This window comes from Marmota flaviventris, chromosome 12 (genome assembly GCF_047511675.1).
Source record: "Marmota flaviventris isolate mMarFla1 chromosome 12, mMarFla1.hap1, whole genome shotgun sequence".
NCBI classification, from domain to species: Eukaryota; Metazoa; Chordata; class Mammalia; order Rodentia; family Sciuridae; genus Marmota; species Marmota flaviventris.
Genome location: NC_092509.1, coordinates 34,508,209 through 35,661,641, shown reverse-complemented (window position 1 = coordinate 35,661,641; position 1,153,433 = coordinate 34,508,209). Strand labels below are relative to the sequence as shown.

General features: G+C 35.2%; 3 protein-coding genes and 1 non-coding gene across 7 annotated transcripts in view; 2 read left to right on the top strand and 2 right to left on the bottom strand.

Moving 5' to 3' along the window:
- The window catches only part of Nsun6 (NOP2/Sun RNA methyltransferase 6), a 45,671-nt gene extending 1,716 nt beyond the window's left edge, over positions 1 to 43,955 (bottom strand). For 2 of the 4 annotated variants that reach the window (XM_027928677.3, XM_071599859.1), the window contains exons 1-10: positions 43,416 to 43,955; positions 40,175 to 40,330; positions 36,403 to 36,482; positions 27,325 to 27,434; positions 25,797 to 25,950; positions 23,876 to 23,957; positions 14,868 to 14,987; positions 12,525 to 12,669; positions 3,432 to 3,580; positions 1 to 76 (exon numbers count right to left, since the gene is read on the bottom strand). The exon at positions 1 to 76 is cut by the window's left edge and continues 50 nt beyond it. In XM_027928677.3, coding sequence (XP_027784478.2) covers positions 1 to 76; positions 3,432 to 3,580; positions 12,525 to 12,669; positions 14,868 to 14,987; positions 23,876 to 23,957; positions 25,797 to 25,950; positions 27,325 to 27,434; positions 36,403 to 36,482; positions 40,175 to 40,330; positions 43,416 to 43,490 — 1,147 coding nt within the window. In that variant the 5' untranslated portion in view covers positions 43,491 to 43,955. The remainder of the gene's footprint in view (positions 77 to 3,431; positions 3,581 to 12,524; positions 12,670 to 14,867; positions 14,988 to 23,875; positions 23,958 to 25,796; positions 25,951 to 27,324; positions 27,435 to 36,402; positions 36,483 to 40,174; positions 40,331 to 43,415) is intronic. The other 2 variants (XM_071599858.1, XM_027928678.3) reach the window with 2 other exon arrangements.
- Positions 43,956 to 49,292: 5,337 nt separating this feature from the next.
- Arl5b (ARF like GTPase 5B) lies at positions 49,293 to 71,564 on the top strand. The gene is made up of 7 exons (XM_071599857.1): positions 49,293 to 49,408; positions 49,498 to 49,618; positions 59,712 to 59,772; positions 62,196 to 62,343; positions 65,143 to 65,226; positions 69,484 to 69,635; positions 70,697 to 71,564. Exons 2-7 carry the CDS (start codon positions 49,570 to 49,572, stop codon positions 70,743 to 70,745), a joined length of 543 nt encoding a protein of 180 aa, XP_071455958.1. The 5' UTR covers positions 49,293 to 49,408; positions 49,498 to 49,569; the 3' UTR covers positions 70,746 to 71,564.
- A 367,591-nt stretch (positions 71,565 to 439,155) lies between these two features.
- Malrd1 (MAM and LDL receptor class A domain containing 1) lies at positions 439,156 to 1,097,953 on the top strand. The gene is made up of 40 exons (XM_027928635.2): positions 439,156 to 439,354; positions 462,160 to 462,300; positions 477,926 to 478,020; positions 478,125 to 478,286; positions 484,052 to 484,148; positions 497,220 to 497,321; positions 498,147 to 498,293; positions 503,615 to 503,781; positions 508,592 to 508,684; positions 510,405 to 510,612; positions 521,470 to 521,616; positions 525,254 to 525,351; positions 533,745 to 533,918; positions 541,219 to 541,339; positions 573,262 to 573,414; positions 573,818 to 573,923; positions 574,519 to 574,886; positions 578,329 to 578,741; positions 626,407 to 626,494; positions 648,225 to 648,401; positions 649,826 to 649,988; positions 701,452 to 701,608; positions 705,965 to 706,075; positions 709,747 to 709,960; positions 741,403 to 741,650; positions 745,120 to 745,411; positions 805,941 to 806,189; positions 807,713 to 807,870; positions 846,121 to 846,304; positions 880,041 to 880,169; positions 888,010 to 888,171; positions 919,299 to 919,456; positions 945,654 to 945,855; positions 965,051 to 965,311; positions 975,870 to 975,995; positions 989,846 to 989,912; positions 1,055,329 to 1,055,408; positions 1,055,514 to 1,055,610; positions 1,094,251 to 1,094,326; positions 1,097,708 to 1,097,953. The coding sequence occupies exons 1-40, from the start codon at positions 439,156 to 439,158 to the stop codon at positions 1,097,789 to 1,097,791; spliced, it is 6,474 nt and encodes a 2,157-aa protein (XP_027784436.2). The 3' UTR covers positions 1,097,792 to 1,097,953.
- Positions 666,952 to 667,055, bottom strand: LOC114087230 (U6 spliceosomal RNA). The gene has a single exon (XR_003581768.2). It is a non-coding gene; the product is annotated as a U6 spliceosomal RNA (small nuclear RNA).
- Positions 1,097,954 to 1,153,433: the final 55,480 nt, after the last annotated feature.

Below are 1,153,433 nucleotides of genomic sequence, written 5' to 3'. Positions count from 1 at the left end.
GTTCTTCATTTTCTGCCAATGTTATAGTGCATGTGCTATAAACTAGCACACCCCCTGGCTTCAACAACTGAACTGCCTAAAGAAATCCATGGTCAGACCAGGCATACCACCAAACCACAGAAATAGTTGAAAATATTATATAGCCTTAAGGTACAATATTTTTCAAGTATTGGGGAGAATTAAAATTATGTTCCCTATGGCATATTATTAAGTATGAAATAATTTTATTCCAGTCTAGATGAATTACTTTGGAGCTCCCATACCCCATATGGACCAACACTCTCACTTTCATGTCTTTAGATACCAATTATAGGTCAAACACTCCCAAAATTGCACAAATTGACATTTTTAGACCAAAATTTCTTCCTGCGTTTTATACTCATATACTCAGCTGCCTCCTTGGAATTACTACTATCAAACCTGACATGTCCTGAAATGAACTGTTATCTACCCTCTGAAACCTACTAGAAAGTCTTTCCATCCTTCCAAGATAGTTCAGGCCCCAACCTTAGATTATCCTTTATACCTCTGTCATGTTCATCATCCATCAGCAAACCCTACTGGTATACTTTTAAAATATCTAGAATTTGGCCACTTCAATACTTCCCCTGCTGTCATTCTGGCCCAACCTTCTTTATCTCTTGCTTGCATCATAGCTATAGTCTCCTAATTCAACTACTTGCTTCCTTCCCTGCTCTCCTACCATCTATTCTCATTATCACAACATCCCTTCTAAACTTGTCACCTTGCAGCCTAAATCTTTCCAATGTCCTCCATTATCACTTAAGAATCAAAGTCAAATTCAAGGAGGCCTTCAAGGCCCTACACAGACAACAATTTTATTTTAGAGACAGGGTCTTGCTGAGTGGCTCAGAACCTCTCTTAAGTGCTGAGGTCTCTTGTTGTCTTTCTGATGCCCCCTAGGTACACCTCTCACCCTTGTTCACTCTGCTTCAGAAACTGTGGCCTCCTGCTGTTCCTGGAACATGAAAGGGCGACTCCCACTTCAGGATCTCTGCACCAGGAAGGAAAGCTCTCCTAATTCTCAGATTGCTTATTCCTTTACAATCTTATCTTAGTTTACATGTCACCTCGTCAGCAAAGCTCTTCTTGACCACCCCACATAAAATCCCAAATATTACAATTTAGCATCTCTCCCACCTTACTTTCCTTATTACTCTGTGCCAGTTTGCTCCATAATGCCATAGCATTACTGTCTTATAATATAATAAACTTATTTCCTTCTCCAGTTAGAATAGAAACCCCAGAAAATAAGGGCGTGGTTTAGTGAAACTTTTCTACTGTATCATCAACATCTACAATAGCATCTTGAATATAATAGGTGCTCAGTAAATATCTGTCAAATAAATCAAGAAATAAGGTTATGCTAAAGTGAATTTGTCTAAAGTTTATCTTTTCAGATTGTATTTTAAAAACTTTTTGCAAAAACCGTTTTTAAAAGCACAGAACATTGCCAGGCCTGGTGGCATAGGCTTGTAATCCCAGCAGCTCAGGGAAGCTGAGGCAGCAGCAGCATGAATTCAAAACCAGCCTCAGCACTTAAGAGAGGTTTGGAGCCACTCAGCAAGACCCTGTCTCTAAAATAAAATACTAAAAAGGTGTGGGGAGCTAATTCAGTGGTTTAAGCGCCTGAGTTCAATCCCCAGTACAAAAAACAAACAAACAAACAAAAAAAACCCAGAACACACAACACACTCACAGGACATATACTATTGTTTTCTTCACTGGAAAATTTAAACTTTATCACTCTGTGCCAGGTATTATGTGAAATACTTTAAACAGATTTTCTCATTAAAACCTATAACAACCAAATTGTGCTACGTTATGTAAGCTTTTTCTGTTTTAAAGCCAAGGATGTCGTCTCTGAAATAGTTATCTAATCCACAAAGAGTGCTACATTGGTGTGTGAAGTGATTAATATAAATGAACTCAAAGACAACTTGAGACTGAATAATCACTATTTCCATTATTGCTGTGGTCTATGTATTATAGTTAGAGGGCTGAGAGGAAATAATGAAGTCATCTTTGATCAAATGTTGTCTATATTTTGTAAAAATCCATTAAGCCATTTTTCCAAGAATGACAAATCCTCAAATAGTCTACCTAGGCTTCTTTTGAAACACATTGGAGATCAGTTAAGTTTGCACTTCTTATGGTCTTTCTACATTTTACACTGGAGACTATCCTTCCCATTTTTAATTAATGCATTTGCCCCTGTTAGACTTCCTGCTTTTTGTATGCTAAAAATGACCCAGGCTATGAAAAGAATAATTTACATCAGATTCTTCACATCAATAGGTAACTACGTGTGAAATATTAGTAAGTATAGGAACAACTCAGCAAAAAAAATTTTTTTTTTCCCAAAGATGGATCAGGATGTTTGGAATTCACTGATGTCTCAGCAAAGAAACTGCCTATGTATTTAAAAGATGAGTCAACATAAAAGAGAGCCCTATATTTAAAATGAGTTATTTTCAGTCTTTGCCTTATACATAGTAAAATATACATAAAATTGACCCTTTTAACCATTTTTACATATATGAATCAATGGCATTAAGAACATTTGTACAGCCATCACTACTATTCATCTTTATAACTTTTGTCATCATCCCAAACAGAAATTCTATAACCATTAGACCGTATCTCCCCATCCTCCCACTGTCTTACTCGCTGATCAACTTTACTTTGTTTTTTTAGATCTACTTATTCTAATGCCCTAATATAAGCAGAATCATGCAAAATTTTTTCTTTTGTGTCTGGCTTATTTTACTTAGCATAATGTCATCAAGGTCCAAACTTACTACAGCATATATCAGAATTTCACTCTTTGTTAAGGCTGAATAATATTCAACATACAGGTATACCAAATTTTTATTTGCTTATGACTCTTGAGTGGTTTCCACATTTGGGGGTGGGGGAGGGACCAGAGATTGAATTCAGGGGCACTATACCACTGAGCCACATCCCCAGCCCTATTTTGTACTTTATTTAGAGTTGCTTAGTGCCTCGCTGTTGCTGAGGCTGGCTTTGAACTCATAATCCTCCTGTCTCAGCCTCCCAAACCACTGGGATTACAGGTGTGCGCCACTGCATCCAGCTTGTTTCCACTTTTTGATTACAGTGAAAACTGCTGCTATAAACATTTTTCCTGGACTGGGGATGTGGCTCAAGCGGTAATGCGCTCGCCTGGCATGCGCGGGTCGCTGGGTTCGATCCTCAGCACCACATAAAAATAAAATAAAGATGTTGTGTCCACCGAAAACTAAAAAATAAACATTAAAAAATTCTCTCTCTCTCTCTCCCTCCCTCCCTCTTAAAAAAAATATTTAAAAAAAAAAACATTTTCCTAATGCTTTCAATGTCTAACTAGTAATGTTCAACTTCCTTCACAGCAAAGGAGCATAACATACCACAGAAAAGAGTTTTCGCTGTAGCGGTTGATACGATGTTACTTCCTTCAAAGTCCAAGTACAAGCCATGTTTGGTCTCTGTCCCATTCCACTACAGGGTGCATCAAGGAGAATTCGGTCAAAAGATTCTGGTAAGAATGGAGGTGCTCCTACAGAGAGGATTGTAAATGTTACTTGTTATCTTCTATATTGATCTTCAATAGAAAACTCTTTAAGATAGAAGTGATGATCAGGAATTTACAAATTATAACCCAGAAGAAAAAATACTGGAAACAATTTCTCCCTTTAATCAAGTACCTGGTTAACCTACTACTTCTATTTAATGTAGATTTGACTTTGTACAAAGGTTAAAAACGTAGTTATTATAGTGTCTAATTATTCTGTTAATATCATATAGATCTAGGTTTAATCAAATGATACCCCATACCCTAACATTAGAAGCCACTATTTATTAAACCTAGGACTTGGAATTAATTCTGTAAACTGACAGTTCTTTTGCTAATTCCTAGAGCAGACAGCTCCAGAAGAAAAGAGAGCCTGGTGGGTTGTAGTCAAACATCCTGGTTCTAGTTCTGTAGTTCTTTGGCCTCCTTGTGTCTGTGGCCATCAGTATGGCTAAGATCTAGGATGAGTCATTACCCTTCTTGGATTCATCAAGGTTCCCTTTGCATTCACTTGAATAACTTTTCCATTCCAATTTCTGATCTATTTACTATTACTGGAGAAAGTCTTTAACAAATATAAAAGCAGACCATTTTATTTACCTACCTGCTACTGATTGCTTTAGTTACAGCTAGTTGATCCTACAGGACCCACAGTAATATTCTAAATCTCACTCTCTGCTTTTCTGATTGCAAAGCTCTATTAGACACAAACAATTATCAATTTAATTCATTTCCATCTACTACTACCTCTTGCTTTCTTACCTATTGTCTTAGTAGAAATTCTGTTCAAAGAAATTTTTCTTTGGGATTTTTGACACATACTGGTAAAATCCTCTGGAAAGATTATACTATTTACATTTTCATTATCATGAATGTATTTGTTTCCCAAAATCCCCAAAGGTGATTTTTACTTTATTGGTCATTTGTGACCTTTTTGTGTGTGTGTGTGTGTGTGTGGGTACCCTTTGCTTACTCTTTATCTATTGAGACTATCTTTTTCTCATTGGTTAGAGTAGTTCTTTGTACATTAAGACTATTAATATTTCTTCTATTAAATATTTTATAATTTTTTTCACAATCTGTTACATTAGTCAGCATATATATATATATATAAATGCTGGGTAGTAAATGTGTCTTCATCATTGTGTTGTATTGCTGCTTTCATGTTTTAAAATAATCTCCATTATAAAATCATATAAATACACCAAGATATATTTGATGTATTTCTGCTCTGCTCCAGCAAATATTAAGAAATTTTTAGGGGCTGGGGATGTGGCTCAAGCGGTAGCACGCTCGCCTGGCATGCATGCGGCCCAGGTTTGATCCTCAGCACCACATACAAATGTTGTGTCCGCCGAAAAACAAAAAAATAAATATTAAAAAAAATTTCTCTCTCTATTAAAAAAAATTTTTAGACAATTATGACTGAATTTTTTTTCCATCAAATATGAATAGTTTTCAATATATACATCCAAAGAGATGAACTAACTCTCAGTAGGAAAAATGAAAAAAGATCCACAGCAAAACATATTAATGCTAAAGAACTACACTAAGATTAACAGCTGATTCCTCATCAGGGACAACCAAGGTCAAAAGATGCAAAGATGACAAATTCAAAGTGCAGAAAGAAAATATCCTCAGGTGACCAAATACCTTATGTTGTACACAATTATTTTTTAAATAATGGTGTAATAGAGATATTTCCAGGAAAAAAAAAATGTTATTTGTTGGTGGCACCACTATCTGTTAAGAAATACTCATGGAAGTTCTTCACACTAAAAGCAAGTGACATCATAAGTAATATGGATGCAAGGCTGGATGTCAGCAAGATCGTGGAATAAGGCTTTAGTGCACTTATGCCCATACCTTGAAACATCAATTTGAACAATTATTCACCAGAAAATACCTTTACAAAAGAAAAGCAAGCAGGTGAGAGATTATAGTACCTGTGTATAGTACAGAAATAAGACTCACTTATAAGAAGGTAGGAAGGACAATTTTACATTACTCACATTGCCTCTCCTTCAACCCCAGGCAGCACAATCTAGAGAGAAATATCCTCTGCTTGGAAGAAGGAGGGAAGTAAGCCAATAGCATTTCGCCTCAGATTTCAATAAACAGGCCCACCCCAGGAACATCTAGAAGGAGCAGACCCCAATAGCACCATCCCCCAGGCCAGCCTATGTGGTCCCACACTTCAAACTTGCTCCAATATACTCCAGTGCTGTATTAGAAACCAGACGCTAGGAATATCCCTGAGGATCCAGGTTCTCAGGCAAACACTCAAGGATCCAGCCACTAAAAGAGGACCTATAAACCTAGACTCCAGGCAGCCTTGGGGATCACAGTAACCTATAGTTCTAGGTACAAACAGGGCAAATACCCTAATCCCAGGTGCCAGATTGGCACCCACAAATGCAAGATCCATACCTGTCACAATACCTACTATATTAGAACCAGGGTCCAGGTCTGTTCTAGAAGATTCTGAATTTAAGCTGGCCCCAATAAACATTGCAGCCAGGCTGGACCCCATGGACTAAGCTTCCAGGAACATTCATAAAGACCCAAGTTCCAGGCCAACCTCTCAGACACAGGATCCAGGTCCAATCCTAAAGACAGAGAGCATGGGCCTGACTCATTACTAGGCCAGACCCTATAATCTAAGCTCCAATCCTATTCCAGTACACCTAGCCCCATAACTATATCAGCAACTAGTTGGTGCCTGAATACTCAAGCTCAAAGTCTATCACAGTGCCAGGAATGTGGCTCAGTAGTTGAGTGCCCCTGAATTCAATCCCCAGTACCACCACCATCACCACCACCACCAACAACAACAACAAAAACCAACCAAACAAACAAAAAACAGAAAATCAAATTCTGGAGCTAAAAAATACAACGAACAAAAGGAAAAATGATATAATCAAAAGTGGGAACTGATCAAGCAGAAGAAAGAATGTGTGAACTCAAAAAAGAAATATTTAAATATATAAAGTCAGGGGGGAAAAGAATGCAAGGAATGAAGAAATCTTACAGAACATTCAGCAAAGCCCCCAAATATCACATTTTCTAATTATAGCAGTTCTAGAAGGAAAAGAGACAAAAATGTTAGAAAGTTTATTAAAAAGAAATAAAAAAATTTCCAAATTGGGAGGAAAACATAAAAGGTACAGGAAGGTCAAGGTATACCAATCAAATTCAATCCAAACAAAACAACACTAAGACATACAATTTATCAAAAATACAAGACAAAGAGATCATCTTGAAAGCAGCAAAAGAAGCATATCACATATAAGGAAGTTTCAATAGGCTGGCAACAGACTTACTAGCAGAAACTTTACAAACCTAAAAAATGAGATGATATATTCTAAATGTTGAAGTTAAAACAAAAACAAACAAAAAAAAATACTCTTCTCAGCAAAACTGTCCTTTAGAAACGAAGATTCAAAACTGTTCCAATCAAAAGCTGAGAGAATTCACCACCAGATCTAGCTTAATGGGAACTCTGAGTAGAAACAAAATAAATGATGCTAATTAGTAGAGAGAAAAAAATATAAAAGTACAAAACCCATTCATAAATATAATAATCAAATACAGAATACTCATTTATAATGATGGTATATAAAACACATATCTTTAGAAGGTTAAAATGTAATGCTATGAGGGCTGGGGATGTGGCTCAAGTGGTAGCGCGCTCGCCTGTCATGCGTGCAGCCCGGGTTTGATCCTCAGCACCACATACAAACAAAGATGTTGTGTCTGCCAATAACTAACTAAATAAATAAATATTTTTTTAAAAAATGCAATGCTATGAAAAATAGGAGGATTGCAAGTTCAAAGCCAGCCTCAGCAACTTATCAAGGCCCTAAGTAACTTAGAAAGACCCTGTTTCAAAATAATAAGAAGGTCTAGAGATGTGGCTCAGTGTCCCTGGTTTCTAATCCCTAGTACAAAAAAAAAAAAAAAAAATTACAGTAATTGGTAAGGATACACAATATAAAATACATTAATTATGACAATAGAAGTATAAAATGTGGGGAGAATAAAGTAAAAAATCTTAGTTTTTTAAAATGCTAATTTCAGTTATTAATAGCTTAAAATAGCCTGTTATAAATTTGAGACATTTAACAAAAGGCTCATGACCAACACAAACAAAACAACAACAAAAAGCTGCAGTACACAAACAAGAAAAAAAAAATAGGGAATCAAAACATTCCACTAGAAAAAGGCACAAGGGCTGGAGATATAGCTCAGTTGTAGAGTACTTGCCTCACCTGCACAAGGTCCTGTGTTCAATCCCTAGCACTACCAAAAAAAGAAAAGAAAAAAAGCACCAAATCCAAAGGACATCAAAAGAGGAAGAACAAAGGACACCAAACAAATTCAGTAAAGTACAAAATGACGTCTAAGTCCTTACCAATCAATAATGATTTTGAACACAAATGGATAAAATTTCTCAAATAAAAGACAGAGTAGTTAAATGATCTTAAAAACACCCAACTATACATGCTCCCTATAAGACACTGACTTCATCTTTAAGGAAACCCACTGAAAGTGAAAAGATGAAAATAAAGTCATGAATACCAATACCAGAGAATAGAAAGGATCATAAACTATTACTACAAATGACTACACACCCACAAACTGAATAACCTAAAAGAAAAATTCCTACACACAAACCCACCAAGATTGAATCATGAAAAGAACATCTGAATATCAGATGGAGTAATGAGATTCAATCAGTAAAAGAAAAGTTCATGACCTGATGGCTTCATTGATAAATTCTGTTAATCATTTACAGAAGAACTCACACCAGTACTTCCCAAACTCTTTCAAAATCTTGGAATTCTTCCAAACTTATAAGGCCAACATTACCCTGAGGCCAAAGTCTAAGGATACCACTAGAAAATAAAAAAAAAATTACTTCAATATCCCTTGTGAATATGGATCCTCAAAAAAAAATCCTCAAAAAAAGTAATAAAAATCTAGCAATACATTGAAAAGATCACTCAAAATGATCAAATGGGATTTATTCCAGGAATACAAGTATGATTTATATACATAAGTCAGTTAATGTGATAAAATGAAGGGCAAAACCTCTATAATCATCTCATGGAGGCAGATAAAGCATAGGACAAAAATTCAATATCCTTTCATGATTAAGAACTCTCAATAAATTAGGTAAAAAAGGAAGAACCTCAACACAATAAAGCCGACAATTAGCATCACAAACAATGGGGAAAAGTTAAAAAAAAAATTTCTCTGTGAAATCAGGAATAAGGATGACCACTCTCACCTCTTCTTCTTAACACAGAATTAGAAGTCCTAACCACAGCAATTAGCCAAAAGACAGATATAAAAGGTACCCTAACAGGAAAGGAAGAAGTGAAATTATCTGTTTGCTAATGACATGATCATATATGGAAAACTTTAAAGACTCCACCAGAAAACATTAGAACTGATAAGCAAATTCAGTAAGTTGCAGGATATAAAAGCCACATTAAAAAATCAATAGTGTTTCCATACTTTAAACACTTTTCATAAACGAAAAAACTCACAGAAACAAAAGAATAAAATACACAAGAGAAAATGTAACTGCAAAGTAAATCTATATACAAAAAAACTTTTACAAAGCACTGAGGAAAAAAATTCAAGGACAAAAAGGTATGCAATGTCTAAGCATTAGAAAACTTAATATTGTTGAAATGTCCACACCACCCAAAGCTATGTATACAATCAATGCATCCTCCTCAAAATTTTAATGTCATTTTTCACAGACAAAGAAAAAACAATTCTAAAATTATTATGAACCATAAAATAATACAGCCAAAACAATCTTCAGTAAAAAGAACAAAGGTATGAGAATTATACTACCTGCTACATTTATAGTACAAAGCTACAATAATCAAAACAGCACGGTACTGTCACAAAAATTGACACAATGAGGTACTGTCACAAAAATAGACACAATGACCAATGGTATGAAAAAGTCTGAGGATAAATCTATGCATTCACAGAAAATTTATTTTCAATAAAGATAGTAAGAGCACACAACAGTACCTTCAATAAATGGCACCCAAAAAACTGGCCATCCACATGCACAAAATTGGATCTTTATATAAAGCCATGTTTAAAAATAAACTCCAAATTGATTAAAGACCTGGAAATGTAAAATAATAGAAGAAAAGTTCCATGACATTGGTAGGTGATTATTTGTTTAGATATGGCCCATGAAGCACAAGTAACAATAACAAAAATAGACAAATACAATTACATGAAACTAAAAAGCTTCTGTACAGCAAAGGAAACAATAACAATGTGAAGAGAAAACCCACATAATGGGAGAAAATATCTGTAAACCACATATCTGATAAAGAGTTAATAATCCAAAATACACAAGAAACTCAAATTTAAAGCAAGAGACCAATTTAAAACTGGGCAAATGACTAGAATACACATTTTTCAAAAGAAGATATGGCTAACAAATGTATGAAAAAATACTTAACATCACTAATCAGGGAAATGCAAATAAAATCCATAATGAAATTTATCAGCTCACATTTGACTGGAGGTTACTAATGAAAGAACAAAAGATAACTTGGTGAGAGCATGGACAAAAAGGAACACCAGCATGCTTTTGATCAGAAACGTATAGTGCAGCCATTATGGAGAGTGGTCTAGTTCTTAAAAAACAAAACAAAAAAAAAAAAACCTACATAATAAAACTACTATGATCTAGCAATCCCTTCACTGAGAATATATGCAAAAGAATTGGGATTAATGTCAGAAAGGTATCTGCACTCCCATGCTTACTGCATCATTATTCACAACAGCTAAGACATGGAATCAACCCAGTGTCCACTGACAGATAAATGGATAAAGGAAATGAGCTATATACACAATAGAATGCTATTTAGTCTTAAAAAAAAAATAAAAAAGGAAACTGTTATTTGTGAAATATGAATGAATATGGAGTACATTATGTTAAGTGAAATAACCAAGGCACCAAAAGACAAATACAGCATGATTTCACTCATGTATGGAATATTTAAAAAGTCAAACTCACAGAAGTAGAATGGAATAGTGGTTCCAGAGACTCAGAGAGTGAGGAGGGGCTGGGGAGATACTGTTCAAAAAGTATACACTTTCAGCTAAATAGGAGGAACAGGTTTTTGGTATCTACTGCACAGCATCGTTACTACAGTTATACACACACACACACACACGTATATGTGTGTGTATATAAATATTTTTTTCAAAATTGCTAAGAATAAATTTCATCACAAAAAATAAATGAATTGATGGATATGTTAATTTGCCTGCTTTGATCATTCCACATTTATACACATATCAAAACATCAATGCAACTGGACATGGTGGCGCATGCCTGTAATCCCCGTGACTCAGGAGGCTGAGGCAGGAGGATCCCAAGTTCAAAGCCAGCCTCAGCAACTTAGTGAGGCCCTAAGCAACTCAGCAAGACCCTGTCTCTAATAAAATATAAAAAAGGGCTAGAATGAAATCTTAGAGTAGTTTTGATTTGCATTTCTCTAATTACTAGAGTTGTTAAACATTTTTTCATATATTTGTTGATTGAATGTATATCTTCTTCTGAGAAGTGTCTGTTCAGCTTCTTAGCCCATTTACTGATTAGGTTATTTGGTTTTGTTGTTGCTGCTGCTGCTGTTGTTTTTGCATTAAGTTTTTTGAGTTCTTCATATATCCTGGAGATTAGTGCTCTATCTGATGTGTGTGTGGCAAAAATTTCTTCCCAAAATGTAGGCTCTCTGTTCACCTCATTGATTATTTCTTTCACTGAGAATAAACTTTTGGTTTGAGTTCATCTCATTTATTCTTGGTTTTATTTCTTGTGCTTAAGGAGTCTTGTTATAGAAGCAGGGGCCCTAATCTGACATGATGAAGATTTGGGCCTACTTTTTCCTCGATTAGGCACAGGATCTCTGGACCAATTCTAAGTTTTTAATCTACTTTGTGTCGAGTTTTGTGCATGGTGAGAGACGGGCTTATTTTCATTTTGCTGCATATGGATTTCCAATTTCATCTCATGCCAGTCAGAATAGCAGCTATCAAGAATACAGACAACAATAAATGTTGGCGGGGATGTGGGGGAAAAGGCACACTCATACATTGCTGGTGGCACTGCAAAGTTGTGCAACCAATAAGGAGAGCAGTATGGAGATTCCATAAAAAACTGGGAATGGAACCACCATTTGACCCAGATATCCCACTCCTGGGTCTATATACAAAGGACTTAAAATCAACATACTATAGTAACACAGCCATATCAATGTTCATAGCAGCTCAGTTCACAGTAGCTAAACTGTGGAAGCAACCTAGATGCCCTTCAATAGATGAATGGATAAAAAAACTGTGGTATATATACACAATGGAATATTACTCAGCAATAAAAGAGAGTAAAATTATGACATCTGCAGGTAAATGGATGGAGTTGGAGAATATCATGCTAAGCAAAGTAAGCCAGTCCCCCAAAACCAAAGGCCAACTATTCTCTGATAAGTAGATACTGATACATAATGAGGGAGGAGGAGGCATGGGAAAAATGGAGGAACTTTGATTGGGCAAAGGGTAGGGAGGGTACATGGGGGCAGGAAAGATGGTGGAATGAGATGGACATCATTATCCTAGGTACATATATGACTGAATATATAGTGTGACGCTACATCGTGTACAACTATAGAAATGTAAAGTTGCGCTGCAATTGTGTACAATGAATCAAAATGCATTCTGCTGTCATATAGACCTAATTAAGAAAAAAATAATTAATTTTAAAGGGAGGGGTGCTGGGGAAGTGGGTTGGTGGTTAAGCACCCCTGGGTTCAATCCCTGGTACCAAAAAAAAAAAAAAATGCAATTACAATTTGCTCATTAAAAATAACAAAATTTAACTCACCTTCTGTGTTCTCAATCATATCAAGTTTAAGTGCCTTTGTTCCATCAAAGCAATATGCCTTGATGGAGTTCAATCCAAATAATGAAGCATTCTGCTTGATTTTTTCTATTTTGTTGGATATTTTATCCAGTGCTATTACTTCTCCCTAATATAAAAAAATCAAAAGTAGTCAAGAAAATACAAAAAAAACAGGTGAAAAATTAGTCTTCCCCACTATCCTCTCATTCCTACTCTACAAACTCATTGAACAAACATATCAAATTTACAGCAAATACTTAAGTCTTTCCTTTTAAAAGATATCCTTCGATAACTAATCTTTCTTATAGTTAGCTACTTTTAGTCAACAGAAATCAAAACTGAAAATAGTGTTTGCAATCTTCAAGAAGCTCAAAAACACCTATTGAAAGTAAACATCAAAAATCACCAATTTGATGTGACTTCCTTACCTCTCAAAGAGGATGAACTAATGCTATGAGACATCTAACTTAGAGTGCCTTTATATGCCAATAAGTTACTTATAAAATTGATAGTCATTTTAATATTTTTGAGCTAGTCACACAAATTCCTGTAAATTCTTGCAACTAAAGGCAGAAAAAGAAGAGCCAAAACCTCTGTACATCCCAGCAAAATATTCTGGAGTTGATATTAAAAACACTTCAAAATTACTTTATATGATAAAACTTGTGTTAAATCAAAGTTAAGAAAGATGACAATTTTAAGAATGCACTGTAATACTTTAAAATATACTATGAAATGATACTGCAAAAAAATGGTGCAATTGACTTTTCTATGTATTTTCTTTTGTTCCTTTTGCATATATCATCTGTCTATGATATATGCCTCAACGGCATAGACTGATAACAGAAAATTTGCTAATAATGTCCCTAGATTTTTTTTTTGTTTTCATCAATTTAATATTGCGTTTGAGTATTTTCAAAAGGTACATTTTTACTTGTCTTCTTTACCTAGATGTGATTTTTACCCAGCATTATAAAACTGGCTGAAAATGAATATATATAATATTCAGACTCTCTTTGGAAAGACTTTACTAGGGGGAATAAAGTATGTATGAATAATAGCCATTAGGCAAATATAATAAACATGTCATAAATTAAAAGGGGGTTATTTTCATTGTCAGATCATATCATAATCAATCTGTACATTTTTAAAATATTTATTTTTTAGTTGTAGTTGGACACAATACCTTTATTTTATTTATTTATTTTTTTATGTGGTGCTGAGGATCAAACCCAGGGCCCTGAACATGCTGGTCAAATGCACTACCCTGAGCCACTACCCCAGCCCCTCAATCTGTATATTTAAAGTTTCAAGAAAACTGAAAAAGGATTTGCATTAAAATCTATACTCATAAAATGAACCCTTCTATTTCATGAGCTTTATTTTAAACACTGTTGGCATCTTTGTTTTTTTTTTTTTTTTTAAAGAAACACTATTAGTATTTAATACATTTATCCTTCAAGAGTTTTTCCTGCCACTACTTAAATTCTTATTAGGCAAAAGAGAGTATAATTAAACACACAAATATATCAATGCTTTATCCCCAGTATCCAACACAAAGTAAATTCTAAAGAGTGTTCAACCAACCAATCAAGGGCTTTAGACTGAGAAACTGGTAAGTATTCAGATTTTAGGAACCATTTAGATTTATGGAGTTTGAAACAAAAGATGGCATCAGATGGCTAAATGCTTCTTTAATTAAATAAAATTGTAGGCTATAAGGCTATAATGAGTTTTGAAAATAGATAAAACCAGTCCATGATAAAGCACCTTGCAAACATACATACATAGGAAAACAGTAAAATCTCAACTAAAGTTATCCAAGATCACACTTACTTGCATTGTTACAAAGAAGCAGGTTTTATAATTAAACTAAATAAAATTTAAGATACTCAAGATGCACACATTCTGTAAGTATTTATATGTGTTTATTTATGTATTATATATCTATGTGTATAGATATCAACATATACATTTCCACCCTGATAATATACTCTCAATATTTAGTGGCAGAATAGCTAGAACAAGGGCAAAACTTTAAAAGTAAGAACATGAAAAGATCTCTTAAATGTTTCAAACTTAATTATATGAAGAAAGAATTGTATTCTATAATGTAGAATAAATTGAGGATTCAATTAGGTCTTTAGATAGTCTTCACAAATAATTGTTTACTGAACTTAATGTTTGGTGAACTGACATAATTCAACAATTTTCACTTTGGATAAACCTGAAGTAGTAGTATAGATGTGTTTTCTAAGTTATAGTCTACCCTCACCACTGAAATAGGTAATACATCGAGTAGTTTTGTTATGAAGACAGTCTTACCTGATCATGCATTAGTGTTGCTATATGTGTTGTTTTGCCTCCAGGAGCTGCACACAAATCTAGAATCTTTTCTCCAGGCTGAGGATTTAAAACATGAGTTACTACAACAGATGGCAAATTCTGAAAAGAAAAAAAAAGCACCGATGTAATAGATTATCAATGATTCTAAATCATTTTTAATTTCAGAACCAAAGAATATAAAGAAATCTTCAGTGTAAATTCAGTACAGCATACCCAAGTTTGTTAAGAGTACAATTTCTATAAATATACTAATGTCAGGAGATCAGTATTCCTAGAGTATCCTATGACCTCACACAATACACCTACCTGCACATGAACACACAGGACACATTTTCCAGTCAATTTAGGGTCCTTCCCTGATGTTTTCTGGGTATCAGCAAAACAATTATTATTATTATTATTATTATTATTATTATTATTATTATTATTATTATTATTTTACTTCCAGTGGTTCTCAATATGAGAGAATAAAATATGAGAATGCTCTGACTCTTTTTCCAAAAAAGTAGATTTTGCAATTTGGGGGTACCGCATCATCTAATTTAAGAATCCTGGATTTACACTAAGTTCACATAAAAATCATGTTTGTGTTCCTATCTCCATGATACCACAACATTTCCAGAAAAAGGAAAGAAAATATAAAAACTCCTTGTTACATCTAATTGGCATCTATGAGCTTATGCAACCCAAACACTGTACCTATAGCAGTAGGTAATATTAAATCATTGTTATTACAATTAATTATATAAAGACTGCTATTTCAGGACAATAGCCCTGAGTAAGACAGGTGTAATACTATCACAAAATAATCCATTTTAAAATATCTCTTGGCAAGGGGAAACAAATAAATAGAGGCTAACAAGCATGGAGTGATTTTTAAAGCCAAAAGGTTTCAATTTCCACCAAAATACTTAAAATTATATTCATAAGTGCACCCTCTACAACTGACAAGGTTGCAATCTTCCCAAAGGAATCCAAGATTAGAAATTCAAAAGAGAAGATCCATGGTGAAAAAGCAGTTACAAATGAGCAAGTTTTCCCTGTGACTACACAAAGCATTAAAATCAATGCAATTTAGGGCACATGAAAAGCAATTCTTTACACTAAAGACTAAAAACCTATTTACAAATAGTTCATCTTCATGGACCTAATTTATTCCAAAAGTACTTAAAAACTGAACTCCAAAACAGAACATTAAAGCATGTGGCTACTAAAAATTGTTTGATGCTTTATCTAGAGATAGCTGATAAAGCTTCACTCATAAGTATTATAATCTAGCATTCCTCTCCCATATTACTTTCTTTAGTTTGCTCCACAGGGCCACAGTATTACTGTCTTATAATATACTAACCCTATTTCCTTCTCCAATTAGAATAGACACCCCAGAAAATAAGGGCGTAGATTGTTTGTCTAAATATTTCTACTGTATCATCAACATCTATATGCATCTTGCATATAATGAATGCTCAATAAATATTTGTCAAGTAAATAAATGAATCAGTGCCCTGAGCTTCAGCCACTGGCCACAGTCTTGGTGTCCCGTTGCAGCTATGTACGCTAGCTGTTGAGTGACATTTTGCCTCTGCCATGTGTCCCTTTGCCAAAAGCACCAAAACCTACAAAGGGGAGCCCATGCCTGTTATTATAAATACAAGAGTGTGTGGGAAAATATCTCCATTGAAAATATCTCAGCCAGGAGAAAAAGAAAACAATAAAATTAGAGATGGAAAAGCAGATACTATCCCAGACATCACTGAAATTCAAAGGATCATTAGGGACTTTTGAAAATTTATATTTCAATAAACTGGAATGATACAAATTTCTAGTCAGATATGACCTACATTGAACCAGGGGGATAGAGAAAACCTAAACAGACCAAGAGCTAGCAATAAGATCAACACAGTAATAAAAAGCTCCAACAAAGAAACCTATCATGTACAACCACAAGATTGGGATACTAATTAGAAGGCAAGGGGAAACACATAAATAGAGGCTAACAAGATGTAATTAGAATAAGATGTACTCCATGTTTGTATAATTGAAAAATTATACTCTACTCTCATGTAACTAAAAATAATGAGTAATTTTTTAAAAAGAAAAATAATAAATAAATTGCTGAGGGGAGAAAAAAACATTACCAGATGGTTTCTCGGCTTAATTCTACCAGGCCTTTGAAGAACTAATGCCAACACTTTTCAAATTATTATATGAAAGAGAAAGTGAAGGAACCCTTCCAAATTTATTCTATGAAGTCATTTTCTCTAAAATAAGGACCAAGACAAGGATGTCAACTCTTACCACTACCACTCAATATAGTACTTGAAATTTTAACCAGAGCAATTAGGCAAGAGAAGAAAATAAAAGGGACATCCTATCCTGATTCCCAAACTAGGACACATTCATGAACAAAAATTAAAGACCAAATTCCCTGATGTATGCAACACGGAAGAATTCTTAATAAAATATTAGCAATTTGTATTAAAAAACACATCAACGATATTGTATATCATGATCAAGATGATTTCATTCCAGGGATACAGGCATGGCTCAACATATGCGAATCAATAAATCAATTCATCACATATAGAATTTAAGGACAAAAATCACATGATCATCACCAGATGAAAGAAAGGTCTAACAAAATTTAACACCCATTCATGTTAAAAACATTGAAGAAACTTACCTCAATGTCATAAAGGTATATACAACAAACCCAAAGCTAATATCATCCTAAACAGAAAAACAGAGAACATTACCTCTAAAGTCACAAACAAGATAAGAATGTTGACACTTACCTCTACTATTCAATATAGTACTTGAAATTGTAGCCAGAGCAATTAGGCAAAAGAAAGAAAAAAAAAGGGACAGATAGAAAAAGGAGAAGTCAAACTATCACTGTTGCAGATGATATCTTAAACTTAAGAGATTCAAGAAACCACTAGAAAATGACTACAGCTGATAAATTTAGCAAAATAGCAGGATTAAAAAAAAAATCAGGGGCTGGGGTTATGGCACAGAGGTACAGTGCTCGCCTAGCACATGTGATGCACTGGGTTCTACTCTCAGCACTGGGTTCCATCCTCAGCATCACATAAATAAAAAATAAAAGATATTGTGTCACCAGAACTGCGGGGCGGGGGTGGGGGCGGCGGGGTGAATCAATGTACAAAAACCAATAGCTTTTCTATACAACAATAATAAATCCACTGAACAATAAATCAGGAAAGCAATTCCATTCATAGTAGTTTCAAAAAAAAAAAAAAAAAAACAACTTGGAAACAAATCTAACCAAGCAGAAAGCCTCTATAATGAAAATTACAGAACACTGAAGAAAAAAATCGAAGACAACACTACTAGATGAAAAGACCTGCCCTGTTCTTGTTTAGACAAAATTAATGCTGTTAAAATGACCACATTACCAAAAGCAATCTACAGATTCAATGCATATTGAATAGCAATGACAAAATAGCAATGACATCCTTCACAGATCCAGGGAAAAAAATTCTAAAATTCATATGGACGAATAAAAGATCCAGAATAGCTAAAGCAATCCTGAGCAAAAAGAGCAATACCAGGGGCATAATACCTAATTTCAAATTATATTGGACCTACAGTAACAAAAATTATACAGCACTGACAAAAAAGAGAAAGGAAGTGGAGGAGAGACATGTAGATCAGAATAGAAGAGACAGAGACAAGCCTCACCCTGATACAGTCACCTGATCCTTGGCAAAAAGGATCAGAAATATATTAGAAAAGAGACAGTCTTTTTAACAAATGATGCTGGCAAAACTATGTACCCATATAGAAACACGAAACCAGATCACTATCTTTCACACTGCACAAACGTCAACTCAGAATGAATCAGACTTGTCCATCATGGTAGCACATACCTGCAATCCCAGCAGCTCGGGAGGTAGAGGCAGGAGGATCACAGCCTCAGCAATGGCAAGGTGTTAAGCACTCAGTGAGACCCTGACTCTAAATAAAATACAAAATGGGGACGGGGATGTGGCTCAGTGGTTGAGTGCCCCTAAGTTCAATCCCTGGTACACCACCCCCAGCCCCACCAAAAAAAAAAAAAAGAATCAAAATTAGGAATTACACCAGAAACTTTCAAGCTGTCTGTTTTTATGTCAGTACCATGCAATTATTGTTACTATAGTACTACAGTATAATTTGAAATTAGGTATTGTAAAGCCTCCAGGATAGCTCTGTTTACTCAGGATTGTTTTTGCTACACTGGGTCTTTTATTCTTCCATATGAATTTTTTTTCTAGTTCCTAAGGATGTCATTGCCATCTTAACTGGGAATGCATTGTTATCTGTAGATTGCTTTTAGTAATATTACCATTTTAACAATATTAATAGTCTATACAAGAACAGCAGAGGTCTTTTCGTCTTATTATGTCTCTAAGAACACATCAGGTTAACACGCTAACATACACATACAGGCAACAACTTCCTCATTAGAACTCCCAAAGCATAGCAAATACCAAGAATAAATGGGATAACATCAAACTAAAAAGCTTCTGCATAGCAAGGAAATAATTAAGAGCACAAAAAAAGCATAAAAATGGAAGAATGTATTTACAAATTACTCTTCTGACATAATCAATATGCAGAATATATAAAGAACTCCAAAGGACCCCCAAAAAAACAAAATAAATGGGCAAATGAACTAAACAGACATTTCTCAAATGAAATATGAATTTACGACAAATATGAAGAAAATATTCACTATTTTTAGTCAGAAAATGCAAGTCAAAACAACACTGAGATTTCATGGCATTCTAGTTAGAATGACAATCATCAAAAATACAAGTAATAATACATGAGGATGTGGGGGGGATAATATTTATACACAGTTGGTGGAACTGTAAATTAGTATACTCACATTGAAATTGATAGGGAGGTTTCTCAAAAGACTAGGAATGGAACCACTATATGAAATACCACTCCTTGGTATTTCTCAAAAAAAACCAAAACTGGTTAGTATACCGTAGTGAAACATGCATACCCACGTTTATAGTAGCACAATTCACAATAGCCCAACTACAGAACCAGCCTAGGTGTCTGTCCATCAACAGATGAATGAGTAAAGAAAATGTATATATATACACACACAAAGTAGTTTACTCAGTCACAAAGAAGAATGAAGAAAAATTGATGGAACTGGAAGACATGATATTGACTAAAATAAGCCAGACTTGGAAAGTCAAGGGTCATGTTTTCTCTCGTGCATGGAAGCTGTAAAGAAAAAGGAGGGGAAAGAAAGCGGTATGTCTCATGAAAATAGGAGACTAGTAGACAAGAAGACAGAGACCAAGGAGAGACAAAGGGGACACACTGGGGAATAAAATTTATGTTAAGTGCACATACAAATATATCACAATAAATTCCACTATTATGTATAATCAATGTACCAAAAAAATTGCAAAAAAATACTTTTTGTGAAGTTCAAAATTTTAAAAAAAATTTAAATAAAAGATTTCTAGTACCTACTCTAGACCTACTGAATTAAATTCTCCAGAGAGAATTTATCCTAAAAGCAATCATGTACCCTGATATGCGGTAATCTTCTGCCAAACAAAGTAACCCCAGTCTAATCAAAAGAAGACATTAGAAGATTCCTAAGAGAGAGAGTCTACAAAACAGCTTAGTCTCAAAACTATCAAGGTTTTAGAAATAAGGAACGACAGCCACTACCCAAGCCAGAAGAAATTAAGAATACACAATGATTAAATGCAGCATGGGATCCTGGAAAACACATAGAGACACACACAAAAAGAGGGTGAGGGAGAAACTGGTGTATGAATAAAATTTAGAGTTTATTATAATATGGTATACATATTTGGAGTGCTGTATGTAACATACATGGGGATACTGTTTAATGGTTTAATGTATCAGTTTTTGTTTGTTTGTTTTGAATGAGATAGCAATCTCACTGTTACCCAGGCTGGTCTTAAACTTGTAAGTTCTAGTGTTCTTCCCAGCTTAACTTTCCAAGAACCACTTGGTTTTCTAAGCAATGACAAATGTACCATCATGATTTGTTACTAATTAGAATTTTAAAAACTATTAAAAAAATTGAAAAAAGGAAAAAATAATTTATGTTACTATTAGGGGAAACTAGGCAAAGAGCATACAAGAATTCTTGTATTATCTCTGTAATTCTTAAATTCCACCCTGTAATTCCAAAATAAAACTTTATTTAATTAGGAAATCTCCAAGAACAGACCCTAGGTACCTACAAGTTCTTTAAGTTCTAGAAGTGTTTTGATGCATACTAATTTATTCCAGAGTCCTGATGACCAGCATGAAGGAATTATAAAATTTGTGAGATAGCAAGACTCTGTAGGCTGAAACCTATGAAAGATCTTGAATATCTTTGATGACATCATGTTGGTCCCTAAAACCACAATGCAATGATATGTTATGTCTACTATCGGCCTCTTAGCTTTTAGAGAAAACTGGAAACTGACACCTAAAAGCAAGCAGAATTTTCAATTTGACATTGAAGTGTCAGTATCTATTTCGATGACTTAAAGCTCTTGAAAAGTGCTTTAAGATGATGCTTCTCACATCATTATACTTTTAATCTTTTAATTGACATCTAGACTTTATAGTCCTTTGTTCATGTTTGCCTGAAAAGGCTATTGGATTGTTTAGAAATTCCAAATTTGTTCTATTACCATTACATATAAATATGAAAACTTTTCTATTTGTGAAAATCATAACATATAAGAGTTCAAGGACCAAAATGATTCTTTAAGGTGGACACTCTTCTTAAAATAAACTTACTATTCTTTTGAAAATGTTTCTTTTTTAAAAAAATTATTTTTTAGTTGTAGGTGGACACAATATCTTTATTTCATTTTTATGTGGTGCTGCAGATCAAACCCAGTGCCTCACATGTGCTAGGCGAGCACTGTACCTCTAAGCCACATCCCCAGGCCCTGGAAATGTTTCTTAAGGAAACTGTTATTCCCTGGTCTGGAGTGCACTAAATTAAGCTATTTAGATTTCACTGTATCAGATATGACCCAATTAAAAACCTGATGGTTCTGAATTAGTCTGTAAAGGGAAAGAAATTTATTGACTGGTGCTGGGAATTGAACCCAGGGGTGCTTTATCATTGAGCCGTGACCCCAGTCAATTTTATTTTAAGACAGAATCTTGCTAAGTTGCTGAGGCTGACCTTGAACTTAACAAGGCTCCTATCTCAGTATTCCAAGTCTGGGATTACAGGTGTGTGTCCCCTTGTCTAACTTGTAAAAGGAAATTTAATCATGTGCAAACTAAATACTAAACAAGGATTTCTGGGAAGTTGTAAAAGAACTATTTGGGAAACTTAAGGATTATGTGAATTACCTGGAGCTCCCACTTACTCAGCTCAGAACCTGCATTTAAAACAGGTCCTGCAAGTGATTCAGATCTTCCAAGAGTCACACTGTAAGCATTGGCATATGGTCAAGAGCAAAGGCTTTAAGTCAGAAAGACCTACATTCAAATTTTGGCTTTCTTGATTTCTATGTGGCAATCAGCAAACCCTAATTTAGCCACTGGAAAATTACTGAGTGTCTACTATGTGCACACACTTCTATTCTCTAGGCCCCCACTTCCTTGTCTATGAAACTGGAGGTTTACAAGTAGCATATGAAAAAGTGTATCCAGAACACTCAGCACGACACATGCAATGCAATACCCACTCAATTAAGTGCTAGCTGGTATTACCATTTTCATTTTTAATAAGTTTACTGGCCAATCAAAGATCATCAATGTACATTTTGTACAATAAAACAGCTTTCACTAGGGAAGTGACAAAAATTCTACCCTCAGATACAAAAGATTTATTCCAGCTGTAACATCTCATGTTCCTTGTCATTAAGTGATAAAGAATATGACTTTATGATGCTACTTGAATATTTTGAGTCACAAACTGTTTCACAATTTATATTTTATGTAGTTGTCAAGTTGATCTTAAGGTTACAGGTGAGGGAAAGTAGTGATCCTGGTATAAGTCTCAACAAATATATAAAAATTGGACTATACTGATTGTTCTCTTTTCCAAAGTCAAAACTAAATCATGGGATAAGCAGGTATATGGCCCTTTCTTTTACTGAAGAGAGAAATAATATTGTATTAGATGCTGCAAGCAATGATGAATGGCTGTATTGTCTGATGATCACAAGTGTTTGAAAATGGATTATATAACAAATAAGCAAAAGCCAAAAACTAAGCAAACAAAATGACCAAAAATGATCCACAAGCCATTGTGTATTAGGTTATAGAGTCTAATATTTCACATTATTACTAATGTGCAAATAGATGACAATATAAATCATTTTCTGATTATTCACCGCAGGAATTATCTCCGAATTTGTAAATACCTTTGGTTTAATACTAGGAAGAGAATAAAGCACATGGCATCTGAACTTAGGTTTGTAGTCAGACTCTACCAACTACTAGTGGTGTGAAGTTGGCCAAAAACAGATCTAGTTTTCAGTATCTTCATCTTATATTGAGAATATCATCATCTAACCAGCAAATAGTAACGAATGAGTTAATGAATGAAAGTGCTTACTAAACTGGAAAAGGTAAACCAGATGACTTATTACTGCAACTGATATCCATCTCATAAATCTGATATCATTAAACTATTAGAATCTTACTAAAAGATACAAATGGAACACTTAAATGAACATCAAATGTGTGCATTATTTAGGGACTGACATTCTTAGATGGAAAGCAGTAATTTTAATGTCATTAAGTCACCTTTGAATAAGAAAAATATTTTCAAAATGTATTAAGGAAAAAAGCAAGAGCACTCAGATTTTCCTTGTTTAATCAAAGGTAGATCAAAATATATATAAATAGACCACCAGAAATGTTTTCATATGTTTTTTATAAAAACACTGAGATTTAGAGTTATCCACTAAAATATGTTTCAATGTCATAAATATTTTTCTTCTATAGATACTTACCTGTAAAAATAAGTAACTGGGCAGTACATTGTCAAATGAAGGGCTGAGATATATTGGTTCTGTCATTCTTATGCCTATACCTCTGAAAAAGAGGAAATCTAACATTAGTGTGTACAAACTAAATAGTACATATTTCTATTAACATACTCAAATAGAATATCAAATATAAAATTCTTTGCCTTTTTAAAATTTTTAACACTAAAATACTTTGAATAGTCCTGAGAATTGTTTGTGAATGTTTACCTTGAGTAAGGTAAAAGAACACATCAGAATCAAATAAAATTAAATAAGTTTTTCATTTAGGCACAAGAGTTTCTGTATTTCAAATAAACCAAATATCCAAGAACATCTGATTATTGATTCATTCTTATCTTTTTGGTAACTGACTTATGGTAACTTAGTCTACCTAATTAATCAACATTTCATGAATGATCGAGTTTATAAGATACTCTACTCAGTACCTGTATGAAAGCTGAAAAAATACCTAGAATCATGCTGAGCAATGGCAAAGATGGTACACTCTATCACCTTTTTATAGAATAACTGCCCGAGTGTTGACACATTCCCAATATGACCTTTTCTACCTTTGTCCCATTTTATGAGTGGCAGTGGAGCTGATCAGAACAGGAAGGGGCCAGGACACAGATGGCATGGTAGACAGTGATTCATAAAGACAAACAATGCAATCAAAGATAGTCAGAGAACTATCAAAGGGGGAAAGAGTGCACACAAACACTGTCAGAGAAAGTCAATAGTTTGTTGTTTGTTTTTTGGGTTTTTTTAATAGCTGCCTTCTACTCCTATCAATAAAGGAAACATTCAGAACACTGATCCGAAAACATTACTCAGCACAGTAGTGGGAACCACCACATCAAATAAAAGAACTGAAAGTATACCATTAATAATGAACTAAAATATCAATCCCCTATTACAGACTCAAAGAGAAACAGAAGACATTTGCATGATTTTCATACTCCCAAAGCCTTGTAAGGAGAACACAATTTAGAAAGTATTACTATCTAAATAAAGGAAATCCAATAATCTGTTTCTTCAGAGGAGTTTCAGTTAGACAGAAAAACTGCTGTAACATGAAAAACTGTTCCAGGAATCAGGGATATGGTCCAGTTCTAGATGGATAAATGCAGAGATCTTAGTATGTCCATGTCAACTTTAGAGAAATGAAGATGTCTACAGCATTCTAAAACAAGCTGAAAGAACTAAGTAAAATAAGAGACTGTATTGTTCATGGATTTATTTTTTTTTTAGATTCACTAACTGGGATGATTTAGAAATACCTATAATGGCTTTAACAGATCCAAACATAAATTTTTGACAGAAATATTCATGTGAATACTGATTTTCTGATAAAATTTTTTATTTAAAAGACCTTATTTTTGCTGGGTGTGGTTGTGCACTCCTATAATCTCACCTACTCAAGACAACAAGGCAGGGGGATAATAAATTCATGGCTTGGCAAGTCAGTGACACCCTGTCTCAAAAAATAAAGGGTTAGGGATATAATTAGTGGCAGAGTGCCCCTTCATTTAATCCCCAGAATCAAGGGGAAAATTTTTTTTTGCATTAAAATCAAACATTTTTTTTCCACAAAATTTGAATGTTAAACTGATCTAGATGAGTCATCTAATCCATTCTCTATCAAGGCAAGTACTGTTCCTCAAAGATGCAAAAATCATTAAAATTCAAAGGACAAGTAAAATTGTTTGACAATCAGCATGTGACTAGTTGTTTATGTAGGCTTTTTAATCCATTTACTGTTTTTACCTAAAGGGATTTTTTTTTTCCAAAAAATCATGGGATTATGGATTAAATAATTTTTTTCCATTTGAGTTTTTGCATTGTGTACACTATCCTTAAACCACTCAAAGGATGTTTATTTCTCCCATAGCACTGGATACCATACTTCATTTCAGGTAGCCCACTGAAGATTTCTTTGCGGCTTAGTTCAGAAATCCCATTTCCAAGAAATACTTTTGTTCCATCAAATTCTTTGGCTCCTTTCTTACATTTCCCTTTAATATCGGAGTACACAGAAATAACATCTCCAGCTTTCATAACTAGGAAAGGAAGAAAACCAGATTACATTAACCCATGTTTTAGGAGAATAACAAAAAGTTCTTCAAGCTACAATCAGGGTCTCTAGGGACACAAACAGTGGAAATAAGCCATTCAAATTTGCTAATTATCTCAATATAATCCTTACAGAAAAATCTACCTTTTGGCTTTAAAATATTCCCAACAATAAATCTAAATGGAGAAATTTTTCAGTGAAAATAAAAGAATAGTCTTTAAAACATCCTTTTAATTGGAAATGTTCAACTGAGCAAAGATATTTTCTATATAAATTATGATCCCCAAACTTCACATTCTTTAAAACATTTCCTGTAAATCTTTGTATCTTAGCTTAATATGCAAAAGCTCTTTAAGTTTCCTTCCAAAAAATTCCTCAAAAATATATGCTAAGAGCTGGGCATGGCACACATGCCTGTAATCTCAGCGGCTTGCAAGGTTGAGGCAGGAGGATACTGAGTTGAAAGCCAGCCTCAGCAACAGCGAGTCACTAAGCAACTCCAAGGCGCTAAGACATTGTCTCTAAATAAAATACAAAATAGTGCTGGGAATGTGGTTCAGTGATCCAGTGCCCCTGAGTTCAATCCCCAGTACAAAAAAAAAGTATGTTAAGATTCCTCAAAACAAAATTTCTAAAAAAAATTAATTTGAAGGCCAGACAAAAACAAACATAGGCTCAATCTGGTCAACAGGAAGTAGTCTGACAATTCTGATGTGGATCAAAATATTTACTTCATATATAAGATAACCAAAGCCCAGAGAAGAATAAGATTGCAATAGATTAAAACTTGTGGCTTAGTGGTGGAGGGCTTGCCTTGCATGTGTGGGATACTGGGTTTGATCCTCAGCACCACATAAAAATAAACAAATAGTGTCTTATGACTTCAAATCCAATAAGATACCAGTTAACCATGGGGTCTTAACCTAGTAAGCATATGCAATACGCTGTCAACTGAGTGAATAAATTAAAAATATCACATTTAACCTAATGATCAGATTCCAAGTTCTACATGTTACCCTCACAAATGACATGAGAGCAGCCTGAGGTTTTAAGGCAACAGAGTTGAGAATACAAAACAGAATCTCACTTACACTGTCTATTCATCAGTAATTAGTAATTACTCCCTAAACAAATATCACCATGTAAATACTTATGTGGAGAGAAAACAATTGTCAGAAAGCTTTATGTGCATGCTTAATTTGTTAGACCTTATCAGGTAAAATCCTCACTGGCTATGTTAAATGCTAAGCTTGGAAAATACCTAACAAAGGTAAATTTGAACAACATCTCAGTGAAATATACCAAATTTTCCATTTGAAAATACACATGATTTTTAGGGAACTCTAGACCTTATACTTACATTTTGATGCTGACATGATTCCTGGAATATAGACATGAGCTCCTCTTAATACTGCATTACCACATTGGGCTCCAACAATGGCTTCACACTGCTGTCTTTTTATATTCTTTCTATGAATATTAAAAGAAATTTAACAGTAATATTCCTCCAATGCCTACAAACATTTTCAATGTTTCAATATGAACTCTATATAAATAATCTCTTTAGCCTCGATTTTCCTGAATAAACAAGAGAAAGCTGAAATGAAAGGAATAAATAGAGAGATAGTGTTAAAAAACAAAAACAACTGAGCATTTGAGAAAACAATTGAAAGAGGTCCATCTAGTGGAAGGAAGGAGAGTGGCGTAAAATCTGTTAATCATTACTATTTTCATATTGCACTGTGACACTTTTGCTGCTTTCAAAGACTAAAACAGAAAAGTATGCAAGAAATTAAAAACATTTCTAGGACTGAGGATGTGGCTCTGTGGTACAGTACTTAATATGAGTGCAGCACTGGGATCAATTGGAAGAGAACACAACAGAAGAAAAGGAAAGTGTAAGATTTCTAAATTGTTGCATGGAAAATTGTGATTTTTTTTTTTTAATCTAGACAGATAAATCTTTTCTATACAGCATTTTTGAGGTTGTTTTTCAATTTCTCATTCTTTATGCCACTAAAATTTGGCATCATTTCTAATATTAGGTGAGATTTTTTCCAAAGATCAAAGGTACTAATGTGATCAACCTTCAATAAAAATTCTGAGCAGTCTCTCATGAGCTTCCCTGGTTGGCAACATTTCACACATGAATTGTGTCCCATAATTTTTTCTTGAAATCCAGTTATCAAATCTCACTACACTTCTCAACTATACACTACCTAATTCCACCTATTCACGTTGCTCAAGCTCAAGTTCCAAAGCACACCATGGTCTCTACTTGCCTTGCATTCTACCCATTGGCAAGTTCATTATTTCAATAATCACTTGGTTGATAATCCCAAATAGTTGAAATTATCAGGCACATGCCAGTAGTACCAGCTACTTGGGAGGCTCATAAAGGAGAATCACTTGAGCCCACAAGTTTAATACCAGCCTAGGCAACATAGCAAGATCCAATTTTACTAAAATAATAATAATAAAGCCATAAATTTTAATATTCAGTCTTTCTAGATTGATATTTTGAATTACTTGCAGGTAACTATATATAGATGTCTCATAGTAACTTCAAACTCAGCAAGTCCCACAAAATATTTTTCTCTCCTATACTCCTCAGATGACCCCAAATTTTTTTTTTTTTTTTTGTACCAGGGGCGCTCTAACCTCTCTTGCTCTAACACCCTCCAACCATATGAGAATACAGCAAGACCTCACCAAGCACCTGCACCTTATTCTCAGACTCCCCACCCACTGGAACTGTGAGAAATTTCTGTTCTTTATAAACTACTGCCTCAAAATACGTTTAAACCTCTTCTTCCTAAGCTTTGACTTTCCTTGAGTTATTTAATGCTACCTCAAATTTTGACTTTTTTTTTTTTTCTTTTAAGTACCAGAGATTGAACTCAGGGGCACTTGACCATTGAGACACATCCCCAGCCTTATTGGGTATTTTATTTAGGGACAGGGTTTGAGTTGTTTAGTACCTCACTGTTGCTGAGGCTGGCTTTGAACTCATGATCCTCCTGCCTCAGCCTCCAGATACACTGGGAGACATGTGCCACCATGCCCAGCTTGACTGACTTCTTGGGTCTAGCACCGGACACATACATGATCTCTTTGTTACCGGTATAGTTTCCTGCCTTTTACCTTTATTTCAGATCTTTATGTTTTTGGTGTTCTACAGTTTCACTCTGAAGTACCTAGCTATGGATTGTTTTATCTTTGGGTTCAGACTTGTACTTCTTAAATTCGTCTTTCATCAATTCTAGAAAATTCTTAATGCTTTCATTATTTTCTTTCCTCCATTATTTCTGTTCTTTACATCTGGGACTCATTAGAAATATGAGCTGTCTTTTCATTCCATTTACCATTACTCAATCTCAATCTCATATTTCTAATTTCTTTATCTCTGCTGCATTCTGGATCATTTCCTGAATCATAACCTAATTCAATAATTGTATCAGTTGGATCTAAGTTTAGTTTGAGGAGTGAATTCTTAATTTTAACAATATTTCTATGAATTATTTATCAATTCTACCTTTTTGTCTTAGTCTTTTGTTTTTAATCAGTTAGGAAAACCGATTTATATCCTCTACCAGAAAGTTCTATTAGAATTTAGGGGATCCTATTTCTGTAGTTTACCGTGCACACTAATTTTCACTATGATAGTTTGATTCCTAAATTATCTGTTAAGGATGAGAAAAGTGTGAGGCTTGGCTTAAAAGTGTGCCATTCTAGAATGATTTTGATTGGTTTGTACCAAGCAGTGGAAGAACCGACTTGGGACCCAATTTATATGGCAATTTCCCAGAATGTAGATTTCAAGACCATTTGAGTAATAAGATTTGAATTCCAAACCTTTGTGAGGTATGGAACCATAGTGCATTCTCAGAATTTTTTTCTCTAACCTAGACCCTAATAGAGACCGCCCCCACCTCCTAATTCCTGTCTCATACTGACTGCTAGACAGATCTCAGTCCCCAGTGTTAAACCCCTATTAAAAATCAAAGACTCTAAATTTAAAAACCAACAAATGGCCAGATACAGTAGTGCACTACTGTAATGCCACTATCTCAGGAGGTTTCAACGGGAGGATTGCAAGTTCAAGGCTAGCCTCAGTAACTTAGCCAGACCCTGTCTCAAAATTGAAAAAATGTGTTGGGTATATAGCTCCGTGGTAAAGTATCCCTGTTAGATCTCCAGTACCAAATTAAAAAAAAAAAAAACCCAAACAAAACATAAAAACCACGAGTGATATTCTTTCTCCAAACCTCACCCCCCTCATATTACTCTAGATGCTTACTGCTTTATTTTCCCCATTACTCTCCATTCCTAATTTCTAAATATTCTACTTTATTACTAGTCACTTGGCTATGCATTTTATGACCCATTTTATTTTTTTATTACATTCCTAGGTATATGTAGCAGAAATATATTCCGGTTATTTAGTTTACCATACTGTTGAACTAAAAACTAAAATGGATTCCTAACTTCTCCAGCTCTGCAATTCATTTTTTTTTAAGAAAGCTTTTTGAAATTTTGATTGTAACCTAAGAAACACCAAATACAATAATCCACTCCACATACACGGCTCCATGTGTGTAGACACACACTTTTATCATTTCATGAAACAACCCCTTTACTATACAAATTTTAAGGACATAAATATCCATTTATTCATAAAAACTGACTTCACAACTCACTAATGTATAACTATTTCAGTATTATATTTCAAAAATACAGATCTAATTGTTACTGTAACACTAATTCTTTGGCTCCTACAGTCTATGGGGGGAAAATATTCTTAGTTAAAAATATCCTTCCTATTTCACAATCTGTCTCTCCTAACTTCTACAATCTGTCCTTCACCCACCCTTCTGAAAAATCAATTCAGCAGCCAAATCTGATCTCTTTTATCATGAACCACCAGAATTTTTATGATTTCAAATCTTTGGGTATGCCTTCTTTGTACCTAGCATACATTTACCCACCTAATCTTATCAGCCTAATTTCTACCCATCTTCAAGCTTAACTAAAATACCTGCTTAGAGAAAATCTTTATGAATTTCTATGTACTCAGTCCTTCATTATCCAATAGCACCTCACTTACACTTTCACCATGTTAATCATCATCTGACTTGTACCACAGTTCCCATTAAGCTGAACAAGTATGAACCATTTGTCTTTGTAATACTTGCACCTTACCCACAGCATAAATTTGTATAATGGAACCTTATAATGTTAATTATGAATTTAAGGAGAGAAAATAATGAATTCTAGAATAGATAGCTACAGAGAAAAGTTAACATAACAAGCCTGTTTCCCTTTGAAGGGTCTGCTTATAAGGCTGGCCTTAACTGGCATCTACAGTTTAGATTTCAGAAGTGTCCCTACTATTAACTGATAAGAGTATTTCACTGTGCCTAAAAGCCATAAAAAACTGGTGTTTAAGATGAACACCAGATTTCCTTCTGTGAGTTCAGACTTTGGGTATGTACCAGGCAGGGGATTTCTATTTCTCTGAATAGAAATCCTGGACACTGAGGAAATAAAAAAGAGGAAATACAAGAGTTGGCATAGGCCATAAAACATGTTAAAAATTATATTTACTGAGTAAACCAACAATAAGGTGCAATAGTACACAATAAAAACTGGAGGAAAAATAGTACAAAGACACCTAATTAAAACTATTAAGGGCTGGGGATGTGGCTCAAGCTGTAGCGCGCTCGCCTGGCATGTGTGCGGTTCGGGTTCGATCCTCAGCACCACATACAAACAAAGATGTTGTGTCCGCCGAAAACTAAAAAAAATAAATGTTAAAATATTCTCTCTCTCTCTCTCTCTCTCTTTAAAAAAAAAAACTATTAAGAGCTAGGGTTGTAACTCAGTGGTAGAGTACCTGCCTCACATGTGTGAAGCACTGGGTTCAATTCTCAGCACCACATAAAAATAAGTAAAATAAAGGTCCATTAACAAATTTTAAAAAATTTCTTAACTATTAAAACAATTGAAAATGAGGGGCTGGGGTTATGGCTCAGCGGTAGAACGCTCGCCTAGCATGTGTGAGGCCCTGGGTTTGACCCTCAGCACCACATAAAAATAAATAAAATAAAGGTATGTGTCAAACTAAAAAAATAAATACTAAAAAAAATTTTAAAAATGATTAAAAATGAAGTAACTAGAAATTAAACCAATTATGAGAATGTCCCATTAAAACAAACAACAAACTACATGGCACTTTTTATCTTTGTTTTGCTTTTTTTAAAAAAAAAAAAAATGTTTTTCTTGTGGCACTTTTTATTTTTAACTGCACATTTTACCAACCCTTTAAACAGAAGATGGATAAAACTGATATTAAGTGATACTGTTATATGCCAACCAATTTCTCTTCAGAAGGACTGCCATTTTTATTTAACCAGCAGTCTTTATGCAATTACTTTGAAATTCTATTGATTACCTTATGACTTCATATAAATTAAAATTTTAAAGTGCTTATTATGGACTGACTGTGCATCCTATCCAAAATCCACACTGAAACCCTAATTCCAATGTGATGATATTTGGAGGTGACTTTGGGAGATAATTAAGTAAGATGGTAGAATCCCATGAATGGGATCAGTGCCTTCATAAGAGGAATCCAGAGGGCTCACCGTCTTTCCACAATGTAAGGATAGGACCAGAAGTCAGTCATCTACAATCCAGGAGAAGGCTCTCACCAGAACCCTGTCACCTTATCTCAGATTTCTAGTCTCCAGAACTGTGAGCAGTGAACTAAAACAGTACTGATATTGGTGAAAAAGAAACTTTAAAAGATGGAAATCAAGCTGGCTAAAGAAGGCAAATCTAGCCTCATTTGGATCAAGAGATATGTATTCAATTATGAAAAACAGGAAATTTTATTCTAACCTATTTGAAATATTGTGTTGAAATTTTAATGAAGGGAGAACTAAGAAAATATAGAATTTAAAATTACAAACTGAAGTCAGGCAATGTGGTGCATGCCTGTAATCCTAGCAACTCAGGAGACTGAGGCAAGAAAATCACAAATTTGAGGCCAGCCTCAACAACGTATCAAGAGATTCTCATTCAAATGAGTTTAAAATAAGGGGGAAAGAAAACCCTGCCTCAAAATGAAAAGGACTGGGGATATATCTCAGTAGTACAGCACCTGTGGGGACAATCCCTAGTACCACCCCCGCAAAAAAATGTTTCAGATACAATGTTCTAAGTATAAGTACTCTTGTGACCTCAGTTAACTACACAATTAACTAAAGCTCCAAACAAAAAACAGTGTGAACTACAAACTTTCACAGAGAACCTACATTTTTCAATCAGCTCTGCTCACCAAGACTAGAGCTGTGCTATAACAATATCTGATGAAACTATTTCTGAAAAAAAAATTTAAATTAATTATATAGGCTTTCTCTTCACCACATTCTATATCACTCTTTAGCAAATGGCATACTAGAATGCAACCATGTTCATTCATGAGTTACAAGTAAAAAGGATTCAGTCAACATTAAACACAGACCCTATAGTGGGTAGTACAAAAAAAGCACATAAATATGAACAATAAAGTTTCAAATATGCCTATTTTTAAATAAGCTTAAAGAACATCTAAAAAGGAAGAACAGCAACAAAATACAAAAGTGAACTAGAACTGAATGCAAAAAAGCAAAACATATGAAATAAAAAATTAGAAGTATTGCAAACATTTACTGAATATATACAATGTACCATGAACTATTCTAAGCCTCACAACAATCCTATGATTAGAAAGTATTTTTAATTTCCATTTTAGAGATAAGTAGAGATAAGGAAAGCAAAGTACAGAGGAGGCAGACAACTTATGTGCTACACTATTTATGAGAGCCACTTCTAAAACAATTCATTATTGGCCAAATTATGTTGTTACACTGTGTGCATGAACTAATATGCAACAACAAATTCCACCATATGTACAACTATAGTGCATCAACAAAAAGTGGAGAAAAAAGTATTTTTAAAAAATTTTTTAAATAAAACAGTCTATGACCAAAACAAGCACAGACTTTTGACCCAGGAATTCCATGTAGTATGAATTTACTCTGCGCACACGCTTAGGCAAGTCCACAAATAATCAATGCAACACTTAGCAACAGTGAAAAGCAGGAAAAAACTAAATGTCTTTCAACAGACGGTTGAAAAAATTAAGCTCAATGATAAGATGTACTATATATATATAGCTATTTAAAATAATATAATGATACATAAATCACAGAAAATTATATCATGGAAAAATATCCATAACAGAGTCTTAAATAACAGAAAAACAATTGCAAAACATTACACACAAGATTTTCTTCTTTCTAAAAATATATACAAATGAATGCAAACATGCATTCAGGTGTGCAGTTGTAAAGATAAGCTGTCTGGAAAAATATGAGTTTGATGCTAAGATAATCAAAATTGGGTGAGAAATTAGATAAAATTAAATAGTCACTTTTTAATTTATGTATAATTCTAAAATTTTACAATAAATTTGCCTTTTATAAAGAGGAAAACCTACTAAGTGTTACCTATTTTAAAAAGTATTAATCTGAAGAATAAAATTATTTCAACAGAATGAGAAGTGGCAAAGTTTTGAACCTATCAACAGCAATGTTGTATCCTCATAAGGAGTATAGCCTCAAAAACCCTACAGATGGGGCTGGGGTTGTGGCTCAGTGGTAGAGCGCTCAGCTTGCACGTGCAAGACCCTGGGTTCGATCCTCAGCACCACATAAAAAAATAAACAAGTGAAATAAAGGTGTTGTGTCCAACTACAACTAAAAAATAAATATTAAAAAAAAAAACCTGGGGCTGGGGATGTGGCTCAAGCGGTAGCGCGCTCGCCTGGCATGCGTGCGGCCCGGGTTCGATCCTCAGCACCACAGACAAAGATGTGTCCGCCAAATATTAAAAATAAATATTAAAAAAAAAAAAAAAAAAAAGACCTACAGATATATCTGTAATACTACAGATCTACTGTACTAGTTGACCAGTTCAAAAAATCAAGAAATGGCAGAAATCAGAACAGAATTTCCCGGTACGGTAGCATAATCCAAGAAAATTTTCTGGGCTGATAAAAATGCTCAGTTCCTGAGTCAGGTGAGTTTTGGCTATACAGTTGAATATTTGGCAAAGCTCAAACTGTACACTGAAAATCTCACCATTTCACATATAAATCTCACCTTAAACTAATCAGATTTTGCAGTTAATCTATTTTTAATTGTAAAAATCTATGCTTATAGTAAAAAAACAAAACAGAAGTGTTACAAGTAAAAATCTTTTACTCATCCCCTTTCTCCCATTCCAACTTCCTCAGAGTTAAGCTACTGTTCATAGTTGGTTATAACTTTCAGACTTTTTTTTTCATATGTAAAGAAACATACACAAATGTGTAGCTGTCATTTCCTTAACTGCAAATAAAGTAATTATTCTAAGTACAACTATTTTGTGTATGTGTATGTTTGGGGAAACAAATCCATGTCCTTGTGCTTGCTAGGCAAGCCCTTGACCACTTAACTGTATCCCTAGCCCATTTGTTTTTAACACTTAACAGATCATTAACATCTCATCTTATTGGTACATAAAATTCTTCCACCTTAAAAGCCATATAATATTCTATTGCATGGATAAACCAATAATTAACTATTCTTCTACTGACCACTAAATTACTTTAAAGCTTTAACAAAAAAATCTTTATTTTGTACCATAATTAGTGACTTTTAAATTTTTCTTGGAGCCTGCATAGTAGCACACACCCATCATTCCAGAGACTGGGGAGGCTGAGGCAGGAAGATTCAAGTTTGAGGCCAGCCTCAGCAACTTAGCAAAACCTTGTATCAAAATAAAAAATGAAAAAGGATTGGGGTAATGTAGCTCAGTTGTATGGCTCCTGGGTTCAATTCCAGGACCAAACAAAGAAAAAAATGGTCCTTAGGTAAAGAACTCTGAAAGCCTATTTTTCAATATACGCCTTCCAAATATATAAATGAACTAATCAATGCCTGGTACACAGTAATTTAACAGAATTGTGTATAAAATTTTATAAACACATCAGTTCTGAAAGCAAAAAAAAAAAAAAAAAATTATATTTTGGTGCAGCTCAAAAACCAGTTTAATTTACCACTGGAATCTCATAAAAAATAAACAAATTAAATAAAGCTTCTCAGAAAGTGGAAAAAACTTAAAATTTAATCATTGTGCTAAATAAAGTTAATGTGCATTATTATCAAGGTCCTACCACCCATTCCTAGTTTTCTCTAGTGTTTCCCATGACAGTTTACATTTACCAATTTATAAATTCCTGTTTATCTATGGAGAAACTTCACATTATCACCAAAGAGTGAAAAGGAATCCTGTGATAAATTTTTATTAGAAAAATAAAATGTAATTTGAAAATGAAATAGTCACAAACCTAGGTCCAATAACAGGAATAAGTAAGACATCCTGAAGGTCTGGATGTTGAAGAACAGGAACAATTAATCCATTAAGCTGCTGTTTAAAACAAACACAAAATTATAAAGAAATCAATATAAAGCTTGATTTGGAGCACTTTCATTTTGTTCCATGGGATACGGGGGTGGGAAGGAACACCTCAAAAAAACATTTTCTTTAAAATTCTGATGTATCCTGACTTTTTTAGGGGGAAGGTAGGTATTGGGGATTAAAGCTAAGAGTACTCTACCATTGAGCTAGATACACACAGCCCTTTTCGTTTTTTATTTTGAGATAGGGTCTAAGTCACTGAGGCCGGCCTTGAACTTGACTCCTTTGTAAGACTCAATTTTGCTTACTGTTTCACTTCGCAAACACAAACTCTAAGCTGGCCATAGTGATGCATGTCTATCATCCCAACTACTCAGGAGCCTAAGGAGAGGATTATATGCTCAAGGCCAGCTGAGGCAACTCTCAAAATAAAAAATAATCAATTCTAGTACTGAAAAAAAAAATTTTAATAATAAAAAAAGAACTGGGATGTAGTTCAGTGATTGAGCACCAAACACAAACCACGTTTACCTTTCATGATTTACTTTGAAAACATACATCTAATATAGAATTAAATGTACTCACTCAAAAGATTCTGAATAGGACATTAAAGATTGAAATTACTGAATATTAATTAATATACAATATTAACACCAGAAGCCATGTCAGTTTTAATGAAGGAAACAAATGCTTTTGGCAGTTCAGAATTTTCAGTAGCCTCTATATTTGGCTGGTTAGACTGGAAATAAGCACAAACCCAGCACTACCGATGGTGGATGGAGTTAGCTCACATAGGCCCACTGTGTGTGTCCTTCCCAAATTCCATAGCCACACTGGTAGCTTGAAACTGACCATTGTAGGAGTATTTACACCACGGATCAGGTTATATTTCCCAGAAAATTGCCTATTAAATATGTAGCAGCATACCACTGTTGCAGGCAGATGACTTGTCACCCCACGCAGAATGAAGAGCAGATGGAACAATGGATTGGATAACAGGACTATATACACTATTACAGGAAAATATACAAATATTGAGAACAAGTCTATGCCAGGTAACCGGCTAGGAATTAACAACTCAACTTCACATACTATATGTAAGAGCAATAACAATACATATTTGCACTGCTATGTAGTATTCATACACTATCTAGAAAACACTTGTAAAATCAACTTATTTCTAAGTTGATAAATGTAAAAATGTTACTTATTTTAGAAATGTAAGTTTCTAAAATTTCTAATATTTCTACCAAGTCAGTATCTCCCTTGACTTCTGCATCTTCCAAAGGATGTTTTTGACTGCAGCCACATCTAACAATGAGTAATCTGATGGATTACTCTCTCCTCTCTCTCCCTGTTGGGTGGCCTTACAGTATCAACTAAACAGATCTTTCTGAGAAGATAATAAATTGTGTCATTTCTTTTTGTTTTATAAATACTATTTGCTTTATAGCATAGAAATATTTTAAAGATCAATCCTTCCCAAATCAAAGGTTTTCTTCTTTCCTTTTCTATCAGGAGCTTGTTAAGAGGATACAAAAACAAAACTTTCATAAAATCATACATATGACTAACTACCAAAGCAACACACAAAAAAACCAAGCATATCACCTGCTTTTATAGCCCTAGGAAGTATAATTTACATATCAGAAACTCACCCATTTTAAATATATAATAACTTGCAGTAAATTTAATGTTTTTTTTTTAGTAAATTTTAAAAATTGTGCAATCAGCAACCCAATCCAATTTTAGATAATTTATACCACCCCACAAAAATCCCACTTGACGATCTGCAGTCAAATCCTGTTCCCATTCTCAGGTAACCACTAATCTTTCTTTACAAATTTGCCTTTTCTGAGCCAGGCATGGTGGCACAGGCCAGTAATCCCAGTAACTCAGGAGTATTACAAGTTCAAAGCCAGTCTCAGCAACTTAGCAAGGCCCTGTCTCAAAAAAAAAAAAAAAAAAAAAAAATGCTGGGTATATGGCTCAGTGGTTAAGTGCCCCTGGATTCAATCCCATTGCCTTTCCTGGAAATTTCATATAGAGTAATATTATGTCTCATTTTTATCAATACTGTCTTTTTTTTTTTTTTTTCTGAGAGAGAGAGAGGGAGGGAGAGAGAGAGGGAGGGAGAGAAATTTTCTTTTTGTAGATGGACACAACACAATGCCTTTATTCTTTTTATGTGGTGCTGAGAATTGAACCCGGATCCCACCCGTGCTAATGGAGCGCTCTACCGCTGAGTCACAATCCCAGCCCATTTATCAATAGTGTTTTGATGTTAATCTACTTTATTACATTGATTAATTACTTGTACTATAGAACAGTATTCCACTGTATGAATATTTTACATTTGTCCATCACTAGTTGATAAATATTTGAATCTATCCCCTTTTGACTTGTAAATAATGCCACAATGAATAGTCATGTTCAAGAATATGTATGGCCATGTTTTTACTTGTTTTGGGGTAGATACATAGCAATGGAATTGCTGGGCTGCACAGTAAATTTGTGTTAAAGATGTTACCAAAATTGTTTTCCAAAGAGATTACACCATCTTATATTACCAGCTGTAATTTACAAAGCATCCAATTTCCTCACAACCCTATCAGCCATATGAAATTTAAAATTTTTGAATTGCAATATATGTTCCAGAGAAATTTATGACAAATTACCTAGTACCATACTACTTGGGACATCTCTGCAGGACACACATGGAGTTTGGAATGTGGAAATAGAAAATTTAGAATAGTCAAAACTAGACTTAGTTCTTCTAAGTCCCCTTTCTTACTAGACTTAGGTATACAGTTTCCCATCTAGTGCCTATGACCCAGGCTTTACTGTTCAATCCTAACCTTTAAAGAAAGGGACCCAAATCTCAGAGTGACTGTCCTAAAATCCTAGTCCGTGAGATCTGAGATTTCTATCAGATTGCGATACTAGAACACCCAAGTTGTTGGAACAATCTGTTAGAAATGAAAACAATCTAATCTACTTGAATTACACACACTTCAGATGGGCTTCATTACAGTTTCTTTTCTACTAGACAAAAATATATGTACATGGCTATGAGAGTAGTCATTTAAGAAGCCTAGTCATTTTATGAACTGCTTATATTTTTCCCTGTTATTACTCTAAATATTACTTTTTCTGTCTTATTATATTGTTTTGTTCTTATATACTTATCTTCTCACAACATGAAACTTCTCAAATGATTCCTAAAGAGACCATGAAACAAAAAAAAAGAGACCATGAAACATTCAATAGTGTAATAAGATTGAAGGAAAAAGAAGAAATGAATGAATACCATTGCTAGATAACTGTTTTGAAAGCAAAGAAGACAATACAAGTTAAATAAGATACTACTTTTCTGGCTGGAAATCCAAAAACAGTCATTTTATAATATTGTCTTCACTTACAGAAGTATCATGCCAAAAATATTTTGTCAAGACAACACAAAAGTCTTTTTGTTCTATTTTAAAAGTATTTTCCTCATCTAATTCAGAATGAGAAGTGCCAGATTCAAATTTGTAGCATTACCACTTATTATGCAAGCTTGAGTAATTTAACATTCATTATTCAACTTTCTTGTTTATAAGACTGCAATATTATTATACCATTCATTGGGCTTTACTGTGGACCAACATGACACATGGTAGTAATGTAATTTGATATAATGACAAAAAATTTACACAAACCTTCTTAAGTTCATCTACTAAAAGACTTTTTACATGTTGTACTGAGGCTAAATGTGTATTTACTCTGACAGATGTGAATGATGGAGGATGTGACAGGTGATTTAACAGAGCTTCAAGTTTTTCTTGTGCATCTTGTTTACTTGAAACAGCTAAAACCTGCAGGGGGGAAAAAGAATGTTTATATTTCATCAAAATAAAAATATAGGAAATATGCTTATACATTTGTTCCATCTAATGAAATATCTTTTAACCATTGTTTAGTTCTCTTTCATTTTGTTGTATTGTTTTATGTTAGCAATGTTAAGAAAAACATAACACTTTGGAGTTCTTATTACTTGTGGTAATAAACACCTAACAAAATACCTGACATAAAGGACTTAGAAAAACATTGTAACAGTTTCAAAATATTAATATCTGATACATCTGTTCATATAAATTCAGGATTTCACTCTACTTCAATAACTGTTCCATCAGTTTTATAGTGTTATTTACTAATATCATATCCTAGAGCAACTGGAAATATCAATATATACAGAATAAATATCATTTATATACTCACTGTCAAAGATCCTACAGGGTATCAGCTTTTAAATGTAGTATTAAATATAACAAATAGATATCATCCAACAAAGACTGGCAGAGTAGCAAACATACCTGTCAGAAATGAAGGTATAAAGTCTCACCCAGGTACCCTTGTCATTAAAGCTTTTTAAGGCACCCATTTTCCCTTTTTGTGACTACTCCGAATCTTCATAAGCCACTCACCAGCCTACTAAGTCACTGGTCTTAAAATATTTACTTTCTGTAGGTAAATATTTCTTTCCTTTCAGGACTTTTTTTTTTTTTTTTTTTTTTTAAGCAAAGGGATGGCTTTTGTTTTTGTAATATCATGTAGTTAGTGGGTATAAAAAAAGCGATGGTGTCAAAGATATTTGAATCTTTTATACAAAGATTTTATACAAGAATGTTCATTTTAAAAGCTGCTGAAAATACAAAAGAAACAATCAGTGAGATGAACAGAGTGCCTACAAAATGGAGCCGATTTTTATCACAGGCTCAGATAGAGCACTAAACTCTAGGATATAAAAAACTCAGAAATCTTAACACCCAAACAAATAACCCAATCAATAAATGGGCCAAAGAACTGAACAGACACCTCTCAGAAGGTGATACACAATCAATCAACAAATACAAATACATGAAAAAATGTTCAACATCTCTAGCAATTAGAGAAATGCAAATCTAAACTACTCTAAGATTTCATCTCACTCCAGTCAGAATGGCAGTTATCAAGAAAACAAGCAACAATAAGTGTTGAGGGGAAAGACATATTCATACTGTGTAAAGTGGTGCAACCAATCTGGAAAGCAGTATGAAGATTTCTTGGAAAATTGGGAATGGAACCACCATTTGACTCAGCTATCCCACTCCTTGGTTTATACCCAAAGGACTTAAAAAAAAAAAAAAAAAAACAGAACAGGGACACAGCCACATCAATGTTTATAGCAGCACAATTCACAATAGCTAAATTGTGGAACCAACCTAGATGCCCTTCAAACTGTGATATATACACAATGGAACATTACTCAATATTAAAAGAGAATAAAATAATGGCATTTGCAGGTAAAATGAGTTAGAGAAGATAATGCTAAGTGAAGTAAGTCAATCCCCAAAAAACAAATGTGAATGTTTTCTCTGATATGAGGATGCTGATCTACATTATGGGGATGGGGGAGGGCATGGGAAGAATGGAGGAACTTTAGATAGGGCAAGGGGGGGGGGGATTGGGAGGGGCATGGGATTAACAAGGATGGTGGAATGTGATGGACATCATTACCCCAAGTACATGTATGAAGATAAAATGGTGTGACTCTACTTCGTGCACAACCAGAGACATGAAAAATTATGCCCTATATGTATAGTATAAATTGAAATGAATTCTGTTGTCATATATAACAAATTAGAATAAACAACTGCTGAAAATAATTGCTAAATGCCTCCACTTCTTTAAACACACACTTTATATTTTAATTCCCTTGAAATGAAAATGTTTTCCATATAGTATAGTCCCTTAATCTTTGAAAATGCAAAAATCAAATCAAAAGGTCCTGGATTTATTAACATATTCAAAAAAGAAGCAACTAACATTTAAGTGACTTTAATTTGATTAGAAAATCAAAAGATTTAGAAAAACGAAGTTACTATAGTAAACACTGTAAAGTGGAATAGAGCACAGCCTTTGCTAACAAAGAGTTAACAATGAGGACTTCTATGCTACACACTGCCATTAGCAAACAATTAACATTTTGAAGAGTTATTATGCACCAAATGGATTCCAGGTGCTTTCACCTAAGTGTGACACCCCAAACAGAATTTTCAGCCATTCTCTATTTTCACAGAAGAGGAAATCAAGGTAAACCATGAGAATTAATGTACTCAGAGAACCACAAAGCAAATCAACTGCTTTAGATTCTAAATCGGAATTTTTTTTTTTCATTACACCTCAGCTCATTGCCTTCAGATTTTAAATTAGATCAGTCACATGATTCCTTGGACTCCAAGTCTTCTCACCTATTAGAATGAGAACAGCTGCCTATAATCTATGACTGAGGGAGAAGAATCCCAATTGCCTCTACAATTTAGGCAGACCATTTCAAAAATTCTTTTTAAAGGGCTGGGTTTAGTTCCCAGTACTGCATATTTCAAAAAAACTGCCAAAAAAGTCGTAAAAATTAAAATGCACGAGTTTGTAGATCATTTAGCACAACTGATCACATTCACAGGGACACTCAACAAATTACAATATCCTTTTAACCTAAGTGTCAGAGGCAGCGCTCCAAGACAACAGGAGTTTTCTTCTATATTGGACTTCAGTTTTTGAGGACAGGGATCTTTTGTTTATTCTCGTATCCCCTTCAGTGACATAACTACCATGGAGTTAGAGAATATTATGCTAAGTGAAGTAAGCCAATCCCAGAAAACCAAAAACCGAATGTTTTCTCTGATATGAGGATAAGTTTTTCCCCCCTTTCCCACTCTTAAGAGTTAAAACGCATGCCTTATTCATCTCCTGTCTCAGTAAGCATTAATTCCTGTGAAAAAGACATTGGCTTTTCTCTTATATTCAGATAGACGAATGGTAAAGAGAAAGTTAAAGATTTTTATTTAGATTTTCTATTCCTGAAGGATATGTAAATATTTGAATTTTTTAAAAAGTTTCAAATGTATTTGTCTGACCCACCTCCTCATTCATAAAGTTCTCCTTAAGATAGTTTTCAACCTCAGGCCTCAAAGATATTTTAGGGAAAATAGGCATTTTTTTTTCCGTGTTCAGTTTTCCAAAAGAAACTTTTTTTTTTTTTCCGTCCCAGTTACAGTGTGCAGTATCTTCACAATGAATAGCAACCCACAAAGTCCCGGGACCTTTAGGTGCTCAAGGAAATCGCGACGATCCTGCCGAGTTAAATTCCAAAACGAGGAGGACAGTCCTTGGTTTCCCGAGTTTCAGCTAAATTAAAAGCCGTTTCCTCGCCTCCACCACACCCGGCCTTGATCCTCCAGGGTCACTCGGGGAAGTCACTGCGAGGCCATGCCACTCACTTTGCAAAGACAACTAAGGAAAAAGCCTTAGTGACAGAATTAATATTTAAATAGACCCCCCCCCCAAAAAAAAAAAAAAGAAAGAAAGAAAAAGAAAACTGGAAACAAGGCTGTCAGCACCAGCTGCTTTCAGCCTTATATTCTAATTTCCAAACCCGCGCCCCCAACTTCGCAGTGGAAAACCGCTTCCGGTCTGCGTCACTTCCGTCATCAGCGGCACACCCCTCCCCTCTGACTACCCAATCGACAGCCGCAAATCTACATTACGTCACGACTGCAGAGACCCAGGGCCCTGTGCGGGCGGCTCTTGTGCTTGTGACAGGGCTTTTGGGGAGAGACTGAAGGGAGCCCTGCGTCCCAGATGTGTGGACTGGCGTGGATTGAGTGGAAGACGTTCCTAGCCTGAATAAGGTTGGCAGCCCATCAGTGTTCTTCTGGGTGACCTCCAAGAATAGGATGAGGCCAGTTTATTTGGCCGCATCAGCCCCCTATGATTTCATGAAATTGTTTGCTAAGCAAGCGCCCCTCCATTGCTCAAAGCCCCCATCCCTCCCCGTTTTGTTTTATGATAGGGTCTCACTAAATTGCCCAGGCTAATCTGTAAAGGAGGCTACTCCTGTATCAGCTGTGATTACACGTGTGCAGAACCACGCCCAGCCTCCTAGCACCTGCCTGCCTTATTGTGAATACATCTTTCCCACCTGAGAAAGGAACAGATTCGGGAAAATAAAATTTTTATTACTTTTAAGTGTGATGTTTATCAGGATTCTTGGGTGACCCATCTCTCTGTAATTGTTAAGTATGTGATTTCTAGTGCCAGGCTTGATAGAGTTCAAATTACACTTTGTAACCTCAGGAAAGTTTATAGTTTTTGTAACTCATTTTCCTACTTGATATTGTTACTGAAAACTAAATTAGGTAAAGTGCTTTAAACACTACTGTAACAAAGTTAGACCTTAATAAATGTTAGATAGTGTTATCCATGTATTTGAAGATCACTCAGGAGGGAAAAACTAAAATGAAGCAAATTCTGATAGACCAGAACTAACTTTTCTATATCGGGAGGAGTGAAGATAGCAAGTTTTAGGTGTTATGGAAATGTGTGTAAGAGGTTCCAACCTAAGGAATGGGGGTTGTAGCAAAGGAAAGAGGGTTACAGTTGGTTTCTAAAGAGGAGAGGACCTAGGTAATTTGAGATTGGATCAGCTTTAAAAATCTGTGCACAGGTAATTTATGAGCCATAGTGACTGCTACTGATCAAGAAGAGAATCAGCAGATCCCTTGCAGACCACATGTATTCATGTGAATGCTTTCAAGCACCTGTTCAAGAGACCCATTTCCTAAATGTGGGAAGGCTGATCATATTTAGCTGTAAATACAGAAGAGATGATAATACTCATTGATTGGCTCATGACCAAAGTCACAGACCTAAGGATATTTGACTTATATGTTTTGAAACTCAAGATATTATGGGTCCCCTTGGTGAACATAAAGGAACTTTGTTAGGATTTTACCAACATACTCTTCCTACTGATAGGGAAGAAATATTAACTTTTGTATAACCTATACCATCTAAAAAACATTTGTCTCTCTACAGACATTTATTAATGAAATTATATTGATTTCTTGGGCCATATGGCAAAAGAGAATTTCCTGATGGGAAATCTATCAATCCCAACTCATCTGAAAGCTGACCAACTGCACTAAAATCACAATAGACATTACCTTAAAGATTGAGGAGTTTTTCAAATTATTTTTTAAAGATTTATTCCTAGCTGGCAGAATACACTGTTTCTTGAACGCTTGATCTGAGTAATAAATTGAATTCAATTCTAGCTGTAGCTAGTTCTTCTAAGTATTATCTGTAGTTTACAATAGTTCCTTCTAAGAAATATTAAGATTTTTTTTTAAGTTCCTGGAATTGTTCAATATTTTCCTTCATTGAAATTCAGTTTTGTTCTAGGTATGCACTTACACATTTTTTTCAGTTTTTTTTTTCTTTATTTTGTTGAACTTTGTAGAGATTTTACTGGAGCTCCCTTTTAATTCAATGAAGTAATTTACAATAAGTAGTTATGAAAAAGTCATAATCCTAATGATAGCTTTATTACCGCTGTTTAACAGTGAGGAGTCCTTGCTTCCCTGAATGCTTAAGTATAACACCAGAGAAGCATGCCTAGGCAAGTGTAGAGTGGAAAGTAGAAGCTTTATTAAAGGACAGCAGAAAAGACTTCTCCCAGAGGAAGAAGGGGACCCAAAAGTTAGAATCCATGGAAGGGCGAGGTCTTCCCTTTTTTATAGCTGAGGTCTTCTTTCAGCTTTCCCACACTCTTTTGTTTTCCTTTACCTTTCAGTGATAGAATGTAAGTGGGAGATAGGTGGGCTGCAGGAGTAATCTGGGCAGGAAGGGCCTGGAGCAGCTTTGATTAGCACTTCCCTGTTTGCTGGGAGCTACTTCATTAACATTTCCTTAAGATGGGCTCTGGGCCTCCCGGACATTAACATTTCAATTTCCCCAAGTGATGCTCTGGTTTCCTGGCCTCCATTTTATTCATCTTACTGGATATTAGACCCGTTTTACCTAACTACACTAACTACCTATCTGTAAATCTGGCTTTAGTTTCATCCGGTTGTTTTCTATCAGGACTTTTCTGATTTCCTGTATTCAGAATATATTTATTTTCAAATAGTATTATTCCATAGAATTTGATATCTCCTCTAGATCAAGGACTACACCAAAATTAGTTTTAAAGATTTTAAGGGATTTTAAAAAATTCAGGGAGAAATTACGTTGCTAAGGGCTATTTTAAAAAATAGATTATTTCAATTTTCCACTTCAATTCTTCACAATTATTCCTACTACGATTTACAGTTAATAAAACATTCAATGTGAACTGAGGTGTCTTTTTTCTAACAACTCAGAAAGTATATCAGCATGATTTGTTTTACATAATATACAATATATTCTTTAAACCAATAATATTCAGTTTTTAGTTAGTAAAAATTTCAAATTTAAAAGTTTAAGTAAAACTTTTTTGTTTTCTTGCTTTCTTTTTGCCCCCAGCGGTACTGGGGTTTGAACCCAGGAACATTATACCATGAACTATTTATTTATTTATTAGTTACATCCCCAGCACTGAGACATGGGCGCCTAGCAATTTGTGACAGGATAGCAAGTTCCAGGCCATGGATTCACTAAATTGTCTTGTTGGGCCTCAAATTTGCAATCACTGTGCCTCAGCTTCACATGTGGCTCGGATTATAAACACATGCCACTGCTTTGACCTATAAATAAAACTTTCCCAGCCCCTGTTGCAGTGTTTTATATTGAACCCAGGGCCTCACACAGGCTAGGCAGCACTTTACCACTGAGCCACATCCTCAAACCCTGTAAATATAACTTTTTTAAATGGAAAAAAAAAAAAAAAAATCTAATGTTAGAGCTATCCCATTAACTGTTCATAGAAAGGGTGTTAAAAATTTAGGCATGGTGCTGTAAACCTGTATTCCCAGCCACTCTGGAGGCTGAGGCAAAAAAATCAAAAGTTTGAGGACAGCCTCAGCATTTAGCAAGACCAAGTCTAAAACAAATAGGTTGGGGGTGTAACTGAATGGAAAAGTGGGGGGGGGGGGGGGGGGGGAAGAAAACAAAGTTTTTAACATAAATTTTTCAAATATTTTCTTTGTCTCCCCAACCCACCCACCCACCCCACCCAGCCTTTTTTTTCTTAGAGGCTGAACCCAAGGGCAATTTACCACCAAGCTACATCCCCAACCTTATTTTTTTATTTTGAGACAGGGTCTGTAAGTTGATAAGGGCCTTGCTAAATTGCTGAGGCTGGCCTGGAACTTGCTATCCTTCTATCACAAATTGCCAGGATTACAGACATGTTCCACCACGCTGAGCCTAAATTTTCCAATATTTTAAAGAATTAAAATGAATAAAAATGCCAACAGCATTGCTCAATTTAGTAATTCCATTTTGTTAAAAGTGCAAGAACAATTCATATTACTGTCTTTAAAATATCATTAGGCTATCATGAAAATTTTTACAAAATAAAATTTATATAAAGTTTTGCTTCAAAGATCTCCCTTTATATAAAGATAGTTCTTTTTAAAAAGGTTAACTGTTTTTTAGAAATCTGAAATCCAGGGGGGAAATATGTAAAATGTGGTTTATCTTCTTGTCTAACAACAAAAGAAGCTGTTATAGAATCTAAAGTTTCAACAATAAAATAGGACTAGAAATATCCCTTTAGCGCATTGCATTATGTCCTGGTGTCCCATATGACACTCATAAAAATTGAAAACATTATTGCTGTTCAATTAAAGTTTTATAAGTGTTCTTTATAAAGGACTCAGGGATATAATGGATTAAGCCTCTGTTTACAAACACACGATAGTTTACAGTCAAAAGGATGGTCATTAAAATTAATTTGCAAAGATTCAGCACATCCCTTTTTTCCTATATAAGTTGAAGCTTGCCTTTAGTACCATAAAGTTGAAGAAAGTACCTTTTTTTTGGTACCAAGGATTGAACCCAGGGATGCTTAAGCACTGAGCCACATTCCCAGCCTTTTTTATATTTTGAGACAGGACCTTGCTAAATTGCTGAGGCTGGCTTTGAACTCTGATCCTTCTGCCTCGGCCTTGAGCCACTGAGATTACAGGCACACACTACCGCGCCCAGCTGCATGCAAGTTTTAAAAGGGTCTTAGAACCCTAGCATTGGGAGGACTTTGTGTTAAGTTCTTCTTGTACAGGAGATCAAATATTTTAGCATATTAAAGGGCCACCCTACCTCCGGACTAAAGTTCAAAGTCTCTTATACAAAGCTTGCTTGGTCAACTGGTTTCAAAATCAGTTTTCTCTCATTCCAGGCTTTTTTCCCCTCATGGCCCTGAGCATAGTAAGCAAGGGAGTTACCCTTGCATTACACCTAGCTGAGGCTCTCCTTTTCCAATTGTTTTAGGCACGGATTTTGATTTAGGCTCCAGGAACCTACCTGATGCTTGGCAAAACTGGGGGGGGGGGGGGAGCCACCAACTGAACTCCGTGACTGCCGGTATTCCATAGTTCGTCTCCCAATCAATCCTATTTAGAATTAAGAATCGTGGCAGAACCCCAACACTGCCTGTCCAAATGACCGCAAGAGTCAGCGAGACAAAACTTTACACTTCAGCTTAACAAAAGAATAGCAAAACAGTGGCTGCTAAATCAGGGAAACAGGTTTTTCCTCGTTTCCAGACAAAACTCTAGACCACGCAGTAAAGTGAGCCCCATCAACTTTCCAAACGGTGACGGGAAAACACGCGAGCACAGAGGGAAATCCCCAACTCTCAATCAATAATCTCCCACATTCTAACCACTTCGGGTTCCGCCTACCGGAAGTGAAACTGAGGAAACGCCACGTCGGACGCGTGGGTTGACGTAAGCGCGCTGTCGTCACGCGTCGTTCTTCCGGCGATGGGTGGTCCTGGGATGGGGGGAGAGGCGGAGCGGAGGCGGGGCTTGGGACTGGTAGAGGCTCTGGTGGGTAGGTGGGTTCAGACTGAGGGGACTACGGGTCGGCGTTGGGCTCAGCGGACTCGAAACAAAGGACTATCCGGTAGGGTTTCGACTAGGCACCTTCTGGTCAGTGTCTGAGCGGCGGGTCGAGGCTTCTGGGTCAACCAGTGCCCTCGCGGCGCGGTCTCAGCCGGTTTCTCCTCGCTTCCACACAGCCAGCGCCGCGTTGGGGGACCCCGCGCAGCGGCACCTGCTGCTGAGGGACCCCGCGGCCCGTCCAGGTGCTCATGATGGGGCTGATCTTCGCTAAACTGTGGAGCCTCTTCTGTAACCAAGGTGAGAGCGATAGAGCTGCGCAGCGGCTGGAATCCAAGCCAGCGGGCTCCGACCCGTGAAAGGGGACAGTGGAGGCAGTGCTTTTGGTGGACCGAAGCATTCTTAGACGCAGAGAAGTGACTTAGTCCAGGGGGCGGGCAGAAACTCGGTATTTTAGACCTGGAGAATGTGCAGGAGAGACAGAATTCAGAATCTGTCTCTCCCAGAATTCTCCCAGGATCCAGACAGTATTTTTGGATTTTACTGAAGCAAAACGGAAAACACTTAACGATGCCTGGAGGCATGTTTGAGGGCCTGTTCAATTTCAATTAGGCATCCTTGGGTCTGTATTTTGCCCCAGGATAAGCGTTCGCCCTGGAACCTAAAATTCTTTTTCTTTCCTTTTTTTTTTTTCCCTTCTTCTAAACTCGTGTTTTGTTTTCCATCCTGCTGTCTAAGCCTTTGCACCTTCTTGTTCTCCGATTTCGCTTGCTTTTAAAGACTAGGGAATGAGTTCTTCTATACCGGTTTCCGGAAATCATGCTAACCTCCCCACTCTTACTTAGGCGTTAAAAAAAAAAAAAAACCCTCAGTGTTTAAGTTTTGTGTAACATGTTACGTGTCCGTAATTAGTCGAGAACAAGTTATGAGACAAGTAGAAGTTGCAAGTCCAAAGGGGCAAGAAGTTGTAAAACCTGTTCTGAGTCAGAATGAGATGTGGTGTCTTGTGAAGAGAGAAAATACCCAGACAAAAAAAAAGGGGGGGGGGGCAACAGTAAAGTTTTAAGGATTATTTTAGCAGAATGATTTCTTAGTAATTGAAACCAGTTTTAAATTCATCAAGTTTCATTTTGAGGGGCATAATTTTTAAAGCAGTTTTGTTTTGTTTTTTTATGCTGTTAGCAACTTGTTAGTTAATGTACAAATCGTTTTTCTGGATTTAAGAAGTCGTGAACGAGAATGTGTGATGCTTCACTTGTTCTTTAAACTGGTAAGAACACTAGTCTTTCCAGATTATAAATATAGATAAAATGGATAACATATACTCAACATGGGTAGCCATATATATGTAAGTAAATATCACTTTTCAAGTGATTTCAAAGTGATCAGAATTTAACTATCTGTGGATATTATTTACCAATTTAATACTTATTATTTTGACAGCTTACATGTTCTGAATCTTGTTCTAAGAAATGACTGTTAAGGAGTGTTTAAATACATAATTGAAAGCATAAAGATTAATAAAGTAATCACTTCTGTTTATCATTCCCCTTAGCTTAACAAATAGAAATTACTGAAGTAGTTGATTTCCCTGTGCACCCTATTCCATTTTCTTTTCTACCTTTTCTGATGTATTACTGCCATTTATCATGTTTGAGGCTTTCTGGCTGAAACTGGAAAGGAGTAAAAAATATAAAGGTAAAATATAGAAAATAAAGGACATTCATGGGCTACATTTTATAGTCACAGAAATGCTTATGCCTCTTAAATCACCATTTCTACTTAGAATTTTTATTTAACTTTCTTGTTGAAAATTTAGAATTAATGGTTATTTAATTTTATTCTCATTCTGCAAAATTTACTCATAGTCCATAAGCCAGTCTTGGGAATTAGGCATAGGAGATAGAAAAATTAAAAACAAGCCAAAAAAATACAAACTTCACATCTCTTAGAAGCACTCAAAGATTAGTAGACAGACATAGAACAATGCAGTATGGTAAATTGCTTAACAAATATTTCTAAAAATGTAGGTGGCATCAAGAATGAAGTGATCATTTTTTTTTAGGTGGTTCCTGGAATACTTTGCAGAATAAGGTATACTTGGTCTTAAAGATGAGCAGTAGGTTAGGAAGCGTGCTAGATACACTGGGTAAAATGGGCATACTCTTCTCTGTAGAAAGACTAATTAATACAAAAGGGAAAAAATGAAATACTTTGGTACATTTAAGGAAGGTGAATAGTTTTATTTGGCTGTATAGTATATTGATTTGCTTGTTGCTTAATTAGAGGAGATGAGAGTAAAGAGTTAACATTGGGAACCAAATCACAGAGGGCCTCAATATGTAGAGCAAGCAGTGAGAGCCATTGAAGAGTTTGGTCTTTGGATAATTGTTTAAAATAGGAGAATGATGTAATGAGATTTATATCTTAGTCCAGGGTGGGATTGTTTTTTGTTTTTATTATATCAGCAAAACTACCAGTCCTGGTATCTTCCATTTCACCACAATACACACCTAATCCAGAAGTATTCAGTTTGGGTTGTGTATTAGAATACTGCCCACAATCCAATGTTAGACCAGTTAAATCAGAATGAGGGAGGGTGTCCTGGGCATCAGTGCCAAGATAATTCAATTTCCTCTTTGGTTTGGTAGCATTTTATAGCCCCAAGCATCTTTTTTTAAACAGAATATCTTTGGGGGTTAATAAGTATACTAAAACATGTATGTATTATCTAGGTAAAGCAATTTAAACATAATTAATCCTTGCAAATTTGTATTATTTTAATTTTAAGCTAGAAGGTTAATACTTTGACACAGTTATCATTGAAATAATTTCAAAATCTGATTGCCTTTGCAAACATTATTTTATATATTTATGTGTTTGTGTATGTGTGTATTTTCATAAAACATACTTGTGGGGGCTATCTTTAAACTTACCTCTAAAGTTTGACATTTCATTTAACTTTTATAGGCCTGGTCCTTTTTTTTCTGTTATGATTACACACACTGTTCATCAGTTTTTCCTAGTATAATCCAGAAAGACAAATGAAATGAGGTTTTTGTTGTTCATTTTCATAATCAAATAACAATAACATTAATTTCATTAGTCATTTCTTTCTTATTGGTGAATTTCATGTTATCATTTTGAGCATTGGTATCTAACTTTCTTTTTCTTTTCCTTTTTTTTTTTTTTTTGATATTGGGGATTGAACCCAGACACACTTTACCACTGATACTATATCCTCAGTTCTTTTTTTCCCCCTTCTCACTAAGTTACTGAAAGCCTCGCATAGTTGTTGAGGCTGGCCTCAAACTTGTGATCCCCCTTCTCAACCTCCTGAGTTGCTGGGATTACAGCATGTGCCACCACATCCAGCTTGATGTCCATCTTTTTATGAGTGTTATTGTACATTTCTAACCTCTTAAATCTTATTTCTTACATTTTTCCACTTTGCTTATTCTGTTCTTAATTCTGGACTTTTTGCTGGTTTTACATTTACCAAACTTAAACTCATCTGTCTGTTCCCTGTCTTCCAGAATCTTCTAGAACATTATTTATCCATACCTTGGCATGGTTCAGTCCATTAATTTGTTCAGATTTCTGATCACCCCATTCCTTAGAAGACTTTCTTTGTCATTTTATTAAAAACAGCACTCTTCCTGTCTTTAACACTCTCTGTGTCTTTACTGTTTTTCTGAATAATATTTTTCTATATCCATAATCATATTATGTTTATTTACTTACTTGTTCTGTTTCTTTCAATGGAAATAAACTTGTGGAATTAACTTGGTCTTATTCACTCTTATATTTCCAGTGCCTGGCAAATAGGTGGTGCTAATTTTTGTCAGTTTTTTTGCTTTTATTCAAACATGAAGTTTTATATTAGAGTAACATATACATTGTTTTTAAAAAGTCAAATAATACTCGTCTTAAACTGATACATATGTCAGTCATGTCTCTATAAACTTTTTTTCTAATGTAACATACTTCCATATTTCTGAATACTACGCCTGTATGGAAATTTTAAACATTATCATTTGCTTAATTATGGTAGAAGAGAATACTATTATGCCTGTTCGATTCCTTCATCATTATAGTATAGGTTTTTCATATAATTTAATCTCTTTTTATGAAGACTAAAGTCTTGTTACCCCTGGGCCATAGCGTGCTTATAATTGTTTCTGTTTTTTCTTTAATATTTTTCCCCCAGTGTAAATAATTACAAAATTGTTTTAGTTTTCTTTGTATGTTTGGCTAAGAGGTTCCTGCTCCAAATCCAACATTTCCCTCTCTGCTGGTCTGAACTTGTCTTTGCCATTATTGTAAGGTTTTTTGTTTGTTTTCTTAAACCAAGCTACTACATCTCAAGCCCTTTTAGTTTTTTTTGTTTTTTTGAGACAGGGTCTCACTAAATTGCCAAGGCTCTCCTCAAATTTGTAATCCTCCTGCCTCAGCCCCTAGAGTAGTTCGGATTATAGGCATGACATTTTCAGTTTAAAGATAAAAGATGTAGCTCTTTTGCTGGGTGCTGTGGTGGTGTGTGTCTGTAATCCCAACTTCTAGGGAAGTGGGACAGGAGGATTCAAAGTCCCAGGCCAGCCTTAGCAATTTAGTGAGGCCCTAAACATTTTAGTGAAACCCTATCTTAAAATAAAAGATAAAGAGGACTGGGGAAGTGGCTCAGTGTTAAAACACCTCTGGGTTCAATACCTATTACCCCCACTCCCCCCCGCCCCCCCCCCCCAAAAAAAAAAAAACAGCTCTGTTGGAAATTTTTAAAAATTTTCTCTTAGGGTTTCTTTTCTAGAAATATTATTGATCATATTATGCTAGATTGGTTATCAAAGATTCCTTTTCATATTGCCTTTTTTCCTACCTCTATTTTCTGGGTTATTTCCTTTGTCTTCCAATCTCCCCATGGAATATTTTGGTTCAGCTACTATATTTTGTATATATAAAAGAACTTTTTCTAACTTGCTAAATATTTTCTTACTTTTTTTGTGCCACTGTTCAATTAATATTGTCTTTTCCCTCTTTAGTTTCTTTGAGGTTTTCTTCTGTTCTCTAATATTATGTTTATATTTTTTAATTAGGCTTTCACAATGGAAACTTTACCTTAAGCTCTCTCCTAAGTAATTCCATTGCATGAACACAACTACTGTTTTATATATTTGCATTTTGATGGGTTATGCTATGACTACTCTTAAATCTCTTTGTAGATATTTTTATTTCTCTTAAGAAACTGCTTCATCTTTTGTTTTATATTATCTTTATACTTTTTATCAGCAATGTTTGAGAGTGTACTTGTTCCACATCCTTACCAACATTTGCCATTGTCTGTCTTTTTAATTTTAGTCATTCTGTTGGATGTGTAGTGTATCTCATTATAGCTTTAAGCTACATTTTTCTGGTGACTTGGGCATGTTAATTTCCTTGTTCTTACCATTTTATATTATATCTTTGAAGTCAGTTCAAATCCATTATTTATTTAAAAACAACATATATCTGTTTATTGTGTAATTTTAGAAATTATTACTATATTCTGAAGTGGGTTCTTTGTCAGATTTATGTTTCGTGAATATTTTTCCCCAATCTGTGACTTTATCCTCCCCCATCCCACCACCATGCAATGCTAGGGATCGAACCCCTGGCCATAAGCATGCTAGGCAAATGCTTTACCACTGAAGTGTACTCCTATCCCCACTCTGTTCATTTTCTTAATGGGAATTGTCCTGAGAAGAAATTGTTAATTTTGGTGAAGTTTTGTTTCTTAAACAAACAAATAACTTTTATCTTCTTTAAGGTACCTACTCCTTTCCTCTGGAAGATTAAGCTAGTATCCTTAGGCCTGTGAACTGCCTAAGACTCAAGTTTCCTGTCAGTAAAATGAGAAATAATACCACTTTCTTATGGGATAATTACAAAGATTGGCCTAGATTATGTATGCAAAATACTTAATGACAATCTTTAGTATCTCTTTTTATTATTGACATTTTTTTTCCTTAGCTAAAAGTTGAACTCTAGGGTTTTTTTTTACCTTTAAGAGTATTACCATGTGAAACCTCTATCTATTACTTCATATTAATAGTGCTATTTTTTAAGTGCTTGTTTACCCTACTTTTAAGATTCTTTGAGTTAAAGTCTTTTTCTGTTCAATTTAATCATGAATATCACATAGTCAAGCATTTAGTGAACTCAATACATGTTGAATAGTTGAATCATCATATCTACATTGCTGGTTTGAAAAAATTGAATCATCCAGAAATGTGGTTATTGTTGGTGGTTAAAGAAAAGGAGAGGGAAGTGAATATAGTGTAACCTAACAGAAATAAGTTCTAGCTTTACTTATGTCAGTAATTTTGTGATCTTTTTTTTTTTTTTTTTTTTTTTTGGCGGGGCGGGGGTTCATTAGAGATATATTTGGAGAGGTTCATTTGGAGATGAGATATGTGAGAGAAAGAGATTTCTCAGATTCTACAGTCTATTCTAAACTATAACATCTTATGATTCTATAATTAATATAGCAGGGATAAAGAAGGTTTGAGAGCATATTTATTTTCAAAATTCAGCCATCATTGCTATGTAGACTTTTTCCTCTTTTTTACTAACTTTTTTTCTGTCTGCACCTTTGCAATAATTGAAACATATATTTTATAAATATAGTATCCCAAATTTTCTAAATCACTAAATTTGATTCTTTTTTTCCTTTGTTTGGTTTTATGGTTGTTTACAAACTATATCTATAGTACTTGCTCTAGTTAATGGCAGCATTGGGATAGATGTGATATACCTAGAATGTAGCAGTCCCTATTTCATGATATCTTTCTTACACATTAAAATGAGAAGTTGGACATTTGATCTTATTTTAACAATATTAATTTAATATGATAAAATAAATTTTGACACATTTTACAGTTTATTTTTTAATACCACTACTGTTTAGCACCCATGGTGCTAGTCTATTGGGCATCAATTGGTATTGTATACTAAAACTATAAATTCTTTTTCCACTGACTAAAAATTTAAAAATCGAGGAGAAACTTTTTCTTTCTTCGATTTTTTTTTTATTCCACTTTTTTCTTTGAAGTTTCTTTTTTCATTTTTATTAGCCATTGTTTTTTAACCTGCTCTTATTTACAAGCAAGGGGTCTTATTAATTTCTTTTGGATCCTCATTGTGTGTAGTCTGTGTCTCTGTACTACTTACAAAATAAAAAAGTGGACCAATTTTTAAAGAAATCCAAAAGAACTAACACCATAGCCAAGAATACAAAAAAGTTCATCAAAATTAAAACTTTGAGATTGAAGCTTTCCTTCATTTAGTATAAATAAACATGCATTATGTTGGGGTCTGGAGATGCATAGATAAATAACATTGGAAGATTCTCTCCTGGCTTCTTGTTGGAGAAAGAAGCACAATTTGGTTTCCAGGAAGGTATTTCTTTTCCTTTTTTTTTCTGGGATTGAAACCAGTGGTCTTAACCAGTGAGCCACATCCCCAGCTCTTCTTTTACATTTTATTTTATTTAGAGACAAGTCTTGTTGAGTTGCTTTAGGACCTTGCTAAGTTGATGAGGCTGGCTTTGAACTTGAGATTCCCCGAGAAGTTATTTCCAGTGAAATGATGTCCTTGGTAATGATCTCATGGTATGCAGACACATTTTTTTAAAGAAAATATTCTAATTTACTGTACCTCTGATAGTTACAGTAAAGTCTTAACCTAAAATTATTTTTACTCACATTCCTATCCCCAACACAAATATTCCTGCTCTGAGCATGGGCACCTTGTATTTTGTGACAGCAAATTGATTTTTCCTTGAATGGGTAAAAACTTTACTAACCTGTATATATGAACTGAAATCTGATCATCAGCATACTCAATTAGCAATTATTTAGTAGCTTCCTAAAACACAATTTCAACTCTTATGCAACAGAGTGCAGTTTTTTTTAATTGGTTTTTAATCAATGGCTTTTGAACTGCTTTTATTCTTACTGTACAGATGATGATAAAGATATTTTTTTCAGAACAAAGATCTAAAACATTATTCTGTGCTTTTTAAAAGCTCATAGGTATTGCTTTATAGATGATGTTCTCTTGTAGATTGATTCAGATTGTTGATGGTAATTTTAACATCAGAAGATAGAATTCACTTTATTTGAAGGATAATCATGTACCTTCATCATAAGAGTTGAAATTGTGTGTTTTAATTGCCAGAATTCCTTGTCAATGTGGGCTAGAAGCAGTTTTATACAACTTGAATGAAATCTATATGCTATTCACCTTCAAGGTTTGTCACTCCTTAATTCACTTTGGAGACCAACCTTTGGGAGACCAACTTACAAAATGATGCATGATTTATGAGTTTTACTGTTAGGCCTTTAATACTCTAGTTGTTATCATCATCAAAAATGTGAAACAGAATTGTTTGAAAATGGCTCCAGGGTGGGGCACAGTGGTGCAGGCCTGTGATCCCAGCAGCTCTGGAGGCTTAGACCGGAGGATCCCAAATTCAAAGCCAGTGTCAGCAATAGCAAGGCACTAAGCAACTCAGTGAGATCCTGTTTCTAAATAAAATATAAAATAAGGCTGGGGATGTGGCTCGGTGGTTGAGTGCCTCTGAGTTCAGTCCCAGGTTCCTCCTGCCCCGACCCTGGAAAGAAAATGGCTCCAGGTATTCATTTCATTTTGGTAGTGTCTGTCCATTTTCTTCCCCTGATACTCCTGAGTAGCATGGCATCACTTGTCTAAAGTAATGATTGTCAGAATACTGCTTTGGTAGCTTGCAAAAGAGAAGACTTGAAACTTTCAGAGAAATACATAATACTTTTAAGTTTTGCTTACCCTTAGATTAGTGACTTTCTTCTAACTGGTCTCCAGATGCTGAGCAGGTAAAGTTTTCAGCTACTATCAGAATTTAAAATGCCTGTGCTAAGAGTGCTCTTGTTCTTGTACTATAAACAAGAACAAACAGCACAACATGTCAAGAGTGCCTCCATTAGAAATTAGGGGATATGAACCAAAAGAATGGAAAAAGAATTATAGTGACTTACAATAAATAAACTAGTTTCATTTGGTTTAGTTTTGTTTTACAAAGCAGCTTCTCCTATAATGAAAAACCCTTTCCAGAGAACCACATCTACTTGTCCTGCAACATTACAGGCAGTATAGTGCATAAATCATTAGAAGATACAAAAAGTACGTTGTGATCTCAAGAATTTGCCCATGAATTCTCGTCCTCTTTTTTTTTTTTTTTTGACTGATACAGTATTATTAAGGCTTTAGAATAGGAATATAACCTGAATTCAGGTGAATGTATTATCAGAATTTTGACACTCATCAGAGGTTATCAAGAGAAACAGGATACAAAATGTGCTAAATTGTTGACTTCGAAATAATTTGTATTCTGGTTCTTGTGGCAGTTTCCATACATATCCTGCTTTCTAAGCATTCTGCCCTGGATTAATGAAATCTTTAATATATTCTGTGTGGTATCAGGGGTTTTCTCTTTTTCATTCAAAGGAGATCTTAGATTATGTACCACTTAACAGAATAATTAGACAGGCCTTAAAAAACTGCTTATAAAGAAGTGACTACTTAGTGCATGGCACCAGAAGGAGAAAAGCACTGAATGACTTTTGTTGTACAAAAAAACAATATCTGCACAAGAAAATTGTTGAATTCAGATTGAAAAAAAACACTAAAGACTTAGTAACTACTTATATTTCTCTAAATTAGTAGAAGTAATGAAAAACTAGTTAAAAGTATGTGTGTCTTGGTAACAGAAATTATTGCAGTTTTCAGCTACAAGAAGGATTTTTAAAATTTTTTATTCTAAATTATATATGACAGCAGAATGCATTACAATTCATATTACACATATAGAATTTTTCATATCTCTTGTGTGTACAAAGTATATTCACACCATTCAGGTCTTCATATATGTACTTCAGGTAATGATTTTTAAGTAGATAGAAGAAAAGTATCCTGGTACATGTAGGTAGAAAATCACAAGTAAACACAACTTGACAAAAAGCTAACTTGATTAGCAGAGACTTTAAGTAGCTGTGTAAAGCAGAATCATGTTTTGTCTAGATTAATGTTTGTACCCAAAGTGACCGGGTTCTTCTAAATTTTTCACTAACTCATCTCCCACATTCTTTTTCAAAAGAACTAGTTAGAAACCCTTTTAAAAGGTTGATTCACTTAAGGTAGGTCTTTAACATCATAAAGTTTATTTCTTTATTTTAGTAGTTCAGAAGTAGAAATACAGTAAATAATTTTCATTAATAGGCTAAGTAATAATCATTGTTGAACACGTGTAATTGTTGTATGAATACATGTAATTGTAATATGCAACAATATTAAATGTTTATGGTTTGCTTTCTTTCTGTAGAACACAAAGTAATTATAGTGGGACTGGATAATGCGGGGAAAACCACCATTCTTTATCAATTGTAAGTATGGTGTTTAATAGTTTTTAGTATTTTAGTTATTCAAACATTTTGTAATTAACAAGAATGAGATGCCATTTTTATTCATTTTTCAATATAGTAGAAAGACTTAAATATATGTTTTTTCAGCATTTTACCAAAAAAGCAAGTAAAATAAGTTGCCATGTTTTGATAAATATATATTTCTACAAGCACTTTCTGTTTTCTGTCCTTAAAAGAAAGAACTAATATTAAACTAAAATAAATAAAACACAAATTATAGCACTGGATAAGTGGATAAAGTGGATTTCACTTAGTCCTTTCCACACCAGGCTTGATATTTCTGGGAACTTGCTACTCTCCTGACTAATAGCTTTGGAATTAGTTAGCATAACCAGACTTGTCTGAAGTACTGAGGATCAAAATATTGCTTTATTAGTTCACAAAAGGGAGAAACTTGAAACTTTAAGAGTAATACATTAATGCTTTAAGGAAATTTAATTAAGAGTTCAATTCAATCGTCCATGTAACTCTTATTATTCTGTCAGTGCTAATGCAGTGATCCTTACAGTGCCAATGAGATGTTAACTTACAGAAATGGATCCGGATCTCAAGCATTTTAACAAGTAATAATAAAGTACTTTACAGGATTTCAGAGCTCTCACATCTTCCCACCACATCTTGTGTTAAAAGTATATGAGTCTAGGGCTGGAAGTGTAGCTCAGCACAGCTCCTGTCTAGTATGCAGGAGGCCCTGGGTTCAAAACCCAGCCTCACAAAAGAAAAACAAATGTGCATCAGTCTGTGGCTCACCAGAAATATTCACTTAACCAATACATGTTATTTTTCAGTTACTTTGCTAAAAACTTACTACCTATGGTTTGTTTCAGAGTTCAGTAACTGCTTCTTTTAACACATTTTCATTCATTAGCCATTGTGTATTTTAATATTTAAAAAGTCTTTAAACAATAAATATAAATATTTAAGAAATTTCTCTTCTTTATTATAACTTTCATGTAGCCTCAAATACACACACACACACACACACACACACACTCAGGAGAAAACTGGGGCTTCCAACACAGTACTTTGTCATATTGTCAGCAAATACATGATGAATCAAATAATTAATGTAACTTAATGATTATTAAGACAGTATAAATATACAGTTCATTTTAAGTAAGATTTTTATTTGCCCATGGTCTTTTTAAGTCTAATTTGGGTTGTACTACACTGATTTGGCGGGGAGGGGGCCGGGTATCAGGGATTGAACTCAGGGGCACTCAACCACTAAGCCACATCTCCAGCCCGTTTTTGTATTTTATTTAGAGACAGGGTCTCACTGTGTTGCTTTGCACCTCTGTTTTGCTGAGGCTGGCTTTGAACTCGCAATTCTCGTGCCTCAGCCTCCCAAGCTGCTGGAATTAGAAGCGCGTGCCACTGTACCCAACGGCACTAATTTTTGACTGACCTAGGTCTTAAATTTCTCACATAGCCTTTGATGTGTGTGTTTGTGCGTGTGTTTGTTACTGGGAATCAAACCCAGGAGTTTTCTGCCATGGAACTACATCCCCAGCTCTTTTAATTTTTTATTTTGATACAAGGTTTTGCTAGGTTTCCCAGGCTGGCCTGGAACTTTTAATCCTCCTACCTCAGCCTCCTAGTAACTGGGATTACAGGTATATGCCACCATGTGTATGGATAGCGTACTCTCCAATGGTTGCCATTGCAGACATTGATGTCAGTCACCTAGAAACTTGGTTGAGGATGAGGCATTGGTTCTGATCTAAATAATAAAAAATTGGTGGTATATGAATTTTTTCCCACAGAAATGCAGACTCACACTACAGTGTTCCCTTCTATCCAAATCAAGTTTACATTTCATTCTATTAAAAAAACAAGTCTTCAGCAACTCCGGAGGCTGATGTGGGAGGATCACAAGTTTGAGGCCAGCCTCAACAAGTTAGCAAGGTCCTAAGAAACTTAGTGAGCCTTCATCTTAAAATAAAAAAAGAAAAAGGGCTATGGATGTAGCTCTGCAATTAAGTGCCTCTGGGCTTAATCCCCAATACCAAAAAACAACAACAAAAAAGTCTTCAGTACTTGTTCTTTGTCTAGATCTTTTTTTTTTTTTTTTTTTTTAATATTTACTTTTTAGTTGTAGTTGGACATAATACCTTTATTTTACTTAACGTATTTTTATGTGGTGCTGAGGATCGAACCCAGGGTCTTGCACGTGCGAGGCAAGCGCTCTACCGCTGAGCCACAACCCCAGCCCCCATTTGTCTGGATCTTTATTGGCACAAATGTTCTCCAAGTTTTTATTTTTTATGCTTATGGTTTGTATTTTGAGAAAGGTTTATTCATTCTTAAAATATAGGGATAAAACTTACTTTTCTTCTCAAAATATACAAAAGAGTTTTTATAGTGTTTGTCTTTTTCAACAGCTTAATGAATGAAGTGGTCCATACTTCTCCAACTATAGGAAGCAATGTTGAAGAAATAGTTGTAAAGAATACTCATTTTCTTATGTGGGATATTGGTGGTCAAGAGTCCCTACGGTCATCTTGGAACACATATTACTCAAACACAGAGGTATGCCAAGAATACTTCTGAATTTTAACCAGAAAAAGAAACACAGAAAATAGAATGTAAATTAGGATTATAGACAGTTATCTTTTAATAAGGTTGATTTTTTTTTTTTTTTTTTTTATAGAGAATTCAGATTTTTTAAATAGAAAAGGCAAGGAAAAGAGTATTGGGAGTGATTATTTACTGAGTGCTTACTGTTAACTAGGCGCTCATGGTTTATTCTTTTAGCAATATTGTAATATCTCCAAGTATTGGAGAAATATAACATTAGGAGAAATTATACAACTTTTTCCAAAATCTTGCAAAAATAAAAAAGGACCTGATTAGGGAAGGAGTAAAGTATAATTTAAAATAAGATTTTCAAATAGCATCAAATGAATATTTAAAATTTTGGTGAGACTGTATTGTAATAATAATAATAAAAAAAAAAAAAAGATGGGTTTGCAGCCATCCCTCAGAGTTCTCTATCACAATTTGTAATTATCTTATTACTTCAGAGATAGCCTGTGGAACAAATCTGGAATATCTACAGTTTCTGGTTTATTTTTTCTTAGAGGCCAAGTTTTTATTGTTGTTGCTTTAAAGTCATGCAGTGATGTTGAGAGGTTCATCTTGAAAATACTAGTATACAATTGAATCCATGTAATTTTTCTTTGCAAAGAGGTACTCCTAAGGAATTATTTTCTAAAATGAAGCCTTTTAAAAACTGGACTTGGGAGAAAGTGAAATGGAAAGAATTTTTGGTGTGCAAAAGTTGCCTTTTTAAGAAAGAATTTTTGGTGTGCAAAGTTGCCTTTTTAAGAAAAATATGTATATTGTAATACCATAAGTGTATGTGTGCATATATTCTAATGCAGTGTATAAGTAGTAAACCAGGATGACCTATCTCAAATATTCAGCACTTGTGGTAGTACTTATTTTATTTAGGTTGGGGGGTAGGGAGAGGCAGAAGAGTAGATAAGCAAATATTATTATTATAGGTTAGATTAATATACATTTGTAAGTAAAATAACATTCTGAAGCTAGAATCTATTAGAGAGTATGTGAAGAACAGCATTTCAGCATATAACTTATTTCAACAGCATACTTTTTCCAAAGCTCAGTTAAATTCAGCTGTGAAAGAGCAGTTCACCTTTGAGAAATAGGTCAAATTGTAGATGTTTCAAGTGTACTTAAAACATTTCAGAAGGGTAGTTTTTGAAATTGATGAAACTCTAGGCGACTTTACCTTAGTTCAGAAAAAGATGTTATTACTGATACCATATACATGAAATGTTCTTTCAATAAACTATTTCTGTAAGAATATCAAAATTACTATGAAAAATAAAGGCCTTTGTTGCAACACCAGCATGACACCTAGCATTTGCACTCTTAGATTCCAGATACGGATCTGATCTGTGTGGTATTTTACTAATCTCTTTGTTCACTCTTGTCATCTTGCTTTTTTTTTTTAATATTTATTTTTTAGTTGTAATTGGACACAGTATCTTTATTTATTTTTATGTGGTGCTGAGGATCAAACCCAGGTCCTTACACATGCTAGGCAAGCACTCTACCACTGAAGCACAATCCCAGCCCCTTGCTTTTTGAAAATTCTTTGCATTGAGGTGACTGACATCCAAAAGGTACATTATAATCTAAGGAGTTATAGGTTTTGGTTAATTTCGGACATCTTCCTCTCATTAACTCACATGTAATTCTCAGTATTCTGTCCATTCTTCCTTTGCTGTATTTCTTTCTCTTTGCTTTTGTCTTAAGCCCTCCTCAGTTTATATTTAGATTGCTCTAGTTGTCTCTCCCTAGTTTTAAGGTCATCTCTATAACTTGACTCCATCCTTTCTATCTTATTTTAGATCACCATCTTACTGTACATAATCTTTAGCATCATATAATCTCATTCTTCAAACTTATCTTCTGTATAAGGTGTTTGAGCTAGATGCCTATTCTTACTATCTTATTTTTACCCAGCAAAGTTGCTTTCATTCTTTGTTTTTATTTTTGTTTGAAGTTCCTTGTATTTTTGTTTGCAAGACCAAATTTTTTTCGTGTACACCTTCACCAACGGATTACTCCAGTTTTCCTGGCTCTCTTGCCTTTTTCTCATCTCACCTGCATGATCCTTTAGCATATTAACACCAATGTATATAATTTAACACAGTTTAGCACTTTCTTTGTATGTGGTACTGAATAGAACGCAGGGCCTCACACATACTATGCAAATGATGCATGAATGACCTACATCCACAGTCCCTTTAAAACTTTTTTTTTTTTTTTTTTTTTTGAGATGGGATCTTGCAAAGTTTGAACTTGAGATCCCCTTGCCTCAGCCTCTGGAGTAGCTGTGATTTCAGAAATGCAAACCTTCCCAATACATTAGTATTATTTTTAATGTGTTTAACTTTTTCTTTCAAATAAGTGGGAGACTGACTCATAAATATGTAACTGATTATTGACTTAGTAAATGAATAATAGAGTAATGTTTTAGTGAAAATATTATTTAAATTACTGTTTCTTTTTATAAATCAATTTTATTCACATTTAAAAGCAAATATCACATAGTATGTATTCAAAAAGCACTTTAACAAAAAAACTTGGTTACAGTTTTTGTTTATTGAAATCATCAGTTATCATCTTGTTATTAACATTTAGTACTCTGTAAGTTCTTTGTGACTAAAAATAGCACTACCTATTTTATAGAAATGACGATGCTATGTGAAGAAGCTACTTATATCACTTGAGTAAATTAGAAGATTTTTCACCATCACGTTCAACTTTTTTTTTTTTTTTTTAATTGTCTTCTAGTTCATCATTCTCGTTGTTGATAGTATTGACAGGGAACGACTAGCTATTACGAAAGAAGAATTATACAGAATGTTGGCTCATGAGGTAAGTTTTGAAAACATATCTTCAAAAACTAATGGTGTCAGATCTCTTATTGGTTTTGCTTTTTTATAATGATTAGTGTGCATTGATATTGGTTATTTCATTAAAAAACTTTACATATTGAAAAAATTTATTTGTTCTTTTTAGATATACATGACAGTAGATTGTCTTTTGGCATATTAAACATTCATGGATTATAACTGATTCTGATTAGGATCCTATTCTTGTAATTGTACGTGATGCAGAGTTACCTTGGTCATGTATTCAAATACAAGGCTAGGAAAGTGATGTCTGATTAATTTGTACTGTCCTTCTCTTTCCTCCTACCTTTCCTTCATTTCCTTCCTTTCTCTAATCCAGTGGACTTCTATTCTTTCTCTGCCACCCTCCCTTGTGGGTTAGCACCCATATATCAGAGAGAATATTCAGCCTTTGATTTTTGGGGACTAGCTTATTTAATTTAGGCATATATTCTCTAGTTCCATCCATTTACTGGCAAATGCCATAAATGTTCTTTATGGCTAAGTAATATTCTGTTGTATATATATACCACATTTTCTTTATCCATTCATCTCTTGAAGGACACATAGGTTGTTTCCATAGCTTGGCTATTATGAATTGAGCTGCTGTAAGCATTGATGTGGCTGTGTCATTGTAGTATGTTGATTTTAAGTCCTTTGGGTTATTGACAGAGAAGTGGGATAACTGAGTCGAATGGTAGTTCCATTCCAAGTTTTCTAAGGACTCTCCACGCTGCTTTCCAGAGTGGTTACACCAATTTGCAGTCTCACCTACAATGTATGAGTGTATCTCTTTCCCTACATCCTTGCCAAAATTGTTTGTTACTTGTATTCTTGATAATTGCCACTTTGACTGGAGTGAGATGGAATCCCAGTGTAGTTTTAATTTGCATTTCTCTAATTGCTAGAAATGTTGAACATTTTTTCATATTTTTTTGACCATTTGTATTTTTTCCTCCATGAAGTACGTGTTCAGTTCCTTTGCCCCTTTATTTATTGGGTTATTTGGCTTTTTGGTGTTAAGTTTTTGAGTTCTTATTTGGAGATTAATGCTCTATCTAAGGTGCAGGTAGTAAAAGTTTTCTCCCATTCTGTAGGCTCTCTATTCATGTTCTTGATTGTTTCCTTTTCTGTGCAGAAGCCTTTTAGTTTAATACCATCCCATTTATTAAGTCTTCATTTTACTTCTTGTACTTTAGGGGTCTTATTGAGGAAGTCAGTTCCTAAGCCGACATGATAGAGAGCTGGGCCTACTTTTTCTCCTAGTTAGACGCAGAGTCTGTGGTCTAATTCCTAGAATCTTGATCCATTTTGAATTGAACTTTACGCAGGGCGAGAGACAGGAATTTAATTTCATTTTGCTACATATGGATTTCCAGTTTTCCCAGCACCATTTGTTGAAGAGGCTCTTTTCTGCAATGTATGTTTATGGCATCTATGTCAAGTATGAGGAAACTGTACATGTGATTCCTTTGATCTGCATGTCTGTTTTTGTGCCAGTACCATGCCATTTTTGTTACGATGGCTCTATAGTATAATTCGAGGTCTGGTATTGTGATACCTCCTTCATCACTTTTCTTACTAAGGATTGTTTTGGCTATTCTGGGCTTCTTATTTTTCCAAATGAATTTCATGACTGCTTTTTCTATTTCTAGGAACAACAATATTGGAATTTTAATAGGAATTTCATTAAATCTGTATAGCGCTTTTGGTAGTATTGCCTTTTTGACAATATTAATTCTGCCTATCCAAGAACATGGGAGATCTTTCCATTTTTCAGAGGTCTTCTTCAATTTATTTCTTTAGTGTTTTGTAGTTTTCATTGTAGAGGTCTTTTCCAGCTGATTCATCATTAGTGTATTGGAATGCAATTGACTTATAGGTGTTGATTGTATACCCTGCTACTTTGCTGAAATAATTTATGAATTTTAGAAGCTTTCTCATGGAGTTTTTTGAATCTTCTGTATATAGAATCATGTCGTTGACAAATAGGGATAGTTTGAGCTCTTTTTTTCCTATTCATATTCCTTTAATTTCTTCTGTCTAATTGCCCTGCTAGGGTTTCGATGACTATATCGAATAGGAGTGGTGAAAGAGGGGATCCCTGTCTTGTTCCAGAGTTTAAAGGGAATATTCAAGTTTTCTGCATTTGGCATGATATTGGCCTTGGGTTTAGCACAGGTAGCTTTTACAATGTTGAGATATGTTCCTTTTATCCCTAGTTTTTCTAGTGTTTTGAACATGAATGAATGCTAAATTTTATCAAATGCTTTTTCTGCATTTATTGAGATAATCATGTGATCTTGTCTTTCAGTCTGTTGATGTAATATATTATGTTTATTTGGTTCTGTATGTGGAACCAACCATGCATCCCTGGATTGAATCCCACCTGATCATGGTTCATTATCTTTTATATATGTTTTTGTATGCTATTTGCCATTATTTTAAGAGTTTTTTCATCTACGTTCATCAAGGGTATTGGTCCGAAGTTTTCTTTCCTTGATGTGTCTTTGTCTGGTTTTGGTATCAGGGTGATAGTAGCTTCATGGAATGAGTTTGGAAGGGTTTTCTCCTTTTCTGTTTCATGGAATAATTTGAGGAGTATTGGTTTAAGTTCTTTGAAGGTCTTGTAGAATTTGGCTGATTAGCCATCTAGGCTTGGACTTTTCTTTGCTGGTAGGCTTTTGATGGCTTGAAATTTATCTGTTTAATTTTCTATATCCTCTTGATTCAATTTAGGTAGGTCATGTGTCTCTAGAAATTTGTTGATGTCTTCATGATTTTCTATTTTATTTGAGTATAGATTCAAAAAAGTCAATGAAACAAAAGGTTGGTTCTTTGAAAAAATAAATAACATTGATAAACCTTAGCCAAGCTAATGAAGAAAAAGAGAAAAAACTCAAACTACTAAAATTCCTGATGTGAAAAAGGAAATATCACCACAGTCATTGCTGAAATACAATTGATAATTAGAAGCTACTTTGAAAACCAGTATTCCAATATATTAGAAAATCATGAGTACATATTGAAAATCTTGACATCAAAATTTGATTAACTTTTGCAAACATTGTAAAAGCCTAACATTAATTTATAGGCTACTACTCTTTCTGCAGTGATTTTTCCACGTTGAAATTACTTATGTATGCCTTAGAATAAAGCGTGATAAGTGAGATGAAAAAATAAAACCTTTAGTCTTTCCCCAAGTATTTATAATCATTAAATTATTTAATGAATAATGAGATCATTGTAACATCTCTTTTTTTTAGATTTTAAAAAGGTTTTGTTTTTGTAATTAGTTATACATGACAGTAGAGTGCATTTTGACACATCATACATAAATGGAGGATAACTTCTCATTCTTCTGGTTGTACATGATGTAGAATCACATCAGTCGTGTAGTCATATATGCACATAGGGTAATAATGTCTGATTCATTCTACTGTCCTTTCATACTCCGTACTTCCATACTCCCCCGCCTCCCGTCACTCCCCTCTAACAAATATTCTTAAGAAACCTTTTAATCTGATTTTTCTCTCAGAGGTGTCCAGTATCCTAAAAGTAGTGATTGTTATTTCTTTGCTTATTTTTATACTTTTACTGTGTTTTACTGTACTTTAAGTTGTAGGAAATATATTCCATGTTCTTTAAACCTTTTATACTTATAATATGTATATCTTTTTGTTACTTGCAGTTCTTTTCACAACATTGAAATTTAGCCATGTCTGTATTTGAGAATCTGGTATATTTTCTTTTTTATTTTTTTCTCGTACCAGGGATTGAACCCAGGGGCACTTAACCACTTAGCCCTATCTCTATCCCTTTTTTATATTTAAATAGAGACAGGGTCTCACTGAGTTTCACAGTGCCTCCCTAAGTTACTGAAGCTCCTTTGAACTCAATCCTCCTGCCCCAGCCTCCTGAGCAGCTGGAATTACGGTTGTGTACCACCAAGACTATCTGTATATTTTATTTTTTATTTAACTCCATTTGCCCAAATATAGAAATAAAACTTTTAACTATCTGATTTATGTTAATCTGTCTTTGTTAGACTGAGCCATTAAATTGTGATTGAGATTATTTTTATTTCAAGAAAATTTTAAAATTAATTATTAGTGCCTGATCATTTTAAAGTAGGGACATTCCATTATAACTGTCTGATAAGTATATTTTACACTCTTACTTCATTATTTTAGTTTGACTAATAATATCTCACATAATAGAGATTTTTTATTGATCGCAGGATTTAAGGAAAGCTGCAGTCCTTATCTTTGCAAATAAACAGGATATGAAAGGGTGTATGACGGCAGCTGAAATCTCTAAATACCTCACCCTTAGTTCAATTAAGGATCATCCATGGCACATTCAGTCTTGCTGTGCTTTAACAGGAGAAGGGTAAGTTAATCAACCTGAGGGGAGATATGGGTCCTTTCAACTTTTTTAGGCAAAACTGTTTCCTTCTTGGATCTTTATTTTTATATTGTATCTCTTAGACTTAGAGGGTTAAATGATTTTAGTAAGCAAAATTATAACTTTTTAAATAATTTTTAATATGAATATAATATTTAGCTAGAAAAAAACAATAATTTTTATTTTATCTATTTATTTTTAATTCTAGAGATTGAACCTAGGGATTCTTTACCACTGAGGTACATTCCCAGCCCTTATAATTTTTTATTTTGAGACACTATCTAGCTAAGTTATACAGGCTGACCTCAAACTTGAATCCTCTTGCCTCAACCTATGGAGTCACCAGGATTGCAGGTGTGGTTCACCATGTCTGACAGTAATAAGTTTCGAATTAAATTTTCACAGTCCAAAGTTTTTATTGTTCATTTGTTAACTTTTATAATTTTTTTTTTAGAGAAAACTGTTATATCACCTGAACTATAAAGGAACGGAATGTTTAAAGAAATTATACATTTTATGCAAGGACTTATACCCAAGAAGTATACATCTCCTTTATTATCAGTAGCCTTTTTGGGAGACAAGAAATGTTTCTAGACAAGAAACATTTGAGACAAATGCCATTGTGGTGTAGTCTTTTCTAAGAATTTGAAAGTGGATATTAGGCCAAGGTGTGTTATATGTAGATTATATAGTTTATATCTAGGTACTTGGTTTTCTTCAGATCAACCTAACTTCTCCGTTTTCTCCTTAGAAATGTTGCAGTATAATATATATGTTATAGAAATGCTTTGACCCATGATTTTAAGGTTGTTTGTAGGTATTTCATTCTTTAGAGTTTAAGAGGGTAAGGTGAAGTTCTTGCCATTTTTTTTTTTTTTATTTCAAGTGGTTTTAGTTAAATGGGAGGGGTAGTCTTCATGTCAAAACTGCCAAAGCTGTATCTTTAAGATGAAAGTAAAGCAGTTTCCCACATTGACTCATAATGATTTAAAATCATTTTAAGTGAATCTTTCATTAATTTTAAAAATACTTCTTTCTTTGTGTAGGTTATGCCAAGGTCTAGAGTGGATGACCTCCCGGATTGGCGTGAGATAACTTTTTAGCTTGAAAGAGACTGCTCTATTTATTCTATGACATGAACATTTTTCCTAGTACCTTTAGCTGCTGAGGCAGCAGCATGTTTAATTTATAACAACACAAACCTCTATGAGCAACACTTGAATCAAGTGCAGCTGAACTGGAACATAAAAGATTTTTTCTTAACTTTTTTTAAATGCACTAATCTTCAGTTGGATGAACATAATGCATAACTGTTTTCAGCAACAGAACTCTTCTGACTTCTTATTCTGTATTCTAATTATTCAGTGACTGCCTTGTAAAAATGTTTGTCATGTTTAATGTTTCAAAAGTATTGTTATAACCTTTATGAGCAATTTCTTTCCATTCATGATCACTACTCCCTCCTTCCAGTTTTGACAGAATTTTAGTGGAAATTATCAGGTACTACTTCCAAATTTTTCCAGCACTAAATATTTGTTCTTTTTATGAATCATTTATCTTTCTGACAGACTTTATTCTAAAGAAATAAATCTGCCTAGAAGATACATATAAGAAAGATTAACCATTATGAATATTTGCCTTTAATTCCCTCACATATTGCATTTCATGGAAGAATTGTAAGTTGCTATTAGCATGGAAATTAAGTGGACTATTAATTTATATAAAGAAATTGAGTTCACTTTTGTGATTACAACATTTGGTAAAAACTAATCCAGGTAAAATATTTATTTGAAAGCCTGGCATGGATGGTAAATACTGTTGGATTAGTCTGGTAATTTAAGGAATGTCATTATTCAACGTGTATATAATAATCAGAAATTATTAAAGCACACCAGCACTAAAATTAAAATATGACAGCTGAATCTATTTTACTATCAATTTGCAAACAACTCTGTTATCCACAAAATTTCAGCTATTATTTGAAGAAAACAACACATCTGCTTTCGACAGTAGCTAAAGCAGAAGTATGAACAGTCCTTTTTCTTTCTTAAAATTTGGTATAGTGTCTTTCATAGCATTTTTGCCACCAGCAGAAGATTAAGAAACCATGGGGCTTTCTTTAAATATTTTCAAGAATGTTGTATGGAGTAGCCTTGAAACAGTTGCCATTTTTAAGTTATATGTACTTCATGTTCTAAAATCTTACAGGAAGCTGCTAAATTTTATCCTAGCTTTTATAACATTACTGTAATACTCAAAGTTAGTATTCTTAACACCACTTAAATTCAGAAATCAAAGTGCAGGAAATGTCATAATCAAAAGTTTATTTTTTGGATAGCATTAAGTTTTTGAGGCAGTTGTCTAATGTGAATATCTGAGCATTGCATATTTTCAATTAAGAGGGAGGACAGGAATTTTAATTTTAATTCTTTTATTTCCAATGTGTGATTTTGCTCTAAAGAAGGTATAGAACATATATTTAGAGAATGTTATTCCATTCTTGCAGTATTTTTTTCTTTGGGATCAAAAATAAGATTCAGTGTTCCTAAGATTATCAATATCTGTTCAAAAGTGGTGTTTTAATTTTAATATTTGATTTGTAAATGAATTTAAATTTTGCTGTTTTCAGGTATATTTAGTTTACTATATTGAGATGAATTAATTTAGATAAACTTGATAACACTTTCCTGATTTGTTTAGTGGTAGTATGCTCTCGAACAGAAAAATGGCCAGGAGCAAGCTTTCTGGACTTTGGGAAATAATTAACTTTATTTTGAACCTTTTAATTAATTATTCTATACCAAGTAGTGGCTAAGTTTAGTTTTACTACAACCCATAATCAAGAACAAGTGAGAAAAGCAGATATAAGTCAATACGGATGCTTTGTGGGGTGTGTGTGTGTGTGTGTGTGTTTTGAGTGATGGTGGTGGAGGGAGATGAGAATTAAGAAAATACCATTTACCTAAAGCACACTTTGCCTGAATTTCTACTTGGTTTTATTGTTTACCATAAGTACTAAGGATAATTCTCAAATCTATCCTGAGAAAAAGTATGTTTAGTACTTCAGTATTATGAAATAATTATCTGCCTTCATGTATCCAATAAGATTGGCTGGTTCAGTTCTCTTCTATCAAATTACATGGTTATTTTTTATATTACCACTTCAGCATTATATTGAAAGTGTTTTTAATAGTTGATTGTATTTTGTCAAACAGCTATACTAGTAGAGTCTAAGATTCGCTATTTAATTTTCTAAATAATTTTTTTAAACCGTTTTGTTATTTTTGGATTTGAAGTGACCTGTGTTAGCTGTTTGTTGAGGAGGAAGTCATCATTCAGGTAGACTTTGTGCCAATGATTGGGAAAAGTTCAATTAGGATGTTCATACAAAACTTTTTAAAAGGTTTTCATCAGATCTTTCCTGTTAAATAATATGAAAACTGATCATCCTTTACTCCAAGAGAATGTCTTGACTTAAGCAAATATCTAATACTGAAGCATTGATTTTATTCATTATAAACAGCCAACAGATATTATTTGAAAAATGTAAATTTGTGATTAGTGCCTTTATTCATATTTAAGATAAGTTCTTAATTTTGTATTATACCTGCTCTTTAGAAGTCTGATTAGCAGCTAATTAGTTCAACAAGGGAATAATTTGAGCTTTTATCCTCTCTGTTCACATATTGCCTAGCAAAGTTTCTAGTAAGTGGGAAGTAAGAAACCCAACAGACATTACCTTCAGGAGATTATTATACATTTTATTTTTAAATGGAGGATAAAGAATTTAAAGTTTTGTGGGTTTTTTTGTTGTTTGTTTTGTTTTTTAGTTGTAGATAGATACAATACTTTTATTTTTTATTTATCAATGTGATGCTGAGGATAGAACCCAGTTCTTCACAGATGCTAGGCAAGTACTCTACCCTAACCCCAAAGAATTTAAATTTTAAGGAAAATATTTTCATTGTGTTAAAATTAAAATATACTTGCTTTTGCAAGTTCAAATATGGCATCTTTCTTAATTCTGAGATTTTGCTGATTGAAACTCATTTGAGAACTCTTTTAGAATTAACTCTCCTTTTTAGTAAGGGAATATACTTAATATTGTTAATGTAATTTAATTTCTTAAAACCTGAAATATTTATATATATATATATATATATATATATATATATATATATATATATATATATATACACACACACATAAAATCTATTGAAAACTGAGGATTAAATATGTAATTTTTACTTTTAGGTTCTTGTGTTAGTATGCTTAAAGGTATATTCTGTATTCATTAGAAGAAAGATAATACAAATTTCAGTGCTGAAAATTTCTAAATGTCACCACCCCTATAGCCATAATCACTTTGATTAAGCAAAATTGAACTTTCATTATCTATAAAATAAAGAAAAAATAATTATTTTCTTATGGAAGCAGTGAGTAATATAGGCAATGCCATTTACAGTAGCCTCTGAAGAGCCATGGAATGCTCAAAGCAAAGAAAATTTTGAAGAAAACAATAGAAGCTTTTTTTATATATATATAAATCTTTTTGGTCTAGTGTTGTAGGACAAAAATATAGATGAAATTGTTTCTGAATAGAACTCACTTAATCCATAACTGTACTTTAGGAAAATGTACTGGTACTATACATATATATATATATATATATATATATATATGTATGTTTTATTGGCATTTCTCTTAAAGTCTTAATTTATGGCTTTGAACCAAAAAACTTTGAAATCATATTCATTTATTATTTGATTCCTAACCCCCTTGTCACTCATTTTTTATGCAAACAAGTAGGAAATTAAAGTACATTTAATAACTACTATTCAACTTAAATTGAATTAATGGCTAATGATAATACAAAAGAGAAAACAAGCCATATTGCATAGAAAATAATATTATACTGCTTAAAATGCATTGGTGTATGTTGGAAATAACCTTCTTCTGGGAAATTTATCTTGCTCATTTTCATGGCTTTACTAATTGGATGGAAGTGGTTAGTTCAGTTTATTGCCTATAAATGCCACCCTAAACTACAATTCTATTTAACTTTTTAGTATTGAAAATATACTGTAGCCAGACTGTCCTTGTTTAATAAATGTCTGCATAAATTTGAAACTTTTATAGTCAAGGTTAGGTTTTCCAATAGTGTCTCATCATTATTCATTGATTATAACTGTGAAGACAACCCAAAAGCTAGGCTCCTCCTCAAAAAAGTATAGTTTAAGAATTTTGGGTAACCAAAACTATTTTAGAAAAGATCAATGTGAAAAATATGTTCAACTACTACATTTTAAATTTAGTGGGGGGGGAAATGTGTTCAGGTGGCCTAGAGTCAGCTTTAAATGTATGTGCTTTGATGAAATGTTTGGATAGTGTTAATTTGAATGCTATTAGAAACAAATTCTAAAAGTATATAATATTTTACTGTAGAATTAGTTGACCTGTATTATTTTTAATGTCACCAAAAAAATTGAAGACTGATTATGTTTTCAGATTTTGGAATTATAGTCACCTAGAGGCATCTTTTCCTCGCACCCCCCTCCCCCTTAACCAGTAATCTGAATGTTCTCCTGAAAATGAAGAAATAATATAATGTGCTCTGCATGGCTTTTGGAATAAAAAACAAAATCCTAGCCAGGGTCAGTGGCACATACCTGCAATCCCAGCAACTAGAGAGGCTGAGTCAGGAGGTTCATAAATTCGAGACTAGCCAGCAACTTACCACAGCCCTAAGTGACTTAGACCATCTCAGAATAAAAAACAAAAAGGTGCTGGGGATGTCACTAATGGTAAAGTGCCCCTGGGTTCAGTCCCCAGTACCCACCCCTCCAGCCCCCACAAAGAAAATGAAGAAGAAAGAAAAGAAAGAGGGAAACAACATTCTGAAAGAATGGAAATGTTTTCTTGCATAAACTTGTAAATTTTTAATTAAAAAGTTACCTCATTTTTCAGTCCACAAGGTGCTTTGCTCAAGTTTGTGGGATGTTACACCATCCCATAATACCCCATTTACCCAAACTGTGTTTGAAATATGCAAAATTTACAACTAAGGAATCAAATTACTTAAGAGATTTTTGTTTTATTCTTTTTTTTTTTTTTTTAAATATTTATTTTTTACTTATAGGTGGGCACAATATCTTTATCTTATTATTTTATTTTTATGTGGTGCTGAGGATCGAACCCAGTGCCTCATGCATGCCAGGCAAGCACTCCACCACTGAGCCACAGCCCCAGCCCCTTTTGTTTTATTCTTAATTGTTTATTACCAGCAGGGCTACATGATGCATCAGATTCACACACAGTTTTCATTAAAGCAAATGAGCCAATACTCATTCAATATTTAATTAGTTAAATAGAATAAGGGAAAGGAAAATCCTTTAATTTGATTGGTTGTAGTATTCTGTGAATATATTTCCATCAATATTGGTTAAAATAGCAAATGACTATGATTTGATCTCAGTTGTGTATGATTTCTTTGCATGTTTTATCCCATAAAAGACTATAATCATTTTAATCTTACATTTTCCCTCAGGAAATTCAGGGTCTTGAAACCTCTCTTTTATTCTCTTGGAGTAAACTTTCAGTGTGGGTTATGAAATTTTTTAATTTTGGATTTTAAAAAGTTGAGCTGCTGTTTCATTGAAAGTGTGAAATGATGGTTGTCATTTTTTTCAGTTATTGGATTGTTATAAACTTTATCATGTTCATCTAGTCCACAGAGCATAGTTTTTAAAAAAAAAAAAAAACAACTAAAAGCAGTTACAGCCTTGCTCTTGCAGTTATTCTAATCAGAGTATAATGATTATAATCACACATTGCCATCTTAACATAAATTGGTGCTTTAGTAAAGAGGAAGCATTAGGTCCCGTATTCAATATACTTTTTGCCTCAGAATGTACATCTACATTAAAATGTGTGTATTTATATTGATGTTCATTTCTTAAAATTTAAATTGTATCCATAAAGGTTCAAGCTTTTTGCAATAGCTCTAACAGTGTATCTTATATCAGCCTGAACAAATACAAATGGCATTATAAGGTCAAAATTGTGAGTCAGACTTCTCTGTGGTCCCCCTGCAGTAGTTCAGAGGAAAGAAAAAATGTCCTTCATACCACAAATTGCTCTGAACCCTAACCAAGCAACTGAAATGTATGCCATTGGTTCAAGATTATAAGCATTAACCAAGAAAATTGCAAAGGTAATTAATGATTCACGTCATCACTTCCTGCAAATGGTTCAAAGCACGTTCTTCTGATGGTGGGTTGTTTAGAAGACATGTTTTTGTCATTTTAATACTTTATTACTATTGTGAAATACATTTTATATGTTAAGTTCAGGTGGCTGGTTCTCATGATTATTTCTACAGTTACGTCATAATGAGTTGCTTGCATGCCTACTTATCTAAGTAAAAGGATGCTGTTTGCTCTGGAATGTTCATCTTTTAAACAGGTTTTGGGTCATTTACAATCATGGTGCAATATAGTGTAACATTAATTTGTTTTCAGTCAACAGTTTTATTTTTGTCATAATAAATAATTACTTTTCCAATATGAAGAGACCCAGTGTTTTCTTTTAACCATAAAACATGTTTTAACAATATTTTTATTGGAAGTGATAGAAATTCATCTAAACTCACAAAGGGTGAATTTTATTAGAAAAGTCACGTGGTAAGGGATCATGATATCCAAGGTCATTTTTTTAGAACAGACTGGAACCAGACTACAACACTGGGGAAAAACTAGGAAATTATGCTTTTCTCCTGCACACCTCTTTCTCGTTCGTCCAACTGGATTTCTGTTTCCTGGTCCACATGGTAGACAATGTCTAAGTTTATTTTTGTGTAAGAGAGAAGTCAGATTATTGTTAAATTCTTAGATACAATTCCGTATTCCCCAGGAAAATTGATTTATTAGCTGGCATTGAGTCAGTTACTCTCTCTGATCCAAACAACTACATTCATCAGAGAAGGAGAATCCCTGGGGAAGGAAATCCAAGGAGATGTGTATACTCCATTATGGGATGTTATCAGGATCATCTACACTGTATATCTACTTGAGCTAATGTTCTTTAAAATGTTGAGATGAGTCAGGGGCTATGGCACATGCCAATAACCCCAGCAACTCCAAAGGCTGACGCAGAAGGATCATAAATTCAAAGCCAACCTGAGCAACTTAGGGAGACCCTGTCTCAAAATTAAAAACAGGCTGTGGATATAGCTCAGTGTAAAGCATCCCTCAGTTCGATTCCTAGTAAGGGGGCTGAGTGGTGGGGGAGAATTCATTCCTTTCTATTACTGAATAATATTCCATCATATGGGTGTATTGTAATTTGCTTATCCATTCACATGTTGGTAGACATTTGGGTTGTTTCTACTTGTTTTGCTTTTACAAATAAAGCATCCAGAACGTTTCATGTATAAAATCTTTATATAAAAATTCAAGAATTATTTACTGTTGTGTTTTTTGTTATTGTGGGTTTTGGTTTGGTTTGGTTTGGTACTGGAGATTGAACCCAGGGGCACTCAACCACATTCCCAGCCCTTTTTAAAAATATTTTATTAGAGACAGGGTGTGACTGAGTTGCTCAGTGTCTTGTATGTTGGTAAGGCTGACTGAACTTTTGATCCTCCTCTTAGCTTCTCTGAGTCTCTGGAATTACAGGCATGCACCACTGCACCCAGCTTGTTTATTGTTTTTTATTAGTATTAAGAATGCTCATTTCTTCAATCTTATTATTTTAATTCATTGTTTTATAATAATTATACAGAATAGTGTTTTTCATTGTGACATGTTCATAATATGCACATAACAATTAGATTAATTTAATATCCCAGGTGCTCCCCCTGTCCTGTTCCTCCCCTGGTCCAGTTCTCCTGATCCATTGGTCTCTCCCACTTTTTTTTTTTTTGTGTGTGTGTGTGTGGTGGTGGTGGTGGTGGTGGTGGTGGTGGTGGTGGTGGTACTGAGGATTAAATCCAGGGGTACTCTACCATCGAGCTGCATCTCTACCCCTTTTAATTTTTGCCGAGTTGTCAAGGCTGGCCTTGAACTTGTGATCCTCCTTTCTCAGCTTCCAGAATAGCTGAGATTACAGACATGCACCACCATGTCCATCTCCTTTCTAATTTCATGAGATTCCCCCACCTTTTCCTCTCTAGCTTCCACATGAGAGAAAATATATATGACCTTGACTCTCTGAGTTTAACTTCACTCAACAGGATGCTTCCCAGCTTCATTCACTTTTGTTGGAATTGGCATAATTTCATCTTTATGGCTGAATAAAACTCCACTGTTTGTGTGTGTCTATATATATACAGCTCAAAATTTCCTTATCCATTCATCTGTTGAGGATACCTAAGCTGGTTCCATGACTTGGTTATTGTGAATTGTGCTGCTATAGACATAGGTATGCATTTATCTCTATATACTGACCTTAATTGGGGGAGGGGGGGATAAATACCAAAGAGTGGTATAGCTTCATATGTTGATTCCATTCCTCTTTTTTGGAGGAACCTCATGCTAATTTCCATAGTGGTGCTACTCATTTACATTCCCACCCCTAGGTGTGTAAGAGTTCCTTTTGTCTGCTCTAAATGTATTTTATTAATTTATTTATTACGTGGTACTGGAGATTGAACCCAGCCAGCATCTCTCTACTACTGAGCTACATTCTGGGCCATTTTTATTTTTTAGTTTGAGAAAGGATCTCATTTGGGGGCTGGGGATGTGGCTCAAGCGGTAGCGCGCTCGCCTGGCATGCGTGCGGCCCAGGTTCGATCCTCAGCACCACATACAAACAAAGATGTGGTGTCCACCGATAACTAAAAAAAAAAAGATAAATAAATAAATATTTAAAAAAAAAAAAAAAGAAAGGATCTCATTAAGTTGTCCAGGTTGGATTCAAACTTGGATCCTCCTGCCTCTGTCTCCCAAGTAACTGGGATTACAGACTTGATATTGAGTTTGAGTTCTTTCTATATTCTAAATATTAATTCTCTGTCATAGGAGTAACTGGCAAAGATTTCTTCCATTCTGTAAGTTCTTTTTTTATTATTCTACATGACTGTAGAATGCATTTTGGCATATTATACATACATGAAGTATAACTTATTCTAATTAGGATCCTATTCTTGTGATTGTACATGATGTAGAGTTACCCTGGTCGTGTATTCAAATACAAGTGTAGGAAAGTTATGTCTGATTAATTCTACTGTCCTTCCTATTACTCTCCCCTACCTCCCTTCCCTTCCATCACCTTTGTCTAATCCAATGGACTTCTATTACCCACCCCACCCTCCCTTGTGGGTTAGCATTCACATATCAGAGAGAACATTCAGCCTTTGGTTTTGGGGGACTGGCTTATTTCATTTAGCCATATATTCTCTAGTTCCATCCATTTACTGGCAAATGCCATCATTTCTTTACAGCTGAGTAATATTCTGTTGTGCATATATACCACATTTTCTTTATCCATTCATCTGTTGAAAGACACCTTGTTTGTTTCCATAGCTTGGTTATTTTGAGTTGAGCTCCTGTAAGCATTGATGTATCTGCATCGACTGTATATGCTAATTTTAAGTCCTTTGGGTATAGGCTGAGGAGTGGGATAATTGAGTCCAGTGGTTGTTTCATTCTAAGTTTTCTGAAGAATCTTCATGCTGCTTTCCAGAGTGGTTGCACCAATTTTCAGTCTCACCAGAAATGTTTGAAAGTACCTTTCTCCCCACATCCTCACCAACATTTATTGTTACTTGTATTTTTTAAAGATTTTTAGCTATAGATGGACAAAACCTTTATTTTATTATTTTTAATGTATATTTTTAGTTGTAGATGGACACAGTACCTTTATTTTATTTATTTATTTTTATGTGGTGCTGAGGATCCAACCCAGTGCTTCACAGGTGGTAGACAAGTGTTCTACCATTGAGCCATAATCTCAGGCCGTTTCTTGTATTCTTGATAGTTGGCATTTTGACTGGAGTGAGATGGAATCTCAGTGTAGTTTTAATTTGCATTTCTCTAACTGCTGGAGATGTTGAACATTTTTTCATATATTTTTTGACCATTCATATTTCTTCTGTGAAGTACTTCCTCAATTCCTTTGCTCCTTTATTTATTGGGTTATTTGGGTTTGGGGTGATAAGTTTTTTGAGTTCTTTGTATAACCTGGAGATTAATGCCCTATCTATCTGAGGTGCAGGTGATCGATTTTTTTTCCCCATTCTGTAAGCTCTTTCTTCATGCCCTTAATTGTTTGCTGTACAGAAGCTTTTTACTTTGATACCATCCCATTTATTGATTCTTCATTTTACTTCTTGCACTTTAGAGGTCTTATTGTAAATTCATAACTTATAAAGGAGTGTATACAATTCAATAAGTGAACATACGTGCACCCATCACTTCTTACTATCCTCAGTATCCCTAGAAATAGGCCATTTCCTGTGGTTATGGTTAACACCCTCGGGTATTTTAGGCTGTTTCATGTCCAAGGGCTTCTGATGTGGGATTAGGATTGTTACTAATTTTCCCCTAAAGCCCACAGAATGACCCAGGACACATTACTGTGATAAGGAGAAATCTGATGGAATTGAAAAAAGACTCTGTGTATTGGATCTTGAACCCAGGGCTCTACCATAAAAGGCAAGCACTCTACCACTGAGCTACATCCACAAGTCCCGTTTTAAAATTTAGAGACAGCATCTTGCTAAATTGCCCAGGTTGGTCTTGAACTTGTGATCTTCCTGCCTCAGCTTCAAAGTAACTGGGATTATAGTTGTGTGCCATTGCCTCACCTATCAAAAAGGAGGGTTTGATCTCCCACTCATCTCTTCCGTTTCCTGGAGCCTGGGGCATTGAGAGTAAAATTAGAAAATTTTTCGTCAGTATCAATTGAGCCTTATCTTTGTTCAAACTCTGGGGATACATAAAATGGGAAAAATTTTCAACATGGACCTTTCATTTGTGGAACTTACAATGTAAGCGGAGAGGCAAGCAAATTAAAATCACAACTGTAATACGCACCAAAGACCTGTGTTTGCTGGAGGTAAATTAATATGGCCATAGTCATTTGCAACACCATGAGTTTTGAATAGAAGACATATTAAGCATATACAATCATAGTCCTAAATAAGACATAGTTTTTAGGAGGGACTAACAGAAGTATAGAAAGAACTACCTGAGAAAGAAGTTGAACTTCTTTTGGAGGACAGTTAAGCATCAGTTTATTTAAAACAAAACCACACATCCATCTAGGAACAGTTAAAGTTGTGCAATAATGTTGTTATAAGATTAATAGAACTGGCTTGTGAGTTGAAATGTGTCTCCCCTAAAATTTATGTGTTGTAGTCCTAACCTACAGTACCTCGTGATAAGACCTTTTTTAGAAACAGTGTTTACAGAGGTAATAAAGTTAAAATGAGGTCACATAAGTGGGCCCTAATTCACTGTGACTGGTGTAATTAATGGAAGGGGAAATCTATAGAGCATTAAGATGATGTGAAGACAGCACTTTGCCAACCAAGGAAAGAGGCCTGGATCAGACCCTTATTTCACAGACATCAAAAGAAATCTTCCTTGCGGACATGTTGATTTTGAACTTCTGCCACCAGAACTGAAGTTTCTATTGTTTAAGCCACCCAATTTATGATATTTTGTTTCAGCAGGTGTGGCAAACTAGTACAGTTATCATAATTTTTAAATTGATTTCTTTGTTGTAGATTTCAGGTCACTTTCCTTTTTATTATTATTTTTATTAGAGCATTCTAGTTATACATGGTAGCTGTGTTCATCCCAACAAAATCATGCATGCATGGAATGTGACCCCCTCCAATTCAGTCCCCTTTACTTTCCCCTTTCCTCCGCCTCTTCCTTCACTTTTTTCAAAGAGTTACTTTTTTTTTTTTTTTTTTTGGGGGGGGGGGTTGTTGTTGTTATTTTTAGTACTGGGATTGAATCCAGAGGAGCTATATCCCCAGCCCTTTATTAAAATTTTGAGATACGGACTTGCTAATTACCCAGACTGACCCCAAACTTGCCATCCTCTGGAGTTAGAATTACAGTCATGTACCACCAGGCACAAGTCAATAATTTAATTTTTTTTTTGGGGGGGGGTGTTACTGGGGATTGAACCTAGGGTGTTTAATCATGAAGCCACATCCCCAAATCCCCCACCTTTTTTTGGTGGGAGTGGGTCTCGTGAGATTGCTTAGGGCCTTGCCAAGTTGCTAAGGCTACCTTTGAACTTGGAATCCTCCTGCCTCAGCTTCCTGAACCCCACTGGAATTACAGACATGCACAACCATGCTCAGCCTCAATCTTTGAGAGTAAGTCTTTGAGCAAAATGATTTGTTCCAAATTTCCCCAAATGTTGTGGGATGTTCAAATACGATGACTTTTCCTGGTCAGTCTTAGCTTTCACCAGCTGATCTTTAGGGAAATCTGTTTCCAATCCTAGTGTGAGCATCTGGTTGCAAATGGCAGGAACATTCATGAGAATGTTTTCTCAAACATTTATGAGAAACAGATTGTGCACACCTGTAATCCCAGCAGCTCAGGAGGCTGAGGCAGGAGGATCAAGAGTTCAAAGCCAGTCTCAGCAATTTAGCAGGCACTTAGCAACTCAATGAGACCCTGTCTCTAAATAAAATATTTTAAAAGGGCTGGAGATGTGGCTCAGTAATAAAATGTCCCTGGGTTCAATCCACAATACAAAAAAAAAAGAAAGAAAGAAAAACAAGAGGACAGCTTTGGTTTTCATAACCAAACCTCAGGGAAGTCAGGAATTTATCTGGCTTTATAGACAACATATCCAGAGATGTAAGATCTTATCTCTGCCACTATGGTGACCACTGCTTCATTCTCTCTTACCTTTTGCAGGCTTTTCTTCCTTCCTATGACATAGACCCTATTGCCAACAACTCTAGATTCAATCCCAACAACTTTAAGAACACAGGAAAGAAAAACTTCCTTCCAGCTCGTTGGAGAAGCACTATGATTGGTCCAGAATGGGTCAGGTGGCCAGCTTCTGGCCAGGTAGCGGAAGTATATGCAAATGTGAACATGAGTGTGTATGAGTGTGTATATGTGTGTGTGGTGGGGACGGGGCGGGGGGCGGTGTAGTGGGTTGGTGGAGGCTGAAACTGAATAGAAAAAAGAATAACCACCATGCCATAGACAGCTATTTTGCGAGTTGGCACCACCCTGCATTCTGCTATTACCATATGTCTCCCACTTATTATCATAAACAACACAACAATAAAAGATGCCATATGATTGTGTGAATACAGTTTCTGCAGCTTTTACATACTCCATCCTAGAAAACTATTAAGGATATTATTTCAAAGGTAGATTCAAGGAGCAGTTTAGAAAAGTGTAATTCTGACATAGACATGATCATAATTCATGAACTCTTTTGCATCAGTTGCTTCTAAAATCAATATGAATTTCTAACAAAAAAATTGAAAATAAATTGAATTTGTAAATGCAATAGTTTGTTATGATGAAGTAGGGACCCAATAAGGTTACAGAGTTGACATAGAACTATTGAGTAAATGAACTGATCCAGACAATTTGAAGTATGATACAGGTAAAGAGAGCAGGCTAAGTGTATCTGAATCACAGCTTTACTACATTCTATTATTTATGTAATTTATGTTCTAGCTATGTATAATTCTGTGTGCGGTCCATTTTGTGCCTCAATTTCTTCAAAAACCTTCAGGTTTATTGAGAACATTAAACAAGGTATGTCAGGAAGAGCACTTAGAGCAATGCCTAGAACATATTAATTGCTAAATAAATGTTAATATTACTATAAGTAGACAGGTGCTGTCATCTTTGTACCCAAATTCTCATATATTAGCCACAGGCCTAGTACTGCTAAGTGATTGCACTAGAATTCTAATTCAGGTTTTCTGATGGTGAACCTACTGCTTTTTTTTTTTTTTTTAAATCTTCTTAATGACTGGCCAGCCAACCACTAGGACACCTGGCTTTTGTTGGTCAAAATACATATCATTGGGTCTCTCCTCAGTCTTACTGAATCTCTGAAGGTGGAGTTCAGGGAGGTTCATTTTTGCAAGTGCCTCTAGCTGGTTTGAAAGCACACTGAAGTTTGAGAGTGTAAAGAAACATGCAGGAACTTGTCACCTACCTGAATCCCAGCAACTTGGAAGGCTGAGGCAAAAGGATTCCAAGTTTGAGGCCAGCCTTTGGCAACTAGTGAGACCCTGTCTGAAAAAATAAAAAGGACTGAGGATGTTACTCAATGGTAGAGAGCCCCTGGGTTCAATACCCTGTATCCAAAAAAAAAAAAGAATTGCAGAAATAAATTTAAAAATTTCATTTAACAAATTGGTTTTGGAATGTGATTTATCATCACACTTTGGAACATATTTCAGCTATAGTTCTTTTTGAACTATAGAAATCAAAGCTTAAAAATTCATTTGTCTCATTTCAGTAGCTTCTTAACTGCCTTTGGTCAAAAATATTAAAATTCAGAACTGAAACTGAACAAAATTAGTAGAAACAGGTGGTTGGAACAGGGCTATTGTCCTATATCCTTCAAAACTATCTGCTTGATGTGCCAGAACAGACTTCAACTTTCCCTTGTAATGAGTGGATCTGAAAACAGCCACTTTGCAGTAAGATTTTGGTTTAAAAAAAAATGTCACTGGGATGCATCTATGTTATTTGCAGGAAAATGGAACTGGAGAATGTCATGTTCAATGAAATATTTTCTCTCACATGCTAGAGAGAAAAAAAAAGGAGGGATCATGACAATAGGAGACAGATCAGTGGAGTGAAGGATGGGGATGGAAGGAGGGAGAAGGAGAGGCAAAAAAAAAAAAGAAAAGAAAAAGGGTTACCAGGCAGTGAAATAGACCAAATTATGTTTTGTGCATGTATGAATATATAATAGTGAATGCTACTTTACAACAAGAAAATTGCTGGGCAACCTGAAAACCAACCACTTTTCTCTGATTCATCAGAGAATTGAGGTCACAGAGCAAACTGTTGCTCCCAAAGTGCGGAGACCGGTAAGTATAGGAAATAAATCACCATTTACCAGAAGCCGGCTTCCTCAAACCATATTTAAAAATGAGTCTCTCAGGAAAACAAAAGACAGTAAGACCAAACCAAGGACTATAGGAAAGTTTAGCCTCCAACATCACAGCTGCTCCGGTGTCCATGGCCTAAATCCTTGCCAGATACATGCAAAATTTCACTCTGAATGTCTATCATCTCAGATTCTTTTATAAATACTATATGTCTGGCTTTCGATAAAAAGTAACAAGATGGGATGAAAAGCAAACAGAAAAATACAAACAGTGTAAATCACAAAGCAAGCAAGTGCCAAAACACACAGATCTGGCACAATTTTTACAAGTATCATACAACGGATTTGAAACGACTATGATTAATATGCTAACGTGCATATATGTAATACACTCTGAAAAGCACATATTTTGTAAATATATACACTGTAGTTTATGATATTATTTAAAAGTAGATATACATTCACTAAGGAAACAATCTTAAACATAAAAAATAATTCAAATTGTACAATAAAGTACATCAGCAGCAGAGGATCTAGATTTTTATTCTTACCCCCCACCCTTTTTTTCCTTTTCTGCCTCCTCTTCTTTCTCAGCCTTTTCTTTCCTTTTCTTTCCCATCTTGCGCCTTTTCCTCTTCCCTCTGCCCTTCTTCCTCCTCATTTTCTTTTTATCTTTTTCTTTCACTCTTTTTTATGCCCTCTTCTTTGCTGTATGCTGGGCAAGGGCAAGATTCAGCAAATCCATGACAGAATCAGTTGAAGGATCTACTTCTTGGCCTTCTTGTTCTTGTTTTCTCCTCATTTTCTTGTGGTTTGACATTTTAAGAACTCCAGAGGAGTTTAGATATAATATTGAAAGAGGGATTCAGGTGAATACTGAATGGACACATACTATCAAAATATGAGAGTTTACTGGAGGAATCTGGGATTGGGTATTCAGTGGACAGAGTCAATGAGAACATAAGTGGGATATTTGAAAGATTGACAATTGGAACCATTGAAATTAAACTTGAGTGACCAAAATAGCTATGATTCCCCCATGGCTGTCACAACCAAGTAATGCTGATGTGCTAGGGTGTCTGGGCCAGTGTGAGGAGCTGGAGCAGGGTTAGAGCTCTGCATTTGCAAGTATCAAAGCCTTTGAGAATAGGTAGAGCCACAAATTTGATGAGGTATCAAAACTCAACTTGAGGCAGGGCACAGTGGTGCACACTTTTAATCCCAGCAACTCAGGAGGCTGAGGCAGGAGGATGAAGCGAGTTCAAAGCGAGCCTCAGCAATGGCAAGGCACTAAGCAACTTGGTGAGACCCTGCCTCCAAGTAAAATACAAAAAGGTCTGGGGATGTGCCCCAGTGGTTGAGTGCCCCTAACTTAATCCCCAGTACCCAAAAGAAAAAATTAAAAAACTCAACTTGATACATGTTTAATCCAGATTTTTTTCAAAAGTGCTTTTTGAAATAAATAATTTTCTTCTGTGAGCAAATCTGATATAATAACATAAAGAAAAATACATAAACCTCTCACAACTCCTTCCATCTCCCTTTTTGAAACCAGTGTATCTATTGATAAATTATTTCCCTCCCAGTTAGTGTGTGTCCTCTAGATGGCAGAACAGGATTTCAGTTTGCACTGTTGAAGCCTCTTGGCTATTTAATTTCAGATTTCCGTTTATACAGATTTTTAGTTATTGAATAACCGACAAATTTATAAACTTTTGTACAGATACCACCTCATCAATCCAATGCCATAAGAAGAAGAAGCCATGATATATTCCTGGAAAATCAAAGTAATGAATTTCTTTTTAAAGAAATGCAATGTTTGATGGACTGAATTGGCTATACAAGTCAGGTGTCCCTATCCAAAATCCTTGGAATCAAAAGTGCTTTCTATTCCAGAATTTTCAAATTTCAAATTGCATATACATAATGAGATATCTTGGATCTAAACAAAATGTATTTATGTTCCATACACACCTTCTACACATAGCCTGATTATTATACAATATATTTAATGTGTGCATTGTTTTTTTGTGTGTTTGGCTATCTATCCATCTATCTATCTATCTATCTATCTATCTATCTATCTATCTATCTATCTATTTATTTATTTGACACTGGGAATTGAAGCCAAGGGCGCTTTACTACTGAGCTGCAACCCTAAGCTTTTATTTTTTATTTTGAGATAGGGTCTTGCTAAGTTGCTCAGGTCCTTGCTAAGTTGCTGAGGTTGGTTTTGAACTGGCAATCCTCCTGCCTCAGCCTCCTGAGCCACTGGAATTACAGGTGTGTACCACCAACCCCACCCATCTGTGTGCTTGTATTTTGACTTTGACCTGTCAAAAGAGGTCAAGTGTGAACGAAATGATGACACTTTTCATTGTAGTGTAGCATTAGTGCTCAAAAAATTTTGTATTTTGTATTTTAAGTTTAAGTAGGCTCAACCTGTACTATCTTGAATCAATTGCTAATTACCTTGCTGAAATGAAAATCCTATTGGACTGGCTTTACCAGATAGATAAGACTTATTATTAATTGACATTTATTGTTGTTACTTAATGAAAATTGCTGGAGTCCTTGAAGATTATCCTATTGCACAGGTAAAATATGTTGTGCCATTTGCCTCTATGTTAAAAATTTGCTTACTGACACATTGTTTTCCAAAGAAATGTTGAAACTAAACTTTAGAATACAGTTGGCTTAGTTATCAGCAATTTGGATCATTCTCATTTGAAAGATAGGATTTATAACCAACCCTTTAAGCAATCATTTATTTATAAGAGTTTATCATACTATGAAGTGTCATTCCTGATTAGAGTTGCCACTGGGAATCTATTAGCATTCTTTCATCTCTCAATAACCTAATCCTACATGGGAATAAGCTTTCCACATAGCAGACACTCTATAAATTCTTAGGATTTGAATTCATTTGAATACCGGTCACATTCTTTGATTTCAATCTTCTAAAGAGATGTGCTCAAGCCAGGTGCAGTGGCATGAGGCAGGAGGATCACAAGTTTGAAGCCAGCCTCAGCGACTTAGCAAAACCCACAGCTACTTAGCAATACCTCATCTCAAAATAAACAAAATAAAAAGGGTTGGGGATGTAGCTCAGTGGTAAAGCACCCTTGGGCTCAATTCCCAGTACCCAAAACAAAAACAAAAAATTAACAAAACTAAAGCCCAAATAAACAAAAAATAAAATAAAATATAGAGATATACTCAAGAAGTTGAATTTTAATCTTTCTTTTTAATAGAGATCATCTTTCCCCCCCCACACACACAAAAAAAAAAACTTGGTTCTTGTTGGGAGTCGCCCCAGCTCCAAAGACTAACTTCCCCATCCCTCAAGAAGAGCCGGCCAATGGTGAGCCCTGCTGGCTCACATGATCCTTACCCACCAATCAGACTAGTCCTGCTGACTCACATAATCCTTACCCACCAATCAGACTAGTTCTGCTGGCTCACCTGATCCTTACCCACCAATCAGACTAGCCCTGCTGGCTCACCTGATCCTTACCCACCAATCAGACTAGCCCTGCTGGCTCACCTGATCCTTACCCACCAATAAAAAAGCACCCCATGCCAACTGTCAAACCACCCCTGGCTCTATAAATATGCAGAGCTGTTCCTCAATAAATGGGCATTTTCTCCACGTCAAGCCTTGATCATTCTTTCAGTTCTCATATCTCCCAAAATAAAGGTCACTCTATCTACTAATGAGGGGATAAGGTGACAAGAACTAATTTCTGGATTTTAATTTTATATTGAAGTCTGATGTCTATGATTTTTGTTTTAGCAACAAAGAAAACTAATGATTTGTGCTTTCTCAGTCTCTGGTAATTTTGCCTAATACTGACTAATATGTATAAGCAACAATGACAATATATGTTGTCTAGAGAGTGGACAGTCATGGCTTCAGGAAAATCTTGCTGAGGATTCTGGGGTCAAGGCAAAAGACAGTGTGATTGATGTTCATTTCCTGTCATGGTGGAAGAGTAGGGAGCAGGCAGGTACACAGGAAGTTGCCTTTTCCTTTAGGCTCTGGCTGTGAAATCAGAGGGATTTCAAGTTCACTTCTTCAAAGGAACTCAGAAATGTGGCTATTAGACTGGGGGATTAGACTAGTTGCCCTAAGTGGTCTTTGCCAGGCTTCTTTGCAATTGCATATTCTGTTTGGGGGATTTTGTTATTTTTCTCTCTCCCTCTTTCTTTTGATACTAGGGATTGAACCCAGGGACACTTTACCACTGAGTTACATCCCCAGCACTCACTTTTTTATTTTTAGACAGGGTCTCTGTAAGTCACTTAGGGCCTTGCTGAGTTGTTGAGGCGGGCCTCAAACTTGCAGTTCTCCTGCCTCAGCCTCCTGAGTTGCTGCGATTACAGGCATGCACTACTATGCCTGTCTGTTTGTATTTCTTATAGAAGGTATTATCTAAGAATATTCTAATACACATTTTAAGAATCAGTAGCAATGATTATTTTCAATTCTGTTATTTATTCATTAATTCTAACAGGTACTATAAAAGACTATTCTGTAATGTTTGTTTTGTTAAATATGGAAGTTTACAGTCCTGGGGAAACAGATCTTGCCCTCCTGGAGTTTTCTTTTGAATTGGAGTTCCTCTAAAATTGCTATGTTGAATGAGTCTCCTATAATACTGTCGAATTGACTCCTATAATACTTCATCTGTTACTCTAGGTGCCAGGATGCAATGGTGACTAAAAGTTCCAGCTCAGGGAAGCTCTTTCATTTTAGAATGAAAGAAAAAAAAAAATCAATGAATAAATATATAGTGTAATGTCACTGATATATACTAGAGAGAAAAGCGGAAGTTAAGAATTGAAGGCTGCTGAGGGCAGTGGAGTCTTAATATTTTAAGAGATATGAATGAAATGCAGTAGAGACCTTCCAGAAGACCCATTGGAAGAAATGTAGAGGGGCAACAAGGTCCAAGGTCATGAGACTTGTGTGAGGGCTAAGGTTAAGAGGCTTGTGCTTAGAAAGTGTGATTACCATAGAGTAGACCACATGGTTTTCAGCTCCAGTGGAGGGTGGTAAGATAAACAGCTGGAGATGTAGCAAAATAGCCATCAAAAGGTCATCATAAGGACTTTAGGTTTTATTTAAAGTGTTTCGGGAGACACTGGAGAAAACAAAGGAATTGGTAAACAGGGAACTGAAACAATCTGAATTTGTTTAAAAATATTCACTCTAATACAGTTAGACTGGGGAGAAACTAAGAATAAGCATGGACATCAGAAAATAAAACTGTAATATATAAAGAGATCAACACAATTATATTTTTTAAACATTTTTACAGTTTATGTACAACTGTTTATATTATTGTCAAAATTCTGAGATTAAAACTTCATGCACTTTTAAGAAATTCTAAGCTGATTAGCCTTCATCTTGTGTTGTCTGATCTAGCTCAAATATTCATATTTCATATTACATTATAGAGTGTAGAGAACATATAAAAATCAGTGATTTCTTAATTGAGATATTCAGAGACTTAGAAGAAATGCCAGGACCCTTTTACCAGACTGCAAGGATGCTTAGTTTGAGACTATGAATAACAGAAGCAATTGTGTTTAGGTCTCAGCCAAACCTACATCTGGAGACTTGAAGGTCCAAGCAGTTTGGATAGAAATTTCCAGAATATATGGGGTGTTGAAGAAAGATTATTAATTGTTAATGTTATAAACCTGTATTTGCATATATTAATAGGGTTGTTGGATCTTCAAATTGGAAATAAAGATCAAAGGTTTCTTCGTAGTGGTTTTTTGATGTTGGGACAGGGCTTATTGTTGGTGTTTGCAAAGCTTTCTCCATGATTCTGGCACACAGAAATATTGGACTTCTTGACTCCCTGAGGTTGGAAAGCTATAAAACAGTTCTGGCCAGTGAGTTGAAAGTACAAATATTGTCTGTCACTTCCCAACCAATGTCCAGTTGCTGGCCTAAGACCTTGCAGAACTCTCCTTCTCTTCTTACATGGTGAACTACATTGGCAATAGTGTTCCTCAATTAGCCAAGGTCTCTGAGCAACACAACTGATTAATCTCTCCCCCAACTCCCCACCCCCCCCCGCAACTCCCTCCATCTCAACTGTGAAAAACATGAAGCAGAAGCAAGAAATGAATCTTGGTAGTTTTATGCCACATATACTTGAGGTTGGTTATTACTGGGTATAACCTGGCCCCTGATACAGGCAACAAAAGTTTTCTGCCCTGGTATGAGCTGCCCCTTGAGGAGGTCTGTGTATAAAGAACCTAGAGAGGCTTCTGCCCCACAGCAGGTGAAGAGCTTAGGTCCTCAGTCCAACAGCCTGGGAGGAACTAAATCCTGCCAAGAACCATGTGAGTGGGCTTGGCACTGGATTCTCCTGTAATAACCATGTGACTGCAACTTCACAGAAGACCCAGAGCCAGAGCTTCACGACTTAGCTTTCTGTATTCTGGGTCCACAGAAATTGTGAGATAATACAAATTTGATGGTTTGAGCTCCTGCTAAGTCTTGAGGTAATTTATGTAGAAATAAATAAGTAAAACAGTATCTTAAGAATATGCTGGAACACAATGCCAAAAAATATACATCCAGAGCTGGAGGTTTCTGAAAGTGTATTTTTAAAAGTATCTGGGCTAAATCCAATTATTTTAAAGGAAATGGTTCTCTTAGATAAATATCCAAACCATGTGTCAAAAAGCAGAATTGTTTGATAATACCTGCCTATACTGTGGTAGAGATTGTTAATGCCCACCCATATCTGTGAGCTCCTGCCTATTACTCACCCTGTTTAGAGTTGGACTCACCATGTGACTAGTTCTGTTCCATGGAGTGGATGTGGAAGTAAACTATTTTACTTCTGGTTGATTCTTTCACCCTACCTTCTAGTTACACTCTAAGTCAGGAGATGATGGGATCTTCAGGTAGACAAGGTATTGACAACAGGGAGACATAAACTTGCATTCTATTAAGTACAAAAATTTCAGATTTTATTTGTTACTGATTATGTCATATCAGGACTACTATACCCAACATTTCAATGCAAAGAACACTGACTGGAATAACAATGTGCTGACTGCTCTCTGTATATGGAGACAATATCACTAGTTCAATTTGTAGGACAGGTTCTTGGTGGTGTAGGACAGGTTCTGTTTTCCCCCAAGTAAGAAGAATCTTATCCTCCTCCACAGTGGCCTAGCTAAACATCCCAGAATGGATCTAGACGAAGACTGTACCCATGAAAATCAGTGCCACTTGCATATTCTTCTCATCTTCCATTTCACCAAGCACAGTTTATTTACATTTGGATTTCTGGGTTTTTTTAGTGATGTTTCGTATGTTCATTTTTGTTTTAGTTGTATACATTTTTGGATTCTTTCAACTCTTTAGAAAATGATAAATGGCTAGAATATGTGCTTTAATATAAAAACTATGGGCTTTACTAAAGAAACAGCTTGCTTATTAGTCTTGAGGATTGATGTGGAAACAGCCAGAACATAGTATGGGCCTTTTGCTTCACTTTCATTTTTAAAGCTGTATCTACCCCTGGGTTTCTAGACATGGAATTTCTAATGGAGGGGCCTGGGAAATCCCCCCCGCCCCCATTCCTGGTATCATATATCTAAAGATAACAGTCTGCTGGTTCCAATTCATATCCACCCTGTAAAAGTATTTCAAAGTAACAGGACTCATTGTTTCATAGATTAATCAACAAATTCAACAAACATTTATTCAGGCCTAAAAGTTGCCAGGCCTCATGTCAAATGTTTGGAACACTCAGGTAAAGAAGACCCACTCTCAGTCACCATGGACTAGAGAGGCCATGGGGAAGACTGCCTCTGTTAGGGTAAGGGTACAAGGGAAAGATGTCCAGTGGGGACACTGTGTGAGAGATGATCCTTTAGGGAGTGAAACAGAAGCACAAGCAGGAGTCCATGCCAAAGAGGAGGGCATGCAGAATGTTCCAGACTTTGAGGAGGATTGGAGGAACTGAAATAAGCCCAGTCTGCCTAGAGGTAGATGCATCTTCCAGAGCTTTACCTTACCAACAACATCTCACATGGTCAGAGAAGCTTGGTAAAAAAAGAGAATCCCTGACCAGAGTCCTCCTCATTTAACAGGAAGCTAAAATATAATTTTGCCTTTCTGATCTTGACTACTTTCCTCCATGTTGTCCATGTTCTGTAAGATGAATTTGATCAAAGGTATCACTTTCACTCCCCCCACCCACCCCAGTTTCACTGATGGCAATGGTTATTGTATTTGGCTCAAGTTCCCATTCCTAGGCCTTTCTATTTATTTAAAATCATCTGTAACATATTAACATGTCAGTGAAATTGAGAGGTTAAATACTGAAGCTTTAAACAGTTGCAAAATAAATTCTGTGGTATAGATATGTTTAATTTTTAGAGTGAACATTAATCAAAGGATTCATTCGGAATCCTTGCAAAAATATATCACTGCAAAGGCATATGTGTGTATCTGCCCTTTGACTCTGGAAATGCCTTATAGTCAAAACAGTCTCTTATTTTTCCTAATCTCATCCCCAGAACATGTTAGAGCCACCAAAATGTTTTGCTATTCTGTCTACTCTATGCAACTCTGTAAGTGTCTTGGGAGTAAATCAACTGGATTATTTTAGAAACAATCTCTTTCCAAAAGTGAACCATAGAATACAGCCATAGTGTATTCCTTGATGACAGCCAGTTGCTGAAAAAGCAATGTGGCTCGAAACATGGAAACTGCCAGGTGCCATCAGCCGTGTCCTGGCTGCCAGGAATGATTTGTGGAATGACGTTACTTTCCCTCTGCTCATCTCCATGTTGTGGCAGGACACCCTGTGCAGGCAGCTCATCTATCAGGAAGCAGCACCATTCGCGTCGATAATGTTTGCAATTAGGGCCTATTAGGCCTGATTGAAAGTGAAGCATCAGAGGTGTTATGCAATTTGAGAAAGGAGAAACAACATCTGGGATCCTGTCATCTTGGTGGGAGAAAATAATGAAAACCTGGGGCAGAGTAAATGTGAGCTTCTGTAAACAGGAAGCAAGCGGTGTGGCAAGATGGAATTCCATATTCGTTGGTTGCTATTTAAAAATACTAGTTACATTTATGGGATGTCACAGGGACTGTATCAAATGCTTACATGTGTCAATTCAGTGAAAACTCATCCGACTCCTATGAAATAGTATTATCATCATTCTTAGTTTACAGTTGGAGTTTTATCAGTATGAAATGAAGGAACAAATAAACCATCGATACACTGCCCAAGAATGGGGAAACTGAGGCTGGAGCTACTCAGGAGAAGTGACAATTGGCTTAAGCCTTTTTTCTACCCACCTGGCTTTAGGTGACAGCATATTTCCAGTTTACCAACCAAAACACGTGAACTAAGGAACCTGAAACTTCATGAAAAATGGGGAGCAGGGCTGGCTCCATAAAAGAGGGCGAGATGCTCATCTATATGATGTATTATGAAGAATGATGGATAAATAGATCAAAATAGATTCTACTGTCATGTATAACAAAAAAGAACAAAGAAAAAAAATGAGATGATTGGATATCCCCAGATGTTTTCTGTTCTTTATAAAGTGATGCCTGAAGTCTCAAGGCTTAAGCACTAAGCTCTTGCACTATCAAAATATGTTTTTTACCTCCTGCTAAAATGCAAGGAGGGTATATTTTTAAGCCCCAAATTAGACCTGGGATTTGTAATGTGAATGAAAGGCAAGAGATCTGGCATTCCTAGGAAATGTGGGCACTGTGAGGTCACTTGATGGGAGAGATTATAACCAAGAAAGAGAACAATCCAGAGTGGGAACATGTTGCTTAGACTACAATATGAACGGTGCCCCTGGGAGTTTCCGAACAGTCGTGGGCAGGGAGTTGGGCCAAGTAGTGTGTGTGTGTGTGTGTGTGTGTGTGTGTAATTGAAGAGTTACTGAGACTGGGGACATACATTGCTTCTTCATCAAATACTTCTTCATCAGTTTCTAAGTCATTTCCATGCTCAAATTTAAAAGTTTGCCCTACTGTTACACTGGACTAGGTTTAAAGAGATTTTGGAATTGTGAACAAATGCACACATTCCCTAAAGTCCAATGGACTTAACGTCTTGTTCATGTTGCGACTGAAAACAATAAAAGAGAATAATAGAAAAAGAGCAAGAAAGGGAGTCAGAGATGCTTCATTAAGCAACGAAGGGGGAAATTATCAAGGGGAAAAATGACAATGGGCTATGTTTTAATCAGCTTTTTCGCTGCTGTGACTAAAGGACCCACCCAGCACAATTATAGAGAAGGAAGAGTTCATTCGAAGGCTCACAGTTTCAGAGGTCTTAGTTGGTAGAAGGCTGGCTCCATTCCTCAGGGCTCTAGGTGAGGCTGAGCATCATGGCCGCAGAGAGGGTGGCAGAGGAGAGCAGCTTACTCTGTGATCAGGAAGCAGAAAGAGACTCCACTCACCAGATACAAACACATACCTAATGCTACACCCCAATTCCCACCTCCTGGAGCCACACCCTACCATTTCAGTTACCACTCAGGTAATCCCATTCAGGGGATTAAATCACTGATTGGGTTAAGACTTTTACAACCCAATATTTACTCCTCTAAACCTTTTTGCATTGTCTCACAATGAGCTTTTGGGGGACCCGTTGCATCCAAACCATAACAGGCTACAAAAAGGGACTGAGTTTTATAGGGTTTAGCAGGGCCAGTAGGAGGAATTTTGTTTGTAGCTGGTGGTGGGCCCATTTACCCTGGGTTCAGAGGGTGGGTAGGGGAACAGTTGTAGGGAAGGGAAGTTCCTTTGGGCCTATTCTTTTCTCCCTGGGGGTTGTTATTTTCCATATCCTTCAGTAACCACAGAGAATATTCATGACATCAATACTTTGTGTTTTCCATTGTAGTTAAAAATTTAGAAATAAACCACCAGACTCAGGAGATAATAAATATTTTATTGAGCTTTGATGAAAATGGAAAATTTTGAAAAATTTGTCTAGCACTGAAGTTATAAAAAAATTAGTCTTTAAAAAAATTATTCCTACAGGCAACCTGCTTTGAATAATTACTAAGCAGAAGAAATAAAGAATACTTTAGGGCCAGATGATAGAAAATGAAGACTCCATGTGGTTTTTCTAGTAAGCATTCCTAAAGGGACCTGATGGCAGCATACATGCTTTTAATTAAATTCACTGGGTTTCCTCCATTGTGGCTATGATTCTTGGGTTGGTGACTAAATGGGTTTCTTTCATGGGGATTTGTGCATTAAGAATCACAGAAGGGGCTGAAGATGTGTCTCAGTGGTAGAGCACTTGCCCAGCATGCACAAGGCCCTGGGTTTAATCCCTAGTACTACAAAAAGGAAAAAAAAAAAATCACAGAAAGTTGCTTTCTAAAAATGTCATATAATATGAATGTTTTATAGCACTGTGTGAATGTTGACCATTTTGGATAAGGATTTTAACGTTAAGATAATTGCACTCAGTATAGATACCAAAGTTTAGCAGAGTGGAAAGTATATTTTATTTGCCCATGTTTCCTGAAGATTCTTTCTCCCTGTATGAAATGAACCTTTCGTAAATCATATTTTATTGACAGGTATTGACATTTGAGTCTGATGATGGTCAATTTGACAGGCATAGACACCCTGGGTTTGAATTCTGGCTCCATCCTTCTCTAGTTGCTCTACCTTGGGCAAATTATTTAACACCCTTGTATCTTCATTTGCTTCTCTGTTAAAATGAGAATGGTAACAATGATAAAGGTCTTGGAAATCAGGAAGAGGTCCTTATCTTCATTCCCCCAGTGTTGAAGATTAAACACCTAAGAAACACCAAGACAAGTGTAGAAAGGGAAATTTTTGTTTTGGGTAAGAAAGACAGACAGAGGGGCAGACTTTTTCAGAGAGAAGAGCCCCCCCCCCCCAGCTGGGTGCCTGAGGGAGTGGATGTGTCTTGCTGGGATGGGATAGTAATCCCCAGTGGCCTAGTGGGAGGTGTTAGCAACCCTTGGAGGGAGTGGGGAAGTGGGATCCTGAAGGTTATCTGTTAACAACCTGTAACCAAAAGCTGGGTCTCTATCCCCAGTGCCAATCAATGCCAATTTAATAATGAGGACAAGTGTTAAGAAAAAGGAAAAAGAAGGTTCATTACTTTGCTAGCAAAGGAGAAACACGGGGAATTCCTGTCTCAAAGGCTGTGACTCTGTCACAGGAGGGACAGGGAACTTCAAGGCTTTCATTCCAGGTGTGCTCTGGTAGGGGGTCTTAGGGCGCCCTGATGGCCCCTTCGGATTCCATTGTTAATTTGGGAGATATTCACTCCCCAGATCCTCAGCCGGTATCTCCTTCCTATTGGGGGTGTGTTCAAGGGCAATTAACTAGGGGAATAAAAAATAACATGTCTCCCTAATCTTATTGGGCTTGGTGGGGAGGGGAGAAGAGAGAAAAAAAAGTTTTTTTTTTTTTTTTGAATAAGCCTTACAGCAATGAGGGCTACCTTCAGAAGGTGAAGGGGCCACTGTTACAAACCCATTTTCTTTTCTTTGATAAGCAGCTCTCATCTTTTAAACCCCTATCATTCATTACCTACACTGCCTGCTAGAACTTCTACCCCCCTTCTCAGTGAATGTGAGGAATGTGACATTTCCCGTCCCTTAGGTCCTGTGGGGTTGCAGGCAGACTGCTTTTTGGCAAAGCAGTCATGTGGGGAGTCTGTTAGTGAGCTCATTTTATAGAATTATTCCCTTAACTTCGTGTTCCCACTATCTTCATCTATTTGTCCCCTTACAAATACCTTGTTGAATTGCTTAAAAAGTTACATGAGAAATACTAATATTATTATTATTATTATTATTTTGGTTCTTTCCAACTTTCTTTTCCTAGCCTTTCCCTACACATTTCATCCTCGCATCCCACAAGAATGGCTGCCTTCCAATTCTGAGTGAAGATGTGGGATTCTTGAACATTTCATTCATTGCAATTCCATGTGCTCAAGGGGCTGGGTATAAGATGAATAAGATGTGGTCTCTGCTCTCAGATTACAGCTCCTGCAAAGGACAGGGGGCAGCTTCAACTAATTGAAGCATTAGGCAGAAAGCAATAAATGCTTTTACATATGAATAAAATGCTTGGGTATTAGAAAAAGAGAGAGGAGAGATAAGTTTCAATTGCAAAATGAAATATGACCTGGGAAAGCTTTTCAGCCCTGTGGTCTTTGCATTAGACTTTTCATGAGGACATTTTAAGATGAGGGGAACATGTGAGCAAAGATACTGAGGCCTGAAGGCAAAAAAAAAAAAAAAAAAAAAAAAGAAAGAAAGAAATGAATCTGGAGAATTTCAGTAATTTGTGAACTTGGAACCTAGGGAATCATGCCTAGAATGGCAGCCTAGGAATCAGTGACAGAAGAACTATCCTAAATACTTTGGTACTTATTTTGCTGGTAATGATAAGTCACCAAAAGTGAAGAATAAGGAGAATAAAAATCAATCTTTTTTTCTTCCTTCCTATTCTATTCCATCTATTTTGTTCCTTCTGTATCTGTACCACTGATGGAAAAGTTACTTTTCATTAAAAAATGATTGGTCAATCCTACTATGGAATATTACTCTGCACTAAAAAATGACAAAATCATGGAATTTGCAGGGAAATGGATGGCATTAGAGCAGATTATGCTAAGTGAAGCTAGCCAATCCCTAAAAAACAAATGCCAAATGTTTTCTTTGATATAATGAGAGCAACTAAGAACAGAGCAGGGAGGAAGAGCAGGAGGAAAAGATTAACATTAAACAGAGACATGAGGTGTGAGGGAAAGGGAGAGAAAAGGGAAATTGCATGGAAATGGAAGGAGACCCTCATTGTTATACAAAATTACATATAAGAGGTTGTGAGGGGGAAGGAAAAAAAACAAGGAGAGAAATGAATTACAGTAGATGGGGTAGAGAGAGAAGATGGGAGGGGAGGGGAGGGGGGATAGTAGAGGATAGGAAAGGTAGCAGAATACAATAGTTACTAATAGGGCATTATGTAAAAATGTGGATGTGTAACGGATGTGATTCTGCAATCTGTATTTGGGGTAAAAATGGGAGTTCATAACCCACTTGAATCTAATGTATGAAATATGATATGTCAAGAGCTTTGTAATGTTTTGAACAACCAATTTAAAAAATAATAATAATAATAATAATAAAAAATCCTACTAGGCTTTCCTTTTGCCTTAGCATTAGACTTTCTGTGGCTCTCTGGGAAAAGAGTATTGTGTGTCCTCTGATATCCACTGTGCCCTTAACTTACATTATGCATTCTAAATGATGGGTGCAAAGAGAACATCCTTTATAATAAATGTTCTAATGACTCCAGCTTCTCTAGCAATTGGTTTGAATGTATATACACCTACTAGATCAAGTTTGCCTTTGGTCAAATGTTGGACCATCAACTAGGCTAATTAGTTGTTGACTTGCTTATATTAGCATAAAATAGGCATTCTTTTGAAATAGTGCTCCTTTGTTATGCAAGCTAAGCACAAGTTTAAGGCAATGACATATGAAAAAAAAATTGCATTCTGAATCCATGGAAAAATGATGTGATGTGACTCTCCGTGGGGAATATTGTATTTCCATGTATGATCTGATCCTTCAGCTTTATAGTTTAGCATAAGAAGTATAAAATTTTGAAGTGCTTATTATGAGTAGGACTCTGCTTAATGTCCCCAAACTCAGCTATATTTTTAAATCAAAAGAGTTAACTTTTAAGGAAGAGAACTGTCTTTCATTTTCCCAGAAAGAGCCAGGCTTTACCAGCTCCTGTGGTTTTCTGCCTTCTCAACAAGTTACTTAACCTCCCTAAATCTGTTTCCTAATCTGTAAAGTAGTAATTATAAAGGTAGCTACTTCTACAAATGTTGTAATGATTAAGTATAATTATGTATGCAAAGCTTGTTGAATGTGTGTAACCCAGAGTTTCAGGTAATTGTACCACCTTTCAAAAAGGATTAAGCTACTGTTTTTTTTTTTTTTTTCTGGATACATTTTCTTCATTTAATATCCCAGGTCAATCTTCTTTTTTCTTAGTGCATTTTAATTATACAGAATAATGGGTTTCATTGTGGCATAACTATACATGCATACAACACACTTTGATCATGCTCACCTGCCAATAGCTTCCTTCCCCTGCCTGGACCTGTCCCCTAATCCTCTTTCACTTCTCTAATAGTCTCCCTTTTCTTTCATGTCATGTCTCTTGGCCTGATGCCACATATGAAAGAAAACACGTGATACTTGTTTTTCTGGATCTGGCTTATTTCACTGAACATGACTAACCTACTTTATTTTGGAGAGCAGTTTTAGGTTCACAGCAAAGTCAAACAGGAAGTCCTCCAAAAGCACAGCCTCCTCCACCCACCGTCACACACCTCGATGTGGTTACATTGTTTGAATCAGTGAACCTGTATGAACACATCATCACCCCCAGTCCTTAGTTCCCTCTTGGTGTCATGCATTCTATGGGCTTGGACAATTGCAGATGCTAAGCCTCCATTACCATCACTAGTAAATTGGGAAATTTCACTTGGACATTAAGACCAGGTCCTTGAATCCCCAGTGTTGAAGATTAAACACCTGAGAAATGCTGAGGCAAGAAAACAAGTTTTATTTAGGGGATAGAACAGAAATAGACTTCTCTGGAGAGAAGGGGACCCAGAGCTGGTATCTGGAGGAGTGGGGTGTCTTGCATTTTTATAGACCTCAGTTTCCTTTCCTCTCATACCCCCTCCTCCTCCTATCTTGCCTGTGTGACCAAAAGGCAGGACAAGAGCAGCCCGGGAGATAGTCCTTAACAACTCCTCGTGTTGGGAGGAGCAATTCCCTGGTAACCTTGGTAACCTTTGAAGGGGAGGAATTTCACTGGAGGTGTTAGCATTTCATTTCCTTTCCTTTGAATTAGCCTTCATCCTCAGGACTGCATCAATCCTTATCTACCGCTATCTGTCCTTAGTCCTGGTCTCTGTATGCTGTCCTAAAAATCGTCTGTGCTATGATTATTCATCTCTTCACCGCCCCACCCCACACTCCCTGGCAATCATAAAGCTTTGCTTTATCCACAGTATCATATTGTTGGAATCAAGCCTTCTTAGATTGACTTCTTTCATTACTAATGCACATTTAAAATTCTTTCAGCGCTTAATAGCTCATTTCTCTTTAGCACTGAATAATATATCCCATTGTATGGATGTACCACAGCTTATTTATCCATTCAGTTATTAAAGAATATCTTCATTGCTTCAAAATTTTGGCACTTGCTGCTATAAACATCTGGGTTTAGGTTTTGGGTAGACTTGAATTTTCAACTCACAATGACAAATATCAAGAAATTTGATTGTTGAATTGCATGGTAAGTGTATGTTTAATTAAAAGAAGTGTCAGTGTTCCAAAGTGGATATAATATTTTTCGTTCTCATCAGGGAGGATTAAAAATTCCCTTTAATCCACATCCTCACCAGTACTTGGTATGGCCGATATTCTCAATTTTGATCATCCTAATAAGTATATAGTAATATCTATCTCATTACTGTTTTAATTTGCCTTCCCCTGATGCCATATGATAGTGAGCATCTTTTCATTTGCTTTCCTGCAATGTGTGTATCTTCTCTGGTTAGGTGTCTGTTCAGGTGTTTTGTTCATTTTTAAGTTGGGTTGCTTGTTTTCTTATTAGTGAGATTTAAGAGTTCTTTGCATATTTTGGATATCAGTTCTTTATAAAAATGTGTCTTTTGCAAATATTTCCTTGCAGACTGTGACTTGTCTTCTCTTTCTCTTCTCCCAGGTCAATCTTTTAAATAAAATAAGATAAAATAAAATAAAATAAAATAAAACTTAATTAGAAAATCCCACAGAAGAACAAGTAATAGCATTTGAACAACAAAAGGAGGTCATAATTTTTTTTCACTGTAAACTACTGAGGTAGTAACTTCTTTTTCTAGCTCAATTTTTAAAAAAATAAAAATTAAGAATAATTTTGAAAAGTTCAGAACATTTGCAAAGTTAGTACATTTACCCTTCACCCACTTTCCCTGAATATTAACATCTTATGTAATCACGGTACAAAGATCAAAACTAAGAAATTAGCATTGGAACAACACTATTAACTGAACTCCAGACTTCAGTAGGCTTTGAGTAGCTTTCCCACTAGTGTCTTTTTTCTGTTCCAGATACCATGTTGCATTAGCTGTTATATCTTCTTTCTGCTCTACAATCTTTGATGCTTTCTGTCCTTCTGTTGTGGGGGACAGAGGAGGCAGGGCACCGAAGATAGCAGGAAACAGTTTTATTTGGCAGCAGCCAGGTTCAGAGTATACAGCTTTCACTGTAATCAATTAATTCCCTGAACCCGAGTTCAGGTAGTTTCAGAACTTTATACCCAGTGTGTAAGGGGAGGGGCTCAGAAGTTCACAGTCTGCAGAAATTCACATAAAAGTAGCTTTTTCTTTCACTGTTCTGGGCAAGTTAACCCTTCAAAGACAGTTCCTGAGAAGGGGAGAGCTGCTTCTCTTTCTTTCCTCTCCCTGTCAGCTGTTACCATAGAACCCAAATGGTAACTTCTCTTAGAAATGTAGACATCTTTGTGAAGCTCCAGCTCAAGGACAGAGGCCCAGTTAAAGGATCTGTCTTTTTTTTTTTTTAAATCACATTTTGCATTTGCAAACACACTTTTACAAACTACTATGCTGGATAAATGTTTGTGAAAAACTAGCAAAAGGGACTTTCAGCACCTGGAGTGCTGATCTCTTCCAGGACAGTGACCAAGTAAAACAGAGCGACAGGAAAATAGGAAGTTTAATTACATTGAACTCTTTTGTAGAGACTCTTTTGCTGATAGTCCTAACATTAATTATGGTGAAGATTTTTGGAGAAGCTTAATTAAGATTTTCTGTGGAGGAGGGGGTGCCACTACACTTCCTCATGGTTCATGGTTTTGATAAGATTGAAGAGCACCAGTCTGTATTTTATAGACTACCGCTCAATTTGTGTTTGGTGAGAGTTTGCAATATGGATTTTGGGAAGAATACCATAGATGTAATGTGCCCACATATCAGTGGGTCCTTGATATCAACATGAATCTTTATCTCTGGGTTAAGGCAGTGTGTGCCATGTTTCTTTTCTGTAGAGTTACTATTTTACCTGCTTCATATTCTTTTAGGTGGAAGCTAGTCACTAAATTAAGACCACAGTCAAAGAAGGGTAATCAAGCCCCACCATTTGCAAACAGTAATTCATAGGCATCACAGAAAATAATAAGTTTACTAATTTTTAGTTCTGATGATATTTTAAGACTATGCAAATATTCTGTTTCCCCTAAAAGCTTTGACCACTAATTTTAGCATTCATTATTGAAATTTGCTTGCAACAACAATTGCTATGGGATACTAATGACAGGTTTATATTTCTCTAGTTCCTTCTACATTTACTATTTGGGAATCTATAAAAAATATTTGTCCCTCTCTCCAATTTATGTATCTATTCAATCACTTATTTATATTGTGCATATTTATTTTATTCTTTGGGTTATATTCCATCCTAAAATTTAGTATACCATGCTAAATTTTTCTAGTTTTGGTCCTTAAAAACTCTTTCAAATTGATTCCTTTCACATGTTCCCATTTTTTTTAACCAGTCTTCAGCACTTTCTTACTTCCTGCCATCAAAAAATGCCCACCTTGTATTTTCCCTATCCACACAATTAGAATTGATTAGAAAAAATAAATATATATGCACATAAATGTGTATACCTATATATGTACACACATGCAGAAATATAGCAATACCTATTTTCTGTGAATATGCTGTTTTTATCTCTCTCTTCACATGTACATGTGTGTGTATGCACACACACACAGTGTGTATCTTTAGGAGATATTTTCTAAGACACTCCCATGAATGCCTAAAACCATAGATAGTACTGAATGAACCCTGAATCCTATATACACTATGTATTCTTTATCATAGGTATGTAAGTACAGGAAAAATACAGTGTATTTTTATATTTTTATACATATACTTATATATACTTATATACCTATGATAAAGTTAACTTATAAAGGAGTCACAGTAAGAGATTAGTAGCAATAACTAATAATAAAGTAGAATGGGATGGGAATCCAGACAGGCCACACAGCCATCTTAGAGAATGGAAACCACCCAACAACATGGCTTTTGTATGAAGGTTTCTCAGGCAAATGTGAGTTATATTTAAAATCTGGAATCTCAGGTTTTCTCCTGTTTGCCTTCCCCTGAGACATGTTCACATATAAAGTCAGGGGTTGCCCCACATCTACTAGGAATGATTTATTTCAGATTCAAATGTATTTCTCATGTTATCAATAGTTCCAGAGGTCAATTCTATGTGGGTAGAGCACATATCCCAAGCAGACTCTACATTGATTCCTCTTTTGGTCTCAACAAGTAGCCCACTTTGAAATCCTGATTAGGACCAACTCTGTCACCTGCCTGTTAATTCATCCCAGCTACTCCTGGGTAGAGGGCAATACTCTCCCCTCCTCAGAGGAGACCTGTTAGCTTGGTATGAAAGCAGCCCATGTTAGCCCATGCCTGGCTCTCCTGTGTGTATGCTCCTCTCTCTCATCAAACCCACCTTGACCCTGGCTCCAAAGGCCTGTGACAACCTATGTCACAAATGTGGCTTAAAAGTCAAAAGTGGACATAGAAGACACACTCACTGAAGTCTGTGCTCAAAATGAGAGTGTGGTGGAGTCTGCAATCTAGCAGGTCAGAGTCAGTTTCAATTGAGCTTTGTTTTCCTTTGTTTACCATCTTTTGCTGAATGTGTTCAAGCTTTTATGACTCACTGAGTCATAGATCATTCTCAAAGGAGAGCTTAATAGGTCCACATAGCAGCAACTGACTGACTTGCAGGGAGTTGGTGAAAAGCAGGGACAACTGATGAGATTGCTCAATGTCTATAAGAAATATCACTATGCAGAACAGGTTGAGGAACGAGTACAGATTGTAAGACTGGAAAAACGCCGCACCACACAACACAGATCACCAAAGAGTTTTCCACTTTATTACCAAAGGCTGTGTGTTTATATAGGTCTAAGGAGAGGTCGCAGGGCTGAGGTAGATAACAGGTCGCCCGTGTATTGGCAAGCTCTCCCATATGTCAGTTCCGGAGCCCAAGAAGTTAATTCTAATTGGGGCTAAGGCTTCCCACCAGCAGGGTTTGAACATTGGCGCTGGCGGGAACTTAATGCAGAGTGGATTAATGTGAAACGGAAGGGTGGGACTTTTGATTGCTGAGAAAAATAGATAAATCAGGGTGTTCCTTTTGTGTGGTGTCCATTAAACACTAGCAAACCTGCTTCACCATGTTTTGGTTTTTCTTATATATCACCGGAGGCAGAACTTAAATTAAAAACAAAACATGAGCCTGTTAAATATGAATAATGAAAATAGCTAGTAAGCTGAAAAATTTACAGGACTGAATTTGTGCCTTTTGCTGTTAGGCACAGTGAGTTGAGATTTCAGAAAGAAAATCTGTGAAAAGGAGTAGGTGAGGATGAAGAGCTATTAAAGTTACAAAGATAGCAACTACTGAACTTATAAGGGAGAAAAACCTGGTGATATTTATTACATGGTTTGTCCTCTAGTAAGTCCACATTGAAATATATTGAACGTCGTCCTTGTGCTGGAGATTTACGAGGTAATGTTCAATGGAGGATTTGAGTAGGGCTATTCTCGAATGATCTGTGCAGTGCTTGAGGCTCATCTGTGTCCCTATGCTTCTAGAAATTTCAGTGGTGTCTGAAATTTCTCCCATTAGAATACTATTCATCATTTTGTATCATATCTTGGATTTCCAAATACCCTAGTTATCAAGACAGAGAAGGATCTTATAATAACCATTAAAATTCTAAATTAACTGTTTCCCTTCCAGCAGTGGGAAAAACTCACTAAAAATGAATGAGGGTACTCTGACTAGGACTCAGTGATTACAAATATGAGTATTGGTTCAGATGAAAGTGAAAGAGGGACAAAAACAGATATATAGATAATTCCAGAACAAGATCTCCAGCTATGGATTTTGACAATTCAAATTTTCAGGTATGCTGAATGAAAAATAGGTTTTCTGTATCATCTCAACATATTATTATAATAATTTATTTTTTTCCTTTTGTCCTTTTTATTTTTAATTCTTAGCTACAACTTCTATCTATTTCTCTTATTTAAAATACAATTAATATGATTACAGAATAGCAGTAGTAGTAGAAACCATTTTACTCATAGATCCTTGTTCTGCATAAATACTAGGTGACTCCTAAGAAGTTAGTATCTTATGATATTATAAGCAATCTACTGTTATATAAAGCCTTAAAGATATATGTAAACCGCCACTAAAATGTGTATATTTTATTTCAAGCAAATCAAGCAATAAAATCTTTCATATAACCATTATTAGCTTTAGGTAATTGTCTGCATCTGAAAGTTAAGTGCTCTAAAGAACTACAAAGAACAATTAGTTGAAAAGGTTATGGAAAAAGGACCCCATGTTTTTATTTGAAATTCAGTAGCATTTCATTAAACAGTGGTACCAACTTGGGTTTTTAATTTTTATAATGTAATGATTTGGTAGTGATTTTGTTGTTGTTGTTAGGATTTGTACTGTTAAAATGCCAACAATAGGCTGGGGATATAGCTCTGTCAGTAAAGTGCTTGCCTCGAATGCACATAGGCCCTGGGTTCAATCCCTAGCACCACCAAGTAAAATAAAAAAATAAAAAGCAAAAAATACAAAAAAAATTCCACTTTTCGAAAACTGGGTGAGGATACTGGGCATGATGACACACACTGGTTACACCAGCTACTTAAGAGGTGGAGGCAGGAGGATTGCAAATTTGAGGTCAACCTTGTCATGAAATAAAAAATAAAAAAGGCTGGGGATGTAACTCAGGGGTAGCTGGATTCAATTCCCCATACAGAAAAAGTGAACATAAGCTGGGTGAGGAATAATAGTTTCTGCAGAGTACCTAAATTTTCTCCCATCCTCTGCTAATATTCTTACCCTGTTAGTCTATTTGCACATGACAATGAGGGGTAATCTAACAATGTAAAATATGTCACTTTATGGTTCAGACTCTTGATTGATTTTCTTTGTATTGTTGTCCTTGCATTTGTGAGAGGTTGATTCCAGAATGCTCCACCAAAATCAAAATCTGAAAATTCTCAAGTCAATTGTATAAAATGGCATACGATTTACATAGAACACATGCAGATTCTCTCTCTCTCTTTCTTTATCTTTCTTCCCTCGCTCCCTTCCTTCCTTCCTTTTTATGGGGGATTACACCCATGGCCTCATACATACTAGGCAAGTGCTTTACCACTGAGCTACATCCCCAGCCCTCCTACCAATAACTTTAAATTATCTCTTGATGATGCAAATACCTCACACAAAGTAAATTCTACATAAATAGTTGATATACTGTGTTATTTAGGGATTAATGACAAGGAAAAATAATTTTACATGCTCAGTACAGACTTTATTTCCCCAAAATGTTTTTGACTTGCAGATGTGGGACCTGTGATTATGGAAGGCTGACAATGTTTTAAAATTCAAACTTCCAGCCAGGTGTGGTGGCACACACTTGTAATCCCACTTACTTAAAAGGCTGAGGCAGGGGGATTGCAGGTTTGAGGCCAGCCTCAGCAACTTAGTGTAGATCCTGTCTCAAAATAAAAAAAAAAAAAAAGGCTGGAATACAGCTCAGTGGTAGAAAGCATCCCTGGCTTCCATCTCTAGTACTAGAAAATAAAACAAAACAAAACAGCCCCCAAACTCCCTTATTCTTGCAATGAAGGTGAAAAAAAAAAACCCCAAAACAAAAAAACAATGAATCCTATCTCTTTATCCTTACACTTTCCCCTTGGTGTAGTGTGTTCCAATCATGCAGACCACTCTATGATGGAGATTCAGACCCTGGGAAACAAATCCCAGATTCAGGCAGGTGGAAGAAGATGCAAGGTGCAGTTCGGATAGTGAGTGAACATTCTTTATTCAGAGGTGGTAGCAGACTCCAGCTCCAGCCAGTTTTGGCCCAGTCAGTTCCATTTAGCCCCAGCAATTTCAGTTAGCTCCCTGAGCCATTTCCATAGGACTTTTTTTTTTTTTAAAATATATGCAGGCCAAAGAAGACACCCTGCCAACAGGTTACATAACTGGGTGCATGCTCACACACAAATGTTTATAACCTTGAGTACATACACTGAATCAGGATATTTATGATCTTGGCTACATACTAAAACCATAGCCCACTGGAAGCTTCGATCAGGAAAATTGACTATAATCATCTTGGGCCTGCCCTACAACCACATTTTGCCTTCAATAAATCCCCTGCCTCATCCCTGCATTAGGGCTTCACCCCTGCTACCAAAGCAGCACAGAGAGCTCTGTTCCCTGATATTTGTATGACTGTGAGTTACTATCACCCAGGGGCCACTCAAATGTTTCCTCTCTTGCAAGACCTAGCTTGCTCTCCAAACCTAAGCATAACTCGCTCCCAGTCACCTGGCTTCTTGTTTCTGTGCTTGTTTTCTTTTTTTCAGGGACACAGACATTTTTTTAGAAAACCAGAGACAAATTTAAGGGAGAATGTGGGCTGTCTCAATGGACACTATTCAGGTAAAGTAAAAAGTACACATCGAAGGAAGAATGCAGTTACCTTGACAGAAGTTTTTGGGGTAAAGCAAGGAACACATTTAAGGGAGAATGTGTCTGGCCATCTCCAGAGGGAGGGACAGCCTTGTTTGTTTTTTGATATCATTTTTATTATCTGAAATCATCTCCTTCAATCCTCTGTTTATTGTTTGTCATCCTTCACAAGGTTGTAATCTCCATTATCTGTCTTTCCTTCCCCCTCCCATGTGCCCAGACTGATAACAATGTATAGCACATAGCAGGAATGGCATACATATTCTTTGAATGAGTAAATAAATAAATTTTTATTTTCTTGGTTAACTGACAGCTCACCAATACCATACTAGGCTAAGTGTGTTTTGACAATGTTTTAAAATATATTTTTTTTAATTTTTAAAATTTTAATTTGTTATATACGACAGCCGAATGCATTACAATTCATATTACACATATAGAGCACAATTTTTCATATCTCTGGTTGTCCACAAAGTAGAATCACACCATTCGTGTCTTCATGCATGTACTTAGGGTAATGATGTCCATCTTATTCCACTGTCTTTCCTATCCACATGCTCCCTCCCTCCCCTCCCTCCCTTTTTGCCCTATCTAGAGTTCATCTAATCCTCCCATGCCCCCCACACTCCATCATGAATCAGCATCCTTATATCAGAGAAAACATTTGGCATTTGGTTTTTGGAGATTAGCTTACTTCACTTAGCATTGTATTCTCCAACTCCATCTATGTACCTACAAATACCACGATTTTATGTTTTGATAATTTTGTATGCACAGTTTGGCAATCATTCTTGTAGGGGGAGGAAGAAATTTTCCTTGACTCAGGTTCCCTGGCTGCGTCTGAAAGAAAAATGTATAGATTAACAAGAGAAAAGCATCTAGATTTATTTAATGTAAGTTTTACACAATGCAGAGCTCTCATAAGAAAATGAAGCTTTCATGAGGACCCAAAGGAACAGTAAAATCTGTATACTTTTTATATTAAGTTTGATGATGAGCAGACAGTTGTGCAGAAGTAGGGGGTGGGAAAGTGGGGTATGATCTAATGGTGATAAACTGGGGGAACTTGGCAAGGCCTGCTTTCAGATTCTTGTGGTCCCTTTATTACTGTGTGTATATATGTGACTGCATGACCAATGTGATTCTGCAACCTGTACACTCAGAAAAATTGAGACATTATATCACATCTGATTCAAATGTATGGTATGTCAAGGTCATTGTACTGTCATGTGTAACTAATTAAAACAAATAAAAAATTAAAAAAAGTCATTCTCTACATAATTAATATGTATTAATAAAGATTTGCCTTTATAGAAAAAAAGATATAAGGAAATTCCTTTCTTTTAGAGCTAGGGAGAGTACTCTCACTTGAGGGTCTTATAACTGGCTTCAGGGGAAGGTCAGAAAATTCTTCCTAGGTTCTGTAACCTGCTTCAGAAGAAGGTCATAAAAGGTCGGCACAACCTTCCTGCTTCTGCTACTTTCTTCAACATGCCAAGTTGCTGTATTTTTGGGCAGTGTGTCCTGAAATGGACCTTATCACCTTTATCAACAACTAGGAGATTTGACCTAAAAAGAGTAAACCTTTGAATTTAGAAAAAAAAATAGTGATGATTTATTAAGAATATATTCTTGCAGGGTATGATGGCACATGCCTGTAATCCCAGTGGCTTGGGAGGCTGAGGCAGGAGGATCGCGAGTTCAAAGCCAGCCTCAGCAAAAGCGAGGCTCTAAGCAACTCAGTGAGACCCTGTCTCTAAATAAAACTCAAAATAGGGCTGGGGATGTGGTTCAGTGGTCAAGTGCCCCTGAGTTCAATCCCTGGTACGCCCTCTCTCTTGCAAAAATAATACATTCTCTTCAGATCAATCAATCAGACAACATAGATGTCAAAAGAGGTCTAAGTAGGGATTTTAGCTGAGGTCAGAGGTGGCTGTGTCTATAAAGTAGCCACAACAGTTCTTCTCATTGTAAGACCTGAGGGGCATTGTCAGAGCCTGGTAGTGATGCTCTCTAGATGGGCCAGGAATACTGGGTACTGTGAGGTACAGAATGACAAAGCCAATCTGAGTACATAACCATCAAAGAATGCTGAGGGGAAATTTTCTGCTAAAAAAAAATAAATAAATAAATTGGGGATGTCAAGACCCGACAATGCATAGAGTGTTGGAAAATGAGTCTGTGTTTCCTGAAAGGGAAAATAAATTCTGAAAGGAAGTGAAGGTTGTGTGTGGAAGGAGGAAGGGCTTGGCTCAAACTTTGTACTTAATGAGAATGAAAGAGGAGAAATGTAATGTAGAGTTGCAGTCTGGTGGCAGGCAAATAAAACCCTGATCATGTTATAGACAACTGACTGAAATGTGTTCTGCCCAGGGGTCCCTTTGAGCCACTGTGCAGACATGGCAGCAAAATACTGTCAAGCAATTTCTCCCTGTGCAACAAAACCCATTTCAAAAACCATGAGCAAATGAATCTGGAGTCTATGAGAGAATTTAAGGAATACCAATTTTGAGGAATTCCTGAAACCCCATGCAAAGGATTGTGATTAGTGTGTATATATTTATAGCCATGGAAATCACTCATAATTTTTCTTGGAGTCCCAAAGGGATGACTTCTATTTATTTTTTAAAATTCTTGTATTTATTTTTAATTCTTTCTTTCATTTTCTTTCTTAAAAAATATGACTTTTTAAATTTATTTAAAATTTCCTCCCCCCCCCCCCACCGCTCTCGTTCATTGAGCACAGGGCCTCACACATGCTGGACAAGTGGTTTACTACAGAGCTACATCCTCAGCTCAGGATTTGTGAATCTTCAAGAGGGCAAGCTACTCTTTTGTCTGGCTTTGCCTAATAACATCATTTTTAAGAGAAAACTTTACTGCTTTTCTCTTAGGTAGTGACATTCAAGAGGGTTCCTAGATCCACCAAGGGGACAAAATTGGTACTAAAAGCTTTCTTCAGCTTGGTAAATTTTGTGAGTCACAGTATAGGGGAAAACTGTCCTGTTCCTCTGAAGTTAACTCTGTTTATCAGTAATTTTGCAATGAGAGTTCCTCGTACAACATGAATAAGGCTATAGACTAATTGATAGACAAACGTCTCATTGTCCTAAAGAATAGTGTGGAAAAGGCTTTCTTTGCATCTGTCTAGGCTATAGATTTGCTTTTGATTGACATTGTGATAGTAAATAATTTAAAGGAGAGAAACAGAGAAAATGTCGTCTTTTTGATGTAGATGCTAACTATTATTAGAAGCTAGAAAGTCTGATGGCAGTGTTTTTGAAATGCATAATTTCTCCAGGTCTTTTCATGCCACCATAAGCACAGGAAAAATATTTTTATTCTTACCCTTGTTTTAAAAATGTTAGTGGATTCAACATTCATAGTAAGGGCAAAAGGATTGCTGATCTGCTTTTTGTGGTGGGTACCACACTGGTTTGAATAAATGGTTCTAAGGGACCTATAATTTCAATTATTGTTACAATTTAGAATGACTGAACAACTCTTTTGGTGAAATTTTATTCTGTGAAAACTCACTAGTGTTTATTGGAAATTCATTATAAAACATTAGGTGTCTCAGAAATTTGGGCTCAAAATTTTTGATATATTGGGTGGAATGAATTGTTGTGGTTGCACATCAGAAGCACCAAGATGTTTTTGTGATTCCTTACATTCACTTAGTGTTTGGGTATTCGCAGATGATATGTTAACTTTAAAAATTATTGTGGCTCAGTGGTTAAGCACCCCTGGGTTCAATCCTAGTACAAACAAAAAATTACTGGAGAGTCTTTTAAATAAGCATTGCCACTAGGCCCCAAAAAGTCCATTCCTCTTCTTCCTAGGAGTTGCCTTGACACTGGGCAAATCAGATTTCATAAATATAGCTTGATGTTATCCTTTTTCTACCCTGCAAAGATAAGATGAGAAACAGCATGTCCAATCCAATAGCAGATAAGAAAAGCACACTTTTTCTTTTCTGAAAGCTATGTAACCTTAGGGTCAGTTTGGATGTTAAGAGAATTTTTCTTTCTGAATTTTGTGGGCATTTTAAAGATATATAGAGACCAATGAGTTTGTATCACACAAAATGACCTACTTAAAATAGAAAAAAAAAAAAAAAGGAAACAGTTCCATTAATCTGAGTCAGCAGAAGCTGAAAATCCTTTATACTACTCTTTTTCTTTTAATTTCCTCTGCCTAAGTTCTCAGATGACACTTCTCAGGGCAGAGGATATCAACCTTCCCACCTCAAATGCACCTTCAAATGTGCCCAGCAGATTCTCTGTGGAAACCTATTGGGCTGTTCACTTCATGTTATTATCTGATAAGAAAAGACTTAAATCTAGAAGTCAACTGTCACTCAAACTCCGCCCCCCCCCCCCCCCCCCCGCCCCCATCCCGGACAGTCTCAAGAGGTTCCTAACAGCAGCAAATCTGTCCCCTCTGCCCTCGTGGCACTGTTTAAAATAGGCTGCTTCTGCTCCCTGGATCCAGGAGGCCAAAGTGAGGCTTTACTGTGCTCTGCAACTCAATTGCCACTTAGCTTTTGCTGATCTTCAGGCATCAAGATTTTGTCACCTTCTTAGTCTCAGTATGTACATCACCATGTCATTCTCTGCTTCACTCTAGCTGTTCATTCCTCATAGAACCCAGACGGCATTGCAGAATGTCAGAGTTCAGAATGTCTTCACAAAGCTGAATAATCTGACTTCCAAGGACTTAACTTTCCTGCCTTCATTTCTTTAAGAACTTTTGCTCTTTTCTCTGCTCTTCTCCAGGTTTTGTATGGTCAGTTTGAGAATAACGCCTATTACTCCCTTTCTAATAAACTCTGAATTCCAGCAGACAGTGAACCTACTATCCATCAACTCTACTTCCTCTCTCTGGGCAGGCGGTGGTATTTGTGCTTGCACATATACGTGTTTATGTGCACACATGAGTCATTCATGAAAAATTCTAGAATTTTGCACATGCCAATTAACTATTTTACCACAAGATTCTTGTTCCTCTGGGAACTTATATTTATTTTTCTATGCACTTTTAAAATAAAAAAAAAATCATTTTAAAATGTGGCATTCTTAGGCTTAGTCTTACCTCCTTAGAGTATTTTGTTCTTAGATAGCCTATGCTAACTTACTTACACATTACAAATTTGATAATATTATGAAGTCATGTTATCAGTTATGATGTTCTGAATAGATTTCAAGAATCTTTTTCACATCAGAGATTTTTTTCCCTAACATTATTCTCAATGTGGCTACCACTTTGTACAGTTTTATATGGAAACCGCTGACCTCCACAAGCAGGGACAAGGTGGAACAGAAAATTTGTACTTACTGACCTGGGTTTCTGTATTATTCTGACTAAATTTAAAGTAGCAGATTCAAGAACACGAATATCAAGGGTGACTTAGAATCCACTCAGAAATATTAAAATTCTACATAAATTTGAAAACCTTAAAATTTCTTGAGATAGGAAATCCCTTCAAGTTATAGTTTTCTCATTGTTAAGGCTGGGAATAATTTACTCAGAATAATTTGCTCAATCTGTGAAGGGACTTCCTAATGGTTTACCTTATGCCTGAAAAATATCTGCGTGAACTTCATGGATTTATTCTCTGGTCCCTTCATATCTGAAATGTGCTCATGATATTTGGAATCAAACAGACAAAATGCACAGGTATTCTAAAAAGGAAGGTATTCTAAAAAAGGTGGATCACCTACCCTTCCCCAAGATTTTGCAGGATATGATGTGTCCTGAGGAACCAAAAAGGAGCAATCATTCTAATATTATCAATTGTAATTTTGAAGAATTTAAATAAAAAACTTGATAATCTTGCAAAATTTATTATTATTATATTTGATTTTATGTTTTTTGGGGGAAGTACTGGGGATTGAACTCAGGGACATTCGACCACTGAGCCACATCCCCAGCCCTCTTTTGTATTTTCTTTAGAGACAGGGTCTCACTAAGTTGCCTAGTGCCTTGCTGTTGCTGAGGCTGGCTTTGAACTTTGGATCCTCCTGTCTCAACCTCATTGGGATTACAGGTGTATGCCACCATGCCTGGCAAAATGATTTATTATTAAACCACTATGATTTTGTACTTTATAAACACACATATTTAAATTATTTTTAATCAGAAAATTGATGTCTTTTTAATCAGTAAATGGATGCCATTTATTATACCTCAAGTGTCATTTTATTCCTTTGTTAGATGACCAGAAGTAAGCTGATCAAAGAAAAGGGCACTGCATTATAAAATGATACTTTTTAATGTCTGATAGAAAAGAAGCTATTTGGTAAGCAATAAGGAAAAATGAATGGTTTTGTCTTTGAAGCAAAAATTGTAGAAGCGATTCTGTTACCCTTAGCAAATTGAAAGATTTTTCCTACATCAGAAAGCATCACTCTTGGGGGCCACTCTCCCCTTCTAATCTAAGAGGATTTGTGCAGGTATGAAATATGAAATTGTAAAACTGTTTATTACTCTTTGAAAATTTGTTTTTACTGAATATTATTTTTATGAAAGCTTTCTAGTAGTTAATCTCATCGAAATGATAATCTGTATAAGCACTTTACAAATCAATGTTTTGTGACTGTTTCCTCCCACCTCACATGGTGACTTTTTAGGTAGTACACACAACCATAGGAATAAAAAGAGCTAAGGAAATTCTTTTTGTTTGTTGACTGTGACCCTAGGGTGTTCCGTTCCCTTTGCTACTTTCTCAATGTAGTTGGGAACTACTTGAGATAGCAAATTACCCTCCAAAAACAAGTGGGTCATTTCCATAATTTCAGAAGTGTCCTTTGGAATGGTTATTTTATGGTAACAAAGTTTTATGGAAATCCCTGTTGGGCATTGGGGTTAGAACTCAGTTGAACGTCTATCTTAACATTTATTTTGACTATTGCAGGCTTCACTTAAAATTGAGGAAGTTAATGTCTGGTTCAGAGGATTGTTGAAAATATTTGCTAAGTATTTGTTACATAAAACACCTGGCCTGGTATTTGGGCAAGAAGACCTGTCAAAGAGTGCTGAGAGTATTTTCACAGTGTGAGCCCGCTGGGCTTGTCTCTTGCTGAATGGGTGTGTATGACGGTGTGGGTAGTTCTTTAAACTTTGTGTCCTCTAGATTTGGGCTGGAGCTATGCAGGTAGTAAAATGTCTTGAAAGTCAGTCAAATTCATGAACAGAAGCGTCTTAGAGTATCTAACAAAGGAAACCTCAAACTCAGGATATTGCCTGTGCTTTTCTCCTAGAGACTTCCTTGCTTAGGTATTATATGTGATTGCCAGCTCTGCCATAGCCAACTGTCTCAGACTGGAACAACAGAATTCATTATCTCACAATTCTGGGGTCCATAAGTCTGAGGTGGAGCTGTCATGGTGCTGGTTTCCTCTGAGGCCTCTCTCCTTTGCTTACAGATGGCCACCTTCTCCTCTTTCTTTATCTGCACATGGCCTTCCTTGTGAAGGGTGCCTGTGCTCTACTGAGTTAGGACTCACCCCAATGACCTCATTTTAGCTAATTCCCTCTCTAGAGATCTCCTGTTTGAAAAAACACAAAATCTACAGATTTAGAGATTTCATTGTCTTTTATTGGTGATTTGTGAAAAGATCAGTATCTCATCTAAAGATTTAGAAAACGGGCATGGCCGAACAGTTGGATTTTGTAAAGTAATTTGAGCAATTTTAGAAAACAGAATGAGAAAAAAGGAGCTGATTGGTCATGCGGTACTCTAGGTTATTTTTCTTGAATGGGTGAAAGCAAAGGAGACTTTGTTATCACACCAGTTCTGCCTGAGTGGGCCCCCTTTTGAGTGGATGCTGTAGATCTTCTGATTTTAGGGAAAACTTGGGAATTTTCCTGCCTTCTTGAAGTTTCAGTTTGATTGCATGGCTCATAGCCCAAGTGGTTTCATTTTAGTTTGATCTAATGGGGCAGAAGCTCAGTCTTTATATTTTATATAATAAATGGCCTCTAATAAATTTAATTAGCATCTTGAATGCAACCACATTTTGAGATAATATTGATTAGCACTTCAACACATAAGATTTGGGGGCACAAAGTATACCCATAATAGGTATATTTTTCTTTTCTTTTCTCTCCTTTTATTTTTTAAGTAGTACTGGAGATTAAGTCCAGGGGCACTCTACCATTGAGCCACATTCCCAGTCCTTTATTATTATTATTATTATTATTATTTTTTTTAATTTTCAGACAGGGTCTTGCTAAATTGCTGAGACTGGTCTCAAACTTGTGATCCTCCTGCCTCATCCTCCCGAGTACTTGGGATTATAGGCGTAGGCCACCACACCCGGCCATAATAGGTGTCTTAAAAAAAAAAAAAGGAAAACTTTATCTAGAAGGTCAGACTAGGGCAAGGTACTCACTCCTATTAGCCAGGATATGGAATGTTTAATCATTAATGTGGTTTTGCCAATGTTCATGTTCTACCTGTGTTCAGAAAAACACAGTGATCTTGTTTTTGTCTTGATCCATCACAATTACAGAATGTCCTTACCTGATGTTGAAATTCTGTGCAATTGTTTATATTTAGCAGGAGTACACCAAGTCCTTTCTATAAGTTCTATGCCTAGAGAGCAAGGCATTATTTTTTATTTTTCTCATTATCTTTAAAAAAATGAAGGGGAGAACTGAACTCGAACACTGATTCATATTGCTATCCTTATCAGTTTAAAACTAAGTACTATTGTTCTACTAATAGTTGGGCTACTTTGCTTCTCTGAGTGTCTGACTTCTCATCTCTGAACTACACATCATCTAGAAATCATATTAATCAGTTAAAAGGCTGCTTGAGGAACAAGAGGGAAAATTCACATCAAGGGCTGGATTTAGCCCACTATCCGACACAAACAAATGCATAATAATAGCAATCACTGAACCAAATCCCCAGCCCTTATTATATTTTGAGACAGGGTCTTGCTAAGTTACTTAAGACCTCTCTAAATTGCTGAGGCTGGCTTTGAACTTATGATGCTCCTGCCTCAGCCTCCCGAGCCACTGGGATTACAGTCGTGTGTCAACGCACCCAGCTAGGGATTTTGGTTTTTAGCTTGCCATTTCTTTGAAGATGAAATGGATGACCTACCTGTTCCTTCACTTATAGACATTTCAGCTGCAATATCATCAGCTTAGAATGGCCCAACTTGACACCTTAGCTCAAATACCACCTTCCCTCTCCCAACTTCTCTCCCTTTATTCTGCGTGACCTTTCTTCAGAGAACACATCACACACTATAATTATTATATTACACTGTTTACTGGTTTATTGTTGATATTGTTAAACTGTCTGAATCTCTGGCATCAAACAGGACTTACACTCTGCAGTGTGTCCATCAAATGCTACTTTTCTTTCTTGCTTATTTTTTTCTTTTTCCAGGACTTGTGACCTCTTCTCATCTGTAGTCTGAAGGTGCAGATTAGCCATTTGATATGTTCCATTCTAATTCAAAGATTAAGATTTCTAGAGAATAAAGTCGGATATAATGGTATATACCTATAGTCCCGGGTATTCTACAGGCAGGAGGATCTCTGGAGCCCAGGAGTGAGGCCAGCCTGGGCAACAGAGTTGGACCTCATCTCAAAAAAAAAAAAAAAAAATCTAGAGAATAAATATGTATACATGTGACACATGTGACCATTTAGAGTTTTATAAGTTGCCAGTTATGTTCTGCATGCCTGAAAGACAATATTTCCAATGGTCATAGAGTAGCTGTGGGTCACAGATTTGCAAGAAAATAGCAAAATTAATAATAAAGGACAGATTAAAAAAAAAGACAAAATGGAACAAAATCCCAAAATAGAAAATTCCAGATGACTAAATAATTGAAGTAAAAGTTAGCTGGGCATGGTGGTACATGCCTATAATCCCAGCTACTCAAATGAAGGCTGAGGAAGGAGAATCTTGAGTTCAAGGCCAGCCTGGGCAACATTTAGAGAAATAATATGTTTCTGAAGCAGTATGTTTCAAAATTAAAAAAAAAAAAGATTAGTAATCATTGAAAACTTTAATTTAGCAAAGAATCAAGTAAATTCAGGTTAAAACAGTCTAATAAAAGGGACGGTAGAGAACTATTTTAAAAAATCTTGAAATAATTCAAAAATCTTGATTAATCTGCCTGCCTACCCAAGGGATCTACAAGTTAGGTTTCTCATTGAAAACTTTCTTCAAACTTCAGTAAACACACAAGAGTTGTTTTGGGTCCCTTATTGTTAGGGGACTAGCAAGAAATCTGTTGGCTTACCCAGCCTTTTGTATTGCTGTGTCAAAACTTTAGTTATTCACCCCATTTCTTAATAACTATCTAAAGATTCCACCACACTGGGTATAGTCCTGTATGTCTCTTCTTTTTATCTTTCCTACTTGTTTTGCTCCTGTCAATATTTGCTTTACTCACCTTATTTGTTAATGACCTTTAAGCAATGTTCTATCCTTTTGGGAAAGAGTTCCTTTGACTTTACCCCCTTTCTCCATTCTCTTGTTAATAACTTATTTTTATTAGCATCTCTAAGACCTTGAGGGTAAGTTGAAACAGCAAATTCCATAAAGCTTCCTGAACTGTCTCTGGGTTTTGAGGCAATGATAACAAAGGAGGCTCATTTTGCCCGCTGCCCTGTATGCACACACTGATGTGAGGACTTTTGCAAAAGAGAAAAATTATCATGAGGTGGCCAAATGTGAGGAGGAGGGAGTCCCAATTCTCAAATCCACCTCCCCACAGATGGGGTTTAAGGGTATTATCTATGGGATAAAGACATAGGGTGGCCTGAGGTGAGTGGGCAGGTGATTGTAGGTAAGGAAAAGTGAAGCGATAGCTGATCTGTACATGCGCGTTCAAACTTAGGGGTCTTCCTAGGACACAGGTTCAAAAATAGCAGTGTTAGCCTGGTCTGATGGTGACATTGGCTGTCCAGTGTCCAAAGATCACCATGGAAAGATTTGTACAAGCACAAGTAAAGAATGGGATGTTTTAACTGGTTCAAGCTACCTCCATGTTCTGAAAGACAAATTAGGCAATCCTTACCACTGTTACCTGTATGTCAATGGTGATATCTATAGCAAAGCTAATAGGAATGTGCTACTTAGCTATATGACCTCTAAAGTGGTGATAAAAGAAAGCAACACTAGAAGGTTTATTCAGGTTTTCCATTAGTTTTAGCAGTATTGGTTATTTAGGGTGTTTTTGTAAAATGGAGCACCCTTAACCATAGCTTTACCATAACCTGGGTAGCAGGCATATCCAGTGGGTCAATATCCCCATTACCATAAAGCCAATTCCATGTGGCTTGCAAACAGAACATACTAGCTGCTTCATTTGAAATGTTCCATTTGGCATTTGCAGGATAGATGAACAGTTTTCATTCTTTAGGTACACAGATTTTACAGTAGCTTTTATCCAGCCCACCAGCTTGGATGTGGTCTCAGGAATAAATTGCCTGAACAGATCAAGAATGTCCATGTCTGATTTTTTTCATAGTGAACTGTAGTAAGTACTGTATCAATCCACATGTGCTCTTCTACTCTCCAATATTTTAAACCAAGGATACTGCCACTAAATTAATTATTTTGGCAATCTGTTTTAGTAAAGATTCCTCACTACCTTTGATACTCTCACTACCTTTGCCTTCTATATGACCTGCATAGAAGCCAATACTATTGCAAACCCCAGTGACAAGGAGATCAGTAGCTAAAAGTCCAAGTCTGCTTCCCATGGATTGGTAGTAGGGGATTTCATAGGAAGAGAGAGAGAGGAAAAGCTACTTGATGGTTAGATGAGAAGGAAGAGCATGTTTTTCTTGGAGAGAGTTATTTTGTGCACAATGGATTTTTGAGCTTGTGATGTCATTGACCAATTGACCTGGTTTCTTCTGCTCATGAACATTCTTGAAATCCAGTTCCAAGCTGGCTTCCAAATTGGTAAGAATCATTGTTGAAAGGACTGGAGACTTTTCCTGGAAGACAAGTTGAGGAATTTGTGTCTAGGTATATCTGGGCCTTAGCTGATTTCAATACCCACCTATAAAATGAAAAAAAAATACCTTCCTACTACATGCCCTGGTTTTAGTATTTTCTTGGTTTTGTCTGGCCCTCACATGGTGACTAGAGGGAGGTCTTAGAGGTGCTTTCTATTGTCCCTACATACTTTTCCCCTTGCTCTGAGGCCAATGGTTGAAGCTTGGAGTCACTAAAATCTGAGCTTGGTTAGCACTGATGTCTGACATAGCACTTTATTTTCATTTTAGCTATTATAGATAACAATAATCAAGGGGATGGAGATTTTGCCTTTTTCTTGTTAGATTGTATTTCCGTATGCATCCATGGACCAACTCCCAGGAACTGGAGGCATACCTAAATTACACTTCTATTTACCTTTAGCATTTGATTGCAGCACATTGGCTGCTCTACACTATGGTTGACCCAATGGCCACCCAGAATTCAAGAGGTTCCTTACCTACACTTTTTATCCTTTCTCTTCAGGAACTGTGTGTCTGTGAGTCAAGGCTGTTCTAGTAAATCCCACTTCTCTGACACCAACACAGATCATTTCTGTGACCAATGTATGGGCCTCCCCACACATTGACCAGCTGATTATCCTACAATTTAACTCAGTTCTGACATAATCTACCTGGAGATAGAAATCCCAGGCTGTCACCTGTGTTTCTGACTGACTAGCTATAAATCAGAGATGCCTACAACCCATTTTGGGTTTCGGTGTTTTCTTAGGACAGCTCACAGAACCCAAGAAAGCAGTTTACTTCTTAGATTTCCAGTTTATTACAAAGAATTCAGCTCAGCAACAGCTAGATGGAGGAGATGCATAGAAAAAGGCATGGTGGAGGGGTACACCCATGGCCTCTCTGGGTGTACCATTGCCCCAGCACCTCCAAGAGTTAGCAACCTAGAACCTCAGAGAACTTCTGGGTTTAAGTTGTCAGAGTGTAAAATATAATTTCCCCTTCTCTTCTAGGAAGTCACCTCCAAAATAAGAATAAAACACATAAAATTGAATTTTACTTTTGATAACACCAAGGGGTAGCTTAGCTCTAAATCACAAGAAATGAAGATAGAAATGGACTAAGTAGAGAATAAAAGGGTGACAGCCAATTTCCACAAAGAAAGATGATAATGATGTAAAGGTTGTTCACACACTCTGCAGGACTCTAAAAGAACTGAAGACACCAACTTCCAGGGAGATGGGTTGTAAGGCAGCGGGCAGAGAGGGTGGACTCTTTGCATCTGTCAAAAGAACACTGACTCAAAAGCCTAATGAAGTCCTATATTAGTTTTCTAAGATGACCATGAAAGAATACCATAGACTGTGTGGCTTTAATGATAGACATTTAGTTTTTCATGGTTCTGGAGTCAGCTGGTTTGGTCTTCCTGAGGCTTCTCCTAGGCTTGCAGAGAGCTGTCATCTCCTTGTCCTTATGTGGCCTTTTCTCTATGTCTGGGCACCCTCCTGGATTAGGGTCTACCCTTCTGATCTCATTTAACTTTACTTCTTTGAAGACCCTATCTCTAAAAGCATTCATATTGGGAAAGACAGTAGAATGAATCAGACATACTTTCTTATGTTCATATATGAATACATGACCAGTGTAACTTCATACCATGTACAACCACAAGATTGGGAAATTATACTCCATGTATTATAATAATCAAAATATGATCTATTGTCATGTATATCTAAAAAGAACAGATAAATTTTTTAATTTTTTTTTTTAGAGAGAGAGAGAGAGAGAGAGAGAGAGAGAGAGAGAGAGAATTTCAATATTTATTTTTTAGTTTTCGGCAGACACAACATCTTTGTTTGTATGCGTTGCTGAGGATCGAACCCGGGCCACACGAATGCCAGGCGAGCACGCTACCGCTTGAGCCACATCCCCAGCCCCAGATAAAATTTTTAAAAAAGAAAAAAGCCCCTAGTCATATTGGGGATAAAGACCTCAACAGATGAATTTGAGGAGACACAGATTATCCCATAACAAATCTTTCTCACTCCTCAGGTAAAGTCTTGGGGAGGGGACATCTATAGTTGGAGAAGGTAGAAATGGACAGAGAATAGGGGTTCACTGGAAGGTTCTTATTGAAAGATGAGGACCTCAGACTACCTTGCTAGTCCTGGCCCTAGAAGGTCTACTACCAGACATAGGTGAGACTTGTCCTTTCTTCTCTGGAACTGCAACATAATACCTGTGGAGTGCTTTTTATCAATCATGAATAAGTGTGTGTGTGTGTGTGTGGGGGGGGTGATAAAGAATTAATTGGAAGATTCTCTTGAAATCAGTGTGTTTGGTCATTAGTGGAGAAATCATGCAAAATTATTGTGAGCATTCTAGACATTATTAAGTGCTTTATTAGGGCTCATCTTACTTCCTAAGACACTAGTGGTTTGTATAATTCTTGCAAACATTTCAATATCCATGGTAACACCAGAGAGCATGTCTGTGAGGAGCTGTGAGCTTCTTGAAGGCAGGACAGTATCTAATTCAGCAGCATTTTCTGAGTCTGTCCTATATTTGGTGCTAAATACATGAATCCTTCTGGTTGCAAGTGGCTTTTTTTTGGGGGAAGGGGGGCATGTATTACTATAATACTTATTTGAGATATAATTTGGGATATTTCAAGAGCAATTTGGAAAGTTTAGAGGTAACCAAACCATTTTTAACCTTCCCTTTGTATATATAACCTCTTTTGTGCATACATGTGCACATGTGTACATATCCACAAATACAATTAGATTTTGGCATAAAGCCTTTTATAGGTAAGAAAGCAGGAAATTTGTGAAATTTAATGACTAGCAGGACCAGAACTCTGATATTTTACTCCTTCATGCTGGCATAAATTTTAAATGCAAATCTTGTATTTAATTAAGCATTAATAGAATTTTGTTCAAAAGGTAGCACTGGATAATTTCAACAAGATGTTAAAAATATGAGTAAAAAAATGTTTAAATCATCAAGTTTAGCATTGGTGTCTGGAGAAGAAAGAGATATAGGGAATCTGTCAGAAGAATAGCAACAAAGGTCTGAGAAGTTGCTTCTGTGTGGAAAAAAATTATAATAGCTGTGGAGAAATCTCTAGAAATGTTGTACTCTAGGATTTGAGAGGCTGAGATGAAGCAATACAATACAAAATAAAGCTTTTTTTTTTTTAGGAAAAGACCTGAGCTGAAAACCAATGAGACAAAGAGTAGGCCAAGGGCCAGACACGTTTTGACTTCACTTGCCTGCCTGCGTTCAGATTTGAATGAGGTAAAATGAACTTGTACGTTCCTACCTATTGAACATTTATCTCCACAACAAATTCATTCAATGATATGAAGTCAAGAATACTATATATCAGGTCGTTTCCAAATGTGACATTCTAATTAGTACAACAGCCTGAGACCCTGTTTGGTAAGAGAATTGACTAGATCAGTCTATTGACTAATTGTGTTAACAATCATGTATATATCTCATTGCTTACCATTTCCACAATGATAAGAAATAGCTTAATTGTGATATTTATATAATTCTTTACATTTCATGTATTTTAGCACATTTCTTTCAGTCTAACAAGAATTCTGAGGACAGAATTAAAATGTAGCCCATTTCTTACAGCCAGAGGATCTGTAGTTCATGGAGATTAGATAACTTGCTTAGCTGTGAGGTAGGTAGTAATATTGTCTTCCTGGGGCTGAAGGAAGTTAGAATGTGAGAATGTGTGCTTAGCACATGCAAAGTCCTGGGATTAGTCCCTACAACAAAAATTAACTAAATAAAAAAATTAGTTAAAAATATTGTTTTATCTTACTGGTAGGAAAATAAAGCCTAGAGTCTTAAAGAAATAAATTGCAAGAGAAGACAATCCAAGTTTAAGGTATTAGAAAGAAGTAGGATTTTAATTTCAATTTAAAATTTACTATCCTCAAATACTGTCATTAACCCTGAGGTATAAAACCTCTTAAAAATGGAATGTATTGCTTTTCTAATGGTTTTAGCTTGTAAAAAGGAGTTTTTATTTTGGATTATATTTCCAAATATCATTTTTGAGAAAAGAAATACACTTTAGAATTAATTTTATTTTTTATAGAATGAACCAATAAACTTTTATATCTAAAATATAAGTGCATATTAGCTTATGTCTACTGGTGTAATTTTACCCAGTACATTTTTTGTGTGTGTGAGTGTGATGCTGGGAATCAAACCCAGGGACAAGTGTTCTACCACTGGGCTACAACCCTAGCTCTTACCTAATACATTCTAAGAGAAAGTTAACCATAGTAGGAAAACATCTACTGTGTTATCTGTGGATAAATCCTAAATTGGTGTAGTTGACTTTTAAAATCAGACAAAAGGGGCTGGGGTTGTAGCTTAGGGAGCCAGCGCTTGCCAAGCACAGGTGAGGCACTGGGTTTGATCCTCAGTGCCACATAAAAAAGTAAATAAATAAATAAAAAGAGGTTAAAAAAAGTGTCAAGAAATAAATAAAAGCATACAAAATAGTGTGTTAACTTGTGCTGTTTAACTTGTGCCGTCAACAAATAAAAGTTTTCAGCCTTAAGAAATGTGACCCATTTTTTAAAACTATTAACATGCAGTTAGTTTCCAACTACATTGTAGAAGTTAAAATAAATTATAAAATATGAGTCCAAAGTACCCTAGATGCTATACTTTTAAAATCTGAACTTTTTTAGTGTGAGTAAAAGCCCAAAGTGCTTTAGGAAACATCTTCTGAGAGCTATTTAGTATGTATGTAGTCCAAGTAAATACTTGCATCAACTGGGTCATTTTTGCTGACTACTGAGTAGTAATAAATATTGCTATTGTAATACTATTGCTCCTGGCCATGTAAAATTTTGAGACTCTAAGAGTCGGGTATGGATGAACCTGGCATTCTGCGGCTCAGTTCTGCCTCCTCTGGGGCAGCCTCAGTATTAAGTTCTTCCTGTCTGGGGTGGGGTTGATTGTCCTTGCAATTGTATATAAACTGCAATTCATTTTCCATGTTTCAATTGAGGCGTGCACTGTCAGGCTTGAAATGCTCACCAAAGAGTCTGAACTCTGGAGCTAATGCGAGTTTCTCTTTAATGCTGTGCTTATGGTATTTCTTTGTAGTCTGGTTGCTGATGTTACTTACCTGGGCAGGGTAAGGGTGCCTCTATGTTCAAGCGTCATACTAACCACTGAGATTCTCAATTGCAGTCTCTTGCAACAGTTGATGGTCTGAATCCCACCCCATCCCTGCCCCAGACCCCAACTCCCTCATTCTGCTTTGCAAACTTCTAGAATATAAAACTGATTCTTCAGGCTCTGTGTGTCCTTGAACCATGGGCATTGAGTATGGTTGAGATTCTTCCATCTTACATCAGCCTCACTTTCACTTTGTCTTTTGAACTTGGTCCTTTTTTTTTTTTTGTATTTTTGTCCAACAACTTCCCCAGGATTCTGTAAACATATTAGATATAGTTCTTGTCAACACTTTTATAACAGCTCAGTGACCAGGTTTTCACTTCTCAACATATCATGCAGTCCTCTGAAAGTAGGTTGGGGAGAATTAAATTGAGGTGGCTTAATAATCATTACAACACAATTAAAAATTAAATGTAAAACAATAAACAATAAAAAAATTAGACTGAACCAGAGAATAACATCAAACCTCAAGGGTGACAAAGATAACATTTCACAGGCATTTCCTTAAAACCAACTAGTTTTAGGTTTATACCTTGGCATAAAATTTGAGAGGCTCATATATAAAATCGTCTTTAAAATGGTCATTGGCCTATTTTACTAAAGAATACATTAGGTGCAACTTTTGCTTAATGTTGAGAAATGGATATGCATCATAAGAGCCCAATAGTCAATAAGACACTCCGTGGGCTTTTGAAGAAGCATTGTGTTCAGTATCGACTTTACTTTTAGAATCTAGGACACAGCTGAAATTGCTCAGCGCCAATGACTGACTGTCTCATTTGGAGTAATCTTTCTCACAATCTTTTATAGCCTAATAGATATTTCAATCTCATATATTTGCCAAATGGATATCAGCTCTGTTCTCTCTCTACTGTTTCCTTGAGGAGAACTGATAGTTCATTGAAATGAGAAAATGAAAACAAAATAGCAAACTTTACTTTCTAAAACAAAAGTGTAGAACAAAGATTAGAGTTTGAGATGAGATAAAATAGACTTGTTTTGGAGCCCTGGGTATGTGTCCATACATTGCCTAATTTAGCATTGAATAATGACAGTTTTGGTGTATCCTTTCTGTAGTAAAGGGACAGCTGAATTGTTTCCACTTTTTGGTGATTATGAATAATGCTGCTGTAAACATTTTTATACTGGTTTTAATGTGAACCTATTTATTTTACTTGTGAACATACCAAGGAGTAAAATTGCTGGGTTGTATTGTAATTGTATGTGGAAATTTGAAGAAACTGTTGAAAGCTTTTCCAAATTGAATGGGTATACATTTTGCATCCCCACTTGAGGAATTGAGGAAAGCCTCAGTTGTTCTACATATTGTGGAACACTTGATTTTGTCAATTAAAAAAAACATGTCTATTATAGGTAAGAGATGTGTGGTGATATCACATTATGGTTTTAGTTTTCATTTTCATCATGACTAATTGATGTTGAGGATCTTTTTCTGTGCTTACTCCCATCTGTATATCTTCTTCTGTACAGTGTTCAATTATTTTAGTAATTCAATAATTTAAAAATATTGTGTTTAAAGAGATAGTTTTGCATCTTAGACTCAAGACTTTTCTCAAATAAATTTGCAAATACGTTTAGTGTCTTTCAAAGAGCATAAGTTCTTCATTTTGAAGTCAAATGCATTAATTTTTTTCTTTATGAATTTGACTTTTGGTGTCACGTAAAATTGAATTCAACAAAAAGGAAAAAAGTTTTAATACATAGAAATACAAGGTTAAATCTCAAGTACACTGATTTAAGTAAAAGAATCCAGACTCAAAAGTCTACACATATGATTTAATTTATGTGATATTTTTTGGAAGAGACAAAGTTTAAAAGACAGGATATAGATCTGTAGTTGCTAGGGGATGAGAGTGGGAACAGGGCCAGAAGAATCAAATATACATAGGAGGGTTTTTTTGTTATTGTTATCTTGATAGAAGTGAAGGTTATACAACTATATGTAGTTGTCAAAATTTCTAGAGCTGTCCTCTAAAAAGACTGGTTTTATTGTATGCTATGTGTTTCCAGAACTATTTTGTCTATCTCCTGAGCATACTATCAGATAATTTCAAGCATCCCTTGCAGTTATGTCTGGCTATAAGAATAAATCCTATAGAAGTCATGAATTCCACTGTTAGATCTGGCCCATAAAAATCCCTTACAATTCTCCATTCTTTCTTTTCCCTCAAATTCTAGAGGGATGTGGAAAATTCAGTAACAGATTTAAAAGCCTGTGACATGGTGGAACCACTAGATGGAAGTAATCCAGGTTCCTAAGTAGACATATAAATTCCTCACTCAATTGGTTTGTAAAATGAATTAAAAATAAGCTTTTATTTTCTTAAGGTAACTGAGATAGTTTATTACCACATTTCATGTTACTTATCCTAACCTGAATGGGAGCAATTGTTTCTATATATGTATATATAAAATATATAATGTGGTGGAGGAGTGCACCACAATTCAAGGTGGTGTCAATAGCCAGAGAGCGAGGGGAAGAAGATACAGGGAAGAAGCATCCTTCCAGGGAATGTCCCACCTGCCTACAGTTACCACCAAGTTAGTACATTCGTTCTAGAATGGGTTGATTAGGTTACAGCTCTCATAATCCAATCATTTGTCTCTGAATACTTCTGCATTAACAAGCGCTTTTTTTGGGGGGGCACCTCATATCCAAACAATAACAGTGCCTGATGTAACTATTGATTAGTAGGAGAGGTATACACCTAACCATATGATCCAGGAATTTCATTCAAAGTATGAAATAAAAACATGGGTGCAGACTAATACCTATAGGGGTGTATACCTCTCCTACTAATCAATAGTTACAAATATGAAACAAGAATCGCACCACCCCCCAAATGGAAACCACCTAAATCTCTGTCCATGGATAAACAAAATGTAGTAAAAAAAAATCCAGACACACAAACAAAATAATATTATTCTACTCATGTAACCAAAGGGTTGAAAATGGGGCTGGTGTTGTAGCTTGGTGGTGCGATTCTTGTTTCATATTTGTGAGACACTGGGTTTGATCCTCAGCATCACATAAAAATAAATTTAAAAAAATACAGGTATTGTGTCCCTCTACAACTAAAAATATTTTTAAAAAAGAGTTGAAAATGATATGCTATTTGAAATATACACCACTGGTTGTCCAACATCAGTGGTGGAGAATGGGGTGTTCTGAGGCATCTTTCGGGATCATGGAAATTTTCTGTCAATTGGCTATGGAGTGGTTCATGGGTATGATCATCTACCAAAACTCACTGAACTGTACAAATAAAATTAATGCAATTTATTTAAAATATATTACACCTCAATGAATTTTATTATTTATTCACTAGGTTTTAGAATGCTAACATCTAATTTCTCTCTGCATTACATATAATCCCACTGTACCTGGGTTCCATTTTTGCACACAATAAGTCAGGTAGTAATGTAATTGTCATTCCTGACTTTTTCCCCCTAATTGTATTTAGAACTTCTCTTTTTCTTTGTTCTTTGTCGGTGTCATTGTGACAGTGGGTTCCCTTTCTTTACCCCATTTGATATTTATAATATTTTTTTGATCTGAGGAGAAGGGTTTTCCATACATTTTATAAACTTCAAAGTTATTTATATTTTCTTCTCTTTCTTCTTTGCTTCTACTAAACTCGTTCTCTTGGGTGTGCCTGTGTAACTTGCTCTGTTCCTGAATCTTTTAAAAGCTATGGAAACTGAAGTTTAAATTCCTAAATTCAAAAATTGACCTCTTACAAGAAATAATTTGTTTTAAATTCTTTGCTTACCTTTTTGGGTTTCTGCCTTCATTTAATTTTTGCCATCTGAATACTCCCTGTTTTCCTGCTAGATATAGAATCTTTAAAGACTTAAAAACATTTTTTTTTCATTAGTATTTTAACTTGTTTTCAGTCTCAGGATCTATTTTGGAACCTGGTATGCACTGTAATGGAATAATGGAATTCCATGGTACAGTTGACTCGATTTTAAATATTGCATTGTAATATATCCATTAATATTTAAATTGTTTCTTTACCAATTTTTCCTTAACCAGGATCAAATTTAGTTTCAGCTGTTTTTACAAGCTGAAAAAGAGTTTATTAACACAAAATACAACCAGGGAGGTTTTGTTTTGGTGGTATTGAATAACCTAAGGTGCACTTGGAATGAATTGCAATGAAACCTGAGATGTTTTACATTGAATAGAAAATTAGGTTGTGAAAAGTATACAATTTCTTAACAGTTCTCATTAGAAACTTATATCTCTGTTTCAGAGTGGATCTCAAAATTACACAAAACAGAATCTGGTAGCTGTGAAGAAAATCTTTTGAGACAGTTGCAATAGTACAAGAAAAAGGAACAATACTTTTATTTTCTCTAGCTTAGTAAAATAATATTTTAGAAATGATAGGTCTTACGGATAGAATGTTCTAACTTCATTATTATTCAATTCAAGCTTATTTCCAGCTAATATTGAATAGAGTAATTATCTCAATATTTTGGCAATTAATGCTGAGTTTGACTTCATAATCATTTTACCTTACCTTATAACATCTTGAACTTTTAGATATTGAGGTGGTAACTGCATCTGAGCACTAGCCTTCCTGATGTGCTCTGGTCATCATCCCATCTTATGCTTACTATTACAGTTTCAGCTGATTCACAAATCTCTACGGTAAATAACTACTGAGTTATGAAATTGATCAGATACACACACAAACATGTTTGCCAATCAATATTCAGATTCTTTTTTTTCCCTGGAAAGGAGCTACTATATATATTATTTTTATAACTGTTATAAAAATCCTACATGTTTGTTGTTCAGTATTTAGTGCTTAGGAAGGAGATTTTGAACTAATATCTAATTTGAATTGTTATGGAAGAGATTCTTAAATTTTTGGAGAAAACCCAAATATGTTTATTCATTTTTTTCATATGTTATTGGTACATTAATAATTATATATAATAGTGGGATATGTTGCTACTTATTTGTATGTGCACATGATATAACAACATAATTTGGTCAATATCATTCCCCAGTATCTCTCCTTTTCCTTCCTTCCTTCCTCCTTCCCCCTGGTTTCCTTTCCTCTACTCTACTGATCTCCTTCAATTTGGGGGCAGGAAAAGGGGTTACCAGGAATTGAACCCAGGGATGCTTAATCACTAGGCCACACCCCAACACTTTTTTATTCTTTATTTTGAGACCACCTCTCACTAAGTTGCTTAGGTCCTTGCTAAATTGCTGAGGCTGTTTTTGAACTTGTGATCCTCCTGCCTCAGTCTCTCAAGCCAATGGTCTTCAATGATTTTAATTATGAATGTGTGCTGAATTTTGTTGAAGGGTTTCTCTGTGTTGATTGAGATCACTGCATTTGATTTTTCCTTAATTCTATTTATGTGGTGAATTACATTTATTGATTTGTGAATGTTATGTCATCTTTGCAACCTTGGGATAAAACCTATGTGGTCACGGTGTGTACAATATTATTAATTGTTATTGAATATGATTTGCAAATATTTTATTAGGGATTTTTTGCACCTAATTTCATCAGGAATATTGGTATGTAGTTTTCTTTTCTTGATGTATCCCTATCTGGTTTTGGTATAAGGGTAATACTGGATTCATATAATGAATTTGGAAGTGTTTCATCACTTTCTATTTCATGGAATAATTTGAGGAACATTGGCATTAGTTCTTCTTTAAAGGTCTAGTAGAATTCAGATGATAATCCATCTGTCATGGGCTTTTATTTATTAGAAGATTTATTGTTTCTGCTTTTAGTTCATTGCTAGTTATGGGTCTGTTTTGATTTTCTATGTTCTTTTGATTCAATTTTGGCAGGGCATCTGTGTCTAGAAATGTATTCCTTTCTTTCAGTTTTTCCAATTTATTGGAGTATGAATTTTCAATATAGTCCCTAATGATCCTCTGGATTTCTGTGATGCCTGTTATAAGTTCTCCTTCTTCATCTCTAATTTTATCAAGTTAGATCTTCTCTCTTTTTCTTTTGGTTATTTGGCTAAGTGTTTATCAATGTTGTTTATTTTTTCAAAGAACCTATTTTTTGTTTCATTGATCCTTTGCATTGGTTTTCTAGTATCTATTTAACTAATTTTAGCTCTGATCTTAATTATTTGGTGTCTTATAATATTATTGGAATTGGTTTATTCTTGTTTTTAAAGGCTGTCTGAGATCTTTCTGAATGTCTTATATAGGTACTCAGAGCTCTAAACTTTCTTCTTATAGATACCTTCATAGTGCATGAGAGGTTCTGAGATGTGTATCACTACTTTCATTTTATTCTAAGAATTTAAAAAAATCTCCCTGATTTACTCTATTATCCACTCATCATTCAAATCATTCAAAAGTGTATTGTTCAAGTTCCATGTTTATATAGATTCTGTAAGTATTTTTACTTTTGATTTCTAATTTCATTCCATTATGATTCAATAAGATGAAAGAAATTATATTAATTTTACAATTTGTTTTGTGACCTAAAATATGGTCCATTTTAGAGAAGTTTATATGCATAGCTATGAAAAAATGAATTCAGCTGTTGTTGGAGGAAATATTTTATAGATATATCTCTTAACTCCATTTGATTTTTAATATATTTTATTTCTGAAAAGTCTTAATTGAATTTATGTCTGGATGAGAAGATAATGCTGTTGAAGACAGGTTTGTTGAAATCACTCAGTTTTTATTGTACTACTATCTATTAGAATCTTTAACTTAAGTAGTATCTGTTTTATGTAATTGAGTGTGCCAATATTTGGGGCATAAATATTTACTATCATATATCTTCTTGTTGTATTATTCCTTTTCCAGTATGAAGTGACTTTTTTTTTTCTCTTCTGTTTAATTTTGGCTTAAATTTTGCTTTGTTAGATAGTAAAAGTAGCTTTTCTTGCTTTTTTTTTGGAGGAGGGTTCCATTTATTTGATACATCAATTTCCATCCTTTCACTTTTGTTCTGTTTCTGTATCTGTGTGTGTAATGAGTCTCTTGCAAAGAACATATAGTTGGATCTTGTTTTTTTTTATTCATTTTGCCAGCCTATGTTTTTTAATTGGAGAGTTGAGACCATTTCCACTCACTGTTATTCTAGAGATGTTTCTTAATTCCTGCCATTCTAATTTATTTCTAGTGTTTAATTTGGTCCTGTTCCCATTTCCATAGGTACTCTTCAAATGTGATTTGTCCATTTGTGAATTCTTGAGTTTGTTCTTAAGTTTATAGTATTTCTATAAGTATTTTTCTGTAGTGCCTGCTTTGTAGTCATGGATTCTTTCAGTTGCTTTTTATCTTGGAAGGCTTTTATTTCTACTTCAATTCTGAAGGATAACTTTGCCAAATATAACATTCCTGGTTGACACTCATTTTCTCTCAGGGCTTAGAACACATCATTCCAAGCTCTCCTGGCTTTTAGAGTTTGTGAAGGAAAACTGAAAATAATTCTTTTTTTTATTGTTTGTTCAAAACATTACAAAACTCTTGACATATCATATTTCATACATTAGATTCAAGTGGGTTATGAATTCCCATTTTTACCCCAAATACAGATTGCAGAATCACATACGTTACACATCCACATTTTTACATAATGCCATATTAGTAACTGTTGTATTCTGCTACCTTTCCTATCCTCTACTATCCCCCCTCGCCTCCCCTCCCATCTTCTCTCTCTACCCCATCTACTGTAATTCATTTCTCTCCTTGTTTTTTTTTTCATTCCCCTCATAACCTCTTATATGTAATTTTGTATAACAATGAGGGTCATCTTCCATTTCCATGCAATTTCCCTTTTCTCTCCCTTTCCCTCCCACCTCATGTCTCTGTCTAATGTTAATCTTTTCCTCCGGCTCTTCCACCCTGCTCTGTTCTTAGTTGCTCTCATTATATCAAAGAAGACATTTGGTATTTGTTTTTTAGGGATTGGCTAGCTTCACTTAGCATAATCTGCTCTAGTGCCATCCATTTCCCTGCAAATTCCATGATTTTGTCATTTTTTAGTGCTGCGTAATACTCCATGGTGTATAAATGCCACATTTTTTTTTATCCATTCATCTATTGAAGGGCATCTGGGTTGGTTCCACAGTCTAGCTATTGTGAATTGTGCTGCTATGAACATCGATGTGGCAGTATTCCTGTAGTACGCTCTTTTAAGGTCTTCAGGGAATAGTCCGAGAAGGGCAAGAGCTGGGTCAAATGGTGGTTCCATTCCCAGCTTTCCCAGGAATCTCCATTCTGCTTTCCAAATTGGCCACACCAATTTGCAGTCCCACCAGCAATGTACAAGAGTACCCTTTTCCCCACATCCTCGCCAGCACTTGTTGTTGTTTGATTTCAGAATGACTGACAATCTTACTGGAGTGAGGTGGTATCTTAGGGTGGTTTTGATTTGCATTTCTCTGACTGCTGGAGATGGTGAGCATTTTTTCATGTACTTGTTGATTGATTGTATGTCCTCCTCTGAGAAGTGTCTGTTCAGGTCCTTGGCCCATTTGTTGATTGGGTTATTTGTTATCTTATTGTTTAATTTTTTGAGTTCTTTGTATACTCTGGATATTAGGGCTCTATCTGAAGTGTGAGGAGTAAAAATTTGTTCCCATGATGTAGGCTCCCTATTTACCTCTCTTATTGTTTCTCTTGCTGAGAAAAAACTTTTTAGTTTAAGTAAGTCCCATTTGTTGATTCTAGTTATTAACTCTTGTGCTATGGGTGTCCTATTAAGGAATTTGGAGCCTGACCCCACAATATGTAGATCGGAGCCAACTTTTTCTTCTATCAGACGCAGAGTCTCTGATTTGATATCAAGCTCCTTGATCCACTTTGAGTTAACTTTTGTGCATGGCGAGAGGAGGGGATTCAGTTTCATTTTGTTGCATATGGATTTCCAGTTTTCCCAACACCATTTGTTGAAGATGCTATCCTTCCTCCATTGCACGCTTTTAGCCCCTTTATCAAATATAAGATAGTTGTAACTTTGTGGATTGGTCTCTGTGTCCTCTATTCTGTACCATTGGTCCACCCGCCTGTTTTGGTACCAGTACCATGCTGTTTTTGTTACTATTGCTTTGTAATATAGTTTGAAATCTGGTATCGCTATACCGCCTGATTCACACTTCCTGCTTAGAGTTGCTTTTGATATTCTGGGTCTTTTATTTTTCCATATGAATTTCATGATTGCTTTATCTATTTCTACAAGAAATGCCGTTGGGATTTAGATTGGCATTGCATTAAACCTATAGAGAACTTTTGGTAATATCGCCATTTTGATGATGTTAGTTCTGCCTATCCATGAACAGGGTATATTTTTCCATCTTCTAAGATCTTCTTCTACTTCTCTCTTTAGGGTTCTGTAGTTTTCATTGTATAAATCTTTCACCTCTTTTGTTAGGTTGATTCCCAAGTATTTTATTTTTTTTTGAGGATATTGTGAATGGCGTGGTTGTCCTCATTTCGGTTTCAGAAGTTTTGTCGCTGATATACAGAAATGCCTTTGATTTATGCGTCTCGATTTTTTATCCTGCCACTTTGCTGAATTCATTTATTAGTTCTAGTATTTTTTTTGTAGACCCTTTTGGGTCTTCTAGGTATAGAATCATGTCTACCACAAATTGTGATAATTTAAGTTCTTCTTTCCTATTTTTATGCCTTTAATTTCTTTCGTCTGTCTAATGCTCTGGCCAGTGTTTCGAGAACTATATTGAATAGAAGTGGTGATAGAGGGCATCCCTGTCATGTTCCAGATTTTAGAGGGAATGCCTTCAATTTTTCTCCATTCAGAATGATGCTAGCCTGAGGCTTAGCATAGATAGCTTTTACAATGTTGAGGTAAGTTCCTGTTATCCCTAGTTTTTCTAATGTTTTGAACATAAAGGGATGCTGTACTTTGTCGAATGCTTTTTCTGTGTCTGTCGAGATGATCATATGGTTCTTATCTTTAAGTCTATTGATGTGGTGAATAACATTTATCGATTTCCGTATATTGAACCATCCTTGCATCCCAGGGATGAATCCTACTTGATCATGGTGCACAATTTTTTTGATGTGATTTGTATCCGATTCGCCAGAATTTTATTGAGGATTTTTGCATCTAGGTTCATTAGAGATATTAGAGATATTGGTCTGTTTTCTTTCTTTGAGGTGTCTTTGTCTGGTTTCAGAATCAGGGTGATGTTGGCCTCATAGAATGAATTTGGAAGAGCTCCCTATTTTTCTATTTCCTGAAATAACTTGAAAAGTATTGGTATTAATTCTTCTTTAAAGGTTTTGTAAAACTCTGCTGTATACCCATCCGGTCCTGGGCTTTTCTTGGTTGGTAGTCTTTTGATTGCTTCTTCTATTTCATCCATTGATATTGGTCTATTCAAATTGTGTGTATCCTCCTGACTCAGTCTGGGCAAATCATATGACTTAAGAAATTTATCGATGTCTTCACTATCTTCTATTTTATTGGAATATAGGTTATCAAAATAATTCCTAATTATCTTCTGTATTTCTGTAGTATCTGTTGTGATGTTGCCTTTTTCATCCCATATGTTAGTAATTTGAGTTCTCTCTCTTCTTCTCTTCATTAGCATGGCTAAGGGTCTGTCGATCTTATTTATTTTTTCGAAGAACCAACTTTTAGTTTTGTCAATTTTTTCAATAGTTTCTTTTGTTTCCATTTCGTTGATTTCTGCTCTGATTTTAATTATTTCTTGCCTTCTGCTACATTTGCTGTTGTTTTGCTCTTCCTTTTCTAGGGCTTTGAGATGAAGTGTGAGCTCATTTATTTGTTGGTTTTTTCTTTTTTTGAGGAATGACCCCCAGGCGATGAATTTTTCCCTCTTAAAACTGCTTTCATTGTGTCCCATAGATTCCGATATGTTGTATCTTTATTTTCATTTATCTCTAAGAATTTTTTGATTTCCTCCTTTATGTCTTCTGTAACCCATTGATCATTCAGTAACATAATGTTCATTTTCCATGTGATGTAGGATTTTTTCTTCCTTCTTTTATCATTGATTTCCAGTTTCATTCCATTATGATCAGATAAAACGCATGGTATTATCTCCACCGCTTTATATTTACTGAGGGTTGCCCTATGGCATAATATATGGAAGGATCCATGTGCTGCTGAGAAAAAAGTATATCCACTTGATGATGGTTGATATATTCTATATATGCCAGTTAAGTCTAGGTTATTGATTGTGATATTGAGTTCTATAGTTTCTTTATTCAACTTTTGTTTGGAGGATCTGTCCAATGGTGAGAGAGGTGTGTTGAAGTCACCCATAATTATTGTGTTGTGGTCTATTTGATTTTGGAACTTGAGGAGAATTTGTTTTATGAACGTCGCAGCACCATTATTTGGTGCATAAATATTGATAATTGTTATGTCTTGTTGGTGAATGGTTCCTTTTAACAGTATATAATGTCCTTCCTTATCCCTTTTGATTAACTTAGTCTTGAAGTCAATTTTATTCGATATGAGGATGACCATCCCTGCTTGCTTATGAGGACCGTGTGCATGGTATATTTTTTCCCAACCTTTCACCTTCAGCCTGTGTATGTCTTTTCCAATCAGATGTGTCTCCTGGAGGCAGCATATTGTTGGATTTGTTTTTTTAATCCATGTTACCAGCCTATGTCGCTTTATTGGAGAGTTGAGGCCATTAATGTTTAGAGTTACTATTGATATATGATTTGTACTTCCATCCATGTTTGATTATTTATCTTTTTTTTTCTAATTAGTTTGTTTCCCCCTGCCCTCTGTCTTTACTGAGGTACTTCCCACTGTTGGTTTTGGTTATTGTTTTTCATTTCTTCCTCGTGTAGTGTTTTGCTCAAGATGCTTTTCAGTGCTGGTTTTCTGGCTGCAAATTCTTTTAACTTTTGTTTATCATGAAAGATTTTTATTTCGTTGTCGTACCTGAAGCTTAATTTTGCTGGATACAAAATTCTTGGTTGGCATTCATTGTCTTTCAGTGTTTGAAATACGTTGTTCCAGGATCTTCTCGTTTTCAGCGTCTGTGATGAAAAATCCGTTGTTAACCTTATTTGTTTACCCCTGAATGTAATCTGCCTCCTTTCTCTTGTAGCTTTTAATATTTTCTCTTTGTTCTGTATATTGGATATCTTCATAACAATGTGTCTTGGTGTTGGTCTACTGTGATTTTGTATGCTCGGTGTCCTGTATGCATCGACAATTTGTATATCCGTTTACTTTTTTATTTCTGGAAAGTTTTGTATAATTATTTCATTCAGCAGGTTGCTCATTCCCTTGGTTTGAACCTCTATACCTTCCTCTATCGCGATGACTCTTAAGTTTTTTTTTTTTATGTTATCCCATATCTCTTTATCTCTTGGATGTTTTTCTCGTGATTTTTTACCAGCCTTTCTGAGTTGGCTAGACTCTTTTCAAGATGATATATTTTGTCTTCATTTTCTGACGTTCTGGCTTCTACTTGCTCCACTCTGTTAGTGATACTCTCATTTGAGTTTTTAATTTGGTTTATAGTTTCCTGCATTTCTAGAATTATTGTTTGATTTTTTTATAATCTCTATCTCCTGATAAAGATGCTTATTTGCTTCTTTTATCTGTTTATGTAATTCATTTTCAATGTGTTCTTTCACTGTTTGAATTTGCTGTCTCATATCCTCTTTAAGATTCCAATCTATCTGTCTAAGGTATTCCTTGAGTTCTTTATTTGACCATTTTTCTGATGCCTCTAGGTCCTCCTGAATATTTAGGCTGTCCTGCATTGTTTGTACTCCTTTTCTTCCTTGCTTTTTCATGCTGCTTATGTTACTTCTTGTTCTGTTTGACTGCTGAGTTACTGTTTACTCCTATAAATTTATTTGATACTTGGGAGGAAAGGTATTAGAAGGGAAGGGAAGAAGTCACTAAAGAGCATGAGAGTAAGCAGGTAGAATTCAAGGAAGGGGGAATAAGGAAATTGAAAAGAAATGAAAAGACAAAAGAAAAAAAATTAGTAAATAAAAAATTTAAAAAAATAAAAAAAATTAAAATTAAAATTAAAAAAATAATAAATTTTTTTTAAAAAAATTTAAAAAACAACAAAAAATGAAAATAAAAAAAACCCAAATTAAAAAATATTAATAAATGCAGTCTTAGAGTTTGATTAACTTCTCTTCCAGTAGGTGGAGCTGTTCCCACCGGGCCAAGCTTCTCCTCTCAATACGCGGGAACCAATCACTGTGCAGCAGCTCCTCCTCCCAGACTGGGCGGGTCTCCAATCCTGAGTGCCTAGGGCCTTCTCTTGTGTCTAGTCACTTCCCCACTTTTCCTCAAGCCAGGCCCCGCTCACCGGTGATGCTCATCACAATACTGGCTACACGCCAGGTCTGCTGCTCTCGGGAGCCCTATTTTCAGGAACGACTGGGCACACTCTCCCTGTTTGCCATTCCCTCAGACCCTAAGTTTGTATAGCCTGGGGCTGAGAACCCTCAGCGAATTTTGCTTGCCCTCCGATAGCCACGCCCCCGGTAGCTGGTGCAAGAGACCTCAGTTGTCAGTACTGGTGGGAGCGGTAGCTGGGAGTTCTGCGCCGCGGGTCCCGCGCCACTCCCGATTCCCTCGGTCTGGCTATCGCACTCACGGGAGAGCTGGGATTGGCCCTTAAGGTTTCCCCTCTGTGTGGAGAGGGAAGGCTAGGGGGTTACACACCTGTCGCCGCTGGTTTCAATGGAGTTTTCTCCTCCGCCACATTCTGGTGACCTCAATTCTCTGCCATAGTGGTATCCCATGCAAATGGCGACAGTTCGTTCCCTTTGCCGGGTGACCAATGCAACGGGTGGGTCCTGATTGTCTCTCCCAAGCCCCGTTTCAATCCTGTGGCCACTGCCTATGAAGGCTCAGTTGGCATTAACCTCCGTAGGTTCAGAAGGGCCGACCAGTTGTTTCAGCGGGATCATTTAGTGCTGAGTCACAGCAGTTTGTCTGCGAGAAGCAGGCGAATGGGAGCTTGAATTCAGCCTATCCGGGCTCGGTGTGTGTTCTGAGAGGCCCAGACTGTTCGCCCCAGATCCACGTCAGCTCAGCATTGCCTAGTGATCCTGAGCAAACAGCATTTAGAGGGTTTACTCCCTATTCCCGCGCAGCTGAAGAGGTCAGAGACTTGATCTCTCTGCGCCCGCCTCCATGTTGGATCTCCAACTGAAAATAATTCTGATTGGCTTGCCTCTAAATGTGGCCTGACATTTTTCTCTCGAGGCTTTAAAAATTCAGTCCTTTTTCTGTCTGTAGAGTGTGTTGTGGACCTGTTCTTTTCTTTTTAAATTTTATATATTTGAAATTCTGAATGCTTCCTCTATTTGCATGTTCATCTCATTCTCAAATTTTGGAAAATTTTCTGTTCTTATTTCCCTAAACAAGTTATCCATGTACTAAGCCTGCATGTCACGAACATCTTTAATTCCAACAGTCCTTAAATTTGGTTTCTTAGTGTTGTCCCAGATTTTTTCTGTATTCTGGTCATAATTATTTTCTTTTCTGTAATACTGAGTGTTTGAGTCTAGCCACTTTGTCTTCCAGCTCTAAGATTCTGTCTTTAGCCTGGTCTGCTCTATTAAAGAGACTATCAACTAAGCATATTATTTGGTTTATTGTGTTTTTCTTTTCCAAGATTTCTATATGAGTCTTTTTCAGTATCTCAACTCCTTATTGAATTTCTTATTCATATCCAGTACTGACTTCCTTAATTCATTCAGTTGTTTTTCTGTGTTCTCTTAGAATTCATTGATGATTTTTACAATTTTTTTTAAAATTTATTACTCAGCAATAAAAGAGAATAAAATCATGGCATTTGCAGGTAAATGGATGGAGTTTGAGAAGATAATGCTAAGTGAAGTTAGCCAATCCCCCCAAAAAACAAATGCCTCATGTTTTCTCTGATATAAGGGGGCTGATTCATAGAGAGTAGGGAGGGGGAGCATGAGAGGAATAGACAAACTCTAAATAGGGCAGAGGGGTGGGAGGGGAAAGAAGTGGGCAGGCGATTAGCAAGGATGGTGAAATGTGATGGATATTATTATCCAAAGTACATGTATGAAGACACGAATTGGTGTGAATATACTTTGTATACAACCAGAGATATGAAAAATTGTGCTCTATATGTGTAATAACAGTGGTAATGCATTCTGCTGTCATATATAAATAAAAATTTATTAAGATAATAATCTTTATTTGGTATATCTTTCACTGAAATATCTTTGAAGTCTCTTGGTGATTTATGATATTTAGAGGGCATCATATTACTTTATTTTCCATATTTCTTGTGTTTCTGTATTGGGTTTTATGCATCTGTTGGTATGGATTTCTCTTCTACTTTTATGTGTGGTCCTTTTTAGAGCACAGCCTTCTCTTACCAATGTGTTCTGGTATATCATGTTGTTGTGAAGTTTTAATATATTTCCAAATATATTTGTTAGTATAATTTTCCAGCTGGTTCTTTGGTAATATTAATGTATTTTGATACAGTGTGTCAGAACTTGAGGATTCCACTTTCTCTGTTAACGTCACAAGAGTGGGGTACTTCTTATAGATCTGAGAGTTGTATACAGCAGGGTATATGGAGCTATACCCTTTTCCGACTGTTCTTTTCACTCAACAGCTTTATATATTCTAAGGGCATCTGGGGGTGATCTAGGATGAGGCCCCTCATAGGTGTGGTATCCACAGCCTTTGTGTTAATTTTGTTTTTAAGGTAGGAGTGTATGTTCGTAAGTGTGATTTGGAGGGCTCCTTAGTCAATCCTATTTGGTGCTTGGTCATCAGTTTAGGGTTTTTTCTCTTCTATTCTTTGTATTGCTGAAGTTTGAGTAATGTTAGTTTGTGTGTGGAGCAAGGTGTACTGTCTCTTGACTGGGTTCATCTCAATGGCTGAGTCTCTGTACTGTGAACTTGTAGAATGTAGATTCCTAGTACCTCACAGAAAAGGTAGAAGCAAACAACAGAAAAAAAAGACCCTTAGAAGCAAATAATATACAGAATGCCTCTTATGACATCTATAACACTATTATAACAACAACAGGAATTGGAAGATTAACAGTTGCCAACAACAAAAAAGGAACAAATAGCCATAAACTAGATTTGGCTTTAAGTAAAGAGCAAATGTCAATTATGTCATCTGTAGTGTAAGAACTGCAACAACATGAATGGTGGGGGCAGGAGGTATATAAACCAAATAATTTTAAAAGATTATAAAGATACAGTTCACTAAGGGAAAAGAAAAATCACATAGGAAGTTAAAGAAAGTTGAGAATTTTCAAAATGTGATCAAAATCAGGAGAGATGTAGCAAGTGGTGGTATGAAGAAGGGAAAAAATGAAAATAAAGATAGATGGAGATAGTAAAGGGATGTTTTAATCAGCTCTTTTTTTTTGGTAACTGTGATAAAAAGACCTAACAAGAACAATTAAGGGGGAAAAGTTTATTTGGCTCATGGTTTCAGAGGTCTCAGTCTGTAGACAGCTAACTCCAAAAACTGTGGGCCTGAGGTGAAGCAGAATATCCGGGTGGAGGAAAAAAACTCAGGAAATGATGATTAGAAATAGGGAGAGGGGGAGTCGGGGGACATTAACAGGAGAGCACTTTACTAACCAGGGACAAAGTATAAAGCCTAAGACAGGCCCCCAGTGATCCACCTTCTCCAGCCACACATGGCCTAAAAGTGAAGCTGGTTGATGGCTCTCAACTTTTCACCACCCAGTTAATCCAAAGTGTATTAATCCATAGATTAGGTTAAAGCTCTCATAATTGAATCACTTCACCTCTGAATCTTCTAGTATCATTTCACACATGAGCTTTTAGGCAACATTTCATATCTGAACTATAAAAAGGGAGGGGAGAGGAAAGAGAAGCAAATAAAAATAAATCAAACAAGACCAAAGTAGACAAACAACAATAACAACAACAAAAAAACCCCTCTAAACTCAAGAAACTTAACAATGATAAAAGATTCTAAAAATGATTTAATAGAAAACAAATATATGTATAAATAACCATGAGACAATCAACATAGCATGAACAACAAAAATAAATAAGTAAACAAATGAATAGAAAAAATATTTTTTAGTACTGGGGATATTACCATCTAGGGGTCTTGGGTTTGTGGTCTCTGCTCAGCAAAGAATTGAAGAACAGCTCATAGAGACAGCAAGAAAGCAGCAGGTTTATTACAAAATCATCAGTAACATAAGAATTAGTAACATATTTCTCCAAAGAGGTCCCAGAGCCAGGATTCTGGTGGTGAAGTTGTGACTTTTTCTTTTAATGGTCCCGGAACTTTCTTATCTCCTCTCCTCTCCATGTTCTCCTCACTATTGTTCACTGGTGTCCCCCACCCCATGTCCAAGCTTTTATTTTACTTTTGGATACCCCTAGACTTAGGAGCTTGAGTATGGAAGTGTCTCTCTGATTGGGTCCCCAGCTTGTGTCCACCGCACTTTTGTCAACTGGGAATTTGACCTCATTGGAAAACCCTCTTCATGCTCCTTTTGTCTGGACCTGTCCCTGGCTTCCTCATTCGCCATCTTGCCCTGGCTGCCCATGTCCTCCTACAAGTCCCTCAAGCATTGAACCCAAGGGTGCTTTACCACTGAGATACATCCCCTAGTCTTTTTTTTAAATTTTTAATTTCAAGACAGGGTCCCCCTAAATTGCTGAGATTGGACTCAAACATACCTTCTTCCTACCTCAGCTTCCCGAATCTCTGGGATTACAAGGCGTGAGCCCCTGCTTCCAGCAGAAAAAAAGTTCTTAATGAGAAATGACAACATTGTGTTCAGTGATGTGTTCAAAACCATCAGGGAGAATGGATGGTCATTACCTATGCCCGAATGTCCTTTCTGTTTCTTCTTGGGCTATATATTCCTTAGAGAGAACAAGGACTGGGGCTTGTTAAACAATTCTTTTTTGTGTTGCTCGCTGAGCTGCCAGCTGGAATGGCCTAAAAGTGAAGCTGGTTGAAATGGCTCTCAACTTTTCACCAGTGTAAGGTAGCATGCAGTGGGAAGCATTGTAGGTTGTAGTTTTATCTGGAAAGTTCAGACTGATGCCCTCCCAATCTGGGGTTGCTGCAGAAATTTAAGTTGGGGAGTTCAGGCAGATGGGGCTTTGATCTAAATTGGCCTTTGGGAACTTGCTGGGTGGTTTCTGTCTTGGAGAGATTTATATCGACACACCCCTAGGCCTGGGAAGATGAGGTCTCTGCTGGAAATCTGGATCTCAGAAGCCTCCTAAGAGTTCTATTTGTAGGGCATCTGGGCCAGACCTCCTCAGGTCTCTCACATTCCGTCACCCACAAATGTGGCCTTCCCAGGCTCAGTCTCTGTGTGCAATCACACTCACCTGTTCAATTTCCTGAACTTCTTCAGCTGGTCACATGAGTTGCCAGAGTCAAAGGGAATGTGAGTAGCATTTCCCTCCATATCTTTGACTGGAATCCCCCTGGATACAATCTTCTCTGTGCCATTTCACTCACGTTCTTCTAGATGCACTGTAGGCACATGGTAGGCACTTGCCCGGACAGTGTGGCAATATTTTCTCTGCTCTCCTGGGTTCCCACAAGCAGCCAACTGCAATGTGGCCTTTTAAGATGGTTCCCGCCTCAGCTCTTTGCTTCCCAGTTGAGAAATACAGAGGATTTTCAAACACCAGTTTTCTGTGCAGCACTCTGGAGCAGGTGAGTTTGGTTGCATTTCTGAGCTACAGGTTTTTGCAGGCTTCAGTTCTGTGTGTGTGTTATCCCTCCCCACTGCAGTGAACTGGTGCCCCTGCCACTGCTGCAACCAGCTTGGCTCCAGTGTGTTCTCTTGTCCTTTGTTCAGCACACCAGGATTCTGAGTCTCCAAGGGACTTGGAGTGTCCAATATTGAATTTCTGTGAAATTCCTCCTCCACCCATGAGGCTGAATCCTGCTGCTTGAATCCCGAGTCACAGAACAACTGGAAATGCAGCCTTCCTCTCATTTACCATCTTGAATCTTTGAGTTTCTTACTTTTTTAAAATAAAACATTTCAAGTTGTTGTCTCTTGCGATGCATTTTAAGATTTGTAGTCCTGCATTCATATTTTAGATGCATGAGAGTTTTATGTCAGGCTATAGTTCTGAAAAAGTATCATTTCATAAATATTGCTTCAAATTTCTAAACTTTATATGTATTGGAAAGTTGAGGGCCCTGTTGGATTATGGGAGGAGCCTAGACTCATATCAACTCCAATTTTGAAAAAGTGTATGTTTTATAATGAGCAATGGTTTTATTTCTGAATGGAAATTAAACAGAAACTTCAAATTTAAATTAAACATTTTTTTTTGCTTTAATGATGTAAAAATATATCATTTTGGATATTAGAAAAATGACTACAGATTTTGAGGTTCACAAATAAATATGGATTTTGAGATGTATCACCTCAGAATTCTATATAGCACCAGAAAAAGGATTTTATCTGTACAGATTTTAAGTAGCTCAAATCTAAAATGGGTTGAGTATAACCTATAAAATAGGGGTTATAATGATCATTTGTTAAGTAAAATATGTGTGATGACTATCACATAGGCACTTAAAAATGAGTGATTTTTTTTTTTTTTTTGGTCGAGGTTAATTCTGTACAGTGGCTTAATTTGTGAGCAAGGACTAAAGGAAGCTATGACTTTAGTGACATTTTTCTAAAGGTCCATAAGAGGAAATTCTAATTTCAGGAAATTTCTCTCCATTCCATTTGCTCTCATTGTGTGGTAATCGAGGAATATCATAAAATGCAGCCAGTTGTGAACAAAGACAGGAACCACCTCAGCTAAGAGGAGGTTCTCTGTCACATTTTGTCAGGGAACCTTTCTAGGTAAATGAATGCTTTTTGATTTTTGAAAACCACTTTCTGCAAGATGTCACGCTAGGCGCTGTACACAATTATCTCCCAATGAGAAAGTGCCTGTCTCTAAGAAGTTTACAACTGTAGCACAGTTAATACAGGTGTTAAAGAGAAGATTGCACACAGTGAATTCTCAAGACCTCTGTATTTTTAATATTTTTTTTGGTCCCACTGGAAACCAGGATTTCTATGAAGGATTGTTTGAAACAGCCCTTTCCTTTCTGTTCAATAATAAAATCATCAAAGAGCAATATTATTTTTTCCACAAAATTTTGCATATGCCCTGCAATTAATTACTGTTTAGATGCATATATTTTTGTAAGGCAATGCACTATTGGCATTTATTTGAGGTAAACAGTTGAAGTTGTTATTTATTACATCATTCAGTGCCCCTTTTATGAAGATCTATATAAATATGGGAAATAATAGATTTAATCATTATTTCTTTGGGGGCATTGTTGGCCTTCAGGAAACTTGAGGCCTAATTTGGGCCCAATTTTATAATCTTAGTATCTATATCATCAATAAGTATATACTAATGGTTGGTCTTGTTCAGATACATCTGGAGTTTTTCTGATCTTTTTTTAGATTAGTTTTGTCATTTTTCAGTATTTGTCAGTTCTTCATATTCTTTGAATCTCAGATTATGTAGAAATAGATAATTCATCTAAATAACATTTCTTTTGTGCTCAACATTCTACGAATGCTGTATTAATTTTCTAGGACATTCTCAGCTTAAAACCCAGTGTCATATTTTCAACCTAAATAAGGAGAAAGGGAAATTTGGAAGTATGTCAAGATTGGAAAATGTAATAATGGGTAGCCATTAGAGAAGACAGAGATATGAAGGAAATAATTACCTGCATTCAAACTCTTATTTACAGTTTCAAACAGGCAGCCTTTTTAAGAAACAATTATTGTAATTTTTTTCAGAACAGTAAAAATATAATACATTATTCAAAAGAGAAAATTTCTGAGGTTATAAATCACAATGCTTAACATGGAGTGCTTTGTGAATTTCCAAACTTCCTTCTGTGCAAATCCACAATCTCTCTTACCATTTGGAAAATCAAAATGTGTCTTGCTGAAGGGGATTGGTGAAGCTCCTATTTAATTAAAGAATAGCTCTTTAAGCAAATTGCATTTGAACACTTCCCTTTGGCATAATTCTTACCTATTGTGTCCCTTGAGCAGCTCTTTCAGTTCTCCTTCTGCTGAAGTAAATTTATAGTTATTGCTTAAATTCATCCAAAATTCATTAATATTCATCCGTTTCTGTTGTGTATCAGGTACTATGCTAAAGAGTAAAAAATGATGACAAGATTATTAAGGGATCGACCATCTGTGCTGGAAGCAGTTAACCCCACCATCATCTTTGAAAACCTTTATCTAGTTTTCATTCTGCCTTTGTTTCCTCTTATCTCACTGGCTTTCTTTTCCTATTTACCTACAGTAATGAAAAAAAATCTCCCCGACCTTTGAAAACTGAAATGCCCAAGGCTCAGTCTTGGCCCTATTCTCTACCTACACCAATCCCCTTACAGACCTCATATGGTCTTGTGCTTTGAATGTTATGCTGATAGTGCTAAAATTCATATCTACAGCTCAGACCTTGTCCCTATACAACAGTCTTCTATATCCAACTACCTACATGACATTTACACTCGGATCTAAGCCTTCCATTTCTTATACTGAGCTCCTGATTGTCTCCAAAGCCCCATACACTAAGAATCTTCCCCAGCACAAGTAAAGGCAACTCCATTCTTCTAGTTGGCCAAATTCAGGCCAACAATCTTGAAGTCACCTTTGTCTTCTCTTCTAATTTCACATCCCAAAGAGAATCTATCTGTAGATTCTATTGATTCTTTTTAAAGATACGGCAAGGCTCTGATTGCTTCTACCCATGATCCTCTCAGGTCCAGGCCAACATCATGTTAGACTTGAATAATTGCAATAGCTTCTTTTGTTTGTCATGATACTAACTGTTATAACAAATGACTCCAAAATTTCAGTGGCTTAAGGCAATAAATGTTTTATTATTTGCTTATGAAAGTGAGAGGGTGCAGAGACTCTGGTCTACGCGGCCATTCAAGGACCAGTGTTCTTCTTCCATATGGTAGATCCACCTTTCTCTGTGACATGGAATTAGTTCTGTGTTTGGTTTTCTGTATCTTGCAGAGAATGTAAATTTTGTTTTTAGAGGCCAGGACTGGAAGTAGCATGTCACGTTTGACTACTTTCCTTTGACCAAAAATCAGTTGCATGGTCCCATCTAGCAAGGGAAATTGAGAAATACCATTTTGCTATGTGCAAAGGGAGGAAATAAAGTTATTTGATGAATACATAGCATACATGGTTCAATGTAAGTATCAGGTTGCTTTAATTATTTTAAACTTTCTAATGGTTTCCATTCTCAGAAAAATAGCTAAATTTGTACAATGGACTATGAGACTCTATATGATTTGGTATCATTTCTTCTTTGACTTTATTTCCTACTATTTTTGCCTTTGATCATTTTTTCCCAGTCTCCTTGGCTTCATTGATGTTCCTTGAAGGTGGCAGGTACGTGTGGTCATTGAACATGGCTACCTCAGGGCCTCTGCGTTTGCTGTTCCTTCTACAATATGTTTGTTCTAGATAAATTTATATCTTTCTGTCTCACTGTCTTTATATCTTGGCTCAAGCATCACTTTCTTGGTGAGTGCATTCCTGTTTACCCAAATTAAAATTTAAATTGTCAATTGCAGTATTCCTTATTCTGATTCTTAACTTTTTCCATAATTTTAATCACTTTCTATTGTAATATTCATTTATTTTGTTTATTATCTTTCTCCTCATACTAGAATATAAGCTCTATCAAGATAGAGATTTGGTTTGTTTTGCTCATTGCTGTATCCTCAGCCCTAGAAATAGTGCCCAGCTAGTAGGAGGTACTGAATAATAATTATAATAAATATTATTTAGAATATAATCAGAACAGTATTTCAAATGAATGAATTCTTCATTCCCAAGAGTTTAAAAACCAAACTAAGAAAACAGACAGCTACAGTACCTCGCTGTAAGACAAAGATGTCAAACATTGTAGAAACAAAGAAAAGACCGATTTGTTCTTTCTGGAAGCTCTGGGGTGTCACAATGAAGACAGTGCTTAATTTGTGAATTGAAGAATGAGTAGGAGTTTTGCAGGACTTGAGAGAAAAGGCATTTTAGAAAGAAAAATAGCACAAAATCTTGGAAGGGGTGGTTTTGTGGCATTTGGGAAACTACTGAGGAATTGAGGTACTTCAGGTGGATATATGTGCATGTATTTAAGACTGGGGAAATTAGGCTAAAACGTTAGCTTAGTCCAAATGTTTCTAGTATTTCAACAGATGTGAATCTTGCTCTGCTGGCAGTGGAAAAACTTTGCAGTCCTCAGCAGGATCATGATGATTCCAGGTGTACCTGCATGAAAGGTAAACATATATATCAGGAAGTGTCAAGGGCAAGTGGCAGGAAATGCAGGTGACAGACTGTTTTGAAACTTTGGACAGAGAAGATGAGTACCTGACCTAGTATATTCAATAAAGACTCTGCTACAGCTTGGATCTCTCTCTCTCTCTCTCTCTCTCTCTCTCTCTCTCTCTCTTTGAGCCACACCCCATCCCTATTTTTGTATTTTATTTAGAGACAAGACTTCACTGAGTTGCTTAGCTCCTCACTTTTGCTGAGGCTGGCTTTGAACTTGGGATTCTCCTGTCTCAGCCTCTGGAGCCGCTGGGATTACAGGCGAATCGTGCCCAGGCAGCTTGGATCTTGAATGTCTCCCAAAGGCCCATGTGTTAAGAGGCTGATCCATAGGATGGTGTCCTTGGGAGATGTGGAACCTTTAAGAAGTGGGGCCTTGTGGGAGGTACTCAGATCATTGGGGGCATGTTTCCAAATTGTGCAACCCTGGCCCCTTCCCATTTGCTTCCAAGGTTGTGATATAAATGGCTTTGCTCTGCCACGTGCTCTCACCATGATGTGCTGCTCATCACAGATTCAAAACATGTGGCTAATCTGTCACAGAGTAGCACCTCCAAAACTGTGAGCCAGTTAATTATTTAAGGTATTTTGTTATAATGATTGAAAATGGACTAACACAAGCTCACATGGACAAATCTAATATGTCATGAAGGTGTTATCTACAATTGCTTGCCTGTCTTTACATGGTAAGGGAGAGAAATCTGCCCAACCTAGAGATGAGGGTAATTGTCTTTGGCTTAAGCTAAACATTATACTTCTCTACCCATGTGAAAACTGTTTGAATGCTTTTCATGGCCATTAGAGCAACGTCCTCAAAGTCTGAATTCTTTGGGAAGAATTATTTTGTGAGCAAGAAAAGATATGAGCACTTACATTATTGTCAAACAGACAGGTTTTGAATTTGACCCTTGAATCATCAGTTCTATTTTGCTCTTTCTAAATGAACTCCACACTTTGTAAGTAGTTCGTCATTATTGACTGTATTCTATACATTTTACTATCTACTGACTGTTCATAGTATTTTCATTGTAAGGTACTGCAAGTTTCTACAAATATGACTGAAACACAGAGAACAGCGTTTGCATCACAGGGCCTATTTATCACTGCCTTGGCCCATTACAAGCATCCCCATAATAAAGAGATAATAAAAACTTGTGGGCCTTTCAGATATAACACTTATAATGGGATTGTTTCTCTGGCAATGAAGCATTCATTCTTACATCAACTGTCTGAATCTGAATTGAATTAGTTCCAAAAGATGTCCCTTTTGTTTTTGTTGAACCCTTTGCATTTTTAAAATTAGCAGTCTTGTGATGTTAGATGTGCTAAGTTTTGTGTGTGTATGTGTGTGTGTGCACGGGCACACACATGCATAGCTATGTGCTGGATGAGTTATAGGGTCAATGTGTTACGTTTCATCCAGATAAGGATGAAAGGACCAAGGCTACCCATCAGTCTCTGACTGACACGTGTTTATTCTTCTTGGCACTATAAACTCCACAAACATCCTTGCTTTGTTTTCTTTAATGGTAGAAGCTGTTTCTTAAAAAGTTTCTTTATTAAGCATATGCGTGCATTAATTGTAAAGAAATAGAAAAGCCCAAACTTGCCAGGAGCTGCACATTTGAAAACTTCTCCACCCTGAAGCACCGTAAGTGCTGTGTCCTATCTTAGTACTGGTTAAGTCGGTGATCTAAAGCTTCCAAGCCTAGCCTGCAATCCCTCTGTGAGTTCATTTCATACTGATCTATGGTACTTGATAAAAATATACTTGACTAAATTCTGGGCATTGATGGTATTTCATTTTTGTGGGTGTGCTTACCTTCACCGGGCATAGAAATAGGTTGGTTATGGGAGTGTAAATAACAGTCTTCTCAGAGTTTCTCCATCCCTTCTCAGCTCCAGCACTGGGTTTTCATTCTCCCTCTAGATTCCCCAGCACACACTGTATACTCTGAAAGAAACTTTTGGAATCCTCATAGCAAACCTCGGTAGACGTTTCTCTTTTAGATTTATTTTTGTAAAATCATTATATTGAAGGGGCTTTGCATCCTACTGGGTACCTGCTTTTGATGACACTGGGAGAAAATTATATGTTTCAAAAAAAGTTAAGCCAAGTATTTTACCCATTGTTCTGAGATTTCTGAAGAAGTAGGACAGTGTAGGAGGTACACCTGCATCATTTTGAATTCCAAACAAATAACAGATACTCTCCATAGGGAAATAACTCATTTAGTAGTTGTTACTTTAGGAAAAAATGCTATAGCTTTAGATTTTGTTTTTTGAGAAAGCTTTTGATATTTCCAGTGAAAGACATTGTAAGCACAGTCATTTGTGTGGCAGGGTGAGTTGGTGGCCACTGAGGAAAGTGACAAATCTCAACAGGGATGTGCTCCCAAATCAGGCCGTGTTAAGTGAAGAGGGCTGAAGCTATTGTTTTTGTTATCTGTGGTGCTGGGGTTTGAACCCAAGTACTCACATGTGTTGGAAAAGTACTCTATCACTGAGCTATATGACCAACTCTTATTTTTTGGGGGAAACCAAATGTTAAACTTCGTGTTTTAGCTGATTTTATATCAAGAATTAAATAGATGTATTTGTATTCTTTTTTGTGTGTGTATGGTGCTGGGGATTAAACTCAGGGCCTCACACATGCTAGGCAAGCACTCTACCACAGAGCTATATTCTCAACCCCACAAAATGACTTTTTTATAAAGGAATGAAATCTTTAAAGATTCATTTAAAAGTGTGTTTTAATGATTGCCATGGAAATTGTAGGCCTGAGAAAAATATCTATTTGGTTTTTATTAATTGTTACTTAAAAATGACATTACAATAAAGCTATATAGGCTGGTGTTCACCACATGATAATATAAGGATGAGTCTTTTTATATCTTTGAAAATATAAAAGCAGTTTAGTATATTTTTTATCCCCTAAAACTTTCCTTTATGCCCTCATTTCCCATGGGTTCTTGTCTAATTTCTCTATCTCTAGCAAACATCTTTGAAATAGTCAGTACTTTCTATCTTTATTTTCTGTAGAAACCCCTCCAGTAGGGCTTTTTTCCTCCATAATTATGCAATTGTTCTTAGTCTATGTCTTCTGTTTTTTAATTCATCTTTTATTTGTTCTAATTAGTTATATATGACAGTAGAATGCATTTTAACACATCATACATAAATGGGGTGTAACTTCTCAACCTTATTGTAGGTGATGTAGAGTTACATAGGCCATGTAGTCTTATGTGCATAAAGGGTAATAATGTCTGATTCATTTATCATTCCTATTCCCATGCCTCCTCCTCTTTCTTCACTTCCCTCTGTTTAAATTACCAAATTACCTCTATTCTCTCCCCTCCCTTATTGTGAATTAGCATCGCATATCAGAGAAAACATTTGGCCTTTGGTTCTTTGGGATGGGCTTATTTCGCTTAGCATGATATTCTCCAGCTCTATCTATTTCTATTTTCTTCTGTGTTGCTATGTTCAGTGATCACTTCCTAATTCCCATCTTCCTCAACATTTAAGGTTTTTGGGCTGTCCTTCCACCTTAAAGCAGTGCCTGCACTTAGTCACTGGAATATCCTTCTCTTTTTGTTTTCTACCTGACTCATTGGACTACTGCTTGTGTGTTTTCTTTGCTGGGTCCTACTCAGCTTTCTGAATTCAAATATTGAAGTCTTCCAGGGTAGAGCCTTCAGTCTTTTTTTTTTTTTAAATCTATATTTCTTTTAACTCGTCTTGACCCAGAGATTTGACTCTCAAAAGTTATCTGTTACCTGGGCAAGATGGTGCACACCTGTAATCTTAGCTACTTGGGAGGCAAGTGTGGAAAATTGTTTGAGGCCAGCTTGGGAAACACAAAGAAACAGGGTGGGAGGAAGGGTAGAGAATTATCCACCTTTACTTGAAATACGTGAAATGATCCTAATTTTGACCTATCAATTACATATTTTTAGTCCAAACCACTATGACGCTCACTTGGTCTATTGCAGTTGGTTTCTATTGAGTCTCCTGGCATCCCCTCTTGCCCTCAATCTAGCCTCAACCATAGTTTACAATTTCACTCATGAAACCTGGGAGCTTACTGTGATATAGAATATCCTTTAAGAAATGGACTTCATCTATTTCTCTAGGTGCATCTTTTAGCTTTCTTAGCCTTCCTCACATACTTCAGCCACATTTATCCTTAAAAGGAAAACGAGGAACCAGGAGATGGGCGAAGGACAAATGAAAGTCGAAGACCAGGCAGATACACATGAGAGAGTTTATTTCTCAGAACTGACAAATAAAGGCCAACTCTCTGTAGATGGAGAGAGGCAACACAGGCTTGAGTTTAGCCAGGCAGGTCCTAATATGGGCAGTTAAGGATGGGGTTGGTATGAGGGAGTGGTGAGCCCTTCTCAGAAAGGACCTTGGGCAGGAAAGCGAAATTCTTTTTAAGATGGCGCTGTCACTTAAGATGGCCATCCAGATGCTAAGCAAGGACCTTACAATCCTCAGTCATGATAAGCCTGCTTGGGTCTTAGAACATGGTGCAGCTTCTGTCTGAAGCATGTGCACCAGATAGCTTCAGAGTTAACTCTCACATCACCTATGTGTCTACTCAATGTAATGAGAGTAATTCCCTGGCCCTCCATCAAAAACATGGAATCTGCCAGCCAGTTAGCCATTATTCATCTTACCCACCTTCATTTTCTTTTGAGGTCACATCAGCATTAATTATATTGATTCAGTTGATTTATTGGCTTCCTTTCTCCAATAGAATGTAGACTCTAACAGCAGACATTTTGCCTTTGTGTTTGGAAGCTACGTCCTCAGTGTGGGGAGAGTGCCTGACTCACAAATAGCAAGTGCTTAGAAAATTATTTTTTTCAATGAATGAATGGAAGACATCGTGAACGTTTTTTAGTGTGTTGGTATAGAAATGTTTGTCTTTTCATGAGTGTGATCTATTACATGCTGATTGTAGTGATATGATTAATCAATCAACTCTAGAAAGCTTCACCCTGAGCATTTCATGTTCTAGTGGGCTCATGCAAGAGTAATGACAGGGTCAACGAAATGCTTTTTGCTAGAAATATCTCTTCCTGCTTGGAGTTCTACTGAAAAACTGATGCACCATTGTGGGGAAACATGATTGCCCTTTAGCATCCTCAGCAACACTATTAAGATCTGTCCTACTTCAGCAGTCACGGATCAGGGATTGAACATGGGCAAGATTCTTTGGTCACTTCTTCCCAAGAGCAGATGATTTATTTTCATGCCCTTTTAATTAGCTTCTGGAACCTAGTTGTGTAGAATTATTATTTTGTTGTGTGTGTGTGTGTGTGTTTGTCGGGGAGGATGCTAGGGAAAGTTGTTTAAACTGCTCTCTGCTCTAAAATAAGGATAAATAGGAAGTGTTTCCTCTGTGGAGAAATTGTCCACATTTGACCTTGGAGTCAATATTTTTTTTTTATTTTTTTAGATATTTAGTGCTTATCAAATCACTTGCAGTCAAAATAAAATGTCAATCAGAGGGATACATTTTACAGGTAGAAATTCAAGATTTTATAGGATTTTTCTGATATATATCTCTTCAAGTTACAACTTGACAGAAGTTAAATTAAATCTACCATTTCAAATGAATCCTAAGGCAGGAAAAATTATATATAATTTTCAATATTTGATAAGTATATGTTATTCTCTAGCAGTGAATGTCACTGCCAAAATAAATAAATAATTTTAAAGACTGCTTGAGATAAGAATTGCTTTTAGTAAAAGAAATCATTAATGCTAATGAAAGAAAAGTCATAATGGAATAAATATTATAACAGGGAGTTGATTATAGTTCTCCAAATAAACATCACAGATTATAAAATTAATGAATATTAATGTATGTTATTTCATTCATTAAAACTGTTTCCGTTTAGTAGGCAAGGTGTTTGTTAGATTTTTATGATATATTTCAAAATTCATTAGATTAGAAAAAAGCCAAAATATTATCATGACTTTTTTTTGAAGAATATGAGAAACAGTTATAGAAGTAAATGTAGATGACAGAACATATTATCATGAAAACATTAAAGATTGTCCCTAAAATTATTGTTTTCAATTTATAGTTACTATGAAATTAATAACAAATTTAAAAGAAAGAAATCTGAACATTCTGACACATAAAATGCATTTTCTTGGTATGCTTTTTTCTCCCCCATTTTAATCCATGCATATATTATCCACAGACAAAATCACAAGGCACATACAATTTTATATTTATGATTTTCATTTGAAATGTACTGTTTTACCTTGTTCCACAATCTTTATGAATATATTTTTTTAAAATTTATTTTTTAGTTGCAGTTGGACACAATATATTTTTATTTATTTTTTTTAAATTTATTTTTACGTGGTGCTGAGGATCCAACCCGGGGCCTCGCACATGCTAGGCGAGTGCTCTACCGCTGAGCCACAATCCCAGCCCTGAATATAATTTTTAATGGTCACTTAATAGTCCATTGATTGCTATAGTTTGCTTTTGGGGTGTGTTCATGGTGCTGGAGATTGAACCTAGAACTTTGCATGTGCAAAGCATGTACACTGTCACTGAGCTACTCCCCCAGCCCTTAATCTCCTATTCAAATACTGGATTCAGACACATTCTGTTTGCTTCCTGAGTAGGCACTTAAAATATTTAGTTATAATAAATAAACTCCCTATGAGGTATGATTACAATAGTGATGAAAAAGATTTCTCATTTCAAAATTTCCATGTAAAGTTGTTATTCATCATTATAACTTGAGTTGAATTAATTAGCATATTATTCTAGCCAAAATGTGAGAAATGCATTTTGAACAGAGGAGACACAAAATAGTGATCAAAACCAGACTCATCCTCAGAGACCGGATCTGGTGGGTTGATCCTGAGAAAGGATCTTGTGTAAGAATGGACACCCCAAAAGGTCATAGGGAATGCCTTATTTGCAATATAATATTTATTATTGGGTGGGGTATAAAAAGCATATGATTTGTATGAAGTTTGATTTTGCATAGACATGGAAAGAATCTATAAATAGAAACAGTTACAAGTTATCTATTTTTTTTCTGTCTTTGCATTGAAGGAAGTTTGGGGATATGTTTCTGATTCACAGTGGGTATCACAGTATGGGTAAAAAAAATACATTTTACTTGATCAGCAATTTTCTACAATAAATGAGCATGACTGTACTCACAATGATTCAAATCAGTGAAGTCAGAACCTTGCTTCTCAGTTCTGTTGTCATTAAATCATGAAGAAAATACCAGTGAACGGCAATATTTTGAACACTGATCTGTTGTCTTAAGATTCTTTCACAGCCAAATGACCAAGACATCACTGGAACAAAGGTTTATCTAAATTGTAAGGCAGTTTCACAAGGACCAATTAAATTATCTCTTTTTTTCATCAGTGGCTCTTGTAATTTATAAGCTGATGTTTTTCACTTAGGAGGACCAACTGTGGTCATTTATGACCAAAATGATAAAAATCAATCTTATGAATTTAATTGGAGCAACGAAGCAAATTGTAAATTACATAAATTGTAAATTATGTGTATAAATATGGGTTAGTTCATTCGTTCATGTAATAATATTTTTGTGCCTTTTGTATGGCACAATTAGAATTGTCAGGCATAATTCTGGGGGAAATGTAGTGAAGAATCAAGTCCTTATCCTCTGGGGCTTATATTCGCAGTAGAGTGAGAGACACTAAGCAAATTTCAAATTTTTGTAAGCACAGCAACAAAATAACTCAAAAACAAAACTGAAAATGCTGCAAGAGTGTCTATTTTATATAGGGAGATACAGAATATCTTTTTACATCTGAGATAATTGAATCAAGACCTAAGTGGGGGGCTGGGGCTGTAGCTCAGTGGTAGAGCACTTGCCTCTCACATGTGAGGCACTGAGTTCATGCCTCAGCACCGCATAAAAATAAATAAAGATATTGTGTTCATCTACAACTTATGTGTGTGTGTGTATACATATACATATATACACACCTAAGTAGGGTGGGGAACAAGCCTGTGTTATGTGGGAGAAGAACATCTAGATGATAGAACAGCAAGTGCCAAGGTATTGGTCTGGAAACATACTGGGTATCTCCTCAGAAAGCACTGAAGCAGGTGTGGCTAGAACAGAGTGAATGGAGGTAGGAATGGCGTGTGGGAAGAGAGGCTGATGGAGCAGATGATGCAGATGGAAGAGCACTTTATTTTTTATTTTTTTCTTATTTAAGTGTTTATTATTTAATTTTAAACAATCAATTATCTTTAACACATTTAAGTCACAAGAAAAATATTTTATATTGACCCCCAGCTCTCTAGGAGCTCAGTTTTATAGTATAAAAAGTTGCAAAAAGGGGGGTGCTTTGAGAACTTACAGACAATAGGATTTTGACAAGCATAATACAAAGGCAGGTAGTAGATTAATGGTCTAAATGGTTCAGCATTTAGGGAGTAAATTTAGATCCCAACATCAGAATTTATGAGGCGCCATTAGGGTTTCAGAGAGGGTTGTTATCTGGTCAGGGAAAGCCAGGCATGGGTGAGTTCAAGGCACAGGCAGGCATTCCAAGCAAGTTTAGAAATTGCAGTAATTTATAGTAAAACAGAAATTAACTTTTCGTGACTTTGTGACGAGATGGCTCCCAATCTTAAAATGGAATTAGGCTGGGTTCATCAAATGATCATCACATTCCACCATCATTTCTAACCCCATGCCCCCTCCCTTTCCCTCCCACCCTTCTGCCCTATCTAGAGTTCATCTATTCCTCCCATGTTCCCTCTCCCTATCCCACTATGAATCAGCCTCCTTATATCAGAGAAAACATTTGGCATTTGGTTTTTTGGGATTGGCTAACTTCACTTAACATTATCTTCTCCAACACCATCCATTTACCTGCAAATGCCATGATTTTATTCTCTTTTATTGCTGAGTAATATTCTATTGTGTATATATGTCACATTTTTTTGATCCATTCATCTATTGAGGGGCATCTAGGTTGGTTCCACAGTTTAGCTATTATGAATTGTGCTGCTATAAACATTGATGTGGCTGTGACCCTGTAGTATGCTGTTTTGGCAGAGCACTTTATTTATTTATTTATTTATTTTTTACTTTTTGTTCCCTTGTGTTTATTTATTTTTTTTTTAAAAAAATTTTTTATTGTTGGCTGTTCAAAACATTACATAGTTCTTGATATATCATATTTCACACTTTGATTCAAGTGGGTTATGAGCTCCCATTTTTACCCCATATACAGATTGCAGAATCACATCAGTTACACATCCATTGATTTACATATTGCCATACTCGTGTCTGTTGTGTTCTGCTGCCTTTCCTATCCTCTACTATCCCCCCTCCCCTCCCCTCCCCTCCCCTCTTCTCTCTCTGCCCCCTCTACTGACATTCATTTGTACCCCTTGTATTATTTTTCCCCTTCCCCTCACTTCCTCTTGTATGTACTTTTGTATAACTCTGAGGGTCTCCTTCCATTTCCATGCAATTTCCCTTCTCTCTCCCTTTCCCTCCCACCTCTCATCCCTGTTAAATGTTAATCTTCTTCTCATGCTCTTCGACCCTACTCTGTTCTTAGTTACTCTCCTTATATCAAAGAAGACATTTGGCATTTGTTTTTTAGGGATTGGCTAGCTTCACTTAGCATAATCTGCTCTAATGCCATCCATTTCCCTGTAAATTCTATGATTTTATCATTTTTTAATGCAGAGTAATACTCTATTGTGTATAAATGCCACATTTTTTTTATCCATTCATCCATTGAAGGGCATCTAGGTTGGTTCCACAGTCTTGCTTTTGTGAATTGTGCTGCTATGAACATCGATGTAGCAGTGTCCCTGTAGCATGCTCTTTTTAGGTCTTTAGGGAATAGACCGAGAAGGGGAATAGCTAGGTCAAATGGTGGCTCCATTCCCAGCTTTCCAAGAAATCTCCATACTGCTTTCCAAATTGGCTGCACCAATTTGCAGTCCCACCAGCAATGTACAAGTGTACCCTTTTCCCCACATCCTCTCCAGCACTTGTTGTTGTTTGACTTCATAATGGCTGCCAATCTAACTGGAGTGAGATGGTATCTTAGGGTGGTTTTGATTTGCATTTCTCTGACTGCTAGAGATGGTGAGCATTTTTTCATGTACTTGTTGATTGATTGTATGTCCTCCTCTGAGAAGTGTCTGTTCAGGTCCTTGGCCCATTTGTTGATTGGGTTGTTTGTTCTCTTATTGTCTAATTTTTTGAGTTCTTTGTATACTCTGGATATTAGGGCTCTATCTGAAGTGTGAGGAGTAAAGATTTGTTCCAAGGATGTAGGCTCTCTATTTACCTCTCTTATTGTTTCTTTTGCTGAGAAAAAACTTTTTAGTTTGAGTAAGTCCCATTTGTTGATTCTAGTTATTAACTTTTGTGCTATGGGTGTCCTATTGAGGAATTTGGAGCCCGACCCCACAGTATGTAGATCGTAGCCAACTTTTTCTTCTATCAGATGGCGTGTCTCTGATTTGATATCAAGCTCCTTGATCCATTTTGAATTAACTTTTGTGCATGGCGAGAGAAAGGGATTCAGTTTCATTTTGTTGCATATGGATTTCCAGTTTCCCCAGCACCATTTGTTGAAGATGCTATCCTTCCTCCATTGCATGCTTTTAGCCCCTTTATCAAATATAAGGTAGTTGTAGTTTTGTGGATTGGTTTCTGTGTCCTCTATTCTGTACCATTGGTCCACCCGCCTGTTTTGGTACCAGTATCATGCTGTTTTTGTTACTATTGCTCTGTAGTATAGTTTGAAGTCTGGTATCGCTATACCGCCTGATTCACACTTCCTGCTTAGCATTGTTTTTGCTATTCTGGGTCTTTTATTTTTCCATATGAATTTCATGATTGCTTTCTCTATTTCTACAAGAAATGCCGTTGGGATTTTGATTGGCATTGCATTAAACCTATAGAGAACTTTTGGTAATATCGCCATTTTGATGATGTTAGTTCTGCCTATCCATGAACAGGGTATTTTACAAAACCTTTAAAGAGGAACTAATACCAATACTTTTCAAGCTACTTCAGGAAATAGAAAAAGAGGGAGAACTTCCAAATTCATTCTACGAGGCCAACATCACCCTGATACCTAAACCAGACAAAGACACTTCAAAGAAAGAAAACTACAGACCAATATCTCTAATGAACCTAGATGCAAAAATCCTCAATAAAATTCTGGTGAATCGAATACAAAAACATATCAAAAAAATTGTGCACCATGATCAAGTAGGATTCATCCCTGGGATGCAAGGCTGGTTCAATATACGGAAATCAATAAATGTTATTCACCACATCAATAGACTTAAAAATAAGAACCATACGATCATCTCGATAGATGCGGAAAAAGCATTCGACAAAGTACAGCATCCCTTTATGTTCAAAACTCTAGAAAAACTAGGGATAACAGGAACATACCTCAATATTGTAAAAGCAATCTATGCTAAGCCTCAGGCTAGCATCATTCTGAATGGAGAAAAATTGAAGGCATTCCCTCTAAAATCTGGAACAAGACAGGGATGCCCTCTCTCACCACTTCTGTTCAACATAGTTCTCGAAACACTGGCCAGAGCAATTAGACAGACAAAAGAAATTAAAGGCATCAAAATAGGAAAAGAAGAACTTAAATTATCACTATTTGCAGATGACATGATTCTATACCTAGCAGACCCAAAAGGGTCTACAAAGAAACTATTAGAGCTAATAAATGAATTCAGCAAAGTGGCAGGATATAAAATCAACACGCATAAATCAAAGGCATTCCTGTATATCAGCGACAAATCCTCTGAAATGGAAATGAGGACAACCACTCCATTCACAATATCTTCAAAAAAAATAAAACACTTGGGAATCAACCTAACAAAAGAGGTGAAAGACTTATACAATGAAAACTACAGAACCCTAAAGAGAGAAATAGAAGAAGATCTTAGAAGATGGCAGAGCACTTTAATGACTTTAGTTTTTTAGTTCGGGTGAGGTGAGAATCCATTAGAAAGTTTGCATCAAAGGAAAGTCATTCTAGTTTGTTTTTTAAGAATTACTCTAGTGCGGGAAATAGGCTACATCAGATGCAAAAAAGAGAGGCCAGTTAGCAATCTCTGTACAGAAAAGAGGTAACTGTAGGTTTGACATAGAAGAAGTGGTTGTGTTCAGGATTCAGATGAACTGATAGGTCTTCTGGTGGATTGGCTGTGGAATGTGACCATTAAGTGAAAAGACAACGGCATATGAAACATTTGGCCTGAGCCACTGATAGGAGGGTCCGCCATTTGCTGATATACAAAAGAGTGTGAAAGAAGCAGGTTGTTGTGGTTGTTGTTGTTGTGTGTATCTGGGACCAAAAGTTTGGTTTTGGAAATGTGAGTTCAGGATGTTTACTAACCAGCCACAAGGAGATGATGCATAAACAGTTTAAGGTAAACCCAAAGCTCAGTGGTTTTCTGAAGCTATAAATATTTCAAGTCTGCTCTGCAGCAAGAGTGTAGCATGGTTAGGTGTGTATAATCAGGGCCTGTGGATAAGAAATGAATATCCATCCCCATGCTAATGGTGAAACATGACTCTAGGGGACCCTGAATGAAGATCCAACAGACCACAAGGGACCTGCCCTTAGACATATGACCCAGTTTGCTTGGTGTGCTTCTTATTCCCAGGTGATTTATTGCACTTAGCTTATTTTATAATTAGTTATTAGATAGCCAGGAAACAGATTTTCCTTTGAGCTTGACCCATGTAGGACCTCAATAAATTACATAAAATTGAAGTTAATTTCTTTCTATGAATTTGATTACTCTAGGTTCCTGATAAAAGTGGAATCATACAGTATTTGTCTTTTTGTAACTGGTTTATTTCACTTGGCATAGTATTGAAACCGGAGTTTTGAGATGAGACTAGATTTTTCTGCTTGGCCAATTTCCTCTAGGTTCTTATCTTACTGATTTTGAAGAATAAAATCCACAGATAATCACAGAAGAGAGAGTAAACAAAGTAGGATTTACTGAAGAAAGAATAGATAGAATTCTTTCCTAAGTAAATCCTACTTTTCAGCTTAGGCGTTTATACATGGTTCAGGGCACAGCATCGAGGAAAATCTATGTAACATGGGCATTGAAAAAGAATTAAGACTATCATCTGTGTTCACTACCCACTTGCCTCCTTTAACTTCTATCTAGGTTCATCCCCAGTTTTCATTTTCTATCTCTGGGACAAAGGGGTTGGTTGGAGGTGTTCCCATGGGTGACCCTCAAGGTCTTTTACATTTGAAATTGGCCTTGATGGTGCCCTTTAATATGTCTGTGGGCTAGCCTGCAGGTGTGGTTGAATGGGGCTCATTATCTTGACTGCCTCGTTATTTTACTATCTGTTCAATTTTATCCTCATTCAGTATCTTTAAGGCTCATACTGAATTCTTGCAGCATCATTTTTATTAGTTCTTTTTAGTTATACACAATGGTAGAATGTATTTTGGTAAATTATACATATACTGAGTATAACTTATGCTATTTAGGATCTCACTCTTGTGGTTACACATACAGAGTTACCCTGGTCATGTATTCAAATATAAGGCGAGGGAAGTTATGTCTGATTAATTCTACTGTCTTTCCTATTCCCCTTTCCCTCTCTTCCTTTCATTTTCCTTTGTCTAATCCAGTGGATTTCTATTATTCACCTCCCTACCCTCCCTTGTGGGTTAGCATCCACAGATCAGAGGGAATCTTTGGCCTTTGTTTTTTGGGGACTGGCTTATTTCACTTAGCATGGTATTCTCCACTTCCATCCATTTACCAAAAAATGCCATTATTTCATTCTTCTTTGTGGGCGAATAATATTCCATTGTGTATACATGCCACATTTTCTTTATCCATTCATCTGTTGAAGGACACCTAGGTTGTCTCCATAGCTTAGCTATAGTGAGTTGAGCTGCTATAAACATTGATGTGGCTGAGTCACTGTAGTATCAGCATCATTTTTTTTCACCCAGAATATGGTGATCCAAAAATAATTCATGGCATTGTGAAAAGGATAGTTAAAAATTAGGTAGCATAGGTACTATGCCTCATACTGTGGCTATCTATGGAAGGCACTTAGAAAATGGTACAGAGTGGTGAAAAATTATTTATATTACAAAGGGATCAAACTTATAAACTTGTCCTCTAAAACTTATTCTTCAGCATTTCAGGGATATTTTAATATAGTGCACAATTCTGTCATTCATCATTTTTATGACTATCTCTACTTGTCCATAGTGCCCAAGTTCTACCATTAAAAATATTCATTTTTAGATATTAAAGTTCTATTTCTGATTGTGTGCTGTTCCCTCAGCATCCTCAAAGGCAATGTTTTCCAAAGTGTTCCATGGAAAAATAAAATAGATGAAAATCTGCCAATTAAATAATGTGTGGTCAAATAAAGATTGAATAACACAGCGTATGATATCTCTCTTTTATTGAGTCATGAAACCTAATAATTCTTCTCTTTTGCTGAGGCACAAGCATAATAAGAAACTGGTGTCTATAGTAAAGAAACCAGTTAAGTCCCAAGTTTTCTGTTCTGTGAATATTTCAACAAAATTGACACAGGTGCATTACAGTAGGTTGGAAATCATAACCTAGACTTTATTAGATACTTTTTTATCCTTAATGATATTAATAAATATCATCATTAATCATTCACCTATTGCTTTTTATCAAAAGAATAAAACTCCAAAACCTGATATTTATTTCAAAGTCACCCTAAGTGGTGTATTTGTTCGTCACCTTAAGATTTTCAGGTGTTCTATAAATAGAACAATAGGACATAATGGGACTTTATACTTCTCCAAGACTTAGCAATTGAATCTTTTAAAAAGTATTACCTTGTGTATTATTTTTGTTTAAATTTTAAATTTGTTTTAATTAGTTATACATGACAGTAGAATGAATGTATGCCCTTTAGTATATCATACATAGATGGTATACAATTTCTCATTACTTTTAATTGACCACAACCAACCAAAACACTAGAAAAACTAGGGATAACAGGAACATATCTCAACATCATAAAAGCTATCTATGCTAAGCCCCAGGCCAGCATCATTCTAAATGGATAAAAATTGAAAGCATTCCCTCTAAAAACTGGAATAAGACAGGGATGCCCTCTTTCACCACTTCTACTTAACATAGTTTTTGAAACACTGGCCAGAGAAATTAGACAGATGAAAGAAATTAAAGGGATATGGATAGGTAAAGAAGAACTCCAATTAACACTATTTGCTGATGATATGATTTTATACCTAGAAGACCCAAAAAATTCCACCAGAAAACTTCTAGAACTAGTAAATGAATTCAGCAAAGTAGCAAAATACAATATCAACATGCATAAATCAAAAGCATTTCTGTATATCAGTGACACATCTTCTGAAAGGGAAATGAGGAAAACTACCCCATTTACAATAGCCTCAAAAAATACTTGGGAATCATCCTAATGAAAGAGGTGAAAGACCTCCTCAATGAAAACTATAGAACACTAAAGAAATAAATTAAAGAAGACCTTAGAAGATGGAAAGATTTCCCTTGTTCTTGGACAGGCAGAATTAATATTGTCAAAATGACCATACTACCAAAAGCAGTGTACAGATTTAATGCAATTTCAATTAAAATCCCAATGACATTCCTCATAGACATAGAAAAAGCAGTCATGAAATTCATCTGGAAAAATAAGAGACCCAGAACACTTAAAGCAATCCTTAGCAAGAAGAGTAAAGCAGGGGCATCACTATACTACAGAGTAACAGTAACAAAAACAGCATGATATTGGCACCAAAATAGACTTGTTGACCAATGTTACTGAATAGAGGACACAGAGACTAACCCACATAATCACAATTATCTTATATTTGACAAAGTAGCCAAAAACGTACATTGGAGAAAAGCTAGCCTCTTCAACAAATGGTGCTGGGAAGATTGGAAATACATATGCAAAAAAATGAAATTAAACCTCTCTCTCTCACCATGCACAAAACTTAACTCAAAGTGGATTAAGGACCTAGGAAATACACCAGATACACTGCATCTATTAGAAGAAGCAGTAGGCCCAAATCTCCATCATGTAGGATTAGGTCCCAGCTTCCTTACTAAGACTCCTATAGTGTAAAAATTAACATCAAGAATCAATAAATGGTATGGATTCAAACTAAAAAGTTTCTTTTCAGCAAAAGAAACAATCAGTGAGGTGAATAGAGAACCTATTATTTGGGAACAAATTCTTGCCACATGCATGTCAGATAGAGCACTAATCTCTAGAATATATAAATAACTCAAAAATCTTAACACCAAAAAAAAAAAAAAAAAAAAAAAAAACAAACCCACCAAATAAGTCAATCAATAAATGGGCCAAGGAACTGAACAGACACTTCTCAGAAGAGTATATGCAATCAATCAACAAATATATGAAAAGAAGTTCAACATCTCTAGCAATTAGAGAAATGCAGATCAAAACTACTTTAAGATTTCATTTCACTCCAGTCATAATGGCAGCTATTAAGAATACAAACAACAATAAGTGTTGGCGAGGATGTGGGGAAAAAGGCACACTCATACATTGCTGGTGGGACTGCAAATTGGTGCAGCCAATATAGAAAGCAGTATAGAGAATCCTTGGAAAACTGGGAATGGAACCACTATTTGACCCAGCTATCCTACTCCTTGGTCCATACCCAAAGGACTTAAAAACAGCATACTATAGGGACACAGCCACATCAATGTTTATAGCAGCACAATTCACAATAGTTAAACTGGGGAACCAACCTAGATGTACTTTAGTAGATAAATGGACAAAGAAAATGTGGTATATATACACAATGGAATATTATACAGCATTAAAAAAGAGTAAACTCATGGCATTTGCTGGTAAATGGATGGAGCTGGAGAATATAATGCTAAGTGAAATTAGCCAATCCCAAAAAACCAAATGCTGAATGATTTCTCTGATTAAAGGATGCTGATCCATAATATGCTGCGGGGCAGCGGGCAGATGGGAGGATTAAATGAACTCTAGATAGGGCAAAGGGGAAAAGGGGAGGGAGGGGGTCATAGGTGTAGGAAAGACAGTGGAATGCAATGGTCATCATTACCCTAAATACATGTATGAAGACACGAAGGACATGACTCTACTTTGTGTACAACCAGAGAGATGACAAATTGTGCTCTATATGTGTAATATAAATTGTAATGCATTCTGCTGTCATATATAACAAATTAAAATTTAAAAAACAGATAAACCATAATGAAAAATTTGTGACATTTTCAAAATAAACTTTTCTTAAGTATTAAAAAAGTATTACTTTGATGTTTTTTAAATTTTTAATTTGTTTTAATTAGTCATATATGACAGTAGAGTGCATTTATACACTTTGATATATCATACATAGATGGGATATAACTTCTCATTATTTTTAATTGTGGTCAAACACACATAACATAAACATTAGCATCTCAACCATGCTTAAGTGTCCAGTTTAGTGACATTAAGTGGATTCACAGTGCTGTGCAGTCATCACCACCATCCATCTCCTGGACTCTTTCCATCTTGCAAACCTGAAAGTCTCCACCCATGAATTTATAACTCCTAATTCACTTGTCTCTGTCTCTGGAAAACCATTGTTCTATTCTCTGTATGAATTTGATTATTCTAGGTACCTGGTATAAATAAAATCATACAATATTTGTCTTTCTTGACTGCCTTATTTCACTTAGCATTATATCCTCCACGTTGATCCACATCATAGCAAGTGTAAACAAGGCCTTCCTTTTAAAGTCTGAATAATAAGTCATTGCATGTATAACAACATGGTGCTTAGACACTCATTTATCAATGGAAGCCTCCCAGCTGTCATGAAAAGTACTCCTATGAACATGAGTACATAAAATGTTTCTGAGACAGGCATTCAATTCATTGGTTATAATAACAGCAGTAGAATTGCTAAGTCATATGGTAATTCTGTTTTTAATATTTTTTCACTATGCCATACTGTTTTCTACAGTACTGTACCACTTTATATTGCCTCTAACAATATGCACAAGAGTTCTGATTTCTTCAAATCTTTACTTTTAGTTATTTTTTGGGTTTGCTTGTTCATTTATTTAATAGTAGCCATTTCCATGGGTGTAAGGTGGTATTGTGTGGTTTTTGACTTGAATTTACCTAATAATTTGTGAATATTGAACATTATTGTATTCATTGAATATCTTTTTATATGTTTGCTGGACATTTTGATAACTTCTCTGGAGAGTTTTTATTTTTTCTAGTCCTTTGCCCACTTTTAAGTTGCTTTGTTGTCATTTTTATTGAGCTGTAGGTGTTCCTGATATATTCTGGATAGTCACCTCTTATCAGATACATGACTTGCAAATGTTTTCTCCCCTTTCCTGGGCTGCCGTTTCACTCTATTGATTCTTTACTTTGATGCTGAGAAATTTTAAATTTTGAAGTAGCCTGATTTATCTGTTTTCTGTCTGTGACCTGAGCTTCTCCTGTCACATCCAAGAAATTATTGCCAAAACTAACGTCACAAAGCTCCATGTTTGTCAGAGTGGTATAATTTTCGCTTTCCTGGTAAGGTCTTTGATCCATACTGCTTTGATTTTTGTTTATGGTGTAAGATGGGGGGAGACCATTGTTCTTTTTCCTTGTGAGGAGCCAACTTTCTTAGCACTATTTGTTGAAAAAACCATCCTTTCCGCACTGAATGGTCTTGTCACCCTTGCCAAGATCGTATTTCTGGGATGTTTATTCTATTCCATTGCTCTACATGTCTATTTTTTATGGCAGTTCCACAAGTGTTTCGGTTACTGCAGTGAGTTTTTAATCAGGAAATGTGAGACTTCCAACTTTTTTCTTTTTTAAGATTATTTTGTTATTTCAGCGTTCCTTAGGACTGGATATGAATGTTAGGATAATTCTTTCCTATTGCTGCCAAAAAAGTTGTTGGGATTTTAATAGGGATTGTATTAAATCTGTAGATCATTTTAGATAGTATTGACAACTTAAAAATATTCATTATTCCAATTCATGAACACAGGATGTTTTTTCAAGTGTTAGTGACATTTTTTTCAATTTCTTTCCATACGTTTTATAGTTTTCAAGTATAAGAATTAAATTTCCTTGGTTAAGTCTATTATGGTCCAATGTCTTGGAAATTTTGTAAGTAGAATTACTTTCTTAATTTTTTTTCTTGGATTATTTATTGTTAGTATATAGATATGCAATTGATTTTTGTTGAATCTCTTTAAATCTCATAAAATATCTCTTTATATCCTGTAAAATTAGTGTGGTGAAGAATAAAGTTTGGAAAATATTGCCCAAAGGGATATATACATTGTATTATGGAATCTTTCTTTGAACTTTTTCTGCTATTTCACATCCTTTGGAGAGTTTTGCTTATGCCATTTTTTAACATTTATAGTAAATCATGTTCTTATTTATTTATATATTATTTGTATGTGAAAGACCCTAAAAATTTTGAATAACATTATAGTTAAATGTAAGTTGCTCTATCTATCTATCTATCTATCAGAACTTTCTATTTATTTACATTTCATTAATTCAAAGACCAAATCTAATTCTATTGCATGTGACATCCTGCTTAGTGATTCCAGATGTAAGTTTTCTAACCAGTAAGACATAGTAACAACATTGGTTTTATTTTTGTTAAATTTAAAAGACATATGTATTTATGTGTATATATTTCCTTTCAGGGAGTTTTTGAGATTAGGGATGAAGAAAGTGGATTGTATTTGGACTTTGTTATTGGCTTTTTATAGTGTAAGTTAAAATATTACACTTTTAAAGATAATTTCTTCATTCATATAGAAGAAATATATGCAAAAGGTAAAATCTACTAATACCATTAATATTTCTATTTGTGGGATTGGTAGTTTCACTAGTCATATGAATTTTTCTTACATGGTCTAGTGACTGTCATTTAAAAGCACAAGTAAGAAGTACTGAAGGTGGAGGAGCCAGATGAGATGTTTCTAAATAGAAGTTCCAGGAAACACTGAGCAAGCTAGTAGATGACAAAAGGAATCAGGTCTTCAGTTTTGGTAGCAATCATCATCTCTTCTTAGTATAAAGCAATCATCTTTCCTTCACCCTAGGTTTTGTGCAAGAACTCACTTGTTAAAGTACCATTACTGCATTTAAACTAATTGACGGCAGAGGCTGGTAAACTGTTGAGAGGTGACTTACGATCTTTTCTCTTTCTTTTCTTCAAGGTTGTGAACAGATTTGTCCCCAATGATTGTAATTATTCTTCTCTTTAGTCTCAGTCCTTTCAGTAGAAGTTTAAACTAACTTCTTATCGCTGGGCTTAGAGGTAGAATTGCTGTTATCTCTACAGTGATAATATGCTTTCTGCTGTACAGAATAGAGTTGCAGTCATTTCCCAAAGGCTTTATTGCCTAAGCAGGAAAGTCCACTCCAGTGTGAAATTCTCTAAATGAGAAATATCAGTCGTGCATGGTTGCTTATTCCTTAACTGGGTGGCGACAGGAAGAAAAGGAAAGAGATTTCAGTTCTTGGAGAAGGCTTGGAGTTAGTAGAGGGACTGTCAGCACTGCAGTCCTCATTTTTCTGGATGTCTCAGGCAGCTCTGATCATGATCAGCAAGAGAGCTGCATCCAGTGTTGTCTGGTGCCCCTGCTCTCAAGCTCTCAGTCTCAGCAGCATTCAGAAACGGTGGCTGTCCGTTGAAAATAACACAAGCTGAAGAATGCATTCATTCATGCTTTCCTTCTTTTATTTGCTGGTTTACTTATTTGTTCATAACATATATTGAGCACAATGTGTAAGGTATTTCTGAGGATACACAGATGGGAACAAATGTCATTTCTGACCTCAAGGCACTCAGGCTATTGAATAGTGCTGAATAAATACATAACTTTACTACACTGTGAATATTACCAGAGCACAGAGGAAAGACGCCTTCTCCATGCGGTGGGGGGAGAGGCTTACATTTGAAATTAAAAGATAAAAGCAGCTTTCCCAATTTAAAAAATGGGGTTTGAAATTCCAGGCCCGGGAGGCCAGCTTAAGCAAGAGCAGAGGGCAAGGCACAAGGTGATTTAGGGTGGTAGCTTCACATGAACGTGGCTCAGGCAGTTCAACCTGAAATCTCTGCTGTGAACGGCTGAGCTGCTGCCTGCTCCTATCTAAGAGGGAACAAGTGCTTCCTCTTCCTTACCTTCAGGTGCTAGTATCCAGTTGGAAATGGAGTGCCATGTCTTAGTAGGGTGTCAGGATTGTGGGGTTCCAGCCCGGCTCCACTTCTAGAAAGTGATCGCTATCCTGTATCAATTCATATGACTCTTTGGGATGACCTGGCTTAGTGTTATTGTTCTGTTGGCCTGTTTATTACTTGAGGACTCTGCCTCCTCTTAGACTTTCATACCTCACGTGGACTGCCAATCCTTTACCTTAGACTTCTCTGCCATGACCTCTGCGGACCTCCTTCAACCTCCTGCTAGGTTAACATTCCTCCTTATCCCTATGTAATGATCAGCCGGGGCGCTCAGTGTAATTCTTCAACTTGTATTTGGGTCCACATCTGCATAGAAGGAGACAACCAACGGATATGCATCTGATCCCAAAAGACTTTTCCGAAATGTTATAGTTCAAGACTTTAAAGAAAGTCAAAGATATAACTGGTCAATGGGAAAGTAAAGGAAAAAATTATATGCTGAAAGTTGAAAGGAATAAAATGGTATATAGTCTAATAGTCTTTTTTTTTTCAATGCTGGGGTTTAATGTACATGCTAGCTTTAATATCTACCACTGAGCCACTGAGCTACATCCCGAACCATGGTATTTTTTAATTAAAAAAATATATATATATAGTTTATACAATTGAAATTGTGGTTCCAAAGTCTTTTGGGAAGGGATGAATATACATTGGTTGTTGGGTCAAATATATTGCAAATATGACTCAACAACATTTATTTTACAATAAAAAGTTTAAAATCCCTTCTCTAAGATTCTATATAATAATAAATATATAGAATTTAATCTCCTAGGAGTAGAGTAATGGCCACCAAATCTTGGGGGAAGGTGCATGTGGGAGGAAGTGGTTAATGAGTGCATTGGTGCAGTTGGAGAGGAAGAAGAACTTTTGGTGTTCTTATAGTACAGGGCAACTATGGTTGACAGTAATTAATTTTATAATTCAAAAGATCTTGTAGAGAGGATTTTGAACACTCCCAACACAAAGAAATAATGTTTTGAGTGGTGGATATGGCAATTACACTCTATGATCATAACAATTTATATACATGTATTCAAATATCATACACCATAAATATATACAATTATGTCTTTAAAATGTAAAGATATATTTTAAAAGTATGTCTATTAATCCTTCACACAAACTCTCTCTCATGATATCTTTCAGGTTTATTGTTTTGAATTTTTTTTTTTTAGTTGTAGATGGACACAATATCTTTCTTTATTTATTTTTACGTGGTGCTGAGGATTGAACCCAGTGCCTCACACATGTGAGGTTAAGCGCTGCTCAACCACTGAGCTATAACCCAGCCCTGATATATCTTTCAGTTTTAAAAATGAACTTGGCTAGACCTTCCACCTACCTTTTTGGTGCAGTGTATGTTTGCTAGAAAGTTCTGTCCAGGGAAATAGCTGGGCTGCATACTACTGTGGGAAAACACTGGAAAGGGGCCTGCGGAGAGGAGTGAGGTGTGGCATCCCCACCCAGAGGCTGCAGGTTCAGAGAACACCTGCCCTTCTCTGGGCTGTGGGAAGGGAGTGATTGAGGTAGAACTTTCCTTACTGTTCTTCTGGGCCTGAAGACAGAGCCTGAAGGAGCCACCTTCACAATAGCAAACCAACTAAACCTCCAGTCAAACAACCCAAGTATTGGAAAGAAGAAACCCAGACATTGTAGTCCTTTAAGGAATAAATTAAAATGGTCACCATGCTGCTGTTGGAGTCACAGCCTCGCACTGTTGACAAGGATTAGTGTGACAGCACTAGGTGAGACCTATCCCACTAGGGATGGATTTGCGCCCACTAGTGTAGATCTATGTGCATGACAGACTGCCTGAATTCAGGTTCCTGAACTCGCCCTGATATGCTCCTCTGGCCCCCAGGACAAACCTGAGGGGATCAACAAGCTAATTTTGTGCACTTTTCATGAGCTTTCCCAGCACAAAAATCACTCCTGTCTTTTCAGTGACACAAGATTGCCCTATTTGAAGGATGCTAATGTGATGTACTCTGCCTGGACAGGGATCATAAATACTCTAATCAATTCTATGTTTTGCCCACTGTAGCTCCAATAAAAGATGAGTAACAGTCCTGATCCCAATAGAAGCAGGCTAATTGTTTAGGGAGAATGCTAAAAATTGGGTGTGATGGTTTATGTTTAGTTACAGTAAAACACTAAAATTCAGGGCGATATATAATAAAGGACCTAAATAAGCATGCAAGATAAGGAACTTTGGTCTCTCTCTCTCTCTGTGTGTGTGTGTGTGTGTGTGTGTGTGTGCGTGTGACATAGGTAGGTCAGCTCTGTGTGTTTTTGTGGTAATACAGGTAATATATATTTTGTTATAGCAACAGAGAATGGACTAAGACATCATATTACAGTTAAATGGTGGGAGGCTATAGAGATAAGATGGTTTCTCTTTTTTTGTCATTTTCTCATTTTGTCCTGGGAAAAGTTGAAAATTGTTGTTTGACCAGGAAACTTGTGAATGTATTTGTTAATTTTTTGGAAATAAGGAGTGTTGTATCTATTTATTTACTTGTGTTACCAGTGATGAAACTCAGGGGTGCTCTATCACTGTGCTACACTTCCAATCTTTTTAACTAATTAATTATTTTGAGACAAGTTCTCACTAAATTGTCCAGGCTAGCCTTGAACTTGTGATCCTCCTGCCTAAGCACCACAAGTATCTGGGAATCCAGGCATGTGCCACTCTGCGTGGCATAAGGAGTGTTTAAATGGAAAGACTATTTGGAAGGCTGGTTTAGCAGTCTCTGGGGGATAAAATATTCTTGGATTAAAGTTATGGCATTGAGAATAGAAATGATTAGAAAAAAATAGTTAATTTACAGAACTTATAGTAGGACACTTTTTAATGTCTTTGACATTTACTCTGTAAAATCTCTGTGCTAGGTTTGTGCTATTATAATCATTTCCATTTTACAGATGAGAAACTGAGGCAACCAGAGGTTGTGTAACATCTCCATGGCACCTATCTATTAAGTGGGAAGGAGAGACTGGATCCAAGGAGGCAACCTGACTACACAGTCTGTTTCTTTGTTTGCTTTAAATCCCCTTATCTCTGGGATGGAGAAGAGGGGTGTTTATGAAGAAATATAGGTAGTATTTGCAAGATCTGTATTGCATGTGAGAACAGGCAGCGGCATCAGTATGCTTTGGGTAGATTTTAATTGTTTATTCAACATAGTGTGTTGTTTTTGAGTTAAGGATGGATATTAGACTTTTTAAAGGGACCGTTGGGAGATCAATTTTACAATTTCTTTAATTGGCTTTGAAAAGGGTAGAGATAATTAAATCCATTCAAGTGCCTCCAAAATGGTGAGCGTTTATATTTTACAGAAATAAATTCTGCATTTTGATTTGTTGGTTTATCCGTAATGCAAGTTGAAATTTTAAGAGTAAAATGATTGATTCATACTATGCACAGAACACAAATGAGACCTTTTTATGTATCAGATTAATAGATTGGATGTTTTGTAGCGAAACCCAAACATTTTCCTTTCTAAAGTGGACAATTTGCCAAGAAGCTTGAGCAACTTAGTAATGTGCCAATAAATAGCAGGTTTATAGTTTCACTGCAGTTAGACGCTCCGTCCTCATTTCTAAAGACAGAAAAAGACATTCAGAGAAAAGTATTTTTATTAGTTCTTCAGCTATTATCCTTTATTTAAGTGGGGAATCACATTTCTAAAGAGAGGCCAATCTCACATTGAGCATCTGTTATTAAATATGTACTTTCCGTCTTTCCTTAGAGGAAGTTGTTGTTTTATAAAATCCTAATAGTTTTATGTCAATAACTAATGAACACAGATAGAACATTTTAATGAATATGTCATATGACTAGATTTGTAGTTCTGAATTTAATGATGAGAAAGGGAAAATATTAAGGCTTTCCAAACGAATGGATGAAAACATTGTATCGATCTTGTCCCAATTATAATTTCTTTTAACTTTGTTCTTAGTTACAAGCTTATTTTTACTTCAAACAAGGAGGTTACACATGAGTTAACTATAATTTTAAGGAACAAAAATGCTCTTATTAATGTGTAATAGAACATAATAACTTACTTTGAAGAATGTCAAATTTTTCATTTGTTGTATTAAGCTATTTTGGACATGTTGGCTATTCCATTGCAAAGGTTCAAGTTCTTTCTTCCATTTGCAGTTATTTGCAAAGGAGGACAAGAATATTAAATACTCTTGATGAAAGAGGCCTGTCTTTCGGGGGAAAAAGATTCCTCTTCCAGGGCTTATTGGAATTTGCTCTGGAGATTTTGTTGGGCATTTAACTCTTGTTTGCATTACGGTACTTATGCAATCACTTAATTTTATTTCCAGGCAGAAGAATATGGCTTGCTCCAACTGTTGGTTCAAAGACTTGGAGTTTCTGGGTGAAAAAACTTTAGTTAGTGTTTGTATGAACAGGCAAAATGAACTTGAGAATTGCTAGAAGATAAAATATCAAAACTGACTTTTGTAAAGTTTAGTCACCCTAGACTTATCTAGAGGAAGGTGAAAGAAAAAGAGAAGCAATCAAATCAGAACAAAAAGAACTATTTGTCCACAAATGATATTCATTGTATTTAATCAAGTAGTGATTTCTATGACTTAGGTAATTCAATTTTCTTGAATAGATAGTAATTTTGTGCCATGCAAATAAAGCGGGTCAGATTTATTATTGGCAAAACTAGTCTGAGAAGTTGCTATGTATATTTCTGACTCTCCTTTGCAAAAGTTTGGTTATAACCTTATTGCCAAAGTTATATAGGGCTAAATGAGCTGGTAAGGAGAAAGTACATAGGGAGGAAGAGCAATAAATAAACATAGAAATAGCTCTGGTTATATAAAACAATACATTTACAACATGAAAGTACAGAAAAACAGAAAAAAAGAAAGAAAAAACTATAACATAACCTGGAAGTGACTCTCACTAAGTCTTTGTTATATTTATTTCTAGTTTTATTTTCATAAATGAAGGCAACTGATTGGGATCATATTTAATTATTCTTTTTCTGAATTCACTTTTTACCTAACATCGTATCAGGAACATGTTAAAAATTTTTTTTGAAATTTTAATTTTTAATAACTGAAAAGTAATCAAGACATATATTACAGTTTTTAATATTTCATTATTTGGGCACTGTTTCCAATTCATTCCTATTACAAAAATGTATAATGACTACCTTGACATATCAATACTTATAATCTCCATCTCATAATTTCATTTGGGTTTATTCTTAGAATTGGAACTACTAGAATTCATTTATGTAATAATTTCTGCAACAAATATGTTTTTGAATGCTTTGTGCCAGGAAACATTTTGAAGGTTTTTGACACATATTGTTAACACTGCTATCTGGAGTGGTCATGCCAACTTACTGGTGGTCCTGCCATATATACTTTCCTCTTGATATTTATGTCCTGGCATAGCCCTTTTTATATCATGTTCATCCGTTGTCTATTATAGAAATGAAGGCTGGTCGTAAAGGGAATTCATTTTAATCTTGTTTGGATGTCCTGTCTGGAAGAAGCCATCTGCTCTGTTCTGAGAACACTTAACCAGCCCTGAGCAGAGGCCCTAAAGCCTCCTGCCAGGTGCCAGGAAGAACCTGTGTCCTCCATTCAATAGTGAACTGACCTTTAAGCAGCCCTGACTACATCTTGATGGCCACCAAAGGAGAGCCCCTGAGCCAGGACCACCTAGCTAATCCATTCCTGACTCTCAGATATTGGTAAGATAAAAAATATCAGTTTAGATTTTTGGTGACAGTTTGATACACATCAATTTATAAGTAATAGCCAATATTACCAGCATTTATAATAGAATCCTTGCCTACACTGTCACTTTTCAGTTATTTTGGCTGGTAAAAATCTTTTAAAAGTTTTTTTTCACTTTTTTTTTTTTTGGATACTGGGGATTGAACTCAGAGGTTCAATCAACTAAGCTGCATCCCAGCCCTTTTTAAATTTTTTAAATTTGGAGACAGGCCTCATTAAACTGTTGATGGTGGCCTCAAACTTGTGATCCTCCTGCCTCAGCCTCTGAGTTGCTGGGATTATAGGTATGTGCCACAGCTCTTGACTCACATTTTGATATTTTGATCTGCTATTTTTTTTCTTGTATTTGGTGATTTATATCCATCCATTTTTCTTTCAGGGTTTCAGTTTTCTCCTGGGTGTAATTTCAAGGGAAAAATTAATTAACTGTTAATTAATTAATTAATTAACAGCAGCATAAAATTGCCAATAGATGCCATGAGGAAGCCGTAGAAATGTATATTGGATTTTGTTAGATTAACATTGTCAAGATTCAAACAAAAAGTAATTCTTTAGTGTGAAGTTTGGCATTTTTCTTGTTATCCTCTTTGACCCTCAAAGCAACTGTGGAAGATTTTGCATTCTAAAAATGCCACAACAATATTCCATTCTAGAATCTCTTTCTACAATGTAAATTTTACATTAATCCCATTGAGTGGGTCTATAATTCTGTTACCTTGAACCTGAATAAACTTGCAAGTACAGGTGAGGCAATGTGACTTTTAAAGTTGATCATAAGAGAAGCTGCATGTCCAGCCAGGGTTCCTTTTGATACTCACTCTGAAAACTCAGCTACCATGATGCAAAGGAGGCTCAAGCTAACTCACTGTGGAGGCCACTGGTAGGTTTTCTGGTCAACATCCCAGCTGAGGTCCTAGTCAGCAACCAGCATCAGTTGCCAAACAGGTGAGTGAAGGTACCTCTGAGTAAGGAATTGAGTCACATGCACCCTTCAGGTCTCTCCAGCTGAGTCAGTAAACAACCAAATGCAATCTGCTTTAGTTTTAGTTTCAGATCTAAAGAATCTATAGGTGTAATAATATCATTGTTTTATGCTTCTAAGTTTTGAGTGGTTTGTTATGCAGTAGGAGTTACTAGAATAGTAACCATATAAAGAGAAGTAGATTGGCTAGTTTTTTTTTTTTTTTTTTTTAAAAACCAGGGATTGAACCCAGGGGTGCTTAACCACTGAGCCACATCCCAAGCTCTTAGTAATATTTTATTTAGAGACAGGACCTCACTGAGTTTCTTAGGGCCTCACTGAGTTGCTGAGGCTATCTTTGAATTTTTGATCCTCCTGCCTCAGCTTCCCTAGCTACTGGGATTATAAGCATGCACCTCCATGCCTAGCCTGGTGAGATATTTTTAATCTTTTAATTTTAGTGCTCAGGAAAAAACAGGCAAAGAGAGAGGGGAGTAACATTTTCATATATTAGGGTTCTCCAGAGAAACCCTGACTGATGTACAACGAAAACACACACACACACACACACACACAATTGGAATTGACTCATGTGACTGTGGGGATTGAAAGATCCCACCATCTGCCATCTGCAAGCTAGAGAATAAGGGAAGTATGTGGTGTGGCGTGATTCCATCTGCCTCGGCAAGCCTGATTATCAAAAGGTGGGAAGAGTGGGGATAGGGTGCTGGCGTAATTCCTGGAATCAGTAAGCCTGAGACGTCCAAGTGCAGGGGAATACAGATGTCCCATCTCAAGAAGAGAGAGAATTCACCCTCATCTGTCTTTTTCTTCTTTTTAGGACCCTGTGGATTGGATGTCCATACACATTGGTGAGAAAGGATCTTTTTTTACATAGTCTTCTGAGTTACATGATAGTCTGTTTTGGGAATACCCTCTCAGACACACTCAGAAGTAATGTTTTATCAGCCATCTGGGCACCCCCTAGTCTTAGTCAGTTTGACACTTAAAATTAAGTATTAGAGAGTGTCTCCTAATAAGTTAATGTCAGCTTATTCATGGATTATTTACATATACTATGCTATTTCTACAATATAATTTTGTTTATTATTATCATTTTTTTGGTACCAGAGATTGAACCCAGGAGCACTTAAACACTGAGCCATATCCCAAGGCCTCTTTCATATTTTATTTAGAGACAGGATCTCACTGAGTTGCTCAGGACCTTGATAAATTGCTGAGGCTGGCTTTAAACTCCCAATCCTCCTGCCTCAGCCTCCCAAGCCACACGGACTACACCACATTATAATTTTGAATGGCAAAATATGATGAAGATACTTTTCAGTTAATAATTTGTCCACAAGTTATTTATTGAGAAGTCCTTTGAGGTGTCAGGCACTAGATTAGGTAGTGAGAGCTCAACGATGAGCAAGTAGCAGCATGGGTTCCAGAGATTAGTCCAATAATCACAGACATGAAAGTTAACAAATAGGTATGTGAAAAGAGGGGGATTATTATAGAGCTCTGGGAGGAACACATTCGTTGTGGTCAGATAAAGTCTGAAGAACTGGCATTGGAGATGAAAACTGAAGGATGGATAATTGTATTTGGCTGTACTTAGCTTTTCTTTTTACACAGTATTTAGTTGTCTTATTTGTTCATTCACTTTCTTCCATTAAATTATATGTTGCTTTAGGCCAGAAAATGTGCTTTCTATTTCACTGGAATAAATAACTCCACACTGCATATTTATGCTCATAGTTTTGCTTAGCCTTCTACAAATGACCCATTGGCACATAATGGACTTAAGAATAATTAAATTTAGGTTTCCACTTCTGCAATTGTTTTCCAATGCTGCCTTTGTATCAGTCACCTCGAGGTTCAGGTGAAGGCGCTCTTTCACTTGTACCAAACTGTTCAGTTGATAGTAATGAAAATGGGTTTGGACACTGATCTGCAGTGAAGGATTCCATTGGTTGATAACCCAGGCATTTACATGGCAAAATGACGTGCTGCAGCCACTGATAACATTAGTGACTTCAGTGCTATTAACTACTGAAAATAATTTTGGGGTTATTATTTGGTGAGACAGATTGCCACACATTTTTTTTTTCCTGTGGTGCTGCGCGTTGAACCCAGGGCCTTGTGCATTCGAGGCAAGCACTGTACCAACTGAGCTATATCCCCAGCCCCTGTCATAAATTTTAAAGATTTTCTGGACTGGAATTTGTTTTTCCTAACAATATGAGAATGGAAAGAAAGTGATGGAGAAGTAGGATCTAAAATTCTCTAAAACCTGTGTTACAACTTTGAGCCTTATTACCGTTCTCAGTACTTTTTAATGACATTTCTACTAAGGAGTTGTAACTACTATGGAGACTTCCAGTAGAACCAAACTTAGAGGATCTGGTGGAACACAGGCTGGATTTTCATGGAAGTACCCATGAGGGAAACCTGAGAAAGAATACAAGGAGTTCTCCAGGTTAATCAAACCTGGGTACTCTATCAGGGCTATAGACAGCAGATGTTCAGAGGTGGACCTCAATCTAGAGATACTTTCTGATTTATGGCCTTCTTCCTTTTAGGAGATCTATTATGATACCAAGTTTCTTCTGTACTTGCTGAAACATTCCATTTCTTTTCTTTTTTTTTAATATTTCTTTTTTAGTTGTAGTTGGGCACAATACCTTTATTTTATTTATTTATTTTTATATGGTGCTGAGGATCGAACCCAGGGTCTCACACGTGCTAGGTGAGTGTTCTACCACTGAGCCACATCCCCAACCCCTCTATTTATCTTCTTGTCAGAGACTCAGCTATCTAAGAATTGGGCTGCGGTTGAGGTGGACAGGATAATAGCAGATGTGATATATTGATGTTGGGGACCAGGAGACACTGTCAATGGGCATGTCTTCTGGTATAATTGTACCAGGGACAAGTGGAGGCCTTGATTGCCTCTCTGTTAGTTTGGGTTACATTAAAGCTATTTCTTTCATTTGGATTTAACTCATCACTCTGATCAGGTATATGTTAGGTAAGAAGGAGGATCATATCAGACATTTGGCAATGATGTGTCCTAGATGGTTATTTATAATACCCACCACAGCCCCAGGGCTTTCTGTAAGGGATTGTCATGATCTCGCTGTGACTCAGAGCCACAGCTCCTGTCAGGAAGCCTTCTCCAAGTAACTTCCTCCCTCATTAACCTTGCCTCATCTATTGGCCCTTCAGATTTAGGAGTCGTGACAGTCTCCCCTGTTCCTGAATTATTGTATTGGGATGTAGTTATTAACCCCCTTTCCACTTGTCCTATCTGAGTGTGTCATTGTTTCCTATCAGGAACTAATTAATGCACGATTAATGTGATGATCTAAAGGCAGAAATGATAGGACTTGGCAACTGAGAGTCAGGGGTGGGGAGACAAAGTTGCTGCTCTAGAACTCGATTCACAGAGGTCCTCACAGAGAGCATTACATTGGGAGAAGGCTTAGAAGGAACACTGCCAAATACAACTTTCAGGATATCCTTTCATTAATCATTGACCTGTTTTGTTTTTATTTTTATTTTTTCGGTTGTAGATGGACACAATGCCTTTATTTTTATTTATTTATTTTTACATGGTGCTGAGGATTGAACCCAGTGTCTTATGCGTGTCAGGCAAGCGCTTTACCACTGAGCCACAACCCCAGCCCCTGTTTTTTTTTTTTTTTTTTAATAACAAAGTTCTCTGAAAAGGAAGATATAAGTGGAGATGGCAAGAGGTCAGAGTATTCAGATAGATTCTAAAAGCAGAGCCAATAGAACATGCTAATAAATAGAATTGGTGAGTGAGAGAAAAAAGACTGAGAACTTATCAGTGAAGGAAAGAAATGTTGAAGAGCCACGGAGTCAGGAAAGAACAGATTAACTTCACTTTTGTTACAATTTAGGTGAGCCTTGCTAACTTCCTCTTAACTGTGTGTGTGTGTGTGTGTGTGTGTGTGTGTTCTAGCTTATTTTTGCTGCTGTGACTAAAGGACCCAACTAGCACAATTATAGAGAAGGAAAAGTTTATTTGAGGGACACAGTTTCAGAGGTCTTAGTCCACAGAAGGCTGGCTCCATTTCTTGGGTCTCAAGGTGAGGCTGAACATCATGGCAGGAGAGTGTGGCAGAGGAAACAGTTCACATAGTGATCAGGAAGCAGAGAGAGACCCCACTTGCCAGATACAAACATATACCCATAGCCACACCCCCAGTAATCACTTCTTCTAGCCACCACAAAGTTAATCCCATCAGGGATCAATTCACTGATTAGATTAAGGCTATGGCCCAATCATTTCTCCAAACTTGCATTGTCTCACATGTGAGCTTTTCAGGGACACCACATCTAAACCATAACAGTGAGTAGTGTGTGTGTGTGTGTGTGTGTGTGTGTGTGTGTGTAAAACATGCAGTAAAGTAGGGGAAGGATTGAAATCAGTAACTGGTCCATAGAAAGGACCAAACTTTAATACTCCTGGAAGGACCTGATTGGGAGTCAATACTTTCATCAATCAGTATGCTGTGATAATAACTTCTCTTAGACCTTGAAAAGTCCTTACAGATTGCATTTTTATATTTATGTTCTGTTTCAGCATTGGGTGTTTACAGTTCGGTGTTTAAAGTGCTCAATACATATTTATGTATTTTTATTTTATTTTTAGATGAGTGTTCGGTTGACATTCACCTGATCTGCCTTACAGAGGAAGTCTGTCGGTGATGCTAAGGAAGAGGGATGACTCAGGGCCATTTGAGGCCCACTGCAGAGGGGTCTTTTGGTTGAAGGTAGAATGTATAATGATGAGATGTGGAACAGGAATGGACTATAGGCATAAAAGGAGAGAAACCCTAGGATTGGTGAATGTATACATATTAGCCTCAAGACAGCATAGCTATCATTTGTTGTCCTTAAAACATCCCCAAATTTATAGTTTTGTAATGAATTCACCATGACTGTGAAAGTTAAGGATTTCTCATAATTTTATTCACAGATGTAACTTCAGAAACCAGGACATATTTGTTGCTAAACTCAACAGATTATCATATTACAGACAAATAAGTATCTTGTATGTATTTTTGCATCCTCTTTATCCCTATAGCCACTCTTTAAGTTTAGGTTTTCTTTTATTGCTAACACTTAATGGAATAACATTTTTTAATGTCACCACATTGCAGACTGAGTATATAAAACCCTTTGGAGTCTGGCATCTGTTTGCTCTTCTGACCTAATCTCCTTCCATTCCCCTCTCCAACATAGAGACACACACATGCATATATATGTGCACACAAAAATGATTATTATCTTCTGAATATGCTAAACCCTTTCAAGATCTCTTTTGCATATATGGTACCGATTTCTCTCTGCAAGAAAGGCCTTCTCAGACTTGTACAATTCTATCAACCTCTCTTTGGGAAGAGCTTTGAAATAAATCTGTGTTTTCATCCCAGGAATGGAGCTGATTGTTTCAAGGGCTTATTTAACATCTTCTAGCACTCACCACAAGGAATTGTAGTTTTAACATGTCAACAAATTCTAGACAGGAAGAGCTCAAATTATATATATATATTTTATTCTGAATCATGGAATTAAATAAGATTTACAGGAAATGTTTGTCAAATGAATATGATGGATTTTTTTCTAATTGGTGGGAGGAGAAATGATACAGGGCAACAAGTGAATAATCAATTGATTTGTATAGTGTGACCAATAGGTAAACAAATATATTTTCTGCTAGATGTGTATATATCTTGGTTACATATTCTAAAAGTTTAATAAAAATGTGAATCAAAATTTTCAAGAATAATTCTACCTATCCTAGTTAACACATTTTTCCATCATAGCTATGGAAATCACATAAATTTTCATATTTTTGGTGGAGTTTGTTCAGTATAATTGCCTCATTTGATAGCTTTTCTTAAATTCTGTAAGCCTAGTAAAGGGATATCTGTCCCCACATTATTTAAGTTAAATGTCCTTTCCTTGAATACAGTCTTAGGTAGACCAGCACTTCTAGCCAGAGTTAGCCTTGGGCATGAGCTGGGGCTTCTTTGCAAAGTCTGTTTTTCCTGATGTGGTCTAATACTTTCTTTTTCTTTTGAAGCTGACCCTATTAGGCTTTTGGGACCTTGCCAATTAAACTCTAAGGAAGATGTTGTTCAGATGAATGTTAAAGGCAAATGTACATGCACATATGCACAACTTCCCTAAAAGTTTCAGAAAAATAGCGTTTGCTTTGAGGTTTTTATTTAAAAAAAAAAAAAAAACAAACAAAAAACGACTGATAGCTCATTAGGAAGACATGAATAATGCAGTTGTAGATAAAGACCATCGTGTAAAATATCATTCTTTCTGAGTTCTTTTTGAGTATAAAGTCAGAATGTGTAATGCCAGGGTTAGATCTATATTGGGGTTACTTGGGCAAAATTTATTTACAGGCAGGATTGTTCACATGAGGAAAGCTGGGCAGTGTTGTTAGAAAATGTCAGGAAGGAGCTGTTTTTATGAAGGTGTAGATTCTGGATTGACCCAGAGCCATGCTAGTTTTATACCATTAAACCACAAAGGTCAGAAAGGACAAAACTTAGGAGGAATAAACAAGCCATGAGGGTCATTTTGTTCAAAGGCTCTGGTTTTATACCTGCTCAGGGTGATAAATTTACAAATATGGAGTCCAGGTAAAGAGATTAGCTAGATGGGCTAATGTATTCCATCAAACCAAAACATAGCATGACAACCAGCAAATAAAAACTAAAATCAAAGCCAAAACTAAGCCAAACCTCATCTCTCTTTTTTTTTTTTTTAACTGAGGATAGACCAGTATCTTCTTAGCATCTAAAGAGTGCTTGCCTAGCACATGTGAGGCACTGGGTTCAATCCCCAGCACCATATACAAAAACTAAAACAAAATAAAGGTATTGTGTCCATCTACAACTAAAAATTTCTATATATCATCACCCTTCCTCTGAAATCTGTAAACACCACCAGAGCAGAAGAGACTTTTCTATTCATCTCATTAAATTTTCTTAATGAAAAAGAAAAAAAATCTGAAGACAACATCATGCTCAAGGTGACCTGGCTAATATATATATATATATATATATATATATATATATATATATATATATATATATATATAAAGAATTAAGTTCTTTCTTTCAAATCTCCTAGTTTAAGTCTTTAATTAAAATAATCCAGGAATAACATTGATTTGAATTAGCAGGTCTGTAATAGTAGGATCTGGTTAAGGTTGTTTCTGAAGCCTAGAGTTTTGAGATACATGTGCTGAATTAGCCAGGTCACCTTGGGCATGACATTGTCTTCAGATTTTTTTCTTTTTCATTAAGAAAATTTAATGAGATGAATGGAAAATTCTCTTCTGGCTCTGGTTGTGTTTAAGGATTTCAGAGGAAGGGTGATGATATTTGGAAGCAGAGGTCTGGGGTGCCCATTGATGCTAAATTTGGACATTTCCTACAGGTGAAAAGTGCCAGGAATTTTAATTATTCTTCATGGATAGAACAACAAATTCTCTGACTTCTGGCTGGTGCACTGTAATAGGTATGAAGTTGCTTTCTAAGAAATCTTGGCTCTACTTGTGAGAACTCCTCCAGCAAGTCTTTCATGTGACCCTATTACAGATCATTTCAATTTTCATAAAAAAGTATCTTTTTATCCCTTCTCCCAAATTTATGCCCTATAGAGTGAACAAAGGTTCTAAGCTTTCCTGTGCAATTGCATTAATTGAAATGCAGATGCCTACATTCTGCTAATAAGATAGGGAATCCCAGTTCTGGGGTGAGTAAGAGGAATTTGTATCTTTGGCAAGCTCCCAAGGGGAATGGACTACAGTTGGACAAACTGATTCCAGAGACCATGGTTTCTCTTCCCTTCAACCATGTGCCAGCCTGTCCCTCACCAGCTTTCATTATCTTGAATTGGAATAATTCTGCAGCAGCCACAACTGATTTTTAGTTCTTCTTCTTTTTTTTTTGGAGGGGGGGCAGTGCTGGGGATGGAACCCAGGGCTTTGCATATGCTAGGCAAGCATTCTACCACGGAACTACATCCCCAGCCCAACTGAGTTTTGAAAGTGGCATTTCTAGGAGGTGGTTCTCCAAAGGTGGATCCATATCACTTGAGAATCCTTTATTCTGTGTATGGATTCCTGTTTCCCAACTCTGAAGTTCTAGGCAACAGTATAGGAATTTGCATTTTTTAATAGCAAATGTGTAATTCTTCAATATGATTAATTTAGAGAAACACAGCTTCAACAGACTTAATTTCCCAAGATTTTCTGAGTTACAGTGTGACATTAATCATTTTTCTATTGGTGAAAATTACCAGAAGTTTTCATATTTTTTACAAAACCATTGTGCCCTTTGCTTTCATTGAGTCTTTGATATTATAAATAGCCATGTGTGGAATAGTATTCTTTATTCTTTGATGCTTTAGAATTCGTGGCCTAATATTTTTTCAATGTTCCTTATATTAAGATCCTTGGGATAAATTTTCTTTTTTTTAAACTTCTTTTAAAAAAATTTTTAGTTTATGAACACAATGCCTTTATTTTATTTTTTATTTATGTGATGCTGAGGATCGAACCCAATGCCCCATGCATTCGAGGAAAGTACTCTACCACTGAGCCACAACCCCAACCCCTTTAGATAAATTTTCTTAAAATGCAGATTTAAGAAAATATTTCTCCTCAGAATTTGTGTGCTTTTTTTTTTATTGCACAATGACAGTTATGTGACATGTCACAATCTCTTCTTTGGCTGCTAGGAAGCTCAAATAATCCAAATCATTTATCAAAATGAAAGAGGTGATCAGAATTAAGGAGAATGATTAGTTTTAAAGCTGCACCTATCAACTGCTATCCAACATGCTCTGGCAAAATAGTGCTTTCTTTGTGCTTTACATTGAAGGCACTGTTTTAATACCTTTCAGTCTGTACTGAATAATGTGATGGCTATCTGCTTTTCTTTATTTATTGGACTGGTTATCCTGCATTGCTTTCATACCTTGGTTGATTTTGTTTTTTCCTGGTTCAGTGTTTTCAAAACTTGCCTAATAATAGAATTACTTAAAAGCACTTGTTAAAAAATACACAATCTCATTATTACCTGATTGTACATATATGACTACATATATTGTACATATAGGATTCTACATCATATACAACCAGAAGAATAAGAAGTCATATTCTATTTATGTATGATGTGTCAAATGCATTCTATGGTCATGTATAACCAACTAGAACAAATTAAAACACACACACAAACACACACATACACACACACACACAATCTCCAGACATCCTCTAGATAAGTGGATGATATGATAAGATTGCATATTATTGTAGATTTCTCCTGATGTATTGACACTAGGTTTGGAAAATGACCAAGCCATGCATTTTGTTCCAAGATATTTACTAAAGTTGAAATTTTTCAATGATTTTCAATGTATGGAGTACTGTTAGGCAGGATTTACGCATGACACCATCCACTACCATTTGGAATTCTGGCTCCAGGAAGAAAATATCTGTGCAATTCTTTTCTTTTTTCTGACACTAGGGCTCTTCTTTTCTCATTTGTGCCTACAATCTGTACTACAGAATTTAGCTTTACTAAGTTGTACAATTTATCTCAGGAAACATTTGATACAGTTTTGAGTAAGTATAGGTATTGAAAGATAAATGGCTCATAGTTTTCTGCAAGTCTTCCTACGAAGACTCCAATGATAGTGAAAGATTGTCTAGTATCCAAAATGTTAAATGGATGTAAATACCATTACAAATCAAAAGCAAGGCATTGTTTAAGAATAAAAGTAGACAAAAGCCAAAGGGATTTTTAACTAAGCATTCTTTGATTTTTTTTTTTTCCCAGCACCTCTCCCTTGAAAATTTATAGTGTGTTATGGTGGAGGGTCTGCACTTTGGGTCCCACACAATGATCTACGGTACTTCAAAAAATGCAAATGCCTCAGCCCCAACATTTTGCTCCGAATGAGTGTCTCTTGGGTTGAGTCTGAGTGTGTATGTTTTAAAAGCCTTCTAGACTTGAGAAACCCTGGAGTATGCACATTTTTGCTTTGGAAAAGCTCATTATTCAATAATGTACTGAGGGTGACAAGCCTGGGAATCACCTAATGATGAAACTTTGAAACCCATTATAGCTAGTGTTTATTTACTTCAATTTTGTTTTTAATTGACAAAATAATAAAGCAATTTTATTGAAACAGAATCCTTTGGAGGTAGGACAAGACATCTGTATTTAAAAGAAAAAAATCTGAATTGAATCTGATCATCTACCAGGTTTGGGAACAACTCATCTGAAATACCCAGGGACTTTGGAAGAAAGAATTAGGAGACAATTTAATAAAAAGTCCTTTGAAAGATCTGTAGACCTCAACCTAACATTTGGGAAGCTGTAGAATTCTCTAGTGATATTTTTTTTTTTTCAAATAGTTGAACTGAGGACAGTGAGCCAAATTTAATTTTTTTCCCCCTTACCTTCTTTTCATTTATGACACCTCTAGTCTTCTCTCTCTCTCTCTCTCTCTCTCTCTCTCTCTCTCTCTCTCTTTCTTCCTTCTTTTTTTCTGACAGCAGGGCTCTCCTTTTCTCATTTCTGCCTACAATCTGAACTACAGAATTTAGCTTTACTAAATTGTATAATTTATCTCAGGAAACATTTGATACAGTTTTGATTAGGTATAGAGCAGAGGTTCTCAAACCTCATCTTACATTAGAATTTTCTGGGGAACTTTAAAAACTACACTATCCCCACCCTGGTGTAATTAATTCTGGGCCTGGGGTCCTGGTATTTTATGTTTTTGAAAACTTTTCAGGTAATTCTAATGATTTTCAGGGTTGAATATAGCTGGTTCTTTGTTTGTTATTAATGCAGCCAGGTTTTTAAACTCTTTTGCATTCTTCCTCTTTTGGGTTGTTATTGTTGCCCTTCCAATTCATTCCATTGTCTTTCATATTCCTAACCTTGCTCTCTCCCTCCCCTTCATTCCCCTTTGTCTAATCCACTGAACTTCTCTTCTTCTCCCTGCCCTCCTTGAATGAACAAGTAAATGCAAACTAGACTTCTTTTTTAGCCTCTAAAGAGGTGGTTATTGTTGTATGGAGACCAACAATAGAACATTATAAGACATTTTTTGGGGGGGGGGTACCTTGTTACCTGAGCACTTATTACCGTTACTCATGGGATACACATGTATAATTTCCACAAATACAAGATTCTGGATTTTCTTTTACAGTTCATTTTATTTGTATAATTCCAAATATTTTTGTAGTGACCCTATGCACCTATCTTAGAGACTGAAGAATTTAGGCCTTATAACTTCTTTCCTTTTATTTTTTCTTTTTAGATATACGTGAGAGTAGAGTATATTTTGACATATTACACATACTTGGAATATAACATTCTAATTAGGATCCCATTTTTGTGGTGGTACAAGGTGTGCAGTGACACTGGTCATGTGTTCATATATGTACATAAGAAAGTTATGTCCAATTCATCCCATTGTCTGTCATATTCCTAACCTTGCTCCCTTCCCTTCATTCCCCTTTGTCTAATCCACTGAACTTCTCTTCTTCTCCCTGCCCTCCTTGAATGAACAAGTAAATGCAAACTACATTTCTTAGTTTGCAAGTAAAGTTTGCATTTACTTGTTCATTCATAGGTAATTTAGGTAACTTGGTTCTGTTTAAGGAAGCATAAAGTAGAAAATGTGTGTGAAAATGGACCACATATTTGAGAAGGAGACAATGAATTAACACAGATGTGTTCTCTCTGTATATCAGGGAGAACATTTGACCTTTGGTTTTTTTAGGATTGACTTATTTCACTTAGCATGATAATCTCCAGATCCATCCATTTACCAGAAAAAGCCATAGGCATTCTTTTTTTAAGGCTGAATAATATTCTATTGTGTGTATGCACCACATTTTTTTAATCAATTCATCTGTGGAGGTGCACCTATTTTGGTTCCATAGCTTAGCTATTGTGAATTGAGTTGCTATAAACATTGAAGTAATTGTGTCACTGTAGTATGCTAATTTTAATTCCTTTGAATATATACCAAGGAGTGGTACAACTGGGTCAAATGGTGGTTCCATTTTTAGTTTTTTGAGGAATCTGCATACTGCTTTCCAGAGTAGTTGCACCAATTTGCAGTCCCACCAGCAATGTATCCTCACCAATATTTATTGTTCCTTGTATTCTTGGTTGTTGCCATTCTGACAGACACGAGATGAAATCTCAGTGTAGTTTTAGTTAGCATCTCTGATTACTAGAAATGTCGAGCATTTTTTTTCATGTATTTCTTAGCCATTCATATTTTTTCTTCTGTGAAGTAGGTCTTGTAACTGTCTTGATGTGCCATAGCATATATACAATGAAATCCTACAATTCTTCATGTACATTCCAAGTAAGAAAAAGCTTAGAATGTGAATATTTTAAAAATGATTTAAAAACCCTTAATTTTTTTCAAATACCTGTATAATTGAAGGAAGGAAACTAATGAGATATTTGTTTCCTTGTGAGAATTTTTAATTATTATTCATTAAACATTTAGGAATTGCAATCCCCAGATAGGTTGGGGATTGAGAAGAGAGCTATAAATAACAAGTTTTATGCACATGGGCATTCACAGTTGAATGCATGAAGGAGATGTTCTAAGGGATAAGATGGAGATACTGTATATGCAGTTTAGTTGAGGAACTAACACCAATATGCATAATATAAATATTTGCAATTTTTTAGATCATAATAGGGAAATTATTAGAGGATAATTAAGTGATCCATAGACTGATGCTATTTACAGGTAATAGGAATTTAGAAAGCAGAGAGTCCAGTACAAGCTGACACAGTTGGAATAAGCTTCATGCAGCAGGTGGTCTTTTATTTATTCCTGCAGCAAGAATAGATTTGAACAAATGTAGAAAAGGAGAACAAGGGAACCCAGCAGAGAGAAGATACCAATGAGGCATATGCATCACCTGTATGTATATTGGGACAAGGTACCTGCAGGCACAGAGAAGAGTACTTGCATTTTGGAAATGTTTTGTGAATTTTTTGGTAATTTTTTTTTGTACCAGAGCTTGAACTCAGGGGCACTCAACCACTGAGCCACATCCCCAGCCCTATTTTGTATTTTATTTAGAGACAGGGTCTCATGAGTTGCTTAGTGCCTCACCATTGCTGAGGCTGGCTTTGAACTCACCATCCTCCTGCCTCAGCCTCCCGAACTGCTGGGATTACAGCAGGCATGTGCCACTGCACCTAGCTTCTTTTTGGCATTTGAATGAAAACTACACAAACTCTTTTCCAGAGCAATGCATACATATACACAAATGCAAACTTTGGTAATTTTAGAGCTTTTACAAGTTTCTTAAAGCTGATGGAGGATATAAATCATATGTGGTTTGTTTCAAAATAACTGCAGATTGTGAGCAAGGGAATGAAATTATTATACTAGGGACACTTTCCTAGTGTAGGGAAATTTTCCAAGTAGCAATATAACTGGAATGATTAGTGTGTGGAAAGCCCTGGAAGTAGAGGATATAAATATGAAAAGATAATTTGTACTGGGAAGGGAGCTATAGGCATGAAGATTAAACTGCAAGAGAAAGATATTATTCATTAATTAACTGTAGATGAGTTTTTAAATAGAAGGAATATAATGAATAATTTTGTGTATGCATGTTTTGATTTTTATATTTAATGTCCCAATATTTTTGGAACTATTTTATATCAGAGGTTATATAGTTAAATATCTTAGAAGCAGGAATAATTCATTAAAGGTTTTAGAAGTAGTCATTGTAAATGAGGAAAAAATACAGTAATTTCCATCAGATTAATTCACAAGAGAGGAAAGGGGGAAGGTAAAAATACGATACACTATCAAATTCCTTAGTATGGTTGGAATTAGCCAAGAAAGAAAATGACTTCAGAGATAAGGAGCTCAACAAAAACATCTACTAAGAAGCTTGCATTTACTTGTTCATTTATAGGTAATTTAGGTAACTTGGTTCTATTTAAAGAAGCATAAAGTAGAAAATTCATGTGCAAAGGAACCATATATTGGAGAAGAAGATAGTGAACTTGAATGTCCTTAAGCTTGAGGAAGACAGGCACTAACCAGCAGAGGGAGTCCATGTTAGCTGACTTTCAATAGTGCTAACGTTTCACAGGTTGTTATGGAGTAAAAATATCATAAAAGGGTAAAAAAAAAAAAAATCAAAGAAGAGTGCCAACTACCTGGGGCACCAGGATCAATTGCCTTGTTTCAGTAGAATCTCTGTGTCTTGCTCTTTTGAAATGAGACAGGAGGCTGAAATTGTCAAACTGAAGAAAATGTGGCAATATAATATTGTTTTATTCATGTTAACTGTCAGGAAGTTCGTAGTTTTTCTTGCTTTCTGCTGAACTGCTGGAAGGTATATCTGATTTTCAAAAAATGAAGTGTGGTGGTGCTGATGTTTACATGTTTGACAAAAAAGATTCTTTTATATATATTTTTTCCAAACAAAAAGAGCTGAATTGTGACAATCTCTCTTCTATTTAAAATTCGTTTATTATATGTTCATTTGAAAGTTAGGGTTAACTTCACACAATACCTTTAGAGCCATAGCAAACCACTTCTAAGAACAGGCTGTTTTCATTTTGCATGACCTGCCCCAAATGTATGCATCAAAGAGCACAGTAAAAATGACAATGTTTAAGCAATCTATTAGTTGCTTCAAAATAGAATGCTTTTTATAACTGATTAGAATGAATGAATGAATGAATGAATGAATGAATGAATAAAGACAGAATGCTTTTGATAGTGTTCAAGCATGAAGAGCCTGATGAGACAGCACAGATTTAGTCGGGGTTCTATAAATACTAGCCACAGAGGAAAACATGACTCTGGAATTAAATAAATTCAAATAAGTAAAGCTCAACAAATTAAATTTTTATATGAATATTTTATTTTATTTAAAAAGAAATTACAAATTTAGTAAATGTTGTTACTATAATACTAGTTTGGTTCAAGCAAACTAGTTAAAAGTATAAAGTTTGATTAAATTAATAATAGCAATGACAGTTTAATTAATAATTAATCTGTACATCATTCCAAAGAGAAAATGAGGCAATAAACCAGTTGATCCAGAAAACAAATAAATGCAATGCAAATAAAGGGCATGTGAGGGTGCTCTGGCTGTGACATCTGTCACCCCATTGATTGCCAGGGATGAAGCAGCTGATCTGGCTATGGAGGCTGGTGTCCCTTCCCCCCTCACCAGTCCGTTGCATCCTTCCCAGAGCTGCGTGCTGTGTTCCTGGACAGAAGGCCTGCTCTCCAGTCAAGGTAACAGGAGTAACCCCCTCACACCCCCGCCCCCACCCCCTGACTCTGGAGTCTGGAATTTCCAGACAAACTCAGAACAAGTAAGTGGGAAAATCAAGATTAGAAGCTGGTGGTAGGAGAGATGGATGGAAGGACAAATGTCAAGAAATGGAAGGCAAAGTACAGATGAAGTCAGTATTTGAAAGCAATCTATAAAGTTGATGCATTTGGACAAAGTTGGACAGAACTTGGAGTCTCATCCCTTCTTAGTAGGAAACAAAATAGGTCATGCAATTTTTTAATTAAAAGTTAGTATCTTTATGGACATATAATATACCATGGAGTTCACACATTTAAAATGTCCAGTTTGGTGGTTTGAGTATATTTACAAATATACACATCCATCAATTATAGAACATTTTCATCACCTTGGGAAAAAAAAACAAACAAACCCTGCAACACTTCAGCTTAACACCTTAAAAAAAGTGCAACATTTCAGCTTTAACCTGTCTATCCTTCAGATAACTTATTTTCTGTATTTATAGATTTCTTTCTTTCTGGACTTTTATATGAGGAATCACATAGTATGTGATTTTGGTGGCTGGTTTCCTTCACTTAGTGTAAAGTTTTCGAATTCACCCATCATGTAGCATGCTGGCAGTACTTCATTCCTGTTTTATAGCTGAATAATAGATAATGTTCTATAATATGGATGTACCGCATTTTGTTTATCCATCATCTATCAGTGCCCATTGGGTTGTTTCCAGATTTTGGCTAATATGCACAACTGTTTAAAGCAACAACATTCATATCAGTTTCTATCTAGCAAATGTTCTCATACATTGCTGAGTCATATTGATAACTACATATCTAATCATTTGAGGAGCTGCTGGTCTCTTTTTCAAAGTGGCTTCACCATTTCATATTACCACCAGCAGTGTATTTGGGTTCCAGTGTCTCCACATACCCCTCCACCCTTATCTGATGTTTTGATTCCAGCTATCATAGTGGATGTGAAATGGTTTCTCATGGTAACTTTGATTTGTGTATCTCCAATGACTAATGATGCTGTTACATGATCTTTAGTGATCATAAAATAAAAAAGAAGGAATTTGCCTAATAAAATATATCTATATTTCTGCTTCATACATGGGCCTACAAGAACTTTATTTCAGGGGTTCTTCGTGAATAGGTCTGTAACATTCCTCCAGAGAATATAATATATTCCGTAGGGTAAAGAGCAGGTAATAAATGCTCCCTGTCAGATTCGGAGGATTTGCAACCCTGAAAGAAAGATTAGCTTTTAGAGTTGTGTTTTATGATCAGGGTGCTTAATATTTCCTTTGATGATCGTGATTAAGGAGACACAGGTGTTCAACCAACCTGTTATCTCTGAAGCACATATGAACAGCTGAGGTTCGCCATCTTTATTTATCTTTGTAGGTGTGTTAATCATACCAACTGTAAATCAACATTTGTATTTACTCTGTTTGTTCTACTTGAAATTAAAAGGAAAGAAATGAAGGTACTCTGAGGAGTTCATTCTAAAGAACACAATTCCTATTTTTCTTTCTAGGAATCCTGTGTTATCAACTGGCTCTGCAAAGATTATGAATTCTGTCTCCTGCTGAATGTCTGCCCCATTAGAAGCCCAGTTCCAATATACTTTCATCCACTTTAAACTCTAGGTTGATCTTTCCAGATCTCTACAGCTGAGTTGAAAATAATAATAGACAAAAGCTCTGGGAAAGATTCATCTCCTTTGCTGCTGGGACACAAACAGTGCTATTTTTTTCTATGTTCTTCTTTTTCTTCTTCTCCTTCTTCTTTTCTCTCTTTTTTTAAAAAAAATTGAAGCAGAGTAGGCTGAAACTGTGACATTATAAAGAAAAAAGTACTGTCTTTTTTTTTTTCCCTCAAATTAAACCCTGTGGTTCTGAATTAGTCCCTGGACTTGGTTGAATAGGCAAAGGACAGATGTCCTTCAAAAATTAGATGCTTTACAGTTAATAAGAAGACTTCATTTGATGCTATATTATTCCCTGGTCATAACATAATAAATCATTTCATAATTTCCAAAGTACTGTAGGAAGTTATAATAAAACTTTGCTGCTCTCGTTAGCAGCCCTTTGTTACTGACAGTCTCCTCTAGCTTTGGGAGCTTAATCTTTTTGATGACTTATTTAATGTGCTCTAGATTCTCCAAATTTGGCAAAGAACACTTACATTAAAAACTCACTAATTTCTCTTGTTTCCAAAATTTATGAGCCTCAATCTTTGGTTTTGTGAATTTTTACTAAGAAGATGAAAATGTTCAGCCAAATATAATTTTTTTTATGTAACCCCAGAAAACATATCAAATAACCAGGTAAAATTACCAAGCCAGGCATGGTGTTGCATACTCTGAGGCAGGATTGCTTAAACCTGGGAATTCAAGGTAAACTGGGTAATATAGTGAAACACTGATTTTTTTTTTTAATTCTTATAATTGTATTTCCTTCTTCTCTATCTCTGCTTCAACAATTAACGTTCAAGTAGAGGGAGAAGTAAAGTCAGTGAAAATTATATTAAAACTTGTGGATCTCATTGTCATTATAGTGAAAGAAAGTAAATCTGCCTTGACTAAAATAGGCAGAAACTGGTAAAAAAAATTTTACTTCTGAAAACTTTTTATAGTTATCTAGCAACAGCAAAACTGTTTAATTAAGTGTGTCAGCAAAAAGAGGGAGGGAAAATGAAAGTCCCTATTCTTCCTGAAAATTTGGTTAAATCTCATTTTCTCCCTCTGGTAGCAGAGTAAGATAAAATGTGGGAAGGAGGGTTTTGAGGTGCCAGAGGAGCCATTTCCACCAGCTCCTTCAGTTCACATTTGTCATTATGCCCTTGGCTTAGGTGATCCTCAGTTCTCAGGATGGCCTTCTTGGGCATGTGACCCTGCAGTTGCGTAACACTTGGCATTTAGTACTCTGAAATGGCAGTCGCAACATACTGAACAATTCGTTCTTTGAATTGAGTTCTATAGGAGAAGTCTGAGAAGCCAATGGCCTTTACATATCAGAGACTTGGAACTGGACTTCATGTGAGGTCCACCTTCTGCCACTTCTGTGCTGCTTCAAGATAGACTCACTGCTTTGCTTCCCCTTCAGGAAACTGCTTGTCACTTCCTTGTGGGAAGAGGGTGGAGTTGGGTTAGTGCCACTTTAAATAGCAAGTGAAAAACACCCCAGCAGGTCATGAGACAAGACTGTCAGCATTGTGAACAAGGGCCCAGCGTTTTCATTTTTACTGGGCCTTGCCAATTATGTAGCTGGCCCTGTTTAAGACCCAGTGATTGTGCCCATCTGATCCTTGCTATCAGATTATTTTCTTTTGAAATGCGTGGATGGAAGAAAACTATTACATTTTCTTTTTCTTTCCCCCCATGTGTCTGTGTTCCTATGGAGGTTTCCACTGGCCTGATATACACAAAAGCTCCAATGACACTTTCTTACAGAGACCCCTATCCTAAGTACTCTAAGGATTAATGTTTTTTGAAAAAGTCTGTTGATTTTTTCCCCCCAGGTAATCCAAATCATTTACATAAAAGATTTTGTAATGTTTGTTACATCCCCATATTTACTTTTGTTATTGAGTGTGTAGATTAACTACGTAATCTTATAATCAAAAAGATTTCACCACTTGCTTATAGAGACAGAACAGATAGGCTACTCATTGGTTTTCCTATAGTTTTTTGAAAAAAATTTTAATTGATGTATAGTAATCCTGAGCATGAAGAGCTATGCTGAAATTATCATGATACCAAATTCAAAATATACTACAGAAATTATACAGATTATACAGCAAATGGGCTTTAGAATATGGGTTTTATTGTGGCATGATTTGCTGTGCATATATTTTGATCATTTCTATCACTTCCTAACCCACCCTTACCCTTAATTCCCACCCCTTGATCTCCTTCCTCTTCACTAGTTTCTCCCTTCTACATTGATGTCTTCTTCTTCTTCTTCTTCTTTTTTTTACATTACACATGTGAGAGAAAATATATATGTCCTTGACTTTCTGAGTCTGGCTTATTATGATCTCCAGTTCTGTCCATTTTCCTGAAAATGACATGATTTCATTCTTCTTTATGACTGAATAATACTGCATTATGTATATATATCACACTTTCTCCATTTGTCCATCTGCAGATGAGCACCCAGGCTAGTCCACAACTTGGCTCTTGTGTATAGTACCACAAAAAACATGGGAATGCAGGTATCTCTGTAGTATGATGACTAATTCTTTTGGGTATATACTGAGGAATTCCACTGGCTGGATTGTATGGTAGTTCTATTTTTAATTTTTCTGAGGAACCTCCATGCTGATTTCCACAGTGGCTGTACTAATTTAGATTCCCACTAACATTGTGTAAATGTTCCATTTTTTCTCCTCCTCATCAACAATTATTATTATTTTTATTCTTGATGATTAACATTCTAACTGGTATAAGATGGAATCTCGGTATAGGTTTGAATTGTGTTTCCCTCGTGGCTGAAGATACTGAACATTTTTTTCATATAATTATTCCTTCTTATTTTGAGAAGTGTCTGTTAATCTCATTCACCCATTTGTTGATTGGATTATTTATTCATTTTTTTTTTGATGTTAAGTATTTCAAAATCTTTATGTATTCTGGATGTGAATCCTCTGCTAGAACTTAGCTGGCCAAGGTTTTCTACCATTCTGAAGGTTCTCTCTTCACTGCATTGTTCCTTTTGCTGTGCAGAAGCTATTTAATTTGATGCTGTCCCCTTTGTTGATCATCGCTAATACTTTCAGAATTTTAGGAATCTATTTAGGAAGTCATTGCTTGTGCGTATATTTTGAAGTTTTCTTCTAGCAATTTCAAAGTTTCAAGTCTTATATTTGGGTCTCTGATCCATTTTGAGTTGACTTTTGTACAAGGTGAGAGAGAGGGATCTAGTTTCATTCTTCTTTCTATGGATATCCAATTTTCCTGGCACTATTTATTTTTTAAAGAGGCCGTCTTTTCTACAATATTTGTTTTCAGAATCTTTGTCAAGAATCAGATGGCTGTAGCTGTGTGGGTTTATTTCTGTGTCTGCTATTCTGCCCCATTGCCTCTGCATGTTTTTATGTCAGTACTCTACTCCTTTTGTTACTGAAGCTCAGTAGTATATTTTGAATTTGGGTATCATGATAATTTGAGCATTGCTCTTTATGCTCAGAATTACTTTGGCTATTCTGGGTTGTTTTATGAATTTTAGAATTGTTTTTCTAGTTCTGTGAAGAATGTAAGTGGTATTTTAATGGTTATTGCAATGTATCCATGGATCACTTTTGGCATTATGACCTATTTATTCTGTCTATCCATGGTCATGGAGATGTTTCCATCTTCTAAAGTTTTTTCAATTTTTTTCTTCAATTTTGTGTGATTTTAATTGAAGAAGTCTTTTACCTTCTTGGTTAGATTTATCTTAGGTATTTTATTTTTTAAAGCAATTATGAATGGAATTTTTTTAAAGATTGTTGTGATTTTTTATACCTTTATTTTATTTATTTATTTTTATGTGGTGCTGAGGATCCAACCCAGCGCCTCACACATGCTAGGCGAGTGCTCTACCACTGAGCCCCAGCCCCAGCTGTGAATGGAATTGTTTTCTTGATTTCTTTCTCAGTGAATTTATTAATGGTGTATGGAAAATCTATTGGTTTTGTATGTTGATTTTGTATCCTGCTACTTCACTGAATTTATTTATCATATCTAAAATCTTACAGTAGTCTGTTCAGATGCTTTTTTAATTCAATTTTGGAATGTTGTATATATTTAGAAATTCATGTATTTCTTCTAGATTTTTTAATTAATCGGGCTATAAGTTTTCAAAATAATGCCCAGTGATCCTCTGGATATCTGTGGTAATGTTGTTATATCCCCCCTTTTTTATTATCCTCTAATTTTGTTTATTTGGATCTTTTTTTTCTTTTGATTAGATTGGCTAAGGGCTTATCAATATTTGTATTTTAAAAGAACCAAAACTTTGTTTCATGGATCCTTTGTATTTTCCTTTTTATTCTGTTTCATTAATTTCAGCTCTGACTTTATTATTTGTTTCCTTCCACTGGTTTTGGGTTTGGTGTGTTCTTGTTTTTCTAAGATCTTGAGATGTATCATTAGATTATTTGAGATTACTCTGATTTTTTAATGTAGGTACTGATAGATACAAACTTCCCCCTTAGAATTAATTACCTTTGCTGTATCTCACAAATCCTAGTATGTTGTGTTTCCAAATTTTCCACCTGATTTCTTCAGTGACCCACTGATAATTTCAAAAGTGTATTGTTCACAGTGAAATTTTATTCAGCCATAAAGAAAGATGAAATTATGTCCTTTGCAGGAAAGTGGATGGAATTGAGATCATTATGTTAAGTGAAACAGGCCAAATTCAGGTCAAGAGTTGTCTGTTTTCTCTCATATGTGAAAGCAAGGAAGGAAAAAGGAAAAGAAAGTCAGTAGGCCAGGAGATGGCAGATCGAGAAATCAGTTCAATAGAATAAAAGGACTGGGGGTGGGAAGCAAGGAAGTGAAGGGGAATGACATTGGCCAAATTATATTACTACATTGTGACCATTATGATCAGATAAATTGCAGGAAATTATTTAATTTTTTCTGGTTGTTGTATTTGCTAAAACTTGCTTTGTGGCCCAAAATTGATCTATTTTGGAGATGTCCCATTAGATGCTGTTGCTTGTTTTCTCATGTTTCCTGTTTTTGATGTTGAGATTTTCACATCAGTTGGTATGGATGTCTTTTCCACTATGATGTGAAGGTATTTTTAGTGAGCAGTTTTCTCTTTACAGTGTGTCTTGAGCTGCAGGTATATCTCAGAATCAAATCACCCAATCAGTGTGTTCAAAGTTCTGTGCTCAGTCCATAATACTACTTTGAGAGGAGGAAAGAATATCCACCAGTGACAGTGACAACTTAAAAGCAAACCATATATAAAGATATAATGAGGGCTGGGGTGTGGCTCAGTGGTAAAGCTCATGCCTAGTGTGTGTGAGGCACTGGGTTCAATTTTCAGCACCGCATATAAATGAATAAATAAAATAAAGATTCATTAACATCTAAAAAAATTTTTAAAAAGATATAATGAAAATTATTTAAAATGATTTCTATAACTCCACTCATTAATGAGAACAAAGGTGGGTTAATAATATAAAATAGGCTGAAAGATTAGGATTAACGGTAGTCAAATTGATACTAAAATATATAAGGAAAAGGCAGGGGGAGAGACAGAGGAAAAAATGAAAAGAGAAAGAAAGAAAATGGAAGGGATTGAAAATGAGAATGAAGAAAAGAGAAAAAAATCCAGCTAAATTTTTTAAAAATACAATTAGATAATAATATGACAAAACAAATAGTGAGGGAAACAAAACCAATAGACAAAAAAGAGAAAGTGAAAAACACAAAAAAGAGACTAAGGTTTGTCCTTGTTGAGGTCTTTAAAATGGAGGTACTGCTTCCAAGGACTTCTAATTTCAGATCTACCAGGCATGGGCGGGTATTGTAGGATGCAACTACTGTTCATTTTAGTCCTTTTCAGCTCCAGCCCAAATGGGCTGAGCTTGTTGGGGCAGTCTGTAGGATGAATGCTGTCCCTCCTTGCTCACCAGCTAGTGCTAAGGTAAAGTTGTCCCCTGTATAGCTAGATCCACACTCAATACTTCTGTTCTTGTACCTGGGGATGGGGCTCCTCAACATGGCATATCTGAATCCACTGGGAAGTACAGGGAAGCTTTTCATCTGTGCCAGCTCACTCAGAAGAATTCAGCTCTACTATCTGCTAAAATTGCATATTTGCCTGATTGTAAAATCTATGTTCCTTGAAGTCATTGGAATTCTCTATTTCAGCTCAAAGGGAAGTTAACCTCCTCCCACTGAATGCCACACATTCTAAAAACCAATATTTTTACCCGGTCACTGATTCTCCCAAGTTTCACTCCAATGTTCTCCTGCCTGATCATGCAGCCTCATACCTACTGATTTGGTTCAATCTTAGGAAGCAGTCAGTAAGCACTGAATACTTCTAGTCCACCATCCCTAAAGATATCCTAGAGCTTTTATTTATTTATTTTTTAATTAGACCACTTTTCCAATACAGTGGGCAAGTCACAGAATGGACTGTGCTTCTATGTATGAAAGACCATTGAACATTTTTCTCCTCTTTTGCCCCATAATGTAAAAATTGACCATAAAACTCTGCAGATCACACTCTCAATATTTTTATTCAGAGAGTTATGTATCCATATGTATTGATATACCACTGTTAGAGTCTGTAAACAAGTCAAAATAACACCTGGCATTTTGCCAGGGGAATGTTAGAGTTCGTAAACAAGTCTGGATGGTGCCTGGCAAAATGCCAGAGGGAGTGGTTTGAGAAGTAACAAAAGCGAGCCATTAAGTGTGGAGATTCCTTATTGGTTGACTGATGTATCTAGTTTATGCTAATTAGATAAGCTGTGTGGAATGTATAAATACTGCTCCTGTCCTGCAATAAACGGCTCCTACTCCTGCTGTATCAATCTACACAAGTTCTTCGTCACCCCCCGGTTATTTTGCTGCAGCCGGACTGCGGCATACCACATTGCATATTTTTATAATTTTTGCTAGTAGTAGAATTGAACTATTTTATTCTTCATAAATGAACCATGCATACCAAGTTAAAATAGGTGATGGCTTAAACAACATTAGGTAGATATATTGAGCATCAAACTTAAAGAAATGGAGAGCTGAAGTCAAGAAATATATCAAACTTTCCCTAGAGCTGGTTTTCCTCCAAAGCTCCTAGAAGAATATATCTTCAACTCTATAACATCTTGCATTTCTTTACAGAAACAACCATTATATGTTTACTTTTTAACATTTGTATGGTCCAGATGAGAGTTTCACAAACTATTATTTACACAGTCTCCCTTTCCCTTGATGTTAATCCCCACAAAATGGGTTTCACATCTAGAATGTGTTGTATATACCAGTATCTTCTTACAGAGTCCCACCAGATACCAGGCCACTGAAGTCTTCCAGCAGACCTGGAGTAAATGGATGTTTAATGTTTCCTAAACTTGGCTTTTCCTGACTTGATTATGAATCATATTTTTCCTCATTAACATCTATTAACATTTTAGGGACAAAGCAATATGTGGAAAACCTTTAGATAGGCACTGATCTAGATGGTTAGAACTAGTTGAAGGGAGGTAGGGAGATGAATATTCACCTTTTACACCTAATCTGGATGATTGTAAAGATATATATGGACTCAGTGGTATCTGAAGTTGTCAGGTAAGACTTGGATACAGATTTTGTATCGTCATTTCAGAACAAGTTGGCTGTAGTTGCATGGTATCCTAAATCAATAATATAATAAGAAAAATCACTGGATAGGTCCTCTAAGGACACACATATCTCTGAAATGGGAGCAGAGGCATCATTTATCCCACTTCTCTCAATGATATTCCTGCCTCTTATTATGGGAGCTGGACTCTTGTGTTAGTGGGAGGTGTTGAATGTGAAGAATATTTTAAAAGATTATGTACTGTGAATATGATAGGTTTATTAGTGGTCCTCAAAAACATTGAGTACTAATGTCTGGAAACTGGAAATGTTATTGTGCATTGCAAAAGCATTTCTGTAGATGAAATTGACGGGAGGATTTTGAGATGGAGAAATCATCCTGGGCCATTCAGGTGGGCCTAATAATGGTATCCTTGTTAGAGAGAGGCAGAGGAAAATCACAAAGAGAAGAGAAGGCAGTGTGAAGCAGGAGGCGGAGATTGGTGTTATGTGGCAACAAGCTGCAGAATGGTGGCAGGCATCAGCAGCTGGAAGAGAAAGGGGATGAATCCTTTCCCAGAACCTTTGGAAGAAGTGTGGTGATGTAATACTTTGATTTTGGCCCAGTGATGTGGATTTTGGATTTCTGGCTTCCAGAGTCACAACAGCAAATTCCTATTGTTTTAATTAAGTTGCCAAGCTTATGCTATTTGTTGTAGCAGTCATTGAGAACTAATACATGAAATCAAGAGAATAGCAGACCTTTCAGGTTTAGTTCATTGATCTGAGCTGGAGATCACTTTTCTTGCTTCAGTGAAACTGGGAGATCAAGGGATCTTTAGCATTTTTTTCAGATTCAATGTGAGGACCCACATTTATCTCAGCTATGTTTTTCAAGTTTTCTCAGGAAACCATTTATTGGAAGAAACATATATGGGAAGGTGGGTCTTAGATTCAGTAACAGGAGGTATTGCAGTTGTGTCCAAGGTGAAAAAAGAGGGTGTGACATTTGTGAAGTTGGTGTATTATCTTATTGGCCAATTCTCTTGAGAGATTCTCTCACATATGAGGCAAATGTGACCGTACTAAGGAGAGCAAATTCAAAATAGAAGCTTGTTGTTTAAAAAGATACATATTATTTATTTCATGAAACCTGGTGAATATGATATCAGAATCAACTGGGATCAGATGGTTAAAAATTAAATGAACATTTTATCTCTATGTGTAGGTGTGGATACAAAACATGTATTTATCATCTATACATATCAATATTATCCTCAATATATTACCTAACTCATAGCATTCCCATTATTAACTTTTATATCACTAGAGAGCAAATAATCAAGTCCAGAAAAGACCTTACCTAAACACTTAAAATGACAATAATAAAAAAATGTATCTCAACAAAAATGACATGGTATTGGCACCAAAATAGACATGTAGACCAATTGTACAGAATAGAAGACACAGAGACAAACCCACATAAATATAGTAATCTCATACTAGACAAAGGCACCAAAAACATACATTGGAGAAAAGATACTATTGAACAAATGGTTCTCGGAAAACTGAAAATCCAAATGTAGCAAAATGAAATTAAACCTCTATCTCTCACCCTGCACAAAAATCACCTCAAATTGGATCATATTTAGACACTAGAACAAAGACTCTGTGACTAATAGAAGAAAAAGTAGGACCAAATCTCCACCATGTTGGCTTAGGAACTGACTTCCTTAATCAGACTCCTAAAGCACAAGACGTAAAAATCAAGAATCAATATATTGGAAGGACTCAAACTAAAAAGCTTCTTCAGCAAAGTAAACAATAATGTGTTGAGAAACCCTACAGAATGGGAGAAAATCTTCGCTATATGCACCTCAGATAGAGCACTAATCTCCAGGATATTTAAAGAACTAAAAAAAAAAAAAAAAACACCCAAACAAACAAAACCCAGTCAATAAATGCACTAAGGAACTGAATAGACACTTCACAGAAGAAATACAATTGATCAAACATGAAAAAATGTTCATTCTCTGTAGTGATTATTGAAATGCAAATCAAAACTACTCTAAAATTTCATTTCACTCCAGTCAGGATGGCAATTATCAAGAATACAAACACAATAGTGTTGGTGAGGATGTGGGAAATAAGCACACTCATACATTGCTAGTGGGACTGCAAATTGGAGCAACCAATATGGAAAGCAGTATGGAGATTCCTCAGAAAACTTGAAATGGAACCACCTTTTTACCCAGTTATCCCCACTCCTCTGTCTATACCCAAACAATTTAAAATCAGCATACTACAGTGATGCGTCCACATCAATGTTTATAGCAGCTCACTTCACAATAGCTAAACTATGGAACCAATTGAGTTGCCCTTCAAAAGATGAATGGATAAAGAAACTATGGTACATGGGACTGGAGTGTTACTCAGTGGTAGAATGCTCACCTAGCACATGCAAGGCCCTGGGTTTGATCCTCAGCATCACATAAAAATAAATAAATAAAATAAAGGTATTGTGTCCAACTACAACCAAGGAAAAAAAAATAAAGAAACTATGGTACATATACACAATGAATTATTATGTATATATCAGCCTTAAAGAAGAATAAAATTATGGCATTTGCAGGGAAATGAATAGAGCTAGAGAATATTATGCTAAGTGAAATAAGCTAAACCCCCAAAAACCAAAGGCTTAATTTTTTTTTCTGATAAGCAGATGGTAATCCATAATAGGGGGAATGAAGAAACTTTGGATTGTGCAGAGGGGTATCAGGGAAGAGGAGGGTTGTGGGGATGGGAAGGACAGTGGAATGCTATTGTTATGTATAACTAGTTAGAACAAATTTAGAAAATAAAAAAGCATCTCAATATCTTTTCATAAAAATTTGCAAGGTGTACAACCAAATATGGATATCTTTAAATTTGTGATGATTACATATTAGAATACTAGAATGTTATAGGCTCAGAAAAATCATCTCTGTAATCCCAGTCATACAATGATATTTAAGTTGTATTTATTTCTAAATTCCCTTCATACCAAAAAGCTTCTGCTTCTGATGTTACACCATTTAATAAGAGCAAATTCTTCATTTCTAAATTGGAAAAGCTTAGTGAGGCCCAACTGAATGGACCTGTGTGTAAAATGGTATTTATTTTGGGAGGTGAGAGTTTGCTAATACTGAAGACTTTCCCAACTGAAGTAGCAGCATACAGGAATCAATCCAGGTGCAGCTTGCCAAGGACGGTCTGGTTTCCACACGTCCAGAACAAACCCCCATGAACTTGCCAAGCTGATTTTTGTCACATCTCAAGTCCAGCAGCCAGGTGCTCATCCTGGGTTCTGTTGCATATATAGAACTGGGACCACTGGCAAGTGGGCATTTGAATGGAAATGAACAACCTTCTGTGTTCTATTGGCTTGTTGTGTTTTCCTGGCATGTAGACTGGCCATTATCAACTCCATCCCCCATTATCCCTGTCCTACAGCTTCTGTCTTTGTCTTTAATTCAGTGACAAAGACATTCTGTGTATTCTGATTTTGACCTGGCTGGGTTTCCTGGACCAATTATTGGATGATTTTAGCTGGTTTCAATCTCTCCTGTAGCTGGTTTATAATTTTTATTATTGATCCCAGGGCTTTGTGCATTCTAGGAAAATGGTATACCACTGGCCTACATCCCCAGCCCTTTTACATTTTATTTTGAGATAGGATCTCACTAAGTTGAGGATGAAGCAGGATGGCTTCTAATGTGCAATTCTCCTGCTTCAGCCTCCCTAGTAGCTGGCATTACAGGTGTGCACCAGTGTGCCTGGCCTTTGTTTTTAATTCTTGATAAGACTTACCACTGGTATTATCTTTTTCATTTTATTGTGAAATTCAGCTTTAAATCCTGATAATTGGGAACCTAGTATATTGGGGACTAGAAGGGAGCATCAGTTTTTCTGTCTTTCTCTTCAAATATTAAGTTCAATTATCTTTTCTCTATCATCAGTAATTATATAGGTTTGAATAAATTGACATTTGCCACTGCGGTCATATTGCCTAACTGCATTTTTTGGCGAGTGTAAATGTCATTGTCAGAGACAATTTATAGTACCATTCAAACAGACAGCCTCTTCCACCAAAATCCTTGTCCCCTTGACTTTCTTCAAGCATAATGAAAGAAATGTAAAAATCTGCATGGGAGGGAAAACTGAAATATAATTGCCACATTTGAGGAAGAGAGAATTAACAAAATAATTATTGCTCACTTCTCTTGGATGGAGTGCTGTGAGTCGCTGTGTGTACTTTTATGTGCGTGTGAAGGAGTGAAAACTCAAGAGAGAAGGCAATCCCCGTTTTCCTATATATTTGGGCCAGCTCAGGTAAAAATTCTTTCAGCAAACAACAGACATCAAACACTAATTAATGATCCAACACGATTCTGTGCAAGGCAATGTTCATCCAGTTTAAAAAAAAAAAAAAACAGGCAAAATCTTGCTTGAAAGAATCTCACTGTGATTTTTGTCATTAATTTTTTTTTTAAAAATTCTCTGCCTTGTATTTCATGGGACAGATCATGAATTCCTTAAGAACTTAGATCAAGATCATTCTGGAACTTTAAAATGATTCTATAATTCCAAGAGATAAAAGGAAGGCCTAATACTTTTTTATTCCCTATGCTTGACACAGTTCTTGAGAAAAATAGAGAATGCTCATCTCTTTAGATTTTATCTTTGGAGATTCTGTGTTTTTTTGGTATTCAGTGAATATTTAGTATATAGAGAGAATATTTGATATGTGGTGAGACAATGGAAAAGATGCATTTTAACTTGCTGAACTTTTAAAAATTAGACAGCATTAAATTTTTCTGATTGTGAGGACAAATTTGCCCTCTGGGTATTATTTTTCAGTATAGCTTTTTTTTCACTCTCTGTGCTTGTTGATGATACTCCTTAAAGTTCTTCCATTTTTTATACTCTTAGTGGCATAAGTAGAGGGAATAACAGTCAAAGTGGAAATAATAATCTTTTCCTGCTTTACACCATTCTTTGCATTCTTTTGGGAACAAACACAAATTGCATTTAAATGCAGAATGTTCTTCCTTTGAAAAAAGATTGGGTTGGAAAACCATAGGAGTAAAGCTTCATTTTTTTTCAAGGAAAATGACAACTATTTCCTGCTCTAATATTGCCTGAAAAACACAGTCATGGTTAAAGTAAATAGCAACTGCACACAATCTAATGGCTCCTATCGGTAGGTGGCATTTACTCTCCAAGATGAATTCAAATAAGATTTCAGTTTTGGATTCATAATTTTATAATATTTCTGAACTCTTATCCTTTTATGGATATTATTCAGAAAAGAAGATAACACAGGTAATCAAACCCATGTTGAGGGGAGATATTAAGTATTTCACTCAAGTGAGATTTTATTTGCATTAAATTGACTTATCATAAAGACTCAATCAATCTATTTTATTTCTACAGGGAGTATGTTCTTACTAGAAATCACCTTAATATAGGCACTTCACAAATCAGAGAAATTTACCTGTTAGTTTTATAAGATACAGGAGCTACACTTGAAAGCAATAGTGTAGTTCTTTCTCTTTTTTTTGAACCCAGGGCCAGGTGCATAATAGGCAAATGCTATACCACCGACCCATATGGAAGACCTCTATCTACATATTTTATATCTGCATAATGAAACAAAATTATTTGGTGGTTTTAATTTTCATCACATGTTGAATAAAACATTGGGGTTTCATTAAGAAGTGAGTTTTTTTTGTTTGTTTGTTTGTTTGTTTTTGTACCAGGTATTAAACCCAGGGGCGCTTAACCACTGAGCCACATTAACAGCCGTTTTAAAATTTCATGTAGAGACAGGGTCTCACTAAGTTGCTTAGGGCCTTGCTAAGTTGCTGGCTTTGTACTTGTGATCCTCCTGCCTCAGCCTCCCAAGTTGCTGGGATTACAGGCATGCGCCACCATGCCTGGCAAGAAGTGAGCTGTTTTGATACAACAAATGATTAAAGGAGAGTTTGAAAATATGTTTTCTCTAATACATTAGGTTTAAGTAAAAAGTTGTAGATATTAGAAAATTTCTGTCAGAGATATTGGATTCAAAAGAGGCTGGAACTTCTTGTAAGTATTTGGAAAGAAAATCATTTTATTGAGGTATGAGAAGCACAAAACTGTACATAGTAAATGTATACCATGAGTTTGGAGATAATTATGCACCCATGAAACCACCATCAGTCAATAAACTTATCCATCAAATAAGATTGCCATATCTCCCTTTGTCCCTCTTGGTCCTTCTGCATCCCCCTATCCTCCATTCTCCCTTCTCCTCCTCCATTTCTCTGTCCCTCCCTCTCTTTCTTCCTCCTTACTTCTTTTTTTTTATAAGAACACTTAATGTCAGGTCTATATTATTAGTAAAATTTTAAATATGTAAGACTATTTTGTTAACTTTAGGCACCGTGCTGTATATACAGTAGCTCCCTAGAATTTATTCAGCTTTCATAACTCAAACTTTTCGCTCACTGACAAACACCTTCCCATTTCCTCTCCTCCAACCCTTGGTCACTCTAATCTCTGCTTCTACATGTTTGATTATTCTGTCCTTCATATACGTGGGGTCATGTAGAATCTGTCCTTCTGTGTCTGGATTTTTATCTTAATGTCCTCCAGGTTCATATATGTGATTTTTTTCAATGGCAAGATTCTCTTTCTTTTTAATAATATTCCAGTGTTATGTATATACCACATTTTCTTTATTCATTCATCCATGATGGAGAGTCACGTGGCTACTCTATCTTAGCCATGGCAAATTACACTGTGATGAACATGAACGTTCAGGTATTTCTTTGAGATCTTGATCTCAGTTTCTTTGGATATATACCCAGAAGTGAAATTGCTGGCTCATATGGTGTTCTATTTCTTAGTTTTTTAAGAAAAATTATACTGTTTTATGCAGTGTTTATTCAATTTACATTCTCAACCACAGTGTACCAATGTTCCTTTTCCCTTCTACAGTCTCATCAACACTTGTTATCTTTCCGTTTTCTCCTCTTCCTCCTCCTCCTCCTCCTCTTCCTCTTTCTTTGTATAACAGCCATGCTAAGCGATGTGAGGTAACATCTCACTGTGGTTCTGATTTTCATTTCCCTGATGCTTATTTTTATTGGGTACATTCTTATACACCTGTTAGCCATTTGTATGTCTTCTTTTGAGAAACATCTCCTCAGGATTTTTGCCCATTTGAAAAATGAAGTTATTAATTTGTTTTTTGCTCTTAAGCAGCCCATATGTTTTGAATGCTAACCTCACATCAGATATACAATTTGCAAGTATTTTTTCCCATTCCATAAGTTGACTTTTTGTTTTGTTGATTGTTCCCCTTTCAATGAGGGGCTTTTTAGTTTGATAGAATCTCACTCATCTATTTTTGCTTTTGTTGCGTGTGCTTTTTGGTACCATTTGTAAGAAATCATTGCTAAGGTCAATGTCAAGAAGCTTTTTTCTCTATATTTTTTTAATAGTTTTATGATTTCAGGCCTCAAGTTTTAATCTTTATTCTGTTTTAAGGTCATTCCTGTATTTGGTATAAGAGTTATTTTGTTCTTTTACACATGTATATACAGTTTTATCAAAACCATTTATCAAAGACAATATAATTTTCCCCTTTTATTCTAACACTTTTGTGTGTGTGTGGTATATTCAGGGTTTTCTACATATATATTATCTCCAAATTTAATTTTACTTCTTCCTTTCTTATTTGTATGCCTTTTATTTCTTTTTCTCTCCTAATTGCTCTGACTAAAACTTCTAGTACTGTATTGAGTAAAAAATAATAAGGAAGGGCACTCTTTTTTTGTTATAGGTCTTAGAGAAAAAAGATTGCATTTTTTCCTCCATTAAGTTTGATATTAGCTATGCAGCTTTATTGGGCTAAATTATTTCTATATTTTGTTGAGAGCCTTGTTTTACATCATAAAAGGGTTTTGATTTTTTTCATATGCCTTTTATGTACCTATTAAGATGATCATGTAATTTTTACCCTTCATTCTATTGATATGATATATCCTATTTATTGATTTGCCTGTATTAATACTTGCTTTCTGGGGATAAATCCCACCTGGTTATGATGGAGGATTCTTTAAATGGGCTTACAAACTCACTTTGTTATTTTGTTGACAAAATTTGTGCTCCTGTAGGAATTGAAGTCTCCTACTATAATTCTATTTCTATTTCTTCCTTCATATAGGTGAATGTTTGCTTTATATATTAATTGCTCTGATATTGAGTACCTACATATTTAAGATTGTAAGGTCTTCTGTTGAATTGGCATTTTTTTCATTATATAATGAAAAACCTTTTTGAAAATTTTTGATTTAAAATTTATTTTTTCTAATATAAATATAGCCACCTTTGCTCACTTTTCTGCCCCTTTGATTTTAGCCTATTTGTGCTCTTAAATGTAAAGTGAGTCTCTTGTAGGCAGCATAAACTTAGATACTTTAAAAAAAGTCATTCAGACATTATATAGCTATTAATTGGGACATTTATTTTATTAGCACTTAATTATTGATATGCTTGGTTAGTTTTTTAATTACTATAATGATATGCCTGAAATAAGAAACTTATAAAGAATAAAGGTTTGTTTTTGCAGGTTCCAGTTCATAATTGCTTGGGTTTGTTGCTTTGTGCCTGCTGTGAGTCAGCACCTTGTGGCAGGAGCATGTGGAATAAAACTGCTTACATTGCAAGCCAGGGAGCAAAAGAGAAAAAGTAAGAGATTGGAGTTCCAGATTCTCTTTGAGAGCATGCCCTCAGTGACCTTAGGGTATTCCAATTGGCTCCACCTTCCAAGGGTTTCATCACCTCCTAATAGTACCACCTGAGGAAATCTTGGGGATATTAAACATTCAAATCTTAACAATATGTAAGGATTTACTATGGTCATTTTGTTATGCATTTCCTTTCCTTTCCTTTCTTTCTTTCTTTTTTTTTTTTTTGGTTCCTCTCTTCCTTTCTTGCAGTCTTCCTTTGTGATTTGATCACTTTCATCATGTACCTATTGTTACCATTTCAAACATGCAAAAAATGAATGACAGAAATACACCCATACATATCAGTAAATCTCTAGGATATATATAAAGAGCTCAAAAAACTTAACACCAAAAAAAAAAAAAAAAAACCCAATCAATAAATGGACTAAGGAACTGAACAAACACTTCACAGAAGAAATATAATTAATCAAGAAATATATGGAAAAAATGTTCAACATCTCTAGCAATTAGAGAAATGCAAATCAAAACTACTCTAAGATTTCATCTCACTCCTGTCAGAATGACAATTGTCAAGAATACAGGCAACAATTAATGTTGGCGAGTATGTGCTGAAAAAGGTACACTCATACATTGCTGGTGGGACTGCAAATTGGTGCAATCACTATGGAAAGCAGTAAGAAGATTCCTCAGAAAATTGGGAATGGAACCACCATTTGACCCAGCTATCCTGTTCTTTGTTTTATACCCAAAGGATTTAAAATCAGCATACTATAGTGTTGCATCCACATTAATGTTTATAGCAGCTCAATTCACAATTGCTTAACTATGGAACCAACCTAGGTGTCCCTCAATAGATGAATGGATAAAGAAAATGTGGTATATATACTCAATGGAATATTACTCAGCTTTAAAAAAAAAAGAGTAAAATTGTGGCATTTGGCAATAAATGGTTGGAGTTGGAGAATATCATGCTAAGTGAAAGAAGCCAATCCCACAAAACCAAAGACTGAATGTTTTCTCTAATGTGCGAATGCTAATTCACAATAAGGCGGTGGGGGGGCACTAGGGAAGAATAGCATTACCTTAGATTAGGTAGAGGGAAGTGATGGGAGAGGAGGGGAGGGGATGTGAGGATAGGAAAGATAGTAGAATGAAACAGACATGATTACTGTATGTATATATGTTATTACCTGGCCAATATGATTCTGCAACATGTATACTCAGAAAAATGAGAAATGATATCCCATCTATGTATAATATATCAAAGTGCATACATTCATTCTACTCTCATGTATAACTAATTAAAACAAATAAAAAAATTAAAAACAAAGCAAAGCAAAAAAAAAGAAATAGATTTAAAGCCATTACCATGATCTCTCAGAGTCATAAAAGAAAATAAAACTAAACACCATGTTTTATTAATTGGTGTATATTATCTTCACTCTGAAAGTACACACATTTTATATTATCCAGGAAACACTGGTGGTATAGTCACACTGGGCTGTACCATGCAGCTTGCCCAGTATTTCTGCTGGTGTAAGTTGGCAATAGCAGCCTTTTGATATTACAGGCAACATATTATTAAGATCATTTGAAAGAAATCTAAGTTTTAGCCCTTTGAAAACCTACTCCTGGTGTCTTCAGGTAAGATCAAGAAATTATTGGCATCAAATCTTGCAGAATGAGTGTCAACAGCTTGGAAGGGATCTCTGGGAAGAATAAACTCTTTTATAAATACTGTCTCAACAATCTTCTTTGTGGCACATCTAGACTGTGTGGGGAAAACATGAATATCATCAGGTAAATGGAAAATGATTCAGAAGCTGTGAATCCTGAACATGAAGAAGGTTTGTTTGAGGAATACATTTACCATTTTTATTTTGCTTATATTTTCCTTTCTTAAGCAGGTGTATGTTTAACGTGTTTAACATAAATTAACAATTGATTTCTGTGCATTGTATTTATTAAATAGTTGTTTCAGCAAGTGGAAAATTAATTTTTGTTTTTGCACATCGTATTTGTGTGTTTATACTAATTTATTTTTATGTTTATTTGAATACACATATTTGTTGTTATACATTTATTTATATTGTAGGGGCAAAAAGGGGGTGATCCCTTTCCTGCCCATCATAAAAAATCATGGCTGACACCTCTACAACAAAAGACAGATTGGCAAGAGAAAAACAAAATAAATTTATTGAATCATTTTTTTTTTGTGTGTGTGTGTGACACAGGAGACATTTTTTTAAAAGAATCAAAGACCTTTGTGCTTAGGGTCAGTGATGCATGGGTAGCCATTTAGAAATATGATTGACAAAAAGGGTATGATCTAATCATAATAGACTAAGGGTGAAGTCTTAGCAAGTTCTGCCTGTTAAGATTCTTCCTGTGTTGGGCTGGGGATGTGGCTCAAGCGGTAGCGTGCTCTCCTGGCATGTGTGCGGCCCGGGTTCGATCCTCAGCACCACATACAAATAAAGATGTGTCCCCCGAAAACTAAAAAATAAATATTAAAAAAATTCTCTCTCTCTCTTAAGAAAAAGATTCTTCCTGTGTTTTCTTTTTTAAAAAATGCTTATTTTTTAGTTTAAGGTGGACACAACATCTTTATTTTATTTTTATGTGGCGCTGAGGATCGAACCCAGTGTCTCACGCATGCCAGGCGAGCACTCTACCACTGGGCCACATCCCGAGCCTCTTCCGGTGTTTTCTATGTAACATTTCTTTCAAGTTACTGGGCAGGATGCTTTCTGGACTGGGGGTCTTTTGACCTACAATGAATCAAGGTAGGTCAGAGAATTTCTTTATGGCCCACTCTTAAACAGAAAGGTCAGGAAAAGTTAGAGTAATAGTTTTAAGTTTTATGGCTGGCTTTGTGTATAAGGGTTGTGATTTCTATGACCCACCTTGGAGAAGAGGAATTCTAGTTTCTCTGGCTTGCTCCAGGGAAGAATAAGGGGTCTTAGGAAAAAGGGCATGAAAAAGTAAGAGAGAAATTTAGCTTTTAATTCTACTTTAATGTCTTCATAGTTGCTGGATAACTGTAGCTCATATATGAAGCTTATAAAATAGCAAATAATCCTTTGTAATAAACATCATATCATGAAATACATCAGCAAATATCTCTTTAGCATACATTTTTATGGCTTGTTTTTCTGTAAGAGATGTAAAAATTAATCATTTATGCAATATAAATATAATTGGGTCATTTCTTCTAATAATTCTACAAAAATATCATCTAAATTTGAGATTTACTTTGGGCAAAGCAATTTCAGCTCTGAGTATCGGAGGCTAACACTAATTGGTGGTGCTTTGCTTTAGTTTGTAGTAATCTAGATATCTAAGTAAATGATTCCACTTTTACTTTAAAATAGCATAATCTTAGCAATAGCACATTTTGAACTATGTTGATTATCTATGGCTCTAAGACAACAAAATGTATAAAACACACACAGAAAAAGTCATTTTTTTGCAAATGATCTTTTCCTTTAGAATTTCTATCTACCAATTTGTGCTGAAGATTTTTCATAGGTTGGTAAATGCACTTGGAAATGTCACTCACAAGCTTCATTAGGTATAGAAGTGTTTGGAAGTGATTGTAATTAACTCTCTGTTGGAAAGTCCTGTGAATCAATCTCTCTTTCTCCTTCATCATCATTTCTATCTATCTATCATCATGTCCAAGAATGAGAACAGGATGTAGAATCTGGAGATGGACTGTTTGGAAAGGAGAATGTGATCTAAACTTATGACATCCTGGATACTCAGGTTCCACAAACGTAGAGAAAAGCAAAAGTATAAACAGCTGTAAACTCATGGAGCCCTTCCATGTAAGAAGAAAGAAATTGAATTTCTGAAGTTGTTTCATATTCCACATTATGTCAAGATTGTCCTTCGACAATCATTTTGTATTGAGTTCTACTGAATTGCATTGTTAACTATCTTGCTAGCTTTCTTTTCCTGTATTTCTGGCTATTATTTCAAGTCTTTATTTATTTTTAGCCTTTTCTTTAAAAGAAGAAAATTAATTCTTATTCTTTGAGTGAGCTCCTAGACTCATATTGTGTAATTTTGAGTTTGCAAAGGCATGATAACAAAATGTTTGTTAGCCTTGTTTTCATCCAGATTAATCTTATGAAATCACAGTAAGTATATGCCTCTTGAAAAGTATTGGAAAATAAAAGGAATTTTAACTCATTTCCATGTCCTTTGTTTACTTAACTAATTTGTCCTTAACTGATCCCATTTAACTTGAAAAAGAAACCACACAAATCATCCAAAACATGACAATATGCCAGTCACTAATTTTTGATAGTCAACTTGCGTCCCTGTAACTGAAAATTCCTGATAGACTATATATTAAACTATGAAGATTGCTGAAACTGATAGTTTAAAATTATCAGAATTAATTGACTTCACGTATGTCCTTCTTATTGGAATAATCATATTCTGTCATTTCTGATACAGTGGTTCTCAAACCCTCACCTCTGGAGATTGTGATTCACAGTATAAACTGTGGGTTGGATGAGCTGCTTTTCTAATCAGCTCCCAGGTGATGCTGAGAGATGCTGATGATCTGGACCACACTTTACAAACCATTACTCTGAGCAGTGAGACCTTCTCCTCAGTAACCTCTCCACAATATGTAATCTATAGAACAATTTACCTTTTCTGCTTGAGCATGTTGATTGCTTCTTCTCTAACAGCATTGCTGAAAAGATTTATTTTTCCCCACCTGAGAATTAGAAGGTAGGCATGGGACAGTTTGTGGCTTCAAGGCCATTCTTGAGAACACAACATTATAACAAACTCAGAAGGTATCTCTCTCATGTAGGGGAAGCTTTTAATTTTGTTTCAAATGCTTATTTTGTATATCATTATACTTCTCTATTGCTGTCAAATTAATGAATCCCATTGATAAAAATTTGATTATTAAAAAAGTAAATATGAGTCCAGGTACAACCATGAAGACCATTATAATCCATATATTATTTTGAAGGTCATGTCAAATAACTAAATGTTAAAACTTTTATTTCTGAATTTTGGGCAAAATGTTCAAGATAATTTCCACCATGGATTCTGAAGGTGCTTCTCTGTTTTATTCGACAAATTCCTCAGATGCTTTTTTTGCTAAAAACATAATGCTTTGGTCAATTTTTTGGTAATTGCTATTTCTATCATGGCAGGCTTCTGTTGCTTAGAGGACAGATGTCAAACTGGGGTGAAAATGATGAAGTGAAGGATATATATATATATATATATATATATATATATATATATATATATTCTCAAGTGATAAATGTACTCTTTACTCACAGTTGTAGACTATAGACATTTCTTTTCATATAAAGGTGGGGAGAAAATGTACAATTTAAAGAAGATTTTGTTAACCTACTCTTTAATAGTCTGATCTCCACATACCTTATAGATTAAAATTCACATGATCATAGGAACTCTGGAATTCCTCAGGGATAATATTTCTTTTCAAGTGGAAAATCTTCAAGTAATCAGAAATTTAAAATTATTTTGAGGAGATATAAAGCATATTCCATGTTATCACAAAAACTTATCTTTCTAATAGACCCAGAGTTAGGCAAATCTCAATGGTTAGAAATTTGGATTCACCTCAGGTATATTTTTATAGGGTTTCTTGTGGCATATTATAAAAATGACTACACAGTTCCTCCATCCTGACATGCACACTGCTTTATATTGTGACCTTCTCCAATTTTCTTATCAATGGGTGAGGTCTATTTGTTTATTCTTTGATTCACAATTTGTGGTCAATGGGAATTGTGCCACAAAAGTGTCTGAAAGGACTGTTTGAGGGAAATGAACTTCACCTCTGGTCACATCTGAATGGACAGTTTGACTTGGTGGAGTGAATGGTTATGATACAGAGAACCACTGTAAAAATTATTACACCGTAATAATTACTACAGAGAATCACTGTAATAATTCTTCTTCTTTGTTTCCCAATCACCCTGGATAGTTCAGTTAGGCATTAGATGAATTTTTGAATTGGATAAAATAAGTAAGTGGTTTCCCTCCTTTTTTCATAGACCTCTGTTTGGATTACATGGTAGACCCTTGCAATGCAAATTCCTGTAGTTCTTTAATCTACTTCATTTCAGCACTCATTTCGTGGACAGTTCCATTCACTTGTCTACCCCTACCACCTTGTGTTGTAGTCATCCCTTTTTTCTGCTTACTTGAAACCTGGAAAAGTCATTCAGCTGCAAAGAGATGCCACCTTGAAATTCAAAGAAAGGTCATGCACTAGGAGAAGCTCTCAACCAAAAGAAGATGGGCAAATTGTCCAGAATCCCTCTGGTAGGACAATTCCAAGGCTCAGAGGATTGCCCATGGGACCCAGTCAATAGGCAATATCTCCTGAGCCCACTTTTAGTGGTTTTAATACCTTTACCTTCCACTTCTTTATGGTTTCACTTTCTGTAATCATCTTTCAAATAACCCACCTGCACTTATGATTTTGCTCAAGACTCTGCTTCCAGGAGAAAGTCAAAGTAAGAGAAGTAGTATGGTTAGGGTTTCTCAGGGGAAGTATTTCAGAAACAAGTTCTTTCATTATTAGAAATATTAATGTAATGATAGACTCCAGTCAACTTGAGGATGATCTAGTAAAATTTGCATTGTTGTTTATTATTTCTGTAATCAGAAAGAGTTTACCAAGTATTCACATCATTCATTGTATTTGGAAATTCAAAATTATATAAAAAGTTTCCTGTTTCTAAAATGGACCTCATTCTTCTTCTCCTTGACCTGCAAATTAGCCTTACAGCTGTATGATAACCAAAATTAACTTATTTCTTAGATGTAGTAAGATTTTGATTAGACCATCTTACAAATAATTATCCTGTTATCATTGATTCGAATATATTATTGTATAAACCCTTTTTACATAATTAAAAAGCTTGGGGATTTCAAGGACGGGTAAAAGGCATACATGGTAAATAAAATGAAGGTGTGAACAATGGTGCATTTTTAAACCTCCTTTAGACATTAATAGTGGGCAATTGATGATGAAAGCTTAAATTTTCAAGGCATATGTGATGCTGTAAAATTAATCCCAAGACTTTGAGACTTGATTTTATACATTAACATGAAATTAATGCAAGCTAGTTTGAGATCTTTATGAAGCACAACATATGGTCAACTATATCCATATTAGTTATTTTTAGTTCTAAAGTTTTAATGTGAAATGACATAAACCTTATTGTAATTTTAATGTGATAAAATTCATGCATGATTTATTCATGCATAACTTTTAGTAGCACAAGATTATATAAGAAGGAGTACACTTACAAAGGGGTATGCAGACATTACCTATAGAAATATTTATAAATAGTTGATTTTAAATGTATTATTTATTAAACTTCATTTTACAGAATTGTCAGTGAACTTAAATATTTAAGATAAGGAAATTTTGATGCAAATTAATCATCTTTAGTGTTGTACAAAAAAGTTAAGGAAATATTCTTCTATTTCCCCTAACACATTGTGGTTTTCAGCTCCTTGGGTTTGTATTGGTTAAGATACTAAGAAGTATAATAATAAATGATAGCAGAGATTAATTAGCTAATACACCAGAAAATTCCAGAGAAGGTCATGTTTCAGGAACTCTTTTGAACAGAAAGACTTTCTACATTTTAATTTTTTCAGCTATAAGTTTTCACCCCCGGGTGCACCAATATCATATCTATATTATGTTTTCCCTTATATTTCCCTATGTTGAAAGATACCTTATAGTAGCAGCTAAATGTTTTCTTCTGTGCAATCAGGAAAAAGATGATCCATATTTCAACTTGATAATTGAGGTAGAATGTTCCAAAAAGGAGACAGCTCAGAAAGAGAGGAAGAATGTCTTGATTTCATGTGATAATTGACTAAATATGTACACTTGCTTATTTGAGAAATCCTCCGATAATTCTCAGAAATATGGGACTAAAACTTAAAATTTTCCAAAGACCAGTGTTTAATCCTCCAGTTATAGCAGAGATGAAAAGTAGCGAAACATGTTTTCATCTCCTTCGAATCAGTCCTATTAAAATATTTGTAAAATGTTATTTATACATTGTACATTTTTGGTCTGCATCATGAAAATTTGAAATATGTGGAAATATCAAATAATTCTAGTATTTTTTATTAATTTCTTTTTATTTTTCCTAATAGTTTTTATATCATAGGCATTAATTCTATGTTAAATAGCAAATTCAACAGTGTCCTCTTCTGACTGGAAAAATGTCCTCTGCTAAAAACAAAATGAATCTTTTGGGGTCATTTATCGTTTATGTTTTTTTCTCTTGAATCCTACTTTTTTATGGTCTATTAATCCTATGACACCAAGTGTCTTTTTCTTTGAGTTTTAGAGTAAACATTGTGGAGTGCAGGTTTTAGCAAGAATACATTAGCTATGTCTTAGCTAGGCATATTTATACTTGTAAGATCAGTAGTACAGGGACCAGTCCCAAGAGGGGGCATTATTAGTTCTCCTTTGTGTTGGTAACTGGACTTGTTGACCATTACTGGGATGGGTGACTATTTTAGTCAGATTTTTCTTTGCCATGACCAAAAGACCTAACAAGAACAATCAGAGGAGGAAAAGTTTATTTTGGAGTTTACAGTTTCAGAGGTCTCAGTCTAAAAATGGCTGACCCCATTCCTTAGGGCCTGAGATGCAGCAGAACATCATGGTGGAAGTGTTTGACAGAGGAAAGCAGCAGAGAGCATGATACCAGGAAACAGAGACTCCACTTGTCAGGGGCATAATATATGACCCAAAAGCATACCCCAATGACCTACCTCCTCCATCCACACCCTACTTGTCTATAGTCACCACTCGATTAATCCACTCAACCAGATTAATGCACTGATTAGGTTAAAACTCTCAGAACCCAACCGTTTCACCTCTAAATTTTCTTGCATTGTCTCATGCATGAGCTTTTGGGGCTACCTCATATATAAACCATAACAGGGGCTGTTTTCTTATTTGTGATGTATTCTGCTTTGTGAACACATGACTACCTTGGTATACCTGTGGATAAGGTCTAATAATTGATTTAATAGTGCTGTTGATGACCTTTAAATCAGAACTTTTAATCCACATCAAACTGACCTCTAAATCATGACCACTCTTTTGTCCCACATGTCCCCGTCCCGATCTCTCGCTGATGTCCTGGGTGGGCTATGAATTTTGGGTTTTCCTGGCGTGAAATGTGCTGGCTGAGAAATACAGTGAAAAATCACACAACATAGAAGTAATTTTGAAAAGCGAGGGTGAGACGGCTCTCCTACCTTAGGGGTCCTGCTTACACATTGGAAGGAGAGAGAGAGAAGAGCCCGCTCATTTTATTTATAGAATGGGGCTTCAAAGGATTTTCATGGAATGTTCTTGTTCCAAATAAGGTAGGAGGAGGGCTGTCCAAGCCCAAGTCCGGAGGAGCTACAGAGTAGCCTGCTAGCTGAGCCAAGACTGAGGTCACCATATGCTTTGTGTAATCCATTAAGTGGGAGAATCCACAAAATGAATTGCAATGCCTGACCAAAATCTCCTTTGCTCCAAGGTCAAGTAGAGGCTTTTCAAATAGCTCAGGGGTGGCCCCCTACACCCATCTGTCCTGTGTCTTCTGTTCTACCTCAGCCCGACTCTCTAATATTTAAAGATCAGACCTAACTGACACTTCATCTTTATTTGTTTTGATGCATGGTGTCTTTTTATTATGTATTTTGAAAAATTTCCCCTATTTTTATTATATGAGTTAAATATTCCTTGATTTGTTTTCTCTAATGCTTTGAAAGATATCTACCCTGTTTGTAATCATACTAATATTTATATTTAATGAAAAAATAAATGATTATGAATCTCAATATAAAGAATGCTAATATATTAATCCTTTAACTAAGATGAGCTCATTAGGAGACTTTTAATTTCTTTGATTCCCTGACTCACTTTTTAGTTTTTAGTGTTTTAAATTTAAAAAGTATAGTGAAAACTATTTGCTGATAAAAATTCAAACGGTATTGGTCTATGTATGAGAAAAAGTAACTGGTCTCTGTTTCCCTTTCACTTCTAATGCTAATGTTCACTAGAGTGTACTTCTAGAAGTACACTGGCTGATTCAAAGGTCATTCACATACAAAGTTTTGTATTTTTCCTTGCTAAATTGCTTACTTATAGACTTTGTCCATTTTTTTCAATTGAAATATTTTTCTTTGTAAGTAATTAATGTTTATTACATCATTAAAGATAAGTTGCTTGCTTAGAGTGTGCATATAGATTTAGACTTATTCAGAACGTGTACCTCAAATTTTCAATAGACATAAACTTTTAAGCATGGGCTCATTTTTATTCATTAATAAAATAATGTGGTGGTGTATTTCTCCATTAATGCCAGACTGTTCATTATTTAACTTTTATAGTAAGTTTTGAAATTTCTCACTATTTTTAAAATATATATAGGCTATTCTTAATACTTATTTTCTCATATAAAGTTTAATATCAGCTTGCTATCCCCAAATCAAAAAAAGAAACATGTGTTGGAAATTTGATTTTGATTGAGATTGTATTTACTGTAAAGATTTGAAGGGCCTATGTTGGCCAATTTTAGATTGTTATTATGGCATATGCACCCAGTCTCTTTGAAGTGCATGGAAATATTGGTTAAAATTAAAATGTGAGACTAGAGTGTTATTATTTAAATTAACCTTATGGATGTATCCAAACTATAAAAGTGAAACAACAATTTTAAAGATAATTAAAGATAACCTATTTACTCTTTAGAAAATTAATTTTGAATCTGAATATTATAGAATTAAAGTAAAATAATGATTTTAATTTTGGTTTCATTTTTACTTCATTAATAGCTACTTATTCACTTGGAAACAAATGTCATAGATATATTTCTATAAAATGGAAATTTTAATGAAAACACAAAGAAAATTGTTTTATTGATTATACTTTTATAGGTGCATGTTAATATTGTTTTCCTCTTGTGTTAATAAAAGTCAATGTAAAGGGTCAGTTACACACACATACTATGATTTAAACAATAATTTTATTGACAGTTTCAGATTTGTTAGGTACATAGCAGGTTGACCATAACTTTTTGCCATCCTGATGCTAATAAATGTCCCCCATAATGGTTGTGACATTTTATATTCTTCTCAGTAGTATAAAGGTATGCCAACAGTGAATTTTATCAGTTTTAAAAATTATGCTATGGTGATGGTGATTAAGCTCCCAGGATTCCTAATGATTTGGTCAACATTTCATATTTTTATTTGAAATTTGTGTTTATTCTTCTGTAAATTCCTTATCCACACATTTTAAAGACAGTTCTATTTCTTCAAAAAATAAATTGGTAGAAGCCTTTTATACACTATAATTTTTGTTTTCTTAAATTTTTACTTTAAGATGTTTTTGTTTAGGGGTTTTTTTTCTTTAGTCAAGTTATAAAATTTTATGACTGAAATTTATCATTTCTATACCAAAATATAATTTCTTAGATATTTTTACCAAAAGTTTGTGTTTTATTATTTACATTTTGGTTTTTAAGATGGCAGGAATTAATTTTTCTGAATGAGTGATATAGTGATTTCTTTTTTCAAGTATATAACAAATTATTTTGATACTATTTTCCCCCATTATCTGAAATATCATTATTATAATTAATTCCTTTTTATTTAGTCCTTCAATTGTTTTCTACAATACCTTTGTAGAGTTTCATAAAATTTTGATTTGAGTTTTTTTAAAGATTGTATTGATGTTATAAATTTATTTATGAAAACTTGGCACAGTATTCTTACCTTCAGTTCAGAGCATGATGTAACTCTGTGTATTTAGATCCTGTTTTATGTTCATGAATAAAGTTTTAACTTAATATTTTTCTTCTTATACATCTCTTGTAAACATAAGTTCTCATATTAATTTCTAGATATTTCATAGTTTTTTCGTTATTATGAAGTGGATCTTTCTTAAAGTATTATATCTTTCAGTTAAAAAATTATTGTTCACTTACTTGTTAAAATATTCAACTACTATCATGTATAATAGTAGTCCACAAGTCTCAGAATGTATTTTAATATTAAGTGGATTTTTAAAACTCCTTTAAAGTCAAGGATCTAATATATGATTTTTCTGTCATCAAAAAAATCCTGTCTGGTATAACAAATACTGCACACACTATCAACGCATATGATGGCCACTTTCTTTTTTTTTTAATTGATTTTATTTTTTAAATACATGACAACGGAGTGCATTACAATTCTTATTACACATAGAGAGCACAATTTTTCATATCTCTGTACATAAAGCATGTTCACACCAATTCATGTCTTCATACATGTACTTTGGATAATGATGTCCATCACATTCCACCATCAATGTCTATGTTTCAGGCCTTGTCTGATTATTGGCACTCATCCAAGGTCATGGGCCTTCCTTGCATCTCTCAATTTTCTTTATCCTTTGGGAAAGAGAAATTTATCACAAGCGGTACAATAATTACATTGTCCTTAGGAAAATCATACTTTTTGAAATGCTTTATTTTAGCTCCAGAGTGAGCAGTATAAGAAAACTATGACTCAGAGTGTCATCATTCTTCCAATCCTTTTATTCTGCCCACTTTCAGATGTGTCACACATCTAATGCAGTGCTTATGACATAACAGTTGTCAATAATGGATTATCTCATGAAGTACACAATTGTTTATTTCATTAAAAATACATGTAATCTCAAAAATTTTTTTGTACTTTGTATATATCACCAATACGTTTTTCAGGTTGTTGTTTCTAAAATCTTGGGAATCTATTTAAAGTAGGATTCAGATATTTCAAATCTAGCTCAAAGTCTCATTAAAAACTCAGTGCATGGGGCTGGGGTTGTGGCTCAACAGTAAAGTGCTTGCCTTGCACGTGCGAGATCCTGGGTTTGATCCTCAGTATCACATAAAAATGAATGAACAAAATTAAGGTATTGTGTCCTACTACAATTAAAAAATTAACAAAACAAAACAAACTCGGTGCCTAAATGGCACAAGTAAAATTGAAGCCACTATCTCTATTCCCTTTAGTTTTTGTGCTACTCAAATTTATTTTTACCTGGGTTGCTATTGGCTCTTAGGTTTCTTATGCATCATATTCTTAACCAATAGAGTATGAAGATCAAAGCACAATTCTTACCTCACAGAATAAAAATAAAGACTCAAATGTTTGTAAAACAGTTAATAAATTTGAAGTACATTTAATTCCTAATATCGGCACTATATTCTGACAGTCTAAGCCAAGTATAACATACAGGTTTAAAAGCATGGATAATGCATTTCCATCTTCAGTCATTAAGGGACACCTGTAAAGAGAGGGTAACTATTTTTTTCTTGATTATGAAACATTAGGTTGTGATGCTATATGCAGAAATTTTGTTTAATTATAAACAGAATGGCCTGGGATTTGACACAGTGACAATGGCTAGAAAAGTAAGGTTTAAGTGCTTTTCAAGCTGTGTTTGTTTTTATTAATGTAGAAGTGTTGTCTTTGTTGACTTCTAGTTTCTTGCCTATCAAGAGAAAGTATCCATATGTAAGTCCTGATACTGGTGTTCGTTTTTCTTATATAACAGAGGCAAGGATATTAATCAACTCTCCAATGTCTTTTGAAGGCAAAATGAATAAAAGGAGATGTTTTAAAAATTATTTATTGAATAAATATTTTCAATAAATAATTTTTAAATATGTGACCTTGGAAAAGTTGTGCAGTTTACCTCTACCTCATATTTTTAGCTTAGAAATAGGGATAAAACTGGTACCATATACACAAGGGAATATTACTCAGTCATAAAGAAGAATGAAATTATGGTATTTGCCAGTTAATGGATGAAATTGGAGGCTACCATGCTAAATGAAATAAACCAATCCCCCCAAACCAAAGGTTTAATGTTCTCTCTGACATGCAGATGTTAACTCACAAGACAGGGGGAGAAGTTCAGGTTCACTGGATTAGGGCATGGGAGAATAGTGGGGAATTTATAGGGGATGGGAATGTGAAAGTAGAATGAATCTGACATAACTTTTCTTTGTTCATATATGAATACACAACCAGTGTGGCTCCACACCATGTACAACAACTAGAATGGGAAGTTATACTCCATGTATGTATGAAACATCAAAATATATTCTACAGCCATGTCTAACTAAAAAGAACAAATAAAAATAAATTTAAAAAATAGAGATAAAAACAGTCCCAATATCACAAGATTGTGATGAAGGTCAAATGGATCGAGACATGCAAATCTTTTAGCAGGGTCACTGGTGCATGGCAAGCCTGCAAAAATGTGTTGCCAACTATTATGATTTTGACCCCAGTGATATAGTTCTGAGCCTTGCTTTGTATACAGTCACCTGTGGAGTTTGAAAAACGTATATTCTCAGGTTCAACCCAAAACCCATCAATCAAAATTGGAATTGGAATTGGAACCTGGACATGTATAGAAGAAAACCACAGAATTGTGAGGTATGGTTAACTATGGGAAGCAATTTTATGGGTATATTTTCACATAGAAAAACATGAAGATAAGTTAGAATGATGAACTCCTTTAGAAATTATATCACTAAAGTCATAAGTCAAGCTATCAAACTGTAAGCCCATTAGTGCCAAAGCAAGTACTGTCCAAAAGTCTTTGGCATTAAATGGAAACATGAAAAAACTGTTGTAGGACACATTTCTGTCTCTAACTGGACCACATCCTTGAGGAGAGATTTTTATCTCTGTTTTCCAGGTGGTTCTTATTGAAAGACAACAGCATTTTTACCTTTGATTTGTTTTGAGAATGAATTCAAACACTCAGAGAACACAACTGATGTCTGCGATTGTGAAAGTTCATGCTAAAATCCTGAACCATCTTTTTTTTTTCTTTCTTTCTTTTTAAAATATGAATCTACCTATGTTTGCTTACTGGTATTTTTGCATTTTACAAGGCTAGACAGACAGTAGCAATTATGTCCTAACCCTTGTGATTCAGTGGACCATTCTACATAGTTGTGCTTTCTTGAAATCCCTCTTGCCTGCTCCTGAGTATACATCCACTCTTTTTGCTGCTCAGACTGACAGTGGTCCACATGGGCATGCTCTTAAGGTTTTACACAGGTTCCTTGGGGTTCTTTGTTATTGTGTTTACAGAATATAGACTCGTTGGCAGGCACTCAAATTTCTTTATGATTCTTAGTTGCATTCCTTTTAATTTAGCCAGTTAGCCCACTGAACCCATTACTACTGCCATAGCAGCTCAATTCACTTCAAAGATGGAGGTAGCCATTACATTAGCCTAGCTAACTCTCCTGATCATCCCTCTGTAATCTGAGGGTAGGCTAATGATACTTACAAATCTGTCTGCAAGCTTTTGTCACCTTATAAGAGGAATGCTAGGTACATATATATAACTATGTATCTCCAACATCTATCAATTTCTCATTTATGCCATGTCTAAGACAGAAGATTATAATAATTAAAAGGCTATTTTGGAAGTAATTTTTATTGGGATGTTACTTAACATCTATCTATAAAAGGAGGATAAGTTATACTAAGTACTTCGTAGACTTAGGAGAAATAACTGAGTTTTATTTTTATTCTATTTGGTTTTGTTTACTTCATTCTGATTTATTTTAGTCACATCCTATTTTATTTATGGAACAATGCCTGGCATATAGAAAACATTATATTAATATTTGTTAAACAGAGAAAGCAAGTCAGGACTGCAAAAGCCCATATAGCCCATTTGGGGAACCAAATCAATCGTCTCCTCAGTCTTGACTCACTAAGATACCATTCTCTAATCTTAGTATTTGATCTGCTTTTTACCACATAGTTTACATAGTTTGACTTCTCTTCTTGGGTTTGCCAAAAGTGAAAGGGATAATCCCAACTGTTGCTCATTTCTCTAAGATTTTTAACTTTCATTCATTGGGCACTTGTGACAACTGGACTATGTTTTGGTGTGGAAATGAGATGTCCCCAGAAACTTCTGTGTTAATTTAGTAATATTTGGAGGTAAAGCAATTGGACTGTGAGAGCTGTAACCTATTCAGTCCATCCTGGTTTGAATAGGCTGGGTGGTAAGTGTAGGCATGGTGATTGCAGAAATTGGGTCACTGGGGGCATGCTAGAGAAAAACTCATCCTCTCTGTATCGCTTGCCCCCTTTCTGTTTGCAATGAATGGAGAAGTGCTCTTCCACCATGCACTCTGTGTACAACTATATATCTCCAAAAATCGCCATGTTGCGTTTCCCCACCTTGGGCCCAGAGCAGTGAGCAGTGAACTAGGCTGACCATGGACTAAACCTCTGAACTTTGAGTCAAAATAAACTTTACCAGCTCTTAAGTTGTTCTTGTCTGTATTTTGGTCATAGCAATATAAAGCTGACTAATATTGACTACTATAAATGTAAGACAGTAAAAGCAAGCCCATCCCTCAGGAACTGAACAGACACTTTTCAGAAGAAGATGAACAATTGATCAACAAATACATGAAAAAAATTCAACTTCTTTATTAATTAGAGAAATGCAAATCAAAACTACTCTAAGATTTTATCTCACTCCAGTCAGAATGGCAGTTATCAAGAATACAAGCAATAATAAGTGTTGGTGAGGATGTGGGGGAAAAGTGCACTCATCCATTGCTGGTGGGATTGCAAAATGGTGCAACCACTCTGGAAAGCGGTATGGAGATTCTTTAGAAAACTTAGAATGGAACCATCATTTGACCCAGCTATCTCACTCCTCAGTTTATACCCAAAGGACTTAAAATCAGCATACTATAGTGATGCAGCCACATCAATGTTCATAGCAGATCAATTCACAATAGCTAAACTGTGGAACCAACCTAGATCTCCCTCAATAGATGAATGGATTAAAGAAACTGTGGTATATATACAAAATGGAATACTACTCAGCATCCAAAGAGAATAAAATTATGGCATTTGGAGGTAAGTGGATGGAGCTGGAGAAGATAATGCTAAGTGAAGTAAACCAATTCCCCAAAACCAAAGGCTGAATGTTCTCTCTGATAAGTGGATGCTGATCCATAACGGGGGTGGGGTGGGGGGATGGTTTAGGAAGAATGGAGGAAATTTGATTGGGTAAAGAGGAGGGGTGAGGGGAGGAGGCATGGGGGCAGGAAAGGTGGAAAGAGATGAACATCATTACCCTGGGTACATGTATGACTGTACATATGGTGTAACTCTACATCATGTACAGCCAAAGAAATGAAAAGTTGTGCTCCATTTTTGTACAATGAATCAAAATGCATTCCGCTGTCATTTATAACTAATTAGAACAAATAAAAAAATAAAACAAACATGATCAACAAAAATAAAGTAGAATCAAATAAAGCAAGCCCATCTGAGTATTTCCTTTTTGTTACTTTTCAGAGTGATTTTGGATTTCATATCTGGTTTCTAGAGTACAACAAAGAAAGAAATATCAGAGTCTTTGTGTTTCTCTTCATTTCCTGTGTTTGGGTCAGTTGGAGAGTTTCTGCAGAACTGGAATATTGCTGACTGGACTCTTGGTCTTTGGTGAGCTCATACTTGCTGTAGGGGTTGCTGTTGGATGTCCACGCATGTTTCCCGGGACTTACCACTCTGGTTTGCAGGACAGATGCTGCATTCTGCCAGAGGACTTACAAAGGAAATCCTCTGAAATGGAAGAATAAAATGCTGCCTGTGCCCACAGATTGCCCAAACAGCAGGAGAATTGACATGGCCCACCAGTGGTTCCCAGCGTCTGATTGATGGAGTTGATGTGTGAACACACATGGATCCTTTTCACCACTGGTTAAATCTGGGGATTTTTTTTTTCTGAACCAAGCTGCAGGAATCTTCTTTCTGAATGTCTTCCCTTTCTTGACTGACCTTTCCACTTCCAACCTATGTTCCTTCCCAGATTAAAAATCTTGCGCTTAAATGCTTGTATCAGTGTCTGCTTCTGGGGAAACCCAAATGAAACCCCACAGGTGCTTCCACTGAATAGAATGGAGGATAGAGTGATGAAATTAAATTTGAGTTACTCTACAGATGGAGGGGAGGCTGGGATTGTTTGCTACTTTTTACAGCATTAGTTGGTGCTATGGACTGAATATTTTCATCTCTCCTAAATGCGTATTTTGAAACCCTAACCACCAGTGTGATGGCATTTGAAGGTGGGTCCTTTGGATGTGATTAGGTCTGAGAATGGAACCTAACAGTGGAGATTAGTGCACTTACAAGAAGAGAGATAGGAGCTCTCCTCCACCTCATTCTCCTTTTCTCTGATCTCTTCTTCCCTACCACCTACACAAAGGTGGGGACAAGGCAGATGCCCTAACCTGGCAGCAAACCTGCAGACACTCTGATCTTGGACTCCCCTGCTTCCAGAACTGTGAGATAAATCTCTGCTGTTTAGGCCACTCAGTTGATGATATCTGGTTATAGCAGCCTTGACTTATAAAAACAGCTGGTGTTGCAAGTGATATTGGTGGCTAATATAAAATGAGTTTATGTGTCATTTAAAGAGTAGAAACATTTAAGGGATAAAAATTCTTGCTTTGATTATTTGAGATCTCTCCCTGATACTGATCTGGATTAAGTATCAAGGTTGCTTCATAGAACATGGAGCAAGTTACTAGAATTAGTAACAGCTGGGATAAAATACTAATAACAGTAATACCTTGGATAATTTTTGGCCCCAAGTAGCAGAAAACTAAATTCAGTAAAGCTTTTATTTATGGTTAAACAAATACAAGGTTTATTGTTCTAGTGTGATAAGAAATTTGAAAGTAGAATGTCTTATTCTGGTAGTTTAGTGGTGTCCCCATTGACCTGGATTCTTTTTATTCTTTTATCATGTTTTTCATCCACATGATTTTAGTAGGGATGTTATACCTCTATGAATTGTTTCCATGTTCTGGATAGGAGGGAAAAGGAAAACCAGTAAACCAAATCGCCACAACTAATACCATTGTTCATTTTTTGAAAAAACTATCCAATGAATTCTACTTATATTTTATTGATTGGGTGTGAGATGAAGAGCTAACCCAGGAAGGGTCTCCCAGCTCCCCAGTCTATACTTTGGAGTAAGTTAAAGGAAAATAAGTTTGTTCATAATCTTTGCATAACTGATTCATAGCATTCAAACATTTAGTTATTAACTTTTGTAAAGTTCAGAAACATTTATTTTGGCAATATTTAAAAAATATTAACCTACGGTATTACAAATAAAAAAAAGTAGTTATGTTTTAGTTCATTGACTGGATTTGAAACAGGTGTGAATTTCATCTTGTCATGCTGTGACTAACATATTTAAATGTTTCTTAAAATGAAGAGAAACTACTGTGAACAGCTCTGGCAAAGACCCCATGATAATGATTTCACTGACTCATTTCCTTCCAGCCAATACCTGCCACACCCCAGTTTTCCTGGATGTGATCAAAGCCAAGTTCAGAGCCATGGAGGAGAGTGCATACAAAACCTATGGAAAGGTGGGTATGGATATGGATGGCTTGAGGAAACGAACTATGTGTTTTCAATCCTACTAATATGCCAGTTGTGTACAAAGAAACATTCCATGTAATTCTTATTAGGAGTGAAGTAAAACTGCTGGGGAGGGAATTCCAAGAAGTTGAACAATTTGCATTAGATCATATAATAATAGGTAATGGAGCAGGGGTTAGCAGGCAGGTCTAGCTCCAAAGTTAACTTCTTTCTACTAGTTCAGAATTAAAGACTAAGGCAAATTACATGGATCAAAGATGAGTAAATACTCAACTGAAACTGGAGTTTGAGATTAAAACTAGATTCTGCACTTCGGCTGGCAGGTGGGTTCTGTAGAAACTGCAGGCCTCCTTGTTCAGTCCTTAACGGCAGGCTGTGCCTTCCTGTGCTGCAGCAGAACCCGGCAGTTCACCAGCAAATTCTTCTTTCTGGGTTATGGCCTGGCAAATTTGAAAAATGAATCCACAGATGGGGATGAGTGAGTGTAACAGTAGGGTTATATTCAAATGTGAATAGAATCAGAACTCCCGCAGATCAAGAGGGGACCTAAGAGAAGATGCTGGTTGAGTATGCTATTTAGGATTTTTATAGCACTTTGGTCTAATGCTATTGGCCCAAATTTATACTAACAAAGGTATGGAAAAGTACTAACACTCTTGGTTAACCCCTGAGTCTGAATTTCCATTCAAGTCTACTCCCTCCCTCACCACGCCTCCCCCCCGCCCCCGCACCCGCCAGGGTCCCACTGGTCTTTATTCTCAGCTTCCCTCTGGATCATGGATGCTTGGGCATTGGGGGCTGTGGCATTGTGTGAGACCTGCATCTGCACTGGCCTGGGCCAGGTTGTGGGGATGGGAAAGGTCAGTGCCCTCTGGCTTGCTGGCCTCAGACCCTGCTGGCATGGCGGTCTCTGAACAGCTGGGGCTCATGCTTACCGCTCTCACTCCAGCCTGCCTGATCTGCCATTCCCAGCTCTAGGACAAGGGGTTAGCTTCATTATGTTCTTCAAATAACTGTTGAGGGGACATTATTTCAGAGTTCATCAAAGTTAATCTCTTCTGACTACGCAGTAAGTATCTATGCAATTTCTAGCAATGAAAATATACTGGAGTCTTGAAAGGATCTCATTTTATTGTAGAGTCACACACTCTTACATATCTTTTCAGAACCAGTTTGAGCAAGTGAAATGAAAGGCTGAAAAAAATGCAGCTTCATAAATAATGAAAGTCCTGATATTCTTTAGGGCTTCTTACACTAATTACTGTTATTATTGTTTGAATATCTTTGGTGATATTACTTAAAAAATGACTCTTGCATATTTTGCTTAAAATATCTATGCCTCACTTTTATACTGCTGATTTCTTTGAAAAGCTCATGCTTTTCAACTGGGAAGGAACACAGAGCATATTATATTTCTTTTCAGGCTCTTCAATTCAGTTCTTTGTACCAAAGGGCTGCACCAATGGATACTATTTATGAGAGGAAAGAGGATAAAAGGGTGTCCTATACATCAATATTGGAACTTATTTTTTCTTTTTAAGTTCTTGCATTAATATCTTGGGGTTAGGTGGTGAAGTAGTATATTTCAGGGGCTTCTTCTTTTTCTTTTTTTCCCCTTTTGTGTAATGCTATAGTCTTGAATAATTATAGAAAAATATTTCCATATTTTAACTGGCAAAATTACAATAGACAAATAAAATGCAAATTTTACTGTTTAATGATTAATGTGTGTGTGTAACTCTATATTAATGGGTTTCCAACTTTTTCAACTATGAGAATTTTTTTTTCAGTGTTGGGGCTTGAACCCAGGACCTTGCACATGCTAGACAAACACCATCCCACTGAACTACATCTCCAGCCCAGGAATTCTTTTTAAAATAAGAAAAAAATTAATAGAAACTTTCCTGTTATTTTGTTTGCATTTTTAAATGGTGGTTGACATAAGAAAAATGTTGTGCACTTAAAAACACTTTCAAATAACTTGTAATTTATTAATCAGTAAAATCTGTGAATACTTGAAATATAATAAATGTGTATGAAACACATTATTCAGTCCACCTGCATTCAATGCATAGCGTTATGTAGATCCAAAAACTTATTGTGCTACCTTCTAGAAGTCAATAGAAATGACCTAGCAGAATCTTTACAGAGAAAGAAGTAAAAAAGATAAGCAAAATAGCAACGGGCAGCAGATATATCAGGAGGCTCTGCTCAATGTCTAGTGGTTTACAGAAATTTCTAAAATTCCAAATGGGAGACATCCAGTCTTACATTCTAAATTTTTCTTAAGAAATGTTTACATTCAGTTTGGGAAACAGAGATGTTCACAGTGGATTTTGACTCCTCTGAAGTTAAATCTGCCATTTGGATTTCCTAAACTACTCAGTGCTATTTTAAGTTACAGAGATTATAATGGATTACCTAGAAATGTTTAGACTATTCTTCTATAAAAGTTTCACTTTGGAACATTTTGGAATTAATATGGAAACCATAAGCAGTCAAACGAAGTGTAGTCCCTTTTAATGAGATAGTATTCTAATAGTGGATGGCATAGGTTTAGGTTTGGGACTCAGGCATTGATGCATATTTTAGATTATGGCTTATTAGTTCTGGGTCTTTGATCACTGAATTTGATCTCTCTGATTCTCAACTTCTTATGTGTACAAGGAACTATTAGTAGTATTTTTGTGAAAATTAAATAAATATCTAATGTACCTATTATAAGTTAGGCACATTTTAGTGCTTATTAATGATAGCTATTATTGTTATCACTATTCATTTCCATCCTTTCTATATACATCAATAATTTCTGAAAGAAAAAGTAAGATTTCAGAGTGGCACAGGTAAATACTACTAGAAACACAAGGTTTACATTTTCCATTACAGATACTAATATTTCCAACTAAAATCTGCACAAGTCTTTTGCAATATGAATACTATTTAAATGGATTGATCTGTGCACTAAAGAAAGTCACTTTGGAGGCAATAGTCAATGTAAAAATCCATTTATATGTCTGAATTGCTATTCTAAAGTATCAGTGCTTAGAGCACATCATTGATATTTTAAGCAGTTTACATGACTTTCTTTGGCATAGACCACCCGTATCCTTAGCATAAAATTATTAGGAGAAAGCAGCCCATGATTCTTATTTTCCTTCTGTTATCAGAAGGTCAAGAAAAAAAATTTTTTTTTTAAAGTCCTCAGTTTTATTTTTTTTTAAATTTTTTTTAAAATATTTTTATTGTTGGTTGTTCAAAACATTACATAGTTCTTGATATATCATATTTCACACTTTGATTCAAGTGGGTTATGAGCTCCCATTTTTACCCCATATACAGATTGCAGAATCACATCAGTTACACATCCATTGATTTACATATTGCCATACTAGTGTCTGTTGTGTTCTGCTGCCTTTCCTATCCTCTACTATCCCCCCTCCCCTCCCCTCCCCTCTTCTCTCTCTGCCCCCTCTGCTGACATTCATTTGTCCCCCTTGTATTATTTTTCCCTTTCCCCTCACTTCCTCTTGTATGTACTTTTGTATAACTCTGAGGGTCTCCTTCCATTTCCATGCAATTTCCCTTCTCTCTCCCTTTCCCTCCCACCTCTCATCCCTGTTTAATGTTAATCTTCTTCTCATGCTCTTCGACCCTGCTCTGTTCTTAGTTACTCTCCTTATATCAAAGAAGACATTTGGCATTTGTTTTTTAGGGATTGGCTAGCTTCACTTAGCATAATCTGCTCTAATGCCATCCATTTCCCTGTAAATTCTATGATTTTGTCATTTTTTAATGCAGAGTAATACTCCATTGTGTATAAATGCCACATTTTTTTTTTATCCATTCATCTATTGAAGGGCATCTAGGTTGGTTCCACAGTCTTGCTATTGTGAATTGTGCTGCTATGAACATCGATGTAGCAGTGTCCCTGTAGCATGCTCTTTTTAGGTCTTTAGGGAATAGACCGAGAAGGGGAATAGCTGGGTCAAATGGTGGCTCCATTCCCAGCTTTCCAAGAAATCTCCATACTGCTTTCCAAATTGGCTGCACCAATTTGCAGTCCCACCAGCAATGTACAAGTGTACCCTTTTCCCCACATCCTCGCCAGCACTTGTTGTTGTTTGACTTCATAATGGCTGCCAATCTTACTGGAGTGAGATGGTATCTTAGGGTGGTTTTGATTTGCATTTCTCTGACTGCTAGAGATGGTGAGCATTTTTTCATGTACTTGTTGATTGATTGTATGTCCTCCTCTGAGAAGTGTCTGTTCAGGTCCTTGGCCCATTTGTTGATTGGGTTGTTTGTTCTCTTATTGTCTAATTTTTGGAGTTCTTTGTATACTCTGGATATTAGGGCTCTATCTGAAGTGTGAGGAGTAAAGATTTGTTCCCAGGATGTAGGCTCTCTATTTACCTCTCTTATTGTTTCTTTTGCTGAGAAAAAACTTTTTAGTTTGAGTAAGTCCCATTTGTTGATTCTAGTTATTAACTTTTATGCTATGGGTGTCCTATTGAGGAATTTGGAGCCCGATCCCACAGTATGTAGATCTGTTATCAGAAGGTCAAGAAAAAAAATTTCTAATTACAAAAATAAAACTAGTGACCTTTAGCCATGATTTTTTAAAACAATAAATTTAGAAATATGAGAGCAATGGATTTTTATAGTTAGTTGAATAGTGCTTAAAGTAAAAAAAAATATTTACTTTAAAATGAGTATTTAAAGGAGAATCAATTAATAGTAAACTAATTCCTAATAAACAATGCATTTGGGGGTAAAACCATGGAGAAATATTTTTTTTTTCAGTTAAGATAGCAGCTGGAGTAATTGCATTCATTTATTTTTTTGCATATTATTACACATAATGTATGTAAGGGTTGCTGTGGAAAAATATACAACTAATCAAAAAATCTAATTGGGCTTTATCTTATTACCTGGTCTTGAAATAAACTAGTTATTAACTAAACTAGTTATTAATTAAGCCACTAGTTGTTAATTAATTATGCACTAGAAACCAGTAGAAGTAGGGAATTAGTTCTTACTGTTTAGATTGGAGACTTCAGAATGTATTTTTTACTATTCTGAAAAGTAATGTGGTTAATTCAGAGAAGAGAGCTGTTAAAAAAAGGTTAAAATGTTAAAAGATGGCTAAAGTATAATAGTACAGGAACAATTGCCTAAAACTCCCTGAAACTGCACAAAGCCATTTAATGGTCTAATTATGGTTTAAGAATATAGTTGTTAGGCATGGGAAATAAATCACTGAGTTTGTCAGCTTACTCAATGACTGACTCAAATTTGTAAGTTGAAATCTATCGAGTTACATCACTACAGAAGTGTTGGCTGATTTCACTTTTGAAAGTGGGTTTTTAGACTTCGGAAGTACTTTGGAAAAGTCATAGGTTAATCATAATAGAAATAAAACTCATCTATCAATATGGGGTCTGTAGGGATGGACATTTCCTATCTAAGTGTATTTTAATCTAAGCAGTTAATTACTACCCATTAGAAGCTATCCAAATAGAAATATGAAAAAACACTTCTGCCACTACATTTTTATGAGAAATACACATGTTAACACCAAGGACTTAAACTATTGAAGGAAGCTTATTTATAGTTCAAACTATTTTCTTAACACATCTTCTCTAGATTTGCTGATATTTTAAGTTGTTATAGTTTGTTCAGCTGCCTAACAATCTATTTGGGAGTAATTGATAACATTTTAATGCAGTTCTACCCACTAGAAGCAATTTTAAATGGAATAGCATTAAGAACTGTGCTATGTCATTGCTAAATTGTTTTGAAGAAGTATTTATAAACAATGAGGAACACCTGTGTTATTGGAAAAAAAGGTGAAGCGAGGAAACCAGAATGTGAGAAATTGATTTTGAGTTAATATTTTCCTTCTGACAAAGGGATTCCAAGAAAACCTTCTGAGAAAATAGTACTAGTGATAATTGACACTCTTTAATGATATTTACCAAATCGGGCTAATGCAAAGGAAGATTTGCCAAGAATCACTTATTTAGGGAGCTGGAATCAAAGTTCTCACTGCCATTTATTGCATTATGATAACTCTAAGGACTTCATCATATTTATATTCATATATATATATATATATATTTTTTTTTTTTGAGAAAAGCAGTAACATATGCAAACATCTATGAAGGACTATGAGGAAGGGTTTAATGGTCAGATGTTCTCTAACTTCACTAAGTGGAGTAAAGGCAATTAGCATTATACAAGCAACCAAAAAAGTATGTGGGCTATGTGTAAAGAAAGACCTTGTCAAACTATCAAATGCAAAATTGGCTAATGTGACTTCTAGTTTCCTTTATTGCAGATTTCAAAGCAACTAAATTTTAATGTTAGTTTGGGTAGAGCTCTTTTTAGTTGCAGGGCTGCAAAATTACTCATTTGACACAAAGAAAACCTTTTCCTGTAAAGGACAGATCAAAAATATATTCAGTTTTGAGGACCATGTAACCTCTGTTGCAGGTATTCAACTCTGCTGTGGCCTAAGGAAAACAGCTGTAAGCAATATGTAAATGAATGATCATGGCTGTGTTTCAATCAATCTTTATTTATAAGAACAGTAGGAGGAGAGATTTGGTTCTTGGGCCATAATGTACTGACTTTTCATCTGTTGTAAATTGCCCGTGGAAGACACAAAAATTTGCTTGTTAGGGTTTAGGAACATAAATAATAAGTGAGCTCTAGCTCTGATTTTTTTAACTTGATGATTTTAATAAGCTTTTAAACATTCTATAATAGTGTGTGATGGAAATAAAACAGGTCCTTTTAATTGTTGATTTATTTGTGTGTATGATATGGAGACCCATTCTATCCTAAAAGCATTATAAAGGTAGAGTGAATTTACTTTATTCTCTGTTCCCAATGTACAGTGCCCATCACTAAATTGATACTTAATAGATATTTTATGTGAAGTATCAAGCATTTAAACACTTCTAGGATGCATTAAGTGCAGTACTAATTCTGAAAAAATAATGGAAAAAAGGAAAAACATTCAAAGTTCCTTTTTATACACTAATTGTTAGTCAATTATGCACTAGAAACTAGTAGAAGTAGAAAATTAGTTTTGACTTTTTAGATTGAAACACAGATATTTTCCTTTCCTTTGGAAACATTTTTATTTTATTATTTCCTTCACTGAAACCTTTTATTCATGGGTTCCATGGAGTCAAAGACATAGACCAGATTGGTTTATGTCAAAGGATTATCAAGTAGTATCTGGAGAGCTAAAATCCAATTTGTAAGTGTTGTAAAGATTCTGGTATCTGTGGCCTTACAGAAATGACTTGCAGGATGAAGTCTGATTCCATCATCAAACCCTTTTGTTAGAGCAGTAAATATGACCAGGGTATAGTAGGTTTCATTTAAGTTCAAATGACAGCTGATGGGCAGAAAATGTTGATTGGAAAAACTTCCAAAGAGAAAAGTAAATGCCTCATTCTGTGAAAATGTTTTACAGTATTGTTGAGTAAAGAGAGGTCTCGGGAATAGTAGTCCAAATTGGTATAAATGAGCGAGCCCCAAACTTGGAGTTATTAAAGTTTTTCTAGTAGTTTGGCACAATGAACAAGAACTACTTTAGGGAGGTAATCTATTTTTTTCCCTCTAATAATCTCTGTACAATTATTTGGTGGGTCTGATTTTTCTTCTGCCCTGACTTAAATTCTGGGAGCCTCTATCTGGTTGTCTCAGGAAGTCGGAGTCCTTACCCTCACTTGTCATGAGCAAAATTTTATTTCTGAAACTAAAATAATTAAATTCCTATTGGATTTACATTACCCCTGAAGCAAAAACTGGGTAAAATAAATGAATGACAATTGTGAAAACATTGGACCCGCGGTCATGAAAAACAGTGATATTTTAGAGACAGGAAACTCATGAGGTGAGGCCTGTGGCCACAGGATCCTAAAGAGAATTTCTAGAATGCATAGTGGAGAGGAGGAACTCGGGCATCCTGAACTGAAGAAATGCAGCTGAGACTTCACAGTGGCCAGATCATGGAGAGTCCACAGGACAGTGCCCTGAATAAGGGGGAGTGGCTAAAATAAAAAAGCCTTGAGATCTACAAGAGAGCCCCAGAGAGCATGCAGAGCAGGGATCATCACACACCTGTGAGCAAACTGTGGAGCTAGGACCAGGAAAGAACTACCGGAAAGAACTAGCAGGATCAGCCTGAGGTCATTAATCAAGGTTGCAGAGCCCCTGGTTCCAGCAGCCTGGAAAACCCGACGGTTAGTGGGGCCTTGGTAGATTACTCCGGAGGGTCTTATTTCCAAAGTGTGGAACAATTCGCTCTGAAGTAAACACTTTTAAATATTCAAATATTAAAAAAAAAAACTTATGTGGTGATATGGAAGATATAAATCTTAAGGTGATCAAAACCACAAGTATAAGATAAAAAATACACTGAATTGAATTAATGTCAGATTTAATATCAGAAAAAATTAGTGAACTCAAAGGCGTGACAGGAAGACTATCCAAATTGAAACACAGGAAAAGAAACAACAACAACAACAAAACTTCATCAGTGGGCAATGAGTCAATTCAATTGGCTCAATATACATGTCATTTTAGTTCCCAAAGGTGGTTGGGTAGAAAAATCCTTGAAAAAATAATGGCGAAAGATTTGCTGAATCTGATGAAAACTGTAGACTCTTAGAGTAAAGAAATTCAACAAACCCTGAACCAAGAAATAAAGAGCACTGGAAATGGTAACACAATAAATGTATGTAAGTTATTTTTTCTCCTTATTTAAATTTCTTAAATATATAATTGACTATTTAAGTGAAAATATGTATTGTGGGGTTTGACTATATTCATATATTTAAAAAGATATACACATACTCCTCTAGGAGGGAAGAAATTGAAATATACTATTATAGTTTTTCTAAAGTATTTTAAATGTATCATAGCATACTATATTTGAAGAGTTTTTTTTTAAGTGTTGGGGATTGAGCCTAGGGGTGTTCTACCATTGAGCTGCAATTCCAATCCCATCCAATTCCAATCTCTATTTTGAGACAGGATCTCACTAAGTTGCCCAGGCTGGCCCCAAATTTGTAATCCTTCTGTGTCAGTGTCCTGAGGCACAAGGATTACAGGCACAAGCCACTGTGCCCAGGTAAAGGTATGTTTTGATAATTATAAATGTAAACTAGAAATCCTAAAACAACCACTCAATACTGAAACAAAAAGTTATAGCTAATATGCCAGGAAATAACATGGATCTGTAATAATAATGTAAAATATAAGTAGAAAAAGAAGAAAAAGGAACAAAACAGATGAGGTTAATAGTAACAAATAGTATGCTGATAGACTTAATTATACTCCTAGCCATTTAAGTGTAAATGGTATGAACAACCCAATAAAGGACATGGTTGTTATGTCAGATACAAAATAAGATCCCATTTCTATACTGCCATTAAGATACCCACTGTTGGCCAGGGGAGGTAGCTCAGTGGCACAGTGCTTGCCTGGCATGTACAAGACCTGGGTTCAAGTCCTGACACTGAAAAAAAGTTGACTTTAAACACAATGACATTAATACATTAAAAGAACAAAAAAAAAATCTACAATTCTGACAATAGTTAAAAGAAAGTATCTCTATTAAAATTAGACAAATAAAATTAAGGGAAAGAATATTGCCAATAAATAATGAATGGTCATTTTGTAAAAAGGCCAGACCAATTTTGTAGAAAGGATAGAAAATCATGGAGGAGATAGAAGACTTGATGAGCATTCTGAACTAACTTGATCTAGTGAACACAGAGCACTCCATATAATAAGAGTTGAATACACAGTCTTCCCAAGTCATACAGACTATTTGCCATGATATATCATATTCTGAGCCACAGTTCAAGTCATGCAAAGGATATTCTCTAACCATACAGAACTGAGCTAGAAATCTAAAATAAAAACCTCTGGAAAATCCTCAAATATTTGCAAACTAAATAACACATTCTATATAATCCATGAATCAAAGAACTAACTGAAAGAAAAGCTTGAAAATATTTTGAACCAAATAAACAAAAGCAAAACATGAAAATTTATAGCACCAAAGGTCTTTATTAGAGGAACGTTCTCAAATCAATGACTTCAGTTTCTACCTTAAGAAACTCAACGACAAATGAAACTCACAGTAAAGAGAAGAAAATAAATTTCGGAGCAGAAATCTATGATTCTTTGAGGAAATTAATAAAATCAACAAATCTCTAGCCACACTCATTAGAAAAAAAAGAATAAAGAGATAAGTTACCAATACAGTGAATAAAATAAAGACAATCATTATCAATTTACTATTAAAAGAATAATACTATAAGTAGCTATCTGTACATGTAAGTTCAACAATTTAGAAGGAATGGACAAAATAAATAATTATAAATCTTACGCAGGAAGAAATAACATAGCCAGAATAACCCTATATTTATTATATGTCTAGTTAATTATAAATTGAGTTTAATAGTTGAAAGCATTCTTATAAAGAAACCATAAGTCCAGATGACTTCACTGGTGAATTACAACAAACATTTTTTTGTTACATTATTTTTAGTTGTAAATAAACATATTTATTTTATATGATGCCATTTATTTTATATGTAGGATCAAACCCAGTGCCTCACATGTTTGAGACTGAGCCACAACCCCAGCCCTATACCAAACATTCAAGGGTGTAAATTCTATACAAATATTTCAAGAAAATTAGAGAGTAAAGAATATTTCCCAAACCTTTCTATGAGGTGAACAATATACTTATCCCCAAACCCGAAAGTCATTAAGAGAAAAGAAAACTACAAACATCATTCATGAATTTATATGTAAAAACTCTCACAAGATATTAGCAAACCAACAATAATGAAAAGGCTCATGCAGCATTTGTTAGTGGGTGTTATTTCAGCAATACCAGGTTGGTTTACCTTAGAAAATGAATCAATGTGATTCAGGGTACAAACTATAAAAGAAAAGCCATGTGATCATTTCAGTTTACGCAGAAAATAGAATTAAACATGTTTCTATTAAATATTCTCAGAAAGGAGGAAAGTAACACCTGCATACTGATAAAGGCAGGTAGGAAAGTCCACAAAAGTACTTGACAGTAAAAGGCAGAAGGTTTTTCTCTGGTGCCCAGGAACACAACAAATGATGTCTGCTCTCCCCACTTTTCAGCATGACAGAGGAACTTCTTGCCAGTTTCATCAATATGAACATGATAGAAAAACTAATGACAAAGGAAGGAAACAAATAAAAACATCTCTATTCACACATGACCTGATGATCATCTATTTTTTAAAAATGTGATGGAATTCTTTAAAAAACAAATCCCCCATTAGGACTAACAAGTGAGTTTGAAAAGGTTTCAAGATATAAGAGCTAAATGCAAAAATCATTTAGTTGTAACAATTGGAAGAAATACCACTAAAATTGCATCAAAAAATTAAAAAAAAAAACCAATTGTAGCAGGATGTTAAGGAACTGAAATTCTCATACTTGGCTATGAGGGATATAAAAATATCACAGCCACTTTGGAACACTAAGTTTCTTAAAAAGTTGGCACATATTTACCATGTAACCTACCACAAACCTATCATGTAACAAAAAATAAAGCTTATGATCTTAGAAAGATGATCACTTGTAAGTGAATGTGTGTAAGAATTTTATTTATAATAGTAAAAAGCTGGAAATAACCCAAATGTTCATCAGCACACGAATGGATAAATTATGGTGGAGCCATACAGTGGAATACTCCTCAGCAATAAATCAGATTGAACTATTGCTCTATTTAAAATCATTACACTGAGTGAAACAAACCAGAAAGACATTATACATCATGTGATTTCATTTATATAAATTTTTTAGAATGGAAACTAATTTAGAGTGTTGATAAGTAGCACAGTGTTTGCCTGGGGTCATGATGGGGATTTGAAGGAATAAGATACAACTTGGAATGATGAGTTGCCATTTGCCTTTTCCTTGAAAGTCCAGCCCCCTGGGATCCCATCACCATGGCCTCTGCTCCAGTTAACTAATGTTCAGACTGGAACAGATTCGAAGAATTGTTCTTCCTCAGACATCAATATTATCTTCTTTGAGGAACTGCTTTAGGTCTATCTGAAACATTCAATTTCATGTAACATTATAGTCACATAAAATTTTTATTTCTAATTAAGAAATATGTGTAGCCCACGTATTCTGGAAAAAAAAATTAAAGACAGAGAGTCTTTAAAATTAATAAGGAATAGGACACAAATGTCAATCAAATGTATTTGAAAGTTTTGTTCGTATCTCAGTCCATTCCCGAGTTCCGTAGGTTATCTCAAAATAACAAAGAGGTTCAAATTTGACTAAAATTGTTAGCCAGAGACTTTTATCATAATACTTGGTGATAGTTCCATCACGATACTACCTGGTGGCCAATACTTACTAACTCCATAGTACACTTGTGCTGGTTAGGACAACTACTTTTTCTTTCCTTAAACAGCAACTGAGTAGAATTCAGAACAGTATTTCTATGGTACTTGGACAGTAAAGTGTGGGCTAGATTAAGCAATTTCACTCTTATTTCTCAATTTCCGGCCTTTAACCACCTTCCCCCAGTGACACAACTGGCCTTGGTGACCCATACATCCTTGAGAACTGGGAGTAAAAAGCAAAACTCATATGGCTTGGGATTCAACTTTCCTCTTTCTGCTTTTGGATAGTGGGGGGCAGAATAAGCAACAGAGGCGAGGAAGGGATTTCTACCTTGAAATGCTACTTTTCTCTAAATTTTATGTTTTAAAATTTATAATATATTTTTGAAAGTAATCATTATTTGATGGATACTCTGTCTTCAGTATCACCAATGGCCTATCAAATGAAGATAGAAACCATAAACATAAGCTAGTTATTATTACATTCTTTGTTTTTTCCTTTCCATAATTTCTGCAATTTCCTTTCACAATCCCCCTTTTAGTACTATTAAAAAAGTCATACAGTTCTGGAGGTGTAGCTTAATGAATGGTAGAGTACTGGCATAGCATGCACAAGGTCCTGGGTTTGTTCCTCAGCACAATAAAATAAAGTAAAAATATAAAATATATAAAAAACAATCAACCAAATAAATCCTACAAAGTATTTTATTTGCTTTTTCAGATTTTCCTTTCTGTTTAAGCAAAGGCCTTATGACACCTCTCAACTAGCACCTTTCCTTGAAGATGGACATTTTGATCCATTTCTGTAAGAAATATGAGGCTTATACACATTATTGTGGATTTGTGATTCACCTCCAAGTTGCAATTTGAGATGTTGAGTTGGAATGAAAAATTTTATGATTGGACTTAAGTTACCTTAGAAAAGTGCCTTTTTCTCATGTGGTCTCAAAAATATAAAAGATCAATCTGTGTGCTTTCACTACTGTTCCTGTGATTAAACTTCAGGGGAAGCAATGATAAGATATGGTACTTGTATCTCTGGATTTTGTGCCTGTTCTTAGTCAGTCACAGTCATATTAAAACAAAAAGCCTTAAAGCAGTGCAAAACCTATATTTTGAGGGGATTTTCTATAAAGGTGGAACTTGCCAACGCATGTTTTGTCATCCAGGTCTGGCAATTAAAAAGATGATTGTACTTAAAAGGATATGCTTTCAGTATATCTGAAAAATTCCTCTTCTTTAGAAGAATGTCTGCAACTATTTAAAACAAATGATTCTCTCTGCAAATCATATGACTAGTCAGTACATCATCATTAATAAGCATTTATACTGCTGGTATTTATGCTATGTGGAATGATTTAGATAGTAGTGTTAACAGTGTAATATCACTAACTTAGAACTTTTTGAAAAATACATGAAATGCCTTAATATAACTGAGTGGTATAACTGTATTCATATTAGAGCTAAATATATTTTAGAGGTGATGAAGAAGGATTTTTTTTTAAACTGGGGATTCAACTCAGGGGCACTCAACCACTGAGCCACATCCCCAGCTCTATTTTGTATTTTATTTAGAGACAGGGTCTCACTGAGTTGCTTGGTTAGTGCCTTGCTTTTGATGAGGATGGCTTTGAACTCGAGATCCTCCTACCTCAGCCTCCTGAGCCACTGGGATTATAGGCATGTGCCACCGTGCTCAGCAGCACTCTGGTTTTTAAAGACTGTTTTGAAATGTTATTTTTCATTATACCCAATCCATCATATTTCTGAAACCTTCTTTTTTTAAAAAATGAAAGTATAATTGCAACACTGTAAAAGAAATAGTACAATTATGAACTCTGGACCCTTTTACTGCCACCATAAGTAGCAAGATGTATTTGTTAGCCATTTTTTTTCCTAGAGGTATTAACTCATCCATCACAACAATTCTATGAGGCTGGCAATTATTACCTGCATTTTATAGATGTGGACCCTGAATCACAGAAAGGGTACGAAAGTTGCTTAAGAGTGGGAAGGTTGGAATTCTAACCCAGATGATCTGGCTCTGGAACAGGTATAGTCAGGTAGGAAGAATGACCTATCAATAATATGGAATGATTAGGGATATGATCAAAGGATCTGGAAGGTACAACTTTCTGGTCTTATAGTCAGTGGTCACATCTTTCTGCTGTCTTTCCATTTTCCATCTCCAGATACAGAATCTCTGAAGGAGAGTAAACATTTGTGTGATAGCACCCTCATTGCCATAAGAAGTATGTTCTAGGTCTATCATCCCCATAACTTGTGTAATCAAGTCAAAAAGAAAGAAGAGAAAATTCATGAGTTAATGACAGATTTCAGTCTGCTTGTTTTTAAAAATCTGCTAGCAAATGATGTGTATGATTGGACACGTTTAGTATGAGTTGGCAGAGCCAGCCTCGGAAAAGCCTTCAGGGTATTAACACTGGAGTTTTCTTTAACTGCCAGCTAGACATTTTCCAACCAGGCTGAATTCCAATGAGCTGGGCTTTATCTAGTGCCTGTTCACCATATCATCATGTTACTTTAAATTAAATAATAACTCAGTCATTAAAAGGCTTTGTTCTTTTATCTGCAGTGGTGAAGAATAGAAAAAAAAATTGCATCAGGAAGGAGATGTTCTTCTTGATTTATTTTCTCAGTTCCCCATGGATATTCAGATAGTATGTGACATACACTCAGATTAATTGCTTATGTGATTAGCAGTGATTTTCATCCCCGCTCTGGGGACTGATTGCCAGTTCTGTTGCCCTACAATTCAAAGGCAAGTGATGGGGATGCAAACTTATAGCCACAGTGTTGGTATGAAGAGGGAAGGAGAGAAGAAAGAGGAGGAAATTAAATGAGAGGGAAGTGGAATAATTTTTTCTCCTTTTTTTAAGAGTAATGATGTTATGAATCTGGCATTGGGTAATTGTAACTGTCACTTAAAACTGAAATTCTTCTTATAGGAGTCAGTTGATGTTAGATTTTGATTCTCCTGATTTGAGGTACAGAATTGTGCAATTAATACATATTTATTTTGTCTTGAATTTTTTTCCCTTATGAATTCAACCAAAATCTCCTATTTATATTCAAGAACTGAAAGGCTGTCCCCTTGCTTGGAGTCCAAGGCATGTCAGTGGGGAGTAGGTTGTTTCTGACTGATGAACTGTTTGGTAGAAATGTCGTACTTTCAATTGCTTCCAGGTTTATTTTGTAAACTGCCCTGGAAGGTGATATTTTTTAGATGCTCAGCAAACTATTGGCCATCTGGTGCTCAGCAAGTGGACCTTTTAGTTATTCATCAAAACAAAGTCTTATTCTCACTCACCTTGCAAACTCTCATTGAGCTTTGGATGGGGAGAAACTGTAACTCTCAACACAGCTCACTTTCTTATTAAAAAAAGAAGGAAGGAAATCAGCCCCTGTCACAGTGATTCATTAGAGGCAACCACCCATATCCCAGTTCATCTAAAGTTCATTAAGTTCCAATTCCCCCAAATGCCAAGTTCCAATAACATTGTAATCCAAGAAGTCAAGGAAATAATTTATCCCAACAGTTTGTACACTTGTAAATGCCTTGCTAGGCTTGTGATGTACACCATTGTGTCTGGCTCATTATTGTATTTGACAAGTTTATACATTAACTTTGGGTAACAGAAATTTTACACACTATCCATTGGTAATATCCTGACTAGCCAAGTTTTTGAATTTTATGTTGGTTTGCCTAATTTCAAGGTTTGAAATAATTATTTTGAAGAATGTCCTACTCTTTTTAAAAAGTTTTGGAGTTTATTTTGAAGAATATAACTGCAAATTCTACTCCCTACCTTTTAAAAAAACTATTATATTGAAGTATGATTGACACATAAGAAGCTGTACATATTTAATATACACAACTTGATGAATTTAGAGTATATGTCTCTCAAAATTATTTTAAAGAGAAATCATGCATTTATATGTGGCTAATGAAAATGAGAAGACAGTATAGAGAAACACTAACATTTTATTATATACACAGTTATTAAAGAGCATAAGAAAGATAAAATTGATTTTGAAAAAGATAAGTTATATTATTAGGGAGAATTAACATACTAGGCATTTTAATAAATAATATGAAATATACAATATAAATTATGTTTGAGCTATGTATTGAATTTGAAAGAGAACCACTTCCTGAGTTTATATACAAAATATTGCAATTGGTTTTGTTATATTGTTCTGAATAATCAGTTTTTGCAGAGGATTAATTTCTTGTATTTGACACTAAATGAGATTATGATTAGTGAATTGTTAAAAATATTGGTTGTTTTGTGAGGGGAGAAAACAGTTACAGTGTTTTGGTCAAAATTCTTCAGAAGATTGCATTGGGATCTGTTAATGTTGAACTCCTACTTAAAGGAGAGGTGTTGGAAACCTGCAGAGACACTACAAATCTATAGGGTAGAAACTGTAATACCTCAGGTCCACACTGATAGAAGGGAAGACTCACAGACAACATAAAAAACCAAAAGAAGGAAGTGTCCCAAACAAACTAAGATACTCCATTATTTGAATCCATGGCCAGCAAAGTAGAAGAAATATCAGAGAAGGAGTTCAGGATGTACATAATTAAAATGTTCTGTGAAGTAAAGGATGATATAAGATAGCAAACACAGGCAACAAAAGATCACTTCGATAAAGAGCTATATGAGCAAATACAGGAAGCAAAAGATTACTTCAATAAAGAGCGATTCTGCAAAACAACAACAACAAATAAACAAAAACAAACAAAACCTAGAAATCCTTGAAAATAGTAAACCAAATTAAAAACTCAGTAGAAATCATCACTTACAGACTAGATCAGTTGGAAGACAGAACCTCAGACAATGAAGACAAAATATATAATCTTGAAAATAAAGTTGACCAAACAGTAAAGATAGCAGGAAATCATGAGCAGAATATCCAAGAATTATGGAATAAATGAAAATACCAAATTTAAGAATTATTGGGATAGAGAAAGGCATAGAATTACAAACAAAAGGAATGAACAAACTATTCAGTGAAATAATATCGGAAAATTTCCCAAGCCTGAAGAATGAATTGGAAATCAAATACAAGAGGCTTACAGGATACCAAATGTATAAAATCACAACAGATCTACATCAAGGCAAATTATAACAAAAATGCCTAGCACACAGAATGAGGGTAGAATTTTAAAGGCCACAAGAGAAAGGAATCAGGGGAAGACCCATTTGGATCTGTGCAGATTCCTCAGTACAGACCCTCAAAGCGAGGAGGTCCTGAAACAACATATGCCAAGTTCTGAAAGAAAATGAATGCCAACCAAGAATCTTTTATCTAGAAAAAATAAGCTTTAGATTTGATGATGAAATAAAAACCTTCCATGATAAACGAAAGTTAAAAGAATTTACACCTAGGAAGCCTGCACTACAGAGCATCCTCAGCAAAATATTCCATGAGGAGGCAATGAAAATAATCAAAGGGAGGAACTACACTAAAGGAAAAGCTGATCAACAGTGAAACCAAGTCAAATGCAAAAGCAAAATTAAATCAAAATGACCAGGAATCCAAATAATGGCTCAATAATAACCCTGAATGTTAATGGCCTAAACTCAAAGACATAGACTAGCAGACTGGATTTTTTAAAAAAAACCAATAATATGCTGCCTTCAAGAGACTCATCTCATAGGAAAAGACATCCACAGACTACTACAGGTGAAAGGTTGAAAAAAGCATATCACTCACACTTATAGCATAACCAAGCAGGGGTTTCCATCCTTTTATCAGATAAAGTAGACTTCCAACTAAAGCTAGTCAGAAGGGATTCATAAAGACATTTCATACTGCTTAAAGGAACCATATATCAGCAATACCTAACAATTGTAAATATATATGCTCCAAACAATGGAGTATCTATGTGTATCAAATAAATTCTTCTCAATTTCAAGATTCATATAGACCACAATATAATAATACTGGGTGACTTTAACACACCTCTTTCACCACTGGATAGATTCTCCAAACAAAAACTAAACAAAGAAACTATAGAACTCAATAATACAATCAATAATTTAGACTTAATAGAAATATATGGACTATTTCATTCATCAATGAGTGAATACGCTTTCTTCTCAGCAGCACATGGATCCTTCTCAAAAATGGACATATATTATGCCACAAAGCAACTCTTAGAAAATACAAAACAACAAAAAAATAGAGATATTACTTGCATTCTATCAGATCATAATGGAATGAAATTAGAAATCAATGATGAAATAAAAAATAGAAGCTACCCCAACACCTGGAGTTAAATAATATACTATTGAATGAACAATGGATAGCAGAAGACATCAGAGTGGAGATTAAAAAATTCTTAGAGGTAAATGAAAACACTGATATAACATGTCGAAATCTTGGGACACTAGGATGACAGTAGTAAGAGGAAAGTTTATTGCATTGAGTTCATTCCTTAAAAAAATGAAAAGGCAACAAAAAATGACCTAATATTACATCTCAAAGCCCTAGAAAAAGAAGAACAAATCAACACCAAAAGTAGTAGGAGACAGAAAAAAATTAAAATCAGAGCAGAGATCAATGGAATTGAAATAAAAGAAACAATTGAAAAAAATTGAAAAACTGAAAAGTTGGTTCTTTGAAAAAAATAATAAAATTGATAATCCCTTAGCTAGGCTAACAAGGGAAAGAGAGAGAAAACTCAAATTACTAAAATTCATGATGAAAAGGAAATATCACAATGGATACTATTGAAATATAGAAGATAATTAGAAACTATTTTGAAAATTTACACTCTAATAAAATAGGAAATCTGGAAGACATTGACAAATTTCTAGTCATATGAAAACTGAATCAGGAGGACAGACATAATTTAAACAGATGAATTTCAAGTAGTGAAATAGAATACACTATCAAAAGCCTACCAACAAAGAAAAGCCCAGGACGAGACAGATTCATGCTGAGTTCTAAGAGACCTTCAAAGAAAACATTAATACCAATACTCCTCAAATTATTCCATGAAATAGAAAAATAGAGAACACTTCCAAATTCTTTCTACGAGGACAGGATCACCCTGATACCAAAACCAGACAAAGACATATTAAGGAAAGAAAACTTCAGATTAATATCTCTAATGAACATAGATGCGAAAATTCTCAATAAAATTCTGCTAAGTTAAATTCAAAAGCATATTAAAAATATAATGCACCATGATCCAGTGGAGTTCATCTCAGGGGTGCAAACTTGGTTCATCATATGGAAATCAATAAATGTAATTCATCACATTGATGGACTTAAAGAATAAGAATCACATGATCATCTTAATAGATGCCGAAAAAGCATTTGACAAAATACAACAGCCCTTCATGTTAAAAATGCTAGAAAACTAGGGATAATAGAAACATATATCAACATTGTAAAAGCTATCTATGCTAAGTCCCAGGCCAATATCATTCTAAAATGACAAAAATTGAAAGCATTCTTCCTAAAAAAAGGAACAGGACAGGGATGCCCTCTTTCATCATTTGTATACAACATAGTCCTTGAAACTCTAGCTAGAGCAATTAGACAGATGAAAGAAATTAAAAAGATATGAATACGAAAAGAAAAACTCAAACTATTACTATTTGCTGATGACATGATTCTATACTTAGAAGATCCAAAAAATTCCACCAGAAAACTTCTAGAACTAATAAATGAATTCAGCCAAGTAGCAGGATACACAATTAGCACCCATAAATCAAATGTATTTCTGTACATTAGAGATGAATCCTCTGAAAGAGAAATTAGGAAAACTATCCCACTCACAATAGCCTCAAAAAAAAAACACCTTGAGAATCAACTTAACAAAAGAGGTGAAAGACCTCTACAATGAAAACTACAGAATGCTAAAGAAGACTGTAGAAGATGGAAAGATCTCGCTTGTTCTTGCATAGGCAGAATTAATATTATCAAAATGACTACAGTATCAAAAGTTTTATACAGATTTAATGAAATTCCATCAAAATCCCAATGACATTCCACATAGAACTAGAAAAAGCAATTATGAAATTCATTTGGAAAAATAAGAGACCCAGAATAGCCAAAGCAGTCCTTAGCAAGAAGAGTGAAGCATCACAATATTAGATCTTAAACTACACTACAGAGCCATACTAACAACAACAACAACAACAACAAAAACATGGTATTGACACCAAAATAGCATGTAGACCAATGGTATAGAATAGAGGGCACAGAGGCAAACCCACATAAACACAGTTAACTCATACTAGACAAAGGCACCAAAAACATACATTGGAAAAAAGATAGCCTTTTCAACAAATGGTTCTGGGAAAACTGGAAGTCCATATGCAGCAAAATGGAATTAGACCTCTATTTCTCACCATGCACAAAACTCAACTCAAAGTGGATCAAGGACCTATGAGTCACTGCACCTATTAGAAATAGAATAGAAGAAAAATCAGGTTCAAATCTTCATCAAGTCAGCTTAGGACCTGACTTCCTTAATAAGACTCCTAAAGCATAAAAAATAAAATCAAGAATCAATAAATAGGATGGATTAAAACTAAAAATCTTCTTTGCAACAAAAATATAATAAAGTGAAGATAGAGCCTAGAGAATGGGAGAAAACCTTTACCACACTCACATCATATAGAGCACTAATCTCCAGGATATATAAAGAACTCAAAAAACCTAACACCAATAAATAAATAAATAAATAAAATAAATACATAAATAAATAATAAAGATAACTCAATCAATAAATGGGCTAAGGAAATGAGTAGACACTTCTCAGAAGAAGATATACAATTTATCAACAAATATATAAAAAATATTGAACATCTTAAGCAATTAGAGAAATGCAAATCAAAACTACAGAAGATTTAATCTCACTCCAGTCAGAATGGCAATTATCGAGAATTGAAGCAATAATAAGTGTTGGCAAGCATGTGGAAAAAAGGTACACTGATTTATTGTTGGTGGGGTTACTGTGGTACATATACACAATGAAATATTACTCAGCCTTAAAAAAGAATGAAATTGTGGCATTTTCAGGTTAATGGATAGAGTTGGAGAATGCCATGCAAAGCAAAGTAAGTCAGTCCCCCAAAAGCCAAGGCCAAATGTTTTCTCTGATAAGTGGATCCTGATCCATTATGGGGGGGAGCAAGGAAAGAATGGAGGAACTTTGGATTGGGCAGAGGGTAGCGGGAGGGGAGAGTGTGTGTAGGGGGGAAGATGGTGGAATAAGACAGACATTATTACCCTATATATGGGTATGACTGCATGAATGGTGTGACTCTACCTCATGTACAACCAGAGAAATGAAAAGTTGTACTCCATTTGTGTAAAAAATAAAATTAAATTTTAAAAAAAGTTCTTCAAAAGAGCAGAAACACTAGGAGATACTTGCATAAGGTACATACACACAGAGATTTTTTTTAATAAAAATTAACTTATAAAATTATGAAGGCAGAAGTTCTCATCAACTGCCATCTGCAAGCTGGTGGTATAAATGGTCCAAGTCAAAAGGGCTGAGAACAGGGGAACCAATGATACAGTTGGCTGAGGCTGGAGGACTGAGAAGAATGAAAATGAGGGGTGGGAGTCTGAGAGCCTGAGAACAGGTTCTCTGATGTTCAAGTGCAGGAGAAAATAGGTACTTCAGCTCAAGAGGAGGAGAGAATTTGCCCTTTTTACCATTGTTGTTTGGCCCATTTGGGCACTCAAGGGACTGATTGAGACACACCCACGTGGTGAGAAGAGATCTTTCTGCTGATTTAAATGCCAATCTCTTCCAGGAACATCATCACAGACACACCTAGAAAAAAATGTTTTACCAGCTATCAGGGGACTCTTTAGCTGAGTCCAGCTATCACCTAAAATTAACTGTCACATATAAATCATAGGAAGGGAAATCTATTAATTCCCCAGTGATCTTATTGTTGCTATGATGAGCAGAACAAAATTTGTAATATTCACAAAACAAAATCGTTAAGTATGCTTTAAGTAAGAATCATGACTCAAGCAGAAGACATACCCTCTATCTTGTTCTCTTTATTTTTGAGACTCTAGACCATATTTTGTATTATATATATAACATATATATAATATATATATTTTAAATATTTATTTTTTAGTTTTAGGTGGACACAATATCTTTATTTTTATTTATTTTTTTATGTGGTGTTGAGGATTGAACCCAGTGCCCTGCGCATGCCAGGTAAGTGTGCTACGGCTTGAGCCACATCCCCAGCCCTTTATTTTTATATTTTTAAACTGTACCATATTTCATCTTTTCAGCTCATGTAGGATGTCTCTCTAGAACTTCTAGTTACTCTTACAAGGAGATTCATTAGATAATACACAGTGATCATCTTCACCCATTTAACAAGTATTTGTTTAGTGGGTATTTTGTTCCTGGTGATATTCTAGGCCTTGGAGTGATAGCTGTGGGAAAAGCATTCAAAATCTTTCACCTTAATAGCTAACAACCTAGATAAAAAATCAGACAATAAACTAATAATCATTAATCAATAAATGGTTATCTCTATAGCTTAGATGGATAAGCATATGTCAGGAAAATAAAGTGGAAGTGTAGGACAGAGAAAGCAATTGCTTTTGAGGAGTTAAGGACAGGCTGTTTGATAAGGGATCTTTTGATCAACGACCTATAGAATGTGAGGGAACACACCATCCAGTTGTCTAGAGGAGGCATCTTCTAGGCAGAGGAAATGCCAGGAGAAGAGAGTGGTCTCGCATGATTGACAGTTATCCATGGAGCAATGTAGGGGAAGAGCAGCAGAGAGTGAAGTCAGAGAGTAGCAGGCAGCCTGACTTTGCCTGATTCTGACTCTGTGATTTGTAAGGACTTAGGTTTTTATATGGAGAAAGATGGGAAGTCACTGAAGAATTTTGAGTAGAAAGACAAGATCTATTTTCTATTTAATGGGATTACTGGAATTGAAGTATGAAAATAGAATATTCAGGGCCCAAGAGGGTAAGAGAGAGTTCCGTTAAAAAAAAAAAAAAAAGACTGCAATAGTCAGTTGAGAGAGACGGTGGATGCCGGAGGTGCTGTTGGTGGAGTGGGTAAGGAGTAGAAAACTTTCGTATGTATTTTGATAGTAGTATGTTTTCATTATGGACTGGATGTGGGGAGTGAGAAAAAGAGGCTAACCTAAGATGTATTTTCTCTGATTTGCATACTGTAACAAGTTTTGGTGCATTCTCTTTGTCTTTTATGGAGGTGGTGTTAGGATAGAGTGTGTGGGCATAGTGGGTGGGTGGAATATTGGAGAGTTCAGTATGGACTTTGTATAACACAGCTTCAAGGGCGTCTTCCTCAAGGTTCAGATTGTTCCTTTGCTTTTGTTGTTATGCTTCCTCTGAGACTTTGTGCAACATCCTCCCTTACCTCTTCCTAGTTTCCATGATGGCAGCCAACGGTCTTTGATGTTCCTATCTTCTTCTGGGTCTGTGTCCTCTGCTCCTGTAAGAACACCAATGATACTGGATTAGGGACTCACCCCACTGCAGTACAACTTCTTCTTAACTAATGACACCTGCAGTCCTCCTGTATCCAAAGGAGGTCACATTCTGAAGTCTGTGGCTGAGGTGTGAACATATTTTGGGAGACACCATTCAACCCATAGCAGTTAGGGAAATGCTGAATCCTGCTGGTGTTCATTGTAAACCTAAATAAATATCCTCTGTTGGTTTTAGTTCCATTTTTTTCCTGAGAGTTTTTTTTTCTCTTTTAAACATTTTCTGAGAATTCTTTCTTTGTTTTCCAATAAATTTCTTTTCAGACTGAGAATAACAATAAGAGTTTTTTGTATTCTTTTCTCTTTTTTGTATTCTTATTTGTATTCTTTTCTCTTTTCTAGTAGACTTTCCAAGGGCTGGCAGAGAGATTAATGGTCACACAGAACCAAAATCTTTCGTACTTCTTCCCTTAATCACTCCTTGAAATCTTTTAGTTTAGTGTTTATTATGTCTTTAGTAGATTAGTGCTCATGATTTTTTTGAGACTTGCGGCTGAGGTGTGAACATAATTAATTTTTAATGAATTTCATTAGCCATATGAGGAAATCAACGACTGAACTTTCTGTAATTGCCTATCTTTTCAAAAATTAAGGCACAATAGTAAAAAAGAATATATAATGTGTAGTTTTAAGAATTGTGAAAGATATCAACCTACTGGAAGACTGACAAGATAGCCTGTGGCAGTTTCACAGAGCAAGCAAACATCATGGGTCAGAGAGCAAAGAGAGTTTATTACTCATAGCAATAGAAGTAGCAATACTATCAGCATTTTTGCATCAGTTCCCCAGCCCCAGTTTTCACACTGTGATGTAAAGAGAATGAAATGACAGTTGCACACACAACGAGTTGAACTACAGGAGAGGAACGATGAGTTTAGGAAACTGAGTTCTATGTGATAGGTGGTAAGCATGGCTGCTCCGTGTTCCAGAGGGAACATTTTTTTTCTTTTTATGGTATCGTGGATTAAACCCAGGGGCACTTTACCATTAAGCTACATTCCCAGTCCTTTTTAAATGTTTTTATTAGTGCCTTATCATTATATATAATATTGAGATTAATTTTGACATATTCATATGTGAATGGAATATAATTTGCTCCACTTCCGTCCCCAGTACTTCCTCTTTCCCTCCTCTCTTCCTTCCTCCTGTTCCCTTTCTTCCTATTTTAAGACAGGGTCTCACTAAGTTGCTGAGGCTGGCCTAAAACTTTCAACCCTCCTGTCTCACCCTCCAAAGTCATTGTGTTTATAGGCACGTACCACCTCACCCAGCAAAAGTATTTTTATTATACTGTTTAGTAAGCACGTCTGCCCTTTGCTCTGGAGGAAGACACTATCTTTATCTTCCAAAGGGGCAAAATTGCTCTTTGTTCCAGAAGGAGAAATTATCTCTATCTTTCAAGGCTATTTTTTTTTTATACAGAATTCCTTGAAAAGATATTTCAGAACAAAGGCCAGTTAGCACCTCACTTGGAAGGCATACAGACGTATGAGGGACCCCTGGGGAATTGTTTTCCAACAATTATTACGAGGGGATGTTTTCTCAGGAAAAGTATTTATACTGAGATTGCTGTAGTTTAAAAAAAGGTGCTAATTTGCTTAAGGTTTTATAATAATAACATTTATATTTATAATCTTTATTTATAACCATGCACTTCAGTGTATAATTCATGCATGCTTATAGAAATAGTATATCTATCTTCGAGTTTTGGAGATAGACAAAGTAATTGAGTTCTACCACTAATTGGGTCACAAAGTTGAGTTTTATCACTGATTTCTTCATCCATTGGTAGATTAAAAAATCTTCTGACTTCAAAGGGACAGCACCTCAGAATTTTTAGTGGTGGTGGAACTGCTCTGTATGTTGATTGTAGTTGTAGTTATGAAAGTCTATGTATTTGTTAGGTCACATTAAACTGTACAATAAAAGTATATATATATATAATCTTCAAATTTTCTTTTTTACTTTAACTTAATCATCACAAAATTAGATGAAGATTAAATACCTTTATGTCTCTCCAAATGTTTTAGGGCTGATGAAAGAGAGGACTCAAACCCAGATCTCCCTATCTCATATTCCTGAATTCGTAAGCACTACATTATTATTATTTGAAGAGAATAGGATTTATTCAAGTGTGAAGAGTAGAAACAGTACACTTTCAGGGATGATAGGTAATCCTGATAGGGCTTGCCACTCTAGTCAGTGCTAGTGGTCCAAATTATGCTAATCAGGGTTTGGAAAAGTACCAATGCTATTGATAACCACTACACTATCAAATATATATGAAGTACCTGGTATAATCAACAACAGGTATTTTCAATCTAGTCGTCAGAATTTTTGGAAGAAATTCAGTCAACAACTATTCCTTGTAAACAGAACATGACATAGTGTGTTAACATCAGAGAAATCTATAGACTACATACATCAGATATATCTATAGAACAGAGGTATCTGTCATCGCTCTTATAGAAGTTGCTTTTAGAGAGAAATTTAATATAAAAAAGAAATTGGAAATTAATGTATTCTTTGACATTTTTTTATTAGCAGATGGAATTGTTTGGCTGTAACAGCCAGCAATGTGAACTATGATTTAGATTTAAATATTTTGTTTGATTAATATCTGCCAAAACAGAGATGGGGGGTGGTATTTTATTTTGTTAGTCAAAAGGGCAGAAGGTTTCCTGTTTCCTTGGCTTGGTGTGGAAGGAAGTCCTGAGCAATGCTGTTGTGTATACAAATCAGATTTACACTCTGAGTACAAGTTCTCCTTTGTGTGCTTGACTTTATCAGGCTAGTCTGTCCTCCTCCACTGAGCATTTTCTTCTTTGATTTGGTTGGTATATATTTACTGGGTGTTAATGAAACTTAAACACTACAGAAAATACTAGTTACATATTGTCCCGTCTCAGTAAATTTATGACAGAAATTAAAACATCCAGTGATATCTTCTAGGATGGCAAGTGGCTATTTCTTTCTAAAATTTGTTTGGAGTGATAGGTCAGTATATTCTCAAGTTTGCTTTGCTAACCTTTAAATTTTTAATTTGGTTGGACATTGTTTTTGCGATTTCTGGAATGTATGCTGTTCTGTTTTCCTTGCTTAATAGTATAATTGACTGTACTGCCCAGATGTTTGGAGAGAGTCTTGCTGCCAATAATTAATAATAATATTACTGAAGGCTATGAAAGGAACTTTGATCCAAAATAAATGTTTACACCTGGGACATGCATTTCACTTACAATGTAGCGTGAGTTTCCTTTGCCTTGATTAGCAATGGAGTTATCTTTTGAAGAATGCCAATTAAGTACAGACCTTCCCTAGAAAACAAACGCCTTTCAAACACAGGCTGTGTGCAGAGGAGCACAGGCTATTGGCAAAACATCAAAGTCAGAGACTGGAGGATTGCATTTTAATTCTAATACTTCTCCTCATTAAATCCTTAATTGTGGGCAAATCCCTTAACCTTTTTGTGACCATTCTCTCATTTACAGTGAGAACACACAAACATCTCTAAAATTGATGTATGCTTATAACCTCTTTGGACACTTGTTAATATTATTTCTTTTTAGCCTTTGTGTAGTACTTAAGCATGTATTATTATTTTATAAAGTTATCTATTTTAGTTTCTACTGGTGTAAAACAAATCACCCTAAAACACAGTGGCTTGAAACAAAAAAATTTATATGTGTGTGTGTGTATATGTGTGTATATATACACATACACACACATATATATATTCACACACATATACATATATACACACATATGTGTGCATGCATACATGTGCATATATATTCACATATTATAATTTTATGTATTTTTATAGGTCTGTAATTTGAGCAGGACTTGACAGTGGGGAACTCATCTCTACTGGGTGTCATCTAGGGCTTCCTGGGTGGAGATTAGCAGATTCAGTTCAAGATGCTTACCTACAGGGCCTGCAAGTTTGTGCCAACCATTTCCAGGGAACTCACCCAGTGCTGTGGACTGGAGTTTGGTTCCTTTTCACCTGGACCTCTGCATGGGCTATTTGTAGCACCTCATAGCAGAGTGTCTGGGTTCCAAGAGCAAGTATTTCATGAGACAAAAAAAAAAAAAAAAAAAAAGGAAGCTGCTAGTTTCTCAAAGCCTTGGCTCAGAAATAGGCACAATGTTATTTTTGCTATATATTGTGTTATGGTTTAGACATGAGGTGTTCTCCAAAAGTTCATGCATGAGAAAATGCAATAAATTTCAGAGGTGAAATGATCAGATTATGAAAGGTATAACCTCATTAGTGGGTTAATCCACTGATATGGATTAGCTGGGTGGTAACTGAAGGCAAGTGGGTATTTGTTAGAGAAAATAGGTCACTGGGGACATGCCTTTGGGGTTTGTATTTTGTCCCTAGTGAGCAGAGTGTTCTCTCTCTTCTCTCTCTCTCTCTCTCTCTCTCTCTCTCTCTCTCTCTCTCTCTCTCTCTCTCTCTCTCTCCCTCTCTCCTTCATGGCTTTCATGTCTTGAGCTGCTTCCCTTCACCACATGCTTCTGCCATGATGCTCTGCCTCTTTCAGGGCCAGAGCTATGGAGTCGGCTGACCATGGGCTGAACTTCAGAAATCGTAAAATGATTTTTTCCTCCTCTAAATTGTTCTTGTCAGATATTTTGGTCATTGTGATAAAAAGCTGACAAAAAAATTTTTAAAAAAACTAAATCCCCAATTTAAGGGAAGGGAACATAGATAATACCTTTGAATGAGAGGCATGTCAAAAAATTTGGATGCTATTATTAAAGCCATCACACGTAGACTATTTCTGAACCACTGCTACCACATTGCACATCATTATAAATAGGATCATATATAATCTTACGTCCGATTAACTTTTTTCCTTTAAAAAATGAATTTCTTTTGATAGTCTCCACTGATGATCCCTCACGATCATAGTCTTATTCATGTATTTATATAAGAATTTCTAATGAAGTAAATGGACAAAGAACTAGAAGACAGAAAAAAATCCCATCTACTTGTTGTCACTTACCTTAAAATTATTTAAGGCATTTATAATAATGTGTGCAATACAACTTGAAATGCATCCACAATAGCATGTTTTTCATTATGTGATAAACAGTATTTTATACATAAAGTAATGGGGCATTTTAGAATATCAGGAATAGACTTTATAGACCTAGTATGTGTCTCTTTGAACACTTGGGTGAAAGACCAACTGTGCTTTCTGTACCCATAAGTAAAGAAGTGATTTTAGGAAGAGAAAGGAGCAAGCATACATAGCGAAATCAGAGAGAGAAACATTGTGGCCCCAGAGGTAGACAAAAGAACATTTGTCTGAAGGAGTGAGATTTGCTACTTTGGCTCCTGACAATATTGTATTTGTTGATCTAAGTTTTTGTAGCCCAATGACAATTTCATCTTTCAGCTCTACAATTTGTGTTCATACTTTTAGTTACACTTGCATGGTCACTCCTTCCTCCCCACAACTCCTGAAGGAGACAGGTGAGACTAGATGCTTTGGCCTATAGTTTACATGTGATTTAGTGTCCTCCACATGTCCATGTGTTAAACAATTGGTCCTTGGGTGGCAGTATTGGAAATTTTAGGAGGTAGAGCCTAATGGTGTATTTATGTTGTAATTTCTCAAAAACTGACCATTACCCCTGCTCTAGGGTTTCCTTTTTTTTTTTATTGGTTGTTCAAAACATTACAAAGCTCATGACATATCATCTTTCATACATTTGATTCAAGTGAGTTATGAACTCCCATTTTTACCCCAAATACAAATTGCAGAATCACATCAGTTACACATTCACAATTTTTACATAATGCCGTATTAGTGACTGTTGTATTCTGCTGCCTTTCCTATCCCCTACTATCCCCCCTCCCCTCCCCTCCCATCTTCCCTCTCTACCTGATCTGCTGTTGTTCAGTTCTCTCCCTTGTTTCCCCCCCTTTCCCCTCACAACCTCTTATATGTGATTTCGTATAACGTTGAGGGTCTCCTTCCGTTTCCATGCAATTTCCCTTCTCTCTCCCTTTCCCTCCCACCACTCATCTCTGTATAATGTTAATCTTTTCCTCATGCTCTTCCTCCCTGCTCAGTTCTTAGTTGCTCTCCTTAAATCAAAGAAGACATTTGGCATTTGTTTTTTAGGGATTGGCTAGCTTCACTTAGCATAATCTGCTCTAATGCCATCCATTTCCCTGCAAATTCTATGATTTTGTCATTTTTTAGTGCTGCATAATACTCCATTGTGTATATTGCCACATTTTTTAATCCATTCATCTATTGAAAGGCATCTGGGTTGGTTCCACAGTCTAGCTATTGTGAATTGTGCTGCTATGATCATTGATGTGGCAGTATCCCTATAGTACGCTCTTTTAAGGTCTTCAGGGAATAGTCTGAGAAGGGCGATAGCTGGGTCAAATGGTGGTTCCATTCCCAGCTTTCCAAGAAATCTCCACACTGCTTTCCAAATTGGCTGCACCAATTTGCAGTCCCACCAGCAATGTACAAGTGTACCCTTTTCCCCACATCCTCGCCAGCACTTGTTGTTGTTTGACTTCATAATGGCTGCCAATCTTACTGGAGTGAGATGGTATCTTAGGGTGGTTTTGATTTGCATTTCTCTGACTGCTAGAGATGGTGAGCATTTTTTCATGTACTTGTTGATTGATTGTATGTCCTCCTCTGAGAAGTGTCTGTTCAGGTCCTTGGCCCATTTGTTGATTGGGTTATTTGTTATCTTATTGTTTAATTTTTTGAGTTCTTTGTATACTCTGGATATTAGGGATCTATCTGAAGTGTGAGGAGTAAAGATTTGTTCCCAGGATGTAGGCTCCCTATTTACTTCTCTTATTGTTTCTCTTGCTGAGAAAAAACTTTTTAGTTTGAATAAGTCCCATTTGTTTATTCTTGTTATTAACTCTTGGGCTATGGGCGTCCTATTAAGGAATTTGGAGCCCGACCCCACAATATGTAGATCGGAGCCAACTTTTTGTTCTATCAGGCGCAGGGTCTCTGATTCGATATCAAGCTCTTTGATCCATTTTGAGTTAACTTTTGTGCATGGCGAGAGAAAGGGGTTCAGCTTCATTTTGTTGCATATGGATTTCCAGTTTTCCCAGCACCATTTGTTGAAGATGCTATCCTTCCTCCATTGCATGCTTTTAGCCCCTTTATCAAATATAAGAAAGTTGTAATTTTGTGGATTGGTCTCTGTGTCCTCTATTCTGTACCATTGGTCCACCTGCCTGTTTTGGTACCAGTACCATGCTGTTTTTGTTACTATTGCTTTGTAGTACAGTTTGAAATCTGGTATCGCTATACCTCCAGATTCACACTTCCTGCTTAGAATTACTTTTGCTATTCTGGGTCGTTTGTTTTTCCATATGAATTTCATGATTGCTTTATCAATTTCTACAAGAAATGCCGTTGGGATTTTGATTGGCATTGCATTAAACCTATAGAGAACTTTGGGTAATATCGCCATTTTGATGATGTTAGTTCTGCCTATTCATGAACAGGGTGCATTTCTCCATCTTCTAAGATCTTCTTCTATCTCTCTCTTTAGGGTTCTGTAGTTTTCATTGTATAAATCTTTCACTTCTTTTGTTAGGTTGATTCCCAAGTATTTTATTTTTTTTGAGGATATTGTGAATGGAGTGGTTTTCCTCATTTCCATTTCAGAAGTTTTGTTGCTGATATACAGGAATGCCTTTGATTTATGCGTGTTGATTTTATATCCTGCCACTTTGCTGAATTCATTTATTAACTCTAGCAGTTTCTTTGTAGACCCTTTTGGGCCTGTTAGATATATTATCATATCATCTGCAAATAGTGATAATTTAAGTTCTTCTTTTCCTATTTTTATGCCTTTAATTACTTTTGTCTGTCTTATTGCTCTGGCTAGTATTTCAAGAACTAAATTGAATAGAAGTGGTGAGAGAGGGCATCCTTGTCTAGTTCCAGATTTTAGAGGGAATGCCTTCAGTTTTTCTCCATTTAGAATGATGCTAGCCTGAGGCTTATCATATATAGCTTTTACAATGTTGAGGTAAGTTCCTGTTATCCCTAGTTTTTCTAGTGTTTTGAACATAAAGGGATGCTGTACTTTGTCGAATGCTTTTTCTGCATCTATCGAGATGATCATATGGTTCTTATCTTTAAGTCTATTGATGTGGTGAATAACATTTATTGATTTCCGTGTATTGAACCAGCCTTGCATCCCAGGGATGAATCCTACTTGATCATGGTGCACGATTTTTTTGATATGCTTTTGTATTCGATTCACCAGGATTTTATTGAGAATTTTTGCATCTAAATTCATTAGAGATATTGGTCTGTAGTTTTCTTTCTTTGAAGTGTCTTTGTCTGGTTTTGGGATCAGGGTGATGTTGGCCTCATAAAATGAATTTGGAAGAGCTCCTTCTTTTTCTATTTCTTGAAATAGCTTGAAAAGTATTGGTATTAATTCTTCTTTGAATGTTTTGTAAAACTCTGCTGTATACTCATCTGGTCCAGGGCTTTTCTTGGTTGGTAGTCTTTTGATGGCCTCTTCAATTTCTTCCTTTGTTATTGGTCTGTTTAAATTGTGTGTGTCTTCCTGACTCAATCTGGTCAGATCATATGACTTAAGAAATTTATCGATATCTTCACTATCTTCTATTTTATTGGAATATAGTGTTTCAAAATACTTTCTAATTATCTTCTCTATTTCTATAGTGTCTGTTGTGATATTGCCTTTTTCATCCCGTATATTAGTAATTTGAGTTCTCTCTCTTCTTCTCTTCGTTAGCATGGCTAAGGGTCTGTCGATCTTATTTATTTTTTCAAAGAACTAACTTTTAGTTTTATCAATTTTTTCAATGTTTTTTTTTTGTTTGTTTCAATTTTGTTGATTTCCGCTCTGATTTTAATTATTTCTTGTCTTCTACTACATTTGCTGTTGTTTTGCTCTTCCTTTTCTAGGGTTTTAAGATGTAGTGTGAGTTCATTTATTTGTTGTTTTTTTTCGTTTTTTGAGGAATGAACTCCAAGAAATGAATTTCCCTCTTAAAACTGCTTTCATTGTGTCCCATAGATTCCGGTATGTTGTGTCTGTCTTGTCGTTTATCTCTAAGAATTTTTTGATTTCCTCCTTTATGTCTTCTGTAACCTATTGATCTTTCAGTAACATATTGTTCATTTTCCAGGTGATGCAGTATTTTTCCTTCCTTCTTTTATCATTGATTTCCAGTTTCATTCCATTATGGTCAGATATGGTGCATGGTATTATCTCCACACCTTTATATTTACTGAGAGTCGCCCTATGGCATAATATATGATCTATCTTTGAGTAGGATCCATGTGCTGCTGAGAAGAACGTGTATCCACTTGATGATGGTTGATATATTCTATATATGTCGGTTAAGTCTAGGTTATTGATTGCGTTATTGAGTTTTAAAGTTTCTTTGTTCAGCTTTTGTCTAGAGGATCTGTCCAATGGTGAGAGCAGTGTGTTGAAGTCCCCCATAATTATTGTGTTGTGGTCTATTTGACTCTTGAACTTGAGGAGAGTTTGTTTTATGAACGTTGCAGCACCATTGTTTGGTGCATACAAATTGATAATTGTTATGTCTTGATGGTGGATGGTTCCTCTTAACAGTATATAGTGTCCTTCTTTATCCCTTTTGATTAACTTAGGTTTGAAGTTGATTTTATTCGATATGAGTATGGCCACTCCTGCTTGCTTCCAAGGGCCATGTGAGTGGTACGATTTTTCCCAACCTTTCACCTTCAGCCTGTGTATGTCTTTTCCTATCATATGAGTCTCCTGAAGGCAGCATATTGTTGGATTTGTTTTTTTAATCCAGGATACTAGCCTATGTCTCTTGATTGGTGAATTTAAGCCATTAACATTTAAGGTTACAATTGAAATATGGTTTGTACTTCCAGTCATGTTTATTTATTTATTTATTTTAGTTTGGCTAGTTTTTCCTCTTTGGTTATTTTTCTCCCCCTTTACTGAGATACCTCCCACTGTTAGTTTTGGGCGCTATTTTTCAATTCCTCTTCTTGTAGTATTTTGCTCAAAATGCTTTGCAGTGCTGGTTTTCTGGATGCGAATTCTTTTAGCTTTTGTTTATTATTTTGTTTATTACATTGAACCTCTGTGCCTTCTTCTATCCCAATGACTCTCAAATTTGGTTTTTCTATGAGATCCCATATCTCTTGGATAGATTGCTCGTGAGATTTAAGCATCTTTTCTGTGTTGACTATATTCTTTTCAAGTTGATAAACTTTGTCTTCATTATCTGATGTTCTGACTTCTACTTGATCTAGTCTATTTGTAATATTCTTGTTAGAGTTTTTAATCTGGTTTATGGTTTCTTGCATTTCTAGGATTATTGTTTGTTTTTTTTTTAAATCTCTATCTCCTGGTAAAGCTCATTCTTTGCAGTTTGAATTTGTTTGTTTAGTTCATTTTCAAAATATACTTTCCTTGCTTGGACTTGCTGTCTCATGTCTTCTCTAATATTCCATTCCATCTGAGTTAGGTATGCCTTGATTTCTTTCCCTGTCCATGTTTCTGATGCTTCTAGGTCCTCCTGTAGATTTAAGTTGTCTTGAATTGTTTGTAATCCTTTTTTCCCTTGTTTTTTCATGTTGTTCACGTTACTTTCCAGCTATGTTTGACTGCTTTGTAACTGCTTTCTCCTATACATTTGTTTTGGCTTTGTATATCTCTGTTGTCTCTCCTTTGTGGTGGGAGATTATGCCTAGAAATGTTGGGCTTTATTGTACTTTAAAGCTGATTCATTCCATTCATAAAAGGCTTCCAGGTTCTGTATGCATATAGTGATTTGTTGTTTGTTCTTAGGACTATATGTTTAGGTTAGGTGCTATGATGGTACGAGGGTTAGTATGTCTTGGCTACTTTAGAAGATTGCTCTACTGAAGGTGGATACTAACAGGCAATTGGATCAGGGTGTTGGTAGTAGCTAGGTATTTAGGAGCCCTATAGACAGCCTCGAGACATTCACCTATTTGCATTTAGACAATTACACGTAATGGAAGACGTAATGCTTGGGATGAAAGTTGGGGGGTAGGGGAATGAAGGTGCTCTTAAAAAGAAAGAAGGAGAGAGAGATAGATCAATTAGAGGAGAATGAAAAGAACAATAAAACTTGAAACGGGAAAGAAAGAGAGAAGGAAAAGGGGAAAAAGGAACAGAGAGAGAAGAAAAAAAATATTGAAGTCTTAGAGATCCATTTTCTTCTCTTCTAGTAGGCGGAGCTGTGCCCTCTGAGCGGAGCTTCTGCTCTCTTCCTGCCCATAGCAATCCCTGTAAGGTGTCTCCTGGGAGTCTCTCAGACTTGTGAGTCCAGAGCCGTTTCACTTCTCCGGCCCTTCCACCCCTTCCTCCTGTCAGCCAGCCAGATCTTGTTCACCAGAAGCGGTTCCCCAGAGATCTAGTTACACTTGCAGCCCCACCGCGTGTCCCATTTAAGCCCCAGTGCTGTGGTAAACTGGCGGCTAAGACCTTGGGAGTCACCGCTGGTGATATGGGGGGTTGGGGGTCGGGGATCCCCTCTGCTTCCCTACAGACACGACCCCTGAGAGGTCCCTGAAGTTTCCTGGCTGCTTGTATCTGGATGGGGAGGGAGTCACACACCTGCTAAAGTGGATTCTGCTGGGAAGGAATTCCATCGGCCGAACTCTGATGACGTCACCTCTTGCTATGGCGGGCCCCAGGCTCCTTGCCGGAGTGTCCGAAGGGAGGGGTGGGACTGGTCCATCCCTGGTTGGCCTCAGCTCCTGGCTCGCTATTTCATGAAGGCTTGGCTAAAGACTTCTTCCTGCCAAGCTGTGTCTCGGAGGCTAGCGGGACCCAGTCACGATGGCTGCGGGTGGATGAGCCGGCAGACATGCCACGGCACGCAGACTGCGGCTGGCGGATCTGGACCTCTGCGTCTCGTTGCAGGGATTCGCTCGTCTGGGGCAAACTGTCACTTCAAAAAAATCCTAGTAGCTCCTGGCCGGTCTCTCTTCAGTGGAATTTTGCTAGGAGATTCTCCGTTGGTAGAATCTAAGCGTTATTTATGCGTCTTTATGACCCCATCACTGGGGGGGTATTGTATTGAAAGCGCTGCCTCTCCACCCACCACCATGTTGGATCATCCTAGGGTTTCCTTTTGATAACACATTGATGTCACATTGAGAATTCCTCAGAAACATGTGGATGCATTATGTTGTGAAAAGATACAATATGAAGTATAATACTAAAGTGTCTGATGTCTGGGTTCTGAACTCATGGAATTTAGAGAGAGAGAGAGTCTGTTTGGTTCACTCCAATCAATGGATTACCTTCTTTAGGCTCAGGTGTCTAAACAGTAAAATGAGGCAGATTTAGCTTTTCAAATTTATTCCCTGTGTGCCACTTTTTACTTCATGTTTCAACCAAACAGCCAGTCAACCAACCAACAACCAACCAACCAACCAACCTGCAAGAACTCTAATTCTCTGAGCTGTAACTTTAAAAATCGCTATAACTTTAGAATCTCTGCTTGATGAGCCCATATTGATAAGTTCAGCCTAATCCAACATGGAGTGCCTTCCACCATTTTCTCACACATATCTTTCACAAATTTATTTGTACAAATTTTAAAAATCAGGTAATTCTTTTGAGTGCAGCAAACTTCCCCACAGATCAAACTTTGTACCTCATCTTTAGGGGCCTCTGCATCTTGTCTCTAGTTATAGGTTGAGAAGCAAAGAGGAGAGGTTTGGGTGGGTTCCAGTGAGAAATCAGCCATGTTCTCAGCTTCAAGGGAGGCTTCTCAGTGGTGGAGCGGTTGCTTCTACTGGCAGGAAAACTCATCTGATTTTAGTGACCCAATGTTCCCAGCTTCATCATGATTTCCTCACACATTCTTCAGATTTCAGAATCCCAACCCCCACTTTTTAAATCAATACCCTCCCTTCAAAAGTAGATCCTTGGGAGACTTTGAATTAAACTTGCATTTTGGTCCCTTTTGATGATATTTGGGTTAGGTTTTCATATGAGTCAGACACATGTAGACTTGTGGCATTGGCTAGTTAAACATTGTGTTCCTAGAGATGAAATAATTAGGAATAGTACTAAATCCTTACTTTGTATATGCAGGAAAGTCCAGGAGTTCAGAACCCAGACATCAGACACTTTAGTATTGTACTTCAAAGTCTAACCTGAGTCAAAAAAAACAGAGTCATGGCCACCCATCAGTTCCTAGACTTCAGCAAGTTTTTAGACCCAGAAAACCCCTGGAAGGAAGGGGTTCTTTGAGGTCACTTTGAAGAGTGATACCAGTACTCTGCTAGAAATTTATACTGATAATTTTTCTTTTATCCTTTTCCAAAATGACTTAAACCCTTTATCATGGTAGCTGTGCACTGGGGAACACCTAATACTCAGATCTTTTGGGAACTACTGGACACTTACTGTAAACTAACACTGGTTTCGGGAGACCCAAAATATCACTGTGGTCTCCCAGTCAGAATAGGGACTTGAGGTCAGGTTATCAATGGAGTTTTAGCTCATGTCTGTGGGCCCAGTGGGTTCCTAAATTCATCCTGTGGTTACTTGCCAGTTCTAGAATTTATAATTGGAAGAGACATACTTAGCAACTGGCAAAATCCGCATATTACTTTGGGCAAAGGAGAGGGAGAGTAGGGAGGGTGCATGGGGGCAGGAAAGATGGTGGAATGAGGTGGACATCATTACCCTAGGTGCATGTATGATTGCACATATGGTGTAGTGCTACATCGTGTACAACCAGAGAAATGAAAAGTTGTGCTGCAATTGTGTACAATGAATCAAAATGCATTCTGCTGTCACATATACCTAATTAAAATAAATAAATAAATTCAAAAAATCCACATATTGACTCCCTAACATTTGGAGTGAAGGCTATAATGATAAGAAAAGACAAGGGTAAGCAATTTACTCAGAAAAATAGTAAGCCAAAATCAATTCCACACTTCTGAATGAATTACAGAGATCAGTGCCACCATCAAAGTCTTGCACCATGCAGGGGTGGTGATTCCTAACTCACTCATTTGTCCTGTGCAGAAGACAAATGGATGTTGAAGAATGACAGTGGATTATTTTTAACAAGGTGATGACTCTAATTTTAGGTTCAGTACAGATTATGTGGTTTTTATTGCTTGAATCAATTAACACATCTCCTGGTACCTGGTGTGCAGATACTTTTCCTCCATACTTGCTCAAAAGGTCCACCAGCATTCACTTTCAGCTGAGGAGGCCAACAAAATAATTTCACTGCTCTTCCTTAAGGGTAGATCTGATCTTCAGCCTTGTGTCACAGGTTAGTTTTCAGGGATCTCAATAGCCTTTCCCTTCCACAAGATATCACACTGGTTCATCACTCTGATGAAATTCTGACATTCTGATGACATTATGACCTTAGTATGAAATAAGTATGAATTACGTAGACTTATTGGTAAATCTTTGCATCTAAGAGCATGGAAAAGAAATTAGTCTAAGAATTGTGGGCCTTCTATTTAGTGAAATTTCTAGGGATCCAGTGCTTTAGGGCCTGTCAAGATATCCCTTATAAGATGAAGAATAAGTTGCATCTGGCCCCAGATGCCACCAAAAAAAAAAAAAAAAATAGCCCAAGGCCTAGTGGGTCCCTTTGTGGATTCTGTAGTCAGCATATTTCAACGAGACCCATGAAAAAAGAAGATTCTACAACAGGTCCACATCCAGCTGCTCTGATGCTTGGGCCATGTGATCCAGTGGGTTCAAGGAGACTTGAAACACCAGGGGCAGATAGAGGTGCTGTTTAGTGCCATTGGCCCCTGTGAGTGAATCATAGCGCAGGCCCTTAGGATGTGGAAACAAAGACTTACCCACTTGTGTGAATGCTGTGGTTTGGATCTAGAATGTCCCCGCAAAGTTCAAGTGTGGAACACTTGGTCCCCAGTATAGCGATGTTCAGATGTGGGGCTTTGGGGCAATGATTGGATGATGAGGGCTGTAACCTCATCAGTGGATTAATTTGTTGACAGATTCACAATACGATGGCATTATCGAGGGGTGGTGGTGGAAATTGTAGGAGGTGGGGACTAGTTGGAGGATTTGGGTCACTGGGTGTGTGTCCTGGAAAAGTATATCTTGTCCCCAGTCCCTTTCTCACAGTTGCTCTGACTCTGGCTGCCACGAGGTGAACAGCTTTCCATCGCTACACTCCTCTGTGATGATGTTCTGTTTAGCCTCATGCCCAAATTAAGGGAGCTGGCTGGCCAAGGACCAAAACCTCTGAAAAAATGAGTCGAAATAAATCTTCCTTTCTTGAATGTGTTTTTCTCAGGCATTTTATCACAGTGATGAAAAGCTGACTAACCCAGTGGATAGTGTGTCTTCTTTGGGGAGATAGTTCTTAGACTTCTATTAGGTTGTACTAAAGACCGAATGCTTAACCATGAGCCAGATAGTTACTATGTAAACTGAGCTTCCCATTATGAACTCAGCATTATGGGATATACCAAGCCATAATGTTGGGCGTGCACAGTAGCATTTCATCATCAACCGAAAGTGGTTTACATGTGATCTGGCCTGAGTATGTCCTGAAGGCAGAAATAAATTACACGAAGGAATGGCCCAAATGCCTGTGGTCCTTATTCCTGCTACAATTATTTTTCTCTTCCAGCCTGCACCTGTGGCCTCTAGAGGAGTTCCTTCTGATCAGTTGAGAGAGGGGAAAATAAATTAAACCTGGTTTGTAGACGGTTTTGCATGATATATTGACACTATCCAAAAGTGGATAGCTGCAGTGATTCAATTTCTTTCTGGGATGTACCTGAAGGACAGTGGTAAAAAGGAATCCTCTCACTGGACAGGACTCCAAGCAACACATCTAATTCTTCATTTTGCTTCTTCATTTTTCTCTTTCCAGGAGAAATGGCCAGACATATAATTGTGTACTCATTCATTGGCTGTAGCCAATGGCTTGGCCAAGTGGTCCGGACCTTGAAGAAATGTGATTGGAAAATTGGTGACAGAGAAATCTAGGGCACAGGTGATTAGATTTCTCTAACTGGGTTTAAAATATGAAGATATTTGTGTGCCACATGAATTGTCACTAGAGGGTCACCTTAGTAAAGGTGGATTTTAATAATTAAGTCTAGTATGTTCTGTTCTGTGTGCCAGTTAGCTTATTTCCCCAGCCATTCTTGTCATTACCCAATGGGCTCATGGAAAAGGTGGCCCTGGTGGCAGAAAGAGAGGTTGTGAATGAGCTCAACAACATGCACTTCCACTTACCAAGGCCAATCTGATAATAGACCCTGCTAAGTGTCCAATATGCCAATAGTGGGGATTAACACTGAGTCCCTGATATGGCACCATTCCCTGGGGTGATCAGCCAGCTACCTGAGGGTAGGCTGATTACATTGGACTACGTCCATCATGAAAGGGGCGTCATTTTGTTCTTATTGAAATAGACCTTCTGTATGTGGATTTGCATTCCCTGCACACAATGTTTCTGCCAAAACTACCATCTGTGGTATTATAAAATAAAATGCCTTCTCCACTATCATGCTCCTGATCAAGCATCTACTTCACAGAAAATGAAATATAATGGACCTATGCTCATAAAATACACTGTTCTTACCACATTCTCCACCATCCCAAAGCAGCTGTCTTGTTAGAATTATGAAGACACGGTATCAGCTGGTGGAAATACCTTGCAGGGCTGTAGCAATGTTCTCCAGAGGGATATATATGTTCTGAATCAACAACTGACATATGGTGCTGTTTCTCTCCTAGCCAGGATTCACAAGTCCAGTAATGCAGGAGTGGAAATGGAAGTAGCACCTTTACTATCACCTCTAGTGATCCATGAGCAAAATGTTTGCTTTCTGTTTTTTTTCTGTTCTTATGACTTTGTTCTCTGCTGGTCTAGGTGTCTTAAGTTCACATGGAGGAATGCTTTCAACAGGACACACAACAATGAGTCCACTGAACTGTAAATTAAGAATGATACCAGACCACTTTGGGCTCCTCACCCTCTGAGTCACAGGCCAAGAATGGAGTTATGGTGTTTGCTGGGGTTATTGATTCTGACTATAACAGGGAAACTAGACAGCATTTCCACAATGGAAGTAAGGAAATATATGTGCAGAATACAGGAGGCTATTCAGGGCATCTCTTACTTTGTAGTTAAGGTCAATGGAAAACACAAACAACCCAGTTCAGGCAAGACTACCAATGGCCCAGACCTTTCAGGAGTGGAGGTTTGTGTCACCTTCCAGGTAAAGTACTACGACTTCCTGAGGTGCTAGTTTATAACAAAGGAATTAGAATAAGTAGTGGAAAAATGTAGTTTAAATACCAGTTATAACCACATGACCAGTTGCAGAAAAGAGGACTGTAATTGTCATGAATATTTTTTCCTTGTTTTCTTATGAATATATGCTTGTGAATATCTTGTTTTCTTTCTTCTCTTATCTCCTAATTATGTAACATAGAGGTATTCACTTTTTATCATAGTATTTAAGTGCTATTAAATTTATGATATAGAATTTAAGTCATAGGATTAAAAAAAAAAAGGTTAACACCACTCAAGACCTTTCCATGCTCCTCTAGGGAAATTGTAGCATGTTTTGGGGTATATGCAGGATAGTTGTTGTTTCAACCAACTGTTGTGTCTCTGTGATCAAAATACCTCACAAGAACAACATAGAAGAGGAAAAATTTATTTTAGTACATGGTTTCAGAGCTTCAGTCTGTGATTGGCTGACTCCATAGTGGGACCCAGGTGACCCCAAGGATCATGGGATCATGGTGAAGGGGTATGGCAGAGGAAAACAGCTCAGGGCACAGAAACCAGGAAGGAGGGAGGAAAGGGGAGAGGGGTGTGTGTGTGTGTGTGTGTGTGTGTGTGTGTGTGTGTGAGAGAGAGAGAGAGAGAGAGAGAGAGAGAGAGAGACAGACAGAATGAACTAGTTCTTCTCCCTAGGGACAAAATATAAACCTCAAAGACATGCCCCCAGTGACCTCTTTCTTCCAGCCACACCCTACCTGCCTATAGTTATTACCCAGTTAATCCATATGAGTGGATTGACCCATTGATTAGGTTAAGGGTCTCATAACTCAATCATTTCACTTTTGAATATTCTTGTATTATCTCATCCATGTGCTTTTGGGGAAAATCTCACATCTAAACCATAACTGTTGTGTGGGAAGAAAGTATGATTTTGTTATTACCTATATTTGGAGATTAATATGTCTTAAAAGATGTGTTTAGGTGTTAACATGAAACAGGTGCACACGGTAATGGTTAATTTTTTATGTTAACTTGACTAAGCCATGGTGTTACCAGGAACCCTGGCCAGATGTTGACTCTGAGGTGCCCAAAAGACCAGATGTGGTCATCTGCTGCTTCTAGACTCGAATTAACAAAGGCAGGAATGATATTGAAGCAAGAAAAGAATTTATTCTTGGTTTGAACAAATCAGGAAGACAGCTAGTCCAGAAAACTGTCTTCCTAAGACTAACAACAGCTCTTGAGTGATACACAGGGGAAGCACCAAAGCAGGGAACCAGGAGGTCCTCAGCTGCATAGTAGGTCTCCTTATATAGATTGGGGGAGGGGGAATTTTCTGTTATAGCATAAGAAAAAGCTGAAAATACAACTTAGAGAAAACAGGTTAGAAGAACTGGGTGCTTCTTTAAATCTTTCAGTTTTAAAGAGCCCCTGTTGCAATGGGGCACCTGCATACAGGGTTCAACACCAGTTTGGATGTTTGGGTGAAGAGTTTTTGGATGAGATTGATATTTAAACAGATGGACTTTTGAGTCTCCTCCATAAAGTGGATGTACCCCATTCAATTGGCTGAAGGCCTCCACAGAAGGAAAGACTGAGCCTTAAGGAAGAGTGAAGGTTGCCAGGAGTTGGCGTTCAAATTTGAATTGCAGCATCCTCTCTTGCCTGGCTCTCTTCCCGATGGCCTGCGGACTTGATCTGGAACATGACTCCTCAGTTTCCAGCCTGCAAGCCTTCAGACTCGGAGTGTAACTAAGCTCTTCCCCAGGCTTCCTGCCTGCTGGCCTCTGATGCAGAGTTTGGACTTCTCATCCTTCATAATCACGAGAGCCAATTCCTTTAAATAAATCTTTCTCAGTTGGTTCTCTTCTTTGGAGAAATACACTGTTGACCAAGCAAACCTCTCCATAAAGGTAAAAGAGAAAAAAAGGTAATTTTATTAGGTATTCTTTTCTCAATAGACGTGACTTATTTCTAGATTTTTTTTCTAAATTATTATTATTTTTTTGCTGTTGAAAACATTTTTGGGTGCAAGTATACAATGAATAGCTCTAAGTTATTAACATAGAAATAGAATCACCTTATAGAAGTGGCCTTATAAAATAATGCAAAATCATTTTCTAAATTTTTGAACCAATTTATCTTATATTAATAGTTTATTATTGCTCATTTTATTCACTGATACTTGCTAAAGTCCTACAGTTTAATTCCTGTCTATCTGATGTGTGTAAAAAGTGCCTTATTATCATATCTCTGATTAAAAATAACAATGGACATGTTTTTCACTTTTATATTAAGGCATTGATATTTCTCCTTTCCCCCCAGTTTTTCATTCATTATTTATTTCTTCTCTTTTGATTTGCAAGAATGGTGTACATAATCTGATTTATGCACTAGCAACTGCAAATATACCTGCTAGGTTTGAGATTTGATTTTACATTTTGTTTTAACATAACTTTGAGTGAAAGAAAACCCCTTCATTTTGATGGTCCAGTTTATTTATTTTTTCAGCAATGATAGGTGCCTTTGTCTTCTGTTTGAGAAAATCTTCCTTATTTCTAGGTCCTAAAGATATAATCTACACATTTTTAAAATTATTTTTTTTATATATAAGCCTTTAATCTCCTAGAATTGATTCGATTTTTGATGGAGTTTTTGAGATGGTGTTTCTGTTTCTTCTTTTTGAAAAAATGTTTTTAACCAATTATTTCATTACCACTTTTTTATTCATTTGTTTTCCCTAATGTTCTTATTTAAGCTTCAAGTCATCCCTAACTGAACTGGCACCAGTACCTTTTCCGTGCTATGTCAGGTTGCTAGTGTATAGGATCTACTTTGGGTCTCCATATTCCAGAGGGTTCCTATGGTAAGATTTATGCTCATTTGTGTGACAAGGATAAATTGAATATATTGTGTATCTGTTTCTGTTTTCTGTTTCAAATAATCCTGCTATTGATTCTCTTCTGTTTTTATCTTTCTTTGTTTTATTCTTCTGCCCTTTTATAATTTTTAAGGGATTTTTTCTTTGATTTTCTAAATGTTTACCATTGTATATCTAGACTATAAGTTTTTCTTTTTTAAAAACCTACTTGAGTATTTCTGTCATCTCTAGAAAATTCTTAGACATCTCTTATAAAACTTGTTAGATATTGCCTGTACCCTCATGTTCTGTCTAGAACAGTAATTCTTGTATGTTAAAGCTTCTCAATCTGTTCTCTGAACCTCTTAAATTATCTTATGTATTCATGATCCATTTGGATAATTTTGACAGATATTGTTTATTAATTTTGTCTTTAGCTTTTTTATTTTTTTGTTCTGATTAGTTATCATGACAGTAAAATGCATTTTGACACATCATACATATATGGAGTATATAAAATAACTTCTTATTTTTCAGATTGTACATCACACCAGTCGTGTAATCATATATGTACACAGGGTAATAATGTCTGCTTCATTCTACTATCCTTCCTACTGTCCATATCCCCTTCCTACTAAACATATCCCCTCCTCTCCCTTACTCCACTCTGCCTAATCCAAAGTACCTCTGTTTTTTCCTAGCCCCCCACTTATTGTGAATTAGCATCCACATATCAGTGAAAATATTCAGCCTTTGGTTTTGGGGGACTGTCTTATTTCACTTAGCATGCTATTCTCTAGTGCCATCCATTTACCTGCAAATGCCATAACTGCATTCTTCTTTAAGGCTGAATTTAATATTCCATTGTGTATTTGTACCACATTTTGTTTATCCATTCATTTATTGAAGGGCATCTAAATTGATTCCATAGTTTAGCTATTGTGAATTGAACTGCTATAAATATTGATGTGGCCACATCACTGTAGTATGCTGATTTTGATTTCTTTGGATATAAACTAAGGAGTGGGATAACTGGGTCAAATGGTGGTTCCATTCCAAGTTTTTGGGTACTGGAGATTGAATCCAGGGCATTTATCTACTGAGTCACATTCACAGTCATATGTATGTGGTCAGGTCTGTGATTAATTTTTTATGAGACTATTTTTTAAAAAATTAATTGATTTATTTAATTAGGTATATATGACAGCAGGATGCATTCGGATTCATCGTACACAATTGTAGCACAACTTTTCATTTCAGTGGCTGTATACAATGTAGCGTCATACCCTATGTGCAGTCATACACGTACTTAGGGTAATGATGTCCTTCTGGTTCTACCATCTTTTTTTGCCCCCATGTCCCTCCCCATCCTCTCTCCCCTTTGCCTAATCACAGTTCATCCATTTTTTCCAATCCCCTCTGCCCCCATTATGGATCAGCATCCACTTATTAGGACATCCAGCCTTCTAAAAAAGCTTTTTTCTAAGCAAAAGAAATAATCTATGAGACTATTTTTATTCCTCATTTTTATTTCATTCCTGGAACAGGGGGCTGGGTCAGGTAGGTTTTTTGCTTAGTTCTCTTAATTTCTTTGATGTAGGACTACGTTGCCCAGTTCATCCTTTTACCCTGATAGAGTCCTTTCTTTTGAGTGGGGTTCTTACATCCTCATCTCTCTCCTAGAAAGGCCCACAGCTTAATCCTGTTATCTGCATGGCAAGACCTCTGTCAGCAAAATCCCAAGCTCCTATTATTGGTGTTTGCCCCTAGGACATTTCTAGCTTCATTTCTTTTTCACTCAGTTTTTAATATTTTTTTTCTTAACCATCATCACTATTTTTTTTTGTTTTGGGGAATTTTTTCCAGATTTTCTTTTTGGATTAGCAATGCATTTAAAAATATGGTTTTGGGAGAGTGACATTTTAATTAGTATCTACTTTTATATGCAATGGATTTGCATAGAGTGTTCAGAATATTATTTTCCAAGTAGCCAGCAATAAGTCACACTATATTTTTAGAAATACAATGCACAACAATATTTCAATAACTTTTAGTACCCAGAAAAAAAGGAAATAAATATAAGAAAGTACATTGCAAATGACTCAAAATTTTGGTGGGGGGAGGGGTGGAGGCCTGGCTAGATATCACTAAAATTAGGTAACATTTTCCTTGAAGTACAGCTTCTGCAATGTCTATAGAATGGAAGAGACTGGCTTACTAATTCTCTTCTCTATGTAACAGTGAAGCTACTGCCCTAAATTATGTTTTAAAAGCATCCATTAGAGTTAAATCCTTAATCATAGAGTCTTTAATAAAATTTTTTTATATAAGCCTCTATTCTAATATTTTTCTCTCTGGATCTACATCACAAATTTTATCTCAAAATTTGTATAACTTCAATATTCACTGAATGACTTCAGAGTAAGCATGCACTGATTGCATTTTAATAACGAGCCAAACAAGGCCACTCCAATAATGGGATTGAAGTGTTTTCTATAATTCTTATTAAATATGTAAAACACAAGGGAAATTGAAAAGATTTTGAGTTAAATTTCTTAATAATACTAAAATTTAATAACACTGGAATTTAAATGTCTTCCTGCCTTAATTTTGTTTTCCAATTCATGCTACAGATAACTATCAGAATAGTTTAAGAAAAAAAAAACTCAGTGTGTGGCTCTTTTTCCATTTAAGAAATTGAATCAATTGCTATTTCTAATTCCTTCTTAGACATTTCTATCTGGATGCTGCCTTTGTAGCCTTAAACAATCTAAAAGTTTTTCCTCTCATTAAACCGATTTATTGAAGACTTCTTTTATATTGTATTTTTTTATTAGTTGTTCAAAACATTAAAAAGCTCTTGACATATCATATTTCATACATTTGATTCAAGTGGGTTATGAACTCCCATTTTTACCCCATATACAGATTGCAGAATCACATCGGTTACACATCCACATTTTTACATAATGCCATACTAGTGACTGTTGTATTCTGCTGCCTTTCCTATCCTCTACTATCCCCCCTCCCATCTTCTCTCTCTACCCCATCTACTATAATTCATTTCTCTCCCTTGTTTTTTTTCCCTTTCCCCTCACTTCCTCTTATATGTAATTTTGTATAACAGTGAGGGTCTCCTTCCATTTCCATGCAATTTCCCTTTTCTCTCCCTTTCCCTCCTACCTCTCGTCCCTGTTTAATGTTAATCTTTTTCTCATGCTCTTCCTCCCTGCTCTGTTCTTAGTTGCTCTCCTTCTATCAAAGAAGACATTTGGCATTTGTTTTTTAGGGATTGGCTAGCTTTACTTAGCATAATCTGCTCTAATGCCATCCATTTCCCTGCAAATGCTATGATTTTGTCATTTTTTAGTGCAGAGTAATACTCCATTGTGTATAAATGCCACATTATTTTTATCCATTCATCTATTGAAGGGCATCTAGGTTGGTTCCACAGTCTAGCTATTGTGAATTGTGCTGCTATGAACATCGATGTACTAGTATCCCTATAGTACGCTCTTTTAAGGTCTTCAGGGAATAGTCCGAGAAGGGCAAGAGCTGGGTCAAATGGTGGTTCCATTCCCAGCTTTCCCAGGAATCTCCATACTGCTTTCCAAATTGGCCGCACCAATTTGCAGTCCCACCAGCAATGTACAAGTGTACCCTTTTCCCCACATCCTCGCCAGCACTTGTTGTTGTTTAACTTCAGAATGGCTGCCAATCTTACTGGAGTGAGATGGTATCTTAGGGTGGTTTTGATTTGCATTTCTCTGACTGCTAGAGATGGTGAGCATTTTTTCATGTACTTGTTGATTGATTGTATGTCCTCCTCTGAGAAGTGTCTGTTCAGGTCCTTGGCCCATTTGTTGATTGGGTTATTTGTTATCTTATTGTTTAATTTTTTGAGTTCTTTGTAAACTCTGGATATTAGGGCTCTATCTGAAGTGTGAGGAGTAAAAATTTGTTCCCATGATGTAGGCTCCCTATTTACCTCTCTTATTGTTTCTCTTGCTGAGAAAAAACTTTTTAGTTTGAGTAAGTCCCATTTGTTGATTCTTATTTTTAACTCTTGTGTTATGGGTGTCCTATTAAGGAATTTGGAGCCCAACTCCACAATATGTAGATTGGAGCCAACTTTTTCTTTTATCAGATGCAGAGTCTCTGTTTTGATATCAAGCTCCTTGATCCATTTTGAGTTAACTTTTGTGCATGGCGAGAGAAAGGGATTAAGATTCATTTTATTGCATATGGATTTCCAGTTTTCCCAGCACCATTTGTTGAAGATGCTATCCTTTCTCCATTGCATGCTTTTAGCCACTTTGTCAAATATAAGATAATTGTAATTTTGTGGATTGGTTCTGTGTCCTCTATTCTGTACCATTGGTCCACCCGCCTGTTTTGGTACCAATACCATGCTGTTTTTGTTACTATTGCTCTGTAGTATAGTTTGCTAGCATCATTCTAAATGGAGAAAAATTGAAGGCATTCCCTCTAAAATCTGGAACAAGACAGGGATGCCCTCTCTCACCTCTTCTATTCAATATAGTTCTTGAAATACTGGCCCGAGCAATTAGACAGATGAAAGAAATTAAAGGCATAAAGATAGGAAAAGAAGAACTTAAATTATCACTATTTGCGGATGACATGATCTTATACCTAGCAGACCCAAAAGGGTCTATAAAGAAACTACTAGAGCTAATAAATGAATTCAGCAAAGTGGCAGGATATAAAATCAACACACATAAATCAAAGGCATTCCTGTATATCAGCAACAAATCTTCTGAAATGGAAATGAGGACAACCACCCCATTCACAATATCCTCAAAAAAAATAAAACACTTGGGAATTAACCTAACAAAAGAGGTGAAAGATTTATACAATGAAAACTACAGAACCCTAAAGAGAGAAATAGAAGAAGATCTTAGAAGATAGAAAAATATACTCTGTTCATGGATAGGCAGAACTAACATCATCAAAATGGCGACATTACCAAAAGTTCTCTATAGGTTTAATGCAATGCCAATCAAAATCCCAGTGGCATTTCTTGTAGAAATAGATAAAGCAATTATGAAATTCATCTGGAAAAATAAAAGACCCAGAATAGCAAAAGCAATTCTAAGTAGGAAGAGTGATTCAGGCAGTATAGCGATACCAGACTTCAAATTATATTGTATTTTATGAAGGGAAGGATGAGTCCGAGTTGAGTTAGCCATCGAACTTACCTTCCAGTTGACTTTTATGGGGTGACGGAGGAGCAGAAATGAGAGATCAAAAGCATGTGAAGTCACATGGTGTTGTAGGGGTTATAATGGAAATTTCTACTAATAATAATTCCTTTTTCCAATTTTCATGGAATTTTATATTTATATGACAATAGTACTTTATCTCTTTAGCACATTTATCTCCCCTGAAATCTCAAAGATTTTTGAGAGGCAAGACATGAATATTGTATTTTGTGATATCTTTTTCAGCTAACACTTTGAGCAGAGTGCCTTATTTTAGTAACACCAAGACTAATATATATTACTTAAATGTTATTAACTATGTGCTCTTTTTTTCCCCTGTGGTTTTGCATATATTAGTGCATTGAACCCATGCAACCCATGAAGTCGGTGCTGCCCTCATCCCCTTTCAACTAATGAGGAAACTGAACTACAAGTAAGTTAAATGACTTGCCTAAGTTCCCAAAGTGAGGAATGCAGAATCCAGTAGCATATAGTACATACTCAGTAAATATATATGTTAAGTACGTAGTGAATTAATATTAGTTAGCTTTTTAAAGTAAAACAAATACAAAAGTCTCGGAAATTCTACATCTAATATCAATGCATTTTCCTTTCTTTATTGAGTTGTATCATTAGTGGAGACTATAAAACTCTATCTGTATAAAAAGCCTGTATTTATGTCTGGTAGGAAGCCCCTTAATGTCTTTACCCTAAGACATAAAAGATTGACACAATTTACCTCTGGCAATTCTTTGGTTTTGTTGTTCTGTTTTTCAAGTTGGAGAGTCCTCAGAGGACAGAAACTTCATTGGTATGCTACACATTTCTTATGTTTTACATGGAATCTTCCCCAATGCTCTGAATATAAATAAGTTTTACCTGCATTGCATAACAACTGACTTTAAAACTTGCATGTTAACGGAATTCAGTGCACTGAATGGAAAGTCATTTGGAAACCGGGAGTCTTTTTGCCTTCATGGTCTTTTACCTTCAGACCCTGAGATAATCATAGCTTGTTGGAGGTAGAAGAGGCTTAAATAATCACTTGCTTCAACAGTCTCCTTTTACAGACAGGGAAAACTGCAGTTTAGAGAAGCTCTGACTCACCTTAGGTCACATCATATGTTGACACAGAAATGAAAACAGAGACGAGACTGTCATGCATGAGATAATCAAGAGACATGAGTAAAGAATAACATGAGTTATTACTGTATGTGTATATGTAAAAAAAGTATAGACCATTTTCTGCATTCAAGTAATTGACAGTACGGAACATTGGGGCATAAACAGTCACATTACAGCGCAGTCTGATAGGGTCTACACATGTGCAGAAGTTATACATATGGGCCTGCAGAAGAATGAAGGGTGCATTCAGGCTATTGTATTCAGAAAAGCTGCTTATTCGTTTATTCATCGGACACATTTTTGTCTAGCATTTGTTCCATGACAATGGAGAGGAATTCAGATGTAGCAGTAATCTTGTGTTCTGGGGAAGGGATGACAGAAAAATTGAGACTCATCTATGACAAAATGGCAAAAGTATAGGTTTTTCTAATAAAGAAATAGGCATCTGTCATGGGTATTAATAGAATTAAAAATTGATTTAGGATGGATTATTTCCCATAGTTGCACAATGGATGAGGGAATTGAGTGTATTAATAGAGCAGTAGTGAGCAAACTATTCAACAGCCTGTGTTTGAGACACTCCTGAAATAGTGGGAACAGAAGGAATTGGAGAAAAGCAATGATTTTTATTGCCAAAGGATGAACAAATTATTCTAGTACATGGGATAAATGCAATTTCATTTATTTCAATGCACTATTGTAGTAGCAAACCGCTTTTAGTATCAGCTAATAGAACTGGGTCATGTGTAGGAAACAATCTAAGCATGAGATTTTGAGCAATCTAAGAGACTCTTCCAGGCAATGTTTGGCACAGAAGATACCATGTCCCTGCCTAAGGCTAAGAGGAGCTAAAAAATTTTTCAGCACATATAGAAAAAATCTTGTAGTAGGAGATAGTTTATGGAAGGTAGAGGTCAATTTCAAAGCACATTTTGGTTTCTATCCTTTTTCTCTATGCATTTAAAAATAGCTGCCAAGACTGCAGATAAAAATTTGAATTTTATTCTTCTCAGGCAGTGTTTGAATTTTTCTGTAGTATAAAACCTCCTGGTAAGCACAATTTTAAGCATATTCATGTCTTTGTACATGAACCCTTTGCTAATATTTCAAATTATTCCCCTAGGATATATTACTAGAAGAGAAATGAATGGGTCATTTCTAGTTGCATTTGTTCTTAATAGTTCTTGCATAATCCTTGAGAATGTACGAAATTCAAGAGGTGGAGAGTCTTTTATTATTCCTTTCAAATGCAAATGTGAGGAGTTCAACATGAATTATAGAAGCACATCAATGGCTGACACAGAATGGAATAATAGTTATCACTAGAGTGACTAATGACTTATACTAGACTTCTCATACATTACCTCCTTCAAGCTTTGGAGCAATTCTGAGGAGATTATTACTATTCCCACTTTGCAATTGTGGAAATGGAGGCTGTGAAGGTTAGCCCAAGGTCTGCAAATGCTTGTGCTTGATTCCAGAGCTTCCGCTTTTTATCTGATGAGAAAAACAAACAAAACTAATGTGAACTGGATGGGTACACCAGCCCTCACCTTAAAACATCCCTTTCATCTTTCTCTTAGTTTTAGATATTTTCTTCTGACTTTTTTCCTCAGTTTTGTTTTTTTACTGTTCTTCCTGTTCCACCATTGATTATATTAACACTGATAATTGCAAACTGCAATATACTTAAGACACCTGAACTTAGATTATACAGTCCTCCCCAGTATTCACAGGGGATTGGTTCCAGGATCCCAGGCACATACCAAAATTTGAGAATGCTCAAGTATAGTAGTGTAGCATTTGCATATAACCTACATATATCCTCCCATATATTGTGAATCATCTCTAGCTTTTTTATAATACCAAATGAAGGAGGTTGAAACTTATAAAATTAGAAGTATAAAAGACCTTGAAGGGCTAAAAATTTTTCTGCATAATTTTTGCAAGACTTTTGTCCCTAGATATTTTTCCTTACCTCTTGTTAAACCCAAATTTTCCATCCAACATCTACAGAAACATCAACTCATTTCTGCCCTGACCAACGGTTAGCATAACCTATTTCTTAGAAGCTTCTGAGAATTTAAACAAATAGAGAATTCTCAGAACTGAATCTATTGGGTTTTCTCCTTTCATAAAAGATTGTCTTTGGTTATTTTAAGAACATACTTTGGAAGTGAATTGACCTGATTAACATTTGAAGTCACTTGTTTTAGCTACAGTTTGGAACAACCAGATAATTGGGGATTTTATGAACTTGTGCCTCATAGTAAAATCATTTAGCGAGTTCTGTGGTTTGAGTATCTTCTCCAAAACTCATGTTGGAATTTAATTATTGCATGATAGAATTATAAGGAGAGACCTCTGAGAGGTGATTAAGTCATGGGGCATAAATACATTCACAAATGCATTGAGGCTTTTATTGCAAAAGTGGGTTAGTTACAAGAGAGGGGAGTTTGGCTCCCCTTTCTTCTCATTCTCAAGGTCTCTCGTTGCCATCTGATGCCTTCTGCTATGCTATGACCTGGCAAGAAGGGCCTCATCAGATGTAGACTCTTTATCTTAGCTTTCTCAGCCTCCAGAACTGTAGGTAAAATATCTATTTTTAAAATAAAAATTTCAGTATGTGGAATTTTGTTATAGCAGCAGAAAACAGACCAAGACACTGCAGGCTTTGAGTGCTTTATATGCACATGACATTTATTTCTTAGAAGAAATGCAGATGGTACAATTATAATCTTATTTGAAAAATAATGAAACTAAAGCTTAGTTTAAATACCTTTCCAGGGTTACAGATTGCAAATGGTAGAGCTCAGTTTCTTGATGTACTTGATTCGAAATCCTTGCTTCCCAAACAGTATAAACCCATTAATTCCTGGCTGAGCCAGCTCTCAAAACAACTAGCAATTCACACTGAAGGCATAGTTCAATTTTGCTAAAGTGCTATATAACTAAGTGATTATATGTGTAAATTACTTGTTTGATCAACAAATTATATTTCAAATAGCTCCTTTTTTTTGCCTCTCCTTGCTTTCAGAATACTTTTTGTTTAAAATGTGAATGCCATTTTTTTCCACACTTCACTGGGCTTAAAAGCCCATTAATTTTGTGCTTCAGCTATACCTTTGGAGATCACAGAGCAATGTTCAAATGCATCTCTTCTGTAGTCTGAAAGCATGAAATTATGTAATTCATTTAAATTTTAAAAAACTCTTCAAGATAACTTGACAGTGAATTTGTCTAAATTTTTTTTCTGGATAATTTTATTGAAAAATCATCTCATCGATAACTTTTCATAAATGTCATCATTAAACAATACATTAGCCATTTGTTTAACCATCTATTTATGCTTTTACTGAGATTGAGGCAAATAATCAGTAAAGGCTTCGCTGGTAAAGAACTCCATGCCTGTGAGTTCTTAACTGTCTGTCAAGTTTAAAGATCTAAAGGGCAGCTTTAAATAAATCCCTTGCTATTTTCCAAAAATGACTGGACAACCCTGTGCTAGCTGCCAAGGATGTTGTTAATTATGTATTAGGTTGTAAATTTCTTAACAAAGTCTATGCCTCAGCCACCTCAATTTGTTTAGTTTCTCTGCATGTTGTGTCACCATCATTAAAGTCCAACAAGCCTAATTTGCTATGCATCATTCCAGGGACAGGTTTGCATCAAAGCTGTTCCTAATACCAATGAGTATTTCAAATGCACAGGGAGCAAAGTGTTGATCTCTTCAAAATGTGGAGGACTTAAATACTTTAGGAGTTAATCAATTTCTTCAAAGAGCTTTTGAAAAGACTTTCTTTATATACTAAATTGTACTCTAGTTGCAGGCAATTTATAAAGCGTCAACATTGATAACATTTCATACTCTTTGTTGTTCTATGCATCGTCTAAACATTTTCATTTTCAAGATGTGATAGAATCAATAAAACTTTGAACGACTTTTGAATTGTTTGGAAAGTTGGAGTATGAATGTATAGTGGATTTTTTTTCAAGGAAGAATGTATTTTCCTGGCTCTTTCTTAATTCTAATGAAGAAGAAGGAGGAAAGGAAAAGGAAACATTTTATTCTCCATTTATTAATGTAGCTACTCACACAGAGAATGCTTTAATAAAAGTTCAAACCAAGCTCAAGGAAGGAGTCCAATTAGAAAATAGGTATTTAGAATCTTAGATCAATATTTATCATATGGAGTTGTGCACAGTAGTCGACACTTAAAAAATGTACTAAGCTCTTTTAAAGATTTTCCTAGGTCCATGAAACACATTTTACTAGATTGGCAGTTTTCTAAAAATTAATAATAAAGCAGAATTTCCTGTCAGTGAGAGGACTGCAACACTGAAAACATTTGAGTCCATACACACCTTGTTAAAATGTTTGATTTTAATCCTCCATAAAAATTATAACTGGAGGATTTTTCTTTAACCCTTTTTGTGTTTGCTGGGTTGGTCCTGGCCTGTTTGCTCTCTTACCCCCTTCTAGACTTTCCTTAGTTGCTTCTTGTTTGACACAAAGAGGTCAGCACCCGCACTTCCCTCTATCCTCATAATACTCACTTCCAACTGGACTTGGCTAATGGGAGGTGGGTGGGAAACTAGAGAAGCCAGGGTATCTCCACCTGCTGTCCTTCCTGTCCTCCCACCTCAACCAATCTGTTCCAACCAGCTGCTCTATCTCCTCAGTGACTCCCATGTTGACCTGGTGGGCTCACGGTCTGTCTAGTTGCTGCTGGGTGATTCTGATTTCTAGATTCTGAGAACATCACTCTTCTTATCACTGGAATGACAGTGTCTGGGTTGCTTTTCCATCCCTTCTGCCTTCTTTACCCTTCCAAATGTAATAATGCAACTGTAAGCAATTACTTTTATTTTTAAATATTTAGAGAGGGTTCTGACTTCCTGAATGGCCTCTGAACAATAATGATAATGAATTTAGGAATTTTCTATAGTATAGAAATGTAGTCTATTCTTTTGGTGCATAACAACTGTTTGAGGTTGGATTGTTTTCCCCTAAAGTTCTTGTCCACCTAGAACATGAGGATATGTGCAGTCTTTTTTGGAAATAAAATCTCTGTAGACATAATTAGTAAGTCAAGTTCATGTTGAATGGGTAGGCTCTAAATTCAATGACTGTGATATATATATATATATATATATATATATATATATATATATATATATACACACACACACACACACACATATATATATATAGAGAGAGACATAGATATAGATAGAGATATAGATATTCATGTAAAGATGCATACATACACACAGGAAAAGGTATGGAAAGTCAGATGCCAAGATCAGAGTTTAGTGTCTATAAGCCAAAGAACACTGAGGACCGTTGGCAACCAAATGGAAGCTAGATGAAACAAGGAGCAGATTCTCCCTGAAGGTCTCCAGAAGGAACCAATCCTGTCGACATCTTTATTATGGTTTTCTGAAGTTCAAAGGCAAGAGAAAATAGATTGTTTAAAGTCCTGTAAAAAGCTTTGTCCCCTGAAAACTATAAAACATTGATGAAAGAAATTGAAGAAGACACAAATAAATGGAATGATAATCTTGTTCATGGGTTGTAAGAATCAATATTGTTAAAATATCCATACCACCCAAAGTAATGTGCAGATTCAATGCGGTTCCTATCAAAATGCCAATGAGATTCTTTATAGAAATAGAAAAAAGCAAACCATAATATTCTTATAGAGTCACCAAATCCCCTAAATGGGCACAGAAATTTTGAGCAGACAGAACAAAGCTGGAGGCATTTTACTACCTGATTTCTAAATATACTAAGAAGCTATTGAAACTCAAACAGCATGGCACTGATATAAAGCTAAGCCAATGGACGAGGATATAAAGTCCAGAAATAAATTCACATATTTATAGCCATCTGAGTTTAGACAAAATTGCTGTGGGGAAAGGAAGACCTCTTCAATAAATGGTGTCACTAAAACTGGATGGCTACACATAGAAGAATATTGTTAAATTTTTTCTCATACTTTATGCAAATTCAACTCGAAAATGGATCAAAGACATTGATTGATCAACTCAAAATTGGTCAATTGTAGATTGAAGACTCCAATCTCTGAAACTACCAGAAGAAACCTGGAGAAAAATCTTCATGAAATTGGTCTGGGCAATAGTTTTTGGCAGATAACAGAGGGAAAAAAATGACCAATGGAATTATATCTAACAAAAAGCTTCTGCACGAATTGGAGTAGGGGCAGAGCAGAGCCGCCGCCCACACCCGGAACAGGCCCAGCAACCCGCCAGCATGATAGTCACGTCACCCCAATAGGAGTAGGGGCCGAGCAGAGACACCGCCCGCGCCCAGAACAGGCTCAGCGACCCGCCGGTGTGGTAGTCACGTCACCCCAATTGGAGTAGGGGTAGAGCAGATCCGCCGCCCGCACCTGGAACAGGCCCAGCGACCCTCTGGCGTGGTAGTCACGTCACCCCAATTGGAGTAGGGGCAGAGCAGAGCTGCCACCCGCGTCCGCAAGGTAGGCAGACCTGCGACTGACCGGCAGAACAGGCCCAGCGACCCACCGGTGTGGTAGTTACGTCACCCCAATTGGAGTAGGGGCCAAGCAGAGCCGCAGCCCGCACCCGGTACAGGCCCAGCGACCCGCTGGCGTGGTAGTCACGTCACCACAATTGGAGTAGGGGCAGAGCAGAGCCACCGCCCGTGCCCGCAAGGTAGGCAGATCTGCAACAGACCGGCGGAACAGGCCCAGCGGCCTGCTGGTGTGGTAGACATGTCACCACAATTGGAGTAGGGGCAGAGCAAAGCCTTCGCCCGTGCCCAGAACAGGCCCAGTGGCCCGCCGGCGTGGTAGTCACGTCACCCAAATTGGAGTAAGGACAGAGCAGAGTCGCTGCCCGCGCCTGCAAGGTAGGCAGACCTGCGACCGACCGGAAGAACAGGCCCAGCGGAACACGGGCGTGGTAGACAGATCACTCCAATTGGAGGAGGAGCACAGCCGCCGCCCGCCCCTGCAAGGGAGACTTTTCAACTGTACAAGAGTAATATAAATATATCTGGGGAAAATTTCAATAACACAACAGTTTCACCAAGCAGAAAGAAACGTGAGCAGTATGAAAAGACAAGGAAAGAAAGGACCACAAGCAATGCAGGTCAACTCAACTTTAGAAGAGGTAATAGCTGCAGCAGATGGAATGTCAGATAAAGAATTCAGGATATACATGCTTCAGATGATCTGGAGTCTCAAGGAAGACATCAGACAGCAAAATCAGACAATGAAAGATCACTTCAACAATGAATTACATAAACAAATCCAAGAAGCAAAAGATCAACTATACAAGGAAATAGAGGTTATAAAAAACAAACAAACAGAAATCCTAGAAATGCAGGAAGCAATAAGCCAACTTAAAAACTCAATTGAGAATACTACCAGCAGAGTAGAACACTTAGAAGACAGAACATCAGACAATGAAGATAAAGTATTTCAACTTGAAAAGAACATAGACAGCTCAGCAAGACTGTTAAGAAACCATGAGCAGAACATCCAAGAAATATGGGATAACATCAAGAGACCAAATTTAAGAGTCATTGGGATACAGGAAGGAACAGAGTTTCAAACCAAAGGAATGAGCAATCTATTCAATGAAATAATACGAGAAAACTTCCCAGACTTGAAGAATGAGACAGAACCCCAAATCCTAGAAGCCTACAGGACGCCGAATGTGCAAAATCATAAGAGACCCACACCTAGACACATTATAATGAAGATGCCCAACATACAGAATAAGGAGAGAATTTTAAAAGCTACAAGAGAAAGGAAGCAGATCACATTTAGGGGTAAGCCAATCAGGATAACAGCTGATCTTTCAACACAGACTCTGAAAGCTAGAAGATCCTGGAATAACATATTTCAAACACTGAAAGAAAATGGGTTCCAACCAAGAATTGTGTATCCAGCGAAATTAAGCTTCAGGATGGAAGATGAAATTAAAACCTTCCACGATAAACAAAAGTTAAAAGAATTTGGAGCTAGAAAACCATCTCTTCAAAACATCCTTGGCAAAACATTACAGGAAGAGGAAATGGAAAATAACAATGAAAACCAACAGTGGGAGGTAGTACAGTAAAGGGGGGAAAATAATCAAAGAGGAAAACAAACCATGTTTAGTAACAGAAATAAACAAATATGGCTGGAAGAACAACCCATATCTCAATAATAACCCTAAATGTTAATGGCTTAAACTCACCAATCAAGAGACACAGCCTAGTAGAATGGATCACAAAACAAGACCCAACAATATGCTGCCTACAGAAGATGCATTTGATAGGAAAAGACATACATAGACTGAAGGTGAAAGGTTGGGAAAAATCATATCACTCATATGGACTTCGGAAACAAGCAGGAGTGTCCATACTCATATCAAATAAAATAGATTTCAAGCCAAAGTTAATCAAAAGGGATAAAGAGGGACACTACATACTGCTCAAGGGAACCATACACCAACAAGACATAACAATCATAAATATATATGCCCCAAACAATGGTGCAGCTATGTTCATCAAACAAACTCTTCTCAAGTTCAAGAGTCTAATAGACCACCATACAATAATCATGGGAGACTTCAACACACCTCTCTCACCACTGGACAGATCTTCCAAACAAAAGTTGAATAAGGAAACTATAGAACTCAATAACACAATTAATAACCTAGACTTAATTGACATATATAGAATATACCACCCAACATCAAGCAGTTACACTTTTTTCTCAGCAGCACATGGATCCTTCTCAAAAATAGATCATATATTATGTCACAGGGCAACTCTTAGACAATATAAAGGAGTAGAGATAATACCATGCATCTTATCTGATCATAATGGAATGAAACTGAAAATCAACGATAAAAGAAGGAAGGAAAAATCATGCATCACTTGGAGAATGAACAATAGGTTACTGAATGATCAATGGGTTATAGAAGACATCAATGAGGAAATTAAAAAATTCTTAGAGATAAATGAAAACACAGACACAACATATTGGAATCTATGGGACACATTGAAAGCAGTTCTAAGAGGAAAATCCATTACTTGGAGTTCATTCCTTAAAAAAAGAAAAAACCAACAAATAAATGATCTCATACTTCATCTCAAAATCCTAGAAAAAGAAGAGCAAAACAACAGCAAAAGAAGTAGAGGCAAGAAATAATTAAAATCAGAGCTGAAATTAATGAAATCGAAACAAAAGAAACAATTGAAAAAATTGACAAAACTAAAAGTTGGTTCTTTGAAAAAATAAATAAAATCGACAGACCCTTAGCCGTGCTAACGAAGAGAAGAAGAGAGAGAACTCAAATTACTAGCGTACAGGATGAAAAAGGCAATATCACAACAGACACTTCAGAAATACAGAAGATAATCAGAAATTATTTTGAATCCTTATACTCCGATAAAATAGAAGATAGTGAAGGCATCAATAAATTTCTTAAGTCATATGATCTGCCCAGATTGAGTCAGGAGGATTTCACAACCTAAACAGACCAATATCAATTGAGGAAATAGAATAAACCATCAAAAGACTACCAACTAAGAAGCCCAGGACCGGATGGGTATACAGCAGAGTTTTACAAAACTTTTAAAGAGGAACTAATAACAATACTTTTCAAGCTATTTCAGGAAATAGAAAAAGAGGGAGAACTTTCAAATTCATTTTACGAGGCCAACATCACCCTGATTCTGAAACCAGAAAAAGACACTTCAAAGAAAGAAAACTACAGACCAATATCTCTAATGAACCTAGATGCAAAAATCCTCAATAAAATTCTGGCGAATCGGATACAAAAACATATCAAAAAAATTGTGCACCATGATCAAGTAGGATTCATCCCTGTGATGCAAGGCTGGTTCAATATACGGAAATCAATAAATGTTATTCACCACATCAATAGACTTAAAAATAAGAACCATATGATCATCTCGATAGATGCGGAAAAAGCATTCGACAAAGTACAGCATCCCTTTATGTTCAAAACTCTAGAAAAACTAGGGATAACAGGAACATACCTCAATATTGTAAAAGCAATCTATGCTAAGCCTTAGGCTAGCATCATTCTGAATGGAGAAAAATTGAAGGCATTCCCTCTAAAATCTGGAACAAGACAGGGATGCCCTCTCTCACCACTTCTGTTCAACATAGTTCTCGAAACACTGGCCAGAGCAATTAGACAGACGAAAGAAATTAAAGGCATCAAAATAGGAAAAGAAGAATTTAAATTATCACTATTTGCAGCAGACATGATTCTATACCTAGCAGACCCAAAAGGGTCTACAAAGAAACTATTAGAGCTAATAAATGAATTCAGCAAAGTGGCAAGATATAAAATCAACACGCATAAATCAAAGGCATTCCTGTATATCAGCGACAAATCTTCTGAAATGGAAATGAGGACAACTACTCCATTCACAATATCCTCAAAAAAAAAATAAAATACTTGGGAATCAACCTAACAAAAGAGGTGAAAGACTTATACAATGAAAACTACAGAACCCTAAAGAGAGAAATAGAAGAAGATCTTAGAAGATGGAAAAATATACCCTGTTCATGGATAGGCAGAACTAACATCATCAAAATTGCGATATTACCAAAAGTTCTCTTTAGGTTTAATGCAATGCCAATCAAAATCCCAACGGCATTTCTTGTAGAAATAGAGAAAGCAATCATGAAATTCATATGGAAAAATAAAAGACCCAGAATAGCAAAAACAATGCTAAGCAGGAAGTGTGAATCAGGCGGTATAGTGATACCAGACTTCAAACTATACTACAGAGCAATAGTAACAAAAACAGCATGGTACTGGTACCAAAACAGGTGGGTGGACCAATGGTACAGAATAGAGGACACAGAAACCAATCCACAAAACTATAACTATCTTATATTTGATAAATGGGCTAACAGCATGCAATGTAGGAAGGATAGCATCTTCAACAAATGGTTCTGGGAAAACTGGAAATCCACATGCAACAAAATGAAACTGAATCCCTTTCTCTCGCCATGCACAAAAGTTAACTCAAAATGGATCAAGGAGGTTGATATCAAATCAGAGACATGGCGTCTGACAGAAAAAAAAGTTGGCTACGATCTACATACTGTGGGGTCAGGCTCCAGATTCCTCAATAGGACACCCATAGCACAAGAGTTAATAACTAGAATCAACAAATGGGACTTACTCAAAGTAAAAAGTTTTTTCTCAGCAAAAGAAACAATAAGAGAGGTAAATAGGGAGCCTACATCCTGGGAACAAATCTTTACTCCTCACACTTCAGATAGATCCCTAATATCCAGAGTATACAAAGAACTCAAAAAATTAGACAATAAGATAACAAATAACCCAATCAAAAAATGGGCCAAGGACCTGAACAGACACTTCTCAGAGGAGGACATACAATCAATCAATAAGTACATGAAAAAATGCTCACCATCTCTAGCAGTCAGAGAAATGCAAATTAAAACCACCCTAAGATACCATCTCACTCCAGTAAGATTGGCAGCCATTCTGAAGTTAAACAACAACAAGTGCTGGCGAGGATGTGGGGAAAAGGGTACACTTGTACATTGCTGGTGGGACTGCAAATTGGTGCGGCCAATTTGGAAAGCAGTGTGGAGATTTCTTGGAAAGCTGGGAATGGAACCACCATTTGACCCAGCTATTCCCCTTCTCGGTCTATTCCCTAATGACCCCAAAAGAGCATGCTACAGGGACACTGCTACATCGATGTTCATAGCAGCACAATTCACAATAGCAAGACTGTGGAACCAACCTAGATGCCCTTCAATAGACGAATGGATAAAAAAAATGTGGCATTTATACACAATGGAGTATTACTCTGCATTAAAAAATGACAAAATCATAGAATTTACAGGGAAATGGATGGCATTAGAGCAGATTATGCTAAGTGAAGCTAGCCAATCCCTAAAAAACAAATGCCAAATGTCTTCTTTGATATAAGGAGAGTAACTAAGAACAGAGTAGGGATGAAGAGCATGAGAAGAAGATTAACATTAAACAGGGATGAGAGGTGGGAGGGAAAGGGAGAGAGAAGGGAAATTGCATGGAAATGGAAGGAGACCCTCAGGGTTACACAAAATTACATACAAGAGGAAGTGAGGGGAAAGGGAAAAAAATACAAGGGGGAGAAATGAATTACAGTAGAGGGTGTAGAGAGAGAAGAGGGGAGGGGAGGGGAGGGGAGGGGGGATAGTAGAGGATAGGAAAGGCAGCAGAATACAACAGACACTAGTATGGCAATATGTAAATCAATGGATGTTTAACTGATGTGATTCTGCAATCTGTATACGGGGTAAAAATGGGAGTTCATAACCCACTTGAATCAAAGTGTGAAATATGATATATCAAGAACTATGTAATGTTTTGAACAACCAACATTAAAAATTAAAAAAAAAAAGCTTCTGCACACAAAAGAAAACAACCAACAAAGAGACAACTTATAGAGTGGAGAAAATATTTATAAATTGTATATCAGATAAGGGGTTAATATCCAAAATACATAAGGAACTCAATTAACTCAATAGCAAGAAAGCAAATAGACCAATTAAAAGATGGGCCAAGGAGCTGAATACCTGTTCTCAAAAAAAAAAAAAAAAAAAAAAAAGCTCAGTATTAAGTATACTAATCATTAGAAATATATGAATTAAAAGAATCAAAACCAGCATCTCCCAATCATCCCTAGCCCATGTTAACTCTCCTGGTACCTGTTAACCACATTCTACTCTCTAGTTCAATGAGATCAACTTTTTTCCCTTCTACATGTAAGGGAGGTAATGGAGTATATGTCTTTCTGACAAATCTATGAGATGAAATACCATCTCACATCTGTATACAGCACTTATACAAAAGACACAGGATACAGTATTGGTGAGGTGTGGAGGAAAGGGAACACTTGCACACTGTTGGTGAGATGGTAAATTGGTATAGCCATTATGGAAAAAAAATGGAGGATGGGCTAACATATGATCCAGCAATTCCTTCTGGGTATATATCCAAAGGAAATGTAATTATTATGTTGAAGATTTATCTGCATTTCCATGTTCACTGCAGTGTTATTAAAAATAAACAAGTTATGGAATCAAACTAAGTGTCCATTAATAGATGAATAAATAAAAATATGATTTATACACATGTGTATAACACACACACACACACACACACACACACACACCAGAATTCTATTCTTCCAGGAAAAAAAGAAAATATTGCCCTTTTCAACAATATGAATGAGCCTGGAGAGCATTATGTTACATGAAATAAGAAAAGCCCAGGACTGGATGAATTCACAGCTGAATTCTACCAGACCTTTAAAAAGAATGACTATCAATCCTCCTCAATTTATTCCATGAAATAGAAAAGGAGGGAACACTGTCAAATTCATCCTATGAAACCTATACCAACTGATACTAAAACCAGACAAACACATATCAAGGAAAGAAAAATTCATGCTAATATTCTGGATGAACATAAATGTAAAAAGTCTTAATAACATGTTGCCAAACTGCATACAAAACAAAAAACAAAAACAAAAACCAACATTGAAAAGATGGTGCATCATGATTAAGTGTGTTTCATCCCAGGGATGTATGTTGGTTTAACATATGGGAATCAATAATGTAATTCACCACATAGAATTATGGACAAGAATCACATCATCATCTCAATATTTGTAGAAAAAGCATTTGACAAAGTACAGTCCTGATTCATGTTTAAAACACTAGAAAAACTAGTAATAGAAGGAATTCACCTCAACATTGTGAAGGCTACACATGACAAACCCAAGGCCAACATCATACTGAATTCAGGAAAACTGAAGTATTTTCTTTAAAAACAGGAGCAAGACAAGGATGCTTACTTTCCCCACTCCTATTCAATGTGATTCTTGAAACTCTAGCCAGAGCCATGAGGCAAGAGTTGGAAATTAAAATGATCCAAGTGGGAAAAAAAGAGCTTTAATTGTCTCTGTTTGCTGATGACATGATACTACACTTAGAAGATCCCCCCCACCAAAAAAAAAAAAAAAAAAAAAACTCCATTAGAGAACTTCTAGAGCTGAAATGAAATCAGCAAAGTAGCAAGATACATGATCAATATACATTTATCAATCATGTTCCAATACTCCAATGATGAAGTTTCTGAAGACATTAGGAGAATTGTCCCATTCACAATAACCTAAGAAACAACAACAACAAAACAAAAAAGCTTGGGATTCCATCTATCAAAAGAGGTGAAGGACATCCTATTATGAAAACTATAGAAGGCTAAAGAAAGAAATTGCTGAAGACCTTGTAAGATGGAAAGATCTCCCATGTTCTTGGATAGGCAGAATTAATAATGTCAAAATGGTCATACTACCAAAAATGCTATACACATGCAACACAATCCCCATCCAAACACCAATGACATTCTTCACAGAACTAAAAAAGCAGTTCTGAAATTCATTTGGAGAAATAAGAGACCCAAAATAGCCATAGCAATCTTTAGCAAAAAAAAGTGATGCTGGAGGGTCACGATACCAAACCTCAAAATATACTACAAAACTATAGGAACAAACCAGCATGGCACAGGCACCAAAATAGACATAAAGACCAATGGAATAGAATAGAGGACACAGAGATGTTTGAATACAAACCCACATAAATACATTTAGCTGGTAAAACTGGAAATCCATACACAGAAGAATAAAATGTGACCCCTATTTCTCACCCTAAACAAAAGTCAACTCAAACTGGACCAACAATCTATGAATTAGACCAGAAACCCTGCACCTGCTAAAAGAAAATGTAGGCCCAACATTCCAGCATGTTGGCACAGAAACTGACTTCATTAACAAGACTCCTAAAGCTCAAGAAATAAAGAATGAGTGGGATGGCATCAAATTACAGAGCTTTTGCACAGCAAAGGAAACAATTAAGAGCATGAAGTGATAGCCTACAGAATTGGAATAGATCTTTGCCTCCTGTTCCTCAGAGAAGGAATTACTTTCCAGAATATACAAAGAACGCCCCCAAAATAAATAACCCTATCAATAATCAGGCAAAAGAACTAAACAAACACTTCTCAAAAGAACTACAAATGGCCAACAAATATATTAAAAAATGTTCAACATCTCTGGCAATTAGGGAAATACAAACCAAAAGCTACTTGGAGATTTCATCTCACTTTAGTCAAAAAGGCAATTATCAAGAATCCAAATAATAATAAATTTTGGGGAGGATGTCAGGGAAAAGGTACACTCCTACATTGCTGGTAGGACTGCAAATTCGTGCAACCACTCTTGAAAACAGTATGGAGAATCTTCAAAAAACTAGGCATGGAGACACAATCTGACCCCTCTATTTTACTCCTTGATATATAGCCAAAAGATTTAAGATCAGCATACTATAGTGATGTAGTCATATCAGTGTTTACAGCAGGACTATTTACAATAGCCAAGCTATGGAGCCTTCAACAGATGAAAATGTGAATACATTCATATACACAATGGAGTATTACTCAGTTGGTATATGGATGGAACTGGACACTATCATGTCAAGTGAAATGCACCAGGCCCCAAAAGTCAAAGGTTGAATATCTTCTCTGATATGCGTAAACTAATTCACGATAAAGAGGAGGGGGACGGGGAGAAAGAGAGTAAAGTAAAAAAAAAGTAGAGGGAATTTCATCAAAATAGAGGAAAGATGAGTAGGGTGGATGAGGAGATTCAGGGGGAGGAAGCAGGGGTGGGATAAGGGAAGAACAGTGGGAGGGATCTGACTGAACTTCCACATGAACATACATGAACACACCACAGTGAAGGTCAGTATCAAGTGTATTCACAGGACACTAAGGAAACCATAAATGAATTGCAGAAAATCAGTAGAGTAGAGGGAGGGGAGCAGAGGAAGGGAGCAGCAGGGAGAGGGGTGAAGTGCTGGGGACTTAATTAGAGCAAAAAGCATTACATTCCATGCTTTTGTGATTCGGCCAGAATGAATCCTGTATATATTCTTAATCAGTAAGATAAAATATTCAATTTATTTTCATATTGCTATTTTATTATCTGATATGGGGAAAGTTTCATAGATTTGCATTAACAGCTATCTTCCACCACATTGGTCTTCCTTGGAACTGGCCTTTAAACTCTTATTTCTAAATTCCACATTGTCTGATGTCCTTCATATTTGTCTACCGAAAGGATATCTGCTAGAATTATTTCATAAATGTTTGCTTAATATTTCAGCTCTTCCATTAGAACCCCAAATGTTAACTCTTTTTTTTTTATTTACATAGGACGGCAGAATGCATTACAATGTGGCATATATACACAATGGAATATTACTCAGCAATAAAAGAGAATAAAATCATGGCGTTTGCAGGTAAATGGATGGAGTTGGAGAAGATAATGCTAAGTGAAGTTAGCCCATCCCAAATGTTAACTCTTAAAGATAAGTGTACATCTATGGCTTTTCTCTATTAGACATACCTATCACAAAGGAATTTTATATATGCAGTTTTAATGAATTACTACCATCCAGGTAAAAAAATTGAACACTCTAAATGTCACAAAAGGTTCTTAATGTCCCCTCCTAATTTTTTTTGTTTTCTCTGTAGAAATAACCAGACCTTGACCTCCAGCACTATAGTTCAGCTTCATTTAGTTCAGCTTCATTTTTATTAGCATAGGTATATTTGTATTATTGGAATCATGTATTTTTGTGTATTATTTGAGTCTGTTTGATGCTGATTAGTATTGTATTTATAGTATTCATTCAGATGTTTAAAACTAGCTGGGTTTAATTAATTAATTAATTAATTAATTTAGTATATTCTAGTATATGAATATAAGACAACCTATTGTACTTTTAATATCTGGATTGTCACCAATGTTTTTGCTGCCATGAATAATGCTAATACAGACATCCTTGGACATGTCTTTGGATGCACATGTATATACTATTCCACTGGGTACATAGCTAGGAATCAACTTGCTGCATAATAAGAAAAAAATATGTTTAGCTTTAGTGGATAAAGTCAAATAGTTGCCCACAGCTGCTTTACAATTTACTTTTCCTAGAAAAGTATGAGAGTTCCCATTGTTTTTCACATCATATGCAAGACTGGGTGGTCTCACATTTTAAAATTTAGCCATTCCAGCGAGTGGCTTTTGGTATTTCATTGCAGTTTTAATTTTAATATTCCTTATGGCTAATGAAGGTAAGAATGATGTTAAACAGCATACTTCTCCGACACTGCTTTCTTTAGAATCTCTAGTCTTTTCCTACCTCTTATATTATTATTTTTTTTGATAATATGATTGTAATATTTTGTGAAATTTTAATTTCACAAAATATTATAATTTTTGCTATCTATAGTCAATATTCTGTTATGCTTATCCATCTCATGATCCATATGTATTATATATGCAGTATTTCTATTTATTCATATGTATCTTATATGCCCACTGTTCATTGGTATTTATTTTTCCAATTTATTATTTCTGTATTCTGCTGGATTCAATCTGTTACTAAACTTTTCAATAGAGTTCTTCAGTTTGAATATTCTATTTTTATATTTTCATGTACAGAATATATATTTCTTTTTAAATTTTTTTTTTACACATCAGTGGACTTTTATTTTATTCATATATTTGTATGTGGTGCTGAGAATTGAACCCAGTACCTCACATATGCTAGGCAAGTGCTCTACCACTGAGCCATAACTCCAGCCCTTGGAATGTACATTTCATTCCTTTCTGTTGACCCCCATTTTTTATTAAATTTCTGCATACCTTCATCTATTTGACCCCCAATTTCTCTCATTTTGTGAACATATTACAGTTGTTTTAAATGAACTCTGTTAATTTTACATTGAATTTTCTGCATGTTTCCAACGTTTGTCATTTCTTTTAAAATAGGCTACATTTTCTCACTTCTTTCCAAAAATAAGTAATATTTTATTGTATACTGAACATTTATATATGTACAGAACCACAGAGTATCCTAATTTTCTAAATTTCCACAGAGAGTTTTCTGTCATTTCTCTGTGAATCTTGTTAGTAGAATCCAATGCCAATTTGAGCTGAGTTAGAACTTCCTCTTTGTCTCTAGAATGTGTCTCTCTGATAGCTCTTATTTTAGATCCTGGTTGCTCTTATTTTCCTCAGGTGTGAAATACTGTGGTATTCCCACTTTTGTGCTTCAAAATCCAGGGCTCCTGGCTCACACCCTGCATATTTTCCAAACGTGGCAAATATTTTAAAGAGAAACTGGACAATGTGCTTGAAATGAGTTTCTATTTTCTAAGCATGGAACAACAGAGAGAATTTCAGTCTGTCTCTAGAAGAATGTCACCTATATCCCCTTACTTCTTTATAGCATCAGAATGCAGAAAATGTCCACGAGTACATCAGCTATGGTTTCTGTTCCCGCAAGTTTTCAATTTGCCACACTATTTCCTTTATGATTACCAAGAGCTTTTCTGGTTTATATTTCCTCATTAGAGGCTCTGTGTTTAGGCAAGCCTGAAGCTTGGACAAACCAGATCGTTAGTCTACAGCTGAATTAGCTCATGCTCAATGAGAAAAGAACATGGGTATTATTAGTTTTCCTCACAAAAATTTCCCTCTTATGGACTTTTTTTTTTTTTAGGATTTTATTTCTTTAACTCTTTGTTCTTCAACAGATTTCTAATACCTAGGAACTAAAATTTGAATAGGTTGGTCATTTTTTTTAGTTGTATGTGGACACAGTATCTTTATTTATTTTTATGTGGTGCTGAGAATCAAACCCAGTGCCTCACATATGCAAGGCAAATGTTCTACCCCTGAGCTACAACCCTTTTTTCCCCTATCTAATGACTTTTAGTTATATGGTCATTTTTCTATACCATTAGAGGTTACCTTAGAGGTATAGTAATGCAGAATCTATTCTCATTGCTTGGAAAAAGCAAGCTGTTTTTCTATTTTTGCATAATAAACTATCATAAAAATGCCATAAACCAACAATTTATTATCATTTAATATTTCTGGAGTAAATTGAGGCTTACCTGGACAATTCTCACTTGGGATTTGCGTGCGTGTGTGTGTGTGTGTGTGAGAGAGAGAGAGAGAGAGAGACTCCAGCTTAATGATGAGTAGGGCTAGAATCATCTGAAGACTCAATACTTTTTTTTTCAAACTGTTGTATCCTCTTGATATTTTAATGTATTTTCTAATTTTCTTTTGTTCTATGCATGTTGAAATCAACTTTCACATTCTGATTGTGATAGTTATCAAAGAAATTATTTTTTCTATTTTTTCAGCTTTTTTTAAGGTATAACTGACAAATAAAAATCACTTGTGGTATACAACATGGTATTTTGACACATTCATATGTTGTGAAATGATTAAATCAAGTCAATTAATACATTTACTCAGCCTACTTCTCATTTTGGGAGAACATTTAGGGTCTGTTCGCTTAGTAATTTTCAAGTATATAATTCATTATTATTATTAGTTCTAGTCCCCATGTTCCACAGTAGATCACCAAAAGTTATTGATTATGTGTAATTGAGACTTTGTACCCTTTGATCAATATCTCTCCTTTTCTACTGACCCTGGACCCTGGCTGGACAGTGTTGATGGCTCCCTCGTATGTTGGAAATTGATGTTGGTTGTCAGCTGGATGTCATCCGAGAATTTCAACTGAGTAAATGCTTTTCTTTAAAAAGCTTTTTTTTAAAATTGGTGCATTATAATTAAGTACAATATTGAGATTCATTGTTACACATTCATACATGCACACAATATAAATTAATGCTTTTAATACCAAGCCATCCTTGGTCAGTAAATAACCCCCAAAGATGCCCTCCCCAGTGAATCGTGTCCCTCAGTATTCACAGTATGGCGTGTATTCTCCTGCCTGAGTCTGGCTGATGCTGTGACCAAATTGTTACAAGTAGAATATGCCAAACAGAATGCTGAGTGACTACAGAGACAGGTCACAGGAAGGTTTTGTAGGTCCCACCTGGGCCTCTTATTGTGCTTACCCTTGAGTTGCTTTCCCCTGGAATTTAGTTAATGTGATGTGACAGGCTCAAGTCTGGTGGAAAGGTCATGAAAAAGCCCTCAGTCCTTTCTTAGTTAGTCCTGCATTCCAAGCTTTGGTGTTCTAGCTCTTGGAGTCTTTGTAAATCCCTGATTAGCTATTCCACCTCTTATCTTCCACCTCTGAAATTAGAAAGTTATCTCCAGGGAAAGATACCCTCACATTCCCTCTTTGCCCTCGTTTTACTTGGTCTTGGCCATGCAATTGTTTTTATTGCCTTGTTAGCCATTTGTTGTTGTATTAGTTAATTTCTGTTGCTAATAACACACTGTTGAAGATTGGGGAAATTATAAAGTGCTCAGAGTTAAATTATTTAGTTTGTCTCCGAGTTCTAGTCCAAGGTTGAGGGGCAGGTGACAGGCTTTGTGCTGGCTGACTCCTGAAGAGGCAAAGGGCAGCACAGCAGATAGACAGGGTGTATCTTCTACTCTCTTCTTCTTCTCATAAAGCCACAGTTTCTACTTGGGGGATTTGCCCTGATGAATTTGTTTATAATCCTAATCACCTCCCAGAGGGCCTATCTTTAAACACCATAGTTAGTTTACTTTTCCACCACCCTCTTCCTACCTCCCAATGGGGATTAAACTTTAATATGAGTTTTGAAAAAGTCAAACCATAATGAAACCACAGCCATTGCCCATTACAGATCTTAAAAACAACAAACAAACAAACAAATGTTTGTATACATGACTGTACTTTGTCTGTTCAGGGAGGTTTGGACTGTCCATATGAGAAGTAACCTTTCCAAATATCTGTTTTTAAATTTTTAATATTGAACTTCTAACAAATCTAAATTGGACTTTTTCTTACCTTATTTTAATATCATCAGTCATTCATAGAATATATGGACCTTCTATGGTGTATAGAGATAGAATTCTGTGAGGATAGTAAAAAAAGAGAAATGTGTGATTTTTTTTCTCTTTAAGTTTTTCCTGAGATTCCTTATCATCTAGTTTATACATTCTGTCTTAGGGCTTATATTAGAAGGTGGTAGATTTTTCTCTATTTATAACTTTAAAAAAAAACTAGTGCATTATGCATATACATAAAGGTGAAATTCACTGTGGCATATCCATACATGTACATAGGAAAGTTGGGTCAGCTTTATCCCACCATTCCTCCCTGTTCCTGTCCCTCTTCGCTCCCCCACGGCCCTCTCTTTTACTGACCTCTCTTCATGGAATTCCCTGTCCTTTTTCTTTTTTCTCCTTATTTTGGTCTAACTTCTACATTTGAGAGGAAACCTTCAACCCTTGACTTTCTGGGTTTCACGTAGCACGATGCTCTCCATTTCCATTCATTTACCAGAAAATGCCATAATTTCAATCTTATTATGACTGAATAATACTCCGCTGTATATACACACCACATTTTCTTCATCTGTTTGTTGATGGGCATAAGGATTGGTTCCATAGCTTGACCATTGTGAATTGAGCCACTATAAACAGTGATTTAGCTGCATCCCTATTGTATGCTGATTTTAGGTCTTTTGGATATAGACTGAGAAGCATGATAGCTGGGGCCTGGGGTGGTTCCATTCCTAGTTCAGGTGGAAGATTTTTAATACCAAGAGGATAATATGAAAATATTTCTGATAAAGCCTGGGAAAAAGTCTATCTCCACAGATGCTGCCTTGTAGGTGAACACTAAGTCCTTGTAGTTGTACTCTAGCATACTGCATTGGAATCTCTACTTATGTTTCACTGTTGGGAGAGGATTGGAATACACCCACTAGAAGAAGTAAAATATCATATATCTGTTTTTTAACTTACAATTATGAACTTTCAGCAAATCTAATTAGGGCTTTTTATCTACTACATTTAACATCATGATGCAAATAAAATTTCTTCAGGATCAGTGATCATTCCTACTTATATTAACATGATTATTGTATAGTTAGTACTCAGCATGTGGCTATTGACCTCACCTGATGGGAAGTGCAAACTGAATTTGAGATCAGTGAACTTTCTAAGGACTTTGGACAGTTTAGGTCCCATAGTTCTTAGCATAAAGAACTACATAGAAACAGAAGAGAATTTAAATCTTGTGTATAAGTATAAATACAAATTGCCTAATGTTATCTGGTATGGTGACAGTGGCCATCAGGTAAAAGAAAAAGAATGCACATTGAGTTAGTAGGGAAAGAAGCAGTCACCGCACGAATTCCATTTTCTTTTGCTATGTATCTCCCCTTCTTGTATTTTTCTTTTTTCTTACCAATCATCATCATAGACAGATGACATTACTTGATTCTCAACTGGTATTAAGTTTTAGAACTTAATACCAGTTGAGAATCAAGTTTTAGAACTTAATACCAGATGAAAGTTCATCATCACTTACTAGTTGTCAGGTGTTACTTCAGATCCTTATGACACGTTAGTGATCTGAGCAGACAAGGTCATGGCTTTCATAGAATTCAGGAGGTAATCACTATGCTTGACTGAATCTGTGTTGAATAATTGGAAGCCACTAAAGTTAAGCTCTGTGGACTTGGAGTCAGTCATCATTGCTTTAGACTGACATGGTTAGGTCTCAAAGTCCAGGCAGAATTTGAATAGTGGCATGAATAATGGCATTGAATAACCATGTGGCTTATGTAAATAGGAGGATAAAGTGTTGGAGATGATTAATTTGATTAGACACAAAGTTTTGGCATGGGTTGAATGGAAAATAGGTTGGAAGGGAGAGATAGAGGTTAGATAGTTAAGAATAAGCACCTTTTTGTGGGGGGCGGGAAGGAAAGCAAAAGAAAACAACATTAATAACAACAAAAAAGCCAAGTTAGACAACTAAAGTGATTGTGTGTGTGTGTGTGTGTGTGTGTGTGTGTGTGTGTGTGTATATATATATATATATATATATATATATAGAGAGAGAGAGAGAGAGAGAGAGAGAGAGAGAGAGAAACACATTAGGGCCACACATTTATGGATAGATGATTTCCTTTAAAGATGCAGAGTTCAGTAACAGATGATAATCTTTTTGACATGATCCTGAAAAATTGTCTGTTAATATGTAAATACTTTATATCATATATAAAATTAACTAAAAATGGATGGTCAAACTGAATGTAAGTCTCAAAACTATAAAAATTATAGAAGAAAACATAAGAAAAAAATCTTTGTGATCTTGAATTAGACAAAGATTTCTTAGATATAATGCCTAATACATGATTTAATAAATAGAAAATTGATAAATTAAACTTCAATAAATTAAGACAATTTGCTTTTTGAGCTACAAGAATAAAAAATACTCAAAGCAAACATTTGCTATTAATCTGGCTGGCAAAAGACCTGTGTCCAGAGTATATTAAAAACATCTTGAAATTAAATAAGACAAAAATTAAATAAAAAACAGGATAACAATTTAAACAGAATTTTCATCAAAGAAGATATACAAATGAAAGAAAAAGCACTTGAAAAGATGTTCAAAATCACTAGTTATACAGAAATTCAAATTGCAGGGTTTTTCTTCTTTCAGTACTGGGGATTGAACAAGAAGTATTCTACTACTGAGCTAGCCCTTTTAAAAAACAATACTAATTTTCCCAGGATGGCCTTGAACTTGAGATCATGCCCAGCTTCAAACTAATTTTAATTAAAGATTAAGCATGTCAAGCATGTTAAAGTCCCAGTGAGGATGTCAAGTCCTAGTGAGAATGTAAACTAATGCAACCTATCTCTTTGATCCTAGCCATCTCAAGTCTAAAGATTTGACCATGACAAACTAAAGTGTGTGTCCATACAAAGACTTCCACACTAAATTTCATGGCACCTTTGTTTATAATAAACCCAAAGTGGAAACAAGTTGGATGTCCCTCATTAGGTGAATAGATAAAATATTGTGTATCCATATAATAGAATACTTAATAACTGTAAAAATATGAACTATTGATACATCCAACACCATAGTTGAATGTCAAATAATTATGTCGAGTGAAAGACTTAGAAAAAAAGAGAACATGCTCTGTATTTTCTTTTACATAAAACTTTAGAAAATGCAAAATAATCTATGGTGACTGATCAGATCAGTGGATATCTGATGCATTATTGTGGATTTTCCAGAGAAACAAAGCCATTAGTGTAGGTGGATAGATGGGTAGATAGATAATAAGAAAGTTGCATATGTGATCTTTAGAGACTGAAAGTGCATTATCTGCAGTTGGCAAGTTGAGGAACCAAGAGAGCTTGTGGTGTAAGTTTTAGTCTGAGGGCAGAGACAAACAAATAAACAAATAAAAACAAAACACCAATATTCCAGCTCAGCAATCAGAGAGAGAGAGAGAGAGAGAGAGAGAGAGAGAGATATGCAATGCCTTCAACAGAATGATCCCACCGGCCCTGGGAAGTGAAATCCGTTTTACTTAGTCTCCTGTTTCTAATGCTAATCTCATCCCAGATACACCCTCTTGGACACTCCCAGAAATGACATTTAATGTTTAAACCGCACTTAATCTTCAAATGAAGACAATATTAAGTTTCTGCTTAGCATGATGCATATGACAAAAAATTTACCAACACTTTTCCAGGAAGAGGAAATAAAGTCTTTCAGTGATATTTATCTTCTCTTTGGTATCCCTTAACAAAATTACTGTGATGTAAAGTCAATACATCTTTTTCAACCGGGTAAGTCAATAAGGAGAAAAGAAAACAAAGATATTTGATTATTATACATACAGAATAAGAAGGAAACACTCATCAAAATTACAGTCTTTATTTCAACAGCTTGTCAGGTGTTCTTTGCTGTTATTTATAAATATTTTCTTTCATTATCTATTCCATACTCTCTGTCTTCCCAAACACTTCAGTTGATGATTATTCCTCATTGGTCTGGTGACCCAAATCTTTGTTCAAAGAGTCTATGTTAGTAGTCCTGCTTTGATTGAGTTGTTCTAAGTTTTCATTGACCTACATCATGGGACATGCATATTAATTAGTTTTCCACCTCTATAACAAAATGCCTGAGAGAATTAACATATAAAGGTTGATTTTGGCTTATGGTTTTAGAGGTTTTCTAGCCTATTTGGTGGACCCATTGTTTTTAGGATTCTGGTAGGGGTACCAGATGGCAATGGTGGAGAGCATGTGGTAGAACAGCAATCTACTCACCTCCTGACAAGAAAGCAAAAGAGGAAGAGGAACAGACCAGGGTCCCATAATTCCCTTTAAGAGCATGCTGTCAATGACCTAAGGATTCATCATTCTAAGTGACATTCTAAAGTTTCCCTTATCTCCCAGTATCACCACCTGGTGATCAAGTTTTTAAAATATGGGTCTTTTGGAGACAGTCAAGATCCAAAATATACCAGCATGGATCTCTAGTATTCTAGACATAGTCTTCCTTATGTCCATTGTGGAATAACAGAGCTTAGCTGGGTCCACTACAAGGCTTCATCCAATGTGTTAGCCAGGGCTGGGTTCTCATCTGAAGCTAAACTGGGGAAAGACAGCATCCAACATCGTGTAGTTGTTAATACTGTGCAGTCCCCTGTGGGCTGCTCCACTGAGGGCCTGAGTCGCTCTCTGGTTGTGACTTGAGATTGTTTTCAGGTGCTCAACTCATGGCTCTCTCCCTGTGGCAGTTCACACAGTGACACCTTACCTCCTTGAAACCAGCAAAGGAGAGATTCTCCTGGCAATGTGGACATTTTGATTAATGCAGCATTATCATGTGCCACCTTGGCCACATTTTTTCTGGTGATCACTAAGTCACAGGTTCAGCATACATTCATTGGGAAGGAATTAACAATAGGAGTCATATTTGGTGGAAAGAGTAGCATAAAGGATGAGAGAGGAGTAGATTTACAAAGGGGCTCAAGATACACCCATTATGTTGACTGTGGTGATCGTGATCGTGATGTTATTTCAGATATGCAAATATGGTAAAACTTGCTAAATCACAGTAATTCTTTAGTATCCATGGGGGTTGGTTCCAGGACCTCTATGGCTACCAAAATCCAAGGATGCTCAAGTCCCTCATGTAAAATGGTGCATTATTTGCATATAGCCTATTACATCATCCTGAATACCTTATATCATTCCTAGATTACCATGATACATAATACAATGTAAATGTCATGTAATAGTTGTTATAATACATTGATTAAGGAATAATAAGTATAAAAGTCTGTACACGCTCAGTACAGATGTAATTTTTTTCCCTAAGTATTTGTAATCCAATATTGGCTAAATCTCTGGATGTGGGACCTATGGGTATAGAGAGCCAACTGTATACAATCAAAATGTACAGATTATTGTATTTCAGTTATACATCAATAAAGTCCTTTTAAAAAGAAAGGATCGTGTTGCTTATATAGCTATATTCAAATTGAAACCAATCAAGAATAGTTCAGGAAAAACATTGGTACTTCCTCAGTTGTAGCCAGACAGCCTATGGGTATGTCCTTGAGTGCTTTCTAGATGAAATGTGGTAATGATGCTAATGTAAGGTAGCTTTCTGTAAAGAAATACAAGGTATACATAACATTAGTGCTATTGATATCAATTTAAATGCTATAAAAATTATGAGTTCTTGTAGTTTATGTCATCAGAAATAATGAAGAACAATGCAATTTGTATGTACTTCAATTGCAAGTTAATTCCCCACATAAAGCATGAATAAAATAAGAAAATAATCTGTCACATTTGTGAAACTAGAGTTAGAGCCCTTAGAGAAGGTATATTATTTTAATGTCAGAAAGTAAATTTTTTGCAGCTTGTTATGATAATGAAATTATGAAAATTTATTTTACAATGTGGGAAATCCTGGTGCAACTTGACAGAAATATGGATATTAAAACTTATCTGCTTTTATGTTTACTACTAATTTTGAAAGTGTAGAAAGGTTTATCATCCAAAGAACAAAGGAAGAAAACAGCCATGTATTACTTTCTGGCAAGGAAAAATAGTGGTAAATTAATATAATCCAGGTTTATGGAAGTCAAATCAAGAAAATTTCATTCTTAGTGGAAAAGGAAGTAACAATCATTGAGTACCAGCTGTATGTCAGGGGAGTATAGTAGGCACTTTACATATTATGAGTCAAATATTCAATTCTTTTTTTTTCAAATATTTATTTTTTTTAAGTTTTTTTTAGGTGGACACAATATCTCTATTTTACATTTATGTGGTGCTGAGGATTGAACCCAGGGCTTTGTGCATGCTAGGCGAGCACTCCACCACTGAGCCACAATCCCAGCCCTCGAATATTCAATTCTTACAAAATTCCCATGAATAATTTTTTTAGAAGATGAGACCATGGGGCTGAGGTCACACAGATTTGCTCACAGTGGAACTGAGGTTTCAGGGATGGTCCATCTCACTCTAAGTATTTTGTTTCTCAAAATAAGAGACAGGGCACCATTTTGGTTAGAAGCACAGATTCTGGAACCACAGTGTATAGATTTAAATTCTGACTGTCCCTGCCTTAAGGATCGTTTGGGGGACTGAGGAAATTTGTATAAAGGGCCTAGAGTCATGGTGTAACTATTTCTTGTCATTGTTATTAGTTTCTTAAGTATTTGTATTGGTCAGTGATTTCCAAAGAAACAACCAATAGAATGTTTGTATGTGGAGAGAGAGAGAGAGAGAGAGAGAGAGAGAGAGAGAGAGAGAGAGAGAGAGAGAGAGAGAGATTAGAAAAGAGAAGAGGGAAGGGGAGAGAACTTTAAAAAAAAATTGGCTCATGCAATTAGGGAGGCTGACAAGCCTTAATTAAGATTTCCAAGGTAAGATGAGAGACTGAGACTGGAGGCCCAGGAGAGCAGATGGTTTCATACTGGTGTGAAGGATGGAAAAAGCTGATTCCAGTTCAAAGGCAGTCAGCGGGGAGGGATTTTTTTCTTGCTCAGGGGAGTGTCAGCCTTTTACTTTATTCAGGCCTTCAGCTGGGGCCCACCCATGTTAAGGAAGGCAATCTACTTCATTCAGTCTACCAATTTAAATTTTAATCTTACCCCCAAACACCCTCACAGATAACACCCAGAATAAATATCTAAGTAAATATTGACCAACTATTGGGTATCCATAGTCCATCAAGTTGACATGCATGTTAACTGCCAGGGTATGGAAACCATATACTAACCCTATACATAGCCAGTCTATATTCTATGATGTTTCTGATTGAAATTTACTGATGTTTAAATATCTTATTAGACGGTTTTACAGTTAAGATCATACTTTTTTATTACTTGCCTTGGCAGGGAAATTCTTTCTTCCAGAATATCTGTGAGTTAAGAAGCAATACATCTTGTGTTCTTTTAAGCTTATGGAAGAGTTATTTGTTTTTAACTTGTTTTGAAACAATTCAAAATTTAGAATTTGTTTGTATGTGAAGTCCCATTTCAGTATCAAGTAAGACATTAAATTCAAAATTCAAAATAATGATGATTATATTAATAATACTGGTGATAGTATTGATTGGGTCAGTATTGTGTGCCAAGTGCTGGATCAGGATTTTCACATTAGTTGCTTGTTTAATTCTCACACACACCGTGAGTTGGAAATCATTATCTTATTTATATCTCAGTCGAGGAAACTGATAAGTTAGAGAAGAAGTGGAGCTAGTCTGGGCTTGTTCACTGCAGTGGGGGGACTCTTGGTGCATTTCCCACTCCCTCTGAAGGATGAGGCGATGCCCACAGCATGGGGACACTGGGAGATGGACAGCTCCCTAGAAGCCTAACCCTCAAAGACAGTTACTAGGGAGTGGCATATTAATATTAGCACTGGATCTATGCATTCTCCCTTTCACTGACTGGGGTTTTTCTCTCCTCTGTGCATTATTATTATAGTGAGAGCCAGTAGCTATTCTAAAGTATAGTGCATTAATAGAAAAGTTAAGTTCCAGTAAGGCCAACAGATCAGGAGCTACCTACCATGAAAAGATAGTTTATTACTCATGGTTCCCAAGAGAAGGGGGTGTTGCAAACCATGAGGCATCAGGAGGGGTAGCCCTGGGAATGGTCTTGAGGCCAAGGGAGAAGGGAGGACTGTGGGGAAAGAGCCTGTATTGTGGTCTTTCAAGAAGGAGTACACGAGGCAGGGTAAGCAGGCATCAGACCGACTTGTCAAATAACTTAGGCAGCCTCTGAGACTTAGAGGCTCTCCAGGGTGGTATCGTATCTAGCCCTGGGGTGGTTAGGGATGATGCATAGAGACATGGAATGTGAGAACATAGTTAATGGTTAGGGGTATGGATTCTGGATTGGTTTGTTTTCTATTTGAAAAGTGCATAACAGGAGGAGGACTCCTTCTGAGGAGAAAAAGATGCTGTGGGAGGCAAGAGATCAAAGACAAATAATTCAAGTATATCCTTGGGTCGTCTAGAACTAGGCCTGTGCACACCTATGTGTAGGGCTGTTGTTAGTGCATCAAATTAGAAAAACTAGAAGCAGGGCTAATACAGCAGCGCAACTTGCTTCAGTTAGAGAGGATTTCATGGAGTCAAGGTGTAGCCTTCACCCTCTCATCTAGCCCATCTTGGCAGAATTGTGCAGAAGTGTTCCTATGGTGCCTGCTCATTCCCTGGTGGTCTCCAGACTCCTGCCTGTGGTGGAGAAGCACTTGGCCCCCACAGTAGCAAAGAGAAACATCTAATGAATGTGCTGTTAACATGTGCAGAAACCCTTCATTGCAAGGTATAAAAGGAAACACTAAAGCAGAAGATAAAAAGCCTTAGGCAACCTTCATATTTGTGATACAGGGCTGTGGTTGTGCCAACAGGCACACCTTTGTCGACTGTTCTCCAGGAATGACAGGTGCTGAGAGCCCCAATGTACATTTTTGTCCTGATTCCCATTCTCTCCCAGATTAAAAACATTGTGTTTTAAAAACATTATGTGTTGAAACTAATATCACTTTTGAGTCTTCCCACCTCTTCCATTCTCATTGTCTGCCCTGTTAAGGATGTTTCACTAACAAAGAAAAGGAAATTAATAAGAAAGAAATTTTCATAGAGACAGGTTATCTTCATTGATAAGGGGAGGGAAAGAAGTCAGACGGGAAGCTGCTTGTAGGCCACGGAAACATCTTCCTTAATGTAGAATGGGGAAAAGAGAAAGCTGAGAAATAGTTCATGTCCTAAATAAAGACCTGTTCAGTCACTAAGAAGAGGTAGGTTGAGCTGAATAGGGCAACTCATAGATTTCAATGTACCACAAACTCGTAGTCATAGATTGTTCTAAATATCTGTGCAGAACCGAATATTGCAACATGTTAACTGTCATCCCAAAGATTTTGAGAGCTGTCTTGGGTTGTACCTTCCTTCCAGTCTAATATTAAGTACCAAGGGAGGGTATCAGTTTTCTGGGTGCAAGGATGGAAGTCTCCTTGCATTGCTAAGATTCTGCTAGGATGAATTAAATACTATAGAGAATCCATTCCAAACGACTCTGTGGATAACAATAGATGACTCCCTTAAGGAAAGAATTATTTTGTGCATTATTTTAGATTCCATGAGTGTGAAAGAGTAGCTCAAATAGTAAGACTTTTCATTTTGGGGCTGGATTCTATTGTCCTGCCTTTCTGGTATTTGGGACATTATAAGGTACTTATACAATCCGCCGTCACAGAAAAAGTATGGCTTTGTTGATTATCTATTGATGTTTACAAAACCTAGGCCCACCAGGTCTTGAATAATCTGTTTTTGAACAGTTAGGATTGGTGATGACTGATCACGAGTCACAAGTACAGTGGGAACTGGGAGACACTAGGAAGTGAAATTTACTCAGTGTTATCTGGCACTGAGTTCCCAAACCGGTGAGTTGCACAGTTGTTGCCAGAATGGGCATGGAGTAGCCTTTTCCACTTACCCCAGTATTCCTTGCAAACATGACCCTGTCGTATTTATTCCATGATTGACAAATTGTTGAGAAGTACTAATCCAAGGAATTGTGATCTAGGAAAAGAATAGTGTCTGATTTTTATATTGACATCTTCTTGTTGCCTCCTTAAGGCTATGACTGGGCTATTTTCCTTACTTTAAGGAGCTTTCAAGGACAAAGCATATGTGACCTGGATAAGAAACAACATCCAGATTTGGAGTGTGAACAGGAACGTGAGTTAAGCAGCAGGAATGATTTTCCCTTCAGCATCAGGTCCATCTTTGGGCCTTATGTTAATGAGTTGGCCTCTAAAACACCTCATCAAATAAGTTTGGTTAATAGAGATTTTTTTGTAGGTCAGAGTTGAATGGAAAGATATCATCTTTGCTTCCTTCTAGGTGGGTGTATTTTGTAACACTGTTCTCCGTGTTTAGATAGCTCAAAGACTGAAAATTAATCATCTTTTCTGGGTCAAGATATCAAATAAGTTACATAAATCAAGATTACTTTGTGTTTTTCTTTTGTAGGTGGTGAGAAATTCTATTTATTTTTGCTTGTAAAGTTAATACTTCTGGCTGCATTCCTTTCTCCATAATTTCTATTCCAGTGACTAAAGCCACTAAATTCTTAGTCATCTAAGCTAGAAATCTGGGAGCTACCCTTGAAACATCCCTCTTTTCACTTCCCATTTTGAATTTGTCATTAGGTCCTGTCAAGTTTCTCTCTATAATGTCTGCCTTAGTTTGGGCCATTATGGTCTCTTGGATTTTACTATATTTTTGTTGTTGTTGTTCAAAATCCAGGACTCTCCTTCCTCTTTAACCTATCTGTTGTGATGCTGCCAGAATGATCTTCGTAAAATCCAAGTATGATTGGTTCCTGTTGCCTGTAAGACAAAGACCAAATTCCTGAGCACAGCTATGAGTAAAGGATTAAGAAAATCTTTTTCCTTCTTCATGAGAAATTCATCTTGAATTAAGTGCTTCTAGCTCTTTTCCCTTGAAAACCTAATAAAGGAGAAATGTCCAACTGTGTTATTGGCTCATGCTGATAATGGTAACAATGGTCCATCATTGATATACTGCATCTGGTCACGGAGAATTACAAGTGCAAAACCATAGTTTTGCTCCTTAAGGGTAATGATGGTTCTAAGTGGGCATGTCTCTGGATCTCTGTAGACTGTAGGTCTATAGGAGTGTGACAAGGCACATTGGTTCCTATTTGGGGAATGAGGTTACTAAATCACAACCCCAGTGAGATCTATTCTTCAGCACATGAAGCATAAGTTGGAGGTGGGAACAGAGAAGACCAGACAGTGGGCTTCTGGGGAGACTCCTATTGGGGAAGCATTCCTGACACTGGATTGCTGGTAAGTCAGGTCCTCCTCATTAAACTCATGCCCAGTGCAAACTTTTATAACACTGTGGGCTTGACCATTGAGCCAAATGCAAAGACCAGCAAGAGAAGACATTGCAGTGGCATCCAAGTTCCTGTCCCGTATCACCTTTATCTCCAGCTACTCTCAACCTCATGTCTTCTATACTGTTTTCTTTATAGTTCCCTGAATGTGTTGGACTCTTTCATCCTCATCTCTATGTTTCCTTTCTCCTCCTCCTCCTCTTCCTTTCTTCACCTTCTCTCTGCTGTTCTTTTCCCACTCCTCTACTTTATTCCAGAACATAATTAGTCTATTGAGTGCTAAGTTCTCTAAGTTTTCAGTATACATTATCCCTCTGGGACACATTCTTAGAGATAGTGTGACACAGAGGACCAATCAGACCCATAGTCTATTTTCTGTATGGCCTGAAAGCTAAGAAGGATGTTACATTTTTAAATGGTTGATGAAGAATCAAAAGAAGATGACTAATGTGATTAATGAGAATTATATAAAAATCAAACATTAATGTCCATAAATAAGGTTTTATTGGAACATGGCCACATTCACTTGTTTATAGATAGTCTATAGCTGCTAATTATAGTGGCAAAACTAAGCAGCTGTAAAAGAGATCAAATGTCTCATAAAGACTAAATTATTTCATATCTGACCTTTTATAGGAAAAAAAAATGCTGCTTTTTTGGTCTAGAGCAGCATCTTCCAATAAAATTTTTTTTTTTTTTTTTTTTTTTTTTTAATTTTTTTTTTTTTATTGGTTGTTAAAAACATTATAAAGCTCTTGACATATCATATTTCATACATTAGATTCAAGTTGGTTATGAACTCCCAATTTTACCCCAAATACAGATTGCAGAATCACATCAGTTACACACCCACGTTTTTACATATTGCCATACTAGTGACTGTTGCATTCTGCTACCTATCCTATCCTCTACCATCCCCCCTCCCTCCCCTCCCATCTTCTCTCTCTACCCCATCCACTGTAATTCGTATCTCTCCTTGTTTATTTTCCCATTCCCCTCACAACCTCTTATATGTAATTTTGTATAACAATGAGGGTCTCCCTCCATTACCATGCAATTTCCCTTTTCTCTCCCTTTCCATCCCACCTCATCTATCTGTTTAATGTTAATCTTTTCTTCCTGCTCTTCCTCCCTGCTCTGTTCTTAGTTGCTCTCATTATATCAAAGAAGACATTTGGTATTTGTTTTTTAGGGATTGGCTAGCTTCACTAAGCATAATCTGCTCTAGTGCCATCCATTTCCCTGCAAATTCTATGATTTTGTCATTTTTTAGTGCTGCGTAATACTCCATGGTGTATAAATGCCACATTTTTTTTATCCATTCATCTATTGAAGGGCATCTGGGTTGGTTCCACAGTCTAGCAATTGTGAATTGTGCTGCTATGAACATCGATGTAGCAGTATCCCTGTAGTACGCTCTTTTAAGGTCTTCGGGGAAAAGTCCAAGAAGGGCAATAGCTGGGTCAAATGGTGGTTCCATTCCCAGCTTTCCCAGGAATCTCCATACTGATTTCCAGATTGGCCGCACCAGTTTGCAGTCCCACCAGCAATGTACAAGTGTACCCTTTTCCCCACATCCTCTCCAGCACTTGTTGTTGTTTGACTTCATAGTGGCTGCCAATCTTACTGGAGTGAGATGGTATCTTAGGGTGGTTTTGATTTGCATTTCTCTGACTGCTAGAGATGGTGAGCATTTTTTCATGTACTTGTTGATTGATTGTATGTCCTCCTCTGAGAAGTGTCTGTTCAGGTCTTTGGCCCATTTGTTGATTGGGTTATTTGTTTTCTTATTGTCTAATTTTTTGAGTTCTTTGTATACTCTGGATATTAGGGCTCTATCTGAAGTGTGAGGAGTAAAAATTTGTTCCCATGATGTAGGCTCCCTATTTACCTCTTTTATTGTTTCTCTTGCTGAGAGAAAACTTTTCAGTTTAAGTAAGTCCCATTTGTTGATTTTTGTTATCAACTTTTGTGCTATGGGTGTCCTATTAAGGAATTTGGAGCCCGACCCTACAATATGTAGATCGTAGCCAACTTTTTCTTCTATCAGACTCAGAGTCTCTGATTTGATATCTAGCTCCTTGATCCACTTTGAGTTAACTTTTGTGCATGGCGAGAGGAGGGGATTCAGTTTCATTTTGTTGCATATGGATTTCCAGTTTTCCCAGCACCATTTGTTGAAGATGCTATCCTCCCTCCATTGCATGCTTTTAGCTCCTTTATCAAATATAAGATAGTTGTAGCTTTGTGGATTAGTCTCTGTGTCCTCTATTCTGTACCATTGGTCCACCCTCCTGTTTTGGTACCAGTACCATGCTGTTTTTGTTACTATTGCTCTGTAATATAGTTTTAAGTCTGGTATCGCTATACCGCCTGATTCGCACTTCCTACTTAGAATTGCTTTTGCTATTCTGGGTCTTTTATTCTTCCATATGAATTTCATGATTGCTTTATCCATTTCTACAAGAAATGCCGTTGGGATTTTGATTGGCATTGCATTAAACCTATAGAGAACTTTTGGTAATATCGCCATTTTGATGATGTTAGTTCTGCCTATCCATGAACAGGGTATATTTTTCCATCTTCTAAGATCTTCTTCTACTTCTCTTTTTAGGGTTTTGTAGTTTTCATTATATAAATCTTTCACCTCTTTTGTTAGGTTGATTCCCAAGTATTTTATTTTTTTTGAGGATATTGTGAATGGAGTGTTTTTCCTCATTTCCGTTTCAGAAGTTTTGTCGCTGATATACAGAAATGCCTTTGATTTATGCGTGTTGATTTTATATCCTGCCACTTTGCTGAATTCATTTATTAGTTCTAGTAGTTTTTTTGTAGACCCTTTTGGGTCTTCTAGGTATAGAATCATGTCATCTGCAAATAGTGATAATTTAAGTTCTTCCTTTCCTATTTTTATGCCTTTAATTTCTTTCGTCTGTCTAATTGCTCTGGCCAGTGTTTCGAGAACAATATTGAATAGAAGTGGTGATAGAGGGCATCCCTGTCTTGTTCCAGATTTTAGGGGGAATGCCTTCAATTTTTCTCCATTGAGAATGATGCTAGCCTGAGGCTTAGCATAGATAGCTTTTACAATGTCGAGGTAAGTTCCTGTTATCCCTATTTTTTCTAATGTTTTGAACATAAAGGGATGCTGTACTTTGTCGAATGCTTTTTCTGCGTCTATTGAGATGATCATATGGTTCTTATTTTTAAGTCTATTGATGTGGTGAATAACATTTATTGATTTCCGTATATTGAACCATCCTTGCATCCCAGGGATGAATCCTACTTGATCATGGTGCACAATTTTTTTGATGTGCCTTTGTATCCGATTCGCCAGGATTTTATTGAGAATTTTTGCATCTAGGTTCATCAGAGATATTGGTCTGTAGTTTTCTTTCTTTGAGGTGTCTTTGTCTGGTTTCGGAATCAGGGTGATGTTGGCCTCATAGAATGAATTTGGCAGAGCTCCTTCTTTTTCTATTTCCTGAAATAACTTGAAAAGTATTGGCATTAATTCTTCCTTAAAGGTTTTGTAAAACTCTGCTGTATACCCATCCGGTCCCGGGCTTTTCTTGGTTGGAAGTCTGTTGATTGCTTCTTCTATTTCATCTATTGTTATTGGTCTGTTTAAGTTGTGAGTATCCTCCTGACTCAGTCTGGGTAAATCGTATGACTTAAGGAATTTATCGATGTCTTCACTATCTTCTATTTTATTGGAATATAGGTTTTCAAAATAATTTCTAATTGTCTTCTGTATTTCTGTAGTGTCTGTTGTGATATTGCCTTTTCCATCCCGTATGTTAGTGATTTGAGTTCTCTCTCTTCTTCTCTTCGTTAGCATGGCTAAAGGTCTGTCGATCTTATTTATTTTTTCAAAGAACCAACTTTTAGTTCTGTTAATTTTTTCAATAGTTTCTTTTGTTTCAATTTCGTTGATTTCCGCTCTGATTTTGATTATTTCTTGCCTTCTGCTACATTTGCTGTTGTTTTGCTCTTCCTTTTCTAGGGCTTTGAGGTGAAGTGTGAGCTCATTTATTTGTTGGTTTTTCCTTTTTTTGAGGAATGACCTCCAAGCGATGAATTTCCCTCTTAAAACTGCTTTCATTGTGTCCCATAGATTCCGATATGTTGTGTCTGTATTTTCATTTATCTCTAAGAATTTTCTGATTTCTTCCTTTATGTCTTCGGTAACCCATTGATCATTCAGTAACATATTGTTCATTTTCCATGTGATGTAGGATTTTTCCTTCCTTCTTTTATCATTGATTTCCAGTTTCATTCCATTATGATCAGATAAAATGCATGGTATTATCTCCACCCCTGTATATTTACTGAGGGTTGCCCTATGGCATAATATATGGTCTATTTTTGAGGAGGATCCATGTGCTGCTGAGTAAAAAGTATATCCACTTGATGATGGTTGATATATTCTATATATGTCAGTTAAGTCTAGGTTGTTGATTGTGATATTGAGTTCTATAGTTTCTTTATTCAGCTTTTGTTTGGAGGATCTGTCCAATTGTGAGAGAGGTGTGTTGAAGTCACCCATAATTATTGTGTTGTGGTCTATTTGATTCTTGAACTTGAGGAGAATTTGTTTTATGAACGTCGCAGCACCATTATTTGGTGCATAAATATTGATAATTGTTATGTCTTGTTGGTGAATGGTTCCTTTTAACAGTATATAATGTCCTTCCTTATCCCTTTTGATTAATTTAGTCTTGAAGTCAATTTTATTCGATATGAGGATGGCCACCCCTGCTTGCTTACGAGGACCGTGTGCGTGGTATATTTTTTCCCAACCTTTCACCTTCAGCCTGTGTATGTCTTTTCCAATTAGATGTGTCTCCTGGAGGCAGCATATTGTTGGATTTGTTTTTTTAATCCATGTTACCAGCCTATGTCGCTTTATTGGAGAGTTTAAGCCATTAATGTTTAGAGTTACTATTGATATATGGTTTGTACTTCCAGCCATGTTTGATTATTTATCTTCTTCTTTTTTTTTTTTTTTAATTTAGTTTGTTTCTCCATGGTTAGCTTTCCCCCCGCCCTCTGTCTTTATAGAGGCACTTCCCACTGATGGTTTTGGTTATTGTTTTTCATTTCTTCCTCGTGTAGTGTTTTGCTCAAGATGCTTTGCAATGCTGGTTTTCTGGCTGCAAATTCTTTTAGCTTTTGTTTATCATGAAAGATTTTTATTTCGTTATCGTACCTGAAGCTTAATTTTGCTGGATACAGAATTCTTGGTTGGCATCCATTGTCTTTCAGTGTTTGAAATACGTTGTTCCAGGATCTTCTCGCTTTCAGCGTCTGTGATGAAAAATCCGTTGTTAACCTTATTGGTTTACCCCTGAATGTAATCTGCCTCCTTTCTCTTGTAGCTTTTAGTATTTTCTCTTTGTTCTGTATATTGGATATCTTCATAACAATGTGTCTTGGCGTTGGTCTACTGTGATTTTGTGTGCTCGGTGTCCTGTATGCATCTACAATTTGTATATCCGTTTCCTTTTTTATTTCTGGAAAGTTTTCTGTAATTATTTCTTTCAGCAGGTTACTCATTCCCTTGGTTTGAATCTCTGTACCTTCTTCTATCCCAATGACTCGTAGGTTTGGTTTCTTTATGTTATCCCATATCTCTTGGATGTTTTTTTCGTGGTTTTTAACCAGCCTTTCTGAGTTGGCTAGGCTCTTTTCAAGATGATATATTTTGTCTTCATTATCTGATGTTCTGGCTTCTACTTGCTCCACTCTGTTAGTGATACTCTCAATTGAGTTTTTAATTTGGTTTATCGTTTCCTTCATTTCTAGAATTATTGTTTGGTTTTTTTTTATAATCTCAATCTCCTGATAAAGATGCTTAACTTCTTCTTTTATCTGTCTATGTAATTCATTTTCAAAGTGTTCTTTCACTGTTTGAATTTGCTGTCTCGTATCTTCTTTAAGGTTCCATTCCATCTGTCTAAGGTATTCCTTGAGTTCTTTATATGACCATTTTTCTGCTGACTCTAGGTCCTCCTGAATATTTAGGCTGTCCTTCATTGTTTGTACTACTTTTCTTCCTTGCTTTTTTATGCTGCTCATGTTTCTTCTTGTTCTGTTTGACTGCTGAGTTACTGTTTACTCTTGTAGATTTATTTGATGCTTGAGAGGAAAGATATTAGAAGGGAAGGGAAGAAGTCACTAAAGAGAATGAGAGTAGGCAGGTAGAATTCAAGGAAGGGGGAATAAGAAAATTGAAAAGAAATTAAAAGACAAAAGAAACAAGAATAACAAAGATTAGATAATAAAGAAAGAAAGGAAAGATGAAAAAAAATTTTTTAAGAAAAATAATATTGATAATAAAAAATTAAAATTAAAATTAAAAAAAAAATAATAATAAAATAAAAAAAAATTAAAAAAAAAATAGAAACATTGAAAAAAGTTAAAGAACAACAACAAATAAAAATTGAAAATGAAAGAAAAAGAAGAGAAATAAAGAAAGAAAAAAAAACAAAAAAGAAAAAGAAAAAAAAAATGATAATAATAATAATAAATGCAGTCCTAGAGTTCTATTAACTTCTCTTCCAGTAGGTGGCGCTGTGCCCACTGGGCCAAGCTTCTCCTCTCAACAGGTGGGAACCATTCACTGTGCAGCCGCTCTTTCTCCTAGACTGGGCGGGTCTCCAATCCTGAGTGTCTAGGGCCTTGTCTTGTGTTTCCTCAAGCCAGGCCGTGCTCACCTGTGGCGCTCACCACAATACTGGCTACACGCCAGGCCTGCTGCTCCTGGGAGCCCTGTTTTCATGAACACCTGGGCTCACTCTCCCTGTTTGCCTCCCTCAGACCCTAAGTTTGTAGAGCTTGGGGCTGAGATCCCCCAGCGAATTTGCTTGCCCTCCTGTAGCCACGCCCCCGGTAGCTGGTGCAAGAGACCTCAGTTGTCAGCACTGGTGGGAGCGGTAGCCGGGAGTTCCGCGCCGCGAGTCCCACGCTACTCCTGATTCCCTCGGTCTGGTTATTGCGTTCACAGGAGAGCTGGGAGTGGCCCTTAAGTTTTCCCTGCTGTGTGGAGAGAGATGACTAGGGGATTACACACCTGTCGCGCTGGTTTCAATGCAGTTATCTCCTCCGCCCGTGACGCCGTTTCTCTGCCATGGTGATATCCCATGCAAATGGTGACCGTTTGTTCCCTTTGCCAGGTGACCAATGCAACGGGTGGGTCCTGACTGTCTCTCCCGATCCCCGTTTCAGTCCTGTGGCCACTGCTTATGAAGGCTCGGTTGGCTTTTACCTCTGTAAGTTCCTAAGGGCCGGCCAATTATTTCAGCGGGATCGTTAGTGCTGAGTCACAGGAAGCAGGCGAACCGGAGCTTAATTGCTTCCGATTCGGGCTCTGTGTGTGTGTTCTGAGGGGCCCAGCCTGTACACCCCAGATCCACGTCAGCTCAGCATTGCCTAGTGATCCTGAGCAAACAGCATTTAGACAGTTTACGGCTCCCTATGCCCGCGCAGTTGAAGATGTCAGAGACTTGATCTCTCTGCGCCTGCCACCATGTTACATCTCCTCAATGCTATTCATGTTGCCCTTACAGCTTCCTGGTATAAGCAAGTTCTTGGGATTATACAAACTGCTGCTTCTGTTTCCAGTCCAGATTTCTAGAAATGAAACCCTGCCGCTGTCGCTGTCTCTGGGCCACGCTTGTCTGCGACCGTAGCAGAGCCGCCCTGGCTTCCGCAGCTCTTCAGCCCTGTGCCCGGCCCCAGGGGCCCAAGCGGCTGCCGCCGCGGCTCTCCGTCCCCCTCCTCCGGAGCACGGGTCCCCTGGCAGGGGGGTGCAGAACGACCCCAGAGCAGGCTCTGCCCGAAGGTGCAGCGGCGAACAGGCCACCGAGACACTCGAGGCTGCAGTCCAGCCTTCGGAGGACAGGGCTCGGCACGCAGCCCAGCTCCAACCTCTAGGTTCGGCTGCCGGACAGTGTATACAGAGCCATCAAGACAGCAAGCAGAAAGCAAATGGCGGCTCCCGCGGAGTGGATTTTCGGCACAGAAACCACAGCCCCGCCAACAAACCCAATCCACAAACTCTCCCTGTATAAAAAGTATTCAAAAAAAAAAAAAAAAAGAAGGCGGGGCGCACTGAGCTTTCTTTGCCTCGGGTACTTACAATCCACTGCTGATTACACATTCAGCTTCTCCGCCCGGAGCGAAGCGAAAGAGGAAGCAGATGGGAGCAAAGCGCCCACGGCTCTGGGCAGCCAAGCGTCTCTTTTTCGATTTCTTTGTTCTTCCTGCTCCTTGGCAAAGTGGTCCGCTACAGATTAACGGTGAAATGAGCTCTAACAGAAATCTCTATTAAAGCCGCTGCTTTGAGCACCACGCTCAGCACTTCAGCAACCCCCGTACGCAGCGGCCATCTTTTCTAGTCCCCAGAATGCTGTTCTGATCCAATAAAATTTTTGTAGTGGCAGAAATATTTAAATTTATGCAGTTTAATATGGAAGCTATTAGCTCTTTGTGGCTCTTAAAACTTAAATTTGAATTATTAAAAATTAAGTAAAATAAAAATTTAGTTTTGTAGTCACACTAGCCACATGTGGCTGGTGGCTACCATATTGGATAGGGCTGGACTCAAAATCTAACTTTGTCATGTCAGCTAGTTCCATAGCACCCCAAGCATAATTGTGTTCTTGTATTTAGTGCACTGTTTAATGACTTCTTATTTCTTTATTTTCTTCTGACCTGTAGTGAATTTGGGGGAGGTGGTAATTTTTATTTTATTTGACTTTGGAAACTTAGAGCTATTATAGTACTTTGTGAATGGCAGAGGGTAATCTAGTTCACCCTTCTTATCCACAAATTCCACATCCACAGATCCAACCAATCATGGATTGAAAATATTTTTAAAAAGCTGTATCTGTACTTGATATGTAGAGACTTACTTTTCTTATATTTCTTTCCTAAACAGTACTGTATGACTATTTACATAGCATTTGCATGATAGTAGACACTGTAAATAATCTAGAAATGATTAAAGTATGTGCGAGGATGTGTGTAGGTTACATGCAAGGTTACACATTATTTTATATGAGGAAGTTGAGCATCTGTGGCTTTTGGTATTCATGAGGGTTTTGAATATTGAACAATGACCACATAGTGTTTGATTGAACAGTTTTTTTTTTCAAAGTAATTTATAAAAGCTTTAGGGTTCTACTGTAGCATGAGTGGATTTGTCAGAATGACCAACAGAATGTTTATTGCTCTTAATATGAACCAGCTTTATGCTAATCATGGCTATATTCTGTACCTCATTTCCCTCTGGCCTGCAAAATAAGTTGTTTATTGTAGTCATCATGCTATGGCTAGTAACAGTTAGTTTCACTAGTCTTCCATTAAGGTTTCAATTTCATCTTGAGAAGTTTTGAATTTCAAGTGGAACATTCTTAAACCAAGTAAATTATTCTGTAATGCAAAATTTTAATGCTCTAATATAAATGAGAAATATTGATAAATCAGACCAATTCTGGACTGAAGAAAAGAGTATTTATATCTAATGGAGGAAACAGTATTTATTTATTTCTAATGGAGTAATGATGTGTGGTCTCACAGGTGATCCAGGAGGATTCTGAGTGTTTGTTGTTCCCCTCGAACCCAATCAAGGACACTGTAGACGAATGGATTAAAAAAATGTGGCATTTATACACAATGGAGTATTACTCTGCATTAAAAAATGACAAAATCATAGAATTTGCAGGGAAATGGATGGCACTAGAGCAGATTATGCTAAGTGAAGCTAGCCAATCCCTAAAAAACAAATGCCAAATATCTTCTTTGATGTAAGGAGAGTAACTAAGAACAGAGTAGGGACGAAGAGCATGAGAAGAAGATTAACATTAAACAGAGATGAGAGGTGGGAGGGAAAGGGAGAGAAAAGGGAAATTGCATGGAAATGGAAGGAGACCCTCAGGGTTATACAAAAGAACATACAAGAGGAAATGAGGGGAAAGGGAAAAATAATACAAGGGGGAGAAATGAAGGTCAGTAGAGGGGGTAGAGAGAGAAGAGGGGAGGGGAGGGGAGGGGAGGGGAGGGGAGGGGGGATAGTAGAGGATAGGAAAGGTAGCAGAACACGACAGTCACTAGTATGGCAATATGTAAATCAATGGATGTGTAATTGATGTGATTCTGCAATCTGTATATGGGCTAAAAATGGGAGTTCATAACCCACTTGAATCAAAGTGTGAAAGATGATATATCAAGAACTATGTAATGTTTTGAACAACCAACAATAAATAAAAAATAAAAAGAAAAAAAATAAACCTCACTATACTAATTCAAAAAAAAAAAAAAAAAAAAGAACCTATAGAGTAGGGCTGGGGATGTGGCTTAAGTGGTAGCGCGCTCGCCTGGCATGTGTGCGTCCCGGGTTCGATCCTCAGCACCACATACAAACAAAGATGTTGTGTCCACCAATAAAACTAAAAATAAATATTAAATTAAAAAAAAAAGAACCTATAGAGTAAAATTGTAGTGAGTGATTTGAGTAAATAAAGCATTGACAAAGGCAAAAAAAAAAAAAAAAGGACACTGTTGAATAGCATTAAGAATTCAGTAAGCCAGGGACCTATTGTTTTAAGTACCCTATACTAACCAATTGCACCACGGGAGCTCCTTATTATTAGGCTGTCTTCCTATTTATCTTATGTCTGCATTGAAGACACTCTTTCAAACACCTAGACTTTCAGTGTTTTGCAAGACAGATGATATTTCACTAAAATATTTATCACCCCAAAGTTAATGTCCTTTTAATTTAATCAAGTTAGCAGAAAGAAAATGAATTTGGTTACAATTATTTCCCATAGCTATGTTTTAATTTGAAGATGTTCTTTAAATTACATAAGCTCCCTAAGGATTTTTTTTAACTGAAAGATGATACAGATTTTAAAGTGAGAGTTTATCATATCCTCTATATTCCATCTACTTTTCTCCATAGGGGCAAATATGATAAACGTTGGAATATGTCCTTCTACACTATATCTATATTTTATAAAAATAAATCAGGCATATTTTAATAAAATATAATCACTCTTATAATGATTTTCCTGTGATTTGTTTTTATGACTCAGTGATCTATTGTTCTTTGTGGTTGTTACATGCTAGTTAGTACATCTCTGTTCTCGATTACCAGCATAATGCTGTGCTACTTGTTAGATCTGGAATGTTTCCCTAAGGCCCATATGTTAAAGGCTAAGTCCCTAGTGTGGTGCAATCGGGAGGCGATAGATACTTTAAGAAGTGGGAGTCAGTGAAAGATTTTAGGTCATTGGGCATATGTTCCTCAAGGGTATTTTGAGTTTCCAGTCTCTTTCTTTCTTTTTTTGGATTCTAGGCATGAAGTGAGCAGCTTTGCTAGGATACGTGCTCCTATTATGATGGGCTGTCCCCCTTGCCAGAGACCTAAAAGAAATGGACCTATCAGATCATGGACTAGAACTTCCAAAATCATGAGCCAAAATTAACCTTTCCTCTTATTAAGCTTATTTATTTAGATATTTGTTATAGTAACAGAAAGTAGACCAACACATGCTGTGTAATAAAACACCCCAGACTTAATGACTTTTAAAAATAGTCATCTTTGGTCAACAAATACATGAAAACATGTTCATCATCGCTAGCAATTAAAGAAATGGAAATTAAAACTACACTGAGATTTCATCTCACCCCAGTCAAAATGGCAACAATCAAGAATACAAGCAACAATAAATTTTGGCAAGGATATGGGAGAAAAGGTACATTCATGTATATTGCTGGTGGGACTACACATTGGTGCAACTACTCTGGAAAGCACTATGGAGAAACTTGGACTGGAACCACTTTTTGGCCCAGCTATCCCACTCCTTGGTGTATATCTAAAGGACTAAAAATCAGCATACTATAGTGACACAGCCACATCAGTTTTATAGCAACTCAACTCACAATAGCAAAGATATAGAACCAACCTAAATGCTCTTCAGCAGATGAATGTATAAAGAATATTATTTAGCCATGAAAATGAATGATTTTGTGAGTTTTGCTGGTAAATGGATGGATCTGGAGACTATCATGCTAAATGAAATAAGACAATCCTGAAGACCAAAAACTGAATGTTCTCTCTGATATGTGTATACTAACAAACAATAATGGGTGGCGAAGAATAGAAGATCAGAGGATTAGACAAAGGAGAATGAAGGGAAGGGAGGGGAGATAGGAATATGAAAGACAGTGGAATGAATTGAACCTAATTTTCCTTTGTTCATATATGAATAGACCACCAGAGGAACTCCACATCATGTACAACCACAAGAATTAAACCCTAATTAGAATAAGCTATACTCCATGCATATATATATATATATATATATATATATATATATATATATATAAAATATGTCAAAATACACTCTATAGCGATGTATAACTAAAAAGAAGAAATAAAATCTTAAAAAGGAAAAACCAAAACAAACAATAAACAAACAAATATAGCCATCTATTTTTTCTTATATGTCAGCTGGTAGTTCTTTGGCTATAAGCTGATCTTAGTTGGTTTCTTCGTGTACCTGTTAGTAAATGGGCCAAGATCTGGAAGGCCTATGATGATCTCAGCCGAAAAACTTGGCTTTGCTCTGTGAGATCTGTGAGCAGGCTAGCCCAGGCATGATATAATTGTGGAGGCAGGGATCCAAGCGTTCATGCAGAAATATGCAAGAGTTCTGTCAAACCTTTGTAGGCACCAAATTAACTGCAAGCCTATCATCAGGAGCATATCACAAGGTCCAGCCCACATAAGCATGAGAACATGTGAATAAAGGACCTGAAGAGTGGGAAATGGAAAATAATTTGGTGTAATTAACACAATTTACCAAAATACAGCATGATCTTGATTCTATGTAGGATTTTACAATATGATAATTCCAAAATGTATTAATCTAAATCCCATGATAGACATTGACAGTACTGCTAGTTTTCACATATACAGATACTGCTTTGAGAAACATGCTCAAACACATATTTGATGTCCACACTTAATTTTTTCTTCCAAGAAAATCTAGAAATCTGTTTTTCATTCAAAGAAAAATAAAGTATATTTAGGAAAATACCTTTTTCTGAAACACAAGAAGATAACTCTTTCTACCCAGTTCACTACTTTCTGCCTTTGGAGTTAACATTTTTTACCCACAAGTTAGAGTTTTGACTTGTCATTCAATCAGTGTAAGCAAAGAGCATGCTTCTCTCTTTTGTTCTTCTTGGTGGTTTGAAGTAGGTCCAATAAGAAGTAGTAACTAAGGAACTGAAGCATACATAATTTTAGGTGAATACTGAAATTTATTCTGTGTTTACTTGTTCTTAGTACCTTATCCATGGCTTAAAAAAAAGTAGTACATGTGGTTATTTCCTTCAGGGATATACAATAAAAATGGTATTGACTAAAAGTGACACTGAAACATATATAATCATCAGCAATTCCATGTTATCATAGTCATGCTCAAACCCCAGTATATGGATCAGTTCCTAGCACATAGTAGGTGTTTAATAAAATTTTTATTGACTAAATGCTAAATATGGGTTACAACCTGTACAGTAGTTTCTTTGTAACAGAAATTATTGACAGAAGAATGTGTGTTGATATTTGAGGCTTGGGAAATCTTGTGACTTTAGGTTCTTGGGGACAGTTTTCCACAGATAAAGATTCTCTTTTGTTTGACTAATTCATTCAGTGTTTAAAATGCTGGGAATAACAATTCTCTGCCATTCTGCAGTTCCATTCAGTCTTAGCTATAAGAGTCCTTAAGGTGCAGAATAGAGATTGACACATTAAAAAAATGACTTTTTAAAGAGCCCAGGGCCTTTTTAGGGGTCGTGTAATTGAAGACAATGTTCCTAACTATAATGAGAACAGCGGAGGCCTAAAAGCTAAAGAGTTTAAAGGGAACAGATTTATGCAAGGATGAGAAACGCCAAGCCATTATTCGAAGCAAGTAATTTTTTTTCTGTTCTCAAATTGAATTTCCTAATAAGTCAAGGTTCAATTTATTTTACTTATAAATGAATAGACACTTTTGCCCTGCTTCCTCTCTCTTTGATTGTAAGAGTTTAGTTCACAGAGTAAGAAAAAAAAAATATAGTGCCATTGGTCTTCCTTAGAGGAGAGATGATTATATAATCACCAAATTAAGTTAGGAACATAGAAAACATCTTTTTAAATCTTCTGTCTATAAAAACAGCATGTTTTCATTGTCACTGACAGGAAAGAAAATGGAGTCTGAAGCAGGATAACATATTAGTAATCATATTTTGCCATCCGGGAAAAACAGCTTTAAAAAAATGAAAGCTGATTCTTTCATTAACCATAAATATTACTGCTAGCAATATATAAATCAATCTATTATATTTGTGCTTCCAAGTGCACAAATTGGTTAAATACATAGGAACTCTTTTCTCAGAATTTAGAAGTCACTGAGAAATAATGGCTTAGCCACATTTAGATGCTGTTTTAGAAGGAAAAAAATCAGAAATGTTGCATAATATCATCTGTGTTTCTCCAAGTCCAGAAGGTACCTGAGGTACTGTGAGGGTACAAGGGGATCTCTTAAAAAAATTAACCACCCTTTATCTGTTGAGTGGACACTCTTTGCTTATACAGAGCCCAGAGGCCCTTCCCCTATTACTTTAGCAGCACCCCGGAAGTGTGTCAAGAGTAAGGCTTCTACCCAGCTAAGAAGTAGAAGCCTGATGATGGGTAGAACCTTCTACCCAGTAAAGCTCCTACCTAGATCCTTCTGTTCTTCCCAACATTATTCCAACACTACCTCATTGATGCTGGCTGCCCAAGACATTAGTGGGGGCTGAAAGAACTTGAGTGGGCATGATTCTCCCTTCTCACCAATCACCCTTGAAGTGCCAAAGTGCATCTTTTCCTGAAGTCACCTGTTGACCATCACTGGACTCGATTCCATGTTGAAGTATGAAGACTGAGTTTCTTTCCCTATTCTGTGACATTGGAACCAAGACGGCATTACTTGTCAGTTAATGTCTCCTAGGAGCAGACCTTCAGCTTTGGCCTGAAATCCCTTCCCTTAGCACCCAGACATGAGTCTGTAGAGCTAATCAGGTTACAGCAAGCAGATGCTAAGCCCTCCTACCCAGGTCCTTTTCACTCTTTCCTCACTTAGACCCACCCCAACCCACTGCCCACACAGGCACATACCCCCTTTCAACTCCATTCTCAAAATACTCTTCAAAATGGCTCAGGAAAATCAACTTCTGATGTGACCTTCCCACAGTTCAAGTATCTATACACAGACATATGTAACTTTCCATAGTAGATATAGCTTAGCAATTTCCTTGTCATGTTTTCATGTACCAATGAATCACCCAGAGAAACTTGTTATAATGTGGATTCTTCACAGGACCTGAGATGCTCCATTTCTAATAAACTGCCAGCTGATGCTGACGTTGCCAGTCTGTGGGACACTCTGTAGATCCAAGGATTACAATGCAGCAGGGGCTTGGCTCTGTCAGTGGGAGGCCAATATGTGTGGCACCAGGATATTTACAGTGATTTGTTAATGTTTTCTTCATCTTTCCCGTCTACCCTTGCCTTTCCATGGTTAACTGAGTTAAGTGAGAAAGCAGTAATGCACAATGATACCTATTCAATATTTCATTTTGTTATGAACACAAATACAAATTATGCATGGCCAACATTTCTGATGAATGTAGTTCAAGTTGGCCAAGATTTAACCTAAAATTTTGGGAATAGGTGATGATGATGGTGCTAGTGGTTATAGGGAAAGTGTATGGTAAATTACTGTCCATTCATGTCTTTGATTTTTACATTAATTTCCATTTTGCTGCCAATATTGCTTACTTTGGAAATAAGGCTGGATAATTTCTGCATAGTATTAACATTGGTAGCTTATGGAGATATCAGAATGAAATGTCCAATGTCATATGATTCTAAATATAAGGCAATAAAAACTGTTGTGTAGTGAAATTTTATCATTTATTAAAATTTCATGTGTGTTTTATAATTTAACTCTTGTAATGATCCTGTGAAAGTAGATGATTAATGACATTTCTATTTAAATTTTACAGATGAGGAAACTGAGGCTTGGGGAGATTATTTAACTTCTACAAAGTTGCAAACCTTGTAATTGGCAAATGTAAAATCTGGGGCCAGGTCACTTAAAAGAAATGAATATGTGTTGCCTTTTAGCACCATGACTTGGAGAGTCTATTCATTTCTATAATTTGTTCAAACAGTCCTCTGTTGTCTGATGGGTAAATTTTACACATAAGCGGTCATACACTCACACATATTGTATGCATTTAAATTGTCAGATTATGCAATTTCCCATGTTTTTTTTTTTTTTTTGCTGAATTTCTCTTCCCCCTTTTCTTCCTTCTCCCATCAAATTACCCTGACCCTCCACCTCTACATTTCTCCCATGTGAACAACACGATCTATTTTCTTCATGTTTATGCATCCACATGAAATATACATGTATGAATAGGGATCATGATTGTGTGCTATTATATACATTCTTCTATATATTTCTTTTCTTACTTAACAATGCATTTTCAAAATTTCCAAATTCAAGGGCTTAATTCTTACTGGTTCTTTTCACTGGATACATAATGTATTATGTTCAGATATACTGTAAGCTGCTCAGTATTCCCTTGACAATGGCCATTCAGTTTGCTTGCAATTTTCATCACTATTTACAGGATTGCAATTAGCATTCTTGTACATATATCTTCCAGTGGTGGCTGTTTTAAAGGTGTACAGATACAATGTTATTATTTGTAATAGTTATCCATAGATTTATTTCCAAAAGCTTTTCAGAAAGGGTTGTGATAAGCCACATTTGCCTAGGAAACCTGCCAGAATTCCCTTTCCCTTACATTCTACCTGTGAGAGATGATAAAATAATTTTTAATTTTTGCCGATGGGAATAAGATATCTCCTAGCAAATTTAATTTGTTCTTTTCTTATTGCTATTATAATTGGATTTTTTTTCTAATATATATTTTGGTCTCTTACATAGGATCTTTGTGACTTGCCTTTCCATATTCACAGTATAATTTTCTACAGGGTAGTTTATCTCATCCTTGCTGTTCATAGGAATTCAGTATCTCCCATTGCAAAATATATTATCCATGTTAATTGTGTATGTTTGCACTGTAATATTTTCAGACTTTCTCATTCATCTGTGAGGTTATGGTATCTTCTGTTATACATTTAAAATTTTTAGACCTCAAATAAGTTTTTCTTTTTCTTTTATTTACTGGGTGATTTTATCCATGATAAAGATCTCTTTAGATTATAGTATAGTATACAGGAATTAGTTTATGTTTTGCATTTACGTGTTTTGTTCTGAAATTTCTGTATGAATATGGTGAAAGAATGGGTCCACTTTCCTTGTCTTCCAATAGGAAAGCCAGTTGTTCCAATACCATTTTTAAAAATTAAGTCACAATTTCCCACTGACATAAAATTCTTCCTTCGTCAAATATTAACTTTGCAAATATACTAGGTCTATTTCTGGACTATGTTTTGCAGATATCAGTCAAGAACTATGAGGGGGTCTGAGGTTTTACTCTTCTGACTTAAAAATTATCTTGCAACAGTTTTAGGGATCCTTGAAAAGGATAGAGGGCTCCTGGTTTAGAGGCAGAGAACAGTTTATCATGCACAATACTAGCAGTAGGCATAGTTTAATAATTTTTCTGGCACAGTTTCTCTTAGGCACAGTTCCAACAGGGTGATATGAAAAGTTACATTTCTTAAATGTTGTTATGTAGTGGACTTTTTTTCCCCATTTAGTTTGATATTTCTAAATTTCTATTGTGATTTCTTCAACTTGTGATCTTTAGAGATGTATTGTTGACTTGCCCAAACTTTGAGAATTTCTCCTATTTCTTTTTATTGATTGCTAAGTTAATTTAATTCTGGCCAGATATGTATTTTGCATCATTTAAACATTTAAAGAAATTCTCAAGAGTTGTATTAAGGCTTAGCATATGGTCTGTTCTGCAGAATGTTTCATGTTACATTTCTGGTAATGCATGTTTGCTGCTGACAAACATCATTTTCATATGTCTGAACATTAATTTTTTTTTCTGGCACTTCACCTTATTTTGGTTAAAAACATTAAACTTATCTTCTTAATCATTTTAAGTGTACAATTCCATATTGTTAAGTAATGTACAACAATCTTTAGAACAGTTTCATCTTGCAGCACTGAAACCCTGAGCCCCTTAGACATTAAATCTCCTGCTTTCATCCCTCCAGCCTACTGCAATCCTCTTTAGGTTTTTCTGCTTCCTTGATTTTGACTACTTTTGATACTTCATGTGAGTGTCCTAATACAACATTGAATTTGTTCTTTCATTTTGTGTATTTCCTTTCTTGTATTGGAGTCTGTTCCTGTTTAAATTTCACTTAGCATCATTTCTTCAAAGTTCTTCCATACTGTACCACGTGACATGATTTCCGTTCTCTTTAAGGCTGCATGATATTCTAAATATTATATTGTATGGACATTTGGGTTGAGTCTGCCTATTGATATTGTAATAAAGTTGCTTTGAACGTAAGTGTGCAAATATCTCTTTGAGATTTTGATTTCAATTCTTTTTGATAAAACTAAGAAGAAAGATTTTTAGATTTTTTTTAGTCATTAATTTTTTTTGAGAAGTTTCCACATCGTTTTTCATATTGGCCTCACCATTTATGTTCCCAACAATAGTTTCCAACTTCTCTCCAACCTAATCTGTATTTATTATTTTCTGTTCTTTGGAGAGTGGCCATCCTGATAAATATGAGGTGATATCTCATTGTGATTTTGATTTGTTTCCCTAATGATTATCGATGTCCTGCACCTTTTCATGTGCTTTTTACTACACACTAACACACACACACACACACATCTATGGTTATATTCTTTCAAGAAACAGATTTCTAATTCCTTTATCACCTTCAAAATTGAGTCATTGCTGCCATTTTTGAAAGGATATTTTGAGTGTACTAGCATTGTGCATTGACAAGTTTTGTTTTGTTGTTTTTTTGTTTTTTAGCCCTTTAAAGATGTTCCATTGTGTTTTGGCTGTTAATAGTTTGTATTATTGCTGCTCTGTATGTAATGTTCATTTTCTTCTGAGTGATTTTAATATTTTCTCTTTACTCTTGACTGTGATGCACCCAGATGTTTGTATGCTTTTTGCATTATCCTTCCTGTCATCTGATGCAATTTTTTCTGAGTTGTAATTTTCACCAAATTTGGAAAAAAATTCAGCTATTGTTTTAAAAATAATATTTTCCTTCCTCTCTTTCTTACTTTTTCTTAAGACTCTAATTCCAGTTGCATAACATGACTTCGTGTTCTCTCATATTTATACTGAAGCTATGTTTTAGCCCTTTTTTCGATACATTTTTTTCCTTCTGTTCCTTAGATGAAAACATTTTTTTTAGTTATCTCTTATCTTTGTCAATTTTCTGTTTCTATAACAAAATACTTAATGCTGGGTACCTTATAAAGAAAAGAGGTTAAGTTCACAATTTTGGAGGCTGAATGTCCAAGACTGGGAGACCTTCTGTATTTAGTTTCTGGTGAGGGCCTTCTGACTACATTACAACATGGCAGGTGGCATCATGACAGGGCCATGTATGAGATGGAGAAGGGAGTCATATGGAAAGATAGGAAGCAAGGGGGCGTCCAAGGTGAGTCTAGCCTAGCTCTTTTTTTTTTTTTTTTTGCTTTTGTTTTTAATTTTTAGTTGTAGACAGACACAATGCCCTATTTATTTATTTTTATGTGGTGCTGAGGATTTAACCTAGTGCCTCACAGGTGCTAGGCAAGCGCTCTACCACTGAGCTACAGCCCCAGCCCTAGCGCTTTTTAACAACTTGCTTTTGCAGAAACTAACTAGAGTCCCCTGAGATCTTCATTAATCTTTTGTAAATGCATGCCTTTAAGTTCTTAATCACTTAGGCCCAATCTCTGAAGGGCCCCACTACTCCCCCCACCCTTTTACTGGGAAAATTGCATAACAGTGAGATTTGTTGCAGTATATTCATACATGCCCACAATAAAATAGTATAATTTTGTCAATTTCAGTCCCTAGTAAATCTCCTTTCCCTTCCATCCCTCCCCTTGATCCCCCTTTTCTATTCTACTTGTCTCCCTTCTGTTTGTTTTTAATTTGTTTTCATTAGTTATATAGGACAGTAGAATGCATTTTGACACGTTGTACACAATGGAGCACAACTTCTCATTCTTCTGGCTGAATATGGCAGGGTCACACCAGTAGTGTAATCATAATGTATATAGGGAAATAATGTCTTTCTCATTCTGTCATCCTTCCCAGATCCACAGCCCCACCCCTCCCCTCACTCCCCTCTGCACAATCCATTATGGATCAGTATCTATTTATCAGAGAAAACATTTGGTCTTTGGTTTTTTGGGACTGGATTATCTCACTTAGCATGATGTTCTCTAGTTCCATCCATTTATCTGAAAATGCCATAATTTCATTCTTCTTTAAAGCTAAGTAATACTCCATTGTGTATATGTAGACAATGTACATTTTCTTTATCCATTCATCTGTTGAAGGGCATCTAGGTTGGTCCCATAGTTTAGCTATTGTGAATTGAGCTGCTATAAACATTGATATGGCTGTGTCACTGTAGTATGCTGATTTTAAGTCCTTTGGATAAATACCAAGGAGGAGTGGGATGGCTAGGTCAAATGGTTGTTCTATTCCAAGTTTTCTGAGGACCCTCCATCCTGCTTTCCAGAATGGTTGAACCAATTTGCAGTCCACCAGTAATGTATGAGTGTGCGTTTTCCCCCACATGCTCGCCAACACTTATTGTTGCTTGTATTCTTGAAAATTACCATTCTGACTGGAGTGAGATAAAATCTTAGTTTTGATTTGCATTTCTCTAATTGCTGGAGATGACGAACATTTTTTCATGTTTGTTGATCAATTGTATTTCTTCTGTGAAGTGTCTCTTCAGTTCCTTAGCTCATTTATTGACTGGGCTATTTGTTTATTTGGTTTTAAGTAGTTTGAGTTCTTTATATATCCTGGAGATTAGTGCTCTTTCTGATGTGCAGGTGATTAAGATTTTTTCCCATCTGTAAGACATTATTGATGGTTTCCTTTTCTGAGAAGAAACTTTTTAGTTTGAATTCATCCCATTTATTGATTCTTAATTTTACTTCTTGCACCTTAGGAGTCTTGTTAAGGAAGTCAGGGCCTAAATTGACATGATGATTTGAGTCCCACTACTTCTCCTTCTCCTCCTCCTCCTCCTTCTTCTTTTACAACAACAGAAATTTATTTTCTCACTGTTCTGGAGTCTAGAAGTCCAGAAGCAAGTTATTGGCAAGGTCATGCTCCCTGCAAAGGCTCCTGGGAGAAGCCTCTCTGGCCTCTTCCAGCTTCTGGTGGCTTCAGGCATTTTGTGACTGCATCAATCTATTCTCTGCCTCTATTGTCCCCTGGCCATCTCCTCTTCCCATATCTGTGATTCTCCTCTCAAAACCTCTTATAGGGATACTTGTGCTTAGATTTAGGGCCCATCTGGATAATCCAAGATGATTTCATTCTGACATCTTTAACTTCATTATATCTGCTGACTACATTTTTTTTTTTTTTTTTTTTGAGTAAGGTCACGTTCACAGGCTCTGGGATTTAGGACACAAATGTATTTCTTTAGGTAGGAGGTGGGGAAGTATAGCCAACTCACCAGAGGGTTTTTGTAAACAAGGCATCAAGCTGGGTCCTTGAATGGTAAAGAGTAGACAGCATTCAACTGTAAGTGCAGCCCCTTAGATTCCAGTCTTGAATGCAAAGATGGCCTTTGGGCTTTAGTCTACTCATCTGTAGGATGGTGAGTGGGTACCATGTCTTCTCCTTCCAGCACATTCCCAGTGCCCAACCTGCCAATCCCTCAGCATCTCTGGTGGTGATTTTGGTCTACTCCAGAGTTTTATATACATATGTATATATACACATACATACATACTTTATTGTAGTGAAACACACCTTGCCCTCCATATCAGTGGATTCTGTATCCATGGATTAGACCCACCTCTGTTAGAAAATATTCAAGAAAAAAATCATGTCTGCACTAAACATGTACAGACTTTCCTTTTTTTTTCTCTTTCAATTTATTATCTCAGGTATTCTGTTACAATAATGAAAAGTTAATTAAGACAAAAAGTAATATGAAGTAAGTTAACGAGTACTTTACACATGTCCATCTGTTCATTCATCCACTAAAAGAAAATATTTTGAGTATGTGCTTCATGGCAACTTCATAATATATTATCATACCTAGTCTTTCCTTCCTTCCTTCCTTTCTTTCTTCCTTTCTTTCTTTCTTTCTTAGTGTTGATGAGGATGTGGGGGAAAAGGCTCACTCATACATTGCTGGTGGGACTGCAAATTGGTGCAGCCAATATGGAAAGCAGTGTGGACATTCCTTGGAAAACTGGGAATGGAACCACTATTTGACCCACCTATCCCTCTCCTTGGTCTATTCCCAAAGAACTTAAAAACAGCATACTACAGGGACACAGCCACATCAATGTTCATAGCAGCACAATTCACAATAGCTATATTGTGGAACCAACCTAGATGCCTTTCAGAAGATGAATGGATAAAAAAATGCAGCATTTGTACACAATGGTATATTACTCAGAAAGAAAAGAGAATAAAACCATGGCATTTGCAGGTAAATGAATGGAGTTGGAGGAGATAATGCTAAGTGAAGTTAGCCAATCCTCCAAAAAACCAAATGCTGAATGTTTTCTCTGATATACAGAGGCTAATTCATAGTGGGGTAGGGAGGGGGAGCATGGGAGGAATAGACAAACTCTAGATAGGGCATAGGGGTTGGAGGGAAACGGAGGAGGCAAGGGGTTAGAAATGATGGTGGAATGTGATGGTCATCATTATCTGAAGTACAGGTTTGAAGACACGAATTGGTGTGAATATACTTTGTACACAACCAAAGATATGGAAAAATGTGCTCTATATGTGTAATAAGAATTGTAATGCATCCCTCTACTTCTTAATAGCTCCATATTGAGGACCAGCCACCCAGCACACAAACCCTTGAAGGAAAGACTCAAACAATATCCAAATCACAGTATCTCTTTTCAAGTTATTGTGATTTTCTTTTGGTATTAAGCCTATCCAGCCAAATTTTAATTTTAGACATTGTAAACTTTAATTCTATAGTCTCCATTAATAAGTTTGGACATGTTCACAGTAAGTGTGTTCTGAAGTATAGGCTAATCCCGACATCTATGTGAGATTGGGATTAGTGTTTATTCACAGGTTTTTCTCTCGTTGACTGGACAACTTTATTTCTGGTTTTGTCTTGATTTTGCTTTGTTCTTGAATGTCAGATATTTGGGCTGTTTATCAGAAGTTGTGATCGACATACTGTAGAGAGTTTGGATTTTGTTATCTTTCAGTGAAGAATCTCAAATTCTTGTCCATAGAGTAATAGTGTCTGTCTGTCTGTCTCTCTCTCTCTCTCTTTTTTTAATCAGACAGTTAACAGCTAAATCATAACTCTTTGGTAACAAAGCCGTTGAAATTTCCCCTGAGTTGTTTGGTCCTCGAACTATTTCTTTCACTTGGAGTCCTGGAGTTTATGGAGTTCAGGGATTAGCCAAGGAGGTGAATAGAGTTTGTGAACAGATTTGGTCCCACTCCTTTATAGCTCTGTTCCCTGGGGATTTTATTCATCAGAGCTGAGCTCCGTTTGCATTCAGAATGCCCTGTAGCTTCTCAGCCAGGGAAGTATCCCAACACAAAAAACTGCAAAACCATATTTTTTCCCCAGCACACTTACTTTCTTTTAAGGATTTCCCCCCTTACATTCTGTGAACTTTGCTCACTGTCCAGTGTTTTAAATTGAATGCTTTAATTCACGTTTGTCTTGAGTTTATAATTGTTTTCTATGGGACAGTCAGTCATTCTACTATTACTGGAAGAGAATCTATACAGACTTTCATAAGTTACAGCACCCATAAATTATAGAATCTGTCTTATGGTATCTTGGGAAGGAAAGGCCAAAAAGCATTTTTGAAATCAAAAGGTTTTTTTTTTTTTTTGAGGAAAAGAATAATCAAACAATAAACATTTTCTGTTTGTAGCTCACCAGTTCACACCATGAAATAAATCAATTGCAGAGAGCGTAGTTTGTTGCCAAATGCAATCTCTTCTGAACACACAGTTGTTTAACAAAGGTTGATCAACTAATCCATAGTAAAGCTGACTCTTGTGGTCAGTATGAAGTTTCTCAATGAAGAGAATTTGTTTAAACTTGAAAGTTCATTGATCAATAAAAGCATATATAAAAGAAATGTCCAGGGCAACTAGACTATGGAGATTTAGGATTAGTTGTGTGTGTATATATGTATAAATGTTTTGGTTTGTTTTTTAGGAAAACATTTGCTTGTATTAAACCTGGCCATGAGTGTGGGGTTAAAAGCAATTCAAAATATCCGGTTAAAATGATCAAGTCTTACCTTTAACAAGTCATTGAAGCCAATTAAAATTTGGCAGGAATGAAGAACTGAGATGAATTCAAGGTGAAAGTTTGTTCTCCTTTAAATCACATTTTCTTCTTGGCCTTTTGTGCCAAAAAGACTATAACTTTTATGAAATGAGTTTTATAATATGTATTTGTTAAGAAAAATGGGCCAACAAAAGTAAACAATCATTGTATACTTTTTCCTTGAATTGAAAATATGATTTTTGCATATTGATAAAAGGAAGCAAGAATAGCAAATGGCTATGTTTTAGGCATCACCAGGAACCAGCGTTATGTGGGAAATGATAACAGTCAATTATCATTTTTAATAAGAACATTGCCTTCTTCTTCCAGAGAGGCTTTAAAATGAATCATTTAAACATGTAAAAGTAGATTAGATTGGACCTAGAGCTGCGTAAGTTTCCTTTGTGTTGTGTCTACAGTGGTTGGCATTTAGGAAAAAGGTAAGAAATATTTATTATCTAAGTAGTATTTTTTTTTCATTACCAATTTCTAAATGAGTGCAATACGTTGGTAGATCATTGAATTTTTAGAATCTCTCTTTTTTATTAATTTTTAAAATTTATATATGACAGTGGTATGCATTACAATTCATATTATACATATAGAGCACAATTTTTCATATCTCTGGTTATGTATAAAGTATATTCACATCAACTAGTGTATAATCTCTAGCACTTTACTTGTTATTTTAATGGTTAACAGTTTTCATATGTACATATCTATCTTAGATAAATTTCCTGTGCCCTGTAAAGTATAATCATTTGTTGGATAAATAAATTCTAGGCTTCATGTAAAGTATCACTTTGAGACCACACTCAGATCTCTTTCTTTAGAAATGAACGTCACCTCTTCATAATTTAAAATTCAAATACTGATAGAGAGATCATTGTTTAAGGGGGAAACAATGGTATTCTGGGGCAATAGGTGTGCTTTCTGTTTGATTTTATATAGAGAATTCCTAGCAAATAGTAAAACAAACAAAAAAAATATTGAGTTAAATCCATGGGGAATGAATTCTAGGCTTATTAAAACATATTATTAAGACAATATATAAGATTGTAATATTTCCTAGCTAATAAAGTATCCATCAGAAAAGTTCAATAACAATCCATTCAGGGTTAATCACACTCCACCAGGATTTTCATGCGTGGAATTAACTGTTAGTGGCCGACCTGAATATATTGAGCTTTTTCCTCTTACTTTCATCTTGAAGTTTTATTACACATATGTTAGCATGTTCAATTTTTCTGATTTATTTACTGCTCCTGGCAGCGATTATTCAGCTTGTTGAGGAACTGAGCTTTCTGCAGTTATTCCTGACAAGAATTTTGTTGAAAGGGCTGCTTATTAGCGAGTGGATGCCTCCCGGGGAATGCATTTTAGGAAAAAGAGTCCCCCAGTGCTCCTTGTCCTCCATTCACCTAGCAGAGGCTGTGACTGTTGGCTGTGAATTTGAAATTATATTGCTCAGATGATAATGTAGGGTGCAACTGCCTTTTATTTCAGACTTAACCTGCTTTTGTCTTTGCCTTCTTCCATTTATGTCTATATAGCTTTTATAAAAATAACAAGCGAGAACGGTCTACAATTGTAATGCATTTCAGATTTTTCTATGTTCTCTCACATACCCATTATGCAGCTAAACTGAAAATAAAACAGCAGATCTGTTTCATAGGGTCCAGTCGGAGAAATGAAACCATTCTGGATATTTTGAATAGAGAAGGATTTCACGTAGAGATAGCTTCAGTAGTGCTGATTGGGTAAAATATAAAGAAAGGGGATAGTGTTACTGTCCCTCTCTCTATTGGGCCCAAGCTCTCTGTTCTCCAAAGTAAGAATGGGAACACTAAAGATGGGGGGTGGGGTCCACTTTCCTCCTTATTTTGATTTGGAGGTCAAAATATTTTTCCCCATAGGTTAGTAAATGTGAATTCTATTTAACTTAACTTATTGAGTATAAAAACTAGTTAGTTTCATAAATATCCTCTGCTATAATGTTTTGATGGCTTCATAGATTTTGAATTCCTAGAGGGAGGGTCCTTTAATCATTTTTTGTTATTGTTGTTGTTGTTGTTTTTGCTGAACCGAATTGTGAAATTTCTGTTTTTTGACTTCAAAAACTTCCTGTGTAAATTTTAGATGACTAAAATTTTAAGAGCTTCAATAATTTTAGAAAGCTAATTATGGTTGTTCTTACCTATTTTTAAGAATTTTAGGTAGAAATTGGCAAGGCTAATTGACAAATCTCCTGATAAGATTAGGAGGTGTTTGCTTCTTCACATTTAAATGCATTTTATAGTACTAAGCATAACATATAGTCTTGTGAAATCTATTTTCTTCTTTTGAATTAAATATCTGCATGTTTAATGCAGAAGGAGGTATAGTCATTCAAAAAATTTTATTTCAGAGACTTGGTATTTGTGGAATGAAAAAATCTTAAAATATCTAAAATTATTTTCATATAATAAATGATTTCAAGTATACAGAAAAGTGTAAGATAATAGGGAAGAATATCTATGTGTCTACTACTCAATTTGCTTCAGAGTTTGGAAAAAATTTAAATGTAAGAACAAAGCAAAAAAGCAACTGTTTTAGTGTACAATTACATATTTTCATCAAGTTTTTATAAATTTGAGTTGATTCTTTAAGGCTAACCCCAGGAATTGAAAGTCTTATTTTTTAAGGGATGTTCTAGTAATGGTGCACATTAGTTCTTTTAAATTTTTCACAGATGCATTAAATATTGTCAGTCTCATTGACTTGATTTTATATTGAAAGTAGTTTGTCATCCCATTTTTTGGAAAATTATCTTGTTATACTCTCAAATTTGTAGTAAATGGCACATGAAAAACTATAAAAATGACAGATGAAAATCTAAAGGTGAGTACTTGTGCACATATTTCTCCAGAAATATCAAGCATGTTTTTGAGCATGTGGTATCATTAAGCATGTTCATGTGTCACAGAATAGTTTAGTAGAAATAAAATTATAAATCTATTATTTAAATGAGGTAAAGGATTATATGGTTCTTTATGCAGAAAATATCACTCATTTCTCTTCCTTTATTATCTCATTCGGTTTTAGATGAAGGATGTCAGATTGTTTAATTAGGAAACCAGTTCTCATTTTCACCAAGACTGCCCAAATTTAATACATGTGCTTCAAGCTTCAGTATCTTTCCAAGTAATAAGCTGCTATATGTCTTACTTTTTGTTTGTCAAAAGTGGCAAGGCATTGTGAAGCTTAAAATTTTACTCTGCTCAACTGCCTGTAACAATATTAATTGAAATGACTATAGTTTACAATGATTATTAAAAGTTGTAATTTTCTACAATTTCTAATCTGCTTTTTAAAGAATTTTCAACTATTAGAATTATTTGAGGCACTGCCCAAAGACACTTCCATAAAATATTTCTAACAAATTTGTGAATTATGTATTCATAAACAAGAAATAAACACCATAATGAAACATATATAGGTTAGGCTTATAAGGGATTTTTTTTTCCTCCAACAAAATCAGTTCAAAGTAAATCATGTAATGCTCATATTCTAAATCTCTTTGCAGGATATTCTGCATCTATGTGGAATTAATTTGAGTAAAAAGGATAACTCGAGGCTAATGTAGAATTATATTTTACTTATCTCCTTCCCAAATAGAATACACCCACAGACCACTTGAGCTGTCTCATCAGCTAAGCTATGCTTATATCTAGAGAAATGGAGTAATAGAGCTGAAGAAAACAGAAAAAAATAAAAGGGTTAGCTTTATCTGACTTGCTCTTTCTGGAAATAAAAGTAATAGGATTTTAGATCATTCGGAAGGGCAGTCGAACAGCAATTTCTTTATTTAAAAACATGTTAAGATGAATGTTTAAAATTTATGCTTACTAAAAAAGAACAGTGTGATCTGATTCTCCATGTGTAATAATATAAGGCCACCGTGTACCTGGATATGCACGCAGGAAACGAAACGGCTGCAAGGAAATATTACCTTGAGATTGAATCAAACAGGATTTCTTAATTGGTTGCTGCCATATTAGGCACTCAGAAATGCAAAAGAAGATGAATAATTTAATTGTGAAGGCAAGAAATTATATAAATTACAACATGATGTGTACTTAGGGAAAATGGCGCAAACGTAATTCAGAAGCATGGCATTTACTTGAAGGATAAGCCTACTAGGCTAGGTAGCAGGTAGAGAGTTCCAGAAGGAAAAAGCCAAAGAAAAGTAAGGTGTAGAAATGAGAGTTAGGTGTGTATGCTTGATTCACCTACTGATAAGGGAGACAGGCTGTTCTCTAGGAAACTGATCATGCAAAATTATCAGAACCCTGGGACAGCTTAGGCCAGTTCAGAATGCCGAGGCTGCAGTTGACATTCATAAAGACGTGTTTATGTAAGCTTTTATAAATACCTCTTTTTTATTGACTAGTCTGTAAGGTGTAATAAACCCTGGTGAAAAACATGAAAAGACAGATTTAAATTTGCAAAGATAGAAAAGACGTTTCTTGCCTTGTTGTTGTTCCTTGACAAGAAATGAGGAAAATCTGCAGTTATTAGACCTGCTCCTCCCTGGAAGCCTTGCAAGATTTCCCATCATTTTCTCCTGTGAGTCTTCTGCTATGAACCCAGACTTCCTTAAATGTAGGAAGTGCTTCTCTATACATAAACCCAGTTCTTTGGTTTCCTATGATAAAATCCTAACATAATAATAATATAATGAGTTTTGTTCTTTTATATCTTATGTATTTTTTGACTCTTTTCTTTGAAACCTCCATTTGTCTTTTTATTTTCTTCCTTTCAATGCTATCTGATGAAAAAAAAAAAATTCCCAGGGATCTCAAGGTGGGAGTTGGAGGGATAGGGTTAAATATTTGAAATCAAAATGAAGTCTCCTTCTTGAGGTCCCCATATTAATGTCACCTAGGTTGGATAGCTGAATATGTCCTGGAGATTCACTTGGACTCATTTAGTGTCTTCATTTGAAATGACAGTAACTTTGGTTGAATAAAAATTAGAGGAGGTCATTGTTTGGACTCACCTCCTGAGAGAAGGTCCCTGAGAGAAGGCTAAAACTCAAATTGGGGTCACTCATCTGAGGTTCCACTCACCATGCTGCCATTAGTGTATTTATCTGACCTGAGAAATCAGCCAAATTTCCTAAACAGACCACTTTCAACTGGCCTGGTAACGAAGTTCTTTCTGTCTTAATCCTTTAACAGCAACAACAACAAAATCCTGAATAACCGGATGCTGACAAATCCATTATTTGTCTGTTATTCTGTCTCCTGTTTTCTTCAGTCTTTTCTGTCTATAAAAGCAACCACCTCAGCTCAGCTCATTGGAAAACTCACTCTTTTGTAGAGTGAAGTGTTGCATGATTATAGAGTGAAAAATAAAGCAATTCATATCATTAAACTAAATCATTGTAGTTTTGTCTTTTGACACTTTAAAGTTACTTTACATTTTAATCACTGTACCAGGACACAACATTGTATGTAAAGCCAAGATGAATTTTTTTTACCAGTGTTTGCACATAATGACGAATATTTGGCATAGTACTCACTGTGTAATAAATGGATGTGATAGATTTTTCTGGTATCATAGCTTACAGTAGGAGTGTCGAATGATGCCTGTCACCATCTTTCAATGCTAATAGCACTTCTGTTCATACTTGATATATTTTCATATTTTTTCTTAATTCAAGTTATTTTCTTCATCAAATTATCAACATTTAATTATATTACCATGCCAAGGCATTTGAAACAAAATGAGAAAAGAAAAGAAAAAATCTCATTTTGAGTCTGTTAATATGATACAATGGTAGATCTAATAAGTAAAACTAATATAGTCTACTTCACCACATCACTCAAATTTTTATTCAGCTATAACTAGGAAAGGAAAAGTGTAAAAGTCAGCAGAGGCTGTTTAAAGGAACTATATGCTAGTGAAAACAAAAAAGTTTAATAGAAACCATTTTGCAAACTTTACTCTGGTGATTGTCATAATTGGAGAGGCTGAATTGAAAATGTGATTGAAATGTTTAATAACAGACCTTTTGACCAATTTCAAATGAAACTATCCAGGTACTTTGTAATTTTAGCTCTTTTGAATGTTCTCTCTCTTTTTTGTTCATTCTTGATCTCCTTTATTACTTTATATTCGCTCTCGATGACAAAAATATGATTTGAATATCTTATACTTTAAAATTTATTTAAAGCATATAGCTATTTAGAAGTTATTCCCTTAAGAGTATTGAGAATATTAAACAATATGGTACTAAAACTATATGAGAGTGAATACTCAAACAGCTTTGCATTTTCATTAACCAAGAAAGAATTGCAAGCATCAGCGCAAAATGACATGGCCACTATTGCCAAACGTGACTAGTATCACTACATAAAAAGCTTTAGATATTCTGTTAAAATGTTCACAAATGTTTTTCCAAGAAGGGAGCACAGCCTCTTAAGTAATTCCTTGAATGTTAGTCCCACTATTTCTTCTTTAGAAATGTGTTAAAAAAAAAAGACCCAAACAAAAAACTCCTATAGATATTAGGCAGAGTTTTATGGACAAAGAGTCTGACCACAAAATTGTTTAAAGATATAGATAGATATTTATATATACATAATGACACAATTAAATATTCAATAATAGGAATAATCAATTACACTAAAAACTAAAATCTATAAAATTGGCATTTTTACACATTTTATTTACATATGAAAATATATCAGGAATGACATAAGATGGAAAAAGCAAAATAGAGGAATAAATATGTAGCGTGACCTATTTAACATATAGCTAGGATTGAAGAATTGAGATAGAAAATATTTTCAGTGCTTGGTTCTGAGGGATACTACTAAAGGTGATTTTAATGTTATCTCTGATATCTTACACATTTTCTATAATAAAAATATTATCTTGATATTTTATTCCCTTGGTTTTTTTTTTTAGTTGTAGATGTTTTTTGTTTTTTTAGTTGTAGATTGTAGATGGACACAATATCTTTGTTTTATTTATTTATTTTAAAATATTTAAAAATATTTTTTAAAAATATTTATTCTTTAAAAATATTTATTCTTTTAGTTGCAGTTGTACACAATGCCTTTATTTTATTTATTTATTTTTATGTGGTGCTAAGAATCGAACCCAGTGCCTTGCACATGCCAGAAAAGTGCTCACTGAGCTACAAACCCAGTCCTCCTCCCTTGTTTTTTAATAATATATTTGTATAATGGTTTTGGGCTTACAGAAAAATTGGGCAGAAAGTACAGAGAGTTCCCACAAGATCTTTCTTTCCACTGCAGTTTTCTCTACTATTAACATTTTGTGTTAGTGAGTTTTTGTCACAATTGATGAACTAATGTTCATGGAATATCATTAAAGTCTACTCTTTGTTATAGAATTCAGTGTTTTGATAAATGTATAATATTGTGTGCCTGCCATTACAGTACCATATAGAGAAGTTTTTATTTTATTAAAAAATCCCTGGCTCTGCCTATAATCCCAGCAGCTTGGGAGGCTGAGGCTAGAGGATTAATTACAATTCAAAGCCAGCCTCAGCAACTTAGTATCTTTCTAAGGAATTTAGGGAGACCCTGTCTCAAAATAAAAAATAAAAAGATCTGGAGATGTGGCTCAGTGGTTAAGTATACCTGGATTCAGTGCTGGTACAAGAAACCAAACCAAAACAACAAAATCCTGGCTCCAATCATTTATTCTCCCATACCTCCCATTCCTGAATTCCTGAAAGCCTCTGTTCTTTTTATTGTGTATATAGTTTGTCTTTTCCAGATTGTCACTAGATTGTGACTAGAATCATACAGCCTATATCTTTTTAAAATAGGCTTTTCTCACTTAGCAATGCATGTTTGAGATTTCTCCTTGTCTGTGGTTTGATAATTTCTTTTTGTTACTTAATAATATTCCATTATATGAATGTACCATAATTAATCCATTCACTTGATAAAAAAATCTTGATTGTTTCCAAATTTTAGCAGTAATGAATGAAGCTATTATAGATATTTGTGTAAAAGTTTTTGTGTGCATGTAAGTTTTCAACTCACTTGGATAAATACCTAGGAGTGTGACTGATGGATTTTAATTTGTGACTGCTTTAATTTTAATCAAGTCCAACTTAATTTTTTTCTCCGTGAACTGTGTTTGTTATCCTATCTATAAAGTCATTGTCAAACCTAAAATCATCTAGATTTTCTGTTGTTTTATAGACACTTTATAGTTTTGAATTTTACACTTAGATCTGTGTTAACAGTTTTGAATTAATATTTTTGGGGATATATTTTGGGGTATGTGAATGTTCAGTTGTTCTAGCACCATTTGTTGGTGAGACTTTCTCCACTGAATTGCTTTTGCTCCTTTGTCAAAGCTTAGTTGACTACATTTGTGTAGGTCTATTTTTGGATATGTTCTGTTCCATTGATCTATTTGTCTATTTTTCTTTTTTCTCTTTCTCTCTCCTTCCTCTTTTCTTTTTTGGCCTTTCCCATACTTTATCCAACACTGTAGCTTCAGAGTAGGTTGACATGGGGTATGTCAGTTCTCCAGGTTTGCTTTCCTTCAATATTGTGTTTCCATTTAATCTCTTAGCATATTAATTGTTGTTATTTAATTCTCTGCCTGAGAATTACAAAATCTGTGACCTGGGTTCTGTTACTGGTGCCTTCTTTATTTTGTCTGTGTTATGCTTTTAACATCCTTGTCATGTTTTGTCCAAAGGCCGACTTGGTGTACTGGGTAAAAGAAACTGATGTAAATGGATCTTTAGTTGAACTTTGACACTTAGATTTTTTCTACTGTCGGCAGTGGCTGTATGTCCCAGGGACAATTTTTTTTTTCTGGTTTCCTTGTTATTGTCTCTCCTATTGTCTTTGGTTTTCTCTAAAAAAGGCTTCATGAATAGGGTCTGAATTTTCCCGTTCTTTCAACTGCAATCATCTGTTCTTATTCAGGAGGCTGGTGGATGCTGAGATCAGGGAGAGGCAGGGAGACCACCACGTCCAGTCTTTTGGTGAACCAGTGTCTTTCTGTTCCATTGATCTTGCAACCTCCCCAAGTGCTTCCCAGCCTTCTAGAAAAGACCTGAAAACTAAAAGGGAATGGAGGGGGTATTTTCTCTGCCACACCTTGAAGGATACAATGGGCTGGATTTGGTTAATCTCTGGTAAAAAAGAAACTTTGGTCAGAGTCTAGTAAAACAGTTTTCACTAAGTCCAGGCCTTTGCTAAGGGAGCCAAACTCTGGGAATTTATCAAAGTAATTACTTTTCATCTCCCTCTGCCAGAGGTATGTGGGAAGGCTTCCCCCATCTTTACCATCGGAACCTGGTGGCTCTCCTGGAAGTAAAGTCATGAAACTCTTGGTCTCCTTAGGAATTTTTCTTCCTGAATTTTTTTCCATTCCTAGTTTTGGGAAATTACCTAATTATTCTTGAAATGTCCCTACCATTCCTGGACCCAGAGAAGATCTGTGTTCCAGGTATGCTGTGATTTTCTGTGCTTATCTGTCTCTCCAGTTTTGGGGGGCAGCCATTGTGTGACCTCATCTGAGGGTTTTGAATAATCAGAATGAAAGTCAAGATTTGAATCTCTTAAAAGGTTTTCAAAGCAGTGTTTCTGGTTTATTTTGGGAATACTGCCTTCTCAAGGCTTGAATTTGAGGACAGAAAGCTGCTGGCCTATGGGGGAGCCAGGAGATGTCCCCTTCCTTCAGGTTGTCTTTCTGGGTTTCCTTCTGCTTCACTTGTTTTCTTCCCTTCCAAAGTGATGTACCTGGTTGGTTTGTCCATCTGTCTTTGTCCTTGTCCTTGTGGTGGTCCTGGCATGGTGATGTGCTCTGATTTGCATTATCTGGGATGTCCCCATGCACAATTCAGGCTGGGAGGGGAAGGAAGCGGCCCTCAGGGCAGCCTCCCCAGCACTGCAGAAGGCCCGTTTGCAGTCACCAGTGAGTGCTCTACCTCACCCTGTTCATCCTGAACATGAGCAGACCTCCGTGTGGGCTCTGGTATTTCCCTGCTCTGCTCCTCTCCCTCCATCCAGGGTTCATGTCAGTGATCCCCTCATGCCTGGCAAAGCTGGTGCTGTGAGTGACGTTTCCCATGGACTCAGGGCTGCCGGGTGGCCTACCTCGGGACAGTCATTTTAGGCACATAACTGTATAGGATTTCATAGATATTTAGGTCTATTTCATTTTTTAAAAATGTTTCCCTCAATGACTTTTTAGCAATTTAACAAATAAAAGAAAATGGACACACACACACACACACAAACACACACACACACGTTGCCTTCTCAGCACATTACAGGTTTAACAGGTTGTTGAATGCATAGCGTGAGTCATTCACGAAATCAGTGTGTATGTCTGTTTATTAGATTTACATCAGATCTGAATGGAAGAAAACAAAACTTTCAGTGTTTACAGAAGCATATATAGTTTAGTAGTTTGAAGCACATTTGGGATAGGCATGTGGCGTCGTAAATTCGTTTAAGATAGTTGCTGCCCCAACTCCCATTTTCGGGCCTCTGTCACAAATTGTTTGGAACCGTGTTGTGTCCCATGGCCCCTGGCCTCATTAAGATGACCCTTCCTGTGTGGTTAGCTGCAGTGTGGCCCAGTTGTCTCTCTACTGACACAAAGCCCAACATACCTCACAACTGCTGGTCGTGATATCACCTATCGAGCAACACCAGAGTCATGTAAGTAAGTTCTCCTTCCCCCGTGTTTCATTTTAGTCAGTCCACAGCTCCTTCTGGAAAACTCAAGGAAAGTCACCTGTTATGATTTAGATATGAGGTGTTCCCCTAAAGCTCACATGTGAGGCAGTGCAAGAACGTTGAGAGGTGAAATGATTGGCTTATGAGAGCCTTAACCTAACCAGTGCATTAACTGTAGGCAGGTGGGGTGTGGCTGGAGGAGGTGGGTCACTGAGGATGTGCCTTTAGAGTATATATTTGGCTCCTGGTGAGTGGAACTCTTTCTCCTCTTCCTTGGTACCATGTCCTAAGTGGCTTTCCTCTGCCACACCCTCTGCTATGATGTTTGGCCTCACCTTGGGCCCAGAGCAAAGAAGCTGACTGAAAATGTGAGCCTCCCAAATAAACTCTTCCTACTCCAAGGTCTTTTCATCGCAGGGGTAAAAAGCTGAGTGAAATAATTTCCAGGACCCTGACAAAGGCAGGGCACCCCAGTGCTTCCTCTTTTTCTTCCTCAGCTGTTGGAGCTCACTGTCACCACCAGATTTCCCTTCCGCCCCCCTAACCTCTCTGGAATCTGTAAGTAAAACATTTTGGTTTCATGCATTTTGGTTTCACCATCTCTTGTCCCACCTGACTTATGGTCCCTCTTGCTAGGAAGACCACAAGACCAAATTAGAAAGAAATTACAACAATAAAAATCTCAACACATGCATTTCACTTCACATGGTGTCCACTCTGCTTTGAACTATGTTATTTCCCAAGCATTTATTGACTATCTGCCACCCATGTTTGACACTGCATGTGGAGCAGTGAGCACCATGTTATTTACCTTCTTGGAACCTGCCTTGATGTGGAGTCTAGCTTTTGTTGTCAGCCCTTCATTGTCATTAAGTGCTCCCTCTAAGAAGCACTAAAGCAAAATTGGAAACCGGCGATTTTCACTAAATTCTTCTAGCCTCCTCTCTTCACCCTTTTCTCCCTACTATACCAAAATATTCAAAGATTTCAAAGAAAAGAAAATAAAAGCATATATAAAATTAAATTCTTAAAAATGAGTTAAATTCTTATTCCCCTTTGAAGCTTTGCCAAAACTTCTGGCAAAGGCTCCAGTCCAAAATGAACCCAATTATCCACCTCCCCTAGGCTTGTAGTCTAAGTGATGAGTTTTGCTGAATAAAATCAAATAGACTTAGATCACAAATCCCTTCCTTATCGATTAATTTGAGAAGCAATTTTCAACCCTCAATTTACCTGATGTCTCAGCAGAAGTTAGATGGCTGGCCACCACAACATTTTGAAACCCTCTTTTCCCTTTGATTCTTTGGAGACTTATACATTATCTTTCTCACTTTTCTAACCACCTTTTCTCAGTTTCCTTTATTGGCTCCTCCTTTTTCCTGTTAATGAAACTCAGCAATGCTCTGTCCTGAGTCCTTTCCACTTTCACAGGCTCTCATTTTCTGTATTCACGGCCGCAGTTTCTAAATTACCCTCCATTTCTTGACCTTTCCTCTGAGTTCCAGATCAACATATCCAATTGCCTACATTATATCTCATTTGGCAAATAAATATCGCTATATAGTCATATGTCATTTGTATATAATGTCATCAGGAATGCCTTTTGGAAATGTACCCTTAGGCAATTTTATCATTGAGTGTGCTTATACAAACTAATGGGACCACCATTGCCTATCTAGTCTCCTGTTGACTGAAACATTGTTAGGCAGTGCAGGACTGTGTGCAAAACGGAACTTGTAATTTTTACTTACCTTCCCACTCCCTGCTCCTCATTTTCTGCTTACCCACTCAGTGGTTGATAACAGCATTTATGCACTTGTTTGTGCCAGAAGCTTGAGCATTATCCTGAAAATTTCCCCCTTCTATATACAGATAGAACTAATACCTTCTAAGTGTGGTACATAAGTGACGGTATAGAGAAGTGACTCTGTGGTCATTTTGGGATTCCTTACAAGGAACTTTGGAGGGATAAAGGGACCACATTTGTTTTCAATGACCAGCAGAGGAATGATATTATTATTATTATTATTATTATTATTATTATTATTATTATTATTATTATTTTGCTGTCATTTCAAGGGAGCTGCAAACAAAATCACATTTCCAAGTTTCCCAGGAAAAAGAGCCATTTGTGAACATTATTAGATCAGAGAGCTGATGAAATTAAGTCTAGACATAGTCTAAGACTTTGCCCACTTCTGTTTCAAAATTTCTTTTCATCACCCCAGAATTACATTCGAAACCCATTATATATTTATTCCCTAACCTCCCTTTGCCTCTGCCCACTGGCAGCCACCACTTTGCTTTCTGCGTAAATAGGCTTTTCTGTTCTGGATATCTCATGTAATAGGAATCATGTGATATTCATCATTTTTAGATGAAGTCTCTTACTTAAAATATTTTTGAGGTTCGTGCAAGTTTTAGCATGAATCAGCACTGAATTCCTTCTTATGATTGTCTGATATTCCATTATATGTATATAACACAATTTGTTTTTCTATCAGACTAAATATAAATGTAGAAATATATACTTATTTCATATGAAGTCATAATAATATGCTCTTATACAGATAATTTGGAGCTATCTAGACAAAAACTAAATAAGTTTACCTGTTGATTGAGAAAAATAGATGAAATCATTGAATCTTATATACTATTATTTCTTCTTTGTAGAAATATTCTGTTCAATTCATTTAAACTTCAAATATCAAATTTAAATTGGTTTGATGAATTCTGCTTTTATTGTAATACACTAGGACAGGTATTGACATGTTATGGCCATGGGTCAAGACTGGGCCACCATCTGTTTTTTTAAGTAAATTTTTATTGGAACACAGCTACATCCGTTTATTTCCATGTTGTCTAAAACTATTTTTTTAAAAATATTTTAGGGTTTTTTAGTTGCAGTTGGACACAATATCTTTATTTTATTTTTATGTGGTGCTGAGGATCAAACCTAGCACCCCACACATGGTAGGTGAGCGCTCTACCACTGAGCCACAACCCCATCCCCTGAGACTATTTTGGTAGTATAATAGCAAAACTGAATAGCTTTGGCAGAGACTGCATGTCCCCCAAAGCCTAAGTTATTTCCTATCTGATCCTAAACAGAAAAAGTTTATTGAACCCTGCTCTAGAATTATGAAATCCATGTGGAATTACTTTTCTGCTAAGATCTCATTAGTTTGGGTATGTTCAAAGGAAAAACATTAATTGAATTTGAAAATTTTTCCAATCCTGAGCTCTAGAATATAAAATATATATTTGTCTGTTGATGGGAGTTATCAATTAATAAACAGAAAGAAACTTAAAATTTAAATATGGAGAAAACACCCAAAATGTGGTGGTAAAATAATATCTTTGGGGACATGTTGAAAGTATGGAAACTAGAAGAATCAATGGTTTGCCAGAACAATTTCTCAAATGAAGCATTTTTTTCCCTGGAAATGAAATAATCAACAAATCAAATTAAAAATTCAATGGAAAGCATCATTAATAGAGTAGACCACTTTGAAGATCAACTTTTAGAGTTCAAAAACAAAGTATATAATCTTTTTTTTTAAAGAGAGAGAGAGAGAGAGAGGATGAATTTTAATATTTATTTTTTAGTTTTTGGCGGACACAACATCTTTGTATGTGGTGCTGAGGATCAAACCCAGGCCGCACGCATGCCAGGTGAGCGCGCTACCGCTTGAGCCACATCTCCAGCCCCAAAGTATATAATCTTGAAAATAAAGTTGACCATGAACTAAAGATGTTAAAACATCATGACCATAATATTCAAGAATTATGGGACAACATCAAGAAGCCAAATTTAAGAATTATTGGGGTAGATGAAAGCTCTGAAATACAAGCTAAAAGCATGCATATTTTTTCAATGAAATAATAACAGAAGAATTTCCAAACCTTACAAAGGAGATGGAAATTCAAGTCCAAGAGGCATATAGAACTCCAAATATGCCAAATCATAATAGAGCCACTCCAAGACACACATTACAATGAAAATACCTAGTATAGAGACTAAGGATAAAATGCTAAAAGCTGCAAGAGAAAAATGGCTGGTCACATTTAGAGGCAAATCAATTTGGACATCAACAAAGAAAATTGATGCTAAATAGATTATTATACCAAGCAAAATTAAGGTTCAGATTTTAAGATGAAATAAAAACTTTCCACAACACACAAAAGCTAAAAGAATTTATAACCAGAATGCCTGCACAACAAAACATACTGAATAAAATATTTCATGAAGAAGAAATGAAACATACAAGTGAAAACCAGTATAAGGATGAATTACACTAGAAGAATAGTGAATTAAAGGAGTATCAAGTCAGATTCAAACATTAGAAAGAAACCAAATTGGCAGGAAGTAAAAATCCTCTCTATAATAACATTAAATGTAAATTGTCCAAACTCTTAAAGACACAGGTTGGCAGATTTGATTAATAAACAAGACCAAACAATGTGATCTTTGCAAAAGACTCACCTCACAGACAAAGGTATATACAGACTGGTTGGGAAAAAACATACGATTCAAATGGTACTTGTAAACAAGGAGGCATATTCTCATACCAGACAAAGTGGATTTCAAGCCAACATTAATCAAAAGAGACAAAGAAGGTCATGTCATACTGCTTACAAGAATCAAACAAAAGCAAGATATAATAATTGTAAATATTTGTACCCCAAGTAATGATTCATCTATGTACCTTCTCAATATTAAGAATCCAATGGGCCACAATACAATGATCCTGAGTGACTTTAACTCATCTGTCTAACTACTGGGTAGATACATCCAGACATAGACTAAGTGAAGAATCTGTAGAACTCACAATACAATTAATAATGGACCTAACAGACATATACACAGTATTTTGTCCATCAATGACTGAATTCACTTTCTTATCAGCAGAACATGGGACATTTTCTGAAATAGACCGCATTTTAGGTCACAAAGCAAATCTTAACAAATACAAAACAATGGAGCTAATACTTTGCATTCTGTTAGATGATAATGGAACAAAATTAGAAATCAATGATAGAATAAAAAGCAGAAAACACTCTAACACCTGGTGGTTAAATAATACACTTTTGAGTGATGAATAGGTAGCAGAAGCAATCATGGGAGAAATGAAAAATTTTAGAAGTAAAAGAGAATAGTGATACAATATATCAAAATCTCTGGGATAGTATGAAGGCAGTTTTTTTTTTTTCATGGTGTTAATTTCTTTTTTTTTAATTTTTTTTATTGGTTGTTCAAAACATTATAAAGATATTGACATATCATATTTCATACATTAGATTCAAGTTGGTTATGAACTCCCAATTTTACCCCAAATACAGATTGCAGAATCACATCGGTTACACATCCACATTTTTACATAATGCCCTATTAGTAACTGTTGTATTCTGCTACCTTTCCTATCCTCTACTATCCCCCCTCCCTCCCCTCCCATCTTCTCTCTCTACCCCATCCACTGTAATTCATTTCTCTCCTTGTTTATTTTCCCATTCCCCTCACAACCTCTTATATGTAATTTTGTATAACAATGAGGGTCTCCCTCCATTACCATGCAATTTCCCTTTTCTCTCCCTTTCCATCCCACCTCATGTATCTGTTTAATGTTAATCTTTTCTTCCTGCTCTTCCTCCCTGCTCTGTTCTTAGTTGCTCTCATTATATCAAAGAAGACATTTGGTATTTGTTTTTTAGGGATTGGCTAGCTTCACTAAGCATAATCTGCTCTAGTGCCATCCATTTCCCTGCAAATTCTATGATTTTGTCATTTTTTAGTGCTGCGTAATACTCCATGGATGAAGGCAGTTTTAAGAGGAAAGTTTATAGCATCTAGTTCATACATCCAAAGAATAGAAAGACACACCACACACAACAAAACTAACATTATACCTCAAGACTCTAGAAAAAGAAGAACAAAGCAATACCAAAATTGGTAGAAGATAGGAAATAATTAATCAGTTGAAACCATGAAATTGAGAATTAAAAAAAAAAATCAATGAAACTGAGTTGGTTTTTTTGACAAGATAAACAAGGTTGATAAACCCTTCCAAAGTAACAAAAAGAAATAGAGAAAACATTGAAATTAACAAAAGTTGAGATGAAAAAGGAATTATCAACACAGATACTACTGAAATCCAGAGGATTATCAGGAACTACTTTGACAATTTATATTCTAGTAAGCTAGAAAATCTTGAAGATATTGACAAATTTCTAGAGACATATGACCTACCCAAATTGAACCAGGAGGATATAGAAAACTTAAATAGATAAATCTAAAAAAAATTAAAGCAGCTATTAAATGCCTTCCAACAAAGAAAAGCCCAGGATTGGATGGATTCTCAGGTGAGTTCTGCGCAGACCTTTAAAAAAGAATGAATATCAATCCTCCTCAAATAATTTCATGAAATACAAAGGAAGGGAGCACTATCAAATTCATCATTTATGAAGCCAGTACCACCCTGACACTAAAACCAGATAAGACATAGGATAGAAAAATTCAAGCCAATATTTTTGATGAACATAGGTACAAAAATTCTTAATCAAATATTGGTAAGCCACATACAAAACACATTGGAAAGATAGTGCACCATGATAAAGTGAGGTTCATCCTAGGGATGTAGGTTGGTTAAACATACAGAACTCAATAAATATAATTCACCACATAAACAGGGTTAAGGACAAGAATCACATGATCATCTCAATAGATGGGGAAAAATCATTTGACAGAGTACAGCACCCATTCATATTTAAAACGCTAGAAAAATTAGGGATAAAGGAACTTACCTCAACATTGTAAAGGATTTACATGACAAACCCAAGGCCAACATTATGCTGAATGGAGAAAAACTGAAACCAATTTTTAAAAATAGTAACAAAGCAAGGATGCCCATTTTTATCATTCTTGTTCAACATAGTTCTTGAAGCTCAGCCAGAGCAATTAGGCAAGAGAAGGAAATTAAAAGGATACTGATAGGAAATGGAGAGTTCAAATCATCTCTGTTTTCTGATGACATGATCATATCTTTAGAAGACACAAAATTCCACCAAAGGACTTCTAGAGCTCAGAAATTAATTCAGCAAAGTAGCAGGATATAAGGTCAACATTCATAAATCAATTGCATTCCTACACATCAATGACAAAGCTATTGAAAAATAAGTTAGGAAAACTAACCCATTCACAATAACCTCAAAAAGTAAAATAAAATGCTTGGGATTTAATCTCACAAAAGAGGTGGAGGACCTCTACCTCTATAGAACACTAAAGAATGAAATTGAGAAAGATCTTGGAGGAAGAAAAGACTGCCTATGTTTTCAGATAGTCAGAATTAATATTGTCAAAACAGTCATACTACCAAAAGTGCTATACAGATTCAACCCAATCTCCATCAAAATTACAATGACATTCTTCACAAAACAAGAAAAAACAGTTCAGAAATTCATTTGGAAAAATAAGAGACCCAGAATACCCAAAGCCAAAGCAATCCTTAATAAGAAAAATGAAGCAGGATGCATCTCAATTCCAGACTTCAAGTGATACTACAGAGTTATAGAAGCCAAAACAATGATTCTAGCACCAAAATAGGCATGAATATCACTGGAATGGAATAAAAGACACATGGAAAACCCCATATAAATACAGTCATCTGATACAAGACGAAAGTTGCAAAAAATTTATGTTAAAGAAATAAGATAGCTCCTTAAACAATGGTGACAGGTGAACTGGAAATCTAAATGTAAAAGAACAAAATTTAACCCCTATCTTTCACCCTGAACAAAAGTCAACTCAAAGTGGATCAAAGACCTGAGAATGAGACCCCAAACCCTGAAACTGCTAGAAGTAACTGTAGGCCCAGCATTCTAACATGTTGGCATAGGAACTGAATCAATTAACAAGACTCCTAAAGTGTTATGAAATAAAAATTTTAAAAAAATCATTAACTGGGATGGCATCAAATTACAAAGCTTCTTCACAGCAAAGGAAACAATTGAGAGTGTGAAGAGAGAGCCTGCCAAATGGGAATAGATCTTTACCACCTTCTCCTCAGATAAAGCATTAATATATGGAATATACAGAGAACACAAAAAACTTAACACCAAAAAAATCCTCAGATTACTCTATCAATAAATGAGCAAGATAACTAATCAGACACTTTTCAAAAGAAGAAATAGAAATGATCAACAAATATATGAAAAAAAAAATGTTCAACATGTCTAGTAGTTAGGGAAATGCAAATCAAAGATACATAAAGATTTCATCTCACTCCAGTCAGAATGGCATTTGTCACAATAAAAATAATAATAAATGTTGGTGAGGATGTGGGGAAAAAGGTACACTCATACATTGTTTGTGGGACTGCAAATTAGTGCAACCACTCTGGAAAGCAGTATGATGAATCCTCAAAAACTACAAATGGACCAGGCATGGTGGTGCACGCCTGTAATTATAGTGGCTTAGGAGGCCAAAGCAGGAGGATCACAAGTTCAAAGCCAGCCTCAGCAACTTAGCAAGGCCCTAAGAAACTTAGCAAACCTTGTCTCACGATAAAACATAGAAAGATTTGGGGATGTGGCTCAATGTTTAAGCATCCCTGAGTTCAATCCCTGGTACAAAAAATCCACAAAAAACAACAACCAAAAAAATACTACAGCTGGGTATGGTGGCACACACCTGTAATCTTAGTGACTCAAGAGGCTGACAGAAGGATTGTGAATTCAAAGCCAGCCTCAGCAATGGTGGGGCACTGGGCAACTCGGTGGGACCCTGCCTCTAAATAAAATATAAAATAATGCTGGGGATGTGGCTCAGTGATCGAGTGCCTCTGAGATCAATCTCTGGTAACCCACCTGCCTCCCCCCAAATCCTCTACAAATGGAAACACCATATAACCCAGGTATTCCACTGCTTAGTATATATCCAAAAGATTTAAAATCAGCATAGTACAGTCATGCAGCCTCATCAGTGTTTATATTCACACAGTTCACAATAACCAAACTATGGACCCAACCTAGGTGCCCTTCAACAGATGAAGAGATAAAGAAAATTTGATATATATATATATATAATGGAGTATTACTCAGCCATAAAGAAGAATGACATTATGGCAATTGCCAGTGAATGGATGGAACTGGCATCTATCTTATTAAGCGAAATAAGCCAGTGCCAAATAGACAAAGGTTGAATGTTTTTCCTGAATTGCAGAAGTTGATCCAAAATAAGTGGATATTTGAATTTAAAAAAAAAAGCAAGAGAGAAAGAGAAAGTGGGGGAAAAAGGGAGAGGGAACTTTATCAAAATAGAGGAAAGATCAGTAGAGTAGATGCAGGGGATTAAGGAGAGGAAGAAGGGACAGGAAAAGTAGTACAATGGAATGAATCTGACTGAACTTTTATATTTGCATGCAAGGATGTGGTAAGGTCCGTCCTGGTAATCATGGTAATCCACAGGACACTATTTTAAAAAGATTAAATTGTAAATGGATCGAAAAGAAATCAGTGGAGTAGAGCGAGGGAAATGGGGGTCAGGGGCAAAGTGATAGGGGTTGAATTGGAGTGGTTTTCATTCCATACATTTGTAATAATGTCAAGGTATATCCGGGTATTGTTTATAACTAAAAATAAAAAAATCAATTTATATAATCCTCAAAGAATTACAAGAAGCTTGATGCTTCTATGCATAAAAGCATGTTGAGGGTTGAGTATGGAGCAAAATCTTTGAAAGACCTCTTCAATTAACACTGATTATCTTTCCTCCTGCTTCTAACAACTTTGGAAAGAAAGGTATACAATGTACTTGTATGAAGACCTGAATGATTTTTGACTTGAATTAGGTGTCAAGATACCTTATATACAGACAGAGATATGAAAAATTGTGGTATATATGTGTATTAAGAATTTTAATGCAAAAAAACAAAGTACATGTATAATGGCATAAATTAGCGTGAACATACTTTCCATAGAGAGAGATGAAAAATTGTGCTCTATATGTGTAATAAGGATTGTAATGCATTCCATTGTTGTCATGTATCTAAAAAAATAATAAAACCAATAAAAAAGAAATAAAAGGCCTACCCTCCTTTATTTTCAACCCGTAGTCTACTTATGTAGACACAGGAAGCGAATAGTCCTTCTCTGTTCTTTCACATGAGTGGAATGGCTTTCTCATAGCGTTTCCAGGATTCTGCCATTTCATAGGAAGATAGTTTTCAATTCCTGAAGGTGACAGACGTGATATCTTTGAAGAACTTTTCTTTGAGACTTAAGACTAATGTAGTACAATTAGATTTGTTGTATGAAATTCAGTCTGTGAAATAATGACAATTTTCAGAATCTTTAACCTCATAAATTCAGACTCGGAGAAAAAGGCAATCTCAACATTTCTATCAGGCTTTACTAAGGACATAGTTTTCAACCAGGGATAAAGATTCTGGTGTATTATGTTTCTTCAAGGAAGCTTCCATATTAGTAGGAGATAGTGCTATATTGTAGCAGCTACAGGATTTTTTGAATAATTAATTTTTCTGTTTTTTCTTTATTCAAAATGATCTCAACTTTCAAGGCAACTTTCACTTTGCAGAAGATGATGATATAGTTTGTGATTCTTTTCATGTTCCTCCCATGTTTTTGTTCCTCTCCGGCATGTTTCTTGGTCCCTCTAGTAAAATTTGATGATCAAAAATAAGGAAAATTAAATCACATTGATTGCTACCTTCTTTTAAAGTCTTGCAATAAAGAGAAGATTTGAAAGGGTACTGTGATTGTCTATGCTACTATAAATGTGAAGGTCACTAAGAATTGTAAGCTTTTTATAGGTACCTAAAGAGCTACTATGTCATGTTAAGGATGAACTTGGCACACGTCTGTTACTGCTTTTCCTTATAATTAATTCAAGATCACATTTGTTATTTTTATAAAATTTATACGACAGTCTAAAAACATTTTAAATTTGAAAAGTAAAATGCTATTGACGTTAGATCTTTGAAAATGAATCGGTTTCAACTATTCTTTAGGTGTGCAGGGGTTTAAGAAATGATTGATTTGTAATGCATTTCTGCTGTATTCTCTCACAGGCAATTTATGTTTCCTTGGGCTCCCATTGATTTCTGATTGTTGCTTGGTCTTCATCCTGCAATCCGTGATTTGAGTCACTTCTTTCTACTTATATAGGGGTTGCTCTTTTTTTATGAGGTTCTCCAACCTCTGCAATCACTCTACATTCCTTAAGCAATAACATGTTTACCTTATGATGGGGACTGCAGTTTTGTGATTAACTAATGTTCCCTTTTGCTGAATCATGATTTTTGAGCATCAGTATTAGAGTTCATAGAAAATGTATTTTTAAAGTGTTGGTTCAAAAAGACCTGCTTCAATTGCAGATAATGAGACTAATTTGATGAATCTAAAATAATTTCATTATTCTTTTTCCCCATATTTTTTATTGGTGCCTTATAGTTGTACCTAATCGGATTTGTGGTTACATATTCCTACATGGACATAATATAAAAATATATTTGATCAATATAATTCCCCAATATTTCCCCTTTCTCTCCCAGTATATCCCTCTTGGTCCCTTTCCTGATCTCCCTTAGATTTTCATGAGACCACCACTCACCTTTCTTTTCCTTTTTCCTCTCTACCTTCTCTATATGAAAAAAAAAGCCAAAAAACACATGACCCTAAATCTTTTGAGTTTGGCCTATTTTACTTAACATAATGGTCTCAGGTTTCATCCATTTTCCTGCAATGACATATTTCATTTTTTTAAGGCTGAATAAAATTCCATAGTGTGTGTGTATTATATATATAAAAATATATAATGTAATTATATACTGTGCAGATATCATATATAATTGCACTATATATAAATTATACATCTATCTATAAATTACATATATACATTATATATTACATTATATGTAAATTACACATTATATATAAATATATATAGTTATGTATACATAAATATATATATATATATACTTACATTTTGTTTATCCATTCATCACTTGATGGACATCTTGGCTGATTCCATAGTTTTACTATTGTAAATTGTGGTACTATGAAGATGGGAATGCATGTATTGCTATAATCTGATGACTTCAATTATTCAGGATAAATACTGAGAAGTGGTATAGCTGGGTCATGTGGTGTTTCTATTCTTAGTATTTTGAGGAACCTCCTTATTGATTTTCATAGTGGTTGTTATTAATTTACAGTGCCACCAACAATGTTAAACTGCTCCTTTTTCTCAACAGCATTTATTATTGTTTGTATTCTTCATGGTGCCATTCTGATTGGAGTGAGATGAAATCTCTGTCTAGTTTTAGTTTGCATTTCCCTAACTGCTAATGATATAGAACTTTTAAAATATATTTGTTGGCCATTTGTATTTCTTCTTTTGAAAAGTGTGTATTTAGTTCTTTGTCCATTTATTAACTAGGATATTAATTTTCTTTCATGAAATAACAAGATTTTATCTCATTCTGCCTAATTTGATGCCATCCCACTTATTAACTCTTGGCATTATTTCTTGAGTTTGAGGAGTCCCTATGAGAAAGTTGTTTCCTGTACTTATACGTTGCAATGTTGACCTTACATTTTCTTCTAGGAGTTGCATAGTTTTTGGTCTATGCCTAGGTATGATCCATTTTGAATTGACTTTTGTGTAAGGTGAGAGATAAGGGAATAACCAGTATTGGTAGAAATACCAACTGGGGAAATACTGGCTTAATAGAATAAATTTGGATGTATTTTATCATCTTCTATGTCATGGAATAATTTGAGGAACATTGGAGTTAGTTATTCTTTAAAGGTCTGATAGAATTCCTCTGAGAATCCATCTGGTTCTGGGTTGTATGTTTGTTGGAAGGCTTTTTATTTCTGCTTCTATCTCACTACTAGTTAGTTTTCTGTTTAGGTTTTCTAGGTTCTTTTGATTCGATTTTGACAGGGCATCTGGGTCTAGAAGTGTATTCCTTTCTTCTATTTTCCAACTTATTGGAGTATAAGTTTTAAAAATAGTCCCTAATAACTACTGAATATCAGTGATGTCTGTGGTGATTTCTTCTTTTTCATCTCTAATTTTATTAATTTGTATTTTCTGTCTTTCTTTGGGTTAGTTTGAACTGTTTATCTTTTTCAAGAATCAGTTATTCATTTCATTGATCCTTTGTATTTTTAAAATTCTCAATTTCATTGATTTGGGCTCTGACCTTAATCATTTCCTTCTTTACTGGTTTTGGAATTGGTTTGTTCTTCTTTTACATGGGACTTGAGATGCATTATTAAGTTGTTTATATGGGATCTTTCTGTTTTTCTTACGAAGACGCTTGTAGCTCTAAAATTTCCTTAGAACTGACTTCATAGTGTCCCAGAGGTTCAGGTATGTTCTATTATTATTCTCCTTTGATTCTAAGAATTCTTTAATTACTCCTGTGATTTCTTCTATTATTCATCATTCAAAAGTTCATTGTTGCATCTCCTTGTATTTATTTTAGTATCTGTTAGATTGTTTTGGTGTCAATTTCTAATTTTATTTCTTTCTGATCAGATAAGTTTCAAGCAATTACATATATATATATATATATATATATATATATATATATATATATATATTATATTTGCTAAGAGTTGCTTCTGGCCTAAAATATGGTCTATTTTGAACAAGATACCATGATCTGCTGAGAAGAAAGTGTATTTTGGCTGTTAGTGGATGAATTAGTCTATACATGTCTTCTAAATTCATTTGATTTATAATATTTTTCATGTTCAAAGAGTCTTTATTGAGTCTATGTGTGGATGACCTATCTATTGGTGAGAAAAGTATGTTCAAATCACCTAGTATTATTGTACTGATGTCTATCTGAGGCTTTAATTGGAGTAGTGTCTCTTTTTTTAATATAAAATTTTTTATTTATATATGACAACAGAATGCATTATAATTCTTATTACATATATAGAGCACAATTTTTCATTTCTCTTGTTGTATACATAGTATATTCACACCAATTCGTGTCTTCATACATGTACTTTGGATAGTATTGATCATCACATTTCACCATCATTAATTACCCCATGCCTTCTCCCTTCCCTTTGGAGTAGTGTCTCTTTTATATAATTCGGTGCACTAATGTTTGGGGCATAAATATTTATTATCATTATTTTTTGTTGGATTTTTCCCTTTACGAGTATTAAGTGACATTCTTTGTCTCTTCTGATTAATTTTGGTTTGAATTCTTAGTGTGTATGAGAATAACTACTCTTCTTATTTGGGGGCTTTATTCACCTGGCATACCGATTTCCATTGTTTCACTTTTGTCCTGTGGCTGTCCTAGCCTGTAAATGAATCTCTTGTAAACAATACAAAGTTAGGTCTTGTTTTTTAATCCATTCTGCCAGCCAATATCTTTTAATTTTAGAGTTGAGACCATTTATAGTCACTGTTATTATAGAGAGATGTTTATTAATTCCTCCCATTTTGATTTATTTCTAATGTTTAATTTGGTCCTATTTCTCATTTGCTTAGCTATTCTTCCAAAGTGATTGGTTCATTGGTGAGCTCTGGGGTTTGTTTTTGATTTCTTCTGTGTAGAGTATTTCTTTAAATATTTTGGGTAGTGATGGTTTAGTAGCCATGAATTCTTTTAGTTTCTACTTATCTTGGCAGGTTTTTTATGTCTTCTTCAATTTCAAAGGATAGCTTTGCTGAATGTAGCAATCTTAGTGACAATTATTTTCTTTCAGGATTTGGAACACATCATTCCGAGTCCTCCTGGCTTTTAGAGTATTTGCTGAGAAATCAGAAGTATTTCTGATTGACTTGACTCTAAATGTGACCTGACATTTTCCCTTGAGCCTTTTAAAATTCTTTCCTTGTTCTCTATTTTAGGCATTTTGATTATAATGTATTGTAGCCAGAATCTTTACCATCTTGTCTAACTGAGATTCTGAATGCATCCTGTATATCAATGTCCATATCATTCTCATGTTTAGAAAGTTTTGTTAATATTTCCCTGAAGAGGCTATCCATGTGCTCAGCCTGCATGTCACAACCCTTCTCAATTCTTACTAGTCTTAAATTTGGTCTCTTAATGTTGTTGTAGAGTTCTTATATATTCCTATTATGATTACTTATTTTAGTTTCTTTAATACTGTCTGAATGTTCAGGGCTGGTCACTTTGTCTTTCAGTTATGAGATTCTATCTTCAGCATGGTCTACTCTATTAGAAAGGCCTTCAGCTAAAGTTTTATTTGATATATTGTATCTTTCTTTTCTAAGATTTCTATTTTGTTCTTTTTTTAGTATCTCTTCCTCCTTTTAAAATTTTTCATATCTTGTATTGATTTTCTTAATTCATTCAGTCATTTTTCCATATTTTCTTGGAATTTGTTGATCATTTTTATGAACATTTTTTTAATGATTTGCCTGATAGTTCATCCACTTCAATATTTTTGTAGTCAGTTGTGAATTATGAACTTTAGGAGGTATCATGTTACCTTGTTTTTTCATATTTCTTATATTACTGTATTAGGTTCTATGCATCTATTGGGATGGATTTCTCACCCATCTTACGTGTGGGCCTTTTAAGGGTATAGCCTTCTCTTTCCAAAATGTCCTAGAATGAGCTAGATTGAGACCTCCTCATAGGTGTGGTATCCACAGCCTTTGTGCTAATTCTGTTTTTGCCATAGGAGTGGATATCCATGAATGGAATCTGAGGACCAACCCCTAGATATTCCTATTTGGGGCCTGCTTGTTAGTTTGGGGTTTTGCCTGTTTTAATCTTTGTATTCATGTGTGTGGAGCAAGATACTGTGTCTTTTGGCGGAGTTGAGTTCAGTGGCAGAGTCTCTACCCTGTGAACTTGTAGTGTCCCTGTAGATTCCCAGCACCACACAGAACAATAGCAAAAATCAATGCATGTAACATAGAGCATTAAAAAAAAATATGCAGTTCCTACTATGACATTTACAACACTAATTTTTATTATTTAAACAGGAATGGTGAGGTCATAATTACGTTAGCAAAAACAATATGTAACCATAAACTAGATCTGGCACTAAAGTAAACAGCAGGTGCCAACTATCTCATACATAGTAGTAATGATTACAATAACATGACTGGTGAGGGAGGAGTTACATAAAACAAATAAATCTAAAAGATGACACTACAAGTTCACAGTTCCTAGAGGGAAAATATACTAGGAAGGTAGAAGAGAGCTTAGAACTTCAAAATGTGGACACAGTAAATGCAAAACAGAGGTAGGCAGTGGTGGTTACAAAGAGGGAGGAGGAAAAAACAGGAAAATCAAAGTAAAGAGAGTGAGAAAGAAAGAACTAGAGAATTTGGCTGTTAGTGAATAAAGGAAACAAAGAAACAAACAAAGACAAAACAAAAATGAGTAAACCCAAACCCCTAACCCAGATGGATGCACTTCCAGAGTGAGGCTGCTTTAGGGTTCTATCAGGGATTGTCCTGTGGCTGCATCTAGGTCTAATTAGGCTGGAGGGGCTTTGTTGGTATCTGCTCCTGAGGGATTAGACACCCCAGAGTCTGGCAGATTCCTGTCTTTGCTGGGAATCCAAATCTCAGGAGACTCCCAAGAAATCTACTTGAGAGCCCAGGGAGCCAGTCCTCCACACAGTCTGCTTCCCAGGAACACAGCTTTCCCAGCCTTAGTCCCTGAGTGTATTCACATCGGAATACACTATTCAGATTCTGGCCCTCGTTAGTTGGTCATGTGAACCACCAGACTCAAAGGGAAAACTAGTCGGATGTTATTGGTGTAGATGTTGTTGGCATAATTGCAGCCATCTTTCTTTCCCCACCCCCACCTTGTGAATACTGTTCTTCCCAAGAAACAGAAACTAGCCCCAGATAAAACCTACCAGTTTAGAGACATGTGGGTCTCTCGCTTTTTTCTCACTGAGAGACAGGAGACAACTTACCTGCCCCTGAGATGTGGAGGTAACTGGTTTCCCTGTTCTCTCCTTGAGAAGATAAAGGGACATGCCAGTTTCCCTGTCCCCACTCTGAGAGATAGGAAAACTGCCTGTCTTTGTTCCCAAGAAACAAACTTGCCTTCTACAAGATCAGAGGATGCTTACTTATGTCAGTCAAGACTACACCCACATGCTCTTCCTCCCTGCTCTGTTCTTAGTTGCTCTCCTTATATCAAAGAAGACATTTGGCATTTGTTTTTTAAGGATTGGCTAGCTTCACTTAGCAGAATCTGCTCTAATGCCATCCATTTCCCTGCAAATTCCGTGATTTTGTTGTTTTTTAGTGCTGCATAATACTCCATTGTGTATAAATACCACATTTTTTTTATCCATGTGGTGGGAGGGAAAGGGAGAGAGAAGGGAAACTGTATGGAAATGGAAGGAGACCCTCATTGTTACACATAATTACATATAAGAGATGGTGAGGGGAAAGGGGAAAAAAAAACAAGGGAGGGAATTGAACAACAGCTGATGGGGTAGAGAGGGAAGAGGGGAGAGAAGGGGAGGGGGAATAGTAGGGGATAGGAAAGATAGCAGAATACAACAGTCACTAATATGGCATTATGGAAAAATGTGGATGTATAACCGATGTGATTCTGCAACTTGTATTTGGGGTAAAAATGGGAGTTCATAACCCACTTGAATCAAATGTATGAAAGATGATATGTCATGAGTTATGTAATGTTTTGAACAACCAATAAAAAAAAAAAGACTACACCCACCCCTAATGCACAGGCATGATGCTAGCTTATGAAAGGTAACAATCAAGGGGGGATTGCTGCTGCTCTCCCTCTCTCTGCACAGACCAGCCCTGTCAGGCTCCTGATAAGAAACCTACTTCTTATCCCAGGTGTGCTTTTGATCAGTCCTGCGCCATTTTTCTTTCACATGTAGAGTCTCCCAAAAGCTCACGTGTAAGACAATGCAAGAAGGTTTGGAGGGGGAAATGATTGGGTTACAGCCTTAGCCGAATCAGTGGATTGATTTCTGATGGGATTAACTGTGTGGTAACTGGAGGCAGGTGGAGTGTGGCTGGAGGGAGTGGTTCCTGGGGGTGTGGCTATGGGGTGTATATTTGTATCTGGTGAGTGAAGTCTCCCTGTCTTTGCTTCCTGAGCACCCTGTGAGCTGCTTCCTCCACCACACTCTCCTGCCATAATGTTCTTCCTCACCTCGAGCCCCGAGGACTGGAGCCGGCCTTCTATGGACGAAGACCTCTAAAACCGTGAGTCCTCAAAATAAACTCTTCTTTCTCTACAGTTGTTTTTGTTGTGTCTTTCAGTTGCAGCAGGTAAAAATCTGACTAAGACATTAGACTATCTGTCCTTCATTTTTCTGACTTGAATCCTTTCAGGTACCATGCTCCTTGGGCCTGTTTCACTCCTATTCTGCTAGGTGCACTCTAGTTCATGCATTATTTGTGTGTGGGGGCACCTTGGAAATGTTTGCTATGATGCTGGGTTCACATAGCAGCAAGTTCAGTGTGGTCTCCTCAAGATGATTCCTGCCTCAGCTTTCCATTTGCCAGTTGAGAAATACAGGGAGCTTTTCAAATACCAGTTCACTCTGCAGCTTTTGAATCAGTTAAATTCAGGCTCCTTTTCTGATCTGTAGGTTTTTCTATGCCGAATCTGACCATTGTGTTTCTCTCTCTGTGTGTCCTCCCTTCTTTGGTGAACTGGTACTGCTGTTCAGCTGTTGCTGCAACCAACTTAGCTCCAATGTATTCTTTCTTGTTCTTTGTTCAGTGCATTCAAATATCTGAGTCTCTGAGACAATCTGACTATCCAATATTCAATTTTATTGATATGCTTCTTTGACCCACCTTGCTAAGAAGTAGTACTCTTACTGCTTGAATCCTGAGCCATGGAGCAAGTAGGAATGTACCCTTCCTCTAATCTGCCATCTTGAATTTCTCTTTCTTTCTTTCTTTTCTTTTTAATCAGAGATATTGGACTATGGGAACTTTGTTCTGTCTCCAAGATGTAAAATAAAGAATTCTATGTATTATTACAGTTGTTTTCCAGCACCTACTTTATCCTTCTCCTTTAGTAGTCAGCTAACTTCAAAGGGGAAGTACATAGTAATCTATGCTGGTAAAGCCATCTGCTCACTCCTGTCACTGTGAAAGTTCAGAGTGGGAACTTTCCGCTGGTAAGTTCATGACACTGTCTTGGCCAGGGGTTTATTAGTGTGATTTAATCTGAAACCACAAGCCTCAAAGACATTCTCTAGAAGCCTTCTGGGATGGCATGTTGCTCTTTCTGTCTGTTCTGGGATTCATGAGTGAGGCCAGTCTGCTGACGCTCAGCCTGAGGTTGAGGCTGACATAATGTGGGAAGTCTGGAAGCAGAGCCAGCTAGCACTTCCCCTGATGGCCCTATCCTGAGTTCTGCCCACTTGTGCTCTTTCCAGTGACCTGAATAAAGAAATGACTTTAGTGGCTTATGCCCGATTGAGTTGGGTGTGCTTTGCTGTTCTTGTTGTTTTATTTTTTTACCATCCAAGACTTTACAATATTATTGCCCCATTTGTAGTGCATCTTTCTCCCACATCGCAAACTCCCATTACCAAAGAAAAAAATATTAGATAATGAAAACAGTACAACCATAATTAAGAAATCCTTACCTGTACTTAGATAACAATTTAAAAAATTTATAATAATCTGTTTTTATCTAGGGTATTGACCAAGATGACTTATCTATGTTCCCCCCAAAACAAGCAACTGTGTTTGTTAATTATTCAGAAACTTTAAGAGTTTGCTATTTTCCTTCTCTCTAAAGAAATTCTCTTAACATTTTTTTTTGTAAGTCAGATCTACTGGCAATAAATTCCTTTTGCTTTTGCTTATTGGAAAAAGTCTTTTATTCTCTTCCACATTTGAAAGAAAATTTCCTAGGCTATAGAATTCTAGCTTGAGGGGCGGGGGGCTTTTCTGTCAGTGTTTTAAATATTTTCTTTCACTCTCTTCCAGCTTGCAAGGCTTCCAAGGAAGAGTCAAGTGTAATTCTTATCTTTGCTCCTCTATCAATAATAGTTTATTTTCCATTGACTTCTTGAAGGACTTATTTATGAAATACTAATGTTATCTAAATATAGAGATTTTTTAAAAATAGATTTTAAAAATTTAAAATTAGATGGGCCATTTGGTCATATATAAATTATTTAGAAGGGTTCCATGAAGGTTTCAATGTACCCATTGAAACATATTTATCTTACTGGTCTTATTGGTTACCTCTTCTTGAAGTGGGAGAGTTTGGGGAAGGATATACCATCCCTTCAAGGGATGATTCTTATTTTTTTAAATTGCGTTTGATGATTCTTATATATATTTGCATGAAGAATCTTAGTCACTAATCTTAAAACTTCACAGAATGGGATTCCTTATAGAATTTGGGATGAGGAATTAAGCCATTTCACTTAGACATCAAAAAGAAGTGGAGTGAGCTCTCCTTAAAAGATATGTATTCTTGAAGAAATTTATGTGTATAACCATTATGTATATAACCAAAGCATACAGAAAATAATATATTTATATCATTAAAATTGTATATATTTTACTGGTTTTTAAATATATTTTACTGGAATACTCTTAGCAAAAATGTGTTCAGTTAGATTATGTTATTCCCAATATAAATATATCCAGAAAGTATATGTTTGTGGATCATGGAGAATTATAGGATGGTGAACACTTATCTGCTACCTTGACTTACATTAATGAGAAAAAGACATGAATTCACTCAAGGATACTTATTTGTTTTGAATAGCCCTAAACTCCAATTTCAACTAGACCCCACAATTGAATATTTTACCCTTTCATAGGCTTTTTCTGTTTTTCATTTTCTGTTAACCCTTTTTGAAGTTTTCAGATTGTTAATTCAGATTCAGATAAGACCCATTATTACCCCGTTAATTATAAAGAAAGTCAATAGGTAAACGCTAATGTTGGCATTTGACTAGCACTGCAAATTACTGATGTTGTCTTGGTTTTTCTGTTGACATTGGTTCTACTAAAAATTCAGACATATTACAGATAGTAACAGGTATTCATAGATGCTTTTGGGTGCAACAGTGATTTGGGAGAGTTATGGGTCATTTTATGAACTAAGTAAGGTCATTAAGAACAGGTCAGAAACAGATGCAGATGAAGTGGTTCTAAGTAATCATATTTGGGAAGGAATCAACTCTGTCTCATCCTTGGAGAAAAATAAATAAATATAAATTAGCACTGTAATAGTACATGTGATTTTCAAGAATACCACTGAAACAGTACTGCATTTATTTCTATGCTTCCTGGGTGCACAGTAAAGAAAGTCTTGTGGGAAAGCACCATGGGTCATATTCATCTTTGAAATTCATTTGTCTAGTAAGGGGCCTCATGTATGGTAGGTCTGAATGCATGCCTAAATTAAGGAATTAAGGAGTGAAATTATGTGTGAAATTCAAATAATCCTTTTTTGTGAGTCAGAATTACATAACTAAATATTGGGTATAAAAACATGAAAGGGGTATTTATCACTTTAAGAGAAAATTGACTTCAGTGGATCTGATTTTGAAACTGTATTTCCTAGCAAAGTAAAGTTGCCTAAGCCTAGAATAGATAGTCTTTTTATATCCCCAACTAAATAATTTAGGCCCACTATAATTGTCATAATTTTTTTAAAAAGTTGTCATAATTTTTAACTCAATTTACATGCATAAACACAGTTCCATTTGTTTGTTAAGTTACTTTGGCCTACTTACATAATTGTCACAATTTCCTACTTCTACCTGAAAACATTTATGGTGCTCCTACTGTGTACAAAGCAGTTACAGATTCTGGTGCTGGTGCAGAAAATATGTCTCACTTGGAAGTTTACTTTGCGGACATAATTTAGAATAAAATAAAAACCATTTGCAAGGACTAGCTCTTTGCAGATTAGTTTGTAATATAAAAGTTTGGTGAAAGTAAGTTATGGACCAAGAGAAATGGCATATAAATTCTAAAACACTTTGATGGATATTTGAAGACACTATACCACATGGCATCATAAAATTGTATGTGGGCTATTAGGATAGTAATAAATCTATGTGAATATGGAGGAGAATAATACATATACTCCGTTCCAACAGAGAAAAATATCTATAGTGTTAGTTTGGTGAAATAAGGGTAGCTGTTGTTTATTCTTAATTGCTTTAATGTTGAAATAGTTGCATGCATTTAAAAATGAAAGGTATGCTCTGTTGAGCTAAAGCCTTAATTCTCAAGAAGCTTGGCTTATAGCTAAATTGGAGGAAGAGAGTACACTCATGAATGAATGATAACTGATGCTCTAGGCTTTGTTTGCTAAGAGCAGGGGAAATACCATGAACGACAAGGATTTTAGTGCTAGCATTTCCCTTCTGGGCTGTTGTTTCCATCTCCTGAGATACTGACAAGGTGGTCAGTCAGATTGCATCAGACACAAGGTACATCGTACGTGAAGAATCGCATCCCTAGTGCATTACTCCTTCATTTCCAGTTCATTTAGTTTCCATCTACAAACCCATTTGGTGCTCCCATTGTACAGTGAATGATTGCCCAATTTAACTATATTCATTCATATTTTACTTAGTTTTGTTTTGTTCTAAGAAGAAATATTCTTTAGGATAAGACTTAATGATCACAGCTAATTAAAATTGTTACAAAAATTCCACTTAATTCTTTTGAAGTTTACATTTGCATAGGGAATTGGGGATACTGTACTTTTGGTAATATTCTGGAGGAAATATGATTGTAATCACTTTAGAGTGGGTTAATTTTCAAGTCTACCCTTAGTATAAAAATGTGTATCTAATGATTAAATATAGTTAGGCCAGAAGGCTCATGGATCAAGGTCATCGGCTGTTTTGATGCATCCAAGTTAGGTTTGGGCACTTTGGGGAGCCTTATGAATGTGATATGCTGAATTGTTTCCCCCTGAAATTCAGATGTTAAAGATCTGACATCCAGTGTAATGGTATTTGGGAATGGGATGTTTGGGTGGTAATTAGGTTTAGATGAGGTCATGGGGCAGGTCCATCATGATAGGATCAGTGTCCTTGTGAGAAGAGACACAGAGAACTAGCTGCTCTCTCCCAGCCATGTTAGAACACAGCGAGAATGAGACTGTCACATTCGTGGCCACCTCTGTGTATGCAGTCCATCCTGGGTGAATATTCTGTGGTGCATGGTTACCAAACTCATGGCAAAATACCTTGTCTTCCTTCTACCCCCTTGCTATCTCGATATTCTCACCACCCAGATGGGACAGCTGAAGGGTTAATGCCTATAAGCCATTCTTAATTTCAGCCCTGCATGTAAGACAGGAAAGAAAAAGAAGCTTTTTAAGGTAGGAATATTGAATGACTGAATCCTCCCAAAGAAAACAAGTGTTATTTATTTTCACTTAAAAATTACCTTAGTATTATTAATTACATGATTGACATGAATATATGTGTATGAATTTGCTATACATGTGCACACACAATCACATAGAAAACAAATATCTAATGCATTTAAAACACTGAGGGATTCCATATTGTCTTTGTTCTAGTCATGCTTTTGTGGTCTTGATCCTGTGTCTTCCACCTCTGATCCTCTTCTTTATATACAATTGTCCCTTATTTTTGTCAACTCAATACACACATAGGAAAGCTCAGCTCTAGCTTAATCTTTTCAGCTGTGGGGTTTGCATGTCTGGGCACCTGTATCAGCACAGTGTTGTCCCATCAGAGCTGTTCTAAGCATGGAGCTTCTGCAAGTTACTAAAGGGTCACCTCGTCACATACCTTCTTTGTTCTAATGACTCTTGTGATTATCTCAGCAAAGATGCTCCATAGGAAGATTCTCTGTCCTTCGTTAAAGTTCCTGAGATATACCTGCCACCTATTATCCTAGGAATAATTTTCTATCCACTGTAAATTTCTTTCTGAATTTCTGCTGTGTGATCTCCCTGATTTATGCTGTGCCAGTGGGAAGAATTTATAGGATTTGGAGAAGAAAAGAGCAAATTCTGGGGTTGACAATAACTTGAAATAGTCTTTTTTTGGTGTGCAGAATTTATGACACTTCTTTTGTTTTGTTAAAAAGTGTTTCTCTTGATGTAGTGACCTCTCAGTTTTCTCTCTTCAATTACATCAAGTCTGCAGTGTGTATGTTATATTTTCAAATGCACCATTGTATTTCATTTCTCCAACATTCATATAAGTTAGGATGCTGTAAATTCTATATTTTTATGTTTACAAAGGGCTGAGGAGGACATCGGAGTGTCGGCTATATTTAGCCTCAACAAAACAAATGTCTAAGTTAAATAGTAGCAACAGCAACAATGACTTAAATGCAGAGCAGGAGCTAGGCTGTCTGGAGTCTTCTGGTATAAATTCAGACTCCTGCAGCTATAGCCCAATGCAGGTAATATGTGTGAAAAAGGATATTCATAGAGTAAGATTGTGGAAATGGTTGGCCATTTGTAAAATGTGATCTTAACATTGATGCTGTTGATTATGCATCTGTTTCATTCCTAGTCAGATGCTTTTGGCTTTCTTTATTTCTGAGTATTATTACCTCTTCTTCAGGTATTTTTTTTTCTTGCTGTTGTTTTCCTTCTTTCCTTTCTTGCTTGCCGGAGGCAAAATCTTGTACCTGCAGCACTTTGTTATTTGGCTTACTAGAAAGTCATCTGGAAACGCTATTCTCTTCCTGCCTTGTGCTTTGCTTCCTCATGGTGCACAAAAGACAGGCTGGAGTTCGTGGGCAAGAACACAGGGAAGACTTTTGGTGGTAATAACTGTGTTTCGTTCAATTCTGAGCCCCTCAGGCGTCCAGCATGGTGTTATATGGACAAATGATAAGGCTTGTGGATGGAATGTTCAAGGAAGGAAAGAACAAGACTAGTAATCAGGGTTTAAACTCTTCCACCAAAACCAAAACCAGAGAAAATCAAGGAAGAGAAAACACAGAAGTAACCATCATAAGATTGTTACACAAATCTGTTTCTTCATCTTTACTCTATTGTACAGAAGACTTATCAAAAGAAGTTTATATTGTAATGACAAAATATATCAACTTATGCTATTATTATATAGAATATAACTTATGTGGTTAAATAAGTACAATTTTTACATATTTATTTAATCGATTGATCATGAAGTGATGAACTGTCTACTATGTAAAAGTCATTTTGATGGATGATAGGGATATAACTGTGAATAAAAACAGATGAGATTTTTGTTTTCATAGTGTATAGTCTTCTGGGCTACACAGAGACTGAATGATAACCGTGTGATGGTTGTGATTCTTTGGATTGTGCTCTGGTTAGGTTCTGGAATGTGTCCCAAAGATTCATGTTTTGAAGACTCGGTGAACAGTCCGTGGCACTGTTGGGTTGTGGTAAATCTTTAAAAGGTGGTACCTAACGAAAGGAGTTGGGGGGATATGCCCTTAAAGGAGATTCTGGGCTCCTGACCTTTCCTCTCCCTCATTTTGCATCCTGGGAAGTAGGAGGTGAGAAGTTTATTCCACCACACGTTCCCACCATGGTGTGCTGCCTCACCAAAGGCCCAAAGCTATGGTAATAAGTGACCATGGACTGAGACTCTGAAACTATAAACCAATGTAAACCTTTCATACTTATAAGTTTATTTCCTCAGGTATTTTGTCATTGTAACAGGACACTGACTAAAACAACTGTTTGCGATGGTCGAAGGACAGATGTGAGTAAAGCTGAAAGATGAACAAAGTGATTTCATTAGATTTTCTGACCTTAGGGTACTTTACCCCACAGTTTGGAGGTTCCTTAAAAAGTAAATAATCTAGATCAGTATCCATTCTTATTTCAAATTTATATAACATTCTTACCTGTACTATTAAAATCTAAAAATGATCATTTACATAGTAATTTCCAAGACTGAATTGTTAGCAGTGAAGAAGTAGTTTCCCCAAAGAATGGATCATATGAAAAACAAAATCTAAGTTTAATAACCAGTCAACTGCCACTCTGATAAGAACCACCTACAGAGGGACAGCTATAAAATCAAAGTCACTATCAATGTGTTTTTTGATTCTCTTTTTACAACACTAACTTCACGCTGATCCCTGAAGTGATCTTCCCTGTGGTTATAGCTAGTGCTGTGGATTATTAGGGCAAAGTTCAGACACAAGGAACAAAGATAAAGCAACATAACTTTGAACTTTGATGTGCTGTTGCTTCTGCATGATAGAAATTTAATTTCATTAAGTGGCAGATGAATTGGCACCAAGCAAAGAAATCATTTCTCTAAGGGAGGGAGAGAGGGTAGAAGAATTAAGCAATCAGGAGCTGGAAATAAAATTCAAGACAATGTGCGAACACCGTTTCAGCCAAAGAAGCCTCTCTTCACATCCCTTAATGCCAAAGCTTCAGGGGAATAAACTAGACTCTATACAAAGTAATTATTTTGATTCCTTTTAAATAAATAGATTGATATATAGAAAAGGTCCAGTGCTTGAAATTCCAATTTATCTTTTCCCGAAAGATAGTAAATATTTTTCTCACTTTTTTTTTCTATGTAGCTAATTAGGCCAGACAGTTGAAAAAGATTTTTTTTGCTGGTGTTAAAATAGATTCTGAGACTTAATTTAAAGGATCTGATAGGTTAGTGCTCTTCCTAGTCTGAAGTTAAGGGAAAAAAAAATATCTTCAATATGAGAATTGAAATACTTCCAAGTTGGTACTTGCGCTCATGTTTCTAATCTCAGGAATTTGTTGATTCTGTCCTCTTCCTGGATTTAGAAGGAAGAGACAGCAATGCAGAGGCTGCTCACAAATAACCTTTCAATTCCAGCTTAGCTTCTGACCTCTGCATTCCAGATCATGCAAATCTCCTTTTGGCACCAGGCACCCGGGAAGCTGCCTCTGTAGAGAAGCCTAAAAATTCCAACTAATCAATGTACAATTTGCAGCTTGAAAATGAGCTATGATTACAAAGCTGAAGCAAATGGCATCTCAAACGTCAGAGACAGAGTGACATGTATTGACAAATATGATTACACTCATCTTTTCTAATTTCTCCAAGGTGGACTTGGAGCATGAAACAATGAAAAATAAAACACACAAAATCTCAAAAAGCACAGCAGAGGGGAGTAACTGAGAAGTTGACTATGAAAGTTTTGAAAGAAATTAATCTGGAATGAATAAAGCATTGGCTTGGATAGTGGGTAGCAAAATAAAGACATGATAAAATGTAGAGAAGGATTTTTAGAAAATCATAGAAGATACAGTCCATTGTCATTTTTTATGGATACCATATTAACAATTTTGTCAACTTTATAAAATTTATGTGTAATCTCCAAATTAACATGCACAGTGCTTTGTGTATATATGCGTGTATGATATTTATGAAGTTATATATATATATATATATATATATATATATATATATATATATATATATATATATATAATGCTATACATATAATATATGTAATGTAAAGGGCTTTGGAATCCACTTTTTTGTATAGAGATCTAACAATAAAAATACAGATGTCATTTACCATCCAAATTATCATTGATTAAATGGATATTAGAATTTATTTACTGTACTAAAAATTGTTTCTGGGTTCTAAGTACTGCATAATATTATAAGAAATTTGGCCATGTTTCATTATAAAATCAAGTTAATATTTTCAATTATGTATCTGGGTGTGGCTCAGTGATAGAGCATTTTTCTTGTGTGCATGTAGCCCTGGGTTTTATCCCCAACACTGCAAAGAAAACAAGACAAGACAAAACCCATCGTCACTACCAACCAGAATCAAACTCAAAATGGGAAATCTTGCTATTATTTCTTTAAATAAAATTGAAGAACATAGGGATATAACATAAAGTGCTTTGAAAACTTTGAAAGATAAAATTGGAGTTCTTTGTAAAGTAGAAATATGTTCTGAAACTGGTGTGTCATTAATATTTTATTTAAAAATTAATATACCTTCTAAAACTGAGATTCTTCATTGAAGAATTGGATCTTCAAAACATCAGTCTGCTGCAGGAATTCTAACTGGAATGTACTACATTATTGTTATATCATTGTCATAATAAAGAACTGCACTTAAGCATTTTAAGATCATGTTAGCACGAATTGGAGCGACAAACAGAAATGATGTTTTAGGTGAAACTGTGAATCAAGATGATGATCAGCTCTCTCAGGCACAGAATTGGAAAACAGACGTCTAACAGTGAACAAAATCTTTTCTCATGGAGCAAATTGCGAGTTACAATTTAGGGACAAACGAATAAAAGAGCAGATGGTCCCGTAATTGATGAATTTTCATTTTGCCACACACTATCCATTAATTTTTCTCTGGTTTTCTTTTGATGAGCCACAGTCTCGTCTCATTCTCGATCCGTGTGCTGACGAGGTGGACCTCAAACTCAGCCTTGGCTTCTCCAAACTGTGCATTTTATTGGCCACAGTAAAATGGTCATAGTAAAACGGATTGGTTTTTTGATGGATTTGAAACCACACAAAGCCAAGGTCACAACTTCTGAGGCTGCTGGGAAGGCAACCATGTGTTTTCATTGCCCACTGGGTCCCCTGCTTCCAAGAAGGATGCGTAACTGGCAGTGTTCAGAACCACCAGTGAAATCTGATAATGAGGACAAGGGGAGGTAGAGCTGAGAGATGGACATGGAGTCCTATGACTACGCTAGCATGGGATTTTCAGCTTCATAAACAATAACTTCCTCTTGTATTTTATACCATTTTAAATGCAAATTTGTTTGAGGGTTTTTACTTTTACTACTAAAGGTGTTCTAAGATACAGATCCTAACTATTTTGTCTTGAATATTTCAGAACCAAAGACTGCTTTTGCATCAAATCTCATATCTTACCTTTCTAAGCTTGAGCGTGATACAGAAGCAAGGGAATAATAGTTTCTGTTTAAAGAAGGAATGCATTAAGAATTCTTCCTGATGTAGTAGAGGGCTTAATGTTGGCCCCATACAGAGTCTCCCCAAGCAGAACATACCAAAGAGATACTCAGATATGACTGCAACATTAGCTTTAACACACGTTCTGGATGCTTAGGTTTTTGCTTAAGATTGACAGTCTTTATAATGAAATAGTCTTTCTCATGTCATGGGCATATTTTGACTACAAATATACATAAACTGCATTTCCACTGTGTCTTTAGAACTCTTTTCTACTTTAAAGGAAAAAAAAAATAGTGTAGTCATTAGGTTGAAATTATTTGATTGATTCAGTTATAAAATATATGTGTAAAATTTGAAAAATCATCTCTAGATTATGGCCTAATTGTCTCAATGGGAAGGTTCAGATATAATTGCTCTTGCTTTCTAAGATGCTTTCTATAAAAAAGCTGAAGCTCGTATATGCTACAGATTTTATGCACGACTGTGCCAAATTAGTTCTGCCTTTTTAAGCTTTAGTATCTGTTAGGAGGATGTAAGAGCATTAGATAATATTCCTGGTAGGGTATATCCCATATAGATGGGTTGCTGATCAAAACAATCAAATCAATACATCTAGATCTTATTTGATATTTTCAATAAGCAAACTTGTAACTTCAAGAAATATTTTAAAAATTGGACCTTTAATATGCAAAAGCAAATCATGTTTCTTTGATTTTGGAATCTACCTGATAAACCAGGTAGGACTTCTTGTACTGTATAATAATTTTTAGCATAAAATTCATTTTGAAAAATATATCAAATGAATTCAGAAGAAGAATATATATTTTTGGTTATTTAGAGAGAGAATATGGGCATGTGCAGGAGTGGGAACTACTGGGTTTTCCGGGGAGCCACCTCTCCCTTAGAGGGCCATTCTGTTATAAACTTCTCTGGGCATGCACCACCTTTTAAAGGTATGCTGCCTTTTAAAAGCTGGAATACAGTGATGACGAGCAGCTATCTTCCATCTGCTCTCATCTAAGGATGATGCCTAGATGTGTAAAAATTTACACATCCGAAAAGAGTGCCAATTCTCAAAATAGAAAATCCCATAAACCATTGGAATACTGAACAAACAACCCATGAGCAACCCAGCCCGCGTCCTTGTACCCACACCCTCATCTGCAGGTTGCTGATTGACTGAAAAAGCAGCAAAGCTGTAAGCTAACCACAAGGCCCCTGGGGGAAACGTCCTTAAGGAAGTGTACCCATTAAAGATTGGTGACCCAGGAATATCCTGACTTCATTATAATAGTAAGACGCATACCCCTGGGTAGAGATGTGAGACACTAAAGAAACATGCAGTGTAGGAATTAGCATGATTAGAAGGTGCAATGGCGCAGCACAAACTCAAGGAAACCTGGCATGAAATTGAGTAACTCCACTTAGACTTAGCCCCCTAGTTAATGTCCCTCTGTATGGGTCAAAACCCCAGACCAAGACAGGCAACTCCCTGAGATTGCATACACTCTCATTATCCTGTGGACTACTTTCCCTTTATAATAATTTTCTTGCTCTGCTACCCATTCCTGACATGTCCTTAAATTCTTTCCTGTGACATGTTCAAGAACCTGGAAGGTTCCAGCAGAGGACTCCTCAACTCTATGAAACCTCCTGGGATCCCATTACAGTGACAGATGAGTCTTGAAAACAACCTATTAATATTCAGCAAACGTGATATCTGGGAAACAGCTTAAAAAGTGAATTCAGTGATCATATTTCTTTTTTGGGGGGTTGGAATACAGAAGATTAAATTCAGGGGCACTCATCCACTGTGCCACACCCCAGCCCTATTTTGTATTTTATTAAGAGACAAGGTGTCACTGAATTTCTGAGCACCTTGCTTTTGCTGAGGCTGTCTTTGAACTTGTGATCCTCCTGTCTCAGCCTCCCAAGTGCTGGGATTCCGGGCATGTGCTACCCTGTCTGGCTTCATGTTTCTTTGTAAAGAAGAATCTATAGACTCATAAGTCTTTTTAAATATGGAATGAAATAAATCACATCAATGGATACATAGAATAAAAACATAGGTAGACTATAGAAAATCAACTGGATCAGCATCTCATTTTAGAGACAGAAAATTAAGCTCATTTGAAATCAAATGAGGCAATTGGAAAGAATTTAAGAATTTAACTCATTCTTATTTTTTAAATTTAAATTTATTTATTTTTATCCAAAAACATAGCTCTACAGTATTTAAAAAGTCAAGTATCAGCCAGGCGTGGTGGTGCACACCTGTAATCCCAGCAGCTCCAGAGGCTGAGACAGGAGGACAGGCAAGTTCAAAGCCAGCCTCAGCAATAGCAAGGTGCTAAGCAACTCAGTGAAACCATGTATCTAAATAAAATACAAAATAGGGCTGAGGATGTGACTCAGTGGTTGAGTGCCCCCTGAATTCTATGCCTGGTACCCTGTCTACCCCAACCAAAAAGTCAAGTATCTCCATAAGGGTGATAACTGAAAAGAGCAGTTTTCTGTCCCAACTCTCTGATAGTATTGTTAATAAAATAATAATATGTGCATATTTTTGGCAATTAGCTACATTGTATTCTATTATAATATTTACTTTGATATACAACTTTGTTTCTCTTTGAAGATACTTGCCCTTCCTCTCCTCTCTCCTTTTTTTCCTGGTTTACTCTAACAGAATTGCACAACTCCTTGGGGGATGCAGAAACAGAGGGACTGAATTCAAGAGAACTGCCCATGAACCATTGGAATGTAAGAACACCCACGAATCACTGAAATGTACAAAATGCCCATGAACCCTTCCAACACCCTAGTCTTTGACCCATGCCCTTGACCCACACCCTTGTCTGCAAAACAGTAACATGAGGTCAATACACAAGCACCAGAAAAACTGATGTGAAATGTGTACCTCTGCCTTGATTCCGAAACCTCTAGTCCTAGCAACTGTCCCTTTATAAATATTAACACTCCACACCAAGGGGTTGCTCTCCCCCTGTGGAGATGGCCTGTATTCTCCCTTGAATGAATGAGTGGCCTTTGCTTTACTCCAAAAACTTCTCACTCTCAAAATAGCTCACATTCGGGAAAATGAATGTGCCTCTGCTTTCTTAAATAAACCCTTGTCTGTGTCTCTGACTGGTGTTGCTGATGTTCTTTTCTATCATATCAGCCAGGAACCCCGTGTAAGTCCATTCTCTGGGAACTCCTTGGGCATCTGGGGACACACTCATCACGACTTCTCCCTGGGAAAGTGGCTCCTGAGATTCGATCAGAGATCTGATGAAATGATTTGGGGGACTTCCTCTCTGGGGCACACTGTGGCTCTCCAATCACTTGTCATTGGTGACCTGGAAATTTGGCTTTTCCTCTGTAGAGTCTGCTGTGTGGATCCTTACCCTTCTTCTTTTTCTTTAACATTTTTTTTTTGTTATTAGTTGTTCAAAACATTACAAAGCTCTTGACATATCATATTTCATACATTTGATTCAAGCAGATTATGAATTCCCATTTTTACCCCGTCTACATATTGCAGATTCACATCGGTTCCACATCCACTTTTTTACATATTGCCATACTAGTGTCTGTTGTTTTTCTTCTTGCTTTCTATAAAGCAAATCATGCATTGGCTTCTTGAGAAGAGTTGCTTTGAAATTAAGGGTTTGTGACCTTGTTTGTCTGCAAATATCATTATTCTCCCTGAAAACTTTGCTTAATGTTGCAGAGTATTCAAGGTTAAAAATTACTCTCAGTTCATAATTTTAAAGCACTGACAATAATTTTTTAGTTTCTAAGAGTGCTGTTAGGAAGTTCCATGCATATCTTGCTCCCAATCTTTTGTATGGATGTTGTGAAAATTTTAGGACCTTTTTATGTCCATGATATTCTGAAATTTCCTGTGCTGTATCATATATGGTATTTTATCACTCATTTTAAGGGACACATAGTTATTTTTTTTTTTTATTCTGAAAACTCATGTTTTCAAATACTGGAAATTTTATGATATTGTTTCCTTGAAATTCATTTCCTATCTATGATATAATTAATCTCTGGAAAAATTTGCGTAGTTTTTGTTTCAAATCTATTACAATCTTAGTTTATACTATAAAATTGTAAATACCACATTCCTTTAAAAATTCTATGAATGATCCTTTAAAATAGCATTCACTCCTTATTTCATGATAATTTTTTTGTCTTATTGTATATAAATATACATATATCTTAAAAAATATATATTGCTTTCTGAATTTTTTTCTGTTCATTGATGTTTTTCTTTATTTTGATTCCTATTTTCCTGTTTAACATTTTTAAAAGTACTTATTACTGATTTTATCTTCATTTTCAAATCAATGAAATCAAATCTGGCTAGATATTCTGTGTGCATGGGTATTGCTAATCAAATCTAGGCCTTAGGATGGTGTTCTGGTCATTCATAGAAGCAGCCTCCTCATATTGATAAGATGGTCAACTTGGCATGTGATTTTGGCTTAGTTTTAGTCTCAAGTTATTCAATCAACAGTGATTTAAATGTTGCTATAAATGAATTTCATCACTGTGATTAAAGTCCTTTTATCAGTTGACTTTAAATCAGGGAGAATATCATAAAATGATCTGGGTGCGTCTGATTCAATGAGTTTAGATTAAGAGCAGAACTTAGACTTCCTTGAAGAAGGATCTGTGAGTAGCAGCTTCAGCTTGTGTTCAAGAATTCCAGCCCACCCTCTCTAATAGTCTGCCCTACAGATTTTGGATTTGCCTATGTAGTCACCATAATCATGCAAAAAACTTCATTTTTAGTTTCACAATATGGTATTTTAAAATTTAAACACCCTTATCCTTGCCTTCATTTATTCCTGATTTTCTGAGTCCTGAGAGCCTCTAGCTCAACATCCCTAAAGAATAATTTTTCCTTTCTTTGGGTTTGGGGTTAGGGCAGTCATCTGTCTGCATCAGCAGGGTGTCTGGACTGTTCCTTTAACAGGCCTCTTGATTTACACCCCACCCAATTTCAGCTTTCAGTCACATGCTGTCTGCTCTGAGTTGTGGTGGAGGCTGATCCCTTCCTACTGGGCTCTCTCTCTACTAAGCCCTTAGGATTCAGCATTCTTTTGTCTTCTGAGTTGGGTACTGTCTGTCCATCTCTTCCTACGTCTAGTATTCTGCCAACCTTTCTCTTCTGTTAAAATTTCCTCTTCTGTTCTTTTTGAATTTCCAAGTTTCTTTTTAAAAGACTTTACCTTCGTATGAACATGGATTTTGGTGTAGGGCAGAGACTAATACTCCAGTCTTTGTTTAACTGAGAGTTTTCTTTTCTCTCCTTATTGAAAGAAGATTAAAAGTTTGCGTACTTGCATACAGTACTTGAAAAACAAAACCCACCGTATCCTTAGGAAGCAATTTTGGTCTCTCAAATCCTTCACCAAATGGTTATGGACTGAATTTGTAACTAGTAGAGAAGTCATGGGCTGGCCATGGTAACACAGACGGAGTTGTTTAAGCGGTGCACAGTGCTGCGAGTCACATTTTTCATAAAGATGTTAAAAATGAGTGTATCAAGCCGGGTGTGGTGGCACATGCCTGTAATCCCAGTGGCTCAGGAGCCTGAGGCAGGAGGATCTTGAGTTCAAAGACAGCAACAGCGAGGTGCTAAGCAACTCAGTGAGACCCTGTCTCTAAATAAAATATAAAATAGGCTGGGGATGTGGCTCAGTACCCCTGAGTTCAATCCCCAATACTCACCTGCTAAAAATGAGTGCACAAGTTCCTGGGGTCTTCTTAGTTCAAGACTAGATAGGAATCTAGGCAGGAAAAATTAGCTGTTCCTTGTTTAAGTTATAACCAAAAGACTTAAAAATAACAGTTAAACAAATGTGCCCCAAATAAAGAATACATAATATTCTCTATGCTGCTATATTTTAAGTATATAGGAATTCTATTCATAATTTCATAACTATGTATTCTTATGGATCATATATTCAAAGCAGATCAAATATATTTACTGTGAAATCATTTCTGATTCAAACATATCTATTGGCAACATAATTTTCTTGAACTAGTAATAAAACTGATTTTAAAAGTGCTTCAACTTTATTCTTTTGGTTTTCATCTTCAACTACATGTTAAAACAACTTGCATTCTCTCTGCTTCCAAGTGAAATAAGAGATGGTTTAGTGATAATCCCCTCATTTCTTATACTCTAAGAAATTAAGACATAGAGAAGGAAATGGATTTTAATAGTTACATTTATGGTGGAGAGTGAATTATCATTGGACCAGACTCCAAATTTCTCAATATCTTCTATAAGTCTCATAATGCTTTCAATAAAATTTACCAGCAGAAATCAACCATTGAGAATCCATTGTAAACATCGACTTTTTTTATTAACAGGATATATATATATTAATAGTCTAACAGGGTCAATGCAGTAAACTTAGTTGGCAAACTTATCTCCAAGAAGAAGAGAGCTCTCTGTCACTAAAATGAGTTACTATTTAGGGTAAACACAATATTTTTATTTGCATTTAGAACTTGATTGCTATCTTTTGTTGACGTGTGATTGCTTCGAGGCTGAACTTTTTATATATTGGTAGAATAATTTAAAGTACAGAAGACTTGAAATGAATCAGTTATCCAGCTAGGGAGCAGAATATTAAATTTTAAATGAAAGGATCAGATTTTATTTTAGTTAGGGGCGACTTAAATTTGTCAGAACAATAAGTTGAATGCTGTCAAAAGCAAACTCAAGCATTGAGTGACAGCAAAGTAAAACTAATTTACACTGAAATATATGCCTGTATGTTTCAGTTACTATGGCCATATAACAAACCATCCCAAAACTTAGTTACTCACAGCACCGACCCTTTTATTGTATCTCATGCATTCTGTATATCAGAACTTCATTTAGAGTTCTGATCGCTAATTCTTCTGCAATTTATATTGTCAATGGTCTAGAGTATTCAAGTTGACTTCACTCATATGTCTGGGACCTTGGCAGGGATAGCTGAAAAGATAGGTTCGGGTGGGGAAGTCATCTTGTACCTACACATGGCTTCCCCAACAGGAAGGGTTCAGGGTTTACAAATTCTTATGAGGTAGCTGACTTCTTAAGAGAACCATGCAGTAGCTTCATGGCCTGGTCTAACTTAGATTTAGGAGGCACAAGGCATCACATTTGCTACCCACCTTTATTTTTTAATAGAGTTTGAAAAAATGACCTTACTGGGTCACAATGGACATATTAAAAGCGGTACATCTTTAATGTATATAACTTGATGATTTTGGAGGTAAGTATATACCCATAAAACCATCACCAAAATCTATGCCATAAACATATCCAGCACTTCCAAACTTTCCCTCCTACCCTCTGCCACTTTTTTTGTGTATCACAAAGCATGTAGATGATAAGAACGTTTAGGATCTAGCAAACTTTTTAGTATTGTTAACTATAGGCACCAAGTTGTACAGTAGACCTCTAGGACAGATTCATTTTGCATCATTAAAACTTTGCCCCTTGACCAATACCTCTCCATTTCCCCTGTAGTACCCTTGTTAACCACCATCCTTTGCTTCAATGAGTATACTATTTTAGGTTCTTCATATAAGGGTGAGCATGTTGTTGTTGTTGTTGTTTTTTTTCCTATTGAAAATAATTGAAATCAGAATCTGGAAGAAGTGATGTCTTCACTTCTAGGTTTATTACATTATTCACCATAGGCAAGACATAGAAGAAGCCTAAATTTTCATTCAGTCATGAATGAAGAAAATGTGACACACACACACACACACACACACTGAAATACTTAACTTTAAAAAAGAGAGAAATTCTTCCGTCCATGGCACATTTGCCATGGAGGACATAAACCTGGAGGACACTATGCTAAGTGAAAGAAGCCAGACAGATGGGTATTTCATTATGGAAAAAAATTCTAGTTTGCTAGTTATTGCCTTTTAGCAGTTGAAAAGATGTCATCTCATTTTCTTCTTGCTTTCATCATTTGACATTTTAAAACTGTATGTTACATATGTCTTTTGAAAAGTAAAATTTTAAAATAAAAAAGAACAGTTGGTAGGGCACATGATATCATCTCTTATCATTCTCAGTGACTTAAATGTCTACCCTCAGTTTTTCATGCTGCATCATCCTTGCCTACCTGACTGAGTTTGGCCTATGAAATGAGGGTGTAATTTCCCCCATTGGAACTTTCATATAAAAACTTTAGGAGCAGTTGTAGGATTCTTTTATTTTTGTTACAATAACGTGGGTTCAGAATGGAGACAGTATCAGACCCAAAATGAACATGTGACAAGTGAATAATAATCCCACATGATTGTAAGCCATGGAAATCTGGAGTCATTTCTATGACTTATGATACCATCATGCAGCTTAATAAAAACCAAGTGATACAAGGTTCCTCTTATTTTATTGTCTGGATCTAGTTTAGAGGCATTGAGCCTTTTTTAAAATGAATTTTAGTTCCCTTGTAAAAGAAGAAGGTGAATAAATATTTTTGATTAAAGTTAGTATGTTATTTTAAATTTTGGTTCCAAGTAAAAGAAAACCACCTTTAATTGGCCTAAACAATAGGAGGGCTCATTGGCCCATAGACCTTTTAGAAAGCATAAGGGTAGAAAGAGTCTTTGGAGTCAGATCCGTGCTAGTGGTTCATTCAGTTAATCAAAAATTGAATTTATGTCTTTCTGATGTGTCTTTGATAGTGTCAGTTTTATTCTTATTTTGTGTCACTTAATTAATGATCCTGTCAACTATTCCCAGGGCTACATGTTTCCTTGTGGATACTAGAAAGACAGAAGTGTCATTCTAAGAGCTTCAGAAGAGTGGGTAGACATCTTTCTTAGACTCCATAATAACCTTTGTCTTGCATCTTAATGACATAAAATGAGTCACTCACTCTTTACTGAACTAATAACTGTAACTGATTAATCTATGCCTCAGACATGGAGCCAGGGAAGGTTAAGTCACCCCTAAAGTACCTGGAGAAGTAAGTTTGCTCAAAGATATAGCAGTGAATATTTAGGGATGCTGGGAAAAATTGCAATGAACACTATGCTTCTTTTTTTAAAAATAAATCAATCCCTGTACATGAATATGTGACACATTCATATGTATCAGATGATTTGTGTATCTTTTTTTTCACTGAATAAACCTGTGCATTTAACATAACCCAAGAGAAGTCATAATCAAATTATGATCTGGTTAATATCCAGCCCATTGCACAAGGAAGGCCATTGGATTCATCCAACTGTTTTATGAATTATCATCTGACCAGTACTTGACCACATGTACCATGGCCACATATGCCAGATATTTGCAGTGTTTCAAGATTTTATGCTCTCTTTTCATCCACCCATCCACCCAAATGTCTCTCTCCTTTTACACCCACATACTGCACACACATGGAGAGACGGAGGAAGAGGGGAGTGGAGGAGGGACAGGGAAGTGGAGGAGAACTATTTAAAAGAGTTCAGTGCTTAAAATGTATTAAACTTTGTATGTTTGCTTCTTCCCCACCCCCTCAATAAGTACTAAGTTAATTCTGTTGTTTTACCTGAAGATATCTTTAGGCTTATCAAGATTAATTTCATAGCATATTAGGTTCCTGGAAAGGTAGTTGGTCTAACATATAACCTCAAAATAAATAATTTTCATAATTTTAATGGATGATTCCTGATTTTATTTTCTTCACATATGACAAACTTAACATAAATACCTGGAATTGTTTTAGTATTATTTTCTAGTAACTAATAATATGCATTTGAATTCACAATACCAATTCAACCAAGAAAATCCATTTAAAATCTTGATTTTTCTTCTTCCTTCTTTATCTATTTCACAGAAAAAAATGGTTTAAAGATTTCACTGAGACTCCATTTCATTTTGAATAATTAATAATCAAGATGGTTTTTCTGGTTGTGTGAGATCATCTATGACTTCTCTGTTTTATATTTCAAAATAGAATTTTAATTGTCATTAAATCAATTAGGCTGCATTTGTCAATCATTGCAGATTAATGATATGTGGAAGTCTAAACTTTTATTTTAATCAATGTGCACTGATAAATACAGCACTGAGAACAGCTGAGAAGCTCATTAGAATGAGGGAAAGTGTTATAATGAAAAACTTCCTATTCTGTTATATGAAGTAGTCTCTTTAATGCATCCTAGATTTTGAAAAATTCCTATTTGGTAAGTGAATGAAGGGCTATGACCTAGCAGTTTCTTAGTATAAACACCTGTGCAATATTTAAAGTCAGCTAATCTGTAATCATTATTTTCATTTTAAAATAAAATGTGGTAAGGGAGTTGCGTTTCATTTTTCCAGTCACAACACTATCAACTTCTTCGGTTGTTTGTTTTCTTCCTTCCAATCTTTACTCAGTTCACAGTGCATCCATCAGAAAGATGCCCAGGGGAAATTAACAGTGGTGAAACTCAGCCACAGAGTCCAGCAGCAAAGAGACAGAGGAAGGATAGCCCTTAAAGTGCTTGGCTAAAAATGAACTCTTTGAGTGATGCAGTCATATATTTTTCAGTCTTAATAGGGACCAAAGCGAGGGTGGCCAAAAGAGGCATTTGTCAACATCATGGGAATTGTGAGTTTGCCCTGTTGCCTGAAATTCAATCCCTAGAGTTGTATTCCAGGCACAGGGAGAGGGGCGGAGTATCCTAAAGGTGTAATGGGAAAAGTAATTGCTTTTGATCAGGAAGTACTTCTATAATCTGTGGGTGATTATCTCACCAATTTGATTCAACTTCATCATTGGAACAAGTATCTCCTACTCTGGGAAGAGCAGAGGATGACATTAAATGAGATAACATGCAAAGATTATCAGGCACCATATCTACCACATGGTAGGAACTCCTTCAGTGCTCGAGACCTGCTTTCCTTGGGCATCCACTCTTTAGGAAAAAAAAAAGTGTGAGGATATTGGAGATTAGCATAACCACATAGGGTTTGGTTGAGTACTGACCCCACAGTGGGAAAACTCTAAAATTTACAATGAAACATGGAGGATATTTTGGCATATAGGCTTCTCATATCTAGTTTTAAGAATTGTGTAACTCACTGTACACAAAGTCCTACTGTGCCATCCAAGGGATAAATGCTTTTGAATCAGAGACCTCTGAGTATCAATTTTTCCAGAGTGATGGGGGAAACCCTTTCCTTTCTCTGAGCTCTGACAGCCTCTTCTTGGAGTCCTGTGAAATGAGGTGTGTAAATTTATGTAGCACAGACCTTGGCACTTGGTTCCGTGCTCAGTGGAGTTTGCATTTTGGGACTCTGTCATAACAACTAAAGGAGAGCTGGTTGAACTGTGTCAAATTTTAATCTAGTAACTGTCAGCTGAAAGAATTAAAGAGTTGGCTGTGTGCAGGTCCTGCTTGGCATAACCCTGACTACAACTGTCACTGATAATTGTGTAACAGCTCAGTTAGCACGGTGGTAAGTCCTTGCTTTCAGACAACTTGTATATTTGGGAAGAGACTTCAAATCATTTCAGAGAAGTTACTTGCATTCCAATGAATTCCTAAAAGGTGTCTCAAGCACTTTGGTGACCTCGGGTCTAAATTTTTATTAAAAATATTTCATGTAACCTGCCTCTCTCTTTCGAAAAGTTTTATGTGGGTTATAATGAATCATTTTGACAGTCAAAATACACAGTGGCAATGGTAGTACATGTCCCATCAGTCAGGAAAGCAATAAGAGTTTATTGCTCCACTTAAAAAAAAAATCTAATGCTAGACATAAGAATTAAATTAGTTTCAAATGTTTTAAATTCAGAATGTTATGGAATATGATTAGGCGTGCTTAAAAAACTTACTTGCTGCCAGCAAGTGATATATACATTTATCAGTGGAAACCAAGTTTGGGGATTACAGGTGAAATAATTAAAGCATGCATATAGAGAGGGCATTAGCGATGGCTGTGAAATTAGCTTTGGCCATGACATGGAGTGTTGAAGAACATGTTTATTCTCAAGTCTATATATGGTTTAAAACTGTCATCTCTTCCCAATAGTTAAGTTTTCAGTATCTCTCGTGAGTAATTGTTCTTAGGAGGAGAAAACCGTGGCAAAGACCACACATAAACTTCAAGCTTTTCATCATTACACCCATAAATTCACTTTTTGAAGTTTCTGAGATGTTAGCAGAGATATTTTAAATTGAAGTAGATTCTCAGAGCTGACAGAACCTACTTTGGGGGAACAGAGTGTAGTGCGATCACATAAAGATTTTCTTATCCATCTGCTCCCACTCATTAAGGTACAGACCAGTGATTCTCCAACCATAGGTCAGTAAATCAGCATCAATCTGAGACTGGGGAGGAGCCCAGGAATATGTATTTCTGTAAAGTTTTTTGATGAGGCTTATGCTGCTACTACAAGAATGGTGCTCTGAGAACCACAGGTGCAGAGGAAATGCTTTCAGATGGGATGCTCTGGGCTGCAAGTAAAGGAAAACTTGACTCAAGTGGCTTAAACAACAGAAATGATCTCTCCCAATTAAGGAAAAAACAAGAAGTCAAGTCCCAGAGTTAGTTCAGTGGCAAAATGGGCCATTGAGACCCAAGTTCTTTCTTTAATTTTGTAGCATCCTCATGGCATTGGCTGCCTTCCTCATGGCACAGGATGGTTGCAGCAGCTTGAAACATCAAGTACTGACATAGCAGAATTCAGGTGCAGAAAACTAGAAGAAGACTTTTCTTGGGAAGGGGGGTGGAGCCCTACTGTGAAAACACTCAGCCAAAACGGAAGAAGGGGAAAAATTGGAAAGATGTTGATGAGAAACCATCAACCATCAGAGGTAAACTTGGAAGTCCTGTTAGGAAAAGATGTTTGGCTTTTTTTTTTTTTTCTGCAAGGTATTTGAAGTGACACAAAACATTGATTGCTTATGTCATCCTGAGCCCTTCTTCCCCTCTATTCATCTCTCACTTCCTTCCTTTCCCATTCCCTACTTCCCATTCCTCTGAATTCTCCCCATAATGTGTTCTTATTTCTTCCATCTCCTAATAATAATTGCTTTCATCTAACTTCCTTCTTCCCACCAATTCTGAATTTTAAATCTCATTTAGGATTATAATCTTATATAAGGTATTATCTCTCTTACATAATTATATTTATTTTCTATAAATACGTAAATGACATTTATTATATATAAAATTATATAACATATTTTATAATTATATATGTATATATTAATATAATTATAGCAAGTTACAATTATATTAAATCATATATATTTATATATTTTATATAAGATGACATTTCTTATTTTATATAAGATATTATTATTTCTTATATAAGAAAGAATCTTTAACAAAACTTGGCAGCTTTGACTTCATGCTGCAGATCTGACCTTTCAGAGCCACAAGTTGAGTCCAAACCAACCTCGTCTTATCTGGATCCTCTTTTATCTGAATGTTCTCCCTGCTCTCACCTTGGCCTTCTAAAATTTATTCTCAGCACAAGAGCCAGAACTATTCTATTAAAATGTAAATAAGATCAGGCTACTACTCTGTTTGGAATCCTTCAGTAGCTTCACATCGTATTATAATTAAGAGTCAGAGGTGTGACACTGGCCAACAAGGTTGTAAATGACCTCCTCCCAACATTGCTGCTCCTTGATCAGTCCGGGGGTTCTGCCACCTCGGGGCCTTTACTATTGCTTCCCACCTGACCCCATGGTCTATCCTGTACTTTCTTCAGGCTTCGACTCAAAAGTTTCCTTCTGGGTCAGTCTTTTATCACTCTATTTAAAATTGCATCCCCAGCTCCTGTCCCTGGCTATGTTACCTCCTCCTATTTTTTTTTTTTTAGAACACTTATGACCATCTGCTATGCTTTATGTTCTACTTATCCATTTATTTGTTTACCAGGGCATTTATTCTTTGTCTTCCTCCAGTGGTCATGTTTGTTATATTGAGTGTTGTTATCATCAGAGCTGAGAAGAGTACTGAGAAGAGCACAAAGAACTATTTCTTGGATGAATGAATCAGTATAAAGTAATTTAAAATTCATATGATGCGGAATATCAAACAAATGCAAAATAAAGACATGATGACTCCCTTGTGCCAATCACCCTCACTCAATAATGTCCATTATTTTACCATTCTTACATCATCCAGTTGACCCATTTCTTACTCAATAATCAGTGAGTGGTATGCAGTAGTTGCTATTTTTTTTTCAGGTGATATTACATATTTTGCAATGTATGAAGCTTATCTATAGATTTTGACAAATATATATACACCTAAGTAAACCAAAGCTCTATCATGATTACAAACATTATCCTAGAAGTTTCTCTCATGTCCTTTCCAATGCAGTCACCACCACCTCAAGCCAGGTAAGGACTGTTCTGATTTTTTTCAACCTAATCTAGTTGAATGGGGAGTCTTTATTTCTTTCTGCTGGCTTCCACTCAGAATGATGTCTGTGACATTCATTCCTGCTTTTGTTTGTATTAGTAGCTAGTCTCTTTTCATTGCTTAACAGTATTCAATTAAGAATAAAGCAATTTGTCATTCCATTCTCCTAATAAGACATTTGTGGTTGTTTTATGGCCCAACATGGTCTATCTAGCTGAGTTGTTTTGTATGCAATTGAAATAAAATATCTCCAGCTACTTTTCAAAAGATGCTGTGTACATTTTTGTACAATTATTTTGTGGGGCATATGTTTTCACTTTTCTTGAATAAAGTCTTAGGAGTGTGATTGTTATCCCAATTACTGGTGCATGTTAATTGTATATAACAAATTCCAAAGATATCTACAAAGTAGTTGTAGCATTTTCCATTTCCATTAGCAATGTTTTATGGTTTTAATTTGCATTTGTCTAATGGCAAATGATATTGAACTTTTTTTTTCATATGTCAAGTATCCATTGTAAGAGTACCTTAAATGTGTTGGATATGAGACCTTGGTCAGCCACAGTCTGTGAATGAATATTTTCTTCTAGTTGGTGGCTTCCTATTAATTTTCTAAATGATGTCTCTCTTTTTAAAAATTTTATATTTGTTCTTTTTAGTTATACGTGACAGTAGAATGTATTTTGACACACCATACATACATGCAGTATGACTATCCATTCTTGTGGTTGTACCTGATGTGGAATGACACTGGTCATGTATTCATATATGAACATAGGAAAGTTATATCCAGTTCATTCTACTGTTTTTCCCATACTCACCCCTTCATTTCCCCCCACAAAATGATGTCTCTTGATGAACAATTTTTAGGTTTTGAGAGAGTGTAGCCTATCACTTTTTTCTCTTATTAGTTCAGTTTTCTGTCTCGGAAATGTTTGCCTAACCTCAGTCTGTGGAGACATTTTTCTGAGCATCACTTTGAAGTGTTATGATTGTATCCTTTACATTTAGGGCTCGGATCCACCTCAGCATAGTTTTCATATATGGCATGGAATAGGGTTGGAGGTTATTTGCTTTTTTAAAACTTTTGGATATCCAGTTGTTCTAGAATCATTGGTTGAAAAGATTTTCCTTTCAATTATTTTGGTACCTTTGTGAATTATGCATTAACTTTGCAGGTATGAGTCTATTTCTGGTCTCTGTTGTGTTCGAAAAAATTTATCTATGTTTATTTTGAATCCAGATGTATTTCTGGATCTTTATAATAAATTTTGTGGTCAGATGATATGTGTTTTCCAACTGTGTTTTTGTTTGTAGGACTGTTTTAGTTATTTTATATATATTTTAGAAACACTTGATGAAGTCCTATAAAAATTTCTTGCTGTAATTATGATTGATATTGTTTTATGACTCAACATATGGCCTATTTAGCTGAATGTAGGCATGCACTTGAAAATAAATATATTCTGCAGTTTGAGAATATATTGCCTATACATTTCAATAAGTTCAAGACAAGTAATAATTTAATAGCTCTATCAATTTCCTAGTTGGGGGAGCGGGATTGAGCCCCTCTCCAGTTAGTTCTGATGCTGGCTTTTTCTCTTTGAAACTTTCTTTTTTTTTACTTTTAGTATGAATTGTAAGTTTTTTTGTGTGGAAAATCAAACGTAATGTATTAATTAAAAGAAACTGCAACCACAAGGTATTTTATAAGGTAGTAAGGCATGCAAGGAGGGGAATTATCCCTTTTCCTCATGATTAGATCTCAGTCTCATTGAGCCTAAGCCTCCAGAAGCTTCTCAGTTTTTCTTTTTATACCCTCCTTGGGTGGCACAGGATACCTAGAAGGGATTGTTGTAGGGTACTTCCCTTTATCTGAGTGGGTTAGGCTTTGATCAATCCCCAGTTATTTAGGTTATTTATAAGATAGTTTCTCTTGAGGGCAGACCTTGTTTCAAAAGAATACTCAGACATATTTTAAAATGATTATTTTTGCTCTGCCTACTAGAAGTTCAAGAAGACCACCACCACCCTGCATCTCTCTATGAGAGCTATATAGAGCCCGGAGGTAAAATTGACAGAAGTTGAGCTCCCTTTCCCTCAGCCTGGGTCCCCTGGAATTTTTGTTTCTCAGGCTTGTCCACATAAGCCTCTAGCAATTCATCAATCACAGTTCAGATTTTCCTACTCTTAGATGGATCCACCTTATTTCTGTTCTGGTAAGTTGTCATTATCTTAGCCTGTTTCTCTCTCCATTTGAGGGGCAGTTTGCCCTGTGACCTCTCTTCTCTGGTGGAGCTAAGAAGAGCTTTTGATTCTTCAGTTTATTCAGGTTTTTGGTTGTTGTTAGGTTGAAGTAATGCCATCTAAGCTCCTCCCATGCTAGACCAGAAATTGGAAGTCTGCCATTAATTAATTTTTAAAGTTCACTTTCTATCCCATTGTCTTTCCTAGTCTGCTGGGACTTTAAATAAAATACATTACATCAATTGATATTATGCACATATCTTTTAGTTCTCTGTCCATCTATTTTCTTCATATTTTAATTTCTGTTCTACAAATTGGATAATCATTATTGATCCGTCCTCAGGTTTAGTAAGTCTTCAGCTATCTCGGATGTGTTTAGCCTGTCTAGTGAAGTTTTTATGCCAGGTATTACATTTTCTGGTTGTAGAAATCTTATTTGGTTACTCCTTTTTTTGTTCTTGTATGGGTGCACGTGTGTGTGTGTGTGTGTGTGTGTGTGTGTGTGTTTACAGTACTGGAATGCTCTACTGCTGGGGCACACCTCTAGCCCCCTTTTAAAAATTTGTTATTTTGACAGAGGGTTTCATTAAGTTGTTGAAGTGTGATCCTCCTTCCTCAGCCTCCTGCATTGCTGGTATTACAGGCATGTGTTCTATGGTTTCATTTTCTTTAATGAGATTGCAATGTATTCATTCATTATGAATACTTCTTCCTTGAATATATGTAAGATAGCCTCTTTAAAGTCCTTGCTAATTACAAAATCTTATCCATCTTGGGGTGGTTTCTATTGATTACCTTTCTTTCTTGAATATTGATACATTATTTTTGGTTTCTTTGCATGCAAAGTGATTTTTTTATGTTGAATTTAACATTATGAAGGATACAGTAAGTCATCTGTGTTTTATTATTTTTCTCTTGAAGCATTTTTTTCTTTCTTTCCAAAAGTCAATTCACTTAGGTTCAACTCCCTCTTATATCACTTTTCTAGTGAAAAGCAGATGGCATCTAAGTTTTACTTTTTCTGCTTCCAAGATCTGCTTTTTGTTTCTCCAGAGTCTCCTGAGTCCTCCTCAACATCTACTCAAGCACACATAGTTTAGAAGTTAGCCAAGTGCTGTGGTTTGGATGTGAGCTATCCCCCCACCCCCAAAAAAGCTCATGTGTGAGACAATGCAAGAAGGCTTCAAGGGGACACCATTGTGTTATGAGTTAATCCCTGAGAGGAATTAACTGAGTGATAACTGAAGGCAGGTAGGGTGTGACTGAAGAGGTGGGTCACTGGTTGGGGGGGGACTTTGGGGTATATATATTGTGAAGTCTCTTTCTTTCTGCTTCCTGGGGTGATGTCTTGAGTTGCTTCCCTCCACCACACATTTCCTCCATGAGATTCAGCCTCACCTCAAGCCCTGAGGAATGGAGCTGGCTTTCTATGGACTGAGACCTCTTAAACTGTGAGACCTAAAATGAACTTTTCCTTCTCTACAGTTTTTTCTTGTCAGGTTCTTTAGTCACAGCAGGAAAAAAAGAAAGCTGGCTAAAATACCAAGGAATAGAATGAATTTTATATTTAGATTTGGCAGCTCAGCACCTCTATGGCTCCCCCCTTTTCCCTTCCTTCAGAATTCCATTCCCATCCTGACCTTATGATTTGCTTTGCCATACAAGAAGGCTCTATGTCCAAACTCTAGCCTTTGACATTTCAAGCCAATAAATTGGGGCAAACCTGAGCAGTGCACACTCTGAATCACAGGCTCAGGACAGATGACAGAATTACCAACCTCGGTCCCTGCAGATTAGCTTTCAGAGGAGATTCTCTCCCAGTTTCTGTCCAATCTTTCTATGTATTCCTCCATTGCCGGCATAATTACTTAGGATGAATTTGTGCCAGAGTGAGGTGGGAGAACCCTTAATTCAATTTGAGAGCAATCCGATCCAAGAATTGAAAATTCTTAATCCAAGAAGTGAGAAATATCCACCCAGACAGGGAGAAATGCCATATGAAGACAGACACTAGAGTTAGTCTGTCACAAGCAGGAAACACCCAGGGCCACCAACCTTGGAAGAGGCAAGGGATACTCCTTTTCTAGAGGCTTTAGAGGGAGAATGGCCCTGCCCTCATCTTGATTTTAAGCATGTGGTCTCAGAACTGTGAGACAATACATTTCTGTGGTCTAAGCCACTCAGTTTGTGGTACATTGGTAGAGTAGTCATAGCAAATTTACACACACACACACACACACACACACACACACACATAGTATAATGAATGCTAATATGTGGATTTTTTCCTTCAGATTCTAAAATGTGTAGGAAGGTTAGTCTGACCAAAGTATTTTGTTATTTCCACAGTAATTTAAAGCAACGTTTCAGGTACCATATTTCTTTCTGATAGTCCTGATAGTTACAATTTATATTAGAAACAGAGGTGATTGTACTTCTGCTTGGGTCGCATAGAATCTTTCAGATTTGAAACTGTGTGTTTACACTGTGCTTTTAAAAGCCTATGGCTTATAAAAATCACACATTCTCAGCTAGTTGAGAAAATCTGTAGCAAACTTGACCGCTCCTCATTTAGCATGTTTTCCGATTGGCAAAATATTGTATAAGCCATTAGAATAAAACTTCGTCATTGTGATGTATTGTGAATGAACGCCAAATAATAGGAATGAAAGAGTATCGGTCATTGCTGTATTTCTCAATTCATCTGGAAAATATTAAATGGCATTCATAACGTGATGGGATAGGCCTGGGGAAATTAAGACGATAATATTACGAGGTTGTATCCAAGTAGGGGAGAAAGATATAAATGATCAAAGATAAAAGCAAGAAAATATCACATTGAAATAGATGAAATGATGACAATAGAACAGGGGATGTGTCATATATCTGGTTGGGTCAGGCATTGGTATGCGCCAGTGTGTCACTCATGTCGATTTTGGTGCCAAAGTTGCCCTCAGAGTTGTGAGATGCAGCAGCTCTGGCTGGTGGTCACTTTCTGTTAGGCCACAGATGGTGTGTTTAAAAGGGACCTCACATTTAAGCTTATTGAGAGAAGACTACACAGCATTAGGAAAAGCCAGCACAAGTGTTCATTGTCATTGAGACAGAATGATGATGGAGGGTAGCCCAGGACTGCACTAGACAGAATTTTTTCTTCTTTCTTTTCTTTTTCTTTTTTTGGTATGAGGGCTTGAATCCAGGGGCTTTTAGCCACTGAGCCACCTCCCCAGCCCTTTTTCTTCTTTTATTTTGAGACAGGGCGTCTCTAAGTTGCTTAGGGCCTTGCTAAGTTGCTGAGACTGGTTTTGAACTTGTGATCCTCATGCCTCAGCCTCTTGAGTCTCTGGAATTACAGGCATGTGCCACCATGCCCAGCAGAATTTGTGTTTTTATTCCATGTATGATGATCAGAAGCCTTTGAAAGGCTTAAAGAGTAGTTGTATCTGATTTATAATTTCAAGATTTTTTTTTTTTTTTGTATTCCAAATGTAAGTAAGATCATGCAGTATTTCTTTTTCGGTGTCTGTCTTATTTCACTTAGCCCAGTGTCTCCTGGGCTCACCTAGAATAGTGAACACGTAGAAGTTCAATGGTCATTACCAGAAACTTGGGGCACAGGGAGGATGGGAGAGGGGAGATAAATGGGAGTATATATCTTTATATTTTTCAAGTTTCTGTTAGATAGGAGGAATTCAGTGGTCCATTACACATCACAGCGACTATACGCAATAATAATGTACAGTACTAAATTGCTAGACGAGTGGATTTTTAAATTACAAGTAACAAGTGATTGATATGTCAACTGATTTAATTATTACACAATGGATACATATATCAAAATATCACATTAAATTTATTCAATAAATGTGTATGATTATGTATCAATTTAAGAAATGGTATAGTGAGTGGGGCAAGCAGAACAGAGGGGTGAGCTAGGAGGACACTGTGGTTATGCATGATCTGAGAGTCCAATCTCACAGTGCTGATTTGAAAGTCAATTATGCAGCTTGTCTTTATCTTGAAACCAGACTAGAATATTTCTAAAAACACAAGAGAGGAGTTTTTGGCAATTGAGTGGTACTTGAAGAAAATACATCATTTTTGCTCCATTGTAAGTCCCTGGAATAAATATTACATGTCAGAATATCATGCCTTTATATTTAATTTTATTTTTATCAACTCTCTAGTCCAGCTAAAAGAATTGTCATTTCCTTAACTTTAATCATATCATATTGGAAAATATGTTGTCCCATTGTATTTCTGCTATTTTCTCATGTGTGCTTTTGCACATGACAATATTTCCTGTTTGAAGTGTATTTTCTTTATCATTTAAACATTTGTTTTTGAAGTCTTATTGGAATGCTACTGAGGCAATTTTTTTCTACCAATTATATTTGATGAAATTTTATCTTTATATTTTTCAAGGTGTATATTATATGCTAGTTTACACTGTAGTTATTAATTCTTACTATCAAGTGTGAATGGTCTGAAAATTTATCCCAGTTTCAAGATAACAAAATAGGTGCTCACAGTTTCAGGGATGCTAGTCTACAATTCCAGTGCACATAGAAAACATGAAACTCCTGAGTAAGAGATAAGGACTTTAATGCTGATGACCATAGCAGGTAGCACGGGCTTCAGGTTTTGTTGGTTCTTTTTGCTCTCTAAGACCTAAGAGTGTAACACAGAAGCCCAGTTAGGCACTGTGAACCATATATAGGCTGTACAGATATTGGCTCTGAAGGGAGACATTATGTTTATAATATTAGATAATCAATAAACTTGAATTCTCTCAATTTATGTGTACTCTATAAATATACTTGAAAAGATATTCTATGTATTGTTGCTGAGACAAAATACCTGAAAAAAAAAAAAAAACAACTTAGAAGAGAAAAGATTTATTTTAGCTCATGGTTTCAGAAGTTTCAGTCCACATGGTCAGCTGATCCTATGGCTTTTAGGCCTGTGGCATGGCAGAAAAATCATGTCAAAGGGGGTGGTAGCCATGAAACAGGGGCAGGGGAGGAAGGGACCCAAGACAGAAAATACCCTTCCAGGAAATGCTCTCAAGAAACCCCTTCCTCAAACTAGTCCCCACCTCCTACATATTCTATCACCTCTCAATAACAACATTCATTCATCAACAGATTAACCATTCATTCTATCAGAGCCCTCGTGAGCCAATTATTTCTCTCATTGCTGCATTGAAGATCAAGTTTTCAGTACATGTGCCTTTTGGGAACATTTCATATCCAAACCATAATAGTCTCTAACAAAATGCAGTTAGTACTATGTAGTATTATGAGCTGAGCGAGCTCTGGAAAATCGTCTCTCAATGTCTTTAACTCAAGGACCATATCCCATTTATGCTATGTCACCCATGTCCCTAGCTCTGTGCCTATACACTTAGGGAATCAATAAAATAGGTATTGAGTAAATGAAATACCTAATTAATCACCCCTTCCTACTATCTACATCTATGCAAGCCCTATTAATATAGATTAATGCCAACCTAGTATGTTTATTTAAAAACTTTTTAAAAAAATATAAGCACTATAAACTGTCAGTCTAACTACTTTCGGAATTATAGATTGTATAAAAAATTGATTTGTCAGATATTCCCTAAAATGTTGCAGACGTAAAAGCATAGAATTTACAACTGGGACATTTATCTAAATCAAAGGTGAGGACTTCTAGGAAGAGATAAAATTCAGAAATCTTTTCTTGACTAAGGATAAACACAGGAGTAGAAGAAATAGGCCTCTTCAGCCAGGCAGCAAGCAGGTGGTACGGATTCAAAAAGGGGAGCCCACAGTCCCAGGCTCCCAGCCTTGGCAACCAAGGGAGCTGTGCAGACTCCCTTGGTTGTCTCTACTGTGAAGAGAATTTTTCTCAGAAAAATTCTTCAATATAAGGGATTTTTTTTCCCAACGCCTTGTTGGGCATCAGTCATGTCTCATTTTCAGGCGTATGTACCAGCAAAACTCTCTAGGTACTCTTCATTATATATATTTGTCAAAAAATACCCTACAGCCAAAACAAAACATAAAGAAACAAAACAATATACCCTGAGGGGAAATTATTGCTCCTGGTCAGAAACTATGGGGTGAAATGAAGGAGTCCCAAGCTGATGGACTATATGCCAAGATAAATCTGTGCTATGTGAGTACATCTACAGAATTGGTGGGTATTGACTTTCTGGATAAAATATTATTCTCCTTGAGGTGAACCTTAAAATGACCATTAAGATTCCACATCAATGAGCTGGGCCTGGTGACAAATGCCTGTAATTCTAGCAACTCAGGGGGCTAGCCTGCACACCTTGGCAAAACCCTGTCTCAAAAAAATAAATTAATAAAATAAATAAAAGAGCTGGGGACCCAGTGGCAAAGCACCCCTGGGTTTAACCCCTAGCACCACACACAAGTACTAAAAAAAAATTACATAGATGCCAATTTCTTCTAATATCACTGAATTCTCTACATCTAATTTATCGTTTCTCAATCTAATAGCATTTATTTATTAATTTGTTTAAAATGTTTGTTGAAATGCTGCTTGGTGCTAGCTATCCTTTTTGGGTATTGGGATAAAGAAATGCCTTGGGTTTTGTGGAGTTTACGCTTTATTAGAAGGATATAAACAATAAAATCATGCAATTAAAATGGTTAACATCATGTAGTGACAAGTCTTTAAGAAGACAGGGTATAGGGCTGGAGATGTCGCTTAGCGGTAGAGTGCTTGCCTGGCATACATGAGGTCCTTGGGTTTGATCCCCAGAAATGAAGGAAAAAAAAAAAAGAATAAGGACCTTAGGTAGTGCCATGGAGGAAGGGCAGGGAGAGGGCTCTTTAAACTCAGGGAAGGTCTGGAAGGCCCCTCACAGGAAGTGATAATTAAATGGAGGTCAGCTAAAAGATGAGGAGAGGTTGGACCTGGGGAGAACTGGTAGATTGTTCCAAAAGGATAGAAGAACAAAGATGACAACAAGAAAGATGTGTGTATGTTTTTCTTCACCAACTAATAATCAATGGGATATTGTGCTGCGACATCTTTCATTATTGTCACAGTGATGGCTATCCGTCCTTGAGTCTCGTACAGGGACTCCATTTACTGTATCATTCAATTCTCACAGCAGCTCTCTGAGATAAGTATGATTACCAATTTAGAGATGTGAGACTGTCTTGAAGAGTTTAATCACTTGAAGAATTTGGAACCTAAGCCAATTCATTTTGATTATAGCTGCTCCTCTTTACTGGGTCCAATTCTGCCTGTTTTTCACTTCTTAATAAGTTCTGTGATTCTATCTTGCTTTCTAGGTAGATTTTTGAGCTTTACAGAAGATGATACATTAGGCACCCATAACAAAATACATTACTGGGTGGTTTAAACCATAGACATTTATTTCTCACAGATCTGGAGGCTAGGAGTGCATGATTGAGGTGCTAGCCCATTCTGTTCCTTCTTTGCATCTTTTAGAAAGACCACCTTCTCTTTGTGTCTTCACATTATGGGAAGACGAGGAGAGCACTGGTCTCTTCCTCTTCTTATAAGGACTCTAATCCCACTGTTATGGTTTGGATAGGAGTTGTCCTCTCAAAGCTTAATAATTAGATATAAGAACTGTAGCCTAATGAATCCATCCTAGTTTGAATGGATTGATGGTGGTTAGCTCTACGCAGGTGGGGCATGGCTGAAGGAGGTGGGTCACTGGGGGTGCCCTGCAAGGGTTCATCTTTCCTATGGTCCCTTCCCTCTCTCTCTGCTTCCTGCCCCTGCCCTGAGCTGAGCAGCTTTCCTTGCTGGGCCCTTCTGCATGATGTGCCTTCATACTTTGAAGGGTCTAAGTTGGCCATGTATAGACCGAGACCTCAAAATCTGTGAGCCCCCAAAGAAGCTTTTCCTTATCTAAGTTATTCTTGTCAGGTGTTTGTCATAGTAACAAAAAGCTGACTAGCATGCCCATGGTGAACGTACCCCACCTCATAACCTCATTTAAACTTATTTACCTTCTGAAAATCCCACCTCTCAAATACCATCAAGTTGGGGGTTAGGGCTTCAGTGTGTGAATTTTGGAAGGTCACAAACCTTCGGTCCATAACAGATGGGAGATACTAGAGTATCTCTTAAATACTTACCAATAAATACTAAAATAACACGACTTGGATGAAATAATGATGCCAGTCTCATTCAAAAGATTTTGGAGTCAGGTTAGTCCTGGCTTAATGTATTCCATTTTCTCTTTTGGAACTTCCTTAAAATAACCCATTTTGCCCAACTCATTCCTCCTCCTCTTTCAGGTTTCACGTTAGCTGCCAGCTTTCCCAGAAAAGCTTCCCCTGGATCAGTTGCCCCTTCCAAGTGTTTCCATAGCACATGGGATATCCATTTCTTATCTGTTTTTCGAACTTTGTAAGCTTCTTGAAAACCATCACTTTCATATTCCTAGTTTTTACTGGTATGGTACCTGGTATACAGCGATTGCTTGACAGTTGTTCATTTAAATCAATGTATGATCCCTGGCAAGTCACAGTGTTTCTGAACCTTAGTTTCCTCATCTATAATGTGTGGAGGACCTGTTTTACTCAATTAAGAGAATTCAGTGATGGATGTTTTGTTGTTTCTTTTCTTTCCTGTACCTTATTGTCTACCATTTATTTATTCTCTTTTAAAGTTCGCTACCTTACTTGCAACACACTTTATGATTTAGCTACTTGAAAAGGTTAAGCAAACTGCAGCAGGTGATTTCAAAATAGATCCATATTTCTAGGGTGGTAGGTGTAATTTTTTAAATGCCAACGTAAAACAGCACAATGATTGTTTTGTTTGAAGGTGACCTTTTATCACACTGAAGATATAAGCAATAGATTTTCTGTATCTTGTGTGAAAGTTCACAGCACAGCATAGTGTTACATTCTTTGATATGCCTAAGTTAAATTTTGATATATTAAAGACATATTATTAAAGTAACAATGAATTTCAATAGAAAATCAGATCGTGCTGACAAGTATAAGCATACTTATAAGAATAATGGGATATAATATCTGAAAATTGTTGCTATTCTGAAAAATGTAAGGCGGTACAATTGGATGAGGATGAATCTAGATAATTTCAAAGTACATCATGACTTCCAATCCACAGGTTATGTTCCTTGAAGATGACGAAATATATTTATAGATATAGGCATAAGTATATTTTACCAATAAATGATAAGATTTATATGGAGTACTTATATTTGTTTTTAAGTGAGTTTTTATTAAAGTAACATGCAGTAAATATTAAAACGTCAAACTTATTCTAGATAATGGGTCTGCTGTCTTCACCTCACTTCAGCTTGCTCTTGTTTCTGGTATTTACATCCACATTATTAAACAGCATCCAAATGTGACTTCCTGATTATCAGTTTTAGACATTGCTTCCTGTCAGGGTGGTTGATGATAAGTCTCTCTTCCATCAGTTTACTCATTTGTCAGTCCCCCTCCACTGTCTTCATGTAATTGTATTTCAGTTTTTGTTTACACTAATAGTTGGTATTCATCTTATTCTTACATGTAAACTGTTGGTAAGTTTTTTTTTTTTTCCTGCTATAACATTTTTTTTTCTTTCTGTAATTGATGAATGGGGCACTTAAGCTCTCTCACGTACTCTCTCTTTCTCCATTTGCTTTAGTTTTCTCTTTACTCATCTTTTTCCTCTAATGAATGATTAATAGACTAATAATTTTCCAAAAATTCAAGTGTATCAATGAACCTACAGTTTCCTCCCTTTGCCCTGGAAGCCTCCCGAGGCAGCCCTTACCTCTGCTCCTGCCTGGATTGCTTGCTGTGGACCTGCTGCACAGTCCCTGTTCTGGGGCTTCTGCTGTCCCACCCCAGTGTGAGAAAGCCTGTCTTCAATCCCAGGTCTTCCTCTCTTAGTTTCCTACCTCATTTTGCTGTAACATATTCTCATGTATCTCCCTAAGGAAGATAGCATCAATGTTTAATTTTAATTTTAATTTTTTTTTTTAGTTCTTAACATGTTTCAAAATGCCTTTGTTTTACACTTGTAACTTGATTGACTGTTTGACAGGGTTTAAAATTCTAGGTTTTAGAATTCTAGGTTGAAAATTATGTTCCCTTAAAATTTTGACATTATTGATTCATTGCTTTCAAACTCACATCTCTGCTGTTGAGAAGTCCAGTGCCATTCTGATCTGTTGCATATAACATGATTTTCATACTTGAATACATATATCTGAATAGATGTTTACATAAGGTATTTAGGTTTGTATGCATATCATATATACATAAACTTTTCATTTTGAAATACTTTTGAACTCATGAAAAGTTGAAAAAGAAATAGAAATAATTCTTGTCTATTCTTCACCCAGATTCTTTCTCACCAATTTTTTTTAGATTTTTTTTTAGCTGTAGATGGACACAATATCTTTATTTTTATTGTTTATTTTTATGTGGTGCTGGGGACCAAACCCAGGGCCTCACGCATACGAGGCAAGCGCTCTACCACTGAGCTACAACCCCAGCCCCTTACCAATTTTTAATATTTGTGATTTTTATTCTATCAATGCCTCTTTATACTGACCAACACAACATTATCTATATTGAACCATTTGGCAATAAGTTGCAGACATGATGTTCCTTTTCCCTTAAATGCTTCAGTTTGTATTTTCTAAAGCAAGAATATTCTTTTACTATACTCCCATTTTCTTGATGAGGAGATGAATTTTGATTTAATACTATGCTCTAATCTGCGGACTCTCTTTTGTAGCAAATAAAAATAGTAATTCCTAACCTAGGCCACTGCCAGGATCATAGCCTACATTAATTTCTCAGTACACTGTGCTTTGTATCAGTTTCCTTCATTCTTGTTGGTTTATTCTGGAGAAGTTCCCATTTCATGATGACCTGCAAGGCAATCTGTGGACATTTTTGGATTAGAGATTTGTGCTCTTCAAACCTCAAAAAAATTGTATTTCCTTTTTCCTCTTAAACTTCTTAGATTTCTATTTCCTCAATAATTTACTCTCTGTGGCCAGCTTTGTCTTTCTGGAACTCTTTGGATATCCCAAACTGATGCTCAATTTCTCTTTTCTCCCTCATTTTCCTGTTTTGGTCATTGTGTTCTACTTTCTGTTTGAGTCTCTTTCCTCTATCTAAGATACTGTCATCTCTATTATGTTTTTATTTCAATTAATTAAAATGTTAACTTCCAAAAGAGTGGTCTTGTCTCTAATTGTTCTTGTTCTCTAGCATTCTGTTCTTGCTGAAGTTTATCAGAAGTTATATCATCATATCTGCTCTTATTTCTATGATATTATTTTTTTATATCATCTGCTCTTATTACTATTTTCAAAAGTCTCTTTTTGTGTCTATTTGTTTTAACCCACCTCTTTTGCCTCTTTGGAGTCAGAGACTGAATCAGTATCCTGGAAGGTACCAGAAGTCACACTCAGGCAAGAAAATGAAAAGCCTTCTTTGAAAGGTCTGTTTATAGAGTTAAAAGAAAACAAAGAGGGCTTTGTTTGTGAAAAAGCAGGGCTCACTTTAGCAAGGAGCTGGTATTGTCCCCAGGCCTAAAGGACAAGAGAGTTGCTATAGTTGCTTCTACAGGAGAGAGAATGTCCTGAAAGTGGCTGTAGTTTTTGTTTCCCTTTTCAATCATCATTATATTGTTTCACAAAGAAAGGTAGGTCCTGCCAACCTGTGGCCCAGGAGATAGAGATAGAGAGAGAGAGAGAGAGAGAGAGAAAGTCAGTCTTCTCTGTCTCCCTGGCAAACTGTGACTGTTACCTCCCATTTGCCAGATCTCCCCTGGGAGAAAAGACTCAAGGAAGCTTGGCTTATACATTCTGTAGGGCTCAGGCTCTTGGTTCAGACTGCAGAGTGGAGAAGGAAAGGCAGGTGTCTCTGGAGAGCCAAATGAAGAATATCCTGCATTGAGCCTTCTTAAAGTATTAAGGGTCTTTGATCCATTCATTTATGAATGTTGCAATTGAAATCAAATTGGAGAGTTAGCATTTTGTGGAGGTCAGTCTTCTCTTCTTCCCTACCCCCACCCCACATTGTTTTATTGGTGCATTTTAACTTGTACATAATATTAGGATTTCATATTGCATATCCGTACATGCACACAATATAACAATACAATTTAGCCAGTTTCATTCCCTATTGTAGTCTTTGCATTTTTAGAGAGTAGATAGAGGAATTGTGGCCTGATTGTGCTGGATTATTAAGAGATCTGAGTGTCTATTTGTATAATATTTACTAAGTCCTAATTTTTATTCCTGTTACTCAATTCTGCTTCCCTTAGCACTTCCAAGTGGTGAGATTCCTAGAATTTCTGTGAGAGAAATACTTTCTATCCTTTACATTTTGCTAAGTCATTTGCAATTCTCCATTTAGTTTCCATCATTCAAAGACTTTATTGAGATCTCAGTTTTTGCTGTTATCTTCTTTCCTAATCTCCTTGTCCATTTGCATTTTTTGGCCTTTTGTTTCATATTAATTGACTCAGGAATCCAAAAGAATACCTGCTATGTGTCACTAAGATTCTTTGCTGTTTTCACAAATTGACTAAGACTATATATTGACTCGAAGAGAATTAAAGAAATTAAGAAACTGATGAAAGCGATTTCATCCACTACACATGTCTTTACGTCTAGAAATTCATTAATTGGAAAACTTAATGGTATAATGAAAAATCCTATTCTCTGGCTTCATAGAGGGGGCTTATTATAGTGTACTGGTCATTATTTGTTTTTTTAAAACAAGTCCAAACAATGTGTGATTTTTAACATTGGAGTCACACAGGTATCACGAATAAATGCATGTTTGTTATTTCTTATTTCGTCCATTCTCAGGCAAAAGTGCTAATACACTGAAATTGCAAAGCACAAGGGAGGATGAAGCAAAAGGCCTGAATTATTCACCCTGAAATAATTGAGAATTGGCTGCACCAGACACTACCAAAAAGAGAAAAATCTTCCCAATATCCATTTTAATCAAACATATTTATAACTTGGTCCTTACATTTGTAATTTAACAATTGAATTAGTTCCATTTAACTGGCAGCAGATGGTGTGTGATTATTGCCTTCTTAATACAAAAAATGCCTGTCAATACTTGTTAAATATGGATTAAGCCAAGGGTTACTGCAACTGCTTGGATTTTCATTAATATAGCTCATTCAATTTGAATTTGGCAATTAAAATGTGTAGAAAGTCCACAAATTACATATGCATTATGCATCTTGGCACCTCAACTTCAAAATGAAGTAGTTCGGTTGAGAATTCTTCTGGAAATAGAACTTATTTTTTGCGACTTTAAATTAGAAAAATAAAATTGTGCCGGTGTAAACATAGGCAGAAGTTTGCATATTTTTAAATGGATTATGTCTGTGAAATACTACCCTTAAGCACAAAGCCCAGGGAGACTTCGCAGCCTGCACACCGGCTCTAGTGTTCTCTCTGTTTTAAAAGACTGGGAGCCCAGGGATCCAGCAATCATCGACTCCCTGGCAATTCAAGTAGCGGATTGAATTTAAATGATATTTTCACTGTTCAGAAACCATAGCCACATCTTTAAAGGTAAATTATTATCCAGCAAGTATATAAGTCTGTTCAGAAGAGTTGAGGTTCATTTTTAATTGACTCCTTTGATGGAATCTGGAGTAACTGCAACAAGTGATACCATTTGGAAGTTTTCAGGATGGAGTTTGATTGAGTGGAACTCCCTGCATTATGTATTGCAAGAGAAACAGCGCAAGTCATTTTGTCTTAGATTGGAGGTGTTTTTTTTTTCTTTTAATGAGATTTGACAATTTTTGAAGGTTCTTCTGTTTGTGTATTATCAGGCCTTTGCCTCTCCTGAGATTCATTGTTCATCCTGCAGTTCATTGCTCATTTTTTCAGGGAAATCTCTGTTTCAGGCTGGCGCCTGGGGGTGGTCCCTGCTGAGGCTCCCGCTCTCCCTCCAGGGCTTAATTGATCTTCCTACATAGTGGATCCATCACTTCCTCTCAGCTTCTGACAGTTCATTGCTCATTCTTCTCTGGACTAACTTAGATGCCTCTTTCTTCAATTTAGAAAAATATTCTCTGCCAGTGATTTTTTTTTTTTTTTAGAAGAAAGTTTTTACAAGGTGTGTGTGTATGTGTGTGTGTGTGTGTGTGTGTGTGTGTCTGAGTGTCATGAAGTTCTAGGAAGAAAATTGAAATAGATACAGAAAAAGATATGGAAAAGCTGCAAAGGCAGTTGAATCTTGTATTTAAAGAATCTTGCTTGTAAAGCACTATATACATTATCCTATAGAGGGCATGGGTCTCTTGACAAGTGTTGGCCTGATAGGAACTAAGGAAACTAATGAGTTGAACTGTGTATTACTTTTTTAGAAACCCAGCAACTGAATATCAGCAATTTTACATAATTCAACTTGGTATTTAAATGTTTTTTTTTTTTAAATTAACAGGGATTTGTAACTTATTTATTAGGTGGGAGAAAAGCACAGCTATGTGACTCTGATAAATGGTGACCTTTGATGTTTGTCTTGAACTTAACTTCATGGTCACTAATGGTAATGTAGATTATAGCTATTTCATATAAAACTTTGAGGCTCAATTTATATATATATATATATATATATATATATATATATATATATAAAATAATAAATTATATGTGGTAGATATGAATAATAATATACGATTAATATGTATACATTCTCTAATCTTCAATTCTATGCAGAATGTATTATTGTTCTACTTCATGAACATAAATGGGAGGACAACTCCCTTGTGTAGGTCACATGGCTAAAAGCTGTGGAAGTGGATCTCTTAATCAGGGTCTCCATCCCGGCTATTCTGTAGGACCATCATCATTCCCCTGTGGGCTCTTCATGCTGTCCTGCTACCGTGATTGTCCTTAGTACTTTACTCTCACTTTCTCTCCTGTCGGACTATTTTATACCTCTCCTTTCACATCAAAAAATGGATGAACAACTGGAAAAAAAAAATGTGTGGGTCAATGGAACTGCTTCTTTTAGGAGTAAAGAAATTATAGGGCATCTGTATGTTTATGAGAATAATACAAAAGAGGGGAAACAGCCCTCCACTCATGCTCAGCTGACCACTTTGCTTTTTATGGCTCTAAGAAAACTGAAGCAATGCAGAGACAATTTCCTCCACCACTGTTACCTACTGTTACTCCACCCTCTACTGATGGGTGCCTCATCTCCAGAGGCTGTGGGCCATTTGGCCCTGCATAGCCTCTCCCCAGCACTGGACTGAATCTCTTTTCATCCTCTCAAGAATAATCCATTGGCAGTTTTCTTCTTTTGCATTCTTCATTTCCCCTCCCCTGTCTCCTGGGTTATCCTTGTAAATATACAAACATGATATAATTTTTTTATTCTTAAAAGCAGCAGCTCCATTGACAGACAACTTTCTTTCAGCTACTCTTTTTTTTCCTCCCGCTATTATAAAACTATTAGAAAGAGTTATCCATTATCATTTCCTCTCTTCCCATTCAGTTTTGAAGTCCAAGTAGGCTCTTTCTGTTGGTCTCAACAAAGCCACCAATAATGGTCTGCAATGGCCAGTTCTTTTCTTAGTTAATCTCTTGGTTACATTTGACATAGTTGATTCCCCCTTGAATTCATTTCTTAATTTCATTTTTTAATCCCAGCCTCTCTTGATTTTCATATTAACTCCCCAGTTGTTACCACTTTTATTTCTTATTTTTCTGGCTTCTATACATTGGAGTGACCCAAGATTTGGTTTGTGTCTTCTCTCCCTAACTTGGTGGTGTTTAGTATTATGGTTTTCAATATTGTTTGCATCAGCTTTTCTGGTATATCCTTGTTTCTTGTGTACCATTTCAGACCTTCAATGTCTCTTGATCCTTCTCTGCTTGCCTTCTATCTCTACTCTGCATCTATTTTTTTTGTCTCTTATCTCTGTGCCACTGGGAGACCCTCTACATGTGCTATTCACACATATGTGTGCAACTCAAGGGCAACATTATCACTGGAGGTAAGAGCCAGTGAATGAGTTCTTTGTTTCTCACTAATTGCCTCTTCCATCTCAGGCAGTCTAACTAATGCATCCTTCTGGAGATTAGTTTTCTTTCTTTCTGCAAAATTCTAAGAGTATCATTCACATTCTTTTTTCTTTTTTTAAAATTTATTTATTTTTTCTAATTTGTTATACCTCACAGCAGAATGCATTTCAATTCACAGTACACATATAGAGTACAATTTTTCACATCTGGTTGTACACAAAGTAGAGTCACACCATTCATGTCTTCATACATGTACTTAGGGTAACGATGTCCATCTCATTACACTGTCTTTCCTACCCCCCATGCCCATTCACATTTTTGTATAACCCATGTAAACATAGTGTTAATAAAAAAATATTATATAGCTCATCATTAGATTGCAGAATTGTCCATAACAATACAATATTATTCTACATTGTGTTTCTTAATGACTGTCCTATATTTGCCTCCTGTGTTAAATTACACCAATCCATATACCTTTGGATTGTTTCAGAAGCTCTTCCTTATGTTTCCCCATTATATCCACATATAATAAATGATAGCTTTTTTTTTTTTTTTTTTACTTTTCCAATTCTATTTTCTATTAAACTATCACAGATATCTGGCCTTCAATATAAGTACAGTCCCAACTTGTTATTGGTAAATTGATCTTGTCTTGCTTCTCTCCTCATTCTGCTTTCTTTTGTGAATCATCTGCCTTAAACTTGACGTTTGGTACCTTGCTGCCAGGGCCTCTGACCCATGCCTTCTCACCTCAGATGAGTGGCACACATGACTTACATTCTCTGACTCTGGGTTTTATTCAACTGTAATTCTAAGAGCTTCTAACAAATCCAGACCTTAAAAAGGTTGAAGCAAAAGTAGTGCAGGGGAGAATAAGATGGTGGAATGGAACAAGAAAGACGAGACATGGCTTTGTTACCATTGAATTCATTCGTTATTATTCACTTGGGCACCTTCTGTCCTCTTTCAAGCTTTTGAAACTCAATCCTATGAAGTTTTATAATAATAACAAGCAGCTCACCCTGTGGTTCTCTTCCCCCTATATCCACCTCTGCACTCTTGCCAGAGGGAAAAAAAGGGTAAAGAACAGGTACAAAGGCAAATGTCAAGGCATTGAGCATCACCAAAATTCAATTACAGCTTTCGGCATATTCCACATCCGACTTGTTTGTCTAGATTCTATCTTTAAGCCTTCAATGTCAGGTCATCCGTATCATGGGGAGGATGAGAGTTTTAGCCATTTGTTAGATAACGGAAGTCATATTATCCTAGTTCTACTTTTTTTCTAAGCACACACATATATGGATACTCAATTATTTTCCTTTATTAATAATCCTGTATTTCCTGAATACACCACATCACAGGCCTTATTTCTTCTGATGTTGCCAAGATTGTCACACCTTACTATGTGTGACATTATTAATGCATTACTTTTCTCATTGGTCAATTCCTAATTCTTTACATCTGCAATCTTTATTATTTCGTGTGGCTTCTCTCTATATGCTTTCATTACAAACTGACTTTCTAAACATTATAAAAAAACTAATGATAAGACAAGTTGAATTTATTGCTTGCTGTGAAAAAGGAGAACAGTAACTAAAGAAACTTTGGCAGTGTATCAGAAGGAGGAAAGAGAAGGTCAAATATATTGAGAATTGGAATTTGGGTCAAAGCATGTCTTTGAATGCAAAGATTTGAGCAGAACTGGGCAAGAATCAGGATGAAATAGTTCAGGATTGATGGAAACAACAAGGTGAGATCTGTTTTTTTTTTTTTTTAATTTGGTACCAGGAATTGAACTCAGGACCACTCAACCACTGAGCCACATCCCCAGCCCACTTTGTATTTTATTTAGAGACGGTCTTACTGAGTTCCTTAGTGCCTCACTTTTGCTGAGGCTGGCCTGTACTCGCAATCCTCCTGCCTCAGTTTTCTGGGCCTCTGGGATTATAGGTGTGTGGGTGTGTGTGCCACTATGCCTTGGTCAAGGTGAATATTTTGAGACACAAATTCAAAGCATTTTAGGGTATAACCCAGGGATAGTCCTGGAAGAATTTAAAAAATGCTAATAAAGACAGTAAACTATGATTTTGGCTTGAATATGTAGGCTGAGAGTTGGAATTGATGATTTTGGCTCTTCTACCTTGTCTACATCCTTGAAAATTTTAAGTATCTAAAAACGAATGTGATTTTATGAATACTTCTTAGTGACTATCATCTAAAAGAACAAACCCAATTCCAATTTCCTTTAAGTAGCATCCAGATTTTTGTTGTTGTTCTTTAGGGAAGTGGTGGAACACTTTTTGTGCTATAAGTGTTAAGAAAAAAGACTTTTCCACATATATTAGGGTGATAGTTACTTCCTCATGACTTATAGCTAATAGTCCTATTTTTTATTCATTGGGACCATAGGAAACAAAAACTCAGCTCTCCCTTATTAATGACCTTCAAACATTGGAGATAACTGGTGATTTTCCTCAATTTATCTCTTCTTCTGATAAACTTTTAAATTTATTTTAGGACAAACATTTTGGTCATTTTGCCATCCAGGTTTCTTTTGTTTTTGTGTTCTCTCTCTCTCTCTCTCTCTCTCTCTCTCTCTCTCTCTCTCTCTCTCTTTAAACATCTTTATTTTGTTTACTTATTTTTATGTGGTACTGAGGATCAAACACAGTGCCTCACATGTGTGAGGCAAGCGTTCTGCCACTGAGCCACAACCCCAGCCCCTGTTCTCTCTCCTTAAAATGCCTTATTGTCAATATTTCTTCCGAAGAAGAAGAATACACAGAACTGAATATAATTGTCAGTGTTTTGAGACGCTATAGATTGGGAGCTGAACTGTAGCTTCATTGGTCCTGAATATTATTTGTAAAACAGAATACTGAGTTGATTTTCCCTAAATGCTATATCTCAAATTAAATTGTATAAATTATGGTATCCAAAAGACCCAGGAGTTTTCCCCCAGTGTTGTTGGGGAAAGTGAGGCCACACATGATTCATATGTGGTAAGATAGTCTAGTGGTTAAGCACATGGTTTTAGGATTAAGACCTGAATCTCAGCTTTGTCAATTACTAGTTGAGGAAACCTAAACAGTTAATTAACTCACTGACAGTTTTGAAATTTGAAAATTGGATTTTAAAATTGCTTATTTCTATTGTGATGATTCATGTGAGCAAATGAATGCCAAGTCCTCAGACCAGTGCCTGGAACACAATAAAAGCCTGATAAAAGTATTAGCATTTCCTATGCTATTTTTTTTTCCAGAATTAAAAGAGACTTTGATTATAAAAAACGAGATAAGTACATTACTTTAAGTACAAATCTATAATGGGAAGAATGAAGAATAAGTGAAATTTCATCTCCTGAAGAAGACCAGATCCATTATCTTCTGGAATTTTCCATTTATACATACATTTATTTGCAACATTTTATGAGATTAAATATTGTATGTGCTATCTTGTACGCTATTCACTGCATACATATCTTTCCCTGTCAATGTGTACTGATCTGTAAGAGGTGAGTAAACTTTTTCTGTAATAGTCAAGATAGGAAAAAAATTTATTTGGATTTGTGAGTGCTAACCAGTCTCCGATGTGTAGATGTGTAGTTTTTCTGTGTGTGTGTGTGTGTTATTTTGTTGATATTGTTGTTTGTCTTATAATACTTTAAATGTGTATCAAATATTTCTTAGCTTGCAGCTATATAAAAATAGGCCCTAGGACAACTTTGGCTTGTATCCAATCTCTGATCATTATCTTGAGTTTTTTCAGTCACTGTTTCTAAATGCATTGTTTTAACTTAACATTTTAGTTGTTTATGTTTTCTACTTTTAACTTAAGAAGGACTAGGATGAAAATCGTATATAATTTTTTTTTTCAGCAATTTTCTTCTCTCAGAAAAGTTTTAGAAGTACAATTGTTGGGTTACATTTTTATAATACACATTGAAGGTATCTATTAAGCTATGTATAATACTTAAAAGTAGGAGCCTGATTTGTTCACATAAATCATTAACTATTATCCTCTACTTCTGTTATTGGGGAATGTTTCAGAAGTCCCTCATCTAATCTTTTGGTGAGGACAGAGCAGATTACAATAACATGCAATTGCTTATCTGTTGAGAGCCACAGCGATGGCGCCTGGCATTTTGCCAGAAGGAGTGGTTGAGAGGTCATGCCAGCGAGCCATTAAGATGATGATAATTAAGTTAAGCTGTGTATAATTGCTGTGACTGGATGATGCTGGATTGAAACCGGCTGTGTATTCAGTTGTATATGGACCCCTGCTGTCCAGCAATAGGGTGGCTCCTACTGCCTCAGTGCCGCTACTTTTCTTTTTTTTTTAATATACATTAAACCATTTATTTATGTCTCTCATGAGGTTGCAGGAAAGATTTTCTACAATCCGATGAGAGTCTCTGAGTCAGCTAGGATTTTAAAATAAAGTTACCCTCTAATTCCTGACTCACAGACTCCGTGAGATAATAAGTGTTTGTTGCTTTATTGTTTTTTTTTTAATTTTTTATTGTTGGTTGTTCAAAACATTACATAGTTCTTGATATATCATATTTCACACTTTGATTCAAGTGGGTTATGAACTCCCATTTTTACCCCGTATACAGATTGCAGAATCATATCAGTTACACATCCATTGATTTACATGTTGTCATACTAGTGTCTGTTGTTTTGAGTTCTCATGGAGCCCGGTTGAGAGCTGGGAGGGTAGAGTTGGGGCAATAAAGGAGTTCCTGTTTGAACCTACAAGTGGCTCGTGAACTGCGCCCGCCCCCCCCCCCCCATTTGGTGCCCAGCCAGACTGCGGCACTTATCTACTTTTATGTTGACATCATGCATTTCAGAATCTCTTGGAACTTCTTAAATAAACAGTCAGGTCTAAATAACTGTAATTTCATCAAACGCATTTTCCATTAAATCCTAATTATATCGGAGGTCATCAAAAGCCTAGCTGAAATCAGGATTATTTCTTTGAACTCTTAAAATATTTTCCTGGATTGCTATTAACTCTAGCTCTGCAGTTTGTGGGGTACCCATTGTTAATTTGTTATGAGTACATCTTTTATGGGGTTATTTGTCATGTAATATGGAAACACTGATGAAGGTGTCATTCCTTTCCGCAATGGTGGTCAGAAACAGAACCAGTGGGCTGTGACACTGTACTCTGATAATTAGCATGAAATTCATAAAAGGCAAGGTTCTTCTATTTGTGGTACCCCTATTTAAGCACCCACCAACTTAAAAACTCTGCAAAGATGCTAGACTACAAGCTTTTCCTAAGGTTAGTTTTATATCCTGGGAGGTCTGAACTGACTTAGAGGCATTAATTGTGATACTGTCATTTCCCCAATGGGTACAAAGCTAAATTTATCATTGATTGGAAGTCTTAGACTGACAGGAAATAAACAGAAAACCTCAAAATATAGACTGATTTGTTTCAGTTAAATAAGCTCACAGCAATAGTGCTTTTGCATTCTAAGACCAGATTATGAAGTTTCTACTTAAGAATTAAGGAAATGGGATGGATAAAACACATTGGAACTTTTGACTTTAAGAGAAACATTCAAAAGTCATAAATTTCAAGAACATTTTGAAAGCATCGTGACCTTAGAAAACTTGGATTCTTTTCATTTGGTTTAGTGAATTCATAGTTTCAATAGCTGGCTGCACTTTGTGTACAGAGCACCATTTATGTCACTCAGTAGACCTAATCTTCAAAAGTTTTTGAAAATATTGCTCTGGGCATATTGTTATAACCGAATATATCAGCTTCCATATCAAGAAGACAAAGTGAGTTCTGGACTTAAACAGATGGGTTATATAGGAACCTTGATGGAGATGAAATCAAACTTCCTTCCTGTGATTGATTCCAGTCTCTGGGACTCTACTTCATCACTTGAAAATAAGTTTGATGCCATAGAAGTGTCTTCCCCGAGCCAGAACTCAGTTTCTCACTACTAACTTCATTTGTCCCTAGTACTGTGATTGCCATTTCTGTAGATTGCACTTTATATTTTGCTTTAAACTGTATTATATAATGTACAATTTCAAGCTTATATTTTCTTATTTAAAATATATGTGTATTCATATTTTATACATTCCAAAAGTCATATACATTAAATGAGGACTTTTTATAAATCCACAATTTGGGGGAATTTTTGCAAGATAGAAACTAGAAACTCATACTAGAGGAGCTCGTTTTCTGTCCCTATAGCCACACCTGCAGACGTGACTGCTACATGCAGTGCTGTTGACATCCTTCTAGTTTTTCTTGCATCTTCAGCAGAGTTTCAGATAAATCCTAAACATAGATCTACTATAGTTTGTATCTGGGTTGTCCCTTAAATGTCCCTGTGTTCATGTCCTTGTCCCCAGCCCATGGAGCTATTGGGAGGTGATGGAATCTCTAAGAGGTGGGGGCTAGTGGGTGGTCTTCTGTTCTTTGGAGGTGTACTCTCCAAGGGAGTGTGTGACCCTGGTCTCTTCCTCTTTCTTTTTGATTTCCAGATGCCAAGATGTGAGTAGCATAGTTCACCATATATGCACTCCCCGCCATGATATGGTGCTTCGTCGAAGGTCGAAAAATAACAGAGACAATAGATTAAAGACTGCATGGAGTTAAATTATTATAATTAAGACTAGAATCTTTAGAACTATGACTCAAAATAAACATTTTCTCAGGAAAGTTGGTTATGTCAGGTATTTCTTACAGTCATGGAAAGTTGACTACCATAAGATTGAATATACAAAGTGCCTATTTTATAGAATGAATCAATATGCAGTTTTTGAGGGTTTATTCTTCCCATGAAGTAAGGAGAGTGTCATTAATTCTTAGTGACCTGCATCCAAAGGCACATTTGGCAAATAGAAGATATTCAATAATTGCTATGTGGATGAATGCAGCTCTATTAGAGGTCTGCACATGTGGTTTAAGCACAAAAATGTGAAAAGTATGGAGTGGGAGTCTTCTAAATTATTCAGAACATCTTTGTGAAGATTTTGTAAATGTATCTACATTTATTTTTTAAGTGAAATTTTTTTTCTTTTTACAAATTTATTCATAGCTGATACGTAAAAATATAAAACTTGTACATATGAGTGGGGTACCACATGATGTTTAGATTTATGCATATAATCTATAATGTTTAAATCAGATTAAATGTAGCTATGTCCTCCAACGTTCATCATTTCTTTATAATGAGAATTTTCAAAATACTTTCTCCTAGCTTTTTGAAATGTACAGTATATATGATTTTCATCTATAATCATACTAGTGTGCAGGGGCACACCAGAGACTCTTGGTCCCTTCTAACCGTAACTTAGTACCCATTTGTCAACTTTTCTCCCCTCCCTCCCTCCCCACTCCCTGGCCTCTTGTAAACATGTCCTACTGGAGAGATTCTTTTTCTAAGGTTTTAGCCATTGCCTAATTTAAGGGTCTCCGAAACTGCCAGCTTTCTTTGGTATGGATTTTTACCTTGAAATATCTATGATGCTGAATCAGAGAGTATTCATTCTCAGTGTACCATTTGCCTTTGGATACAGCTTTAAATAAATGAAGGAAATGCAGATAAAGTAACCTTGCTGATGGCTACCTTCTCGTATTTCCTTCCTTGACCCATCCCAGCTCTTATGTGGGTATGTTGTCTTACTTATGACCCTGGGGAATGTGGGGTGTTGTCCGTGTAACTTTCTTGCTGTTTTGCCATGAGACCCTGATGTTTACACGTGAACCTCATACACTGAAGTTGCTCCTCTTCTGGAATCTCTGGGTCAATGAACACGGGTTGGTTGCTCAGCCTAAGCTATGTGTTCCCCACCCCGTCCACAAAAATTTCTTATTTTTATATTTACTTATTTACTTTTTTGTACCAGGGATTAACCCAGAGGGACTTAACCACTGAGCAACATTCTTAGTCCTTTTTATTTTATTTTTTTTGTTTATTTTGAGACAGGGTCTCACTAAGTTGCATAGGACCTTGCTAAGTTGCTGAGGCTGTTCTCAAACTTGCGATCCTTCTGCCTCAGCCTTCTGAGTTGCTGGGCCTACAGAGGTGTGCCACCACACCTGGCTTTATTTTTTTAAAGATAATTTTTATTGGTGTATTATAATCATGCACAATAGTGGATTTTGTTGTTACATAGTTGTACATGAACATAACAATTTGGTCAATTTCCTTCCTCAGTGCCTCCCCATTCAAAACATTCTTTTAAGTACAGCTTTATATTAGAAAACATGAGATACTCAGCAATTTGGTTATAATTTTTAGAAAAGGACTTAATAATGAAATAAAATTCATTAAAATTAATAAAGTATTAGAAGAGGTTCAGAATGTTAAAATGTACCTTTCCTCCTTATGTAGCTTAAATTCAAAAGCAATATTTTATCTTAGTTCTCAAATTCAAGATTAATATTACATATAATAAAATTTAAAAAATCTTATTTATTTGTCCAAATCCTTTTAGTTGACTGGCAAAGAAAAGTAATGAATAGAAAAATCAGTTTACGTAAGGGAAGAATTTGCAGTGTGGATTTAGGAAGCATGGCTGTTTTGGGAAAGTAGAAACTCATCCATCATCATCTCTTGGCTCAGGTAGCATGTGTGTTTACCTCACTCTCAAGAGTCTTCTCAAGGAGTATGAAAGATGGCAGCCCCATTCTTTCCTTCCCCTTTTCCCTCCCTCCTTTCCTCCTTGCTACATCCTTCCTTCTCTTCATCCTTCTCTTTTTTCCCCTCTCTCTTCTCTCTCCTTTCTGTTTTACTTCTTTTGATATCACTACTAAATGTCTAATTTTTCATTGACCAATTTTCTATTAGAAGATAAGCACATGAAAACAGGACATTTGTTGGTTTACCTTTGTGCCTGTAATACTTAGAAAAATGTTTGGTAATCAATGAAATATTGGTTGGTTTTGCTGGGCATGGTGGCACGTGCCTGTGATTTCAGCTACTTGGGAAGCTGAGGGAGAAGGTTTGTACGCTTGAGGCCAGCAATGGTAGCACATTTCTGACTCAAAAAAATCAAAAGGGCATGTAGTTCAGTGATGGAACACCCCTGGGTTCAACTGTCAGTACTGCAAAACAGAGCAAAACAAACTCATTTAACAATTCCAGGCCTAATGCATATTTCCAGTAACTTTTTTCCCCTCAACTATTTTTGCAGGTAACTTTAATAAAGCCCTCTTATTTGAAACAAAAAGAATGGAAACCAAAATATTCCTAGTGTAATTAGTATCAATATTGTGCATCCATTTCTTCATCTATGTCAACATCAATTAAGTCTGGTTTTATTTGTAATCTGTCTTGAAGGAAATTATCAACCCCAAATAGCTAGAAATTCTTAAACTTTTAACATTGCTTGAAATTTCACACATTAAAATATATTATTTTATTATTCAGCTTTCTTAAATAGTAAAAAATCTCTAGGAGTTAATTTTTTTTCCCCATTGTGAATTAATATATCAGAAAGTGCATCTCTTGGAGAATAGGAGATATCAGGAAGAGATTCAGATGGTCAGGTGAGAAGGTTTCAAGCTGAGTGCTAAGGAGATGGAGGGCTAGCTGGGGTGTCACAGTGGCAGGAGACTGAATCTGTGAGATTGGATGGAAGAGAGGCTGAGAGAAGAGGCCACTTCCAAATTCTGAACAGAGCTCACATTGGAGAGTGACAGAGACGGAAGGTTTGGGGAAGGGATGACAATAAGAAGATGGCGAGAACTTAGAGACTGAAGGAACATTTAAATAAATTCAGTTTTTCTTGGTCTCCTTGTTTGTTTATGATTGGCATAGCATATACAGTAATTTGTTCTTGAAACTCATCCAAGATGGTATGAGAGACAGACCTAGCACTGCCCAGAGTAGGTTTCTGGTTTTGCTAGGAGATGGACCATTGTGTTGGTGGAATTTGTCTTGGTTATTGGAGAGGAGAAATGTCCAAATGTGAGATGCCCCAAGTGTGAAGAGGCTGAGAAAGTTTGTGTGCTCACAGACACCTTGAAAAGAGAAACTCTAATGCTTATTGGAAATCTGACCTCTCTTCGTTTCTGCACAGTTAGCTCTCTATAGAGCTGTATTTTTTTTTCATGGCAGAAACCAATAATAACAAACACCCACCCCACTGTGGAGAAAAGCAATAGAACCCAGCAGTTTGTGAGATCATACAATTTTGATTACTCCAGAGTCTCTGGATGGCTCTTCTTCAGCTAGGAAAATGATCATCACACTGTATGCCCAAGACCTGGGGGAACAGAATTGTCAACAAAATATTTTCAAGGCTTAACAGCAAAAATTATGTTTAGCTTGGAAAAAAAATAATGGGTATTATAACAGAGCTGTTTCTCTAAGGTGGTTTCATTAGTTTGGTAAAAATATCAAAACAGTTAAGGGAGTGTTTCTGGAAGTTTCTGAGTTATGGTCCCATCTTCTCATATCCATTTTTTTCTCCTGTCTCACAGGTACTAGAAGAGTCTTTCTCTTTTTCTAATATCCAGTTCTGAGATGAATATTCTCCATGGGGCTGGTGTACTTATTACTTTTTGGGGCAAAATAATCACCATCCTGAGGTATGTGGGGCATAGATGGCCCCTGGCATCAGGTAGCATTCCTTTTGTAAAGGTTCTACCATTAGTGTACTGAGAAACAAATGCACAATAGGGTGCAATGTTTAAGAGCATTTGAAAAATAGGAGTAGGGCACATAATATTGGCTGATTACTGCTAAGTGGTGCTCATGCCCTGCAGAGGGCTGGTGAAAGAATGAAGGTCCTCAGCAAGCAGATTAAGGCCAACAAAGATAGAATGCAGTCTCCAAGAGGAGACCTGGGTATGGTTGAGCCAGAAACAGGAGGCTCAGTAGTTACTGCTGTAGGATTCCGGCGGTATTTAAATGTCCTGGCAAAGTAGGATTACTACTCCAGGTTCAGGGCCCTGGTTGGGAAAACTTGAGATCCTGAAACTTGGAGAAAGTACATGTGCATGAGAATCCATGAGGATGGTTGCTCTGTAGAATTCCCCAAGGCCTCAGATCTTATAGATCATGTGGCATCATAAAGGGGTCAGAAGAGGTTACCCTTCTGTCCTGCTTCTCTCTGCCCTGGGGTAGGGTATGTCTAGGTGGCATCCTGGGTGTGGGCTTGAGGTGGACTAAGGATCTACTCTTGGTGAGTGTGGTGGCTGTTCCTTCCCAGAACAGGCTGTCTCCTCTCGAAGTTGGCAGTGCTGAGGTGTTGATGAACAGAGTAGCTGGCTGCTAACCTTCACCTTCAATGCATCTAATACACATTCATCCCTGCATTCCTGGGTTGGATGCATTCTTCCTTCAGAAGTATGAGGACAGCCAGAGTGAGGTGTTTGTGTGTGCACACCATTTACCAGTGTGAACATCAAGGCACTAAATGCACCTGGATGAGACCCAAAAGAGACTATTTATTTAGCACTTGCAAGGGAGTAGGTCACCATCAGTTGCAGAGACTCAAAGGCAAGCAAAGAAGTGTGTAATTTTTGGAATGGAAAAAAAGAAAGCTTCGGGTATGTTCAGATTGGAGACTGCTGGCACAGGAAACTGGAGGTGGGCTAGTTAATTAAAAGTGGAGCATTTCATTTTAATTGTTTGGGGGAGCATATTTGACTTTTTCTGATTGGTCCTTGTAGAAGTAACAAAGGAAGCTGGTGGTCAGTGAGCGAATCCTGATTGTTCTGTGCCACTTGCTGCAGAGTTTAGCTTCCTGGACTGGTTGCTGCATAAATGATGGGCCAGAGTTCCATGATCCTATATTCTCTCCATTTCTGTCCATTCAGTCTCTTACTATGGCAGCTCCAATGAATTCCCATTGAGGCTGCAGTAGCCTCACCTTGTCACTATCTCCTGTAGTTGGTGCCCCTTTAACAGTATGTCAACCCCTGGCTCTCTATTCTCTGTAGAATCTTTCCTGTAGGGAGAGTGAAGCTGTGGAGGAGGTTGAAGTTGGGTGGGTCCCTACAAGAGCTGGCATGTCCCCCATGCTGCAAGATATTGCTCCTTAAAAAAGCAATGGGTGTTTGTGTTCCCTCCATTCCTAAGGAGTTGTCCTCACCTCTGCTCTTTGATATCCAGGCCCATAACTAGAGTCGAATCTCAGCATCACCTGGCCATGGACATGCTGGACATGATGAGAGAGGGATAAGTTTATGCACTGTCAAGGTTGCAAGAATTAGCCAGTAGGTATCATCTAGAGTGGAAAGAGAACCCCTGGTACTGAACTTTGAAGGTGAGAGATGTAATACTGAATAGGCAATAATTCAGTTACTTGGGAGAACTTTTGAGGGACATAAGAATTAAACCCAAGAGCCTAGAATGTTGGCAGAAATCCTTCCTGGGGTGGCTGTTTTATGAGCTTAGAGACAGAAATGGCCAACAGGGAGTGAAATGGAAATGCCCAAGGTTCCTTGGCAGAGGGAGATATATCAGAAAGTGCTGGGAGGGCTCAGAGGACGCACCAATTGCCAAGACCATGAGCAAAGTACCAGCGATGGAACAACAGCTACACCAAGTTCAGTACTGAATTCTAACCGCCTGGGACCAAAAGGCTACAATGAATTATAATGGCTCTCAAGAGCAGAGGGGCAGCAAATGGGGATGCTGCTTAGCAACTTCTATCACAAGAGGCAAAAATAGAGGAGCAGAAGCTTAAGGGGGGATGGTCCAATAGAAATTATGAACTCATACCACTTTTTTTTTTGGTATTGATAGCCTTTATTTTAAAGAACAATTTTAGGTTTACAGAGAAATGCATATTGCACAGAAAGAAGACCAAGTTTTCAATACCCCACCCCTTGCAGCCCCTCTACCACCTTAGTTTCTGTTGTTAGCATCTTGTATTAGCGTGGTATATTTGTTACAACTAATGAACCAGTATTGGTGTACAATTATAAACTAATGTTCATAGTTTACATCAGGGTTCACTCATTGTGTTGTACAGTTCTATGGGTCTTAACAAATGCATAGTATCATGTATCTACTATTACTGTATAATATAGAAAGGTTTCAACATCCTAAAAAAATATTTGTACTCTACTAATTCATTTCTATCTTAGTATTGCTAAGTCCCTAATGACTACTCATCTTTTTACAGTCTCCATAATTTTCCCTATACCAGAATGTTATATTCTTGGAATCAGATGGTATGTAGCTTTTAGACTCACTTCTTTCACTTAGATTAAGCATTTAAGTTTCCTCCATATTGTTTTGTGGCTTGATAGCTTATTTCTTCTTGTTAGTGAATTATACTAGTGATATTGACTCCATTGATGGATATACCACTGTTTCTTTACCATTCACCTATTAAAAATATCTTGGTTGTTTCTAGTTTGGGGTGATTATGAAGAAAGTGCTATAAATATTTTTGTGACAAAATTTCCAACTCATTAGAATAAATACCAAGAAATACTACTGTGGGATTGTGTGGCAAATATATACTTTAGTTTTGTAAGAAACTGACAATCTAACTTCCAAAGTATATCATTTTATATTCCCATCAGCAGGAAATGGGAGTCTTTAACAACATTTTTATTTCTCTTGTAATTTTCTTAACAGTCTTTCAGAAAGCAGAACATTTTAGTTTTTAATGGCATCTAATGTATGCATTTTAATGAATAGTGCTTTCTGTATTGTATGTAAACTGTTAAACCCTAATTGTAACCTAATTACTGTGTGTAAGTTTATGAGTTATACTTTTTATGTTTAGGTTGATGATCCATTTTAAATTTTCTGAGAGGTCAAGAATTTGTGTCTGGCTTGGGGTGGTGGCACATGCCTGGAATCCCAGCAGCTCAGAGGCTGAAGCAGGAGGATACTGGGTTCGAAGCCAGCCTCAGCAAAAGCGAGGTACTAAGCAACTCAGTGAGACCCTGTCTCTAAATAAAATACAATCTAAGGCTGGGGATATCACTCAGTGGTCAAGTGCTCCTCAGTTCAATCCCCAGTACCTCCCCCCCACTAAGTTTGTGTCTACATTAATTTTTTTTGTAAATGTATATCCAATTGTTTAGCCCCACTTGTTAGCAATACTTTTTCTCCATTGAATTGCCTTTATTACTTTGTCAAAGACCAGTTCACTATATTTATCTGAGTCTATTTTTAGGGTCCCTCTTCTGTTCCACTGATCTATTTGTCTTTTCTCTCACCAATACTATATGGTCCTGACCATTATAGGTGTATACTAATTCTTAAAATTAGGTTCTGTTAGTCTCCCAACATTTTGCTTTTTCATTATTGTGTTAGCTACTCTGGGATGTTTGCTTTTTCACATACACTTTAGAATCAGGTTGTCGATATCTAAAAATTAACTTTCTGGTATTTTGACTTGGATTCTATAGTAAATCTATAGATTGAGTTGAAAAAAACTATAAACTTAATAATATTTATTTCTATCCATGAACATGGCATATCTTTTATCCATTTATCAGTATATTTGATTTCTTTCATCAGAGTCTTCCAGATTTCTTCATATTGCTCTTGAATATATCTTGGCTAGATTTATTCCTTAGTGTTTTATTTGTTGATACTAATAAAATAGTGTTGTATTTTAATTTCAAATTTCAATTATTCATTGATGGTATATAAGAAAGCAATTGGCTTTCTATAGCAATCCAGTTTCCTGCAACCTTGTGGTAATCACTTATTAGTTCTAGGTTGTTGTTGATTTTCAAATTTTTTCTACACAGACTCTTATGTAATCTGTGAACATAGACACTTTTGCTTATTTCTTCCCAAACTGTTTATCTTTTATTTTATATTCTTACTTTACCACATTTGCTAGGATTTTCAGTCTAATTTGAAGTAGGAGTGGTAAGAGCAGGTATCCTTGTTTTGTTTCCAATGTTAGTAAAACATATAGTTTTTAACCATTAAGTCTGATGTTAGGTGTAAGTTGTTGGTAGATGCTCTTTATTAGGCTGAGAAAATTTTTTAGCCATAGTTTTCTGAGAGTGTTGTCAGGAATGGTGTTAGATTTTGGTCAATGATCATATAATATTCCTTTTTTAATCTGATGTGACAGATTGCATTAATTAATTTGGAATGTTAAACCAGTCTTGTATATGTGAAATAACTTCTTGGTCATTGTGTATAACACCTTTTTGCACTGTTAAAATATATTTTTTAATAATTAGCTGAGAGTTTTTGCATCTATGTTCTTAAGAATATTCATCTGTAATTTTCTTTTTTTGTAATGTTTTTGTCTGGTTTGGATTTTAGGGTAATGTCTCATAAAATGTTAGGCAGTAGTCCTTCTCCTTGTATTTTGTAAAAATGATTATAAAAAACTGGCATAATTTCTTATTTCAATGTTTGGCACAATCCACCATGGTTAACATCTGGGTTTGGTGCTTTGTGTTTTGGAAAGTCATTAAGTACCAATGCAATTCCTTTGATATAGTTCTAACTTGAACCAATTTTTATATATGGAAGCCATTGACTACAGAGGTGGTAGGTCACTAAAAGAAAAAATTTCTGCATCCTTATGAAAAATATACACTCTAATTATTCTCCACATCAAAATTTCCTAAAGTTCCAATGAACAATAACTTGGTTTCATTTTATACCGAGTGTATTAGTGCAGGTCCTCTGAGAAGCAGACCCAAAAACAGAATTGTGATTTTGAATCTCTGAGCAATTCCTGGAAATATATCCTAAAATTTACACCTCTATGCTTTGCTCATTAATTTTTAAAGTGACCTAAAAGCTGATAACATACTAATTTCTTATTAACCTAAAGAATACTTTCTTTTTTTGATATCTGACCATAAATTGGTAATGTGCTTGTTCATAGGTTGATTTCTAATATAGCTTTTTAAAGAAATTGGCATGTAGGATAAGATATCTGATTGGGTTGAAAGGCAGTGAAAATGTTATCATCATTAAAGGATTTGGCACTAATATTTTGTGTCAAACTCATGAAATTTCATTTGTGGTTAATATGGACTGAGCAGCATAAGGAAGTCTGGCTTTGGCAGAACAAATTACTGCCATGAAAACCATTGTAGCTGAGGGGGAGGAATATAAGAAAATTAAATTCAGACTATGAAAATCTTTGGGGCAAGGCAAATATTTTCATGATGCCCTAAAATAACCCTGTTTTGCTTGTAGACTGAGTTGTTGATTTTAAAGGTGTTTTGATTTCATAGACGGGTTAAATTTCTTATGTAAAAATTATGGCATTGTTGTAAGAGTGTAGGATTGTTTTAGTACACCTTTTCACTGCTGTGATTAAAAGATCTGAGCAGAACAATCGTAGTGGAGGAAAAGTTTCTTTGAGGGCTCAAGGTTTCAGAGGTCTCAGTACATAGATGGCCAGCTCCATTCCTCGGGGGTCAAGGTGAGGGATCATGGTGGAAGAGCATGGCAGAGGGAAGCAGCTCATAAGATGATCAGGCATGGGGGGGGCGGAGAGAGAGAGAGAGGGAGGCACCTCCACTTGCCAGATACAAATATAAACCCCAAAACCATATCCACAAAGCCCCACCTCCTCAGCCACACCAACCTGCCTTCAGTTACCATTCAATAAATACCATCCAGCAATTAACACATTGGTTGGGTTAAGGCTTTCTCAACCCAATCATTTCCCCTCTGAAGCCTCTCACATTATCTCACATGTGAGTTTTGGGGGGATATCTTATATCCAAACCATAACATTCCACCCCGGCCCCCCCAAAGTTCACAGTCATCTGAAAATGCAAAAAAACTGAGTCCATCCCCAAGAGTTCTCATAGTGTCAATTGTTCCAAGATTGCCCCAAATTTTCAAGTCCAAAGTCTCCTCTAAAACTCAGGGAAACCTTGTATGCTGTACTCCTGTAAAAATCAAAAAGCTATTTGCAAGTATCCAATATATGAAGGTACAGAATAAACATTTCCATTTTCAAAAATAGGGATATATGGAGGAGGGATGGGACTAAAACAAGACTGAAATCCAGGGGGGCAAACAAGTCCTGTAGCTCCACATCTGGCATGTGGGGAACATGACATCCTGATGTTCTCTCCAAAGGTCTTGTGTAGCTCCACACCTGTGGCTATGTTGGTTGCAGCCCAACTGGCCTTTCTGTTGGCTTGTCTGTGATCAATTCCTGCAGTTTTCCTAGGATGATGTCCTATATTGCTGGCATTTCTTAATCTTGGGAATCTCCAATGCAGCTTCAGCTTCTTCCTCAAAGCTCCACATATTACCCATTTAGGGGCTTCCTGCAGGTACCCCAACCCTGGTGCACTTTTCCTAGTCTCCCAGGCCTTCCTTTGAAATCTTGGTGGAAGTTTTCATGACCCCCTAATTCCAGCATCTTGCATTCCTGCAGAACCAGCTCCATGTGATTGAAGCCAAGGTCTGCCACCATCTTGAGCAGTAGCCAAGTCTCCAGACACCCTGGTTGCACCGGCCCCTGCGTGCCTGGGTGACTGAGCATTTTGAAAAATCTTTCTAAGGCCCCTTGTGCAAGAAGGATACGCCACTGATTTCTTCTCAAGAGAATTTTTACTTTTACTCCCTTGAGTCTGAAATGAGTGTGGTCTTGCCAGCTCTTGACATGGCCTCAAGTCATCTTTATCATTGTCTCTGGGCAAAGTCTGTAGCATTTCTTTAGTGGCGGTAATATCATGTCCAACAACCATAACTTCCCTACCTCCAGTTTTACTCCTACCTTTCAAGTCCTAGTTTTTCAAATCTTTCTGCTATGCTTTCTGCTTCTGATTATCATAATAAAGTCTTAGGATATGGCAACATGCAGATAACTTCTCAGACAGACTGTAAGACAAATGGGCTTTACTCCAAATTCCAACAGAGTCCTCCTTTTCTGAACTCTCTTGAGCCCTGTCTTTACTGTCTACAGTCTTGCAGTCCTATTGGCATTCTGGTCTTCTAAGCTCCCACAAGAATAGGTGATTAATTTCTGCTTATAACAACCTAAAACATTTCCAGTTTGCACTACTGCACATCTCAAAATTCCTCCCACCAATTCCAGAAAGCTCTAAAAAAATTCTGGGTTACATGGCCAGTTTAGTCACAGCATTGGGTCCCATTCCTTGTACCATTGTCTATTTTTGTCAGCTTTTTCACTGCTGTGACTGAAGGATCTGACCAGCACAACGGTAGAGGAGGAAAAGTTATTTTGAGGGCTCGTGGTTTCAGAGATCTCAGTCCACAGAAGTCCAGCACCATGCTTTGGGGCTCCAGGTGAGGCTGAACATCACAGCAGAAGAGTGTGGTACAGGGAAGCAGCTCACATGATGATCAAGAAGAAGAGGGGAGAGCGTGAGGGGGTAGGGGGAGTCTACACTCTCCATATACAAAATATATACCCCATAGCTACACCCCCAATTAACCACTTTCTCCAGCCATAACACACCTGCGTCCAGTTACCACTCAGTTAATTCTATCTGGGATTAATTCACCGATTGGGTTAGTGCTCTCATATCTTCTTTGAACTTTCTTGCATTGTCCCACATGTGAGTTTTGGGGGGACACCTCACATCTAAACCATAATAAGGACCCTAAGAATTAGAATGGGGAATTGAGTAGGATTTAGATGGAGGTAGGTACCTCTCACCTCTGAAACCCTCTAAGCTTTCCTTGCTAAGAGAAGTAGCCATGTTCCTCCTTCTGATGAGCATGATCTCACCTTGCCCAGATATATGTAATCACCTCATTTGGGAAAGTTACCAGCTTCCCTCAAATTTCATTCTCGCCAATGTTACTACTTCCTGACTTGTAAGTAGACCTGTAAAGGATAGATTGATGCATGAAAAGGATTTCAATGTTTTGTGAAATCCTGTTAACAGAAATTGGAAGTATTTATGGGAATAAAGACATTGGTTCAGCTAAGGAGAAACATAATTTTGAATGGAGATGAATATTGGTTAATTTTTGATCATCTGCAATAGGTTCTGGATGCTCAGTCAAGCTGACTGAATCCTAGGAGACTGGTATTGAGTATATTTGAGATGCCAATAATGAAGAGGCAGTAATTTAAGACTTAGAAAAGTAGGAATATCACAGTAAAATTTTGGTAGTTAATACCGAGAAGTATCCAATGAGATTTTTAATGTGGCACGTTCACTCACATTCTATTATCTGTGCATGTAGATGGTCTTGAAGACCCTGTGTAATAAGACTTGCAGAAATTCCTTGAGGAGGAGGCTGCAAGCATTCTTGCAGAATACTAAGACTGACTTATATGGACCTCAAATGAAGGAGAAAGGATGATATCTCAAAGTGATGCTGACATAGTAACAAAAAAACCCCAAAATTCTCAGGGGTGAGATTAACATGATTACCACAATATATCAGAAAGCCAAGTCATGGCTAATCGATCGTGAAGTCCACAGAAGTAAAATAGGTGGGTCATTCATTAAAATCCTATGTAGTCTGATACAACAACTACAAACAATTCCCCTGGGTTAGTGTTCATGGCTATTTAATGGTAATGGTTTATTGGAAAATGGGAATTACTCATAGTTTTCATGAGTTGTTGACATTGATTCTAAGTTGACATTAATCCCTGGATATACAGAAAGTCACCATGCTCATTGATCAGAAATGGTACTTAGGAAAGTTGGGTGATGAATGACTTTATGCCCAAGTCATCTTCTTGGGGGGGTTCACTGATTACAGATAGCCACCATGGGGCTATTTTTCAAGTTGCTAAATGGGTAGTTGGCAGAGATTTGCTCTGTAACTGGCATCATCTTCATACTGATTCCTGATTCAATGAATGAGCTCTATACAAGTCAGAAGGTCTCTAAGACCATCTCCAGGTTTGATGATTTGTTAGTAAATATTAAGAACTGCCTGTCTGTGTTGCACCAAAACTCATTTATTGAAGCTGAATCCCCAATGTAATAGTATATAGAGGTGGGATTTTTCAGAAGTAATTAGGTCATAAGGATGAAGCCCTCAAGATGAGATTAATACCCTTATAAGCAAAGACATGAAAGATGATCTGTCTTTGCCATTCTGGTTCATTTCTTGTCTAAATGATGAATAACACTTGAAACACCACAGGGTAATGTTATTTATAGAATAAGGCAGCTGTCTGCAAATCGGGAAATAGGTCCTCAGTCAACACCAGATCTGCAAGCACCTTTATCTTGGATTTCTCGTTCTCTAGAACTTTGAGAAATAATTTGAGGTTAATTTGTTATAGCAGCCCAAATTGACTAATATCCCAGTGCTCATAGAACTCAGCATATAATTGTACTTAATGGGTAAGATTTATTACAGTGAAAGGATACAGAGCAAGAAGAGTAGAGAGAAAAAGTGCATGGGGCAAAACCTGGGGAAACCAGAAGCAAACTTCGAGAGTCCTCTATCAGAGGGATCTCACAAGACATGCTCAATTTATCCACTAATCAGTTGTGACTGCACATGTAAAATGTTGCCAATCGGGAATTCTCCTTACAGGCTCAGGGCTCAGGATTTTTATTAGGGGTTGATCATATAGGCAGACTCTGCCTGGCAGATACCAAAATTCCAGACTCCTAGAAGTGTTTAGAATAAGATGTCTTGTTTGTGCAAATAGTTTAGGCAAGATACGATACTGTGGTTAGGTAAGAAATGGTAAGAAAGTTCCTGAAATGGAAGATTCCTATATGCTAGCCAAGGGCCAGCCCTGTAAGCAGACTTTCTAAAAAATGTCACACATATCTGCTGTGTTAACTCTTTTCTGCACAGGAAGGAATAAAGAGAGCCTCACTGCTGGGGGAGCAGAGAGATGAGTGCCACCATTAGCACTGACTCTTGTCACTGCTAATTTGACATGCCTTTTTGTCCTTTGCAGAAGATGGATGAGTCTTGGAAAATAATGGAGGGTTATTGAAAATGTAATCAGATTGTGACTCTGATAACAGCTGCTTCTCCAGATGCAGTTTCTGTACTGAAACAAATAAGCAAGTTTCTGCACAGATATCAGTGTGGAAAATGTATTGCTTTCTTTATTCCAACAAGCAAATAACTCTAGCAATATTTTGTTTCCAATTAAGAAGATACCAATATGCTTTCACTATGTTACTTCAAAGAACCATCAGATCACTTCCTCTGAGTCATAAAGAGGTCTGTGGTGCTTTGATTGCCTCATTATTGGGCAGGTTCACACTAAGCCACCATAGACATTGCATGACTCTGACAGCAGCTATGAAGGGTGTATTCGAATGTTGCCTTAAATACCTTGGTGAAACCCATATGTAACAGAGGCTGAGTTACATAGGGTTTTGACACTTCTTGGGAGTGGAAATCGCTCAAACTGGAAGCCAATTTGCTGCATCTTGTATCTTATATCTCTAAGGAAGAGGTAGAAAATTGGTTGGCTTAATTTGAATTATTTGACAAAGCTGTAGTTGAAGGAAAACCGGATTCTGTGTGGTACCTGAAACAAGGTGATTTTTCTTTAAAAAATTGTAACACTGAAGCGTAAGGATCTGTGGAAGATTAATATGCTCTGTGAAACTTCATCAAACTTTGTAAGAGAATCACATTGGGATCTAATTTTGGAACAAAGCCAGAAAACAGGTGTTCTATTCTTGAGAAATAGATATTGGGTACAGATAGAGACTAAACTCCTGACCATGAGACACCAATGACCCTGCCAATGGAGGTGCTCAAAAGAGATTGAGTATAATATGATCCACCGAGCTACATACTTGAGTGTGCCAACCAGCATTCCATCTTCAGGGGAAGTAGTTTATGCAAGACCAGACTTGAGCACATCCAGAATCTCAAATAGATTCCAGAAGCAGATGGCCCACACTCCATTGCATCTGTTCACAGTTATATCACTTATCTATGTTTTCTTTTTGTTTTTCTAAATTACTCCTCTTATTTTTTTTTTAAAAAATTGTTTCTTACTTTCTTACATTTCATTCCTTTTTTACTTTCATTGCCATCTGAGAAAATCATCTGTGTAACACTGAGTCTTTGAAAGACATTGAAACTAGTTTTATGAACTAGCATTTTATTTCTATGTATCTGTTTTTCTCTGGGGAAGACAATGTAAAATATATCCATTATTTAGGGGCTATTGGGAATAAACTCTCTCAGTTTTTACTTGTCCCAAAATTCTTTATTTTGTCTCCAATGCTTAAAAACAACATTTGGGCTGCTATTCAGTTTAAACCTAAAGGTGATTTTTTTTTTCCTTATCTCTATGAAAGCAAGTCTTCCTTGAAAGTAACATGTTTTTGTTTTTTTATTTCTACTTTATTTTAAAAGCTTCTTATTTATTTATTTATTTATTTGGGCCTGAAGATTGAACTCAGAGGCACTGGACCACTGAGTCATGTCACCAGCCCTATTTTATATTTTGTTTAGAGACAGGGTCTCACTGAGTTGCTCAGTACCTTGCTTTTTGCTGAGGTTGGCTTTGAGCTCAGGACCCTCCTTCCTCAGCCTCCCATCCGGACAGGATTACCATATGCACCATCACGCCCCGCTGCTAAAAGTTCAATTTTCTTTGGAATTCTTCTGTTTATCTACAGAGTATCTAGCTGAATATTTCTTTTCTATTTATCCTACACACTTATTCTCAGTGTTCATGTCTATCTTCTAGAAATTTTTTCTTTTAAATATTGATTTTTTCTTTTATTCTTCCTCTATGCTTCATTTAGTCAGATGTTGAACCTTGTCATTCTATGTTCCAACTTTTTTTTTAGTATTTATTTCTATTTTTTTTTTTTCTATTAATAGCTTCTACTTTCTTTTTCTTTCCATGATTACTTACACTTTTAATTGGCACATCTCAGTTTTGCTATGGCATATTTGCACACATATAAAAAACACCATTTTGCAATTACATTTTAATAAGTTTTTTTATAAAATGATGTCTGTTTTTGTTAGTCTGTTGTGTTTATTTTTAATATTTATTCTTTGAAATATTTGATACACACGTATTTTACATTCTCTATCAATATACAAAAATCCTTGGATGTCTTTTCTGCCTTTGTGTTGGCTCTGTCATAGACACGTCCTTCCTGTAGCGTAGTTGATTTCTACTATGAGCTTTTATTTGGATGATCATAAACTACTGGAACTCAGAGGTGGCTTTTTAAAGGTGCTCCCAAGTTTTTCCAAGTAAATCCTTCCTCTGGCTTTATGTGAGAGTATCTGTTTAATTCCCCACCCAATGCAGATCCACATACTTTTATTACATTGCCCAGTCTACCTTTATTTTTTTAAATTTTTTATTTGTTTTACTTATTACACATAACAGTGCAATGACCTTGACATATCATATATTTGAATCAGATGGGATATAATTATTATTCAGAATAATGAGAAATTATATCCCAGTCTACCTTTAAATATCAGGATCTACAAACATGGCTCTAGTCTTGACTCACTATTTCTTCTGGCATTTCATACTTTCTGCCAATCATTATTTTGCATTAACTCTGTAATTTTCCTTAAAATATTCTTTAGAATGGTCTTTGAGTAATAAATGATTGCATTAATTCCATATCTTTCCCTCCTCTTTTTGACTCTTAAAATTTGCTTTACACTTTTCAAGTCTAGCATTTAGTTTTACATTTTAAAATATTTTGTAATATATTTCATCTGGCATATGACTTTTTTAAATGAGAGAATTGGCTTATTTTTTAAAGTGGAAATGCAATGAACTACTTTTGCAAAGATAGAAGCTGTGTATGTGCGTCCGTGTGTGTGTCTCTGTGTGTGTGTGTGTGTGTGTGTCTGTCTATCTGTCTGTCTGTCTGTCTCTCTCTCTCTCTCTGTGTTTCTGTGTGTGTATTTGTAAATGTCTTCACACACCCTTCCCCAAGTTGTAGATTCTTTAAAATCAGGGCCACTGCCTTGTTCTGCATTACATCTGTCTCATCATCCTTTTACATATTCAATGTTTAGGTAAAGTCACTACTCCTTTTTTTTTTTTAAAGAGAAAAACTATGTATTTAAACCAATTATTATTATTTGTTATTCTGTTATTTTTGAATATTTAGCCTCTTGGAAGTATCTTTCGGTAGCTTTATAACCCATGATGAAAATCATTGGCAACAAAATTTAATTAAAACTCTATGGGCATTTTACTTTTTCTGTCTGAAGTTCATATCCAAGCTCTGTCACTGAGTAGTTAATGACAGTGCTTCCAATATCTGAATACATTTTAAAAGTAAAAGTAGAGAATAACACAAGAGGGTATTTAAAGTTTGACGAGCCAACGTTAATTAAACCTTCAGTGAAGTTTTCTCTCCTCTCAAGATCCTGTGTAAAACAACATAGGTACTATCAGTATCCTTTGACCCTTCTAGGGCCTTTAGAGAAAAACTGACAATAGTATTATCTGTTGAAATTATTTTATCTTTTGAATAAAAATATAAATTTGTCTTATAAAATCTTTTCTGACTGGGTTACTCTGATTTACCTTGAGTGCCAGCGTTCTGGTCCATTTCTTGTCTAAGTGATGAATGGCACTTGAAACACCATAGGGCAATGTTATTTTTAGTAGGTAGTAACAGTTAATAAAGCAGTTTACCATCTGAAACTAGGCAGTGAATGGCTATAACAGCAACAAAATACATGATTTTCTTTTCAAAATGAGAAATAGTGAACATATTAAAATGCTATGTGAACCGAATTTAGAATCAGAATATAAAATTGAAATGTTTCTATCCTCTCACGTCTCTTAACACCCTTTTGCTTTTGTACTCTCTTTTCTTTTTCTTCTTCTTCTTTTTTCCTTATTTTTATGTATTTTTTCTTTCCCTCCCTCCCTTTCTTACTTCCTTTATTTCTTAGGAGGAAAATCAGAAATAAGCTTTGATGTGATATAATCATTTAGTTATTATTGGGGAGTCTCTTGCCACTGTTACGCAAAATTGAGGTTTCAAAATATAAAGGTTCTTTTAAAATAACCCAAGATTTTAAAGTGGAAAAGCAACACTGAACACAATAATTGTTTATCTTTTATCTAGTGGCATTTTCAACTGTCATATTTTCATTGCATTTGTTTACTTATTCCTAGCAAAGGTTGAGATAATTGTGATCCCTTACTGATTTTTTTCAATTAGCGATTGAATGGATTTGTTTGTACAACTGCTATCTGCTGGAAACTGTGCTAGTTACTGAGGATACTAGGGATACAACAGTTAAAACATCAGTTAAAAACAGTTAAAAAATCACAACCCACACCCCCACCCCCAGCTTTTTGGTCATGGATATAGAATACATTATACATAGTATAACATCATATATTCTAGGGGGAAACAGCAAGTTACAGTGTAAGCAAAATCTTTAATTTTTCTTAATCCAGTACATTTATTGCAGCATTTTACCATCTTATTTTCTTCTTTTAAAAATATATTTTACTGTATATTCAAGGTATACAACATGAGGTTATGGGATACATATAGAGAGTAAAAATGTTACTAGTCATGAAACAAGTTATTATACCCATCATCTCATCTAGTTATCAATTTATTTTTGGTTTTTATGAAAGGGGCAGCTAAAATCTACTAATTTAGCAAGAATCTCATATATGGAACAATTTTATTACCTACATGAGCTCTAGAGTTGACATGGGAGCCAAGATGTGGGAAAAAAATTTAAGTGCCCATTGATGGATGAATGGCTAAAGAAATTGTGATATGTATGTATAATGGAATATTATTCAGTCCTAAAAAATTGGTTCTTGCCATTTGCTACAGCATGGATGGGCCAAGAGGATACTATTCTAAGTGGAATAAGCCAGATATGGAAATAAAAATATTCCATGATCTCCCGCTTATATATAGAATCTAAAAAATTGTCAATTTTTTGTAATTAATATTATATACTTTTTATATTTGAGAGGGACTATAGCAGTGATTTTCATAGGCGGGGAAGGGAAAATAGTGAAGCTATAGGTCAGAGGATACAAAGTAGCAGATATGTGGGCTGAATAAGTCTTGGAGTTCCAATATACAACCTGCTTTGTTCTTACAGGGTAATAAAGAGTCACTTAAGCAAGAAGACAGTGACCATACTGGATATATAGTTGTTAAAATTCATGAGTACTGAAGGCTGGGAAAACAACCCACTCTGGGAGAACCACCCAAGGTAGCTTAGAGAAAGTCTTCTAAGCTGAAATGTAAATTATGACTATGGACCCGGAGATTGGTTGGGGAGAGATCTCAGATATGAACTCTAGAGTATGCTTAGAGAACTGCCACAACAGCAGTCCAGTACCACATGGCAAAGCATAAGCCAGGATGAGACAAGAGTTGCACCTCAACAGGTAGGCCACCTCAATAGGTAACCCACACTGCAGAGTGTGATATTTGCACTGACTTTAGAGAGAGGTTACATGTAGGTGTGGATGCATGCTTTAGAATAATCACCCTACCTGAAGCATGGAAAGTGAGTTGTGGGTAGTAGAAATATCCAGCTTGGGGTACTGTGGAGATAAGAACTGATAGAACTTTAACTGAAACACAGAATATATAAGACTTGGTGATCAATAGAATGGGTGAGACTAGTCCAGGAAAGAGATACTTCTGACGGTATCAGTTGGACAAATACTATTCACTGAAATACAGAACAATAGCTGTTTGGTTGTGTCAGGGAAAGAAAGATGAGTTTTGTTATTGATTCTAGTTGACCATGCCAATTAGGATGTGTGTGTGTGTGTGTGTGTGTGTGTGTTGCACAGAAAGAAGTGTATATCAGACTGTAGTTAGAGAATTAGAAGACAACAAAAAATAAAAACTTCTTGAAATCAGAGAATGAAGAAAAAAGCCTAGGAATATATATATATATATATATATATATATATATATATATATATATATATATAGTATAATCCTAGCAGAGAAGGGGCCTTTACATGGAACTGCAAGGATAATCAACAATTAAAATACAAGTGAAAAAAACAGGTAGAACAGGCATTAATCAACATTCATTTTCCACACAGAGAGTTATGAAGAAGAGATATTTCTGAAAAGGGAATTAAACAGAACATGGGAATCCTAGATTATATCGACTACAAAATTAGACTCCCGTCCCTTCCAGAATCCTGGATGCTCACACCCCGAATATATTCATGACTTCTTTCCCCTAGAATATAGGGGGAATTTACTTTTATAACATTTTTTAAAAAATGCTCAGATGTATTCTCTATCCCTGATCTGTGGTCTTTCCCCTCTATATTTCTCCAGCTGCTTCTTAGAGGCTTGTGGGTTATCTTTGGCTCTTGGAATTACATTATAGAAATTAAAAAAATATACTTTAAAACAACTGTGCCACACCATCAAGAAATCATATATAAAGAAATATTTTGAATGTTCAACTTCATAAAATATTATAATTATTAGTATTTTATACTTAATATTTCCATGCAAACTTCTGTACTGATCCCTCTGAATATGCATCCTGGAGTGTGTGTTTGATTTGTAAAAGCAAATTAAAATGATCGGACAGGTAAATGAGTGTGTTGTAGGAGAAAGCTCTGTGCTCAGCAATGGGATAACTGAGCTCTACTTTCTAACACCAACTTACTGGGTTTTCTCACACACATCCCATAAGTTCCTTAGAGCCAAATTATGTGATTTTATAAAATAAAATCCAACATTCTTTCAATTTTAAAGATCTATGGTTCTCAATTTATGTCAGACAGCAAGGTGAGGTTCTGATCAATTAAAGAAGAAAACCATTTCATTCCCTTGAGCAATTCTGATAATGGCACCTGAAATATTGGAGTATATTTTAGTAACAATAAATTTCTAATTACATGAATGGGCTTAAGTGAGCACAGGGGTTTAAGGGAGAACATTTCTATGTAATTTAGAATGTTATTATGGTTCTCTTCCACCCATCCCCCTCATTTATGTGCTTGCCCTTTGTTTTTTAATTTTTCTTTCAGGAGATAGCATGACCATAAAGGTTTAAATTGTTTAAACATGGCATATGTAGGGCAATAAACATCCATGTTTAGTTAGCTACAGAAATGGTGCAATTACTCAAGTTAAATATTTTCTAAAGTCACTCCTCTGAAAGAGTAAAGTAACTACTTGAGAAGTCATTTGTTAGAGTTGCAGCCAGTTACCAACAGAATCCAGTCCCAAGAAGCAAATCCAGAAAACAAAAAAAAGGGAGAAAAGGAAAAGAATGTCTCCAATTATGGACTCACCTATTACAACTGCCTGATCTTTGATACACAACACCCAGTAATGCTCTTCTCCCTGGCTACAATGTCAGCATTTCCAATGAATGGAGCTTTCTGTTTCTTTTGGATTTCCTGTGTTTTCATTTTTTCACTGGGTCAGCAAGGAACGGAAGCCTTTCAGTGTGACGATGGGGTCTTCTTGCCACCTGACAATGTGTGTGACTTCACAAATCAGTGTGGGGACAATAGCGATGAGCAGCAATGTAAGTGTCATTCTCCTCTTTTCAATTTCAGTACATCTTCAAACCAGGGACTTATGAGCAGCCTAGGAGATTCAGCTAGATTCCTGGCTCTGCTTTGGTTTTATGTTATATGCCTTTAGGTTAAGTTAGATGCTAAAGTATATTGTTTAATAAAGACTTGGTCAATTCTTAAAAATTATTTTAATTAATATGAAATCACTAAGATTTTTAACTGTGTGGAATGTATTTTATCAGTTTTTACATGGCTGTAAAGAAGGAGTAATAAGCAAAAATGAAGCTTTTAGTGCTAGATTAGTGAAGCAAAATTCAAAAGAAACTCATCAATGAGGTCATAAAATGCTATGATGGAAATAATGAGTTGAAATTTGAATTTATATGGAAACATTTAATATGAATTTTAGCTTGGATGGGTAGATTTTATTTTCTTTTATAGACCACTACCTTCAAGTGAGTTGGTATCAATTGAACCTGTAGCACAACTCTGGCTTGTGATTTTGATTTCAGCATATTGGAAAAAGGACAAACATCAGGGAGTACAGGACCTACATTTGAGTTCTAGGTAAACCATTCACTAATTCTGTGATCTTGAACCTGCATTTTATTATAAAAGATCCTAAAGTCAGAAAAAAAAAAAAAAACTCTCACAGGTGGGAAAATACTCCATTGCTTCCTGGAATAGCAGTAATGAACAGGAAACAGTTACCAAAGGAAGATATGTACTATGACATAGATGTGTCTGTGGTTTCCATTGTAATGTGAAACCTTGCAGGAACACTAATTTTGGCAATGGAGACTAGTGTCCTTCTCGCACACAATAGCCTTCTATCAATGATGTTTTCATAAAATCACTGCAGGGTAGTTGGTGGTTCATATAGCTATTGATGCAATTAATTATCTGATGTCACTAATTCTATTATTGTAAGTCACTTTGCTCAAAGTTATATTTTTTAAATTTTTTATCAGTGTTTAAAGAATTCTTCATTTTCTTCTACTAAAATAAGACTCTACAAATTCAATGTTGCTATTATTTGTCTCCTATTTACATGTTTATCATGATTACATTAAAACAATAAATCAAGATTACTGAAGAATTTCTTCTTGCAGAAGGAAACAGGCTAATGATTTTTTCCCCCTATAGCTATCATGCTGTTCATATTTAGCAACTATTAAATACAAAGCCCTACCAAGGACGGGACTCATTTGTATTTGTCCAATTTTCCCGGAGAGGCTAAATGTGGGTGTGCTGGCCCTTGCTCCAGTCTGTCTGGGAAAAACCTTCCTGCTCCTCGGTGAGCAGCGAAGAGGAACCACCCAGTTGGTTTGACAAGAAGTGCAAAGCTTCTTCCATTATTAATCTCTATGAAGCTCCCTTTAGCACTCTTGCTGCGATAACATGCATGGTCTTGCTTCAGGGAAAAGGTTAATGTAAGGAAGGAGAAAGCTGCTGAGTGGGAAAGGTCTCCTCTGCATGAAAAATTCTAATAACTCTCAGCCTCAGAGGAAAGCAAAGGCACGGATCTGTCAAATAAACACATTTCATTTTAAATGTTACATTGGGAGGTCACCTTTTGGCTTTTTTGCTTTTCATTTTCTTTTCCGAGAAGTTTCCACTTCGGTATTTTATTTAAAATGTGGACAAAAACTTGTAGATAAAATGTAGAATCACTTTAAACACTCTCTTTTGTATACCATGCTAGGGGGATAATGTGGTGAAGGAATAATGATGGCCAAGCAATTTCACCCATGAAAACCTGTGGCGCTAAATTTATAGACTAGAGTTTTAAAAATCTAACTGTATAATGAGGTTAGAGTAGCTGCATTTAAAAGAAAAATAGAATCAATCTATGCTGCCTTTACAATGGTGTGACCTTTAAAGAAATAGATTAATATGTAAGACTTTTCTTAATAAAATTGGCATAGTTGAAGTTGCATTTCAGTTGCAACAGATGCTATGAATAGGTTTTAGAAAATGTTCTTATTTGGCGGGATGGATTTCTTTTTAAGAATATATGAACCTGTTATTTTTAACTCAATTTTTTTTCTTTAAGATATTAGGTAGAAAATGCAAATATTCAAAATGGAATAAATTCTATTTACAGACAATATTAAAAATACTTAATATATAGTGAGCAAGAAGAATAAATTATAGATATAGCAGTTGTTCAGGTTTAGTGTTGACAAGAATCCCTCATTATTAGAATTCATTGGCATCCTTAGCCAGGGATATAAATGTTGCAGTACTGGACTGTGTATTGTTTTTAAAATCGTATTTCTAGTATTGCATTTTTTTTTTACTTCTATGCTAATCCATACTGACTGCTTCTTTATTCTCTCCTTTTGCTTTTATTGATGATGATGATGATTTTGATTCAAGGGATTGAATCCAATGGCATTTTACACAGAGCCACATACCCAGCCCTTTTTATTTTTTATTTTGAGACAGGGTCTCACTGTGTTGTAAAGTCTGCCTTCAAACTTGTGATCCTCCTGCCTTGGCCTTTGGAGTGGCTGGGATTATAGGTACGAGTCACCATGCCTTGGCTGAATATTATTTTTAATTGAAAAATTATGATTGCATTTTTGACAAAATGCTATGTGGATAAAAATAGGTAATGATTAAATCATAAAATTAAATATCCATCACCTCTCTTACTTATTTTTGGTGATGAGACATTTGAAATTTACTTTTTGTTATTTTGTAGTATATAATACATTGACTATATTCTTCCTGCTATGTAAGAAACCTCAAAAGTCATTCCTCTGCATTTCAGAAATTTTGTACCCTTTGATGAATAACTTCTCAGCCTGTCCCCACAGCCTCTGGTAATCACTGTTCTAATTTCTACTTCTATGAGTTCAACTTTTTTTAGATTCCACATATAAGTGACATCATGAGGTGTTTTGTCTTTCTGTGCCTGAATGATTTCACTTGGCATAGTGTTCTCCAGATTTAACTAGGGGTGTCACAAATGACACATTTTCCTTCTTTTTAAAGGTGGAATCATGTTCCATTGTGTATGCATACCAATTTGTGTTTTGTTCATGCATCCACTGATGAACACTTATATGAATTCCCTGTGTTGGCTATTATGCAGAATGCTGCAGTGAACTTGGGAGCACAGATATCCCTTCAACATATTGATTTCAGTTCCTCTGGATATATACCAAGTAGTATCTCTGCTAGAACATATGGTAGTTGTATTTTTAGTTTTTTGAGGAATCCCCAAACTGATTATAAAAATGGCAGTACTAATTTACATTCTCATCAATAATGTACTCATTTTCCCTTGTCTCTGCATTCTTGCCAACATTCACATTTTATCTTTTTTTTATAGCAGCCATTCTAACAGGTGTGAGCTGATATTTCATTGTTGTTTTATTTTGCATTTCCCTAATGATTAGTGATGCCGAGCCTTTTTTCATATACTTGCTGACCATTCATTTCCTTTGGAGAAATGTCTGTTTAGATCCTTTGCCCAACTTTAAATTAGATTGTTTATATTTTTCTTTTTCTTTCTTTTTTCCTTGTTGCCATTGAGTTCTTTCAGTTCTGTATGTATTTCAGATATTAACTCCTTATCTGATGTGTACTTTGAAAATATTTTCTCCCTTTCTGTAGAGTGTCTCTTTACTTTGTTAATCACTTCCTTTTCTGTTCAGAAGGTTTGTAGTTTGATGGAATCCTGTTGGTCTATTTTTGCTTTTGTTGACCATACTCTCAGAGTTATATCTAAAAACTCATCTTTATTATTTTTTTTTCTTCTCCTAACTTGAGACTTTAGTTAGTTCTTCTTTTCCTAGTTCCTTAAGGTATAATGTTAGATTGTGTATTCGAAATCTGCTTTTCCATAGAGGTGATTGTCACTATGAATTTCCCCTTTAAGATTGTTTTTTTGTACTCCATAACTTTTGTTCTGTAATGATTCCATTTTCATTTTTCTGGAGGTATTTTTTTTTTTTTTAATTTCCTTTTTGATTTCTTCTGTGACCTATTGAATGTCATGTCTTGGTCAAGGGACCTTGGTTTCTGTCACCTATTGGAAGTGTGTTTCATTTTCACATATTTGTGAATTTTCCAAGATCTCATCTACTACTGATTTCTAGTTTCAGGCTTTGATATTTGATATGATTTTAATCCTCACAAATTTGATAAAATTTATCTTGTGGCCTAAACATCTCTCCTGGAGAATATTCTATGTGAATTTGAGATTTTTCATAATCCTGTGTCCTTGGTTTGGTGTCTGGACATTTTAGAAAGCAGCCAGCTGTTTTTTGGTGGTGCTAGACCTTTACTATTTATTCTAGCCTGAGATTTATTTTTTTAATTGAACTGGGGGCACTTAACAACTGAGCTGTATTCTCAGCCCATTTATATATATTTTTATTTGAGACAGGGTCTTGATAAGTTGCTTAGGGCCTTGGTAAATTGCTGAGGCTGCCTTTAAACTTGTGATCCTCCTGCCTCAGGCTCCTGAGCCACTTGGGTTACTGGTGTGCACCTCCACTCTTGGCTAGCCTGGGATTCTGGTAGTGATCTAGGACAGATAGGCTCTGGGGTCTGGTTCTCTAGTTGGGCTGGAACACTATCTGTGCTCTGAGGTCAAGTGGAACTGCTGGCTTTGCTCTGTGGTCTAGTAAGACGACTGGCTGGATGACGTATCAGGCAGAGCTGCTGACTAGGCCCTTCGATGACCTCAGATAGAGCAGGATCTTCTCTGGCTGTGCAATACTGTTGTTTGGAATCTGTAGTGGGGCAAAGTGCTACACATTGACTATGAGGCTGGATGAGGCCTACAGGGTCTCTACTAAGCCACCTAGGGTGCACAAGGTTACCCTTTCTCCATAAATATGCATAGATTGGGCTGGCCTCCATTCCTTGAGAGGCTGAAGCAAAGCATTGTGCCTTGGTTAAATCACTGGGTGGCTGCTGGGATAGGGAAGGGCCAGATTCTTTCCTCCTCAGGTAATTGCTGACCTGCTTTGGAATGGCTTAAAGTGAGGCCCAGGGCTGGTTGGAGAAGTTGGCTAAGGACTGAAGCCTGGAAGACCTAGAGGCCATGCTTCCTGCACAGCAGTGCTGTTGGCTAGACTAATGTGGCACCTCTGTTGTCTGGAGTCCAGAGCTACGCCCTTGATCTGCACACTGGCTGTGATGAGCCCCATTCCTGCTCTTATTGTTTCTAATTGACCCCAGATAATTGAGTTCTGGTGATAACCTCCAGGGAGAAGTCAGCCTCCCAACTCTATGTTCCTCTGTGGGAACCCTGGGCATGGGGCAATCTCAGTGTATAGCACTGTCCTGTCTTGGTTAAGGGACAACAGTTAAAGAAACTGTTCCTCTTACCCTTCAATCTGACTTCTCAATTCTGTAACTGACAAGATGTCCCAGCCTCACTGCCAAATTCTGAGATTTTCGTAAATGTATTCTTTGTGGATTGTTGATAATTGAACTTCTGTGGGAAGATGTGAAGATGAAAATTATTCTGCCATCTTGCTGACATTATTCTCATATCTTCTTTTCTCTTTGATTTTTTACTTTTTTTTTTTTTTTTTTGATATCAGAGTCATTTTACAGTGTACAAAGATACTCTAGTTTCTCTTTTAACAATTGCTCAAAATCATATGTCTTGGGCTGGGCTTATGGCTCAGTGGTAGAGCATTTACCTAGCATGTGTGAGGCACTGGGTTTGATCCTCAGGACCACATAAAAATAATAAAATAAAGGTCCATTGACAACTAAAAAATATTTTTAAAATATTTGTCTTTGTTTTATTCTTACTTAACAATAAATAGAACAGTATTATTTTTGTTGCTACCATTTAGATCCAAATCAACTAAAAGATTATGAAATGTACTATTAATGTAGCATGGATATATGTCCCATGCAATGGATCACCATCACTGGAGTGTTGTCAGTTACCTAAAATTCCAGAAAATATTCTTAGAATTACTTTTGCATTCCTGAGGTTGGTACTAAAATTAGCTGTTACATATATTTGCCTTTAGAGCCAAATTTACTATGATTCAAAAGAGAATGTATTCAGTTAATCTGACATTTTTTCCCATTGCCATATGTCACAGTTTAGAATATTTCTATTCATTCTGGTATTTCACATGGAGTAGCACTCTAGTTTTGTATTTATGATTTGATGGTATATATCATGAAGTCTTGAGGTTATAAATAATTTCTTTTGCATTTTTCAATTTAGGAACATTATTTTTTTCAAAACATGTTTATTTCATTTGTATCTAAATTTATATATGAAATGTGGAAAATATGTTTGTTGAGTATTGGTTCAGTATAAACAATGGGATGGGAAAGGGCTTTTTATCTGGAAAAGGCATGGAGGAAATTTGTTTTAAAAAATTACATTTTTACAATCTGAAAAATAATATTTCATCAAATAATGTGAAGAACAATCAGTATTTCTTTGGTAGGATGACATAAAAATCAACTACTTTTAAAAGTCATTGGTTTATTGAAGTACTTAAAGTTTGTGTATGCTGAAGACTCTCTTCCTGGTTTGCAAATGGCTGCCTTCTTGCTGGGTTCTCGCATGGCAAAGAGACAATTCATCTCTCTTATATATCTTATCATGGTATGAATTCCATTCCAATGACTCTATTTTCATGACTTAATTACCTCCTAAAAGCTCCACCTCCAAATACAATTGCATTGGGGACTAAGGCTGCAACATCTGAATCGCAGGGGACACTCACATTCAGTCTGTAGCACAACAGAATTATTTACATGAGATATCTAATAATAATTATGTAGGGTGTCTCTGGTGAAAATTAGAAGAAATTACAAATGTAGAGGAAAAAAGACTCATTCTAATACAGTGCTTCTTAATATGACACTTCAATAGTATAAGTAGGCATATTATCATAAAATTAATTTACTTGTTGATTATATTCATGTGCAAGGTCTGACCAGGACAAATATTGGAACCTGATAGTGTCTTACAAGTTCAACTGGAAAAGTTAGTAATAATAGCTAGAAATAGGCAGAAGAAAAAGACGAATGGAAAAGAAATTTCATTAATTGAACTATAGAAGTAAATCCTGAAAACTACACCAACATTATGAGAAATAATAATTAGAAAAGAGTATTTTTAGAAATATTAAGCATATTTGTAATACATTTAATACATGATAGTGGCACCCCAAATCAGTTGAGATGGAATAGGAGCTAGTGATCATTTCTGCTGATAGGTGTACAGTACATACAGTATGCCCAGAAAAGTTATGCAGTTTCCACCTGGTATTCACTTAATCCTTGCCAGTACCAAAACAGTGGTATTTTCCCCATTTTATAAGTTAATAAAAATAAGTCCCAGTTTAGGAAAACTAAAGATCAAAGGACACAGCTATGCAGTGGCTGAGCTGGGATTCATGACCAATTCATGACCTTTCAGATTTTGGAACCCTCATTACGAATCAGACAATACTATTTATTGTGTACAACAAGTGACTGTGAGGCAATTTCATGAAATAATATACAAAAATTTTCTAAACATAAAATAGTAAATGTTAACAATGAAGCCAAAATCTTTATTGCTCTTGATAATCAGTTTTGAAAGCTAGTTTCTCTTCTATTTTGATGGGAAATAAATCCTCAAAATATGTTTGTTGTCTATTGGTGCAGTATAAACAATGGGATGGGAAAGGGTTTTTTATCTAGAAAAGGCATGGAGGAAATTTTTTTTAAAAAAATCAGTAAATAAGAGTATTTAAATTAAAATTTTCAGTGTATTGAAAGCACCACAAATAAAATGAAAGAAGAAAAATGTTTGCAATATATCTGAAAAATAATTGTTTTCCAGGCCAATACATCAAAGAAAAGATGCATTTTCTCATAGAAATATGGGCAATAGTTCCAAGAAAGCAACTTACATAAAAAGACAAAGACACATGAGGAAGTGAGGTACTTCACCATTAATCAAAAACCACCATGGAAAGCAGAAGCCAATCACTAATTTTTTAGTGAAATAAGCACAAATAATAAATTAATGTTATTGTTGAGAAGACTATGAGAAAAATAAACATTATTATATACTATAGGCAGAAATATTATAAACTCTTACATTTTGAATAGTATTTTTGTAATATGAATAAGGATGATTTAAAGAGTGTTCATACACCCTGAAAAAAGATTTTAATTTTAAGAATTATTTTAAGAAATAATTTAAAAGAGTTCATGTAAAAAGTCTCCTCACAACTAAGTTGAATATGGTAGAATTAGAAATAATCTAATTTTATGATATTAGGTTCATGATTAAATGAATTATGATATACATCTATACTATGGACATCTGTGCAGCCATCTGTCAAAATTTTGATGCTATTTAAAAGTGGGGAAATGCTTATGATATATTTTTGCGGGAAATTATGATTACAATCAAGAAAATGTTTTTAAAAATATGGCCTCGCATTGATTAGAAGATAGTAGGTGAAACTATCTCTGTATTAGGCTTATGTTTGATTTTTCTTTTTGTATCCCAATATCTGTAAAATATCACCTATTGTTTTTATTGTCAGAATAAATATTTTTTTTACAATAATCGAATGTCCGGACTTCCCATTACCTATTGTGTTTTAGAAATGAGAACAAGGTAATATTAGGCATCTAAGCTACATCACAGGATTCTTTCCTCTCTCCTTTCTATTTTTTTTTCTCAGAACTTATGATAGAGATTTTTGTTTTCCTTTCAGTTGTAGATGTTATTTTGTAATCAGAGTACGAAAATTGAAAATTTTCTAGTAATATAATACATCAAAGTTCGATTAGCAAATGCAGCCGGCTTCAATGGCTTGTGTAGCAGGAATTAAGTCCTATCAATCATTGTCTAGGCCTATCCATGTTCAGGGCCTGGCAATCGTCTTTCCCCATCACAGCTGCCCATCTGGGTAACCAGAAGTATGGACTTTTCCCTTTATTTTAGATCACAGTGACAGAGCACCCTCTTTCTTGTGCATGTATGTATATGTGCCCACCTACCTGGTCATGCACATGTGTGCCCATCAGTACCCACAGCTTCTCCTGTTGATAAGCCTTGCATCCCATGCAGTGGTCATCAGGGACGGACCTCATCTTACAGCACTGAGGACTGTCCCATGGCTCCTCTGTGGGGGTGCTTCTTTGAGTGCAACAGCTTATCTGCTGATTGGTGCTCAGCTTCCCCGGTGCTTTCTTAACTGGACTACAGTTGCTTGGTCACCACACAGGATAGCCAGTCCTTACTGTGGTCCCTGGAGGTCAGGTCCTTTTTCCTCCCCTTCTTCTAACCCCAATTTACCTCCTTCAATCTTGTTTCTATTGTCGCTGTTGTCTTCTCTAATACCTCCCCCAGCCCTGTCTCCTAGGAGTGAAACCTTCTCATTCTCCCACTGTTTTTTCCAACTCAAATCCTCTGGTGTAAATTCTATGTCCTGTCTGCTATTCAAGAACCAGTTTCTAGTCAAAACTGAACAATGTCTGTTTCTTCTTATATTCTAGAAACTATGATTTTTAACTCTTCAAGATGCAAAGAGCAGAGTGGGGTCATACTGGGAGGTGAAGAGAAGTAAAACATATAGTTATTAAGATTTCAAGACTTGTTGCCAAAGTGATCTACCCAAAGCTTCTGAGAGTCTCAAAGCAGGTTCACAAGATGTTCAGGAAGAAGGTGATGCCATCTCTAAGTGGGTTTGTTCAGAAGGAGCAAGAACCCTGGGAGGAGAGCATCATCTAGCTGTCCAATCCATGTGTGTGAAATTATGTGTGTGGGAGAAGTGGCAAAGAAATGCTGGAGGGAGACAGGGCCAAGGACCAATAGGAGATGGGTTCTGTGTAGTCTGGAAGGTCATTTGATGAGGAAAGTAGAGATCTATGTGTAGCATGTGTTCCAGCTATCAAATAAGATGGTTGGATTTTCTCACAATGAAACTAAATCTGCAAGTTCTTTCAGGTATCACAGGCATAACCATGGAATTCACCAAAATATATAGTGAAGTGCTGAACTGGGAAGTCCAGCATGGGAATCCTGCCTCTGTGCTGCACTAGAGGCCATAAACAGAGAATTTAGGAAGAATCATTTCCATAATGCTGAGAGTTGGAATCTGGAATCCAAATTTCCAGGGGTCCTGATTTCCAGGCAGGCCCAGAGAAATCTCTGCTTCTCTTATGCTGATAAGGTATTCTAAAGATCCTCATTCTTAGGTTTTAGTTTTCAAATGAACAAAGAGGCTTTGAGGTTCTACATTCCTATAGCTCATGTAAAGCCATCTAAAGTGTTTGTAGAAAATTTCTAAAATTTTCACTCAGTCTTTGCTTCTGTGTGTACTATGATCTGTTCTGTTATTTTATGCAACATCTTCAACTACAATGGGTTATTCTTTGAAAAAAACAATAATGTCTTTTATTGCAACAGACAATCATTAGTACCATTTTGCATGAACGTCTATTTATCCTTTGGACGTTTGGAGTACATAGTCATAATCTTAGAACAACTATTATCATACAGGATAAAGTCCTTAAGCTCTTCTAAGTCATCAGACTTGTTTTATCAATGTGAAGAAGGTGAGGTATAATGTTAAGGATCAATAGCCCAATATATGCAGCTATTTAATGGTGATCCAAGATAAAGCAAGGTTCCTCTGCATATTGTGTTTGAAAGAGGTGTAACTGCATACCTTAGAACAGTACTTAAAAAATCTGGTTTTCATGCATTGAACAACTTTAAAAGATAGTATAAAATATAGTAAATTTCATAAACAGAATGAACAATTTGTATATGTACATAAATCTCTCCTAAACTTTCTTTTCAATGACATTTAAGTATTTGAAGTTTTATTTATTTTATAGCTTACCATGGACCCAAAGAATTTCAGGTTTGTTATATATGAATTCCACAAACTTTTAGAATGATTCTATTGGGATGGATTAGAAAAACAAGTCACTGTGTGTACTGAGATAAAGTGTGTGCGTGTAATGAGATAAAGAGGACAGTAGCACAAAATTTTACCAAGACAAGGAAAAAATGAAACCTGAGCATATAGACCTGCACACTGGTCTCAATGCAGATGATGAAAGGCCTTTGGAATTTGCTTAAGGATGACTGGTAGCTTTAAAGCCAGAGGAGGTAAAAAATAGGACATATGGAGAAGGGAGTTAAGAATGTTGGATTCCCAAACTGAAGAAGGCTTTGAATATTTTAACAAAAAGTACATTTTTTTGGGGGGATGGGGTTACCAGAAATTCAACTCAGGGGCACTCAGCCACTGAGCCACATCCCAAGCCCTGTTTTGTATCTTCTTTAGAGACAGCATCTCACTGAGTTGCTTAGTGTCTCACTTTTGCTGAGGCTGGCTTTGAACTCTCCATCTTTCTGTCTCAGCCTCCCAAGCTGCTGGGATTACAGATGTGTGACACTGCCCAGCAAAAAGTATACTTTTTTATATGTAGATAAAGTGAATTAAGCAACTCCTTATTGAAATTTTTACTGAGATAAATTCTGAAAATTTTCCAGAGAGCAGGAGATAGTAAATGGGAATTATTAGTACTCATTTCAACTAATAATAAACAGTATGAATGTGTTTGACTTTTATTGTTTATTTTAGTTAGAATAAATATGTTAATGAGATGTTTTATTATTCATATGCTAACTTTTGTCTTACTTCCAACACTATTTTCCTTCTATGAGAGCTTATCTTAATCTTGCTCCGGAATCTGAGCTTCTGAGAACTAGAACTGGAAGTGTATATATATATATATATATATATATATATATATATATATATATATATATATATACACATATACGTATATATATATATGTATATGTGTATATATATATATATATATATATATATATATATATATATATATATATTGTATGTATGTTTATTAGATTTCTTCCGTTATTTAGGAAACAGTCTTCATAAAATATTTTTCATGTCAAATAACACTATTAGGAACTTTTTACTTTTGGCAATTTTTGTATGACTTGGATGGTGATACACATAGTTGTGTAATATAAATCATTTTCTTGAACATGTTTTGATATCTAGAATTGTTTCAGAGTTGCAGACTGTTTGTATTCATAAAGGGCAATGGAAATAGAAAAAAGGTGATCCATATGTAATGTGGATTGTCCTTTTATCTCTCAATATGATTTTGTAAAAAAAAAAAATAGCAGTGCTTCTTCCCTGTGAAAACATGAAAGCATAAAAAAAAAAAAAAAAAGTACCCCAGCACATTCTGAAGGTTGGCTGGTCAGTGAACCTTTCTTACAGGGAGAGACTAAAACTTTTCTAGAAACTTTTTTTTAAAAAAATTCTATTCTTCAGAATTCCTTATCACATTTCCAACAAAAGAAGCCTTATAATAACTAGGGTAAACTTGATGGGGACTTGGAATTTGGTGAGATTTTCTTAAACCAAAGAGAGAGACAGGGAGATAGTATGTTAAGCATGCTTCTCTGAAATGATACTATGCTTCCTGAGCTGCAAGCAGTTTCCCTAATATTTTGAAGGCAATGATAAAAAAATCAAAATGTTATTTCCATTAGGGCAGAAAATTTCCCTACTTCTCTTATTTCTAGAAGACTGATTTTTACTTAAGAATTAATGTATGTTAGATAGACTGAATGGTTACTGGTTTACTGACTGACTAAATGATTGGAGGGATTGTCAGTTATGTTATTTTCTTTCAACATGGAATTGGATAAAACTATACAGCCTTCCCAGGAAGTCTGTTCCTGTTTTGTGCTTCAAGCCTACAAACTGATGAGAAGGATATTTGGCTTTTGAGCTCCATTTGACAATTTCAAGGACCCCTTGCAACAACAAATGGTAGACTGTTTCTTCCATAAGCAGAATGTTTTCTGAGGCCAATATCTGTTTACTTGTAGAACTCCTGCCTTTCTTTCATCTCATGCTCTTATTTTCTGTTTATAAACGAAGATATTTGTAAATAAACAATTTCTACATGTGCATGCTGATATTCTAGGCTTGGTTAGGAATCCTGAAAGAAGGCTTGCACCAAATTTACAAAAGCAAGGACCTTGAATTATACAGCTTTTAAATGAAATTCCATAAAAGAAATAGGACTAGAATGTAATATTTTTCTACTTCCTAGATATAATTATTATTTTCTAAGGGGAACATTTGCTTGAATTTGGAAATTTTACATCTTTTGAGAGAAGTTGAATATTTATTCAGGAAAAAACATAAATTTATTTGTTTACAGATTATCCTACTTAATAGAAAATGACTTCAAGCAACTTTTCATTCAAAGTCCTGAATTCATTTTAATAGAAATTATTGAAAAAAACATTAGATTTTCTGGGCAAACTGGTGCTCTGGAATACAGAATTCTATGTACACAACTATGCAACATTTCTAATACTTGATTGTATTCTGCTGAAAGCTGGAGTGAATTCTACAAACACTGGAGACTTCCTTTGAATGTTACTAATTCTAAGTCAAAGTTAAATTTGAAGCATGGTTTGATAATCTTTTTCTGATTAACATAAATCCCATCAATGACACAATTCTTGTCAAAGATAATCTCAACCTGAGGTTTAAGGCAACAATTTGACAAGAACATAGCTTAAGTAATACTGGACAGTTCTGGTTTGCATTGCAAAAGTGCTAATTGCATTTGCTTTCACAGACCTTTGTGAGTTAGAGTTTTTCTTGCTACTGCGTTGATTAAAAGAATAAAATTAATTCAGCGTGAAAGATAAGAATTTCTCTGATAAAAACGAATTGACATTTTAAAATGCTAAGTCAAATTATAGTAATCTTTTATTAAAATTTATTTTTGAGAATTGTTTAATTCTACTTTCATTTAATTAGAATGTTTTAGATTAATTTCATCCTTCTTAGGAACTGGTCATTAATTTCTGACATTGTTTGAGAGTAAGGGAGATAATTCTTTATGGAAAAAATTTTATATGTTATCTACATGTAAAACAAAACAATAAAATAAACTTGAATTCTATGTAAAAAATTATGATTATGTAATACATAGCTTTCCTCAAAAAATTAAAGTACTCACAAACTTGGAATAGTAGGGAAAGACTTCAACAAAATAATAGCTGTACATGAAAAACCCACAGTAACAACATACTAAAAGGCAAAAAATAGAAATAGTTTCCTTAAAGGTCAGGAATCAAAAAAAAAAAGTATGTTGGCTTTAATCATTTCTATTCCACATGGTATTGGAAAGTCCTGACCAGTGCATTTAGGAAAAATAAGTTTTAAAGAAAGAAGTTAAAGTATCTCTGTTCATGTTCACTGTTAACAGAACACATAATTTTAATATTAAGGAAAAGAGATAAAAGATGTGTGTATTGAAAACAACAAATCATTGCTGAAAGAAATTTACATAGAGAAATTAATGAAAATGTATTTACACTCGGAGCTACCAAGAAATTTTTATTGCAGCAGTGTCTGATTAACAGGAAAGGAAGAGAAAGAGAGAGAGGGAGAGGGAGAGGGAGAGAGATTGTGAGAGAAGAAAGAGAGAAGAAAGGGAGAGGGAGAGAGCAAAACTGGATTGGGGTGGGGGAGAGCAAAGCACAAGAGAGAGAGAGAATACAAGAGAAGAATGAGAGAGAGTTCGGGCAGGAGAGTTTTTATAGCCAAAATCTAATGGGGTCTCTGGGTCTGCAAGCTTCCTTGTTGGCCTACAGTGATAGGATCATACAGTAGTTGCTAAGGGTGTCATCTGCCTTCAGGCAGACAGGGCAGGGGCCAGATGTGGGTTTCTGTTGTACCAGATGGGTGGGGGTCAAGTGTTCAGCCTTGAGTGGGTTGAGTGTCCAGACTTGAGGCAAACAAGTGAAAAGGAACCAGACGGGGGAAGGTGAGGGTTGAGTGTTCAGCCCACCATCAGCCTGCTCCGCAACCAACACATTCTATATTCATTAATTGGAATAGTTAATATTGATAAAATGTCTCAAAAATCCAACATTTTTTTTTCATGAATAGTAAAAACCCATTTTAAATGTCATGTGGGAATCTCAGTGGACCTCAAGTACACAAAACAATGTGGAAGAAGGACAAATTAGAGGTCTCACACTTCCTGATTCACAATTATTTTACAGAGCTATCATAATTAGAAATATGGTGCTTGTATGAAACAGTCATATAGACCAGTGGAAAAGAATACAAAACCTAGAAATAAGTGCTCACATATGGTGTCCAGTGATTTTTGAGACTGGTGCCATAATTATTCAGTGAGAAAGGGTATCTTCGTGTGAAAAGAATGATCTTGAACTCTTACCTTGTACCACATACAAAAGGCTAACTCAAAATGGATTAATTGAAAACAGAAAGATTAGAGCTAAAACTATCAAACTCTTGGAAGAAAAGAGGGGGAAAGTTTCTTGATATTGGACATGGATATCTTGGAAATGACACCAAATGCACAGGCAACAAAATGAAAAGGAATTATTCATCAAAGAACACTGTGAATGTGGTGAAAAGGCTATCCATTGAATGAGAGAAAATATTGGCAAATCATATATCTGACAAGGGATTTATATGATGTCCAAACTGTATAAAGAACTATGATTCAACCACAAAGAAACCAAACTGATTTCAACATAAACAAAATACTTGAATAGGCTTTTGCCCAAAGAAGATGTACAAATATCCAATAGACACATGAAAAGATCTCAACAATACCAACCACAGAGAAATGAAAATCGAAACCACAATATAATTACTTGTGTTGTGGTTTAGATCTGGAATATCCCACCAAAGGCTCATGTGTTGGAGGCTTGGTCCCCCTTCGTAGCATGTCAAGAGGTGGGACTTTGGAGAAGCGATTGGATCATGAAGGCTCTGACTCATCAGTGGAATAACCTATGGATAGGTGAAGTCACTGCTGTGAGGTACTGGGACCTACAGGCAGGTGGGGCATGGTTGGAAGAAGTAGGTCACTGTGGGCTTGGCTTTGGGGAGGTTATCTTGTCCTGGGCTCCTTTCCCCACCCCATGCTTTCTTTCCACCATAAGTTTAGCAGTTTTTCTCTGCTACTGCCTACTGCCATGATGTTCTGCTTTACTTTAGTCCAAAAGTAATAGAACCAGCTGACTGGATGGAAACATCGGAAACAGTGAGACAAAATAAATGTTTTCTTCTCTAAGTTGTTCAAATCAGGTATTTTAGTACCTGATATGACATATAAGCTGACTAATAGAACTTCACATCCGTTAGGATGGCTATTGTAAAAACAACAAGCAAAAATCTAGAAACATGCCATGTATTGGTGAAGATGTGGAGAAACTGGATCACTTGTGCTTTGCTGATGGGAATGTAAAATCTTGTAGCCACTTTGGAAAACAGATGGCAATTCTTCAAAAAAAAAAAAATTAGTCATAGAGTTTTTGTGTGCTACTTCAGTTTCATATCTGGGTATATATCCAAGAGAAATGAAGTAGGCACTTAAAGAGATATTTGTTCATCAGTATTCAAAGTAACATTATTCATGAAACCCCAAAGCTGAAAGCTACACAGTGTCCATTGGCAGATGAATTGATTTAAAAATGTGATTTTACATTTACATTTTTATTTAGTCTCAAAAAAAGAAGGAAGGAAATCTGATGCATAGATAAACCTGAAGACATTATACTAAATGAAATAAGCATATCACCAAAGACACTTTATTATTCTATTTATATGAATTACCTAGAATAGCCAAATTCATAAAGACAAAGGTAGAATAGTGTTTGCCACGGAATTGGGATAGGAAGAAATGGGAATGTAGAGTTTGAAGGGTATAAAGTTTTTGTTTTGCAAGATGAAGAGTTTTAAGATGGATTGTGGCTGGTTTCATAACAATGTGAATATACACTTAAAATTGTTAAAATGATAAACTTTCATGTAATGTTATATCTTACCACAATAGAAAATTTGTAGTACTTATTGTTATGGAAAGACTACACCTATGTCTCCCAAAAGTTTCAGGATAAAGAAAAATCACTAAGTTGGACTGAGGTAAAATCATGAACTAAGCGTGGTTTGATTTTTAACATTTTCAATCTCACCCCCCTGCTTTCTAGAACTTTCCTAATAAGCATTTGAAACTGTGCTCTGATGTCTAAGAACTTCATGTCATAACGATTTACCCAGACCATTTTCTTTCCTTAGTTCTGGATTATCTGTCTTTCACTATCACTGCCTTCCTGTTTCCTCAGCAGTATGCCCAAGTTGTTACTTTGCGATATAATTTAATATATTTTTTATCCTTTTTTGGTGTTAAAGATTGAATATCTGAGACATTCTTTAGTGTTTTTTTTTTTTTTTTCCTTGTGTGGTGCTGGGAATTGAACCAGGGCCTTGTGCATGCAAGGCAAGCACTCTAGCAACTGAGCTATCTCCCAGCCCCTCTTCAGAGGTTCTTTAATGAGAGAATCTGATGCTGTGGAAGCCAATTCAGGAGTTAATTGTGCCTTCCAATCAACCTTTAAAATGCACAGTGGAGGCATCCTTCCTCTTCGCAGTAATTCTAACTTTCTGGATCATAAAATTGAAAACAAAATGATGAGCTTCACAAGTTGAAAAAGTTGAGGAGCTTGGATTTTACCCACATTTTCTGTATGCCACTTCTCATTGCTCTTTATATGGTCTGACTGTATGTTAGTCCACACAATTTAGGGATGGGGTGGTCGCAGTAATCTATGTGGAAACCAATTTTATTATAGCAAATAATTTCTGAGTTGAATGTGAATGTATGGTCTATGAAATGAAAAAGCAGAGCAGCCACAATGCATAGGCAATTATTCAAATGGTGTAAAATGTACAGTTCTGTATTGGGAGGGCACAAATGAATACTTAAAAAGCTTTCTGGTTTTTGAACAATCCAGTAGTTCATGATTATGTTCTTAAATACATAATTTTAAATGTGAGCTGAATAGATATATTTCATAACAAAACAAATCTCTGTTGTGACTATTCAGAGGGAATAATGTTTCATTTAGCTATTTTTTCCCAGTTTTAATACGTCCAGAAATTATGATCATTAGCCTGTGTATTAAAAAAAAAAAGAACATCACAAACAGATATCAACTAAATCATTAGGTTGCAAGGTACTTTCATGGTTTTTAAAAAATATTTGTCACCTGTGTAAGAATGTCTGCATTTTATACACATATGTTTTAGTCAACTTTCATGCGGGCATTACTAAAAATCTGACAAGAATTGTTTTAAGGAGGAAAAGTTTATTTGGGGGTTTATGGTTGTAAAGGTTGCAGTCCATAGATGGCTGGCTCCGGGTAAGGCAAGGCATCATGGTAGAAGTGATTAAATTAAACCTTTTATAACCCAATTATTTCATCTCTAAACTTTCTTGCATTGTCTCACATATGATCTTTTAGGAGGATACCTCATATCTAAACCAAAACAACATAACTGCTGAAATATGGTGATAAAATAATCTAGAATATTTCATAATTACAGATCATAGTGAAATTGCTGAGAACTTAAGTAAAACTTGAAAATGGATGCTCATTTATGTAAATATATGCATAGCCAATTAAATGATACACAAGAACATACTCATGGATTGTTCAGTGACCAGGATACATTCTGAGATGTGAATTATTAGGCAGTTTCTGTGTTGTCTGAACATCATAGAGTGTACTTACACAAACGTGGATTGTATAGCTTGCTATGCATCTGGGCTATGTAATATAGCTACTTTTCTAAATGTGGTTTACAATTAACTGAAACATTGTTAAATGTTGCAAATATATACATACATACACTGACTATATAATTTAGTTCATTTTTGTTCAACCAGATTCCCTTGATCATTAAGGGTCTTAAGACCCCCTAATAACTGGGTATTTTAGCTATTCTAAATATCCCAAAGGGCTTAGAGAAATTGTAAATTTAACTATGGAGTCAAAAAGACTGGATTCCAACCTTGACCATAGCTATCTTATTTTATAAAAGTTCCCTAATGTTTAGAAGATATTGTCTTATTTTCCTCAAGTTGAAAATGGATTCATGCCTGATTCATGTTGTTATTATAAGAAATAAAGTACTGCACAAAACAAATAATGTCAATCGATTGTAGCAATAAGGATTCTTGTTATTATTACAGAATACAGATGGTGAACAAAATCATTAAAAAATAGGGAATCCAAGTTAATAAAATAGACTTCTGACACTGAAGCAGGTTTAGTTAACTATTAAAAATGAGAGTTCTAAATTGGCTCTCCATTCTCAGGGATGATCTCAAGAAAATGCACCAGATAAATTATTAGTATTTATTATTAAACAGTACTTTATGTGAAAAAGTGAACAAGTGATGATTATGTTCTTGCAGCTGGGTTGCCTGCCAAGCACCAACTATTAGTTCATATATTTACTGCCACTGTGCATAATTCAATTAGTCAGGGAAAGAGAGAACTTGTCAAAGGACAATCTCCACAGTTGCGAAGGCCTACAAACCAAGGAATAACTATTTGCAATTGACAGCGTCTATTTTTAGAACATGACATTTGCAGATATTGTATAGTGGAATAAAGCATTATACGGTTTATTTTGGGGGAACAACCAAGTGCTTAAATTCTTCTGTTTCTCTCCAAATTCTTGGATCCATTATACCCAGAAAAACCAACAACAATAAAAAATAAAAGACTGAAATGCCTCTCTTGTGATGAAACTCCTAGCAGAGGGGCCTTTGTGGTTTGATTTTCCCAAACCTAAAATTCTGATATGACTGGGTGGCAGGAAGATCAAGTTTGTAAAAGTTTGGAGAAGCCTTAGAATGTTGTAAGCAGAGCTTAAATAGGTGATTCTGATGGGAATTCAGATGTAATAATAGTTCCTAATATTTCAAGGAATCTGGGAGCCGTGAAGGATATATATATATAAAAAATATCATTAGATCCTCCTAGCAGTTATTTAAGGGAGATGGTAGGATGTTATTATTCTAATCTTTCAAGTGAAGGAAAGGGATTGAATGGTTTGGGTAAGGGACTCAGTTAATATGAATTCAAATCAGGAGTACGTCTCCAGTTGTTTGACCCCATGTAATACTCTTTTCGTTTGAGCCCATTGTCTTTTATGTGCAGTAATTTATTAGAATATAATATACAAAAAGCTTTGTATTAATAAAGTAGCCATAGATTTGGTAAAAAATAATCTGAGGTTAATTTGTATTTGTCATTTGTTGCTAGCTTTTCTTTTTCTACTATTGTCTTATTTCTTACAGAGTCTGTGATGGTTAATCTGAATTATCAATATGATTGGACTAAAGAATATCTAAGATTAAGAGAATTCTGGATGTTTTGATGAGGGGGTTTTCTGAAATGATTGGCCTGTGGGAGAGCAAACTGGGTGGGGAGATTGGCCCTGAATGTGGGCAGCATAGTCTAGCAGGCTTGGAACATAGATGAAAGAAGAGGTGGAAGAAGGAGGAAGATAAAGCAGATGCAAGCTTGATTCTTCTTGAGAAGGTGCCTGAGAAATCAGACTTCAGCTCCTTCACTGTTCCAAAGCAGACTCTGAAAAGAGATTGTCCAGGGAGTTTCCAGGACTTTACTGATGACATAGGGGTACATCCTTGGTCCTTCTTGTTCTAAGGCTCCAGCTTTTGGGACTGAGTGGCTCCTTGTTCCTTTGGCTCTCTAGCCTTTACATGGACATTGTAGGACTATCCAACTTCTGATTCTGAAATCCAATCTAATAAATCTCCTAATAAATCATTTATCCTGAAAGTTCTATTTCTCCAGAGAACCCTGACTAATGCAGATTTTCATACCTGGAGTGGAATCATTGCTATGACTAACCTATGTGGTTCGTTTGCACTGGGAAAAGTTTGGAGAAGCCTTAGAATGGTGTAAGCAGAGCTTAATAGGTGATCCTGAGGGGAGCTCAGGAGTGCAAAATGCCAAGAGAAATGCAGATAGCAAAAACTGTGCTATTGAGGTTTTAGAGGGCAATGAGGACTTAATTGGGAACTGCAGTAGAGGTCATTCACATTACATCCCAGAAAGGAGATTGCCTCCATTTTGCCCAGACCCTGAGAGTTTCTATAAGACTGAATTTAAAGGTGATGGATTATTTAATATAATAGAGGAAACTTCAAGGCAACACCAAATTCATGTAGTGGCATGGTATGCAGGTGGCTTTTAGTAAGGTTTACTGTAAGAATCAGAAGGAGAAAGAAGCGGGGGAGGGAGGGAGGGAGGGAGCGTCTATCTAGATGATCTCTGGGATTTTTGGTCAACTCACAGTTGACCAGAAAAGCAATTGGAAAATTGGGCCTAAGGAAGATCTAGTTGCTGGAGACATTACCATCACTACAGAGAAACTAAGTACTCTGCACAGGGACAATAGGAAAGATGCATTGAGGACATCTCAGGAATCACCAAGAGCAAACACACGGCAGGCTCAAGATGTAAAAATGAAAACTCACTTAAGAGAACCTGGAGGCACACAACTTTGCACAGGGTGCCTAGGAGGTTGTTTCATCAGGATTGGTTCACTGTGCTCAGCCTCCAAGTCATGCAGAGAGTGCTGCAGCTGTGGTCCAAGGGGGACTGGCTACAGCTTGAACTGTCAGAAGACCATGTCAGCATCCATACGGTTCCAGTTCTTCAGGAATGCAGGATTCTGGAGATAGGGCATCAAGGAGTCTTCCTCCAAGATATCCAAGGAAAACCTGGTAGACCAGGCATAGTGGGCAAGGTCATAATCACTGTGGTATCCCCTGAAAGGTTGATAAATGAGGCTGTGAGAATAAAGCCAAAGCTGGAATGGAGAGCCCAGCTTGAATTAAGAGATGCCAGTGAAGTGGAATATCTGCTGAGGAAAGCTGCTGACTGTGGACAGAATCAACCTAAGATAGAGGCCTCATGGACCATCACCTTGAAGGCCATAAGGTCAGGGCTGCTCAAGCCCTTTGAAACTCACATCTCACTACCATTTGCCCCAGATGCTAAATGTGGAACTATAGGAACTAATATATACCTGCCTGGGTTTCTGTCTTGGTATAATCCCATTTTTTCTTTCTGTGCCCTTATTTCTTCCTTAGGGAATGGAAATGTTAAAATTTATCATTTTATATTGGATATATGTAACTTGCTTTTGAGTTTTACAGGGACTTACAGCCAAGAGTTTGTCTCAAATCTCAGATGAGACATTAGATGGTGAGAACTGTAACTTAATTAGTGTATTAAGTCATTTGATGGGTTGATAATTTGCAAGGAGCTGAGTATGGTGGTGCATGCCTGTAATCCCAGCTGCTCAGAAGACTGAGGCAGGAGGATTGCAAGTTCAAAGCCAGTCTCAGCAACTTTGTGAGGCCCTAAGTAACTTAGTGAGACCATAGCTCAAGATAAAAAAGTAAATAGGACTGGGGATGTTGCTCAGTGGTTAATCACCCTGGGTTTAGTCCCTGGTACCAAAAAAAAAAAAAAGTTTTTTGAAAAGATTATTGAGCTGGCTTGTGACTACAGGTAGGTAGGATTTGGCTGGAGGAAGTAGGTCACCGGGAGAGTGCCTTGGGGGTTTATATTTCATCATTGGTGCCTTGCTCTCACCTCTGCTTCCTGGCTACCATGAACTGAGCAGTTTCCCTCTGTCCCATGCTTCTGCTATGATGTTCCCTCTGCCTCATCTTGGGACCAGCGAATGGAGTCTACTGATCATGGACTGAACTTCTGAAATCATGAGCCATAATATACTTTTCCTCCTCTAAGTTGTTCTTATTAGGTATTTTGGTCCCAGTGATAACAAGCTTACCAATGCAAAGCCAAATGAGATTGTGCAAGCTAATTACTTTTTTCTCTCATTAGGCTCAAACTACGAAAGATGTGATTTTGAGGATGGGCTCTGCAATATGGAACAAGAAGACAGTGTACAACTTGGTTGGAAAAAGAGAAATGGGATGACTGGTCTGTCACCACCATTTCACGATCACAATGGTGATATGTCTGGTAATTGCTTTGAATTTTTAAAATTTCCTTTATTTCTTCATTTGTTTATTTCTTACTTTTTTTGTCCCAAGTATATGATTAGGTCAGTAGAACCTTGACTGATATTTACATTGTAATAATTATAGTGTCTAATTTTATGTATTCTTTGATCATTTTTGGAATATTTCTGATTCTAAAGTATTCCAGCAGATTATCATAATTGGGTTCCTGGGATTCCAACAGGTCTATCTAGATGATCACTGGGATTTTGTTAGTTAATTTGATACCTTGTGAAGTTGTAAAATGTAAATATGATAACACTATATACATTATACAGTCAAATTTTTTTTTGCTTTTGGCTGGACTGGTTTCAGCTCTGTCTAGTAATGTTTGTTTAATCAGGCTCACTAGAAAGCTCTATGGACTGCCCACTGGACTTTGAAGTGATTCTGGAGCCAAAATTTTATTCCTTTCTCCATTTGTTAATTAATGAATTTAATTTACTCAAAATTGTATACAGTGATTAATTTATATAAGTGAGAGAAAATCAATTCCATGCCTGCTCTCATCTGGTAGGTTTCAACATAATATGAAGAAAGATACCACATTGCCTGACTAAAGGCTGATTATTTTTATAAGAGTGATACTTCCTTCAAATAAATATAGGACATATTCAAATATGGATAGCGCCCTGGGAAACATTTAAAGCAAGCAAATATTCAGGAATTAGTTATTAGTTTGGAATTGTTTTTGTTAATATTATACCTATTATTTAGAATCCTTGTTCTGTTAGTCCCTACCTGTAAGATCTTGATATATTTACTTTTTTGAGTCTTAGTTTTCAAAACTATAAGGATAGTAGTACTAAGTTCATAGGATGGTTATTGTAAGAGCTAAATGGATACTGTTGGTAAAACTTATTATAGAACACCTGGCCTTAAAAAGTAGGTTTTCAGTAGAGTTCTGAATAATTTTGGTGTTGCTGTTTTTAACTTCTATATAAACAAGATGAAGTTTCTTATTTTTTTTTAGCTTTATTGTCAAACAAATACATTTGTTTAGAATTTTTAATGATTGTTAATAATAAGTTAACCTAATTCCAAAAAGAAACCAGTTTCATTGATAGGACCAACCACTAACTGTAATACCTGGGGTTTTATTATAGATTTGGTAATGTTAGAGGGTGATAATCAGTTTTGCTCCCAAACTTTTGCCATTGCAATGTCTCATGGATTGCTGATTTGGCACATCTGCCCATCAGTACCTCTCTATTGTTTTTTCCTTGTACATGGAAGGTTTTTCACGGCCTATATTACTTACCCTCATCTTCTTTGGAAACAGAATGCCTGATTTTCCTCTATCTTTTGCATTGTGTTTCCTGCCTTGCTTATCTTCTTTTTTTTTCTCATTTTCCTATGCTTATTTTTGGATAGCCTCATTAAGAAATGAAATGGGAGGGGTGGGCAGTGCATATTAAAGAAAAATGAGAAGTTGTATGGACATCCATCCTTTAATTATATCATCTGGATGGATTTAAAAATCTCTGGAGTGAGAGTAACTGGATTAGGAATTTAGACCTGTCCACCTGTTGTCTGGTCTCAGTTTCCTCAACTGTAAAATGGGGTTGAAAATAATACCAAAAGCTGAAGAGAAATAAGAGGTAAGTTATTGCCTGGAATGATCAATTTAAACCTGGTGATTTTAATAGTAGTCATGTATCTTTTATAAATATAATTAAATGTTAAATTAGGAGTATGCCTTAATAAGAATTTTAGGTAAGAAAATTTTCTGGCTTAAGATATTAAATGTTAGAACATTTTTGTAGAAAAATTATCTTGGAGCTTTGTCTCCATTTCAAAATCCTATTTCCTTAGTATTAATCCAATTTTGAGTTACTTACTCTTGAAATAATTTACCAGTGCTTCAAAATAAGATTTTTTTATTATGTAATCAATGCCTTGAGTTTTCACTAAATTTGAAAATCTATTAGGACATTAAAAACATCACTCCTGTGTCAATATTTGAAATCTAATAAAGCTCAGGGGTAGAGAGACTAAAGCGTAGTATTGATTTTTAAGAGCATATAGCATTGCACTTGGATAAGATAGTAACACTACAACACATTCAAATACATCTTCACAATGATAGCGTGACTATTTAAAAACAGTAGTAAGAATATAAATGTTTTAAATAATTATGGAATTTGGCTGATATCAAGAGTGATGTAGATGTTTTTAAGATGTATGATTCACTGGAAATCTAAAGTGTATATAGGCTATTAAACAAAAAAATAATTTATTTGTAAAGTTTACATTTCCCTTTATGCTACAGATGCTGTTTTCCTTTTTGGGTATTTAAAATTACTTTAAAATGAGAACAATTAGAACTTTTGTCATTTTGATCTATTGTTAAATGAGATCTGAAATCTATGTATTATATTATGAAATATATACTCTATTAAATAAACCCAATGTCAATATTTTGTTCTGTAGGGATGACTTGTACTACATATGTAATCTACATATATTATAAGTCCTACAAATCAATGTCATGATATTTTGCTTTAAACAGTATTTAAAAAAGACAAAACAGCCTTTTATCATATTTATTATTTACAATACTTTCATATGTTTTGATCTTCTGAGTTTGTCTCTGGTATCATTTGTCTTCAGCTTGAATAATTCTGCTGGTGATAAATTATGTTAGTTTTCCTTCTCTGAATGTTTTTATTTTGTCTTCATTTTTGAAATACATTCTCACTGGATATAAATTTTTTTAGTTTTTTTCTTTTCCCTTTGTATGTTAAAGACATTATTTCATTGTCTTCTGGCCTTCCTACTTTCTGATGTGACATTCATAGTTTCAAGTTGTTGTTTTTGCTATTTGTTATATATCTTTGATGTTTTGATGCTTTCAAGATTTGATCTTTATCTTTGGTTTTCAGCATGAGATTTTAAATTTTTACCCTACTTTGGTTAGTTAAGCTTTTTGAATTTGAAATAAATGTTTTCTGCCAATTTTGGAATGTATTCTGCCTCTACTTATTCAGATTTTTTTTGTGTGTCCTATTCTTTCTATTCTTTCCTTCTTATACTTTAGCCATCAACATATTAGACTCTTAAGCCAAACACAGTATTACACAATGTTTTATTGTATACTTTTATTTTGTTATTTATTTTTCAGAATGGACAATTCCAGTTGCTTCATCTTCAAATTTTATTATTTTTCTTGGTCACCTTCATAATCATTATACTCATAAATCCACCTAATAATTTTTTTTAAAAAATCAAATATTATATTTTCAATCTAAAAGAATATTATTTATTTATTTAATTTGGTTCTGAGCATCGAACCCAGTGCTTCACACGTGCTAGGCAAGCACTTTACCGCTGAGCTACAACCCCAGACATGTAGTAAAATTCTTATCTTTCCATGCATAATAAGCATATATTCCTTACTCTGCATAATTTTAATTGCAGTTTTCAAATCCTTGTTTGTTTCATCTTGGAGTGGCCTTCTATTGATTATCCTTTCCCATGATCTGATCTCATTGCCCTAATTCATTGTCTGTAAAATAATTTTGGATTTTATCCTGGATGTTATGAATACTGATATCGTAAAGGTTGTGGATTCTGTACTCAGGAATATTTTTTCAGAGAGTGGGGATGATTTGTTTAAGCAGGTGATTAACTTGCATAGACTCAAGCTGTAAACTCTGTCTTGTTTGTTGTAGGCTGCGTTCAAATATCAATGCAGTTCTTTTGGTCTTAACCCCCAGAAGTGTTCCCTCCACTCGCAGGTTTCAATGTTAGCCTGGAGGCTTGGATAGAGTTTGTTCATCGAATATGGGACACCTTTTATTCTGGCTCTTTTTAAAATTTTTTTAAAAAATTTTATTGATTTAAAAAAATGACAGTGGAATGCATTACAATTCTTATTACACATATACAGCACAATTTTTCATATCTCTGGTTGTATATAAAGTATGTTGACACCAATTTGTGTCTTCATACATGTACTTTAGATAATGATTTCTTCACATTCCACCGTCCTTGTTAATACCCTGCCCCCTTCCTTTCCCTCCCACCCCTCTTCCCTATCTAGAGTTCATCTATTCCTCCCATGCTCCCCCTCCCTACCCCACTATGAATCAGCCTCCTTATATCAGTGAAAACATTTGGCATTTTTTGGGGGGGTGGGATTGGCTACTTCACTTAGCATTATCTTCTCCAACGCCATCCATTTACCTGCAAATGCCATGATTTTATTCTCTTTTTTGCTGAGTAATATTCCATTGTGTATATATGCCACAATTTTTTATCCATTCATCTACTGAAGAGCATCTAGGTTGGCTCCAGTTTAGCTATTATGAATTGTGCTTCTATAAGCATTGATGTGGCTGTGTCCCTGTAGTATGCTGATTTTAAGTCCTTTGGGTATAGACCGAGGAGAGGGATAGCTATAGCACTAATCTCTAGGGTATATAAAGAACTCAAAATGCTAAACACCAAAAAACCAAATAACCCAATGAATAAATGGGCCAGGGACCTGAACAGATACTTCTCAGAAGAGGATATACAATCAATCAACAGATATATGATAAAATGTTCATCATCTCTAGCAATTAGAGAAATGCAAATCAAAACTACTCTAAGATTCTATCTCATGCCAGTCAGAATGGCAGTTATCAAGAATACAGACAACAATAAATGTTGGTGAGGGTGTGGGGGAAAAGGCACACTCATACATTGCTGGTGGGACTGCAAATTGGTGCATCCATTATGGAAAGCAGTATGGAGATTCCTTGGAATCTGGGAATGGAACCACCATTTGACCCAGTTGGCTCTTTTCTTTGTAGAATTCTTTCCTATGTCAGAGCTGTTTGTTCTACACTTCCCTCCCTAACTCTGAGCCAACAGCCTTTCTCTCAGAATGTTGCAGACATACCTAACTGCAGGCCAAAGTCTGAAGGAATACAACTTTGATTTCTTCTTTTAAGCTTCTCTATTCCTTTGAAAATTAACATGCCTCTTTGGTTTATCTTTAAAGCTTCCTGGGGTCTAAGCTTTCAGAATTTTCTTGTGCATATGCTCATTATGCTCTTTGATGAGCATCAGTCTCTCCAAATCTGCTCTATGCTGCCCTTTTTCAAGGGCACTAGAATCACAGTTCATTCCTCAGTGGTAGCCAGACTGTGTTATGTAGATGGTGAGGTCGATTATTTACTGGGACGAATTAGTGAAAATGGATAAAAAAAATCTATCCACACTATCATTTTCTAGATCACGTTTTTGGCAACCTTTGTAGTCTAAATATGCTCATTTGAAATTCTTTTGTATTTGTTATTTTAGAAGATCTTTATTGAATAGCTACGTTGCTCCATGTATTAATCTAGGGACAAAGAAGAACGCAGTTCTTTTCCCTTTCCCTAGTGAGCTTTCAATCTAGTGATAAAGACATAAACCTTATTTTTTTAAAAAAAAATATTTGTTTAGTTATACATGACACAATATCTTTATTTTATTTATTTTATGTGGTGCTGAGGATTGAAGCCAGTGCCTCACATGTGCAAGGCAAGCGCTCTACCACTGAGCCACAAACCCAGCCCTATAAACCATATTTTTAAGATTATATATGAAGAGTAAAAATACATACAATAGCTTTTCTCTTGGCACCATGCACATATTTAAAAACCCTCAATGTGAAAACAAATCTATATTCAATAGAAATACATAAAACTCAGTAATAGTATATTGAAATTAAATATTACTAAATTTAAAGAGATGTATATTAGAATAATGACTGAAGGTCACTCTAATGAATTTCTGACAAATAAGGGGGATAGAGACTTTTACCAATCAAATTGGTTGGGAATTGCCAAGCAGATGTCATTTCTCTGCATACGAACTTTGGGAATTGTGATGAGTACTTACTTGGATTCTCCATATTCTACAAGTGAATCAGTCAAGGACATGTATAGAGTTTCAAGTTACTTTTAGGCTTTATAAACATTGCTCAACATGTTGAAATGTAGAAAAATAGAACAATACACTCAAATTTGTGTCTGCCTAATGGTGATAGGAAGAATTCTAAAGATATCTCCCAAGATCCCCCTCCACTGGTTATTCAATCAAACATAGTATTTCTGTAAAGGGATTTTATGAAATTAACTAAAATTACTAATCAACTGACCTTAAAAATCAAAAGGTTACCCTGGACTATTCAAGTGGACCCAATATAATCACATAAGTCCTTTAAAACAAAATAGGAAGGCAGAGAAGATAATGTGGAATAGAAGATTGGAAAGATTTGAAGTTTGAGGACTTGACCTGAATCACTGACTCTGAAGATGGAGAAAAGAGACTCTAAGACAAGGAATTCAGGGGCCTGTAGTAGTGCAGAACAATGACTGGTTAATAGCCAGCAAATATATACCACATATATGTGCCACATTTTCTTTATCCATTTATGTATTGAAGGACACCTAGGTTGGTGCCATAGTTTAGGTATTGTGAATTGAGCTGCTATAAACATTGATGTGGCTGTGTCACTGTAGTATGCTGATTTTAAGTCCTTTGGGTAAAAGTTGATGGGTGGGATAGCTGGGTCAAATGGTGGCTCCATTCTGAGTTTTCTGAGGAATCTCCATACTGTTTTCTATAGTAGTTGCACCAATTTGCAGTCCCATCAGCAATGTTTGAGTGTACCTTTTTCCTCACATCCTCCCCAACATTTATCGTTGCCTGTATTCTTGATGATTGACATTCTGATTGGAGTGAGATAAAATATTAGAGTAGTTTTGATTTGCATTTTTTTAATTGATAGAGATGTTGAACATTTTTCATATATTTGTTGATCGATTGTATTTCTTCTTGTGTAAGTGTCTGTTCAGTTCCTTAACCCATTAATGGATTGGGATTTTTTTTTTTTTTTGGTGTTAAGTTTTTTGAGTTATTTATATGTCCTAGAGATTAATGCTTTATCTGATGGTAAAGATTTTCTCCCAATCTGTAGGCTCTCTCTTCGTGTTATTGATGATTTCTTTTGCTGAGAAGAAGCTTTTTAGTTTGAATCCATCTCACTTATTGATTCTTTATTTTACTTCTTGTGCTTTAGGGTTCTTGTTAACGAAGTCAGATCCTAGACTAACATGGTGAAGATTTGGGCCTACTTTTTCTTCTATTGGTCTAATGCCTAAGTCTTTGATCCACTTTGAGTTCAGTTTCATGCAGGGTTCATTTTGTTACATGTACCTTTTCATTATTTTCCAGTACCATTTGTAGAATAGGCTATCTTTTCTCCAGTAAATGTTTTTAGCACCTTTGTCTAGCATGAGATAACTGTATTTATGTGGGTTTGTCTCTTTGTCCTCTATTCTGTACCATTGGTCTGTGTGTCTGTTTTGGTGTCAATACCATGCCATACAATTAACTTTCTAAAATTTAGACATTTAAAAATCAGCCCCCCCTTTTTTGGTTAAGTAGAAAAAAAATATCTACCTTTGAAGTCTAGAGACATAAGATTCTTGACTCTCCTTGAACACTAATTAGGAGTATGTTTTGGGGACACATTTCTGAACTTTCTTTTTTTCTCTTTTGAATGGTCCAATTTATCTATTTTTTATATGTGTTTACTTTTTCAATCTTACCACTATTTTCATTGTCTTTCTTTAATTAACACATGTTCAGTTTTAAGGATCTGTCTTTCATTAAACTCTTTTCCCTCTTCTACTCTAGCCTGTATAATTTTGATGAAGTCAAATCATCAAAAGACATCAAAAAGGGGCTGGGGCTGTAGCTCAGTGGTGGAGTTCTTGCCTTGCATGTGTGATGCACTGGGTTCAACCTGCAGCACCACATAAAGATAAATAAATGAATAAAGATATTGTGTTCCTCTACTATAATTTTAAAAAAAAGAGAGATCAAAGACATAAATGTAAGATCCAAAATTTTGAAAGAGCTGGAAGAAAACAGGGAAACACTTCAAGACATAGGCACACCCAATGATTTCTAAATAAGACTACATTAGATCAGGAAATAATAGCAAGAAATGACACATCAAATTAAAAATATTCTGTACAGCAAAGGAAACAATCAACAGGGTGAAGAAAACAGCTCACAAAATGGAAGAAAGTCTTTGCCAGTTACTATTCCAACAGAAAATTGATATTAAGAATATATGAAGAAGTCAAAAATAATTCACATAAAGAAATATATAAATAAAATATATAACGCAATCAATGAATGGGCAAATTAACTGAAGACATTTCTCAAATGAATTATGAATGGCCAATTATAATATGAAAAAGTGTCCAACAATTTTATCAAACACAAAAATGTAAATCAAAATCACACTAACATTCTATGTCACCCTAGTGAAAATGCAAAAAACAATAAATGCTGCAAGGATACAGGGAACAATGAATGCTTATAAGCTATTTGTAAGAATGTAAGTTAATACAGCTGTTTTGGAAACCAGTATGGGGGTTCCACAAAAACAAAAACATAGAACTATCATATGATCCCACCACACCACTCCTGAGTAAAATTAAATTAAAGTCAGCATGCTGCAGAAATACATGCATACCTATATTCATCTTGACATAATTCATAATAGCCAAGTCATAGAATCAGCCTAAATGCCCATTAGTAGATGAATGGATAAATAAAATATAAGTATACAATAGAGTATCACTGAGCCATAAAAATAATGAAATCATTTTATTTGCATGAAAAAGGATGGAATGAGAGATCATCACAATTAGCAAAATAACACAGACTCAGGAAGACAAGTATTGCATGCCTCCCTCAGAAGTGGAACTAATGGGAACAGAGATGACATGAGTAGCAGGGAGATTATTAGAGAAGAGGAAAGGGGAGGGTAAGAAAGTGTAATGGGAGGGTGGGTGAATATGATCAAAGTATGTCATTTTCATGTACAAATATGCCACAGCAAAATCTATTATTCTGTACAATTAAAATGTACTAATAAAAATAACTTTCTAATTGCCTACCAAAAATATTTGTTATCTATCCATCCATACACCATCCATTTACTTTTATTTATTTTTTTTTACTTCCACGTGGTTTCTTTGGCTTTAGATTTCATGTCTAGGAAAACTTTTTATTAATTCAAAATCACAAACTTAATACCTATGATTCTTCTAAGAGTTTAAATCCATCTTTAGTTAATTTTTGCTTATGGTGTGAGGTCTACAATTTCTTTAGCATGTAGCTGTGTAGTTATCCAACCACCATAGGTTGAAAAGACCATTTTGTCATGATTGAATTGTGTTAGCAATTTGTCAAAAATCAATTGACTACACAAGTACTGGTCTATTTCTGAACTCTCAATTCTATTGCCACTCTTTTGGCTATTACACATTTGTAGTAAGGAACTGACTACGAAAGTCTTGAGTCCTATAATTTTGTTCTCTTTCATGACATTGTGGAGTGGGGTGGTTATTCGGGGTGTCTCTTATTTCCATCTACATTTTAGGATCAACTTGTCAATTTCTGCAAATGTGGTAGTTGTAATTTAAAGAAGAAATGCATCAAATCCATAGACCAATTTGATCTCTATTGGGCATCTTAACAATTACACATGATGTCTTTCCATTTATTTAGGTCTTATTTAATTTCTTTCAACTTTGTTTTGTACTTTTCATTTCACAAATCTTTCACTTGACCACCGAGCCACATCCCCAGAACTATTTTGTATTTTATTTAAAGACTGGGTCTCACTGAGTTGCTTAGCACCTCTCTGCTGCTGAGGCTGGCTTTGAACTTGCAATCCTCCTGCCTCAGCCTCCAAGCTGCTGGGATTACAGATGTGTGCCACCATTCCCAGCTTGGTAAACTTATTTCTAAGTATTGGATTTTTTTGAGGCTATTGTAAATGAGATTTTTTTTCTTAATTTCACTTTCAAGTTTTTCATTGTCAGTGTAGAGAAATGCAGCTGATTTGCATATTGATTTTGTATCCTACAATTTGCCAAACTTACGTTCATTATAATTTTATTATTTGGTGGTTCCTTGGGTTCCTTTATATATGAGCTTGTGATATCTGTAAATAGAAATAGTTTTACTTTTTGTTTCCATTTTGAATGCTTTTCATTTTATTTCCTTGTCTCATTGCTGGATAGAAACTTTAGCAAAATGTTAATTAGAAGTGGTGATGGCAGATATCCTTGAGTTGTTCCTATTAGGGGATTTTTTTTCAATATTTGACCATTAGGTATTATGTTTAGTGTTATTTGTAGATGCCATTTATCAGGTAGATCAAGTGTCACTCTTTTCTTAAATTACTATATTTTGTGTTAAATAGATAATTTATAATGTAGCATATCAATTTCTTAGTTTTTACTCACATTTTTATATTTCTGAGTTATTTTATTAGTAATTGATTTACAGGTTATATTTAACATCTTAATTTAAAGCAACTGAATTTGGAGTAATACCAACTAAATCCAAGAGTATACAACAAATTTGATCCTATGTTGCCTTATTCTTTCCTCTTTTGTACTGTAATTGCCAAAAACTATATCTTTATGTATTTTGTGCCCATCAACACTGAATCATAATTAAAGACATCTATCAATTACATAATCAATTATAATAATTAGTTACTGATTTTTATTATATACCTCTTTATTGAGTGGCCTAGCCATTAAATGTGTCCTTATTTATTTATTTTGGTACTGGGGATTGAACCCAGGGTTGCTTTACCACTGAGCTACCATTCTCAGTCCTTTCTATTTTTCCTTTTGAGACAGGGTCTTGTTAAATTGCTGAGGCTGACCTCAAATTTGTGCTCCTCCTGTCTTAGCCTCTGGAGTAGTTGACGTATCTCACCCAGCTGTTGTGTCCCTCTTTTATGGGACACAATTCTGATAGTTTCTTTAATTCTTTAGACATGGTTTCTTTTAGTTCTTCAAAATATTTGTGATAGTTGATTTGAAGTCTTTGACTCATGAGATTTGCCTATCTCAAAGATACTTTCTCTTGATGGCTTTCTCTCTCTGTATGGATCACACTTTCTTATTTCTTTACATTTTTCAAGTTGTTTTATTTTTGAAACTGCACATTTTAAACAGTATTTCCTATGGAAATCATATGTCTCCTACTCTCCCCCTGGGTTTGTTGTTATTGCAATTTGTTGTAATTGTTTTTGTTCAATTTTTTCCCCCTTTAATTTAGTGCCTTTTCTGAACTAATTCTGTAGGGTCTCTATTCTTGCCATGTTGGGCCACTGAATTCTCCATTTGATCAGCTTATTGATTATGTAATGGTTTCAGAGACTATTTCTTAAGCGCTTGTGTCTTAGTTACTAAACAATATAGCTAGAACAATATCCCATAAACTGAGTAGCTTACAAATGACACGAATTTATTCCTCATAGTCCCAGAGACTGGGAAGTTCAAGATCAAGGAGGCAGCAGATTCAGCCTCTGGTGAAGGCTCCTTCCTGGTTCATACACTAAACTCTATTTCCTCATGTGGTGGAAGGGCCAAGGCAGTTTTTTTCAGGACCACCTTTCCCATACATGAGAATTCTGCCTTCACGACCCTACTTCCAACAGCCTCCATCTTTAAACTACTATCCTATGTTGATTAGGTTTCAACACATTTGTTTTAGGAAGGACATCTCAAATGTTCAGAACAGGCATTCTAGAACCAATAAATATCTCAGCGCTTGCTGAAGGATTCCTATCTTTGTCTTGGGCTATAACTTCAGCTCTTACTATGAAACTGATAACTCTGTCTGGTTTTCATTTCCTGTTCTCCAAAAGCCCCAAGGTCAGCTAGACAAGAGAGCTTAGATTTTCAGGTCTTTCTAGCGCATGTACAAGTTCTACCCATGCACTCATTCATCCCTCCAGATTTGCAGAAATATACTGGAACTTTTCAAAGCCCCAGTCAACATCTTATCCCCATGAGTTTTATTATTAGTTGATCATTTTCCTCAACTGTTGTACACTGCCTCACAATAGTGAAGTTAAAACACTTGCCACTAGTTGTTTTCAGCAAATCTTTCTAATGAAGAAATATTTTGCAATGAGAGAGCTATCATTATGTTAAATTTCAACAGCATTTTAAGTAATATCTGTCAAAGATCCACCAGACAGGCCAAATAATGGCAACTATATGAAAATCAGGTTTTGGCAAAGCTCTGACTGCATTTTACTTTTCTGTGTGCCGGCCACATGAGAATGCTGGATGTTATTTTTTCAAAGGTACCATGTAGCTCAAGAGTGTACTACAAGATGAGGGCAAGCTAAAGCAAATACAGCAAAACAAATAAAACTCTCTGTTTTTACTGAAATTCATTTTTTTCTTCAGTAGAAGATCTCCAGGTTAGCTCTTATCTAGAGCCCTGTAAAAGTAAATGCTGACCATGTTTACAGTTTTAAAAATTGCCTTTATGGAAGAGAAAATTTTCAGAGGTCTTTACTGTGTTATTTTCACTAATATCACCTTCATGTTTTACTGCATGTTTTATGATCTTATAAAGTGGCTCACCTTGCCCTTTGTCACTGATGGCAGACAGAAGTTGATAGGGCCACACTCAGATAGCATTTGCAAGCAATGATAAGGGATGACCATTTGAACTTATCCTCTAAGAGATAAAATTTTCTCAAGTATTATCTGGTAGTGTAGAGCTTTGTGAGTTCAATGAACAGGTATGAGACAAAATTTATGATTTGACAGAAACAGAGATTAGTAATTAGAAATCACAACTTGAAGGGATTTATATCTAAAACTATTATTTGTTTTCTGAACTCAGCCATATTTCTGACAATGATGAACATACTTTTCTCATCTTTATAAAGTTGGATACTTTAACCTTTGCCTTAGGCCGTGCATTTTGTTATGATGATCTGTTCCTGCAGCTATTTTGGGGGGAAATATTCTTAAGAACTGATATTATCTCACTGTTAAAATGCTAGCTTTTTTTATTTTTTAGCTCCTTTGAGCCAACTGCTTACAATATCACATGTGATAGGATTTATGTTTCTTCTGCTTACATTCAGCCTCATTAATCACTCAGAACTTAGGAAAAGGAGGAAATACAAGCCTTCCTCTGAATAGTTGGGAAAGTGAAACTGAAATCCCTCCCTTATCTTTCCCGAAGGTCAAGATTGCTGGGTTCCATTGCCAAAGTTATTTGATTTAGCTTTCAAAACTTGATTCATGGTATCTGTTGCCTTTGTATTTTACTCACTCACTTTTGGTGTCATGCAACTTGGTTTATGTTAGAATTTCATTCCTACACCCAGTTACTGAGAAAAATATTTTTTAAAAAGCCGTCTAGCATAAGCATTTAAGATACATGAAATCCTGATGTTTGTGTTTCTGTTTTTTTTTTTAAATTTAATAATTAAAAACATGATCACAAGATTTTTTAATACGTGAGTTTTAAAGATAGGTTATGCATTTGCTTTAATGGGTTCAGCACAAAATGGAAATACATGAATCATGTAACTTACTGAGAAGTGTGTGGTATAGAGATGAACAGTATACGTGATGATGAAGAAGGAAGTGTGGCGGTGGTATGTGTGTATAACAGGTGAATTGTTATGTGGCTTCAAAGAGTAGGAGAGAATATCGGATACATGAGGCAGTTTTTGTTATCCAAGAGCTTTATATGGTCTCTTTCTGATGGTCAAAGCTACCAGGAGTATGGAGTGCTAAAGGTGGCATATGTGAAAAACGTTTTGTTGCCGATGGTTTACCTCTTTCTCTCATAAGTAAACATGATGACTAATGTCTTCTTAAAAAATTAGAGAATGTTTTGCCAGGTAATAGTCCTCTCCAAGAAACATCTCCAACCATGAATTGAATTCTGTACTCTGTTAGAAGATGCAAGGTAAACGGAGTGTACCCTAAAAACACTTGCTCTTGTCACTAACTTGGAATTAAAGGTAGAAAGAAGATGTTGCTGTTGGATATATTTCCAATGCCATTGCTGCTGCTTCTGTTCTTCCTCTTCCTCCCTCTCATGAAAGAAAAAAGTTTATTATTAGGGCCAATGTCAGAGGAACTCAAGCTGTTTCCAGATTTAAAACTCTGCTTTCTCTTATAACCTAAACATTAACCTTCATTTAATATTTGACAAAACACAGAATAATTTGTAGTGCTATAGCATGTAACAAATGACAGTTTATATTTATAAAATGCTGTGCTTAAAAATTTAAATAATTCTAGTACAATTTGAAAACTATTATTGCAAATTCTAACTTACTATTAACATTTGCAATAATATTTTTATTATTAAGTTCCCAACAGGACCACCACATTCAGTTTGAAGACCTACTATCAATTTGCCATTCACATGGCTGAAGAAATCATAAAATGTATAAAAATGGATAAAATGACACTGATAAAATCAGTGTCACAGCTGATTTGTAACACCAAAATTAAAAAAAATATATAGGATTAATATTATTTATAAATGAAAATTGTTTTGTATATCTCATGGATTTTTTTTAAGTAGTTGAATATTTATTAACAGTAATTTAAAACTTAATAAATGCTATTACCATTTGTACTGCTAATAGTATTATTTAAACCTAAAACAATATATCCATATGGTTCATTATGCTTATTAGATTATACTTGTTTAATACGTTTGCCTGCTGCAAGAGCAAATTAATGATTGTCCACTTATACACCATGTTACCAGCTCTTCATCTGAATTTCACATATAATAATTCCAAAGTGTATTCTTTGAAGTGATTTTAATTATGCCTCTGTCTCTATGTACAAGCAATGACATCACTGTTTTGAGTTAGTTAGGGTACAATTTTGGAATAAGAATAGGGAAGAAGTTCCTTAGATTTTATAGTTTTATAATGAATTCTTTTAATGGTGTGACAATTAGATTTGATTTCCAATCCAGCTCTAACATACTATTGAATAACTTTGGAAAATATGTCATCAAAATCATCAGCATCATTTTCTCTCTCTCTCTCTCTCTCTCTCTCTCTCTCTCTCTCTCTCTCTCTCTCTCTTTGCAAATAAGAACACACCAAACAGTGGGTAGCAGAAAATAATGGTTCCCAGATTATATACTATAACCCTTGTAAAGCATTGCAGGAAATCTATGAAAGCCCAGAGAATGTTCAATATTTATTTTACGGCTTTTAAACAGTCACAGTCATTGGCTTTATCTGTGTGGTAGCAAACACAAGCATGTCAGGGCTTGGTTGTTTCTCATACTCCTGGAAAAAGCTGGGACTATTTGATCCAAGCCTTTTGAAACAAAAGCAGAGTAAATGATCTCTTTTGAATTCTTCATTGAAGTGCTTATTTTGGTAAGCAAGCTAAGTATAATGTTTGCACTGGATACCATTTTTTGCAGGGTTGTCATTTTCTATGTCAATGTGATAAATTGGGTTGTGGACTGTAGCCTGTAGTAACATTATAGGGAGTACAATCACAATTAGTTATTTCACTGGGCAATATATAGAAGTAAAAGTACTAATTAGGCCATTTACAACAGCAAATAGTGTAGTTTAGTTTTTCATTCTTTAAACAAAATCATATTGGCCTAATGTGGATGTGGCCATGAATCACCACTGGTGGCTTGAATATATTTGCCAGCAATCACTCTGACTCTGATGCCCTGACTCTTGGTTCTCTCAGCCCACTTCCTCTCACTGGTCTCCAGAGTGGATGGTAATTCCTCAAACTTGAGAAGCAGACTTTTCCTTCCGACTAATGACCAACATGCTTGTCAGGTATTTGAAAGTAAACAGCATTTAAAATACTTTGTCACATTTAGAGATTTCTTTATTGTAATTGTTTGGGTAATAATTCTTTTTCTTTTTTTCTTTTTTTGCAGATTACATTTTATCACTTCTTGAGCCACGTGAATGGCAAATTGATGGTAGGTCTTCAAACCGAACGTGGTGGTCCTGTTGGGAACTTATGGCAAAACACAGCCAAGCTCCAAAATCGATGGGAAAGAAATGTCATCAAAATCCAGAGCTCAAAGAACTTTCAGGTATGTGTATTTCAGGCTCCAGCTATGCCTTTTAAAATGAAAGTGACAAAAACCGGATTTTTAACACAGATGAATTAAAAATAAAGTGGTTCACTCAATTTGCCAGGGGCTGAGGGATTTCCAAGGACTTTCAAGTACTGAAAGTGAACACATGTGCTGGTCACCCTAAGGAAAAGACAGTTTAACAGTGAAGTCTTGAATTTGTGTAATAAGTTAAAGTGGATACATTTTAAGATATATAGATGTATCTGTAAACTATAATGTCATTTTCCAATTTTTTTTGGATTTTTTTTTGTGTTTTCCTTGCTTTTTTAACCTCCTCTTTCTTTTCATTTCTTTTCTCTTAGAATCATTTTCCTTTCAGAGTTTTCTCATGCTTTTGAGAGAAGAGAATAATCTTTGGTAATGAGGAAAGAAACTGTTTGACTTAAATACTAATTCCGAATGGTGTTGAAAGAGAGTAATTGTCACATTTATCTCATGGTTAAGCTCGATTCATCACAGTCTGTATTTTCCTAAATAATTTTGAGAATTAAATCCAATGAAAGCCTACATAAGACAAACATTTTATGCAGCTTAATAAACTTAGGCATGGTAGAAATTTTAATCTATGATTATTGCAAGAGTTCTTGGAAAAGTGGTATATATTTTAACATTGGGACAGCTAAGCAAAATTTGTCACTTAAAGCATTTTATTCCTAATCAATTAGCTTCCTAACCTGGTTTGTAGATCAATTTACTCCCCATAGGTTTCCTTTATCAATTTAGGATGATATAATAATTGATTTTTTGATTTAATAATAATTTCATTCTACAGCAAATAATCTGATATGTGATGACCTCAGTACTTGTTTAAAATAGGGAATGAATTTAATTCAATATTGCCTTTAGCTATTTTGGGTGATTAATAGGAAAAGGATAAACAAATAAGCAAGATACCTTATTGTAAATGTCAAATTACAAGATATAAGAAGGGAATATTTCCTTAATTGACATCATAAAATTACCCAAATTGGAATTTTCTGGCGTTGGTAAATTTGGCACCAATTTGTCACCAAAGGGAGATTTAAAAAATCATTTAGTAGATGGTCCAATGGCACATAGACTTAAGAGGAATCACAATTCTATAGTTTGAGACTTTGTACTTTTTTTGGGGGGGGGGGTACTGGGGATTGCCACTAAGCCACATCCCCATTCTTTTAAAAATATTTTATTAGAGACAGGGTTTCGCTGAGTTGCTAAGTGCCCCACTAAGTTGCTGAGACTGGCTTTGAACTTGCCATCTTCCTGCTTCAGCCTCCCAAGCTGCTGGGATTACAGGCATGTGCCACCATGCCCAGCCAGACTTTGTACTCTCTTGAAGTCAAGTATCTATGTGTGTTTACTGGGGGTAAAAGGCACTTAAGACATCAGGCATTTAAGTCTTCCTACAAATGAGTTATTCTTTTGAGGTACTTGGGATGCACTGGGCAAGGAAGTTCTCTAGCACCATGTTAAAAGAAGATGTTTGACATTTGGGGGGACCCTGAACACATCGGTGGCTTTGGTGAGGTGTGGTATCCAGAATGAATTCCTCTGAACAACGGTAATATATTCTAGTTCACTGTGAAAATTTGGGCGTTTGTTACTAATTGCTAGAGAAGTTTCTAGTTTATTTTTTAAACCCCCCTCTTCTTGGTCCCTGGTGTCTGTCTTTTCTTAACAGAAACAACAAAAGCAACCAAATTAAACCAAGATTGCTTTTGTGGGGACTTAGTCACATCGACTAGATTTGGGAGGGAGAATTTGCTGAATTGCCTTTTCTCTCCAAAACTGTATCAACTTTAAGGACTGAGATGAGAATCTTGTCCACACACACAAGCTTTGTCACTATTTATACATCTTTTAAAACTTCTAAACAGAGTTGATGGTAAAAGAATTCCCCAAATAACTTTATTGCTGATAGGAACAGTGCTTCTACCTTAAAGGCTGGGTAAAACAGTAAACTGTGCGATTCTGTTGGAATCCTTCAACTACACTAATCTTTTAAGACTGCAGGTATGTTTTGGTTTTATCCTGTCAGCAAGAGAGCAGATGTTCATTTGCTATTGTTCGGTGGGCCACAGAGATGTGCTGTGCTGGTAATATGGCCTGCCACCCTCTAGTATCTTATTCCTGAAAAGCTTTCGTCAGAGGCTTATTTGAGGGAATTTTGTAATCAGCATCTCTAAACAGCATTTGCTGCCTCATCAGCTCACGAGCCCCTGAGAATTATTCTGTTTTCTGTAATTTCCCCTCCATGCTGACTTCTGGTAGTTAAAAGCCCAGCTAGATTCCAGCTTAGCATGGACTTTTGAGAAAGCGTCCGGAGCTGGCTCTGCTTGGGGACTTTATTGTGTTCATCTGTAAAATTCTAGGTTTATCCCTTAATAAAATTGAGGGAGGACAATTTCTGAAAAAATACAACTATATAAACAAGCAATGGCATAGGAGGCAGCATTTCAGAAAGTTTCTGAAGACGTTAAAGGAATAACAACTAGCACTTGTTGAGCATTTATGGGTGAGAAATTATGTTGAGTCTCTTGTACACATAATCTAACTGGCCTTTCAAGAAAATCCTCTCAGGTAGAATGATGATTTACACCATCGTTAACAGGAGGATTCTTCTAAGCTTCAAGAGGTGAATAACCTCCTAAATCCCATATCAGCTTAGAATCTAGTGTAGTTTCATTTCAGATAATCACTTAGTCACTAAGCCATAATAATTTTCTGTATCATGTTAAAGCATTATGGGAATTTAGAAAATATAGGAGAAAAGAGAAAGAACAAAGCCTCCAGATTGGGTCAAATCTGTTGCATCTAACTTATTAAATATTCTTCTGTCTTGTTGGCCATGTTGGGGGAAATAATGTTAGGTATTACACGATGGTGAAGAATCTCAATCATGTTTATAAAACTTGCATATGTAAGCAGTGAAGTTTATATCATTCTAAAATTTTCAAGAAGGCAAAGAATAAAACAAATCAACTATGCAGTAGAATTCAGTTACAAATTCAAATGAAATCTGCCCCACTCCTTTGTCTGCAAGATTTTTTGAAAGTTTGGTGATGGTTGTTGCAGGGATCTTATAGGAAGGAATAAATATTATATTACTAACATATCACTGTAGTTTTCAAGTTGGTTGTTTGGATTGTTAAACTAAATGATAGTGAATTGTAGACTTTTTTTTTTTTTTTTTTTTTTTTTTTGCTGGAGCTTGGCCCCAGTTCCTTGTCATGCTTGGTAAGTGCTCTACCACTGAGCTACAACCCCAGCTCTGAAACAGTTTTTAAATATGCTGTTATCTCCTTGTAATTTTTTTGATATATTTTTTAAAAAAACACTGAAGAGCTCTCAGTAGCCTTTTACTTATAAAGAAAAGACTTAATTAATAAAAACCAAAAAATGAGTCATTCATTAAAAATATCAATTGTTCCTTAATTTTAAAATTCTACACTCACTTTTTTCAAAGTTATAATTCAAAACTATTTATTATATGAACACATGATGGGGAAAAATTACTGGACTCTTCTGATGTTTCGAAGGTTGGCTTCAGAAATAAATTGAATGCATACTACCATTGCAGACAACTCTAGTGCCATACATGTGATTATGAGTTTCTAGTCATGTTGTTACTAATGTAATTTAAGTGGCCCTATGTCTGGGGATCATTTTCCATTGCAGCTTCCTCTAACATTTAAATCAAATGGTTTGGCATTGACAGCCCCCCCCAACCCCTTCTACATTCAGGGGTCATCTTTTCTCAAAATACCCGGGGAAAAAGAAAGTTGCCTCATGTTTACTAGGGGTCAGTGCAGGCTGTGTCTGATCCCTGAGATGTTGCCAAGATCCTAACTCCATTACCCCCTTATGATTTTCTTCTGTGTGTGTGTGTGTGTGTGTGTGTGTGTGTGTGTATGTGTGTGTGTGGTTTCCCTTTCTGTCTGTGTTTGGGGGAAAAAAAAAATTTGACAAAATTTTAGAAAACACAAGAAAAGGAAGACACCACTTTTCCTAGAAAAGTTACTCCCTGCAGCCAGCTCAGCCTCTGACTGTTGGTAATTCTTCCTGAGACCTGTATCTTCAGCCATTTTGTCATATCCTAGCCCAAATCCCTGGAAAATCTTTTTAGAAAATCTATTTACCTAGGCTGTTTATTTTTGCCTGATGGACTTTGTGTTTTGTAGCCATTAGTAAATCTCCCTACACATAGAGAAATAGTTCTTCTTCTGAGAAAAAAAAAAAAAATGTTTTCCTCTTGCTGAGTCCCTGGGCTCAAATGGCAGCCAGTTTTCACAATAAGTTTCTTCAGTTATACCAAATTAATATGAAATTTAACAGAATCAAATAAGTGCAGAATATCTGTTTAAAACCCTAACAAGAGGATTAAGGCAAAAAGTAATTTAAAATTCAATAGGTTGGGCAAGAGGGTACAGGAGTGGTGATAGGAATGGAAGAAAAATAGGCTTAAGGGATCTGATTGGACATGGCACTAAAAGAGAATGCAATTCTAAAGCCATTTTGGAGCTCTGAGCATTGCGGAGAAGCAGACTTCAGGTAACACTGTTGGAACACGAGTGAGGTAAGGCATCCAATTTGAGGAGAAAACAAAGCATATTATAAATTAGAAGTGACTCCTGTTTGGAAAGAAATATGTTAGAATGACGTGTTGGACAAGAACAAAAGTGAATTTAGCACAGCAATATGATCTTCTATGGTGTACTGTATCCACACCAACAGTGGACCTAAGAAGTAGCACTGAGTTTCTGAAATAAAGGTGTTTATATTATAAGCAAGTTTGAACAATACATATGCTTTTAATACATCTGTGGATGAGATTTCAAAGAGCATTAGTATTCATTAGTGAGGCAGAATAAAACTCTACTAACACACCAACTTTCTAATAGGCAATTAGAAATTGGATAGTGACTTCTTTCCAGATTTCTTGGATTAATCATACTAGATTATTTCTTCCTGGTGTAGACTTGGGCTGGCTCCATATCACAATATAAAAGTCAGTCATTTTAACAAGTTGCTGAACAGTGCATTTTCCATCAATATCCCAAAGCTATGTGTTGATAATGGCGTAGGAGATACAAGAATACAACCCGAGGATATCAAAGGCAATACTGGGAATCAAATACCAAGAATCAGAAGTGAAAATGGGGAATGGTTGCAAGATGCTAAGAATCAGAGCCAGGAGTGGTGCACATGCTTATAATCCTAGTGGTTCAAGAGGCTGATGCAGGAGGATACTGAATTCAAAGCCATCCTCAGCAAAAGTGAGATGCTAAGTAGCTCAGGAGATCCTGTCTCTAAATAAAACACAAAATAGGGCTGGGGATGTAGCTCAGTGGTCGAGTGCCCCCGAGTTCAATCCCCAGTACAAAAAAAAAGATGCTAAAATGAAACCTGTATTCAAAAAATGGAAATTGCTAAACATATGGACAGGCCACATGGGGAATAAACATGAAGATAGTTGTGGGATAGAAATAAGATAAGCTTTGTTTCACCTCACAAACATGTTACCTTACCTTTGCCAGACACCCGTGTGGTATGGTGATGACTGCACATTTTCTTGTTCTAGAGAGTATTTGTTTTGACTCCTTTTTCTTGGAATTGGCATGATGGTAACTCAAGTGCTTCTAGGAAGCAGCATGTTTCTTACTTGTTGATGTTCTTCTGTAACAATGGCACAGTGATGTTCTTTGCTTTGTGTTTTGTTCTGTTTTGCTCTTCTCGTGCAGGTTGTCTTTCAAGGTCAAATGATTGCAACTCATGAACAGGATGTAGTTGTAGCTATTGATGACATATCTTTCAGTTCAGGCTGCTTGCCCGCACATGGTAAGAACTTTTTCTTTCATTTTGATCCTAATTGTGCAAAATAAATACAGTGCAATTTAAACATTGTCAGACTTTGAACTACTCAGTATTTTTGCCTGATGTTTTAGAATGGGATATTTTCCATTGTTCTAATACATTGTTTAACAGTGACTGGATCTATTTTGAAAGTGAAGATGGGCTATTTATCACAGACTCTGATGCTATAAAGGACTGAATGGGGCAATTTAGTTGCAGATTTGAATCATGTAGCAATGTATATACTGGCTAGTTAATTCTTAACTCTGTGCCTTTTAGGAGATTGGTAGAAACTGGCTTCCATATACTTAAAATGGTCTCCTTGGAGAATTACCTTGATTCTTTCAGTGCAAGACACAAAATGGAGGGAGAATTAGTTGTAATCTATTTTCAATTAAGACTGAAACAAATACATTGATAAATCACATATATCTAAAATATATTCTTATTGGCCTTTAACTGAATAATTTCAATTCCTCATTTACCCAGTTCCCAAAGGAAAAAATTATTATTAAAGTTAGAATTTGGTTAATCTACTAAGCAAGAATAAGAATTTAAACTAAAAACCCTATGTGTGTATAAGTCTATACACACCACAAGTATTCCTCCTTAAAATTTTACTATATTGTGGTACAATGCAGCAGAATAAAGATAGCTTTTATTTTAGTCCATTTTCTGTTACTAAAATGAAATACCCATGATTGGGTGTTTTATAATGAAAAGAGGTTAATTTATCTCACAGTTCTAGAAGTACCAGGGCATAGTGCCACCATCTGATTGACTCTGGTAAGGGCCCCATGGAAGAATCCCTTCATGGCTAATGTATAATTGCAAGAAAGTGTGTAAGAGGGAGAAAGCCATATGTTGAGACAGGAAGCAAGAAAGATGGGCTTGCTCTCTTATAACAACCCTTTCATGAGAACTAACCAGGATCCCACAATATCTGCATCTACTCCAACCAAAGGCAGTGCCCCCAGGGATCCAGTGACCTCCAACTGAGTTGCACCTTTTAAAGGTCTTGTCACCTCTCAATATTGACATGCTAGGGACCAAGCTTCCAACTCATGAACCCTTGGGTACACCATCAACCAGTTCCAAAAAATTGTAGCTATTTTGTCAAGAGGGATTCCAAGTTCTAATCTGCTACAAAAATATAGCAGTTGTGGTAACTAATATTTCAAAACCATAAAAAGATGTGCTGGCTTTCCTGAGACCAAGCAACGATCTCTGTTTCTGTATCTTGCTTGGATTTTTAAACAGCATTCTTGCTGGTAGGATAGAGCTTACAGATATGTATATCTTGTCATCCAGACCAAGACAGAGGCTGATGACAGCCCTTTCTAACCCTGGAGCACTTCAAGGTGTTTTTCATCTTATTATCAGTGTGTATCAGGTAAGAAATCACAATACCATAAACTGAAAGATAAATCATTCAAATAGAGAACTTCGAAGAGATTGCAGATTCCTCCCATTTTTAGAAGGAAATAACTGAAGCATCAACCTCAACGCCTTTTCACTAAAAGAAGATTTGGTTTATCAGAAGAGATGCGAATTATCAGTGTAGAACACAGGGTTAGGTGCAGGCAAAGCCAACTCAACTGTTGACTTCTCTTAAGTTCCCATCTCCCCTAACCCCACCCCCCTTACCCTGTGTGGTTTCCTGGATCCAGAGCACAGCCAGTCTGTGCTTGATACTTAATGAGACATTTAATTTCTGACCCTGATCACTTGAGCAATATTTTTATACTTCTCAGATTTATAGTTTTCTGCAGAAATTTGGGCCTGCCAAACTAGCCCTGTTCATTGGCCAGTCTAGCTAATTACCCTCAAAAGCAAAACAGGCAATGAAATCAGCATCAGCTGGGGTTTTTCCATGCTGGGTGGCTGCCATTGAAACTGTATTGACATTACAGATTTGCACAGGAACATTCTTGGGTGGAGCTTGGGAGTTGACATTGCCTGTAATAAGACCCCACTATCATTTCTGACATGAACTTTCTCTCCATCATTGGCTCTGGGAACTAAAGTCATTTCCCTAATTGCCCATGATCCACATACTGGGATAAAGGCCAAGGTAGATGGGCCATAATAAATATTCAGAAGACAAATGCCAGATTTTGTAGCAAGCACTTAAAAGACCTCTAAAAATTCACTACTGAAGGTTAAAAAAAAAGTGTAATTGTACTTGGAGTGTAAACATTAGGAAATTTAAATATTCAAGCGAAAGTTGTGGTCAAATTGTAAAATGTTGAGCTTTACAATTTCTAAGACAACAGTTCTAGACATCATTGTAATCATAAGGCATTTGAGATGGTGTAGAAATTAAATTTACTAAAGAGATGAGGCGTCAGTGAATTTTAAGACTAATTTGGTTGCCTATGCCTTTCACCTGGATGTTAAATTCATACCCTATGACAAGATTCAGGACTAGAGAAGAAGACTTTGAAATTCAAGGCTGAAATTACCCATGGAAGGTAGACCTGCATGGATACCAGTGACGTTAAAATGGATGTCATGAACCAAGATGTTTTTCACATACAAGAATAAAAATTGTATAGAAGCAAAATTAGGTATCTACAAAAATTATAACCTTAATTTTAGGCCCTGTGTTTTATACCATCTCTTGGAACATCTGCAAAAGAAGTGGTCTTCTTTTGGAGAAAGGCAAGATTTAAGTAAAGTCACATAGTGTGTTCTCTGGAGGTGAGGGTGCAGGGAGAGTTTTATCCCCCTCCCCCCACAAAAAAATAAGAATTGAGAGCATATTTAAATTTTTAGAAGGAAAGCACAGCATTATGAAATATTAATAATGGAGAAAAAGCATAAAGCATTATCAGATAGCATTGGCATTTGGATGTTGTTACATTTTATAAATGACAGGAATATGAGAGATAGTAAAATTAAGTAGCATTAAATTTCTAAATGGGACTCTCTAGTCCAGTTCAAGCACTATCATAGCAGAATAAACCTAGTTAATCATCAGAATCACATGGGGGGGATGATTGATTCTGGGCTTCCCTCCAGAACTTCTACGTGGGAATCACAAACCATGTGGCTTGCATTTTCAACAAGGTTCTGGGGATAATTTTTATGAAGAGAGCAAGACCGAGTTCAAGGAACAGGATTGGCATTTAGGAACCATGGGTCCTGGTTCCTCGTTGATAGTCTTACTTGGCAACAACTGCTTTGGAGCAGAGTCCCAGCTGACTAGAGTCAGCGATTTCAGTCTCATGCAGGCCTGAGGTAGTGGTGGAGCATCAGAGGCCTGTAGGCAAAGCCAAACCAACCTCGCTTTTCCATCAGAAAGCCCTATTCCAACAGAGGATAAGGTCAGAATGCATTTAGGTGTGAGAAAATAGACAAGTTTGCTTAAATGACCTCAGAAGTGAAAAAAGAAGCAGTTGTTGGCATTCGTTCTTCACTCCAAATCTGTTAAAGTCAAGGACTGAGTGATTTTTTCTGCCATTTGCCTTATGCTTACTGCCTGACAATCATAAGGATCACCAGAGCTCTTACATGTCAAATTTAGGGCAGAAAGAAGGCCGAGGTAGGCAGGGGCTCTATCTTTGACCTTGTCATTGGCTTCACAATTGTTACAATAGTAACTTGAGTTACTAGAGAAGGTAATAAAAGTGAATATTTAGCTTTTAGCCTCGGGAATAAAGAAAGGCAAGAAGAGGTTTATGGACTGAATGGGCAAATGTATTTGCTACAGAATCTCAAAATCAACCTGCTTTGAACTAAATTATATTTTTTACCCAGAAATCTTTTCCCTCTCCTACATTCTGTCTTTGGCATATTCATCACCAGAAGACCTACTCTGAAATAAATACTAGGGAAATGTTTCAGGTGGAAAAAAAAAATCAAAAAGTATTACCAGAGGAAAACTTGTAACTTCAAGAATAAAGCAAAAAAAAAAAAAAAAAAAAAAACCCTGAAATCACAAATAACTGAATAAATAGAATACTTTTATCTCCTAAAGATTGTGTATATGTATGTATGTATATACATATACACACACATATATATAACTATACACATATAATTATAGAATAAAGTGAAGAACATAAAATTCTGTGGCTGTAGCACTTCTATATCTCATTTGAAATGCTAACCAGCTCTGAGTGTTAAACTAAGAGATGCCTATCCTTAGAATGAACAATAAACACAAGTTAATGACAAAATTGAACATATCAGAATATTCAGAAGTTGAAATAATACACTAAAGGCGAAGAGAATTAGAAGGAGAGAACAGAAATGTGGAGTATGGGTGGTAAGGGAACAAAGGGTAAGACAAGTAAAAAATAAAATTAACAAATTATAATTATAAAATTATTACATTGAATATAAGTGGTCTCAGCATTCCTATCTGAACTCATATGGTATGAGATTGGAACAACAATCAGAATCATCTTTATTCTGACTATAAAAACCCATTTTAAATATGGTACAGATTAAACAAAAATAAAGGGGTGCAGAAAGATGTACCATGTAATAAAATCAAAGAAAGGTGGAGTGACCATATTCATGTCAAAATTGTTGTTCAAAACAAGGAAAATTAATAGGGATAAAGTAGGACCATTATATAGTAATAAAGGGTAAATTCACTAAGAAAATATGATCCTAAACATGTACACACCTAACAACAGTACACCAAAATATATGTGTCAAAACTATTAGAATTTAAAGAATTAAATAAGTCCACAATTATATCAGGAGATAGATACATAGATATAGATATATCAATAATCATGACAAATACATAAGAATATAGAAAACTTGAACAAAATCATTCACTAATTTGATATAATTGACATTGATTAAAATAATACATAATAGGTCAAATAGAACAGAATACAATGTGCATATGCAACATTAACCATTGATAGTCAGCAGCAAGGGTCCAAGGGTGCAGCAATACAGACGAAGGACAATATTTAAGGAGGCGCTAGAATTTTACTGCTAGACTCTACATGTGTCCTTCATCTCCACTAAATTCCTATGTCGAAATCCTAATGTCCCTGTGACTGTAATGTAAAGATGGGATCTTTAAGAAGTAATTCAGTAAAATCCTAAGGATGGAGCCCCATTTGCTACTACTCTGTCTTCAAAAGAGAAGGAAGATGCCGTCTCTCTCATTGTGTGTGTCTTATGGGTTCTTCTCTCCTGTGTGAGGACACTGAGTACAGCATCCATGCACAAGCCTGGAAGAGAGGTCTCACTAGGACCCTTATCTTATGCCTCCAGCCTCCAGATCTGTAGGGAAAATAATTCTGTTGTTGAAGCCACCAGTCTATGGTATTTTTTTATTGCAGTCTGGACAGACTAAGATGCTTACTAACTGAGATAAAGGATATTTAGATGTAACATTTAAAAAAATCAAAACTAATAAAAAAATCAATGGTAAACAAAACATTAGAATGTTTAAGATGGGATCAGTATTATTAAATTTTATCAGGCGCCAGTATGGCTTAGAATCTTAATATTTGGGCCATGAAACAAGTTTTAAGAATCTTAAAGGAACTGAAATTATACAAAAATAGGTATTTTGACTATAATGAAGTCAAACTACAAAACTAGGAAATCCACAATTATTTGGAATTTAAACATCAGACTTTTAAAAACATACTTTGAAATAACCATGTATTTTGAACTGAATAAATATGTAAATATAACTTACTTAAATTTGTATAATAGTAGAATATAATTATAGCTGTACTTACAAGGAAATTTATATATATATATATATATATATATATATATATATATATATATATTTGTTAAGAAAGAAGAAAGGTCTCAAAATAGTAATTTTCTATCTAAAGAAAGTAGAAGAAGAATAAGGTAAGAATAAGCACTATGAAAATTACATATATATAGTAGTAAATAATAAAGTTGAAAATATAAAATAGAGTAAATTATTGAAAGAAAAGTTGATCATTTTAAAAGATAAATAAAATTGGTGAAATTCTAGTTGAACTGACCAAGAATAAGGAGACATGACATGCATTACCAATACCATAAAAACATTAAAAGGATAATATTAATAATAATAAGGGAAAACTGAAAATAACTCTATGCCAATAAATTCAATAATTTAATTAAAATGGTTAAATTTCTTGAAAGCCTCCAACTACCAAATCACTAAGAAGAAAGCAATAACTTGAAGAGGTTCATGTTTGTTGAATAAGACTCATAATGAAAATCTTCATTAAAGAAAATTCTAGAACCACACGGTTTCACTGGCAAGTTGTATCAAATATGTAGGGATAAATTGCCACCAGTTCCATACATTCTATTTCAGAAAACAGAAATGATGAAAACACTTGTCACCTTATTTTGAAACAATGACTTTGCCCTAACACAAAATCCAGGCAAAAATACAAGAAAACCTCAGGTCTCAAGTCTTCTGCAAAATAGTATGAAACTTCCAGCAATATATAAAAAGATAATAGAGTGCAACCATTCAGGGAATTTAAAGCTGGTACAATGTTTGAAAATCAATCAATGTCATTCACCATATTGACAGACTGAAGAAGAAAAAGATCCTGAGATGATCTTAGTAGATGCAAAACCATCATTTGACAAAATCAAAAATATATTCATGATCCAAAACGTCAGCGAACCTATGAACTTTTTTAACCTGATAAAGGTTTTGTACAAAAAGCCTACAGCTAACATCACACCCAATGATAAGAGAATCATGCTTTGCTCCTAAATTGGGGAATCACTCATCATTTCCAGGCAACAACACACTGGAAGTCTGGCGATATTCTTAAGGCAATTAATTAGAACAGAAGGGGGAAATGTCTCTGAAAGTAATGTGATTATCTATACATAACGTTTCATGGAATTTACTTAATTTTAAGCTACAGAACACTGCATTTTGCATGTCACCTTGTTTAGGGGCATGCTCACCTCCTTTGTATTATTACAGTTTTAGTATATGTGCTGCCAAAGTGAGCACAGATTTATTTTTACGAAGTTTCTAGCTAGTAAATGAATTTATCATGGTAGAAAGATGCAAAGTCAATATAAAATCTTATTTATTTTCACATAATATCAATGACTGATAAAAATGAAAATGAGGAAAAGGGAACCACATATAATAGAATCAAAGTTAATTCTTATGCATCTAACAAAATATTGTATCTGCATTTGGGAGACCGCAAAACACTGATGAAAGACATTGAGAAGAGCTAAATATTAATTTTACTTTAGGTAAATTTAGAAATAAATTTAAAAGAGTAATGGTCACTTTTTAAGTTGAAGTGATAATGATGGTGAGAAGTTTATGTGCTTAATTCATTGGACAATTTGCAGAAAAAATTGCTATTATCTTAGTATACTGAGTAAATATGTATATGTATATTTCTGTTTACTATGAAAATGTAAACAACTTTACAAAAATGCTTAGTTATAGGTATTTTCATGGTGTCTGAATACTTTTACATTTTGGGAAATAAAATTAAGGTCTCCTTATAGTATTAGAGAAGTCTTAAGACTATTTTCATACCTTCGAATACTACCATTCTAGCCTCTGCCCCTCCCAAGATGTAAAAATTCATTTTACATTTATTGGAAAGTGAATTTCTCTACACTCTTTCAAGGTAGCAAGTGTAAAAAACAAATCAAGGTTTGTGACTGTGATTAAATAAGAATGTGTTTAATCAGTGATTCTTGAATAACACTGATTCTTGAATAAATTGCTGATTATAATTTTTATAATGATTACTTGCTGTGGCTCAAAATCAGAATATTGTGAAATTCTGTGAATATTTTTGACTTTCCAGGACCATGCCTTAGACATTTGTGAAATGGCACAAATACATAAGTCATCCCTTAATTAGGATCTTCATGATATATATATATATATGTGTGTGTGTGTGTGTGTGTGTGTGTGTGTGTGTGTATAATCTAGTTAAATAACTAAAGACCTGTTACCTTTTTTCTTAACTTTCAGTTAAGTTTGAAGACCCAGTAAGTATTTATTGAAATCCATTATCAATTTAAAAAAATTGACAACTGAATTGCCTAAAACAATTGAGGTCAAAACTGGTGTCAATTGTAACTTTTCCTGCAATAGCCTTGAGACTTGGACTTCATTCTGTAACATTTCAGAGTTTCTAGCCAGTTTCACACAATCTGTTTGTGTGAGATAAGATTTCAAGGAGGACAGCCCTTAGGCATGTGACTTCCTTGGTATGGTGACCTTGAAATGGTTGGCCAGGCTTCCTCCTATTGATTATGCAACCTCTCCAAATATTCTCCTACAGTCAAATCGTGGTGCAATGTAAGAATGAGTGAGAGAGAGAGATGGAGAGAAAGAGATAAAATATGAATGAATATGAATGTAAATATAAATAAGTGATATGTTTAAAAAGTTTCAGACTCTGGGATTGAATGCATTCAAATAAAAATGTATATCTGGGAGATTTATTATTTATGCATACCATACCACCACACATACCATAATTTTTGTAGTATAATTTCTAGTTTTGGGGCCAATGATACTAAAAATAGTTGGTATTGGAAAAAAAATTAAATGCCAATTGGCACAAGATATATTTTAATTCCATGCAATTTGGCCTTTACTATTTTGCTATGTTTTATATGACAAATTAGAGGTACTATACAACATTTAATTGAACTATGACCAATATTTAATTATGTAGTTCTAGGGGGCAGAAGATTTGTAGCTCTTATATGAACCTACAAAAATTACAGTTTTAATTGTTTAATGATAATTGTTATTTTGCAATCTTAGCTTCATTTATTGCAAACATTGTGTTAATTGCCTATGCAGTTTTATTTTTAGTATATTTTAGACTCAAGAGGATTTGCATATTCATCATTTGTAAACTCCTGTTATGAGAAACCAGATTATGGATGTATTAGTAAATCATTTTCATAACCAATTGCTTCAGTCTTATCACAAATAAAATATAAGTGATTTTTATATGGCCTACAATATTTTTAAAAATTTTCTGTGGATTTTTCTTAGGGCCATTTATTTATTCATTAGTTAAATAAATATATGTTTAGCATCTATATTTTGCCATGAATTTTTCTTGGGAATGGGGAAACAGCCATTGAAAAACAAAGAGTAATCATCCCATTCGTGGATTTTCCATTTTAGTCAGAAAATGAAATATATAAGAAATAAATAAGAAATATATTTTGTGTTCAGGGGGGGAATATTTGAAAACAAGAAAATGTAAAACTGAAGTACAGAGTGACAGAGGTAAGATGAGATAGTGAAGTTTAGAAAAGAATCCTTAGCCTGTCTCCATTAAAAGCACATTAACTGATCAGAAAAGCCAGGGGGTGGGTGAAGAAGCCTGTGCTTATTGGAAGAAACTCTAAATGCAAAGACCTGCAAGAGTAAGCCTGGTTTGCATGAGGAAGATCAAGGTGAGGATTTTAATGTTTTCTTCACAGAGATTGGAATCTCATGGAAGGATTTCAAAGGAGAAGAGACATAGTCTGACTGACACTTCTAATGATAGTTAATGGGGCCAAGGGCAAGGACAAGGTAGCAAATTAAGAAGTAATTGCTATAATCTAGAAATAGATGTTTCTTGGCAACAGAGCTGGGGGTAGTGTGGAAGTGATGAAGATGTGGTAAGATTTTGAATGCATTTTGCACATAAGTAAGAATTTGCTGATGAAAAATATGTTTTGTGAGAGAGGACATGAGTCATGGAGGACTCCAAATTTCTTGCCTGAACTAGGAGGATAGGGTTGTCGTTAGCTGAACATTAGATTGGAAATACTGTTTGAAGAGAAATTTGAGGAGAAAGAAATGAGAAGTTCACACTGAATTTGATTTCTGTGGAGGTGCCTGTTAGCCATCTGAGTGTTTGCATCCAGGATAGCTGAGCTAGAATCCAACAAAAGGTCTGAGCCTCTGTTAGAATTTTAGAGTCATTAGTATCTAGGAAAAACTTTAGAGGCACGAGGCAGTGTGATCCTAACAATATTGTGAGTGGGTAGAGAAGGAAAGAGAATCAAGGACTGACCTCTGGAGCAATCTGATGTTGAGGAACTGAGGGAAAACCAGCAAGGGAGACTGAGTAAAAACAACTAGTAATGTAGAAGGAAAACTAGGAAAAAAGTATGTGCTGGTACCCAGAGAAAAAATTATTTCAAAAAGGAATGAGTAATCAAGTATAATCCAAATAGTACTGATAAATAAGTAGGTTGAAGAGAAAAAAAATTAATATTAGGTAGAGCAATATGGAGGTTGACCTTGATTATATGCAGTTTCAGTGGAGTGGTAAAGGGAAAAATTATAATAATAAAAATGAAATACTAATCCCTGTTGCAGCATGGATGGACTTTGAACACATTATGCTGAGTCAAAAAAAGGTAGGCCCCCAATCCACTTAGTATATGTTTCCATTTATACAAAATGTCTAGAGTAGGCAAATCCATAGTGACAAAAATAAGATTAGTAGTTTTCAGGGTCTGAAAGAGAGGATAGAATGAAGAATGTGTTAATCAACTTTTGGTCATTTTAACAAAATACCTGAGAAAACCAACTTAAGGGCGAAAAGAATTATACTGGCTCAGGGTTTCAAAGGTTTTAGTCCATGGTTGGTTGGCTCCACTGCTATAGGTCTGTGATGAGGCCAAGCATAATGGAGGGGAACTATCTTGGTGACGAAGAAGCAGAGAGAGAGAGAGAGAGCAAGAAAGGGGGCAGGGATAAGTGCAGTCCTCAAGGGCACCCCCCAAAAAGCCCACTCCTTTCAACTATGTTTCACCCCCTATAGTTTTGACTACTCCCAGTAGTCCACCTAGCTATGAATCCACTAATGAATTCATCCATTGATGAGGATAGAGCCCTTATGGTCCAATCACTTCCCCAAAGCCCCATATCTGAATAGTGCTGCATTGGAGACTAAGCCTCTGACACATGAGCCAGATCCAGACTATAATGGAGAGTGACTACTAATGGGTGTAGGAATGTACTTTATGGTCATGAAAATGATTTGGAATTAGATAGTGGTGATGATTGCATAACACTATGAAAGTACAAAAGCCACTGAATTGTATGCTTTAAAATTGATTCCTTGAAGGCTAGGGCATGGAACTCAGTGGTAGAGTACTTGCCTAACACATGTGAGACCTTAAGTTCAATCTCTAGCACCAGACACATGACAAAAAGTAAAATGGTTTAAATGGTGAATTTTACATGCTATAAATTTTGCCTTGATTAAAATATTCATGGGGATAGGTTCAAGAGAGAGCAGAGAGGACCTGGAGTTGGAGTCCTGAGAAAAAAATAGCACTTTGAAAAGTTAGCTAAAGGTTGTTAGGTCAATAATAAAGATTTTCTTAAGATGGATGAAATTTTGACCATTTGGGTGTGGAAAGTAATTATCTTACAGAGAAAATGAACATGTGGATATAGAAGAGAGAAAAGAAAATTGCCGGAATGAATCTTTCAATAGGCAAGAGGAGATGTAATTCTGTACAGATGGAAAGAGTAACCCCAAATGGAACATGGGCTTCTGTCCAGTTACAGAAAAGGATTATGGACAGCATGGCAGAGAGAGGCATGGAACCTGGGGAGATTTCTTCTGATTTTTCTCATTTTCCCAGTGAAATATACAGAAAGATGAAGAGCTGAGGAATAATGAGATGATAGGAATCACTGGAATTTTAAGGAAGGAATAGAAATTTTTGAATAGATTTCTAGCATTGAAGAAAAGGGAAGAATCGGGATTGGCATGATCCACTGAAGTGAGTGGTCGTGAGAACGAAGCCATCAGTCAGCTTCATCGTGGGCCTTTCTCCATACCCATGTGGCAGCAGAGATATAGGCTGGACTTGGTGCAGAGTTGTATTTACCAGAGTTTTTTTCAGGAGAGTATAGGAAACCATAGAAAGGGCCAATGAATGAATTCCTGTCTAATATCTGTAATAAAAGAAATAAAGAAGTGATAGTGGATGAAAGGAATTGAAATTGTAGGTGCTGGTGCTGTCAGAGTACAGTCATATGCTTAGTGACACACATACACTCTAAGAAGTGCATCATTATTCAATTTCATCATTGTGCAAACTTCATGGAGCATACTTACATAAGCTAAGACATCCATGGCATCATTGGGTGATAAAATCTTGCAGGACCACTGTCTTATAGATTGTCTGTCATTGATTGAAATATTGTTATGCCGCACATAACTGTAGTGTTAGAGTTGAGATACTAAAAGGAATGAGCTAGAAAGATAGAGTAATGATTGGGAAATAGACCACTTGAAAATAAGGAAATGTATCATTAATGATGACCATAATCAATTAGAGAAGTGGTGGTAGATCCCCTTTCATTGAAGTTCTCCGTTGAGATCATCAGAAAGGAGAGATCAAGAAAATGGGAATCAAGGAGAAAGTGGATACTGAAATGAGTGAAGTGAACCCAAACCCCACATCTTCAGGGAATAAGAGGTGGTATGCCAAAGTTTGAGATGACTCCAACAAGCAGGTGCAGTGAGGGGAGCCCTTTGATGTTAAGAGTCAAAACCTGGTATTAGGAAGGTGAGAGCAAGAATTGTCTAGAATTATCAATAGGAGCAAGTAGGATGTCAAGTCCACACTCATGTCCTTTTCAAGTCCACAACCCCAAAAGGCAGGGACAATTTAAGAGGGCATCAAAGAAGATAGTTGCAAGGCAGATCTACCTTCCCGGTACAGGACACCATCTATTATATTAGACACACAAACAATTGTAATAACAAGCTCTTCATTTTAAAATTTAAGGTAGGTCCTTACTTTTGTGGAAACACAGAAATTGTTATTTAGGGCTTGCCAGTCACCATGGAGATATGATTACAATACAGAGACATCCAATGCTTGTTTTATTCTACTTACGTGTGTGTGTGTGTGTGTGTGTGTGTGTGTAAAGTAAGGCTGCCTAAGGGATGATGATGCCATACCTTAGAGAGGACTTGAGTGGAGAATTCATGGTAGAGTGAATGTTAACATTTTAAGAAACATGAGCCTTTCCAGGGTACCCGCATCTCATGTCTTGCCATTCTTTAAATTTAACAGATGAAATTTTACCATGTCAAGAAGCACTGAATACCGAGCAGGAATCATGTCATCCAGATATGAGTCTCTGCAGATTTGATTCTACAGGTGAAGAATTGAGAAGTAAGTGTTAAAATGAAATGCCCATCTTGTAGGTGCTGACACAATTTATGAGTCTCAGCGACTAATCATAGGAATGTGCATCTGCTGGCCTTTGTTGACTTAGTATCCTAGTTAAATCTGTACTCTTTTGGAGTTGGTAATCTACTAGAACAGTGAAAACTACTAGTACATCTATTGAAGGTGATGTTTTATAGAACAATTCCATTGAAGACCATCTTGCAATTACATAATGTTTCTCCTTTAAAATTCCAATGTAAACTGGCTGCATTCGCACGTCTGTAATCCCAGTGACTCAGGAGGCTGAGGCAGGAGGATGGAAAGTTCAAAGCCAGCCTCAGCAATTCAGCGAAGCCCTTGGCAACTTAGTAAGACCCTGTATCAAAATAAAACATTAAAAAAGAGCTGGGGATATGGCAATTTCATCTGTTAAATTTACTGCACCTCAGCAGAATCTTACTAGTCAAGTGTCCCTGGGTTCAATCCCTGGTACAAAAAAAATTTCCAACGTAATTATGAATAACACGTAATTTAAACTAATTCTATAAAGTTGGTAAGATCAAGCATTATGCCATTTTAAAAAATGGAAACCAAAGTGGTGATAGAATTAAAACTAGGAGTGTCTTATTTTATGTGTATTGTTCTCATGGGAAAAGATGCTCATCTGGATTAACTGAAGACCTCTGGTAAAATAGAGTTGCTTATCAGGTCAAATTTCCAGATTGTGTGTGTGTGGGCCTCTGAGTTAATTAACCCACATAACCCTGGTTGAGCCATCACTCTGGTAAGCTATTATAGTCTGCTAAGATCTTCCTCTTCCCTCTGCAGTGTGTCAACCCTGTTCCTTTGACTTTGACATGTGTGACTGGACAGCAGAAGCATCTGCTGGGCAAATTTCTTGGACGCGCACAAAAGCCAGCGAGTTCACAGCAACAGAATCTGCACATCAGCAGACTCTTACTAGCAATGATGAAGGTAGCAAATAAAATACAATGTATTTTATGTCTAAGTCTTAGAATTGTGCTTTATTGTAACTAGTGATGAGACATTAAAGTGGGGTTTTGAGGATCATATTTTATTGAAAGTATATTATGCCATAGATATTGAAAGTGACAAAATAATCATATTTACAATGCTGTTAAAGCAAAGTTATAATATATTAACTCTCTTAGTTTGCAAATTTATTATTTTATTATTGTCAGGAGATACTGAGTTTTGTATGAACAAAAAAAATTAAGACTTTATTTATGGATTTTATTTATCTTTGGTATTGGGGATTGAATCCAGGGCTGCTTTATCCCTGAACTATATTCCTAATCCTTATTTTTATTTTGAGGCAGAGTCTTGCTAAGTTGCTAAGGGTCTCACAAAGTTTCTGAGGCTGAGTTTGAATTTGAGATCCTCTTGCCTCAGCCTTCATAGTTGCTGAGATCAGTTGACTTTTACCAAGTCTATATACAGGCTCTTTGTTCTGTCAGTGAGTTTCTTATTAAAATTGGTACTTTCTGTTTACTTTTCTCCCTGTTGTCATTTTGGGGTGGTGAGATGGGAATATGGTTATTCTTCTGATTTATTTTTTAATCAATGGTTTGCAAATTTTATATATGTTACCATTACGTCTATTCTTAATTTGAACACCTATCTTTAAATTTTATTACCAAAATGTAAAGTATTCAGTATATCTGTGTTTTTTTGAATATGATAAAAAAAACTTGACATGATTTAACTACTATTTTACCCTTTTCTGGTTTTGAGTTATAGTTTAGCATTTTCAGAAGAGTTTTAAGTCAACAAGTTAATTTTTTATAATTATGACAACTATGTATTTTATTGTTTCATTCCTTTACTACTGCTTTTTATTTTTATGTATTATTTGGGGGTTGAGAATTAAACCCAGGGCCTCCTGCAGATGGGCAAGTGCTCAGCCACTAAGCCACATCTCCAGGCTCTTACCATTGCTTTTCAAATTTCCTGTGGTCCCTTTTGGTTCTCTCTCTCTCTCTCTCTCTCTCTCTCTCTCTCTTTAAATTAATTGTTATTTTACCAATAAAAGATCTGTGGTGGTGATAAACTCCCTTAGGATTTATCAACTTAAAATGCTTTTAAATTGGTCTTACTCTCAGATAAAAAGTTATCTGGTCAGACAATTTTAGAATTAAACTTATTTTCCTTCTAAGTACCTGTTGATTACCCCTCTCTATTCAAATAGTTACTTACTATAATTGAGAAGTCTGAGTTCATTTAATCTATTTCAATTTAATGCAGGTTTTTTACAATGTCTTTTTTGATGTTTGAAATTTTCACTGTGATTAGTGCAGGTGTTTTTAAATTTTTTCAATGCTCATAACACATTATTTCATCACTTTAGGAAAGTGTTTGTTATTCTATTCAAGTGATTTTTACTGCTTCTTTTCTTCTTTTGTTCCTATTAGATATACTAAAGAGACACTAATAATTTATACTTCATAACTTCACTGCCCTTTTTAGAATTTTCTGTACTATATAGTCTATTTTGAGTTATATTTTTAGTGCTGCTTCCTGAAACGCTTTTTTTTTCTGTAACTATGTTCAGTCTAGATTATATTCTTTTGGACATTTAATTTCTGTACTTTGTGCATGCTTAATGATGCTCTTCTTGTTTTATTTCAGTTTTCCTTCTTCTATTTAGTGTATTGTAGCTGTCCATAATGGTGGGGTTCACTCTAGCATATTCATAATCCTGTACTTTTTATGGTAGTACAGGTACCTTATAAATATAAAATAATCCTAATTCCTTTCTCCCAACCCTTGTACTATTGTTACCATGCATTTCATTTATACATAAAATATAATGATCAGACATAATATTGATATTATTCTCTTGACCAAATTATTATTTTTTTAGGTCAATAAAAAATTATTGCTTTATTCTTAATATTTATTCTCTAATGCTATTTTTTCCTTCTTGTAGATCCAGTCTTCTCACCTATATCATTTTCTTCTTCTCTGAATAACTATTTTTAATTCTTGCAAAGCAGATTCCTTCATGTTTTAGAAAGTTTTATTTCTCCTTCATATTGCAGGATGATTTCATAGGACACAGAATTTTGGGTTGGTGATTTGGGGGTGGTGGTGGTCTCAACACTAAAAATTTAACTCCATTCTATCCTTGTTTGTGTGATTTTTATAATTCATCTTTGCTCCTTTATAGGTAAGATATATTTTTCCCTCTGGCTTCTATCAAAATATTTTCTTTTATTTTTCTGCATTTTGGATATATATGAAATTTATTCTTTCTTTCTGTTTGTTTATTTCTAGCATTTATTCTACTTAGCATTTTCTGAGTTTCCTGGATCTTTGATTTCATGGCTGACACTATTTGGAGAAATTCTCAGTCATTATTTCTTCAAATATTATGTCTGTTCCTTTATTTTTCTTTTTATCTTCCCATTTCACATCCATTGTACCTTTTGCCATTTCTTCACAGCCCTTGGGTAATCTATTTCTTTTTTTTCCCCCACAATTTTATTTCTGTGTTTCAGTTTTGTAAGTTCGATTAGCATGTCCTCAAGATCCGAGTCTTTCCTCACCTGTGACTAGTTTTCTAATGAATCCAGAAACACATTCTTCATTTATGTTACAGTTTTTGACTCTAAATTTCCATCTCTTTGCTTACGTTATCTTACCTTTTCTATTAGAATGTGAAGCATATTAATCAGGGTTGTTTTAAATTCCCCATCTGAACATTCAGATATTCTTGCCATATCTGAGTCTGGTTCTGATCTTGCTTTCTTTTCAAATTGTGCTTTTGCCTTTTGGTATACCTTGAAATGTTTTTGCCAAGAGTCAAATTTACAAAAAGTGGCGATTTATTGTGTGAAAGGTGTCGAGGTAAATAGTGTGAGCTGTTTTTTTTTTTTTTTTTTTTAATCTGGCTAGCTGTTTTGTTTTGTTTTGTTTTGTTTTGTTTTTTAATCTGGCTAGGTGTTAGACTGCTTACTCTGCTGTAGCTATCTATATCTGAGGATGAATTTTGCCTGACTTTCTTGTTTTTTTCCTCTCTATTGTCTTTGGGCTCCCTTGCAGACTTTTTACATAATATCTGAGACACATAGCTCTGTGATTGTATCCCCCCATTATTGTCCAAGAGCCTTACTGACATGGTGGTATGTTGTGAGGGGAAGGGGAACATTCGTTGTAATCAATAGGCCTCCGATTTCAGTGGGAATGAGTCGCTGTTCTATGACCTTCAAAAATGCTTCTTAATCCCACTCCCCTTGCCTTAACTTGAGGAGAAAGAAAAGCTAGAGGGAGCTGAATCTGGGAATTCTCCTTGCCCCTATAAGAAGGCTAGAATGGATTGGAGTTGCATATTTCTCTTGTCCCTAGTCAGGTTAGACTCGGGTTAAATCTTTGTGATTTACATTGTAGTGAAATAGTTTCTCTTGAGTTCAGGGCTTGATAAGAGAAAGAGAATAGTTGAGGAGCATTTCAAAATGGCTATTTTTCCTCTCGGATGCAAACCTGAGGGGACTTTTCTCTAATTTTCACTGTGTGGACCTCATAGGACTCCTGGAGGTAAAATTCAGAACAGTGTTCCCTTAGAGTTTTTAACTCCTCAGCTCATCCACACTCAGTCGTTCAAGTTTTTCCATAGAGCTTTGCTTTTAGCAGAGCTTTGTATGCTGGGATTCTGCTTTAGAGAGTTGTGATTCTCTGCATTCAAATGTCTCTCTGGTTACCAGGCTGTGGGTTTCACGGTAACCTCACTTTTTGGATGGATCTGTGAAGAACTGTTGATTTTCTGTTTGCACAGGATTTTTTTTTTTTTTTTTTTTGTTAAATGAATAAAACTGAGAACTTCCAAGCTCATTGCATGCTGGTCCCCAAACCAGAAATTTTAACTGAGATTTGTAATTTTTGCATCCCGTCTATTCTTTCTATTTGCCTTTAACCCTTTCTATTTAGTGATCTTTTTTTAAACATTACTTAGCTCCTCAAAACTTTATCTGACTAACAGTACAAATTAGGGTTTCATACTTTATGATAATTCTTGGAGTTTTGCACATTTCTTTGATTAGAGTCTAGGATGGTGAATGTTTTGTGAACAGGCTTCCTTAGTCCTATTCTCTGGTTTCATTGAGCTCATCTCTCTTTTGTGACACTTTCATTGGTCAGCTCCAAGCTACCGCAAGCTTCTTCAGATGCCAAAGTCTAAGAGTCCTGTGGCTTCATTTCTGTTCCCCACTTGGCAAATCTGTTCCTTCTTCACCTTGTAAAATGTTTTGTCTCTTTTTTGATCTCTGTTTTGTTTCTCCTTTCTTTGTGTTTAAATCAGAGATCAGGTGTTAATTTACTGTAGTCTTTTGATTAAAATCTAACATTTCTATTAAGAGTTTTATTAAAGTTTATAGTTTTTAGAAACACGGCAGGAATATTTATTAACTATACAAAGAAATGAAGCATTGCAGAATTTACTTTTGAAAAATAAAGAAACCATAGAAACTTCCTTGTACCTCCGCACAGCCAATGTTATTGAGTTGAGGAATAGTCTAAATTAGTTTTCAATATCAAATGAGAAAAAAAAATCAGTTGACAATATTTTTATGTGCTATAAAACCTGCAGATGCAGATGTAGCTATCTGATACTTTCATGTTGTTTGGTAAGAAAGACATCATTTATATTGTTTTGTCTTAAACTACAAAGATGTTTTTAAACTTAAAAAGTAGAAAAATAATCAAAAGGGGAAAGAATTCTGAGAGAAAAAGGAGGAATTCTTGAGTCATAAAGAACTCCTTTTGAAATTTAAAAGAATATGATAGTAATTTGATGGTAGATCACAGATTTCTTTTAAAAGAATATTGAGGCAAGGGAGAGTGACTCATGCCTAAAATACCAGAGACATGGGAAGTTGAAGCAGGGGAATTATAAGTTCAAAGTCAACCTCAGTAACTTAGGGAGGCCCTGAGCAAATTAGTGAGACTCTGTCTCAAAATAAAACAGGCTGGGGTAGAGCTCAATGGTTAAGTGCCCCTGGGCTTAATCCCCAGAACCAAAACACACAAATTTTAATAAAACAATGTTGAATTTCAATATTGAAGATACCATCCAATTTTGATTTTAAGAATTAGGAAATAGTTTAATACCTTTCCAAAAAAATCACATGAAAATAAACACTTGCTATTTGTAGTTTATGTAATAAATTTTAAACATCCCATAATTTTAATCCTGGTTTTGAAATCTTAAGAAATACCATATTTTGTTTAGCAGAAAGCAGCTGTTTTCCTAAACTGTTTCTCTTCCCTCTGTTTTTTAGGTTACTTTGTGTGGGTAGGGGCCACGCATGCTTTCCCTCTTAGCCATTTAGACAGCAGGGCTTTTTTAAACAGCTCTCTGTGTCACTGCTGGGGCAAGAGCTGCCACCTTCAATTCTCTTACTGCATGGAAAACGGTGTCCTGAGAGTGGGACTGTACCATAATGAGGTAAGAGGAAGCTAGTGCTGATTTCAAATTCATTGAATGAGTGGAATTTCTATTCTTGGCAACTTGTGCTTCTATTTCTCAGTTCTGTGTAGGCTGGAGGCTTTAAGTATGCTATGTCTTGACAATACTTTTAAAAAGAATGATTCAGATGCCAGTTTACAGAGGACTATCATGTACAAAAGTTAATGTCATAATTTACAAGATATTATTTCATAAACTATTAAAATTCATGAAAGTCTAGTTAAGAAATTATAGACTATTAAAAAGAGATATCTGGGATTCTATATTGTTAGCTGTGCATCAAAGCTCTGAGATGATCTGTTTTGGATTTTAGATCTATATATTATTAGAAGTATAAATATGATTAGAAGTAAGCTATTTGTTTTGGTATAAGTTGATACATGTTCAAAGACTGATAATTACTGATTAAATACAGACAAATGAGTTACTTGGATTAAAAAAAATGTTTCATTAAGTAGAGGGATGGTAGAAAGTATTATACTAGTGTATAAACCAATTTAGGCTCTTTTAACCTAACTTTAACTGGAAGTAGTCCCCTACGAGTGTGAAAATACATGGAACACTTGGAGAAATTCTATTGCAAGAATAATGAATTTATAGAGGAGAATAAACAAGACACGGGGTAAAGAGCAGTCATTCTACAAATGGGAAGCATCTGAGAATAATTGCAGGATTTTTGACTGTGGAAGAAAGGAAGACAGGAAAAGCATCCAAGTGAGTTTCCTCTGGCTTGGGTCACTTGGAGTTAATGCAATTGAAACTTCCACATCAGCCAGATTCGCTTTTCGACAAATTTATTCATCATCTATGCTCATCCGATGACACTAACAACCTGTCAGTAGCATTTTCTTCTGGTCACTTTTGTTCTGAATTTCGGCATGTCATTATGATTAATCCTCAAATATCCAAATGCTTATTGGTAAAATATTTGAACCTTCAGTAGGGATGCTTTTCTTTGCCTCTTCTTCTGCTTTTTGTACCATTTCCATGATATCTGTTCTTCTTTCTTCTGCATCTTCAGGGATACTAAGGCATAAAGTTAAACCAGCAGTCTCTTTTTAAATATTTGTTGTTTAGTTGTACTGGGACACAATATCTTTAATTATTTATTTATTTTTATGTGGTGCTGAGGATCGAAACCAGGGCCTCTCCTGTGCTAGGTGAGCATTCTACCCCTGAGCCACAACCCCAGCCCTAAACCAGCAGTCTCATTAGATAGTACAATACATTTGCTTTGGAACACAATGGCTAGCATTCTGTGTATTGTATGACATTTTTGAAGTAGTAGTTGACAACCAATTGTCCTACATCTATTGGATCCATTTCAGTCAATTAGGCCAGGTGTGTAGGGAGGGGACAGAAGGAGACATCATCTACTTACCCTTTCTGAAGCACTACAGACTTTTCATATAAACAAGAATAATTTTATGAAAAATTAAACAATCCACCCAAAAGCCACAAATTAAACTTTATCTGGATATGTTAACATTCATGCCTCAACATTCTTTCAGATATAGTTATCTGTGCCATGTAAAACAGGCATAGTGAAATACCATCTAAAGTGTAACCTTCTATAATTTCTAATTTAGTCCTTCAACCAAGACATGATGAAAAATTTTAGAATAATTCTGTAGAGTTTAAATTAAAGATGCGTTAAAAATATATGATCCTATGATACTGCTTTTCACAAGACAAGTAATTAATATTCACTTACACACCAAATAAGTTATTACTCCAAATTTAAGTCAAAATTTCATTCATATATGTTCTAATTTGGAGAATTTTAATCAAATCTGAACATCAATGATGTATATTTAAAATTTCAATATATGTATGTAATAGAGTTATTAATTACTGAAAATGAACAATATTATTCTTCTGGTGGCTTTGGTGCTATCCAAGAAAAAACTGAAAATAAATTGTCTTCAGATGCCATGTCATATAAGAATAGAGTTACCGAGATTTTGTGCCTCACAGAGTAAGAAAAGAAATCCAAATGGCAGATCTGATCTAGTGTGTTAACCAGAGCCAATTGGGTGTACACTTAGAATATTGATTCAGAGTGGGCTCATTGGATACCCAGTGTTCTACAAGACATCCTATCTTCTGATGCCCTATTTGCTGTCCTATACATACATAACACGTCAGTTACTGATGCAAAATATGTAGGGGAATACATTTAAGTCACAGTAGATGTTTTATCACATACTTCAAAAGGAATCCAAAGCTATCATTTAAAAAATCTATTTTTGAAAATTATATCTTCTCCACTCTGAATATCTGTAAATAAGTGTAGGTGTATGCAGATGAACCAGGATGGATATAATGAGATTGCTTAAGGTCATTTTTATTATTTTCAGAGGAGAATGTAGGAAGCAGGAAATAAAGGTGATGGCACTTTGTTAAGTAGAGTTTACTGTTTTGGAGTCTGCTGAAGTAAACAGCACTTCTAGTTTGTATTACCTAGCTATTCTGGCATTAGTTCTCTATGCATCATTTATAAAGTAATAATCATAGCAATAACCTAGCCTCTTTCTTGAGGAGAATTTCCAGGCCAATGAGCCATGGATAGTGGAGTAACCAGTTTGTGGTACCATTTACACTGCCAAAGAGGATGAATGTGTTTTAAAATGGAGAGAAAATGCCTTAGAATGTTTTTTGTTCTTACTTGCATGATACACTTTTAAAGCCAAAATGAGATTTCTTTGAAAGAAGATCTTTACCAAATTATGTGGTTCTGTCATGGATGCAATCAAATGTAGTCAAATAAATAAAAACCAACAACCTTGAATTTGGTAGCTTTGATTTCTTCAGGGGAAGAGAGAAAAATAAGCTGATATCTCTGAAAGATGTTTTTTTTTTTTTTTTTTTTTCTTGAAAGGTTAATTGGCATTATTGATCCTGGTCTGGGGGAGCAAAGATACTTTCTTAAAATTTGTTATACATTGATTGATTTTAAGATAATAGAAAATTATAAAAGCCTTAAAAAGCTTTTGGAGGCTGAGAATTACTTTTTTTTTTTTTACAATGACTCCTATTAAAAATAACTACATGGTCTGAGAATAAGAACAGAGATAAAATAAAAGCTGCCCTCCTTTAGTTAGAAGAAACTGTCTTTATCATTGCTTGTGTTGTCAGACAGGAGAATATGGTGTGTGTGTGTGTGTGTGTGTGTGTGTGTGAGAGAGAGAGAGAGAGAGAGACAGAGAGAGAGAGAGAGAGAGAGAGAGATCTGGATCTCACTCATAATATACCCTAAACTTAGTACATGAACAGCAAGTTTGGAAATAACTCTGCTCATTAAAAAATCAAAAAGTAAATCCACATTCACTTTCAGGTAGAACAGAGGGAACTCAGCATTGTGAAGTAAAATATCAGAATTGCTCTATATTATTTTCATAAAACAAACATTGGGGGAACTGCTGAACAGTTTGCCAAGCAGTGTTGCTAAAAGCATCATGGAGGGAATAGCATCTGATGCTAAATAACTGAAGTTATGTAGGAAATAATTGAAAAGAATTTGGTTATATGTCTCAACACTTTTAAACCAATTCATCCTGATATGACATAGAAACCAGCAGCTGAAAATACATCTAGCTCTTGTGCTTTGCTGTTCTTTGGAAGTTTGAGCAGTTGATATGAATGAATAATGACATAAAGTGAATTTCAATGGACTTGGACTACATTATGAAATATTGAGGACTTGAAACTTTGTAATATACATCAGAGCGTGTAGGACTATGTAGTAAAAAAATTAATTTTTAGAAAAACTTGGATTTGACTAAAATAAGTGAAGCCGAGCAAGGAGGAAAACACAAGAATCTGAAAAAAAAATATGTCATGTGTTATTAGAATTACAACTGGATGACATCTTCCAGATTGTTTTCTATTTTACACTAGAAGGTAAGCAAGGCCAGTCTCAGAGCTCATTCTAAAATATATATGTGTCATTCTTCATGTTTTTACAATATTGATACATTTTAAAAAAATGTACCCTACTGGTCTATATTTTCCAAGAAAATATCAAATTAAGACTGCTTGCTAAAAATCTGAAGAAAAGCCAAATTATTTCAGAGCATAAAAGCATGGTCAATCAACTCAAGAGACCAAAACTATGAGCATAATTATGGAGCATCTTATGGACTTTGATTGAGTGTCTTACTTCAAAGTATGTAGTAAAATTTTATACATTTGGCAACCTAAAAAAATGATCATTATATGGTACCCAACATGGAATATTCTACCAGAGGTAAAAAGACCTTTGATGGAATGACAGAAAGAGTGAACTTAGGAACACAATCTCCAAAAAATAATTATGTTGTTTGAAACTTCAATTCTCCCATTGAAAAAAAATTAATGGAGAAGATGCAAAAATGCATCTGAACACTATTTATTAACCTTTACATTAATTGTTTGCCTGTTCTTTTTTTCCTTTCTACTATCATGAAAATATTGGAACATGTAATTATGTCATTGAAATCAAAATTTAAACTGCTGGTATTATCAATTGCTATTTAGAATTTTATTTTTGAAGTGTAGTTACTTTATTTCTTTTGACATTTTATTTGAATTTTTTCTGTGTAAATACTCTTGAATGAAAAAAAAAGCAGCTTTACTATATAGTCATACATTAATTTCTGTTTTTTTAAAATGTTATTCCACTTATTCCTTCTTACCACCAATATATTAGATTTCCTAGTACTCAACTAAAATGTAATTAAGAGAACACATACATGAATGTGAAGCTAGAATTTGGCAAGTGACTAATGTATTTTTCTTCAAATGAAAGGAAGAAGAAATATTTTGGATATCCAATACATCAACTCACAGCAAATGGGTGAAAGTAGATGTGTTAATACCAGAAGGTCTGAAGACATTTAAGGTATCATAGGAAATAAACAAAAAAAAAGTATCATAAGTTTAACTTTTATCTTTACAGTAGTGAATTTATCATCCATTGCTAAATTTAAATTAGTATTTAAATTAGAAATGTTGACTTGTATATTTGGGGACAGTAATTTCATTCTTCTTTTCATTGTACCTGGCCCTTACCAGGTCAAATTTCCCTTGAGAAGAGGAAGTAAGGGTGCATCTACTCTTGATCAAAGCTTGCTCATTCTCTGTGAATTTCCCTAACTCCTGCCCCCAGCTCCATGGATTGCACCCAGAAAAGCATCTTGTATTATGAAACAGATAAATGGTCAAGTGGTAGTGAAAATCAGTGGAGTTATATGCACATGTATTGAATATATTAGCTCATAGGGTTATAACGTATGGATGACTGTCTTTACCAAGATATATTTGTAGTATACATGTGCTCCATGAGAGACTGGTGAATAGTCCCTTGAACAGTTAATTTGTGATGGAGTTGATTATAAAATAACGAGACTGTATAGCTTAATAAACCAGTTTCACTTCTTATAGTAGTAGTACATTCATATATTTCCTACGTTGTTAAAGGGATGAATCCCCAAAATACTGATATTTTACTATGTAGACTTTTGGAATCCCATATGTGAAGTTGGAATTTCTGAATCATAGCATATTTGTGGCCATCTTCAACTTGAGGTTCATGTCATTTTCTATTAAGTTAATGTTTTGATACTATTTACATTTTTATAATCTGATACTTCATCTTTATAATTTCTGGAAGAGGGACTCAATGAGTTTCATTTCTTCTCCACAAACTGAAGATTAAAGTTTTTCTTATAATTTGACTTAAAGTAAAAGAAAGTAAAATATAAGGAAAATAAATTGGGGAGTTATTATAGGTTTCTAAGTGCATATGAAATGTGCTTTTCAATAATGGCAGATTTTGAGACATTAATACATTTAATCTCAACAAGTTTTGAAAACACAAATATTATTACTTGTGCTTATCTGATCTCTTGCTACTGTGATAATACCCCGCTGTCAACCCAATAATAAATAAATAATATAAATATTATCTATGTACATATATTATATATAAATGATACTGACTGTGAAAAAATACACCATACAAAAACTTGACACTATACAAACTTTTCTTATGATTAAACATTATTGAAATGCAACATTATCTTCTAAATAAATATGTTTGCAAATTAAATCAATCTTAAATAATTCTTAAATATATATCCCTCTTGTTTTTTTCTGCAAGATTGACTTTTATATTCTTTAAAATTGTCTTTTTTATATTGCGTCCCTTTCCGTTTTCTTGACATTTCTCTTCATGCATTTAGATACTAATTTTAGTAATTAAAAAACAGATACAGTTATAGCTCTTTGTGTACAGGTAATGACAGTGCTTTTATTTTTCTTGAAAATGAAATGAAAGAGAGATATGTAAAGATGGTTCCCAAGTAACAAATTTGCAAGTCAAGAACATTTAGATGGTTAAATGAGATGCCAAATTTATCTGATCCTTTTTAGAGGCCTTAGTAGGGCAAATATGCCCATCAGTATTGAGTATTGGTTAAATTTATCAAATTGGAACCTTGTTATCATTTGCATTTGGTTGCTCTTTAAACAGGTTCTTAATTACTATGTCATCTTTGTTATCCCTTTTTAGTTTTTTAAAAAAGATTACAAATTCATAAATTGATCATTTTCCTTTGCAGATAGTTTTTGAAGGTGTTGTTTTGAGCCGGAGAAGTTTTCTTGGGCTTGACCAGCTGTGGGTCTATTCCTGTGGAGAGACCCTCTCCAGAAAGCTTTGTTCTGCAGAGGAATTCACCTGTGCCAGTGGCCAGTGCATTGCCCAAGATTCAGTCTGTGACTCTAGACAGGACTGCCCTGATGGGACTGATGAAGACCCAACAACTTGCTGTAAGTCAACTAATAGTTTACTGGTTGACCAGCTTTATTTCACAACTGCTGGGTTTCAAATAGCCTTTGTTTCAATCAAGGTAAAGTCAATTTCTATGACATAAGATGATGTGCAATTTCACTTTAAAACTATTAGCAGTATTCCTTTGGTGGTCTTATGTTCATGTTTTGGTTCTTGATACTAAGGTGCAGAATCTTTCTACTTGTTTAAAAAATAAATGATACAATTAATGTTGTGTCATTGTATATGTGTACTTGCATGTGTACTTTGGTTAAAGAAAAAGATGGATGTGAGAGGGAACATCTTTGTACTTTCCCTTTAGAGACACAAATTATGGGTTGCTAGCCTTTGTTAAATGTTTTCTTTCTTACTATCTGAACCTCTTGGATGCAGAAGAGAGGGAGAATAAAGAGAAGGGCTACCACTGCCTTCAGGGCAGCCACTGTGACTGTAGAAATCACTTCGGCCACCATTGGCAGTCATGAGGGCAAAATTAGACCAACACCTTCCTTTCAGGCCTCTTATGAAGAATCTTTGATGGAAGGATAATGAGAGATCCCATTACTATTCAAACCCAGTCATATTTCAAATAAAATGAAATTTAATTTACAACCCACATGAAGATTCTCATATGAGGTAACTTAGCAACTCAGATTCTTGTGTCTTTTTAGCAACCATGAATTCCAACGAAATGAATCTATTTTCTAGACCACAAATAAGTTTTTTTTTTTTTTCAAAAAAATATTAAAATTTTGACATTTATTTTGCTGCAGCACCTTATTTTAGTGAGATAGTTTGTTGATCAGGAAGAAATATTGCAGTAAGATAAGTGTCACCTTTATAATGAAAAGATCTTTGTACTGCACACTTCTGGTAGGGGACTAAGGATTTCATTAAGAGCAATGAAGAGGGACATTGGGAGGAGATGATGGGAAAACAAGGGGAAAATCCTTCTGGCCTGACTGTAACCAGCAATTCAATTTATTCTTCAAACACCTCACTTATTAAGCCAAATAAGCTCTTGACCAATGTGATCTCAGAGGAGTTTTTAGGTTAGTTTTCTTCTTTCATTGAAAAATGATAAAGTGAGGAGCATTTATTTCTCTAATGTATGCAATATTCCTTTCTATGCTTTATTTAAAAATTTAAAGAGACAATTTGGTTCATTTCTGTTGAGGAAATTCATCTTTTTGACAGCTTCTTGATTGAAACAACTGAAAAACTACATATTTCTTTGCAATTATGCATTTAGAAACTTACCTTCTTTACTTCTATTTTTTCCCTGTCGTAAATGCTTTTATGTTCTCTTCCTTTTTCAGGTTTTCTCAATAAAATTCCTGTCTGGAGTATTAGTTGATTTTAGCACTTGATTTTGCCATAGCGACCAACTTCTCTTCCATTATTGAAGTTTCATAGACTGCTAAAGTGGCATTTTTTAAATATAGTAGATCTTAATACTATTCTGCTATATCCTTGAGTGAATGCAGGACAGATGGCTATGTTTTTCAACATAATTTCACTTGGTCTTTTAAGTGTTCCCAATAATGTTACCTCTCAGTTGTCCAATAAAAACTTCTCATGTTTGCTTGGTTGAGATCAACTCGATATAGCGGATATGACATAAAAATAAAGTCTTATTACATATAATGTATGTGGATGTATTCAGATATCTTGATGCCAAAATGAATATTTCATATAAATGTTTGTACAATTACTATTGCTCTGGCGAAATTATATAGAATTCAGTTATTCAAATTGATCTAGATACATATTTTTGTACTTATATATTTAATATAATGTGTATATACATATATATATTCATATATAGTCTTCCAAAATGAGAACCTTCAATTTAAAAATACTTTGAAATATTTTACATACATTTCTAATTTTTTTTTTTAATCTCCAAGTACCTGGAGCACAAACAAAATGCCTTCAGTTTTTCTTTTTATTTCACTCAAAATGAATCTCTAGGATGGTATAGCTCAAATACAGAGCTAAGGAGCTCCAGGATTATTTTCCCAGGCTGGGGCCTTAAATAGTAAACTTGTGAAGATCGTCAGTTGGTGCTGTGTGACCAATGTACGTTTCCTGAACGACACACTCACTCAGTTTCTCTTTCAGTCCCCAGCTGTCCTTATTTTCAGGGACTATTTTGATAAATGTACTTACTGAGCCTTTAGCTCAGTGGCTTTTCAACAACAGGCAACTGGAAGGGTGGCGGGGTTTGCTGGTGTTTTGCTGCTTTCCTGTACGACATGGATTCCAGCAGCAGCAGCAGCAGCATCTGGGAACTGGTTCAAAAAGACAGAACCTCAGGCTTTAACACAACCCTCTAGATTGAAAGTCTGCATTGTAATGGTGTCCCAGGTGATGCATTTGGATGTTAAACTTTGAGAACCACTGTGCCAAAGAGGCTTTGAAAATTAGGACAGTTGAGGGAAGAAACAGATGGCATATAAAAACATTCACATAAAAACTGAAGGCAAACTAGTCCAAAGGCTCTCAAGACAGAAGCCTAAACTCATGACTTCACCAGTCCCCAAGAGCCTCACTGTAATACCAAACAATAGATTTCTAACATTTATTAGCAGGGTCCTGCATAAAATGAAGACAGTGGAGATTCAAATATATCTGCACCCCATGTTCACTGCAACCTCACTCACCCTAGTCAAGAGATGGAAACAACTTCATCCTGTCGATGGATGACTATGAATCAAAAAGTGAACTGTATATGAATTTTATTCATTAATAAAGAGAAGGAAATCCTACTATGTGCAACAACAAGGATGAATCTGGAGGACCTTATGTTAAGTGAAATGAGGCAGAGGAAGATAAAAACAGATGATAGTATTTATATATGCATCTCAAAAAAAATCAAACTCAGAAACAAAGTCCAACAGTTGTTGCTAAGGGTTGGGGAAACAGGGAGATATTGGTCAAAAGTACTAACTTTCAGGAACAGGGATAATAAGTTCTGCAGATCTGATGTTCAGAATGGTGGTATAGTTAATGATACTCTTGTAAACTTGACATTTGCTCAGAGAACAGATCTTAGTATTCTCACCACATGTGTGTATTGTACGCACACATACACACTCAGATGGCACCTGTGAAAGGTGATGGATGTGTTAGCTAACTTGATTATGATAAATAGTTCACTATACAAACACACATATATAAACATAATGTATATCCTAAATATATACAGTCTGTCAATTATACATCTACTAACTTGGGAAAAATAAAATATATGTAATGTTTAAAAATATTTCTATCAGAATAATTAAAATATAGCATGTGCCAAACAAATTAAAGGTCTACAGCAGATAAAAAATTCACACATGAACTAGATCTAATTTTCAAACATATAGTACAACATCGATGAACCTTGAATATATTACGCTAAGTGAAGTAACTCAGACACAGAAGGGAAAATAGGGTATGATCATGTTTTTATGAGAAACCTAAACTAGAAAGCTTCACAGAGACAGGAGGTAGGATGGTGGTTGTTGAGCTGAGGGAAAGGAATACTGGAGTTGGGGTTAAATGGGTGTGGAGTTCCAGTTTGAGGAGATGAGAGTTCTAGAGATGGATGGTAGAGATGGTTTCTCAGCCATGGGAACATATTTAATGCTATAGAACTTTGCACTTAAAATTATTTAAAAAGTAAAATTTTCTCATACACACACATACACATATGTACATATGTATATATAAAACACTAATTTTCAATAATGATACATGGAAAAGATTATATATAAATTCTTATCTACTATGATCCACAAAAGATGGAATTTAATATTTAATGATCTGTGTTGAAGCCAAAATGACTTGGGAAATTCTGTGGGAAATAGCTTTTTTATTTTTTTAAGGTAGAACTTTCAGATAATTTAAAAGCTAGTATGAATTATAAATCTTCACAAAGGAAATTTGCATAATATTCAGGTAAAAGAAATGCAAACCCAGGGCACCATGCAATGCATTTGATTTTTACTATAATATCATCACTAGAAATCTTTCACATTTAGGAAAACTGATTGTTGAATACTAAAATATTTCCTGAGGAGAAGGAAAAGACTGTATTCATCTATATAGTTTAGTGTATCAATGACCCTTGCGAGTTTTCAATAAATATTAACAAAATATTTCTAATTATATTTATTGAAATCTAATACATGTTCACAAAATGAGATGTTCCTCATTCTTTTATCATAGAGAACTGAACTGGAGGTTTCTTAAATACTTTATATTTTATGATCTGAAATTTTTCTCAGCTGCCACAATGAAATTCTTTTTCTTGTGCCCATATGCTACCATGGTTAAATATGTAAGAGAGAGCTCTCTCTGAATCTGAAAACATTGCTCTAACTTATGAAGTCTGAGAGAAACTTTTCTGAAATTGGGAATAGTGTCATATCTCAAGCTCTGTTTAGAGATAGTGAAGTATACTCTATGATCACAGAAATTTAAAAGAAAATCAACAAAATAATCAAAATGCCTGTTTACAATTAATGCAATTTATTTATAACAGATAATAGGTTTTAGATATTACAAATATTTAATATTCAATGCACTTAGCATGATAGGCATTTAATAGTTGCCAGTATGCATTTGATTCCCCTGGCTTTCTTCAGGTATTTATTACTTCACCTTAAACTTTTTGAATTATGTAGGGGATAACCTCAACTTTAGGGGACTGGGATTCAACTTATATTTTATAGTACAGTTAAGTTCTAGAATATTTAGCTTTTTAAAAAAATCCTTTTAAGTGTACTGGAACAAATGTCAGAGGTAAAAATAGCTGAGCAATTCACCTAGACTTTCACAGAGGTGATTGCACCGCATTGTTGTCACAAATCTTTATGAAGATGGATTTTATAAATTAATTTCGGTTTTCAAAGGACAGCCATGTTTAATGTTGTATGGAAGGCATGATTGACATTTTAACCTATAAAACATATAGTTAATAAAAGAAATGGCTTGAACTTTTGTCCTAAAGCCAAAATTTCAAGATCTATTCTTTCAAAATTATTTTCATCTTGAAAGCTTCTTTACATCTGTGCGACTGAGTGACAGGACTCAGTTGTGGAGAGCGTGCCTGGAGGTTGGGCAATACATCAGTCAGGGGGGTCCTTCCATTTTCACACTCTTTGGTCCTAATGCTTTTCACACCAGTGTCTTATTGAGGAATTAGAATGTCTACTTCAGCAGCCACCTGCAGTGAAGATAATTGTTTGTGTTGGCTTGTTTCTTATATAACTTATTGCCTCAATACCCAAGCAGGGAAAGTGAAAGAATAAAGAAGAGTTATTAATTATTATGCTAGGACAAGAAGAAGAAACGGGTAATCTTGGCTCAAGCCAGACATGTGGTCATCTTACCCTTGGAATATTTCTACTTTAGGGAAGGATGTCTCTAAGAATTAGGTGTGCCCTGGAGAATCAGTGGAAGAATTCCTTGGCTAAGTCCACAGCTAAGAAAGTGAAACTTTTAGGTATGTTTTGGAAGTCAGGTGTACATTTTGAACCTTGAATAATGCTAAAGTGTACTAACAAACTTAGAACTGTGAAGTAGCCTAGACATTGGCAAAGCTCACCGAGGACCAGGAGACTGACCAGAAAACTCTTTTAATGTCCAAGGAGACAGTCACAGCTAGATTACAGGTGCTTTTGACTGGGTCAATAAACAGAACACGCTTTCCTTTGAGGTGTAACTTTTATCAACAGTGGTATCCTGTGAACACATTAGCCGTAACTGAGAAAAGAAAAAACATATTCAGAAGCAATAGGTTTCCAGTTAAGTAGATGTGAATTTCACTTTCTCACCATATTGGTGCACCATTTGGTAATGTCCAATACCTTTTCATAATTATAAGACAGTCAACTTAATTGTATTTATATGGGGGTGGAAATGCAGAGTAGAAAATAATATTTGCTTACAAGGACGAATACATTTTTTGTTATATATCCATTATACGACTGTTTGAAAAAGTTAGTCTTTGAAGTCTCAACATTTCATTGACATGCAGAGTCTTTTGAAGTGGTATTATCATTTGTGCACTGCACTTGAATTTTTTGTTTTTGTTTTGTTTTTTTGTATTTTGAGTATATTCTTTTACTTTACAACCAAGGTTGCTCTACCCTGGCTTTTGCCTCAAGATTGGAGACATGGGAATGGCCAGTTTCCCCTCTCCATTTCCTATGTTATTGCCTTATTTATCTTTCTGTCTGGCACAACAAACTTTCCTAGGCACTGACTGGTGTTCACCAGCTTTCACAAAACAGATTACAAAGAAACTCATTTTAAAAATAGGACTGAGGCTCTCTGTACTGCTTTCTCAGAGCTGCCCTAATGAAACACCGCAATCTGGGTGGCTTACAGCAAGATAATTTTATTTTTCTCATTTTGGGGGATAGAAATCATGATGTTGCAAGGCCATGGTCCCTTTAGTATTTCTAGGGAAGGATCCTACTTTGCCTCTTGGTAAGCTCCTGGCAAACCTTGGCTCTCGGATTGTTTTCTATTGGAGTGTTGTAATTATACATAGTATTTGGGTTCCTTTTGAGAAAATTATACAAAGAATTTGATTTGAATCTTCCTTACTTCTCCCCTTTCCTTCCCTATTTCCTCCCTCCTTCTCCCTCCTCTACTGATCTTTCTTTCACTCCTTTATGTGTTTATTTTTGATTGGTAGTTTCTACATAGAATTAAAGGAAATATTCCCTTTAGTACATTTGTATATGTATATAATATGAATATCTTCGGTTCATTTCATATTTTTTTCTCTTTCCCTTCTTTACTGCCTCTCCTGGTTCTCCTGCTTCTACTTGAGGGATCTGCCCTGTATCTTATAACATCCAATCCCTTCCCCACTGCCTTCTTTACCTTATTTTGCTTTAACTTCCGCATGTGAGAGAAAACACTTGACCCTTGATTTTCTGAGTCTGGCTTATTTCATTTAGCATGATTTTCTCCATTTCCATTTATTTATGGCAAATGCCATTATTTCATTCTTCTTTATGGCTGAATAAAACTCCATTGTGCATATATACCACATTTGCTTGATCCATTCATCTATTGGTAGGCATTTGGGTTGATTTCATAATTTGGTCATTGTGAATTGTGCTGCTGTAAACATTGTAGTGGCTGTTTTGCTTTAGTATACAGATTTTAGTTCTTTTGGATAAATACCAAGGAGTGGGATAAATGGGTCATATAGTGATTCTATTCCTAGGTCTGTCTGTCTTTCTTTCTTTTTCTTTTTCTTTTTTTTTTTTTTTTTTTTGAGGCATCTCCACCCTGCTTTGTTTTGTTTAGTTTCTTTTTTTTGTACATTTATTGATTTTTTGTGGCATTCAGTTTTTTGTTCTTTATATAAATAATTTGTATTATGTATATATTGCTAAGAGTAACTAGCAAAGATTTTTCCCCCATTCCATAGGCTCTCTCTTCATTATCTTGATCATTTCCTTTACTGTGTAGAATCTTTTCAATTTTACAGAATTCCACATACTGATTTTTTTTTTAAAAGAGAGAGAGAGAGAGAGAATTTTTAATATTTATTTTTTAGTTCTCAGCGGACACAACATCTTTGTTTGTATGTGGTGCTGAGGATCGAACCCGGGCCGCACGCATGCCAGGCAAGCGCGCTACCGCTTGAGCCACATCCCCAGCTCGATTCTTTTTTTTCTTTTTTTCTTGAGCATTAAGGGTCTTGTTGAGGAAGTCAGTGCCTATACCTACATGATGAAGTGTTGACCCTATGTTTTCTTTTAGTATTTGCAAGATTTCTGCTCTAAATCCTAAGTCTTTGATTCAATTTGATTTGACTTTGGGGTAGGGTTAAAGACAGGGATCTAATTTCATTCTACTACATGTAGATACCCAGTTTTCCCAGAACCATTTGTTAAAAAGGCTATCTTTTCTCAAACGTTTATTTTTGGCACCTGTGTAAGTAAGTCTAAGTAAGTAAGTATATTTTTGGCTTTAAGTAGGCACGTTTTCTCCGTGTCTTCTCTTCTATTCCAGTGGTCTTCATGTATACTTTGATGCCAACACCATGCTGTTTTTGCTACCATAGCTCTGCAGTATAAGTTGAGATCAGGTATTATGATGCCTCCTGCATTATTTTCTTATTCAGAATTCCTTTGGCTATTCTGGGTCTCTTGTTCTTCCAAATGATTTTACAAACTTATTTTCTAGTTCTGTGAAGAATGTCATTGGTATTTTGATGGGGATTGCATGGGATCTATAAATTACTTCTGATAGTAGGCCCATTTTGACAATATTCTGTCTATCCAAGAACGTGGGATGTCTTTCTCTCCTCGAAGGTCTTCTTCAATTTCCTTTTCAGTGTTGAATAGTTTTCATTGTAGAGATATTTCACTTCCTTGGTTAGATTAATTCTCAGGTATGTATGTATGTGTGTATGTGTGTATGTATGTGTGTGTATATATATGTAAATATATATATATGTAAATATATATACATATATATATATATATATACATATATATATTTAGGATATTGTGAAAGGGATGGTTTTCCGGATTTCTTTCTCAGTTGAAATGCTGTTGGAGCACAGAAAAGTTACTGATTTATGAGTATTGATCTTATATCTTGCTACTTTGATAAACTCATTTTTCAGTTTTAGGAGTCTTCTAGTGAAATATTTTGGGTCTTCTAGATATAGTATCAAGTCATCAGCAAATAGTGATACTTTGACTTCTTCTTTTCCTATTTGTCTTTTCCTACATGTCTTTAATTTCCTTCTCTTGCCCGATAACTCTGGCTAGAGTTTTGAGAACTATATTGAATACAAGTAGTGAGAGTGTACATCCTTAACTTTTTACTGATTTTAGAGGAAAAGTTTTTAGTTTTTCTCCATTCAGTATGATGTTGTCTTTAGGTTTGCCATATATAGCCTCTATAATCTTGATGTAAATTTCTACTATCCCTAGTTTCTCCAGTGTTTTCAACATGAATGTTTATTTTATCAAAGACTTTTTCTGCCTCTATTAAGATGATCATGTGATTCTTGTTCTTAATTCTATTTCTGTGGCGAAATACATTTATGGATTTGTGTATGTTAAACAACCTTGCATCCTTGAGATGACGCTCACTTGGTCATGATGTATTATCTTTTTAATATATTTTTGAATGTAGTCTGCTAATATTGTATTAAGGATTTTGAATCTATGTTCATTAGAGAGATCTGTCTGTCATTTTCTTCCCTACATGGCTTTGTCTGGTTTTGTTATCAGGCTTTGTAGGACATACTTGGGAGTGTTCATTTCAATTTCATGGAATAATTTGAGAAAGACAGGGGTTAGTTCTTCTTCAAAGTACTCCCCACCCCATATTCTTTCCTTGTGCTGCCCCTTCCCTTTGCTACCACCCCAGGCAGCCACGCTGGTGCCCCAGTTGGTGCTTCTCTAAGGTACTAGTTCATATGTTTGTGTTTCTGAGTTCTGTGACTCTATAGATCTATAGTTGATAAGTTAGTGACAAAATATACCTGGCGACTGAAACCAGGCACTCTGGTTTACAGAGATTCGACGATCCTTTGAATATTAAGATGTGATGAGCTTATTCAATATGTCAGCCAAATGGGGCCCATGATTGAAAACAATGGTCAGTAGTAAGCACATGGTGATGAGTCTTTCTAATTAGGAGGCCTGGGTTTAGGGTTGCTTCATAGTTTAAGCTTTGGTGTCAGAGGCTCTCAGGTACAAGGTCTAGGTGTGCCATTTACTGAAATTTACCACAGGCCAGTTGCTTGGGATTCTGAGTTCCATTTTTCTCTTTTGGGGATAATAGTATTTTCCATACATGGTGATTGTGAGATGGATAGTTAATATGTGTCAAATTCCTGACACATGTTTAAAGCTCAGTGGCAAGTATCTATTGTTATTTAAGATGATGGCAATATGATTTTTGGAAGCTTGTCAAAACTTTGTTGTTTTCTAACAAATGATTATGTTACTTCTCCTTTCCCCACTGTTACAGCCTCTCTGTAATAAAAGAGATATTTCAGAAATTAGTTTTTAAATTAATAGTATTATTTTAGCCCCCAAACTAATATCTAAGATAGGCTATTACTATCATTCTTATTCTATGGAAAGGAAATTTAAGCAATCACAGCTAATTTCTCAGAAACATTGAATTGTTGGAATTTCTAGTTGATTGCCAAGTGCTTTGAAATCTGCTGTTTTCCTCACAAATTTGGTGTTAAAGCTGGCAAAGATGTCTATGACGCATACCCTAAACCCTGACTTTCCCTAGAACTAGTTCTTTAACGATACATGTAGTGATTTAAGTATTGCCCAACTCGTATTAAGAGAAGAAAAGCAAAGTTCAGAATATCTAATTTACCTGCAATTCCAAAATGGCAAGGCATTTAACTTGGAAAACGTGTTGAAAATGGAATAATGAAGCAAATAACTGAGATGCCGAATTTAAGTTCTTCAGGTGTCCAGGATTAATTTTAATTCCCCTCTTTCAAATGGATTTTTTTAAATTACCATCTTGGGAGATTTATACTTGGCAGGTGAATTAGTAACTCCGTGAAAAGCTCTAGAGTTTCACCGGGCATCATTAAATACAATGGACACGGCCAATTAGGATGAAATGTGCCAGACCTGTCAATAGAAGCATGTAGAAGAGCCATGCTTCACACAGAACATGTGAAATGTGGGAGATTGGGGAAAGGAAAGCTATTCTGGTCATCAGAAACATTTACTACAAAGTGGAATGATTATACCGCCCTCCTAAGTTTACCTGTTTGAGTCCTTGTTCCACTGCCCGACCTGACTTCATTTCTGCTCACCTGTTTTCGTTTCCATCCTTAACAGTGAATCGTCTCACCTGTAACTTTGAGTCTGGTTTCTGTGGCTGGGAGCCATTTCTCACAGAAGATTCCCACTGGGAGGTGGTGAAGGGATTGAGCAGTGGAGAGCACCATTTTCCAAAAGCCAATCACATAGAAAACACAAATCATGGTAGGACATCTTTCTCTTTTGAAAAATTAATTTTTGTTCTTTCATGTTGCAGAATAATGATACTGTGCATTTTAATTTCTCTCTACCGACTATATAAATGTGATTCTGGTTTGTCTTGTCTTGAACCCTCCTGCTCAACTTAATATTGTGGTTCATGGAGTTTCTAAGAAGGAACATTATTTCAATAATGAACATTTTTTGTTTTGTTTTCTTAACAGGTTGGATTGAAGGTTTAAAAAGGGAGAAAAGTTTTTCTGATAATTCCTTCGTTTTCTCAGAAATCCTGTTCAGTAGACTTGTGTTCCCTTTTTTGAGCCATCCTTTTTTTTTTTTTTTTTTTTTTTTGCAAAACAGAAAAGAAAAATAGTCTAATCTTCTCTCTGGGAACAGAGAGCAGAGATTTAGCACTATCTATAAAATAAATCTGAAAATATTTGAATGCAATTTAATCACACTTGAGACTTCTTTATAACAAACAATTGAACTTCTACCTCATATATATTTTGAACCAACATTATAATTTTTACATTTCCTCTGGAAATTGAAGAGCTATAACTACATATAGCATTCCAAAAGTGGTTTGTGAAACTCCAGAAAAGAAGGACTTTTTTTCTTTTTTCCCTTTGTTTACTTTTATATGGCATCAGATACTATTGCTTATATATTGTAGTGTCATATTAACTTTATAATCACAGAACTGTACCACAGATTCTACTGCAAGCTCAGTGAGCATTATCACACTTGTTTCTCTTTTGAAATTTTCAAATAAATAAGCCAAAAATAATTTTGGGCCCTATTTTAATTATAGTCATTGGATATTGGGGTTGTGGATTGTTGTGAAAAAATAGGGAGGGAAATCAATCATCCATTGGTTACAACTATAAAAACAGTTCATTGTTTAATAGCATATTATTAATTGTTGCTTCTTGTGCCAGTCTCATTATTTTTTCTATAAGATTTTGTGGCAGAATGTTTTAAGCTTAAAGTTTAAAAGGAAGGGGAATATCAATCATTGGAATTATATGGCACATTAGCTCATATGATGTTTTGTTCTTTGTTCAAACCCATCATTGAGTACACAGCAGACTTGAGTGTGGAAGCCACTGTAGCTGAAGCAGATGAGTAAGGACTTACCCTAGAGTATGGTAAATACTTTACAGAGCATGGAGAGGGATTCAAATGGATTTGAGATGCTTACTGAGGGAGATGAGTCCTGAACTGAGCACTGTTGGAAAATGTAAAGCAGCCAGGAAGGCAGGTGAAAGGAATTAAGAGGAGATGGCAGGGAACATGGTTCAATCTGGTCCATGATAGTCTTTTCTGGAAGTAGAAGCGGTATAATTCACGTTTTTGCTTGCTTTCTTTAACCTGCATATGCCATAGTGAATGTAGCCATTCTCCCATCCAGTGACATCATGACAATGCTGCAAAATTTGTTCTTGTACTCATTTCCCTACTTCGAACAATTTTAATTTTATGCAGTAGGTAACCAGGAATAAGGCTCTGTGTTTTTACAGCAAGATATATTGTATCTTATTTAACAAATATTGAGTTATCCCCAAGTTTTAACATTTCCATAAATATTTTAATATTTAATACCATAAAACATATTTTAACATTTAATATTAAATAATAAACATTAACTTTTCCACATTTTTTTTTTGTGGTACTGGGGATTGAATCTGGGGCCTTGTGTATACAAGGCAAGTATTCTACCAACTAGGCTATATCCCCAGCCCCTCCCCAAATTTTAGTACTTCCATTTCTAGCAACAAAATAAGAGCACTCTTCCCTGTTTTTCTATCAGTAAGAAACATTTGAATTCTCCTAAAATTTTTCCAGTTTATGGTTATAAAATGATTTCTCACATGTAACCATTATTTATATTTCACTGAAAGAGAATCTTTTTAAGGTTTCTAGTTTTTCAGTTACTTGAGATCTCTAGTAATATATTGTAGCTTTTAGTGTAGAAGTTTTAAAGATCTTGCTATGTTTTTCTAGGTTTTTGCAGCTATTATAAAAATGTCCCTTTTTAAAAATGTGTAAGTTGTTGATATATAGCAAATTTGATTATTTTTAAAAATACTGACCTTGTATATCCAATGGCCTTGACAAGTTTGTTATAGCTCAGAGTGTGTATTTTTTTATTTTCCAGGTTTACTATTTTATCTACTAATAAAGACAATTTTATTTTCTTTGTACATCTTAAACCATGTATGTGTATGTGTGGGTGTATTTGTATGTATATTTTTTCTGTTTTCTGTCATTCTCTGGGTAAGGCCTCTGGGAAATGCTGAATAGAACTGGTGGTGGCTGCTAGACTTGTCTTGTTCCTATCTCAGGGGAAAAGCTGTCAATAGTTCAACCTTAAGTGCCATGTTTGCTGAAAACTTGTTGTTTCTATCAGATAAGGATGTTTCCCTCACTCATGGTGTGCTACATTTAAAACATCTAAAGACTGAATGTTAAAATTTTCAAGTACTTTTTTCAGCTTCTATTGTGGTGATCACATGGTCATCAAACTGACATTTTTGCAATGAAAATTGATTTTCCAAATATTAAACTACTCTTGCCATTCCTGAGCAAAACTTCATCGGGTTGCTTTTATTTTATTTCTGTATGTTGCAGGGTAATGCTTGTTTCTTATTTTTGCATTATATGTACTAAAAAGACTGATTTCTAACTTTCTCCAAACTTGTGTTATAACTTGCAGGCCATTGAATTAAAAGGGGTATATGCTTTGCAAAAGGTGAGGTCAAGGCAGATGTGGATACTTTTACCCTTGGTTGTTTGGTTAAATGTGTGAAGGGATCTATAAAATAGTGCATTTTAATTCTGAAATCCTTCCTTTTTGTTTAGTCAGCACTGACCTGTGTTCAAGAAAATCACTGTCTGAATGTGATATTTTCTCAGTCAAAGTACTGGGCTTTGCAAGTTGCCCATCACTTTGCGTTTATCAAAGGGCAGGATCAGACCTTGACCGTTGTTTGGCACAGTCTTCCTTGTAAGGTTTCAATATTCAGTGAAGCTACCCCTGACAACAGCTCAGGATGTGTGATCTTTTGAGCTGCTAAGAGATGTTATCCTCCCATACATTTGCCATGAGCACATCCTCTGTAGTTAAAATCTAAAAGCAGTTATTTTGTTAACGTTCAGATTAGATCTTTAATTAAGCTTTCATCCCCTCTAGCACAGACAACAATGTCAAATATGTAAGCCCCAGGAGAAACCAAACTCATTCCATAGGCTCAGATCTTCAGTACTCTGTGAAGAAACTTAAAAATAAGACTCTTATGGGAATTTTATAAGGGCATGTTGAATATCTAATTGTAAGCTTAGAAGCTTCACTTAATTTGACTTCAAATTCTATGATGTGAGTTAAAGCAAGAAAAATGTTTGTTTAGCTGATTTGGATCAAGAGCTTCTTTTTAATCAATCAAATTTTATTTTAGATCTTTAGTGTTGCACATATGAAAATGCTTTCAGTTATCCACAGAGCTAAAGGGGAAATAAGTAAAAGTGTAATTTTCTTTTGTCTGGTTGACAGTTGAATATGTACAGGGGTAAGAAACTTGAGCAAAGAAGTTTTACTTGTACAAAAGAACTTATATCCACATGACTACATTTGTTTTTTCAGGATCATTTATTTATTTGGGGGCACATCGATCCCCTGGGGTGGCCAAGCTTGGAAGTCCCATCCTCACAAAATTGCTCACTGCCTCTACTCCATGCCAGGTAATCAGTTCTTCTGAGTTTCCATTGGCCATTCTATGGTTGTAAACCAGTGGGTTTGGGTTACTCTGCTAGTAAATGCCTGCCATGTTTTAATACCATTTTCCTGATGAATTGAGAAAAATTATATAAGCTATTTCAGCACAAAATGCTGTGCCCTTCCAGAAGACCATTTGCAACATATAATCCTGCAGCATTTGATGGGAGGTGGTGGGTTATGAAAGAAGCTTTTGGTCATTTTTATATTCTTTTCACATGGTTCTTTCTGGAATCTACACCAATGGATTACACATTGCCAAAATTACTTGCTATTTTGCCCAACAATATGAACCAAGTACATAAAATCAGTTAAATAAATCAACGTGGAAAATAATGTGAAACAATGCAAAAATATAAATGTGCTCAGAAAAGATAATTGCATGAAATGAAATTTTATTTTTCAGTTAGTCCTCTCATGCCAGATAATCAAAAATCAAGCAGTAAAATATTTCATTTCAATAGCACAATACAGAAGAAAGCAGGACTTTGGAATCAGCATGGATTCACATCTCAGTTTTTCTACTTACTAATTATGTTACATAAGTTGTATACCCTCTTTGAGGCCTGCTTTCTATTCTAGGAGCAAAAACATGGTACTATCTCCTTCATATGGTTGTAAGGATTAAAATATGATCAACGTCCCTGGCAAAGTATTTGGCACATAGTAGGCATTCATTGAACATGACTTCTTTACTTTCACAAACTTTATACTTAAATCAGATGTTTCTATTCAGCCTGCATTCTTTTCAGACCTTTTAAGAGTTCCAGCATGGCTTTTAGTTTTAGGGTTTCAGTTTATCTATTTGTCTTTACTTACCAGAAAATAATGAAGAGATCAATACTTCAGCACATGGAACTCATTGCATATAAATGTAGTGTTACAGCATTGCCTCAGACATTCCTAATGATAAATTACACATCATTGAGAGTTATAAACCTAATTATATGTTCAGCTTGGTATAAGTCTGAACAGAAGTGCCCAGAGCTCTTAATAGGTTGTACTTTTCTTTCTTTCTTTTTTTCTTTGTCTTTCTCTCTGCTTCTTTGTGGGAATAAGAAATAAAACAACTGTCTGTCTTCATTTTCACATCATCCAAATGCCCTTTACCTGTTCCCAACTTTATTTTAATTAAATCGTATGTAATAGAAAGCTATAGATTTTTCAAAAGAACCCAAGAAGCACTTAGCACTTTAAAAAGTACTTTACAAGCTAACTTAACTTCAAGGTCATCCACTGAGTTGTATGCATAAAACACATTGAATGCAAGAGAATAAAATGTGTTAATTCTGTCTGCTTCGGGTATATTAGGAAACAAACATTGAGCATCACAGAAAGAAAAAAAAAAAAAATATATATATATATATATTTGAAGATGATCTACATTTCCCATCCCTGTATGCTTGCTAATAGTCACTAATTTGTTATCTTTGGGATGGGGTTTCAATTTGTCATCCTTTCCACTTGAGGACACTTTGGTTTATTTTTGCTCAAATGTGTGGCCTTGATGTGGAATCTATTTACACGGAGGCTCAGTGAAAATGTTCTGGACAGTTTAGATACTTGATAGCTTACCTTAGTACCAATACTTGAATCTCTAAAGGCTTTGGATCCTGGCTGAATGAATGGTTTACCTTATTTTTTAAAACAGAGAACATATCAAGGAGCTACCACAGACCTCCACAGAAGTATTTGTTTATCCCTTTTGTCAGTATCTGCTTGAATTTTAATAATCTTTGAAGTGAAGGCATACTTGGATGACTTTCCAATTTGGGAAGTAGTAGTACACTGGTTAGGGGAAACTACTTATAGTTAGAGATACACATAGCTAATTTTGCCTCAAAGGACTGTCCTCATGATCTTTTTATAAGTTCATGGTGATATGTGGCACTTTCTTTTCATAAAAGTTACAGAATAAGGAAACCAAATTTTTACCTTTTTGGGGTAATTGGCGAATGCAGCAGAGCCTCTAATTTGGAACCTCTTGATAATGGTTGTTTTCATGGCACAAATGTTCTTCATTATAAAATGATAAAGCAGTGAGATAACCTGAGTTAGGCCCTTTGATGTGATTAAAGCCTTCATTTTGTGAAATTATATGATTTTTTTCTCCTATGCAATCATATCAGACTAATACAGTCAGGGATATTTTTTGAAAGGACTTTAAAAGATCATGAGTTTTCTTCTGAGCTACCTTTCCTAGCGACACAATTTTAGGGTCATTTTGCATGGTATAGAGCCAACACATGGCATCAACATGCACAATTGTTCCTGAAACTACTGCTCGAGATGTGGACTATAATTTAACAGCTTCAAAAGTCACTTTGGCCACTGGTGGAAACTTGGAATTTTTCTTTTTCACTGAAATAGGAGACAGGACAAATAAAACATATGGGGACCAGAAGCTACTATTTCTTATTGATGTTGAAGTACAGTTATTGTTTACAGTTGACTAGGAAATGTATGTAAGATGGGGGATGAATATGGATAATACTGTTCTATTAATCTTCATATTTATATTGTTATTATTAAATATAATATTTTACTTTAAAGACTTTGTAATTAGATACAAGAAGGACAATAGGAAGCTTTTGCTTACAAAGTTAGTTTGTAAGTTTACTGTTTGCCCTTTGTTTTTAATTCTTCAACTTGTTTTGAATGTATTTTAATACGTCAAATAAAAAAATTATAAATTAAAAAAATTGTGTATTAGGAAATCAGAATAAAGATAAATGATACGAGAGATGGGTTGGTTCTCAGAGTAAAGTTTATTGGGACCAGGATACACATGAGAGTACAAGGCAAGGAGATTCTCAAGTGGTTCAGATTCAAGGAAGTTAAAAGAAAAATCCCAAACCAAAAATAATTCTTCCAAGACTCTTCTCTTGAATGCTCAGAATGACAGTAATGTAATCTCTACCTCTGGTTCATCCTGTGTTGCTTCCTTAGCTATTCTGTGCCTCCCCCCTTCTTCAATGCCAGGCTTACAGTGACAACCTCGACACATGACTGCCCTCACAAGACAGAGGTTCCTGAGAGATGCTGATCCACCTTCCAACATGACCTTATTTCCAGATGAATTTTTAGGAGCAACAGGAATCTTTGTTTTCTTTGAACTTTTTTTTATTTATTGTTCTTCTTGTGACTTTAGACCTTCTGACTGTTAAGATTCATAAAAAGATAGATCAGGTCTAGCAAAAAACCAGACCCAGCAAGACAGAAGTCCAGTGTGAACCAGGGATGGTGCTGTTGCTGAGGGTTTGGAATACGGTGGAGGAGGACACGACGATGTGACCGTGGGGCTCTGAGATGGGGAGACCTCGGGACAAGGGTCAGAGTAAAGATGAGGAAAAGGCATTAGACTTGAGGAGGTGAGTTTTGATGGGAGGAGGATCAAAATGAATGAAAAATAGAGAAATAAGAAAAAAATCTTTTTAAACTTCTAAATAATATCCTGGGGCATTTTTCACAGAAGCAAATAGGAAAGCCTCAGAGCTGCTTTGTGGGAGGCGCTAGACCTCAGACCAAAGAGCAGTCATGATGAGAATAGCACAGTCCAATGCAACTACCCTGTTCAGTGACTGGTAAAGTCACCTGTGCCCATGGCCCCTCCTTCTGGAGTAAAATGAATTTTTTTTCTTTCTGGCTTTCTTTCTTGATTTTTGACTTTTCTTTCTTTCTGTGTACAAATAGAATCAGAATGCAATTAAAGAGTTGAAAATAATTTGAGCTTCAGTTTTTCTGATTGGTAACTTAAGGACCTTCTTTGTTGGGAGTCTTTGACCACATTCCAGTCTCTTGAAGGCAGTGATTCAGGGTCTTGAATAGTCACAATGCAAATAAAATGTTCAAACTTTAGTGAAAACCTAAGATAAAATTGGATATTTTTCATTAACATTTTATTTAACTACCTTTTAAAACTTGTTCTAATTAGTTACACAGGATAGTAGAAAGCATTTTGACGCATCATACATAAATGGAGTATAACTTTTCATTCTTCTTGTTGTACATGATATAAAATCACACTGGTCATGTAAAAAAAAAATATATATATATATATGCACACACACACACAGGGTAATAATGTCTGGTTCATTCAACTATTCTTCCAGCCCTTGTACCCTTCTCCTTACCTCTGCCTAATCCAAAGTTCCTCTATCCTTCTCTAGTCTAAGCACACCCTCCTTACTGTGAATTAGCAATCACATATCAGAGAAAACATTTGGCCTTTGGTTTTTTGGGATTGGCTTATTTCACTTAGCATGATATTCTTCTGCTCCATCCATTTACTTGAAAATGCCATAATTTCATTATTCTTTATGGCTGAGTAATACTCCATTGTATGTACATACATCACATTTTTTTTTTTTTATCCTTTCTTCTGAAGGGCATCTAGATTGGTTTCCTAGTTTGGCTATTGTGAATTGAGCTGCTATAAACACTGATGTGGCTTTTTGATGAATCTAGAAAAAAACTTTCATTTCTAAATGGTAAGCAGTAAATCCATTCTGAATAGTTGGCTTGATTTTAACTTACATGCTATATAGTTCTGTTTAATAACATGTCCTGTGATGATGGAAAACTTCCTCTGTTATGTTCCATGTGGCAGTTAGTAGCCACTCCCTATAGTTACTGAGCACATAAGATGTGATTAATATAACTGAGAAACTGAATTTTTCATTTTGTATAATTTAAATTGATTTACATTTAAATAGTCCTACTATCTTCATAGCTTTCTCATTATGCTTATATTTAAGTGTCTCTTTTCTTTTTTAGTTGCTTATAATTTTTACTTATTTTTTATTCTTTTAAGTTATACATGACTCTAGAATCTCTTTTGATATATTTGTATGAGCATGAACTGTATCTTATTCTAATTAGGATCCAGTCTTGTGGATGTACATGATGTTGAGATTCACTGTGGTGTATTCATATATGCACATAGGAAAGTTATGTCAGATTCATTCCACTCTCTTCCTATTCCTATCCCCTTGCCCTTCCCTTCATTCCCCTTTGTCTAATCCACTGAACTCCTTTTCTTTTGTTTATTCTTTCCTCCAAAAGACTCCAAGGTTGCTAAGGACACCTGATGCTCTATGCGTTCCCTGACATTGAGCAGATTTCTTCTCTGTAGATATTTACTTAAGAACCAATACTAAAAGCCCACTTATTCCTTTCTTCTTCCTTCTTAAAAAAAGATATTAATGGAATACCTAGTAAATACAAATTCCTTTAATAGGTTTTGTAAGATATTTAAAAGATGACCCATGGTTTTGAGTTAATTATTTAGAGTCTTAACGATGTAGGACAGAAGTGGCTGGGAACCAGAGGAATTTTCAGGAAGCACGTTTATTGGCTGCAGGATCCAGGGGGGATGTCTCCTAAACATTCTCTGGACCTCAAGTGTAGAAACTCTTTAAACTTTATACCCACTGGGAGGAGGGGTTTGAAGGTTTACATGACAAGTGCTTTTTGTTCCAGTTTTTAAAGACTAGACAGAGGTTTAAAAAGTTTTTTTTTTTTTTTTAAGCCTGTCATTTACAAAAAAAAGGAAACTACAAACCACAAAGCCCTCTGCAGAAGTTTTTGCTGATATGCTATGTAAAAAGCTTTCTGACAAGAAGAGGAACTTATATGCTACAAATATAGTGGGGGTCTTCTGGGTGGGGGTCTCTGGCTGCTTCACTACTATGAGTATGAATTGGACGGAGATTAACCGAGTTTGCACGTTTCATGAATATGTAGGTGAAATCACAGCGATAATAAGTTTTGTTCAATGATTTCATCTTTAACGCTATTAAATTTGAAAAGATTATGGGAGAGTTCTTGGTCTCTAATAAGCTAAAGAAGTTAACTCTCTCTGATACAAATCTGTTAAAAGAGTAAATTAAATATAAGTTCTAAGCTCTTCTTCTGTTGAACGTGGATCCCATTGGCATTTACACTTAGTACAATATTAACATAACTTCACACTGGTGAGGTACTGAGTGACAGTTTGACAGCTTGAAATTCTGACGGGGCCTGCACATCTCTTGTACAACTAGGTTTGAAGTTCTGTTTTGCATATTTACAAGCTGGAAACGTGAAACTTACAGCACAGATCTAAAATTTAATTGCATTTGGGGAACATGCATCCTCTTTTTCCATGGTATTTAATTAAACACTTCCATTTGACTTTACATTTATAATTTATCTGTCAAGATCTGAATTTAGGTGAGCATGGTAATAAAGTCTAAAATGACACAGACAATCAGAAGGAATTTTTGACTCAGTGCTGGCAATTAAGTAGATATTAAAAAAAGAATCCTTGGAGCATAGAATGCTTCATTTTGAAATGAAAACAACAACATTTTGAAACATGTTGTCAAGTTTCATCACAGAAATGGATCCTAACAGTGAAATAAGTTGGGTTGTCTAATACAGTAATATCTGTCCATATAATAGGAGAAGAGCCTACAACAACGAGGAAAAAAAGAATTTAAAATATAACGAAACTGAAAAAGAATCACTTTGAAGCCAATGATAAGGACTCTGTTTCTAAGGAGCTTTGTCTTTGAATTTTGATTTTCATTGAAATAATAGCCTTTGGACTCTATGTGACAATACAAAGAAGAATAAATCGATGCAATGTATCTGAACTTGGTTTCGTGGCAGTCTTGTTGACATATTTTAGAATGAATCATCCAACATCCAGTTGAAATTGAGGCAATTCATTTTTTTTGGGGGGGGTGGGGTACCAGGGATTGAACTCAGGGATACTTGACCATTAGACACTTGACAGGGACACTTGACACTTGAGCCACATCCCCAGGTCTAGTTTTTGTATTTTATTTAGAGACAGGATCTACACTGAGTTGTTTAGTGCCTCACTTTTTGCTGAGGCTGTCTTTGAACTCGCGATCCTCCTGTCTTAGCCTTCCAAGCCACTGGGATTACAAGTGTGCACCACTGCACCTGGCAAGGCAATTCATTGTTGCCTGGCACATTACCAGGCACTTAGCAAGTGGTCAGTCAATATTGGTAGAATAAATGAACACTAAATGCTGTGTTACAGCTATTGTCAGCACTGGACATGATCCTCTCTACTTTCTTCATTATGTGGTTCAGCCATCAAACCTCTAGATTATGCCATCATTGATAGTGAGGAGAAGTGAAATGATCAAGGCTTGTTGGCCTCACAAAAAAAGGCTTTTTTACTTGGCTTGAATTATTGACAAACAGTATCCTGTGAACTCCCAAGTTGCTTGATGATATCACAACAGAGAAGAAATTCCTGAAAAGTATTTAGTACAATTGCTTAGGAAGAATTTTTTTTAATGTTACATAGTTACTTAAGTAGACCTATAAAACAAGTTTTAGAATATTATGTTAAACATTGTGTTATCCTGAAATTCTCTAAAATGTAGGGAAACATTGTATACTAAACACCTGTTTATTTTTTAAAAAATGAAAGCATCTCTGTTTTCTGATTTTAAAATAAAACATGATTTTGGTTTAAAAATCAGATAATATGAAACATTAAAGGACGAAGTTGAAAGACAATATAATTTGATGGCCTAGAGATAATACTGTTTATATTTTGATATATTATCTTTCTCTCGCTTCCATCTATCTATTTTTCTTTCTCATCCTTTCTTTTCTGGGGATCAAACCCAGGACAAGTATGTGTTCTATCCCTGAGCTCCAACCCTGCATTCCCAGCTCTAAGTATATATTTTCATACTACATCTATTCATTTTTTTTTCATAGAAGAATATTATTGTGTAGATTATCCCATTTCAGCAATATAATTTTTTTCATTTTTAATGACTGCATATAATTATATGATGTTTAAAAAAATAAACTAAAAGACTGATATTTTAAGCAGAAAGTAAGCCATTCATCATTGATTACTTTAGGAAGCAATTTTCCAAGAAAACTTTTTCTTGGTGTTTCAAACAGCAAAAAAGAATGTATGGCGACACCTGATTTTGTAACACTTTTTAATAAACTTTCATTCTTACCAAATTTACAAGAGGCAAGAGAGAAGCATCCTGGGAAACTTCACTGGAAGCAAAGTGGTGCTACCCGTGACTGTGTGACATGTATTTACAAGTATATCTGCAAACCAGTGTTGGTAGTATGCTAGTGTCCCAGGTATATAGACCCTTCTCCAGAATGTGTTAAAAATAGTAGTGTAGATGCCTTGATTCTTAAGGGAGAAATACAAAGAATGACATTGTCTGGGGTTGCACACTTGGAGGAAGGGAAAAGTAAAAAAAAAAAAAAAAAAATCATATTTTTGGCTGTTTTAAATTATAGAAAACTATGAGAGCTAGGTAAATGGAATATTTATATCATTCTAAACATTTTTCAACAGGTACGGTTTTGGTATCATTTATCTGAGCATTCATATCTCTCAGTCTTTACAAGAACATCGCTGGATGGAGATTTGCAAAAGCAAGGTGAAATGGTTGGATTCTCTGAATCTCAGTGGAGTCAAGCAAAAATCGATCTCTCTGCAAAAGCTGGTGAATCTAGACTGCCTTTTCAGGTAAGCACTTAAAAAATTAATACAGCTCAGCTAAAGATACTTCAGTTAATCAGTCAGCCAATAGGATAACATACATTTACCATGAGTTTATTGACTATTAATAAAGCAAGTTCCTTCATGATCAGTGATGAATTGAGGCTATTTTTGATTTAAGTGTTCAAGACGTATGTGTGGAACAGTAATAAAAATGGAGATAAACATTCAATAGGGTGCCAGATAGAAGAGTAATTTAAAAGGATTTTTTTTTCCTAAGTGGAGATGGTGAATTATAGGAAGTAGTGGGAAAAAAAAAATATCTGACTTGAGCTGTACTGACATTTTAATCTTATTACCTCATTTTCTCCTGTCCATTAACATTGAGGATTTTTATCCACCTCTGATGGTATTGTCTTGGTTGATAATCAAAGAAGGCAAGTGCAGCTTCATAAATGGATGCTCCAATTTTTGCCCTCCTGGGCATGAATCACTTGTAGGTGATATTTGAAAAGAGCAGTTTTAGAACGTAGATCAGATGGTGGAACATATTGGAAAACACCCTACCTTTGGAGTGAGAGGATCCATGTGCCAGTCTCTGCTCCAACTTTTTAGCCTATGTTCAAATATTATCTTCAAGCCCTCTATTTCCTAATCTCTGAGAATCACAGTGATGATAAAAGCAACACTTCAGGAGAGTCTGAGTAGTAAAGAGAGTGTAGGTAAGATGGGTTCTGTGGCACATACACTTTGGAGACTGGGGTTCACGCCCCAGTGTAGGATCACTGGGAAATTTCTTAAACCCTCTGTCTTTTTATCACTATAGGCTAGGAACATGAGTGTTGTGGTTTTAGAGTCCCTGATAAATAACCTACCTCATGTGGTCCTCATTTCTGAACCAATTAAGATAAAAGTAGAAGTCAAGCCAAGAACAAAATATTTTGGAGCAGAATCTCCAAAAATACTTAAATCTTTAACATTTGCAGCCACGTATATAAAATAATCCCTGACATTACAACAAATAGATTTACCCACAGAGCAAGACTCTGCTAGAGAAACATAGGACACTCCCTCTAGGGGAAGCCTTTTATCATTAGCGGGGAGGAATAGAGGCTGCCTCCCAAAGGGGGATGTTGAAAGGAAGAGGAGGATGAGTGGAGCATGCCCAGTGTGTTCTTCTAACATCACCAGTCACGCATATCTTGATCCTCCCCTGGGAAAGACTAAGAAGTAACAGCAGTGTCACTGCAGGGAACTTTTTCCTGATGGAATCAGAGGAATATGAAATAAGCATCAGCTCATATGAGTGGTCTCTACTTCATAGAATTGCTGTAGGATTGAATGTTTTTTTGTGTGAGAAGCATATAGAAGAGACTGGCATGGAGTGAGCTCACACAAGTCAGCTATTGTTGTTGCTATGGTAATTACTTGTATGTTGTCTGGGAACAGTAGGTACTAAATTAATGATAATATTCTATTTCATTTTGAAAACAAATCTCCTCCTGGCCAGAACTCTAGTCAACTCGATCATTAGAGGCTTTTGCACTCCAAGAAGTTATACAAATTTTTCCCCTGATCTTCAAACATCAATTTATAATTTGATCCCCACATTTCATGGACAAAACCACCTTTGGTAGCTTTTTATTGGGAAGCACTGGATACAAAGGCCGGTCACATGCTTATCTCCACATCCATCTTCGTAGTATGGGACAGGATGGGAAAAATCAGAACAACTGGACCTCTTGTCTCGTATATTTGTATTATCTATATAATGGTTTTCACTGTGGTTCTTTTTGGTTAGAATGAAACCAAGATCTATCAGACTTTATCCTCAACCCATTGAGAAGAAAACAGAATGTCCTTTGCCAGGACTAGTTATTTGGTAAACCGGATTATTTGAACTGTGTGCCATTTCTTTCCACCCAGTGGAAGTTCTCATTGATCCATTATTATTATTATTGAAGAGTTTCTCGTACTGTAGTTTTCTCTCTTTCATATTTCTTTGTTTGGAGTTTCAGTTGGGGTTTTGCTTTACCTTTCATATTGAGATAATTCCTTATCATGGGAGGGTGTGTTCCTTATCATGGGAGGTGAAATGGCCAGTGGTTGGGGGAGATGCTCTTATGGGATGGCTGTTTGGTTTCTGACTCAGCACTGTTTGCTGCTGCTCCTCTCTGGGTTCCCTCCTGGTAACTCAGCACCACACCACGTGTTGGTTTTTCTCTCTAATCTGCTTTGATGCTGAGTTAATGCTGGGCCTCACACATGTTTAATTAACTTCAGAGAAGGTAGAGTTTTCCTCTGTGCCTGCCCTCCTCCTCCTCCTTTTATCTTGTTAGGAAGTGACTCTCTACAGCACATGTTTGTTTTACAAACTACAAACAAGTAAAAATATATATGTAAGAAAAATTTCCCCATCAAATTTTACCCTTGTAGGTCTACAATCTCTAGTCGGCAATTTAGACAATTAAATTTGGAAAGCAATAAGTTTTTGAAAAACAAATTGCGAGGCAAAACCTAACCTGACCTAAATCAATGTGAGGTCTTTTGGCAGTTTATTTAATCATGGGTTTGATTACAATGTTGTTCCCCATCGTCCTGAGGATATCATGTAATAAACACTACCAGTGTTATATCAACATCTAGCTCTGAACTATACAAATCACAAAACCTACCTGGTCACAAACTCTTTAGATAAAGAATTGTGGAAATGCATTGCATTTTTTTTTTTTTTTTATGAAGCAGTCCAGATTTCACACACACATACATGCACACGTATGTTTCATCAATATACACAGAAATTCACACATGGTATTATTTATTACATTAACATGATGTACATATTGTAAATATTTCCAACTGGCACTAAATACAGAGAGAAATGAATGCACGCGTACTCACACCTCAGAATTTACTGATGGCAATGTGTTTATGTTTGCCTATGAAGATGTAGCTTTTGTTGTCTTTGTATCAATTTCCAGCCCATTTCTTGTCCTCTGCAGGAAAAACAAATGCTGATAGTATGTTGGATTTAACTGAATTTCTTCAAACATATTTTTTAAAAGCATGAAAATGTTCATGAAGATTCTAGCTAGGTGCAGTTCTACATCATTCTTTTATCAACAACAAATAGAAATAATATTATACCTACAAATATTCCATCTAAGGTTTAAATATTTCAAGTATTTAAATTTAGTCTTCTTGGAACAAGGTGAGGATTTGGGCACTTTAAGTTAGTGGGCTGCATGGTTTAAGGGTGACCTTAGTCATTGTCTAGCCATCAGTTGAATGTAACTAAGTGCTGAATATATTTATACAGTGTAATCCAATCCAATCCAAATATTGGAAAGAAAAAAGGTATTGTACTCTGTGACCTCTGTGTTCCCTTTAGCCATGAAATTCAGATTCAGTGTGGTTCTTTTGATGTCAATTGTAGACCATAACAGAATACAAATTGCTTTGAGTTTCTTAGGAAATAAGCACCCCCAGTTGGTAGGACATTTATTCTTCCTGCTGACAAAGGATTAGTCTGTTTTTTGTTGTTGTTAAGAACATTGCATTAACATTTTGATATTCTCTCAATTACCTTAATGGGCTTTATTGGAAGAATTCATGTGAAATAGTTAATAGTATTCTTTCTATTCTGTTTTAACTTGGTCTGCTCATTTGCTGTATTAAGCTTTTCAAGTGAATACTTTAACTTAATTTTTCATTTTCTTTTTTCCCCTAACTACTGCTATTTTCAACATGTTTGTGTTGGCCTATGAAGATGCAGCTTTTGTCTTCTTTGTATCATTTTTTTTTCCAGGACTGGTAATTGAACCCAGGGTTCTGCACATTCTAGTCAGACATTTTACTGACTACATTCCTAGTTATTTTAATCATTTTTTTTTTTTAAATTTTGAGACAGAGTCTCTGTAAATTGCCCAGGCTGGCCTTGAACTTGTGATCCTCCTGCCTCAGCCTCCTGAGTAATTGGAATTCTCAGCACATGTCACCACACCTGCTTTCTCAGTTTTAATATCTAAAGGGCCACTTTTTCTGAGTACCACCCATTGATTTCAAGTTGGTCTATCTTCTGCTAGTTCCTATTTAAACATATCATATCTTAGATATCATCTTAAGATGTCTCTGTGAATTTTTCCACAATGACTAATACCATATTTGCCCTTTATTTTAGTCAATGAGATAAATCAATAACAATTTCCTGACACTATTTGAAGATTCAGTGAAGGGTAAGATTTATAATGCTAAAGTAGAAGCTGACCTAGTTTCTATAAAATTGATATGCCCTCAGCCTTCTTTGTCTAAGGTTTTCTTCAATCTTGTTATGCTGGCTAGCTCTGTTTCACACCATCTCTGGATGACCAGTTATCTCTTTATTTTATTGTAGAAATGCAGTTACACTCTCATCAGCGTAATCATTATTGGCTCAGGTTACATATTTTTCTTAATAGATATCTGACTTTCAATCAATTACTTCCATTCTCTAAACTCCTTTATCTTTCACTTACACACAAGGACAAGCTGGATGCAGTAGCACACACCAATCCCAATGATTCAAGAGGCTGAGGCAGGAGGATCTCAGGTTCAAGGCCAGATTCAGCAACTGAGCAAGGCCCCAAGCAACTTGGCAAGATTCTGTCTCAAAATTTTTAAAAAAGACTGGGGATGTAATTCAGTGGTAATGTACCCCTGAGTTCAATGCCCAGTACCAACCAACCAACCAACCAATAAATAAATAAATAATAACAGTTTTGTGAAGATAGAACCATTTTCACAAGATTAAAAGAAGTGCATGTGCCTTGTATAGAATAACAGCTGAATGAAAGTTGGCTATTGTTCATATTGTGATAACATCATCATTCTTCAATTGCTATAGGGGTTATAGATGACATCAGTATGTCCTAGGACTGTGAAGCTTCTAATTTCTGTCTACTTCTCAGTATATTCCCCTTTTTCTTAGATTCATATTTATTTTCCTGTTCTTTTATAAGACAAGATATATAAATATACTAGTTGAATCTTTTCTGGGAAAGCTTCTTCCAGTTTTGCAGATGTACAAATAAAATCACTTGATCATGAAATATTTATGAGTTGTTGTGGTTTGTGAAAGCAAGAAATCATTTTGCTTTTTTTAGACAGTTAAATAATTGGATAAAACAAAAATTAAGTTCCTGAAAGATCGCTTTAAAAGGGAAACACAGTTTCATTTAGTTTGAAATTGAGATTCTCAAATTACCTTGAAAATCTTATATAAAATGAAGTGTTTACTTTTTCTGCATCTATGGTTGAAACATCTCTTCCAAACAACCTCTTTCTCACTTATTGTTCACTGATATCATAGTTCCCAAAGATAATTGCCTTTGGTCACAACTCAAAAGGATCAGGTTGGTTAAAATAAGCAAGAAAAAGTAGGAATAGCCAAGGTGATTTTGGAATCACAAGACGATGATTATTTATAGCTATACATTTGTAAGAGTTAACAGCCATTTTTCTTTCAAAACTTTGATTATTTAAATTAATGGTGAAATTATAACCTGTCAGTATGTTTTTTTAGTGGGAAGTGTGTCCAAAGTCTATCTCACCATTTATTTATGGATTTGCTTTTGTTTCTAGTCATTTGCTATCAAAGCCAACATTGAAGCAAACTTCTCTGCAGAGAATTTTCTGTTTATACCTCTGAGTATCTGGGACAAATGCTGAGAAACGGGCTGAAATGTTTGCAGTCTGGGCTATTTATTTTTTGAATCAATGCTTGGGCTTTGCCAACTCATACAATTGATCCTTTTAATCTGTTATCCAATTAAGTGGTTATTCTCTTAAAATCCTATACCCCTGAAAGTACCCAATTAGTTTTCTAAACACACCCAGCACTTTCATATCTCCTTGCTTTTGCTTGGGCTGTTACCTCAGTTCCTTGAGGAAAAATCTTCAACTATTATAACTGAGGCTTAGTATTACCTCTCCACCATTCCCCCACGCCTCCCCATATTCTTGGCAGAAACATTAGAGTGTTTTTCTTTGCTTCTCTTAGTGTCTTATACTGAACTCCTCTACAGCACTTACAGTTGTTAACTTATTATGCCAAGTGTAGGAGAGAAAAGTAATACCTTCCCTTGTCCATCACAAGGATCCTAGTTGGTATCTTTATAACAAAAGACAGATTAACAACAGAAAAAGAAAACATTAAGCTTTATTTGACATGGGCCTCTAGAAATAAAGACCCAGGTAAAATTTACTATATTTTTTATGTTTAGGTTCAGTGAAGAATGGAAAATTACAAAGAAGTTGGATGGGATAAAAAAAAAAAAGTATGATCTAGTGATAATAAATTGGAGGGAATAGAGCAAGGCCTCTTTGTTTGATTCTCTTGACCTCTCTGTGTGGGACTCCATTTCTCTAGGTGTGGGACAGTACTATTTTCACGTGGGGGTCTTTTATAAGAAGAGAAGTGGATCATAGAGTTCCTTTTTCATCTACTCTTCCACAGTAAGGCAAGGGAAGGGCAGAGTGACCTCCATGGTGCTGCATTTTGGGGTAGTATCTCCTGAGCCCCAACACAAGCAAATTGATAAGATGGAGATGGACCTACCAGCTGTGTCTGGACTGAGGGTCTGCCACTCAGGTCCTTGGGCTCCAGAAATAATTTGTTTTTTGTTTTCTCTCTCCCTCATTTCTTCTTTCCTAATTTTTTTTTTTTTTGTGGGAGAATAACATAATAATGTGAGTGATTAACAAGAAGAAAACAAATTATATCAGCAATTATTCAGAGTGTTAGAATAAATTAAACTTAAATAGTTGCTTCTGAGTGCTTTAGCAAATGAATATGATTAACCACTGTATGTGGTTATTGATTGTGTGCTTTACTACACTAAGTATGTTTCTGTATATGTATACATAATATATACTCATATTTAAATATTCTGATATGTAAATGAATCACTAACTCCAGCAGACCCATTACAAATGAATTCCTATCTCAATTAAATTGAGTTGTAAAACCTCATAGTTGATTACCCCAAAGAGCTCATTTTAAATGCATATGACTCTTAATGGCTCCAATGGAAGAGAGTCCTTCACTCCTGATAAATGTTACGACTTTTAATTGAAACCAGGTTAGGTAAGGTATTAAGGTTATATAAGATGCTGGTGAAGGAGTTATGACATAATAAAATTATAATTTAAATATTCTGGTCAAAATGATTTTCTAAAATTAGATTGGAAGATGGGATGGGCAAATGAATTCCTTTCTACAAGGAAATATGATTGTAAGTCTTTACCTTCATGATGTATTTTTACTAATTTTAGTTTTCTGTGCTTATAGTTAATTTTAGAAGCCACTGTTTTGTCATCAAATGCTTCTGTTGCTATAGATGACATCAGTGTATCCCAGGAATGTGAAGTTTCACATAAGTCACTCCCAGGGGGCAGCATACAAAATAAAGGTAAGTTTTCTCTTGTGATTATTGAAATTTTAAGCATAGAATTCAATAGGCCTCCTTGATATCAAAATATTAAATATGTTAGAGTCAATAATACTTAATACAGGATGTATAGTATATTGTATGTCTTTAACACTTAAAACATACATTTTGTAAAAGAAGGAAACATTATATCACTGTCTACTACTTAAATCTCTTTTAATACTATAGAAGGCTAATAATATAGATTCTAATCTTATAGCTAAAATTGTCACATGAAGATTTTTAATTATTAAAATTATGAAGAATTATAATTATTTTGCATGTTTTAAAGATACTCCTATAAAAATTCACTTTTCCATTAATTGTATTTTGTACTTTAAATGAACCTGTAATGAAATTCGTATTTCAAAATCTCCCAGGTATTTAAATAAATGGCTTAAAGCCAGCCAAAATCTTAAAACTTGACCCTAAAATTCTGTGCTGTATTCAAAACATAATATTTTCAAATAGCAGATAGAATTTGGCTAATTCTTTAATTTTTTTTTTTTTTTGTTTTTTTGGTAAAGAATTTCAATTAAGGGAAAGAAAGACTGTCATTAAAGAAAATGGGTCCAAAATAGTCAGATAGGTATTTGGACATTCAATTTTTATTTAGATTCTGGGAGTACACTGTGTCTCCAGTAACTTTGTAATTCTAATACTAATTGATGTTTCTCTCTGACCATCTCTGCCCCTGGGGCTTAATAAGGATGTGGCTTGAAAGTTGTCCCACTACATTTCTCTTTATCCCTATAAGCAGAAATATTTGCATGTGAAAATCAGGCAGGTTGTGTTAAACAGTAAGTTATGTTTCCTTAAACAACCTACTTAGTGAGTGGAAGGATTGTGTGCTTACAGGAGCTAAGGACACTGATGAGGAAAGACAGCGCAAAATTCTGTTTTGAGACCTGGGTTAGAGAAGCTTTTTAAAATTTTTACTTTAAAAAAACTTTTTGTACAAATTTATAGGGAGCAGTGGTAAAATTTGATAGATGTATATAGTGTATAGGATCCAATCTGCATAGTTAACATTTCCCTATCTTTTTAAAGAATTTTTGCTTAACAACTTAGAATTCTATCTGCATGATACAATTGCAGCATTTCAATCCACATATACAATATGTGCTGATCAAATCAGGGTAATTAATGTTTCTATCTCCTAACCATTAATTTGTGTTTGGAGACTTCAAGCTACTCTCTTTTTGTAATTCATAGAATTTATCAGTTTATTGTGAATGATAGTCACCCCACAGTGCCATAGATCATCAGAATTTACTAATTTGAATTTTGGTGCTGATTATCTAACCTTTCTCTATGCTCCTCACTCTCACCATTCTCAGTCCCTAGTCATTATTGTTATATATTTTGATCAACTATTTTTAAAATCCTCATATGAGGATAACTGTACAGCATTTATCTTTCTGTATCTGGAATAGTTCATTTAACATATTGACTTCCAGTTTAATCCATTTTTCTGCAAATAGGATGTCATTCTTTTTTATGGATGAAAAGTATTTTATTGTGTATATATACCACATTTTCTTTGTTCATGTATACATTGATGGGTAGGATGATTTCAAAATTTAGCAATTATGAATAGTGTTTATAATTAAAGCTCCTTAATTAAATGCATATTTCATAGGTTATAGAATCCTGTGTGATACCTTGTATTAATGTGCATTTACTTTGTTCAAAATATATATCCTACATGCACAGAAAACCTTTCTGAGCTTTGTGCATATATGTGGCTTTGATAGATACCAGAGAATGCAAAGAAGCAGATGTAATGATTTGCTTAAGGATATGAGTTTTAAAGGGTCAATCAGCATTACCTTGTTTCTATGTTCAACAAAAAAAATTTCATTTTTCTGATCAAATACTACATCATCAGAATGGGAATGATGGAAAGGCATTCAACTGGTGTTGAAGAGTGTAACTGAAAGTGTGGGAAGCATGATGGTATGATAAGTACCTTTCCTCACCCAACTTAAGGATCACAGCCTGCACTACTATAACAAAAGAAAGCTAATGAGAGAAACATAAAAGTTTTTTTAATTAGTTTTATGTGATATGGTAGCCTTCAGAAAGAAAAACCCAAAGACCTAGCTTTCTATTTTTATGCTTAAGTTTGATGTAGAATTGACAGCCTTGTAACAATGTGACTGGACAAAAGAGTATGATCCCATGGTAATGGGTTATATAATTGGGGGGGGCAAAGTAAGACTCATCTCTTTAGTTTTTTTTTAAAAAATATATCTATTTACTTATCAATGAACCTTTATTTTATTCATTTACATGTGGTGCTGAGAATCAAACCCAGTGCCTCACACATGATGGGCAAGTGCTCTACCACTGAGCCACCACCCCACCCCCTATTTAGGATCTTTTGGCCACTCTGTAGCATTTCTTCCCCTGGTTATCAGGTAGGGTCTCTGGAGGGAGGGTTTTATGACCTACATTCAGAAAAGACCTGAGTCACCTTCTTGTCTCTGATGCCTTCTTAGTATTCTTGAATTTAAAGTAGTTTGGGGTATCATTTTCCGAGTTCTGACAAGCCAAAGTGTGGGTAAAAATTTTAAGTAATAACTAAAGCTGACCTTGGCCTATTTCTAAGAGGACTTGTTCTTGCTTATGGGACACCTCTTCTTAAACTAACTTAGAATGCACTCATGTGTATGTCACACCAAACATCAAATCAGTTGGGTAGAGTGTAAATGTAATTAGACCCAAATTGCATGAATTTTTCCCGAATAATTAATGATTTTACAAATAAGAAAATATCTTACCCTTTTTGCAAATATGACCAATAGGCAATTGTAGTATCTCCATTTTGAAATTTAGAGACTGGGAAGGGATAATTTAAAATGTCCTGGTCCAACAGACAGTTCATTGTTATATCTGTGGGGGAGAACAGCCTGAGACCTCCCCAGACCCTGTCCTGGAACAAAAGCTATTGAAGGCCTTACCTGGCCTAGGGATGGCTTCTCCACTTCCAAACTGGCTTTGAGCAGCAGCCTCGAATTTATACTGGAAGCAGGACACCCATGATAGAACCAGCAAGGGGTCCTATGATCTGGCTTCTTATCAAGCTGCTTCACTTTCAGTCTATTTAAAAACTAGTGCTGCTGAAATAGTTATGACTTCCATTCAGTGGTTGAAAGGGGAGGAAAGGTTTTTATCCTCTTGATCTCTATTGGAAGCTGGATTTGCATCACGAGAGAACACGATTTGTATTTCATCCAGTAAGGTCTGTGATTTTTACACCTGAGTGCCCTAATAGAGTTGGTGAAGCCAATTATGAGTGAAATCACTGACTCATTCAACTGATATTTATGTGTACATATTTGCTTTCTGAATGTAAATGCATACTGCTCAAATGAGTGTTGTTTAATGAAGATAGTCAGAACTGAAACAACTACAGGATGCAAATGCCAACCAAAGGATGCCAGGGAGAGCAAACCAGATAAGCCTAAAACCAGTACCGATGAATAAAGGCACTGCTATAACATTCAGTTTTGCTCTTGGAGTAAAAAAAATTAAAATGAATGCAAGATAGGACCCCAAAGCAAGAATAAGTATGTAGTATAGCCAGGCACAGAAAGACAAGTGCTGTATACTTAGATGAAATATTTTAAAGGATCAAAATTCATAGAATCAAAGAATAGAATGGAAGTAATTAGGACTATTGGAAAGAGGGAATAAATTTAGTAATCAATAGGCATAAAGTTTCAGACCTTCAAGATTAGTAAAATCTAGAAGTCTATAGCATATTGTAGTTACACCCAACAATAATGTATAATACACTTAAAATTTTTAAGGGGGTAAATCTTATATTTTTCTTATAATAAGGTAAATTTTATAGGAGAATGTATTATAAATATTTTTTAGCTAAAGTTCTTGATGACATGCTACTGACACATAGTCTAAACAATTGCCATTCCAATATAACCCACAGCAGAGGACTACACAATTCTCAAGAATGTTCTTTCAATACTAGTGCCCCAGTAAATAAATAGTTTTATGGCCATAAGCTATAGATTATACCTAGCTCTGTATATGGTTAAATCTTTGATAGACTTCTTGTAGTTTTTCCTTTTCAAGGGCAGATGATTCATTCTTCATTCTACTTATATTATTCTAAAGTTATTCTAGCATTCTGAAAATTTAATAAAGAAGAAAAAAAGGGTGTCTGTGGTAGATAAGTTTTTGCAAAGACATTTACTCAACGTGAAATGCAAGATAATATTCAGTCCAAATAGTGGAGAGGCATGGACATATTTCTTAAATGTGCTAGAGCACAGGGTTGGAAAGACTTTGTTAGGGTTCAGATGTAAGGTGTCCCCCATAACTCATGTGTGAGATGGAGCAAGAATTTTCAGAGGTGAAATATTAGATTCATGGATCAATCTAATGATATGCGCTAATGGGGCAGTAACTGTAGGTAAGTAAGATGTGGCTGCAGGCTTTAGATCACTAGGGTTATGACTTTAAAGTTTATATCTTGTCCTCTCTGCATCCTGTTTGCCATACCTTGAGCTGCTTTCCTCCACCATACCCTTCTACCGTGATGTTTTGCCTCACCTTGGGCCTGAGCTATGTGATTGGCTGAACGTGGACTGAAACTCTGAAACCATGAGCCAAAATAAATGTTTCATGTTCTAAATAAGTCTTGTAAGTTTTTTGGTCACAGTGACACAGAATTGAACAAAAACAGACTCCTTCTATGATCCTTGTAGGACATAGATCATAATGATATGAAAAATCTTAGGCACTGTAGAGTTTTGATACGTTGGTTTGATTCAGTTGTTCTTTGACCCACTGAAAACCTTTGTGAACGTCTACTTTCTACAAAAGATTCGGTAAACAGTAAAATGTGGTGTTTAAATAAAACCAAACACATACATTTAGTTAATTTTTGACAGGGGTACTATTTTAATCACCTTTTTCACTTCCATGACCAAAAGAACTGACAAGAACAATTTTAGAGGAGGAAAAGTTATTTGGAGCTTGCAATTTCTGAGGTTTCAGTCCATACATGACTGACTCCATTGCTCTGTGTCTGAGGTGTGGTGGACTATCATGGCAGAAGAGTAGTGCTGGAGGAAGGGAGCTCAGACGTGGCCACTAAGAAGCAGAGAGAGAGCTCCCCTTACCATACACAAAATGTGTACTCCAAGGGCCTACCCCTAAGGACCCATCTCTTCTAGCCACAGCCTACTTGTCTATAGTTACCACCCATTTAATCCTGTCAAGGGATTAATGCACTAATTAGATTAAGGCTCTGATAACCCAATCATTTCACCTCTAAACTCTGTTGCATTGTCTCACACGTGAGCTTTTGGACGACACCTCATATCTAAATCATAACGGGAACCAAACACCATGTGGAAGGGGCAGTCCCTTTAGTAAGTCGTACTAGGAAAATTGGACTTTCACATGCCAAAGAATGAAAATAATCCTGATCTTATACAATCCACAAAGATCCACTCAAATGAATAAATGGCTGAATTGTAAGACCTGAAATCCTTAAATTCCTAGAATACAATGTAGGCAGAGAGCTCCTTGACATTGACTTTGTTAATGATTTTGGATACCTTGCCACACATTCAGACTGCAAAAGGGGAAATAAATAATGCTACTAAGTAAAAGTAAAAAGCAACTGCAGCAAAAATAACCAACAAAACAAAACAGTAACCAGCAGATTTGGAAAAAATATTTGTAAACTCTATACCTAAAAAGAGGCGGATAGTGGAAATTTATGAAGAACTCATTGAACCCAATAACAGAGACACAATCCAATTAAAAAAGTTCAAGAGACCTGAATAGACATTTCTCCAAAGACGACAAAAATGGCCAATAATGTATGAAAGAGTGCTCAATATTATTAATCATCACAGAAATGCAAATCAAAATCACGACAAAATACCACCCTATACTTGTTAGGATGATTACCGTCAAAGAGTCAACAGATAGCAAATGCTTGTGAGAATGTGAGGAAAGGAAACCCTAGCACACTGTTGTTGAGAATATAGATTGGTGGTCTTATAAGGGAAAATCATATGGAGGTTCTTAAATAAATTAAGACCTAACAATCCTTCTTCTGGGTATACACCTGAAGGAAAAAGAATCATCACATTATAAAAATAGCTATATCATCAGCTCACTGTAGCATTATTTGTAATAACCAAGAGATGAAAACAATCTAGATGTCCATCAACAGAGGAGTTTATAAATTGTGGTGGTGGGTTAGTACAAAATAGCATATTATTCATCCCATAATGTGAATGAAAATGGAAGACATTGTATTAAGTGAAATAAGCCAGACTGAAAGAAAAGGATTGCATGATCTTCCTTATATGTGGAAACTATAAGTCATATATTTATATATATTTGTGTGTGTGTGTGTGTGTGTGATCAGAGAGAGAGAGGGAATAGATTAGTAATTATGAGGCTAGGGAAGAAGAATGGGGATATGTAGTTAAAAGGATACAAAATAGCAGATGTGTATAATAAAGAAGTCAATAGTGATAACATATAATATGTGGACCTTAGTTAATACAATTGAACTACATTTGGGATTCCTGCTAAATGAATAGATTTAACTGATTTTGCTATTAGCCTCTTTTGTCCCATAGCTCAAATGTGGAATGTTCATAAAAATTTAAATTTAGTTTATAATACATAATTATATAACGTGTAATATAATTATATGGCAAGACTAGAATAATAATAATAATAATATTGATTAATATATATGTATGATTTCCAACCTATTTTAATGCACCTGTTTTAATTTTGGTGAAATAGTCACAGAATTGAAAACTTGGGAATAATGGGTTAATACACAAACACAAACAAACACACACAGAGAGAAGGTTAACAATATGAGATGATAGATATGTTAAGTTGATTTACCATAGTAATTGATTTACTACTATGTATCCCATAACTTTTTATTGGCTTAACTATACATAATAAAATTTACTTTAAAATTACATAAGGAAACTTGTTTATTGGATAACAACACTTTGATTTAATAGTGTCCTATAATACATAGAGTTAGAACAGAGGTATAAACAAATAGCTATTATAATTCTAGAGATTTAGAGAATGAAGTCAATATAACGTAGATAGTTTCTAAGCAGGGGTTTTGAAAATGCTCTTCTTTATATTGCTACATAAGAAGCTGTATGTTTACAGAATGTTCTGTCAGGGGTTCATGGGTTCTTTTCTGTGCTATATGTCCATGATGACTTAGCGAATGTGCATTATTTGAAAACTTTATAAACTCTTTAATCCTCAAAAGAAATCGAAGAGGTATCTACATTTTATAGACATTCTTATCAGTTGATGTCCATTCAGAGACAGAAGACCATTTTGGTAATTTGAACAGGGAAAATAATAAAGGAATAAAGAAGTTAAAGAATCATTTATGTGGCAAAAGCAGCTTAACTACAAAAAGAAGAGAATGATATACAAGGACTATCCTCCAGGATGGAGATAGAACCCAAGAAAGGAAGGAATGAGTGAGCATGCCCTCCCTTTATCCCAACACTGAGCAGAGCTTAGTCAATGACGGGGGCCCACTGGAAGGTGGGGAAATCTGCTGGGGCACCATGGGCCAGATTTGGTCAAAGCCATTGGGCAAAGGGAAGGGTTATCCACTAAGATTCTTGCAAAACTCACAGAAGGATTCTTGTAACTGTTTCTTTTACATTGATAGCAGTCAAGGTGCAGGATCCCAAGCACACTAACATAGAATCTGAAGAAGCAACTCCTTTCTTTACTACTAACACGGCCTGTCATTGTTTGAACTATTAAAAAAAAATGTGTTGACAAGGTGCAGTTCTAGTGTCTCAAAGCAAGGTGGATTTGGAGTTGAGATACAACAAATTTATAATTGGCACCTTTATTTAATGCTATGTAGTCCACAAGTGTGGAACCCCATTTTCAACCCAGTTAGTCTGTCTGTAGTCCACATCCTTAACCACACACTGTGTGACATTTCTATTTTTTAAAAAGTCATCATGAGGTTGAGCATGATATTGGCTGAAAACTATGAAGAGTCGCCCTGGTAATGAGTTTGAGCAACAAGAAATTTGAAGCCGGGGTTTAAGACTTGACTTTTAGAGGAGAAACCACACTCTTAGGCCCCTAGGATGTCAGTTGGTAACAGTAAATATCATATGGAAGTTTAAGGAACTCATATTCTTAAAAATGTAATACTTAATCCTTTCTCCTTGGTAATTATTTCTTTAATCACTATATGTGTCTAAATCTGAATTTTTTGGGGGCGGGGGCAGTGCTGGGAAATGAACCCAGGGTTTTGCACATGCAGGGGAAGCGTTCTGCTAAGTTACATCCCCAGCCCACATGTCATAAATCTGAATGGACTTAATTGCCTTTGATTCTTCTAGTGTATTTCAGATAGTGTTATAGATATAAAAGATAAAAGGTCACCCTCAGGACAATAAAGTTACAATTGTAGTAGATTCAGTTAAAAGTAGTATCAAGTAAAATCCTGGTCTCTACAGTCTTATTTTGATTTGCTTGGGTTTTTTTGGGGGGTGGGGGGCTAGCTAATTTTATGCTGTGAATCTGTATATTCATAGAAGTGCTAATTCTTCATTCCATTTTTGTGAATCCTTTCATTAAAGATTCTGGCAATGAGTTGAGGTGAGGTAAATGAACATGGAAGAATTTAGAGGAATGATTTTTTTCCCCTTGAATTTTCAGTAAAAAGGTTAAAAGGAAGGGCTGGGGTTGTGGCTCAAGTGGTAATGTGCTCGCCTGGCACGCGCCGGGCGCTGGGTTCCATCCTCACCACCAGATAAAAATAAAATAAAGATGTTATGTCCATCGAAAACTGAAAAGTAAATATTAAAAATCTCTCTCTCTCTCTCTCTCTCTCTCTCTCTCTCTCTCTCTCTCTCTCTCTCTCTCTCTCTCCCTCTCCCCCCCTCATCTTAAAATTAAAAAAAAGGTTAAAAGGAAGCACATGGAGTTTAGGCTGAGATCCTAGCATTGAACTAACTAGCCTAATTTTCCCATAGAGAACTTAAGTGTTTGAAAAAGCAGGGTTTCCTGCAAAGAGAAAAAGACAATGCTACCCTCAGGGTTTTATTCATGAACATAATTTCTCTTGAAAAGGAACATTGCTATTCTATGACTTCTAAAATTTACTATTTTAATGCATTTTATTTTAATTGTTATCAGCTTTACAATCATCTTTAACCTCATTTGCTTTATTTTTTTTTCTTTTTAGATGATTCTGATTATGGCCTACCTCAAAAAAATTATTAAGCTTACCTGGAATTTAGGTTTTCATTGTCTCTGAAATATCTTCAGAATCTTTAAAACAAAAACACTAAATATAAATTTTAACCAATTTTTTTTGTAAATGAGGGAAAAAGAATAGTAGATTGAAAATCGGTTTAGATATATAGAGAATATGAAATTTACTGAATTTTGATAGCCTTGGGTGATTGATTGAGATATTTCTCTATTCATTTATATTATAATATAAAAGTAGAATTAATTAATTGAATTGTAACTTAAGTATACAGGTTTTCAAAGACCAACTCATCTCCCTTTCTCCCTAAACCAGTTAAAACAGTACATACCCACCACGTTACACTCAATTTCTCCTGTATTTATTGATGCTAACTGAAGTATAATCACGTGTCACTTATTTATAGGGGTATGTCCTGATAAACATGATATTAGGTGATTTTGTCACTGTGCAAACATCATAGAGTATACTTAAAAATTCCACAAACTAACTGGCTACAGTATCACTTGGTAATATCATCTAATGAGACCACCATGTATTGACCAAAACATTGTTACTAGGCAGAGAACTATACCTACATGGCAGGATAGATACAACATATCTTTTTTAAAAAACTTCATTTGTTGTTTTTAGATGTACATGACAGTAAGGTGTATTTTGACAAATTATACATATATGGGGTGCGACCCATTACAATTTTGATCCTATTCTTGTGGTTGAACATGATGTAGAGTTATATTAGTTGTGTCATTATGTATGAGCATAGGAAAGTTATGTCCAATTCATTCTACTGTCTTTCCTATTCCTATTCCCTCTCCCTTCCCTTCATTACCCTTTGTTTAATACAATGAGCTTCTATACTTCCCCTCCTTACCCTCCTGTGTTATGGGTTAGCATTCACATATCAGAGATAATATTCAGCCTTTGATTTTGGGGGATGGCTTATTTCACTTAGCATAGTCTCCAGTTCCATCTACTTACTGACAAATGCCATAATTTCATTCTTCTTTTATAGCTGAGTAATATTCCATTATTTATATATATACCACATTTTTTTTTTATCCATGCATCTGTTAAAGGGCACCTAGGTTTGCCGCAGTCTGGCTGGGCACAAATCACGAGCCACTCAAGCAGGAACAAACTTTATTTCCGAACTCCCACAGCACTCCACGCACACTCCCAGCAACACCCCACACACCAACCGGAACTCCTTCCCGGGAACTCTCCCGGAACACCACTGGGCTGCGTGCACTCACTCTCGGAACCCCAGAACTCAACAGGAACTCCAAAGTAGCAGGCCCCCAAGGCGGACATTAAAGGTCTAATATACAATTGAATACACAGCCTGTTTCAATCCAGCATCATCCAGTCACAGCAATTATAGACAGCTTAATATCATCATCTTAATGGCTCTCCTCTCAACCATTACTTCTGGCAAAATGACAGGGGCCATTCCTACTGGCTGTGGCTCTCAGCATAGGTTGGTGGTGTGAATTGAGCTGCTATAAACATTGATGTGGCTGTGTCACTGTAATATGCTAATTTTAAGTCCTTTGGGTGTAAACTGAGGATTGGGATTACTGGGTCAGATGATGGTTCCATTCCAATTTTTCTGGGAAATCTCCATACTGCTTTCCAGAGTAGTTGAACCAATTTGCAGTCCCAAGTTGTAGAGTGAATCTTTTTTCCCCACATCATCACCAACATTATTGTTACTTGTGTTCTTGATAATTGCCATTCTGACTGGAGTGAGATGAAATTTCAATGTAGTTTTAATTTGCATATATCTAAATGCTAGAGATGTTGAACATTTTTTAACCAGTCATGTTTCTTCTTCTGTGAAGTGTCTATTCATTTCCTTTGTCCATTTAGTGATTAGGTTATTTGTTTTTTTTAGTGTTAAGTTTTTTGAGTGCTTTGTATATCCTGGAGATTAAAGGCTGTATCTGAGGTGCAGGTGGTAAAGATTTTCTCCCATTCTGAAGATTCTCTGTTCATGTTCTTAATTGTTTCCTTTGCTGTGAAGAAACTTTTTAGTTTGATTCCATATTAATTATTGATTTTACTTATTGTGCTTTAGGAGTCTTACTAAAGGAATCTGTTCCTGAGCCTATATTATGGAGAGTTGGGGCTATTTTTTCTTTTAGTATGTGCACTGTTTCTGGTCTAATGCCAAGTTCCTCGATCCACTTTGTTCTCATGCCAAACTTAATCTCAGCAGGACAGACCTTAACAGAAGGCAAAAAAGGATTTGGTGGCAAAGAAAATGTCACTGCCTCGGTGTGTGAAAATAATCCTAGTTTCTGAATAATCAATTTCCTTTGGACTATTTAATATATAGGCCAATCAAAATGTGGCTGTCATCATTTTTGAAGGTGTCTCTTTATTTTTCTTAGATCAAATTTGGTAGTTTGATTTTTTTGTGATAGATTGTATAAAAGTAAAGTTTTAGTTTAAATTCTTTTTTAATGACGCTCAATACATTTTTCCAAATTTCCCCCCAAAGGGTTTTGCCGATAGACAGTTATACCCTAAAGTAGAAATGTGCCTTTTTACTGTGCTTCAAGTCTATTTTAAAATTTCCTTTCCCTTTTTATGGTTTATAAGTTTTTACTTTTGTGAACAAATATTTAGTTTTCCCAAAGCCTAAATGGATACTACTACTTTAGGAAGTGCTTCAATTAGTTCCAGAAAATTACTTGTAGACTCAATAATGAAGAATATATATGTCAAATCACATAAGTGATACACTTTCTCATGTCCACATAGAAACATACAAATCATTTTCTTCTTGTCTATGCTATAAAATGTAGGTAAGAAAGACAAAAGTTTACTTACATAGCACTGTAAGTTGTAAAGATATTTTAATATTTTCAAATAACATTTTCTGACCATTATAATTTGTTTCTGTCTTAAAACTATTTAGTCTGAACTGTGTGTGCTTTTTTTTTTTAAAGACCTAAACAGTTTCTCATTTTCTACTTTTCTGTTTGCTTTTGGGAACACCAGCGTAAGTCCCTACTTACTACTAAATTCAATAGAGTTGAGAAAGACAGGTTGAATAGATCAAGGAAAAGGAGTGATTTGTTATTTTTCTGATGTGCTTCTTCAAACTTATGTGCTGGTTGTATATTTTCCCCAAAGTACTCAATCAGCGAAATGCAGAAATGTGTGCATTAACACTGGTATTTTCATCTCTGAGATGAAGAACGGATCCCAGGTGATTTTGTATGTATTGATGCTTTGTAAGCCACCCTATTTATTTTATATATTCATTACAGTCCAATAGTAATTGTTTTACTCTGCATTGAGGTTTTCTTTTTTTTTTTTTTTCCTTTTCACAGAAATGGATTGGGAGAGGGCTTGAATTTCCCACAGCAGTTTCTTTTGCTTTGTATTTTGAAAGAGAGAGAGAGAGAGAGAGAGAGAGAGAGAGAGAGAATGTGTGTGAGAGTCTTTGTTTGTCTTTGTGCATCTTCATGTTAGGAACATTTTTTTCCCCTGCTTATTTCCTGAAAATTGTTTTCAAAAAGGTTTTTTTTTTTTTGGTGAGATTGGAGATATTTAAACTTAGTTATATAATGAAAGGCTTTCTATAATGCATTTCTCTTTAAAAGCAGAGATTGCTTCTTATTTTAATAAAAGAGAGAAAAAAATAGATGCTGTTTCTATGCTCTATCTTGTGTTCTTTTCTGTAGCCTAAATATAGAGGGGAAAGGTGTCTTAAAATAAACCTAAATTTGCTACTTATTGAGTACCTTCATTTTTTATTAAGTGCATATTTATAAATAGTCCTTATAGAAAAAAACAACTATCTAGTTGTTTTTAATAGTGAAAGGGTTCTCATTCTATTTTTCTTATTGTCTGCAAGTTTAAAATCTAGACACTTTCTTCTCATCAGAAAACCTCACCTAGAAAAATGTAATGGTAAAAGCCTAATGGAAAGTTGGTTCTGATGAAGGCTCATCATTCTGTGACATAAAGCTAAGAAATGGAGGAAAGGTGCATTAGTTCACGTGCATAAAAGTCTCATCACTTGAGAAAAAGAATGAAAAATATTTTTCTAGACAAGTAAAATCTGGTAAATAAACCGTGATAGTTTCATCAGTCTTTGTTGCATATAACTTTGTTGTGAAATTAGGGAAATTCAGGATGGTAGAGACAAATGATTCTTCTTTCTCAGTTGAAAATTCTATTGAGATTAAAATCTGGTTATTTATTAAGGAATTCTTTTTCCATGATCATTTAAGATTAAATTTTAATATATCACTAATGATGTATATAAAGAGAGTGATTTATTTTTCTGTGTCATTAATTAGAGATCATTTGAGGTATTTTTTGAAAGGCCATTATTGTTATCAGTGTTAGAATTATAAATTAGAATTATAACCTGAACCTTTTTCTCATAAACCCAAACAACTTCAGTCCTTCTCTTTTCCCACACATCTACAATTCGTGTCCATTTTGTTTTCAGTTTAGTGATTGGTAGGAGCCACACAGGGAACATGAGGATCTTTCCCTACTAACACCAGATACTCCCTCCATCTTGAGGTGCTTTACCACTGTAGCTGGGGAAACAGACTTCTTCCTGATGTCAGTGTGCACCTGTTCTTGGGTATCCACTGAAAGACATGTAAAGACCATACGATGGCAATACTCACTCACATGTTTATACAGCACTTACTTTGTACCTGACAGTGTTTATATGCATTAACTAAAATGTGGCTAAGTCAGTGAGGTACCAAGAGAATGTCAGCCCCCCAACCCTACCCCATGGTCACACATTTCACATTTCAGGATAAAGGTGAGACTGCAAAGCAGATCTCAGAGACCATTTTCATTTCGTCTACTAAGCCTTCAAAGGCATTTAAATTTATAGGGTTCTCAAATAATGGAATTCCTTACATTCCTGGGTATTTAAAAAAAACAGAATTAAATTAGCCTCTTTCTTAAACTTCAGTGTTTCTATGTTTTAAGACTATCTTTGCTTGGTTCATATGGTAGATACAAAAAGGAGTTGTTCCTCTACTAAGGAACCCAGTAAGAGAACCTAAACATATGAACATAAAAGAGGCAATCAAATCCATTAACAATAATGACAGTGACATTTAATACCTAATGGAAGAAATGGTATGGAGGATGCAAACAGAATATTGGATTATTTAATCATAAACATCAACCATGTTAAAGATTTTGGGAATTAGACTAAATAATGGAGAAGGCATTATGTGATATCAAGTTTGAACGCTTACATTCTTTTATTTTTAATCTCTGGCTGCAGGATGCGGAATGAATTGAAGGGGTGATTATAGAGGTAATGGTTTTAGTTGGGAGAATTTAAGAGTAAACTTGAGAGATTGTCATGGCCTAAATTGAATCATGTGTCGTAATTTTAAAAATCAGCTACAATAATAGAATACTCAATAATTGAATTTTGGGAAACAAGGAAGAGGGATAGTTAAATAATGTTCCTTCATTTTTATCTTGAGTCACCTGATGAGCGAGTGTGAGTTGGAGGAGGAGCTGGGTTGAGGGAGGAGGTCATTACTCTCTCTCGAGCTGGACCATTCTGGCACTGACGAGAAGGCAAAGGGCTGGAGAAATCATGATTGGAGTCATTGACATAAACAATGTAGCTAAAGCTTTGCTTTCAGATAAGGGTTAGCAGGGAGGGAGTATAGAGTGGGAACCAATCTTTGAAACTACAATTTTGGCATGGCGGTATCCCTTAGTTTTTTATTCCATATGCATCATGACCATTCAGAGAGGTAATTATAATGAAATATAAATAATAAATATAAATAAGGAAATATAAAGTTAATGGAGAAAAGATCTAGAAATTGCTTAATCATTCAGTAGGATTATAGAATACTAACAAAGTCAGTCTAACTCTGTAATGGAACCAAGAATTTGGGGGGAAATAAGAAATGAGAAAAATTTGTATTGAGAAAAGGTCACACCCACTTAACACCAGTGTCTACCGAATTCTCACTATATTTCAAGCACTGTTGAAGCCCTGTAAGACTCCACATTAAGTAAAACAGATACACGTTTATGAATAGATTGACCCTCTTTTTGTCTTTTCTGTCTACAGAGTGATCTTGTTTAAGGTTATTGATGCATTTACGTTTTTATATTCAACAGGAGAGCCTTGTTCAGCTTCGATAGTCCAGATTCTAGCAGCATCAATGTCTAGCTGACAGTGCCAGTCAGTGCCAAGTGATGACCATTAGGGTTAGAATGGAAGCAGTGAGCAGATCAATTAGGTGGATCCTCCAAAAAACTTGAGAGAGAGGAAATGTTGGTGACCTGTACCCAAGAGATAGCAGTGGAAAGGGGAAGAAGTGGCAGATTCTGAATGTCTTTTGAAGGTAGATAGAAGCAGAAGGATTATGGACAGGACATATTGCACGTGAAAAAGAGGAGAGTTAGAGGATTCCAATATTTCTGTGTGTAACAACTGAAAGTGCCATGTTGCCACTTCTCACCTTGGGCAAAATGTAAGATGTTTAGAGGAGAATCTCTGTAGCTCACCTGTGGATGGGTTAAATTTGGGATCACAGTTAGATATCCAGGGAAAGAGGTCTAACAGAGAATGAGTCTGAAGGTTTAGGCCAGACATACAAACTAGGTAGATAACAGGGTGTAAGATGGCATTTAAGGCTTAAGTCTAGATCCATTCTCCAAAGTAAGAAAAATAAAACATTTAGAAATACAAAGATCAGAGTCAAAAGAAGAACCTTCAAAGAAAAGGAGAAAGGAAAACTAAAAAAGAATGAGGGAAGGACACAGAATAACTGTTTTGGAAGTCAAGTGAGTACTGTGCTTTGGGGAGGTAGAAAACATGGTTAACTGTCAAATATTGTTGAAAAGATGAGGACTAAGAATTAGCTTTTGGATAAAATAGTATGGGGTAATTGTAGACCTTGATAAGAGTGGTAAAACCCTGGATGAAGGGAAGAGAATATTGGACGAGACAATAACTTTTAACATCCTCTTTCTTAGATTTATAAAAGAAAATTTGAAAATTTTTCTGAAATAAGGGGTCAAGAGATTTTTATCTAGGCTTATGGGGAGTGGACTTGCTGGAGAGATGCCATTTAGTGACCACTAGATTTTGTGCCCAAGTAGGAAATACCTCAACTCCCAGGAAGCTCATCTGTGGTAACATAGGGAAGGTGGAGATTGTGGGAACAAATGCTAGAGGTAGAGAGAATGGAGGTGATAATATTGGAAACTTTAGAGACTGGTCTTAATGAAAAAAAGAATAGAAACCACTTGGTAGGTACTAAAGACTCTGACTGTGAAAAGGAAGAGAACATTCTGTAGTTGAAAATTAAATATTCTCAACTTGGAGTCTTATTTCTCTAGTATCTTTAATGAGGAGTCAACGAAGGGCTACAAATATTTCAAAAAGAAAGTGGTAAATGTGTACCTACTCATATTAAGGGTTTTACAGATTCACCAAGAACTTCACTTTTTTTTTTTGTTATATCTATAATTGAAAGTCAATGTAAGTTACCTTCAGCTCATCAGGGTTTCTAAGAAACATTCCCCATTTGTCTTTGAATTGTGAATTGTTTTAAAGAGTTCAGGTTAACAATAGAAGTCAATGTTCTGATCATATTTATTAGACGAGTGTTAGTGCTCTAGTGACATAGAATGGACTGCTATTAGACAAAGAATTTTTGAGACAAAAATCACATTAAAATCATATTGTAGTAATACAGATGAACAGAAAATATTATTTGTTTAAAAAAACCCTTAGTATTCTTTGCCTGAGAATAGGTAGAAATTAGTGATACATTTTTAAAGGGGTTATCTTTTTTTCCTGTCCTGTTAAATTTTGGTTCATATCATCTTTGTAAAGTTAGAATATCTCTTTTCTCAGACTACGCTAATGATCTCAAATGTTTTGTACTCCTTGGTAAGAGCTCAATTATCCAAGGAGCTAAAACAGGAATATTTTAAGCTGAAAGTCAAGTTACTTGGTTATGATTCATAGGGACCTTTCATTTCCCAGCATCTCCTGCTCCTCAGCCCCCTGTGAATCCCTTATTCTTACTCATTTTCAAAACTCAACTGAAGTCAAAGTTCATTAATACTTTCGTATCTGTAGTGCTGTTTAATGGTTCCCCTTTGTTTTGATTATGTATTCCTGAGGTTATAAGTTATTTTATTACTTTACCCCATTTCCACTCACGATTACGTTGTTGACTATTTGGTCAAATAATGCTGGCCTTCTTTCAGAACTCATTAAGGAAATGACAGCATTTCCAGGGGCTAAAGAAATGTTTGAAGACTATTTCTAAGAATGTTTTTTTTTTTTTAAATCAAAAAGGATATAAAGCCACATTTCAAGAAGCCCCATGAACACAAAAAAAAGGAAATAAAAAGAAAACCCATGTAGGCACGCCATAGTGAGACTGCTGAAAATCTGTAACAAAGGGAAAAATCTTTAAAGCATCTGGAAAAAAAGTATAAATCACTTTCAAAGAATAATTATTAAGCTTTCTAATAGAAAGAATGGAAACCAGCAAAATGGGCTGTTATCTTCAGAGGGTTGAAAGGAAATAACTGCCAACGAATTCGTTTTCCATTGTGATCCAGTGCAGTTATTTTCTATTAGTCTCTCTAAATTTTTTGTTGCCATGTAACAAATGATCACAAATGTAGTACCTTAAGACAGTGCTCATTTATTACCACTGGCTCTCCTCATTAGCATTTACTGGTTCAACAAACTGCAAATCAGAAATATTGGAATTAAAAAGTATGTCTATGGGCTGGGGATATAGCTCAGTTGGTAGAGTGCTTGCCTTGCATGCACAAGGCCCTGGGTTCAATCCCCAGCACCACACACACAAAAAAAAAGTATGTCTATATTGAATGTATGGATTTTTGTCTTTGTCATTACCTCCTAAACAATGCAGTATGACAACTATTTGTATAATATTTACAGTGTATCAGGTATTATAGGTAATCTGAAGGTGATTCAAACTATTTGTGTGGATGGTTAAATGGCTGTAAGATAAGTGAATACTCTACCGTGTTATATAAGAGACTTGATCCTTTGAGAACTTTTTGTGGGGGTCTGAAGGGTGGGGAAGGGATCTCAGAACCAATCCCTCCACTCCAAAGGACAACTGGATCTCACAGTTCTATGGATAAGAAGGTTAGAATAAAGTGATTGGTTTTCTGCTCAGTGTCTCACAAGACTGTAATCAAAAATCTGTCAGGAGACTCTCTTCTGGAGGCTGTGGGAAAAATATGTACTACTTGGATCCTTCAGGTTGTTAGTAGAACTGAGTTTCTTGTAGCTCCAGGAGAGAGATCCTTGTTTTATTGCTTGCTATCTGCTCAGGGCTTTTTTTTTTTTTTTTTTTTTTTTCATTTCCTTGAGGATGTCTGTTTTCCTTCTTATGTATAAGAAGTATTATTTATTTTATTTTTCCCCACATTTTCTTTATTGTGATAATATACACATAATATTAAATTTAGTATGCTGACAATTTTTATGGTATAGTTCAGTACTAAGTACATGCATATTGTGCAACTTTCACCAACATCCACCTCCAATGAATCTTGCAAAACTGAAACTCAGTACCTGTCCCCTCTCCACTCAGAATAGGCAGCTAACATTCTATTTCCTTTCTCTATAATTTGGACTACTTAGTATCACATATAAATGGATCATATGGTATTTTTCCTATTGCAACTGGCTTATTTCACTTAATGTTTTCAAATTTCATTTATATTGTAGCATATGTCAGGATTTCCTTTTTAAAAGAATAAATACTATCCATCCAATATATATTACACATTTTGCTCAACCATTCACTATTGATGGATATTTGTGTCACTTCCACATTATAGCACCTGTGAATAATGAATCTTTGAACATGGGTATAAAAGCACCTTCCAGTTCTTTCTAGAACATAGCCAAGACTTAAATTACTGCACCATAAGATTTAATTTTTGTGTGGAACTATCATATTCTTTTCTATAGCAACAGTATCATTTAACATTTGTATCAACTAGTGCACAATAGTTCTAATTTCTTTGTTTCCACCAACACTTGTTATTTTCTTATATTTTTTCTTTGTAGTTGCCCTCTACTAGGCACAAGGTCATATTTCATTGTAATTTTGCTTTACATTTCCTTAATTGTTGGTGGTGTTGAGCACATTTTCATGTGCTTATTGACCATAGGTTTATCTGGAGAAAAGTATATTTCAAACACTTTATCTATTTTTAATTTATTATTTATTAGTCTTAAGTGTCCTGTGTATATTTTGGATATTGATCCTTTGTCAGATATGTGATTTGAAAATATTTTCCCCATTCTGGAATTTGATTTTTGACTTTGGGGTGTTTTTTTTTGTGCTTCTGTGATACTGGGGATTGAACCCCTAGTTACTGTACCACTGAGCTATATCCACAGATCTCCAGCCTTTTTTATTTTTTAAACTTTGTGACAGGTTCTCAATAAGCCAAGGTTGCCCTTGAACTTGCAATCTTCAGAGACTATAGGTGTGCACCACTGAGTCTGACTGTTCGATTTTTGATGTACAAAGTGTTAAGAATTTTATGAAGTCTTATTTGCCTATTTTTTTTATTTTGTTGCCTATGTCTTTAGTGTCATAAATGAAACCATTGTCAAATGCAACATCATAACACTTTGGCTCTATGTTTTCTTCTAAGAACCTTCTTGCTTCATATCATCCTTTTAGGTTATTAATGCACTTTCAGTTAATTTTTGTATATGATGTTAGTTAGGAGTCCAAATTTATGCCTTCACTTGTGAATATTCAGTTTTTCCCAGTATGATTTATTTTAAAAGGCTGTCCTGTCTCCACTGAATGGTGATGGCACATTCATCAAAATTCAGTTGTTCATTTATACAAGATTTATTTTTGAAGTCTCTGTTCAATTCTGTTTGTTTATAATACTATCTTTATACTAGTGCCATTACTGTTTCAGTTTCCAAAACTTTGTATAAGTTTTTGAAATCAGGGTGTGTGTATCCTTCAGCTTTAATTTCTCTTTTTCAAGTTTATTTTGACCATGAGATTCAATATGAATATCAAGATGGATTTTTTGATTTCTGCCAAAAATTGCATTCAGATTTGACAGGAATTATAGATCATGTTGGGTAGTACTGATATCTTAACAATAGTTTTTACAAACTTTTTGGGATTTTTAGTCAGCTTTTCATTGTTGTGACCAAAAGACTTGAAGAACTATTAGAAGAGGAAACGTTTATTTGGGGGCTCCCTGTTTCAGAGGTCTCAGTCCACTGATGGCTGATTCCATTGTTCTGATCCCACGGTGAGGCAGATTATGATGACAGAAGGGTATGGATGAGGAAGGCAGCTCAGGGTATGACAATTAGGAGGCAGAGAGAGCTCTACTCACCAGGGACAAAATATAAACCCAAGGCATGCCCCCAGTGACCTACCCTCTCCCACCATAACCTACCTGCCTAGAGTTACAAATAGTTAACCCCTACAAGTGGATTAATGTCTTGATTTAGGTTGAAGGTCTCGTAATCCAATCATTTCACCTCTAAACATTCTTGCATGGTCTCACACATGAGCTTTTGGGGGGGAACCACATATACATGAGATGTTTTTCCATTATTTACATCTTCTTTAATTTCTTTCAAAACTGTTTCATATTTTTCAATATATAAACCTTTCACTGCCTTGGTTAATTTACAGGTATTTTATTCTTCTTGATGCTATCATAAGGAATTGGCTTATTAACTTCCTTTTGGGGTGTATATTGTTAGTGTATGGAACTCCAAACAGTTTTTGAATGTTAACTTTGTATCCTGCTACTTTGCTGAATTCATTTATTCTAATAGGACTTTGAAAACTTTAGGTTATCTACATATCAGGTTACACTTACATGTGGACGGTGATCATTTTGCTTCTTTCTCATTTAGAATCCTTTTGTTTCTTTTTCTTTCCTAATTGCTCTGGTTAGGGCTTCTAGTCTTTTGTTAAAAAGAAGTGATGAAAGTGGGCACCCTCGCCTTCTTTCTGACCTTAAAGAAACAGCTTGCAGTCTTGCATCATTGAGTATATCTGTTGTGGGTTTTTTTGCACGTAGCTTTTGTTATGTTGAAGTAGTTTTATTGTTTGGCTAGTTTATTGAATATTTTTATCATGAATTGAATTTTGTCAAGTTCTTTTACTGCATTGATCAAGATAAGCATGTGTTTTTCTCCATTCTGTTAATCTATTATATTGATATTCATATTTTAATCATCCTTTCATTTCAGCAAAAAATCCTGTTTGGATATATAATTATTTCAATACCTTGGTGAATTTAATTTCCCACTATTTTGTTGAGGATTTTTACGTCATTGTTTCTACAGTTCATGGGTCTGTAGTTTACTTTTTCTTGGGGCACATTTGTCTGGTTTGGGCATTGGATCACTGCTGGTCTCACAGAACAGTCATTGATGTCTCTTTTCTTTAACTTGCAAGTTTGAGAAGGATTGATTAGTTCTTTCTTAAATACTTGTTAGATTTTACCATCGAAGCTATCAAATTAGGTCCAGGGCTTTTCTTTGTTGACGATATTTGATCATTGACTCAATTTCTTTGCTAATTACAGGTTTATGCAGATTTTATATCTTTGCAGTTTAGTCTTGGTAGGTTTTGTGTCTTTTGTCCAATTTTTTGGCATTTAAATGCTCATGAAATTTTCTTATACACCTTTTGTTTCTTCAGAATTGGTGACAATATTCCCACTTTCATTTCTGATTGTAGTAATTTGAGTCATTTTTTTCTCTTAGCTAAAGAGTTTTCAATTTTGTTGATCTTTTTGAAGAACCATTTTTCCTTTGATTTTCTCTATTATTGTTCTATTTGCCATTTTGTTTATTTCTCCTTTAATCTTTATTGTATCCTTTCTGCTTCTGGCTTTGAGTTTAGTGTTTTCTTCATTTGTCTAGATGACCCCTTGCCTGTTTAAACTACCAATGGCATCTCAAGTCCTTCTTATACTTCCAGTCTCTCTGAATTAATCTGCAATGATTTTTAGAAAAATTTGTTTTTAAAAGGCTTATTAATTAGGATAGCCTCACCCAGATAATCTAATAATATTAAAATCAACCATCAATAATCTTCATTACACCTAAAAATTTCTTTTTCCATGTAACAGTATAATCACAGGAATGATACCAGAAGGTGGAGTTCACGGTGATTCTCCTAGAATTCTGCCTACTGTGATAGTTCAGTCTCTGGCCACCATCATTCTTCCATAAGCAAAATATATTTACCTTCTCCTGAGATTACAATGATGTCATTCTATTAAAGTCACAGTAAGCAGTTTAATTACTCAACAAAATCTCAATAGTTTATTGAGATTACAGTATTATTACTTGGATAGTCTAATCAGGCTTAGGTGAGGTTTCTCATTGGTGTATATTAGGAACAGCTCTAGGGCACGATCTCTTCCATCTGTTGACTTGTGAAATTAGAGACAAGTTACCTACCTCTAATCAACCTCAACCTTAGAGACAATAATAGAACAGACTCAGGATAACAGTTGACATCTTGGTTAAAAACAGGTGTATTTGGAAGCTAAAAATGGAGTCATTGGTCCAAAACAGTTTTGAAATCCACCAGGAGTTCCTTATGTAGGTTGCTAGACCTGTGTTCTTGGCTCTGCCAAGTGACATTGAGTTCTCTTACTGTGGCTCTTGATTCCATGCTCTGCATTGTTCTTCCTTTTTAATCAAAGGTTTTGTGTTTCTTACCAGTAACTAGCACCTCTTTAATTAAAACACTGATTATCTAATTTCTACTTCCTATTTTTCTAAATCTTTTCCTCTAAGACATTAATTCAGACAATATACTTATAATCCATCAATCATACCACCACTCCCATGTCCCTTATTTCCTTATTCAACCACTTTCTTTCTTGTGAAGTTTGAATTTCATGGTCCAATATTTTAATGGTGGCCTCACATTGACCTGTAACTGCCTTATTGTCTTTTGATATAGCCTAGTCACTGAAGTACTAACTGATTAAATGCGGGTCTCCAACCACACAGGTCAGAATCACAAAGGTGAAAATGATTGGAGAAGAAAATAAGGCAATATTACCTGTTCTCACTTTAAATTGGAGACCGCCACTGTGACCTAGGTTCCAGGATTGCCCTATCTATAATCTCACTGCATTTCTCAGTACCTTCTCTCTCTCTTCACAACAAATAACTCACATCATCCTTCCATCTTCTCTGAAATCCATTTTATTCTTCCCTCTCCCTAGCCTCAATTGATAATTGCATATCCAATTTCACTGAGAAAATAGAAATAACCAGAAAAGGCCTTTCATAAGCTCCAAGAGTGCTTCTGTCCATCTATAAACTACCTTTTCTCCTGTACCTTGGGTACCTTGTCCTCACCCTTACCACTGGTAAACTCTGGCTCTTGCATGTTAGCTCATCTCTGTTGTCTTTTCAGTAATAATGCTCTGACAAGATTCCTTCTATACCAGACTTGTCAATAACATAAAATCACATTCTAATTTCTCACATATTAAAAGATCGTCTCTTTATCCCAATTTCCTGTTTCATTACAACACCATTTTTCTCCTGTTTTTACAAAACACAAATTCCTCATAAAATTAACTCTCTTCACTGTTTTCCATCTTTCTAATTCTCTCTTTTAAACCCAAGGCACTCAGGCCCTAGCTGCCACCATTCAATAAAAAGTGTTCTCATCCAAGTTACCAACGGGTTAGATCCAGTGTCCATTCTCTATTTTCATCTAACCTTTCAGTAGCATTTGATGAAGATGGTATCACCTCCCTCTTAAAATACTTACTTGGCTTGGTTTCCCTAACAACAAGTACAATTTTGGTTTTGCTCCTATTTTTATGACTACTTCTTGCCACTTTGATGTTTTTCTAATTTATATCTGCAGCCAGGACTTCTCATCTGAACTCCAGATTCATGGATCCATCTCTCAAATTGACATGTTGACTAGAATATCTAATAGGATTATCAAATATAGCATATCCACAATTAAGATCTGTTCCTCCCACTACCAATGTATCTGCTTCTTCAAAGTCTTTCTGTTTTATAAAAGATATCTCCATTGTTTCAAATGCTTAGGTTAAAGACTTTTTGAGGTCCTATTAACTTCTTTTATGTTTCTCATCTGATATCCAATAATCCTATCATGTCTAACTTGAGAATTATTCACTCATTATCTTCACTGTTTCCACCCCTCCCAAAATAATGCCACTTCTTGTTTGTATTTTTGCAATATCATTTCGTTTCCTGGTTGTTCCCTATCCCATTTCTATCTTTTCACAATACAGCAGCTACAGTGATTGAGTCTGAATTTGTTACTCTGTTTAAAACATTCCAATTATTTCCCATATCACTCAGAATTAAAGCTAAAATCTTAAAGCGACCTTTCTGATCTCATCTCCCCATGTTCTCCTCTTTCCCACCGTCTCTTTGATGCATGTGGATCACGAGAGGCCCATTGTGCCTAAGGCTCTTGCCCTCACTGTTTCTTCTCTGTTGGGTCCTCTGCATAGCTACATGGCCTGAATTTATACCTACCTCCTTCAGGGGTTCACCTAATTGTTCACTTTTATTTGAAACCTTTTTTTTATCCTGTTCTATAAAATTGCAATGCTTCTTTCTAACACAATTTCTTATTATTTTCTTAGCAATATCACTGTTAATAAGTATCCGCTTATTGATCTTATTTTTTTCTATCTCCTGCAACTCCCACATGCAATATCCATGAGGAGAAATTTATTTCCTATTTCTTCATTGCTGCATTCTTAGACCCTACACCTGTACATACATGTAATATGTACTAAATATTTTTTTCAATGAATAGTGAATGAATGATCACAAGATAGTTATTACTCTATCATAATAATCTACTTATTAATTTCCCACAATAGGCTCTAAGTTCCTAATAGCGCACATTCTAATATGTAATATGTGTGAAGAACCATGAAAGATCTGAAATATTATCCTATCAGGAAGCTAACAAGTTAGCCAGCTATTTTTTTCACAGATGCTAGCAGAAGAGTCAAGACTCTGGTGTCACACACAAAGGACTTTATGATTTGTGATAGAGCAAACATCATGGGCATGATGTTTGGATTGGTCCTTCTGGCCCTCCATAAGTTCCTTGTCAATAGGCTAATAGAGGCGACTAGCTGTATGTAAGTATGAAGTAGGTTTGCATCACAGCTAAGGTGGCTGTGCTTAATGAAACTTAAAATCTTTTTAAATGGGCTACATACACACTTGTTCAATCTTTGCTGGGAGCATTGTCCCATGCCTGTGACCCCAGAGACTCTGGAAGCTGAAAGAGGCTTATAAGTTCAAGGTCAACCTCAGCAACTTAGTAAGACCCTCAGCAAGTTAGTGAGATTCTGTCTCAAAATTAAAAAAGTAAAAAGGGCTGGAGATATAGTTCAATGGTAAAGAACCCCTTGCTTCAACCCCCAGTACCAAAGATGAAAACAAAAACATTAAAAATCTCATTTGACCTTTGTTTTGCAGGGAGACATTATCATTACTACATGAAATGATAACTTCCTCTTATAGAGGTAGTCACTGTCTCTTTTTCATGACTGTTAGCTATTTAACTGTCCTTGAAAGGGTGTGTGTGCGCGCGCGTGCACACACACACACATATCCATATCAAGAGATTATGGAAGACCTTTAGAACTATATATTGAATGATGTGATTAATCATTTTTATTCAAAATGCAGTAATCTTGAATCTCATGTTATTTATGAGTTGGTATTGCTTTAGCAGATTTAATTATTTCTATGTATTTATTTTGACATCTTTTATTTCATCTTTTTTATTTTGCATGCACTCCCTTGCTTTTATCTATTGTTTTAAATTGTTAATGAATATTAACTATTGATGAAGTCTAGAGTTCAGTTACTCCAACCTTATCATAAAATCCAAACATATAACCATTTGAAGGCATAAAAAATCCTGAAATTCAAAAGCATTACATAGAGAACATGTTCCCAATATGGAATATTGTATTAATGCATTTAAAATTTAGAACAAATGCCTAATCAAAGCATAATCTTAGTAAACTTAAGAGAACATACTAGAATACTCAATTAACTTTTGTCTTCCCTCATACAACTTTCAGGAGGGTCATGAAATCTCAAGAAAAAAATGTTTGAAAAAACAAGGAGACTCATTCTAGAAGACTTATAACTGTTATTATTACATAGTTTAAAAATTGACTTCCAGAGTGTATCTTTTGATCATATATGTTAAGATTTTGTGTGTTCTTCAATTAAAAACACACAGCACAGTGCCTGGCCTATAATAATTGTTGAAAGTTGTTATTATTAATGAACCAGTAGAAACAGTATCATTTTTAAGAGCACAGGCTAATATCAGGTCTGGGTTGGGATTGTGTAAGTAGTAATGAGCCTTGAAAAATTATGTTTTTCCTCTTTCAACCTTATATTTTTCATATCTAAAACAGGGATAGTATTGTTTTCTTAGATATTTCCTGAGGATTAAATAAGATGGAATGCATATCAATAGGTGGTTCCCATTTGGCACTGGTGTCTTGATGGCTCAGATCTCTCTGTAAGCCCCAATGTTGTCCTTGCTTAGACTCGAGGTACTAACTTTTTAAAATCACCAGTCCTATGTTCAACCCTCTCCCTTTTTTTAAACTCAGCATCTTCTCTAGGTGGTTCATATCAGAAAGAGTTTGATGCTCAACTGCACAATATCATAGGATATATTTGCTCCTATGAACTTTTGAATGCTTTTGCAAGGAGCATATTATGAGCTCAGACTTCGATTTTGTACATTCTGTGCTTATTCCTTATAAATAAACCTCAACAGGATCATCTAAACCATCAGAGAAGTTCTAAGACAATCAATCAGAAATGAAATGGGATCTGATTCTGAGCCCTTTTCCTCATGAGCTTCCTTGGCAACTGCATAAATCCATCCTCTTCTGCCTCAGTGAAATGCTGTGCAAATGGCAGTGATGGACCTACTTGGCAGCTCACCAGCTATCTCCTAATGCCCTTGTCCCAGAGGCAGCTAATGTAATTATATTTGCATAATTAATACAGGCCACTCAGGTAATTTTTCTCACAATAATTAAAAGCTGCTGTAGAGTCATTAGCTTTTCTACCCATAGCTGTTGAACAGATAAGCACACTTTTCAGAAATGCTGTCAACAGGCATTCTGTTATGAATGTAACAGCCCCAAGCCTGAAGCATGCTACGCCCCAAACTCTGAGTAATCAGTAACTGCAATTGTTATTGCAAACGATGATGCTTCTGATGATGATAATTGAGGAAATCGATAATGATCCAGAAACGGTGAAATATCCCTGAATCTCAACTATTAAAATGTATCCATGGTATTGCATTTCTGAGTCAGAAATGGATACATAGTGTTTAATTTCCATGTCTCTTCTAGTGAGGTATATACCTAATTATGGCTAGCTGGGAGATTAATTTCATTGGCTATTACATTTATGATTGGGAGTTTTAAATGTGTATAGAAACTTATACAGGAAAAAAGCATATTTGAATTTTAAGAGCATTTTCAGTTAAAAATCGCTATTTTTTAAATTTTTTATTGTTGGTTGTTCAAAACATTACATAGTTCTTGATATATCATATTTCACACTTTGATTCAAGTGGGTTATGAACTCCCATTTTTACCCCATATACAGATTGCAGAATCACATCAGTTACACATCCATTGATTTACATATTGCCATACTAGTGTCTGTTGTGTTCTGCTGCCTTTCCTATCCTTTACTATCCCCCCTCCCCTCCCCTCCCCTCCCCTCTTCTCTCTCTACCCCCTCTACTGTCATTCATTTCTCCCCCTTGTATTATTTTTCCCTTTCCCCTCACTTCCTCTTGTATGTACTTTTGTATAACCCTGAGGGTCTCCTTCCATTTCCATGCAATTTCCCTTCTCTCTCCCTTTCCCTCCCACCTCTCATCCCTGTTTAATGTTAATCTTCTTCTCCTGCTCTTCGTCCCTACTCTGTTCTTAGTTACTCTCCTTATATCAAAGAAGACATTTGGCATTTGTTTTTTTAGGGATTGGCTAGCTTCACTTAGCATAATCTGCTCTAATGCCATCCATTTCCCTGCAAATTCTATGATTTTGTCATTTTTTAATGCAGAGTAATACTCCATTGTGTATAAATGCCACATTTTTTTTTATCCATTCATCTATTGAAGGGCATCTAGGTTGGTTCCACAGTCTTGCTATTGTGAATTGTGCTGCTATGAACATCGATGTAGCAGTGTCCCTGTAGCATGCTCTTTTGAGGTCTTTAGGGAATAGACCGAGAAGGGGAATAGCTGGGTCAAATGGTGGCTCCATTCCCAGCTTTCCAAGAAATCTCCATACTGCTTTCCAAATTGGCTGCACCAATTTGCAGTCCCACCAGCAATGTACAAGTGTACCCTTTTCCCCACATCCGCGCCAGCACTTGTTGTTGTTTGACTTCATAATGGCTGCCAATCTTACTGGAGTGAGATGATATCTTAGGGTGGTTTTGATTTGCATTTCTCTGACTGCTAGAGATGGTGAGCATTTTTTCATGTACTTGTTGATTGACTGTATGTCCTCCTCTGAGAAGTGTCTGTTCAGGTCCTTGGCCCATTTGTTGATTGGGTTGTTAGTTATCTTATTGGCTAATTTTTTGAATTCTTTGTATACTCTGGATATTAGGGCTCTATCTGAAGTGTGAGGAGTAAAGATTTGTTCCCAGGATGTAGGCTCCCTATTTACCTCTCTTATTGTTTCTTTTGCTGAGAAAAAACTTTTCAGTTTGAGTAAGTCCCATTTGTTGATTCTAGTTATTAACTTTTGTGCTATGGGTGTCCTATTGAGGAATTTGGAGCCAGACCCCACAGTATATAGATCGTAGCCAACTTTTTCTTCTATCAGACGGTGTGTCTCTGATTTGATATCAAGCTCCTTGATCCATTTTGAATTAACTTTTGTGCATGGTGAGAGAAAGGGATTCAGTTTCATTTTGTTGCATATGGATTTTTTAAAAAATCATTTTATTGGCATATAAATCGTACATGAGATGGCTACCATGAGATGTTTCAATACACATATATGTCCTATAATGTTCAAATCAAGGTAAGCACCTGTATCCTCAAATATTTATTCTTTCTTCATGGCATATAATTATACCATGAAGAAAGAATAAATAAACTCTTTTATTGCTTTGAAATATACAGTGCATTACCATTATCTGTAGCCCCCCTACCGTGCAAATAGCACACCAGAACTTCTGAATCCTCTCTAAATATAACTTCCTACCGGTTGTCCAAGCTTTCCCCACCCCTCTTGTCTCCCTGCTTCCTCCAGCTTGTGGTAACCACTATTCTATTCTCAGCTTCTCTGAGATACACTGTTTTCGATTCCACATCGAAGTGAGATCATGTGGTATCTGGCTTTCAGTTCTTTGTCCTTGTGAATAGTGCTACAACAAACATGGGAACATATTCTTTGATATATTAAATAAAAAACCTATCATCTTTAACTTTTGTAAGAGAACTACAAAGTAACTGCAGGGATTTTTAAAAATCTTCCTTCCATTTGAATATTTATTATATCTACAGCAGTTATCTTCCTGGATAGCAGATAACCAGGTTCCCTTCACAGGTAGTTGGCTGGGTAGATACTATACATTAACAGCAACTTGTTTCTTTCTGTCTTTGTGTAACAAGAATTCCTAGACATCTTCTGCAGATTGAATGAAATAGGAATCAAAGCTTCATCTTCCTGGGGACTGGAATGATATCTACATGCTTTGAAACTCCACAATCTATATATCTGCCTATAAATTATGTGTATTAAATACTTAGAGATAATCTTTAAAAATACAAAGACTTAAACTTTCTTCATATTTTTCCCTAACTTGCAATATTTTCTTTATTGTTTTCACTGTTGAGTAGCATTTAATTTGGCATTTAATTTAATTTCTCTGTAAGCCCCAATGGTGGTCCTTGCTTAGACTCTAGGTACTAACTTTTTAAAAATCCCCAATCCTAAACTTTACTTGAGAAATCTTTCTTCTGCATGTAGAAGAAACTATGTTCATTTTGCTTATTTCTAATTGTATCTATATACTGAAATATAGCTACCTCTAATTAGAGTTGATGTTTTAAAAGTATTTTCAGATGTACTCATACATTCTTATTGACTTTTGGTAACATTTGAAAGTACCACACTGGTCAAATTTTGGAGCAGGAAATTTCAGAGAGGGCTACTGTATTTTTGAAATTGGATATTTTATAAAAACTATTAAAAATCAAATGTTTTTCATATTCTCTCTCATTCCTCACCATGTAGAAGTAGAATTTTTAAAATAAAAAATGATTTATCATTAGGTAAAGTGCACTTACTAAATTTTATAATCTCATTTAATGATTTGCTTTCTCTTTTTGTCCCTGAAACTTATTGCTTCCTTCCCAATTCTTCTTACAAGGTCATATCTATGCAGTTCATGACTATGTTTTTGGATAAAAGCAGACAATAGCCAAGGATCCCAGTATAATAATTATCAATCGAAATGAATGTCATTTTGTATTGGTATGTGTAGCAACAGCTGAACATCATCACTTAGCACATTCATATGATGCCTTTTTTGGTTTATCCTTTTTCTAATCTGATGACAACCAATGGTTATAGTCAAAAGTTTGAAAAAAATTAGATTAAAAATCATAATATTTGAATTCCAATTCTACTCCATAACTTTCTAACTCTATGACCTTGGGTAGATTAATGGCTTTTCCTAAACTCACTTTTTACCTTTGTAAAATAGCAACAGCAGTTCGTATCTCCTAAGGTTGTTCTGAAAGTTGAATCTATGTAACACATTTGGCACAGAGTCTATTGTATAAGTTATTATAGTAGCTAATTAGCTATAATTCTACAATGCTAATATTTATAACTTCCCATTCTATTTTTCCCCTTCTCTTCCTGTTTTAGAATGTCTTTGTGGAAAATAACTGATTTCTCTGTATATGTATCAGAAAAAAAAGTTATTTCCTATACAATTAGGTGATGCAATGATTTGTGAAATGCTAAACTCTATACAAATCAGGGCTACACATTTTATCATATAGTAGATCTGGGATTTTCCAAATATTAATTTTTTATAAGTAGTTGCTTTTCATTAGTTTAAAATACTCTTTAGGAACAATTAACACAGTCTCTAGAAAGAAGAGGGAAACTGAAATGCCTATGAAAACAAATTAGCAAAACCTTAATAATTTTACAAACAATCAGGCTGAATGATGCTATATATAGAATATTTAGAAAAAAAACCCTGAATTTCCTCCATTGAGAATTGAAATTCTGCTTTCTTAATATCCAGTATGAAAAACATAAATCCACTTTTCAAATCAGAATGTATCTTTTTTTTTTCCCCACCCTCAAAGGTGTCCTTTAATGTAGTCCCCTTATTGTAGTGGGAAAATCATAGTAAGACTGTTTGCATTTGAAATCTACCTTTTCAAAGTGTGGGAACACTGTGGAGAGCCAACCTAAGTGCCACCATTTTGTTGTTCAGTTTCCAGTTGTGATTTTGAAGCAAACAGCTGCGGTTGGTTTGAAGCAATTGCTGGTGACCATTTTGACTGGGTATGGAGCTCCCAAAGTCATCTTTCTGCTGATTTTAAGCAACAGGCACCCCCTCAGGATCATACTCAAAACACAACTCAAGGTAAGAAACAAGTAAGGTTCCTCTAACTACTCTTATTTACTGTTCAGTTGGCCCCAGAAGGGAAAGAGAAAGAGATGTGTTCAATGCCATCAGAAGCATCAGTAGGACAGTTGAATATTGTCCATGGTGGTATTCTGTCTGCATGAAATTATTGCTCTGTGGGTGGTACAGTTGCAGCATAGATATATTATTGGCTAGATGAACCAAAATTATCAACTATTTTTATATCATTTAGCATTTTTATAAAGCAAATTTGACTTAACAATCACTATTGATTTTGTATTATTGTGTAAATTATAATTTTAGTTGTGCACTAAATTTACTCAGTTTTGAATTAAGAGACATTTGTCTCATTTTAAATTCCAATAGGGCTAAGTAACGATTTTGTTTTGTATCCCAACAGGCCATTTTATGTTCATTCTGAAGAATAGAAACAGCTTGTCCCAAGTTGCTAAACTCCGGAGCCCAACTTTCAGCCAGACAGGGTCTGGGTGCACACTTTCTTTCTGGTAAATATTAAAAACAATTCTCAATTACCCTTGTGGCCCAGTGGTTACAGAAATCCTTCTGAACATATTAGCTGTTCTGGTTTTATCCCTGGTTTTTGCTTAAAAATTGGCATTATACTAAGTTCACACAATTTTCATTTAACTTAAGAGCATGTCATGAGTTGTTTATTTGTTTTTCCTCTTATGATAGGTACTCTTTCCCGCCAGCAGTGGATTAAAATTTAATTAAGACTTTTCCTCTGTTCTCTCCAAGTTCTTTGAAACGGGCTCCCATTGATTTCACTGGAAATCAATGTCATTGTGTATTGGTATGTGTAGCAACAGCTGAACATCATCACTTAGCACATTCATATGATGCCTTTTTGGTTTATCCTTTTTCTAATCTGATGTGAGATTAGGGTTGTGAGAGCCATGGAGTATGCACCTCAGCAGATGAGCTCTTGCAAACAGGCAGCAAGAATTACTGCAGGAAACAATGGTGTCTATTATGACAACCAATTATTAATTGGTTCTTGACCAAGTGGAAGGATCCAGAGGTTAAATATTTAGGGTATATCATAAATTATGCCTGCTTCTTGGGTTTACTCTTTTTCAGGTTTTATAACTATGGCCTGTCAGTGGGAGCAGCTGAACTGCAGCTACATACCGAAAACCCTGGTGACTCAACAGTACTCTGGAGAGTGTTGTACAACCAGGGCAACCAGTGGTCAGAGGCGAACATCCAGCTAGGGCGCCTGACCCAGCCCTTCTACTTGACACTGGATAAAGTCAGTCTTGGCATTTATGATGGGGTCTCGGCTATTGATGACATCAGATTTGAAAACTGTACCCTTCCTCTGCCTGCTGAGAGCTGTGAGGAGCCAGATCACTTCCAGTGTCCACACACGAAGGCTTGCATAGAAAGGCTTCGGTTATGTGATCTGGTGGATGACTGTGGTGACTATAGTGACGAAGTTGACTGTGGTAAGGGTTTTGATATTTTTCTTTTTTAATGTTTTTGTTTTTGGTCCCTCTAACTTATTTTGAGGGTAGTGATCTTGACTAGCTCACTATTATTTTTTAGCCAATCAATCCAGTGCCACTATGCAGTGAATATCAGATATTATATTATTATTAATTAATCAGGTCTTTCAGCCTTTATTTAGGAGACTTATTAACTAGATCCTAGGGATACAATGGAAGAACCCAATTATGCAGAATCTCTGCCTTTATGGGCTCTATAATCTAACTGAAGAGATGGATATTCTAATATTTCATAAATAAATATACAATATCAGCTCTGCCAGGAGGCATGAAGAGGGGTGCTGGGACTTTATATGATAATGGAATTTGATTTAGCAGAATAATCTAAAAATAATAAGTCAAAGTATATATCCAAAAGCCCTGATGTGTGACTGCAAGTCAGATGAAAGACAGATGATGTAGCTCCAGTGAGGAAAGGGGCAAGAGGGTAAAACATAGAGATAGAGGTATGGGGGAGACTAGATTGGCAGATCTTTGCAGTCCAGTCTCAAGAAATCGACTTTGTTTGAAAATTTTTAAGAAGGGGGATAATAAAAACCCCCAAATTTGCATGCTTTAAAAAGATGTCCCTCTATGATATAATGATTAGAGCACAGTGGATTCTGATTATCTAGCAAGGAACTCTTGTGTTATCCCATAGGAGAGTAGATGGCAGTGAATTGTGTTGATGGTGAAGGAGATGAGTGATGAGGCTTAGGGGAAATATTTAGGAGGGACATTTGATTATTTTGAATACTTATTCTTTTGGCTCTGGATATCAGGAAGTAAGGTGTCAAAATCGGTCTTGGGTCTCTGGTTTAAATTATTAAGTTTTTATTATCTGATGATTATGTGGGCCTTGCAGCTTAATGCACGTAGCTTCAGTAATGCACTTCTGAAAGAATCAGAAGCTAATAGTATTTTGTTTTCATTTAAAAAAAAATGTTAGAAAGTTTGCATCTTTTCTTGGTCTCAGATTCTTTTTCCTGAGGTTTCAACAGTTTTTAAATTTCAAGCTAGGTATTTATTAAATTTGGAAGCAGATTATAAACCGAGATAGAATCACAGAATTCTTACAGGAAATATTACATTAAGAAATTTCCATGTAAATTGTTGCAGAGAGCTTTGCAGGTGTGCAAACTTTGATACACATTATCAAAGGCATACTGAAGTCAGGCCTGTTAAAGTCCGAATTACCATGCATCTCATGAAATTTATACAACGGATATTTGAGCGGATGGCATTAACATTAATGATTTTGACAACGACCATCATAAGAAGTCTAACTTGCCCCAGAGCTAATTTATTTTTGCAAAGTTGGAAAGCCTTTTCATTTTTTTCCCTGATCTCTAAATTCTAAATCTTGATCTGCTTGTAAAAACAAGTAAATTATCCTTCAAATTTCCCAGTGTAGGATTATGGGAGTGCAAACACAACAGCAAATTGCTTCTTGTGTTTGTGTATTATCGAAAGGAAAAAATGATGTCAGGAGAATGGTGGCTTCTCACAGCTTTGCATGGTGGCATGTGATTTTATTACATGGTGTCCACTGGATGTCCTGAAACCCACACTGTATCTCCTGAAATATGTTTAGAGATGTGATTTTTTCACTGAAGGGTGGAACTACACATATTGCCATGGAAATGAAGATTGAGTGTGTAGTCAGTGTGAAGACAGACCATGTAAAAGTCTGTTGGCATTAGTGCCAGTTTTATGTCAAAAACTCAGCAACTTGACATTCTCCATCTGCTCCACAGCAAAAGACAGACACCTGGAGAGTACATTGCATGTCCCCAGTTCACGTCACAGCTGGGCTGATTAGTCACAAGTGAGGAAATATCAAATGAAAGCTCATCTCCCATTTGACATTTACCAACTCGGTTTCCTTCATTAGGTCTAAGCGCCTGCTCCGCAGTTTTCAGAGACAGATGATTTGTCCTCGCCTGACTGCTTTTATTCACATAGGCTTTTATTTATTGTTTCAGGGTGTTTGCTCACCTTTGGCACTAAGTACTATTATGAAGATGAATTGTTAAAGGACAGTGGACGTTTATTTTTTTTTAAATATTAACTTATGTAAATGAAGCTGAAATGTGGAACTACCTGCGAATTTTAAATCCATTCCCCTCAGCCCAAATACTGTCAAATGCACATTTTATCCCATTTATTCTAAAGCAAATACTTGGTGTCAACAAAATCCTAATGCCTTGAAAAATGAACATGTTCCTGTATTACCCTAGAAATTGAGGTCGCGCATTTAATTGGGCTAGTCAATTCCTTTAAAGTCAAAATTGTTCCAGTGACTGAAGGAAGTTAGAAGTGAAAAGTTAGAAGAAAGTTAGAAGGCTCAAAGTAGCTACAGACCAGTGAGAGGAAGGGCAACCACTGATGAGATACAGCAGAGAGTAACAAGGCACAGGTGAACATTAGGTGTGAACAGAGACAGGGTCAGAGTCCAAAATACATAGGACGAAAGTGCATCTGAAGGGGAGAGATGCATTTTAATTTGGGGAGGAGATTAAAGTTTAGATTAAAGGAAGGTATGTTAAAGGATTTTGAATAGAGAAAAAATAAGTGGTAATACTGCCATTGAAGGATTGTTACTCTGGCACTGGTATTTGGGAATACATGGAGCTTAGGCAGGATATAACTTAAAATGTTTTTAGGCTGAAGTTTGGAAAATATCTACATACGAATTATCTTGAGGGAGTGATGGGGATATAGCTCAGTTGGTAGAGTGCTTGACTCACATGCCCAAGGCCCTGGGTTCAATCCCCACCATCACATTAAAAAAAAAGAATTATATTGATGTTTGTTAAAAATTTGAATTTGTGAGTTTCACTCCATAAACTAGTATTTATTTGGGGATTTTATCATGAAGCAATTTTACCATGAACTCCTGGTGATTCTTAAATCGTGAGACTCATTGAAGTAGGATTGTTCTTAGCTTTATTAGGATCACTAAGGGAGCTTATAAAAAATCCTGGCCATGGCTTTGCTACTTGCAGCAACTAAATCACTATCTCTGGGCTTTGGTATTTGTTTGTTTTTAATGTTCCCACCTGATTATAATGTTTAGTTGAGTTTGAAATGCATGGAGCCAGAAATTTCTTACTGAACCAGCCATGATGTCATGATCATTTGCTTGGAGTGATGTTAACAAACCTGGAATAAGGAGGCGCACAAATAAACATGAAGAAAATAATGGCCAAGGCAATTTCATCTTCAGTGCATAGAATATTGTTATTTGCTGCATCATCTGGCATGTATTAGCTTTTTAAAAACTAATGATGCATTTTGAAGTTAAAATGGCTTGCCTTTGCATGACAAAAGTATCTGTGTTCTTCTTCTTATTTACTTTTGTCCTTAATTAACTCTTGCCATTATTTAATGCCAATTTCAGCCCCTGAACTACAGTGTAGCTTTGAGAATGGAATTTGTAACTGGGAACAAGAGACAGAAGATGACTTTGACTGGACCAGGAACCAGGGTCCAACTTCAACACTTAATACCGGCCCCATGAAGGATAATACTTTGGGCACAGTTAAAGGACACTATCTCTACATTGAATCCTCCGAGCCACAGGATTTCCAAAACAAGGCTGTTTTACTGAGCCCCACCTTTAATGCCACTGACATGGAGGGCTGCACCTTCCGCTTATACTACCACATGTTTGGAAAGCACATTTATAGGCTGGCTATCTACCAGCGAATCTGGAGTAACTCAAGGGGACAGCTGCTGTGGCAGATATTTGGGAATCAAGGCGACAGATGGATAAGGAAACTCCTCCACATTTCCAGCCGGTGGCCTTTTCAGGTATTGGTACTAGGTTTCATAAAGTGTATATGAATGTGTATTTGAATCAGAATGTCTAAGCCATGTGGATGATCACTGCAGTCCTGCGATAAAAGCGAGCGGAATTTGATCAAAGTTACTCTGACACATGTTTACCATTTAATTAAGGGTGTACCAAAGCTCTTTGAGTTGCCTTGCTCCTTGAGTACCTGCGAAAATGTGTGATTAGAACCTCTAAAGATAAACACACGGCTTTGGAAATAGCTGCGGTTGCCTGCAATACTAAGTAATTGATCTACCAATGAAAATGAAAATCTATGGGAAAGAAAGGAGTTTGGCACCATCTCTGAGATCCTGCAAAAAGCACAGACTTGTAAAGCTATTATTTTGAATACTTCATTTGACATTTTTAACTATTTATAGGTAAGCAACTGAAATCCAGGCAGAGTGCATGCATTTTCCAAAAATCATAGCTTCTTCAGGGAAGAGCTGAAATTTAAGTCCAGGTCTCTCTACTCCTGGTGGAATATTTTTTACTCCATATCTTACATGTCTGCTCCTAAAAGCCAGTTCAAATGCATATGTGATTTTCACAGTTTTGTAAAGGATATGTGTGTGTGTGTGTGTGTGTGAGTGAGAGAGAGAGAGAGAGAGAGAGAGAGAGAGAGAGAGAGATACATATGTGATATATTTGGTTCTTTTAGCAATTTCCCAAAGTGGGGAAATCAGAGATCTTTTTTGCAATTTTTGGAGAAAGAAGCCCAGAGACGTTGTTTATCTTTGGCCAAATAGTTTGTGAACAGCAGAACTGGAACTAACACTGGAACTCAGTTTCTAAATAATTATCATTCCTTGCCTTCCCAATATATCATATGACTTTAACATTCAGGTGTTGAATATATGCATTTTCTCCCTTTAGCAAATAAATCTACATATATTAAACAGGGAAAAAAAATTTTACCTATTTTTGGATAAATATATTTATTTATTTTGTTTGCATGTACCAAAATTCTTTCAATTATCCAGATTTAAATACTGACTCCATCGAAAGGTATTGGCCTAATTAACAGTTTAACAGGTTTTTTTTTTTTTTTTGTTTTTGTTTTTTGTTCCAGGGATTGAACTCAGGGGCACTCCACCACTGAGCCACATCCCTGGCCCTATTTTGTATTTTGTTTAGAAACAGGGTCTCACTGAGTTGCTTAGCGCCTCGATTTTGCTGAGGCTGACTTTGAATTGGTAATCCTCCTGCCTCAGCCTCTGGAGTTGCTGGGATTACAGGTGCACCACCATGCCCAACCAATTAACATTTTTTTGTAACCAAAAAGTTAGCTGCAGACTTCCTTTTGAGAGCTTCTCACTTTTATAAGTATACTTTTTACATGATTTAGTCAGTGAAGAGCACAATAATAATGGTGATTTGTCTAAGGATACATAAACTGAAAACAGGGGAAGGAACCTACCATATGTAGGGTGCTACCTTTCTGTTTAGCTGCAGGGATGCATGCCATTGTGTGAAATGAAATGGAAGAGGTTTTATTTCTTCTAAATTTTATTTAATAATGGCTCATCCACTTCAAATTAATTCTTACTGTCTAATCAGGTCACTTGTAATTTGGACCACCCTAGTATTTAGTGGATCAACTCTTCTTATGATATTTACTCAAGAATTGGTTTCCAGGAGAAAATCAAATTTACAGCAAAGTTTCACAGCCAGATAAACAAGCAACTAACCAAAGAATCCTGTGGTTATGAATATAAACATAAAATTGAGTATGAAACCCACCAGGGGTTGCCTGTAGAGTACACTGTTTGACTCTCTCTGAGAGTTCTTTTAGACTTTCATTTTAAATAAAATTCAGTACTGAAATGCTGAAATTAGAGATTCTGCATGCTGTGTGAATGAATCACTCAAGGTAGTAAAAAGGGTCCAATTTATGCAAATAGATATATTTCTTCCATTAACAAATGGATATTCTTAGTTTTCGTCCTACTAAGAAAGAACAGTGGTAATAACCAACACTCTAATTAACTCTTGTATTGTAACAGAACTCACCTCACATTAGGCCCAGCACTCAATGTTGACTTTAAAGAAAAATCCAAAAATTTTTCAGGATCACTCATTTTTTTTAAATTTTAAATTTATTTATTCTAATTTGTTATACATGACAGCAGAATGCATTTCAATTAATAGTACAAATATAGAGCACATTTTTTCATTTCTCTGGTTGTACATAAAGTAGAGTCACACCATTCCTGTCTTCATACACGTATTTAAGGTAATGATGTCCATCTCATTCCACCGTATTTCCTACCCCATGCTCCCTCCCTTTCCCTCCCTCACCTTTGCCCTATATAAAGTTCCTCCATTTCTCCCACACCCACCCCCCATAAGGATCAGCATCCACATATCAGAGAAAACGTTAGGTCTTTGGGTTTTTGGGATTGGCTTACTTCACTTAGCATCATATTCTCCAAGTCCATCCATTTACCTGCAAATGCCATGATTTTATTCTCTTTCAATGCTGAGTAATATTCCTGTGTGTGTGTGTGTGTGTACACACACATACATATATCTGAGATTCTTATCCATTCATCTATAGAAGGGCTTCTAGGTTGGTTCCACAGATAAGCTATTGTGAATTGTGCTGCCATAAATATTGATGTGGCTGCATCACTGCAGTATGCTGTTTTGAAGTCCTTTAGATATAGACCACGGAGGGGGACAGCTGGACCACATGGTGGTTCTTTTCCAAGATTTCCAAGGAATCTCCATACTGCTTTCCAGATTGGTTACACCAATTTGCAGTCCCACCAGCAATGTATGAGTGTGGCTTTTCCCCCACATCCTCACCAACAATTATTGTTGTTTGTATTCTTAATAGCTGCCAATCTGACTGGAGTGAGATGAAATCTTAGAGTAGTTTTGATTTGCATTTCTCTAATTGCTAGAGATGTTGAACATTTTTTCATATATTTGTTGATTGATTGTGTATCATCCTCTGAGAAGTGTCTATTCAGTTCCTTGGCCTATTTATTGATTGGGTTATTTTTTTTTTTAGTGTTAAGTTTTTTTGAGTTTTTTATATGTCCTAGAGAGTAGTGCTCTATCTGATGCACATGTGTAAAAATTGGCTCTAATTATGTAGGCTGTCTCTTCACCTCATTGATTTTTTTCTTTTGCTAAGAAGAAGCTTTTTAGATTGAATCTATCCCATTTATTGATTCTTGATTTTATTTCTTGTGCTATAGGAGTTTTCTTATAGGAAGTTGGGGCCTAATACAACATGATAAAGATTTGGGCTTACTTTTTCTTCTGTTAGGCACAGGGTCTCTAGTCTAATTCCTAGGTCCTTGAGGCTCACTGATTTTTAATGAGATAAGTATGATAGTACTAGATGGTAGATGCTGTGTAAGAGCTGTTTATATTTGTCAATATCAGTTGAAATGATTAGCCAAAGCTCTTGTATGTGGCATGGTCCATGAGGCTCAGCACATCATGACATTAAAAAAACCTTCATTACAAACTCCTAACTAATTTTTATTTTGAGGTTTATTGAAGTATAGTTGATAAGTAATAAACTACACTTATTAAAAGTTTCGAAACCATCAAAACAGCTATACATTTTCAATATCTTGATTGTATTAGTTCTAGGAAAATGCAAATCAAAGATAATGAAAAGAAGCTTCATCTTCAAAATTCTTCTAATACCTCTTTATAGTCCATCTCTCTGGCTCTTCAATAACCACTGACCTGCTTTCTGCCATTATATATTAATATATACACCCTAAATTTTATTTAAATGAAATTGCACCATACTACAGTACTCTTTATTGGTGTGATTTATTTCATTCAACACAGTTATTCTCAGATTGATTGAAGCTAGGGTGCATATCAGGCATTCATTTGGATAAAGCACAGTTTTTCCATTCACATATTGATATCTATACTGTTTCTAGTTTGGGTTATTTTGAATAAACCTGCTATAAATAATTGTGTAAATATCTTTACATGAACACCTACTGTTTTTCCTTTGTCTGAATAACCAGGAGTAGAATGGATGGGTCATATGGAAGAAGTAAGCTTAACTTTTTAAGGGACTCCTGAACTCTTGTCAAAGTTACTCATTTTTCATTCTCATCAGCAGTGTGTCAGGATTGCAGTTCTTCCACAGTCAAGCCAATACCTATTATTATCAGTCTTCTTAATTTTAGCTATTCTGAAGTAGGTAATTGCATTTCAGTGTGGATTGCATTTCCATAGCACGACTTCTACTGAACACATTTTCATGTACTTATTTCCTTAACAAATGTGTACTTTGAAATGTCTGTTCAAGCCTTTCGTACAATTTTTAAAATTTTTTTATTGAGTATTGAATTTTTAAAAATATATTCTTTTTTGTAGTAAAGATGCTGTGTTTCTTTCTTTCTTTTTTTGACTTTTACCAACTTTCATCAGATCATCATCTTAAGTACGTACCAAGTGGTCTATGCTACCTAAGTAGTACAAAGTATTTGTGTTTAAAGATTTTAAATACTAGAAGCAGTAAATCATGTATGAGAGCAATTACATAAATTTTGTTTATTTTTTAATTTGATTTGTTGCATATGACAGCAGAATGCATTACAATTTGTATTACACATATAGAGCACAGTTTTTCATATCTCTGATTGTACACAAAGTAGAGTCACAGCATACTTACCTTTATGCATGTACTTAGGGTAATTATGTCCATCTTATTCCACCGTATTTCCTGCTCCCATGCCCCCTCCCTTCCCTTCCCTCCCCTTTACCCTATCTAGCCTATCTAGAGTTCATCTAATCCTCCCATGCCCACCCCCCATTATGAATCAGCACCCTTAAATCAGAAAAAAAACATTGAGCATTTGTTTTTTGGGGATTGGATAACTTCACTTGGCATTATATTCTCCAACTCCATCCATTTTTTCCTGAAAATGCCAAGATTTTATTCTCTTTTAATGCTGAATAATATTCTATTGTATGTGTATGTGTGTATGTATGTGTGCGTGTATGTCATATATATATATATATATATATATATATATATATATATATATATATATATATATATATGACATTTTCTTTATCCATTCATCTATTGAAGGGTATCTAGGTTGGTTCCACAGTTTGGCTGTGACTCTGTAGCATGTTGTTTTAAAGTCCTTTGGGTATAGACAGAGGCGTGGAATAGCTGGGTCAAATGGTGGCTCTATTCTCAGTTTTCCAAGGAATCTCCTTACTGCTTTCCATATTGGCTGCACCAATTTGCAGTCCCACCAGCAGTGTATAAGTGTGCCTTTTTCCCCACATCCTCACCAACACTTAATTGTTGTTTGTGTTCTTAATAGCTGCCATTCTGACTCTAGTGATATGAAATCTTAGAGTAGTTTTCATTTGCATTTCTCTAATTGCTAGAGATGTTGAACATGTTTTCACATATTTGTTGATTGATTGTATATCATCTTCTGAGAAGTATCTGTTCAGTTCTTTGCCCATGTAATGATTTGATTATTTTATTTTTTGTTGTTAAGATTTTTGAGTTCTTTATATATCCTAGAGATTAGTCCTCTACTACAAGCACTATACAGATTTAATGCAATTCAAATCAAAATCCCAATGGCATTCCTCATAGAAATAGAAAAATCAGTCATGAAATTCATCTGGAAAAATAAGAGACCCAGAATAGCTAAAACAATCCTTAGCAAGAAGAGTAAAGCAGGTGGCCTCACTATACCAGACCTTAAACTATACTACAGAGCAGTATAACAAAAACAGCATGGTATTGGCACCAAAACAGACTGGTAGACCAATGGTACAGCATAGAGGACACAGAGACAAACCCACATAATTTCAGTTATATTAGACAAAGGTGCCAAAAACCCACATTAGAGAAAAAATAGCCTCTTCAAGAAGTGGTGATAGGAAAACTAGAAATGTATATACAACAAAATGAAATTAAGCCCCTCTCTCTTACCATGCACAAAACTCAACTCAAAGTGAGTCAAGGACCTAGGAATTAAACCAGACACACTGTGCCTTTTAGAAGAAAATGGCCCAAATTTCTGTCAGGTCATATTAGGCCCCAACTTCCTTAATAAGACTCCTATAGCGCAAGAATTAAACTCAAGAATCAATAAATGGGACAGATTCAAACTAAAAAGCTTTTTCTCAGAAAAAAATAAAAAGAGCAAGGTGAATTAAGAGCCTACAATTTGGGAACAAATTTTTACCACATGCACATCAGATAGAGCACTAATCTCTTAAAAATATATTCTGTATGGAAATCCTTTATCCAGTATATGAGGGGCAAATGTTTTCTCCCTGTCTTCAGGTTTGTCTCCCTAGTAACTTGCGTCATGTCTGGGATCTAGAAGTTAAATGACTGTTAAAATGATTGCATTCATATTTCTAAGTAGAAAGTCATGGTTAGTATTCTTTATACTTAATTTTGATTTTTTTCTCATATGTTTACAATAGTTTCTTAGCAATTTGAAATTATTTGGTGGATTTTGGTATATCATGTAAACAATGACTGGTTAAAGGAAGAGGCTTTAGTAATTATGAATTTTTATTTCCTTTTTTTGGGGGCGGGGGGTTTACCAGGGATTGAACTCAGGGGTATTGGACAACTGAGCCACATCCCCAATCCTATTTTGTATTTTATTTAGAGACAGGGTCTCACTGAGTTGCATAGGGCCTCATGAAGTTGCTGAGGCTGGCTTTGAAATTGCATTCCTCTTGCCTTCGACTCCTGAGCCACTGGGATTAAAGGTGTGCTCCATTGTGCCCAGCTTTTTATTTCCCTTTGAACAGTAGGAAAATGTACAGACTTTCTCTGTTTGGATTATTATTGTTTACGTTTTATGTGAAATAAAGCTGGGTTTCACCTAAAACTTACTTGTGTCTATTATGACATTGAGGTCAATGTCATTTTAGATTTATATTGAAGTAGTAAAATTTTAGTTAGACCTTGAATATTTAAGCCTATACTTTCTTCTATTATTGTGAATAAACTGCTGTACTCATATATGTTTAAAAAATATTCTTTGGAAATGCAAAGATTGTTGTGTTTATTGGTTTTAGTTCTATGGCGCTTCAAAACTCCTGTGCCACCAGCATTATAAGTCCTTCCGAGCAATTGACATTACTATTTATGTAGTTAATTTCACAGGACATAGTAGTCTTTATTGCCATCATTAATTGGTACAGGACTTAGACTGTTTTCCAGGTGGAAGCTTATTCATAGAATTAGAAAATATATAGCCAGAAAGAAATCATTTGATCTAAACCATTCGTTCTACTGATAAGAAATTAAGGTCCAGAAATGGTCTTATTAATGTCTTAACAGGTATTTAGGATAAAGACTAGACTTCAGGTTTCCTGGATCCCCATTTCAGTGATCATGACACTAATATCTTTGGTCCACATTACCCACATAATTAAACATAATTACATATGAGATAAGAAGTACTAAGGAGCCATTATAATGAAAAATGTCAAAATATTATCTTGAATACTTTGATCTTCAAATGCAATATGTAACACTTCAAACATTAATAGTTCCAGTGATTCATTGAGTAAATCACTTTTTCCAATAAGATCACAAATTAGCAATCTAATGTTTTGACTAATTCAAATACTTCCCTAATAGTCTGAAAAATATGTTTATGTACCATAGAAAATGATTTACTTATCCTAAAAGGCTAATTTTAAAATTAGGCAAAAAATCTATGAGTCTTGTTCACCCAGATTCTTGTAATCTATGAAATTACAATTTCACATGGGTCACGTGAAATTGTACATATTTTTCTCAAAATATTTTACAGGATATTTGGGGTTTTTTTTCTGGTACAGAAAAATTATGACATAACAAATTGATGACAGAGAATAACATCCTTTAGACATCTGATGATCCAGTGCAATTCAGCATCGTGCTATAGAACACATCCTATGTGGAGTCATGTCAACAAGAAAGGGCATTTGGGCCATGCCAAATTGTAGAGGTTGTTAAACAAGATGAAAGAGAAGGGACGCTTTTTTCACAACTGTATGAAGAATATCTCAAATTATAACTACTAAGGAGGTCTCAACTAAAATACTAAGCATACTACTGACTTTCTCAAAGGACATTTTCTAACAAGAAGATCTCATCTGATCTCACCTGTGTATCACACTTTTATTTATATTTACGTGATAATTTTGATGCTTAATGAAAAATAAAGATTTCATAGGCAACTATTTTATTATTCCTTCAGTTGCCTTTATCAATGATTCACCACATATTATATGAGTCATAGAATGTTGCATTTATATCATTTAATATTAAAATTAGCCCAAGAATTTTCTCACCAAGGATTTGATCCAGGTATCCTGTAGTGTTGCCAGTGCTTAAAATCCTCTTGCTTCATGAGGTTTTTGATCTTACCTCTGAATATGATGACAGAAAATATTTTCTTACACAGAATTGAAATCTCTTTTCCTTTTGCTTTTCCCTTTTAAGGTTGAGTTTCTTGGCATGGATCCAGTAGCATTGGAAGCCATAAATAAGTGCTACAAAACCCCAGCTTATGCCAATTTATTAATCCTTTGCTACCACAATAACTAGGACTTACAGTCTTCCTACATGATCTCTTTTTCTGAGGAGAATATTTATGCATGAAGTAGACCTGGGAAGGGAACATGGGTCTTCAAAGAAAAAAATCCTTCAGCTAGGACCTCTCAACTCCATAGAGTGTTCTGACTCAATCTGCAAGAATTTTCCCTAAGTGCTGATACTATAATTCAATAATGCAAGAGAGTGTTTTCTCAGATTTTGCAGCAAGAGAGATGGCATGATTTAAACAAATCTTGTTTGCAGCCATAATTGGAGTGTGTGTGTGTGTAGGGGGTATGCTTTTAAATCCTAAATGGTACATCGGTTTTCAGCAATTCTAGGGGGAAAATGTTTCTGAAGTTATGTTGTAAATAAAGCAGGACCATATTTAATAATGTCATCTTCAACCCACTTTTTCTGAAATTATATACATAAATTCTGAAGGTGTAAATTTTATGTCTTTTCCTATAACATTTTTTTTCTTCCAAGTGTGTGTAGCTTGCTAGAATTTGCATTGAAAAGTTTTGGATGGAGTTTGCTGGCATGAATCCTGTGTGAACAAGACTCATAGATTTTTTTGCCTATAAACTGCATCCTAAATCTTTTTTCACAGTTTAACATTTCTCATGGGCTATCTTGAGCTGAATTTGAAAGAGAGACCCAGCTTATTATCTCAAACTCTGAAGTCAAACTCTAATACAAAGTGATGAGCTTATGAAGAACCATCCATAGAGAAGCAGAGAGGAAAAGAGTCAGACAAAAGCAAGTAGGAGAGTTTCTGGACCAGAAAACAAGTTCAATTTCTTTCTTTTTTTTTTTTTTTGTACTGGGGATTGAACCCAGGTGCACTCAAACACTGAGCCACATCCCCAGTCCCTTTTTTATATTTTATTTAGAGACAGGGCTTCACTGAGTTACTTAGTGCCTTGCTTTTGCTGAGGCTGGTGTTAAACTCACCATCCTTCCTCCTCAGCCTCCCGAGCCACTGTGATTACAGGTGTGTACCATTGCACCTGGTGACGAGTTCAATTTCTTAAATTCATTCTTTTACATTACTTTTATATTTTTTCTGATTTCCATAGGTGTAATCTAATATTTTGACAAGAAATTATATACATAAGTTCTGAAGGTGTAAATTTTATGTCTTTTCCTATAACATTTTTTCTTCCAAGTGTGTGTAGCTTGCTAGAATTTGCATATCTGCATTTCTTTGAAAAACAAGTTGCAATAGAATATTAAGGGATATCTTAACTGGAAATATACAGAGAAATTATAATATCAATATATACTTACGGTGGTATCCAAATATTTATACAATCTAAGTTGAAAAGAAGAAGAAAAAAGAGAGGGAAAAAAAATTTAAGTTATTGGAGATGAAATTTTTAAAATTGCCAATTAGTTGGTGAAAAGAGTAAGAAAAATACTAAAGGTGAACATGAATGTTTTAATTCTAGTGTGTTTTCAATCATTCTCATCTGTGGCCTATTTTGAAACTTGATGTAACCATCTCCCCCATCCCTTATCTCTGGTTTCACATACGCCAATCATTTGGGCCATTTTTGCTGATGGATATTGCCAAATCCCTTTGTCCAACCCTCTGGATCGATTTGGGAGATTGGAGTGAGAAATGCAGAATTGGCCTTTGTGTTGGCTATGTCTGATTTTGCCAGGAGGCAGGAGGCTGTCCAGCTATATGATGCTGAAAGATGTTGAAATCCCAACTGTGGGGTTTATTTGTCTTTTGGGAGTTTGCATGAATTTGCTGGATATGCTAAAAGCTGCCTCGTTAGCCTCCCCTTTACAGGAAAATATTTAAATATACTTTTGTGAAGTGTGATATGAAGAAAGTTGTCTTAGATCATCAGGGATGAATTAATCTGTTAGAAACTGAACTTTCAAATAGTATACCATATATGAATCTTCTTAAGCAGACTCTGTTGATAGACAAATTAAAAAAAGTCAGGAGTTTATTGCTCTCTGGTTTCCTGTTCACTCTATACAGGTAAACTCTGAAATATCTCTTGAATGTGTTTGTCTCTGCTGACCCACACCTGTTTTAATCATGTGAAACATTTCAGACTATTCTTCTTTCTGCAGATTTTTGCTTTAAAGCACTATAACATATTGAACCAAGTAGTTTTGCTTGCTTATATTGATGACACATGATTTTGGCTTTTATCTTCAGTGGAAAATCAATGCGTCACATAGCGTTCCCTATGAAAAAGGTACGGGGCTTCTTTGTAATTCTTTGTCAGATGATTGCTCTATCTTGATTTATGCCCTCAAACTTTTTCTCATTCAGCAGAAAATATTGTGTCGCTATCTGAGAGAGCAAAGCGATCTATACCAATTTATGCTCTGAGCACAGCCTCCTTCCAGAATTCTTTATGGAACATATCAACTCACTATAGATTAGGAACACAATGCATTCTTCTTTCTTAAAGTGTCAGATTGGCCATTTGGTTCATACCCAAATTTTTGAATGAACATTTTTACTAAAAATATTTCTCTATAAGATAAAACCTTGGACAGTCATTATTCTAGTGCCTCCCAGAATTTCCGGATCTAAAAAGGAACTTAATAACCTGGTCATAACAATTGTCCATACTATATCGGGACTTCCACTTGGAACCAGTTTAGGCACGATTTTCTAAAACTGTTTTCATTGTCAACTTTTGCAAGACTGAAATCTAATTGTAAACTTTTGAAAATTAGGTTATGTAGATCAATAGTGAAAGCACTCCTAGATTCAATTCCCAGTGTACACAAACACACACACACACACACACACACACACACAGAAAAGAAAAAGAAAACTAGGTTTCTTAGAATGGAATTCATGATACTTTCTTCTAAGTAATATTTTGACCCCAAACATACATTTCAGCTTGCTTTGTCATGTCCTTAGCAGTGTTAAAAACACAATATTTCATTGTAGAAAATCTTGAACTTTTAAAAATTGAACTTAAAAATTGTTAGGCCTACTTTGTACTTGTATAGAAGATGTACTTTACATCTTATGGTGTAAAGTCATTGCCGTTCAAGGGGAAAAACAGTAATAAGAATAAATGAAATGTTAATGGTAATGTAATTGTGAAATGTTCAAGGATATTTAGTGTTCCTCCATCCAGGAGGAGTGAGAGTAGAGAAGGAAGATGAAGAAAAGTTTGAGAGAATGGGGAAAAAAGTAGAACCCAGTCTGCAAGTCTGTATAACCCTGAAGTTTTGATCTATTGGGAAATTCTGCAGAATAAATAAAAATCTCTATTTATGCTGACTATCTAACAAAATACCCTTTTCCTCCCAATCCTGTCTTAGTTACTATACAGAAATTCCATTTGTATACTGGTATGGCTTGAATGTCCCCTGCAAGACTCAACTTAAAGGCAGAACCATTAAGAGGTGATAAGGTCATTAGGCTTTAGGGTATCAACTTTATGAAGGGCTTAATGTCTTATCACAGGAGTGGCAAGTTATCTTGGGCGTGGCTTTGTGTAAAAGGATTTGCACACAGGATAGTTTACAAAGCCACTTGTGATTACATGACCAATGTAATTCCACATGATGTATAACCAGAAAGATGAGAAGTTATACTTCATATATGTAGAATATATCAAAATACATTCTACTATCTGTATAACTAATAAGAACAAATTTCAAAAAAAGGCACTTGCACATTCATGTGTACTGTCTCTCATGCACACTCACACACTTGTTCTCTCACCCTGTGGAGCCTCCTATCATGTCATAATAAAGCAGGAAGCAAGGCCTCTCCAGATGTAGAGGCCTTGATCTTGGACTTTCCAGCCCCTTATTCAGTGAGAAATAAATATCTGCTCTTTAGACATCGGCCAGTCTGTGGTATTGTGTTACATCAACAGAAAGAGATGACAACTCATGTTGACCATAAAACTTCCAGTACATTTGAGATGATTATGGGATGTGTTAGGCTATTTAAAATGAGAATTATTCTAGAAAATTGGGAATGTGTGTTATTGCATATAAGCACATTCTTATCATGTGTGGGCTATCTATGTTCTTCTGAGTCACTAAGTTCACAGTTTCATACATACACACACACATATATATGATGCTGTGATGACCATTAGTATGTAACTGGTACCATTACTACAGTATATTAGTGCGATTATCCTTTCAGTGTCAGTATTCCTGTAATTGCTTCATTTTGTACAAAGCCAATCTTGACTCACAGTGTCCGTGGATTTAATCTTGTCTAATTGATAACATAGTTTAATCATCGTAATCCACCAAGAAGCATCCAAAGAGCTAGAGAACAAAGAGTCTCTTTCCTAAGATAGGAATTTATTTTTATTTCTCAGTGTTGTCTTTTTTGACACCCAAGACACTAGCACTTCTTCCACGTTGCTGTCCCCAACCTTTCTGATCTTTTTTTAGATCCCATTTGGAGATTTATGCTTGGCTTCTCAGCTTCTCCCTCTCTCTGCTGTCATTGATGATGACAGAGTCCCTTAACTCCTGGTATCACCCCTAGTCTAAAAGGGTGTTGTTACCTTAAGTAAACTTTATGCTGCTCGGAACTGTAATTAGGGCAGAGCTTGCCCACTGGCCCCACACCACGGTGGCCCAGAGTTCCGGAAGGTAGAGCCCACCCACAGCCCAGAGTTCCTGGGGAGAGCCACCCCGCACTGGGGTTCCTTATTCTCCAAAGCATGGCTCCACAGCCCAACATAAGGAACATACAGCCTTGAGGCTGTCACCACCATGAAACTGGGATATCGCTGCTTCTATAAAGAGACAACAAGAAGGATCTTATAAGACATGACCAAGATCCCTGTGTCCTGGCTGCACCAGACGTTTCTCTACTAGGGGTGCTAACAGTTATCCTGTTGCTGAGGTAACAGGGCGTCTTGCATGGGGTTGCCTATCTCTTGTTTCTCCCAACAGCCAACTTCTTATGATTACTCTCTCACTAGTCATATAACTGAAAACCTCCATATTCTCACATCCTACCTCATAAACATCTCAGCCAACCCCCAGTCTCCCCTTCCACCATCAGAAACTATAAACCATCACACAAACCTATTGACTATATGTTAAAGATAACCAAGCCCATCATTTCTGTTTACAGTGACAAAACCGTAAATGTGAAATTAGAAGCTAAGTGATATATGGCTGCAGGTTGGGCACATTTAGTGCTATAATATTGATCTTTCCCTTAAAAATGAGGTATTGGTAACCTGTGGGGACACTATAAGACAATAGGGCAGAAGCTGTGATACCTCAGATCTACACTGCAAGAGAGGAAGACACATAGACATCATGAAAAAACAAAAGAGGAAAGTGCCCGAAACAAACAAAGATACTACAATAGAATCCATTGACAGTGAAGTAGGTGAAACATCAGAGAAGGAGTTCAGAATATAAATAACTAAAATTATTTGGAAATTAAAGAATGACCTAAGTGAGCAGATACAGGCAAAAATCAATCACTTCAACGAATAGATAAGAGAACAAATTCAGATTGCAAGAGATTACTTCAAGAAAGAGACATACTGAAAACAAACAAACAAATAGAAATCCTTGAAATCAAAGAAACAATAAGCCAATTAAAAAACTCAATAGATAGTATCAGCAACAGACTAGACCACTTGGAAAACAGAACCTCAGACAATGAAGACAAAATATATGATCTTGAAAATAAAGTTGACTTCACAATGAAGATGGTAAGAAACCAAGAACAGAACATCCAAGAATTATGGGATACCATCAAAAGACCAAATTTAAGATTTATTGAAACAAAAGGAATGCACAATCTCTTTAATGAAATAATATCAGAAAATTTCCCAAGCATGAAGAATGAATTGGAAAATAAATGCATGAGGCCTATAGGACACCAAATGTAAAAAACAGATCTATACCAAGACACATTATAATGAAAATGCGTAGCATATAGAATTTTAAAGGCCACAAGAGAGAAAAATCAGATTACCTATAAGGGAAGACCAATTTGGATCTCAGTAGATTTTTCAACCCCGACTCTCAAAGCCAGGAGATCCTGGAACAACATATACCAAGCTCTAAAAGATAATGGATGCCAACCAAGAATCTTATATCCAGCAAAATTAAATTTATTTCATCAAATTTGATGATGAAATAAAAACCTCCCATGATAAACAAAAGCTAAAAGAATTTACAGCAAGAAAGCCTGCACTATAGAAAATTCTTGGCAAAATATTCCACAAGGGGGAAATGAAAACCAACCATGAAAATAAGAACAATAATTAATAGTAGTATTCTTTACAAATTGCAGTGCCATGTTACATTCTATTTTACATTTTAAATAGCTAATATTAACTGTATTTTAGCTAATATTATTGTATTTTGGGTCTTATATGTTTAATTTTTTAAGTCTTATAGTATGAATTTAAGTTTTGGGACAGGTTGCATTATAGACTTTGGGGTAAAATTACCTTGAGTTCAAATCCTAGCTCTGTCATTTATTAGCTGTGCAGCCTTGGGAAAACTATTTATCTTCCCTGTGCTGCAAATTCTTCATCTACAATTAAATATAATAATAGTACTTACCTTGTAGAGCTTTTATGAAGCTTATATATGTTAATTCATCTAAAATAATTAGCCAAGATCCACAATAATAATGATTCAAATGTTAGCATTAAAACAGTAAAGATAAGTATGCAATGATAATAAATACAATGCAATAAATATTATTTAGTTGGAAATTTACAATTGAAGTTTGTAATTGAAGGAGAATAAAATGGATGTGATCCGTGCCTCTTTTCTAAATGATCAAGGACATAGAAACCATTTCCTCTATCTCCGTACATGCATCTTGGAAACAAAGAAAGCCACTTCTTCCCTTATTTTAGCCTCTTTGTGCTGCCTGTTCTTTCCCATCATGCAAGAAAAATATTTAAAGCACAAGTGTGATAATAGTGTGAACAATAGTATAACAGTAGTTATGGGGGCATCATAACAAAGTCTACAGAAATTTAAGACATGATAATGGAGTATTATGAAGAATTTTATGTGCATAAGTTGGCTAACTTTGAAATGAATGCAAGTTACCAAAACTGATGTAGAAAGAAATAAAAAACTCAAAGAATCCTGTATTCATTGAAGGCACTTAATTTGCTACTTAAAACTTCACAAAGGAAAACTCCAGGCCCAAATGCATTCAGTGACTGATTGTATTAAATAAAGTCTTTCAAACAATAGAAGGAAACCCAAATAAATGGAAATAAATGCCAAGTTTATGGATAAGACTTAATGCTTATTGGATGATAATTCTCCCCAAATTGATCTGTAGATTCAGCACAATCCCAGTCAGACTTTATAAGGATTTTTAGACAAATTACAAAGCTTATTCTGAAATTTTGGAGGAAATGCTAAGGTCCTAGAATCGCCAGAATGCATTTTTTTAAAGAACAAAGTTAGAAAACCTAACATTCTTGATTTCAAGACACATTTAGAAGCTCCTTTAAGCAATGCATCATGGACTCTACATAAAGATGGCATAATATCAGGGAAACAAAAAAAAAATTTAGGAGGGGATCCACCTTTATATATTCAACTCATTTTTCATCAAAGTTGCCAAAGTAATTCAATAAGGAGATAATAATCTTTAAAAAATGTTGCTATTAGAATAGACACAATATGAAACATATAAACTTCATACTTATTTCATACAATATGCTCAGAGTAAATTGAAATGTATGGTGTACACGTGAAGATAAAAATTATAAAGCATAGTGAAGAAAACATATTTTTGTCTTGTAGGCAACAAGATTGGAAAAGCACAGATGAAAGTAGAAAAAAATCATAAGTTAGACTGTAAATGAAAACTTTGATTATGAAAAAAGTACTATAAGGAAAACAAAAAAAGACCAAGCACAGATTAGGAGAAAATTTCAAATATACTTGGAAAAATATATTTATTTTATAAATAAGTATAAAAGCACAATTACTGAAAAATAAAAACCCTAATAAAATGGACAAAATATTTAAGCAGACATTTTAATTTAAAAAATAAATACAATCAGCAAAGGAAGAGAAGATGCTTAACATCACTGCCATTGGGGAAATGCAGATTAAAACCAGAGTGAAGTACCATTGAACATGCAGTGGAATTGCTGAAATGAATAGAGCTGACACCAAGGGTCAGTGTAGATGTGAAGCAATGAGTAGTCACACATCCCTGGTGGAAATTAAAAATGGCACAGTCATTCTGGAAAGTAGTTTGACACTTTATGATAACATTAAACTCTCAATTTCCTATGGCCAGCAACTCCATTCCTACCCAAAAGAAATAAAAACATGTACCCCAAGACTCATACTCGAAGCACTTAGAAGATAGTATCTACTTACTGGTGAAAAGATAAACCAGTGTAAGTGCATAGGTGAAACACCATGCAGCAATAAAAAAAGAACAAACTACAGATGCAACTGATATGAAAGAATCCAAGGGCATTATGCTCAATGAGAGGAGTGAGACAGCAAAGACATCAATGTATGATTCCAGTCGAAAGACACATTAGGGAACTCAATTCTTATGACACAAGTGTATTAGTGGTTGCCAGGTATAGGGGAGGCAGTGATATGGAAAAGAGCAGGAAGAAACATTTTGTAATGTCAGTTTTCTGTATCTTGACCACGGTTGTGGTTACGATATTCATCTACCACAATTCATTAAACTGTACACTTAAACTGGAAGGATTTTATTGTATGAAAATCATGTTTAAGACTGTAAAAATGTTTGGAGCTCTTTTGTGAATATAATCTGTAGAGCAGCATGTTTGTTTGTTTTTTTTAATATACATACAGTGCAAATCTGCTGAGTAGTAAACTTCAGAAGGGTTGACAAAAGGTTAGAATTTTCTTCCAGTACATTTCAATTAACTCTTTCTTAGGGCGTCGCTATAACTACGACTCTTCTCTGTATTGTAGTCTCTAATTAAATTACTTTACATGCCCAACAATGTAAACATGTTTTTAAATACCCAACCAATGTATATGTACAAGTTTTTCTTTTTTTTAACTATTAAGGGTATATAAAATAAATTCCTAAAGACTTTAAAAAGGCATGTATGGAAAATATATACGTGCATGAACGGGTGTGAATCATTTGAAAATTTTAAATATTTTTAGTGAAGATTTTAGCATTACCTTTATAGCATCAAATAATTTTTATTATGTTTAAACTAAAAAAAGCATGCTGGTAGAAATTTTGAAAAAAAAAATGTGTATAGCTGCCCAAATTACATGCTTTCCATGATGGCATGAGTTGGGAACATCTTTAACCCTGGTAAAAATACATTAGAAAATATTATATAAGGAAAACATGTCAGTTTAGGAAAGCTTTTTATTTTTTTAAGAAGGAATTGATTATAGCTTTATTATTTTCTGAAAAACAGTGAGTTTATACCAAAACTGTATTATCAGTGATGAATTACATTATTTCAAAATTTGCTGTTTCAGGGCTATATTTAATAGCATAGCGATCCCTTGGGTTCCTTTTCATTAATTTAATTTTAGAAATAGAGAAGGCAGCTGCTTCCAGGGATCACCCAGTCTCTATGGGTATGGCATGCTGATGGTACTTCTGGATATCTTGTGTTTCAGTTGAGGACATCTCCTAATTTTCTGTGCCTCTAACTTGCTTTGTACAAGCTGCGTAATAAATTCATTCTCTGAATCATTAGCTTTCACCCATATAAAAGACTTTTTTCTTCTTCCTTTCATCATTAACAACAACTTTTTTTGTGTTTACATGATAAAAAAGAAAAACAAACACAAGAGAATCACCTTTTGTTTGTAATTACCCATGTGTTCTAACCCCACCCTTGGTTCAAAACATCCATATCTAACCTCTGTTTCTGCTGTCAACAAAGTTCCTGGACCTATCTGCTGCTGCCCACTGAGCGAAAGCCCATCTATATCCAAAGTCATGACCTTGATGGATGATGCCAGAGCTTATGATGCTCCTGAGCCTTGGCAGTCCTGAGTTCTGGGAACAGGAAGAGAGCTGGTTTCTCTTCTCTCCCTCTCTGCTCCTCTGCATTGTATGAATAATTGTTGACCTCTAACAGGTCTTACAAAAGAGAAAAGCAAAACACAGCAAAGCCAAATGTTATGAAAACTTTGTGAAATGTGTAGATTTTGTTTTATCTTTCCCTTGTCTTTGTCTTTCTACTCACCTTTATTTCACTGGCCATGAATAAGCCGTGCCAAACAGTTTCTTATGAATAGTTTGATGGACCCTGCATTATGTGATCCTCCCTCAGGACTGAAGTATCCCTCCCCAGCTGGGAGCATTGGCAGCTAATGTTTCCTCGTGATCCTCTCTCTTGAAGTTACCCTTAAAACACCCACTTGTCAAACTGACATCCTTTTGCTACAGTTTGGATCTTGAATGTCCCCCTGAGGCCACGTGTTGAAGGCCTGGTTCCCAGGGTGGTAGTACTATTGGGAGGTGGTGGAACCTTTGAGAGACGGGCCCTAGTGGGAGCTCTTTGGGTCGTTGGGAGTGTGCCTTGGAAGGGGACTATGGTATCCCTGCTCCTTCTTTCCTTCCCTCTCTCTCCTTGACTCCCTGACCATGAGTTGAGCAGTTTAGGACTCACCATGCACTTCCACCATGATATACTACTGCCTTACTACAGGCCCAAAGCAAAAAGACCTATTTATGGGTCATGGTCTAAAACCTCCAAAACTATGAGCTAATATTGCCCTTTTCTCTTTATATTAGGTATTGATTATAATGACTGAAACCTAACACACATTCCTTAGGCATATCTGTGTCTGAAGAATGGTCAATGCATGAGTATAAAGCTCATGACTTGCTACATTTTAAGGCAAACTTGAAGGATCATCTCAGAATCTGAGTTACCCCTGGGACTAGCTGAAGTCTTTGTTGTGACTCCATCAACTGTTTTACTTCTCCTGCATCCATTTCTGCTTTTTTCACTCCCACAGGTGCTGGTCCACAGGGTGTTTCCCCGTAAATATGCTGTGCTCAAATCTCTATCAAGTCTGATTACAGAGAACTTGGACAGAGTCATTTGTCCGTTAGGTTCTGGCCATAGCCCTGATTAGTTATAGAAGTTCAAAGTCACATCATGTAGACAAAATATAATCATCATGGTTAATATTTATTTAACATTTTCTAATTATTGGGTGTTACACATTGAACATTATGTTCTTCTAATTTCCCCACCACTCTTAATGGAATATTCTACTCTTTTATGGAGAAAATAAGGATTGTTATGTAAAATGGTAACATGGGGGGGACATAAAAAACAGTATAGTAGTTTTGCATCTTTAAGTCTAAAGTTAAGTCAAAATAAAAAATTTTAAAGCAATGAATAGTAGAACTAGGTTTTTAAGAATTTCACTGTGATTTCAGAGTTTAATATCTTTATTAAGACCGACACTGCCTTTAAAACAAAGGTTCTCTTGGATACAAACTAGGTCTAAGTGACAGACATATGAGCCTTTTTGTTGAGGGTAAAGTGGGATGTTTATCTAGGCAGGAGTCAGTTGAAATGTTTTGTTGTAAATATATGTGTTTTTAAAAAAATTTGATTTAATGTTAGACTTTAGATTATAATTGCCTAAAAATAATGTCTGAAGTATCAGCTAAGTTGAAAGCATATAAACAAGCATATGGAGGCATTACATGATTCAGTGGTGACAGTGCTCAGTAATGGAATCTGACTCCCACCCTTGTTTCTCCTGCGTGTCCAGTGTTCTGAAGGTAGAATACATGGTTCAGACAGCCATCTTGTCCCCTGACACATTTTGTAGATAGTATCTTATCTTTACTAGTTTGTGATTCTTAAGATACTTCCTATATTCCCTCGATCCCCATTACTAGGATGAGGAAGAATCCTTGCATTTAAATAAGATTTCAATTAAATCTTGAAATAGTTTTAATAATCTTATTTTTTAAAAAGCTTAAATAATCTTTAAAAAATTACTTGGACAGATATTCTTTCTACCGATTTCCGACATAGCAACCCCTTATATTTATGGCATGTGTTAAGATGAAAAATTGATTTCATATCAGTGCGAACGATAGTGTAATGTAATGAAAAAATAACTCTGAAGTCAATTTGTTTGAACTTGAAGCATTGGGATAAAATGAATTAGTTTATATTCTATCATGTTCGTGTAGAATTTGTCTTGTGTTTTCAATTTATTTCTTATTTCTTAGTTTGCGGGGGTGCTCTTGTAAGAGGTATTTTTTTTTTTTACATGAAGCTATTAGTTATATTCCAGTTTTGAGATACTTTTAATATGTAGATTTCTTTTTGATAGATACATGTGTTAGTTATGATGTTATAGCGGAGTTTCACATTTGATGTTCTACATGTGAAACAGATTAATTTCCCGCCTTTTTTTTTTTAAATCCTGGCAAACAACATGATAAAGTGAAAATAACATCAAGTCTGGAATTAGAATACCTGACTTCTGAAGTTAAATTTTTCCACCAAGGAATCTGATGACCTTAAAAATGGCACTCAAACTTCTGATGACCTGATTCTTCATTACAATAATGAAATGATCTATAACTTCTTTCTAATTATAAAATTCTATAAACCCATCTTTTAAATTCACAATTGATTGAACTCTATAATTATTCTTGGATGTTGTAAGTTACTTTCATTATCTTTAAAAAGCTTTCTTCAGTTTTAGGTATAAGCTTCCATGAATTCCAATTATTTTTGAGCCCCTAGAATGCATTTGAGATCAGTCTGTTTTGTTTTTTATTGTTTTAAATTTTTTAATTTGTTCTAATTAGTTATACATGTCAGTAGAATGCATTTTGACACATTGTACACAAATGGCACAGTTTGTTTTTTAATTGCCATTCAAATAATTTAAATTTTACTGGTAGCAACAGCTCAACTCATATATTTTAGAGACAATCTTTAATTCCTCTGTCTCTCTTGTTGGTATTAGAAAATATTTTTTGAGTTACCAAAAATAAACAATGAATTAGCTCCCTAAAAGAAATGGAACATAAGAAGTCAAATGATTTTTTGCCACATAATCTCCCTTATAAACAGTTACTTAGAGGCCGGGCAGGGTGGTGCATGCCTGTAATCCTATCAGCTCAGGAGGCAAAGGAAGAAGAATCTCAAGTTCAAAACCAGCCTCAGCAATTTAGTGAGGTGCTAAGCAACTCAGTGAGACCCTCTCTCTAATAAAATATAAAATAGGGCTGGGGATGTGACTCAGTGGTTGAATGCCCCTGATTTGAATCCTGGGTACTGACCCACCAAAAAAATTTACTTAGCTCAAAGGGAAACTATTTTATAAAATAAATATTAGTTCATGTCTATTGATATAGACATGGTCGTTTGCTCATGAACATTGACCCTATGCCCCAGGCTCTGTGCTCCTTGGTGGTGATACAAACACAAAGAGCAGATCATCATTGTCTTCAAGGAGTGTGTATCTTAGAGGGGACGTGGTGAGAAAGAGACATCAAGAAAATAACTGCAGTATGAAGGGAGTTACATCAGACTCCGCATGATGCTGGTGACAAGGAGAAGGTGTTGTATGATACACATCCTTTTTTTCCATCAAAAGTGAAAAAATATATTTTTACTTTTATTATTTTGTATTTGTTCTTTTTAGTTATCCATGACAGTAGAGTATGTTTTGACATATTTTTACAAACATAGAGTATATCTTACTCTAATTGGGACCTCATTCTTCTGGTTGTACATGTGGAGATTCACTGTGGTATATTCATATATGCACATAGGAAAGTTTGTCAGATTCATTAAAGTTTGGGTGGAAATTGTCTCTGTTGGGGCTGGGGCCTGGTATCCCTGGAGATGTAGAGAATTGTGCAAATGTGCACAGAGGAGAAGCAGCCTTCTGTGTGTGTGTGTGTATGTGTGTGCTGGGGCATGGAGGGGGCACTGAGTAGTTCCAGAATGCCAATATGAGATTCATAAAATATAAGCCAGATCAAGAAGTGTCTAAATGTTATGGTCAAGAACAGAATTCTTAAGTGATTTCCTAGGATCCCTCAGATGGTCTGTTAAAAGGTTTCCTTTGTAAGGCACTCTTTTTTCCTCCTCCTTTCCTCCCTCCTTCCTACCCTGTTTCATTTCTCTGCTTCTCTCTTTTCCTGAACTAAATTCTTAGATAAAATACCTGCTTTCAGTATTTTGCCTCCCATTAGGCAACATATTTTTATATTCCATTTATATATCCCAAACCTATAAAACCATCAAGGTACATAAAAAGAAAGGTCAATATGATAGAAATCTTGTCTTTGAAGATTAAGATGTAACTTTACAAATATTTAAAACTCTTGTTGTTACAAATATGCTTTTCCTTTTTCATAAGCTTTCCCTAAGAGAAGAGCTTGCCTAAAACTCTATTACTAAAATATATATTGTATTTTGAAAGTTTAGCTAAGATTCTTTCAAAACTGAGAGGATCAATCACAATTACTAACACATTTATTTTCCAGACTTTGGACTGAGTCACGCACAAAGCTCTTAAACTTTGCTTTGGCGATTGGAAAATCTTTGAGAAAGTAAATGCAGTTTTTTAAAAAGGCCGATTTAAAACAATTTAGTCTGATTACTCAATATTAAGTGATCCGTTAAAACATTTTTATAGTTTTAAATTATTTACTTAAAAATTAAAGATTGTGAAAGGTTATTGGGTTATTGATTCTGACAGCAAAGAGATTTTTAATTCGTATAGATGAATGCACACTTCTCCTGCGAAGAGCTAGGAGGTAAATGTTTTAGGCTTCATGAGCCAGAGAGTCTCTGTCACCATTACTCAGATCTGTCAGTTAAAGCAGCCCAGCAAATTGGTATGACTGTGCCAATAAAAAATAAAACAAAGCAAAACACCAACTTTATTTCACAAGGTTTCCAATTTAACAAGAAATATCTTTTTGTTTATAAGCTTTCTGATGTCTGTTTTTTGCAACCAGCCACATGGATTCCATGAGATCATTATATTCTTTCAGTATCCTAATGGAAGGAGGTTTGCGTTTGCAGTTGACCTTGGATTGTGTATGTCATCCTCAGAGGGTTCTTTGTTCTTGTCCCTGTACATGCTGCCTCACAGAGTTACTAGTTAGCAATGTGAACATAACTTTTGAGAATTTCTAAGCATTGATATTTGTTTAGGTTTGCTTAAATGGCTGTGTGATGAGACTACCAATACCCTCAAGTCTTTTCTCTCTTACCCGAGAGGCAGAACACACTGATTATTAACTGAAAGGCATAGTGGGAATTTTACCAGTTCTTCCTGATCATCTGGCTATAGAAATACATATAAAAGACCAAGCTTGAGTCTGTCTCTATGGGAAGCTGGGAGTGGGGTAATGTTTTCTCTGATGAGGTTGAAAGCAAAATACTTGTTTTCAATGGTTTAATAGACAAGTCTGGGAAAGAAGGCATTAACACCAGGCTGGATATGCAAAAGGGTCTGAAAGTGAGGATTTAGGAAAGGAAATGATTTTGAACTCCAAGATTCTAGTGAATTTTATGAAATTGAATGTCCTATCCTTAAAATTAGTCAAAAGGAACACTTTAATAATCTGTAGAGTGTGACTTTTCATTCTCATAACTAAAAAATTTGTCCTGAACTAGTATCTGGTTTTCTAAGAAAGGACTTTTTATCCATGCTTTAAGAAATGTTAGGTGACAAATCATTGTGCCACATTGTGCTGTTTACATACACGTTTTACTATTTTTACTCCTCAACTGGATTCTCTCCCAGGCTTTCTTACCTTTCCTGGCATGCTTATATAATTTTATGTGAAAAAAAATTTTTTAAGAGATTAGTGACAAGTTCAGCTTTGATTTCATTGTGATTCAAAATTGGGAGAACTCTAGGACCAGTGATTTTTAAATGGCCATTGCCAGTTGCATTTTCTACAGAGCAAGCACACATGATAACCAACATTTCAAAAGCCAAGCTGTTTCATATACATATAATATGATTTCAGATTGACTTTGACAATTTGCTAGATAGAATGTAGACTAATCACCCTGTATCATGGTCTCTTTAAAACATCTGAAAACATTCCAAGTTTGGGTGTGAGTTTAAAGCAAGTATAGTTGGCCCTCTTTATTGGCGTTTTCTGAACCTGAGGATTTAACCAAATACTAATTTTAAATATGCAAAAAAATACTGCATGTATATTGACCATGTATAGATTGTTTGTCATTGTTTTTTAAACAATACAGCATTACTACTTATGTAGCATTTGCATTGTGTTTTAGTTAGCCATTTTGCTGGCATAACCAAAAAACCTGACAAGAACAATTTTGAAGGGGCCCGTGGTCTCAGAGGTCTCAGTCCACAGATGGCCAGACTCCATTCCTAGGGGCTTTGGTGAGGAAGAACATCGTGGCAGAAGACTGTGGCAGAGGAAAGTGGCTCAGGATATGGTACCAAGAAGCAGAGAGAGAAAGACTCCCCTACCCATCGACAAAATATATATCCCAAGACATGCCCCTAGTGATCCTCCTCTAGCCATACCCTGCCTGCCTACAGCCATCACCCAGTTGATCCCTATCAGGGAATTAATGCAATGATTAGACTAAGACTCTCATAATCCAATTATTTCACCTTTAAAGTTTCTTGCATTATCTCACATATGAGGTTTGGGGGACACCTGACATCTAAACCATAACACATTCTATTTGGTATTATAAGTATTCTAGAGATGATTTAAAGTATATGGGAGGATGTGCCCAGGTCTTAGGCACATATGGTGCCACTTTATACAAGACACTTGAACATCTGCAAATTTGGTATCCTGAAGGATCCTGGAACCAACCCCCTACAGATATCAATGGTGACTGTACAGCTGTTCCTGTCAGTTTGTTGCCTCTCTGCATCTCCCACAGGGAGCAGTGAACCAAGACTATCAGGAGAGGAGCATGAAATGGTATTTTAGCTGACTTTAAGTTACATTATGGTAACTCATGATTTCAGTGAGCTGGCAGCATTGTCTGAGCTAACCTGTTAAAATCTAGGGAAGAAAAACAGGTATAAACAAATGTATACTAAGTGACTTCTAGATTTTGCTCATTCTAATTTTGTTTTAACATCAAAATATTCTCATTGAAAGAGTCTTAGATTCCTTAAAGATAGAAAGTTTGCTGCGAGATGCAGCATTATTTTTATTTATAGCATAGGTAATGTGGAGAACAAGAGAAAACAGAATAGATTCTCAGGGAGCAGAAACCAATGGGAACTCATCACAATAGAAATTAATTTTCGATCAAGGCTTTATTTGGTATACAAGAGGCTAGAAGGCACAACTAGCAGTCCTCAAGAGTATATGAAAAGAGTACAAATTTCCTTTGGAGCAATAAATAGATAAATCTATGCATAATGAGTATTCTCCAGGTAGCATGGTTGAATACATCTCAGTTATCAGGCAGAATAATTTACATTTCTAGGGCATTTATTTGTGTGTATGTACACATATATGTATATATAAATGCCTCAGTTATAAAGCAAAAGACTATACCTTTATTTACATACTTTATCCTTTGAAATACAGATTTAGGTTAAATTAGTGGTTATCAAAATTTTCTAATTATTATAATCACATGGAATCTTTTGAAAAATACAGGTTCTCAATCTTTATATGAACCATATCAGGAACTGCAGAGGAGAACACTAAGAGTCTGCATTTTTAACAATAACCGTTAGTAATTTTAAGGGTACAATATTTGGGAAATATTGATTAAATGGTGTCTAAATTAGGTGACACAGTTATTATGTTTGAATGTATTTTGAAAATATGTTGAGATAAATTGGAAATGTGGAAATTCATTCTACCTTATCTCCTCAGTAATAGCCAGAAGACTATATCCTCTCCTTAAATTACATTAAAGAGATGTCAACTTAAATGTAGTTAATAGAAGACAACTGACTATAATAAGTCATGGTGTTTTATACTCTTAATGAAAGCTTTTGTTACTGATGAAGATTTTATCTATTTTTAGTTCTGTACAAAAGAGGGGACATCAAAATGCTATCCCTTTCTACTGGAAGGTAGCTGCATTAGCTCACTGATACTATTTCTTCAGAATATTGCACATCTCCTTCCCTCCTGTTGATCATCTTATCAAACATGCTTCCAATCTTGATTTTATTCAAGTAGATTTCTTTTCCTGACAAGCGTAATTTCACGAACAGCTAGCATAAGTGTTTGGACATATTTATCGTTGTTTTCATTTTATATAACTATGCCTGCATTTTTTATTTATATTACATTTTGGGGGAAATTGGCTGGATCACCAAGATCAGATCCAAGGTGAATAAACTTAGGCACCATCCCTGTGAGCAGGCTGGCATGAGACACTCATGTTTGTTTCTTCTGCTGTGGAAAGCCTGGGCAAGAGGGACAGAGACCCAGATGCAGTTTGATCTGGGATTTCTGACCCACTACTGTACAGGGATTTCTGATTTAAAGCACTGCTTGAGACTAACTTATCCTCTTAAAAGGGACCCTGGGGCAGTGACTGGACACAGAGGAAGAGAACAAAAAAAGAGAATTCAGGCTTATTTTGTGTCAGATGAAACCGAGGTGACCACAGTGCTTGAATATTTTCCTCAAGCAAAACTGGGGCAAAAGATTGTCCTGCTGAGCTGACAGAGCATGATTCAGAAATGTTTTGATAAATAATTTCTATTTTCAGAGGATGCAACATATTAATTCATCAGAAATAAATATTTGATTTTTTCATATGTAAAAAAATAGTCTTGATGAGTTTGAAAAAAGTGCTCATGAGCAACTTCACCAGTTAGGAAGGAATATTCTCTCTCAGTTTGATATGAAGACATGGCTCTGCATCAATGTGTTTTTTTTTTTTCTTTTGACATTGACTGACATCAAGAATCCTATCATGCAGTTGGGTATAAGGAGAAAGGCTGTCACCTGATTTGGTGAAATTATCGTGAGAGATTTTTAGCAAAATGTTGTACAAGTATATAATCAAGAAAATTTAATGTGCCCAGCCAGTCTAGATAATGCATTTAATCTCACAGCCTCGAGATCCAGAAAGTTCTTCATGCAAATGTAATAGATGAATAATGCTTTTTACATAGAAAAGGAACTTTCATATAAAATAGTAATTAGTTGTATTAGCTGACAAATCTTCACAAACTGAGAAAAAACAAAGGAAGAAAAAGCTTAGGAAATTAAAGATGCTTAATATAATCAAGATTTTCTTTCATTAAAAATGTTCTCAGCATTTACTATATTAGGAAATTATATAACAGTAAAAATCTCTGAAATATTCAGGTATAAATAGGGTTATAAAGAAGTCCCAAGGTAAAACACTAAGTACAATTAACTCTAGATTTCTGTAATTAAAATTATCCATTATAGCTGGGTGTGGTGACACATGCCTGTGATGCCAGTTTGGGAGGCTGAGATAGGAAGATGGCAAGTTCAAAGGAGCCTCAGCAATTTAGTGAGGGCCTAAGCAACTCAGTGAGACCCTGTCTCTAAATGAATTATATAAAAGGGCTAGGATATGGCTCAGTGGTAAAGCACCCCTGGGTTTAATCTCTGGTACAAAAGAAAAAATATTATCCATTATTTTTCTAAGTATGCTTAATTACTCTACTAAAGGATCTGTCAAATTTATGGATATTCCTGTGTTATATTCTTGTAGTTTGTGGTCTGGTAAGGTCTCTCTTACATGTTAGCTTTAACCTAAGCAAGAATGCATGTCAAATCATGGGTTTGAATGAGCTGGATTTTTCCCTATAAGCTGCATTATAGTGTGCCCATTATGTTAATGATAAAATACCCCGAAATGCCACTAGGGGAATCAATGGTTTAGGGTGACTGACGACTACTTTCCACATGTAACTGATATGAAAGAATTTTAAAATCAGACTTTTATTTCAAGGGAGTAAAAATTTTTTAATTGATTTTATTTTTTTAAATACATGACAGCGGAATGCATTACAATTCTTAATTTTAAGAGCAATCACCAAGTAGACAAGAATTTGACAACCTATACTTTAAAGATTCACTTCAAATGCTGTACCATAACTTTTTAAAGAACACAATGTCATTAAAACTTTTGTTTCAAAAACTACTATTATTTTAACTACAATGATATTTTAAAAGTCTGAATTGCAAACACTAATTTTGGGACATTTAGTATATAGGGCACACTCAATTATCATATAAATTTTTAGTGTAATTGCATGAGTATTAAGTGCCTTAAAAAGTAGAAATGTGACAAATATAGATGTTACATGTTAGTAATATTGGTGTTAAACACTTAATAGATGTTACAATGGTAGACAAAATTTAAAAAATTATCTAAATACAAAGAGCTACCTGAATGGGTCTTGTACTACTTGCATAGCGTCCCTTATCTTTTAGCTCCTATTAGTTACTTTGTGATCAGTAAAAAGGCCTGAATGTCTAGTAAACATAAAGAGAAAAAGTGAGATGCAAACATTTGAATAAAGCATTCAAATTTTTAAATTCAGGTAAGAATTTGATGCTTCTTTGAATATTTTAGGCATTGTTTTTCTAGGGACCCATGGCAGAGTTATTTAAACTTTCCAGCTCTCATTTCATCAATATAAAATAAGGACTTTGAGTTCAAAATCCAACTTATGAGCCTTCATTCATTGTTTAGGTGACAGATTTTAAAAATATTTGAAAACCTCTCTATATCATATCTAATAATATACATATATACACATACGTATGCTTTGATATGCATTAAATTCTAACAAATGAAATTGTTATTTCAGATAGAAAATGATGCTTTAGAAATAGGCAAAGATGGGAGGGAAGGATGTGGAAAGGCAAACACAGGTATATTCAGGCTTGAAAAAAGAAGGAAGAACATAGTAAATCTATAGAGACAGATAGAAATTAAATTGGAATCCAGGCACAAGTTTGTGTAAGGAAGATGAAGACATAGGAGAATTGTAAAAGCAGAAGGAAGCAGGGTTTGTCAAGTTTATATGGTCGTGTGAAAGGATGAATTAGAAGGATGAATTAGCATATTTTGCATTAATTCTTTATTTGATCAATTGTGCTATGTAAAACATGTTCTTCCTACCTATGGAAGTCATGTGCTTACATCCTGCTAGTCACCATGGTAGGTACTGTATACAGGGCTGTATGTTTCTCAGTGACCCTCTTGGAACTTACCCTTGGAATCTGGTGGAGGAGACCAGCATTTAAATTCACAAGTAGTTACATAATTAAAAATCAAGAGGAGTTTGTAAAAGAGCCGCTTCAGCTTGAGTGGTCAAAGAAGACTTCCCTGAGGAAGCTGTTAACATTTAAACTGAGACTTCTGATGGGATTTATCAATGCCCAACAATTCATGGGTGGCTATTATAGCATTTTGGACTAGTTATTCTTAGGGCTTATTTATTTAAATTTTGTGGTGCTTGAGATTGAACCCAGGGCCTCATACATGCTAGGCAAGTACTCACTGAGCTACATCCCAAACCCTTTATTTTTATTTTAGTACAGTGTTTTGCCAAGTAGACCAGGCTAGCTTTGAACTTGCAGTTCTCCTCCTTCAGCCTCTGGAGATGCACCAATCTAATGTTAAGAAATCTAAAAGATTTTTAAGTGGTAACAGAGAGAGCATAGATAGATGCCTCTATCACATGAAGAATGAGGGGCACAAAATAATTTTTATAAAACTTATTGTCTGCTAAATAGTATATTGGAGTTCTAGTCCCTTATCCTTAAATATTATTTTTAATATTTAAGAAAAATAAGAAAAGTTCAGATAAAAAGTTAAAAAGTTTAGTCTGTTGATTGAAAAAAACATTTAAGAATTTTAGAACAATCCTTCTCAAATGAGAATTTGATTTTGACTTTTGTGAGACAATAGTTTGGACACTGCTACATTGTATTTGGCTGAAATCTTATACCTTATATCATTTTTTTAAGTAACAAAAGCAAACTTTCTGAACTTTTTAATCAATTGTTCTAAAACTTCATTTTCTCTCCAATATCAACCAGTCTGTTTTCAATTAAATGTTTCATTGTAACCTCCAATCAAAAAGGTTCTGTCTAAATTCTTAGGATGGGAGAAACAATTATTTGTCTTCATTCAAATAACAGGAAATCTGAGAAAGGTTACATGGCACCCATCTCCAGAGGATGCTTTAAAATAGCATGTGAATTGGCAGAGTTTCCAACTAGCAAATTAGTTTTAAACTGATCAACATTTATGCCCCTAAGACCTCTTATAGGGAAATTCTGGAAAGACATTGTTATATATTGGAGGTAGAAACTTTCAGAAAAAAAACAATAGCAACTATAATAACAAAATAAATTTTCATCTAACTTTTGTCTATTCTTGTACATCTAATTGACAGAGAGCTACAACTGACTTCATAGTTTGGAGGAGGGTGGGGAGATACAGGGGATTGAATGCAGGGGAACTCAACAACTGAGCCACATCCCCAGCCCTATTTTGTATTTTATTTAGAGACAGAATCTCACTGAGTTGCTCAGCACTTAGCTGTTGCTGACACTGGCTTTGATCTCCTGCCTCAGATTCCGCAGCTGATGGGATTACAGGCACATGCCACCACACCTTGTCACTTGACTTTTTAAAAAAATTTAATTTTGTAATATTTGACAGCAGAATGCATTACAATTCATATTACACATATAGAGTGCAGTTTCTCATGTCTCTGTTTGTTCCTAAAGTAGAGTCACACCATTCGTGTCTTCATACATGTACTTAGGATAATGAAGTCCATCTCATTCCACTGTCTTTCCTACCCCCATGCTCCCTCCTTTCCCCTCCCTCCCCTTTGCCCTATCTAGAGTTCATCTAATCCTCCCGTGCCCCCCTTCACCTCGCAACCACATTATGAATCAGCATCCTTAAATCAGAGAAAACTTTTGGCATTTGTTTTTTTGGGATTGGCTAACTTCACTTAGCATTATATTCTCTAACTCCATCCATTTACCTGCAAATGCCATGATTTTATTCTTTTTAGTGCTGAATAATATTCTATTGTGTGTGTATGTGTATGTATGTGTGTGTATGTGTGTGTGTGTATGTATGTGTGTGTGTGTGTGTGTGTGTATATATATATATATATATATATATATATATATATATATATATATATATATATATATATCATTTTATTTATTCATTCATCTACTGAAGGGCATCTAGGTTGGTTCCACAGTTTAGCTATTGTGAATTTGCTGCTATAAAGATTGATGTGGCTGTGTCCCTGCAGTATGCTGTTTTTAAGTTCTTTGGGTATAGATGGAGGAGAGAGAAAGCTAGGTCAAATGGTGGTTCCATTACCAGTTTTCCAAGGAATCTCCATATTACTTTCCATACTGGCTGCACCAATTTGCAGTCTTACCAGCAATATATGAGTGTGCCTTTTCCCCCACATCCTCGCCAACACTTATTGTCATTTTTGTTCTTCATAGCTGCCATTCTGATTAGAGTGAATCTTAAGGTAGTTTTGATTTGCATTTCTCTAATTGCTAGAGATGTTAAACATGTTTTCATGGATTTGTTGATTGATTGTATATCTTCTTCTGAGAAGTATCTGTTTAGCTCCTTGGCCCATGTATTGATTGGGTTATTTTTGTTGTTGTTGTTGTTGTTGTTAAGATGTTTGAGTTCTTTATATATCCTAGAGATTAGTGCTCTATCTGGTGTGAATGTGGTAAAAATTTATTCCCAAATTGTAGGCTCTCTATTCACCTCACTGATTGTTTCTTTTGCTGAGAAGAAGCTTTTTAGTTTGAATCCATCCCATTTATTGGTTCTTCATTTTAATTCCTGTGCTATAGGAGTCTTATTAAGGAAATAGGGGCCTAATCCATTATGATAGAGATTTGGGCCTAATTTTTCTTCTAATAGTCATGGTGTGTCTGTTTAATTCATAGGTCATTGATCCACTTTGAATTGTGTTTTATGTGCCAGGTGAGAGATAGGGATTTAATATCATTTTGGTGCATACGGATTTCCAGTTTTCCCAACACCATTTGTTGAAGTGGCTATCTTTTTTCCAATGTATGATTTTGATGCCTTTGTCTAATGTAAGATAACTGTAATTATGTGGGTTAGTCTCTGTGTCCTCTATTCTGTACCATTGGTCTACCAGTCTGTTTTGGTGCCAGTGCCATGCTGTTTTTGTTACTATTGCTCTGTAGTATAGTTTAATGTCATTTTGTGATGCCTGCTGCTTCACTCTTCTTACTAAGGATTGTTTTAGCTATCTGGGTCTCTTATTTTTCCAGATGAATGTCATGACTGCTTGTTCTATTTCTATGAGGAATGACATTGGGATTTTGATTTGAATTGCATTAAATCTGTATAGTGCTTTTGTTAGTATGGTCATTTTTGACAATTTTAATTCTTCCTATCCAAGAACAAGGGAGATCTTTCCATCTTCTAAGGTCTTCTTTAATTTCTTTCTTGAGCATTTTGTGGTTTTTGTTGTAGAGGTTTTCACCTCTTTCGTTAAGTTGATTCCCAAGGGTTTTTTTTTTTTGTTGTTGTTGTTGTTTGCCGCAGTCTGGCTGGGCACAAAATAACCCAGCTGCCACAGAGCCTTATAGGTTCAAAACAGGAACTCCTTTATTCTCCACACTCCCACGAACACCATGCACGTGGCTCCTCCAGGAACCACCAACCGGAAATCTCTCCTCAGGCACTTCCCCAAACAATGCGAACTCTCCAGAAATCCCCAGGAGAACTCCAAAGTAGCGGGGCCAAAGGTCTAATATACAATTGAATCAATCCAGCAGCATCTTAATGGCTTGCTTCTCAACCGATACTATTGGCAAAATGCCAGGGGCCATTCCGACTCAGCTGTGGCTCTCAGCAGTTGTTGTTGTTTTGAGGCTATTGTATTTGGGGTTGTTTTCCTCGTTTCCTTTTCTGAGTATTTGTTACTGATATACAGAAATAGCTTTGATTTATGGGTGATGATTTCATATCCTTCTACTTGGCTTAATTCATTTACTAGTTCTAGAAGTTTCCTGGTGGAATTTTTTGGGTCTTCTAGGTACAGAAACATATCATTGGCAAATAGTGTTAATTTGAGTTCTTCTTTTCCTATGAATATCCCTTTAATTTCTTTTGTCTGTCTAATTGCCTGGCTAGGGTTTATTTTTTTTTTTATTGGTTGTTCAAAACATTAAAAACTCTTGACATAACATATTTCATACATTAGATTTAGGTGGGTTATGAACTCCCATTTTTACCCCAAATACAGATTGCAGAATCACATCAGTTACACATCCACATTTTTACATAATGCCATATTAGTAACTGTTGTATTCTACTACCTTTCCTATCCTCTACTATCCCCCCTCCCCTCCCCTCCCCTCCCATCTTCTCTCTCTACCCCATCTACTGTAATTCATTTCTCTCCTTGTTTTTTTCCTTCCCCCTCACAACCTCTTATATGTAATTTTGTATAACAATGAGGGTCTCCTTCCATTTCCATGCAATTTCCCTTTTCTCTCCCTTTCCCTCACACCTCATGTCTCTGTTTAATGTTAATCTTTTCCTCCTGCTCTTCCTCCCAGCTCTGTTCTTAGTTGCTCTCATTATATCAAAGAAGATATTTGGCATTTGTTTTTTAGGGATTGGCTAGCTTCACTTAGCATAATCTGCTCTAGTGCCATCCATTTCCCTGCAAATTCCATGATTTTGTCATTTTTTAGTGCTGTGTAATACTCTATTGTGTAAAAATGCCACAATTTTTTATCCATTCATCTATTGAAGGGCATCTGGGTTGGTTCCACAGTCTAGCTATTGTGAATTGTGCTGCTATGAACATCGATGTGGCAGTATCCCTGTAGTATGCTCTTTTAAAGTCTTCAGGGAATAGTCCGAGAAGGGCAATAGCTGGGTCAAATGGTGGTTCCATTCCCAGCTTTCCCAGGAATCTCCATACTGCTTTCCAAATTGGCCGCACCAATTTGCAGTCCCACCAGCAATGTACAAGAGTACCCTTTTCCCCACATCCGCGCCAGCACTTGTTGTTGTTTGACTTCATAATGGCTGCCAATCTTACTGGAGTGAGATGGTATCTTAGGGTGGTTTTGATTTGCATTTCTCTGACTGCTAGAGATGGTGAGCATTTTTTCATGTACTTCTTGATTGATTGTATGTCCTCCTCTGAGAAGTGTCTGTTTAGGTCCTTGGCCCATTTGTTGATTGGGTTATTTGTTTTCTTATTGTTTAATTTTTTGACTTCTTTGTATACTCTGGATATTAGGGCTCTATCTGAAGTGTGAGGAGTAAAGATTTGTTCCCAGCATGTAGGCTCCCTATTTACCTCTCTTATTGTTTCGCTTGCTGAGAAAAAACTTTTTAGTTTAAGCAAGTGCCATTTGTTGATTCTTGTTATTAACTCTTGAGCTATGGGTGTCCTATTAAGGAATTTGGAGCCTGACCCCACAATATGTAAATCGGAGCCAACTTTTTCTTCTATCAGAAGCAGAGTCTCTGATTTGATATCAAGCTCCTTGATCCATTTTGAGTTAACTTTTGTGCATGGCGAGAGGAGGGGATTCAGTTTCATTTTGTTGCATATGGATTTCCAGTTTTCCCAGCACCATTTGTTGAAGATGCTATCCTTCCTCCATTGCATGCTTTTAGCCCCTTTATCAAATATAAGATAGTTGTAACTTTGTGGATTAGTCTCTGTGTCCTCTATTCTGTACCATTGGTCCACCCGCCTGTTTTGGTACCAGTACCATGCTGTTTTTGTTACTATTGCTCTGTAATATAGTTTGAAATCTGGTATCACTATACCGCCTGATTCACACTTCCTGCTTAGAGTTGCTTTTGCTATTCTGGTTCTTTTATTTTTCCATATCAATTTCATGATTGCTTTATCTATTTCTACAAGAAATGCCGTTGGGATTTTGATTGGCATTGCATTAAACCTATAGAGAACTTTTGGTAATATCGCCATTTTGATGATGTTAGTTCTTCCTATCCATGAACAGGGTATTTTTCCATCTTCTAAGATCTTCTTCTATTTCTCTCTTTAGGGTTCTGTAGTTTTCATTGTATAAATCTTTCACCTCTTTTGTTAGGTTGATTCCCAAGTATTTTTTTTTTTTTTGAGGATATTGTGAATGGGGTGTTTTTCCTCATTTCCGTTTCAGAAGTTTTGTCGCTGATATACAGAAATGCCTTTGATTTATGCGTGTTGATTTTATATCCTGCCACTTTGCTGAATTCATTTATTAGTTCTAGTAGTTTTTTTGTAGACCCTTTTGGGTCTTCTAGGTATAGAATCATGTCTACCGCAAATAGTGATAATTTAAGTTCTTCTTTTCCTATTTTTATGCCTTTAATTTCTTTCGTCTGTCTAATTGCTCTGGCCAGTGTTTCGAGAACTATATTGAATAGAAGTGGTGATAGAGGGCATCCCTGTCTTGTTCCAGATTTTAGAGGGAATGCCCTCAATTTTTCTCCATTCAGAATGATGCTAGCCTGAGGCTTAGCATAGATAGCTTTTACAATGTTGAGGTAAGGTCCTGTTATCCCTAGTTTTTCTAATGTTTTGAACATAAAGGGATGATGTACTTTGTCAAATGCTTTTTCTGCGTCTATCGAGATGATCATATGATTCATATCTTTAAGTCTATGGATGTGGTGAATAACATTTATTGATTTCCATATATTGAACCATCCTTGCAACTCAGGGATGAATCCTACTTGATCATGGTGCACAATTTTTTTGATGTGTTTTTGTATCCGATTTGCCAGAATTTTATTGAGGATTTTTGCATTTAGGTTCATTAGAGATATTGGTCTGTAGTTTTCTTTCTTTGAGGTGTCTTCGTCTGGTTTTGGAATCAGGGTGATGTTGGCCTCATAGAATGAATTTGGAAGAGCTCCCTCTTTTTCTATTTCCTGAAATAACTTGAAAAGTATTCGTATTAATTCTTCTTTAAAGGTTTTGTAAAACTCTGCTGTATACCCATCCGGTCCTGGGCTTTTCTTGGTTGGTAGTCTTTTGATTGCTTCTTCTATTTCATCCATTGATATTGGTCTGTTCAAATTGTGTGTCCTGACTCAGTCTGGGCAAATCATATGACTTAAGAAATTTATCGATGTCTTCACTATCTTCTACTTTATTGGAATATAAGTTTTCAAAATAATTCCTAATTATCTTCTGTATTTCTGTAGTATCTGTTGTGATGTTGCCTTTTTCATCCCGTATGTTAGTAATTTGAGTTCTCTCTCTTCTTCTCTTCATTAGCATGGCTAAGGGTCTGTCGATCTTATTTATTTTTTCGAAGAACCAACTTTTAGTTTTGTCAATTTTTTCAATAGTTTCTTTTGTTTCCATTTCGTTGATTTCCGCTCTGATTTTAATTATTTCTTACCTTCTGCTACATTTACTGTGGTTTTGCTCTTCCTTTTCTAGGGCTTTGAGAGGAAGTGTGAGCTCATTTATTTGTTGTTTTTTTTCTTTTTTTGAGGAATGACCTCTAGGCGATGAATTTCCCTCTTAAAACTGCTTTCATTGTGTCCCATAGATTCCAATATGTTGTGTCTGTATTTTCATTTATCTCTAAGAATTTTTTGATTTCCTCCTTTATGTCTTCTGTAACCCATTGATCATTCAGTAACATATTGTTCATTTTCCATGTGATGTATGATTTTTCCTTCCTTCTTTTATCATTGATTTCCAGTTTCATTCCATTATGATCAGATAAAATGCATGGTATTATCTCAACCCCTTTATATTTACTGAGGGTTGCCCTATGGCATAATATATGGTCTATTTTTGAGAAGGATCCATGTACTGCTGAGAAAAAAGTATATCCACTTGATGATGGTTGATATATTCTATATATGTCAGTTAAGTCTAGGTTATTGATTGTGATATTGAGTTCTATAGTTTCTTTATTCAGCTTTTGTTTGGAGGATCTGTCCAATGGTGAGAGAGGTGTGTTGAAGTCACCCATAATTATTGTGTTGTGGTCTATTTGATTCTTGAACTTGAGGAGAATTTGTTTTATGAACGTAAGAGCACCATTATTTGGTGCATAAATATTGATAATTGTTATGTCTTGTTGGTGAATGGTTCCTTTTAACAGTATATAATGTCCTTCCTTATCCCTTTTGATTAACTTAGTCTTGAAGTCGATTTTATTCCATATGAGGATGGCCACCCCCGCTTGCTTACGAGGACCGTGTGCATGGTATATTTTTTCCCAACCTTTCACCTTCAGCCTGTGTATGTGTTTTCCAATCAGATGTGTCTCCTGGAGGCAGCATATTGTTGGATTTGTTTTTTTTTTTTTTTATCCATGTTACCAGCCTATGTTGCTTTATTGGAGAGTTTAAGCCATTAACGTTTAGAGTTACTATTGATATATGGTTTGTACTTCCAGCCATGTTTGATTATTTATCTTCTTTTTTTTTAAATTTAGTTTGTTTCTCCATGATTAGCTTTCTTCCTGCCCTCTGTCTTTACTGAGGCTCTTCCCACTGATGGTTTTGTTATTGTTTTTCATTTCTTCCTCGTGTAGTGTTTTGCTCAAGATGCTTTGCAATGCTGGTTTTCTGGCTGCAAATTCTTTTACCTTTCGTTTATTATGAAAGATTTTTATTTCGTTGTCATACCTGAAGCTTAATTTTGCTGGATACAAAATTCTTGGTTGGCATCCATTGTCTTTCAGTGTTTGAAATACGTTGTTCCAGGATCTTCTCGCTTTCAGCGTCTGTGATGAAACATCCGTTGTTAACCTTATTGATTTACCCCTGAATATAATCTGCCTCCTTTCTCTTGTAGCTTTTAATATTTTCTCTTTGTTCTGTATATTGGATATCTTCATAACAATGTGTCTTGGTGTTGGTCTACCGTGATTTTGTATGCTTGGTGTCCTGTATGCATCTACAATTTGTATATCCATTTCCTTTTTTATTTCTGGAAAGTTTTCTATAATTATTTCATTCAGCATGTTGCTCATTCCCTTAGTTTGAACCTCTATACCTTCCTCTATCCCGATGAGTCTTAAGTTTGTTTTTTTTATGTTATCCCACATCTCTTGTATGTTTTTCTCGTGATTTTTTACCAGCCTTTCTGAGTTGGCTAGACTCTTTTCAAGATGATATATTTTGTCTTCATTATCTGACGTTCTGGCTTCTACTTGCTCCACTCTGTTAGTGATACTTTCATTTGAGTTTTTAATTTGGTTTAGAGTTTCCTTTATTTCTAGAATTACTGTTTATTTTTTTTATAATCTCTCTCTCTCGATAAAGATGCTTAATTTCTTCTTTTATCTGTTTATGTAATTCATTTTTAATGTTTTCTTTCACTGTTTGAATTTGGTGTCTCATATCCTCTTTAAGGTTCCATTCCATCTGTCTAAGGTAATCCTTGAGTTCTTTATTTGACCATTTTTCTGATGCCTCTAGGTCCTCTTGAATATTTAGGCTGTCCTGCATTGTTTGTACTCCTTTTCTTCCTTGCTTTTTCATGCTGCTTATGTTACTTCTTGTTCTGTTTGACTGCTGGGTTACTGTTTACTCCTATAAATTTATTTGATGCTTGGTAGGAAAGGTATTAGAAGGGAAGGGAAGAAGTCACTAAAGAGAATGAGAGTAAGCAGGTAGAATTCAAGGAAGGGGGAATAAGGAAATTGAAAAGAAATGAAACGACAAAAGAAAAAAATAGAAAATAAAAAAATAAAAAAAAAAACAATTAAAAAAATTAAAATTTAAATTAAAAAATAATAAAAAAATTAAAAAACAACCAAAAAATGAAAATGAAAAAAAACCCCAAATTAAAAAAAAAAAAATTAATAAATGCAGACTTAGAGTTTGATTAACTTCTCTTCCAGTAGGTGGAGCTGTTCCCACCGGGCCAAGCTTCTCCTCTCAATACGCGGGAACCAATCACTGTGCAGCAGCTCCTCCTCCCAGACTGGGCGGGTCTCCAATCCTGAGTGCCTAGGGCCTTCTCTTGTGTCTAGTCACTTCCCCACTTTTCCTCAAACCAGGCCCCGCTCACTGGTGACGCTCACCACAATACTGGCTACACGCCAGGTCTGCTGCTCTCAGGAGCCCTATTTTTATGAATGACTGGGCATACTCTCCCTGTTTGCCATTCCATCAGACCCTAAGTTTGTAGAGCTTGGGGCTGAGAACCCTCAGTGAATTTTGCTTGCCCTATGGTAGCCACGCCCCCGGTGGCTGGTGCAAGAGACCACAGTTGTCAGCACTGGTGGGAGCGGTAGCCAGGAGTTCCTCGCCAGGAGTTCCGCGCCACAGGTCCCGCGCCACTCCTGATTCCCTCGGTCTGGCTATCGCGCTCACAGGAGAGCTGGGAGGGGCCCTTAAGGTTTCCCCGCTGTGTGGAGAGCGAAGGCTAGGGGGTTACACACCTGTCGCCGCCGGTTTCAATGGAGTTATCTCCTCCTCCGCATACTGGTGAAGTCAGTTCTCTGCCATGGTGTTATCCCATGCAAATGGCAACAGTTCATTCCCTTTGCCAGGTGACCAATGCAATGGGTGGGTCCTGACTGGCTCTCCCAAGCCCCGTTTCAATCCTGTGGCCACTGCCTATGAAGGCTTGGTTGGCATTTACCTCCGTAGGTGCAGAAGGGCTGACCAGTTGTTTCACAGGGATCGTTTAGTCCTGAGTCACAGCAGTTTGTCTGCAAGAAGCAGGCAAACGGGAGCTTGAATTCAGCCGATCGGGGCTCGGTGTGTGTTCTGAGAGGCCCAGACTGTTCGCCCCAGATCCACTTCAGCTCAGCATTGCCTAGTGATCCTGAGCAAACAGCATTTAGACGGTTTACGACTCCCTATGCCCGCGCAGCTGAATAGGTCAGAGACTTGATCTCTCTGCGCCCGCTGCCATGTTGGATCTCCTGGCTAGGGTTTCAAGAACTATGTTAAATAGAAGTGGTGAAAGAGAGCATCCCTGTCTTGTTCCAGTTTTTAGAGGGAATACCTTCAATTTTTCTCCATTTAGAATGATGTTGGCCTGAGGCTTAGCGTAGATAGCCTTTATGATGTTGAGATTTGTTCCCAAGTTATCCCCAGTTTGTCTAGTGTTTTGAACATGAAGGTGTGCTGTATTTTGTTAAATGCTTTTTCTGTGTCTATTGATATGATTGTATGGTTCTTATCTTTAAGTCTATTGATGTGATTAATTACAATTATTGATTTCTGTAGATTGAACCAAACCTGCATCCCTGGAATGAACCCCACTTGATCATGGTGTACTATGTTTTTGTATATGATTTGTCAGAATTTTATTGAGAATTTTGCATCTATGTTTGTTAGAAATATTGATCTGAAGGTTTTTTTTTTTTTTTTTTTTTTTGCTGTGTCTTTGCCTGGTTTTGGATCAGGGTGGTATTGGCCTCATGAGTTTAGAAGTACTCCTTCTTTTCACTTTATAGTTTTCAAACCCTTTTAAAAAGCACAGAAAGCCTGGTGCTCTAGTGCCTGCAACTATATTCACAGCAACTTCGGAAGCTGAGGCAGGAAAATTGCAAGTTTGAGGCTAGCCTCAGCAACTTAGTGCAACCCTGTCTCAAAATAAAAAATAAAAAGGGCTGGCCACGTGGCTCAGTGATAAAGTATACCTGTGTACAATCCGCAGTACCAATAAATAAATATATAAATAAATAAGAAATAAAACCACCATAAATTTATCTCATATGATCTGAATACTTATAGATGACACATATGTATGTGTGAGCTTTATGTTTTTGTTTTTACCTTTAAAAAAATAGCAGAAAGTTTTCTACGTAAATAAAGAAGCATGCTTTGGGTTTGAGTAACTATCTTTCCTCAATCACTCTTTCCTTTTTCTCTCTCTTTCTCTCAACACTGTAGAGATCCTACTGAGAAAAGATTTGGTAAGTAGAAACATAGCTGGGCAAATAGCAGACAGATAGCCATCTCTGAGACTCTTAGCAACTGAGACTTGTTCATTTCAGAATCATATAAAATGAGGCATTATGTAAGGGTAAAGGAAGCTGCACCGATCTGTATGTTTCAATTTACAAACATGTTTAGCAAAGAACTTGGGATCCATGTGCTTTCCACAAATTAAATATTTCAACCAGAGAGCCCCACCTAATGGCATTTGGTGGGAGACAATTCTTCATGGGGCTTCTTGTGTTCAGCATAGTTCAGCCTGGGAGCAAAGAACAGAATGACTTTGACTTTGAGATATTTGATGCATTCCATAGTGGAAATAAGCTCTCTTCTACTTCTCACTTTCTAGAGGAAAAATGTGCAGAAATGCCAGCAATCTCGAACAACTAGAGCCTCCTATTGTCAGGTTGCCTCCCCTAGATGTGACCCACGACAGGTACAAGTAAATCTGTCCTCTTTATGTTGCCCTGTGGGAACTAGGAAATCCGAGGAAGGTACTTCTCTTCCTGTTGCTTTTTATCATCTTAAATCAGGAGTCTGGTGTCTTCTGCTAGTTGTATATGATATAGTGGCAAGCTGACTTGTTACTTGGCAAGAATAAAAATCTCAGACCCTTCACAGAGTCTGAATTAATATGCCACCCAAACTATAAACTCAAATTCCTGTGAGAATCAGGCAGGGTAGATGGTTTGACAGAAGTATGTCAGGGGTCAGATAATAATGGCAACTGAAAATCAGCCTTCATGTTTTGGGGGTAATAGGGATTGCTGAGAACTGCAGCAACCAAGAAGCAACATCTTTCTTTGAAGAAGCCTTCTTTTAAAATGTTGGCAACCCATTTGACTTGAGAAAACATTTGTGTTAAACTAAACTCCAGTGAGTTCCGTCTAAGCTGTAGGTCACCATTTAGTTTTTTCTTTTCTATGTGGTAGGATACTAGAGGGCAGGCATGAACTTTTTTCTTCTCAAAAACTGTAGAATTTAGTTTGTGTAGAATGTAGTTGGCACAATGCCTAACTAGACACTCATTTTTTTTTTCTTTTCTGAATCAAAAGTTCTTAGCAAGCCAGATGTTAAAAAGCCAGACATTAGCTAAGAAGGAATACAATATGATACCAAAAGATTGACAAAACTTTTGTCATGATACTCCTAAAATAAGAACTCAGATAAGGTAGACATCATATTTTTTTTTCTTTTAAACAATCTTCATACAGTGCTTGGTCTACTTATCTGTCTTAGAATGTTACTAGCACAATTGTATTTTTATTGTCTGTCTCCATATCTAGCTCCTTGCCCTGTTTAAATCCAGCTTAAGTTGTTTTTCATATCTGATATTATAATTAAAAAGCTCCAATTATTCTGTACTGTTTTATGTAAACAATATGAACAGAGTGGAATTAGAAATATAAAATTTGTCAGACCAAATCTGAGTTTTCTTTCATAGAGAATGATTTCAAGGTTATATAAACAATTCTAAAGATGACTGAAAATCCTTTTATGTTGAGTTCAGCAAATCTTTTCCTAAGTATTATTCTGGAAAGTTTGAGATTCCGAGCTGACTTTAAGGAGTCCTCAAGGATTGTAGGTTATATAATAAAATATTAGATGGTTGTCTGAATGAGTTTATAGGAGTTAACTACATCAGCTTTCAGTCAGGTATAAAATCAGGTTAAAAGAGAGGTATGATAATTCCTTTCATTTTTTCCCCTGCATTCTTAATTGGAAAACAAAATTAAAAATAAGTGGATACCATTAAGAAGTAAAAGGAAAATTATAAATATTCTCAGGAGAATTATTAGTATATAGTAAGGGACGATTTTTCCTAGCTGAATTGAAAAATAGATGGAGATGCTTAATGTTAGCATATGCCAGTTGTAAATTATTATGCACACAATTAGCACTTGAGAAAAATGTAGAAGTAATAGTTGAGATGTTGATGATTTATGGCAATAAATATAGAATAAATTCTTTTTATTTGTTTATTGACATAATTTATAATATGATGCCAAAAGATTATATGATATAGTGGCAAGCTAACTTGATTCTTGATTCCCTTGTGTAGATATACCAAAGCAGTAAATTTCCTCTGGGTTTAGCTGAGCAGTTGTACAAATTTCAAGTGTGCATGATTGTATAACCAACCAAAACAACCAAGACAGAGTATGTTTGCATCTGTCTTAATGAACTTTTCATCACCGTGACAAAATGCATGAGATAAACTACTTAAAGGAGGAAATGTTTATTTGGTTCACAGTTTCAGGGGTTGCAGTCCTTGGTCACTTGGCCTAGTTTGCTTGCTTTGAGCCCTGTGGTACCACAGTACATCAAAATGGTGCAAGTTCATGGCCAAGGAAGACTATTTACCTTAAGGTGGCCAGAGAGAGAGAGAGGAGAAAGAAAGACACACACACACACACACACACACACACACACACACACACACACACTGGAGTCCTGATGTCCTCTCCAAAGGCACAGTGGCCTAACTTCCTTCCATTAGCCTTCACCTTCTAAAGGTTCTACCATCTCCTAGTAGTGCCACAGACTGGTAACTAAACCTTTAAAATAAGGGTCTTTGGAGGATCTTTAAGATCAAATCATCACAACATCCTACCCTCATATCTCCCACTTATTTATGCAGTCCATCTGCCCAAACCCCTTTGCCCTCAGCTGCTGTAACATAAGAGTGATTTCTCCCCCTATAGTTCTAACTCTTCTAGAATGTCAGATAAATGAATTGATAAAAGTAGGTAGCCTTTTGAGTCTGGCATCTTTCACTTAGTACAGTGCTTTTGAGATCCACACCTGTTGTTGCATGTATCTTCAGTTGTACCTCCTTCTGGCTGAGTGGTATTCCCTTGTGTAGATATACCACAATTTGTTTATTCACACAGTTGAGAAGTATATAGGTGGTTTTCAGTGTTTGGAGATTATAAATACATCTTATGTAAAAACGGTGAATTGTTTTTTGTTTAAACATATGTCTCCATTTCTCTTGGTCAAACAAATACCTACATGCAAGATGGCCAGGTCTCGTGGAAGCATTTGTTTAAATTTTAAGAAACTACCCAGATCAGTTTCCAAAGTACCTATAGCATTTTGGATTCCCATCACAACACACTGGAGCTGCAGCTGCTTTATATAGACTATGTGATTTTTATAAATTTTAAACAATAATTTCTTTCTTTTCAATCCTTTTGAAGATAAATTATATTAAGAATGGGATTTAATATTATTTTTGAAATACGTTTGCTAAATGGAAATGAGGTGGCAGAATGAATTATTTCTATTTTTTCTTATGAGTTAAAAGAACCTAAAACGAATGTATGTGTGCATATGTTTGATGACAATACTTTCCATGTCATTTAAAATTTAGGGTCAATAATTCAGTTTCCTAAATATATAGGGTGATCACTTCAGAAAAGTCCCTAGAGCCTAATTAATGTTTGAGGCTAAATATCCCCATGTAGTTGACAAGGCCAATCCATCTTTATTTGAAGCATTCAGCAGCTCATGAAAAGAACAATTTAGAAGAGTTAGTCGACTTCAAAAAATGTCCAAACCAGTGATAGTTCTGATGTAGGTAGAATTGGTCTCTACAGATAAGGCAGGCCACTTAGACTAAAGTGGTGTTTCAATTGCCCTTTAAGTCATTCAGTAATATCCTAATGGTACTTAGGCACAATTTAGCTTCCCTAATTTCTAGAGTGGCAATAATATCTTGCATTCAATGCTTAATGTTTGTGTTTTATGATGCTTCCTTTCTTTCTGGGACCAACACCAGAGATGAAAGTGAATTTTACGGAATAGAGACACTTGGACTTATTCTCTTTAGTGAGCATTTTCTTAAGACTAGATCCTTAGCATAATTTACAAAGCCTTTGATAAGCTTGAATTAAAATAGGGCAAAAATAGAGTTAAACCTCAAGGTTTCAAAATTTGTTCTTGAGATATGATCTGTTACCAAGAGGCTTTTTTATTGTAATGAGTTTCTGAGTTAATATTCAAAAGAGACAGAGACTGCAAATTAGACATACAATTTGACATTTTTAGCATCTCAACTTGAACCTATTGTCCATTAACTCTCAAGAATCCTAACACTTAGGGGATTAGCATATTGAAGGTTTTTTGGTAAAAACTATGATTAACTTGTATGTCAGAGTGAGACCCACTCTCTTCTCTCTGGGATTGCTTCTGTGTTTTCCCACTGGAAATGAATGTTGATAGAAGCAACAACAAGCTTCTCATACAATGTGAAGAAAGCTAATACAGAAATAAGCTTATGTAAACACAATCTCCTCAGAGGTGCTATTTACCTGGGTGTGGCCTGCTCTGGGTTACAGATTTTTTTTTTTGCTTTAATTTTCATAAATGGCCAATTCTTCAATTTGTTGACAATAGAAGGAGAACATTTGAGCCCACACATTGAAATGGATATCTATCACTAAATTTAGCTTACAGATGTATAACAATGACCTTTTCCATTGAATTTGGGATGTTGTCAGTTTTTTTAATCCCTTCTCATTAATAAATTAGTAAGAGTCATGAAGAAGTGTAGCCAAGTCATTCTGTTTATTCTTATTTATACAAATGTGTCCTTTTTATTGGAATTTCTTCTGAGCTGTTTGTTAACATGTTTTGTGTTGTATTGCAGATGGATATCTGCATATTGATCCAAATAATTTATTATTAGTAATTAATTTTTCTTGTGCCTTGTCCTCTATGCCAATCATTTACAGATTCTTTTTTTGTATAAAACAAAAAAATATAATATGTTCTGCCAAAATCTGATGGCTGATTTCTGTTTATTGAGAATAATTGTGTGATTTGGTACTGGGGCTTTCTTCCTGCTTTTATTTATTTTTCTGTCTGCCTATATTATTTCTTTCAATCATGATAGTGGTGAAAAGAAAAATGCATTTTATATTTGGAGTGATTACTTGTAAGGCAGCGGGAACATTCTTGAATAAATAACACCATTAAATGTTCCTCAGGCAATATCAGGTTAACTGTATTTGCCCACTAGTTAGGTGCTTAATCATTTCTCAAGTTGATTAATAGCCTTCATGACAAATCAGAGGAGAAAACCCTGATAGTCCTCAAGAAAGCTTGGAATGATGAGGCAAGTTGGCAAGAGGTTTAAGGTCAATAATTTGACCTTTTATAATTCTCCTTCGACTAGAACATTGTTAGGTAATTTAGGTGATAACTTTTGGTGGATAATAGAATTTGTAAAAATGAAATAATTTCAGCTCCCCACTTACAGCACTGGTGAAGAAAAATAAAATGGAAACTTATGTTCATATAATAGTGGAAAAAAGAACGTGTTAAAAGTTTGAGTTTGCTAGAAGTTCTTTATCATTAAATTATGGCGAGATTCCTAGTAAGTATGCAACACATTAGCATAAGTATTAAAATAATTCATCATGATTAATACTGTTATAGTAAATCTCAGCCTTAATCACAATATGCCATATACTATAGTGGTTTGTCCATATTTCATATTTTACTGTAGCTTTGTGGAACAGCAGCTCCAGTAACAGCACAAATGTCATCCAAGTTCACTGTGATTAATGTGGCTCCAAAGGAGATCTAATAAGGATTACCCAATTTCATAAAGTGTTATGGAATAAGGTCAATGTGAGAAAAATTTTAAATCCCTTGAAAATGTATATTCTGGCATGTAATTCTGGGAGCCATTGGGTTTCTAGTATGATGAGGAAGTTGACTCTTGGAAATAGATAAACTACTGATAGGAAAAAAGCAAAAGAGGGAACAGGGAACAATAAATTGCCTTCCAATACTTAAAGGCTCGGAAGAAAACAAGGGAAATCCAGAACTAAGGTTGAAAGTGATAGGAAAGTAGCAATAATCTGAAATGGTGAAATGTCAGAAAACTGAAATTCATCAGAATTGCAATGTGCTCCATGGGTCTAAAGAGCCCTCAAATAATATTTCCAGTTACTGGAGGAAGCCAAGGAGAGGCAAGATGACCACTTTGGAAACCATTGTGAAGTCTTTTTTTTTAAAGGGTTGGAAGAGGCTTATCTTTGGGTAAATTCTGAGTTCCTTTTCAGGTATGAACTTCCACAATATAATGTCCTTTACAACATCAATAACTTTTTACATTTTTCTTAGATTTTGGTGGAGGCTTCTGTGGGCGATGGCTTCACTGGAGATATTGCAATTGATGATGTGTCATTCATGGACTGTACCCTCCACCCAGGTAAGAGAGAACATTTCTATATATGAATGTTTCTAAACATGTTTATTTGGAGAAACTTCCAAGAAAATCAATATTTCATTTTTTAAAAAATATCCTAAAATGCCCTCACTTCTGTTGTTTCTCAAATAATTAACCCTGGAAAGATGGTTGTAAATCTTTGCTAGCAATTCTTTTAAAATCTGCAAACATGTAAAATTATTTGAGTCAGTTATGTCTGCGGCATCTCACCTGCAAAATGCTAGGAAGAAATGTCAGAAGTTACAATGTAATTTCCTTATCTTCAAGGAGTTAATATAAGCAAACCGATTGCCTTATGATTACATCGTGTTTGAGAATTTATATTTTACTCCTGAGCTACACTTGAAATATTCTAAGTGTTGTCAACATTTCATCTTCCCCATTTTATAGATTTCTATCTATTAAAAACACAATATGTGTTTCCCAGATTTATACCTCTATCCCAAACTTTCCTCTGAACTCCATATTTATATACTACTCAACATCTCAGTCTGGATGTCTAATAAGCATCTCAAAAATAACTAGGGAAAAAAACTTAAAACAAACACAGCCCAAGCTTGAAATCACATCATTGGGGGAAACTCATTCTGGATAGTGCACAGGGATCCAGTTAAGGCTGGAAGTCATATTCTTGGAGAGTGGCCCTGGAACTCATGTGGGAGGCTCTTAAATTGCCTTAGAGGGGACAGAGTCTCCTCCCTGGAGTGAACAGAGGCTGGCACTCAACAGCACTTTTAATTGCTGACAACTAAACCTCCAATCCTGTTCCCTCACCTAAGCATCACTGGGCAGGAGAGGACAGTCCCTACCCAGGCACAGCCAAGGGGTCCATTTCAGTCCTCATGGTGCTCCTCTGGTCCTTCCCTCCACCTTAGTGTTATGGCAGGATTGATGGCCTTCACCCCTCTGTGTCATGCTTTATGTAGAACTCACAGAAAACCAATTCCTCAGAAGGCCAGCAAGCAGGGAAAATTGACCAAGTTTACCCTCACCACTCAATGTCTGAAAGGAAATACCTGATGAACCAGTTCTCTCTATTCTTCCACTCCCTCATATTTTCCTATCTTGGAAAATGAGTTCATTTCTAGTTGCCTATTCCACATTAACTAACCTGGGAAACCATTAGCCTCTGATTTCTCAAGAACCCATTATAGCTCCTCACGTTCACTAATTACTCCTTGGTTTAAGCCAGCCTCATTTACCATGGATTATTGCAGTTGCTTTTTGAATGATCTCTCTGCTTCAATCCTTGAACCAGATACTCCATTTTAAACACAGAAAGCTGAATGGGCTTTTTAAAACTTAAATAAGATCATATCCCTCTATCACCAGAGTCGTCTTATGACTTTGTCATTCAGAGCAAACATCACACTTCTGCTAATGTCTTAGAATAAATGACCCGCTCCCTCAGACTTCATGACATCAATTTCTACCAGTGTGCCTCTAGTTCATTTCTCCCAAATGCAAAGGCCTCTTGCTGAGTTCTGAAGCACTAGGCAATTTATAGTCAGGGCTTTTCCATCTGCTTCTCCCTTCTTCCTGGAATATGCTTCCTCTAGACGTCCACTTGACTCCCTCCCTTAATTCCTTCTGATCTCTACCCAACAGTTCTTCTTCAATAAAGCCTTCCCTGAACACTATATCTATATAATCTCTTTGACTTTTTCTGCGGCTGTTCTCTATGGTTTTTTCCTCCACAACACCTGCCATGCTTAGAGTTGAATTCCTACCCCCTCCCTCCATTGATGTTAGTTGCTTGAAAGCTGGCACAGGAGCTGCTCATTGTTTTATCTTTAGTACCTAACACGTATCTGGCACATGGTAGTACCCATGAATATTTGTTGGATGGACGGGTAGCTACAGAGATGTCTATCTGTTTAAGTGTTTTATATTCCTTCATTTTCAATTTTAACTTTTTCGCTAAAATATTAAATACTTCTGTATGCAAGATACTATGTTATATGTCAGTCAGAATTTTTGAAAGCCAAATCTCTGTAGATTATAACCACAAACATTTCTTTCTTTTTCTCAAGGATGTGGTTTGGCTTAGAACAATAACAGCAATGCTGTATGCTTCTAAGCTATGTATCTTTTTTCCTTGTGTCTTGTCTGTCTGGGACCACAGCTAAAGGACCACATCCCTGTCTGGGACATTCTATTGTCAGAGGATAGAAAAATAAAAGGAAGCACACGTAAGTGAGTATTAGGGCATGGTACACATCTTTTCTGCCCATTTTCATTGCCAGAGAAAACCATTTGGTCGAGTCTAACATTGGGATAGGAAAGTAATCTCCAGCTACTGGAGCCCGGGAAGGTGGTAAAGAAATTCCTCATAAAGAGAGGGAGCTACTAAATGGGCATAATAATGCAATCAACCACTCATGTGTTGTCTCATAAAATCCTGTTACATTATAAGAATCTAGAATAGTGCCTGGTCCATTAGAGATGAATAGATGTTGAACACTGAATATAATTGGTGCCTTAGTCTTCCCCATTTTATGGAGAAAACTGAGAAGGAGATAACCTCCCAAATGGTACAGAGCTGTAATGTAAGACACAGATCACTGTATCTATATCCTGAGACCATTATGTCAACCACTAGGATTATGTACTGCCCATCAAATGCACTAACCCTATAAGGAACAGTTGACAGCTTGCATTTTACAGTTTTGAAAAATGAAACTTAGAGAGCACAAGTGACCCAGATAAGAATATGCAGGAAAGGGCAGGAATGGGATTATAACCTAAGCTCCCCCTGATTTTAATGGCCAGGGCTTTTCCTACATCCCCTCCCAGGATGAGATTAGAGAGAATCACTGTGACCTCAGAGGCAGAGGAGAAAAAACGAACTCAGCAATGCAACATGAATCATCCCTGGAACTGCTGCTTCCCAATTATCCTGTGAATCTGTTCTGTGGCTGATAGTTCCAAGGTGGAGGTGGAGGTGTTGCTGGAGGCAAAGACAGAGAAATGAAATATCAGTTACACACCGTTAGTCCCAATTTTCTGGTTCAAGTTTTGGAAGAAAAATACGAAACTTTTAATACCATCTGAACTGTGTGGTTTCGGCGTTGGCTTCATAACAAATTAACTTTGGGGTTAAAACCACAAAGCCTGTTGAAGTCACAGGTTTTAGAAAGGAATTTGATGCCATCTCACCATAAGATGCAACACAAAAATACAAATTAGACTCAATAAAAATATTGCTCTTGATGCTTATCAGCTTTTTTCATAGCGTCATGTTATGTTAGCTGAGGTGAGACTGATGCTTCTCTGTTCACTTATGGAAATCAATTTGTTTTCAATATTAATGGATTACCTATGGCATTTGTCCTTGTTAGCCAAAAAACACACACACACACACACAAAAAAAAAAACACACAAACTCTTACCTAATTTCCAAAGTACAGATTTTATATTACTCATAATTATCATTTTATATAAAATGGCTCTAAAGGTGATTATTCCATCTATATCTGTTAATTCAAATTCAATACCTCTTTCCTCCACGGCCTCCTTGTTACTTTTAATCACATCACTCTTCTTTAGCCATCCCAGCTGAAATTCCACCATCATCTTTGCCTTTCCTTTTACACTTGTCCAGTTGCAAATCCTGCTGACTACAGCTCCAAATATTTCTACATCTGCCTGTTTTTCCCAATTACCTCTGCCATGACCTGCTTAAGACAGTATCGACTTGAATGGGAAGCAAACTATAAACGTTTATTAATTTTTCTCCAGGAGCTTTTATGCCACTTAGTTTCTTGTTGCTTTGCTCTTCCAGGTCTATTCTTGCATACTGTATCTTCTAGTTGTTTCTAATTTAATTTTCAAATCATTCTTCATTACAGATTTTGCACTTCAATACTTTGATGATAGTGTTAATTTTTTTCATCTTTGTTGAGGTAGAATCCACAAAATTGGGTATATTTAAGTTGTATAATGTAATATTTTATTATATGGACATATGTGAAATAATTATCACAATCAATATAATTATCATACCTATCACCTTGCGTAGCTACCTTTGTGTGCATATTCATGATATACTTTCTTAGCAAATTTCAAGTATATAATACAAAACGGTTAACTGTAGTCATCAGAAAATTACTCATTATATAATTGAAAGTTTGTGTACTTTGAACAACATCTCTTTGATTTCCCCCAACCCTTTACTCCTGTTTTTTTACCACTCTACACACTGTCATGTGGGTTCAATTCTTTTAGATTCCACATAAAAGTGGAATCATGGCAGTATCTGTCCTTCTGTGACTGCCTGATAAGACATTTGACATATCTGACCAGTGTGACATATTGTACATGGCATTATGCTACCACCCCAATGACAGGGTTTTGTGATTGTTTAAAACTAATACTTTACATGTGTTTGTATCTCACATTTTCTTTAGTCATTCACCCATCCATTCACATACATTTAGGTTATTTCCATATCCTACCTGTTATGAATCATGCTGCAATGAACACTGAGAACTACAGATACCTTTTGAAGATAGTGATTTTATTTTCTCAGGATATGAACCCAGAAGTAGAATTGCTGGATCATATGGTAGTTTTTCTTTTAATTTTTTGAGGAACCTCAATAGAGTTGTCCATATGTCTATCCTAACTTATATTCCAACTAACACTGTATAAGGGGTTCCCTTTCCTCCACATCCTCACCAACACTAGTTATCTTGTGACTTCTGATAATAAATATCCTAACAGATATGAGACAATAACTCACTGTGGTTTTAATGGCATTTCCTTGATCATTAATGATGTTGAGAAGCTTTTCATAATTCTGTTGCCTAATCATTTGCTTTCTTTGGGAAAATATCTATTCAGTCCACTGCACAATTTTTAACTGGGTTATTTGGGTTTTTTTTTTTGTTTTAATATTTTGACATTGAGTCTGATGAATTTCTTAGATATTTTGGGTGTGAACTCCTTATTGGATATGTGGTTTGCAAATATTTTCTCCTGTCCCAGAGTTTCCTGCCTTTTAATTCTGTTGATTATTTCAATTGCTCTGCAGAAACTTTTCTTTTTAGTACAGTTGCACTTTTTTATTTTTGCTTTTCTTGTTGGTGTTTTTATGTCACAGAAAGAAATAATTGGAAAGAGCCATGTCATGGAAATTTTCCTCTGTATTTCCTTTCTCTTTGTTCATGGTTTCAAGTTTTACATTTAAATATTTAATACATGTTGAGCTGATTATCATGTATGGTATAACATGAGGATAATAGAATTTCTTTTTTGCTCATATGGTTATCTAATTTCCCTAAAGCTTTTTAAATCATGGAGTGTATCCTTTCTTCATTATGTATTCTTGACACATTTGTTAAAGGCTTAATTCTGGGCTTTCTATTACATTCCATTGATATCAGTGTTTATTCTCATGCCAGTGCCATACTGTTTTGATGAATGTAAATTTGTGATATAATTCAAAATCTGGAAGTGTGATTTCAGTAGCTTTATTCTTCTCACTCAAAATATGTTGGCCATTTGACACCTTTCATTGTTCTGTTTAAACTTTAGGATTGTTTATTCTATTTCTGTGAAAAAGTTCATTGGAATTTTGATAGGGATTGCACTGAATATGTAGATAGCTTTGGATAGCATCTATATATTTTGATGGTATTCTTCTGATGCATGGACATAAGATGTCTTTCCATTTATTTGTCTCTTCTTTGTATTCCTTCATCAAACTACATTTTTTCTTCATCAAACTAATTTTTATTTTCATGAAGGCATTACAGTTTTTTTTTTGTATATAAGATCAAGTCATCAGCGAATAGGGACTTTTTACCTTTTTTCCCCTAACTTGAGTGACTTTTATTTCTTTTTCTTGAGTAATAGCCTTAGGTAGGCCCTCTAGTTCTATTTTGAATAGAACTGGGGAGAGTGGGTATCTCTGTAAAGTTCTGATGCTACAGGAAAATTCCTAAACCTTTTAGTGTACCATTGAGTACGGTGTTATCTTTGAGCTTGTTATATAAAGCCTTTATTGTTTTGAAGTATGTTCCTCCTATTTCTAATTTGTTGGAAGTTTTTTTTTAATCATGAAAAGTTGTTGACTTTTACTAAATGTTTTTGTGCATGAATTGAATGATCAAAAGATTTTTATCCTTCATTCTGTTAATGCTCTATACCACATTTATTGATTTGTGTATATTGAGCCCTCCTTCCAACGTAGGGGTCAATCCCACTTGATCATGGTGTATGATCCTTTTAACATTTTGTTAAATCCAGTTTACTAGTATTTTGTTGAGTTTTGCATTTATGTTCATCAGGGATATTGGGCAGTAGGTTTGTTGTTGTTGTTATTGTTTTGTAATGTCCTTGTTTGGCTTAGTACAGGATAATGCTGGTCTTGGGAAAAAAATGGATTTGGAAATGTTCTCTTCAGTGTTTGTAAGAGCTTGAAAAGAATTGTTATGAATTGTTGAAATGTTTATTAGAATTCCTTGGTAAAGTTATTAAGTCCTGGGCTGTTCTTTTATAAGAGATTTCTTATTACTTTATTCAGTCTCCTTACTCAAAATCAGTCTGTTCAAATATTCTCTTTCTTTATGATTCCATCTTGGTAGGTTGATGTTTCTAGGAATTTATCCAGTTCTTCTAGGTTATCCAGTTTCTTAACATATTATTGCTCATAGTAGTCTTTTATCACCCTTGTACTTCATCTGTGATGTCTATTAGATTTATGATTTTATGAAATTGAAAGTTTATTTTCTTTGTTTACCTAAAGGTTTGTCAATTTTCTTTCTTTTTAAAAATGTTATCTCTCGGTTTTATCTTTTCCATTTATTTTGTCTGTTGTATTTATTTCTGCTCTAATCTTTATTATTTCCTTCCTTTTACTAACACTATGCTTAGTTTGTTCCCCACCCGGCCCCCGCTTTTGTGGTTGCTTGAAGTATAAAGATAGGTTGTTTCTTTGAGATCTTTCTTTTTTTTCCTTTTCCTTTTTTGAAATTAACTCATATTAACTCTACATATTAAAAGTCTTCAGTGTGTTATTAACAAATTTACAAACAGTGTGCACTGACCCAATCTAACCTACACTTTTCTATCCTTTCTGCAAACACGGACCCTTATCAATCTCGGGTAGTCACTATTTCACTTTCAAGTTGACATTTCCTATTTCCTCCTCTCATTTATTTCTAATTTCATACAATAATGATTGAAAAAAAATGCTTAATATGATTTTAAACTTCTTAATTCTGTTAAGACTTGCTTTGTGGCCAAATATATGATCCATCATGGAGAATGTATCATGTGTGCTTGAGAAGAATGTATATTCTGCTGCCGTCAGATGGAATGTTCTGTAAATATTTGTTAGGTCCTTTTGGCCCAAAGTATGATGTCTAATGATCTGATTTGATTTTCTTTTTGGATGATTTATCCATTGTTGGAGGTGGAATATTAAATTCCCCTACTATTGTCATATTTCTATGTATTTCTCCTTTCAGATTTATTAATATTTACTACATATTAAAGTACTCTAAATGTTGGAGGCATATATATTCATGATTGTTATATCCTCTTCATGAGTTAATCCTTCATTATTATATAAATGAAGTTATTTGTCTGTTTTTAGAGGTTTTGGCTTAAATTCTATTTTTTTCTGCTATATGTATAGCCATTCCCTTTCTCCTTTTCTGTCCCTTTGCATGGAATATCTTCTTGTTTATCATGAATATTTTTATTTTTCATTAGCACAGATTGTATGAATTAGTGGGCTTCACTGTTGTGCATATGTGCATATGTTGTGCATTGATTGCAATATTTTTTTTTTCATTCCTTTACGTTCAGCCTGTGTGTTTTCAAAATTGGCTCTATTGTGGGAAGCATATTTTGGGGTCCATTTTGTTGTTATATGTATATGTGTACTTACGTATTTTGTTTAGCACTCTGTATGTTTTGGTTTTAGAATTTAATATATTTAATTAATATTTTTAATCATTGATAGGTAAGAACTTACTGTTACCATTTTGTTAATTGTTTCCTGTCTGTTTTTTAGGTCATTGTTTTCCTTTGCTGTACTTGTCTATCTTCCATTTTGATTTGATGATTTTCAATAGTGTTATATTTTGAAAACAATCAAAATTGTTTTCAAAGAAAAAAACTATGCCTTACATTTCTACCCAACATTGTTGTTTTTGGTGTTAACTATTTACATCTTTATGTTTATAAAATTTAATATTTATATTACATTATGAATATATAAATACTGTATTTTGTATGTAAATCACTTAAAACTAGCATAAGAGTTTAACAATGAATTATTAAAATTACTATAAGAGTTTGCTAATGAATATACAATATAAAAACAGATTCTTATTTTTAATCTAATCCATGAAGATGCTAAAGAAAAGACTTTTCAGGCAAATGATGTACATTTCTACGGAAAGTAGGAAAACTTAATAATAAAACCCTATGATCCTACAGGGCCCCATGGTGCACGCCTATAATTCCAGCGGCTCCAGAGACTAAGGCAGGAGGATCATGAGTTCAAAGCCAGCCTCAGCAAAATCGAGGTGCTAAACCACTCATTGAGACCCTGCCTCTAAATAAAATACAGAATAGGACTAGGGATGTGGCTCAGTGGTTGAGTGCCCCTGAGTTCAATCCTTGGTACCACCCCCCAAAAAAAATCCTATGATCCTTCACATCAATGTACAATGAGCAAGTAATGGTGGAAAATGAAGACAAATTTAAAGAACTTTTCTTTGGACCAAATATTCAGAGTAGATTATTCATAAAGAATTGTTCCCAGATATTAAGATGTAAAAGTCAATATCTCAAAGGAAGCATTTGCTTTATATTATTCTTTCCATTGTCCATTAGAAAAACATATAACTAAACACATAAAATGAACTTTCTTTCTTACATCAAGGCTGATTGGTGTTTATTAGGAAGAAGGAAGCAGTGACTACAGAGCATCACAAAGTACTGTGTGAAAGTTGGGAAAATGTACTTCTGTGCTTTTCATCCTATTTTAAACATCTTGTGACCCAGCATTCATGTTAGAGTTATTACTTACTGATGTGATTATTTATTAGAATATCAGTATTATATGAGTATCCACATTCAAGGCTTTAGAATTTTAATTTTTTCTAGAAAAACTGTTACTGAAGCAACACCTCATTTTGAAACAGGCCAATTTTAATTTTACTTAAAATTGATAAAACATGGTGACATATACAGAATGCTTTAGAATAATTGTATGACACCCTTTCCTACCTGCTAAACACACGTTGTTTTGTTGTTATTGAACTGGGTTGATTAGATTTTGGCACCCCTCCTCATTAGCATCTGTGTCTCACTAGCTTTACATAACTGATGTTCGGGTCTCTATTGTTTCTGAAAAGATTAATGTTTGCTTCCTTGTGAGAAAAAAGGGAAGGCAGAGTATAAGTACTATTGTCTTCACTTTTAAGATAACACCTACAGCTTTTCATTTTATAATATTAAGCTGGTTGGCATATTCATTATATTTATCAGGGAATAATAAATTACATGAAGGCACTGTTTTTTTGGTTTTTTTGAGATTCTCCTTTCTTCCACATTTTTAAAAAGGAGGTAATTAACTCAGAATAAAAATACCATATTATTGGAAAGATTTTCATTTAAATATGATTTCATGACAAAAATCAAGAAATGTGAGGCTCAGTGATTATAACCTCAAATATTCTGGTTTTAGCTTCTTTTATGTAGGCTTACAAAGTGATTTAGTGTATATATAGAAAAGTAAAAAAAAAATTGAGAAAAGATGATGATGTATTCAAACTAGAAATTTTATTGTGGTCTTAAGAATTAAAGTTGGAAAATTACCTATTTTAAAGATAAAACTTTAAAATTGTGTCACCTCTGATTGAGGGAAATGCTAAAGGCTGAAAATGGTAGATACTTGGATTTCCACTTGCTATTACATTCTATTTTGTAATCACTTTCACATATTGTAGAATATCTCTAAAGATCAAAAATTCTTTAGATATTTCTAAAGCAAAAGGATTTTTAAAAATAACTTGTTATTGGGTACAGAAAAAAATGTGTAATATTTGGCAAACTGCTATAACATAATTTTTATAGATAATATTCAAAGCATATCTATGTTTTTGTAAAACCTTCTCTCTTAGAAAGTGGACCTAAGACAGACATTTTAGTGTGATCATGCTAAATGTAGTTCTATCAGCTTATAAATATAACCCTAAATTATTTCATGAAACAGGAGAAATTTATGCTGTTCCCTGGGAGCTATAGGTATTTCTAAATATTCAGTTTTCTGAGGATTGACATTAAACTTCTAGTGAACTTAGTTTTTAAATTAAATATATTTCTTAATGTCAGAGGTCACAGGAAAAATATGAATTGTGTGTATATATGTATGTAGATGCATTTAAAAATGTATACATTTATATATATAGAGAGAGATACTGTGCATATATATATACTATGCATATTAGTCAAGTAATTCACACAGTTATAATATATTTAAACCTAGTAATAACTTCTCATGGACTAGAGATGTTAAAATATTGTTTTTTTTTCTACCTAATTATCAATGTGGGAATGGCAGTAGAGAGGGACTTCTAGTGTAAAACAAGGTTGGAAATCTTTTTTATCTAAAGCATTATATCAGTGTAGCATGAAATTCATCATATTTGTTACAATAAATTTGCAGAGCCGAGGAGTTAGAGCTCCAAGTCCATCTGGAGCTCCAGCCATCAATTTAAGAAACCTTCCATATGACAGATGTGCAAGTGGTTTGGTTTCCCTGTGGCTTAAGGATGCCACAGGGAAAAACAGACTCCTCTCTGCATCTTACTGAATGCAGACTTGAGTCATTTGCATTTCACCTTTGCAATTTTTATTTCATATGAGCAACTTTCATTGGTTTTCCTTTTTGTCTAAGGAGACAAACTGGTCATTACTACTAACATTAGCCTTATTTTAAACGATTATAGGCAAACAAAGCAAAACAAAAGTAACCATAAGCTTTGGGATGGACTGAATGCTTGTGTGCCCCACAAATTCACGTTCTGAAACTCTAATCTTCAGTTTGATGGTATTCGGATTTAGGACCTTTGTGAAGTAATTAGGTTTAGATTAGAACTTATAAATAAGATTGCTGTCTAGTGTGTAAAAGTTCTGTGAGGTCACAACCAGGAAGAGAGAGCCCTTATCATTGAGAGAACAAAACTAAAGAACTGACTGATAGTACCCAACTTGGAGATTTACTATAAAGCTACGGTATTAATGACCTTGTGGTACTGGTGACAAATAGATCAATGAATAGAATAGAGAGACCAGAAATAGAGTTACATAAATATAGTTGACTGATCTTCACCAAGGAATGAAAGAAATACAATGGAAAAAAAAGAGTCTTTTAAGCAAATAGGCCTGGAACAACTGGGTATCCCTTGTTGGGTGTGGTGGTGAATTCAGACACAGATCTTATTCCTTTCACAACAAATGAATCCAGTTGGATTATAGACCTCAATGTAAAACAATGATCTATAAAATTTCTGGAAGATAACATAAAGTAAAATCTAGATGGCTTTTGCTTAAGGTTAATTTTTTTAATATACAATATCAAAAGCACAAAGAAATCTATGAAGAATTAGCTGAGTTTTATTAAAATAATAATTAAAAAAATCTTTGTGAAAGACGCTGGTAAGAAAACAACTCAGATTGGGATTAAATGTTTGCAAAACAAATATCTGATAAAAGACTTATCCAAAGTACACAAAGAACTCTTAAATCTCAGCAAAAGATAAATGAAAACCTGATTTTTAAAAAATGGGCAAAATTCTGAACAGACAGTTTAACAATGGTAAAGTTGTCAAATAAATATACAAAAATATACTAAACATCATTATATCATAGAGAAACTGAAAATCAGAACATAAAAGAGATACATTACCTGCCTTTTAGAATGGCCAAAATCCAAAACACCAGTGACACCAAATGACAGCAAAGATGTGGGTGAATAGGGGTTCTCATTTGTTGCTGGTGGGAATGCCAAATAGCACTTGGAAGAAGTCTCGTACTGTCTGATAAAATCAAACATACTCTTATCATATGGTCCAGCTATCATGTACTTTGCTATTTATCCTAATTATCTGAAAAGTTATATCCACACAAAAATATGCACACAGGTAGTTAGAGCAAGTTGATTCGTAACTACTAGTACTTGGGACAATATCAATAATGCCCTTCAGTAGGTAAATGGAGGAATAAAATGGGGCATATCCAGAGAAAGGAATATTATTCCATATGAAAATTTTAAATCAAACAATAAATGGAGACACTAAAGCCATGGGAAAAGTTTGTATACATATTACTGAGTGAGAAAAAAAAATTGAAAAGACTACATGCTGGATGATTCCAATAATATGACATTCTGAAAAAGGCCAAACTACAGACAGCGAAACGATTGGTAGTTACTAGTGTTAAGAGGATAGGTTGGGATGAAGAGATGGAAGACAAAGGGTTTTTTGAGAAATGCAAGTATTCTGTATAATAGTAGAACGGTAGATACATGTCATTATACATTTGTCAAAGCCCAGAGAGTTTATAGCACCAAAAGTGAACTACAGAGTAAAAGATGGACTTTGGCTGATAATGATGTGTCCATCTAGGTTCACTCAGTTATCAAATGTACCATTCTGATACAGAGTATTGATAGGGAAACTATGAAGGTAGCAGAATATGTCCTATACGGGACTCTCTGTACTTCAATTTGGCTGTGAATCTAGAACTGCTCTAAAAATTCAAGTCTCTTAAATATAACTTAACAAAAGAGGGTGATATGCATAAAGCTGAATGGAAAGCCCCCAGCCTTTTTCTCTATAGAAATACCATCTAATCAGAATGCATGGATCAATGGCATTTGTGAGAAACATAGAAAACAGTCAAGAGGGTCCTGCATCTCAAGGGAGCATTAAGTCAATCATATCAAAGACCTGGGAAGATCTATGTCCTTGTTTCACCACAACCCTGCCCCCAGCACAGTTTCATGTGGTTGAGAGCAAACTTCACCTCCTGGCTTCTCCCCTGGGTGGAATGAAGAAGGGTAAAACGTCCACCATCATGATATTTTTTGGTGGCTTATTCTCAGACTGGTTTCTGTCTTGTTCAAATCTAAATCTAAGTGCTGACAGGAAAGAGATAATCAGAATGGGGCCACAGAGAATAGAAAGAGGTACCAAGAACATATTTTAAAAAATGCTCAACTTCACTAATCATAAGGGAGATGCAAATGAAAAAAAAATATCACTCTCAAGCAATAGATGGCCACCGTAAAATGAATAGGAACTAATGACTGTTGGGAAGGATTGGGACAAATCTTGTACACTGCTAGTATGAACATAAAATTGTGTAGGTATTCTGGAAAACTGTATGGTGGTTCTTCAAAAACTTAGAACTAGAATCCCAGCAATCCACTTTCAATTATATATCCAAAAGAATCCAAAGCATGATATTCTTTTTAAGGTTTTTATTTGTTCTTTTTACATATACATGGCAGAGTATATTTTGACATAATATACATATGTGGAGTATAACATATCCTAAATAGGATCCCATTCTTGTGGTGTTTCACTGGTCGTGTATACATATATGAACATGGAAAATTTAGGTCTGATTCATTCTACTGTCCTTCCTAATCCCATCTCCCATCCCTTCCTTTCATTACCTTTTGTCTAATCCAATGAACTTCTACCCTCCCCCCAACTATTATGTGTTAGCATCCACATATCAGAGAGAATATTTGGCCTTTGGGTTTGGGGGATTGGCTTATTTCACTTAGCATGACAGTCTCCAGTTTCATTCATTTACTGGCAAATGCCATAATTTCATTCTTCCTTATGAATGAGTAATATTCCATTGTTTATATATGCCATATTTTCTTTATCCATTCATCTGTTAAAGGGAACCTAGGTTGGTTCCATAGCTTAGCTATTTTGAATTGAGCTGCTATAAACATTGTATGGCTGCATCACTGTAGTATGCTGATTTTAAGTCCTTTGGATATATACCAAGGAGTGGGATAGTTGGGTCAAATGGTTGTTGCATTCCAGGTTTTCTGAGGAATATCCATAATTGAAGATTCTCCATACTCTAACTTGAGGAGATATTTGCACACCCCATGTTTATGGTATTATCTTTATTATTATTGTTATTGTCATCACTGTTGTTGAAAGGACCAATCTGTTCACTGACAGATGAATAAAGAAAATGTAGTATGCACATAGATTGGAATATTATGATGCCTTTAAAATAAGGAAATGTCATCACTTGCTGCAGTGTGAATGCTGTAAATTGAATGTTTTGTTCCCCCCAATTCATGTTGAAACCTAACCACTAATGTGATTATGCAGAATGTGGGTACTTAGGGAGTTATTGTGTCATGAAGATGGACCCCTTTTGAGAGGAATTAGTGCCGTTATGAAAAGACATGAGAGAGCTGTTTTTTTTTTTTCTCCTCATTTTTCATTTCACGAAGGAAACAAGAAGAAAATCTTCACATGCAAACCAGGAATTGGGTCCTCATCAGACACCAATATCCTTGCACCTTGACCTCAAATGTCCCAGCCTCCTAAACAAATGGTGAACAATGGCTGAAACAACTAGTGGTGGTGTAAATCTCCAGTTCTAAGATCATCATTATAGAAACCTGAACTAAGAAAGAAGACAGACCTTGAGGACATCATGGGAAATTAAATTTAGCCAGTCACAAAAGGACAAATATTGTATGCTTTGACTCAAAAAATATCAAAGTAGGGTCTGGGCTTGTAGATCAGTGGTGGAGTGCTTGCCTAACATGCATGAGGCATGGGGTTCAATTCTCAGCACCACCATAAAATAAACAACTAAAAAAGCTTTAAGAAGTATCAAAGTAGTCAAAATTATAAAAACAGACATAAGTGGTTTGCAAGGACTGGGGGAGAGGATAGTAGTATTTAATAGATATAATTTCAGTTTTGCAGATGAAGAGGTTTAAAGATCTGTTGTACAGAGTTGTTAATATGCTTAATGTCTTTAAACTGTACACTTAAAAATGGTTATGATAGTGAATCTAATGTCATATGGGTTTTACTACCAAGAAAATAATAAAAATAATTAGAAAACTTTCATGGAAAATATGTTGGTACAGTAGAGTATTTGGATAAGAGTAGTCTCTGAAGGCAATGAGAGAGTAGTGGAAAATAAGGAATAGAAAATGGGTTTATATAAAATTTCTCTCTTTTCTCCATTTTCTAAGAATCTGAAACAATGCTATAGTAACAATTCCTTTGGTCTTTGGGGTGGGGTTGTGTCTATCATATTATTTTCTTAATTTTTAAATGTTTAAAGTGATTCATAAATGGGCACAATAAAAAACAGTCTAGTAGTATGAAGATGTTATTAAACATGAAACAGTTATAACTGAAGTCACTTTTCTTTCAAGAGGGTACATCTCTGAACTTGTATAGACCTAGTGACACTCAATTTACTAAGCTTTTGTTGCACATTATTCTTCTCTAGAGTGAAAAACAATAAAATCATAAGTGAGTAAATTGTCTAGTGTAGTCCCCTTCTTAGCCACAGACAATATGTTCTAAAGGTCCCAGTGGATGTCTGAAGTCTCATTATGTACAGAATCCTATATAAGCTATATTTTCCTACCTACAGATTCAGGGTGATCAGCTACATTGTCTATTATTAATAGGATTTTAAATTATATTCCTTTATTTTTTCAAATAGTTTTGTAGTTCTGGAAAAAAATATAAAGTTTATACAAAGTTTTACATATATCTGTAACTAGCTAACAATAACTTAAGAAGAACAAGTATTGCAATATACTTTAATAAAATGCACTTTAATAAAATTTATGTGAATATGGGTTCTGTCTCTTGCTGTCTCAAAATACCTTATTGTACTGTACTTGCCCTTCTTGTAAAGAGGTGAGATGGCACAATGCCTAGGTCATGAGATGGAGTGTGGTGAATGACACAGGCACTGTGACAGCCTTAGGCTACTCTTGACCTTATGATGTGTCCAAAGGAAGGTCATCTGTTTCCACTGATCCTGGATTGTCAAGCCCTAGACAATGTCAGTGGTCGATGACAGGCATAGACGACTGTGATGGTTGGGAATCCTTAACACAGTGGAAGAATTTTTACAAAGTCGTTTCAAAGAACACTGCAATCAGAACTTCTTGTCGTCTTCTTTTTTTTTAATATCAAATATTAGTGTGGAGGTGTTAATCCTTCAGTGATCACAGAGATGATTATTCTGGATTCCATCAAAAGGTTTTATTCCATAATGTTTTCCTTTAATGTCTATTTAATTTGAAATAATTAAGCCGATTTTTGTAATGTCCACATTATGGGTTTTGCTTCAGCTGCTGCTGCTGATGCTCCTCCTCCTCATTCTTCTTGCTGTTCTCTGCCCCTTCCTCCTCCTCCTCCTTTTTCCTCTGTAAATAACAAGTTCTTCCAATTCCTCATCTGTTACCACTTCAATATATTCTTAGACTTCTTCATCAAGTTTTTTTTTCCAACTACAAAAAATTTTTATTTTTTTTTGGCATAATATAATTATTTTTTTTAATTGGTTGTTCAAAACATTACAAAGCTCTTGACATATCATATTTCATACATTAGATTCAGGTGGGTTATGAACTCCCATTTTTACCCCAAATACAGATTGCAGAATCACATTGGTTACACATCCACATTTTTACATAATGCCATATTAGTAACTGTTGTATTCTGCTACCTTTCCTATCATCTACCCCCCTCCCCTCCCCTCCCATCTTCTCTCTCTACCCTATCTACTGTAATTCATTTCTCTCCTTGTTTTTTTTCCCATTCCCCTCATAACCTGTTATATGTAATTTTGTATAACAATGAGGGTCTCCCTCCATTTCCATGCAATTTCCCTTTTCTCTACCTTTCCCTCCCACCTCATGTCTCTGTTTAATGTTAATATTTTCCTCCTGCTCTTCCTCCCTGCTCTGTTCTTAGTTGCTAAGAGAGGTAAATAGGGAGCCTACATCATGGGAACAAATTTTTACTCCTCACACTTCAGATAGAGCCCTAATATCCAGAGTATACAAAGAACTCAAAAAATTAAACAATAAGATAACAAATAACCCAATCAACAAATGGGCCAAGGACCTGAACAGACACTTCTCAGAGGAGGACATACAATCAATCAACAAGTACATGAAAAAATGCTCACCATCTCTAGCTGTCAGAGAAATGCAAATCAAAACCACCCTAAGATACCATCTCACTCAGTAAGATTGGCAGCCATTATGAAGTCAAACAACAACAAGTGCTGGAGAGGATGTGGGGAAAAGGGTACTCTTGTACATTGCTGGTGGGACTGCAAATTGGTGCAGCCAATTTGGAAAGCAGTATGGAGATTCCTGGGAAAGCTGGGAATGGAACCACCATTTGACCCAGCTATTGCCCTTCTCGGACTATTCCCTGAAGACCTTAAAAGAGCGTACTACAGGGATACTGCTACATCAATGTTCATAGCAGCACAATTCACAATAGCTAGACTGTGGAACCAACCCAGATGCCCTTCAATAGATGAATGGATAAAAAAAATGTGGCATTTATACACAATGGAGTATTACGCAGCACTAAAAAATGACAAAATCATGGAATTTGCAGGGAAATGGATGGTACTAGAGCAGATTATGCTAAGTGAAGCTAGCCAATCCCTAAAAAACAAATGCCAAATGTCTTCTTCATCAAGTTTATTAGCAAATTCTTCTTCAGCAATAAGTCTCTTCTGAATACTTTTCTAATTTCTCTATCCATGCCTAGAAACCTTTGAAACCACTCATGATTTTGCTTTGTAAGTACTTCCAGAAGGTATTTACAATTTCTAGATTTGATTCATTTATTACATCTTATATGAGTGTTATTGTATCGGCAATAGTGAATGATTTTCAGCACTGCATTATGTCCAGATTAGGGTCTTCATCAAATGCTGATCAAATATTTTCAAATTTCAGGTGTGTGTGTGTGTGTGTGTGTGTGTGTGTGTGTGTGTGTGAGACTCTCTCAGATCAGATAATGCCCTGATGTATGTAGCTGAGGCAGTTAGGTTGTACTAGAAGATAAATATCCACCCTCAGAATTTTCATCTTCATAGCAAACAGATTCAAGATGACCAGGTGCATTGTCTATTATTACGAGAATTTTAAATTCCAATTCTTCCTCTTCCAAATAGTTTTTCACTTCGAGAATAAAGCATCGGTAGAACCATTCCACATAAGATGTCTGTCATCCATGCTTTCTCCTCATATGGCAAGAATATGCACAGCAAATTTTTTTGTCTGTCTGAGAGCTTGTGGATTCTACACTCTGTACACTGTGTTTGGCTTTACCATACATCCTGAAGCATTGGCACATAGCATCAGAGTTAATCTCTTTTCTAGTTTTTATGCCTGCTGTCTCCTGTGCACTTTATTAAATATAGGTCCCTTTGAGCAGCTTTTTCCAGAAGAGCTCAGTTTCATCATAATTGAAGGCATGCTTTGGATGCCTCCTTAATCAACTTATTCAAGTCTGCCAGAAATGTGGCAACAGCATCTACATTGACAGATGCAGCCTCTCCAGTAATTTTTATATTTATTAATCCAAACCTGCTTCTAAATCTGTGTAACCATCCCCTACTTGCAATAAATGACTTGGACTCTCATTTCAGGGGATCCCTTGCTGAATTCTTTGTATAAGATAATGCTTTATGGTATGAAATGATACTCACAGTTGGAACATATTTTCTGTTCATGTCTTTCTTTATTTAGTTTTTTTACGTAGTGCTGGGGATTGAACCCTCTTTTCCTCACGCATGCTAGGCAAGGGCTCTGCCACTGAGCCACAACCCCAGCCCTTCTGTTTATGTCTAACACCTAGAAACGAATGCCCTTTTCCATCTGTACTAAGTACTTACCATGTGTTGTGGTCATAACTTTTATAATTTGAAGTGTTATTGCAAAACTAGCATAAGTTTACTTTTCTTTCTTCACAATTTCACTGGTAAATATTTTACCATAGATATTTTCAACCTCAGCAGATGATTTTTTCCATTATTAAGCTGCGAACTTTTACCTTTTCACTTTAAATAAGTTTTCTACATCTTCTCTTTGCCATACTCAGGTCATAAATGTCTCTATTCTTGTACTTTGGTGCCATTATTGAGTAAACTAAGGATTGCTTGAACATAAGCATTGTGATACTTCAACAGTTAATCTTGTAGCTGAGAAAGCTTACTAAGTTACTAATAGCTGGGTGGTATATACATCATGGATATACTGAACAGATGGATGATTCATGTCCCAAGGAGGACAGAGAAAGATGATGCAAGATGTTATCATGTTATTCAAATGGTGTGTAATTTAAATCTTATGAATTGTTTATTCTGGAATTTTCCATTTTATATTTTCTGACTATGGTTACCTTCAATTGACTTGAAATAAACTAGAGAAAGGAAAAAAGAAGTAGAAGTACTGTAATCTCATTTAACTTTATTATGAAGTAATTTTTTTTCAACAGTGTAGTGGTTTTACCTTTCTCTAAACTGTGTCCACCATGATCTTCATAATTATCAGCATTAAAATATTTAATTCACTTTCCTTTTAAATCTTTTCAATTTTTATAATCAACACTAGGTGAACAAGATTTCTATGGAAAATAATGATTTTCACTTCTAATTGTGTTCTTATTTTACTGGGTGACTTTGATATCCACCTGGGGGTGGGTACATACACCTGGGGGAGGGTAAGCTCTCTGACCTGCTGAGGCCTGCTTTTTTGGACTGTTTTTATCTTAAGATAGAAAATATTTTCTGTCCCCACAAACTGACTCCTTCTCTCATATATCTGATCTCAGAGAACAGTATAATCATTTGTTTATTACTCTGTTCATCATTTTTAACTCACCCCTATTTCATTAGAAGACATTTTCTTTGGTCTTTATCTCTCTTTTCATGTAGACTGAACTCTGTGGACTGAGATTCCTGGTCCCTGTACATCCTCATATCCATTTTTTTCCCAAAGGAAGAATTCACACACAATGGATGTGTGAATTTGCAAACAGAAACCGCATGCATTCCTGGTTCCTCATTTGTCTTTTCTTTTTGGTGCTAACTAGTTATAGGAAGTATTGAGATCTGGTTAAATCATCTGTTCTGTCAATCTACACAGAGAGATTGTCAATCTAGACAGAGGCTAGAACTTAAGAGAGTTTGTTTATTTCTGGGTTTCTATTTGGCTATTGATACAAGTCATGAATATTAAATTCATGTGTAAAAATTGATATGTTGATCTGTTAATCTGCTGTCACTCTTAGTTCTGAATTGCTTCAGAAATTGGCTTATGAAATAAAGTACTACATGCTGGACTTTTCTCAAACTTCTAACCCAAATCCCAAATTCTATAAGTACTGAATGTTTACTACAGCTTGGATCTTTGCTCTCACCTCTAAACCATCTCAGTTTTGGTTTATTAGTTGCCAAAATGAAAGAAATCATATAACTGTTCTAGGTTCCCCATGTCAGAGTAACCTCCAATAAATCCTCCATACTAACACCAGAAGAAGATATTTCTTGAAATAAAAATTTGGTATCTTGGTATTTCTCCACAGTCTCTTGAGTTATTACACAATCCCAAATTGGTCTCACCTGACTATTTTGACCTGGTAACTGTATACCAGGTCAAAATAGTCAATCACATACACTCTCATATCACAATATATCCTCAAGTCAAATTCTGTCAGTATTAAGAACCAACAGGTCAATTTTTTTCCTCATTGCCATAAAGACTTTGTATCATTACTCCTCTAGCCAGGCAAACTTATTTTGTTAGTTTAGGTACCATCTTGCCAGAAATCTTAATCCCATCTGATACATGCTTTTCCTCTGCATTCTTTTAATACACTGCTAATTTTTACATTTGTTCATTAATTCTGTGTTATTCATCCATTCATCTTTCCCCCACCCATTTGGTCACTTGCTAATGATAGTGTAACTACCAAATACAATGGTCTAAGAATTGTGCTATGTATACAAAGGTGAAAGAAAAGATGTCATTCTTGCTTCCATAGAGTTATAACTGGTGTCAAAAGTTATTACATAGAACAGTAATGAAAATTATATTTGACTATTTTGTTCACTAGTCAAAAAATTTTCTTATGGCAGAGATGGCATTTTGGATTTAGATTTGGGGCATCCATTATGTGCTTGACACAGAGATGTTACACATGCATATTAAACAATTTCATGTATAAATAATCAACTTCTGTAAATATTTTCCAACTTCCATAATTTCAGAAGTGATAAACTTCGTTGTTCCAAACAAATAGATGAAGACTTCTGGTCCAGGTTTATTCTGCAAAGTTGAGTCTTGTGAGAATATTGGGAATAAAGATGAGGAGATGTTAAATTCATTGCAGCAGTGGAAGAACAAAGTTTAATTACCTAGTGGATTAGAAGGTTTATCCAAACCTTGGCTCTGCTTCTCAATACCAGCATCTAAAACTCTCTTAGTTCCCACTGATCTTCTATGCCATGTCTTTTGGGATCCCATTTATTTGGAGTGCTCTGAACTCTTTTTCCATGTATTTGGAAATCTTCATTGTGTAAACTCTTTAAAGAAATGGAAGAACACCTAAGTAATTCACCTGTATTATTTCTTAAGGTAATTTGCCTGTGGACATTCCATCTCCACCAGAAACTTCTGTGCCAGTAACATTACCTCCAAACAACTGCACAGACAATGAATTTGTCTGTAGGTCTGATGGTCACTGTGTTGAAAAGATTCAGAAATGTGATTTTAGATATGACTGCCCTGACAAATCAGATGAATTATTGTGTGGTAAGTGAATTCCTAAATTTTGTATTGACTGTAGCCATAAAATAGATAAGAAAATGTTATTACAATGTTAAGTAGTACAGCCTAATGTCATAAAAATTTCCAGCATGGCTTAGAGTACTTCTTAGTGTAAGATCTACTAATATAAAATTTATAGTAGAAGAATCAGCATGCATTTTTCTAGCAGGCCCCTAAACAGGAAAGTGTCTTTAGATTAATGTTTTGTATTCAAAACTATTTTTTTAAAGAGAAAGTGTGAGAGAGAGAGAGAGAGGAGAGGGAGAAAGAGAATTTTTTTAATATTTATTTTTTAGTTCTTGGGGGACACAACATCTTTGTTTGTACGTGGTGCTGAGGATCCAACCTGGGCCGCATGCATGCCAGGCAAGCGCGCTACCGCTTGAGCCACATCCCCAACCCCAAAACTATTTTTTTAACTATACTTGACTAGGAGATTACCATTTACTACCTGTTCTTTATCCATTCCCCTTTTTGTATCTACTCCTAACACCATTAAATATGGACTATTTAGAGAAGCAGCATTATAATTCCTCCAATTAGATTCATTCATTCAAATTTGGCCATTGCCAAAATGCACATATAACAGTGAACACTATATCAAATATGTAGAGGTCATAAGGAAAACAGTTTTAGTACAGATGGGACATATACTTAAGTTTCTAAATGATGGAAGTAGTGCAGTCACTGTTAATGACATAAAGATGGAGTGCACTTCGGGTTTTCTATAGTACACATAGGAATTCATTGAATTGATTTTTTTTTTTTTACTCTAGCAACAGAATTTAAGATAGATAGGTGTGTGCTCACAGAGAGGAAAAAAAGAATGTAAGAATTTAGAAAACATTCTCGTATAAAACTCTTATAACCAAAAAATTCACTGGGCTTGTAGTTTTCTGTGATATTAGAATACAATCATTACAAAAAACTTAAAAAAAAAACTTTTAAGGAAACAAAAGCAGTATCAAACATTGTAAATCATATTGCCTTGAACTTATGTGGCTTGAAATTTGCAATAAACTCTCTAGAGAGTGAACTAAAATTTTGCTCTTTAATATTACTGTACAAAGAAGAATATACTTGTCAAAGCTGAAAAGTCATAAGACTGGCAATGCTTCTGTTGCTGCCAGCAGCTACTTAACGTCTCACCTCTGCATAAGAGAAGATTATTAGCAAATGCAGTTATTCTCATATTTCTATTACTATCAAGTTTTGAATAGAATAAACCTAGATATTTTTGAAACTCTCCCAGTGATTATGCAAACCACTTGCTAATTATTTTAATGGTTCTTAGGATTTAGATTATTATTTTAAAAGCCAAAAGTTAGAAAGTGCTGTATAAGTAGAAATTGCTATTTATTAACCTATTTATTGTGACTTACTCTTTTCTTTGTTTTACTCTCTCCAAGTTATGGAAGTTTGCACATTTGAGAAAAAAAACTTGTGTAAATGGTATCTGCCATTCCAAGCAAATTTATACCAAGATTCAAACATATTCAGGTGGGGACTTGGTAATGGAAACAGTATTCATCATGGGGAAGAAGACCACAGGCCATCAGTAGATCATACAAAGTAAGTAACCCATATTTTTTAACCTCTTTTGTAGGAAATATTTATCAAGCGACTTTCAAATTCTTGTTGTAGGCCAGTGCTATAGAGTAAAGATGAATATTTAAGTTAAATAATGAGAGCACCAAATGTCTTCTTTCGTAGAATATTGAAAAAGAAAATTAAAAAGCAATGAATGTTGGGGCTGGTGATGTAGCTCAGTGGTAGAGCACTTGCCTAGCATGTGTGAGGCACAGGGTTCAAATCTCAGCACTGCATATAAATAAATAAATAAAATAAAGGTCCATTGACAAAAAAACAAAAATAATGAATGTTGTACATGTCATAGAAATTAGAGAAAAGCATGAATAAGTAAAATATATATATATATATATATATATATATATATATATATATATATATATATATGTGTATGTGTATGTGTGTATGTATGTATATATACACAAACACAGACACACACATATATATAAATTTCACCACATCTTGAAAACCATTGTTAACATTTTTCTTAAAAATTATCTGTTCTGGGCTGGTATTGTGGCTCAGCAGTAGAGCGCTCATCTAGCATGTGTGAGGCACTGGGTTTAATCCTCAGCACCACATAAAAATAAATAAATAAAAGAAAGGTATTGTGTTCAACTACAACTAAACATTTTTTTAAAAAAAATATCTGTTCTTACTCCATTACAAAAGCAATCAAGAATACAAATAAAAATAAATGTTGTGAAAATGTGGAAAAAGGTACATTCATACATTGTTATTGAGACTGCAAATTTGAACAACTCTGGAAAGCAATAAGGAAATTTCTCAAACAATTAGGAATGGAATCACCATATGACCCAGTTACTCTACTCCTTGGTATTTATCCAAAAAAACCCTTAAATCAGTATACTATAGTTATATATCCACTTCAATATTTCTGGCAGCAAAATTCACAAAAGTCAAGTTATGGAATCAGCCTAGATGCCCATTAGTAGATGAATAGATTAAGAAAATGTGGTGCATATACACAATGGAGGATTACTCAGCCGTAAAGGAGAATGAGATTATGGCATTTGCCAATAAATAGTTGGAAGTGGAGAACATCATGCTAAGTGAAATAAGCCAAACTCAGAAAATCAAAGGTTGAATGTTTTCTCTCTTATGTAGAAGCTACAGCAAAATAAGGAAAAATGGGTGGGTGGGGGCTCAAATATCATAAAGATAAAGAGAAAATAAATGGAGAAGGAGGAGATCTAGAGGGAAGGAAGGAGGACAGGAAAGGGGAGGAAGTGAGGAATGAATTTAACAAAATCATACACTATGTGCATATATAAATACACAGTGAATTCTAGAGTAGGGGAAGACAATGAGGGATAAGAGGAAAAGGAAAGTGGGCAGACACTGGGGACTGAAACAGAATAACTCAAATTCCATGTATGTGTGATTTTTTTTAAAAAATTAACCCAGTTATTATGTGTAAATATAATGCTCTCAAAAAAAGATCTGTTCATCCTCCCCTTTACCAAATCCTTCCCTTCTTCTTCTCCTTTTCCATTTCCTTGTTTACAGTTTTGTCTTTTCCTATTTCAATTTCTTTCCCTCTTTTCCCTTTTACTGTCTCTTTCCTTTCTATTCTTTTGTGTGTTTTTTATATACATATGAATACAAGTAAATGTCCAGATTTTCTGTATGGATGTATGAGTGTATTTTTCACTTTGTGATGTCATGCCATTAAATTTTATCTATAGCATAGTTTGCATTTTACTATATGAAGACTTAATAATTTACTACTCTGTTCCCAACTGGTGAACTTCCTAGTTGAATTTATTTCACCTTATAACTGTAAAGTTGCTGGAAAGAAAACTGCCTATCATGTGAGAAATGTGGTTCTTGTGGAGATAAACCAATGAATCAAAGAGATGATTCTTGCTCTCATAAGGACACTTTATTAAACCAATAAATAGAGAGCAACTCAGATGGAGACATACACTATAGAGAAAAATGGCAACAAGGAAGGGGTTAATGTATAATGAATAGATTCTTCTAATGGAGCCCAAATGGAAATGCTCTGCACTGCGTCTATGCCAGAAAACCAGTATGGCTGGGGCAGATAAAGCAAGGGCAAACTAGATATCAAATTCAATTTCTTTCCTTATTGTATTCACTATTAATTTTTTGTCAGTTTTTAATATTTTTTTCATTTTTGGAAATGTGAGAATATTTTACAGTTTTGTAGGCATGTTTTGTATCTTTTATAAAAAACTTTGTATCCTTTATAAAAACTCTTGTTTTCATTATTTTCTTTTTTATTTTGTGTATCACATTTTACACATTAATTTTTATCACATGGATTATATGCACATAGTCTAAAAAGTGAAAGAGGAGTGACCATCTTATAATGAAATAACTGTATTACTTCCAAGGATTCCAATCCAATTTCTTGGCACTATCTTCTTATACCCTAAGACCCTATTCACTCTTCTACCTTTTATGAGTAACTGGTATAGGTAACTGGTCCTTATTTATAAAATAATAGACATCCAAGTCTTCAATAGACGAATGGATAAAAAAAAATGTGGCATTTATACACAATGGAGTATTACTCTGCATTAAAAAATGACAAAATCATAGAATTTGCAGGGAAATGGATGGCATTAGAGCAGATTATGCTAAGTGAAGCAAGCCAATCCCTAAAAAACAAATGCCAAATGTCTTCTTTGATATAAGGAGAGTAACTAAGAACAGAGTAGGGACGAAGAACATGAGAAGAAGATTAACATTAAACAGGGATGAGAGGTGGGAGGGAAAGGGAGAGAAAAGGGAAATTGCATGGAAATGGAAGGAGACCCTCAGGGCTATACAAAAGTACATACAAGAGGAAGTGAGGGGAAAGGGAAAAATAATACAAGGGGGAGAAATGAATGACAGTAGAGGGGGTAGAGAGAGAAGAGGGGAGGGGAGGGGAGGGGGGATAGTAGAGGATAGGAAAGGCAGCAGAACACAACAGACACTAGTATGGCAATATGTAAATCAATGGATGTGTAACTGATGTGATTCTGCAATCTGTATATGGGGTAAAAATGGGAGTTCATAACCCACTTGAATCAAAGTGTGAAATATGATATGTCAAGAACTATGTAATGTTTTGAACAACCAACAATAAAAAATTTTAAAAAAATAACTTAAACTATATTTTTTTTTATTTTCTTATTAATTATACATGACAGTAGAATATATTTTGACATATTATACATATATGGACTATAAAATATCATTCTTCTGGTTGTCCATGATGTAGAATTACATTGGTCATGTAATCATACATGCACATAGGAAACTAATGTCTGATTCATTCTACTACTAGACTTTAACTATTGACTTCCTGTTATAAGAAATGGAACTCCTAGTGCCCTCCCAACCCCCTTTTTAATCTCCCCCATCTTTCTAATATTTTTATATACAACTTGGTTTCATTATTTTATCTCAGCAGTACTCTGGTTCTTTTTTTCACTTCTGTGTTGGATGTTTCATGATGATTGCTTCTTTTGTTTACAGTATCATAGTTTACATTAAAATTAACAAGTGCCTCATTTATTTTCCTTAGATGTTTTATGCACCTCATGCTCTTTTCCCCAACATCAGTGTTAACTTCCAGTTGTTGAGTTAGCCAATCCCAAATAACCAAATGCCGAATGTTTTCTTTGATATAAGGAGGCTGATTCATAGTGGGGTAGGGAGAGGGAGCATGGGAGGAATAGATGAACTCTAGATAGATCAGAGGGGTGGGAGGGGAAGGGAGGGGGCATGGGGTTAGAAATGATGGTGGAAGCAGTGATCATTATTATCCAAAGTACAGGTATGGCGACACAAACTGGTGTGAATATACATTGCATACAACCAGAGATATGAAAAATTGTGCTCTATATGTGTAATAAGAATTATAATGCATTCTGCTGCCATATATAAATAAAAATAAATAAATAAAATGCTTAAGCTCATCTCCTCACCTCCCCACCCCAACTTTTCATGGAAGGCCTTCCTGTCAAGGTCTTTGCCACGTGTACCTACACTTCCCTCTGTAACCTGCCAACACAGCTGTTTTCCTGGCCCATTCCTTCAGCCACTATAGAGTGCTAAATCCCTAGTTTCCTAAGTCCTATGACTTCCTGTTTCTTGTTTAAGACTTTTTCTTTCTACATTATCTCTGTTTCTCCTTTCTGTCTTTTACTGTTTGCTTAGATGTCTTTTTTGCATATTAGAGACTTTTATCTTTTGTTTGATAATCCTTGGGTCTCCATTAATGTTTAAGAATAAGGCCCTTAAAAGCAAACTTCAAAGTTTATACAAGTGATCCTGATGTTGTAGTCTTCATTGTCAGATGATACGTTCATCATGTTTTACCAGATGTCTCCATGGTGATGTTTGAACTATGGATGTTTTCCAATTTATGTAGTTAAACTTGTCATTTCCTAAAGTATCTTCCTTACTTGCTCCATTTAGAAAAACTTACCTTAAAATTATGCAGCTATTTATGTGTCTACACACACACACACACACACATATGTACCCCCCAACACACACACTTACACTCAATCTGGTGTGTTAGGACCCATTTATAGGGATAAGAATCTGAGATACTGATAGAAGTATTAATTTGACTTTGGAAGAAATATTTTTTTTTATTTAAAAAGCAAGGATAAAAAATTAGTGATGTCAACTTAGGAGAATTTGTAAATTAAAAATTCAGACAATAGAATATCCAAAAATTACAATTATATCTTCCAATATTAGTGGATTTTTTTTTCTAATTTTCTGGCTTCCATATTTCAAGTACTCATCTTTATCTGTCTTATTTTTCATCTGTGGTTTTTATTACCTTTTCTCTAAAGTTTTCTTATTCACTTTATCTTCTCATTTCCATTTAAAAAATTATTTTGATTTTGGACTTTGTTATTTCATTTTGCTTCATAGCTATCATCATTTATTTGGGTCTTCGTTTTCAGGGTTCAATAACTGATACTTTCCCCTATTTTGTAGTTCAAAAAGTTTTTCATGACCTACAACATCACCTCTTTTTCCTTGATTCTGATTTCAGGGAAACATTATGGCAGACAACAAAAGGGATCCCCATTTCACAGAGAATCTTTTGAAAATCTTCAGACCTTTTTACCCCTGTCCACAGTTAAGATTCCATGACTCCCAACCTCTGTGGTTGCTACTTCAAAGAAAACTAATGGCATATGTTATCCTGTCCCCGATTGCTATGGCTAAAATAGCCTTTGATGACATAATAAGATATTTACTATGCAGTCATTTTCTTGGGCTGAATTTTTCCCCTTTTTTGGAGCTCTCTTTTTCTATCATTTTCTTTTATTAAAATGATTCAAATTTTTACCATCATTTGATTGAAATGTTAGCAGGATATCTGTGCAAACTATACAGAGTAGGCGGGCACTGATACTGCTTTGTTTTTTTGTCAGTTGGTAAGTCGTATTTTGGAATTTGCACATACAAATTTTCCCTTGGGCTGTTTCTGACTCAAAGCAAATTTCAGAAAGTTTCTCTGCCTTAGGTAAATAAACCACACCTCACTAATGATCTATTTTACCTTTGAAAAAGAGGTAGGCGGGACTAGGATCTCACATCTCAATGCTGAAGTATAAATAGATTTAAGTCAGCCAATAGCTTGCTTGCATCTTCCCTCAACCCACCACCTCCAGTAGATGCAAATACCAGAGGAATCCCAGGCACTAGCATTTCTCAATTTGTTGCATTATTTTTAAATGTCGGGTGTCTTATGATTATAAGCTAAAAGCCACAAAATTAAATATATTTTAAACAGGAATACCTAGTAGTCAGATAATATTTCATGAATGTGCTCTCCATAACAACAAATCATAAAGCAGGGAATAGCCAGCCCCTGGGTCCATATCTATTCTTGTCTTTCTCTCTCTCTCTCTCACCTTCTCTCTAGCCAAGGAAGTGTTGATATTTTTTACTTTGTGGTAGGAAATAGTTCTTATGCATCATATATCCTATTCTGTGGCTTACAGTAAAACTCCAAGCGCAGTTTTCTAAGTTTTGTGTTTTTCTATTTATAGCTAATATTTAAAGCCAAGCTTTGTTAATTTAGAAAAAGTTTTTATTCTCTCTCGTGTCTGGCTCTAGAAATTTAAAGCCACATTTTTTTTTTTAAGTGGCAGAGTTAAAGCCACATTTTTAAAGCTGTTGTTTCTAAAAGAATTTTCAAGACCAGTTTTGAAAATCAAGAAGGATTTATGTCAATTATTTCTTTTTCTTTGTATGTACACTCTCCTAGCTCTCCGTAAGGCAAATTTGCTTCTGGCTCAGGATGGGAAAGATCATTTATAAGCAAGTACAAGAGAAAAAAAGCACATTGATGTATTTCAAAATATTCTCCCACTTTAAACACTTAATGAAGCAATAAAAGGTATAGAAAAGGCCTGGTAGGGGAGGGATATGAAGGGAAATTTTCACTGTGGAGTTGAGTCATAGGGTATTAGCATGTGTATTTTTCATCATGAAAATGAAATGATGTAAGCTAAATTGAATGAAATTCTAAATGACATTATATATATATAATCAATCTCCATAATTTAATGGACTAGCTTTTGTACATCTGAAATGAACTCTGAGATGTAAAGTTAGCATTGCATTTTTATTTTTATTTTTTTGTTGCTTTTGGGAGAGTGGCACCATTCCACACAGTTAGTTCTTCTAATACTTTATATGAATTAGAAAAGTTGTCTCTTCTGTTATAGCTAAGCAGATGCTGCACAGGACTTGATGCATGGATTCTTCTTGCATCCTGCTCAGCAGGGCCCACGTGAGGATGCCAGGCCTTGTGTTTTCCTAAGATGGCAATCATGAAATGAGAACAACTATCAAATATAATCCAATGAAATGACAAAGCAAAATTCATTGGATGAAGTTATCATCAGTTGCAGTTTCTAAGTCCTCTTGAGATTGGGGTTGGATGAGTTTTATGTTTCCTGTAAATTATGCAATGAGAGATAAAATTTTATGGAAAAAAGGTTTTTTTCTTAGTATTTTTGGGGAAAAAAAACCATAATCTAGTTTAAAAAATAAAAACAGACCCAAAATGAGTTTGTGCTCATTCATGATCCAGCAACTATTAGGAAAGTTGGCAAAAATAGTAGTTCTTCTCAGCTGAATTTTTTTTTAATTACTGTTTGCACATTACTGAATCAATATATTTAGATCATCCAGCATCTGAGTTTATATAGTTCATTCAAGTTTAAATATGCTGAGAGTACTGTAAATTTGGCAGAGTTGTAATTTCATATGATCTCAGAATCTTGTACTCAGACTTCCAAAATCAATTTAATTGACTAATTCTTTCAGTCCAGGCAATGTTACTGTAATATTAAATATGTTGGTTCATAGCTAAGCACCATAAGCTTTATGATCATTTCTATCACATAGAAAAAGCATTTGTTTAGCCCAATTTATTTATTTCTACTGCTGGAGGCCTAAAGAGAGTACAATTTTATGTCCTTAATCCTAAAATCCATTTCATTTGACTAAATGTCCATCATGTGGTTGGTAAGATTTCGTAGGAGGAAGAAATCTCCCCCTTAGGAAAAACTTAGTTCTCCATAGTTCATAGTTCACATAGAATGATGATATCTATTAGAAAACCTGTGCATAGTTAGTGATTTCTGATTATGAGCATCATAGAATATTTGGAAAAAATTTCTCAAGATGTAGATCAAGGACCATAGAAAATTTACACACACATGCACATGTACGCATGCGTGCCTGTACACATATACACACACACACACACAAATGAAAAATGTACATATACACACTCTGTCTCTATATATCCACACATTAATGCAGATTTTGAAACACTTGGATAAAAATCTCTGGGAACAGAGCAGGGAATCTATTTTTACTACCATTCCTAGATGGTGTGAGAACACGCCGATCCTTAGGGATTTCTGTGGCGGGAAGTGGGCAAGGCATGCTTAAAAAGAGTAGCTTTCCTGCCTCCTGATTCCAGTTTTGATCAGAGTAGCTTCATTTTTCTATAAGTCAGTGACTGATTTTTTTTTAAGAACAAAATGTTTCAGAAAAAAAATAAATGCTCCAGGGTAGCTGCATTAAAACATAAAATCAAAGTTATATATTGAAAAGTAAGTATTACAATTGAGAAATAGGTGGGGAAAAATGATTTAGCCTGAATGGACCTAAAAACAAAATTTTATATCACTCTCAAGCTTTTCTCATTCATTGTATGATACCCAATGTGTTTTCTCAAACTTCTTTCCTATATATTTTCTTATTTCTATAGATCCAAATTAAATGACATTGTCTTTTTTTTTAACTGAAACTAAAACAAACATACAAATTTTATTGATTACCTGGCAATGACAGATAGTTTAACTATTTGGGATTTCAGAGCTAGATTACATGTTGTTGAAAAACTTTATTTGATGATTTATCATTCAAAATTTTTAGGCAAATGGATTACAATTTCTTAAACATGTTTCTTATTTGACAAGCACAGAAGTATTCAGATTTTTCTTTGTTTTACATAATGCTAATCATTATTTCTAAGGTGAAAATGAGAATAGTCTCACTGTTGCAAGTGTACCTACATCCCTATCTATATTGTATGTTTGTACAATCTTGACATCATAAACTAAAAGACAGGTAAAACTGCAAACTGTATCTGTGTGATATAATTCTGAATATCATTATCTATCTAGTATTGGATGTTAATATGGATAAAAGCTTCAATAAACTGATAATAGTGTAATATTTTCTCCTCTGTTAGAATAACAATTTTTAAAACTTTAGTCCCTTAGAGATTATTACTATATTTACTCTCTGCTTAGAGCCTTCTTTAGTAAGAAAATAAGCCACTATTTTATAGATCAGTTAAATGCCTTTATATTCTCTCAACAAAATGTCTAAGAAATCAAAAATTTTTAATTGAAACTAACAGTTATATACCAGTTTTTGTTAATAGGTTTACTGCAATAAATATAAAAGTTCAAATCATCAAATACAAATTAAGTGTAGACATTTTCTTTTAACTGCTTTAATCATTGCTAGCAAGTGGCATTCTGACTAAACTACCACAGACTGAATGTAAAGTATGATTATACCTCTGGGAAACAAGAATAAAAATGCCATTATTTTAGACTAACCTGGATTTAAGAACATATTTTATACATTTTTACACATATCAGTTATTCATTTTTAATGAAGTGATTAAATTATAAGTTTTAATTGTATTAAAAATTTCTTAACTTGTAAGGAGTTTTAAAAAATGGGTGCATACTTTCTAAAATAACAACATATGTAGAAAGTGATTAAGTAGCATGTTTGCTATAGAAGGTAAAGTTTAAGAAGATATTCATAATATATGACTTTATGTTGTGTTGCTAAAAATATAGCCTCTCTTGAGTATATAACAAAATTATAACTTTAATATTATAGTCACATTGCATTAAAAAATTAAAAGGTTAGTTTTATTGTATCAATTTTTAAAATGCTTTTCCTTTGACTCCATCAATACGATGTGAATTTAGTCTAGGTCATAGATAAAATTGTTATAGTTGTACAGATTTTGGAGAAAAAACATTCCTCAACTACAGAAAGGTAAATTTCCTTTACCTTAACTATCTGTAGTGAGACAAGAATTTGAAAGTATGAACCTGCTGTATCTCATATAAATCATTTTTATACCATCGGTGTGATCTTCTGACATAGTGATTGATTTATACATCAGTTACTCAAACCAATGTTCTTTATTGCCCCTAAGGTTCATAGGTCTTCACGACTAGCTGTACAGTTCATTCTTACATTAAGCATTTGTTTCCTGAGCCACCGAGAAGAGAAGGCTTCATTAGACATGGAGCCAGCATGTATATGAATAGCCATTGTAATACTCAGTAGAAAGTCCTTCTTGTTCCAAGAATAGACCCTTCAGGCAACAACCAATAGTGGGTACATGCTTACTTGTATGTCTATCTTAAATAGTATGTACTTTGGATTTTATTACACATTAAGTAAAATAATGTCATGGTTAAAGACCAGGTACTGATTCCTTTAATAAATTCTTAATTCCTATGTTGCTAAAATCATTTTATTTTACCAAAAAAAAAAAAAGAGAAAGAAATTCATTTTCACTGTTTGAAAATATTTAAATATAGGTAAGAAAGAAAAACAATGAAAACACCTATAATCCTAATATCATGACATAAGCATTGTATATATGTGCAAATATATTTTCAATAAAAATGTTTATAATGACTATATTATTTTCTAATCTTCTTTTAATTCTATATATGATTTGCAATTCACTATTTACCAATATTTTTAATGGGCCAATAATATTTCATTAAGTGAAATATTAACTATATTTCTGTAATAAATATAAAAAGACCAATTTTAATCACTTTTCAATGAATAACATATGGCTTAGCCCACTTCTTAGATTATATACTGAGAGGAAAGAAAAGAGAGGAAGTACAATTTTTATTTTAATTATCATTCATATTTTAATACTTCTGAATCAAAAGTTTATAATGTACCATTTTTGCTAGCAGTATATGACAGTGTCTATTTTTCTGTTAGATTTGCCAACACTGGTGTATTTCAATATGTTTCACATTTTCTAATTTGATAGATTAAAACAGCATCCAATTGTGTATTTTTAAATTTCTTGATACTAATGATGCTGTTTTTGTTCTTTTCTTTGTACCTTTTCTAACTGTATTTTTGAGACTGTGTTTCCCTTTTGTGTTCCCTATCTTGGTTTGAAGTATATAGTGCTCATGTTTTTTCTCATGGATTTATAAAATCTTGTAAGGAACTCATGTAATTTTATAAATCTATTATGAAAAAGATTTTCCCCAAGTTTTCATTGGCCTTTTGTTATCATTTGTCCTATTTTCTCTTGTCTAAAAGTTCCTAAGTTACTCACCATTATGTCTGCTAACTTTATTCTTTATCATTTATCATTGTTGTGCTTAGAAACACATTCTCACTCTAAGTATAAATAAAATTTGCCTTCAGTTTCTACTGTGTTTCTATAGTTTCAATTATGACTTAAATTCACCTGATAATTTCATATGGTAAAATGGTATGGGAAAAGAATCTCATTTGGGTTAATAATAAGCCAGTTGATGTAATATGTTTTTAACATTTAGCGCATTATAGTTATATATAATAGGTTCATTTTTGCATTACAAATTGTTGCATTACAAATTCTAATCGTGAACTGTTGCATTACAGTTGTATATAAAATTATAATAGATTGTGATATATTTATACATGCACATAACATAATTTGGTCAACTTTATTCCCCAATACTTTGTTTCCCTCCTGTCCTTCCTCCACCTTGGTCTTCTGCTTCTATTCAACTGCCCTCTATTCTATTTTTGTCTCTATTCTATTTGTGTGAAATCCCCTTTTAAACATCCTTTCTTCTCTCTGTATTCTGCATATGAGAGAGCATTTGGCCCTTGACTTTGAGAGTCTACTATATTTCACTTAGTATGATATTCTCTAGGTCCATTTATTGACATGATTTAATTCTTCATGGCCAAATAGCAATACACTGTGTATATGTGTCATATTTTCTTTATCCATTCATTAATTGATGGGCTTTTAGGCTGGTTCTATAACTTGTCCATTGTGGATTGTGATGCTATCAACATTGGTATGCATGTATTACTATAATATGCTGATTTTAGTTCTTTTGGTTAAATATCAAGGACTGAGATACCTGGGTCATATGGTGACCTCGTCTTTTTTTTTTTTTAATTTTTTTTTGGATTTTTTTTTATTGGTTGTTCAAAACATTACAAAGCTCTGATATATCATCTTTCATACATTTGACTCAATTGGGTCATGAACTCCCATTTTTACCCCAAATACAAATTGCAGAATCACATCGGTTACACACTCACATTTTTACATAATGGCATATTAGTGACTGTTGTATTCTGCTACTTTTCCTGTCCTCTACTATCCCCCCTCCCCTCCCCTCCCATCTTCGCTCTCTACCTCATCTGCTGTTGTTCAATTCTCTCCCTTGTTCACCCCCCTTTCCCCTCACAACCTCTTATATGTAATTTTGTGTAACATTGAGGGTCTCCTACCATTTCCATATGCTTTCCCTTCTCTCTCCCTTTCTCTCCCCCCACTCGTCTTTGTTTAATGTTAATCTTTTCCTCATGCTCTTCCTTCCTGTTCTGTTCTTAGTTGCTCTCTTTATATCAAAGAAGACATTTGGCATTTGTTTTTTAAGGATTGGCTAGCTTTGCTTAGCATAATCTGCTCTAATGCCATCCATTTCCCTGCAAATTCTATGATTTTGTCATTTTTTAGTGCTGCGTAATACTCCATTGTGTATAGATGCCACATTTTTTTTATCCATTCATCTATTGAAGGGCATCTAGGTTGGTTCCACAGTCTAGCTATTGTGAATTGTGCCGCTATGATCATTGATATGGCAGTATCCCTATAGTACGCTCTTTTAAGATCCTCAGGGAATAGTCCGAGAAGAAGAATCTCATAGTGCTTTCGAAAGTGGTTGTACTAATTTGCAGTTTCATCAATAATGTATAAGTGTACCTTTTACCCCACATTCTTGCCAGCAATTATTCTAATTTGTATTGTTGTCGATTGTTATTCTGACTGGGGTGAGATGAAATTTCAATGTAGTTTTGATTTGTATTTCCATGATTAGTAAGAATGCTGAATATCTTTTTTCTTCATGTATTTGTTAGCTACTTGTATTTTTTTCTTTTGAGAAATGTCTCTTAAGATCTTTTGCCTATTTATTAAGTGTGTTATGAGGGGTGTGTGTGTGTGTGTGTGTGTGTGTGTGTGTTAAGTTTTTTGAGTTCCTTATATATTTGGGTTGGTAATTCCCTATTGGAGGAATAGCTGGCCATGATTTTCTGCCATTCTGTAGGTTCTCACTTCATGTTCCTAATTGTTTCCTTCATGTGTAGAAGCTCTTTAATTTAATGCTATCCAACTTATTCATTCTTGGTTTTATTTATTGAGCTTTAGGCATCTTATTAAGAAGTTACTGCCTGCTTCAATGTGTTGGAGTGTTGCCCCTGTGTTTTCTTCTAGCAGTTTCACTGTTTTTGCTCTGATTCCTAAATCTTCAATCCACTTTGAGTTGATTTTTGTGCCGAATGAGAAGTAGGGATCTAGTTTCGTTCTTTATATATGGCTATCCAGTTTTCCCAGAACCATTTGTTCAAAAGGCTATCTTTTCAAAGGGCATCAAGGCACACACCTATAATTACAGAGATCTGGGAGTCTGAAGCCGAAGCATTGAAAGTTTAAAGCCATCCTCATTGGGGTCCTAAGCATCTTAGTGGAGAGATCCTATCTCAAAATAGACTGGGGATGTAGCTCAGGGATCAAGTGCCCCTGGGTTTCATCCTCAATACCAATAAACAAACAAACAAACAAATAAATAAATAATCCAAACAAAAAAACAACAAAAAAAGAAAAAAAGGCTATCTTTTCTCCAACTTGTGCTTTTTTTAAATTTATTTTTTAGTTGTAGTTGGACACAATACCTTTATTTTATTTACTTGTTTTTATGTGGTGCTGAGGATCAAACCCAGGGCCTTGCATGTGTCAGGCGAGTGCTCTACGACTGAGCCACAACCCCAGCCCCCAGCTTGTGCTTTTATCATCTTTGTGAAGCATCAGATAATTGTATTTACATGGATTTTTCTCTGTGCCTTCTAGTCTATTCCATTAGCTTTCATATCTGTTTGTCTGTTTTTATGCTGATAGCATGCTGTTTTTGTTACTGTTTCTCCATAGTACAAATTAAAATCAAATAATATGATGCCTCCAGCCTCATTCATGTTGCTCAGGACTGCTTTGGCTATTCTGGATCTTTTATTTTTCCACATAAAGTTTAGGACTAATTTTTTTTCTATTTATGTGAAGAACGTTATTGGTATTTTGATGGGCACTTCATTGAATTTGGAGATTGCCTTTGGTGGTTTGGCCATTTTGATGATACTAATTCTCTGTATCCATGATCATGATAGGTCTTTCCATCTCTAAGGTCTTCTTCAATTTCTTTCTTCAGTATTTTATAATTGTCATTGTAAAGGTCTTTCATCTCCTTAGTTAGATTTATTTCCTAGTATTTTTTTTTTGAAAAAATATTTGTTTTAGTTGTAGACAGATACAACACCTTTATTTTATTTATTTATATGTGGTGCTAAGGATTGAATCCAGTGCCTCACATGTGCTAGGCGGGCACTCTACCACTGAGCTATAACCCCAGACCCCCAAAGTAATTTTTTGAGGCTATTGTGAATGGAACAGTTTACTTGATTTCTTGCTCAGTGGATTCATTATTGGAGTATGGGAGAGCTATTGATTATTTTGTGCTGCTCTTGTATTTTGCAAATTTGCTGAACTTGTTCATCAGTTCAAGAAGTCTTCTGGTGGATACTTTGGATATTCTAAATATAGGGTCTTGTCAATAACACACAGAGATAACTTGACTTCTTCTTTTCCACTGTATTTCTTTAATTTTCTTCTAATTCCTTATGGCTCTGGCTAGTTTCAAGATCTACGCTGAAGAGAATAGGATATCTCTATCGATCAGGAGTCAGACAAGGATATCTACTCTTAGATATCCTTGTCTGACTCCTGATTGTAGAGGAAATGCTTTCAGTTTGTCTCTATCAAGGGTTTGTCATATATGGTCTTTATGGTATTTAAGTATGTTCCTCCCAGTTTCTTCAGCATTTTTAACATGAATGGGGGTAAATTTCATCAAAGGCTTTTTCCTCTATTGAGATGATCAAGTGATTTTTGTCCTTGATACCTTTTATGTGATAAATAACATTTATTTATTAACATATATTTTAAAATCTTGCATTCCTGGGATAAAACCAACTTGACGGTTTTTAACCTTTTGGATATAATTTGCTAATATTTTATTAAGGATTTTTGATATATGTAAATTAAGGATTTTGGTCTGTACTTTTTTTGTGTGTGATGTAGCTTTACATGGTTTTGGTATCAAGGTGATACTGGCTTCATAGAATGAATTTGGGAGTATTCCCTCCCTTTGTATTTCAATTCTTAGTCTTTTGAAGAATTGCCATAATTTGCAGAGAATATGTGTTAGTTCTTCTTTAAAACTCTTGAAGAACTTAACTGAGCATCCATTTTGGTCCTGGATTTATCTTTGTTGGAAGATTTCTATTATTACTTTAATTATGTTGTTTGCTATTGGTTTGGTTAAACATTCTATATCTTTTTGGTTCAATTTCAGTAGGACATAACAGTCTAGAAATTTGTCAATATTTTCTATTTTTTTCTAATTTATTTGAATATACATTTTCAAAATAGTCCATGATGATCTTCTGTATTTCAGAAATGTCTGTGATGATATCTCCTTTTTATCTCTTAGTTTATTGATTTGAATTTTCTCTTTCTTTTGGTTAGTTTGGACAAGGATTTATCAATATTGTTTATCTTTTCAAAGAACCAAGCCTGTTGCACTTTTCCTTTGTATTTTTTTTCTCAATTTCATTGGTTTTGGCTCTGATCTTAATTATTTGGACCTAGTCTTAATTATTTCCTTCTTTATAGGGCCATGAGGTATAGCATTAGATTTTATTGAAGATATTTCTTTCTTTTCTTTTAATATAGACACAATACTGTTAACTTTCCAATTAGAACTTACTTCACAGTATCCAAAGATTTGGGTACATTGTATCACTATTCTCATTTGATTATAGAAATTGTAAAATTTCTATTCTCACCTCTTCTATGATCCACCCCTCGTTTAAAAAAGTATTTTTCAATCTTTATATGTGTAGGTGGTTTCTATAATTTTCTTACTGTCAATTTCTAATTTCATTCCATTATGGCCTGATAAGATGCATAGAATTAATTTTTGTATTTGCTCAGACTGGCTTTGTGATGTTGAATATGGTCTGTTTTTCAAAAGGTCCTGAATCTGTTGAGAAGAAAGTGGATTCAACTGTTTGAGATGAAATAGTCTAGAGATATCTGTTAAGTCCATTAAATGTATAGTGTTATTTAGGTTGGAAGTATTTTTATTGATTTTTACATCTGGATGACCTATCTATTGGTGAGAGGGGTGTGTTAAAATCACCCAGTATTATTGTACTGCGATCTATTTGAGATATAATGTCAAGAAGTGTTTGTTTTATGTAGCTAGATGCCCTGACAGTTGGGGCATGGATATTTGCTATTGCTATATCTTCTTGTTGGATTATTCCCTTTACCATTATTCCCTTTATATGTATTGACCATTTTTATCTCTTCCAGTTAACTTTTTTCTTGAAATCTGCTTGTCAGAGATGAGAATAGCTACTCCAGCTTGTTTTAGGACTCCATTCACGTAGAATATATTTTTCCACCCTTTTACTTTCGGCTTGAAGATATCTTTGCCTATATGGTAATTCTCTTGCAAACAGGATATAGTTGAAACTATTTTTAAAATCTATTCTGCAAATCTTTTCTTTCAAGTGCTTAGATCACTTCTGGTCAGTGTTATTATGAATAAATGTTCGTTATTTTCTGTCATATTTTTTTTCTTATACTTAATTTGGTCCTAATTTTAATTTAACTGCTATCCTAGAGAGTCATCCATTTGAGACCTCTATGGTTTGTTTTCTAGTTCTTCTGTGTGTAACATATCATTAAATATATTTGTAGTGCTACCTCAGTGGTCATTAATTCTTTTAGTTTATCCTCATCATTGAAAGTGTCTACCTCTTCTTTGAAAGAAGAAAGATAGCTTTGATGGGTATAGGAATTGTGGCTGGCAATTATTTTCTTTCAGAGCTTGGATGATCTCATTCTAAGCCCTTCTTTATTTCAGAGTCTTAGTTCAGAATTCAAACATTATTCTTATTAATTTACTTTTAAGTGTGACTTCACATTTAGAAAAACATGGACAACTTTTCATGAATTGATGTGATCCTTGCACAGGGGCCATTGTAATCTTCTTTATATTTCAGCGTTTGTATTTGTGCTGCTAAAGTGAACACTGATTTAATATTTTTTAACAGATGCAATTATACTTAATTGTTTCTTGTTACCTCTATGTGGTAAAAATCTCCATACCAATCCTTAAATCTTTCTGTTATTCACATTTATTGATAAGAATGTTCTGTATCATCTGTCAAAAACAAAGGCCTGACAGGTGGCTAGGAATATCCTTTTACATTGCTTGTTTTATTAAATCACACATCAGCTTGATTGTCCACCCAGCAGCAAATTTTGAAGCTTTATCCTCTAACCTGCCTTACAAGTCTGCTTCAGCGTGGCCACTCTTTTCTTCAGGGACAATTAGTTATCTCCATCTTTCAGGATTTGCCTTGCCATGACTTCAAGGACCAAATTTTTTTTTTGTCATTTTAAAACTGAAAAAAGACCAAACATAATATTCAGGGTTACTTTTACCCAACTAAATGTCGATATTCCTACTCTGATTTGGTATCTTATTTTGTAAGAATATTTCCAGTCTCAGGTATCCCACTTCCTTTAGGTTTTAGGTTTCTCTACCTAGGCTCCTGTAGACTTGAAAGTAATACCTTTAAACTCAGCCATGTGGTCATCATCTCCTAATTCCTTCTCAGATTGGGTCATTTTGGGGAACCAAAAGTTTTGTCTGCAAGTGATATTGTAAAATTTCATTGCTTGTAAAAGTTTTATTTTGCTTCTATAAGAAATTATCACAGACTTGGTGGCTTGAAACAGTGGAAGTGTGTTTTGCCCCAACTCTGAAGACAAAAGTCTGAAATCAGAATTAATAGATCAGAATCAATGTGCTGGCAAGGCTGTACCTCATACAAAAGATACAGAGGAGAATCTCTTCCTTGGTTTTTCCATTTTGGTGGCCACTGGTATTCCTTGATTGAAGGTAGCTATATTCCTTCCATTTCTGTGTACTCTGTTTTATCATCACATTTGTGATTGCCTCTAGGGTATACACAGAAAACATAGGACAATCATACCATCCCCAAATTGCTCATTAAATCACATCTGAATAGGCTTTGACATATAAAGTAACAGTTATAGGTTTCAAGTATTAGGACCTTATGTCTTTGGCGACCATCGCCTAGCTTATTATAGTGCTCAATTTCTAGAATTAAATAACACTAGGTTTATTCTCTAACCTGCCTTACAAGTCTGCTTAAATAGCATCTCCAGAACTCATTAGCTGCATTGACTTCAATGATGATGCAGATTCTCTGAATTTTAAATTCATTATCTGAAAAAAAAAATGAGCATAAGAGTACAGACCTTAATGCTTATTGTCAGCTGTAAAAAAAAAATACCCTGCAAACTCACTATCAAAGAACATGTCTCATAACACAGTGTTAAAGGTTAGTTATTACTTTGGGATATAATTTTGAAAAGATATTGAATTAAATTGCAGAGAACCTTAAATATTCTGCTAAAGAGTATAATATGGAAAAAGAAGCTGTTGCTGGATGTGAATCATAAGATGAATAGAAATGAATTAAAGATATTTTTTTCTCGTGTTTACCTGTAGGTAAGATTGAGAAAGAAAGAAAAAAAATTGTGGAAATTATTGAGTGGAGTTAATGTGAGTGAACTAGGGAGAAAGAAAATCTTTGGAAAACAAGAAATTTTTATGTCTCTTTTTACCACAGTCTCCAAGAGAGTTAAGGGAAAGTCTGTCTGTCTCTCTCTCTCTCTCTCTCTCTCTCTCTCTCTCTCTCTCTCTTTTAACCATTATAGTCTTGGTACCTAACCAAACAAATTCTGTTTTCTCTACGAATATCTGTTAATGAACTATTTAAAATCCATTTTAAGTTTTTGGTATTGGTGTCCAAATCAGCAGAAGGAATTTAGTATCAAAAGATTGTGCATTGGTCAGGTTTTGGTCAAGTAAACAGGCACCAATCTTAGGAATTCTAGTCAGGAAAAGATTTTAAATGCAGGGGATTAAGGTGTTTTCAAAGTCTTTGAAAGGGTTGGGAAAGCAATGTCAAAGAGACTGCCAAGAATCTCAGAAAATTGAAAGGATGGCAGGGAACTGTTTATGATCTCATTTCTAGAAGCAACTGAATGGGGAATCTAAAGACTGCCTAGAAATGGCTACAAGTCTCACTCCTGTCAAAGACCACTTGCCTGCCTGCCAGTATCCAAAAAGCAAAAGTTAGCTTCTGTTTCATCTTCTAGACCATGAGTTTCACTTCTTATTGAAGGATTTTAATCAGAATCCTGTTAAGGAGGGACTCTGGGAAATGTAAGTTCATGTTTTTCAAACATTATGGTACCAGAGAGTGTGTCAAAGGGTAAGGATGGCTCTGAGTTCCAGCAGAGGATTTAAAACAGATAGAGAATTGTCTCTGTAATGAACTGGAGGCATATTTGAGACTGTAGATTGAGAATCCTAAGGGGAAAGCCTGAAAATGTCTATGGAAAAAGAGTGGAATTTGCCATATTTTCTCTAGTTTATCCAAGATGAGACCATATGTTTGGCTTATTGTGATGAAAATTTCAACATTACATATAAAAAAGAAAAATTTTTTTAAAAAAAAAATATCTGTAATGAGAACTATGTGATGTGGGATGGACTTCTTTAGGTCTGAATTCTGTCCAAATAGAAGATAGGTGATTGAGAATACTCACAATGAATTTCCTGTTGTGTTTGTAGCATACATCCCACTTCCAACATACTGTAATTTATTTTCAGGCCTAGTGGGAGAAGGAGGGGTCTCTACTCAAGAAATTCACAGGAAGAAAGATGGTTATATAATTTTTTTTAAAAAAGTTATCATGTAGGGAAAGAAGTAAAAGTCACTTTTATTTCTGAGATTGGAGTCATATTATTATTTTAATTATTTATTTAGTACTGGGAATTGAACCCAGTGGCACTTTACTACTGAGCTACAACCCCAGGACTTTTATTATTATTTTTTTTTTTATTTTGAGACAGGGTCTTGCTAAGTGACTCAGGGCCTCAGTACTTTGCTTGAACTTGCAGTCATCTGCCCCAGCCTTCTCAGTCACTGGGATTATACTCAGCTGGTATCATATTTTGATGGCAGTAGAAGACAGTGTGAAAAATAATATGGATGGAAATCATGTCTTAGAAAAAATAACATGAAATATCTGCCTAACTAATGCCATCATATTAAGGTTCAAAGCCACTGAATGTATCAGAATTAAACCACACGAGACCTTTGATGAGAACTTGCTGAAGATAGTGGAGGAGTACTATAATCAGCATGCAAGGGAGAAAGTCATATAATTTAAATTTTAGAAAGTTTGCCAAGTAAATGCTCTATGCAAATGGAGGCAAGGGTGTTGAGGTGGAGAGACCTTTTTTTTCTTTAGAGTTATAATTTGTTTTATTAATACACCTTATGAATATCCTCACTTTTCAAATATTTGGTGTTAAATCCATCAGCAAAATGTTCTGGATGTATTCATCTGAGTTTATTTGTTTCTCCTACTAGGATTTTATAAACATTCACTTCACTGACTTTAGTTTTTTTCTTTTGTACAGTTCTCAGATTCCAGCACTAAGAGAAAATGTTTTTGTCATAGATTTGTTTAACAGAGTTGCTACCTCAGCGTCCATTTTTAGTCTCGACATAATGAGTCTGAATGAGTTAAAACTTTCTGATGTGGTTGTGGTGTGGCCTGCTCATTACTCACCTCACTGACCCCAAACCACATACCCATGGCCCCCAAACCCAGTACAACCTAATAGTTAACACCGGGGTCACGTAAAGAACTTCTGCCCTCATGTATGTGCTCTTTAAACTAGGGAATGCACATGCCCCAGGAAAGGCAAAGGGATAATGACCACGGAGGTGGTGATCCCACAGGTCCTTGGTCTGTCATTCTCCCTGTGCTTCTGGAGGGTGTCTTGGATGCTGCATCCCCCTTCTCCATACCCCGGAAGGCACACTGCCCTCTCTTTGTGGACCTGTGAATAATAAAACAGCCTCTATTATTTCATGGTTTGGTTTTTGTCGCTTCCTCAAGTTCTCACCAGACTGACACACAGAAATGAACTCTTCTACCAGTCAGGGCTCTCCTAGAGAGAGGCTGTTTTGGTGGGAATAAACTGGAAGCAGATCAGACACGGGCTACAGAGAATCAGCCAGCATAAAGCAGCTTCCTATGAGAGGGAGACTGCTCAGACACTGAGATGTTAGGCCCTTCCCCAGGACAAAGAAGTGCCCTGTTGTATGGTTCAGATATGAGGTGTCCCAGGAAAGCTCACGAGTGAAACAATGCAAAAAAGTTAAGAGGAGAAACAATGACATTATGAGAATATTAATCTAATCAGTGGGAGCTAACTGTAGGCAGGGGAGGTGTGGCTGGAGGTGGGTCACTGGGAGAGTGCTGTTGGGGTGTATATTTTATCCCTGGAGACTGGGTGGAGCTGTGTCTCTCAACTTCCTGGTGTCATGTTCTGAACCACTTTCCTCTGCCACATCTATCTGCCAGGATGTCCTGCCTCACCTCAGGCCCCAATGAATGGAGCCTGCCATCTCTGGACTGAGACTTCTGAAACCATGCAAGTCAAATAAACTTCCTCTTCTGAAATTGTTGTTGTCAGATCTTTTGGTCACAGTATAGAAAAAAATGACTAAAACACCTATGAAAGACACATTGTCAACATTCATGACCACATCCCCTGCAGCCCCATCCAGGCGGGGGTATAGTTTGTAGTCATCTCTAAAGGGACCTTAGGACCTAATTAGAGGAAAATAAAACATCTTTGCTAGCATTTCCCTTGAGTTTGCTTTATCAAGTGTCTTCCTAGTTAGCTAAACTCACCTTCTTTGGAAATCTGCAAACTTCTTAGATAATCTGTTTTTTAATAGAGACATTTCCTTACCTGCTTTTTCTAGATTTAGTTCTACATTCCATTTGGGCATTTTAACCTTTATTATAAACATTATTCATTTAATTTAAGGTTTCCTATCACCAAGGATCACTATAAAAGGGGGTTTTAAAATTTCTATCCTTTTAAAAGGAATTCACTAAATTGAATTTAAGCTTCTCTATGGATTTTTAGATAATAAAATAAATTGAACAAAAGTTAACAGAGTATAGTATACATAAAGCTCAGTATAATAATATACTGCGAGGTTTAATAGAGCAGAGAAGGCAGCTCTATTACCTCCTGCAATTGTTGTGTATTCATTCAGGAGTCATAGGAATGGGAGTAAGGGGGAACAATGCGTTCTCTTTATGGTATACAAGTTTCTGCTTGAATGTGATGCTGTGTTTTGCATATTAAAAAGATATTTATTTGCAGGGAGATGTGACTTTAATGCAGTTATTCACATTTTTTCTGACATTAGGAACATAAATTGTTCCTGAGAGTTTGTATGATATTCAAATTAAACCATAAACTAGGAGCAAAAGTAGTTTTCATTTAATAATCCTATCTGGCACAGATCTGCCCTCCCAGGTACTATTTACATTCATCTTATAGGGACTACCTTTCAGAACTCCAAACATAAGATCTTTAGTCCCAATGGGTTTTTCAGCACTGTTATCATTTAGAAATAATGATCTTGAAGTTCTTTGTGACTTTACTATCTATGAAGACATTTTGACTGTGTTGTCAAGTGGGACAGCTCAGACTAAAACTAAAATATCTGTTTATATATTTGTTCTACTCTAAAGACCAAATAAATCAAATGATGGAAGACGAGATCAGTGCTTGGCATGATAATTAACAGATGACCTATATTCTTTGCATACACAAATGCATACATATATCTTTCCATGAATTAAAACCATAGTATTTATTAAAAGATATTGATAAAAAACACACTAAGCGTATTTATAAAAATTGCAAAGTCTTATATGTAAAAGATAACTAACTCAGATTTACATATGTAATAGATACACAAATTTGCTTGCCAATTCTTAGGTAATCTAAATCTATTAGCTAATGAAAAGATATTAAATTGGCTTTATTAATTTTTAATCATTTTTCTTAAATACTTCTGGTGAATTATAAGTTTAAATAGGACAGAAATAAATTTTATATTTTAAACCTATCTTTACTTGCCTATTTGAAAGAATAATGACTAACCAGTATTAAAAGGAAAAATACTTAGACTAAGTAAGTAGTAAATTTTATTTGAGCAGAGAAAAAGTCAAACAAAGAAAGATTAAAGCAATTCAAGAATCAGGCAGTTCCCAGAACCAAAGCATGTGTAGAGATCTATAATTACGAATGTGATCGGACAGCATTCATAGAGAAACTGAAGTGAAGCATAGAAAACAACTTAATTGACTACAACTTAGTCTCTGAGTCAATTTAGTAGAGTTTAATTGGTTAATTGGCTACAAGGTCTTTTGAAATCAACCAAAGCTTAATGATTGTTATTAAACTCTACATGGGTTTGGTCTGTTGAATCCAGTGCAGGTGCCCAGTTCAAACTCTGACCTCCATCAAATTTATTTTTTCAGGCATTAAATATTTTTAATGTAAATTTTTTAATTTATATATTACAGCAGAATGCATTACAATTCTTATTACATGTATAGAACACAATTTTTCATATCTCTGGTTGTATACATAGTGTATTCACACCAATTCATGTCTTCATACATGTATTTTGGATAGTAATGATCATCACATTCCACCATCATTAATTACCCCATGCCCCCTCCCTTCCCCTCCAACCCCTCTGCCCTATCTAGAGTTCGTCTATTCCTCCTATGCCGCTATCAATCCCACTATGGATCAGCCTCCTTATATCAAAGAAAACTTTTGGCATTTTTGGGGGGGGATTGGCTAACTTCACTTAGCATTATCTTCTCTAAATCTATCCATTTACCTGCAAATGCCATGATTTTATTCTCTTTTATTGCTGAATAATATTCCATTGTGTATATATGCCATATTTTTTTCTATCCATTCATCTATTGAAGGGCATCTAGGTTGGTTCCACAGTTTAGCTATTGTGAATTATGCTGCTATAAACATTGATGTGTCTGTGTCCCTTAAAAACTTGCTGTTTTTAAGTCCTTTCGATATAGATGGAGGAGTGGGATAGCTGGGTCAAATGGTGGTTCCACTCCCAGTTTTCCAGGGATTCTATATACAGCTTTCTATATTGGCTGCACCATTTTGCAGTCGCCCCAGCAATGAGTATGAATGAGTGAGCCTTTTCCCCCACATCCTCACCAACACTTATTGTTTGTATTCTTAAGAGCTGCCATCTGACTGGAGTGAGATAATATCTTAGAGTAGTTCTGATTTGCATTTCTGTAATTGCTAGTGATGATGAAAATTTTCATCATCCATCTATATCCGAAGGACTTAAAAACAGCATACTGTATTTAGACCAGTGTTTCCCAAATACGCATCAGAATCACCTAGACAGCTTATAAAAATAATCCTGCACTAACCCCAGGTTCTCTGAGCTGGACTCGGTTGGGCCTAGGGATTTATAATTTTAATAAGCTCTGAGGTGATGTTGATGCTGCTGGTTTGGGAACCTCACTTTGAAGACCACTAGTTGAGTCAAGATCTGGTCCTGGATGTTGGAGACACATTATATGAAGGCAGTGCTGAAAGATACTGTATCCCTAAGCCTTTTTACATGTGATTAAATCAAATATTTTGTAGTGGACCTAGCTGTATTTTTATAAAGCATTTTGGAAAATGGCCAACCATCCAAGCTGAAAAATCAAAAACACAAACTTCAATAAATATTTCTTGCTGATCCCATAGTCATGGCTCCAAATATTAGGTTCTTTCCTGGTGGATTTTTCATCTATATCAACCTCCTGTGTATGTGCCCACATGTTGGATTGTTTTTCACCCCTCAAACGTACATATTTTCTTTCCTACAATTGCATTCTTTAGCATTTCTAGTTGTTTATTATTTTACAAAGTGTTTGGTGGTTTCTTACTTGGCAAATTGATAATCTGACATTCCTAGCTAAATATCTCATGTGAGGAGCAAGGAAGCTTTGAAATGGTTCTTCCAGTAGAGACAACTACTGAGGTTTTTATCATCTCATGGAGAAATCTTTCAAGAATAATTTAAGATTACTTAAAGTTTTATTGACTTTTCCCCAGCATTTAAATATTAAGAGGAATTAGATTTAAGACATATGCTCACTACAAAGTCCTGTCAGCATTATGATATCAAGAAAATTGGAATGTGTTTATAAAAGATGAAGTTAATTATCTTATGGATTACTAGTGTATTGATTTATTGAACTGATGCTTATGGGTATTTGCTAAATAAAATAGGCCTCTGTAAGTTTTCCATTATGTGTTGTAAAAATGTAACTCAAGTAATCGTTAATTAATTTATTTATATTCTGTGAGAAATTATTTTCCAGTCTGTTATGAACACATGATGCAATTTTACTGAACAATTTGGTTTGGTTTGTTTACTTAAAGTTTTGATTTTTATTGTTCAGAATGCTTCAGTGCTCATAGTGGCTTACAGACCAATTTTTATTTAATATTAGTAAGACTGTAAATATCAAGAAAACATTTTGTTATCTAGTTTTATCCTTGACTTTCTTAGTGCCTCAGTTCTTATCTTGGTCTTATCTGTATAGAGCATATATATGAAGTATATAAACTATATATGATATGTATCTGTAAGTGTGTATATACATATGTGTATATATTTCTTAGCATATGCTACTGTACTGCTAGTAGTTAGTCAGCCTTGAATGGGTGAGCAGAAAAAAGACAATGTGAGGTGGCAGGGACCGAAATCCACAAGACGGCTTATCTGACAGATAAGCGCCTGCAAGGTAGGGGCTTAGTATGCCAGCCCTCCCCCACCATAGTTATACCCACTTGAGGAAAACTGTAGTCTCAAGATCAGGTCACTCTCTATCTGGTGGCCTGGACAGTCCCTTATCACAGAAACTATGGCAAACTCCAATCATCTTGGCAAATAAAACATCAAGATCTTCACAAAGATCTTGCTGCGTTAGTCATCTTTTTCGCTGCTGTGATTAAAAATCTTGACAAGAACAATTTTAGAGGAGAAAAAGTTTATTTGGGAACTCACAGTTTCAGAGATCTCAACTCACAGATAGTAGGCTCCATACCTCAGGCTTGAGGTGAGGCAGAACATCATGGCAGAAGAGTCTGTCAGAGTGAAGCAGCTCACATGATGATCAGAAAGCAAAGAGAGAGAATTCACTTGCCAGATTCAAATACATACCTGGAAGGTATGCCACCAATGACCTGTGTCCTCCAACCACACCCTACTAGCCTTCAGTTTCTACTCAGTTAATCCCACTATGGGATTGATTCATGATTGGATTAAGGCTCTTATAACCGAATCATTTCTTCTCTAAACCTTCTTGTGTTGTCTCATACATGAGCTTTTGTGGGACACCTCACCTCCAGACCATAATACTTGCTGAAGGCTATTCAGAGGGTAACATAATGATTAAGAGGGAAGTAAATTTAGGCAAAAACAGGTCGATTCCATTTCTTCTATGAACACCACACCATCTCTTTGAGGTGGTCCATGCAGTTCCCATGCTGTCAGTCAAACGTCAGCAGGTGGACTTGGGTGGGTCTCTGGAAACTTCCTGGGACTCCCAATAAAATTGGAGGGCAGTAGGGGCACAGCATCATCTCTCTTCTAAGAGAATCTACTCTCTCCCTTGAGAGTGTCCCCTTTCCCCTCTTCCTATCCCTTCTAATAAATGCATGTCTGTCACTCTGAACGACTTGTGTGAAATTTTTCTGGCCCAATCTCAAGAACTGGGATGAGGACAGGGCGTTATGGCTGCCTCTGTTTCACGGGAGGCCCACGCGCTGTAACATTACTGTATTTTATGTATTTTTGTAAATAGCATTAAATTTTAAGAACAAGGTGAGATTTAAATAAATAAAATTAAATTTAAAAAAAATACAAGCAATATTAATGACTTTTAGAAATCTGGTAGTTCTGTGAACCTTGTTTTAATTGGAATAATTTATTATTTACTGATAATTATTTCATTTTTATGAAGTAATTTCACTTTTCTCATTATTCCTCTTCACCATAATTACAGAGTTTTAAAAATTCTACATTATAAGATTAAATGAGGGAATATACATAAATGGTGTTTTCTTTAGTTAACTAAAAAATTTAGTCATTTTATTTGTACCATCACAGCATAAGTAATGTAGTTTTTGGAATAATAAAACTGTGTAAGTATCTAGATTTTAATAACTGTGTCCTTGCTATTTTTCAGATTTTCTTTATATGTTACATTTTCAAAAGGATGTAGTGACTACATCCATTGCTTCATAAATGCATAAAGTAGCTTTATAACCTCATTTATACTTCCTAAGAAATGTTGCTTTGTAGACATTTTAAAATGCAACTTTTAACAGCTATTTTTGTATAATAGTTAAGATAAATAATTTACTGAAGTAACAGAAGGAGATGCAACAATTTTAAAATTTAGATAAGATTAAAAAGTTAGATTTCATTTCAAATAGAATATAAGGACAGTAAAGAAAGTAATGTTCCGGGGCCAGGCACTGAGGAGGGTAATTTGATAATACACAAAGAAAACCAATTTTATGTGGCTTAAAGAGCTGTATAGCATTTCATCATATAAAAATTATATGATAATTATACAAGCTTAGAGGAATGATCAATGATAGTTTTAGTATATGAAAACTTAATAGCAAATGCTTGGAAGAGAAATGGATTCAGTGTCTTGGTCCCTGGAGAAGAAGATACCAAAACCAGAAACAAAGCTTTCACTAGGGGGAGGTGATTTGCAAGACAGCTGATAAGAAGGACAAGAGGGAAAAAAAAAAAAAAAAAAAGAAAAGAAAAGAAAAAGAAAATAGATATCCAGGGGGAACATTTTATTGTGTTTTGGGCAAATGCAGTCCCTCAAGTGTATGTGTGGCCAGAGGAAAGCCTTATGTCAAGAGGGAAATGAAATTACTCAGCTGTAAGATAGGAACAGGGCTGGAGAACCTTGGAGAATACCTTTGCAAATGTCAGTGAGACTGGAAAAGAGACAAGAAAGTAAACTGCTGCAGAGGATGAGAGTCTGAGCAGCCGGAGTGGCTGGTAGGTTAAAAGTCTGGCTCACAGGGAAAAGAAGCCTGGATGCCCAGTTTCTATCATTTCACAGCCTATTGAGTTGAGAAGAATTGCTGCTAGCCATTTTGTCTGCCAGAAATAAACATATACCATCCTGGGAAGAAGATAACCTTCCAGACTCAAATTTTCTGCCTATTGTTACATACAGTGTAGCCTATCCCTGGAAAAAAAAAATCTTCAAAAATGAGGGCAAAATAAAGATATTTTCAGACAAATGAAACCAAGAAATTTGTCACCATCAGTCTCAGGCTGAGGAAATTCTGCAGCTGAAGGGAAAATCATCCTAGATGAAAATGAGGATTGCATTAGCCAATGAAAGACAATACAAATGAGTTTAAATGAATAGTGACTATATGAAATAATAATGTTTATGAATTTAAATAGTTATATAAAATATGAAAATACCTAAAATTAAGGTCATAAAAAGCAGAAGGGGACATTTTTGCATCATCAGTACCTTTGGCAATCTGCTTCTCCATAAAAACTGTCGAAACTATCAAATGCATTTTTCAGAAATCTAGAATTCAAAGTCTTGCAACAGTCCAAGAATGTTGCAGAAAGATGGTTTGATTTACTATGTCTAACCCCATCCAAATCTTCTCAGATCCACAACTAACTCAAAACCAACAACCTTGCAATCTTCCTTGCTTAAAACAAAATGAAATAAAACAAAACAGAAAACTAGCAGCTTAGAAGACTCTGCCAAAGTTACATCCCCAGAAAAGTACCAGTATTTTACCTGTTTGTCAGCTTGCTGAAAAATTCCATTACAGTAGAAATAAATAAAATAGAGATTCAAGAAACAATAATAAAGACAATAATGAATCCAAAACCCAATTCATTGAAAAGAGAAACTGAAAGAAAGAAACACATCTTTCTCTAGAATGACCACGAAAAAAGAGAAACGACTATCAAAGAAGTTATTAAAATGAGATGGGAAGAGAATGCTTTACAAATGACCCTACAAAAATGAAAAAGATTTTAAGGTAATACTATGAGCAAGTGTGTGTAATTAAGGTAGGTAATGTCGATGAAATGGGCAAATTCTTAGAAAAACATAAACTATTGACATTTACTTAATAAATAGAAAATATGAATGTACTTATAAAAACAAAGGAGACTAAACTGATAATCAAATAATTTCCCAGGAGACTTTGCTGGTAAATTCTATTAAATTTTAAAGAAGAATTAAGCTGGGCCCAGTGGCACATGCCTGTAATCCCAGAGGCTTGGAGGATGAGACAGGAGGATTGCAAGTTCAAAGTGAGGCACCAAGCAACTCAGTGACACCCTGTCTGTATATAAAATACAAAACAGGGCTGGGGATGTGGCTCAGTGGTCCAGCGCCCTTGAGTTTAATCCCCATACCAAAAAAAAAAAAAAAGTAAGTCTTTGCAAACTTTAAAGAAATAGAATAAAAACCACTTTGTAATTTATTCTCTGATGAATTATTACTCTAATAACAAAACAACTTTATAGCAATATTCTCTATGAATACAGATGTAAAATTACTAACCTGCAAGCAGATTTACCTAACTATAGACAAATGGATTATTTGTTATAAATAAGCAGAATATATGCCAGAAATATAAAATTGATTTAACATACAAAATTAATAAATGTATTTTATTAATTGAAAAAAACATAAAAAATACATGTGCTCCTTTCAAAAAATACAGAGATGGCATTTGACAAGAAGATTTCTTCAATTTGATATAGATCAAACATAAAACTCCATAACTTAGATATTTAATCATGAATGACTAATTTCCTTTAAGGTCAGGAACAAGACAAGCAGGTATGCAGTGTTTATTCTATCATTGATGTACTGTAGGTTGTAGCCAGGACAATTGAGGAAAAAAAAAAAAAACAACTATATAAAAAGTTTCCATATTGGAAAAGAAGAACTAAAACTCTATTCAAAGATGACATGACCTTGTGTCTAGCAAAACCTAAGGAATCACACACAAACTATTAGAATAAATGAGTTCAGCAAAGTTGTAGGGTACAAGACCAACATAATAAATTAATTGTCTTTATATGTATTTTATAATGAGAAATGCAGAGAGGAAATTATTTCATTTGTAAAAGTTTCAAGACCAGTAAAATAGGAATCATTTGAACAAAAGATGTACAAGATTTATACACTGAAAACTATAAAACGTTGTTTAAAATATTTTCTTCAAAAAGAAATAAATAAAGACTAACATTTCCTAGTATCAAAACTTATCACAAATCTATTATACACAAAACACCATGGCACTTGAATCAGGATATATCTACAGAGCAACAGAATAGAATTGAGAATCCAAAAATACACCCAAACTTCAGTAAAGATGTCAACACCATTCAATAGAAAAAGAATGGCTCCCTTAAACAAATGGTCCTTCTGACAACAGGGTAAAAATCACATGCAAAAGAATAAAGTTGAACCCATGCCTCATGCCACATATAAATATTAATTAAAACTAGATCAAAGGCAAATTGAGAGATAAAACTATAAAATTCTTAGAAACATTGGTGAAAATTTGCATGCTTAAATTAGATATCAGTTTTGGATATGACACCAAAATCGCAAGCAATCAAAAAAAGAATAATTTTGAATTTCATGAAATATAAAAAATTTACGTGCATGAAGGAGCAATATCAAGAAAGTGAAAAGAACACCCAAAACAGGAGGAAATATTTGCATATTGTGTCTGATAAAGATCTAGTACTCAGAGTACATAAGAATATCAAAATAACACAACTGAACAATAAAAAGACAGATAACCCACTCTAAAATGGGAAAATTATTCTCATGGGTATTTTTCCAAAGAAAATATGCAAATTTACAAATATATGAAAGATGCTCAACATCATTAGTCAAGGGGAAATTAAACTCAAAACCATGCATACAATTTACACCAATGAGTATGAATGGTCATTATCAAGTAACTGGCATTAACAAGCTGTGGAGAAATTGGAACCCTCATACTTATTTGGGTGGTAATGTAAAATGATATGGGCAGTTCCTCAAAACATCAAACCAAATTAACATATGACTCAGTATTTCTACTCATAGGTACATACCTAAGGAATTGAAAACATTCACAAAAAACCTTATATATGAATGCTCCTAACAGCATTATTTGGCAATGATTCTTATTCCACCCAATGAAATATAATAATAATAGCCAAGATGTGGCAGATACTCAATGTCTATCATGTTAATGAATGAATAAACAAAGAGTAGTATATCCATATAGTAGAATACTACTCCAACATAAAATAAAATATTGTTATATGGGATACCATAGGTGGACCCTGAGAATATTCCCCCTTAATAAAGCTAAATACAAGACTACATTGTTTTATTTCACTGTTATTATGTCCAGAATGGATCCATAGTCAGAAAGTTAACAAGATAGGGAAGATGGTATGATTAAGGGGTTACTTTCTGAAATGATGAAAAATGTTCTACATTAGATTTAAATAGTGGTAGATTTACTATTCTACGAATATACTAAAATCCTCTGAATTGTTAAATTTGTAAGTGTAAACTTTATAGTATAGGAATTGTATCTTAATAAGCTATTTTTTTAAGAGAGAGAGAGAGAGGAGAGAGAGAGAATTTTTTAATATTTATTTTTTAGTTTTTCGGCAGACACAACATCTTTGTATGTGGTGCTGAGGATGGAACCCGGGCCGCACACATGCTAGGCAAGCATGCTACCACTTGAGCCACATCCCCAGCCCCAATAAGCTATTTGTTTTAAAAAAGAGCATAGTCAATTTTAGATTCCAACATTCAATAAGGTGAGGAATGAGTTTTGTGACTCTGTTAAATCAGATGTTTTAATTACTAAAAGAATGTTCACTTAAACGATTTTTTAACTGGTAGAATTGTGAAGAGGGTAAAGTAGCATAAAAAAGCCTTTAATAACTCAGCAGACAGAATGAAGGAAGAGGAAGAAATGTAAAATAGTTGGAACAAAGAGAAGAAAATGATATGGGAGTGCAATGTAGCCCTAAAATGGCAACATTTACATTGACTGTGTTTAGGCTAAATATTAAAGTCAAAGATTGTTCAACTGGATGAAAGGTAACACAAACAAAACCCAACTATTGTGCCTATAAAATAAACACATTAGGTAAAAAAAAAAAAAAACTAAGCAAGTTTAACAATAGTATGATTTAAAAAAAAATAATATCCCAACACCAAAACAAGAAAGCTGAGGTAACAATGTAAATATCTGAGAAAATAGACATTATGTCAAAAATACCACTGGCAATAGAAGATTATTTTATAATCATAGTCATTACGCCAAACATACCTTATAATTCTAAATTTGGCTATCTCTTCTAATTTAATTTTAAAATTACAAATAAAAGTTTGACAGAATGATTAAAAGACATGATATAAATAGATAAGTCCAGAATTAAAATGGGAAATTTGGGCACACCTCTCTATGAAAGAGAGAAAATAGACAAAAATTAGTAAGTAAATAGGATTAAGCAATATAATTAGCAAATGAATTAATTCACAAATATAGAACTCTATGCCAGTGCAATTCACATGCATAATATAGCTTTTTAATTTTCTAGTCACCATGTTAAATAAGATCATAAACAGGTAATATTATTTTTACTTAGATCAGTGTATCAATTTTCTCATTTCAACATGATATCAACATAAGCTTAGATGTGGCTTTTTTTATTCTCAAGGTCTGTACATGGTATACCATAATAACAATATTGCATTTTATGACTCATTTGAAATATTTTATTTTCTTTATCATGATTAATCTTTATAATCCAAAGGTGAATTTTGCACACTACATTGAAAGTCGAACACCAAATCTCCATTGAAACTGTTCTCTAGATTTAATAAAATTTATAATTGAAAAAGTAGATACATATATTCAAGTCATTTCAATACATTTAAAAGTCCAATACTCAAAATGCTATTTTCATTTCATATCATATTGAAAGACTGGTTTATCATGTTAGAAGAAGTTTGGCATTTATATAGTATTATGTTTATTTATTATATTTAATTTTGTGTCAGTTTGGCTAGGTTGGTACCCAGATAGCTTGTAAAGCATTATTTCTCAATAGACTGGTGAGGGTGTTTCCAGAAAAGATTGTCATTTTTTGGACTGCATAAGAAAGATCTGCTTCTCACCAATGAGGGGAAGCACCTCTCAGTCCATTGAGGGCTAGGATAGAACAAAAGTGCAGAAGAAAGGCAAATTTATTCTCCATTTGGGAACTGACACACCCATCTTCTCCCAGAGACTTTAGAATTCTGGGTTCTCATAGCTTTAGACTCTATGTCTTGCACTAGTAGCCCCACAGTTTCTTAATCCTTCGGCCTCAAATTGATAATTCACCATCACATCCCCTGGTTCTCAGACCTCGGGACTTGTACTGAGGTAGGGTCACTGTCTTCTCTCGTCCTCTAGATTGCAGATGCATATACTGGGACTTTTCAACCACCAGAATTGCATGATCCAATTCCAATTCCAATTCCCCTAAGGTGTATCTACCTGTCCAGAAATGCTTTCAGATTTTTGATGGAGTCATATACCTGATAACCCCTAATAAGTTGAAAATATCACATGGAAAATAAACATTCAATACACCTAAGCTAATAAACATTACAGCATAGCCTTGCCTTCTTAAATATGTTCAGAACCACTTCCTTTAGGGTAAATTTGGGCAAAGTCAGCTAACAGGAGCCTATGTTATAATAAAGTATTGGTTATCTTATGTGATTTATTGAATATTTGGATCAATGCTACATGACAACATAGTTCTGAGAACCAATATTTTCCTTTGAGTATATGGCTGATTGGGAAGCATGACAAACTGATGCTGCCCTGTGTCATAAAAGAACATTGAACCACCCACTGCTAGCCTAGGAAAGACCAAAATTTTAAATTTACAGTTTTAGCTGAATGTGAAAAGTTGAAAAAAATCATAAGTCTAACTGTTGTAAATTGAAGACTGTGTGTGTGTGTGTGTGTGTGTCCTGTTCTATTTCAATGGAGAACCTCAACTATTACAGTATCAGTTTCAAAATTACAATTGTATATGTTATAGAAATTCCTTAACATTGTACAACTACACATTATTAACATCAATTGTAAAGGGTTATGTCACAAATTAGAAAACAACCCGAAATGCCAACAAAGCATTCGTCTTGCTTTGTCATATACCTGATAACCCCTCCTAAGTTGGAAATATCATATGGAAAATAAACATTTTTATTTTGTCACAAATTTAAAAATAGCCCTAAATGCCAGCAAAGCATTTTTCTTGCAAATTTGTAGTCCATTTGTAATCTGTAGTAAACTTGTGTAATGCTCTCAATTGTATTTAATTGAACATGCATATTGATTTGTTAGAAAAATATGTAGCACCATTATTGACTTATTTTATGTTAAGTACCTATTTTGACATAAATTTTGCACCTGTCACTTTGTGATCAAGGTCACAAATAAACCTTTTATTTCCCCTTGAAGCTTTAAATTTAGCTTGTTTGTCCACAGTAAGAAAGTATAAATCACACTGCCAGCAATTTTTTCTTTTTTCTTTTTCTTTTCTTCCTTTCTTTCTTTTTTTTTGGTTATTGACAATTTGGCAAACATTCTTATTTTACAAGAAAATCTCAAATTGGAGTTCACAGTATAGTAAATCTTTAAAGAAACTCTTCCACAATGCAATCTACCAATATTGGCAAAGAGATTACAATCTATTAAAGTCATTGGCTCCTACTCCTTTAGTGGTATATATGTTGGAGGTGATTCATAGTATTATTATAAATATGTAGAACTAAGTGCATGAAGGTTTTCATAGAATCTGCCTCAGAAAGCCATGCATATCTATGTTTTATTGTGTATCACATAATAGCATGAAACAAGAAGGGAAATATTTCTTGTTTAAAAATGCTAGTAAATCTGTTGTTTGACCTAACATTGATGGAGTACTGTCTGTTGTGATAGAAAATAATTCCTATCTAGTTGAAATTTTTATTTAAGAAATACATGATGCAAAAATATCTATATTTAAAAATGTTTTTCAGACCATGATTTAATAACTTGTTTTCTTTTTGTAAATTTTGAAGAACTTTGAAACCTACTATCCCAAACTATAAAGTTTCTTTAATAACACTTAAAGAAAAGTATCTCCAAATTTTCAATTTTTAAACCAATGCGTCATCATTAAAAATATCTTGAATTCTCTGGGCAATTATTTGGTAGCTTAATAGATGCTCTGTCATTTATTTTCTCATCTACATCTTCATTTCATTGTCTTTGCACTTGCCCTATTAGAAAATAATATCTATTTCTTGAAGATACAGTGACTTTATTCTGATATTCTCTGTCCTTAGCATACTGCTAGGTATAATCAACATTCAACTAAGTCTTTATATTTCATACTTAAAATTAAGTATAAAATACTTAATTTGATGGAGGAGACTCATCAAAACATGCTGAACAAGAGAGTATGTGAGTACATGTCAGAGAATAGGAAATTGTAAGAGAGCATTTTTGCAATTAATTTGCATGGAGTCTGCACTTGAGGACAGGAACAATGTCATTGTTTCTTAAGTTAAAATGTATTGCACAGTCATTGTGTAAGAATAGGTAGCCATTGCAATAGTCTTTACATTTCCTCTGTTCTGCTATCCATGGTTTCAACCACCCATGGTCAACCATGGTCTAAAAATATTAAATAGAAAAATTACAAACACTTTGTAACTTTAAAATTATGTGCCATTTTGAGTAGTTTGATAGAGTTTATCCCATCTCATTCTGTCTGTGTCATGAATCTTCCCATTGTCCAATCTATCCACATTATTTATGCCACTTAGCCTATTGGTCACTTAGTAGTCATATTGGTACTAGATTACCTGTTCAGGTATCTCAGTGCTGTGTTCAAACAACCCTTATCAATACAGCTATTATTCTTATTTGCTTCAGTTGTTAATCTCTGTGCCTAATTTATAAGTTGTTTGTCATATATATGTATAGGAAAAATAGCATATATAGGGTTTAGTGTTATCTGTGATTTCAGAAATTCACTGGGGGATCTTAAAATATATTCCAGTGGATAAATAGGGTATACCTTATAAACTTTGATAGAAAAAAATATTCTCAGCTATAGAAATCTCAAACTCATTTGAACCATTGTATTTTTATCTGTATTCCACTAATTTGTCATTAAGAAGGATACTTGATGAATTAGTTCTGCCCAACTCCATGACTTATGTGTAGCATCTGCTGTGATTCTACTGGGACACAAATTCTCTGAGATGCTCAAGAGTCACAAGGGAGACCATCCATCAGATATGTAAGACTTGAGCTAAACACAGCCAGTAATTTAAACCTTTTAGCTTAGGAGATGTGAACATTTAATAAGAATTTGACAAGCTCAGTTATAAAATACAGATTTAGTAATATAAAACTAGTAAGTATGAATGAGATAGTGCCGAGGATTTCTTAAGGGAATACATTTAGTGATGTTGTTACCTGTAAAATGCCTGGCCCAGCTCTTTGATACAAATTGGTAATGAAAGTAATATGCTGGAGTTCATGACAGAGCCATGCCATTCTGCATAGTATTTTCCTGCAGAGGAAATACTTGGTGGATAGGAAATTTGGTTTAGAATGCAAAAGAACTAAATTAGAATTCTGCCATCTACTGTAAATCTTATCTAGTCTAAGGTTTAGTTGCATGATATTCAAAATAAACACTGTACCTCATTTGATAAGGGGGCAGGTGGAAAATGCATACATTGCTTACTTAAATTGCTGTCATATGGGACATTGTTCATATTCTTATTTTTAAATTAACAGTGATTATCAGACTTTTGTTTAGCTCTTTTTCCCCCTGAAAATTAAAGACATTCCATTCATAGCCCAATATCATCCTTAGTAGTAGGTTTTCCCTAGTGTAGTTGTCATTTTTCTTTTTTAGCCAGCTATACCTAACATTACAGATGATTTTCTGTAGATTTGTTAAAGCTACAGTTCAGCAATCCAATAGGGAATGATTAGTAGAAGTGAACAGAATTATTAGAATAAATTTGTACTGGGAGTGATTTTAAGATTGGTCTGGTCAGGAGTATAGCCTCTACAGATTCTTTTATTCATCTAAGATAGTATTACAATTCTCTTTTTTATACTGATTTGATATGTTAACATATTATCTCATTCCCAAGTAGCGTTTATCATGATGTTATAGAAGCAAACTGTATATCTGGAAGCATTTTCCAGATCACAATTATTGGCTTATCAATACATTTCTCAGGGCTCATGTAGCTCAGAGGTGAAGCATTTGCCTAGCATGTGTAAGGTTCTGGGTCCTATCCCCTGCATTGCAAAACCAAAACAATAAACATCAGATTAAACCACATTTCTCCTAATATATGACAAGTTTGTTTGTTTGTTTGTTTTTGTAACTTTAAAAGTGTAGAGATTTATCTTTTCTACCATAGGAGCCTCTGGCTTTGGTACATTGTTTGGAAAGCCTCTGGCTTTGGAACAAAAGAGCTCAATAAATGTAAATCTCTAAATTCAGAAATAGAAAGGGATGCAATATAATCTTAATGAAGGAATTCTTGTGTTTTTAATAAGAATGTGATAAATCAGGACAGCTGACTAAGAAGGTATTACAATAGGCTAATATTATATGCAGTTAAGATATTTTTGTATGTTTTAGACCCTTAAAAATGATACTGCATTTTGGTTTTTGAGCTTATTTTGCAAAGCAGGATTAAGAAACACAAATGCATTGAAAATTACAGTTTTTAAAATTTGTTCTATTACCATAAATCTAAATTTAATAGTTCGTACACCATTGCTACATGAACCAGAATCTCTTGTGTGTTTGCTTGCCAGTTGGATTTTAGTGGGAGAGATGGTTTCTGACAAAGGTGACATTTGGGGCATTAAAGTTTCTTTAGTGAAGAGATAGCAATCAGAGTAGAACTTGGGACTTCTTCAATATGGTGGCTTTCATTTTTTGACTGGTACCTTAAGAGAACAAAAATATATAATTAATTTATTATTTTCTCTGCTTCTTTCATTTTTATCAAAGATGAGTGGGAAATTTTCACAAAATGTATCTATTTTTCTGGACATATTTATACTTCTTGAATTGGAATTTATCTTATATGGGCTTCTCTACAGTACATCCATTGTAATGTGATGAGCCACTATTGTTAAAAGAAGCTACATTGAGCTGGTTGCTGTCCTGGGTGCTGGGTAAAATGATAGCCTATGCTTGGGTGAGATACATAAAGTGAAGGTAAATATAGAGTGTGTGAATGGGTGAAGCTGTGGCATTTGTGCTGAAGGTGGAGAAATTAAAGGAACTAGCTAGCTGAAAGTTGTCAATGTAGAATTAAGAGATTATTGAAAATCAGGGAATTGTGTAAAAGTCTAGCTGATCTATATGCTGCTGCTAAATAACCTGTGGCAGAATAATAGTGGGGAAAGTACAAAGAACTAAGATGAGTAGATGCTAGGATGGGAGTTATATTCTTCTGGGCCCAGGCAGGAAATAGCCCAAAGAATTTAAACAAAGAGAATTTACTGGCAAGACTAAAATTATATTTCTATCCAGCAGCTCAGGAGGCTGAGACAGGAGGATCATGAGTTCAAAGCCAGCCTCAGAAAAATTGAGGCACTAAGCAACTAAGTGAGACACTGTCTCTAACTAAAATACAAAATAGGGGTGCCGATGTGGCTGAGTGGTTGAGTGCCCCTGAGTTCAATTCCTGGTATCTTCCCCTTCACCAAAAAAAAAAGACCATATTTCTAAATCAAACTGTAATACATTTGTGATATAAAAACAATGTAGTTTGGTGATTTACGGGAAATGCAAAGTGAAAAACTAAAGCAGTTCATGAACATCCTTTTAAATATTGGAAACCTGGATTGGAAAAGTCCAACTAGGAACTTTCTGTGGATACAGAAGATAATCCATCTTATTTTTTAATTCATTAGATTAAGGAAACTAAAACACCTACAAGTAGATGTCCACCATCTCCTTACCTGGATCTTAAGATCTTTTACTTTTGGCCTATGTATCTTATTTTGGCCTCATCATCCACCCACTCTGGACATCCATGCTAATCTATTTGTTCTCCAACTGTGACAACTTCATGCCATTGTGTCTTCATTCAATAATCTCCTAGTCATCTTTGCAAATTAATCTGTGACTCAACTCTTCCGTAGACCTTTCCCTAACCATCCCCTTTAATCTGATCAAATAGTTATTTTTCTGAGCATTATCTCTATTAGAGCACTGGTCCCTGAATATCATCAGTATTAATTTACTTGTCTAACTCCCTCTTGATTCTGTAGACATCTCCAAAGAAAGGATGCTAATTAACTGGACCATGTAAGTCAACTCTAATCATGGTGCTGGTCTTATACTAGGCAACTCTGAGAAAAGATTGGACACCATGAATGATCAAAAGAAAGCAAAGTTGAAATACCTAGAATTTGGAAAAGCGATAACAGTTGTTTGATAAACAGAAGGCAAAGTAGACTGGAGAAAATTAACATCTTCAAGTAACATCTTCAAGTAACATCTTGAAGATGAGATTAATCCTCTAAATTCTATAGGTATAGTTTTAACACCATGTGGATCAATTTCTTATAAATTATATTACTAACTCATATATGCAAATATGTTACTTTTATTAAATTTGGTTATATTTTACATGGATTTGCATAAAAATTGTTGTAGAAAAGAAGAAAAATGAAAATTCTTGAGCTGGAATTTCTCTGGGGAAATCACTAGGTTTAAAAGTCAATTTTCTCATGTTTTCTTTAAGTTCTAAATTTCCTTCCAGGGATTACTTTTCATTCTCTTTTAAATTAAATCAAAGTTTTCTAACCAATCCTTTGCCGGGATATCATGAACTCAAAGCAGTATTCTGAGAAAACTTTTAGTGAGCTAATTAGAAAAATTGATTTTTAAAAATTATTTTTTTATTTCAAATATAGTAAATTATTAGCATTCAAGAAATCAATATTTTTATCTACCAAGTTTATAAAACATATATGAACATCCTATATTTTTATCCATAGAATCAACATTATTCAAAACCCAGGGTAAAACTGAAAAGAAGTTATTTTTATTAAATGAAAAAAAATTCTGCCATTTACATGCCATTACTAGCAATGCCTCAGAATAGAACCCAGTTGTGACATTTTGCATTCATATTATTATAAACACATGGAATTGTCTACAAAACACTGTAGTGGTGTTTGTTTACATTTTAAAATACTTCTAACATGATCTGCATTTTTTATGTATTCAAAATTTCAACTGGCCTTTCCATCACAGGTCAGGACGCTATAAATAACCAATAATGGCAATTGCTGATGAGCAAAGCTGTAGAATAATATAAAGGTCAAAGAGTGATAATTCATGATCTTCTTTAAAAAAATAAACAAGGTATTGAAATAGCGATACTGAACTCTGATGGCAAATCACAACAAAGTACCGGTACATGAATCCCCTCATATTAATATGATTGTGAGAAGGTTCGGACCTAGGACCAACTTTCTATTCTTTCAATGAATGTGCTACTCCAAGGGTTGGTTCTCTGTATTAACACAGTAGAGTAATAGTCTCAGACATCATAGCAATTACTTACTCATGCTCTGTTGCTAAATGAATTAATAGTTCAGTACGGTCCATTTTTTTTAATGGAGCAATGGCAGAAGTTTTTAAAATCTCAGGGTACCATAATCTTTAACGTCTGCTGTCTCAATATGTGAACATCCAAATGCATAAATCATTAGACATAGTATAACTTCCCTATGTTTTTCAGATCCTGATAATATTGAAAGAATAAGAATGTGACTAGAAAACTTTTATTTGGCTCAGAAAAATACTTGAAATTATCATTTCACTCTGGCTAGCCTATCACCCAATAGACTGCTTGTGCATTTCTTTATTCCCATGTACTAGTAGGCTGCTTATTGATTTTAGATAATAGAATAGCTAAAGCTGCCTTTCAAAAGCAGGCATGTAGGAAATGCTAGAATTAGTTATAGATGTGAATAGAGGTCAAAGGCAGAGTAGTATCAATGCCTGAAGGAGAAAGCTAGGGGGTCATTGTAAAAACTGAATATCTTCCAAAAGGTAAAGGTCAAGAGCCGGAAGGTGTTGTGTTAAGGGAACAGAGTATAATGAAAGTATTGTCTAGAATCTATCAGCTACCCACATGGATCTAGAAATGAAAACTAAGGGTTGCCAGTGCCCAGCATTATTGCCAAAATCCTGGGATGAAAAGCTACAGTGTAAAAGTCTGATGGAACCAAGCTCAGAAGCAAGAGTGATGATTTACACAGTATTTGCTCCTCAAAATAGAGGGATCTTGCTGGTCTGAAGGAAAATTAGAGACTTGAATGCCTCCCCCAGCATCTGGCCAAGGAATAGAGAAACCAAAAATAAGCAGTTGTTCTCTTTCCACTCTACAGGTACTACTTTTTGAGACAGAGTGCTGTAGTTCTTTTTCCTTCCATTTCTCCTTTGACTTTGTGTTCCTATATTCCTATGATGGAATTAACTGGTCAATAAATAGGAAAGGCCTAATATCACTGAGCTTCTCATTTTTTTCATGTCTTTGGACATATAGATAATAATAGGAGTAGGGATATAACTTAGTGGTTAGCCTTTCTGGATTGGTGTATCATTTTCTATCAAATTTGAGTTTTTAGCCATTATTTATTTTGTGTAATACTTTTTCTGCCCCCTTGTCTTCTTCTGGGATTCCAACTGTATTAATATTGGATTATTTTATATTTTCTTACAAGTCTCTGAAGTTTTGCTCATTTCTGCCAATCCATTCTGTTTTCTGAGTTAATAATTACTACTGATATATTTTCATGGTTATTCCTTCTTTGGCCAGGTAAAATTTACTTCTGATCATATTTTTTTTGGTAAAATTTCAGTTATAATTTTCAATTTACATTGAGTTACATCAGATTTTTCATTGGCCCACTTGTGAGTTGCTGTTGATTGTTTATTTTCTTAGCTCATAACTGTCACACTTTATACTTGTTCTGCTTTTCTAACAGCTTTTCATTGAAAACTGAATATATTTGATATAGGTAATAGTGGTTGGATTCTGTCATGTTCATCTGAAGTTTGTTGTTTTTCTAGTAAGGAGTTAACTTACCTGCATTTAAATTGTAAACTTTACTCTGCAGTGTATACCGCTAATATCCTTGCTGGGTTTATATGGCGGCCCACTGTTATTTTTGCTCCATTTGGTGGTCAGCCAAAGATTTCGGCAGAGATGTAGCTCATCTTCTCTGTAGTTCCCATTCTTCTAGGAATTTCCTTATTTATCTTTGCTGTGTCCATTTTAGACTGATTCCTGAAGCATCAGCAAGGCAATTGGTTGTATCCTGCTTTGTGTCTCTTCTACATGTACAGATCATCATTACAGCAATTATTACATAGTAGAGATGGAATCAGGAAACTGTGACCTACAGGCCAAATATAGCCCACTGCCGATTTTTGGAAATACCATTTTAAGAGAACATAACATATAAATGTCCATCCTTTTATATCTTGTCTAGGCTTAGTTTTGCAGCACAAAAAGCACACTTAAGTAGTTGTGATGAAGACACCATACACTGCAGAGTGTAATTATAATACTTATCTGGCTCTTCACAGCAAAACTGCCCACCTGTAAAATAGACTGCTAAAGAATTTATTTCTTTGTATGTTTGTTTTTCCTGTAAAACCACAAATCTATAGTCCCCTAGAAGGTAGGAAATATGCTATATTTTGTTTCACCAGCCAACCCTACAACAATGAATGAGGCTGAGTATGTGCTTAAAAGATGATGATGCATTTACTAGTATTTAATTTGAACTCACAATTATTAAACTGCAAAATGAGTGGAAGGAAGTTCTGATTTATTCTTACGATGTGTATTTTCCTGATTAGTTTAAGAGTTGAGGTAATACTATTTTTTTTTTTGGAGGGGGTCGGTACTGGGGATTGAACTCAGAGGCACTGGACCCCTGGGCCACATCCCCAGCCCTATTTATTATTTTATTTAGAGATAAGATCTCACTGAGTTGCTTAGTGCCTCAGTTTTGCTGAGGCTGCCTTTGTACTCTTTATCCTCCTGCCTCAGCCTCCAGGGCTACTGGGATTATGAGCATGAGCCACCACATCCAGATAATAATGCTGTCTTTAATAATAAAATGTTATAGGTTTATTCCTGTCATGTCCTAATTGAATGCTGTTGTGTCCTTCTCCCAGGGGAAAAAAGTCTAAACTTATACCTACCAGGAAAACTTTATTTTCTTGCTCTGCCTTGAGTGGTTCTTGTAAATACCCCCTGAGGTTAATGGAGAAGAGGCTGAGAGTGGCTGCTAGTTCTCCTGCTGACTGTGGCTCTCAAGAGTTCTCACACACACTTTCAGCTTTAACCTTCACTCAAATTTTGGTGGAAACGTTAACAGTTTGTACAACACTTAGGTGTCTGCCCAGTAAAAACGATTTGTATCCAAAATTTCCTTGAAGGAGCATGTTTTTCCTTAGATTATTGACAATTGCTTATTTCTGATGGGTTTATGAAGAACTGCGATTTTGCAGGTTATCAGTTTTTTGTTTTTTTTCTTGTTTAGGGGTGAAGTAATGCATTTTTCAGCTTTCTGAGTTTTGAGCAGAACTGCAAGTTTGACAAATTGAATTTTCATTCACAATAAACTGGATAAATTCTGACATTGTTGCTAGTCATTGCTGATAAGCCATATGTACTTTTTTAATTTTGAAAAATATTTAAAAATTCTTGAGGATTCAGATTATTTTGATCTATGTTTTGAAATTCAGCTCAAAACTTATATTAAAATATAATAATTATCTTAGTGATTCTCAAAAAATAAATATTTAATTATTTTTCAGTCACTCACTCCACAGGTATTTATTACAGGCTTCCCATATGCCAGGCATGTGTTGTGCTTTTGGTTGAATACATTAGGTATGTACAGAATTTTTAAAAAAACGAATTACTATATTTACTTTAGTACTTCCCAAAATATTTATACTTTTATAAAGTTTATAAATGTATGTATGTATGTATGTGATTATCCAAGGAAGGTTTAGTGGAAAATTGTTCTATACCTCTAGAATAAGTATGTACATCAAATTGTGTGTGTGTGTGTGTGTGTGTGTGTGTGTGTGTGTGTATGAATGAATGTGAATGCTATCCCAGAATTGTGTATTGCTGTAATTCTGTTTTTCAGATCCCTTTGACTAAGAAATCCATTTTGTGGAAGTTATTATAGATTTCTCAGATGAGAGAGTAATTTTGAATCAAGTAATTTTGAGCCTAAGAATTTGGGGTCTAGAAATCTAAGACTTAAAGATAATATTGTGAAGGATGAATTGAAGTATTTAAAGAAAGACCAATAGCAAAGGTTATAACCATTGCTTATAAGTATGTCAGAAGAAAGACCAATAAAAGGGAGTCAGGGAGAATAGAAATTACACGATGTATGTACGTAATACGATGAACTCAAGAAATGGGTATAAATCTAGGTGTCTGAATAAAGTGACAGATGAAAATTGAAACCACATGTGGTATAGAAAGTCATTCCTCAGATCTTGATGAGTTGAGTAAACTGTTGCCTGTGGACCAAATCTGGTTGATACCTGATTTTCAATGTTTGGTTTTACTGGAACCTAGTTGTAATTATTCTTTTAAATATCATTTATGGCTACTTTTGTGGTACAAAGGCAGAGTTGAATAGTTGTAACAGAGATCATTAATCCATCAAAGTTTAAAATATTTAGTTTTTATTTAATAGAAAAAATTTCTCTTACACCAGTGATACTCAGCACATTTGAAGTTACAATCTATCTACTGTTGGTTACAAGTATGAAATAGACAAAGAACTTTCACTAGAATGAAAATTAATTCAGTACTTTCTTTATAGGAAGAACAGTAGGAAGGAAGAAAAAACAGGAGGAGAGAGAAAAGAAGGGGAGGAGAATAAGAAAGAAAAAATATCTGCTGGAAGGGACAGTGAAGATTTTTATTTATTTGAATGCTAATTGTATACAGTATAGTTCAAGGACTTCACTCTGAGGCAGTAAAGATGTATTATGCATTTCTAAGCACAGAATCAAATATATATTTTTAGAAAGGACCAATAAGAGCTAAACACAAGAGCTTTCTTGTGTTTTCCAGAACTCTACAGCAGAGTAGAGAGAGCATGTGTGGAGTTTGGAGTGTGCCAGTGAAGGTATTTAACACATAATATGAACTGATGAGAATATTTCTTTTCCCTTAATTTATATTCTAAAGTCCCCCAAAAGACCTGTAATCGATCTGGCTTGTTTACGAAACCTGCTCACTCTAGCGGTCAGTAGGTCAAGGACTTCATCACACACAATGGAGTTGGAAGTAGGGGTATAGAGAAGTTCTGCCCCCATGAGGGTGTTCCACCACAGATCCTAGGGTTATTCTGTGGAAACCATTAGAAGACTAGCACCATTGCACACCTCTTGGTCCATTCATGGTGCTGTAACTAAGTACCATACACAGGATGACTTATAAACGACACACTCCTATTTCTCACCATTATGGAGGTTAGGAATTCCAGGATCAAGACATAAACAGATTTGATATCTGACCAGGACCCTCTGTTTTGTTGCCTTCTGATTGTGTCTTACTGTGGTGGAGGAATGAAGTAGTTCTCTGGAGCCTTTCTCAGATGGGCACTCAGCTCATTAGAAGGGCTCTACCCCATGACACAGTCACCTCAAAAATTGTACCCACTAATGTCTATCACCTTCAGGCTAGAATTTCAGCAAAGGAACTTCAGGGGACATGAACATCAAGACCATAGCAAATTCCTTCTATTTTCTGCTACTCATGAAACTAATAAAGTTTATGACAACTTTTAGTAGATCATAGCCTCACAATTATGGTAAAACAGTCTGTGGTGTTGCAGTGAATCAAAGGGAAGATCTCAACCCAAAGAATGAGCCTGAAGAATTTCACTCTCATGCTGTATGTGTACAACTCAAACCTTAATTGATCTTCTTAAAAAATATTTCATTTGGCCATGCAGGGTATTTTTTCCCCAATAATTTAATTAGGATGACTACTCAGGAGATTCTCAACTGAGGAAAAAACAATATTTTATTTACTTACTCTGTGTTGTACAACATTAGAAATGCTTATCCTCTAAGACTGGATGGTTTAAATAAATCATTATGCATTATAAATCAAATATGTTTTATAATGACTTTTTAAATGACTTGTACATCATCGTCTTGGCTCCTTTGGAACATTTGAAAGCAGAGTCACAACTTTCTGAAAAACTTTGCTACATGGGTTATGATATGTTTTATTAGGAAGAGATATGTTTCTATAAAACATCCTCTTTCCTGCTGTGTATGAGAAAAGATAATTTGAAGGTTGGTAGAGACATGCTGACTGTTGGTTATGCTGATTATGGCTGTACTCCTTCTAGAAGAGGAGCTAATTTCCTCTGCAGCTACAAGCTTGAATAATCTCATCCCAGACACAGGCCAGTGTTTGTGTAATTCTTCATTTTTCCATTAGGAATCATACATACATCATGTGCCCCCAATTAATATCTGTAACACTGGTGACCGAATGATTTACTTTTACACCGGTGCTGTGTGCTTAGTTTGATATAAAAACACAAATGCAGTTCTGCTGTTTGCATTTTTCAAATCGATCTCCTGACATCTCTCTCCTTTTCCTGTTCTTGGAGGTATAAGGGATATTTTAGAGATGTAGAATTTTAGAGAATGATTTTCATAAGTCATATCTGTTCTTGTAACTGAATTTTCTAGAATGATATTTGATTAAGGAAATGAAGCATAAATTTTGTTTTTTTCACTTGTGTAGTTTTTAGGAAGCTAACAAAGGAACCTCTATTTAAAGAACCACTGACTAATTGCTTTTACCATTGCCATAATTGTGACTTAGATTTTTAATTTCTTAGTGGTCATCTCTCTATCTATTTACTGGATCCTTTCTTACAGGTACTTTTTGTTTGTTCATATTGTTTTGCTTTTATTTTTGCTGTTTCTTTTTTTTTTTTTTTTTGCCCCAGCCTGGAACAGTGACCATTTTTTTTTAATGTTAATCAGCCCTTTATAGGTGTGGACTTCTGCATCCTAGGTTTCAACAAGTTACGGGTAAAAAATATTTGAAAAAAATAATTTGTGTGTATTGAACAGACTTTTTATTGTCATCTTTCTCTGAACAATATAGTATAGCAATTATTTACATAGGATTTACATTGTATTAGATATAACAGGTACTTTAGAGGGGATTTAGAAGAGGATGTGCTTAGGTTAGAGAAGGACAGTGTCTCCTGCATCCTCACATGTGAATGTGATGCAAATATGATGCCATTTGTAATAAGGAACATGGGCATCTGGGGATTATGGTATCTCTGGGGGCCAGGGGCAGCAAGGGTCCTGGAACCAATCTCCATAGGTGCCAAGGGAGAGCTATAATTTTGTCTAGTCTATAATTTCTGTCACTTCCTTATTCTTTTTTATTTTTACATGTGTTTTAATTTTCAACTCTTTTATTTTACTTAATAAGTACTTTTTGAGACTCTAACCTCTACTATGCATGGTATATAGGAAACAAAATTGACATTACTATCAAACACAAACATAACTATATTAACATTGTGGGATATCACATTCAGTTCTTGCTTGTGTATATGTAGATACCTAAGATGTATATATAACAATACATATACATACAAATAGCTAAACATATATATGTGTGTGCATATAGATAGATAGATAGATAGAACATGCATATATAACAGTTGAACATCTGGCATAGTTCATATTCTATAGAAAGCACTAATAATTGTTACTTTCATTATAGGTGATACAAATATTTCCTTCCATTCTCTCATTGGCTTTTTGATCATCACATTAAAAATATATATGAAAATCAGAAATCCTTAATTTAATGGCAGTCCCCTTTCTCAATATGTCCTTTTATAGTTGGTGATTTTCCTATACTTGTAAAGAACTTTCTTACTCCCACATTATGCTCATATTGTTATATTATCTTACACAGCTTTATTGTTTTATCTCCCTTCCTCCAGGTATAATCTACTCGGAATTTATTATTTTTGAATACTATGAAATACAGATCAAGGCTAATTTATTCCCCTCCTGGACACCTAATATATTCAGTTCATTTACTAAAAAGATCGTCCTTTCCTCACTGTTCTGAAGAACCAAACTTTTCTTAAAATAAGTGTCCATATAAATTCAAATCTGTTATAGGACTATTTCTTCCAGTTCCTGGGCTTTCTGTTCTTGTTGTCTTAATGTCTTAGTGTCCTCATGCTGCTGTATCAAATACCAAAAGCTGGTGGCTTATAAACCAGAGGCATTTCTTTCTCACAGTTCTAGAGACTGGGAAGTCCAAGGTGAAGAGCCAGCAAACTGTTTCCTGGTCCTTGGGAAGGACAGTGACTCCTGCATCCTCACATGTGAAGGAGCTAGCTAGCGCTCTCGGGTGTCTTTTATAAGAGCAGTCATCCTATTAAGGTGATAATGACCTTACTCAAGACTACTTCCTATTACCGTTACTTTGATATTTAGGATCAAAGCATAAACATACCATATCATTTGATTACTATATGTTCCTATTGAGTCTCATTGAGTCCTCCAGCTTTGTTCTCCTTCTAAATAAAATTGATGGCCTGTTGTTTTCTCTTTGTATTTATATTTGAAATTTAGGATTAGTTTACCAATTTCTGAAAAATAAATTTTGGGGGACTGTTGCTGAGAGCCATTGCCAAGTAGGAATGACGCATGGCAATTTCTTTGTCAGCCTACCCAATGTTGCTTAGAGGAAGGACTCTCCATTGTGGAAATGGGCTTGCCTTGGACCCAGGTCATTTGCAGTGACATTGCATGAATGTTTGAGAATGGTGACCCTGCTCAAGGACCAGGGTGGATCCGGGTTTAGGGCGGTTCCAGGTTTAGGGTGTATCCTGCTGGGATTAGGGCGTATCCTGCTGCCTCAGGTGCACACCCGCTCCTTGAGTTGCCCGCTCCTTGAGTTCCCGTTGAGTTCTTGTGGGATTCAGAGAGTATTTTGGGATGCAGAGCCGAGTGGAGGTGGATTTTTCCCAGAACGTGCATGTAGAGTGCCGGTGAGAGGTCGGGAATAAAGACTTGCTGTTTGAATCTACAAGGCTGTGAGTGGCTCGTGATTTTGTGCCCAGCCAGACTGCAGCAGACTGTGTTGAGATACTGATGAATCTGTAAATCAAGTGGTGAAGAACTGACATATTTAAAACACATGAGTCCTTCAATTCACATACACAGTGCTGTGCTGGAGTCGGGCAGTACTGTCTCAGGAGAAATGATTGGACACATTGGGAAGCCATTGGGAGGCAGAGGAGAGGTATTATAGAGATTCGTTTTCCATATTAAATATTATTATTGTATTTTAAGTCCATTACAAAACCATTAGCAGGTTTGAAGGAGTGGATTTGTGGATATAATATGATCCAATTTGTATTTTTGAATAGAGTTCTCCAAGTGATGTGTGAAGAATAGATGCAGTGAATCAAATGTAGAAGTGGGAAGACCCATTACAAAGCTTCTCATTCTAGGCAAGAGATGAGATGTGTTTGCTTTAAGGTGGTGGCATTAAAATTAGAAAGGTATGGAAATACAACCTGTATCGTAGAAGATTTTCAGTTAACTCTAAAATAATTTTTATAATAAAATATTTTAGTTGTAATAATTCTGCAAGTTGCTTACAGAAAGATTCTGAGACTAAATGAGTCATGTACATATAGAAATGCACAAGTTCGTTTCCTTGATCATCTCCATTTCTTCTACCTGCTTGAGTGTATAAGTCTGTCTTTGTTCTTGATATCGGGATACTGGGATATTAAGCACACAAGGAATAAAGCTAAAAATGATTTTTCATTGAGATATCATATAGATAAATTAACATAGTGATCCTAATAATCATTCTCTTAACTGTCTTAACTCATATGCTCTGTGGTTTGTAGGACACTAAACTAAACTTATTCATTAGCAACAACTAATGATATATACATAAATACAAATTACAATTCCCTTTGATTTAAAGCTAAGATCAACTAGGTACTGTGTTAGATGTTCCACATATTTAATTCCAATTCTTAGTAAGACCTTAAACAGAACTATCCCATCTTATAAAACGTAGAACTGGATACATTCAGAGAAGTTAGTCTGCCCAAAGTTGCCTGTCTAGTAAATGACAAGGACAGAGGCCAAACTTCATCAAATCTTTTGCAGACAATTATATCTCCAGTGACTTGGATAGCTACTGGCAAGTCTGTTAGGGCAGAACACTCAATAAATATGTCATGAATGAATGAATATGTCTGTTTTCCTCTCTATTTTCTATTAATAATTCACATTTCTCAAAAAATGGTAAAACTCTCAAAATAAAATGGATTTAGTAAATAGCAGATTTAAACTTTGTATATCTAGCAACTGTATTTAGGTTAGAAAGTGGCAAGAAATCAAGTTAATAAAAGGAAGAACTGGAGAGCTGGTCTCAAAATATGAAGAATTGCTTCTTTAATACTTTAAAAGCCTGTGTATAACCTAGTGTGTCTTAATGTTTCATTATTTCATTTTCAAATTGATAGTTAAAGCAGGGGTGTAAACTTTTTGTCTTTTATTGCAAGAGCACATTTCTATATAATTGTTTATATTTATTTTTCCTTTTTAAACATTGCGCCTAGGAAAGGAAAAACTGTCTTAACTCTTAACTTTACCTCCTAAAGTAATATGAGAGAATAAATTTGAACCAAAACCCTTTTAGACTTATGAGTTGAACGCCAGTTTTATTTCTGTTTTCCATGCCTTTTTATTTGTATGGGTTTTTTTTTAATGTGTCTTCTAAAGGTATGCCATGCTTCATGGCCTCATTTACCCACATAAAGATTAGTTCTAAAGGCAGACGAGAATATTCACAATATCACTGTTTAAAAAATATTAACCACTTTATTACTGATTTGGTCAGTTCAGCCTTTACCATAATTTATAGACCTTCCACCAATAGATCTCATTACAAGGACCATGAATTCAAAATCAAAATGGTAGGATTATTTCTGATGAAGGTGACAGACCATAATTATCCTCTAAAACTTTGCACTTTTAGGAGAAATGATATAATAATAAAATATGGTCAGTGACAAGCTATGTTATGTTTTATGATCTTCTTCTTCTGTTTCAATCTGATAAATATTTTCCCCAGAAACACCACAGATGGCTGGTACCTGTATGCTGACAGTTCAAATGGGAAATTTGGTGACCTGGCTGACATCCTCACTCCTGTCATTTCACTCACGGGACCAAAATGTACCTTGCTGTTTTGGACTTACATGAATGGTGCCACAGTTGGGTCTCTCCAGGTACTGCTTAGGCAATAATGTGTCCTTAATTCTCTTTATGAACATGAATACTGCATAATTTAGTGCCATTACAACATAGTTTTATAACAAATGGAAATGGACAATTATTAGCACTTGACTAGTTTCCTAATGGGATAATTGAGAAAAAGCTTTAGCCGAATCTGACATTAGTGGTTGGTAGATAATTTTATTTCTATTTAATTTATGACTATTTGTGCTGTACTCTCCAATAGTCTCTTTCAAATTATTTCTTTGAGGAAAAAATCTCAAACTGTTTCAGATTTACAAAATGTTTCATGAATAGCAGAGACAACTCCCATATACCCTCAGTAAGAGATTTTTTCCCCCAGTTGTACCAATGAAGTCCCTTATAGCAAAAATATCTAATACAAATTCACATATTACACCAAGTTCTTTCTTTCTTAGTGCTCTTCAAGTGAATGATTCCTAACCATTTCCTTTATGTTATTTTAAAAGAGTGTATCTATCATTTTGTAAGTTGTCTCTCAAGTTTGATTTACTCAGTGCATATTTTGATATAACATCACCAATATTATGTTCTTTTTATCACTTCTCATTAGTAATAAATGTCTATCAAACCATTAGTTTTGTTTCCTTTATTAATATTTTGTGGAGAAACACTTAAGGATATATAAAATCCTGATCTTGATTTAATTTCACTCACTAGATTTTGCCTCCATTAGTGCTTTTTGCCTGAATTATTTTTACTCAGATTATTGCCTAATTGTGATTTTCTAACTCCATTACTCTATCTACATTTGTAGTTTCCTTTCCTATTGTAAAGAAAAATATATTCTTATTTCTCTGTGCACTTTGTTTTATATTGATATGGACTAATGAGTTCCTATTTTATTCAATGTGTTACAGTCTATTATTTCTTTGATCCTAAATTGTCCCAGATTAGGTCACAAGAGTCCCTTTAAACTGGCCTCCTTATCTCTTTAACAAGCCTCATTATTCCTTGAGCATTTTCTTCCTTTTTGACCTATAAAGTCCAAACTCATTTTTATCCTGCTGTTTCTCTGGAAGTAACTATTTCTGCTTAGCTTCGTGGTGGCTTTTGGTAGACGAAGATATACTGGCAAAATGGAGAGATTTTTCTAGAATATTAATATAGATCCCTAAGTCCTGTTTTTTCATCCTGGACATGTACGAGTAGAGGATAGGATAAGATTCCTTGATAATGTGCATAAACACATCACTTACACAGATGAAGCCAACTAGTTTTTGTTGCATCTCCATTCAGACTTGTTTTCATAGCCTAGGGGCTGTTTTCCAAGCAGTCATGTCTGAAAAATAAATCCACAAATTCCAGAATTATTTACCATGAGTAGTTTTAGACCAGGACAATCTTGATAGAGGCAAGCTATAGGACTCTCTCCCTTTCACATGCTGTTAGTTTGTTTTGCCAATTAAATGTGTTTAGCACATTTGCTACAAGATGAGACTTAGGTTACCTACCATTTCTTCCTCTATACAAAGAAAGAGAGACTGCCAACCTGCTGCTTAACCATTTATTTTCTAATAGATTTATTGCAATATTTATGCTGAGAATTTCTTCTTCCATTTTATTATTGATTATTTTCTAGAACTTTCCTGGCAATTATCAACTATCAAGTTTTATAAATAACATAAACATTTTAAAAAATGCTGTTAGATTTTTTAAAAATCAGAAACAATAAACTTATAGATCAATTTTGAACTCTATGACAGGTTAAATGTTTTACAAAAAGTAGTTTGAAAGTATATTTGTATGTATATATGCCTGTGTATGTCTTATTAATTTAAAAGTGTTCACATAGTCTTATGGATTATAATTTATGTTTCTGTTTACATTGACTTTTTAAAATTGATTTCATCCAAAACAATCAAAATAGCCTACTATAGAGTTTTCATTAGTAAAACAAAAATTATTTAGCTGGTGTAGTTTGTGGGTGAGATTAATTATCATAAATATGCTTGTATCTTTTCAGAATAAGAACTTGTATTAGTAAATGAAATATTATGAATTAAAAATTTATAAACAACTAACAGATAATTAAAATAGTAATACATATTCTTATTTTTATGCATGACTGAATAAATAACATTAACTATTTTATTATTAATATGTTGCTTGAATACCTAGTAGTTTGTACTACTGTGATAATCATACAAAGATGATATTTTTCCTATATATTATTATTATTTGGGGGGATATCAGGGATTGAACTTGGGGGTACTCAACCACTGAGCCACATTCCCAGCCCTATTTTATATTTTATTTAGATACAGGGTATCACTGAGTTGCTGAGTACTTTGTCTTTGCTAAGACTGCCTTGAACTCACCATCCTCCTGCCTCAGCCTATTGAGCCACTGGGATTACAGGCATGTACCACGATGCCTGGTTTCTATATATTATTTTCAGTATTTTTCAATAATCATTTTATTTTATCGGTAAGAAATTATATTTTTTTGATTTTGGTAATATTTTTAATTACCTTGACTTTTATAGACCAAGAATTTGGTGATTTTTTTTCTAGCAACATTTACTCTGGAAATTCTAGTCATATAAAAAAAATTCATGTGATTTTAACTTAAAAATCATAATATCATTAAAAGTAATTTTCACTCTTAAAAGTCAACTCCATGTATGTATGATATGTTAAAAAACATTCTACCGTCATGTATAACTAAAAAACAAAAAAATAAAAAAGTCTAAACCTTCAAAAAACTCTATCTGAATAATTCTTTAGTTGTACAAATTGTATTTTTTAAAAGTATGTTGTGATGTAATTAAATAGGCCATATTAATTGATTATTTTCAGGTGTAGAATTATTCTGCTCTTTCCTATTATCATCAGTTACACTCTCTTGATGGCTTATTTAGTGTCATTCTAAAAGAAGAGCCAGAATTATTTGTCTAATGAAACTAATGTAGATTTTTCTTTGGAGTTGAGAGTTAGTACTATGTTATTCAGGTTTTTCCATCATTATAACAAATACCTGAGATAGTCAATTTATAGAGAAAAAGGTTTGTTTTTGCTCCAGTTTTGGAGGTTCCAGCCCGTAACAAATTGATCCCATTGTTTTGGGGCCAATAGAGACGGAACGCATTATTTCAGAAATGTATTGTAGAGCAAAATGTCTCGTTTCATGGCTAGGATACAAAAGAGAGAAAGAAGAAGGTGCTGGGGTCCTTCCGTCTTCTTCAAGGGCTCTCCCCACCAGTGATCTAAGACTTCACTATAAGTCCCACCTCTTAAAGTTTTCAATAACCTCTGGGACCAAGCCTTTACTATTGTCCATGTCCCAAGCCGGTATGGGAATGAGGTTCCCTTCATTGGAATGGGCTGGCTGAGAAATAAAAGCTAAGAAAAAGAAAATGTCAAAATAACCACAGAACACAGAAGGTAGTTTCAAAGCAGGGGCAGGACAGGCAAGATGACCAGACAGGTCCACCTTCTAACAAAGAAAGGTGCCTGCTTCTGCTTTATTTATATGGGGGAAAAAAATCAAAGAAGTTCTATAGAACGGTCTTCACAAAAATAGGATAGAGGTGGGGCCAGGTAGGCTGCTCAGTTTCTAATGGGTTACTCCCATCTTGGGTGCAGCTGCACAAGACCTTTCTAGCAGAGCAGTACGTTGGGCAGTCTGTCTCGGTGGGATTGCCATGGGAAGTTCCCAAGGCCAGACCTGTCCCCTCGCTGGCTTTGATGCTGAGAAAGATCCTTATGTATTTCAAGGATGGCTTCCCGTGTGCTTTAATGCATGGACTTTGGAGGGACATTTAGATTCAAACTATTTTGCAGGTACTGATGAGGATGTGTTCTTTTCAATGCTGTAAAGCAGGGAGCTCTTACTTTACAGTGCTGTGCCCATATCACTCATTCACTCATCTGTGCTGTTATAGTTAAATGGCTCACATTGTAATGTCACTGCCTCCTTTAACTAATTGGATAAGGAAAGTCTTTCTCAACAGAGTATTTTAGGAAGTAATTTCATATTTTTCCATTTAAGTACGTATATTATTTAATATATAAGATGTCAACTGTTAACTGCTGTCAAATTTTATACAACTAATATAGTTGAGTTCCTAATAAAATAGTACCCAGATAGCTTAGTACTTGATTGACAGATATTCATGTACACCTTTATTGTTCAAAGCTTTTGAGATACCCCGAGGGCACAGTACTGCGCCTTCATAGTCAAAAACAAATGAAAAATGTCTCATCTTTTCTCTTAGGGACTTGAGGTAGATATTAAAAATTTTAAGAATAACTTGGAAAATTCCACATGTTTAAATTTATTAAGACACAATATTTCAATACCTATTACTTGATTTATCTCCTCAGGTACTCATCAAGAAAGGCAATGTGACTTCTAAAGTGTGGGCTCAAATGGGGCAGCAAGGTGCACAGTGGCGGAAAGTGGAAGTCTTTTTAGGCATTCATTCCTACACACAGGTTTGTAATCCAACTAGCTTTGTCAAGAGAGCATTTTGTTAATTTTTCCTTTCATGCTAATTTATTTCCTCCACTCAATCTTTAAGTCTTCCCATTTCTAATTTGAGGCGTTATGTGAAGGCCCAGCATTTAACACTCCATATGGTACTTTCCATAAGAAATTTACAATTCTAGACAACCCTAAGTTCTCCCAATTAGAAAGACATACTTCTACGAAAATTTAATTTGAATGGCAACTTTCCTGTACCCCCACCCCCAGTCCACTTCTCATGTATAAAGAACGCCTCCCTTGATTCTGAAAATATATTCTCAGAGATAGTGATACAATTATTCCAAATGTGATTTGAAAGGCAGTTTTCTGAAAGCACTTTATAGGATTGAACCTTATTATATGTCAGGTTTATATAATTCAAAATTATTTGGAGAGTTATAATATTACGTTATGCTACATTTGAGTTCAAATAGATTACAATAATAATAGGGGTTAAGACATACAAGCTATATTAAAATTCAAGTGGTACATAGATTAAAATGTTTCCACTGAAAATAATTATGTGCCTAGATATTTGGTACAAGTTTTATTTTTTATTGGTTATCAAGCAAACGAGAGTCCAGGGGCCATGGCTTTCATGGGCATTTGCTTGGGACACGAGGCTTTGCTGGTAAGATTTGTTAAGATTTGGATTTGCAGAGCAAGAATCCAGAACTATTTCTTAGGAGAAAATTTTCTTTTTGTCTTAATTACTTGGAACTTAATTTGACGGCATTAAAACTACTGGACTCTAGATAGAAGGGATAAGATATTTACTAAATATTGTAGCACAGATAACCAAGGTGGCTATGAATGTTCAATATCTACAGGCATGAGCTTTCTCTGATAGGTGAGCCCCCTTCAACTCGGATGGAAACACAGGCTGGATAGAGTGGTTTATATTGATATAGCATTATGTCCAATTCCCATAATGATATGCATAATAAAATCCCATGACTTTTTCCACTTACTGTAGTATACAGTTTCTTTGTGAATCATTTATAGCTAATTTAGGATATGAAGTCCAATCTAAGCATAGAAAGATTGGATAGCAATTTAATGCTCTTATACAATATAAAATTTATTGTTAAAAGGAGTACAGATATTCAAATGGAGGCAAGGAGAATCCTTAGCAAGAATATGCAGAAGGTTCTGCTGCCAGCAGACACAGGCTTCCATCCCAGGCAATAAATTCTTAGTTTTGTGCACATGGAATGTTTATATGGTAAAATGTATGTCCAAAATAACAAGGGGGGTTTCAGCAAGTGGAATCATTTATAAATTTGGCTTTTTGAAAATCTATAGTTTTCACATATTGAAATCTAATGGAAGAAAAGTAGACTCAAGTTGTTTGAATCTTTAAATATTAATAGCTTATGAGTACTTGCTTTTTCATGTGACTCAACTGCTGCCCTTATTGAGCATCTACTCTGTACAAAGTGCAGTGGAATTCATGAAACATACTGTGATGAATTATCACACCACTCACAATTCTTCTGTTCTTACAATAATCTTTTCCATTAGCCTCAGAAAGATGAGTGCCTGTAACCCTGAGTAAGAGAATAAGATAAAGAAAGAAATTGCATACTAAAGCAGAAGTTGGAAGTCTGTATGGTTTTTATCTGAAAACTCTTAAATTTGAACAAATTCTTTCATTGTAATAATTTTGTAATCAGAGCACTTCTATATATTGTACTTAATAAATGCTAGGTACATTTTCTATGAATTTAAAAATATTGACACATTTTATTTTTCCAATAATCTTATGAAGTACATATTATTAAAACTATATGTTCATTCTATTGATAAAAGTACAGAAATGCCTGAAAGTTAAGTAACTTGACCTAATTATTTATAAATTACCAAATGCAGAGACAGAGTTGAAATCTGGGCAGACCATCTATAATCCAACTGTTCTATATTGCCCTTCAAATTTTATTAATATATTTGACCTAGATTTTACTCTGCCTGAAAGGAGCAGTACAATTGCTAATTTTAAGAACATTTAAGAGTCATATTCAATCTTATGTCTATGAAATTTCAACCCACACTATAAAAAACATTGAGAAATAATGATTAAATCATTTGAACATGATTGACAACTGAGATTGTATTGGGATTAAAGCAGGTAAACAAATTAATCGTGAAACACTCATTAATTACTGCACTTTGGTATTCAGAAAACATAATGTCACATATTTAAATTTTTAGACAATCCAGATAATAGAATATCTTTTTCACTTTGTATATCGATTTTTTTCCAGTGCTCAATTTCACTTGTAAGAGAGTTGTAGTTCCTATCATTTTCTTCTAGTTCACCTCTTAATGACTTCCTAGCTCCTCTTTTATTTCACAAATATATTGATCTTTTCAGGCTCATCTACTATGAAGAACAATTTTCCTTTAGGGAAATTCAATATTCAAAAACTATTATGATTTTCTTTTAATAATGTGAAACATTATTTCAATTATTCTGTCCTCTCACCTTGAAAAGAAAACACTCATATTCACACAAATATAAAAACATCTCATTTTAAGGAAAAACTAAAATTCCTTCTTCCAAGAAAAAATTTTTTTTTCATAATTGGTTAAAATTTGTTTAGGAGATTAGTAACAGTAAGTAATTTGTGCAAAATCAATAAGGAAAATCTTTACTTCTTGTTCACCCATCCCTATTTGTTCTGACTTAAAAATATTTCTTACTTTAACATGTCCATATTTAGCTTGCAGTGGAATTTAAGAGAAACACTGAATCAATCACTCAGAATTCTGAAAATAAACAACATGTGACTCTTCATGTTCTCTGAAACAGTGTTCTTTGTCATTCTAAGCAGTTAGGTATTGTTACAAACCAATGATAGAGTTTCTGAAAATTTTAGTATCTCCTGTTATTTTTATAAATTCTGATCTACTGAAGTGTATACAAATGGAAAACTGCTTTTAAAAAGTAGCACACATGGGATTCCATTCATCACATACATTAATCAAAGGCAAATCAAAATTGCTTCAATTCCAAAGATTTGGCTGGTTTTAGCAAAACTCATGGCCTTGAGGCTTGATATCTTTTAACTCTCAAATCCTCTGGGGTGGCTAGATCTGAAGAAGAGCAGGAACTGAGCAAAATAAACGATGTGCTTGTACATTATTTCTCTTGGTACTTTATTAACCAATGATCCTCCTGCTTCCATGTTCGATGAGGCTTTAATAAATGAGCAGGTCTCATTTTGGACCTGAGCTCTGGCATAGGCACTCTTGTGACTCCTGCCAGTTTTTTTAAAAGCGTAGACTTTGGTGGAGGAGAATAAAACAATCAATTCTGAAAGTACTTGCTGCTTTAATTTTCTGTAGATCGATATAGACTCTGAAACCAAAATCTACCAGAAAAAACAATAATTTTTATTTGTAATTTGAATAGCCTGTCCTCACCATCTAGTCACGCGACTGTCTTGCACATCTCACAATCTTAGGTGTTGAGGATGGCAGAAACCTTTGATGACCCTTAAGTTTCCTGGGTCACTTTCATTATGGACTGTATTTTTATCAGATTTAAGTTTGATGTACTTGATGTTTTTTGCCTCTATCTTTTGAACTTTTTGATTGACAATTTCAACTCTAAGTGACTTTTCCTTTTTCTTTTTAGATTGTCTTCAGGGCAAAACGTGGTGTCAGTTACATAGGAGATGTAGCAGTGGATGATGTGTCCTTTCAAGATTGTTCCCCCTTACTGAGCCCAGACAGAAAGTGTACTGCTGAAGAATTCACGTGTGCAAACAAGCAGTGCATTGCAAAGGAGAAGCTGTGTGATTTTGTGAATGACTGTGCTGATAATTCAGATGAAACTACTTACATTTGCCGTAAGTTCAAGTGTTCTATGTCCTTGCTTATGCTTTCATCTCCCCAGCCTTACTCAAGGTGGTGTGTTCCTTGTTGAAATTTAAAGTGTAGGTACGACTCAGTAAGCAAATCCAGGTGATGTGATTTATCTATTTAGATACATTCCCTTCTCCCTTTTCATACCTTATTTTGAGCCATAATTTATTTCAAAATAACTGATGGCTTTTGTGTGTATGTACGTAGTAATTGGAGTTAAATTAGATTGCTATACTCAAAGAAAAACAGAACAGAAATAAGTATTTATTATGTGAAAGAAATTTGCTGGAAAAAAAGAAGCAAAACATCCATCAAAGTCAATTCATTTGGGGTTGGTGAACCTCTGTACTTTGAAGCATTTCAGAGGGTTGTCATTTCTGTGTGCAAACATATGTGATAAGCTGATAAACAAAATTACTCTGATAATATATCAAATGGACAAAGTGATCTCCCAGTGGAGATTTAGATCAGCTATGTAAAACCGTTGCAGTAGGAGATCAACTCAGAACAAACACTACCTATTAAAATACCCTCAGCTAAATGGACCATATGCCTCATCCTGGTAAGCCTATAAAATGGTGTAGCACAGTCCAATCGCTGCTTCATTTAGTTGCAAATGAGGTGAATATAAATTGTCAAGATGAAGGTTGACAAGTTATTCCACTATTACTTATAATAATATCTGAGCCAGGATATAGCAGTTTGGTTTTGTTTGCTTCTTGAAACCAAACTTAGGTTAGGGTTATCAAAAACTACTTCAGTATAGCAAGAGCTCCTACTTATGTAGAACTTTTAACTTTCAAAGCCCTTAACTGATCTCCACTTGATCTGCACAGAAGCCCTGAGAGGTAAGTGGGCCAGATATTAATTATGCTTTTCATGAATGAAGGTACCAATAAGAATGGGTAAGATTTTTTTTCAAAACTTCAAACAACGAATGCTAACAAAGTTGGTCCTAGGATACAAGTGTTTTGATTTATGATCCTTTGCTCTGCCCAAGCTACCATAATACTTCGGTGTAAGAATCCAATGTTTAAAAAAGGCAATGCAGTTCTCTTTAAATCAAATAGCTATTTGTTCCTTGAATTGTGGGTATTATTTCTTATAATATCTATTTTTTCATATGTAAGCTCAGCAAAATACTTTGTTAATCTTGAATTTTGTACTAGCATTGATCTTTACCGTCAAATACTTTCTGCTACATTTTAGTTAACTTTGCATCAAATGCTTATACAGTTATTTCATTGCCATTTTAATTTCAATATCTCACAGATCTATTATGTTGTTAAACAAATCAGATGTTATGCTTTAGATTTTTATTTGTAATGTTGCTAGATATCTTTCACAGAGATGTAATTAAATGCAATTTTCAATACTTCAATTTTTAGTACTTAAAATATCAATTCATTTATGGCTAAACTTTTCTTTTTATATTTAGGTTCAGGAGTCATGAATCTTTCTAGTTTTTTCTATTTGGGAAATATGATGATGACTAAGGGTATCAGAAATGTATTGAAAAATTTTGTCTTGGTAATTGTTTTATATAAAACATAGGGGCTAAACTAACTTAACCCTTTGAAGGGAAAGTTGTACCAGAAGGTGCTTTGTGATGACCTGAATTACAAAATCTCTCTAATCTTTTTTCAGACCTACTTATTTCATTAACAAGGAAGCTGAATTACTTCCACACATTGCATAGAAAAATGAAAACTTTTTCAACTTCTTTGAACAAATAAACAAAAGTTAGAAATGAAAACCTAAAAGTGACCTCAATTTTGACATTGGTTTTTATTCCATAAGAATCATTTTTTTAATATAGCATTGCTTATTTTTATTATGCAATTGAAAGATCAACCAAACTCCCAGGCTACTGGTCTTAAATGTTATGTTTTAATTATAAAGTGGCTAGAACCTGCTATTGGAATTATGAGTGGTGTTATTATGCTGCATACACTATAAACTTTGGTGTTCTAATTAGACACAGAGGAATACAAAGAAAAAATTAAAAGAATTACCATAGCAACTGATTTCAGAAGTTTGGCTGGCAACCAATCAAGTATTTGGACTAAACGTCTACTCTTTCTTTCTTTTGCTTTGTTATTTTTCTATTATTTCTTTCTTTTTGAGAATTCACAACTAGAAAAAACTTTTGAAATATGATTAGGTAGAAATGTACAATCTAGAAATACCAGAAAGAGTAAAAAAGAACCTCTTTTTAAAAGCGTTGACTTTGGTGGAGGAGAATAAAACAATCAATTATAAAATTACTTGCTGCTTTAATTATCTGTAGATCAATGTAGACTCTGAAACGAAAATCTATCAGACAAAAATGAATTTTTATTTGTAATTTGAATAGCATTCCTAAAATATAGGAGATATTGAAAATGATTTTTATATCTAAGAACTATAAAGAACTGTAAATTTTTATTTGAATATAACTACCATTGATATAAAGACTCATTTGGAGAATAACCATTTTTATTTTCTTTTTTTATTAGTTGCTCATGACAATACAATGATCTTGACATATCATATATTTGATTCAAATGGGGTATTAATTCTCATTTTTCCATGTGTACAGATTGCAGGATCACATTGGTTATACGGCCACGTATATACATACAGCAATACTAGTGTCTATTGTATTCTTCTGCCCTTCCTATCCTCCCTCGCCTCCCCTCCCATCACCTCTCTCTACCCAATCTACAGTGACACATTTCTCTCTTTTTTCTTCCCCCTCACAACATCATATATGTATTTTGTATAACGATGAGGTCTCCTTCCATCTTCCATGCAATTCCCCTTCTCCCTCCCATCCCCTCCCACCTCTTTTCTCTGTTTACTGGTAATCTTCTTCTCATGCTCTTCCTCCCTACTCTATTTTGAGACACCCCCCTTATATCAGAGAAGACATTCGGCATTTGTTTTTTAGGGATTGGCTAACTTCACTTAGCATAATCTGCTGTAATGCCATCCATTTCCCTGCAAATGCCATGATCTTGTTATTTTTTAGTGCTGAGTATTATTCCATTGTGTATAAATGCCACATTTTTTTTATCCATTCATCTATTGAAGGGCATCTAGGTTGGTTCCACAGTCTAGCTATTGTGAATTGTGCTGCTATACACATTGATGTGGCTGTGTCCCTGTAGTATGCTCTTTTTAGGTCTTCTTCTATTTCATAACAAGAGTTAAAATCAAGAATCAACAAATGGGATATATTCAAACTAAAAAGTTTTTTTTTTTTTCTCAGCAAGAGAAATAATAAGTGAGGTAAATAGGGAGCATACATCCTGGTAACAAATTTTTATCCCTCACACTTCAGATAGAGCTCTAATCTCTAGAGTTTACAAAGAACTCAAAAAGTTAAACAACAAAAAAACAAATAACCCAATCAACAAATGGGCCAAGGATCTGAACAGACACTTCTCAGAAGAGGATATACAATCAATCAACAAATACATGAAAAAATGCTCACCATCTCTAGCAATCAGAGAAAGGCAAATTAAAATCACTCTAAGGTACCATCTCACTCCAGTAAGATTGGCAGTCATTATGAAGTCAAAACAACAATAAGTGCTGGCGAGGATGTGGGGAAAAGGGTACACTTGTACATTGCTGGTGGGACTGCAAATTGGTGTAGCCATTTGGAAAGCAGTATGGAGAGATTCCTTGGAAAGCTGGGAGTGAAACCACCATTTGATCCAGCTATTCCCCTTCTTGGACTGTACCCAAAAGACTTAAAAAGAGCATACTACAGGGACACAGCCACATCAATGTTCATAGCAATTCTAAGCAGGAAGAGTGAAACAGGTGGTATAGTGATACCAGATTTTAAACTATACTATAGAGAAATAGTAACAAAAACAGCATGGTACTGGCACTAAAACAGGCTGGTAGACCAATAGTACAGAATAGAGGACACAGAGAACAATCCACAAAATTACAACTGCCTTGTATTAGACAAAGGTGCTAAAAGCATGCAATGGAGAAAGGACAGCATCTTCAACAAATGGTGCTGGGAGAACTGGAAATCCATATGCAACAAAATGAAATTGAATCCCTTTCTCTCACCATGCACAAAAGTTAACTCAAAATGGATCAAGGAGCTAGGAATCAAACCAGAGATTCTGCGTCTAACAGAAGAAAAAGTTGGCCTTAATCTCAATCTCATGGTGTCAGGCTCCATATTCCTTAATAGGACACCTATAGCACAAGAGTTAAAATCAAGAATCAACAAATGGGATATATTCAAACTAAAAAGTTTTTTTTTTTTTTTTTTTTTCAGCAAGGGAAATAATAAGTGAGGTAAATAGGGAGCATACATCCTGGTAACAAATTTTTACCCCTCACCCAGACCTCCCAGTTTTGGAGCGGGGGAGTTGGAAACCGGCAGCCTATTCTGCCTGATTCCCTCTGATAACCACGCCCCAAGAGCTGGTGAGAAATGTTTAGGTTTTCACTGAAGGTGGGAGGGGGAGTTGGAGGTCAGGTGCCTTTTCTGTTTCCCTCAGCTCTGATATTCACGCCCATGGAGAGCTGGGGAGAGATTTCTTGAGTTTTCCCAGCTGTATGGAGCGGGGGAGCTGGGGGGTCACACACCTGTTCTGTCGCCAAATTAGCTGGGTTGCGATCCAATCCGCAGAATGCTGATAATGTCAGTTCTCTAATATGGTGGCCGCTGGTTTCCTCACCTGGGTGTCTGGTGAGGAGGGTGGGTCTGAGCCATTTCATGCACAGTTTGGCTCAGATTCACTCATGTCTGAGCCACATCACTGCCCCTCAGATGTTCAAACTCTTCCCTTAGGTTTCACTGTAGCCCAACTTCACTGAATATTCCTGACAAGACAGCATCTGGCCGTTCTGAACTCACTCACTGCTGGTGCAGCGGCGCAGGTCACGGAGTGCTACCTTCCTACCTGCCGCGATCTTCACCACTCCCATTTCTGTTTTCTTATGGTTTTAATTAACAACTTTATTGTTGATATATAATTAAGAGTATTTTAGGCAATCTCTGAATAATTTAATTCTGTATTGTGATGAGTAAAGTTGTAGGGCATTTGATTGACATAATTGGTTAGTACCCTGAACCTAAAGTGTGTGTGTGTGAGTGTGTGTGTGTGTGTGTATATATATATATATATATATATATATATATATATCAACTGCAGATATCTATTATTTTTTGTCACAAATATAACATCATAAAAATAAAAGGATCTTTTTAAATATTAAGCACATTTCAAAATTTTTGATGAATTAATTTATTATAATATGTGTTTTAAATTAGGCTGGAAAGTATTTACAAGACAATTCCTAAAAAATCTCTACTGGTGAGGATTTGAAACATAACTTTAATAACTCACATCTACCTCCCAAATCACAATAAAATTAGAAAATGTTCTGAAAGAGCATATAAAGAGTTATAAAATACTTTATAACAAAACCTGTGGGATCTTGTTAAGCTAATACTTAGAATAAAAATTATAGCCTCATACCCTAATATTAGAAACTATTTAGTAACACAAATTAATGAAAAAGAACAAAAGTCTAAGATAGAGTTTGAAAAACTGACAAATTTTTAAAACCCTATCAATACTCAAGGGAAGCAGAAAAGATAGAAATATAAAATTGATTTAATACATATTTACTAACTAGTAACTACATGTCAGGCAATGTTTAAGACACCTACTATGCATTAGTAGATAAAACAAAATTTTTCATGAACATATACCAGATATTCATGTTAATTAGAAAAAATGTACCATCCCTATAGATAGATACATATGCAACCACACAGAACCACACACATATACAAACATACATACATGTGTGTGTATGTATAATTAGCATGATAAGGATAGGCCTGGCTGAGAAGATGAATGAATTAAATGAATTCTTGAAAGAAGTCTGGAACTTGTTATTTTTTCTTTTTAATTTTTCATTATAGCCATCCTAGTGGGTATAAGTAGAATCTAATAGTCACATTAATTGGCATTTCCCTAATAATTAATGATGTTGAGCATCTTTTCTTAAGCTTATTAGCCTTTTGTGCATCTTTGGAGAAATAGTTGTTGAAATCTTTGAGCCATTTTTGTAGGATTGTTTTATAGCTTTTGTTATTGAATTTTGGGACTTCTTTTTAATTCTGGATTTTAAAACATTATCAAATATACATATTGCAAAAAAAGGTAATCTTATTCTGTAGGATTTCCTTTAAAACTTTTTATTATTAATAGACTTTAATGTTCATTACAAAACTGAATGGAAAGCACAGTGATTTCCCACATATCCTTGCCTCTGTGTGCACACAACCTGCTCCACTCAGCCAGAATGGTAGAATTGAGGCAGCTGATGAATCTACTTTGGTAACTCCATTCTTACCCAAAGTCTATTGTTTACACTAAGTTTGGCTATTGGTGCTATACATTCCATGGTTTTTGCCTAATGTATAATAACATGTATCCACTATAATAATATCATAAGATAATTTTCACTGTCCTGAAAATCTATGCTGTACCTATGACTGTTCCCTCCCTTTTCCCCTGGCAATAACTGATTTTTTTAATAGTGTTCATAGTTTTGTCTGTATATAATGTCATGTAATTGGAAAAATACATTAATCAGAATTTTCAGATTATCTTATATCACTTATTAATATGCATTTAAGGCTATGCATGTCTTTCATGGCTTAGAGCTCATTTATTTTAGCCAAATAATATTCTATTGTCTGAATGTACATTTTATTCATCTGTGTATCCACTGAAGATCATCTTCATTGCTCCTAATTTTGGCAATTAGAAAACTGCTATAAACATGCACGTGCAGAGACTTTTGTGGATATAATTTTTTAACTAACTTGGTTAACTATTAGGAAGCATGATCGCTAAATCGTATGATAGAGTATGTCACATGTGTGTTTTATAAATATTTTCTTCCAGTCTGGCTCTTCTTCTAATTTGCTTCACAGTGTCTTTCATAAAGCCTTATTTTTAATGCTAATAAAGTCCACCTTATCAACTATTTTTTTCTTTCAAGAATTGTGCCTTTGGTAATTGCATTTCCAAAACCAAAGAACACCTAGATTTTTCTCATATATTAGTTTGTGGGATTTTTATCGTTTAGTGTTTTACATTTAGATCTTCAATATTTTATGAGTTAATTTGTGAAAAGTGTGAGGTCTTTGTCTAGATTCCTTGTTTTGTATTTGGATGTCTATTTTTTCTACACCATTTAGTGAAAAAACTATCCTTTCTCTTGTGTTTTTATTTTGTTTTAAAATACCAGTTGAAGATATTTTTGTGACTCTATATTGAACATAAAGCTGAGCATATTTTTGAACTCTGTATCCTCTTCAATTAATTTTTTACCTATCATCATTAATGTTGTTATTTTGTGAACACCCTACTGTCTTGATTACTTTATTGTAAGACCTGAAGTCAAGCAATGTCAGTCAGTCTTCTGCCTTTGTTCTTAACTACTATGATGACATTCTTTTTTTTTTTCTGCCCTCCTATGTGAACTTTTAGGTTATCAACATAATACCTTGCTGGCATTTCATTAGGATTGCATTTAAAGACCAAATTGGTTCAGAACTGACTTCTTGACAACATTAACTCTTCCTGTCCTGTCCATGAACATGAAAAATTTTCCATGTATTTATTTCTTTATTTAACATTTTTGTGGTTTTCTTCATATAAATAAATAAGGAATAAATCTTGCACAGGTTGTTTTGGACATATGACTAAGTATTTCTTTTGGGGAGGGGATGCTAATATAAATGGTATTGTATTTTAATTTCAAATTCTACTTGTTCACTGATGTTATATAGGAAAGCTACTGACTGTTTTGAATATTAATCTGGAATACTGCAACCTTGCTTATTAACATCAGGATTATTTCAAATCTTGAAATTTCCAGAATTGTTTATTAATTCCAGAATATTACTGTTGATGATTATTTTTTAAGGTTTTCTACATAGACAATTACATCATGTGGTACCAAAGATCATTTTATTTATTTCACCACTTTTGATTTCTTTTCTTATTTTATTTTGGTAGCTAATAGATCCAGTGTGATGTTCAAAAATAGCTTTGAAAGGGAACATCCATGCTTTACTTCTGATATTAGTGGGTAAGCATCTAGAGTTTAGAGTTTTGTTTTTGTTTTGCTTTGTTTTTCCTTTTTTTTTGCCATTAAATATGATATCTTTCATATTTCTAGTTTGCTGAGAGGTTTTATTATAAATTGATGTTGCATCTTGTCAAAGGCTTTTTCTCTATTGTTAAAATTGATTTAATTAAGTGATGTATATTTTTCAGACCGTTAACATAATAAACAGTATTATTTCGTTTTTGAGTTTTGAGGCATCTTCCCAAACCTGAAATTGATTTCATTTTGTCAGGCATATAATTATTTTAATACATTGTTGGATATGATATGTTAATATTTTGTTAAGGATTTTGCATCTATATTCTTAAAGAAGTTGAAGAGACTCTTCCTAACATTTTTTAGGTGGCTATCTTTTTGTTAGCATTTGCTCCCCACGTAAACTTTTTGACTGTATGTGAGACTTTTGGCAAAATTGATTCTAACGTTTTCAGCTTGTAGCCTCAAGGTGTGAGTAAAGCCCTGGCTTGCCTCAGATGCTTCTGATCTTCCATGATCCCTAAAGCACGTTCTTCTTAGGCCAAATAATAGGAACACAGGGGTTCCATCTCCACAAGCAAAGATATGATTAGTCCTTGCCTGAATAATGCGTCTAAATTTCTCCTTGGCCATAACAAATCTCATACCTAGGTCCCAAATTAATGGGATGGGAAAGTATATTCTTCCTAGATTAGACAAAACTCTTATAAAAGTTACTAAGAGTTGTTTTTTTTTTTTTTTTTTTTTCCTCCTTTGAGACTTGTTTTCTGTTATCCAGGCTGGCCTCAAACTCTGGGGTTTCAGTGATTCTTGTGACTCTGCCTTTGAGTGGCTGGGACTATATGTTCATGTCACCAGCCCCAAATACAAGTATTTTTAAACACTTTTCCTTCCTACTGGTATAATGTTCCTCAAAATAGAATTATGTTTTTATTTCATGTTAGTACAGAATTTAACATTGTTGAAAAATCAAAGTTAGCAACTCAAATCTTAGTCCTTAGACAAACAATATTTTGCCAGCATTCAGGCCACCACACTCTAGACACCCTGGATCATAAGCTACATTTTAACAAGCTCCTTAGGTGATTCATATGTGCATTAAAACTTAAAAGCCCCCATCTAAATCATACAGAAGTTTAAAAAAGCTTTCTGGTAAAAAGAAGGTGGCACTGTTTTATATTTATAATTTCCTTATCAACATGAACAAATACATCTTAATTTTAATCATTGGAAATAATTTGGGTTTTATTGATTCAAATATTTCAAGTCAAAATTGTATGGGTAGATTTGTATTCAGCTGCCTGAAATAATTTATTGAAAGTTCTCAGAATTTTTTAAAAAATGATAATTGATTTATTCGGCAAAGATTTTTTGAGTATCTATTATATGTCAGGCTTTGTTCTGGTTACGTGGGATACAGGGAAAAATAGATAAAAATCCTCTATCCTTCATAGAGCTCTTATTCTGACTGATGGCAGTGATGGGGGACATAAACATAAAGCAAAATAAAATAGCACAGTAGTTACAAAAAGTAAAAAACAAAATAAGTTAACACTATATATATATATATATATATATATTTCATGGGGATAAGTTCTATTGGAAGAAATAGGGAAAAGTAAGGAAAAAATGCTTAGGGTGTGTATTACAATTTTAAATAGGGCAGCAATATAAATTCTCATTGAGAAATTGATATTTGAATAAAAAAATTAAAAAATGATCAGGCAAAGTGGTATGTGTTATATTTGATGGACTTTTTTAAAATTATGTTTTTTCTAATTGTAGATGGACACAGTACCTTTATTTTTATGTGGTGCTGAGGATTGAACCCAGGGCCTCACGCATGAGAGGCAAGTGCTTTACCACTGAGCAATAACCCCAGCCCTTGATGGACTTTTTAACAAAGTATATTTTCAAGGTCAACAATTTATTAAAACACATTCTTTTTAGGTTACTACCATATTCAATAACTATGTCCTTTGGTTTCTATCAATGCATTCATATCATTTCACTACCCACTTAGTTATCCTTCAGGACTTTTATAATTAATTAATTTATTTTTGAGTTAACTCATTTTCATCCTGACTGCCCTCTCTTATTTGTCATGGTAGAATTCTCAAATTTTCAATTAAGAAGATGAATTGGGAAGTAGGAGGTATCATGATGCCATATCTGCTACTCTTTTCTCAGAGTAAGGTTATATTCTCTATATATCTGGATATATGGAACCTCTGTATTGCATTTAGTTCAATATTCCATCTGAAACTTTTTGTCATTTCAGAATTTTTGCTCAGTGGTGGCAAAAATGAATTTGACAGCATCCACTGTCCTCTGTGGGTGCCTGTGTACATTATCCTTTCTATATACAGAGAAATTTTTACTTAGATAATTATAGATGCTCCTCCACTTAAACTGGGATTTCATCTCAATACACTTCTTGTCATATACACTTCTTGTCATTTGAACTCCTTAAGGTGGGAATGCATTTACTATACCTAACATGATGTAGCTTAGCAACACAGTTAAACAACAATCTGTTTAACCTTATGACTGTATGACGGACTGGGAATTACAAGAGAAGAACTTATTGCTTTATCACTAGCCTGGGAAATGATCATCTTACGAAATTTTGATCAAATTCCAAAATTTGAAATATGGTTTCTACTGAATGTGTATCTCTTCTACACATTAAAAGGTTATAAAAAGTTAAGTCAGACCATCCTAAATTAGAGACTTTATACTTTGGTCTTCATCAGTAAGCATTTAAAATCTAAGCATATATTTCATAATTAACATTCACATTACTTGCTTGTTAGTCCTTTGTTTCCTTTTCATTTATTTATTTGGTAAGCATTGGGTACCTCTAATATAATTAGCCCTGTGGCAAAAACAAAGAAAGACAAGATATGACTTGAATAATTTTGGAGCTCCTTGTCTAGTAATAGAGATAGATACATAAACATTCACAATTTGAGTGAGAGAGTTAAGTGCAAATTACTTCTGGAAGGGACAAAGGGAGATAATTAAGTCATATTCAAATACTAATCCAAAATAGGCTTGCATAAAAGTGATCCATCACCTTGAAAACAAATATTGTGTTTTCAGGGACTTTATTAACCATGGACTCTGAATCACTTTTGTTTTCTGTGGGAGATTATGGTAGAAAATGGGTTAGGTATCATAGTGTTAATAAGCCAGGCTTCCTGTGAAGGATCAGCTATCCTGAGCTTCACACACTTCTTATTGTAGGTGCAGATGAGTGATTGGGACTTGGAAGCCTTTCATTGTCTTTCCTAAATTATCCTTGTTCTTACTTGCCCAGTGTTTTATATAATATCGTATTTTCCACGTTATTAAATGAGATAGTCAATATGGAAGAAGAAATTATGTGTGAGGATTTTTCTCTGGATCATTCATGGGCCAAATCAGATTTTCTAAATCTTTTATGTATAGCATGCATTCTAAATTTTCAAAAGATTGACATTATCAATGCATTTTTTCCAGATTACTTTATCCCCCCAAATTTTTTTTTGTGTGGAAACAAATTCCATGTAACGTTTTTACATCTGATATCGATAAAAATGATAGATAGATAGACATAGATATATTCAAGAAAAAAAGGTTTTAGTTCCAAAATTTTCTCCTATTTCTTCTTAAAGTTTCATAGTAATATATATATATATATATTACATTCAAGTTTATGATCTTTTGTATTTATTTCCATATAAGTTATAAGCTTTAGGTTTAGGTCAAGAAACCCTTCCCCCAGTAGCTATCCAATTCTTCTAATGCAATGAATAAGACTACACTCCCTTGGTTTAATTGCTTTTTCCTTTTTGTCAGAAATTAATTCATTGTACTTTTCTGGAGCTATTTTTGGATTCTCTATCAGAATAGAGATCTAAGCGTGCTATAGTTTGGCTATGTAATTCCCTCAGAAGGCTATGTGTGTTAAAGGCTTAGTCCCAAGTTTGGTACTTTGGAAGGTAGTGGAATGTTAAGGATGAAAGAGTAGTGGAAGGCTTTTAGGTCATGGGTGAATGCCTTCAGTGGGGATTGTGGGATGTTGGTCTTTCCTCTCTCTTTGCTTCTTTAATGCCACGTAAGTAGCTCACATGGTGTGCTGCCTCACTATAGGCCCTAAAGCACCAGGATTGATGGAAACCTCCGAAACTGTGAGACAGAATGAATCTTTCTTCTTTTTAATATTCTTTATATAAGATTTTTATTACAGTAACAGAAAATTCACTAACATAAAATGTCTTTTCTTCTACCAACACAACACAATCTTGATAACAAAAGCTGTACAATAAATCTTGACATTATTTAGTGATTACTCTGCATTTATTAGTCTTTAAAATTGTTTTGGTTATTTTAGTTCCTCTGATTTTCCAAATAAATTTTGGAAATATATCATCTGTAATTAGAAATAATATTAAAATGATTTTTTTGAGAATTATATTAAATAAGAAAGTCAATTTGGGGAGAAGCAATATCTCCTATCCATGAGCAAAGTATGCTTCTTCACTATTTTGACCTTTGATTTCTTTCATCAGTATTTTGCAGATTTTAGCATATAAGTTCTATACAAGTTTCATTAGTTTTATACCTATTTATTTGATTTTTGAAGGCTTACAAATGGTATTACATTTTAAATATTTTTTCCAGACAAGAGGAGCAGCGGCCTGCTGAGAGGCAGAGCCGCCCCCTCCCCCTGCGCCGGCAAGGTAGATGGAACTGTGACCACCCACAGAGCAGGCCCAGCGGCCTGCTGAGGGGCAGAGCCGCCCCCCACCCCCCGCGCCTGCCAGGTAGGCGGAACTGTGACCACCGACAGAAAAGGCCCAGTGGCCCGCGGAGGGACAGAGCTTCCAATCACTCCTGCAAGGTAGGCGGGCCTGCGACCCACCGGCAGAAGAGGAGCAGCGGCCTGCTGAGAGGCAGAGCCGCCCCCTCCCCCCCCCGCGCCTGCAAGGTAGATGGAACTGTGACCACCAACAGAACAGGCCAGACCTGCAACCGACAGACAAAACAGGCCCAGTGGCCTGAGGAAGGGTAGAGCTGCCCCCCTCCCCGCGCCTGCAAGGTAGGCGGACCTGCGACCTACTGGCAGAACAGCCCCAGAGGCCTGCAGAGGGGCAGTGCCGCTGCCTGCGCCTGCAAAGTAGGCAGAACTGCGACCACCAACAGAACAAGCCTAGCGGCCCGCAGAGGGACAGAGCCGCCGCCCGCGCCTGCAAGGTAGGTGGACCTGCTCCCGACCGCCAGAGCAGGCCCAGCGGCCTGCCGGCTTGGTAGGCACATTGCCCCAATTGGAGGAGGGGCAGAGCCGCCGCCCGCACCTGCAAGGGAGACTTTGCAACTATACAAGACCAATATAAATATATAGGGGGAAAATTCAATAGCACAACAGTTTCACCAAGTAGAAAGGAATGCGAACAGTATGAAGAGACAAGGTAAGAAAGGACCACAAGCAATGCAGGTCAACTCAACGTTAGAAGAGGTAATAGCTGCAACAGATGGAATGTCAGATAAAGAATTCAGGATATACATGCTTCAGATGATCTGGAGTCTCAAGGAAGACATCAGACAGCAAAATCAGACAATGAAAGATCACTTCAACAATGAATTACATAAACAAATCCAAGAAGCAAAAGATCAACTATACAGGGAGATAGAGGTTATAAAAAACAAACAAACAGAAATCCTAGAAATGCAGGAAGCAATAAACCAACTTAAAAACTCAATTGAGAATACAACCAGCAGAGTAGAACACTTAGAAGATAGAACATCAGACAATGAAGATAAAGTATTTCAACTGGAAAAGAACATAGACAGCTCAGCAAGACTGTTAAGAAACCATGAGCAGAACATCCAAGAAATATGGGATAACATCAAGAGACCAAATTTAAGAGTCATTGGGATACAGGAAGGGACAGAGTTTCAAACCAAAGGAATGAGCAATCTATTCAATGAAATAATACGAGAAAACTTCCCAGACGTGAAGATTGAGACAGAATCCCAAATCCTAGAAGCCTACAGGACGCCGAATGTGCAAAATCATGAGACCCACACCTAGACACATTTTAATGAAGATGCCCAACATACAGAATAAGGAGAGAATTTTAAAAGCTACAAGAGAAAGGAAGCAGATTACATTTAGGGGTAAGCCAATCAGGATAACAGCTGATCTTTCAACACAGACTCTGAAAGCTAGAAGATCCTGGAATAACATATTTCAAACACTGAAAGAAAATGGGTTCCAACCAAGAATTGTGTTTCCAGCGAAATTAAGCTTCAGGATGGAAGATGAAATTAAAACCTTCCACGATAAACAAAAGTTAAAAGAATTTGCAGCTAGAAAACCATCTCTTCAAAACGTCCTTGGCAAAATATTTAAGGAAGAGGAAATGGAAAATAACAATGAAAACCAACAGTGGGAGGTAGGACAGTAAAGGGGGGAAAATAATCAAAGAGGAAAACAAACCATGTTTAGTAACATAAATAAACAAATATGGCTGGAAGAACAACTCATATCTCAATAATAACCCTAAATGTTAATGGCTTAAACTCACCAATTAAGAGACACAGGCTAGTAGAATGGATCACAAAACAAGACCCAACAATATGCTGCCTACAGGAGATGCATTTGATAGGAAAAGACATATATAGGCTGAAGGTGAAAGGTTGGGAAAAATCATATCACTCATATGGACTTCGGAAACAAGCAGGAGTGTCCATACTCATATCAAATAAAATAGATTTCAAGCCAAAGTTAATCAAAAGGGATAAAGAGGGACACTACATACTGCTTAAGGGAACCATACACCAACAAGACATAACAATCATAAATATTTATGCCCCAAACAATGGTGCAGCTATGTTCATCAAACAAACTCTTCTCAAGTTCAAGAGTCTAATAGACCACCATACAATAATCATGGGAGACTTCAACACACCTCTCTCGCCACTGGACAGATCTTCCAAAGAAAAGTTGAATAAGGAAACTATAGAACTCAATAACACAATTAATAACCTAGACTTAATTGACATATATAGAGTATACCACCCAACATCAAGCAGTTATACTTTTTTCTCAGCAGCACATGGATCCTTCTCAAAAATAGATCATATATTATGTCACAGGGCAACTCTTAGACAATATAAAGGAGTAGAGATAATACCATGCATCCTATCTGATCATAATGGAATGGAACTGAAAATCAACAATAAAAGAAGGAAGGAAAAAGCATACATCACTTGGAGAATGAACAATAGGTTACTGAATGATCAATGGGTTATAGAAGACATCAAGGAGGAAATTAAAAAATTCTTAGAGATAAATGAAAACACAGACACAACATATCGGAATCTATGGGACACATTGAAAGCAGTTCTAAGAGGAAAATTCATTGCTTGGAGTTCATTCCTTAAAAAAAGAAAAAAACAACAAATAAATGATCTCATACTTCATCTCAAAATCCTAGAAAAAGAAGAGCAAAACAACAGCAAAAGAAGTAGAAGGCAAGAAATAATTAAAATCAGAGCTGAAATTAATGAAATCGAAACAAAAGAAACAATTGAAAAAATTGACAAAACTAAAAGTTGGTTCTTTGAAAAAATAAACAAAATCGACAGACCCTTAGCCATGCTAGCTAAGAGAAGAAGAGAGAGAACTCAAATTACTAGCATATGGGATGAAAAAGGCAATATCACAACAGACACTTCAGATATACAGAAGGTAATCAAAAATTATTTTGAATCCTTATACTCCAATAAATTAGAAGATAGTGAAGGCATAGATAAATTTCTTAAGTCATATGATCTGCCCAGATTGAGTCAGGAGGATATAGACAACCTAAACAGACCAATATCAATTGAGGAAATAGAAGAAACCATCAAAAGACTACCAACTAAGAAAAGCCCAGGACCAGATGGGTATACAGCAGAGTTTTACAAAACCTTTAAAGAGGAACTAATTCCAATACTTTTCAAGCTACTTCAGGAAATAGAAAAAGAGGGAGAACTTCCAAATTCATTCTACGAGGCCAACATCACCCTGATACCTAAACCAGACAAAGACACTTCAAAGAAAGAAAACTACAGACCAATATCTCTAATGAACCTAGATGCAAAAATCCTCAATAAAATTCTGGCGAATTGGATACAAAAACATATCAAAAAAATTGTGCACCATGATCAAGTAGGATTCATCCCTGGGATGCAAGGCTGGTTCAATATACGGAAATCAATAAATGTTATTCACCACATCAATAGACTTAAAAATAAGAACCATATGATCATCTCGATAGATGCGGAAAAAGCATTCGACAAAGTACAGCATCCCTTTATGTTCAAAACTCTAGAAAAACTAGGGATAACAGGAACATACCTCAATATTGTAAAAGCAATCTATGCTAAGCCTCAGGCTATCATCATTCTGAATGGAGAAAAATTGAAGGCATTCCCTCTAAAATCTGGAACAAGACAAGGATGCCCTCTCTCACCACTTCTGTTCAACATAGTTCTCGAAACACTGGCCAGAGCAATTAGACAGTCGAAAGAAATTAAAGGCATCAAAATAGGAAAAGAAGAACTTAAATTATCACTATTTGCAGGTGACATGATTCTATACCTAGCAGACCCAAAAGGGTCTACAAAGAAACTATTAGAGCTAATAAATGAATTCAGCAAAGTGGCAGGATATAAAATCAACACGCATAAATCAAAGGCATTCCTGTATATCAGCGACAAATCCTCTGAAATGGAAATGAGGACAACCACTCCATTCACAATATCTTCAAAAAAAAATAAAACACTTGGGAATCAACCTAACAAAAGAGGTGAAAGACTTATACAATGAAAACTACAGAACCCTAAAGAGAGAAATAGAAGAAGATCTTAGAAGATGGAAAAATATACCCTGTTCATGGATAGGCAGAACTAACATCATCAAAATGGCGATATTACCAAAAGTTCTCTATAGGTTTAATGCAATGCCAATCAAAATCCCAATGGCATTTCTTGTAGAAATAGAGAAAGCAATCATGAAATTCATATGGAAAAATAAAAGACCCAGAATAGCAAAAACAATGCTAAGCAGGAAGTGTGAATCAGGCGGTATAGCGATACCAGACTTTAAACTATACTACAGAGCAATAGTAACAAAAACAGCATGGTACTGGTACCAAAACAGGCAGGTGGACCAATGGTACAGAATAGAGGACACAGAAACCAATCCACAAAACTACAACTACCTTATATTTGATAAAGGGGCTAAAAGCATGCAATGGAGGAAGGATAGCATCTTCCACAAATGGTGCTGGGAAAACTGGAAATCCATATGCAACAAAATGAAACTGAATCCCTTTCTCTCGCCATGCACAAAAGTTAATTCAAAATGGATCAAGGAGCTTGATATCAAATCAGAGACACGCCGTCTGATAGAAGAAAAAGTTGGCTACGATCTACATACTGTGGGGTCGGGCTCCAAATTCCTCAATAGGACACCCATAGCTGAAAAGTTAATAATTAGAATCAACAAATGGGACTTACTCAAACTGAAAAGTTTTTTCTCAGCAAAAGACACAATAAGAGAGGTAAATAGAGAGCCTACATCCTGGGAACAAATCTTTACTCCTCACACTTCAGATAGAGCCCTAATATCCAGAGTATACAAAGAACTCAAAAAATTAGACAATAAGAGAACAAACAACCCAATCAACAAATGGGCCAAGGACCTGAACAGACACTTCTCAGAGGAGGACATACAATCAATCAACAAGTACATGAAAAAATGCTCACCATCTCTAGCAGTCAGAGAAATGCAAATCAAAACCACCCTAAGATACCATCTCACTCCAGTAAGATTGGCAGCCATTATGAAGTCAAACAACAACAAGTGCTGGCGAGGATGTGGGGAAAAGGGTACACTTGTACATTGCTGGTGGGACTGCAAATTGGTGCAGCCAATTTGGAAAGCAGTATGGAGATTTCTTGGAAAGCTGGGAATGGAGCCACCATTTGACCCAGCTATTCCCCTTCTCGGTCTATTCCCTAAAGACCTAAAAAGAGCATGCTACAGGGACACTGCTACATCGATGTTCATAGCAGCACAATTCACAATAGCAAGACTGTGGAACCAACCTAGATGCCCTTCAATAGATGAATGGATAAAAAAAATGTGGCATTTATACACAATGGAGTATTACTCTGAATTAAAAAAATGACAAAATCATAGAATTTGCAGGGAAATGGATGGCATTAGAGCAGATTATGCTAAGTGAAGCTAGCCAATCCCTAAAAAACAAATGCCAAATGTCTTCTTTGATATAAGGAGAGTAACTAAGAACAGAGTAGGGTCGAAGAGCATGAGAAGAAGATTAACATTAAACAGGGATGAGAGGTGGGAGGGAAAGGGAGAGAGAAGGGAAATTGCATGGAAATGGAAGGAGACCCTCAGAGTTATACAAAAGTACATACAAGAGGAAGTGAGGGGAAAGGGAAAAATAATACAAGGGGGACAAATGAATGTCAGTAGACAGGGCAGAGAGAGAAGAGGGGAGGGGAGGGGAGGGGGGATAGTAGAGGATAGGAAAGGCAGCAGAACACAACAGACACTAGTATGGCAATAGGTAAATCAATGGATGTATAACTGATGTGATTCTGCAATCTGTATATGGGGTAAAAATGGGAGCTCATAACCCACTTGAATCAAAGTGTGAAATATGATATATCAAGAACTATGTAATATTTTGAACAGCCAACAATAAAAAATTTAAAAAAAAATAAAATAAATATTTTTTCCATATGTTCACTGATAGTATATAGAAATAAAGTTAATTTTCATGTCAATCTTGTGTCCTTAGACCTTATTGAGTCAAAAAAGTTCTCAGACTTTTGCAGTAGAGATTTATTTTGTAGACAATAATGTCATCTGAAATAGGGACAGTTTTAATTCTTCCTGGCTGCTTTGTGGACCTTGAAGATTTTGTAGAAAGCTTCAAGTGAGACCAATTGAAATAGAGATTTCTTTCTGAAGTATTTTTAAATCATTAGTTGCATTTTCATAGTAGCTACAAAATGACTTAAATTATCTACTTTGCACTGAATAAGCTTGTGCTTTGCTAAAAAATAGGTCTGTGTCATTCACGTTGTCACATTTATGGATATACAGATGTTTATAGTATTCCCGTATCATATTTTTGATATTATAGCCCCAGAGTCTATAATAGTCCATGTTTTACTTGTGCTATAATCTGTGTGTTCCCTCTTTCATTTGATATTATTTTTAAGTAGAGAGGATCAATTAAAGAAGAATTGAGAAATAATACATGCAGCTATTATTACCTTATAAACGGTTTGTCAGAGTTCAGGTAAATGAATTATAAAAAGAGTTTGAGATGATCTTGGAAGGTAGCTCATGCTCTCTTACATAAGGATCTATAACTTCTGTGAAGGATTTATTTTACTCAATTACAATTAAACTTGAACTTTTTTTCTCTGCCCTAGCACTTATTCCATTCTATTAAAATGTGAGAACTCCACAAGGACACATTTATTGACAAATCAAACTCAACATTTACCAAATTGCTGTTGGATGAATTGACAAATGAAGCACCCACCAATCAAGAAATCATTTCTCTGACCTTACAGACAATAGAGATGAGGAGAACAGAGGCCTGTTGAGACAGAATATACTGCCTCACATAAAGAGCTTTCTCAACTCTCGGGTACCCCTTCTTATAATCTTTTTCCTAATATTGAATCAATTTTCTTAGTATGAGTTTTTGATGATAATGTCTTTCAATTTGTACTTCTCCTTAATAATAAACCTTAAGTATTAGAAAATAGGTACCATCAAATAGATACATCACATCTCTACATATTCTCTTTTCTCATATTCTTAGTAAAAATATTCCTTAATAGGATTTTACATGCATGGTCCTAAGACTACTGTTATCTGGTTTTCCTCTTATTGGATAGTTTCAGTTCCTAATTTTCCCCTTAAATATTGGAAATAAGTATTTAGAAAATGTTAGTGTAATCTGACAATAATTGTGATTCACAATATTATTCTGTTTCTCTGTCTCTATGTTTCTCTTTCTTTCTCTCATCTACGATAGATAATTGATGTGGCTAAAGAATTTTAGTAGTTTAGTTTTTATTTTCTCAGTTAGTCTTGTGCCAGTTATATGTAAGAAGGATGAAGTGATGATTGAATCAAGAATAGATTAAAAAGAGTTCCAAATGATGGGAACTACAAGGGTGGTAGAAAAATCCCAGAGGCAAGAGAGATCATGGTGTGTTAGCATGGTTAACTTATCTAACATTTAGCCTGTCTAGCATTTGATTTGAGAGCAAGGAATAGCTAGGAGTCTAGAGATACAAGCATGGTTTTCTGATAGTCCTTGCTAAGAAATGGATTGAAAGGAAGGAAGGAGAATAGGAATAGGAATGACAGTGGAATCAATATGACATAATTTTCCTATGTAGGTTTATGAATATACCACAGTGAATCTAAATATCATGTACATCCAGAAGACTGGGAATCTATTTAGAATAAGATATATTCCATGTTTGTATGACTATCTCATAGTAGATTCTACTGTCATGTATAAGTCAAAAGCACAAATAAAAATTAAATGCATGCTTTAACTTGAGAGTTCTAAAAAGACATTTAAATACAGAAATAATAGAATCAAAATTGTATCTTAGAAACATCATTGACAGCAGTGTATATGAGAGCAAATTTGAAGGTGGAGTATCACAGGGAGACTGTCGATATTCCATTCAAGATGTATGGTGTCAAGTTGCTTTCAATGAAGATGAAAAGAAGGGAATAAACATCTGGAAGGAATAAGTTTACAGATTTGATGAATACTTAACTCTAGAGGATTTCTGGGCTGGGAAAGTGGATAACTGGTAGTTTTCTTCACTCTTAAAGATGCAGAAGGATGAGGAGGTTGTAAGTTCATAACTTAACTTCTGCTCTTTTGCTTGACATGTGTCCAATGAACAATCAATAGATACCAGTCCATATGTAGATCTTAAGTTTTAAAAGGATGTTTCTGCAGGAGATGTGAAATTAGCAATCATCAAATAATATCAGGACCCCAACATCGGATCCTAATAATAGCAATATTGGAGAGGAGGATGGTTATAAAGGAGATGAAAACAGGCAGAAGGAAAAGGAGAAACATACTGTGTTGTCCCAGAAGACCAGGAAAGTTATAGTTCTAAAAGAAATAGTCAATAGCAGATGTGCAAACCTTAAATAACACGTATTCAGAAACTTCTATTAGACTTAATAATAAGGAAGGAATTTGCAATCAATAAACACCAATTTTAGGAAGTCATAGAAATTTAACTATGGGCATTACTTTTCATATTTAATGGCATCTCATCTATTGTCCACTGTAGTTACCCTGGCTCACACTTATCTCATTATTAACATTTTAAACTGAAAAGTATGATTTGCCATTCACATTAAAATTCTATTATCATGGCATCTACCAATTTCTGAGCTTATCTCTAGACTAATAGAATCAGCACAAATAGACAATATACTTGTGTGGTTACATACTTCAAATATCTTCCTGAAATTAAATATTTTCGAAACAAATGTGCTTTCTCTACACTTTGAAAAGAGAAATAATATTATATATCTATACATAGTTTCTGAATTTCATTGGTTAACACAAAATTAGATTTCTTAATAACAGAAACTAGTGTTTAACATCATAAGAGTTAATTTTCCCTTTACAATTTTAACACAAAAAGATCTATATGCTTTTTCTTTATCTTCAAATAATTGCTTCCCTGAGGTTAGAAGCAACATTCCACAAAGAAGATGAGAAGTGCCATTGTGGATTCTGTAAGAAGAGTGAGAACTGGCACTAGTAATTGAAGTACAGATACAGGGTAGGGATGTAGTCAGGAAGATCCTAGAAATTGGTGCAAATTGGTAAGAGGTCTTTGGGTTTCTTACTGTTGCGATTATTCTGTGTGTCATTGATAAAAAAGTCATAGGACCAGTAACTGAAGTGAGAAGTAGTTCTACTTCATCATAAAGGGTCACATCAATTATAATATACTATGTATTGGAAATTGGAATATGAATAGTGCATGATCTCTGGGAGAGGGCGTCCACAAACCAATAAAGAATTATGAAGGAGCTACAGAAGGGCTTCATATATTATCGGCAAAAACAATTGTGGAATATTATCTAAATAGAGTCTGATAAAAGAAAGACAAAAATTGAGAACATCAAGGTGGTTTAATTCTTCTAAATTAGAATTATAATAATTACTTAGATAAATCAAACATACATATATATAAAATATCATACATTATTGAACACATAAGATATTAAGAATCATGTGAAATATTAATATAAAGTAATGATGAGAGATATTAGGATGGAGTTGGTTAAGACAAAGATGAAATATATAAATAATAATTATATTCCTAATAAAATTTTATTCTGAAATAAAATTTTAAGAAGGAAAGATATTATGGAAGAGTGATTCATTGTCAAAATATATCTTTGCACAAGGAAAATGGTTCAATGAGATGAAAAGACTGGGAGGAAATAATAGATATGACAGGATGAATATCAATTATATGCAAAATTATCGGTGAATAATATAATAGAATATGTAATGTAAATAGTATATATTAGAAAGATAGCTTCATGAAAAGTATTTAAGCAGTAAAATTGAGCTAAAATAAAATACTTAGTCATGATATAGAAGTGTCCTTAGTGATATCATATATAATGGCTTAAAAATATTGAAAAGATGAACAAAGATGTATATTGCAATGAAAGACTAGCCCATCAATTTAACATTAACTTTTGAGTGTTTAAAGGTGAAAAGTAGGATAAAGATATAATTTGTTAGCTTCATCCAAATATATTTTTAAAAGCCATTAGTGTAGTACAAAAATATGAAAATCCAGTTATTAACTCATAGTATAAAAAAAGTTTCATACTGTTTCTGAAGATCAGATAAACAAAAGCAAAGTCAACAGTATTTTTAAATTGTGATTGGTAGGGTTAAATTAATACACATATGTTGAACTTTGAGCCTTGAAAAATGGAAGCATTTCTTTCAATCATATTCGTTATATTTATGCATCAGTTACAAAGTAGAACACATGTTTTAAAATTTCATGTAGTATAAATTGTGGATTATTGTTTGCTTGACTAAAGCACAACAAACCTAAAGGTTTAAACTAAAATGCTGAGGCAATCAGATATTCTTAAATAAATACTGGATAAAATGTATTTAATTTAGAATAAGTAGTTTTAAAACAGAATCAAGGACAGTAGTGTCAAAAAGCATAAAGTACTTGGGAATATATTTTGGGCAAGTTGAGTCTGGAAAAATACTGTTGGAAGAAATTAGAAACTGTTGAGATCTGCCTTATGACTTAATGCCGATGTGTAGTTAACAATACCGTAGCGTACATTAAAAATTTTGTTGGGGGAATGATCTCATGTTAAGTGTACTTACTACAACTGAAAGAAAAGAAAAAAGAAAAGGAATGAAAGGAAGAAAATAGTGGCAGCCAGAACTGATTGCTGAATGTTTAATGGGGGCAACATATTTTTATAGTCATAATTATATTTGTTTAAATATTAATCCCAGTGGCTCAGGATTAGTGAGACTGTCTCAACAACAACAACAACAAAACTAATTAGAACAAGTTAAAAAAAAATAAAAATTTCAAAACAAAAACAAAAACACCCCAGCATAACTAGAGGCAATAAAATGTCGAGTCATGGAAAAAAGGGGAAAACAAAAAGTGGGGGGGCTGTCTCTCAAGAGTAAAGCACCCCTGAGTTCTTTTCCCAAGAGAAGGAAAAAAAAAGAAATTGAGAATGTATTACTTTTCAGTGGAGAAATGTACTGGACTCTAATCAGATACTCAAAGTAAGCACTGTGGATTTTAGGATAAATCAGAGTTATGCCTCTGGATAAGATGTACTGAGATGGTAAAAGATTCCTTCTGTGTTCTTTCTGCTAAAATACATAACCTGCATATCATGACAAGCATTCCTCAGACTATCCCAAATTCAATTCAAGTACTTTCTTTAATAAATGCCTTGTCCTAATCAAATATGTTGAGATTAAGAAAGAAAAGTAAATAAGAAGCACTTGCAGATTAAGAGGCTTAACAGTCATGGAAGCCAAATGGGATGTATCATCCTGGATTGGATCCTGAACCAATGGGAGAAACAGTCATAAAGGATATAATTAGGATAATTCATAATATTTAAATATGGACTATAGATTTATAATGTTAAATGTTATGTTTTTGTGATTTTGCTATAGCCATACAAGAAAATACCCTTGTTTATATGAAAGAAATAAAGTATTGAAAAAATGACAGTTTTCCAATTTATTTTCAAATGCTTCTGAAGAAGACATATATAGATATGCACATGGAGCAAATGGGATAATATAACCATTTATGAATTTAGTTAAAGAATAGATGAGACCTAATCTATACTATTAACTTGTAAGTTTGAAATTTTTACAAAGTAAATAATTACAAACTATAAGATAATATTAAGAATATCAGAGGAATGTAGAAAACAGAAAATGCCAATTATAAATACAAAGTAACTATTTTTTAAAGTAGATAGAACTCCACCAAATTTTAATTTTAAAAAGAAAAAATCTCATAATTTCATAAGTTTAGCTTTGCTAAAGGATAATAAATGAAAATCATTTGAAGACCAGTAACTCTTGGCTACTTTCCACATGTCTATGAAATGGTTAATTTTCTTGGAGAAAAATGACTGAAATTACCTTATAAAACAGAAAACTTAATTACACAATTAACTATCAGATAAGTTATTAAAAAATATCCTCAAATTTCTGTCTCTTGGGATAGACTGCTGAGTTCTATCAAATTTTAGTGAAGTTATTATATCCAAAGAAACAATTCCAACTATGTAAAATAATAAAGTTTGTTTTATGAAGCTCATATATCACTGATAATGAAGACTCCAGAAATTAAAAGGAACACTGTAGAACAAACTCTATGCATGTAGATATGCAAAAACTTAGAATGCTAGCAAACAAAGCTCAAAAGTATAATTATTATATCAAGCACATCTTACAAACATTGTAAGAATGTTTTAAGGTAACAACCTTTAAATGTAACCAAATAATTAATGGAAAAAAATCAAACCTATGGGTGCCAAATGTATTTGCTTAAATTAAGCAACTATTTCTTATAATATGCATAGAATACTACTTTAATAGGCTAAAGATACTCTTAACAAATTAGTGTAGGAAACAAGTGAAATATTTTCATTAAAATCAAGGACATGTCAAAATATATATTTCTACTGTGAAGTATCTGTTCAGTTCCTTAGACCATTTATTGATGGAGTTACTTGTTTTTTTGGTATTAAGTTTTTTGAGTCCTTTATATATCCTGGATATTAATGCTCTATTAGTGCATGTGGTAAAGATTTCCTCCCATTTTTTAGGCTCTCTCTTCACATTATTGATTGTTTCCTTTGCAGAGAAGAAACTTTTTAGTTTAAATCCATCCCATTTATTGATTCTTCATTTTATTTCTTGCACTTTAGGAGTCTTGTTAAGGAAGTCGGGGCCTAATCCAACATGATAAAGATTTGGGCCTACTTTTTCTTCTACTAGGTGCAGGATCTCTGTTCTAGTGCCTAAGTCTTTGAGTTGGGTTTTGTGCAGGGTGAGAAATAGAGGTTAAGTTTCATTTTGCTACATATGGACTTCCAGTTTTCCCAGCATTATTGTTGAAGAGGCTATCTTTTCTCCAATATATGTTTTTGGCACCTTTGTCTAGTATGAGATAACCATATTTATGTTGGTTTGTCTCTGTATCCTCTATTCTGTACCACTGGTCTACGTGTTTATTTTGGTGCCAATACCATGCTGCTTTTGTCACTATTGCTCTGTAATATAGTTTAAGGCCTGCTATTGTGAGGCCTCCTATTTCACTCTTCCTGCTAAGGATTGCTTTGGCTATTTTGTGTCTCTTATTTTTCCAAATGAATTTCATGATTGCTTTTTCTATTTCTATGAAGAATGTCATTGAGATTTTGATAGGAATTGCATTAAATCTATGTAACAGTTTTGGTAGTATGGCTGTTTTCACAATAATAATTCTGCCTATCCAAGAGCATGGGAGATCTTTCCAGCTTCTAAGATCTTCTTCAATTTCTTTCTTTAGTGTTCTGTAGTTTTCATTGTAGAGGACTTTCACCTCTTGTTAGTATGATTCCAAAGTATTTATTTTTTTGAGGCTATGGTGAATGGGGTATTTAGCAATTAGAGAAATGCAAACCAAAATCACACTAAGATTTCATCTTACTCCGGTCAGAAGAGCAATTATCAAGAATATAAACAATAATAAGTGTTGGTGAGGATGTGGGGTAAAAGGTACACTCATACATTGCTGGTGGGACTGGAAATTAGTGCAACCACTTTGGAAAGTAGTATGAAGATTCCTCAGAAAACTTGGAATGGAACCACCATTCAACCCAGTAATCCCACTCCTCAGTTTATACCCAAAGGACTTAAAATCAGCATATTGCCACATTGATATTTATAGCAGCTCAATTCACAGTAGCTAAGCTATGCAACCAACCTAGGTGCCCTTCAACAAATGAATGGATAAAGAAAATGTGGTACATATACACTATTGAATATTACTCATGAGGTCATGACATTTTCAGGTAAATGGATGAAGCTGAGGAATACTATGCTAAGTAAAATAATCCAAACCCCCCAAAACAAAAGGCTGAATATTTTCTCTGATAAGTAGATGCTAATCCATAATGGGGGGGGGGTGTAAGGAAGAATGAAGAAACTTTAGATAGTACAGAGGGGAGGGGAGGGGAGGGGGGATGTGGATAGGAAGGATAGTTGAATAAGATAGGCATTATTACCGTATACACATGTATGATTACACTACTGGTGTAACTCTGTACCATGTATAGCCAAAGGAATGAGAAGTTGTCCTCCATTTGTGTACAGTGTGTCAAAATGCATTCTACTATCATGTATAACTAATTAGAATAAATTAAAATAAATATTTGAATATATATATATATATATATATACACATATACATAAATACATATATATATATACACACACACACACACACACACACTACTGATTTACCTATTAAATATTTCTTTTGTTTTTTGATCAGCATGTAGCAAACATAAGATGGAATGAAAAAATGTCAAATAGTAATTATTTTAGAATATAAATATACATCTCAAAAACCCAAGATTTACCTTTTAAAAAGGCAACATTCCACTACTTGATTGTGTGCTATCCTACCCCCCCAAGTTTATGTGCACTTGGGCTGTGTAGTGTTTTTCCAAAATCCATGTCTACCTAAAACCTCAGAATGTAACCTTCTTTGGAAACAGGGTTTTAGTAGATGTAATCAATATAAAAAGAGATCAGACTGGATTAAGAGGAGTCCTAATCCAATGACTGGTATTACATTTGGACATAGATCCAGAGGGAAGAGGATGAGAAGATGCTCAGGGGGAATGCTATGTGACAGAGATCAAAGCCAAAGACACAAGATTGCTGGTGCCACAGCAGCAATGAATTCACAAGGAATGATTTTGCCCTAGACAGAGCAGGATCTGTCAGCACCCTGACTGCAGCTGTGAGATGATACATTTCTACTGTTTTAAACCACCCAGTTTCTTTTTGCTAAACAGCCCTAGAAAACTGATCAATCCTGAATTACACAGCTAGGAATGTGCCCACTGAGAACTGAAAACCAGCTTCTCTAATCACGCGTTTTTAGAGGTGGCTTTACTATCAGGATTTTAAATTCTTGTCCTTTGCTTCCCTAGTATCTTATTCTACCAGAAGGTCTACAAATAAATAAATAAATAATTTCCTTAGATAATTTGGGAACATGCTTTTTGTATGAAGAAATAGCTCCTACATTGTGGAAATTCTGAGAGCCCTTAATGTGCTAGTTGTTATTATTATTATTGTTATTGTTATTATTATAAAGAAAGACATAATTGATAGGATTTATCCCATTCCTTTGGTTGCAGAACCTTCTTCCTTTGAATGATAAACTGACATTCATGGGAAATTAGTATCAGAAATGATAACCACATCACTATACCCCAAGAATAATCAAGCCAAGCAGATGACTTTAGTCTCCGTGGCACTCCCACAGGAAAGGTGTGCTTAGAATGTGTCCTCACAGTCTTATGTAGTTTCTTTTGCTGTAGTTTTTGTAAATTTGCAAGATTGCCACCCTCACTCGAACCAAGCAGAATACCTTATAAAGAGTAATATCCCAGGGACTGTGTCGTATCGCTCTTCACACCTTACAGCTCTGCTGCTCATGATATAATATTAAGCAAAGTTTATCTCCGAACTTCAGCCTTCTCAACAACAAAAATAAGAAGGAAAACAATGATGTTAGGATTAAATGAAATGACAAATATAAAGAGAATATTCAGAAGTAGCACACAGTATGTTCAATACCCAGTTACCCATTTTCTAGACTGTTTCCTATTAATATACTTAATTTATAGAATATGTACAAATTTATATCAGATAAATAAATGAATAGAATGATGAGCTCTTGATTTTAGAAATATAATTGTAGGATCTTATAAGGTTATGGTCTTTTGAAATGATATATTTTTAAAAGAAATATATATTTTATACTTTGAAAGATATTGATCATTATAGCATGTGGAAAGGTGAAAACTGGTTTGATTAATGATATGGCTGTAGACAAAGGTGATAATTTTCTTCCTTCCTTATGCCACACCTGTCTGGCACTCGCATTAATTGCACCATGAAATGCCAAGAATTGACATCTGCTCACAGAAATGTTTGTAGCTTTCTCACCTGGCACCTATGGGAAATAATGAAACATGAAATTAAAGGTGTTCCCTCTTACCACAGTGATGTGAAATTCAAACAGCTTACAATTGTTTGTTCTATTTTCCCCACCGGTATGTCGGTATGTCAGAATTAAATTTGCTAAGGAAACATATCATCAAAACTATAGTAAAAATCAAAATAAAGATGTGATTTACATTATAGAGAGAGGTTCACATAGCAGAGTTTTTATGATTTTTTTAAAATAAATCCTGTTTTCTGCAGCTACATGTTGTACAAATGGCTTCACTAAGTATTGGTTTATATGGTAATCAGATCCTTATGGGCTGCCAAATTTTCTAACACAAGGACAGTGAATTACTTCATGATATAATTCTTTTTTAAAATACATTGAATTAATTAATTATTTTATTTTTATGTGGATCAAACCTAGGTACTCACAAGTGCTGGGCAAAGGCTCTACAGACACTGAGCCACAACCCAAGCCCTGATATAATTCTTAATCAAGACTACAGTTCAGATTCTAAACTAGATGTAGACTTAGACTTAGGGTTACTAATATTTTAGTGAGATTTCCTTCCCAGACCTCTGAAAGAATATTTAGGAGAACTTGAATATTTTGATCTAAAAGATTTATAAGTATTTTAGTCTATTATATGAAGAATAAATTATAAAAATGAATCTGAAATGTAATTTTAAAACTAACTCAGCAATTGGATATAAAAGGGCATCTTGTTTATTTGGTGATAAAAACTATGATAGAAAAATATCTTCTATCCTTAAAAACATAAGAAATTAGTATTGGTCTGACTGCTAAATTAAACCATTTTTAAAAGAATATTTATCCTGACGTTTTCTTAAATGTATCATTTTTAATCTAAAAATGATCTTTTTAAACCCATTTTCATTGTTGGGCAAGTTTCTTAGTAGGAGATGTGATATAATTAGCTGTAATTTTATATACTATAAAATACCTAGAAACAATTTTACAAATTACAGAAATTTTCATTTTCATTTTATATACTGTAAAATGGCATAGAAACAATTATACAACATACATTTCATATTTTCCACTTTATTAACTACAAAGAATATAGAGTTTATTTTTTAAACAATTTTTTATTTTGATAACTTTAAAATATATTCATAAAGGAAAACCACTATTCTACTGATAAGCACAATAGAATTTTGAAATTCTTAAGGCCTGGTGTAATAGAATTAAGTAGATTTTTGTCCAGAAATTGTTATGGATTCTTTTTTCCTTTGGAAAGTGTGTTGGAGAATCGCCCTCTTAGTGTGTTGGTGACAAATAAGTTTTATGCTCATTTATATAAAATTACTTTAAAGAATTTGAACAATTGTTCAAATGACCTTTCTTTGAAAAATCACCATCTGGATACATATTGACATGCTACAATAGGTTCTCCTCAAGTCCATTTAGTTTTGGATCCCATCTCACATATAATTATAATTTTAGCGATTTTCATTTTTAGTTGTAATATTCAAGCACAAATTAATACAAAATTACTGTTTTCAAGTAATTGTAAACAAAATATTTTGCTACTTTTCAAATCATTCACTCACTGGTTTTATTCAGGATCATACTATTTACTTAAACATAAGGATGATCAAAAGTGTCCCAAACACACCATAAGAAATGACCTTTTATACCAAAATGCTCCATTTTATAACATCTACACAAACATTGATAGCCTTATAGCTAACTTTAGCATTATAAAGAGATGTCTGTGTAATTTCTCATATCCAGAAAATGTAAGAAAAAAACAAATTAAATAAACTTAAAAAAAAAAAAACACCTGGGAAATAGTTTGGTATTCAATGTAACTTAACATATTTAATTTCTGCAACTTACTACAATAAATTAATTCAAATTATTACATCTTTTGTACCTTTTTCATTTCATAATTTTCTCATCTCTAAAGAGATTAACTTCTTAAAAAATTATGATTCATGGTAGCTTTTGTGGCAGGCAATATTTCCCAAACTAAACTCTTGTGGAATAATAAATTTTCTAAATTTACTACTAAGACCTTGGAAGCAAAGATGAGAAAAGAGAAGTAATAAATTACATTGAATAAATAGGTGTTCAGAAGAGATAGTGTGTGTGATACTAAAGTTCTTTTCTCAAGTTCTGAGAGTAGGACTAGATTTGTGGAGAAATGAACTTATGTCACCATGCAAATAACTGTATAGAAGAAACTCACATGCTCTATTTAAATGCTGCCATCAGGATAGCATTGTAAGGTTTGGAATACTGCATGATATAGTAATATCACTGTTTTTCTGAAACACAAACTTGTAAGACAGTGGATTTCCATTCTTTCTAACATAAATTTGAAAATGTTTTCCAGGTACTTTTAGTGGGCACTGTGATTTTGAATTTGACCTCTGTGCCTGGGAGCAGGATCAGGATGAGGACTGTGACTGGAATCTGAAACCTAGCAGCATCCCACCTACAAGCACAGAGCCTGCTGTGGACCACACCTTAGGCAATTCATCTGGCCATTACATCTTTATAAAGAGCTATTTTTCACAGCAACCCATGAAGACAGCCAGACTATCAAGCCCAGTCATAAGTAAGAAAAGCAAAAACTGCAAGGTATGGAAGGAAAAGTCCCAATTATTGTGCACGACTGTTCATAAAATCAAATACTGCAAATAGAATGGCAGGGGTCAGACCAAATATGAGTTTGAACTTGTTCGAATGGTATATGTGAAGTAAAGAAAAAAAGAAGAAAGAATGAAAGGGAAGGATTGTTAGAAATTTTCTTCCAATGGATAAATTCCATGGATATTGGAATTTTGGAAACCAGTGGAAAATTCCATGGTTTATTATTCATGAGGATAGATAACACAAAAAAATGTAAAATGCTAGTTCCTTCCCTTTGGAGAGTTTAGCTTATTGGAACTATGAAAATTTTACCACAAAAAAATGAAATAATATGCAGGATATAATTAAATATGTCCAAGAATTAATATTAAAGATGGTTAAAACCACAATAAAAGTCTTGAAGGAGATTTCATGGAAAAGGAAAGAGTGAACTGGGTCCTTAATAAAGAATTTCTGTAGGTAAGCAGGAAATGTGACATAGTCCCTAGCTTGTGAAATTTGAAGAAAACATCTGTGAGGTTTTAAAAATCTAAATTTAACTTTATGATGCCGTAAATCAAAAAGCCTCATACAATGACTACATATTTGCAGAGTTTTCCACGTTCCTCTCATGTTTGCTTAGTTGTTTGTTTATACTCAATAAAGGATTTTGAGTCAGCTAGATTAGGAACTAAGTTTACCTTTATGTGTAATATAAACCATGCACTCAGAGATGACTTCACAGGAAACTTGTGCATAAACAAATGTGTCATTTATTTATATTTATGATAAGAAACACACTCTCCATAAGATCTGATCACATGTCCTCTGATTATGGTATTCCTTAATGCGTGAACACTGAAAAGAATACAAACTATATCCAGCAAGTTTGTTTGCGGACCCAGTCAGGCTAGGAGACAGTTATCTTCAAGATCTAATCTTCTGTTGCACCTACGTCCATAGTACAAAAAAGACTCAGTGACCAGGCTTCAACATTCTGTCATTTGAGTCTTCACACACAGGAAACTTCAGTTTATCATAGTTTTTCTGTCTAATCTTGATAGGATTTCTTGGTTTAACCCCCGCAGAGCAACCTCATCTCCAGACTGTGAGGATTTTCTACAATAGAAGTGATGTAATCAGATGAGAGTTTTAGAAAAAGAATTGGGTTAGCAGACTAGAATCGAAGTAACAAGTCACAGAATAATATATTTAGTTCTTAATTTGGTTAAAAATTGAGTTTTAATCAAACATAGTTTCATGATTTTGCTGTCTTACAAATGACTGGATACTTTCTTAGAAATAAAACCCAGACACACGAGATTTTACATGCACTGAATCTATGCTGTATCTGGTTCTATATATCAATAGAAAATTGCAAATTCAGTTTAGTCTTGGAAAACTGAATGAGATATATATATATATATATATATATATATATATATATATATGAATGATATATATCATATACATATATACAAATGATATATGTATATATACACAATTTCATTTGACTTCTAAGCTTTCCTATTTAGATACTTGCACTGAAAATGTTCAAAATATTGTTTGTTTTTTTCATACTGTAGTAGCTGAGACTTTCATTCATCCCTATCTCCCCCTGGTCCCAGGACTATAGTCTCCACTATTTTAAGCATCTATATGAGAATAATGAAGTATATGTAGAAGAAAAGTCAAAAAATTAATAATTAATGATTCATTTTGTGAATATTTATGATAAGGATTGAATACAGAGAGGAAAGGTCTCACTAAGAGTTATTGGTTCTTTCATATCATAAAAATGTGTATCAGGTAAGTAGTGACTTCACAAATTTACAGAAGGATCATCTCTGTTCTTTCACCCTCTGGAAAATTTTAAAGCAAAGAAAATTGAATGGTTTTTTCTTCTTCTTTTGGAGGATAGGTGGATGGGAGGCAGGCAGGCAGAGATTGATGGGGAAAGAAATCAAATCTCTGAATAATAGGAATTTCCAGTTTAAAAAAACAACACCTCCTTTGAAGAATTAATAGCAAATTTTCATTGCCTCTTGTTGCCCTGAGATTAGGTCATCTTGACATCAGGTGCGCTTCCTAAAACTGGAAATTGGGTGTGTGTGTTTGCACATAAATCTGATGATGTCATTCATAAAATGACCTTCAGATAGAGAAGGATTGACCAAGACACAAAACATATGGCTTGTATTTGTAGAACAAATACAGATGTTAATCAGAAACCTGGCCGACCATGTCTTTGGCTGTATGGGATCCACTAGGAAGTATACCATTCAGCTGGGCCTGATCATCTCTGTTGATGCTGCCCATAAAGTTGGCCTGAGGCCTTTTTTATTGATTATTAAAATCAATAATTCCATCCAGGAATTATTAAAATCAATAATTCCATCCAGGAATGCAATACAAACAGCCAGACAGTTCATGTTGGGAGTTAATAAAAGAAATATTTTTGTATCATAGAAGAATACTTGTAGAATTCATCAGCTAGGAAATCCAAGTAGTCACTTCACATAGTGTACTGCTTTTGGTATAGGCTTTTTGCACTAATGCACTGCATATATTCCTTGATTCTTTACCTTTTAAACATTCATTTTCTCTTTCTCTAGAGTATGAATTGATACACGTGACTGTGAGTTTTTCAGTGTCTTTTTCCTCTATGAAGATTATACCACAACTGTTTTCTCTCATTCACTCAATGATAAGACAAGAGCTTTAAGCAGTTCTCAATTTCTGTTGTTCCTAATCTGTTCTGTTCTTTTTTCCCAGAGTTTTCCCTGAATTTCTTCTGCTGTAAAACAACGACTAAAAATCTAGTATAACACTTTTTGACACATTGAAATGTTAATCTTCCAAAATACTTCTATTAATTTTCACTCTGGGGAAAACTCCCAAGGCTGCTCTTCTAAGGCCTGCTTCTAGCATTTTCAAGTAAAATTTGGATAATTGCTGTTCTGGTGGTTTTGCTATATATAGAGGAGCCCTGAGGATCTTGTAGAACTGAAAATATGTTTTCACAAGAGTGTGATGAAATAAAAGAATATTCTGTGATTTTTAAGAAAGTGATTTAACTCACTCTCTTGATAATGAACCTACTCTCACAATAATGACCTTAATCTATTCACAGAGGCAGAGCCTAATCACCTCTTTAAGGTCCCTTCTCAGCACCATTCTGTTGGGAATTAAATCCCCAACACAGGAATTTTGCAGGACACACTGAAACCATAACCTCAATGAATCTCACATTTAGAAGTCATACAAAGTCAACTCAGTTCATTTTTTATTAAGTTTCTATACAGTCCTTACTATACTAGTACAAGAATTATAACTCAGCTTTATGGTACATACAGAACAATGGGATACACTAGTCTAATTTTCCTCCCAGATATGTTAATAAATGAGAATTATTATATAAGCATAAAGTGTAATTAATTGTATTACTAACATATAATATTCCTATTCTTGGTTACAGATCATTTTTTATTACCACATGTATGGAACTGGCATTGGGGCCCTCACCTTGATCCAAGTATCAGTCTCAAACCGAACGAAAGTCCTACTTAATCTCACTGCAGAACAAGGCAATTTCTGGCGGAAACAACAATTATCACTGTTTGGTGATGAGGACTTCCAAATCAAATTTGAAGGTAGAGTCGGCAAAGGTCACCATGGCAGTATTGCACTTGATGACATAGTGTTTACAGAGAGCTGTATATCATCTCATTCCTCCATGAGAGAAGAACTGGCTGTGCCTCTTCCAACAGGTATGTTTTAATTTGTGTTTGCTGCTTGTTTTTACAGGGTAGATGGTGAGAAGGAAGTGCAAAAGCACTGATTAATTCACTGCTTCAAAAAGAAAAAAAACTACCTTTTGAACGTAAAAATCAAAATATTTTTCAAGCTTTTACTCATAAAAATGTCTTCTGAATTTTCGTTAAACCTTTGTTATACTTACTAGTTCCTGAATTCTCAAGCTTAGTCAGCTTTTTTTTTTCTAGATCAATATGATCCTCTGTTTTCAGTTTGATTAAAAAATTCAGTCCTACACAAAGTTTCATTCACTTTAACAAAATCTAAGAAAAGCAAGAGCAGAGTTGGTCCATTTTAATAAAACATTATTGTAGTTATATTCAGTTTTGCCTCAACTTGTGGTGAGGTTACATCCTGAGAAACCCATCATTTAGTTGAAAATATTATAAATGCAAAGGTCATTTAATACACCTAACCCAGAGCACATCATAGCACAGCTCTGCAGGACCCTGTAGAGCATCAGTTGCTTACGTGCATGATTGCATCACTGACTGGGAGCTGTAGCTTATTGCTGAGGCCCAGCATTCAGGGAGAGTATCATATCCTAAACTGGGAGCCCATGAAAAGCTCACAATTTGAAATTCTAACTATGGCTTCCATTAAATGTGGATTGCTTTCTTCCCACCATAATGTTGAAGAATTTTCCTTGGACCATTATAAATCAGGGGCTGTCTCTATATGCCTTATTCTTTGCAGACTCATGAGAATGTCAACTTGAGTGGTTGAATTTATGCATTGCAATAGTGTAGATGATTGAATATGTCCATATGTCCTTTTAACCTAAAATATTTTTTGGTAATTTATCTTAAGAATTATAGTAAAATGTTGAGTTGGCAGACATTTGATATAATACATGCAGTGGCTACATTGTAAGAAGTGAAAATAGCAAGTGCCATTAATTCCTATGATATATTAAAGGTATGAGATAAAATATATTATTTAAATGACAAAAGAGCAAATTCCATCAATTGATAATGGGACAGATATTAATATGTAAACCGTGAGTTTAGTGTAGAAAACAAAGGGCACTTCCATTGGTTTTTAAATTGTGTCTTTTATAGTAGAAAGGACTAAGAAATAATAAAGCTTATTAGGAATAAGCTTGTTTATTTGCTTTGTCTTCTAACATGGCAAGTAGAATGGGGGACATGGCAATTTCTGTCTTTACTTCTCTGTTCATTGCAAAAGGAATATTTTAACATGGATAAAAGGAAGTTTATATATGTTTCCTAGTTGATGATTAAATAGACTCTTTACTTGATAGGCTTCTAACTCTATCTGGAATAGCATAGAGGAAAACATGCAAGCATTTCAGGATGAAAACACGCAAACATTTCAACATTCTGTTGAGGCCTATGTATATTCATGTGGATTTATTGCAAATGTGTTTCAGCTTCCTCAGATTAATCTTCCTTGAGAAAAGCTTTGCCTTCTTTTAGTGTAGGATGTTTGGATCACAGCTATACTGGTTATAAAGTTCTGGTATTTGGAATAGTAACTTTGAGAACTTATCATGGCAACTGAGAGTAGGAAAAATACCTCCCCCAAAACTCTAATATTGGGTATGATAGGATTAAGTGCCAAGAGAAACCTCTGTGAGAATGTGGAGAATACAGAATATATGTTGTGTTGGTATCTAGTTTTAGGCTGATTACCGAATGCTCAGAACTTTGAAACCACACTTGGAACTCATAGGAGGAAAAGATCTCCCCAGTTTGTAGGGAAGTGGTGGCAGAATCTGAGAAAATAAGGAATAGATGAAGAATATAGTAGAGGTTCCTGTGGGTAGACCAGATGGCAAGGGAGAGAAGAGACGGTGTCAGGTGGACTGTGGAGGTGGAGTTTAGGTAGCTCCACATAAGCAGACACTGAGTGCAACGGAACACCTGAGACAGTCAAGGGAAATGGATTAAACTGGGGACTACCTTGAGTATTAGTATGTTGACTGGTCTTAGAAAATAAACATTAAGTGCACATACAAGTAAAAAAGAAGAAAGGAATAATATGGAATAGAAAAGTTAATATATTACTAATATATTGATAGTATATTTTTATTATATAAAAGTAGGAAAGAAATATTCATTTATATAAAGTGTTAAAATTGGTAGGAATGGGTGTAATAGAAGACTCCCAGAAGAAAACCTGAAAGCCTTTATTTCTATTCTTGGAGCACTCTAAAAATCGAGGTAAAATAGTCTAGTATTTTCATAGCTAGCTTGTCTCTGTTGCTTACATTCAAGTGAAAAATACATGTGCAATGAAGTTCACTTTCCTATGAAATGTTGAATGTACCTTTAAGTGCCTTCAGAAATTAAACGTATACATTTATATGTTGGTAAGAGTAAAATAGTACACTTTGTGAAATCTCTAGTTGTGAAATGATTTTGAAAAACCATGCCTTTATATTGAGTTCAGAGGGCTCTTTGGGAGTCTCTGACATTTTAAGGAAAGACCATATATGTTATTTGGTTGGTTGGTTGGTCCTTTTCTGTTTTTTTTTTTAATGTGGTATTGGGATATTGGTATCCTAAACAAATAAAAAAGCCAAATTGCTTTCTTTGATCTTCATGAAAGTTAGTATAAGAGAGTTAAAGGACATCAGGAAAGCATAATATGGATAAAAAACGTAAGCCACATATTCATTTTTATGTTTTCTAGTAGACAGTTTTTAAACAGTTTTAATGTTTTCTTTAATCTATCCAAATACCATCATTTCAATACAAAATCAGTGTGAGATATTGTATATCATTTTTTTCATATGGTCTTTAAATCCAGTGTATATAGTGTATTCATAGTCTACTTCCACTTGAACCTACCACATTTCAATTACTCCATAGCCATTTATTGTTAGGTTTTCCCATGGAGATAATCAGGGGATTTGGGGGTTTTCCTTGACAATAGGACTCCTTTAGCTGCGGTGAAATTTGTGAATTTCCAAGAACTGAAGTTACATTCTTATTTAAATAGAACTATAAAAATTATACCCAAGGTCTACTGTGAAAGCTCCAGCATCCCACTCTAGTGGATCAGGAATTCATTAGGATTCTCCAGTTATTAGCTATGTGTTCCATATCATACCTGAGACAATTTCCTCATCTATAAAGCAGAGAGAATATCATTGAAAGATATAACTTCCCATTGGATTAGCCTAGTCTAATGTCTGACATATAGTAGGCATTTATTTAATAAAACTAATATCATTTTATGTTATCTCATATTTTGACATCTTTATCAATATTCTTGAGATGAAGTTTGGGTATTAAAAATTGAGATGTTCTACTGAGAAAAACCTTAATTTGATGAATATTTTAGTGTGTGTCTGTACACATATAACACTAAGTCCCATTATTTATATTTTATTAAGGAAAATCTCTCTCTGGGAAAAAATATTATTTTTTGCAAAGATCACAAGCATACAGTTTTATATCAGAACAAGATCATTCAATAATTATTTATGAAAAAGTCTCTATTTTGATGTCTAATAAAGAATGTGTATATATTTGACATATTTAATGATTCTTATTCTCTCATTACTGTAAAACTACTTAAAGTTTTGAATCTATTCCAAGTTGTACAGAAATATATGGCATTATTTCCACAAGCAGTGACAACATCCATTAAACGTTTAGAAATGATTCTTATTTACTTAGCCTTTCATCTATATTCATGTGCATAGTCTAACAACTCTTTCAATGAGATCTTAAAATAGCCAAGATAAGAAAAGGCAAAACATATATATTTAGGAAAATGAAACTTAATTGAATCTGGAATAGGTGATTCTAATTAATCAAAATAGACCCAGGGCTATTAGCAAAAGTAATATTAAATTATCATCGAGTCCCTAGAAGTCATATTTAAGAGCTTATTTCGATGGCAATTTTGTTAATTGCTAAATGACCAAGGATGAAAATAATTATTCAATGAATTTTAATAAGAAAAAGACAATTAGCATTCCTCTTCTAAATGTTCACATGCAAATTCAATCACTGCTTTATTTTCTGTTTATCTACAGATGTTTAATAAACTTTAAGTATGATGAGGGCAAGGTCAAGTTTTATATATGTGCATGCATTTGTGTTGAATGACCACAGTTACTTCCAAATAGGAGTTATACAATAATTCTATTTGGGGATATAACATGGCAATCAACCCTTGCTTAAAAGAAAAAAAAATATGTATGCAAATCAATGGGGACTGAATGGATTAGCTTCTCTTTCAGGTCACTTATTTCCCTGAAATATTTGGCAGTAGTTTTAAAGACTGCTGCTTACTGATGAGAAAGCTGGCATAGCAATTCAGAGTCCTGATTGTACATGGCTCAATAATGTAGAAAACTCTGTACGTGATTTTTAGTGCAGAGTGCATGAGTTTTGAGATATCAACACATAGAACTTGGATCTCAACTCTGCTAACTAGCTGTGTGATGTCACCTGATCTAATTCTGTAATTCTTATCCTCTCTATCCACGGGACTGTGGGATTCTATTTGAGTTTTTTGGAAAATGATCAAGATAATAAATAGCATGTCTTGACCAAAGCTTGGAGTATGGAAGTGTTCTATATTGCTTTCTTTTTCCCCTGCCTCTCCTTTTTCCTTCTAGAGAGACTATGAAATTAAACTCCGCACAAGTTAAAATTTCTTAAAAGCATATACTGTCCCTGCTGGGCTTCTTTCCTTGCCTACTATTTATTACTCAGAGCAAATGTTCAGATCTCCTTTGCCCTTCCTGTTCCCTTCAAAGAAATTGCTCACACAAAAGTCCCCAAATGCTTGTTTGCTAGATGTGGTGGTTTAATTTATTATTCATAATAAAAGAGGGAGAAGAATGAGCAGTCACATAAAAAGCCACAGGTAGACCGACATGACAGCTACTGATGGATGAAGGAGACAAAGGCGATTTAGAGTGGCTTCAAGTGTAAACCTGGAAACCCATGTAAAAGAGTACTGAGATTTGCAGACGTTGACAACTTGTTTGGGTACAATATGGGTAGGGAAAAAGACAGAAATCCATCTTTATGTGTACAGACACACTCTATAATATTTGCCAAATTAATGTTTTCTCAGTGAAACATCTCAATTTTTAATATCCAAGCTTCATAACAGGCCCGCCCACATCTTACTTTATCTGTTTGTCTTTTATCATTTGGGCTAACATTTATATTGGAAAAATATGTTTGCAGCACCCAAAATTCACTAGAGAACTTTTTATGCAATATATTGTCCAAGAGAAATTTCAAGTTCCTTTGCAAATATAATTGGTAGACAGTGATGCTCTGAAAATGCAGTGGAGGGACAATGCTGGGGACCTTCATCAGATGCTGTGGTGGCAGTTTTTATATGGTTTCCTGCTGTGACTTGGACTTCAGAGTGAAAATATAGGTCAGATGGAAATTGACAAATTGGAATTTTCTGTTGGTTAGATTTACACTGAACATACAAGAGCATACATTTATCAATCCAGAACAATTTGTAAATAACCTGTTTCTCCCTCATCTTAGATAGGGCACAAGCAATTGAACTGAATGAAATCCATTCTTTACTGTTCACTTAGCATAAATTATTGTTTTTCCTAGGAAATTGCTTAAACAGCTATTTGTGAAAGGAGTTTAATTTTGTCATCTTTATCGCCTTTCCAAATAAAGTCCATTTAAATATGTGCATGCGCTAGCTACTTTTAAAATGTTTTCAACCTTTAGGCTGAACATATAAACACACTACTATTTTTAAATGTCTTAGTAATTTAGATTGCATGAATAGTACAATAACGTACTGATATAGAAATCCATTGTCTTGTAGTACAGAGAGCATTTTTATGTGCTAAAAATTATATTGTATAATCTTGCCAGAATATATGACTCAGATTTCAATTTATATACATAATATAACCCATTTCAAACAAATTAAAACTTTAATATAATATTCTTCATGACAAAAGTTCACATTAAAGATTCAGTGAGTGGTGCAAAGCCCAGTAGTCCATTACTATTGGCTTCTTTTGGAGGCTGTGCCTAACCTAATTAGTATATTTTCTGAATCTCTGTGCAAAGTTTTAAGGAAATTATATGCTTTAATATATTTCTTAAGTGATCTGAGGTAGCATTTAAACAATATGTCTATATAGTTAAGCATATGTGCACACATGTAGGTACATATGCATATATGTACATATGATCTTCCGCTCATGGTGTATGCAGTCAAGATTCTGCTAACTCCCTCTCCTAAGCAGCCCTTCATATTTCACAAACCTCATGGTCAAGTTTGCTACTAGGAGGATGCACAACCAATAATCATTTCAAGAGAAAAACAAATTACCTTAGTTCAAGGTTTGATAGTATTTTCCATTGACATATTTTCAATATTTCTAGGAATACATGCAAAACCATTGATGAGTTAAGAGCAAGCTTGTTACAGTGAGCATATGTCCAAAGAAAATATCAGGCATAAAATGTGGCAATCCCAAGAATAGTATATCATTATTTCTAGTACTCTGTTTGCATTGCCAGCATAACTTAAAGTTGACAAATACTAGAGATGTGTTTTTTTGGAGTAGATTTTAAAATATTGTATGCAAGTAAGCCTGCTTTCCTCTATAACACCATTGATAATTGCCAATATTAAAACCCCAAAACTTTAAATCCACAATTTTCCCCATTTTTTTCACCCTAGAGAATATCAGTAATTCCATGCTGAAATTAATGTCATACAAATTTTAAAGCTTAATTGGATTAGTTGCTATGCTCTATTCCTGACACCACTAGATACTTTATCAGAAAATATTATTTATTTAGGTTTTTAAATGTATTTGGCTTTTTCAGTCTCACCTTAAAATTCACAGTGGTCAAATACTTTATGCAAAGGCAGTATAAAAAGCTGCCTCTGCATCTTGACCTAGAGCCATATTAATCTTTAAATAATTGGTCTTGTGTTAATAAAGGAGGGAATTAATTTCGAATTTCCCAATGCTTTATTGAAGATAAGAGATTTGTCTATTGTAATTTATCAGATAGATGCATATTTGATGGTGATTATGATGATGAAATGAAATCTGTTGGTTAAAATGCATTTGCTTGATTGTGCATTCCAAACCCTCTTCATTTGATATCATTTCATTCAACAGATATCTTCCAGATTCAAATAATATTTCTATAGCTGTGGAATAAATACTTATCTGCAATCACGTTGTTCTAGTTGGAAGAACTCAAAGTCCATCCTTAGAAGATGTCTATCTCTTCATCTAATGTTTCAGATATTTGACAGGACAAATGCTATTTTTTATTTTTATCATTTTTATCTATTGAAAACCCTTGTATATACCCTTTATTGGGTTTTATGCTTATTTTTTAAATATTTTTTTTAGTTGTAGATGGACACAATACCTTTATTTTTATTTATTTATTTTCTGAGAATTGAACCCAGGGCCTCACACGTGCCAGGCAAGTACTCTACCACTGAGATACAACCCCAGCCCTATGTTTATTTTTATTAATTGACATTAATAAAAATTATTTTTATTCAAGAAAATTTCTTGCATTAACATGAGCATGGTCATTAAATATATCTAGTATTTTTAATTTAATCAATTAATTAATTTAGGAACACAGATTGAACTCACAGCACTTATCCACTGAGCCACATACCCAGCCCTTTTTATTTTCTTTTATTTTGAGACAGAGTCTATGTTGCTTAGGGCCTCACTAAGCTGCTGAGGCTGGCTTTGAACATACCATCTTTCTGCCTCAGCCCATCAAGTTGCTGGGATTACAGGCTTGTGCTACTATGCCTGGATGAAAGGATTATATCTTTTATACCACCAAATTTATTTGCTAATTTAGCACAGAATTTTCTGCCTTTGTTCACGAGGAATATTGGCCTAGTTTCTTTTCTTGCAATGTCTTTTACAACTTTTGGTATTTGAGTAATATTGACTCCATAAAAGGCATGTAAAATTTCTCCCTCTTCCTCTCATCTACAGAAGAATATAGTGATATTCTTTCTTCTGTAAATGAATGGTGGAATCCACCAGCTACACTCTTCCCTTGAGGCTTCTTTGTGGAAAAGCTAGTAACTATGTATTATATTTAGTTTTTGTATATAAAATATATCCTTAGTTTGTTTCTTCTTGAGTTATACTTGGTAATTTGTTTGAAAAAAAAGTATGTATTCCACCAAAATTGTCAGGTTGATGTTTATGTTATGAACATGTTCACAATAGACCTTTATTATCCCTTTAAAATCCACAAAGCACATAGTAATATCCTGTCTTTTGTTTCTTATTTTGGATGTATTTCTTATTTTCACTAATTTTTTTCCTCAGTATAAATGGAGTTTCAGATTGATACTTTCAAAGAAACAGCTCTTGGTTTCACTGATCTTTTAAACCTTTGTTTTGAATTTCATTGTTCACTTTTACCTGAAATTTCCTTTTTCCTTCTCCTTTTGGTTTTCAAATATTTGGGAAATTTTCCAGATGTCTGCGTATTATTGATTTCCAATTTGATTCTGTTGTTATGATTTTAGTTCTTTTAAATTTGTTCAAACTTGTTTCATGGCCCTGATATGTTACAACTGGGTGACTATTCCACGTGTTCTTTTTTTTTTTTTAATTTGTTCTTTTTAGTTATACATGACAGTAGAATGTATGTTGACATATCATGCATACATGGTGTATAACTTCCCATTCCTGGGTTTTGTACATGATGTGGAGTTACACTGGTCATGTGTTCATATATGAACTTAGGAAAGTTATGTCTGATTCATTCTACTGTCTGCACACGTTCTTGAAAGTAGTAGGTATTCTGCTCCTTTGTTGTAGCATCCTATAAATGCCACCTAGGTTACTTTGCTTGTTGATGAGTTCAAGTCTTTTATATCCTTACACTCGTTGTACCAATAATTTCAAATAAAATTGAAGATTTGCCTATTTCTTCTAACAGTTTCAGTTTTCTTCAGGACATGCTGTTGGTCAGCTTTTCATTATTTTAACAAATACCTGAGATAATTAACTTAAAAAGAGAAAAGGCTTATTTTGGCTCACAGTTTTAGAGGTTTTAGTCCTACCCGTTGGCCCTTGATAATGCCAGACATTATGGTAGGATCACATGGTAAAGCAAAACCACTCACCTCATGGCTAGTAAGCAAGAGGAAGAAAGAGAAAGGAGTTGGGTCTTGTTATCCTATTCCAGGACATGCCCCCAGTGACCAGAAGGTCTCCTACAAGGCCCCACCTCTGCAAGATTTTGCTTCCCCCCAAGTGCCACACTGGGTCCTAGGCTTTAACACATAGACCTTGGTGGGACATTTCAGACCCAAACTGTAGCATACATATAAGCACTTAGGATTGTTGTGTTTTTTGGATTAAAGGACATTATTTACACTAGAGGTATTTCTTACCCTGCACTGAAGCTTACCAACTTGTCCTCCGGGCTGATTTGTGGGTTGGGTATGCTGAGTAATGGACCCCCTCAACTCTCAAGCTAGAAGGGAGGAGAGTGGATGTCTTACATCATATTTCTATATAATGAAGTAGATGGCCTATACATCAGACAATTATTTTGACAGTTCTGGGATTGGAAGACTGAGAACAAGGTGCCAACAGGTTCGAGCCCTTGGTAAAGGTGCTCTTCTTGGTTTATAGACAGTTATCTTCTTACTGTGTCTTCATATGTCAGAAAGAGAGCTACCTATCTCTCTGTCCTCTTCCTATAAGAGTACAAATCCCATTCATGAGGTTCTACCCTTATGACCTATCTTCAGATACCATTACATAGGCATTAGAGTTTCAACATATTAATTCGAGTGGCAGATAATAAGAACATTGGGTTTATTGTAATGGGAGAGCCAAAGCTTCCAGGCTGGTTGCTTCCTACAAACAATCTCAACTATTTGCTATAGTAAAACAGTAACATATGTGTGTTTGCATGTGACACAGATGAAAGTATTTGATAAACACTGTGTTAGTGTTAGCATTTTATTTTAGAAATTATATTGTATAATCTTGCCAGAATATATGGCTCAGATTTCAATTTATATTCATACTATAACCTATTTCAATTAAATTAAAACTTTAATATAATATTCTTCATGACAAAGGTTCACATTAAAGATTTGGTGAATGATACAAAGCCCAGAAGTCCATTACTATAGACTGCTTTTGGAGGCTGTGGCTAAATTAGTTTGTATATTTTCTGAATCTCTGTGTAAAGTTTTAAGGCAATTATATGCTTTATAAATACACTGTATTTCCTAAACTAAAGATGGTTTCACTGCTAGATTTTCTTCCTGTTCCTTCTTTGACCTTCTTGAGGATACAAAAAATACTTTTCCTCAACCATTGCTAGGTTCATGGATGACGCCCCTATAATAAATGACAGATTAATAAGAGAAAATCATACACATTTATTTAATATATGTTTTATGTTGACATGGGACTTCAGAAATGAAGACCCAAAGATACAAGTAAACCTGCTTATTTTTATTAGTAGGCTTGATGTAGGATACATAGTCACGAGCAAATGACAAAGGGTACGATTGCCATCAAACAATAAGCAGGAGGAACTTAGTAAAGACTTCTTACTGGAATTCTTCTCTGTGACCCCGTATTGACAGAGATAAGGATGATCCTTTCCTCTGGTTATAGGGTGGCACTTCTGAGTATGGGCCTTATGACCTGCTCTAGGGCAGAAAGGTTGGAAGAAAGCCATAGTGACCTTCCTGCTTCTTCACTTTTCTGGAATAACAAATGGCATATTCTGTGATACCATGTCCCAAACCCCATCAACCTTGGCAGGTTCCATTTACAGGTTTTAGTGTCATCTCAGCATAAACAAGTTTCTGTGTATGTGTGCAGTTGTATGAGTGTGTGTGTGTGTGTGTGTGTGTGTGTGTTTGTATGTTTTAAATGTTCAAGTATTTCTAAATGCTATAAGCAGTATGTTTTCAGAATACAAGTCCATAAAATTTACAAGAAGGGAAGTCCCACTTTTTTTATTACTCAACATGTTACGTACATAAAGCATTGGTATCAGATAGTATATCTCACATGTGCTCTCTCTCACTAAAGAGGTGTTCCTCAAGAATCTGCAACCACAGGCCTAAAACAGGGATGCTTGGATTCGAAGTGATTAAACAGCTAAGACAAAATCTCCCATTGTTTGTCACCATATATTTCTGCATCGTTTATTTTCTTTGTTCTGTTTGATTGCTTAGTTATCAGATCCAATCTGCTTTCAGTAGTGCAGTTCTTCAGCATATATCCTGATGGTGGTGTTTTTATTGTCTTTTTTTTTTCCTTTACAGAGTGATTCTTCTGTTTTTATCTATTCTTCTGTTTTTATTTTCCTGTTATTTGAAAGGAGTCAGAATTTATGTTCATTCAATAATGATATTGATAATCTGTATCTATAAAACTGATTTTAATCACTTACTGTGTTCTAGGTACTATGCTAAACTTTTACATGACTTAAATTTAGGTTTACTGATTATCTCTTTAATAGTGAGAGACTGTTCATCTGTTCACACATTCATTTGTTTGTTCATTCAAAACCATTTTCAACCCTTATAATGTGGTAGGGACTATATCTAATTTCAAAGCAACATGTTCAGTAAAGCACTAGTCATCTGGGCAATATACCACAGGATTGCAGAGAACGGAAGAAACCTTTCTCTCTGTGACAGTAAAATGTTACAGAATAGGTAATATTTTAATTAAAACTCGAAGAATGGCCAGTAGAAATGTGAAACGGCCACTCTATAATAGAAAGAAAGGAATGATCAGAGAGAGAGAGAGAGAGAGAGAGAGAGAGAGAGAGAGAGAGAGAATGATAATGTGTTTGGAAAATGGCAAATTTTCTGAAGTGTGTTCTTAGATGTTGAAATGATAGTTTGGGTACTGATTGTAACAGCTCTTAAATGACATGTTAAAGAATGTGAATTTCTATTCTTGAATTTTATAAAGCTTTATAACTTTCTGGTAAAGTATTTTAGAATTGGAAGTAATATAGTTTATGTGTTCCATAGAAAGATGGTAGGGGCTGACCACATGTGGAGAGAATTAGAGAAAAGTAAAATTCTAGGGCTGGGGTTGTGGCTCAGCAGTAGAGCGCTCACCTTGCATGTGTGGGGCACTGGGTTCAATCCTTGACACCACATAAAAATAAATAAGTGAAATGAAGGTATTGTGTCCAACTACAACTAAAAATTAAATATTTTTTAAAATGAGCAGAAAAGTAAAATATTTCAGATGAAAGACAATGAAGTTCTGAGCTGAAGTAGGGTGGTGGGATAAAGGGTTTTATTAAAGAAGTATTTGGTAGAAATAATAGAGGTTGGTGGCTTTGGTCAGTTCAAATAAGGAGTTGACCATAATATATCTAAGGTATTGCTTGGACTCTTTGCAGAAATGAAGAATTTGTTACTGAAAACACAGACCCTGAAATTCTAGATATATTGAATTAGGTATTCAATTAAGTATCACTTGAGAGATATTCAGGTAGAAAAATAGGTTAAGCAGTTGAATACAAAAAAAAAAAAAAATCTTGAGCTCAGGATAGAAAAGATGTCTGCAGATTGTGATGATTAAGGAGTCAGTGGATTTCAATGGGCCTCGAAACCGTGAAGAAGAAAATGAATTTGTTTTACCATGAAATTGAAGTTAAAAGAGGAAAGGTAGAGACAGAGAGCTGTTAACACAGTTTGGCTTTGATATGGTTAAGGAATCCTTTCCTTACCTTTGTAGGATTGTTGGAGATTATAGAATGTTCTAGAAAGTATGGAAGAACTCGAGCACAAGCCAAGTGTTGGCTGAGTTTTATCTTTTTTTTTTTCTTTTGGTCTTTATCTAGTGCCAGGAACATTACCTGGACCTTGGACCCTGAGTTGATATAGGAGAAACTTATTCTCTGTAACCAATATACTCTACTACAGCATTAGTGTTTTCATTCAGACTACTCATTAAGCACTGGTCCTGCTTCTCTTACTCACATCTAGTACAAAAGGCTGAGGACAGCGTTCTACATATCCACACATGGGGTCAGTACAAAGCACTTACTTCCTAGATGCATTTTATTGCTTCGTACTCACGTGTTTCTGGGCTTGTGAATCCTTTGGTTCTCTGGGAGAAACTCCATGATTAGCATCCTCACATCATTCAGATCTGAACCCCGCTGTTACCAACTATCTTCGTCTATTGTTATACCTTGGCTCATTACCTTTCAGTGTTTCTTGGGTTGCCCAAGCCTTTGTATATAGGTTCTAGTACTTAAAATTTTAAATTTTATAATATCATGTGACAGATTTGTTTTTTTTTAATATATTTTTATTTTTAAATGACAGTAGTTGTATATTTTAGGTGGCACAGTGTAACCTTTTAATTCACATGTACAATGTGTAATAATTGGAGTATCTGTCACTTAGACATTTACCATTCCTTTATATTAGGAACATTCAAAATCCTGCCTAGTCACTATTTTGCAATCATCCATTAACTATTGTTAACCATAGTTATCCTACAGTGCTATATGACATTAGAATGTACAAATTGTGTCCTAATATCCATGTGTGGCACAGTGATTTTTTTTAATGTATCTACACTATTGCTCCTATGACTCATACATTATTTCTGTTTGATTGGAAGCTCCCAAAGTTCTTGCACATTATATTCCTTGCAAAAGAACTCCTAAAGTAATTTTTATTTGAGAGATGTGGATTTTCAACAGTGATGCATATCTTAATAAATTGAGAAGAATTTTTTCTCTTTTATTTTTCATGCTTTTTTTCCTCCAATATAATGGACCTTTATTACTGACTAAGTTCTCGGAAAGAGACATGTAAATTTATAGTACAGTGGCAAAATGGGATATATGGCAGACTTTTAAAATAATTAAATGTATTTGGTATTATATGAATTGTGTTATATAAGCTACATATTATAATTGCAATACTATAATTTGTTATTTCTTACAATGTAACAATATTATAGTTTCTTATTTTCTAAAATTTCTGCTAAAATCAAAACTGGTTATTAACCAATAGTTTCCCCATAGTTAACATTTGAAAAGAAAAGCGAGTAGACATCATCAAATACAAAAATTCCAGCTCTACTTTTTATTAAGTTTTAAGTTTTCCTTTATACAATCCCTTTCACTTTTATCTTAAGAACTAATGTTTGTGAATCAGTGGTGATAAAAATGATATCAGATATATATTAGAAAGCAAAACCATTTCATCTTAATGAAATATTCATAAAACACAATATAGATTATACCATGCCTCTGTTGCTTTCATACTATTACATTAAAGATTAAGGATATATAAATATCATTTACATATTTCATAAGATCCAGACTGCACCTCGTCTGAAGGAAAAGATGCTAAGCAAATTCTTGCAATAAATTTCATTTCCCACTAGTGAACTAAGACACCACTAGTGAATTAAGCCACAGGATTTGTAACAGGCACATTAGCCAAATGTTTTCATCTATAAATAGCTCTCCTTACATGTATACAATATGTATTTCATTTTCTGTTATTTTCATTATTGCCTCTCTTTTAAAATGAGACTTTCATTAATGTTATATAATAATGAGCAATATGAGAGTTTGGGAAAATGTATTTACAATTGAGAGAAGTTTCCTTTTACCTATTAAAATATTATTTCCCACAAGTATTATAAAACTTCTATGTGTATATATTCAAGTATACATACATGAGAAATAACATAGGAATGACTAAACTTCCAAAGACTTTTCTAGTTCGTGTCCTGAATATCAACAACTTGTCTAGTATTTTAAATGCTGCTTGTCTTTAACAATTAAGCTCATTTTAATAATTTGAAAATCTCAGGTTTAATTGTGTAAGAAAAAAGACAAATAACTCAAGATATCTTCACACTAGTGTTTAACATCTTTTCCTACAAACCTGTACAAATAAATGAAAGCCTGAAATTCAAAATAGGCCTGATCTACTTATACTGTAGTATGATGCAATATGATAATGTCTGATATTCTTTGACAGATTGTAGTAAGTGTGTGTGTGTGTGTGTGCGCGCACGCGCATGCACATGAGTGTGCGTATGTGCATGTGAAGGTGGGCATATTTAAAGGAACATTGGCACTAATGTTAGAATAGCTGAATATTAGCTTATCTAAGAATTGTTATATAATCACAAATATGATGTTCATATTTTTGCTTATATCTCTTAGTTTTAATAACTCTTTGGTTTTTATAATAGAACTTTTACTTTCATAACCAGAAGTATCTGGAAATAGCATTGTGTAGTATCCTTGAGTATCTAACAAAGTAACTCACATGATAAAATTCCATTAAGTAAGAGTTCATCCTCTACTTATGCTAATTGATGTTTCTGGAAATGATCAAAGAATGTACACTATTTCTTTAATAATTATATTCTTACTACCTTTTAGTAACAAATTTGTTTATATGAACCATGACACGTTATAAAATCTTTTTGTTGTAAATTATTAATAGCAGAAATGAGATAGGGACATCACTATAGATCCCATAGAAGTTTAAAGGACAATAAAATAATACTATGAACAACCCTATGCTCACAATTTGATAACCTACATGAAATGGGACTATTCCTCAACATAATCCATTGAAATGTATACAAGAACAAATCATTCTGAATAAGGCTGTATCAGTTAAAGAAATTAAATCAGTAAGTAATGACTTTCCAAAACAAAAAGCTACACAATGTCTAAATGCTCTTCATTTAATAAATGCTGGTTATCTTTTTTTAAAGGAAAAAAAAGTTCCAGTCCCAGGAGCATGGTAAGTTATACCAAACATTTAAGGAAGAAAGTGAACCAGTTTTCTACAGTCTCTTTCAGAAGATAAAAACAGGCAGTGTATTTGCTAATTCTTTCCATGAGGCCAGCTATACGTAATATAAAAAGCAGACAAATATATGCAAGAAAATAAATAAAATGAAGACCAATATTGTTCTTAACATAGATGTAAAAATCTTCAATCAATGTTAGCAAATCTAATACAGCAGTGCATAAAGAAAGTATTCACCAGGGTCAAGTACAATTTAACATGGTATATAACCCTGGTTCAATGTTAGAAAATTAATTAATGTAATCCATCATCTCAACAGGCCAGAAGGGAAAAAATAACATAATTGCATCAACAGATGCAGAAAAAGATTTGATAAAATCCAGTACTGAATCATGATAGAAGTCTTAGCAAACTGGGAATAGAGGGGACTTCTTTGACTTGATAAAGAAAATCTACAGAAACCTGCTGCTAACATCATACTTAATGATTAGAAGCTTGAAGCTTTCCTGCTATGATCAGGAATGAGAGAAGCATGATCCCTTTCAACACTTCTTTCCACATCTGACTAGAAGTCTTAGATAATGCACTAGAATAAGAAAAGGAAATAAAAGGCACAGCGATAGTGAAGGAAAAAATAATACCATCTTAATTAGTAAATTGTAGAGAGACATAGAAGCCAAATTATAAACTATATCATCCCAAGGAAGACAGAAGTTCATTGGAATGTCTTAAGGAACAGCTATCACAGTGAGATTTACTTTGAAAATATATCACTCAACAATAATGTAAAAAAATCAGATAAAAACGAGGAACAGAAATTGTTATGTCATCACAGGATAATTTTCAAATGTTAAAAAAACAATTTTCATGGGAATATAGGAGGCATACATTTCAGAATTATTTAATAAGCAACACACTAAAATCTTAAAATGGGTCACACAGTATTTGAAGAACTGAATAGTATTTTTGTTTTGTTTTGTTTGAAGTTGGAGAAAGATCTGGCTGATGTCCTAACTTCAAACCTAAGCTATAAAATTACCATGTAATTTCATATAATCAGTCGCTTAACAGTAAATCCCCAGATGTTACATTCTCCTAGAAAATCAAATAATCTTTTGATTAGTCTGTTCATGCCCCAATATGACACTAGAAGGACATAGAGTCCTCTTTTGTATTTTATTCTGAGTATTGTATACTTTTTCTTTTTTCTTTCTTTTTTTGTACCAGGGATTAAACTCAGGAGTGCTTAACCACTGAGCCGTATCTCCAGCCCTTTATATATGTATTTTATTTAGACTTAGGGTCTTTCTGAGTTGCTTAGGGCCTCACTAAGTTGCTGAGGCTGGGTTTGAACTCTGGATCCTCCTGTCGCAGCCTCTGGCACCGCTGGTATTACAGGTGAGGGCCACTGTGCCCAGCTTGTATAAGGAAGCCAGAATTAGACAGGAAGTCAGTATAGATAGGTAAATTGAGTCAGGTGGGATCAAGGAGGCCAATTTGCATCTGGGAATTTGGAGAGTGCCCCCTGAGGGATTGAAATGCCTTCAGAGCCCTTCCCCCACCCTTATCAAAATAACCTGCCCATGCTCCAACCTGTTGCTAAGGAAACCTGTCCCAGGAATTGGGAGTTATAAAAATTGTTAATTAATGTGTCCTGGGCTGCTCCATCTGGCCCTTCCTCCTGTCTATCTACTTCCCAACTTTTGGCCATCCCACCTTTTAGCTATAGTACTTGAGCATCTCCTTGGCCTAGTCACATACTCAGAGAGGAGACGGATAAGGGGAAGAGAACAGGAGAACAAAGGAAGCCTAAGATATATAAAAAAGGCAGAAAGCTCTCACTTTTGGGGATACCAGGATACCAGCTATGGGTCTATGTTTCCCCTTTTTAAATAAACCCTGCTTTCTATGCTTGCCTTGGCATGTTACTTCAACATGTGAGGAAGCAGGACTCATCACCAATAGCTTTTTCATAGCACAAGCTGCCAGAAAGTAGTTGAAGGATTTGAACTCTGGAAACATTTACGTTGTAGAAGCAATTGCTCATAGTAACTGACAGAACCTGGGATACAATCAAGACAGCTCTTAGATTTCAGGCTTAAAAGCAAAATAGTCAGTGTTATTATTTCACTAAGAGGAGAGGCCGAGCTTTTATGGATGAAAAGCCCACTAATTATGGATGCTTATAATCCAGAGAAATCTTGAGGAGGGTTCTGCATTTTCTGTAATACCTGGTTTGGAATTTTAATCCAGTCTCTTTTCTATATCCTAACGTACACAGTAACCTTAGAAATGTTAAAGATAACTAAATTGTATCTATAGTTGCATCAAAATAGGCATGTACCTTCCCCAATAGAATGTCATGAGGATAAAAGAATGATAAAAAGTGGGTAACTGTTATCAATATTTGCTAAAAAATAATTACCTGTCTTAAATTTACCACTGTTCTAGGTATTACTTTTACTAAAGATATCTTATTAAATATTAAACTGAGATTAAGACATGTAAAACAGAGGCAAAACCACAATTCCTCTTCAAACATATTCTGCAAAAAACATTGCTAGTTCTTCCACCTTCACGATTCCACAGGCATGTGGCTTCTCATTAACAGCCTTGCTTTGTAAGGCACAAAAGTGCAATTGGGAGTTGCACAAAAGAGAAAAAGGGAGAGATGGAACAATTTGGTAAACTTAACCTTTAGCCTATGACAGAGGCATAAACAGAGTTACAAAGCAGTGATTTTGTATGAGTTATTTGCCTAATGAAGACATGCCAAGCTAAAAGGGTAGGAAAAAACCAAATCACAGGAGGCCTGAAATGAAAGCAACAGGAATAAGCTGAAAATATCCAACATTGCACACATAACATACACACAGGAATTTAATTACCAGAAACCCAAGAGACAGCTAACTTTTTATAGCTAATTTTCTTTTCTTTTTTTACCATGAGCTGAGCCTTTCAGTAAGGCCATCAGTTAAATTTTGTGTCCTGCCCAGGAAGGCTGTGTGGCATGGCCATTTAAATATTGATGTATGCTTTAATCTTGTGATAGACATGGCAGATTTTTTAAAGTATCAGAAATATTTATAACTAAATATAAATGAGAGACTGTAGACACAAATAATCCCTGAGGTAATTTTTAAGACACTAGAGAAAGCCAGGTTTACAGCTGAATTATTTTCCTCTGTTTTTAAGCATTGTATTTAATATTGCTGTGGACAAACAGTAGACCTAAATCAATGTTTGTTATAGGAATGCTAGGGTGAGTTTAACAACATACAATTACTCTTAATGAATGCTCAGCTCCTTTCCTTACTAAATTCAACATAAGAATACTGCCACAATTCAAACTGAAGAATTATTTTGCCAGAAGAACATACATAAATATAGCAACAAAGTGTGGAAAGGGAAAGAAAAGAAAATGGGCAGAAAGTAATGCTGATGACATTAAATATGAAGATGTAAAGATACATATTCTAAGTGTGAAAATGAATAGATTCATGCTAAGATCTTAGATACCAACACAGTTGGTGAGACACAAGAAGAAAAACATAGTTTAACATTAATATATATATTATTTCTACCCTTGCTAGTTCCTTTCTTTGGAATCTTTAACAGAAATGACTGTGCTCAGTAGAAGTAGTAATTTTTAATTTCTTAAGCTAATGATAATGGGATATACAAGAAGAGCTAAGAAGTCTCTGGTATACTGATATATATCAGTGTACCTGTGTGTGTGTGTGTGTGCGTGTGTGTGTGTGTGTGTGTGTGTGTGTGTGTAAAAATAGCTTGCAAAAGAATATTCAGGATTGCGTCAACAGTGATAGCATTGAAACAAGAATGTGGTGACATGAGGCACTGTGTGCCTTTCCTCACCTGGAGGAATGCTTACTACTGAACTTACTTTAAATGGCATTTAGGCTTGCCATGTCCTTTGGGATCTCTTTTAATTAGGAATAGTTTATTTTTTAAAAAAATTCTGCTACTATAAGGTTTAACATATGTAACACATGCTCAGCATATAGCCCTTAACACTTTTTGTATTAATTGGAGATGTACTGGTAACTCAGCATTCTTGTTTTATCCTAGGAATGCAAGAAAACATGATGGTGCCATTTGCAGTTTAGGTAGAGGCATCTGCAACTGATGTTGTCAATGATTCAATAATAACTGTACAGAGCACCTTAAGCAAGATTATTTTATTTACTTTAAGATGGTTTGTGATATTTTTCTACAATACCTTGATATGGCTTCTGTAAGATATTGGGATCAAATGCTAGTGATATCCATCATACTAGTCATTATCAGTAGCAGAATAACAAGAAATTTTAGATATTTGTTGATTGCTAAATCCATACAAATTTGTAGCTTCTTAAAATTAATGAAGACCACTCTCTAGAAACTATAGGCCTAATATTTAATAAGGCCTATGATAATTATATTTTCTAGAGGAATGAAGTATGTTGTATCTCAGGCAAAATAAAGCTGGAAACTCATCTTCAAATGAAAAAAAAAGAAAATATTATGTAAATAATGAAATACATTGACAATTATCTTTATGAACATTTCTATGCTTGACCTTGATAAAAGGAATATTAGGCTCTGGTCTTTAAAAAGTGTATACAAATGTTAAAAAAACAATGCTAAATATGGAAATTAGTGAGAGGAATTAAACACAAGATTGCATAGCACTGATTGGTAGGTTTTAGATCAATGTATTTTAAAATAACAAAGGAAGTCTTCTTTAGATACTGTGGCTGGGAGCAGGAGTCTCCTTGAGCTCTGGAAAGTGGGTAAGGACAGTGTTTCCATGCAAGACTTGGATACTTTAGCTAGGTATACTTCAGAGAAGAACAGACTGATGAAAGGGCTAGCTCATCCTGTGCTCTCCACACCTCCTGGGACATAAGTGGGAGAGATTCCAGAAGAAACCCTAACAGACATCACTTTCTGGAGTGAGGTGTGGAATAGAGGAGACTTTGAGGGTATTAATAGGACACATATGAGTGGAAATATTAACTAACTTGAATATTCATGACAGGCCCAAATTGTCGTGAGTCATCCATGGGCTATGTGTGTGAGCTGTGTGCATTGGAGCTATATGAGGGGACAGATCTGGCGTTACATGCTGATTGGGCTGTGTGATGCAAGCGCTCCTTTCCTCTTGTTCTGCCTGTTCCCACACAGCACCTGAGATGGGTGTGACTTGCCAAGATGTCAATCAATCTACTGGCCACAAGACATTATAAGCAAGACTCTACCTTTGCAACCCTGTTCCCTGCCTTATTTGGTGAAGAACATTCCATCGAAGTCCTTTGTGTATCCCCCCCTATAAAATAGATTCCTCTGGGTTCATGCTCTCTTTTTCCAGCGCTGTCCAGCATGAAAGCTGACCCATAGAGACGCAGGGCAGTCCCACCCTCTATCTGATAAACTCATGTCCATGTGTTGTGTGATTTTGTTCCTCATATTCTTTGTTTAATGTTGTAGCCTGCTCCTTTGAACCCAGCTCATCTCGTTGGCGCAGGCAGCTGGCAGGACCAAGTATAGGACCTCATATAATTTTCCTGAGCTTTTCAAACACAGAAGGGGACCCAAACAACCAACCAAAAAATTAAAACAAGACAAAACCCACACAGCACAGAGATGATGCTCCAAGTGATAACTGCCTTCAAATCCAGTTTGCTCGATCCTGTTCTCAGCCCTGCTGAGCCCCTGTGACCACCAAAGGACCCTGGATTAGTCATTAAAAATTCAGAGACCCATACAGTTCTGCAAGAGTCTATTACCACACCCCATGTTGAACATCCTTATGTTTTCCTCGACAGGAATCAAAATATGGCCATGAAAGTCTTGACTATTTTATATGAGCCTGTGTCTTAGAGGAATTAACCTCAGAGAGATTAATTAAATTATCAAAGGGTACACACTGAAGACATTATTTGTGTAGGTAGCATTTTCTATTAACCAGTAATCTAGAATTTCTTCTTAAAAGAGCTAAAAATTGAAGAGTGTGTGCAGTGTCTTCACTCAAAAGAATTATGTAACACTGAGAAATCCAAAGAGCAGATGCCGCCAGTATGCCCTGTCCCCTGCCTTCTCTTGTCCTTAGCACTAAAAGACCCAAAAACCTAACTTCCAATGTCAGAATCTGAGGGCTTTGCCTGTGAGCTTCCTTGACCTATGGAGGCTGTCTTTGTCAGTTAGCAAGTGCCAGGAAACTAGTGCCTGTCCCCTAGCAGCTGGAATCAATAACTAATGTGTAAATACCCTGCTCTCTCAGTCCCATGTGGTAGAGAAGAGCAAATACCTCTGAAATCAGTTCTCTTTTCTCACTTCAAATTTCTCCAGTGGAAATAACCTTATTCCCTTACTGGAGTTTACTTTTCCTATCAAATTCCCCCAATAAAATACTGAAATGCCAAGTCTTTTCTTGAGTCACCTTCTGGAAGAACATAAACTAAATATTATGTTACAACATAGAATTTCTGCAAGAAATAATGTAAAAGTTCTGATTGAGGTTTTCAGCAAAATTCCAGAGAACATTTAATCAATAAACCACAGCTAGGCAGGAATAAATAAATAATCTTGGGAGACCTCGAGATTAAGAAGTGTAGCAATCTCTAGAGTCCATACTGTGGGATTTAAATACAGCAATCCCTCATTAGTCAACTGAACTTGAAGAGACAAGGTCTCACATAGAAGTGAATCCCAAATCACTAACCCTAGGTATGGGAAACTACTTTTATTCTCATGGTATTTCTCGATTCTTAGAGCAGTCAATAGACAAAAGCTGCATGTAGACGCCTGCTAAGATTCAGAGAAACTACCTGAGATTTTGGGCACATTATGGCTGGAAAGACAAAAGTTGACATTTAAGGATACCGTTTCTGATTGGACCCTTTCTCTATTAACTATAAGACAGGCCAACTCTTCCATGTTAGAACATAACAGAATCCAGACTCTCTACAATTTTCCAGCCATAAGGTCTAGCATTTCACAAAGATTTACCAGGCAAACCAATGAAGAAGAAAAAGAAATTCGATACTATAAAGACCTGAAGAGAGTCTGTTTTTTGGAATTATCAGACACATATTTAAAATAACTGATTATGTTCAAGAATTGAGATGGCCAGATGAAGAGATACACTAGACAGCAAAGATTGACAAAAAAAGATGTAGAAGTTATGAATTTAAAATGTACTAATCAAGAGTATAGATACAAGGAGGATTTAATGCACTAAATATATATTTTAAAATATTCATGGAGAGCAGAGAGAAAGTAATGCACAAAAATAAATTACATAATAAATATAGCATGCACAAGGAGAAGCATTATTGATGGGATGACATCTTTGCTTTGTTAAATATACAAATCTATAACTATAATTCATCACAAAAGCAAAATTAAGGAACCATCACATGATATTCTTGATAAACGCAGAAAAAGCCTTTAACAAAAATCCAGCACCTATTCATGTAAAAAACACTAAAGAAATTAAGGATAGAAGGAATTTACTTCAATATCATAAAGGCTGTATACAACAAATCCAAAGCCAAAAATCATAGAGAACAATTGAAAGCATCTCCTCTAAAATCAGGAAAAAGACAAGGATGTCCACTCTCACCACTCATATTCAACATAGTTCTTGAAACTCTAGTGAGGGCATTCAAAAGAGAGAAGGAAATTAAATTTGTGCAAGTAGGTAAAGAAGTTAAATTGTCTATTTGCTGAAAACATGATTCTATACTTCAATAACACAATTTATAAATCTATAAAATGTTTTTTAAATCAAAAGAAAAATACACACATTTCCAGTCAAACAGATGGGGAAATTTGATATCAGGAGACCTGGACCAAAAAATTGTTAAGTAAACTTTTTCAGGCAGGAGGCAGAAGCACAGAAATATAAAAGAGAATAAAAGCCAATAAAATATCAATTTGGGAACTAAAGTGAATAATGGCACATGAAACAATCAGTGCTTTCTTATTATTTTTGTGTCTGTGCACATGTGAGTAAAAGGCAGGGTATTTTAAGTGCATTTAAAATAAAGGAATAAAATAAGTAGATTAAATATCACTATTTGCTAAAATTATATAATTTTAATAGGTCAGGGAGGTATATTTTAAATGATATCAAAAGAATTCATGATTAATAAGTAAATAGAGGGAAATAATAAGAAAGAAGATAATAAAACAAAGAGAATATATAAAACAGGAAAAAATTTCAGTTGATATAAACCCAAAAGCATCAGAAACTACATCAGATATACATGGAGTAACTGGAACTATTGAAAGTCAAAGTTAGACTAAATTTAGAGGAAAAGAAGAAAATAAAACAAAATTTATACATCTTACTAAAGAGACAGATAATTTGAGAGCAAATAATAGAAAATAAATTTACCATGAATATATGAAAAAACAAATAAGCAAATAAATAATCACTGCATTTATATTAATATCAAAGTAATATTTAATAAGACAGGAAACTTAACTAGTGAAAAATTGAATTTTTTTTTGTGATAAAAGGAACTATTTCTCAGGATGACTAAACAATTTTCAAATTAATTGTACACTAACTTTAAAATAGATGAGCCCAAGAGTGAGGTAAGGAGGATACAAAGAGAGGAAATACACAATTTTTTATTGGTTCTTTTTAGTTATACATGACAATAGAATCCATTTTGATAAAATGATGCAAGTATGAAATACTTATTCTAATTAGGACTTCATTCTTGTGGGAATACACAATGGTGGGATTCTTTTAGGTATTTTCATACACATATATGGGAGGATTATAACAAAATCACATATGCATATGTAAGTATACCACAGGGAATTTATAAATAGGTAGAAGATTATAAAAAAAAAATAAATGAGCAAAAGGAAGATTAGTAGAGGGAGGAGGAGAGAGAAAGTGGAGTAAATGGAGATTAAATTCAAAATCCATGCATACATGATTTTGTCAAAATGAACGCTACTACTATGTTATCACTATAATGCTCTTATAAAAATATATGAAAATTAATTGAGTTAGAAAAAGGAAAATAGACAATGATAGTAGAATTGTTTTAACACTTTTCTCTTGCATCTAATAGTCAGAGAAGACAAAAATCAGCAGGAAAAAGATCTAAACAATATAACTGACAATTAGTGCTTACCTGACACATCTGAATATAGTTTTAAGTATTTATGGGACATTTATTAAAAGTAATCATATAATGGGCTTTACTGCAAGCCCCACAAATACCAAATCATTGAAATCATAGAAAATCTGTGATTACTTAAATTAAAAGTATTATATAAAAAGTAACTAAAAAGTTTCCAAATTCTGGGAGTTAAGCAATATACTTATAATATATAATATAGGTCAAAAAATTATATTGAAATACTATAATGTTTTTAAATACCTTAAGATGAACAATGATGAATATATGGCATTTCAAACTTTTAATCCACTGACAAATTTTATAGTTATTAATACTATTTTCTTTTTTATATGATTGTAGATTTTTTTTAGTTGTAGTTTTTTATTTTATCTGTTTATTTTTATGTGGTGCTGTGGATTGAATCCAGTGCCTCACATGTGCTACAGCCCCAGCTCCCAACATTATTTTATTTTAACTTTAATACTCATTTTTTGAGGAACCTTCACATTATATATTCCCACCAACATGGTTTAGATTTAAGTTTATTTTTGAATCTAGAGTGTCTCATGGAAAGCATATGGTTAGATGCAATTTTTCACTCACTTAGCCAGTTTATGTCTTTTGGTTTGGGAGAATTAAAATGTATTTCTGAACCACAATTTATGAACTACAATACAGTAGTATTACAGTATTCTACATTTACCTTCGCAACTAAGTTTTATACTTTCACTTTTTTTTGTTTCTATTTAATATCCTTTTAAGTTTTAGAACTCCTTTTAACATTTGTTGTTGTTGTAATGCAGATCAAGCAGTGGTAAACTCCAGTTGGTTCCTTTTTTTGTTGTGTTTTATTTCCTCTGGGAAAGTCATTACCTGTCCTTTAGTTTTGAAGGGAAGTTTTGGTGGAAATAGTATTCTTGGTTGATTTTTTTTTCCTCTTATTACTTTGAATACATGATCCCACTCTCTCTTTACAAGGAATCTAAGGTTTCTTCAAAGATATCTGTTGATAATCTTATGGAGATTCTCTTGCTCACCATGACTGACCTTTTCTTATGCTGCTTTCAAAAATCTCTTTGACTTTTTCTTAATTTTTTAATTTTTAAATTTGTTTTTAAATTTTAATTTGTTATAGGTGACAACAGAAGGCACTACAATTCATATTACACATACAGAGCAGAACTTTTCATATCTCTGGTTACAGAGTCACACCATTTGTGTCTTCATACATTTACTTAAGGTAAAGATGGCCATCACATTCCTCCATATTTCCTGCCCCTATGCTCCCTCCCTTAACCTCCCTTCCCTTTTCCCCTTTGATCTATCTAGAGTTCATTTAATCCTCCAACCCCCATACCATCCACAGCATATTATGAATCAGCATCCTTAAATCAGAGAACTCATTCCATATTTGATTTTTTGGGATTGGCTAATTTAACTTAGCATTATATTCTCTAGCTCCATCCATTTACCTGCAAATGCCATGATTTTATTCTCTTTTATTGCTGAGTAATACTCCATTTCCTTTATCCTTTTCTTTATCACATTTTCTTTATCCATTCATCTACTGAAGAGCATCTAGGTTGGTTGCACAGTTTAGCTATTGTGAATTGTGCTGCTATAACAGTATGCTGTTTTTAACTCCGTTGGGTATAGATCTAGGAGTGGGATAGCTGGGTCAAATGGTGGTTCCATTCTCAGTTTTCCAAGGATTCTCCATAATGCTTTCCATATTGGCTGTACCATTTTGCAGTCCCACCAACAATGTATGAGTGTGCCTTTTCCCCCCGGCATCCTCGCCAACACTTATTGTTGTTTGTATTCTTAGTAGCTGCCATTATGACTGGAGTAAGATGAAATCTAAGAGTAGTTTTTGATTTGCATTTTTTAATTGCTAGAGATGTTGAACATTTTTTTATATATTTTTTTGATTGATTGTATATCTTCTGAGAAGTGTCTGTTCAGTTCTGTGGCCCATTTATTGATTGGGTTGTTTGTTATTTTTGGTGTTAAGATTTTTGAGTTCTTTATATAGTCTAGAGATGAGTGCTCTATCTGACGTGCGTGTGATGAGAATTTTGTTCCCAATTAGTAGGCTCTCTATTCACCTCACTGATTGTTTCTTTTGCTGAGAAGAAGCTTTTTAGTTTGAATCCATCCCATTTACCGATTCCAACATGATGGATATTTGGGCCAGTGTTTTCCTGTAATAGATGCAGTGCCTTTGGTTTAATTCCTAGGCCCTTGATCCACTTGGAGATGAGTTTTGTACATAGTGAGAGATGGAGTTAATTTCATTTTGTTGCATATGGATTTCCAAATTTCCCAGCACCATTTGTTGAAGAGGCACAACTTTTCTTCCATGTACGTTTGGGTGCCTTTGTCTAATATCAGATAACTCTGTGTCCTCTGTTCTGTATCATTGGTCTACCAGCTTATTTTGGTGCCAATAACATGCTGTTTTTGTTACTCTGTAGTGTAGTTTAAAGTCTGGTATAGTGATGACGCATGCTTCACTCTTCCTGCTAAGGATTGCTTTATCTATTCTGGGTGTCTTACTTTTCCAGATGAATTTCATGACGGCTCTTTCTATTTCTATGAGGAATGTAATTGGGATTTTGATTGAAATTGCATTAAACCTGTATAGTGCTTTTGGTAGTATGGTCATTTTGACAATATTAATTCTGCCTATCCTAGAACAAGGTAGATTTTTCCATCTTCTAAGGTCTTCTTTAATTTCTTTCTTTAGCATTCTGTAGTTTTAATTAGAGATCTTTCATCTCTTTTGTTAAACTGATTCTCTAGTATTTGATTTTATTTTTGATGCTATTGTAAATGAGGTAGTTTTCCTCATTTCCCTTTCAGAGAATTTGTCACTGATATACAGAAATACCTTTTATTTATAGGTGTTGATTTTGTATCCTGCTACATTGCTGAATTCAGTTACTAGTTCTAGAAGTTTTCTGGTGGAATTTTTTGGATCTTATAGGTATAGAATTATATTGTCAGCAAATAGTGTTAATTTGAGTTCTTCTTTACCTTTCTGTATCCCTTTAATTTCTTTTATCTGTCTAATTGCTCTGGCCAGTGTTTCAAAAACTATGTTAAATAGAAGTGCTAAAAGAGGGCATCCCTATCTTGTTTCAGTTTTCAGAGGGAATGCTTTCAATTTTTATCCATTTAGAATGTTGTTGGCCTGGGGCTTAGTGCAGATAGCTTTTATGTGTTAAGATATGTTCCTGTTATCCCTAGTTTTTCTAGTGTTTTGAACATGAAGGGGTACTCTATTTTGTTGAATGCTTTCTCTGCATCTATTGAGATGATCATATGGTTCTTATCTTTAAGTCTATTGGTGTGATGAATTACATTTATTGATTTCTGTATTGTAGAGTATTGATATTAGTTCTTTTTGGAACCAATTTTGCATCCCTGGAATGAACCCCACATGATCATGGCGTGCTATCTTTTTGATATGCTTTTGTATTCGATTTGCCAAAATTTTATTGAGAATTTCTGCATCTATGGTCCTTAGAGATATTGGTCTGAAGTTTTCTTTTTTTGATGTGTCTTTGCCTGGTTTTAGAATCAAGGTGATATTGGTCTCATAGAATGAGTTTGAAAATGCTCCCTATTTTTCTATTTCTGAATAAATTATAGAATATTGGTATTAGTTCTTTTTTAAAGTCTTGTAGCATTTGGCTGTGTATTCATCCGGTCCTGGGCTTTTCTTAGTTGGTAGGGTTCTGATGGTGTGTTCTATTTCATCGCTTGAAATTGATCTGTTTAAATTGTGTAAATCATCCTGATTCAATTTGGGCAAATCATGACTCTGGAAATTTGTGAATGCTTCTGTTATTTTCTGTTTTATTGGAATGCAAGTTTTCAAAATAATTTCTAATTATCTTCTGTACTTCTGTAATGTCTTTTGTGATATTTCCTTTTACATCATATATGTTAGTAATTTGAGTTTTCTCTCTTCTTGTCTTTCTTAGCATGACTAAGGGTTTGTAATTTTTTTTAAAAGGACCAACTTTTTGTTTTGTCAATTTTTTTTCAATTGTTTATTTTATTTCAATTTCTTTGATTTCAAGTCTGATTTTAATTATTTCCTGTCTTCTGCTTTTGGTGTAGATTTGTTCTTTTTCTAGGGCTTTCAGATGTAATATTAAGTCATTTATTTGTTAACCTTTTCTTCTTTTAAGGAATGAAATCCATGCAATGAACTTTACTCTTATTTCTGCCTTCATAGTATCTCAGAGATTTTGATACAATATATTTGTGTTCTCATTCACCTCTAAGAATTTTTTAATCTCCTCCTTCATTCAATCCTTTCATTCAGTAGCATATTATTTAGTCTACAGGTGCTGGAGTAGGTTTTATTTTTTATTTTATCTTTGATTTATAATTTCATTCCATTATAATCTGATAGGATGCAGGGTAGTATCTCTACTTTTTTGTATTTGCTAAGAGTTGCTTTGTTGCCTAATATATAGTCTATTTTAGAGAAGGATGCATGTGCTGCTGAAAAAAAAAAGTGTATTCGTTCTTTGAAGGATGAAATATATATGTCAGTTAAGTCTAAGTTATTGATTGTATTATTGAATTCTATGGTTTCTTTGTTCAGCTTTTGTTTGGAAGATCTATCAAGTTGTAAAAGAGGCGTGTTAAAGTCACCCAAAATTATTCTGTTATGGTCTGTTTGACTCTTGAACTTGAGAAGAGTTTGTTTGATAATTGTAGAAGCTCCATTGTTTGTGGCATATATATTTATAATTGTCAAGTCTTGTTGGTGTATGGTTCCCTTGAACAGTATATAGTGTCCTTTTTTATCCCTTTTGATTAACTTTGGTTTGAGGTCTACTTTGTTTGATACGAGGATGGAAACCCCTTCTTGCTTCTGCAGTACATGTGAGTGGTATGATTTTTCCCAACCCTTTACCTTCAGTTTATGGGTGTATTTTCGTAAGAAATGAGTCTCTTGGAGGCAGCACATTGAGCTCATTGTTGGGTCTTTTCTTTTTTTTTTTAATCTGACCTGCTAGTCTATGTCTTTTGACTGGCGATTTTAGGCCATTGACATTCAGGGTTATTATTGAGACATGATTTGTATTCCCAGGCATTTTTGTTTATTTTTGGTATATAATTTGACTTGATTTCTTCTCTGTTTAGTTTTTCCTTTAGTTTAATACCTCCCTCTGCTGATTTTCATCATTGTTTTTCATTTTCTCCTCTTGGAATATTTTGCTGAGGATGTTCTGTAGTGCAGGCTTTCTAGTTGTAAATTGTTTTAACTTTTGTTTATCATGGCAGGTTTTCATTTCATCATTAAATTTAAAGTTTAGTTTTGCTGGATATAAGATTCTTGGTTGCCATCCATTTTCTTTCAGGGCTTGGTATATGTTGTTCCCTGATCTCTTGGCTTTGAGGGTCTGGGTTGAAATATCTGCTGAGATACAAATTGGTCTCCTCCTGTATGTGATCTGATTCCTCTCTCTTGTGGCTTTTAAGATTCTACCCTTATTCTTTATGCTAAGCATTTTCATTACAATGTGCCTTGGTGTAGATCTATTGTAATCGTTTTTCCAACTCATTCTTCATGCTTGGGAAGTTATCTTATGTTACCTCATTGAAGAGATTGGGCATTCCTTTGGTTTGAAACTCTGTGCCTTCCTCTATCCCAATAACTCTTAGATTTGGTCTTTTGATGCTGTCCCATAATTCTTGGATATTCTGTTCATGGTTTCTTACTATCTTCGCTGTGCGGTCAACTTCATTTTCCAGATTGTATACTTTGTCTTCCTTATCTGACATTCTTTCTTCCAAGTGATCTAGTCTGTTGATTATGCTTTCTATTGAGTTTTTTTATTTGGTTTATTGTTTTCTTCATTTCAAGGATTTCTGATTATTTTTTTCCAAGTCTATATCTCTTTATTGAAGTAATATTTCACTACCTGTATTTACTCTCTCATTTCATTGTTTGAGTGATCAAGTTTTGTCTGTATTTGCTCATTTATGTCATTCTTTAATTCACAGATCATTTTAATTATGAACCTTCTGAACTCCTTCTCTGATATTTCATCCACTTTGTTGTCCATGGGTTCTGTTATTATAGTATCCTGGTTTGTTTGGGGCACTTTCCTCCCTTGTTTTTTCATGTTGTCTATGTGTCTTCCTTTCTTGCAGTGTGGATCTGAGATATTACAGTTTCTACCCTATATTCTTGTAGTATCCATGCAGATTGTCTGTACCTCACCTTGATGTTGGGCTTCCAGACCCTGCTGATGTCCCTCAATGAATGCTAGTACCACTAAAGGTGGTGGTAGCAATAGCTGAGGTAACTTGAGATAATAGTGGAGGTGCCCCAAGATGGATGCAACATTTTCCAGAGATGGCCTGAAAGGGTGGGCCTTACCCTGTCTTTGTGATGCTTGTTCTAACATGCAGCTGCTTCTAGGCCCTGTCTGTTGTCAAAAGGTAGGGGCCACTGTGTGGGGGAAGGCTATGAGAATGTTTATAGTGTCCCAAGATGGAAGTGGGTTAGGCTTGGGCTCCCAGGTGGGGGGAAGTATGGCAAACTTGGACTTATCCTGGGCCTGGGTCCCACATATGTCAGTGTGGGCAGATCTGGGCTGAGCCTGAGCTCCCAAGGTGGTCTGCTGGTCAGGAGAGTCAGTCCTGTGCAGGAGCCTGAGCTCTGGCAGGGGATGCTGGTGGTGGGATGGATGAGGGCCTACTGTGAGCCTTGGTCCTGCACAGGTCAATGTGGGCTCTCTTTGATTTTTGACAACTTGATGATAATGCATCTTGATGTACACTTCCTGAATTTTATCATATTAGTTCCTTTTAGTTTTATAATTCTCTAGTTTGGGAAGTTTGATACCATTATTTCTTTAAAGAAGTTTTTCATCTCTTTCTCTCTTGCCTTCTTTATAGGACTCCCATTATGTATATATTAATTTACTTGTTAGTGTCTCATAGACCTTTTATGTTTTCTGCTTTTCATTCTTTTTTATTTTTGCTCCTCTAATTGGATTACATCAAATAATCAGTTTTCAAGGGTACTGTTTCTTTTTTCTACTTGATTAAGTCCAGAGGAAATTCGCTCATTAATCTTTCAGTGATGTTATATTCTCCAGGCTTTGAATTTTTATTCAGTTCCTTTTTATATTTTCTTTCTCTGTTGATATTATTTTTTTAAAAAAATATTTGTTTAGTTGTAGATGGACACAATACCTTTATTTTATTTTTATGTGGTGCTGAGGATTGAACCCAGTGCCCTCTACTTGAGAGACGAGCACTCTACGACTGACACACAACCCCAGCCCCTATCTCCATTGATATTCTCATTTTATTTGTCGTTTTCCCAAGTTCACTAAGTTGTTTCTCTTTACCTCTGCACTTCTTCAAGGCAATTTTAATTCTTTGTCAAATATAGATATGTTGATTTTTTTTATAGCTAGTCATTGAAGATTTACTTTATTACCTTCATTTTGTCATGTTTCCCAGAGTCTTCATATTTCTTTTAGTTTTGCTTTGATGTTTGCACATTTGAAGACTTTGGAGAAGCCATAGTATAAAATAAATTAATATTTTTTTAAGAAGACAAGTTTGTGACAATCTACAATGTAGCAATTGAAAACACATATGCAATTAGAGCAAAAAAATCTTGATTTCAAATGTATATGAAACATGCAACAAAAACTTGACATTATAACTAGCCTCAATAAATTTAAATGAATTGTAATCATATATACAGTATGTTCTCTTTACACAATGGAATTAGAAGTTTAAAATTTCACTTTTAGAATATTCCAAATATCCTAAAATCGTCACATCTTTCTAAGTAAAATTAATCATCAAAGAGATCACAAGGGGAGCTTTAAAACGTTAGATACTAAATTGAAATAAAAATATAACCTATCAAAATTCCCATAATATTTGTTATTCCCATACCCCTGTCAATCAGAGCTTTAAATAAATTTTAGTTTTACTTAGATGCTCTTAATTCCAATTTCTTTTGAAGATAGATTGCTTCCTGCCATCTCTCTCTAGCCCACTGTTGGGAGAAGAAGCACTCTCCTTTGCTATCAAGTCATCGGAAAGGAAGCTTCCCATTAAATGAGCTGCTCCACTCTGACTTCATGCAGCACTGCGGAGCTCTTTTTACAAACTTCCCACAGAGTACTTTGTCTTTTATTGTACAGCTAGTCAGTAGACCTCTGGATAAATACCTAGTTGTAGTTATGCTGCTATTCATTCTCTTCTCTGAAAGAACCCTTAAATGATAGGCATGTTTATAGAGGAGAAATATTTCTCTTTAGTGACTGCATAACAGAAAATAGCAGTAAGTCTCTTGTGCTTGAAGAATGAGAAACTATAAAACTCTCCAAACACTGAATTCTTAACTGAAGCAGCTACAGAAATAAGTGGGTTGGAAGACAGCAATTGATGACGGGGCCATTGTATATCATGTTACCATTTTTACTTGATTGTTAATATTATTTATTTCAGCAATAAAAGGCTAAGAATAAGTTTTTTAAAAATCCCCTCCCTTTTCCCTTCCTCTCTTCTTCGCTCACTTCTTCTCTTTAAAAAATACATGTTTTATGTGGATAGTAAAAACTGGAATCATGGCCCTTACTCACTTAGGGAATTGTGCTGAAAGCACAGGTACATAAATCATCAAATTCCTCATGACATCTTTAACTGCAGATCTGATGAAAAGTATAGCTCTCAAAGTGGACTTCTAGGTGACCATGAGACTTTCTTAAAGGTATTTTGCGGTAGACTACTATTCATTGTTTTTCACGTTATTCACTTTCTACATACTTGGTGTTCTCCAAGGCTAACCTATTCCTATACAAACAATTCTCATCAAAATTGTGAATATTTTTAGAGCTAAATTACAGTTTAATTAAGCATTTTGAGGGCCTAGTGTGTGCAAGCCACTTGCAAGCTATAATCATTATCAACCTAATGGTTATTATCAACATAATCATTATCAAAATTCTTATACAGTTTTAAAAATGAAATGTTGGTTCATGGTGATCCAGTATTTAATGGGCCTTATTTTGATAGCGTGTGTGAAGGTTTATACTGATTCCTGTGCACACATGAAACCTACTTGGTATTGCTTCATGTAACATGAATTTAAGCCTTGGATGTTGCCTGTTTAAGCTGTTATCTTATGAAATAAGAGGGGGAAAGACAAAGGAGATTTCCTTTTGTTTTGACTTATTTTCATGATTTTTAGTGTCAAGAAAAGTGTTAGAATTTGCCTTCATGTGAAGAAGGAGGTAAATAAATACATTTCACATATGCAGGGATTTGTCATCACTTAGTACAAAGGAGAAAATTCATATGTTCTTAGGTTTATGTTTGTGTTACTTTTGTATACCCCTTTAAAGTAGTTCTGTTAAATCACTTATTAACTAAAAATGTATGGCTTTTGATGTTTCCAGATATCTATTTATATTTGTTTACGTTAACATGGCAAAGTTTTCCAGGTCATTCTAATATATAATATTAAATAAAATCCAGAATAGTAGAACGTAATAGTTTCACATCTTATCATCCATGGAGTTTACTCTGTTGTATCATTATTTCTACAAATAATTCAAACACTATTCCCAAGATTAACTTATTTGGGGCAGAGAAGTTCTTTTACCATTGGCTCCTCTTCATGTCCTTTGTGGGTGTATAGAACTGTTCCTCCATATTGAACAGTTTCTGAAGTTAGTCATGTAGGTAATTAAATAGGGCACAGTCATACAGAGTGGTTGTCATATTATTCTGTGATGACACCTGGGGTTAGAGGGCCTAGCTTCTTTGCTGCATTTTATAAAATGAATGGACTATTAGTTCCTGGCTGCTACAGATGCAGCCCATCTAGAACCATCCCTAGATGTCATCATACCTCTATACTACTAAGCTTATGATTTATAATGCAAGGAAGAAAATTGAGATCAGTGAATACTCCAGATAATAAACTAAGAATCTTGGCTAGTGCCTCTGTGAGAAGAAAGAGAAAGGTTATGTTCTTAGAAGATAGATTTCAACACTGAGGCCACCTCATATGTGACTTTCTGCTTCGAGCCACTGATTAAGTTAAAACTGGAATCTGCCCCACAACAAAAGTTTGCTACTTTGAATTTCCATATCTGTGACCATATAATTACCAGGAGACACTTATCCTGGTTCAATGGAACTCCATGAAGTCCATGGAGGATGCTGGTCAAAGTTGCTTTATACCTTCATATAATTTGACAGAGCAATAGCCCTGAGGATGTGTCCCTCATGCAGAAAATGAATGATAACTTTTAAGATCTGCTCTACTTATGCCATCCTCCAATGTGGAGGACACCTCTAACTTTGCTGTTAGTACTCGGAGATGCTGTGTTGAGGCCTTTGATGATTTGGAGTCAAAAGACGACTAACAGGGCTGGGGATGTGGATCAAGCGGTAGCGCGTTCGCCTGGCATGCGTGCGGCTCGGGTTTGATCCTCAGCACCACAAACAAAGATGTGTCCGCCGAAAACGAAAAAATAAATATTAAAATTCTCTCCCCCCTCCTCTAAAAAAAAAAAAAAAGATGACTAACATAAAGATAGACCCTCCCCTAAATCGAGTGAAGTACACAATCTGATTCAAACATAGTTTTCCATATGGTTGAAAGAGAAAGTGTCTCTATAGATCCAAATTCTTCTGCCCAGATCATTACTTCTCTACTGAACCCACCAGTGAAGTGCAGACTCTCAAAAACAGTTCTGCAGTTCCTCTGCTCTCTGAGCCTGAATTCCAGCATCAGGAAAAGGGAGACCAAGAGTGAGTCTGAGGTCTCTCCAACTCCTGTGGGACAAAAGACTTTATGTGCAAATGAAGGTAAAATGGAGCAGTAAGAGGAGACAGCAGAGAGTAATGGGGAGCAGTAGATAAAAACGTTTGTTTGTTGAATATCAGGCAAAGTTAAGAGGTGAAAGCCATTAATTCAATTGGCTAGATTTGGAAATGAATACAGCAAGATAAGGAAGTAACTTGAACCATGTGTATAAGACCATTCAGTCCCCAGTTTTTCACCATGGTAGACACCACTGAAATATAATTGGTATGGAAGTTATAATTCCTCGTACTGTGAATGCTTTTCAAGTCTAGATGGAACTTTCCTAATTGTAAGGAGCATCTAATAGAGAGTCAATAGTGGACCTATTGCTACAATCAGGTTTTCTATGCTTATAATAAAAGTAACATAGCATTCCAAGGGTTTCAACACAGTAAATCTATTTGTTGAGAAATGCAGTGCCTCAATATGTCAACGCTGTGTGGCCAGTTAAGGAAGTAAATTGAATGACATTGAACTCAGTGTCACTGATGGAGTTTAACCCTGGCTCCTGTGGTTCAAGTTTTTAAGACATTGTGACTCTAAGTGAATCAAATGTACAACTGATAGCATCGGGTATGCCATCAGAGTCATGACTGATATCTTTTTCTTGATGCCTTTGGTACCAGACCAAGATCAGTTTGCCATCTTGTTGTGTCTTTAAAACATAACTACATTTACTGTGCTGCCTAGGAGAATTTGAGTATTCCTGATTACCACCAATGGATGAACTGAGACAAAGAAAAAATAGCCTCACCCTTAAGAGCTAATTGTTTCGTCTTAGTGATAATATGCTGATAGGCTTCCAATGAAGAGAAAATGGCAATAGTTTTAGAGGAGATGATAACATCAGACGCAGAATTGATTTATTAATCTTTTTTAAAAAATATTTTTTAGTTGTTGATGGACCTTTATTTTATTCATTTATTTATATGTGGTGCTGATTTGTGTTTCATTAAACCCAGTACCTCACACATGCTAGGCAAGTGCTCTCACTGAGCCACAACCCCAGCCCTGACTTATTAATCTTAATAAGATATAGGGAGGGATCAGCCACACAATGTGAAAATTCTCCTTGTATCTTTAACATTTCTACACATTTTACAAGGCACTGACTTCTCTCCTTTTTGGACTATCTCTCACGTATTTTTGTATAAAAACAGGTTTGGATGATATAGATTTATCTCCCTCCCAAGTAAAATGCAGGGTTCACTAACAGCTTTGGAAGATATAGATTACTTCTCTCTCTGCAGCAGAAGGCAAGCATCTCATTATAAAATATTCTGGTTCCTTAAAATTAGGGTTCCTTCCCTGCAATGCAATCTGGTTTCTATTCCCATGATGTCACCCTGTGAAAATTGGGATTCAGGAATCAGGGGTGCAGTGGGGGCATACTCTGGTTAGAATTATTAATAGGAATTATAACTGTCTTTCATCTCTGACCCAGGAATCTTGTGTTTTCTACCAGCATTCATAAAACTGTGACAAACTAGCTTATTAACTTAAAAGTAGGATAAAATCTCAGAGCCTTCACAATCCTGGACATCCATGTCAAATTCTTAGAAGTAATAGAAGCTAAATTCAAATATTGATACATGAGACAAAAAGTTGAAAAAGGATAGCCGATAGTCCCAACTATAAAAAAAATCAATTTATCCTCTAATCAGACTTTGGGGGTATTAGATAAAATATTTGCCTCATTGGGGGATTTTATATAATTCACCAGAAAATCTGCCAAATTTAGCTAATGTCTTAAGCAGAACACAGCACAAGAGGCAATGCAAAAAGCTCTTTTAGCAGCATTACTCTTGGAGCTTAAAATTCCCAAGAGTCCCTCAGAGCTCGAGATATCTATTACTGATAGCTGTTCTCATTGGTACCTTTGGTAAAGAGAGGTAGTTTCTGCTTGGAGGATTCCAGGTCCTTTACTCACTCTTCCCCAAGAGGTCTACTCAATACATTTCCTTTGAGAAATAGTTACTGGACTGCTACTGAGAACTTGAGGCCAAGCATCTATCACAGACTTCCAGGTAACACTGTGCCCAGATATTCTCATCTTGGGCTGTTGCCACTTTGATGCACAGTTGGGAAGGCTAATAGTCTCTCTTATTAGATGGAGAGGGTAAACTCTAGAGAGAAACGTGTCTGGTCCTGCAGATGTCTATTCTTTATGCAAAAAGTCACAATCACATTTTTATGAGCCCTTTACCCTTCCTCTGACCAATTAGAAAAGAAGTCTTACCTGGGGACCCTGTTTTCCAGAATTTCTCCAGGGTGCTTGGGCTTGGTTCATTGATGGCTTGGTCAAACTACAAGCTGCTAGTGTCCACTGGGTGGCAGCACACATCCAAACCCAAGAACCCCTCTGGAAGACTGTATTACTCTTGGTCAAATGATCCGTAAGAGAATCTTTATTACGTCTTTTCTGTTTAAGGTTTGAATGATTTATTAGTTTTTCTTTTGTGATGCCAGAGATAAAATCCAGGGCTCTGTACTAGGAAAGTGCTCTGTTGCTGAGCTACATTCCCTTCCCCTCAATGTTTTATTTTAAATTAAGAGGTTTTAAGCTCAAAGAAGGCAGCGATCAGGTTTTTTATTCTACATATTTGCAGGTCAATACCTAAGAACATAGCTTTCCAGTTCAAGAGATATATTTTTAAAGAATTTTATCATTTGTTGTAGCTGAATATAAATGGAATCTTTATTTATTTTGAAAGATTTTTATATTTTGCCTCAATGCATTTGAAAGATGTACTCTAATTTATTTGTAACCCCATTATTCTAAAAACAGTGATAAACCCACATAATCATTCACTTTATTGTTATTGGGATATTTAAACATCTCAATGACTAAGCTTTGGGCAAAGATGATGAGAAGTAGATCCTATTTATATCATGGTACAGATTCCCCTGGATTTTTTGCCCAGTAAAATATGTTGAGAGTAGACCTGAATTTTGGTTCCTGAGAAATTTTTCTTCTTGATTCAAAGGACCTCATTAGACTGTATGATCTCTGTATATATCTATTGTCTCTAGTTATTATTCTTATACTTTGTTCTTTATGATTCTTAATATTAATGACTCTTAATGTAACCAGGAAATACAGTAGTCAGACTCATAGGAGTAGCTTCACATGATTGTGTGAGCAGCTTCAGCCTTCTGAAATGGTACTTCCTTGGAAATTAAGTAGGACCAGGGGATGCTATCTCTAGTTACCATTCCATTATAGTTTGCAAAATGGGTAATGGTGTGCAGGTTATATTCCTTTTTAGAGTTCAGTATTAAGTTCACCAATGGGTTCAGTACCAAAACTAGCAATGCTATATAGTGGAAAGAAACTTGGATTTGAATTTTTAACATGAATTTTAGGGCTTTTTCTTCTCAGAATTAAAAATAGAGACTTGAGTAAGTCTCTTCTGCTCTCTATATCAGTTTCCTAATATCATGTACAAAATGAAAACTGCCAACTGATTGAGATTTAACTAATCTTGTGGTTTCGGGGCACTCCCAATTTAAATTGATTTTGTAGCCATAAAAGATTAAACTTCCTAGAACAATATTATGATCACAAACTGTCTCCACTGAGAATTACTGAATAACTTCCCTATGCCTAAAGTATAAAGTTCATGCTTCCTAGATTGGTATTCCAATGGGGTTCAGCTCAATATATGTTTATTGGTCTGATATATATGATAAAAGAAGTTATAATGTTGCTCTAATATTGTGATAATCCTAAATCCAAAACAAAATAATAATAGTTATTATTGTCATTCTGATAATGATAATAGCAGATATCATTGATTGACAGTTCACTTAACATAGAATACCAAGTCATTAATAATTATGATGATGATGATGATAATGACAATAGCATATCATTTATTGACAATCTGCTTAGCATAGTATACCAGGTCACTGGTAGGCACTTTAGATGTGTTTTTTTTTTTTTCAAAAATGCTCCACTAATAGAAAATGGTTGAAAATTTAATAGCTTAAAAGAATGCAAACTTATTATTGCACAGTTTTGTATGTCACATATATGACATTGGGCTCATTGGATCAAAAACAAGGTGTTCATCAGAATGTGATCTTTTCTAGTGTTTCTGGGAAAGAATCAATTTCTTTGTTCATTGAGGTTGTTGGCAGAGTTATTTGTGGCTGTAGGACTGATATCTCCATTTCCATGGTGGATATAACCTGAAGACATAACCCTCACATCTTGTCTACTGGACCTTTGCACCATATTCAAACTCAGCAACAGTGGGTAAAGTCTCTCTCATAATTTGGATCTTTTCTGCCTCTTTTTCAGTTTTTGTCCTGCTCTGATAATTTGTCTGCCACCCCTTTTACTTTTAAGAACTTAGATGACAGAGAAGGCCCACCTAGATAATCCAGGAAGCTATTCCCATCCCAATATCTTCAAATTTAATTACATCTGCCAAATCCCTTCTTTCTTGCTATCAGTATCATATGCACATAGAGACTAGGGTGGGGACATCTTTGGTGATTCCTTATCCATTCTTCAAAAACAGTTTTTTTATCCCTTTTTCCCCAAAGGATGGATAAAACTGGTAAAGTTGGATTAGTTGGAACTGATGGAATAGTAGGTTTTTAATAGAGAAGGCAATATATATTTAAAACTGGGGAAAACATGATCAACGGCTCAGGTATAGAAAGGCCCATGTGTATTTAGAGGAATGGAGAGATATCTGGTATGAATGGAAAGCAGATAATCTAGTGAAGACTTAAAAAAATACATGCAGAAAGATAGGTTGGGATTGACTTATTAAACATTTGATATGCTTAGTTTTTAAACTAAATCTCGTTGCAAATGTTGAATTAGGATCTGTGTTAGACAGCTGAGTATACTGTATAAGCGTAGCTCCACTAGTTCTGTACATGAATTCGGAGGGTGAATTTGATGTACAAGTGGTAAAAATTTGCTCCCAAGCTGTATAGGCTCTCTCTTCACCTCACTGATAGTTTCTTTTGCTAAGAAGAAGATTTTAGTTTGAATTCATTCCATCTATTAATTCTTGATTTTAATTCTTGTGCTACAGGAGTCTTAAAAAAATAGGGGCCTAATTAGATATGATGGAGATTTGGGCCTACTTTTCTTCTATTTGATGCAGGGTCTCTGGTTTAATTCCTAGGCCCTTGATCCACATTGAGTTGAGTTTTTTGCATGGTGAGAGATAGGGGTTTAATTTCATTTTGTTACATATGGATTTCCAATTTTCCCAGCACCATTTGCTGAAGAGGCTATCTTTTCTCCAATATATGTTTTTGGCACCTTTGTCTAATATAAGGTAACTGTAATTATGTGGATTATTCTCTGTGTCCTCTATTCTGTACATTGGTCTACCAACTATGTTGGTGCCAATACCATGCTGTTTTTGATACTATTGCTCTTCAGTATAGTTTAAGGTCTGGTATAGTGATGCCAGCTGCTTCACTCTTCTTGCTAATGATTGCTTTGGCTATTCTGGGTTTCTTATTTTTCCAGATAAATTTCATGGATGCTTTTTATATTTCTATGAGGAATATAATTGGGATTTTAATTAGAATTGCATTGAATCTGTATAATGCTTTTGGTAATATGGTCATTTTGACAATATTAATTCTGCCTATCCTAGAGCAAGGTAGATTTTTCCATCTTCTAGGATCTTCCTTTAATTTTTTATTTAGTGTTCTATAGTTTTTGTTGTAGAGGTCTTTCACCTCTTGTTAGGTTGATTTCCAAGGGTTTCCTTTTTTAGGGTATTTTAAATGGGGTAGTTTTCTCATTTCCCTTTCAGAGGATTTGTCACAGATATACAGGGATACCTTTGATTTATGGGCATCGATTTTATATCCTGCTACTTTGCTGATTTCATTTACTAGTACTGAAAGTTTTCTGGTGGAATTTTTTGGTCTTCTAGGTATAGAATCATATTGTTGGGAAATAGTGCTAATTTAAGTTCTTGTTTTCCCATCTTTAACTTTTTAATTTCTGTGGTCAGTCTAATTCCTCTGGCTAGTGTTTCAAGAACTGTTGTAAGTAGAAGTGGTGAAAGAATGCATCCCTGTCATATTCCAGTTTTTAGATGGAATACTTTCATTTTTTCTCCATTTAGAATGATGTTGACCTGGGACTCAGCATATATAGCTTTTACAATGTTGAGATATATTCCAGTTATCCCTAGTTTGTCTAGTATTTTGAACATGAAGGGGTACTGTATTTTGTTGAATGCTTTTTCTGCATCTATTGAGATGATCATGTGATTTTTATCTCTGCTGAATTACATCTATTGATTTCTGTATGTTGAACCAATTTTGAACTGTGGGATGAACCATACTTGATCATGGCATACTATATTTTTGATATGTTTTTGTATTCTATTTGCCAAAATTTTATTGAGAATTTTTGCATCTATGTTCATTAGAGATATTGGTCTGAAGTTTTCTTTTTTTGATGTGTCTTTGCCTGGTTTGAAAATCAGGGTGATAATGACCTCATAGAATAAGATTGGAAGTGCTCCCTCTTTTTCTATTTCCTGAAATAAATTGAAAAGTATCCATATTAGTTCTTCATTAAAGGTCTTGTGGAACTCAGCTGTGTATCCATCTGATTCTGGGCTTTTCTTGGTTGGTAGGCTTGTGATGGCATCTTCTATTTTGTCACTTGAAATTGATCTATATAAATTGTATATATCATCCTGATTCAGTTTGGGCAAGTCATATGACTCTAGAAATTTTTGAATGCCTTTGATATATTCTATGTTTTTGGAGTACAAGTTTTCAAAATAATTTCTAATTATCTCCTGTATTTCTGTAGTGTCTGTTATGATATTTCCTTTATCATCATGTATGTTAGCCATCTGAGTTTTCTCTCTCCTCCTCTTCATTAGCATGACTAAGGTTTGTAACTTTTTCAAAGGATCAACTTTTTGTTTTGTCAGTTTTTTCAATTGTTTCTTTTGTTTCAATTTCATTGATTTCAGCTCTGATTTTAATTATTTCCTATTTTCTGCTTTTGGTATTGATTTGTTCTCTTTTTTCTAGGGCTTTAATATGTAGTGGTAAGTCATTTATTTGTTGACTTTTTCTTGTAAGAATGAACTTCATGCAATTAACTTTCCTCTTAGAACTGATTTCATAGTGTCCCAGAGATTTTGATATGTTGTATTTATGTTCTCATTCACCTCTAAAAATTTTTTAATCTCCTCCTTGATGTCTTCTGCAACCCATTGTTTATTCGGTAGCATACAATTTAGTCTCCAAGCGTTGGAGTGGATTTTATCTCTTATTTTATCATTGATTTCTAATTTCATTCCATTATGATCTGATAGGCTGCAGGGTAGTATCTCTACTTTTTTCTATTTGCTAATATTGCTTTGTGGCATAGTATATGGTCTGTTTTAGAGAAGGATCCATGTGCTGCTGGGAAGAAAGTATTTTCTCTCATTGAAGGATAAAATATACATATATATCAGTAATGTCTAAGTTATTGATTGTATTATTGAGTTCTATAGTTTCTTTGTTCAGCTTTTGTTTGGAAGATCTATCAAGTGGTAAAAGAGGTGTGTTAAGTCACCCGGAATTATTGTGTTGTGGTCTATTTTACTCTTGAACTTGAGAAGAATTAGTTTGATGAATGTAGGTGCTTCGTTTTTGGAGGCATACAAATTTATTATTCTTATGTCTTATTGTGAATGGTTCCCTTAAGCAGTATGAAATATGCTTCTTTATCCCTTTTGATTAAGTTTAGCTTGAAGTCTACTTTATTTGAAATGATGATGGAAGCACCTGCTTGCTTCCACAGTCCATGTGAGTGGTATGATTTTTCCCAACCTCTCACCTTAACTCTTTGGACGTCTTTTCCTATGAGATAAGTCTCTTGGAGGCAGCATATTCTTGAGTCTTTTCTTTTATTCCAATCTGCTAGTCTATGTCTTTTGATTGTTGAATTTAGGCCATTAACATTCAAGGTTATTATTGAGACATGATTTGTATTTCTAGTCATTTTCGCTTATTTTTGGTATTTAACTTGCCTTAGTTTCTCCTTTGATTGGCTTTTTCTTTAGTGTAATACCTCACTTTGCTGATTTTCATTATTGTTTTTTAATTCCCCTTCATGCAATATATTTCTGAGGATGTTGTGTAGTACAGGCTTTCGAGTTGTAAGTTCTTTTAACTTTTGTTTATCATGAAGGGTTTTAATTCATCATCAAATCTAAAGCATAATTTTGCTGGATATGATTCTTGGTTGGCATCCATTTTCTTTCAGAGCCTGATATATGTTGTTTCACATCTTCTAGCTTTCAGGGTCTGGGTTGAAAAATCTGCACATAATCTAATTGGTTTCCCCATATGTAATCAGATTCCTTTCTCTCATGACTGTTTAATATTTTCTCCTTAATCTTTATGTTAGGCATTTTCATTATAATGTGCCTTGTTGTGGATTTGTTGTGATGTTGTCCATTTGGCATCCTGTAAGTCTCCTGAATTTTATTTTCCATTGGAAAATTTTCTAATATTATTTCATTGAATAGATTGCTCATTCCTTTGGTTTGGAACTCTATGCCTCCCTCTATCCCAATAACTCTTAAATTTGGACTTTTTATGCTAGCCCATATTTCTTGAATGTTCTGCTCATGGTTTCTTACCATTTTCATTGTGTGGTCTACATTCTTTTCAAGATTATATATTTTGTCTTCATTGTCTGAGATTCTGTCTTCCAAGTGGTCTAATCTGTTGGTGATGCTTTCAATTGAACTTTTAATTTGGTTTATTGTTTCTTTCATTTCAAGGATTTCTGTTTGGGGTGTGTGTGTGTGTGTGTGTGTGTGTGTGTGTGTTTCTTTTTTCTTCTTTTTTTTTTTTTGTGCCCCATCTCCCTATTTAAGTAATTTTTGGTTCCTGTATTTCTTTATGTAGATCTTGTTGAAATGTTATTTTGCTGCCTGCATTTTCGGTCATATATCATCCTTTAATTTGTGGTACATTTTAATTATGTACATCCTGAACTCATTTTCTGTAATTTCTTCTGGTGTGCTGGCCATGGATTCTAATAAGTGGCATATTAATTTGTTTAGGGCACTTTCTTCCCTTGTCTTTTTATATTGTTGTGTGTCTCCCCTTCTAGCACTGTGGATCCAAGGCATTACTGATTTTACCTTATAGGCTTATAGTTCCCCTGTAGGGTTCCAATACCTCCTTTGGGATGAAGGATGATGTTCTCAGATCCCAATATAAACAATATAATCCCTAAAAACTAATGTTAGCTATTAATATGTTTACAGTTTGGTTGCAATGTACAAAAATGGTGAATTCAAGTATTATCTACAATATACTCAGTAGGTTCATAAAATGTTTTACAGTTTCTGATGGTGGGCAAAGAACCAGGGCTGAGGAGTAGGATTATATGCTGAGAAAGTAGGAGGTGAGGACATTGAGTTATTATATCTTAGTTATTATATCTTATATTGGATAGACAAGTAAGTGGGAAGACAGTAGAGTGCATAAAACAAACACACATATATATAAAAAATTTATAAAAACACTAAAATAGTAGAAATTGGTTGGAAAAAAAGGAAAATAAACAAACAGAAGGAATAATCAACACAATTGTAATATACTATTTAGATGTCCCAGTCCTCAAAATCCTAATTCATGAAAAGTACTTGGTTTCACATATTTTGGGGATGTGAGGGCAGGAGAGTTGAGAGGGAGAGGAAAAAGAAATCTTGAAGGAAGAAATGGGGATTGTTTGAATTGGATATCAGTATCTTTCCTGCTTCCTTCTCATCCAATAGTGGGATTGTCTGTTGTTAGCTGATATCTCCACCCTCAGGATGGCCAAGGTAACCAGGGTGTCACTGTGCCAGGCTAGCAGCTACTGGGGAGACGGGGCATTAGAAACTGGGTACCTGGCCAGTTCCAAACTAGGAGTTGCCCCACTGAATATGGTGATGAAGTTACCCCAAGATGAAGGAGACTGCTTTCAGCGTTGGGGTGTCAGATTGGATGGAGGGGGTGGAGCCAGGCAATGGTGTTGGATGATTATTTCAGAAATGAACTCTGTGGCTTGCAGTGTGTGGATGTCGGCTGACTTTCTAGCCTATGTGAGGTTCTCGGATGCAGGCAGGCCATTGCAGGCAGGGGACTATTTTTGCTGCTGCAGTGTCCCAAGATGGTGGCAACCAGGGGGCCCTTTGTTGGTAGATGGGGGTCCACATGGGAGTAGCAGCTGGAGTTCCTGCGTGTGGGAAGCTGCTGGATGTCCTGTGTGGGAGCAGCATTTGTGATTTCTGTTTGGGGTGTGGCCAAAAGTTCTACGCAGGTGCTGATGCCACTGGTCCCACTTGAGTACCCAATGGTCCTGTGTGGGCAAGTAGTTGGGAGACCTACTCTGATGCTGAAGCCTGGAGCCGTAGACGGGCATGGTGACCGTGATTCCTGCAAAGAAGCAGGAATATGGCCCGCAGAGAAGCAGTATACTCACTACTTGAGTCTGCGGTCACGGAGGACACAGAATGCTGCCTCCCTCTGGCCCGCCATCTTGGATTCCCCCAACACTTGTTTATTTTTTAAGGCAGTTTGGTAACTAACTCATCTGTGGAGTCATTTCCAGTGGTTCCTTCTTCTCCTGGTATCACTGATCCTTCTTAGCATTAGTTACATTATTCAGTTCTACTTATAGAGAATTATATTATTTGTCAAACTTTATTATAACTTACTACATGGATGTAAATATGCTCTTCTGCTTCTTATTATGAAAAAGAACACAAGGGCTGAGGTTGTAGCTCAGTGGTAGAGCACATGCCTAGCATGTGTGAGGCACTGGGTTCTATTCTCAGCATCACATATAGAAAATGAATAAAATAAAGGTCCATCAACAGCTATCCCACAATTCTAGACAAAAATTAACAGTAGCTCATCTTATCAGAGTAAACCAAAAACTTTATGATGGATCATAAAAACTGCAGACAGCACCTGCTGACCTGACTGTCCTCCTGAAATGCAGTACCTTGCCCCTTAGGATCTGACCACAGGGACTTCCTTGAGAACTTCCCAAAATGCAAACTCTTCACCTGCGTAAGTTCTTACGTTTAGAATTCCCTTACCCTGATCTGCAGGGCTTCTCCTTCACCGAATTAACTTCTCTAATCAAATGTTGTATTCTTAGCAATACCATCAGAAAACTCTTCTTCCACAGAAGCTCAGCTGGACTGTCGTTTTCTCTTTTGTTGGAGAACAAATACCATGAGGACAAATACTTGTCTTCTTCTCCACTATATCCTTGTCACAGAGCAATGTGCCTGGCATAAAAGTGACGGCCGGTTTTTTATTATACAGAGTGTGTTGGTCAGCTTTTCATCACTATGACTAAAACGCTTGATGACAAGAACAACTTAGAGAAAGAGAATGTTAATTTTGGCTCAAGTTTCAGAGCTCTCAGTCCATGTTCAGCTGACTCCAATGCATAACCATAATGGCAGAAGGGTGCAGAGGGGAAAAACTGTTCAATTCCTGACAGTCAGGAGGGGTTCAGGGTGGTGGATAAAGTCCCCAAGGGCATGCCCACAGTGACCTCCTCCTCCAGCCATATCCCATCTGCCTACCACAATCCATTCAAATGATTAATCCTCTGATGAGATTGGAGCCCTCATGATCCAATCATTTCACCTTTGAACCTTACAGCACTGCCTAATGTATGAACTTCTGGGTGGTCATTCCTGATCCCAACCATAACATAAAGGAATAAATGAAATAATGACATGAAAACTCTTTGGATTTTTTTTGTCTTTTTGAAAATTTTGATTCTACTAGCTTCAATTTATTATTTTTTAATTTCTTCTTTATGTTATTGAAGATTTGTGGGAGAAATTTCTTTCCAATATTGTGTCAGAAGTACTATGTCTCTCCTAAGCAAATGGTATGACTTTATCATCTCGTCACCTTCTCAGAGTAATTTTGTGCCTACTTATTATCTCTGCAAGACCATTTTTATGTTCTAAAGTTATATTTAGATTCAGTGTACTAGTAGTTCCTTAGTATCCACTGATTCAATGAATTGACCAATTTGCCTCTTGGATTCTTATGGAAAATAAATAAAGCATAGAAATAGTATATAAAAATAGTAATAAAATTTGTCTATGCCAGTCTCTGGTTTATCTGGGATTTTTAAATATGTATAATTTTCAGGTGTTAAATTAAGACACAAAACCACTTGCCCTCAATTCTGGAGGCTGAAGCTGGACAGATAAAATATTTGATGATTCTAGCAAAATTGACTTCAGATCCATCAATCCTCCCTCTCTGTTGAGAGAGTCTTCATAACACAGCAGGCCCAGGGCTCCTAGGTTCATGCAGGTTGCTGCTCACTCAGGGTTAACCAGGGGCCTTCCAAAAGTCTCTTTGTTGTTGTTCTCCTCCCAAAAAATGGGACATTCATACTCTTCTCATTGTTACATTGAGAGTTATCAGTGGTCACAGCAATATAAACAGGACAATGGTGTCTAGCTGAAATGGAGGGATGAGAGTAGGATATGAAGCATTTACCTGGAATATTTTAGATTGAGATGAGTTTATCAGATTAGCTAATTAATAATATGAATTTAGTCCTAAAAAGCATGATAATAAATATTTGGTGCCACGTACCTCATACTTTGACCTTGATGATTATATGACATGTACTGTAAACTCACCCAGAAAACCCAGAAGAATAAACATTCAATAAGTTTTGCTTTATTTTTATTTATTCATTTTTAAATATTTTATTAGTTGTTGATGGATATTTATTTATTTATTTACTTATGGTGCTGAGAATCAAACCTAGTGCCTTACATGTGCTAGACAAGTATCTATCACTGAGCCACAACCTCAGCCCTCTTTATATTTTTGATAAATATTAATAAACTTAGATATTTTGAAGTCAGATGCATACTGTACATTATAGCTTTGGAAATTTTACTTACTTTAGTTTTCTTGTCTTTACTTTCATCATTTGAAAATGAAGATATCTAACATTCCTGACAATGGTTATGAGAATCAGAGAAAATATTTTTAAGATAAGTTTTAGGTCTAGCATAAGAGATACCATATAGGAAGTGATTAATAAATAGTTATTATGACTAATAAATACTTACATTAATAAATATATTAATGATTATATTAATAGTTTTTATGACTGATTTTACTATTTACTTTAAAATTACTGTTTTGTTGCCTTTAACTATGTTTTAGTCATATTCACATAAATATATGAAATAATTTATACATATGTGTAGCATACATATATGCAGTAAATGTGCACTGTATAATATATATGTACTATGTATGCGTGCATACACACACACACACGCACACAAATACTGAAAAATAGTTTTACCCTAGTTACATGATAAATATTTTATGGAAAGGGAGCCCATGTTCTAATCCTGTTACAGGAATTTTGCACCATTTGCTATGAATTATGTATATAAAGGCACAAATATCTGCACTGAAATAAATTCAAGCAGAGTTTATTCTAATTAATTTTAGAATATACTATACAAACAGAAGTGGCATTTATACATACAAATACTATGGTTTCATTTTTTTCCTCCTAATAGGATTTAGCTTAAATTCTTTATTTTCCCTTTTGTATTAGGTAATTTTCTCAGTATCATTACATAGAATTTATTTTATCTGTTTCAGCTATTATAGAATCGTTATATGAGGACGTTATTAAATTGGGACTGTGACTGTAGAATTTTATGGACATAATAGGAAAAACTTTGCTTAAACTATTGGAAATGTATATTTTGAAGAAACTGAGTAGTTGCTGTCAATGTTAAAAACAATAGAAAGACCCCCACACACACATACCACCAATGTTGGTCATTTTTACTACAGTAGATAGGTTATAGGTCATTGCTTCTCTGTGGAGCCGTCATCTTGGTATCTTAAAGTTCTTTAATCCAGTGCTGCCCCAATCCCTGTCATCCTTGTCTAACAACCAAAGTGCTGATGTATCATTTATTCAACCAACTGCAAGCTGCCAAGCTGCCGTTATGTACGCACTGGCCAGTGCCTCTCCCTTGATTCATTCAGCTCATACATTTGTTCATTCATTCATTTTGGTCTTGTTGTTCATCCAGCATATATGCAGTGAATACTTTCTAAATACAAGCCAGCTTCTGTCACTCACAGACTTACAGACTAGTGACAGTTATTCTGCAAATAGCCATGCAAACAAGAATATCACTAATCTTATTAAAGTCCTGTGAAGAAATACTTGGTGCTATCAAGTGGATAATAGAGGGATCAGAACAAGCAAGACTTCTTCAGAGAAGTGGCAGCTGAGCTGAAATGTGCAAGAATTTCAAAGAGAATCTTGGAGGCAGGTGGCCCAGAATATTGAGAAGTGTCTGTGGGTTGGAGGGGCTGCAAGAAGGCCAGTTTGTCTCTGGTGGGGAGTCCAGGCTAAGAGACTGTGATATGTGAGTAACCCACAGACTTTGAATTGATTCTGTGTCATGGTAATGAATTTGATTTTTACCCTAATTGTGATAGGAAGGAAGCCATTAAAGACTTTGAAGCACTGTGGTGATCTAATTAGCGTTTCAAAGCCATCAATCTGTTCACCAAGGACAGGAATTTCAGGAGGGCAAGAATGGACACAGAAAAGCCAATTAGGAAGCTATTTATTAGTTAAGGTGAGAGATGGTTATCCCTTGAAGTCCCTTAAGAGAAGTGGATGATTTAAGAGATATTTAGGAAGTAAAATAGGAAGGTTGTTGGTGACCGGCTGAATAAGAGGGAGAAAAAGGTAACAAGGATAACTATTGAGGTTCTCTTCAGTTCTCTTTTATCACTACTCATGACTGCTCCATTGCTCTATCTTTTGATACAGGTACTCCACTCTAAATTTAGTATAGATCCTAGACATTTTCAAATAGCATGTCATTTCTTAAATCTCCTTTTCTCAACTAAAGCAGATTCATTCTTAACTTCATTATTCCCTCCACAGCCATTTAGAGTGGGGTGTTCTGTCTTCCAGTCCTCACAAACCATGAGGTCCAGAAAACCATCCAGCCTTCCTTCCACCTTTCTTTGCCCTAGAATGGTGGAACTTCACTGTATTACTTTTTACAAAAAACAAATGTCTTTTTAATACCCATGCATTTCTATGGCTTCTGTGCATATGTTCCTATTTCCAAAGAAATTATTAATTTCTTGTGTATCTTTTCTGAGACTTTTTAATAAGTATGCCAGTGTGTGTGTGTGTGTGTATATGTGTGTGTGTGTGTGTGTGTGTGTGGAGAGAATGAAAGTGTGTGTGTGTGTGTGTGTGTGTTCTCTTTTTCTGTGTATGTAAATAAAAGCATCATTCTCTCCTTTGTATCTTTCATTTCCACTCAAAAAACCTTAACCATTCTTCATTCCAAATGCCATAGGAAATTTCAGGCGCATCAAGGTTTGCAATAAACAACAACAAAAAAGTGAAACCATACAGAACTAGAAAAAAAGGGGGAGAATTTTATTTAATATTAGATTACTGAAAACCATAAAAAGGAAATGTTGACAAATTTGATTTCACAAAACAGAAAATATAATTTTGCTAAAATGATTTGGATCTTAAGATTTATCCTCAGATCATACTTCAAGCTCCAGCTTGTCTCACAGCAGCTGCTCTGTTTGTGATACTGAAGGTAAAACCAATTCTTCTGGAAAACTCTACGCCTCTATCAGGCTCACGGAAACACCATGAGACACTATTATGTTTCACGTTTATTGCCAGAAAAAAAGGAATTTTGCTGGAGTTTCTTCATGTTTTCGTGGGTAGGTTAAAATTTCAGAAAATGATGATTTTCAGTGACCAGTCTCATTATCTTACCTGTGTGGATATAGGAAATTAGAAAGTTAGTGAGAACAAATCATTCACAACAAGGTATCAGAAAGTTCCTCCAAATTAGAATCATTAAGGAACATTTGTTTTTCCAGGTACCTCTGGATTTTAGCTCTTCCACTGTAGAATCAGAATCAATTTTATGTTAACATATGATGTAAAGATTTCCTAAATGCTAGGAATTTAAATTGGATACTTTTTAAAATGAATGAATAAGTCATTGCTTCTGAAAAGATCTTTTAAAATGACTATCCTATCGGTGGTCACTTTGGTCATGTAAATTTTGTCATGTTGATCGAGATTTTAGAAAGGACTCTGAATATTTGAATTGATATTATTTGGGATGAAGATGGTGGAAATCATAGGAACATTATTTGGAAGAACTTTCAATTTGTTTCTGGTTGGGAGCTGAGCCTAGGGCCAGTAAACATTGCCAGGAAACAGAAACACAGAAACCTGCTGTGCATAAACCAGAGTCTTGGCCATACTGCAATTGCAAGCCAGGTGGGAACCACATTAGACTTTACTCCTTTGTGGCCCAAAGCTTCCTTTTCTGGCTTAGGTTTGCTTCTGTGTTTTCTTTCTTTCTTTCTTTCCTTCCTTCCTTCTTTCTTTCTTTCTTTCATTTATTTATTTATTTCAATCAGAATTCTTCCTTCTCCCCCTGCCCCGCACCAATTCGTTAAGGCTACTGTCATCAATATTTTCTGGAATTTCTTTTTTGAGTTTTACTTCCTTCCATGCTAGCATTCTAATGTTACTTGCTACTATAAAGTAGGACCCACAGTACCTTCAATTTTTTTTTTTAATTTTTGCTGCAAATTACTAAGAAGAAAAAAATAAAGAAAATTTCACAAGTCACAAATACGAAAAACTTTAAAATGTTTCAACATCTCTCAATGCCATGATTGACCTATGTCAAAAGAATAACCAGAAGAGAATAATCAACTGTTTTCATTTCATCATGTAGAGAGTATACCATTCTATCTAACTCTGTTGACACATAAATAAAATTGCACAGTGAGAAAAAGTAAAGCAGCCTTTGACATCCAGGACCTGGACTGGTACAATCAATGAAGCTTTGATGTTGCTATAAACTGGCCTGACATGCATGACTAGTGTTTTGTGTTCTCCTGTTGAAAAATGAACAATTTCCCAGGACCTCATCATCAAACAAATCTATCCTCAGACCATGAAGCATCAAGATAAAAACAAGATCATTTTGTGAGTATGTTTAAAGATAGGCCAGACATGAACGTTATCTCAACTAAAAGCAAGACCAAGAGAACCCATACCCTGATCCATGAGTGAAAGGTACCTCTAAGTACAATTCTAGCCTGTTCTGATTTTACCTTTTTAAGCTAAGATTTATTAAGATAAGCAATTATAATATGGTCCCTGCTTCCTCATATACCTAATGCAGAGCAAAGCACCACCTCCTTGGATCTGTCTTGAAATAGCCTAACCAAAACCCCACTCCTGTAGCAAATTGTATTAAAATCCTTTAACTGAAATGTTCCACAATTCCCCAAGGTGTGTGTTTCCATTGCTGCAACAAGTAATAAACCCAACTCATTCAAGTATAGATGTGTATGTGCTCGTCTTTGGATGGAGGGCAATAAAACAGAAAATAGGGTCAGGATTGTACAGTACCTGTGGGTCATTTTAAAAACTTTAGTCTAAGTAGGTTGGTATGCTTTGGGAGGTTTTACTTTTACTTCTTCTTTTTTCTTATTAAATTTTTACATTTTTAATAACTTTTTAAAAATTGAAATAGTTCAAATTCACAGAAATGTTCTAAGAACTATAAGAGAGTTTATGCATACATTTCACACAGATTCACAAATTATCATTTGTCCATTTGTTTTATACAAAATCTGACTTTTTCTGAATTATTACAGAGTAAGGTGGAGATATAATCATGCATTTTAATTCTAAGTAATTCAGTTTCCTAAGGTGAAGGACATTCACTTACATGTATAGTCATCAAATTATAAAGTATAGCATTAATATATCAAACATTAGTATATCATTATCTTAGACATCATTCACATTTTACCATTGTCCTGAGAATCTCCTATTTTTATTTTTTTAACTGGGATTGAACCCAGAGATGCTCCCCAACTCCTTTTTTTTTTAAATTGTGTTTTAGGAGAGGGTCTCAATAAGTTGCTGAGGCTGGGCTTTGAACTTACAATCCCCCAGCCTCAGCCTTCCAAGTTGCTGGGATCATAGGTATGCACCACTGTGTCTGGCAAGGGAATATGTTGTAATTTTTTTTTACCTCATTCAGGATCCTGTCTAAGATGATACACCATACAATTGGCCCTCCCTGTGTTCTGAATCCTCAAATTCAACTGTGAATCAATTAGAACTTGAAAAAAAGTTTTGTTGCTAGTGATTTATACTATTTAGGTAGGCCAATGATGGTTGCACCTGCACTGAAGAGGTATAGACTATTCCTTCTATATCATTATTTCATAAATGATATAAAAAACTATTTACATGACATTTGCAATGTTTGGGGCATCCTAAGGAATCTACAGATGATTTAAAGTATGAAAGAGAATGTGCATAAATCATATGCAAATGCTACACTTTATATATGATATCTGAGCATCTACAAATTTTGGTATCCAGGATATCCACCAATACCAAGTGATAACCACATTTAGTTCTTAATGTGCCTTTACATTTCTTTAATTTTAAATGATGGCTCAGTCTTTGTCTTTTTTAACCTTGATATCTTTGGAAAGGATGAGGCTTTCATTTTGTAGAATATCTTTCAATTTGTGTTTGTTATTTCTCCTTATAATTAGAGTCAATTTATGTATTTTGGTGAAAATCCTGCTGCATACTTCCTTGACTGAAAATGAGTTGATATGTGCTATTATCCTGATCCACTGACCTGTCTCTTCATTAATCAATACCATGTCATCTTAATCATTGTAGCTTTATAATATATCCTGACATCAGGTAAAGTAAATTGGTTAACTCTTCAGCTGATTTAGGAGCTCTTAATTTCCATATAAATTTTAGAATCATTTTGCAAATTTCCAAAAATGAACCCTAAAATTTTATTAGATTTACATCAAAATGATAGACAACTTTAAGGAGAATTGAGTTTTGAACAATTTTTAGTTGAATGACGTATAAACTTGATATAAAATCTTTACTTATTTGGGTTTTTTTATTTTTATTTGTAAATGTTTTCTAGTTTTTAGTGTATAAAGACTTGTCATGCATTTTGTTATGTTCTATATTTAGAATTCTATACCTAGAAATTTATATTTTGGTATGCTATTTTAAAAACTTTTTGTTTTCTAAATTTCAGATTCTAGTTTATTGCTTGCATTCATAAATAATTAATTGCTGTATGGTGATGATATATAGACTTGCTGCACTTAGTACTAGGAGCTTTTTGTAGATTTTGTGGAATTGTAAATTAATACATTGAGCTTATTTATAATAGCTGTATTAAGTTTTTTGGTAATTCTTTTAGCTCTATCACATTTATATTATTTTTTCTTCATTTTAACTGAAAATAAATGTATATATTTATCATTTATAGCCGTTTAAAATATGTATACATTGTAGAATGGCTGAATTGAATCTGTTAACATGTGCATTACCTCACATACATATCATGTTTTGTAGTGAGAACACTGGAAATATTCTGTTCTTAATGATTTTCAAGCATACAGTATATTAACTACAGTCATCACAATGTACTATAGATCTGAATCTATTCCTTCTAACTAAAATTTTATCTTTTGACCAACATCTCCCAACCTCACCACCCCGCCGAATCCCTGTCATATCTACATTTGCTTCTATTAGCTATTTTTTCTCCTGGTTATACATCATATTTCCTGATATTTCACAGATTTTGAATTCTGTGTTGCTGAGTCCTGCAGTTTGGTACATTATTTCAAACATGATGAAATTTGTCCTGGAAGGCATTTAACTTGCTTACAGTTCTGTTTTGTCCTTTTGAAACTTGTTTTTAATCCTTTTTTTTTTTCAGGGTAGGTTTAGAATAGAAATCAGGAAATATCTTTTTCTGTAAATTTCCAGAGTGATTTGTTTTCTTACAGGCTGCATAATCTTGGTTGCAACTGTTCAGCTCTGCCCAATCTAAAAAGTAGCCATACTCTAATATGTAAACCTCTGCTGTGGGCATGACTCCGTCTTAATAAAATTCTATTTACTTAAACAAGTGCTGGGCTGAATGTGACCTTGGCATTGCAGTTTTCCAATCCATATCTAAAGAATATTTCATTCTAGAGCTACTTGGACCCACTATTAGCATGTATTATTTCTAGAGTTACTATTGAACGTCCTGTGTATTTATGAAGGACTATTCATGGTGGAAGAAACTCAAAGAGGTCTGGCTTTCTGTGAACACCAGAAACATTTTAGCTCACAACTCCTAGTTATTATTCTCTTGGAAATTATTCTTTTTCTTCCTTTGGGAACTCTGCCCTACACACCTGCAATTGGAATGCAGCCAAAGGCTTGAGCACATCTCTGGATCTGTTCCTCTACACAGCTCCTTTTTCTCTACCACCCTGCCTTGTAAATTCCAGCTGTTCCAGTCTCTGTTTCCTCTATGTGCTAAAAACTGTTTTATGCTTGGCTTTCTCTTTTAGATCTTCAATCTGGAAAGTGCCTCTAAGCAAATGCCTGGGGTGATGATAGGCTCTGGTTTTGTGTCCTTTCTCTGGGGGATCACAGTCCTGTGCTTCCTGTTGTTCATTGTTGGAAAACAATTGTTTAATGTATTTTGCCCCAGGTTCCAGTTGCTTTTGCCTGGAGGATGATTTCATACCATGTTACTCCCTCACAGCTGGAAACAGAAGTTACCTCATTATTTAGTATGGTTTTCTGTCTTTTCCTGGGCCAGTAAGCTCCCCTGGATGCCAGCTCTTCAAACATTTTTATCATAAAGCTATTTTTATTTTTTTGCATTTTCTTAATTTTGGACATAGGTACCCCTCCCCCACCCCCACCCCCACCCCATGCTCATCTTGAACTTTTTTTTTCCCCCTCAGCACAAAAGTGACCATCTTTTCAAGAAGACTTTGTTCTTTGTAAGGAAGAATTCTATGTAAATGTTGTAGGGTATCAGGCAGATGTGCTTCTTTATTAATTAATGGGCCACAGGGCATGAGGTTAAGGGCACAGAGATCAGCTAGGAAAGCAAGGTAATAGAATTATACAAAAAAAAAAAAAAATAGTGGCTTTGACGAAAATATAGCAGTAGATATATTCTAATGGTAGGGTTGACAATTGACAGAATTTGCTAAAGATTACATGTAACGTTGAGATTTTAAAAGTTTACATATGATAACTTTATTTCCTAGGGCTTTGAGGTCATCAACAGATGTGAACTGAACTCACATCCAAAATTTGGTTGGATATTGAAACTGATGACATCATATAAACACCCAGAAATCTTGAAATATTTTAAAATGGGACTTTAGGGGAGAGTAAGATTATTATCAAACATGCCCCAAAATAACTTGAGCTGAGATGGAAGAGGAGCTGGCTAAGGGTTTTATAGTGGGGTAGACTGGGGTGAAAGTTTCTCTGTATTGCTGGGGGGTTAATGGGTTTGAACATGCTGCTCTTAGAAATTCTAATCTGGTTTCCCAGACCCGAGGCACAAAGAGGGAGAAAAAGGGTAAAACTTAGAGCCTGTCAGCAGTCAAGTCAAACATCAGAAAAATAAAAATAAAAAATAAAAAATAAACAACAACAACAAAAACAAGCTTCATTTCTGCACAGTGTTCCTTACAAGATTATTTTTCTCTAAGTAGCTGAGAATATAAAGTTGCCATTCCCAGAGATGGCGAAGAATGTGAAAGTTTGGGGAGGAGGAATCAGTGTTTAGATTAAGTCTGTTGTTTCAGATGATTTTAAGATATACATTGATATATATTTCAGTTTGTAAAAGAGAACAAATCATACATTTTATGATTTGTTCTCTTTTACAAACTGAAATTTCCTATCATGGTCTCTACCTAACATAAGCAATATATCACTAGCCCCTCTGTGTGTGTGTGTGTGTGTCTCTCTTTAACAAAGCAAAGGCATGAAAATAATTTGTAAACAGGTAAAAATTTAACTTGATAATTTCCTTTGGCATCTACCCAAAACAAATCATTATTGTCTGTTATTTTATGACAGAAGTGATTTGATTTTTTTATTAATGTAGAGACTGTATTCAAATTTAGATTTGTGTAGTATTTAAATTATTTTATGTTTTACTATTTTTGCTCTTAAAGTGTAAAACTTTATTACTATCCTAAGATATTAGGTGTATTGACTTGTGTGTCTTATGTCAGAATTCATGATATATTTCTTTTAAAAACATGTCTAAATTTTTTTCTTTTTGATTTTGGAAGAACTGTGTTGTGGCTTAATTCAGTCACTTTAGAGAAAAGCATCATAAGAGTCAGTTTTGTTTTGTATCTTTAAACAAATTGAAATTGACAGAATCAATAAAAATGCCAACTTGTATAAAATTAAATGATCTAGTAATTTTTCAGGCTCTCAACAGTTTCTTTAGAAATGATGCAACTGGTGGCCAACCCCACCTTTAAACCTTTTTTTAAACCAACGAATTTGAATATCAAGTCAGAAGATAAGAGACCTGGTTCTCAGTCACAATTCTACTTTGGAAAAATCCAAGAGTCATTTAGCTTATAAAATCCTGAGTTTTCTCATTTACAATTGAGAGAGTTGATATAAATGACTTCCATTTCTGTGTAGGCTGAAAAGGCTTTAATGTTAGATTCTAAGTCAAGAGTGTAATTGAAGCATTGGAAGTCTTTTTGTCTTACCTTCAATCTACTAAAATGAACCATGCATCTAAATAAAAAGTTTAATCCCATGCTGCTAAAAGGATAATATTAGCAATTAACCCAGACAGAAAAAGTTTTGTTAGATACAGAATGCATAGATGAAACTTACTTTCAAAGATTTGCAAGAGGAAAGACCATTTAATCATGCTATTAATAAGCAGTCTAGGAAATACATGGAGTACAAACCTTAGAATACATTTTCTTCCCAGCAGTTTCTATAAGAAACTCCACTACTCTTCTACTTCTTTCCTCTTGACCATCTGTTGTTGAAAATTTGAGGCTGATTCAGGACAGAAGAACTTCTATATGAGATTGTGTTAGTCAGCTTTCTGTGACTACAACAAATACCTTAGATAACCAACTTATAAAGAGGAAAGGTTTATTTTGTCTCCTAGTTTTAGAGGTTTCAGTCCATGATTGATTGGTCTCTTTGCTTTAAGGCCTATGGTGAGGTAGTATCTCATAGCAGAATGGAGTGGTGTAGGAAAAGTACTCACTTCATGATGGGAAAGAGGAAGGAAGGGAGGAAGGGAGGAAGGGAGGTGGAGGGAGGGACCAAAGTTCTACTGTCTCTATTAAAGTCATACCTCCTGTGACATAAGGACCTCCCACTGGATCTTGACTCTGAGAGTTTCCACCACCTTCCAATAGCACAATCCTGGGAACAAGCCTCCAAAGCATGAGCCTCTAGAGGAGATTTCAGATCCAAATTATAGCGGAGGTTTTACCAGAGAACTTCCCAGACCATCTTAAAATAAACCCCTGAAACATTACTCACCACCTCTGAACCACACCAGCTGTCAATCACCAGGCAACTTGCCTCTAGTCCTGGGAGCCACCACTTTAGAAGTAAATCAAGGAGTGGTATTATCAGCTCCTCTCCCTGCCTGGTGGGGAAAACAGGAAGATCATTTCTGATTCTGTGCTTACAGAGATCAAATGTGTAGCTAAAATCTCAAGTTGGAAAAGTTTCTGAACCTTTCCTTCTGAAATGTTGCTCTTCATCATGGTTATGTTCTAGTGAAATATTAGAACAGTATAATCACAAAACCTTGAAAATCCATGTTGAATTGCTCTCTCACTTCCAAAGCACTTTATTTCACTCATTTATTTATCACCTACTATGTACGGTCTAGGCATCATTCTAGGCACTGATCTCATAGCTGGTAGTCTCTTTAGTTAGCTCAACTTCTCTAGGATTTTGCTTCTCTCTTTCCCTCTGTCTCTCTTATTAGACAAGGAAACTAAAGTTCATCAAGTACCAGTATGAACCAAGTCACGTAACTAATAAATATTAGCCCTAGACTTCAAACTCAGTCTTCAAAGGCATTATTTTTTCTGTTATGTTTTTGTGAAGAGATATCTATGGCTGGCGTTGCTTTGCAGGGAAATTGCTTCTAAAATTCCAAACAACTGACCAATAAATATGCATTTTAAAGAAAAATTTTTTGGAAGTCATGCATTAGCCATATATTCATGGTGATGCTTCTGAGGACGTATCTTGTATATGCTTGGCTTCTGAGAAATATTGAAGTGAATGGATGCTAGAATGTACTTCCAAATTCCCCATAATGCATGAGCTCTTTAGCACCTTAAAGATTTTGTTTCAGGGTAAAAAATGGAAGGTTTCACTTTGACTTTCAGATATAATTAATATTTTTAAATGCAGCTTTGGGAGTCTTGGGGTATTTTCCTGGATAGATAAAGTAAAAACTTTTTCACTTGTAAATGATCCTTGTGAGTAATCTTTAGGCCAGAACTCTGAAGCAGATTAGAAGAGAGAGAGAGGGATCAGGTACCTTGAATTCTTAAAAACACCATATTCATATATTATAGTGAATCTACTCTGTCTTGTACCTCACTTGAATGTGTCTGGGATATTCCATTACTCTTTTTTCATCTTTCTCTTTTTAGGTTACTGCCCACATGGCTATCGGGAATGTCAGAACGGCAAATGCTACAGAGCAGAGCAAAGCTGTGATTTTGCCGATGACTGTGGAGATAATACTGATGAGAATGAATGTGGTGGCTCTTGTACTTTTGAGAGAGGCTGGTGTGGCTGGCAGAACTCCCTGGCTGAAAACTTTGATTGGGTTTTGGGGATTGGCTCTCATCAAAGCCTCCGACGACCTCCCAAAGACCACACACTTGGAAATGAAAATGGTAGGTGATTCGGTTGATCATATCCACAAGGTCCATCTCCTGCCTTCCCTGAGAGCAGCTGGAGAGACAACCTCAGTGACACTTGCAAGTCAGCCAAACACAGTGTTTTTGTTTCCTGTGGCCACTGTAGAATAGGGAATGGCCATGAAACTGGGTGTCTTAAACAAGAGGCATTTATTGTCTCACATTGCTGAGAGCTGGAAGCCTGAGATCAAGCTGTTGGCAGAGTTGTTTCCTTCTGAAGGTTCTCAGGGAGAATCATTTCCTCCATACCTCTCTCCTTGGCTCTGACAGCTTCAGGTGTTCCTTGCTTGTAAATGATGGTTGCTTCTGTGTTTTCATTTGATGCATGTGTTTTCTCTGCCCCAGTTCCCTCTTGTTATTATGATGCAATCATATTGGATTAGGGTCTACCCTGATAGCCTCATCTTTACTTCATCAGCAGCAAAGATCCCATTTCCATTTATGAGGACTAGGGTTAGGGCTTCAGTAATGGGGTGGGGGTTATGATTCAACCCACAACAGTGAGTAGCCAAAATCTAATATCAGTCACTGTTTTGATAGATAGTTAGGTGATAAGCCAGGCTATCATCAGATTCCTAAATGACAGGCACTTGTCTTAAATAACCCTGAATTCTGACACTCATTTGATCATCAGCAAGTCACTTAGTTTTCAGAATCTCAGAGTCTTCATTTGGAGGTCATGAATTTGTCACTGTGTAGCTAGCAAAGGTCGTGCAGATCACATGAGATGATATATATAAGGGGAAAGGTCTATGCAACCTGTGGAGAGACTGTGAAAATGTAACTACAAAGCCACATATGTTAAGAATGTTGGGTGTGGATTATTTTTAAAATAAATCTCAGTCTTGTTGCTCAAGGAGCAAACAACATGAGCCAAATCCCAAACTAGGGGGTGCCACAAAATTGTGAAAAGATGTTTAAATATTGGTATTCCATAGGTCTGTTTTAAAAAATCAACTAAGCCAGGCTTACCAAGTCAGGGCATAGAAGACCTAAATCCCAAACACTCAGCCCTCCATACATGAAATTTTGTTTAATATATAAGAATGAATTTAATCCCTTTCCTCTCATGTTGCATATCAAAATTCTCAGTATTTTATTTACATACTCATCAAGTGACTGAATATTTGAAAGCACATGATATTCCCTTATTTAGATTTCACAGGGAACTGTGGCATTGTTTTATAATAACTGGATAGCTGAAGGAGTCCATTAAACGATTTCTATAACTGTCTTGTTGATCTGATGGCATAAATATCCTGTCAGATCAGTTAATCTGCATACTGTGAGGCACTGCACTAAAAGCACAGACAGTTGAAAATTGTCCTGTCAGTGAGCTAGGGACAAGGCCATTAGATTTATTCTCTGTTTCAAATGGAAATGCTATTGGCAGCTCAGATCTTATGAAATGTAATTAAAAACCCTAACTAAGATGGAGAAACTAAAATAATCCCCTCATTGTTATTTCTGTCCTATGTGAATCCCATCCTTGTTTCTAGGGCACTTCATGTATCTGGAGGCTACTCCAGTGGGCCTTCGGGGTGACAAAGCCCACTTCAAGAGTGCCGCGTGGCAAGAATCCAGCTCTGCCTGCACCATGAGCTTCTGGTATTTCATATCTGCAAAAGCCACGGGGTCCATTCAGGTTCTCATTAAGGTAGGATCTCGACTGGAGAAGCCTCTGAGTTTGGTGAGGTTCCTGAAGGCAGCACATAGCCTGAGGGAGGAAATAAGCATCCTTTCATCTCCAAAAGCTACTCCTGTGACCCACATGCTCTGCGGTTTGGTAGACTGGGGCATGGGAGCCAGCTTTGAGTTCATCATCACGCCTTGTGAATCCCAGAGATTCCCTTTGTGCTAATAATTAACCTACTTCTTTCTATTAAGTTTCCTTCCCTATCTTTTTTTTTTTTTAAAAAAAAGATTATTTGTCTATCTGATAGGAGAGCAACTATCCTTTTTTTTTTTTTTCTCCTCCATGAGTAATTATTAAGGGAACTAATAATAGCCATTCCAGTTCTAAGCCCACAGTGCAAAGGACTGAACGGCTCAGAATAATCAAGGTATGATTACATTGAACTGCTTATTAACTGTGACACATTAATGCATTTTCTTACTGAGGATTAATTGGATGTTTCCGTCAGAGCTTTAATTTAGTATAACAAAGTGACAGTGTTCTGGGAACAAAATAACAGTCAATATTAATATTAATGAGACCTGGTTCAAATACCTTTACTCTTTAACAAGTTAAAACAGCAACAAAATCCAGGTGTGTGGGCCTGTGCGTTTATTTCAAGAATCTAGTTGGAATTGAAACAAACCTTATTTTAAAACATACTATAGTGGCTACTGCTATTTTATCACACATGAGATTAAGGTGAAGTGCCCCAGCACTGATGGCAGTGGCCTGACCCAAGTGCCAAAGAATCATGTCTGTTCATGTATCTGAATAGCTCACAGCTGCATAGTTCATGTTTTATTGAAACCTGAACTGACTTTATAACTTAGGGCTCTTCTAGAGCTATGCAGAAAAGCCAGCCAAGTAAGACACACGCAGCAAAAAACCACAGCAACTTATTCTTATGGCTTCAATATGGAAACTTACTGAAACATAAAACTTCACATTCTCCCAGGAGAATTTCATCAGCTTTCTTCTAAATGTGATACTTGATTACGTGGCATGCACTGTGTGGGGATTTGGTAGTGCTCTGTGGAATTTGCTTTTATCATTTGCTTCCTTCATATTTACTTTTCAACAGTCTTATAATTTAGGAACAAACTTTATATTATTATAAAATATAGAAATTAAGCCATTTTGATATATTAATATCAAGGCATGTAGAACTCCTATGTTTCCTTTGACTGATTCCTGTGAAGATTCAAGTATGTTTTTCAACACAAACGAAAGAACATATGCTTATTTTCAACGTATATGCATATTTTGGAGCTCGGGTGTGACTCCATGATAGAGTGGTTGCCTAGCATAGACAAAGTCCTGGTTTTTATCCTCAGCACAGCAAAATCAATCAATCAGTTATGTTTACAGTCATATAATCACATGGATTGTGAAGGACAAAAATCTTCCATAACATGTATTGAATTTATATCCATGAGTTTTAGGAAAATCATTTTATTTTAGTAACATGATACCTATTTTTAATCATCATTACAAAGGCTTCTCTCTATGTGGAACCATATTGGATTTTACCTTGCTCTTGAGTTTGAAAGTATCTTATCCATAGGACAAATCCAACAGGGGCAGGAATTCTGCTTTACCCTTCATCTTTGAACATATTTCCAGTTTATGGGTATGGTCCCTCTGACTCAATGTTCTCTGCTTATCAGGATGGTCCCTTTCTGTGTTACCCCCACACCAAGTCCAGCAGAGTCTGGAACATTTAGCCTTTTGCAAAATCTTCCTTGACCACCTTTTGCCTACTGCCATGATCTTTCATTTTCAAAGCATTCCCCACTGCTCTGGGAATGATTACAGCTCAATGGTTGGTAACTCATTCTATTTAAACAAATGAATTGCAAAATCCTGAGAGCACAGCCACTGAAGTTTTAGTCTTTGCCTGTCCTTCTCAGGTCTTTGCTCAATGAAGCAACAAGATGGTGCCTTCCAGAGGCCCTTGTTAAGAGTTGCCTGTCATAGAATAGCTATGATGTATTATATGCATGGTCTTCAGTCTGATTTGAAGAACTTGTAATCAAAAATCTTATATATATTCATGCAAGTGGACATAAAGGCATGCAACAGTTGAACAACAATTTAATGGTAGCATAGTTAATATGGGATGGTCTTGATGACAGATCACAATAATTATATATAGTAGCAGATACCATTTATTGAACATCAGACCAATATTGTTTCATTTCACTCTTGGCGCAACCATCTGAGTTAATGTGAGTCCCATTTTAATAAAGGACTAATGGAATCTCCCAGAAATGACCAAAGCACCTGATGACTCACTCTGTTAGTTACAGAGTGGGAATTTGAATCTAGGTATGTGTACACACAAAACTCACATGCTTACTTCCCCACCTCCATACCCAAGTCCACACTCACTCTGACAATGAAATGGAGATTGTATTTTACTGAGACATATGGGTAGTGCCTGCAATAATTCTCTAGAAAAATAAAATAAATATTATTCTTAGAATGGAGAGATATGATAGTTAAACTATTCTAGTAATAATGAGTGAATCAGGGAAACCTCAGAACCAAAAAGCCATTTCTTTAGAGAACATACAGTGAAGAGCAGCACTATTTTACAGGTTGTGTATTTTATATTTTTCCTCCTGTATTTCTTGCTGTCAATCAAATGACAGATACTTTTTATTAAAGAGATGCAATGGAAACAATGTAATATTTGTATGGAGAAACTGATATTGTTTTTCTTTCCTTTGATGTTTGCTTTAGTTATAAATGGGAAAAATGATATGGTACTTTGAAATGTTTTCAAGAGTAAGAACAAATTTTTAAAATACAGTTAGGGTTTTATGACATCAGAGAGTTAAACAGGTTAGTTTTTCCTCACTAGCTGCTTGTGCCAACCCAAATCCTTTATGAATGGGAGTCCATGGGAAGTGGTGATAATCTTTTATTTTTCATTTTATGGGACAGCTAAGTGAGGCTAATCAAGGTTCAGTAGTAAGTCTAAATTCAGAAGTAAGTGTGTGAGCTAGGACTTTAACTCAAGTGTTCTGAAATTAAGATTGAAATGCCACACAATCAGTTTGGTTTCTGTCTCTCAGTGGATGATGTTTAAATGTTGTTTATTTGGAATAAGTAGACAGCAGCCTTTTCTGGATTCAGGAAGAATTTATTTTTAATATAACTATGTTCACTTTTGATAACAGTTTTTATTTTTACCCACGTTTGAACTCATTCACATTCAGTATTAAATTTCTCATTCAATTTAAATGCATTACTTTTCAGACCACTGAAAATTTAAAACAAAAATAAAACAGGTATTTTGAAATAGAAGAAAGGTTCCACAGCATAAAAGTTAACTTGGTTTAGAAATATATTTAATCTTATTCCCATCATTTTACTTATTTTTCTAGTTACCTGATTTCTGATGGGGTTAATTAAGGACAGATAACATGCAGATGTGAGCATACTGAAAGAATTTTTGATGAATTTTAAAATTTGCTTTGTGTTTGACAGTTTATTTTTTTTTTTAGTTAAAAGTCTATCTAGCCTCATCAAGAAACAAAAGATCTTTGCATCTTTTCAGCTAGCCATTTGAATAAAATACAGGAACACCTGCTATCTGAGGAATATTAGCCTCCTTTGGAAGTACTCCATCTGTAATAAACAGTTGATATTTTAATCAAGATGACTGCATGCTTTGGGGAATTTAAATATATTTAATTGAAAGCATTCAGGACTATCCATTATGTAGTCATGATAGAGCACATAATATATTCAAGCCAGAAGTGGAAAAAAAAAATAATGTATTTCAGGAGAGCTCTCCTGATAGAGCAACCTAGTTATGCTGAAAGGCCATAATTAAATTAGTTCATTGTTTTATCTTGCTTAGTGTTACAGAACATTTTAGAGCTGGTGGGGTTGGTTTCTTCAAAATAAATTTAATCTGAGCTATTCATTTTACAGAAGATGGAAGTAAGAGTAAGAGGTTATATTTCTTACCTCCATGCACGTTTATTTTAAGAAAAAATTAGGATATGAATACGAATTTTCTGCCTTCTAATTTAGGGCTCTAAATTGACTTCCTGGAAATTTCATCTAATCATTGTCATATTCAAGATGGAAATATAGTCTCCCTATTCATGTGTTTGTATCTATGGATTAAACCAACCATGGATCAAAACATTAAAATAGAATTGCATCTATACTAAACTGTATACACACTTTTTGGGGTCATTATTCCCTAAGCAATATGGTATAACAATGACTTCCATAGTATGTACATTGTTAGAGATGATTTAAGGTATGTGAAAGGATGAACTTACTAATCTGCAAATACTCCTCCATTTTATACAAGAGACTTGAGTATCCATGGATTTTGATATTCTTAGAACCAATCCCCTGTGGATACTGAGGGATGACTGTGCAGATTTTGTGAAGAGGACCGTGGAAATGGTCAACTGATTAAACAACAGGCTAGTTTCCATTGCTTACTTAGAAGACTGTGTTCATGCTGGGAAAACTTTATCCTAAATGTAGCAAACAGTGAGTCTTAGTTGGACACAAGGATCTATGACTTAAAGATAAGAGCTCTTTATGCATCAGCCCTCAAATACCTACCTCCATTCATGCTTACTACAACCCCCATGTGAAATCTACAACTAGTTGTTAATAATATGTGTGGGTAACCATTAGAGTACATTGGAGATATTTTTTTAAAAATCCTTTACCCTTTTTTTTTAATTTCCTTCAACCTACTGAATATCTAATGTTATTTCAGGCAAATTATTGGCATTGGATTCATTATTTAAAAAAAAGATTGTAGATAATATCTGCATGGGAAAAAGTCAGTTTTGCAAAGAGCAACATGGATTTTGGACTGTATATCAACTAAACTAAATTTTTAGTGCCAGATTTAATTATCCTTTTAAGAATTGTTTCTGTACCTTAACAATCTGATCTGCATAGTTTGGGATGTAGAATAGTATTAAACTTGACCAAATGAATAGATAAAAGGGTGACCTTTGCATTTCAGGCTACATTCATGTCCGATATAAAGTACGCAGAGTTTAAATAAGTCACCATGAGATCACAATGCCCTGGTTTATATATTTTTAAAATTATTTTCCCATGTTCTTTCACAGAGCCTTCCCTGCTACCAAGCAGAACTCTGAAGCCTTCTTACCACGAAGTCTCTTTTGTCAAAACGAAAATATTCTGCTAAGAGGTTAACACTTTAGTTTAATTAATCCCAGGAAATTTTTTGCTTTACAAGTAAATCATATGGTTAGTTCTAGGAAATCATATTCTCACTACTATTGCTTTCTTTATTTCTACTTTCACCTGTGCTACAACTACTCGGGCACCAATTTGTACTTACTGACTCATTTTTCCATAGAATGTGCTATCTCTTTGCCCATGTTAACTCATTTAATCTTCAAAATCAACTTTCAAGGGAGACAGTTTTTTCCCCCAACTTTGCCAACCATGAAATTGAAGTCCAGGTCACATAAAATTGTATAATCAGGAATAAAAGTCAATTCTTTCCCCAATATCTAGGATCTTAACAATTACAATCAACCCCTGACCTTAGAATGTAAAACATTCTGATACCTGGGAGCCAAGATATGACTGTTCATCAAAGTTCTCCAGGGGCTCTGAAATCCTAAAAGTGAGATTTCCTTCTCAAAAATATTAATTAATCCACAGACCTGTTTCACACATGTTAAAAGAGGAAAGGTACATTTTATATCCATCAGCTTCTGCAGTAATATTTGTTTTCTTTCTTAAATTTTTTAGTTGACAATTAGTTATTATACATGTTTGTAAGACGTAGTGTGATATTTCAGTACATGTGGTCACTGTATGATAGCCAACTCAGGATATTTAGGTTATCCATCCTCTCAAAACTCTATTTTGTTCTGGTTAGAGTGTTTGTTTTCTGTCCTAGCTTGTCTTCTAGTATTAGAATCTGTTTATCTAGATCATTCTCCATCATATCCAATATAATTTCAAAAAAATTGAAATTGCATTTAACAGCTATAGGTTAATGTTGATGAGGAAAGAATGAACTAAAAACCAGTTATCAGATAGTAATTAAGGATATAATATTAATAGTAATAAATTAATTAAGCATTTATTTTGCCCCTTAATAGTTTGTATCATATATTTTATAAATAATACTGTGAATCTGTTTTTGTTATTTAACAGAGAATTGCTTATTTTTATTGTAATTTTCAAAGGTTTGTGACATATTAACTTTTGTTTAACTTTAACTTGACTTCATATCCATATTTGTTAAATAACCTTTTCATGTAATTTTATTTACACTAAATTGTAATTATCAATTTTACATGCAAATTAGCAATTGGTATAAAACTAGTAATAGCAATGTAATTAAATTTAAAACTAATTTAAAACATTTTTAAATAGTAAGAAAAACAATAGAAAAATTAAATCCTTGAAGATTATTTTAATGAGCTTTCCATTTTTGCTACTAGATATTCATTCACAAGTTGACAGTATTTTGTTGGCAGAAATTAGTGTAATGACAAATTGAATGACTTCTAGGATCAAATAGCAAAGTATAAATTTTTACTTGAATTCTAATAGCCCAAGTTACACAAAAAGTTAGAGGATCAATCATAAATACCTTTGATAAGACAGTCAATAGCAGCCAATAGGCACACAAGGCCAACTTTTGTGATATAAAGTCAAAATAGAGCAATCATTCAATCAAAGTCATCTGTTTGCCAACATGTTGTAGGACTTAGGTTGCACCTTAATGTTGTAAGCACCTTAATATCTCTGTGTCAGTGTTTCTCTTGTGATCTCTAAGAAAACCCAACAAGGTCAATTTTGAGGAATAAGGCCTTTGGGGGTAATGTCAAGCTTTGACAGAACACAATCCACTGTGATATCTAAGATTTTACTTATGGTGCCTTTTAACTCTCCATCACTACCTTGAAGGCATGATACAGTTACAGTCTATTTTTTCCCCCATGATGAGTGTCTTAGTGTAGGCACATAAAATATTTCTTACAAAAACAATAAGACAGTCAACATATCTAAAGGAGGTTATATATAAATGAGAGAAAAGTATTTAGACATGTAATAAAAATAACTTATAAAGTAAAAGATTTATAGGAAAGTTTTAAATGAGAGCTGGCAATGGAATTACTTATACAGTCTAGAAAAAATCTAGGTTCTATATAAAAAGACTATTTTCATGGTGCTGATTTAAAGCCCTATATCATGGAGTGGTCAATATCACTCCCTCAAGAATGGAAAAATAAAAGCTGTTGAAAGTGGACTTGGCTGAATTATTATTTCTTTTTATGAATTAGACCACCTATTTATGGATTTCCTTTATGGACCAGACCATATGTATTAAGGATTTACCATTAGAAAGTCTGTGATAAATCACTGAAGACTTCAATATGGCTTTCAAGTGCTGATAAATATTATTTTCCATTCACATGATGCCATTTACTGCATCCCAGAGATGACTCTCCTGCACAGCCTTGTCCTCTCTTATGCCAACCTGTTGGTGGCAAGAGGACATACTTAGTGCTTCAGATTTATGAGCTGGGGGATCATTATTCTGAGTGCTGGCAACTAAAATGACAAAGGGGCTTGAGGTTAAAAAGAAGGGTGAAATAATATTTTTTAAGTGAATTCATGGGTTTCTTTTCATCAGCATTCATGAGCCCCAAGGATTTTTAGGAGTCATATTTTTAATGAGTTATTTTGACTCTCTTTGACTTCACTAGGGGGATCATTCAGCAAATAAAATCTTACCAAGATGCATTTAACACCTGAATGATGACAGAATGGTGAGAAAATTCTTTTAGTCTTTTTTTTTTTAATTTAAATTTGTTTTCAGAAAATCCCCCAAATTAGACAGTAAAACATTGAAATGAAAGACTTTATTGGCTTCATAAAATTGAAGTTCTTTTTCCTTTGTAATCAAAAGAAACACACACACACAGAGTCACATGCACATTGAAAAACAAAGTCACTTCAAATGGCATTAAACAAGCTAAGCTTTTTGCAAAGGAATTTGGTTTCTTTTGAGCTTTTTAAATGTCTTAGCAGAAGATAAATTAAGAACACAAATAATCAAAATTAGAGGCACATTTTTCCTTTTACATTTTGTTTCTCCATTTGAAAACAAATTATGATGGGAGCATATAAATGAAACTTTGCAATTTACTGTGTTTACTTAGATGTGGAGAGACTGTTAACAGTTTTATTTTTACAGATATATAGTCAGCAGTGATTTTAGATTGCATTTATGCTTTTTTATTAGTACTCTATTCATATAGTACTAATAAATATCATTTGAGAGAACTCATAGAATAATTTAAACAGATAATTCAGTACTTGAAAAATGTTTATAAAGTTTGAAAATAATTAAGGAATGAGTGTTGACTTGAAACTCAAGATCATTCTTCTTTGTCTAAGATGTAGTATCCTTTATTTCTTTCTAGAAATTCCAATATATGTTACTTCCTTTAAAATAACACCTTTTTTCTCTAAACTTTCCTGTTACAAATATATGCTATTTTTCAAAGTAACTTAGATACTGTTAACTTTGTAAGAAAAAAAATGTATTAAATGCAAACATAGCTAAACAGAGAACAGAGTCTAACAGTGGTAAAGCAGTACCACATTGTTCTGAATGACTGACAAATCTATACTTTAGAGTCATTTAATTTTCTTAGATCTCTGGGGGAAATGGTAGTTCTATATTATATCTTATTTTCCACACATATAATGCAAATGCTTAGAATTCTGTTTCTGGAATAATTGCTTTGTTTTCAAAGCCAGTATTTCAGAAAGTTCTGTTAAGTTTAGTAACTTCAATGTGAAAGTCAGAATCAGAATCATAGAAGTCATGGCACACAATTCATCCATATGCATCACTTATATACCTTCTCATATATTATTATCTTTCTGAAAGTATATGAAATAAAATACACAGACAAGAGACATTAAATTTACTTTTCCTTATAATTTGCTAGGAATATGGAAATAGATGGCCTACGTATGGATTTAACTAAGTAACCAGGATTTTGGTCAGAAGGTATTCCCTAATGCCACCAAAAAAATCAATCACGTGAAAGGTAAAATGTGTGAAAATAATCACAATTTAAAATGAGGGCATTAGAAATGAAGCATTTAAAATGTACATTACCCTAATTTTCTTAATACTTCTTAATTTGATAAGAACTCTTGAGGCAACTTCCTTATTATTTTGATAAAGGAAGTAAGAAATACTAATGGGATTCAGAGAAAGCAGTATGAACAAAATCATTACCTTTTGAAAATTTATGTTTAACAAGAAAGGCCATCCCTTTCTCCCTTTGAAATACCACCATTCTCTGATGTTTTTGAGAATGTTTTTAAAACCACTTCTGAGTGGTTCACTGAGATCTGCTTCAAAATTAGTTTTTTTTTTTTTCCTTCTGATATTCCTGACAATAGCTAGAGCCATTGATTATTTTGTTCTGGTTGCTGCCTGAGATTCTGAGACCCACGTTTGATAATCTGCTGCAGTCACATGCTGCCTTCAACAAAGGTTTAATGAGAGGAAGACCACGTTGAATTTTAGTCTCATTCATTAAATCAAAACAAAAACACCAGTGTAATCCTCATGTGTGCTCCATAGTCTTTTATAGAAGGGTTAAACGTAACTATAGTGTTAAAAGCTAGGAAAGACTGACTATGGCTTTATTAAGAATATGAAAAGAAAGAAAATTCCTCACTCTTTCACACTTGTATTTTCTCCAGTGCAATATTCCCAGCCTCCCTTTTGCATCAATCTTGATCCTCCTTTGACTCTTTTCAAGAAATCATGTTCTCTATTCCAATGCACAGGCCAACTGCAGCTTCAGGTAACACATCCCCTATACGTAAAGATTACTCTTGCCTTTGGATGCATTTTTCTCCTTATTACTAGATCAAGAAAGACACTGTGACCTCTGCAGCTCATTTCCCAAAGTATAAAGTATTTAATTGACATGGTACCATAGCAGGCTTCTGGATATGATGAAAGATCACTGGCCATGAAGCCAGAGAGACTTGGATTTGAATCCCAGTTCTGCCATTTAATACTTGTTATTTGGGCAAATTACTTAGCATCTCTAAGCTTTCTTCTCTGAACATATAAAATAATGACCATAATATGAGTTACAAATAGTTGTCAGGGTCACCAAAAGCTGTAATAATGTGTGTGTGCTTTTGAAACAAAAAAGCATTTAAAATTATTTTTTTCTATTAATTCCTCCTGAAAGGTGAACATAGAAAAGAGAGAAGAAAAAAAATAAAACTCAGAATATTTATTTTGCTCTTCCATTAAAATGGATTAGACAATATTAATAGATGTATCATCCAAAAACGTGTGCTGTGCTACTTTCTTTTTTTTTTATTGGTTGTTCAAAACATTACAAAGCTCATGACATATCATCTTTCATACATTTGATTCAAGTGGGTTATGAACTCCCATTTTTACCCCAAATACAAATTGCAGAATCACATCGGTTACACATTCACATTTTTACATAATGCCATATTAGTGACTGTTGTGCTACTTTCTAAATGGGAGTTTTCATTGCTTTTCCACCTAAATGTCCTTCCCCTGGAGGGTTGACCTCACTCTGTGTGTTTGTTCTCACTCCTTGTCTGTTTAGATGGCTTTGCATAGAGCTTTGTTCCTGCATTCACTGATAGCTGGGCCATGAGATCTGCCCGGCTTTAAGCTTACAGCACAAACTATCATTGTCTGCTTCCCACAGCCTGCTAAAGGGGTTTGTCATTTCAGGAGATAATGATAGAAAAGCATGATGTTGTCAGGGAGTAAGTTACTCATGATAAATAAATATCCAGGTACAACTGAGATGTTTGTTTTCAAAACAAAGAGTATTGAGGTCTGTGGACATGTTCCATTAAAAAACATTATCCTCCTCCTCTCACATGACGAATGTTCAAACCATCACCATACTTCACAGACAGAGGACTTTCTCATGATGGAGTGCCACCCACAACTCATTTATGAGCTCTGTACTGAGGAAACATACATCCTGGCTTTGTTACCTAAGTGCCAATTCTCTGTAAAAGCACCAAATACAAGGAGGGTAATCAAATGGTTAATATGATATAAGATCTTTTAAAAATTTTCACATACATCTATTTTTCCTTTTGGAACATGTGTGTTGTTTTCTATTTTCAAATGGGAGGGGTCTATCTTCCTGATAAAGTCTAACTCTTCTACCTCTGGGCTTCATTCTACCCTCATCCCAGGATCTGGCTGTCCATGAGTCAGATGAAATCATGAGGTTTAAAGCCACCATCAAGTGCTGCCTTTGTAAATGAAGAGCTAGCTCCTCCATAGTATTAAAGCATAGAGTAATGGGAAAAAGACATACATAGGTATTACATAAAGAGAAAATACAGATGCCCACTAAACATATAAAAACGCTCTACCAATATAATGATCAAGATCATGCAAATCACAACTGCAGTGAGATCATTTTATGCCCAACTGTTGAGCAAAAATTAAAAAGCAGTACCAGGGATTGCCACGGAGGTCAAATGAGCAATGAAAGATGTTTGCATTCTCTTGGTGGGACTTTAAATTGGTAAAATGATTTCAGAAAATAATTTGGCAATAACTTAAATAGAAGGTACACATATCTTGTTACATAGCCATTTTCCTCCTTTGTATATTCTCTAAAAAAATATTTGTTAGTGTGTCAGGGTAACATAAACAAAAGTGTTCAAAGCAGGGAGTTTACAAAAGCCATAAACTATGACCAACTTGAATGTCACTCAGTGGGTGGAAGATTGAATGTGGTTGTTTTCTCAGCACAAAAGGGAGGTCAGAGGTCGAACTTCCCCACATGGATTCTCTCCATCATCACAAACTTTTTCCCAGCCTCAGTCCTTCCCTTCAGCTTTGACTTTCTCTTAATAAAGAATCACATATTCTATCCCTCCAATGAACAGATTCCATTAAATATTGTGTGATATGTTCAGAGAATGAAAATAAAATAATACCTTACTGAATTGTATCAGCAAACAAAAACTCAAACAGTATTGCCAGGCATGGTGGCTCATGCTTATAATTGCAGCAACTCGGGAGGTAGAGGCAGGAGGATCATGAGTTCAAGGCCACCCTCAGCAACTTAGTGAGGCCCTAAGAAATGATCCTGTCTCTAAATAAAAAAATAAATAAAAAGGGCTGGGAGTGTTGCTCCGTGGTTAAGTACCCCTTGGTTCAATCCCTGGTACAAAAAAAAAAAAAAAAAAATCAACATATAACTAGAAAATGGGGAAAAGACATGAAGAGACATATTTTATTGGGAAGAATACAGATTTAGAAATAACAAACAAATCATCAAAATGTGTTATATATTAGACATTAGGAAATACAAGTAATTTCCACGATACAATGCCAGTACACACTAAAAAAATGACTAAAATAAATTGTAATGTCAACACAGAAATCTTAGGTCATTCATACATTTATAGCGATTGTGTTTGGCAGTTTCTTTTGAAAAGAAACTAAGCATGCAACTACCATATGATCTAGCAATTTTATTCTTAGTTGTTTATCTCAGAGAAATGAAGAATTATGTTCACATAAACAATGTGTGCAGCACCAGCATTATTTGTAACAACCTGAAACTAGAATAACCCTCATGTACTTAAGTGAATGAATGGTTAAACATACTGTGGTATATCCATGCCGTGAAATGATTCAGCAATAAAATGGAATAAGTTGTTGATAAACACAACAACCTGGGCAGAGCTCCAAAGAATTATACTCAGCCAAAGATGATTCCTGAAGACTGCAAATTGTATGATCCTATTCCTACAATATTCTTAAAGAGACAAAACCATAACAAATGGAAAACAGATAAGTGATTGCCAATCACTTAAGGAAGGTAGGGGTGGGGGAGAAATGAGTAGAGCTATAAAGGACAACATGAGCACACAAGAGATAAGAGCCATCCATATGGCAACAGAAATGTCTGTTGACTATGTTAATGTTGATATCCTAGTTGAGATATAGTAAGATAGTTTTCCAATATGTTATCATTGGAGCAACTGATTAAGAGTATCATGGGAAACTGTGTGATTCTGAAAATTGCATGTGAGTCTACAACTAACTCTATATGAGAAGTTTAATTAAGATAATTGTATGTTTTTGAACTTAAGTCCTAATAATGATTTTGTTTCATTTTAAACTTTATAAATTATATCTGTGAAAGTATTTATATCCTCTTAATCTGACAAAATAATCTTAGTTTACTACAGTCCATACTTTACTTAATTAGTGGTTTATTTATGTGTCTGTTTGAAACTATGTCCTTAAATTAATATATAGATAATGTCCTTGGCTGCTTAGAGTTTCTCATCAATTTTATTCCCACTTAAGTAACTCTTTAAAAAATTACAAATGTATTATTTTTATACTTTCTCTTCACATATTGCCTATCTTATTGCATGCCAAGCCTTAGATGTTAGCTAGTAGTAATGTAAATGGTTTTCGATATTCCATACCAAAGTTCAATTTAGTCGTTTTTTAAAGCCTAATTACAAATTACTCTAAATGAAACCTGAAGCAGTCCTTATGTATGTCAAGTCTAGAAAAATGGTCATTTTTCTCACTATAAAAACTAAGGTGAAATAATTTTCACTTTGAAATGAGGCTGTAGTCAGGCATTTCAAACCAAACGATTTGCAGAGTACAAGCCCATTTCTTGACCTCTGAAAATCTAAATTAAATCTCTCATCTAAGTGTGAACATTGTACATTTCAGGAAATGACCTTCATCATCAATACTGTGAGAGCAAAACCACACAGAAGCTACAGAACTCACTGCTTTCCTTCCCACATTCCCTTCTTTCCTTTTTTCCTTCCTTCCTATTTAGTGAGGACCTACTTTAAGCCACGTTGGAAATAAATGTCACAGGCTAGCAGCAATTACATGATTAATTCAATATTCTAAGAATTCCATTTAGTTTTCAGGATAGTTTAGAGGTCACAGGTTTAGACACATACTCTGTCAAAAATCAAATCTATGTATAGTAACACATATAAATGAATCTTCTTGCCCTAAATGTTTCCTAGCCACATAGTAGTCCCTTTTGAGACAATATATAACTGTAAGATTATTTTCCTAGATTAGTTTGAGGCACTCACATTTTCTTTATAATCATACTACAATTTTTCCAGAAAGCTATTTTCAATGAACATATGATTATTACAATATAAGTTTTGACAATGCTTTGATTAAGTTAAATAACTGACCATCATTTTGGGTAACAGTTTGTGGAAGAAACAGTTTTTAAATTATGTGGTAGCAATTGTTTATGACAATGTGAGAACCAATTCTGAATTTATAAGTTTAGGCTTGTAAAAATCTAAATTTATAATTTATAATTAAATTTATAATTTATAATCTAAATTTATATATAAAAAATCACTTAGACTCCATCATCCTACCATGCTCAGTAAAGATACAAAAAAACACAAACTAAAATACTTGGATTTGTGACTACAAATACTTAGTCTTATAAATCAGCAGTAGCAGCAACACTTAGCATTCACCCTGTACAGTCTAGTTTCAGTATTATCCAAACAATATGTAACACATAAGAGGCATCTAATAAATATGTCAGTGCACTATGGAAAAATAAATGTCAGCAAAGTCTTACTCCCCTCTTCCTATGAACTAGACACTCTTCTTCCTGAATATAAATATATGATTTCATTTCATCTTAAAAGACACTGTTATTATGTGCTTTTATTCAGCTGAGCTAATATAGTTCCAGAGCAATCACTAACTTGTGAATCTCGGTACCTAAGTGGTTGAGCTGGGTTTAATTTCAGATAGCTCAGCTGCAGGATTAAAGTTCTTGACCACAACCTCAGATTGCCAGTCATGTTGTAGGACTCAAAGTTTGCAAAATCCACACACAGCCTTCACCAAACATCTAGCAGTAAACAACTAAGGGACACTCCTATTTTCCTTGAATTCTTTAAACATAACAATGATTTGTAGTTTAGTACAAGAAAATTCTGTGTAATTACAGAATTAATTTTTTTAAAAATATAAGGCTTGTGAGAACTGAGTGTGCCCTCATAGTTTAGATATTTTTTTTTTTTATTTCACACTGATCATTGCTTACAAAAATTACAAGCCATGCAACAGTATAAAAGAGTTTATGATAGAAATTTTTTCTCTTATAGAGGGCAAATGGGCTTGGACTCATACAAAGTGACTGCATACAGTGCATACTTAGTGAAAATGTTGCTGGAAAACTCTATCAACCAGGAATGGGGGGAAAAAAGTTGTTTGTCATCTGACAGTAGTCTTATGTGGGCTTTGAAAAAGTTTTGGAAATAACTTGAAAATTTATTTGTACAATAATTAAATAGGAAATCTAAATGTACATTATCTGCATAGTGGAAAGATACTTAGCTAAAAATCTGCTTTAAAACAAATTTAAGGCTACTAGAAATTTAGGGTGGACCCTGAAACCCTGTAAGCATACAGGAATGCCATCCAAACTCCTGCAATGAACTCATAGTAAAAGTGACATGCTGATATGGGCCACTAGGAGGCAGAGTCAGTCTCCCTGAAACCCCATTTCATTTCTGTTCCTTGTATCTTGCCATCTTTCTCCATGAAAACCCTACTCACTGTCACAGGGATGATCTGTGTATCCCTGTGTTCTCTGATATTAAAGTTAAGTGTATATTCTTAAGGAACTGAGCAAACTAAATCCCTCATTGTGTACATCAAATTTCATTTCATAGAGGAGGGGGAAAATCTCTGTGTAATATATTTTATGACATAATTTTATTCTTAAAAATTGAATTGATTTGATATAGTTGAAGCAAAAACAATAGCAAATAGTGATTTTGAAGTCTCTCTAAGTACAAGCACACCATTGTGTACAGGACGGAATCTAATTTTGAATATTACGAAACAGTTATTCACTCCATTTTACCAACAACACTGAGATTCAAAGATATTAAATCTGTCTGGCTTCACAGTCCTAGATCCACTACTATGAAATAGTTTTGAAAGTGAGGGGCTGTTAATAATTTTATGTTGACTCTATTTTGCAAATCACCTTTAACTTTTAAATGGTGTTTTTACTAGTGTATTATGCATCATATTGACATCCATTTTGACATAATTGTACTGCATGAAACATAATTTGCTCCACTTTAGTTCTGAGGTCTGCCTCCCTTCTCCCTCCCCTTGGTCCCTTTCTTCCTTCTATTTTTTATAATGTTTTTTTTTTTCTAACTGGTATACATCATACAGATATACATCATGGGGAAATTCACTATGGTATATTCCTGTATGTACCTAGCATATGTTGGTCAATTTCACTCAGCAGTTCCTCTCTGCTCTCATCCCTTCTTTTTCTGCCTCTGTCCCTCCTATATTTTCATGAGATCCCCACTATTTTTTCCTTATGTGGCTGTAGCTTCCATATATAAGAAACCTTTGACCCTTTTTCCATTCATCTGTTGACAGGCACCCAGGCTGACACCAGAACTCCGCTATTGTGAATTTTGCTGCTTTTAATAATGATGTGCCTGTGTCATTGTAGGATGCTGATTTTAATCCCTTAGGATAAAGACCCAGGAGATAGATAGCTGGGTCATGTGGTGTCCCATTTCTAGTCCTTTTTGGAATCTTACTACTGCTTTCTAAACTGGTTGTAATAATTTTTGGTCCCAGGAAACAAAAGAGTGTACCTATCCCCTCATCTTCTCCAACATTTGTTATTATTTGTTCTTTTGATAATTTTCATTCTAACTGGAGTGACATGAGATCACAAGATCTTAGGATGGTTTTTATTTGATTTTCCTGATTACTAGGGATATTGAACATTTTTCATATATTTGTTGGCCATTTGTATTTCCTCTTTTTTTTAATTTTTATTTTTGGTACCAGGAATTGAGTCAAGAAGCACTTAACCAAAAGCCACAACCCTGCCTTTTTAATATTTTATTTTGAGACAGGGTCTCACTGAGTTGCTTAGGGCCTCACTAAGTTGCTAAGACTGGCTTTGAACTTTCAGTCCTCTTGCCTCAGCCTCCTGAGCCACTGGAATTACAGACATGTGCCATTGCACCCAGCTTGTATTTTCTCTTTTGAGAAGTGTCTGTTTAGTTCTATTGTCAATTTATTGATTATGTTCTCTCTCTCTCTCTCTCTCTCTCTCTCTATATATATATATATATATATATATATATATATATAATATTTATATTTATATTTATATTTATATTTATATTTATATTTATATGTGTGTCTGTTAAGTTTTTTGAGTTCTGTATATATTCTGGGTATTAATCCCCTGTCAGAGGAGCAGCTTGCAAAGATCTCCCTTTCTGTAGATCTTCTATTCTCTCTCTTCACACTCTTAGTCATTATCTTGTATCGATAATCAACTAGTTCTGTAAGAATTTTACAAGTACAGTTTACAAGTGTTGATAATCAGTAAATAGCATCTTCTAATTCACCTCTTCTCCCAAACATTCTACAGATCACAATTTCCTTGAAAATTGGGGTTTCATGATATGTCTTCTTTTTTTTTCCTTTTTTGTACACAACTTTAATTTTGGAGATGCAGACTTATTGAGGCATTACTGTTACACCAGCTTTTTTTTTTTTATCAAGTCTTCTTTTCAGTTTATTTTCGGTCATATATTTCTCTGGGAAAAAGAAAGTAACTAAAAACATTATTGAGATAGCTTTCCAAACTGACAAGGAATTATTTGAGATTTTAATGGGAGCCAATCTAGGCCATGACCTCAGGACTCTGCTTCTCAGACAGTGCTGATATGATCCCAGACACTTAAAAATTTATAGAGCAGTCCAAAGGGCCTTATAAGCAGCTTTGACAGAGAACTAAATATTCTGGAACTCAGCTGCACAGGCTTGAAGTCATTGCAATAAATCAAGACACCGCCATTGCTCTGATGTATGCCCAGTGGCACATGGAATGAACACCATGACGTTGGGGAGAGGAAAAGCAACAATAGCTAATTAATTAATTACTTTTTTAATTTTTTAATTTTTATTGTTCAAAACATTACATAGTTCTTGACAACCAACCTAGATGCCCTTCAATAGATGAATGGATAAAAAAAAATGTGGCATTTATACACAATGGAGTATTACTCTGCACTAAAAAATGACAAAATCATGGCATTTGTGGGGAAATGGATGGCATTAGAGCAGATTATGCTAAGTGAAGCTAGCCAATCCCTAAAAAACAAATGCCAAATGTCTTCTTTGATATAAGGAGAGCAACTAAGAACAGAACAGGGAGGAAGAGCGTGAGAAGAAGATTAACATTAAACAGGGACGAGAGGTGGGAGGGAAAGGGAGAGAGAAGGGGAATTGCATGGAAATGGAAGGAGACCCTCATTGTTATACAAAATTACATATAAGAGGAAGTGAGGGGAAAGGGAAAAACAAGGGAGAGAAATGAATTACAGTAGATGGGGTAGAGAGAGAAGATGGGAGGGGAGGGGAGGGAAGGGGAGGGGGGATAGTAGAGGATAGGAAAGGCAGCAGAATACAACAGACACTAGTATGGCAGTATGTTAAAATGTGGATGTGTAACCGATGTGATTCTGCAATCTATATACGGGGTAAAAATGGGAGTTCATAACCCACTTGAATCAAATGTATGAAATATGAAATGTCATGATATGTCTTCAAAAAATGTATAAATGCACAGCTTTCCACACAATGATAAAAAGAGCAGAACATATCTCATTTTATATTACAAGCCAGATACTTCAATCCTCAAATTGATAACAGGAAGTGCCTAATATGTAAATGGTTTATTTCCCTTAAGACCCTTTGCAAATCAACTGGTGGAATTTGCAGTTTTGTTGCCATAGAAACAATGCTATAAATCACAATTTGTTTCACCAAGTAGTCTATAAAACCCTACTTAAACCATAAGGTAACTCTACATTCGAAATTAATATAATAGGCATAGAAAACATCTTTTTTGGCTTAAACATGAAAAATATAATTAATCACATGGGACAGACAAAATAAACTTATGCAGACACAAAATTTTTAATGAGGTATATTAGAAATAACTAGAGCTAATTGAAAATACGCCTTGAGTAAAATAGATGTTAGATTTACTTTTGGATATTAGCCATTGAGAACAATTAAATTTATTTGGGAAGTAATGAAGTATATGGGCAGACGGAGAGATTGGCATTGAGGAGGATTCATGGGCAACTCTAAGCCTTGAGCAGTTATGGTACTTTTCTATCACTTTTATTTCGACTCATATGATTTTACTTTTCTTTGATGATGATGCATTACTCACCACTATGATTAGATTCATTTTGTTTGTTGAATTATAATTGAAGGAACTATTTGCATTTGAAGGCATCAGCCTTTCTAACTATCCACATTCCTGACTTTTAACAGTTAAAATTCCTTCTTCTTATTCCTTGGATTAGTTTTCTATATTCTAGTATCCTGGAGTTTCCTTATTGCATTATTCTGTCCTCCAGTGGAGGAGCCTGACTCATTCATTCTTCTCCTTTTTTTCTTTTTACATATATTTTTTTTAACTGTGTTTTCTAGCTAGACACCAGTCTTGGACCAGGTGGTATTGTGGTATCTGATCTGAGTCCTAGATCTTTACAGTGATGTCCCTTGTCCCTGTAGTGGCCCCTCCTACCCCGAGAGACTCATTCCCCTAGCAATTCAGTCTTATATCCAACTCCTTTACCTTAGAGGTAAAAAACTAAACCACAGGACATAAAACTTTCTGGAAGTTCTAGTAACCTGCTCAAAAGAATTGCTTACAGAGCACTACAGACTTTTACGCAAAGATGATGTCGTACCTTCTGAACCAAAAAAGTAGAATTGGAATGTGAAGAACCAGACCCCCAGATCAGGTATTATGGGTGTGAAAGGAAAACTCACTGGCTGTACATAAAGGGGGTTCCAAAGGAGGTGGGCTATGTACAAGGCCTGGTGGGTTAGGAACACAAGTGGCCATACAGTTGGGTTGCCAGACAGTATGCGCACATATTAATGACACGTTCACAAAAGGATTTTTCTACTGAGGATCATAACTTCAGATTAGTGCTGGATTTGTTTTATTTTAAATAAAAGTGGTTATGTAAACTTTTGTTAAAAAATAATTAATGATATTGGAATTCACTTCCTGAGTTATTACACAAAAAACAACCGTTTAAAGGTAACATTTCTCTAATTTTTAAGTAGCTACTGGCTAAGATGATTTGTATTTTCATACATCATATATTTGTAGGCTGTCTTCAGTCTAATTAAATTAATTAGCATATGTAAATATTATAAATGACAAATGATTTCTACAGGTAGAGTATATTGGAAATCAGGATTGTTCTTAATAGGGCACACTCAAATTATCAGATAATTTTGATGGTTGAGTTCTTAAATTCAGAAAGGGATCCTAAGAATAAATGATTTCTGCAGACTTCGACATGATAACGATATGTAAGAAGACACTAGGGCAACTTTAATATTAAATAGAAAAAAGTAGAGATTGTAAGAATTGAAAAACCTTGATAATGTAATAGTACTAACAGGAAAGTGTGTGCTGATGGTCTCTAAACAATAAATCTTTTTAAAAAGTGGTTGATAATTTTTAAGTGTGTAGTTTACACATGAATTCCAAACATTAAGAATAGGGCTTTGTATAGAGAGACATTCAAATATTTAAATATTTCTTTGCTAAATACAGTGGGTTTTTTTGCTTGTGGTTTTTTTTTTTTTTTTTTTTTTTGGTTGTTGTTGTTGTTTGTTTTTTATTACCATGGATTGAACCCCAGGGTGCTTAACCACTGAGCCACATTGCCAGCCCATTTTATTCATTTATTTATATTTTTATTTTGAGACAGGATCTCCCTAAGTTGCTTAGAGTCTCACTAAGTCACCGAGGCTGGTTTTGAACCTGCAATCCCTCTCCCTCAGCCTCCTGAGCTGCTGGGATTATAGGCAAACACCACCACACCTGGCTCAAGTAATCTTTCAAAGAAAAAAAAAAATGCCATCCAAATGAAGAAAGTTGTGTGGTTTGTTTCTGACTATAAACAAACTATATGTGGTGGGGGGTGGGGGCAGTAAGTCCTAGTTGCTTGTCAACTAATTTACCTAACTTACAGAAAATACTTGTTTTAGTCAGCTTTTTGTTGTTGTTGTTTTAAACAACTGTGACCAAAGACATGACAAGAACCGTTTTAGAGGGGGGAATGTTGATTAGGTGATCATGGTTTCAGAGGTCTCAGATGGCTGACTCCATTGCTCTAGACCTGAGGTGAGGGAAAACATCATGGAGGAAGGGTGTGGAAGAGGAAGGCAGCTGGGGACATGGCACCAGGAAGCAAAGAGAGCACCACCCACCAGGGGAAAACTATAAACCCCAAAGGCATACCCCCGTGACCCACCTCTTCCAGCCATCCTCCACCTGCCTCCAGTTACCACCCAGTTAATCTGTGTCCATGGATTAATCTACTGATTAGTTTAAAGCTCTCATCACCTGATGGTTCCCCCTCTACACGTTCTTGCACTGTCTCACACAGGAGCTTTTGGAGAGCACATCATATCTAAACCATAATAATTCTGAAGTCCTTATTATAATCCCTTCGGAACTAGAAGTTCTACCGAATCTTTCATTTGAATCAGGTCAGATAAACAAGACAAAACAAGATAACAGTTGTACCAGTTAAATTAAATGCAAGTTACAAGGAAATGGGTCCTAAAAACTGTTCTGAGAATGATCTATGTGCCAGCCACTCTCATCTATTAATGCCTAATTTCTGTTAACAATATGTGTTCCTTTCCACTTCCATGGTTTTATATACGGTCCTCTGAGAATGATCTTAATTCTTTCAAATGGAGAAAATTCTTTTACACTTCAAATCCAATTCTATATTACCACTTCTCTGGAATATTCCAGTCCAAAAGAGTAGTCTTTGCATTATATTCATGCTGTGATTGAGGTACAGTATTGTATTTTATGGATATCTTTTCTAATAGATGCTGAGCTCCTGAAAGGCAGTGAACTTTTCTTATTCATAAGACTTGGGTCAGGCATGATAAATGTTTATTGAAGGGATCAATGCACTAAATGCCATCCTGCTAATAGGAATGAAAAAGTAAATAAAAATCAATCATAAACATTCACTGTCCTCTATTACATGGAAAAATAAAAGTCATCTTCATAATGAAGGGCAATCATATATTTGTTTCCATGTTATCTTATTTGTGGGATCACTGTTCTCAACATCCAATATGAAGAAGAGTGAAATAAATTTCCTTATTGAAGTCATCTATGTATTTAACTTAGGCATATCAGAGATTTATGCCCTGGGGTCCAAGCCATTTAATCAAGTTGCAAATAGATGAGGAACATGTTCTAAGATTCTCTATTTATGTCTCTTAGAGTCTTTGTGCACATACATTTGCTACCTGGGTCTGATCTTTATCCACCAACCTGGATAGCAATATCATAAATAAAAAAATACATTTTATTTTCTTTTTTTGTGGGGGGGGAAGTATCAGGGATTGAACTCAGGGGCACTTAACCACTCAGCCACATCCCCATCACTATTTTGTATTTTCTTTAGAGACAGGGTCTCACTGAGTTGCTCAGTGCCTCCTGGTTGCTGAGGCTGACTTTGAACTTGCCTCAGCCTCTTGAGCTGCTGGGATTACAGGCATGTGCCACTGTGTCCAGCACACTTTCTTAAATAAAATTCTAGAGACAAAGAGATATATAGTAGGGTAGAGGGAGTGGCATATCATCATTAGCTCGTAGGATCTCTCTTATGAGAGAATAGAAATTAAGTATGTGAAAGTGACGTGTGCATTTCATTTTCTGAAAAAGCAAGTCTACTTTTCTCTTGAGTTTTCAACACTTTTCCTGTTATTCGACATGACTTATCTGAGTACCCCTCCATTATAAGTGCAAAAATATGTTGTTCTATAATTGCCTTTGTAAGATAAAAATAAATATTGCTAAGGCCTTGTGGGCACAAAAGTTGAGCCAATGGAAGAGATGTGTATGATCACTGGCTTCAAAGTATTATTGCTCTCTTCAAATATGCCCAAACAATGTATTTGCTACCTGTTATCTTTTTTTTTTTAAAGAGAGAGAGAGAAGAGAGAGAGAGAGAATTTTAAATTTATTTAGTTTTCGGCGGACACAACATCTTTGTTTGTATGTGGTGCTGAGGATCCAACCTGGGCCGCGCGCATGGCAGGCGAGCGCGCTACCACTTGAGCCACATCCCCAGCCCCTGTTATCTTTTCTTGTCACTGGGGATGTATCTGGTGTGTGTGTGTGCGCCCACATGCATGCATGCATACTTTAAACCTGGAATTTGTTCTGTGTTCTAGAAATTCTGCCAATGAGGACCAAGATTTGAACCCTAGCTTTCTAATGTATTCTGATTCTAGACACTGACCTAATAATGCTGGGCTTGGTGATGAAGGGAGACAATTCCTAAATTAAATAGGGAATAACAAGTAATACTTAATTTACTTGTGATCATATAGGAAAAGATGAGTGAATTAAAAGGGAGAATTTTTAAATTCTTAGTTTGAGTCTATATTGAAATAAGTTTGCGACATTATAGATGCCAAAATTACTGTTCCCTAGAAAATTACACCAAGGTTACAGAATGTTAAAAAGCTTCACATGCTGAAGGGTGTAAGAAACTCATTTTATTATTTTAAATTTGACCAAACACAACAAATGATTAACAGCTGCTGTGGCCAACATATCCTCTATATTCTAGTCACACTGATATGGTTAAAACTATCGTGTGTGTGTGTGTGTGTGTGTGTGTGTTTTTCCACTATCAGAGTGTTGGATTGTCAGTAGTTCCCAAAAGAGACTTTGACAATTCATCATTTTTCTCTCTGTCTAGTCTTCAAAGACAGACTGCTATTGCTTTTTTTCCCCACTTTGGAGACTACAGGGTTAAAGCCCTCTACTTGAAAGACATTTTGAAGGCTTGGCTTAGGTACAGGGATTTCAAAGATCAGAGCCAAAGTCAGTAGGTGGGTGCCAAGAAGAAGAATGCAAGGAGCAGATGACTGGGCCCATCTGTAGCCAGTTGCCTTTGATGATGCAACAAAAAATAATTAAAATACAACAAAGGATAGTGAATGATCCCCATAATGAACAAAATCCTCTGGAAGACTGAGGAAGGTGCTGGTGTAGAAAAACAGCATTTTCTTTGAGGAAGGAATTTTGAGAAAGAAAACCCATTTGTTGAACCTGTAGAAAAGTCGCACTGCTTCTAAATGTACTCTGTTCCATTTATATAGTCTTCTTTCCTGTCTTTATGTTGGTACTGATACTGTTTAGTAAAACTGACTCTGAAGCCTTGAGATGGAATGCCACTGTGCAATATCTTTCCAACTTTATGATCAATAAAATACCTTTATGCCAGAACCCAGTAATCAATGAATGATAAATGAATTTCAAACAAAGTAATAACCAAGAAATTGGCAAGATAAATGTTTTTTAAATATTACAAATGTCACATACAGAAAATAAACAGCAGCACATTGCAACAGGAAGACAAACAATTTTGGAAGGAGTCATAAAAACCTGAAGACTAATTAGATAAAATATTAAAGAAGATTTAAGAACACCAAAGATAATTCTTATTCCATGTTATTTGTGCATAAAGTAGTAATTGCTTTCTGGATCAGGATACTGGAATTTAGAGTAAAATTGAACAAACAAGACTTCCATTTTTTATACTTAACCATAAGATGTAGAATACTCTGGATCTGGGATTTAGCAGAACAATGTAAAATAATTACCACATTATATAATCTTCTAAGTTGGATTTTGCTTTCTCTGTAGAATTCATTCCTGAAGTTTATTTCATGTGAATTTTCATTTTTCCTCCAATGTGAAATGTTTATGAAACCTCACAAGTTGGACTGGAAATTTCAAAGAATAATTCAAAGTGCCAAATAATGTTATCATTTTTATTCTTCACTCTTGTGCTTCTAGTGCATCCCCAGGGAAGTACTTTGGATCTGTTCTCTCTCTGTCTTATTTTAGGGTGATGCCATCAGTAAGTAGTTGTAGTATCATAACTGCTGTTCTAAGCAATGAAGTCCCCAGTGAGCTTCTCAGTTTCCTACAGTGCTCACCATGGACTTGTGGTTGCCTGGGTCATAGTGCCATGATGGAAAATGCCCCTTAGAATTGAGACTGAAATCAACCAAAAAGAATGTGCTCATACTTAGGGAAGTTTGAGGAAGCCAGTAATTGTTATAAGAAGGTTAAGCAAAGTATTACATCAAAGATTTTATGGGTTGTAAATGTTTACGTTATTCCTGCAAAACATAAATCTAGAGTATTGTATACACTCGCCATTCCTTAGTAAAACACAATTCTATTTGCTAAATTTTACTTAAAAATTATCTCTCTGGGGACATAAAGTTGCTACTCTCTGAGCAAATATAATAAGGATTAATTATGCTGTGGATAAGATGATTTGTTTTAATCCAAAAGACCAAATTTAAGAATGATAGACTATAATATGATATAGAAATCACACACACACACACACACACACACACACAACTAAAAAACAAAAATTGAGCATTCTAGGCAATAATGGCAAGACTTAAACTAAATACTTTTAGCCACAAGTCATCCTGTGTGTAGGAAGCCATAGTGCAGGTAGTACTTTGAGTATCTATTGAGGACCCCAATGGCAGGGCATCATGTGTGTAAATAAACGAGGCAACCCATTCAGGTGCCATGAATAGAGGGAGGAGAAAGCAAGGTTTGAAACCCTGGCAGGAAGGTTGTGTGTTCCTCCCCACATGATGCCCAATGCCTTACTATTAACAAAGCTGAAAGGAGACTTGTGTAATTGGCAGCCTCATGTTACCCCGGAGCCCTTCCTTCTGCCACTTGTGAAGGCCAGGATGCAGCGGGGAGCCTGATTTCAGTCAGCATAAGGACAGTCATCCCCACAATGAGCAGTTTGACATAGGAAGAGGCTGAGTCGAAGCTAACAACAAAATGAGGTGATATCATATGGATCATTCATGTCAGATGTTAATCTCACAGGGATGGCATATAAAAATATAAATGAAACCAATTAAAGAGGAGATTGATAAGGAATTCACAGTCTAAATTTAAAAAAAAAAAACAGAATTTATTTGAATATATATTTAATTAAATGAATTGAACCAAGAGTCTAGCCAGTGTTTCCGGACTGATGCCAATTATCCCTTAAGGTATTCTTAACTAATTTCAATTATAAAACTATAATATAAAGGAGACATTACTGACTTTCCTATACAAAGCATACATTACAATGAGATCTGCCTCTTTACAGCTATATTTCAAAAACCAGAGCTAAAATAATTTTCAAAGCTACAATGAGCTGTTCACAAAAATGTGTTGCTTTTGTGAAATGGACAATCCGATATTACCTATTCTGGAATTCAGAAAGTCCTCCAATTGTGTTTGGCATTAAATATTAAAATTTGTTCTAAAAAATCACATTAGTTTTTTCTCTCCAAGTCTTGGAATGGCTTGTGTCCAAAATCAATAAAACTCTGACCTCAGTTTGCTTGGCAGCAGATACCCACAACCAGATTAACATCAGGTACCAGAAAATTGTGAGTCTCTAGCTGACAGAATGGTAGCTCTTTAAAACTGAATGTCAAGAGAACCAAAGAGTGAAATAAAAGGAAAAATGATACAAAGTGGAAGCGGGTAGGATCAAAACAGAGTGACCACTTTCCCAAAGCCTTATCGATGGTTTGATCTGACTTATTTTGTGATTTTCCTTTTCAATTATTATAGTTTCAAATTACATCATTAAACAGTGTCTGGGGTTTTCTCTTCTCCATCTTTTCATATGCCAGAGTTGGTTTCCAAGAGAGTCTGATGTGCCCTTAACAGCTATTAAATGACAATGTGAAAAGTAAACCTGAACCCTTTTTATTAGCCTTCAAAAATCAGTCTTTTCTATATTGGCCTTAATAACAGAGTGTGGGCTATTTCTTTTGAAATCTTATTTCAGTTTAATCTTAACACATTACTCATGATTTCCCCCTTTCTTTTCCTTCATCATTAATGTGTTCATAATCCGCTTGAATCAAATGTATGAAATATGATATGTCAAGAGCTTTGTAATGTTTTGAACAACTAATAATAAAAAAATTAAAAAAAAGAACCTATAGAGTAAAATTGAAAAAAAAAAGTGTCATACCTATTGGGGGAAAAAATGGCTTCTGGTGACTTTCAAGAAATAGTAGCATTGAACGGGTCATTGTTGTATGTGTGTGAGTGTGTGCATGGTTGCACAGGTTTACACATGTATCCATACATACTTATTTATTTAAACTGAAGACAACAAGTGTGGATTAGAGGAAGGATGTGGTGGTTCCTGGTGAGTTGTAGTGAACTTCAAGGGTGAAACATAGGTGAATGACACTGTGCCTATTCTCTGTTATGTAAGGATCTGAGCTTTCTTCTGAGATGGTTAGAACTAGAAAGCCTAGCAAGAAGGGAAAAACCTCTATTTCTTGATAGCACAATGGGTTTAATGTGGAAAATTCTTGGTCCAGGGCTTTATGGAATAGGGCAATTGCAGGGTATATATTTATCCCTGGGGTCCATTTTGAAATAGAGGGTACCAGCTCATTCACTTCCTGCCCAAATCCCAAAGCATTTATCAAATCCATGAGAAATTAATTAATATACATAATTTTTTCTTGGTTTCCCTTTTCTTTGTCCTTTCTCTCAAAGTATTTCTCAAGAAAATAGGATGAGATTATATTTTTTAAAACAATCATGATTTATATTTTAGGAATAAATTTTTAATTTGTTCAAAATCCTAATAAATGTTCATGTATGAATACCTATTGGTAAAACATAAATGTCTTCTATATGCCAGGCATCATGTTAACAGCAAACACTTGATCCCCAATGCTCACCAAACCCTGCAAGGTAAATTTGGTACTTGTCATGCTTTTGATGAGCAAAAAGAGGCTCAGGGTGGTGAATGACATGTCAAATTAGTGGAGAGCTGGGTTATTTCGAGGATACTCCATTGAGCTCAAAATGAAGTAAATATTGATGAGTCAAGTTTGAAAGTGGTAAAAAAGTTTAGTTCATTTATCACTTACCATAGAGTTGAAAGGATGGGAGATACCTATAAAAAGCACTGTCTCCCAGCCAGGTCTCATGAAAGACATCACTAATTGGTCATGACATTCTTTCCTGCTAAGCCCACATGCAGTTTTGGAATTGTCAGTCTTTGATAAATGAGAAGGAACTCTTGCATCTCAAGTATATGGAGAGAATTCTGTATCCTTTTTATCCTTTTTAGTATGTTCTAATACTTCTGATCACCTTCCTTTTAATTAAAGGCATACAGATGTGTACGTGTACATGAGTGTGTATACTTGCAGTTTCTTTTAACTAATAAGTGTGACCATGAAGAATGTCTGTGGCCAATATCTAAGTCCTGGTATAGTCCTAAGATTCACTTATTTTTACCACATGAACTTTGCTTAGGAAGTTTTATCACTTACTTTTATCTTGTTATTCTCCAGTATCTCTATTTTTAATACTTGATACAAGGACATGAATAAATAAAATATAAAAGTTTTTCTTTCTGTATAGTATTCTTGTCCATAGTAAATATCTTACCATACATTGATAATTGCTTCCATTATTCATGAGCATTTGAGTCTTAGCACTATTGCCCAAGCCTTTAAGGGATGAACAGAGCTCCTTTATTATATTAAACCTTAATGAGGCTAGCTTTCATAATTTTTATATGCATAATAAATTGAGAGGCTAAACCAAATTGAAATTTTATTTTTTATTCTTACTCTGGCATTTCAGCAGTTAAAATGTCTACATTATAAATGATAAAATGAATGTTGTTATTGCCCCTTAAAGAGGAATCCATATTACAATTCTTCTAGCGGAGACTTGAGACCTGCTTTGTAGATGTTGTTTTTCCATATAGCTCTTAGTTCTAGGTAAGAGTGTCAACATGGGTATCAGATTCAGATAAATCTGTGTGCCATCTCTGTTCTACCTTACATTTCCTAGTATGTGTTCTCATGTCTTAAGCTTTTTAACTACTCAGAGCTTCTGTTTTCTTATTTGTAAAAGGGATTAATAACATAAATTTCAGGGTTGATATTAACATTGCATACACTGTACCTAAAACCTTAATAAAATTACAGCTATTATCATGTTAGTGTTATTATAACTTATATATAGGACATATACATAGGAAAACTAAAATGTTTTGATAACTTGGTTTATTGAGCACCCTCTACATAGGATACTGTATTAGGCATCTTTGATAATGAAAGACTGAAATGAGACATGACGTTTGCCATGAAGAAACTCATCCCAGTAAGGAATGTACAAATGCTACATGTAGTTATATATAAGCACAGCAGCAGACCAACCATCACATTTTACTTGTGGTTATTTCCTGAATTACAAGAATCAGGAACTGTACCTACTTGGCCTCTTTCTCTTCATCTGTCCAGCTTTGAGCAAGTCAACTGATTTAGGTCAACGACCCCACCTTGTGGACAGAGTAAAGAACAGTTGGACCCACTCTCACTGTCCCCTACTGCCAACATTTATTTCTTGCTTTGGGAAAGGAGGGAAGCCTTGGGAGATGGGATGTTGGTTGTCAAGAGGCAAATGGTTGATCTCTAAAAGCTTTTCTAGCCTTTACTGCATGTTCCATGTTTGGTTAATTTTATCAAAGTTATTCCTTCTTTATAAAGCTCCTACATATGCTTACCTGACTTTCTCCTTTTTCTTCTCTTTAACCTCCACATCTCTGCAACTACCTCAGAAACATATCTTCACCTGAAATCTCTCCGGTTCTGAGTTCTTTATCTCTGAAATTCTAACCTCTGAATGAGACCTTCTGTCATTTTATTTCTCAAATTGCTAACATTGTTTTTTTTCCTCATGGTAACCCCAAATCCTCCTTAGTCTCCTTATCTCTGCCTCTTCTTCTCCATCAATATCATCACCATCAGCAACATCAAAAGAACTTTTGTGTCCCATGTCCATGTGCTATCTGAAATCTTTTACCTGTATTATCTCTTTAAACCATCACATGCTATGTATTAGGACCCACAGTTCACAACCCCTGCCCCCATACATCAATTCAACATCGAAAAATATATATATTTTTTGAAAATTGTAAACTCACTTGACATCAAGTCTGACAAAACTGACATGAGACTATTTGTAGTCATTAGTCAATTTTAGACATTTTGACTGATCTAATGTTAAGAAAATATAAAAGAGAATTTCTATTTTGGTGAATCCAGTGATTTATTCAATCAAGATATTTCTTACACATACATAATATATACTTTGCTGAGTACTCATACCTTTATATATTTTATTTTGTATCTACTTTTAGTGTTGGTTTTCATAAAGTTTAATACTGAGAACTTAACTTTTAATACTTGCTGAAAGTTTTTCATTTATGCTTCATAAACAATGTATACAGTTGTTCCTTCAGAAAAATAATTTTGTACAAAAATATTAGCTTGAAGATTGTCGTTCATTTATTGAGATTGAAAGATTGCCCTTTCTCATGCATACATTGGTTTTATTTTCTCTTTCATTATTCTCCACCCTTTGAGGAAAACAAGTGAGCTGAGTGTTATCCAGTAATTTTGTTGTAAAATGCTGTTCTGTTTGCACTGAATGGTTATCAACCTTCATGAACGACCGAATGCCATGAGACATATAGAATCATTCATAACTGACATCTTGCTTTTGACATTGCTGCCTTTTCTTATTATTCTTCCTGTCAGGTGCTTCCTAAGGACTTTTCACTTTTATTTTTTCCCATTGTTCTTCTATGTTCGACCATATGATTTTTTTTTTTCTCCTTCAGAAACCAAATGTACTGTGAAAGACGGTGGAAATCGGCCATCAACCTCTAAGTAGAAAATCATCTTGAATATCATAGAGAGGGATCTTAATTGGGTTAGTGAGCCTTTTCCATACAGAGTGTAGCCAAGACCTTGCAAGAGTCACTCTGAAAGTTACTTTGTGAGAACAATAAGCTCCATGACCTATTCAACATTTCACATAATTCTCGCTACTTTTTATATCATCAAAGATTTAGATCAACAAGAGTAGGTGCTAGGAAACTTACCTACATGATTATAATAACTCACTGGTGGAAAAATACCTTTTGGTGAGTTTTAAAATGTTAATTCAACATGTGCAAAATTTAGTTATGTAATATAAACCCATTAAAATTAGTTTTTACCATTAGCACAGACAGAATCTAAGATCCTGGAGTCATTTAGGGAATTTTTGAATAAACTTTCAGCCAATGGTAACAAGTCTATTCAACATCTTAGTTTACTCAGTTTAGATTAAATGTACATGCATTCATTAAACAAATGAACGTTCAGTGTCTACACTCGGCCAAGCTGTCTTTAAGGCATACAATATCCAGAGGTGAATAAGATGGAGAAGGCTCTGTTCCTTATGTGTCCCCAGGGACTTTACAATGTGATGGGAAGACAGACAATTAATACAGTTTTGGAAAGTGAAAAGTGAAAGTTGCTGTAAAAATGAAAGCAAATCAGTTCCATATGAGAATAGTAACCATCTGAAATTTCTGAAATATTTTCTCAAGGTGACATTGAAAGGGGAAAGTCCAGTCCCTAAATTCTACTTTGCTGTTATTCCAGTAAGTGCATCCTGCTGTGTCTTCTCTTTCTCCCCAGACTAATCCTAAAGCCCTTGTCCACAGTTTGGGGGGTGGGGGGAAACAGCTAGTTTAGTTCTTTTATACTGACACAATTGCACATCATTTTCCAACACTCAGTTATGTAATGCAGTCCTGTTCCTCTTCACATGAGTGAGTATTTGTAGAGGGATTTATTTCATTTGCAGTTATTTGTTGAGCACCTCCTATATGTAAGACACTATATAAAAAATAGTAACTGTGGTTAGTGCTGTTAAGAAGTACGCTGTGCTCTGAGATTGTGTGGCAGGGGCCGTTGTGGAGGGTGTCCATGAGGACTGCCAGGAAGAAGTGAAGATTTGACTGGGAAGTGAATAGGAGTAAACTAGGTTGGAATGGAGAAAAAAGAAAGAGCATTCCCTATAAATGTTCTGAGATGGGAGGGAGCTTGGCCATTGAAGGACTAAGGGAGGGTGGGTATAAGAGGAGCAGGAAAAATAAAGAGAAGCCTGGTATGAAATGAGATTGAGCAGAGGCCTCTGAGCTCCTTTAGCCTGAGATTGTGCTGTCTGCTTATCAATCATTGGCATCCTTCAGTTATATTATGAGCATTAATTTCATAAGATAGCTTGATTGACCAATTTTGTTCAACAGGCACATCAAGGATAGTGCTTATTGAACATGCACACTACTTATTTAGGTATAATTCGCACTAGCTCTACAAATATGGGTCCATGCCACAGCTACTCTACCACATGGACCATCAGTACCCACATGTTCCTGCTTGAAGAATATCTTGATGATATATTTAGTGGATGAGAAAATGGCCATGGATCAGAGATACTGTGGAACCCTTGAGGTGCAGACTATTCACTTTAGGCCATCATAGAAGAAAAATGATTTAACTTCACTAGCTATATTTGAAGACCTAAAGAGTTTTCAGATGTTGTGTTATTGACTTCTAGTCAGGAATGTGGTTTATGTTACCATATAGACATGAAGGAAAAAGTGAACAACTGTGTGGAGAATGAAAAAAGATCAAATAAGTTGTGCTTGAGGATATCATGACTGCTTTGTGGACAGATGTGACCAGCAGCGTGAGAATCTCTTTATACCATATTAAGAATGTGGCTTTTGCAGGGCATGGTAGCACGTGCATGTAATCCCAGTGGCTTGGAGGCTGAGGCAGGAGGATTGCAAGTTCCTCAGCAACTTAGCAAGACCCTGTCTCTAAACAAAATAAATATAAAACAGGCTGGGGATGTGGTTTATGGGTTAAGGGCCCCTGGGTTCAATCCCCAGTACTAAAACAAAACAAAACAAAACAAAATAATCCCTGAAAGAATGTAGCTCTTAATCCCAAAGGAGCAACTTTGAAGGCCCTTTGCTAGCTGTGATATTACAAAAACAAACATATACTTGTATATAGGGGCCTTTATGCCATGTATGTGTTTGTATGAATAGAAACAAGCTGAATTTTCTATTAAAGAATGTGAAAGAGTTTATGATTCTGTGGTTTGAAATCCTGGGAAACAAAGATTGGTATAGTAAAAAAAAATTAAATTGATTACAAAAACTGATTTGTATAACTTCAGTTTCACTCATCTTTATAATGCTTTGCATTAAACTGCCTAAGTCACCTGAGGGTCCCATTTTAGTTGCCCAAATCTTCAAAGAAAATTGTCAGGAAATAAATGTTTTGAATTTAAAGGAATGCTATTCTATCAAACAAGTGACGGTCTACTACCTGTTTAAAATAATTTGACAACACATGTAAAATATTTTTGAAAATGTCTATAATTGCAAATATCTACCCAATGAGTAAATTTGTTTAAACCTCTAAATTATTCTTTTAAGGTAGAAAATTTCCTGTAAAAACCAGAGCCACTGACTTCAGATTTGTCTTCTAATTATATTAGCTATTTGTAAGAGAGTTTTGAGTAAGAGATCTTATGCAAATTTTAAATAATCTATACTTGTTTTCACTTTTTTTGAGAATCAAAACAGCATTAGCATATATAAATTAACTTTTTATATATTTGCAATTTAAGGAATAAACATTTTTTATTACTGGTGCTCACTTTTTTTCAGATACTTAATATTTTAGATTACTTAAAGAAATACACACACACACACACATACACACACACACACACACACACATATAGATACAGATATTCAAAATTTTATCCATTCTTTTCCATTTAGGGATTGGCTAAATTCACTTAGCATAATCTGCTCTAATGTAACTTCCTGCAAATGCCATGATCTTTTTCTAGTGCTGAGTAATATTCCATTGTGTATAAATACCACATTGTTTTATGCAAATTATTCAGAATCCTTCAGTGTGGGGGGGTTTATCTGTTCTTCCTATTACTTATTTATTCAACCATTTGTTTATATTAGTATGGATCCATTGGTGTTTCTTGTACACTGGACATTGTAATTCAATAATACATTATTTATTTTGGTGTTCAAGTTCTTTCTTTGGGCACTGAGACTTCTTTTAGTTGACTTCTATATCACTTTTACATACCCCCTGTCATTTTGGGTATCTATTTAAGCTCTTGCTCACCTTCTGGCTAAGGCTTCTGTGTGTTTTCTGAGCCAGTTCAGAATCAGCTATTTCTCCAAGGGCCCCAGTTCTTTTTACTGGAAATTGGTTTTAGAAACCAGATCTGAGCACTAAGTCAGGTCTTATTGCTTGTAGGGCCTCTAAGCTGATTTTGTGTGTGTGTGTGTGTGTGTGTGTGTGTGTGTGTGTCTGGTTACTAATCTGTAAACATATATTTCTGGGTATATGCATGTATCTATAAATATTTCTATATGTAACCATTCGTGTTTATACTAATCTAAATATCAAATCATGCCTTTTCCAAACATACTCCCTTACCACATGGGTCATTTTAGGCTCCTCCCTTAGCTTATCTGTAACCTTTCACTGGAACACTGGAAACCTGGCTCCCATCATCTTCCAGAAATGTAATTATTTTTTCAGTTCTACTATACATCTTTAGGGTATTTCAGAACTCTTGCAGCTTTGCAGAATGCCTATGTGCATCTCCTTTTCCTTTTATTTTATAAGCCCTACTCATTTCCAAATTTAATTCCCTCGTCTCCTCAGTGAGGTTTTTCACACCTTTGTCCTATTTAGACTGATTTGTCAGATTCTGCATTTTTTCCTGGGATATTTCAAATTTTTGAGTGATTTTATTTTTCTAATCATATGCACTAAGTTTAGTCTTTGTGTTGTAAAGTGACATGGGTTTTGATAAATGCCCAATGGCTTACATTTATTATTGTGTAATATATAGGTAAGTTTTTCCTCTCATAAAATGTTTCCCTGTGCTTCTCCTATTGAAGTCTCTTTCCATCTCTCCCAGACCACTGGCACCCCTGAATTCTTTACCATTTCTATAGTTTCTGCATTTCTAGAATGTCATGAAAATAGATTTAAAGGAGTATTTGAGGAAGAGTATAATGATTCTTCAAATATTAAAACTTCTGTAGGGACTAGGATATAGCTCAATGGCAGAACACGTGTTTACCGTGGGTGCGACCCTTGGTTCAATCCTGGTCACCGCAAAAATTGAAAAGAAAACGGTTATAAATATTAGCAAAGAAAGTGTGACTTGTTTTTGGCAGAGTTCCATTGCAGAAAGAAATGGCAAGCACTTCAAAACGATAAGACCACAATATTGTGATGAATGTCTTAGTTTTCCTTTATTTGAGAATATCTTGGGGGGGTGTTTTGGGGACCCTGGTATAGCCTGACAGGGATGGAAGTCAGGCTTCTCTGCTCAGCCTTTGGTGTGTGGGTGAGAATCAGATTGGTTTTCCACTGATGTCTGGTTGTGATAGAACAGTTACTGTTCAAGTATTTTCTTTCTTATTAGACTTGCCCTTTCCTAGTCCTTTGGCTAGAAAGAGAAGTCTGTGTGATCTGTGTGATTGTTGGAGTTCCCAGGTTGCTAGTTTTTAATAATTTACTTGGGGTACGTGATGAAAAAAGAAAACATTGACAATTCACCATCTTGAGGTCTACCTTCTTCTCTCTACTTTTCAAAGCCTTCTTAGATTTTTATATAATTATATGTAATATCCAGGAGGAACATGAAAAAGCAACTCCACTAAAATCTTCCCCCAAAAAAGAGAATATAGTAACTGAGTAGGTATGATACTTGGATTACTAGAACAGAGACTGACATAGAAAGTCTACATCTGTATTATGATAAAGATATAAGTGGAGAAAGGAAGGATTGCTTAAGTGGTTTCAGGAAAATGGACTAATTCTTTGTGAAAAGTTTAGATATTCACTTTAAACATGATACTGAAGTTCCAAGTGGTTCTATCTATTAATATGCCTTTGTATTTGAAGTGGCTTTATATTTTTTAGTACTTTTTGTTGCTTTCCTTCCTATGACCAAAAAAGAACGACGGTGTAAAGTATGACAGCCAACACTTTGACTACAAAAGCAAATGTGCAATGCAGAAGGCTCAGGGCCAGTATACATACTGTGTGGGGAATCAATTCCAGGCTGGGGAAAACATGACATTGAATACATAACACTTCTCCAGTTTCTGTAATTTAGCCATTTTGGTATTTGTGCCTATTTTTTTTTTTTACTATTATTAGTGTGTTTAATCACTTTTTATATGTTTATTTTCTTGAAGTCTTCAATTTAAAATGTACATAAGGGCTAGGGATGTAGCTTATTGGTAGAGTACTTGCCTAGCATGCAGGAGGCCCTGGGTTCAATCTCTGGCAGCACTAAAGAAATAAAGTTCACATGAGTGGGTTAAAAGGGAGAAATTTTTGTCTTTCTTGGTTTAAAATGAGTTGAAATCCACATATCAAGTAAGTAAGTAAAGGAGCCTGTAAATGGAAAAAAAATTTGCAAGTTGACTATATGATCAGTTTTCAAAATTTTTTTCTTCATTAAGGATGTGTGTTTGTGTATGTGTGTGTATGTGTGTGTGTGTGTGTATGTGTGTGTGAGAGAGAGAGAGAGAAAGAGAACAATTTCATAGTCATTTATTTTTTATAAATTCTATATTAGATTAATTCTCCTATAGGATAGGCTCCCTATATTCTCTTTTTTTTACCCAAAGTATATAAATCTGCAACTAGCAACATATAAGCATTAAATATTTGCTAAATAAATGGATAAATAAATAAATAAATCTCCTTTGTTCATTTGGATGAATACCTGGTAGTTATAGGCATAAGAGTTGATGTTATATCCAAATTAAAACAATAGCAAATATAATAAAATTCTATTTTATACTCATGAATGTTTTCCAAAATCATTTACCCTCATTTTCTTTTCTATCACATAAAATCACAGTGAATATTTAAGTCTGTTCTTTTCTTTCTTTTTTGTTTTACTAGAAGCCCAGTTGTAAGATTTAACAAATGGTTCATATTTTATTGGTTAGAAGGAAACATGAACCCTCTTTTTGATGTTATTTGTTGAAAATCTTTGGGGGCTTGGTATACCTGATGAGTGGTTTTGTAACTGTGGAGGCAGATGCATAGGGAAAGTTGATAAAGTTTATGAATTAAGAAAGGCTTTCATCAATATTCATGCCTCTAATATTGGTAAGTGTCAGACAGACCCCTCTACTTTAATCTTTAATTTAACTAATAATCTCTTTGATTCCAAATCACTAAAACATCACTGTGAATCAAAGACTAACCTTAAAAAGAATTTCTCTTTAGTTGTCAGAAAAATATGACATTTCATTAATTAAGTGTGAATTTCCCATCCCCTTCCATGTAGAAGTCACTTGACTCTGAGTATAGAGATTCATCATTGTTTTCAGAAAAATGCTGAAGGATCTATCTATAAATTTATAATTGTTTTTCAAAGTAAATTTTAAGTTAATCGATACATAGTCACACTTTCTATCACTCAGAGAAAGAATCATATGATATAATATCTATTTCTCCTGCAACAGAACAAGACATTACTCATATTTTTAATATTAATTTTTTCAAAGCATGAAAACATGAATTTATAACTTTTCGAATCCCCTCTTTAATAGACATTTATTTTTCTTTTTGGTTTATATTATTCAAAGTACCTGTAAATTATATATTTCATAGTGGTACAGTATTAATCTGTTGGAATATCTCATTTGATTTTCTGGATGCTATTCTATTAAATGCTCCCCTCTATTCCAATATTTCGATTACAAGTTTCAGACAAGGGCCTTATATATTTATCCTAAAATCAAAGTGACCTAGCACCAAATACTGTTTTGGGGGAAACTAATCTTAAATGATAAACTCTGTTAGACATTTTATCAACGTTCCAATGTTTTTCGAGTTTTCATTGGTCAGTTGGTTTTGTGCTAAATAACTGGGTAATTATTATTAATGCTGTCATTGTTGTTTTTAATTATTTCCCTCTTTAACTTCAGACAGATAAAGGACTCTCAGAAGTATGGCAAGAAAGCAGGCAGAACCCTGGTAATCAGTGGCAAAAAGCTGTCATTCTGCTAGGAAAGCAGAGAAACTTTGAAGTTATCTTTCAAGGTATCAGGACAACGGACCTGGGAGGAGGAGCTGCAATTGATGACATCGAATTTACAAATTGCACAACTGGTAAGTTTCTGGAGAGCATTGCTATTTGGAAGCACAGTTATAAAAGGCTCTGTTGTGTACTTTGAATACACATACAAATTGTTTCACAGGTAGAACACATGTTGCAACACAGTTAAGAGCTAACCTCTGTATTAGTCCATTTGACAGGCTGTGACAACATAACATAAGCTGGGTGGCTTATCAGCAACCGAAAATTATTAAAATTATTTCTCACAGTTCTTGAGGCTGGAAAGTCCCAGACTGGTTGGGGGGTGGGGAGCTGACAGATCCCATGTTGTGTGAGGGCTTATTTCTTGCTTACACAACTCTCTTGTTGTGTCCTCACATTCTGGAAGGGCAAATGAGCTTCGCTGGGCCTATTTTATAAAGATACTGATTCCATTAGTGAAGGCTCAGTTCCCATGACCTAAACTCCCTGAAAAAGGCCTTACTTCCTAATAATATCATCTTGTAGGTTAAGAGTTCAAAATATAAATTTAGGGAGAAAATAAATATGCAGATGATAGCAATACCTTTCCATTCATCAGTTACAGAAAGGACTCCCTCTTCTTTCCACACTATCCCCTAACACGTGGATGTATTCTTTAAATTTTTTTTTCAACACACTGTAAAATATAAGTTTAAGATTTACAACCAGCAGGGCATGGTAATGTACACCTATAATATCAGTGGCTCAGGAAGCTGAGGCAGGAGAATTGCAAATTCAAAGCAGCCTCAGCAGCTCAGTGAGGCCCTAAGTAACTTAGTAAAAGCCTGTCTCAAAATAAAAAATAAAATGGGCTGGGATTGTGGCTCAGTGGTTAGGCATAACTGAGTTCAATCCCTGGGACCAAAAAAAGAAAAAAAAAATTACATCCATTTCATTAAGCTTAAAGTAGTGAAAAACGAACCAGTAAAAAAATTAGAAGCTGAGAAATAAATTCAAGCAAAACTTGTGTTGAAAACTATGCTCAGGAGATTTAAAAATGCTACTCCAGCATGTGAACAAACAATAACTTGAAAAAAATTTGCTATCCTTTATCGTACTTCTAAATGTGAAATATAACTACACTGAGATTTTATTTATAAAACTATCCAGAAAATGTCAAAAATAATTATAAATACATTTGTACGATTCCATAGTTTGCAGAGTTCTTTAGGGGGAATTATTCCATTTGATTTCCAAAATAGTCCTGTGATACATTCTGCCGATGAAGGATGTGCCTTCTGTGGTTTGCTATACTGATTCACTTGGCGGCGAGTCTCTGGGACTGAAGAGCTAAACCTGAATACTGTTTAATTTTATTGTTGCTCTCGTATTAAAATATCTTTTCACTCAGGCAGTTCAAAAATGCAACTTTGGTTTTTGGTGATGTTATAGCATCTGTTCTTTTTATGAGCAGTGCTGCTTCAAAGGTTTCTGCTTCACAAGAAATAAATCCTTTAAAATTTTACCCCCAACCCTGCTTTCCAGAAAAGGTGGATGCTACTCAGCTACCTTGTATATGTTACATAAGATCATAACTCATGTGCCCCTGAGGATCCAGGGAACATATAGCTCAGTATCTGTTGCTATGCAGGAGTCAAAATCTAAGCTGGAAGATGTTTGGGGTAGAGTGTCAAAGGAAATGTGGTTCCGCACATATAATCATGAAAAGGGAATGTTAGACCTGAGAATGTGCTTCTTAAATTCTTTCCTAGTCAATTTCCTAGTAATATGTTGATTTTCTATTATAATTTGTAACTCAATCTATAAATGATTTTGGCAACTTGAAGAAGAAAAATTCTTCAAAAGTTTTTTTTTCCAAGACTTTAGAAAGAAAGAAAGAAGCTTTTATTTAACAAGAATTCCTTCCTCTCAAGGGAAGAAGAATGCTTCCTAGATGGGTTGATTCAGGACAGAAGGGAACTGAGAGTTATTATTCCAGCTTTTCCTGGCTCATGTAAAAATTTGCCCTGTTTTTTCCCTTCCCTGTTTTAAAGTCGTTTGATAATTTATGTAACGATAAGTAATTTTATTCCACTTAATCCGATACTTATCTTATTTGGGTGACATTTTAATGTCTTATAATTATTGGTAAACTATATTTAAGTCTAACATGCTTTCTATGTTTTCAATAAAGAGAAATTATGTTGTCACTTGCAGTTGAATATGATCAATCAATATTGAATACACCAATAGTGTCTTGGTTTTCAGTAGCTTAGTATGATATAATAAGGAGTATTTTCAAAGTATTTCTTACTTAAGATAGAACTAATTATTTGTAAGTATTATGAGAAACTTTGGAAACTATGAATGGAACTCAAACCAATGATATTGGAAATCCCCTAGTTTTAAGATATACGACACTCATATGTCTGATGATCAATGGGAAGAAGCTTTGACTATGTTACCCTTAGTTGTTTTCCACTGTTGCCAGTTGAGAAGAGAATGGTATTTGACAGAACACCTATAAGTCAGGGAGGCACTTAGCATATAGTTAAGAACAAGGAGTCTTTGAAACAAAATACCAGGGTGTGGAATCTGGCTCAGCCACTTAGCTTGGGGAAATTTCATCATTTCACTTTGCGTCAGTTTCCATATCAGTAAAATTAAGATGATAAACAGGTAGTCCCATCATAGCTTTCTGTGAACATTAAATATGTTACTACATGTGAAGTTCTTGTAAATGATTTTGGCAACTTGAAGAGGAAAAATTCTTCAAAAGTTTTTTTCTAAGATTTTAGAAAGAAAGAAAGAAGCTTTTATTCAATGTACTCTTGGTACATTGCAAAGTTACTGTATCACATACTCAAAGTATCACATACTCAAAGCTTGCTTTATTGCCTTTTATTAGGAAACTAATTGAAATCATATATAAATAGGTCATCATAAAATTTATTGTGAAATTGTTGCCATTCTCCAGTTGAGATATAGAACTTTAAAAAAATAATGTTTATTTCTGTCATATTCCACCTAAAACACAGGGAAAAAAATGCGATTTATGACACCTCATATATGAAATGTCTAGATTATGTAAATGTATAAATAGAAAGTAGATTAGAAATTATGTGTGGCTGAGAGAATGATTTATAAGGTTTATTTTATAAGAAGATGAAAATATTATAATATTGTTTGCGGTGATTGTTCCACAACTTCATAAATACACTAAAGTCGTTAAATGTTAAACTTTATATGGCTTTATATAGGTGAACTTAATGACATCTTAATTATAAATGGTAAATCAGTGGACCTCTTTAAAATAATAAAAAGAAATGAGAGTAAATTCTGAAAGATGGTATGAAAGTGACAGAATAGCTTTCAGTGTCTCCCAAGTCTTCACATCAAAACAGAGCACCTGGTTAACAAAGTCAACCAGCCATGGAAAAACCTTACACACAAAATTATTTAAGAATACTCCCCTCTAAAGCCCAAGATAAAAATCAATGGGAACAACCTGCAAACAGCAGCAAGACCTGGGTGCTACTTGTGTCTAAAGGAAAAAGGCCATAGCATGGGGAGGGAGCTAACAGATAATCATTGGAAAACACAGCTAGGTGGTTTGGAGGGTAGCAGCACTGAGGAGGGTTTTATCCACTGGGAGAATGAATAGATCCTCGGGTCTGTGGGGCAGGAACTGTCTAGACCCGTGAACTCTCTTAATAATCTGTGATTGCTCCATGATAATCTGACTTAAATCTGAGGTCTGTATGTATGTATTTTAAATTCCCGAATCATCAAGATTAAAATTTGGAGTGGAAGTAAGGAAATAAGTATGATATACAATATACATGATATAATGTGTGCATGCCACACATACATGTATACATATATATGTACATGTACATATGCATGATATATATTTAATGGTTATCTATTTTTCCTGCAAATAAAATGTGGTTTTTTTCAGATTTTTTAATACTTATTTTTTAGTTGTAGTTGGAACAATATCTTTATTTTACTTATTTATTTTTATGTGGTGCTGAGGATCGAACCCAAGGCCTCACACGTGCTACAAGCGCTCTACCGCTGAGCCACAATCCCAGCCCTGTTTTTTCATTTTAATAGATATACTTTACTTTCTATTCATAAACTTACTACTCAGTTTATTAAAGAATATTTAGTAAATGGTCAGAATAAAGCTATATATATTCCTTTTTATTTTTTATTTTTTAACGTTCTAAATACATGATGGTACTATCTTAAGCTTACTATCAATTTTTGGTTTTTTACTTTCTAAAAGAATAACTAAAGCAAAAACATAAACATTTTCTGTGGTCCAAGAACACATTAAAAAGCATCTCTTCCTTTTTGGACAAGCTAATATCCTTATTAGCTTTTTTATACTATCATTCAGGATCTGATTCTGTTTGGCTCTGTGATCCTTGGGTTTTCTATTTCCAAGACTCCTCTGTAAACTCCCTCCAAGATACTGGTAAACCTAGGAACTCAAGGTAGGATTCAATAATTATCTAAGATATTGACTCTTCTACTGAACAAAGAAAAATTCAATTGAATAATGACCAACTTTCAGTTCATGAAATAGGAATAAATAATTTAGGGAATAGGAAATGTGACCAGAATTCAATAAAATCTGATAAGTAGACAGCAGCTATTCTGTCTTTCTCTTTAAATTCATAAGTAGCAAACCACATCATATCCCCCCGCAAATAATTCTAAACATGAAAAGAAATACCTTGAGAATGAAATAAAAGAATCCAGCATAATTATAATTTTAGATGTCTAATGCATTGTCTTCACACATACTTTGAAAAGACATCATTTTTTTATTATAGTCAATTTCACATCTTTCATTTTTTCCTCTTAAAAAACTCTGTGTATGGCTCCTAAGTGTCCTTTAAACAGTAATTGATCTGGAGTGAAAAATAGTGGCATGATGGTAATGATTTCAGTGCAGAATCACTCTGGATTCAAATTGAACCTGGGAGATCACAAAACAGTGATTGCCCCATATAAAGTTCAAGAATAAATAAATGTATAAACAGAACCCTGTAGAGCTTGAATTTAAAACTTACCTTCTTAGTTAAGATGAAAAGCTATATTTCTGCTCAACCTATGAGTGTTCCAAATGCTGCATTCAGATTGCTCAGGATTTTCTTTTGAAGTAAGTGTGAGAAAAAGAAACAAAAAGTAGAAAAAAATAATAAATGTCTTACCCTAGTGAAGACTAAAAGTGACATATTTTAATAGTGAATGGTTAAATAATGTGTAGCACTTTATATTGTAAGGGCAGAAAAATGATTAATTAGCAGATAGATGGGTAGAAGGAAAGATAGATGGATGGAAGGATGGGTAAATGGATGGGTGGACAGATAGATAAAGAGAGTGTATATATATATAACTCTTGGTATTAAATGTGAAAATTCAGGACAGAAAGAGTTCTTTTACTGAGGAAGTTACATTCTGGTGGCAGATGCAGATGATAAAGTAATTTGTAATATTACACCATGTAATGGTGACAGATGTCCTGAATGATATAGGAAGAAAGTGACAGAGAATTACTACCTTGATAAGAGTGGTCAGAAACAGTCTCTTCAAAAGTTACACATTTGATGCAGAGTAATACTCCATTGTGTATAAATGCCACATTTTTTTATCCATTCGTCTATTGAAGGGCATCTAGGTTGGTTCCACAGTCTTGCTATTGTGAATTGTGCTGCTATGAACATCGATGTAGCAGTGTCCCTGTAGCATGCTCTTTTTAGGTCTTTAGGGAATAGACCAAGAAGGGGAATAGCTGGGTCAAATGGTGGCTCCATTCCCAGCTTTCCAAGAAATCTCCATACTGCTTTCCAAATTGGCTGCACCAATCTGCAGTCCCACCAGCAATGTACAAGTGTACCCTTTTCCCCACATCCTCACCAGCACTTGTTGTTGTTTGACTTCTTAATGGCTGCCAATCTTACTGGAGTGAGATGGTATCTTAGGGTGGTTTTGATTTGCATTTCTCTGACAGCTAGAGATGGTGAGCATTTTTTCATGTACTTGTTGATTGACTGTATGTCCTCCTCTGAGAAGTGTCTGTTCAGGTCCTTGGCCCATTTGTTGATTGGGTTGTTTGTTCTCTTATTGTCTAATTTTTTGAGTTCTTTGTATACTCTGGATATTAGGGCTCTATCTGAAGTGTGAGGAGTAAAGATCATAGAATTTGCAGGGAAATGGATGGCATTAGAGCAGATTATGCTAAGTGAAGCTAGCCAATCCCTAAAAAACAAATGCCAAATGTCTTCTTTGATATAAGGAGAGTAACTAAGATCAGAGTAGGGACGAAGAGCAGGAGAAGAAGATTAACATTTAACAGGGATGAGAGGTGGGAGGGAAAGGGAGAGAGAAGGGAAATTGCATGGAAATGGAAGGAGACCCTCAGGGTTATACAGTGGAGGGGATAGAGAGAGAGGAGGGGAGGGGAGGGGACAGGTGGGGAGGGGGGAGGGTGGAGGATGGGAAAGGCAGCTGAGCACAACAGACACTAGTATGGCAATATGTAAATCAATGGATGTGTAACTGATGTGATTCTGCAATCTGTGTATGGGGTGAAGGTGGGAGTTCATAACACACTTGAATCAAAGTGTGGAATATGATATGTCAAGAAATTTGTAATGTTTTGAACAACCAACAATAAAAAATTTAAAAAAAAATAAAAATAAATAAAATGACATTGAACTTTAAAAAAAAAAAAAGTTACACATTTGAGCAAAGTCCTACATAAAATGAGAAAGCAACTATGCAAATATCTCAGGGAAGAACAACCCAGATCTAGGGACCAGCAAGGAGATGGAAATATATTGCCGAAGCGATCAAGGGGTCAGCTAGCTTTGGTACTCGTTGTGAAGAACCTTGTCATCAGAAATGCCTGCTCTGTACTAAGGCATTTCTCGCTGTGTGAGATTGAACAAGTCCCATCCAATCTGTGCCTCATTTTATTTATGGGAATAAAAACAAAACTTACCTTATAGGGTGATCACGAGGATTTAAAATTAATATATGCCAGGTGCTTTGAGCCGTAACTTTTCATGGTTACTACCTAATAAATGTTAGATATGATTTGCATCATCATGATCCTCATTATTACCATTGAATTTAATTTAATCCCAACAACTCTGGAAAAGTGAGGTGTCCAGAAGTCACACTAAATAATACCAGCTCTGTTGGTTTCCATGCTGATTCTTTGTGGCACAAACACCTAGCCATATTTAGCTATGGTGTCATAGGATACTACCAAAATCTTGATAAATACTTGCTAAAATCAGCCACTTAGCACCAAAGTATCTGCAAAGTAGAATCAATATACAGTAGTTACCAACTTGTCTGAGTCCAGTGTGATAGAACACTAACACCCATGACAAGTTACGTGAGACAAATGTATTCCTTACATAAGGCAGTAAGGAACCAAAGAAGCAGCCTAAAATTGGTGGTAAGCTGGTCCCACATTGCTCAGGGAAGCTGTCCAAGATGGATAAAGTCTCATCTGCTTGTGCAGCAGTTGCGCCCCAGCTAAAGGACCTGGTAAAGAAGCCCTCCTTTTTGTATCCTTGGGGAAACAGGACATACTTTGCCAAAGTGTTGAAGGACATCCAGTAGATAACTATGCTGTAATACCTAGTTTGTCAATTATTTTTCAAAGGCCATTGAATGTAAATAGGTGATAACAGGTATGTCATTAGTGTTATTTTACAACATCGTAAATCTCATTTTAAAATTTTTTAATATTCAAGCAATTGTTATTGTTCTAAACTTGTTTTGGATTCAGGAAAACTTTTAAGAGGAAGGAGGGGAAGGAAAATAAACCTCTTATCTATAAGTGTTATAAAACTTGAACCAGATCCAAGTCATAACAGTTTCTTTCTGTACCTGATGACATAGGGCTATTTTTATTCGAGGTTTCCTAGTCCACAGCACTGTAGCTTTTGTACCTAGAGCAAAAATTTTCTGCCTGAATTGATAAAATTTTAAAAATTTACTCTTTATGTCAGAGCCAATTCCTATCTTTAAATTAAACCTGGTGCTTTGAATTAAGCTTTACTTGTTGGCTATTTGAAATGCCCAATGCTTCTCAAGTGAAAAAACATTAGTTTTATTCAAAGTAACTACATTTTTGTAAATCTTTTATGGATTAAAAAAAGTAGCAAAGTCATATTTTAAAAGATTCTGTTCAAATTAACATATCCTGATTGTATTTTCTTGTTAAATGTACATATTAATATCAAGAGCATGCTCATATGTAAGCTCATATATATTTTATAAGGATTTAACAAGTCAATATATGCCGTGTGCTTTGAATAGTGACTCTTCATGGTTATGGTCACTAACCAATAGATGTTATATGTTGATGAAAACATTAGTAATTTGGGGGTTTTTTGTCCATGAAAGTAACTGATTTTTTATTGATTCAAAAATTGTGATTCTTGCCAGGTGCAATGCTGCATGCAGCCTGTGATCCCAGCAGTTTGGGAGGCTGAGGCAGGAGGATTGCAAGTTCAGAGCCACCCCCAGCAACATAGTGAGGGCCTAAGCAACTCAGTGAGACCCTGTCTCTAAATAAAATACAAAAAAGGGCCGGGGATGTGGCTCAGTAGTTAAGTGCCCTTGGGTTCCACCCCTAGTACTAAAACAAAAAAAAAAGAAAAAGAAAATTGTGATTTTTTATCAAAAATGACAAATGGTAATAGGTAATATCATTGTAATTGATTTATTAACAAATACTGCATTGCTTTTAGCTTGCTGCCATATGTGGTAGAGATATTTCCTGTTGTCAAATTATGCATATTTTTCCTCATATCTTTTCTTCACTTAAATGAGTTCATGTGAATGAGTCTTGGCCAGTATGCTGTGAGAAACAACATATATCACTTCCAGTTTGAAGCATTAAAAATCTGGTGTGCAATCCCCATGGCTATAGAATTGTTTTATTGCAGATACAAAAACAAATCTCTCCAGGTCTCCCCTTGTGTATTACAAGAAGCCTCTTGTTCCAGATGGTACATCTGCATTTGACTAGTCCTCCTCAGTGTGTATAGAAGAGTCTCCCTATGCCAACTCGTTTTGGATAATGTATAGCTGAGTCACACACACACACACACACGCACACACACACACACACACACTTTTTTTTTTAAGATTTATGGATTACTTTTTATGTGTGATATAATATAATCGATCCTAACTACTACACAATACAATCTCTGATGTAGAAGGACATCACTTAGAGATAGAGCTATTATAGAGTAATTCTACATAGAGAGAGTTATATTTGACATGAGGTTGTAACCTTGGAGGCAAGTACATTATTGTACTTAAGGCTACACCCTAAGGTGTGTATTTGCTTACATAAAGACAGAAAGGAAATGAAAACCAAGCTATTAATCCTTTGTAGGTTTATTCAACCTAAAGATATAGGAGGGAGTATACTTACCTTTAGATTCTAAATGATAAGAAAGGGCATCTGGCATTCTTGGTCCCAGCCTTGTGAGGAAAGTACTCAGGGTGAATAAGGTTAATCAGGAACAAAATTCCACACTAAGAGAAGAAGATAGTCCATATGGCATTGACCCTGTACTTCCTGTCAATGACAGGCCAAGCCCTCACTTCCCTTTCCTGCTGGCCTTGATTTGAGGCAGGTTTCAAGAGAGAGGCCTCATTGATGTGGTCAACCGAGCTCATTGCTCTTCCTCATGCCTTCAGCCACCGTATTTACTTCTTGTTCAATCAGGGAATAGTTCTTATTCCTGGCCCAGTGCCATTTCTTAAACAAAAGGAGTATGTGATTGAGTTTATTATATCTTTCATCAGCTATTTTAAATTAAAAAATCAAAGCCATGGATGGATCTAATTACTTTAATATCAAATTCAAGAAAACCATTTGTTATATACCTAGAAAATATCAGATACTCTTTATCTTTCAATAATTGTGAAAATTAGCATTTTAATGTTAAAAGGTCTACAATTTGAAGATGTCATTTTAATCATAATCGTAAATGAAATATTCTAATTAATGTGTTTATGCTTTATTATGATCCAAGCACAATGATGAGACTTGGTGCATTCAAAATGTTAAGAAAAAGTAATTACTTGAACAGACATTTTAGTAAGTCTTAAACAGCCCCTGAAATATCTCTAAATTCAAATGAAGACAACTATAAACCTGAATGCTCACATTATCCTCATTTCATGTAATTTCTAATTAGAATTTGTTTCAATCATAATGAACTTCTCCACACTTATTACTGGGATCAGTAAGATCATTGCACAAAGTATTTGTGACAATATAGTGTTTTAATTTTTATCAATGTATATTTTACACATTATTTTCTATTCTAAGTAAATATTAATGTTTATCAATGACTCTAATTTATACTCATGTATGCATCATTTTCTTATTTTCCCTGATACAATTAAAAGATGTGCTCTTCAGTCCTGAAATGTTGGAATGAATATATAATAATGTATAAGAAATATAAGCTTCAGGTATGCTACTTGAAAGAAGTAGATGTGAAATTCAAAGTTATATTTAGTTATATCTAGTTGAACCAAACAAAAATAGGTTATAATAAAATCTATTTATATGTGCCCAAATATTAAGTTAGGGCTAGAAACTAATTTTCTTGTCTATTCTATTTGATGGAACACACAGACATTTATAGAGAATATTTCCGATAACATAATATGTGTGCTTCTGAAAACTTCATATTTTGAAGAATATGAAGAGGGCATTGGGTTGGACAATCTGCTATGATCATACATAAATAGTCAAACAGCACTAATATGAGCATGATTAAAATCCTAACACAATTTAAAGTTTCCCAAATCCTGATAAACAGAGGAAATTTATAAATGTGCAACTTTACCTTGAAGAAAAGTAAGATGGGTGGGAGGTAAGGGATTGTGATGGAAGAGTGATATAAAAAAGTTGAGGTTGTAGAATTTTGGAGACAAGGAAAAGTATCCAAACAGTAGGGAGAAGCATGCAATCAATAAATACTGCCCCAAGGCAGCATATGGAGAAACACAGCAAACAAGAGTGAGTGACTCATGAGCTAAGCCTGCCTAGATTCCCTGTGACTCACTGTGAGCTCAGCTGTGAGTGTACTGCCCTGTTTTCATGGGCCGTGCATTGGTTCCAATGTGGAAAAAATCCTGTAGGAATCAACACAACTTCTGTGTTATACAGATCCAATTTCTCCATTGCTCAGTTGCATGCATGTGAACTTCATTGTTTTACAGGAATGTGCCTTGGATAAATATCAACCAAGACAATAGAAAGAAACAAATGTATGTTGACGATAGAATTGGGGCCAAGGTCATACTAGAACAACTACATACAGGATGGCCTTTAAGGAGGGAATGAGGATGTTTAATATAGAATGGATCTCAATGGATTTGAGCCAAATGGTTCAAATTGTCTGAAAAGCTGCCTCAGAGGAGTTGGGAAATGAAGAGTTTGAGATTGTTGATTGGAAAGTCAGAAAGGAGCTCAGAAAAAGAAAATATGTTGTTTGGAGTTCTTTCCACTGGTTTAATTTTTGGTTTGGAGGATCTTTATACTTTGTCATAATAGTTTCTGGGAAATCACTATGTCAGTGAGGTCTGCTATAATCACCAATAACATCAAAGATAAAGGGAGCTTATTTAAGGATATAAGAAATTTTATGAAACCCAAGGTCAAGAATGCAGATCATTCTCAGGATGATGTTAAAAGAGACTGAAAAGTGAGAGGGAATTTAAACAGTGGTCTTTCTGTGCATCTTGTCTCTTTTGGCCCTGGGTTTCTTTCCTCTCACCTATTGCATTCCCCTCTCTGTGTAACCAGCTTTCTCAGCTTTACCCTGTGTATGCAGAAAACATGACCGAACAGTGTCCACGTGCCAGGACCCTTTCATTATAGTTCTAAATTCTTGGATGTCGTATCTTAGGTCAAATGCATCCTCAGACTAGTTAACCATAGTCAGTGTTTTAATCAGCTTTTTTGGTGCTGTGACTAAAAGACCTGACAAGAACAATTTTAGGTGAGAAAAAGTTTATTTAGGGGCTCAGGATTTCAGAGGTCTCAGTCCATAGAAGGCCGGCTCCATTCCTCAGGGAGGAGGCTGAACATCATGGCGGAAGAGGATAGCAGATTAAAGATGCTCACATGATGATCTGAAAAAAGTCTGTAACTGCAGACAGAGACTCCACTAGCCAGATATAAAATACATACCCCCAAAGCATGTCCCCAATGCCCCACCTCCTCCAGCCACACCCTGCCTGCCTTTAGTTACCATTCAGTTAATCAAATCATGGGCTTAATTCACTGATTGAGTTAAGGCTTTTATAATCCAATTATTTCTCCTCTCAACCTACTTGCATTGTCTCACACATGATATTTTGGGGGACACCTCACATCCAAATCATAACAGAGAGCAAGCATACATTATACAAACATGCCTACTGGAGCCCAACCTTGGTAGCCAGGTTGAGGAAGGGGAGCTGGGCATACAGTTTATATTAACCATGCCTTTTGTTTTCTGTCTTCTGATGCTTCCTAGAGATTGTAAGCCACTTGCTCTCGAGTGTATTTTTTCAAATGCAAACTGACCAATCCAGAGCCTGCACCCCCAACCACCTCTTTTATGAAGCTCTCTTACTTCTCCACCTGCCATAATCACCCCAGGCCCAGAACCAGAGAATAGGAGCATCACTGTGCCACAGAGTTTACTGAAATTATTTAGTCTAACCTATCAGAAATCTGCACCTCCCACAAGCACAATAAAGGCTCTCATCCACAATTGTCCCATCTCTTGCCTCCCAACCAACCCTAGGCCTTCATGATGTAATGTCCACTTCCTCTTGGGAATCTGAGAACATAATAGTCTTTTCAGTGGGAGTCATATCTGTATCTGTTGGCCTCACCATCTTAGAACATTAGATCATGTATTCTGAAAATATTAATACAGTGCCTCCTATAAAAGGATTGAAGGATATTACAAAGGTAAGTTGATTTTTCTAATAAATGGCTATTCCAATGTCTCATTAAAACAATGAACTGAACTAGAGTAGTACATTGGGGATAGGGAAAGGGAGATGAGTGCATGAAATATTGTGGGAGTGATAATTCAGGATGGCTGCATTAGCTCTAGTCATTATGGCTCTCTTCCAGCTGGCAGGAAAAAAAAATAAGGTGTGGAAAGTAGCAAGGAGCACACGCCAGCTGCCTTTAAAAATGTTTCCTTGAAGCTGCTGCACATCAATTATACTTAAAATTAATGAGCAAAAACTTAGTTACATGATGAAAACATAAGGAATTATAGGAAATGTGTGTATTCAGAGCTAAGTTTTATCACTAGGGAAGAGGAAGGAAATACTTGCATTCAGAGCCAATAGCTTACTTCAAATTCCTGGAAGGTAATTTGTGAGTCTAAGAATACAAAAAATTATAATACTTGAATGTATACAGTCATCTCTTGTTATCCACTGGAGATTAGTTCCAGGACCCTCCATGGATACAAAAATTCATGGATGCTCAGGTTTCTTATATAAAATGGCATAGTATGTGCATATAAACACCACAAATCCTCCTTTATGCTTTAAATGATCTCGAGATGACTTATATTACCTAACATAATGAAAATGCTATGTAAATAGTTGTTATTTACATAGTAGTGTTTAGGGAATAATGACAAGAAAATAAATTCTGTACATGTTCAGTACAGACTTAATTTTTTTTTTTCTAACTGAGATTGATTGAATCTGCAGGTGGGGAACATACACATGTGGAACAACAATTATATCACCAATTTAAATGCACAGATAAGAAAGCAGATTCATACTTACCCCAGTATTCTGTGATGTCTTCCCATATCTCTCTTTTGAGGTTGCTTACTACTTGTAAGCATTTGGGGGCATTTCCTTATATTTATAATTCAAACTCTTAAACCTTTCTTATAACCCCATTACTGCCATCAAAATTCCTTTCCTTTTCAATTTAGGTTAAAATAGCTTATCAAAATTTTAAAATCCTCATCAGTAATGTTTTTAGTTAACTTTTAACAAGGAATTTTTCCCTATCCTAGTAAATGAAATAGTATATTGTTTTTGTTTACATGTATGATTAATACTGAACTTAAACTTAAAAAAAATTATATGCTTCTTAATGGGCATTTATTTTCTTCTCTGAAGAACTGCCCCTCCATTTATGCCAGCCATCTCACCTGATCTCTTTGCTCTCTTGCATTGATTTAGAAGAGCTCTTTCTTCATGAACTATTAACCCTTTTAATAAGGCACATTGTGATTAGGTTTTTCTTGGTTTTCATAGTCTTTTCACATTATTTCTATAATTCTTAGTGAAAATATTTTTACACAATTTATTTTAGTCAAAGTTTTTCTTTTTCATTCTTTCTTTTTTCTTTTTTGCTTAAACTTCTTGCCATGTGTTCACATGTTCTTTCCTCTGTGCATGTGTGACACTTCCTCTCATCTTTCAAGGACACCAGTCATTGCATTAGGGCCCATCCTAAGTACCTCAGTTTCATTTTAATCCTCCTTTAAAATCCCTGTCTCCACCTACAGTCCCTCGGACTAGAGCCCACTCATATAATCTCAGTAGACCCCTTATTGGAGGGTTCCTTTTCTGCAGTTTCTGTTACCAGCAGCCAACCACATTATCAGCACTGTTGGTCAACTGACCCTTGGTTTCCTTAATAGTGTCCCAAAAGTGCAAGAGTAGTGATGCTGGCATTCTGAATAAACCCAAGAGAAGCTACAAAATGGTTCTTCTAGGTGAAAAGATAAAAGTTCAAGTTCTCCACTTAATAAAGGAAAAAAAAATATATGCTGAAGTTGCTAAGATCGGTGGTATAATAAGATATTTTGAGAGGCCACATTTGCAAAACTTTTATTAAAGCATATTGTTTTAATTGTTCTTTTATCAGTTACCGTTGTCAATATCTTTTTGTGACTAATTTATACATTAAACCTTATCAAAAGGACACATGTATAGGAAAAATAGTATATAGAAGGTTTGGTACTATTTGTGGTTTTGAGCATCCACTATAGATCTTGTGCACCCTTTGTGCAAAAATTGGGTTGGCTTTTTACCACCTCTTTAAAGTCCTCAGGTTCCAAAATGGTTCCATTTGACATACTGGGGTTGGGACTTCAATACATGGAAGTCCCACACATGGAGGGAGAAAAGAGACAGTTCAGCCCACAAAAGTACCTCCTCAGCACTTATATTTTTTCTTATTTTAATTATGCTTTATCATTTTGGCTGTTCCTTCTTCCCCCAGCTCTTATCTAAAAACGTGCTCTCGATCTTTAAGGATTTTTTTTGGTCTTTTTAAATTTTTTCCCCTTTACAAAATACTGGTACATTTTACTTTCCTACTTGCATAATCTACATATTTCTTTTTAAATCTATTGTGCTTTGCACTGGGGGAATACCTTGGCTTCATTTTAGTTGTTTATTTCTTAATGGTTAATTAGAATTCTCTTAATTGTCCCCCCTCTGATGGAAATAGAAATGTGGAATTAGGTGATTATCCTGATTATCAAGGACTCACAGGAATCCACTTGGCTGGAGGATGCTCTCATTTCCTTAATTGCTTCCATATAAGCCTGGTCCAAAGTTTTAAAAGGTTCTTTTAATCCACACCAAAAATAAATGTGTTAGTTGAACCATTTTTAAAATGAAAATACAAAGAAATGAATAGTTTTATCACTCAATAATTGAGTTTTTACTCTTTTTTAGTTTATTTCTAGATTATTCTTCATGTGAGTTATTTGAAGCCTGGGTATATATTTGAGTGAAGTCACTGATTGAAAGTTATCTCAGTGTGTATTTAATATACTAAACACTTTGAAATGAAGTTTGATTCAACTTCCTTTGTGCACTGGATGCAGCTGTTCAATGAACTGGGAAATGTTGGGAAGAGGCCACGGGAACACATCCTCTTAGCTGGAGACCCTTAACAAGGGGTAAACCATAAGTGTTTGGATGATCTGAAAAATTCTGTGCCTCTGGCTTTCCAGGTTCCCAAAAAGCTTATTTTCTGAAATATGCTCTTTGATAAATTTTATTCTCTTGGTTCTCATTGGTTGTGATATTAATTTACCTGTAGCAAATCATTTCTCTGAAAGGGCAAAATCTTATTTTCCTTCCTGTTTTCTTCTCTTTCCCCTCCCCATCCCTTTTCTTTCTTTTAAAAAAAAATTTTTTTTTAAACAATGGTTACATCCTATTATGAAATGTGTCACTGGTCATGATTCTCAACCTCAGTTGCACATTCAGACCTCTTGGGGAGTTTAAAATATATTCCCTGCCTAAGCCCCACACCAGAGCCATTACATATTCCCTCTGGACGTGGGGTTCAAGCATCCACACATTTTAAAGCTTCAGATAATTCTAATAAACAGTGTTGTGAGTCCTTCTGGTATATATAAAAGAGAATTGTAATGTGCACTTTCAACTTAATATGATCCCTTAAGTTAAGCACAAAATTAAGTATATTATCTATGCTTTGCTAATCTTTTATGTACTCTTCTGTGCTGGGTGCTTTTCTCTTCTGTCAGAGGAAATCCCTGCCTTTAATAATAATGATCTTTTTGATTTTGTTTTAGTTTTTGCACAACTTATTATATTCCTAAATAATATTACTTAATTTTGCTGCAATTTTGTCCTACATATACAGAATCATATACAGGGGCATGTATTTTAGTGATTTGCTTCTTTGGAGCTCTTTGTTTTTAAGATTCTTCCCTAGGCATGGAAATTATAACTCATTCCTTTCATTAATTATTTTATGTAATCAGGGATGATTATTCTTATAGCAAGAAATAATTTATTATATTTCTAATTTTTTCGTTTTTGGAAATAAATACTAAGGAAAAACTCATTCATCTAAGATTGTGATGTTAAGATAGGAGTTTTGTTACAGCACTGTCCTTCTAGTATATAAGCTATGTTGCACAATAAAGTAATGTTATAAGCAAAAAAAATCAGTGTTCCATAATAAAAAATTCATTTGTTTCCAAAACTACATTATTTAATATCATTATCATATGAAAGCTATACTTAATGTATATAACTCCACAGATTTGGGGATAAGTACACCCATGAACCAATTCCCACCATTAAGGTAATAAACACAAATATCATATTCCAGTTCCCTCTCACCCTCTTTATTATTATTGTTGTTTTTAATGGTAAGAACACTTAATATAAGATTTACTTTCTTAGCAGATGTTATGCATCCAACACAGGGTTATTAGCTACAGATACTATTCTATATGAAACAACTCCATAATTTATTTATGTTGCCTACCTAAAATGTACTCTTTATTCATCACCCCCATATTTTCTGCTCCCCAACCCCAGCCTTGGTAAGCACCGAGGCTATGATTTTGATTATTTTAATTTCCTTATACAACTGAGATCATATATTATTTGTCTTTCTGTGTGTTTGGCTTATTTCATATTGCACAATGCCCTCCAAATTTATTTATGCATTTATTCATCTATGGACATTCAAGTTGTTTCTGTAATTATAAAAAATAATGCTGCAGTGACCAGACATGTGCAGGTATCACTTTGTTTTCAATTCCTTAGGCTATATACCCCATGTGTACTCACTATCTATGTATGGATTCACATCTGAGCTCTCTCTTCTGTATCATTGCTCTATATGTCTGAATTTCCAGTGCCATAGTGTTCTGATTATTGTAGCTTTATAATATATTTTGAAATTAAGAAGTGTGATCAAGAAGCTTTGTTCTTCCTTCTTAGATTTTTTTTAAAATTTCTTCTACTATGAAGATGCCATTAGAATTTTTATATGAATTGCATTGAATGCATAGATGACTTTGAGATGTCCAGGCAGTTTAATAATATTAATACTTCCAATCTGTGAACATAAGATATCTTTAAATTAATGTGTGCCTTCTTTAATTGTTTTAATCAGTGTTTTGTAGTTTTCAGTGTACAAATATTTCACTTCCTGGGTTATATTTATTCTTAAGTATTTTTATCATAATGTAAATTAGGATTGTTCACTAAATTTTGTTTTTCAATAATCTGTTTTATTGTACAGGAATGAAACTGATTTTTTAATGTGCCAATTTCTGTCCTGCAACTTTACTAAATTTTAAATTAATTCTAATAGTTTTTTGAGAAGTTTTAGGGTTTTCTACACACAACATCCTTTCATTAGCAAACAGATATTTTTACTTCTTCCTTTCAGATTTGGATGCTTTTTTCTTTTCTTGACTATTGGTCCTGCCTAGGATTTTCAGTCCTATATTGAATAGATGTGATGAGAATGGGTATTCTTTTCTTACTCTTGATCTGAGAGAAATATTTTTCAGCTTTTTGCTATTAGGTGTCATGGTATCTGTGGGATTTATTTCCATATATCGCTTTTATTACATTGGAGTACATTCCTTCCACACCTGTTTGTTCTGAGTTCTTATCATGAAAAGATATTAAAATTTGTCAGATGCTCTTTCTGCATCCATTGAGATGCTCATGTGATTTTCATCATTCCATTCATACAGTGTTTTATATTTATTGATTCATGTGTATTTAACCATCTTTGTAACCCACTTTAAATCTCACTTGAGCATGGTGCATGATCTTTTTAGTATGTTGCTGAATTATGCTTGCTGGTATTATGTTGAGGAGTTTTGCATCTGTGTTCATTGGGGACAATGGTCTGTCATTTTCTTTTCTCGTAGTGTCCTTTTATGACTTTGATATTAGCAAAATATAGGTCTTGCAAAATGAGTTTGGCAATGTTTCCTCATTTTCAATTATTTGGACATAATGAAAAGGATTGCTATTAATTCTTATGTTTGGTAGAATTTACCAGTGAATCAATCTACCTCTTTGCTCTTTTTGTTGAGCCATCCTTTGATTGCTGATTCAATCTCTGTATTCAGATAATACATTTTTTATGGCTCATTCTTGGGATGTTTTTATGTTTCTAGGATTTTTTTTTCTGTTTATTTTAAGTTATTCAGTTTATCAGCATAGAATTGTGAATAATTACATGATCTTACAGTCATTTGTATTTCTGTGATATCAGGTGTAATATCACCTCTTTCATTTATAATGTTATGTATTTTGGTATTATCTTTTTTTATTAGTAATTCCAGATGAAGGATTAAAAACTTTATTTATCTTTTCAAAAAACTGACTCAGTTTCTTTGATCCTTTCTATTTAATTCTAGTGTCTGTTTCTTTTTTTGTTGTTGTTGTTTGAATTCATCATTTCCCTCCTCACTTTTAGATGCAGTCATTACTAATTGTGAAGTTTCCATGTATTCTTCACATGCATCTTTAAAAATATACAAGTTTAAAAATCTAGACAGTATTACTTGCCAGATTTGATGGCAGTATCCTGATACAAATCAAGGTAAAATATTTTAGCATTCAAAGTTTTTTTCTCAATAAAGATGTTTCCAGATTTAAGTTGTTGATAAAATTTTGTTGTAGTCCTGCTTCTATAAGAGCACCCCGTACACTAAATATCAGCAATTATATTTTTTACTTTTTAAAAAATTGTATTAAAGTGCATAAAAACATAAAACTTACCATATTAATCATTTTTAAGGGGACTCAGATCATGGCATTAAACATATTCACTTCATTGTTCTCTGTCACTACCATCTGTTTCCAGAACTCTTTTTATCTTGCAGAACTGAAGTTCTGTACCAATTAAGACATAGTCCCAATTTTCTACCTACCCTCCCACCCCCAGCAACATCGTTCTATTTGTCTCTGTAAATTTGATTGGGTCCCTACGAGTGGAAGAGTACTTGTGCTTTTGTGAGTGGCTCACTTCATTTAGCTGGGTATCCTCCAGGTTCATCCATGTTGTGACAGGACTTCATTCCTTTTTTAGGGCTAACAGTGCATTGTATACATACTAAATTTTTTTTTCCTTCTGTTCATTTCTTAGTGGACAGGTTGCTCCATGTTTTCACTCTGATGAATAATGCTGCTATGAACATTTCTCTTCAGGTCCCTGCTTTCAGTATTCTGGGATATTTTCCAAGAAAGAACTCTGGATCACGTGGTAATTCTACATTTAAAGTTTTGAGGAACTGTCACACTATTTTCCATAGAGGTTGTAATATTTTACATTTCTATCAATAGTACCGGAGGATTCTAGCTTATCTACATTCTCACCAACACTTGTATTTTCTGTTTTTGAGTAGTAACCATTATAAGGCATGTGAAATAGTATATCATTTTGACTCTAATATATATTTCCCTAATGATAAGTGATGTTGAACTTTCTTTTTCTTTTCTTTTTTTTTTTTTCATGTGTTCATTGGTCATTTTGGGTTTTTTAAAAAAAAATATTTATTCACCTTCTTTGTCTCTTTTATTATTTGTTCCTTTTAGAGATACATGACAGTAGAGTGTATCTTGATATATTATACATACATGGAGTATTCTTGTGATTGTACATGATGTGGAGTTACACTGGTCATGTATTCATATATGAACACATGAAAGTTCTGTATGATTCATTTACTGTCTTTCCTGTTCCCATCCTGCATACCTTCCCTTCATTCCCCTTTCTCTAATCCAATAAACTTGTATACTCCCCCTCTTTGCCTTTCTGTTAATCAGGCAAATTTTTATTGTTGTCATCAAATTTTATGCACTTATTTTTTTTAAATGAGTAGACAGAAGAATATAAGCAATAAGGCCACCATTTTGTTTTGTCATTGAGCAGTTATATCAGAATACACACACACACGCACATACATATTTATAAATTTATTCTAGCCCCAGTATAAATCCAAATAGATAAATAAATGTGTCCATATATATTTCAACAGACTTTTAATCAAATAGGCAAAACTCTTTTCTATAATCTCATTAGTAAATTAGTAAAACAGTGTTTTTATTCTAAGGCATAGCTTCTGTTGTTTAATTTTTGACAGCCTGTTGAAGAGTGGTCTGCCATGATATGCAGTCATCAAGCATAGTGATGTCATCTCTGAAGTCATTACAAGCTAGCAGCCCATTTTAAATTGAAAATTAATATATTAATAATAAATATTTATAACTCTAGAAAATAAAAGATAATATAAAAGGTAATTAATGTTTCCTCAAAGCAGCATTTTGTTGTAGGAAAAACGCTGGCCTATGATAAAAGCAAAAAAGAATTAGACACTTTAAAACCTTTTGCAAATTAAAGACTGTTTTGCTGACTTTATATATCTTATCTTAGTTAAGTATTACAAGGACTCTTTTTACAGATAAAGAAAGTGAAGTCTAAAAAGACAAGGAATCAAGAATCATAAATAAAAATTGAAAAAACTAATGTTAATAGTATATTTCTTACATGCCAAGCATATCCTGAAAATTTTGCATACATTAGCTCATTTAAATGAATATCATTTACCTGATATTCATATGGAAACTTCAACATGGTGAGTCAGAGAATTGAAGAAATCAGTGCATAAGCCATTCTTGGGAACCTACTGTTTATAGAAATATGCTTCAATGAGCTGCCCATTAGTGCCTGTGGCCCCTAACCCTGCCAATTCTGGGTGTCTTTTTAGAAAAGTTAATCCCAAATGGGATAATCCTGTTAGTTCACCTTTGATCACTTGTCTGTACTTAGATCAACCAGCCACATAGTAACCATGCCAAATGAGAAATCTGACTTTTTGGAAAGATTAGTGAAATTTCACTAAATCACACTATTTTGACAGATTTTAAGGAGATTTTATTTCAAAATTTCTTTTTTTAATAGCTAATATTTTAATAATTGTGAAGGAAAGAAAATAAGGTAAAGAATATCTACCACGAGTTCCAGTTTCCACAGTTATCTTTAATCTACAATAAACCTGTTACATTCTAGAGATCTGATTGAAATACAATATGAAAAATGCTTTTAGATGAAATTTCTATACACCTCACAAATGTAAAAAGGTTGGATAGAACTGGTCAAAGATAATGTTGTACTTGAATCAGACTTGTTTGTGTTCTTATTATTAATAAAAACATAACTTGATCATTGCTTGACCCTGAAATTTGCCCATAAATTGAAAATTACATAACATAAAATTACATAACAGTGTCCTGAGGTGACTTTACTACATAAATAATAGATAATAGGGGCTAATTAAAAGATCTGAATCAGGTGCTCAGCATTTCAAAAGCTCTCATACTTCATTAAAAACCCACTGATGGTATTAAAGTCAGAGGAGTTGTAGAACCTTGTTGTTTTAGGAAAGCCATACATTTTCTTGACTGTGGGCTTGTTTTTCTTTTATTACACATATTGCTGGTTGTTATTATAATCCTTTTCCTCAACTTCCAGATAAGAGTCAACACAGATTAATAATAGATACAATTAATATTTATCATTTATAATACACATTCTGGATATCAATTTTACCTACCCTAAATAATGAAGAATATTTTTTGCTAAAGATTGTGGGATAGCAGGTCAGATAACTGGATAAGCCAGTGCATAAAAATGTTTCTTGGGAAAAGTGGTTCCAATAACCTAAGCTGTGAGAGCTCATGAAAATTTGCTCCAGTGAGTTGCCCTTTGGATGTCTGTGTTCCCTAAACCTGCCATTTCTCTGTGTCTGTATGTCAAAGTCAATCCTAAATGAAAAATCCTGTTGGTCTATCTTTGATCAGTTGTCCATTTTGATAGAATAGAATAGGTAGTGCCACCTGTGATCCTCTGTAAGCAACATCAGAGGCCTCTGTTCACTACCAGGGGCTCCACTTCTTCCCCATTTGGTGATGAGTTATTTGGTGAGGAGTCTTTTGAGTTAAGAAGAGGTGCTTCCTTAGAGCCTGTGCTCCCTGTTCTAGATCCAGAATCTCTGGTGTCTCTGATTGTGCAGATATAATCCTACTTACCAAGACAAGAGTCTTTGTAGGCCTGTTTACCTGCCCTCCCTTCCGCATAGTGTGTTATCTTTGGGGCTGGAGGGATGTTCATGAGATGACTATGGAGATGAGAATGGGCTTTGTCCCAGCATACATTATGACCTATAGTGATAATCTGAGCAATTGCTGTGAACCAGGAAACCCATTCATCTTGTGTTTGCTTTGAACACCACTCTAGGCTGCAAAGAATAGAACTTATTTTACAAAACCTTTCCTGTTAACATTTTTTAATCCATGTGACAATTTCTCACACCTTGAACATAGAAGTTCCATGACCCTCTCCTTGGGGTATGTACACTTCAGAAACGTAACTCTTATTTCAATGCACACTTTCAAACTCTCCATCTCAATAGCCCAACTATCATTGTAATTTTTTTTTTTTACTAAAATTGTTAACATTTTGATTTTTACAGCTTATTTTTCTAAGGTCAGTGGTGATAAACTCTTAGGCTGTATGTGACACTTGATTTCTTTAATCCAGTGGAAGAATACATGCTGGGATGGGAATGCCTATGGCCAAATCCTTCTACAAGTATGGTTTTTAAACCTCTAATGCCCAACAATTTTAAAGGAATTTTCAACTTACATTTTACTTCATAAAAGATTTATGTTTTGTGGAGCTGGAAAGAATAATTATGCTTAGGTTAGTTGCAATAGAATTTTTGTATTTGCATTAATACATTTTAAAAACAAGGATATTAAAAAATTAATTTAGTACCTTCAAGGTAATATTCAAAACTCCATAGAATTTAGAGATCTAGAGTAATTGAATTATTTAATTTCAGGTAACTTTGGGTATTTTACAAATATGGAATTTATTAACTCTCAGTTTAATGATTATTCTACTACTCTCTAGTAGTTGGAAATGAAAAAAAAAAAACCCATATGGATAACTTAGTAAATATTTGTTGATTTGGTGGTAAGATATAAAAATAGCTGTTTTCAATCCAGTAAGAATGTACAACTATTTATCAAATAACAAAGTTAATTGAACATATATCCCCTACCCTATATTATTATTCTTATAAATCCTAAGCAAAAGTTACCTGAACACAAGGAAAAGTATTCTCTTGAGATAAAATGATATGATCACTTGAACTTTCTTTCTTGTCATTCTCCATCAGATATATATGACAATGATGCTTTATTGTCAAATTTCCTTTTATACCTCCCTTCAATGAAATAGAAATAGAGCAAAGAGTGCACTTCCCTGTCAGTATAGCAACTGGAAAATTGTAATTAGGTCTACAGACATGACATGTCCCATCCATTATGACTTTCTTCAAGTTGGAGTTGGAATGCTCTGTGTGAATGGACATCCTTAATGATGTATTTTGATGATGACTAGAGTTTCCTAGAGTGATTTCTCGTCTTCTCTTGCTATTTTATATCTCATAACAAATTCACCTTCCTCAACAGGAGTATTCATACTTTCACTATCCCGTTTCTTTTAGCATATTTCTGCTTGGATTGTCTTTGCTGTCTGCCTCCTGTCATCCTGTACTATGGGCCACCTTTTCTATAAAGCTCTTAATGAATTACCTCATTGTCTGTGTTTATATAGATTATCAAAAATCAAGGAATATACATATCTCCAAATTTGTCTTACGTCGTGCCAATAATCACCACCCAGACTATTTATTCTTTGGTTTCCAATGGTTAAAGGTTTTCTTAAAATCATTTTTAACTGCACAATGTCCTAGGAATCTTTTTACTTGATTTGTTTTGAATTCAATAAATATGGCACTTAGCCCTTAATATTCATAGCATATTAGAGTATGTTTAGTTTAAGAGAGCTACCTATTCTGATTGTAGCTGTAAACGTCCAATTAGCCTACAATAAGTTTAAACACAGTTTGACAAATATAACTTGTTCACTCAAAAGGTTCCTGGGCTCTGTGCTGCTCTGTATTGATTGTATAATGATAAATGTAGTACTGTTCTTCCTTTAAGGATGCTTCAATGTTTTCATAAGGGGTTTAGTTTGTTGTAGAGAAGAAAGCAAATAGGAAACGTATCATTATCTTTTACTTCAATATCTTGTCTGAAATTTAGGATGTCCAAAGTACCAGGAGAGCTAGATAGTTAAATGGGCCTGAACAAGGTCAGTTGGGGAAGACACAGTACGGAATTTGTGGGTTATAGGATTGGGCACTTGAGAGAATAAGAGGACTTAACCATCTTGCTGGATAAGAGTGAAAACTGCGTAGCCCAAACATCAATTCTGGCTTTGCTATTGAATAGCTGTGTGAACTTAAGTTTCAGTTAATTTTTTTTTAATCTAGCACCTATTTCATGGAGTTGTGTTGAGAATTGCATGAATTAATCTACTCAATATGCTGATAGAGAATGAAGGATGTAATAATACCTTTTCCACAGGAGTTGGAACTACCATCTTATTAGCATCATTACAATACACCTTATCATAAACATAGCATTAATTAAACTTATTGCATTAGGCTATCACTACAATGAAATTGATCCAAAATAGATCAAAAAATATATTCCAATTTAAGGAGTTCACTTTTTATTCACTTTACACTCATTGCCTAATGAACCAATCAATGGAGAGCTTTTATCATACGTTTTTTTTTCAAGGACCCAGGCTGATTTTCAGGCTCTGGCCTTCACGATCTACCATAATGATTATGACTTTCCTATCCATCTGAGAGGTTCAGGAACAGACCATGGGGAGCAGCATGTGACAGTCTGTATGACCTCACCTGTCAGTGGGACATATCATGGACTCTAACTAACACTCGTGGTCTCACTAGAGACCATCTTATTACTCAAAAGGAAGTTGAGAAATAAAATGTCTATCCACGTAACCACTCCCCAACAATAATTATGCAATATTTAAAAAGCAAGCACATATGTTTCCAGCAGCCATCTGCACCACATGGCTGAGGAAGGATGAGGGCATAAAAATTTGAGAAAAGCAAAGGTAAATTTAAAAAGTTGTGTATCTATTGACCATGAATAGATGTTTATTGTAAGGTATGCTCTGAAGCAAAGGGAAGAGGAATATAAAGTAGGAAGCAAAGGAAGAAGAAAATATCTCAGTTATGTCCTGAGTAGTGTATCTGATATGCTGTAGAGAAATCTCACAGAAAATGTAGCATAGAACTTAAGTAAAGGACATAGAAATATAGATGTCCCATCAACTTAAGTTGAAAGTTGAAATCATGGCAGTGAGTGTGACCCTTAGGTGAGAGTGAATGAAAATGAGAAACACAATTTCTCCTCTGGCATTTAAATGCCTGGACTAGAAATGGAGCCAAGGGGGAAGAAGGAATATCAAGAAATGTTGGCATAGTACCAAGAATAGAGTGCCAATAGGCTCAGAGAATTGAGGGTCGCACACCAGATGCAGCTCTAGAGTCCAGAATAGAAAGAGTTGGTGTGCCTATTAAAGTGACAGGAAATCATCAAATATCTGAGCCAAGGTTCATTTAGTGGACTAGTAGAAACTTCAAAGAGGTAAGGAGTGGTTGGGGGCTCCTGAATAATTAGACCACTAAAACTTTTTCATATAAAATCATAGTGGTCCTTGTCATATGGAATAATCCTGCCTTTTCTTGGCCTCATCATTTTATTTTCTCTGTTTCTTCTTTGTAGCCCTTCTAAACATGAGTTTTGCTATAGTTAGATCCTTGAAGTCAGTAATATGAAGTATATACAGCCTAGGATTCTGCAATCCATTGTCCGTCAGTTATATAGAACATTCACAAAGAAAACTAGACATTTAAAGTATATTCAGATATAAGAAATTTAAAAGTAAAAATCTGGGTTTCATGGGAGACAGGAGACATTGCTATATATAATTTTATTTCAAACAAATATCAAAACAGGTTATAAAATCACCTTTTATTTTTAAAAAGTCAAAAGCTGATCTTCAGGATATATTCCTTTTAGCATGCACCTTGCCTTTATGCAAATAAAATTGCTTCTTTTTTTTCCCTCTGAACTCTTGCTGTACACTGATACATGGCCCAGTAACTCTGATAGCACTTCTGATAATTTTGACACAAACTGAACTTTGCTGTCATTGAGATCGCTGAGGTTACAGTTTCAGATGTGTTGCCATCAATTACCTGATATATGCGCTGACCTTTTATAAACCTGGCAATTCTTTTGAACATAAGATAGATTTAAATGATCATGGTGAATAAAATGAATAAAAGGTATTTTTCTTTTCTGGACATTTGAAAATGCTGATCATATAATATCACATTGTCCCTAGTGTTGAGATTTTCTTCTATCTGTAAAACTTGCTCCTGGTATTTCTTTCTAAATGAGAGAATATTGAAGTGAAATAGTCATCTATAAATAAAGGTTAGGGGTGCATGATCTTTCTAAAATAAGCTTCCCTTTTATTATCCCAAATGTTGTTCTTCCTTTAAATAAATGTGAATTTTCTAGTCATATTAATTTTTAATATGTTGCCAAACTTGTTTATAAAGAAACTAAGAATGGAGTTTTATAAGGAAATTTCTATTTTCTGTCCTTTGAGTTATATCCATATATGTTTATATATGTTCTGGCTCATCTCTCTGCTTGGTTAAATGTCTAGCTGGGATGATAGGTAATTTGAAAGGCTACCTATTAAATAAATTTACTAAATATGTATTGACAAACCAGTACAGATGGGACTACTTTGTCCTTTGACAGAAACTCATAAATATCTTCAATTATTGCACTAACTACACTGTTTGGTAAATTTTCATTGCCAGATTATAAATAATTATAAATCCTTTGAAGGTTTATCTCAATAACTTTCATAGTGTCTGATTTGTTTAACATGTTTCTAAATAAATAAGTGGAAGGTTCTAAATTGATGCCATCACTGGATGCAAACATATTGTACTTTGTATAAGAGAGTGATTGCTCTTATTGTCATTTAAGACCAACTTTAAATGGCTTACTGAGGGTTAAAGAGCTTTTATAAGAACTTGGGTTCAAATAATTATCTTGGTCCATATATTTAAACTGTCCTTTAGCAATCAATATTTACTGTCCAGAATAACCAGCTATAACTAGAGGTAAACCTTCTAATTATAATATCAACACTTTTGAAACATATCTACCATAAAACTATTTAAAGACATAAAGACAAAAATCAGTAAGGAATGATGGAAAAATCCATGTATTAACAAGTAAAAAAGAAACCCTGTTTCATAAATGTTGCCTCTTCTAATCACTAAAAACACATTTGACTATTTAGATTTTAATTAATACACTCAGATACACATTAATATCTGTTGGGTTTTATGTGAACGCAAGGAAGAGAGTACATGTGCCTGTTTTTGCTATTTTTTTAAACACTGATATCATTTGGCAATATGCAATTAGCTGAAAATGTAATCTAAATAATGAGTAATGTGGAAAATTGATTTGTGGGGAATTTCTTTGGGTTATTTTTAGAATGCATGGTATAAAATATAATAATTTTAAAAACACCAACTATATTGACAGTTGGAATGCAGAAAAATTAATAAGTCACATTATAGAATGTGCTTGCCACTTACCAGTACATGAAAATAAGTTTTAAAAAGCACTTATTAGATGGTGGAATGAGATGGACATCATTACCCTAGGTACATGTATGGCTGCACATACAATGGGACACAATATCATGTACAATTAGAGAAATGAAAGTTGTGCTGTAATTGTGTACAATGAACCAAAATGCATTCTGCTGTCATATATGCCTAATTAGAATACAAAAATAAATATTTTTTAAAAACTACTGATTATTTACTCTTAACTAAAATTTAAAAGGGAAAAAGAAAATCTCTCAGTTCAATAACCAAAAGCAAAAACATGGATTATAGGCAAAATCTTACATTCCAGAAGCCTAAACAATTTGGCACTCTGAACATTGACTATGGAATCTGGGGCTAATAGTTTTTAATTCCCTGTAATATCTGGAGTCTAGACCTGAATGCTTTGCATAACGTCTCATCCTTTCTATGACTGGAAAAATTGCTTTATACCTGGAAATTCTCAAGGTAATTCGTTGCCAGTCCAGAGGCTTGGAAAGAAAGAATGAATGAAAGAAAGAAAGAAAGAATGAATGAATGAAAGAAAGAAAGAAAGAAAGAGGGAAAGGGAAAGGAAAGGAAAGAAAGAAAAGAAAGAAAGCCTAAGCCTGTGCCATACCACACATAATATAAGACGTGAGATGGAAATTCCCAAACAACAAATGAATAGTAAAATTTCTGGAAAATTTTGAACTTCAAGGACAAGTTGGAATTTATGATGTTGGAACCATGTGCTGTTAGAATCATAAAAAAGAAAAAACATGAAAAAAGACTGAATATTAAATTGGAATAATTAAATTTAACTTTTTGAAAGAAATTAAATTATAATTGAAAATAAACAGCAGAAGAAAAGTTAAACAGATTAGAGACACAGAAAAAGAATAAACTATTAAGTAAATGTGAGTCTGTTCACCAGAATGTATCACCTTAAAGTAAAGAGAAAAAAAAAACCTATGAGATAGATTCAGAAGCATTGGGGATAAAATGAATAAATCCAACACTTTTCTAATGAGTATTCAAGAAGCAGAGCACAGAGAATTAGAGGAAGATGGTATTTCAAGGGATAACATTGGGCATATTCCATAAATGAAAAATCACTCAACTCTTCAGGTAATCATTGTCTTAGCACCAGGGATCAGAGAAGGATCAGTATCCAGAGTTGCTACCATCTATTAGGTAAAGTGTCTAATGTTCAATCAAAAATTATAAGGCATTGAAATGAATATGAAAAATATGATTAATTTTAAAAAGGCAGCAAAAACTGTCTTGGGAGGATCCAGATTTTGAACATAATAAATATGGTCAAATAACAAAACAAAGTTTGCTTGAAAGTGTGCTTGAAGAAGTATCATGACAGTGTCTCACAAATAGGAAAATATTGATGAGACAAATTATGCAAAAGAACTAAATGAAATTAAAAAATAGAATAACTGATGTGGATGTTTTACTATACAGAGTCAATGGTAGTTTGAACTGGTACAAGAATCAGTGATTAATAGAGATTGTGCAATATCAAGAACAGAAAGGAAAAATGAATAAAAAGGAAGAGAGCCTCAGAGAAATGTGGGACATCTTTAAACATACAAACAGGCATAGGAGGAGATCAGAAAGAAAGGACAGAGAAGAGAGGCAAAAAGGATATTTAAAGAAATAATGTCTGACAACTGGTTTATCTGAATTATAGCTCTGATGAACTGATCTTTAAGGAAGAATGAGAGAATACTGTGTTTAAAACTTGGGTCCTCATCACCATGTAATGAAATTGGACAGGATTATTTTAATAGAAAGTAATTGGGCCAAACTGAATTAGCTAAAAAGTAGGTATAAATAATAAATTTACAAAGTGTATATATATATATATATATATATATATATATGTGACTTATAAGAAAAAAATAAAGAAAAGCTAATTGAATAAATAAATCATGCAAGTTAAAACATTGATAGGGCATCATGTGTTATGGAAGAAAAAGGTATACAGAGTGACATTCATCCTCTTACAGATTATCGTTTAAATCAACATAGCTACTTTGAAAATCTATTTATTAATAGTTTTCAAGAGCCCATAAAGACACAAATTCCTCAGTACATTTTTTTCATTCAATAATGCCATTTTTTGGAGTCTCTCTCACATAAATATTTCCAACTATGCATAAGCTACATATAGTTTTATTAACATAAGATTATATAAATATAAAATTATTGAAACCCCTTATAAGAATTTAGCAATGATATAATTGTTCAGTAAACTAAGGTATATTTAGTTTTCAATGTATTTTGTATGTGTTAGTAGTGACTGAAATGCAGACAAAAAGTACAAAAACATTTATATGATAAGCTATAAATAAGAAAATATGATGTATATGTTACTGTGTTTTTCAAAAATATTAAAACTGGGAAAGGAAATGCAGCAAACGATGGGAAGTATTTGTGTAAAAGAGAAGGATTTTATCCTACATTTTGCATAATGCATCTAAATTATTTTTATAACAAAATACTTTTAAAATTCAGAGTTTTTATTCACCTATCATAATAAATCAAAGGTTAGAAGTATTTTGAGAACCAAAAGACCTAGTTTCTCAGAGCTTCACAGCGTAACATGTCTATGCAGAGCTGATCAATTTATTTACCCTTGCTCACTCGTGAATATCTCCAAGTCTTTGGTTATAAAAATTCTTTCTTGTAGTATAACCTTGTGTCCTCTGTGCATCTAGATGCTTATTTGGTTAGGACAAATATGGCTTCTTGGATATTTTGCATGACTTCTTAAATTTCTTTGGGAAGTTCTCTATTTAGAATTTCATTTATTCTTTGATTTGTAGATAGCTACTTAGAAACCCTACTTGTTTTTTTGTTTTGTTTTGTTTTCAGGTGATTTTCAAACCAAATGTGTTGATTAGTCAACTAAGGAACATGGGTACAAAGGCCAGAGGTGTGCCCATTGTATCTTTTGTGTCCTTCATAGTGTTAGTATTCTGTAAATGAGAAACGAAGGTGCCTAAAATGGGTAGCTGTGTGACATTCATAGTCTGAACTCTCAGGGCATATTGAATATCATCACTTGAACGAGATGATCACACAAGTATTTGTTCAGTAAATATAATGTATGGAATAATTATATCTAGTTCAGTAAAATGAATCCTGGGCGGGGGAGCACCTATTTTAATCTAAATTGAAATATACATATAGTCAGGGATTTCTTTGACTATAAATTGTGTTTCAAAATAGAATTAAGTCCATTTTCAACTGGTATCACTTTTAAGCTGTTTATGGGTTATTCCAGTCTACAGTAAACTAGTCCTATGATGCCTCAGGGTTTTACTAGATTAAATGTTTACTTCTTATAACCACATTATTTTGAAGTTCATTTATTCTTTCCAGGATCTTTTGATTTATCATTCTTTAGCTTTAGGATTTTAAAACTCTCTTAGTCAACCTTTTTCTAAAGCTAAATAATTATCTAGTCTTTACATACATATGCTGCTAGCCAGATTATCTCCAACTCTCTATTATAAACACTAATGTTCTTTCATTCTTACATTACCAAATTTAGAAGATGTGAGACTCTTTGCTTTTGCATATCTGCCAACTAGGTGACTAGTTACTGTTGTAATCATTTTGGTTAAATAAAGACATAAATGACTAAACATGTGTAAGACATTCACTAACTAAAATAATCTGTCTTTTCAATTTACCACATTCTTGTCCTAAAAATTTACATTTCTTTGTATTGTGGGCTCTTTTTATTTATTTATTCCTGGTTCTCCTAATATACCATAGCAATTCTAGTTATTGTTTATTTACTGCAATTCAAAATACTGACTTGATTTTTCACCATGTCTTTGCCATTCTATATTATTAAGGAAAAGAAGCTTCATTTTAGAAATATAGTCTATTTAGTCATACTTTAAAGAATTAATGAACCAGTTATTTAGATTGAATTCAAAACACATTTCCCCTGTGGAGTAATTATATGGCTTTTCGTCTTATGGCGAGGAAAAATAAAACAAGCTCAAATGCATATACTTTGTATACAAAACAATGTCCACATACTGCTCTGAGTTAACCATAAATTCTCACTAGTGTTAATTAAAATTCTGTGGCAAACTTTATAAACTACTCATTGAACATGACCTTTGAGTCTTTGTCTTACTAATGCTCATAGTTAAATATTTGCTCTTATGTCTTAGATACCCTTGCTTCGTTTTTCACATTTATATCTTCTAAGTTATACTAGTAAGTTATTCCCAGGAATTATACAGGCATTAACTGTTATATTAAAGGGATGATATAGAGATGATAGATATACACTCTTCTTCATGTCTATAGAGTTTTAATCTGTTCATTCATGGAAATACTGTCTTTTTGTAAGTAAATTATCCCAATACTGGGTATACCAGCCAAGTGTCTGGAATAGTCTAAGTTTTAAAGAAATTGCTGAACTTTACTTATTAAAATTGATTTAAAAAGTAATTTTAGAACTTGAGAGCAAGTGATGGTAAAATATCAGCATTTGTCTACATATCAGTTAAGATGATGTTCAAATATATGAATTCTTTGAAAGTACTCTGTCAATCCACTTTTCTAAGCTTCCTTCAGATGAAACCAGTATGTCTTCAGTTATTACAACCTACACTTAGGAAGCACTAGTTGTATCTTAGGTGCTATGTTGGGCCCTTGAGAACACAATGAAAATGTCTGAGAGCTTGGAATCTAGAGAGACAGACGAATGTGTAAACAACTCTTAAGGAAGTAGGAAGCATTCTAATATAGGAATGAAATGGTTCTACACAAAAGGACCAAAAGACAGGGAAGAAAGGGAGATAAGAGTAAAATTGTTTCTTTGATTATGATGTTGAACAGTTGACTGTCTAGGGTCTAAAAGGGACTAGTTAGTTTAGGCAGTGCAGGCATCATATGTAAATGCATGGAAACATGAAGAATAATGTCACACTTCAGTCACAGGGTATAACCTTCAGATGCTTATGAGATGGATCTCAGAAAGTAAAACTGGGAAACTAAGTTAAGCCATAATTAAAAATAAAGGATCCTTAATGCCTTGGTCAGGAGTTTGTGTGTATATAATAGATCACGGTCAGCCATGAGCAGCTAAAAGGTATTTCAAAATAATTCTGTGTAACTTTCTGAACAATTGCAGGTGGGGTGGAGAGAAAGGCAGTTAAATAGAAGCATATCTTCTTGGATAACTGTTAAAATCACTACCTTATTTAATAGTGTGAAATCTATAGAACAAGAGGACTCTTCAAATGTAATGAAAACCTAGACTAAAAAAATGTTTTTCCCCCCTTAGTTGGAGAGATTTCTGAGATTTGTTCAGAAGCCACTGATTTTTTGTGCGAGGACAAGAAGTGTATTGCAGGCCACCTTGTCTGTGACTATAAGCCAGACTGTTCTGATAGATCTGACGAAGCTTACTGTGGTAAGTATGTCTGTCTGATTTAATGTAGTTGGTTTACTCAGATTTGTGCTTTGTTAGTAAAGAAACATTGGCTCTGAGGGTTGAGAAAATAATTTTTTTTTCATGCACAAGCATAGATTTAGAATCATGAAAACATTTCCCCCAACTTTCCTATATAAAAATCTAAATGGTAGTCTTCTTATTGTTTCTACTTCTATGGTGAAATCTGTAGAAAATTATATGACAAAAAATTTCCACCACATATTTATGCAGAAATGTCTAGAAGATCATAACTAAAATGACCAGAAACTGAACTATACCTATCTACATTTTTCATTTGTTTTTATTTCTTTTTCCATTTCTGTTTCCAAAAAGGTTTATTTTATGGTTGAAGCTAAAATGAACTCATTAAATAAATATTAGTTTAGTAACTGATTTTTATCAATTATGTTGGACTAAAAGTACTCTACTCGTTTTTGTATTCAAACGTTTATTCAAGTAACTTTTTAAAAGTCTTGTATAAAATCAAATACATAATTGTAAAATATAGGAAATAGTTAAATCCAAATAATTTTTCATGTATCTTAACTGATGAGCTCTCATGTAGAATTGTGTCCCTTACATACTACCTATTAGAATTATAATTTGCTGCAAAGAAGGCACCCTCAAAATAGTGGCTCAACAATAGCTTCATTTTGGGCTGACTATTGTGGGTCAGTAATTCAGGCCAGGTGGTTGCTTTCCATTTTACATGATGTGAGTTAGTACAGTGGAACTAGAAAATCACCTCTGTGATAGCTGCTTCCCTTCCAGGTTTGGAACATTGGTACTCTTTGGTCTCATCATCCTACTTGATGGGCATCTCGTTCTCCAGGGGTATTATATGTTCTTGGGATTCCCAGAACATGACAGTTACAGAAGACAGGCCAACAGCTGTCATACATAGGACTATATTCTTACTGGAGTTAGTGTTCCAAGAGCCCCAGGAAAACCAGCAAAGAGCCTTTGACTTAGCCTTAGGTGTTCCAGGATGTACACCAACTTCATTCTTGTGGTCAAGCACATAACAAAGTCTAGCCTCAAATCAAAGAGAGAAAATAGACTTCACTTCTCAAAGGGAAAATGTCATGCATTACAAGGAAGGAAGAATTTTTGGAGACAAGTTACCACCCGAGTTTATTTAAATTTTTGTTTCTTAACATTACTTTTATTCCTTGATATCTCATAGGGATGATGCTTTGAAGGACTCACTTTCTTTCATTGTTTCCTTTTTATGTATCTTATTTTTTTTGATTATGGTAAAATATATGTAACATAAAATTTACTGTTTTAATAATTGTTAGTGCGTGGTTCAGTAGCATTAAGTACATTTGTATTATAGTAAAGCCATCACCACCATCCATTTCTAGAAATTATAAAATAGAGTTTAAATCATAAATTGAAAATTATAAATTTTATAATTTAAACTCTATCCATTAGCTAATAACTCCAATCATCTCCCCAACCTCTGACAACTAGAAATGTAGTCTCTGTATCTATGAATTTGACTGTTCTATATACCTCATATAAGTTGACACATATAAAATTTGTCTTATTGTGACTGAATTATTTCACTTAGTATAATGTCTCTTATGTTTATTTCATATTTAAATTTTAAATGGATTTGTAAAAGTGCTTGGCACACGTTTGCACTATATGAATTCACAGCATTATAATGGTAATTTTATAAAATGTCATTTTTGTTCATATATAAATTTTTAAATTTATAATATACTGAACCACACTTTCTAGTGCTGTTTCTAGCTATATTTAAAAGCACCAAAAATTATATATGCATACTGTCTACAAAAATTAATTCCAATGAAGTTCTAAAAGAAAGACCTAAATATTTGTGAAATCACCATTTTTTGCACAAATACATAGCAAGTAGAGGATCTAATAATCACCCATAAACAATAAAATCTTGGACAATTTTATGAAAATTATTAAGGAAAATAATTTGAATATGGAGGCATTGATATCCATAACCCAGTGAAGGGAAAATGGCAACTTCTACATGTACATATAAGGTTATAATAGATATTATGTTGCTTTCACTTAAAGATGCCCATATATTGAAAGTATTGATATAAACTCAATATTCTTTCATTTATTCCTATTTATTTTATGTGCTAGGAACAACTTTACAACAATTGAGTACCTCAGAATGCATAAGATTTTATTTTAGGCTTCAAAAACTCACTTAATAATGTGGGGGGAAAAACCTAGGGGAAAAATGTATTAAAATATAATGTTCTTTGATTTTTATTATATAAGTTGTTCATAACTGAAAAGATTCCTGATTAATTTTAAAATACAGAAAATGCTACCAATAATAAGGTTACTACCCCTTACTTGGGGACTACAAATGAAGAATAATGGGTGTGCATTACATGCACATATCTGTATATGTAATGTAAATATAGGCTTGAAAATAAAAGGAAGAATTACTAAGTATATTGGTTTTTCAAATATAAATGAGGCCCATTTTCTTTTTGCTTTTATCACTTTTTTCCCTTTCAGGCTGCTCATGAGATTTTTATTTTTCCTACAGCTATTCGAGTTATTGATGTGAAAACACATTGGGGCGATTTTGATTCTCAGAAACTGAAGTCAGTGACATACTTAAATATGGTTAGTTATACCCACAATTTTGATAGACCACTGCAGGAAGTATTTAAGTTTATTAAAATAAAAAATATGTTATGAAAGAGAATAGTCATTATTTTTAAAAATCTCTTGATGGTTTCTGTTCAGATCCATAAAATGTGCTGCATAGCACCCATAGACAGGAGACATTGACTCTACCAATTGACTTCATCAGTATTTCATATTGATGTTCTTCTGGATGCATTATAGACATTAGAGCTGAATTCCTGCAGCCAGATAGATAATCTATTGTGAATAATGGAATAAGTGATCACATTTTTAAAATGATATTTAAAGAAATATAGGGAATGAATTGACTTTTGTAGTTATTAACCTGAAGTCTTCATTTTGACTACAGTCCTCGCTTGGTAGGCAATTATTGTAATTCTCAAACATTTCATTTTCCTCACCTGTGTGATATGTATAATAACATCTATCCAATAGAGTAATGGATATATTAGGTAAATGAATATATTGAATTGAATTAAATATTTGTTCAGTGTTCTGGAATGTATAATGTTAGCTGTTTCCGATTCATTTTTATATTCTTTCAAAATTTGTCAGTCAGATTTAATGTCTCACTTCCATGTTTTTTATTACAATCAAAAAAGAAATGGTGGTATTTCTCAAGAGTAAATTATTACTGTATGGTATCAACAAAGATAAAATTTTCTTTTGCATTTCTACCTCCTTTTTCATTTCTCCCTCGTTTTACATAAATGCATGGTCTCTAACAAATGAGATCAATTATCTTGTAAAAAATTAATAATTAAGATAGAAAATCTGTTGTTTTTTTTCCTATGGAATTATTGTCCACTGCCTGTATTCAGCCGTCATAGTGTTCCAGGTCAGTATGTGGGCAGGTGCTTCCTCTTCTCCCTTTCACAGCGTGGACAGATACCATTATTTAGTCATGTCACTCTTATCTACTATAACAAGATTCTTCGAAGTCCGTCTCAATGCAGAGCTTCAACAAGCCATTTTACAAGGAAAAATACTTTTCCCTTCAAGGAATGTTAATATTTCTGTACCATGCATTATGGTGTGTTCAAAATGAGGTGACTATTGGAACATAAGGAATTAAAAATAATAAACTATGAACTATGTCTCTAAAAATATGTTTATCAGTATTTGCACTGATCATAAAGCATTGGGAAAAAGCCAGTTGTGTTAGAAATGCTTTATGTCTATTTAAGGGATCATGATGAATATCACAATTGGAAAGTAGGTTGTTCAAAAGAAACTGCCACTTTGAAAAGACTGATACATATTCATTATCAAGAGATATTATATTCTTCACATCATCCATCTTTCAGTGGATATTTATTGAACCACTTGTGGTGTATATAATGTAGTTCAGTAATAATAACTGATCACCTAGAGAAGTTTATAGTAGCTTAGTGCTGATCAATTAAGATGACAATGCAAAATTAAGAAGTAATGGACTTCTAGATATATGGTAACAACTGTAACTGCTGAGAAGTGTCTTACGAAAATACCATCCTGAGAACTCATGTGCTCTGGGGAGGGAGAGATAGGGCTTGAGCTGGATATTCAGAGATGAGTAATATTTGCTACAGAGCATATTGAGGAAAGAATATGTTGGTTAAGATGCCTCGGGCAGAATTTCTGATCTTGACCAATTTAAACAACCTATCGCAGCATCTGCTAGGTGCCTATCCATCCCTTTTTATTCCTCAAAATCAGAATGCCTTTATTGTTGACACCATTGTGACCAGCAACAAAAAACCATCTTCTCCAAATTTTTCACAGCCACAAGAGGCCAATGAAATCTATATAGAAATTTGAGAAAGTTATGTATTTCATAAAAAAGAAGACTAGAATAGAAAAAAAATGTTCCTTTTTTTTTAATCTTTCCTATTTCTTTTTCTTTATGTGACTTGAGTCTGTGGTATTAGGAAGTACAGGGTCATCTTGCAACTAGGAATGAGCAGAAGGAGGAGAAGATAGCTCAGAGAAAGACCATGCAGTTCAGCCATACTGCTTATCTCAAAATGACAACCTGATGACTTCTTGCTAATTGAGACAAATTAATTCCTGTCTGCTTATAGTTAATGTAACTTGGAGTTTTAGTTGCTTGGAGCCAAATGCATTTCTAACTAATACAGACAATAAGCAAATGCATTATCTCAAATAACCAGAAATCTGAGAGTTTAGTAGCTCTAAATTGTTTAATTCATTAGCTTTGGGTTGGCATCAAATGTATGGAACTGTACGGATGCCTGTCTTCTTTATGTTTCCCATCCCCAGGTAACCCACTTTGCTATAGAATTAGTTCCTCATATCAGTTTTTATATTTGCAACTCTATCTTGAGAATAAACAAATAGATTTTCTTCCTTTTGGCTTCCTTTTAAGAACAAGGCAAACTTTTCCTAGATGTCTTTTCCATAGTAAATCTCGTTATCTAGACTTGCATTCCTAATCTGTATTTAAGTAACAAAGACGACAAAAGAGAAATAATCTCATCATTGAGGGTTAGATTATCCATGTGCCTGAGTGAAAAAAAAAAGGGGAATACTTACATAAAAGTTCACCTTGGAAAAGATAGGGAAAGAATGCCTATAAAATAGTAACCAAGCCAGAGAAAATATCCGAGAGACAGAGCGAGAGCGAGAGCGAGAGAGAGAGAGAGAGAGAGAGAGAAGTAGTCTGAAACACAAATGGTTTAGAAAGCAAGTTTATATTTAAGAGATAATCTTCTGAAAATGTGAGTGGAGTAAAGACCATTTTGAACATGAGACAGATTTTATCCTAAAAATACTTTGCCTCAAAGTAAAGGTTATTATATTCAAGACTAGTGATTTGTGAGAGTAGTTTCAGAAAGTGTGCAGAAAATGGAATATTTTCAGCAAGAGAAAATGCAAGAGCACTCTTAAAGATGCTCATGTGGTTTGGGTTTGTAATATTGATTGATAGGATGAAACCTGCACTAAAGATAGTCTCTTAAAATAAGCCATCAACTTGAACCAGTGTGATGGTTACTGGATGATAATGGAGGGAACAGATTCAACAAGTTCTCAAGGAAATCCTACAGGTAGTGGTGGAACATTGGAAATGGAATCATAGAATATAGAATCAATGGTGATTCTGAAGGTTTGCATATTTAAAAGGAGATAAGACTCATGTTATGAAATGGAGCCATGATCTCAGAGAAGAAACTATTTGGAGAGGTGAACAATGAGTTTGTTTGGGGATTGTAGGTTTTGAGTAACAATTGAATATTCCAAGTAGAATTTATCTAAAAAGAACATTTAAAAAAAAGAATAATAAAAACAATTTATGTTGCTAGAAAGAAGCAGCATTTGAAGATGTTAGTCTGTTCTTCATTGTGGTTGTAGAATCATAGGTCATCCACATAAAAATATAGAAGTCCATGGTAAATCATGAATGAGGATAAATATAAAGACTGGTAAAGTTAAGCCAGTAAAAAAAAAAAAAAATATATATATATATATATATATATATATATATATATATATATATATATATATATAATGAACAAGAATAGCCTGACTGTGATTGAAAGATATAGAAAAGTTGTGTAAACTTGAAGGAAATAAAGCTATGGGATTGTAATAGCAGCATTTTGATAAGGAGTTGAGATCATGGGCATATTGGCCTTAGGGGGAAAAAAAAGGAAAAGTGACTGATTTTGAGATGGAGAAAATAAAATATGAGACTTTATCCTGTTTGTTTAGGTGTCTCTAAATTTTAAGATAAAGACACATGTTAAGTAAGGTGGGACAGGAGGAACAAGGGTGTCCTGGTGAATAAAGAAGGATGTGGAATAATTTTCATAGGGTTTATGTGTCGGAGTTAGTTATGTAGCAGTACAATAGTATACAACTTGTATGTGAGATCATTTTAAAGAGTACATAACAGTAGTCTCCTATGTGCATTGGAAAATACTGAGTATTTACAGATGTATTGGCTACACACTGAGAGAACTGAATTTTTACTTATCTATATAATATAAACTATAGTATAAAATATTGGCATGACATACATAAAAATGCATAGCATCCATTAATATGTGTATGAAAATAAATGAATTATATAGTTATGTAGAATAAGAATGATGTACATGATTAAAAATTAGTTTATTTTTTAGGGATTTGATGCAGTAATACTTAGGAAGTAGAATGTTGAGAAGTAAAAGTCCTCTCGGGGATCCAAAAAAGTTCATATTAAAACAGTAAAGGTCTGTTTGGTATATGTTTGGCATTCATTTAATGACAAGGTTTTTTTTCTGATTAAGATTATGGTAACATAAGTTTTATGTTAAAAAAATTATGATGGAAATTTTTTTAAAAATAACATGAACTTCATCTTTTTAAAATGAAGGAAAAGTCAATGACAATCTCAGTAGATTCATACTGATTAAATAACCCAATCATTCATTCTGTCTATGTAACACAGTCATATTTTACAGTGAGTGCTCAAAAATAATAACTGCTATGCAAAAAAAAAAAAGAAAAATGAAAGCCTAGATATCAGGGTATTATTATGAAACTTTTCACAGATGACTAGGAGTAGACATTCAGCGATCACCTATTAATTTTTCTCATTGTGAACAATTTAATTTTTAATGAGTTATCAATCAATACTTTCAGAAGAAAATTTCTTTCATTATTTAGTGGCTGGCTCTGAAATGTGCGCCAGTGATTTGTATGGTACCCCATAGGGTTTATGTCCTGTACACTTTACTACTTTTCTCAAAGGTGCCTTGTCTTTAGTAAATGACTACCTCTCTCAAGGTCTGTGCTATTCAAACACAAGACCGAATGGAGGGACCAGCACTGAACATCTAGGTGATGGAAGCTGTTTATTTAACCTGAATTATCTCTACTATCATGATGCTATGTTCATTGTTTATGTGCAGACAGTTTTATCTGTCACCTACCAATATTGTTAGTCCATCCAGATAATACCTTAAGACATGACACTTTTCATGCACTGCTTCTAGATCCATTGATTAAAAAAAGTTGCAGTACATAACTGATATTATGCATGGGTGTGCATATTCTGATTGTATAAATGTATTTATAAAGAATTAAAATATACAAATACTAATATATTAAATCATCACAAAATGTAAGGTCATAGGATAAACATCTCCAGTCACTGCCATGAACATGTTTGTTTCACTAGGACTTTACGCAAGTACAACAGGAAGCTGCAATTTTGAAACAACTTCAGGAAACTGGACCACAGCCTGCGGTTTGACTCAAGACTCTGAGGATGGCTTGGTTTGGGACATTGGCAGTGAAATTTCTGCTGAAACTTTGAGTCCAGACTCTGATCACACACCAGGTTAGTCTAGTAGCAATTCCCAGTCCATGTAAGCCTCTACTATGTGAACGTAACAGGACATTTCTTGTGTTCATGTGGGGTTAGAGCCTCATAAGCTTAATGGAAGAAGGGCATTTCCCTTTGGTTTTAACCCCTGAATTATTAAATAGACCCAAAGCTGACATTGCCACAGCAAGGAAGCCCAGGATTTACATTTTAAGAGGTACAGATTTTTATTCACTCTACCCTAAAGGTGTCTCTAGAGTCCCCATTTGGGACAGGCTTGGGTGGGTGGCATTCTAATTAATGGATTCAATAGGTGAACAGACAGGCAATTGGCAATGATGAGAGTTCTCCTGCTGTCAAAATGGACAGTCAGCTGACCACCATCTTCATTCCTGCCGGTCTAAAACACAGGAGTGAAGATGAACAAGGTAAGTGGTGATGGAAGGAGTGAGCATCCACAACATCTTGACACATTCTGCTTACTGCTCTACAATATGAGAGTAATGCAACCTTTAACTGCTTTATGATCAGTAGACTCCAAAGAGAAGTGAATTTATGATTGTACAGAGAAATCCCACAGACTCAGCGCTGAAAAGTGTTAACTTTTTTTCGGTATAAATATATGTGTTTTCTTTGAATAAAATATAGTGTTTCTTATGGATGAAAAGTAGCCTGAGATATTTGTGGCAATTTTGTGTGTCAACCTGGAGGATATTTTTGAATGAGATTAATATTTAAGTTGGCAAACTTGGGGAAAGGCAGATTGCTGTGCATATGTGGCCTCCAATCAGTTGAAGGTCCCAATAGTATAAGAAATACCATCTTCCTCAGCAGGAGAGATTTCCTCAGTATACTCTCAGAGAATTTCATCTGTACTCTAAGCTTGACTGCTTCTCCAGCACCAGTCCCCTCTGCCGATTGTGCAATCTCCAGCCCCCCAAATTACCCGGAGTCCATTCCTTTGAATAAATCTCTTTCTATGTGTGTATGCATGCTATTGATTTTGCTTCTCTGGAGAACCCTAATACAGTATTATTCAGAACAACTGGAACACGGGTACAATGAAAAAGAGCAGAATTATGAAGAGCTGAAGTAACTTTTCAAAGTAAAAGTATGTAACATTGGATTAGCCATTTTATGACTAATGAAAAGAACAAATTAATTTTATTATTTATAACCAAGATGGGTATTCTAATTCAGTGAGAATTATAATTAGTGTCCTTCAATATTTTTAATCAGTATTATTTAATTTGGTGCTGGCATATCTGGTGATCCACTTGGAAGGATAAGAAATTATGAATAAAGAAAATGTGGTATATATATATATATATATATATATATATATATATATATACACACACACACACACACACACACACACACACACATGGAATATTACTCAGCCTTAAAGAAGAATGAAATTATGGCACTTGCAGGTAAATGGATGGAGCTGGAGTAATTTGGTAATTTGGGGGGCTGGATATTGCACCATCTGCAGAGGGGACTGGTGCTGGAGAAGCAGGCAAGCTATCATGATAAGCAAATTAAGCCAATCCCAAAAAATCAAAGGCTGAATGTTGTCTCTGATATGCAGATATGGATGCTGATCCATAATGGGGGGTGGGGAGCTAGGGAAGAATGGAGGAACTTTGGATAGAACAGAGGGGAGTGAGGAGGCAAGGGGGTGTGGGAGTGGGAAAGATGGTGGAATGAGTTGGACATTATTACCCTATGTACATTTATGATTGCATGACTGATATGACCCTGTGTGACTCTGCATCGCCAGAGAAATGAGAAGTTGTGCTCCACTTAGGTACAATGTGTCAAGAATGCATTCTGCTGTCATGTATAACTAATTAGAATAAATTTAAAAAGGAAATTAAACCTCAGTCCTATGTCATATATAGACTTACATTTCAGATGGATTAAAGAATAGAACGTAACAAATAAAAACAAATCGCTTTGAAAGAAAAAAACAGAGAGTAATCATGTGCATTTTGAGAGGCAGGATCTACCTTCCAAAATTCATTAGTCAATTTCTAAAACCAATTTAGAAAGCATTTTGGCTACATAGAGACCTAAGAAACAACACATAATGATTAGTGTGTGAGGACATTGATTTTGGCATATTTGCAGTCAAAAGCTGGGAAATAAGTGAATGCTTCTCATACAATCATTTTCACTCCTTTGCTCAGCCATGTATCAAATGCCAGGCAGTCTTCTATTTCCTAAGGATACATCAGTGAATAAAACAGATATAAAAAAAAAATCTCTACCACAGAAGAGCTTGTATTCTGGGAAGAGAGAAAAAGATGATGGATAAGGAGAAGTTGAGGGTGCAAAGAAGAAAAGAATGAAGTAGGGTTCGAAAGGCCAGAGTCTGCACCTTGGTCGGTGAGTGCACTGTAAATAAGATGGTCAAAAAAAGCCATGGAGAAAATGCCATTCAAAAAAAGACTACAAAGAGGAAAGGAAGGGACCACAAGATTACCCAAGGAAAGAGTGTCCCCGCCAGAGGTAGATCAGACTGCCTGGTAGATGTCTCCAACTGGGGCTAGTAATGTTTGGGGCACTCACATGAATTCTTGGGGGCCTTCCTCAATGCTGTGTTTGGCAGAATTCCTGGTCTCTACCAGACAGCTGCCAAAAGAATGCATCTCTCTAGAGAGGGTCTTGACAAACAGAATGTCCTTAGAAATCACCAGCTACCCACTGGAGGACAAAATCACTCCATTGAGAACCTAGGATAGTCTAGAAGCAGAGGTCACTCATGAAATCCACAGCATACAGTATCAAGACCCTGCTAAAAACAGTTTAGTACCTTACAATTGATTCATAGAGATTTTCCAGGGATAATGTCAATGAGTAAAGCAACATGAAAAAATGATCATAAAGTTTAATTCAATTTTTCTAAAGTGAATGACAAACACGTATTTGTACGTATGTATACATCTATCCATAAATATTTCCATAATGATTATGCATGAAGAAAAAGAGAAAGGACACACACTTGTTATTCACATGGATTACTTAGGTGGGTGACACAGTTGGAGTTGAGGAGAGCAGGAATAAATCCAAAAATAAGTAAATGCAAACAAGAATGTCATCTCAAAAGAAAATCTAGCATATATGATGGTAATACATTGATGTACTTGTGAAAAGTGTGATTAATAATTTTAAAGATTGCCCACTGGAAAGCTTATAAACATTTCATTCTCATTTTTAATATTTATCTTTTCTTCTGTATTTCTCTTTAATCAGTTTTCTACTACTAAGTAATATATTTTTTTCTAAAAGTGTCAGAATACCAATAATCAGATACAAAGAAAAATTTTTCTTGTAATCCTAGTACAATGATATAACCTTTGATAGGTATTATCTTTGTTTATATTGCCATTCCTTTTTGATGGATATATTTTCAAAATAAACCAGGGCTTTTATTTAATAATTGAAAAAATATAGTCAAAGAAGGTTGTATGTTGTGAATATTTATAGTAGGGTAGTTTTAGTTACAGGGGATAGACCAAAATTTATAAAATTATTTGATAATTATTTAATTAGTAAACTAATTACTAATACTTTCACTATAGTAAATATTCACAACAATAAATATATATTTAAATGGATTTTTTTACTTTTATAGTAATTTATGAGAATGAGTATGGGTTTGATTTCCTTGAGAAATTATGAAAAATAAGCCAATTTTCATTTTTGCTGCTCAGCTCCAGACAATGACGTGTAGACACAAAAGCTGGAGTTCTTTAGATCCATCTGCAATAATCTTCCCTGATCCTAAGAAGGTACTTGAAAAGTAAGCATATTTCCACTAGTTTAATATTACTAATGGTACAAAAGTATTGTAAACTCAGTGAGCAAAAGACTGTAGACAATAGATAAGAGAAAGAAAGATCACATTCACTTTTCAAGGAGACAGATGAATGATCGATGATACCTTTTAATAGAACTTATTAAGGACTATTAATAGGAGTATTTATTTTGTTTTTCAAACTTTATAGTTAGTGCCAGTTCAGTAAGGAGCATGTGAAAAGTTTTGAATCTGGTTATTTATGCCAAACTGTATAACAATATGCTGTCCACTGATAAAAAAAAAATATCATCATTCCTGCAGGATATTTTATTATCCTCCCTGTTAATCACTACTTGAGACGGTATATTTTTTAGAGCGCTCTCTTCAAAACAGTTTGATTGTATCATCCTTGGTGCACAAATACTGCTCAGTGAGCTTGTTGAAGTATCTCTGAAACAACGGGCTGCTAAATAAATTGTAAGGATATTAATTAATGTTGACCCTCTGGGAAAAACAAAATTCTTTATAAGAAGGCCAACAGAGTAAAGAGCCTATGGTCTATTTCTAAGCATCACAACATTACTGTTAATTAAAACTGTATTTATGGATCTTTTCACTTATTGTTACCAAGATGAAGAATTAGATACATAAGAAAGCCATTTTCAGTGCCCATCTCAGGCCTGTTTACGAACCATTTTAGAGATATTTCCCAGCTGTAGGGAGAAATCACAAACATCAATCCATTCTGTAGTCAACATATGAATAGCATTGATAGTTAATATATCCAAGATTTAATGGCAAGAGTGACATTTATGTGACATGAATACATGAAGGCATTATGCACAAGGCTGCTATTTTCTTATTTCCCTTCCTTTATAATTCTGTTCTTTTTAATGATATAGTTGACCATCTCCACAATTGTACCATAAATTCCAGTTGGTCAGAGGTCATATCTGTGATTTTTATGTCCCCCTTAGCATTTAAAGTCAAATGAAGTCACACTTGAAAAGTACTTTGTACGTCACATGTGACTTAGATATATCCCCTTCCATATTGATTAGCAGCAAAGTATTTTGGATTACTTAGTACAAGTATTTCCTTAGTGTCTACTAACTACCATGCATTGGTAGTTATAAAACCTGAGGGTATGTGTTAGAGTTTGAAAAATTTCTGGAATAGTTTGTTGTCCCATATAAAACCTGCATGCTCACTATTGTGCAATTCCGTATTCACCATCCAAGTTAAAAAATATCCCCTACTAATCTTAGTATGCTAATAGTCTCATTTCTATAACAGCAATTTAAGATATAATGTGTTCAGTATACATAACTGAACTTGATACTTGGTTGGCAGCGTCCTGCAGATTAGGCAGATGATAACTGTTCTTCTGGTCATGCAGACAGGACAGATACCATCTTTCCTACATGAGAGATGAGGACCACAGATGCTAAGCAACTTCTGTAAACCTGTCTAGTGAGCAACAAGGCCTGAGCTCAAACCCTAGAGTGTGATGCCTACTCCAAGCCCCTTTTCAGGACATTAATGTAGCTTGCTTCCTCTTATATCCAGCTCTGCATGGATCCAGTTAAATTCCCTATTCAGGGCTCCCTCACTTCAATTGCATTCTAGACTTTTATCGCTTTTTCTCCCTGGTCTCTGAGAGAGTACACAGAAACTTCTGTATCCAGGACAGGGGTATGGAATTTGACATATAAAATTGAGTCCTCCCTCACATGTCAACCATACAGTTATTCTCAGTTTCATTCTGCTCTTATTCACATGCTCGCTCTTGTATTTACTCTAACAACATGCTGTGTACAAAAATAACCAAATAAACAGGTAATGACTATATAGTTACACATGTCAAAAAGTTCCAATCATATCTCAGGAATTCTGTAGAGGAAGAGGCAGAGAAGGAGGCGTAAAGGAAGGTAAAGAAGAAAGGAGGGAGTGGGTGAGAGTAGAGAACAGAGTAGGAAAAGGGAAAGAAGTCCAGGAGGAGGAGATGGGATTAGAGTGAAGGAAGCACTATAGCATAAATTTCTGCCCAGGGAAAAGGGTTCACTATAGGTCTACCCAAGGATCTAAACAGATATCCCAAAATCAAAGTAAAAGGTACCATTATGGAATGAATTGTCCCCCACCCCAATTTATATGTTGATGTCCTAAACTCCCATGTGACAATGTTTGAAGATAGGGATGTGAAAGAGGTAATTAAGGTTAAATGAAGTCAAAAGGATGGGGCCCTGATCCAATAGGAAGGATTTCCTAACAAGAAGAGGACCAGGCAACAGAGGTGAATTGGACACATAGGGAAAAAAAAGCCATTCAAGGACACAAGAGAGTGGCCATCTTCAAGGCACAGAGACTTCAGGAGAAATCAAATCTACTAACACTATGACCTTCAACTTCTAGCCTCCAGAATCATGAGAAAATAAATTTCTTTTGTTTACACCAGTCAGTCAGTGGTATTTGATTAGGACTGCCCTAGCAGATCAATGCAAATAAAAAGAAAGTTTGGGATGAATTTTAGAAACAGTAGTCAGAACACCCAGGAGAGTGGGGAAATGGCTTTGCCGTGTGTGTTTCCTACCAATGATCAATGTTTTCAAACTCAGCTACCCACAGCAGTGGCCTTTTCTCTTAGGATAAAAATCAGAATTGCTGCACAGATTGGAATCTTCCTGGGAAGGAATGATTATGAGATAATAACAACCTCGAAAAGAGACAGATTCATGCTTGGGGTTACACAGGATCAACACAGTAGGTTTTCAGGGTGAGAAAATGATAACTGTTCAAAAAATAAACACTTAAGGCATTGCAGTTTACCTGAGTGTCTACCCCCTGGGCTCAGAACCAAGCACACTGTTTTCAGCCTTAAATTCATAGTAGAACTATCTAGCGAGTTTTGTTTTAAGGACTAATATTTGGGATCCACTCTCAAATATTCAGATATAATCACTGCAGGTTGTGGTCAGGGCATCAATATTTGTAAGAATGTATAAGATTGTAATGTGCAACCAAGGTTGAGAGCCCTGCCCTATAGGGAAGCCTTCTAGTGTACATGGCCACCCACAGGTACAGCACCTGCCACTCACTCTCCCAATCAAAGGAGAGATCGGCTGGAAAACAATTCTGTAAAACTACTATGAACATTGTTTATTTTTTCCTAAACAATAAAGTCTTTCATTAATAAATTTAAAATGAATAGCAAACGATCACAGGGAATTTAAAGACAATTGAGAGAGGAAGATGAGGATGTGAAAAGGGAACAGTTATCCCTGAGGAAATAGATAACTCGGTGTAATGGACAAATGTCACACCTACGCTTTTTATTGCTCTTTAAAAACTGTTCCTGTGCCTGTTATTATTCAGCCTTACGAGTCCTATGCCACCCACCTTCTCAGGGACTAGGATAAAAGCTGCCAATCCAATGCACATGTGCAAGATTTTGGGAAGCAAGCAGCAGCATCCTCCTCATTTACCTCACTACTATGCTAGTAGCCGTTTTTTATGTGCACTATTATATAAAAGTATTAGGACTATATATTCACACATATACATCTATATTTATATGAAATATATTTCCTATTGGCTGTTCAATTATAATACGAATGTATAATTTTAAGATATGCAACAAGCTATTTATGAAAAAAGGAGTCTTTACCTTACAGAAATACATATGCTTTAGAGATGATATAATTTAATATCCCAGATGGTGTTCAAATAACCCAATTGAATTGAGGTTTTGGGTGGAAATATATAGCAAATAAGACATCTGAACATGGATTGAAAATTCTTGAAGCTAGATTTTGTATAGCAGTTTGTTTTCTTTTTTCTAATTAGGTATAAATTTGAAATTTCCAAAGTAAAGATGTTCAAAATAAGGTTCCCTACAAGTATGAATGTTTAAGAATGCACACAACTCAATATCAAAAATAAAAATTTTAAATACCTGGTAGGAAAAATGAATTAAGGACCTGAATAGACCTTTTTCCAAAGAAGACAAAAAAGTACTAACAAACAGGTCTACGAAAAAATGCTCTTAACCTCCTGGTTCATCAAGGAAATGCAATCAAAACCATAAGGATATATTGTCTCACACCTGTGGGGATGGCTTTTACCAAGGAGACAGTAGGTAACAAGCGTGGGGATGGAGAAAATGTGACCTTTGTGCAGTGTTGGTGACATGAGGACTGGGAGTCACTGTGTCTGCACCCTCATGTTTATTAAAGTATTAATCACACAATGGTCATTATGTGAAAACCACCAAAGTGTCCTTCTTTGGATGAACAGATAAAGAAATTATGATACACACGCACACACACATGCATGCAGAATATTGTTCAGCATACAAAATGGAGGTCTTGTCATTGGCAACAATATTGGTTGAACCTACTGGGCATTATGCTAAGTGAAGTAAGGTAGACACAGGGACACATACTACATGATCTCACTTCCACGTAGAATCTAAAGAGAGAAAAAGGAAAACTCAAATCCATAGAAATGTAATTCTCATAAGCAAGGGAATAGGGAAAATGAGAAGGCGGTCAAAGGGTAAAAACTTACCTATATAGGATAACTAAATCTAGAGACCTAAAGTACAGTATGAGAATTACAGTTAATAATAGTGTATCATATACTGGAAGTTTTGCTTAGTTTTATATTTATCATATACACACATAAAAGTAATTTTTTTTGGCTGTAGCAATTATCTCACTATATATATGTATGTCAAAACATCCTGAGGTACACCTGAAATATGTGACATTAAAAATAAAATTTAAAAATTTATAAAATCTAGTATGGAATAAAAACTGGATAAGAAAATCCAAGGAAGTTATTTACAAGTAGAAGTGAAGACACAAATAATAATTTAAAATATCTCACTAGGTTTTCATGGAATACTGAGATATATCAAATAATATGATATGCAAATCCTTCTTTTATTTTCTCTGATCCTTAATTAATACATTGGAATTTTTTATAACATTGTTTTATTTATTTATTTTTATGTGGTGCTGAGGATCGAACCCAGGGTCTTGCACGTGTGAGGCAAGTACTCTACTGCTGAGCTTTAACCCCAGCCCCTACATTGGAATTTTTAATGATGTGAGTTCAGGAGAGATTTTTTGCTTTGATTGGTGGTAGTTTGTATGCTCCAAGGGAGGAATTACTAATATACTGCTACTGTAACTACCACTGATAATAATAATAAGGACATTGAAGCCACAAAAGGGAAACATCTGTAGTGGTGTCTGATGTCAGTCCACTTTAGGAATATTTGTGAATAAATGGAGAATATACATAGGTGAGTGATATATACATAAAAGGATATATATCATTCATGGACAAATATTCATTGAAGTGCATTTCAGCCAGGCACTGTTCTGGAACTTGGAACACCTGTTGAACAAATCAGAGAAGGATCTCTGCCATCATGTAGCGGAGAGAAGGGTTCAAGAAAAATTCGCAAGGAGACTAGAATGAGGATGCCATCCTGAAATTGTTGAAGGTTTTACAAAGCCTGTCACTGGATATTGAATAGATGCTCTTCTTATATATTCACACAAATCCAAACAACATAATTTTTTTCAAACAAAATAAAGAGAAATTACAGAGTATTGAGACGAAGAGAACTAACATCTGTTAAATGTTTCCTGAATCAGAAATGGCAAAAAAAAAATTGCATATGTTATTCATTCAATCCTTTTAAAATACTATGATGTACAATATGTTGTATGTTTTGAAAAGTTAAAAAACAACCAAGTTGCATGGATGACTGATCAAGGAGGTTGGAAGGCCAAACTGTCTAACTCAAAACAGTTATTCTACAACCTTATGGTCCAATGTGTTAGCCACCAGCCTCATGGAACTATGGAGCCCTAATGCGGCCAATCCAAACTGAGAGGTGCTATTCATGTGAACTACACACTGGATTTCAAAGACATACTACAAAAAAATCTTGTTAGTGCTTTGTATATAGATATATTGAGTTAAATAAGATGATTTTATAATTTCTTGGATTTTTTAAAATGTGGCTGTTAAAAATCCAAAAACTACATATGTGATTCACATTGCATTGTTATTGAACAGTCCTGTTTGATATTATAATGCATGTGTAAGAAAATTATTCCCTAATTTAGAGATTTTCCTAACAATAGATAATACACTGCAATTATTAAATAAATATTGAAAGGTACTCATTCCTGGATGTCATCATAGATGGGCAATCTCTTGTTTATGGGCTCACACACTTGCAATCAGAAACTACACAGATGACATATTTAACTTCCAATAAGTAAAGGTTTTTTGAAAATGAGAGACATCCCAAAAGCAAAGTTATATAATAATTTAACCTCATAGAAACGTTCACAAAGTACATCTAATAATTAGATGTTAATGTGGCAATCTTCTTAGAGAACATTAGTATGATGTCCAAAAACCTAGCTTTCTAAATTATTGCCAAAATAAAATAGTTACTTGTCCCATAATTTTCTTTTTTTTTTAATTTTTTATTGTTGGTTGTTCAAAACATTACATAGTTCTTGATATATCATATTTCACACTTTGATTCAAGTGGGTTATGAGCTCCCATTTTTACCCCATATACAGATTGCAGAATCACATCAGTTACACATCCATTGATTTACATATTGCCATACTAGTGTCTGTTGTGTTCTGCTGCCTTTCCTATCCTCTACTATCCCCCCTCCCCTCCCCTCCCCTCCCCTCTTCTCTTCTCTCTCTGCCCCCTCTACTGACATTCATTTGTTCCCCTTGTATTATTTTTCCCTTTCCCCTCACTTCCTCTTGTATGTACTTTTGTATAACTCTGAGGGTCTCCTTCCATTTCCATGCAATTTCCCTTCTCTCTCCCTTTCCCTCCCACCTCTCATCCCTGTTTAATGTTAATCTTCTTCTCATGCTCTTCGACCCTACTCTGTTCTTAGTTACTCTCCTTATATCAAAGAAGACATTTGGCATTTGTTTTTTAGGGATTGGCTAGCTTCACTTAGCATAATCTGCTCTAATGCCATCCATTTCCCTGTAAATTCTATGATTTTGTCATTTTTTAATGCAGAGTAATACTCCATTGTGTATAAATGCCACATTTTTTTTATCCATTCATCTATTGAAGGGCATCTAGGTTGGTTCCACAGTCTTGCTATTGTGAATTGTGCTGCTATGAACATCGATGTAGCAGTGTCCCTGTAGCATGCTCTTTTTAGGTCTTTAGGGAATAGACCGAGAAGGGGAATAGCTGGGTCAAATGGTGGCTCCATTCCCAGCTTTCCAAGAAATCTCCATACTGCTTTCCAAATTGGCTGCACCAATTTGCAGTCCCACCAGCAATGTACAAGTGTACCCTTTTCCCCACATCCTCGCCAGTACTTGTTGTTGTTTGACTTCATAATGGCTGCCAATCTAACTGGAGTGAGATGGTATCTTAGGGTGGTTTTGATTTGCATTTCTCTGACTGCTAGAGATGGTGAGCATTTTTTCATGTACTTGTTGATTGATTGTATGTCCTCCTCTGAGAAGTGTCTGTTCAGGTCCTTGGCCCATTTGTTGATGGGGTTGTTTGTTCTCTTATTGTCTAATTTTTTGAGTTCTTTGTATACTCTGGATATTAGGGCTCTATCTGAAGTGTGAGGAGTAAAGATTTGTTCCCAGGATGTAGGCTCTCTATTTACCTCTCTTATTGTTTCTTTTGCTGAGAAAAAAACTTTTTAGTTTGAGTAAGTCCCATTTGTTGATTCTAGTTATTAACTTTTGTGCTATGGGTGTCCTATTGAGGAATTTGGAGCCCGACCCCACAGTATGTAGATCGTAGCCAACTTTTTCTTCTATCAGACGCCGTGTCTCTGATTTGATATCAAGCTCCTTGATCCGTTTTGAATTAACTTTTGTGCATGGCGAGAGAAAGGGATTCAGTTTCATTTTGTTGCATATGGATTTCCAGTTTTCCCAGCACCATTTGTTGAAGATGCTATCCTTCCTCCATTGCATGCTTTTAGCCCCTTTATCAAATATAAGATAGTTGTAGTTTTGTGGATTGGTTTCTGTGTCCTCTATTCTGTACCATTGGTCCACCCGCCTGTTTTGGTACCAGTACCATGCTGTTTTTGTTACTATTGCTCTGTAGTATAGTTTGAAGTCTGGTATCGCTATACCACCTGATTCACACTTCCTGCTTAGCATTGTTTTTGCTATTCTGGGTCGTTTATTTTTCCATATGAATTTCATGATTGCTTTCTCTATTTCTACAAGAAATGCTGTTGGGATTTTGATTGGCATTGCATTAAACCTATAGAGAGCTTTTGGTAATATCGCCATTTTGATGATGTTAGTTCTGCCTATCCATGAACAGGGTATATTTTTCCATCTTCTAAGATCTTCTTCTATTTCTCTCTTTAGGGTTCTGTAGTTTTCATTGTATAAGTCTTTCACCTCTTTTGTTAGGTTGATTCCCAAGTGTTTTATTTTTTTTGAAGATATTGTGAATGGAGTGGTTGTCCTCATTTCCATTTCAGAGGATTTGTCACTGATATACAGGAATGCCTTTGATTTATGCGTGTTGATTTTATATCCTGCCACTTTGCTGAATTCATTTATTAGCTCTAATAGTTTCTTTGTAGACCCTTTTGGGTCTGCTAGGTATAGAATCATGTCACCTGCAAATAGTGATAATTTAAGTTCTTCTTTTCCTATTTTGATGCCTTTAATTTCTTTCGTCTGTCTAATTGCTCTGGCCAGTGTTTCGAGAACTATGTTGAACAGAAGTGGTGAGAGAGGGCATCCCTGTCTTGTTCCAGATTTTAGAGGGAATGCCTTCAATTTTTCTCCATTCAGAATGATGCTAGCCTGAGGCTTAGCATAGATTGCTTTTACAATATTGAGGTATGTTCCTGTTATCCCTAGTTTTTCTAGAGTTTTGAACATAAAGGGATGCTGTACTTTGTCGAATGCTTTTTCCGCATCTATCGAGATGATCATATGGTTCTTATTTTTAAGTCTATTGATGTGGTGAATAACATTTATTGATTTCTGTATATTGAACCAGCCTTGCATCCCAGGGATGAATCCTACTTGATCATGGTGCACAATTTTTTTGATATGTTTTTGTATCCGATTCGCCAGAATTTTATTGAGGATTTTTGCATCTAGGTTCATTAGAGATATTGGTCTGTAGTTTTCTTTCTTTGAAGTGTCTTTGTCTGGTTTAGGTATCAGGGTGATGTTGGCCTCGTAGAATGAATTTGGAAGTTCTCCCTCTTTTTCTATTTCCTGAAGTAGCTTGAAAAGCATTGGTATTAGTTCCTCTTTAAAGGTTTTGTAAAACTGCTGTATACCCATCCGGTCCTGGGCTTTTCTTAGTTGGTAGTCTTTTGATGGTTTCTTCTATTTCCTCAATTGATATTGGTCTGTTTAGGTTGTCTATATCCTCCTGACTCAATCTGGGCAGATCATATGACTTAAGAAATTTATCGATGCCTTCACTATCTTCTAATTTATTGGAGTATAAGGATTCAAAATAATTTTTGATTATCTTCTGTATATCTGAAGTGTCTGTTGTGATATTGCCTTTTTCATCCCATATGCTAGTAATTTGAGTTCTCTCTCTTCTTCTCTTCACTAGCATGGCTAAGGGTCTGTCGATTTTGTTTATTTTTTCAAAGAACCAACTTTTAGTTTTGTCAATTTTTTCAATTGTTTCTTTTGTTTCGATTTCATTAATTTCAGCTCTGATTTTAATTATTTCTTGCCTTCTACTTCTTTTGCTGTTGTTTTGCTCTTCTTTTTCTAGGATTTTGAGATGAAGTATGAGATCATTTATTTGTTGGTTTTTTTCTTTTTTTAAGGAATGAACTCCAAGCAATGAATTTTCCTCTTAGAACTGCTTTCAATGTGTCCCATAGATTCCGATATGTTGTGTCTGTGTTTTCATTAATCTCTAAGAATTTTTTAATTTCCTCCTTGATGTCTTCTATAACCCATTGATCATTCAGTAACCTATTGTTCATTCTCCAAGTGATGTATGCTTTTTCCTTCCTTCTTTTATCGTTGATTTTCAGTTCCATTCCATTATGATCAGATAGGATGCATGGTATTATCTCTACTCCTTTATATTGTCTAAGAGTTTCCCTGTGACATAATATATGATCTATTTTTGAGAAGGATCCATGTGCTGCTGAGAAAAAAGTGTAACTGCTTGATGTTGGGTGGTATATTCTATATATGTCAATTAAGTCTAGGTTATTAATTGTGTTATTGAGTTCTATAATTTCCTTATTCAACTTTTGTTTGGAAGATCTGTCCAGTGGCGAGAGAGGTGTGTTGAAGTCTCCCATGATTATTGTATGGTGGTCTATTAGACTCTTGAACTTGAGAAGAGTTTGTTTGATGAACATAGCTGCACCATTGTTTGGGGCATATATATTTATGATTGTTATGTCTTGTTGGTGTATGGTTCCCTTAAGCAGTATTTAGTGTCCCTCTTTATCCCTTTTGATTAACTTTGGCTTGAAATCTATTTTATTTGATATGAGTATGGACACTCCTGCTTGTTTCCGAAGTCCATATGAGTGATATGATTTTTCCCAACCTTTCACCTTCAGCCTATGTATGTCTTTTCCTATCAAATGCGTCTCCTGTAGGCAGCATATTGTTGGGTCTTGTTTTGTGATCCATTCTACTAGCCTGTGTCTCTTGATTGGTGAGTTTAAGCCATTAACATTTAGGGTTATTATTGAGATATGGGTTGTTCTTCCAGCCATATTTGTTTATTTATGTTACTAAACATGGTTTGTTTTCCTCTTTGATTATTTTTCCCCCCTTTACTGTCCTACCTCCCACTGTTGGTTTTCATTGTTATTTTCCATTTCCTCTTCCTGTAATGCTTTGGCGAGGATGTTTTGAAGAGATGGTTTTCTAGCTGCAAATTCTTTTAACTTTTGTTTATCGTGGAAGGTTTTAATTTCATCTTCCATCCTGAAGCTTAATTTCGCTGGAAACACAATTCTTGGTTGGAACCCATTTTCTTTCAGTGTTTGAAATATGTTATTCCAGGATCTTCTAGCTTTCAGAGTCTGTGTTGAAAGATCAGCTGTTATCCTGATTGGCTTACCCCTAAATGTGATCTGCTTCCTTTCTCTTGTAGCTTTTAAAATTCTCTCCTTATTCTGTATGTTGGGCATCTTTATTATAATGTGTCTAGGTGTGGGTCTCTTATGATTTTGCACATTCGGCGTCCTGTAGGCTTCTAGGATTTGGGATTCTGTCTCATTCTTCAAGTCTGGGAAGTTTTCTCGTATTATTTCATTGAATAGATTGCTCATTCCTTTGGTTTGAATCTCTGTCCCTTCCTGTATCCCAATGACTCTTAAATTTGGTCTCTTGATGTTATCCCATATTTCTTGGATGTTGTGCTCATGGTTTCTTAACAGTCTTGCTGAGCTGTCTATGTTCTTTTCAAGTTGAAATACTTTATCTTCATTGTCTGATGTTCTATCTTCTAAGTGTTCTACTCTGCTGGTAGTATTCTCAATTGAGTTTTTAAGTTGGTTTATTGCTTCCTGCATTTCTAGGATTTCTGTTTGTTTGTTTTTTATAACCTCTATCTCCCTGTATAGTTGATCTTTTGCTTCTTGGATTTGTTTATGTAATTCATTTTTGAAGTGATCTTTCATTGTCTGATTTTGCTGTCTGATGTCTTCCTTGAGACTCCAGATCATCTGAAGCATGTAAATCCTGAATTCTTTATCTGACATTCCATCTGCTGCAGCTATTACCTCTTCTAACGTTGAGTTGACCTGCATTGCTTGTGGTCCTTTCTTTCCTTGTCTCTTCATACTGTTCGCGTTCCTTTCTACTTGGTGAAACTGTTGTGCTATTGAATTTTCCCCCTATATATTTATATTGGTCTTGTATAGTTGCAAAGTCTCCCTCGCAGGTGCGGGCGGCGGCTCTGCCCCTCCTCCAATTGGGGCAATGTGCCTACCACGCCGGCAGGCCGCTGGGCCTGCTCTGCCGGTCGGTAGCAGGTCCGCCTACCTTGCAGGCGCGGGCGGCGGCTCTGTCCCTCTGCGGGCCACTAGGCTTGTTCTGTCGGTGGTCGCAGTTCTGCCTACTTTGCAGGCGCAGGCAGCGGCACTGCCCCTCTGCAAGCCTCTGGGGATGTTCTGTCAGTGCGTCGCAGGTCCGCCTACCTTGCAGGCGCGGGGGGGTGGCGGCTCTACCCTTCCTCAGGCCACTGGGCCTGTTCTGTCTGTCGGTTGCAGGTCTGGCCTGTTCTGTTGGTGGTCACAGTTCCGTCTACCTTGCAGGCGCGGGGGGGGAGGGGGCGGCTCTGCCTCTCAGCAGGCCGCTGCTCCTCTTCTGCCGGTGGGTCGCAGGCCCGCCTACCTTGCAGGAGTGATTGGAAACTCTGCCCCTCCGCAGGCCACTGGGCCTTTTCTGTTGGTGGTCACAGTTCCGCCTACTTTGCAGGCGCGGGGGGTGGGGGGCGGCTCTGCCCCTCAGCAGGCCGCTGGGCCTGCTCTGTGGGTGGTCACAGTTCCGTCTACCTTGCCGGCGCAGGGGGAGGGGGCGGCTCTGCCTCTCAGCAGGCCGCTGCTCCTCTTCTGCTGGTGGGTCGCAGGCCCGCCTACCTTGCAGGAGTGATTGGAAGCTCTGCCCCTCCGCGGGTCACTGGGCCTTTTCTGTTGGTGGTCACAGTTCCGCCTACCTGGCAGGTGCGGGGGGTGGGGGGCGGCTCTGCCCCTCAGCAGGCCGCTGGGCCTGCTCTGTGGGTGGTCACAGTTCCGTCTACCTTCCCATCATTTTCAAAGAGAAGAACCAATGTAATTCTTTATTTCCTTATTTTATCTTGTTTTCTAAGTTAATATTTAATTACTTTCATGAAATTGCAGAATCTCTGTTGCCCTATTAGGTATGTGACAATATCTCTCTGATGGCATATCTCATCTCTACAGTTAATGATGTAACATCATTCCAGAACTATATTTTAAGTTTTTAACCTAATTTTTATAGGGTCAGTATTTTCAGGTAATGACTTGAAAATTTTTTCACAAGTACTAAAATGCAATAATCCATGTCAGCAGAATGGGTTTTCCTTAAAATGTTTAGTTGTTTCACTAATATACAGCCTTATTCTGATGATTCTTAAATAGAAAAAAGGTTGTCTTTCTGTATAATTGGGTTGGATTGTGGTGCTAATCAGTGAATCTTACCATCACTACCACCCTAACCATGACCATCAGGATGGCTAGTATGACATCACCAATCAAAAACCTGATTTGTTTTGAGTGCTTTGCTCTCACAATGTATTACTCAGCATTATTCCCAAAATTTGGTCTGCTGGGATATGGGATGTTATTTTTTAATCATGTAAGAATTTATCTCAGATTATTTTAAAAGCTTTCTTTTTTTCCACTTAATTTTAAAAATGTTCATTTATTTGCCTTTTCGTAGAAACAATCCTCTTGATGTTTAGTATAACCACAAATTATGTATAGCTTTTTATTTTCTTTCATTGCCAATATTTCTCATCAACATGCTGAAGTAACGCATGATAGCATTTATGTACCTTGTTAATATCAATATTTTTTTCCTCATTTTACCCTATTTGTGCTTTCTTTTTTCTTCTTCTTCTCTGACTTCTCTCTTATCATGTCATTTAAACATTAGGATAGAAAGGAGATTTTATGAAGGAGAATAATTTGGAATATTAGAAAAAAATGGGTACTAATGAACAGCATAACTTATATTTATTATCTTACTATCATCTGACGAACTTTAACAACTTTAAGGCTTTTATTGTTTGTTTGTTTTTTTTTTAATTTTTATTTTTAGTTGTAGTTGGACACAATAGTTTTACTTTATTTATTTATTTTTATGTGGTGCTGAGGATGGAACCCAGGGCCTTCCATGTGCTAGGCGAGAGCTCTACCGCTGAGCCACAACCCCAACACTTGTTTATTTCTTTTAAAATACAAAGAAAAATAGTTCTCTTTCCTAATCCTCACAACCTCCTAGGGGAGAGAGAGAAATGATATGCAGAGAGGATTAGTAACTTGCACCCAGAATCACAAATAGCACTATGGGATCTAGCATGAGGAACCCAGGGTGTCTGAGGCAAAAGCCTGTATTTCTAACCACTGTTCTCTACAGCTTAATTAATAAGACTTTCTCAAAACTTTTTGAGATGTCTAAATTTAATGACATATCAGTAATGATAGTTTATTTCTCAAAACCAAAATGTTTAAATTGATGTCTTTGTTTTTTTTTTTTTTTTCTTTTTTTCCATTACTAGGGATTGAACTCACTGATGCTCTACCACTGAACTACACCCCCATCCCTTTATTATTTATTTTGAGACAGGGTCTAACTGAGTTTCCCAGGCTGAACCCCTGCTAAGCCTCCTGAGTAGCTGGGATTCCAGGGGTGCTTCACCATACCCAGTAAAATGATACCATTTTGGGTATGGCATTTTGTTCTTAAATCAGATGCCTCAAAACCAACAAGTACATTTTTCCTCTGATTCTAGTTGCTATTTTTTCCCTTAGTTTAGTATCTTCTTTCTCCTTGTCTTGTTTTACTTTTTATAAATACAAACATTTCACTCCAAATAACACTCCACAACCAAGGAAGACAATTGGGAGACTGTTGGCTGATAAGCTTCAGAATATATCTTACAGATTTAGTTTCTCAACACAAAAAAGGCTGTAAATAAATGTACCTGCTGATTTCTAGTTAACCAAAAGTAAAATAAAAGTGTTTGTCTTCATGAAACCCTAGTGTGTGTTTAGACCAGGGTCATTCCTATTTCCCTTATTTTTTCCTGAGATAGAAGGTTGACTTGATTTTGATTATATTAGAAAACACTAAGAAAAATCCCCAGCCATCAATAACTGCTCTGTGTTTCTTCAAACATCCTCGTGATCTGACAGGTAATTTCCATTGTTCTGCCAAAAAGCAATGCTGGTCTCACACCAGAGGCAGAAAAACATGAGCTTTATTTTTTAACAAACAAACCAGTTTTGTTTGCATTTTTAAGTTTGTATAATTTTATATATCACAACAATTATCCTTTTGAATTATTTTTTCCAATCATTTGAAAACAAGAGGTACCTTAACTCAAAGATGGTATGAGAACAGGTAACAGGCCAGATGGCCCACAGGCTGCACCCTGCTGACCTGAGCCCCCAAGTTTTAACACAAAATGAAGAAAATAAACAATTTTCTGTTTCTTTTTGGTTTTATACTTTTAATTTTTTTTTAAGTTTTGCATTACATTAGGATTCATTTTGCCACACGTATAAAAGGAAAAAATATAATTGGCTCTAATTCAGTCCTCAGTACTCCTCCCTTCCCTTTCTCCTCCCTCTCCCTAGAGAACTTTGTTTTACTTTCTAGTTTGTTTTTTTTTTTTTTTTTTTTTGCCTATATTCATTTAAAATATTCCAACAGTATTCATGAACTGTGCAAGTAAAAATTAAATGATGTCTGCTTTAATAAAAGAAAAAATACAAGAATCATTGCAAAATGTGTGAGATATGACATTGAATGAAAAGCATGTTAATGAACCAATTCTTATGAATCCTGGAAGGCAAGATTAAATCCTGAATAAATAATCTAAAAATCTTTTAGGTTGTTGGTTGTTTTATCCTTTCACAAGCAGCCAGACATTGTAGTTTTCCTAAGATGAATTTCCTAAATGCATACTTACTTATAGACTATTTTTTAGTAAACCAATGAACCGTTAAATTTATCCTTTTTGATCTTCTCATAATCATTGTCTCCTTGTATTGACTTCTCTTTTTAAGTGTCCTTAAACCATTCTATGGTTACATCATACTTTTTGCTTGAAAGCATCACATTTCTCTACTCCTTGGCTGAAAATAATAATACAGAATGAAACATCTATTCTTAGCCTAGCTTCTCTTCTAACTGTTGCTGCTTTGTATGCTTTTATATCAAATTGTCATTCCATACAAAATTGTCTTTATCTTCATCCTCACTATTCATAACTCTACTTTCCTACAATCTTTCTTCTGCAAAAATATCATTTCTTCAGCAAATAATTACAGGTCACTGATCTAGATACTGTAGAGATAATTATTTATAAAATAAAATATAATCCTTGGCCTCATAGATGTGCATCTAACTTTCTGCAAGGACATTAATGATACCATAACAGTAACGATCCAGTTCTTATGATTACATGTGTTTGACACAGTTGATCAATCTCCATCTTCAAGTGTTTTACATGATATTTCATGTGTTTTTTCCTACAGTGATACATTTGTCCTAATATTATATTGTCTTTAAATGTTTTTTTTCTCCTCCTTTTTAAACCTAAATATGACTCTTTCCCCATGTTCTGACTTTACCCTTTCAACACTTCCTCCTCCATGTTCTTGATTGCTTTAGAATTTTTACCTGTCAGTATCCAAACTCTGCTAATTCCTGCCTGGATCGAGTGTTTGCTTCCTCATTCTGGTTTCATACTTTCAACTGCCAACTAGATGATTGCGTCTGTCTCCGAGTCACATGTCCACAGGGAGGTACTCAACTGTACCTCCCTCGTCATTAACACTGTTGATTCTCTTTCAGATTTAAGCTCAGTCAGATCTTCATTCTCAACTCATTCTGTATTTCCATTTCTCTTCATTTCCACTTGTGTTATTCTACCTCATTCCTGGGCTATTGCAAATGTCAGGGAAACTCATCCACAACGCAAATATTCTAAACGAGGAAGTTCCTCACAGTGATGCAGGATTAGTAGCCCTAAATGGTGACTCCTGGACTCTCAAAAAATCAGAGGCTCTTCATTGCCTCTTTCTTTGGCATCAAATTGCATTTTGAACTTTAATGTTTATGTGATTCTTCCACAAAATCTTTTTGGAGGCACCTCAGGTCTGTTTTCAGTGTTAAAAATATCATCATTGGGTCATATTGTTGTCTGGGTGTGGCTTTTAATTTTTTTGTTGACTGCAAACATTAAATGCAGAGCAAAAGGAACTAAGGTTTAGGTTTTAATGTGAGGTTTAATGTTTATCTGAGTCAGAATGGGTTTATGGTTTGCTACAGCAGTAATGTCATAAGATAAAATTTCCCCTGGAATCCTTTTTTTGTTCCCTTTGTTATATTTAAGGTTTCCCTAGAGATTTCTTCTTAAATGACGACTGCAGGATAGCAGACTCTCACTTGTTATCCACCTCATTATGTGCTCTTTATTTTTTTTATGAAATATTTTCTTATCTATCAAATTTAAACCCTCTTTTATCTTGGGATACACCTACACCCTATATCTCTATTTGGCATCATATGCTCATGCTAATTCTGTATTACTCCTTTGCATTCTTACCATTATCCCTTTTTTGATAGACAAGAATCTGAGATGCAGTAAGGGTTTGGTGAGGCTTCCAACTGTCAGTTTGAATTTGAATCCAGGTTTTCTGAACCAGAGCTTATTGTCTAAACAGTACCTACTGTAACATTTTATTGTAAGATTCTTTGGTCTATGTTTTGCATTTTCTTCATCATACCTTACCCATCCTCTACCATCCAAATGGAAGACACAGCACCACCTCTGTAGTAGTTACCCAATCAATAACCTATTCCCACTTCTAGAAACATCCTTCCATCCCTTCTCTAAATTTCCCAGGAGAGTAGCACTAATTTGCATCTGTTTTATAAGCACTTTACATGTAGTGTATCATTTAATTTTTAGCACAATCCTATGAGGCTAAAGTGCTTCCAATAATTATCTCTAATTGCTTCTGACTTTTATAGAATTTAAATAGGTTACCCAAGGTCACACAGGTAATAAGTGGTAGAGTCAGGATTTCAATTGAAGCCTATAGTTCCAGTGCCTGCCCTTAACTAGTGGCTGGTTCTGTCTACAGTTTTTTGCAGATTCCATATTCATTAAAATAATCTGAAAATATAATTTTCAGTTTCAATGAAAACTAATTTTTTTCCCATTATTTGCTTTCCTATAGTCTTTCAGGAGAAGTAGGTATGAAATAGAAATGAAGTCAGGTTCTTCTATAAGTTACCATTTATACTTTACTAAAAAAAGGGTTAATACTTCACTAGTTCTTTATCCTCTCATGATTTCAAAACCAGTTTCCTTTGTTAGATCAATTTGGCATATGAAATTAAATTGCAAAAATGTTATAAGCCCATATAGATTCCCAAAGACATTCTGACAAATAAATGACACATGAAGAAGTTCTTCAGGGCCTTCCAGTATGAAGAATAAGCAGTTCAGAATCCCTGTGTCTACCTAGATTTATAGAAAGTGCCAATCAGTGCCATTCATATATCATCTTGTGACTTGGGTTTCCTTACTACTGAGTAAATTAGGAGCTTTCAAAATAAAATGAGTGTATCTGAATTGGCATATCATAAATACAAGCTTCATATTAATAAGCAATTAATGAATACTCAAAGGAAAAATTTATAGCCTCAAATTTGGTAAAGGTTAATATTATTAAAATGAGACATTCTGGTGAAAAGTGTTTCGTATCTCAAGAGGTAACAATCAGTCTCAAAGGAGAATAATGCCTAAAGAATAAACTATTGGAAAAAGCAGAAATAAATGTTATGATCCATTCATTGTATAGCTCTTCAGAAAACAGATGGAAGTAATGTCACAAGAGAGATTTTTATCAAATGCCATGAGAAAATTTCATTTCACTGCAGAGATGCTGTATCTGTGGTTTCCATTTTAACAACTTCGAAGAAACTCTTGTTCTTTCTGAACATGCTTACATTTTACAGCCTTGAAAAACTGCAGATGCAAATAGGCAGCACCTTGGAAATCTGGGTGGTGGAGGGGATGAAAGTATGAAAAGAGATTGAGGGCATTTCAACTGACAGTCATTACATACCCTTCTATTTTAGAGTGAGGGACAGGCAGAAATTATAGAGGATGGAAAGCCAGGCAGAGCAAGTCTCACTTTGAAGAAGTGAGAATTTGCTATTTTGAAAGAGGCATATTATATAGCATTTTTAAAAACCATTAGGCAGCTTTATTTCATAAGCAGAAAAAAAAAGATGAAAATTGCCTCCAATTGAAAGCAGGGAGTGAATTCAGATCATTTGCAGTGGGAAATTGTCTTTTATGATTTGACCCTAACACAAGTGAGTATAATTCTTCCTAGGGCACTGGAGCTGTAAAAATATAGATTTCTTCTCTTTCAAAAGTACTAATGTGTCCTTTATAAAAAGAAATGTCAAATTTATTACTTTATAGCACAATAGCTCAATGAAACATTTTCAAAAACTAAGGTTGTAACCAATCATATATAAAAGACAACTTAGAATATTTGCTCTCTGCTGACTCCAAAGACTGTCATGAAGCAGTGTGATGGGGTCTGAATATGGCCAATATATTTTTGGCACTCTAATTTCAAGTTACCATTGTGATTTTGAGCCAAGCACATGTTGATGTTGAATTTATACTGCTTGAATTGGACACTAACTGGCCCCCAACTTTCAAAATTTTGTGAATAATACTTTTAAGTGATTTTGAAGTAAAAATTGAATATTAATTGGGAACCTGTACCCGTGCCTGGTTTGAGCTGATTAGATGTGAAATATAAGCCATATCCTACGAATCTTAAGAACTTGAAATGATAAAACCTGTGCAAGCAAAAGGGAAATATTGAACTGAAAGTGTACAGATATTATTTGGTGACAGAGTATAGAAAGAGGTAAAATTCAGGCATATTTAATGAACACTGTGTTCCAGATTACTATAGCTGGTAGTGTTTAATTAAAGTATGATTTATTTTGCAAAATTAATTGAATGCATTTTGATCTATTATATGAGAATTAGGTAGCTTTCAAAATGGCATATAGCTGTAAAATGGCCCCAAATCAAACAAATAGACAAAAGAATTCTGCTTCTATAAATACCTGTCCTCTGAATGTCTGTTGATCATTCTAAAGAATCATATATAAATAAATAAAATGAATTAATTTAATGATTTACCATTAAATTCTAAATATGTTGTGTCAGATGAGACTTTTGAGTCTTCTTTTCTGCTTTAATAATTTCTTAACTGTGTGGGAAGCTACACTGACCTTCCCCAAGGATTTTGCTGGATATAAATAGGTAGTTCTCAATGAAGCAGCTTAAAGTTTATGAATGTTTGAAAGCGGGTCTAGTCTGAGCTTGCTAGATAAAGAATGAGTCTATTTCTGAAAGCATATTCTATGTAAGGTGCTATAACTTTATGATATAGTCCATAGTTTCTGGATAATTTATATAGTTCTATTAATAATTTCAAGAGACTAAGCAACATTTTGATTCTCAACCTTTGATTAACCACCTTTATGATTCTCAAGAAAAAATATGGCATTGCCACATGTTGTTTGCTTACAAAGTCAGACTTAGGTATGGAAGATTTAGAAATTAAAAGTCACCGAAGACCAAATATACAATTGTGACTTCTAAATTTCCAGGCAAACTTTTGCCTTCTTGTTTTAAAATGGATACAATTTCACATTAATATGCATTAACACCTTAGCAGGGATTGACTTTCTGATTTTTTTTGTGTGCCATTGAAGGATTTTGTAAACTCGAAATTGAATATGTAGATTAGAAAAGACTATTTGGGATATACTTTGAAAACTTAGCCCAGAGTCCCCTAACTCATTATTGGATTGCAAGTTTTGATGTTCAGCCTTACATGACATTATTTGTCCTGCACACAAATATGCTATAGTGAAATGGTAGATTATTATCCCCAGGGAATTGTCATTATATTTTTACAGCATGTTTCATGATGTAGTACTGAAACAAAAATATTAGATTGTATGACATTTCAATGATGTCACATCACTTCCAAGTTGTTTTTTGGTAGTTGCTATTGACAAAAGTTAAGCACCAGGGGAAATTATGTGAAATAGAAAATAAAAGAGATGATATTCAATCTGAATTCAACATTTTAGAATTTTTGCAGTGCCCAACAGGCACAAACTCCAAAGGAAATGAATTGCGGCTATTTAAGAATAAAGTAATGAAAGGCTTTATTGTGTTCATTTGTGTGTTTTTTTTTCAAATCCTCACAATGTTGTGGGGATATTAATGAGATTAATGTGTTTGGATTTTAGTACTTAAAATCAAGATACTGTTTTTGACCATGAAAAAATTAGTGAGACACTGCAGATGTTGTAACTTGAATTACTTTAGGAGCTTGTAGGCAATGATGAGGGTCAGAGCATTTAAACTTTTTTTTTTTTTTTTTTTTTTTTTTTGAGAGAGAGAGAGAGAGAATGAGAGAATTTTTAATATTTATTTTTTAGTTTTCGGCGGACACATCTTTGTTTGTATGTGGTGCTGAGGATCGAACCCGGGCCGCACGCATGCCAAGCGAGCACACTACCGCTTGAGCCACATTCCCAGCCCCAAAACTTAATTCAAGATACTGTGCAAACTAAAACTAGCCTTTAATGAATATAGGATTAGAGTTTCTCACTAGAAACATCTGAAATAGTGAACAAATTACACAAATGTCTCTGTGCAGTTAGAAGAATGACTTACCAAAATATGAGGTTTTAAACTAATTCGATTCTTAACTTTGTAAACAAATGATTAAATTTGCATCAGTGGACCCAATTATTACTTTTCCTACTTCTGTAAATATTTGACCTCCAACATCAGGTTTTCACTAAGTGTGGGAAAAGATACTCAAAGTCTAAATTAAACATGATCTTCTTTTGAGATTGAAGCATATTAGTCCTTATTATGTTATTCTATTTAAGTGTTGAGCTATGAAATATAAAGTAGTTTTATACAAGTATATTAGTTAATTAGATAGGTATTTTGGACAAGCTCAATGATATGTCTTCACATCCAATACAGAATGAATAGATAATATATTTTCCATTGAGCCAGGAAAATTATTATTTTTTCTTTTTATTTCTTCTTTTTAGTTATACATGATGGTAGAATGTATTTTGACATATTATACATATAAGGAATATAACTTCCTGATCTTCTGGTTGTACATGATGTGGAATTACATTGGTCCTGTACTCATATAAACACATAGGAAAGTATGTTCAATTCTTTCTACTTTCCTTCTTATTCCTATGTCCCCACCCTTCCTTTCGTTTCCCTTTGTCGAATCCAAAGTACTTCTAATCTTCCTTACCAACCCCCATTGTGATTTAGCATCTGCTTATCAGAGAACACGTTTGCCCTTTGGCTCTTTAGGATTGGCTTATTTCACTTAGACCTATAAATGCCATGGTTTCATTTCTCTTCATGGCTGAGTGGTATTCCACTGTGTAAATGTATCACATAAGAAAAGTTATTATTATAACTCAAATATGGTCAGACCATATTTTCTTATTTAGGATAATGTTTTCAAGTTTGTCTGAGAAAGTCAGAATGCCATGAAAAATCTAAAATAGAGAAAGCAACCAAATGAGGGGAAACCTAGGTATGCTTATTTAAATAAAGATAGGATGGATTTAAATAAAGTATGTTCTTGAAGATGAAGCCACCATTCTTAGGTTTGACTGATGGACTCTAGGTATGTCTTGGCCTTGTGAACATACATCTCTATTTTCCAAATAAGGAAACAAACAGGTGATATCCTTGAAACAAAATATAAAACCTTCCAAGATATTCCCACTCATACTCTTCTTTTTAACAAAGGGGAAATTTACCTTTATGAAAAATAGAGGCAAGCCATGCATTAGATATATATTTAAAATGACTCTCATAATTTGTTCTTATTAGGAAAATACTCAATTTAAAAACTATAAGCAACAACATAATCAATGTAAAAAGAAAATAAACACAATCCAGTTTCCCCTCCATAATTCCAACTCTAACAATGGCTATTTTACTATTTTGGTATATATCCTTCCAAAGGCATAGCTATAAATGTTTTGTTCTTAAAAAAATGGCACTGTATTATACAAGTGGGTATAATAATATATAATAATATATAATAATATAATGTGCTTTCTCTTTTAAAAATGTGTTTGTTTATGCAGTACAGTGATACATAATAATGGGGTTCATTTTAACCTAATTATACATGAATGGAATATAATTTGCTCCATTTCAGTCCCCCAGTGCTTCTCTTTCCGTCCTCTCCTTCCTCTCCTTACTACCCTTTCTCTACTCTACTGGTCTTCCTTCCATTTATTTATTTTTAATTGGTGCTTGATAGGTCTACATAAAGGTGGGATTCATCTTGTTATGTAATAGTTATGCTATTACATATATGTATATATGTAATAGTTATGCGATTATATATTACATATATGTATATATTACATATATTATATACAATATACAGGTGGTGTATATATGTAATAGCATACCTTTTTCAATTCTTTGCACATTTCCTCACTTTTCCTGTTCCTCCTTCTTCCCCCTCAATCCTCTTCTTTTACTTCACTGATCCCCCACCCCCCACCCCCCCGGCGGCCTCTATTTTTGTGGAATCCATCTATTCCTTTGTCTTTCCCCCTTTTCCTTCTTCTAGCTTCCACATAGGAGAATGAACATCTGATCCTTGACTTTCTGAGTCTAGCTTATCAGCAAATGCCAATTTCATTCTTTATGGCTGAGTAAAACTCCACTGTGTATATATACCACATTTTCTTAATCCGTTTGTCTTTGATGGGCGCCTGGGCTCATACCATAACTTGGCTATTATGAATTATACTTCTGTAGACATGAAGTGCCTCTATATACTACATGTACTATACTATGCTGATTTTAGTTCTTTTGGATAAATACCAAGGCCACTCCTACTCTTTCATATTAAGGAAAATTTGGCTATTATAATTATCAGGTCATGTTTTTTGGTTATATATTTGAATGAGATTTCTCTTTCTTTTCTTTTTGTTTTGATTTCCTTTTCTTTTGCCAGAATTTATAACACACTCTAAATGTAGAAAGTTATTTTCAGTGAGGAAATTTTTTTTAAAGATATGCCAGTCATTTCCAGTTCCCACCTGGCATGTAAGGAGGCTGCTAGGAGGCATCATTCCCATCCCATGAGAAGAAAAAAACTGAGCAACTGAAAATCAACATCTTTTCTTAGATCCATTAGAGAACTGGGGTCACAGGTCAAACAGCTATCCCCCAAATTGGGAGAGGCAGACAGGTGTACAGAGAATCACACTTTTTGAGGTAGAAGTTTATAAACAGAGGCCATTGTGGGAGCAGTAGCTGTGATTAGGAGATCACTGCAGACCCAATGTGGAAAATTTTGAGAAAAAATCAGAGGGGCTGTCTTAAAGTAGCACCCACACTTTTGTGACCTTTACCTACAGGATTACTATCAAGTTTTCACAGTGAAAAGCTGAGAGTTTCTCAGCTTTCAGTAAGGGAAGAGGTAAAGCACTTATTTTGAAGTATTTGTGGAACATTCTGTACTTCTATATAAGACCTGCAGTCAAAAGAAACTATTTTACCAGAATGTAACTGATGTAGGGAATAGAAATGCCCAAGGATGTTTTAAGAGATGGGAATAACTAAAAGGGAATTCTTTGTCACACAGTATTTGCACTAAACATAAAATAGTATAAAATATTTGAAGGAGAACTTGCATTGATTTTAATGTGTTTTGCAAATTCAAGGTCATCCACCAAAAAATGTTGTAAAAGATGTATATCTGATATGCTACGAAAAGATAAAAAATAAAATCACATACAAAGCTTAATTAAACCCAAAGACAGAAAAGAGTAAAAAAAATAAAAGAACCAAAAAATAAGAGTAATGAACACAGAACAGAAACAAACATAATAAATATTAATCCAACTATGTCAGTAATCACTTTAAATACTAGTATGCTAAATTCACCAGTTGTAAGACAGAAACTATCAGAATATGTTTCATTGTCAATAAGGAACTTATATTTAATATAAAGACACAGATAGATTATAAGTAAAGAGGTAGAGAAAGATATGCCATGCTAACATTAATCAAAAGAACAAGGGAGTTTAGACAAAGATGGCATCTGAGCAAGGAAAATTATTGAAGTTAAACAGGAACATTACATAATGATAAACATCACATTACTCCCAGAAGACACAACAATCAAATATGTAAGTACCTAACATTAGAACATCAAAGTCTGTGAAGCAAAAATTAACAGAACTTCAAGGAGAAATAAATAAATCCACCGTTATAGCTGAAGACTCAAACTGTCTGTCAACAATGAACAGATCCAACAAACAAAAATTCAGGAAAGACATTGTTGAACTGAATAGCACTATCAATCAATTGGATATAATGACATCTATAGATTACTTCATCTAACAATAGCAAAACCCACATTCTTCTGAAGTTCACATGTAACAAGCACCAAGATATGCTATGTTGTGGGCCATTAAACATACTTTTACAAATTTAAGAGAATAGAATTCATGCAAAGTATGCTCTCTGACCACAATGGAATTAAACTACAAATAAGCAACAGGACTTACAAAACTTCCAAACACATGGAGATCAAACAACAAATTTCTATATAATATGTGGGGCAAAGAAGACTCAAGAAAAATCTAACACTATTTTGAACTAAATTTAAAAGAATATATAACATCAAAATTTGTGTGTTTCAACTGAAACATTACTTGACAAGGAAATTTTTAACATCGAGTGTATATATTTGAAGAGAAGAAAGACCTAAAATCAATAAGCTTCTAGCTTAGAGAACTACGAAAATGAAGAATAATTTAAGACTCAAGTAAGCTAAATCAAAGAAAGAATGAAGTTCTGGGTTTGTAGCTTCATGGCAGAACCCTTGTCTATCATGCACAGGGTCCTGGATTCTCCCCACCAATGCAGTCAAGCAATCAATAGGAAAACTAAAAGAAATAAAGAATATTAGAATATTAGAGCAGAGATTAATGAAATTATATTAAAAAACAACAGAGAAAAATCAATGAAACCAAAATCTAGTCCTTTGAAAAGACCATTAAAATTTAAAACCCTCTATCCAGGTTAAGTAAAACAAGAAAGAGAAAATACAAAGTGCTAATATCAAAAATCAAAGAGCAGCATCATCGCCAATCTGTGGGCACTTAAAAGCCTCAACAAAAGAATGTTGATTTAAAAATACATTTATAGCCTCAAACTGGATCTATATATATTTATATATCTTCCCCAAGTGTAAGCCATGAAAAGGAATAGTAGTTATGATAAATTTTTACAATAATGCCAACAGGAAAAAAAATCCAGTTGTGTTTAAATACAAATATCTTTTATATACTAATGCAGATGAAAAGCACAGACATTATCTAGGCCCCCAAACTACTAATAGTGTGATGCTTCTCTGAATCACATCTCACTACAGTTATAGAAGAGAATTCTTCTACTCTAGTCATGCTGGAATCAAGAGTGAATGAATGGAATTCACAATATCAATCAGTCCCCCAATACCCACTCTCTACTAGCTCTATGCACAGATGTAAAGGTTAATTTGAATTATCAACTTGATTGGATTCAGAGATACTGATGATTAAGAGGCTTCTGGGTGGGTCAGTGAGGGTGTGTCTAGGAATGATTGGCATCTAGGATAGCCAGCTGAAATGGAGAACCTCCTTAAGCATGGGCAGCACCGTGGAATAGGATGATGGCGTGAATGGAATAAAAGTTGGGAAGAACAAGGAAGCAGCAGCAGATGCGAGCTCAATTCTTCTTGAATGGGTTCTTGATTGCTGCCGCAATCGTGTGAGGATGTGGGACTATCCTTCTTCACTCTTCCAAACTGGACTCCAGGGAGTTTCCAGAAGCCTTCAGTCTTGGACTAGGTTAGAATCATTGATCCTTCTTGATCTGAGGCTTCAGACGCTTGGACTGTGCAGCTACTAGTTCTTTCAGCTCTCCAAACTGCGATGGCCAGTGTGGACTATCCAGCTTCTGGTAGGAAGCTAGCCTAATAAATCCCCTTTTTATGATCATACTTTGATTGATTCTGATCATACCTGTTGATTCTGTTCCTCTAGAGAACCCTAATACAACAGAATACAGAATACTTTACTTGAAAATGACAGGTTAGAGCAAATTAGAAGAAAAGGAATACACATCCATAGTCAACACAAATATTTCATCATCACTTTTTATATGAGTCAAAGTGAATTTTGTGAATTGCTGCAATCATAGCAGCACTTTTATTTTGGTTGAAAGGATTTGTTATTGCTATCTGACAAAAAAGAAAAAAAAATGCATATTTGTTTAGGGAGAAAATTGTATTTGTGCATGGTTTAAAATATATTCTGTGTCATACTATAAAATATAAAATTATATTCTCTGAAAAAAATCATATTTATCTATTTCAAGGTAGTGGACGACACTTCCTCTATATCAACTCTTCCAGCCTCAAAGAAGGAGCCACTGGAAGAATCATTACCACCAAATATTTCCCAGCAAGCCTTGGAATATGTGCTGTTCGGTTCTGGTTCTATATGGTCGATCCCAGGAATATGGGGATATTAAAGGTACAGAAGGAAGAAAGATTTGTGTTCACTAAAATATTCATTATATATGTTTAAGCATCCCTTTCTTTCTTTTTTTTCCTTTTTGTCTTTTTTTTTTCTTCCTGTAGTCACACCATGGATACTAATTCCATTAATTTCTCATTTCTTGCTGGGGCAATGGGTCTTGGACATGCCATGCTGTCATTCATCTTAATCTCAGTCAAGATTTAGCTCACTGATGGCTGCCACCTGAACTCAATTATGGTGCATGCTATTTAAAAGATTATCTGGAGATAAAAGAGTTCAGGTAGATTCTGTATATATCTTATAATAACACCTTAGCTGGGGACCCTGAAGAAATGTGATGTGAAGGATAATGATGAAAAATTTTTTCTCCCCATAACAAAGTAAAGGCAAAGCAAGTTTAAGATTTTTAAGTGTAAATCAGCTCACAGTAAAAACAAGATACCTGTTCCATTTTAATGAACTTAAACCAAGAATCTGCCCCACACGCAAATGTCTTTAAAGAAACAAGTTACTGCATGTGAACTGCTGCTCATTTTGTGAAAGATGAATGAGTTTTTTAATCTTTGCAAACCAGTTTTGAGATCTAGTTGTAAAGATTATATATTAGAGAGCAACACCTGTGCCATAGCCTAGCAATTATTTGATTACTTGTTCTTTCAACTGGAATTATTTTCTTATCTCAAGTATTGTCCCTTGTAAATAATAACATCTATTAGTGATCACTTGCTATCTTTCAGGGTATGTACATTTTTAGGGTATGTAAGTTTTGTATATGTTATCAATTTTAATTCTTTCATTCACATATTGCAGTAGGTATATTTTCCCAATTCTACCATAAAAAATTTGAGATGAGACTCAAAGAAGTATAGCAAATTTTTCAAGATTTCCCAATAGACAAAAAAAATCTGATTTTATAAACCTGACATCCATTAATCAGTGTTATTTTTCAGGTTCTCTGTGGTCTACTAAGAAGCCTGAGAAACACGGGGATAGGGAGAAAGAAAAAAGGCCTATCAATTCTAATCATTGACAGAAAAGGGAGCGCTTGTCAAGTAAAAGTGCAAACATGCAAAGAGAATGGGGAATTTACACTTATTCTATATGAACATCTGTTTCCCCAAAGGAAAATCAGTAGAAACAAAAGAGAATGAGTCATTTTTTTAACACTATAGGGATACATGTGTAAATGCAGAACATGTGAAAATTTTGATTTTTTTCATTTTTACATATAATATATGACTAATCAGTAGGTTAACTTATTGTTTATGATAAATTCTATCCATAGTAATTGATAACCACTGACCCCACTAACATTATTAAACATACATTGCTATGATGATAGAGGACCTTAGCCTATGGTTATTTATTACTCATGAAAGCAAATACCAAAGGAAAGGCCAATAGATCTTTCAATGGAATGCAAGCAGATTTCATTCAGTTTCTATAAAATGCTCCTTCCTTAATTCAAACATAGCCCCAATATGTGCTTTCACTGTTCACCAGCGGGTCAGTTGGCCCCTTCAGTTACTCAGTTAAATGGCCCACTGCTTTTAACCATGTTTCTGTAAACAGACCCTAAAATAGAAATGTTGACTTCAGTCTTGATTTCAGATGCCTTGTTTTTGGTGGCTGCAGGTTTTTCTAAGAAGAGAGCATCAACTGTAGTACAAAAATGCTTTTATTGTCTGGGCAGTCTTCAGAGAGGTCTACTAACTGCAAAGAGTAATGGAGAGAAATTGGCAGTAGTATCTTTTTTTTTTTTTTTTGTAGGAAAATCTCCTGCTCTGAGTGGTCTTGATGGGATTGACTGTCACAGAGACTTGCCTTTAGCACCACCTTGGGTGATCCAGGCAGGATCAATCACAGTGTTCTCTAGCAGTTGGCGCAAAGGATGAGAGAATTTCTTCTGCCTTAGAGGTTGTGAGGATGGGGGCTAGGTCTGGGGCTATCTAAGGCAGTCTTTCCCACCATGAGGAGAGACAGAAAGAAGCTATCACATAGAGGCACAGAGTATTAAAAAGAGAGCGCAGGATGCGGGGGAGAGAAGTTAAGCCCTGGATCTTTCTCTGCTTGAGCCAATAAAATTCTCTTTTTGTTAGTTGCTACTGAATAAGTCATAATCATTAAAGAGACCCAATAGAAATTGTTTTCACGAGGTGATCATATATCAGTGATGAATCACAGTAGCTGGAACGAGTCTTATTTTTTCAACTATTGCTCTGGGAAAATTTGAATTATTCTCAGACTAGAAACCTTTCTGAGCATGCAATAATTTTATATGTGGATGAACCAATGAAGTAGAAGCCCATTCTCCCTACTCTTCCAATTGAGGTTTTCCATCAACATGCTATTGTTTTGCATGAGACTTTTGTGCTTTCTGATAGTCTCTAATTTGGGTGATACACTATTGCATTTCACTACATTTTTTAATGCAGTAGTTTTTAACTGATGTGTGGCTCCTGTAGAAATTGCATGGATAGTTTGGCAGATAGAACACTCCTTATAAAGCTTTGAGAAACTGCATCTATTTTCTTAAGTAACTGATGCCAAAAGTTAAACTAATATAGGCTGGAACTGTGATGGGAAATAGTATCCTATTTTTTATGTTGAAAAGAGATCTCAGAAGAAGAAAATAAATGATCATATCTACTGTTGGTGTGGTTGTAGAGAAATAGATAGTCATTGCTACTCAGTCTATCAATTTGCAATTATGAAGAGCATTTTAGTAATTAAAAGCTTTATAGTTTTTATATTATTTACTAAATAGTTCATCTCATCTATGTATTATAAGGAAATTAAGAATACATATGCATGATATTTAATTTATAAGGGTTTCCATCTTAGTATTATTCTTCATGTTAGAAACTACCTGAGCATCAAATAGTGGCAAATGGTGAAAGAGAGTACAGTCACTCTTAACACTGAAATATTATGGAGCAGTTGATTCCGAATCAATGATTAATGATAAAGAAGAGTACTTATAATTAATTAGTGACCAAAGCAGACTATTAAGGAATGACATTTTTTAAAATGTATCTAATTATGTGTATATAAATATTTCTATTTGCATATATGAAAGGTAAATGAAAGAAATGGAGGATACACACGACAATGGTTAATTATATGTAGATGATGTTATGAAAAGATGTTTTTTCATTGTCAATTTTATAATTTTTTGTAAAATTTTGATGAGACAGTTAGAAATTTAGCTTAAAACAAAGAGAAAGAGAGGAGGAAGGCTTGTCCTGGACCCTGAAAGTTAAAGATCAAGAGGCTGGAAAATTCTGGGGAGGGTTTGTTTTCTGATAAATAGATGGCATTGCTTCCTTGCAACCCCTCATGGGGGAAGGAACAAGGAAACTCCCTGAGATCTTTTTAGAAGAGCAATAAACCCATTTGTGAATTTCTGACCCTCATGACTTAATGATTTCCCAAGGGCCCCACTTCCTAATACTATTAACTTGGTTTGGGATTTCAATACATGAATTTGGGGAAGTCATAAATAGTCTGATAAACAGGGAAAGAAGTTGAACTGATTTCAGAAGTCTATTGCAGAGAAGTAGCTTGATTTAAATTGGCATATAAGGATACAGTGGCAGCAATGTCTGAAAAGAATGAACTGGACTTAGATCTTCACTGGGATATTGAGATTATTTTCAAAACAAAGCATTTCTGAGTTTTTATAAGCCTGTTAATGTAGTGCATTGCATAAAGCTAAGGCAGTCAATGATGACTTATAGAGCTGATGAGATTAAAGCTGAGAGTCAAACATGGATTTTCCTATTGCATTTCAGAACAACAACAACAACAAAACCCAAATAATTCTGATTTATCTCAGTCTTAGAAGTAGAAGGATCCATAAGGAAAGCAAATATTTCATAGGAAGTAGGAAGTCTTTAATACCTTTTGATAGTAAATAAATAGTATTCAGAATAATAAAATGTTTATATAGGTATCAGTATCCTTTGATTCAAAAAATCAGGAAGTTATAGAACAGTGCCAATTTCTGCTTCAATTGTGTATTTTCTAGTTCTGTCAATATTGTAGAACTTACACGGGACAATTCCTTTCTTTTACCAACCTACCTAGATATGGAAATAAAAAGTACTCTTTGAAAGGCTAGTGGTCAATTTTTGGTCCACATTGCCAAAAGAGCCCTAAGTGAAATCAAATTTAGTCGCAGTAGCTCAGTTTCTTAGCTTCTGTCTTATGCCCATATTTAATGCAATCCCTTGTAAGTTAGTTAATGTCTATGAAAAGAGGCGAAATTTGGCACAGGACATGATAATTTCTCTAAGAATGACTAATACCCTTTTATTATTCCAAACTCATTTTTAAGGAAATAAAAAGGAAGCAGATAGGTAACTTTTACAATTTATATTTTTCATAACATTTTTTATAATTAATGGGAATTTCTAATTGCTCCGGGGAAAAATGAATGACTTCCTAAAATGTCTCTCTTTGATAACACATGAATTAATAATATCTAAATGGGATTCTAGAAGCCTATTGTTCATACTTCAGAACAGTTAGCCTACCATGCTAAAATGGTTTTTATCTTAGAGTTAAATTTTTAGACCTAAGTGATTTCTAGTAAAACCTATAAGATGTGACATTTAGCACATAAATGTTTCAGTTCAGGAAACCATTGGTACTATTATTTTTGAAATTGCAAATGTTTTATTTATGTGAACATCATTACTATGAAGACCCATAAGATTCAGTTGCTCACTGACCCTCTGTTGGTCTTCCTCTTGATTCCTCCCTCTGGGTGATTCCTCCCTCTGGGTGATCCTCCTTCTTAGTAATTTCTCCTTTATTGTCCTGAGGAATCTTCAAACTAAGGCCAGCTGTCAGCCCAACCCAACTATTGAATTTTGTTTGTGTGCAAATTTATTGGACACATGATAATTGTACATACTTAATGGATACAGGATAATGTTCTTGTATATATGTGTAATGGTCAGATTTGGTTAATTTGCATATCCATCACCTCAAACATTTATCATTTCTTGTGTTGCAAACGTTCAAAATCTGTACTTCTAGCTATTTTGAAATATAAAATGTTAATTATTGTTACCCTAGTCTGCTTTAAACATGAGAACTTCATTTCCCCTATTTAATTGTGATTTTTACCTGCTAACCAACTTCTCTCTACCCCCTACTGCCCACTGTTTTGGTAACCACTATTTTACTGTCTAATTCTACGACATCAGCTTTTCTAGCTTCTACATATGAGTGAGAATGTACAGTAATTGTCTTTCTGCACCTGGCTTATTTCATTTAATGTCATCTGGTTAGTTTTATCCCTGTTGCTACAGATGACAGGATTTTATCAGGAAGCCACTATGGTGGCCCAGTATTTAGGAGTTTTGTTTTAAGATAATATTTAAGGAGAAAGACAGTAAAAGTGGAGAAGAAACCTGAGAACAATATCAGATGTAATAATAGCAGGTGTCAGATGTAATAATAGCAGGTGTTTCCTATATGCCACACACCATTTGACGTTCTTTGCATGTATTAATGGAGTAAAGCTCATGCCATCCAATGAACCCAGTGCTGACATTGTCTATAGTTTAACAAATGATGACAATGAGATCAAGAAAGTTTCAGGACCTTGTTCAAAGTCAGAAAATGAAAAGGTGGCAGGCCTGGGATCCCTCAGATCTGATGTCTCCAGTCTCTGCTTATCAATACTGTCTTCCTGTCTCTCAAGTGCCCAATGCTATTTTATGGCATAATGTTTACATTTTTATTATACAAAATCATTTTATAAAATTTTTCTACCAATGATTGTTGAAATGTACTTCTTAAAAAGAAGCTTTACATATTTCATGTTCTGCATATTTTAGTTTTCAGTATAAATTTTGTTTGAATCCTTAATTTTACAAAACACCAAATAAATGGCACACTGGAGTCTTAAATAGTCAGATGTTCGCACATACGTGCAGCATGTGTGAAGTGGTGAGGGGGATGCTGTAAGTACTTGTGCCACCTAGAGTTTCCTGTGAGGAATCCCATTTAATTATTTTGTTCTGCTGCTTTTGATGATTATCTTTGGAAAGAGCAGCTCAAGGAAAACCACCAAGAGTGCATCCTCTTTATTATTATTATTTTTTTAGTTGTTGATGAAACTTTATTTTTGTCTATTTATATGTGGTGCCGAGAATCAAACCCAGTGGCTCACACATGCCAGGCAAGCAAGAGTGCATCCTCTTTGTCATACTGAGGTCTTCTCTAGAAGACTTGGAATCATCTAGAGTTTGTTATTGAATCTACAGTTGTCTGTTAGAATTGTTGGAACTTCAGGGTTCCTTCCCCTACAACTTTAGGTAACGTTAAGAGGAAATTCTTTTCCCAGACCAATGAACTTCAGAGTAACAAATTTGCAGAGAAGAAAAAGAGTCTCATCCTTTATCTTAAATGCAGAGTGACCAATGGCTCTCTGGAATATGGTGCAGAGACACCTAGCACCAGAAATAGGCAGTTCAAGGCAGTTCAAGTTAAGAGAAAAAGAACTTCAGCTGGGCAAAGTGGCTTATGCCTGTAGTCCTAGTGACTCATGTGGTTGAGGCAAGAGGATTGCAAATTTGAGGTCAGCCTCAGCAACTTGGTGACATCCTGTCTCAAAAAAAAAAAAAAAATTAAATTGAATTAAAAAAAAATAAGAGAGACTGGGGATGTAGTTCAATAGTAAACTTCCCCTGGGTTCAAACACCAGTAACAAAAAGAAAGAAATGTAAAGAAAGAAAGAGAGAGAAAGGCCTTCCCATGCACCATTCAGCAACTGTCTTCACCAGCCATAAATAAAAAGATGACAATACTATGAATAATTAAATAATGAACCAATGATATATAGCACATAAAGAGTTCCTAATAGTGGAGGAAATGCATTTGAGATTTATGTTCCCTTAATCAGGGCACTAAGTTATCATTTAGTGCAGTGAAGTCATAATTTATAAAATGAGTGGCTCAGAAGACTCTGGTTACTCCCCATAGCACATTACACATACACAAAAGACCTGGCCCATTTCGCAGTTTTCACATGTGCTACGTAATTTTTTTCCAGGAATGTGTTGAGTAGAGAAATGGGGAGAAAAGAGAAATGGGAAACAATTTTAAATTTGAAAAGGGAAAATGTGCCAAGTTGAATATAGGTTTATGTTTATAAAAAATGTATATTCAAAAAGTAAATAGACACTGGATTGTATAACCTGGGCTTAAAAACCACCTACAGATTGGGCTTTTTTGTTTTATTCCTTTGTTTATTATGGAAGCTTAAAGTAAAACTGTGTTTTTATATTATGTTATTATAAAAGTTCTTGATAGGTGCCATGTATATTCTCTCTAGAATTTTATTCTTTTCTAAAGGACATTTTAACTTGTTTTCCAGATAAACCTGCTCTCTTTCAATCCTGTTTATGTTGAATTTGATGGCCATTGTTTTCACAAGTTGTATTAGGCTGGCAATTAAGGACAGCTTCGGGGAATAATATTAGAGACTTAAGAGAGGGAACTATAGTAAGTGTGAATATCCCCAGGTGTAAAAATTAGGGAGATAGATGTAATAGTTTCTGAGCATACAGAGTAAATTTCTGTCCTCTAAATACACTTGCAGGAAACCTAGATAATACCTTACATCAGAGCACTTCTTACTATTTCAAGTAGAAATATGGAAAGTGATATACTAGGGCAAGAGATCTCAATCTGTCATGTCCACTGGAACATTGCAGTCATTTATACAAGGTGAAACAAGTAATATTATAAAGCAATAGTTAAAATGAACCAAGATACATTTTAATGATTTGATCCAGTTTTAAAAACAGATTCAAGATTCACCCTATATATTATCAGAATCCTGTGTATTAACCTGGTATGTTTCATTGCACATATGAGAAACTCTGTTTTTTTTTTTCTTTTTCTGGTGTGCCAGGGACACTGTTCTTAGTGATATCCTCTGTGATAGGATACACCTATGAGTGTGCCAAGCACATGAACATCCTCTATCACCTGTAATGAACTTATATACTATCAGTTTAGCAAAGGTAGGTGTGTAGATTTTGACAGCAAAGAGGTACTTTGGTAGCAGAGATAGAGAAAACTATGCTGAAATGTACTGTGTATCCTCCCTTGTGGATAAGGAAAAAAAATAAGCCTTAGAATGGCAAAAGAAACAGTGCTGTAAGTTGCTCTTAAATTATAAATTAGGCGGGATGGAAAGGTGCCACACAAAAAGCAAAGGTTGACAAGAGAAGGAGCTCATCTAACTTGACCTTCAAACTAGACTTGCCCTTCACAGTATAATGAAAGTAGCAAGAAAAAAGTGACCTCCAGTTGAAGAGTTATGCTACTAAAAATTAAAATCAAGTCACAGTTTTTAAGACAGAGACATGGGAATTTGCAAAGAAAGGCATTTCTTACACCTGACTATAAAAGGACTAGGTGCAAAGTGACCTTGAGAAAGAACGAAAATCAGCTTTGCTTGGAAGTCTGGGTCCCAAGCTGAATAAGACTTCTTCAAAAAAACCATTTAACATATTCAAAGTTAAAGCAAGATTTTTTTTTTAAACATCTTTATATGGTGAAATCTATCAATCTGATATTCCTTATAGATTTAGACTTTAATGTCTTGTTTAGGAGTCCTTTCCTGCCATAGAATAACAAAGTATTCTTATTTGTTTTAGTTATTATAGAATTCTGATTTCTAGTTTTAACTGAATAGTCATTTATAATATTTTTGTAAGAGTAATAACAATTCAATTGTTCCAAAACCATTGATTCCACTGTTTGTCCTCCCTATCAGTATGACATGTCTCCATTATCATGTTAAATTTACATATGCATATGTCATTTTTTTTTACATGTATGAAAGAATGATCACTTTTCAGTTGATTAAAAATATATACAGGTGCATAAGGAGATAATAGAAACACTCATTTGCTTAATTTATATAGTTAGGAGAAAGGTCTTTAAATTCCTCCACATAGTTTTCCAAGTCTCTATTTGTCTTTTTGTTTTTATCATTCTCAGCTTTTCATATGTCAAAACTGTATTGTTGAATACTTGAAGATTCATGACAGTTATGCCTGATTAGGGAATTACAACTTCTGGCAATATTCAGTATCCTTCTTTTTACTTTGTCTGGAAGTTCTATTTTGTCTGTTAGTACAGTCATTTCTGTAGTTCCCTTCACTTCTTAACCACCCTGTATTTGTAACATGATAGTGGGCTTTAGTTATATCAGTTTTAGACAGTGTATGACTGGATTTCTTGATATAACCTGAGCTTCTGGTTTTCCAATAAATCAATTCAGCCCTCTCCCAAATGTTTGGTTACTGTTTCATCATCATATAGACCTAGTGTTGTGTGTTTTGTGGGTGTCTCTTGTTTCACCCTTTTTACCCTTTTCCTCCAATACATGTATTTTTTTTTTTGATTGATTACCTTTCCTTTGCTCTTATTTATCAGCAGTGATTATAAAATTTGAATTTTTCTGTATTTTAAAGCAGATGCATTTTTATTATCAATTTAAATATTTATTCATTATCATTGAAAATTAATTCCATGCTTACTTCTTACCATTTCATCTCCCAAATAACAGAAGACCTTTGGCAAAATTTTACAGTTCTACCCACATGGTGTTAACATTGACTGGAACATTAGATCTTAGTTATAAATAATTCATCTACTTTCTTGGCTATCATGTTTCATAAAAATGCTTCAGACCTCACAGTATATTAACATTAAATCAAACTGTACATTTTTACATTTTATAGTTATATTTTCTTTTTGTGGTGTTGGGGATTCAATCCAGGGCCTTGTGCATGTGAGGCAAGCACTCTACCAATTAAGCTATATCCCCAGCCCCCTGTTTTATAGTTATATTTTCTCATTAGTCTTTGGTAATTTCTATGCAGTCTACCATATTGGATTATTTTGTTTGATATGTTACTTTGTTAGGATGGCCAGAACAAAGTGCCACAGAGCGGGTGGCTTAAGCAACAGAAATTTATTTTGTCATAGTATTGAAAGCTGAAAGTCCAAGATCAAGGTATCAACATACTTGATTTCTCCTGAGGCCTCCCTTTTAAACTTGTACATGGTGGCCTTCTCACCGTGCCCTCACATGTTCTTTATGGAAGCACAACCTTAGTGTTCCTCCTGGGTCCATATATCCTGTTCTAATGATACCACCATTCAGATTTCAATCTCAGAGTTCATAAATTTCTCTGGAAATTTGATGGGCTCTCCTCATTTTTCACCTCAGTTGAACTTCACTTTATTTAGTTTTTCCAGTTCACTTTTTGTATTTCATCTATATCATTTATGCTCTTCAATTTATTCTTGGGTATATCTGAACAATCATATTGTTAATTTTTAAGAACACTGAATGCTTCTCTTTCATATCTGCCTGTTAGATGTGACTGACACCAAAATATTTTGGGGGAATTAACTACATCTCTTTCTTTATTTTCCCATTGTTTTTACTAGCAATCTTCCCTATGATATTCTGCATTTTGTTTAACTTAGTGTCTCCTTTTATAGTTTTCCTCAACTGTCTGATTTTTCACTATTGCTTTTTTAATCCATATGTTGATGAGACTAAATTGAATGATGTTACTATATGTATTTTAGTTCTTCAGACCCTGTAAGAAATTTCATTTTCTGGCTTTATGTCACACTGGTGTCAAGGAGGAGCTGTGTTTTTGGTAGGCTTGTGTTTATGATTGCCAGTAACTTGCCTATTTGTTGAGGGGGATTTAAGTTCTTGGTGGCAATCACTAGGAACAATAGTACCTCACTTCCCTGGTCCCAAGGCCCACTCTTGGAAACTCCTGAGTTGGATCTGCACTTCAGCAATATTTACCAATCCTGTGTGTTCTGGGTACAGACGCTAAAATCAGCAATTCCTAACACAGAATACTGACCTGGCTTCTTTGGGAGTTTTTTGATTAATTACTATATGGTAACATAAGCACAGTTCTTTTCTTAGGGTCCCCATCTCTTTCAGTTATTCCAGATTTTTGCTGAGAAAGTTCACTTGTTGTTGTTGGTAGTCTTCTTTTACTTATAGGTGTTTGCAAATACTTCGGTTCTGTTTGTGTACAGTTATCAAACAGTTTTCACTTGGATTAAAACTTCCATAAAGTTTAGATGTTTTTGCATGTTGTTAGCTGTGCTGCTGGTTTTCCAGGGCTTCTGGGGTTTTATGTCAGTATTTTTTCCCGTCCTTGAAATAGAACATTCCTGGGGAGTATAGGTAAAGCCTCTGTTTTGAGTTAGGCATCAGAACCAGAAACCATTTTTCAAATATTTACAACCTTTGCAGAACATTCTGAAAGTGAAGAAAATCCACCCAAAGGTCCATTTTAATTTCTACTTGTTGTGTTGTACTTCAAATTTTCCTTTACTTGGAGGAGAGGTGTTTGAAGGCATTTTGAAGATGGTCTGAACTATGATATTCCCAACTTGGAGAAATATATGAGTATTGGCCTAGCACTGAATGCTGAGTAGGTTGTTCTGCTATGAAAAGGCATGTTGTCTGTGCATTATTGTAATTTCTTCTAAATATACTGTCTCTGTCCATGTATGTGGGGTGAAACTATAGAGCCACCTCAGTTTCTCTGTAGCAATCATTCTGAAAAACAGTATAAAGAGTCCTCAAAAAACTAGGAATGGAACCACCATATGACCCAGCTATCTCATACCTCAGTATATATCCAAAAGATTTAAAATTAGCATACTACAGTGAGGCAGCCATATCAATGTTTATAGTAGCTATGCTTTTTCTCAGATCTTCCTACTCTGATACATCCAGTGATGCTTATTATAAACCAGATGATGTGTAGGAGAGATTACCCAACTGGAACACAAGAAACCTGTGTCATAGGCCCACCATTTTAAGTCCCAAAGTTTGAACACTCATAAAATTTCTAAAACTCTCTGATTCTCATTTCTTTTGTTTACAAGAACACCAGATACATTTTTTTAAGGAAAAAAAGCCAAAAGCCTAAATTGCACCCTGTAATTATTTTTGAATCTTATAACAGAGTGTTAGCTCCTCAGAATGAAATCACCTAGTTACCACTCTGAATAAGAGACTCACCCCACTAAATGAACCCTTTTTCACAATAGGTAATTTATGTTCAGCAATAATAATCACATGTATACTTTTTAAGAAGCAAATATATTTATTGTTGATATTAACTTTATAGACATCATTCTACAATAAGCCCAATAATAGCCCTCTTCAACAGATATTACTATTTCTTTCATTTAATAAAGAAGGAAATAGAAGTTTAAAAAGATGAAGCATTTTGGCCTAACAATTCAATTAGCAATAGAATCTGTGTCTTAGCACCTAAGCTGTTCAGCCTTCTTACTGCTAAGTACATTAAACACTGTTAGAAAGTTATATGCTTTTTATTTTGTTTTGTTTTGTTTTGTTTTACTTTACTTTACTTTTCTTTTGGTGCTGCTAGGATCAAACCCAGCACCTTGGACATGCTAGCAAGTGTCCTGTCATTGAGCAATACCTCCAGCCCTGATTTCTTAAATATAATAGAGATTACCAAAAATTCCTTCCTATGCCACAAACACTTAAGAAAATTTGCTTCATCCTTTATAGTTCCGACAATTGCTTCATGTACATGTGAACTCATCTAATTTTCTTTAAAGTGTTAAAAAAACAAAGTGTATTCTCTCTTTCCCATTTCTTATGAGAATGGCAAAGAAAAAAAGAACAAAAGGGATCTATTCCTTTTGTGACTGTACCCACTCATAGAGGATTCCATTCTCATGCTGAGTATTTTAAACTTTGTATTTATAATCACTCATTCCCCTATTTACTTACAATGAATTCCTTATAATCTAAAAAAGCTTACATACAGCTAGCTCAGTGATACCCAAAACACAGAAAAGGAAGTCATGGTGGTGTTTTATTGGAACAAGTCATTATTGGTAAACATAGTAATAAGAGCACCACAAGCTCTCACAGCAGGGCCTGAATAATCCTGATATTTGTAAGTAGATACATTTCTTTTTCAAATAAAATGATGAATCTTCTCAGGTAGAAAATGCTTACTGAGAAACATGAGATTCTATTTCACTTCCTTCATTGACAATGAGTGACAGCCAGTCATTTACTCCCTCGGGTTCCCTAGGAAGCTTTACACTAGAGGTTCTCCAAGATCCTCCCTAGCCCTAAAGTCCTTTATTCAATCCATCATTTTCCTATTTCATTCTTTAGCTAATGCTTATAAAGCACCTATAATGTGCCTAGCCATGGTCTAGGTATTTGGGCCATGTAAATAAATAAAACATATAAAACTCCCTGCCTTCTCTGCAACTAGGTTATAGTGGAGCTCATAAATGTAATACATAGGTCAGGGAGTGCATTTAAAGACTATGGAACATGGTAAAGCAGAGTAAAATAACTGGGAAATGCAGATAAAAGTTCATTTTTAAAACCATTGTCAGAGAGGACCTCAACATGAGTGTGACACTTGGAGCAATCACTTGAAGGAGTCTAGGAAGTGAGCCATGCAAATATGGAGTTGAACACTGGAGAATATTTCTGACAGAAGAAAACAGTGCAAAGCCCTTGCCCGGGAGTCTTCCTAGGGTTCATGGGGATGGGCAAAGGAGGGAGGGAGCATTAAATAGACACAGAGGAGATGGGAGATAGAACTTGAAGAAGCTTTTTAAAAAATTTATATGACTCTTTCTTAGTAGGTGCTTTCCATTATTTTATTTTCATTTTTAAAGAAAAAAAAATTCATAGCATTGTAATGTCATTCTTATGCCCTGTACTTCAGGGACCCAGGTCTATAAAAACCATGACTGAGTTCTAATTGCCTCCTCTGATAGTTTCATGTGCCTGGCACTTTGATAATTCTTGCCTGTGAGCTTGCAACAGTGCTTGGTCTTAAAAGAGTTAGAGAATGTAGTTGACATTGTCAAGGTTAGAGATGGTATGAAATGTTCAGAATTCAAGATACAAAGTATGAGAGAGAGACAGAAAAAAGAGGGAGGAGGAGGAGGAGGAGGAGGAGGAGGAGGAGGAGGAGGAGGAGGAATCAGTGGTTAATGTGTTTAGAGGACCAAGTGCTTATTTTAATAATTGCTTTAATTGATGTTTAAATGGATGAGACATTTTTATTTTTCCAACTAAGTAGGCAATTGATTGAATGAAAGCAAAAAAAAAAAAATCAATACCAGTTCTCTCATTTTCATACTGTGTAGTTTTAAAATTAATTTTTAAAAATTAATAGACTTTAGTTTTTGAACAGTTTTAGGTCTCCAGGAAAACTGAGTACAAAGAACGAATGCTTCACATAAAAGACACCCCCCTCATATTCCCTACCTCAGACCTACATAGTCTCCACTATTATCTTTCTTTATTGTGGTACATTGGTTATAATTAAGGAGCTGATATTTTATGATATTGATGCATTATTATTAAATAAAGTCTACAGTTTACTCTGTATTGTGCATCACATATGTTTTGAGAAAAGTATAATTATATATATATATATATATATATATATATCCACAATATCATGCAGAATGATTTCAGTGTCCACAAAATACCCTTTATTTCACCTATCCATCCCTCCCTATCCCAAAACCCTCGGAACCACTGATCTTTCTTTCTTTCTTTTTTTTTTTTTTTTTTTAAATGGTAACAAGTATTTTCCTTTCCCTGAAGTCTTCTCAGACTGACTTGTTTCACTTAGAAATATGCTTTTAAGCTCCCATATCTTTTTGTGGCTCAATAGCTAATTTCTTTTGTATTACTAAATAAGAATTCCACAGATGTTCCAACATTTGTTTAGTTTCCTGTTTCAAGACATCTTGAGGAGTGGGATTGTGGCTCAGTGGTAGAGTGCTCGCCTAGCACGGGCGGGATCTGGGTTCGATCCTCGGTACCACATAAAAATAAAGGCATTGTGTTGTGTCCATCTACACCTAAAAAATAAAAAAATAAATAAAAAAGATATCTTGACTGTTCATAAGTTTGGACAATTGTAAATAAAGCTGTTATAAACATCTTTGTGCAGAATTTATGTGGATAGAAGTTTTTAACTCAAATAAATTTCCAGTAGCACAATGACTAGATTCAGTGGTATTAATTTTGTAAGCAACAGCTTAAATACCTTCAAAGTTCACTGTATTATCTTTGCATTCCCACTAGCCATGAAGGAGTGGTCCTGCTGCTCCACATCTTAGGAAGCATTTTGTATGAAAGGCTTTCCTAATATATGCTTAGTAGTATCTCATTTTCTAAAAAAGTTTGCAATTCCCTGATGACATATGATGGTGAATACATTATCCTGTGTCTGTTTGCCATCTGAATACATTCTTTGGTGAGGTGTCTACTTAGATCTTTTGTCCATTTCTCTAAATTGTGATTTGTATTATTTATTTTTGAGTTTTACAAGTTCTTTCTATATTTTATACCACTTGTTTAAGAGATAAGTTCTATAAAATATTTCCACCGGTTTTTGGCTTGTCTTTTCATTGGCTCGTGTCTTTCAGGCAACAGAAGTTTTTAATTTAATAAAATCCAACTTACTTACAGTATATGGGGTAGACAGAGAAGATGGGAGGGGACGGGAGGGGAGGGGTGATAGTAGAGGATAGGAGGGGCAGCAGAATACAACAGACACTAGTATGGCAGTATGTAAAAACGTGGATGTGTAACCAGTGTGATTCTGCAATCTGTATACGGGGGAAAAATGGGAGTTCATAACCCACTTGAATCAAATGTATGAAATATCATATGTCAAGAGCTATGTAATGTTTTGAACAACTAATAATAAAAAAATAAAAAGTTAAAAGATTATTAAAAAAAAAAGAAAAAGAAATCCAACTTACTAATGTTTCATTTATGGTACTATGTCCAAAAAGTCATCACAAAACCCAAGGTCACCTAGATTATTTTCTGTTATGTTCTATAAGTTTTATACTTTGCATTGATACTCACATCTATAAACAATTTTGAGTTAATGTTGATGTAACATAGATGATCTGTTGTTAGAGTCTGTAAACAAGTCAGGATGGCGCCTGGCATTTTGCCAGAGGGAGTGGTTTGTGAAGTAACGCCAGCGAGCCATTAAGTGTGGAGATTCCCTATTGGTTGACTGATGTATCTAGTTTATGTTAATTAAGATAAGCTGTGTGGAATGTATAAATACCTCTGTTGTCCTACAATAAACGGCTTCCACTCCTGCTGTATTGATCTACACAAGTCGTTCGTCACCCCTCCCGCCCCCCTCGGTTATTTTGCTGCAGCTGGACTGCGGCAATCTGTGTCCAGATTTCTTTTTTTTTTTTTCATTTCTTATTTTTTACATTGAGTCTAGTTGTTTCAGCACTCTTTGTTAGAAAGATCACCCCTTCTCTGCTGGATGGCCTCTGTTTCTTTGTCTTAGATCAATTGACTACATTTGTGTGAGTCTGTTTCTGGGACTTCTGTTTCATTGACCAATTTGTTTACCTTCTTACCAAAACTCTACTGGCTTGATCACTACAGCTTTCTCTGTGCTTTGCAGGTAGCTAATGTCAGTCCTCTGAATTTGTTTTGCCTCTCCATGTGTTGAATTTTCTGGGTTTTTTGTTTTTCTTTATAAACTTTTAAATGAATTTGTTGATATTCTCAAAATAACCTGCTGGGATTGAATTGAATAGATAATGAAGTTGGGAAGAAATTTCATCTTGATCATATTGAGTCTTCCTCATAGAATATTATCTATTCTTTTATTTATCTTTTTAATCATTTTTAGTATTTATTATATATATCATATATTTTATTAGATTTATGCATACACTATCACATGTCATATACTGACATTTTGGTCAGTGACACAATGACAGACTATGTATATGACAGTGATCCCTTTAAGCATATTACAGCCTAATGAACCTGGGTACACCCCCAGGCCATTTTACTTTTTATTTTGAGACAGGGTCTCATTAAGTTGCTTACAGACTTGCTAAACTGCTAAATCTGGCCTTAAACTTGTGATGCTCCTGCTTTAGCCTTCTGAGTTGCTGGGATGACAGGTATGCACCATTGTCCAGCTCATTTATTTCCTTTTGGATTTGTGTACCTACACTTTGTGATGTTTTCATAACAACAAAATCACCTGACATGTTTCTCAAAATATAGCCTCCTTCTTAAGCAACATATGACTATATATTGCTTACTTTCTTTTCTTCTTCTTCTTTTGGTTCTAATAAAAATGGCTTTGTTTTAAATTGAAATTCAAAGTGTTTCTTGATCAGACATAAGAAAGTCATTAACTTATTTCTGTAAGTTAACCTTGTGGGCTGCAACCTTGTTCCAATTGCTTATTAGATTTTTTTTGTTGTTGATTTGGAGGATTTTCTAGATAATCATGTCATCTGAAAAGAAAGTTTAATTTCTTCATGATCAGTACACATTTTCTTCTACTATTATATCACCAAGGACTCCTAGTAGAGTGTTGAGTAGGAATCATGATAGTGAACATCCTTGCTTGTTCTTGATTTTAGTGGGGAGTTGTTCCGTTTTTCACCATTAAGAAAGATGTGCTTCTGGATATTAATGGCCACTATGAGGGGCAGGTGGCAAAGATTTTCTCCCATTCTGTAGCAACCATTCTGAAAAACAGTATAAAGAGTCCTCAAAAAACTAGGAATGGGACCACCATATGACCCAGCTATCTCATACCTCAGTATATATCCAAAAGATTTAAAATTAGCATACTACAGTGAGGCAGCCATATCAATGTTTATAGCAGCTCAATTCACAATAGCCAAACTATGGAGCCAACCTAGGTGTCCTTCAATAGATTAATAGAAAAAGAGAATTGGTATAAGTATAAAACAGAGTATTACTCAGCCATAAAGAAGAATGACATTAGGACATTTGCCAGAAAAAGGATGGAACTGGAGTACAACTTGCTTGGCCAGTCTAAAAAATCATAAGTCAAACGTTTTCTCTGATGTTCAGAAGCTAATGCAAAATGGTGGGGAGGGGCGTAAAAAAATAAAGAAAGATTAGTTGAGTGTTCAAAAAGGATTGAAGGGGAGGAAAGAGGGTTGGGATAAGGAAAAAACAGTAAAGTGAATTGCACCTAATTTTCCTATGTACACATATAAAAATACCACAGTGAATCTCACTATCACATATACCCAGAGACACTAATTTAAAGAAAAAAAAAAAGAAAACTATAAGTAAATAGCAGAAAGATTAGTAGAGAGAAGAGAAAAGGAAAGTACTGGGACTGAATTAGAACGAATTATATTTCATGCTTCTATAATTTGGTCAAAATGAATACTAATATTATATATAATAAAAAACAATAAAAAGACAAAATATTAGTTATAGGTTCTTTGTCGATGTTCTTTATCAAGTTGAAGAAATTCCCTTCTAAGTTTCATAAGAGTTGGTATCATGAATGAGTGTTGTTTTCTATCTTATTTTTTCTGCAAATTTTGGTATTAATAATTTTTCTATAGTCTGTTGGTATGATGGATTATATCAATTGATTTGTGAATATTTACTGGCCTAGCATACTTGGAATAAATCCTGCTTGGTTGTGATATATAATTCTTTTTTACATTGCTAGATTAGATTTTTTTTTGGTATATTTGCATCTATATTCATGAGAGATATTGGAGCACATTTTGCCATCTCTAGTACTATCTTGAGTTTGGCTATTGTTTGGAAAGATTATAAATAATTGACTCAATTTCTTTAATAGAAATACTCCTATTTTGTGTACATTTTGGTAAATGTTCCTTTTGAGAAATTGATTCATTATGTCTAGTTGATCAAACATGTCAATTAGATTTGTTAATAATAACCCTTTGTTATCCTTTTAATATTAATGGAATTAGTAATGGTTTCTCTTTCATTTCTGATTGACACTTGTGTCTTTCTTCTTCTTCTTCTTCTTCTTCTTCTTCTTCTTCTTCTTCTTCTTCTTCTTCTTCTTCTTTCTCTCTCTCTCTCTCTCTCTCTCTCTCTCTCTCTCTCTCTCTCTCTAACCTAGCTAGAAGTTTAGCGATGATCTTCTCAATTTTAGATAATAATTGAGGTCATAACTGAGATCTTTCTTTATACTATATGCATTCAATTCTATAAAATTTCCCCTAAGCACTACTTCACTTCACCCCACAAAATTTGATTACTTGTATTTTCATTTTTTGAAATCTTTTAATTTCTCCTTAAAAGTTTTTGACCTTTGTTCTACTAAGAAGTATGTTGAAAAATCTTGAAGAATCTGGAGTGTTTCAGCTACCTTCCTGTTATTGAATTTTAGATTAATTCTGTAATCTGAGATCAGATATGGTATGATTTCTGCTCTTTTAAATTTGCTACCATGTATTTTATAGACCACAATATCACCATCTCAGTGACTGTCAATTGTGCGCTTGAGAAGAATCTATCTGTTGCCTTTTGACCTGTCAATTACTGATACAGTGTTGAACTCTGCAACTGTAATAGTAGATGTGTTTATTTATTTCTTCTTGCAGTTCTATGGCATTTGGCTTCAAGCATTTGGTACTCTGTTGACAGATATATATAATGGATTATCATGTCATTTTGGAGAATGGACCAGTTTTAAATCATATGTTATCTCAGTCCTTTGGGGGCTGCAATAACAAAATATCTTAAACTCTGTAATTTGTAAACAGCAGTGTATTAACACAATAAAAGCTCTTAACAAACTCACGCATGCCTTTTTCATATGGGCTCTAATCCCACTGACAAAGGCAGATTCCTCAGACCTCCTCACCTCCCCAATGTCTCACCTCTTACTACCATCACTTTAGGGATTGTTTCAACAAGTGAATTTGGGAGAAGGACACAAACATTCAGTCTATAGCAAATTCTTTCTTTATCCCTGATAATTTTCCTTTCTCTAAAGTCTACTTTGCCCCAAATTAACATAACTTTTATAGGTTTTTTTTTAGTAGGCATTATCATAGTATATTTTTCTCCATCCCAAGACTTCTAGTCTGTATTTAACATGGATTTCTTCTAGACAGAATATAGTTAGGTCTTATTTTTAACTCCACTTTGAAAAATATCTTCAATTAATTGCTGAATTTTCATATATATATATATATATATATATATATATATATATATATATATATAAAATTTAGTTGTGGATGGACACAATACCTTTATTTATTTTTATGTGGTACTGAGGATCGAACCCAGTGCCTCGCACATACAAAGTGCACACTCTACCACTGAGCCACAACTCCAGTCTCTGAATTTTCAATTAAAGTGATTGTTGATTTCCCTAAACGCTTTCCCCTTTGCCTGCCAAAGAGATTTTTTTTCCCCTCCTGATCTCCATTGTAAGAATCTGGTAAGACTCCTGAAGGGAAAACTCACTAATTATGGAGTCTCCCTAAGAATTCACCCCTGGAGTATGATTTTCAACTTTGTCTACGCTGAATCTCTTATAGTTCATCAATTACATTTTCGATATCTCTACCCTGGTACAAATGCCTTTGAGGGTATCTGCTCCTGGGTTCCTGTTCAGGTCATGGTGATTCAATGTGTCTGCCTCTTGCTCTCTCCAGTTTTAGAGGCATTGGTTTTCTCTGCAGCCTTAATTCTCTGAGGGATCTAAGAACTGTTGATTTTCAGATTATTCAGGTTTGGGTTTTGTTTTCGTTTTTGTTTTGTTTTTGGTGAGGACTGGACAATTTCCAAGCCCTTTGCATGCTGGACCAAAAACTTTATGTTTGTGCTATATATATATTTAATGAATTGTTTAATCTCTCTTTCTCAAATTCCAGAACTGTAGAAAGCAATTAACTTAGTCACGTATATGAAATGAGGTCCATATAACAAAGTATGTGAATGGGCTAAATTTCATTAATATGGGAAGCATTATTTTTATTATTTCCACACTTTTTCCTTTTATTTAAAAAGCATGATCTCTTACTTTAAAAGAAATGTCCCTTTTCTGTTACTTTTGATGTTCTCTTTCTTCTTGTATAAAATTTGAGTATTTTGAAATTAAACCATGTGAAACTATGAACTTTTAAGAATCAAGCAGTTGTTCAGTTCATGGTTTTGCCCTGTCAGTGGTGATTAAAGAGCATAGCCCTAGCAGAAGAGCTGAGAACAGCTGGGGGCCAAATAAAGTCATACTTTCCTCTCACCGATGCATTTCATACATTAGTTTTAATGAGCTTAATACTTAATGAAATGGATGAAGTATTTTTTATATCCTGAGGTGTCCACTCAAAGGATCCAAGTTAGTGCCAGTGACCCACCTTCAATGTCAAAGCCTCCTGGATTTTCTGAATAGCTGCAGGAGAGGAATTTCTAATCAATTCCTTTCAAACCTTCACCTAGGCCACCTAAATATATGGATATTGCTGCAGTAGCTGGTCTCTGATATCCCTCCTACTCTGGAATTTAACCATTAATGGTCTTATTTTCTATTATCTCTTCATATCTGACAAATGCTTTCCTTCAAAGAATATCTCTGAATTAATGCTGAGGAATTTCTTTGTCAAAAAAAAATCTTAATTTAATTGGAAAATATTATAGTATTTGTAATAGGTGACCTCACTATTTTCTCCTGCTTGACTTAGTATGTTCTCTTTCAATTTTTCCTGAACCACATTATAAGCAGTAATTTCATTTATCATATTTGAATACATACATCTTTATTACAGTGTAAAGTTTATTATCATTTAGTATCTTGTATATTCCTTGATTCTCTATTATTTCTAAAATAAGCATAAAAATTGTTACTTGACAATATATAATGTTAACCATTGATATATTATTGTGCCTATGTTCAACCAAAATTTAAAATATCCATTAAATTCATCCAGCAACTGATATTTTTAGAAAACTATTTCAAATAAAAAAACTATTACAGTGACATGAATTGGCTTTACAGTAAAATTTATTTAATCAAATGTGAAATTAGAAACAAATCACATTAGAATCAATTATTTTTCAAGAATATTAGCCATTTTGCTCTTTCAAAGTAACAGATTTTTAAGTTATTAAAAATAAGTCTTTTGAGAGTTATCATGGAAAAAAAACACTCAGAATACAATGAATGTTATTTCCATTGCAAGACAGAAATATACATTATAACTTTAGCCTTTCATGCACTTCCCATTAGTCATAGTGAATAAACGGCATTATGTGGAGTTCTTTAACAATAGTCCGAGTTTTTCCATTGGCACTATCCCTAAAGAAACACTTAGCACAGAATTATTCACTTTCATATATTGGTGAATTATAAATATATGTTACTATTAAAACAACTGATGAACTTGTCAGAATTTTTCATTGAACTAAGTAATGAGTTAGCACAGCTGACCAGAATTAATTTGGAATAATGGTGTGGTCAAACAATGGGATAGAAATGTGGACCATGTTAGAGGGTTTAATGCTCATGACTGGGATAGGGGTCATGATGGAATTCAGAGAAGTAGAGTGGGAACACAATGGAAGAAAATGGATTTGGAAAGAGCATGTAAGATAGATTGAAAACTAAAAGGACTAAATGCAGAGAGAAATATAAATTGTAAAAATACTGAAACTAAGCACATTAATACATAAAATGCATAGATACTATAATTTAGGGGGAAACAGGAAGCATTGGGGTTATATGTTCAAGTAAATTCTTTTTCTAAATTGAGTATTTTTTTCAGAAAAAGGCATTTAAAATGAAAATAATAAAGTCATTTCTTTTCAAATATTTTTGATATAACCAAGATTTATGCAGACAAAAAGCCCACTTTAGTTATATTCTATTCAGTATCCCTGTTATCTGTGAATTGAATTGAAAACTTCTTTTAATTTTTAAGAAATGGAAAACAAATGCATGAATTTGAAGACTGAGCTGTGTAATTGATGGGGAAGACCTGGAATAGTCTACAGACCCAAATTCCTTTCATGTTGAATCTTACCTAATTTCATTAAGTGAAGTATCAATATAAAAAGTGACTTCTGCTTGGCAAATATCTGCTCTCTCAAGATGTTCAATCTGATTACTATAGTGAAATCTCACATTTCAGCTTTCCTAACTTCAGGGAAGTTTTTCAATTTTTACTTATGTCTTTGAAAATCTGTGTGTGTGTGTGTGTGTGTGTGTGTGTGTGTGTGTGTGAATTCTTTATTCTGTGACAGTTTAATTTCAAAGGAAAGACTCTTAGCATGTCAATGCGTAGCAGAACTTAAAAGTCCAAGAATATTGCCCAGGGGAAATTTATAATTTCAAATGATTTCTTTGGATGCCTTAAGGAGAGAGGATCATATTGCTCCTTCCCCTTTTCTTCTGGTACAAGGAGCCACCTGTCACCTTGGATGAGATTCATGGATGGGGCTGGGAGACAGAGATCAACACCAGGGAAGGGGCTGCCAGCCTCTGCAACATGAGCATTTAGGGGGTGTGATGGGGGACTGTCATTTTGGGGAGCACATGATGTCAAGGGGAAATCTTGAATGTTAGCTCATTTCATTAACAGAAGTGTCAATATAAAAAGTGATTTTTGCTTGGCAAATAACTGCTTTTTCAAGATGTTCAATTTGATTATTTTAGTATTAAATTCTCATATTTCAGGTTTACAAACTTTAGGTGAGTTTTTCAATTTTTACTTAGTCTTTGAAAAATCTTGATTTATTTTTGTTTTGATTAACTTCCATTAACAATTGGGTTTCTCAGACTTTTTATACTGGTAGGCATTGGCAACATGCTTAATTTATAGCTCTGGTATATTTGATGATTCTTGGTACTATTTCTAGAATGTCAATTTAATTTCATAATATGTAATAGGATGAGTAGTATTATTTCGGATAAAATTTATAAGATTAATTACCTACACACAAATTTTGGCACTAAGAAAAAAGTGAAAAAGTATGATTTTTTTTCTTTTTCTTTTTTTTTTTTTGTTACTTTCTCATCTTTTTTTTTTTATTGGTTGTTCAAAACATTATAAAGCTCTTGACATATCATATTTCATACATTAGATTCAAGTTGGTTATGAACTCCCAATTTTACCCCAAATACAGATTGCAGAATCACATCGGTTACACATCCACATTTTTACATAATGCCCTATTAGTAACTGTTGTATTCTGCTACCTTTCCTATCCTCTACCATCCCCCCTCCCTCCCCTCCCATCTTCTCTCTCTACCCCATCCACTGTAATTCATATCTCTCCTTGTTTATTTTCCCATTCCCCTCACAACCTCTTATATGTAATTTTGTATAACAATGAGGGTCTCCCTCCATTACCATGCAATTTCCCTTTTCTCTCCCTTTCCATCCCACCTCATGTATCTGTTTAATGTTAATCTTTTCTTCCTGCTCTTCCTCCCTGCTCTGTTCTTCGTCTGATTTTTTTTCAATAGGTGAGAAGGTTATTGGAAAAAACAGTATTGCAATAGAAGAAAATTGATATTGATATGTTTTCTTTTCTCTGGTTCTTTTTTTCCCATGTTAAAGAAAGGGTTTTGTAAATTATTGCTGAAGTACATTATAAGCCATATATAGGCAACATAATTCAATGTTACATATACGTTGTATATAGTCTTAGCAACCAACTGAGAAATAACTAACTGGAATTTGAGTACAGGAGAATACAGAAAATACCTTGGACTAAGGTTCTTGCTGAGTGGTAGAGCCTTTGCCTAGCATGCATGAGGCATGAAGCTGTGCCTTCAATCCCTAGCACTGCAAAAAACAGATAGAGATAGAGATAGAGATAGAGATAGATATATCAAGATACATATATATGTGTATATGATGTATGTCTCTATATATGTGTATATATACCCATTCCCATACATACATATATATTAAAAAGTTGCATACATGATATATATATATATATATATATATATATATATATATATATATATATATGTATATATATATGTATATGTATATATAGTTACACACCCATAATCTTACTTTTTTCTTTATTGTTTACAGAACTTCTTGAAGGATGCTAAGAAGTAGCATTGATTTTTTTTTTGTTGTTGTTCATTTTATTCTGAATTGCTTTTATTGTTAAAAAATCACTAGCACTTAATATGGTTGTTGGTTTCAAAGCTAATTCCATTTATATTTCACTTTTTGTGTATGGGTTTTTTTTTAATCCTTTCATTTTAGTGCTGAATATTGATGTTAGTTACTCCAGGAAGATTTTTTCTACCTGTCAAATGTTAAATATTTTCTGTATATTACTTTGGTTTCTGAAATAAATTGTATGATCTCATATGTACTTATCTTGAGGGTCCTCTTTTTTTACAGTCTAACATAGGCAAAATTCTTTAGCAATGACATTCCAGTTTTATATCTCTTCTAACTTTTTAGATGCTTATGATGGTCTTGGTTTTGATCATATCCAATTTGGTATATGGAAATTGGTATGACAAAATCCAAGATAATATAACATACATTGCTTACTATGTAACCCACAATTTCTACAGATAGAAAATACTGGACTCAATATGAAGCAAGAACAAAGAAGAGGCAGTTAGTATAGATAGGGGATCAGGTGGGATCGGAAGATGGAAGCTGATTTGGGTCTGGGAGGATGGAGGCTGCTTCTGTGGGACTGATTTCAGCTAATACCTCCAGAGCCCTTTTCCTTTCTCCTCCACCATTGCCAGGGTTGCCTGCTTACAGGACACTGTACTTTCCAAAATGTTATTGAGCACCTCCCAGGTAGCCCTTTTCCTGCCTGTTTGAGCAGACACAGAGAGGCACCCCTGGAAGGTTTTTGTTCCACCTTTTGGCTCATCTTTTGGTACCTGGTCACATAGGCAAGACAAAGGGAGAAGAAGAACATAAGAAAAGAGAAAAATCTGAAATGGATTAAAGGAACAGGACACTCCCACTTCTTTGGATACCTGAGCTGGGGCCCCTTCTCTGCAGAGAAGTCTATCTCTGTTCTGTCCTTTAAATAACACATGTTTTCTACGCTTGCCTTGATGTTTCTCTGGTGTTCAATCCTCACATTTGGAGAAATGGAACTCAGCCCTGGTGGATCCCATCACCATTGGTATGAAGTGTATTCAGCTTTTCTTCTGACAGAGTTGTCATTCTTTCATTAATCAATCAGCTGGATGCCCCACTACCTTTAACAACCAGTCCTAAAGAGTTGTTGTTTTTCTTATTGTTATTACATTTTTAGGTGTATACCATTGAAGAATCAGGACTAAACATCCTTGTATGGTCAGCGATTGGAAATAAAAGAACTGGATGGATGTATGGACATGTACCTCTCTCTACTAACAGTCCCTTCAAAGTGGCATTTGAAGCTGATTTGGGTGGAAATGATAACATCTTCATTGCCCTAGATGACATCTCCTTTACCCCAGAGTGTGTGTCTGGAGGTAAGTGAGTCCTTCAGAAAATAGAATTATTTGTCAATTCAGAGGAATTTATTTCCAAGTCATCCTACTCATACAATGAAGAAGTAGATATAGGAAGAGTTGAAGACTTTGGTCCAATGAACTGTACCATAAAATTTCCATGTCCTCTAGGTAACAAAATAACTCTGCACTAAAGTTTTGTGGAAACCCTGAAATGTGTTTCCATTTATATAGCCTGATTGTCTACTTCAGGTTCCTAAGTTCACCATCACTGACCAACACAAAGGCCCCTCAGGTTCTTTATTATCTTCTAGACTGTCTTCTCCATCCATATTGGCCTTTCCTCTGTCGTGGGCCATTTCCTTCTTGCTGTTCCTATGACACAATCTAGAACACTCATTGTATTAAAAAAAATTCCTGTCATGAACCCCTTTTCTAAGAAATTAACCCACTGAAACCTGAATTTCTGCCACTTATGGCACATCCACTTAAGTGGGGAAGTTTGACCTCTTATAAAGACTTCAATCTTAAACTGTTAAGCAGTAGAGATATTGTCATTCTATTTATTCATTACTTATTTTTGAATTGTGTACTTATAGCCTTATTCAAAGTTTCTTTTCCTTTATGGTCGGACATCTGAGTTCTTGAACTTCCCAGGGTTTTCCTTAGGATTTCTTAAATCCTGGGCAATCTCGACTTCCACATTCCCCTCTTCAGTTCTAATCACCTTCCTCAGTGTTTTTCCTCAGCAAGCCATTCTCATGGGAACATTCTCAATCTGATCATCTTCAACCTACTTGAGAATGGAATTGAGGTGTTCATCATTAGAGATATGAATGAGTAGAAGGAGATGTACATACAGCTTACATATTTCTCACTACTTCTGTCTTCCTTAAGAGCAAAAGGAACTTGCCTTTTAATCTCCTTTCTCTCCCTAGCTCTTCTTCATCCTGCTGATATTCTTGTAGACTTTGAGTAGAAAACAGAGCCATTTTGTAATGAACTCTTCCTTTTATTCTTTGCATCTCTAAATGTGAATTTTTTCCCTTACCATTCATCTCAGGAAACAACCTTTTACTACCCAACAGCAAATGTCTATTTTTTAAATTTTTATTGTTGGTTGTTCAAAACATTACATAGTTCTTAACATATCATATTTCACACTTTGATTCAAGTGGGTTATGAACTCCCATTTTTACCCCGTATACAGATTGCAGAATCACATCGGTTACACATCCACTGATTTACATATTGCCATACTAGTGTCTGTTGTATTCTGCTGCCTTTCCTATCCTCTACTATCCCCCTCCCCTCCCCTCCCCTCCCCTCTTCTCTACCCCATCTACTGTAATTCATTTCTCCCCCTTGTTTTTTCCCCTTTCCCCTTACTTCCTCTTGTATGTAATTTTGTATAACCATGAGGGTCTCCTTCCATTTCCATGCATTTTCCCTTCTCTCTCCCTTTCCCTCCCACCTCTCATCCCTGTTTAATGTTAATCTTCTTCTCATGCTCTTCGACCCTACTCTGTTCTTAGTTACTTTCCTTATATCAAAGAAGACATTTGGCATTTATTTTTTAGGGATTGGCTGGCTTCACTTAGCATAATCTGCTCTAATACCATCCATTTCCCTGCAAATTCCATGATTTTGTCATTTTTTAATGCAGAGTAATACTCCATTGTGTATAAATGCCACATTTTTTTTTTATCCATTCGTCTATTGAAGGGCATCTAGGTTGGTTCCACAGTCTTGCTATTGTGAATTGTGCTGCTATGAACATCGATGTAGCAGTGTCCCTGTAGTATGCTCTTTTTAGGTCTTTAGGGAATAGACCGAGAAGGGGAATAGCTAGGTCAAATGGTGGTTCCATTCCCAGCTTTCCAAGAAATCTCCATACTGCTTTCCAAATTGGCTGCACCAATTTGCAGTCCCACCAGCAATGTACAAGTGTGCCCTTTTCCCCACATCCTCGCCAGCACTTGTTGTTGTTTGACTTCATAATGGCTGCTAATCTTACTGGAGTGAGATGGTATCTTAGGGTGGTTTTGATTTGCATTTCTCTGACTGCTAGAGATGGTGAGCATTTTTTCATGTATTTGTTCATTGATTGTATGTCCTCCTCTGAGAAGTGTCTGTTCAGGTCCTTGGCCCATTTGTTGACTGGTTTATTTGTTTTCTTATTGTTTAATTTTTTGAGTTCTTTGTATATTAGGGCTCTATGCAAATGTCTATTTTTGAACATTTCCTTTTCCAGCTAATCCCAGCCATTATATCATCAAAATCTTCTCTGGCTTTCTTCAATACATATGTGTAAGACAAGAGCTAAAATAAGTAGAAGAAGATGTACATACAGATACATATCTCCCACTAATTCTGAGCTCCTTAAGAGTGAAAGGACCTTGTCTTATTTTGTCTCTAGAGCTAGAAAATTTGCCCTGAAAAGATACTATTATTCAAATTATAACATTATTATATTTATAATATTTATGTTTATAAGTATAAATATAAATATTTATATTTATATTACATTATAATTATAACAATCACACTTGATTATGTGAACAGCAACCATAACATCAACCTCAGTATAAATTGATCGTTCCCCCATATATTAAAGAATAGAATTTACTGTAAAGATGATTAAAAAAAAAAAAAAAAACACCACCACCACCAAGACCTTTGGTGTTAAATTGTAAATTCCCTCTCTTTGTCACTTTATATCATATATGTGCCTCTTCTCAGCCTCCTACTCTCATTCTAAATTGAGCATTTCAGGGCAGAGTTTCTATAGCAAGGCTGCATTGTTGATTCAGCCAACTGTTTTTAGAAAATCTTAAATCATACCAGTGGTTCTCAAAATGGGGTACAGAGAACCCAATAATGATATGCCAGGGAGTATGAAATATCACTAAATTAATGTGATACAATTTCATTGGGTTTACTTGAAGAGTTGGGGAGAACATGTAATGTGTTAAATGACATGTGAAGTACGCTCACATGAGCTATAGAGTGGAGCACCAAAGGTAGAGGAAACAACTTGAGAGAAATGTCGGTGCTATAGTAGGAGCACGAATATCCTCATCCCTACTTTGTGATAGTATCATGGAAAATTCTGAGAAATGTTAAATAGATACTTCATACTTTGAAAAATCATGTCATAAAATAGGCAATATTAACAACATCTGGGTGGATATAAAATGTATAACCAATAGAAGACATAAACAATACAAGCACATATTACTAAATGTAGAAAACTGGTAAAGAAAATATGAAGCCTATTTTAAAAAGCTCCTTGTCAAAAAAAGATCTCAGTCTATGAAGCCTGAAAGAACATATAAAATATAATAATATATGTCCCTGAGAAATGGAAATGTGAAGGGTGTTTATTTTCTTCTTGGTGTTTTTTCCTAATTTAATTTTATTTTTAAATGTTTACTTGGAACTGCATTGATTTTAATTGGGAAAAATAATAGTATTACTTTATAAAATGAAGCTATAAGGTCATGGTAAGTATAAGAGCTACATATTTTGAGCAATCATTCTTTTACATATTTTTATTTATTTTTTGTGTTTCTGGGTATCTAACCCAGAGCGTGCTAGGTGTTATGGTTTAGATATTAGGTGTCCAAGAGCTCACGTATGAGACAGAGAAAGGACATTCAGCAGTGAAATGATTGGGTTATGAGAGCCTTAGCTCAATCAGTTAATTAATCCCCTGATTGGGGATTAACTGAGTGGTAACTGAAGGTGGGTAGGATGTGGCTAGAGGAGGTGGGTGGGTCCCTGGGGGCATGGACTTTGGGGTATATATTCTGTATCTGCTTCCTGGTAATATCGTGAGCTGCTTCCGTTCACCACAATCTTCTGCCAAAATGTTCAGCGTCACATGAACCTGGAGGAATGAGGCCTGCTATCTATTGACTGAGAACCCTGAAATAACCTCCAAATAAACTTTTCCTCTTCTAATTGTGCTTGTCAGGTCTTTTGGTCACAGCAGTGAAAAAGCTGACTACAACACTAGGCAAACACTCTACCACTGAGCTACATCCCCAGACCAAAATCATTGTCTTAATCTTTCCTTAAATGAAATTATTAGAATTAATATGGGAAGCCAATACATGATGGGTTTATTTTGAATCCTGTATTTTTCTAGTAGTTATTCCAAGTAATAATTACCCATCTTTCTGAAGCTTTGAGGAGTGTGAAAATGGATTACACTTAAGCTCTTTTTACTTGTCAGGGTTCACAGAGGCAAATTAAACCTTATGGAGGATTCATCCTTCTAGTAGTTCAGGCATCTGATTGTTCTCTCACTGTGCTCAGATAAAATTCCTTATCCTATGTGAGCATGAGTCTTCTAGCACTAGTTTTACCTTTCCAGAAGGCAGCCAACAAACTCATACAGAACTGTTGCAGACTTACAAGAAAGCAGAAATAAGGCAGTTATATATGCCTCAGAAACACCATGTTAGTACAAAGTAAAGGTCATGTTCTAGTAATTCTAGATAAATGAAGCATTATTTTTGCATAAAATTTAAAATCGATAAAATTTTAGCAAACTCTCCAAAATTTTTATTTTATTAATTGAAAATGCCCAGAATGGGAAACAGTTTTCCATTGAAACATAGCTGTAAAAAATTCTAATGTCTTGATAATACAGGACCTGTCAAAATGAATGTTTACTGAATAAAGCAAATGAAGAAAGTATAAAAAGATTTTTTTCCAGTATTCCTTTGTGTGTGCTTATCATTCATCCCTATGGAAACATGGGCATTTCTATACCATCAAAACTACTTTCTTTGTCCATCTTTCCTTACTTAGTTAACTTAGTCAAGACAAGTTATTTTCATAGAGTCTGCTTTCTTTATGTTAGTTTTCAAGGATGGAAGGTAATTTTCTATTTTTCTTCTGTCATTTAAATAAAGAATATCACATTTGTCCCCAGGATAAAGAAACATTTCACAGGTTGGTAGGATATTGGATCTTTTAAAACTATGTGGGAGGTTTTCAAGTATTCAAAGCATCAGTGAGTTTTAAACACTTAAAACATACTTACCCAGTTTGGACTAATACAGAGGGAGGTGAATACCAAAAGATATAAGTGAAGTGTGAACCACAGGTCGGACTCAATTTATTTCCATCTAGAATTTTGCTCTTCTGCTGCATTGAATGATGTGTTCCCTCAAATCCCTGTCTGTATCTGTCAGCTTTCTGTCACTATGACTAAAATATCTGACAAACAACTTAAAATAGGAAAGATGTATTTTAGCTCAAGATTTCGGATTGAAACAATCCTTGCTTGGCTGGCTCCTTTCTGTGGGCCTTAGGTGAGGCAGAACATCATGGAGGAATGGTATGGAAGAGAAAAGTCACTCAGCCAATGGCCAGGGAGCAGATGTCCTTATAAGAAGAGAAGTGATACGGAGAAAGACACGGAGAGCCCCGCATGATGAAGGAGGCAGAAACTGACTTAAGGCATCTACAAGCCATGGATGCTCAGCAAAACAGGAAGCCAGAGAAAGGAATGGACCAGTTCCTCCCATGAGCCTTCAGAGAGAGCATGGTCTTGTTGAGGCCTTGAATTCCACCTTCTGGCTACTACACCTATTGTATAATAATCCTTTGTTGTTTTAAGCCATCCGGTTGTGGTGTTTTGCTATAGCTGCCCCAGGACAGTAGTATAACTGGTAACATCGAGGTTTACCTTTTAATCAAGAACCAGGCTTAAATCTTCCTTATATTAACCTTCTATGCATTTGACCCAATTTTTCTCATTCATGAAATGATTATTGTCAGGATTTAGGAATATGCCTTTCTTAAACAAGTTGCATAACTATTTGCAATGATCGCAATGAGGAATATTTTTTAAAAACCTAAAAATGATTATTATATGGCCTAACACATCTAGTCTTCCACAGATTACCAACCTTATTGAAATATGCTGAATCAGATTCTTCCTCACATAAACACAGTAAATGTCAAAAGATGCCACTGTTTCCTTAAATATGGAGAAAACACCAGTTTGGAAGATTAACATTATGGACAATTTTTTTTCCCTCTAGATTATTTTTGTTGAATGGAAAAAAAATAGATCTTCAGAGAGTGAATACAGATTCAAAAGAAAAGATGTATTATCCTCGGGCATCCTTTTTATCTTGACTTGATAAATACAAATTGACAGCAAGAAGCAAGATGCCAACAGAATAAAGAATGAAATTCATAGGAATTCAAGGGGAATAGAAGCTACAAATTTTAGGGTTTTTTTAATACTATCACTGATAAACAATAATAGTTATCTTCTCATTCTTGAATAGAGGGTCTCATTCTTGCATTATATCTTTGGACTTGAACAGAAAAATCCAATGAACAATTTCAGATTAGGCATAACCTCTTGAGTGCAAATATTTAAAGGCAAAATCTTTGCTAATTATTTCAGTGGTTTTATTTTATATGTCTATAAGAGTTCCTGATATAGGGTAGCAATTCAGTAAATATGTTTTATGAGTAACAAATAAATGTGTTGAATGAATAGGTAAATAAGTGAATGTCATCATCAGTTGAATGCACACAGTGCTTTCCTTCATGCCCACCAGACTGCCAACTCTGATGTTGTTCCGAAACCCTTTATTTGGAAAAGGGAGCAAGAGAGTTAGTCTTGTGAATTGTCCAACACTCTCTATATGGCTATACTGAGTGATTAAAAGACAACAACAACCGGATTTAAATTTTAGGGTCCTGAGTCTAAATCATGACTGGGCCACTAGATATTTCTGCAGTTTGGGAAAACTAATTTAAACTCCTTACATCATGTTTTATCATCAGGGCAATGAAACAGATGGTCTCTTAATCCTCTTCTGATGCTGTCATTTTATGATAATATGGGACTGGACTTGTTGAGGAGGATTAGGAATATAGAAGGAAGGGGCAGAGAATGACTTAGGAAGGGACAGAGGAGGAGGGTGTTCAAGGGGATCTGGCAACCAGGGAAGGCAGGTAAGATAGAAATGTCATTGCAGTTAGAAACAAAAACCTCTCACTGCTTGGTTCACTTGTGAATTTACGTTGGCCATTCATTTAGTTAATATTTGTTGAGAAGCTACCATGTGCTACCCTAGATTTGAATTTAAATTACAGATGTAAGTGTAATGATAGCCCCAGCGCTTCAGGACTTTATAATCTGGGGAAATACTAGGATAACTGTGCATATCTGGAAGTATGAAATGAATTCATAACTCTCTCAGGAATGAGATCTGTGTTTCTTGAAGGATTTCCTTTGGTCTTGGGGCAGCTTCAAGTATACAAAGTAATTCCTTGATCCATGAGAGAACTCTTCTTGAGCAATGTTCAGTGGTACTCAACTGATAAATTGGCTCTGGATTTGCAGCATTTGCCTGTTTCCTTGGTGTGAATACTACTAGTGGGGTTCATTTCAGGTTTCCAGTATGACCTCACTAGAGGTGGAATGTGGGGAAATGCCCATGATGGCTGATGGGCCAGCACAAGCAGGCTGCAGCAAACACAGGTCACAGAAGGTGCTTAGGTTCCCTATGTGCCCTATCTCCCAACTAGACAGTGGAGAGGAGGCTGAGGCTGGATCAGAGGCAAAGAGTGACACACTGATCTCACCTTATACATTCAGAGCATTGCTAATAAAAGCTGTTCCGTAGAAGGGCATTCATACCCCTTTTTCTAATTAATAAAACCTCAAAAGTCTCTTGGTTATAAATAACCAATTTTTCAGTGCCTCTCTTTTACTAAACACCCATTTGAAACCAGTTATTTGGTTTCTAAACCCTCCATATCGTCACATTCAGTCAGTCCACTAGTATGTAAGTTTTATAGATTTGACCTTTTTTTCTTCCTTCCCTTGGTTGTATTCTCAAATTCAACTTCAAGGCCTTATTATTACTCAGTAGAATCTCTAGGATAAGCTACCTAACTGATTTTTTCATATATAGCAAGTAAGTCTTCTAATTCCAATTATTTTTTAAGTTCCAGAAGGGTAGACTTCTCAACCGTCTTACTTACCATGATAGCTGAAAGAATGTTTTATACAAGGAACAAAATCTGACTTGGGCTAACTTAAACAAATAGTAAATATATTGGATAGATATTTGAGAACTCCAAAATTCAAAAGTCGAGAAACCAAGTCAGAAAAATGAGCAGGAAGCAAGTGAGGGTGATGCCATCAGAGAGTTAGATTGGCTGATGCTACTGCCTTTGAATATTTGTGACTGGAACTGGGCTGTCTGCTCCCTTGCCATCACTGTTAGTAATCACTAATTGTCCCTATGTCACTCCCCTAAAGTTGAAAGTGTTAGTTGAAGCAAACCATGGACCAACCCTAAATCTGTGTCCATGTTTTTACTCTCATTAGTTATTCCGTTGTACCTAATTTCCACATCACGCCTCTCTGGATGAAGGCCATTTGTCTTCTCATTTTATCATCATCCCGCTTGTAAATTCTGCAACATTTAGACCGAATCATAACGTTGACCAGCAACAATAAAGATTCTATTTATACTCTAATGGCATATGGAGAGAGCAAGCTAATAAAAAATAAAGTGCACAAATTTATGCAAGTTATAAAGAAGAAAAATGCTTTGAGGTTCTCAGTTGCCTACTAAATAAGTTTCATATGCTTTAGTGCAACTCCTAACATCTGTCTGTCTCTATCTATACAAATGATCCTCTCGAAGATCATCCCTTCTTCCCCTTTTCTAGTTTTATCCCATTCCCTCACTTTTCCCTGACATTAGTCCTCTCGCTTCTCTGTCTGGGAATGACCTGCCCTTTATCTCTCCTCTATGTAAATCCTCCTCCGATTTCAAGGGCAGAACAGAAGCTGTCTTCTTCAAGATTGATCCTTAATCCTCCCCACAGGAAGCTGCTCTCCATTTCAGATACTATTAGCCTTCAATTTGCAATTCTCCTATAGTGGATGCTATAGTTTATTTTGCAACATCTGTGGTTTGTTTTCTGCCATTTTTAGTTCTGCTACAATGAAAAATCCCCATTGTCATTACCCTGTTTTGTTTAGTTCCTTTAGAATTTAACAAGAATGAATGATCTTTGACTTTAAGGTTGGTGGAGAAAAAGATAAATTTCAAGTCCGTATAAAGTAAATATTCATTCTATACTGCATTGTATATGATAGCAATTTTAGATAAATTATTTAAAATATAGTTCTAATGCCTGCCTCATCTGTATAATTTTGATTCAGCTAGTGATTCATAAGATCTTGTTTTAAAATGAGTGGAAATGAATGTATAAAACACTGAAAGAAAATGATTATCAGTCAATCCTGATTCACTTATTGGATTATGGAATATTATGAGGTTTAAAATCATTATTGTGGGTCATGAAGCTCTTACTATTTGTTGGAAGATGAAGTAATTCCTTCTTACTCCTAGAAGAATATTAGATTTGAAGTCAAAAACACAAGAACCATAAAATGGCATTAGAAGCTAATACCACGCAGGCTCAAGGGAGCAAAACCTTGATTTTCTGCTTGACAATACTTGGAGGAGTTTGCCTGTTATACTAGGAGGTTGTTCTTTCTTGGTTTCCTGCTGATCGTCAGGCTGGAAGGAATTTTGTTAAATTAGGGGAAAGAAATCCAAATGACAGCCATAGAAAAATCACTCCCAGTGTGAACTATACCCCATTTGCCTGGGTGTGACAAGCATCTCATACTAAACCTGAAGATAAAATATAAATCAATATCCCAACTCTTTGTCTTAAAGGCAAATACTTTTATGCCAAAAATTATATTGGCCACATAAGCATATATGTGCATAGACTATATATTTCATATACTATGTAAATGTATATATTATATTTACATGTAACATGTAATATAAGGTATATATAAAGTAAAGCATCAGATGGTAGCTTAGTAATTTCTCTACCACGTGGAAATAATTGTCAATTGCTAAATTCTTCTCCATTTTTAAAATTTATCATAACCTTTGCTGACTCTTATGGTCATGCAGAAATGCTCAGCATCCAGGTATTTTATAGGCCAAGTGTATTGGAGAGATCCCAGAGCTTTTCTCAGCCAGGGTGGTGCTGGCCCTGTTTGGCTCTTTTGGGCTAATAGCATCTACTCTTATTAAGATCCCCATTCCCTAAAACACATATGTTGTTGGCTAGAAAGTATCCAGACCTTACAAAAACAAACAAATGTGTTTGTTGCCGAAGAAATAACACAAGAACATGACATTGCTTCACTAAAATATCTGTTTTTATAAAAATATTTTTCCTTTCAAACAGAATAACAAATGACTTCAACAGAATGAACTTTTTTTAAAAAAATAACATGTTATTGGAACGTAAGACCAAAAGAGACTGGTTGCTCATAATAGAAATAGGTGGAAATGGGAACAAAAAATAATCTTTTTTAGCTTGAAGTGGAACTGTGTGTAAATACATGAGTCTTCATTTTTCAGTAATATAAACTTGCTCAAAATAGAAAACATGAGGTTAGATGACTGGGTTTTGTTGAAAATGGGTCCAAAGGAGTGACAAGGATGGGCGTTCTCTGCTAGGCACAGCAGATAATGGTCCAAATTGGAGAGCAATCCAGGGCTTCAAATATCTGGATTGTACTCTAGGATCTTTCTGATTATAATGTAACTAGTGTAATACTGAATTTTTAGCTTACATCTTCATATTTGAGCCATTCTGGTCTGACCAACAATCTCCATCATCCCAAAATTTTAATGGGACAACACAATCTAATATGTTCACTTTTAATTGTTTCTATTAGGAAGGCAGAAATTAACTAAAAAAAAAAAAACTGTGTGTGAATGCGTGCATGTATGTTTTAGTAAAATTGCAATCATATAGGATATGTCAAACTTTAGGTTAAGTTAGTTATTCCTGTTCCTCAAAAGTTGAGTTTAGCTATATTTATCTTTGTCCTCAGGGCCAATCCCCTGTTACTTGAAAGCTCTGGTATCACACATCCACTGGTTCTATTTAGTTGGATCAGAAAGTTAATTAAGAAATTATACCTGGAAGGTCTCTGATAGACCATGATAAAACATTCTTTTTTTTTTTTTTTTTTGAGAGAGAGGGAGAGAGAGAGAAAAAAAAAACTTTTTAATATTTATTTTTTAGTTTTTGGTGGACACAACATCTTTATTTTATTTTATGTGGTGCTGAGGATCAAACCCATCACACAGCGCATGCCAGGCGAGTGTGTTACCACTTGAGCCACATCCTCAGCCCCTTGATAAAACATTCTAACAGGTATAACAACTGTTCCTAAAGTCCCTGTGAAATGAACACAGTTCCCTCACGTATAGATTACCTAAAACCTCTCTAATCCCCTCAATCGTACATGTTTCTGGTACATCATGGAGAAATGGCTTTTTGTTCTTCATTCCCAAACCATCTCTATTAAGAGAAAAATCCATGTAATCATTGATTGGTGTTGAAACACTGGCTCATAATTTCCATCAGCAAAAGCTTTCCCAACCATAGGATTCAAGATGACTTGAGTTTTAGGACTCTTTTTCTTGGCCTTACCTAGTGAGCCAAGAGTATAATGTTCCATCATCTAAAAGATTCATCATTTTCCTCTGGAACTTGAGGATTTTATGGGGGAGAATCTGAGCATGGGTGAGACACAATCACATGTCTGTTCACTGAATACTGACTAAAGACAGTGGACTGAACCCTGTCGGGCCTTGGAGAACCATTTTTTGAGCAGAAGTCTTCCACTGGGAAATACATCCTAAAAGCAATATAAAGGATGCATTAAAAGGAATATATTTAGTAATGTTGGTCTTAAAGTTAGAAGTCAAGAGTTCAGATTAGGGGAATTCATTAGCTATGAATTAAAATTCTATTAAATATGGGCCATCAGTGAACAACAACATTAAATTAGGCCAAGTGGGTAACTTGGTACAATGCTGCATGTCAATGAGGCCACACAAATGTAGTCGTGTCCGACCAGGAACCATAGCACCATCTGGAAATGATAAAGCCAGAAAAAATCTGGGATCCACTGGAGGCTTTATGCATTCCAGGCCTCATACAAGAGAGAAATGACCAGCAACCAGCCTAACATTGCAGATTTTTATGTATTTTCCACCTTCACATAAGTTTTAGATTATTTGGGAGGTTATGAAGGCAGAACATTTGTTATGTAAGTGATTGTAGTCATTTGCTGCAGTATCACTATATTTGGGTGTCTATAATTGTGGCCCCTATTGGTGTAAATAAAAATGAGAATCTTTGGGGACCACTTAATATGTTCTGTTTGTTCAGCTCTTGATTTTCTTCCAAGTCTTCAGCATCTGAGTGTACTGGGGAAAGGAAAAGACTCTGAGAAAAGGGTACCACAACCTCACGTGTGTTACTCAGCTTACAAGAACAACTTAGAGGAGGAAAAGTTTATTTTGGCTCACAGTTTCAGAAGTTCAGATCATGGTTGGCTGACTCCATGTCTCTGAGCTCAAGTGACTCCATTGCTCTGAGCTGCAGAACATCATGGCAGACGGGCATAGTGGAGGGAAGCTGCTCTGCTCATGGAGAAGGAGAGTTAGAGAGTTGGGAAAGAGCTTCAGGACAGATGAGCCCTTTCAAGGCACGTTCTAGTGGCCCTCCTTCTCCAGCCACAACCCAGCTGCCCACAGTTACCACCCAGTCAGTCCATTCAAACTAAGATGCACTAAGTAGGTTACAACTCACAGTCCAGTCAAAGCACCTCTGAATATTCCTGCATTAGCACAGGGGCTTTTGGGAAACACTTCACATTCAAACCATAACATTGTGTTTTCTCTGTTTTACATTTTTTATTGCCCACAGCCATAATTTATCCCATAAGTTTTCTATAATTAGTGAATAGCTTTATGATTTCAAGTATTCTACCTGTGTATGCACACATCTATGTACATATATTTGCACAAACGCACATTTACACCCACATATATAAATTCACGTATGTTTGTATACATTTAGCATTTCTGTTACCTCTCACCAATCTGCTTGTTTTAGCTTTTGTCTTAGTTAGCTGAGGCTATTCATCTTGAAAATACTTATCACTTTGTATTTGGCATCCGTTCGCAGATACTTATCAGCTATCACATTGGTTCTCACTTCTGGAAATTTCAGTTTCTTTTACTTTGTCTCTGCCATCTGGCTTTTGACTTGCTGGTCATGCACAGCCTTCTGAGGAGACAAGCAAGCCCTTTTGGCCCACACATCCCATGTGCTGTCCACAGGTCTTTACATGTACCAGGACTCCATTTCCTATATTCAAATTGAAGGTCACATTCCATCTTTCAGGGAAAATATAAGCTATTAGATATATGGCAATGAAATAAGAGCATCAAAATGATTCTATTTTGGCTCCCCAGGAGAGATATTGTAAAAATTTAATAAAATAATATTATAAACTCTGTGAAAGGCCCTCATGGAAATATAGACAAAATCACAATTCAAAATAAACTGGACCCAAGAATTCTTATACAGCTCAAAATATTATAATCTTCTCTGCCCCATTGTTTTTTGTGATAGTTTTGAATGTTGTTAATAAAATATATGCCAGACACAATTTCCAATTTGTGACTGATACATTAATATACTACACTAAACATTTTTACCATCTATGTTACCAATCATGGTAATATTTGGCAAGTTTGATTTCTGTTCTTTAATACTAAATTTTTATCTGTATATCATTTTTTTCTTAAAACAGACAAATCAATTTTGCCTTGACTAAAGATATTAATCATAAATATAAAAATCTATTAGATTACCTTTGGGCACATTAGGCTTTTAATGAATTTATATGAAATTCATGAGAATGTTTCATTGATTTTCACTGTAAGTTAATAGTAGAAAATAATTTTGCATGCTACAAGAAATATATTTTCATTGCCATCTAAATATAAGTGAACAAGGAAACTTAGCATTCTGTGGAAAAACAAAGAACTACTGTGTCAGGGATAGGAACTATCTTCCTAGGACAAAACCAAATGAAATGTAGGTAGCATATGTAAAACTCCATACAACTTCTGAAACAATTTGTAAAGTTCATAAGCATCAATATAAAATGAATGATCACTCTAATTACTAACTCATAGATTGACATTCAAATATAGCAGGTAAGTCGTCTTTTTAAAGATCTTTCCAGTTTCTGTTTTGCTGATCGGCCCTTTTACAACAGTGGTTTATTAAATCAACAGAATGGGTCAATTAGTCAATACATTCTGTACTTCATCTATTTTTGCTTAACTCCATATTAGTTCTCAAGGAAAGTAAAATTAATATTTAAACCATTGATTTATTATTCATCAATGTAGGAAATATTTATTAAACACATGCCTAATGTCACTAATTCTATTGGGTATTTAGATACTACTGTGTTCTCATATAGGGGTAAAAACATGCCCAACTCTAATTTGGAGTGTCTTGGTTCTGTGTGAGATCTGAGCTTTGATCAGGTAAAAACCTGGCAAATTGCTATTGTAATGATTCAGTTGAAATTCTTGAAGGCACTCTGTTCCTTTGAAAATGGGATTTTTCTGTTGTTTTAGAATCCTTTTTCTCAAACTAATTTGCACAGTACTACCCTGAACTCTAAAGCAGCATTTCCTAACTCATTTCTTGCTGAAACATATAATGTCTGATTGTCATATGCTTTCCACACCACCTGTGCAATTCACCCCAGAGAGTAGTGCCTTATATGCACTTTCCAGATAATAGCTATAAATCTGGACCATTGTTCTCCACCAAAGGAAGGATATTTATAGGATACAAGTGAGTAAGGGAAACTTTATTGTTGGTATAGCCTTGAATCATCTCCAGTATAAAAAAAATGAATCAATCACAAACTATAGATAAAATATATTTTATTATTGATTCTAACTCACTTGAAACTTGTGATCCTCTTTTTGAGAAACATTCCCCTAAAGCATACAAACTAAGTTTTCATAGAAGTCTCTTTTTTCTTCCTGCCCCTAGCATTGTTTCTATATCTTACTCATGATTGGATGTAGCTTGGGAAAGGTGGACTTAAAACAAAACAAAAAACAAAATACCCTTAAGGTACCTAATGAATCCTGGTGTCAAAATGAATTAACATTTTTGGACTGTCTTTCTTCTCATCTTTCTTCTCCATCACAATCACTAGCAAAAATACTATTTTTTTATTACTTTCCTTTATCCTTCTAGTTTAACTGTATTCTTTGAGGTATAAAGGGACTATCATCACAAACCTGATGTACATTTCAGTATTACCCTGAGCTTGTTACACTCTTTCATATAGTAACCAGCTCATATGATGAACAATAACACACATTTTCAAGTCAGCTAACTATAGGTAAGCCTGATCTGACACCACTTCTCTGTAAAGTCACTGGCTTTGCCTCGGTACCATTGGTTTTCAGTGGCCTGTCTAAGCCACTTGTTGGGCATGGCAAGAGAGGACTAATGTGCTTCATCAACATACAATGCATTTATCAAGATATTGTGCATTTAAAATGTTGTGTGTTTTAAAATGTCTGCCTTTTAAAAAAGATTTATAGAGATTACAACATAGAAATTTTAAGAGTGAAGCGTCGAACATGAATTACAGATTGTCATATAGGTTCTAAGTGATATTAGTGTCTGTATATACTAGTATCTATATATATATATATATATATATATATATATATATATATATATATATATAAAGGGTGTGGAGAGATATACATGTATATTTTATGTATATACATATAAGTATATATATATATGTTATATGTATATTCTATGTATACACATATAAGTATATATGTTACATGTATATTATATGTATATAAGTATATATATATGTTATATATGCTTTCATGTATTATACAATTTTTAGATTCATAGCATAATTAAGTAGAAAACAGAAATTTCCCTCACACATACACACAGCCTCCACAAATTTATTTACCCATACCAAGATGGTACATTTATTATATTAAATAGAGGTGAACCTGCCCTACACATCATTATTACCCAAAGTCTATGGTTTACATTAGACTTCACTCTTGATGTTGACAGTTCTATAGATTTTTGACAAATATATGATGACACATATAGAACAGTTTCCTACACAATAGTTTCATGGAGAATGAACCATTCATATGGTTTATAGAGGAGAATAGTTTAGAATGATTCATATAGAATAGCTTTACTACTGTGAAAACCTGTGCTCTTCCTCCTTATTCATCCTCACCTCTCCTCTCACCTCCACCCCAACTTCTAGCAGCAACTGACCTCTTTAATCCTACAGTCTTCCCTGGAATGTCATGGAGTTGGAATCACACAATACGTAGCCTTGTCAGATTGTCTTCTTTCACTTAGTAATATGAATTTAAGGCAGTGCTGAGATTTTTCAGTTTATAGAAAGAAAATTATTAATATTATTCCTATTTTACAGAGTTAAGTGAGAGATGTTACCTTTAATGATTAGCTATCTCCATAGATGGCACCTAAGAATAAATCCATTAAAATTACAATTTTAGGGAAGCTTTTTTCATTGTCAACATTTCTCAGAGAGTGCACACAGCAGGCTGTACTCAAATCAAAAGACAAGCATAGTACATTTTCCAGGAGTTTTAGTTTTATTGCAATACTGGAGAAATCCATTTATACTGAAAATGTATATATGTAGCATAATGCAAAATTCTCATTTGGATAAAACAAAAGACTCGGATGAAATATTGAGCTAATGGAGAATTGTTTCTAGCTCGGAACCTGCCTAGACTCCCTTTAGGAGTGAAACATTTATGTTCCTCAAATATCAGAAATATTTCAATAGAAAATTTGAGAAGCAATTCAGAGGGGATGTAATTTAAAACAAGATGCATTTGAAGACTAGATAGTGCCTTAGATCAGGTTCTCTGGGAAGCCAACTCTGAGGCAAATTCCTTCATACAGACTGCAGTGGAAATTCTTTCAGGAGCATCCCCTGCAAAGGAGAAAAGGAAACAGAATGTGTGGGGCATGGGGTGGAGGATGTTGAGCCATGATGCAGGTGCACGGTGGCCTCTGCCAGTGCTGTGGGGCGCTCCGAAGCTGATTTGTCACTTGGTAGAGGCCTCATGTTGAAACATAGGGCCTGAGCCATCTTCTCCCCACTTCACAAGTCAATGAATAAAGCCGTTCTTTGGAGGGTGTATAACTTTGGAGAGCAGTGCCTGGAACTGGACTAACTGTGAGCTGTCATCTGGCAGCTTTCCCAGCAAGTGGGGGAAGTACACCTTGATCTTAAACCGCTAACCTGAAGAGCACAAGACAGGATCAAGTGTAGGCTGTACAAGCCTACTGTCTTCCTTGAAAAGAAAGACCTGGAACAAATAGTTCTGAGTATATTTTAAGAAAAATAATTATGGAGTTTAATGCAATTTATATCTCTAAATAAAGGAGAATTTTATATTTACATCTCTGATATAAGGAAAAATATATAATAACACACACACAAACACACATACACACACACACACACGAACATTCTGAGTAGGTTCTGGGAAGCATAGGAATCTCTTTGTCTTAAAGAAAATTACTCTCCCTGTGGGTTTTTTTGTTTGTTAGTATAGTGCCTTAGCTAAGTACTAGGCATATTTCTAAAGTTGGTTCTAGATTTTCATCACATGAAAAAATTTATTCAACCTTTTCAGCACTGGAGAGTTAACAAAGATGACATTTTAAGGCATTATATATTTTTTGAAAAATATAATTGTCTGCCCTTCCTTAACTGTGAGATTAATCTAATGGAAAGAATGAACAAAAAAAAAACCCATTTATTTGATCATGGTTAAATATTAAAAGAAATATACATAAAGGTATAAAATTTAAATCCAATTTACTTTCTATGTTTAAGTTTGGAATTTGTTCATTGGAACACTGCATCTGTATATGCTAACATTATCTCAGACCATGAGATTGGAGCATTATATCATGTACTATAGTCGTATGATTGCTCCCTTGCTTACATATGACATTTTCCATGAACACAGACACTTGAAACATGGCCACATAGATTTCACATGCATGACTTTGACCATAACATCAGAGACTAACTATAGTCTAGATATGTATTCACTGATGGGTGAGTAGGGAGGAAAAGGAACTCTCAAATCTCATTTTTAAAATAAATTCACCACACCATCTTTCAGTATAAGACAAACTATTCTGATAAAATCCACACATAAAAGTAGCTTCAAATGTCCAGCAAACAAACTGTTCCTGAACTGGTCCCCATTGCTGTGTGGCTCTATTTTTTTCATTTATTCTCTAGAGTCACAAGTTCACCAATAATTAGTACAAAAACAACACAAAGTTTAATAACAGCCTCAGGATCAATGTTTCAATAAATTAGCAATAATCCTTCATATTTCTATACATTCACTGACCTCAAGAAACATCAACTAGTCAATATGAAGAGCAACACTCTTGGTTCATGATTAAATTTAACTTAGTGTAGACTCAATATTTTGCCACAAAAATAATCTGTGCAATGAAAGATTACAAAAGTAGCACTGAGTTTTTGGCTGCTTAATTTTGTGGACTTAATATCCGTAGGTGTAAAATGGATTTAAACCAGATTACCTTCAAGATCTCTTCTAGTGTAATATTTTAGATTGAACTGTGATTTTATCTCTATGTTAGATATGACAATACATGGCCTTTGGGCAGGAATCAAGATCTGAGCAAAATCCACTGTGATAGAACCATGGCAAACTGCAACTTCTGTGACTCTATCCTGGACAGAGTCTCAGGAACTAGATTCTCCAGGTGCAGGCATTAACAGACAGTGAATAAACCCTATATGGATATAATAACAATACCCTTAAATTCTAAAATTATAAGTGTACCTTTCCAAAATACCTAATTTACTGTGAAAAAAAAAAATGTCTTTCCTGGGATATCTGATTTCATGGTCAAATTCAAGTACTCTGAATAAAAATTTCTTCTGTAATTTAAAAGTCTCCATTTCCTTGTCAACCATTCCCTTTTAAAAAATGTTGCTGGTAAGATTAAGATAAGGCATACTCTCTAATCTCTTTTGCATAGAGTAGGGATCATTTTCCTAACTGGATATTAATTGACTTGAATTACCTAAGTGTTTCATATTTATACAAAAATAAATATATCCTGAAAGTTTTTAATACTGGACCTCAAGAAAACTGTCTTAATGTCAACATGACTTGACTTGCTCTCTTCTTAGGTCCCGTCACAATACAGCCATCACTCTGTGAAACTGATCAGTTTGCATGTATCTACACACTCCAGTGTGTCCCTATCTCCGGGAAGTGTGATGGACAGGAAGATTGCCTAGACGGATCTGATGAAATGGACTGTCCTCTCAGACCCTCTCAGCCATGTGGCAACATGGAGTTCCAGTGCTCTGCAGACCAGTGTATCCCATCCCTCCTGCTATGTGATGGAGTGCCGGACTGTCACTTTAATGAAGATGAATCCAGCTGCTGTGAGTTATTTTCACTAACTCAGTGTGTCAGGGAAGAAATGCCATTTTGAAATGATAAAGAGAGTCTGACAGATGAAACAAAGTTCTCCAGAGTCGTACCATGATCCTATCATCAATAATGTAGTTTTCTAATGTTATCTTCCTAAAGAAAGAATGTGGGTCTTGCTTACCATTTATGGCAGTACTCTGTAGTTATTAGCAATTTCTGTTACAATTCTTATTTCCTTTGTATCTAGGTCATTCTAATAGAGAATGGATGTATGTATATATATATATATATATATATATATATATATATATATATATATATACACACACACACACACACACACACACACACACACACACATATATATATACACATATATATTTATGTAATACTTTATAATATATATAATATATATTTTATCTTTTAAAAACACGTATAGAAATGGTTCTAAAAGTATAATTATAATTTCTTCTCACCTTAAAAATTCAGGATGGCTCAAATCAAGGGCTATAGATAAATATTGACTTTAATGGACACATATAAGTAAGGGCTGGGTCTGGACCTGGGTAGAAATTATGTTGCTGAGAGTTCAGTAAATCCTAAGGATATGAACTACCCATGTGAGATTGGAAAGGAAATTGAAAGCTGCCAATTTCAGTTTCATCATCCATGTCATGGGGTCAGTAATACCTAATTTAGAAAACTCTGAGAATTTGAGCAAATGCATGTGACAACTCAAGCCCTGTGTTGACCTTCCATTTTTATTATACTTAGCCCATGTCACATAGAGAAGGAAGAATGTTAGTTAAGAAGTAATCACATACTTCTACAGATGAGGACCTAATCATAGTGAGGTCCAAAAAACATTAACATTTTATTTAATTGTTTGTTTGCTTGCTTATTTTTTGTATTTTATTATATTCTTTTGGCAAGGGCTACAGTGATAAAGGTCCATAAAGCATGTTAATGACCCTACACTTTATAATAGTAAAAATCAGTTTGGGATGTCATAATAAGAGGGAAGCAGGAAGAGAAATAAAAGTCTATTTCAGTGTCCTGATTAGTGTGCACATTTGGAATTCTGATGACTATTGGAAAAGGAGTAAAAATAAATGAAAGAAAAGGGAGACAGCCTTTGGATGTTTAGACTTTAACCTTAAGTCTATGAAATGTTTTTCTTGGTTTAGGCTTGGAGATTTGTGGTGTGCCTCCCTGTTTTTTCTCACTTGTATATTCTCTTTGTGATGAAGACAGCTTGTCAGGTCTTGTAATATTTTCTTAGAGATAAGGTAAGCAAATGGAGGTGAATCAAAAGGAGAAACTGAGCCAAATTACTCCTCCCTGTTCCCCTCAGGGCTGTAATGTGATTTGGCTTGGCATAAATCATATTAAGTTCCATCGGGGCGTACATAGCTCAGTTGGTACAGTGCTTTGTGTACAAGGGAAGTTCTGTGTCCTTGTAATTTTAGGCATTCGTTACAAAGGTGGAGTTTGACTTGTCAGTCACATAAACTTCTGTTCCTAAAGGGAAATAAGTTCATGTTCATGTTAGGAATAGATTAGTGTTAGTGAGCTTTTCATTCATGTAACCAAAATATCTGGCATAAACAACTTAACAGAGGAAAGGTTTGTTTTGGCTCCTAGTTTCAGAGATTTCACTCAGTGGTTATCACTTCTCTTCCTCTGGGCCTGTGGGGAGTCAGATCCTCATGGCAGAAGGTTGTGGCAGAGGATAGCTGCTCAGTTCAAGGCAGCCAGGAAGCAGGGGGTGGAAAGGGAGACAGAGTTGGTGAAAGAGGCTAGGGACAAGATACTAGACCCCAAGGCTACATCCTTAATGACCTTTGTCCTCCTACCAGTTCCCACCTGCCTACAGTTACCACCATTTAAATTATGGATCCATCAAATGGATTAATACACAGAAAATAAAGACATTGCTTTTCTTTTTCTTTTTTTTCTTTCTTTCTTCCTTTTTTTTACATATAGTGTGTGCCTTTTTCATGCTTTTTAGAAATAGTATAAAAGTCAAAGTGATCTTCTTACACCTGCTGTTTTTTAAGTGTTTTAGAGTCCTCACTAATTATTACCTTATAGTTCCATCTGTGGACACTTCTACGTCACCTTCCACACCTGAGCTTTTGTGGGGCATTCCAGATGTAAACTTAACAACTAAAGCAAAACTCTACAGCAGAATTACAGAATAAAGCATTGAATGATGGCAATTCATCAAACATTTGAAGGCATAATAGTTTATTTCTGTCTCCCCTATTGATTTAGAATGACATTTTGTAAACTCACATTTATTCATCCATTTATGATACAGATGAATATGGCACTGTCCCAGGTCAGGTTGTAGATGCTTTTTACATCACTGAAGTAGACAGTAAGTTAAAAGTGTGAACATTTAAGTTCTATGACAGGGATAAACACATTGTGCTATAGAACATATAGTACACTTCCCAACTATGGTGCTGCAGTCTATAAATTAAAAAAAAAATAACTTCAGAGAAAAACTTGGAAAGACAAGTAGTCACTAAATAAGTAAAACGAAGATGTTCGACTTAAGTGAGGAATGTTTCAAAAAAGAAAATAAGTCATGTGAGTGAAGTATATTTTTTATTGCTAGAGTTGAGTCAGTGGTGAGAAACATAGAATTCTGAAGGGATAAGCTGACACCAGATCTCGAAGAGCCCTCATCCATCACACCCATGTTGCACAACAATTTTTATGCAATATATAGAGTGGATTAGAGGGGAAAAGGAGACTGGAAACATGTTTGGAAATGGATATATGGAGCTCAGGAGATATATATATATATATATATATATATATATATATATATATATATATATATATATATATAAATACATGGCCGTCAGCATATGGTGATTGAAGCTGTGTGTGCAAATGGAATAAAATATGACAGACAGAATCTAAGGGAATGTCTAAGGGACAATTAAGAACAAACAAACTTTGAAAGACACTGAGAAGATATGGTTGTTGAGGCAGAAAAATTTTACCTCTGCCCTCTTAGGGTCCCAGATGGGTCCAGTGCTTGAATTCACATTAGATACTTGAAAAAGAGAAAGGCAAAGTGTTAAGCACCCATGAAGAAATGAAGACCCAAAGAAGCAGTTAGGAGTATGTGTATACCAGAGTGAACAAAGAATGGTAAACTGAAAATGTGAGTCAATTAGTGGGGAGGCTTGAAAGGTAGGAGGTGTTCGGAAAAGGTCTATACAGCATTTTCTTGGTCTCAACTTATTGTCCTTGAAAATAAGGACACTGCTTTACTTTTTCTTTTCTTTCTTTCTTCCTTTTTTTTTCATATAGAGCATGCCTTTTTCATGCTTTTTAGAAATAGTAAAAAAAAAAAAAAAAAAAAAAGTCAAAGTGATCTTCTTACACCTGCTGTTTTTCAAGTGTTTTTAACTTAAATGGTTGACATGCCACAGCGTATTTTAATCCATTTGTTGTCATAGATACAGGTGGAGCATCAGAAAAAAGTAATGATCTTAAATCAAAGGTATTCATTAGAGAATATTTATTAGTTGGAATGTCTCTGAGAGATAAAATAAAATTAGGCCTAAGTATATAAAAATTAGGAAAAGCATGATTCCTAAGGATCTTGAGAGAGAATCTTCTGTGGATAAGAGGGCAGTGTTCTACAATTAATCTTTTTGAAGAACAAATGGGAAATGACAAGAAAAGAAATCAGACAACTCCTCAGAAGTTGGCTGTGGAGTGGGACATAGGATAAAAGAATAAGTTTAGTACTCGGGTTGTAGCACAGTGGTAGACTGCTTGCCTCACACACGTGAGGCCCTGGGTTCAATCCTCAGAATCACATAAAAAGTAAATAAAATAAAAATAAAGATATTGTGTCTATCTACAACTAAAACCTGTTTTTAAAGAATACATTTATTTTATTTAAGTGCTTTGCACTTAATTTTAGATAGGAAAATCAGAAATCCTTATATTCTTGCAAAAATAAACTTTCTAGTGATCAGAATGTTAAATTAATTCCTATTTTATATTTTCTTACCGTTGAAAACATCCTCTTTTTTTATATAAACTGAAATGATAGTTCTTCTATTGAAATAAATTCCCTTTCTCAAAAAAATATTTTAAAAAATAAGCACGGTTAAATCATAGGGAACAACAGCACAAAGGTAGGGACACTCTTTTTCTCTGGTACTCCTCTGATAGCAATCTTTGTCAGGAAGAGATTAGGATTTCATCAGGTGTTTTTTTTTTTTTTTTAATTTTTTTTAGTTGTAGATGGACACAGTCTCTTTATTTATTTATTTTTATATGATGTCGAGGATCAAACCCAGTGCCTCACACATGCAAGACAAATGCTCTACCACTGAGCTACAACCCCAGCCCTCTTCAGGTGTTTTTATTACTCAATATCCTGGGAAGAAATAGGTGGTCCTTTGATACTGCACAAGTCGAGACTATATTAAGAAGGTTCATGACATTTGGTACAAATGGAAATCCGTATGTAGCAAAATGAAATTAAACCCCTATCTCTCACCATGCCCCAAACTGTTAATTGTCATTACATCAAAGAATATGAGAGGATGGAACTCAAATTGGATCAAGGACCTAGGAATTAGACCAGAGACCCTACACCTAAAAGAAAAAAAACTAAAACCAGATTTTCATCATGTTGGATTAGGCCCCGACTTCCTTTCCTTTTCTTTTTTTTTTTTTTTTTTTTAGATATCTTTTACTTGTAGATGGACACAATATCTATCTATCTATCTATCTATTTATTTTTATGTGGTGCTGATAATCAAACCCAGTACCTCACACATGCAAGGCAAGCACTCTACCACTGAGCTACATACAGCCCCACCCCTAGGCCCTGACTTCCTTAACAACACTCATAAAGTGCAAGAAATAAAATTAAGAATGGGATGGATACAAACTAAAAAGCTTCTTCTGAGCAAAAGAAAAAAAGTCAGGAGGTGAAGAGAGAGCCTACAGTATGAGAGCAAATTTTTACCATACGCACAAAAATAGAGCACTAATCTCCAGGATTTATAAAGAACTCAAAAACTTAACACTGAACAAATAAACAACCCAGTCAATAAATGGGCTAAGGAGATGAACAGACACTTGTCAGAAGAATATATAGAATCGATCAACAAATATATTAAAAATGTTCAACATCTCTGGTAATTAGAGAAATGCAAATCAAAACTATTCTAAGATTTCATCTCACCCCAGTCAGAAGGGCAGTTATCAAGAAAACAAGCAACAATAAGTGGTGATGAGGATATGGGGGGAAAGGAATGCTCATATATTGCTGGTGGGACTGCAAATTGGTGCAACCAATGTGGAAAGCGGTATAGAGGGTCCTTAAAAATTTGAAATGGAACCACCATTTGACCCAGCTATCTCACTCCTTGGTCTATACCCAAAGGACTTAAAAACAGCATACTACTGTAATGTAGCCACATCAGTGTTTATAGCAGCACAATTCAAAATAGCCAAACTGTGGAAGCAACCTAGATGCCCTTCAATAGATGAATGGATAAAGAAACTGTGGTATATATACACAGTGGACTATTACTGAGTAGTAAAAGAGAATAAAATTATGGCATTTGCAGATAAGTGGATGGAGTTAGAGAACATCTTGCTAAGCAAAGTAAGCCAATCTCAAAAAACCAAAGGCTGAATGTTTTCTCTGATAAGTGGATGCTAATCTATAATTGGGGGGGGGGGGGTGATAAGAGATGAGTGGAGGAACTTTGGGTTGGGTAAAGGGGAGGGGGGAGATGGGTTGGTTCATGGGAATAGGAAAGATGGTGGAATGAGATGGACATCATTACCCTAGGTACATGTCTGATCGCATGAATGGTATGACCCTACTTTGTGTACAACCAGAGAAGTGAAAAATCATGCTCTATTTGTGTACAATGAGTCAAAGAGCATTATGCTGTCATGTATACTAATTAGAAAAACTAAATAAATAATTTTTAAAAAAGAAGGTTCATGAGAGAACCAGTAAGCTCACAAGCCCCAAGACATAATAGGATTGGGACTGTTGATTGTCATTACATCAAAGAGTGTGAGAGGATGGAACAGTTGACTGAAACTGGAGTCAAAAAGGACCATTATATAAAGGAATTCAAGAAGAGAGGGATGGAGAAAGGATGAATGGGTCCAAGGGTAGAATTGGGTAGAAGGAATAATTTCTAATATTCTATAGCAGGACAACCAACAATAGTTGATGATAATAAAATAATTCAACATAGCTGCTAGAGAAGAATTTGAAAATGCCCAGCACAGAGAAATGAGTTGGAGGTAACACATAGTCCAGTTACCCTGATCTGGTCATTATACATTTGATTCATGTAGTGAAATGCCACATGGCACCCCATAAATATGTATAATTATTTCATGTCAATTAACATTTGATTTTTTTAAAAAAGAAGAAGATTGGCATTTGGTTAAGGGAAGCAGCTGATCTATGCCACTCTCACCTTCCCTTCCCTCTCTGTTGATCTGCTGCAGGTGCCACCTCTTGTCCCAACCCAACCATATGGTGGAACTCAAAGACGCTGGTTGAAGTCTCCTTGTAGTTCTCACTTCCAGGTCCCGGAATAAGAATAGAAGGTAGAGAATGCTTCAGGAGACACATCTATCCATTAATGATGGAAAGGAAGGTGAAAAACAGGCAGGGAGGCAGACAGTTCACCTTCTCATCACTAGCAGCTGATGTGACCTATGGAGTTCAGTGTCATATCTGGTGATTTGGAATGGATCATTTTCCTAATATTGCTTATTTTTAAAGTATCATCTATCTAAGAGAATGGCTTAAAGCCACAAAATGTTCTATATTACTTTACCTATTTTGGTAAGAAAGAGTATCAACCTCTAAGATTATGATGGATTAGAGTATGAATTTCTATGGGCTTTAAAGCATAAGGTTTAAGGGCTAGATGCTGTGGTGCACACTTGTAATCCCAGTGAGCCTAGAGGCTAAGGCGGGAGGATCACAAGTTTGAGGCCAGCCTCAGCAACTTAGTGAGACTCTCTCTCAAATTAAAAAAAGAAAGTTGCTGGGGATATAGCCCCTGGGTTCAACCTCCTGTACCACAAATAAATAAATAAATAAATAAGCAAATAAATAAATACCATTTAGAATTTTTTTAAAAAAACATAATATTTGAAATAGAATGTGGCATAAATTTTGGAATGTTTTTAAATTATATAGGTATTAATAAAATAGGAGAAATAGAAAATGGCCCATTTTAATTCTTCTGTTTTTAATATAATTTCCCTTGCTTTATGGATGCCAGTAAATACTAATTGTATTCACAATTTATTTGCTACCTACTTCTAAAAAGAAAATGTATGAATACCCATTAACTTTAATGTTATAGAAACTTGTATTTTTGTTTTTAAATTATAAAGTAATGGCAATTTTTAATCTATCTTAACTGTTAACTTTCTATTCAAAAGAAAAAATAAAACTTTTAATAAATAAATGTAAGCCATTTATTTTCTTATTTTTTGTGTTTCATTGCTGTTTGTGCAATAGATGTGGTTTATTCCAATAACAAGTTAGAGCTCTTCACTATCTATCTAGTCAACTTAAAATTAACATCTCATCAAATTGGAAAATGGATGAGGAAATATGAATAGATCAGTATTTCCAATACAAAGGTTCAAAATATATGCATTACAGATATATGAATAGTGTCTATAATCCATGTACCCAGATTTCAAAATAATAGTTGTTGCTAACTACTGTATGGTCTCTCAGCCCTTTGCAATGAAAAAATGAATCATAAATATGTATGCTCACAAAAATAATGCTCATATATATACAGAGATACATGAATATACATATCTAATATATACAATACTTTTTACCAATAATTTCTGCATCTGGTAGGGGTTGGAAGGTTATTCTTTTTTCCTGGTTTACTTGTTTTTTGCAATGATTGTCTTTTCAATACATATCTTAAAAAAATTTAACTCTTTTGAAAAGCTTAAAGAAATCCATGTCCTGTGACCTTAGTCATTTCTACAATCTGGTTCTAGCCTTGTTTTATATCTACACTACCTCCAGACTCAAACCCTCTAATGGCAACTGCTATACTCAAACTTACTGATTATCCATCTAAGGATTTTATTCCCACCTTGCTAAATGACTTTTTCTGAAAACATTAAAATTAAAGCATTTTAAGACTCTAATCTTGATTTAGTTCTTTATAGACCTACAACCACTAAAAGAATCCTTGTTTTTATAATATTTATATATACCAATGCTTTGCCAATTAAGTTTGATCTTATAGCAGTCTTTTAGAATATATATATATTCTTTGTCTTTTTCAAATTATGTATATCTTTGTCTTTGTCAAATTATATATACATATATATATATATTGTTCTCTTTCTTTTTAAATTTATCTCCTACACTTTCCACTCTAAGTATTAAAGCAGAGTTTCTTACATGTAGTGGAAATTCAATAATAGTTATTGGTGTGAATTGATATTCTATTCTAGCACCTTAAGAAAAATTGTTCAGTAAAGATTATCACTTAGAGTTTACAGAGCCAGGATTTTCAGTCAATGGAGATATATATATTAAAAAACATAATTTTTCATGCCTAACTTTACAATAAATTTTTACAGGCGGTTCTTAAAACTAAACAGTGTCAAAACCGTCAAATAAACAATTCTTGCTGGCCCATTGTACTTGAAGAAGGTAATAAGTGACATGTTGACAAAAATCTGTACAAGACCCATGCATGGGGATGTTTATCCCTGGGTCGTCGAAATTATCTGTTTGCCTTGAAAAGATTGTGTCTTGATTTTCTTTATTCTAGTTCAAAGAATTTTCCAGACCAATATTTTTAAAGGTTTTAGCAGTATATAGACTAAATGTTCAAATAAGGTATTGTGTGTGATACTATTAATTAAGTCAGAGTTGTTCTCATTAAAATGGATTAAGTTCCAGAGAGCTCTCTTTGTCCAGTGCTGCCCTTGACATTATCTCTTCTATATCCTAAGACTCAAAAGAGCAGGGTTGGAACGGAAGTGTAAGTTAATATCAGTATCATTCAATGCTTTTGAAAAGTATCCAGACTCTGACAAAAGAGTACAGTGGGTTCAGGGTTGGATATAGGTCCCCTGCTCTAGACATATAACAATGCTAGATAGAACTATCCTATAAAAAGCCTTAGCAACAAGATGAAGATAAACATTGGCACAGTAGAAAGAGAAAATATAGATCAGCCCTTTACCCAGGCCTGCTGAAACAGAACAGAGAGGAACCAGGCTTCACACATGGTGGTAGCCTGAAATGAGGGATTCTCTTTCAGCTCTAACTCATAAAATGAGTCTAAACCAAAGCTTCATGGAAAGCTGTAATCCTAAAGAGACTTGAGAAGAGGAAGCAAGCACATAAGAATTCAGTTTTAGGACAAGAAGTGAGTTTCCCAGTAGAGGCAGAAGATATAAGTAAATGTATGCAGACTCACATCCAAGGGAGGAAGAGTTTGCAGAACCAGCTTGTCCTTGACAGTGCTCCTGAAGGACATCAATAAGGTATTTTTCTTCCGAAACAACCAAAGTTTTGTGAGCATGGCATCTCTAACCTATTAGAATTCTTGTCCCTTGAAGCCAGATCACACTCCATTAATGATCCACAGCAAGAATTCCTGGACATATAACTGTTCTTCCATGATGCATGGTCATGATGCTGTAAAGGAACAAGCTTGTAGTACATTGAACTTCATTGTACGCCATCACTCAGATCTACTGGGTATCCAGTGACTACCCAAGAGTTAAGCCCCATTTGGAAGTTGAATATTAAAAGAAATTGCAGTCTTTGTCATATTAATTATACTTAATATTAGAGACATTAGGAGAGGAAAAATCTACAAAGACATCTAGCTGACTCCTGAAATCAATTAAGACTTTATAGTGCATGCAATTTATGTGTAATACAGCATAGTTCTTGTATTGTTCTGCTTGGCCTACGATGACAAAATACCTCAGACTGGATGGCTTAAATAACAGAAATTTATTTTCTCACAATTCTGGAGGTTGGAAGGACCAAGATCAAGGAACTGGAGGGTATGAAGTCTCCTCTCCTTGGCTAGTAGGTGGCTGCCTTCTTGCTAGGTCCTCATATGACCTTTCTTCTATACATTCACATTCCTGGTATTTCTCTTCTTGTAAGGACATTCATGTCATTGGATTAGGCTCTGATGATTTCACTTAACTTTAATTACCTCCTGAAAAGCCCCATCTCCAAATAAAATATCATTTTATTAAGAATTAGGAGTTCAACATCAATTGAGGGGAATATGCACAATTCAGTCTTAAAAATATGTATTTGGGAAATTATTTTATTGACAAAATTTTGGGAGAAATTTTCAACTTAATGAAAATTTTCTCAAAAAGAACCGTTTTTCTAAAGTACAGGTCTAGAAAAAAAATGGACAGTAATATAATAAACGATCTTATTATTTCATTAAGAGAAATGCTTGGAAAAAATAAAGGCATGCTTATAACCAGGGTCATTATTCTTTATTTTAGCCAATAAGAGCTGTTCTAATGGAGCTCTGGTGTGCACCTCTTCTGACAGCTGCGTCCCTGCTCACCAGCGCTGCGACGGCTTTGCTGACTGCATGGATTTCCAAATTGATGAGTCTAGCTGTTCAGGTACTTTGTTTCCATTCAAATATTCTTTGTTGTATGACCCAATACCTTAACCTGCAGGTAGTATAAAAATATTAAAGGTTGACTTCCTAAATAATAGCAATCATGGACTAATTGAATGTTTCTTTTCTTTTTGGGGTGGGGGGTACCAGGGATTGAATCCAGGGGTGCTTAATCCCAAACCACATCCCTAGTCCTATTTTATTTATTTTTTTAAATTTTGAAATGGGATTTGGTTAATTTGCTTAGGGTCTCACTAAGTTGCTGAGGCTGACCTCAAACTTGCGATTCTCCTGCCTCATCCTCCTGAGCTGCTGGGATTACAGACATGTTCCACTGCACCTAGCTAATTGAATTTCTGTGATTTGTTTTGGGGCAGGGAGGATATTGACCTTAAATGAAACTTTTTTTTTTTTTAAATTTTTTATTGTTGGCTGTTCAAAACATTACATAGTACTTGATATATCATATTTCACAATTTGATTCAAGTGGGTTATGAGCTCCCATTTTTACCCCATATACAGATTGCAGAATCACATCAGTTACACATCCATTGATTTACATATTGCCATACTAGTGTCTGTTGTATTCTGCTGCCTTTCCTATCCTCTACTGTCGCCCCTCCCCTCCCCTCCCCTCCCCTCTTCTCTCTCTGCCCCCTCTACTGACATTCGTTTGTCCCCCTTGTATTATTTTTCCCCTTCCCCTCACTTCCTCTTGTATGTACTTTTGTATAACTCTGAGGGTCTCCTTCCATTTCCATGCATTTTCCCTTCTCTCTCCCTTTCCCTCCCACCTCTCATCCCTGTTTAATGTTAATCTTCTTCTCATGCTCTTCGACCCTACTCTGTTCTTAGTTACTCTCCTTATATCAAAGAAGACATTTGGCATTTGTTTTTTAGGGATTGGCTAGCTTCACTTAGCATAATCTGCTCTAATGCCATCCATTTCCCTGTAAATTCTATGATTTTGTCATTTTTTAATGCAGAGTAATACTCCATTGTGTATAAATGCCACATTTTTTTTATCCATTCATCCATTGAAGGGCATCTAGGTTGGTTCCACAGTCTAGCTATTGTGAATTGTGCTGCTATGAACATCGATGTAGCAGTGTCCCTGTAGCATGCTCTATTTAGGTCTTTAGGGAATAGACCGAGAAGGGGAATAGCTGGGTCAAATGGTGGCTCCATTCCCAGCTTTCCAAGAAATCTCCATACTGCTTTCCAAATTGGCTGCACCAATTTGCAGTCCCACCAGCAATGTACAAGTGTACCCTTTTCCCCACATCCTCGCCAGCACTTGTTGTTGTTTGACTTCATAATGGCTGCCAATCTAACTGGAGTGAGATGGTATCTTAGGGTGGTTTTGATTTGCATTTCTCTGACTGCTAGAGATGGTGAGCATTTTTTCATGTACTTGTTGATTGATTGTATGTCCTCCTCTGAGAAGTGTCTGTTCAGGTCCTTGGCCCATTTGTTGATTGGGTTGTTTGTTCTCTTATTGTCTAATTTTTTGAGTTCTTTGTATACTCTGGATATTAGGGCTCTATCTGAAGTGTGAGGAGTAAAGATTTGTTCCCAGGATGTAGGCTCTCTATTTACCTCTCTTATTGTATCTTTTGCTGAGAAAAAACTTTTTAGTTTGAGTAAGTCCCATTTGTTGATTCTAGTTATTAACTTTTGTGCTATGGGTGTCCTATTGAGGAATTTGGAGCCCGACCCCACAGTATGTAGATCGTAGCCAACTTTTTCTTCTATCAGACGGTGTGTCTCTGATTTGATATCAAGCTCCTTGATCCATTTTGAATTCACTTTTGTGCATGGCGAGAGAAAGGGATTCAGTTTCATTTTGTTGCATATGGATTTCCAGTTTTCCCAGCACCATTTGTTGAAGATGCTATCCTTCCTCCATTGCATGCTTTTAGACCCTTTATCAAATATAAGATAGTTGTAGTTTTGTGGATTGGTTTCTGTGTCCTCTATTCTGTACCATTGGTCCACCCGCCTGTTTTGGTACCAGTACCATGCTGTTTTTGTTACTATTGCTCTGTAATATAGTTTGAAGTCTGGTATCGCTATACCGCCTGATTCACACTTCCTGCTTAGCATTGTTTTTGCTATTCTGGGTCTTTTATTTTTCCATATGAATTTCATGATTGCTTTCTCTATTTCTACAAGAAATGCCGTTGGGATTTTGATTGGCATTGCATTAAACCTATAGAGAACTTTTGGTAATATCGCCATTTTGATGATGTTAGTTCTGCCTATCCATGAACAGGGTATATTTTTCCATCTTCTAAGATCTTCTTGTATTTCTCTCTTTAGGGTTCTGTAGTTTTCATTGTATAAGTCTTTCACCTCTTTTGTTAGGTTGATTCCCAAGTGTTTTATTTTTTTTGAAGATATTGTGAATGGAGTGGTTGTCCTCATTTCCATTTCAGAGGATTTGTTGCTGATATACAGGAATGCCTTTGATTTATGCGTGTTGATTTTATATCCTGCCACTTTGCTGAATTCATTTATTAGCTCTAATAGTTTCTTTGTAGACCCTTTGGGGTCTGCTAGGTATAGAATCATGTCATCTGCAAATAGTGATAATTTAAGTTCTTCTTTTCCTATTTTGATGCCTTTAATTTCTTTCGTCTGTCTAATTGCTCTGGCCAGTGTTTCGAGAACTATGTTGAACAGAAGTGGTGAGAGAGGGCATCCCTGTCTTGTTCCAGATTTTAGAGGGAATGCCTTCAATTTTTCTCCATTCAGAATGATGCTAGCCTGAGGCTTAGCATAGATTGCTTTTACAATATTGAGGTATGTTCCTGTTATCCCTAGTTTTTCTAGAGTTTTGAACATAAAGGGATGCTGTACTTTGTCGAATGCTTTTTCCGCATCTATCGAGATGATCATATGGTTCTTATTTTTAAGTCTATTGATGTGGTGAATAACATTTATTGATTTCCGTATATTGAACCAGCCTTGCATCCCAGGGATGAATCCTACTTGATCATGGTGCACAATTTTTTTGATATGTTTTTGTATCCGAGTGGCCAGAATTTTATTGAGGATTTTTGCATCTAGGTTCACTAGAGATATTGGTCTGTAGTTTTCTTTCTTTGAAGTGTCTTTGTCTGGTTTAGGTATCAGGGTGATGTTGGCCTCGTAGAATGAATTTGGAAGTTCTCCCTCTTTTTCTATTTCCCGAAGTAGCTTGAAAAGTATTGGTATTAGTTCCTCTTTAAAGGTTTTGTAAAACTCTGCTGTATACCCATCCGGTCCTGGGCTTTTCTTAGTTGGTAGGCTTTTGATGGTTTCTTCTATTTCCTCAATTGATATTGGTCTGTTTAGGTTGTCTATATCCTCCTGACTCAATCTGGGCAGATCATATGACTTAAGAAATTTATCTATGCCTTCACTATCTTCTAATTTATTGGAGTATAAGGATTCAAAATAATTTTTGATTATCTTCTGTATTTCTGAAGTGTCTGTTGTGATATTGCCTCTTTCATCCCGTATGTTAGTGATTTGAGTTCTCTCTCTTCTTCTCTTCGCTAGCATGGCTAAGGGTCTGTCGATTTTGTTTATTTTTTCAAAGAACCAACTTTTAGTTTTGTCAATTTTTTCAATTGTTTCTTTTGTTTCGATTTCATTGATTTCAGCTCTGATTTTAATTATTTCTTGCCTTCTACTTCTTTTGCTGTTGTTTTGCTCTTCTTTTTCTAGGATTTTGAGATGAAGTATGAGATCATTTATTTGTTGGTTTTTACTTTTTTTAAGGAATGAACTCCAAGCAATGAATTTTCCTCTTAGAACTGCTTTCAATGTGTCCCATAGATTCCGATATGTTGTGTCTGTGTTTTCATTAATCTCTAAGAATTTTTTTAATTTCCTCCTTGATGTCTTCTGTAACCCATTGGTCATTCAGTAACCTATTGTTCATTCTCCAAGTGATGTATTCTTTTTCCTTCCTTCTTTTATCGTTGATTTTCAGTTCCATTCCATTATGATCAGATAGGATGCATGGTATTATCTCTACTCCTTTGTATTGTCTAAGAGTTTCCCTGTGACATAATATATGATCTATTTTTGAGAAGGATCCATGTGCTGCTGAGAAAAAAGTGTAACTGCTTGATGTTGGGTGGTATATTCTATATATGTCAATTAAGTCTAGGTTATTAATTGTGTTATTGAGTTCTATAGTTTCCTTATTCAACTTTTGTTTGGAAGATCTGTCCAGTGGTGATAGAGGTGTGTTGAAGTCTCCCATGATTATTGTATGGTGGTCTATTAGACTCTTGAACTTGAGAAGAGTTTGTTTGATGAACATAGCTGCACCATTGTTTGGGGCATATATATTTATGATTGTTATGTCTTGTTGGTGTATGGTTCCCTTGAGCAGTATGTAGTGTCCCTCTTTATCCCTTTTGATTAACTTTGGCTTAAAATCTATTTTATTTGATATGAGTATGGATACTCCTGCTTGTTTCCGAAGTCCATATGAGTGATATGATTTTTCCCAACCTTTCACCTTCAGCCTATGTATGTCTTTTCCTATCAAATGCATCTCCTGTAGGCAGCATATCATTGGGTCTTGTTTTGTGATCCATTCTACTAGCCTGTGTCTCTTGATTGGTGAGTTTAAGCCATTAACATTTAGGGTTATTATTGAGATATGGGTTGTTCTTCCAGCCATATTTGTTTATTTATGTTACTAAATATGGTTTGTTTTCCACTTTGAATATTTTCCCCCCTTTAGTGTCCTACCTCCCACTGTTGGTTTTCATTGTTATTTTCCATTTCCTCTTCCTTAAATGTTTTGCCAAGGATGTTTAGAAGAGATGGTTTTCTAGCTGCAAATTCTTTTAACTTTTGTTTATCGTGGAAGGTTTTAATTTCATCTTCCATCCTGAAGCTTAATTTCGCTGGAAACACAATTCTTGTTAGGAACCCATTTTCTTTCAGTGTTTGAAATATGTTATTCCAGGATCTTCTAGCTTTCAGAGTCTGTGTTGAAAGATCAGCTGTTATCCTGATTGGCTTACCCCTAAATGTGATCTGCTTCCTTTCTCTTGTAGCTTTTAAAATTCTCTCCTTATTCTGTATGTTGGGCATCTTCATTATAATGTGTCTAGGTGTGGGTCTCTTATGATTTTGCACATTCGGCGTCCTGTAGGCTTCTAGGATTTGGGGTTCTGTCTCATTCTTCAAGTCTGGGAAGTTTTCTCGTATTATTTCATTGAATAGATTGCTCATTCCTTTGGTTTGAAACTCTGTTCCTTCCTGTATCCCAATGACTCTTAAATTTGGTCTCTTGATGTTATCCCATATTTCTTGGATGTTCTGCTCATGGTTTCTTAACAGTCTTGCTGAGCTGTCTATGTTCTTTTCAAGTTGAAATACTTTATCTTCATTGTCTGATGTTCTGTCTTCTAAGTGTTCTACTCTGCTGGTAGTATTCTCAATTGAGTTTTTAAGTTGGCTTATTGCTTCCTGCATTTCTAGGATTTCTGTTTGTTTGTTTTTTATAACCTCTATTTCCCTGTATAGTTGATCTTTTGCTTCTTGGATTTGTTTATGTAATTCATTGTTGAAGTGATCTTTCATTGTCTGATTTTGCTGTCTGATGTCTTCCTTGAGACTCCAGATCATCTGAAGCATGTATATCCTGAATTCTTTATCTGACATTCCATCAGCTGCAGCTATTACGTCTTCTAACGTTGAGTTGACCTGCAATGCTTGTGGTCCTTTCTTTCCTTGTCTCTTCATACTGTTCGCGTTCCTTTCTACTTGGTGAAACTGTTGTGCTATTGAATTTTCCCCCTATATATTTATATTGGTCTTGTATAGTTGCAAAGTCTCCCTCGCAGGCGCGGGTGGCGGCTCTGCCCCTCCTCCAATTGGGGCAATGTGCCTACCACGCCGGCAGGCCGCTGGGCCTGCTCTGCCAGTCGGTAGCAGGTCCGCCGACCTTGCAGGCGCGGGCGGCGGCTCTGTCCCTCTGCGGGCCGCTAGGCTTGTTCTGTCGGTGGTCGCAGTTCTGCCTACTTTGCAGGCGCAGGCAGCGGCACTGCCCCTCTGCAGGCCTCTGGGGCTGTACTGCCAGTGGGTCGCAGGTCTGCCTACTTTGCAGGCGTGGGGGGGGGGGCGGCTCTACCCTTCCTCAGGCCACTGGGCCTGTTCTGTCTCTCGGTTGCAGGTCTGACCTGTTCTGATAGTGGTCACAGTTCCGACTACCTTGCAGGCGCGGGGGGGAGGGGGCGGCTCTGCCTCTCAGCAGGCCGCTGCTCCTCTTCTGCCGGTGGGTCGCAGGCCCGCCTACCTTGCAGGAGTGATTGGAATCTCTGTCCCGCCGCTGGCCACTGGGCCTTTTCTGTCGGTGGTCACCCTTCCCCTACCTGGCAGGCGAGGGGGGTGGGGGGCGGCTCTGCCCCTCAGCAGGCCGCTGGGCCTGCTCTGTGTTTGGTCACAGTTCCCTCTACTATGCCGGCGCAGGGGGAGGGGGCGGCTCAGCCTCTCAGCCGGCGGCTGCTCCTCTTCTGCCGGTGGGTCGCAGGCCCGCCTACCTTGCAGGAGTGATTGGAAGCTCTGTCCCGCCGCGGGCCACTGGGCCTTTTCTGTCGGTGGTCACCCTTCCCCTACCTGGCAGGCGAGGGGGGTGGGGTGCGGCTCTGTCCCTCAGCAGGCCGCTGGGCCTGCTCTGTGTTTGGTCACAGTTCCCTCTACTATGCCGGCGCAGGGGGAGGGGGCGGCTCAGCCTCTCAGCAGGCGGCTGCTCCTCTTCTGCCGGTGGGTCGCAGGCCCGCCTACCTTGCAGGAGTGATTGGAAGCTCTGTCCCGCCGCGGGCCACTGGGCCTTTTCTGTCGGTGGTCACCCTTCCCCTACCTGGCAGGCGAGGGTGGTGGGGGGCGGCTCTGCCCCTCAGCAGGCCGCTGGGCCTGCTCTGTGTTTGGTCACAGTTCCCTCTACTATCTAAATGAAACTTTTAAAAAAATTAAAAACACATAATATAATGGACTCATGCTTGTTTCACACAGTATTCTCTAAAGAAAAGACTATGTAATTCTAATTCAATGTAATCTAATTTAAGAATGTTAGTATTTAATAATCTGAAAATTTAGTGGTTTCTATAATAAAGAAATCCTATATAATCTAACATTATTAATTTTTAAGTAATTGTACTTTTCTCTTCTTCTTCCTAAGAGCTACCTATTTACATGTTCTAGTCGTGTATTTTAAAGAAGATTTATCACACTTCAGATTAACTCTCATTTTTATTTCTTATGACCTTGAAGCACTTATGCAGAATGAGAGATGATAGTGTATATCAGTGATGATACTTTTATCAAAACTGCTTTGAAATTATCTAATTTATTATAGTCTATTGTTAACATCCCTCCTGAGTAATTGAATTTTTATTTCATGAAGGATACATAAAATAACAGGGGCAATGTAATTCTGTCGCAACTAAAAGATAATAGAAATCAGTAGTAAAAGATATATTCAATCTTAAGAGCTGTTGTAATGTGTAATGGAGCTCTGGCATGCACCTCTTCTAATAGCTGCATTCCAGCTCACCAACACTGTGGATAGTTTGGCTGTTCTTAAATAATCATAGCTCCTAAATAAAATGGAAATATTTTATGTCAAATATAGATAAAAATATATTTTCTCTTTCAGGAGAGGAGAAAAATGAATGACAAAAGCATGATATTATAATCAAATCATAGTGCAAAAAGGGTTTATTTTTTATAGCTATAAGCTAGTACTCAGCACTGAATTTTATGAGCATGATAGGAAATAAAAAAGTGAGCAGATCTGGGGTCATAAAATATACAAAGATATTATGCAAAAACAATGCTCTTTGGCATTATTTCTGTATCAGGCATGCTTAGACTTCAGATAAGGTACCCCAAAGAAAATCTGGTTACTCTTTTAAAGAGTAAAAAAGCTAAAAGTGAGATACTCCTGTTCTTTTGAAACAATTAAAACACAGTACTGACATACCCAGAATTATTTACAAAAGGTAAGTTCATTTTTTTTACAACAGTCCTTTTTGAACACAAGTCAAAACATGCTATGATTTATTGTCTGCTTTGACATGATCTACCTTTAGAAATAGGGTCAGAAAAACAGAAGTCTTGCCACTTAAGCCGAGTGATAGGCAAGCTGTAGATAATACTAGAGGACATATTGTTGTTGCGCTGCCTGTTTCAGTCCAGAACCAATCACTTCCAGTTCATTTGTAGGTCATATTGACACAGCTCTTGGATTAGGGTAAAATAACGAATAAGTGAAACACAGGTTTCAGAAATAAAATCCATATTATATTGCATTTTCTCTATTTACATTTTATATGCTTTAGGGTTGATCAATCAAATAGGATAACGTGCATACTTCTGTTTTTACAGATGCCTTTGAGACTCACCCATGCTAAAGTTTTGTCAGTGTACGTTGTATATTCTTCTTTCTTTCCAAACATCATATTACTTTTAGGTAGTTCAGCATTTCGTAGTGTTTTATGGGCCCCATCCTTACAGCATCCAGTAATCCCCATTGTGCTTACACAACACACCACAAACATCTGGCCTCACCTACCTCAGGGTATAGGACATTAAAAGACCATCAGGCTCAGTTAAGTATATTTCAGTGAATCCTGTCTGTTCCTAAGTTACATTGGAAAGGCAGATTATTTTCAAGTTTCAATGGCTTATAAAATAAGAAATTATTGACTAGAATTTGCCTGGCTAAACTTAAATGGGAAATGTTTCTCTAGTTATTTGCAGTGGTAGAGTTTAATAAAATTTATGCTAAGTTGATGCTCTAATTATGATAATCATGCATTTGAAGGAGAATTAGAAAAAGGCATTAAAACTGGACGTGATAGTATACACCTATAATCCTAGCAACATGGGAGGCTGAGGCAGGAAGAGCACAACTTTGAGGCCAGCCTCAGCAATTTAGCAAGGCTCTGTCTTAAAATAAAAAAAATAAAACGGGCTTGGGATGTAGCTCATTGGTAAAGCACCTTTGGTTTCAATTCCCAGTACACAAAAGCACAAAAAAGACATTAAAAATATAAAATTGTAGGATGGGATATTACAAATATAATCTCATATATGTAGCAATATATACTGATGGGGATGAGGATGAGGATGACAATATAGGTTAATAAAGTTTTAGAAGGGCTTAAAAAGAAAACAAAACTAAATCAGAAAATGTTCTCAGGCAAGTACCATGGAAGTTATTTCAAATTTCTAGACTCGGTAATCTCTCTTCCATTCCCTGTGCTGGGATTCAAGATGAAAAAATAATCTCTACCCGCTTGGGAGCTGGCTTGCCTCTCAAGCTCTTCTGGTGGGTACATAGGATCTGTAGGCCTCTTCAAACCTTATGCAGATTATTGTGTATGTGCATATTTATCTGTGACAGCAAGTAGATGTCCCATGACTCACAGGGTTTCCTGAGCATGTCATATTAAGAATCACATGCAGTTGAAATCCTGAACTAAATAGCGAAAAATTTGACATTTCTAGATGAATAAGATTTAGTTCTGGTCTAAATGGTTCTTTGCTATTTATATATAACTTATTAAATCAAACAAGTTATGTTGATTACTTGAAGCCTCAGTTTCCTGGTCTGTAAAATGAAGATGGTTATGACATATGCCACATAATGTGATGATGATCAAGTGAGAGGACACAGTAAAACTCTTCATACAATCCTGACACATAGGAGGCATTCAGTAAATTTGCATAGTGATATGATTATAATGTTAGGGGAGAGAGGAAAAGGAGGAGGAGAGGATGGAGAAGGACAGAGGTAGTCATGAAATTAGGTTGCACAGGTAACAGAGAGAACCACTCCAACCAATGTAGAGATGAATGAGAACAATTATTTAACACCTCATACATACCATCCACTAGTATAGAAATGTCACAAATAAACTTAGTAAATTGAGTTCCATTTTCCCAGAAGTCACTATAAAGAAGTAATATAATGTTTAATTTATACATGAAGAACCTGGGACTTAAAGGTCCCAAAGTCACACAACTCAAATTTGCTTGAGCCAGGTATCAGAGAGGGAAAATAAGGGCTCATATGATTCTCCATCTCCCCAAAAAACTTCCACATAAGGTCTCTGTATACATTAAGAGAAAACAAAATAGGTACCTGGTTGCATATTTAAGCTTAGCAGTTACATTTGCTTTTAATGTATGTGTTCCTGCATGCCCAAAGTGATATACCAGAATGGTAATAAATGTGAATTTGGCCCAGAATATTTCTGTGTAATCGATGTGAATTGTCTGGGCTTCCAGACACATGATCATAAAAACCAACTCAAGAGGAAACAAGCCAGTATGACTTTACTGTAGCAAAAAAGTCGTGATCTGTGCTAATTCTGATGCCACCCCCGTGGATTCCTACTTCTTATATACTAGAAAAACTAACTGTTCATTACTAACTAGTCATATCCATTCCCTTCCCCATCCTCAGTACTGGAAATTATTTTGAGAAAATTAAAGACAAAAATACTTTTACACCATCTCTTCATATTATGAATAAAGTACCTGAATATAAAATAGAAACATAAAAACTTCTTGCAGAAACAATCTATAAGACTTTTGCCCTCCAAAACACCAGGATGCCCTCCTTTTTTCAGTCAACATTTTGTTCTTTATTTGGTGCTCTGATGTACAGCACAAGAAAATGCCTTTAGATTCCCACACAATCATTCTGATATAAAGCAAGCCTATATTTTACTCTCTCTAATCAAAGTAAAAATTAATGACCCTAGAAGAAAATGTGCAGTAGTACTGTGCTTTATGTACTCTGATGCTTTGCAGTATCAGACACTTTGCTGCTTTTTCAATAGAACAAAACCATTGCTTAAGGAAGACTAAAAGTGTACTTAAGAAAAAAAATAACCATAAAATGTTTTTCTAACAAGTTTTAGGTCTACTTGTGCTCCATCATATTGGTGGACTCTTTTTAGTTAAACCAGCTAAGATCTTGTTTATGCAGAAAGTTTTATATTCTTCTATTCAATGGTGCATGCCTGGTAGGGGTTGCTCTTTATTCTTATTCTCAACACCCCACTTCTCTGATTAGTTAAATAAAGAAGATAGACAAAGGCCAAGATGGAAAATATACTCCTGGGAAAGCAAATTGCTAAAAGTTTTTGAAACCAAAAATCATACTAGACACATGACATTTCAGTTTTGACCTCGAATTTCCCTCTCTTCTGACGTCCTCTTTCCTAATGCCTCTGGCATCTCTTCCCACGTGTTCAATGATTGGCTGGAAAATCTCTCAGAACACCTTTTCCTCCAATATTTAAGTCAGTGAATGTTGCCTGAATGGAACCTCTGTCTCTTTTCTTCACTTTTTTACTATACTTCATGATCAGTACCTTTTCTCTACTGAAGTAAATGGGTTTCTCTTCCTCTACTAAGGTTAGTCTATTTCCATAAAGACAACAATTATATCTGTGTGACTCCATGGTACTTAAAACTATGATCTCAAAATTATTTCAGGAGGGGTTGAAGCTGGAGCTCAGTGGTAGAGTGCTTGCCTAGCAAATGTGAGATCCTGAATTTGATCCCCAGCACACATAAAAATAAATCAATAAAATAAAGTTGTTGTGAAAAAAAAATTTGAAAAAAATGATTTGAGGAGCATTCCTAGAAATGAATGATATCTGGAAGGCAAAAGAAAGCATCTGAAGAGAATCTTCAGGTCTATATCTCTAACTGGTATTTCACCTGGGGTCACATATAGAGATTCCACTTCCACTTGGAAGTCCCTTGGGCATTTAAACCTAGCATCATCATTCCCTTTAAAAATCTTCCTTCTCTGGGGCTGGGATTATGGCTCAGCAGTAGAGTGCTCGTCTAGCACATACAAGGCCCTGGGTTCTATCTTCAGCACCACATAAAAATAAATAAAATAAAGGTATTGTATTCAACAACTTCTAAAAAATTAATATTTAAAACTTTTTTTAAAAAATCTTCCTTCTCCATAAATAACTCAGCTCAATGAATTAAAGCATCACTTGCCATTGGTACAGCCAAAAGTTTGAACACCGCCTTTGATTCTTCCAAATAGTCACCAAGATGTTACAATGACACCATTTAAATACTTCTTTAATTCCTACAGCTCTCACCCTCCACCCCTGCCCACTGTATTCAATTAGACAATCATAATTTCTTCCTAGATTGTTATAAGACTCTTAACAGAGCTCTTCAATTTCAATCTTGACCTTTCTGTTGACATAGCACACTCTAGGCAGAATTCTCTTTCTAAAGCATGAAGCCTGATGTTCCCCTTCTTAAAGTCCTAGTCTCACTTGAGTCTCCCTATGCTGGATTTTTGTTTCTCTGACCTTTTCTCATCACCTCTTCATATCATTAACAATCCAACCAGGCTGGACTTCCTCCAGTTCCTCCAACACATTACATGTTCTTCTGGAATGTCTTTAAGCATACATTTACGCAAAAATATTCCTGCTAAATAAATGCCACTAATTCACCTCAGAAACCTTTTCTTACTCCTCAGATTTGACTGAGGTACTCTCCAGGGTGCCTCTGTCACCTTTGGTAAATCCATCCCAAGAGATTACTTTTCATACCATATTTTAATCCCTTCTTACTTTTTTTTTGCATCCTCTGTGAGGCTGGAATGTCAATGACAATAGAAACCATGACTATATATTTTTAAAATTGTATTTATTAAATGCACAGTAGGAGTTATATATTTTTCTAAGAGTTTCAACAACCCTATAGATAAAACTAGATAGGAAATATTTTTAATTCTGTTTTATAGAGATAAACCTGAAACACAGAGAGATAAACTGTCTTCCTCAGTATATTACACAGCTAATAAATTGAGCTGAGGTTCCAACTCAGGCAGTTGGCTCCAGTATCTGCAGCATTACCAGCCATTTTAAGCTGCCAATATTATTAATTATTACATTTCTGGTTCTTAGCTCAGTGCCAGACTTTCAAGACATACTCAGAATATTTTGTTGTATTAAAAATTAAAGATAGTGAAGGTTTTCACCCAGGTATTGGAGTTGAAATAGCCCAATAAAGAAGGAATGGTATCCTGCAAGAAAGAAGGTGTTAAAAAAAAAAGCCAGGAAATTCAAGTCAGGCTTTAAGAGAATAGGAAAATTGGCAGCTCTTAGTGGATCAGAATTGTGCAATGAGAATACAAGGAGGCAGTGTAAATGAATGCAGTATGAAGAGCTGAAAGTGCTAACTCTGTCCTCAGTAGAAGCAATGTGAAAATACTTAGCTTCTTTTTGACCCATTCGAAAACTGCCTTTGAAATAAGTGCTCATGCTAAACAAGAACTAGGGAGCAATGCAAGCAATGAAATAGGTCATGGGGCAGGAAGAACTGACTTGAATTATGCCAGGTGCATGGACAAAGATATATACATGCACATGAGTCATTTACTTTACCAAAAATCAAGGGTTCCCATGATAAGCATTAATCAGCCATGATATAGTGACTATTGTGTGGAATGAAAGAAATGTTCTAGTCAACAAAAGATTCCAGTATAATCACATCATGAAAATATATTCTAAATAGGTAGATTGTACCTAATGCAGTGGAGAAGAAGGTGCAGAGTCGTCTCACTCGGGCACATGAAGGACATGAACACACCCAGGACAGAAGAGCCCCCATTGAAATTTTAGGGGTGAGGCAATTACCCTAGAATTTTTTTGCTATTACCAAGCTGGAAGCCATTTACTCTCAGAGATCAGGTTTAATGCAATAACTAACAGTTATATATAAATTATTTCCCAATAATATTTATAATTAACTGTATTCTTTTTTGATGTTTCTTTTTAGAGTGTCCATTAAATTATTGCAAAAATGGTGGGATTTGTGTGGTGGAGAAAAGTGGTCCTATGTGTCGGTAAGGAATAGTCTTTTTTATAAATATTTATTGCAGCTGGCTTACTTATTTGAGGCTCTTATAATAGAATATCAATCAATATATGGTTATTTATAAAGTTATTAAGGTAAAAATAGTGACACTATTTGCATTTATGTATATGCACAAGAGAAAAAGAAGATGGGAGTGTATTTCAAAAATGTCAATGGTTTTATGTGATTTTGCATGCTTTCCAACATTTTCCAATATGTGAAATATCATTTTAATAATATTCATTATTCCTCATTTTGAATGTTTATATCAGGTTTTTAAAATATTTTTCTCTGATATGAGTATCCTCCTTTTGCCGATGAACTTGGCTTTATATCTCCTTTCTCACTATTTATTTTAAATTCCATTTTTCTCTTTTCTAACAACAAAAGATAAAATTAATTTATAAATAAGACCATTTTCTGGTTTAGGTAAAGGATGTTTGTAAGTAAAGTTAAGGTACAGATAAGGAATAAATTTGCATACTCAATTCAAGAATAAACAAAAACAGGACTTGTGACTTCTTTTGGGAATTACTTATACTGCATATACAAGATTGCTTGATTTTTTTTCCCTCTAACCCTGTAGAGAATTGAGCAAAAAATGTTTCAGACTCCAAAGGAAATGATGCATATTCCATTATGTTTGTGTTTATGATTCTTTAATCTAGCAGGCCAATGGATATATTACTTTTCTTATTAGAAAACTGATTGAATGTTGATATTCAAATCATATCTTAAAGCAATGATTAATACCCATTTTAGTCCTTACATACTTCTGAGTCAACACTTTTTAAGAAAAGTAGTTTATTTCCCCAAAAAGTACCTTTGCCAATTAAAACAACAGCAATTTTATCACGAAATATATTTAGACCCAAGCTCTAACATAATTGAAACTGAGTTACTAATAGTTTTCTTGAGGTCTTTTGTCTCATTATGTAATTGATTTCACATCTCAATAAAATTATGTAAATTTTCCAGTATCAGTTCTGTGAAAATTAACTTATCCTAAACTATTACTTGATAAAAAATGGGATGCATAATATTAGTCGCTATGATCTCCTGAAAAATATGGAGAATGATGTCACAAGTAGAAAATGTCACTTAATGTCAAATTTTTTAAAGAAAGAAATTTTGCATTTTTGTCCTCTAACCCTATCAGGCTGGTAAGCACAAAGATTTGAGAGAGTTTCAGCTAAGCAAGCAAAGGGCTTTGTATTCTTGACAACATCTTTATGAACTTAAATAAACTTTGGCCATTGAAATCCAAATGGCGAAAAACTGTTTTCTCTCAGATTAGAAACATCTAGGGTTGGGGAGAAGATTTAACAGAGGAGATTGAAACTTAAGAAAGGAAATCAATGGAGCAAAATATAGGAAGGAATTCTCTACCAGGGATGTCCATCGAATATTTTAGTGTATTATTTTTCAGAGCAAAGAAGACTTTTCAAAAAGCAAAATAGCTATGAAGACCATCATTATAAATGAATGTTTGCAATTAGTGCTATCTATAAATGTAGGAATGAAAACATAACCTTTGCAACTTTCCATAGTATCTTCATTTGAACTGTGCTTCTTTAAAATTGTGCAGTACAAATGTCATGTGTGTGTGTATCATAATACATTTTTTAAAGCAAATGGTAGTCTATAAGGCAAAAAGTAGAACATTTCGGCACCTAAGCCCTACTTGGTAGTATGATTTATATCCCCTTGAATATGGCCTTTTTCTCTTTACAAACAGGTGGACACACAAAAGTTCATGTGTTTTCAGAAATGTGAATTCCTCTGTGTCAGTCCATGTGAATCCAGGGCCACCCCTCACTGGTGCTGTAGTATTCATTAACTTTCCTGTATTTTAGCTTTTTTTTTTCAGTAAAATGAAAAAGAGAATAGTATCAAACTTGTGAGATGGTTGTGAGATTTATATGTAAAATACTCAGAACAGTGCCTGGAACACCAAAGATATTATAGGAATGTTAGACATCAACGTTATCATGACAGTCTTTTTATGCCATGTAGCATACAATATTCAAATGTATGGTTATATAATAATTTAACTAACCTCATTAATGTCCTATTAATGAATGCTCAATTCTTAAATATTTGATTTTACAAATACTCTTCTAATACCTATTCTTTCATTTATCCTTGCTCAATTCCTTAATTTAAATGTGTTAATAAAATACCAAATAGCAACATAAACTATTTCCAATTACTGTTAATATCAAATTAATTTCTACTTTAAGTTAGTGTCCAGCTCATTTCTATGTAGAGATTGTCTTTTTGGATTTAAAGTTAAATGAAAACTTATCTTTAGAATACAGAGTTTTAAAGCAACTGTAGTATTACCATGGTAAGGTGGTAGGTTTATGTCAAGCCCTGCTCTTTTATATCCAAGAGTGAAAATTCATTATCCTTGTCACTTGGGGATAGCCAAGGAACCAAGGAGAGAAGACCAAAGCCCATTTTTCATCCAGGCCTTTCTGTAATATTGGAATTTTGTCATTCCCTGAGGGTCTTATGACTAAGGCCTTTGGATTTTCCCTTTAGAAAGAACCTCCAGATTGGTACCTGTCAGATCCAGAGCAAAGGAATTTTATAGAACAATTGGTTTACCAGGGGTTATAATTCGTTATTCATCAGAGTAGAAACTACTTGGTAAACAATGGTTTTCCATTACTTAAGAAACATCAATGGTTGGACATATTTGAGAGCTAAGGATGCAACTGATGAGTGGACAAAGGAAAAATGTCCCTCAACTAAGGAAGCTAGATTCTTATATTATTTTGATGTATCAACATATCTGTTAGAATAATAGACTAAGGCATATAATATGAATTCCAAATCAATAGAAAAAGGAGGAAAGAATTGCAAAGTAAAGATCCTTTGAGTCAGTGTGGGTAAAAGAGAGAAATAGGAAGATGTGTCAAATAAAAGTACATAGCAAAACTAAGTGGAAAGAATATATTAACATATATCAGGAATCAAAGTAAATGTAAAAATGAAAAAGTCAAGCAAAGCACAGACTGTCAAATTGGGATATATGTGAATATATACAGTCATACAGAATTTTAACTAATTCAGCATACTCGAGTTCAAACAAGTATTATACCTAGATGAAGAACAAATAAAACAAATGATGAGAGCAAACAGATTTGTCAAGTGGAAATAAAACTAAATAGTAGTGTCACTACAAATGTAAAAAAACAAAATTATATTATAAACATATTTTAAGGAGGAATAATGTGGAATCAAACACTCTAAAATGTTTAAACAGGCAAAATGTTAATGTAGCAAATAACATAGTAAAAAAATTGAAGGTAAAAATTATTCTTAAATATAATAAGACATGTTCAATTTAAAAATACACTCAAAACAAAAACAAAATTTTATTTATATACACACATCCATTCATGTCATTTTTACCTCATATTACTTTATGACAGTAAAGAATATGTGTAATTTTCATATTCAGGGATTATTTTGATACTGTCATCAGGTATTTAACCAAAATGAACCCCTAATAAAATTCTAGAAGTTTTGCTCAAAAATATGTATATGTGTCCTAATAAAACAAGAAATCAACAATAAAATGATAAAAGGAAAATAAACTTTTGAGAACATTTTGCCATTCCTAGAAAATTCTTATATTAAAAAGGCACTTTAACTTGGAATTTAAAAGGTAATAGAAATGGTAATTCCTCATTTTTCTTTCCTTTAAAATCTGGCAATATGTAAGAGTGGATCACTCTTTCTTTTAGAAAAAAAAAGGGTCATGTTTGCAATACTCTTTCATTACCAGTATGTAATAAAGCCTGATATTGTAAGAGCTATTTGGATAATGTGTTGACTGAAGATTGAATAAATGGATGAATGAATGAATGGAAGTGGAAGTCCTGAAATTTCTAGGAAAAGCATCAGTACTTTAAAATATTTTCTTAAATGTATTGAGATAAGAGTTAATGACTTTACTATAAACCAAATGTAGCAATCACAAATGAACCAGTTGGGAATTTCTGTGTATGCAGCAAGGAGTATATAAAGTACAATGTGAAAAAATACTTAAAAAAAAAAAAGAGAAATTGCTTAAAAAAAATCATCCATTAAAGAAATTCCACTTTGCTACAATGACAGAAGAGGGTGCTCTTAAACTAGGAATATTGTAAACCATCTCAAATTCCTAACCCCAGCCACAAAATAAAAAGACAATAAAATTTCCACTTGTACAAAGCCACTGCTTTAAAAAAAAAATCAGCTGACAAATTCCTTCCTTCCTTCCCAAAACAAAGATAAAAAAAAGAAAATGCTGTAATTCTAATTAGTGCCCAATTAATTCTGGAATAAGAAAAAGCATTTTTTAAAATGCTTTAAAAAAAGCATTTAGGGATATTTAAAAATATTGAGTACAAAAATGGACACAAAACATTAACAATCAATTGAATGAAAGGAAAGAATTTAATTCAATCATTTTAATTGACTGAACTCCAGGAAATAAAATGAAATAAAAAAGAAAGATTAGGTTATAAATTTCCAAGAGAACATAGATTTAAATATAAAATTGTCAAGAAATTTTAAACAAAGGCAGGGAAATAACCAAATAAATGAAGATTATATAAACTAAAAGGAATCAAAAAGGAAGTAGCTGAAATGGAAGATCAAGCACATGCATATAATTGGAGTCCCTACAAAGGAAAAGAAAACAATGAAACAGAACTAATATTTAATGTTATAATACAGGAAAATTATTTAATATATATTCCTTCCATCTAAATGCAGCTTCTTTTTCTATTGGTTGTTTTTAGTTACACATAACAATAGAACTCATTTTGATATAATTATACAAGCATGGAATATGTCTTGCTCTGATTAGGACCCAATTCTTGTGATTGTACACAGTGGTGGGATTCACTATGGTGTATTCATATATGTACATAGGAAAATTATTTCAGATTCATCAGCTTCTTTCTCAATAAAGAAACACAAAAGGCACTTTGGTAATATTAGGAACAAGGCAAGTGGTTCACTAACTTCTGTGATAGTTTATATTGTGCCAGAGGTAGTCAGCAATACAATTTAACAAAAAATAGAGAGAGAGAGAAAATTGAAAAAATAAGTTATCATGCTAGCATACCTGGAAATTCTGGACAATCAAAGACAAAAATTAATTCCAACAATAAAACTAATTCATTAAGGTTGGAGGATATCAGTCAATAGTTTATATATACAAGCAAAACTATTTAGAGCAGAAAAATGAAAAAGAAATTATTCATAATAACAACAAAAAGATTTTTTAAAAAATAAAAATAGGTTTCATAAAATAAAAGGGCAAACCAATCTGATAAAAATAATTCTGAAATACTTGAACCAGTGGAAGACATTCTTTCCTCTGGGTGACTGACTTAATATCCTAAAGCCAATAGTTCTCCCATTTAATTCATAATTCTAACACAGCCTCTACAAAGAAAAATCACAGTTGTTGGGGTAAACAATTAGACATTAGACATTATGGAAACATAAGCATGAAACAACAGTTAAGCTATGAGGGTCTGAATAACCATACTACTATAAATAAAATGAAGCCTTTATTCTTAAAATAATGTGGTATATGTGTTTGACATTACAGATATTTCAGACTAGTGTAATAGAATAAAAAGTCTAGGGATGCATGCAAATGCCTTTGAAAATTTAGTCAATGATAAAGATGACATTTCAAATCCCTGGATGAAGATAAACCTTTTTAAAGAGAGTGTTGGTGCATCTAGTTAGGTAATTAGGCAAAAGATGAAATTGGACTCATACTTTAAAAGTAGAACCATGCACGCACACACGTACACACACACATATAAAGGTGCATCAGATGAGTGGACGTCGTAAAGCTGTTAATTCACCCTATGTTAATCCATATCCATAGAATAAAACATGCACACAAACACTAAGGAAATAGTGAATTTTTCTATAACCTGAATGTAGGAAAAACTTTTGTCAATAACTTGAATCCAAATGCAGTCAATGACAGGGGTACCAATGAAAGTTAACTATGTAAAAATATATATGTAATAACCTTTTTCATGGAAAAATATATTGTAATGTATATGGATATGTATGAATATATATTGCAATATCAAAAAACAAATGGTAATCTTAGAGAAATATTTACATCCTATATATCAGAAAAAATTTAAATATCCCTAATAAAGAACTATTTTAAAATGCAGGGAAAGCCCAACATCATAGCAAAACAATCAATAAAATATTCCTTTTAAAATGTATAAAGTCATGTTAATATTCGGGATTAGGGTTCTTCTGAGAAACAGAACCAATAGGAAAGGGAGGGTGGGGGAGAGGACCTGTCCATGGGATTTGATCCACATAAATAAAATAATTGGGAGTCAACAAAAGAGGTGAAAGATCTCTAGAATGAAAACTATAGAACACTAAAGAGAGAAATTGAAGAAGACATTAGAAGATGAAAAGATCTCTCATGCTCTTGAATAGGCAAAATTAATATTGACAAAATGGCCATACTACCCAAAGCACTATACAGATTCAATGTGATTTCAAATAAAATCCCAATGTCATTCCTCATAGAAATAGAAAAAGCAATCATGAAATTCATTTGGAAAAAGAAGAGACCCAGAATAGCCAAAGCAATCCTCAGCAAGAAGAGTGAAGCAGGAGGCATACAATACCAGACCTTAAACTATACTACAAATCTATAGTTAAAAAAAAAAATGACATGGTATTGGCACCAAAATAGACATGTAGACGAATGGAACACAATAGAAGACACAGAGACAAACCCACATAAATACAGTTATCTCATACTAGACAAAGGCACCAAAAACATACAGTGGAGAAAAAAGAACCTCTTCAACAAATGGTGCTGGGAGAACTGGAAATCCATATGCAACAAAATGAAAATAAAACCCTATCTCTCACCATGCACAAAACTCAAAGTCAAAGGATCAAGGACCTAGGAAGTAGTCCAGAGACTCTATGCCTAACAGAGGAAAAAGTAGGCCAAATCTTCATCATGTCAGAGTAGGTCCCGACTTCCTCCAAAAGTGCAAGAAATAAAATCAACAGTTAATAAATGGGATGGACTCAAACTAAAAAGTTTCTTCTCAGCAAAAGAAACAATCAGTGAGGTAAATAGAGAGCATACATCTTGGGAGCAAATTTTTGCTGCACACACATCAGACAGAGCACTAATCTCCAGGATATACAAAGAACTCAAAAAACATAACACCAAAAAATCAAACAACCCAATCAATAAATGGGCTAAGGAGCTGAACAGACACTTCTCAGAAGAAAATGTACAATTGATCAACAAATATATGAAAAGATGTTCAACATCTCCAGTAATTAGAGAAATGCAAATCAAAACTACTCTAATAAGATTTCATCTCACACGGGTCAAAATGGCAGCTATCAAGAATACAGACAAGGACTGGGGTTGTAGCTCCGTGGTTGAGCACTTGCCTAGCACGTGTGTGGCATTGGGTTTGAGTCTCAGCACCTCATATAAATGAATAAAATAAAGGTCCATTGACAACCAAAAAAAAATATTTAAAAAAAAAGAATACAGATAATAATAAATGTCGGCAAGGATGTGGGGGGAAAGGCACACTCATACATTGCAGTTGAGACTGCAAATTGGTGCAACCAATCTGGAAAGCAGTATGGAGATTCCTTAGAAAACTTGGAATGGAACCACCGTTTGACCCAGCTATCCCACTCCTCATTCTATACCCTAAAGATTTAAAAATAGCATACTATAGTAACACAGCCACATCAATGTTTATAGCAGCACAATTCACAACTGCTAAACTATGGAAATGACCTAGGTGCCCTTGAACTAGATGGATGGATAAAGAAAATGTGGTATATATACACAAAGGAATATTACTCAGCATTAAAAGAGAATGAAATTATGGCATTTGCAAGTAAATTGATGAAGCTGGAGAATATCATGCTAAGTGAAGTAAGCCAATCCCAAAAACCAAAGGCCAAATGTTGTCTCTGATAAGTGGATGCTGATCCATAAGGCGGAAGGGGGAGGCACAGGTAAAATGGAGGAACTTTAATTGGGAAAAGGGGAGGGAGGGTAGGAAGGATGCATGGGGGCCCGAAAGATGGTAGAATGAGATGAACCTCATTACCCTAGGTACATGTGTGACTGCACATATGGTGTGACACTCCATCATGTACAACCATAGAAATGTGAAGTTGTGCTGCAGTTGCATACAATGAATCAAAATGCATTCTGCTGTTATATATACCTAATTAAAATAAGTAAACAAATCTAAAAAATATAGTAATTTTCACAAAATGACTTCTACAAGCTGGAGAACCAGAAAAGATGATGGCATATTCAGCCTGAATTTGAAAGCTGGGCAATGAATGATGTAACTCCAAGTCCAGGGCAAAGAGCCTGAGAATCAGGGGCTGCTCATGCGCACCCCAGAGTTTCAAGACCAGGGATCCCTGAGCTCTGTCATCCAAGTGCAGGGGAGAGGATTATTGCATCACAAAAGGAAAGGGTGAGTTCACCTTTCTCCACCTTTTTATTCTGTCCAGGCCCTCACTGTATTGGGTGATGCTCACACACAAGGATGATTTTTTTTTCTCATTTTGCTGATTCAAATGATAATCTTTTCCAGAAACAACTTCACAGACACAACTAGAAAATATATTTTACCAGCTATCTGGGCATCCCTTAGCTCTGTTAAATTAACACATAAACTAATCATCATTGCACTTAAATACATGGGAAAAATGATTATATTCATAAGAGAAAAGCAACTAAATTTGTATTAAGATGCCATTTCCCAGCCCTTCTCTGAACAACATGCTGGTGGAAAAGCAAAAGTCACGATTCTTATAGAGATGAATTTGGTAATCTCTAGCAAAACTGTATATTCCTTTACATTTTGACCTAACAATTCCTTTTCTAGAATTTTTTCTGCTGGTACAACTTTAACAATATGAGGATACATGTCCACCAGGCATACTCTCTGAAGCATTTTTATAATTTAAAAATATTTGTAACACAATAAACGCCCACATATAGAAAATTGGTTGCATACAAACTATGATATATCCATACAGTAGAATGCAGTGGGAACACAGAACAGGTAAGGATTGTTTCTTGGGCCCAGGGTAGAAATAATGTTGCCTGGGGCAAGTCAACAAAAATGAAGACATAGTCACCAGCATTATTCTACAGGTTTTTTTTAATTTGATTCAAATATTAAAAATAATGACAGAAAGATTATGATATTGTCAATAATTGCATGTTAGCTACTATTTTTCAGTTTGATATACCTGTGGCCTTAACATAAACTTATAGAGCAGATGATAAGATGCCTAATTTGTCATTTAAATAGGTGAAACTTGGTGAAATTAAGTAATTTAACTACAGACAAAAAAGCAAGAGTCTGGTGGAATACAGATTCTAACCCAGTTCAATCCCAAGTCTTTTGGACAGGATCTGTGCTCTGAGGTTCTCAACCCTTGTAGTATGTTGCCTCTTTGGAGTTTGTCTTGATGGCTCATGATTCTAGGAATATAGATTTGAATCAATTGACCTAAGAAAACTTAGAACTGAGTTTATTTGCATTCAACTGTTTGCAGGTCCTGAACACACTGTACACTTTGATTCCCATAAGCATTCGGGTTGTTTCTCTTACCCATTTCACACCTTCCCATTTTGACTCCCTGACCAACTTGTTTTATTCCTTGTGTCTCAAATCACGTATAGTCTCCTCTCTAGAGATATCTTTGAACCCATAGGCATATGAATCATAACTTATATGAAGTGTATAAAGGAGGATGGAGGTTTGACTCTAAGAATAGGTAAACTTGAATTTGAATATGTGCTCCATCACTTACTAAGTCCATGACCTTGAAAAAAATTACATAACTTCTTTCTAAGGCAGAGGAAAAAAATGGACATTTGCTTGAACAACTAACATTCACTACCATGATGGAGCTATGAATTGAAAGAAGATATTTTGTATTGCTGAAATGGATAATTAATAATTGTTTTATTGACTTTAAAATATTTAAAAATCTTTATGTATCCATGGCAGACACTGGTAATCTACTTGCCATTTATTTGCCTAGCACTGTGTTAATTATATCTATAGCACCAAACAATAGTTCTTTACAAAGTAATATAAAACTCATCATCAAAATATAAGATTATGGCACCTGTTACTATTTTTTTCTCAAACATAGTATCAAGTGCTAAGGGCTAAAAAATATACTCTTAACACTTGAGTGCACTGCAAATGAAAATCATTCCAAAGTTTACAAAGTCAACTTAAAGATGACAGCATTTAGATATTTTTATAAAATAGAGAGACCAGTGGATGTATATTTTTTTCAAGTTCAACATGTAAGAAGAGAAAATTTTATAGAAAAAAATATATATAAATTACCAAAATTGGCCCAAAATAGTCATGAAAGTTGATTATACTCTTTGCCATAGTAGAGATTTAAGTTAAAGATGTAGATTCTCTTTCCCAAAATTGAAATATATTTTTCTATCAAAAACCTGAAAACATCAGTTAACAATATGTTGTATTGGAAAAATGCTAAGAGTAAATGTAAAATGTCCCCCCCCACACACACAAAAAGTTATATATATGTTCATTAGCTGGATTAATCTTTCTACAATGGATACATACTTCAAAACATCATCTTGTACACCATACATACATAATTTTATCTGCCAATTTAAAATAAATAATTTCTAAGTGAGATATTTTTCCTTAAAACCATAAATAAGAAAAAAAAAAATCTAATAAAGTCTACCAGCACTTGAAATGGTGTATTTGCTCAAGGAGTTTTAGGTAAAGGGAAAGCAAAAAAGAAGTAAGAGCTTACATACTGAAAAAGAGAAAACAGAAATATTTCTGCAGATATTCGCAGTCTAGGAAATCCAAGCAAATTAACTGCAATACTGTTAAAATGATAAAAGGCATGGTAGAAAGATACAAGATAAATATACAAGACTGGGTTAATTTCTTTTTCACCAGTACTAATAACAACTGAACAAGGTAAGAGCTCCATTCTGAAGCAACAGCAGTAATTACAATTTATACAATTTTGTATTTACTTCAAATATTTACCACCACATAAAACAAACCAAAAAGCTCAAATAAAGTAACCTCAAAAATAATTTGAATAAATGGATAGGAAAAAAAATGGACAAAGTACTTTCTAGTACTATTAATATTCAATATTATGCCAATGACAACCAATTAATTTTTTAAAATATTTTTTAAGTTGTAGATGGACACAATATTTTTATTTTTATTTTATTAATTTTTATGTAGTGCTGACATTCGAACCCAGTGCCTTACGTATGCGAGGCAAATGATCTACCACTGAACCTCAAACCCACCCCAACAACCAATTAATTATATTGGTCAATTAAATGTAACTAAAGCATTGTACTTGTGTTTGTTTTGAAATAGGTAAATGGATTTTAAAGTTCACCTAAAAATAAATATAAAACTTAAATCCAAAATTAAGGATTAGTGATTTCTGTACATGATAGTGAAACTTGCTGTAAAGTCATTATATTGTGAACTTGAAACAGAATAGACATTAGACTGTTAAAATAAAATAAAGAGTCTTCAAAAAGAATAATGTAGTTACATGAAATCATTATTAAGTAGGTGACATTTCAAGTTAATGAGAATGGATGGGTTAGATTATACAATAATTGGTATTAGGACTAATTGGTTTGCCAGTTATGAAATATTATTAAGATTTTACACAAGAATTAATTGTATAATTATTAAATCTAAATGCACAGGAATATTATAAAAGTTTCTAGAGAAAATATGAGATGATATTTTAAAATCTTTGAGTATGAATGACATTTCTAGGTAGCCATAAAAGAAAACATGGACAAATGTGAAAATTCAACCAGATTGGTTTTTAAAATTAAAACTACAATATGGCTAAAGAAACTGTGAATAAAAGTTTGGAAAAGATAGTAGTCCAGGAGAAAAATATATAGTAAATACTATGGAAAGGATTGGCTATAATACATATAATTTTCCCTTAAAGCAATAAAAATTATGTCATATAATTGATGAAGATTATTCATAGACAAAAGAGTATAAAAGGCTAACACATCTGAAAATAATTCCACTTCAACAAGTAAACACTAGGTAAACCATTGGATTCCTGGTTTGACCAGTCAAGATGACCAAAAAAAAATTCACAACATTTAGTAATAGCCACTGCTCATGAGAATGTAGAATTACTAGCCCTTTTCTACACAGCTTGTGGGAATATAACTTCTTTTTTTCCTTAAGGAAACTAAATACACACATTGGAGGAAAAGATTTCTTGGGAAAGACAAAGTTGCAGTATATTTGCAAAATATAGTGCAACACACATTCTTTAACTCAGCAAACTCAATGGACTCTAGACTACTAACATATTAGTAAGGAATATAAACATAAACACGTGGTTTGGGGGTATTATGCAATAGCTCCACACTGAAAACAAACAAGCGTTCAATACAGTGCAGTGGAATACTGTACAACATTTTTTAATGGAAGCTAGAAATCCTGACATAGAAAGCTTCAAAGCTGATAGATGAAAAGTGAAAACTCCAAAATAACATGTTTATTAACATCCTATTTCAAGGGGAAGAGAGTTTTAACTGCTTTTATGTGAAAACAAAAAGAAGCCTGGGAGGCTACAAAACCAACTACTAAGAACTGTCAGTGAGCTCTAGAGAAGATGGCTTTTGGACGGCAGAGAGATATTTTATGCTTTGGTTTTTGCTTTTTTTTTTTTTTTTTTTTTTTTACAGGCTTTGTTCTTGTCACTTAGAAAAGCATTTTTAAAACCAGATTTTTTTTTTAAGTTACAATATGTAAGAAGTAGAACCAACTGACTGTTGTTAACTATGTGTCCTCTAGATGAATGTGCCTGTCCCTAAAGTTCCTTTCCCTGTTGTCACAAAGCGTTACACACTTACTGCCTCCAGCAGAGTCAGGCAGGAAGGACATACCAGGAATGTAATTGAAGGTGAAGGGAGTCAGGCTAACACCAAGATCACCAACTCCTCCTCTCTACCTCTCTCCCAGAGCTGGACTCTCCTTTCGTCTCAGACTAACAGAGCCATGAAAATGAGCAGCTCAGTAATACCTAATGCTCCTTCTCTGCCCCTTTCCCAGAAAGAAAAACCTCTTGACGTGTTTGCACACTTAGCTCCTAAATTCTTTTTAATTTTCCCATGACAGCTGTCAGCTTTCATCTCTGAAACCTGCATTTCTCTCGCCATCTGAGGTGCTTACCTCCTGCATGACCTGTTGGCTCATCCAGGGAGGCCATTATTCAAGGAAGGACTTGGCCCAGATTTTGTTCACTGGTCATTGCTGACAGGGATTTGTGATCCAGATATTTTCCAAGATCTCTGGTATGACCTGACTGTTAAGTGGATATTTCTGTCCTCCGAGAAGAAAAGTGGAGGGTTATTTCTGGGGCAGTATCTCATGCCAAAGGAATTGCTTTAAAAGAGAGAACAAGAGATAGCTGTCTATGGTATAAGAATCTGGAGTTTCCAAAAGCTCACTCCTTTAATCCATCCTAACAGAGATGCATAGGAAAATGTTTCATCTTCTTCAACCCTGTTTTTGCTTTATCAATTTTCCTAGCATTGCACAATCAAGCTTTAAAGAGGGAGTGGTTGATGGAAAATGACATCTTTTCTTTCTTTGCTGCATGATGTGTGTATGTGTCCAATGCACTGTATTGAAGGGGAGCTGGAGACACAGCCCAGTGGAGGCGCTCAGAGACCTGAGCTTCTAAGAATGCTGACAAAAAGTCATTCCTCACACTGAATTTTACAATTTCCCAAACCAGACTCCCCAGTGGCCCTGAACTGCAGGCCATCCAGCTCTGCCCTGATCCTACATGGCTTTTCTTCCTGCTCAGCCAGCATGAGTTTAACTATGTCAGAGTAGAATCTTTTGTGCTGTTGCTAGGTGGCTGATCTCTGCCTTACAGAAGCAAAATCTAGCAAATGAGGTAGAACTTTTTGAACTTATCCCTCTTACTAGTGAAATGTTGACAGACCTAAGTACTTCAATGCATTTTAATTTTGAAAGTCCCGTGGGACTTTTCTTATCCTCTGAAAGCACCAGTTTTTGTTTGCTATTGCCCTAATCTGCTGTCCCTCTGAAACTCCTAGATGTAGGGAATCCCTTTGTATTTTTCATGAAATGATTCCTCATTTTTACCAGGAAGACCAAGGAGGTAACAGAAATGGTTCATTTCCTAAAGATTAAATCATGACTATTCATGATGAGTGACTAAGTTTTTATGTGTGTTTATATAAACATACACTTGGTATTAAATTTAAAAATGCATCTCTTTTGAATTTATCATTTGGGAGTCCAAAGTAAAGTCATATAATATCACTTCATGGCAAATCTTTTCATTTTAATGCCACCACCATCTACCAATTTTGAGGATGAACATGGCATGCTTTCTGAATATATATGGAGAATTCTAACTTTGGAATGAGAACATTTTCTAATAACTACATTTTTCATTTTGTAGATAAAATTGGAAAACACTCTTTACTTGTTAGAGTGTCAGAATGAGAATTTGTTTCATTTGAATAAAGACTCCAATAATAGGAAATAAGGCTTTACATACATTATTCTTTTCCACTGGTTTGAATTTAAAATGTTTCAAGAAGTTTTTCTGTAGCAATGTAAATTGTAATGTATTGTATTTTGCTATTGTTTATGAATTTTACAGTGCAGAAAGAATATAATTTATATAGGTATATATTGATAAGAGGTATAAATATATCATCTTTTAATGTTTAAGTTCACTAAGATTACTCAGCCTAGTGAACAAATGTCTATTCACATCGACAAATGCTTACCTTTTTTTCTTTTAGTACAAAACATCACAATATATAAAAATCAGTCATTCATAAACTGTCAGATGTGTGAATGACTATTTTTTATCTGTCTCAGTGACACTTACTAATAGTGTAGAAAGAGCAATCTGGGGCCCAGGAGAACTCCCCTAAGGGATTCAAACAGCAAAACTTTCATGAGGTGGTTACTTGTTTTAAAGAAGGTACAGGCGAAGCTAAAAAAAAAAAAAAAAAAAAAGGATGTTGGGGCCCCAAGAGATTGCCAGCAATAGAAACCTAAACCAATGGGACAAGGGGTAGACCTTGGGTCACTAGTTCCCCCATGAGAACTAGATGGGGCAAAAGAGGCTCATAGTAGGAACTCTACTTGGGGAACCCCACAGCTACTGCCATAGTGGAGAAGGTGGAGGAAGCAGGTAAAAGGTATCCTAAATTCTCTCTCCTTCCACCTTCCCAACTCCAGATGCTGTGACAAAGCAGAAGGGGCCAAGGAGCAATCCATAGAGGCCTTTTCCCCTAGGCATAGAGTACTGACTAGAAGGGGCTCTGGGCCATTGTGATGACAGTGGCATATCTGATCTACATAATAATATGTGTATCAATTAGAAAGATCATTCAGTTTCTAGTAATGGAGATCTGGCTATAGTGGCTTAAAAGACAAGGGAATATTTGTCTTAAAATAAAAATTCAAGTGATAAATGATTACTAAGACTGTTTAAAAGATGTCAAAATCAAATGGGATTCTCCTAACCTTCCATATGGGGCTGAAAACTCCATCATATCATACGGCTTTTCAGACAATCCCAAATCAAACAGGGCAGAGACGGAAAAAAAAAAAAAAAAGGAAAAAAAACAGTTTAAAAGTTTAACTAAAGGCCCCACCCAACAATTTATATAAAAATCTCACTTTTCTGAGATAGAGACTGAGATAAGGAATAAAGTGGATATTTAGATTAAGGTGTAAGGATCACTACCTAACAGGTCATCAAGATTATGGGACTGGTTTTTAGATACCTTGTGAGAGAGGTATTTTGAAGGAGTGAATGAAATCTTTATAAAAAGCTCTTGACCATGCTGCAAGTCTTATCCCATCCCTCAAGGAAAAATGCCATGAAATTGACCTCAAAAGACCTCTCTGAGAACACTGATTTGTTTCCTATAGTTGTAAGACCATGTAGGATTAGTGTCTGTGAGGCACGTGAGATACGTAAAGATAGTTGCTCTGGTTACTCTCCTGTGTGGTAGGGCAGAATAAAAGAGAGTAGCTGGAACATTGGAAAATAACTCTGTACCTCTCCTTTAAAGTGGGTCAAAAATATACGAATCCTGGTGACAGAGTGTTTGACCCATGTTGGCAATGTCACCTGGTGATTTTAAAAACCTTTTCTAGAGATGTTTCTTAGTAGTTAAAGGACCCTCAAATTAAAGAAACTCTAAAACAGCCTCTGGAAAAAAAGAACACATTGTCCTTTAAACATCTGTCAAGCTCAGAGAACTAGAAGTACACATAAATCAGAATGTTCCTTCCCTCCTTTCCCCCTGCCTTCCCCAGGCTCCAACACCAGATGGACCAGAAGCAGCTCAGACAGAAGGAGCAGAGAGAGACAGGAAATGCCAAGTTGCCTCTTCTCAGAGGGTGATCAGTTTCCCTAAAGTTGACCCTTGTAAGGAAGGTCAAAAATGCAGCTAAATTTAGGTTTGGATTGTTCCACAAGACTGAGCATAAAAATCACCAAATTAAGACTGATTTTAATGACCTAGAGTGCCCATCAAATTTCTGACTTACTTGAGTGGCAGGAAAATCGTGCGGCTACTAGAATTTTTATGTAGTTGTAGTGAGTTTAAAAACCATGGAAGAAAAACTTGATTTCCATTTTTGTTATATTCCAAAAGCCATGCTTGCAGAATAGAGATTTAGTAGTGTCTTGACTGTGCATTGCTCAAGGTTATGTTGGTAAGAAAGAAGAGAATCAACAGGCTGAGCTCCCAGCAGTCTTCCTTAACACTCATCTGCAAAGTGAGGAGTGAACTAGACTGGGGATTCTAAACTATTAAAAATAATATGTTAGTATAAAATAAGAAAGCTTTAAAAACCTCATAAGAAGAGAAATATGTAGTACTTATTTGACTCCAGGACTGTTGAACTGGCAAAAATTGCCTGGATATTCAACTCGTGTAAAAGAATCAGAACCGACAGTGCTTCCCATTGGGTGGAGGACTAGAGGTCCAGCACATGAAACCCAAGGTGCAAATGAGGATCTGCAGCTTGAAGTCAGGGTAAAAAAAAAAAAAAAGGTGCAATTATTGTCTTGTTCTGCAGCTTTTATAAAACTGAATACCTGTCTTAGCAGGACCAGAGACTATCTTACAATTAGTACTTGGATGAAACATTTTTTTTTCTTTTCTAAAAAATAAATGACAGCGGAATGCATTACAATTCTTATTACACATATACAGCACAATTTTTCATATCTCTGGTTGTATATAAAGTATGGTGACGCCAATTCATGTCTTCATACATGTACACTGGGTAATGATGCCTATCATATTCCACCATCTTTGCTAACCCCCTGCCCTCTCCTTTTTCCTCCTACCTCTCTGCCCTATCTAAGAGTTCATCTATTCCTGCCATGCCCCGCCTTCCTACCCCACTATGAGTCAGCCTCCTTATATCAGAGAAAACATTCTGCATTTGTTTTTTTGAGGATTTGGCTAACTTCATTTAGCATTATCTTCTCCAACACTATCCATTTACCTGCAAATGCCATGGTTTTATTCTCTTTTATTGCTGAGTAAAATTCTATTGTGTATACATGCAACATTTTTTTTTTTATCCATTCATCTACTGAAGGGCATCTAGGTTGGCTCCACAGATTAGCTATTGTGAACTGTGCTGCTATAAACATGGATGTGGCTGTGTCCCTGTAGTATGCTGTCTATCCTTTGGGGATAGACCCAGGAGAGGGATAGCTGGGTCAAATGGTGGTTCCATTCCCAGATTTCCAAGGAATCTCCATACTGCTTTCCATATTGTCTGCACCAATTTGCAGTCCCATCAGCAATATGTGAGTGTACCTTTTCCCCCACATCCTCGCCAACACTTATTATTTGTCTTCATAATAGCTGCCATTCTGATTGGAGTGAGATGATCTCTTAGAGTAGTTTTGATTTACATTTCTCTAATTGCTAGAGATGATGATTGATTTGTTGATTGATTGTATATCCTCTTCTGAGAAGTGTCTGTTCAGGTCCTTGGCCCATTTATTGATTTGGTAATTTTTTTTGATGCTTAGCTTTTTGAGTTCTTTATATACACTAGAGATAGTGCTCTATCTGATGTGTGAGGGTAAAAATTTGCTTCTAGGATGTAGGCTGTCTGTTCACCTCACACACAGATTGTTTCTTTTGCTGAGAAGAAACTTTTTAATTTGATTCCATCCCATTTATTGATTCTTGGTTTTAATTCTTGCACTATAGGAGTCTTATTAAGGAAGTTGGGACCTAATTCCACATGATGAAGATTAGGGCCTACTTTTTCTTCTATTAGACACAGGGTCTCTGGTTGTATTCCTAAATTCTAATTTAAGTTCTTCTTTTCCTATACATATCCCTTTAATTTCTTTCATCTAATTGCTCTGCTCAGTGTTTCAAGAACTATGTTGAATAGAAGTGGTAATTAGGCCCCCTGTCTTGTTCCAGTTTTTAGAGGGAATGCCTTCAATTTTTCTCCATTTAGAATGATGTTGGTCTGAAGCTTACCTTAGATAGCCTTTATGATGTTGAGATATGTTCCTGTTATCCCTAGTTTTTCTAGTGTTTTACAAATGAAAGTGTGCTGTATTTTGTCAAATGCTTTTTCTGCATATATTGGGATGATCATATGATCTTATATTTGAGTTTATTGATGTGATGAATTACATTTATTGATTTCCATATGTTGAACCAACCTTGCATCCCTGGGATGAATCCCACTTTGGATCAAACCTTTATGGGAGCAAGACTGATGATCCCTGAGATTGCACAGGGGCATTGAAACAATGAAAGAATCAATTGGAAAGTGGAGGGACCTAAGGAAAGTAACCCTAAGAGTACTTTACAGAAAATCATCATGAGAGAGAGAATTCCATTTCAGGATTAGCTCATAACCTCCGAAGCAATTGCATATCTAATGATAAAAGAGATAATAAAATCATTTTTTGGAAAATACATTCCTGATAAAATAAAAAGAATAACTGAACTAAAAATAAGTTTAAATAAATATGTTTAAGAACCTCAAAGGCTCAAAAGGAAAGAATATAGTCCACAAAAAAGCAAATGACAATGAAAAGTAAAAATGTCAGCTGATTCAAGAAAATTTGTGCATGAAACCTAGCCATGAAATTTTAAAATAAAACCTAAGTTAAATACAATTGAAGAGAAAAAAAAATTGGAAGACATCATTAAAATATTCACTTAGTATATACACAAAGACAAAAAGATTAAAAATATAAAAGAACTGCTCTGCTGTATAAGTCATATGAAAAATAGATTGAAGGGTTACAAATATGATCACTAGGATTTCTAGACACCTAGGCTTGAGCATCCAAAAAGCAATATTGAGATAATAAAATGTTTGATAATTTTTTTTTTGGTAGGGGTACTGGGAATTGAACTCAGGGACATTCAATTACTGTACCACATCGCCAGCCATATTTTGTACTTGTTTAGAAACAGGGTCTCACTGAGTTGCTTAGGGCCTTGCTCTGCTTCTGTCTTCAGAGCTGCTGGGATTATGGGAGTGCACCATGACGCCTAGCCTGGTAATTTTAAAAATAATACTCTGACCTTAAAATTAATATACAAAGTGCTACCCACATATGCATGGGTATTCAAAACACACAGCAAAACAGAACTAAAATTCCATGCCTTCACGTATCATAGTAAAATTGCAAGAAAACAAGAGAAAGAATATAATTTAAAAGCATCTCAGAAAAATATACCTATGAAGTTTTCACAGCTAAATTAACTATGGGGGTTTTCTTACAACAATAGGTGTCATATATTAGCTCAAGCTAGAATTTCATGCCCAATCTGTTTTTAATGAGGCATGAGGTTGCAATAAAGACATTGTCAGCCATACAGAGATTAGGAATATTTGCTCTCTATTGATTTTCCATTTTCTTATTACTTGGTAGCAGCTGAAACCAAAAGAAAGGATTTTCCCAAAGAAAAAATGAGAATAAATAGAACAACGGTGATTAAATAAGTCTATAAGTTCTTTCTACAAATGTATTACTTCTAAATATAATACTCACCTTTGAAATGTGTTTTAAACAGTAAAAACAAAAATGCTTTTAAAAAATAGTGTTGAAAAGAAGAAAGGACACTTTAGAGGGTTTACAAATGTACTAAAAATCCCTTACGCTTTTCAGAAGATAGATAATCTAATAAACATCAGCATTGATCTGGAAAATATTAGTGATGAATATATTTTAAGATATAAGGGCTGGGATGTAACTCAGTGATATGGTGCTTGCCTAACATAGGTGAGGCCCTGGGTCCCATCCCCAGCACTTCAAATAAATAAATAAATAACCATTAAAGAGTAGAAATAAAAAGTATAACTTTCCATTTTAACAAAAGATAAAAAGGGGATCATATCAGCAACAATCTCCCTACCACCCAAAAATAGAAAAAGAGAAGCAAAAAACCAAAGAAAAACAATATTACACATGAAACAAAATAGAATAATAGGAATATAAAAACATTACTAATCATAAAAATATTTAATAGAATGAACTATATTATTGTTTTTTAAATCCAGTTTCATGCTGCTTAAAGATGCACATACAAAAAGTTTGAAGAAAAGTTAATAGGAAAAGATAGAAAAGAAAAACTAATCAAAATGAAGCTGATATAGTGGAAAAAATTAGGCAAAAATTCCTTTACAATAAAGATGAAAAGGAATAGAAAGTATAACGTAGCAATGGAGGTGGTTAAAAAAATTCCTCATGAATGCAAAAGGATGTAACTACAAAGTCTCAAAATAAATGTACAGCAAAAAGTGGTCAAATCACAAGGAAAATACATTTCCATGATTTAAAAATGCGCACACGTGCGCACGTGCACACACACACAAACATACTCCCTCTCTCTCATAAACTTGGATAAAGTATGTTTTGTATACTATTAAGTATAATATACTTAATATAGTATTATATACTATTAGTATAATACTTTGTCAATAAATTTTTGAAAATAAAATTGGTAATTATCTGGAAAATTTAATGACATAAAGAAATAAAAATAAACTAGTTACCTAAAACAAATTTAATTAATTAAAACATAGCCAATGATCATTGAAACCAGGTTTTTTCCTTTAACAGTTTAATATGAAATACATCATCCACTTAGAAAATTGAAGAAACAAAAGAGAGTTGACAAATAATCACAAAGTAAATTTCCATATCTGATGGGTTTTTTTAAAATATTTTTTAGATGTTGATGGACCTTTATTTTATTCATTTATTTATATGTGATGCTGAGAATCAAACCCAGTGCCTCATAAATGCTAGGTAAGCCCTCTACCACTGAGCCAAAACCCCAGCCCCCACATCCAATGGTTCTGAAAATTAGTTTTACCAAATTTTCATGGAACAATGATCCTAATTTTATGCCAACTACTTCAGAAATAGAAAAGGAACTGGGAAAAAAAAAACATACTCATTGGTGAGATAGGATAGAGATTATATCAGCAATGAATGAAGACAGACTAAAGGGTTCCCCATGTACCTGGCTTACAGTGAGGGGTCAATAAATATTACTCTGACTGATACAGAAACAAAACAAAAAGAACAGAAGCAGCACATATTGATTTTTTCTTATGAACATAAGTGTATAAAATTGAAAGTAAAATATTAGCAAATCAAATGAATCAGTGGTTACCAGATAAAGTAACTTAGTCACAAAGAAATTCTGCTAATGGCAACACTGAAATCCAAGTCTACTGGGAACAGAATGAAAGTCACAAGGCAGTCATTGATGGTTGGTAACCAGGTAGGTCACATTACCAAAATCCACTTCAGCAGAGTTAATATTCTATTCCCTTCATAGAAATAAGAAATGAATTAGCAAATATACCAGCCATGTGACAGCATGGGCCCCTGGACCAAAGATAGTCACCATATACAATATTGAAAGGCAATGCTGTCCCCAAACAAGTTTCAGGTGACTCTAGAAAGGGGGCCAATGAACACTGAAATAACAGCACACAATGGCAGATCTAAGGATTTAGGAGAAAAGGCAGAAAGTGTTAGTCTTAATTAGTCAACAAAAGGAATGGCAGGTTTTTATAGGGTAACAAGTAAACAAAAACTGTGAATCAATTTGCAGGCCAAAAGCCACTGTTTTTTCCTTATTGCTTTCTCTCTGTGGCTTATGAAAACATTTCAAGCATGTTAAAGGCACAGAACCAAAGAAACAGAGATGGGGGTCAAAGTAGAGAGTGTTTAGAGACTGGAAATCATAATAAAATTGTCAGGTCCACTATAAGTAACCTAAAAGTAAAATGATGCTGCATTAAGGGAATAGCAGAAAATTAATTTTGGAAGAGATTTTAGAACTTAATAATCAGTTGAGTCTGGGTGAGGGCTGATAAATAAGAACAAAAGAAAAATCCAAGTCGCCTCAGCCTTTTTAATAACTTGGAAAATGTTGATACTGTAAGCAGGAACTTGAATGACTGGAGGAAGTGGTATTTGTAAGAGAAGAGACCCACTATTCTATTAAACTCTTCTGCAAACTACCACAGGAATGTGAAGCAAGCAATCCTTCACCAAGACAAGGGTTTGTTTGCCGTTATTATGGCATAGTTTTTAGACTTTGCTCTCAGATTCCAATGAGGTCACCACCCACAGGAGACTGCCTGGGGAAGCTCTTTGGCAAGACTCCTCGTGGGGGAAACTCAGACCTAAACCATGAGAGACATCTCAGCAAACAGTTGAGCTTCCTTTTTGTCCTGTGGGTGACCAGAGGAGCAGAAAGGCTGTTTTGTTGTTGCTGTTGCTATTTTCTTTTTTAAATGAAACCTCATGAATACTCTCTTCTCAAACTTTGCTTTAACTGAGGAAATAAAGGGTGCGGGGCAGTTGTCCAGCGCTCCACAAGACATATAAATAAGCAAAAAATATAAATTAAGAAATGGATATGAGAAATTTTCCAAAAGTTCAGATATGAGAACACATATCAAGTAAAAAAAAAATGAGCCACGTTCTTCTCTTTCCAAGATAAATAAATAAGTGCAACAAAAGGTAAATAAAAATTTAGTACTTGTATTTCAGAAAAAGCATCTATCAGAACCTCAGGGAAGGTTCAGCTATATATAGAATCGACCCATAGCTAGAAGAAACACATGTATACATTTGTCTCTGGAACATAGAAGAAGAATAGAGTCACGTGTAAATGGCCTCAATTAGGTAAGTGGCTGAGATGAAGGAGTTCAAATACAGCACACACATCACTTGGATCTCTACAAGAATCCTAGGATATGACTCTGGGTCTCCCACTCAGAGAGATATCGGACATATCCTATAAAGTAACATTCCCTCTGCTCGCTCCATGGGTTTTGAGAAATTAGTAAGTAATAATAATAACAATTCAAAATTGGAATGTTTCATGACCTATGTTGCTAGAGTCAGTTAAATCTCGGTGGCTCCTGCCTTTAGTGTATGGGAACTATTAGCGGGCATGTATCTCCAGCCTTCTTTTGTAATTAGTGTGTGAGAAATGACAAAGGCAAATTATTTCATTGAAAATGCCAACAAAATTAGAGAATATAAACCTATCACAATTGGACATTAGTATTTACTCTCGCCATATTTCCAATATATATGCCTCGGGCCAGAAGCTTATCATTAAGTATCATTCTTAAAACATAAATAATTTTAATATTCTGAATTCAACAGAACAAGATGTAGTTTGAGTCACCATTAACTAAACTGGGAGTGAACATAGCCCTAAAGAGTCACTGTGTGGTTGTGTCTATATAACACATGTACCATTACAGGTAGAATTTTTTAAGGAGTGGTGATTATGTTGATGGAGGTCATAGTCACAGCTAAGCTGTGCAAATGAAATTGAAATGAGTTCATCTCACCTTTCCATGATGCATAGGTTTTGTGGGCTCCTTACTGACTATAATGCCCAATGGAATAGTGCTGCATTGGATTCTACTGTTCAAATTATGTAGGATAGGATTCTACTGCTATACCCTATATTCCCATTGCAGTTCCCAAGAGATTTTTCAATCCTGAAAGAGAAGAACCAGGAGAAGAAAGAATGCTTAATTATTAAAAGATAAATACCTGTCTACAGAATCTTTCACAAAATGTTAATTGAATCTGAGCAGTTATGGGAATTGCTTCATACCTTAACTATATCAAATATTTAACAGCGTTTCTCCTAGCTCCCGACTATTTTGGAAAAAGTGGTCTCTAACAGCATCTAGTTACAATTTATCTCTTTCTGGGTCACTGTTACCCTGTGGTTAAAATGTTCCTTTGGTTTTATTTCTTGAACTTTTCTGGTTTCCTCCTTTCCCCTTTCTACAGAATCCAGAAATAACTGTGTTCATGGCATTACACAGTAAAATAAGTAAGAGGTAGAAATTATATAATAAATTTTGTGTTTCAAAGGAAAAGAAAAAAAGAAATTTGATAGGATAATGGAGTTCTGTCTTTAAAAAAAGATGGTGCTACATGGTTTTCATTCTGTTTTCAAAGCCAATCTGAAGTCATCCAAGAATAGCATTCTACCCTTATTATTATCATCTTATTGCTATTTTTATTTGTATATTTGAGACACTAATTTTTACTAAATTGTCTCATGCAAGAAGGAAAATAGGTTTAAATAAAATAAAGTTATCATATTTAAACATCCTAAAGATACATTTAGTACAGTACAGTTTCTGTGATGGTGGGTAATATTTTCATATGACAACATATATTAGATGTCTTATCTCAGGTAAAATGATGAAAGAGAATAACAACACTAAAGGCATTTTAAACTATGCATACCAAGTATAAAGCAATAATTACACGTACATCATTGTCCTTTGGTCATCAGAGACCTTACATGTAGAAGGAAAACCAACAGCCTTGTGACATAATAAGGAAACGAGGTGGTTGGAAGTGCTTTATCAAAGAGTATAGTTCTTACAAGCAACGAGCACCCACCCTGAGACATATTTATAATTTGGGTTTCTTTTAAATGTATTTCCCCGCCCCCGTACAATATTGGACTTCGTTCAGAACTCCTTCTCATACCCTGAATCTTTATTATGTATTATATGATCCAACATATAAATTATTGAAAAAATGGGGCCATCAAGGATGATAGAAGTCATTTGTTATACTCTCGGAGTCAACAACCTTTATCAAGATAGAATTAGCTTTGTAGTGATGTTTCCCAATTTACTGTCCATTGTGAGTTTGCCTCTCTCTTATGCACATTTATTAGTTCATTTTTAATAGCTGGTACAAGCAGCATAAATTTAATCACAAGTGCCTTTTACACAGTATTTCCCAATCACTAGACATGACTTCCCCAGATTTAAATTGTAAATTCAACACTCATGTATGGTAAATGACCCACATTGTGTTACAAGCCACAAAACTAAACACTGTTATTTCATTATTGGTAGTTACAAGCAGGCTTGTAAAACTAGGATCTGGAGATTGAGTGAAAAAAATAATTAATGCTTTTTTTTCTCAAATGTAAAATTAATTTTAATTGTTTGGTAAATATTTTCAAAAGGTATCTTCAAATGATGAATTTCAAACTCAGGCGCAGATTAAATTCATCAAAACTTCATGATTTATTTTTCTTTGTTTTTAGCAAAACAATTTTGTTTGGTTTTTGTCTCCTATATTGGCTCCACTTACTGTGGAAACAAGATGACAGACTATTCCAGAAAAATCTATTGATCTATCTAATGGTTAATCTTATCAATCTTCTGTGAAGGTGTTTTGGTCTCTCTGATCTCCAAAGTTAGCAAATGGCTGAATTTTTGACTGAGATTTTGTGCCTCTGCTCTTGAAATACATTCTGAAGTACAGAAAGTACGTATGAAGACCTAACCTAAGCAACCAATAATATACCATTTCTTTATTTGAAATTCATTCTAACTGCATAGTTGACCCTCTTACATTGCTACTTCCCATTCCTCAACAAAAGTGAAAGATAAAAATAAACAGTATAAAAAACAGGCTAGAAATGTCTTGACGAGAATGACAGGGAGAAGATCACGAAAGTAAATACATGTAACTATGTAAATACATGTAACTATGTAAATACATATACAGTCCATCTGGATAAATCTAATTCTAAGGAAAGACATGAAACTTTAAATTAGAAAGATCTAAGAACAACTGCCACCAAAAAATACCCCCCAATTTATGCATAGAAATGCTCAAGTTCAACTTAGGTAATATTTCTATAAGAACACATGAGGTTTCTAAATTTGAAGAACTAGGTTTGCAGCTTCACATTTGAGAGCCTGAAGTAAAATCATTGAAGGTCACTGGCATTCATGTACTACCAGTTGAGGATTGGCGGCATTAGGTTAGAGGGAGGGCATGGGAGAAAATGTTTCAGATAGGTTTCAGGGAAGGTTGCATTATTGGCTCCAGAAAGTTCTCTCTACCTCAGGTTTTCTTTCAACTTCATTTCTATCAGGACTTGATATTTCTAGAAATTCTGTGGTTTGAACATAGCTCTCTTATCACCCCCTGGTGGATAGTGATCCAGTCTATTTTTGTCTTTTATCTCCTTTGTATATTTTCTTTGTTGAGGAAATATACCACCTGGTGTGGTAATTACTAGTACTGAATAAGACTTTGTATGTTATATATTCAGTTAACCATAGTTAATCAATTATTTGAACTACCCAATTAGTTCAGCATATTTTTTAATGGGGGCTCATATTAGTTCTGACCTTAGAGGAGAAAAATCAGCATCATTTGGATTTCTAATTTTAACCATTCCCCATCCCACCAAACTTCACTAACAGGCCACATTCATTAAATGTTAGACACTAACATTGTTTAAATAGAAATCATGACCAGAAATGCTGCATATTCTGTCTGCCCCCTTCTTTGAAGCATGGTTCATATCTGTACTCCACCCTTCTTTTCCCACGCTGTGTTCCTGGAGCTTTGACCTTTCTGGACTGTATCAGCAGGCTCCCTTGCCCTCTGGCTTCTAATTGAATTCAGCAGTGGGATTCACTGGTGGAGATCAGAGGGTAGAGGGAGAATGAGATGATTTTTCCCCTGACTCCCAGCCTACCTCCCTCCTGGCCCCCTGCAGGCTGACTTAGCTTCCAAAGACCTATTTTCTGTTGAGCCCTCCTCCACAATAGCTCTGTTTCTGGAAGAGAACTCTCCTCCGGCTTCCTCGTCTTCCTGTGGTTTCTGATGTTGGAGTTCTGCTCAAACCTTCTTGCTTTGCCTTAACTTGCCTTCACTTTTGTAAACATTTTCTTTCACAGGCTCTCCTCAGTAACCTAACTTGACTGACCTTTGTTTTATGCCCATTTACTGAACTCTTCACGCCAAGCTCTTGATTTTAAGGAGAGGTCAAAGGTAATGCACTAAAGGCTTTGTTCCCCTGAGTACAGGAATCAGGAATCCTGTGGGATACAATCTTCTTGAATCCATCTGAACAAATTTCATCATTATTCATTTAAAAGAGACACTGAAGTTTGCATCAAGCCTCAGGGTATGATTTGCTTTATTTATTTATTTTTTTTTTAGCTCATACTTCCCAAATCCTTCGCTGATGAGCATCAGAGATCAACAAGAGGGAGTAATTCATTCAGCTAGATGATATGCGGCAATGCAGGGGCATGTAATGTTTATGTAAACATGCTTATATGATTTTCTGCTCACATGCAACAGAGCAACTGATTCTAAGCAAAGAAATGGAGTGCTCAAAGAGGTCCATCTTAAAGGCAAGCAGTTGCCAAGGAGATTTCATTCCTTGTTAGATTCCACAACAAGATCAGAACAATTGTGTTAGAAGATAGTATATCATCTCATAACATAAAAGGTCACCCCACTTGAATATTATGGCTCAGGTGCCATTGTCTCATTTATTTGCAAGGAAGAAAATCAATGAGGGTGCTATTTTAAGATAAGGAACTGGAGAATAAGGCAGACTCTGGAACTTTCCTAAAGTCATGAGCTAACAAACAGTAAAACTGGAATGCAGATGCAATCTAACTATAATATAACAATATACTCTTTTTTGGGAGGAGAGGGTAACTGAGGATTTAACCAGAGACAATTTACCACTGATCTACATTCCTAGCCCTTCTAATGTTTTTGTTTTGAGACAGGATCTCCCAGGATCTCTCTTGCTTAAGGCCTCACTATATTGCTGAAGTTGACCTTGAACTTGCAATTCTCCAGCCTCAGCCTGCTAAATAAATCACTGGGATTACAGGGATGTGCCACCAATAATATGCTCTTAATGCTTAACTCTCATAACTAGCCTCTTGGTTCATAAAAATGAGACAGTTCATGAAGGTGTTTATTGTCCATATGGAATGTTTAAGAGATCCTATAAAAAATAGTTATGCTTTAATACTAATATGTAAGCGATTTTCTATTAGAGCTTTGGGTAAACCATGTATTAATCCTAATGAAAGAAATTATCAGAGAGTTTCCATTGTTTTGTCATGTTTAATAGAAGAATCTATTCTTCTATGTCTTTTAAAATCTTAGTCAATGATCTCTGAATTCAGTATACAAGAAATGGGTAAGAGCCAGGTGTGGTGATGCACACCTATGATCCCAGTGGCTTGGGAAGCTGAGGCAGAAAGATCCTTACCTTAAAGCCAGTCTCAGCAACTTAGGAAGACCCAAAGCAGCTTAGTGAGACCCTGTCACAAAATTAAAAAAGTAAAAGGTCTGTGGATGTGGTTCAGTGGTTAAATACCTCTGGGTTCAATCACTAGTACCAAAAATAAATAAATAAATAAAGAGTGGGTAGGAGTCAAATTATTTCTTTAACTCCTAAGTAGTACATTAAACAACAGCTTGTCTTTTTTTTCTATAAAAACATATTCTGGTTTTCCTCGTTTTCATTTTCTTTGTTGACTACATGCAGTTTTATAAAAGCTCGTGAGACTCAGTAAAAGCAAAGTTTTAGTAAGTTAAATGGGATATGGTGATCCCCCAATTTTCTTTTGTTTTAAAATCATGATATTGTTTTTCTTTTTCTTATTTTCTCTGGGACTGTTTAAAGGTTAGCATTTCACTTCTCAGCAGTTCATTAGGGAGGGTGCTGGCATGTGGCTGCTGGCTGAGATTATTAATAGGAAAACTCACTGCATTGAATCATCTACTGCTTTATTTCCAACTTTTGGTTAACCAATGGCCCAGACTATTTGTAGAATATAAACTATTTTAAGTTTAAAGTAGTGGTGAAGATTCTTCTATTAGACTGTCTTTGATTCTTAATTACAATGACTGAATACTGTTTATCTCTATTTCTGACACTCAGAACAGTCTAAAATGGGTGTTTTAAGAAAATTGAATGCTAGGGGCTGGGGATGTGGCTTAACGGTAGAGTGCTTGCCTTGCATGCCCAAGGTTTGATCCCTGCACTACCAAAAAAAGATTAATATTAATAACAATAAGTTTTTTCATGAGGTTATTCTGTGTGTTGAATAAGATAACATATGTAGTCTTTCATTCTTCTTGGTTGTGAAGAAAAAGGGTCAGAAGAATGTTATTACTTTGTTGTTGTAGACATGAATGTGCTGGATGTGTAATTCTTAACAGAAAAGTTAAATCTGAGCTCTGCTGACCACTGACGGACGAAAGACCTAGGAAAGGTATTTAGGCACAGAGAGAAAGGGCACAGAGATAATTTTTAAATGCTGAATTAGATTTTTAAAATATTCTCATTATCTTTGTATGACCTAGAAGCGTTCCTCAAACTTTTCTTTTTCTTTAACCACAAGAGCAAAAAGAAACAAATGTAGCAAAAAGAAACAAATGCATATCCCAGGAGAAGTCCCAGTAAGAGCTTGAAGCAGCTCCTTGCCAGTGTGACATTCTTGATAGTCTTCTGCTTTATCAGGGAGAATATAGTAAGTTTATAGGATGCACCATATTATATTTGTATTTCTCTTTACATAACAATGTTTTCCTGAACTCTTTTATTAGAATTGATGTCCCCCCAAATTATGTATGCCACTTCCATCATGTTTTACATATTTCCCAGAAGACCATTTTTATACCAACCTGTTGGAGTGAAACCATGTGACCAGTCTCTTTGGGAATACATGGCATTGGGTTTTCCATAAGAAAGTGACAAATATGATGTGGTTTTACCTGAGCAAGGATAAATAGCTACATATGGTGAACAGCAATGTCTTTTAAACAGAAACACATATGAATATGAAAGCAGACACAATATAGCCAGGACAAATTAGATTAGGCTGCCCTAGTAAACCAAAACTTAAGGTAATCTAATTTACATATGGAAATGCTGAATAAATTGTGCAAATGGTGGAGCATGAAGGGTTTTTTCTTGGAATATAGACATCTTCTGTAACAAGACTGACAAGAGGTAGACAACACGGAGTACTTTTTTTTTGTAAATGTAATATGTTTAATATTACAAAGTATTATTTAAAAATTTTACTGTATGATCTTTAACTCTGTGTTGTATAAGAAATTTTAGCTTATGTAAGTAAAATATTATATTTATTTGAACATTTACCTGATATGATAATGAATTTGATCCATTAACTTTTGACACATCTTTTTTTTTTCCATTTTTTAAATTTATTTGTTCTAATCAGTGATACATGACAGCAGAATGCTCTTCAATTCATTGTACACAAATAGAGCACAATTTTTCACTTCTCTGTACACAAAGTTGGGTCATGCCATTTGTGCAGTCATACATGTACCAAGGGTAATGATGTCCATCTCACTCCACCATTTTTCCTATCCCTATAACCCCTATCATCCTCTCCTCCCCTTTGAACAAAGTTCCTCTAATCATCCCATACCCCACCCCATTAAGATTAGCATCCACTTACCACAGAAAACATTTGGCCTTTGGTTTTTTGGGGATTGGTTTATTTCGCTTAGCATAATATTCTCTAACTCTAACCATTTACCTGCAATGCCATAATCTTATTCTCTTTTACTGCTGAGTAATATTTCATTATGTATAGATACCCCAGTTTCTTTATCCATTCATCTATTGAGGGGCATCTAGGTTGCTTCCACAGTTTGGCTATTGGGAATTCTTCTGCTATAAACATTGATGTGGCTATGTCACTGTAGTATGCTGTTTTTAAGTCCTTTGGGTGTAGACCAAGGAGTGAGATAGCTGGGTCAAATGGTGGTTCCATTACAAAATTTCTAAGTATTCTCCATACTGCTTTCCAGTTTGGTTGCACCAATTTGCAGTCTCACCAGCAATCTATGAGTGTGCTATTTCCCCTGTATCCTTGCCAACATTTATTGTTGCTTGTTTTCTTGATAACTGCCATTCTGACTCGGGTGAGATGAAATCTTAGAGTAATTTTAATTTGCATTTCTCTAATTGCTATAGATGTTGAACATTCTTTTTATATATTTATTGATCAATTGTCTATCATCTTCTGAGAAGTGTCCGTTCAGCTCCTTAGCCCATTTATTTATTAGGTTGTTTGATTTTTTTGGTGTTAAAGTTTTTGAGTTATTTATATATTCTTGAGATTTGTGCTCTATCTTATGTGCATGTGGCAAATATTTGGTCCCAAAATGTAGGCTCTCTCTTCACCTCATTGATTGTTACTTTTGCTGAAAGGAAGCTTTTTAGTTTCAATCCATCCCACTAAATAGAGTATTTTAATTAACAGTATAAAATATTAAAACTTTTGCTTCCAACTGTAGTACTTACCCTTTATCCATGGGGATTTATTCCAGGAACCCTGGTGGATATGTCAAACCATGGATAATTCTGAATATCATATTTTTTGTTCCTATATACGCATATCTATGGTATCATATTTAACTTATAAATAAACACAATAAGAGATCCACAATAATTAAAAATACTAAAACCAAACAATTATAACAACATACTATAATAAAGTCATGTAAATTAGATATTTCTCTCTCTAAATAAATTGTGACTTTGCTTCTTCTTGTGATGATGTGAGGTGACTCAGTGCCTGTGTGATGAGAAGAAGTAAGGGGAATGACATAGGCATTGTGACATGTAGTTAGGCTACTGTGTAAGGTTTACTTGAACACAAGCATTTCAATGCCTCAACAACTGATCTGGTCACTGTGATGACTACTGTGTGATAAAAGGGTAGGTTGTATATACAGCCTGTACAGAAAAAAAGATTAATCACATTTCATGGAAGACAGAGCAAGAAGGCAAAATATTTCATCATGCTACTCAAGATGTTATGTGCTTTAGATCTTATGAATTATTTCTATAATTTTTCAAATATTTTTAGACTAAAGTTTATCATGGGCAATTGAAACCATGGAAAGGGAAACCACCAATAATGCCAGACAACTGTATTAGGGAGTAACTGACACCAGATTAGCCAGCTCACTGCAAACAGTCATAAGATTGAGCAAAATATATGGTGTAATTATTAAGTTTTGTGCATTTTAAATTATGAGAAAGCCCCCATGGTTGTGCAGATTCACTGCCTGGGGGGTGATTTCCCAACTGTGACATGGAAAGCAAGTATTTAAGCAGAACATTATGATTAGAGCAGTCGAAATTCTGGAATTTCCAAAGCAGGTCAACAGAGAGGAGGGAATCATTCATGGAGAAACCTAGAAGTCTATAAAGTTTGAGTTTCACATGCACAATGCAGAACCATTTGTAGATCACCAAAGACCAATTGTTAGAGGAAGAAAATGGAAAAGAATTACTAGAGACCAAGCAATTCTGAGGGATGTTGGAGTTTACCCAAACCACAGTTAAAAATATATATATATATATCTCAGTATGACCTATTGATACCACCAGCATCCATCTGAGATGCATAAAAATCATATGTGAGATGAAGCCTTCCTATAGAATTAAGGGCTGCACCTCAGAATAATGCCTACTCTAGACCATCCTGCCAAAACCTCACACCAATTATGGCTAATGTGCTGGAGAGAGAAATTGGGAGATTGAGTCTTGCCAAGTGAAAGGAGCTTGGGAAAACGCAAGATGCACAGATAAAAACCAAACAGCTGAAAACCAAACCTTCAGAAGTTTCAAGGTAATGGACCAGTAATTCATCTGTCTGCTGGGAGAAAAAAAAAGAAATCAACATTATTCAGAAGAAAATGACTAGAGTGTCCATAATAGGTACTCCAGAGTGGCCAGGGGACAGGCTTATGGAGATGTAGAAAAAGGTGATCTCAATTTGAGAAAAAAACCAAAGTCAACAGAAACTAACACCAAAACACCCGAGTGATGCATTTTAGCAGACTTTAATGCAACTGCTTTGAATAAACTCCAAGAACTAAAGAAAAATACAATCAATATGTAAATGGGTGTAGAATTTCAGCAGAGAAATAGAAACATCAAAAAGAGCAAAGTGGAAGCCTTTGAACTGAGAATTCCAAAAATTAAAATAAAAATCCATGAACAGAATCAAGAAAAGACTAAAGATGGCAGAAGAAAGGGTCTGTAGCCTTGAAGATAAAAATCACCCTGTCCAAAACACAGAGAAAAAATATTGACAAATAAAATGAACGGAGCCATAGAAACATGTTAAGTAACATGACATATAAAATGGTTTACATATTTCTAATAATCCTAGAATAAGACATTGAGAGTTGAAAATAAACCTATTTAAAGACATATGAGCAAAAATTGACCAAATTTTATTAAAAAAACATCAACTAACAGATTTAAGAATCTCAGCAAATACCAAGCCAGAAAAAAAATTTTTTTTTTAATTTTAAAACCACATCTAGGCATTTCACAGCAAAACTACTGAAAACAAACCTTGAAAAGAAAAAACTTTAAAAGCTTCTAAAGAAACCAAGACACACTATGCACAGAGAAACAATATACAAATGAAAGGTGACTTTCCATCACAAGCAATAAAAGCCAAAAGACAATCAAAATGTAAAATGTTGAAAGAAACACAAACTGTCCAGTAAAAAATATCATGCAAAGCAAATGTGAAATGCAAAGAGTTTTCAGATAAACAAAAACAGAAAATGTGTTACAAGCAGCCACGTTCTCTAAGAAACACTGAAGAATAATCCATCTGAAGAAAAATAATATGAAATGGCAACTTGGGTCTACAGGGATAAAACAAGAGCATTAGGAATGGCAATTAAGAATAAGTTAAAAAGACTTATTTTTTTCCATTTTTTCTTAAAAGGCAAATTAATGTTTATAGGAAATATGTAGAAAAAATGACAGGGCATGGGAGGCAACTGGTACCATACTGTTTTGAGTTTATTGTATTCTTTTTTAATTTTTCTATATACCAATTATTTTTTATTTATGTCTTGTTGAAACCACTTTGATACAGTTTTAAAACAACTGATGCATTTCTAAAATAATTACATGTTGAATTTTCTTGTTGTTCTTTCTTTTTTCCCCACCAGTATTTATATTCCTCACATAATCCTTTTTTAACATATGTAATAATTTTATTTAGGGAGTGCTGAAAATTCTGCTAATAATTACAGATGAAAAGCTATAAAAATCTACCCATTGAACAATAATAATACAGTGCCGAGTCCTTAATACATGTAGTCTTCTCCACCACTTATGCCCTAACAACACACACACAAATAAATTGTACTTTAAATTTTTTTGTAGTGATGTTGCTTTGGTTTTAAGAATTGTACAAGTTGAGCAAACTCTGGGTGTCTCAAAGAGAAATTTTAGTAAAGTCATAATAAACCCTTATTTTATTTATTTATTTATTTTTATTTATATATGACAGTGGAATGAATTACAATTCTTATTACACATATAGAGCACAATTTTTCATATCTCTGGTTATATACAAAGTATATTCACACCAATTCCTGTCTTCATACATGTACTTTGGATAATAATGACCATCGCATTCCACTATCATTTCTAACCCCATGTCCCATCCCTTCCCCTCCAACCCCTCTGCCCTATCTAGAGTCCATCTATTCCTCCCAAGCTCCCTCTGCCTACCTCACTATGAATCAGCCTTCTTATATAAAAAAAAACATTTGGCATTTGATTATTTGGGATTGGCTAACTTCACTTAGCATTATCTTCTCTAACTCCATCCATTTACCTGCAAATGCCATGATTTTATTCTCTTTTATTGCTGAGTAATATTCCATTGTGTATATATGCCACTTTTTTTATCCATCATCTATTGAAGGGCATCTAGGTTGGTTCCACAATTTAGCTATTGTGAATTATGCTGAACAATACTTTTTACCACCCTTTTTTGGTACCAGGGATTAAACTCAGGAGAACTCAACCACTGAGCCACATCCCCAGCCCTATTTTGTATTTTATTTAGAGACAAGTTCTCACTGAGTTGCTTAGCATCTTGCTTTTTTTTTTTTTTTTTGCTGAGGCTGAACTTTGAATTTATGATCCTCCTGCCTCAGCCTCCTGAGCTGCTGGGATTACAGGGTGCACCACCATGCCTGGCTACCTTTTATCATCTTGACCTAAATGATATCCATGTAACACTACTCCCAATAACTGAATAACACATCTTTGAAACATGCAATTACATAATTCAAGAAGGTTTCTGGGATTGCATTAAAATTTTTAAGCTGACTACCAATAGTTAGCGTTTTACAGTTCAGAATGAACAGTGTAAGTAGATAGTAAAATTCCTCCTGTATTCCTAACTATACTCAGGTACTTCATTGCCAACTGAATGTCATAGCTCCTTTTAAATAGTAAGCTCTCCATTTAGAATAAACATGCTTATTATTAATATTGTAGAAAAAATGACAAGAGTACTTTCTATATGGTATACTCCAGTAATATAGGTTTTTATCTTCCTCTCAAAAAGTAGACCCGGTTTTGTCTCCATAAGGGTATCTGCATGATTTAGATGGTGTTTTTCATGCTATAAACAAAATACCTGACAAGAACAACTAGAAGAGGAGAAGTTTATTGGGGGTCCATTGTTTCAGAGGTTTTCATCCACAGACAAATGACTCCATTGCTCTGGACCCAGCAGAGAAAAACTGCTAAGCTCATGATGAGATCAAGAAGGAGAGAGAGAGAGAGAGAGAGAGAGAGAGAGAGAGAGAGAGAGAGAGAGAGAGAAAGGGGAGAGGGAAGGAGAAAGGGGCCACAGGGAAGAAGCACCCTTCCAGGGCACACCCCCAGTGACCACTTCCTGCAGTCACACCCCACCTGCCTGAAGTTGTATCACCTAGTCAGACCATTCATACGAATGTGTACTAATAATGTTATGGCTCTCATAATCCAATAGTTTCACCTGTGAATATTCCTGCCCTAATACAGGATGTTTGCGGGGGCGGGGGGCAGCTCATATCCAAACCATAACAGATGATAAAAATTTTTTAGAGTTTTCAGAGCCAGGCATTTTCATACATTGCATTAAGTAATCATCAAAGCTTTTCTGTGAAATGCTATAATACTTTAGATATCCTTAGTTTATGGATGAGAAAATTGAAGCTTAAAGAAGGAAAGTAATTTATCTCAAGAAAAGCCAGGATTATGGCCCAATTTAGGCTCAATACTCATTGAGGCCAATTAATGTTTTCAATGTTAATATCAGAAACTTCCTGTGATAGAGATTTGTTACAAAAATGGGTACTTTGTATATTTTGTTTTCCATCGGGTTAATCTTGGAGTGCTCCTTAAGGTATTTGAGAAAGGCATTAGTTATGAGAATCAATTAAATATCTTAGGCATTTCTTATAGTTAATAAATAATATCATATCTATTAGAATTGATTAAAATTTAAAGTTTATATGTTTATTAGTTGTCAATTATAATCACTATGTTAGGTTTTTTCCTTAATTTTTTTAAGTTGTAGTTGGACACAATATTTTATTTATTTAGGTTTATGTGGTGCTGAGAATGGAACCCAGGGCCTTGCAAGTGCTAGGCGAGTGATCTACCACTGAGCTACAATCCCAACCCCGTGAGATATGTTTTTAACACGACATAAAAATGAATAAAAAACATCGTTCAGAATATCTTGGAACAACAGAAGAGAAACTGAAGAAACATGCAATCATTGGAAAGAATAAGAGAGATACTATGGCTGGGCACGGTGGCTCTCACCTGTAATCCCAGCAGCTTGAGAGGCTGAGGGAGGAGGATCAGGAGTTGAAAGCCAGCCTCAGCAGTTTATCCAGGCACTTAGCAACTCAGTGAGACCCTGTCTCTAAATAACATACAAAATAGGGCTCAGGATGTGGCTCACAGTGACTAAGCACCCCCAAAGTTCCATCCCCATACCAAAAAAAATAAAATAAAATAAAAACACTATGGAATGGTCTCTGAGTCATCAAATGGATAATAGAAAAAATTATGGTTGATTGTAGAAAGTAGCTTTTAAAATGTTGTTAAAGGGAATTGGCTGATGGGCTTTATTCTGTCATGACTTATTTACTTTTAAAAATGTACGAAGTGCTATGTTTAAAGCTATGAAGATGAACAGTAGCATTCAATTCAACAGCATTCTTTTTTTTTTTTTTTGCTGGGGGGTGGAGTACTGAGGATTGAACTCAGGGGCACTCAACCACTGAGCCACATCCCAGCCCCTATTCTGTATTTTATTTAGAGACAGGATCTCACTGAGTTGCTTAGCACCTCTCTTTTTTGCTGAGGCTGGCTTTGAACTCATACCCTCCTTCCTCTGCTTCCTGAGCTGCTGGGATTACAGTTATGCACCACCCTGCCCGGCTTCAACAGCATTCTTATTCTCAGGGTGAATGGTGGAGAAACAGACACATAGATTGATAATTATGAGACATGATTGTAAAGTCAATAAAAGTATTTTGGAGCCTCAACTAATATCTCTGTAACAACATTTTAACATCTTTCCATTCAGCTCAGCCTCCATACTTGGCCTTCTTTGACTCCCATTAAGTTAAATATGCAGGTAGGATTTCTACTGATGGTAATAGTGGGAGCCTCTTTCACCTGACAGTTAATCCTGACAGTGGAAGATTGTACAGAAAACGCACTGGATGTGGTTTCCAAGTCCCCTGCATGGACAATAGGAAGCCAGCCTCCCCATCTTTCTGGAACCTCTTGTCTACATCAAAGAATGGTCTCTGTTTTTGCCCAAATGGGATACTTTAAATCAATAATATAATATTTTACACAATACCATTTGTCATTTTTATCTATTAATAATAATAATTAAATTTGGTCATAAGTCCAAATGTAGGTATTGTTTTAATGAAGGTAAATTTGGAATGAACTATCATAGTTAGGAAATTGATGTTCTTGCTAACTGAAGATCAGTTAGTGAAACTGACCAGAACTAGTGCATTCTTGAAGAGGCTATGATGTGCTATGGTGATGCATCTCTTATTTAACCAGAGAGATTCCTCAACAGAGAAGCAAGAGGGTTGTTTGATCTCTCAAATCTGTGTCCTTAGAAAACACTTTAAATCGTAAGATTCACTGTAGGCAAATTTAGCCTACTTGGGCTTCATTATTAATTTTGAAAGAGGGCCATTATTTTAAGAAGAAAAAAAAACATCATGGGGAAAAGCAGACTACTTCAAAACAGCAGTTATTTAGTTATTCATTAAGTAGTTCCCTCATTCAAAACAAATACTTACTGAGCACTAGGAGATACTGAGACTCGTGATGGATGTGGATAAAAACATAAAGAAGGCAATTATTGTAGCTTCAAGATGATTAATATAGTGAGAGAGACAGATGAGCAATAGAGCCACAACATGATGAGATATGTGCATAATAGCCCTGTGCAAAGAATGCTCTCAGATCAGAGAGTAGGTCTTGCTTTATCCTGCCTGAGCACAGCAATCAGTGCTGTCAGTTACAAGCAACAGAAACTACCCTGGTGGATTTAAGTGTGAAGTTTTTATTAAAAAGAAGAAGAAGTAAAGCTTTGCATAACCAAAGAGGCTAGAGAATAAAGCTTGGGCACTGTGAAGCCAGAAACAAGGGCCAGATTCATGTCACTTTACAATGGAGAAAGCATACCAAAGTTGCTGCCACTTGACACTAGAGCTAAGCTTGTAGCAATACTGTCCCAGAAACTGACAACTAATGAAACCACCATATGACCAGTGATGCCCATGATGCATCATCACCAGCTCCAAATTCAAGTCTAGGGTGAGAGATTTCTCCTTGAATCTCATGCTGATACCCTAGCTGACATGGGAACTGGAGAAACATTGCCAGGTATGAACAAGTTTATCCTGAGAGGAACTTCTATTTCACCCTTCTTATATTAACTGCTTTTAAAGTGACTCTTGAAGAATAAATAGATATTTACCAAATATACAAAGAGATATATCTTCTAAGAAGGAACCAAATGTGCAAAGATATATTTTCCAAACTGCAGTGTAGTCCATGTAGTTCATACTCAGAGGAATCAAAGGTAGTATTCCAAAGGTACGCAGATCATGGAAATCCACGTATGCCGCACCAAAGAGTCTAAATTCTATCCTGGAATAAATGAGGAGGAACATTGTTGGAATTGAATTTTATAAAAAAAAATCACTGTCACTATGGAAGATACTAAAAAGAAGAAATTAATATTATTTTCCCCTCAGCTTTCATAAGTTTGTGTTTGGGACATATTCCTATAACAAAAGATTAGATTAACAAGAGAAACACATGCAAGTTTATCAATTTGTGCAGTGAACATCCTGTGGGCAAAAAGCAACAGAAGCCTATGGTTGGGAGTGTTCATTAAATAATGTTTAAATAAATAAATAAATTTTAGAGAAGTGACAAGACAAAGGGAAAGCAGTCCCAAGCTTCCGAGGTGGAAAAACCTGTTGGAAGATAAATTTTGGAAAGAAAGTCTGCTCCCAGATACCTCTGGCCCCACCCTCTCTGAGCTGATCAGAAAGCATTCCAGTATTTAGGCAGGAAAAGTGGAGCAGAAGGTTAGGAAGCCCTTTTGTCTTTGTGACTCTCTGTCCTGCTTTTAGGCAATCAGAGAGAGGGTAGAGATTTCCCCTGCAGCTTGACTGTCCCCAAGTCAACAATTTATAGTTTGGGGAGAAATATTTTGGTTTCCTCCAATGCTCTGGAGTCAGTAGTAGATCAGTACTACTCTGAAGTAAGATGACTGGGTCTAAAGGCTACTTATTTAAATTAAGGCAAGGAAAGATGAGAGTTTACATGATAGCTATGACTGTGGGGACAGAGCAGAAGACACAAAATCTAGAAAAAAAAACCGATCACAAATAGGGATGAGTACAAATGAATGACACAAGATAACAAACCACTGGTTGTACAACTGGGTTCCTAGGAATAATAATAATCCTTGATGAGAGAGGCAGATACATTAGAAAGTTTTGTGGATGATGCTGAATTCAACATAGATGTACTGATCTTCAAGCACCTGTAGAATATTCATGTGAATATGTCCCATGGAAAGTTGTTTAGGAGGGTTGGGGCTTAGGCAAGATTGTTGAGAAAGAAACAATGTAGTGCAATAACAGGACCCAACATTTTGGTCAGAAATTCTTTAGTTGTTTATCTCTGATATTCTGGTTAAAATCAAGCTGTATGATCTAACCAAGTTACTTAAACTCTCTGAACCTCAGTTTCTTTGTTTATACAATGAGAAGAACATCTACCTCTAAGAGAAAGAGCTAGAAAATGTGCAGTCCGTGCATCACAGTACAAAGTTTTCTGCTAAGCTAGTAGCTCTCCACATGTAGAACTAGAAATTTTTTTGTGGTGCTGGGGATTGAACCCATGGCCTCATGCATGCTAGGCAAGAGCAGTACCACTGAGCCACATCTACAGCCCATAGAGGTAGTGGTTTTGATATTGGAACCATCAATGTATAAATGCAAGAACCAAGCAGAATTCAGAAAGGATTATAAGAGAGAAAAACCTAAGCAATGAAGATAACTGGAGGAGTTTCTGTTCTGACATCCTAGGGAGAAGAAAACTTGAACTTGATTTGTCAGTACTGCCCAATAGTGAAGAGCAAAGGAAGAAGTGCCCAGAAATTGTCCAGTTGTGAGCAGCCAGCAGATTATTAGCAACCTTGACTAGAAGAGCCCCAATGAACTGGGAAGGTGCATGAGATATGCATATGACTTGTGTTTCAAAAGTGAATTGTCCAAAATAAAATATGAGAAGCTCATGGCATGTCTTTAAAATGGGGACACTGAAAATCACTTTCAATTTGAAAATGCAGAAATGATCTTTGTATCCCAAGAATAAATCTAGATAATTATTGAGTGTATTTTTTTGCCTTAGATCCAAGTTTTATTTTCAAAAAATGTTAAAAGTTTTTTCAAAAGCAAAATGAAATCCTTGGGAAGGAGTTTAAGGTTCATTTATCTTTTGTTCAAATTTTCTCTTGTCATTTCTTATTATTATGGTATATGTACTTCTCTGGGCCTTTGTTCTTCTGTGAAGATAAATCAAGGGCAATTTCCAAATAGTCTATATAAACTTCAGAATAATATCTAAGGTATTCTTTAGTGGTTTGTTTTAGTGGGGTTTCCCCCCATTATTATATCTTTTTTCTCTTTACAGTTTTTGAAACCCTAATTGAGATAACCTGGGTGTTCCTTTGTTGTTGAGAAATGATCCTCTTTCCCAATAGATTCATTCAAATGACTAAATTCAAGTAGAACTGTAGCCAAAAGTGTTAGCTTTATAATTAAGCTCTTTCTTAACCATAATCAGGGTTGTCATGAATACAGCGAGTGGCTTCTGACATGTCCAGCATTCAGAATAGACAGCTGTAGAGTCTATAGCATAATACTGTCTCCTGTGGGAACAAATGAATTTGTGATTTTCTTCAAGTGACAAAATGATGTATCACCTCCTATATGTACTGCCATCCACCTGCAATGCCTCCCTGGCAAGCTCCCTCCAGTGGGAACCAACAGTTTTGATGGATAAAAGACTAAGCTAAGATTAAGAAAAGGGAAAGAAAAATTTCATCCCAAAAAAAGGTGAATTTTTCAGTACATTTTATTAACAAGACGTGTGGCAGAACACATTTAGCCAACCACAGTCATCATTCAAGCCTGTAAGTGAAGGTCGGTTTTATTTTGTCAGTGCTTGGTTGATTTATAAGGTGAGCGCCAATGCTGGGGTGAATGACCATTATCAATATTGTGACATAGATGAACCACAAAGTAGTGCAGTTTCTTGTTCTCACTGTATTCTGAGAAGGAAAAATTTGCTGTAATAAATGGCTGCCTTCCTTTGCTTTCACTTACTCTCGATTGCAAACAAATAACTTTTCACTCGAATCAAAAATTCAATGTTCTTAAAGTAAAAGCACTTAGGAAAAAAAAAGTTCCCCATAGAAGATACCTCTCTGTGTTGAATACAGTAAATACAAAGGGAAACAGCATGAAAATTGAAGCTGAAGATATCCAGATTACTGGAGGAAATCAGGAAGAGAGTACCAAGAGAATTAGATGCCAAAAAGAAATGTAAAAGATAGACCCATCAGTGTGTTCTACAACTGAATTCTTGAATATTTATGTACTGTTTCAACTTCCTGCCCCACCTGCTGCATAAAAATCATATGAAGATTTCAGGTATTTGGAATTGCTAAAGAGTAAAGGATGGTCAGCTTTTTTTGCCTGTTTATTTAACAAAAAGAAATCAGTCCTTCTCCACTAATAATAACTTTTTTATTATTTAGGGGCATTGCTGGGGATTGATTCCAAGGGGTGCTCAACCATTAAGTCATATCCCCAGTTCTTTTTTTTTAATATTTTATTTTTTAGGTATAGATGAATACAACACAATGCCTTTATTTTTATGTGGTGCTGAGGATTGAACCTGGGTTCTGCCTGTGCTAGGTGAACACTCTACCGCTGAGCCACAATCCCAGCACCCCCAGTTCTTTTTAATATTTTATTTAGAGCCAGGGTCTCGCTAAGTTGGTTAGAGCCTTGCTAAGTTGCTGAGGCTGGCTTTGAACTTGGGATTCTCCTGAGATTACAGGCTTGAAGCACCACTCCCAGCTCCTCTAATAATAACTTTGATCACCAAAAATAATGAATCCAATGACTCATTTTTAGAGGCTGACAAACAAGTTGCAGTTGGTCAATACTTTGCCCTTTTCTGAGGGTTAAGAATCACAAATAGTGGAAATCTGTAGTCAGAATAATCCTAGGAAAGTTATAGAAATTGCATTTGGTATCAAAAAGAAATGTGTGTTATTTTTATTCTCCTACAGTCTTCTGATCAAATTAATTTTAAAAATTAAATATTTTAAAAATTTCTATACTGAAAATTATTCAAGGAATCTGTTTCCAGGAGCTTACCTTCTATATACCTGAATGGCAGGAAATGAAAAGTGATTTGTAGGCCAAATTTATGTTCCATAAATTTATATTCTGGCCCTGATTTATATTCTGGGCCTTAACTTTCTTCAGTGTAACTGTTTTGAAGATAAGCTTTATATCAAAGAACCTAGAGATCCAGTAAACTTGTGCATATTTGTGGAGATAAGACAAAAGTGTTATCCAAAATTATTCTCATTATACTTAACTGAGATAAAACATATTTGTTATTGGCATATGAGATATATCTAGACATATGGCATACACATTGCTGAAAAAAAATACAAGTGTGATAAATACTCATTTTTTTTAAGAGTCTCATTTACCTGCTCACAATTTGCATATAAGTCTGGTCACTTAAAGGGCCACACACTTGCCGTAATTGGTGTGAGGTGGCAGAGTATCATGATTGAGTCTGTGGAACTCGGGGTTAGGATGTCTGAGTTGACCTCTGTCTCTGATTCTACCTGACTCCATGAGTTTGGCCACATTAATTACATTCTCTTTAAAATTCTATAAATAGAGAGTAATAGTATCCACCTTTTAGTTAAGTATAAACAATAAAGAGGTTTACAGTAATAAGGTGCCCCAAACAATGCCAACCATATAGTAAATTCTCTATTCTTGAAGCTATTAAATAATTTTAGTGAATTGGCATCAAGAAAAAAAAACCTCTACTATTTTGTAGATCTTATTAAAAAGCAGAGTATCTAATGACTTGAACCAAATATATTAATCTTTTGAGGTATACAGGGATTCCAGGCCATTACTGTGTTTAATTACTCTAACCATTTATAATTTCATATTTGAAACATATCAATAAGGGATCAATGACCTTGGAGTGCTTTATTTTATATTGTGAACAATAGCCAATATATTGTTCTTATATTTTGTGAGAACAAGAACATGTTCACTTAAACTTTCTAATTTGCTAATTCTATAAATAAATATTTTTGCTTATTACATACAGTTAAAATAATATTCAGTGGCAATTACTCATTGCTGAAGTGCCACCATTTATTCTCAATATTCCTATTACTGTTATGGTCCAGCAAACTTTGGCAGTATTTCACAGAGCAAAACTTTTTATTTATTTAATTTTTCTGCTTGACCCTTCTGTCCTATGTATTCGTTGATCTGTAGCCTCTATGAACTCTTTTAAAATATTCCCAGATAGGTAGAGATATGGCATTCTAGGAAATGGTTCTCAGCTATTTACCTGCTTTGTGAGCAGCATGATGATTTCACAGCAGACAACAATGTATTGATTAGAGCTGTCCATCAAATTGTCCAATAGTGCTCTTGACCTTGTCCTCAGGAAGCATCTTTCTCTGGGAGATTTCTCTTTATCACAATCTCAATCTCTTTTCTCTGATGACTTTCCTCATTCTGCTCACAAACACTTGCAACTCCATTCTGAAATATCTATCCATCCATATTTTTTATTTATAAAATTTAAGGGAATATTTGCTACTAAATCAACATATAACATCCATGCAGGTATAAGTCAAATAATATTTTCCCAAAGTGGTTAGCAATGTTTTCTATATTACTTTCTTTCATCACTAAACATCTCCACCTATAGACCATACCTGGTATCCTAAAACTTGCACAGTCTCTTCATTTCCTTGACCTTTGATATCGTGTGTGCTATCCCCATTTCTCCAATCATCTAATCCCATCCTTTCTCTTTTTGAATTGTTTCCGAGGTTTGTTTGGTAATGATCTGTCTTTTACGCTCATTGAATTTTTATTCTTCTTTGGATTAATTTCCTTCTGACACTGTGCATTCGCCCACACTCAATCCTCTGGCCTTTTATTTTAGATTTTTCTCTTCCTTAAGAGAGTTTGGAATGATTTTCCCCAGAACCCATGGAGGTATCCCCACTGGGGCATGTGCATCTACAACTTGTAAACTCATCAAGGAGAACCCCTGCCTAGCTACCAAAAAATGATGGAAGGACTGCAGGTATACTACAGTCACTTTGGTTACTTCAGAAATAAAGGAATTAAGAAAGTAGAATGATCAGAATAGATTACATACATACATATGCTGTATTTAGATGAATATGCCACTAATTTCAAAATGTAGAAGTCACGAATCATTAAGAATCTCTATAATATTAAACTGTCACCAAGAATTTAGGTTATACTTTTGTTATCTGCTATTATTGCTTGTGAGACCTCTGTAAATATTGATATTTCCATCTTTAAAACATGAAAACAACATCTGCCTTAGCTTTTCAATAGGGGTATTCTGAGGACTGAAAAAAAAAAGAATAATAAGTATAGTAGTGCTCTGAAAATCCTATCATGTCCATACAAAGCATCAAATAAATATTGGGTTTTGCAAGAGAAGAGGTATCTCTTATTCTTTTGGGTATCTGCTTTGCTACTTTCACAATGACTAGCTAATATTTGTTGACTGAGCTCTCACTATTCTGTGTGGCTACTATGTTTTGATACCAAATAAAGTATATGGTATTTGATGTTTTTTGAAAGATAAGAACAGGTTTGAGAATTGCGCACACCAAATAGTAATGCTGCCCCGTATGCACACAACCCATTAACACCAATCTTTTGCCTGCATTGTTGATATTCTTGCCAGTTCACAGCAGAACCTGATATAACAGAAGTGGTCATTGAAATTGTCTTATCATTCTATTCATTTTCCAACGAAGAACAATTCAGACATACAACACTTTTGTCATATTAGGGAGACCTTGACACTCAAAGTGTTGAGAAACCTTGATACTTGAAGCTACCATGGTGCTTCTCTCATAAGTCTGATCATTTCTTCCCAATTAACTCACTTCTTTTATCCCAGATTTCCTTACATGTAAATGAGGTAGGATAAGGACAGGGAATGGGACCAGAAGACCAATGAAGGACACTTTCAATGTGCATTTTTTTTTCATTGCTTTCTTCTATTTACCTATCATGGTACTTGGATCTGTCTCTAATTTCATACTGTTTATTTTTTCGCTGTAGCACTGGACACAGTTTGAAAAGCACCCTGGGTCTCTTGGTGGCTTACCTCTGAAAATAATATAGCCACGTGAACCTTTTTGAGGGATGCCACTAAAAACAATCATTTTTTTTTTAGAAAGAAATGAAAAATCAATGAAGTCAAGTGTTTGCGTTGGAAGACAAATAGTTTTTTTTTTTTTTATACCTTGTGACTGTTTTAATTGGCAAAGTACAAAACAGCCTGTTTACCAAACTGACCATAAAAATGGCTTTTCTGTGTATTTTTCTACATTTTGCTTTTTAGCCACCAGGGTTATTTTAGGATAGGGAGTTCTTTTCCATCTAAGTCTTTTGATATTTACACCCCTAGTCATCTGATTAACTTTTTATCAAAATGTCAGTTGGTGTAGCCTTTATAGTTCTAATAATTAGTAATAGATGCTGTATATATTAAGAGCTTAATATTTGTTTATGATAATAGATACTATTCATAGAATGCTTGATATCTCCCAGTTCAATTCTAAGCACTTACATATATTAAATGAGTTATTACAATAGCCCTAAGAGATAGGTGCCTCTATAGACTAAGCAACCAGAGCACAAAGAGTTGAAGCAGTTGTATTTATCTTCTACATATGGAAAGATGCTCACGTTTATTCTCTTCATCAGTAAACACTTTCATGAAATACCTATTTAGAGATTTGCTACCTCTGATATATATTCTACTTTATTTTTTTTAACTCAGTTGTTCTTAATTGCTATATAACCCACCTTATCTTATTCCTGTTCCTATCATTCTGTTCTCTTTCCACCAACTGTGTGCCTCATGGAAGCTACTTCTTCTTACAGTAGATTGTTGCCTAGATCTTCAGGGTTATGTTCTTTTCAATGTTTCCTAACATGACTTTTAAATTGCATATTTATTTTTCTCTTCATTCCTTATTGACTAAGCCAATAAACAGAATATATAAGGTGTGCAGGCTCCTGCGTCATTTCAGCTGAGCGATTTGAAGGCCCTTCTCAAATCAGATGGTGTGTGTTTGGTTCCATAGAAGTCCCATTTCAGCCCCACACTTAGTATTGCAGTACTAAGGTAGAACGTTTTCTTGTCCTCTGCTTTTTTGTCCCAATCCACTCTTGAAAAATAACAGATACTGAATTTTTTAAAATAAAGTGCACAGCCTGAGCTATTATGAAGATGTCTTCCGAATTCTATTCTTCCTTTTTTGGTACTAGTATTTGAATCCCGGAGTACTTAGCCACAGAGCCACATCCCCAGCCCTTTCTTATGTTTTAGTTTGAAACAGTGTCTTGCTAAATTGCATAGGGACTCACTAAGTTGCTGAAGCTGGCTTTGAACTTGCAGTCTTCCTGCCTGCCTCAGCCTCCAGAGTCACTGGGATTACAGGTGGGCAACACCACACCCAGCCTGAGCCAATAAAATTTTAGAGCATCTTTACCTGTGAAGACTAAAAACTTGCAGAGCATCAGGTGTCTCAATTGATATCTTTTGTCCATGTTGCTTTCTGGGGCTTCCCAGACAGGGAGATAAAAACACATCTTTGCTGTGACCAAATGGCTTCTGTTTCCCTCTGAAGTACAGACCCTAAATATATGGTTAAAATCTGGTTACACAGTATCCTGAAGCTTGGTGCGGTAGTTTGAATGCACCCACCAAAACTCATGTTGAAATTTAATCCCCATTAAGAGGTATAAAAACTGGCACCATGTTGATCCCTTGGAAGGTAATTAGGATTAAGTGAGGTCTTCAGGGTGGGACCCATGTGATTGCATTAGTAGATTTGTAAAAAAGAGAGATCAAGTTAGAAATGCTGTTCTGTCCTGTCATGTGACTTCCTGTACCTCCATGGGACTCTGCAGATAGTCTCCACCAGTAAAAAGAACCTCTCCAGAAGCAGCTGACCAATCTTTAAACTTCCCAGCCTTTAGAACTATGGGCCAACCAGATCCTTATTCTTTATAAATTATCCAGCCTGTGGTATTCAGTGATAGCAACAGAATATGGTCTAAACACTTGGGAATGTTTGTCTTAAGCTAACTGAATTATGATTGGAAGAAATTTCCTCTTGTCTCTGGCACCAGCTGATACATCAGTCTTGGTCTTTGGATTCTAACTTTTCTGTCTGAGTTATCTACATAAGAAATTCAGCACAATTTAACTCAAAACACATATACTATTGGATGACCACAAAGTGCTTCCTGCAGATGAATCAGGCAGCATGACTGCTGCCTTAATGGGCCTTAGAGTCTAAAAGGTAAGGACACACTTTTCAAATGTCATTATTATGGTAATGTAATGAAAGTAAAAGGACAGCATGCTAGGTGTATTTCCTTTTAATAGTAGTCAAACATCCTTTTAAAATACTCAAACAAGGGAGGGGAGGGGAGGGGGGATAGTAGAGGATAGGAAAGGCAGCAGAACACAACAGACACTAGTATGACAATATGTAAATCAATGGATGTGTAACTGATGTGATTCTGCAATCTGTATACGGGGTAAAAATGGGAGTTCATAACCCACTTGAATCAAAGTGTGAAATATGATATATCAAGAAATTTGTAATGTTTTGAACAACCAACAATAAAAAATTTTAAAAAAATACTCAAACAATTTTATAAACTACCTTCACTTTTCTCCATGAGAATAAATAGTCCTTTTTTGTTTTATTTTGCTTTGCTTTTGAGAATCTAGAACTATTGTCATCACTCAAAAGCATTATTTTCTCCCATAAACATTTAATAAAACAAAATACCTTACTATCAAAATTCAGTGGCATTAATTCAAAAAAGTTTGTTCACTTTGTTACATTTTCATAAAAGGGAAACCTAATTAACCATGATGAGCATAGTTCTATCCAGAGTTGGTTTATGGTTAAATGTGCTGTATTTTCCTATTTCCCCTAATGTGAGCTTGCTCATTTTTTCTGGGAGAAGGAGGTGGCTATGCTGCAGTTCCCCCAATGTCATAATTCCTAATTCACTGAGCAACTTTTCTTTGGTAGAAAGGAAAACAAATGACAGATGAATATTAACGAGAATATAATTTCAGAGAGCAAACCAAGGAAAACAACTTCACTGTCAGAAATGATGCATCTGTTGAGCACCATGGCTACCTTGAACATGACAAAATAGGCACCTCAGAGGGAAAACACCAGGTTTCAAATTCACTTTCCAACGTATAACTGGACATATTGTAACACCCATTCCTTCAACCTTTTAGCTTTTTTTAATATCCAAAAAGTAGTAACTATTAATGCAATCACAGACTATGTTAATATGAAAGAGTACAATTATTAGATGGAGTTTTGAGTCCCCAGAAGGAAAAAATTAAATGAACAAACCTTTACCATTTGTTGTTGGTATTGACTGTGCACTTTTCAATACCAGCATATACTGTGTTTATAATTGAGTACATGTACATCAACTTAATATTTGCAACAAAGTGTATACAGCAAAGCCAAGACTTGAATGGAATTTAGAAGAATTTTAAGATGAAAGTATTCATTGAGGCTGTACCTAACCTGATCTTTAAATGAGAATAACAAGGACACCAACTACATTTCGGAGTAGATGCCTGCACAGACAAGAAAGCAGAGAAATACCCCAAAATCAAATTGCAGACAATAAAAAAAAAGAAAGCAGAGAAATAATCCTTTTATTCGTCATATGTTATTGATGAAAAATAAGCACTGTTGTTGTACTTATATAATATTCCTTTTAAGATTTCAAAATATTTTCCTACTCTTGAAACAATATTTATAACAATTTGGAGACATAGAAAGGATACAGTGATATTTACTCACAAAAATAGGCACTGAAATTATTTACTAAAGTCATCCAGTTATTTGAGGAAGGAGAAAAATCAAGTTTTTAAACTTCCGACTGCTTGTTTTTTTTCAAACTATTTCGTGCGGTCATGTATGTTACCTAGTAAAACACGATTCTTGATTACAGTCCACCAAGGAATGGCTTTGCCCATCACCTACATCTTGTCTATCACAAAAGCAGTAAGGGAAAAGACAGTGATCAAACACATTCTGAAGTCTCAATGATACCCCTAGATCTGCTGATTAGTGAGTTGAGTAGGTAAACAGGTTGTTGTAGAAGAAATCAAGGTAAACACTCCCAAGAGAAGAGGTCACTGGGGCTGGAGTTGTAGCTCAGTGGTAGAGTGTTTGCCTAGTGTGAGGCACTGTTCAAGCAGGGATATATAAGAAGGAAGGAAAAAAATAAACAAACAAATAAGCACAAACAACAAGAGAACTCACCCCAGCTAGCTCCTTGATCTCCTGAGGTTCCTAGACAATTTGCTTCTTTTCTCCACCTTTCAGACTCTCATTGCAGGTGACTTGCATGTTTTGTTCAGGTTTTAATCTTGTAATTAGCCAAAGAAATAAAATGAAGTACCTTTACTCCATCTAAAGCTCCAGTATTAAATTAAAAAATCAAAATTTTCAACTTGCCTACTATTTAGATTGTTAATTTAATGATTAATTAGATCTTATTTAATGTCTTTTGCTTTGTATTATTTCACAACACTGGTTCCAAAACATTTTCTATTCACAAAGATTACCCACTCCAGGAAATTTTGATTCACTTATTCTCAGGTGGCACTATAATATCTAATGGTTTTCCCTGTTCATTTATTTTTCTTCTTTTAATAGCTTTCCTAGGGGTTCATGATGATGAGTCCAGTTTGTTAGTAATTGACTTAAAATGTTATCTTGATTCTAGGATGAAAATGACATGTCCTTTGTATACATCAAAAGCAAATTTGCTTATTAATCTAAGGTGCTCAAAGAATCATAAATTTTTTTAAAAAGCCCATATCTAAATAAGAAAAAAAATTCAATTCATGCAGTTGTGCTGTTTTGAAAGACATTTGTGTTTCTGTATTGAAAAAAAATAATATATATATTTGTTATAATTTGTTATAATTTTTTAAAATTCATAAGTTCTTCAAGGCTAATTACCCAAATCTCAGAAATAACCAAAATTAATGCCAATATATCTTTATTGTTAAAACAGGAATCTTATTTTCTGTAAATCATTGGAAAGCTATTTTTTGTACTTTCATTTTATTGTAAACATTTTTTTCATTTCTTTAACAAAGTTATTTTTTAATAATATTAATTATTTGTCTAGCATCAAACATTTGCATTTAAACCAAAGTAAATTATGATGTCTCATTTAATAAAGGGGAGCCTATTAGGATTAAAAATTATATTTGTTCCTTTTTTAGTGGAGGAAAATACTATTTCCTATCCATTTTAGGTTCCTTGAGTGATAACCTGTGAATGAGACTGACAAAAGATAGGTGAACAAGATTAAAAAAAGAAGAACATAATTTTATTAACCTGTTCATGCATCTTGAATACATTCTGGAACATCAAAAGTGGCGACTAGAACTTGTGCTTGTACATCACCTAAACAAAAGAACACAAAAGTTATGAGAAGAGCCAGGTGAGATGACACATGCCTGTAATCCCAGCAGCAGGGGAGGCTGAGGTAGGAGGATTTCAAGTTCAAAGACAGCCTCAGCAAAAGCAAAGCACTAAGCAACTCAGTAAGGCCCTGTCTCTAAATAAAATATAAAAAAAATTAGGGCTGGGGATGTGGCTCAGTGGTCGAGTGCCCCTGAGTTCAATCTCTGGTTCCCAAAAAAGAAAAAAAAAATTATGAGAAGTGACAAGATTCAAGAAAAGAATTTTGAGCACCTAGAATTCCTAATTGTAGGAATACAAACATAAAGGGAAACTAAGGGCCAATGAGAGTTAGTGAGTTTGGGTCCACTCTTTCTCAGTGCTATCTTGTCTTTGGGGAAGGTGGATTTCCCCTTATTAGAACAGGAAGCCTGAAGGTGTAACTTCACAGGACCATATTATTCTGCTTTCAGGTGGATAATGAGAGGGTAGAGTCCATTGTTTATCTGCTGGTCTTTTTTCCTTCAGTTACTTTAACCAGAATTATCCTTATTCCAGAGAAGCTGTTGGAGAATTTGGGAATTATCCACAAAGCATAGCAAACTGAAAAATGAAAATAAATTGTATAATTAATTCCAGAAAAAAAAAGTCAAAACCCAAATGATCATAATAATTATATACTATTGACTCATCCAAGAATAATACCATTCATGTAGTAATAATATTATAAACTCTGAGTATGGATTTACTTATATTTACTAGTCGAAGGTGGCTACTAGGAGGAAGGAAGAAGTTGCTGGGTATATAATATGGAGAAAGTTTTAGCTATAACAAAAAATAAATAATACATTTATGTATTTATTATTACTTTAAAAAATGGAGGTCACACTAGAAGAGAGAGTTAAATTGATATTATTTTTTCTTTGCAGCTTAAGACATCTAATGCAACTTGACTATTTTAATATTTATGCACACTAAGCAAGTACTCTGTCACCAAACTACTCTGCAGCCCATACATACAATATTTAAATGAATGTATAAATGTAGCAAAATATCCTATCTCTTTTTTCTTCCTCCCCCACATATGTGCAGAATTATAAACTTAAATAGGCCCTCAAAATTGAAAATACTACTCCACATTTCTGGTATTGTTGCTTCCAAGAGTCAAAAATTATTCCAACTATATGCTTTCTTCTCTCCCCACAATCTCATGACTCTTACTCTACAGACCAAATCTCTACCAATTTCTATCCCTTAAATTCTTACAGAGATTCATTATCAGAAATTGACAAGCCATTCCATCAGCAAATCCATCAACCAGCCTTCACTTGTCATGTTGCATATTTTCTCTCTCAAAAGACCCCCTCCGCCCCCGCCATCCCCGCCAAGGGCCCTGGATCCCATTTCTTCTCCTCTTCCCCAGGATTTCTTCTAGGTCATTGCTCTTTTCATCAGACACCAGCCTCATTACTAACTCATCTCCAGAAATACCAAGAAACCTGCTCTTATAGCTATGTCCTTGGAGAAAATGGCAAAACAACCCTCATTTTTCCCCCTACTTTTTATTCCAGCTCCCAACAGATTGGTCTTGTCCATTTCATGACAAGATTTCTTGAAAGAATTTTTTACACTCAGTCTCCAACCTGGTTTATTAATGGACACTGCAGCTTCCCTGATTCTGTCCTAAACATACCTATTTATATATCTGTTTATTGTCTTTTTCACATAACCCACGCACTCCTCAATAAAATGTAAACCTTGTGAGCTCAGGTAGTTTGTCTTTTGTGCTCCTGTCCTAACATTTAGGATTTAGACTTGGAACTCAATAAGTAGTTTTGAGCAAATCAATCAAGTATAAAATATTTATAAAACATAATAATTTTAAAGATGTTTAGTACATCATATATGGTATACAATGTTGGACATACAGTGTAACAATTACTTGAATCAATTTTTTAAATCAAAGCTTTTATTTAAAAAAAACCTTTTATTTAATGTAAATATGCAATGTGAATAAGTGGAAAAGTAAACATTATTTATGCCAATCTGCGCATATGATATATATATACAAACACAACATGCTACAAGAATCACAATTCAGCAATATAATCACAACCAGTACATACTACATGTCAGTTCTCATGGCGTAAAAATGGCGTGAGAATTTTAGTGCATTGTTATTCCTTGACAAATGCGGTGAAGTGCTCAGGAAATAATTAAAACTGTATACATTTTGAATTTAACAGGAAATGCTTCTTGCTCTGTAGCTAGGGTATGGAAAAAAAATTATTTGCTATCAAGAATTATTGTGACAGAAAGTACTGAAACCTAAGTAGATTGAGCGACATCTCTTTGGTAAAGAGCCATCAGTACCATCTGCCTGCTCGGCTCTGCCTTTTATTTTTACAATTTCTCTCTCACCCTTTCCACCTAGAGTATCCCCAGCCAGGTGGTAAATGACCTATTGTCCTTGAAATTTATGAGATTTTCACAACATGAAATAGCCCCTAACGAGGTAATTTTTCTTCCATCGCTAGTCTTGCCACCCTATTATTATTCCAGGGATATTGCCTCTGTGCCAAATACAGCCTGTCTGCCCCAGCCCTGTCTTCCCCAGGTGCTACACATTAAGGACCATCATTCTTCATTGTGTCCAAGGATGTGACGTTTAGGAGATCATAATGGAATCTAACAATGGAGACATGCAAACAATAGAATCATTCTGAATCTCATGTTGTGTGAAGTTACACTCCTTAAGAAGAGATTGTCTACTGTATGGTCATCCCTCAATATCCACAGGGGACTGGTTCCAGGACCCCGCTGTGGATACCAGAATGCACAAATGTTCAAATCCCTTACATAAAGTAGTTTATTATTTGCATATTACCTACACACATCCTCTGTATACTTTACTCATCTCCAGGTTAATTATAATACCCAATATCAAGTAAACACTATGTAAATAGGTATTATACTGTATTGGTTAGGGAATAATGACCAGAAAAAAAAACTGTACATGTTCAGTAGAGAGGCAATTAGTTAATTAAAATTTTTCTATCTACTTCTTGTTGAATCCAAAAACGTGGATTCCAGGGATGCAAAGGACCAGCTGTATATTATTTGGAGATTTTTGCACAACTTTGAGTAAGATCAGTCTATAATTTTTGTGGATATTTTATATTTGATTTATGTAATAGAGATATCTACCTTTATGAAACAAATTACTTAATCCTCATCTTTTCACATGTTTAAAATTATATATTATTACACACCTTGGAATGATTAAAAACCTGAGAGACTGTTCATCAAAACTTTGAGAATTCACCAGTAAATTGACCCTAGACCAGGAAATATCTTTGGAGATTTTTCATTAGCAACAAAACTAGTTGGATTGTTATTCATTTTATGTTCAGGAGAGCTTATACAAAATTGGGATTGCTTATTCATTACAGCATTAAAAATTCATCAGTACAGTGATTTCATGTGGAATTATTATTGTAAGTTCTCTGTTGGTAACTTAGAACAATAGGTTTTCTACTCTGTTTTTACTTCTTGCCCCCATGTCTCCTTATACAAATTGATTTGCCTTTTCTTCATGTTAACTAAATCCTACAACACAATTTACTCGTATATTCAGATTGCTGGTAATTTTCTTAGAATCTTGGCATCTATAAATGACACTCTTCTCAAGTTTTCTTCTGTGAGTCTCTGTCATCAGGCAAATATTGGTTTATTTTCTGAAACCATATAGATAGATAGATAGATAGATAGATAGATAGATATAGATATATGAATAACATTGGAAAGAACAGTACAGCCTGATTTTAAACATTTTAAGGCTTATTAAAAATATTACGTGTTATTTCTGCTGCTCAGATTAATTTTGAAATTTATATTGCATCTGAAAAATTATTTGTTACATTCAGGTTTTCAAATTTGTGTTCATATAGTTTAATACATATTATGTGCATACATATACAAAATACATAGATATTTTTGTTACATTCACAAATAGATTTTAAATACATATACAAATACAAGACAGATGTTTGTGCACATGTGGGTAATAACAAGTGCAACAAGCTAAAATACTGCAGGTAAGCAGATTACTAGAAAGGGAAGGGACTGGATCGTGGCAGGTGGTATATTGTCGATTTGTTGATTAAGGTTTTCTGAGACAGCATAATTTGAGTCCAAACCACAATTCTGTGAAAATGGAAAATATTCCAAAATTTGGACAGAGTGCACCTGTCATGGGGAACAGCAACTATAAAACCACTAAGACAAAAAATGAGCTCAGTGTGTTTAGGATAGCATAATCTTGAGTGAGTCTGGAGGCTGGAAGCATGTAGTCTTATGGACTGTGATGTCTAGAACCTAGGGAGAGGCCTAGCAAATGTAAGATGCTCACCAGTTACTCCATCAACAAAGGAGTACACAGTTTAGACGTCCTTCTCAGTTTGATAGAAAGCCATTGCAAGGTTCCTGGTTTTGGATTGGGCAAGTAAAGGCCTCATTTCTTTACCAAAAGGTTGAAGTGCATCTTAGAATGCCAGTTTGTCCTTTTGTGGGTGATGGTGTAGACAGGAATTCCTGGCAGAGCCCAGCAATCCACTGTTTGTTCTTTCTCATTTTTAGCCTTCTATGTTGTGTTTATGTGTGTTTTCCTGTATATTTCAATGTGAAGAAGAGAAAATATGATAAGTATCTTGCTGTAACTACATTTATATATAAGTATATATTTATATATATAAAATTATAGATATTTACATATACTATATATTTGTATATTATATATATTAATATATAAACTATATATTTATATATTTTTATATATATTTGCTCTTTTGTAGCAAGAGTTGAACCCAGGGTGCTCAACCACTGAACCACATCCCCAGCTCTTTTTAAAAATATTTTATTTAGAGTTAAGGTCTCACTAAGTTGCTGAGAGCCTTACTAAGTTACTGAGGCTGGCTTTGAACTCATGATCTTCCGCCTCAGCCTCCAGAGCCACTGGGATTATAGGCATGTGCTACTGCACCTGGCAGAATATATATTTTGAAGGGAAATTTCAACTCCATTTGGAGAAGAAACATTTCAAAAAGCTATTTCTTGTTAGGACTACAGACCACACAAAAGTTTAAGACCTTTGCTTTATTCATCTTATAAAAGATGAGTTTCTATTGACTTCTAGCCCATTTTCAATTGCCCAGTTTGTGAATTATTTAGGTTCTTTACTATTTCTTCTCCCTTTCTTTTTTTATTTTGTTGTTCATCCAACTCCAGGAAAATATTACTTCATAACAAATGGGGGGAAAAACAGGAGAAATGGAAAGCTGAAAAATAAAATTCAGGAATTAAAAAAAATTAGAATTACTTCAGCTACCACACCAATCTGTTTGAAAAAAAGGGGAAACAGAAGAACAGTTTTATCTTCTTGGTTTCCTCTCAAAAGTAATTAATGTTATTTCTACTGGGCTGCAATAATTTGAAAGAATATGTGAATATGCTTCCTTCTGATGGGTGCATTTCTGCACAACTTAACTACCAGTTCAAGAGGGAATTGCAATAAAAGCCACACAGATGCATGTGAGTTTATCATCATTATCATACCCTAGGATAGAATCTGATAATATGTAACAGCCTTTTATGAGAAATTAGAATATAGCAAATGTTTCCTATATATATTTCTAATTGTCCATGGATCCTTATTTTATGTATTTATTTATATGTGGTGATGGGAATTGAACCCAGTGTCTCACACATGCCAGGCAAGTGTTCTACCATTGAGCCATGACCCCAGCCCCTCACTTATATTGAAGTGATGATTTGACTACAAGACAAGTGGTTTAAAGGACCTGAATCCATCCCTTACAAAGCCATTGCTCTCTGAGCTTCAGTTTTCTCTGAAAATTGGGGAAAATAATCCTTGACCTCACAGGGATGTTCTTAGATAGTGGTTCTCAACGGGTGGCCCCAGACCAGCAGAGGCAGCAATCACCTGAAAAATTTTTGAAAGTGGAATTATTGAGCCACTTTCTACCTGCCTATTGCATCAGAAACTCTGAACACGAGGCTCAGCACTCAGTTTTAACAAACTTCCCGTGTGATTTTGATGCACACTGAAGTTGTAATTGACGTTCTAAAGATGGGATGAGATAATATAAGTACAAATAAAAGTGTTTTGGTAACCTTAGCATATTATCCAAGTGTTAACTATTATTATGGTGATGACAGTATTGTCAGCATGTATTTATGCACAGGATTGTACTCATTGTAGCAAAGAAGTTTGAACAGGTATGGGCCCAACCTTCAGTAAATTTATGGCCTAGAAAGATTTAAAAGGGACTGACTTTGTAGTACTGTGTGATTAAGTGCTGTCATGAGGATTCTCAAGGAGCCACAAGGCCAGAGTTGTTAAGTCCAGTCAGAAAATCAGTCTGTGAGGCTAGGTGTGAATATCAGCTAGCCAGATGAATAAGTGAAGCCATCTTATGGCCAGTGAAAATGTATGTCATGGAAAGTCCATACCTGTTGAAAAGTACATCTCTTAGGTGAAGGAACTTTGAATAGGAATATAGAGTTTGTAAGCCGAAGGGGAACTGAGATCAAACCAGTTGTACCATCCAGAGGCCAGATCAGAAAAACCTCTCCTTATGAAACTACCTTTTGAGGACAGGATTCTGCACGCCCTAAGAAAGTAGCACAGGTTTTTGATCAGGGAAATTATATGATGTGACTTTAGTCAGGAAGCAGGAAATCTTGTAAAGAGCCTGTTCCAATACCAAGAGTGACGAGGGCCTTTGGCTACATGGCAGAATCTGAATGGGACAGGGATAGTCGGTTAAAAAATCATTTAGGAGGTAAAACTGATGGGACTTTAATGATCCAGATGAAGTGAAAAAAATAGATATGGAAATGTGTAATTTTTATAAACCTATAAGTGTTTTTATTTTTAAACACAAGATTCTTAATCTCCTTCTAATGCTTGACATGTCATGTTTTAAAACAGGCTTAAGAATTCTTTTGGTTTCATACTTATGGGAACATCTACGCGTATGTTCTCCCCACATTATTCTGAATCAGTGAAAATGTTGGATAAGGTCATCTCATTGACATGGATAATCCCTTCTACACTCGAATACTCAAATATAACATGCTTATGAAATCAACATACCTGTGCTTTCATAGGTGTTTTACTTTCAGACTTCTTAGGACGGTTATAAACAAATAAAACACTTTTATTGTTTTGGACTTACTAGAACAATTCAAGTCATTTACAAAACCGGAGAAAACCCTCCGTCAGTTCCCAACAAATTAGCCCATGAACACATGCTTAGTTAGCGTGCAGCTCCTCATTTGTTTTCCCTGGCAATGAGACAAATAAGCTGGGTCCTGCACACAAATGACAATAAGGAGGGGAGGAGCCTGTGTTCCAGGTGTTAGTGAGTAATGAATGGGTGTTACCAAGCACACCCAGAAATGAGCTATTTCCATAACTCTTCAGTAACAACCTACTAATAGCAGAAAACCTGTTAGAATGTAGGAAAGATTAGGGTGTTGTCTTTTTCTGAAAGAATCTAATTATATTTTATTTCTCCCTTTCTCCTCTTTGTGTTAAGAAAACAGGCCCTCATGCACAATGGAGTGGGATGTTTATCTTTCTTTGTCAGGTGGACGCTATCGAATACTTATAAATATTATACAACATACTGGAGCTAATTAGTCCTGGGAGAAATTAGTCCAAGCAAATTAATCACTGGTATTCACTGTGAAATTTTATTGTCTTGTGGCTCAGAAATTAGTTAGTGCTTCTCCTGCTTTCTCATTTTCTGCTACAACAAATTCATCCATGATGGTAAGGATGGCTTGTTAAGAGCCTACCTCAATTTTTCCAGTTGCCTTCCCTGGGTAGAGGTAAGCACATGGCTTAGACAATGGTCCCAGCAGAGACCTTCAGGTTAAGTTGGGGCATCTCAACTTTTCCCCACTTGGAGGATAAAAGTATACCTGATGGGTAGGGTCCTCTTACACTTACAGGAGAACTGCACTGCAAGCACTGAGCATCTATATCTGCTGTTTCTTCCCCTACCTGTGTAACACATCAAGAGCCTTGAGGCATAGTCACAGGCTAAAATGTTTTATTTAATGGCACTCTTGACAAGTTATGAAATGAGAAGGTGTGGCGATGACTTTTTGTTCTTCCTATGTTTTAATCTTAAATTTGTGGAGAGATTGAAGTCAGCACTTATAAGAACTAGTACTTGTAAGTTCTAGTTCTCCGGAGGACCACACTGTTAGGTATGGGTGCTTAAGGGCAGCAGGCACTGTCAAGACCAGAATTTATACCCCAAATCACAGAAATTGTAGTGAACAGCTTGGCATGGCACTTGCAGTTTGCAATGTACTGAAATGTACATTCTTTGCGTGTAATTCTCACACATATTCTATAGGTTATAATTATTGCTATTCATAAATGGGGAACTAAAGATATTTAACACTCCCAAAGCCACATAGCTACGAAGGAGCACATGCCCTGACTTAATTTCTTACACCTCCCAGCACCTCAGCTGACTTCTCTGCAAGATGTTTCAAGATGAGGCCTAATGTGATAAATGGAATTTTCAGACCATTAAGTCTAGACATTTCTCCTAGTGTTGCTATCCTAAAAGATTAAAATCATAAAGCCAACTCCATTACATGCAACTCTATTCCAACTTTGGAAAGTCTATGGGAAGCCAAACTGTGTTTCGCAGAAATGGTCTAAGGAGCCAATATTGAAAATTTCTTTTGAAATGTACCTTATGTGACTTACAGCATAACCTCTGTGTGCCTTTGTTTTTTCAACAATGAAATGGGGAAGTGATTCCTATTTTGTAATATTGTTCTATTAAAAATAATCTCTTAAAGCAATTAGAATCTTATCTAAACCATAGTAGGTGCTCAATAAGTACTTTTTATTGGCTAGGCTTTATATATGGCAGTTTTCTAAAATGTGGACTGTAAATGTAGTGTGATACTGGACTCTCCCCACAAAAAACTGAGAAACATGAATTTAATAGTCACCATGTGTCACTATAAAAATGCCTAATAAAGAGGAAAACAAGCCTACCACCTATAATGCTGAATTGTAAATCTAATTTGTAACATACTCAAAATGTACACAGCCTCTGAAGGTATTTTCTTTCTGTATCTTACAAAATGACACAATTAGATTGTTGTTGAAAAATATGCAATAATAAATAATTGGGAAATCTGAAAGTTAATTTGAGACTCAACTTGTATTTGAACATAGCTCTCCAAATCCATTTATAGATAATTTCTATCTACTTGGATGACCAATTTTTCTGGAACATTGTCATATAATATACATAAACACTTGATTCTTTGGAGGAAATATTACTATACCTCATGTTTTGCCAGTGTCCAAGTGACATTGCACATTTTTCACTATTTGGGTCTGGAAAAATGCAGATTCCTGAAACAATTATTGCATCATTTCTGTTTGCACTTTTCTTTTCCTTTCTTATATTTCACTTTTACTTTGTATCTTAGTTATTTTCTGATGCATTTTTATTTTCTAACTTAATGCTTCTATAAATTCTCAACTACATCTTATTCATCTTTATATCCTCTCTATATCTTGCACTCTTGCCTTGTACATACACACATAAATTATTTTATGAATAATATTTCTTATTATTATTAATTTAATGAAAAGAATGTTAACCAATAAAATGGAAGAATACAAAAATTGAAGTTTGTGTATATATATATATATATATATATATATATATATATATATATATATATATGTGTGTGCTAGTAATGGAATACCTAACTCAAAGTGACCAAAATGGTAAAGGAATGTGTTGACTTACATAAATAAAAGTCTAAATGTAGCACAGACTTAAACTATTAGAACTGTTAGAGGAATTTGTGATGCCATTTAAGGTTGTTGCTCCATTTCTCAATGAGTTGTCAGGGCTCTATCTTTCTATGGTTGATTCTATCTTTTGGGTAGTTTTTGCAGCAAAAATGCTAAGCAGATGACTACCTGATCTTAAAAGGGCTACTACGTTCTTTCTCTTTCACATCAGAGTTGGGAAGGGGATATCTCTTACCACAAATATCCGTTGAAATGCATCCCTGGTTGAGAAAATTCTTAATGGACACATGTTCGTTTCTGTCTATGAACTAATCCCTGCTGAGTCAGCATGTCAGGTGGTGATGGATATGGTCCTAAGGCACCATTACAATCAAGAAAATGGGAAGAGCCTAGAGTTCAAGTAGGGTTCAATACCGACCAAATCAACAACACTGAACAATTTTGGTAGAAGGTAGGGAAGCAAGATAGGGTAATGAATTTGCACTATAATTGCATGGCAGTTTGAACTTCTAGAGTTGTAAAAGTAAAGTTGAAATTTCCCAATGTTGGAATTACTAAACATGCAAAAAGTGGTAAAACCCAGAGCCACATGAGCTTTAAATTTAAAAACACAATGTTTTCATGTGAATACTACTTGAATAAAATTTTTCCCTGTTTTTATTTTCGTAAAACCAATTCTAATGAGTCACTATGAAAATAAAAGAATTTTATAAAATATCCAAAGTAATCTCTTCACTTCATTTTTCCTTCTCAAAATGAAAACAAACAAACACAAAAACCCCAGCTACCCAAGATTTATAAACATAATATAATTTTTAAGGTCTCTATGGATCCTTTGGATTACACAAGAGGTAAAATCACATTTGCATTCAGTTTTGTTGAGTCACAAAATAGCTAAAAAATTACCTGTAAGAGCAATTCTCATCCTTGTCAAGCTAATAAGGTGAATCTCATTGTCCCATTCCTTTAAGAAACTAATGAAGCCTCAGACAAGTATAGAGCACTCCCCACACCCACCAAGCTACTTGACCAAACACCCAGTTGCCTAGGGCCATGGCTGTGCCTCCAATGTCCCCACCTGGACTTATTCTTTGGTTGGCATTCACCCAGCTAAAGCACTCTGAATTCTTCCCTGTAGCGTGTCCACTTTCCCTGTCTTTTTTCTTTCCTCAAAAGCTTCATCCTTCACCTCCAGTCACTACGACAATACCCAATGCACTACCAAATAAACAAATAAATACATCCTCAAGGATCAGGAATTCTCTTAATTTTCATGTGTTATGCTAATCTTGTACTAATGAGAAATAATTAAAGTGCGATACCTAAGCTTCTTTATCCAGACTGCCTATGAAAAACAATAGAGAAAATGACTCTACTATTTTCCTTTTAAAATGTCTTAATGGTATTAATAGGGATTTATGGTCAGCTTGGAGGAAATAAGTTCACCCAACTGTTGTTAGAACAGACAGGATTTTCTGCTTTCCCTTCCAGCCTGCAGCTACTGAAGGGGATAACAGGAGAAACTTCTTTCACTGCTGTTGCTCAACAGATGGGCAGAACTTCAGTGCACCATTCTGGCTTGCCATTCCTGCTGTCCTCAGCATAGCATTGCAAGGGGTGTGGACCTCATCCAGCAAAGAGTATTTAAAGAGGTCTAAGGATCAGATTGCCATCATTACTTTTGAATACTAGTGTTTCCATAGAGATTTAATTTAACAAAAAAGATAAAAACATATATTAATGTTCTTTACGTCTTTCTGCAATCCAAAAAATGTTTCTCCCTTTTCCTCTACCTTGTCCATTTCACCAGGATTTATATAAATTTAGAAACATGTAGAGAGAGAGAGAGAGAGATGGACAATAGAGATAGATAGATAGATAGATAGATAGATAGATGATAGATAGGGTATGGGTTTCCTCCATTTATTTTTATTTTTGTAGTTGTGTATGGACAGCATGCCTTTATTTTGTTTATTTTTATGCAGTACTAAGGATCGAGCCCAGTGCCTCACACATGCTAGGCAAGCATTCTGCTACTGAGCTACAGCCCCAGCCCTCCATTATTTTTTAACTGGCATTCCCAGATCCTTTCCACTGGAGTTTATGTTAAAAGGCACATCAAATGCATACTATTTGCTTAAGGTGGAAATCACTGTAACACTGGTACCAGAGAAGTGGTACTTCCAAAAATCCAAAGGGACCATATTAATTCAGAATGTAAAAGTGTCTCTTATCTTTAAACCACACCAGTATGTACCCATGTGGGATATTGCCACAAAGGATTCATGCTGTCAATTGGGGACTGACAAGGAATACATCTTAAGGATTGTGAAAATAAAAACCAAATACTCTAATCCTCAAAAATTCTAATTTATTTTAATTTGAGTTTAAGAAACATCAAAGCCATCAAATTGTCTTTGGTTTCCACTTTTTAAAGATTGTTTACTTAGCAAAGGAAGACATTCTAATGGACTTCCTAGAACCTCTTGGTTTTTTATGTGTAAAGAAGCTGATTGCTTTTTGAAGGAATTACTTTTGAGCATACAGTTTTTCATATTTAAAAGAGAGATTGAGAGAAAAAATAAGCCTGTGCTGAATAAGTGTTGCTACTAGCACACATCTCTTAAAAACACACATTCAAAAGCTAGTTTTTAATCCTATTTTTTAGCATGCACTCTGAATTTGGAAGGAAATTCCACCAGATTCACCTTGATTTGTATCCTGTTATTTCTGATAAGCAAGCATGTGTATATAAACTTTCACACACATATGCAAGCATATGCTGCCAGAAAACAATTGGACACATTTACCATTTAGAAATAATGAACCTCATCTCTCTCAAAGGCACAAGCTAGTCTCTAATTCTGAACTTTCTGAGTACCATCCATATCAATATTACACATTTCATCATTTATATCTCTAAATAAAGCAAAGGTATTGGAATCCTGGTGGTGGGGTCTGACTTTTTTTTAAACTAAAACATTGAATAAGATTATTAACCTAGGGCTGGGGGTGTGGCTCAAGCGGTAGCGCGCTCGCTTGACATGCGCAAGGCGCTGGGTTCGATCCTCAGCACCATATACAAATAAAATAAAGATGCTGTGTCCACCGAAAACTAAAAAATAAATAAGTATTAAAAAAAAAAGATTATTAACCTCATTTCCAAATATAGGTACTAGAGGGTTCATCCCTATGTTGTGAGAAAAAAATATATATTCTGGTTTATATTTATGTTAATCTACAACTTGAATACGCTCTATTGGTTATCTGTAAGAACTTAAAACTGTTCACAATTGAAAAATGATAGCTTTGAGTTGATTGATGATTAAGTAAATGATATTGGATACTGATGAAGAATGAGTCAATACTTGAAAATAAAAGCCAAAGGAAAAAAAATGGAACATGTGGAAACCAGGTTTTCATCTGATAAATTCAAGAAAGGGATAGATATATTTTTAAATCATCTCATACCATCATATGAAAATAATAAAATTTAATTTTGCTTTCTTTTTGGCTTATTATTTTTGGTTCCTTATCAAAGTTACCCGTATTTCTGGCATCTCATTGTTTATTGACTTTCATCATTTTATCCCATGACATTTCTGCTCAACTATGTTTCCACTATTTTGTTGTTGTTATTCATTTTCAACTATTCTATTTTATCTCATTTCCAGATGTGGACAAGGATGGAAGGGAAATAGATGCCACATCAAGTTCCACTCTCCTACTTCAGATGTCATGTACAGTCAGAACAGTAGGTGACATGATGACTAAAAAATGGCTTTATTTGGGGGTCTTTAATGTTTTTCACTTTATATATATATATATATAATTTTTTTTCACCCATTTGAAATTCTAGACATCTGGACGCTTTTGGGTATTGGATTGGCATTCCTGATGACTCATGTTATAGTTGCCATCTTGTATTGTCTTGCAAACAGAAAAGGACCAGTCAGGTAAGCGATCCCTTTAATTGTTCAATGAAGTATAAGTAACAGAAGAATTTTCTGAAACATTTCATTGGCTGTATTTTCCTTTCATCCTATTTTACGTGCATGGAATTCCTATGTTTCCATAATTCACAGGTTTATTTTTCTGGGCAGAAACAAGAGCTACCTGATAATGTTCACTCTTATTTCTTTTAGTAAAAAGCCTTAAGTTTACATTTCAGATTATGTAGGAGCCTTTTTGAAGACACCAAAAGGGGTGGGGAGAGAGGGAGAGACTGAGATTATGACATTGTTCACAGACTGGAAACAGATCAGGAGCTGTATACACCCTCCTGGTAGTACCTGAGGAAGGCAGCAGAACCACAGTGGTGACCCTTTCTTGGCTTATACAGGGTGGCTGGTCTCAGCTGGCCTCTCAGCACTGATGTTTTAAGCCAAGTCTCCCATGGCATGAGCAATACACAAAGACGAGGCTAAGAACAGTTGGGTCTGAAGGAAATCTGCATCCTGGGCTCATGCATAAAACTCAGAGGCCCTTTACAATCTACAGAGATATTTAGGATCCAAAGCTTTCTACCCATAACTCATCTTCTTATCACCAGTATAGGTTACAATTCACCCCCAAAATGAAATAATTGACTTCCCCACAAATATAGCAAAATAAGGGCTCACAACAAGATTGCATAAAACTTTAAGAAATTAAAAAATGCATCACCTCCTGCACATCTGAGTTTGTGGTCAGAGATGTATACCTACTGCAACATTGCCATGTCAATCAATCATTTTCCTGGTGTCAACTTGTAGGTCCCACCTGGTAATTTCCTGAGATCTTCAGCTTGAAATCATGTTAATTAGCACACATGCATCTTGATATCATGAATTAAGGAAAGTTATTACAGAAGTATGGTGTCCCTTTCCAAGAAAGATCCAACATTAATAATCTATTACCATTAAGAAAATCTGTATGGGGTGGGGGGTGGGAGGACACTGTGGCCAGTGTCTCATTAAGGGGTCCTTCTTCCTGCCCAGGATAATATTAGCTACCCTAAGACTTACAATCTCAAATAACTAGTAAATAAGAAAGCCACAAACACTCAAAAATATTTACAAACGTGAAGCCCCTAATAGATCTAATCCACATGGGCACTGGAACCAGACAGACAAAAGATGGCTCCTGTGATTTATTTAAGGGGGTACATCAAAGGCAGGGAAAAAGTTTCAAGGGCAGAGTCTTGTTTTGTGATGTCTTGCAGTCCTCAGGTTGATTGACATCTTGGCAGGTCACGCCCATGTCAAGTGCTGTGTGGGATCCTTGGCAGAGCTTGAGGGGGAAGTTCACCTGCATCAGTTCCTGTAGGGGGTGCCATGGGGAGTTCCCAATGCCAGACTTAGCCCCTCAGGAGGCTACTATGCACAACAGTCCACACACAGCTCAGGGACGGCTTGTGATGAAGATCTTACCATGTGTTAATTTTAAAGTACTTTACATGTTTATGTGGCTAAAATATGTCAGGCAATGTAAAGATAAACATGAATGAGAAGCAATCTGAACTTTAAAAAAGTTTTTAATCTAGTGGGAGAAATAGACACATAGTGAAATACTGCTTGTGTGCTAGATTATACATGTTTATTAGTTGGGATTCTCCAGAATCCAAAGATAGAGAGATAGATAGATAGATATCTTTTATTTATCTCTTCAAATACAGGAGGAGGGAGATACTGACTTATTTTAAGGAACTACATCTTGCATTTGTGAGACCTGGTAAGCAGGAACCCCGTAGGACAGGAAATTCAGGATTTGTGGTGCAGCCTGGAATCCCAAATCTGCAGAGCAAGCCTGCAGGTTGGAAACTGGGACAGGGTTTCTGTGTTTTCTTGAGGAAGGATTCTTTCTTCTCCAGGAAATTTTAGTCTCTGTTCTTGAGGCCCACCCAAATTGTGGGTGAGTAAAAAAGTAAGTTGCTTTATGTGAACACTTACAATCAGTTGACTTTACTCAGTCAACTGTAAATGTTTAGCACATCAAAAAAGAAAAAAAAAAAAAAGGCACCTTCTTAGCAGCATCTAGATGGGTGTTTGACAAAACAACCGGGCAAGGTGCCATTGCCTGACAAAGCTAACACATAAAGTTAATCATCCCAGTATATAAACAAGTTGTCATATCCAACAAGCAGCAAGAGCACTTGGAAGGAATCCTAAATTTTACTCCTCCAAATTTGTATTAGAAACCTATATTGGAGGCTATCGAGAGGTTCCCAGGCAAATGGCAGCAGCACTATGCCACAGGCTGACAAAGCCACCTTCCTCTCTTGTCAATTTCTTTCATTCACTTGTGTTCTTTCTCTTCTTTGCTCTTCATCCCTTTCTTGGCTAAACTTTATTTCGGTTTTCCCTTTCCCTATTTCTTAATCCATCTTACCTTAATTTTCCTCCTGTCACCTGCCTGTCCTTTATCTCCCCTTCTTCCCATCACCTATTGCACACTCCCAGCTTTATCTATATATCTGCTTCCCTTCCATAAGAAGATCTGCACATTCTCCATGGAGGATGTCATTCACTTCCAAGGTTTCCAATGCCATCTGAATGGGAATGGATTTAAGTCCTCTTTCTCTTACTGAAATTATTTTCTGCATTCCAGATCTATACCATGCTTCCAACCATTTGCTAAACCTTTTCTATGTAATTTTTCTCTAACATGCATGATGTTCGTGCCCATCATTTCCATATCCTGAAGCCTACCTTTGAAGTCCTAGGTGAAGAGGTAAGATCATTATTTGAAATGAAAAGCTGAAATATAACTGAGTTTATCATCTGACCAGAACTCTAATCTGAAAAGAACAATCCCTCTTGCACAAGTGTCACAGAAATTGAAATGAAATCAGCCACACCCCTTAAATAAGAGCCTCCAAGGACCATCCATTCTAATGAACTGCCCAAACTACCAATAATTGGGGTAAGACACACTGTCTAAGGCTTAATAAAGGAAGCAGAACCATCTCCACTGATGGCCTTCAGTCTCTCATCTCTCCAATCTAAAGAGAGAAGTAGGAAAAAAAAAAGGGAGAATATGGGTTCCTGAAGTCATTGTCATTAAAGTAAGGCAGTATTTGTGGTGAGGAGTTTTTACCTATTTCTCAGGGTGAGAAATGGAAAAGGAGAGGAAGATACCAGCAGCTACACTACCCAAAGCTAAATGATGGATGGGCTCCAAGAGAATTAATAGATAAAATTGGTTGTGTCTAGCAAAAAAAAAGAAAAAAAAAACATGGAAAATCTTCCAACTCTGCTTTCAAGGCCTGCAAGAGTTTTTGACTTGTGTACCCTAAGCAGATGGACATAAACACAACTTTCAGTTTAAAACTTTGAAAGGGGATGGCCAAGAGTGTCCTGCACCAGCTTGGCTGAGAATGATAAGGTTATAATGTACCTAGGAAGAATGGTGATGAGGGAGAGTGGTAAATCATACTGTAACTCAGTTTTGCACAACTCTCAGAAGATGAGAGGCTTCCATTGGTCCATTTGAAGTTGCAAAAAAAAAAAAACAGAGATAAATTGGAGTTGTAGGTTGTCCAGAGAGCTGCCAGTTCCCATGAAGTGATATCCCTGGAAAGGGTATTAGGAGAAGGTCTGGGCTGAAGGCAGACACCACTGTCTTTTTGTTTTTAATTTTTTATTAGTGCATTACTAATAATAGTGGGGTTCATTTTGACATAATCATACATGCATGGAATTTAATTTGCTCCATTTCAGTTCTAGGGGTTCCTTTTTTCTGCCTCTTCTTCTATCCCCCTTTGTTCTGCAGATCTTCCTTCTACTTATTCATTTACTTTCTTAAATTGGTGCTTGATAGATATACATAATGGTGGAATTCACTTTGCTATATTCATATATGTATGTAGTGTAATTTTGTCAAATTCAATTGTGCATTTCCTCCCTTTTCCTGTCCCTCTTTCTTCCCTCTTGATCTCCATCCTCTACTCCACTGATCTCCCCTCTACTCTCATGAGATCCACCCCACACCTTTTTCCCTTTCTGTGTTGTTCTAGCTTCCACACGTGAGATAAAGTATTTAATCTTTGACTTTCTGAATCTGGATTATTTTAGTTACCATGATGTTCTCCAATTCCATTCATTTACTAAAAAATGGCCTCATTTCATTTTTCTTTATCACTGAATGAAGTTTCATTGTGTATATATACTACATTTTCTTAATTCATTCATCTGTTGCTGGACAGTTGGGTTGGTTCCACAACTTGGCTATTGTGAGTTAAGATGCCATGAACATTGATGTGCCTGTATCACAATAGATGCTAATTTTAGATCTTTAGGATAAATATGGAGGAGTAGGAGAACAGGGTCATATGGTGATTCCATTCCTAGTCTTTCGAGGAATCTCCACACTGCTCTCCAAAGTGGTTGCTCTAATTTGCCATCCCACTAACAATGTATGGGTGTGCCTTTTTTCCCACATCCTCACCAGCATTTATTATTTGTATTCTTGATTATTGCCATTCTAATCAGATTTTCCTGATTTCCAGGGGTTAGACATTTTTTTCATATATTTTTTACCCATGTGTATTTCTTCTGACAAAGCTGTCTTTTAAAAGGTGTTCAATAATGGAAGGGACCCAAGTGAAGTTCATTTCCACTTGTATGTGAAATCTATACATATCAAGGAGTTATCAACAAGGAAAATGATTACATAACAGGAGGCATCTCCCTCCCCTTGATAGGTGACAGTTTGATAAGAAGATTTCAGACTCAACCTTTTGTGTCTGCACCATAGAGCTAAAGTGGGTTGTTTCAATTCAAACCGTGAACCTTACCCTCTTCCTTATTTCAAGAATTAACCCTGGTCTAAGTTCAAGTCTACAGTGGAAAGACAGGAGACAGATAGAGAATGAAATCTGATATTATTTTGCAGCTTTAAAGTGGATTGGATTAAGTGTCCATCATTAAGAGTGACCCTAAAAATATAAAATTTGCTTAACATAAGTGAGCTGAGCCAAGGAGAAAGGCAGCTGATAGAATGTGGAGGAGATGAATGACTGCAACCAAACAACATCAAAATAGAAGCCCTTTAAAGTTTTTAAGATTCTTTCTTGAGACCACTCAATTGGTTAACTCCAAGTCTTGGGCTCTACCACATAATAGAAGCAGGTGAGATCCAAAATAGCATCTCTGTCTCTGATCCTCTTATTTACCTCCCTGTTCTCTTCTCTCTAGTATTTTGTCTCTCTGATTTCCAAAAATCCCAAAACAAAAGTTTTTATTTCCCATTATGACCAAAATCAAATATCACAAAAGACCATATCTTCAGTCTTGTTGACATCTCCTTAGTCACCCATTCCACACCCTTCCCTGAGGCCACAATGAAGTTCTTCCTCTAGGGACTGGAGAGAGGGAGTCCCACAAAAGAAACAGACCAGCCAGGAACCAGTACTGGCAGAGCAAAACCAGAGCCTTCACTACTCCCTCTCCAGGGTCTTCTTCTGCAGGGAGGATGCCTACCCTGGGGTCTCAGAGACTTCTCAAGGGTCCTGATACAGACAGGTTTGCATATGGTCAGATTTCATGCATTCCCTTTCAGAAGGAATCTAAGGAAGGAAGGTGCATCTGGCCTGCCCATCTCTTTTCTCATTTCAATTTCTCTCTGGTGTCCTCCTCTTTATCCAGCACCATCATGAATCTTACTAAAATAAATAGTTTATGGGAAAGAGATATCCCCTGGTGGGGAAAACAGAAGAATAATCCGAGAATGCATCCACCCCAGAGACTGAGATTTGAGATAAGCAATAATGAAAGGGGAACAAGAGATCAACCTCTCTCTGCTCCTCTTTGCTCTGCTCTGCTTTGCTTTCTTTTCTATTCTCTGTCTCTCTTGCCACCCTCCCCATCAACCCTCCACTTAGAATTAGAAATCACAATTAATAGAGGCAATTGGATAGATAACAGGACTGGCTTTGTCATTTATGTCAGATAGCCTAATGATAATTTCTGGAATTTTAAGGAGTTCACTCTAAATTTTCACAATTTCATAAAAGAGTATTTGAAGAATTTTTGTAATATCAAATATTTTAGAAATGTAAAAATCTATGAATGTTAGATGATAACTTTAAAATGTAAAAGGGGATGCATGGTTTTGCAAACTTATTTTATGGAGCACTTACATGACAAAGTTCAAGGACCACTAATCAAGTTTAATTTTCTACTATTTTTCACCCTTCTGCATCCTGTCCTTGAGAAAAATCTCACCATTCCCCAAAGCACGTGGATTTTCAAATCCTCTGCCATGTAGTTGTGTATTCTGAAACCATGGGGGTATTTTTTTTTTTTTTGCCATCCTATCATGATTAGTTACTGAAAATGTTGTATTCAACAACAGCTTACATGCAAGGAGGATGCCTACCCTGGGGCAGGATCAATAACACATACATGGCTGCAGGAAGACCTTATCATATAGCCAACACTTATCATATAGTCAACTTAGCTATTTCCTTATCTTCCTATCCCCAGTACCTTAGCATTGTATGCATAATTAGTACCCAATGTGTGATTACTAATGATTAACTGTACATTATTGAGAATTATTTATACTTCTCAGCATCACCAAAAGCCATGTCTGAACCCACTGATTACATTCAAATAGTTATTACACATCAAATTTCCAAACAAGTCTCTTCTTCCTAAAGTTGTATGAAATGTTTGACCAAACAATGGTTAAATGAAATAACAATGGTTCAAATTAAAAATAATGCCCAAACCTCAAGATTTAAGAATTATGTGATCAAGAAATGATCAAGCTCTCAAAATAAATTTGAGCCAAAATATTTTTTAATTAAATTTTAAGAAAAGAATCTGTAGCATGTGGGTGTGGTGTTGCACTCCTTTAATTCCAGTGGCTTGGGAAGCTGAGGCAGGAAGATTGCAAGTTCAGAGCCAGCCTTAGAAACTTAGCGAGACACTGTCTCAAAAAATAAAGAGATGGGAGATGTATGCAATGGGTAAGTGCCACTGAGTTCAATCCCTAGTAGCAAAAAAAAAAAAAAAGAAAGAAAGAAAATCTGTATCACCAGAGATCCTTCAGTAACTTGAAAGAAAATTTTTAATTAATTTTTTCAAGCACATAGTATGGAGATTGTATGCTTAGACAATACGAGGCACAGGAACAAGCCTTTTAAAATTGCTGTTAGAGGTTTGATTTCCTGGATTTTATTATGCTTTTCATGACCCTTCTTTTAGCGACTTGCCACTTTGATTACAGGAAAAAGAAAACAACTCCAGCTGTCTCAATCAAAATAAAGAATTTAGTGGAAAGACACAAGATGCTTCATAGAGCTCAAGGGTAAGGATGAATGAGTTGGGGGGCCTCAGGAAGACATGGACAGTTCAGTTTTTCCTTTGCCTCTTTCCTCTGATTCCTTTTGCTGGTCTGCTTTGTGATTCTCTCTGCAGGTATATTTCCTCTACTTCAGTCCATGGAACAAAATGATATTCACTAAAGGAATAATAATAATAATTAATAATAATAATAATAATAGTCACTCTTTATCTTTCCAGACCTTTAGAATGATTGTCTCTTTCTCTTATTGTCCATGTTGCATATTCCAAAGGAAAACCTTCTGATTAACCAACTTTTGTAGAATTCCTATTTCTTAGAAAAAAGCACATATGGGACAGGATCAATAACACCACATGGCTGCAGGAAGACCATTTCAAAGCCCTGTAGTGGTACAAATGGGCCAATAAGATCATTATGAAAGGTATCTGTAAGGTATCTACTATATTATCTGGCCCAAAGTGGACTGGAATTTTATTCATGACCCTTTAGGGGACTCATCCAATATGGCAATCTCATAGTAAGAGAAAAGATATGTGATAGTCAAATCTATACCCATAAATCAAGATTAAAGGATATAAATAGTGAACTATTTATTCTTCTTTTGAATGCAGCTGTATTATAACTGCTGCTTTCCTATTTTGGACTTTATCGTCTTTGCCTGGGGAAAAATTTGCAATAAATAACTGTTCTTTACCCTTGCATTGGGGCATAGGCTGCTAAAACATTATGCTAACTTAATAAATAATAAAAGTTAAAAATGAAGAAACCTGTTTAGCTATACTAAGAAATAAATATGTCTATATGAATAACAATTTGAAAGGTTTAGACCTGAAATTTTCCTAAACAATTTTACAGAATTTAAATTAGCTCAGGCTACTGTTACAAAATACCATAGACTGGATGGCTTAAATAATAGATGTTTATTTTTCACAGTTTTGATGGTTGAAAAATTCTAGATCTAGGTAGAGATTTAATTCTTGGGGAGGCCTCTCTTTCTGGCTTGTAGGTTCTTTTCTTGCTGTGTCCTCACAGGGCAGAGACAGCAAAAGCAGGTGTGTCTTCCTCTTCTTATTAATCTCATTATGAGGGCTTTATCTCATGGTCTTATGTAAACCTAGTTACCTTGTGGAAGCCCTGTCTCCTAATACCATCAGTGTATACATTTAGTGTATAATAGAGGAAAAAGATTGATTACAGGAAAAAGAAAACAACCAATGTGGTTCCTATATCTCTTCTTTCTCCCTCCCTCCCTTCTTTTCTCTTTTTCTTCTTTCCTATATAAGTATGTAGCACATTGGAAGGATTCTTGGGTAGGCAATTATAAGCTGTGCATGTAATCTTGGGCAGGTCTCTTAATTCAATTGCAGGAGCATTTATTTATTTATTTTTTTCTTTTGTGCTGGTCTTCAGAGGGTACAAAGATGTATTCATTAATATCACCACTTTCTGGCTTATACTCAATTCTAATATGTTTGATTCTGATGAGTGCAATGATACAAATGTAAACAAAAAATCCTACAGGATAACATGACAGGAAAGAATGAAAGAAAACGATGGTTGTTTATATTTTTTATAAGAAAAGAAGGAGAGAGGATTAGAATTCCAAATCCTGGACCTGCTGCCTATATCCCAATGGAGAGTACAGATTATTCTTTGAGATTCTTAAATGAGTGGCACATGGTCCCTAAATAAAATATCCATGTCCATAATATCAAATTCTGTCTGCAAGAATTGGTATGATAATGTGAATCTTTGAAGGCAGAAGTTTAGCTGCTATTCAAGTTTGAGATCCCTGGATAGGCCTAACCTGGGCCCAGCAATGAATATTTATTCTTAGCAAAAAATCAAAACCTTGCTTTCTCTGTGCCTCAAGGCATTCAGCTGTTTTTTAAGAGAGAGTGTCACTAGTGAGCTTGGCCTGGTCCCAGAAATGAATACTTAGCTTTAACAAACTGGAATTCCACTAGCACAATGGTCAAGGTGGTCTCGTAATGCATACAAAACCTGTGCTCTCTTCGCACATCCACACATGCATTCACCCACAAGAAATACAGCTGTTCTCACAGTTTGAGATCCACAAACTTAACTCCCAGATCCCATTCCCCTCTGTGTATATTGGCCACACTCTGCCAACCCTGCTGAATGTTGGCAGAAAAAAGAAATTGAGAGCATGGCTTTCAAATCTTACGCTTCAAAGGAGTGTTGGACCACCAATGTGGTTCCTATTTCTCTTCTTTCTCCCTCCCTCCACTCTTTTTTCTTTTGTTTCTATCCTATGTTAAACAGAAGCCCTAAGCAACCTACTCTCCGATAATTTTCCCTTAATCCCCACCCTTGTTTTCTTGTTCTGTAGTGATAGAAAAAAAGAGCCACAGAGAGGCCTCAAAGAAAATATTTTTCTCATGCTCATAAAACAATTTCTACTACTCATAAAACATTTTTTTTCTTGTCCAAAGAGTTGATGAAGGTAGAACTTATATTCAGAGGAGGAATGAGAGGCACCCAGGACAAGCCTTGATGGGATGCAGCAATTGAGATGGATGCACTGAGGGTTATAAAAAGGGGATGGTATCTGTACTCAGCAATTTGAAGGATGAAGAAACCTGGAGATGAGTAAAGGGGGTTCCAAAAACATAAAAGAAAACATGAAAGGCTGTGGCTTCAAAAATGGTGCACATAGCTGCAGAGTATAGGAATGGAATCAAGTAGATCACACTTAGAAAAGTATATTGTAGAGAGATTGTTAAGGATTTGAAATGGCCACTAGAGAGATTTCAGTTTATTGTTTAAATAAAGAAACAAAAGGCCAAGCATTATCTTCTGTCTGCCCTAACAAATCCATCCTTCAAAACAGAATGGATAGGGGCAAGGCTTATATATCAGGAGGCTGGCCTTTATGAATTCCACTAAAAAGCCTTCTTGTTATCTGACTTTGTTGTATTTGGCCTAAGCAGAGCATGCTGGGAAAGGAAAGAGAGGAAGAGCTGGGTATTCCTCACTGCCTCCCTGCAAATGGCTGCTTAAAATGAGAAGTCTGTCAGTAGATTCTTCTCTGTCTTATCCTAGTTCCATTTCTTCTTTTTTCTTTCTTCTTCTAGCTTAAAGTGGTGACAAGTCTGATGTTAGCTGCTCCATGTACTTCACCATTCTTTATGATTTCTCTCTAGTCTGGTCATATCCTTGTAAACTGACAGTTTATCAAACACTCCTCAAATTTTCCAATTTGAGTGTAGGCAATTTCCCACTTGGACACTGTGTAATATGATCTAGGAAAGTGTCTTAAGTAAAAGAATGACAAAATATATCTTGTTTTTTTTTTTAAAAAAAAAGAAAGCAGAATATTAAAAATAGATTAGAAAATATGAAGAGAGAGTTTGTCAATCTAAGGACACCAGCCTGTTCCTGAGATTCAGATGAGAGATGACTAAACCTGGGAAAGTGGGGACAGCCAATTAAGGAGGTCAGGAAAAAAGCAAGTATTTGTTATGATTCCAGGGTTTTACACTTGCATGGTTGATAATGTTGAGACCCCAAAACTCAGGAAGAAAATAGTTCTGGGTAATAGAGAAATAAATTTTAATATCCTACATTTTCTTATGTATCAAATGATGAAATTGGACTAAACCAGTTTTCCCCAAGACTTCTTTCATATTTAGGTTATTCCTAATAACTGAATTTTTTAAAATAATTATTTTTCTAACAGATTTAATTTTATCATTTCATAAGCAAAAAATTATTCTTGAAATCATAGATTTTATAGGCCACTTATAAATTTTTTCTGTCATACCTTTATTATGAAATGCAACGATATAATTAAAATGTTTGTGTTGCTATGTTAACCTTTTATATAACCAGTGTTATGCTTGTTACGTATGAGAAATGATAAATCAATCTATTTTAAAGTTTTTCCCTCCAGTTTTGAAAATGACTCTTTGCAATAAAATATTGTGCTCAGTTCTTTGGGGGCCTAAATATTCCCTGCTTATAATGTTATTGCATTAAACCTTTCAACTATTAGAATACCTTTAATCTCACTGAGTAGTATCCTACTATTATCTCTATACCACAGTTCTGCAAGTTAATGCTTAATTTTTTTAAAGGTGTCTAACTTAAAATATAAGATTAGATGAGCTACTTGACAAATCTATGTGCATGATGGTCTTTCCCACACGACTGACCGATGATTAATAATGTCTGGGACTTGGTTGTAATTCTACTTGCCGATAAATCTTTGGACAAATCAGAGAAAGCACTGTTTGTTTTGTCTTGCACCCTGCTTAACATATGGTGAGTGTTTCGTAAATAACACACAGGGCAAATGAAAAATCAGTGGGTAGGATCTGAAGACTTGAAAAATAATACATCAAAGTCTTGGATTCAGGCTCTAGGGGCTGAACAGGTCCAAGGTGTAGAATTTGTGATACCAACTGCCACCGTTCCAGATGAATCGTGAACACACAGGATTTATTGATCAAAAGGGGATAGAACAAATTTCCAGAAATGCTAGGTTTACCTTTTTTCTTCACCAGAAAAACAAAACATAAAAAGGGAATACTTCCACAAAGACCATGTTCAAAACAGGCAACCTCTGCCATCCTTTCCAAGTCACCCTGGGAAGAATTAACCACTCCTACCTCTGAGCTTCGTGAGCACTTAGTTCTCAAGCTTGTTTTCCATCCAGCTCATTGACTTTTGGTTTAGTTTCTCCCATAACAGATTGTGAGCATCTTGATGGCAAATCCTTGTCCTATTCATATTTATATCCCTAAGCTCCACAAATGGCAGAGAGGAATTCATCTCAGTAAATATTTGTTAAAATTTGATTTCTCAGCCTGTCTACACTTGGGTATTGGAACCCAAATAAACATTTTATATTCCAAAGGCAATACTCTACTTTCCCTTAATGCTCCAGAATTTATTCATACAAGAATCTGGCAGATAATTTAAAAAGTTGGGATGTCCTTGTTGAATATAGTGAAGAATTTTCTTCAAAGTTGAGTGATCTTCCTATTATGTGGGTGATCAAAGGAAATCTAAAGAAATGACAGATGATACCTACCTGTATGCCCCTTGGCAGCATTGTTACTGGGCTCTATGATGGGCTAAATTTTAGTCCATGATTGGGATTGTAAATCCTAGACTTTTAATGAGGGATAGGAAGGGAATACAAAAAACCTCTAAGTGTATGTATTCATAATCTATGGAAAGAACAGAGCACAAAAAATATCTGGACATTTTAGACAGGAAATTTAATTTATTAAATGAATGTGTTAAGTCTGTTCCATGTAGTCCTCATTGTTTAATTTGGATGGTCATGTATGTGAGGTTTTTTTTTTGTGTGTGTGTTTTTTTTTTCTGGAGTCTCTTTAAAGCAGCCTCATATCTGACAACTTACTTGCAAATTCTACTTAAAGAAATGTTACTATTCTTGTTTTATTTTTCTAGAAAAGCCACTTACAAATGACTTTATGATAACTCTTTTTAAGAAAGTAAAGTCATATTTACAAAAAAAAGAAAAAAAATTCACATGGACTCAAAATTAACTTCTCATTTTATGTCTCAGGAACACAAGCATGATTTAATGTAAACTTTATTGATGTGTGGAAATGTATTTGTGTGTTGCTGTTGCTAAGTATCTTATTCTGAATCCATTGTCATTAGACATAAACTCCAAAGAGTCTAAGGAATAGTGTCTATGTTAAAAAAATGTAAAGATGACTTTCTAACAGCCCCATATTCTAATTATTTGGCTTAAAGATAATCATTTCATTGTTGTTACTTTGCCAGTATAGTAACTCTGGCAGAGATGAGACAGGAGTAAAGGCATTTTTTAACACCTTCCTTCTGTTGCTATAAATCTTACATAGCAAGAACACAACATTCCAGCCCCTGACATATTTCTAGGTTGCATTTGTTTCTTCATGTTCAAGCAATCAGAGTAGACAAATGTGTTGTAGGAGAATCAAGTGCTCCTCTGAAGAGTTAACCTGTTTAAATAAAGTCCAGGAAGGCAGTAAAGGTAAGTGAGGTGTTTTATTAGGCAATAAATCATTATAGTTTCATCATAGCATATAGCAAATATACTTAGCACCTTTAACTAGAGATTCAGAATTCTAAATGTTATGATTTATTAATGCTGCTAGAGACTAGAGATTGAAGGAGATTGGTTTCTTAATTTTTCTTTAATATCTGCTTTGTTATTCTCCAGAAAGACTTTTTTGGTTTTCAAATCTTCAGTCACACCATTTTTCCTTAAAAGAATCCTCAGGGGCATGCCTACAATTTCAGATTCTGTTTACTGTGTTGGAATTCCAAGCTCACTAATGAATCAAAGGAGAGAATGACAATAGCCCTTCAAAACCAGCTTGCTTTCATCTTTGAAAAAAAAAAAGAAGAAGAAAAAACATATAGATTATAAACTAGCAATAAATTTGTGCATTTGTTAGAAAATGTTTATTAAGCATCTAAAGTCACCATGCTTGCTGCTAATATAAAAATAGATAGAAGTTTGCATCTAGTGAGGGAGGTATATATGAAAGCAAGTCACCCCGTGCTGCAGTAAGCATATGCCAACTGCAGAGAGTCTTTTCACAGAAAGCACAGGGAAAAAAAAAAAGAGGGCTACTGTATTTTTGAGGTAAAGATAATCAGATAGGATGGTTGAGGAGGGACTTAGTGGGGAGATGCTGTATCACCCAGGTAGATTGCAATCTACTGCACAACTAAGGAAGAACATATCAGGAAAATGGAATGCATGTAATGGCACAGACTATGATAGAGAATAGTGTGGTTAGTACGAAATAAAACATAAGACAGATATAAAAAAAATGTTAAACTATCAACTGAAAATTCAACAGGGAAAGCTTTGCTTTGGTTGTTAAGCAATTCTTAGGGTGGATCCCAGGGCCTCATATATGCTAGGCAAGTGTTCTACCACTGAGCTATAGCCCTAAAAAAAATAATAATTTTTAAGAAATCTGTATTAAAAAGCTAATTGTATTCTTGTGTGCTTATAATTCATTTTTATTATTTTAAATAGTTTAAAAATAACTACAAGTGAATGCAGTTTTATTGCTTTTCTTATTTTTTAATTATCTTATAAGCTGAACTTATTCATAGATCCAGGACAGTTTAATGTATTAATAAATCCAAAATAGGGCTTATTTAGAGGACTTTGATGATATTCAGGAGTTATAAGGAAATAAAGCATTTTTCTAGATAGATTCTTTCATAGGGTTGTCAACTTAAAATTAATTGTCTAAAAGAGAAAGAAGGATGTTGCTAGGCAATTGCTAAGGGAAATCACAGAGGCTGATAATTAACTTCAACATTGCAATCAGTTTTCAATCAAACAGATTATGTGTCTAAAAAAATCAATAAGGAAATTAGAGTGAGTTTTCACATAGAGCAATTTTCATGGAAAAATACTTCATTCTGGTCAGAGAAAGTTACAAAATACTTGGCCCTTTCTGACTGTGGTATGTTGAAGTATCACATTCCTAAGGAGAAAGGAAAAGAAAAGAATATTTTCAGAAAGGTAGCTATCAAAAACTTATTGAGTGGAAAGTAAAAGTCAACCAGGTAAATGAATGTTTAACAATATTAGCACATGTCCTTTGTGAAACAGAGCTACTCAAACTGTAGGTAGTAAGAAGTTGTTTTTATTTTTATTTCTAATCCATCATATGCTAATGCTTTTATAAAATATTATTAAAAAGAATTATTAGAAAAATTATATAAAACACAAAATATTAGTCCAGATTTCTTTTTTTAATACCTTTATTTTTATTTATTTTTAAGTGGTGCTGAGGATCGAACCCAGGGCCTCACATGTGCTAGGTGAGCACTCTACCGCTGAGCTACCACCCCAGCCGCCCCCAGATTTCTTATTCTTAGTATTAACAGATACAAAATTATTCTGTCAATTTGCAGTAAATGTTTCTAAATATTTTCTTTTGAATTTTTATCTTATCTTGAAACAATAACCAGATAAAACCAAAGTTTATATACAAACCATATTTTACAAAGCTCTGAAGTATAGTACATGAGAGATAGTTGGGCAATGTAATGTTTCATAAATGAATTTAAAAAGATTAACTCTGCCCTAGGAAGTTAATCTTTCAGTGTGAGAGACATGATTGTAAATAAATAAATGCCACTAAGTCCATTTTTGTAGATTGTCAATTTGATTGTCAAGGCTTTGTCTAAACAAAGCCTTATTGTGATCCAGTTTCAACCAAAGAAACAATGTATCTAAGAGAAATAAATAAGGAAATTGGAGTTAGTTTTCATATACAGCAATTTAGTTGGAAAAATGTTTTATGCCAACATGAGAAAGTACCATACATCCTGATAGTAAAATACACAATGAATACAGAGTCCAGAGTTAGCAAAGCTTCTGGCCAATGAGGAGGGCACTCAAGTACAAATGCGGGAACTGGAAAAAGATATGGCACATCTGGAAACTGTGAGTAGTGCCCTTAGACTAGCATGCAGCTTGAGATAGATGATAAGAGAGGGGTAACAAAGGGAAAGTGAAGATCATAGCCTTGAGTTACTGTATCTTTTAGGTAAATAACTTACAAGAAGTTATAGTTTAGTTATTGTATCTTTTAGGTAAATAACTTACAAGAAGCAGGCCTGGGTGGAGGTGAGGAGTTCATGCCACAGAAACACCCTGCAATCTTTTCCAAATTTCCAACAGTCCCCTCTCTGAGAATCTGACCCATGGCCAGGCCACCTTGGGAATACAGCTTGGTAAATCCAACCAAGTATCAGGGGACGTTTTCTTGTTTTGTTTTATTTTGTTTCCATTTAATCTCCCAACATTTTGATGTATCTTCTTCTTCTTTTTTTCAATTAGTAATTTTATTTTTTTATTGGTTGCTCAAAACATTACAAAGCTCTTGACATATCATATTTCATACATTTGATTCAAGTGGGTTATGAACTCCCATTTTTACCACGTGTACAGATTGCAGGATCACATTGGTTACACATCCACGTTTTTACATACTGCCATACTAGTGTCTGTTGTATTCTGCTGCCTTTCCTATCCTCTACTATCCCCGCTCCCCGCCCCTGCCCTCCCATCATCTCTCTACCCCATCTACTGTAATACATATCTCTCTTTTTTTTTTCATCCCCCTCACACCATCTTATATGTAATTTTGCATAACAATGAGGGTCTCCTTCCATCTTCTGTGCAATTCCACTTCTCTTTCCCATTCCCTCCCACCTCTCATCCCTGTTTAATGGTAATCTTCTTCTCATGCTCTTCCTCCCTGCTCTGTTTTGAGTCACCCCCCTTATATCAGAGAAGATTTTCGGCATTTGTTTTTTAGGGATTGGCTAGCTTCACTTAGCATAATCGGCTCTAATGCCATCCATTTCCCTGAAAATGCCATGATTTTGTTATTTTTTAGTGCTGAGTAATATTCCATTGTATACAAATGCCACATTTTTTTTTTTTATCCATTCATCTATTGACGGGCATCTAGGTTGGTTCCACATTCTAGCTATTGTGAATTGTGCTACTATGAACATTGATGTAACTGTATCCCTATAGTATGCTCCTTTTAGGTCTTTGGGGAATAGTCCGAGAAGGGGAATAGCTGGGTCAAATGGTGGTTCCATTCCCAGCTTTCCAAGGAATCTCCATACTGCTTTCCAGATTGGCTGCACCAATTTGCAGTCCCACCAGCAATGTACAAGAGTACCCTTTTCCCCACATCCTCGCCAGCACTTGTTATTGTTTGACTTCATAATGGCTGCCATTCTTACTGGAGTGAGATGGTATCTTAGAGTGGTTTTAATTTGCATTTCTCTGATTGCTAGAGATGGTGAGCATTTTTTTGTGTATTTTTTGATTAATTGTAAATCCTCCTCTGAGAAGTATCTGTTCAGGTCCTTAGCCCATTTGTTGATTGAGTTATTTGTTTTCTTAGTGTTTAATTTTTTGAGTTCTTTGTATACTCTGGATATTAGGGCCCTATCTGAAGTGTGAGGAATAAAAATTTGTTCCCAGGATGTAGGCTCCCTATTTACCTCTCTTATTGTTTCTCTTGCTGAGAAAAAAACTTTTTAGTTTGAGAATGTCCCATTTGTTGATTCTTGATTTTAACTCTTGTGCTATAGGTGTCCTATTAAGGAATTTGGAGCCCGACCCCACAATATGTAGATCGGAGCCAACTTTTTCTTCTATCAGACACAGAGTCTCTGTTTTGATATCAAGCTCCTTGATCCATTTTGAGTTAACTTTTGTGCATGGCAAGAGAAACGGATTCAGTTTCATTTTGTTACATGTGGATTTCCAGTTTTCCCAGCACCATTTGTTGAAGATGCTATCCTTTCTCCATTGCATGCTTTTAGCACCTTTGTCTAATATAAGGTAGTTGTAATTTTGTGGATTAGTCTCTGTGTCCTCTATTCTGTACCATTGGTCCACCCACCTGTTTTGGTACCAGTACCATGCTGTTTTTGTTACTATTGCTCTGTAGTATAGTTTAAAGTCTGGTATGGCTATACCTCCTGTTTCACTCTTCCTGCTTAGTATTGCTTTTGCTATTCTGGGTCTTTTATTTTTGCAGATGAATTTCATGATTGCTTTCTCTATTTCTACAAGAAATGCTGTTGGGATTTTGATTGGCATTGCATTAAACCTATAGAGTACTTTTGGTAATATCGCCATTTTGATGATGTTAGTTCTGCCTATCCATGAACAGTGTATATCTTTCCATCTTCTAAGATCTTCTTCTATTTCTCTTTAGGGTTCTGTAGTTTTCATTGTATAAGTCTTTCACCTCTTTTGTTAGGTTGATTCCCAAGTATTTTATTTTTTTTGAGGATATTGTGAATGGGGTGGTTGTCCTCATTTCCATTTCAGAGGATTTGTCCCTGTTATACAGGAATGCCTTTGATTTATGCATGTTGATTTTATATCCTGCCACTTTGGTGAATTCATTTATTAGCTCTAGTAGTTTCTTTGTAGAACCTTTTGGGTCTGCTAGGTATAGGATCATGTCTTCCGCAAATAGTGTCAATTTAAGTTCTTCTTTTCCTATCTTTATGCCTTTAATTTCTTTCATCTGTCTAATTGCTCTGGCCAGTGTTTTGAGAACTATGTTTAATAGAAGTGGTGAGAGAGGGCATCCCTGTCTTGTTCCAGATTTTAGAGGGAATGCCTTAAATTTTTCTCCATTTAGAATGATGCTAGCCTGAGGCTTAGCATAGATAGCTTTTACAATGTTGAGGTAAGTTCCTCTTATCCCTAGATTTTCTAGTGTTTTGAACATAAAAGGATGCTGTACTTTGTTGAATGCTTTTTCTGCGCCTATCAAGATGATCATATGGTTCTTATCTTTAAGTCTATTGATATGGTGAATAACATTTATTGATTTCCGCATATTGAACCAGCCTTGCATCCCAGGGATGAATCCTACTTGATCATGGTGCACAATTTTTTTGATATGTTTTTGTATCTGATTTGCCAGAATTTTATTGAGGATTTTTGCATCTAAGTTCATTAGATATACTAGTCTGTAGTTTTCTTTCTTTGAAGTGTCTTTGTCTGGTTTCGGAATCAGGGTGATGTTGGCATTTCTCTAACTGCTAGCGATGATGTACATTTTTTCATATATTTGTTGATTGATTGTATATCATCATCTGAGAAATGTCTGCTCAGGGTTATTTGTTTTGTTTTGTTTTGTTTTTTGATGTTTAACTTTTTGAGTTCTTTATAGAGATTAGTGCTCTATCCAATGTGTGAGGGGTAAAAATTTCCTCCTAAGATGTAGGCTTTCTATTCACCTCACAAATTATTTCTTTTGCTGAGAAGAAACTTTTTAGTTTGAGTCCATCTCATTTATTGATTCTTGATTTTATTTTCTGCACCAACAGAGCAATATTAACAAAAACAGCATGGTATTGGCACCAAAACAGACTGGTAGACCAATGGTACAGAATAGAGGACACAGAGACTAACCCACAAATTTACAATTATATTAGATAAGGGTGCCAAAACATGCACTGGAGAAAAGATAGCCTCTTCAACAAATGGTGCTGGGAAAAACTGGAAATCCATATGTAATAAAATGAAATTAAACCCCTATCTTTCACTGTGCACAAAACTCTACTAAAAATGGATCAAGGACTTAGAAATAAAACCCTGCATCTAATAGAAGACATTGTGATGTTTTAAAGTATATTTGTAATGTGGAATCTGAAACAATATCAATAAAATTTTTATACCATTACATTACAAGCTTACTAGTGTATATTATACTTGAAATGGGTTATTTACCGATGTGTGATTTTGTAGTAGCATACATTTTTCATTTAAAAATATTAGTTCAGTAGTTTATGTAGTTTGTCAAGTGTTAATACATTTCATTATGTAAAAAAAATTAAAATATCTGTCAATCAACTTTTCAAAATATTGGGAAAATTATCATGCTCATGGTAGAAAACAAAGTTCTTTAAAAATTATAATTTCTGTTGAAAGTTTGAATTTTCTCATCATCAGCAGAAACTATGAAGTGTTTTCTTTAATTTATAAGACTTGCTTCATTTGTCTTTATGAAAAGGTCTGCCAAGTGCCCTGGTTGGAATAACCTTATACATCAGTCATTCTTCCAAGTAAAAGGATTGTTTGCTCCTTAAAAAGAGTGGTTAGTTTAGCATGCAACTCATTCCCACCATGCTTTCCCACAAGATAATATATACCTGTAATTTAATATTCCATAAAAAATGCTTCATTATGCATACTTCTCAGAATGATAAAAAAGGCTTGTACTAAAGGGTTGAGAGTCAATATAATTTTGCTACTTTATCCAAATCAAAGTGACTTTTGAACATATTAATTGCAAACTTGGTCTTAAAGAATGCAATGTACATTTTTCACATGATGGCTCTGATGAGTGATAAAACACCAGCAATTTTCCCCTCTACTGCATTAAAACCATCAGTGAAAATACACCCAATGAAGAATTCTATTATAAGAAAAATACACTGGTCTGTCTTGAACTTTGAATGAATCTTTTACCTGAATGTCTCATTATTAATATGATAATTGTTTTGAATCTGGAAGAGGGTTTTAGGTTTCAGGGGTCCACAGACCATTATCTGAGAAACATTGTCCTCTACAACAAAATATTCTTTAAAGCATTACTTGAAAGGATGATATGGTGTTATCTCAAGGGCATATTATCACCATATAACCATTCTCCTTGCATTTTGGTATTGAGATCATATCTAATTTTTCATTTTTCTTGATAATTTGTGATGAACCTCTTTCTTCCTTTGTCGTCCTCCCAATTATTTCCTAATAAATGACTCCTACTAATTTTACTAGGTCAAGGAAAATCTTTCAAAGTGTGCTTTCCAATCTATTTCCAAAGGGACTCTCCTCCTCGGCATCTGGTTTACGTTAGGTGGTTGTGAATTTGCTAACACAGCACTCAAGAAGCAGAGTCAAGACTGAGTTCCCATTGGCAGCCTGGGTTTCCCTCAAGGTTAAGTTACAGGAACCTGGGTCAGCTTTATTCATACTAATTGCATCCATATTCCTGGGCATGTTCCCATTAAAGTGCTCTGCCACAGCAAGAGTGCTTTAAACAGTGACAGGTTTTGCGGTCAGCATATTTATTTCCTGTCTGAAAAGAGTGTAAGAAAAATATGGCAGCTGTTGTATCATGTGAATGAGGTTAGCAAAATTTGGTATCCCAGTTGTTTGGTTTTGTGGCTCTGGGTGATTAATCCTTTCCTCTCCCTTTTGTGGCATTTCTGGTGGTGTGTGAAAATTCAATTCTTTCTGAACTTTTTCACCCACACATTTGGTCCTTGAGGACTTGGAAATGAAAACTTGAGCTCATAGATATTTCCCTTAATTTATTCTTGCTTTTTCAAATTGGCTTTCCTTCTTTCTTTCATTTCCCCCAGATTGTTTGTTTCTTTAAAAAATGAAAATCATTATCTTGCAGGAAAAACAGACCATTATATAGCTGATTGTTTCCTTCTCCCCATGATTTTGTCTCTTTTTTCTTTATCAGGAGTCAAGTAACATGGCGTTTTAGAGATGTACACAATCAGACTGCAATTTTACTTTACCTGTAGATTCTTATAACAGATTTAATGTGTCCTGTTGTAATTGTGCACTAAAGATTATAGGTGTTGAGTTTTTAAAATCATAAATGTGATCATATGAAAAGGTCCCCCAAAATAAATTCTCTACATCACCATTGTGCCTCAAGATCTCCATGAAGTCTCTTCTCCTCTTTGCCTACAGTTTCTCTTCTGTAGCTTTACCTAAAGCACACGTTGGCACAGTTTCAGCCTGATTTTTGAAAGACATTAGTTGCAACCGCCTAGTAAAAACCACTGCTGCTTTCCTACAATAATGTTCTAAGGAACTTGTTCCATTTTTTTGTGCTAGATTACTGTAACAGGATCTGCACAGTAAATGTAAGATGTGCTTCTGAGCACCTGGCTTGTTTCTTTCTGAAAGTGAGACCTGTATAATTGATTATCCAGACTAAATTTGGATTCCAGAATTTTAAAATCAAAGCTACATCCTATAGTGAATAGATCTGTAGATGAGGATGAGGACTATTTTGTGTCCTGTCCATTTATTGCCTCTGGCTCATTTCTATTTTTTCCAGTTTCACACTAACTTCCTACATATTTCTTGTTCTATGTTCTTTTATTGTGGTTTTATTTATTTATTTATTTATTTATTATTTTTTTTTTTTTTGGCAAAGTGCCATAAATCTTTCTCTAAATTTTAAAGTTTGGATAAAACTTAGATAACTTTCCTTAAAAAGAGTCTATTCAGTCAGGCTAAAATGTGGTCTATACATGATCAGAAACCAGGTGTCAAATAAAACGTGTCTAAGGTTTTGAGAGAAGAAGGTGATGCATGAAAATCATTTGGCATGTACATTTGCATAGGAAACACAGTACCCCAATCTCCTACAATTACTGCAAGTTAAAAGGAGCAAACAAACAGACCAAGAAATTTTATTTCCTAGATTATCAAACAGGAGAGTAAAAACACTCAAAAGAAAGAACATCACTCTAATTGTTAGCAAGAGATGGGGAAAAAAAGACTATTAATAGTGCCTTGGTTAAAAACACAAAACAAAACAAGCTTTTCTAAAAATATCTCTTTTGCCAGAGAAGTTTGCTTCATGAACATTAAAAATAGATATGCATAGGCCCCCTCCCCCTGCGCCAGCATAGTAGAGGGAACTGGGACCAAAGACAGAGCAGGCCCAGCGGCCTGCTGAGGGGCAGAGCCGCCCCCCACCCCCCTCGCCTGCCAGGTAGGGGAAGGGTGACCACCGACAGAAAAGGCCCAGTGGCCCAGGGCGGGACAGAGCTTCCAATCACTCCTGCAAGGTAGGCGGGCCTGCGACCCACTGGCAGAAGAGGAGCAGTCGCCTGCTGAGAGGTTGAGCCGCCCCCTCCCCCTGCGCCGGCATAGTAGAGAGAACTGGGACCAATCACAGAGCAGGCCCAGCAGCCTGCTGAGGGGCAGAGCCGCCCCCCACCCCCCTCGCCTGCCAGGTAGGGGAAGGGTGACCACCGACAGAAAAGGCCCAGTGGCCCAGGGTGGGACAGAGCTTCCAATCACTCCTGCAAGGTAGGCGGGCCTGCGACCCACTGGCAGAAGAGGAGCAGCCGCCTGCTGAGAGGCTGAGCCGCCCCCTCCCCCTGCGCCAGCATAGTAGAGGGAACTGGGACCAAACACAGAGCAGGCCCAGCGGCCTGCTGAGGGGCAGAGCCGCCCCCCACCCCCCTCGCCTGCCAGGTAGGGGAAGGGTGACCACCGACAGAAAAGGCCCAGTGGCCCAGGGCGGGACAGAGCTTCCAATCACTCCTGCAAGGTAGGCGGGCCTGCGACCCACCGGCAGAAGAGGAGCAGTCGCCTGCTGAGAGGCTGAGCCGCCCCCTCCCCCTGCGCCGGCATAGTAGAGAGAACTGGGACCAAACACAGAGCAGGCCCAGCAGCCTGCTGAGGGGCAGAGCCGCCCCCCACCCCCCTCGCCTGCCAGGTAGGGGAAGGGTGACCACCGACAGAAAAGGCCCAGTGGCCCAGGGCGGGACAGAGCTTCCAATCACTCCTGCAAGGTAGGCGGGCCTGCGACCCACTGGCAGAAGAGGAGTAGCCGCCTGCTGAGAGGCTGAGCCGCCCCCTCCCCCTGCGCTGGCATAGTAGACGGAACTGGGACCAATCACAGAGCAGGCCCAGCGGCCTGCTGAGGGGCAGAGCCGCCCCCCACCCCCCTCGCCTGCCAGGTAGGGGAAGGGTGACCACCGACAGAAAAGGCCCAGTGGCCCGCGGCGGGACAGAGCTTCCAATCACTCCTGCAAGGTAGGCGGGCCTGCGACCCACTGGCAGAAGAGGAGCAGCCGCCTGCTGAGAGGCTGAGCCGCCCCCTCCCCCTGCGCCGGCATAGTAGAGGGAACTGGGACCAAACACAGAGCGGGCCCAGCGGCCTGCTGAGGGGCAGAGCCGCCCCCCACCCCCCTCGCCTGCCAGGTAGGGGAAGGGTGACCACCGACAGAAAAGGCCCAGTGGCCCGCGGCGGGACAGAGCTTCCAATCACTCCTGCAAGGTAGGCGGGCCTGCGACCCACCGGCAGAAGAGGAGCAGCGGCCTGCTGAGAGGCAGAGCCGCCCCCTCCCTCCCGCGCCTGCAAGGTAATCGGAACTGAGACCACCATCAGAACAGGTCAGACCTGCAACCGAGAGACAGAACAGGCCCAGTGGCCTGAGGAAGGGTAGAGCCGCCCCCCCCCATGCCTGCAAAGTAGGCGGACCTGCGACCCACTAGCAGTACAGCCCCAGAGGCCTGCAGAGGGGCAGTGCCGCTGCCTGCGCCTGCAAAGTAGGCAGAACGGCGACCACCGACAGAACAAGCCTAGCGGCCCGCAGAGGGACAGAGCCGCCGCCCGCGCCTGCAAGGACCTCGGACCTGCTACCGACTGGCAGAGCAGGCCCAGCGGCCTGCCGGCGTGGTAGGCACATTGCCCCAATTGGTGGAGGGGCAGAGCCGCCGCCCGTGCCTGCGAGGGAGACTTTGCAACTATACAAGACCAATATAAATATATAGGGGGAAAATTCAATAGCACAACAGTTTCACCAAGAAGAAAGGAACGCGAACAGTATGAAGAGACAAGGAAAGAAAGGACCACAAGCATTGCAGGTCAACTCAACTTTAGAAGAGGTAATAGCTGCAGCTGATGGAATGTCAGATAAAGAATTCAGGATATACATGCTTCAGATGATCTGGAGTCTCAAGGAAGACATCAGACAGCAAAATCAGACAATGAACGATCACTTCAACAATGAATTACATAAACAAATCCAAGAAGCAAAAGATCAACTATACAGGGAAATAGAGGTTATAAAAAACAAACAAACAGAAATCCTAGAAATGCAGGAAGCAATAAGCCAACTTAAAAACTCAATCGAGAATACTACCAGCAGAGTAGAACACTTAGAAGACAGAACATCAGACAATGAAGATAAAGTATTTCAACTTGAAAAGAACATAGACAGCTCAGCAAGACTGTTAAGAAACCATGAGCAGAACATCCAAGAAATATGGGATAACATCAAGAGACCAAATTTAAGAGTCATTGGGATACAGGAAGGAACAGAGTTTCAAACCAAAGGAATGAGCAATCTATTCAATGAAATAATTCGAGAAAACTTCCCAGACTTGAAGAATGAGACAGAACCCCTAATCCTAGAAGCCTACAGGACGCCGAATGTGCAAAATCATAAGAGACCCACACCTAGACACATTATAATGAAGATGCCCAACATACAGAACAAGGAGAGAATTTTAAAAGCTACAAGAGAAAGGAAGCAGATCACATTTAGGGGTAAGCCAATCAGGATAACAGCTGATCTTTCAACACAGACTCTGAAAGCTAGAAGATCCTGGAATAACATATTTCAAACACTGAAAGAAAATGGGTTCCAACCAAGAATTGTGTTTCCAGCGAAATTAAGCTTCAGGATGGAAGATGAAATTAAAACCTTCCATGATAAACAAAAGTTAAAAGAATTTGCAGCTAGAAAACCATCTCTTCAAAACATCCTTGGCAAAACATTACAGGAAGAGGAAATGGAAAATAACAATGAAAACCAACAGTGGGAGGTAGGACACTAAAGGGGGGAAAATAATCAAAGTGGAAAACAAACCATGTTTAGTAACATAAATAAACAAATATGGCTGGAAGAACAACCCATATCTCAATAATAACCCTAAATGTTAATGGCTTAAACTCACCAATCAAGAGACACAGGCTAGTAGAATGGATCACAAAACAAGACCCAACAATATGCTACCTACAGGAGACGCATTTGATAGGAAAAGACATACATAGGCTGAAGGTGAAAGGTTGGGAAAAATCATATCACTCATATGGACTTCGGAAACAAGCAGGAGTATCCATACTCATATCAAATAAAATAGATTTTAAGCCAAAGTTAATCAAAAGGGATAAAGAGGGACACTACATACTGCTCAAGGGAACCATACACCAACAAGACATAACAATCATAAATATATATGCCCCAAACAATGGTGCAGCTATGTTCATCAAACAAACTCTTCTCAAGTTCAAGAGTCTAATAGACCACCATACAATAATCATGGGAGACTTCAACACACCTCTCTCACCACTGGACAGATCTTCCAAACAAAAGTTGAATAAGGAAACTATAGAACTCAATAACACAATTAATAACCTAGACTTAATTGACATATATAGAATATACCACCCAACATCAAACAGTTACACTTTTTTCTCAGCAGCACATGGATCCTTCTCAAAAATAGATCATATATTATGTCACAGGGAAACTCTTAGACAATGCAAAGGAGTAGAGATAATACCATGCATCCTATCTGATCATAATGGAATGGAACTGAAAATCAATGATAAAAGAAGGAAGGAAAAAGAATATATCACTTGGAGAATGAACAATAGGTTACTGAATGATCAATGGGTTATAGAAGACATCAAGGAGGAAATTAAAAAATTCTTAGAGATTAATGAAAACACAGACACAACATATCGGAATCTATGGGACACATTGAAAGCAGTTCTAAGAGGAAAATTCATTGCTTGGAGTTCATTCCTTAAAAAAAGAAAAAACCAACAAATAAATGATCTCATACTTCATCTCAAAATCCTAGAAAAAGAAGAGCAAAACAACAGCAAAAGAAGTAGAAGGCAAGAAATAATTAAAATCAGAGCTGAAATCAATGAAATCGAAACAAAAGAAACAATTGAAAAAATTGACAAAACTAAAAGTTGGTTCTTTGAAAAAATAAACAAAATCGACAGACCCTTAGCCATGCTAGCGAAGAGAAGAAGAGAGAGAACTCAAATCACTAACATACGGGATGAAAGAGGCAATATCACAACAGACACTTCAGAAATACAGAAGATAATCAAAAATTATTTTGAATCCTTATACTCCAATAAATTAGAAGATAGTGAAGGCATAGATAAATTTCTTAAGTCATATGATCTGCCCAGATTGAGTCAGGAGGATATAGACAACCTAAACAGACCAATATCAATTGAGGAAATAGAAGAAACCATCAAAAGACTACCAACTAAGAAAAGCCCAGGACCGGATGGGTATACAGCAGAGTTTTACAAAACCTTTAAAGAGGAACTAATACCAATACTTTTCAAGCTACTTCGGGAAATAGAAAAAGAGGGAGAACTTCCAAATTCATTCTACGAGGCCAACATCACCCTGATACCTAAACCAGACAAAGACACTTCAAAGAAAGAAAACTACAGACCAATATCTCTAATGAACCTAGATGCAAAAATCCTCAATAAAATTCTGGCCACTCGAATACAAAGGCACATCAAAAAAATTGTGCACCATGATCAAGTAGGATTCATCCCTGGGATGCAAGGCTGGTTCAATATAAGGAAATCAATAAATGTTATTCACCACATCAATAGACTTAAAAATAAGAACCATATGATCATCTCGATAGATGCGGAAAAAGCATTCGACAAAGTACAGCATCCCTTTATGTTCAAAACTCTAGAAAAACTAGGGATAACAGGAACATACCTCAATATTGTAAAAGCAATCTATGCTAAGCCTCAGGCTAGCATCATTCTGAATGGAGAAAAATTGAAGGCATTCCCTCTAAAATCTGGAACAAGACAGGGATGCCCTCTCTCACCACTTCTGTTCAACATAGTTCTCGAAACACTGGCCAGAGCAATTAGACAGACGAAAGAAATTAAAGGCATCAAAATAGGAAAAGAAGAACTTAAATTATCACTATTTGCAGATGACATGATTCTATACCTAGCAGACCCAAAAGGGTCTACAAAGAAACTATTAGAGCTAATAAATGAATTCAGCAAAGTGGCAGGATATAAAATCAACACGCATAAATCAAAGGCATTCCTGTATATCAGCGACAAATCCTCTGAAATGGAAATGAGGACAACCACTCCATTCACAATATCTTCAAAAAAAATAAAATACTTGGGAATCAACCTAACAAAAGAGGTGAAAGACTTATACAATGAAAACTACAGAACCCTAAAGAGAGAAATAGAAGAAGATCTTAGAAGATGGAAAAATATACCCTGTTCATGGATAGGCAGAACTAACATCATCAAAATGGCGATATTACCAAAAGTTCTCTATAGGTTTAATGCAATGCCAATCAAAATCCCAATGGCATTTCTTGTAGAAATAGAGAAAGCAATCATGAAATTCATATGGAAAAATAAAAGACCCAGAATAGCAAAAACAATGCTAAGCAGGAAGTGTGAATCAGGCGGTATAGCGATACCAGACTTCAAACTATATTACAGAGCAATAGTAACAAAAACAGCATGGTACTGGTACCAAAACAGGTGGGTGGACCAATGGTACAGAATAGAGGACACAGAAACCAATCCACAAAACTACAACTATCTTATATTTGATAAAGGGTCTAAAAGCATGCAATGGAGGAAGGATAGCATCTTCAACAAATGGTGCTGGGAAAACTGGAAATCCATATGCAACAAAATGAAACTGAATCCCTTTCTCTCGCCATGCACAAAAGTTAATTCAAAATGGATCAAGGAGCTTGATATCAAATCAGAGACGCGCCGTCTGATAGAAGAAAAAGTTGGCTACGATCTACAGTCGGTGGGGTCGGGCTCCAAATTCCTCAATAGGACACCCATAGCACAAAAGTTAATAACTAGAATCAACAAATGGGACTTACTCAAACTAAAAAGTTTTTTCTCAGCAAAAGATACAATAAGAGAGGTAAATAGAGAGCCTACAACCTGGGAACAAATCTTTACTCCTCACACTTCAGATAGAGCCCTAATATCCAGAGTATACAAAGAGCTCAAAAAATTAGACAATAAGAGAACAAACAACCCAATCAACAAATGGGCCAAGGACCTGAACAGACACTTCTCAGAGGAGGACATACAGTCAATCAACAAGTACATGAAAAAATGCTCACCATCTCTAGCAGTCAGAGAAATGCAAATCAAAACCACCCTAAGATACCATCTCACTCCAGTTAGATTGGCAGCCATTATGAAGTCAAACAACAACAAGTGCTGGCGAGGATGTGGGGAAAAGGGTACACTTGTACATTGCTGGTGGGACTGCAAATTGGTGCAGCCAATTTGGAAAGCAGTATGGAGATTTCTTGGAAAGCTGGGAATGGAGCCACCATTTGACCCAGCTATTCCCCTTCTCGGTCTATTCCCTAAAGACCTAAAAAGAGCATGCTACAGGGACACTGCTACATCGATGTTCATAGCAGCACAATTCACAATAGCTAGACTGTGGAACCAACCTAGATGCCCTTCAATGGATGAATGGATAAAAAAAATGTGGCATTTATACACAATGGAGTATTACTCTGCATTAAAAAATGACAAAATCATAGAATTTACAGGGAAATGGATGGCATTAGAGCAGATTATGCTAAGTGAAGCTAGCCAATCCCTAAAAAACAAATGTCAAATGTCTTCTTTGATATAAGGAGAGTAGCTAAGAACAGAGTAGGGTCGAAGAGCATGAGAAGAAGATTAACATCAAACAGGGATGAGAGGTGGGAGGGAAAGGGAGAGAGAAGGGAAAATGCATGGAAATGGAAGGAGACCCTCAGAGGTATACAAAAGTACATACAAGAGGAAGTGAGGGGAAGGGGAAAAATAATACAAGGGGGACAAACGAATGTCAGTAAAGGGGGCAGAGAGAGAAGAGGGGAGGGGAGGGGAGGGGAGGGGAGGGGAGGGGGGATAGTAGAGGATAGGAAAGACAGCAGAATACAACAGACACTAGTATGGCAATATGTAAATCAATGGATGTGTAACTGATGTGATTCTGCAATCTGTATATGGGGTAAAAATGGGAGCTCATAACCCACTTGAATCAAATTGTGAAATATGATATATCAAGAACTATGTAATGTTTTGAACAGCCAACAATATAAAAAAAAAAAAAAAAAAAAAAGTTGCATCTAGGGCTCAGCAGTGGAGTGCTCGCCTAGTGCTGAGGCCCTGGGTTCGATCCTCAGCACCATATAAATAAATAAATAAATAAATGTATTGTGTCAACCACAACTTAAAAAATATTTTTTAAAAAAGTTGCATCTAGTTGTAAACTTTACAAACTTTTTCCTAGTGATATGGAATATCTCTCAATAAACTTCTGATCATATCCTTTCCCCATTTTTTTTCTGTTGTTTCCTTTTACTTGTTGATTTGTGGAAGCATAATTTATATTCTAGAGCTATACAGTCCAATATAGTAGTCATTAACACAAAGCAACAAACTCTAGGGTATTTTAAATCTGGTCTATCCAAATTAAGATGTACTATAAATGTAAAATACTCACCAAATTTCAAGGACGTGGTACAAAATCAAAGAATACAAAATATTTTATTAATAATCTTCACATGTATTACATGTTGAAATAATATTTCAGATATATTGTATAAATAAAATATTTTAAAAATTAAAAAAAAAATAGATATGCATAAGAGGAGAACCCTAGAAATACATTTATTTGGAATTTGCATTTTATTTTTCTTTTATCTGAAAGATCAACATTCAGAAAGGATTAAGACTCTTCAAGTCCTACACTTAGAAATTCGTGGAAATATATCTAGGAATTCAAAATGACAGAGGTGGAAATGGGAAGAGTAGAATTGAGACTTACTTCACTGGGACATCCCCAGATTCACCAATAATCAGGATACACCAAATTTAAGTTAAAAAACATGGTACCTAGAAAAAATGAATTCCATTTCCACCAGACAATTGATTATATTTTATGATAGAGATGCATCCTTTAAAAAAAGTCACATAATTTTTATGAATAGAAAACATCTTTCACCAATAGTAATATGTCAAATGCTTCACAGCCTGAAAATTCACTAGAAGACCTGGGTATTGTAACATAGATATTTTCTACCCCTCATTTGTCAAGATACAAATGAGGGACACAGATCTTTATTTTTAAATGCTGCAAAATTAATTATTAATATAACATTATTTTTTCTCTAGTCACATGCCTTTTCCATTTCCTAGAGAACAGGAAGAAACATGTCATGCCTATGCTGCTCTCCTGGGCTCCTCTTCAGGGAAACCCTAGCTGGTGTTCTGGGCTGCCACTTACCCAGATGGAAAAGTCAGCTCAAAAGAAAGCTCCTGGCTTACTCAAGATCTTGGGCTAAGTGGAAAGGGAAACTAAATATGGGTCTTAGACAAGTTTTATTTGGGTCTACCAGAATAGTAAAAATGGATTGTCTTTCCTCTCTGGGGACTGATATTGTTGGGTATAGGGATGAAGGTACAAAGAAGACAGTGGTTATTGGATGACATTCCATCATTAGGGCTTTAGACTCTTGGCATTTATTAAGTTCCTCTTTCTGCAAACCTTCTGTTGATTCTTACTGTATTTCTGGCACTTCACTACATGCTGGTACAGAGAGATGAGCAAATGCAGACATGTCATCCTCCAGAGGACTTATAGTTCAGTGTGGAAAGACTCTCAGTTGTCCCATCTGTAAAAAAAAAAAAATAAAAAGTCATGGTCAAGATGATTTCAAAGATCCTCTGTAGCTCTAGATTAATGAGTAGATTTATCATCATCATCATTATTATTACTATTTTTTTATGTCTTCCAATTCTCTTTCCTTATCTCAGTGTGGCTTCCTTGATCCCAAGTTCTGGGGGGCAAGGTTAAACAGTAAGATCCCAAGCTCAGGGGAGAGGAGAAAGAAGTAGAAAGTTTAAAAGAAGTTGTAAATGACAAAATGGGGAAAGAATATAAAGAAGAAGGTAAAGAGAATAGCTCTCAACTATCAGAAGGCACCTCCTATGGTAGGCATTGCATAAACCTCTCATTCCATCTAAGAGAGAATCTAGCAACTCCCAACCTCTAAAAAGAAATCCTAGAGTTAGCTTAAAATTTGAAAGTCTAAGACTTAGTACAGTGTTTAGTGTATAACCTAGAAGTGTTGGATAAATTTCAATAAATAAATCTGAAAGATAATAAATAACACCAATAACATTTTGTTATTTTATTGTCTTAAAGCATGAGTGACCACATTGTAGAGTGTCAGTTCCCTTCAGAAAACTTAACACATGGCAATCAAGTCAAGGATCTTAAGATATTGTCTGGAGTCATAGAAGTAATATGCACAAATTAGTTTATTAGTGAAAACATGAGAGAAAATTTCTCTACATACACACACACACACACACACACACAGCAAATATCTTGCGATACATGAATTATGGTGTTTATTCCTTCAAATCCCTGAGATGACTATGTCATAATTATTAAATTTCATAAACTGTGGTTCTATGTACTAAGTGGGCAGGTTTTGACAGTAAAGTTTTAATTTTTAATTTTTTTTTAGTTCTACATGACAGTAGAATGTATTTGGACATATTATACATACTTGGAGTAGAACTTCCCATTGTTGTGGTTGTACATAATGTGGAGTTACAATGGTCACATATTCATGTATGAACATAGGAAAATTATGTCTGATCATTCTACTGCCTTTCCTATTTCCATCGCCCCTCCCTTCCCTTCATTCCCCCTTGTCTAATCCAATGGACTTCTGTTATTCCCTCTCCCCCTATTATTGAATGTTAGCATCCATATATCAGAACATTCAGCCCTTGGCTTGGGAGGATTGGCTTATTTCACTTAGCATGATATTGATAATAATGTTTTATAATACAACCTACCTAGTTGTGGCAGCAACCATCATCCATGGCCCTTTTAAATAGTATTGCCTTTAACATTTAAAGTTTCTATTTAGTTTTTTTGCTTATTTTTCTCTAACCATTTTCTGAACCTCCTTTTAAATATGAACATATAACAACAACTTTACTCTCATGAGATGGTAGTAGAGAGTAGGTAGTTGGTGGATTTGATTAACCAGCCTGACAGGTTTCTCAGATATGCAAAATAACCGACTAGTATGTTAGAGGAAAACATGTCTATTATTAACAAAAATTGTTAAACCATGCATTCATAATAAAAAATGGCAGTTTAGTAAATGATATTAATAAATTATAAAAGTAGATTAAAATATTAATTGATAAAAGGACAGTGCTTATGTAGGGATTTTTCTCTTGAAGTATATACTTGATAACTCAGGCATTGTTCTGTCACTCTTTCCTTGTCACCCTCCTGAGAGCCAGTCTCCAACATTTAGAGTGACAACTGTGATCACTACCACTATTATGTTCCTTTCAGCCTAGAGAAACATTTATTACCTAAAGATGTTCACATTAAGTGGCAAACAGATTCTACTCTAAAACTTCAAACACTGACATGACAAGTTTCCCCATGTACTAGAATTTGAATTTAATATGTACTGGGGAAAGTTTTATAGTCCCTTTAAGCCAAGGATAAATGTGTTTATCAAAAAGCAAACCTTTTCTGGTATAATTATACACAGAAAAGAAATCAAAGGTAGTCACATTGGAAAGGGAGGAATAAAATTCTCTATTTGCAAATGACATTCTTTAATTTATTTGTTCTAATTATGTATGTATGACAGCAGAATGCATTTTGAGTCATTGTACACAATTGCAGCACTACTTTTCATTTCTCTGGTTGTACATGATGTAGAGTCACACCATATGTGCAATCATACATGTACCTAGGGTAATGATGTCCATCTCATTCCACCATCTTTTCTGCCCAGATGCCCTCTCTCTTTTTTGCCCAATCAAAGTTCCTCCATTCTTCCCATGCCCCCACCAGTATGGATCAGCATCCATTTATCAGAGATGATATTCGGCATTTGGTTTGGGGGGATTGGCTACTTCGCTTAGCATGATATTCTCCAACTCCATCGATTTTCCTACAAATGCCATAATTTTATTCCCTTTTAATGCTGAGTAATATTCCATTGTGTACATATACCACAGTTTCTTTATCTAATCACCTATTCAAGGGCATCTAGATTGGTTCCATAGTTTAGCTATTGTGAATTGAGCTGCTATAAACATTGTTGTGGCTGTGTCACTATAGTATGCTGATACAAATGACATTTTATATACAGAAAACTCCAAATCCACAGGAAAGCTGCTAGAGGGGATCAATTAATTCAGTGAAAATAGAAGGTACAAGATCTGCACTCAAAATTCATTTGTGCTTCTGTTTACCAGAAATGAACAATCAGAAAAATTTAAAAAGTAATTTCATTGCCAATCAACATCCAAAAGAAAGAAAATACTTGGGAATAAATTTAATCAGCATTCCTGAATGAAAATTTTAAAAACCTAACTAAATGAAAATCCATCCTGAGTTCATGGAAAGGAAGACATTATTGTCACAGTGAAATTCAGCTTCCAGGCAATATTTCTAAAAATTCAAACAGACTTTTTTTTTTTTTACAAAAATGGAACAGATCCTACATTAATGTATAATTGCAGGGATACCAAATAGTCAAAGCAACCTTGAAGCTCACACTTCCTAATTTTAAAACTTACCAAAAAAACTAAAGTAAACAAACAGATATTAGCATGCAAAAAAATAGAATATAAATCAGTGGAATATAACTGAATCCAAATAAAAAAACTCATATAATCTATGCCAATTGATGTTTGACAAAGGGTGCTGATTCCATCCAATGGGGAAAGAATGATCTCTTCAGCAGAGAAGTTGATTTCTACATGCAGAAGGATACATTTGGATCCCTACTTCAAATCATATATAAAAATTAACTCAAAATGGATCAAAATCCTATGTATAAAAGCTAAAGAAATAACATATTTAGAAGATGATAATGCTGTATCTTCCACCTACAAAATGGAGGAAAATATTTGAAAATCATGTTTCTGATGAGATTAATCTCTCAAATATATAAAAACTTCTGCAACTCAAGAACAAAATGACAACCAATTTAAAAATGGGCAAAGGACTTGCATAGACATTTTTTTCAAAGAAATTTGCAGATAGTCAATATATACATCAAAAGGTATTCAACATTAGTTATTAGAGAAATGCAAATGATAGCTACAACTAGATTCTACTTCCCAACTACTAGGATGGCAATAATAATAATAATAATAATAATAATAATAATAATAATAATAATAATAAAAAATAGAAAGCAACAAGTATTGGTAAAGATGAGGAGAAATAAAAATCCTCATAAATCATTGGAGGGGACGTAAAATGGTACAGAACAATGTAAAACAGTTAGGTTGTTTTTCAAAAAGTGAAAATAGAATTATTGTGTGGTTTGGGTTTTTTACTCCTAGTACCCAAAGGAACTGAAATAGGACTCAAATGGGTGTTAATCCCCCAGTGTTCATGGATACATTATTCATAAGACCCAAAAGATGAAAATAAACCAAGTGTCCATCAATTGACAAATGAATAAAACCAATTATTACCTATTCATTATTCTGTGATACTATTAAACAATGAATAGATTGATGTTCTAATATATGATAACCTTAAAAACATTATGCTAAGTGAAATAAACCAGACAGAAAAGGATAAGTGTTATGTAATTCCAATTATATGGGTACCTAGAATAGGCAAATTCACCTAGACAGAAAGTAGATTAGAGGTTACCAGGACTTAGTTGTAGAGGGGAATGGGGAGTTATTGCTTAATGAATATGGAGTTTCAGTTTGATGTGATGAAAACATTTTGGAAACAGTGGTGATGGTTGCACACCACTGGGAAAGTAATTAGTAACACTGAATAGTAAGTTAAAAGCAGTTAAAAGGGAATACTTGGGGTACATATATTTTGCAATTTTCAAGATTAGTAACAAAAAATAATAAAATTTATATTACCATAAGCCATCAAATCGTATATTTTAAATGTGTGAATTTTATGGTAGATGAGTTACATCTCAATGAAGCTTTTGAAAACAAATAATATAAACTAAAAATTCATCTCAAAGTTAATTTTTGCTAGATATAACATAGACAGGTTTTTAGTTTACTATTTTTGTTTTTCTTTACATTGGATATGACAGGACCTTAATAATAATTTAAGTGAATGCATGAAAATTTATAGGTGGCAAACTCATGTGATCCATGCATTTTTCTTTCCTCCCTCAGAATTTCTGTGTCAGTTCCTTGCTCATTTCTCAAGATGGTTATGCTTTCTTAGAACCTCGACTCTTTAAGAGCCCATTAACAGATACAATAAATTAAATGAAATTTACCCTGATGCAGACTTATCATTGCATTATTCAGGGTAAGAACTGGCAGAAAACTTCATAATCAAAGAAATACATTTTCCTTCATCTAAGAAATTATCATTTTGAGTGAAATTTTTATTTGGTTATCAAACAGAGGATCAATGAAGATGGAAAATTATATCAGAATTCAAAATAGTAAATATGTGGGATGACATGAAAATTTTACTTAATCCAAATACCTATGTTTGGTGGGTGATATTTTAGCTTATAAATAGGAACACATTGAAATTTAAGCATAATAATCCAGAGATTCCCAAGAATGGGAGCTATACCTTTGATTTGGGGGAAAAAAAAAAACAAGTCATTTGAGGTTGCTAATAAACTTTGAAACAGGAGGATTTACAATTTGTCACCTTGCACTACTCACACACTGACCCTTTCCTCTCATTGCACTCTCTGTTTTTACGCTCAAGCCATTCTTTCTACTTTGGATTAAACCAATCCCTAGTATCCAGATATCTTCAATATTTTCATTTTTATAGAAAATTATTTAAAACTTTAAAATCCTTTTAAAAGAAAAGTAGCTTTGATAGTAAATTATCATGGCTGGAAACTTTTGTCAATTTACCTGACCTCTACCTGCTAGTCTTGGTCCTGGGTCATCTGGGGTCTCAGCAGTCCAAAGCCAAAATGATTGCCTATATTAAGATCCTTCATGCTGTTTGTGCCTCAGTTCTATGCAGTCGACTGCCAAGCCTATCCCTTCAGTTTCTAGTTACCTTCCTGGACTTGACACCATCTGTTTTGTCTAGCCCTATGGTTTGAGTTTCCCCCTGCTTCTGATTTCATGCCTGATTTCAGCCTAGATTCCTTTTTTTTGCTCAGTTCTTGGTGTCTCTGGATGTTCCATATTTACCTACTTTCTAATTTCCATTCTGTCTTGATTCTTCCTACTTTATGTTCATCATTCTTGACAAGCTCTTATTTTGGCATTTTGACATATTTCAAAGCTGCCCTCTGTTTCCTTCCCAGTCTCACTTTGAGAGCAGCCCTGCCTACTGAATGCACTAACCATATCATTTACTGAGCTTACTCCTCTGAGAACTTAACATAGATTAGTCTTGGAAGAGTCAAAAATGATTTATTCAATGTAATTGGAGAAACTCGTAAGTATTCCATTAGTGGTTAAGGAATTAGCACATACTTGTTGACTCATGTAAGTGTGCAACTAAGACTTTTCATATAACCCACAAAATAGCTATGGGTAGCGCTATTCATCAATAACCAAAATGTAGCCTCCCTGAGAGTGAAATATTTAATCTGTTGCATATCTAAGCCAATTGCTTAAAAACAGTGGAAATCCAAAAGCTTAGAAGACACTGACTCCTGGGCATGACCACATTGCCAGCCAAACATACATTACCCAGATTGGAGTGTTAGGCTCAGCAATGCTATTATTTTTTAGAAAAGGAACTTGTGGTTTTGATAGATGACAACAGGAAGTTAAGCCTCTGGGAATTTTCTTTTACAAAAATCAAAGGAGTAAGAACTTCCTCTTTACTACTTTTTCTTTTACGATTTAGAGGTACCTTATTAACAAATTTATTAACTGTTATTATACCTCAACTAGACAAAAATATTCATGCACTATATATATTTTTTCCTTCTGGCTGCTTTGAAGACACTAGGAATCCTCCCAGAATTGGTCTTCCATTCTCCATTGTGTGTTTGTGCAAATGTATGTGTGTGTGTGTGTGTGTGTGTGATGCATGAGACCTTTCTTTACATCTGTATTTAGGGTATTTAGGGTATATTTTGTTATTTATTATGTTATTTTTGTTTCTGTGATGCACACTTTTTCTTCATTTGTTATAACCAATCATGAAGGGTTCCTTGTTTATTGAGGAGTCTAAAAAGTATCAAAAGAAAATGATCATCATTTAGGAACTCAGATAATTATAGTGAGTTACACAGATCTAGTCCAATATGTGAGATTACCAAGGACATATCTCTTTATAATTTTCATGAAAGTAAGCATTAATGAAGAACTCTGCAAAACATCTGAATTTAAATTTGCTGATTAAAATACTGAAGACTAGCTGAGCACAATAGTGCACGCCCATAATCCCAGTGGTTCTAGAGGTTGAGGCAGGAGGACTGTGGATTCAATCAGCCTCAGCAACAGTGAGGCCACTAAGCAACTCAGTGAGACCCTGTCTCTAAATAAAACACAAAATAGGGCTGGGGATGTAGGTACTGGGAATTGAACTCAAGTGCCCCTGAGTTCAATTCCCAGTACCCCCCCCCCACCCCACCAAATACTGAAGACTAGGGCTCATCTGTTACAAGTCTCTACAAATTGGATCCAAATACTCAGAGTTCAAATTATATCTGCTTGTTGTCTTGGGGTCCTGTTAAAATAAATAAATAAATCTTTACTTATGGTAATAAATTCATGAACATCAGTATGCTGGCTAGACAATGTGTCTCTCAAGGTTCCTACTGAAAAACAACCTGCAATTCTACTTTGCTGCATCTCAATACTTATTTATTAACATTTATTTTTGGTGGCTCTGTGTGCTTTAAGGAAAACTGAGGAAAGTGGAAACTGCGCCTTTGTCAATCCAGTTTATGGGAATTGGAGCAACCCAGAGAAAATAGAGGTAAGTAGCAATAGCAAAGAGATTAGTTCAGAGGTAAAAACAAACAAAGACATGTGTGTGCATACGCGTGCGTGCGCGCGTGTACACACACAGAAAAGCCCACATACCCAACTAGTTTTGTTTGGATGTGTTTCTGCATCATGGCTAAGAGAAATGTTTCAGAGGAGTTATTTTGATTGAGGGGTAAAAAAGGAGTTTCAGTCTCTAAAAATGTGCAATGAGAATTTTCCATTTCAGGACAGCTTCAATCTGCTTGTAAAGTCAGTTCAATGTTAAATGGTTTTGTGGTCACTGTTCATACTCAAAGAGAGCTGAGAAATCTGGAAAAAATCAGTTTAACCCACAGAGAATTACTCAGCTATTCACAGTAACTTTTCATTGAGTGTTCTTCATTTTATTCTCAAAAGACTAAAGGAAGGATCACAGTCTGTGGTCACTTTAAACTTGGTGTGACTAGTAAGAGTCATTACCTGATAACAAAGAGGAAAACAGAATTGGAAATGTTTTACATTTTTCTTGACCCTTTTTGGGGCGCTGCACTTATCAGCGAAGTCACAAGTAGGCTAGAGAGAAAATGTCAGGAAAAATCTCTCCCCTACCTGCATACAAATTCACCTTTCTGTTCTTTTTTCTTCCTTCCTTCCCTGCCTCCTTCTCTTCCTCCTACTTATCTTCTTTTATTCTTTCCTTCCTTCCTTTTTTACTTCCTTTCATTGCTGTTGCGATTCATCTCTTTTAAGCTTTACTGAGGTACAGTTGAAAAATGAGTGCTGTATATAGTTAAGTTATGCAAAGTGACTTTTCATAAACACATGTACACTATAAGGTGATTACGACAATCAGGCTAATTAGCATCTCCAACACCAAACATGCTTAATTCATGCGTGTGGTGAGAATATTTAAGATCCACTCTTAGAGCAAATCGAGAATCTATAATATAGTATTAATGTCATCACCCTACTGTATGTTAGATCTCCAGAACGTACTCATCCTGAATAATTGACACTTTTTACACCTCGACCAACATCACATCCTTTTCTTTCAGAGCTAATTTGGGCATTCATTGGGTATGAAATACATTTTGTCGGAACACACCTCTTCCTCCTGTCTATGAGTGTTTTCTTACATCTGGCTTCACAACTGTTATCTCTGGTTCTTTTTCTATATCCTTTGAGTTGAGGATATAGAAAACCAAAGTTTTCTTTCTCCTTATTATTTTTAATGAAAATAAGTCATAAGGAGTTTGTTGTTTTGTTGTTACTGAAAACTGAGCTGCAAGGGGTCAGATCAAATGTTTTCTAGTAGTTTCAAAGACTTGGGTGACATAGTTGAAGTCTAATACACCCTTGAATTTTTAATTTCTGTGTTTTCTTCAATAATGATGTGATTCACACTTTTAGTATTGTTTTGGCAGAAACAAAAGTAAGAAAGAAGATATTGGCCTGAGACTGTAGCTCAGTGGTAGAGTGCTAGCCTAACACATGTGAGGCACTGGGTTCAATCCTCAGCACCACATATAAATAAAGTAAAGGTCCGTTGACAACTAAACATTTTTTTTTTCTTAAAGAAGAAATATATTTTTCCAGACATAAAGAGAATAATTTGATTTGTCAAGTGAATCAAGACAAAGCAAAAGGGAAGCCAGCCCTACTTAATGAATAATAAATAAATACAAGCATATACTGTTTAAGGAACCAAAGCTGGAAGGTGTAAACATATTTTGAAAATAAACAAATTTTCAATTTTAATAAAGAAAATGTTATCTTTTTTTACTCTCAGCTAAGATTAACTTCTAATTATTGATAGACACAAATATTATAGAAATTGAAATGAATTCTTTTAAATTTTTTAGCATATTAATATCCCACTAACTCGTGGTAATTAAAAGGTGGCTTGGAAGTTATTTTGCATTCTTTGTTTTCGACTGAGAAGACGGCTTCTCCAGAGTTCCAGTCTGTGCTTCTCAGCACACACAGGAAGAGCTCTAAATCAAAGACATACCTTTCAATGTGTTTTCAAACTAGTTTTCGCTGTGTATACATATGGCTGTGCAATCGATGACTCTCGGGAAACTTCAAAGTGATTTCTTGTTATTTTCTATTCTGATAAAAGAAAAATCACTCCTTTTTTCACATTTCTTTTTTCTTTTCAGTAAGAACAGAAAAAGAAAACCTATCACATCTTTTAACCTTTGTTGCTGTTTTGACTTCCATTGTTTCAGAAAGAAATGACTTTATATTCATTAGTTTGCTTTCCTTGACATTATATTAGAAAAAATAGATTTTATTTAAAGAAGAATGGTTAAAGTTATTTCCTGCTACAGATATTGAGAGAGTATAAGGAACTGCCATGTTCCTATTGGCCAACATTAGTGATGACCAACCCAAAAGCATGTTGTTTAACTTCTCCTGCCACCTGCTCCCTGACACCCTGGAGAATATTTAAGTAAATTCCAAATGTCAGTTAGTTTCATCTGTCAAACCTTACTTGTATCTTTAAGGAGATATAACTTCTGAAAAAAATATAGCCACAGTATTATACCTGAAAATTTCACCATAATGTCTTGGTCCCATCAAATATTCAGTGTGTCACCTATTTCAATTGTGTCACAAATAAGGATGGAGATTTATATTTGGGTTTTGTGCTTGTTGTTGTTGTTACTGTTTCTTTCTTTCTATTTTTTTTTTCAATCAGAATCCATGTAAGATAAATACATCCAAATTTCTTAAGTTTCTTTCAATCTCTAGATTCTATTTTCTTTCCTTTTTTGTTGGGGGGGATTTGTTTTGTTCTAATTAGTTATACATGAGAGTAGAATGCATCCTGACACATCATACCTAAGTGGAGTATAACTTTTCATTCTTCTGTTTGTACGTGATGTAGAATCACACCAGTCATGGAATCTCATATGTACACAGAGTAATAATGTCCGATTCATTCTACTATCCTTAAAAAAAAAAAAAAAGTTTATTCTCTAGAACTTCCCATATTATAGACTTTCTGATATATTCTGTAATTCTTAATTCTACTGACTTGATGCTGTTGATTATTTTAAATACTCTTTATTTATTTGTTTAGCCTAACTTAATTCAATACAGCAGGCTTAGTGAAACCAGACCCAAAAAAAGAATCAATAAAAATACTGGCCATCCTACCAGAGATGAGGTCCATTCTGTCCAGAGGACCCTGGAAAGACACTGGCTAGTTCTGTGTCAGAGGTCCAAAAGCATGTGCTGGGGGTGCTGGGAGAAGATTAAGGGAAGCCTCAGCTACTCCATAGGAGCTCCACTAGGAGCTTGCTGCATTCTGCATGATCCTTACAGAAGTTTCTTATTTCAATGCCTGAACTCCTAACCTTTTAAATGTGTGTTTCCTCTTTAGAGTTCTGTATACTCCTTCTCAAATCCCTTTTATGGAAAAACATCAGGAAGCCTGGAAACCATATCTCATCATCTCAAACAGTAGCATCAAGGTTAAGATTGATCCAATATGTGGTGTTTATAGAAAATTGCATTTTCTCAGCTCATACAAAAGTAAAAAAAGAAGAGATAAAAAATGCTAATGTAATTATAATCTTTACCCTCCTCCCAAAAAAAATATCACTGAGTATATTGAATGTTTTCATGGAGTCAGAATCAGTACTTAACTTCATTGTATATCTGAGTATTTCAATAAAATATTTTACTTGTTCAATTAAAAGATTCTATTTCCTGTGATTTTATTCTGGTTATTCCTCAACGTGATAAATCTAGTTGTTTCAGATCCTGAACATAAAGAAGTCTTGAAATTTCTTTACCATACAGCATAGAAACCAGAATAATTTTACTTGCTATACAAACCAACAAAAATGGGTAAATCATTATAATACTAATCAACATAACCATTGTAAAAATATTTGCATTTTGAAAAAATGTGTGATAAATGATCCCGTACTGACCTTTTTTGAATAATCATGTTAACACCTTAAAATAGATATAAGAAATAATGCTAAAATGTGAGTTAAGAACTTTGGGTTACAAGAAACTGAAAAATCTCTATTTGAATGGCTTAATAAAGTACAAACCAATATTTATTCCACAATTCAGGAAATCAGGAGATGAGGCAACCTTTTAGTAGGTTATTGTACCAGCTCCATGACCTCAGCAAGGACCCTGGTTGTTTGCAAGTCTAATTTCTTACACTCTATTCTGAGGTTAATTCCATAGATTAGACTATGGCTATATAAACTGCAGCATCACCATGTTCACAATAAACTTGAGACAGGCAAGGGTCTGTTTCTTCCAGTGTATCATGTTTTACCACCTAAGAAATCAAGCATGTACTTCCAGAAACAGCTCTCTTCTTATTGCCCAGGATAGACATGGTCCTTATGCTAAGCCAATCATTTCAAAGGTAAGGAGGCCACCATGATTGACTAGGACCCTTCACTTTACAGCCTGGTGTTGATAATAGATCGGTGGAGCCACTGCCAAGTAGCTGAGGGGTATGCACTTGAACAAAATTAGAGTTAAGAAGGATGAAATCATACACAGTGTAAGTTTCACTACCATTTTGTGAAAATAGAGACTAGCCCCAAAATATTATTTTCTATTAACATTGGAATAAAGTAACCTTAAATTTTATTTGAGTTAATTTTTGAACCCCACTACCTGAAGTGTAGTTTCCCCTATATTAATATCTTCTTCTAATTGCTACTTTCATAATGACACCAAAATGTCTGAAAAATTAACACAAGAAAGGATCAGCAATAGTTGTGTCTTTTTATGTTTGGCCCCTAGAAATTTGGGACATACACATTTTTGGAAGTTTAATTTATGTTAGCTTAAAATTATCATCTATACATATTCAAGATCTTTGCCTAAGCATACAGGATTCTTTAAAAAGCATTGAGTTAAAATTCAGATGTTACCTAAGTAAAGAACTCAAGGCTACAATGCGAAAAATGCAAGAAACATACAATTTTTAATGAAAGTGTTAATAAAAATGATAATTCAACCTAAACTGGCCTGTTAAATAGGAATACTGAGAGAATTAATGATGCATAGGGGACTCCAGATATTGAGTAAAGACAGAAAATAACAAAAATTAAAAATGTGAGTAGTCTGAAAGTATTTAAGTATTTCAGCAGGTACAAGTTAAGTTATGTGCTCCCGAAATTGTTTTAGTCAACCATTTTGTAAGATCTTTAAAATACACATGGCAATTACATGAAACTAAAAGAATAAAACTAATTTTTCTTATACAATAAGCAGAATAGGTTAAGTACCCATGTTCACTTTTCCTACTGTAGTGTGAGCTTCAGAATGAATGAATGATTTTTCTTCTCATCTTTATTCCTCTGAAAACTTTTTGGTATAAGTCCAAGTTTGCACCATTGTGATTTTAAAATTAGGTAAAGAAAGAATAAGAAACAATAAGTAGAATACATAGTCCACAATTAATGTAACTTAGTTTTAGGTCATTACAACATCTGACATTTTATCCTGAAAAAGAATATGTTGAAAGTGATGGATATCAGGAGAATGTGTCCCAACAGATTCTTAAGACTTTTAGTGTACAAATACTTAAGACAATATCTTTATTTTAACTATATTCATGTAAGTAACCTCCTATTCCCTAAAATGCATTTTAACCGTGAACTAATATTAATAGAAACAGCAGCAGAAAATACTAAAACCAGGGCTGGAGATGTGGCTCAAGCGGTAGCGCACTCGCCTGGCATGCGTGCGGCCCAGGTTCGATCCTCAGCACCACATACAAACAAAGATGTTGTGTCCGCCGAATACTAAAAAATAAAAAAAATTTTAAAAAATTCTCTCTCTCTCTCTTAAAAAAAAGAAAAAAGAAAATACTAAAACCAGTGGTTACCTGCCAAATATTGTTCTAAGTATTTTATATATTTTAACTGACAAATGGAAGTAATGTGATATATGCTATACCTATCACCAGATACATGTAGTTATTTAACATGAAATATAAATTAATTAAATTTAATAAAATTAAAAATGCAGTTCTTCAGCTACATGAGCCACACTGCAAGAGCTCAACAGCCACATGTGGCTATTAGCTTCTTCATTGGATGACAAAAAGAGCATTTCCATTGTTCCAACAAGTTCTCTCGGAAAGCATTGGCTTAGAACAATGTTAAAATAATGTGCTATAAACTGTAAAGTAATAATCTCTGTGTATATAACTATACTAAAATATTTTTCCGTTATCTATATTTTAACTCAAAGCTATCAATTTTCACACAATAACAAATTACAAATAAGACAAAGTGTTTTAGCTGAAAGGAAACCAGCAAACCTATGTAATAAAGTGCCTTTTAATGAAGCTTTCTTGCTATGAAGTGTCACATATAATTCTAGTATATCCATATCATTGGTACATATTCCCATTTTTACATTTAGATGGCACCTTGAAAAAAAACTATAATGATTTGCTTCTCTCTTCTCATCTTCTTAACTTTCAATCATTCTTCATATTTATCACATCAAAAACAAAAGATTCAGATCTGCCTTTAAATAACAACTGCCTTGTGCTTAGCAAATAAAGTATGCATTTTGGTAAACCAACTAGTATATTCAGGGCAATGACTTTTGTGATTAGTACTATTAAACTTCATTCTTATAAATGAAAACCAGATAAAAATTCACATTGATATACAAAAGGACTGAGAAATTTTGTCCCCAAAAGACTTTTTAAAAAATAAGATTTCAAATATGTGGCAGCTTTGTGATTTTCAATGTTAATCTGTTTCTCCTTGTGTTAATTTGTAAAGTGTTCTTGCATTTTTATTGCTAATATGTCTAGAAAAACACTGTAAGGGTTAACATATAAAACAAGTAGCCATCAAAACCAAGATCTTACTCTTTAAAAAAATTAATTACAAGTGGAAAAGAACCAATTTTTATAAGCACTGAAATTTTGATGATGCTAGGTACATGTCAAATTTTATACATATCTATGAATCATTAAAGTATGCACAAAATAAACAATTATAATTCTTGAGATCCACTTAAAATTCATACTGACACATGTCATTAAACATTCTGAGAGTAAAGCAGGCTAAAGAGCACATTTTCTATTCTAGAATGTGGAAGCAATACTAAAAATATTTTATTTTTCCCATTTTTAAGTACTTGCTTATTAGGCCTGGTTCTAGCAATTTCACAGACAACCTCCTTAGAACATCAAAATTTTTGCCCAGAGTTTCATTACTAAGAAGCCATCTTCAGAAATCAGCATAATTATCTGCTGCCAATATAATCCAACTTAAGAAATACCAATCTAATAGATTAGGAATAACAAATCTGGGTTCTCTATCAGATTTTTTTACTTAACAATACATATTAAGCAAACATTTATTCTATTAATGATCATAAACTAGCAGCTATTAAAAATATTTACATTTACTCACTGTGCAATAATTAGACTTGGCACTAATTTGTTCAACAAATCTTTATAAATAATATTTACAGTGAAAGAAGTAATGGAAGGCATGGAGACCTAAGAATGTAGATACAATGTGTGCAATGGACTCTTTGTGAGATTTCTACCCTGCACTAGATGCTAGCCTCAAACTTATTCCTGATGTAGCTAGAACTAGAATAGCTTCAAGTGTATAAGGTAAGAAATTAACAAAACAGAAAACATACGAACTGATGTTTTGTATCAATAAGACTAAATGTTGTTTCTTTGGAAAGAATGATAAATCTCTCATGAAACAAAAAATATTCAGTCTCTGGTAGATAAATTGTAACATGAATAATAAACACTAAGGAAATGATTCAAAGAACAAAAGTTTATTCTGAAATAGCCCATATAAACAATTGAAAGGGTAAAGTCACTATAAAATTAAGCAAATATTGAAAGAATAATAAAGATATTATAAAAACAAGAATGACAAAATGTCTTTATAATTTAGAGAAAAATTTTTCTGGAAAATTCAGTTTTCTAAAACAAACATAAGAAGAAATAGAAGACTTAAGTAGTCCTATAACAAAGTGACCGATCCATGTTTAATAATATTCCTTCAGTTATAAAATCAACACCCATAAATCAAACACATTACTATACATCAGTGATATATCAACTAAAAGAGAGATTGGGAAAACTACCTCATTCAAAATAGCCTCAAAAAAAAGAAAAAAAAAAAAACGAAACTTGGGAATCAGTCTAACAAAAGAGGTGAATGACCTCTACAATGAAAACTTTAGAAGACTAAATAAAAATTGAAGAAATCCTTAAAAGATGGAAAGATATCCCATGCTCTTAGATAGGCAGAATTAACATTTTCAAAATGGCCATACTACCAAAAGCACTATACAAATTTAATGTAATTCTTATTAAAATTCCAATGACAATCTTCATGGAATTAGAAAAAGCAATCATGAAATTCATTTGGAAAAATAAGAGACCCAGAATGGACAAAACAATACTTAGCAATAAAAGTGAAGCAGGGGGGCATCACAATACCAGACCTTAAACTATACTACAGAGCTATAGTAACAAAAACAGCATAGGATTGGCACCAAAATAGACTTGTAGACCAATGGTACAGAATAGAGAACACAGAGACAAACCTACAGAAATACAGTTATGTCATACTAGACAAAGGTGTCAAAAACATTCACTGGAGAAAAGATAGCCTATTCAACAAATGGTGCTGGGAAAACTGGAAATCCATATGTATCAAAATGAAATTAAACCCCTCTCATCCCACCCAAAACTCAAGATGGATCAAAAGCAGTCACTAGAACAGAGATCCTGTGTCTAATAAAACCAAAAAATAGGCCCAAGTCTCTAAGTTGTCAGTTTAGGATCTGACTTCCTCAATAAGACTCCTAAAATGCAAGGAGTAAAATCAAGAATCAATAAATGGGATGAATCAAACTAAAAAGCTTCTTCTTAGCAAAAGAAACAATCAGTAATGTGAAGAGAGAGCCTACAGGATGGGAGAAAATTTTTACCACAAGCACATCAGATAAAGCACTAATCTCTAGGATATATAAAGAACTCAAAAAACTTAACACCAAATAATAATAATAATAATAACCCGATCAATTAATTGCCTACAGAACTGAACAGACACTTCACAGAATAAGAAATACAATCAATCAACAAATACATGAAAAAAATGTTCAACATCTCTAATAATTAGAGAAATGCAAATCAAAACTAAGATTTCATCTCACCCCAGTCAGAATGGCAATTTTCAAGAATATAAGCAACATAAATGTTGGCGAGGACGTGGGGGAAAGGTATACACATACATTGCTGGTGGAACTGCAAAGTGGTGATACCACTCTGGAAAGCAGTACAGAGATTCCTCAGAAAGCTTTGAATGGAACCACCATTTGACCCCTGGCTATCCCACCCTTCGGTCTATACCCAAAGGACTTAAATCAACACACTCCAGTGACGCAGCCACATCAATGGTTATAGCAAGCTCAATTCACAATAGCTAAACAATAGGACCAACCCTAGGTGTCCTTCAACAGATGAATGGATAAATAAAATGTAATATATATATATATATATATATATATATATATATATATATATATATATATATATATACATAATATTACTCAGCCTAAAGAAGAATGAAATTATGGCACTTGCTGGTAAATGGATGGAGCTGGAGAATATCATGCTAAGCAACATAAGCAAATCCCAAAACACCAAAAGCCAAATGTTTTCTCTGATATGTGGATGCTAATTCACAATAAGGGGGTGGGGGGCTCTGGAAGAATAGAGGTACTTTGGATTAGGCAGAGGAGAGTGAAGGGAGGGGAGGGGGCATGGGGTTAGGAAGGATAATGGAATGAATCAGACATTATGAACCTATATGAATATATGATTACAAGATAGGTGTGATTCTACATCATGTACCACCAGAAGAATGAGAAGTTAAAAGAAAAAAGAAAATATAGCCGGAGTAGAAATGAATCTATTTGCTTTAGGAAGCCCTAGCTTAAATGTGGTAAGTATGCACAATGTAGTTTTACTCCGTCATAAAGAAGAATTAAATTAGGTCATTTGCTGGTAATGGATAGAACTGGAAAGCATCATGCTAAATGAAATAAACCAGGCTGAGAAAATCAAGGGTCAGATGTTTTCTCTTATATGGAGAAATTGGAGCAAAATAAAGGGGAAAAGTTAGAGATAATCCCATGAAAATAGAAGAGATATCTGTAAAGAAGAGAAAAGGATTGACAGGAGGAGGGATGCAGAAAAGGAGGAATGGTAAAATGCAGTTCCCAAATATCCTGTGTACATACATGAATATACTACAGTGAATTTTACTTTTATGTATATGTATAATGCACTAATAAAAAAAAAACTATACACAAATTTTTAAAGAGACCAGAAGAGTAGAGGAAAGGGAACAGAGTGTGGGAATAGAGGAAGAAAGGAGGAAGTACTGGGGATTGAATTGGAGCAAATTATATTCAATACTTGTAAGATTATGTCAAAATTAACCCCAATATTATGCACCACTATGATGCTCTAATAAAAAATCTTAAATAAGAAAACTTAAGACACATAAAATATTCCTTAAAAAAAAACAAAAACTATAGGGGCTAGGGTTGTGGCTCAGTGGTAGAGTGCTTGCCTTGCATGCATGGGGCAGTGGGTTCCATCCTCAGCACCACATAAATAAATAAAATAAAGGTATTGTGTGCATCTACAACTAAAAAAAATAAGAATAATAAACTACACATTCGTAAGTCATTAGCATATTTTGTAATATGTTTAATAATATAGCCAACTCATACAAATGTTTTCAGAAAGTAGGACACAAGGTAGTATTTCCTAATGCATTTCATGAGATAGCATAATTTTGTTACAAACCTTGAGAAATTTTAGAAAGGAAAACTTAGGCCAATGTTACTCATGGAGACAGATGTAAAGTATTAATATATGTATAAACATATGCTAATATACATTATATATAATATTACTGTTTTAATTTTTATTCCATGAATGCAAATTTTAATTCATTTCAAAAATAAGTGTAATCAGACACATTAACAAAATGAGAAAAAAAAGTATGAGACCATTTTAACAGATGCCTAGAAAACATTTGGTAAAATAGAATATCTGATAATAATAAAAATAGAACAATAGGAAAAAAATGCACTTTCTGTATGTGATAAAAGACATCCACAAAAAACTTACAGCTATATATAGTGGTGAAATGTTGAAAACTTCCACTTTCACATGTGAAGTGAGTCAAGAATACCCATTACTGCCATTTCTTTTAAAATGTTTTAGCTGTTTATTAGAGTCCCTAATGACAAAATAAGACATGTGAAAGAAGTAAAAGCCCTAAGGTTGGAAAAGAAAAGAATACTAATACTGTTATGTTTACAAATGGTATGATTGAGTACACTGAAAATTTAAAATATTCTCAAGGTTAACAATACAAATTATTGGATTCAACAAGTTTCTTAGATACACAATTCATTTTATATTTAATATAATATTAACATTATATTAATTGTATATCATTAAATATCTAATTTAATATATTAATTATAATATTGTAATATTAATTTAATTTCTGTATATTTGAGGCGGGTACCAGAGATTGAACTCTAGGCACTCGAACACTGAGCCACATCCCCAACACTATTTTGTATTTTATTTAGAGACAGGGTCTCACTGGGTTTCTTAGCTCCTCGCTTTTGCCAAGGCTGGCTTTGAACTCATGATCCTCCTGCTGCTGCTTTCTGAGACCGTGGGAATACAGGCATGTGCTACTGCACCTGGATAATTTCTATATATCTTGAAACAGAAAATCTAGTTATTTTAAATGAGGTTATTTATAATAAATTAAAAAGGCTTTCAAATCTTACAAAAGACATATGATCTAAACATTATTGAGAGATAGTATAAAAACATAAATAGAAACATACACAATGTTCACTTTTTCCCTAGTTGGTCAGTAGAAATTCAATAAAATTGTTATCAAATTCCTATGAGATATTTAAGGCCTGAAAAGATGATTCTAAAGTTTATATGGAAATGCAGTGAAGAAACTCTTGAAGAAAGTGGTATGAAGACTTTTTTACTGAACATCATATAAAAAATAGAATGATCAGTGCATTCTGCTGTTGGAAAAATGATAGGGAAATAAACCAAAGACCAAGAGTCACAATAGTGATCCCAGGAACACACACGACTATATGGGTAACTGATTTTCAGGAAATGGTGCACTGTGGAACACTGCAGAAAGGAGACCATGTTAAAGCTGGGCTGAAACTTCTCTTTCCAAACAAAAAAATATCAGTGAAACCTGACACCCAACATAAACTTTGTATAAAAGTCAGTTCCGGGTAGGTTGTATTGTCCATTAGATATGAAAAGCACAAGAGTCAACATTCTAGAGAGACCTAGAATATAATTTACAGGAAATCTTTATTATTTCCACAAAAGGATTTAAAAAAAAAAAAGCACCATATTAATCAAAGTCTGCAAGTCTAGGTGTGGTAAAACTGAAAGAAACCCTGAACATGTACATTGCCAATGCCCTGCTTTCCTGAGTTAGATGTTTTCACACAAGCATGATTGTGATAATTCAGGAAGCTTTGCATTTTAAAATCATTTGAGCAACAATTCATGTACCATACAATTTACCACTTTCAAATATAAAAATCAATGATTTTCCAATAAATTGAAATTTTATATATCCATTACCCATATCTAACTCCAGAATATGTGTATCATCTTCAGAATTGTTTGGAAGAAGAGATAAAATAACCTTTCAATTTGTAGTACGTGACTGGGGGAAACTAAGAGAAACTATATGTGAGCTGTCACCAAAGCTGTATGAAGATGAAAAACTGTTACTTTAATCGTTTTTTACCAATGAACACACAGGTAACTTGATATGTACTTATATTCAATTTTAACTTGATAAAAGAATAACAAATTCAAACTATGGGCTACATTAAAATTTACAAATAAAAGCCAAAGGAGAAATTTTACAAATTGTGACACATACATCTGTTAAGACCAATAAAGAACCTATGTGCTGCCGCAACAGTAAAAGAGAGAAATCACTTACTAGTCCAATGAAATAAAGAAATACTAAAATAAAGGAGAATGAGACAGAGAAAACTTTTATAATACTGACCCAATTTTGAAACTGTAAACAATAAATTGTACTGGTGAATGCTAATAAATGTTAAAACTTAGATACAATTAAATGATTTCCTAGGAAAATTTAAATTACAAAATATTGACTCAAAAAATAACAGAAACCATGAACAAATGAACATAGTCTGGATTGACATTCAAAATAGCAAATAATTTTAATGGAAATTATTCAAATATTTTAGAAATTTAAACTATTTAAACTATTCCATATAATCACTTTTTTCATCATAATATCAACATTATGCTAGAATCAAACTAGAATATAGCAAAGAAAAATATAGTTTTGGCTCATGTTTCTTCTAAAAATTAATACAAAATTCTGAATTAAATGATACCAACTCCTATGTAAGCCCAGTAAGTTCTCTTAGATGAGAATCTGGACTGAGAATAATAGGGGCTGAGGCATCTAATGGAAAGATCTAGACTCATAATGAACTTACTTTTGCTATGTGATATACAAAGCAAAACTGCTTCAAAACTTTCATAGGTTCTGTTTGTTCTGCTTTTCCTTTAATTCTATGAGTTTCAAGTATACTTCTGATATGTCTCTTTTTCTTGCTTAAGTTGGTTCAAGGTTAGGTTCTGTTGCTAACAACCAAAGAATACCAACAGAAGCACAAATTGGTGCTTTTCTTCGTTCTATCTACCATAACAAAATACTATGCAATAGGTGGCTTAAACAAAAGTATAAGATCAAGGTATTAACTAAGTAGGTTTTATTCTAAGTCCTTTTGGCCTGTAGGTGGCCCCTCTCACTGTGTGCTCACATAACCTCTCTGTGCCCACTCTAGGAGAGAAACAGGGCAAACTCTCTGATGTCCCTTTATAAGGGCACTAATTCCATTACAAAGGCCTCAATCTCACAATCTCTTTTAACCCTAATTACCTCCCCATGGTCCCATCTTCAAATACCATTTGTTACATTGGGGGCTAGGGCTTTAATATGGAGGAAACAAAAATATTCAGTTCATACCAGAGCTGTTAAATGAGACCTGATTTTTTTTCTTCCATTATTTGTTCAAGGATCATTTGTGTGGGAAATATATATATGAGTGGGTTGAGTATAATAGAATAATTATATTCTGATGCTGATTGTTACCTTTGACTGCAGAACAGAACATGTTATGAAAATGTGTCCCTTCAGGTTTTCAATTATTCCTTCACCCATCTTGAAATACATCTTGCAGCTTTCATTGTCAAGGATTAATCATAAAAAGTCAAGTTTTCTGAAAAAAAATCATTAACATAATAGCATTATCATGATTTTGAAACATTTTCAGAAAACATTCTGTGATATAACAGACTATATGGTGGATGGATAAACATATCTTAAAACTAATAAAAGACTAATTAACTTTGAGTTAGTTATTAAGACTGCTTTTGAGATAAACAATGATTTTTGCCTATGTTCCATCTCCCTGAACCCACCAAACATAATTCCAATGGACTTTAACATTCCTAATAAATATTCTATGGTGAAACATTCTTAGGTAGTGATATGTTATTCTTTACAAATCATTTGTTTCAGATACTAGAACAGTATAAAACTTGAAAACACATTAAAGTAAAGATCTCTCAATACTACTCATTATTAATCTTCTCATGGAAACAATTTTCAAGAAGTAGAAGGTACTTAATGCCAAATCAAAGCAGAATTATAATAGAACTTGACACTATAATCACATTAATATCTAAAATGATAATAATTTATGTCAGTGTGCCTGAAAATTAGTAACCATTTCCCAGCTGAAGTAATAAGGGAATGTAGTCATTTAAGGGATATTGATTCTGTCCAGGTAGGTAAGTAGCACATTTAAGCCCATGTGTAATTAATTCTAACCCTATCTATTTACAGGCATTAAATTACATAGAGGAAACAGAAAAGCTTTCTGTCCGGAGAGTGTACTGGACACAAAACTCAACTGAGTTTTGTAATGATGAAAATCACTACAAACCAGGGTCCTCAAGAACAATATAGAGTGATAGAGGTAGGTGTGTGTGTGTGTGTGTGTGTGTGTGTGTGTATGTGTGAGAGAGAGAGAGAGAGAGAGAGAGAGAGAGAGAGAGATCATAGTCTATGAAATGAAAGATAGAGGTTGAATGATTTTATTGTGTTCTGTATCTAATTGTGACATTAAGATCTAAATTCTTCCTTCTGCTACCCTCTTTTTAGTCTATTCCATTCTAATAGACTAATACCTTTACCATGACCTTGACAATCATGTAAAGCCACCTCCCCACACTTGCCTTAGCTGAGGCAGTTGGCTCAGTGGTCCCTATGGCTCAGTGTTCCTAGAAGTTAAAATGTTTAGGTCCAATGATGCCTTCACTGTTCTTGGTTTTAGAGGGATCTGGTCTTCTGGAAGGGCCCACTGGGGCAGTCTAGAGGTAGAACTTTCCCTATATAGAAAAAGTATTGAGAAACTTAAGGGACACTTAATTCATGGAAGAACTACTTCCTTTTTAATCAGCTTTCATGTAGTGAAAATTGGTTGATTTCATTCTTAATAATGTGCCTAGTAGAAAATGTTTTTGGTATTGCTTTATTTGCTTTAAAAACCCTAATAGTTTTTAATAAATTTGTACCTCCCCCTACAAAATGAATTCCCTTGAATTTTTTTTTAATATTTGTTTAGTTGTAGTCGGACACAATACCTTTATCTTATTGGTTTATTGAAATTTTTTCATTAGGAAAAGATCTTGGAGCCAAGTACTGTAGCACATACCTATAATTATGGTAACCTGGAAGATTGAGAAAGGAGGATTATGAGTTTGAGATCAACCTGGGCAACTTAGTGAGACCATGTCTCAAAATAAAATAGGACTAGGGAGGTAGCTCAGTGTCAGAGCAACTCTGGGTTCAATCCCCAATACCAAAAAAAAAAAAATCTATAGTATAAAAATTTCAATTTTTGAGCACATTTGGTGAAGTATATCATAAACAGAGATATTATATTATGTAATCAAATACAATAAAATAATATTTTCATTTAAAATTATAAATGTTTTCTGGGCATGATAACACTTTCTGGCAATCTCAGCTACTTGAAAGGCTGAGGCAGGAAAATCACAAGTTTGAAGCCAGCTTGGGCAACTTAACAACACCCAGACTCAAAATAAAAAATAAAAGAATAAAAGGGCTGGGGAAAAATAAATGAAATTTTAAAACAGGATGGAGATGTAACTCATTGGTAGAGCACTTGCCTCTCATTTGTGAGACCCAGAGTTCAATCCCAAGTACTCAAATAAATCAATAAACAGTGATAAATCAATTATAAATATTTGCATAAGAAAATGATGCAGAGTAGCCTTTTCCCTAATTATTGTGACAAGTCAGATTATGGGTGCAGCATGAATTTTTGTGACCTAGAGTTTTCTAAAAATGAATTTCACTTATTTTCAAGAACACTAGAAAATTTTCCTTCATGGATACCTGTTTGTCAAATACTTAGTTGTGGTCCTCTGAAGCATTTGCATTTCTCCTCATTTAAGCTGCATACTAGATAGAAATATGAAATAGTCAATCTGATTCAAAGGACTGCCACTTCAGTGTTTGGTATTATACATTTCAATGTTTGATCATTTTATATTGCTGCAGTCACTGAAACCAATTCTTTGAAAACGAATTCCTCATTGGATGAATCTTCCATTAACTGCAGAACCACATACTACACTGAAGCTGCCCATCCCAGAGAGAAGCCATCTTCCACACCTGGCTCCAAATGATTATTTCTATCTGGTGTTCCAGGAAAAGCATCCACAATAGGCATGTATCAGTTCTGCACAATTCAGCGCAGAGTGACATTTAATAGATATAGCTGTCACTGCTGCAAACACTCTTGTTCCTCTTCCTCACTTGCTATCACACCCTGACTAGAAAGACAATGAGTAGGTCCCTGCTCTTGAGGTGCTTTGATCTACTACAGCATCCAGAAGCAGAATTGAAAAGGAAGAAAGGGGGTGGGAAGAGATTTCAGAACACCAGCCCTGTCCAGGTTCATTCCCCTGCAGAGCATAAGAAGACGACTGAGCAACAGAGGAGAATGAACGCACGTCAGTTGATGCAAATAAAGAACCAGTGTTTGATGTTTCTATATAAATCACGACAGCAAAACTATAATTTGAAACTTGAAAAAAAAATAGCAAAGCTGATATTAGAAGCAAAAGCTCATTTGTATTTATTTTATTGGAACTAAATGTGTTTGAGGGCAACTAAAAAGGAAAATAAAATATTTTCCTCTTGTATTTTATGTCCAAAGTCATCAGTTTAAAAAAATGAAGTAAAAAAAAAACATTTGAAAGAAAGAAATAATCTTTTTTTTTTCTTTCCCATAAAAGAGTTTACATACAGAATTCTTCCTTGCCTGGAGCTTTTCACACAGTCTGCAGTTTTCAATGGTGTGTTTTAAAACATGATGCTCTGGAAAGTGAGTTTATAATGCAAGTTTATTATTTTTCTACCATAGTAAGGAGTGGCATGTGCAACAATTCATCTTATTGCTTTCTGTTTACAAAATACTTCTAAACTTCTCATGTTTCCTGTAATCCCAGCCTCTCAAGAGGCTGAGGCAGGAGGATCAAGAGTTCAAAGCCAGCCTCAGCAAAGGCGAGGCCTTAAGCAACTCAGTGAGACCCTAACTCTAAATAAAATAGAAAATAGGGCTGGGGATGTGGCTCAGTGGTTGAGTGCCCCTGAGTTCAATCCCAGGTACCAAACAAAGAAAAAACTTCTAATATTATATTTGATAGTACTGAGAGTAGACATAGAATAAAATATTGTTCATCTTTTCACAAGATTCTTTACTATAGTAATCTTGGTTATTTTATGTTTAAATATGCAGAAAAACCTAACATAAATAAATGTAAGTTTATTGATTTTAGAATTGAAAACTGACATAAAACATATATTTGATTTTCCATTTGTACCAAATATTTTATGAAAGCATTACATTGTCACTAATTTTTTAAATTACAGCACTTTTTACTTTTAAAATATTTGAATATTTTAAAATGATATTAAGTGATTTCTGTGGGTTTAAAATATACATCTTTAACTTACATAATCAACCTTAAAATGCCATTGTACATTGTACACTCTACAGACCTTAAAATAATATTCCTCCATTTTTTCCTTCTTTATACACTATTTTTGTCACACTTCATAAACTTATGTATGTCAAACTTCTTAGTGCATTGTTACTATTTCTGAATTACCTTTTAAATATGAAAAAATATAGTATGTTTTCCATTATTTTTATTCTTCCTAGCACACTATTTTTCAATCTGATATATTCTACTGTTTAATGAACTTCCTTAATAGCAGAAACCTATAAATTTCCTAAATTTTTGTGTGCACAAAGATGTATATATGTATAGAAATATATGTAGATATATATCACTATGTCTATCTATCTATCTATCTATCTATCTATATGTATTTTTACCATATGATACTGCAGATTGAACCCACAGATACTATACCACTGAGCTACTATCTTTTATTTTGAGACAGGGTCTCCCTAAGGTGCCCAGTCTGACATTGAATTTCCAATCTTCCTGCCTCAGTTTCCCGAGTAGCTGATACAGGTGCACATCACTGGACCTGGCTACATTCATTTTAAAAATATATTTTCACTGAATATATGTCTTATTGAAAGGTCTTTCTTTTTCTTTTACTTTTGTCATTATAAGCTATCACCTCTGGGACTGGGGCTGTAGCTCAATGGAAGAGCTCTTGCCTTGCAAGTGTGAGGCACTAGGTTCAATCCTCAGCACCATATAAAAATAAAATAAATAAAATAATGGTATTGTATGCATCTACATCTAAAACTTTTTAAAAAAGATGTCACCTCCATGTTCTTTACAGTCTCTAATGATATGTCTAGTGAAATTATTTTCTTGTTCCTCTGTTTCCCAAATTTTAAGTTTATTTATCATTTTCTCAGGTATGCTTAGCTTGCTGATGAGTTCATTGAAGAAATTCTTCTTCTCTAATAATACATGTCATTGTTTAGTTTTTTCATTGGCTCTTAAAGATGATTTCTTCTTGCCTGCTAAAAATCCCATCTACTTATATGGCTGTTCAGTTTTACACAACATCCTTACTAACTATAGGAATTCTGTATCAGAGAATTTTAACGTCTGAAATTTGACTATGGATCTTTTGATTACTCACCTCTTAATTACTGACTTCTCTTGCTTTTCTGAATGTCTGATATTCTTTTTTTTTTTTAATTGAATGTTGGATACCTTGTGGAATAACATTTATGCCTGGAATAACAGACATGCCTCTCTTTTGAAATGACATCACTAAGTGGGATTAAAGTATTGATACTGAACAAGAACTTGTTGCCCAATACATACAGAAGGTGGTAACTACAGCATCAGTTTAAAAACAGAAAACAAAACAAACAAACAAACAAACAAAAACACCTCAGTGGTGCGCGCCTGTAATCCCAGCCGCTGGGGAGGCTAAGACAGGAGGATCCTGAGTTCAAAGCCAGCCTCAGCAAAAGCGGGGCACTAAGCAACTCAGTGAGACCGTCTCTAGATAAAATATAAAATAGGGCTGGGGATGTGGCTCGGTGAACAAGTGCCCTTGAGTACAATCCCCAGTACGCGCCCCCCGCCAAAAAAAAAAAAAAACAACTTAATAGTACATCAAATTGTAACCAGAACATAAAAGCATGGAGAAAAGTTTATTATTTCCAGCAATTAATGACAGCAGCTGGGGCTACTTGCACAGCAGTGCTCTCTATAAAGGCAACATGGGTATTTTACTCAGGGACGCTATTCAGAGCCCTTTAGGAAAACACAAACAGGGTACAGCAAATTCCTGAGCATGCTCGGTTTGGTAGTCTAGTAAGTCTAGTTTACCCTAGATCTTCTCAAAGGAGTCACGGTGATTCGGTGTAAATTTCTCTAAAGAGTTTTGGCTGAAAAAGAGCCACTTAGAAGGTGCACGCCCATCTTTTTAAAAGGGCGGCGGCTTTCTCCCTGGTAAGTATCGAAGTTTACTTGTAAAGATGCCTGCCTCCTTTAGCGGCGGACAGACTGGGCAGGTGACAGAAGGCACACTCAAATCTGTCTCTCCAATAGCTGGTATTGGAAGAATGCAAGCCATCTGGGGTTAAGGGAAGTGTAGGGCTGACTGGTCATGGCTGGAGTCTTGGTGCCTGGTAAACTGTAAGCTCTCTGGGAATTTGTGGATGCTGTGTAACAGGAAAGTTTATAGACTCTCTGCAACTCTTGACCTCACCCTTCACTTTTAACCTGGTCTCATAACCTAGGTTCTCGTTCCTCGGGTTCTGCTCACTCATCTGAGCCTTTTGGTTCCACCAGGTTCTCCAGGTTATTTCAGGTCAGGTCCTAGGGTACTATTCCTGGGTCCTGAAACACAGTTCTTAGGAACAAGAAAGTGAGAATTTTATAGCCCTCAGATTTATTATTTTAATCAGAAGTTTCCAGTTTGCAGTACATTGCTGATCTCACAGACTTTCAAGAAGTTTTTTTTTTTTTTTTTTTTTTTTTTTTTTAATATTCATACTCATGGTCAGCAATACCTCTGTGTGTGAGATGCCTCTAGTGGTACTGGATTCAGGGTGGGACCAGTGGTAGAGGGAGTTTATTGTCGCCTCTGGCCTCAAGGTTAAGCTGAGACTTCTACTGTTAGTCTGGCACTGAGGGTTGGCTGGGAATCTTCTCTGTGGCATTGGCCTTGAGAGAACAGAGTTCCCCACCCCTAGCCCAGCATTAGCAGATCTCTTCTGGAAATGGATTCAGATAACATAGTTTTCTGGCCTTTCTAAAGAGCAGGATTTACATTTTTAGCCCAATATGAACCAAACTGTGTCCTCATATTTTACATGTGAAAGTCCTAACCCTTAGTACTTTGGAATGCAACTATATTTGAATACAGGGGCTTTTCACAGGGGATTAAATTAAAATGAGTTTGTTAGGATGGGCCCTAATCCAGTCTGATTGGTATTTTCATCAGTAAAGGAAATCTATATTCAGAGACATCAGGAATGCATACAGGCACCATGAAAGGCTGGCTGAAAACACACCAAGAAGACTACATAGGGACCTTAGAAGGAAACAACCCTCCTGGTACCTAGGGCTTACACCTCTAGCCTCCAGAGCTGTGAAAAAAATTAATTTATGTTGTTTAAGCCACCTGGTCTGTAGAATGGCAGCCCTTGCAAATTAATACGTGTCCCTTCCCCTTTCCCCACAGCAATGGATCTTTGCCTTTGTCTTGAAAGGCAAGGGGGTTACTTACTCTTCCTCTAGAGGCAGGTGGGTTTTGTCTACCCTTCCCCAGAGGACATGGATTTTCATCTGAGCTCTTGCTATAAGGGCAGGGAGAAGGATTGCTTGCCCCTCCTCCTGGGACTTAAGGCTTCTACAGTGCAGGAAGAAGAGTTATAAAAGTGATGGTATACCAAACTTTCTCCAGCAGTGGCCCATCACCTAATTGCCACCTATGGGGAACTTGCCAGTTTTGCTCTCTGTCCCCAGACTTCCTCGTGACCACAGATTTGCCTGAGGTTTCCAAGCACTCCAGGCTGACATGCTTGCTCACAATGGGCCCTTTAAAAGTTACTAAAATTTTACCTGATTTTTTTTAACAACTCTATAGACATATAGTTCATATACTGTACACTTCATGGGTACAATTCAGTGGTGTATTCACAGATGTGTGCAACCGTGACCAATCAATTCTAGAACATTTATATCACCTCAAAAAGAACATTTTATCGCCAGACATTTTAAGCTACCATTCCTCCCACAGGTTATCACCTGAGCTCAAAAGAGCTAATTTACTTTGTTTTTGTAGATATCTTTATATATTTGGACTTTCATATGAATCTGATCATATGACAGGTGTTCTTTTGTGACTGGATTTTGGCATTTAACATGCTTCTTCTAAATTTCACCCATGTTGTAGCATGTATCTCTACTATATTCCTTTTTATGGATGAAAAATATTCCCCTGTGTTGACATACCTCATTTTGTATTCATTTATCTGTTAATGGACATCTGGATCATTTTTACATTTTGGTTATTATTACTAGTTATTCTATAAACACTACTGTATAAGTTCTGTGTGAATATATACTTATATTTCTTTTAGATATATACCTAGGAGTTGAACTGTTGAATGATAGAGAAACTGTATATTTAGTCATTTGAGGAAGTTTCAGACTATTTTCCAAAGCACTAGTTGACATTCTTACCAGTAGTGTATGAGGTCTCTAATTTTCTCCTTATCCTTAGTAACACTTGATATTTTGAGACTTTTTGATTTATTCCAATTTTATTATGATTGCTGTTTTTATATATACATGTATATATATGTATATATACATACACACACACACATACACACTATCTTTTTGTTTTCAAGCTGTTTATATTTTGAATGTAAAGTTTTTCTCCTATAGACAATATATAGTAGGATCTTTTTTTTTTTTAACTCAGGCTGTCAATCCTTACCATTCAATTTGGGAGTTTATTTATATTTTTAATGTAATTACAGATAAGATTTACATATGCTATTTTACTATTTTTTATGCATCTTATATTTTCTTCTGTCCCTTTAGTGCTGTCTTTTGCATTAGGTAAATATTTTCTAATGTATTTTTTTTAATTTTTAAAATAATTTCTTTCCTTTTTTCTTTTTTTTTTAAGGATTTTTAGTAGTTGCTCTAGGGTTTACCAGGAACGTCTGATCTTGTTCACCTTCTAATTTATACTAGTTTTATTCCAGTGATACATAGGCACATTACCCCCAAATAGCTTAGTTCCTTTCCCCCCCATCGTGGGTATTATTTTTAATATGTCTATTAATATCACCAACCCAACAACACTGCCATATCGTTTCTTTATAATCTATAGTCTTTTCCTTAGCCTGGCACAGCTTTGCTTCTCCCCATCTACTTCTTCTCATCATTGGAAAATGTATTACATAGGGGTTGGGGATATGGCTCAAGTGGTAGTACACTCGCCTGCCATGCGTGAGGCTCTGGGTTTGATCCTCAGCACCACATAAAAATAAAAGATATTGTGTCCACCTTAAAAAAAAAAAAACCTAAAAAATAAATATTAAAAAAAGAAAATGTATTACATATATATTATGATTGTATGTTATAGGTTCAACAATATGTTATATAATCACATTATTTTATATAATTGCTTTTTAAATTAGGTCACAGAATAAAAGAGAAAAATAGTTGGTTTTTTTTTTTTTTTTTTTTTTTTTTTTTTACTGAATTATAGTTACATCATTACCTTTAATGGGATTGTTGTTGATCTTGCATGTATTCAGATTACCATCTAGGGTTACTGGCTTTCACCTTGAAGAATTTTTTTTTTTTAATTTCTTTTAAGTTGTCTATCAGCAACAAATTCTCTATATGTTTGTTTACCTTGAAAAGTCTTGATTTCAGTTTCCTTTGTAAAAGATAGTTTTATTGGAGAGAGAACTTTGGAGCTTTTCTGGATATAGAATTTATTGTTGACAGTTATTTTCTTGGAGCACTTTTATAATATGAACCCATCGCTCCATTGTTTCTGACAAGAAATCTGTTGTTAATCATTCATTTTAAGTACTGAGTAGTTTTTTTTTTTTTTTTTTCTTGTTACTGTAATATTTTCTCCTTGCCTTCAATGTTTTAGCATTTTACTATGATGTGTTTGGTTCTTTGGGGGTTAATCCTATGTGGAGTTCAATAAACTTCATAGATATGTAATATTATCTTTTTAATAATATTGAGAAATATTCAGCCATTATGTTTTTGAATATTTTTTTCTGTTCCTCTTCAGATACTGACATTATACCTATGCTGATAGGCTTAATAGTTTCCTACATGTATCTGAAGTTCTTTTTATTTTTCTTCATTATTTTTACCCTGAGGGAGGTTGTCTTCTTTGCTTGCTTGTTTATTTAGTGCCTGACTGGATTTTTTAAGTGAAATTTGTTTCCTAGTTTTTCCTATTTCTTCATTTTATTCTTTGATATATTCCCTCAAGCGGGTACAGCTTTGGTTTTTACCAAAGTCATTTTGAAATGATAGTAGTACTATTAGGACTTTTTTCAACTTTTTCCCTGGTCATGCCCAGCTGTTAAATTTCACCAGTTGCCTCATTGTTTTATTGTTTATTGATAATGTCTAAAGGCATAAGTTATTCTACAAATTAATCCAAATTGTAACAACTCTGACATACTCATTTCTGGAGTGTTTTATTTTTTGGCTCAGACATGAGGAGTACTCCTCCCAATTATATTATTCTCTGGTTCTGTCCTTCAAATTGACTGACCTATAGTTGAGCCTATACAATGGTTCAACTTTTGAGTTTTTGACTTTATGATGGTGCAGAAGTAATACATATTCCCTAGAAACCATACTCTGAATTTTGAATCTGGACCTTTTCCTAGGCTAGTGATATATAGTATGATTCTCTCTTAAGATGCTGTGTGGCAGCAGCAGTAAGATACAGTTACCAGTCAGCCATGTACTTGACAATGTATTTTGTTGCTAAGCCATGACTTTTGATGGATTAGGTACATTAAATTTATTTTCTAGCTCTGATGGGTTTATACAGACATTTTTATATCTTAAATCTCCTCCCACATGTCTTTCACCATGACCTCCACTAGTTTTTGACAAAATCTTTTACGTTTGAATGTCTTCCCTGTTTCAGAGTGGTTTAATGTTATGGGAAGAAAGCCCTCCAACTGAGAGCTGGGAAATGAAGGACCTCTTAGAGGCAGCAGTGTGGAATAGAATCTGCCCCACTGAGCTGGGATAAAGAAAAAGGAATGGGTCTTGGCTCAAATACCATAGACTCTTGCCTTTTTTTTTTTAACTGAATTTTCTTAGATTCCCTTGAGTAGATAGTGATTCACTTGCATTTCGCAAGTGAATCACTATCTAGAGGTGTTAAATGATTGTAGATTTTCGTGGTTTTCACCAGGTTCACTAAGGAACAGGGTTTCACTCTGTCACAATAGCTCTTTACCCAGCCATGTTGAAAGTCTATCACTTGATCTCATCTTTCCTGTATATGTGGTAACCATCTCTATTTCCTTAATTGTCAAGGTGAAAAAACTTTTGTATCCTCTTTGTGTGTTTTGAGAGATTTCAGATACTTACTTTACTTTGTAGTCTCAGGCTCTCTGAGCCTGAGATTACAAAATTTTTAAAAAAGATTATTATTTTGTGGGTTATCTGGCTTTTTTTTTTCACGGCTTGGTTGGAAATCAATTTTCCTAGGCTTTATACATCCTAAGTGAATAGATTGCTTTTATTTTTCATATTACGTGGTAAATTTCTAACTTCTGCAATTTATAGATGGTAAAAAATACAACAGGGGAAGTTTAGGAGACAAAATTAGAGAAAATAAACTAACAACATTGTCTTATGCTTTCTATTTCTATACAATATTATTGAGTACAGTATATCCAAACCTTATTAAAATAATCTATAGTTCTGATCACCCTTTGGATTTCTATTGTTTTCAGAGGTAGACTATTAATTCAATCATTTATTTAGCAAAATGTGTTAAGCACTTTTATATGTGGTGCTCTGTACTATAGCATATAAATTATGGCTTTATGATAACATTTATTTATAATGTGGATTAACAGAAATCATCCAGACAGAATACACAAGGTGAGGATCCCTTATCTGAATTGCTTGGAAGCAGGAAGTGTTTTGGATTTGGATTTCTCCAGAGTTTTGGATATTTGCATATACAGGATGAGATATTTTGGAGATAAATACCAAGTCTAAGCACAGAAACTTATTTGTTTTGTATACATCTTTTTTTAAACATTTTAATTTGTTTTAATTAGTTATACATGACAGAGTGCATTTATGTATTTTGATATATCATACATAGATGGGATATAATTTCTCATTTTTCCGAGTGTATATGTTGTAGAATCATATTGCTCATCCAGTCACATATATACATAAAGTAATAATGTCTGTTTCATTCTACTGTCTTTCTTATCCCCACATCCTCTCTCTTCCCCTCCCTTCACTTCCCTCTACCTAATCTAATGGAACACTATTCTTCTCTAGTGCCCATCCCCCCACATCTGCCTCATTATGAATTAGCATCCGCATATTAGAGAAAACATTCAGCCTTTGGTTTTTCAGGATTGGCTTACTTTGCTTAGCATGATATTCTCCAACTCCATCCACTTACTGGCAAATGTCATAATTTCATTCTTTTTTAAAACTGAGTAATAGTCGATTGAATATATATATACCACATTTTCTTTATCCATTCATCTATTGAAGGACTCCTAAGTAGGTTCCATGATTTAGCTATTGTGAATTGAGCTGTTATAAACATTAATGTGACTGCATTACTATAGTATTCTGTTTTTAAGTACTTTGGGTATAAACTGAAGAGTGAGATAACTGGGACAAATGGTGGTTCCATTGCAAGTTTTCTGAGGAATCTCCATACTGCTTTCCATAGTGGTTGCACCAATTTGCAGTCCCACCAGCAATGTATGAGTATACCTTTTTCCCTACATCCTCGCCAACATTTATTGTTGCCTGTATTCTTGATGACTGCCATTCTGACAGGAGTGAGATGAAATCTTAGAGTAGTTTTGACTTGCATTTCTCTAATTTCTAGTGATGTTGAACGCTTTTTCATATGTTTGTTGATCAATTGTATTTCTTCTTCTGTGAGGTGTCTATTCAGTTTCTTAGCCCATTTATTGATTGGGTTATTTGGTTTTTTGGTGTTAAATCTTTTAAGTTATTTATATATCCTAGAGATTAATGCTTTATCAGAGGTGCATGTGGTAAAGATTTTCTCTCAATCTGTAAGCTTTCTCCTCGTGATATTGATTGTTTCCTTTGCTGAGAAGAAGCTTTTTAATTTGAATCCATTCCATTTATTGATTCTTGATTTTACTTCTTACGATGTAGGTGTCTTGCTAGGGAAGTCAGATCCTAGGCCAAAATGGTGAAGATTTGGGTCTACTTTTTCTTCTATTAGGTGCAGGGTCTCTGTTCTATTGCCTAAGTCTTTCATCCACTCTGAGTTGAGTTTTTTTGCAGGTGAGAGATAGAAGTTTATTTTCATTTTGATACATATGGATTTCTAGTTTTGCCATCACCATTTGTTGAATAGGCTATCTTTTCTTCAGTGAATGTTTTTGACACCTTTGTCTAGTATGATATAACCATATTTATGTGGTTTTTCTCTGTGTCCTCTATTCTATACCATTGGTCTACAAGTCTATTTTGATGCCAATCCTATGCTGTTTTTGTTACTATATCTCTGTAGTATAGTTTAAGGTCTGGTATTGTGATGCCTTCTGCTTCAATCTTCTTGCTAAGGATTGCTTTAGGATTTAAGGATGGCTCTTCTTTTTCCAAATAAATTTTATGATTTCCTTTTCTATTTCTATGAAGAATGTCATTGGTATTTTAATAGGAATTTCGTTAAATCTGTATAATACTATTGGTAGTATGGCCATTTTAACAATATTAATTCTGCCTATCCAGGAGCATGGAAGATCTTTATATCTTCTGAGGTTGTCTTCAATTTCTTTCTTTAGTATTCTGTAGTTTTCATTGTAGAGGTTTTTCACCTCTTTTTTGTTAGATTGATTCCCAGGTGGTTTTTTTTTTTTTTTTTTGAGGCTACTGTGAATGGTATAGTTTTCCTAATTTCTCTTTTAGTGGATTCATCACTGATATATAGGAATGTATTTGATTTATGGGTATTGATTTTATATCCTGCTACTTTGCTGAATTCACTTATTAGTTCTAGAAGTTTTCTGGTGGAATTTTTTGGGTCTTCTAAATAAAGAATCATGTCATTGGTAAATAGTGATAGTTTGAGTTCTTCTTTAGCTATTTGTATTCCTTTAATTTCTTTCTTTTGTCTAATTGCTCTGGCTAGAGTTTCAAGGATTATCTTGAACTGAAGTGGTGAAAGAAGACATTCTTGTCTTGTTCCAGTTTTTAGAGGAAATGCTTTTAATTTTTCTCCATTTAGAATGTTGTTGGGTTTACCTTATATATATCTTATATACTTAGCTTGAAAATAATTTTATACATTTTTAGAATGCCTACATTTATATTGCCATCATGTGTGGCCAAGTGTGGAATCTTGCCACACCCAAAGCTCTCAGATTTTGGAGTATGTCAAATTTCAGACTTTTGGATTAGGGATGTTCTATGTGTTTAATGTATTTGAGTCCATAACAGTGCTTCAAGGTACATGTTTTGTGAATTAACAAAATACTTCAACTTTAAGACTTAGGATGTCAAAGCAGGAGAAAAAATTTAACTCTAGAGCTTGAAATTGGTTTACTATTTTGTACGTTTCAAAGAGCTTACCCATGTACAATTTCATCAAATTCTCAAAGTCATCCTTAGAAACAGATCATATCAGTGCATTTTAATGTAGTTCATGACTGGCCTGCCTGAGGTCAGTATATTTAGGAAAATGCTCTTGCAAGTCTGGCTTCCGAATTGTAACCTACAACTCTGCCACTCAGCCGGCCAACATTTGCCCTTATATACTGAAACTTACCATAGATCTCAATAAAATAGCTCTAGGAATTACTGTACTTCAAATGTGCTATTTTAGTTGTTTATCACCCAATTAGAAAAAATATTTCCAAAAGAAAAAAGAGAGAGAAAAACATTTCCAAGAAGGAGAGAAGCAATCAAAACCTATAACCAATTATGATGTTAAGTACATAATTCAGTTACATAAATTGTAGATATAAATGATGTTGCTTATTTCAAAGCCTTTGTTGAAATTCTAATGCTATTATTATACTTAACCAATTACATAAAGGTTACTGTTGGCTCTAAGAAGTCCACCCACAGATTCTCAATGCTGTGGTGAATAATGGGAATCCTTACAGAAAAACTAATACATCTTGTTAGTTTTGTGCCAAGATGATAAAGCTCAAAACGGAGCAAAAATTATACTATAGATTTTTCTTCCTTTTATCCTTTCACACCTTCAATACATTAAACGTTTTTTCTCTAGGGTTTAAAAGATAAATGTCCTTGTAATATGAGGAAAGTGGAAGTGTCTGAAAGCATTTTGTTACCAAGGCCATGGTGCGTTTCTTGAAAACTTACTCCTCTAGTGATGATATTACCGATTATCATTTGAACAGTTTGATCATTTGTAAAATGGAGTTTATTTTTTATGGGTGCTAAGAGTGTCATTTGGCAGTCTTCTTCCTTGAAGGAACCTGCAGCGTTCATGAAAGTGCCACTTTGGCTATGATAATGCTTTCTTCTCAAGCTGGCTTCTATTTCTCTTTCATCCTCCCTGAGATAATCTCATGACCCAGGAGGATGGGAACTTAATTCTGTTCAGGTGCATAACTGCACCAGTCCATGCAAAATAACAGCAATAGATCTAGGCTTCATCTAGAAGCTATAATTACACATTAAATGATCCAGTTTATGCTGGATATCTGCAGCCTATGGTTGTAATTAATCAAGAATGGGTAAGTGTAAAAATATTAAAGATGAGAATAAGCATGCTGCCTCTCCTTTTTTTGCCTTATGAAAGAGAAAATAAATACCTTAGGATTTATGAGTAAATTATAAAAAAATTTCTTTCATAGGAAAGAAAATCTTGAATCCTCAGATTTTTTATATAAATAACACTTAAGAAATTGGTTTTTAGTAAAATAAAAAAAAAGTTTTGTTTTAATCCATGGTTCCTAAAGTAAAGTAAAAAGAAAAGATTTACTATGATCAAGAGAAGAAGTAGATGTACATTGCTGGTGGGACTGCAAATTGGTGCAGCCAATTTGGAAAGCAGTATGGAGATTTCTTGGAAAGCTGGGAATGGAGCCACCATTTGACCCAGCTATTCCCCTTCTCGGTCTATTCCCTAAAGACCTAAAAAGAGCATGCTACAGGGACACTGCTACATCGATGTTCATAGCAGCACAATTCACAATAGCTAGACTGTGGAACCAACCTAGATGCCCTTCAATGGATGAATGGATAAAAAAAATGTGGCATTTATACACAATGGAGTATTACTCTGCATTAAAAAATGACAAAATCATAGAATTTACAGGGAAATGGATGGCATTAGAGCAGATTATGCTAAGTGAAGCTAGCCAATCCCTAAAAAACAAATGTCAAATGTCTTCTTTGATATAAGGAGAGTAACTAAGAACAGAGTAGGGTCGAAGAGCATGAGAAGAAGATTAACATTAAACAGGGATGAGAGGTGGGAGGGAAAGGGAGAGAGAAGGGAAAATGCATGGAAATGGAAGGAGACCCTCAGAGTTATACAAAAGTACATACAAGAGGAAGTGAGGGGAAGGGGAAAAATAATACAAGGGGGACAAACGAATGTCAGTAGAGGGGGCAGAGAGAGAAGAGGGGAGGGGAGGGGAGGGGAGGGGGGATAGTAGAGGATAGGAAAGACAGCAGAATACAACAGACACTAGTATGGCAATATGTAAATCAATGGATGTGTAACTGATGTGATTCTGCAATCTGTATATGGGGTAAAAATGGGAGCTCATAACCCACTTGAATCAAATTGTGAAATATGATATATCAAGAACTATGTAATGTTTTGAACAGCCAACAATAAAAAATTAAAAAAAAAAAAAAGAGAAGAAGTAGAAAAAGGGAATGGAGGAAAGAGACACCTTTGGAAATTTCAGGTTAATCATTCCTGAGGAAATGGAAATTATTGTGTTTCTAATATTCTATGTCATGGGAAAAAGTAAGGTATACAGAAAGATCCAAGTGAAACACTCTAATGAAATTCTCAAGATTATTTGCATTTTATAATAAGCATAGATAGATTTAAAAAATCACTATAGTGGTAGATTTAGGTGTTCTTACATCTAAACAGAAAATAAAATTTATTTCAATAAACAACTCTGAGCCACATACTATCTCACCTGCCCTGGCCTAACTACTAGAAATATAAACATAAGTAATCCTGGTCCCTGCTTTTGATACTAGGAACCCAGGCAGTTGAAGTAGACCAAGAAAGCAACCAGCCAACCAAAAATTACAAGAATAATGTAGCATTATCAACAGAACACAGAGCGATAAGTACTTAACAACTTAGCCTAGAGAAAGCAGAAGTGCAGAAGAGCATTCCCCCTCTCAGAGGAAGTGGCCCTTGAACTGGCATTGGACAGATGAATAGTTGTCTCTAGGTGAGATGGAGGAAGAGGTCTTAGGTCTCTTGTAGGCATTTAACACTTTGAAGTGTTTAATGACACATCAAAAATCTTAAAATTGCACCCAGACATGACATTAATGTATGCTTTGTAATTCATGTACAATCATATGAGTTGAGTTGCTTTTGACAAAATGATGCCTTTTGTAGTCCATTAAATGTTGATCAACTCATTTTGTAATTTATTTCATATATTTAATACAATATTGTGTTCGCTTTCTCTCACTGTGACAGAGTGCCTAAGAAAACTAACTTAAAAAGAGAAAAGATTTATTTTGGCTTAGAGTTTTGAAAGTTTTAGTGCATTATTGGGTGGTGTATGGCTTTTGAGGCTGGGGCCGGGCAGCTCATCGTGGTGGAAGTGTGTGGTGGAGGAAGCCCTCACCTCATGGTGGCTGGGAAGCAAAAGCGAGGTGGAAGGGGCTGAGGCTCTGATGTCCCCTTTGAGAGCACACCCAGGTAACCTAACTTCCTCCCATTAGGTCCCAGCTCTTGAAGGTTCCACCACCTCCCAACAGCACCAGACACTGATGGATCCTTGAACACATGGGCCTCTGGGGGACACTTATCCAAACCATAGCCAATACATTCATACCATGTTCTAACGTCCTCTCAGACTCCTGAAAAACTCACAGTCTCCAAGCACTGTTTCCTATGTTGCCTGAAATCAAACACTGGGAAGAAGTCATTCCAATCATAGGATCCGACTGCAGCACAGATATCATGGGCTGATAAATCTGCTTCAATAGGAAAGTATGTTCATCTACCAGAGTCAGGCTGCCCTATAAACATCAGAAATTTAGTCCTCACAGTTCTGGGGTCTGGGAAGTCCAACATCTAGCACTGGAAGATTTGGTGCCTGGTGAGGCTGTGCTTCCCTGTTCACAGATGGCTGTCTTGTTGCTGGGTCCTCACATGTAGAAATGACGAGGGAACTCTCTGAAGCTCATTGATAAGAGACTGAATCACCTCACGGAGGCCCCACATCTTACATCTTTACCTTGAGGATTGTTTCAAAATATGAGTTTAGGAAGGACATAAACATTCTGACTATAATAGAAAGCCTTCCAAATACTAACATTCCTGATTAATTATTTGTACATGTGTGCATTTCCACATTTTCAAAAGCCATTTCCACTACCCTGAATCAGCTATGATTAGCAAAGACCTGAATGACGGTCCACCCCAGACGTACATCCCCACTGAGACTAGTTGCAGGTAAGTCCCTGTATCCCTTCAGCCTTCCCCCCCCCCTCATAAAACAAAGGTAAAACTGTAGTACTCTTTGAAGTTTCATATGGAAGACTTTCTAGAAATTTAAGGCACTGAAGCAACCCGTGCTTTTTATCCACTACTTTTCTTTGAACCCAGGAATAGCAAAAGTTTGTAAAATGTTTTCTTTACTAGAAAAACAGTATGTAATAAGAAGATTAGAAGGAATCTCTCCTTCTTTGCTTTTAGAAAGCACTGCAAAATAAGCTTTTCTTTTAATACAAAACACTTGAGAAATGTTGATTTTCTTTGTGAATTGTCATATGTAAAATCACACTTGACTACTACAATGCAATACTATCCTCAGTTCACGCTGTGAGGAATTGGGTTGATGTTCTTCGTGCAAAGACAATGACTTCCAGCAGCAGAATCCAAGGCATTCAGGGCTGGCAAAGATGACTAATGGCAAAAAATGTGGCAAATAGGCGAATATCTTAAAATATGATAAACAAAGAATTTGTAAATGCTATATAAGCTAAATGCTATGAGAGAAGAGTCGACAATTGAAATATCTTGTCTGATTCATATACACATAGCCAATTTTTGCTACATACTACAGCTCTCAGTAGCTCTGCAACTAATAGTCCTAGAAATGCAAAAGAACAGATTTTATTCTTTCCAGTTTTGTTATTGTTGCTCTTTTAAGTATTTGTTATTTGTAGATAACAAATTCAGATAACTGCCGAGTGTTACAACTCACATGTACTCTATTCCAAAGAAACCTGAAACATAGTTTTACTTTGATTTTTTTATTTGTTTGTTTGCTTTTTGCAGTTGTGGTGGTGATGGTTGGGTATTTTCTTGGTTTCCTGTTAGGAGTTTACAATTAGGTGCTTCAAACACCAAGATGCATTAAAAGGTACATAGTGAGATGTCTCTTTCTACCTCTCACCCCTGACTACCTAACCCCACCCTTCCTATTCATCTTCTTCCTTTCATCCCCAAAGCACCCCACAAAGAAACATCATAATTAATGCCCACATGAAACACTGATGAAAAAAATTAAAATTTGAACATTTATGGTCATTTGTAGGGGAAAACCAATGGACATTTTCATAGATCTGGAGAAATTAAATACAGAAGCAAAAATCCTTGAGAAGCAGGCAGGAAAGGGATAGAGAGAACAAATGAAAAGGCTACATCAGAGCCATTCCCTTCAAAAAATTCTTCCCAAGAAGGAACGAGGCGGTTAACCTTTTGGTGTGACTGGCTTTGTTTTTACAAGGAAAATAAAAAACACTCTAAAAGTGGGTGGGATGGGTATATGTCCGGTCAAATTCATAGCAACATAAAATTTTCTCACAGAAAGTAATGTGCAAATTCTATCACAATCTTTTTATTTTGTAGATGAGGAAATGGAGTTCACAGACACTTATGAGACTTTAAAGGTTTTTATTCTCTTCTTTCTAATGCATGGATATTTTAAAGGAGTTACATGATACATTTGGTCACCTCTACAAAGCTAGGAAGGATGGATATAATTTAAATATTCTGAATTGATCTTATAAAATATATTGGTTGAGTAAAATTAATAGTTATATATCAGGACAGATTTGGTGTTAATAAATCAAAGTAAAATATGTTTTAGGTTTCTTTAGAATGAGCACATATAAAATGCAACACTCTGATCGGAAAGATCTATTAAAATTAGATTATTGACTGAGTTATTCTTGGGCTCAAAACTAGTAGTTTCTTATTTTATTCAGGGAGCATGTTTTATTTGTATCTGCCCTTGCTCCTATCATAGAACCTGGCACATAGAGCCAGATGAATATTTATTGACTACAAAGCAATTATGTTACACAACCACTATTTGATATCTTTCATTCAAGATTCAATATTATCCGTTAACTTAAAAGGATTCATTTACTATAAAAAATGATTTAAAAATGGAAAACATTATAAAGGGTGATTTTTTTTCAGTTTTGCATTCTATTAAACTCACAACACAGAAAATTACAAAAGTAAACAATACTATTGCCACAATGAGTCTCTCCAATGCAGCACATTGTGTTTCTTAAGTCTGAGATTTTTTTATAGAAATTTTTTTTTTCATAGAATCTTTTTTTTCCTACAACAAGGTCTTAACCTTGAGTCTTTGGCTAAAGTTGCACAGTAGAGTCAGGAACCCAAGCAGATTCTAAGGCTGAACCTGATTGAACTGCAGCATATTTTCCCACAGTTATCCTGTGTTTTCTGACTCTTTGCTTTCCTTTCCCGTCCCCCTGCATCCAGTCCCTGTCACCTCCATCCCACCACCATAGGTAATGATTAAAACTCCCAGTTGCTGCTTGTCTAACTCCCGTCTTGAATATCCAGCCGAAGTCTTTCCTTCTCTGGAAGCCTTTTGTCCCTCCCTCAGCTACAGAGAGCTCTTTCCTCTGAAATCTCATAATAGCGATAACACTCAACACACACTTGACCTCCTTCATATTTTTGAAATTGTTGGCTAAGTTTCCTGTGCGTACATTTGACCGTTCTAGTTGGATTGATTTCAAGAGTTAGAAGGGAGGAAACAACCTCAGAGGACCATCAACTCAGTGCTGTCAAATGAAATTGGAAACTGAAGCCCACCCAGAGGGGCTAAGCAAAGGTCCTGAGTTCACAAGTTGACAGAACAGGAAGGAGCACATCTCTGGACTCCTGGTGTTTCCTCTGCATTACTGTGTACCTTTGTGTATCTTTATGTCCACAAGAATATGCACGGTGCCTGTGTAAAATGCTCTGTGGAATCTTTATTATTGTTGCTTTCTTGTCAGCTTTTTGTAAAGCATGGATCCCACTATAAGTTCAAGGCTCAGTGATTGAGGGGGTTTGTGCTAGGGTGCATTAATACAGCAAGCCAGCACTTGCATTTAGAGGCCCCTTGCTGCAGTCCGTTAGTGTGTTTCATAGTCTCACAACTGACAGTAGCAAAACAAGCTCCCTTCAGATTCATATGTTGAAGTCCTAATCTCCAGTGTGTGTTTTGAGGTGAGGACTTTGGGAGGTGATTAGGTTGGGATGAGGACTCAAGGGTGGGGTTTCCCTAAATGGGAATAGTGTTCTTCAAGTAAAGGACCAGTGAGTTGGCCTTTGTTCCTTCTCTCTTCCACTCCTGTCCTTTCTCATTCCCTCCCTCCCTGTTCTTGTGCAAGGAGATGCCAACTACGAAAAGAGCCCTCCCTGAATCTGCCTGCACCTCCGGAACTCTGAGAAAGAAATATTTGTGCTGCAGCCACCCAGCCCAGGGCATTCTGTGATAGGAGCCCAAGCAAAGATGGTGGGCCCAGCTGCAGAACAAAACAAGCACACTTAGAAGAACCTGAAAGAGTGGGAATGCACAGAGAGCAGGGGAAGAAACAAGGACAAGCTCACTGCTGTATATGTTCATTTATTAGAACCTGTATCTTTAAAAAAATTTTTTTTTCATTTTAATATGTACAAGATATGCTGCCATTTAGAGCTAAAAGAGAGACCCTTAAAAGATGCTAGGCAATACCTGGCCCTCCACCCCATGCTTACCATTCACCCTCTGACTGGTTGGATTTCAGAAATACATAACCGAGGAGAGTATTGTGTCCCAGGTGCTTGGAAATAAACTGCCTGAATTTCCACGGTTTATCACCAGCTTTACTGAAATCAAACCTCATTAAACATAGAAACTTGCAGTTTCTCCCCTGATTAGTTTTTTTTTTTTTTTTTTTTCCTAGCACAAGTTCTTAACCTCATGTCTTTGGCTAAAGGTGCACAATGGAGTCAGGAACCCAAGCAGATCCTAAGGCTGAACCTTAAATCCCATGGTTGCCAGAGAGGGCTTGCAGCATCTACCATGACCTGGGATAGGGGAGCAGATAGCCTGAGTTTGATAAAATGTTGTTAAAACTGCTTGAAGTTTTTAGCTGCCAGTCTCTGAACACATGAGTGAGTTCTCCTCCCTGGCCTCACCTGGGTCCTCTGTCTGTGATCCGGCAGCACCCAGCCTCAAGGCTGCTCTTCTCAGGCTCATGGTGAATTCATCTCCTTTTAAGTGGCAAGTGTGGCTTCCCTGACTATTCCCACAGTGCATGAGAAGAACTGGGATTGCCCAGCACTCATCAGGCACTCTGAAGACCTGGAAGTGACAAAGAAGGCCTTTCTGGATACAGATTCTGTCTTCCACACTCAGCTCCCATAGCAGCCCAAGGGTATGTTTTGATTACTTTGGTTATGACCTGTCTGTCCTTCTTAGGGACAAGTTTATAAAATTTGAGCTGTTCTACCTTTGATTACCCAGTAGAAGTGATAAAGATAACAATGATGACAATTAAGATTTATTAGAACTAAAGTGCTAGGTTCTAAGCATTGTTTTACATGTTACCTCATTAATTGCTGTAGTTATATGAGCTAGATATATTATTACTTCCACTTCACTGTTGATGACTTTGAGGCCCCAAGTAGTTAAAAACTTGCTCAAAATCACAGTTTACAAGTGGTAGAGGCAGGAGTCAAACTTGGTGTTGGCTCAAGAAATTGTATTAGGAGCTATGAGGCCTTGCTGCTTCTCACAACATGAACTCCATAGTTGACAATAACAATAATAAATGACACTGTAGATATGCATTGATAAGGCACATGCTTTGAGTTATTTCTCAATGAGTTTAATGGATTTCATTGAACTAAATCACAGTCTGTCCCCCATTCCTCTGAGTAGGAGTACCTTATGGGGCTGGCTACCTAGAGCTGTAAGAGCCCTCTATAGCAATAGAACATGAAGAATTTTTTTGGTAGTGTTAAATCTAACATAACAATTTTCTAGCAGTCTTTCTGGGATGTGTGAATGTTTATGGAGTACTATTACAATTGAAGTCTCTCTCTCTCTCTCTCTCTCTCTCTCTCTCTCTCTTTTGGTTTATAGGTAAACACAATGTCTTTATTTTACTTTACATGGTCCTGAGGATTGAACCCAGTGCCTCATGCATGCTAGGCGAGCACTCTACCTCTGAGCCACACCCCAGCCCCATGAAGTCTATTTTTAATTATTTTTGAAAATCCCAATGATTTTCTTCTCAACCTTATACAGAAGGGAATCCATTGCTTAATTGCAAGTAGAAGACCTGAAATTTAATTATAGAAAACGCAAAACATAAAAGTGTAAATTTGTTTTTTTATTTTTTCCCTTTGTCTTTGAAATCTGCCCACTTTCTTTACTATGGAGACAAGATTATTAGAAAACTTTTTTTTTCATGTGCAGTACTTCTTGGCTTTAACATCTCACAAATTTAAAATGTTCTGAATTTGTATGGCTTAGTGATTCTTGGGGAAGTGTTTATCATTACTATTAAGTTTGGTTTTTGAGAACATTTAGAAGAAGGAAATATTTTAACTGTCACTCATTATGCTGTAACAACTCCTCAGCAATCCAATTATCTCTTTAATTTATTAAGAGACGAATGAGCTAGTATTTGTTCCCCCTCTCTTTCTCTCCTGTCCTTCCTCATTCCCTTTCTTCTTGCTCTCATGCAAGGAGATGCCAACCAGGAAAAGAGCCCTCACCAAACACAGAATCTGCCTGCACCTCTGGAACTCTGAGAAAGAAGTATTTGTGCTGCAGCCACCCAGCCCAGGGCATTCTGTGATAGCAGTCTAAGCAAAGATGGTGGGCACAGCTGCAGAACAAAAGCCCTATATTTTAGGAACATTTTAAAGTTTTCCTATTTTCCCTCTTGGCATCTTCTAAAATTTTCAGAGTTAATTTCAATATTACATTTCTAAAATTCAATGAAAATCATTTTCTGGTTTCATGGTTATTACCACATGGAACCATTAGTATATTCATCTTCTACTATACATATTTTCACTCCCAGTACCTACTTAATTTAGAATCACCAGGGATGAAATGATCTGCATAAACACATTATCCAGAAACTCAGAATTTGCTCATTTAAATATTTATAATTTAGAAAATATCTATGGTTGACAAGCATTTCCTAGCTTTAAAGAAGACACGTGAAGTACATCTAACTACGCTGGATGTTTTGGTGTTAATACAACTAACTACAGATTTTAAGGAGGAGTGCAGTAAAACAACAGTCAGGTTCTCTTGACCAGCCTTCTCCTTCTTAAATTCAAAAGTTTATTCAAAATATCTTTAATGAATGCCTGTTATATTTGCAAAGTGTTAGGAATGCACAAGCAAATAGACACCCATTTGCAGCACTCACGTCAAGATATAGAACACTACCAGCACCCCAGAAAACATCCCCACAGCTTCTCTCATTCATAAACCTTGCCTTCTTTCCAAAGAAGACTCCTCATACCATATGCTTGTCACTCTACTTCTTCCAAATAAATAGAATCATGAATGTGTGTTCCTTTGTACTTGCTCTTTGTTCAACAATATAGTTGTGAAATTCATTCATTTTGTGGCATTTGCAGCAGTTTTCATTGTTGAAAACTATTGACTGTACGGAAATACCAAACATTATTTATCCATTTTACTGTTAATAGATATTTTGGTCCATTTCTAGTTTGGAATTATATGAGTAATGCTGTTTTGATCATCCTCAGGTATGCCTCTCATTTATATATTTGTTTTCTTTTGTTAAGTATGTACCTAAGAATAGAAGTACTATCTACAAGGATAAATATATGCTTACCTTTACCTTTAATACAGAAAGGACACATTAGTTCAACCTTTCCAAAAATATCACAAAATACATTCAACTATATTTCATTGACCATAACCCATTCAAGGGCTATAGGACAGGCCCAAGATGGCTATAGTTAGGCTCCCTTGCTGGGGCTACCAGTGGGCTATTCTCAGTGTGTAGTCAAGGTCATGAACACCCTGATTCAGTGTATATACTCAAGGTCATAAACACTTGTGAGCATGTGCGCACTTATGGAACCTGTTGGCAGTGTGGCTTCTTTGGCCTGCATATTTTTAAAAGGTCCTATGGAAAAGACTTAGGGCCAAGTGGAAGCTCCTGGGGCAAAATGGGGCTGGAGCTGGAGGCTGCCACCTCAGAATAAGAAATGTCTACTATCCCAACTGCATCTTGCATCTTCTTCTACCTTCCAGAATCCCAAATCTGTTTTCCAGAGTGTGAACCTGTACCCCGAGAAGGGCCATATACCCAGTTGCAAGGAGGAGAAGGCAAAAATGGATTTTATCTGGGTGCATTTCCATGTTTAGTCAAATTGAAATTCTGTTACTGAGAAAGAAAGGGAAAATTGGCAAGTAGAGGTCTCTGCTGCACTACTTCAGCCCTTTCCATCCCAGTAATCAAACTCCTGTCTACCTAGTGATTCACATAGAATCCCAGGGTCATCCTTCCTTCCTCCTCACATCCAATACATCAGCCAGTCCTCTCAGATCTGGTTTCAAGATACATCTTGAATCTGTCATCTCCTCTTCTCCTTTTCAGTCCCCTTAATGTAGGCCATATGTCATGTACCATTACAGATGCTTCCCGTCTGGTCTCATGTCTTCCAGTTTTGCTTCCCTGTCATCCAGATAGCAGTCAGGGTGGTTGACTTGGTTAGGTTGTGATTTGCTGGGTTTTCGTTGTTATGGTTTTGTTTTGCTTTTTTTTTTTTTCAAATAAAGTCATGATAGCTGCCTATTTAAAAGATTTCAGAAGCTTCCTACTGTACATAAAGGAAAAGGGTAGCTTCTTAGCAATAGCCTGCATAAGCATCATCATGCATACACACCACCTTTACCCACAGAAGCTTCAGCCACAGAAGCTTCATACACATTGAATTCCTTCCCACCTCAGGCTCTCTGCACCAGAATGTGCTCCTTTACACTTTTTTTTTTTCATTTCATTTGCTTATTTTGTTGTAGTTTGTCTTCCACTGCTAGAAAATAGGGTGTTTGTTTGTTTATTTGTTTTTAAGGAAAAGCCTGTCCAAGATCTCCACTCAAATATGGAATAGGACATCACTTACCCCTGGTAGTGCTCAGTCATGATGGATGAATAAATAAAAATAAACCACTGTGAAACTTTGAGCAATTTTTTTTATTTCTTATTATGAGATACAGCCTATTCTTATACTCTGAATATGCTTTTGCAAACATGGATTGCTTTTGAATGTTCAAAAGGTTTATTTTAGTGACTACATTAAATAAATAGATAGTGTGCAATTATTGAGTCTGAACTTAACTAATTAGTCGGTTAACTAATTAGTCAGTTAACTAATATTTTGTAGCAGAACTGCAATATCAACTAATATTTTGTAGCAGTACCTGCAAAATGTAAGATATGGTCTAGGAACATCAGGTAACAAACAACTTAGGCACACATTAGAGCAAGGAGCTTATGATTCTGAAATGGGGACTAAGAAATAAACAAAGCTATCTACATTCTAACCTAGGCTTTTGCAAGTACTACAAAAGATAATTAAATTAGATTTGAATTGCTACAATAGGAAATCCTCCACTCCACCTCAGGCAACTGGTATACTCTACTAGATGAACATGTTCCCTTGTGCAGCAACAGTGTTATATCAATAAATTCTAGCTGTTGCTTGATTTATTTTATAGTAGAAAAAACAATTCTTCCATCCTGATTCACATTTTTTCACCATTTTCTCCAAAACAAAACCCAGGGCAAAAATAACAAAGAACCAGCAAAAAACAAAACAGATAATTAGCAAAGAAAACCACTACTCTGAAGCAAGTTCCCAAGGACAGCTGCTGTTGCAGTGCTCCTGTCGGGAAAGCACTTTTTCTAGCACTTGGCCCAACTGAGGAATGCTGTTCAGCTTATTTCAGGAAAAATGAACAGCGTACTTGATATATGCTGATTAATCTCCCTTTTTTATGGGATAACAGCCTCAGGGAAAAGCACCATTAGAAAATCAAAGCTGAAAACCTTTTGGCCTCCAAAGAACACTAGAGATAAGGTATAACTTAATTTAGAGAAGAAGTATTTAAAAGCCTCAGTTTATCTTAAATAGTAAATGCTTCATGACATTGAAAGAGGCGCAATAAGCTGTTTATTTATAAGAACCAAGACTAATATCATATAAAGCATTTCAAAATTTAGCAGTGTTATGGTGCTTTACAAAATTTACTTTGATGGTTCCTTTTTATTTTAATTTCCTATTATTTCTTGGGAGCTATTTGTAGCTTAGTTTTACTAATATGAGTCATCCTCAGAATTCTAGATATGAACTACCTAGTAATAATAGATATCACTTATTGTGCAAATATGGAACTGTGCAAACAATCTAGTCACATTTTTCTATGTCCTTTAGAAAGCCTGATTTTGCCTGGGTGCATCTTAGGTATTTAATACATATTTGTTTATTTTACTTTATTTTTGAGAAAACACTGCAAATGTCAATATAGGAGAAATTTCAGATATCACTCTTGACTCTCTCACTTATTAAATAGGATGCCCTAGTTGTTTTTTTAATAGACTACATAATTGTTAAGGTTCCCCTGTTAATCCTTTTGTTTTATTATTTCTTCCTCCTTCTCTCTTTTATTTATTTCTTCCTGTTTTCCTCTATTTCCTTTTCCTTTTCTCTTTCTTTCACACATTTCCTTCTTTAGACTGTCATTCAACAAATATTTGTTGAAAGCTTACTGGCACAGTACCATCCACCTATCTAGTGTAATTCAGCAATGACAAACAAACCTATTCTTTCTCATGAAGTTTAGGATTTCTACTCATTTGAGGGAAGGCTCTGATTTCTTATATTTTCTCATGGTGTCTAGAAGAGGGCATTTGCTTTGTTATTACCCTAAGGAAAAGTAAATAAGTAAAATTAATGAATATAGAAGAGAAAGAATGAATGAATGAACAAATGAAATAAACTTTTGACTTTTTCAGCTTTAAAAAAACAGTCCTATCCTTGATGAATTATAGTTAAACAACATTGACTGGCATCATAGACTCTTTGAATGTTATATACAAAAGTTAGGAGACAAAAGTTAGATACGTAGTCACAGGAAGTTACTGGGGTTTTGTGTTCATCTTCCATAGGGTTTTGGTTTCCACAGATTGTATATCAGTGACCTTAAACAACTTTCAGAACCCTGAATTCAAATTTTCATAGTTGGTTGAAAAACATTTTAAGCAGATGTGAACCTTCCCAAGCTCTGGTTCAATTTCAGTGATATCACATTGATGTGTACCAGGGATTTTCTAATTATTTTAATCATATTGTGTTTTGCCCTGATCACTTCATAAGAAAGTTGAACATGAACAATATGCTGACTCAGCTGATCAGAATTATAATTCTCATAAACTTAATGCATTTTAGGTAGTGGTAGACCATTTTTAAAATTTTAAAGACTTTGAGCTTAACCAGGCTCCCATTTGATTTAAGCAGATCTATCATGCATTTGGCTGCTAAATGAAAAAAAAAAAAACTGACTTTAAGAACATTAGTGGAACATTGGAATTTTATCATTCAAGATTAGGTCTAACAAAAAATAGCTTTTTTTTTTTAAATTGAGGAAAGAGAAACGTCCCATATTCAACTATTAACTTGTCTATTGTGTTGGAGGCTTTCCTATACATTGTCAAACATAATTTAAGCATGATGGTAGATTCACCTAAGGGAGGGGGTCTCTGGTAGCCAGTGTTCTTACTTTGCCTCCCCTTCATCTCTCCCTTTTCTTTCCTTCTATCTCTATTAGTTCTCTGCATTCTCTGTTTATGCATTAGGCCTGCTAGTGACACCTAGAGGTATCCTCAGGCATTGCATGACTCAGGATGAAGTGGAGAAGCTGGAATTGGTTGACCTCCACTAGGAATTTAGGTATTCAGAGGCCTATATGCCTTTTATTTCGGTTTATTAAACGGTTCAAGAGAGTTTCAAGAATTCTGATGATCTTAGAAATGCTTGACTATTGCAGAATACGATAGTGAAAAGTGTGTATGTGTGTTTGTTCTGGATCAAAACCTTGGCTCAGTCATTGATTGGCTGTATAACCTCAAACAAATTCCATTTAGGAAGTCAGAAGTTTCATTTGCAAAATGTATATTTAGAATTCTGCTCACTCCGGGTTTCTGTGGGGGTTTAGAATTTTATGTATATCAAGCCTCTGGTTGACCTACAGTAGATAGTCAATGAATGGTACGTATTATAATTGGTGTCATGATGTTAATTGTAATAATTATTTTTTCTATTATATTGGACTAAATTGTTACATTTAAAAACATGAAACAACTAAATGAAATTTAAAATTCTCCTTCCAAAAATTCTTAAAAATTAAAAAGCAAATTTGATTTCCTTTCCATATTTTTATCTGATCTGTTAGAAAGTATAAACAAATTCCTAAATGTTCAACAGTGAAGCCTTAGAAATCAGTGACAAAAGCTCAAATAAATAAGACACTGTATCTGTTACTTGTGAAAGGAGATCTCTTCCTTTAAAATATGACAAAGAACAAGACCAAAACATTGGTAGAACACATGGTACTGAATGGTGACCACTCTCATTATGCTTTCTTAATGAAACAAATACTTCAAAAGAGGGATTCAAAGAATTTGCATCTGAAGATTAAGCAACAAGAAGTGTTGAAAGTTTGCTTCTCTCTACTGACCCAGCATTATAAAGGCCTTTAAATATTTAGGGACAAACCCAGGGGAACCACTGACACAAACAAAAGTCAACAGTCATGTGAATCATTCATTTCTTTATTATATGTACTTTATTGTTTTTAAAAATATTTTCTTTTCTCTTCCCCAAATCGTTTTCTTCCTTATCTGTCCTAGACAGTGACTTCTTTCCCCCAACATCTAAAACCTCTTCTTCCCACTCTTTCTTTTCATCCTCCTTCATAGTTGTTTTTGTCAAATGCCAGTCTGTTGCTTCTACACTGTATGATATAAGGGCATTTTGAGAAAGTGCTGAGCTTGGTACTAACATTGTTAAATAGGTAAAATATGAGTTCTGAAAAGCAAACTGTAGTAGTCTCCCTTTTTCCACAAATCCATAGGGGTACATTCCAAGACTCCCATGGGTGCCTGAAATCACAGGTGGTATGGAACCCTATGTGCTGTTTTTTGTTTTTTTTTTTCTTTTGCCTCTATGCACATAGCCATGATAAAGTTTAATTTTTTAAGGGGTTAGAAATAGGCACAATAAGAGATTGGCAACAATATTTCATAATAAAAGACTAGCTGTAACAATGGACTGTAATGAGAGTTATGTAAATATGGCTTTTTCCTTTCTCTCTCAAAATACTTTATTTCATTGTACTTATGTTCAGGCAGCAGTTGGCCACGGGAAACTGGAATTGCAGAAAGCAAAACCTCAGATTATGAAGAACTATTGTATGGCTATGAAAACTGTTATGTTTTAAAAAACAATGGACCTATACAGGAAAGATCACTTTCTGCACTAGGTCACCTCTCATAAAGGCAAAAGGTGAGGTCTTCAGTCATGGACAGGATAAGAAGTGTGGTTACTATAAAACTTTCTTAGGAAAGTCTGAAGGAAGGGCATGATCAGACCAGTAGATTCCCTGCCAAAAAAAAAAAAAAAAAGAAATGCAAGTTTTAGGATGAGGAGCAAGTTGTCAGTTTTCAGAGCTATTAGATGAGGAGCCCAAGAAGATGAGCCCTGTTGGGCCTAACTTTGAGTGATAGTCCAAAGACTCTAGTACAGATTTAATGGAGGGAAAAAGCCTACCATCTCTAAGAAAATTATACTAGCTACAGAGCAAAGAATGATCACAGGAAGTGGTGTAATTTACTAGTAATTGTAACAGTCTACTCCTAAGGTTTTAAGCATCTAAAATAAAAAATTTAGAATGTTTATCCAAGCACTTAATATCTCAGTAGAAAATAATATTGTATCTCTAATTGCTTTAGATAATGGTACAGTGTGCTCATAGTATTTACAATATACCTCATTCTATTTCATTTCAACCACCCTCTCAAATAGGCAAGATTTTTATCTGTGTTTGACAGATGAAAATAGTGATTTTTCAGAAAGTTTGGGTGAAGTGTTTCAGGACACACAGCCAACAAGTTAAACCTGTATCTCAGGCTTTTTAACTGAAACTAGTAACACAAAGGACAGCATAAAGCATTATAATTTATCAGTGAAGTCAGATAACTGATAAATTATAACAGCACAAAGCATTATAATTTATCAGTTATCTGACTTCACGCAAGATACAATTTCTATATGAAGTTAGAAAATAGTGCCAAGTAAAAATGAATTCATCTGATGGGTAGTTAACTGTGACTCATTAACACTCTTGGTGTTGGCTTGGCAGTAAAATCAGAACTTAGCTACTTAGCTACGTCTGAAAATAGTACAACTATAGTGGATGCAACCAGCCAGATGTCAGCAACATTTCAAAACCAAAGATGTCTTTCCAAATTTCTTTTAAAAAATCCTTCACAAGGAGGTAAAGGTATTGCAGAGCAAAAATATGGAAAATAGTTGATGCCTTTTGGAAGATTAAGTCCTTTTAAAATGTTTGAACAGTATTTTTTAAAAATGTGACTATTGTAATATTTCTCAAAAATGTAAGGAAAAGTCTCTGCAAAGCTTACCGAGAGGATACACATGGTTGAAATTCTTTAAATTTAGATTTTTTAAAATGAATTTTTATAATTGGGGCTGGGGATATATCTCAGTGATAGCGCACTTGCCTAGCTATGTGAGGCCCTGGGTTCAACCCCTAGCACTGCAAAAAATAAATAAATAAATTTAATATATGTACATTGTGTTCTTGAATATCTACACTGGTAATTTCAATAAAATATTCACAATAGTAGAAAAAAAGTTAAATTGGTTGGAGTAGCACATGAAATGATTAGTTCCCAGTCTTTGCTCAGCTCGTCTATGGGAAACATGACAGTTGAGACTAGAAAGTTGCATGTCAGCCACTTGGTTCTGACACCGCCTATGCCTTGATTTCAAAACCGTCTGCCATGATGAGTCATCAGAGAGTTTCTTCTAATCCTTAGGTGTAGCTGGTATGTAGAAAGGAGATAACAAAGTGTAGAGCAGCCAGGTGAGGCCCTGAGCTTCTCTTCTGTGTCTCTGGGCCATGTTTTCAACAGAGCTCACCTGAATCCCATGTCAAATGGGACATGCCATAGAAATCATGGTGTTTGTGGTTCCCAAATTTGCTGAGGATAAAGGTTAATGAAAGAGGACCTAAGAATACTAATGGGAAAAGAGTTCTTTGTATTTTTGTAAAAACCTCTGGCTATGGACAAAATAATGAAAGACCTGGCACTGTGTTGAGATGGCCGAGTGGGATTCCAGGGTTTCTCTTTCCTAATTTTAGGCCTCACCTTTGCATAGCAGTGACTTATTTTGTAGTACACAGATATGCAGAATCAAGCAATTACTCCTGCCTCATAAAAGGTCTCCCAAAATGTTTCTTTCAAAGTGTTTCTTTTATGAGTAGAAAAGGACCTTCAAAAACTGTACACATAGCTGGGTTTGGTGATGCAAGCCTGTAATCCCAGTGGGCTCTGGAGGCTGAGGCAGGAGGCTGAGGCACTAAGCAACTAAGAGACCCTGTCACTAAATAAAATACAAAACAGGGCTGGGGATGTGTCTCAGTGGTTGAGTGCCCCTGAGTTCAATCCCTGGTACCCCCCAAAAAAAATGTACGCATAAAACTCAACTTCATTTGACAAAAAGAGCAAGAAAAAAATTATTAAATGCTACCTGAGCTTTTGATTTTTAAATCATTTGTATACTCTTGCCCTGGAAAAAGTTCTTTTTAGTTCCACTAATAATAATAATGACCAATATAACAAATGATTGATTTCCCTACTTACTTAATTTCTAAAAATGGATTATTAGGTTGGTATGCAACAAAATAAGTGGGAAAATCTCAACCTGGATGGTGTGCACACCTGAACTGTTCACCACTGTCAGCAATTCCTATTACCCACTGAATGATGGACCTCAAATGAAGTTTCTATTTATGCAGTTTAAAAATACTAGTCAATTAGAAAATAACTTTTGAGAAGAGTTATTTGCTTTGTAGTCCATCATACCCACATTTGTACACAGTCTTATATGAAAATATGTAAAATAATATAAAGTTTGAAGGAATACCCCTGATTCCCTACTCGTTTATTCTATGACCCTCAGGCTGTTTGTTTTCTATGGTACCCTCTGTTGACAGCTACATCCACTTGAATCACAAACATCCAAAACATTAGTAAAACAGGACCCCACATTGGAACAAAGGTATAAAGTGGCAAGAGTTGGGTTAGTGTGTAAGGAGAGCAAAGTTAATACAATTTTACTCTTTCTCATCTCGTATTTTCTTCTATCTCAGTCAATCTAATTATTTGGGTAGAATGGATTTTGGTAGACTCTGGAGAACTAGAAAAAAAGCTCCAATAAGAAAACTGTGGCCCTATTACCTAGTATAGACCCCAGCACAGAATAGGGCCTCCATAGTCGTTCATTGAGTAGCTATTGTGTGCTTCCTGTGTTCCAGATACTATTCAAGACAATAAAAATACATCATTGAACCAAACACAAGAAATTCTTCGCACTTTTGGAATTTGTATTTTAGTTGGAGAAGAAATAATATGAGCATAATGAATAAATAAAACATTGAGAATACAGAAAGGGCATTATGAAAAAAATAACGAAGCTGAATGGGGGGCAAAGAAACGTTAGAGTTGCTGAGATTTTAAGTGGCAAGAGTAGGCCTCAGTGAGCAGAGACTTGAAAATATGGGGACCTGAGCCCCCAAGAATATCTGGGAAGAGAGTATTCCAGAGGGAGGAAACTGCCAAGTGTGAGGGTTCAGGGGGGACTAAAAAACAAGAACTTTTTAGGAACTGATGGCAAGAGGTCATACCTGGGACTGAGTAGTTTGCTTAAATAGATAACATTGAGAGAAAATGTAACATAGGGTTTCTGGGCTCCTAAGGAGTTTGAGCTTGATTCGACATGAAATGGAGAGATGCATGTACAGTTTAGAGCAGAGAGAAACACAATCTGATGTGTGTGTTCAACAAATTCCTCAGGCTGCCATGCAGAGCAGAAAAGGGAGGTCAGTCAGGACACTTTTGGACTAATTCAATAGAGAGAGGTGAGGGCAGCTTAGATTGGGCTGTGAAAGCAGAGAGAGGTTCACTTTCCTCCTCATTGATCTTACAAAGCACGATTGTGTGTTTTGTGTCAGGCACTCTTTTATCACTTTAAATATTCATATGTTCTTATTTGCTTACCAAATGTGGTAGGCTGAAAACAGCCCCCCCCCCCCAAAAAAAAAAGACTTTGCAGATGTGATTAATTTAAGCCTCTTGAGACAGAGCAATTATCTGGATTACTTGCGGGTGGGGGTACAATGTAATCACAAAGGTCTTTATAAGTGAGAGGCAGGAGGATCCCAGTCAGTAGGAGGAGGTGTGACAATGAAAGTCAAGGGTTGGGGTGATGCCTAGAAAGGGCCATGAGCCAAGGAACTCAGGCAGCCTTACAAGGAAGATGATTCTCCCCAGAAGGAACACGAACCTATTGACAGCTTGATATTTTCCGGTGAGACCAATTTTAGACTTCTGACCCCAGAACTGCAAGGCAATCAATTTGTGGGTTTTTTTCTTTGTTGTTGTTGTTGTTTTTTGTTTGTTTTGTTTGGGTACTGGGGATTGAACTTAGGGGCACTCGACCACTGAGCCACATCCCCAGCCCTTTTTTGTATTTTATTTAGAGACAGGGTCTCACTGAGTTGCTTAGCATCTCGCTTTTGCTGAGGCTGGCTTTGAACTCACTATCCTCCTGCCCCAGCCTCCTCAGCCCACTGGGATTCCAAGTATGTGCCACCATGCAATTCATGTTGTTTTAAGCCACAGAGTTTGTGGTACTTTATTACAGCATCAATAGGAAAGTAATATAGAAAATAAGATTTCCAAATAAAAAGCCAGTATCAGGGTTCTCTTTTATTATTCAAAAAAGTGAACTATAGGGGCTGAGGTTGTGGCTCAAGAGGTAGAGCACTCACCTAGCATGTGTGAGGCACTGGGTTCAATCCTCAACACTAAATTAAAAAAAAAGAAAAGATATTATGTCCACCTATAACTAAGAAATAAATATTTTTAAAAAATGAAATATAACCAAGGTTATAAATTACAGATCTATGATTATAGCCCTTTTAGATACAAATATATTAGTCTTCATGGAAAATAAAAAAATAAAAGCTTTAAGAGAAAAAAAAGTAAGAGTAAAGCAAAACTAAATAGTAAATTAAACAGCTATTTTTTTAGATGTATCTTTTATTGTCTCTGTTGATTTTACTCACAAAGTATTAAAATGTCACTTAAATGTATAAACTTTTAAATTATGCATTTATTTGTCATTATTAATTTTGTCACAGTCCCCAAATTAGTCAAATTTGGCCTGTTTTTTGAACTGTGAAAGAAAGGCAAAAAAGGATATTGTTTCCTTTACTATAACTCGACTGTTTTATTAGGGTGCCAAAGTGGCTACTTCACAATCTAGTAGGAGAATCGGTCCATTTGTTAGGCTTAGTCATAATTTGGGCAAAAATTCAAACATAGAACACAACTCGGTTATGAGGACAAGGATTCATTTCAGTTGTAAAATATCACAGAACTGAGGATTTGACTTAATGGAATCCCCAAATAAAACTATCTCAAATATAAGATTTCTCAAGGTCTCTAAGTATTTTTTTTTTTTTTTTGTACTGGGGATTGAACTCAGGGGCACTTAACCACTGGGCAACCTCCCCAGCTCTTTTTTTTTTTTTTGTATTTTAATTAGACACAGGGTCTCACTGAGTTGCTTAGTGCCTTACCCCTTATCATTGCTGAGGCTGGCTTTGAACTTGTGATCCTCCTGAATCAGCTTCCTGAGCCGCTGGGATAACAGGCATGCACCACCATGCCTGGCAAGGTCTGTAAGTTTTTAATAGCTTTTACATCCCAATATATAAGACATTCAGTTTTTATGAAAGCAATCATTTGGATTCATCTGGAAGAACAATTCTTTGACCCTGGTTAATCTAAATATTCTAATACTGAAATTCTTAGATACTATATAACATAATTTATTTATGAATGATGAAATACAAGTTACTGTCATACAAGTGTTTCACGTTTTGAATTAATTCCTGTAAATATTTTAAATAAGCAAAAATATACATGAGGCTAAAAACTAGATTTGTGCAATACTAGAAACATATTTATTTTATTTCTTACATTTCACAAAATAGTAGTGGCACTATTTTCTTAGATAAAGCTATGAACAATGTGGTTTATTTATTAATATCAACAATTTTAAAATTTTGAGATAAAATGAATGTCATTATAAGTGTAAATATTAAAATTATTACATATATTTGTATATATTATACATGTTATATATAATATATATAGATTGTATTTGTAATTAATCAACTGATCTTTTTCCAAGATAGAAATTGCATCCTTCTTTAAAATAATAGGAATATGTGAATAATGTAGATATAATAATGCCCTATGTAGATATATTTTACTTACTGTGATAAATGAAGAAAAGATGGAAAAAAAGTACCTCCAAATGTTTCTAAAAAGCCCTACATAGAAAAAAAAACCACAATTTTTCAGAATCTGAAGGATCTTCCCTCTGACTTGTAAACACATAACCAAGGAGGAGTTATTTAATGAGATGGGCTGGTCCTCAATTGGGCTATTACTTTCTGTATTCTGAATAACAACACCTTATTATAGAAATGGATTTAATTTTACAGGAATGTGCTTTGTACTTAATTTATGCTTCTTTCTAATCCAAATAGAACCAATGCCAGAAATAAAGATGCTAAAGAAGATTTTTTTAATATCATGCATTATTGTTTTATAGGGTAGAATTTCTTTTAAGTCCACTGTCACTTTTCATTAATATTTGAGAGGCAGTAAAGAAAAAACAATGTGGTATTTATATACATGGTGAAAAGGATCTTTATTATCATACTTTTAACCTAGAACTGTTCTCCAAGTATGATGGGAAGATGACTTGCATTACTTAATCACCTCAATAGCTTATTAAAAAATAAGTTTCCCACGTTCCACCCCAACTCAGATTCACTGAATCAGAGTCATCAGGCAGGGTGTGGTTCAGAAACCTGCACAGAAGACAAGCCAAGCTGGGTGAAACTGTTGGAGAGAGTCGTGGAGGGGCCTTCAAGCAACCCTGATTTCAGGGGTCATGTCACATTTACCTAAGATTTGTTCTATGGACTGGCTTTAATGTACAGTAGATTTTAATATAATGCCAGATCTTCATATTTTATGAATTAGTAAAAATACTAATGATTGATAATTTGTAGAACTCTCTAATATGATAGAAATCAACATAGACTTTTAAAATATCATTAAATTAACCCAAGTCTCAATTTGATGTTAGATCCTTCTAAGCTGTGTAAATGCTAACTCCTGCACACTGTTGAGTGACACCACTATATCAGTCATTATACAGTACTAATATTATTTTCTCTTATTTGATAAACATAAAATTATATCTTGCATGCCACCTACACCCCAGCTCCAGTTAAGGTCTCTACCTTTTTTCACGTTTCCTTGAGTGGGATGGAATTTTTTTTATAATTTGGTATAAATTTTTCTTTGTTTTCCAAATTTAAAATTATAATATTACATTTTCCTCTAATTTGCAGAGCCACCTTTTTCTGAGAGGGCCCCAGTCCTACATGATATAAAAAAAATGAGTTCATCCTGTGAAGAATCACATTTACATAAAAAATTCTTAGAATGAAAATTCAGATATTGATTCATGTTGTCATTATTGATCTTGGACCAATTTTATAATTTAAGAGAATGAATTCTCAAGTCATAGGTGGTACTAAGACTCTGGTGCATCATTTAGAATGGAGAAAGGGGTCAATCATTAAGTGGTTGTAACTCCATAACTGTCCTTAGATCATGTTTCCTCTGTATATCTCTCTCCTGTATCTGGAATCATTCTTTGATGCTATTCCAGAAACTGTATCTCCTATTTCATATATCAGTTATTCACGATCATCATTTGCTAATCTGTCAATATCCTTAGTATCCTCAAGTGCTCCAGGGCCCCTCTGTTCTATCCCAGGATACCAAAATCTGTGGATGTCCAAGTCCCTTATATAAAGTCATATAGTATTTACTTTTAATTTATGCACATCTTCCCATACTCTCTAAATCATCTGTAGACTACTTATAACACAGTGTAAATAATATGTAGTTGCTATATTTGTTAAGATGTAATGGAAAGGACAAGAATAAAATATGTACACATGCAGTACAGGTACTATGGCAGCTGTGAACATTTCTTCATAGAGCATGGCCATCTTCATTCCTTCTCAGAGATCTTCTGTGTCTTTAAAAATGCAACTTCTGGTTTTTAATGTTTAAGCAAACTTTTCCCCATTCGAGCATGGATCTTCATAGACAGATGCTGCCAAAATAACTGTAGTCTGTTTCCTCCTTACTATGATACAAACATGTCTTGTTTGGTATTGATTAGCTTTCATTGAGTAAATCCAAAAGTTAACTCTCAGCTCCCTATAAAACATAATTATTTACTTCCCATGCTATGCACATACTCACATTTTGCTTGGTCTTTTCAGGTTAATACAGTACACTTCCTCATCCACAAAAAATAAATAAATAAATAAATAGCTAATATGATCATCTAAATCCAACATCTTAAAGTTCTTACACTTAGTTTAGAAGTTATAGAATATTTATTTGCAGGTTCCAAATGCCAGAATAGGGTTATAACACTTCTTTCATGGAATAGCTGCTTATTTTATTGAAGGTCCTATATAGATACAGAAATTCAAATTTTCAAAGCCTAAGTCATATTTTATGATGAAAAAAAATAGAGAAACATGAAGGAAAAAGAACTAGAAGAATGAACTGAAACCAAAATGCTATTATAAAATTTAATTTAAGAAAGTTACTGGAATATTTTAAAGTGACATATCAGGAAGAAAAAGTAGCAAGTAGCTAGAGCTAGTGAGGCAGTCCCAAAATCTAGGGAGAAAAATCTCCCTAAAAATGATGGATGATTTAATCAGGACAACTAGAATTAAATGAGAAGGAGAGAATGCATACAGGTAGTAAAATATGTCATGCCAAATTCTGGAGCTAGAAAAAAAAATGGTTATTGGATTCTTTAATAATAAATGGAATCCTCTAAATATTAAAAGAAACTAATAGACTTTTCCAGTTAGTGGGAAAGACATTCATTAACAATAGCACATTAGCATTCATTAAAAAAAATCTAAGAGATTCTAAAGCTTTAATTTACCTTTTAATATATAAATTTTACTGCAATTTGCCTATCATTTTAACTAGGTCATAGACTACCAGCATTCAAATATTCTTTCATCTTTTTGCAGAATTTCAGTACCTACTGCATATTTTAATAGATCAGTTATGATAAAACAATACTGATGTTCTACAACAAAAATACAACAGCAACAAGATTTTGAAAATTTAAAAGTACCTGGCCCGTACAAACTCAATAGGAATCTGTAGAAAAGTTCCAAAGGGTCAATTGTGTGTTACTCGAAGGTTACATATTACTTTTGTTGCTCTTCTGTTTAGTCAAATTATACATTTGTATACATTTCTTTAAAATATCTGTCACCCTTTTTTGTTTCTGTTTAATTAGTAAGATAGTATTGGGTATACATTCACTATATAATCTAAAGTTTGGATGCTTTCCTTTTTTCAACTTTTTTCTTTCCCTGAAATAGGTACAGTTTCAGTGGAATGATCCAAAATGATATTTGACTGCCCTGTTAACTTACCATGGTGCCAACCAAACTCGTACCATATTTCACAACATATTTCTTATGAGAATATTTGTTTCAGATTTAAAATTAAAAATGACAAATTTTGACCTTTGGAACACAAGGCCTTCTCAGTCAAAATTTTGAATCTTCCCTTCCAGGAAGATGCTAGCTAGTTTTATCTGCTTTTGTTAGAAAGGAGTCTTAATACTCTTTCCTGTACCATCTCCATCAATTCTATTTGAAAGCTATTTTCAACATTTTTCATCGAATAGGAGCTTGTCCATTAGATGGCTTCAAACTGATTTCTCAGATAGAGTTATCTGATACTTAACTAAACAAGAAGAGACAAATTTGGTTTTAGGTTTAGAAATATTGGGCTGGTGTTGTGGCTCAGTGGTGGAGCACTTGCCTCACACATGTGAAAAACAGGGTTTGATCCTCAGCCCCACATAAAAAAATAAACAAAGTTATTTTTAAAATTCCAGAAATATTAATTCATATCTGCTGGGCGTCAAGCATTAATTCAGTGTGATCCCATAATATCTGGGTTTTCGTTTTCATGCTGAACCTAAGTAGAACACAGTTCAGAATCCCTGAGGTAGCTGTGGCTGGCAATGGCCCATCTATGTGGGTGTGCAGAAACTAGCTGGGCCCATCTAGTTTCAGCAGGTAGTTCACAGCTAAGAGTTTTTGCCACACCCCTTTATTTGCCTTCTCAAGCTTTTGCATCACAATGCATGAGTAATCCTGCCCCTTGCCTATGTTTACTTAATCATCCTCATTCCAAGTGTGGTTTGGCCTTTGTTCCTTAATAAATGTTGCTGTAGTGGTGATAACTCAATAACATTTTTGAAATTTAAGTGGTGCATATTTGTAATTGTGATGATATTAAATTTCCTTCCTACCAGTAATATAATGTTTATAGTAAATCAACTCCCTGGTATTTTCTTAATAGATCATTAAATGAAACAGAAAATAGAAGTGGAAATGCAATCTCCAGTAAGAAAAAAAAAAAAAAATGACACCTTATTTAAGGAACCAAAGGAGAGTTTTAGGGGAAAATAGATTTCCAAAGAAGTTCTGAAACAAATAACATGGAAAACTAAGTTAAAATGAAGAATGAAACCAAATAAACAGAATTAAAAAAAAAAAAAAAAACAACCAGGTTTCATTTGTCTCTTAAATTAAAATTTATTAGTTGCAAGATTAGTGCCATAAAGGATAATTATCAAGTAGTCCTTAAGACTTTTGGTGTGCATTATGTTTTACAAATTCTAATGTTAAAAATAATTAGATTTTTACACAGAGAATATTAACATGAAACAACAGGTCAGGTGAATGCCAGTTTTAAGACATCAGGCAGTTCTATGTAAATATCCAGGTAAACAGATGAAAAATTCCATCTAACCAACATACTAGACACACAAGTGTGGTATTATAATAAATGCATGTGTCCTAAGGAATGCATAGTTACTATTTTGTTTTTCCTTTGCTGAAATAATTTCCTGCCTTATACTTTATTGAACATATGCACTAATTATATCATCACCTGTATTGAAATAGTCTCAAAAATGGAGGCTAGGCAAATGTCTGTCAATGAATGAATGGATAAACAAAACCTAATATATATTATATGTAAAAATCTATATAACACATATGCATTATTTAGCCTTAAAATGAATCAAATTCTGATACACACTATATAACATAAATATACCTTGAGAATTTTATACTAAGTGAAATAAGCCAGACCCAAAGGATAAATATTGTATGACTGCATTTGTTTGAGGTACCCAGAGCAAAGGCATCACAAGTGAAAATACAATAGTTGGAATTGGGAGGAATGGGGAATTGTTCTGTAACAGGTACAAAGTTTCACTTTAGGACAAAAAAAAAAAATTGCAGAAGTGGATAGTAGTACTGGTCACATGGCAGTATCAACTTTTTTAATGCCACTAAGCTATCTGCTTAAAAACAGTAATGTGGTAAATTCTTTGTTTTATATATTTGACCACAATTAACAAAAGGTTATTAGAAAACTTAGAACACCTTTTAGTCCATTTGGGATCTTATGGGCACTCAGGAACATGGTTAAATCCAACCAAAAATAGTAAAATGAAGCAAATAAATAGTTGGCTAAGGTTAACATCAATCAATATTAAAATAGTTTTTGATCTAATAAAGTTAATCATTTTAATGAGTCACTTTTATGATTTTGTATCAAAATTCTTCAATGTGATATTCTTTTAAAAGAAATATTCGGGTTTTTATATTGTGCACTTTATCTTTGTACTTGTTGATGCTAGACTAATAAATAACATTTTAATTTTTTTTTCATAAAGATACTTTTATAAGACATCAAGTGAGAAAATAAAATCAGTAAATTTAGATTGAATTATTTGCTAAGATTTTTAATGATCCAGAAGTCAACTTTCATGTATGCGGCTTATTTTTATCTTACAGATTAAAAGGTAATAATTACTTAGTATAAAATTATGCAAAGGGGTGCTGAGCCATAGTTGGCAGTGCTGCATTGTATGAGAGTAGGCTACATGAGGTTAATGAGCTTAAAAGATAAGAATACTTTTTGCTATGACATATTAAAATTCTAAAACCAAGCTATATAAAAGGTAGGAGATAGCTAATATATTTATTAAATCTCTTAAAAAACATTCTTCAGTACAAATAATATGCCAATGTAAAATTATTGTCTCCCCCCATATTTTAGAACTTATTTTAATATTAAAGTTAAACCAGGTATTTAGAAATTTACATAGAATACCTTCTACCTTATGATACTTCTTCCAGATTCGTTCATAAAGTTTCAAAAGTTTTCACACTGCTTAAAAGGTGCAGAGGTGTTATTAGCAAAAATGGTGGAGAAAGAACCCTCTAAAACATTCTCTTCTAACTAGCAAGTTATCAGAATCATCTTTGGCAGAATTCTGCAACTTAGCAAAGACTTGCAAAAACCTAGGGAATCTTTCTTCAAGAAAAAGTGGTTAATCTGAAAAAGAACAGTCAATTTTGTGGCATTTTTATCATGTTCTAGCTATATTCCCTTGCTCTCCAGCTCGGTGGTATCCATGAAAAATAAGTCCACATTCCTGGCACATCTTGACAGCCACTGGAGTTAGTGGAGATGGAACTCTTTCAATGACTTATTCACAAAGATCTGTCCTTATCTGACCTGTTTTAAGTATCCGAAAAAGACCCACCTTATATGGCTGACTTGTGCTCCCAGTGCTAAAGTATTCCTCCCTTATGGAAGATGTGTTTGGAGAGGGTAGTTCTGAGGGCATTTTTCAGAAAAGAATTATGGCTCAGGTATTTTACAATTGTGGAGAGAGAGGGAAGTATTTTACCATTGCTCAGAGAGTTGAGCACTACTGGGGCAAGTAATAGACTAACCAAAACGCTTAAAAGGGAGAAATGAAAAATGAGCTGACTACATGGGCTTTGAAAAGTTCCAACATATTCCTGGGAATACAGAAGCCCACATCCTGGGAAAACCTTATGAGGCCATATGGGTTGTTCATGTCTGACTGACCGTAAGGCTATGCTCAAGCAAGAGGCAAAGGTTTAAGGCAGAGTTGTGAACTGCTAGACTGAGAATGAAAACAGTATCCCAACTTGAATGTACAGCCACTCTGCAAAGACTAAGAGGATTTTTTTATCCAATTACATGTAAATTTCTCCTTAATCATTGGCTGACAACTGTATTAACAAAATAGAGACTTGAGTGGTTATACATGACAAAGAACACAGACTTTATAGAATTATTTCAGAAAAGTCACTACACAGACAATAACAAACATAACAAGTGGCAGGAACAAAAACCCCCAGGGAAAAGAGATGGTCTGATTTACGGAATTGTCCAACTGTATTATTTAAAATGTCCAGTTCCCCACAAAACCTTATGAGCCATGCAAAGAAGTAAGAAAATTTAACTTATGCTGAGGGGGAAAAAAAAACCCAATAGAAACTGTCTCCAAAAATCTCAGATGCTGGTTTTGTTCAAGAAAGATGTAAATAAACTATGTTTAGAGAGCTAAATGAAAACCATACTGCAATGTCATAAAATGGCATGAGGATGATCTCTCATTATTAGAATTATAGAAAAAGGACCTAAAAAAATTCTGAACTGGAAAATTATAATTACTGAAATGAAAAATTGACTAGAGGGATTCAATAGCATTTTTGAGCAGGGAGAAGAAAAAAAATCAGCAAAAGAAGATATCAATTGACATTATCTTGTCTGAGGGATAAAAATAAAAAACATTAAAGAAACATGAATAGACCTCAAAGAACTCTGGGACAATATCAAGAGCAACAATAGGATTCCAGAATCAGAGGACAGGAAAAAGGGGCAGCAGAAGAAAAGGTCTGTAGAAGTAGTGGCCAAAAATTTCCCAAATTCAATGAAAATAATAATTTTACACATCCAAGAAACCCAATAAACTCTAAGTAGGAGTCAAAGAGGTCCATACCATGACACAACCAAATCAAACTTCAGAGGAAAAAAAAAAAAGGTGGGGGAAATCTTGAAAACATGACAAAAGAGATTTATCAAGTATGAAGGATTCTCAATAATATTGACAATTGATTACTCATCAGAAACTATGGAAAACAGAAGGCAGTGGAATGGTGTATTCAAAGTGTTTGGGGTGAAGGGAGAACAGAGAAACAAAGGAAATCTTTCAACCAATAATTCT

Excerpts from the sequence above, each read along its gene's own strand:
- Arl5b (XM_071599857.1), top strand. The coding sequence starts at position 49,570 with ATGATGGGGCTGATCTTCGCTAAACTGTGGAGCCTCTTCTGTAACCAA. Across the intron at positions 49,619-59,711 it reads GAGCCTCTTCTGTAACCAAG|AACACAAAGTAATTATAGTG; the intron begins GTGAGAGCGATA and ends TTCTTTCTGTAG. Across the intron at positions 69,636-70,696 it reads TGTGCTTTAACAGGAGAAGG|GTTATGCCAAGGTCTAGAGT; the intron begins GTAAGTTAATCA and ends TTCTTTGTGTAG.
- Malrd1 (XM_027928635.2), top strand. The coding sequence starts at position 439,156 with ATGCTCTTCTCCCTGGCTACAATGTCAGCATTTCCAATGAATGGAGCT. Across the intron at positions 649,989-701,451 it reads CCATCAGTAGATCATACAAA|AAACACCACAGATGGCTGGT; the intron begins GTAAGTAACCCA and ends TATTTTCCCCAG. Across the intron at positions 701,609-705,964 it reads CCACAGTTGGGTCTCTCCAG|GTACTCATCAAGAAAGGCAA; the intron begins GTACTGCTTAGG and ends TTATCTCCTCAG.